Below are 1153433 nucleotides of genomic sequence, written 5' to 3'. Positions count from 1 at the left end.
GAGAACAGTGTGCAGTCCTTTTGGTTGTGGTCCCATGTTTATGTGTCTGGGTTATCACTGAGGAGAGAGGGATATTTCCAACAGAAAATGAGAAAGCTTAAATAGAATCTGCTGCTTCTCACTGGGAAGTCGAGTGGGGTTAAACCAATCAATAACACTCCCTTGGCCATGGACCTTTGTAATGGAATTTACTTTAACCCAAAGGTTTTAGATCCCTTCAACAATCTTCAGAAAAAAATATTGCTATAACCTAAGAATTTGGTTGCCTATCTGCCATGACTCAAAGCTCTGTACCTCATTCCACCCTTCCCTCCACCATCTGCCATGTATGTACAGGTCCATTCTACTGCTGCTTGCTAATAAGCTCCATTCTAATAGAGCAGATTAATTCAATCCAGCAAATATTTGTCTAGTTCCTGCCATCTCCACGCACTTGTACTACTTCTTGGGGCACCACAATTATTAAGATAGTCTTTTCCTTTAACAACTCTTTATGGAGAGTGGCCCATATGCTAGCTGCTGCGGGCACAACAGTGGATATGAAGAAGGGCTCCTGATTTTAAGGAATTTATAGCCTAAGAGAGGAGACAAGTGTTTCCACAGAACTCCCCAATTACAAGGCAATAGTGCAGCACCGGAGATACTTACTTGGTGCACTGGGAGTCCTGAGTAGTTTTCCCTGGTCCAACTGGCTAGAGATGAAGGTTGGAAAGAGTCAAGAAAGGTTACCTAGGGGAGAAGGACCAGTAACTAAAACCTATAGTGAAAAGCAGAATTAGAGACACATGTATGAGGTATGGGGGTTGATGAGAGGAGAAGTGAGGAGGAAAATGTCAACAGAAGAGACTACCAATAACACTTGAATTGGGTTTTGTTTGTTTGTTTCTTATTGACATAGAGTTGATTAACAATGTCATGTTAGTTTCAGGCGTACAGCACAGTGATTCAGTTATATATATATACATATATATATATGTTTTTCAGATTCTTTTCCCTTGTAGGTTATTACAAAATAGTGAGTGTACTTTGAATTGGGTTTTAAAGTACAGATAATAGTTCACCAGGCAGAAGGGGCAGAGGAGAGGAAGGGGAGGCTGGAGAAGGCACTGGAGGGTGGGAGGCAGGGAAGCACTGAGACTGAAACCATAGCATGTTTGGCATAGACTGTTCAGAGCACCACAAGGAGTTTACAGCTGATAGGCTCTAACAGATGATTTATTCTGTTTACACATGGACAGATGAGTATAACATGAACAGCCTTTGAGAGCAAAATGTAAAGCCGATTTTCTAGTTTGGACTTCATAGCTTTTTTCTCCCTGAGCACGGACAGTATATACAATTGTTTGATCCTGAACAGTGACATTACTAACGGTCTCCCTTAAAAAAAAAAAAAAGAACAATTCTCATTGTTTCAGTAGTATTTTCACTAACCATTCTGGTTCATCTACATTTCCGTACTAGAATCCTTTCTTCTCCTTTACGATGATCTTTGCCACCAACACAGTAGCAAAGCTTTAAAATAAAACTCTGGAGGTGTGCAGTGTGCAGCTGCTGACTACTAAGACAGATTCCATCATGGGAGGAAAAATGTTACCGTCGTAATGAATATAGGAATAAAAACTGTGCAGGTTGAGCAGGATCTGTCTATATAAAGAAGCACTAACATTAGCAGAGCTGTAGCTCGGGTTTTTCCCACCCTTTTCCCTGCAAAAAGGATCGGCAGTTCTATCACAGTGAAAACACAGGTGTCAAGAAAATCCCATTCACAACATCAATGTGACGATGGCATCCATGCTCTCATCTACTACTATTGTGGGGGATATTTGCAAAGACAACACCCATCACGGCTGTCCTCTCCTGTTAATAAAACCCAAGGCAATTTTTTCTTTCTCTTATAACTAATTGGATGACCTTAAAAAAAATCCAGGGCCCAGTTTTATTTTTCCACCTTCTCCAAGACAATCTTTCCAGAAAGGAAAAGAAAAATCTGAGGTAGAGAAGGCCTGTCCAACAGGCTATGTTATTAGGCTGGTTATATCTTCACTGAACCTATTAGTTTTCTTTTCAAGAAGGGGAAAAAACAACAACAAAAGCTCTTCTCTGATTAATGTTTCAGCATTGATTTAATTCTGGTATCCACGAAAAGAAGCACAGTGTGGTGGAGAAAGGACAGCAGACTACAAAGGATACTTCGATTAAGAAACTACGGAATAACTGTGCACAAGTTGCTATACATGCGACTCTCCTTTCTGCAAAGCCTCAAAAATCCTTTCAGAATGTTCAAAGGAATTAAAAAACACTAGTGAATCACTTTACATTTCCAGGGTATCTTTAAAGAATGACAAACCTAAAAGATTGAGAGATTCTAGAATTTTCTACTGCATGCCTGCAATCTATAAATGGGAATAATACTAATAATCATGAAAGCTATCCTTTATTGAGGACTTACTACGTGCTAGGCACCATGCAATGCACTTTAACACGTGTTATTTGATTTCATGATTAAACAATCCCATAGGGTAACCACCATTTACAGATGAAAAAAGTAAGGTGTAGTAATGTCAAAAATCTGTTAGAAATCATACGGCTAATGAGTGGAAGAGTCAGACCTCAGATTCCTGTGTCTAACTCTGAAGACTATACTGTGACTCCTGCGCCCATTGACAGCCATGCTCAGAAGGAGGGTCCCTTCAACTTTTAGCGTCTGAGCCTGCACAGCACAGGTGGAAAGACCCTTCCTCTGCTTTCTGATAGCTCTGGTCAGGAGAGACAAGTCATATGCATGGCTCCACCCAAAGATTTTCAGTTCATGTTTGAAACACATAAGTCATCCCTTCTGTTATGAAATGTAAGTTTAACTCCTTTAAGTTTTATATTAGATCTAAAAAGAGCTTTCATCAGATTCATACACCGATCAGTAACTATCTGAAAGCAACGTGTGAGAGATAAACATTACATAACCTGGGGAATAAAGTGGGACATCCATGATTGGAAATCATGGCTGTTTGTTAAGTAGACTCCTTCAACTTAGAGCCTCTAGTGATTTTTGACACTTCCTATGCTGTATTGTTCGGTTCTAATCAAGTACTTCGTAAATGCTATTTTTGAATCTCAGTTCATTGATAAGAATATGGAATAGGACAGGAGGTATTTAACATCATCTCATCCATGTGATTACAGGTAGAATCACACACCCAACCATGATATTTGCCTGATACCTCCTGCATTCAGTTTGCGCTCATCATCTATGTTCATGAACTGGAACACTGGCACCTTTTTAATGGCCTTGTAATTAAGTCAATCTATCTTGGGGAGAGTAGATGGAGAACTGGCAGAGGCCATGTGAGTCTGACAGGCTGGGCTCACATCACTGCTCCAGCTCCACTGTGGAACCTTGGGCAGTCATTCCATTGTCCTGACCTTCTGCTTCTGCACCCTTACAATATTGATGACAAGAACACCTCTCAGGATTAAATCAAATAATGAATGCAGCACAGTGGCTGGCACAGAAGTACTCCAAAATGATTTACGGTTTTTATTACATGACCCTAAGGTTTAATTTCTTCCTCTCCTTAGCTCCATGGTATTTATGTTCCTTAAATTTATAATTATCTGTCGGCATCTTGCCTTTTCAATGGAAAGGAAGCTCATTTAGGGAAGGAGCTGTGCATTATAAATCTCTGATATTATCTATCCAATTCAGTGGGTCCTTATATTTCCTGGTAAACCCCTGAGAATGGTGTATCTAGAAGGAGTGTGTACCCAGCTTAAAAACATTCACATACACACATAACAAATATCAACTCAAAATAGACAATTTCATATTTTCTCTGTATAAAGTACAGAATTTTTTTTCTTTTTCTTTTTTCTTTTTTTTTGCGGTACACGGGCCTCTCACTGCTGTGGCCTCTCCCGTTGTGGAGCACAGGCTCCGGACGCGCAGGCTCAGTGGCCATGGCTCACGGGCCCAGCAGCTCCGCAGCATGTGGGATCTTCCCGGACCGGGGCACGAACCCGTGTCCCCTGCATCGGCAGGCGGACTCTCAACCACTGCACCACCAGAGAAGCCCAACATTTCTTACCTAGGATTTTAGAAAATAGAATTTGCATCTTGGCAAATAAACTGTGCTTTGACAATTAGATCAGAAATAACAGAATGGTTCTAAACTCTCACCTTGACAATAGGTCAGTGAGCATCTATCTTGATCCTATGTCATGGCACATAAGAAACACAGATCTGTAGTCTCCCACAAAAATGCACAAACACGCACTCTACTGGGTTTAGCAGGAGAAGCCAGCAGCAGCAGGTGAAAGATGTGCAACTTCAGACAGGTTAGTTTAGTCTTCTAAGATTCCTCATCAATACAGGGGAGAGAATACAGTGCTCACCTCAGCCTCGCTGGGAGACTGAGATCATCCCTGTGTAGCACTGGGCACCAGACCTGCCTTATGGCAAGAGATGAATTAACATCATCTCACCATGAGGTCAAGTATAATGTCCTCAAGTGAGCTCCCACCTCTGAATTTCACCTGTTTCCAGTGAGTACATTTTCACTAGCCTCAAAGCATACCATACAGGGAAAAAAAAAAAAAAAAAAAAAAGAATCAAGAGCTTAGAAACCCCTACACGAATCGAGGAAATTCAAATGTTGTGACAGACGAGTCATACTGAAAGATGGGGGCAGTACACTTCTCTTGGCTTTTCATACTGATGGGATCTGTCAGAACAAGCAGCATCACTGGTGGTGAGGGCACTAGACTCACAGCAGAACAAGAAATGAGACCCAAATCAGGTTCTCGCTGGACTTCCCTGGGGCCTCACTACAGTCAGTACTTGTGGGTTAAGAGCGGGTTACAAGGTCTCTCACCTTGTAAGAGAGACTATCTTGTTCAAACATTAAAAAAGGGAGTTTTATTTCTCCAGGGAATAAACATCCTCGTGTGGGCTCTCTAGCAGGCTTATTTTTTTATGTTTTTAGGGAGGATTCATTCTCAATGAAGAAGTTAAGAGTAAAATTCCAAGGCACTTATCTGGAGGTACTGATTAGTAACAGGTTGCCTTGAGATATAGGAAAAAATATGTAAACCTTTGAAAAGTTAACTTTTATATTAGAATGTTATATGTTTAATTTGTTGCACATATTAAGACGTTTCTCCACAGAAGTACTCTCGCCAGAGAGAAGAATTACTGCACATGAAGGTTTAGGGGCAGTAGAGTGTGTATGGGTGGAGTGGTCCAGAGTGAACTTGGTGTGTGGCCAAAAGTAGCGTTTGGTACAAAATTTCTTTTTTTTTTTTTTTCGGTACGCGGGCCTCTCACTGCTGTGGCCTCTCCCGTTGCGGAGCACAGGCTCCGGACGCGCAGGCTCAGCGGCCATGGCTCACAGGCGCAGCTGCTCCGCGGCCTGTGGGATCTTCCCGGACCGGGGCACGAACCCGTGTCCCCTGCATCGGCAGGCGGACTCTCAACCACTGCACCACCAGGGAAGTCCCAAAATTTTTTTTAATAAGTTTTTCATTCTAATGTAACATGTTTGTTAAATTTTAGGTGAAGATTTAGAACGGCTTTCTCTTATATTACTTGTTTTCTCCCCAAACTGTCTTGACTTTGATATACTAGTAAGATGGGCCAAATGTGGCCAGTGGATCTTTGTTTGCCTGGTACACCACCGAGAATCCCTGGAGAGAAGGCCTATCCCATTTGAGAATAATCATAAATTGTTTTGTTAATCTTACCAAATGTTTCCATTTTAGACTCCAAGACAAGTCCAACTAGAAGTCTATAAAAGGAGTAAGAAAGTTCCTTTGAAAATCAATGGCAAACTGTCACATTTTCATTGGCATTATCAGCTTTTCTCCGAGGGGGGTACTATCTGGGTGGCCATCCAACAACTACTGTCTTCCTGCCAAGCAATTCATTCATAAGGCCAAGTTTTATAAAAGTATCTATTCGTTGTCAGGGAACACTCTGTAGATTGTCTACTGCTCCCTAATGCCTTCCCTCCCCTAGGTTTCTCCATTGTTAAAAGAACCCTAATTAGACTCATGTAATCAATCTTCAACATGATCCAGTGTAAGATGTCCAACCCCAGTTCCAAGAGTATATGCTCATTAGTCTAAGATAATAAGTGTGTTGACATTCCTCTAAGGACATTTATTGATTCAGGAGAGGGCACATACTCTAAATTGTCATGGTGGTGGGGAGAAGCTGCTCTTTCTACTCTTTCCCAAACAGGGAAGCATGTGGCCTCAGTGGTCACTGGCACTCATCTTGTGGCTGTGAGAATAATCAGATTTAAGAAATGCCAATGCTGAGAGAGGCAGAGTGATGAAGATGGAAAGAACTTGGGTCCTTGGCAACATCACTCAGTTGCTGCTTGTACCAAGGCTTGAAGCCTACGCTATGTCTGGAAAATAAATTTTGTTACTGAACAAGAAGGTTTGAGTGAGGAAGTCTGTCCATCACTTTCAATCAAAAGGATTCCATTGCTTCTCTGGAAAGAGATTACATATAACTTACAAAGGCTGTATTTAATTTAAGAGAGCCTCACACATATAGAGCAGGGAGCTTACATACAGTGAGGCAGTATTCTACGTCCAATGCCCCAAATGGCCATTTCATTATAATTGGAAAGTATCATCTAAAATCAAATATGCTTTACAGACGTCAAATTTAATGAAGTTATACTCATGTAGAAAATATCATTTTGATAACTAGAAAAGCAATTTGCATTTTTGTATCATTTCTTTATAATAAGCAATGACATTAGGTACAACATCTCTTAAATAATTCTGCCTTTGACTCTGGGTACCCCAAATATGCATATGTGGCCCTTAAACTACTAAGTATGCTATAAAAAGTCATATTAAAAACGGTTGTTTGGGGTTTCCCTGGTGGCGCAGTGGTTAAGAGTCCGCCTGCCGATGCATGGGACACAGGTTCGTGCCCCGGTCCGGGAAGATCCCACATCCCGCGGAGCGGCTGGGCCCGTGAGCCATGGCTGCCAAGCCTGTGTGTCTGGAGCCTGTGCTCTGCAGCGGGAGAGGCCACAACAGTGAGAGGTCCGCGTATCACAAAAAAACAAACAAACAAAAAAAACAGTTGTTTGATTTCATCTAGATTGCTGCATACTCTCAAAATTTCACTTAAATATTTGTTAGCAGTTTGGAAATGATCTCAATTTCTTTATTAAGAAGTGGGAACAACAGTAATTTCCATAAATCTCATTAGAATGTGAGAAGCATTAAAAATAAGTAAATATATAACATATATCTTGTTTCTAAAAGACACATTTATCTTCAAATAAAACAAAACCACAAGACCATTTTAAAACTGAACAACATAGAGAGATCTTATTATTTTAAAGGCTATGTCCTGTCCCTTTTTTCTAAACCCAATTTCATGCTGGCCTAAAATTTGAAATAAATTACCAGAGAATAAAATTCCACAATGACCACCAACTAGTGTCTTGGAATTCAACCTCCTGTTGTCAGATATAATTTAGACCAAACACAAAACACGTATTAAAGTGATATCTACTGAGAACATAACACTCAGAGCAAGCTAACAATGATGAAATGATCAAGTAGCAGTTTGTAACACCAACTGGACTTCCATAGAACAAGGGAAATTAAATAGCGCAGAGAATTAAAAGCCTTGAAATTGTTATTTAATACACTAATGTAATCTGTACCCATGATAATCTCTAGAGGAAACATAAATAACTTTCCTGCTGAAATCAAGGGCAGATCTGGAACTCATAGTTGACAGTCCACCAAGCTTCCAACTTGTCATGTAACATGGCCTTTGCCACACGGTACTGAGATTGTATACTTGCTTGTTGTTCTTGTTGGCTTAACTTCTTAAAATGAGTAACTATCTTTTATCTTTCTATGTATGATAAAGAGTAGAATGTCTGGCACAAAGTATATGCATAATAAATGAATGAAAAGTGAACAAATAAAGAAGCAAGAAGAACTACAATCCTGCAGCCTGTGGAACAAAAACCACATTCACAGAAAGACAGACAAGATGAAAAGGCAGAGGGCTATGTACCAGATGAAGGAACAAGATAAAACCCCAGAAAAACAACTAAGTGAAGTGGAGATAGGAAAACTTCCAGAAAAATAATTCAGAATAATGATAGTGAAGATGATGCAGGGCCTCGGAAAAAGAATGTAGGCAAACATCGAGAAGATGCAAGAAATGTTTTAAAAAGACATAGAAGAATAAAAGAACAAACAAATAGAGATGAACAATACAATAACCGAAATGAAAACTACACTAGAAGGAATCAATAACAGAATAACTGAGGCAGAAGAATGGATAAGTGACCTGGAAGACAAAATGGTGGAATTCACTACTATGTAACAGACTAAAGAAAAAAGAATGAAAAGAAATGAAGACAGCCTAAGAGACCTCTGGGACAATATTAAATGCAACAACATTCACATTATAGGGGTCCCAGAAGGAGAAGAGAGAGAGAAAGGACCAGAGAAAATATCTGAACGATTAGAGTCGAAAACTTCCCTAACATGGGAAAGGAAATAGCCACCCAAGTCCAGGAAGCGCAGCAAGTCCCATATAGGATACACCCAAGGAGAAACACACCAAGACACATAATAATCAAATTGGCAAAAATAAAGACAAAGAAAAATTATTGAAAGCAGCAAGGGAAAAATGACAAATAACATACAAGGGAACTCCCATAAGGTTAACAGCTGATTTCTCAGCAGAAACTCTACAAGCCAGAAGGAAGTGGCATGATATACTTAAAGTGATGAAAGGGAAGAACCTACAACCAAGATTACTCTACCCGCCAGGGATCTCATTCAGCTTTGACAGAGAAATCAAAAGCTTTACAGACAAGCAAAAGCTAAGAGAATTCAGCACCGCCAAACCAGCTCTACAACAAATGCTAAAGGAACTTCTGTAAGTGGGAAACACAAGGGAAGAAAAGGAACTCCAAAAACAAACCCAAACCAATTAAGAAAAGGGTCATAGGAACATATATATCGATAATTACCTTAAACATGAATGGATTAAATGCTCCAACCAAAAGACACAGGCTTGCTGAATGGATACAAAAACAAGACCCATATATATGGTGTCTGTAAGAGACCCACTTCAGACCTAGGGACACATACAGACTGCAAGTGAGGGGATGGAAAAAGATATTCCATGCAAATGGGAATCAAAAGAAAGTGGGAGTAGCAATACTCATATCAGATAAAATACACTTTAAAATAAAGAATGTTACAAGAGACAAGGAAGGACACTACATAGTGATCAAGAGATCAATCCAAGAAGAAGATATAACAATTATAAATATATGTGCATCCAACATAGGAACACCTCAGTACATAAGGCAATTGCTAACAGCTATAAAAGAGGAAATCAACAGTAACACGATAATAGTGGGAGACTTTAACACCTCACTTACACCAAAGGACAGATCATCCAAAATGAAAATAAATAAGGAAACAGAAACTTTAAATGACACAACAAACCAGATAGATTTAATTGATATTTATAGGACATTCCATCCAAAAACAGCAGATTACACTTTCTTCTCAAGTGCGCACAGAACATTCTCCCAGGCAGATCACATCTTGGGTCACAAATCAAGCCTCAGTAAATTTAAGAAAATTGAAATCATATCAAGCATCGCTTCTGACCACAACGTTATGAGATTAGAAATGACTTACAGGGAAAAAAAACGTAAAAAACACAAACACATGGAGGCTAAACAATACATTACTAAATAACCAATAGATCACTGAAGAAATCAAACAGGAAATCAAAAAATACCTAGAGACAAATAACAATGAAAACACGACGATTCAAAACCTATGGGACGAAGCAAAAGCAGTTCTAAGAGGGAAGTTTATAGCTATAAAAGCCTACCTCAAGAAACAAGAAAAATCTCAAGTAAACAATCTAACCTTACACCTAAGGAACTAGAGAAAGAACAAACAAAACCCAAAGTTACCAGAATGAAAGAAACCATAAAGATCAGAGCAGAAATAAGTGAAATAGAAACAAAGAAAACAATAACAAAGATCAATACAACTAAAAGTTGGTCTTGGAGAAGATAAACAAAATTGATAAACCATTAGCCAGACTCATGGAGAAAAAGAAGGAGAGGACTCAAATCAATAAAATTAGAAATGAAAAAGAAGTTACAACGAACACCGCAGAAATACAAAGCATCCTAAGAGACTACTACAAGCAACTCCATGCCAATAAAATGGACAACTTGGAAGAAATGGACAAATTCTTCGAAAGGTATAACCTTCCAAGACTGAACCAGGAAGAAACAAAAATATGAACAGACCAATCACAAGTAATGAAATTGAAACTGTGATTAAAAATCTTCCAACAAACAAGAGTCCAGGACCAGATGGCTTCACAGGTGAATTCTGTCAAACATTTAGAGAATAGCTAACACCCATCCTTCTCACACTCTTCCAAAAAACTGCAGGGGAAGGAACACTCCCAAACTCATTCTATGAGGCCACCATCACCCTTATGCAAAAATCAGAAAAAGGTACTACAAAAAAAGAAAATTAGAGACCAACATCACTGATGAATATAGGTGCAAAAATCCTCAACAAAATACTAGCAAACAGAATCCAACAACACATTAAAAGCATTATACACCATGATTAAGTTGGATTTATCCCAGGGATGCAAGGATTCTTCAATATACGCAAATCAAGCAATGTGATACACCATATTAACAAATTGAAGGAGAAAAATCATATGATCATCTCAATAGATGCAGAAAGAGCTTTGACAAAATTCAACACCCATTTATGATAAAAACTATCCAGAACGTGGGCATAGAGGGAAACTACCTCAACATAATAAAGGCCATATACGACAAACCCACAGCAAACATCATTCTCAATAGTGAAAAACTGAAAGCATTTCATCTGAGATCAGGAATGAGACAAGTATGTCCACTCTCACCCCTATTATTCAACATAGTCTTGGAAGTCCTAGCCATGGCAATCAGAGAAGAAAAAGAAATAAAAGGAATACAAATTGGAAAAGAAGAAGTAAAACTGTCACTGTTTTCAGATGACATGATACTATACATAGAGAATCCTAAAAATGCCACCAGAAAACTACCAGAGCTAATCAATGAATTTGGTAAAGATGCAGGATACAAAATTAATGCACAGAAATCTCTTGCATTCCTATACGCTAATGATGAAAAATCTGAAAGAGAAAATAAGCAAACACTTCCATTTACCACTGCAACAAAAAGAATAAAATACCTAGGAATAAACCTACCAAGGGAGACAAAAGACCTGCATGCAGAAAACTATAAGACACTGGAGAAAGAAATTAAAGATGATAGCAAAAGATGGAGAGATATACCATGTTCTTGGATTGGAAGAATCAATATTGTGAAAATGACTATACTACCCAAAGCAATCTACAGAGTCAATGCAATCCCTATCAAATTACCAATGGCATTTTTTACGGAACTAGAACAGATTATGTTAAAATTTGTATGGAGACACAAAAGATCCTGAATAGCCAAAGCAGTCTTGAGGGAAAAAAGCAGAGCTGGGGGAGTCAGACTCCCTGACTTCAGACTATACTACAAAGCTACAGTAATCAAGACAATATGGTACTGGCACAAAACAGAAACATAGATCAATGGAACAAGATAGAAAGCCCAGAGATAAACCCTCACACCTGTAGTCAACTAATCTATGACAAAGGAGGCAAGGATATACAATGGAGAAAAGACAGTCTCTTCAATAAGTGTTGCTGGGAAAACTGGACAGATTCATGTAAAATAATGAAATTAGAACACTCCCTAACACCATACACAAAAATAAACTCAAAATGGATTAGAGACCTAAATGTAAGACCGGACACTATAAAACTCTTAGAGGAAAACATAGGAAGAATACTCTTTGACATAAATCACAGCAAGATCTTTTTTGACCCACCTCCTAGAGAAATGGAAATAAAAACAAAAATAAACAAATGGGACCTAGTGAAACTTCAAAGCTTTTGCACAACAAAGGAAAGCAAACAGGATGAAAAGACAACCGTCATAATGGGAGAAAATATTTGCAAACGATTCAACAGACAAAGGATTAATCTCCAAAATATATAAACAGCTCATGCAACTCAATATTAAAGAAACAAACAACCCAATCCAAAAATGGGCAGAAGACCTAAATAGACATTTCTCCAAAGAAGACATACAGATGGCCAAGAAGCACATGAAAAACTGCTGAACATCACTAATTTTTAGAGAAATGCAAATGAAAGCTACAATGAGGTATCACCTCACACCAGTTAGAATGGGCATCATCAGAGAATCTACAAACAATAAATGCTGTAGAGGGTTTGGAGAAAAGGGAACCCTCTTGCACTGTTAGTGGGAATGTAAACTGATACAGCCACTATGGAGAGCAGTATGGAGGTTCCTTAAAAAACTAAAAATAGAATTACCATATGATCCAGCAATCCCACTACTGGGCATATACCCAGAGAAAACCATAATTAAACATGACACATGCACCCCAATGTTCATTGAAACACTGTTTACAATATCCAGGTCATGGAAGCAACCTAAATGCCCATCAACAGACGAATGGATAAAGAAGTTGTGGTACATATATACAATGGAATATTACTCAGCCATAAAAAGGAACAAAATTGAGTCATTTGTTGAGACGTGGATGGATCTAGAGACTGTCATACAGAGTGAAGTAAGTCAGAAAGAGAAAAACAAATATCGTATATTAACGCATGTGTGTGGAACCTAGAAAACTGGTACAGATGAACCGGTTTGCAGGGCAGAAGTTGAGAGAAACAGATGTAGAGAACAAACGTATGGACACCAAGGGGGTAAAACCGTGGTGGGGTGGGGATGGTGGTGTGCTGAATTGGGCGATTGGGATTGACATGTATACACTGATGTGTATAAAATTGATGACTAATAGGAACCTGCAGTATAAAAATCAAAAGAAACAAACAAAAAATGAACATATAAAAATTCAGGATTGTACAGTCACTAAAGGTCTTATCAAGGGTAAGGCTGTTTCTCTTCCTTACCTGTTTCCTACTGTTTGCTTTTTCTAAATGAAATGAACTCTTGGATTTTCAATCTACCTTCCTAGAGTTCATGGGCAACCACAAAAGTGAACATGGTCTGCTTGATGCTTCATAAAGCCTATCAGAAGCTACGTATTTACTCCCAATTAAATATCCCACTGCTGACTATATATCCTACGGCTTTGCTTTAGGCTGGAATTATATCATCCGAACATAGTAACTTCAATCCATGCTGCTCAGAAGTCCTCATTAACAGTTATCTACAATAGATTAATTAAAAATGGGCAATAAATTCATCATTACTTAGGAAATATAGTTTATAGGCAATAATATTTCAAAACATGGGGTCCATGCAGTGGAAGAAGATATAAAAAGACTTGAAAGCAATGGATTATTATTCAAGTCAGCAAGAAGTCTGCCGCAACGTAAGAAACACTTTACAAAATAAGATAATTTGGTGCCCTTTTATTTGAAAACTTTATATTCTAAGATTTCACATATTTTAAAGTTCTCTTTCTCAGATCCAGCACCCATGTCTTTGCTCTCTGGTTATATTCCTCCAATAACTGCTAATTAGTATGTTTTTTGAAGTCACCAAAAGGAACCCTTGTAGAGGTAGGCTAATGAGTGCACCTATTAGTCTATAACAAACTATTAAAATTAAAAAATAGTCTTGTTACCTGTTTCTGTATATACATTTACAAACAAATTGCAGAAATCCCTGTGTTCTTATTGTGCATGGATTTTTGTAGACCAATAAGCACGAGATGCAATTTGCACTAATTCACTGGGGGCAAAGGGAGCATGAAATTATCTTGGCTTGATAATTTAGCATTTTATAGTAACTTGCTCATACTGAGTATTTTTCCCAGTGGTAATAATACTTCTTTGTCATAGGAAGACAATGGAATACTAACATCATGAAATTTCTCTTCAAATCCCCATTTTATACTACATTTCAAAGATGGTGAAAAAAAAATGAGGACCGCTTGTACCCACATCGCTCATTAAATCTCTCTCTCTCTTCCCGGTATGGAATCATCTCTGTAGTCGTCTTGTCAATTGCCACTCACACATTCACATGGTTTTGATCTCCACTGACTAAGCTAGAGTCACCACCTATGCAGAGAAATTGAGATTTGGGAAGATTTACACTGTACATGAGTTTCCTAATACTCAAACCCTGAGTGAGTCCACAGGGTAGAAATGTTCAGAAGAAAGGGCGGTAACTTTAAGACATACAGATTTATTGCCAGCACACATTATCTAAACTTTTAAATATCCTTTTTGTATTTTCTTATCCTTTAGTGCCTTTTATCTAGGCTCCTCTTAGTATCAAAAAACATCCACCAGTTGACTCCCATTGAGTCGCTAGGTATTGTGGAAGGAACACTCAGCCACTTACCAGACTTGGGCTTCAGTTCAGCTCCATTGTACCCTGGCTACCTGACCTGGAGAAAGACACAACCCTGCTTTGTTTATTTAACCAACAAATAATGGCTTTGTCTATTGAGGGTCAACCTTATACTAAGGTCCTAGGTAGGAGTAACATATATTCCCTGCGTGCTTCATAGATTTTTGTGAAGTCATTTTATGTGAAAAATTAAGTGAAAAGAACTTACAAACTATGCATTTTATAAAAATATATTATTGTCTGTTTTTAAGCAAATGCACAGGTAAGCTATCTACTGAACTAAGTATTACATGACATTACCTATGCTTTTTATACCAAGTAATTTAAAATAAAAATGGTAGAAAATTCTATCCCTATGTTTTTAACGGATATTTTACTTAGGTTACTGGCTTCATATATACAAAACTGCAGAATACTTGCTGTGCCCAGAGCCCTATTCTAACAGAAATAACCACACACAGTTGACATCACAGATGACAGGCAGTGGAATAGCATCTGGTTCAACAGAAGCCAGACTGTAGGCTAACACAGGGACAAGAGGGATAGTTCCCTCTCCCCAGAGCTTGAACTGGAGATTCAGAGAATCGAGTTAGGTGATAGTGGGGAACTGAAGTAAAAAGATGCACAATAAAGGCTACAAACAACACAAGTAACTGACTCATGTTCCTGAAAAAGATTCTGATGCTGAGGAAGTAAGGAAGTAGCAATGGAAGCTTGTGCTACAGTAAACTGGGGACAAATGTTGAACTAGCAAACTAGTTCAGTCTCTTTGAAGCCCAAATGTATAGTTTCTCTTTTCCCTGTGAAGTCCAGCGTAGTCCCTGTCGCCTGGATTCCTGTGCAGGATGGCCATAGGGACATGTTTATCACCTTTTTTATTTCCACGTGATTTCTTATGGATAACCCCCTCTCAATTTTTAATCAAAAGACTTAATGTTATTGAAGCCCAAAAGAATCTAATGCAGATGAACCCACAGAATGAACTTTGAACACTTTTTATTTTACATAATTTAAAGCTGCCTTGTTTCAGGAAAAGCAGCAGTAAGTATAATTACTTTTGGGGGGGAGGTATATAAGGCTATTTTAATCTCTGACTTTATTACCTGTTATATTATTTGAGTTATTTGGTAGTCTATTGTATAATATAAATAAAATCTATTTTTGATGTTAGCAGAGTACAAGAGTGACTAGGATAAAAATTAGGTCTGTATATGACATAGTAAAATTTAAATAGAGCAAAAAAAATCATATTATATGTGATGACTCATGACTTTGATATAGATTTAGGAAGCAGCCCAGGAAATTCTGGGTTGGCAAACAAACAAGTTCCTGATCTTTACTCTGCTTTATTTCACCTAAAGATAGGACCCTTTCTCTAAGTTCCATGTCTCTTAGAAAGTTTAGTCACATCTTATCCTTTCTGGGGTACTTCTCTATCTAAAGAGGTAAAAAGAATTGAACTATTCTTCTTAATCTCTTAAAGCCTTTCTCTGTAGGATTGTTTTTATAATCCTAAAATGGGAATCCCTTCGTACACACCCCTGAACACTCACCCCCATCTCTTATTGTCTGTCCTACAGATAACCTTTAAGAGTCCTCGCCTTACTCCAAGAGGAGATGTGGGTTAGCATCACGCAGGGATTAAGATTACATCAGGAAGGGCCTCTGCACTACAAATATGTCACCCTCATCCCTGCCTTCTCTCTGGTCTCTAATACCTAATACTCTACCCTTGGAACTCTCTTATTCCTTTAAATCATTGTACACTCTTCCCTATTGAATATCAAGTGCCAGGAGGAGAAATATACCACACGAAATCACTTGCGGTTATAACGCAGAATGAAATGAGCTGTAGGTACCACTTCCACTGTAAGGGTTGAGAAGAGCTATTTAGGTTCCCAGGCGTGACACTGCCTAGGTAAGGCAAGCCAAGGCTGGAGAACCCTGGGGTGTTGGACATAAGCAAGAGTGCCACGTGGGGGTCAGAAGAAAAGAATATTAAAAAAGCAAGCTTTCCCTCTGTCAGCCCCGCCTTCATCACACACAGCCTTCGCTCAGCCACAGGAGGATAAAAATAACTTTCTGTTGACTTTTATAATATTAAATCTCAAAAGAATAACCTGGCTTCCTCTTTCTAATACAACCCAATGAAGATAGACATTTAAGAAAATTATTCATTAAAACATGTAGCTGCCCTTTTTTTTTTTTTTGGAAACCAAATGATAGATATACTGTCTATAAAACCCTTTGAAACACAGCTCTCCCTTGGTCACATTTTTCTAAATCCCTTTACCGCCTTAATTGATTCCAAGGCAATTTAAACACTAGAAGATATATTTGAGGCAACACACTGGGATTATAAAATATGAATATTTTATGGAAATCAGTCTAGTTTTCCACCAAGTTCATGGAACAGAGACTCTTTGGATAAATGGATATTTTGAATAGCTAGTGGAAAAAGGTTCTGAGGTGATTTTTTTTTTTTTTTTTTTCCCATCAGCAAGCTGCATGTAGGTCCATGTGAGATGAAGAGTCAGTTACTGAGAACTTGAACCTTAATATGTATAAAGTGACCTTTACCACCACCCACCCCATCAGATTGTCATATTTACTGCTTCCTAGGCATATGTTTCTAAGGTGACTTCAGACCCTCTTCATGGTTTTCTGTTGACTTTAATGGTATTGATTTTTTTCAAAACACAATTCTTCCAGCTATTTTTTTCAAGCATCTCAATGCATAAAGTCAGGTGTTATCTGAAGTCAGGGAGCTTTAATGAAATAATGAGACATGTATTGGTTTGGCTCGGAAGTGATTTGTTTTAGTAATTTCTTTTCCTGATAGAGTATTATGCCTGGCTCATGACCTGCAAGGGACTTAGCAATTCAAATCCAAATAGCTTTGAGTCTTTGCATATTCATGTATGTTTAACATGCATTATCATAGTAGCAAGTACTTTGGACTGAAATAAAAATTTGGAAATTTGTAGGCATACAAACTGTGAATAAAAATACAATCTTAACATAGACTGAACTGAGAAGAGGGAGATTAAACTATTCTAAATGAATTTGGGAAAGCAAAATCCTGTTCATCAGCTAAGTATAATAACTTCTAAAAAACAACCTCTTAAAAACACATGGCTGAGAGTTATAAACACGTAAGAGTAGTTCAAGCTATCACTGGAAAATATCAGAAAGGGAGAGGTTTCTCTTCCTTAGAATATCTTGGTATATAAAAATGTCTTTAACCTAAAATAATAAAATGAAAATAATCTTACAAAGTCGGGCAGAATGACCTGGCAACTATTTCAAAAAGTCAATGGATAATTGCCCTAAGTCTGATTCTCCCATAAAATTATTATAAACCTGGGCACTTCTAAGAGGCTTTTATTCCATTTGAAAGTAAGTAAAACAGTTCCACATACTGAAGGAAGTATAAATTGGTACTTACTTTGGAAGGTAAAAGCCTTAAAAATGTGATAAAATTCTTGTCTCGGCAAGACTTCTAGGGATTTATCCTCAGGAAATAATCACAGATAACCAGAGATTATGCAGTATGAATAATATTCACAATTTTTTTTAGATTAGTAAAAAAAAAAAAAGGAAAAATTCCAAATGTCAACAATAAGACATTATTTAAACCATGGTGCATTCATCACATGGAATTCTATATAGCCTTTAGAATGATGATTCAGAAGAATATTTAATTACATGGAAAGATGTTAATTATATATTTTAAATGAAAAAAATCATTTTATAAAGCAACATATGTCATATAAGCCCATTACATGGAAATGAGTACACACAAAATTATATATAATTTATATATTATATATATTATATATAATACATAGATAATATATATAATATATATTATATACATGTTATGTGTATGTGTATGTATGTATATGTGTATATATATATATATATAAAAGGTTGAAAGGATGTACCTCAAAATGTTCACAGCAGTCATCCATAGGTGGTGGTGTCTTACGAGAATTTTTAATTTATTTTTGCTTCTATTTTTAAAAAATTTGCTATAATAAATGTATAACTCTTTTCTAATTACATTCATATTATTTAAAAAATATTAAAAAGTCAGAGAAAAGCTAGAAACTTGGAAGATTTGTTGCAAACTGCATGATTTCTGAAATAAATATTTCAAAGTAAACTATGCTTTATTTCTCCTTTTCTCTGAAACCTAAGCATTTTTGCACTTTCTGATGAACCCCTCCAGAGGGCAATTTGACAATACACAGCTCTCCTGCTGTGGATTATATGATGTTCCAAAACCATGAGTCAACCTCATATTTGGTCACTCATAGCAAGTACTTCATAAGCTCAAATAACTTATGAGCCTTTCGGTAAGTGAAGAACAATGCCAAATAAACTGTATTTCTTACATATTTCAAGTATTAAGGTTTGTAAAGGTTTTGTACAGAAAACAGCTTAAAATTAGACTGTGGCAAAATTTAGAACTACTTATAGGAACTCCCTTCCCCGATTTAATGAATACTTACATGTGCCAATGAAATAAATATATGCTATTTAGGGCTTTTCAAACATGACCTGTTAATAAGTTGGGCATTTCTCAAGGCAATCATATTTCATTTTTAAATTTTTCAATTATTCTTTAGGACAAACTTAGCATTGCTCTAGATATCCTTTGTGGTCAGTCTGTGAAAATCATTTTACAAAAGAGGAGGAAGAACCAACTTTTGTACTCTATTAAATATTTCAACCTCAGGTCATATTTCTGACCATACATTTTAACTCAATCATAGCATCACTAATCAAGTATCTGGAAGAGCCCCCATTTGTCTGAAATGAGGAACTTGAGTGGAAGCCAATAAAAACTTCCTTAGAATCATGGAACCAAGATTCTTCCCTACTCAGTTATCTTGAGTGGCAGTGCTGTATGTAAGCATCTCATTATACACAATCCAAGGAGGGCTGCCAACTGAGAATTTGGGCACTGGCTCCATGGGCCCTGATCCATGATCTTAGAGAATAACTAGCTCATGACTAGGTAAGGGGCTTGTTTCCACTTTCTCTTTCCTACCAGATTCTGCCTTGGTGTAGCTAACCCGTGACCTCAAAACCCTGCTTTTCAACTAAGTTTAACCATTTGTTTTGGTCAAGTTCTGCCAATCAATGCCCCAAAGTTTCCACCTATTCTACTCTATCCTTACCACCACCCTTGCCTCCTTCCTGCAAGTGATCATTACAGGTTTCTTTGCTTTACGATGTTGAAAATAAATGGTGTCTCTATCGGTGGAATGGCAAACCAACTAAGTCCTCTCTGTCAGGTATGACTGTGACATCAGCAGATGCAGAAAACACTGTTTGGGGAAGCATTTTGAGGCTGAAGGCTTAGTGGAAAGAAAGGCCATGACCAATGAGCAGTGCATGCCACGGGAAGGGAAGAGATGTAGTAGCCTACTGTGTTTGTCCCATCCCAAACTAGTCAGTCTCTCCTTTTGCACCAGAATTTAATATAATTTGCAGACATATTTTTTTAATTAATCTTATTGGAATATAGTTGCTTTACAATGTTGTGTTAGATTCTACTGCACAGCAAAGTGAATCAGCCATACATATACATATATCCCCTCCCTTTTGGATTTCCCTCCCCTTTAGGACACCACAGTGCATTAAGCAGTGCTTCCTGTGCTATACAGTACGTTCCCATCAGTTGTCTATTTTATACAAAGTATCAATAGTGTATATGTGTCAATCCCAATCTCCCAATTCCTCCCTCCCTATCCCTTTCCCCCTTGGTATCCATACATTTGTTCTCCATGTCTGCCTCTATTTCTGCTTGGCAAATAAGGTCCTCTATACCATTTTTCTAGATTCCACATATATGCGTTAATATACGATATTTGTTTTTCTCTTTCTGACTTACTTCACTCTGCATGACAGTCTCTAGGTCCATCCACGCCTCTACAAATGACCCAATTTCATTCCGTTTTATGGCTGAGTAATATTCCATTGTATATATGTGCCACATCTTCTTTATCCATTCATCTGTTGATGGACACTTAGCTTGCTTCCATATCCTGGCTATTGTAAATAGAGCTTCAATGAACATTGTGGTACATGACTCTTTTTGAATTATGGTTTTCTCTGGGTATATGCCCAGTAGTGGGATTGCTGGGTCATATGGTAGTTCTATTTGTAGTTTTTTAAGGAACCTCCATACTGCTCTCCATAGTGGCTGTATCAATTTACATTCCCACCAACAGTGTAAGAGGGTTCCCTTTTCTCCACGCCCAGCAGCATTTATTGTTTGTAGATTTTTTGATGATGGCCATTCTGACTGGTGTGAGGTGATACCTCATTGTAGTTTAGAGATTAGCATTTCTCTATAATTAGTGACGTTGAGCATCTTTCCATGTGTTTGTTGCCATCTGTATATCTTCTTTGGAGAAATGCCTATTTAGGTCTTCTGCCCATTTTTGGACTGAGTTGCTTATGTTTTTGATATTGAGCTGCATGAATTGCTTGTATATTTTGGAGATTAACCCTTAGTCAGTTGCTTCGTTTTCTCCCATTCTGAGGGTTGTCTTTTCGTCTTGTTTATTGTTTCCTTTGCTGTGCAAAAGCTTTTAAGCTTAATTAGGTCCCATTTGTTTATTTTTGTTTTTATTTCCATTCCTCTAGGAGGTGGGTCAAAAAAGATCTTGCTGCGATTTATGTCAAAGAGTGTTCTGCCTACGTTTTCCTCTAAGAGTTTTATAGTGTCCAGTGTTACATTTAGGTCTCTAATCCATTTTGAGTTTATTTTTGTGTATGGTGTTAGGGAGTGGTCTAATTTCATTTTTCTACATGTAGCTGTGGAGACATATTTTTAATTCAATTACACTGTTGTTTCTCCCTGATTGGCTTTAGGTATTCTAACAATAGCCCTTCCACTCTTTATTTCAAATATATCTTGGCTACATTATGGATTAAATATGGGAAAATATAACTATTATTTATAACATTATTTCTGAGGGAAAATGCATTTGAAATTCCAAGTAATTGATTTTCACAAATGAATTCTTGGAACCTAATCCATTCACAGACAGAGGCCTGCACCCACTCCTTTTGTAACTAGCCATAGTTCCAGATAAATATAATTACTCAATCATCCTTGTTGAATGATACTGAGTCAAAGACAAGTTGGATCCTCCTTTAAAGCAAGGTGACATCTCTGCTTTTCTAGGGAAATTTCTGTATTCCATTTTGTTATTCCAGTTTCTAAGCAGTCTTAAATCAAATCCTGACTTCTACAAAAAGGTACCCAACAGCTCATTCTAAGTTTTCATCCTGTTTTGGAAGATCAAAGCAAAGGAAATAGATCAGAAGTTAATGTAATGTCTGGGGAGAAAGGTAAGTGGCTCTGAGGAATAATTCATCCAGTGAAAGCTGGGTGTTTATTTGCTATGGATAGAAACCAGAACTGGCAGGAGATATGACTGTGGGCAGCCAGGGAAAAAGCCTGGGTGTAAGGGCGTTACAAGCCCATCTTAGTAAGGACAGGGACATTTTTTTTTCTCTTGTTCCCTTTCTTGTTACTGAATTTCCTATTTCTATTTCTTTTCCTCTAGTCTCTCCCCACTTCTTATTTTCTTCCTCCTTGCTAGGTTCTTCTCTTTTTTTTCTCCTTTCTCTTTCCTCTTTTCCTCCATTTTCTTTGGTTCTTTGCCTCTTATCTCTTATTTCTTCCATTTCTTGTCTTTTACAGCCTCCACCCCTGTCCCTCACAGACACTTCCCTCCTGTCTTGTACTCAATCTCATATATGTTTAATGTTCATTAAATGCTGCCAGTTATGGATAAAGACAAGCAAAGCAGAACACTATAAACACTGATGTAAAACACTGCTATGAGCAAGGTGCATAATCGGAGGCCAAAGAGATCAAAAAGAAAATTCTGACATAAACACACTACTATATTTAAAATAGATAAACAGAACAGTATGGAGATTCCTAAAAAAACTAAAAATAGAACTACTATATGACCCAGCAATCCCACTACTGGGCATATACCCTGAGAAAACCATAATTCAAAAAGAGTCATGTTCCACAATGTTCATTGCAGCACTGTTTACAATAGTCAGGACATGGAAGCAACCTAAGTGTCCATCGACAGATGAATGGATAAAGAAGATGTGGCACATGTATACAATGGAATATTACTCAGCCATAAAAAGAAATGAAATTGAGTTATTTGTAGTGAGGTGGATGGACCTAGAGTCTGTCATACAGAGTGGAGTAAGTCAGAAAGAGAAAAACAAATACCGTATGCTAACACACATATATATGGAATGTAAAAAAAAAAAAGGTTCTGAAGAACTTAGGGGCAGGACAGGAATAAAGATGCAGACATAGAGAATGGACTTGAGGACACGGGGAGGGGGATGGGTGAGCTGTGACAAAGTGAGAGAGTGGCATGGACATATATACACTACCAAATGTAAAATAGATAGCTAGTGGGAAGCAGCCGCATAGAACAGGGAGATCAGCTCGGTGCTTTGTGACCACCTAGAGGGGTGGGATAGGGAGGGTGGGAGGGAGACACAAGAGGGGGGAGATATGGGGATATATGTATATGTATAGCTGATTCACTTTGTTATACAGCAGCAACTAACACAACAATGTAAAGCAATTATACTCCAATGAAGATGTTAAAATAAAATCGATAACCAACAAGAACCTACTGTATAGCACAGGGAACTCTACTCAATATTCTGTAATAACCTAAATGGGAAAAGAATTTTAAAAAGAATATATGTATATGTGTAACTGAATCACTTATCTGTACACCCGAAACTAACACAGCATTGTAAATCAACTATAGTCCAATATAAAATAAATTTTTTTTTTTCTTTTTGCGGTACGCGGGCCTCTCACTTTTGTGGCCTCTCCCATTGCGGAGCAAAGGCTCCAGACGCGCAGGCTCAGCAGCCATGGCTCACGGGCCCAGCCGCTCCGCGGCATGTGGGATCCTCCCGGACCGGGGCACGAACCCGTGTCCCCTGCATCAGCAGGCGGACTCTCAACCACTGTGCCACCAGGGAAGCCCGAGGTTTAATTTTTTATAAGGGCTCAAGAGTTAAGCAAATTAAGTCAAATTTTTGTAACAAGAGATAGATGATTTACATTTTAATAGAAGATATAAATGCTACTTTTAAGATACATATATGTATTATATACTTATCAAGGCAACTGCTACTGTAGAAATAAGAAAAAGGGCACAGATTTCCATTAGACAGTACTATCAATTTGTATTTCTTGGATATTCTTCAGAAAAGCAGAGAACACTTGAAAAAATTACCCTGCTTCTATGTGTTGGACAGGTTTGCAAACTTTATGGGCTAACTTTGGACAGAGAATGTCTTCATTAATTGTCTAGACCAGAGCTACTCAAAGTGAGGTTCACAGCAATTAACATCGGCACCAGCCAGGAATTTGTTACACATGTTAAGTTCTTGGACCCACCCAGACCTACTGAATCAGAAACACTGTAGGTTTGGGCAGAAATACGTGTTTTAATTCTGAAATTCTGAAGACCACTAAATTTTGAGAACTACTGTGTATTCCCTGACCTTCCCTCCTGCTTTCGTTGAGAAGGTCCCTATGAATTTCACATGATCTTCCAGGGTGACCAGTTTTAATTTGTAATTCTAAATCAGATTGATTCTTTTGTCATTCTGCAAAGATTATGGGGATAATGTCTCTAAATAAAATGTCTCTTTATAAAAATAACCTAACACCAATATATAAAACACATGATACTTAAAGGATGGTTCTACAGTAAATTTATTCCTTTAATTTTGAGTAACAGTAACAGAAGTGATTTAGTGATTAAAAAAATAACAGTTAAAAATAAATCTCTCTGATAAAGAAAGCTATTGAGAATTTCTCCAGGGATTCTGGTTAAAAATGTTGAAGAAACTATTTTAATACAGATATCTTAGAATCATACAAAAACTTTGATAGCTTGAAAAAATAGCAAAATATTTTGGTAAGTAATATTTTAGAAACATTTAAACATACAGCTTTATTCTTAGATTCCTAGGCCTGGGAAAATTTCCTTTTATATAATGTGGCAAAAATAACAGAACAAAAATATATCAAGATGGCAAATACATAAAAAGTTGACTAGTCACGAAACACTGATGAACGGAAATATTACAGATCTAGACTGAGGTTTTAAAACTGGGGGGGATTAAGAAAACTATCAGAAAATAAATTTTGCTAACTCCAAGTATATATGTTTGCTATGGATAAAACCTATACATATGGGTGTGTGTGTGTAATATATACATATATATATATAAAACACACACATATATATATATGTACAATTTTGTTGTTTCCTTAAGAGAAAAGGCAGATGTCTAGACATCATGTCTGGGTAAAGGTAAAAGTCTTCTCTTACATCACCTCTTAGGCATCCTGATCCCTTCCTTACTCCTCCACTCTCAACTAATCAAGGCCACTTTGTCACCAGCTTCCCTTCTGAGCTGCTTTAATTCTGACCCTGCTGTTTTTTCTGTGAGAACAAAAAGGAAAGGAGTTTCCTCCTTTACCCTCTCCCATTCAACGTGGCAGATTTTAGGAATGTGTGGGAGTTCACAGCGGGCTTAACCAGATAAAAATTGGTTCTTGGAAACTGATTAGTTGTATTGGGGATGAAGAAGCAAAAGCTTGGTTTAGCTGCAAAGATGCTTTGGAAGAGAAGAAATGAGACTATGAAACACAGAGGCACAAGAGAGGTTCTGAAAGGAAGCATTTCTATTTTAGGCTTCACAAATTACGATTTACTTCCTTCCTTCCTTCCATCCATCCATCCATCCTAGTTAATAAATGTTTACTGAGTATCTGTTATATCCCAGACACAGTCTGTTCTCTCATAGGTATTATATTCTAGAAGGAGAAGAATTTAACTTCTGACTGTGAGAGCAGATAACTCAGGGAGGCATCTGATTTGGACTAGAGGAAACATATCCTGAAGAAGTGTCTTTAAGATCTGAATGGTGGCAAGAGGGGCCACTCAAGCAAAGACGGTGCGAGTGTGTGTGTGTGTGTGTGTGTGTGTGTGTGTGTGTGTGTGTAAAAGTCAGAAGTGTGTCACAGGCTGAAGGACCAGCACGTGAAGAGGACCAGAGGCAACACGTGAGATATAAAGGGTCATAGTAAAGAGTTTGGACTTTATCATAAGGGCAACCTGAAGCAATTATGACCTTTTGAGTTAATGGTGGGGAGAGAAAGGGTGACACCATTGGTTTGTTTGAAAAATAACACTGGGTGAAATTTAAGAATGCAATTAAGCAGAGTAAGACTGGCAGCTCAGAGACTAGTTAGGGGGCTGTTACTATGTTGCAGGCACGAAATGACAAGTTACTAAGAACAAGGTGAAAGAGAAGGATCCGTAGGGAAAGGCCTAGAGAAGGACCACTTGGCAGAATGGCTCACATTCCCTGTCCCCCATCTGTATCATCTCTAACGCCTCTCAGTGAGAGCATGCTCAGTGATGTCTGAAGAACATGGAAGCAGTATGTCCAGCACTCTTTTGCTTTTAGAAACCCAGGAAAAAGGGCTGGAATGTTTTTATACAAGCATTTTGGATGGATGGGGATGGGATGGGCTTAGTGGTGAAGACAGTAAACATGTGTCAAGCTGTTTTCCCTCCAGACATTACATAGGTTTGAACCTCAGGTCTATCATTTAGATGCTGGGTGACTGCAGGCACTCAGCCTCTCTGGATCTTTGTTTCTTCATATAAAACTGGTGATGGTAATTTGCAGCAACATGGATGGACCCGGAGATTATCCTACTAAGTGAAGTAAGTCAGAGAAAGACATATCATATGATATCTCTTATATGCAGAATCTAAAAAAAATGATACAAATGAACTTATTTATAAAACAGAAACACAACGAACTCATGGTTACTGGGGGGAAGGGTGGGGGGGGGTATGGATTGGGAGTTTGGGATTGACATGTACACACTGCTATATCTAAAACAGATAACCAACAAGGACCTACTGTATAGCATGGGGAACTCTGCTCAATACTCTGTAATAACCTAAATAGGAAAAGAATTTGAAAAAGAACAGATACATGTATATGTATAACTTAATCACTTCGCTGTACATCTGAAACTAACACAGTATTGTTAATCAACTCTGCTCCAATATAAAATAAAATTTTAAATAAATAAAGGGAAGTAAATAAATAAATAAAACAGATGATGATAACAACAATAGCATCTATCTTAGAGTTGTATTGTAAAGACTACCGAGTTCATTCATAAAGTACTTGGAATAGTGCCTGGTCTATAGTAAGCACTTAATATTAGCTATTTTTATTATCTTCACAAAAATTAAGAAAACCAGTACTCAGAAGCTGACTTAGATATCCAAAGTCAGAAATTGAATAGGCCACTAAGGTGAGATTTGAGTCCACATTATCTCCAAAGCTCAGGTTATTTCTGCTGCAGCCATGGGCGTGAAGACATGATGGACTTACACACTAGCAACTTTAAGAGGTGGCTTTGACAGAGTGGCTAAAAATGTGGTGGTATCTTTGGGTAAGACCGTGAGGTCTCTGGGAAAGTTATATAACCTGCCTGAAACTCACTATCCTCATCTATAAGATGAGACAATAACTGTACCTACATCACTGTGAGGTAAAGAAGATAATACATGGAAAAGATTAGAGCACTCTGCATCTAGTTAGTACTGAGTAAATGTTAACCACTACTGACCCCCTGTTCTTCTACCACGTGATGGGGATGGCACGGAGACCAGCAGCAGGCTGCCTAGGTCACTTAGAACCTAGGTCTGTTTCCACAGAGCATCAGGAGAACGGTCCTTCACCTTTTCCCAGATTGCGGCAGAGATGCTAATGGTTAGAGCCACTGAGATTACGTGGATAAAGAAACTACACTGATTCGGTGGTAGAAGCAGTAGATCCACAGAAACTCACTGTCCCTCTGCATAAGGTGTGGAAGGAAGTCCCAGAGTTCGCCTATAGTCATTGGCTTAACTTCATCTTCATTTTCTTTTACACTATCTAACCTTGATGACTTGTTTATCCTCATGTAAATAGATTCTCCCTCTGATCAAACTCTCCATTCAACAGTTCTTAGTTTTACCTAAATTTTGGGCTTTGAAATACATTCATCAGAGCTAAATTACATTTTACTAAAACGTCTTCAAGAGCTGATCTTTTTCACCTTTTTCAATGTGACACACATTTTTTTTTGGTAGGAAATTTGAATTGGTCATGATCACGGTCCTGCACCAGGTTTTATAACATGGTTCATTTTCCCCCTTGAAATCGTGGACACTATTCATGTGCTTTCTGTCATGGAACTCCTGTGAATTTAGGTAATGTTTTCTTTGTTTTTCTTCTCCTGAAGAAAAAAAAAATTTTCAAAGCATTTCAAGACTGGTCTGAAGAGAAGAGACAAACTACTTAAAAGATCTTCCAAGCATACCGGACATATTTTCATATTTGTTAACTCTACTTTAATGGACTTAATGGATATCCATCCATTTTGATGAGGAAAGTCTTTCCTTTCATGTCACAAAATGTTTACCACAGGAATATTTATTTGCGGGCATGACTGCATTTACTAGAGCACCTTGTTCAGAATAGGTGTTCAGTAAATATTTGTCGGTGATTATAATTACAATGCATGACAACAGTGACCTTTTTATAGCTCCTCTTGAGGATTATATTTCAAAGGTAACCATTAACCCACACTGACAATCTGAAGGCATACTCAAACTAGCCAGTGCAAGAAAGAGTTCTTAATTAGTTATTTTAAGAAAGCCACATTTTTGGCCATCTTGTTTTACTTTCTTTACCTTGACAACTTAACCACAGACGTTACTTTTCAGGAGCTAGGCTACATTTCTTTAGATTCTCTGTTAGATGGTAAATAGTCTGCAAAATTCATATGAGGTATTCATTCTTATCTTTTTAATTTTGTAATGTTTCAGGGTAGTGAATACTATTTTCATAAGCTACAAAATATATGAGGTGAACACATTTGTTCCCAAGAAAACAAGAAAGCTGGCCAATGTAATATGACTACAAATATTTTACCAATTTTTTTGTTGTTGTTTTGTTTTTAATTGAAGTATAGTTGATTACAGTGTTGTGTTTCAGGTGTACAGAAAAACGATTCAGTTATACACACACACACACACACACACACACACACACATATATTCTTTTTCAGATTGTTTTCCTTTATAGGTTATTACAAAATATTGAATACAGTTCCCACCAGCTCTTTACTTCCATGCAATAATTGTAACTTTTTGAAAGAAGGCAAAGTCTTTAATTCAGAGAGAAGACTGCAGATATTTAAGTTACTGAACACAGTATCTCAATAACTTATGCTTAAATGGAAAAGCACTGGGAAAGTTATTCTTCTAACTCACATGAAAGTCAGGAAGTAGAGGCTTGTGTTTCTGATAAAGAAAAAGCTTTACGTTGAAAGTAATTTTTGTTTTTTACCCTAGCCATTCTCTTCTCTCCCAGATATCAAGAAATACAATTACCTATTTTTTTCAAAGACAAAGCGTGCAGACTTAAAATGTATCTTGCAGGCTCTCTGGAGTAATTACTTGAATATTTTGTTCCCATTAATTTAATAATTTGCAGGATATTAATAAAGAAAAATTACTTCAGAACTGATGTAGTCATGCCCCAGAAACCTATTTACTCCCATATTTCGTAATCTTCGGAAATATGTGTCTGGAGAGATTTAAGGAGTCATAGGAATGCCAGACCCATGATATCCAGACCCACGATATCCAGACTATCCAGACCCATGGTGATAAACCAATAACTGTTTTATCTAATAAATGCTGTCACTTGAAAAATATGCCAGTTGACTTGACAACTGAAATGAGGTCAGTAGTTGCGTTTAGACTTTTACCGGTTCTCCCAACTAATTTAAAGTGTGAATGGTAAAATAAATTGAGAATTTACAGACTATTACCCTTCAGATAAGGATCTTAGTCCTGTGATAGAAACACATAATCACATGTCTATTCAACTGCCTCAGGTCGCATGTTCCTAGGCAATCCCAGTGACTTAGGTGCAAGCTGCAACTATCAAGTGCAGGTGGGCAATTCCTGACGTGAGACACAAGATGAGAGGAACCAGCAGCTTTCACAGGTTACTGGGTACCTCATCAAAACCAGGACCTGGTAAACAGCATTACCTCCCTTTCTTCTCTAAAACCTAAAGGATGAAAGCACTCTCTTCCAAGGATTGTTGACCTCTTGTCGAATACAGAAATATACGCAAGTTTAATCATTATCATTATTATTGTAACAAAACTAACATTCATGGACCTAAGTGCTTTGCATGCCTAATTCATTTAGTCCTCACCATAGTCTACTGCTATCATTATTTCCATTTTATATATGAGAAAACTAGTTTAGGGAATTTAAGTAACTTGCTCCTGATTACTCACCAAGCTGACAATTATGAGAGCTAGAATTGGAACCTAGGTTATCTGATTCTAGAGCCTGCACTTTTAATTGATACTTAACTAAATAAGTTTAGTGTTAATTATGGTGAGGGGAAAACAGCTTCTTGTCTCAATCTTAATAACCTAAACATTTTTCCACAATAGAGAGATAAAAAGGTAACTATAACTGTTATAAACATATCACATCACAATAATATTTTATTTGGTAATAGAATGCTGACAAAAGACTCTCCATATAGATATATTCAGGAAAGTGTAATGTGCCTGTGCTTTCTTACATAAAAATGCACCTGTCGGGGCTTCCCTGGTGGCGCAGTGGTTGAGAGTTCGCCTGCCGACGCAAGGGACACGGGTTCGTGCCCCGGTCCGGGAAGATCCCATATGCCGCGGAGTGGCTAGGCCCGTGAGCCATGGCCACTGCACCTGCGCGTCCGGAGCCTGTGCTCCGTAACGGGAGAGGCCACAACAGTGAGAGGCCCGCATACTGCAAAAAAAAAAAAAAAAAAATGCACCTGTCATGAGGCATTATTGCCTCAATAACCCTATGCGATGTGGTTTAATGTATAAAAGTCCAGGATTTGGTGCTGGACAGACCTGAATTTGAGTTTCATCTCTGTTAATTAATATCTGTGTGATAATGGGAGAGGCCTTTTGTTTGTTTTGTTGTTAACTTCACTCAGCATCCATTTTGCCATAAGTAATATAAAAATAGTGTCTATTATCTAGAGTTTTGTGGGATTAAATGAGATAATGTATAAAAAGTGCTTATGTCAGCGTCTAGCACATAGGAATTGTTCAATAAATATTTTTTAAAAATAATATTAAAATAGCAATAATAATATCCAGTCGTTAGGAACAGTGTAAGGAAAAAGCAAGCTTAGTGTATGCGAGCCTTTGGAAGTAAGAAGATGTCCCTTAAGAAAATTCTGCCTAATGTGGTCCAAGATTCAAGTGCACACCACTGCATCTAATGTGCTTTTGAGAAATACAATAATACTTGACCTGAGCTTTCAAATAGCTCATCTAAAAAAGTGGGTTTTCTTTCTGTAAAGCCCTTAGAAGATACAGTTTTTAAAATATTACGTTCCATTGATTTGGATGATGTATATATAAGACTTAACATACTTCCTGACACACAGTTAGTCCTTAGAAAATGTTGGAAGGTGGGTGGGTTATATTAGAGGTTGTCAATTCTTTTGTTATTATTGTTACCTTGTTCTGTCTGTATATTCTTTGCTGTCCTGAGCACTACAATAAGAACCACTCTATTGCTGAGGAAATAAGTCCTTGGACCACGGCAGACAGTTTTGTTATATTTTTCACATTCTAGAGACCAGAATCATGTCAAGCTAAAGAAAGAAGCACTTTCCAGATTTACACAAAGGTGAGAAAAAGAGTGACTGACCGTACTTATTCAGGTCGACTCTCTCAGGGTGAGAGATGTGTGTTTTTGTTTTTTTGTTGTTGTTGTTTTGTTTTTTAACATTGACACCAAAGCTGCTTTCAGTAACACAGAAAAGCATAGCTGTCACTGGCCTCAGGACTGACAAGCAAAGCCGAGATTCTCTTTCCAGCTGAGTTCATCTCCAGATAAAGAATTAACTCAACTGAGAGCTCAAAAGTGGTGATTGTAACCAACATGGCAGCCACACAGAGCTACTGAGAGCTTGAAATGAGACTAGTCCAATTGAGATGTGCTGTAAGTACAAAACATATACTGAATTGCAAAGCCTTGGTATAAAAAAACAGAATTTAATGTGATGGGAGATTTCCTAAGACTCTTCATACTGTGGTTTACTAGCTTTTATACTGCATATTTTTAATTATGATATGATTAAGTTCCACAGAGCCCCCAAAGAGAAGTAATTTCACTAACTTCTCTAGATAACAGTAAGTACAGTTAATAGTTAGTGTATGCTTTCTATGTGCCAGGCACTATGCAAAGCATGTTTCATCCATTATCTCATTTAATCTCACTCTATAAAAAGTTACACTATTAACTCCATTTTAGAGATGAGCTAACTGAGCCTCAGAGGATTTAAGTAACTTGCTTCTGATTATACAGCTGAAATCTGCCAATGTTGAGGTATGTCTGACTCAAAGACTACCTAATACTAACTTATGTCCACAGCCTCTCAATGAATCATTTATCAATAAGCACTGAACTGTACCATATGTACAAAAAAATTAAACAAAAAAAAATTTTCTTAAATCCCTCTAAGTCTTTGTGGGATAAAAGGACGTCTTCTTCCAGATTAAAAGTTCTTCGAAGCATTTGACCTATCTGCTTCCCAGAAAATGCAGTCAAGTTGCAGACAAGGTGAAGTGTTTTTTTCTGTTATTGAATAAAACAACTCGGGTCAAATTGTACCTGCAGGTACTTAGAATCCAATTATACTTGATTTATTGTTAAATCACTTATGTCAGTATCTGAACCTGTTAGAAAAAAGTTTCACTCCCAACTATTTACAGATAGAATGGTGAGTTATAAAATACATTTTGCCTTTTATTTTATTTCTGAAGCTATTTACTTTTGTTTGCTAGACAGGTGACCTATTTACTTTTGTTTGCTCGACAGGCAACTCTCCTTTTTTACATGGCAAAATATGCAAAGCCATGATTATTTGAATACTTATTTCATTTTATGAGAGAGTAGTGATTAGGGAGACAGTCAACACATTTTAGTAGGCAGATGCCTGGAAGATAAATCTCACAGTGATACTTGAACTCTATCCTCATTTCAAGGTTTCTAAAAGATGGATATTGCCTGATAACTAAGAGTAAAGAATCCTCTTTCTGTTCACCAGTTTTATGTGTCTAAAATAGTGGCATTACATGGATGGCAGTCCATGGAATCAGATGGAAGGAAAAACACCAACAGCACTACAAATCCACCAATAGCATAAAGCAGGCCAGAAAGTGTTAACTAGGTCAAACAATTATGTTCTCGGTTCCTTTCTTCTGGGGATATATAAAATAGTTGACATACGTCATTGCATTTTTCTGTATGCACTTTCCCCGGAGCAGTGGAGCTCGGTAGTGATTCCCATTCAGCAAGCGATAAATGGAAGCAGAAATGAGTGCACCGACTTGGCCCAAGTCTTCTAACCAGTTGGTAATAGCCACTCAAAATCTCCTTCAAGGGAACAAGTGGGAGACCAAGTGAATGTTGAGCTGCCTAGAAAGTTTTCAAGGAAGAAAATGCACAATTGACAGGAATTTGGTAGAAATCAATTTTGAGACTGTGTATTTTATCAAAATTGTCATGGATTTCCATGGTACACGCTTATAAAAAGAAATAGCAAGGACCAGATTTTAGTTAGCAAGCAGTCCTGCATGAAGTGTTATTACAGAAGTTATTTAACTGTCAAGGAACATGTCCTGACTTAGACAAAATGAAAGCAAGTCAAAAGTGTAGGACTTCTGTCATTAAAGCAAATAGAAGAAATTTAAGCTCAGAGTCTAAGCAATTTGTCAAGATGGACTCAAATTTAAAATATGTCAACTTAAGCACAGAAGAACTTTCATGAAATAGTCAAGAATTCCAGCTTATTTAAACATAATATTCCCAGGCTTTCCCTTCATCCAAAGATTTTTATAAGAAAACTTTTAATAAAAGTCAACTTTATATCCTCTCATTTGGTGCCAATTATTCTCCTTCAGTGGAATTTTCCTCTGGTTTCCCTACTCTGCCCAACTTTGTAACTTCACACCGGACTCCATCTTGCCTTTATCTGATCCTCTTTGGTATTTTCATAGCATGAATGGTCCCTACCATATACTACTTTTAATTTTTAGTTATTCTTACATAATCTTAAAGACTCACCTATATTGTAAAAGTTGTGATACAATGACTCTAGCCAATACCAACTGGGTTCTTACCACCAAATTGACACTATGCTGAATGTTTTACATATACAATCTCATTTAATCCTTACAATATGCTGCTGAGATAGGCATATTTATCAGTACCATCTTACATATCCGGAAAAGTAAGAAACTTGTCTAAATTCTTATGGCATCCTGTTTAGAAAGTTAGAAAAAGGATTGACTGCCAGGCTAAGAAACAAAAATGTCCATATTTTTATCCAACAGATATCTACTGAATGCCTACTGGGCCCAGAGTCTGAATAAGAGGCGGAGGAAACATAAGTAAGTACAGTGTAATTACTCTCTCCAAAGTGCTCCCAAGCTAAGGGAGAATACAGCTAGGCAAACATACAATTGCAAATATTGGCTCAAACAAGCCCTAATATAAAGCAGGTATGAGGCGTCACAGCACAGAGTAGAAAGGGATTATCTTAGAGAAGGATTTGCACAGGCTGTATGTTTGGGCTGGCTTGTGGAATGATTAGGCAAGATGAGAAGAATGGCAGGTACAAAGGCCCATGACAGGGGAGAGCCTGGAACAGGTGTGCTGGAGCAATGGAGGAGTCGGGTCATGAAAACTGTGGCATAAGCAGAAACCAACTGCATTCTGTAGGATTAAGGCGACACTGATGGATTGTTAAGCAACAGGGGACTGCTAATGAGAAGCATGGTGACAGGAGTGGCAACCATCGGAACGGAAGCCAGGTTACCCTTGACTTCTCTCTCTAGGAGCTTTGCATCATGCATCCTCTATCCCTGAAGTCTCGCCTGTCCTGGCTTCCTCGTTACTCTGGTTTTTTCTCGCTTCCTTCTTATGTTTTTGTTGTTTTTGCTTTCAGCCACTTTAATGTGTCACCAGTTTATCCTGTTTAGAATTTGTTACGCTCATTTAATGTCATTTACACACACTGAGGGCCGAGGTTGTCTGTTACCGAACCCAGGTCTGGCTGCTCGCCGCTCAAAAGCCAATTCTCGAGAGACAAGTGTTGGTAGAAAAGGAAAGGTGGCTTTATTTTGGAGGCCAGCAACTAGGGGGCAGGGCGGATGCCTGTCCAAAGGCCAACTGCCCCCCTGACAATCAGGGGGCAAGAGCTTTTATAGACAGAGGGAAGGGGCTACATGCAAACACAATACAGTCAGCTCTGACAGTCATCTTGAAATTGGTCATCGGTGGTCTGACCAGCGTCATCTCCATTGTTTTAGGTACAGTTAATCTTCAGTTCCAGGGTCGGTTTGTTTCCATTTCATTGAGGCCAATTCTCGGAATTGTGGCAGCTTATGTCATGGCTACAGCCTGGTCATCATGTAGTTAACTTCTCCCACCTGGTGGCGGTTTCAGTATCCATAAAACAGCTCACAGGTTATGGCTCAGAATATTATCTGTAGCCCTTAAGGAGGAACTAAAGGTCCTTGACTATGCTTAATGACTAAACTATTATTATTTGGCCTCCTTTGAGTGTTTTTCTCTGTTCCTGCATTTTCTCACTTCTCTGATTAAACTTATTCTTTGGCTAAATTTTTTCCACAGACAAAAGGCAAGCTGAGGACACGGCGGGGGGCGGGGAGAAGGACCATATAGGGTCCTGCTCCATTTCAGCTAGAAGAGTGAAATGAACAAAGATGAATAAGACGTAGCCCCTGCCTTTCTAATAAAAATTGGGGGTCACTCTCTTATTTTAAAAGCAGATATTCATGAATCATTTACATTTTTCCTCTCTTGAATACTAAATTATTTTTACATACATATAATTCTCAATTGGCTTTTCAGATATTTGTAGCAGGTGGGTCATAATAGGAGAGAGAGTGCTTATAAAAATTAAACATTATGCATATATATACGCATCATATACATAAAAAAATCCATCAGTAGTTGGGTATACAGTTGGTGCTCAGAAAAAAAAGTAAGTTAAATATGAATCTAAAGTCGTTTGGCTAGTAAAATTTCAACCCCATTGACACCCCCGGAGGAGGAAGAAATTATCCTCTTGGAGGCAAAGGGACCTTTCCACACCTAGTAAATTACATCCCATGGCCACACACCTAACAGCTGAACCTGACCATGGAGATCACCAGCTCCTTCCACCTGGGGCTGCAGATAGCGTGTGGGAAGATTTCTCAGCTGTCAGATAAAGTCAGGAGTACATTTTATGCACCCAGCTCAAAAGACGTTTGACCACCCACTCATTTTGTATAATTTCCCAAGCCTGATACAGAATAAAAAAAGCCATGTCATGAGTTGGTGAATGCTGCTCAAAGTTTTCTGCCATTCACAGACTGTGTGGTCTTGGGCAAATGGCTTAGATAATCCAAGCTGTGTTTTCCCACAGGGTTGCTGTAAGGATTAAATGGGATAAATAGTACATAGTCTGAGTTCAAAATATAGAAGAACTCAATAAATGGGCCCTCCTACCAATAACATTCCAAATTAGTGATCAAGATGCCCCACCCTCCCATAAAGATACTGTGGTCACGTATTTCCTTTCTTAAAGTCTCCTTATTCATTTATAACCTTTAAAATGAACTTGTTTAAAGCACAGTTTATTAGAACGACAAATGGCGCCTGTTACCTCTGCTTATGTGCCCCATGTATACCCAGGACAATCAACTGCTTCTCACAGGACCAGTCATGTTTTACAAAACACTACAAGTATGAATCTGCTGGCAGATCACCAATGACCACTTATTCTTTTGTCTCTCATTAAGAAATCTAAAGTTAAATTACTCAATTTTCCCATTAAAAAAGCTCTTTTATTTACACAGTATTTTGAAAGAACATATCAGAATGTTAAGAGATGAGTACTCATTTCTCCTAATTAATTTAGATGGTAGTAGGCAATTTCATTACAAACTGTTCTATATTGTGATGTAGTTTGAAAACCATATCCCATGCAAGTGAATATTTGCTTGTCCAATTTTTCTGGTAATTAAAATTATTTTAGAAAAATGGCTTGAAAAGAAACAAACTCAAGGTCACAAACGTGAGACCAATGAGGACATAGAGTCTGAATTACAGAACTTGATGATGGGCTGCCAGCTGCTCTCACAATAACTTAAATGGTCATCCCTGATTCAGACAATGTAAGGTTTACAAAAATGCAGCAAAGTCCACAAATTCAGTCCCTATGAGAAAAGCAGATGGGAGCTCAGAAATACAATCCCACCTTTTATGACTTGGTTTTTTCTGGGGGAATGCTCACTCCTTTTACGATAAATGTTCACAGTTTTCTTTTCAGTTGTCACTTGGTGATCAAGCTCACCATGCAGTATATACCAAGCTGGAAACTAAGGGAGTTAACTTTAGTATTGTTAATTCAAACAGTTTGCAAAAGAGTTGATCTGCTGTGTATTTAATCATCTGCATGATTGTTATTGTACTGCATGGTAATTAGGTGTGAATGATAAGTGATTCATGTAAATGAGCATATTGCAACTATTGCCAATATAGAAAATTTTTGTAAGGCCTTACAATTTATAAATTGGGTTCCCAAACATGACCTCATTTAATTATTTTTACCTTTCTTTTTTTTCCATGACAACTCCAGCATTTCAAGGGTCAGTTGGAGGGAAAGCAGAGAGAATATGGTCAGAGAAAAGAGAGATTCTGAGATTCTCAGGGTCCCTGAGGAAAGCAGTGTGGTTTTAATAAACATTGAGGGAGGCTTGAGAGTTACACTAACCTGGGTTAAAGTCCTGGCTCTACCACGTCTTTGCTCTGTGACCTTGCACAACATTCTCAAATTTTCTGAATCAGAGTCTTCTCATCTGTTAAGAGGAGGGTGAGGGCCAGCCTGCCCTAGTCAGAAAAGACTAGGCCTCATTACACTTCTTGCTTGTGCCCCTTACCAGCTGCTACAAGGATTGAATGTATGCAATAGTCCTAAATCAGAATCAAGAAGAATTTGTTTCCCTTCCTTTTTTTTTTTTTTTTTTTTTTTTCGGTACACGGGCCTCTCACTGTTGTGGCCTCTCCCATTGTGGAGCACAGGCTCCGGACGCGCAGGCTCAGCGGCCATGGCTCATGGGCCCAGCCACTCCATGGCATGTGGGATCTTCCCAGACCGGGGCACGAACCCGTGTCCCCTGCATCGGCAGGCGGACTCTCAACCACTGCGCCACCAGGGAAGCCCGTTTCCCTTCCTTTTTATCTCAATATTTAACCTATTGGAAAAAGAATACTCCTTTCTCAAGGTCCAGGAAATTCTTCTGATTGTTCCTGCTTCATGTCCCTGAGAAATCAGGATACAAACAAGCAGTACATGGAGGTCTTGTCTTTCCTAACTTAGAGCACGCTGGCCCTTGCACTCTGTAGTGAGATTCACCCACCAAAATAAAAGTGAAAAATGAGATGGAAATAGACTCCAGATAGGAAGGAAGAGCGGGGAAGAGAGAGATGGAGCTGTGTTGCGGTGTCAGAATCTTTACTCATCCAGGATGGGGACCAGACATGTTGAAGCCAGAATCCAGTAAGCTCTCCTCTCTCTTATAGGACCAGTCTGACATAGAATCTAATGTCTTGGCCCCTTCTCCCAAACATTACTTAAATTTAGACTTTGCCCAAGACTCCACAAATTAAGATTTAATCTAGATCATCAGTTATGGGGAAGAATGTTCTATATCACTCAAAAACAATTCCCCACATGCATACCCCCCCACAATCACCAAACACACACACACACATTGCAACTTATTAGGAACTATGCTTGCCGCTAAATATCCTTCTGTATCAATGTGGAATAATGATATCAGCCCATGTCTCAAACTTGTGACATAACTAAAATGAAATAATAAAACATTGTAATTACCAACTGCTAAAGAAATGCTGCTGGATAATATCTCCCATAAATTACACTTCACCATATGGCCCTGAGATTAGTCACATACTGAACAACTTGGCAACATGTCCCATCAAAGAATGTATTTTTAGAGTGGGAACAAAACTGTGTACTCCATTATTTGGGGGCTGCTAACAGTCTACTAGTGAAGGTTAATTCACCAGATATAAGTCCATAAATAAATTAAGGTATATATTTATACACACCCACACACAAATATCCATCCCAACTTTTCCTATTTATGTTTACATATCTCTCTACATAGTTACAATTCCAATATGGTCCTTCAGACCAATTCAGAACCAGCTGTTTCCATTGTTCTCCCTCCCCACCCCCTCTGTCTTTTGGCATGAAATTTTATACCTCATCTCAGAGTGAAAGTTAATCAAATTGACAACCTCCATAAAATGACCATGTCTACCCACTAGGTCATCCTAGCAGTGACTTGGCTGCCTCCCAACTCTGGGGCTCTTTGTCATAGCTTGATCTTCCTACGTAGACACAGCCCTGCCATAACCAGTAACTCCAACACTCTTGTAAAATAATGTTTAGTGAGAGTTTTGTAGTTTTCACTTCATAGCCATTTTCCCACTTCTCCACCACAGATGCTGATGAGTGAGCATATTCCAAGAGAGATAAGGGAATAGGTACAGCTAGGTTCTTAATAAAAGAGACCTAAAGGTTACCAGGAAGAAGGCCAACACGCACCTTGCACCCTCTAAGTCCTCCTCTCTACGGTAAGTTAATTTTTCAAGGGAACCTCTGTTTCTGGTGGGATCCAAGTGTTTGCATGTGGGCATATGCTCATCCTCTTCGTGTCTAATAAGAAGAACAAAAGCAGGGCCATACAGGTGGCAAAATAAACTGATAAAGCAAATCTGATGGCTGAACATAAATTATGCAACACTAATGATTTCTGAGAACTTTGGTGAAGCAGCCATTCACCATGATTCACGGAGGTCTGAAGTCTAGGTCCTCAAATCCCAAATTCCTACACCTTTCCCAAAGTGAGCCAGGGAATACTTCCTTACCTGTTATGCACAAATATCAAGCAATCACCAATGTCCCTCTAGACGCAATTCAATAACAGGCAGCCATCTTCAGCTGAAGTATTTAAGGAAGGCTTCACAGAGGAGGTGCCTTTGAAGTGGACCTTGAGAGATGGTTAACATCTGAAAAGGTGCTGCATATGCTCGCCATCTCCCTTTTCTGCACCAATATTGACTTTCTTTCAAATTCACACTCTGCTTCTTCCTGTCTGAGGTCTTCCGCACAGGCTGGAAACAGCCTTCCTCTCTCTTCACTAACTTATTCCCCAAGGAAGACTTCTGTGACTCCAACTCCAAATTCGGTTACCCTCCTATCACTGCAACTTGCACTTGGCCTTCACAGCACTAACCATGGTTTGTAATTTTGCAGTCATATGAGTGACTTTCTAAAATTAAGAACTGACTCCCCTTCTGGACTACGAGTTCCACGAGGAGGGAACCTGGTCTCATTTGTTCAATATAGATCCATAGAGCTAGATACTCAATGCATACATAAGAGGCACTTGGCCTTGGTGGGCCAGGGGGCTAAGTGGCTGACATGAGCAAAAGTATACAGACAGAAACACTGAAGGTGGAACAGGAATCAGTTACACTTTATAGCTAAAAGATAAAGATGGAGGGGGAGCAGTGAGAAATCAGCCAAGTAGGGTAGTTTGGGGCCATGCCACTGAGTGTGAAATCTTAATACTCATCCTTCCATGAAATCTTGCTAAGTCTCACCAGTTAGAATGCATCACTTTCTCCAAGTACTTTCTGCTTTCGCTATGCAATGACTTATGTTTACCTCATACCGCATTCAATTGTGTGAGGACGGAAAAACTTATTCATGTTGATATCCCCACAGCCCGATGCAGAATGGTCAGAGTAAGCTCTTTAGAAAAATGTGTATTGAATTGACTTTGTTCAGTAGGACAGGAAGATATCTGAGCACGTAAAAGCTGTGTTCCAAGTGGTACTGGGGGAAAATGAAGTCAATGGAGTTTAGAGAAGAGATTAGCATTGGGAAGAAATCAGGGCTGCTCACTAAGCTATTGTCTCTCAGCTCTAAACCCATTCTCTGTCCTCTGTTTTCCGATGCTGACCCCATAATTCAGCAAACTACTTTTCTCCTTTGTCAGCCAGAAGTCTATTAGGATCTGCCTGGGAGAACCTAGTGGGAAGCTGGGAGGCAGGAGGAGGGAGAGGGAGCTTGCTCCTTCCCACTTGCCCGCCCTTTCTGATTGCACTACCCCTGCAATGGTACTTCGGCCTGGCCTGCAGCTATTGGTTCCTTTTACGGCTTTTTTCAACCCTCCCAGAAGCAGACTCAGCATACCCCCAGCACCAGCAGCCGCCAGTGATATCCCCACCTCAGAGGTCCCAGATATTCAAAGAAGCTCAATGGCACTCTCTCCTCAAATGTCTGGGTCCCACTCTGCAAGGCCCCTTCTCTCTCCAAGCTTCCGAGTTCTAAATGCCCACCTCTTCCCTTGAATTTACCCAGCCCTAAATGTGTAACTGTTTCTTGCAGTTATTATCTCTGTGTTAATTCCTTGTTCACTTTCCAGCGCTCCCCTTAAGCTGTTCAAACAATTCCTATATTAAATCTTCTCTGTTGAAATAACTTGTATGATCCGGTTTTCTGACCAGACAGTAATAAAGTACTGATGGTTAAAACACTAGTTAGGAGGCTAATACAATAGTTCAGGGACAAGGTAATAAGCCCCCAGTACAGCAGATGAGAGTAAGAATGAAAATAAATTAACAATAATATCAGCTAATTCTTAACAAGCGCTAGGCCCTTGTGCTTTGTATGAAATGTGTTATTTAATCATTACATTTCTATGAGGTAGGTAGCAACAATAGGCTCATCTACATTTAAGAATATTGAAGCATAAAGAAGTTAAGTCACTTGCACAAGCTCACGAGAAAATAAATGGTGAGACAGTGATGGAGACCTGCTTCAATCTATGCACAAAGTCAGTGCTTTCAGCACTTTGGTACATAATTCTTACTCAGTCTACCTGCCACGACAATTACTCACCAAAATAACAGGTAATCTATAAAAGGTAATGTAACAAAACTGAAAAATGGTAACAGAGTACAAGGGAAAAAAATCATGTTGATGAAGGGGATGCAGAAAGGTTCCATGGATAAGTTAGCACATAAATACTTAATATACCCTCGGTACTTGAATTCCCACTTGTTAATTGTTTTCATTTCCTTATTTGTATTTTGAACTATTTTCCTTTGATTTAAAAGGGAAATCAATGAAAAGGTGCAGATAGATAAAATCTACATTTGTATTCACTGAATGCCTGAATGCCTACATTCTGACAATGAAAAACCTAGTGAAACAAAATAAGATAAAATAGACTTTCTCACTGAATCTCTTCTTCCCTGGGGGCTGTATTGATATGCTATTAAGACACAGAATATTAAAGTTCTTAAAAATTATGTAGAGTACCTCAAAAGTATAGCACAGCTTTATAAAAGATGGGCAAAAATAATCATATATAACCTACTTCAGTCTCTGGTGTTTTATCTCCACAGGTCTCTACGTATTTACATAAAAGGTAAGTAAACCTAGAGACCAGAAGCTCCAAATTAAACATGAACTTGAGGAAAATGTCAGATGCTTGTGAATTATTTCAGCCCCAGTCTACTGAAAAAGGATGTCACAAATTTCACATTGCCTTCCCAACTTTTGACCACCATTATCAGAAATATGGGAGAGTCAGTGAAAGAGTGGTTAGTAGCACATGCTCTGGAGTAGACCATCTTGGGGTCAAATCCTGGTGCCACTACTTCTGCATTACCTTAGGCAAGTTACTTAACCTCCACAATCCTCAGCCTCTTCTTCTACAAAATGAGGATAATAATACAGCCCCATACTGAAAAGCTGAGCACAATATCTGGAATGTGGCAAGTGCTCAACGAATGTTAACTCTCATTTTACGTGAAAAACACGAGTTATAAATGGATCGTGTGTGTGTGTGTGTGTGTGTGTGTGTCTGTGTGTGTGTGTGTATGCACACATACATAACACATTTATATATGTATATTAGTTATGCATTATACTAATAAGGTGTATAATTATATTAACAATGTATATTAATACATTATCATTGTTACTAGCAACTATCAAATCCTTATAGGAACTGAAAGTTTGTTTATATTTGCCCATTTTACAGAGGAGGCAACTGATACTCAGAATCAAGGAGAAACCATCTGCTTCCCACTTTCACACTTCTGAGATGTGAAAGGCAGCTGAGGAGAGTGAAGGCAGATGAACCCAGGACTGGGAGACAGAAGACTCCATGACCCCAATACGTCCCCTTGACCTTTCTAAGTCAGAGCTTCTTCATCTAGAAAATGGAGACGCCGTCAACTTCCTTAGGAGACTTTGGAGGGATTCAATCAAATAACATAACATTTGGCAATGTTTGTGAATGAACTTTGCAGAATGCTCCGTAAGCTCCTTTCATAGTTTATGCTAATCTTGTCTTCAGTGGCATCAGCTGGTCATGAATCCTGTCTCCCTAGAGAAGAAAGATGAGGCTGATCCTTCTTCACCAGACATTACATGCAGAGGGTGAAGCACAAACTTCTTTCCTGGACTGCTGAATTCACGAATGCAGAACTGGACATGTACTTTGGAGTGAGGGAAAACCTATTAGCGACTCTCAAAGAATGCTTTCAGAAGGGGTATTTGACATCACTCCAGCTCACACCCCGCATCCACGTAACACCCACGAGAGCTCCAGGTCTTGTACAGGGGAGCACCCAAGACCGTCACGGGTAAAAGCCTGGCTCTGTATGGAGAGTGGGGGAGGGGGAATATGCACTGTAGTTTCAAATAAGTAATTAGCAAGCCCAAATCTCACTCTTAGATTCTGAGAATACGCAACTTGCCGTTATCTTTTGGTTAAAGTTTGTTAAAACACCTAAAATACAAGTGAACTATAAAAATATGCCAAAAAATGGGTACAAATGGCATATTCTCCCTGCAGTGTACCCTTTGAGCCTGTGCAGTGTGGTGCAGTGGAACAACTTTGACTTTGACCCAGGCTGAACTTGGTTTCTATCTAGGTTCTGTCACTCACTGTGTGGCCTTAAGTAAATCATGAAACCATCCTTGCTTTAGTGCTGTCATCAGCAAATAAGGATCAGGAGGTCTCCATTCCAGAGCTGCTGAGATAATTCATTGCCATAAGGTAGAGAGAACGCTTAGTGCAGTGCCTATTCGTCTCCACTCAGCACGGCTTCCAAGAAGTGATGGTCTGTGTAGCATCCACATGTGCAAGGAGGCTTCACGTTCTTCTGTGGTGTCTGATAGACTTATTCTGATCTCTAATGCTCTCTATATCAGGAACGTGATATTAATTCCCAATGTTCATGTTTAGCAAGTCAAATTCTCTATGAAAAAAAATTATATTTTTATCCAGAAAACCATGACACAGCGCAGAATGTTATAACTCACACAGAGTCAAACCAGTTACCATCAGCTCTTCCAAAAGCTGAAGTAGGGAAAAGAAGTCGTATTTTAGTGTGTACATGGATGTGAGGAAGATGCTGAAATCAGCATGGCCTTCTGAGGGCACTGAACATTCAGTGAACAGAACATTCTGCTCTCACTGCCCTCGAAGACAAGTGGAAGGTTTCCACGAGGTGAATATGTCTAGAAAGGTTTTTTTTTTTTTAAGTTTAGCTTTATTTCTGGTAAAATTTATTGATGTGTTTATCTATTTACCTGTGTAGGGGTCCTTTCTAAATTAGCTGTTTAACTAGTATATCTGCTAGCCACTCCCAACAGCTCTTCAGTGTAGGAAGCCAAGGTAATGGAAAGCTAATAAGCAAAAGTATGAAATGATGTGCCTGTTGAAAGCATTTCTGAAAATGTAAAAAGGAGTATAAGAGGCTTATCCCATAAAGTTACAATTTGATTTCCAAAAGGAAATTTTGGGGAACTGAGAGAAAGTTGCTCTGTGCTATGCAATTCTACTATTGAGAGCAAGGGTTGTACAGCAAGGGTTGTAGCTATTGCCCTGAATAGAAGGGCTGCCTCTCCAGGGATGAGTCTTCCGTAGAATGCAAGCTCTGTCCTATGTCTCACTAAGTCTTCGGTCCTTAGACAAAAGCTCTGGCAAATGGAGAATGTCCAATTGCCAACCAACCAATGGAGCAAAGCTTCTGAATGCACAAATGACTAAGTCTTTTTTCATTTTTCTACCAGCACAGCAATGAAGACGTCCCATTGCTTCCCTCTAGTCCTTGTGTTGAAGCGCTGACTCCACCGCTTCTATCTCCTACAAATAACGTGAATTAGGAAATGACTTAAACTTTCTGGTCCTCCATTTCTTCATCTGAGAGATATTTCAAGTGTCTCTGCATCTTATCATAAAGCCCAATCCCTGGTATATTAGTGAAATAGGTTTTACATCATCTTTTGCTATTCAACTTAATTATGACCTCAGTCATTAATATGTTTTCCCTTACACTTAGGCCCATGTCATGTTTTCAAAAACTTGATTTTTTAGTATTATGTCATAATGTGATATTTATTATGTAAGTGTTTCCTGTTGCTTTGGAGTCCTCTTTTCTAACTTATTATTTACATACTTACATTGATTTATTTTTATTGGTACATTATTTTTATAACATTTTTCCTCTGACGAAAATTCTGATTTAGACCACTGAAACCCAATCACTGTTTAGGGTATTTTAAGATATTTTGGATTTAGTTTTTATTTTAAAATTGGCAAATAGTTTGTGATATCTTGAATAGAAATTAAATTACTAAGAATTTTTTTTTTTTTTTTTTTTTTTTTTTTGCGGTACGCAGGCCTGTCGCTGTTGTGGCCTCTCCCGTTGCGGAGCACAGGCTCCGGACGCCCAGGCTCAGCGGCCATGGCTCACGGGCCCAGCCGCTCTGCCACATGTGGGATCTTCCCCGACCGGGGCATGAACCCGTGTCCCCTGCATCGGCAGGCGGACTCTCAACCACTGCGCCACCAGGGAAGCCCACTAATAATGTTTTATTTGATGTTTCCAGTAGAAAATGCAATAACAACAGAAACAAAATTTTAAATTTATAATCTTATCCAGGAAATAAAAATGTATTTATACATTTAATATTTCTGGTAAAAAACAAATAGGATCTGTCGTGCCCAGTAAGCTGAAAATTGTTATACAAATTTGCAGCACAGCCTTCTGGGCTAGCCACAATTGCTAATCATTGAGTTAAAGAGTGAAAGAGACTGATCATTTTTCCAACCAGCAGAGACCTGGGGCATTTCTTGCCAATAAGGCATGGGTTTTGGAGGATGTTACTGACAGCCCACCCAGGAGGGCTGTCTTATACTGAAGAAGCTTGTTTGATTACCCTACATGGTGACCCGTGTTGGTCACTGATTGCTGTGGAGCTTGGTGGTGAACATATAACTATCCCCAAATGTTGAGATTTAAATAACATGAAAGTGTCAGGCAGACTATATTTTATTATTCATATTTGAAGGAATTTAAAGAAAATATTGCAGGGAAAACCTAAAACTCGGGAAGGGCTTGAGAGAGGAGGACAAGAGAGGAAATACCTTACCAAAATTCTAAAATGGGGCAGAAAATTGTATTTTGCTTCTATCTTACCTCTCTTTCCCATATAGAACACAGCTCTCTTTTGGTATATGCTTAATTCCCCCATATTTGCAAACATACTACTCCTAACCAGGTTTCAAGACCCAGTTTAAATGGCATCCCTTCTCTGAAGCCTACTTTATTCCCTTATTTCCCTAAGAGTTAATTTCTCTATCCTGTGAAGGTCCAAAAACACTTCTTCTGAAAGCAGCTTTGTCAAGCACAGGCTGAGTGACCTTGGGTGAAACACTTAACCTGTCTAGGTTTCAGTTTCCCTTTCTATAAAAGGGGGCTAATAATAGTACCTACTTTATAGACTTATTATGGGGATTAAATGAGGTCATATTTATGGAAGATTCTAAACAATCAGCTGCTGCTTGGAAGACAGCCTGTCCATTGTGGGTGCTATTATTGAGTATTTGTTAAAGAAATTAAAAAAATATACTTCTAATGTTACTCATCCCTGTCTTTATCCTCTCTTCTGGCCTGGAAGCTTTTTCCAGATAAGGACAATGTGCTCAAACCTCCATATTTAGCCAACTCTGCCTATTTTTTAGTAGCAGTTATAAATACCTGTTGGGTAAAGAAATGGTCTCTGGGTTTTACTTGCAATTAATCATTAACAAACAAAGATTGGCCTGAAATAACCCATAGGGAGATATTCTCCCTAAATATGATTCTTTTTCATATTTTGACCAATTCTTAGGTCTCATCTATACCATCAGTGCTTGGTACACACAGTAGGCACTTAATAAACATGTGAAGTGAATAAAATACAGTGAGTAAATAGCCCTTTATCTCAAAATATTAAAATGGCTTTAACATTTTACCTGAAATAATGCTCAGTTTCTACATCATCATATTTAATATAAATGTTTATCAAGCAGATGTCATTTAAAATTTAAACAGACGTTTTTAAACATCTTTAGAAGACTGTTTACCATACGGCCCTATTTTCCTTAATTTACCAGTTAATCTACAGCTGCCAATTATACCCCCCACCAGTGCTCAGCACTGTGCTAGTGGCAGGATGTATTTCAAAAGCAGGAGACATATCCACAAGGAACATACAGACTAGACTGAGTAAAGACATGGCTGCGGTTTCAAAGTGTGATCAACAATGTGAATGAAATTGCTTGTGAGAGGTCAGAGCACAGAGAACTGAACTAATTGGGGGACATGTCTCAGAACAGGCCGATGGATGGGAAGGATTCATACAGATGACATGTGGGAAGAGAAAGCAAGGGACCCACTCATCTTCCTACATCCTCTCTCATGGTGCCTTATACATACTCATTACACTGGGCTGAATTTAACTCTTCTGATTGGCAAAACCACTGCCCAGGAAGTCAAACCTGCACTGTCCAAAGGGAGTGGGGAGGGTCTCAGGAGACAGGAACAATTAGAACAGGGCTTCTTAGAGAAAAGTGGCCTCACCCTAGCCATCCAGTTCTCATGTCAGCAGACCTTCCAGCCAACTTGCCTTGTGTTGGCCGCTACCCTTCCCCTGGCTCTCCTGACCCCACCATGACCTACTCCCAATCCTCTGGTCTTTTTCAGTTAGATTAGTATGAATTTCTGCTGTTCCACTGGACTTAAATATTAGTTTCCAAATAAAATATGCACTAATTCACTGGATATTTTAAGGTGGCTCACTCAAGCCTTTAAGTTTTAAAACTAATTTTCCTTAGAGGGTTTTGTGTATTTCTTTCCCCCCTCATTCAGAAATAATTAGGTAAGTTATATTAAACAGATCTAAAAAGAGGCGTCTTTCTTTTAAACTTTTTCCCTATAATTCCCCAGACATTTCATTACTATTTCATCTCTCCGGAGCCTAGCTAGAAACTTGGCCTCCTTTGCCTCCCAAACATACTGAGTTATTAAAAATACCCTTCAGCCAAAATTAAGGAAGGGTCAGTGAAATGAACTCAACGTGGAGCTTAAGCAAAAGCACAGTGATTTCTTTGACTTAGAGTAGGAAATGAATGGTGATGATTTTGGATGTCCAGTTTCTTTCGCTAATCTGTTGCTAGACTCAGTCATACATGAATGTCTCTCCTTGTCAGATTTCCTAATATCTCTCCAAAATGCTGTCACCAGAACATGAGCTTTAGATGGAATAATAAGAGTTTATCTCATTCAAAAAAAAAAAAAAGTCTACATTCCACAGAAAGATACGGCACTTTCAGTTGGTATTAAGAGGAAAGTAACATTAGAACCTTAGCACTCCCAAGGTTTATACAGTAAAAGACAGGCAGACACACTATTTTCAGGCTGCTGTTAATTGAGCCTTATTTGGATTGGAACCCTCTGAAAAGAATCAACACATCAGGAACGGGTATGCTAACAGGGAGGAGAACTGCTGGATATAATTCTGGGGAAAGCAGCCCTGCTGCTTGCCTTCCAGATAACACAGAGGTGCAGTGTCTAATTTACCGTGGAACAAAAAGAATATTGTTTTGAAAAAGAAGGTATTTCTGCTGCTGGTGTCCACAGACACTGTTACGGCTTCTTACCTCTGAGGAGACCTGGGTTTAACTGTGGTTTTTAAATCTAACTTTCTAAATTTATATTTGTTGCAAAAGTAAACCATACTCAAGAGTAAAGCAAAATTCATCAGTAAGGCTATACTTCTGCTATGAGAAACAAGAAGGGTGTATTACATTTAAATAAGAACTCAGTAGCTTGGCAAGAATTTCTTTATCAAGAAAGAGAGAGCAAATCATTAAGTACAGTAATCCATTGACATTCATGAGGAGATATGTCCCAAGACTTTCATAAACCCCAAATTTATGATACCACTATAATATACTATTACCCCACAAGAAGCAGTCATGAATAACTCACAAGGATTACTGTGTATGGCACAGAGATCAAAGAAAAGAAAAGCTGTGCAGATACGCAGTTGCCCTTATTGGGTGTGCAGCAGCCAGCCTCACTCACCAATACACAATTTAAATTTAAGTCTCACATAGAGAATGGACTTGAGGACACAGGGAGGACGGGGAAGCTGAGGCAAAGTGAAAGTAGCACCAACATATATACACAACCAAATGTAAGATAGTTAGCTGGTGGGAAGCAGCTGCATAGCACAGGGAGATCAGCTCAGTGCTTTGTGATGACCTAGAGGGGTGGGATAGGGAGGGTGGGAGGGAGACGCAAGAAGGAGGGGATATGGGGACATATGTATGCATATGGCTGATTCACTTTGGTGTACAGCAGAAACTAACACAGTATTGTGAAGCAATTATACTCCAATAAAGATTTATTTTAAAAAAATAAATTAAACAGAAAAAATATATACCAACTTTAAGTCTCAGCAAAATGGTAACTTGCCACAGACCATGATTCTTTATGGTCATCTTCAAGTAGACAAAATTATAACATTTAATTCATGTATTCTATTCCTAAGAAGGGAATCTAGGCAACTCTGGTGTAGGTTCATCAACTTTTGAGGAAAAGCAATTTCCTCTCAAGATTTGGCACCCTTTACACCCCCTTGCCTATAACTCCAGATGGTAGGTATAGGTGGTAGAAATGTTAGGTTGAGCAGAATGATAATACCTTAAAAGGAATGAATAGTACCAGGAAACATATGAGTCATGGTATTCTCATATTCTTGAAGTTCTTTTGTACATTTGCACCAAGGTTTTCCACAAAATTCATTCTTGACTTTAACTGCAACTTCAGTGTAGGAGTCCTTTACTGAGTTCCTATTATTGCAAAGCACGTATATCATACGGTTTAGGAGGTACAAAAGTAGCATACAAGGCCCCTTGAGAGGCCCGAAACACCCACATGCACAAAGAACAATGCACTTCAAAAATAAAACTATGGGATTTACAGCCAAGCTAGGGCTACAGCCATATGTTACAGAGTGCCTACAAAGTCTCTACTTTAAAGAATTGGCAAGGATAGACAGTGGTCAAATTCTCAAGCAATAAATCCAGCAAAGGCAGAAAGACATGTATGTTCACCGGGCCTTAAGAGGTCATTAAGAAGACCATCTTTTTGGAGCAAAGGACTCATTTAAAGACAGGAGTGAAAGTTATAGATGGAGTAATTGTCATATTGCTTTACTTACTACAATTTAAGCAAAAAACCTGGTGTTCCACCCTACTGAAATACCTGGAAAATACTTACAAAGAGCAACATGAACAAATTTATGTCATCATAAAAATGTCTGTATAAAGATCACAGCAATTATACATGCAACCATTTGTTGCATGCCTACTATATGCCAGACATTGTCCTAGCACAGATGCTCCCCTCTATTATTCTCTATCTTGTTTAATGGCGCCCTCTCCCCCAATCACACAAACTGTAGATGCTGAAGTTTTCCAATAATTCTTTTACTCTCACTCACACATGAAATACTTTAACAATTTTTAATTCTACCTCCATGAGAGTCTCTCACCTCTCCAATGTTTGTCAGCTCAGAACCAAACATTTCACATTTGGATTCCTGCATTATCCCCCAGACTCCAGGCTCACTATCTTCAAATAAAACCCAATCCTCCTCTTCCCTCCATAGAAGGAGAGTAGTATGGTAGCCCTGATAGAAAGAGCTAACATCTATTCATATGTAAAAGGTATACTATGTTCAGTGATCACTAGATAGAGCTGTTTCATTTAATGCACTCAGTAACTGTTGAAAAAGAAGGAAACTATGGTACAGAGAGATTGAACAATTCCCACCAGGTTCATGTAATTAGTAACTGGTGGGGTTAGAACTTTAAATTAGATCTAACTCAAAACCTAAATCTTTTAAGATCCTGAATCTAGTTACACTATTTAAGATCATGAATCTAGTCACAATATTTAATTCACAATTACTTTTCTTTGCCTATAAAATAAGGCACATTTAAAAAAATACTGACACTGGGACTCTGGGATCAGATTATGTGGGTTCAAATTTCAACTCCACCATTTACCAGCTGTGTGACCTCAGGCATGATAATTAATATCTCTAAGCCTCAATTTATCATTTATAAAATAGGATAATATTACTTTCCGCATTACTGTAAGAATTAAAGAAAATAATGCATATAAAATGTTTACAGCATCTGACATGCATTAAGTGCTTAATTAAGAATGGATGAAGGGAGGAGCTTCAAGATGGCAGAGGAGTAAGACGCGGAGATCACCTTCCTCCCCACAAACACATCAGAAATACATCTACATGTGGAACAACTCCTACAGAACACCTACTGAACGCTGGCAGAAGACCTCAGACCTCCCAAAAGGCAAGAAACCCCCCACGTACCTGGGTAGGGCAAAAGAAAAAAGAATAAACAGAGACAAAAGAATAGGGACGGGACCTAAACCAGTGGGAGGGAGCTGTGAAGGAGGAAAGGTTTCCACACACTAGGAAGCCCCTTCACGGGCAGAGACTGCCGGTGGCGGAGGGGGAAGCTTTGGAGCCACGGAGGAGAGCACAGCAACAGGGGTGCGGAAGGCAAAGCGGAGAGATTCCCGCACAGAGGGTCAGGGCCGACCAGCACTCACCAGGCCGAGAGGCTTCTCTGCTCCCCCGCCGGGGGTGGGGGGGGGGAAGCAGGGCTGGGAGCTGAGGCTCGGGCTTCGGTTGGATCCCAGGGAGAGGACTGGGGTTGGCAGCGTGAACACAGCCCGAAGAGGGCTAGTGCGCCACAGCTAGCCGGGAGGGAGTCCGCGAAAAAGTCTGGAGCTGCTGAAGAGGCAACAGACTTTTTCTTGCCTCTTTGTTTCCTGGTGCGCAAGGAGAGGGGATTAAGAGCGCTGCTTAAAGGAGCTCTAGAGATGGGGCGTGAGCCGCGGCTATCAGCAAGGACCCCAGAGACGGGCATGAGATGCTAAGGCTGCTGCTGCCGCCACCAAGAAGCCTGTGTGCAAGCACAGGTCACTATCCACACCTCCCCTCCCGGGAGGCTGTGCAGCCCACCACTGCCAGGGTCCCGGGATCCAGGGACAACTTCCCCGGGAGAACACATGGCACGCCTCAGGCTGGTGCAACATCAAGCCACCCTCTGCCGCTGCAGGCTCACCCCACATCCGTACCCCTCCCTTCCCCTGGCCTGAGTGAGCCAGAGTCCCCGAATCAGCGGCTCCTTTAACCCCATCCTGTCTGGGCGGGAAGAGACGCCCTCAGGCGACCTACACACAGAGGCGGGGCCAAATTCAAAGCTGAACCCCGGGAGCTGTGTGAACAAAGAAGAGGAAGGGAAATCTCTCCCAGCACCCTCAAGAGCAGCGGATTAAATATCCACGATCAACGTGATGTACCCTGCATCTGTGGAATACATGAATAGACAACAAATCATCCCAAATTGAGGAGGTGGACTTTGGGAGCAATTATATATATATATATATATATATATATATATATATATATATATATATATATATATTTCCCTTTTTCTGTTTTTGTGTGTATGTGTATGCTTCTGTGTGTGATTTTGTCTGTATAGCATTCTTTTACCATTTGTCCTAGGGTTCTGTCTGTACATTTTTTTTTTTTTTTTTTTAGTATAGCTTTTATCACTTGTTATCATTGATGGACTTGTTTTTTGGTTTGGTTGCTCTCTTCTTTTGTTCTTTTTTAAAATTACTTAAAAATTTTTTTTAATAATTATTTTTTATTTTAATAACGCTTTTTACTTTATTTTATCTTCTTATTTCTTTCTATTTTTTCTCCCTTTTATTCTGAGCCGTGTGGATGACAGGCTCTAGGTGCTCCAGCCAGGCGTCAGGGCTGTGCCTCTGAGATGGGAGAGCCAAGTTCAGGACACTGGTCCACAAGAGACCTCCCAGCTCCACGTAATATCAAACGGTGAAAATCTCCCAGGGATCTCCATCTCAACGCCCAGACCCAGCTCCACTCAACAACTAGCAAGCTCCAGTGCTGGACACCCTATGCCAAACAACTAGCAAGACAGGAACACAACCCCACCCATTAGCAGAGAGGCTGCCTAAAATCATAATAAGGTCACAGACACCCCCAAACACACCACCAGACATGGACCTGCCCACCAGAAAGACAAGATCCAGCCTCATCCACCAGAACACAGGCACTAGTCCCCTCCACCAGGAAGCCTACAAAACCCACTGAACCAACCTTAGCCACTGGGGGCAGACACCAAAAACAACAGGAACTATGAACCTGCAGCCCGAGAAAAGGAGACCCCAAACACAGTAAGTTAAGCAAAATGAGAAGAGAGAGAAACACACAGCAGATGAAGAAGCAAGGTAAAAACACACGAGACCTAACAAATGAAGAGGAAATAGTCTCTAAAAAAGACTAGTCTTATAAAAAGATTATTAAAAGTTTTATAAAATACTTATAAAAAGAATAGTCTCTGAAAAAGGATTCAGAATAATGATAGTAAAGATGATCCAAAATCTTGGAAATAGAATGGAGAAAATACAAGAAACGTTTAACAAGGACCGAGAAGAACTAAAGAGCAAACAAACAGTGATGAACAACACAATAAATGAAATTAAAAATTCTCTAGAAGGAATCAATAGCAGAATAACTGAGGCAGAAGAACGGATAAGTGACCTGGAAGATAAGATAGTGGAAATAACTACCGCAGAGCAGAATAAAGAAAAAAGAATGAAAAGAATTGAGGACAGTCTCAGAGACCTCTGGGAAAAAATTAAACGCACCAACATTTGAATTATAGGGGTCCCAGAAGAAGAAGAGAAAAAGAAAGGGACTGAGAAAATATTTGAAGAGATTATAGTTGAAAACTTCCCTAATGTAGGAAAGGAAATAGTTAATCAAGTTTCAACATTGTGAAAATGACTATACTACCCAAAGCAATCTACAGATTCAATGCAATCCCTATCAAACTACCACTGGCATTTTTTTTACAGAACTGGAACAAAAAATTTCACAATCTGTATGGAAACACAAAAGACCCCGAATAGCCAAAGCAATATTGAGAAAGAAAAACGGAGCTGGAGGAATCAGGCTCCCTGACTTCAGATAATACTACAAAGCTACAGTAATCAAGACAGTATGGTACTGGCACAAAAAAAGAAATATAGATCAATGGAACAGGATAGAAAGCCCAGAGGTAATCCCATGCACATATGGTCACCTTATCTTTGATAAAGGGGGCAAGAATATACAGTGGAGAAAAGACAGCCTCTTCAATAAGTGGTGCTGGGATAACTGGACAGCTACATGTAAAAGAATGAAATTAGAACACCCCCTAATACTGTACACAAAAATAAACTCAAAATGGATTAAAGACCTAAATGTAAGGCCAGACACTATCAAACTCTTAGAGGAAAACATAGGCAGAACACTTTATGACGTAAATCACAGCAAGATCCTTTTTGACCCACTTCCTAGAACAAAAACAAATGGGACCTAGTGAAACTTAAAAGCTTTTGCACAGCAAAGGAAACCATAAACAAGACAAAAAGACAACCCTCAGAATGGGAGAAAATATTTGCAAACGAAGCTACTGACAAAGGATTACTCTCCAAAATATGCAAGCAGCTCATGCAGGTCAATATCGAAAAAAACAAACAACCCAATCCAAAAATGGGCAGAAGACCTAAATAGACATTTCTCCAAAGAAGATATACAGATTGCCAACAAACACATGAAAGAATGCTCAACATCATTAATCATTAGGGAAATGCAAATCAAAACTACAATGAGGTATCACCTCATACAGGTAAGAATGGCCATCATCAAAAAATCTACAAACAATAAATGCTGGAGAGGGTGTGGAGAAAAGGGAACCCTCTTGCATTGTTGGTGGGAATGTAAATTGATACAACCACTATGGAGAACAGTATGGAGGTTCCTTAAAAAACTAAAAATAGAACTACTGTATGACCCAGCAATCCCACTACTAGGCATATACCCTGAGAAAACCATAATTCAAAAAGAGTCATGTACCACAATGTTCATTGAAGCTCTATTTACAATAGCCAGGACATGGAAGCAATCTAAGTGTCCATCAATAGATGAATGGATAAAGAAGATGTGGCACATATATACAACGGAATATTACTCAGATATAAAAAGAAACGAAATTGAGTTATTCGTAGTGAGGTGGATGGACCTAGAGTCTGTCATACAAAGTGAAGTAAGTCAGAAAGAGAAAAACAAATACCATATGCTAACACATATATATGGAATCTAAAAAACAAAACAAAAAACTTGTCACGAAGAACCTAGGGGCAAGACGGGAATAAAGATGCCGACCTACTAGAGAATGGACTTGAGGATACGGGGAGGGGGAAGCGTAAGCTTGGACAAAGTGAGAGAGTGGCATGTACATGTATACACTACCAAATGTAAAATAGATAGCTAGTGGGAAGCAGCTGCATGGCACAGGGAGATCAGCTCACGCTTTGTGATCACCTAGAGGCGTGGTATAGGGAGGGTCAGAGGGAGAGAGACGCAAGAGGGAAAAGATATGGGGATATATGTATATGTATAACTGATTCACTTTGTTATAAAGCAGAAACTAACACACCATTGTAAAGCAATTATACTCCAATAAAGATGTTAAAAAAAAAGGCAATAGATTTTTCAATTTATGCTTAAAAAAAAAAAAGAATCGATGAAGGAATGAATGAATAGGTAGATTGATAAGTGGATGAATGGATTTAAGTACATCTCTTTAAATAAATATATCACTCACAGGTAAGGATACCTTCATTATCCTTAACTTTTAGGGTTAAAAACTGCATTTTTTTCCCAGGGAAAGCCAAAAAGAACATGCTTTTTAATAAAGAGAAAATAATGAGATGCATGTGCATTATCATAATTATTACCAAAATTATCAACTATGACAACATTTATAAAAACTTATAAACTCCCAAGGGCATTTACTTTCCCCAAATGCCTGACACTCTCTCCTGCAACACGCATGAGTAAGATACTGAGGTTAAAAAAGAGACATATAACACAGTGTTGCTTTAAACCTACATAACCAACGTAGGTATATTTGTAGCTTGACTGGTGTATAAGTAGATTGTGAAGCAACTTGTGATGAACAAATGATCTGCCATTTGTATTGTCCAAGGCATAGAAACGCACATGGGTCACCTATGTGCTACTCACTTTCCTCTGCTTTCTCCCCAGCCCTCCCCAAATCCCCAGTATGAATTTTTACAAGCTAATAAATTTCTTTTATAAGGTATCGTCAAAGTTTCCTCTCAATACTAGTTAGAGTGAGCAGGAAGACCGTAATATGAAAATCCCAAAATTTATATGTTTTATTGGGGTGGGGGTGAGGGAGGGGATGAAAGGGGATAAATCATTTGCAAAGGGTTGATAACAGATGGTATTTTAGCAGTTAGAGAAAGCAGTGTTCTTATTACACCTCAGATAGTGAAGCTTTTGTGAGACTCTGCTATTCAATTGGACACCTACAAGTTCACCTTTCAGAAGTGGTATATTCTCCAACTTCAAAGGACAAATTGATTCCCAGAGTTTAGTATCCCCCAGGACATTTAATTTCCCCAAATGCCTGTCCTCCGAACAGACACTTATTCTCCCTAACAGAAATCTGCTAATTTCACAGCTTGAAGGGCAGGAGAAAAGGATTCACTGAATCCGAGAATAATGCTGTTGCCAGGGGAGGTGAACTGTTGCTCTTCTCTGCTTTTGGCCTAAATGATTTGTATTTATTCCTCCCCTTTTGCAGCGTCCTGTAGAATCCAGTGATGTGAACACTTGGTAGCTCAGAGGAGAAGCCTCCTTAAAAGGACTGGACCAACCCCTTCACTGCTCATTCTTTGATATTTATCCAAGAGATCCAAAATGAAAAAGGACAGAAGGTCCGAGGGTGAGGTTAAAAGGGAAACAGACTAAGAAAAATAGGAAAAAGCAGAGTTGACAATGTGACTAGATGTCTAATCAAAGGGGAAAGGTGGGCAGGGGGAGGGATAAATTAGGAGTTTGGGATTAACATGTACACACTACTATGTATAAAACAGATAATCAACAAGGACCTACTGTAGAGCACAGGGAACTCTACTCAATATTCTGTAATAACCTATATGGGAAAAGAACCTGAAAAAGAATGGATATATGTGTATGTATAAGTGAATCACTTTGCTGTACGCCTGAAACTAACACAACATTGTAAATCAACTATACTCCAATATAAAATAAAAATTAAATTAAAAAAATTAAAAAAAACACAAATAATGAAAACAAAACAAAAAAAAGAACTAATAGCAAATATGCAACAAGCCAAGATACTCGGACAGCAGGGGGTGGGCCCTTCATGCTCACAGCTGTAACCCTAGTATTTAGCACAATGCTTAGCACACTGCAATGCTCAAATCTCATTAGAGGGATACATGAAAATAGGAAAAGTGATGTCAATAACTGAGTAGATAAAAAGGGGTTGGGTGAAAATCTTGATTAAAGGCTCAAAGGACTTCTAACTCACAGTAGAAAATCAAAGAATACAGAATATAGGCGAGAGGTGTGTGTTGTGTGTGTTTACAAATGTTGGTATATACAAGGTGCATCAGCATACACAGCTGTGCCTAGAAAGGGAAATATTTCCATATGTGTTTGCATATCTGCAGACAAGATCAGTTGGAAAGAACCAATACATTTTTAAAGTAGCATTTTGAGCTGGTGGCTAATGCAGAGAAACCAAATCCCATCCCGCTTAGAATATTGAGTCTAACTTTACAAATGAACATGACTTAACATTGAACAGGATTCACAGGTATATTGCACTCTTAACCCCTTAAAGCAGCACCGAGGTGAACAGTTCTGTGAAACAAATGACCATGTAAAAAATATGTCCTTTCTTTGTTTATTTAAATAGCAAGTCTAAATCACTTGTCCTAAAAGAAAAAAACACACCAAAAAAACCAAACCAAAACAAAAACTAGAAAAGCGAGTGAGCCTCGACTATTCTGTGAGCTGCAATGAAGCAGACAGCAAGTGGGATGAGGTTTGAGCAAATGAAGGTTTGGTGTTACGCAGGACGGGACCGTGGTGCTTCCTCTAATCCATGGAAGATGCCCATGGCCAAGCCCAGAGTAAAGCCAGCTAGAATTTAGGACTGTTACCCCAAGCTTGACATATAAACAGTTTAAGGGTCAGAGTATCGAGAACGTCTTGGAGCAATGCTAGCTCGGGTTTTAGACTGTGTTCATTTTTCATTCTGTTTCAATATTGAAGATAATTTAAAACCAAATTTAATAACTGCCAAGTTGCAGCTTTGATCTTTTTCAGGCTCCCTCCAGAAGAAGAGATTGACTTTAACAACATCAATCAGAGACTCCAGAGAAAATAAAAGTTTTAGGGCTTAAAACTGAGAGATGTACTCAAAAGATGTTAAATGACAGATTTAGAAACACTTAAAGGCAATCAAGAAACGTCCCAAAGACCTCAGCTATATAATAATCAGGGTAGTACAGGGCAGGGCAGGGGGTAGGGTCTAAATTAGGTTCTATACTGAAATCTAAGCACATCTGAACATTTTTAGAATACTGATGATATCAGCCACCAAGAATCTATTTGCATAAATACTCTAATGACCATCTGTTTTAGCTATTAACATCCATTCATCCTTTGTAAAAGAACACTCTTTCTTTTAAGGGAGCCCACTGCTGCTTCTCAAGTTTTGTGGTTTTGGTGGGTTTGTTTCAGAGGCTTCAGTCAATCAGGGAAGCCCTTCTCCGTGGTTATAGTGAGTGGTTCAATATGGGCACATGACCAAATTCGGGCAACAAGATTCCGAACAGAATCTGAATTTGGTTTACCTTTGGAGAGAAAAGCTCTCTCTTTTCTGCTGCACTTACATGGTAGACTATGGTAAGATCTACAATTACTATTATCATGCCACGGTGAGAAGACGAACGAGTAAAGGAAAGCCAAGCAGTGTCCAGAGAAAAAGAAAAACCACTTTCTTTTTATCATTTTTGAGCCTCTAGACTAAGTCATGTCTGAAGCCCACTTATCCTTGAACTTAACAGATAAGAAAACCAATACAAACTTCTGGCTTAGGTCAATGCGGTTGGATTTCCTTTCACCTATCTCCAACAGAGTCCTAGCTGATGAAGGAATCTTCATATAAAAGTGCCCGGGACATTAACTTTTAATAAAAGTATTTCAGCTTTTGGAAAAGAGCAGTCGTTTTGATGACTGTTACTCAGACTGGTCTTCTGAGTTGAGCCCTATGGAGAAATAAGTCTACAAGAAAAACCAGAAAGGGCTCACTTCACTAAAGACTGCATTTTTATTATGTATATTTCTTTTAAGGACTATTGACTAATTAAAGTAAAAATAATAACCATGCATAGTATAGCTTATAGCACATATTGAAGAAGACTATATAAAAACTAGAGTACAAAGGGTAGGTGGAAGAATATGGAATGTGACTCCTTTAAGGTTTTAGATTCTTCATGTATTAGCATAGCACTTTGAAGGTAGACTCTGAGAAGTTAGAGATACATATAATTTCTAGAAGAATCACTAAAAGTAACACAAAGAGTTAAAGCGAAAAACTGGACACAACCCAAATGTAGATCAAGAAAAGAATGAATACACAGAAGGTATAGTCACAAAATGGACTACTACTCAGAAATAAAAAGAACTGCTCATACACACAACTGCATAGGGTAATCCCAGAAACACTTTGTTGCATGAAAGAAGCCAGACTCAAAAGAATATGATTCGGGCTTCCCTGGTGGCGCGGTGGTTGAGAGTCCGCCTGCCGATGCAGGGGACACGGGTTCGAGCCCCGGTCCGGGAAGATCCCACATGCCGCGGAGCGGCTGGGCCCGTGAGCCATGGCCGGAGCCTGTGCTCCACAACGGGAGAGGCCACAACGGTGAGAGGCCCGCGTATCACAAAAAAAAAAAAAAAAAAAAAGAATATGATTCCCCGTACATGAAGTTCTAGAGTAGGCAAAACTAGTGTATGGCTGTAGAATTGGAAAGTGGTTGCCTGGGTTGGGGTGATGGACTCTATAAAGAGCATGAGGGAACTCTCCGGGATGATGGAAATACTCTGTATCTTGTTTTGCGTGGTGGTGACTTAGGCACAGAAAATTATCAAAACTCATTCATCTGAAGACTTTTAACATTTCAATATTTTATTGTATATACATTTTACCTCAATAAAAATGTTTTTAAGAAGTTTCCATGAGACTTCCGATGCCCAAGACTGTATTATTTTGGGAATAATGCACAAGGATGGAATGGAATGGCTTTGGCACAATGGAAGACTCCAAAAACTACAGCACAGCCTAGACACTTGGCGGACTTCACTACAGGGGCCTTCCCCAGTACTCCAGGGCTGAGAGGTAGGAGATCGCCTAGAGCCTGAGCCTGAACAGCACAGGGAGACAGGACAGAGACTGGGAACCGTGGGATGCGTCCTGTTCATAGCATCCACATCAACACCGGTGAACCAGTGCCTGCATCAGTATAGTCAAGAGCACCCGCAATACTGACTGCTTGGCACAGAGCAGTGGCTTCAGCAGCAGGCGCTGTGGACGGACGGCTGTGCCAGCCGCAGAGATGAAGGTGGCCCCGTCACGAGCTTTCACAGTGAGATACACCTTCATTGTCTGGTGCTGGCTGAGAGAACTTAGGGACTTGTTCAGGAGCACATTGGAGGTGCTCCCGAACCTGTGACCTTCCAGAAATAAGTCAGAGAGACTCAGAAGGGACAAAAAATTCATTAGTAGCTGGTGAAGATGAGAGCTTAAGAAATGTCATTCGTAGACCGATCAGATGACCTCATTTTCATTCCTAGGTTGGGATGGCCTAAAGAGACACAGGTGGTTCGATCCTAAATTATTGGTTTTTAAAAATTCAAATAGATTAACTTTCTTTCCTTTAGTCAGGTAGAAGTAAAGCTCTAATTCTACTGCATCCTGAAGTGTACAAATGTTTGAAAGAAACATACATTTTAGAGCTGAACGGACTTCTGCATATTGTGATGAAGAAGATCAGATTAAATAAAAATCTTAACCTGGCTTTCTCTTTCACTACTACAAAGGTTTTCAAACTTTAGCGTGTGTAGAATCACTGGAAGACTTGAGAAAACACACATTTTAGGCCCCAATGCCACGGTTTCTGATTCAGTACCCTTTGAGTGGGGCCTGGGAATTTTCATTTCTAGCAAGTTCCCAGGGAGTGCTCATACTGCTGGTCCAGAGACTACATTTTGCGAACACCTCTAAATTCTCAGCTTGAGGATGGGTATCAGAAATGGGAAAGCAAACATTTTTTGAGTAATGAAAAGAAAGGTGATAAATGATCTTGCTTCTTGCTATGTTCTGAGTACAGGATTACATACTTACATACCTTAACTCTAACAATAGCCCTGCATGAATTGTATGTTCACTTTACAGATGACAAAACTGTAACTCATGAAGGTTAAACAACTTGCACAAAGTCATGTATCTAGTAAGTGACCAAGTTTGAAACAAATTCTGCCTTGTTCCAAAGTCTATATTCTTTCCACTAGTTCACAAAGAAAGGAGAATTGGTCAATAGTGCTCCACAACAGGAAGCAGTAGCCAAGAAAATCTAGAAAAGATGAAGTGGTTTTCTCAAAAGTTTTAAAACCCCACACAAATCACAACAGCTCCTTTAGAAGAGACAGAATGGTATAATCGAGGCAGAACAGAATTCAAAAGAGGGGAAAAGTAGGGCTTCCCTGGTGGCGCAGTGGTTGAGAGTCCGCCTGCCGATGCAGGGGACACGGGTTCGTGCCCCGGTCTGGGAAGATCCCACATGCCGCGGAGCGGCTGGGCCCGTGAGCCATGGCCGCTGGGCCTGCGCGTCTGGATCCTGTGCTCCGCAACGGCAGAGGCCACAACAGTGAGAGGCCCGCGTACCGCAAAGAAAAAAAAAAAAGGGGGGAAAGTTAAAAGGTATCTTGTTTACTATTAAAGCTGCTCTGTCTGGTATTTACCCCCGGGATGGTTTTAGAAACCTGTATTTTTCACATCCATATAAATCTCCCTTTGGCCAGCCAGGGTGCCAAGGCTAACACAATAGCAACAGCTGGATGATGCTGAGATTAACTATGGAAGTTATTTATCAATCTTCAGTCTAAGAGAAAGTATTTAGCTCTCTGCTTTGTATACTTTCAGAGACAACAGTGAACACCTGTGCCCACCACAGCGTTTCTCTTTAGTCACGTGACTTCTGAAGCTGAACAACAGCGGCAGCAATAGAATCTTACCATCTGGGTGAGACATGACCACACCAGTATCTATATCTCCCCAAAGCAGATAACCAAGCCCTCACTATATATTTATTTCAAATCACTTGACAACTGCAAATTATCAAAACGATAACCCACGATTAGAGTGGTTTTAAAAGGTGTCAAATTCAAAGACTTAATCTGAAAAAGAGTGCCACCCACAATGAAAATATGAACATCACATAAATCCTCAGGTGCACGAGACAATCACAACTTCCCTTCAAAGCTGTAGAGTGAATTGTACAATCTCACAATCACCTAGACTCCTGCCTCCCAAATGTGAGCTGTCTGCATAAACATTTTCTTGGAGTACCTGGTAAAGAAAGATACATATTCATGAAATCTACCCTCAGAGATTAGGATCCAGAAAGTTTTCAGTGATGCCAAGGAACTGTGTGTTTCCCAAGTATCCTAGGTGGTTGTGATGTCCACAGGGTTAAAGATAATAGATCTAGTGCAAGCTCCTAATATGGACAAGGAGCTGTTCTTAAGGGTATTAAAGGAAAGAGAAGTGGTCTCTGTGTTCTGTCATAGACCTGGAAATGATAGCATTTGAAGGGTATAGTTCACTGGTGCATGGGCAGTGGTTCATTGGCAACATCATCACTCAAGATTCATTGGGAAGCATCAACAGTGACTGGCTGACGTGGCAGCAAGTAACAATACTAACAGGAGTGATAGCGATAAGAAAAACAATAGCAGAAGTCATGGTAACAGCCAGCGGTGCCCAGTGGGAGAGGTGACACTAAGCAGAAAACCAGGGATGCCTAGCAACATGGGTAGACACTAGGAAGGAGAAGCACGGCAGTAGGGGGGGCTGCTCATGGATGTATTAAGAGACGTTCCACAGGTAGCTTTGAACTGGGTGAGTGTACTATAATCCTTTCAATCTCTTTAAAGTTAGTTGTCTAGTAGAAATTTTTCTTGTTCACACCCATGATATTTTTGATAATCGTTTTTCTAACTTTTCCACTCTAGAGATTTTATTATTGTTAAAAATGTGAATTTATTTTATGCACAAAATATTGTATTAATCAATGTATAATTTTATACATCATATATAATCATGCATACATCATAAGAATATAGAAATACGCCATAAATCAGTGCCTGACTAAAAAATCTACTTTTAAATAAAACTAGAAGCATTTAAATCAATAAGCATACAAGACTGACAGAATAACTACATAGATATTTTAGTTCCTCTTTCATTCCTTCTGCCAGAAATTACTACTACTAAGCAGCATTATTATTTCTAAACATCTTTCGGCTTCTGAAACCCATCATTATTCTAGTGTACAAGTGTGCACTGAGATGCATAAGCAGTTAAATATTTTGTGGTCCAATATCCTCATAATCAAAGATAAGACAATAATAGAATTTCATTTCTTACTCACTTGAAATGTCCTTGAACTATCATAATTATCAACAACCTTGAAATATGAAAAATTTGATGACTCTGGAACCATGAAGCTACTGAAGATTCAATCCCTTTAAAATTGCATTGAGAACGAATCTGTTCTTCACACCATACTTTAAAGGAGCAGAATTAAGAGAAATATTAACAATTAATCCAAGTGTATAAAATCAGACTAGTTTCTTGACCTTTTACTGCAGCACTTAATTTTGGAGAGCACATTGTTCAGCAATACATTTATTTCCTTTTTCAGTGCACAATATTTGAAATTTAAAATCCCCACCAAAAAATAGCATTTTGGCTTCTCAGGATCACTCTCGGAGAACATACTCATCTAAATACAAGAAAGCCTAAGAAAGAAAAAAAAAAATAAAACATCCTCTAGAAATGTAATTGGGGTGATACTATGATTGAAATGAAAGAGAACAGATGAAGAATAACAAACCAACACATGCTATTTTCATTATCGATGGGTACAAAATACATAGGTTCCAGAATTCTAACTTACGATGTGCTGCATTTCTTTTATAAGTTAGAATTACTGTTTTTTTTTTTTTTTTTTTTTTTTTTTTTTGGCGGTACGCGGGCCTCTCACTGTTGGGGCCTCTCCCGTTGCGGAGCACAGGCTCCGAACGCACAGGCTCAGCAGCCATGGCTCACGGGCCCAGCCGCTCTGTGGCATGTGGGATCTTCCCAGACCGGGGCACGAACCCGCGTCTCCTGCATCAGCAGGCGGACTCTCAACCACTGCGCCACCAGGGAAGCCCCCAGAATTACTGTATTTTTAAACTTAACATTATATATATCATCTAGTCCAACTTCCTCTTGCTATAGGAATAAAGAACACATCTTAAAAAGTGACAATATAATTTTTAAAGTTCTTAACAGTAATTATAAAAATAAAAGGTGAACAAATGAGAAAACATAATAAAACCTCTTAGTTTAATAACTGAGGAGGAGCATGGTTTAATTATATCTGTATCTCAACCTGGCCCAGGCTTTTAAAATGACCCTGTTCTCCCCCTTTCAAATCTTGGTTCAAATGACTGCAGACAAGCGTTCCCTGCCCATCCTCTGGAAGGCAGTAGTGCCATCCAGAATGCTCCCTTTATAGACTTATCACTATCTGCAGTTATTCTGTTTATTTCTTGTTTGTTTGCTTCTTAACCTTAATCATCTCCTTCCCTCTTTTCACCCTACTAGAATTTAAGCTCTGTGTGAGCAGATCCCTCATCTGATTTGTCCACAGCTCTGTCCCATCATTGGGCCCCAGCATGAGTTCAAGCGGTGGACACTTAACCAAAAGCATGATGGGAACTTTGGTGAGAAATTACTGACAGCCATGGCTCCTGCCACCAGATGTATGCACACCTATGGGTATTTTATCAAATTATTTCAGGGAATTCACAGGTTCTCTGAAGCCAAATCAAGGACCTCATGTTGAGGCCATGATGGTGGACCTTAGTAGACACTTGACAGATAAATGAAAGAAAGAAAGAATGAATGAATGAAGGGTTCCCGGCATTATAAAAGCTGTGTAAAGCTACATAAATATGCACATTAGGGCTTCTATTATATCAAAGTAATCATTTCTCTTGATTAACAGATTGGAAATGTCTGTCTTAGTCTTTCCAGGGAGAAGGATCGCCACCTCTTTATTCAGACTTGAGCCTTCTCTATAACATTCTGCAAAAAGTAGTTATTCTGATGACTAATGACCAAATAGAAGTGATCGTGTAATTTCCGAGAAGGAAAGTTGTAAAAAGGACAAAGGATCAGTTCTTTATTCACACCAGATAGGCTACTTAGGGTCTACTTTGTGGGAAAGCAAAGAAATTGAAGGAGGAAGGGGAGAAGGAAACAAGAGGGGGTGATCACCTGAAGAATTCATACCGCCTCATTTTACTGAAACACATCATTGATCTCGGCTTCAATGTCACCTTCTGGGAGTTCTTCCCTGACCATTGTCTCTAAAACAGTCACCACCAACACCACTCCCTGTGCTACCACGCTCCATCTCCACCTTCATTTTTTTCCCAACTAGTATTACTTCCTGAAATTGTATTATGCACTTTTTTTTTTTCCCTTACTTACTTTTCCTCCCTGAAAATACAAGCTCCACTGGGGCAACTTCGTTTCATGCACTACTGTATCACAGGGCCTAGATACGTACCAGACTCACAGAAGGGGTTCAGTAAATTTTTGTTCAAAAAAAGAATGAATATGGGTAGGGTTGGTCCCAGGGCCACCTATTTGCAATGCCAATCCCTTCTTTTCCCTATGATACTTCATATACTGCAGCCACTGCAGTGGAAGAGCTCATTTCATTTATCTTGATGAAAAGCATAATGTTTTGAGCCTCCGTCTGTATCTTACCCAGCTGAAGCATGCTGTCTTAGCTCTCAGAAGCAAATCTACAAATAAGCCAAAGAGTGAAAATATAGTGAAAAGGGAAAAAACCACAGAGGGGATTAGAGGAAATTCAGGTTAGTGTGTGTAAGATTTTCCAAAGAGGAAAAAAAAAAAAAAGGGAGCAAAAAGTAAAAGTTATAAAAGGGGAAAAAGTAGAAAATGGAAAAGAGACAGGGATGATTCATAATTGGAGATGTTGTGAGGGGAGGTCATACATAACTGTTCATGCTGTGTTCATTTTCTCTGCCAACAAATATATATTTTTGTGAATTTTAAAGAAGTCCTTTGAAAGATTCCTTGCTGGTCCCTGCCAGCCCCATCAGCTGAAAGCCCCTCTGCATCAGCCCTTTGTCTCAGGTCCTCTGACATTTCCAATGGGTTGGAGTCCTCATCCTGTCTCCTAGAATACACCACTACCTGCTTTGTCTGCTGTTTCTGTTTCCTGATGGTTCCCGCTAGCTTCGAATTCCAGGAGAAGGGCTTCAGAACTCTCCACGTCTGTGCATCACTGGGCCTCAGCGCTGTCACCCCTGTCTATGTGCACTGCTACTGGTGATTGCCCCACCACGCCAATCAATGCACTCCCGCTCTCTCTCACTGTGTTCACGACCAACTACAGTTTCATCCCCCTCTTTCCTTCTCAGTTCCTCCATTTTTGCAGCTTACTGGTCTCACTCACTGCAGGGCAGAATCAAGCCATCACATGTAACCCGCACATTAACTTGTCTTGTTTGAAATAAAATATACCACTTAACGGATCGTGCCGCCTCTGCCTATGGGTGATGTCTTCTTAAAGAAAAGGTGTCTCATCCAAGGTCCTGAACAGAATACGCAAACCAAAGCCATGGAATTAGTATTAATGAGGGCTGAGGAAAGTTTAACTTCATTTTGCACTAAAAAGGAATAGAAACAGAAGAGAGAGTTGTGAAGCTAGGAAGACCTACTATACAAATTCTGCTGCTTTCTGTTCTAAAAGACCTTTTTTTTTTTCTTTGAGAATAAATGGAAACTATTTCTTGAAAGAGCACATCATTCAACTAGAAGCCCATTGTTCATTGTAATGGAAACTTAGTAAAGGTTTAATAAAGAAAGATTTTTAAAAATCCACAACACCGGAGCCTCACACAAAACACAATATAATACATTATTTTGCCTGTCTCAGCTATACAACTGTAAGGCTACAAAAAAATACCAAAAGGATCTTTTGAAAATATCATCTTCTATAAACATGTTCCTGTGGCATGAACTCTGGAAACATAATAAGCCTCTAGTTATTTATGAAATTGTTGGGACAGAAATGAGATACTGATTTGCACTTTTACTCCCAAGTTGATAATGAGAACATCCGTCTTTAGAAAATGCGTAAGTATTATACTCGGATTTTTTTTGTAGGAAGTGTCTTCAAACACATCTCAATAATAAAAACTACAAAGTATTGATAGTACATCAGAAAGAATTATTTTAAAATACATTTGCAAAACGCAATAAACTCATTTCAATAATTTGCAAGACAGTGTTATATAGAGGCAAGTCAAACCTGAGTTTTAGCCCTGGCTGCACCAGGTGCCAGTTTTGTGTTCTTGGGCTGTGTTCAACCTCTTTGAGCCTCAGTTTCCTAGTACATAAAATGGTCCTAATAATAATGTCTTCACAATGTCGTTGTTGGGAGAATTAACCAATCTGGGGCCTGACATGCAATAAATACTAGTTCCCCTTTCCTTTATGAGCCATATAAAAGTTTTTGTTTTAAGGTATTTCTTACTTTATAACAAATAATGTAAATTCATATACTTTTCACTGGATTTCACTTTGTAGCTCTTGATTTAATATGAGCAATTTGAAAAATTCTCCTTGTTTCATGCTACCTGGTGTAGAAAATTTATAAATATTTTATTTCCAAATCATTTGTATTATAGTCCAGCATGACAGTCAAATCTCTTTCTTCATGCCTTGGCATTTTTATATCTATGTATATAAGTCTAGCAGATACAATTCTGTTTAGAGAGGCACTGTGTTTATAAACTGGTTGTTTAGAATCAAGAATTAATTTCCCTGTTGAAACGACTGCATAAAACCAGACTCAGGGGCAGTGTGCAAATATTTACTGAACCTATACTTCAGTTGATATTAAAAATGACATTGGGTTTTGACCTAACCCAACATCTGGGCTGGGGTCTTGAGTGGATGGTACAAGGGTAGCTTGTCATAGAGTGTGGCGAGTTATATCAACTTAACAGGTTAGACATAGGTCCAATTAAAAAGTAGTTGGATTATTCTTGGCATAATCGTATCCTTGCTTATGGACACCATCTAGACCTTCCAAGGGTCCCGTGTACTTAGGCCTAAGGTAAGCCCCGTGAGTTCACCACCTTTCAACTGAGGTACCCACCATCTAGTCCCACCATCCTAAATGCTCAATGGTCTCAAATTACCAGTCTCTAATTTACCCCCTCACATGCTCACCGCCTCATTGCCATTGATCTCAGTCAAAGCTTAGGAGAGCCCCAGACTGATTCATAAACATGCAAAAATATAAAGGCCCGATAGTTGTAGGACCCTTAAAAACCTTTTGCTGCTTTCAAAACTATAAACCTCCTCACCAAAAGTAATTATCTAGTTGGTACAAGTGCAGGCAATGTAACAAAGGGGAAGCAATTCTTTCCTTATTGGGAAAAGTTCTATTTCCATGGAGCTAGTAGGCTATTTTCATCTCAAAGCAGGTAAGCCCTGTCTAGTAATCTGTCTCCCCAAAGGTAGTTTTTCTTCTTATAGTTCCTATGTTTTCTCTGATTCTTCACCTTTTAAAGCTCTCTGTTTTTGTTGGCTTGTTTGTTTGTTTGTTTATATGTTAACAATAGCTTCCAAAATGGCAGCGGTGATGGTTCCAGCAGTGGGAGCTTTTGGTTTGTTCTTTTTGGGGGACTGGGAGATGGAAAGTGGGGGACAGAAGAGACTGTTTATAATATTGGTTATTTGTAACTAAGAGATTTAGTTTTTTCTCCTTGCTAAGAAGGAAGGTGCGTCTGTCCTTGTCATTCAGCCCAAGAGAAAATAAAGGTAGAAGTTCTTGGGTTTAAAAGTTTAGTCGTCAAAATGGGTACCAGGGGGTTTATCTTTTTGTATTATTTGTAAAACAAATGTAGTTCACATACACAAAATCTGAATGGAATCAAATGAAACTTATGAAATGTGGAAGCTGTCTCCATTGGGAAATGTTTGCTAGAAGAATATAAACTAGTTCTTAATGTGGAGATTCAAATACATTTTGCTTTTTAAAAATTCTGTATTATTTAAATGGTCTCCAATTGAACAAACTGTAAATTCACAGTGGCAGCATTTAAGGAGACAGTTAATGTCATTTGCCTTCAGTTTGGCCCCAGCTTGTTCTCCCTTGTGGATTCTTTCTTCTCTCCTTGGTCCTTAAATGTTGGAGATTTTTAGAGCTCAATAATCTGCCTAATTCTCCTGCCACAAACTCCCTAAGCACTTTTTACTATTCCTGTAGAGTCAGTTCCCGCGATATGCTGGTAATCTCCACATCTACATACACAACCCAGCTATCTCCTGAGTTGCAGGCACGTATGCGAAGAGCCTTCTGGATGCGTCACTCAGAACCTCAGATTCAACCAGCACAAAATCCTGCCTTCCTCATTAAGTCATGTGCTGGTTGTATTTTCTACTTTGCTGAATTTAACCACCATCTTCCCCACGGTTATGGAACTAGAAACCTAAGAATCATCCCTGCTATTTTTCTCACCTTCTACTCCATGATCAAAACATGTCAGGTTTGCAGCCTGTCATGTCACTTCAGTTTTTGGGAGCCTCTGGTTCAAAGTGTTGGCATTACATCACCGTGCACTCTGTTTAAAACTATTCGGAAGAGTAGTTCTCAAGTAGCTGCTCATTAGAACCACTGGAGGAGATTTTAAAAAATACTAATACCTGGGCACCATTCTGAGAAATTAATTAGTCTGAGGTGGGTTCAGTCATGGAAAGTGCTTAGAAAGTTTCACATAATTCTAATGAGTGGCCAGTGTTGAAATCCACTGCTTTAGAAACTACCCCCTCCTCTCAGGATAAAGCCCAAATTCTGTTGTCTGATTACTAAGACCCCCTCACAATCTGGTCCACACCAATTTCTGCAGCAGCATCTCTTGTCACTGCCCTCCTGCTCCCATCATGGGCGCCTTAAATGACAGAATATCAGACAATTTAAACTATTTTTGTACTTGAGGCTTTTCCTCTCTCGCTTTAGTGCCTTTGCATATGCTGTTTCCTCTGTCTGCAGTATTCCTTTATTTCCTTACCCGGATCATCTTTACATGCCTTTTCCTTAACTCTAAGAAGCCTTGCCTGTCACATCCCAACCAACCCAAGGTAGATCAGATGCCCTCTTCTATAGCCTTACGAGTCTCATTGTTTTGGGGCATTTGTTCCTCTGGGTTGTGTTACAAAGTTTCCTTCTCTGCCTCAGTTTCTGTACCTTTAATTCTGTCTCGCAAAGCTCCTGACGCAGCAGCTTCTTTACATGTGCTCATCAAGCACTGTGTGAATATCTATAAGAACATATAAAATTGAATTATATTTTTAAATTGCTTTCCATTTAGAAATAAAGGTATTTGTATCACGTCAACATTTCAAATCCATTAGAGTATTTTCACCAATTTTCAAACTCAAACTCACTAGCCTTAAGCTCATTCCCTTTGCATTCAATTCACCATACTGCAAGGAAACATTACTCAATGCTATTCAAAGATGTTTTCCAAAAGCAAAATTAGAAATCCATTATTTTCTGTTGAAATGATTTTTTAATAGAAAAAATGTATTAACAGAAATGCGGTTTACCAATATATGGGGGCAGAAAGGTAATTTTCAGAGTCTGGCTTTTGTCTTTAACTCAAAACTGCCTATGAAATTCAAATTATAAACTTTAAGAAATAAGAGCTGGGGAAAATGATGATAGACAATAAAGGCAACTTACTAATGTAGGAATAAAACACAGGACTTTATCTTGACCAGTGTAGCCTTCTGATGAACAAGGATGCCATGTCCAATACTTCATTCACCCTTTATACTCCAAGGTAACCTCAACTTCCAGGATGCTGTCTATAGAATTTAATTTCAAATTTACTTTCAGAAAGTCTAAGTCATGCAATGACTTGACAATGGCATTTGGGTGTCCAATAATGGCAAGTGATAAAGCCACAGCACCAGTAACAGAACAAGAGCCGCCACCATTCTGCTGAAAGCCTCGAGGGGCAGGTACTGTGGAAGGCAGTGTAGGGAGTATTCCTAACTCTCACAGCTGGTCATGGCAGAGACAGCTATCTTCCACCAAAAGTTTTAGCTCCCCTATCTACAGCAGTGGGGTGCCCTGCCCAGGCCCCTCTGCAGTCAGGTGCAGCGGTGTGACTGGAATGAAGTGCAAGCCTTCCGAGATCGGCACATCATAACCTTTCATTCAATATTTCTCCTTTTTTTTTTTAACTGTCAGGCATCAGAAATAGATTTTTGACCTTTTAAAGTGTGTGCTTAAGATGGCAACAGCCACGGTGTGGAGAAGATCTGTCCTGTCATCTGTTCAAATACTCGATACTCTTGCATGAAAGAGAGAAATCAACTTCTATAGGGTTTAGCACTGATGCTTTGGGATCTCTTTCCTACTGTAGACAGCATTACTCTAACTATTAAGCTGTAAAATGCTGTATTCTAATTTTAAGGCTGGGGAAACTGAGGTTCAGAGAGAAAGACTAGGAGACACAATGTTTCAAATACAATCAGAATGATTATTACTTTCTTCTCTTAATTTTCACCTCAGGGTAATATTTTTAGTGTGTATTAATCAAACTTCAATGGGAAACAAAATCAAAGTCAGAATGTATACCAGCAGACATGAAAGTTAAAAGGTAGTATTATATCCATTAACAAGTTCTCAAAAGTCCACAGGATATAGAAAAGGTGAGAGCAGCGCAAGTTCTCAAGGATGACCAGGGTGATGAATACTTTGAGGTAGTCGTTTCAAAGCAAATTTGTAGTTAAAAGTAGCAAATACATTCACTTCAGTGTAAACAATTGGAAAACAAAATTTACGTGACCAGGAAGGTAGAAGGATAAATTTTCACCAACCATCTAATATAAGGAGGACATTGATTTGCTATTTTATTTAAAACTCACCACACACTTAGGAAGAGACATTTCCTATTAACACCCTCCTCGCAGAGGCTGGGAGAGTGGCACGTGTTCATAGCTTTGGGAAAGGGAGAAGCTGGGATTGAACACAGCTCTGACATGTTCACATGCCTCATCCTGTCTACTTTGGGAAACCATTACTCAAATCTGGGGCTCAAGCACCTGAAGGGTTAGGTAGAAAGTATAAATACACGAATCAGACCAGATAGAGAATGGTAATGTACAAAGGTTCACATGACTCATCTGACCAGGGGCCCCCAGATCCTCTCCTCCAGCCAGATATTATCATGCAGAAGTACAGGTTCTGGGTTGCCATACTATCTAAGTTTTAGAAGTCAGAAACCTACATTTTATTTTTTTTTTTGGTATGCGGGCCTCTCACTGTTGTGGCCTCTCCCGTTGCGGAGCACAGGCTCCGGACGCGCAGGCTCAGTGGCCATGGCTCACGGGCCCAGCCGCTCCGCGGCATGTGGGATCCTCCCGGACCGGGGCACGAACCCGCGTCCCCTGCATCGGCAGGCGGACTCTCAACCACTGCGCCATCAGGGAAGCCCAGAAACTTACATTTTTATGGGAGATGTCCCAATGTTTCAATGCTGACAACTAGTTACATTTTACTGGGCTGGCCCCAAGCACATCTTTGGGCTGGACCAGGTCTAACAGCTGTTAGTTTGCAGCTTCTGATGTTAACGGTCATTCATACCAGCAGCAAGAAATATAGCTTTTCAAACTCTAAATGTGAACCTTAAGGCTTGGTAAGACTCCAAACCCAATGAAATGGAGTCAAAGGCACTTTTTGATGCGTCAAAAAAAAAAAAAAGTAAATTCAACTTTATGCCTGTTGATGGAAAAAGTGAGTAGTTGTGTACTTCCTGCCTGCCTATCACAGTACAGGCTAATTATGATGAGTACCTGCAGTTTAAACTAAGGTGAACCTGGGATTCAAATACAAATCATAACAGTATTACAGGGTTGCACCCACAGCGGAACCAGGGCTTCTGGTTTACTTTCACATGGATCCTGTTTAGCCTAAGCCGTTTTCATTAGAAGGGAGCAGAATCCCTATGGAAACACTAGAAACAATTCCATCTAATTAAAATACGAACAACCCACACAGAGGCTGGGTTGGGTCCTCTGAGACTGCCAAGACTGAGTGGATTTCCTGACGCCTGCGATTCCAGATGTGCACCCAGCGGGGAAAGAGGGTGGAGAGCCCCATAACACAAGCAGGCACTCATCTGTCCTGTTCACTTCTCATTCTCCATTTCTATTCAATTTTACTCTAGGGGCATTCACTCACAACCCCTTAAAGTGGAGAAGAGCCTCTGGCTAACCCAGGCCACTTTGAATAAGTCTACAGAATAACAAGTGAAATCAATATTTGAACTTTCCTAATCATATTAGACCACAGATTTTTAAATCTCTTAAAAATATTCTGTGAGAGTAAAAGCTATCTAGATCTGAAAAGCCTATTTAATGTTAACTGCCGCTGGCAAAGCTCAGTACGTAGACGGTACATCCTACATCCATAATATTACTAATATAAGCATATCTCACTTTACAGGATAGAAACTGTCCACGAAGTTGGTTAAAAAGAGATTTTCTATAAGCAAACCCAATTTCCCCTTTGGACTTTGCTACACAATTTGAGCTCTGTATCCATGGGGGCGGGGGGAAGAAGTCAAACACATGGAACTAAATACTTGTGGCAAGGAAAAAATTTAGATAATGGCCAGGCTCAAAAGGATTGCAAAAAAAGTTGCATTTCTTCTTGAAAGAGAAAAAATAAGTAATTAACTAACTTTTCCACTCCTCCCACCATCTACGGTTAAATATAGCCTTTCTTCCTACCATAGATGTTTCTTAAGTGTAGAGATCCCCTTGATGACAACTTAATGGGTATATAGGAGACCTAAGCCCTCAGCTCAGTCCCATCAGGAACCACCTTGGTGATCTTGAATGAATTTAGTGCCTCTAGGCTTTCATTTTTCATTGACAAAATGAAAAGGTTAAGAAGGAGGGTCTCTAAAATCTTTTAAAAGCCAACAATTCTCATTTCTAAGAAGGTACTAGAACTCACTCTTCTTCTTCTGCCCGAATATTTTGTAATGTTCACTAGAATTATTGGAATATTATGTTTTGCTGCTACTTGTAACTTCCTAGTCTCGATTCCTTGACTTTTTTTTCCCTCAGAAAGACGATTCCTGATTTTCTCAAAGTTCCATGACCAGGAGGGAGTGGAGAGCTCTGGATACCAACAGGGTGAGCAACGAAGTGCACTTGCTGCAGATCGCTAGGAAGCTCACAGTCACAGAAAGACCATCTGGAACTGGTTTTTCTGAGCGAGGAAAACACAGGACAACGAAGGCAGAAGAAAGACGGAAACACTGAGTGCATGAATCTCGGAGATCTATCCATGGTTTTCCAAATTGTTGGGGATTCCGGGAATCACTCACTTCCTGATCCAGACTCCAAATCCCTCCAATTAATGTTATGAACTTGATTTTAGTGAATGGTTTGTAAATTCTATAAACCTGATTCACTTTAAAGACAGTATACATCTTAACTATAGAAAGGTACTTGAAGACATAAAATATCTAAAAACTAAATATTTTAGATGAACCTCTACCAAATTACTCTCAGAGATTCCAAGATGAATAATCAGAGCCTTGTTATCATGAAGATAATCTGTACTTTACCAATTAGTATGCTAATTTTCCCACTGAATAGGTTGCTAATCAATATTTTAGCCATCCCTAAATATTTCTATCGTGAACTTTGTCCATTTAATGCAAAGTAAAGTCTGAGTACACCTTACAGATCAAGGTATAATGATGTATCAATACTATAAAACTAGTCTCCCACTCTATAATTATAAATTATCAATAAGCATGAATGCCCAGGGGATAATTAAAAAACCTTGATAACTTAGCCTGAGCTGCTCTGAGCAGATGTAGTTAATGTAACAGACAATCACAATACTGACCTCCTTCACCTCAAGCTGTGGGCAGCCTCTATGATTTTCTATGTGCCAAAGTGACACATGTTAGAAAGCCCTGATCCAAACTATGCATTAAAATGTTGGATCTAACTTTAAATTGTGCATCATCTTCATAAAGTAGCATTTGATTCCCTACATTGGAAAACAGCTTAGTATATGAAACGATCCAAAGGAAATAAATTATTAAGGATTCAGATATATATGACAGATGTATATTGCAGAAATATTTAACAGTGAAAATTGGAAGTAACCTAACATTTAAAAACATGGAGTAAAATTGTATTCTTATTGGATAGCTATTAGCTATGTGTGTGCGTGTGTGTGTGCGTGTATGTGTATAACATTCTCTTTATCCATCCATGAACAGACATGTAGGTTGTTTTTATGTCTTGGCTATTGCAAATAGTGCATGCACCAGATATTTAATGATCCTTGTTCTTTGGTCTGTCAGTGTTTGTTTCAATCAGTCCCACACGCGGCCACCAGACAAATCTTCCTAAAGCACAACCTGATATGTCACTCTGCTCACCAGCCTTTTAAAGGCTCCCCACTGCCTATTAAATGAAATTCAAGCTCCTCAGTGTGATAGTGGGTCCCTCAGGGCGCAACCTGCATTTCCACACGTATTTGCCACTAGTCACCCACCACTGCACTCCAGCACACGGTTACCTAAGTTTGGTCACCATAGCAGCAGCAGCAGCGTCACCTGGGAACTTGTTAGAAATGAAAATTCTCTGTCCACACCAACCTACTGAGCCAGAAACTCTGGGAGTCAGACTCAGGGAGCTGATGCATTCTGAAGTTGGAGAGCCACTGCTCTAACCAAACTGTAGTTCCTTAAATATATCCAATACTTTCCCAAATTAATACTTTTCCTAGTGTTGTTCTCTTACCTGGATGTGCAATTTCTTCCTTATCTCCAGGTGAGTAAAAACCCAACAAACCTTTCAGGTCAAAACCCAGTATCAACTCAACTGTCCCCTCCCTGGTTTCCTCAACCAGAAATGACCACTTTATTCTTTGAACTGTCATTGCCTGTATCCTTCTTCGAGCATTTACTGCAGTTTCTTTTGATATATGGTTATCCGCATATTTCTTATCTCCTCTGCTAGAGCGTAGGCAACATGAATTCTGTCAAATTTCTACAAGATACAGGGCCATATAGTCACAAAGAAGGTACTCCACATGTGTCTGTCCAAAAAAAAAAAGTAACTATTGATCAGCATTTAAGATCACTGAATTTAGTAAATAAAAATATGGGACTCCCAGTCAAATTTGAATTTCATATAAACAAATAATTTTTTAAATAACTAGGTCCAAATATTCCATGGGACAAATTTGTATACTTATATGGAAAAATTATTTGTTATCTGAAATTGAAATTTAACTGAGCATCCAGTATTTAATCTGACAATCTTATCACTATTGTTCATATTTACTTTGTCTTGATTGAGGTTTACCTTCTTGCTAGTCATTCTCTAGGAAGTATAACCAAGAATCTTTCTAATAAAAAACCTTATAAACCCAAATAAATGTTTTCCTTTAAAAAATCACTTTGGGGCTTCCCTGGTGGCGCAGTGGTTGAGAGCCCGCCTGCCGATGCAGAAGACACGGGTTCGTGCCCTGGTCCGGGAAGATCCCACATGCCGCAGAGCGGCTGGGCCCGTAAGCCATGGCCGCTGAGCCTGCGCGTCCAGAGCCTGTGCTCCGCAACGGGAAACGCCACAACAGTGAGAGGCCCGCGAACCGCAAAAAAAAAAAAAAAAAAAAAATAACTTTGGAAACACTTGTACTTATTCACTGATATTGATGTTGCTCAAAATATGTTTGAATTACTTTTTAAATTGTATGCAAAGCTCTCCTATTGGTTACATGAGAAAATCAGCCTCATTATCTGAAACCTGTGTGTTCAAAAAATACACCAAGTGTATTATTATTTTTATAGCTTACTTGATTTTTCAGCATTGACATCCAATATCATTTACTCTTTTTGAAGGTCAAATTTATCTTGAAAGGCTTACTACTTGCTACCACTGAAAATAATTTCAAAATATACTTAGGGCTTAAAATGGCAATTCCCTTACAAACACAAAACTATTCATGAAAGTCCACTGGATTAAATATATAAGCTTCCAAGATGTTAATACAAAGATGTTATTCAAAGAAATGTGTCGAGTCTGGTTCTCTTTACTTTTTTAAAAACTCACATTTCCTTATAATCACTCCTTCCTCAAGATTCCAGACTTCACCTATGCCACATCCCCATGCCACCAAACATTAATTCCCTTTGAAGCAAAATCCAAATGCCATGGGTTCTTCTCTAAGACCTCCGTAGATAAGCAAAATAAAAGCCAAACCAAGTAACAGTTACTCTGTTTGCCACAGAATACCATACATACATATGTGATATCAGTACGTGTTTTTTAGCTTCATATCACATTTTATTTCCATGAGTATGCATATTATTATTTACATATTTATTTATATCTCTTCTTTGAGATCGGAATACTATGAAAATAGGAACTTCTTTACCTTCTGAAACAGACTTATATAGGACATGGTATATAATAAATGAAGTCAGAGAAGGCATTTATAATCAACATTTTAGCAATTTGTTTTCTACCCCACTGTAGTTAAAATCCCTGGAGCATATCCAATCAACTTATCGGATCCAACTTTCAAATATATTTAACGGAGGATTTACTTATGCTCCTGAGATACTCCAGGTTCAAAGCTATTTGGCATTTTGTTTTTCACCTTTCCCAGTCTCACAGATGGACAGAGAGGGGGCAAAAGAGGGATGGCATAAGTTACTGATAATACTCTCCTTTCTTCAGAAACAAAATGAATCAACATGACATGTGGTAGAGGTTACAGGAAAATAACTTGAAGCTTTCTGGAATTTGGAATTGAGAAACTGATTTTCAGAGGAAATTTCCATATCAATGTTTAGCTCTTTGAGGCTGTTGTTTCAGTTCACTGATCCAAATAATAATACATTAGGGGCTAACATATCCTTTGAGAATAATCCCAAAGAGATGTGACACTGAAAGAGGATTTTAACAGGTAATACCTTAATCATTCCAGCAACCCCTATATCTTTTCTTTCAACTCCACAAGAGGGTTTTCATAGGTTGGTACCCTTCTCATTCTACCAGCACTGGATTTATTCTTTCATGAATCAGCAGGAAGTTAAAACCCTCAATTCCTATATCAATTAGCTATACTTATGAAATAACCACCAATCTATTCTTTCATATACTATATATATATATATATATACACATAGTAGCTTTGAATAAGAAAAAATCCACTTGAATTGCATGAGCATATACAGATAGCAAGATTTTATTCCTTTTTTCTATGATAAAAGCAGTTCCAAAAGCACCACTCTCCCAAGGTTTTTAACCGGATGGTACACACAGTCATGAAGGGTTAATTAGAGCAAGAGTTGACCAACTGGGACAGCCAAAAATATCTACCACCGAGGCAGAAAGAGTTATAATTAAAGAGAGCAAATCCAGCCAGGCAGGTACAACTCAGAATCCAGAAAAATTTGAACAGGCAAGTTACGGGTATCGGGGATATCACAACGAAACAGAGAGGTTCTGAACAGCAATTCAAATTTTAGACCGAGCCAATGAAGATTAAGGAAGGCAGCCAGTTTAGCATCAGTGAAGTCTGTTAAATAATGGAAGACACCAAACAATGTAAGGCCAATCCTATAAAGATCTGCCTTCTGGGCATGCATTTTAGATACAGTAGACTAGGCAGAAAAAAATGACTAAAAGTGGAATACAAGAAGGAGACGGTCTCAGGAAAAAGAAATAACCTCTGATACCAACACTAGATCAGTAACAAGATTAAAACCCAAAATGTGGGCCTTTTGCTATGTCAAATTCTCCTTTTTTAATCCAAGAACTTCATGTGCAAACTGGGGATAAAATGGAAATAGTTAAGGGAAATGGTGAAATTCAAAAGCAGAGAAATAAACAGAGCAACAGATTACTAACAAACATCAACAGCCCTGCCAGAGAACTCAACCAAGCTCTCAATAAATAATATTTGGTAAAGATGTCTGATGGTGTCACGCATTAGTCAAGAACTTGCAAATTGGTGGTCTTCAGGTCACAGATGTGTTTTGTTTGGTGTTTTTGCCCACACATTATTTTTTTTAAATAGAATTAGCCTATAGCATAAAGAATTCAGGATATTTCTCAATAACAAAGGAATCTGTTTTCTTTTCAAAAAACAAAAAAACGAAATTCTGATAACACTGGCTTCGAATTTCCATGGGCCAACACTTTGTTGGGCAGCTGACCTCCTAAACAGGGGATCAGTTTTACAACAGTCCCACCTTCACTCATGTATTTCCCCTGCCAAGTCTCATAGACATTTAAGTTTGCAACCCTTGCTTCAAAGGATAGTGAGACTTCAAAGAAGCTTTAGGGGCTAGTGTACTTCATATACACCATCAAGGAGCATATTCCTGAAACATTCTCTGCACTGGATCAAAAACAAGAGGAAACAAAACTTGATCTTCGCCCAGAGTAAGTGAGATAAGCCTAGACCAGATTGGCCGTAGACACGTGCCTAGGAATATTTCTTGGTTGTGTAAATGTTGGCTTTGTTTCAACAGTGATATTGTTTATAACTGAAAGTGTTGAAAGTTTATTCATTATCTTAAATTTCAGCTCTTGGGATCCCTTTTGGAAAAGAAAAGATGGTGGAAAAATAGGATGTGTATTTTTTTTCTTGCAATTATTTCACAACACTCCAAATTTGGAGAAATGCAGATATTTGATTCCAGGCTCCAGGAATATCTCAGAATCTGGCAGTGTAGCAAGCCAAAATCTTCCAGATTTAATTTACCAAAACTTAAAAAAAAAGTCTTGATTTTTCTCTGTGAAATCTGATGACCCATTGAAAACAATACTAAAGCTTTGGATAAAGAGGCAGCATATTAAAATAATGCCCTGCTGAGCGATTTCAAACTGCTCTGCGTTTGTATTTAACAGTATCCTCCTTTGGGAGTCCAAGAGAAAAATACTTTATCTCTTGTCTTCAAAGAGACTTGGGAAATACTCCAATCCCTTGAAAATTTGCTGAGGAACATTTGCCACTTCTTGTTTATATATGCCAGTTTAAGTTATGACATATTTTGTAAGCTGCTGAGTTTTAAAGAAAGAACAGCACAGTTCTTATCGAATAAGAAACAGACACAAAGTGTTCTTGTCTTATATACTATGGCAGTTGCTGGAATTCACTTTCTAAGTATCCTCCCTTAGAAAAGAAATCAAATTAGTTTTCTGTTGGCTAAGTCTCACCTAAACCATTTTTAGGGTTCATATAATTTCTCAGTGACCAAAAATTATCAGTACTTATACAGATAGATATAATCATATCACATTGATTTTGGACTTGGTATTTGCTCTTAATCCCCGTGAGCAGAGTTGAGTTCTGATGGCTCAACCCTGGAGAGGAACACTCCCTGCAGAGGTGGACATTTCAGCAGAAAATCAGAGCAATCTGCATCTCACACATGCATTTTTTCAGGGAATGCTTTCAAAGCCACTACATTTTCCCAGCCAGTAACCCTACTGTGGAAACACATCATATATATGTACATACCTATCCAGAATACCATATATTCCCTAGAGAAACTATCAAAATTATCAGTACAACTCAAAGGAACAAGAAGAATTTTTTTAAATTGTGGTACAGAATGAAGAAAACATCTAGGAGAGAAAAATATGCACACTGACACATCTTCAAAAGGGATAAAATGGTCATTTGGGTACAATGGAACACTTCATAAAAATGTTTATTGATTTAATATCTAAGCATCAGGACACAAAATAAAAATAGCAATGTAATAAATGCTTTCTATTCCATGGGATACCTTTTTTTCTTTTTTGGCCGCGTTGGGTCTTCGTTGCTGCGTGCAGCCTTTCTCTAGTTGTGGCGAGCGGGGGCTACTCTTCATTACAGTGCACGGGCTCTAGGCATACAGGCTTCAGTAGTTGCAGCACGTGGGCTCAGTAGTTGTGGCGCACGGGCTTAGGTGCTCCGTGGCATGTGGGATCTTCCTGAACCAGGGATCGAAACTGTGTTCCCTGCATTGGCAGGTGGATTCTTAACCACTGCGCCACCAGGGAAGTCCGAGGGATACCTTTTTTAAATAGTGGTTTTTGTTTGGTTTAGTTTGGCTCATAAGCGTAAGGATGTACAGGTGTGCTATGTGCAGCAAGTAAGAGCACAGTCACGGGAGACAGACGCACCCACGTGTGGATCCTGGCTCTGCCACTTTCTAATTCACATCTCAGCTCCTACATATATAAAATAAGGATAACACCACCCCCACAGAGTTACTGTCAAAGCGAAATGGAAAAAGATAATGTATGTAAATCACCTAGCACAGTCCTCAGCACGTGGTCAGGATACAGTAAATGATAATAATCACAGCTGTTATGAACATGTGCTTCAAGAAAAAATATATCTTTGAGATGTATCTGCTAAATGGTTATTCTTGACAAGAAATGGCATGCACACAACTTCAGTCCCATTAAAGCTTCAAGTACTGACGACTGCACACACGTGACTGTGGTTTATGTGTCTATGTACGTATATGTATATATAGAAATATACTAACATACAGACACACACTATATTGTAGGTTTTACAGTTTGCATAAAATATATATACCTCAAAAAGTAAGCCAGACCTATAAGCACTGGGGGGAAAGAAACTATGGCCCTAAAAACTATAAAATATGTAATCAGCCAAGAAGCTCTGAAATTAGTAAAATCAGAATCAAGAAAGAATATTTAGAAAGTAAAACCGTTGTTAAATGTGAGGTTCAGGTCAAGCAATAGGAATCTGACCAACACCAAAGAGACTAACCTGCTCTTGGGGTGTGAGAAGCATTTCATGGAGAGAAATAAGATCACAAGTTCCTATGTTCGGCGAGTTCCTATGCAGAGTAATGTACCAAGTGCTGGCATTTGCCAAGTAGATAGACGTTTTCATAATAATCATCACAGTAATAGTAATAACAACAAAATATATTTGCTGAGCACTTACTCTATGCCAGGGATGGTCCTGACAGCTCTGATGAGAGAACAGAGAGAGCATCCTCTGACTGTGGCCACATCAGTCACTAAGCAGGAGCCCTGGCCTCGTCCTTTGCTGGCTCAGCAGTGGCAGGGCCTTCCACCCTCCCCGGGGAGGAAGCAAACTGCAGGTCAGAAGGTGGAGGCCAGAGTGATAACAGAGCAAGGCCAGCCTACTGCTGGGCTGAAGTTAAGCAATAACTGGATAGGCCTTAAAATAAATAAAGAAAAGGTAGAGATTGAAGCCTTAAGTCACCAGGTACTGACATTTGTCCTCTTCTCTCTTTCTTCTGAAAACCTCTTAAAAAAGCCTGAACTACAGGGGCTTCCCTGGTGACGCAGTGGTTGAGAGTCCACCTGCCGATGCAGGGGACACGGGTTCGTGCCCCGGTCCGGGAGGATCCCACATGCTGCGGAGCGGCTGGGCCCATGAGCCATGGCCGCTGAGCCTGCGCGTCCGGAACCTGTGCTCCACAATGGGAGAGGCCACAACAGTGAGAGGCCCGCGTACCGCAAAAGAAAAAAAAAAAAAAAACCCGAACTACAAAAGCCATACATCATTTGTGTAGGATATTCTTTCTTCTTAAAATGTCTAAGTCACAGGCTTTGAATCTGGTAACGAAAGATGTAAGAAGGTGAGAAGTAGCTATTTCACTACAGTCTCTGGACTTTTGACTGTCTCGCTATATTTCTAAATTACTGAAAAGAACCTTCCCTGCAGAGATAGAGGCATTCTTATGCTTTATCCAGGGGAATATACCATTTTGGAGTCGTGTCCCCAGAAGCCTTACACAAAAATGGTGTATCAGGAAATGGACCTGATTAGCTCCCACCTGTGCTTCATGGTCACAGCTCAGCCTCCCCTGCTGATTCATTTGTTTCTCCTTCACTGGTCCCACCTTCCTCCTGTCCTACAAACCCGAGTATATCGTAGGCCCAGGTTTCAGCCTTACTTTAGGATTTCACCGTAAAGCCTGTAGTAGACCTGTATTATATTTACCTGTCTAGCATCCTAACTCCTCTCTTGTGGCAAAAGAAACTTGATTTTCTATAAATTTATCCTTATCCTTAACCTCTTTTCAGGTTTTAAGTGTATTTTGGAGGATATTACATTACCTCTGATTCTAGGGATGGGCCTGGTTAATCAGAATCACAACAATTGGTTCCAAGGATGATGGCATGTTCCAACTTTTTCCAGGCAGAGTAAATTCAGGTACTTACTCAAGACTTGGTGGAAAAAAAGGAGCTCTCTGTCTGCAAAGGAGGCTAAGCTGGGAGAATGTGCTATAAAATTAGAGAGCCCACCTGAAAAAACACTACCATAGAACAAGCAGAGTTGAAACACAGAGATCCCTAACCATGTAAACATATTGTTCCAGCCATGCCTAAAGCCAGCCCCGTCTCTGGATTATTATGTTACATGAGCCCACAAATTCAATTTTTAGGTCAATATCTGATGGTTTTTTGTCACTGCCAACCCAAAGTATTCTGGTTAATAAAGTCCAGTTTCAATTCAACAAATACATACTGAGATACACATATGCCAAGTGTTTTGCTAAGTGCTGCAAATCTCCGACTCAAGTGATTCTGACTTTTACCTGTGCATGACATTCTCGCTAATCTGTAGCACCAGCTCTGCTAATTTTGAAATTTACTGACACATCTCTAGTTGCCTAGAAGCAAAGTGTCCCACTGACTCTGCAAACCCAGACCACATAACACAAAACTAACCACCTTCTCTGAAAAACAGAACTCTCCTCTGGATTTCATTATTTCACTTAGTGGATTCCATCATTTTTCAAGGTTCAGTGCCTGGAAGTTTTGCTTGGGACTATCTTAGCACCTATATCCAATCACTTATCTTGTCCTGTTTTAATTCTTCAGAATTTGTCCTTCATTTACTTCTTGAATCTTTATTTATACTTGGGCTACTGTACCACCTGACTGCTTTTTCTCCCTCATGTTCCATCCTACACATAGTTTTCAAATTAATCTTTGTAAATATTGATTCTTTAATGTCAAAATCCTGCTCTGAAAGCTTCAGTAGCTTCCCAATTAGTCTAACATCTCAGCCTGGGCTGAAGGCTCTCCACAATCTCCATCGCTCCCAATAACAAAACACCTTCACCAAACTCATCCATCTTTTGCTCCTAAAAGAAATCGAATCCTTTTTCTTGGTTCACCTTCCTGGATTGGAAACACTCCTTTCCACTTATGTAAGTTCCACGTTTCCTTCAATTTCCAGTCCAAATTCCCCATCCTTTATGAAGTAGTCTCCAAACACCATTGCTCTCTCCACTAAACCTTCCTGAAGTCTTATTATGACACTTATTATTGTATTGTTATTTTTACATGTCTTTTGTATATCCTACCTACCCCCACTATTTCAGGACATGGGACCATGTCTACACATTGCCTAGTAGTACCTTCTACTCATACTGGAACACACAACAGAGTTTAAACATATTTCATGATTTGGGGATTAAAAAAATTCTCAGGATTTATTCATGCATTCCTTTGTTGAGTGTCACATTATGTACCCAGAACAGCGTGCTAAGCAAAAAGTAGGCAGTGTCCCTACTGGTATTTAATAAAAGCAACAACTTGAAGTAAGCATACAAATAAACAAAAACTCTGTGAAAAGTTTTTGGTCTTTGGTGGGCGCATGGGAAGATCATATATCTTCCCTCAGGAAGTATAAAATCAAAGTGATTTGTTTCAGCTTTCATCCAACTTCAGATACTCAGGTAAAGTTTCTCTTCATTTGCAAGTACAAGTATGACCAGAGTGACATTTTTTTCTGAAATCACTGGGAAAAATTTGTAAGTAATGTGGACTCCATATATTGCACTAAAGGGCTCTCAGTTTGTAACTTGAACACGTTATATGTCTTCTCCAGGCCATTATTCCCTTATCTGCAAAATGAATAATGATTGCCTATTCAACATCCATTTCTCCCTTTCTTCCTCTCAAAAGGAACCCCAGTTTTATTCAGTTGACCATCCCACACCACATGACTCAGGGAAGGGAGTAATTCCCAGCTCCAAAGGTGGCCAGGATCCTTCTACACCACTCATGGTAATTCCACATCTCTGGCATGTGGCCCAACCAAGAAATGAGAGTACCTTTGCTGGGAAGCACCTGGGAAAGGGTAACTTCCTCCTGAAAAAGAAGCCTAAGAAAGTAATGGTCTCACAGCTTCCTCTGAACACTGGGGACTTGGCCATTGGCAGCCATCTTACTGACAGTCTGAACAGGAAACCAACACTTGGTGGAAACCAAATCCGAATCAGAGAACTTCAGGGACACCGTCATACCACACCTGCAGTATAGCCCACCTCAGAAGTTTTTATGTGAGATTATATATGTTCTGTTTAAGCCAATTTGAGACGGTCTGAAGCATGCTTTTCTGTTACCTACAGCCAAAAGCATCCTGACTGATACCTGAGAGATCCTGGACTATGTAGACACTTGCGGTTCTAAACTTGTGTGTTTTTGAATGTTTACTTTTTCTCTTTTGGGATAAAGATAAAAGCCATGAAACCAATTGCTTAAACCTAGAAATTAATATACTTGCTTTCCAAGTGAAGTGAATGAATGAATTTCTCTTTCCTAGCCAAAAAATATGTGAAGAGTGAATTCCACTAATTATTTCTATTTTAAAATTCTGCCTGTTTATATACATTATTATCATTGCTTATACGTGGCACTCAATGCTGATTTAATTGAATGGAAACCATTAAGACGTGGTGAAAGGTCATTACATTATTTTAAAAAACTTTTACCATGTTCTTATTTTAAAATCGTCACTTATAACTGTGGTTGTGAAAACAAAAATTACTCTAACTTCAACTAAATACATGGATGTTATTATTTGGGGAATTCTGTCCTGAATTACATTTATCTCAGTCCATCAAAAGGAACAGAATCCAAATGTCTGCCATATTATTCATCTGAGCCAAAGAATCTGCCATTGATCTACATTTCCACTGCTTCCTCTCCCTCAGGGAATACAAATTTGGTTTCAGTGAGAAGTTCAGCTTTTTATCCAAGTCACATCTTTAATGACACTTTCAGTCTAAAGAAATAAATGATGACTTAGTTGTTTTTTATCTTTATAAAATACCTAAAATCATTATGAATACAAATTAACTTATCCCAGAGCAGTCAGGTACTTTAGCTCAATTAACTATAAATCTACATTCCCTAAGGAAAAGCACTGAAGTAATTAATTTTGCATTGCGTAGCTTGTTGCTGCTATGTGTGGTGCTGTTATTGGTTTACTAATTTATGATTACAAAATCAATTCCTTAGATTGGCTTATTTCTTCTTACTGAATTGCCTGATGAAAAAGTTGAAGAGAGTGGCCAATTTGGTGCTCCACAGGAAGATCTGGATCACACTGAGATTATTTAGTGTATAGTTCAACAATTCTCCTTATCGCTAGTAATTAATACAAATTCTGATTTTTTTGCATAATACCTTGCAAATATATATATACTGGGATACCATTATGACTGAGACATATAAATTAAAGTGTTTTATAGGTGTGCTTTAAAAAATAGCTAACCTAGGAAAAGTATGTTAAAATATAATACTTATGAACTAGCAACGGAACTTACTGAAAGTCAGAAGAAACTCTTGGAAAAATTAGTCTCTGCTTCAACCACAGAATTTCTTTGAATGATATGTTCAAATCTAAATAGTAAGATCTTGAATGTGGTACGCATAATACACAGGTCTGATCTTAACATTGCTTTCATTTGCAACTGCCGCTCAGTTGAAACATTAAAAGTTTATGAGAATGAACTGTCAGATTGATCCATAATGATCATAGTTTGTGCTGCCCTTTCAACAACATGACAAAACTTTTCCTCCAAGTTGTTTGATTTGCAACACAGAAACGATATGCAACTCTTGATATCAGAGACTCCTGAGAAGAAAAATAACTTCAAATCTTTTGATGCAGAATAATATGAAATCTTAAGTCCCCTTGACAATATACATTTTGCATTTACAAAGATTAAAGGGAGGTGAAGCACTGAAGTCTTCCCACTCTGATGGGGATGTCTGTGTTCTGTGCCACCTCCACACCCCTATGACGATAATGAGTGGAAGCAATCGTTTTGAACACTTCAAAGCGAACATGAAGTACAATACAGCCGACAAAAGTCCTCTCCTTCTCTGACCAACCTCGACTTCTCTGAGACTCACTGATTGGGTTCAGAAAGTAGAATTTGCACATAATTGGCTTGGAGAGGAATGAAATATGTAACATCCAACCCAGAGGTTAACTAAAATTCTTTGATCTCAATATCAGACTGGATACCCTGGTGGTAAAAAGAGAGGTCTATTGGGGAAAACACGATGAGTTCTTTATCCCATCGCAAATTAAGCTCGGGGAAGGGAAATGCGATAATCTGATAATCTAACCAGCCTTGCCAAACGGCTCCACCTGAATTTCATCAGCATACAAGATTTACAAGGAATAAAACTGCTCATGATCTATAGTTTTCTAGCCACTGGGAATATTTAGCGAAATGGTTCTTCCTTTTCACAAAATGGTGGTCTGAAAAGGTTAATTAACTTCTTAAATGATGGACTTGCCCCTTTTTTTAACCATCAGCAATACGGTGCTGTACTTTATACAAACCTAAATGAGGGAAATACTTTTAATGATTTCTAGACTTTCTCTGCTTTGACATATTAATGTTGACGCCTGTAAGTTCTCTTTAGAAACCTAAAAGCAGCAGTGTTTTCCAAGTGAAATTCACCAAACCGACCTGTATGGGGGGACAGAAAAATGCTTGCCAGTGATTTTAACCATGAGGGGGCCTCACGGCACATGATCACATGATCACCACACATGGCTCATCTCTTGCCAGATCCCCTTCACTTGATCAGGCCCATTCTCCTCCTCTGTCTTCTGCTGTTTCCAATCCAACCGATAACAGCTGCCAGTTTTGAGCTTCTACTTTATTCTAGATCTTACACCGGGAGCTTCAATATGCTTTCTCTTTCGCTCTCAAGATAACATTACAGTGCCTTCATAATTTCCATTTAAAGGATAAAGAACCTGCAATTCATAAATGCTCACCATAAAGTAGCTAAGTGGTCAGACTAGGTTTGATCCCAAATTCCATGTTTCTCCGACTACACTACACTGCCAAGAAATGTTGAAGTTTATCGAACAAATGGCCACGTAAAGAGCCGAAAGGATAGTAAACTAAACTCTCGTTACTTCATGGAAAAAAAGAAACTTCCTGGAACTTCCTGAGAGTTAGGATTTTTCTTTTGTTTTATCAGCACTGTAATCATTTGAGAAGTGCTTGTGTTCAAACAGATATAGAGTTGATCTGTTTCTAGAGAATTTACTATATTTTACAAAACATTTTTCTGTTAACATGACATTTTACTCTCTATTTAAAAGAAGCATAATTTTTATGTGTGTATTTAAAAAGCAACACTGTGCATTTAACAGGCATTTATCTATGCATTGGTGTGTATTTAGAGTAAAAACAGTACCTAAAATCAATCATATTTATTCAATACACCAAAAGTATTAGCATCTGAAGGCTTGCAATTCCTAGTCTGGAAGATGACAAACACTATACACAGAGCATTCAGGTTCTAAGCTTTCCTTTCTTTTCTGCTTCTCTCATCTGTGGGACTCAGTGTACCAATATATGGCCTGCTCTGACACAGCTGGAGTTTTCCTCAAAAGTGAAACACATACACACACACACACACACATACACTCACACCCCTCTACACTATCAACACATTTATATGTAAGATTACAATTATATGCTATTGGCTGAGTCTTCATTTATTAAGAGCAGCAGGAAACTATGACTACAACAGTGTCTCATGTTTATAACCCATACCCAGAAGTCGAGAAAACGCTCAGCATCTGGTAACTGAATAGCTCAAAATCTGGGAAAAACACTTGCATTTGTGAACCACAGCACCTCCAAACACATTGAGTAGAGCTATTTCAAGTATTTAAAAGCCAGAGGTTGATTCCGAACAGAATTATATGTGCACATTTTCTGAAGGATACTCATGAAGTCCTATGTTCTCTGTTCCCAAGTAGTGAGTTCCTAAGAAATCTATGGGGTACACAACTTTTAGCGTAAGAAAATGGTAACGTTCTCATTTTTTTTTCTCTGTCCCTAAAGATTTTTTAACATAAGTTGGACTCTACTTAATTACTAATCAATCACCCCTAATAGGAGAGTCCTTAATGACCTGGATTAAAAGTTTTAGATTTAAAACGTGCAAATATAAAGGAATGTGGCACAGTTTGGCTGGGGGCTTGGAAGATGCAATTAGCTGGTCCATCCAAATGGAAACGAATTATACACATCCTTCCAAGTGGTATTCTTTTGTAGGTCAACTTATAGCCACAAAAAGATCATAGCTGATCAAACACTTTTAGGAGGATGAACATCTAACAGAGAAAAAGCAATCCGAAACTTCCTGCCAAGTTTTGGCTTGATTGTGCCAGGGCAAAGACACAACCTGCAGACGGCCTTGCCAAGTTATGAAACAGATGCCTGGTCTGCCTCGGAGGGAAACATAACATAACTCTACACTGACGCATAAGAAGCAAGTGATACAAAGTTGCCCCCACTCCCAAATTACTACAAACAATTCTATGCAACAAATATTGATCAGTTGTCCACCTTGTACTAAAAGGTGGGACACATGGGTTCAGGTGTATCCATGAAGCAGTATAAAAAAAAGCCATCCCTTATTTAAGACATACTGGGGAGTTGTTCAATTAGTATAAAGTTTCAGTGATGCAAGGTTCTATGGGTCTGCTATACAACATCATGCTTACGGTTAACAAGACCGTACCAGGTATGCACTTAAAAATCTGGTAAGAGAGTAGATCTCATGTATGTTCTTATCACACACACAAAAGAAGGGACACAAGCTGCTTTTTTGACAGTGATAGCTATGTCTAGTGTCTTGACTATCGCTTTTTCAATAGTGATAGCTACGTCTACTATCTTGACTCTATTTTATTTTACAAATACGCCCAAACTCATCAGATTCTGCATATTAAACGTGCAGTTTTTCTGTATCAAGGCACCTCAATAAAGCCCTTAAGCAACAAGGATGGACCTTGAGAGTATTATGCTAAGTGAAATAAATCAGACTGAGGAAGACAAATACCATATGATTTCACTTACATGTGGAATCTAAAAAATAAAACAAATAAAACGAAATAAAACTCATAGATACAGAGAACAGATTGGTGGTTACCAGAAGGGAAGGGGGTTGGGGGGTGGGCAAAATGGTGAAAGGGAGCAACTGTCGGGTGACAGACAGTAACTAGACTTATTGTGGTGATCACTTTGTAGCATACAGAAATGTCAAATTATAATGTTGTGCAACTGAAACTTATATAATGTTATATACCAATTTTACCTCAATAAAAAATAAAGCTGCTAAAAATTATAATAGGATAAAAGAGAGACATATTGCTACAATGAGTATTTCAGGAAAAGTGAAATCTGTCTAGAGGGAGAGATGGGAGGGCATAGGCAATAATGTAAAAAGGGAGCATAGCACCTCAGCTTTCTCATCTATAAAATGGGCACAATGACAATACTTTCCCCACAGGCGTGTGGTGGGGGCTGGAAGGGATAGGGCATCTAGAGAGCTGAGCACACACTTTGCACTTCTTCCCCTCTTCTTACAGCTGCTACCGCAATATAGTGAGTATAGGGCCTTGAATGACCTGACAGAGGACATGTGTTTCCCATCCTTTCACTATTCACCCTCATGATTCTACTTTATCTCAGAAGGAGTTTTGCAGAGTCACTTGTCACAAATGGAAAGGCAGAGTGCTTTTCTAAGCTGAGAAATGCACAAACTTCCAGAGAGAAGGAAAGGTATGTTCCTGACTACCTTGTGAAAGCAATTCCCGCACACCTCCTTGACCTCTGTAGTAAACAGGGAGACACCGTGCATTCAGAGAGGAAACAGCTGACAAGTCATCCATCGCAGCCCAAGACTGCCTTAAGGGATTCACTGGTCTCCATGAAAGGCCTCTCTGCCTTTCCACGGCAGGTCACTCGATCACACCCAAGCACCCTTCACGCTCTCCATTGTTCTCAGGCGCTCACTCACTCTTAATTCTTTCAAATGCCATGAACTGATATTTAATTGCTTGATATCACTGCTAAATATTAGGTTTTCCCAGTATTGCTCATCTGTGGTCTTTTTCATAAACCAAGCATTCATTTTATCTCTCTTGCTACAATCAAGACAGGTTTAGATGTCTGCCCACTGCCACGGTTGCACGTGGCCTTCCATCAGAATGCTGAGCAGGGCAGAGCAGGGGAGTCGAACCAGTACAGCCCCGCAATGAGAGGGGACAAACCTCATCTCTGCCATTGACTACCTGTGAGACTCAAGGATGTCAGTCAACCTTTCAGGGTCTCCGTTTTCTTTTCTGAAAAACCAAACACCCCAGATGTTTAAGAATTGAACAAATATGAAGATATTCTAAATTATGAAGCACTGTCCGCCATAAAGTATCACTTACTCTTTTAAATCCACCTAAGTACAATGTGACGTTTCAGAGTCTGTAATTATAAATGTCTCGCCTAGAATACAAAGACGATAAATATTCCTGGTGCCTGGCATGTATGCTTCCCTATTTTAAGGGTATTGGTTATATTCACTGGTCGATGTAAACCCTGGAACAACACTTCACACATAGTAGATGCTCAACTGTTACTGTTGAATGAATAAATTAATATTATTCTTTGTTAAAGATAGCAATTTATAATATGCTGCTACATGACTATTATAATAAACATTCACATATTCTCATTTATTCTGTCTTCTTCAATAACAAAAACTGAATTGTTCTGCAAATAAAAATGTAAAATCTGAGTCTACACTTTATCAGAACCCAAGGCACCACTCAGAAATATGGCTGAATAAAAAACAGCAATTAAATTATAATTTACCTTACACAGCCAAGTCATTAGGAAAAACGATCATAAACAACAAATGAGAAATGACAGCTTCCAGGTTTATATTTTCAATACATTTTTGAAAAACATAATTCAATTTGGTTTTAAAAAGAATTTTGTTTTGAAAAAGGAAGATAAGAGACATAGGAGAGAAGAGAAGGTCATCAGAGCAGAAACAGAGGCCATAAATGGAAGACATGAGATGTGCAAGACAGGATCTATGTGAGGTCCCAGTTGTCCATTCATTCCTGTATTCATTCATTCAACAAACTTAGCAGCTGAGTATGATGGGGTTGCATTGCGCTAGGGCCAGAGGATTTGGGAGCAAACAAGTTAAACAAGGTTCTGTCTGCCAGGTATTAACTTCCATTAAAAAGGCAAACAAGTTTTACTGTGTATATTCAATTGTCAAGGATATACAGTTCAGGGGATATTTATTTAAACCTAACATCTCACTAAAAATAATATTGACTTTTTTTTTGTCCCTTGAATATTTCCTTCTTCTCACAGACATTTGAAGAAGACCAAGAAATATGTTTTCCCCATGTAATTCCTTAATCTGCTTTTTTTTTTTTTTCCGGATTTAACACAGGCATCTAAGTTCCAGATGCACAATTAACTCCTTTTTCTTCTCGCATTTTAGAGTTCCATATGAGGGGTAAGGGAGGGGCAATTAGTCCAATAAACATAGTCATAAAAACTGTCAGTATATCTGAATCATTTCACCAATGCCCTGAAAACAAATTGTTCTCTAAAGCAAACTTGACACATGGGAATAAACACAGTCCTTTTCTCTTCCTGACCAACTCCACTCTCATTCACAAGTCCGGCAGGGCATGTGGGAACCCTATCATTCACTGCTCCATCCTGCTGCTGTATCACTTACTTACCCCTAACTTTTCACCCTTCCCTTCCCATAATGATGTCTTCTTGGTCTCAAGTCTAGAGCCACAAATGCGTGGTCATGAACTGAATCCAGACAATCGAAACATTGCTTTTGACCCCCGAGGTTAAAAACTTCCCATCGCATTAACAGACATTATTTAAAAACTGGGCGATATCATATAAATGTCCCAAAGTCTAGGTTCTCTTGAAAGCTGGGAAGATTTGGCTATAAGGCATCAATGAAGGTTCTGAAACCTCGTATAAGCAGCAGTGAGCAAGTGTTCCCCAAATCACCAGCCCCCAACTCTCCTACCGATGACTGACCCTGAGGCCAAGGTACCAGTTATCATTTTATCGTCATACTTGTACTGCTGGTTTTCCTTTCCCAATGTCTCTCAGAAAAGTTGAAAATAACATATTAACTAAGTCAGATTATTTATTTTTAAAGTGCCAGGAGTTAGTAAACTTTTTCTGCAAAGGGCTGAATAGAAAAATACCCTAGGCTTTACCAGTCATACTGTCTGCATTACAGCTACTCAATTTGCAATTGCAGTGGAGCATGAAAGCAGTCACAGGCAACAGGAGAACCAACGGGCCTGTGTTCCAATAAAGCTCTATTTACAAGAACAGGCAGCTGGCTGAATCTGAGTCATGGTTTGTTTCATGCTGTCTGTCTGGATGCTCTCTGCACGTGACCTCTGCCCTATCCTTTTTAGCTTTATTGTCTACCACACAAAACTTTCTTTCAGTTTCACTTTGGACTCCTTTTGTTAATGTTGACATTCATTTCAAAATAGCCATTAAAAGATACTGTCAAATATGTACATTCATTTTCTGTGCCAGAGGAAGTCAGCCCATCCTGGGGAGCACACAAGGGTAGATATCAAGATTAGTGGAATAGCAGGCACATCGCTATGCATTTGCTGTTCCCTTCCTCAGCATCTTTCATGCGTCCCTCTAGCCTGATAAAAAAAATAAATAATGCACTCTGACACCTATTTACTGTCTGAGCTGCATTTGTCCTCCACTGCCTCACTCATGAATTATTTGCTCCAGTCATTCTGGACTGCTTGACATTTTCTAAGTATAACTCTTACTTTCTGCTTTCCATTGCTTTGATCAAGCTTCCTACTGCCTAGGACGGAAGGAGATTAGTTTAACGGGAATCGAATTCTACACAAATCTCAAGAACTTACTGAAATCATATATTTCCCCATAAGCCCTTCCTGAATTTCATCAGTTATATTTAAGGTTCTCAAGCCTTAGTGTTCCTTAAGCACGACTACAGCACTTATTTTTAGGCTATATCATAAGAAATTGCCATTTTTTTTAGGCCAAAAATGGCTGGATATTGGAAACCTAACATATTCTTCTTAATGCTATATAAATAAACAGGTCCACTCCACTCCTTGAAGGCAGGGGTTGAGTCTCGTTCATCTCCTGACTCACCAGGTATCTAACACAATGCCTTGCTGAGAGAAGAGGAACCAATACTGTTGAATTGACCTGCTGAATTTTAAAAACGTCAGCATTCACGGAGTAATGAAGATGATGTGCACACCTCCAAATCCCTTTTAACTACTATTACAACGAGAGTCTTAATTCCTGACCTAGAGGACTTAAATTTCTAAAATTAGTACCTGGGGGAGAAAAGAGGGCAGATTTGTAGTTGAAAGAGGCATTGGCACTTTCTTAGCTGCTGACATTCTGCTGTATTCACTGGGTAACAGGGGCCCAGATGCTGTTATATGATTAAGTCAATTTCAACCAGAAATATTGGGAAAAGCCTGTGGCCCCAGGAAGCTTCTGGTATTCAGAGTATAAAATTCTAATGGGAAGCCCGTGTGAAATGTGTGATGGTTTATTGCCTTATACCCTTAAGTTCTTTTCGATGAGAGAGCAAAAGAGAAATCTGTTGGCAGTCCAGTGCTTGCCACATTCCTGTTCTAAGCAAAGGGAAGCTAGGGAGACAGGGAAAGCTGAAGGTCTGTGGATGGGGCAGTAAAATTCTAATCACCTCTTGGCATTCTGCTTGCCTGACTTGGCCGGGGAGGGAAGTCTACAGTCTGAATTGGTGTCCAAAGGCTCAGGAATGTGTCCCAGTGCTCACAAAGGAATCTGCTTCCACTGTGAAGTGCGCAGTTAAAAAGATACAATCTCAGTTGTAGGAAAGAAATGATAAGGTAATCTCAAGCAGCCTCGATGAGCTCTCAGACATTTTTTCCGATAAGTGGTTATAAAACAGCTACATAATAGAAAAATCATGTCCAGTCAAATATCAATTTCTTTTAAAAGAAGGGTAACATCATCTTTTATCTTCAGAAGGTTTTCATGACAAATGTGCTAAAATGTGAAGTCATTTTTTTTCAGTAAGTGAAATATATGTAAGTTTCAAACTTATGAAAGAATAAAGGAACCTTACAGTGTTTCAACCCCAGAAAGGTCCTTTAGGACATCCTGAGGTAAAGAGAAATTAAAAGGGTCCCTTTGGTTCTTTGAAACAGAGACCCCACAGCAAGGGGGATGGGCAGATGGACGGAGGGAGAGAGGGAGAGAGAGAGAGAGAGAGAGAGAAAGAAGGAGAGAAAACCTCTCTGAGTAATCTGTAAATAAATATGATCTATTTTGCACATTCCACTAGACAGGGGGGTGAACTCAGGAACGATATTAAAATTTCAGTCTACCTGCAACAAACTATTATCTTGGATTCACTTTGGCAATATAAATGGTGAAGAAGGAATGGAATATTCCTAGATCAAATTCAAATGCTTTGTTTTCTTCATTTCAGTCTGACACATAAAACATGGAAAGTTTCATTAAATTACTAACAAGCCTTGATTAGCCCCATAAGTATTATCTGTTATATAAAGTACCTATGGTACATTTTAGAAATATTTAGTTCGCTCTTTCCTGTGAAATTTTTATCAACTCTGTTAGTGTGTCCTCAAATAAGAAAAAAGTTACTTGAATACTGGCCCAAGAAAGATGTGACTGCTTAAAAAAAGAGAAAAAATTCAAAAAGTACATTTGTTTGGGAACAACTATGCATACCCTGATCGTCTTTGTTCTCAGAATAATTTATTTACCAAAGCAATACAAAGAAAACCTTTAGAAATTTATCAGGAAGATGGGAGAGGGTAACATAAGAATTCAAACAGTCTCCTCCAAGTACAATCTCTGTTCCCATCCCTACTTCCCTAGGAGCATATCTATTGATATCTACCACTTAATTAGCATTTCCAAGTCCATTCAAATATTAGTGTCAGGCTCAGATTTCTTCTTGTTCACAAATGTATCAGAAGACACCCCGCCAAATGCTCGCAGGCATGATGGGGATCAAAACTGCCCATGCCACAATTATAGCACATCAGGAGAGATCTGACTAATTAAGGGCTTCACAAGCAATAAATCAAAGACAGGAAATAGCTTATAAACAGAGGAGCACATAACTTCCACAGGTCCCTGCACAGGCAACGAGTCCAGGGAGGAGGAAGTACATGGCATAGTGGGTAAGTGCCTGCAGGGACCAAGAAGCAGGTCAGTAAGTGCAATGGAAGGAAAAGTCATCCAAAGCCCTGGCCAGGGCAGGAAACTTCTGCTTGCTACTCTGGCTTCATTTATAGGTTCCAGGGACTGATCTTTCTCCTCAGATCCTCAGGGCAGTGGTGAGACTCTGTGCTATCCCTTAGCAGTTCCCTTAAAGCGTGCCTGCTTGTAAATGGGTCCTTTATTAAACTCTCCTCAAATGTCCCTGCTTAAGTCTGCTGTTTGTTTCCTGGGGAGTCCGTTACTGACACATCAGCCAAGTGAAGAACGAAAGGATCAGCACAGACACACCGCAGAAGGGATCCTACAACCCATCACCAGAAACCTCCCTTCTGACTGACCTCTGCCAATTCACTGGCATTTCCAAGTCCATCTCAGTGTATTAGCATCATGCCTGTATTTCTTATTCAACAAGTATGTTATTGAAGATGTAATCGAATACTCACAGAAAACCAGTAGATGATATGAGGTCTACAGTATGCATGTCTGCACTGTGCTTCTAGCCCCCAATCTACATTTTTTTTTAAAAAAAGGAAAATGAAATCACATTAGTCTAGTCTTTCTTAGCAAACCTGCAGTGACTCTTGGGATCATCTCCAACTTGCATTAAGGTCCACTATCTGTTTTCATGAATTGATTCCATATTATTGCTCGTGATTGGTATCAAACTACCAATCTAATTCATCTACAAATCAGGGAAGTGAGATTCTTTTTAAAAATCATCACCCTGGGCCAATTATAATCTCTTATATTCCACTCCATTTCTTCAAGCTCTACAAAGTAACCAGAAATCGATATAATACTGCCTTTATCACCCTGCTATATAATTAACTTATCTTGTGGTTGTTTTACCCCCTAGACTGTGAGTCCTTGAGGGCAGGGAGGATGCCTTATTCATCTTGACATCCCTGGCACCTAGCAAAACGTCAGCATGTTATAACCGTTTGCCGAATTGAATTTAAAGCACCAACGTGGTGTTTGTCAATTTCCTCATATCCTTGGGCTTCAGTTTCCTCTCACTAGGGTTAGATCCTGTGCAATCTAATATTTACCTCCTCTGAGAGAGAAACTTTCATGTGTTGAGGGAAGACAAGTACAGTGTGACTTGCTTCTGGGATGGCCTTCTGGTAGGACCATCCCTTCACCTTACATCTTCTTTTTCTCAACACAGTTATAAAGCTTTTCTTCTCTTTTGCATTTTCAGCCTTTGACACATTTCCTCCAGGCTTCTGACACCTGCACTGAGTTATCTGGCTCTTCTCCCAACACCATGTCCTTGTTCCTCTGTGAACTCATTAGAGGACTCTTCATCCAGTCATTTATACACAGGGCCACTTCCCCTTCCCTTCCCCATCACAATCCACAGCTATTATTCTACTTGAATTTCAGTTCGGAGAGCTTCCAACTTATTCAGCAGTCTTTTCGTTTCAGGCCAAACTGCTGTATTATCCACTGATTTTTCTTTTCTTTTCTTTCTTTCATTTCTGGCACAGAGGGCAAAAAACTATTCTCCACTGGCAATGATATGGATCGGGGATCCAGGGTTTTGAGTACAGCTCATGTAAATAATGCTGTTTAGAAAATCGACTTTGGACTATTGAAAAGTTGGTTTTTAAGGGCATTTTCATGAGCTCAGACATAATCTCCTCAAGTTTGAGAAGTGCATGGGGTTGGGAGAAGGAATAATTATCTTCTCTGCATCTGAAGTTCTACACGTTGTCAGATTGGGCTCTGATGTCTAAAAAGAAAGCATCTAGCAGAAAGAGTTAAGTGATAACAATTGCAATTTAAAACATCTGCTATGTGAATTGTGACATTCGCTGTCACTTTATAGGTTTGGGTTTGCAAGGTTACTCTGTAAAGCTGTTTATTCCGGCCTCATGAGACACTACACTGGGTTCCTGGAAGGAGAATGGAATTCTGGTCCCAATTTTGCCACTATTCACTGATCTAAAGCAGGAAACTTTATCTCCCCAGGGTTCAGTTACCTCCTCTTAAAATTATGTGAGCTGTAGTAAATGTTTGCTAACACCTTCCCCAGCTCTGACATTCAGTGATTCCCTGAAAGAAGCCAGTAGCTAAGGTGGTACTTTTTGTGACTAGAGTAACGAGATACTTCCACAGGTGCCTGTACCATGGCCATCGTCCAAGGGGAGGGCCTTTTATATTATTTATTTATTTTTAAAGTATTCAGCCTATGAATGAAGAATATGGTTCTGGCATCAGGCAGATTTGGGTTCAGATTCTGACTGTGTCATTTACTAGCTTGGTGAACTTGGGCTACACATGCCTGAACCTCTGTTTCTTTCTCCTTTGTTTAAATTTATTTTATTCAAGTATAGTTGATTTATAACGTTAATTTCTGCTGTACAGCAAAGTGATTCAGTTATACATACACACACACACACACACACACACACACAGACATTCATTTTCATATTCTTTTCCATTATAGTTTATCATAGGATTTTGAATATAGTTCCCTGTGCTATACAGTAGGAACTTATTGTTTATCCACTCTATATATAATAGTTTGCATCCGCTAACCCCAAACTCCCAATCCATCCCTCCCCTACCTCGCCTCACCCTTGGCAACCACCAGTCTGTTCTTTATGTTTGTGAGTCTGTTTCTGTTTCGTAGATAAGTTCATTTGTGTTATGTTTTAGATTCCACATATAAGTGATATCATATGGTATTTGTCTTTCTTTTTCTGACTTACTTCACTTAGTATGATAGTCTCTAGGGCCATCCATGCGGCTGCATGAACCTCTGTTTCTTCTTCTGTAAAATTGGGATCCAAATAATACCTACTCTGTGAGATTGTTGTGAAGGTCAAAAGAAAAAACACATGTAAAGCACCCAGCTCAGTGAGTGCCATGTGGTAAATTCTCAATAGATGTAGCAATATTAACATAACTGTAAAAGTAAGAATGACTACAGATGGAACTACTATAGAAGGATTACTAAGAATCTCTGATGGGCCAGACATAGAAAAGACGTAGACTCTTATTTTCTTATTCTTTTAGAAGAGACCCACCCCAAAGCTAGCCGAATTCTGGTTCAGAATCTTCTCCTTAGATCCTTAAGAGGTCAGTACTTTTATCGTCCCAACCTCTTAGTCCTTTAAGCAGGGAGTTTCCTTCAACTTACTAGCCGGGCCGCTCTGGCCTTTTCCATCCAGGTTATACAAAGAAATTCTCTCCTGAAGTTCCTGATGGTACTTCTTTTGATATTTATCTGGATCCCACATCATTTTTTATTACGTAGAGGCACCTCTTAAATTAAATACATACTGAACGTTTGTGTGAAAACATTTTCTTACACACTGAAGAGGACACAGAGACACAGCTGGCCTTAGCAGCTATGTGGATGTGTTAAAGGTGAGTAAAATAAGACATATTTAAAGTGCATAATGCTATGAGGCTACAAAGCCTACTGTATTAGGAGGGGGCATCTGAGATGACTTGAAGAATCAGTAACATTTTATCAGGCAAAATTGATAGGGGAGGGCTGCTTGAGAAGGCAAAAACAAAAATATAGCTAGAAGAAAGCATTGCCATGGTTGTGAGTCAGTAGTAGTTCAGTGTGGGTGCACTGGACTCATTAGAGTAGAAAACTGAGAACCAATAAATGTTCTTAAGCATTGGAGGATATGACCTGAGATGGACAGAAGTGATATATTTGTTCAGCAGGGTATACTGAGCCCCTATCATATGCCATACAAGTGAGGGTCTTTAATATATAAATGACAGTGTTTGTGATAGCATCTGAAATAATACCTGCTCAGATGGGAGACTCAGGGCCACGTGGGTGGTGAGTCTCAGAAACATTCTTTAGCTTCCTTAGGTCTTCAGTTTCTAATAGCCAACATTTATTGAAAGTTTCTCTATATGCCCGGAATTATGTTACATGCTTTTCAAGAATAACTAGATTATCATACTAGTCTTATGAGGCAGGTACTATTATCCCACTTGACAGCCAGAGAACTGAGGTTCTAACTGAGGTTCCTAACTGAGGTTCCTAACTGAGGTTCTAACTGAGGTTCCTAACTGAGGTTCCTAAATGGTAAATTTTAGCTCAAGATTTTATACCAGAAAATCACATAAACAGAAGTCAAACCCAAGTTGGTCTCATTCTGGAATTCTACTCTCAGCCACTATGTTACGTCCCCTCTCTTAACCACTTTTCACCCCATGAAAACACCAAGACCCCTTAATTATAGAGAAGTAGGAAAAGGATGTGAGAATCTCACTCTCAGCTTCTCATTTCTCCACCGCAGACCTGTCCAGCTTTCATGCACCCGTGTCAAGGCATCACCCTCACCCACACTCTCAACACAGAGGAAGGTGTAAAGATAGTTTTAAAGTTGGAAATATTTTCACACATTATCCAAATGTGCAAAAAACCTAAATGCCTAATGCGTCTATTTAGTTGTTTGGCAAAGTGTGCTTTTGATAACCTCCTTACCCAGGCTGTTCTATAAAAGGAATATCTGGGAAGCACCGATTTGAACTTTTATATATACTTGTTAGTGTGCTATTTAAGGTCGGAAGGTGTTAAAATTGGTCCCCTGCTATTTATTTTTATATTTTCTTGAAAAAAATCTCTCATGAAATCTGGCTTATTTCTATATTATTTTTATATGTTCCAATATTTCTATTATTTACTTCTAGTTTCTGGGTTACAGATTCTATTTAAGAACTGGTTTCTTCTGGCAAGGTTAGAGAGGGTGTGAGCTGAGATTTTAGCTAAGAACACACATTCTATTTTAATGTATTTTCACAGAGCAGCTGGCCAAACTCCAATTTGCTAGTATGTTTATCATATTTTCTAAAACCAAGGAGTTATTTTCCAGAGACATTTTTTCCATTATTATAACCCCATATCCTTTCTCGTTAATTTTTCTTTCCTTATCTTAAGCTTGTTATATTCTTGATGATATTACCATTTAACTTTGGGGTACATGTACCAAATGAGGAAAACATTTAAAAATTATGTTATAATATAAACAAATGATGTGTCTAATTATAAATGTATTTAAACCTGAGGACCATATTCCAGAATTTTCACAGCAGCTCTTTATATTTTAAATGTGAAATCCCTATGTTAAAACTATGTGTGAAAAACAGTTTTTTAATATTTATAATGGCTTTATTCATAATCACCCAAAACTGAAAAAAGCTCAAATGTCAATCAACAGGTGAATGGATGAACAAAACGGTGGTATATCCATCCATACAATAGAATATTACTCAGCAATGAAAAGGAACAACTACTGATACAATATAGATTAATCTCGGGTGCATTATGTTAAATAAAAGAAGCTAAACTTAAAAGACTACATTCTATGTGATTCCTTGAAAAACATTTTTAAGTAGCAATGAAATTGTCTATGGTGATTTGACAACTCCAGCAATGAAACCTGGGTACTCTAACATTTTATGATTCTGTTATTCTATTACTACTTGTAGGTGAATCAATGCTTTCCAGACTATAGTGGGGAAAAAAAAAAAAAATCATGTTCCTAACTAAAGCAGCCTGAGTCGGAAGATGAGCTAAAATAATTCTTACACTGGAGTGTTAGATGAATACTCATAATTTTTTAAAAAAGAAAAAATATAATTATCTATCTTATGGTTTAACAATGATCAATTCCAATGAGATCTTACTTTCTCCACATGGAAAATACTTAAGAATATGTGCAGATAACACTGTAGATATCGGTAGGTGAAATAAATCTGGAATTCAATTTCTAGCAATAATATTATCTAAAGCTACATCTAACCAACTACTTGAAAACTCGTTAGGGATGGGGCCCTGAAACATTAAAGTCAACAGCTGGATATTATTTCACTTTTTTGTGAATTTATAATAAGAAAAATAACTACCGCATGTCAGAAGTGCTTGCAAACTCAGAACCAGAACTTTCTCTCTTCGTAGATAGAGAGGTGCTGGGGCAAGCATCTTCTTTTTATCAAAATACTCTCTTGTATTTAGTCTTTCAAATATTTCAAAAATCTTAAGACTTCAATGCGCATGTGTCTCCTGTCTTTAGGGAAAGCCTGCTTTGCTCATGTCTGCTAGCCAAGACTGTCTATCTCACCTCCTGGGACATGTATTAAGGATTCTTGCAGGGATTGGGCTCCATTATCTCCCAAAGCACCAAATTCAGTTTCAGTGTTCCAGCATTCAGGGACCATTAAAACATTTAGTCTTGCCTAACTGACAGGCCCCATCAGTTATGTAAATATGCCCTGGGCCCGTGGAAGTAGAGCACTATGACATCCACGGCAACCCTCTGGGTGTTCCCCCAGTAAGTGCCCTTGGAGCCTCACGCTTTCATGCAACACGCATTTCTGAGAAACTCTTTTATGCAAATAGCCACCCCATTCCCTGAGGATACTGAAACATAAATATGGGTATCAGAAGATCGTTTGGTAAAAATGAACTAATGTCATCAGTAAAAGAAAGTCGGATTCATTCCTACCTTCTAGGAGTGAATTGCCCATAAGGATGCATATATTCAAAGCTTGTTGTCTAGAGTCTGGGAGACCATAAAATGTTATCTAAACAGGACACTCTTGAAAGTAAAGACAGCATTATTAATAGGTATGCCAGAACAACAGGCCTGAACTGGAACAACCAAACCAGGCAAACTAGGAGGTATGGTCACCCTGACTAAAATTTTCCAAGTTCATCTTCACATTGGGAATAGCCTCTTGACCAGAAGAACTCTGCTGGGATAAGGACTTTCCAAACACTTTCTGATTGTCATGCTGTTTTATGTAGGTTAATTAATTCAAATAGGTTATACTAGAATCCTACAGAACTCAAAAGAAGCTGTTTTTTAAGATAGTTTAACAACTATACTATGGTCCAAATTTGTGTTCAGAATGTAAACTACTTCCCTCATTTCAAAGTATATTGAGAGTTGGAAGAAATATCACACAACAGATGCCAAAGACTGACAACAAAGTTAACTGATGCCATTGGAAATAACTAACATTTCTATACTATGTGTAATAATAATACACAGTAGTCCCCCCTTATCTGTGAGGGATATGTTCTAAGATCTCCAGTGGATGCCTAAAGCCTTGGACAGTACTGAAACATACGTACTATGTTTTATTCTATACACACTTATGATAAAGTTTTATTTATAAATTAGGCACAGTAAGAAAATATCAAAATTGCCAGCATCACTACTCTTGCCTTTCGAGGTCATTATTAAGTAAAATAAGGGTTACATGAACACAAGCACTGAGATACCTCAACAATCGATCTGATAACCTAGACAGCTACTGAGTAAGTAACTAATGGATGAGTAGTGTGTGCAGTGTGCCTACACTGGACAAAGGGATGACTCACGTCTTCGGCAGGTAGGCTCTAGATTTCAGCATGCTACTTACGCATGCAACTTAAAATTTATAGCGTCTGCTTCCAGGTCAGCTGAGGGGTGGACACTGGGGAGGAGGTGCACCAGCCCCGAGTGACAGGAGGAGCCCCGACGACATTGAACAGCCCTGGGGTTGAGTAGAGGTGAGAAACAGGCTCAGAGAGATTTCGGCTGTGCTGGGTTCCACAACCATCAAGTGACTGAGGTATCACTTCATCCGATTCTTCTGACTTTAAACCCTTCTGTTCTCTCAAGTGTCGGGTACCTGTCACAGTTCCCCAACCAGGGATCGAACTCATGCCCCCTGCAGTGGGAGTGCAGACTCTTAACCACTGGATTGCCAGAGAATTCCCCAGAATCTGCCTTTTACCAAGTCTCCTCCTGCCAACCAGCTGTGTGGCTAACAGGGTCCTGGTGTTCTGGCCAGGTGTCAGGCCTGAGCCACTGAGGTGGGAGAGCCGAGTTCAGGACATTGGACCACCAGAGACCTCTGGGCCGCACGTAACAGCAAATGGTGAAAGCTCTCCCAGAGATCTCCATCTCAATGCAAAGACCCAGCTCCACTCAAAGACCACGAAGCTACAGTGCTGGACACCCAATGTCAAATAACTAGCAAGACAGGAACATAACCCCACCCATTAGCAGAGAGGCTGCCTAAAATCATAATAAGTTCACAGACACCCCAAAACACACCACCAGACGTGGTCCTGCCCACCAAAAAGACAAGATCCAGCCTCATTCACCAGAACACAGGCACAAGTCCCCTCCACCAGGATGCCTACACAACCCACTGAATCAACCTTACACACTGCAGGCAGACACCAAAAACAATGGGAAGTACGAACCTGCAGCCCGCAAAAAGGAGAGCCAAACACAGTAAGCTAAGAAAAATGAGAAGACAGAGAAACACACAGCAAATGAAGGAGCAAGGCAAAAACTCATCAGACCAAACAAATGAAGAGGAAATGGGCAGTCTACCTGAAAAAGAATTCACAGTAATGATGGTAAAGATGATCCAAAATCTTGGAAATAGAATGGAGAAAATATAAGAAACGTTTAACAAAGACCTAGAAGAACTAAAGGGCAAACAAACAGTGATGAACAACACAATAAATGAAATTAAAAATTCTCTAGAAGGAATCAATAGCAGAATAACTGAGGCAGAAGAAAGGATAAGTGACCTGGAAGATAAAATAGTGGAAATAACTACTGCAGAGCAGAATAAAGAAAAAAGAATGAAAAGAATTGAGGACAGTCTCAGAGACCTCTGGGGAAACATTAAATGCACCAATATTCAAATTATAGGGGTCCCAGAAGAAGAAGAGAAAAAGAAAGGGACTGAGAAAATATTTGAAGGGGTTATAATTGAAAATTTCCCTAATATGGGGAAGGAAATAGTCAATCAAGTCCAGGAAGTGCAGAGAGGCCCATACAGGATAAATCCAACAGAAGCAGCCAAGACACATATTAATCAAATTATCAAAAATTAAATACAAAGAAAAAACATTAAAAGCAGCAAGGGAAAAGCAACAAATAACATACAAGGGAATCTCCATAAGGTTAACAGCTGATCTTTCAGCAGAAACTCTGCAAGACAGAGGGGAGTGGCAGGACATATTTAAAGTGATGAAAGGGAAAAACCTACACCCAAGATTAATCTACCCAGCAAGGATCTCATTCAGATTCAACAGAGAAATTAAAACATTTACAGACAAGCAAAAGCTAACAGAATTCAGCTCCACCAAACTGCTTTACAACAAATGCTAAAGGAACTTCTCTAGGTAGGAAACACAAGACAAGGAAAAGACCTACAATAACAAACCCAGAACAATTGAGAAAATGGTAATAGGAACATACATATCGATAACTAGCTTAAATGTAAATGGATAAAATGCTCCAACAAAAAGACATAGACTGGCTGAATGGATACAAAAACAAGACCCATATATATGCTGTCTACAAGAGACACACTTCATACGTAGGTACACATGCAGACTTAAAGTGAGGGGGTGGAAAAAAATATTCCATGCAAATGGAAATCAAAAGAAAGCTGGAGAAGCGATTCTCATATCAGACAAAATAGACTTTTATAAGGGACGAGGAAGGACATGAGAATCAAGGGATCAATCCAAGAAGAAGGTATAACAATTGTAAATATTTATGCACCCAACATAGGAGCACCTCAATACATAAGGCTAATGCTAACAGCCATAAAAGGGGAAATCGACAGTAACACAATCATAGTAGGGGACTTTATCACCCCACTTTCACCAGTGGACAGATCATCCAAAATGAAAATAAATAAGGAAACACAAGCTTTAAATGATACATTAAATAAGATAGATTTAATTGATATTTATAGGACATTCCCCCCAAAAACAACAGAATACACTTTCTTCTCAAGTGATCAAGGAACATTCTCAAGGATAGACCATATCTTGGGTCACAAGTCAAGCCTTGGTAAATTTAAGAAAACTGAAATCATATCAAGTATCTTTTCTGACCCCAATGCTATGAGACTAGATATCAATTACAGGAAAAAATCTGTAAAAAATATAAACACATGGAGACTAAATAATACACTACTAAATAACCAACAGATCACTGGAGAAATCAAAGAGGAAATCAAAAAATACCTACAAACAAATGACAATGAAAACACGATGACCCAAAACCTACGGGATACACCAAAAAGCAGTTCTAAGAGGGAAGTTTATAGCAATATAGTTCTACCTCAAGAAACAAGAAACATCTCAAATAAACAACATAATCTTACACTTAAAGCAATTAGAGAAAGAAGAACAAAAAACCCCCAAAGTTAGCAGAAGGAAAGAAGTCATAAAGATCAGATCAGAAATAAATGAAAAAGAAATGAAAGAAACAATAGCAAAGATCAATAGAACTAAAAGCTGGTTCCTTGAGAAGATAAACAAAATGTATAAACCATTAGCCACATTCATCAACAAAAAAAGGAAGAAAACTCAGATCAATAGAATTAGAAATGAAAAAGGGGAACTAACAACTGACACTGCAGAAATATAAAGAACCATGAGAGATTACTACAAGCAACTATATGGCAATAAAATGGACAACCTAGAAGAAATGGACACATTCTTAGAAAGCACAACCTTCCGAGATTGAACCAGGAAGAAACAGAAAATATAAAGAGACCAATCACAAGCACTGAAATGGAAACTGTGATTAAAAATCTTCCAACAAACAAAAGCCCAGGACTAGATGGCTTCACAGGTGAATCCTATCAAACATTTAGAGAAGAGCTAACACCCATCCTTCTCAAACTCTTCCAAAATATAGCAGAGGAAGAAACACCCCCAAACTCATTCTACAAGGCCACCATCACCCTGATATCAAAACCAGACAAAGATGTCACAAAAAAAGAAAACTACAGGCCAATATCACTAATGAAGATACATGCAAAAATCCAATGCAAAATACTAGCAAGCAGAATCCAACAGCACATTAAAGGGATCATACACCATCATCAAGTGAGGTTTATCCTAGGAAGGCAAGGATTCTTCAATCCGCACAAATCAATTAATAGGATACACCATATTAACAAATGAAGGAGAAAAACCATATGATCATCTCAATAGATGCAGAGGAAGCTTTCGACAAAATTCAACACCAACGTATGATAAAAACCCTCCAGAAAGTAGGCACATAGGGAACTCACCTCAACATAATAAAGGCCGTATATGGCAAACCCACAGCCAACATCATCCTCAATGGTGAAAAACTGAAACCATTTTCACTAAGATCAGGAACAAGACAAGGTTGCCCACTCTCACCACTATTATTCAACATAGTTTCGGAAGTTTTAGCCACAGCAATCAGAGAAGAAAAAGAAATAAAAGGAATACAAATTGGAAAAGAAGAAGGAAAACTGTCACTGTTTGCAGATGACATGATAGTATACATAGAGAATCCTAAAGATGCTATCAGAAAACTATTACAGCCAATCAATGAATTTGGTAAAGTAGCAGGATACAAAATTAATGCATAGAAATCTCTGGCATTCCTATACACTAATGATTAAAAATCTGAAAGAGAAGTTAAGTAAACACTCCCATTTACCACTGCAACAAAAAGAATAAAATACCTAGGAATAAACCTACCTAAGGAGACAATAGACTTGTATGCAGAAAACTATAAGATACTGATGAAAGAAATTAAAGATGATACAAACAGATGGAGAGATATACCATGTTCTTAGATTGGAAGAATCAACATTGTGAAAATGACTATACTACCCAAAGCAATCTACAGATTCAGTGCAATCCCGATCAAACTAGCAATGGCATTTTTCACAGAATTAAAACAAAAAACTTCACAATTTGTATGGAAACACAAAAGATCCTGAATAGCCAAAGAAACCTTTAGAAAGAAAAACGGAGCTAGAGGAATCAGGCTCCTGGACTTCAGACTATACTACAAAGCTACAGTAATCAAGCCAGTATGGTACTGGCACAAAAACAGAAATATAGATCAATGGAAAAGGATAGAAAGCCCACAGATAAACCCATGAACCTATGGTCACCTTGTTTTTGATAACTTAGGCAAGAATATACAATGGAGAAAAGACAGCCTCTTTAATAAGTGGTGCTGGGAAAAATGGACAGCTACATGTAAAAGAATCAAATTAGAACACTCCTTAACACCATACACAAAAATACACTCAAAATGGATTAAAGACCTAAATGTAAGGCCAGACACTATAAAACTCTTAGAGAAAAACATAGGCAGAACACTCTATAACATGAATCCATGAATCACAGCAAGGTCCTTTTTGACCCACCTCCTAGAGAAATGGAAATGAAAACAAAAATAAACAAATGCCAAATGCGACCTAATGAAACTTAAAAGGTTTTGCACAACAAAGGAAACCAAGAATGGGAGAAAATATTTGCAAATGAAGCAACTGACAAAGGATTAATCTCCAAAATTTGCAAGTAGCTTATGCAGCTCAATATCAAAAAAACAAACAACCCAATCCAAAAATGGTCAGAAGACCTAAATAGACATTTCTCCAAAGAAGATATACAGATTGCCAACAAACACATGAAAAGATGCTCAACACTAATCATTAGAGAACTGCAAATCAAAACTACAATGAGGTATCACCTCACACTGGTCAGAATGGCCATCATCAAAAAATCTACAAACGATAAATGCTGGAGAGTGTGTTGAGAAAAGGGAACCCTCTTGCACTGTTGGTGGGAATGTAAATTGATACAGCCACTATGGAGAACAGTATGGAGGTTCCTAAAAAAAACTAAAAATAGGACTACCAGACGACCCAGCAATCCCACTACTGGTCATATACCCTGAGAAAACCATAATTCAAAAAGAGTCGTGTACCACAGTGTTCACTGCGGCTCTATTTACAATAGACAGGACATGGAAGCAACCTAAGTGTCCAACAGATGAATGGATAAAGAAGATGTGGCACATATATACTATGGAATATTACTCAGCCAGAAAAGGAAATGAAATTGAGTTATTTGCAGTGAGGTGGCTGGACCTGCAGACTGTCATACAGAGTGAAGTAAGTCAGAAAGAGAAAACAAATACCATATGCTAACACATATATATGGAATCTAAAAAAAAAAAAAAAAAGGGCTTCCCTGGTGGCGCAGTGGTTGGGAGTCCGCCTGCTGATGCAGGGGACGCGGGTTCATGCCCTGGTCCGGGAAGATCCTACATGCCACGGAGTGGCTGGGCCCGTGAGCCATGGCTGCTGTGCCTGCGCGTCCGGAGCCTGTGCTCCACAATGGGAGAGGCCACAACAGTGAGAGGCCCGCGTACAGAAAAAAAAAAAAAAAAAAAAAAGGTTCTGAAGAACCTAGAGACAGGACAGGAATAAAGATGCAGATGTAGAGAATGGACTTGAGGTCATGGGGAGGGGGAAGGGTAAGCTGGGACGAAGTTAGAGAGTGAAATGGACATAGATACACTACCAAATGTAAAATAAGTAGCTAGTGGGAAGCAGCCGCATAGCACAGGGAGATCAGCTTGGTGCTTTGTGACCACCTAGAGGGGTGGGATAGAGAGGGAGACACAAGAGAGAGGGGATTTGGGGATACATGTATACATATAGCTGATTCACTTTGTTATACAGCAGCAACTAACACAACCTTGTAAAGCAATTACACTCCAATAAAGATGTTAAAAAAATTAAAATTTACAGATTGCTTCTTTCTGGAATTTTCCATTTAATAATTTTCAGACTGCAGTTGACCATGGGTAACTGAAACCACAGATAAGGGGGAAGTACTTTAATGATATTTGAATTATCGGTGTAACAGGTTATAATTGCCTAGAATTTAAAAGTTATCACATTTATTGATTAACTTGGTCCTTTCATGCCTGTGAGGTAGCCAGCTAGGAATTATGCTTATTGTACAGATGAAGAATGTGAGACTAATGGGTCAAATGTGCTATGCAACGTCATACTATGGGTTTAGAACCAACTGCTCTTATTCGTAGAGCAGTGGTTCTCAAGGTATATCAGTACCATCTAGCATCTTGTTAGAAATCCAAATTCTTGTTCCAAAGTGCCACCAGAAACTCTGGGAGTGGGGCAAGCAATCTGTGTTTTAACAAGCCCTCTAGGTGATTCTGATGTGCTCAAAATCGAGAACCCCTGACCTAGGGAATAATGAACAACTGCAAATACCCTCTACCTCCCAGATGTTAGAAATGTAATTTTTTTTCAGCTTTAACCCCTTCTGATGGATTTTTTCTAATTTGTTTTACATGCTTTCCTATTTTTGTAGAGATAGATTACATACATAAGTTAATCAATTTTCAGCATGTTGATGATATATAGTTATTTTAAAAATCTATCTCCTCATTTTCGTGTCTCCTTGTCACTTATTTTTGTTTTTTCTGATATCCTTTGAAGAAAATAGAAAACTATGCTTCTGGAATTTTATTTTAAAGTCATCGTAAGACTTTGAAAGAAACTTTGCAAAGGAATGTCTTCAGCAGTGGGGCTTCATGGTATCTATCTCTGGGGAGTTAAGTGAAGAAAACTAAAAGAATTTCTATGAAATGCAGATGGTAATTTATGAGATAATATTTAGAATGGCAATAATTAGTATTTTCCAAAAATATAAGTTGGTTTTATATTGAAAGATGCAAACTGATTTAGGACATACTGCGCAGAAGTGACTTAACATAACCGAGCTCTGTAAATATTTAGTGAGATAAAATTTGCCATTCTGGACAAAGAGGAATAGAATAGTTAAACACCTAGTCTTAAAACTGAGAAACAAAGAAGAAAATATTTGCCTTTCCAGCTCCCCAGTAAGTAAGACAAAGGCAAAGTCATTTCAAACAGAACTTAGCTGGTGGTTTGGAGCCTCTGCTTCTTTGATTAAGCAGTTTGTGTTGGTACAGGAGACAACCCTGGCTTCCTGCATGGAATACGGTCTCAGGAAGAATACATAGCTCGCACTCATCAGATCACAGGGAAAGGACTGGTTTGAATTTCCAGATCCAGGTCATATTCAATACAAAATCAAAATTAATTCTAGTGATCTTCTTTCAAGCTACTTAAGAATGGCATATATTCTTAGTTATGTAAAATGTGTCTATTCATAGCCCATGAAACATGAAAAAAGAATTTGTCCAATGTATCTGGTCATCAATTTTGGCAAAGAACGTAAGTTGATTTTCTGTGGGTTTTTTTTTTTTTTTTTTGGAGATAGGCTTCTAATTTTTTCCTTTTCCATTCAGAAATGAAACTTTTGGCTGACTTGAATGTTTTCTGGCTGAGACTCATTGAGGGAAAAAAAATGACAAAAAAAGGGCTGTAGACTTTTATTGATCAACTACTATTTAAAAGGACATTTTCTCTCTGCTGCCTGTTACTGCTTTACTTCCCTTTTGCTAAAAGAAAATTATTTTATCTTCCTGTGCTATCCTTGTACTTAATGTGGAGAGTAAAAGTGACAAATTAAAACTATATATTCATAGAGCAGAGATGAATCATGCTTGGTAAGAAAAACTAAAAGTTCAAGTTCAACCCAGGAAACAAAGCTAAGATTGCTTCTTATTTTTATATTTTTGCGTTGCGTTGGAATGTATTAGTAGCAATATTTGTTCTAAGACATTTTACAGGAGAGAGAGAGAGAGAGAGAGAGAGAGAGAGAGAGAGAGAGAGAGAGGGAAAACTCTTTACTGATAGTTTCTTCAATTAGCTCTCCAAGAAGGAAATTGCCTCTCACTGTCGTGGCCTCTCCCATTGCGGAGCACAGGCTCCGGACGCGCAGGCTCAGCGGCCATGGCTTATGGGCCCAGCCGCTCTGAGGCATGTGGGATCCTCCCGGACCGGGGCACGAACCCGTGTCCCCTGCATCGGCAGGCAGACTCTCAACCACTGCACCACCAGGGAAGCCCTAACATTATATTTTTGAAAGGGTTGAATTTTCCTTACAAAGAAGAAGCAAACATCTAATGCCTTTCAGTGCAATTGGGGTAGAAAAGAATAATCATCCCAAACTGGAAAAGGGATTCATCCGTTAAAGAGAAACAGAAGGTATTACTCTGAGCAAGTCTGGTGGGTATCACAGTAGGGAAGTGGGTTGTACTATCATATAAAACCTTGAAGGATAGGAGAATATTTGATAACCATTGATGAATTCAGACAGACTGACCTAAGCCCACGGCTTTGAGAAGTTAAGTAGCTGTCCCAAGTCGCACAGCTGGGCAAAAATGCTCCATGGCCAGATTCGGCACTAAATAGACCCCTAACTTGAAATGACCCATGTGGGTTTGGAAAATACGCATCTCAGTTCTGACTCTGATGAACTTAAAGAAACCTTTCCCCAAACTTTCAGGATGGTGTTATTTTTCCAGACTCTTGAGAAGAGGATGAATCAGATTTATATGATTCATAAGAAGAAAGAAACAAGATATCTGAGTGTCATGAGGCAAATTTATCACTGCTACCCATAGAGAACACTGGAAGAAATGGTACACCTTGTAGAATTTGGTACTAACATCAAGGGGATATTTCATTGGGATGCAAAATCACTCTCCCTTTAATAGTATAATAATATTTCTCAAACTTCCCTCATTTATCTCAGTCACCTATTATGGCTATTGCTCACATGAATTATCTGAGTTCCTCATTTACATTGATACTTTAAGCATACACATTGAGTTAAAGAATTGCATTCATCCCCTTCTTGCTTAGTAATGTGATGTTGCTTATTTTAATGAAAATAATCCTTTTCAAGTATTAAAGAATGCCATCTGGTTCTGATAATCAAGAATTTGGTGAACACATCCATGTTTACTCTAGACTTACAAGTTTTAATAACATTCTATCTGGAATACATTTCCCATACTGGGATACTAACTACTTTTATCACACCCTAATACTGAATCCCTTCTAGTCTTTTGATTGTCTTAGAGGTTACTTAGAATGATCTCATATTACATATTTGAATGTAGAAATAAATTCCAAATTATAGTCATGGACACAGGATTATATGTGTAAAATGGGATGTTCTCATCAAGACTCTTTGGTTGTAGGAAACAGAAACTCACTCAAGGCAGATTAGGTAGACAGGAGTTTACTAGGTGGACATAACAATGTCAAGCACGGTCACAGAAAAACTGAAGGACAATGTCAGATACCAAGGTCACTCCTGCCAGCTCTCTCACTCAGTTCTGCTTCTATAATCTCCACTGCATTCCCATCCCAACCTCACCCTTCACTTTCTAGTGCATACGTGTCTTGTTTACGTGCAGCGTGGTCCCCTACACAGACCATTCTGCATATAACATTCTAATTTTGGGGTTCATCACTGACTGGCTTAAGTCTTTGTGTGTTCAAGTCCTTAAGAGAAATAACCTGACTGACCTCTGTCCAATGAATAGATTAGCTCACTTCTGATTAGGGCTTCACCCCAATCAATTAATCGTGGTGAAGAATGGGTCTCCTGATAAGGGGGCTGCCACTGCCAGGAACCACGGGAGAGGCTGATCCTCTAGAAGGGGCTGTGGACTCTAGCAGGCAAAGAAACATGTTTAGTACAGGTCAGGACAAGAATTTGCACTTGATTTTAATCAGTTCTTGAATAATGCCCGATATTCCAGAAACTGTGCCATCACATCTGTTTGGTCATTTTGTCAAGAATTATTATTCTGTTTCATTGCAGTCTTTTCTCTCAAAGAGCAATAAGATAATAAATATCGTCACTGTTGATTCTGTAGATTTTCACACGACAATTGGTATGGAAGAACAATGATCTGGGTGTGAAGTGTGAAATGCTTACTGTAATATTACAGAGTCTGAAAAAATTAAGCATAAAACATACATACACACAAACACACACACACTCCATACATTTTTTCTAAGTACATACCATTTAGCATCCCCTTTTGCGTTAAAGTATATGTCAAACAGGAGCATGCCATACCTGGTAAACAGCTGTTTCTTAAGTAACCAACTCCAACTCCTTATCAAAATTAAAAACAGCACAACCAATCCTGCTAAATTACTCATACCTGCAATTATTAATGTGTCTGTCATTAAAAGGCCATATGTTAGGTTTTGCCAACAAACCAGCACAGAGGTTCGGCTTAAGTACATTGTCACAGATAAATCAGTCTGTTCTACTTTTAGAGTCCTGGATACAGCTCTGCTGGAGCTCACAGATTTAGTTTGTACACACACATGCCCTCAGAAATTGCTCCCCTCCCTGCATAAGTGTCCACTGTGAACCTCTTTTATTACCTTTAGTTTACCAAGTGAGAAGCAGTCAGTCAAAATCACTTGACAATGCGTCAGTCTGTGGAATCATGTAGAACTATAAAGGTATGAGTGTTTACTGTTTTCAAGAATAGAGGCAGTAAAAATGAGACTGGTAGACTGTGACCTTGCCAAAAAAACCCATAAATCCTCAGGCTGTTAACCAGGATAAAATGCAGTGTTTTTATCTGGGGTTTTGTCAGATTCTCTAATAAATGCTATTATATGACAAGGAAAATATATATTTATACTGTGATGTAAAACTCAGCTTGAGAGCCAGTTAAGGGCAATCGGATCAGTTACTAATTCCCCAGGAAACATCAAATCCAAAAACCTGTAGAGAAAAAGAAAATCTCAGACTTCACCAAATAGCTCCAGAATGATCTGAGCTCATTAGAAGGTCCAGTTCAAGATGAGGCTTTTCAGTTTGTGTGTGTGTGTGTGTGTGTGTGTGTGTGTGTGTGTGTGTGTGTGTGCGCGCGCGCGTGTGCGCACACATGTATGGTCAGCTCATGTTCAAGGGCAGAGCTTAACAAAAATGGATGGTTCCAATGAAAGGCAGTTTCCATACACCACTGAATACAACTGAAAGAAATCCAGGTTCAAGTAGCAAAGGAATGACCATGTGTTTGTGGTGGGGAAGAAATATGCTTCGAAGAGACTAGAAGTTAGGCTTCCACAGGGACAGATAAGAAACACAAACACACAGTTTAACAACTCACTCTGACATGGCAATAAAGACTGAACATTCACGAGTCCCAAAGGTGGGCGCTTCTTTGACTTGATCTGTTTCAATGCTCTAAGTATTTGGTTCCAGCACTCGTGTTACCTTCCCTTTTGCCACTAATGTTTCTGTTATTTTTTTTTTCATTAGGAAATTATACAACTTTAATAAGAAAGCAACTGAGGATTGTTCTCTGAAAATTAACTTCAGCAAATTTTAGCACAAAATATGTTTGCTGTAATCAGGACGCAGCAGACCCAGCCTAGAGACTTTTTACCTCCTGGAACGAATAAAGGACTCCTTCTCCCTTTTCACTCCCAAGAAGAAGGGCTAAGGCAGACCTTACCCAGATGGCCAGGACCTGCATAGGTAAATTCCAGGCTTCATAGCTAATGGTTACCAGGCTACTCAGGGCAGCTGAAACTCTGGTGAAACTCTTCCAAACTGGGAAGCCCTCCGTGAGTACATTTCAGAAGGGCTTTCTCCTTTAAAGAGACTATTTAAATCTTTAGCATGAACCAGACACTTTTCTCACATGATTTTATTAATTCTCACAAGAACCTAAAAGGTCAATATTATATCTTAAGATGTTTTAAAAAATTATATCAGCAATATGTTTTTCATAAAAATAAAAACAGTAAAGAAAACTATGAAGTGAAAAGTAAATACTACCCCTATTCACAAATAAGCTGGAGCTCTCATCAAAATTCCCAAAGGTAATCACTATTACCAGTTCTTTGGATATCTCCCAGAAATCTTCTATGCATGTGTCTTTGTGTGCATTTTTTTATACTCTTCTGAAACATTTCATTTCACACTATATCCTGGACATCTCCTCATATCTAATTTATTCACATTCTCCATATCAAACTCATTTTCCCATATCTAATTTCCCACTTCTAATTCATTTGCATTCTCTTTCATAGCTATATAATGTTCCACAGGATAGACATTAATCTAATTTATACTACCTTTCTCAATATTAGTGTCTAGTTTTTTACTTTTACTAATAATGACTCAGAATATCTGTGTACTTGTGTGAATATAATATTTATAATTGATATTTCTTGGTTAAAATTAGGGACAGCTTAAATTTTTATAGACATCATTAAATTTCTGAAGCAAAGGTTTTCACTTCATTTTATTCTGTGGGAAAATAGGCTCAGAGAAGTTAAGATACATTGCAGAGGTCACAAAATCTGGTGAGCAAAGTTGCAGAGCAAGGATTTGAAATCTGGTTTATATGGCTCCAAGTTTCACCATTTTCACCCTTGTCACCTGACTTCCTAAAACCTTAAAGGTCTAATAAAGAGTCTAATATGTAGTTCTTAAATTGCTAGAAGGAATAGAGTCAGTTTGGTAGAGCACGAACAATGAAAAATTTACCCAGGATGAGACAAACTATTGATCATTTCTTCCTTACCAGGAAAATGATATTCCAAGAATATTTAAATATACTATCATTCATTCATTTATAAAATAATAATTGAGCACCTCTTCTCTGGAAAGCATAGTATTACACCGAGACCCATTATGAACAAGATTGACAGGTTTTCTAAATTTTAGTGGAAACCCAAGACATTAACCAAATCATATTAAAATTAATGTAAAATTCTAATTGACAAGTACAATCGTATCAGTGATAGATGAGCTTATAACAGGATTTCATGTAGGCAAGGGCTCAGAATAGAATTCTTCCAGGTAATGTCAACTATGTTGAAATCTATAGGACAGCTGGGTGTAACTAGAGGTATGATGGGGAAGAACAAATCTGACTCCATACTGGATCTGTTTCTTTTAATTTAAACTTTGTATTCTACTGCTTTTGCTACAAGTATTCTTTGCTTTTGCTACAAGCTTTATCACTAAAGGGATGTTGCTTATAGCTTAAAGTTTATATGATGACCCATCTCTGGGAACCCTGCCTCCCAAGCCTGAGAGTTAAGCTAAAATACCTTTGTTTAGCTCACAGGAAACATCCTGACCAGGCCCACCTGTGAATGGCTGCAGGAAGGAAGAAATTAACACATCCCCTCTGGGGTCTGGTCAGAGCCAGGAAATATTTGCAACAACTTATCACCTTTTTCACTTTACCTCCTCACCTCCTCCTCTTTGTTCTAGAAAAGAAACTAGCATTCAAATCCTGGGCAAGATGGTTCTTTGGGACACTAGTCCACCATCTTCTTGGTCTGCTGGCTTTCCGAATAAAGTCACTACCCCTTGCCCCAAGAACTCATCTCTCAATTTATTGGTCTGTCATGTGGCGAGCAGTATGAGCTTGGAATCAATAACAGGAAGAAGGAAGGAAAACACATTCCTTTTCAGGCAGAGGAAGTGTATTTGATTGACATAAACCACAGCAAGATCTTTTTTGACCCACCTACTAGAGTAACAGAAATAAAAACAAAAATAAACAAATGGGACTTAATTAAACTTTAAAGCTTTTGCACAGCAAAGGAAACCATAAACAACACAAAAAGACAACCCTCAGAATGGGAGAAAATATGTGCAAATGAAATGACAAATGATTAATCTCCAAAATATACAAACAGTTCATGGAGCTCAATATCAAAAAAATAAACAATCCAGTTAAAAAGTGGGTGGAAGACCTAATAGACATTTCACCAAGGAAGACATACAGAGGGCCAAAAGGCACATGAAAAGATGCTTAACATCACTAATTATTAGAGAAATGTAAATCAAAACTACAATGAGGTATCACCTCATGCCAGTCAGAATGGCCATTATCAAAAAATCTAGAAACGATAAATGCTGGAAAGGGTGTGTCGAAAAGGGAACCCTCCTGCACTGTTGGTGGGAATGTAAATCAATACAACAATGGAAAAAACTATGGAGGTTCCTTACAAAACTAAAAATAGAGCTACCAGATGACCCAGTAATCCCACTACTGGGCATATACCCTGAGAAAACCATCATTCAATAAGGGTCATGCACCACAATGTTCACTGCAGCACTATTTACAATAGCTAGGACATGGAACCAACCTAAATGTCCATCAACAGATGAATGGATAGAGAAGATGTGGCACATATATACAATGGAATATTACTCAGCCATAAAAAGAAACAAAATCGAGTTATTTGTAGTGAGGTGGATGGACCTAGAGTCTGTCATTACAGAGTGAAGTAAGTCAGAAAGAGAAAAACAAGTACCGCATGCTAACGCATATATACGGAATCTAAAAAAAAAAAAAATGGTACTGATGAACCTAGTTGCAGGGCAGGAATAAAGAGGCAGACATAGAGAATGGACTTGAGGACACGGGGAGGGGGAAGGGTAAACTGGGACGAAGTGAGAGAGTGGCATGGACATATATACACTACCAAATGTAAAATAGATAGCTAGTGGGAAGCAGCCGCATAGCGCAGGGAAATCAGCTTAGTGCTTTGTGTCCACCTAGAGGGGTGGGATAGGGAGGGTGGGAGGGAGGCTCAAGAGGGAGGGGATATGGGGACATGTGTATGCATATGCCTGATTCACTTTGTTGTGCAACAGAAATTAACACAGTATTGTGAAGCAATTATACTCCAATAAAGATCTATTAAAAAAAAAAAAGCTACTGTGGGAGGAAACACTGCAAGTTCCAAAAGTGAACCAAGGCCAATGAGGTCCTAAGAGAGGAACGGAGAAAACGTAAGCAGGCCCTGTAGGGCCTTATTAATCTAGGGAAGGAATGTTATCATTAGTAAAAGAGAAAGCATCAAAAGGTTTTAAGGAAGGTGTAAATCACAATGGCAGCGGACTGGAAAATGATTATTTAGCTCCCAGAAGCAAAGCTCATCAGTATATGAAATACACATGCCATTGAAGGCAACTTCCCCAAGAAGAAACTCCACGTGTCTAATAACCACACCTGATGTACATGTACTTTCTCTCTCCATCTCTCCCTTAAAAAGCAGTTTACTTAAATTACATTGTAAAATCTGAAGTTGCAATGAAAATTATCACCATCATCATCAGGGGACAGCAATACACATGCAGAGTTAAATCAGAGAGCTTTCCAAATCAACTGAGCAGCAAATGCTGACATCAATTTAAAATTAACCAACTGCATAAGCAGTACAAGTAGCCACTTGGGGAAGCACTTTTTTTTTTTTTTTTGCGGTACACGGGCCTCTCACTGTTGTGGCCTCTCCCGTTGTGGAGCACAGGCTCCAGACGCGCAGGCTCAGCGGCCATGGCTCATGGGCCCAGCCGCTCCGTGGCATGTGGGATCTTCCCGGACCGGGGCACGAACCCGTGTCCCCTGCATCGGCAGGTGGACTCTCAACCACTGCGCCACCAGGGAAGCCCGGGAAGCACATTTTACGAAGGATCCACTTAGGGCAAGAGTGTGGCACCTGCTTCAGAAAAGAGACCCTGTCACTAACCCCATCACCTCAGCCTCGCTAAGCATTCTAAGCATTAAGGCTCCACTGCAAAGTCAAGTTTCCAACAGCCAGACACAATAACATAGCTTCTTGCCCAAGCATGTCTATCTCAGACCTTTAAACATTCTGAAAGAATAATCCAGACATAAACTGTGTGCACAAAAATCTGGAATGCTAGCCTCTGTGCCTAAGAATGAAAGTGTGATCTCAACATGTGGTACTATGGGGCCCCCAACCCAAATACTCAAAGTCTAGGTCATGCTGGGTACCACATGGATGCTCCCCTGTAAATCTCCCCATCCCACTCCAACAATTCCTTGAAGAATACGATCCAGTGATGGACAATGCTCATAAGGGTTCAGAATTGTCCTAAAGTAGAAGAGCCGAGAAATGTAGAGATGTCCGTGAGATAGGTAAGTTTCCAGGGTCCTTGGAGTCCTATGACGCATTCTTTGACACAGCTCTCAAGACCCTTCATCCAGTCGCAGCTGTGCTGACAACCACATCCGTACCAGTTTTTTCTTACTCCCTCATCCCTGTCATACCTTATCGTCCGGTTACATGGATTACCTAATCCAAATGACACTATGCCACACCTCTTGGTTCATACTGCTTTCTCCAAATAAAACGCCCTTTCTCGTTGCAGAACTCTGACTCATCTTTTAAAGCCAAACTCTAATGTATAGTCAGGGAGCAATTCAACGTTTTTGAGAACCAGCTATAAACCAGGCATTTGGGATATAAAGATGAATAAACCACAATTCTTGTCTCCAGGAAGGTCATAATTATACATCTTTACATTCCCAGTGACTATGAAATTGTCTTTAATAAATAAGGTTAAACAAAGTAACTTGGATATATCTAGACAAAAATAATAAACTCAGTGTACTACCACCCAAAAAGAGAGCAAGAACCTGACGTCCTAGTGTGTACCATGCTGTATAAACACAGAATATACATAGTATCCTCAAGGCCTTATGATGTCCTGACCCCTATGGAAGAAAATATAGAATTTATTCATTCATTTATTTATCCACTGTTTACTCACTATCTGTGATGTGCAAGATATTATAGTAGGAACTACAAGCCATACTGATGATTGCCAAGTCTCTATGTCAAAGAACTTAAAGTCAATCAAGTCCTGTGAGAGTTCAAATGACAGAGGGTTCCTCTAAACACTGGAGATATCATATCATCTACCCTTCTACCTTATTACCATTAAGGAATTGGATACTGAATGCCTAGTGATAAATACTGACCAAGTGTTCATCCAGTGGTCCCTGGGCTCATCCAGTTGTTACTGGAACACCTTGTTGGGTACCTCATTTGGTTTTTTTTTGGAATTTTATTTTATTTATTTTTTTATACAGCAGGTTCTTATTAGTTATCCATTTTATACATATTAGTGTATATATGTTGTTGGGCACCTCTTGAAATAGTCCATTTCAAATGCAGACAGCTACACAAGTTAGTAATATCTTTCTTTCACTGAACCAAAATATATTTTCCTGAAACTTCTATTTGTCAGTCCTCTGTCTTCCTCTGGTAACTTTCAGAGTTACTTCATTTCCTCTTTCACATCTATTATTTGAAAATATTAAATAACTGACCTTCTTCTTAAGCTTTCTTCTATCTATCCTTTATTTCTGTTGAGTTATTTCTGGATCTGTGTCCTTATTCAAGATATGAACTAACCTTCCCAGCTTCTAATATCCTCAATTTTATTAGTCATCAAGCCTCTCTGTGAATTTATTAATATATTGAACACCAGACTAAAGTTTCCACCAAGTTGGCATTAATTAATGACATTGTTTATAGTTAATGCTTCAGTCAAAGATCTACCTAAAAAGATTATCACTCAGCTCACAACCCTCTCCCCACTGATGAGAGCATAGATAACTCAGATGCACATATTCCTAAAATCCAGATGCACAGTGTCTACAGCATTCCAGTCATCTATCAGTAAAGTAACTCATTCCAAAAAAAAGTGATGGCTGATTGCATGATATGATCATAGTGAACCTACTCTGACTCTTAGCGATCAACTTTTCCTTTTCTAAAAATCGATCTTGTAAAAAATTCTTCCCCATATGCCAGAACCAATTTCAGTTACTTATCTGGAGTTGAAGGAATCTAAATTTGTCTGACTCTTTTTCTTAGAAATTGAAACAAGACCAAGTTCTGTGCTCTAGCAACTCTCCTGTATTCCATGAATTCTACACAATGAACCTAGAACATTTCTAAACCATCTAGTTTTTTAAATGATAATTACATTTAAGAAAGTATCAGCCTACAGATTGATTCACTTAGAAAGCAATCCCTAACCTATAGAAGAATATATACACATTATATTTATAAATATTAGTAATAACATGTATAATTGAATAAAACATGAAATGAACCCAGTTTTCTACTTTAGCAACAACAAATATCCTAAACAAATGATTTAAGAGGAAAAATATGCTAAGCATGCTCATCTTTGCTTTGAAGAAGTGAAAAAAAGCAAATCAACAAACATATCTGGGTGCCTAGCAGAACTTTCTTATGATAAAACTATATTTAATAAAATTAATTAAAAATTTAGTGTGTATCCTCTTTCATACGCATTGCAAATCAAAGTTCTCTCTTCCTATTCTTATTGCCAACACTGATTTTACAGTTTTGGTGGGGATGAGGGGATAGGGGCATGGCTAAAACTGCCAAATCGTTTTCATAGACTGTTTCCAAGTTGGATGATTCCACTGGACCAGATTCTGCCATCCTCGACCCTTTCTATAATTTCAGCAGTATGTGGGCCTATTCTCGGAATAAGCATGATGGTGGAGATAAGGCTTGCGTTTTATTTAAGAGGCTGCATCCTTCTAAGTACCCTCTAATACAGTCTATGAATGTGTAGGAAGCCCTATAGGTGGAAAACTTTTAAAAAGCAAATTTGTTCTTACGTATGTAACTAACCTTCTCAGTCACATCAAAATATAAAATATTGTACCACCTGGGAATTTTCTTAAGCACAAATGCAAATTAGTTTGATGTCTGAAAATACTACCTGATAAATCTCTGAGCAATAAATATCCACTGCTAGGCAATGACAACTTCTTATTAAAGCCAAGTGGATGGGTACAGGCTGAAGAGATCCTGAGGAACACACTGCCACGGAAGAGTCTACCTGGCACTCAGGCTCTACAATGAAGAGCCTTTCCCTGACTCCTTAGTAATTCTAATGGTAATGCTTATGATACTTGAATTAAGAGATAGAAGGACCTGAAATACAGAACGTCCCACTGAAAATGTTAACTCTTCCCAAATATGCCCAAACCTGACACATTTAGAAACAGGTCTAGGTGGAGACAAAGGCAGACCTTTGCAAAACTGCAAAATGCAGTTTATCTTCTGTCTTCCAACAGTATCTCTTTTGCTATTTAGCCCTTCCCCAATCTCTCTCTATGTGTGGGATCTAGCCTACGTGTCCTCATGCTTCCTTCTTTTTATCCAAAGATACCCTTTGTAGGATAGGCAGGGAGAGGAGAATTATCAGAACTTGCTCCCGATCAAAATACTCTTTTCCTCAGGGTCACTCATTTCAGCAATATGTGCAAAGGAAAATAATTAACTGTATTTAATTTTCAGTTTGGCATGAGTGACTCCTCCAATTTATCCTTCAGTAGAATATCTGCACTACGTCTGTGAACCAACATACTTTTATCCATCAATTCTATTTCTAAGGATTTGTCATTAGAAACCAGTTAGATGTGTAATATGAAACTACGATGTCTTTCTCAAAGCATTGTTTTTATAATAACAACAAATTAAAGAACGGAGAGAGCCCAAAAGAACAATGATAAAGAATTAGTAAATTATGTTAAATCCTATTTGCCATTAAAATTATCTTTTAGAAATGTATATCTTAACATGGTATATATTTATGACATAATGAGTAAAAAGATGAGTTTATGCATGGTAAGATCCCATATAAAAAAAATGTATACACGTATAGTACAGATATTCACCTGTGGATGTGTATAAAAATGTACCAGGCATGGTGCTAAGCATTTGGTAAACAAGAACACATATGGCTTCTACCCACATAAAGCATACAGTATGGTGTCAAAGATTGACATTAACCGATGTCAAAAGACAAAAACTTCTGTCCTCATGGGGCTTATACTTCATTCTTAATTGTATCTTTATGTCTGGCACATATTACTTGTGATATAAAAATAATACTTTTCAACTGTTCAATAACTGCAAAATGTTCTATATTTTCCCAGATTACTTGAAACACAATTAAATGGCAGACTTTAGAAAATTTAACAGTGGTATCTATGGATGGGAATTCCATAAATCTCACTGTCCTGGCCTCTTCTCATGAAATTCTCATACTTGTGATGGCCACTACAACATGAGAAGTATAAACCACACCTGGATTATAATTCTTATCTTTAGAATTTATAATTCTTATCTTCACGAAGCCATTCAACTTCCTTCTGTGAATTTCTCAGTGGTATTTCTAAATCCATTCTATAAACTCCGGACAAAAGTTATTTACGAAACAAACAGACTAGGCAAGATTTCTCAACCTCATTAAAGAAACGAACCAAGGAAGTTTTACTAAAGAAAGGGTCAGAACATCTATGAAAAGGTCAGAGCAGAAATCAGGTAAACAGTTCTGACCACAGGCATAATTAGAAAATCCTCAGGTAGTTAATGCCAGTGTTTGGACCAATTAAACCACCAAGATAAAGGGAGACAACATCGATTAATGTTCCACTTGGAAATCATATTTTATTTTAGTTCTGCTGAAAAAGAGAAGCCGACAGACAACTTTGCTCAAAACACATTTACTGTGAAGTAACTTTGGTCTTAGGATAGACAAAGTCAAGGTGGGAGTGAACTAACTGTTCCTCTGTTTCCCCCGTACAGTCCAATTTTTCCATAGGAAAATATGGAAGTAAGATATAAGGGGAAGAAAACCTACATTTTAGATCACTTCTCTTTTATAGTGTTCTGACTCTGATGCTTAGCCTTTGTTTAGACATTGCTAGTTGGACTAGATAATTACCTTCCATTCACTGTTGTTAGTTTATCAAAAGAGATTTGTTTACTGCTTATTATTTGCCAGTGTGGGAAGATGGGCTCAACTTTCAAGTTAACTAATGCAGAAAACATAGGGTAGGAAAACATGGCACATTTTCATCCATCTTCTTTTCTTTTTTGAATATACCCTATGACTTGCTGAAATCATGGTGGCTGAAGTTGTAAACCAAAGAACCACGTAGAAACGCTGGCCTGTAAGCACATTTACACACCTTATAAAATTTACCATGAACCGGGTGAATGGTTAATATTGCTATTTTATATACATCAGGAGAAGAGCAGTCCTTGTTTCTTCGAAACATTATTTAGTAGAGAACTAGGTAGTCAGTTACACTAAATATATCCTACATTTTTTACAAAATATGAAAAGTTAAGAGAAAATTATATTGGCAAAAATATATTGATTTTAGTTTACTACTAAAGCAAGTGTATCATCTAACTCAGAAAATCTATTTATATTAAAATACATTTTCCCTCATCATTGGAGAAAGGTACTAAACTTAATAACCAAGTGGAGACTGAAACACACTGAAACTAAGCACCTCATTTACAAATATACTCTAAGACTAAATTTCCACATACTGAAGTCTCACTACAGAAAACACTTCCTATTTCTTTCTACCCTTTCCAGCTTGCCTCTATCTTCTCTCCTCTATTTTAATTTATTGTGAATTTTAGTACATATCATTCCCTCTTCCCAAATTGAAATTACTCTTATATATTTGAATTTGGACCAATTTTAACAATCTTTTATTCAATGTACATTATTTCCACCTCTCCAAAATTAAACATTTTTACACAAACATAGATACTTAGAATAGATATGACTGAACAACAGTTTTTACCTCCACATGAAAGTTAGCCATTCTATTAGTCAAACACACCAGACCATGAATAAACTGCTGTTGCTGTAGCTAATACATGTTTATCTACAGCTCCATAGCTCCATAGCTCTTGGTATATGGTAACTGCCACTCCTAATGTTTGTGTGCTGTGCCATGGTTTTCTGCATTTTTTTAAACTTTGTGATTCTCTTGTTAGATTTTCCAAACAGCCTTTTAACTGGCCTCTTTGTCTCTGTTTCTTCTCTTGGCTAACTCTTAAAAACACATCCTTCACTATTACATTAGCTTCTTATTGTTGCGTAACAAATTGACATAGGATTAGTGGTTTAAAACCACACCCATTTATTATCTCACAGTTTCTGCAGGTCAGAAATTCTCTGTGGATTTGGCCAGGTTCTCTGTTCCAGGTCTCACAAGACCAAAATCAAGGTGGTGGCCAGGCTGGAGCCTTGCCTGCAGAACCTCTGATGAAGAATCTGTTTCCAAGCTCTTGCAGGCTATTGGCAGAATTCAGTTCCTTTTTTTTTTCAATTGGACTGATGGCTCCATTTCAGCCAAAGGTCTCGCTCAGCTCTTTTAGGTATCCACATTCCTTTTTTGTGTCCTCCCCTCCATCTTCAAATCAACAACAGCACATTGAATCCTTTTTGCATTTCAATTCTCTCTGACCTCTTCTTCTGCCAGGGGCTGGTGAAAGTTTCTGCTCTAAAGGACTTCTTTGATTAGATCAGGCATGAAATCTTGGGGGTGTTCCTAGAAATTGTGCCTACTACAAAGTTCCAACAAAAATTTCATCACATACAGAAAACCTTGGGTGTCCACACATGCATTCTACCTCCTGTCCTTCTCTCCCTCCTTACTTGCATGGAGCCCCTACCGTACTCCTACAGCATCCACTGTGTACCTCAATCAAAGCATTCATCCCACTGTAGTACACTGTCCGTTTGCTTGTCATTCTAGAAGACTTCATAACTATGTAACTCCAGTATTTAAGCCAGTGCCAAGCAACATAAAGATGATCATCTGATAAATGCACGCTGAACAATTTGTATGTGCCTTTAAATTCAAAGAAGAAATACTTTATGTTCAATGTAAATATAGTACTGAAGTGTATTTACTTCTAAGTGTTTATAAATGAGCAATCTGTATCATAGATAAAATTCTCAGCTCACCATACTATTCATTTAATCCGAATTTTATATCATTAAAAATAATTTGAAAAAAACTTTTGAAAATTTATTAAGCATACATTGCTACTGTGATAACTGCTTTATCTCATTTAATCAAAACAATTTCATTTTACAGATGAGAAAACTGAGACTTCAGAGCTGCCTGAATTCAAACATCTACAAAGTAGTAAAGCCATGGTTGCTGAGCCCCTATGTTATTTCCCTTCCTTCCTTCCTCCCTCCCTCCCTCCCTCCCTCTTTTTCTTCCATAGTTATATTTATTGAACACTTATTACGTGCCAGGAATTGTGCTAACATTTTCATTAAATAGACTTGACTCCCAAAATACTGTTAGAAATAATATCTTTATCATATGTATTTACAGTACTTTCTGCACACGCACACCCAAAATTAAACCATTACTTCATTAAATTAAATAATAATATTATTCCTGATTTATGTTTAATATGTACTTAAAATCATCCATTACTAATCTTGCTTTTATGTGACTGCTGCATATTTGCAAAGACATGTGAACTATAACGAAAATACACTTTATAATATGCTAGTCATTAGCAACTTTGTGTGGGAAAAACCGATGAGAAAATTTAAACAAGGAAATTCCATCTTGCCCAACTGTGATCTCATCATGGCTAGGGACATTGTATGAACCACAGATGGTGAGAATTAAGAAGCCACACATGTTCCTTAGGGACTTCAACTTTACCAAAGCAAGGATCTGCGCTTTAGAGCAGTTTGTTGGTTATAAAACAATGTCATATTCAAATATGTGACATCTTACTGCTCAGGGCCTCCACTGCAACATTCAAAGCCATCCCATCGTGGTTACAGCAGATACTGTATTAACGTGGCTAGGAAATATATGCCTTCCTAAATTCACACATTTACCAATATAAATCAGCATCATAGTTCATTTACAAAACAAAATATATAAACATGAGTTACTGCCATTCTTAAAATGGTCCTTGGAAAGTACAACTGCTAAAGCTATCATGAATTATGAGATTTTAATCACTTACAAGACCTGACATTTACAGGAAGGAGGGTTTTGAAAGAAATGAGGAATTTATCATCCTCATAAAGAAACTCCAAAGTAATACCTGGTAATCATTTTACAGAAAGAAATCCAAATGTTAAACGAATTAGATTTGCCATTTTTTCTTGCTATAACTTTGCCATTCATAATCAGGTCTGAATTCAAAGGACTGCAAAGGAATGTTCACAAGGGGCAGAGAGAGAAGCAATTTATGTAAATAATAAATCATGTTTATAATGGTCATTTGTGTGAGCCCAGAGCTAAGGCCAGAAACAGAAGTACCAATGTGGAGCACAGGAAAATTATTCCTAACTCATAAAAAGACTGTTTGTAGTTATAGGAATTTTAGTTAAGTAAATATAAATAGGAAAAATGTGTTACATTCTCAAAATAGATACTGAATTCTAGTACATAAAAATTCCAATAATCCAACATCCTCATTATGTTCTTTTGCAGTCACCTTCAGCTCTCCCATTTTTAATCATCCAGTTGCATATTTATTATTTAAAAAGAGAGGGTGATAAGATTTTGCTTCCTTTCTCAGGCATTTTTTTTTACACAAAATTTTATGTGAAGAAGCATACAATTTTATTTTGTAGGTACTTGGTTATCATGCAGATAAATATTCACCTGGTTGCCATGTCACACTCGAGCTTTCTGCTATCATCATGTAGTTTTACTTTTTATTACTGGATTAAATTTTCAACATACCTCATGAGTCTACTGGTCATCCCGACAATGCAAAGCAAGCCTCAGGAGTTAACCTGAAAAGTGAGTCTCAGCTTCATTAGGGAATGAACGCTTGACATGTTTCAAGTCCCTCCAAAGAGAAAAATTGATTAAGATGTTGTAAAGATATGCAAATGTTCACATGTGTACAAAAATGTACCATTCTCTTCTCTTCTATAAACCCGGGGAATATTTCCAGGTCTAATTTTTTTCTGCCTTTAAAAGAAGGCATTGCATCTGTGATTCAGTAACAGATTGTATAATAGAGAACGAACACAAATGTACACATACATTCACACACAACCCTACACAGTCAAATCAAATCTCCTCAGTGAATGTTGAATTTTAACGATCACCACTACCTATTCAATTTGCCTATCTACCCAGGACATCATTTTCTTTCTTTATGTTTAATGAAAAAAACCCTAAAATGATTTGAATTTATTTTTTTTTGTCTTGTAAGATAGAAAACAACAATGATTTAATTCTCATGTCTACAGGTTGTGAGCCTTGAAGCGTTCTGGAGGACAAGAGGGAATTTATATTACAGCAATCTGATATTCAGCAAAAAGACATTTTTACTACCAAATACATGTTTTTTAAAACCTCCTGAAAAATAACGTTGAAATATACACACACATACTTGAATATATTTATTTTTTACCCTTTTAGAATTCATACTTTTCCATTCAAACCTCAGCTCACACACCTCATCCACAAAGCCTTCTATGATATTCTCGAGTAGTCAGTCCCTTCAGAGTTTTGAAAATAATGACTGCAACAATGCTCACAGGAAGAGCTACAGAGTACCAGACACTCTTCTAAGCACTTTACGTGTTAATTCATGAAATCCTCACACTCAGTTCCTGAAGGTATTATATCCATTTAATTTTTACAGAGGAGGAAACCTAGGCACAGAGAACTTAATCAAGTTGCTTAAAGTCACAGAGCTGGCAAGTGGAAGAGTTATTGCTCAAATCTAGGCAGCCTGGCCTCAGAGTCCAAATGCTTAATCATTAGACCATGGTACCTCTCTTGATTTGCTGTTTATAAAATGGGAACAATAGTATGTCTCCATGGTATTGCTCGCTAAATTAAGTCAGATCATTCAGGAAACGACCCTAGTACCATGCCCAGTACATAGCAGTACTGAATGCTGTTGTTACCAAGTACAATTATTTTTAGCTAAGCCTCAGTCCCCTCCTACATTGTGAATCCCTTGAGGATGAGGTCTGCATTCATTCATTTGTTCACTCATTCATCCCACAACTAGTCACTGATCAAGTACTGTGAGCAAAGCTATGCCAAGCCCTGTAGGCACTCATCTCCCAAGTCCCAGTACAGTTAGACCCAGACTGACATACTTCCTCCTCAGGGCTTTGGCATTTAACTGTGCCCTCTGTCTGGAAATCGCTTCTCCATATAATTTCAAGGCTTGTTTCCTCACTATATTCTCTCTCCTCCACTGTTATGCCTTTAGTGGCCTCTTCCTTAAATACCCTAAACAAAGTAGTGCTGTCTAGGACTCTGTATTTTCTTATTCTGCTTTATATTTTCTACTTATCACTGTCATACATACTAGACTGTAAGCTCCGTATAGACAGGGATTGCCAATTCTATATCCACAAGCTGGAATAGTAGGTCGGTAAATATCTGTTATATTGGTGAAAGAAGGAAAAGGAAGAAGAGAGGGAAAGAGAGAGGGAGGGAGGGAGGAAAAAGAGAGGGGCCAGGAGAATTTTGAGCAATGAATGCTTTATAAAGAAGAATATGTTTTCCATCCCATCTTGTCCAAATTACCTCTCACCATGAATAAAAGAATGTTGGTATTCATCCCCTCCCTCTCTCCCCCATCCCTCTTGCAGAAATTCCTGAGAGCTCCTTAAAGGCATTCCTCAGCTTTTCTTCTTGTCCTCCCTACAAACCTATGTCTCGCACCATTTGAATTCCAACACCTGCTCTTTCTCCTCCTAAGAAAAAGATGTGTATGACCTCCAGGGAGACCAGCTTTCCTTTTCATTTGCCACAATGCTGAAGAGTTATAATTTCACAGCATCATCAGTGATAGTTGAAATGATTTGTAATTTATCATCCAACTACCACAGACTAATTCATGATTAAAGAAAAAGCTCTTATTTTTCAATTGTCAAAAATATGCATTTCTGGATTCCTTCTTCAAACATGACATCATTAATTAGCAGGAAATGTGCTTTGAACTTCTTTTCTAATAAGAGTAATGAATTTACACTAAACTTTTCCTTCCTGGTACCATTCTAATCATTTATAGTAGTTTTGACTGGCATTAGACTATTCACAATTATTTTGGTTTTCACCAGAACATGCCTTCCCTGATCCTTTTGAGGTTGGATGTGGCCTTGTGACTTGCTTTGGCCAATGAGAGGAGTTGTAGAAGTGACATTTGTCACTTAAAGGCAGAAGATTTCAAAGCAAGTTGTGACTTTTCATTGCCCTTTCTGTGGTGACTCAGAGCTACGTGCCAAGAAGGAGTCTCCATCAGTGTGGGTTTCCATGTGATGAGCTGGGCAGGGTGGGCACGGGGGACATGCAAAGTAACTGAAAAATAAACCTTGGCTCAATTAATTCACTGACATTTGAGAGGTGTGTTTTTGTTTTTTTTTTTCCCTGCAGCAATACCTGGTTCATCCTGCCTGATATATTAGAAGAGTAGAATCTGTGTCTACACAAAGTGGAAGTTAACTCATACTGCTGACCTCATTCCATCAGTACCATAGACTAGGTATTTCAGTCATGATACTGGAATATCATGGAACAAATATCATGGGAGGAACAAATCTGTACATATTCTGCAATCATGGTAGAACATTTTTTTTCATATGCTCCTTTGTCCATCTTGAGGCTTTTTTATGAGGGTACTAAGGAATTTATGTCACATATTTTGTATCTTTAAAAAAGCTTTTGGGGGGGATAAGGCCAACATCACATTCTTTCAACACCAGAAACAATTCTAGATGTTTTAGTTCCTCTAAAAAATTCTTTGAACATAGCTGTAAAAATGTTACCTACAATATCATTATAGTAAAAGGTATAAATACTATGTTTCTTTTTTTGTTATTGATATTGTACAATAATAAAGAATCTGACTCTGAATGAGAGTCCTAGGCCCTTCAGACCACTCTTCTGTCTCTACATATTAGGGATATATCTTCAAAATGCTGGAAAAATCCCCTCCAACAATGGATGAATAAAACAACTTCCTATTCTGTGACTTGTTCTTGAGTTTCTTCAAATGTTCTCTTTCCCCTCATATTTCTCCCCATCTTCTCCCTTTTTCTCTCTCCTTCTCTCTCTCTCTCTCTCTCTCTCTCTCTCACACACACACACACACATTCACAAAATCCTTTAATCAAAACTACAGGTTCAGTTTAAGCCTTTTAAAAAAATAAGCTGTTATCTTCATAGACATAATATTTTTAAAGAATCCTGCAGTAATTTCAACCTAATTACAACAATGACTTCACCAGCTATGGCTGTTTAATATATTGCAAATTCTTCTAACATTTTCTCAGACAGTGAGCAATTCTAAATGAGTAGTTACTCCATATGAGATACTTCAGTTGTCTTTTGCAAAATCTTATGACTATAAAGACACGTATAACTATTAATTTATTATTGAAAGAAAATTGTGCATGATGTATTAAAAAGGGCTGGGGAAGAGGTTTTCAAACACTACACTATAAAGATAATAGGATTTGAAAAAGTCAGGACCCACTTCTGCTGTCCTCAAGAAATTAAGTCCAGGAAAATTAATAGGTATGACTAGTCACTTCAACTGCTTTCAAGTTCAATGAAAATTGCACCTGAATATATCCAGAGAGAATCTGAGGAAAGTGGGAATTGTTCTTAGAGAACACTTCAGTCATTTTTGAAAACAGAGTCAGAATGAAATAGCACGCATCCAAAATTTTGAATACTATTTTTTTTTGCTTCCACGCCTCATTAATGTTGATCTGCTCTCTGTGATAATTAACCAGCTCCGAGAAAGAGGCAAAATTCATCAAGAATAATATTCCAAGAAAACAAAACATAAATAAAAGATTAAACCAATGCTACTTTTTCAAATACTAGGAACAGTTCTAATTACTAGTCAATTGTGTTAATAACTGTTACAACAAGAACATACATTGGGCAATAAACACTGCCTTTGTGGCTAGAATGAGAAACTCCTTTCATGGGCAAACAGTTTATGTACTCGTATAGTCCTTTACTTTTACCAGGTGGAAACTGTAATGCTTCAGCTGAAGTCATGATGTTTTATTCCAAACACTTATATGTTCACTGGATTCAGCCCGGGCAGTTGCATAAATGCCTGGGGACACAGATTGCAACGTAAGCTAGATGAGGCTGGCAATTCAGCTATGAGTGTGAGGTCAATGCATATCTGCACACTTTCAAACCAGTAAAGGGATACGTTTCTGCACCCTTTGCAGGAGAAGAGAAAAACATTTCAGACAGAAAATAGCTTTCGTCAGTTTGCCAACACTTTCTGTTTCTCTTTCTTTCTGTTTCTCTTACACATAAACACAGAAACCTGAAAGTGAATATATCATGGATGTCTTAAGAAAAACCAAATTTTTCTGTTGCTGGAGGGGTTTCGGGTTGATTTCCAGACCCCTTTTCTAAATCTGCCTCAGCACACACACACCTGGTGAACTCTGCAATGATTATAAGTTACCAAATGCTTTCAGGAGAAAAATGAATGGATGAGGGCATGAAGGGGAAAGTACATAATTTAATGTCAAATATTAACACATAAGCCCTTTCTCATTTTCTACATGATAGTCCTATTCCCTTTGAGGCAAGTAGTGAGAAGAATATAAAACCCTAGGAGTGGGCTTCCCTGGTGGCGCAGTGGTTGAGGGTCTGCCTGCCAATGCAGGGGACACGGGTTCGTGCCCCGGTCCGGGAAGATCCCACATGCCGCGGAGCGGCTAGGCCCGTGAGCCATGGCCTCTGAGCCTGCACGTCCGGAGCCTGTGCTCTGCAACGGGAGAGGCCACAACAGTGAGAGGCCCGCGTATCGCAAAAAAACAAACAAAAAATCCCTAGGAGTATGTCTCAGAATGTCAAAATACCAACACATGTCAAAGACATCACTGGTAGAGCGTGTCCAAGTTGTGGTAGCAAAAATCCCACTGCCCCAGCCCCAGGCTCTGCCTTGATTTTCCTGCCTACCCTCCTCTGTACTCTGAATCTGATCTATTCCCTTCCAGTACCTTCCCAAATCAAAACTCCACTAAGCCCTTGGCCTTCTGAAGTCCCTTCTCATTATTTGAGGAAATAAGTGGTTTCTCTCTCATTTCCAAACTCCACAGCCTTTTCCTTGCCCTTAACATTGCAGATAGGAGTCTGCCCATCTGTTTAAGAAATATACATGCCTACTTGACAACACGTAACAATGGGTCTGTGTTTGCTTGATCCTGAGTCCAGGTTTACTAAGAAAAAATTATAAATGTATGTAGTACAAGACCCCGGAACCTTCTTTCATTAGTAATTACACTGTTTCCTCCCTCAACTTCCCTAAACCTAATAATTTGACCGTCTCTGAATTACCACAGAGCTTGTAACTAGTGTCACATGTTTTGCACTAATTAAACAACATCTCATATTATTTGTTCATTATCTACATATACAAGAACTCCATATACACACACTCTACAGTTAGCTTATTTTTCTACCAGCAAAGTCCTGATGCCAAAGATTATATCTTCTACTTCTTTGCTGAAGGAAATGATAGTATACATTTAAATTCTTGTTTATCTAGATAATTGAAACTTTGTGAAGTAGAAAAAACAAAGAAAATTGAGTTTTGTTCTAATGGGACTTAAAATTTGTTCACCCAGCCCTCAGTTCTTGCTGCATGAAAGGCACTGAATTGATGAGACCACCATGAATACGAAACAGCCCCTTTTGAAAGATTACCTTTGATGGTGGGTGAGGGGAGGTCACAGATAAGATGCCTATACTGTAACTATCATGCAAGGCAGGAATGGTAAATTGAATAGAAGAGAGAAATTACTTCGGACTGGGGTTTGGGGTGGTAGGAATATAAGACAGTATACTGAAAATAAGCAAGTAATAGAATTAGGGAGTACCCATAAATTCTGTAAGAATTCCAGAAAGTAGGAAAATGTTGTGAAGCTGCCACTGGCTTCAACTCATCTGAGATCTGCCTGCAAGTTAAATCTAAAGGAATATTTGGCCCATCACATGGAGAGGAAATGCAGGTAGTATTTTGGGAGAAGACAAAGTCATATACCTTCCAGAGAAGAATCTGGTGCCTTGGTGGAGTTGGGTGCATTCCAGGAAATCTCTGGGATGGGTCTGTGAACACCAAGTCTGCACTCTTGAGAGGATAAGAAAATACAGACACAAACTAGGTAACCAGGAATGCTATCTGCTGAGACATGTCCTGAGGGACAGTCAGAGCCCAGGCAGGAAGTGGTGCTGGGGAAGGAGCGGGACACCCTTTCTTTCATTCCATCCACCCAGGTGAGTAATTAGAGATGTGGTGAACAAGAGCTGCCCTAGGCACCCATGCATCTTCCTTTTAAGGGAAAAAGAAGCAAACACTAACATAGGGAAGGAGGGAAATAGCTGAGAGCTAATCAGGACAATTCCTTTCCTTTTGAGACAACTAGTGGCCTAGAGAATATTATAAAGCCTGGAAATAGATATTCATGACCTGGAATATAATCTCTTCTCTCCAGTCACCGTGCCCTGGCCAATTCCTACACTCTGCTTGCGGGCTTCAGACTCTCTAGCAACTGAAATCAGAAATGGTTTAACTTACCAAGAAGAGAAAATAGTATAGAAACTTCTTCATAAGATGCACTCAGAAATATTCAGTAAGAAATATGACTCTAAAATTACAAATCATATTTTTTTCAAAAAATTAACTAACTTGATTCAAGGTTTCCAATGAGAAAAGTGAAATTTCACATATCCAGGACAAAATGCATAGATATGGGCTGTATTCATCGTATGAACTCATACACTATCACTTGTTTTCTGTTTCCATTATTTTAGAAAAACTAATCACTTCTCCCTGTTCCAACGAGTAAAAGTTCTGCCCAAAAGTTGCAACTGAAGTTGAGTTTCAGTTTTAGAAAAAGTTGCTGTCAATTTAAGAGACTGTTTTCTGAGTCGAAAAAAAAGTGATCTGGGGAAAGGTCAGTCCATCTTTCTGACTGTATCCCAAGAAAAACTAGACACGAACACTAGCTCTGTGTGGGTCTCTGTTCTCCACAGTAGCGTGGCTGCCAGTCCTGTGTAGCTCAATGAGCTATCTTTTGGGAGTATATTTTTGGCATTAAGATTGGTCTTTGGTTCTAAACGTGACTGGAACGAATTGAAAACACTTTTATGGCTCCATCTTTGGTAATGGGTACATTCCTGACAAGCTAGTAACCCATCAGAAATGATGGTATTTTTTTTTAAGATTTTTTTTTGATGTGGACCATTTTTAAAGTCTTTATTGAATTTGTTACAATATTTCTTCTGCTTAATGTTTTGGTTTTTATGGCACTGAGCCATGTGGGATCTTAGCTTCCTGACCAGAGATTGAACCTGCACCCCCTGCACTAGAAGGTGAAGTTTTAACCACTGGACTGCCAGGGAAGTCCCCAGAAATGATGGTATGTTTAAAAACAGAATTATAAAGTCTGCGTGTGAGCTACATTCACTGGACCAAATACAATCAAAGTCAGAAGATAGAACATGGAGAAACTAAAATACGACCATTTCCCCAGCTGCTTTCTGAAGTTTAAAACAGGTTAAATGAAAATTATCAATGTAATTCCATTTCGGGCAGACAATTTAACCTGCCAACAACAAATGCTTATCAGTCCCCTACTTGAGGTTTATACACTGGGGTGAGTGCTCTGGAAGACACAGAAATGCTATAGAATTAAAATTGAATGGGTAAGAAAAAGATGTAAAAAATTAACCATCATACAATACAGAATGTGAAAAGTCATATGAAATGGGGGGAAAGTGTTATGGAAGCATAGGTGAGAATGAAAATTCTGGTTGCTACAACAGGGAAAGGCTTAATAGTGGAGATAACATGTGAGCTAGGCTTTAAAGTAGCTAGGATTTCAGGCTGGGCACGGGGACAGGTACTGTAGGATGGCAATGATGGAAGCAAATTCATCAGCACTGGCAAGTACAGACCATGCTCAGAAATGGCAAGTAGTGTCTCGTTTGGAACACTGGGTCAGACAGTACATGTGCTAATAACCTTAGCTATGAATGACCCACTGCCAATCCCCTCAGGCCCAGGGAGGATGGACTCAAAGCTGCACAGCCTCATGAAACCAAACTGAAGGAGAGTCAGGCACATTCACATCTGGGCATGCCTCAAGGACAACCGACTCCCTTATAGGTGTTGGCACATAAACATTTTAAAGGTTCCCTTGGGTCTTATGAAGAGACCCCCAGGTGAAGCCAGAAAGGAATCTCCAGTCTTGATTCACTTGGCGACTCATTCAGTTCCTCTGGTACACAGTGTTTTCCCCTGTAAAGTGGAAGTCACTCTGATACGTGTCTAGCCTACCTGCAGCAGGGTAGCTATGAGGCTAAAGAGACTGAGCACACAATGAGTATGTGGAAAATGGCCTGACCAAGAGTTTCGGACAAATATACTATCAAACTCAGAAAAATATTATCAAGCATCAAAATCCTTTCCTGAAGGATGGGAAAGGAAATTTGGGAGTACAAGAATGCACACACACACACACACACACACACATCCAGAACTGCTCAAATAATCTGAACAAGCTGTTCCAACAGAAAAAAAAAATCACCAAAGAACAGGTCACTTTTTATCTTCCTATCGTTCTCAGGAAATGCCAAAAAAAGCAAAAATAAAAGATCCAACAACAGTTTTTTCATGTGCTAGGCCAGCTGCTACTACCTTAACAGGACACTTTTGTTTAAATAACAGTAACAGAATCCAGAGACCCATCAGAAATAATACAACACTTTACGAAGAGGGGGAAACTAATCTCATTCATCTGAAATGAAATACCTACTTCTCCAGACAAAGCCCCAACAGATGGAGAAGAAGTAAATAGTTTTTAATAACAAAACCCTCCCAATACACCTCTTCTTTCCCGTTTCTTATTTCAGAGAGCAAAAGAAAATGAAGTATATAGAATGTCACTTATCTCATCCAAGGCAAAAATTCATTCATCCATCCATATGACCAGCTTTGATGAACAGTTACTATGTACCAGGAAAGATGCTGGGCAAAGAAATATGGAAATATATTTACTGCTGTTGAGGAGGTAAGACCAGCAGGAATAAAATCCACCAACATTCCTTTTGTGAGCATAAGGAAAAATTATTTCAAGAAAATACTGCCTTACAGATTGCGAACACGGAGGCCCACAGAGTTTAAGTGATTTGTCCAAGTATATAAAACCAGCTGTTGGTGGAGCCAGGATTCAAACCCAGGTCTTCTGACCTAAAACCTTTCCCCAGTACTGTGTGAGGATGTGCAGAAAAGGCTTTTCTTTAGCATCACCACACAACAGGTGAGCCCTTTCTATTTGCATGCAAAATTCCACTTGGGTACCCTATTTCCTCTTGCCTTGTAGTCAGAAAACAGTCTGTGTAGGACTGTATCGTAAATTGTCATGGGCCTAGTGACATAGCATCAAACTACATATAACAAGAACTACTACAAATACCAGGAGAGATGGAAACACAATAGTAGAAGGAATATTTGCTTCCCTCTCTCAGCCCATGACAGATACAGTGAATAAAACATAGGTAGTATTTTCAACTTATTCATAATTTTCAGAATAAATGAAAATAACATAAGATATCATTTCCCCCATCATGAAAATGGCACAGATTTTTAAAAAGGGACAAAACTCAATGTTTGCATTTTATAACAGAATTTTAAATGTGCAAATCCTTCAATGAAACAATTCCACTTCTGGGAAAGCATTAAGAGGTTATCATTTAGACAATCCCAAAAACTTTGAGTCACTGTTCTCTCTATATGCAATGCTCTCTATATCCAATTACTTGCCAAGTCTTGTCAATTCTATTTCCAAAATGTCTCTCACATCTATTTCTCACCCCATCATCACTGTGGAACATCATTTTTTTTTTTCTTTTGCGGTACGCGGGCCTCTCACTGTTGTGGCCTCTCCCATTGCAGAGCACAGGCTCCGGACGCGCAGGCTCAGTGGCCATGGCTCATGGGCCCAGCCGCTCCGCGGCATGTGGGATCTTCCCGGACCGGGGCACGAACCCGTGTCCCCTGCATTGGCAGGCGGACTCTCAACCACTGCACCACCAGGGAAGCCCCCGGAACATCATTTTTTTTCTCATATGACTATTAGCCTCCTTACTGGTCTCTTCAATTCCTAGTTCTCCCCACTAAAATGTATTCTACATAGTCATCTAGATATATCTTCAAAAGGACAGTTCCAACAGAATCACTGTGATGTTCAAAAATATTCAGTGGTTTTCCATTGCCTTTCAAATTAAGAACAAACCCCTTCTAGCTTTCAAAGCATGAAGAAGCTTCATATGGCCCCATCATTACCTTCCACTTATTTCCCTGACAAAATGGGGAGAATGCAATTCTCAAACCTCAAGTTCTCTTGTTTCAAGGATTATACAACACTGTCATAATCTTTGTGAAGAATTTCTTCTTTAAATCCCCATAGCACTACTATCCTTGTATCTCTTTTAAATCATATTATGTTCTAGCTTAAATTATTTGCAAACTTGATATACACTTCTACTAAATTATGCATTCTTGAAAAGAGCCTATGCCTTATTTTTTCTCTGTATCTGTCCTCTGTGGGGTTTCTTTGAGGCAGAGCCTGAGACAGGATTCTTGCAAGATACTTATTTTTTTTTTTGCGGTACGCGGGCCTCTCACTGTTGTGGCCTCTCCCGTTGCGGAGCACAGGCTCCGGACGCGCAGGCTCAGCGGCCATGGCTCACGGGCCCAGCTGCTCTGCGGCATGTGGGATCTTCCCGGACCGGGGCACGAACCCATATCCCCTGCATCGGCAGGCGGACTCTCAACCACTGCGCCACCAGGGAAGCCCCGCAAGATACTTATTGAAGCAGTGCTCTCAGGGGAAAGTAGGAGAGTGAGGAAAGCAGGATGAACAGTGGGAAAAGAAGAAGCGAGGCAAAGATGTTCTTGCAAGAGAAGTCTAGCTTCAGTCTGATCCCATGAGAGCTCTGAAAGAGAATGTACCACAGAGATTGTCCCATCTGAAGTGAGAAAGCTGGACTCATATACTGCATCGGTCACTCACTGGTCATGGGCCACCTGTGGAGGGTGGCATAACTTCCCAGGCATCTCTGGGCTAGGGAAACTCCCCCAAGCCGCAGGCAATAATTTGGAGATATAGGTGTGAACCTTTAACAACCAACATCCACCGCAGCTGGGGAACAGGTGCACCCACCCAGTAAAGGAGGTCTGGAGAGTATACTATATCACCTGCTCAGAATCCCTTATAACATCTCTAATAGCTAAGAGCCAAGAGTAGATGCTCAGTAAATGTCTCTTGAAAAGAACTACCAGCATGAAGAGATGACTTTATACTCCTACTGAAAGTACATTACTATATTCTTACAAATTGCAACTTGTTTACTTTATTGTCTTCGTTCCGGCTGTTGTAACAATGTATCATAGGCTGGGTGGCTTATAAACAACAGAAATTTATTTCTCACAGTCTGGATGTTGCAAGTCTGAGATCAGGATGCCAAGCATGGTTGATTTCTGGTGAGAGCCTCCTTCTTGGCTGCAAATGGCTTATTTCTTATTGTATCATTGCATGGCAGAAAGAGGGGGAGCTAGCTCTCTGGCCTCTTCTTATAAGGGCACTAATCTCACTCACGAGGGCTCCATCTTCATGACATAACTACTCACAAAAGCCCCACCACCAAATACCATCACATTAGGGATTAGGGATTAGAGATTAGATTTCAACATGTGAATTGGCTGGTGGTGGGGGACAAAAACATTCAGTCCACAACACTTACGCTCCCGCAGGTATACAAAGAAGCAAACAGAAAGAAAAGTATATAGAATTGTTATATTGCATTTCCCTAATTTAAATGTTTGGACTCACTAGCAAGTCTGAGCTAATATATTCAATTATGAATTAATTCACGCTCATGAAAAACTGAACAGTTTTCAACTCTTAGAGATTTAAGATGAAGATCAGTAAAAACATTGAGGATAATTTCTGAGAAAAGTGATCATTTTTATTCTTAAGGACAGAATGTCTACTACTGACCCATCAAGCCACTGCCTATGGTGATGAATATTTGCAGAAGGAGCCAAATCTTTCCCTACAAACCCCAAGAGAGCCTCTTAGCTGTAGTCAATCATCTTCCAAGTTGAGGTCCCCTTTGGATCAATGAGTAATAAATAAACAATACTTCTGTAGGCAGCATATTAAACTCATCAGTTGCATTGTATTTCTGCCTTCAACTGTATGGTGTTTAAATCAATGTTTGGGGTAAAATCAGTATGGTTTCATTTTAAGAGCTCTAACAAAAAATGGCTAAAATAAAATGCACACACTATGGAAACTCTCACCATGCAATTTATGCTTGCAATAATTCATCAAGTGCATTTTGAATGCCAGAAATATGCAAATCATTCTACTAGGAGACACTGGGAGTATGTAGGTGAATAAGACTTGTTTCTGCTCTCAAGATGGTTACAATCTAGCAAGGGAGATAATAAATGTACTGATATTGAAAAGGAAGGATATAATTAACTTATTAAAATGCATCAACCCCCTGCTCAAAATCCTTATTTCTCCATCACCTTCACTGTGAAATACAAATTCCTTAGCATTCAAAATCCTTCAAGATCACACCCCTGCTCATCTATTTATTGATTTTATTTTCTCAATAAATTATTTACTGAGCACCACACTTGGGCTAAGTACCAGGTTACTGGTAGACAAGATACACACCAGCTTTGCGTTTGTCATCTTTGTAAGTCTCGCTCTTCCCTTTCATACACATTACACTCTAATCACACGCACATGCCTAACCATTCCCAGAATTGGCCACTGAATTTTCAACCTCTGTGATTTCGGCAAGTGGTTCCTCCCCACTTGGTATATATCTTTTTCCATATTTTCTCAGTAAATCTTCCAATCCTTCAAATTTTAGTCCACATGCCACCATTTTAAGCTGTATCTCCTGATATCTACTCTTCAGAAGTGGCCCTTCTCTCCTTTGTACATCTGTAGCGTTCACTGTAGCCTTTCTCTTACTTGACATTGTGGGGCAGCAAAATCTGTCACCCCAAACTGTGTCTCTTTGGTATGAGGATTAATTTAGGCTGATTCGTTTTGAGAAACAGAAGACACAGGAAGTCTTTCTTTTTATCTCCTTCATAGCTGCCTAAAGAATTTAGATAAAGGGTCTGTTCCTGACATTGAGCTACCACCAGAGGTATCACAAAGAATACTGGCCAGGTTTGTGGAGGAAAACTCAGCAAGGCCTAGATCAGAGTCTACTCGGTCTCCCATTGTCTCAAACATTCATTTGCTAAACATGTGCTTTTCCATCTCCATGTGAACTGTCTTCCTCCCCTCTGCAGTCCCAAACCCTACCCCCAACATCCTCTTTTGTCTTTGGTTGAAGATGGTATTTAAGGTGAGGACTTTGGCAAGTTATTCTCTTCTTCTAGGTCTCTCCCATGTAGATGTGCTAATAAACTTTTGCTTGATTTTTCCTGTTGATCTGTCTCATGTTAGTTAATTCTTAAACCACCTAGGAGAACCTAAAAGAATAGAGGAAAATTTCTTCCTCCTCAATAACTTATGATTGAATAAGCAATACTTACTGTATCAGAGAGTCCTAAGAGGAACCAACTCTCTTGCATTAGAATCATTTTGAGGAACATTTATTTATAAACAGAGGTGTCGGCAGGATGGAGAAGAGACACAAAGATTAACACGTAACCCAGGAACAGCAGCAGAGGCGCTTTCACCATAACTATTCCAAAGAGTCAAAAGGAAGGAACGATCACCCTTATCTAGGAGGAGAAAGTCAGCAGAGGAGGGTACCTTTAGAGGAGCAGTGACATTCAGTAGAGGAACACTGCCAACCCCAGGAGTTTCACAGGGAGAAGGAATGATTTAACCTCACTTTCCTCTCACTCTCATCCACTGCTGGGGTGCAACAGACTGAATCCCACCAAAACCGTGAGGACCGGGGAGCCTCTGTAGTCATCCACGCAGGTCATTGCGCCGGGGCAGATGAAGTGGTGGGTAAGGGTAGAGAACAGAGCTGCTGGGGCAAAGGAGAGAAATCTGCCACACTTACACATTTGCCTCCTTTTCCAAACTCTGAATTCTTCAAAGTTAAAGTCTGAGTCTGAATTTGCAATATAACCCTGGTATTTAAGACAGCATCTGGAACATAAATGCTTATTAAGCACTTTCCTAATGGACGTTGCATTACAAAAGCAGTGCTAAGGGATACCAGTATTCAGAAGAGCACAAGGTTATACGTGACTGAGGGCAGTGAGCATAGGAACGCAAGTACCACTCCTTGCTGTTACCTATATTGAAGATCCTAACTGTTGGGTGTATTAATTCAGCAAAACTAGGCTGATAACCTCACTTCCTGACTTTTTCAGAATTGATGATATGTACGGCCATTTGGTTAGTTGGTTCATATGGAAAATAGTTTCATGTGTAATTCACCCATTTGCAATTTTAACCCAGAAAAATATAAAAGAAAAGATGTTTTGACAATTTGATTTCCATCATCCTTTTGCACCTCTGCTTCTGCACAACTGTTCTTTATCAAAGATGATGCTATTCCTTACCTCCTTCTCCAGGGCAAAGAACTTGAATTGCATTTCCAGAAGCGCTCATGGAATAATTCTTCTTTTTCGGTGGTAATTTACTAGAGAAAGATCATGGATTAATGAAATCTACGGATGACTCTAAATCCTACTTAAGGGTTTCATCACCCTCTTCTATCAAACCTTTACATGAAACTAACTGTTAACAAAATTGACTGACTGAGGTCTCACTAACTTTAAACCTGAGTATTCCTGTCAAAGAGCTGGTGTAGGAAGTGGCCAAAAAACAGACAACATAGGAAAAATTAAAGATCTAAATCACCTATAAACTGGATAATCAGTAGCTGAACTCCTGAGCCAGGTGTATGTTACGGAGTCCTCTTCCATCAGAGCTTTAATGCAATTTTTACAGCTGTTTTGTCAGTTGTACAGAAAAATCACTGCTCTGGTAACAGAGCACTGTTTTTGAGATAGAATATGCTCCTACTTGTGTTTTGAACATTTTAAATTAATTTATACCCATTTATGAGAAAACAGCTCTTAAGTCTTTAGATCTAAGACTGTGAATTTGACTGCATATTTATTATATTTGAATGGAAGAGTTTGCCTTTTTACATGATGCAGCCCAAATATCACCCCTTAAACCACCGGCCCTAATCAAACATGTGCAGCTCCCCCAGGCTGTAGACTTGAAAGCCCTCCTCCTACTGCAAGAGGTCTACTGTCATGCAGAGAAGAAAGAAAGGGGGGAAGATAAGAGGATACCAGTTGAGATGAAGAAAGCCAGGAGACTCATCTGTACACAAATGATGCATGATGCCACCATCCCCATTATCTGGACTATCCTGCCCAAAGCCACAGCCACAGACTTGCACACTTTTCTTCTTTGATGTCCAGGGAACCATGTGTTTCACAAACAAAATCATCTAAATTTGAAATGAAGGCAAGGGTGCTAAAAGCTCTTGTCTTTGTCCTCCACCTTCACGACAGCTTTGAGAAGACTCTAGGAAGCATCTTGGGCTTCATCAAAACCAGTTTAAAATCCAATGTTTGTCCAAAAGGATGCTATAGCACTTTCACCTCCTAAACCTACTACTCGAGCTGCTCCTGTTTCACTCATTTTCTCCTGTCAAAGAGCCCATTATTTCATTTCCATCAAAAAGTACATCAGGGGGTAAACAGCCTCTTAATAACGTGTCCTGAGTGTACACACTGAGTATATTTCTTCATAGCTGTATCTCAGTCCTGTAGATTCACTACAACCTCATAATAAACACAACTCCCCAAAACATACCACCAGATATTTTATCTCCTTTTTGAAACTCTCTTTTCTTGCCTACCTGAAATCTACTCATCTATGCCTCACTCTCATACAGTTACCACTATTCATTCAACAGGTATTTATAATGATATTTTAGGAGTAAGTAACCTCACTAGGTACTATAGAAATCAAAGCTCTATCAGAGACATGCTTTGCCCTCAAAGAGTTTACCATCTAACTGAGGAAACGATAAATAATCCAGTTATAAGCAGAATGTAAGTACCAAAATCAAGACACAGGTCAAGTACTTTGAGACCAAATGGAGATATGATCTCCATTTATATCACACTTATTATGAAATGCAAATTTATTCCGGTACAAGTCATGTATTAGGAAACAATTTAAGCATAAATCAAAGTTCGCACTTCCATCTACACAATTTCATCTATAGAATATTGCACGCTGTTGAACTGAGCTGTGTAAGAATACAACAAATACACACATTCAAACACCTCACATATTTACCAGCGACTTCAGTGTGTTATGAAGCTTACCTGTCGACACCTACAGTTAAAATTTTCTGTCCAGTTTCAGATACTCTTCCTTCTCTCCTTTTGCAATAACTCACAAGCTGCAATCCTTCTGACACTGACTTCCACTAGCAAACTTCAGGTCTTTTGCAAGGTAAAGTACCGTGTTTATTATAGTATTTATGTATTTCTTAACCAATTAACATGTGTAATAGCGTGCTACCATTTTTCCTAGGTCCCTGTCTTCCTTGTATGTGTCACTGACAAAGTGTTTGAGTGTTGTGTCTCTAACTCCATTTTTCCCACAAGGCCTGTGGTTGTTTTTGTGAAATTTGCATAATGTGGTGATTTTTAGAAATGCATATGTCGTGTAATCGCAAGATTGACTGTATATGTGCATATTATTTGAAAAAGTGTATAAAACTTAAGTATATTTTATATAAGCCTTCACACACATACATGTCTTTCTCTCCTGTCCACCCCACCCCCCCGCCCCGCCACATATCAGTTTTCAATATGACTGACACAACTAACTCCCTTTTGGGATTAAGAATGATTCTTAACCTCCTGCAAAGACAACGGTGCTAAATACCAATCTTATCCTATCACAGGCCAATTTATATTCTTTCCTTCTTCACAATGATAATAGCAAGGATTGTCCCTTTTCTTCCCTTACCCTTAATCTTTAGGTAAGACAGTGGAAAATTCTGAGTTAATAAGACCCCAGCATGTTTTGAGTTGGAATCTTGCTGCAACCCAAGCAGAAAATGTCTCCACCTAATCCAGACCTCTAACGTAAAATCATCACAAAAACGGCATTTCTCCTCGCGACTCGTATCCCCAGCTCCTATCACAGTGCTGACACAATTTAAGTACTTAATAACTATTAGCTGAAAGTTAATTTAGTCGAATAACTATTTCTGATTGTTCTGTTGCTGTCACCACATTTAATTCAAGTGAAAACCTTAAGACCTGCGACACTTTCCTAAAAGATACAAAAGAAATTATATATCCAAACTTCCACGGTCTAAAGTTAACATAGATGCCAATCTTAAGATGACCTTTTTTGGACCCTAATTTATCCTTCAGATTACTCTGATTTTACCCCCTATTTAGGAATCATTGACTAATAAAAAGAAAATAAAACACATTGCCTAGTCTTGTTTTTAAAGAGTATAAACAAAGAGAGCTCAAAATAACCAATCTTGTTTCTGAAGTTGTCAGAATGTGACACTTGTTACTATAAGAACAGAGCCAGTAATTATTCATCTTAAATTTGTTTGATTAATTTAAACAGCAAAAGAATTGGAAAATTGAAAACTGACATCTGAAATGAATTAAGGAGGCAATTCAAATGCAAGTAACACTAATCTGCCTCAGGGATGAATGGGTCCAATTCAAAGATACTTAATTACAGCATGAAGATAACTAAAAGAAGCATCAATTGATGAATAAGATGTCCTTATCAGCAGCTAATGAGCCCAGGAATCAAATTTGGATCCATCTGAATTGAGGTTGTTTTTTTTTTAATATAGTACCTCGTTTCTTAAATAAGTTTCCATCAATTTCTAAATCCTAAGCTGAAGGCTCTGGGTTTCCTGAATGGGCAAACATACATGGAGCTGGTTTTGACACACATTCCATGCAACTACTGAAATATGACACTTAATTCAAGCACAAACACCTTTTTCCATTTGATGTAACCCAGAGAGGCAGACAGTCCTAGCACTTTTGAAATTCTTTCCTACCCCCCCAAAAAATCATGAGTAAAATGAAAGACTGGAGGTTTCATAATATTCAACAGAGGACCAAAACTTCCAGAAAATTTAGACACAGAAACTTGATTATATTTTTTTAAGTGTTCGACCCTGATAAGCATTTTTAATCTTTTACTGTGTGCCCCCAAACGCATAATAATTTATAGAGTTTGAGATAATTTCTTAAATACAATCTCACATATTACCAAAGGATAAAAAAGTATTACTTTTATAGTGGGAAAAAGTCATAATAATATACTTAAGAAGTATAGAAAAATAATTTGAAAGTAATGGATTTGAACTGAGAGTAAAGGTCATATATGAAACTAATAAGGATGAGTAGAAAGCAATCAGCTTTCATTCTGAACAATTTACAGCAGGGCTCCTGACCAGCCCTGGGAGCAGCCTGAGCGATGCTTCAGGGTGTTGCTTCCTTTAGGAACACTTGTCATTTTATGCCCTCCTTCCCACCTGTTCTAGCCTAGACCCACAAATATGCAGATTGGCTGATGGGAGTTACGGGTTGAGCAGGGGTTGTGGGTAAATGGATAGAACAGGGTGAAGTTAATGCACACTTTAAGAATCGTAACCTCTTTCTGCTTGGCATGAGATCTCTGGTGACCAACCACAAGAGGAGCTGCATTTGGAGATGAGAATAAAATAGACGTTTGATTTTGGAAGTTCGCTTTTTACCCAAAGGCAGAGTTCCCCTAATTTTTAAACATCGAATTTACAAACCAACATTTCAGACTTAGAAGACTGACAGCTCCTGCCACTGCCATATCTGAGAGTTAACATATATGAAGTTAACAGTGGGGACAATCAATGGTTTCAAAGCATAGCAAGATAAGACGCAAATACAGTAACACTTCATTTAAAACCAAGGCAAAATAAAATAAAACCAAGGCAAAATTCTTAGTAACTTGTCACGATCTGGCCCCTTCCTAGTTCTTCTTCACCTTCAATCTCTTTCTAATATAAAATCAGTGTCAGTGGTTCTTAAACCAGTGGTTCTTGAACTTTATCATATATAACAATCACTGAGATGCAATGCTTATTTAAAAAGCCAAGCTCTCTCTTTTTTTTGTGGTACGCAGGCCTCTCTCCGTGTGGCCTCTCCCGTTGCGGAGCACAGGCTCCGGACGCGCAGGCTCAGCGGCCATGGCTCGCGGGCCCAGCCCCTCCGCGGCATGGGGGATCTTCCCGGACCGGGGCACGAAACCGCGTCCCCTGCATTGGCAGGCGGACTCTCAACCACTGCGCCAGCAGGGGAGCCCAAGCCAAGCTCTCTTGACCCTACCCTTGTATTCTGATCAGAGGGTGTAGAGGGAGACCCAAAAATGTATACATTTAAGCAGTACTTACAGGTGATTCGGAGGCAGGTGGTTCCTGAGTCACAGATAAAATGTGTATCTTTTTATCATACGCATCATTACGCATAATGTGTCTATGCGTAAGGCACATTCCCCAAATTCCATGCTCTCTGATGCTCATGACTTCCTTCTCCACCATTGCTTCATTCAACTAATCATTACTCAGCACTAGTCTAGGCTAACTCCTATTCATCTTCAAAACCTAATTCAAGCATGAAGTTCCCTGGTAATAATTTCATAGTCCTTACCAACTAAATGACAGCTAAATTAGATGTTCTTTTCCTCACTAAGAACCCTGCATTTAGCTTTATTCTGATATTTAAATAGCTATATTACAATGATTGGTACACTTGTCTGTTTCCACCACTAAACTATGGACCTGGTACAAAGCAGATGTTTTCAACAAATACTTCTAAATAAATGAGACTCAGCGGGCGAATGAATGAACTGACTTCAAAAGTGGACTTCCAGGTGTGAAGGGCTTGTCTAAGTGATGCTATCGGGGCTTTACCTCCCCAAATCCTCCTGTTCCCAAGCAATCACTTTTCACAGGAAAAGGACATTAGAATTTTTTTACTTCACTTTATCATATTGACTGATAACCCATTAAATTAGAAGTTAATTTGGGTTAATTGCCTTTAAGATGGAAATCTCTCTACAAGGTAAAATATTTATCAGGCTCTTTACTGCAATATAGAAGGTTCTAATCAGACTGCCTTCCCCCTCAGGCTCACTCTCCTAACTGCCCTGCAACATTTCTAATTTTTTTGGTAGGTCATTAAGTCTTGCGAATATTTTAGGATGAATTTTTAAATAAAAGCCTAGATGATGTTTTTTTCTGTCAAGGTTTCTTATTCCAAAATAGTCACATGCATGAATCAAAACTTTTCACAAGAGTCCTAGAATTTCAAGTTTGTATAGAGACCCATCTCAACCCATTCTATTTAATAAAAAAGAAAAATGGAGTGCAGAGAGGTGAGGGGCATTTCCAAAGGTCACACAGTCCTCCCTCCTTCATTAAATATTTCGTATTCTACTTCAAAATGGTAAATAAAACTAATGATTTGGAAACACATTCTTTACTTTTGGAAGAAAACAGTTCTGTCCTATATTATCCATATGGAAACAGTGGACATTCATACACCGAGTGGTTTTTAAAATGAAGCACAATGGTTTGATAGTACATTTGACCCTTGAACAACACTGGGGTTAGGGGTGCTGACTCTCCACACAGTTGAAAATTTGATAACTTATAGTCAGCCCTCAGAATCCATGGTTTCCTCTGTATCTGCAGATTCAACCAACTGTGGATCCTGTAATACCGTAGTATTGACTATTGAAAAAAAACTCTGCATGTAAGTGGACTCACACAGTTCAAACCCGTGTTGTTCAAGGGTCAACTGTATTTAAATGTAGAATTAGGAGGAAATGGAAAGTTTTTCAGGGTATGTGAATGGCTCTAGTCCATGGAATTGGTCATCAGTTATGTAAAGAAATTCAGAAACTTAACACCTGATGCTACAGATTCAGTAGAATTTTAATAGCATCAAAAATACTGACCCTAGGAGGGTCCTCTTCAATATTAGGTACAAATTCATCTCTTACTCACCATTCATTCTATGGCTCTAAAGTAGATCTAAGATTTCAGTGAGAAGGCTGGAGTACTCACTATGCCTTTGGGATATAATGGACCCTGCCTAAGATTGAATGGAGGCACTGTGTTCTTATTCCTTGGATTCCAATAGTGGAATTCCACTATTCCAGATTCCAATATTGGATTCCAAGGGCTCTGCTACTTGCATGACTTGGTCAAATTACTTTATCCCTCTAAGCCTGAGTTTTACTGACTATAAAATGGGGATAATAATTGTGCCCAGCATACAGGGTTCCTATCAGGATTAAATGAGATAATGGATTTAAAAGCATTATATAGCATATGGCCACAAGTAAGCCTCAGTCTCAGTAAATTATCCTTATTTTTATCATCATCATTCCCACTATTATCAATCTCACAGTTAGAGACAAGATGGAAACAAATACGGAATAAAATTAAATCTAACTTTGTCTAGTTATGTTTTGAGTGCTTACTATGAGCCAGACACCACTCTACTGATTCACATCATTTATTCTTCACAACAAACCTATGAGGTGGTACTGTGATCTAGATGTTTGTGTCCCTCTAAAATTCACACGTTGAAATCCTAAAATCTAAAGTTGATGGTACTAAGAGGAGGGGCCTTTGGGAAGTAATTAGGTCATGTGGGTACAAACCTCACGAATGGGATTAATGCCTTTTAAAAGCAACCCCACAGAGATCTCCAGCTCCTTCCGCCATGGAAGGACACAGCAGGAGGATGCTGGCTGAGAATTGGGCAAAGGCCTCTTACCAGAGAAGGCAACCATGTTGGTGCCTGGATCGAGGCCTTCCCAGCCTCCAGAACTGGGAGAAATAAATTTCTGCTGTTTATAAGCTACCCATCTGTGGTATTTTGTTATAGCAGCCCAAAGGACTAAGCCAGGTGGGTATTATTTCACTAATCTTACAGAAACAGAGGCTCAAAGAAGTTATGTAACTTATCCAGGGTCACGCAGGTGGTGAGTAGAAAAGATGAGCTTCAGATAAGAGCCATCTTAGCACTACCAGGTTAAACTATTTCTCAGAAAACAGTGCTGAATGTGGTTCACCCAATTTAATTTCTTTTAATACATTTAGCTTAAGGACTACTAACATTTTCTTTCAATAATTTGGGTAATCAAAGACTCAATGAGTCCAAATGGGTAAATGAATCCTAAGAGAAGTATATCCAAGTACACCACTTTGGCCTATTATTTTCCAGCCCCTACCCCATTGGTATTAGACAAGGCATTTTAACAAGGAGACGAGCTGAAGACTGAAAGGGCAGGAAGTTAGCTTGACAACTTGAGTATAATAATTATAACCATCACTCATTACTGTCCACCCATAACGTGTCTGGCATCACAACAGATACATTACATCCTTTGTTTCATTTCTTCGTCTCACATTCACACAACAACAACATGGGAAAGATTTTCACCCCCAGTTTACACAGAAACAAAGGTCCAAAAGGTTTAAATAACATGTCCTAGACTTCACTGCCCCATCAGTGGAAAAGCTCAGGTTCAAACCAAGCTCCGTGATTCTGCAGAGCCACATAATATAAAGCTTACCCCCTATATTAAATGGAAGTATTAATGCCCAAAGGAAAGGGAGGACAAAAGAAGAGAAGAAAACTCCTGGGTATTCCCATATTTGTCCAGCGTTTCATGCAACGGCATAACCTAGTACATCCAATTATTGAGGTTCCATTTTTTAGAATATCTTCCTGTCATTCACTATTGCCTTTTCTCTCACTGGACCCATGAACCAGCTATTCACATTTATTCTGTATTTTATTTGCATTCTGACTCCCATTAGCGTCCACCTCCCTTGCTAATCTCTTTCTATTGTACCATTTGCTCACAGGCATTTATTCTTGTCTAGATTTTTCTCCTAATGCTGCTTCATTCATTTGCCCAGTTTACCCAATTACAGACCTCAATGAAAGTAACTGTTATGGTCCATCATCTGTAGACTGGCTTCAGGTATTCAAGTATTGCATTTTCTGTTCTCTTATTTTCTTATTCAATTCTTAATTTTACTTAACTTGGCTGACAAGTAACTGATCAATTGGTTGTAAAGTTATTAATAAAAGAAAATTTAAATAAAAACACAAAAGATGAAGATAGACTATAGATATGACCTGAATACAACATGGTGGTTTATGAGCTCAAGTGTTTAGTGACTTATATACACACAGGCTCGCACATATAACCAACTGTTTTGATTACACATTTCTCATATCTGTGTGAGATAGGTCACTGAACAAAAAAATCAGAAGATTTGGGTTAAAATCCTGATTCTGCCTATTGTTATTTGTGTAGGCTTAGGTAAGTCATTCTACAATTTTGATCCTCAGTTTCCTCATCTATATAATGGGCTCAATAAGCCACCCTTACAAAGCTGTGTGGATAATGTGAGCTAATAAATAATAAGCAGCGCAAAGCATAGTGTCCAACACAGAGGCTCTCGATATATATTCATTTAGTGTTAATATATTGGTCTCATTCTCCTTTTAATTCCAATTCTATATACATCCTTAATATTTTAATTCCAGACATGCAGAAAAACTATCTGGTTTAGGCTATGTCCTCAAATGGGGCCTTGTATATAATAGGCATTCAATAAATGTTTGTTGAATGAATAAACAAACAACTATGACCTAAGAGTTTATTATGCAAACTCTGCATTTACTTTTTATAAATATAGGTTATAGAGTCTTAATACTAAAACAAAGTAGGGGTGAGCTCCATGGGCAACATGGAACAAGTTACATTCTCCACCATCCCATTTACTGGTAGGAATCTGTTAGCACCTTAAGGCAAAATGGATAAAATATCTATATTTCTGCCTACAAATACTGTTTCTTTAATTCAGTTCCATCTTTCTTACCTATATACCATTTTTTGTCTGTAATAAGAACACAGATTTTTCTTTGATTAATAGAAGTCAAAAAACTTGGGATCTTCAAATACAAGGTGTTATTTTGACTGTAAAAAGACTGAAAAAAACCCCACCTAGTTTCATCACAAGAAAAAAACCTGACACTATTGTGTGGCGATGGATACACAATTGACCCTTGAAAAACACAATAGTTAGGGGTGCCAGTTAGGGGTGCCCTCTCTACAACCCAGCACAGTGGAAAATCCATATATAACTTTTGATTCCCCTAAAATTTAACTACTAATAGCCTACTGTTGACTAGAAGCCATACTTATAACATAAACAGATTAACACATATTTTGTATATGTATATCTACATATATTTTATAAATTCATGACATAGCCAACTTTATCGAAATTTTTTTGATATGTCTTGGCTATGTGGTTCATCAGTGAGTTTTTTCAAATTGTCAAAAATCTCAGAAAAATTCCCCATGTATTTATTTTTAAAAATCTGTGTGTAAGTGGACCTCTGTAGTTCAAACCCATGTTGTTCAAGGGTCAACTGTAAATGGAACTTATAATCATTTCACTATATATACATATATCAAATCATACTGTTGTATACCTAAAACTAATACAATGTTATATGTCAGTTATATCTCAGTTAAAAACAAAGCCTACCACCAAGCAATTCTAATATGCAGCCAACAATGTGCATTAACAATGTGTCAGTAGAATATTGTCTAGAATTTAGGGCTAAGAGTAATGCTATTCATATCACTATGGTACCAACATACAGTTTGAAAGTATCCGGGAGCATCTTACATAATGGCCCTGGTAGTAATGCAAAATATCCTATCCTTTTACCCACTACTCCTAAATCCATCCCAAACATGTATTCTGAGGACCTCTTTATGTACCTTTAAATGCAGCGGTCTTTGCTTTTTTTACACAGAACACTGCCGTGTTATACTGCTTCCACATTTTAATTGTCATTTTCTTTGAGAACATCTAAAAGTTGGCCAGAGGGGCTTCCCTGGTGGCGCATGTCCCCGATGCAGGGGACATGGGTTTGTGCCCCGGTCCGGGAAGATCCCACATGCTGCGGAGCGGCTGGGCCCGTGAGCCATGGCCGCTGAGCCTGCGTGTCCGGAGCCTGTGCTCCGCAACGGGAGAGGCCACAACAGTGAGAGGCCCGCGTACCGCCAAAAAAAAAAAAAAAAAAAGTTGGCCAGAGTTTTAACTGTTAGAAATCTATTTAATTTTATATCAACCAGCAGGAAAAAAATATAATTTTTTCAAAATTTTTATTTTGCATCAAACATTGTTCAGGCCTTATTGAGGTATAAAGAAAAAGTATAGGACATAGTCCCTGCCCTGAAATGACTTGATCTGGGAAGAGAAAACTGGAATAAACTAACATTTTATATAAAACAGCTAGAAAATAAGTAAGTGCTACCTGGGTGGTATTCATGAAAAATACAAAATAAGAGAGAAAGAGTGATTAATATGGACAATTATAATAATGACAACTAATGTTTATTGAGCACTTACTATGGCCTGGCACTATTCTAAGTGCTTCACGAATATTAACTTATTCAAGGCTCTTAACAACCCTAGGAGCTGTTATTTTCTCCATTTTACTACTTAGGACACTGAGACAATAGAGATAAGAGAACTTGATCGTGATCATAGAGCAAGTGGGCAGTGTAGCCTAGATTCAAATCAGTGCCCTTGTGACATAGTCAGAGATGGGTCTACCGTAGAGGAAGACTGGAACTGAGTCTTGCGGGAAAAACTAAGATTTCCCATATTTGTTTGGATAAGCATGAAGCACCAGGGTACAATCAAGAGACTGTCCCTTCAGCTCTGCCACACGCGGCTGTCTAACCTTGGTCAAGGTGCCCCCCTCAAGCTGCAGTTCTGACATCTACAAAACGCTGGTCCATGATCCTAAGACCACTTTCAGTTTCAAAGTTCTCTGGGTACAGTGTAAATGAACAGAAGAAAGATGGGAGGACGTACCACAAAGGCAGACATGATGAGCAGAGGTATGGAATGCAGTGTCTGTATTTGATTGCCTTGGGTTTTCTACGGGATCTGACCCAGACTCATCCTATGGGATCTTTTCATATCTGTATACTTGGGTTAGGATATCGACCACAGTTCACCTTCTAAGATGCCAAGCCTGGCCTGACCAGGAACACCCAGTCTACCACAAGTTCCAGGTATTAAATAAATTTTCATTTAAAAATGTGACTGTGTTTCAAGTTATTTTCAAAAGGACCATCTTCTCATGATTTTATTCCTCAATTTGTTCCAACTGTCTTGAAAAAATAAAGAGTAAACAGGCAGGAAAAAATATTTGAATATATATTTGATCTAAACAATCATATAAGACAGCTATTGAAGGAATTATTTTGGCTGGTTTTATTAATGTAAAAAAACTGTGAAATAAAAACTTTCCAAACTTGGGGTGTGGAGTTGTTTGTCAAGATGAAAAAGGACATGAAAAGGTTTCTGATCTTCTAAAGCTACTCATGTGTGTTTTTCTTCTTAGAATCCCTGTCATTAAAAAATAGCCCACAGCTAGATAAGGTTAGTTATAATTAAAAGACCCTTCATAGAGACAAGACTGAGGGCCACCAGTACTGAATAAACACAGCTGGCTCAGTTAGCCCTGCATTTCCTCTTCAGTGTTTATCATAGGGTGGGAGAAAATGGCATTAAGTCTTTAGAGCCTCAGACTAAATCAACTCGGAAAATTCTATACTCCTAATTTCCCATTCACATTGTACTAAACTTGGGAGCCACAGAAGACAAGCAAGAAGAGCACTGCATCAGTAAGGACCATGAAACAAATGAAAGCTTAATTACATCATCTCCTTTTTTACCAGCAGAATAACTTTTGTTTCATAGGTCAAATGTATTCAAGAAGCCAAAATAAGATCTAACTAACTTCCGGTAGTTTTCACCATTCTAGTGGCTCTCAAACACTTTAAAAGAAATCGTATTTTCACAGAAAGGAGAAAATTCCCATTGTTCACTCTAAACGCTATACACAACTAGGATATTTAGATACCATAGCCTTGTTATCTGAGAAGCAGTAAAGGTCTATATAACTGTAAAAAGGAATTCACAAGATGGATAATTTATGTGGTGAAAACTAGGCCAACACTTAGACCCTTTGAGATATGACAATAAATTATTCTACTTTCTATCTAAATACTTTAAGCTTGTTTTGCCCAAGCTATTCACTTAGTAGCCAAACGCAGTGAAGCATACTCAAGTCTTCAGGTGTTATGACAAACCTCAGACTACACTGAAGTTCTTGAGCAAAGATACTGTAAAATTTCAATGTCTGAGGGAAACCAACCTAAGAAGGAAATGTCAACTTGCAAATAATTCTAGTCTATTTTTATGAATTCTTAAAGTTTCAACATTGTTCTTTTGGTACTAAAATTATATTTTCTTCCAGTTATTCTATTCTCAAGGAAAGAATGGCCAAGATTTTAAAATTAAATGGAACTTATTTAATCCATTGCCCTTATTTAGATGTGGATCCTATTTTAGTCTTCATTTTTCTGGGATAAAGGCCCGGGAACGCAACTGCAAGATTTAAGGTAGCTGTATATTTTGTTTGTTTGTTTGTTTATTTTGCTGTTTTGGGTCTTTGTTGCTGCGCGTGGGCTTTCTCTGGTTGTGGCGAGCGGGCGCTACTCTTTGTTGCAGTGTGTAGGCTTCTCATTGCGGTGGCTTCTCTTGTTGCAGAGCGTGGGATCTAGGCACGCAGGCTTCAGTAGTTGTGGCTCGCAGGCTCTAGAGCACAGGCTTAGTAGTTGTGGCGCACAGGCTTAGTTGCTCTGTGGCATGTGGGATCTTCCCGGACAAGGGACTGAACCCATGTCCCCTGAATTGGCAGGCGGATTCTTAACCACTGTGCCACCAGAGAAGTCCCAGATCCTATTTTAAAAGTTCCTTTTACATATTTCCAGTAAAAAGGGGGGCTTTCCTTGATAGAACTTTTGCAATTAACTTCAAAAATATTGATTTGGCAGGGGGGGCTTCCCTGGTGGTACAGTGGTTAAGAATCCGCCTGCCAATGCAGGAGACAGGAGTTCAAGCCCTGGTCCAGGAAGATCCCACGTGCCCATGGAGCAACTAAGACTGTGAGCCACAACTACTGAGCCTGCACTCTACAGCCTGAGAGCCACAGCTACCGAAGCCTGTGTGCCACAACTACCGAAGCCCGCATGCCTAGAGCCTGTGCTCCGCAACAAGAAAAGCCACCACAACGAGAATCCCACACACGAAACAAAGAGCAGCCCCTGCTCACTGCAACTAGAGAAAGCCCATGGGAAACAACAAAGACCCAATGCAGCCAAATAAATAAATAAAATACTGATTTTTCAAATGAACTTATGATTCACACTAAACTCATCATATATAACAATATTTTTTCAAGGCAATTCTGATTAAATAAGTAGGAAAATATCAATTTGGATTTCTAGTATAATAAACATGGCTCTCTAAATCAGAATCTTCCTTGTCTCCTCCTGGAATGCATCTAAAAGCAACAAGGACAATGAAAAATGAATGTCCTGTAAGACTCATTTTTAGCAAAAGTAGGAAACCGGTATAATCTGAAGACTTTAAAATTTGTGTAAAGACTGCAATCAGGAAAGGGTGCCATGGAAGAAAGTGAAAACAAGCACAGAGAGACTGCAGTGGCAAGTGGGTCTAGGACCAAGAGATCTCAGAAAGTGATAATACTTTCTGAAGGTGAGGCGCATACCCCGAGATGCAGAAATAAGGCTGATTAATGGAAATAATTATTCATAGAAGTAGAAGACGTAAGGATATACACACAAAATCACACAGAGGGGGCACATTTGTAGAAAACAGTCTCCATATATAATATAAGAGAACCTCTATGTTATGAAATTAGAAAGATGGAAAAAATATCCTGGACTCTTCCCCCACCCTACTCTCCCAATCCTCCCCCACCCCCAACTCCTGTTCCATCCTGATACATGGGCTGCCCAAAGCAGAAACACAAGACCTCAGAAGTGATGTGGTAAGACACAAGGAGAAGACGAAATGTGATCTGGCAGAATTCATGAAAGAATTATAAGGATAAAGCAAAGCTATCCTAGAAAGGAAGAAATAATTAGAAGGAGCCAAAGAGAAAACAGAAATTGTAGAAGACACACTAAGGGAAATAGAGGACTAAATTCGGGAGGAAAATAAAGAAAATGAAACAGAAAAAAAAAAGGAATTAGGAAGGATAAGAGACAAAATTATATACATAAAAGACAGACAAAGAAGATCTTATATAGGTATAATTTCCTTCTTCCTGAAAGCAAACCACTAAAATACAAGTAGGTAAGAATAGAACTCAAGGAAAAAAATGTTGAAATAAGAAAAAGTCTTGATTTACATATAAAAATAGTTCTCACTGAGACATATTCTTAATGTTATTCAAATTTAAAGGTACAAAAAGAATTATTCAGGCTACCAAGCAAAATATGCATATGTAATTTTACAAAAGTGACACAAAGAAATAGAAAATGAAAACACATGATGTTCCGCAAAAGATGGAAGGTAAGTTACCTAACAGCTACCATCAGAAAAAAGGACTAGGCCAAAATTTTTCACAGATTTCTAAAAAATCTTCAAAGAATAAACAACTGAAGTCTATTTAGTGTTTGAGAGCACAGAGAAAGGAGGAAGTCTTCCAAATCATTTTTGTGAAGTTCACATAACATTGTTCATACTTACACACATGGAACTAGAGCCCAATCTCACTTAAGACAATCTACACAAAAATCCTAAAATATATATATATATATTAGGAAACAGAATTCAGCAGCATTAAAATATAAAATATCAAGAATTATTCAATATTAGGAAATTAATAATATAATCATATAAATGGAAAATAATATGATCATTTTACAAGCTACTGAAAGGTATCTAATAAAATTCAACAGTCTTTCTTGATAAAAAACAAACAAAAAAACCAAACACAAAACACTTGATAGGACACAACATAGGACTACATGCATAGTCACCTAACAAAATTTTCTTTATGCTTAATGAGAAAATTCTCAGTAAAGGCAAGCAACTGGGGAACAATACAATTATACAAAAGAACATAATTTGAATCATGAAGATTAGAGAGGAGGAGGTAAAAACTATTCACATTTGTAAAGGTTTTGATCAGTACCCAGAAAATACTTTAAAACGAAACAACAAATGCAAATGGCTTCTATGAATAAGGTGCTCAATCTTACTTGTGCTAAGTGAAATACAGATTACATCTACTTTGAAGGTAGCATTTTTCATCTACTACACAAAAATCCAATAGTTTGATTAACACCCTCTTTTGGCAAGCCTGGAGGGGAGAAGGGACACCCATTCACTGCTGATGACAGTGTAAACTGGCCAAATCTCTAAGGCAGGCAATACTTAGCAAATTATAAATTATATATTTTTTGCTCAGCAATTCCACTTCCAGGAATTTTATTCAACAGATACACTCAAAAAGTGCAAATAATGTATGTACGTTGTTATAATTATTACAGTATTCCTTATATAGTAAAAGATAAAACCAACCATCCTGCCAATCAGTAGAATTGTATGCAGGCATAAATAAGAATGAGATATGCCTTTGAGAGAAGAAAGCAGTACATGTATCTTATATGTGTCCATTTCTGTGATAGGGATAGGTAGACAGTGTAAGTTTATATTGTTTGAATATACTGTTAAAAAAAAAACAAAACTGAAGGGTAGAAAAAGAATTACTGGTGAGGAAGCAGGTAGAGAACGAGGTAGATGGATTGGAAATGAGTGAACTGATGACTATACTGAGAGAAACAATTTTACCTCTATCTACCTTTTTGTAGGTTTTTTTTTTTAAATTTTGGTATTCCATGAACATATTACCCTTTAAAAAAATCATTCTTAAGTAAGACATTAAAATTAACATACTCTTTGATCAAATAATTCTATTTTTAGGAATTAATTCTAAGGAAATGATTTAAATGCGCACAATGATATAAGCATAAGAAGTACTCATTGCAGAGTAGCTTGTAATTGTGAGTATGAGAGAGAAAAACAGATAAAAAGAGAAATAATTCAAATGCCCAACAGTATAAAATTACTTAAATAAATGCCATTATATTTACACTACAGAATATTATGCAATAATTGTGGTGTAAAATAATATTTAAAGACTTGGGAAGATGTTCACCATATATTTATGGTTATGTTCAGGTAATTAAACATGGAGACCATTGGACTGGGTGGCTCTAATGCCTTGGCAGCCTACATAAACAAAAACGAAATCTAAGGCAGAGTCAATGCACTGGAATCTGAGAAAACAAAACTTAAGACCGCCAATCACAAAAAGCCAACCAGACTTTCCCAAATAAGGCAACAGCTTAAGCTTTAGCCAATCAAACAATTCCTTTGCTTTGCTTCCGTGCCTTCTATAAAAAGCTTTCCCCCAGCTCCCGCGGGTACAACTGCTCCTAACCACTTTTGTTTTGGTGCTGTCCAAATTGAATAGATGTTTGCTCAAATAAAATCTTGTACATTTTAATTGCTTCAGTTTACCCTTTAACAGTTCCAAATCATCATGAACAGTATAATCCCATTTTTTACAGAGTGTACATATATACTTATACATACGCAGGATGAGACTCAAAAGTTATAGACTAAAATAGTTAATAATGGCTTCTTCTGGCTCATAGGATTAAGATAGATTTTAATTCTCATCCTTTTGCTAACATATATTCTAAAACGAACATATATTTCTCTTATAAATTAAAAATTTTACAATCAATCATCAAGGTAAAATAAACATCAATCCATGTCAGTTTAAATGCGGTAATGTACAATATATTTCGTCTTGCTGTTACTTTATGAATAGAATGACAGAATGTAAGTAAAGTCAGGCTACAAAATGAAAATATTGGCCTGAACTTGAAGATAATTATCTTATTACAGACTTAATATTCACCACACACTCTTATAAATGCTTCCTTTAAACTGTCTTATTTAACTCTCACAATATTCCATTGAGGTTGATGTTGTTATTGTCCCATTTGACAGAAGAGAAAAAGCCTTGAGAGGTTAAGTAACTTTTTCAAGGTCATGCTGTTTGTACAATGACAGAGCCAGGACTCAATGTTTGCAGATGTAGCTATTCTCCTGTATATTCTCTATACAGCTACTCTGTATGGACAGTGTCCATACTGATAAAACAAGCAGGATATTTGTCAAATCCCCACTTGATGATGTGGTGTCATCATTATCCGAATCAATTTTAGGATTTTGTAAAATTGATTGTAAAGTCAGCAATCTGAATGCTAAAAGCAAGGGACTGGCAGTCTCTAGACACTGAGGGATCCATTGGCCTCTCTCCTGCACCTCCTGGCAGAGAGTTGCCAGAGCTGCATTTCTGTATCTGAAGAGTGGCAAACCTAATAACATCAGTCTCTTGACCTCGGTGAGGTAAGCAGCAAACAACACTTCTTCACTGTGAACTTTCAAAAAAGACTGGCCACAGAGTTGCACAAATTACAATTAAGAACTCTATGGAATTAGCTAAGTGATACTGCCTAATTAGATTAGATTTAAAGGAGTAAAATATAAAAATAAAAACACAACCTGATGAATTTTTTTGATCTAGGTAATCATCTTAAAATAAAAACAGGAAACTCCTCATTAGTTTCACCCCAGTCACTACTAAATGGCATGACATGTAAGGCAATTACGAGTTGTACAGGTTAACTTCCCACTTGCTCATTTTTGTCTAAATTACCATGGCTACAGCAGGATAAAGATATATGAACTTCAGAAATGTTTAATAAGAAAATACGGTGATTCTTATTAGTGTATGAATTTACTAAATATTTTACTTAAAGGAGAACAAAGAAACAAAAGTCACAAAATTCAGATAAAATTTCTCAAATCTGGTGAGACCAAACTGTTCAATAATAACAGTTAAGATATAACATTGTCTATGAGCAGTGGTCCATCAAGAAAAGGTTTTGGAGAAAGACTATAGATAAATCACTTTTACCTTATGAATGTTAAATTTTAAAAAATGGAATTTTGATGGAAAGAATCCAAAGCACCATGAAACAGGCTTGTTCACAAATACTATTGGTCTTTGGAAATAAAGGTGTCATAAGAGATGGATATCTGAGGGGAGATTGAGGTACATGCTGTGTGTGCCTGGACTAGAGGACATGATTGAGACAAAAATATATGGTACAGGAATGACAAAGAGATTTAACTTGGGATCCAGTACCAATCTATTGGCCATGCCTGTCTAGAGAGATGGGCTGAAGAGACAAGGAGACTGAACCTGGCTCAGAGAGGATTGCTATGATTGATTAGCTATGTCTGCCAAGGACAAGGAATAAACACACTGTGAAATCCAAGCTATGAGTCTGGTATCCCTACACTAGTAAATTACGTAGACAAGGAAAACACAGCTAGAATTAGTATCAGAACAGTAAAGAGAGACTAAAACATATTTTTCAGATTAAGAACGTGTGTGTATATTTATACATCTGTAAAAGGCATGTTGTTAGATTAATATATAGATATGGGCAAATGGGGAAACAAGACTTTGGAATGTCAGTGTCCCTGGCTTACCTTTTTTTTTTTTTTTAAACATCTTTATTGGAGTATAATTGCTTTACAATGGTATGTTAGTTTCTGCTTTACAACAAAGTGAATCAGTCCCTGGCTTTTCTTGATACGTCCAGGCTTCAAGATCTTGAGTCATCTCAGCTTTACCTCTCTTGATTGAAGTTTACTCACTTATAAAACACAAATAATAACACGACCTATCTCAAAGGTTCTCACAGGATCAAATGTAATCATGCACAATAAATGGTAGCTATTATATAATGCAAAATGGCGCCAGATACTCAGAACTCGTGCCTAACAGGAAGAAGAATGCTTAAGGTGAGCTCCATGGGGACTTGAGGGGTGAGATCCAGAGTACTAGCTAATTTGTAAGCCTTGGAACTCCAAAGTTTAATATAGAACAGCTTATTCAGGAAAAGCAAAATGATTCATTCCACTCAGTAATGAATTCCCTTATGCACAGTCTCTGCTTTCCCACAGCCCAACATTAACCGCACACTGTGCTAGAGCTTGCAGGTTTTGTGTGGCATCATCATTACTTATGAAGCAGGATAATTGTTGTTGTTGTTGTTTTATTTTTTAATAATACTTTGAATATTTCTACCAAAAAAGTTCATTACACAACTAGCAACAATTTAAGGGTGAAAAAAGACCAGAGCAAAGGTTATTCATCTTTTCTCATTACCAGATTATATCTTATAAAGTAGTTTACAAATGTCACTCTTCTTGATCAATACAAAATACCTCCACAATCAGCAGAACTGTTGCTCTTCTACTTTTTTATAATTCTATAGGCATTTGGCTTATGTTCAACCCTCTATTCCCAGAGCTTCCCATTTCCAGGAGGAAGGATAAGATAAAGCCAAGAATAAAGGGCATCTGGCTAAGAATAAATTTAGTGCTCCTTGAGGGCTGCTGAAAATCAAGCACAGTGATGTCCCCTGCACTTCAAAATTGCTGCACATGCTGACTTTGCACCTCGCAGACTCTAGACCTGGTGGTCTTGCTGGATGTTGCATGCAAATCTGTTCTTTGATGTGTTTGTGGAAATCCTGGCTAAGACCCACTGCCTGTCTAGTCCTATGTTATCTGCTAGAAGCCACTGGGTAACTGAATGCACACACTTCTAGCCAAGCTGGGTCCAATGAATCACTCTCTCCCCTATGACATGCTATCAGTTATAAACATTGGTAACAGGAAGCCCCAAACTATGGTGAGAGGGCTTGCATCTGTCTTGCTGGCCACAAAGAGACCTGGCCTAAATGTCTAACAGAGACCCATTGCTAAAGGACTATGAATGGAGTGAAATGGTCACCACTACAGCTGTTCTGAAACAGAGAAACTTGTTGGCCCTTGGAGATTTTGAAATGAAATCCTTACAACCAACTAAATTTATTCTCAGGCATATTTTACATTTCTTGATAGAGCTAAAGTCAGTGTGAAATATCAAGAAAGTACTTTGATTTTAAAAGAAACAATTGCATAGCAGAATTCTTTATCTTTATCATTCTTTATCGCAGAGTTTTTAATACCAAAAAAGCATGACCTGAAACACCATTAGTTTGAAAGAGAAGAACTTTTTTTTGTAGCCACCTTAAAGGATTTGTGTTCTATACAAGAGATATGTTATATTCTGTTGGTGTCTGCATAATTAAAATAATGCTTTGGGGAAAAAAAAAAAGATGACTGTGTACAGTCATGGGAATTAGAAGCCTCACAACAAAATGGGATTTCACAAAGGGTATTGTTCCAACTATGGATAAGGCTACATCAAAATCGTTTTTCAGTAAAAATTTAAATTTTATTATTTAGTAGACAGACAAAACTGTTGCAATCCAATCTTTATATATATGTACGATACCTCCAAGAGGCAATATCATGCAGGGGTCAAGTACACAGACTCCCTCGTCATGTAGACCTGTGCTAAACTCCTTTTTACGAACCTTTAACAGATACACAGTGGTGAGCAAGTTAACCTAAGCCTCAATTTCCTCACTTGTAAAATAGGTATAATAGAACCTCCCTCTTTTAGGGCTGCTGTGAAGGTTAAATTAGATAATATATATGTCTGCTGAGAACAGAATGCCTGGTGCAAGATAAGCATTATTAAGTGCAGTCCTATTTTTATATTCTAAGAACAGCTTTTTGTCCCTCACCTAAAATAAAAAAACTCCCTAGAAACTATTATTACAAAATTTCCTTTAAAAATATTCTATGCAATAATCACAGTTTTATTTGCAAAGTGTTCTTTCTAGAAACAGAACAGGAAGACTTTGTTGTTGTTTTTTGCAATGAATTGGGATGAGACTTATTTCTCTCAGCATCCCTGTCTTCTCCTCAGTATAGTCTGTACTGTGTCCCCTGATCCAAAGTAATAAATGCCATCATTGATAAGAATCATACTTTAAATAACATAAAAATGTTATAAACGTTTAAATGAGAATTTATATACAAAATAATACAGGAGATGTGTCAAAGAAATCAGAGTTCCAGAGAGTTCATTTTTACTCGTTTTCGAGTACTTCCATAAAGTAATCTGCCTTAAATTAAGAACTCCTAAAACAATCTTCCTTAAATTCTGAGAAAAAGGCAGACTAAAACCTTCGCCTTCCCCCAATCTCTATTTAAATATGGGAATGAGCTATTTACAACAAGAATAGAAGTAAAGTTTGTCTGGGAGCACTGTCGCTGCCAGAGAAAGACCCCTAATGAGAAATGGCGGATTTTGCTGTGGCAGCTGTGTCTATGTACAGACCTACTTATTCTGAAATCATGCAGACTCATCTTAATAGGGGTCTAAGCACAATGAGCAGATAGGGGGAAATTCACACATTTTACTTGGGTTCCTGTTTACTAAAAAAGCACACCAAGTCATTAGGTTTAACTAGATTGAAATTACATGCTAGACTATCATACTGAAATTTCCATATATGTTAACTGGGTTTCTTTGTCTACTAAATATGATGTATATCTTATATATCAGCTGTCTTTAAAGTTCAAAGATGGGGATCTCTGGGATACTAGTATATGGGAAAAGTATATTCAAAGGGAGGGAGGCAGAGAGCAAAGGTAAACCAAGTCTACTTAACTATTTTTGCCTTGAGGCCAGCCCTGAGGTTAGAAGTAAAAAGGAATCAGACAACAGGCACAAGTGACAGAATCAACCAAGTTGCCCTTACATGTACAGAGAATAAACCTCCACAGGGTGATCTGAAGAATTCTGACAGAATCCACCCCTCTCATAAATGTCCCCTCAGAGCGAGTCTGTGAGTGGCATTGAAAATTCCTGCAGTATTTGTTCCTATGCGTTAAATCTTCGAAAGTCCTCACTCAAATGCCATGGGGCAGCAGGAAGATTATAACACATTAAGACCTTGTCAATTATTATTATCTTCATTTGAAGTAAATTAAAAGAACAGATATATGGCCAGCTCCAGAGTTCTGAGGGATGAGACAAAATGGTAGAAGAAGAAGAACATTTACAAAAGGCTGCCTACATGCCAGGCCATTTACATGAAATGATTTCATAGCAGGGACTGTTAGTATTAAGTAAGGACTATTATTACCCGCATTTCACAAATAAATAAACAGATGCTCAGAAAAGTTAGGTAATCTACTCAAGATCACATAGCTAATAATGGGCAGAGCAAGGATCTGAATTTGGGGCAAACTCAAGAGAATGAGTTTTTACTACTATCCTAGCATTCGGATAGCACATTTAGAGGTAAGGAGAGGGCCCAAGAAAATTCCAGTGTGGAAGAACATTTTCCAAGGAGTAAAGACCAAAAGGGACATCCAGACCACTACTGGGCACCATGTGTCTGTGGGATTAGAGCACTGAAGGATAAGCAAGTCAGTCTACTATAGTTTGTAACTCCTAGGGAAGGAAGCAGATTCAAGAAGAAAGACCAGTCTATTATCTCACAGTTGGCACGTTGAGTAAAATCAAAAGTAAGACTTTCAACCTTTCACTAGTTCTGTGATTCAGACTATTAATCCTCCCCAACAGTCATATTCTGTCATATCTAAAAGTACAAGAAAGTATGAAAAAGATTATTTAGGTGAATATTTTGAATGGATATAGCTGAGAATGAACTATCATATATAAACCCCATTGTTCTATAACCTTACCTAAATCATAACTTTTATCTTCATTTAAATTTTATTTGGCTATTATATATTCCAGTATATTATATATATATTAAATTTGGCCATTATACATTCTCTATTCAAAAAACTTCTTTTTAAGAGAGCAAAATATTGGATGTAGGATAGGTCATCTTCTTGGCTAGTCTTGAAACAGATATTGAATACAACTAGTACATATTTTGTAGAGTCCAAAGAATTTACTTTTTAACATATTTTTTGATAATAGTAACCTCACTCTTAGAATTCACAGTAAAATTCTAAACACCAATTTACATATTCATAACCCCTAGGTGACTGAAATTTGACACTTTTAAACGCAAGTCATTGGTAGCTCATGTAGCTACAGTAAAGCTTCTCTGAGTGTTTTATAGAAATATCAAGATACATTTGCTCATACGTAATAAAAAATACATTTCAACAATATAAAAATGGAGAGGCCATCAGTGACTTTCATTTGACTGCATCAGGCTCTCTTAGTCTAGTGTACTAACACTGTATATCAAAATGTTATACGCAAAAAAAAAAACAAAACAAGCAATCCAATTAAAAACTGGGCAGAGGATCTGAATAGACATTTTTCACAGAGGACATACAGATGGCCACCAGGCACATGAAAAGATGTTCAACATCACTAATTACTAGGGAAATGCAAATCAAAACCAATATGAGATATTACCTTATAACAGTTAGAACGGCTATTATCACAAAGACAAGAAATAGCAAGTGTTAGAAAGGATGTGGAGAAAAGGGAACCCTCATACACTGTTGGTGGGAATGCAAATTGGTGTGGCCATTACGGAAAACAGTATGAAGATTCCTCAGAAAATTAGGAATAGAACTACCATATGATACAGCAATCCCACTTCTGGGTATTTATCCAAGGAAAATAAAAACACTGATTCAAAAAGATATATGCACCCCTAAGTTCATTGCAGCATAACTTACAATAGCCAAGATATGGAAATAAATGTCCATTGATGGATGAATAGATATAGAAGATGCAGTATGTATATGTGTATATATATATATATAAATATGTACATATATATGAATATATATGCATATATACATGTATATACACACACACAATGGAATATTGGCCATAAAAAAGAATGAAATCTCATCATCTGTGACAACATGGATGAATGTGCAGGGTATTATGCTAAGTGAAATAAGGCAGCAGGAAAAAGACATCCTATGATTTTACTCATATGTGGAACATTAAAAAACAAAACAAATAAACAAACAAAACAAAAACTCATAGATACAGAGAGCACATTGGTGGTTACCAGAGGGGAAGAGGGTTGAGGGGTAGACAAAAGGGGCTAAGGGGTTCAACCGTATGATGATGGATGGTAACTAGACTTTTGGGGGGTGATTACTTTGTGTAATACAGATGGTGAATTAAAATGTTGTACACCTGAAACTTACGTAATAAAAAAAAAGTTATATTGCTTGGTAGAAGGTATGTGTGTAAGGCATTTCTTTTCTATATATCAGATCATAAACAACTACATTAAAAGCTGTCTACCTTATAGAAGAATATCATATCTATTACCCTTTCATTTTTTCTTCAATTAATTCTCACTCTACCAAATTTATATTTTATAAAGAATACTGATACATAGATATGCATGAAGACACAAATTCCTCCACAGCATAATCACATTGAAAACAGAAGGAGTAAGGATTAAAAATATTTGTATTTAATACCAAATATGTATTTTTTACTGTATCTATTATGTGAGGCATATTATAGATTTATAATCTGTCAATTGCATTGTTTCTCCTTTAAATAGAAATATTTCTTAGAGCTTACTCCTAAGATTTATATTACATATTACTATAATTTGCAATTATAGGTTAAAGGTTATATGCAATTTTTAATATGTAAGCCTATCTTTTTAAAAAACCACCCCAAATTATATCTACACAGAGACATTTTTCCCTTCTGTTAACTATGGATGTACGGTAGAAAAAGACATTTGAGAGTTGCTTTCTCACAATAATTGTCTTCGCTGGCCTTTTTATTTTATGTGAATCCAAACTACACTACGTCTCAATAATGCTGCAAACAGAAATGACTTTTTCTTTTTTTTTTGGCCGCACGGCATGTGGGATCTTAGTTCCCCAAGCAGGGATCGAACCTGCACCCCCTGCAGTGGAAGCACGGAGTCTTAACCACCAGACCACTAGGGAAGTCCCCAGCAATGACTTTAAACTGATGTGTTAAAGCAATGTAGCCATATTAGCTTCTTAAGATTCTTTTTTTATATACTACACTTTTGATAGTTATGAGCAATACAGCTATGGGATACCTAACATATATATATATATATATATATATATATAAAATTAATATCAGTCCTAAGATTTCTGATTAAAAATTAAATATATTCTTTATGTTACTTTAATACCACTCACAATTACTTGCTGGATATGTTCATCTCTACTTCATTCACTCACTCATTCAACAAATATCACTGGTGCTAATTATTGTTGGGTTTTGTATTAGTTCCAGGAAAACAAAAGATGATATGACGTGATCATTGAGAGGCTTAGAGTCTTCATAATACAGCAACTAGCAGCCTCCATTTTCTAGTCTTATAGTGAAGTAAGGAATAAGTAAAGTTTGTTAACAGGAAAATCCAATTAAATTGAAATATTTACATTTCTACTTGGTAATATCTTCCAAAGAGCTACTTAGAAATAACGTAAGATTTTTACCACAATTTAATTTCATTTAAAATCCATCCATTTTACTTAGTGATTCAAACCACCCCATTTCCAACCTATCTTAATTGTAGACTGTATATCAAATGATAAGTATAACCGGGAAGGAATCTAATCTGAGATTTTCTATAAAGGCCACTATAATCCAGTTAGGGAATAGTTCAACACATTAATTATGAACAAAAGTGCCCCAAGCCATCTGGCATCCTCAGTTAGCCTTAGAGAGTGCTAGGGAAAAAAACTAGAGGATATTGTACTGAATTCAAGTTTACTAATAATCAAATTCTAAATTCTTCAGATTTTAAGTTTTTTTAGTTTTCACTCTTAAAAAAATACTTATTTGATGTCATACTTACTACAAGCTTTTACTCCTAGTTGTACATTTATATATACTTTGCTTTACTGTTATATCAATGATATTTTATAGACTTATGTGGAAAACACAAATATGTAGGATTGGATGGAAACTGATAGTCCATGCAGTGTAACACTGCTCTTCTGTGGCTGTTTCATCTCCATCATACTCCAAATACTATTTTCAGAATGATGCACTTAAAAACTTGTAGTGACAGAGGTCTTACTCCATTCCAGAGTGTCAGCTCCTGACACTTATGGTTTTGCACACATAGGTCTTATGTCTAAAGTGCTCTTCCCTTGGTTTGTCATCGAGCCAAAGGATACTTGTCACTCTGGATCAGCATCAATGTCACTGCTTTAGAGCAATTTCCCCTGCCACTCAGTCTATATCAGGTATCTCTACCTGATGCTTTTCTTTCTCTCCGTCTTTGCACTTTTCACAATTTATTATTTTGCCTTCTTTAATGATTGATGTCTATCATATTTAATCATCACAACAGCCCTAAGAAGTACTAGGTACTTTTAGTTTCCACATTTTACAGATAAGGACACTTGCTGCTCATTGTTAAATGCTAAACACCTATCATGTGCCTGGCTCATATTTATATACAGTTAACAGTCATTGAAAACATTGACTGAACCAACCTAGAGTTGAAATTTGACTCTCTGGACATGATGGGGAAAGTGAGGCAGAGATAACTAGGTTTGAAACCTGCCTGAATATATAATCCTGATAGAGTTCGAGACATAGATACACTCTAAGCCTCATTTTTTCATCAGTGAAATGAGTATAATACCTACTCCACAGAATTATTGTTAGGACTGAATGAGTTCATTAATGAGGTAATCAAAATAACCTAACCCTAATAAGCCCTCCTAATTTGTGTTCATTTACCCTAATACCAGCCCATGGATGTTTAAAGGACATATCTCATTTCTCCTTCGAATGATAGCCTTTCAAATAAAATATCTTGTCCTTTATTCCTCCAGTTAATTAGCTTGTGTTTCTTAAATTGTCCTTTTATTCACTGACTTATCAGTTTAATCAGCAAATATTTATTGGGTACCTACTATTTAAAAGATATAATTACTCATAAATCCTGGTTATCATGGAGCACACAACTAAATAGGAAGCCAAATTATACCACCAGTCACTCAAAATCAGGGTCACTCAGAGGACTTGTTAAAGCACAGACTGCTGGGAGTTATGCCTAGACTTTCTGATGCAGTACGTCTGGGTTGGGCCCTGAGAATTTTCATCTCGAACAAGTTCTCCAGTGATGCTGATGTTGCTGGTTCAGAGATCACACTTTGAGACCCAATGAACTAGAATATAGTGATATTTGCCATGGAGAAGTAGAAAATCTGTGAAGGAAGAAATTACTTAAAAAAAAAAAAATCCCAAAAGTTTGATGGAGAAAATGGCATGAGCTCTGGCATTAAGGGATGGAAAAGGATTTGAATGAGGTTTCATGATTTCTACCTTTTGGGTGCAAATGATCATATTTGAATGAATATGACAGCAGATGTTTTGATAATCCAAGAATGAAAACAAATTGAAGAGAAAGTATAAAATTCTGTTCAGTGGAAATAAGTGGCAACTATTGTATCAAAAGAACCCATGATATAGATTTATCGGTAGAAACTGATATATAGCAGTATGAAGAAAACCTATTAAAGAAATTTTGAATCTATATCTAATATTGCATGAATTAAAGAGTTAAATGAGACAATCTACATTATGGTACCATGCTGACTCCGGCCTAAGGGACCAAGTGTATTTGCTATTACATCATTGATGTTTTCTTGTTTTTAATTCCAGAAATTGCCTATTCTACAAAATGCATATTTTCCCTGAAGCATTACTGGTAAGTTGATATAGAAACAGCTGGTTACAGGTTAAAACAGAGTGGGAATTCATAAGCCCTTTTACATTATCCTTCACTGAAAGAAAAAAATTACTCAAAATATATAAATAAAAACATTGCACACATGTAACACAGCATGCTACTTTGAGGAACGGCTGAAGCTTAATGCACCCAATGTGTTATTCCCAAGTAGGGCAAATGCAGTTTCTGAGTCAGCTACAACTTCACAGGTAAAATTTGAAGAAAAATCTGAAATTTCTTAGCTAAAAGGAACTGACATCAGAAGTATAATCAATGAACTGCACTGATGGAAAATACCATCCATGAATAATTAATAAAAGTATAATGTGTCAAATTCATGTTCCAATTCTGTAATTATAGACATGATTGATTAAGCAGTTCTTTATGAACTGGCATACCTAGTGGTGTGCCGAGTGGACTCTAACAGATTTAGCAACTCTGCATTCAGACATCATGTTGGTAATCTGAAATTAGTGATGATAGGAGTATTCACACCATGAAAATTTGCAAAGACTACAAGCAAGGGATCTCTTTTTCTTCTTCTTTTTCAGAGCTGATTGTTAAACATTTGCCATTTTCAATTCTGAGTTCCTGCTTCTTGAGGCTAATGTACTAAAACTCTGATTATTTGCACATCATTAGAAGATGAGGGCTTCCCTGGTGGCGCAGTGGTTGAGAGTCCAGCTGCCAATGCAGGGGACACGGGTTCGTGCCCTGGTCTGGGAAGATCCCACATGCTGCGGAGCAGCTGGGCCTGTGAGCCATGGCCGCTGGGCCTGTGCGTCAGGAGCCTGTGCTCCGCAGCGGGAGAGGCCACAACAGTGAGAAGCCCTCCTACCGAAAAAAAAAAAAAAAGAAGATGAAAAGAAAGTTAAATATTTGAATTTCCTATGCTAAGAAGAAGAATTAGTATTATTTTTTTAAATGTTTACAGTGTCTTTAAATGAGTGCTAAATGTTTCACATTCAGTTCTTCCTCACAAGTACCCTTTGAGGAAGGTATTAAGTTACATTTTATAAAGAGTGAAACACAGATTCATTGAGGTAAAATAACTTGCCCAAGGTTTATTCTTGACTAGTATACATTACTGTCTCCCTAAGTCAAAAACATACTTGAGAGATTCTTCTGTCCTCTTCAGTCTTGGAAACAAGGATAATTGAACCTAAGTTATCCATTTTGAACAATATAAAATAATGTAATTAAAAAAGGGAGTGTTAAGGTTGTGTTAGTTTAAACACAGGGGAAATATTCTCAATAGTAACAGATTTTATGAAATTCAATTCTCTCCAATATTTTAGGACATGAAGCTTGACCTTACATAGTTCATGTAATGAAGCCTCAAGAAATATTTGATTATCTTTTAAAGGTTCCTTCGAATTTAGCAATTCTGTGTGTTTTTATGGTTGGGTGTTTTTAAAAAGGAATATATTTGGTATGATGAATTGATGAAAGACATTTGTCATTCATGGTAAAAGTTTATTAAACTCAGTTTCATTTTAGTCACAGGCAAAGCATTATAAGATATGAGAAGCTAAGTATTTTTACTCAAAATGTTTCTAATATCTTTTGCTTTCCTTAGGGCAAAGTTTAGCTCAACAAATTATCTCTTGAGCATAACGGGATACGCTTCCACATTGATGGAAGATTTATATACAGTTTTGAGACTGTCTCTATTACTACCATCTAATAATATTATTGGAATCTTAAATATACCAAGTGCCCTTCAAATTTTCATCTTTAAAGAGTTGAAAATTTATAAATGTATACACACACATACATGCGCACACACACACACACACACACACAGTGCTCATGTCTAAGGATCTTAATAGAAAGTCTGCACAGTCTAAATAATACCATGTTAGATCAAACAAGCAAACAGGTTTTTAAACCTTTGGCTTATTAAATTTCAACAGAGGATTTTAAATATTAAATAAATAAAAATTTCATCTAGAGGGAAAACAGGTAGATAATTTTCAGAATTAACTAGATGCTTAATAATTATTTTCTTAAAATTTTTCAGAAGCTCTAATAGCTTATTATCCATTTTCATTTTCTATGAGAAGATAATTCTAGATGGAAGGGAATTTGATACAGATTTGTCTGTGTGTGTGATACATTTTTGCACGTGGATGGGTATGTGTATGGATTCCCTAAAACATACTGCAAAGTTTTGGTGTTGGGGAGCAAGCAAGATTCCATTAATAATTATTTGCTAAATGAATGAAACACTTACTATGTGCTGGCCCAGGGCTAGACACTGGGGAACATCCGCAAGGTTTCTGCCTACACGGAACTAAGAGTCTGGTAGACTAAAGAGGTTCTTCAATACCCATGTCTTCCTTTAATCTTTTGAACTAAAATTCTGCTAATAAATTAAGAAAACATATTTGATACATAGACCTAGGCTTGGAGATGTCCAACTAAATACCAAAGAATTCAATCATTCCCACAGACCGTGTTTGTAAAACAGTGTGTGGTATTCCACAAATAGGATGACCTTACAAGAAATATATACACACATACAGATCTTGAACAGAAGATAGGGCCAATTTTCAAAATGGCATACTACAAAGAAATAGGAACTATTTTTCTTTCATACTAGTAGCTCAACCTCAAGTTTTTCAAAAGAGACATAATATTTCCTGTGTGTCATCTCAGTTGCCTGATTATAAAACACTGTATCTCCAACTTGTTTTCTTATTAAATTTTATCTTCAGAGTAGATTTCTTATTCCAAAACATATTTTAAACATTATATGGTTTGCGACTCTTTCATCAAAAAAAAAATCTTTAAACCCAAATACATCTTCTCTAACTCCTAAGCTAAATAGTTCCAGGAAGAAGCAGCAGCATGTAGCTTAAGTGAAATGTTATGTGAGGTCTGGAGAATTAAGCAGTTTGGAATAGGAGATGCAATTTTATTACATGGAAGTGACTCATTCTTACACCACCGAGTGTGATTTCTGAAATTGTTATCTGGAAGCAAATGTGTGAGGTAAACAGTCTTTTAAAAAACATAAGTAATGGGCTTCCCTGGTGGCGCAGTGGTTGAGAGTCTGCCTGCCGATGCAGGGGACACGGGTTCGTGCCCCGGTCCAGGAGGATCCCACATGCCGTGGAGCGGCAGGGCCCGTGAGCCGTGGCCGCTGAGCCTGCGCGTCCGGAGCCTGTGCTCCACGACGGGAGAGGCCACAACAGTGAGAGGCCCGCGTACCGCAAAAAAAATAAATAAATAAAATAAAAAATAAAAAACATAAATAATAGCTCATCATCCTTTGTTCATCCTGGATAATAAATAAATGTAAAACACTGATTTAAAGATATTTTTCTGCATTAGTGATAAAGACACATTAACAATATAGTCTGAAATGTAAAAAATGATTTATGAAATTAATTAGCAAGTTCCTAGGAGGAAACACAACATCCAGTATATAATAATTTCTGTCCCATATAACTAGTTTGGTATTAATGAAGCCAACATGCAGGGAATATGTACTGTGTGTAGGCACTATGGTTAAAGAACTGGGGTTATAGAGAACACAAGTAGTTCCTGACCTTAAGTTACTGAGAAAGAGCGAAATATGTTAATGTCTATCCCCTAAAATTCACTCCCTCCTTCATCTTAGTAAGAGAACCACCCTCACCAACTTGTAACTAGACAAATGGCTACCTTTGTAGAGATTACTTTTTTCTAGCTTTTCTTGTAGCTACATTCTGGACAAGAGGATGAGAGCAGGTGAAGGGTGTAACTTCCCCTTGAGGATGAAGCTCCTTGCCCTGTCATTCCTGTCCCCCCCATCCCAGACGTGGGAACACCTAGTAGTCCCTGGTGAGGACCCAGCTTCAGCTCTCTATATAATGATCACACCTGGGTGATAGCAGAGCAACAAGATGGAAGCAACCTGGATGCCCAAATAACCACATGGAGTATAGCTGCTCCCAGCTTCCTCCACTGACCTCAAGGATATTACATCAAAGAGAAATAAACTTACATTTTATTTGAACCATTGTATTTTGAGGGCTTTTTTTTTTTGCTGTACGCAGGCCTCTCACTGTTGTGGCCTCTCCCATTGCGGAGCACAGGCTCCGGACGCGCAGGCTCAGCGGCCATGGCTCACGGGCCCAGCCGCTCCGCGGCATGTGGGATGTTCCTGGACCAGGGCACGAACCCGTGTCCCCTGCATCGGCAGGCGGACTCCCAACCACTGTGCCACCAGGAAAGCCCTGAGGGCTTTTGTGATACTGCAACTTAGTGAATCCCTAATACAATAAATAAGCAAACACGAGACATCTGCTGACAGTCTTGCTCCTCAGCTAGTCTTCCTAATTTCTGTAAAAGGCAAACTCCATTGTTCTATAGTCGTTCAGGCCCAAAATTCGGAATCCTTCACGCTTCACTTTAGCTCACATACAATTTCCAGTCCAACCCATTATCAGATACTACTGGCGGAACTTTTAAAACAGCTCCTAAATTTGACCATTTCTTACCATCTCCACTTGTACCCCTTTAGTCCAAGTCATCATTATCCCCCTTCTTAACTATTTCAATAGCCTCCTAACTGATATCCCAGCTTCCTTTTGCTACTAGAGAGTTTGTCATAGCTGCAAAAAAGCTCTAAGGTAAAGCATGTTGCTCTTTTGCTCAAACCCTTCTAGGAATTCCCACCGTGCTTAAAAGCAAAAAAAGAATATATTTTTATATTTATATATATTTATAAATATAAATATATATATATTTATATATATAAAGCCCTTACCATGGCTACAATGCCATTGAAACTCTTCTATCGTTGCTTTCTTTACCTAACTCCTTCACCTGTACCCCTGTGACCATTTACCCCACTCCAGTCACACTGGGTTCCATACTGTTCTTTGAACATGTCAACCACAACCCCATCTCATGGCTTGACACATTTTTATTCCTTTTGCCTAAAATGTTCTTCCTTCGGATATTAGCATGGCCCATCATCACCTCATTCATGTCTCTGCTTCTGCTTAATGTTCAACTGATAGAGTCCTTCCGTGACTACCGTGCAAAATATACCAATCCTTCCCCATCCTGCATGTCACTCTCTGTCCCCTTACCACACTTTGGTTTTCATAGCACTTATCGGTACCTGATCTCTATATATAGCTCACACACACACACACACACACACACACACACACACACACACACATACACAGACACACACTATATATATAATGTGTGCATGTATATATATATGTCTGTACTCAACACATACACATTATACATAGTATTTGTTTGTTTGTTGTGTATCTCCCCCATTAGGATAAAAGTACTAGAGAAATTTTGTATCCTTTGGTCTCTGCTATAACCTAAACACTTGGAACAATGTCTGGCACATAATACATGCAAAATAAGTACTTCCTGAATGAATAAATTGGATGAATGAACAAAACACAGTCTGACCAATGTTCTTGTATAGAGGGACCCAGAAGATGTTATAGGAACTTCAGAAAAGAGAATCCAGCCCAGTTAGGAGGTGTCAGAGAAGGCTTCTTAGCAGAGCCAACATCTACATTGACCATGAAGAGCAGTAATATTTCAGTGTATATACTCCAGTCAGAGGAAAACACAGAGTCAGAAAGACAAGCAACTATTTGAAGAAGTTGAGCCAGAGCCACGGAGTGCTGAGTGCAGGGAATCTAACAGGGAAGCAGAAGCAGATCAATAAGCAATGGTGCACCCCGGTGCCAGACACAGGAATTGATGCTTGACATATACTATATTACTTGACAAACGAGGCAACGATGACTAGAAAAGTTTAGAGAATTTCCCCAAGGTTACTCAGCTAGTTAGATGGCAAAATCAAGATTGAAGTTCGCATCTGCTAAGTTCCAAAACCCAGCTCTCTTCATTACACTGTATAGTCATCTGCCAGAAGGAGTTTGGCTTTTTACCATGGGAAGGCACTGGAAAACATCAAACAGGGAGATGACATAAACATATTTGTCTTTGGGTAAGATCTTGCTTATGGTAGTGTAGAGAACGTATGAAAGTGAAATAAGCCTAGAGACAGAAAGACCTAGAGTAATTGGAAAATTTCAAAAGAAGTTATAATAGTCCTCAACCAGAGCAGTAGCAAACAGGGACACAGGATAGTGATAAGCTGATAGACTGAAGAGGATTTGCAGATCAACAGATGTGGAGCCTGGAACCACTCCTGGGTTTCTAAGCGTGAGCTAATGCCAGGGGAAAAGGAGGTATCATCCATGAATTCGGGGAGTAGAGCAGGTAAAGTACAGAGAGGATTATTTCAATATGGTCACATGCTGCTTAAGGGATGAATCTGGATTAAACTCTTAGAATTTATAGCTTTTAGTCCAGTGGTCATTTCTCTACAAGACAACTGAGACCAAATGGCCAAAGCTTATAACATAAAGCACAAGAGACAGAAACCTACTTCAGTCATCTGGTTATGCCAAGAATAGTCTGTGCTTTGTGAGAACAGGAAACAAAATGTACTGTTGTATAAAACACTGAACTATAACTTGCATAAAGAACAAATATTAAAATTAATTTCTCATCACAATATAATGTCATGTGTGTTCACAGTTGGAATAAGTCTTTCATCTCCCAATGTTACTTGTCTCATAAAAGCTGCTTTGCGGAGTAGAAAGAAGAACATTGTCTTTCCAAGAACAATAAATGAAAGCAGCATCTTTTTTTAACTCATCCCAAGAAAATGCTTGGTGGTGAGATATCAAAAACAAGCAAATGCACTAGCAAATGAAAAAGCTCTTTGCAAAATGTATCACAAGAGAAATAAGTAGAGATTTCAAACATTTACTTAGCAACGAGTATTTTAAAAGAGATAACCAAGCAATAAGCTGACAGTTTAGTTTTACCTGTGCATTGAGAGTATTACACTGGGACCACATGTAAAATAATGCACTCTCTTTTTAAATCTGAAAGCATTTAAGGTACCAGACGAGTTGTTCTGAGCCTTCAGAATACAAAATGTTGCATCTTCAAGGATGTTTTTAAGTGAGAAATAAGCACAGGGTAAAGCCACTTTCTTCTCCAAAAATGCTGATTGGATTAAAAAATTTTGATTCTTTTATTCCTTTAGAACTATATTTAAAGTCTAATTACAAAAAAAAAAAAAAATCAGTATCCTATTACACTAAATCAGGATAATCACTGGGGAACTCAATTCGATTCCCAAATCTTAAACGTTAGAAGGTGTGCAAACAGAACCTACAAAATGCCTCAAGAATACCTTTCAAAACTGTGAAATGGAATGTAATTAACAGGATAATAAGCACTTCAATGGAACTTACTCACCCACTGTTGATACGTATTGGCTATTTGCTCTAGATTTAAATGCCAGCCCTTACAGAAAATTTTGTTTCTAATGAACCAAGACTTTATTTAAAAAACCATTTGTTTTGTAACATGGTCCTATTTCTGTGCTATTTGAAGGCTGGGGAGTTGATATCTGATATTTTGAACCTTAAACTAATCCTCGATTGTTTTCTGAAACAAACATCCAATTGGTCATATTTGTCTTCAGGTCATATAGCTTAAGGCAGTGGTTCTCAAACTTTTATCCTCAAAACCTCTTTGCATTATGAAAAATTACTGAAAACCTCAAAAAGCTTTTGCTTACATGGGCTGCATTTATCGATATTTATTCCATTAAACCTTAAAACTGAGAATTTTTGTAAATAGTCACTCTCTTGAAAGTAATAAACTTATTACATGTTAAAATATAGTTTTAAATAAAATTAACTACATTTTAAAAACAAAAAATTTAATAGGACCATCCCACTGTTTTATACTGTTTGGAAATCTAATTGATGTCTGGCTCAATAGAAGACAGCTGCACTTTCTGCTTCTGTATTCAACCTGCTGCTATATCTCACATATCATGTGGCTTCTACAAAACTCTACTGTACACTCATGAGAGAATGAGACAGAAGACAAATAACATGCTCATGTTATTATGAAAATAGGTTTGACCTCAAGGAGCCCCTAAAAGGGTCCACAGACTACACTTTGCCTTAAGGATACTAGTCTGCACAAAGTAGGAAGAAATTTTCAGTTTTCTGTGAGGATTTTTCATGGATAATTTTAAAATATTTATGAACGTTTGTATCTATGATTTACCTACTTAACCTGCGGCATGTAAAACAACTATAATTATAAGAGAACTACTTTCGTCAATCTTCCTCCTATGCTTGGTTTAGTTATAATTCTTGTACCGCCACAATCTGACCTCTTAACTGAGCTTTCAGACGTGTATCCACTGTCATCAACTTGAAATCTCCAGTGGGATGTCTAATAGGCACCTTGACTTCACCTTGTCATAACAGAATTCTTGATTTACTTTCTTAAACACGAACACCTCTCACTTTTTCCCATCTTGGAAAATGGCACCACCATTACCCAACTATTTAAATCAAAAACCTAAAAGTCATTCCTAATTTCTCTTTCTTTCTCACCCATATCACAACTGTGAGCTGCAGAATATACCACACTTCCCACATCTCCCACACTGCCATCCAAGCCCAAGCCAACATCATAGTTTGCTTAGATTACTGCTATAGCCCCCCAAATGGTATCCCTGTTGCTCCCACCACTTTACAACACATATTTTCCAACCTCTGATTATTAGTGCCATCCATTTTTTTTTTTACCTATTAAACATAAATCAAACCAGGTCCCATCTCAACCTAAACCCCTAAATCTCTTGGAATAAAAAATCAACTACTTATTTGGGTACCACATGTGACCTTGCCTCTGCCAACCTTTCCAACCTTAACTCATGCCATTGCCGTCTTTCTGTCTCTAACATTTCCCCACCTTGTAGCTTTACTACTTGCCATTGTCTGACCTCATCTGGAATCCTGTATCCACACTTTTGCGTCTGGCTCCTTCTTGTCATTCAGGTTTCAACTCAAATGTTCCCCTTGCAGCGAAACCTTCCCTGAGCCACCCAATCATTACGACACCCACCTTCATGATTCTCTCTTACATCATCCTGTTGTATCTAATGTATTCATAGCACTGATCACTGTCTGAATGTATTTGCTTGCCTCCATGCTTTTTCTTTGTCCTTTTCCCCTATTACCATCACCAGGATGGAAACTCTAGAAGAGAAGGGGCCATGTATGTCTTGTTCACTATTACATCCTCAGTGCCCACTGAGATATAGTCAGCATCGAGGAGGTAGTTTTTAGGAATCGAAATTGAGAAATGAATAATCAAATAAATGAATTAGTAAATCATAGTAAGGAAACTATTGAAGAACTTCATTGAAAACTTTCTTTGCTATTCTCAATTGTTGAGGGAAATACAAAGAATTTCATATATTCATGAACTACATTCAGTTAAATCCAAGCTCTGCTTTATCTATAACACCCTTTCTACTTTTGTAGAAACACACCATATGGAGGGAGAGAAAGTATGGTAGTTCAGCAATGCCTGCTATGTATATATGTAACCTAATTCTCAACACAAAGAAAAATCTGCTGAAACATTTTTCCTATTTCATATGCCTTTGACCTTTACAACTGATAAACTTATATAAAAATTCAAATTCATAGGATTAAATGAAATTCCAAAACTTTCTGTACAAGTCACCTTAATTTGCTTTGAAGAGAATGGTCTGCACAATGGTGCTCAAAAACCTACAAACCAAGTGCTTTTTCTTTGCAGACTAATTTTAAATCACATGAGAGCCTTATCATCAATACTTATCATTAATCTTCTGCTTTTCTTGTAAATTTGATTTTAACCATTTATAGAATCCTATATATGACACTACCACCACCCCATCATCTCCTGGAAGATAAGCCGAACTCTGAGAATGGATAACTTCATGTAAACTCATGTACATGTACATGGGCACAAAGTACAAATATGTGTGTATTTCCAACAGGGTGAGTCAATACAAATCTTTGCACCAGAAATCTTTTAAATATGGCCTTAATTTGACGGCATGTACCATTATTGAATGAACCATCGGAGAAAGCATAGATCTACCTTAAGAATATGCTGAAGGTATTAAATATTCTAAGCCATTATGAAATGCAATTTAATAAAAGAGTAATGTAAAATGATGGTCTATAAACATGAGCCAAATATAAAATGTAACACTGAATTATGTTCTTATAGTCATAAAAATGAGAAAAATTGATGAGTATGTGAATGGCTTTTAATGAAAGTTATTACAATAGGCTATTAACTAAGTTCTACTGGGAATAAATGCTCACTCACTCTCTTCGTTTTACCAGTAGGGAATAAATGATCTTTTAAAGAAGCATACTCGATTTTGAAGGAAAATTTTAAACACTGACTATTAATTACGATTTTATGAAAAATTTTGGTTTCTCTCTGAAAATACACCATTGTGTATTTGTGAAATGGAAAACCACCTTTCATAAGAGTTTGGCCACCTTCACTAGATGCTTTTTCTAATATGGCTTTGCTATTGATAAATTAACAGAGTAACTTGCTTTGATATTGAAAAGTGTACAGAATAACTTAACTCTTCCAGTTAAGTTACACAAGATTGCAAAGAGCAAATAAAAAGTAAATGTTTGGGTTTAAAAGCATTAGCTCAAATATATTCTTATGAATAACTATAAGATAGTTTTGGATACAAAGAAAGCTACTTAATTTGGTAAAGTTGGGCAAATTAGGCAAAAAAATGGTATTAAATAAATCATTAATGTAAATATACTCAGTAACAAGTCCTTGATACTTTAAATATGTATGAAATGTGGATTCTCAGGAATTGATTTTAATACCATTTTAAGTCATCTATCATGATTCTAAATCTGGGCACTTCTGCAGGAGCTTTGGTACAAAAATATTTTCATTTTCATCAGAAAGGAGTTTATGGAAGGGCCTAAATATAAAATATAAAGATCATTATATAAATCTAAATATAAATATCAAAACATAAAGATCAGACTCAGAACACAACCTTCCAAAGGTACAGTAGTTAAATTCAGATAAAGTATGTGCAATTACAGGCTGCGTTCCTCAAATGCGGAGTCATGGGAGAATTCCAAGAAGGACTTCAGAGACCCATTTCAATCTTTCCTGGAGTGGGGGTGGGTGGACTGTTGCCATGGTAGTCACATCAGGCAGTTTCACTGTGCTGGGAAGTAGCGCCCATCTTCCCTGCCCTTTGAGAGTGTGCCAAAACGATTACTAACCATTCAAGGATTTTTCATTAGAGGGATGGATATTAAAAGCATTAGTCTATCTAGCCCCCCCACAAAAATCACTGAAAATCTTGTTAAAGTCCCTGAAGAAATACATCTGTGAGTTCTTAAAATGAGCCCTCAACAATTTTAGAATCCTGTTTATTGTTGAGCATGCAAACTTCTCAACAGTTCCATGAAAGGATGGCTGAAGTAAATTTCACCTCATTAGCAAGAAATCAATGTGTTCTTACACAATTGTCAAGAAGGTACTAATCCACATTTTCTTTTCATTTTTTCAGCTATGCTGATTTTGGTTTTCATTTTCATCAAAAATATATTTTTAAACTTTCAAATTTGCCATTCTCTCAAAATTGAAGAATGGATATAGTGATATTTTAGCAAAATGAGTCAGCACAGAAGTAAATCCCGTAACTGTTGTGAAGAAGAAAAGATAGTTGTACCTTTTTAACATAATCCATGATCTGTTGTACCAATTTCAGATTAATTTTTTTGAAAAAAATTGATGGCTTTTCAACTATCATCTCAAAAAAATAAGCATAGCAAGTTTTAATTATTTTGGCTTTCAGGAGTCTTCAAAAGTAAGAAAAGCTACACTCTTCACTTTCTTTTTCACCATTAATAATTTAGAAAGAAAATGGAGAACTATACATTAGTATAACCACAACGTGATAAGGCTTATTTTACAAAATCAAACAAGGACTTCAGTATCCAAATCAATATTAAGAATACTATCCTTCAAAATATGTCATTTTTGGATAATGATGTTCTTGATCAAACTTCTTTAATTTTTCTTGAATTATACAAAAAATGTCATTACTTTATAGTGGTACATACACATACACCCTTAGAAACTTTAGCCAAAAAAAATATTAATCACTTACCCCTATTCATCAAATCTGTCACTAAACGGCTTGTGATTATTTCCAAATGTAAAATCTACCCTCACAGGGAAAGGAAATCGCTATCATCAAGCATATTCAAAAACATATTTACTGTCCCCTAAGGACAACTTATACAGAATTCTTTAAATATGTTGGAAAAAAAGGACACAGAAGCTAAAATGTACTGCCTTTCCAGCTTCCTGCTTTGAAAGAGACAACACTCCTTTAGATTACAAATGTGGATATAGTCCTTAAAGATAATACCTCACCTGCCTAACCTACTACACACATGCCTTCACGGACACACACATACTCATCCACACATATGTGGGCATGAGAAACACTGCCTTCCAGGATTTCTTACAGAGATACAAAAAGCACAGACCAAGAAGAAGACTGATATATTCGACTACATTAAAATTAGTAACTTCTGTTCCTCAGAAGATACTCACAAAGTAGTAAAACTACAAGCTATATAGATGGGAGAAAAATATTTGCAATGCATGTAATTGACAAGGATTAAACTCTGAAATATGTAAAGTCAACCAACCAACAAAAAAATGGGCAGAAGACTCCAACAGACACTTCATAGAACACAAACTGCATATAAACACACGAAAAGATGCTCAACCTCATTAGTAATCAGGAGCAACATAACTGGAAACAATCCAAGTATAATCAATAGCAGAAAGGATAAAGAAATTGGGTATAAAATAGTGGGAGCTAATATTGAAAAAAAAGTGAAGTAGCAGAAGAATACAGGCAGTATTACTAGATTTATATAATATGAAATACAAAAACATTCCAAAGTAAACATGCACATTGTATCCAGGGGTGGGTTTTTAAGAAGAAACTTTTGGAGGGCGGGGCTCTCATAAGCTAACTTGTAAGGTACTTGTTCAGAGAAAACACAAACTCAGAATCTTGGAGCTTGGGAAAGGGATTAGGAGATGTGTTCAATTCAGCCACAGGGAACCACCCCCCTCCACCCACACAAACTTTATCCAAGCAGATGCTATGTAGTCACTGCTAGAGTGCCTCCTGAGATGGGGTTCTTGCCATGACATCAGGTTGCTTCATCACTTCTAGAACGTATTAATTAGCAGAATATTGATTCTCAAGCAGACCCAATGTAAGCTTCCCTATAACTTGCATTTTCTTTGGTCATCTAGATTCATGAAGACCAACTCCCTTTTCATGTGAGAGTGTTTTCAGCTTTTAAAAACAGTTATTCTCTCCTCCTGAACCTTTCATCTGTACATGATATGGCAACTTGCTAAAAATAAATGTTATGCTTCCTGCACTCACTCAAGTATATTCAAGTCTTTTTGAAAGGTTGGCACCCCGAAATAAACATGATACCCCATGGGGCATCTAACTGTCTCAGTTCCCTGTCCTTGCCATTAACTCCATAACTAAAATACATTTTAATATTCACATTTAAAACTTCCAGATTCCCTTTGCTTATAAATTTTCTCCAAATAGATATTTTGGTTTTATATAAGCAGTTGTTAAAAAACAAAATTCAACTGAGTAAATTTTAAAGATCTTACTGGTTTTAATTAATGGTTCATGAATTGGGCAGTATTCAATCAAGTAAATACAAAAGAAGTCCTAAAGAGCTGTACAAAATAAAAGGCTTTTATAGGCAGAAGGGAGCAGGAACGAGGAAGTGATATTAGACAAAAAAGTGGATTGGTTATGCCAAGGTCAATTTCCTTTTAGGGGATGTCAGGGGCCTACCAGGCAGATTACCTAACTACTGCTAATTAGGTGACTCCTGATTGACTGGTTTAAGATTCCATTTCTGGGAGAGCCAAAACTATAACTGAGTCTCAATTTGGTGACATGGGGCTTAGCATAAGTGGATGCATTCAGGGCCTGTTGTCTTATTTTTAACACAGCACATCAGCTTGTTCTTTATCATTAACATGATAAGCTTGGTCCTGTAAAAGGACTGCAAAAATAACTTTAAGTGCATTGATATTTTAACTATTCTAACCATAGCTTTCAGATGAACATGAAAAACTCAAAAGGCCAAAAGGCAACACCTGATTTTGGAGCATAAAATGGTCTGTTTCTCATGTTAAATTTACTGAACTAATTCATATGAAAATGCATTCAACTCCCTCATACTCTCAGGTAGTGTTTTGAATGCCAACTGACATGGTGAAGCTCTTCATTAGTGTTCAATTTTACATAAAAATTCCTCTTTGAATGTCAGCTTTCGTATGTTATTTAATCATAAAAACAGTAAAAATGTTTCAGGGGATGGGATGGGGGTGGGAGAGAACTTGCAGTGTGAAGTTGTATAAGTTTACTGTTGATGGTGGGTGGCCAGCATGGTCCATTATCCATGTTGAAGAATAGTGTTGGACATCAGCTCAACAAGCAGACCTGGTATCAACCGACTCGCTGGAAAGGGAAGCAGATGACCAGTCTTCAGAAGACAAAAGGGAAACCTCAGTGCAATAACAACAGAACCTTGAGAGATGATGCGAATAATCACAGATCCCTTAGAATTAGTGTACAAAAGGCCTATTTAAAAAATCACTTGTGTGATGAGTTGAAAGAATTGTTCCTTCTTATGAAAGTATTTTTAAAAAACTGCGAAGAAAACAAAATCAGTGCTATTGATGGTAGACAGAAAAAGATTAAACCAAATCACAGTTATGCTTGCAGAAAGAAAGAAGGAACTAATAAGAGGAGAGGGATGGATATGAGACCATATATAAGGACTTAATAAAAGTCGTTATCATTAACAAGCACCTTGTGAAAAACAGCAACATGATGGTTTCACTTAAAAGTTTAACTTAAAATAGCCAATAATCAAAGAACACTAAACAGGTACTTGCCATTTTCAGAAAACAAAATATAATCTGTCTGCTTCCACAATGAAAGATCACAGGAACTATGATATCTCTAAGCAAATCAACAACTTCAATGGGTATAAACTAGACATTTTTCACTACAAAAATATTAGATTCCTAAAGAAGGTGTTTGATTTACATATCCAATTCTCAATCACTAAATGAGAATTTCTTTTGGATGACAGTAGGCAGACGTTTATGTTTATGGAAAAAAAAAGAGGGCAAGAATGTAAAGATATTAACAGGTATTACATCATAATTAAGGCCAATATCTATTGGTTTAAGAAAATAAGCTGTATTCAAGTATTTTGTAAGAGTCATTTATATATTTGAAAACATAATTAAAATATAAATCAAGCCTTAGCAACTTGATCCACTGCTGCCTTAAGTAACTAATACCAAAACAATTCTGATCAAAACTAGAAACTTCCACTAGCCAGTAACTGTAAATAACTGAAAGTCATACAACTCATTTTGCTTGAAAATACATGATATATTTACACTACCTCCAGATGATTTTTCCCCAGTCACCCTAATTAGTAAAGTCTTAACATACGACCATTCTCCTTTGTTAAAACGATGAGAAAATTTGGCATTTAGGTATGCAGTAATACTTGGGACACTGCCCAAGCTAAAACAAAAATCATTAAGGACACAGGTTAAACAAGTATTTTATGAAGAAAACTTCATTTAACTGAAGAGAGACAGGAAAAATTGGACTGATTTTTCATGTTAACTCCTGGGTGTTTTTCTGAACGTTTTGATAATATGCAAGTTTGTGAAAGATCCTCTATAGCCTATTCATCCACTGTTGCTAGGGTATACTCTATAAATATTAATAATGTTCACAGATGAAAAAGAATCCGTCTATATCAAGAAGGGTGCTATCTAAATTTTGAGAAGATTAAATATGTTGATAAAAAACTAAGCAATAAAACATTTCCTCAATTAAAACTTATAAAAATTTAAATGATGGGTTTTTAAAAATTATTTTGACATGAGAATATTAGCATAAAATCAGCCAAACTTACATGGAACTGATTAGAATTACGGCTTGGGGACAGATCAGCATCAGGTTATAAGATCATGGTCATTTAGTGAGTTTAACTGAAGCAAACAACAGCATCATAGCAAAATCTGTGACTTTGAATACTGGTACCCTGTTTTTAAAAGCATAATTAAGATGACTTGCTATTTAGTCAATCTAGCAGTAAAAAGAAGATAAATAAAATATATTAAAATTAGCTTGATGCAATGGGGAAAAAATTAGTATATTTACCTTTACTTAGGGACATCTGCCACAGGTATTTCTTCTTTATTTTGTTACAAATGTGTTTGTATGTATGAGTGAGTGCATGTGTGCATAAAATCTTTGTTTCCTTCTCTCTTATAAGTCCTTATCATATAACATAAGATGTATTGACTTTATATCATAGTATTTAAGTATTGTTAACTTCACATCATAGTATTTGATTTACGAGGTATTAAGGAGAAGAGTAAACACTACCCACGGGCTTTGCATCCTTTTCTGGGAAAAGGGTTTGTTTGTTTTCATTGTACACAGGATCATTATGTCATGTTAGGCAGAAGTATGACCCTGTTACTGTCTTTACTTGGAGGCTGAGTATGGTTTAAGGAGATGTATATGGGTGCCAAGTTGACAAGGAATGGACCTGTGATGGTTAATTTTCCAGGTCAACTTGCAAACCCATGACATCCAGATATTTGGTCAAACATTACACTAGACATTTCTGTGAAGGTATTTTTTTAGATGGAATTAACGTTTAAATCATTAGTCTTTGAGTTAAAGCAGATTACTTTCTTAATGTCGGTAGACCTCATCCGATCAGTTGAAGGCCTTAACAGAAAAAAGACTGACCTCCCCTGAGGAAGGTGAATTCCGCCAGCAGTTGGCTTTCAGACTTGAGCTGTTGCATCAACCTTTCCCTGCGTCTCCAGCCTGCTGGCCTTACCCTGAGGGTTTTGGACTTGCCAGCTTCCACAATCACGGAAGCCAATTCCTTAAAATAAACCTCTCTCTCAGTACCCGGATACACAAACACACACACACCCTATTGGCTCTTTTTCTCTGGAGAACCCTCACTAATACATAGCCCTATAGTTAAGAGCTTGGGTTCTGAATCCAGATTACTTGGGTTCACTCCTAACTCTAAACCAGTTGGGCCTCAGTCTTCTTGTCTATAAAAAGGGATAATAAACATTAGCCCCTAACCTCACGGGATTACTTTGAGAATTAAATAAATTTTATACATGGAAACTGTTTAGAAAAAGCATGCTCTATATGTTGGACACTGAATTCTAAAAACTCAATAAATATTAACTACGATTTCCAAGCTTCTTCTAATATAGCTAGTAAAGTTGCAGTTAGTCTTAGAAAACACAAATGGCGCGAATAAAAAGAATTTTTTAGAAAAAATATACGAGGAAAACTGCAACATACAGGTTTTCAAAATACTCATTTCTTGAATGGAATATCAATAACGAACATTTGAAAATCGCTGAAGTGAAGTACACCCTGCTTTATACAATAGCTGTGTTCTTAAAAACATACCTGCCAATAAAATACATAATCAAATAATATGAAACTATTGATATGTTATAATCTCATAAATACTTTAAACTTGGTTTCTAATTGTTAATAGTTCTTAACATTTTGCCTCCATATTTATATCCTCCACTTGGCCTCTGTATATTTCGTCCATTTCTCTCATCCTTCCACATATACCCTTGCCCTATAATTTCACCTCCTTTCCCTGCAATTCTCTATCAAGTGTATATTGTTTGTGTTTTTGTTTATTGTATTTTGTTTTTGTTGGAAGAAAGCCTAGCCGAACATTTATGTCCTTCTGGCTTGAGGAAAACTTTATAACACTGACACAAAAGCTGAAAACTATAAAGAAATAAAAATGACAGAAATTAATACTTAAATATCAGGTGCCTGATATATGTCAAAAAAGACACAAAGAAAAATTAGTGTAGAAAGAACACTTCTTACATAATGTCAAGTATTTAATGGAAATATTAATACTGATCTTTTCTTCTTATTTATTTACTTTTTAACATCTTTATTGGAGTATAATTGCTTTACGATGGTGTGTCAGTTTCTGCTGTATAACAAAGTGAATCAGCTACATATATGAATAAAACTGATTGCTACTCTACAATGCTTTACACTTTACATTACACATCCACACAACTTATTCCATACTAACTTCATAACAATCCTACAAAGAAGTTAGAAAGCAAGTTTTTCAGCACAGGCACTAAGGACAGGTAATTCTTTGCTGTGGGTCGCTGCCCTGTTGAGTAGCACCCCTGGTCTTTACCTAATAGATGCTAGTAGACTCCCCCCACTTCCACACTCACTCACATTGCAACAACCAGATGTCTCCAGACATTGCCAAATGTCCCTGGGGAACAGAATCATCACCAGTTGAAAACCACTGCCAGAAAGAAATAGTATCTTCTTTTTTATAAGCCGGGTGAAACTCAGTGAAGTTGATTGACTTGCCCAAATACACCCCTCCTCTGAATGACCTAGAAACTTGACAGTTATAGGACTCTGCCGTGAATGTTCTGGGTAAAACACGAACTGCCATCAGATAAATCGACTGTGATTTTTCTACGCCAACCGCCTTCTGTTACAGACATTTCTGAACTCACTTTCTTCTCCGCTAATTCAGTCATGATTTCTTCATGGCTTCTTTCTTCCTCCAAAAGGAAAACATGCCATCATAAATTTCAAGTTAGAAATACACATTATGAAAATTTACGTAAGCGCAGAACGTATTTATACAGTGCATGCCTCGGGTTTTTTTCAAAGCAGTTTCTACCTTAGTTTGTGCAAGATTTATGAAGCAAGCTATTGCTCTTATTAATCAGGTGGCTAATATACCATCCAACCTTCATGATCTGCCTCTATCAGACACATATGAAACACTGAAAACATTCTCTTTTTATAGAAGCATCATAGCAGGAAACCTAGTCATATACTGGGAGGTAAAAGTAGAGCTGAAGACACTTTGATTATCTGACCAAAAATACTTCCAAGAGACTTGAGCTTTCATTGAAGCTTTGTGAGTTTGCTCAATGAGCTGACAGTGTGTGGTCTTATTCAGTGCAATAAATAGCAATTCTTTCTTTCACGTTATCATCCTTCCCCCAGGTGTGAAAAAATACTAGATTCTCATATTAATAATTCTAAACACAAACACTTCAAATGATTAATCAACCACTAAGCAGTGTCCTACCTCTTTTCAAACTATTTCTCAACAACAACAAAAAGGAAAAACGGAATTGTATCGTGCAATGCATTGCCATCTGTGTGCAGGCTGATAAGACGGAAAGAGAATATTTGAATGTCAGAGGAACATAGTTACAAACCATACCTTCCATGACATACACCAGCGACCCCACATCTCCTTCTTTGATGATGCAGCTGTCTTTGCCGTACTCCACTGGGTACATACAGTCCACAATCTCTTGGATCTGTGACAGCTCCAAGTTCTTCATAAAGTCGTTGTCAAGGATGGCTTCCTTTATAAGATCCTTGGACCTATGGTAAGAGAGGGAAGATTTACTGGCAGAGCTGACAAGCGCTTTCACCGTTTGTGGAGTTGAGCAGAGCCAGACAGCATTCAGGCACACTACAAAGGCATTTTCTTGTTAGGAAGCCGATAGTTTCCTGACAGACCTGAGAACAAAGTAACTCCATGGCAGCAGGAAAGACATTAAGAAATTTTCCTTTAAGTAAAATATCATTTAATGTATATGGGACCGACAAACAAGCAAAACCATACAATTCCATTTTGTTTTACTTATTTGTTTTACTTATTATTATTGTTTTGTGTGTTTTTTTTGCCACGGGCCTCTCACTGTTGTGGCCTCTCCCGTTGCAGAGCACAGGTTCCGGACGCGCAGGCTCAGCGGCCATGGCTCACGGGCCCAGATGCTCCGTGGCATGTGGGATCTTCCCGGATCGGGGCACAAACCCGTGTCCCCTGCATCGGCAGGCGGACTCTCAACCACTGCGCCACCAGGGAAGCCCTTTACTTATTATTATACACAATTTGTTTACTTATTTTTTTGTGAGCCTCTTCCACTAGACTTTATGCTCTGTGAGGGCAGGGATCATTTTTAGCTTTTTCTCTACTATATGCCCAGTGTCTACTACAATGCCAGTTACAGTACAGGTGCTCAAGAAATATGCTGGATTTAAGAAAATAGTAAAGAATTGGATACTTAATTAGCTGTTTGGAAAAACTGGTATAAATGTGACAGTTCTTTATCCATACCTCATGCTTCTTTAGAGAAGATTTATTTCTTCAAGCAGCTTAAATTGAGGTAACTAGGCAGATAAAACTGTACTGAACAAGATGTTTTAAACACAATATGGTTTACACATGGGATTAAACAGGTAGTCGGCAGGAAAAATATTTACAAATTCTATAATTGGGATTCAGTGGTTAACAGGGAAGTTTTGCAGAACTAGAAATATGGTGATCATTTGATTCTCTGGGATAAGAAGTTTCAAATAAATTCCTAAGGATACAAAACTCAAAGTAAAGAGAAACCGAGAAATATTTTGTCAGGAGTTATACAATCAGAGTACTGTCAGAAAAGTCAGAAACTGGATAAGACAAAAGCAAAGTCCTTAGCAACACAGAGCATAAGCAACACATTTGGAATTTTATGTTAAAAGTCTTAATTTGAAAAGCATCTGACTACAAGCTGGTCCTTGTTCACATTTGCTTTCAGGAAAGTGACCTGCAGTAGTGAATACTGACTACGGCATTAGCACTCCTCAGTTCTTCCTGTTTTCTGTTCTAGACCTCAGTCTAACTGATCTAGCCTTCTCACATTATGTTTTGTAATGATTTGATTTTAAGTAGTAAAAAGGTATACATAAAAAATTAAAACAATATAAAATTTATCAACATGAAAAATATACCTAGAACGGACTGTTATGATGCAATTAAATTGTTTATGAAGAGTGTGAACAGCATGGAAAAAATCTTATACTATTTTTAACTGAAAAAGCATGAAACAGATTGTTTTTAGAACACAAAAGCACGTGTGTGTGAAATGTAAAGAAAATAGGCTTTCAAATTAGATATATTTGGGTCCCAATCCTAGTGCTGTTATGTGTTAAAACCTTGAGCAGGTTGTTTTACTTTTCTGAATTTCCACTAACTTGGAAAAAATATCTGCATTACCATGCTCATAGCAGAATTATTTGCAATAGCCAAGACCTGAAAACAACCTATGCATCCACTGATGGATGAATGGATGAAGTAGTTGAGGCATGTATATATAGATATAGATACACAATGGAATATTATTCAGCCATAAAAAATGAGAAAATCCTACCATTTGTAACTACACAGATGAATCTTGAAGGCATTATGCTAAGTGAAATAAATCAGACAGAGAAAGAAAAATACTGTATGATCTCACTCTATGTGGAATCAAATTTTAAAAAAAACTCATAGAAAAAAGAGATCAGACTTGTGGTTACCAGAGGTGGTGTGGCGGGGAGGGGGAAACTGAGGAAGGTAGTCAAAAGGTACAGACTTCCAGTTATAAGATAAATAAGTACTAGTGACATAATGTACAAAATAATGACTATAGTTAACATTACTGTATGATACAAAGGAAAGTTAAGAGAGTAGATCCTAAGAATTTTCATCACAAGGATAATTATTTGAATTTTCTTTTTCTTTTTCTCTATATGAGATGATGGATGTTAACTAAACTTACTGTGATAATCACCTCCCAATATAGGTAAACAAACCATCATGCTGTACACTTCAAATTTATATGGTGATGAATGTCAACTATTTCTTAATAAAACTGGAAAAACTATGTGAAGACTGGTAAAAATATAATGTTACTTTGAGTAAATGGTGGGTGAAAAGGTGGTGGTAGTAATTGCAGTTGCAGTAATAGGAAGAATAGTAATAGAGTACACAGTCATGACTTGAAACAGTATCAGAAGGAAATAAAATTCTGGCATTGGTTGCCTTTGTTGACAGAATTATATTTTTTCTTTCTACTTTTCTCTATAAAATTTTCTAGAATGGGCATGCTTTTTTATATGGAAAAAACTCTTTAATTTCAAAGGCAGTTTATTAAAAGTAACTCTGCTATGAGGAAAAATAAAAATAATAATCTATTTCTCATTTAAATAATGAATTAGATACTTAATTTTTTTTTTTTTTTTTTTGCGGTACGCGGCCCTCTCACTGTTGTGGCCCCTCCCGTTGCGGAGCACAGGCTGCGGACACTCAGGCTCAGCGGCCATGGCTCACAGGCCCAGCCGCTCCGCGGCATGTAGGGATCTTCCCAGACTAGGGCACAAACCCGTGTCCCCTGCATCGGCAGGCAGACTCTCAACCACTGCGCCACGAGGGAAGCCCTAGATACTCAATATTGGTTGACTGTTATTGTCATATTCAATACTACTCTTTTCAATAGATTCTCTTTCACATGGCCTGTGTCTAAATACTAATGGCAGGAATTTTCACCTGATAAACAGATGGTGATGGATGGCCAGTGGTTAAGAACTTCAGAGTCTTCAGAATAGACTGTACATAAAAAGTCCTGTTTGTGAGACATTTACTTTAGTTTGATAGGACTATTTAACTGTATGTTTCTTTTAATTTATTTTTTAATTCTGGCTTGCTAAAACTTTATTTTTCCTGAGGCAAAGAGTTGTTTCCCTTGAGTATTCAACACAAGATGCAAAACTTTGTCCCCATCTATGATTTTCATAAAATCTCCTTTCTTAATTATCTTCACCATTCCTGACCTCGAGAATACCAGTAGCAACTTCATAGTGACTCCTGAGATCTACTCTTCTACTAATGATCTACTTTTCCAAATAACAGGACTTATTTGATCTTTAAGAAATTAATTTTAATCACATTGCATAATATTCTCTTTCCTACAAATTCCTTTATTTTCATTGAGTCAGAGAGTAAGGCCATCAATTGGTTCATATTTTTTAATATAATAAAAACTAGATATTATCAATCCCAGAATACCAACTTGTTTAGCTACAGATGATATCTTATCCTTTGGGAAATAATAATAGTGTTCCATTAAAATCTAAGTCCTAGAAATGCTGCAACATTAAAAATAAAGCCCTCTTCCAAGAAGATAATTAGCTACATCCAAAGATAATTGAAGAAAGCCACCTTCTCTCTTCCCATAAACGGTACAACTAACCTGTTCTATAAAGACATCAGAAAAGACAATATAACGCAGTCTTACACAATCCCTTAGAATTTTCCAACTTTTCCAAGTGCTTATCACAAACTGGAGGGGAGGGGGGAATTTCAGGATGCTCTTACTTCTCCAATTTCATTTGTTTTGTTTTGTTTTGTTTTGTTTTGCGGTATGCAGGCCCCTCACTGTTGTGGCCTCTCACTGTTGTGGCCTCTCCCATTGCGGAGCACAGGCTCCAGACACGCAGGCTCAGCGGCCGTGGCTCACGGGCCCAGCCGCTCCGCGGCATGTGGGATCTTCCCGGACCGGCGCACAAACACGTGTCCCCTGCATCATCAGGCGGACTCCCAACCACTGCGCCACCAGGGAAGCCCCAATTTCATTTTAAATGGAGGACATTCAATCTCAAGTCCCTGAAGAAACAAACTGGAGGCTTTCAAACATGCCTTTGTGTTACTTTAAAACAAACTGAGAAATATAGGACCTACGTCTTATCATATATCCCTTCACAGAGATATTGTCCAATGACATTTGCCTCTGAAACATCCCAAATAATCCCTCTCTGCCTTCACAGAGTAATGTAACTCAAAGATGTTCTTGTCAGTGAGTAATATTTAAAGCCCTGCCTCTTCATGTAATTTTCCTTTAAGTCGTTTCCAATTGAAGGCTCAAAATCTTAGGGCAACTCTCATTAGTGTCCACTTGCTCCAACATTATAAACCATAATCAATCACAGCCTCCACCTAACTCTTCTTGGAATGTTTTCCTTTCCCTAAAGAAACAGTCTAACACACTCACTGTAACTAAGACATGATGCTACATATACGATCAGTTGAGTTGTGTTATCAGTATGAGAGCTGAGGAGAGCTGCTAGCACAAGTTCCCGAAGGTGGTTAACTGCCCTAACCCCGAGTATATAGCTTAAGAACGTTTTGACCTGAAAGGCGTAAGAAGCAAATGCAAAGATCTTGCTTTTTTATCCTTCCTGTCTGCTTCTGTGTACAAATAATCTATTTAAAAAACAAAAACAAAAACAACTTCTTCCATGCCCCAAATTTGTGACAGTTTAATGCAAACAACCATAAAGGTGACTTGGCTATTTTGAGTTGGCCCTATTGATTTGTCATCATCCAATTGTCAGTCTCTGAAATATTGGCTATATATAATGGTGCGCTGCTAAATGCACTCTCCAGGAAAAAAAGAAAGCAAGCCCTGGTTTGTAGTGTTTGCCAATTTCCATGGTATAAATACTCCCACTATAGCCAATTTCAAGCTACTAATGTAAAGTCAACCTGCTTGCAAAAAAATCCTGAAAATTTAACAAGCAGTTCTTATATGAGCCAGTACGTTGGCTCCAACACATCAGATATAGATTCTTTTTCTAACACCCTAAGAACTTAGTGTGCCTTAATTTATAAATGCTAAAACTAACATGATGATTCTTTCCTTCCTTAAAAATTTTATTAGGTGGTATAATATCCCCAGATAACTTTATGGCAGGATTAGCAACAGGTCTTCCAAAATTTCAATTTTAAGAAAATGAATTGGAGAGCCCACTTCCCCATTTACTTATTGCAGAGAGAGTTCCTGAATAGACTCAAAGACTAATTGTCTTTCTACACAATCTTAGATAAAAATGGGCAATTCTGAGGTGAGCATAGGGAAATATACAGCTACTTCTCTAACAAGAGAGATGACATTATTCACTATTAATAAACAGAGTCTCATTAGTTTTCTCGACATTAATAAAAGGCTATTCTACATTGTGGTTATCATGTAGTAGCTTGCAATATCTATGTAGCACTAGTGTTATTTCAAAGAGTGGGGAATGCTGTTTCAGACCAAAGTGTCAGGAAGGCTTCTCTGAGCTGAGGACTGCATGATGATAGGATCCAACCAAGCCAAGATCACGGAAAAGAGCATTCTGGGTAAAAGAAAAAACACATACAAAGGTCCGGAGGTTGGAAGGAACTTGATGTGTCCAATTGGTTGAAGGAGACCTGTGTGGCTGAGGCACAGAGTGAGCTAGAAGGAAAGGGAAAGGAGAATGACATTGCAAAGGGAAGCAGGAATCAGGTCTCATACGGTCTTGAAGGCTGTGGTAAAAGAGTTTTATTTCATTCTAAAGCCTTAAGAATACAGTGAAGGGTTGATTATAAGAAGAGGTATGACTTAAGGTAATATACCTGACATAAAGAATAAATAATATAAATTTACTTTAAAATGTTACTGAGTTCATAGAGGCTTCTGTCATATTTCATCACTTAACAGATACTAAAAGCATCACATATTATCCTATTAATGAGTTCTTATAACTGAACCTCTCGGGACCACTGTCTCACAACTCTTACATTTACCTGAACTTCAAATCACCGACTGTCATGCAACTCTTGCATGTTAGAAGAGAACACGGTCTCATCTCCAATTTCCAGCTATCTCCAGTGGCCTAAAAGCAATTCACTCTCCCTTCACAGCCTCTCTTTAGATTAGTTTCCCCCTGAGCACATCCCGAGCAATCGTAAATATGCTGAACACAGCCATGGCCAGAAATGTGAGAATTAATATCTGATCCCCTCATTCAACAAAGACGGCTAGGCACTTTAAAAACCAGTCAAAATTATTACTAAGAATGAAAATCAGCTAAAGCAATTTAAAAATGGTTTAGGAAATTTCTATAATCAACTTTTTGACTGAAAAAAAAACTCTCACTAAATCTTTCTAGCTCTCAAAGGTCAGTCTTAGGCTCAAATGTCAGGAGAAGCAGTAAATGCACTTTCAAGGTCCTTAATCTACAGTACAGCATCTTCAGTTGGCAGCTCAGAAATCCAAACCCCCATTGGTAATTCATGGCTCTTTTATGCAGATACAGTAATTGCAAGGCCCCTTAAAAGCGTCTAATTCCAGGAGTCACTGTGGCAAGACAACTCCATCTACATACTGTGAAACATTCAATGAATCATCTAGAAATAAGAAAAACTCATGGAGTAGTCCTCTCACTGCCCCAACTGTTGAGATTCTGCCCAAACAGTAGGTCCTATTTCTGGCCTAACAGCTTTCCTGAGTAAACTCTGTAGGTACAGAGCTAAGAAGTATCAACCAGCCCACATTTTTTAAAGATAAAATTTAATCCTGCAAAGCTATTGGCCAATTGAGATATTTCCTCAAAACTGAAAATCAGTTTTCAACAGGTTTCAGACGAAATTTTCACATCAACAAACTCTGCTATAGCTATCCCAATCTTACCACAAAAGGTCATGAAGAAATCAAGACTACTTGCAGCGTTCATACCTATAATCAGTATATGATACAAAACATGTGAATCACTGGGACAAAATATATGATAGCAACATAGTTCTTAGGTGGTCAATGATATTAATCTTTTGTCTATTACATGGGTCGCAAATAATTTCCAGTTGCCATTTCTCTTCTAACTTTTTTTCTGTAGTACTAAAATAGATGAGTATCTAAATGAAATTTAGATATTATAACTCTAAAGATAAACAATGATTTGGGTCAAGGAGAAGATGGTTAACCCATGAAGTATTTGTTTGCTGATGTATCACTTAAGCCTTCTTTTTAACTAATACTCGTATCTTATTCTCATTGACTAGGAATGATGCTAAGTAGCTCTTGAAATCACTAGTTACATGTTAACAAATGAAGCAAACTTGTATTAATGAAAGAAAAAGAAGATATTGCTCTTTGTAGGTGTTCATCAACTTCCAAAAAAATCAATATGAAAGTCTCCCATTCAACTACTGCAGTCATTCAGTGCTCCAGAGAGGCACTTACCAGTTACTTCACCCTAGTGAGCCTAACTCAAAACAGAGCAGTCTCCACAAGAGCCCAGATCAAACTCCTGTCCTATAAACTCCTCTCTCATATCACTGAAGAAGAACTGTGGGGTTTCATCAAACTGTAAACAGCTTTCCATGAGAATAATGACCATAAGAATCCCGGGAGAATAAGACTACACACATCACATTCCAGAATGTAAGAACCATGTGGCTGGATCTATTATGAATTAACTCTATTTTTGAAGTTAAAGATCTAACCTGCAAAACAAAAAGAGAGCGATGATGGAGAAGAAAACATTTGGCATATATTTATATGTCTAATTTCAATTCGACATTTCAAAGCAATTTCTTTTTTATCTTTCAAAGCACACAAACAATTGAGATCTCTTAGCATTCATTTGTTCCCAATAAGGTCAACATGGTCACACTATGAACATCCATTAAGTTCCTCATCACCCAGGGTGACCCTGCCTGCGGGGCATAGATTGGGAGCCATGATGTTTTGTCTAGTCCTTTGAAATCCAATAGCTCACGTCATCAGCATGTGTTATGCACTGTCATTTCAATTACTGTAATGGCTTGATTTTAAAATTGATCATTAAAGACATCATTTAAAAAAAATTCTCTTATTCAGTTGCTTTTCAGATTTAATCTCTGAGATAAATTACCTTTCATCTTAAATTGCCTTACATTTGTCTGAATTCAGCATGAGGAAAATAACATGTTTCTCTACCAACCCCCCAAACCCTAAATGTGTATACTTTCTCTTGGCTGAAAATTATGAGTTGGGTCATTCATCACTTCCTCTAGTGATGCTTCCAGAAAATGAGAGCCAAATTTAGCCTTGTTACAGTGACCTACAGGTCTTAGGAAGGCAGATCTTCTACTTTGATGAACTTGGTTCAATTTCTTCTTCAAACAGCTTAGTTTGCATTAGGCTTTAATACATTAGAATACATTCAATACATTATACTTTGAGTCTGCCTGAAGGGAGATGGCATATATCCTGAAAAATATTTTAAATAACTAAAATTTAAAAACCAAACAATCATGCCCCTAGTTGTGAAAGCTCTGAAGTTTCAAGGCTTCTTAACCAAAGTGAAAAAATTAACCAATAATGACAACATGAGTCATCATCGTAATAGTAGTACTAATACCACTACAACTAATATTTATTAAGGGATTATTCCACGTTCTGCAATGAAAAGCCACCCCTCATGTAAATCTCACAATGACTTGCTAAGTTTGCCATCATGGAACTGAAGCTCAGAGCAGTTATAGAGTCTACTCAATATTGCACAGCCAGTACATGACAAGTAGATGCAAGATTTAAAGATCAACCCGTTTGACTTCCGAGCCACACTCTACTAAACCGTTTGACTTATAAGAACACAATGCTTAACTGTATTCATAATTTGAATAAATTATCCCAATTATAAAATCTAAAAGCAAATATTCTTCTCACTTAACTCTAATTCTGCAAAAGTAAAAATGCTATGCTTGGATAATATGACCTTTTATCTGCAGAGAGCATTTCAGGCTTTCAAAACAATTCCACACCTAACAATTCATTCTATTATTGCCAAAAACCTGTGCAGTAGGTAGAACAGAGGTTACTATTATTCCTATTTGACAGATAAGAAAACAGAGACACAACAGGCTAGATGCTGCCAAGTTCAAGTACGAGATTAAAGCAGAACTCAAGTCTACTGCCTATGAGCATGAAATAAACACTGTTCTGACCTTCCTTCATTACACGCACTTTCATATTTTCTCTGTGTCTCTTGATGCCTTTTTTTCTCTTTGTCTCTCTGTCACTTTGGCTCTGTCTCTCTGTCTTTCACATACCTTTAGCCATTTTAATGTTTAAACTCTCTTGGACAAAGACTCAACAAATCCACTGCACCAGTATCAGCAGGGAACTCTGGCCATTTGACAATAATTCTATGGTTTTAAAAATTCTGTGATGGTTCATTCAGAGCGATTCCCTTTCTGATCTAATTCATTCTTCACATTACAGAAGTTTGAGCATGTCTTGTAGCTTTTACAGAGAGATGCCCTCACATAGAAACACCTCTTGAATTCAGCAATGTAATTCAACTTGTTTTGATTCCAGTGTGTTCACACGTTTGTTCTCTCCTCTCTATCTTGAGCACACACCCTTTCTCTCTCTCTCTCCTTTCCTTCCTACAAACCCTGCCTCAGATGGACTTGATATACATATGGAGGGGGGAAAAGTACACAAAAATTTACTATTACTTTGGGTGAATATCTGTATTTGAATTCAGACTAAAAAGGAAGCTCTCATTATGCTTATAGGATAAAAAATATAATATTCCAAGAAAAACTGCAAAGTCACCATTTTGTAACTAATATAATTAATGATCTGTAACATATATATATTTGAGAAGTCTGAATATAAGAATCTAAACATCAAATGCTTTCTATATATGTATTGATATTTTTAATAGATATCTAAAATATAGAATTTATAAACTTAACAAAACATTAGTATAATGGATTATACATTATGATCTAATGAGTTAGCTATTTTAAATTTTTATTGAAGAAGACAGAGGGGGTAGGATAAAAGAGAGGAAGGGAAGAAGGAAGATAAATAAATGTGATTTTATAACTTGAATCCACTATCTATCATCTTGTACCATGCTGCCCTTTAATGATCTGTCCCTTCCAGTGGCAAATAGTTAATACTCATTGTGTTTCCAACATGACAATTCTAGGTTCAAATTTAACCAATGCACATAAATACAAGCAAAAGTGATTGATGGGTTTAAAATACAACAATAATTATCCACAAAGTGATTTTTTTTCAGTGTTCTTAAAGTCTTTTATTCTATGTAAATATTTTTACAAAATAGGGTAATACTATATAACATGGCTTTTCTCTTAATAGCTTCTAACAAACACTTTTCAAAACCAATAGAAATTTGTCATTATTTGTAAGGAATGTTCCTTTGTGTGAGATGTGCGCTAATCAAACTCCTACTGTTGGAAATTTAGTTTCTTAGCAGTTTTAATGAGCATGCACTTTGATCCTATGATCCTACTTTGAGGAATACATCCCACAAAGGTAAAGCACTGGTTTCTAAAAGTATATCTACAGGGACATTTATTGTAATATTATTGACAATGGAATAATCACTACAAACAACCTGGATGTTCACAAATAGGGGAGTGACTGAATAATTTATAGCACATTTGTACTATGAAATTTTGGACTGCTATTGAGAATGGATCAATATTAATTGTACAAATGACCATGGTAGGGGCTTCCCTGGTGGTGCAGTGGTGGAGAGTCTGCCTGCCGATGCAGGGGACACGGGTTCGTGCCCGGGTCCGGGAAGTTCCCACATGCCGTGGAGCAGCTAGGCCCATGAGCCATGGCCGCTGAGCCTGCGCGTCCGAAGCCTGTGCTCCGCAAAAGGGAGAGGCCACAACAGTGAGAGGCCCGCGTACCACAAAAAAAAAAAAAAAAAAAGACCATGATATATTGTTAACTGAAAAGTAGATCACAGGCTAATTGTATAAGGTAATTTTTTTTCATTTTTGAATTTTATTAATTTTTTTATACAGCAGGTTATTAGTCATCAATTTTATACACATCAGTGTATACATGTCAATCCCAATTGCCCAATTCATCACACCATCACCACCACCACCCCCACCGCTTTCCCCCCTTGGTGTCCATACGTTTATTCTCTACATCTGTCTCAACTTCTGCCCTGCAAACGAGTTCATCTGTACCATTTTTCTAGGTTCCACATACATGCGTTAATATACAATATTTGTTTTTCTCTTTCTGACTTACTTCACTCTGTACGAAAGTTTCTAGATCCATCCACGTCTCAACAAATGAACCAATTTCGTTCTTTTTTATGGCTGAGTAATATTCCATTGTATATATGTACCACAACTTCTTTATCCATTCGTCTGTCGACGGGCATTTAGGTTGCTTCCATGACCTGGCTATAGTAAATAGTGCTGCAATGAACATTGGGGTGGATGTATCTTTTTGAATTATGGTTTTCTCTGGGTATATGCCCAGTAGTGGGATTGCTGGATCATATGGTAATTCTAGTTTTGGGGTTTTAAGGACTCTCCATACTGTTCTCCATAGTGGCTGTATCAATTTACATTCCCACAAACAGTGCGAGAGAGTTCCCTTTTCTCCACACCCTCTCCAGCATTTGTTGTTTGTAGATTTTCTCATGATGCCCATGCTAACAGGTGTGAGGTGATACCTCATTGTAGTTTAGATTTGCATTTCTCTAATGATTAGTGATGTTGAGCAGCTTTTCATGTGCTTCTTGGCCATCTGTATGTCTTCTTTGGAGAAATGTTTATTTAGGTCTTCTGCCCATTTTTGCATTGGGTTGTTTGTTTTTATAATATTGAGCTGCATGAGCTGTTTATACATTTTGGAGATTAATCCTTTGTCCGTTGCTTTGTTTGCAAATATTTTCTCCCATTCTGAGGGTTGTCTTTTTGTCTTGTTTACGGTTTCCTTTGCTGTGCAAAAGCTTTTAAGTTTCATTAGGTCCCATTTGTTTATTTTTGTTTTTATTTCCATTACTCTAGGAGGTGGATCAAAAAAGATCTTGCTGTGATTTATGTCAAAGAGTGTTCTTCCTATGTTTTCCTCTAAGAGTTTTATAATGTCTGGTCTTACATTTAGGTCTTGAATCCATTTTGAGTTTATTTTTGTGTATGGTGTTAGGGAGTGTTCTAATTTTATTTTTTTTGTTCTTTTTAAAAAATTTTTATTCTAATTTCATTCTTTTATATGTAGCTGTCCAGTTTTCCCAGCACCACTTATTTAAGAGACTGTCTTTTCCCCATTGTATACGCTTGCCTCCTTTGTCATAGATTAGTTGACCATAGGTGCATGGGTTTATCTCTGGGCTTTCTCTCTTGTTCCATTGATCTATGTTTCTGTTTCTGTGCCAGTGCCATATTGTCTTGATTACTGTACCTTTGTAGTATAGTCTGAAGTCAGGGAGTCTGATTCCTCCAGCTCCATTTTTTTCCCTCAAGACTGCTTTGGCTATTCAGGGTCTTTTGTGTCTCTATATAAATTTTAAGATTTTTGGTTCTAGTTCCATAAATAATGCCACTGGTTACTTGATAGGGATTGCACTGAATCGGTAGATTGCTTTGGATAGTATAGTCATTTTCACAATATTGATTCTTCCAATCCAAGAACATGGTATACCTCTCCATCTGCTGGTATCACCTTTAATTTCTTTCATCAGTGTCTTACAGTTTTCTGCATAAAGGTCTTTTGTCTCCCTAGGTAGGTTTATTCCTAGGTACTTTATTATTTTTGTTGCAGAGGTAAATGCGAGTGTTTCCTTAATTTCTCTTTCAGATTTTTCATCATTAGTGTAGAGGAATGCAAGAGATTTCTGTGCATTAATAGTGTATCCTGCAAGTTTATCAAATTCATTGATTAGCTCTGGTAGTTTTCTGGTGGCATATATATAGGATTCTCTATATATAGTATCATGTCATCTGCAAACAGTGACATTTTTACCTCTTCTTTTCCAATTTGTATTCCTTTTATTTTTTATTTTTTTTCTGTGATTGCCGTGGCTAGGACTTCCAAAACTATGTTGATTAACAGTGGTGAGAGTGGACATCCTTGTCTTGTTCCTGATCTTACAGGAAATGCTTTCAGTTTTTCACCACTGACTATGATGTTTGCTGTGGGTTTGTCATATATGGCCTTTATTATGTTGAGGTAGGTTCCCTCTATGCCCAATTTCTGAAGAGTTTTTTTCACAAATGGGTGTTGAATATTGTCAAAAGCTTTTTCTGCATGTATTGAGATGATCATATGTTTTTTTTGTTTGTTTTGTTTTTTTTGTGGTACGCGGGCCTCTCACTGTTGTGGCCTCTCCCATTACAGAGCACAGGCTCCGGACGCGCAGGTTCAGCGGCCATGGCTCACGGGCCTAGCCGCTCCACGGCATGTGGGACCTTCCTGGACGGGGGCACGAACACATGTCCCCTGCATCGGCAGGCGGACTCTCAACCACTGCACCACCAGGGAAGCCCGATCATATGGTTTTTCTTCTTCAATTTGTTAATATGGTGCATCACATTGATTGATTTGCGTATATTGAAGAATCCTTGCATCCCTCGGATAAATCCTACTTGATCATGGTGTATGATCCCTTTATTGTGTTGTTCGATTTTGTTTGCTAGTATTTTGTTGAGGATTTTGCATCTATATTCATCAGTGATATTGGTCTGTAATTTTTTTTTTTTTTGTAGTATCTTTGTCTGATTTTGGTATCAGGGTGATGGTAGCCTAATAGAATGAGTTTGGGAGTGCTCCTTCCTCTGCAATTTTTTGGAAGAGTTTGAGAAGGATGGGTGTTAGCTCTTCTCTAAATGTTTGATAGAATTCACCTGTGAAGCCATCTGGTCCTGGACTCTTGTTTCTTGGAAGATTTTTCATCACAGTTTCAAATTCATTACTTGTGATTGGTCTGTTCATATTTTCTATTTCTTCCTGGTTCAGTCTTGAAAGGTTACACCTTTCTAAGAATTTGTCCATTTCTTCCAAGTTGTCCATTTTATTGGCATAGAGTTGCTTGTCGTAGTCTCTTAGGGTGCTTTTTATTTCTGCAGTGTCTTTTGTAACTTCTTTTTCAATTTTAATTTTATTGATTTAAGTACTCTCCCTCTTTTTCTTGATGAGTCTGGCTAATGGTTTATCAATTTTGTTTATCTTCTCAAAGAACCAGCTTTTATTTTTATTGACCTTTGCTATTGTTTTCTTTGTTTCTATTTCATTTATTTCTGCTCTAATCTTTATGATTTCTTTCCTTCTGCTTACTTTGGGTTTTGTTTGTTCTTCTTTCTCTAGTTCCTTTAGGTGTAACGTTACATTGTTTATTTGAGATTTTTCTTGTTTCTTGAGGTAGGCTTGTATAGCTATAAACCTCCCTCTTAGAATGGCTTTTGCTGCATCCCAGAGATTTTGGATTGTCATATTCTCATTGCCATTTGTCTCTAGGAATTTTTGGATTTCCTCTTTGATTTCCTCAGTGATCTATTGGTTATTTAGTAACGTATTGCCTAGCCTCCTTGTGTTTGTGTTTTTAACTTTTTTTACCTGTAAGTCATTTCTAATCTCATAGCATTGTGGTCAGAAGAGATGCTTGATATGATTTCAATTTTCTTAAATTTACTGACGCTTGATTTGTGACCCAAGATGTGATCTCTCCTGGAGAATGTTCCGTGCGCACTTGAGAAGAAAGTGTAATCTGCTGGTTTTGGATGGAATGTCCTATAAATATCAATTAAATCTATCTGGTCTATTGTGTAATTTAAAGCTTCGGTTTCCTTATTTATTTTCATTTTGGAAGATCTGTCCATTGGTGTAAGTGAGGGGTTAAAGTCCCCCACTATTATGGTGTTACCGTCGATTTCCTCTTTTATAGCTGTTAGCAGTTGCCATGTGTATTGAGGTGCTCCTGTGTTGGGTGCATATATATTTATAATTGTTATATCTTCTTCTTGGATTGATCCCTTGGTCATTATGTAGCGTCCTTCCTTGCCTCTTGTAACATTCTTTATTTTAAAGTGTATTTTATCTGATATGAGTATTTCTACTCCAGCTTTCTTTTGATTTCCATTTGCATGGAATATCTTTTTCCATCCCCTCACTTTCAGTCTGTATGTGTCCCTAGGTCTGAAGTGGGTCTCTTGTAGACAGCATATATATGGGTCTTGGTTTTGTATCCATTCAGCAAGCCTGTGTCTTTTGATTGGAGCATTTAATCCATTCACGTTTAAGGTAATTATTGATATGTATGTTCCTATGACCATTTTCTTAATTGCTTTGGGTTTGTTTTTGTAGGTCCTTTTCTTCTCTTGTGTTTCCCACTTAGAGAAGTTCCTTTAGCATTTGTTGTAGAGCTGGTTTCATGGTGCTGAATTATCTTAGCTTTTGTTTGTCTGTAAAGCTTTTGATTTCTCCATCAAAGCTGAATGAAATCCTTGCCAGGTAGAGTAATCTTGGTTGTAGGTTCTCCTCTTTCATCACTTTAAGTATATCATGCCACTACCTTCTGACTTATAGAGTTTCTGCTGAGAAATCAGCTCTTAACCTTATGGGAGTTCCCTTGTATGTTATTTGTCATTTTTCTCTTGCTGCTTTCAATAATTTTTCTTTGTCTTTAATTTTTTCCAATTTGATTATTATGTGTCTCGGCGTGTTTCTCCTTCAGTTTATCCTATATGGGACTCGCTGTGCTTCCTGGACTTTGGTGGCTATTTCCTTTCCCATGTTAGGGAAGTTTTTGACTATGATCTCTTCAAATATTTCCTCTGGTCCTTTCTCTCTCTCTTCTCCTTCTGGGACCCCTGTAATGCAAATGTTGTTGCATTTAACGTTGTCCCAGAGGTCTCTTAGGCTGTCTTCATTTCTTTTCATTCTTTTTTGTTTATTCTGTTCCGCAGCAGTGAATTCCACCATTCTGTCTTCCAGGTCACTTATTCGTTCTTCTGCCTCAGTTATTCTGCTATTGATTGCTTCTAGTGTAATTTTCCGTTCAGTTATTGTATTGTTCATCTCTGTTTGTTTGTTCTTTAATTCTTCTAGGTCTTTGTTAAACATTTCTTGCATCTTCTCAATCTTTGCCTCCATTCTTTTTCTGAGGTCCGGATCATCTTCACTATCATTATTCTGAATCCTTTTTCTGGAATGTTGCCTATCTCCACTTCATTTAGTTGTTTTTCTGGGGTTGTATCTTGTTCCTTCATCTGGTACATAGCCCTCTGCCTTTTCATCTTGTCTATCTTTCTGTGAATGTGGTTTTTGCTCCACAGGCTGCAGGATTGTAGTTCTTCTTGCTTCTGCTGTCTGTCCTCTGGTGGATGAGGCTATGTAAGAGTCTTTTGCCAGTTTCCTGATGGGAAGGACTGGTGGTGGGTAGAGCTGACTGTTGCTCTAGTGGCAGAGCTCAGTAAAACTTTAATCTACTTGTCTGCTGATGGGTGGGGCTGAGTTCCCTCCCTGTTGGTTTTTTGGCCTGTGCCGACCCAGCACTGGAGCCTACAGCTCTTTGGTGGGGCTACTGGCAGACTGGGAGGGCTCACACCAAGGAGTACTTCCCAGGACTTCTGCTGCCAGTGTCCTTGTCCCCAGGGTGAGCCACAGCCACCACCCGCCTCTGCAGGAGACCCTCCAACCCTAGCAGGTAGGTCTGGTTCTGTCTCCCCTGGGGTCACTGCTCCTTCCCCTTGGTCCCAATGAGCACACCACTTAGTGTATGCCCTCCAAGAGTGGAGTCTCTGTTTCCCCCAGTCCTGTCAAAGTCCTGCAATCTAATTCCACTAGGCTTCAAAGTCTGATTCTCTAGGAATTCCTCCTCCCGTTTCTGGACCCCCAGGTTGGGAATCCTGACGTGGGGCTCAGAACCTTCACTCCAGTGGGTGGACTTCTGTGGTATAAGTGTTCTCCAGTCTGTGAGTCACCCACCCAGCAGTCATGGGATTTGATTTTACTGTGATTGCGCCTCTCCTACCATCTCATTGTGGCTTCTCCTTTGTCTTTGGATGTGGGGTATCTTTTTTGGTGAGTTCCAGTGTCTTCCTGTTGATGATTGTCTAGCAGCTAGTTGTGATTCTGGTGTTCTCACAAGAGGGAGTGAGAGCACATCCTTCTACTCCGCCATCTTGGTTCAGGGTCCCCGCAACGTGATTTTAAAAGTGACCTGTAGTTGCTGCTGACATGAGTGCAGTATTTATGGCACTAAACCATATCTACAAATCTGCAAAATCAGTCCTGAAAATGCATACATTGTGAAATAAGGTCACAACCATCAGTAAGAGAAGGACAAAAGAAACAGGGAAACCATAAAGAGGTTCAGGCAGACCATGAAGCCAAGGAGATGAATATAATAAATAAATGCAGACGACATGAGGTTCATAACACAAAGTGCACTTGAATTGCAAACAACATATTTGCAGGTACATGACCTAACACTGTCTGAATCCCTCGAGCCACTCAAAAGGGGAACTCAAGGGCTTTGCCAGGTCAAGGTTCCGGAAGTCAGAGCCAGGCTACAGAATGGAGGAGAGTTGGTCCCTGAGGTTGTAGGGTACCAAGTAAAAGTGGGGCTAGAGATAAATAGCTTAAAAGAATTAAGCCAAAGGCATTTAAGGCAGAACTAAGCCCAAGACAATGGCTCTTCAAGCTGTGGCAATGAGATGGAACAAAAGGGTTCAGAGGACCGACAGGATGCAGTGCTTCCAGAGTATTTCTGGGACAGTGGCTCCCAGGATTTCAGGGGACTGTTTCCTAACCTACCCACAGATGTGAATGTGCTATTAAAGATGCAGGGATTGTTGGGCAAACACTCTGCACACAGCCCTTCCATGGTTTCCACATTTTTGTCAATCTCTGAAATCAATGAGGAAGGCTGGCAGAAGGATAAAGAGATGTGAAGAGGGAGAGGTAATCCACAATGTCACTCTTAACTTTCCTCCTGGATAGAGTCTAGGTACATGGAGAGCTGCTCAGGAGAAAGTCTTTTGAGTATTTTTCTTTGAGGTCCTTTGGACATGTTATCTCACCTTTTCTTCTTAATAAAAATTTCCAGAAGTTAAACATTCATGCTAGTTAGAAAAATGGCTGATAGAACACTTAACTTCCACCCCACATCCTTCTTCAAGAGCATGCTGTTCCAACTCTTCACAATAGCCAAGACATGGAAAGAACCTAAATGTTCATCGACAGATGAATGGATAAAGAAGATGTGGTACATATATACAATGGAATACTATTCAGCCATAAAAAAGAGTGAAATAATGTCATTTGCGACAATGTGCATGCAACTAGAGATTATGATACTAAGTGAAGTAAGTCAGAAAGAGAAAGACAACTACCATATGATATCACTTATATGTGAAGTCTAAAATATGATACAAATTAACCTATCTACGAAACAGAAACAGGATCGTGGACAGAGCGAAGAGTCTGGTGGTTGCCATTGGGGAAGGGGTTGGGGGAGGGATGGAGTGGGAGGTTGGGGTTAGCAGATGTAAGCTGTTATATAGAGAATGCATAAACAGCAAGGTCCTACTGTATAGCACAGACAACTATATTTAATATTCTATGATAACCATAATGGAAGAGAATATTTAAAAAGAATGTATATATATATGTATAACTGAATCACTCTGCTGTACAGCAGAAATTAACACAACATTGTAAATCAGCTATACTTCAGTAAAAATATTAATAAAAGAAAAAAAAATTTAAAGCATGTCTTTTACATAATCATGAAGACGAGGGAACTTTTTAAATGAATTATACCATTGAAAAGTGATTGATGTGTCTGATCAGCAGCGATTCTATTCTTAACTGTGATTTTATATTTGAACAATTCCCGTAAGTATATCTTCTGTGCAAATACATGTTTGATTGGTAATGAATGTTACTAGTTATTTCATTTTCAGCCTTAAAAAAAAAGGACCATGATGCTCCAGATGTACAAGCTAGTCTTTATACAGTAGTCTGCTCAGCCTGAACCTTACATTTTTCCTTCATTCTTTCCTTCAACAAGCATTTCTTGAGTGCTTCCTGTATGGCACTGAGTGCACACGGGTAACTGAAACACAGCTCAGATTCTAGCAGTAGAAGCCAGATAACACAGAGGTAAACAAACAAATAACACTGTTAAAATAGAGAAAATATTTGGAACATTACAAGATGGGTGCTGAACTTAGAATCAAGGGGAAGATCTATTTGAGATCTGAAAGACTTGTCTGAAAATGTAACATTCAGGCTGAGACTGGAGGATGAGATGAACCACCCTAGAGGAGATCTAAGAGAAGGGCAGTTGAAGCAGGAGGAACACAGTGTTTCCAGGCTCACTTTGGAAAAGGCAGTTAGAGCCTTTTGACTGAGGGAAAGGATGGCTGGAGATGAATTTGGAGACGGGAGCTGGAGCTGGCTGAGACAGGGCCTTGCAGACTGTGGGAAGGAACTGGACTCCTAGTGAAATAGAAAGCTGTTCACAGGGTGAAACAAGGCTAGTGAGTGACACTGTCTGATTTATGTCTTAAAAGGACCACTTAAGATTTCAGTGAATAAACTGGGGCAATTGCAAGTGGAAGGAGAAGGGAAAGAAAGGTCAGAAAAGATGCTGTGCACTATTTTCACACAAGACATACAATGGCTTAGGTTAAGAGAGAGACAGTAGAGATGGGCAGAAGTGTGAATAAATGGAAAGTATATTTTGCAAGTGGAACTTATGGGACTTACTGGTAGACTGGCATGTGGGGAGGAGAGAAAGGGAACAATCATAGGTTTCCAGCTTAAGCAACTGAATGTTTACTGAGATGGGTCAAAGAAGGGGAAGTTACAAGTTCCTGGGGACCAAACAAACCTAGGGGTGGGGTTGAAGGAGAGTAGTTCACAAAGGAGAATGAAAAATACCAGAAATGGGGAAGTGTTGGTCAGGCAGGTAATGGAAGGAAGCGCTTCAGGGAGAAGGAATGGCTAACTTTTGATTCTTATCAGAGGCATATTTTCCAATATGATTAGTTTCAATTTATTTTATTTTTATTGAAGTATAGTTGATTTACAATCAACTATAGTTTCTGGCATACAGCAAAGTGATTCAGTTATACATATACATATATATTCTTTTCAATATGATTAGTTTTAAATCATTGACCTTTCTACCTCTGACATGATTCAATTATTGTTATAAACGAACATTGTGATTTAATTTAGCAACAATAAGCACAGCTCTCCATTGTGCTAAATTTTTTCAAAAAAACTTGAAAATACTCAACTATGGCTTTATTCCTCAGATTCTTTAAGTGTAAATGTATCACAGCAACTGACACTTGCTTGGAAACAGAATTACTTGAAAGAAAGCCAGTGAAATTGACTGTCATCCTTCACATTTAAAAAACAACACATACCACACAAATACCACACATTCTACATATATACTAAGTCTGCAAAGTTTGCTGTGGTAAGGTTACACAGAGAGGAGACCACATTAGTTAAAAAAAAAAAACCCTGAATACTTTAAGAGGCTGGATTCCGCCTCATGTATCAAAGCAAATGGCAATCAATAGGAATTAAATCAAAATCAGACTGCCATCTTTGGAGTGAGAAGGATTCCTTCGTATGGAGGAAATATACAAAAAGCCATTAAGCAGTAAGGCAGGCAAGAGAGAAAATGAAAATGACTCAGTATTAATCATATGTTGACTCATTTGACATCATATAAGCCTCATTACCCTCCCCTCCATTTATTTCCTAAGCTTAGAATTGTCCTGTAAACAACACCATTCAGAGAAATGACTGCACCATGAAGATCGTTAAGGTTTCTGTACTGAATATAGTAGCGGGGAGTTCTTAATGTCAATAAAGCAAAGCTTTTGCTCATAGTTAATAAAATGAACACCTCATTTCACTTCACTTTTGACTCTTTAGTTACTATCATGTTTATTATTTATTCCTCACATTCATGGATAATTTTAGTCATTAAATCCAGCTTCTTAACTACCTCAAATTCTTTTGAAAACATGGTGGGGAATACATATAAAAATACAAAGTATGTACTTTTAGTTATAATTTTAATTTTAACCCACCTTTTGGGACATGCTAAGCTACCTGTTTATCCATATTCAATTCATATCCACTTGAAATTCTGCTGAAACATCATGGAACCAGATGCTCTATTTCTCTTACAAAAAACTTAGCATACAGTTTTCTTACCCTCTCCCTGACACCCACTTTCAGCTTCCATAGTATATTACAGGAACCACCAATATGTCACCTCCTTTCCTACTGGAAGTTCCAAAAGTAGCTTTCAATTTTTATAGTCCCCCATCATCCCTTTAGCAAAACCCAAAGGTGTTTCCTCTCACAACGTTTAATCACCAACCTCTCCTTGCATCATTCCTTAGCTTAAAGCCTTAGCTCAGCTTTCAGCTAGCTCTTACTTAAATGAGTATGGCCTTTTCTGTCTATGTAATATTAAATGGTCCTAAGAGATGTTATTCCAGCTGGTTATTCTGAACTTGTCACTCAGTTTGTCATAGCATATATCTACTATAAATCCAACCCCTGCCTCACTAACTCCACCCTTGAATCCTCTTTGGGATTTGTGATGAGCACTTCCCAATTCAGTGTGTTAACTCCAAATTTCTCATCTTCTACTTCTTTACCTGCTGCCACTTCTCTTTCAGAGAAACTTATGTAGCACACTCTTCCTAATAGTGGTAACCAATAAGGTTTCTGTTAGGTCACATCTTTCTTTAAGTCATTATATAGAACACTCTCACTTAATATTATCAGAGTATTTCCATGTTCTGACCATTCTCTACCCACATTGGGCATTAGAGTCCATCAGGGAGATTTTGTAAAGATACTCAGGACCCACCCAAAAATTTGATTTCAGTTGGCCTAGGGGTATGACGTGGGTGTCTGTTGTATGCACTACCATACACGTGTCACAGCACGTGAAATATATCTTAACTACATGTTCACAGGTAAAAATATTTTTGATTTTATGAAACCTAAGCTTTAATGCATATTTACCAGTTTTTTTCTCTCAAGTATCATCAATTCAAAATAATATTTTGTAAGACATAAAAAATGTGGCAGAAAATATCACATTTATCTCGAAGTCCAGTTTGCAAAACCATAAATACTAAACCTTAAAAATAAAAGAAATGGCACACGTAGAGGATCATAAGAAACTTCTCAAGTATGACTTTACATGAAGTCAGAACAAAGAGACAGAGGTCACCAGGATATTTATTCTCTGAAATACTCTCTTTCCTTGGCTTACATGATGCAATCTACTGATTTTTCCTATCTGTCCAGTTTTTCTCTCCCTTCTCTCTCCCTCCCCCTCCCCCGCCCCCTCCCCCTGTCTCTTTCTCTGCTATTCTTTCTCAGTCTCTTTAGCAGCTCCTTCTTGCCAACCCACTTAACATTTATAGTTCCTGGAGTTCTATTCTCAGCCTTTTTTCTCTTTTAATGTAACATACCCTTCTTAGATAGTCATACTGAAATTACTATCTATATGCTGACAAGGCCTAAATCTATATCTCACACCAGACTTCCTTCTAGAGCTCCAGCTGAAAGGCTTCTTGTCTGCCTAAGTACCTCACACTCACCATGGTCACCACTGAATGCATCTTCCTTCCCAACCAATCTGCTTCTCCTGTAGGATTCTCAACCTTGCCTAGTAGCATTACCACCCACCCAGTTGCTCAAAATAGAAACCTAGAGGTCATTTTTTACCTTATCCCCTCCCTAACATTCAATGTCCAATCACCAAGACACATTGATCATTTCTACCTCTTAATTTTTTCTTGAACATTGATCATTTCTACCTCTTAATTTTTTCTTGAATCTATCTACTTGCAGTCATCTCCAGGCCACTTTTAGTTTAAGGCATCTTCATCTATCATCTAAACTAAACTTTGCATCTTAATCCCCAAACTGGTCTCTTGCATCCATACTTAATCCCTCCCTGTCTTTTCTGCACATTGTAGTAATCTTTTAAAAACAAAACAGAAATCTGCATGTAAAAGTTGTTGAATCCAAATAAGGTTTATACCTGAGTCAGTAACACTGCACCGACATAAATGTCCTGGTTTTTACACTATACTGTGGTTTTATAACATAGTAGCAGTAGGGGAAACTGGGTGGAAAGGACGCAAACACCCTCTACACTATTTTTGCAAATTCTTGTGAATCTTAAACTATTACAAAATAAAAAGTTATAAAAAATACAACTCTGATTATATTCTTTGGTTTCTGTCCTACCCCTTCTTAAAAACTATAAATAACTTCCCTTAAATAAGACTAACATCCTTACATTCACTTTCAAACCCACTCAAGTTCTGGCCTCCCTCATGCTCCATTTTCCTTTTTGGACTTGCACTACAACTATACTAGTTCTCTTTTAATTTCTTAAAAAAGATACTTTCTCTTGCTTTAAAAACTACAAATAAGTCATTCCCTCTGCTCATAACAGTTTCCCCAAATCTTTGTTAGTCTCATTATCTGCCTGTTCTTCAGATCTCTGCTAAATGTCCCTGCAAAAATCTTCCCCAGCCATTTTCTGCTGATCCATCCCTTCAAACTAGATGAACTCACCCTCTTTCAGGTTCCCACAGCATCCTTTACTTCTCCTTTTCTAAAACTCATCATACTTGAAATTTCTTGTTCAATATCTCACCTCACCTCAGTAATCCATAAACCCAACATGGTCAAGAAATTAATGTCTGGAAAGAAAATATTTGTTGAATAAATGAGTTTTTAAAATTGCTACTAAAATCCAAATTCATCAATTTCATCATTCCTCAAAGGAGTCTCTGAACTGTGTAGACATTGGTTATTGAGAGATATTTACTTTTCTAAAATTAGCAATACTGTTTACAATAATTTATGAACCAAGATTTCAGGGTGATAGTATAATAAATATTACAGACTCTGGGGGAAGTGATATGTCATTCCAGATGTTAAATAAGACGCGAGTATAGTTCAGAGATATAACTGTAATGCTATTTAAATATCTAATAAAGGAAAGAAATTAAAAATATATACTTCTGTTCTAGAAAGAGCTCTATAGGACGTCTACAGATTAACATTCAATCAAGTATGTGACAAAAGAGGAACTACAAAAGATTGACATTCACTATCATTTTCTCCATTAGTATCCTGCCATATGTGGTCAACATTCCACATTCCCAGTGCAGTGTACAGTAACACAGAGTGTTCAGTGTCTTTGTAAAGCATTTTCAAGTCTACTATATGTCACAATGAATCAAAAGATTTCCAAGTATAAGAAATCATTGGTTAGTGATTCAACCCCTGGTTTTAAAAATGATGAAGCTGATAAAATCAGACTTAATGCTTATAACCAGGATCAGAATATAGGTTGCCAGAATCTAGGTGACAAAACTACACCCACATTTGCACACAGATTTTACACTTTTCAAGAAGTGTATTAATTTGCAAATATTTCCATCTGGCATATTAAACCTCCTTTTTACTGAAGTCTTTAAAAGTACAAATAACTTTTAAACCTAGAAGCAATGAGAATGCAATTCAGATTTCTGATCGTGGCAGATGTAAGAATCAATTGAGTAACACCAAAATTCTGAATTTAGTTTTGAGATCGTTAAGACTTTTCAAAACTGAATTCTTAAGTTTTGTTTTCTTATGAGTTCACTTTATTTATTTAACATCTTTATTGGAGTATAATTGCTTTACAATGGTGTGTTAGTTTCTGCTTTATAACAAAGTGAATCAGCTATACGTATACATCTATCCCCATATCTCCTCCCTCTTGCATCTCCCTCCCACCCTCCCTATCCCAGCCCTCTAGGTGGTCACAAAGCACTGAGCTGATCTCCCTGTGCTATGCAGCGGCTTCCCACTAGCTATCTATTTTACATTTGGTAGTATATATAAGTCCATGCCACTCTGTCACTTCGTCCCAGCTTACCCTTCCCTCTCCCCGTGTCCTCAAGTCCATTCTCTACGTCTGCATCTTTATATGATTTCACTTTAAATTAGATTCTAAATGAGGGAGTAGGGAGATAAAAGTCACAGAAAGCTTTATGTCAAGATCCGGGAATGAATTCATTAGAAAAAGAAGAGCTATGACATTGTTGATTTTTTGTTGTTGTTCATGTTAATGCTCTAACAATGTGCTGTCTCTCTCATTGGGCACCTGTACCATTTCTTTTTAATGGTAATTTTTTTTTTTTCCCTACAAAAGACACACAATCCTTATCTTATCTACCCATTCACACAGAATTTTTTGGTCTGTAAATTACTGTTCATCATAATTCATATGAGTGGGATTTAATATCCTCCCTTTGATATTAAAATCATGTGTAAAAGCTGGTAGGGGATAAGTAAATGAAAAAAACTAGGCCATCTCTTTTCCATATTAGCTGTGCTAAGGTATTAGAAAACAAAGCTCTCCACACTCTCGTCCAGAAAGTCAGGCAGCAAACATTCAGCAGCAGTGCAGCAGAGTGGCTATAGAAAGAACTGGGTTTGAGTCTCTTTTCTGCTACTTTTTCATTTTGGGGCCATGACTGCATCACCATCACCTGTGCAAACCTCATTTACCTCATCTGCAAAATGAGCCTGAAAATAACACCTATCTCTAGGGTTGTTGTGAAGATCACCATATAGGAAATGGGATAATAGTTTAAGTGCCTGGAAGTAATAAGTACAAAATCAATGGCAGTTGTCCTCAAAATGCAAGGGCAGTGGACAAAAGGCAGAAAGAGGAAAGGTGTCCTACTTTGCAAGAGTGGCACAGTCCTGGTGTAAGTGAGGCTCCTGGGGGAGCCTGGGGCTGTAGCTGGTATGTGTGGCTGGAGGGTTTAGTGCAAGCAAGCCTGTAAGCCTGTAAGAGGGGTAGTGGTAGAATGTTGCTTTTCCCACCTACATGCAGATCTCCTTTAGACAACTAAGAGCACTTGTACTCTGGCCCCACCACTGTGGATTTCTCTTCAGAGAGCATTTATCCATATGAAAGAGGGATAATTGAGGGTATATCCACTCTCCTAATCTCAGATTTTACTGTAAGGTTTATCTAAACAGGTTAAAATGCAGACACCAAGGCTCCAGCCCAAGGATTCAGATTCAGTAGATCTGAGCTAGTACCCAGCCATCTGCCTCTTTAACAAGTACCTTAAATTATATGTATACAGATGTCCACAGACCACACTTGGAACACTTTTCTGGACTGTCTAAGCTCTGCATGAAATTGGACCAGCATAGAGTTTTGTCTCTCAGAGAATTACTCTAACAGCCTCAATAAAATGTCTTCAGAAAACTACATTTTAACAATAGACCTTAGGCTTTCATGAAGGGTTGAAATAAGAAACAGCCCTATGATGACAACATTTATAACATGTAAAATGTTGACTCTTATGTTTTACAATGTCCTTTTACTAATCTTATTAAATAAATGTCTCATTACAAATTGCCTTAACATTTTTATTTGAAAACAGATGGGATACGTGATATTTATATATGTGATATGTGTGTATGTGCATGTGTGTGTGTATATATATATATATATATATATACACACATATATATATCACTCTTGATATATATATTAAGTCATTGGGCCAGCTGACTCTGAAAACCAGGAATGTCCATGCCTTAGAGCAAGTAGCCTCAGGCAGACAATATCCAACTAGCTATCTGGCCTAATGAGACCCAAACTCAGATAAACCAAAGCGGAAATAAGAACAAATGATGGAGGTTCTACCCTTGATTTTAAAAAGACCTGTTTATAATATCCTTCTATGTAAGAGAGCTTCAGCTCAATTTTTTTTTTCTACTTCAAACCCACTCATGAAGTTTACAGGGAATTTTGATTTTTGTTTATTCCTTGGGGTAAGTGAGGGGATGGTGAAGTGGGTCCTTTTAAGCTAAATAAAATAGCGATTTATTATATATTTGATCATGCAATCATTTCTTGGAAAAACTTATTACAGACAACACTTACAATTCTGACATAAAAATTCTGCCAGATCTGTCCATCTCCCCTTCCCAGCAAACACACAAAAGAATTTCAAAGTCTATTAAGAAAGCCTGCACAGAGTAGGAGAGTCTCTAAATACTTAGCTGAGCCTTTCTTACCATACGTAGCAAGTGCTCAACATAAATTGTTTGAATGAAAAAGGAGTGAAGAACCACACACTCTAAACAGCTACCAGGAGACCGACAACTTGGTATCCTGTGCATTCTAAACAAATAAATCAACCAGACCTTATCCTTCCATGTGAACAGGTCAAACAAATTACATGGATCATAATATATATGCCAATTCTAAGGAAAACAGTGAAGTCACTTGTAATACTGTCATGCAGAGTTTGTTGTATGGTATTTTACATATGGAAAGATAATTAGACCCTTGATGAAGAAAAAGAAATTTTTAAAACTTCAAGAAATACCCGCTTTAATACACCTCAGAACAAGAAATGTAAAAATGACCATTTTTTGGCCATGTGCCACCTACTCAATTTCCTGGTTAAATACTAAAATAGAAAAGGCTAAAAGGATGAATTGGACAAGCCAACATTCTACGTGAGGAAATAAAAGAATAAGGAATACAAACAGTTTCATTAATATCCGAGTATTTCTCATATACCATTTTAGCCAATTAATAGCAAAGTGTTAATTTTTTTGGTGATGATTAATGTTCCTGGTAGATTTTTCTAGCCTCTTAAACATTTATATGGCATGTTTTTGTTCAGTTTCCTTCCTTTATAAAATTAGTCTCCTTTCTACTTCTCGATCTTCAAGTCCCAAATGATGTCTTTAAGTACAATGAGAAGTACCTAGAATTATTTCCTATCTGAGTTAACCTTTCAAAAAATAAATGAAATATCTTTTTGTAAAGTTCATTCTTCAACATTCCGAGGAAGGTTCAGAATTTTTTGCTAATAAACATGTGGTCTCTCACCTTTCCTAGAATAACAATGAAATAATTTTCTCTACCCATAAAGAACAAAGAGGCAAGAGAAACTGTACATCTTTGGAGTAAACAATCTATAAATGGATATAGTGGGCTGTTTCAGCTATCCAATTTTCTTTGAGAACCCTAAACAAGAACTTAAATAATGTCATTTTTGTAAGTACACAACTCATCCCTCATATCCCAAGTGTCAGTAAAGCAAGAGTGACATCTTGTCCCTGTACAGGAGACCCTACAGGTTATAGGCCAAGACTCTCATGTAATGTTTCCAGTGATTATAAAACTGAGGGTCCATGGATGCCATCTGACTCACAGTTATATGTGGCCTGCAGTGGCACTGTAAAAAAATGAAATAAAGGGGAATAAGTGAGGAAAACTTTAGACAGTGCTCTATAATCATGTATTTCCCATCTAAAAAAGAACTGAATTTCCTGCTTTGCTTGAATAATGAGCATGTTTGGCATCTCTGGGCCCATTTACCAGCAAGTCAAGGGTTGGGTGAAACCAAGTCTGAGCTGCTTCCTTTGAAGGGGGCATGAGCTCTCTAATTCATTCCAGTTCCCCAACCTGGTCCATTTGACTCATTTGTAGATCCTACCTGACACCTGTTGGCACCTAAGTTAACCCTATTTCTGCACGATGTGGTAGGTGCTATGTCTGGGCTACTAAGGGGGTGAGAGCAGTCTTGGACAATGGAGGTCACCTCTGGCTAACGCTATATTCCCTTGCTAAGCCTTTAAAAAATAACGATTCCTTGCAACTAGAGATTATCATACTAAGTGAAGTAAGTCAGAAAGAGAAAGACAAATAGCATATGATATCACTTTATGTGGAATCTAAAACATGGCACAAGTGAACCTATCTACGAAACAGAAACAGACTCACAGACAGAGAACAGACTTGTGGTTGCCAAGGGGGAAGTGGGGATGGGGAGGGACAGACTGTGAGTTTGGGGTTAGTAGATGCAAACTATTACATATAGAATGGATAAACAGCAAGGTCCTACTGTATAGTACAGGGAACTATATTCAATATCCTAGGATAAACTATACTGGAAAAGAATACAAAAAAGAACGTATATATTTGTATAACTGAGTCACTTTGCTGTACAGCAGAAATTAACACACATTGTAAATCAACTATACTTCAATTAAAAAATTTTAAAAAAAGTAACAATTCCTGGGCCCCACCCCAGACCAACTGTATCAGAATGTCCTCAAGTGGGATTCAGGAATTCGTATTTTTAAAGTTGCCTAGGTGCTTCCATTGTGACCCACAGTTAAGAACCTCTGATCTAAACAAAGCATCTTCAGATTTTTTCTCACATTTCCCCTAGAATTTTTTAGAACTATGTGCCTCAACTCATACTTTTTAACTGGCATCCAAAATTTTTCATCATGTTTGAGTAGTTGCAACAGATGTAATTCCTTTCAACAAGTAAATATTGACATTTTAAAATACAACTATTCTATCACTCTATTATCACCCACTATCATCCATTTTTTTTAACATCTTTATTGGAGTATAACTGCTTTACAGTGTGGTGTCAGTTTCTGCTGTATAACAAAATGAATCGGCTATACGCACACGTATATCCCCATATCCCCTCCCGTTTGCGTCTCCCTCTCACTCTCCTTATCCCACCCCTCTAGATGGTCACAAAGCACCAAGCTGACCTCCCTGTGCTATACAGCTGCTTCCCACTAGCTATCTATTTTACATTTGGTAGTGTATATATGTCAATCCTACTCTCTCACTTCACCCCAGTTTACACTTCCCCCTCCCCGTGTCCTCAGTCCATTGTCTATGTCTGTGTCTTTATTCCTATCTTGCCTTTAGGTTCATCAGAACTTTTTTTTTTAGATTCCATACATGTGTTAGCATACGGTATTTCTTTTCCTCCTTCTGACTTACTTTACTCTGTATGACACACTCTTAAGTCCATCAACCTCACTATAAGTAACTTAATTTCATTTCTTTTTAAGGCTAATATTCCATTGCATACATGTGACACATCTTCTTTAACGATTCATCTGTCAATGGACACTTAGGTTGCTTCCATGTCCTAGCTATTGCAAATAGTGCTGCTATGAACATTGTGGTACATGACTCTTTTTGAATTACGGTTTTCTCAGGGTATATGCCCGGTAGTGAGATTGCTGGGTCATATGGAGGCTGTATTTTTAGTTGTTTAAGGAACCTCCATACTGTTCTCCATAGTGGCTGTATCAATTTACATTCCCACCAACAATGCAAGAGGTTTCCCTTTTCTCCACAAGCTCTCCAGCATTTATTGTTTGTAGATTTTTTAATGATGGTCATTCTGACCGGTGTGAGGTGATACCTCATTGTAGTTTTGATTTGCATTTCTCTAATGATTAGTGATGTTGAGCATCCTTTCACGTGTTTGTTGGCAGTCTGTATATCTTCTTTGGAGAAATGTCTATTTAGGTCTTCTGCCCATTTTTGGATTCGGTTGTTTGTTTTTTGATATTGAGCTGCATGAGCTGCTTATATACCTTGAAGATTAATCCTTTGTCAGTTGCTTAATTTGCAAATATCTTCTCCCATTCTGAGGGTTGTCTTTTCATCTTGTTTATGGTTTCCTTTACTGTGCACAAGCTTTTCAGTTTCATTAGGTCCCATTTGTTTATTTTTGTTTTTATTTCCATTTCTCTAGGAGGTGGGTTCAAAAGGATCTTGCTGTGATTTATGTCATAGAGTGTTCTGCCTATGTTTTCCTCTAAGAGTTTTATAGTGTCTGGCCTTACATTTAGGTCTTTAATCCATTTTGAGTTTATTTTTGTGTATGGTGTTAGGAAGTGTTCTAATTTCAATCTTTTACGTATAGCTGTCCAGTTTTCCCAGCACCACTTACTGAAGAGGCTGTCTTTCCTCCACTGTATATTCTTGCCTCCTTTATCAAAGATAAGGGGACCATATGTGTGTGGGTTTATTATCTCTGGGCTTTCTATCCTGTTCCATTTATCTGTATTTCTGGTTTTGTGCCAGTACCATATTGTCTTGATTACTGTAGCTTTGTAGTACAGTGTGGAGTCTGGGAGCCTGATTCCTCCAGCTTGGTTTCTCTTTCTCAAGATTGCTTTGGCTCTTTGGGGCCTTTTGTGTTTCCATACAAATTGGGAAGTTGTTCTAGTTCTGTGAAAAATGCTATTGGGGGTTTGATACGGATTGCACTGAATCTGTAGATTGCTTTGGGTAGTATAGTCATTTTCACAATATTGATTCTTCCAATCCAAGAACATGGTATATCTCTCCATCTGTTTGTATAGTCTTTAATGTATTTCATCAGTGTCTTATCCTTTTCTGCATACAGGTCTTTCATCACCTTAGATAGCTTTATTCCTAGGTATTTTATTCTTTTTGTTGCAATGGTAAATGGGAGTGTTTCCTTAATTTCTCTTTCAGGTTTTTCATCATTAGTGTACTGGAATGCAAGAGATTTCTGTGCATTAACTGTGTAACCTGCTACTCTACCAAATTCATTGATTAGCTCTAGTAGTTTTCTGGTAGCATCTTTAGGATTCTCTATGTATAGTATCATGTCATCTGCAAAGAGTGACAGCGTTACTTCTTTTCCGATTTGGATTCCTTTTATTTCTTTTTCTTCTCTGATTGCTGTGGCTAAAAATTCCAAAAGTATGTTGACTAATAGTGGTGAGAGTGGGCAACCTTGTCTTTTTCCTGATCTTAGTGGAAATGGTTTCAGTTTTTCACCATTGAGAATGATGTTGGCTGTGGGTTTGTCATGTATGGCCTGTATTATGTTGAGGTAAGTTCCCTCTATGCCTACTTTCTGGAGGGTTTTTATCATAAGTGGGTGTTGAATTTTGTTGAAAGCTTTTCCTGCATCTGTTGCAATGATCTTATGGTTTTTATCCTTCAGTTTGTTAATATGGTATATCACATTGAAGATCTGCATATATTGAAGAATCCTTGGATTCCTGGGATAAATCCCACTTGATCATGGTGTATGATCCTTTTGATGTGCTGTTGGATTCTGCTTGCTAGTATTTTGTTGAGGATTTTTGCATCTGTATTCATCAGTGATATTGGTCTATAATTTTATTTTTTTGTATCATCTCTGTCTGATATTGGTACCAGGGTGATGGTGGCCTCGTAGAATGAGTTTGGGAGTGTTCCTCCCTCTGCTATATTTTGGAAGATTTTGAGAAGGATAGGTGTTAGCTCCTCTCTAAATGTTTGATAGAATTCGCCTGTGAAGCCATCTGGTCCTGGGCTTTTGTCTGTTGGAAAGTTTTTAATCACAGTTTCAATTTCAGTGCTTGTGATTGATCTGTTTATATTTTCTATTTCTTCCTAGTTCAGTCTTATAAGGTCGTGATTTTCTAAGAATTTCTCCATTTCTTCCAGGTTGTCCATTTTATTGGCCTTATTACTCATGAGAGATCATAAGTAATCTCTCATGATCCTATGTATTTCTGCAGTGTCAGTTGTTACTTCTCCTTTTTCATTTCTAGTTCTGTGGATTTGGATCTTCTCTCTTTTTCTCGTGATGAGTCTGGGTGATGGTTTACCAATTTTGTTTATCTTCTCAAAGAACCAGCTTTTAGTTTTATTGACCTTTGCTATTGTTTCCTTCATTTCTTTTTCATTTATTCCTGATCTGATCTTTATGATTTCTTTCCTTCTGCTAACTTAGGGTTTTTTTGGTTCTTCTTTTTCTAACTGCTTTAGGTGTAAGGTTAGGTTGTTTGAGATTTTTCTTGTTTCTTGAAGTAGGATTGTATTGCTATAAACTTCCCTCTTAGAACTGCTTTCGCTGCATCCCATAGGTTTTGGGCCATCATGTTTTCATTGTCATTTGTTTCTAGGTACTTTTTGATTTCCTCTTTGATTTATTCAGTGATCTCTTGGTTATTCAGTAGCATATTGTTCAGCCTCCATGTGTTTGTACTTTTTACAGCGTTTTTCCTGCAATTGATATCTAGTCTCATAGCGTTGTGGTCTGAAAAGATGCTTGATATGATTTCAATTCTTTTTAATTTACCAAGGCTTGATTTGTGACCCAAGATATGATCTATTCTGGAGAATGTTCCATGAGCACTTGAGAAGAAAGTGTATTCCGCTGTTTTTGGATGGATTGTCCTATAAATATCAATTAAGTCCATCTTGTTTAATGTGTCATTTAAAGCTTGTGTTTCCTTATTTATTTTCATTTTGGATGATATGTCCATTGGTGAAAGTGGGGTGTTAAAGTCCCCTACTATGATTGTGTTACTGTCGATTTCCCCTTTTATGGCTCTTAGCATTTGCCTTATGGATTGAGGTGCTCCTGTGTTGGGTACATAAATATTTGCACTTGTTATATCTTCTTCTTGGATTGATCCCTTGATCATTATGGAGTGTCCTTCCTTGTCTGTCATAATAGTCTTTATTTTAAAGTCTATTTTATGTGATATGAGAATTGCTACTCCAGCTTTCTTTTGATTTCCATTTGCATGCAATATCTTTTTCCATCCCTTCACTTTCAGTCTGCATGTGCCCCTAGGTCTCAAGTGGGTCTCTTGTAGACAGCATATATACGGATCTTGTTTTTGTTTCCATTCATCCGGTCTATGTCTTTTTGTTGGAGCATTTAATCCATTTATATTTAAGGTTATTATCGATATGTATGTTCCTATTACCGTTTTCTTAATTGTTTTGGGTTTGTTTTTGTAAGTCTTTCCTTCTCTTGTGTTTCCTTCATACAGAAGTTCCTTTAGCATTTGTTGTAAAGCTGGTTTAGTGGTGCTGAATTCTCTTAACTTTTGCTTATCTGTAAAGCTTTTAATTTCTCCATCGAATCTGAATAAGATCCTTGCTGGGTAGAGTAATCTTGGTTGTAGGTTTTTCCCTTTCATCACTTTAAATACGTCCTGCCACTCCCTTCTGGCTTGCAGAGTTTCTGTTGAAAGATCAGCTGTCAACTTTACAGGGATTCCCATGTATGTTATTTGTTGCTTTTCCCTTGCTGCTTTTAATATTTTTTCTTTGTATCTAATTTTTGATAGTTTGATTAATATGTGTCTCAGTGTGTTTCTCTTTGTGTTTATCCTGTATGGTACTCTCTGCATTCCCTGGACTTGATGACTATTTCCTTTCCCATGTTAGGGAAGTTTTCAACTATAATCTCTTCAAATATTTTCTCAGACCCGTTCTTTTTCTCTTCTTCTTCTGGGGCCCCTATAATTCGAATGTTGGTGCATTTAATGTTGTCCCAGAGGTCTCTGAGACTGTCCTCAATTCTTTTCATTCTTTCTTCTTTATTCTGCTCCCTGGCAGTTATTTCCACCATTTTATCTTCCAGGTCACTTATCCATTCTTCTGCCTCAGTTATTGTGTTATTGATTCCTTCTAGAGTATTTTTAATTTCAGTAATTGTGTTGTTCATCACTGTTTGTTTGCTCTTTAGTTCTTCTAGTCCATTGTTAAATGTTTCTTGTACATTCTCCCTTCTCCTTCCGACATTCCGGATCATCTTTACTATCGTTACTCTGAATTCTTTTTCAGGTAGGTTGCCTATTTCGTCTTCATTTATTTGGTCTTGTAGGCTTTTACCTTGCTCCTTTGTCTTTAACATATTTTTTTGTTGTTTCATTTGGGTTTTTTTGATGGGTGGTGCTGTATTCTTGTCTTACTGGTTGTTTGGCCTGAGAGCTTACAGACAGCTGGGTAGAGCTGGGTTCTGGTGCAGAGATGAGGACCTCTGTGAGGCCTCACTCTGACTGATATTCCCTGGGCTCTGAGGTTCTCTGTTAGTCCAGCGGCTTGGACTCAGAGCTCCCACCACAGGAGCTTGGGCCTGACCTTCGGACTGGGAACAAAGATCCTGCAAGCATGTGGCAGGCAAAGTAATGGTCTCCCAAAGACACGGACATCCAAATCCTTGGAACCGCCTGGCTGGTGTGTGGCGATGGGGTCCCAGAGCTGCTGGAGGGGCCGGGTGGTGGCCTGTGGCACACAGGGCAGCCTGGTGTCATCGGGGTCAGAGCTGGCCCATCTGCGCCACCCACACCACCCAGCGTGCCAGGGACTCCGCCTGGGCTTGACAGGTGTCTGCACCTCGGATTCACGTCCAAGGCCCCGCATTTACGTCAGTGACCCCGGTTTTACATCTGAGGCCCCGGATTTACATCTGAGGCCCCTATCATCCATTTTTAAAAGTGCATGTGGTTTGGAAACAAGTAATAATCAACAAGGTTAACCAACCGCAATAGATTAGTACTTGCTTATAGGCATACGGAAAGAGTTGTTGCTGAATAATCAAGTACTGTGCGTTTGTCTTGACAAAACCATGAAACATTATATTGACTAAAAGTGGGTCATTTTTTCTTCAGAAAAGTGCATGAATAAATTCTTACCCCTCAGAAATTTTCTATCACTCCTTTTCCTTCTTAATGAAACTATATTTCTATTCTAATTCCCCCACAGAATGTGAGTTTTTAATACTTGAAGTTTTTTAATTGATTGCTGTTTCACATATATTCCCAGGTAGGTCAGTTTTAGAAAAAAATACATCTAGAAATTGATAATTCTGAAAATACATATGAAATTTGAGAATCTGATCATTTTACATATATCCATGTTCTTATATCTTTTGTCTTAGCCTGGATCTCCCAGAAAACAGAGACTGAGAAAAGAGCCTGCAGGAACATAGTTTCTTTGAGGAATTGGTCCCAAGAATCAAGAAAAAGAAGAGAGAAGCCAGGAAGGAAAGAGAGCCAATTCAAGCAGTCATTGATTTAGTGACCTACGTGGGCAACTAGGGCTCAATGCCAGTGGGGACTCTTTAGAATATGCCTCAGAATTGTCTGTAGGAAACACAGAAGCAGAGAATATTTGTATATGGCATCCATATCCCATTGGTCTAGGGTTCCCCACGAAATGTTAACTACCATCCTCTTCCAAGTTCACACACCTAGTAGACCTCAGAAGTGAGGAGAAGTGAGGTATGGCCAAGACACGGTGCTCTCAGGTCACACCTGTGCACATTTGATTGTTGCAACAATAGCCAATGGTTTAAAAGATGGGCAGAAAGCAAGTGAAGATGGGCACAAGAGATTCTGATAATCTCTTCAAAAATCTTGGCATTTCCCCACTGTGTCTCAATTGAAGACCATCAATAAATGAGAACTGGGAAAAACTTCTTTGAGTAGGTGATGCTAGATATAAACCTTAAAAGTAAGACATTGCCAGCCAAGTGCAGAAAGATTGTTTCCGACAAATGGAATCATATGACCAAAGGCAAAGGACATAAAATAGAATCATGTATTCAGGGAACTATAAACAGTTTGACAGTGAAAGTGTACATCAAGAGATTATAATGAAAAGAGATGCAGGAGTTAAGCAATATTGGACTTTTTATATCATGTTAGGAACCTTCCCTTCAATATGAAGACTATGGAAAGACATTGGAGGCTTTTAGGCAGGTGGTCTCATAGTCAGAGAGTCAGACAATTTGTTATAAAACGATTAAGGCTTGGGCCATGATTGAGTCTATAATGATGGAGAATGGAGAGGATACTGGACAACTATTTAGAAAGGGAAACCACAGAAGTCTCTAACAGCCAAATGGGGTAGAAGAGAGAAGAGGTTCTGCATGACTCACAGACTTCTGACTTGAGCAATTGTGTTGCTGAGTAAGTAATGTATATACAAGCAGTGATTTACTCAAGTTTTAGACAAGCCAGGTCCCCAATTTTCCAGTTGTTTCCTATGAGTCAGAACATCTGAGCAAAACCATTAGAATGAATTTCATTCTTGAAGGTCCATCTTAGAAGTCACATCCTCCTGAAGTCTTTCCTAATTGCACCCAACAAGATGGGGTCTCTCCATCTTTCACACCACAGATTAAAAAAAAATCAAATGTCTTCAGAATGGCCCACACTGCTCCTGGGAGCCCTGTTCACATAAAACATAATGTGGCTGGAATTTTCCAGAGATAGGGAGCAAGGTAGCCCTTCCTTCAGAACTAGGAAAGTCATTACAAATCAGTAAGCACATGACAAGTGAAAGGGAATGGAGACTGGTGAGGCTCTGGGCTACTTGGCTACCAAAACGCATTTAATTCTAAATTTTCAAAATACCATCCTGGTAAAATAAAATACATGTATGGTTCAAATACGGCTTGTAGATGTCTAGTTTGTAACACCTGCAAGTATAAACTTCTGAAGCTCTTGTGAGGCTCTCTCTTTGACTACTTGCCTGACTTTCTCACCTGACTCTACCTTACAGTGTCACCAAAATGGAAAAAGATCTGTCACCCAAAGAGACCTCTAAGCTTTTGCAGGCAGACATTTAAGCACATTCCTGTGTGTATTTTCTAATATGTTTTCCTGCTTTGAAAACTTGGAGGTGGTCATAAAGGTAACGAGATGATGCATATGAAAGCATGTCAAAAGCCACAGAGCACTTACAACAGTGAAATGTTGATATCATCATCATCATCGCTATGAGATCACCTGAAAACTTCACCAGGACTCGCTCCAGATAACCAAAAGGCCAGAGTGAAAGTTGTATTAAAACCTGGAAGTCAAGATGGCATCTCACAGGCCATCATTACCAGTAACTAAAACAGACTCTCATTAAAACGTATTTATTTTCATTATATTGGCATACACTTTCATCAAAGTCTTTGCCACTGAATCAATGCTCACTAGCACTAAGCTTGAGTCATGACTATTGAATTTTCAGTTTTTTTAAGCACTCTATCTTATTCTTTCTTTTTAAATAAGCAATAAAATCTAACTTCTAATTACCAAGTATTTAATTTCAATGACTGTGAATGCAGAATATATTCCCATGTCAATTAAAAGACTTTACAAAAGGCTGTTTATCAGACCCTAGAAAACTAGATGCATTTGATGTGTAATCCTATATTTCCTGCTCTAAGTGTAGACAGACACTAGGCATTTCAGCTTGAATTCTCTTCAGCCTAGGGGGTCACGCTGCTGCCATGGATTTTCCATATTGTTTAATTTTTCGCTTACTTTGAAAGTTAGGATTTAAAAGTTTAAACAGCATTTAGTTTTCCAAAGCAAAGACACAGATGCAAAGCAGATGAAATAACTTATGACAGGAGACAGTAAATGTAAATACAGGTAATTTTAATGTCCCACACGAGGATACTGATAAAAATAACTAACCTATTCTTAAAATATTAGGAGAGCTTTTGATTTCCATGCGAACAGAGTGATGTCAGAGTTCAAATTCATATGTGAAAACAGTTGGCTATATGTGCAAATCTGGGTTAACTAAAATTAAATTAGACAGGGAATCAATATCTATGCTTGTAACTCTAACCAGGGTTTTTTAATTATCATGAAAATTTTTCATTATTTTTAAAGCAAAGGAAAAATTTTAAATGGCAATATTTTGAAAACTATATGGAGAATGTGTAAGTCAACTCATAGGGCTGGTGTGAGAATTAAATAACTTAAAATACATAAAGTACTTAGAATACTGGGGTCATAAATAAACTCAATGGAGAACTTCTCTGTTATAGAACTAAGATGAGCACAATAATAGACTGTCTTGAGTAGTTTTGCCTAAGAGGTCAAAGAGAACAATAATATGCAAAATAGACTGGTCAGAGAGCCTTTCTGGAGTTTCCCTATGTTTTCTGTGAACAAACAAAAAGATTATAGGACAATCAGGTTAAAGCCATACTGTTTTTTTTTAATAGGTCGAAGCTATATATTTATACAAAGTATAAATTTGTAAAAACAAATTTCATACATAAAATCTTCATATATGACTGCCTACAATTAGAACAGAATTACGAATTAGTAGATAAGAACAAAATCTTTAGCATTCTGGCATTTAGGGATCAAAAGTATGAGGGCTATCTGTCCTATCAAGGTCCACCCCAGCAAACATGGGTCAACCTTCCAAAATCCTCGTTCTTGTCAATATACACAAGCAAGCTAAGATCACTTCTGTAACACACAGGTGAAAGCAAAATATATAACACACAAACCCACACACACAGTATTTCAGGAACAGAAAAATTACTTAATATTAATAATGAGAATATAATGACATCATATCGGTGTCTACAGAGGAGAAAAGCAAGAGGATATTACATCAAAAACAAGTCTAAGAGGATACAATGAAGAAAGACTAATCAGAGAACAGGAAGGAGTTCTTGGAAATTAAATACAGTGATCAAGCTTCTGACTAAAGTGAGTAATGACACCCATATCATGTTCCCTTTCGGGACTGGGATGCAAAGAGCATGCAGGGATATTATTCTTCAATATAAGCCCTTCTAGTCTTACTTTTTAAACCATACATGGATAAAAATAATAAAATTTATTTTTAAAGAACCAAATTAGAGACAGTTGTAGAATTCTATGATTTTTCACAACTATCTAACTTCAGTCATTGATTGGATTATTTTTTAGAAATGTCAATGCCCTTCAGCTAAAGATCTTAGCTGTGGTTGACAAGTTGTGTTTGTTATTCATTGCAGAGAGGCAGAATGCACCCCGTAGGGAGCTGTGAGGCATCTCAGAAAGCGATGTTAGAAAGAAAACTATTATAGGATTTGAGCTATTATTGGATAATTTTAAGGAGGTTCTAAGGAGCTGAAGGTTCATTCTAAATTGGGCAATTCTACGATTGGCTATCTCAATAAATCTAATCTACAGATTAGAGCAAGCCAGAAGTTGTAATTGGTAAAGCAGCCATCATACATTTAGTGAGAGAGAGGAACATGTCTGGTATTTTGCTGCTTGCCCAGTGACCCAGTCTGAAATGGATAGTGTATAAGATGGCTTACGTCCAGCAGGAGAACAACATGGCTTTGTTTTAAAGCACCAAATCCATTTGTAAGAACTTTGAAGTCTAGCTTTGAGCATCGAATCAGTTTCCGAATGTCAGGGCTGCTTTTTTTTCTTAGAAGAAAATCAAGAAGGACGTGTCCAGTAATAATTTTTTTTTTTTTTTTTTTTTTTTTTTTGCGGTACGCGGGCCTCTCACTGTTGTGGCCTCTCCCGTTGCGGAGCACAGGCTCCGGACGCGCAGGCTCAGCGGCCATGGCTCACGGGCCCAGCCGCTCCGCGGCATGTGGGATCCCCCCGGACCGGGTCACGAACCCGCGTCCCCTGCATCGGCAGGCGGACTCTCAGCCGCTGCGCCACCAGGGAAGCCCTTACCCATGGCCTGTAATTTTGATTGACATGAATTAGGTTATTACATGTGACTTTTCCCTCAGGAAATTATGGTTTCCTGAGAGATCAGTGACTGAATCTTAATCATATGTGTATACCCACAAGAGCGAACCAAGACACATCAAGGTCTTTACTCTCCCTAAAGAGGTTAAGAAACGTGCCTAGCATCGCCCAGCTGTCACGTGGCAGTATCGCGACTGGAACTGATGTTTGAACAAAAGCCTCTTGGTGCCATACTGAAATTGTTCGCAGGTGACATCCCAGGAGGACGGATGCCTCACTAACATTTGGGAGAAGGTCAGGCTGTATAATTTCAATGTATTCTACCATATGCCTTTCACATGGGTTTTGCCCTTCGCTACACACGTGGGATGGTAGGGCTCCAAGGATTTAGTTCTATAGCTTTAGACCAAAGGGTCTCCTGAAGAAGATTAAAGCATGAACTGCCAAGTGCCACCTTCATTTGATAGAAAGCATTAGTTTGCTCCTAGGCTAGGGCAACAGATGTTTCTAAAGTTGCTGCCAAAATGTTTAGTGGGGAGATGACAGAAGAGGTACAGAAGAAGGTAGGACAGATGTACATACAATACCAGGATGAGAGGGACGACAATGATGAGGGCCTGCTCTTGAGGCTGGTGCCAACACGGAGAACAACCATCACGGAAAACATTAAGTACAATAAGTATAGCGGTGTTCTTTAATACTGTTCCATTAAGTCCATATTTATCTTACCCGTTATGGGACCAGTCAGAAAACCAATGGAGTATATCATTGTGTAAGACCATTCATGAATCCAATGAATATATATATATATTTTTTTGCGGTACGCGGGCCTCTCACTGTTGCGGCCCCTCCCGTTGCGGAGCACAGGCTCCGGACACGCAGGCTCAGCGGCCATGGCTCACGGGCCCAGCCGCTCCGCGGCACGTGGGATCCTCCCGGACCGGGGCACGAACCCGTGTCCCTCTGCATCGGCAGGCAGACTCTCAACCACTGCGCCACCAGGGAAGCCCTTTTTTTTTTTTTTTTTTAAATGAATATTTAAAGGTGCCCATTGTGGATGTGTACACATGAGGGATGAGATTTGCAAATAAATATCCCTATTGTCAAGTAGTTTTGAGTGTATATACAGGTACCAGTCTTGGTCCACATTACCTGTGTTCTTATCACACTTGTCACTCACTAGTTTGGTGGCCTTGGGACAATTATTTAAAATTTCAAATCCTCGATGTTTCCTTTATAAAATAGGAGAAAAATAATACCCTCTGCAGAGAGTTGTGAGGATTCAGTGAGATAAGGCATAAAAAGTACCCAGCTCTGAGTATAGTACTCAATAACTGTTACCTATTATTACTTGTAATGAATTTCACTACTGTAGTTATTTAATTAGAGATAGTTTGAATATGCCCCGAACAGTGTAGAATGTAGAGAAAGAAAAAATCATGGGCCCAAAGTTATGATTAAATCTATCGGCAAAAATGGTATATAAAAATTTCCTCTAACAAAGACCATTTTCAACCATTAAACAAAAATTGTCCATGCCTGCAGAAGGCAGCACCATGGCTCCCCAAAGATGTACACTTTCTAATCCCTGAACTTGGGAATATACTACTTTACATGGCAAAAGGCACTTGCAGATGTTATTAAGGGTATGGACCTTGAGATGGGGAGAGTACTTTAGATTATCCAGGTGGGTCCAATGAAATCACAAGGGTTCTAGTAAGCAAGAGAGGCAGAAGAACCAGAGTCAGAGTAGATGCAGTGTCAGAAAAGACTGGACCAGCCTTTGCTGGCTTTGAAGATGCAATAGAGTCAAAAGCCAGGGAACGTGGGGAGTCTCTAGAAGCTAGAAAAGACAAGGGAAAAGATTCTCCCCTAGAGCTACAAGAAAAGGCTACGGCTCCTCCTTCATTTTAGCCCAATGAGGCCCTCATCTGACTTCTAACCTACAAAATGCTAACATAACGAATTTGTATTGTTTTAAGTTACTAAATTTGTAGGAGTTACAGTAGTAATAGGAAATTGGTACAATGTCTCTCAGCATTATTAAATCATCTTTGCAAAATACTTAAGGGGCATTTAGTACATGTGCAGCACACTTGTTATTAGGAAAAAATGACAGCATTTACTGAAGATTCTGCCTGGTCTATTATATATCTATGCCAAGCGTACCAAGTTCATTACAGAAACTTTAAATCGTAGACATTATACCTGCATGGACATTGCAAATCGTCTAATACAAACTCCTCTATATGTGCTTGGGAAATTCCCTGATCTTGACAGAGTTGGCAAGCAGCTTATAAACAGGAACCAGAAAATGCACTAAGAAAATAATATCAGTATGTTCCAAAGGAGGAAAGAGAAAACAATTATACACTGAGCCTAAAGAAAAACAGTGATGCATGTAAAGACTGACTTCAGGACTTTAAACGTCTTTTTGTACACCTTTTCCCTCTTTGCAGTGGGCCTCACAGTTTGCTGTAATTTTAGAAACGTCAGAAAAATCTGAATCTCTACCCCCTTGACAACCTCACCCTTCCTAATATTTATATAGTTCATTATTTAGCTTAAAGTAATTTTCTCTAATAAAATGGAACTAATTGCTACTATTTTTAATGAGATATAAATAAGGTTCACAATTCTCGAGAGCAAGTTCCACTACTCTATTCCACAACTAACTTTCATAAAAAAAAAAAAAATCCAAAACTTTTTCTCGAAAGATGATTTTAAAAACCCTTCAATAAACCTTCCAAAGATTACAAATGCTAAAGGATAATTTTTAGAGTTAGGCCTATTGACACTGATATATTGGGAACCCTCTGACACTTGGGAACCTGTGCTTATTTGTAAATTTCCATGCCCAAGTTCATGATGACTATTTCTTCCTTTCTTAAAGGAGAGATTAGTTTCCTTTTGCAAATGGATACATACTTCTCCACTGATGGGCATAAATGATAACTTTCCTAGATTATTGGTAAAAACTATAATTGTCAACATGAATCCAAAAACCCTATTTAAAAACTCAAAAACCTTTATACTTAATCCTAAGTGGTTTCTTTTTAAGTATATCAACATGAACTTACTGTAAAATGGAAAGATTTGCCTTGTGGTGAGGTTAAAATTGTCATTATATTTTTAGAGCATGAATTTTAACACTCTCTAGAGAGATCATCTTGGAATAATGTCCAAAAACAAAACAGGAAATGAACAGGGTCATTTAATGAGGGTAGAAAATGGTTTCATGTATTTTGTTTCACCAAAATTTTTTCTATCAAAATATGAGTTTTTGAGACAGAGCCATGATTAATTTTCCTAGATGTGCATATTTAACTGTACACATGTCTGTATCATAAGTCAAAAGTTTTATATTTCTGATATTCCAGATTTTCCTTCATTAATTGGGCATTCTAGATAATTAGGAAGATTTATTTTAAATACTGAGAGAATTAAGATTTATAAAATGCATTTCTATTTTCAGGCAAAAGTACAATAGCGTGAAAACTACAAAGATAGACAACTCAAAGTATGAATATGTCCTTTCATTTTCCCTCACTCGTTGAAAATTTAATTTTACTTTACCTAAGACAATAGGTACAAGTGAGCCATGCTGCTGAAAAGGAACAGCATAGCCTCTATTTTAAAAATAATATAGATTTTACAAGTAAGTCCCAGGAAGGCTGTATTTTCAGACTACTAAGAGATTATGCTTTTTGTGTTTTTGGAGCTAAGGAATGAAAATTTTTTCAAAAAGCAACTATTCATTGACCAAAGTAATCTATATTCAAGTCTAAGATACGGCTTAGGATTTCACATGATTTTCTTTTTATTTTATCTAAAATGTAACAGCCACCCATTCAGTTACTAAGAGACCAGGTTCCAAAATAATTTGAAGCTTAACATTCAGAACCAATATTCTGTTGCTTCTCCCCTCAAGTAACCTAGCTTATCCAAGCAAGGATGCTTTAACTCTATGGCAAGCTACAACATAAATAAGCACAACAGATACAGTCATTTATTATAGATGAAACTGCATATTCTGCAGAGGCAATGAGAAAAATAGTAGGCTGCAAAGAGCAGACACAGGAATCAGATCTGTGTTCAAATCCAGATACTGCCTTTAGGCAATTTCTTTACTTTCTTTAGCCTTGAAATGCTCATTTGAAAATTGATGCCAATGGGTTTCCCTGGGGCACAGTGGTTAAGAATCCGCCTGCCAACGCAGGGCACATGAGTTCGAGCCCTGGTCCGGGATGATCCCACATGCCGCAGAACAACTAAGTCCGTGAGCCACAACTACTGACCTTGTGCTCTAGAGCCCGCAAGCCACAACTACTGAACCTGTGTGCCACAACTACTGAAGCTTGCGCGCCTAGAGCCTGTGCTCCGCAACAAGAGAAGCCACCGCAATGAGAAGCCAGTGCACAGCGACGAAGAGTAGCCCCCACTCGCCACAACTAGAGAAAGCCCATGTGCAGCAACCAAGACCCAACACAGCGAAAAATAAATAAATAAAATAAATTAAAAAAAAAAAGAAAATTGATGCTACTTACTACTTACCTCATGGGGTTAGTGTAAAAATTATAGAGAAAAATCCATGTAAAACATTTAGTAGAGTTTTTGGCATAGGTAAAAGTGCTCAATAAAAGCTTTCTGTAGTGAAAATAGGCAGTTATTATTATCATTTGTGATGCTTCCTTGAGAACTTAAGCTACTCTAGAAACTCATTGACTGTAAACATCACTTTTAGGACCCACTTTTTTATTGGCTTTTTAAAAAATCAGAGATTATTTTATACTCTAAAATTAAAATGGCATGGTACTATACTGATCTGAGGATTTCTTTTCTGATATTTATCCTTAGAAGTTACCTACATTTTGCACAGAAAGTTACTCCAACTTGATTTCTGTTTTAAAAGTTTTTTTCCAAATCCTATTATACCCACTTCTCTTTGCTCTGTTAACCTGTGAATGGCCTTTGGCCAAAAGCTATAAAACACTGACCTAAGAATTGCTGCTCTACTCTTAACTGTGTCCTGAAATAATTTTAATGGAACTTAGAATCTTAAAGTATCTCAGGGTTGGGAGAGATCTCAAATGTTATTTCATACTACTTCCCTTCCTCTCATCCAGCATCTATGACATCTGCATTAAATGGTCACTGAGCTTTTATTTATTTATTTATTTGGCTGCGTTGGGTCTTCACTGCTGTGCGCGGGCTTTCTCTAGTTGCCGCGAGTGGGGGCTCCTCTTCCTTGTGGTGCGTGGGCTTCTCACTGCGGTAGCTTCTCTTGTTGAAGAGCATGGGCTCTAGGCATGCGGGTTTCAGTAGTTGTGGCACGTGGGCTCAGTAGTTGTGGCTCACAGGCTCTAGAGTGCAGGCTCAGTAGTTGTCCACACGGGCTCAGTTGCTCCATGGCCTGTGCGATCTTCCTGGACCATGGCTTGAACCTGGGTCCCCTGCATTGACAGGAGAATTCTTAACCACCGTGCCACCAGGGAAGCCCGGTCACTGAGCTTTTAGTGAAAACTCCCCAGTGATAAAGACATCACTAGCTCGAGGGGCAGCTCACTGTTGGACAGCCACAAATGTTAGAGGGATGGTTAAGAAGCCATCAGATACTTCCACAGAAAGACAGAGATGTTCCTGACTCATTTCTGAACACAGAACAGGAATTGTACCTAAGAAAAAGAACTTTAAAACTTAGCCATATCTCATCTTGCCTCCACTGAGGGTGGTTATATAATGTGCTTTATTTAGGAAATCAATAAGGTATGTTATGTGACCATAGTCCAGCTACAAAAATATCCAGAATTGGACTTCCCTGGTGGCGCAGTGGTTGAGAGTCCACCTGACGATGCAGGGGACATGGGTTCGTGCCCCGGTCCGGGAAGATCCCACATGCCGCGGAGCGGCTGGGCCCGTGAGCCATGGCCGCTGAGACTGCGCGTCCGGAGCCTGTGCTCCGCAACGGGAGAGGCCACAACAGTGAGAGGCCCGCGTACCGCAAATAATAATAATAATAAAAAAAAATATCCAGAATTGATTCTGCTGTAGTAAAGCAATGCCTCCATTAGAACTCTGTCTTGCTTTCCTTTATTTGTAAAATGGAAGGAAGAACACTAGCTACTTTCTAATTGTTAGGAAAATTACATGAGATTATCCATGTAAAATGCTTAGTACTCAGAACCAGGCACATTGTAAGCATTCAACAAATGCCTGGGAAGTGCCTAGAAACATGTAGAAACATGCCCTGCACAAAGTGTACATTCCAAAAACATCATTATTGCTCATTAGGCCATTTGTTTCGTTATCAAAACCCTCAATTACTGCCTGCCAAAAACTAAAGCTCCACAAGTCCTAAGATATTAAGAACAAGAGAACTGGTTAAAATGCTGATATAGTAGGAAAGGAATACAACATCATACAGACCTCCCGGATAAGAAGGAATATTTCACTGACCATGATGGGACCCCTGGCATAACCAGATCTGTTACTGCTTTATAACAGAGTTAAAGACCACACTGTGTTTGAATAGTTCACGTTGTCTATAATCCGGATATAGAGCAAGGAAAATTGAGAAATTTCCACGAAGCATTTCTTTGTCCATGATAACACAGAAACTTTACTTATTCAAAATTGGCTCCATGAGAATAGGGAGAACAATTGTCACAAACAGGTTAACTAAAAACAGAAATAACCTGTCAAGTATGCTTCTCCACTGTCTCTCAGATCTACCCACTCATTTCCTTTTATGACGCCACAGCCTCAATCAACCCTATTACCACATGCCTTCAGTAGCCTCCTACCCTGATTCTCCAGCCTCCACTCTCTATTCATCCTACACAGAGATGCTGGATGGTATAATGATCTTCCCCAGATATCAATTCCATCATGCCATTTCCTTGTTCAGAAATTCCACACTGGTCCCTAGTGCTCTTCTGGTCAGATCTCATCTCCTTGGTCTGGCCTTTCAGATTCTCTTCCATCATCTTCCTCTGGTCCATTAACTACTTCTAAAATTCAGCCACCTTCAAGAATTTCAGTGGAATTGCTTCCTACCATTAACCCACCAGTTCCTGCTTTTCCTCTTCCAAGGCTAGCTTAGAATTGAATTCCTACATAAACAATTTACTGTTCATTCTCTTACCTTTGGCTTTTCTGTATTCTGTTTGCACTGTGTTAACATTAACCTCCTTTTCTGTTGCTTTAATCCTCATGATGCGTGAATATGGTTTATCCTAAACTCTCTGGAATGCCCTTTCAGCACTAGCCCATGTCCTTCATTTTATACACAAGTCCAGCAAGCTGTGACTTGAGAGTCTGAAGAGTTCCAGTTCTCTGAAGGGTTTATAATGACATTCTACTCTTCCTGAGTGAGGTGAAAATCATCCCAGTGTCCTCTGTTTGGTTTTTCTTCTGCAAGAGGCAGGGGATACATAGTTGAAATACAGTTTGAGTACAGTTAACCCTTGAACAATACAAGAGATAGGGGTGCCAACGCCCCAAACCCCATGGGCCGTCAAAAATCCGTGTACTGCTATGTCTGCCTCAAAACCAGAAGTATTGATAAAGGACTCACCCAAGGGCAGGAAGCGGAACAGTTTGGATATAATCAGGACTCAAACCCTGGTTCTTTTGATTCCACTTATTGTGATCTCTAATTAAACACAAACTTTTCCTCACACCTAGTTAATTTAAAGACTAGTAAAATAAAAATACAGGTATTATATGTATTGAAAAGGGTACACATATCAGTGAACCCACACAGTTCAAATCTATGTTGTTCAATGGTCAACTGTAATTCAGACAGGCAGAGTGCCTATATGCCCTCCCCATCTACTGCAAGATAATGCCTCATTTGTTAATTAATTTGAGCCTCAAACAATTAAGCAAATCACCCACCTCTCCCAATTAGCTATCCACTGGCAGGGATGAGAAAGAACTCCAGATCTTTTGAGTTCACACACAGTATTATTAGGATCTAGCATCTATGTCCCAGCTCTCCCAAATCAAATCTGCCTAAAAGAGCAGTGAACAATGATCTCTTTCTCTCTCTGTCTCTCTCAAATTTGTTTTCTCATAAATTTTTAAAGTAATGTTTATTATAACATCTCCCACTTTTAAAACGTATGCTTTGCTGTACATATCAGTCAATACCCATGGAATGAGTCACACAAATATTGAAATAAGTTTTAGTTTCCATTAACCTAGCAATCATGAATACATTTTCAGAAGAAAGAATCATTTTATTGGTAAATCCTTAAAATCCTGAATTTAATCACCCACATATCTGAGCTCTAAACTATTTGTGGTGACCAATAAAATGGTTGAATATAAGCTTTATCTAACCTCTCAATGCACTTCAGTTCCACTTGGAAAGAATAAACTACTCATTAAAAAATAAATAAATAAATAAACATTTCAAGTTGCCTCTTTCTCTATTCTCATAAGAATCAGAACACTTTATATTTTAATGACCACCTACAACACCAGTTCTACCCATCTTACCTGCTGCTATCTGTTCGGTTCTTCTTTTCCCTTTCCAAAATGTTTTTGGGCCACTAAGGAATAGCTGAAAAAAGGAGAATGTCATTTACATTCCTCTTGCCACCCTCCAGCACCTGCTCCCCTGCACCAAACATACACACACACACACACACATATATGAGTTTCAGTCCATCAATTAACACAGCTGACAAACTGTTGGCTGCTTCTCTTTAGGAAATCAGAGCTGTGAAGCACCACTTTAATAATCAATGTGGGGTTTCCTTTGTGGTGCAGTGGTTAAGAATCCCCCTGCCCAGCCTGCCTGGAAAAGAACTGAGAGTAATGACAGTAAAGATGATCCAAAACCTTGGAAACAGAAAGGAGAAAATAAAAGAAACCATTAACAAGGAACAAGAAGAACTAAAGAGCAAACAAACAATGATGAACAACACAATAAATGAAATTTAAAATTCTCTAGAAGGAATCAATAGCAGAATAACTGAGGCACAAGAACGAATAAGTGAAATGGAAGATAAAATAGTGGAAATAACTACCGCAGAGCCGAATAAAGAAAAAAAGAGTGAAAAGAATTGAGGGCAGTCTCAGAGACCTCTGGGACAAGATTAAACACACCAACATTTGAATTATAGGGGTTCCAGAAGAAGAAGACAAAAAGAAAGGGACTGAGAAAATATTTTAAGAGATTAGAGTTGAAAGCTTCCCTAATATGGGAAAGGAAATAGTCAATCAAGTCCAGGAAGTGCAGAGAATCCCATACAGGATAAATCCAAGGAGCCAAGACACATATTAATCGAAGTATCAAAAATTAAATACAAAGAAAAAATATTAAAAGCAGCAAGGGAAAAGCAACAAATAACATACATGGGAATCCCCATAAGGTTAACAGCTGAACTTTCAACAGAAACCCTGCAAGCCAGAGGGGAGTGGCAGGACATATTTAAAGTGATGAAAGGGAAAAACTCAAGATTACTCTACCCAGCAAGGATCTCATTCAGATTCGATGGAGAAATTAAAACCTTTAGAGATAAGCAAAAGTTGAGAGGATTCAGCAACACCAAACCGGCTTTACAACAAATGCTAAAGGAACTTCTCTACGCAGGAAACACAAGAGAAGGAAAAGATCTACAATAACTAACCCAAAACAATTAAGAAAATGGTAATAGGAACATACATATCGATAATTACCTTAAATGTAAGTGGATTAAATGCTCCAACCAAAAGACATAGACTGGCTGAATAGATACAAAAACAAGACCCATATATATATGCTGTCAACAAGAGACCCACTTCAGACCTAAGGACACACACAGACTGAAAGTGAGGTGATGGAAAAAGATATTCCATGCAAATGGAAACCAAAAGAAAACTGGAGTAGCAATTCTCATATCAAACAAAATAGACTTTAAAATAAAGATAATTAGAAGAGACAAAGAAGGACACTATATAAGGATCAAGGGATTGATCCAAGAGGAAGATATAACAATTGTAAATATTTATGCACCCAACATAGGAGCACCTCAATCCATAAGGCAAATGCTAACATCCATAAAAGGGGAAATCAACAGTAACACAATCATAGTAGAGGACTTTAACACCCCACTTTCACAAATGGACAGATCAACCAAAATGAAAATAAATAAGGAAACACAAGCTTTAAATGACACATTAAACAAGATGGACTTAATTGATATTTATAGCACATTCCATCCAAAAACAACAGAATACACTTTCTTCTCAAGTGTTCATGGAACATTCTCCAGGATAGATCATATCTTGGGTCACAAATCAAGCTTTCGTGAATTTAAGAAAATTGAAACCCTATCAACTTATCTTTTCCGAATACACCATTACAAGACTAGATATCAATTACAGGAAAAAACCTGTAAAAAATGCAAACACATGGAGGCTAAACAAAACGCTACTAAATAACCAACAGATCACTGAAGAAATCAAAGAGGAAATCAAAAAATACCTAGAAACAAATGACAATGAAAACGCGATGCATCCCAAAACCAATGGGATGCAGCAAAAGAAGTTCCAAGAGGGAAGTTTATAGCAATCCAATCCTACTTCAAGAAACAAGAAAAATCTCAAACATCCTAACCTTACTCCTAAAGCAATTAGAGAAAGAAGAACAAAAATTCCCCAAACTTAGCAGAGGAAAGAAATCATAAATATCAGATTAGAAAAAATGAAAAAGAAATGAAGAAAACGATAGCAAAGATCAATAAAACTAAAAGCTGGTTCTTTGAGAACATAAACAAAACTGATAAACCATCATAAACCATGATAAACTATATGCCAATAAAATGGACAACCTGGAAGAAATGGACAAACTCTTAGAAAAGCACGGTCTTCCAAGACTGAACCAGGAAGAAACAGGAAATATAAACAGACCAATCACAAGCACTGAAATTGAGACTGTGATTAAAAATCTTCCAACAGGGCTTCCCTGGTGGCACAGTGGTTGAGAGTCCGCCTGCCGATGCAGGGGACACTGGTTTGTGCCCTGGTCTGGGAGGATCCCCCACGCCGCGGAGTGGCCGGGCCCATGACCCATGGCCGCTAAGCCTGCGCGTCCGGAGCCTGTGCTCCGCAACGGGAGAGGCCACAACAGGGAGAGGCCCGCGTACCGCAAAAAAAAAAAAAAAAAATCTTCCAACAAACCAAAACCCAGGACCAGATGGCTTCACAGGCGAATTCTATCAAACATTTAGAGAAGAGCTAACACCTATCCTTCTCAAAATCTTCCAAAATATAGCAGAGGGAGGAACACTCCCAAACTCATTCTACAAGGCCACCATCATCCTGATACCAATATCAGACAAAGATGTTATAAAAAAAGAAAACTACAGGCCAATATCACTGATGAACATAGATGCAAAAATCCTCAACAAAATACTAGCAAACAGATCCAGCAGCACATTAAAAGGATCAAGTGGGGTTTATCCCAGGAATGCAAGGATTCTTCAATCTATGCAAATCAATCAGTATGATACACCATATTAATAAATTGAAGGATAAAAACAATATGATCATCCCAATAGATGCAGAAAGGCTTTTGACAAAATTCAACACCCATTTATGATTAAAACTCTCCAGAAAATGGGTATAGAAGGAACTTACCCCAACCTAATGAAGGCCATATATGACAAACCCACAGCCAATATCTTTCTCAATGGTGAAAAACTGAAACAATCTCCACTAAAATCTGGAAGAAGACAAGGTTGCCCACTCTCACCACTATTATTCAACATAGTTTTGGAAGTTTTAACCACAGCAATCAGAGAAGAAAAAGAAATAAAAGGAATACAAATTGGAAAAGAAGAAGTAAAGCTGTCACTCTTTGCAGATGACATGATACTATATGTAGAGAATCCTAAAGATGCTACCAGAAAACTACTAGAGCTAATCAATGAATTTGGTAAAGTTGCAGGATACAAAATTCATGTGTAGAAATCTCCTGCATTCCTATATACTAATGATGAATAATCTGAAAGAGAAATTAAGGAAACACTCCCATTTACCATTGCAACAAAAGGAATAAAATACCTAGGAGTAAACCTACCTAAGGAGACAAAAGACCTGTATGCAGAAAACTATAAGACACTGATGAAAGAAACTAAAGACGATACAGATGGAGAGATATACCATGTTCTTGGACTGGAAGAATCCACACTGTGAAAATGACTATACTACCCAAAGCAATCTACAGATTCAGTGCAATCTGTATCAAACCCCCAATAGCATTTTTCACAGAACTAGAACAAACAACTTCCCAATTTGTATGGAAACACCAAAGGCCCCAAAGAGCCTAAGCAATCTTGAGAAAGAAAAAACAAGATGGAGGAATCAGGCTCCCTGGCTTCAGACTATACTACAAAGCTACAGTAATCAAGACAGTATGGTACTGGCACAAAAACAGAAATACAGATCAATGGAACAGGATAGAAAGTCTGCAGATAAACCCATGCACCTATGGTCACCTTATCTTTGATAAAGGAGGCCAGAATATACAACGGAGAAAAGACAGCCTCTTCAGTAAGTGGTGGTGGGAAAACTGGACAGCTACACATAAAAGAATGAAATTAGAACACTCCTTAAAACCATGCACAAAAATAAACTCAAAATGGATCAAATCCCTAAAGGTAAGGCCAGACACTATAAAACTCTTAGAGGAAAACATAGGCAGAACACTCTACGACATAAATCACAGCAAGATCCTTTTTGACCCACCTCCTAGAGAAATGGAAATAAAAACAAAAATAAACAAATGGGACCTAGTGAAACTTCAAAGCTTTTGCACAGCAAAGGAAACCATAAACAAGACAAAAAGACAACCCTCAGAATGGGAGGAAATATTTGCAAATGAAGCTACTGACAAAGGATTACTCTCCAAAATATGCAAGCAGCTCATGCAGCTCAGTATCGAAAAAAAGAAACAACCCAATCCAAAAATGGGTGGAAGACCTAAATAGACATTTCTCCAAAGAAGATATACAGATTGCCAACAAACATATGAAAGGATGCTCAACATCACTAATCATTAGAGAAATGCAAATCAAAACCACAATGAGGTATCACCTCACACCAGTCAGAATGGCCATCATCAAAAAATCTACAAACAATAAATGCTGGAGAGGGTGTGGAGAAAAGGGAACCCTTTTGCACTGTTGGTGGGAATGTAAATTGATACAGCCACTATGGAGAACTGTATGGAGGTTCCTTAAAAAACTAAGAATTACCATATGACCCAGCAATCCCACTACTGGGTGTATACCCTGAGAAAACCATAATTCAAAAACAGTCATATACCACAATGTTCACTGCAGCACTATTTACAATAGCCAGGACATGGAAGCAACCTAAGTGTCCATCGACAGATGAATGGATAAAGAAGATGTAGCATATATACAATGGAATATTATTCAGCCATAAAAAGAAATAAAATTGAGTTATTTGTAGTGAGGTGAATGGACCTAGGGTCTGTCATACAGAGCGAAGTAAGTCAGAAGGAGAAAACCAAATTCCGTATGCTAACACATGTATATGGAATCTAAAAAAAAAAAAAGAAAAATGGTTCTGAAGAACCTAGGGGCAGGACAGGAATAAAGACGCAGGCATAGAGAATGGACTTGAGGACACAGGGAGGGGGAAGGTAAGCTGAGACGAAATGAGAGAGTGGCATTGACATATATACACTACCAAATGTAAAACACCTAGTGCGAAGCAGCTGCGTAGCACAGGGAGATCAGCTCGGTGCTTTGCAACCACCTAGAGGGGTGGGATAAGGAGGGTGGAAGGGAGATGCAAGAGGGAGCGGATATGATGATGTATGTATAGCCCGTTTACTTTGTTATACAGCAGCAACTAACACAACAATGTAAAGCAATTATACTCCAATAAAGATGTTAAAACAAAACAAAAGAATCTGCCTGCCAATGCAGGGGACATGGGTTCAAGTCCTGGGCCGGGAAGATCTCACATGCCACGGAGCAACTAAGCCCATGCGCCACAACTACTGAGCCTGCGCTCTAGAGCCCGCAAACCACAACTACTGAAGCCCGTGAGCCTAGAGCCCGCGCTCCGCAACAAGAGAAGCCACCGCAGTGAGAAGCCCATGCACTGCAACAAAGAGTAGCCCCCGCTCGCCTCAACTGAAGGAAGCACACACAGCAATGAAGGCTCAGCACAGCCAAAAGTAAATAAATATAAAAATAAAGTTCCCTTAAAAAAAAATCATTAAAAAAAAACAATGTGCCTTTTCCTTTCCTTTATTGCAGAGAAAAAAAGCCACCTTTCCTCATCCTAAAAAACTCTCAAGAAAAAGTCTGCACAGTCTCCCAGGCTTTCATATCAGTATGTCCTTTTTCATAAATAACTTAAATCACCCCATATAGGAGCAAGACGGTATTAAAAGAATTTGACTAGAGTAGAACCTCCACACTGAAAGATAGCGAATAGAGTTGAATAAATGAAGTGAAGCTAAGTACTGGAGGATGTTAAATTATAGAGACTATTTTGGGCTCAAAATAAATCGATGAATTAAACTGTAAGTTATGGGGCAGGAGGGAGACAGTTTTAGGTGAAGTGATCAAAGCAGACTGTGTTATATACTTTTAAGCTGACTTCTTCTTAAATGCTCCACTGGAATTCCCCTTCCCTAAATGCATCTCCATGTTCTGAGTGTGAAGCTCATAGGTGCAACGCCAACTGCTACTACAGAAATAGCTACTTTCAATGAAATGGAGTTATGTTTGGCAAAAATGACTTTTATTGAGGCTTTCTTTTTTTCTTCTTTTTTCAATGTTTTGAAATAGAATGTTCAAAATATTCCTACTGCTGTGGCTGGTTTATGCTTAAAGCAGTTTCTTTCTACTTATAACATGCTAATGTAATTTGACTATGCAAATTGCAAGTTTTAATTGTTTTGTATTTTAAATAGGATCTTCTTTATAAAAACCCAGTGCTCTCTATGTATGTATGAATAAGGATTTTTAAAAAATCATTTAACCCACAGTTTTTACTTGATGATATTTCTTTCCTGTGATGGACCAAATATGTTAAGGGGAATAAAATGATGAAGCAGGAAGGGGAGATAGGTGTCTCTGGTTGGCTTCATAGTTAGGATAACAACTATTCAGAGTTAATGCCGTGCATAACACACCACTCTCTCTATGCTCAATTGAAAAGTTTTGGAGATATAGAAAGGTGGAAAAATATAGTAGGAACTGCACTAGCCTGAAGGGTCAGGAAAACTATCTCCTTTCCCTAGCTATGCCACTGACTAGCTATACATCTTTGACTTATTAGTCACTTAACCTCTCTGGGCCCCACTCACTAGTGACTGAATCAGTAACCATGACTGTTTTATTGCAAAGCCAAATGCTCTTCCTACCACATTGTCCTGAACATCATAGTTTAACTTATGGAAAACAGAGCCTACGGTTGTCTGGTAGTTTTTGAGCAAAACGAGAAGTTGGCACAGAGGTCTAAAATCATTGTTCCATGTTGCAAATCAATGAGGCATTTTGGTAGCTGTTGAATCAAAATTAAGCCCTCGTGCTGCCAAGTTTAACCCCATAGAGCTTTTGCAATTTTTCATTCCAATTTCTGTTGAATACAACCTGGTATGTAATGAATGGCACCACAATATACTGACAGTATTTTAAAAAATCAATCCATGTACCATGTTAACCTAGTATAGTACTGATATGAATTATGAAAATGCAAAGTATTTAACTTGGTTGACACTGAAGTCATATTACTGTGGGCATAAATATGCTTATGAACTACAAGAGATTGCACATTTGAAATATTGCATTTAACTCTCTAATTCCACCTCATTCCAATATTCCTAATATACAATAAAAATAACTGAACAAAACACACTGGTCCAGCACTTTAATCATCAAATCTGTTTCCATAATACATCTAGATCTGGTTCAAGCTTCAAATGACACAAGTTTTATACATTTTAACTTGCAACATCTCTAGCAAATGTGCTTTGAATCTAATGAAAAGCAAAAAAGGAAATACCCCTTCAGAAGCTCACCAAGATTATAAAATCTGACAAGATCTTATATATATATATATATATATATATATATATATATATACACACACACACACACACACACACACACACACACATATTTTATACACACACGTGCAACATTTCTTTAAGGCAGAAGACCTATTTCGAGGTTGCGGTTTTTTCTTCTTTGTTGGCTAAAGAAAAAAGCAGCATATACTATTCCAACAACCCACATTTTTATTCCTGTTTTAAAACCCAAAGCTCTTTTTCTGCTGAGATATTGTGTAACCAGTATCTATGGTAAAGTTTGGTTACACAGTACTCAAGCATTGGTTTCCTAGGAAACCAGAAAATGTTTTAAAAATATCAAATGTAAGAAGTCTAATGCTTATTACCTCCATTGCCAGAGCCCCTTAACCCAGGAAAGGTAAATACGATGGGAGCAAGTCCCTTCCTATAGGAAAGGCTCTTTGCTGGTATTACACAAAAAACACATATACAACTGTACTTAACCTACTTCCTGCCTTACTCTCCATCCTCCATCTGTAAAACAATGCTTTCAGCGCAAAATAAAGAAAACCACAACAATTCAGCTTGGCTCTGTAGGTGGTACACTGCAGCATGGCAAGAGAAAATAACACCCTTACCTCTCATTCTTGCATGTAGTGTAGCTTTACAAGAAAGAGCTTGAGATCCGAAGGAAAAAAAGAGAACTCTGCTATAGGCTCTGCAATTTTCTGCTTTTGTGTAAAAAGCATACGTTCTTTGAACTTCAGTTTCCTCATGCTCTGCCTATATCAGAGAGCTTTGTAAATATCTCTTTAAAAAATACATATGAAAGAACTTATGGAGCAGTCAAGGATCTTAGAAATGCACAAAATTATTGGATTTCAGCTAATGTTATGAGCAACCTACACCCTACCATTTGCCCAACCATGAAGGCTCTCCCTCGTCCCATCCTCCAACTCAATCAGTATCAGTCGACAACCCTACCAACGGTCCCTTTCTGCATCAATCATCTTTCTGTCTGTATCTGTATCTGTATCTCTATCTCAACAGTTCCAAGACTTCATTAGCTTTCCCTGCCTAGTCTCACTACCTAAAACATCCCCCAAACTTCAGATCATCCTACAAAACAGATACAGCTTAAAAATCTTCTCCAAAAATCTACAGAGTAACTGCCCTATCCAAAACTATTGAAGGGTTGTTCACTGCTCACCTGGTGTAGAAAGTCATAAATTCTTTAGTGATACGCAAGGCTCTCCATAACTGGGCTCAGCTCTGTATTTCCAAATTCCCCTAGCCCTTGCCCTCATCAACACTGTACCTCAAAAGAACGGAAATATTCATGATTCCCCAAAGTACCATATGGCTTTATCTCTCTGCTCCTTTCCTTAGAGTGGAAGCGTACTTGTAAATCCAACACAGGGATGACAAGACTCCCCCTTCCGTATACTCTTCCAAACATGGTTGGAGAGGCCACTATGGAGACAAATTAATTCCTCTTCTAATTACCATGGCAAGTCCACATCCTCCCATTTTCCCTGCCCCCACCCAAGCTGAAGTTGTTCTCATCTCTCATGTGGACGCTTGGGCTCTTGGCTTCCAGTCTCACCTTCTTTCCCATAGTTCACTCTCCATTCAGCCTCCAGAATGATTTATTTCTATTTATTTAGCAGCTTTATTTAGGTATAATTGATATATAATAAACTATACCTACTTGAAATACATAACATACAATATGTACAATATTATAAGTTTTGACATATGTATACACCCATGAAATCATCACCACAATCAAGATACTGAACGTATCTACTGCCCACAAAGGTTTCCTCTTCCAACATCCCTCCCCTCACCCTAGGCAACCACTGATTGTCATCGTAGTTTGCATTTTCTAGAATTTTATATCAATGGAATAATACAATGTATACTCTTTTGTGTCTGACTTCTTTTGCCCGCATATTTTGAGATTTATTCATGTCAGAGTGGGTGTCAACAGTTTATGGCTTTCTATTGCTAAGCAGTATTGCATTGTATGGATATATCACAGTGCGCTTTTCCATCCTCCTATGGATGGACATTTAGATTGTTTCCAGTTTCTAGCTATTTTAAATCAAGCATCTATGAACATTCATGTCCAAGTCTTTGTATGGACATCTGTTTTATTCTTCTACGGCAATTACCCTGGAGTAGAATAGATGGATGATACGGTAGATGTATGCTTAACATTAAAAAAAAAAACTGTCAAAATGATTTCCAAGTATTTGTACCATTTTACATTCCCATCAACAGAGTATGAGAATTCAAGTTCCTTCGCACTTGTTATGGCCAACCATTTAATAGTAACCATTCTAATAGATACATAGTGATATCACATGGTGGTTTTAATTTGTATTTTCCCAATGACTAATGATGTTGAGCATTTGTTCATATGCTTACTTGCCATCCATATGTTCTCTTTGGTAGAGAGTCTGTTTCAACTTTTGCCCATTTTTTATTGGATTGTTTTTGAATTTTGAGGTTCTTTTCATTTTCTGCTATAAGTCCTTAATCAGATATATTATTGCAAATATATTCTCCCAGTCTACTGTTTCCCTTTTTATCCTCTATTAAAAGCAGAAGATTTTAGTTTAATGAAGTCTAACTTATCAATTTGCTCTTTTATGGATTGTACTTTTGATGTCATACTTAAGAAATCTTTGCCTGCTCTAACCCAAAAGCACAAAAATTCTACCTTCTGTGTTCTTCTAAAAGTTTTATAGTTTTAGGTTTTGCGTTTAGGTCAATGGTCCATTTTGAATTTTTATATATTATACGAGGTATGGATCAAATTTTTGCAGATGGAAATTCAATTGTTCCAGGGCCATTGGTTGAAAAGAGTATCCCTTTTCCACTGAATTGTCTCTGCACTTGTATCAAAAATCAGTTGTGCATATAAATGTGTGTGTTCGTTTCTGGACTCTATTTTGTTCCATTAATCTATTTGTCTACATTTATGCCAATACCACACTGCTTTGACTACAATAAACCTGGAAATAGTATTAGTCTTCCAAGTTTGTTCTTTTTAAAAGTTGTTTTTGCCATTTTGAAGTCCATATAAATTGTAGAAACAGTATGTCAATTTCTACAAAAAGGCTTGCTTGGATTTTGATTTGGTATTGCCTTGAAACTATAGATCAATTTGAGCATAATTGACAATTTAATATTATGAATCATGTAGTATATTCTCCATTTATTTTTCTTAAATTTATCTCAGCAATTGTTTATAGTTTACAGTTTATAGGTTTTTCACATCTTCTGTCAGACTTACCTCTAAGCATTCATACTTTTATGGTATTGGAAAAGGTATTTTTATTTCAACATCTGAGTATATATAGAAATATATTTTCATACTGATGTTGTACTCTGCACCTTGCTTAATTCACTTCTTAGTTATAGCAGCTTTTCTGTAGATTGCATCACATTTTCTACGTAGATGATAATATTGTCTGCAAATAAAGCCATTTATACTTCATTCTTTCCAACATGGAGGTCTTTTATTTTTCTTGCATTATTGCACTGGCAAAAACCTCCAGTACAACATTTGAATAGAAATGCAGAGAGGAGCCTTCTTCATCTTGCTCCTGATCTTAGGGGAAAAACTTGGGAAGCATCTCCTCCTTTTTAGTTTTCTGGACGAATCTGTATAGAATCAGCATTAGTTCTTCCTTGAATGTTTGGTAGACTGCACCTGTAAAGTCATCTGGGCCTATAGTTTTCTTTACGGGGAGATTTTTTTACTACAAATTTAATTTATTTAATAGATGTACTACTGTTCGGGTTATCTGTTTCTTCTTGAGTGAGTTTTGGTAGTACGTGTTTGTCAAATAATTTATCCATTTCATGTAAGTTGTAAGATTTGTTTGCATAAATAAAGCTGTTCAAAAATTTTCTTTATTATTATCCTTTTAATATATGTAGAACATAGAATGCCAATCTCAATCCTGACACTGGTAATTTGCCTCCTCTCCCTCTTTTCCTTCCTGATGCAGACTTTTATAATTGCAATGCATATAAAATATCCATAACCAATAAGTAGCATCATTTTGTGTTTGGAGATTTTACATAAACATTATTCCATTGTACATATCCTTCTGCTACATCTTTATTCACTCCAAAATGTTTTTCAATTTATCCATAAATTACCATTGAATAAATTTTCATTAAATAAAACACAACACGTATTTCCAAAAAGAAAGAAAAGAGTGCAGTTTTATTCAGATGCATCAAAAAGATGTTCCAAAGTCTTCCTGCTTCCTCTCAGGGTCTTGTCAAACTTATGCAATTATCTCTTGTCATTCATTATTTCCCCAGTCACGTCTTTCACTACCATGATATATTTTATTTGGATTTTATTTTTAGCAAAGCTATACATGAAGATGATTTAAAGAGTTAAATTCTTCTACAAGGCTTGTTACAATAGCAGTTTCCCGTTCTAGACAGGAATTACTTCTGATCCCTAGAAGCAACCATTTTAAAGGTTTCTTTAGATGATTCTTTTTTTTCCTTCCATATATCTAATGAACATACTTATATTGCTTCTTTTTTGTTTTCAGTAAAGGAATCATCAAGTCACTTCCTACTATAGAAGAAAATAATTCAGCCCTCTTTCCTGTCCTGCCACCCTACCCCCACTAGACACACACACACATACACACACACACACTTCTCATCTACCTCTTCCACCCAATGTTATAAAATACATTTTGTCAGATCATTACTGAATGCTTACATTGTCATGACTATATAAATGTTCTCCATAGCTGATTTTTTGAAGTACATCACGTGTACATCTTTTCTGAAGAGCATTTTGTTTTTTGATTGTTAGCGGCTGTCGTTTTTTGTGTTAATTTCTTTTTAGGTAATTAGTTTTTTTTATGTAGTTACCTTAGACTCTCCCCTAGGTATGCAAATGCCTCTCAATACATTCATACCTATCAGGCGTACTATCAAGTTCATCCAGGTGAAATCACTCCCAAAGACAACACCTTGCTTCAGTCCAGATCAGCAGTTCTTTTTTTAGCTGTACGCGGGCCTCTCAGTGTTGTGGCCTCTCCCATCGTGGAGCACAGGCTCCAGACGCACAGGCTCAGCAGCCATGGCTCACGGGCCCAGCCACTCCGCAGCACGTGGGATCTTCCCGGACCGGGGTACGAACCCGTGTCCCCTGCATCGGCAGGCGGACTCTCAACCACTGCGCCACCAGGGAAGCCCAAGATCAGCAGTTCTTTAAGCTTGATGTGCAACTTTCACCATAAGGTCTCCCTGCCAAATTAACCTGGGAATTCTTGTCACCACACTCTTGTGTTGGCTCCCCTGCCTTGTGAGTCTCACTTTGACCCTCTTCCTCTCTTTTGGTTGAGCACATCTTCCAGTATCTTCCAGAGAAAGGGTATAAAGGGGTAAAATTTTTGAGACCTCAAATATCTGAAATGTCTTTGGTCTTTCATCACAAGCAGTGATGATTTTACTGAGTACAGAATTCTATGTTGAGGAATCATTTTTCCTTAGAATTTCAAAGGCATTACTCAATTTCTTTTAACTCAAAGTAATATAAAGCTGCTCTCTGATTCCTGATCCTTTGGATAGAAATCTATCCGCCTTCTCCCCCCACCTCACTCCTCTGAAGCCAGAGGTCTGTCAGTATTCTAAAATTTAATGATTAAATGCCTTCATTAGTGGGTCTAATTTATCACTGTATTGGGCTCTTCATGGGATTTTACAATCTGGAAACTCATGTCCTTCAATTCCGGGAAATTTTCTTGAATTTTTCTTTAATGATTCCCTCCCATGAACCTTCTCTCTTTCTATTGCATCTCCTGAAAGAATCTTCATTTTCTTTTTCCTACTTTCCAATTCTTTGTCATTTGTTCAATTTTCTAGATTACATATCTGTTGAATCTTTCATCTTTAACTGGAAATCATGTAATATACTAAAATGATAGGATTTCAACTCCTGAAAGCAGATTACAAACTTCTTGAATCAAGGGACAAGTAATCTGGAGTCTGTCTTTGGGGATTGGATGGGTCTGCTGGAGGTGCCATAACAAAATATCACAGACTGGATGATTTAAACAACAGAAATTTATTTCTCATAGTTCTGGAGGCCTGAATGTCGAAGATCAAGGTGCTATCCATTTGGTTTCTGGAGCGAGATCCTGTAGATGACCACCTTCTCTCTGTGTCCTCACATGGCAGAGACAGAGAGGAAGAGAGCTCTCTGGTATCTTCTCGCAAGGATACTAATTCTCTCATATCAGGGCCCCATCCTCATAACCTGATTTAAACTTAATAACGTTTTTATGGACCCTGTGTCCAAACACACTCACATGGTTGGAGGTAGGGAGGAGAGGGCTTCAACATATGAATTTTGGGAGGCCACAAACATTTAGTCCATAACAGGAAGGTAGTTTTCCACCTTTCCTTGGTGCCTAGGGAGACGGATCAGGCTACAGAACTGAGCCAGGAGTTACTCCCTGGCCAAAAACTCTTCACCTTCATGTTGGATCAAAACCAGTTTGTGACTGAAGTCACAGAAAGAAGAGTAGACAGACTCAGAATCATGCTTCTGAGTCTGTCTCAGGAGCTTGTTTAAGGAATGCCTCAGCATTGGGCTAACCTCCAGGGGGTGTAATTTTTCTTACTTGCAACACTTTTAAGAACTACTGTAGAATTCTTAGTGATTGCCTCCATTTTCTTTTACACTCCTTTCTCACCACAATCTGAGTAACAAATGTATTGGCCACTTCCTCCATCAGTTACTCTGTTTTCCTAATCCCCCAAGGTTAGAAACATTTCTTTCCTACTAGGATGTAGTGAAGTGCGGTATTTTAAGGAATGCATTTTCTTTGATAGGAACATACAAGTTAAGTAAGGGCTACACTCACTGACAGTCACGATGATAACAGTTGCAGGAATCTTGATTATTGTATGAACCAACAAAGTATTTGTACTTCATTCACCTCATTTTGAAGCAAACTGTAGGATTTGGACTGGAAAATGCAGGGGATTCGGCAGCAAACAAAACAGGAAATAGATATCTGCTGGAACTTACATTTGAGTGACCGAGCATGGTTTCTTAAATCACTGCCATATTTGAAACATTAGACATTCAAACAGTTTTCCATAATATTCCCTTATGAATTTCAAGCACATACAGCATCCATTTTAAGGCTAGTTATGACATTTTCTATTTTCACCTTCCTAATGCCTCCTTATTTTCTTATCCAACCAAACATATTAAATAATTTTTTTTAAATTCCAGACCTGGAGACTTAAGTTTTCCTATTGAAAAGGCTCACAGTGAGCTCAACACAATGAAGGGAATTATACTCACAACAAGGTGTATCATCATAAAACTTTAGGACACTGGGGAAAAAGAGAACATCTTACAAGTTTCCAGCCAGAAGAATATATTCTAATGACAGTCTCTTTATTAGCGGGATCTAGCAGAGTGCCTGGCACAAAAATAAATGTTTGTAATATAAGTGGATTCCTCACGAATTTTATTCCACAGAATGCCAGGTCAGAAAAACTCCTTAATATAGGTCCTCTCTCTCTATTATCTTATGAAGTCATTCTCTTCAGGTTAAGTATTTGGAGCTAGGGACACATTTTTCCCAGAGGATGAGTATAAACTGTAGCTGATTCCCAAACATGTCCACAAATATGTCCTTAATGTTTATAAAACTAAAGCATTATACATTGAAAACTAGAGGGAAAAAAATACTAACATTGTTACAATGCTAGTTATTAAAGTGGAATATACATATTATATGTATATATATCTGTACTTATCTTGAATGCTAGTATTTAAGGCAAAACCAATTTAATATAACTACCTACAACTATGTCAATAGAGGGGCTATTCTAAGGCATTTAGATACAAGTCCTCACTGAATTCATCCAACCACACTATGAGGTCGGTCCTATTGTCACGCCCATTTTACAGATGTGGTAAGTAAGACACAGAGAATTTAAGGAACTTATCCAAGAACATACAACCAGAAAGTAGTAGATTTCAAACATAGCCAGGCCTCAGCAGCCTCAGTCCTAACCACTACACATACTGTCTCTCCTAACAATCTCTAAGATAGATGCTCGTTGTGATATTTTGCAAAAGAAGAAATTAATCTCAAAGAAATTAAAATGAATTTGCCCACGTTCACATAGCCAATAAGGGGCATAGTGGGAACCTGAACTCTGGTCAGAGGACCCCTGTACCCAAGCTCCCCTCATGATACTTTCCAAGAAAAGAAAGCTGGCTTTTCCCCAGTTCATCGGGGGTGGAGGGAATCCAGAAGGGCCAGATCACTATTCATTTCTCAGGACTCATACCAAGATCCAAGAGAGAATTCAAGCATCGAAAGGTAAGAGAGAAAAAGGCCCCAGGAAGAAGAGAGTGGCCTCTGTCCCTTCCTGCCTGCGGACCTTCCGAAAAGATCAGTGCTGAACTCAACCCAAGTTCTATGTCCACCAGGAGGGTGATCTGGATCAAAAGTTCCTGGGCCATGAACTGCTCTGAGGCGGGGTGAGCACTGCAGTGCTGAAAGCAAGAAAGAGAACTTTGGACAAAGAGGAAAACACCACAGAAAGGAGACAAAAGGTGGCGCGGAGGAGGAACTGGTGTAGAGGTTCTGTCTGTGCCAGACAGACACAAACTCTGACACTAGCAGTCCTAAGATGAAAAAAAAAAGGAAAGAAAAGCAGCCCAGGTTGCAGCCTGCATGGTTTTCTCCAACATGGAGCCTGGCCCCAGGAAAGTCAGAATTGAGATGGCCAGTCAGCATCGTGTGTACTCATGGCAGGATGGGGGTCAGCCAGAACAGACACTGGAGAAAAGACCACCCAGCCATTAGCAACAGCTGAAGATCCAGCCAGACTGGAAAGTTACATCAGAGGATGACCCACTATGGGTACCACAGGGACAGTTATGGAACCCGGGGAAGAGGGTCCAGACTCGGGTAGAGGAGTTGGAGCAGAATCCTAGTCCTAAGGGAACTGGGCTGCCAGTGAGGTTACTACACTGTTGACATTTGGGAACAGATCATTCTTCATCATAGAGACTGTCCTGTACATTGTAGGATGGTTAGCAGCATCCCCAGTGTCTACTTTGCTCCCAGTTATGACAAATAAAATGTCCTCAGACACTGCCAAATGTCCCATGGGGGTGGGGGGCAAAGTCACTCCCAGTTGAGAGCCAGTGGATTAGTGGACTGACGAAGAGACCAACCATCTGCTGCGTGCTTTCTACGCGCCAGACACTGTTCTCACTGCTTTACAAACATAACCTTGTGTAATTATGCTACCACAGATAGGAGATGGACACTATTACTATCCCTGTTTGACACTGAAGGCACAGAGATGTTAAGCAACTTGCCTAAGTAACACAGCACATAATTGGTCGATTTGAGATTCCAACTGGGAGGTTTACTTCCAGACACCATGCTCTTGACGCACTCTGCTGCCTCCCATTTTATAGATGAGAAATCCAAGGCACAGAGAAGTAAAACATACAACCAGTGGCAAAATCCAGATTTGCACTCAGTTCTCTCTGACTCCAGAGTCCAAGCACTAAATCACCATGCTATTGACTCTCCATATTCTGTCAGAGTGGGATCAGCAGGAATGTGGACCGGACTACGGATCTAGAAATTCCTATTCATAGTGTCTAAGCACAGGCCTAGTCTTCAATCCACAGACAAATGCAATGTAAGGGTTAATTTCTTTAGCCTCAGTGATTGGAAGAACCGGGGCTAAGGGACCAAGCATCATTACACAGCCCCGATCAGCGTGAAATCCCCATCTCTCCTTTCATTTTTTCCTTCTTTCCATTCCTTTCAACTCTATCTCCCTCAAGCTATTGCACCTCGATTTTATTTCCCTTTTAAAAAATAAGCTACTAAATTTATTAAATAAAATGACACATTACCTATTTCTAATTCTCATATAATGATATCATGCACATATCCTTTACAGAAGTACATAACATATAAATCTAGGCACAAACAAACCATAAAAGCCTCACAATTAAAAACTCTGCATTTCTACCTCTGAAAAAACAATATACATAAAGTTTTCCAGATCCTTAGAGTCTGCCAAAAGCCCTCAATTTCTCTTTCCCTGAATCAGTCGCATTCAATAAAAAAGAAGAATCCAGTGTCTACTTTAAATGCAAGTTTCTCTAGTATGCTTCAAGCCCTTGATTTACAAAAATCTGATACCTACAAATCTTGTAGAGAAAATGCGTAAATCCTTAAAGTACTGAGGCAGACAGCAAGGTAATTGGTTTTGACGCACAAGGCAGTTCCTGGAGTATCACTCTGCTCCAATACATGAGTTTGTCTAAAGGCAGCAAAGCCACACAACCTAGTTGGCACCTATCAAAGAATTCCCTTCAAGTTGCTCTGAAAATAACTGAAACTGCAGTTAACTATAAGGTTTCCCTCAGTGACTAAGGGAGAAATAAGACTGGAGCTATTAATTTTAAATGAAACTGCTTATTTTACTCTTGAAGGCAACTAAGTTGAAATGGGGAATTATAAGACACTGGCTGTGCCCGAGTGAATAAAGCCCCCCCGCTTGAACCTGAGAAAGGGTAGGCATTACCAGCACTTAGGTATTTGATTACAAAAATACAGAGAGCCAAAATGTTTGACCAAAACATTCTAGGAGCTGCTACAGCAAACAGAAACTATTAGCAAACTGAATTTACATCTTCGACAACTGTGATTTCCAAGAACAATAACTTAAAAACATCTAGAAACTAGAAGTCACCATGGGAAATGAAGAAAGCACAGAATTAGTTATTAAGAAACCCGGATCGGGACTCTGCCCTTAACCGGTGATGTTACCCCAGATCACAAACTCTCTGGACCTCTTGTTATCACTTGTATAACGAATGGGGCGCACTAAGCCATCCTTATGGACTTTTTCAAACCAGACCTGTGTTCAAATTCTCATTTCATGTGTATATACAGCTCTGTGATTTGGATCAGGGTGCTTAACCTCTCTGAGTTGCAAGTGCCTCAAATGTTAATGGCGGACTCATATAGCTTTCAAAAATGAAAAAATCTAAAATGTACATGTTGGTTCCCCTTATAGATGATACAGGTTCATAAACCCTTATGTATAAATTCAAAATCAAAGACTCTAAAGACCAAAGTCTTACAAGTTTACAGGAAACTCACTTTGCCACAAAGGCCAACCTGAATGGACCACAAGAAGTTCTCTAGCTTTTATTTTCCCTATTTAGGTAAATATTCATATAGTTTGCTGAAGAAATGCAGATATGTTCATTTTAGGAGTGTGCTGCTCCAGAGCCCTAATGGGCGTTACAGAGTCCATTCTATGCGTACCTGTTGTGCAATCTTTCAAAAATACGGAAAAAACCCTGAATTCCAAAGTACTTTGGAACCCAAAGATTTCAGGTAAGAAATATAAACTTATATTACGTTACAGATTTTAATTGTTTAGCAATAAAGTATGACGGTAATTTTAACGATATACCTTAGTGCTGAAGAAAATAGGAAGTTTCATATTTCAATTTTTAGAAATTCTATTAGCCATTCAATAAATAATTCATACTAATCAAAACATGGAGAATACTGATAGATTCCAATTTATTTTCTAATTGCTAATGTTAAGCTTTAATACTCTGTCTCAGTTATTACATTCAGCTCTCCCCAAGCACACACTCAGTGTAAACAACTTTTAGAAGCGGAAAGCGATAAGAAAAGGGGAGGGGAAAGGCATGGAAAAAATAATAATGCTCTGTGAGTGCCTTCTATGCCCCAGATACTACACTAGTCTCTTTCCGTTTGTATTAATAATTTAACACAAGCCCTGTCCCCTGGTAGCTTACAACCTAGATGAGGACAGACATATATATTTACTCATTCACTAAACTACTACCATGTACCAGGCAGTATCTTGGGACCTGGGGCCTGGATCAACAGGTGAGCTTACATGAAGCCCTCTGGACAAACAAAAAAGCAGAATACAAATAAATAGATAATTTTAGATAATGATGTGCTATGAAGAAACCAAAGTAAAGTAATGTAATAGAGAATATTTGGAGTGAAAGTGACCATAGTCTGTTCAGAAGAGGCATCTCTGAGGAGGTGGTACCTGTGTGTATTTGTGTGTGTGTGTGTGTGTGTGTGTGTGTGTGTGTGTATGTAATAACAATTTTTAAAAGATTTAATATTAAGTACCAAAAGAACATTAGAGCTAAAAGAATTCAAACCTATAGGTATTCTTAAAGAGAAATCATTTCAGAGTGGTGTAGGCAGAAGAAAGTTTCCTGTAAGTAAAAGGCAGATGGGAATTGAATAAAAGGGAACATCCCAATTCACAGCAGAATGCAAGCAGAGACAGCCCGTTTTGTGCACTGGGACGAAATGCCTTCAGTAATGTTTACGGTACAGTTTATGGTACAGTCTCCCACATTAAGTTTTAAATCCCCATCCTACTATTCCAGGCATTCTCAAACTTTAGGGCACATCAGAATCACCGAAAGGTGACTGAAATTTCTCCCTTCCTCTCAAGTCTTATGAAGTTTTTTTTCTTATATTTCTCTCATGTACTCCTGTCCATTTTTTGATTTCATAACTCAAATACCTCCTCTTTGTCTCTTTCATTTCACAAATAGCTCCCTAACCAGTTCTATATTCGCCCCGGGCATTGGTGCTTGCCTTTATCTCATCCAGCTCTCTTCTTTTATGACTTGGCAGAATATGTATGGGAAGCCAAAATGGCAAGTGGGAGACTAACTTCAAAGATATATATTAGTGCTAAAAAAAAAAAATGGAGAGAGTTGGGAAGCTGTAGAAAGGTATAAAACATACAGTCTTACACAGCTCCTCCAGATAAACAACTCTTAGTATAGTAGCCAAATGCACAGACTTCGGACTCAGGCAGCATTGTGTGGTCTTGGGCAAATTCGTTAACTTCTCTGAGTTTGCTTCACTTTTGCTGTCTCTACCTTTCAGAGGTACTAGGAAGATTAGGGAAGAAATTCATACCCCCAGTACAATGCCTGAATCCACTGCATAAACGACAACCTGCTACTATCATTGCTGCTGTTATGGTTACTCAGGTCATTAGGACACTATCATACTGAATCTAGGTACAAAACTCAATTCCTCAGCTTCTGCATTACTCCAAAACAACCACCAAAAGACAGTCCTGTTGAACTTTTTCTGAGACTAAATGTTTAATGTGAACAACAGATACCCTGGGTCCCAGTACAATCTTAACATTCTAAACTTCACTGAACAAGCCATAAACTGATGTCACATAGTCCTTCAAGTGAATTGATATCATTTGCAGAATAAGGTGCCTGTTTGTATGAAATGTATAAAAAAGGTACATTTATAAAGACAGAAAGCAGATCAGTGAGCGCCTGGGGCTAGAGGTGGATCAGGGATTGACCATAAGTGGGGGCCCCAGGTAATCTGGGCCGTAACAGAAATATCTAAAACTAGACTGCGGTTATAGCTGCACAACTCCATAAATTTACCAAAAATCATTGTACTATATACATGTACGGTGGGTGAATTTTATGGTAGGTAAACTATATCACAACAAAGCTGTTAAAAATAATCTTTTTGTTACATGACACGTTTCAGAATAAACTAGTACTTTTTTTTCTAATTCTAAAGCTTTCCATTATCAGCTCATCACCACAACAGTCATGAATTTGTCCGAGACAATTAATGTATTCCTCCATAGACTAACAGGGCTGTTATCATTGCTTTCACCCACAATCATAATGTTTTTGAAAAGACACCTTGAAAATGCAGTATAAAAGTCATTAACAGGAAGCACTTATAGGCTACGTTTATGTTCTGCATCTGATAGCTTCTCAGCCTGGACAGCAAATATTCAAGTTGGGAATGAATGGCTTTCAAACAGAAATCCATTATCAGTGCATAAGTTCTAAACAGACATTTCAGGAAAGAGAAAAGGCATTTTACTGTAAATATTTCTGATGGATTGGAATCACATCATTAAAGCAGTGGGTCTTTAAAAATGCATAGGACTCCAGGGCAGCAGTGCCCCAGTCTACATGTACAACGGCCTACGTGTTAAAATGAATGTTAAGAGTAATATTACTACAATGTCACATAAATGCACCTCCAAACAATGACCACCAAGTAGTCTTCGCATCTTTAGAGCACAGACAGCTTTTCCTTCAGATACTATACAACTATTATCACTATGATTTCCTAACATAAAATAACTACAATACATGGCACTCAGTTCAAACTTGGTCAATCCATTCTTCACTTCTCTGTAGGCCTCTAACTGCTGGTTGAACGAACTGAATGGCATCATTATGGACCTTCAAGCTTGCTTATGTTTGCCCTTTCTTGTCCATGATTAGCCCAGCCACAGGAGTCAACAAAGGATTCTTGCTGTCAATCGTCCTGAGTCAAACCCAGCAAAACCAGGCTAGGTTGCATTGTGCTGTTCTCTAGGACTTTGTCAAGACTGAAAGGTCTTGTCTTTCCACCTCGTGCTTTTCAGTTTGGTTAAGAGATGTTTATAGCACTAGTAATGGAATTGGGCTAATTCAATAACAAGGAAAATATAATGATAATTCCAACAGCTTATGTTTCCTGCTATTTGTAGAATACTATTTTTTGTACCCTGTACTGAAGGGCCCACAAACATGATCTCTAATCATGGCATGTTCTCATTCATAATGAGAAAAAGGAAGCTCAGACAGATTCAACCTCGTACACCTCGTGAGTGGCAAAGTAGCAACTGAATCAGAGCCCATGCCCTTATCCATTGTATATGCTGTGCTCTGAGCCTACCTGCTTGGATTTTCCATAAATGCATTGCTGAACAACAGGACTCAGTGGAGTCTCAAGGCCACCTCATGATGCTGTGATGCTGCACAGAGTGTGGAAAGAAGGATGGACTGAGTCTGATGGCCTGTTGTATTTACAGAGTTATCACTTATGAGCTGTTGGATTTGGGTTGTGTTACCTCACCTCTTTGATCCTTAATCATCTCTTCTGTAAAAAGGAAATGATCTGTCCTCCTTTATTCATTTAGATATTGTGAGGCATAAATGAGATCACACACATATTCATTTTCCAGCCAATTAATATATGTTGTTATTAAGCCTCACTTTTATCAGATACAAGATATACAGCTGCATTGGCACATAGGCCTTTCAGGAATTTAACCTCAGACCGTCACAGAAGCATATGGTCAGATAGGGTTAAAAAAAAAGAAAAAAGTTTTTTTCTAGGATTGGGAGTTCCCAGGTTCCATCCTGAAGAGCTAAGAGACAACATGCAAACAAAATCAGCCTTTAAACGTTCCCTGTTTTAATTTGATTGACGTTGAAGTAAACACCTAATGAATTTATATTTTATCATGAGTTTGATGGTCTGTACCATCTCACAATATTAAAATCTATGTGACTATTTGGATAATTAAAATCAGCAAAGCTATTACTGTAAACCTGACCGGATTTTGTTAGTGAGAGTTGTGGCTGTGTCCACAAAAGGATTTAAAATTTTGATAGATTATCTGTAAGCTCTTTCCATTAATTCCAGGCAAGTATTTCTCAATCAACCCAGTTACTTTTCAAGTTTAACCAATTTATGAGGTCTTATGTCACAGAGCTTAAGACACTTATTTGACTTGGAGGACAAATATGCTTCCTGGGAAAGATCATTTAAAATCACAGATTATTCCAACTAGAAGGGACTCTTCAAGACTACGCAGTCCCAGTTTTTCAGGTGAAAACCTTAAATGCCTTCAGAGGCCAGTCAGATAATACATACAAGAGGCATGGTGAGCTAAAGACAGGACAGAGTATCAGGGGCGGCGATGAACCTGAGGAGCACAGGGGCTCCCAGAAAGGCATGACAAGGCATTCAAGTTCAAAGTCTGTGAAACTCTTCCAGCCAAGCCAAAAGTACCTCCAAGTTCTCCTGAGCCCAGTAACGTAAGTTTCCCATTTTCAAAATTTTAAATTTAAAAGATGAACTATGAGGGCCAGGAACATGGAGAAGCTTCATTTTGTCCTTCCTCCGGCAAAGAGTTATTAAGCACCTACTGTGTGCCACGCCTGTCTGGGCTCCAAGGATGCAACACGGAGCAAAAGAGACACTGGCTTTGTTTTCAGGGAATTTACCATCTTCTAGGAGAAGGAGATGTTAACCAAACAATGACCAACCTACAGAAATTCAAACTCGGATGAACATGAAAAAGGAAAAGTACACAGCACTACAAAGTCAGACTGAGCACTGGGAACCTAGCTCCAGCCCAGGTATGCTGGGCTCAATCCATGTTGGAAGAATCCCTGAAAAGGCAATGTACTTTTTAGCAGATAGTCTAATACCACAGATTTTCTGGCATTAAATAATTTTGGGGTGAAAAAGAGATGCATCTAGTAGAGCCCTACACTAGTTACTTAATAAATACTAAATTTAAAAAATTTTAAAAAATTAAAAAAATAAAATAAATATTAAATTTATTGGTAAAGACTGAACAAATACATAAACAACTGAAAACCAATCCATAGACTATGTTACCAGAAAAAAAGAATCAGAGGGTATTTGATAAACTTTCTAATAATACTCAGTTAAATTAAGAGGCTAATACTTAGGGGAAAATAGATAAGGAAATAAAGCATTGGTAAATTGACGGAATGTTTCTTTAAAATGGGAATTTAAATTTAAATTCAGTTGGACAGGCCACTAAAATTTTTTAACCAAAAACAAACAAACCAAAACAAAATATGAAAGTACAAGACAGAGAAAGCTTTCTGTGTATGATACAACAAAAAAATACTTAGGCATGAGCAACTGTATTAGATAACAATTTGAATACAGCAGAAATACAGCATTCTTGTAAGAAGAACTTCCATGATACTAAGGTTTGCTAGTCTCTAAAAGAGAATGGACTCACGACCACCATAGGTGTGTCAGTATATGGCACATGAAAAAATGTGGGTACATGAAAAATTACTGAAGAACTACATTAAAGGAACACAATCGTAAAAGAGAATGGAAATAGGACTTATACAAAACAAATGAGTTGTTGGGACAACCAGCTAAGCAGCATGGCACACAGAGAACATGCATGGGCTCTGGGGTGACTCACACCTGCTTTTGCCTGCTCCAGCCCACTGTTTTATTTTGAGCAAGTTGTTTACCTTCTCTGTGCCACACTTTCTCCATCTAAAGAAATGGGATGAACAGTACCTACTTTATCAGATTACTATGAGAATTAAATGAGAAAGCTTATACAGTATACAGTAAGACAAATAGTTTTAGTAATAATTAGCAGCAGTAGCATCATTAATTGACCAGTAAAGACAGGGCTAAAAAGTAACAATTATTACCTTTACTTTATAAGGGATTTCAGTAAAGATGAGAGAAATTGTTCTCTATGTCTAGAAGAAAAGCAAAAAAGGTAAAGAAAAAAAAGTGAGGCTAGTTGGAACAAGAAAAGTTTCCCCCTTAATCATGATGAAGCAATAGACTGAACTACAAAAAGAACCTTTGAAATATAGTAATGGGCGTCAAGAAGGAAGGGGAAAATCTGACATAGATGATTTAAAAACTCACTAGCAAGGGTTCACCTGGATGTTATTTAATAACCTCTAAGTTCACCTAGCAGAGAATGCCACTCTTGCCAAGACAAATAAAAGTATACTTGAGTTCTTTTCCATCTATCACACTGACAGTAACCCAGAAGACAAAGCACTGCTCTCTGATGATAAATGATTTACATGGCACAGGACTTCAGCGGTGGTACCAAAAGATAAGTCACAGAAGAGAAAGGGTCATCTGAGAAAGGTAGCCTTCTCTGTGATGAGCATTGTTCTGTTTCTTACTTTAGGATAAATGTTCTGGTGATGTGTTTCACTTTTTTTACCTCTCTGCACATTCTGTGGTGGGATCTTCACCAAAGTATTTTAATATCTGTTCTTTTGACCTCTTCATTTCTGAGGGTATAGAAGAGGAACTCTGGATTGCTTAAAATAATCATGGGTATATTATAGATGGAATATCGCTTTTGATGGAAATAATAGGATTCTCTTTAAATATCAGAATTCTCTGAAATAGTATCTTATAATTATCCATAAACATGTAAACAAACACTCACACATATATAATGCTTCTAACTTCTCCACTTCTGGAATTTTTTTCTGTAATTATTATTATTTCAAATGCCATAGACTATACTCTCCCAGTGGTTGCCTGATATCAAAAACCAAAACCAAAAAGCCTCTTTTTTTTTTATAGGCTAGGTATTTCCCACCAAAACTCAAAAAGAGGGGGAAATGAACATCTTAATGCCTTAAGCAAAGCATCAAAAAGGCAAAGGCAAAAGCATCATGAAGTATGCAAAGAGGTGGCAAGAAGTTAACAAAAGATGCTACATTCACAGTGGGCATTTTATTGTATTTATTTGCCATTCCTTTTCATGAGGACTATTTCAAAGTTAAAACCATTTAGTTTTATGTCATTTAGTGCTACATGAATGAGAAATCATTTAGTTCTTTTTTCTTTTTTTTTTTCAATAAGAGAGTGTAGGTTTCCATACTAAGTAATGCTAAAACATCTGGAAGGCAGAGTCAGGCAGATTACAATTTTTCATGTCATTATTTTTCTTTTATGAAGAACAACAAAATGTCTGAAGTTAGATTTTGAAGAAAAATGACTATTCCCTGATGAAGGCTACCACTGTTAAGAAAAAAAAGTCACAGCAGAGTTTCTTTCACAATATTCTAAAGCTTTTCAGATCTACAACAAGAAACATTGTTCATACAAATGGATAATGGAGTTGAATATTACATTTTTATAAAGTTAAATATTAAGTGAATGACTAGAAACTTTGAGCAGTTCTCTTATATTGCACTGTACCAAATGCTATGGGGAAAAAAAAGAATTTCCTCTAAAAATTCAGAACTGAAGAAGTTCTATGAAGTAAAATCCATTACTCAAAATGAAGAGGGATTCACTAAATCGATCTTCCAACCAAAAAGCAACTCTTACTTCTCTGAGTGTCTATGGGCTTCCTTTTCTAAGCTTTGGTATCCTGGGACAGTTCCTAAATAAGAGGGTAGCAATTACCAAGAGCAAAGACCATGATGCACATACAGTTCCATGCTCCACAGTGCAGGCAGTGGACACTAGGGTTTATTCCACTACACCTTTTCTTTTTTCTCTCTTCCCACTGGCATAACGAGTTGCCACTACAGGCTTAGCAAAATAGTACCTGTCACTTTCAGATGTTTAATATTCCTCTGTAAAGGGTATTGTACCACCCCGTCAAACCAGCACAAGTCGAATATGAGGCCTCGTCATAATGTAAAATGTGTTACTCAGTCACCAATGATTTAGACAAAATGCATCTTATGAAGATATAAGTGTGGAGCTGTGCTGACTTGTAAAGCTTGCTCGCCAGCCACCTGTAGACGCCAGAGAGAACGGCCAGTCCACCTTGCAGTCCATCAGTAACAATAACTCCAGAGGGACAAAATGTAAAATTCCCGGGGGCTTCCCTGGTGGCGCTGCGGTTGAGAGTCCGCCTGCCGATGCAGGGGACATGGGTTCGTGCCCTGGTCCAGGAGGATCCCACGTGCCGCGGAGCGGGTGGGCCCGTGAGCCATGGCCGCTGAGCCTGCGCGTCCGGAGCCTGTGCTCCGCAACAGGAGAGGCCGCAACAGTGAGAGGCCCGTATACCACAAAAAAACAAACCAAAAAAAAAACAATAAAATTCCCAGCTTGTCATGACAACCCTTTTTTCCTTCCTCCCAGTCCAGACTTAGAAGCACTGTCAACACTATAACTTATTGATAGAGTTGGACCATTAAGATGATACACAGTATATCCAGAAAGGAGATGTTTTTCCCTCACGTTATCTCATTACTCCTTGGCCCAGATCTGGTGAAAGCTTGATGGCACCATAATACAATTGATTCAGAAAATAACAAGAGTATTTTGCTTAACTAAAGTGTATTTGTCATCACTGACATGGAATGCAATTAACCAAATTAAACTGGCCGATACTATAATTATTTCATGTTCAAAGAAATATAACACTACTCGTAAAGAGCAGGTATGGTCTGGAAGTGAGAAAATACAACTGAGCATTAGAAGGTCAACAGCACTAGGAGATCTGCTTTTGACACATATTAATAATTTAAGCTATTTACTTATGCTTTTGCAGGCCCTAAGTTACACCACCTCTATACGGAAGGCAATGAAGTTGCATCTGTCATAAAGGAATTCTGGTGAAGTTTAATTAGCACTTATGATCTTTAGACAGGTAAAGGTAATTAACATTTAAAAAAAAATTCTGATGCAAGTGGAAGTAGTATATATTGACACTAAATTGTCACTGATTCTTTTTCTATACCTTTCCCCCATCCTTTCATAGCCTGGATTATAAGAACTCTAAGACACAGATACTTTCCTAGTGTCCTACCACCAACTCTTACCCATCATTCTGCTTCTAACTGCTAAGCCATATAAGTGAACACATGCTTTTGTTCGTGTTTCTTTATTGTTGCTAATTCCTCTTGTGCTTCCCATTTAAGTCCCATAATCAAATGCGTGACATGAACTTGGATTCATAATGAAAGTGTTTACTTTCCTTATGATTAACTTCCCTGCATAATTAATGTCCCAGGTCCTCTGGGCAGTCTCATGACATCTACTCTGCTTTTACATGCTACCTGTCAGCTGAATACATTTTCATATTTTAGAAGGAGGTGGAAAGAAACAAGAAAGCTTCTCGCTGACTCCCATTCTAAAGAGATTATTTTTACCAAAAAGTATTTGCAATTATATTAGTTATTTTCATCACTTATATAAAGTGCCATATTGGCTGGGCCTCACCTGAGAAGATAATGATTAAATTACAAATGTAAATAGGCTCCTATCAGAGACAATTAGGAACATCTTGAGGAGTTTTTAACAATATAAGAGGAAAGAGGGCAAGAAAGAGACAAAAAAGCTGGCAATAGGGGCAGCAGTGAGGTTATGACCACAGGGCATAGAGATTCCCAGCTCCCTCTGGAGCTTTTCTGAGGGACCCACCGAGATTCTTGTACTGCAGGTGTCACATCAGACCTCTCGTCTGCCTGCAGTGACCATATCTGTTCACTCAGACCAAACCGTCTGGAAAGGGGGCTGAGAGCTTGCTGTGGTAGCTCTGCTTTCTCTGAAGCCTCCTCGGGAAGTACTCTTCAGCCTGAGCTCAGGCTGTTTGCCTTAAAAGGATAAAATATCTGTAGGAGAAAAAAAAAACTGTAGCTGGCTACAGAGACATCACATACCAGAAGGAGAAGCGCTACAAGCCCTGTACTGCTCTTCCAAGGGAGGCTCGTCACTGTTTCACCTTTATACACCGAACATTTCATAAAAGCATCTGGGACACCAGGAAACAGTCTTATTGGCTAACACAGCAGCTCCCCTCAGTGAGAGTGGAAAAACAAACTTGGGTTGATGGCTGATCCTGATGTGTCATATCTGACACATCACAGATACATCACATGCTACATTCACAGTGGGCTTTTTATTGTATTTATTTGCCATTCCTTTTCATGAGGACTATTTCAAAGTTAAAACCATTTGGTTCAAAGTTAAACCATTTAACATGAGCCGTGGCCATGGCTCATGGCTGGCAGGAAAGAGGAAGCGTACTTACCCACTGAAAGGAGCTGCTGCCACTTTCTGTGCCCCAGGTCCTTGCGGGTCACCCCAGAGAGCACAGTGACACTGACATGTGCAGCTGCTATGGAAATTGGGGAGCTGGAGCTGCCTGGCTCCACTGCAAGCAGGGGATTGGGACTGGTAAAAGGGAACCAAGGAAAGTACTTTCCCAAAGCATGGGAATTCAAGGAGCCTGTAACAGCTGATGTGGAACGGGCCGCAGAAAAGGTTCTCAGTCCTGGCTGCATATAAGAATCACCTTGGGAGCTCAAATAATATACCTCCACCTGCAGGCCACCAGAGAGCAATTAAATCAGAATCTCTGGAGGTGGCACCCCCCAGGAAAGATGTTTCCGAAATTCCCTAGGTGATTCTAATATGCAGCCTAGGGTTGAGAACTGATGGACTAGGTAAGGTAATGATCACTTACCTGGGGGAATAAACAATAAGGTATTAACTAAATAGTATACACCTATAATTTGCCAAAAAAATCTGCTTTTTTAAAGTCCCTAGTACTTAAAGATTTTAGCCAATAGAAACATTCAATTTTTTAAGTGGAAAGTTTATCCTGTTTGTTTAACCTCTCTCTCTCTCTCTCTCTCTCTCTCTCTCTCTCTCACACACACACACACACACACACACCCTGTTGTCTAACTATCAGAGTGTTTCCTAAATTGTGCTGTTCATTGCAATTATCTGAGGAATCTTTTAAAAATACTGATGGCTGGCTTCCACCCCCAGACATTCTGATTTTAATTGGTTTGGTTTTTTTTAAGCTCCCCAGATGATTCTAATGTGCAGCAAAGTTTGGGAACCATGGTCCTATCTTATGTTTTCCACTTTTCCCAAAGTTCTTCTGCTTCCTATTTAACTACTGGTGAACAAATACTCGCCTGAGAACAGCCTATATGGTATTTATTAGGATTTCATGCAATTGCCTCATCCTCACACCCCTTTGGGAAGCAGAAGAACCTAATGGCTAAAGAGAATGGCTCGCAAGTTCCAATTCAGATTCAGCCTTTCATAAAGTGTGTGACTTTAAGCAAGTTACTTAGTTTCTCCGAGTTTTACTGTCCTGCTCCTTGCATGAAACAGGATAATCTGGAGTCTTCCTCACAAGGTTGTTTGATAAAAAAGACAATCTATGTAAAGCACAAGGGGCAGTGGCCTGCCACAGAGTAGGTGCTCAATAAATGTTAGCCATTCTGACCTATTTTTTCAGAAAGAGTGATGCACTGACTTGCCCTCCTCATTCCTTTTTCTGCACTGCACAGTGGACTGCATGAAGACCACCAAGCCCTCCCTGGTATCAGACTAAGGAATGTTTCAAAGGGACAATACAAGGCATTCAAAACAAGCACTGGTCTAGAGGGAAACATCTTAATGACTTTCTGCCAAAATCCCAGTATGGCTCCCACTCCCAGAGGAGGCCAGCCTCTGGTAGACTCCAATTCGGGCGTCACGAAGTGCTATCTTACTTGTGAATTCCATTCCAGTCTCACTGCCTGTTCACTTGCCCACAAAGCCCATCGCTCCTTTCCAACTTCTTTGCAAACATGGCATAGCTTTCACAATAGTCATCTCGCTTTGCCCTTTCCTGCCCCCCCGACACACATCTCTTCTTCCCACTCTCTCCTGCTTTTTTCCTATTAATGACTCTGAATATAAAATCCATTCAGAAACAAGACACTTCTGAGAGTATATTAGTAGTCCCACCTTTTGTACAACATGTTTTGAGTAGCTACAGATTTTGAGCCCTTGTTTATATTTACATGACAGTTTTGGAGGGAGAACATCCCTCTGCTCTTACAAACAAAATACACTCAGAGATTTCAAACAGGCTGCACGTAGTTAACTTCCCAGAAAATACACTTGAAGGAGATGCCGAGGAATGCAGTCAGATGGTGAGAGGAAAGGGGAATCGGTGTCAGAAGGCTGGGCGTGAGGAAGTAGAGAAGGGCTGTCAGGCATGGGGTGGTAAACAGCGCCAGCCCAACAGTTCAGATTAGGATTCAAAGTGCCACAGATGTGATTGCATAATAAGCTGTTGCGCATACTGGTAAATGCTGCTTTCAGCACGTGCTTATTTATCATATTGTCTTGCGTCCTCAGGACGTGGAACATTCAAGTCGGAGCGTCTGAGTGCTAGCATCGGACCCAGTTCTCTGGGATGGGCGGCAGCACCTATGGTAGAGATGGGAGAAAGAGCAAGCAGCCTGGTGTTCGAATCTGGTTGCTAGGATACCATGGAGACCCTCCACTGCTAGGCAGACAGGAAAGAAAAAATGTGTCCATATGCCTTATAACCTACAAACAGCAACAATAGAAACATCGTCTGCCTTCTTCTACCCTTTGCCATTAGGACTCCAAACCCAACTCTTCAGTGAAATAACAAGTAGCAGGAGCTTGGAAATGTGGCTCAGTAGAGCAAGGAAGTTGGTCATTTATATTCTCAGGCAGTCTCTGGAGCTCCTCCATTGAAGGGCTTATCAGTATTTTCATTATAAGCCGCATTTTAGGGGCACACAACTATGCTTCCAAACACCCTCATAGGGTTTTAGCAGCCTGGTCTTATTTTTATAAAGGCTGCCACAACTTCAATTTTACTGCCACAGACCATGATGTCAAATTAACAATCAAACTTAAATTGGATAGTCTATCAGAATAATGTTAAGTTGGAATTGAACTCCTCCACAAGAACAAGAAAGATGAATTTCAAAAATCGACTTCAGGTTCAATTCTCATGTAGGTCCGGTTCGCCTGGGTATGTGAGGAATCTGCCATGCTAGTCTGTGGCACAAAATCAGATTGTTTCCAGGGGGAACATTTAGAAGTGAGTGGAAAGAGGAGCTTGCTTTCTTTACGAGTGGAACTCAGTTTCTTTGCGAGTTTTAATCATCTGCTGCTTGGTTAAATTCAATATTCTTACCTAGTCAGGAGAGTTATAGTTATTACCAGGACTGTGCTGGTGGGAGACGGTGGACTGCAGTGACATCTGAGATGCAGAGCTTCATTAACAGGTAGCAATTAGTCCTTGGTGTAAAGTGCACGCTTGTGCCCACACACCTGCGTGCATGCACGCACACACACACACACACACACACACACACACACACACACACACCCCTCAATTATTCTAAAAACAAGCGCCAAGTGCCCTCTCACCTACTCATCCTGATTCTCTCTGGCCTAAACTTGCTTTTCCTCAATTTCCACCACGGTATTCTGTTACTGCCACTAGCTGCTGTCATTCCCCAGATGTACCCTCTGCTTTCTTTTGCTGTCTTTTCCCTTGGCTGACGGCCCTCCTCACCTTAACCCCACCCCTCTTATCCCATCACCACTCACCTAAATCATGGCCATCGATCAAATACTTACTTTAAATACCTCTACTTCCACAAGAGTTTCTGATACCATAAAATTAAATGGGCTCAATTATATTTTGCCACCTGTCTTAGGTATCTCCTCTGTGACTTACCTTACTCTACTTTCTAGAATATTTACTTGTGCAGCATTGTTAAGCCCTGATTAACTCCTTCATAGGACTTACACAATTCTCGTCTCTAACGCATGACACTAACTTGCACATGGTGCATCCCATAAAAGTACTGAACTGAGCTATAGGGCATATTTGAAATTTAACTGCTACCTATGAAGAAATCTATGTTTTAATATCATGCCATCTATGATTACACTAAAATCCTAGAATTCTCCCAACTTCCTACAGAATTTAACAGACAGCCTTTAGGAAGATTCTATTTCTCCTGAAATGTACTAATGTCAAGGTTTAAAAAAAAAATCAGATAAGATCTTGCTAAAATTAATGCCTCCCTAAAAATAAGAACATATATTTCTTTCTATCCTCAGCTCTCCAAAGTACTTCACCATCAAAAGGCGTAACACTACAAATCAAAATATGTCATCCTTCTTTGAAATTCAGTTTTCTCTAGGGTGAAAAGCAACAGCTTAACAAAAACACAGAGACACTAACAACTTTTGATAGGAACTCAAGGCTTTATAGACCAACTGAAAAAAACACAGAGCCCTATGACAGCAAAATGGAAAGGATTTGAGAATATTTACAATAGGTTAAGGGTTTAGATCAACATACCAGTGACAGAATGTTCTAATCTATTACAGAGTCAATTTTCAGGAATAAAAGAGCATGAAATAAAATTACTTTACGAATCCGTAAGAACCACTCTCTATATATAATCAATAGGCTGATCTCATAAAATGAATATTTTTATATAGTTTTCATTTTTAAGGGTTTATTTGCTTAATTTAATTCAAAACATAGTCTAATAGTTTTACCTTCTCAAATAGATATTTGGTAGTAGAATATAGATTCCAATTTGCTAATCAGTTCTTTGCTCTTCAAATGACAACAGAAAAAGGGCTTAAGGGTTATTTCTAGACACATGTGAAAGAGACAAACCAAAACAACCCCCCTGCCTCACAGGTGCAGCAGGAGTGCCCCAGCTCTATGCTAGAATCTGACACAGCCTTCCCTCCAATTCCAGCTTACAGGGAAAATTCCAAATCAAATATGTTACGTTAATTTATATTTTACACTGTTTTTCAAATGGTCAAGAAATCACTAAAAAAATAAGTTTTTAAAGATTCTAATCCTCAGAAGATAACCTCGGTAAGCAAAAAGTAAACAAACATATTTGCACACATAGATAATTGAATAGGACATTCCCTGGGTAGTCACCTATATCCAACAGAAAGAGAATAGAAAACTACATGACCATAAATTTGAAATCAATTTTGGACTATTTAGATGGTTTCATGTTAACTCCAACTCCCAATAATCTGTAAGTTTAAGAATGATGACCAAATTTAACTTGTACTAAAAATAAAATATAAAGATATAAACACTTGTTGCCAGTAAGTTGGTATAATCAAATTATTTATAGTGAAATAAACAGAAATTCAAACAAGTCTCCTTCACTTTGGCAAAAATTCCTAATTCTTTGTAGAACCATCTTGTACAATCATTCAAATGACATAAGAATAATCGTTTTGCATACAATATACTTCTCTTTCTCTTACCAAAGGTACTCTACACTTAAGCAAATTTTATTCTAGTTTTCTTTATGTAAGTGTGAAAAAAGAACAGATGTTTTTCCAAAATTATTTAAGCTTGGAAGACATTCATTCTATCGTCTTCTTCAGTATAATCCTTCAGAATCACCAAAACCATCACGGTGATACCTTAATAGTTGACTTCCTTAAAGCACAAGTTATTAAATAAATATCAGAACGCACAGTATGGTTCAACAGGTAAAATGTTTATTATGACAGAATGTTGTGAATTATTTGCCACACTAATTTCATCTTCCACCATGGATTTTTTAAAAAATCTAGTTGCTCTACATGTCAAGCACTAAGAGATTTCTAAAACTTACATTATACAGCTCGGTCCCTACTGCCTAGATTCCTTTAGATCTTGCCTGATAGAATGTTTCACCGGAGTTATCAGCTGGCTTGATCATGCTTCAAATAAAACCTATTAAAATCGTCTTTTTATAAAAGCAGAGTTTGCTCTGAGTTACTCCAAATTCCTGCAGATACTAAAATGGGATCCTATGGAATGCTGAAAGATGCAGAGAGCTGTCTTTGACTTATTTTTTTCATTATGGAAAACTTGGCCCTGGAGAGATGGTCATGTACCTCATTAGCTAAAACAGGCAAGCATGTCAGGACTGCAAATTAACTTACCGGGGAAAGCTGAAGTGGATTCAGATCATTCAGGTTTCGAAAGCAGATCTAAATCTACTGAACTGAACTATTAGGGCAACTCTGTGAGGTTAGAATCTCAGAAATGTTTATCCTTATTGTCTCTTCCCCACACTCACAGAATACAAACTTCTCCTTAAACTAAACCTGCATGAGGAACAGCAAATGCTCTACTGCAACCAACAAGGATAGTTACACGTCTAAGTTTTCAAAAGTATCATTAGTACCTACTCACAAGCCACCCCCACACACACATCCAATAAATACAGATGGAGACAATCAAATACTCTTTCTCCTTATATTAAATCTTTGTGTTTATAAAGTGAAGGGTTCCCAGGGACCTCATATTATTATGTAACGCGTGTCATCCAGCCAACGTGGTGCTGTTAGGAATAGAGTATCAAAACCCTTCGTTTTATCAATTATGTCATTATCTATTAACTTAAAATACCATTCATCTGGGTGCTCATTCCATATTAACTTCATGCTCCTGCCACTTTACTCTCCGTAAGAACTCTGAGTTGAGTGGTGTATAAGAAGCTTCATTCAATTTTCCCACCCAAGTTGTGAAGCCCACTGACATCAGAACTACACAGTTGTCTAAAATGCTAGAATACCAGAGTAGTTGCTTCAGAAGCCAGGAGTAAGGCAAACAATGTGCCCACGTTGTCAATAAAGATAAGTGTACTTCTCTGTATCTGACCCTAGAAACATGCAACCCTCTTGGGAGACAGAGGCACACCCCCCCATTAGCAACATTATATAAATTCCTTAAGGAAAATAAGCAATATTCTCCCTCAGATGTTATTTAAAAATATATTTTTTAAAAAAATCAACAGACTAGGCTTCCACAGGTGGATTGTAAATGTCGTCGAATTCTGGAAATCAAAAAATCTTCCCTTTCATATGTGTATTTGCTTATTTTTGACACTTTGATGATGCCAGAACATCAGCTTCGAAGGGTACCAGCGAGAAACGCCGGCATGTAGAGAAATCCGGGAGCGCCACAAAAGCATAGAAGGTAAGGGTGATAGCAGACGCATTTCATTTCAAGTCTGATGAGCCTGCAGTTAGGATTTTCCGGTTGGGCAGGTTTGCCAGGGCATTTGGGAGACGGGGCTTTCTATTCCTCTTCTCACACTCACACATACACAGCACAATGCACACCGGGGGCGCATTCAAACTCTACGTACAGTAGGGGGCCTATATGAATGTATATGTTTATTAAAAAAAAAAAAAGAAAGAATAGCTTGACATCTGACAAAGACACGAAGGCAAGGTAGGTGCAGTGAGTCTGACTCTGAGAAACGTGCACAGCCCCGCAAGAAGTGCCCGTTAAAATGAAACATTTCTGAGGATGAGGACAGACACGGCAAGCGGGAGGGGCGGGGGCCGACAGACAATACAGAGACCCGCAGCTCCCCACCGACAGGGTGCCACACGGACCCGGAGCGTAACCCCTGCTTACTGTGGACTCTTGGGGTAGAAGGGCAGAGTCACATGGCTGAGATCCTGGATGTCGAAGGCGGTGGGCTCAGCGGAGATCGCCTGCCGCTTGGTGCGCGGCTCGCCTTGCAAGGTGCTCGCGCTCTGCTTCTGCGCCTGCTGGGTAGCCGGCCGGATCACCGAGCGGTACTTGTCCAGCTCGTTCTGCAGCTTCTGGATCAGTTCGTCCTTCTGATCCAACTCCAGCTCCAGCTCGTCGATGAGAGCATCCCGCTGCCTCAGCTCCTCGATCTTCTCCTGGAGCGCGTACTGTAAATCCCGCAGGGTGCCCATGCTCCTCGGGGCTGCCGGGGGCTCCTTCCTGCCGCTGCTCCGCGTCTTGGGGCGTCCTCCCCTCTCCGATCAACTTTCCCCAAAGTCGCTGCTGCCTCCCGAGTGCGAAAGCTTCCTACTTGAGACCAAAGCCAGCCCTGGCTTCTGAGCATGCCCAGTCTCCCGGCTCCAGCCACCGAGAGTTTCAGGGCAGATTCCACTTCTCCGGGCTGTGAGGCTGAGCGCTGGGATGAGCCAAAAGGCGGGTCGAACCGGTATTCAACCTGAACCGCGGTGGGCGCCGCAGCGCCAGGGAGAAGAGCCGGGAGCGCGATGGCAGGGGAGCGGGAGAAGGGACTCGGATGGGGGCTACGAGGCCGCGGCAGGCGTGCCCGGGTCACTCACGCCGGGCGCCGGAGGAAGCCGGCGGAGCGTGTGGGGAGCCCGATAAACCTCTGAGCGCGCCGAGGGCTGCGCGGGCGGAGCGAGGCGGGAGCACTACTTTGGGGGCGGGGAGGCGGGCGGGAGAGGACCGGGGGGACCCCGCGCAAACTCGGGAAGCGTTAACCGGCTCCAGAGCATACCAGGCTGGAGGACGTGGGACTACAATCCTGGCGACGAGGGAGGGCAGAGCGGGCTCTGCATGCTCAGCGCGCTGAGTTCTGCAGGTGTCTGGACCGCCAGCCTCACCAAGAAAGGCTCCCCAGCCTGTGGCTGAGCTCTCGCGTCTTCCACGCAGCCCTTCTCACGGGGAGCGCCTCACACAGGTGGCTAACGCTTGAAAACAAACTTGCCTTTCAGGAAAGGAGAGAGTATCCGTGCAGGGGAGGGACTTCCACTCACATCCAGGCGCCTTTGGGGATGAGGGAGGGAGCTTCTGATTTTTTTTCTCCCCCGTCAGCATTGCCAGCTCCTGCGAATGACTCCCCTTTCCGCTCCTTTCAAACACGGATTAATGAACTCTTTTTGGGGCAAGGGTCGAAACGGGATTGTGCCCCAGAGGGCTGCTCAGCTTCCCCACTGCCCCTCCCACTTAAACCAGTGTCTGCGGAATAGTTTATGGAACGGTCTTGCTCCTTCCCTGTGCTGAATTCTGGGCGGGGAGCGCAGGGCGGGTCAAAATCGTTGCAGAGTTCCAAAAAGTTCATCCTGAAATGGAACCGTATCTTTGAAATTACTTCCTTGACAACCCAGCCGTTAGGGCTGTATCCTTCCACTTGAATGGCAAGACACAAACTTCGAAGAAGAGGGAAAATCTTAAAGAAAAGGAGGATCCTAGACGGGCTGTGGTAAAGTGCCGCCCCCCTCCACCTACTCCCACCTCCGACCCCATCCCTGCCTGCTCAATATTTCCTAAAATGATGACAATTTAGGTAGCATCCTTTCTGTCCAAGGGTAATTCTCCCATCGTGTTTAGAATCCTCCATAATACTTAAATTCCTCATATTTACCTAAATCTTCACCAAATCATTTAAAATTTTAGCATCTTAACTGCAGTTCTCTAATTACTGTTCTTGAGAACTCAGTGTTATAATCCTCGATGCTCTATTTGGCCATTCCTTAACAGCAAATAAAACAAAGTAGGTAGAAAATAAATTAAAATTCTGAATTGCAATCCAGAACTATTCACTGGAATCTAAATTTAGCCAAGGACATATATATCAGTCCCCCCCCCAAAAAAGTGCTCACTTTTGCTATTGAATACACAGCCTGTTCTATCTAAGTAAGAAGAAGAAGAAAAGAATGGGGAGGGGGAGGGGAGGAAAGAAAAGAACAGAACCAGCTAGTCAATGTCACATTTATAAGCTTTTTGATTTAAAGTGTACTTGTTTGTAACTAGAAGTATAAATGAAAAAGGATATATAGTCCTAAACATTCTTCTACCCAGATGATGATTTAATTCTCTCAGTACAAATGATATGACACTTAATTTTTCTGCTTTCCAACATGGATATTTTCAGAAGTGCGTTTCTTTCAGAATGTAATATATAAAGTGGATAATTCCCCAAAATAAACATGAATAACTTACAGATACTGATAGCAGCAAGTAGGAGTTCTGAATTATTGTTGTTTTAATTAAAACTAAACCAAGCAGAAGTGCTCTGGCTTTGTATAACTGACTCCATTCTAAAAGAGCTTCCGTGACATTTTCCTTCTCCCAGGAAAAAGGCCAAATTCTTATCTTATTTAACCTATGGGAATTCTTTAATTCCATGGCAAAATGTCTAAAACTAAATGAGACTTTTTTTCCCTATAGATCTATTATAGGGTGCAGGAGCCCAAGAGTTTATGTCTAAAAATATATCAGGAGCAATGTATAGGGGACATCATTAGACAACTGCTAAGCAGAGTTATGTTTTAAGGCTCATTTGAGGCTTAAATGGGGTTTACTTAATCTCTTTGAGCAGCACAAAGTAGAGGAGATTCTTCTTCATTTGTAGAAAGCTTGTCTACATGTAAAAAGGATAAAAGAAACTAAAGCATTTTTCCCCCAAAATAAAAAATAGCAGTTCAACCAAAAAAAAAGTCAGGTTTCTGTGGGGTTTTTTTAACAAAAGTGAAGTTTCTTCCACTGTTATGTAAATATTTTTCATTATTTAAGCTATCATATCTACATGCCACTACAGGATATATCCATGTTACATTTTCATTTTAAATGGAATTCTTGTGATACAAAATATATTCCTTGATGAATCCCATAGTGAGAGTCAGGAATCTGTTGTAATAAATGCAAAGAAACTAAACAGCTGGGAAGATATGACTATTACAATTGACTTACACTTTAAAAGGTATTTAAGGTGTAAGAACATATTTGGTTGTATTAGCCTATACGATGAAAAAGTAAAATTGCCCTTAAATACTTTATAATTGTATATGCAAAATCCAGAATTCTAGGCTTTTCCCTTCCATTTTTAAAGTCAAAATAAATATTTTAAGCAAGTTTTTCAATGCTGTTCTTGACGGTTTAAATCCTGAGGGACCCTGGTTTTCTATCTCAACCTTTTGAGTGATTCCAATATTTTCTTAAATATCTTTTGCATTGTATTTGGTAAATGCTGGAAATAAATTTTACATAAATAATCAAGGTTTTGTAGTTTCATTTCAACAGACAGGTTTTACTATATGTCTTATAGTAAACTTAATTGGCTAAGTTATAATATCACAGATCAGGCACAAGTCTACTTCCTGCTATTAGGCTACCACAAATTTGGAATGGAGTGGAACTGCATATGTTGAGCTCTCCCACTAAATTTCTGGGATGAAGTCTTGATGTTAGATGCTGAAGCACAGAACAATGCAATTTTGAAGGAACTTAATTTATACACTAGAATTCCATAGTCAACTCACAACCTACTTTCAGCAGTCTCTCTTTGTTGTAGCTCTGATGGAAGCAAAGTTCCACCAGTAGCCAGACCCACCTGTGGCATATTGATGCTCTTCAATTTTGCATGCAACTCTCATGACTGAGAATAAATATTATCACACCTTCCTTAATGGAATCTCAGAATCACTTAATAAGACATTCAGTAATTCAGCTTTATCATAATACTGGCCATTAAAAAAAATAAAGCCTTTAGAATTTATTATCCTACACTAAAAACATAATTAGCCTCAGAAGAACTCTGGTAATTTCGTCATCCAGCTGCCCATTCCACTGGTGCTACATTTCCTGCAGGAGTCCTAAGTTTGAAATTTTCTTCTGCCATTTCATGTACATGTCTTGAACAGCAAAAACCAAAACCAAAAACAAACAAAACATAGATGAGCTATGTTTTGGGTCATGGAAGCCTCCCCTTGCAGAAAATTGCTAGAACAAGTAACCCTAAGAATCTAGATATGAAGGTTACTATTACTGGTAAACATACTGGCTTGCTCAAAACTGTTGTTCTTAATCAAGACCGCAAGAAAAATAACTAACTTCCTGGAGCTCTTAATGCACGACAGGCACTGTTCATGTAACCCTACGAGTTGGACATTATTATTATTTCCATTTATATTTGACAAAAGGGAGGCAGAGGATCTCCCACCCAATGAATATCAAAGCCTGGATTCAAATAAAGACCATCTGATGCAGAGCTCAATCCCATACCCCTGCCCTTCATTGCCTTCTGCAGGACTTCCAAGGGTTGCTAATGCCTTGTTCTGGATCCCGAGATATAAAACATTACTTAACATTAACTAGCCTGACTTTGGGGTTGGATATGTGGAAAGAGGAGAAATTTGGAAAATCCTAAAAGAGCAGGAAAAGATTTTTTAAAAGTTCCTTTTCCCCAAACTGTCTCCACTTCAGCCCCATTTCATCTTGATTTAGGGTTACCAACTTGCACCCATTTGCCTGGGCCTGTCCTGGTTTTCATATTAAAATTGCTTGGGACTGTCCTAGTTTTTAAACTGAAGTCCTAAGTACCCCTTGGTCCTGGGCAAACCAGGATGGTTGGTCGCCCTATATAATTCAGGATTGCAGAACAGAACCTCTCTATTTTATATTTTCACATTTTGTGTTCAAAGTTACTGACAGAAAAGTAAAACCAAGGAAGATCTGTAATAATAATACCTATTATTTTAAGCACATTACAAACCCACTTATGCATTTGTTTGTGTGAATGTATTTTAGGAAAGCAATCATCCCATTTCGATGCATAATACACCACAGGAATTGTCTTTGGACTGTAAGGGGAGATGAGTCAGACAATAGAATTTTAATTATACTTTGATAAATTAGACAAGGATTCAAGTCTCTCTTTTTGGTTTATCTTTCTTATAAAAATCTAGAATTTAGACAGATTGGCTTCCTATAGATTAAGCACAACAATTCAAGCTCCTGCTAGTTGATTAAGTCCTATAAAATTAGATTATTCTTACTACTGTGTTGGTGGCTAGATGTGGCCACCAGGAATGCATAATTAAATGAATGTAAGTAAAAATTCTAATGGTTGAGTTGTTTAGAAGTCATACTACTGAAATGATAAGTTCTGGATGGAAAAGGAAAAAGAAAACCATAAAACGCTAATGATGAAAAACTTACTGCAGAGACTTGGAAAGTAATAGTGCATTGTACCATACTTGCTAATGTGCTTAGAGTTTAATACCGAATTAGTGTCATAGTTAATATTACTTGAAATGAATTCTTATATTCCACTGCTTAAGATGATGGTAAGTTATTATTGGACCCCAGCCTAAACTAATGTGCATGGAAATCCATGCACTATCTACCAAGAAGACAATTGCTTTGTACTCTTTACTCAGCTGACCATTTCCAAAGACCAAAAGAAATAAAAGTTTTTTAAGAAGAAAAGTATTAAGTTTTCCATGGTTCTTTCATAAATGGAAACATTTTTAATGCATAAAACGGCATTTAAAATGCTTTCTTCTCAAAATATTTTACTGCATTTTAAGTCCAGTGAATATATGCATGAGAATGCAACATAATATCTCCTGTATCTGATTAATAAATTAGTTTCTCAATTCCATTTCAGTGATTTTTCTGGCATATTAAATGTACATCATTTCCTAACTCAATGCATCAATATTTCCCACAAAATATTCAAAAATATTTGCAAAAGTTATTTTGCATTTGAAAACATATTTGACAGCATGTGACTCAGAGGAGAACAGCTCTGAGTCAACGATATTTTTATTGTCGCTTTTATTTTAAATAGCATTTAGCAGCTGATATAACTTGGTCATTTTCTTCCCACTTGTTTTTTAATCAAAATTTAAAGTAAAAGTGAAAAACCATACTTTGCTAGCGAACTTATTAAAATTAGTAAGGTGGGAAAGTACTTAAGATGTAAGAAAAACAATAAAACAGAAGTTTGAGTGAATCGGGGTTTTATCAGTGAATAACTTGAATGAACTGGGCAAGGGAAAAATGGCAAGACCTTTGTTTCGACTGTGAGAATGTCAGAGATTTGGAAGAGAGGGGAAGCTGCAGTCAAAAAGATACAGTAGGGACGCATATAGAAATCTTCACTCTCATGAACTTAACTAGCTTCAAATTAAGGAAACTCTTGATATTTGACTTTTATATAATCATGAGATGGAAATCCAGAAGTCCATCTCTAATGATAGGCAAATGAAGTCGTAGGCTGGTAAAACAAATAGATATCATTCTAGGGCCAAAATTTGGTACCTGATATGAATGAAAGCATTACCCTTGGAACAAGGATGCATACACTATTTGCTATGTATTTGTAACCACATGTAAAATTATCAGTCATTTTGCCCAATGTATATTTCCAGAAAAGAATAATTTCTCCCTTGTCCAGACTAGATTTTTTAAAATTCATTTTTCAAAGCACAGACTGGTAGGTAAGAATACTTTAAATATTAGTTGTTCAAATTTAAACTTAACAGACAAACATGCAAACACCTATACAATAAATAAGTTGCCCAAAACAGCAATATGTAAAGTATCATATGGTTTTAATGCCCCATACAAAGAGATAAAAAAATAGGGATTTCTACGCTTTTGTTGGTATTAAGCAGAAGAATTAGTGTCTGTTTGAGTCATTACAATATGTAAGAATGTCTTTATTCAAGAATCAGAGTTAAAGGAGTTATTATGAAAAATTCATCTAAGTTTTTCATAGAATATAGTACAGTCAAAATTCTATCTATCTTCCTTAGAAAAGCATCTATGTTAAATACCAATTCTAAGTGGAAAAAATGACAGGGTAACCTTCAAAAATTTAGTTGTGGAAGGTTAAAAGCAATTGCTGCTGTTAGGCACATAGAGAATTTGGTGAAAACTGCTCGTTTCCACTTTGCAGTGTCCACTGGTCAGACCCTCTCTCAGTACCCAGCAAGTAACTCTCAGCTGTCACAGAACTGAAACTCACCTACGGTAGCAGCATTTCCACACATGGCCCATTATTTCAGTTACTTTATGCCCCTCTCACGGGCACTCCCAAAATACAAAGAACTGAAGGACTGACGACAACATCTGCCATGGTTTGACACCCCACCCTTCCTCACCTCCTAAACAAACAAAGCAAAGGTCTTATTCTCTACTAGTAATGGATATCACAGAATTTTGAGCTGGAATGTACCAGAGAGATTATGTAATTCAACCTCCTCATTTCAAATTTCAGGCAAGTTAAAGGCCAAGGAAGTTAAATGACTCACCCAAGGCAGAGTTTAAAACCCAAGTCTCCTAATTCTCAGCATAGTGTTCTGAAAGTTATAATATGCATTCACTGGCCAATTTATTTATACTGTACATAGAAGCCTGATTCAATTCACATGAAAATCCTCTTATCTCTTAAAAATTAATAGTTGTTAAAGTCAATTCAGAACACTTTAATTTGCTGCAGAGAACAAAATATAATAAAATGTCTTTGAAATGTCTAATTAGTTCTAGTATGCTTCTCGATATACTCAAACCATATGGAACTTTTGTTGCTACTTTGGGGATCTACATTACATGAAGGAGAGGGAGAGAGAGAGAGAGAGAGAGAGAGAGAGAGAGAGAGAGAGTGTGTGTGTGTGTGTGTGTGTGTGTGTGTGTGTTCACACGTGCCTCACAGGTATGAAATATAAACCACACTCTCCAAATCAACCCTCGTTTATGTCAAAGTAAAGGTAGATACGTGAGGTGGATGCATTTTTTGCATCCACCTTATTTAACAAAGATCTATATGGGGAAATAGAGTAAACCATCTCTCTTTTTCTCTTTCCAGACACACAACTCAGGTGTCCTCACATTACGGGGTTTTAAAAGTCCTTAAAATACGAAAGACATCATTACCAAGAAAGAGAAAATTTGTCTGCAATTCACAGAAATTAAAAGGTAACACCTAAACTGTGAACTCTCTGAATTCAAACAGTGACACTTGTTTGAGTTCCTCAAATCATATAATTGGTCTGAGACCATTTGACATTTTTAATGATCAATGACATTTTGACCATTTAACTTTAGAATATGCCAAAATGTGACTTTATTCATTTAGTATGTTCTACTGGAGTACCCTACAAAACTTTTGCAAAGGAAAAAACACAAAGACAGTAAAGATGTATTTTAAAATGCATTGAAATACATAGCACTTAAAATTTGTATTACATTAATATTTTCAAATAAAATAATTTTGTACTTTAATATTCTAAGTATATGATATTTTAATCACTAATCTACAAGCAAATTATTAACACATAATTTTCATATTCTGGAATGAGGGAATAGCCAATTGTGAGAAATTGGAATAATTGATGAAGAAAACACAAATAACCAAGAAAAAGCATATGGTAACAGCTGGTAAAAAAGCTCAACTCAGTGGTCAATGGACAGCTTTGTTAGCAACCCAGTAACTCTAACTGAGAGCCCTCACCCATCAGAACATATACTACAACCCAGTATTTCCTCAAAATATGAACTAAAAGAATACTAGTTCCTTCAAATGGTTATTAGTATAACTAAAAAGGGTTCCATGGCCAAAAATGTTTGGGAGACACTGAAAAAATTCAATAAAACAGATTTCTCTCTATTATTTTTTCAGAATTTTTAATTTTCCCATGTGTACCGTTAATCTCCAAAATAAATATATAGTAAATATATACAGTTGATTTAAACAACTAGACTTTCTCTGTTCTAATACTTTAAGTGATGAACCTGAATGTATATGGTATTTAATGTTTAAAGATAAATTAGACAATTTATTAAAAGCTACAAGCACCTTTCCCATTTGTGGAATTCCTTATCAGTATTTACATATACAGCAGTATCAGGGACATGAATATACAGTTCTGGAACCACCAACAGTACTGCCAACCACCAGTATCTCCCCTTTAAAACCACAACTTACCCAGCCTGTCACCACAGCCAATGACATGACAGAAAACCACGAGCATATGACAAATTTGGGGCTTACAGGAACGACTGACATTGCCATTTGACCCACAGTCACATTTCCTCTCTTAAAAATTAGGCTGGGTCATAGGATTATTGCTCAGGTTGGAAAATATTCAAGGGAAAATTGCAATGGGACTGCAATCAGGAGAGCAATTGATTAATAATGAATTACGTAAGTGTTAAACTAACCTTTTCGTTATCATAAATCTCCAGGCACCGAGCAATTTCATTTTAACGTTTTAGAACTTTTCCACTGTTCATTCTCTTCCTGCCTGGAAAATCCTTCTCCTATCCCCTTTCACTACCCGAAAATCCCAATCCCGCTGCTTCCCGATCACCACATTCCATCGCTTGAGTCAGTAACTCAACTAACTCAATCTTCTGTTCTTTTCTCAAATATCACTTCTTCTGATAACCCTTCTGAATCATCTCTATAATATTTCCCTTATAATAGCACTTGCATCATTTCTAATTATATATTATTTGCAAGGATATTTGTTAAATAGCTACCTTATCCATTAGACTGTAAACTCCAAGAAAGCAAGGAACTCTATTTTGTCCACCAACACTCAGAACAAGGAGGCCCTTCCTACATGTTTGTCAACTGCATTGAATGGACAAAGGTAGGACTAAATGAATGAATTCAGCAAATATTTATTTAGCATTTACAACACACCACCATCAATAAACAGAAAAATTGTCCCTCTCTCCACCAAGAGATCCAACCAACAAGCTGAACTAAGTATCCTTTGATGCAATGCGAAGATGGGCTTCAGAGTTTGCACCCCTCACTAGGGTGTCATTCAGAAATGCACGTATCATAAGCCTCAGAAACTTCAGTATAATTACCCTTGAGGAGCAGCTGTCCTAAATCTGAAGTCTCAATCAGGAATTCTGCAAGTCAAGTGTTTGTCTGGGTTCTAAATAGCACTGATTTTCTACGCTCTTCCTGCAAAGATTTGTGATATCCGTTGCCCTTGGACAGGAAGTTCAAATTTGGTTCTAACCACTTAAAATAATCAACTTAGGTAAAACCTTTGAAACTAGAATATTATGACCAAAATTAGCCTGGAATATGTGTGTGTGTGCACATACACAGGCGTGTATAGATGTGTATGTGATATATGGGGTGTGTGTGTGTGTATATGTATATATAACCAATATTAATGTAGTAAGTGCAGCTTAAAAGTGAAAACAGGTAATGAATTTCTCTATAACACGGTAGCAAAAGGCGACATGAAAAATATGATATGGTGATTCTTCCGAAAGTTGATACTTTGGCTCTCTATAATTCTGCATGTTCTGTGTGGAATAAATCAAATCAATCAGAGGCTTAGTTTAAATATGTGTTTTCCTTCTGCAGGAAAAAATAAAAACATTTACATCACTCTTTTAACCACGTATTTGCCTGATTAAGACCCGTAACTGTGCTTTCTACCTCCACCTTGAAATATTTCTAGGAAATGATATTTTTTGATACCCAAACACCTTTTCAAATTACACCTCACAAGCAACTCTCTTAATGCACTTTTAAATTGCTGTAATCTCAGAGTCTTGCTTACTTGAGGCTTATAATATATTGTCTTCAAGGTTCAGTGTTCTTTCATATAACACTGGCAGCATCTATAGCATCAGCAATTCTGTAATTTTTTTCCTTTGTTTCTTCACAAATTCTAGCTACTCCTTCAAAAAGCTGACTGCTTTATTTGGATTTGGCCTGTTTTTACTAGTCCTTCTTAATACCTACATCTTTTTAGAAAACTCAGTTGATATTATTTTGAAAGCAGATGCTTCCAGCTAAAGTACTTGTAATCACCCTATGCAGTGATTATTAACCAAGACTTACGTTCTGTCTGATCACCTCATTTACAATGGCTTTGGAAGTTCAGATTGAAATGAAGCTCAAAAAGCAAATTTATCTCTAATAATACTTTTAATTCAATAACTTAATTCTTAAAGTGATATACTCACCTCCCTCGCCTCTCTCTTGTTCTTTCTTTTGCTCTTTCTATAGAATATCAGGAGAGGCCCTTCAAACAAAAGCATAAGCTGAATACCACAATTAACTAGCCAAGCGCTGAAGTGCTAACCTTTGGGTGTTAGCAATAATCTAAATGTTAAATTGCTTTCCAATTGAACCAAAAGACAGGAGTATAGAGTTTGTTAATGCAAAAAAAAAGGAATATTGCTCTGGTAGATGTTTCCTATAAGTTAAAAAAATCAGCAAGAAGGTTTCCTAAGTTCTTCAAATTTATTTCACTGGAATATAGGTGTTGTGATAAAGCTAATTTTTGTCAAAGTTACAGAAACCTAAGCCCAAACTTTTCCTATGAGAAAACAAAAGGAGACCCCTAGCTATGGAAGAGAGTCTAACCTGGAGATACGGATTTCAAAGCTTTGCACACATATCCCTCACAAATCTATATAAGTGAAGCTTTGCGCTGCGATAGTATAATGCTGCTTCAGGGTTGAAATGGAAATCTAAGTTTCTGATTTGCAACTGTCTGAAACTTCTGGATCTTCAATAAAAGCTGTGTTAATAACTGTTTGAATGTAAGAACTCTTTTGACATTGCATCATTTATCTCTAGTGGGTCTTATTTATATTTTTTTCTTAAGAAATAGGAGTCTCGTGGTGTTGCAGTTATCAATAGACATAATCCTTTTGGAAGTATTTCCCAAGAGGAAAAAATATCTGTAATTAACAGTAATTAAGCTCTATAAAAGAAAAATATCTTATTGAGATATGTATGCCTTACCTCTCTCTATATAAAAAAAGCATTCTTTATTCAGATAAATGTAATATTTTTTAGAAAATGGTTTCTAATTGAGATTTAAATTTGTCACTTTCTAAAAGTGCAAGGTTAAGAAAAGTATTACATGAAAGTGAAATTTATACTTCTACTTTACATGGATTATTTTATTTTAAACACGCTTCCATAAATAGTGTACAGCTTCAGCGAACAGTACATTCTTCAAATTTTTCTCTCAGCTATTAAACACTAATTTCTAACGGCTAAAATACAGAACTAAAGGTACAATTGCACCCTCTACTGTTCACATTTTCTATTCCATATGAGCAGAGCACTGTATATGTTTAACATATTCATTATAAAAGTAAATCATATTGTCAGGTAAATCACATTGGCTTCCTTTGACATTAATTAGCAGACCCTCAAATAAGCTCTATTTGTTAGAATTTCTTTACTAATACAAATGGAAACTTGACATTTATACAGTTACTGGAACTAAACTAATTTAGAAAATAATGACTCTTAGCAAGACACTTGAAATGTGAAGTATTCATTAACTTCCTGACAATAAATGGCAATGTTGATCACCTTTTAACATTAGTCTTAACAAGGAAAAATATCGTCATAAGAGCCAACAATTGGCACACTCTTAACAGTATATAAAGTGTACCCAATTTTTTTCAAGTTAGAATTTAAATAAATATTAATGTTTCTCTAAAAGTGCACATTGACATTCTAAAATATTAGTTTTGAGACCCTCCTATCAAAATTATCAAAATTTAAAATACTACCATGAATCAAAATTAATAGCCTATTTGTTCTTTTCTTTTAAACCTTTCATGTTTCAATTAGATACTAGTTGTCTGATATTTATTAAAAGCTTTTATCAACTCTTCTTCTAGTGATAAAGAATTAGCTTGTTGCTGACCAACCCTCCCACCAAGAATAACTACAAAAGCTGGGCCAAAAAAAAGAAAATGTTTAAGGCACTGGAAAATTTCCAAGCAGTAAGGAATTGAAGGGCTAATATCTCAGAGAAAAAAAGTGCTCAAGCCAACATTCATTGGTAAATTGGTAAATTTCGAGGCATTTACCAATTGCAAAACACTCCTAAGAAGATAAATAATAGTACAGATGAGAAGCTGAGGCTAAGAAGTCCAACAAAGGTTCTAAAAGTCTCATGGAGCTGAAGGGACAAAAACTGGAGTCCAAGCCCAACCATTTCAAAACCATAAGGCTAAATCTTAACTGACTCATCAAGATGGAAACTCATCTTCAAATCTTCTCAGTCCATAACTGGACTAAGGTGACATGCCCCTCATCAGCCTGCCTGTCAAGAGCAAAAGTAAATCATCACTGGAGGAAGATCACATCACCCAGAACCTCAAATTATCTCTATGATTTTTTTTTTTTTTTTTGCGGTACGCGGGCCTCTCACTGTTGTGGCCTCTCCCGTTGTGGACCACAGGCTCCGGACGCGCAGGCTCAGCGGCCATGGCTCACGGGCCCAGCCGCTCCGCAGCATGTGGGATCTTCCCTGAACAGGGCATGAACCCGTGTCCCCTGCATCAGCAGGCGGACTCTCAACCACTGAGCCACCAGGGAAGCCCTATCTCTATGATTTTTCATGTACAATATCCAGAATTCAATCAAAAACAGCTTGGTATACAGAGACAATACCACATAACCTAAAGCTATGAAAAAACCAAAAGCAGACTGATGCGAGATCCTGGTGTTGGAATTATCTGATATGGACTTTGAAATAATTGTGATAAATATGCCTTAGAAATATGACGGAAATGTTGGTAACTTTAACAGAAAACTGAAAACTATGAAAGAAATTTTAGAACTGAAAAAAAGAGTAACTAAATTTTCATAATTCTGCACTAACATTTAACAACAGGAGTCAGAATTAGTAAATAAGAAGAAAAGTCCAAAGAAAATAGCTAGATTAAATAGAGAAAATGAATAAAATACAGAAAAAAATGATATGAGATGCAGGGGCATAGGGAAAAGGTCTAATCTATATATAATAAGAGTCCCAAAAAGAGAGGAAAGAGAGAATAGGGCAGAAGCAATATTTGAAGAAATAATGGCTATGAATTTTCCAAAACTGATTAAAGCTATATCAAGCCATGATGTTAAGAGGCACAGTAAACCACCAGCATAATAAACACAAAGAGACACACAAACACACACATCTCTAGATATATCATTGTAAAACTACTTATAATCATAATAAAATAATAAAGAGAAAACTCTTAAGAGCAGACAGAGAAAAATACTCATCCCATGCAAAGGAGCAACAATAAGATGACAGTTGATTTTTCCATTGAAACAATGAAAGCCTCAGGGCAATGGAATGGTAGTCACCAGGGGTTAGAAGAAAACAAAACTGCCAACCTAGAATTTTATACTTGACAAAAGTATCTTTTGAAAATAAAAGCAAGTAAATACATTGTCAGAGAAACAAAAACCAGAGAATTTGTCACCAACACATTCACACTAAAGATGACACTAAAAAACATTCTTCAGGAAGAAAGAAAATAAAATCAGATGAAATTAGATGAAAGCATGAAGATAGAAGGAAAAAATAAGTATAAGAATAAATATGTTAAATCTATATGAATGATTACTGTACAAAACAATAATAACATCTGACAACAATAATATGAGAGATAGGAGACCAATAGAGTTAACAGTGTTGTTAGGTCATCGTACTGCCTGAGAAGTAATAAAAGCATTAATTTAACTTTAATTTTGCTAGTTCAAGGATGCATTGCATGTTGTAATTTATAGAGTAACTACTAAAAGAAATAAAATGCATAAATGAAATATTGATGAATAGAAAACAGAATAATAAAAATAATTTATTAATTCAAGTATAGGCAAAAAAGAGAGAAAGACTTAAATAGAAAAGGAAACACAGTAGAACACAAATAGATTTAAGTTAAAATGTACCAGTTACTAAACTAATGTAAACATTAAATACTCCAAATACGAGACAGACTGTTTGCATGAACTTAAAAATAAAACAAGTATATACACATTACAAGAAACAATTTTTATATAGGAAAACAGAATGGTTTAGAGTAAAAAAGGTGTACAAACTAAACACAAACTGAAAAAAAAGCTGATGTAGCCCTATTAATACCAAAGAAAATTTTAAGAAAATAAGTATTACTAGAGATAAAGAGGAACATGTCACAATAATAAAAGGATTGATTTATCATGAAGGAACTATAATTCTAAATTTATATGCACTTAATAACAGCCTCAAAACATGTGAAGTAAAAATTCCTAGTGCTAAGAGGAGATATACACAAATTCTCAATCCTATTAGATGATTTCAACTTATTGCTCTCAATAACTGATAGAAAAGGAGATAGAAAATTAATCAGGATATAGATAATTTGAACAATATATTTAAAGAAAATTAATCAGGATATAGATGATTTGAACAACATATTTAACAAACTTAATTGCAATACGTAGAACACTCACTCCAAAATTACAGAACACATTATTTTCTAGTGCATAAGCAATTTTTATTAAAATTGACCATATTCCAGGCCATAAAACAAGTTTCAACAAACTTCAAAGGACTGAAATCATGTACTCTTATTGTAGTGGAATTCAGGTAGAAATCAATAACAATAATTGTCTCAGATACAGAAAAGGATTTGATAAAATTCAATATCCATTTATGATTTTTAAATAATCTTGAAAAGTTTGACAAAGAAGGGTACTTATCTGATGGAGGATATCTACCAGAAAAATCTACAAGAAACTTCATCATATACTGGTGAAATATTGAAAGAGTTCCCCCTCACATCACAAAAAGAAATGATGCCCATTATCAGTCCTCTTATTCAACATCATAAACGAGGTCCTGGCCACTGAAATAAGGTAAGAAAGAGTAATAAAATGCATAAAGATTAGGAAAGAATATTACATACTCAAGTACGTAGAATTCCAGACAAATAGAATAAGTGACTTTAGCAAGGTCAGTGTATAAAAAGTTAATGTGAGGGCTTCCCTGGTGGCACAGTGGTTGAGGGTCCTCCTGCCAATGCAGGGGATGCGGGTCCGTGCCCCGGTCCAGGAGGGTCCCACTTGCCGCGGAGCGGCTGGGCCCGTGAGCCATGGCCGCTGGGCCTGTGCTCCGCAACGGGAGAGGCCGCAACGGTGAGAGGCCCGCGTACCACCCCAAAAAAAAAAAAAAAGTTAATGTTAAAAATTAATAATATTTTTCTATACCAGCAATAAGCAAAGAAACATTTTTTCAAAATGATACCATTTTTAATATCTGCAAAATACAACATATATCTAGGAATGCAATTAATGAAATATTTAAATGATTTCTACACACAATTCAACAAATTATTGAGAGAAAATTAAAGAAGGAATAAATAAATGGAAAGTTATGCCATGTTCCTAAATTAGAAGACTCAAAATTGTAAAAGTGTCAATTCTCTCTAGGTGGATTCAAAGTTTCAGTTCAATCTCAAAATTTTAACTTTTTCTGTGGAAACTCCCAAATTTATAAGGAATTACATAACAATAAGAACAGCAAAGAGTATTGAAAAAGAACAAATTTGGAGGACATACACTACTGCATATCAAGAGTTACTATAAAGCCACATAATTGAGAGTGTGGTAGTGGTGCAGAGATAAACAAATGGTTCAACAGACTAGGATATAGAGTCCTGAAATAAACCTACGTATTTTTGCCATTTGATTTACAACAAATGTGTCATTACACAAATGATAGTCTTTTCAATAAATAGAGCTGTATTAATCAACTATCCATATGAAAAAAATGAATCTTGTACCCTTCCTGATACCACACACAGTAATTCAATTCCAGGTGGTTTGTAGATCTAAATGTGAAAGATAAAATACAAAGCTTCTAAAAGATAACATAGAAAAGCATATTCATCAACTTAGACTAGGAGAGGATGTCTTAAGATGCAAAAAGCGCTTACCACAAGGAAAAAATTTCATGAAATGAACCATATTAAAACTAGGCAATTCTTTTGACCAAAAGACACCATTAAGGTGGATACATGTCATTATACATTTGTCAAAACCCACAGAATGCACAACGCCAAGAATGAACTCTAATGTAAATTATGGACTTTGGGTGATAATGATGTGTCAGTGTAGGCTCATCAGTTGTAACAAATGCACTACTCTGGTGCAGGATTTTGATAGTAGGGGAGGCTGTGTAAATGTGAGGGCAAGAGGTGTATAGGAAATCTCTGTACCTTCCACTCAATTTTGCTGTGAACCTAAAAGTGCTCTAAAAAATAAATTTTATTTTAAAAATAAGACACTATTAAGAGAGTTAAAAGGCAAACTACAAAATAGGAAAAGATATCTGCAAAATATATTTAATCAGCAAAAAGTTTATACTCAGACTACCTCTGGAATTCCTAAAATTCAGAAGACAGATAATCCCATAGAGAAATTGGCAAAAAAACTTGAAAATTTCAAGTATTTTGACAAAATAGGTTATCCAAATAGCGAATAAACATATGAAAAATTGCTCAATTTCATTAATTCACAGGGAAATGTAAATTAAATTCAATGAGGTATCACTACATACCTACCCAAATGGCTAAAATTGAAAAAAAAAATCACAACAAATGTTAGAGAGTTTGTAAAATAATGAAAAGTCTCATGCACTACCACTGAGAGTATAAATCGGTTATAGCCACTAGGGAAAACTGTAGCAATTTCTACCTAAACTGAACATATGGCTATCCCTTTATCTAGAAATGCCAATCTTAGGGATATACCAAGAAAAATAGGTACATGTTATCACCAAATGATGTGCACAAGAATATTTGTGAAAACATTATTTATAATATACCAAAACTGACAACACAAATGTTCAACGTTAGAATATATTTTGCATTTATATAAAAAAATATAGAAGACAGTAAAAATAAGTGAGCATTGCTACAAGCAACAACAGAAATAAAACTCATGAGCAATATTCAGCAAAACAGGGAAGACATAAAATGATATACATTGTATAGTTTCTTTTTAAAAAATTCAAAACTGGGCGAAACAAATTTATGGTGAAGATAATGGTTACTTTGCGGGCAGAAATCAGGGGTCATGACCAGGAAATGGTATAAGGAAGGCTTCCGAGGTGCTGGGAAAGTTCTCTTTCTTGATCTGAGTAGTGGTTATACTAGTGGGAGTACAGATAACTCACATAAGTCATAAGTTTATAGTTAAACTTATGACCTATGCACTTTTCTCTGTGTTATAACTTATTAAGAAAGCTAAGACAAAAGACTTATTTAGTTCATGAAGATCAACAGTTGGCAAAGAATTATTGAATATTATTTCAGACACCTACAAAGTTCAAGGAACTGTCTTAGGTGATCAAAGATTCCAAGTCCATTCCACTATCAAATATTTATATTGTACAATCAACTGCTATATTTCGGACAAAAAATGAACATCCTACCCTCAAAAAGACAGATTACAGGATTATCTACGTAAACTGACAAAGGAAGAGCAGAGCAGTGACATGATCCAAGTTATGTCTTTGGAAAATTAATCCAAGGGTGTGGTGTTGAATGAATTGAAGATTGAAAAGACGGGTCAAGGATGCTGCTTAGGAAGCTGCTGCGACACTAAAGGTCCATCACGATATGGGCCTGAGGATGGAGAAGAGAAGACACGCCAACAGTAACTGTCGAAAATATTTCATTGCTTAACAGCAGCGTTAATTGCTCCTGTAATCTGCAAGTTTCCCCAAGTAATCATTTTTAAACTGTTGTATGTGTGAACTCTAAACAGAGATCAAACACCTGTGTAACCAGGCGCAGTTTATTAAGAAAGTTAACTCTTTTTATTGAGAAGCATTTCTGAGCATACTCAATCTTCACAGAGCCAGGGCTCCCTTCTAGAAGGTGCTCTCCCTACAATCTCACTAAACACAAACACCACGCCTACCCCTGGCTGGAGAATAAGTGAATATTATTTAAGAGCTATTGGCACCCTATATACATAATTCCATTCAATCTTTAAAGTGCTTTCATGACAAATACTGCCCCTTCATAGCCACACAGGCCTCAGTGCCCAAAGCTCCACGTAATTCCTTTTATTCCTCAATAAACTATTCGAGGCCAGTGAAGTCACAGGGTCTAGTTATCTGATGCGTGACTTAGTTCGCTCAGTCTTCCCATCCCATCACTTTTTGAGGAGAGGACTTTTACTTGACCAAGAGTTGGCCTTTATGTGATGCAGAATGAAGAGGAAAGGAACAGGAGACACAGGAGCTTGGGATAATGGTGGAATTTTCACTAAGATATGGGATGGAGTGCAGGGAACAGCAGTTGTAGGTAAACCAAGGGGAAGAAAAAATGGGATAAGTACCTCCTTTGGGATGTTTAAAAAATCCAAAGTTCTTTTAACTAACTTTTGCTTGTTGACCTATTCATTGACCCTGCACTGGATCAAGTGAATTCTGGTTTTATAAGATTACAGTGAATATAATAACCTAAAGCAATTACAATGATACATGAAAGCAATTTAGATGCTTTCTTAATAGAGAACCTCAGCTGCATTTCAAATCAACCAACGAAAGGAGGTGGCCACTCTGATTTCTCCAACCCCGATTTTGAATGGCAATTTGGGCAGGAACCATAGAAGTAGTTAGAAGGACTCTAAGAAGAGCAAACCAATCCCCAACATTGAGCACTGATGAAGCTTCACATGGATATCGAGTGCCACTTCTGAGAGCCTCCTAAATTAGAAAAGGGGACAAACAAAGCATTCCATTCGTGCAGCTCTTGGTAGGTACGTATATTACAGTCTTCAAACCCAGGTTATACTCAGTGATACAAGGGGAAATTGAAGGAAGGAGATCATGAACAATTAATATAAAAAATCATTCTTTATATTATTATAATATCTGACATTTTTTGAATGCTTATTATTATACTACCTTATACTTATGAGTATGAGGTACTGTGTTAAATACTCTTCATAGATATCTCAAGCCTCACATATTTGAGTTTGGTATTTGTGTTATTATCCCCATTTTAAAGGTGAAAAAAACTGAGAATGATTAGCACTTGTGACTTGTCAAAAGCTATACGGCTAGTAAATACAAGAGCTCGGCTTTAAACTCGCAAACCCCTGACTCCAGAGCCACAGTTTTCAGCTATGCTATGATGCTCCAGCAATTGTAATAATGATGATAATAACGAAACTTTGTTAATATCTACTCTGTGCACATCTAGATATGGCCCATCACTGAAACCCAGGCTTTGGATATGTTACAGCATCGTCTTCTCAGGATGTGACTTCCACAAAAGGTTATAACAACATTCACCATAATGTAGACTGAGCTTCGTTCTTAAAGGTACAAGAGGCCTCCCTCAGAGTTCCGGAGCCAACTTTCTTGGAGGGCACCTACCTCATGACGTGCATCAACTAATGAAGCTAATTATATAACTACATAGCCCCATCCTCTCTACCAACAGTGAATTTGTAGTCTAAGTGTTGAATTTAAAGAAAGTTCAAAAAATTAAATTTTCAGGAACTTGTTTCATACTTTATTCTTCCACAGAAGAAAATGTTTAAATTATCTTTGCTAGCTTTGTGACTCTTCTGACACCTTCTATGTGACTGCATTTTAAAAACAGAATAGGAACACATTTCTCAGAGCTAGACTTCTTCATGGACTGTTTCCCCCCTATGAAATTTTAGTGGAGAAATGAAGGCGTGTATATGTGTGGTTTAGTTCAAGATGAGGCTTAGTTCAGGATGAGAACGCTTCTCAAAACCAGGACTTATGATCAAAAGTTAAAGCTCAAAGGGGCAAGGTAAGATATTTTTAAAAGAGGAACTTTTAAAAAAATGACTGTTTCATAAATATTCTTTTGCTAAAAAGTGTTTAAACTTGGTTACATCATTTTTACTGTACTTAGCTTTGGAAACTAAGTTGGACCCAACATAAAACAGTACACTAAAGAAGCAGTTATAAATACTTCATTTCACCAAGAGGTTGAGGAGAATCAGGCTGCCAATACACAAACCCACAAACCACCAACTTTTCCAAACTTCAGTTCCATGATGTCTCAATATATTGAAACACACAAAGAATTGACATGAACTAGTAAACACCGCGTGCTGTGTGGTCCTCCAGTTACAAAACTTAAACTACTACCTTAGAGTTAAATCTTTTCTATAAATTACTCAGATTTTAAACCAAGATCTTTAACTTTTATTTTTTTAAAAAAGAAATATACTTTTTAATATACCTTGTGAAGAGTAAAATCTAGTCACGAAGATACTAAATGAAAAGAAGGCTCCTATATAAACATACTGGCAACTATTGGGAGGGGGATTTACTTCAGAAAGCTAAAGGACATGTACTTCTGAAGATGGGAAAGGTCCATGATACCACAGAAATGACGTTCCTAGTAACAAGGACAATTAAAAAGTGCCAGCCACACAGATCCCACATGCCCCCAATTTGCCAGGACAAAGCCACTTTCAAAAAGCCTGGTTTGTAGTCATATTATGTGTCTCCAGTGTTTTTATTTGGAGAGTATATCCCAGCATATACCAACTATTACATGGGCATAATAATTACTGCTTGAAATTAGGAGGTGGGGTGGGGTAGAAATCATTAACATAAAAATAACTACATTTTAATGATTTTTAAATACCATCTACTAGTTATTATAAAAAGTTTTTAAAGGCCTGTCAATCTGATGGTCCAAACCTTTTATCTACCCAATTTCAGGCAAAATGGTAAAAGCACTGTGAAAAATTAACTTGTTTGATAATAAATCTCTTCTCACAAGGAAAAAAGCTCTAAATTGAAAATAGAAATATTATTGATTAAGCATTCAATAGAACTGATTTCAGTTTAAAAAATGATCTCTAATAACCATTTATTTTCTATCATTTGGGTTGCCGTTAATTCTTTACACTTAAACACAGCTGTATGTTTACTAAATGGAAACCAACATGGAATACGGAGTAGGGTTATAAGGCTAGGTGAAAATAAAACCAATTGGCACATTTTGCATTCTAAATAAATTTTCTACATTCAGTATTTAATTTGGGAAACTTTCTTCTGAAAGCTTCTGAGTAAAGAAAATGGCAAAAAAGAATTTGTGCACATCTGTTTATGTATTCAGGAAAAGAATATTCAAGCTGGGCATTAGTCCATGGGAAAGCCTGCACAACATAATCCAGCCCACCAAACACACTGCTCGTTTATTAATAAGAAAATTCCAGGTTAGATTCTTGCCAAGAGATGTTTTCTTTTCCAAAAATTATCTCTGGCTATATTTTATATTTGATTTACTTCCCTCGGTACATAAAAGAAATAAAAGAACTATTGTCCAATATTAGTGGTTGGAATCTATCTGAACTCTGGTGAAAGAAATATAAATCTATTCACTGAAACTGTTTTGAGAAATAATATAATTTATAAAATGTGCTGATTGCCTTTTATTTTTATTGTGTTATAAAATCCATAGTGATTTTGTTACAAACCATGTGTCCAAAACATCCTTCAAATCAGTATAATTCAATAAATCCTATGTCTTATCTTTATTACCAATAATAGGAACTCAAATTTCAGGTAGTTATTTTTATTTATTAAGATATTTTCACATCAGCTAAAATGGGTTAATTAGGGTTATTACTTATTTGTGGTGTTATCATCCTAGACTGATTTCTCTTAGGCCTTAGAAATATGCTATTGAAGGTTTATATGTAAAAGCCTTAAAAAGTGCAACTTCGCAATGTGAGTTAATGATACTTACTCTTCATGCAAGATGTCAAGGGGTAATAACAGGTCAATGTATTCTGAGGAATTACAAAAGAAGTAGACTCTTAGTTTATTTAGAATAGAAGGTCTGGACAATGAACCTAAAGCCCCACAAAAAAAAACCATAAACAGTGTTTTTAAGTAGAGGCCAGTTATAGCTGAACAAGAAAATGCTTATGTGTTAACAGATCTGTTGCAATCACAGGATCAGGTAGGACTTACTTTGAGATGGTAGAAGAGAAAAGATTTGGGGATGAAAACAAATCTGACTGACAAATAGCAAAGTGGGGAATACATTTAAAATGAAGTAATGGAATATTCTTCGTTTTAAATAATACTTCATTTTAAATAATAATACTTCATTTTAACATAATGGAATATGTTACGAGTTTGCAATGCTGTTAGGAGAGAACACGTACAAGACTATAAACATTTTTTACCCTTTTGGGATGGAGAATAAATAATTTGTAGAAAAAGTAAGAGCATTTGAGTTGGGGGAACCAAGTGGCAGAGGATCTCCCATGACCTGAATTTAATGACAGGTAAGGAAACTGGAGGTTTCCACATATTTTCATAAATGGAAATGATATGCTTAACTGAGCTCAAATTTTTAAAGACTACAATATGTTACCATGTGTTCAACCTACAATACCCATGCCAGGCATATGAGTATTTCTGAATTTTATTTTAATATAAATAAAGCAAGAATTATATTATTTTAAAAATAAAATGTTAAGCATATTGAAATGGACAATACACAAATATCTATGCCAATTATAATCAGTAATTATCCTGTTTACTGGGCATAAAACACTGTGAAAGGTGTCACTGATTGGTAAAATGAATAACAGAGAAGATACGGCTTTTTTGTTATTATCAGCAATAGCAGCAACAAAACCAGACACTTATATACAGTGGTTTAGAGTTTGAAAGTTAAATCAAACTAGTAGGTAACCATCTAGAAACTCAGTATTTACATTAAGTAAGACAAAGATATGCAGGAGCCAAGTGTAAATAAATGAGCATCATTCTCAGAGAAGCAAGGGAATGACAAAGGGAGACAAATAGAGAGAATGATTCTCCAGAATTAGTCACTGTTCTAAGCCCAGTGGCTTAGAATTTGGGATTGTCTGTTACCACACCCTAGCCTAGCCTTAGTGACTGATACGCAGGGCGTGATTAACACCATCGCAAACTTGTTAAAAAAAAAAAAAGCCACTACATTCTCCCCCATTAGTTTTGACATTTTTTCTCAGTTCAGTCACCCCCTAAAAAGTTGCACACATACTAATAAAGTAAATTAATTATCACTTTTGGCCATGTGTCTAGTGGAAATTATCACTCTCCTTTGGCAAGCACTGATTTAATGGATGACATGTCTAATTGAATACCCATGTTTTTAGCACCTTGAACAAAATACTAGTAGATCCCAGCTAAAGTAAAAGAAAGGGACCTTTTCCAGAGAAGGAGCCACATGAAGTTCAATACCCTTTGGGACAGTGGGTGTGGTTACATCATTGATTTGAAGCTCAAATCATAGGAACCAAGATTTATTTAAAACACTGAGACACCGAAAAAGAATTAGGGAAAGAAAAGTAGCCTGCAAGATGGAAAACAGTGCTCTAGGGGTGGGATTTGGGGTAGTTTTTTTTATTGTCAGCCTCTTTGTATAACAGACACAAATTTAGAAGGAAGATATAATTCAGCAATTGAACTGTGAGTACTAAAATACATACATATGTACAAGGAAGGGAGGGAGCGAGGGAGGGAAGAAAGAAGCGGAAGGGGGGAGGGAGGGAGGCAGGCAGGGAGGGAGGGAGGGAAGATGGCTGTCACGGAGGACTGAAATCTGGTGGTGCAACATCTTCCATATTTTTGGGGAAAAGATAACAGATACGATTTTATGTGAAATCTGTCAACGTTAGTATGTTATTCAATTTTTTTTTAAGTCAGAACCAAACTAAATAAGCCCTCAAGCTCGATTTAGCTCATGAGCCAGACACCCCACTTCTCCTAGCCACCTTTCTTGAAAACTGTCAGGTTACCCCCCTACCAATCAATTAGCATCATGGATTTCACATGATGGGCCAGGCAGTGGGCTAAGTGCTTTGCATAAATGGTCTTATTTGCTCTTTACAAGGACCCCGTGAGTACAAACAAAAAAACTGAGGTTTACAGACTTTCAGAAATGTGCTTTAAGGTCAAGGTAAGTGATCAGAGTGGGGATTCTATCCCTGATGTAGCCCAGCCTTTTCACCACCTCTCACATTGTTTAGGCGCATATCCCAGACCAGAGACCTTGAGACTGTCACCTCCAGAGGGTATCAGCTTAAAGACTGAGAATTTACTACTAAGAAGGAAACATCCTACATTCCATGTGAGAGAAACATTTATTTCCCTTTCTTTGTTTTCTTTACTTAAATATTGTGGTCTGAAAAAAAATAATATTGTGGTCTGCTTTTCCAGAAAGAATATTACATTGTTATCCCATTTTATCAAAAATGTCAAAGAAAGAACATGGGTATTTCTGATTGAGTTCCGAGCACCGATTCATCCCAGGAGCATCTGCTCCATCCCAGCAGCCTGACATTTCCAATTAAAGCACATTCCGAGCTTGCTCCAGGATGAGAATTGCCAACTTAGAGAGGCATGAATTGTCTGACAGTAATAAGAGCATTTAATATTCCCCAACTCTTCTTCCCAGCATTCTACAAAGACCCCGTCAAGCCTAATCGCAGTTTGTGCTGTCTGGCAGGGTTGACACATGTCTTCCACCCATGGGCTTTGACTGGCCAAAATCCCACAGGTTGAATATGGAAACCGTTTTCATTTCCGCTGGTCTGACAGTCTTGCAGTGTGTAGTGAACCTTGCAGCAGGCATCTGCTTAAGGCCTGTGGTCTTTCTGCAAAAGCCACAGCTCAAGCCTGTGCAAGCTGAAGATGTGCTGCCAATGTAAAACTAATTTTTCTTTCCTAGAAAAGATTTAGCCCAGATTCTTTGACGATAACCTGATTTTCATCCTGATACTCTGGGCTTTCTTCAGAGTCAAGTGAGATTTATGTTGGACATTCTTTATCAACAAAACACCCTAATTCATGGCCCAACACTGCCTTTCTGCTTAGATTTTTCTTAGAATGTATCTCTTAAACCAAGTGAAGCACTGCAGGACAATCTGGATTTTCAGGTTCAAAACTTCCATCAGCGGAGCCCATATTTTCAATGAGCAGCCCTTGCCTTTGGGTCTCCATACAGAGGACCCCCGAAAGGAATTCACTCAAATATGCAGACTGCACTTATTAGATGTGTTAAAATTATTAAACCCAATGCTCATGAAGATGAAGAACAAGCTTCAGAGCTTAACTTAAGCAAGGTTCCTTTGTAAACGATTGTTACAGATAGGAAGACAGTTTCGTGGGCTCTTTTATTCTGCAACCTCGTTGGCTTTGGTGGCATGTCTGACACGGGGTTTACATCCTGGTGCTACCGCCCCCAGGAGAGCTTAGTGCCTGCCTCTACATACGCTGCTTAGTAAAAGGACAGCTTTAGTGCCTCTGTAGCCATAGAGTGTTTCACAACTTTTCAACATTAGGGATATTCTTTCAAGTCTTAAATGTAGAAAAAAATTATATATTTGTTGGTGATTTAAAATTATGTATTTAAATTATAAATAAATTGGGCCAGAGGGAATGATTAAGTCAGGCATATTGATTTAGCAGAAATTATGAATCCTTTAAAAATTATAATTAAAGACTACAATAATGCAGAAATAACTTTATGACATGATGTTTAGTTTAAGATAAGCACCAAGTAGTACAGAGACTATGAGCACATTTGTGGAAAGGTACAGGTGCATACGGACCAGGACAGGGAAAAAAACTTGGAAAATGAAACCAGCTCATTTATAGTGGTAGGACGTAGGGCCTTAAAATATTTCCTCTACAGCAGTTCTAAACAAAGAATCGTTTTTTAAATGTGTATATAATTTAAATAAAAGATTGTCTGACAGTCTTCAATCTAATTGTTCAGAATCAGATTTCTAGCAGTTTCTAAGCATGACCTAGAAGAATTTTTTGCTTGCCGCTGTGAATTTTACTGTTTATTTCACCAAGCAGTAAAAATAAGTAAAGGTAAACATATTAAAAGTGTTTTAGGAGACAATTTTCATCCAAGAATAAAAATGTCTATTTTTCAAAACAACATACATCCCTTTCCACAGGAAGAGCTACCAAATAAATGCACTAAACTATCACAGCACAGCCTAATAATTGTCTCCGGTGTTTCTTTGGAAGCAAATCAAGTAAAATCCATCCCCAGACATTCGGCTTCCAAGACGCTTTTTTTTTTTTTTTTTTTAATGGCGTAATCATCAGGTACTCAAACTCTATCCAGTTTTCAAAGTCTTTCCTGGAAATAAAACAATTTAGGATTTCCTTAGGGGTTATCATTTTGGAGGAGAGTGGGATGCTTAGAAACAGCCATAAAAGGGCTCTCACCACAATCCCACCCAGCCCAACACTTCATAGGGTGCTAGGACAGCTTGACATTGGTCAGTGACTGACCCAAAGCATCACAGCCTACCTTCCCTACGAAGGGGAATCTCTGAGCTATCCCTCATGGAGAATACAGCTCTCCTGTTCTCCGTCTCCTCCAGTAAAAAAAATAAATATTTTTCCCTTTGCCTATGGAGCTCTGACTGAAAATGTTTAAGATTAGGTTTTGGGGTTTTTATTTATTTAGTTAGTTAGTTAGTTAGGCTGTGGTGGGTCTTAGTTGCAGCATGCGGGATCTTTTTTTTTTTCTTTTAGTTGCAGTGTGCCGACTGCTTAGTTGCAGCATGTAAACTCTTTAATTGCAGCATGCATACGGGATCTAGTTCCCTGACCAGGGATCGAACCTGGGCCCCCTGCACTGGGAGCGCAGAGTCTTACCCACTGGACCACCAGGAAAGTCCCAAGGTTAGGTTTTTGATTTAAGAATTTCCTGTAACTTTTCCAAGGGGCTAGCCTCCAGAGGACAGGAGGAAGAGCCTATGAGTGCCTGGGGAGCTCCACTGTGCGATCTCACTGCCCCTACCACCAGTCCCCATGCCTCCCTCCATGCCTAATCACAGGACTTATCACATGTTCTGCATCTCTAGTATCCACAGGAATATATTCACCAAAACTATTCTGAGAGCTGGACACCTTCAGTTCACTCATCCACATGACCTTCTCACAACCCAGTTTAGGCACATTTATCCACACAGAATCAAGCACAGGTAAGGACCCGAACATATAAAGAGAATCTGAGAGATTCAGAATGCCTGTTGAAAGAAAGGTGCAAAATACAAGAGTGAGTGAGTTGATCTTATCCTTGGGGAGAACAAAAGTCATGGAGAATAATAGTCTATCACTTCTGTCATTGCAACTGTGTGACTTTGAGCAAGTTATTTAACTTCTCCACACCTCAGTTTCATCACCTGTAAATTGGAACTAGCGATAGTTATTTTCCTCATAGAGTTGTTATGAGAATTGACTGAATTACTGCATTTGAAGTGCTTTGACAAACGCTGGGTAGAGTGTACATGTAGCTAGTGTTACTCTGCACTGCATGTAATTGACTGGTCCTCCTTCAGGAGCTCTGATCACTGGCAGGGAATGCTATCAGGAGTCTGGGGCTCTCTGGACAGCCTTCCTATTCCAAGCCATTGTCTTTACTGTCCTTCCTCGGGGACATTTCAGCATTCATTCATACATTCACCCACCCAGCAAAGTGTTTATCAGTCTGACTACATTCCTGGTACTGTGCAATGGGATAAAAGTAGTAAACAAAACAGATCTTGACCCTATTCCTGTGGAGTCTGTAATATAAAGGGTAAGATAGGTGATTAAGCAGCCAATCAAAATATAGTGGGAAAAATACTTATAGTAAGCAAAGTACAAAGGCATGGGTTCCTGCCCCCTGCAGTCTAATGGGGAGACAGGAAAACACTGGAAATTGCATATTTTATAATAACTGCTACAACTGGATTAAGTAGACAGTGCTACGGAAGCAAAAGGGGTGGACAGTAGCCTACTTTAAGGTGGGAAGGGCACAGGCAGGGAAAGTTTTCCACAGGAGGTTACATATAAACTGAGACCTAAAGAATGAGAGGACTTCCGGGAAGATGGCGGAAGAGTAAGACGCGGAGATCACCTTCCTCCCCACAGATACACCAGAAATACATCTACACGTGGAACAACTCCTACGGAGCACCTACTGAACGCTGGCAGAAGACCTCAGACCTCCCAAAAGGCAAGGAACCCCCCACGTACCTGGTTAGGGCAAAAGAAAAAACTAAACAGAGACAAAAGGATAGGGACGGGTCCTGCACCAGCGGGAGAGAGCTGTGAAGGAGGAAAAGTGTCCACACACTAGGAAGCCCCTTCGCGGGTGGAGACTTCGGGAGGCGGAGTGGGGGAGCTTGGGAGCCGCGGAGGAGAGCACAGCAGCAGGGGTGCGGAGGGCAAAGCGGACAGATTCCAGCGCAGAGGATCGGGCCGACCGGAACTCGCCAGCCGAGAGGCTTGTCTGCTCGCCCGCCGGGGCGGGCGGGACTGGGAGCTGAGGCTCCGGCTTTTGTCGGAGCGCCGGGAGAGGACTGGGGTTGGCGGCGTGAACACAGCCTGCAGGGCGTTAGTACACCGCGAGAGAGTCCGGGGAAAGGTCTGGACCTGCCGAAGAGGCAAGAGACTTTTACGTCCCTCTTTGTTTCCTGGTGCACGAGGAGAGGGGATTAAGAACGCTGCTTGAGAGAGCTCCAGGGACGGGCGCTAGCCGCGGCTGGAAGTGCGGAGCCCAGAGACAGACATGAGACGCTAGGGCCGCTGCTGCCGCCACCAGGAGGCCTGTGTGCGAACACAGGTCACTAGCCACACGCCCTTCCGGGGAGCCTGTGCAGCCCGCCACTGCCGGGGTCCCGGGATCCAGGGACAACTCCCCCGGGAGAACGCACGGCGCGCCTCAGGCTGCAACGTCACGCCGGCCTCTGCCGCCGCAGGCCCGCCCCACACTCCGTGACCCTCCCTACCCCCCGGCCTGAGTGAGCCAGAGCCTCCGAATCAGCGGCTCCTTTAACCCCGTCCTGTCTGAGCAAAGAACAGACGCCCTCCGGCGACCTACACGCACAGGCGGGGCCAAATCCAAAGCTGAGCCCCTGGGAACTGTGAGAACAAAGAAGAGAAAGGGAAATCTCTCCCAGCAGCCTCAGAAGCAGCGGATTAAAGCTCCACAATCAACTTGATATACCCTGCATCTGTGGAATACCTGAATAGACAACGAATCATCCCAAATTAAGAAGCCCTGTGGATGAAAGGCTCTTGGGGCTGCAGCCAGGAGTCAGTGCTGTGCCTCTGAGGTGGGAGAACCACCTTCAGGACACTGGTCCACAAGAGGCCTCCCAGCTGCACATAATATCAAACAGCAAAAATCTCCCAGAGATCTCCATCTCAACGCCAGCACCCAGCTTCACTCAACGACCAGCAAGACACAGGGCTGGACATCCTATGCCAAACAACTAGCAAGACAGGAACACAACCCCACCCATTAGCAGAGAGGCTGCCCAAAATCATAATAAGTCTACAGACACCCCAAAACACATCACCAGACGTGGACCTGCCCACCAGAAAGACAAGATCCAGCCTCATCCACCAGAACACAGGCCCTAGTCCCCTCCACCAGGGAGCCTACACAACCCACTGAACCAACCTTAGCCACTGGGGACAGACACAAAAAACAACAGGAACTACGAACCTTCAGCCTGCAAAAAAGGAGACCCCAAACACAGTAAGATAAGCAAAATGAAAAGACAGAAAAACACACCGCAGATGAAGGAGCAAGATAAAAACCCACCAGACCTAACAAATGAAGAGGAAATAGGCAGTCTACCTGAAAAAGAATTCAGAATAATGATAGTAAGGTTGATCCGAAATCTTGGAGATAGAATGGACAATAGAATGGACAAAATGCAAGAATCAGTTAACAAGGACCTAGAAGAACTAAAGATGAAACAAGCAATTATGAACAACACAATAAATGAAATTAAAAGTACTCTAGATGGGATCAATAGCAGAATAACTGAGGCAGAAGAACGGATAAGTGACCTGGAAGATAAAATAGTGGAAATAACCAATGCAGAGCAGAATAAAGAAAAAAGAATGAAAAGAACTGAGGACAGTCTCAGAGACCTCTGGGACAACATTAAACGCACCAACATTCGAATTATAGGGGTTCCAGAAGAAGAAGAGAAAAAGAAAGGGACTGAGAAAATATTTGAAGAGATTATAGTTGAAAACTTCCCTAATATGGGAAAGGAAATAGTTAATCAAGTCCAGGAAGCACAGAGAGTCCCATACAGGATAAATCCAAGGAGAAATACGCCAAGACACATATTAATCAAACTGTCAAAAATGAAATACAAAGAAAACATATTAAAAGCAGCAAGGGAAAAACAACAAATAACACATAAGGGAATCCCCATAAGGTTAACAGCTGATCTCTCAGCAGAAACCCTACAAGCCAGAAGGGAGTGGCAGGACATACTGAAAGTGATGAAGGAGAAAAACCTGCAGCCAAGACTACTCTACCCAGCAAGGATCTCATTCAGATTTGATGGAGAAATTAAAACCTTTACAGACAAGCAAAAGCTGAGAGAGTTCAGCACCACCAAACCAGCTTTACAACAAATGCTAAAGGATCTTCTCTAGGCAAGAAACACAAGAGAAGGAAAAGACCTATAATAACGAACCCAAAACAATTTAGAAAATGGGAATAGGAACATACATATCAATAATTACCTTAAATGTAAATGGACTAAATGCTCCCACCAAAAGACACAGATTAGCTGAATGGATACAAAAACAAGACCCTTATATATGCTGTCTACAAGAGACCCACTTCAGACCTAGAGACACATACAGACTGAAAGTAAGGGGATGGAAAAAGATATTCCATGCAAATGGAAACCAAAAGAAAGCTGGAGTAGCAATTCTCATATCAGACAAAATAGACTTTAAAATAAGGACTATTAAAAGAGACAAAGAAGGACACTACATAATGATCAAGGGATCGATCCAAGAAGAAGATATAACAATTGTAAATATTTATGCACCCAACATAGGAGCACCTCAATACATAAGGCAAATGCTAACAGCCATAAAAGGGGAAATCGACAGTAACACATTCATAGTAGGGGACTTAAACACCGCACTTTCACCCATGGACAGATCATCCAAAATGAAAATAAATAAGGAAACACAAGCTTTAAATGATACATTAAACAAGATGGACTTAATTGATATTTATAGGACACTCCATCCAAAAACAACAGAATACACGTTTTTCTCAAGTGCCCATGGAACATTCTCCAGGATAGATCATATCTTAGGTCACAAATCAAGCCTTGGTAAATTTAAGAAAATTGAAATTGTATCAAGTATCTTTTCTGACCACAACGCCATGAGACTAGATATCAATTACAGGAAAAGATCTGTAAAAAATACAAACACATGGAGGCTAAACAACACACTACTTAATAATGAAGTGATCACTGAAGAAATCAAAGAGGAAATCAAAAAATACCTAGAAACAAATGACAATGGTGACACAACGACCCAAAACCTGTGGGATGCAGCAAAAGCAGTTCTAAGGGGGAAGTTTATAGCAATACAAGCCCACCTTAAGAAGCAGGAAACATCTCGAATAAACAACCTAACCTTGCACCTCAAGCAATTAGAGAAAGAAGAACAAAAAAACCCCAAAGTTAGCAGGAGGAAAGAAATCATAAAAATCAGATCAGAAATAAATGAAAAAGAAATGAAGGAAACGATAGCAAAGATCAATAAAACTAAAAGCTGGTTCTTTGAAAGGATAAACAAAATTGATAAACCATTAGCTAGACTCATCAAGAAAAAAAGGGAGAAGACTCAAATCAATAGAATTAGAAATGAAAAAGGAGAAGTAACAACTGACACTGCAGAAATACAAAAGATCATGAGAGATTACTACAAGCAACTCTATGCCAATAAAATGGACAACCTGGAAGAAATGGACAAATTCTTAGAAAGGCACAACCTGCCAAGACTGAATCAGGAAGAAATAGAAAATATGAACAGACCAATCACAAGCACTGAAATTGAAAATGTGATTAAAAATCTTCCAACAAGCAAAAGCCCAGGACCAGATGGCTTCACAGGCGAATTCTATCAAACATTTAGAGAAGAGCTATCACCTATCCTTCTCAGACTCTTCCAAAATATAGCAGAGGGAGGAACACTCCCAAACTCATTCTACGAGGCCACCATCACCCTGATACCAAAACCAGACAAGGATGTCACAAAGAAAGAAAACTACAGGCCAATATCACTGATGAACATAGATGCAAAGATCCTCAACAAAATACTAGCAAACAGAATCCAACAGCACATTAAACGGATCATACACCATGATCAAGTGGGGTTTATTCCAGGAATGCAAGGATTCTTCAATATACGCAAATCAATCAACGTGATACACCATATTAACAAATTGAAGGAGAAAAACCATATGATCATCTCAATAGAGGCAGAGAAAGCTTTTGACAAAATTCAACACCCATTTATGATAAAAACCCTGCAGAAAGTAGGCATAGAGGGAACTTTCCTCAACATAATAAAGGCCATATATGACAAGCCCACAGCAAACATCATCCTCAATGGTGAAAAACTGAAAGCATTTCCACTAAGATCAGGAACAAGACAAGGTTGCCCACTCTCACCACTCTTATTCAACATAGTTTTGGAAGTTTTAGCCACAGCAATCAGAGAAGAAAAGGAAATAAAAGGAATCCAAATCGGAAAAGAAGAAGTAAAGCTGTCACTGTTTGCAGATGACATGATCCTATACATAGAGAACCCTAAAGATGCTACCAGAAAACTACTAGAGCTAATCAATGAATTTGGTAAAGTCGCAGGATACAAAATTAATGCACAGAAATCTCTGGCATTCCTATATACTAATGATGAAAAATCTGAAAGTGAAATCAAGAAAACACTCCCATTTACTATTGCAACAAAAAGAATAAAATACCTAGGAATAAACCTACCTAAGGAGACAAAAGACCTGTATGCAGAAAATTATAAGACACTGATGAAAGAAATTAAAGATGATACAAATAGATGGAGAGATATACCATGTTCTTGGATTGGAAGAATCAACATTGTGAAAATGACTCTACTACCCAAAGCAATCTACAGATTCAATGCAATCCCTATCAAACTACCACTGGCATATTTCACAGAACTAGAACAAAAAATTTCACAATTTGTATGGAAACACAAAAGACCCCGAATAGCCAAAGCAATCTTGAGAACGAAAAATGGAGCTGGAGGAATCAGGCTTCCTGACTTCAGACTATACTACAAAGCTACAGTAATCAAGACAGTATGGTACTGGCACAAAAACAGAAATATAGATCAATGGAACAGGATAGAAAGCCCAGAGATAAACCCACGCACATACGGTCACCTTATCTTTGACAAAGGAGGCAGAAATGTACAGTGGAGAAAGGACAGCCTATTCAATAAGTGGTGCTGGGAAAACTGGACAGCTACATGTAAAAGTATGAGATTAGATCACTCCCTAACACCATACACAAAAATAAGCTCAAAATGGATTAAAGACCTAAATGTAAGGCCAGAAACTATCAAACTCTTAGAGGAAAACATAGGCAGAACACTCTATGACATAAATCACAGCAAGGTCCTTTTTGACCCACCTCCTAGAGAAATGGAAATAAAAACAAAAGTAAACAAATGGGACCTAATGAAACTTAAAAGCTTTTGCACAGCAAAGGAAACCATAAAGAAGACAAAAAGACAACCCTCAGAATGGGAGAAAATATTTGCAAATGAAGCAACTGACAAAGGATTAATCTCCAAAATTTACAAGCAGCTCATGCAGCTTAATAACAAAAAAACAAACAACCCAATCCAAAAATGGGCAGAAGACCTAAATAGACATTTCTCCAAAGAAGATATACATAGTGCCAACAAACACATGAAAGAATGCTCAACATCACTAATCATTAGAGAAATGCAAATCAAAATGACAATGAGATATCATCTCACACCAGTCAGAATGGCCATCATCAAAAAATCTAGAAACAACAAATGCTGGAGAGGGTGTGGAGAAAAGGGAACCCTCTTACACTGTTGGTGGGAATGTAAATTGATACAGCCACTGTGGAGAACAGTATGGAGGTTCCTTAAAAAGCTACAAATAGAACTACCATATGACCCAGCAATCCCACTACTGGGCATATACCCTGAGAAAACCATAATTCAAAAAGAGTCATGTACCAAAATGTTCGTTGCAGCTCTATTTACAATAGCCCAGAGATGGAAACAACCTAAGTGTCCATCATCGGATGAATGGATAAAGAAGATGTGGCACATATATACAATGGAATATTACTCAGCCATAAAAAGAGATGAAATTGAGCTATTTGTAATGAGGTGGATAGACCTAGAGTCTGTCATACAGAGTGAAGTAAGTCAGAAAGAGAGAGACAAATACCGTATGCTAACACATATATATGGAATTTAAGAAAAAAAAAATGTCATGAAAAACCTAGGGGTGAAACAGGAATAAAGACACAGACTTACTAGAGAATGCACTTGAGGCTATGGGGAGGGGGAAGGGTAAACGGTGACAAAGCGATAAAGAGGCATGGACATATATACACTACTAAACGTAAGGTAGATAGCTAGTGGGAAGCAGCCGCATAGCACAGGGAGATCAGCTCGGTGCTTTGTGACCGCCTGGAGGGGTGGGATAGGGAGGGTGGGAGGGAGGGAGACGCAAGCGGGAAGAGATATGGGAACATATGTGTATATATAACTGATTCATTTTGTTGTGAAGCTGAAACTAACATACCATTGTAAAGCAATTATACTCCAATAAAGATGTTTAAAAAAAAAAAAATAAGCCATTTATTACAAAATTGGTTATAATAATGTGAATTGATATAGAGGTCATTGCAGAAGACCTCCAGCAAAGAACATTAAACTTGCTCACATTAGAACCAAAAAAAAAAAAAAAAAAAAAAAAAAAACAAAGAATGAATGTATGAGTGTGTGTGTGTGTGTGTGTGTGCGCGCGCGCGTGCGCACGCCACGCATGCGCGCATGTGAGTTAGATTTATCACAAGTGTCCTAAGAGACAGTTATTTATATCTGTACTGGTAAAACCCTCAGATCCTCTGGTTCAGAACACAGTCACTTACTTATTCCCCAGTTGCTGGGGGCATTGGTGCCAACAGATTTCAGCTGAGTCCCTCTTTGGGACCAGCCCTCAGCTGAAGAGAACAGCCTCACTGAAGGTCACCCTGGCTTCCCAAGCGCTGCCACATCCACTGATTGGTCAATGAGGAGTATAAAGGTTTGGTCCCCTGGTCCCTACTGGACACTCTGACGTGTCCCCTGTAGGACTGGCTGTGGCCTTCACTTAACTACAAGGCAGGAGACATTTGGCTCAGTCAAAGCCTGTTTTCTTCCCTCCTCTACAGATGTGGATCCTGAGAACCCTCCCCAATAAAGTTCTCACCTGCGAATCTGGGACAACATCTCTCTTTTAGGGATGAGAAAATAAGTTTGAAACATTAAGCAACTTGTTGAGGACGAGACAGCATGGCTCATTCAGAGAATAAACGTAGCTCCGTATAGCTAAAGTGCAAAATCTGAAGGTAGAGGAGGCTAAAGGTAAACCATGTCTTGAATTATATCATGTCATAATAAGAAATTAAGAGGCAAACTATTATACATATGATGGATAAACAATAAGGTCCTACTGTATAGCACAGGGAACTATATTCAATATCCTATGACAAACCATAATGGAAAAGAATATGAAAAAGAATATATTATATATATACAATATATATATATGAGTCACTTTGCTGTAAAGAAGAAATGAACACAACATTGTAAATCAACTATACGTTAATAAAATTTGTTTTTAAAGAAATTAGGGCTTTAACCTGAGGCAGTGGGAAGTATTAGAAGTACTGACAGTCAGATGATTGGCTAAGGGCTTTAGCATGACAAATTAGGTATTGTAGGCATAGTTTTAATGGGTGAAAGCATTTTCTTACCAGGGAGGGATTGCCAGGTTTTTTGTTTTTTTTTTTTCTGATTAACCCATTACTTGTTATTGTTTTCTATGAGTCAAAAATACTAGGAAGGAATGGTGCGCTGTGATTAAAAGAAAAGAGATGAACAAACACCTCAGAGACTGAGAGCACCATGTACAGTTCCTGGCCAAACAAGCCGAGTCTGTCAATGTGTATAAAAAGGGGACAACCGCTTACCTACTCCACTGTACTGGCTCAGAGGACATGGTCTAAAAATGGGGCTCTGGTTCAGGTGAGGGGTTGCCTCCCCTCCTCCACTGCTTCCCACTCAATAGCAGCGGTACCTTGACCATAAGTGAGCGGGAGGCCTTGAAAACTACTGGGTGTGAAGACTCCACTTACCCTCTCCACTTGAGACTGTATGTGTTCAAGGTATTATGTGTTAAAAATATGAAGCTGTTCAAAGCAAACCAAAATAGGTGGCACCACCCCTTGTATCCATGCCCTTTCCCACATGACTTGGCAGTCCCTCCCATTAAAAGGCAGAGTGGGTCTTCCCTGGTGGCGCAGTGGTTGAGAGTCCACCTGCCGATGCAGGGGACACGGGTTCGTGACCCAGTCCGGGAAGATCCCACATGCTGTGGAGAGGCTGGGTTCGTGAGCCATGGCCGCTGGGCCTGCGCGTCGGAGCCTGTGCTCCGCAGCGGGAGAGGCCACAACAGTGAGAGGCCGCGTACTGCAAAAAAAGAAAAAAAAAAAAAAAAGGCAGAGTATACTTCTTTGACTCCTGATCTTGGATTCAGCCATTTGACTTGATTTGGCCAATGGAATGTTAGTAGATACAATGTAATGGGAAACCTGAAATATGCATGCGTACTGGGGCTTGCACTCTTATTTCCACCATCACCAGGAGAGTCATGTGGAGCAGAATTGTTCCAATGGACACATGGACTTTCAGTGAGAAGCAGACCCTCCCAAGCTTGAAGCCAAGCCCTCGGTGAAGCTCAGGGGAACCCCAGCCAACCCACAGACAATATTTATTCATCTCCAACTACATGCTCTACAAGAACGTGAAAGACAGGTTCTTCAAGACCGAGTCCCAGAAAGCAAACTCTTTATTTCTGCTTGAGAATAAAAGAAACAATAAATTCTGAAGAAAACAAAACATAAAATGATGCCAAGTTACCAAATATAAAATCCAATGTGAGTACAACATGTTACCAGGATAATGTTTTAAAAGATTATAAAAATTAGGTCAGTGCTTATGACTATGCTGAAGACTAATTGTAAGGTTAAAAAGTGAGCTTTAAAATTATACTTAGGATGCACCTAGAAGGGTCTCTTAAAATATGAAAAACCGTCAGACTAAAATAAATGAAAAACAATGGGATCATTTTCAAAACACAGAACAACTTATTTAATGTGACATATGATCCTTATAACTTCTGTTAAAATCATTGAAGTCTCCTAGCTAAAAGCAAAAGTCTAATAACACTACTAATAATTTTCATCTCTAGTTACCAAAAAGGATGTTACAAATATGGGGAGTGGACAATAAACAGCCAGTAAGATTTATGCAAAACACCTGAGCACCCTCCTTCATACCGTATCAATGGTAGGAATGACTAGAAATGAACTTACGATTTGAGAACTGAGAATTTATAAGTGTGTGTCTGTAACTATCTTGCTAAGTTGACCACAGTGTGTAAAGTAAGAACCCCAACAGGAAAAAAAAAATGGTTTTATTAAAGCCTATAAGCAGGAACAGGCTTGAACAACTCTGTGTAGTCAACTGGCAACTTCCCAACAAGGGGGGTAAGAAAACCTTGGTTCTGGCCTGAAATTTAGTAACTAAGAAAGAAAAACTCTTACTGAATTGAAAAATAATAAAGTCAAAATTTTATAATCCCTGTTAGGTTCATAGACTTCTGATTAAAATAAAATAAATATGAAAAAGGCACTCTTACTAAATTTTTAAAGTGTAAGGCCATTTAATTAATCACCTTTGAATGAAGTCTTTATAAGTACAATCTTTCGGGTCTAAAAATTCTTTTAATTTTTTTATACATCTCCTGCGGGTATCAGTAAAATGGGTTTTTAAGTGATTGTATTTCTAATATTAATGTTTTAATTTACCACTTTCTAAACTAATTCATAAATCAGAATTCAAGCCACGCCTAAAACAGTTTCCTCGTGAAACAGAATTTAGAACTTGTTTACATTCGCTATAAGTCATTCCTTCATTTCATCCAAGAATTCATTCTAATATTTTGACATGGGAAAGCAGACTCAGGAGTCATAGTCCAGGGTTGAATTCAGGTCCCTCCTCGATAATTCTTACTTCTCAGAGTTGTTGAGCAGACTGAATGCAATGATGTAGGAAAATCACCAGCATATTATAGGCACTCCATAAATATTAGTCCCTTCCCTTTCCTACTACCGTGTGCCAGACAGAGAGCTGGAATATTTTCAGTCAAGTCAGAAGCTTGGAATTGGATTCTTTGACTATAACTAGGGTAGGAGTATACATGTCTCCATTTACTTAATCCCCCAATAAATAAATGATTCTGTTTCCCTTCCCATTGCTTCCAAGAATTTTATTCTAAAGGTCGGGGGACGCACTGAAGCTCTTGATGGAAAGTGTGAAGGTAAACGATGAGTCAACAGAAAATTGTTCACTCCCCTTCCCAGAGTCTTTCTCTCTGTTATCAGCTCTCAGCCTCGGAACTCTCCCCAGCTTGCCCTGCCCACCTCTCAGCTTCATACCGTTCCTGAAAGATCATATCCCAAACACACCCAGCTCCCAACAACAAACCTTCATAGGAACTTTCAGAATCGATCTTCTAGCATTATCAGATGAAAATAGTACCTTTCACGTACTTATTCAACAAATATACATTGAGCACCCTTTAAGAGTGAGGCAGTATACTAGAAACTAAGGTTACAATGATGAAACTAGAAAGGGCCTGGTGGAAAAAGAAAGGACAAGCAGATCAACAGATAATTATTCAAGTAGACTCCGTAGGTGTCATAGGGACTTTGATAAGCCAAGAGAAGAGTACTATGGGAACACACTGGCAGGGAGGAGGGGACAGCAAGAGGCACATCTGGTAATATTTAACAATGGTGATATTAATACAGAAGCACAAAATTGAGTACAATCTAAATGCTGAAGAATTAACATTAGGTAACTTGTATTACATTAAATAAAAATAATATTTCAGAAGAATATGTGATTACAGGGTGAATATTAATTGTATGTTATTGGACTTCCCTGGTGGCACAGTGGTTAAGAATCCGCCTGCCAATGCAGTGGACACAGGTTTGAGCCCTGGTCCGGGAAGATCCCACATGCCGTGGAGCAACAAAGTCTGTGCACCACAACTACTGAGCCTGTGTTCTAGAGCCTGCGAGCCACAACCACTGAGCCCACATGGCACAACTACTGAAGCCCGCACTCCTGGAGCCCATGCTCCAAAGGGAAGCCACCGCAATGAGAAGTCCGTGAACCGAAACGAAGATGGCCCCCGCTCACAGCAACTAGAGAAAGCCTGCGTGCGGCAATGAAGACCCAACGCAGCCAAAAATAAAATAAATAAATATTTTAAAGTATTCTATATTATTTCATGAGTTAAGTAGCAAAAGTCTTTACTGTATTATTCCATTTTTTGTTTAAAACAAAAGTGTGTATGTATAGAAAATAATAGAGAGATATATAATAAAATGCTAGTGGTTTATCTCTGGGTAGCAAGATTATAAGTAATTTCACTTTTTAAAACTTGTCTATAGTTTCTAAATTATCCACAAAGAACACATAGTAATTTGGTACTTTATTAAAGATACATTTTAAATTTAAAATATTTTTTTAAAGTTTATCTGAGCAACACACATTTACCAAATGCTTACCACACATATAAAGCACTGTGCTAAGTGCTGTGGCCACAGAGCTATAAAAGGAATGTCCTGTGCCCTGGAGCAGCTCCCAGCACTGGGATGCAGACATGTAGTAAATACCCACAGTAAGATATTGTCCAGATATTATGCTAATAATGCCTGATTATTTACCCAGAACTGATTGTTCCCTAAACACTACAACCAAGACAACAGGAAGGCAATGCTGCCTTTGAGTTTTGTGATCAACAAATTATGAAACAGGTTGTTGAAAATACTCTTCTGCTGTCCCCTGTTCTAACATCTATCATCATCAGGAAACTTTTTTTTTTAACAGGGTGGGGTAATTATTTTTTTAATTAATTTTTATTGGAGTATAGTTGATTTACAATGTTATATTAGTTTCTGCTGTACAGCAAAGTGAATCAGTTATATGTTATATGTATACATATACCCATTCTTTTCTAGATTCTATTCTCATATAGGTCATTACAGAATATTGAATAAAGTTCCCTGTATTATACAATAGGTCCTTATTATTTTATATATAGTAGTGTGTATATGTCAATCTCAATGTCCTAATTTATCCCTCTCCCCACCTCTCCTTGGTAACCATAAGTTTGTTTTCTACATCTGTAACTCTATTTCCATTTTGTAAGTAGGCTCATTTGTACCATTTTTTTAGATTCCGCCTATAAGCGATATCATATGATATTTGACTTTCTCTGTCTGACTTACTTCACTCAGTATGACAATCTCTAGGTCCATCCATGTTGCTGCAAATGGCATTATTTCCTTCTTTTTTATGGCTGAGTAATATTCCATTGTATATATGTACCACATCTTCTTTATCCATTCCTCTGTTGACGGACATTTAGGTTGCTTCCATGTCCTGGCTATTGCAAATAGTGCTGCAATGAACACTGCATAATTCTTTTTGAATTATGGTTTTCTCTAGATATATGCCCAGGAGTGGGATTATAGGATCATACAGTAGCTCTATTTTTAGTCTTTAAGAACCTCCATACTATACTCCATAGTGGCTATACCAATTTACATTCCCACCAACAGTGCAAGAGGGTTCCCTTTTCTCCACACCCTCTCCAGCATTTATTGTTTATAGACTTTTTGATGATGGCCATTCTGACCAATGTGAGGTAATACCTCACTGTAGTTTTGATTTGCATTTCTCTAATGATTAGTGATGTTGAGCATCTTTTCATGTGCCTCTTGGCCATCTGTATGTCTTCTTTGGAGAAGGAAACTGTTAATACTGTTCATTACACTGTGATAACCAGATTTAATTGAGCACTCTTTCACATAATAATTAAACAATACTATGAATTAACTAGCATTATTATTCCCATTTTACAGATGTGGAACTGAGTCGCAGAGAGGTTAAGGTCAAAGCTGCACTGCTGACAAATAAAGGAGCCAAGATTTGCGGTACGTGGGCCTCTCACTGCTGTGGCCTCTCCCGTTGCGGAGCACAGGCTCCGGACGCGCAGGCTCAGCGGCCATGGCTCACGGGCCCAGCCCCTCTGCGGCATGTGGGATCCTCCCGGACTGGGGCACGAACCCGTGTCCCCTGCATCGGCAGGCAAACTCTCAACCACTGCGCCACCAGGGAAGCCCCAGGAGCCAAGATTTGAACGCCGGCAGCCTGAACCCAGAGCCCAGACCCTTGATCGTTATGCTTTACTGTCTCCCTTTTATGACCATCCGCATCGTCTCTGTCCCTTTCCTGCCACATACCTACTTTCAAAATTCGAAATAAGAACAAGCCATCACACAGAGCTGGCGTTAGAGAGAGAAGGTTAGGGAGAACAGTCTGAGGGCAGGGTTGGTGTCCTCAGCTCCCAGCATAGGCTTGGGGCACAACAAAGCTCAATAAATAATTTGCTGTATGAATGATGCAGAAAAACATTCAGTTTTGAAGCCCTCCCAGTCCCAACAACAGCTTAATTTTTAAAAATATTTTCCTCTTTCTTCTAAAAAACAAGTGTAGAACAGGGAAAGGTCTTTTTATCTAGGATTTTCAATCTATATTTTTCTGAATTTTAATACCAATTTTATAGTAATCCTAAAGGTAAATATATTATATATATTATATAACTTTAATTGCTTATTTGATTATTTTGAGTAAAAATGATGTGAACTCTAAGTGTAAATTCCTCTAGTTAGCACAGACATCACTTAAACTTTTTTCAGTTGGGATAGATTTTATTGGAGCATTATGACAAGTCAATTTTATGAATTGTGGACAAAACTAAGTTGCCGTCAAATGACTGTACAAATTAAGGTTTTCATGAAAAAGACATATGGATAATTGTATACTTCTAGAAATGGCAGCACTGCTGGCACAGACTGTGAAGTGCGAGATAATATTCTGTCTGTCTCACATTTAGATTAACATAAGTCACCAACTAACTCCTCATTATTCATTGCCTGTGGAATAAAGATATCAAGTCACTTCCATTAGTTCCTGTCCTGATACACTCTGCAACTTAACCACTGCTCAGAAACAGAGAAAGCATCCCATTTTCAAACCTTGATGAAAAAGTAATTAAAGTATAAACAAATATATTATGGGTCTTAATGCCTAGGTCCCTGAAGAGTACTTGCTACATAATAAAAAAAAATTAAACACTTTTAATTTCCAAATGTGATTTTTCATATATTTCACTTAATCATTGCATCCCTTTTCCTCTACTTGAATTCTAAGCATTGTCTAGAAGCATTTTATTGCTTCTGGTGTGAGGCAATGCTGTGCCCTATATAACACTCAAAGTAAGTTAAAGAGAAGAGGTCCTCTCAAAAGATTTAAATATTAAAAGAGACAACAGGGATACTGGAAGCCATAAAAATAAATGAACAAACTTGAAATAAGAGCAAACATTAAAAGGGTATAATGGGATGGAATGCTTAAATGCAATGAGTTGGGGGTATTTGCTTTCTCTCCTTCCTCCATGTAGTCAATTAGGTTAGTGTAAAAACAGTGTTTACTTTGCAAACCTAGCTCTCTGTATGACAGATATTTTCTGCAGAAATTATCATTACTAATGTTTGGAAATGATACCTGTACGAGACGTGGTTTAAAACCATTCTTCATGCTGAAATATGCCTAGAGGACTGTGTGGTGGATACAACACATATTAACTGAATATCTCCCACGTGCAAGGCAGCGTCTAAATTAACCAGCTTAAATGCCTTTCACCCTGACATGGGACAATGGTACACAGTTCCCTCATTCAAGGACAAGGATAAAGCAAACTAGTGTGGATAAGGGCACATGTCATATAGTCAGACCAATGTCAAATTCTAGCTCCATCACTTATGACTTACTAGCTGTTTCCTTAGAAAAGGAAGCTAGGTTAATGGCTGGTCCAGTGGCTTTCAGTAAATGTTTACTGTAATTATTTATTATTATTATTATTAATTATTGAGAAATGACAATACAAAAATGGAAATGGGGTACCACTTTTGTAAGGATATGATGGAGTGAGTATTAGCTATTTAAGGCAAGAGCAGCTCATCCAAATGGAGATGTCCTATGAGTAGCTGGACATAGGAGTCTGAGACTCAAAGATCAGAATAAGAGTAAGTTTGGAGAGATGAGAATGTAACCTTTGAGAGCAATGAGGGTTCTAAGACAGGGAATATAGAAAGACATGGAAGTTAGGGTACAGGAAGAGGAGAAGGAATACAGAGTAATTAGACAAGTAATTAGGAACTTTAATATAAATAAGACACCTCAGAATGACTGCATGCACGCACACACACACACACACACACAATTTTTTCGGTGTCTGAGTGTGTATGTATGTATTACATTGAACACATGCATTTATCTCCACTGTCTCAGGAAATAAAATCTATTAAAGTATAGAAATTAAAAACAAAACCAGCAAGGGCAAAGAAGATGAGAGAGGAAATAATAATAATTAACAGCAAGCTGTCAGCAGAAGTTTGGGAGAAAAATCAGCAGCAGCAGAACTGAGAATGCCAATACCAAATACCCGCAGAGGGCGGCGCCAATGAGCAGCAAGTCAAAGAACGTGGGAGGGGCAGGAATCAGAGATAACAGGTAGACCTAGCTGCTCCAGTCTGCTGTCTCTCTGCTCAGCTCTAAGAACACTGGCAGCTGCTTCAGGAGACTGGAATGTTCTCAGCAGTCACTGAACAGCTGAAAGGTTTCCCAACAAAACCTCCACTTCCCCCACTGAACTGCACTACAGTGAAGCTCACCAATTTTAATGTTTTTCCCATGCGGAGTATCCGACCAGCTCTGGAATAAACTTGATTTATATAAATAATATTCTGTAATGCTTTCTAACCCTTTTATTACAATAGAGACCTCAACATTTCTTTAGGCTTTCTTCTTCAATTGAGAAAAATCACAGGGTTAGTTAATTTCATAGTTCAGGGTCTAATACTGTATCTTTTCCTGCTTAACATCCCCAGTAGTTTTATAGTCATATGATGAGATGTACAATACAGTAAACATTTATATGGTATAATCCTGTGTTAACAAGAAAACATAGGCAGGTATGAGGCAAACCTGCATTTTGACTTCTAATTTTGCCACATACTAGCTGTATGATCCTGAATAAGTCACCTAACTTCTCTGACCCTTAGTTTCCCTACAAAATTGAGTCACAGATCTACTTTTCAGGGCTGATAAGATAAAATGAGATACCGCATGTAGATAGTAAAGAATGATATGCTTGATACATAGAAGTCACTTAATAAACATTAGTTTCCTTCTTTTCTACTCTTTCTCATCCACCCCATACCCTCCACTCCAACCCTTGTGCCTAGGAAACAAATATTTAGAGGCTCTTTGTTTACAACCATTCTAAACGCTTTATTGAAAATGTGCCACCTCTTTGTCTTTCTGCTAAGTCTCAGATCTATGAGAAGGTCTATGAAGAGGAGCTTGTCCTCAAGAAACTTTGCATTTAGTTGAGGAAATCAACATCACACAAATTGAAGGGTTAGAGCTGACTCATTTTACAAACATGATAAATATGACTCTATGTAGGAACAGCATAGGGAATTAATTCTAATAACCCCTTTAATCTTTATTTTTGAAGTACAGTTGATTTACAATATTGTGTTAGTTTCACGTGTACAGCAAAGTGATTCACTCCTGGGTATATATCCGGAAAAGACAAAAACTCTAGTCTGAAAAGATACAGCCACTCCTATGTTCATAGTGCATTATTTACAATAGCCAAGACCTGGAAGCAACTAAGTGTCCATCAACAGATGAATGGATAAAGAAGACGTGGTACATATATACAATGGAATATTACTCAGCCAGAAAAAAGAGTGAAATATTTTCTTTGCAGCACCATGGACGGACCTGGAGAATACCTAGCAACCTTTTATTCATCCCCTATGAATCCAATCTACCAGCTAGGAATCTATAAGAAGCAAAACTGAATTCTGAAGGAAAATTTTAGAAGGCTCATCAATGAATACTTTCAAAAATGGAATTAGAGTCAAGTCTGATTTTTCTTAAAGGTGGGAGGCAATCTAGGAACCAGGTGACCTATTGAGTCCCATCTCATCAGGGTCTGTAATTGGTAAACAGATTAAAACCAATGGATCAAATGGGACCTTCCAAAACTGAAGGATGGTGCACCTGAAGAAACCTGCACATATGTTTCTTTCTTTGATTATGGAAAGTAAGTTGCATCAGGAGGTACTTTCTATCATAAATAATTTAAGCAAACTTTAAAGGACAAGTCATCTTCTGGGGTAAAATATGATGCTTTGAATCAATTTCTTGTCTGATTTTGGAGTGCCATTATAAGTTATGCAGTCCCATGCAGTAGCAGGTAAGCAAGAACAAGTGACAATGGTCCACATGTTTAGACCTTCATAATTGCTGTAAATAGTATGAAGTGCTATCATCCTTTGAAAGACAAGAACCTATGTTTGAGAAATGTAACTTATGAATTACTGATCCCAAGGCTTCCTATAAAAAAAAAAAGTGCATACTGTCATTGGTGTTCATTTGAACCCAAAGATAAATACAGTGGTCAGCTTACTACTTTTCCAACATTTAATTATTGAACATCTCCTATGAGGGAGGCATCACAGAAAAAAGTGTACTAAATGCACTGAATGACTTGTATTTCTGTTTTTCAACAACAGCAAAAATTCATATTTCTTGGCTGCTTTCCCTGTCAGGAGAGTGTTAATTACTTGACAGGCAGAATCCTGATCTTCTAATAGTTCAAGGAGACAGAAGTTCATTACTATTATTTTCATCACAATCATTATCATCCCCATTATGCACATGAGAAGTTACATGACTTGCCCCAGGTTCCCCAGCCAACAAATAGTGGGGTCCTGGTTTGAACCATGGCAGTTTAACTCCTGTGCTTACACTCCTACATCTGCATAAACATTTTAGACTTCCATCAAAGCCATGATTTCACCTGAGCCTCCCAAGAAATGAATGAAATGGCAAAGGAGTGTGTCTGTCTGAAAGTTCGCTTGTCTGGAAGAAGTCATCCACGGTCACAACTTGTCTGTGCCACAGTCGGCACTGGAGTCCTGCTCTGTGGTCAGCTGTCGGTGCAGCAGGTTCTCCTAGAGCTGAATCTGATGAGCGCAAACTTTCACATCTCTTATAACACATCCTCTAAAATCTCACAAGGTTTATGACTTCTGACGTTCTGGCTTAAGGAATATGGCAATAAAGGAAACAGAAGAGCTGGCTTTTAAAAACAGTTATGAGCTAATGATATGGATTGTTAAACTCTGGGTGCTGAGACCTTTCTCAAATGTAAACCATTAGGCAAAGAGGAGGAGCTTCCTTCCAGGGCAGCAGACGCTGATCTGGTGACACAGCCCTTGGTGATAATGCTTTCATTTCTCTGATGCCACATGAATAATACCTGTGCGATCATGCTGTGTGATGGATGCTGGTGCGGTCCAGTGACCTTGCTCACCTCCCTTTTATTGAATTGTTGCCATAAAGGTTGAGTCTTCAATTTCCTGCCATTCTTTTGAAGCAGATTTGCCCAAAGTGAATTGGCAGCTTGTGCTTTTTTGTAACTTTACACTGCAAATCTGACACCAAACTGAAATAATAAAATGCCTTTATATGGTATCTTTCCACTCCTACATTGTCTGTGGACAGAGGGAGTATGAAGAAAGGAAGTTGTCTTGCATCCTTTGAGACGGCAGCTGCTAATAATCTATTGATTATTTTTAAAATAAAATTTTGATTAAAATAAGCACAGATAGGATCCTACTTATGGGGCTTTGAAACACAATTAAATTTAATGAGGCAAGTTAGTTTAGGTGATTGTCAAACTGTAAGATTACAGATCATTCTAGAATGATCAAACATCTAACTGAAGATCGCTGCAAAAATAACCAACCAACCAACCAACCAGATGTATTTCTTTTTTTTTTTTCGGTACACGGGCCTCTCACTGTTGTGGTCTCTCCTGTTGCGGAGCACAGGCTCCAAACACACAGGTTCAGTGGCCATGGCTCACGGGCCCAGCCGCTCCGCGGCATGTGGGATCTTCCCGGACCGGGGCACGAACCCGTGTCCCCTGCATCAGCAGGCAGACTCTCAACCACTGCGCCACCAGGGAAGCCCGACCAGATATATTTCTAAAGGAAAAGTACTCTGTCTCATATTGCCAGTCTTCCAGGGTAGGAGTTTCTCACTTATTTGGGCCAACAAGCTTAAGCCCATTGTGGGTTTGATCTGGTACCTTATTTGTTCTTCTTTCCTGACAATTTTCTATGTCTCCTTTTATTTCTTTGTCTTTCCGTTCCACCATCTGCATTCTTCTTGGTTTTTCCATTTTTTGTTTGTTTTTTTATTCTTCTGATTTCTCTTCCCTCTCTTCTCCTAGTGATATGTTAAGCAGGTATTCTAATTTTGTTGTTAAGTCTCCCCATACTCCTGCCAAGCTCATTCATTTCTAAAGCTCTAGGCTTTCATTGAGAATACAGCCAAATTAAATCAACAGAGAGTTACTGGCTGACTTACATGTAAGCACACAGTGGAGCAGTGCCACTAATTCTCACTGGGTCCCTCGCTTTTTGACCTGGATTAAAAAATATGAAAAAGTCCTTTTATGCCCTCTGATATTTAATCATTGCATTTCATTCCTGAAAGCCAGGAGGAAAATAATTGGAGGATTCCTCAAAGACATTTCTCATTGGGAAATCCTGTATTTTAATAAATTAGCATATCTGATTTTTAAACCAGGATTTTTTTTTTTTTTTTTTTTTAGGAGTAATACAGACCACCAGAGCTATGGGTCTTTCTCAAACATTCATTAGTTTCCCCTTAGCAGTTTTGAATAACAGAAATAAGGTCACTGGAATAAAGCTGCTTCACAAGAAAAAAGATATCTCACTTTGATTGTCTCAGTCCTGCCTTAGTGTGTTTATCTGTGATAAATGCCTTGTCTTTGTCCAGCATTAGCTACCAAAGAGAAATCAACTGTATATAATTATTACAACCAGGCGATCATTTCTCTTCAGTTTGATATTTTAAAAAATGAATCCCTGTCAAAACAAGCTGACAGTGAGGAGAGTTAAGGAGTTCGATTCCTGGGTTGCATACAAGGAACTAAGAGCCTTACAGAGCAAAATATGGTTAGCAGATAATCACTTTCCACTTGGTGTAGCGCCATTTTGTTCTGGTTGACTTAACGATCTCTGAAGCTCTGGGGATTCTTTTCCTGTCCTATGGTATCCCTAAGGAGATCCAGTAAAAAATTAGGATTCTCTTACATGTTTTTAAAGCTTTATTTGCTTTCATCTTGGGAAAATATTGAAAATAGCAAGCTTTAATGATAACGACCTTGATGTGATCATTTTAATTTCTATTAGAAAGTGTTGCTAAATATTAACTTTTAAATAGATCTCAACAAAAATTAGGTTAATGCTAACAAAATCAATGAGGGGCTGCAAAAGGGTTGTGAATAAGAGTAAGTACCAAACTTGATTATGCAGTAATTGTATTCAGAAACCTTGATGGCCCATAAACAAGCTAGGTAAATGGCCTGTCCATTGAAAAATCCATGGAGCACTAACCTTTCAAAAAGAACAGTAGGTCAATATACCTTTGAGAAGTGTAGTGATACAGATACCACCTTATTTCTCCCTTGAAACACACAGGATCAATGAGATGCTCAATCCACTAATAAGAATTTGTGAGACATTCAGATCTGTCAACTATTTCACCAGCAGGCTGTTGGGGAAGCATCAGAGCCTGGGCATGTAACCTGGGCAGACACATAGGACCAACTGGCTTAATGCTCTACGGTCATCATTCTAAGACTCTTAATAATTTTTTAACAAGGAGCCTTGCCTTTTCATTTTGTACTTGGCCCTACAACCTATGTAGCCAGTCCTGAGCCAGAGATTTGGATTCAGACAGATGAAGAGTTGATTCTGGGTCTAGCACTGCCTGAGTGAAATGGGGTGCATCTGCACAATCTCTGAGCCCCCATTTCCTTTGGGGGAAATATGAATATCCACTTTCAGAGTTTTAATAGTTAAGGAAGATAACGCATATAAAATGTGCAGCACGGCCCCTATCACACAAAAGTCTTCAATAAATGTTAGTTCTCTGTCTTCTCCTCCGCCCTGTTTAATTCCTCACCATCACTGAAAATTATTGCAAGGATGTTACTGTGAGGATGATCTGTCTTTAAGGTCAGTATCCTGAAGTTATCAACTAGCTGGCCTGACTCGGAAAGATAAAAGAAAACAGAGATCAGATTTAAGCCACATCTCAACATACAGCCTGAATGCAAGGCCATGTGGGTCAGCAGCTGTCACCTGGCACTTATCCCTCCCATGAATGAAGAAACTAGTGTAGCTGATGGGCCTTAGGTTCCCTCATATTGTAAAGCGAGGCACCGGACCATCTAGGTGGGACTTCTAAAGGGAGGGTTTAAAATCTCTTCTGTTCATTTCAGCTAATCCCCCACCTCAAACTGATGTAAGAGGTTGACTGTGTAGACTGAAAGAGAATTTTTTTGGCATTCTCTATTCCATCCCTACCCATGTGGTCATGAGAAAGAGACAGGATATTTCTTTCCCTCTGTACTAGTTTCCTAGGGCTGCCATAACAAAAGACTGCAAACTGGGTGGTTTTAACAACAGAGATTTCTTGTCTCATATTTCTAGAGGCCAGAAGTGCAACATCAAGGTGTTGGCAGGGGAGGTTCCTTCTGAGGACTGTGAGGGAGCATCCATTCCATGCATCTCCTAGTTTCTGGTAACTTGCTGGTAGTATCTGGCATTCCTTGGCTTGTAGACGCATCACACTGACCTCTGCCTTTATATCCACATGACATTCTCTCTGTGTGCATGTCTGTGTCCAAATTTCTTCTTTTTATAAGAACACCAGTCATACTGGCTTAGCACTCACCCTACTGCAGTATGACCTCATCTTAACTGAACTAATTACATCTGCAATGATCCTATTTCCAAATAAGGTCACATTCTGAGGTAACAGGGGTTAGGACTTCAACATAGGGATTTGGGGGCACAACATTCAACCCACAACATCCTCCCTCAAGCCAAGTATGACAGTTTGCTTTATGAGGCTCAAAAGACTTTGCCCTTGTCTTCTGTAGTTTGAAGGACTTGGATGCCCAGAGGTCTAAAGCTATGCCTGGAGCAGATTTGGCCCGATGACAGAGTAAAGGTGGCTACATCGGGATCTGCTTATTCTCCCACTGACATCAGGACAAAGGGGAGTGTTTTCAGGGGACCAAACTTGAATGTAACCTAAAGCCAGCCCAACAATATCATCTGGAGGGGCAGAGGGATGCCAGCAAAGGGTTTGATCAGGACAGAGGCAAGCAATCAACCAAAAGAGAAGTGTGCCCCAATGAAAAGAGCTATTCCCAGCCAGAGCGCCTCTGAGGAATCTGAACAAGTGTCCAAAACAGGAAGAGTCAGCTTTGGTTATCAGCCTTCTATCAGAAGGTGTCAACATCCCGTGGCACCAGAACCAGCCAGTTAAGACAGCTCCGCACCCCCCGCCCCCATCAGATCCAGCAGCTAATGAGTACAGCAGAGAGCAAGCGAGAAAACAGATGCCAGACACACTACCCCTTTTAATGCAACGTTCAAGCCTGACAGACGATATAGATGGGGGAAGGAGAAATTTTAAATTTGAGTGAGTTTGGAATTTTGATGTTCCATCAGATGGGAAATTTTAATTTACTAAAATGGGACTATTCTTGTGATTGAAAGAGACTACAAAGGTATAGTACCTACGCCAGATGTCATCCAGGAAAGAGGAAGAAGAGATCTATGGAGCAAGTTTAGAAGGGAATGGTGAAATTTTTTTAAATGGCTTTTAAGCCTATACCCTATCAGTCCGGCTGGTCAATCACCTGGGTACCTGGGCTTTACAGTGCTCGAGGGGGGAAGGGTAGCACGTCAGGTAGGGGCTCTGTGTTTATGGTTACACAATATATATATATTTTTTAAATTACCTCATCCCTCAGCCTCAACTTTTTCATCTAAAAAGTATCCATATCATAAGGTTATTATAAAATGAAATTAAATAGAATCTAAATGTGTAAAACTTAGCACCGTCTTAATACGTATGTGGGGAAGGTACATTTGCTACCAATGATCCAGACAAAGGAGAGGAAATAAAAGTCTGCTCTATTTACCAATGACCTCCAACATAATTAATTATCCATAATTGCCTATAATTTGGGTTTCAACAAGAAAACAATGATTACTCATAGAGGTAAAGGTTTACTTTAAAGGTACAAATTATTAGAAGTACTGTATTATATAACCAATACTCAAGAAGATACTGATTTAAACTTAGAAGCACTTCCTTTATGTATAAATGAAAATCAACACCATCTGATTGATGCTGTCCTGCCCAGCAGTTACAGCTGCTTGGACATCAGGAGTTCTGATATAGAAGTTGTGTTTGATCAGTGGAGCTGTTAAAATTTGAATATCATCTACTACCCTAATATGCTGGAAATAACACGGTCAATTAAAATGACAGAAATGTTTCACCATTTAAAATTATAATGCTTAAAACATGTAATATTACCCTGGAAATCTTTGGAATAGCAGAATCTCTGCCAGTTCTGAATGTTCTTGGCTCAATTTTAAAGTGAAAATTATTTTGTGCTACACAGCTTTCTTTTTGTTTGTTTTCCTCACTGCACAACCAGGGGTATCAGAACTATAAAGATACGTTGGTAAATACCAGGGGAAAACCTTGTCTTAAATTCAAATTGGAATTAAATTATGAAAAGCAGTGAATTCTGAGAGCCCATAGAAAACGCCCAGGTTATGCATTATTTCTAATCTGTTTTTTTGCATGATTTAAGAGATTAATTTAAACAACTCCATATGATTTGACTTACTGGAAACCATCTCTGTGAATTTACCCAGTAACAAGACAAAAGTCAGTGCAGGATGGTATTAGTACCCAGGTCACGATTTCTTCTAGCTTCCTGGGTTTCACCTCTGCTTTCATAAGCCTGACTTTTGACACGATTACTGCACCAAATGTCTCAATGCCTTATAGATAAAGCCCATTGGAAAGGTCACTGTGGAGGCTGCAGCTTTCCTTATGTCCTTACGTAGGGTTGTGTAGCGTATATAAAAGGCACAGTGTTCAGGCTGAATTTTTCACATGGCAAATTTAGGCAAGTGCCTTTATTTAGCATATGATGTTCATACCGGTAGAACAGCAATTAAAATCATAGAGGGTTTGAACTATTAGGGCATTAGAGATGGTCTCACTACCTCGTTTGACCTCAGTGGAAACTGAGGTCCCGAACTGAGGTCCACTTAGTCAGGCTGCCTCACTGGATATGTGAATGCCTGCTATGGATACTCATATTTTATCTCTTAGTTTATCCGAAGTTATTTTAGCATATATGTTAAATCCTATGTTCTACTTTGGATCAATCCATTTATACCACTGTATTTGTTATTCAGAGTAGAAGTGAACCAGGATCTTTTTTTTTTCTAACAGGTGCAATAAAATTAATTCAAATATCAAGGTGTGCATGTTCTTCCTATATTGTGTTCATTTCTCAAATGTCAAGCAGCTCGCCTGGGCTCAGAGGAGGTTTATATTAAAGTGCTGAGAGTACAGACACTCCCTTCCTATCCTTGGTGAAATCCCATCATACTAAGTGCCCAGGAAGAAGTAGGGAGAGAAGGGAGGACCTTGGAGAGGCAGCAAAAGGAAGGAGACATTCTCAGACCTGGCAGGGAAGAGAAATCAGTGTCTCACAGGAGAGAGGGATCTGCACAAGGCTGAGAAGCAGCGCCCTAAAGAGGAGATGTCCAGCGATAAGGCGTGCCTGGGAGGCGAAACCCAGACACAGGGGGTTCCAGCCACACCAAACATTCCTAAGCCCTAAGTGTGGCCCAGAAACAGCAGAGCCCCAGACCTGAGGTCCTCATGCAAACTCGGACAATGGGTATCTCAGCAATGACCAGCCCAGTCTGATGCCTGGAAGGACCTCTCCAATGTTTTAGTGATGGGTCAAGATCCTAGGACCTTGGCACTGCCCCAAGGAAGAGAGAACTCTGGTAATGACTAGGAGTGAATATCCCAACAGGGGCTCGAGGTCAGATGTCCATTGATTTAATAAAAATAAAGAGATGTGTTTCTCGCACATCTCAGTTTGTGAAATAAGATTCATACCCGCTACACGAACCAGGCTTTTCTTTTTAGTTGATAGAAGATCTGCAGGCAATTAGACATGGAGAAAAAGAAACCATTTTATGTTTTATGCATTCCAAGAAGTCTGGCAAATCTGGTAAAGATAAAAGACTTCCAACCAAGGCACTTGACCAAGCTGGCAAGAATTTGTCCTGTCTTTTTGGAAACACATCAGAATTATTAACTGAAAATTGTGATGGAGAGACATGTTGAATAAACAAATAGGGCAGTTTCCTAGATTTGGTAGCAAGTTTTAGAAGTTATCTTTGCTGAGAAATGCAATGGGAACCAAGAGGCTGGACTGGTCTTTGGTAAACATGAAGCATAGTTTGTCATCAGGACCTAACTCTATGGGATCCTTCTACCCTGTTAGATTCCCATCAGAAGCACTAATCCTGCAGTGACTCTGTCTCCATAAGATTTCTTTGGACTTTATTTTTCTTCCTTCTATTCAAAATTTACCTCTTCTTCCAGGACCCTGCAAAACAATCTGAATACATAAACTGTATTTGATAACTTCTGGTCTTGATTTAACAGACTGAACTCAATAAAACATATACTGCTATAGGGATCTTCATAATAAAATATACATTTTTATATGGATCTTCACTATTTTCACTAACACACACACACACACTTAGGTATTTCAATAGGAACAGTTTGGGGACACGAGAAACACTTCATTAAACTAAATATGATCTCCAAATTTCTCTCACGCTCTTATTATGAAGTGACACTGACATTCCTCCATTAAGAGATGGGATCTAAGGCTTCTGCCTGGTCTTATGGGGATGATACCCCTTTGGGACCCAGTTACCATGCTGTGAGGAAGTGAAGCAGCAATGCAAGGGTCAGGGCTATGTGTTCCAACACCAGCCACAAATGAGGAACCATTCAACATCCGGGATCAATGGCCAGACACGTAAGTAAGCAAGGCCTCAGATGATTCCAACTCCCAGTTCACGATAGATGGGTAGAGATGAGCTATAGTGCAGATTTGTGAGCAAAATAAATGTTGTGGCTATTTTAAGTTATTGAATTTTTTTAATGTGGCCATACCTCACTATAATACCCTCAAATCTTAACATATGAGTGATCATCCAATTTGCTTTTCTGTTTAAATGGCCTTTTTGGATTAAAAAAAAATTTAAGTATAAACATTTGTGAAGGTTTGAAATATGATATAGCAGCCTTGGGATTCACTTAAGGTTTACTTGCTTTACTTGCCAGTGTGAAGCCAGGCATCATAGTTCCTTCATAGTTAGACACTGGAGAAGAAGAAAGCTTCCTTCTAGAAATTAAGATTGTTTAGATTTGAGAATGAAAACTAATTGGTGAACACAGATGTCATTACCCCTACAGAAGTAGTTCTGACACAGGCAGGTTTTTAGTATTAAAGGCAAATGGGGAATGCTGAGAAATTACTGCCCTGAAGAAGAAAGCACTGATTAAGAGGCTATAGATCTCTTACAAGGAGCTATAGATGCTGAGATATAAAAATCACTTCCTAACTTCACTTCTTAAATGGAAGGTCTCTTGGCCCCTAAAAGTAACTGGCCCTTCCCTCTCCCCACTGGTAACCAGTTTGTTCTCTATCTGTGAGTCTGTTTCTGTTTTGTTATATACATTTGTCTGTTTCATTTTTAAGATTCCACATATACGTAATAACATATCTGTCTTTGTCTGACTTATTTCACTAGGCATAATACTCTCTAGGTCCATCCATGTTGTTGCAAAAGGCAGAATTTCATTCTTTTTTATGGCTGAGTAATATTCCTGTCTCTGTGTGTGTGTGTGTGTGTGTACACACACACACACACACACACATATATATATATATATATATATACACACACCACATCTTCTTTATCCATTCATCTATTGATGGACACTTAGGCTGCTTCCATATCTTGGCTATTGTAAATAGAGCTGCACTGGGGAGCATGCATCTTTTCAAATTAGTACATTCATTTTCTTCAGATATATACCTAGGAGTGGGATTGCTGGATCATCTGGTATTTCTACTTGCAGGTTTTTTTGTTTTTTGTTTTTTGCGGTACGCGGGCCTCTCAGTGTTCTGCCCTCTCCCGTTGCGCAGCACAGGCTCCAGACGCGCAGGCTCAGCGGCCATGGCTCACGGGCCTAGCTGCTCCGCGGCATGTGAGATCTTCCCGGACCGGGGCACGAACCCGTGTCCCCTGCATCGGCAGGCGGACTCTCAGCCACCAGGGAAGCCCCTAAAGACAGCTTTTGCTTCCATAGTGCAGAGAAATGACACAATAGGTGTAGAGGGCAGCTGGAGGTCTATTCCTTTTCTTAATTCACTAAGAAGCACTGGATAAATTATTCATCATTACATGTTTCTCAAGTGTAGACCATAGCCCCAGGAGGCTCCTTGGTATTTTACAAGTTAATTTGTTTTTAAAAGTCAGCCTACCTTTAGTTTTGTAAGATAGGTAAGTAACCTGACTTCATAGATGTATTTAATATATGATATGATTAAGGATTATTTACTTGTAACTTACCAAGTGAAGTATTAAGGTTACTAAGTATTAATGAACTAAAATTAGTACATTATGAGAATGTACTGACTTTTCTCATTCAGCATTTTACCATGAAATTTGCCATTCGATGCTTGGCGACTTTGGAAAGCTTGGCTGCACATGCAACATGCAGATGCTTGGAATTTCTATGATCTTCTTCAAGACAGCATAGCAAAATGCTGCCTTGACTTGGCCATGGTTTTCAATTACTGCTGTTCTTTTTAATACAAATTACTGTCATTGTGAACACATCATCATTGTGCATTTCATTCGTGAAGGGTGGTTTTGTTAATCCTGCAATGATGCGTATATGACTGTAACTAGACATTAAGTCATAATTTTCCAATTATTAGTTTCTAAGACATGTATGCAATGTATCATCTATAACCCTATTGTTACTGCAAATCTATAAATAATACCTATCACTCAACCCACCCACTCAGTTTTAATTGGCCATAACTTTCTTGGTGATGAACAACCTACGAATTTATGTGAGCGAAGACAACTTGCTGCATAACATATAAATTAGCATGTGAAAGTTTACAGTTATTTTTATATTTTTAGTCTATTTTTATTACATAAAATCATGAATACAGGCTCATACTTCAATATTTTATTTTCTCCTTTTCCAATCCCTTCATAGCATTGTATTGTTTTTCCACTAGAAAGGACTGTTGGGGGAGAGGAGCTGTAAATGGGCTGAATTTTTTTATATGTAATCTTTTAACTTTATAGAGTTTAAAATAAGAAGGTAAGATTCCAGACAACTAATTCCCAACATTTTCACCATCAAGGGTCCCTTTTGAAATCTTTACTCATGAATCCCATTATTTGAAAGTGTTTTGTCCTACAAAACACATTTCTTAAGTAAAACTTAATTTTTATTTCCCTATTTCAACACCCAAATACATATGTGATTACCAATCAGAGTTGTTGATGTATGAGAGAAAACTAGATTAGCACAGAGTTGTTTTGATCCCAAATGTTTCCATATTTATATCACAAGTCAATTTATGATTTACAATTTTTAAATTCTCAAACTTCCTAATAGATCCCTATTTTCTGCACATCGGGGGGACACAGGATTGGAAATAACTGTCCTGACCTTTTGCAAAACATTCAAAAAATATTTATAGAAAAAGTCAGGTATGATCCCATTCTCAGTGCTTAATGGAAATGAGCACAGTGACCTGAGAATCAGGAGACCCAAATTCACCCCTCTCTGCTTCAGTGGCCTTAGCAAAATACTGATGGCTAACCTTAAAGAGGCAGCATAGTTAAGAGCATGGCCATTAAGAAAAACTGCCTGAAGCTAAATCTTAATGCCGCAAATTCACTTAACCTCACCAAGGCCATCATAATCAAGCTGCTGAAAACCCTTGCTAAGAGAAAATATTAAGAGCAGACAGAGAAGGAAAAAAAAAAAAAAAAAGACGTATTGCATATAGAGGAACAAATATAAAAATTTTCACAGACTTTGTGTCAAAAAAACATTGCAAGCCAGAAGACAATGCAATGGCACCTTCAAAGTGCTAAAAGAAGAAAGAAGCCAACACAGAATTCTATATCCAGCAAAAATATCCTTCAATCATCAAGGGGAAATAGAGACACATTTCTCATTTGGACAAGGTAAATAATAATAGCACCTACTTCCTATAGTTGTTACGGGTGTTAAGTTACTCAATATACGTGGAATACTCCAGATAATGTCTGGGCAGAGAATAAGCCAGCTAACCTTAAGAATAAAATTTACACTAAAATAAGCAACTGAAGCTTTTCCAACTCTTTTATTTTATCTTGTGATCTAAAAATGGTGATTTAAAATGGGACATTTCCCAATGAAAAGACAGTAAGAATGGGAGGTCAGGGCAACTGTTGGTTGTATATCTGGGTCACTCCAATAGTATGTCTCCCTGAGTCAACTTGGGCTGCTGTAACAAAGTACACAGACTAGGTGGCTTATAAACAACAAAAATGTATTTCTTACACTTCTGAAGCCCAGAAGCCTCAGATCAGGGTGCCGGCATGGTTGGGTTTTGGCGAGAGTGCTCTTCTGAGTTGCAGACTGCTGACCAGTGTCTTGTACATTCACTTGGCAGAAAGAGGGCTAGCTAGCTCTTAGGGCTCATCTTATAAGGACGCTAATCCCATTCTGAAGCTCCACCCCCCTAACCTAATTACCTCCCTAAGGCCTACCCCACCATCACATTGAAGGGTAGGGTTTCAATACATGAATTTTGAAGGGATACAAACATTCAGTCTAAAACAGGGTCCATTCAACGAGAAACTAAATTCTTCAAAAGTTTGAAATTACATCTTAGTATCATGCTTTGTCCTCAACGATTTGACAAAGAATATCTCATACCGTAAGTCATTAACAAAACACTTTCACATACACTATTTCATTTTAATTATGACAAGGTTTTAATTATTGGGTTGGCCCAAAAGTTCATTTGGGGTTTTCAGTAACATCTTATAGAAAACCCGAACGAACTTTTTGGTCAATCCAATACGTAGTTTTCTCATCCAATAAATGGTTATTGGACATCTTCTCTGTGGCAAGTACTCCACTAGGTTTGGGGATCCCGTGAGAACAAGACAGGTTGTTTGGAGATCCCGTGAGAACAAGACAGGTTGTTTGGAGAGAGAGTGCAGGAGACAGACTAGCAAACATGCAAATAAAACATCAAATCGCAGGCACTACAATATGAGCAAGTGCAGGGTATTATGGGAGCACACAGGAGGGACGGCCAAGCAGTGCTGAGGGATCAAGGAAGGCTTTTTAGAGGAGGTGCACGTAAGCAGTAGCCTAAACAACAAAAACAATAACTTAGTCAAAACTGATCGGAGGCTCAAAGAGTTAAAGGAAGAGAGTTTCTTATGGCATCTTGAGCAAGTCATCTGATCCATCTCAGCCTCACTTTGCTAAGCTTTAAAATGGAGATAGTATCTTCTTCGCAGAGCTGTGGTTAGAATTAATGAAGTCAGAGAAAATTGCTTTAAAAACTGCAAAGCCCTATGTGGAGGTAACACGCAAATACTGGCAAAAGGTATTGCCCATTGTCCCTTGAACTGCGTTAGGAAACAAATGATATTCAGTAAAAGTGGAGAAGCAACGTAGCATTTTCCATTTATTATAAAAGCCTGAAATGAACTTTTAGTTAACTATTCTAGCCTGAAATATGCACTTCATTGCTGTCAGCATAAAATAATAATTTTACTCAATCATAACAACAAAGATTTACTAACAGTGAAAAGCAAGACAGGGCCACTGGCTGAGAAGAGAGACAGAAAATATAAGTTTAAAACTTGCAAGTGGGGGCTCCCTGGTGGCGCAGTGGTTGGGAGTCCACCTGCCAATGCAGGAGATGCGGGTTCGTGCCCCGGTCCGGGAGGATCCCGTGTGCCACGGAGCGGCTCGGCCCGTGAGCCATGGCTGCTGAGCCTGCGCGTCCGTAGCCTGTGCTCCGCAACGGGAGAGGCCACAACAGTGAGAGGCCCGCGTACCGCAAAAAAACAAAACAAAACAAAAAAACTTGCAAGTGAAACATATAGCTAGCAGAGCACTGAATACAGTACAATCTGATAATGCTTTAATGCTTAACTAAAAGATGAAACAAAGGAACCCTGGCTCACTCATCTCTAAACCTATGTCCCTGTCCCATTGCCAAATAAAATGCATTCAATAAAAGATGCATACCACATGTTTGTTGACGTGAAATTAATTACTTTCTGGAAGCTTGATGTCCTCCACACACATATGTGGAAATACCTAGCACCTAGATGATGATCCCTTACAGGAAGCTTTCCTGACGCCCATCGTTGCTATAGTGCACATGTTCTCTTTCCTCTTAGTCCCCTCCCCCGTCCGCCAATGTGCTTCAATCATAGTACTTAGCCTATAAAAATACTCTCTTGAGTAAGCTCCCTCCACCCATTTCTCTGAGCTCCTCAACAACTGTAACTGGCTGGATTTTGTTCCCACGGATCTTAACACAGTGCCTGGAATGTTGTAGACACTTATTTAAACATTTACTGAGCTACACTCACCCAAAATAGAACTAAGATTGGGGTCTTAAGGAATGGCTCTTTGACTTCAGAGATAAAGGGAGACCTTCTCTTCCTAACCTCCAACTGGAAATGGATAATTTACCGATGAAATTTCTAAGACCGTTGATATACAACAGTCTTAGAAGACAATGCAATATCTTGAACATAGTAGGTATTAAATAAATATTTGATGAAGATAAAGTGAGAAACAATGCTTAGTGGTTAGAACTCTTGCAAGAGCCTGGGAAAACAATTTAACTGCAATCTGGACATTCTTTCACAATTAAGTAAAGATATTATTGTCCTTAGAAACTTTTTCAACAAGAGTTGCAATGAAAATGTTTTCTCAATGAAAAAGAAATGTTATTTAGCCAGAAGACACTGTTCCATAGCAATACCAGTGTGGTCTTTTTGCTGGATTACTTAGTAACAGTTTCTCAATGTAGTAAAACGTACTTGGTGGGAAATTATTTGAGTTCAGATCATATAATCATCAAAGATACTTCTTGCTCTAAGAAGTAAGTATCAGCCTTACCCTATATCACTTGAAAAACAGGAAACACAGGAGCCAAATATTTCAACCCAGTCTCTGTACTTGGTTTATTTTTAGCCCAGAGCCACATCTAAGTCACACTGCACTATGGAGTTGGTCAGAATTGCAGGATTAAACAAGTAAGTGTGAGGCCACAGATCAGCTTTCTCAGTCCTTCATCTCTTTAGTGTCCACCGCCCCTGGTAATATGTGCAGTAAGACCAAAGAGTGACCAGCATTTAACTACACACACAGCTTCGTCGCTGATAGGGAGTGCCCCTGAGATGTGAAGTCTGAAAAAAAAAAATGTTTCCAAGATAGTTTTTCCCTCCCAAAACCCTATTACTTACAGCTAGGATTTGATTACTATCGTTACTCTTTTAAGGACTGATTATCTTCACTTCAAGCTACAGCAGATAATTCTGGTTCATAAAAGTAAACACCATCTTCCATTGACTAATGGGGTAAGAAACTGATAGTGCCCTTTGCAGCATCTCAGAACTTGAAGGAGAGAATGCCTGCACCCAGCGGTGGTTCCCAGAGAGCAACATTACCTTCTTCCACCAACAGTAATCAATAACCTAACGCCCTGGCACACTTCTATCAGAAAGGGAACATCAAGGACTTAAAAGCAGAACCAAAAGCAATAGGAAGAGACGAGAATGCAACATAACTAAAGACACAGTCCTATAGAAACCCAACTAACATACATTAGCCATGTTCACAGTCAAAAGTTAAGGTCTTTCATGCTTCCATAGCTTTTTAAAATGTCTAAAATTTCCTATTTTTAGGGACCCAGACGCTCATTCCTAATAATTTGATTTTATTATTATGCAAGTATCCCTTCCTGCGTATTGTGACAGCTTTTTATAAACCTAGAAAACATGTTGGCACCAGTGACTGAAGTGTTTTAAAACAAATCCTCTTCAGGTGTTGAGTGGCCTGTCTACATTATTTGCTGGTTGATTCCTAAATTACTTATAGACAGTACCTAAATCTTTCACAAATGCTTCCATGAGGTCACTTTTAATTGTGAAATTTGTTTCATGGCTTCTTCCAGGGAAATGTTTTTTCCCCACTTTCCTATTAAAACGTATTTTTGTTCAGTTCAGTGCTCTCCACTGTGGGTGAATATGCCTCCCAGGAGGTGACAGGCAATGTCTGGAGATATTTTTAGTTGTCCTAACTGGTGGTGAAGATGGACGCTATTAGCACCTACAAGAGGCTCAGATGCTGCTAAATACCCTACGATGCACAGGACTGCACCATCTCCCACACTCTTATGCCCCCCACACACAAGATAAAGAATTATCCCCCCCGCAAAAATTGATAGTTACAGGGAAACTCTTAGCCCAGCGATTCTCAGTGGGGGCAGTACTGCCCCCTTGTGGGAACTCTGGAAATCTGCGGGGTGCTTTTTTGTTACGGTTATCACCATGTCCCTCAATCCACAGAAAACCACATACTTGAAGAATTACAGCTCTAAATTTCATTCTTCATTCATGCAGAAGAAAAATTCATATATAATTATCTAAGCCTATGATCTAAATCTGTTTTACTACATTTAAATGAAATACTTATTTTTGCATGGCTTTAAATTATATTTTGTTTGACAGAAGTAAAACTACCATGTAAATTAAGGGAAGTAGTTTCCTTTATTTTGTAAGAAACTTTACAGAGGGTTGTTTACCATTTTGGAAAATTAGGTCACTTGACAGAAACACCATTAGTGACACTAGCGTGTCCAGTACCAATTACCTGTTTTCAGTTGTTACATGAAATGACCCTAGGAAAAGTGCAAGCCCTTCACACCTTTAGTTCAACTTACTGTGTAGTCCTGTCCTGTGGTCACCTCCAACTTAGACAATCCAAATACTTACTTATTAAGCCATACATTATTTCAGTATACATTATTTTTTCTTTTGTTTAGTATTATTGTTAGGATACTATGCACATATACACACATAATTATGCCTGTGGATGGATTATATTATCTGTGAATTTCATTTCAGGATAGTCAGGGAGTTTTAGGGAATACTTGACATGAAGAAGAGAGCCTTGGGTGTATTAGGATTATAAACCATTTCTCTTGCTCATCACAGCCTTTTGGGAATCTTGATTCTGTTTCCAATATAATTACCAACTCATACAGCATCTTGCTCTCTGCAAATATGACTAAGATGCCATTGATATTTTCACCCAAATAACTGATAAAGATGTTTATTACAGAGCCAATGACTAATGTTAGGTAGTAGAATTCATTTCACTGCACTTGCTCCATGGAATTTCCTATCTACCTTTTAAATTACTTTTTATACACCTAAGTACCAAAGATGGCCCTTGAAAATTTCCACAAAACAGGAGCCAGTTACCCATTGCAGGGAAGCCACCCTTTGCTGACCCCTCCTCCCACTACTGGGAGGATATTTCCAGTAAAGAAGAGTAAGAAAGTAAGAAAAACAAATAAAAATCAGATGGCAGATGGACAGGAAGCAAGCAAAGCAAAGGAACACACAATCTCGAGGAGAACAGATACATATATCTGGATAGCACAAGTGTTCTGACAGATTTTTTCTTTCCAAAAAGTCTCAATGAGTCCATACTGAGCAATACATCATTAAATATTCTATATCATCAATAAGCCCAAAACCATTCCTAGAAACCTGGATTCTTTGAAGCATCTTGGATAAGGAGTGTTTCAGAATTAAATATATTCAAACAGAAACAGACCCATGCTATCATACATTTTTAAATTATATTTCCAAATGATAAGTGGACTTCCTTTATTACATAATTTACTTTATATAAAACCAAATCTCCAATAGACTGTTTAATTCATACTGTCTTTCAAACACTTCTTAAGTGTTTAAGGCAAAGTTTAAATTCTGAGCAGTAGGAAGACAATTTCTATTACAGGATACATTAACAAAAACCCTCTAATCAGGTTACAAAGTATGTGTGTGTGCACCTTAGCTTGGCGTAGAAGTAAGAGAACTGGGCTTCCCTAGTGGCACAGTGGTTAAGAATCTGCCTGCCAATGCAGGGGACATGGGTTCGAGCCCTGGTCCGGGAAGATCCCACATGCCGCAGAACAGCAGAACAGCCCGTGCGCCACAGCTACTGAGTCTGTGGTCTAGAGCCTGTGAGCCACAACTACTGAGCCCGCGAGCCACAACTACTGAAGCCTGCGCACCTAGAGCCCATGCTCTGCAATAAGAGAAGCCACCGCAATGAGAAGTCCACGCACCACAACGAAGAATAGCCCCTGCTTGCCACAACTAGAGAAAGCCCGCGTGCAGCAGCAAACAGCCAACACAGCCAAAAATAAATGAACAAAATAAATTTTTTTAAAAGTGAGAGAACTACTTAAATTCTACTTCAAAATATATAAAATAATGTCAGCCTAAAAAATAGTCTATACCTAAATATAACCCCGTTGTTTTAAAATGTATAATTCTAATTGAAACATTTAGAGATTTTCTAAATGAGTTTGCATGTTGACACTGTCTAGATAAATGTGCCAAAGAAAAATTGCCTTTATCGTAATACCTATATTTGAGGTTTATTCTACTTGTTCCTTGTAACCCTAAGGAAACAATTTACCAAAATTATAGGGAAGTGTTGAAATTATAGCATAAAAGTTTCTTTCCCCCTAAAATTACAGGTAAGAAAACTACAGCCTACAGAAATGAAAATCACTAGCTGTCTCTGGTTTTAAGCCCAATTTTGGTTTCCTGTAAATCTTTACACAAGTCACACCTCGAAAACAAGAGAACCATAAACCACCAGAGATCTGTGACATTTCATGGAACCACAAGAGACTAATACTTTCATCTGAACCAAAAGAACTATCAATCAACACCTATCCGTTAATCCCTTGCATTTAAGGATCTGAAGACCAGTAACATCAGCATCACGTGAGACTTAATTACAAAGGCAGACTCTCAGGCCCCTTCCCAGAGCTGTTGAATGAGAAACTGCAGTTAATAAGATTCCCCAGGTGATTCAAATGCAACTTAGAGTTTGAGAAGCCCTGGGTTTATTTAACTCCGAGAGCAGAGCGCTACAGAGGGGACCTTAACGCAGCTAAATCCAGTACAAGAGTGGTTTCTAATATGACGGGTAGTGGAGGAGGGGTGTAAAATCCGTAGAAAGAAAACTGAGACTACGCTGCAGATGAAAAATAGGAGAATAACTCCGAAATATGGCCTCTGTCAGGGGGCCATCTGTGATTCAGGAAATGACTCCGAAAATAGGGTCAGAGTTATTTCAATGAGCAGAATTAGAACCAAGAATGGAGTAGAAATATGGGAAGACTATGTATGGATATCCTGGCACGGCATTAGAAGTCATGATATATTTTGTGAATGAAGTCAGAATCAGTAAGTAATGACAATGAGAGCTAAAGTTTACTGCATAACTGTACTCCAGGACGCAAGGAGCTAAATCTACTACATGAGCGAGCTCACTTTCGCCTCTCAACAACCTCACAGGGTTTTCAACAATTGAAGAGGCTGAGGCTTTGGAAGTATTTTACATGATAGCGTCAGGCTGGTAAGGAAAGAACCTGGCTTTGGTTATGACGTATGTGACTTCATATATCTTCTCCCATCTGAGCTGACTGACTGACAGATGAAACTGCCCTGGGAGAAATAAAATCTGGACTAGTATTTGTCCAAATTGAAAAGCTCGAACATAGTCAAATCAGCCTCTAAATTGCGAACAGGCACTGACATATAAGCTTAATGTCGACCTGGGGAAACAGGCACAGGAATGTCTAGTGACATTCCTCTCCAGCCTACAGGCTGTTAGAACACCTACAAAGAGCCTCCACCCAAACCTCTAGATCTACAGCTCCACTAGATATGAAAAGTAACGCCTTCATCATTTATGAGGACTGAACAATAGCCAATGAAAGGAGGAACAGAAAAGCTCCCGGGAAATAAGGCTTCCAGCCTGATGGAATATGAAACCTGTCAATAACCCCTAGCCATGGAGATGCTCCCGCTGTGCAGGACCTCCACTCCGAAAGACCCTTCCGGGGACTTCAGTGTCTTTCCCTGAGCCTGACATAGCTGGTCCCCCCAGCATTCCTGTCTTATTATCATCCTTTTTGGGCAATTCACGGCAGTGTTTCATTTAAACCCAGGGCCTTTAAGAAACAGCTCTTCTGGGCTTCCCTGGTGGCACAGTGGTTGAGAGTCCGCCTGCCGATGCAGGGGACACGGGTTCGTGCCCCGGTCCGGGAAGATCCCACGTGCCGCGGAGCGGCTGGGCCCGTGAGCCATGGCCGCTGAGCCTGCGCGTCCGGAGCCTGTGCTCCGCAACGGGAGGGGCCACAACAGTGAGAGGTCCGCGTACCGCAAAAAAAAAAAAGAAAAAAGAAAAAAAGAAACAGCTCTTCTAAGAAACTTACACAGTCTTCTAGAGTTGCTTGGGGTGTTAAACTGGGTAACAGCACATTTTGAGTCCCTCTGCCTGATCATACATGAACACTGTATATTTTTTATAAAATGCAGACAGCATCTAACCATCTCATTTCCACTTGTCCCATTGTTCCAACTTATAAACGTCTAGTTTTCCTCATGTCACTCATCACTTAAGATGTTTACAATGGATTTAAGAAGAATGGCAAATAAGACACAGGGGGATCTAATCTCAGTTTAGTCACTAATAAGCTTCACGTCATTGGAAAATCACAGTATTTCTGAACCTCTAGATTTTAAAAAAAAATTTTTGTCATTACTGTTTTGTTCATCAAAGGGGATGAACAAGGATATCTCCTAAAATCCTTTCTAGGCATGAGGTTCTATAATGTGTTAATACCAGAACTAACGTTGTAAAGAATCTCTACAACTTTTCAAACCTTTCACTGTTACACATTTGCTAGCACTCTTACTTAGCACTTTACGCTCATCATTTTTTATTCCACAAACACATATGGAGAGAGTATTCCTGTATGCAAAGCCTTAGGGGAGGAAGTAGCATCATCCCAATTTTATAGAAATTAGAAACTAAAGCTCAGAGAGGTAAAGCAATTTGTTTAAAATCACACAGCCAGGGACTTCCCTGGTGGTGCAATGGTTAAGAATCCGCCTGCGGGCTTCCCTGGTGGCGCAGTTGTTGAGAGTCTGCCCGCCGAGGCGGGGGGCGCGGGTTCGTGCCCCGGTCCGGGAGGATCCCACGTGCCGCGGAGCGGCTGGGCCCGTGGGCCATGGCCGCTGGGCCTGTGCGTCCGGAGCCTGTGCTCCGCAACGGGAGAGGCCGCAACAGTGAGAGGCCAGCGTACAGCAAAAAAAAAAAAAAAAAAAAAAAAAAGAATCCGCCTGCCATTGCAGGGGGCACGGGTTCGAGCCCTGGTCCAGGAAGATCCCACATGCCACGGAGCAACTAACTACTGAGCCTGCACTCTAGAGCCCACGAGCCACAACTACTGAGCCCACATGCCACAACTACTGAAGCCCGCCGGCCTACAGCCTGTGCTCCACCACAACAGAAGCCACCACAATGAGAAGCCCACGCACTGCAACGAAGAATAGCCCCTGCTCGCCGCAACTAGAGAAAGCCAACGCGCAGCAACAAAGACCCAATGCCGCCAAAAATAAATAAATAAATAAAATTAAAAAGAGGATATAAAGATTACATTAACAGTCATATTAATTAAAAAAAATCACACAGCCATATGTGCAGGAAGAGTCAGAGGTCAGCCTCAGGTCTGTGGCGCCACAGCCCATTGTTTTAATCTTCATGACAGTTTCAGGTCATTTTTCTATTAGACTGGGCTAAAATCTCTCAGATTACTCCTCTGACTCTCCAAAATCAGTTTCACTTTTTGGCTTCAACCTCATGATTGATTATGTGTGAAATGACTGAATTCTGGTCGAAATAAATGTTTGCAAAGTTACCTTTCAGTAAATCTAGTTCAATACCATAACAATGATCAAAAAAAGGACAGAAAACTCTCCCAGAAGTTGCCATCCTATAAAAAGAAAGCTCCTCTCAGTAGTTCCAATACCATATATGTCCAAATCTTCCCACTGGCCTTTTAAAAAAATGTAACTGAGATATTTGGAATTTGTTATTTTCCCAAGTGGGAACAAGTTCCCCAGAATCTTTAAAGTATCAAAAATGTATTTTGATGAAAAACAAAACAAAACAAACCACTGTGATTCTTGATGATGGACTTTAGCGATTTAAGAGCAGTATATACGAACAATTTTATCCTTACTTTCAATATCACATTGTAGGAATTCAAAAGTTTTATTCAACTTAAAAAAAAATCAAGCCAAAACACAATATGGACTTGATAAATCTGAAAAGCAAAAGGGCATGTAAACATTACTTCAAAAAAGAGCGTTCTCATGAATGCAACTCAAGTGTAAAAAAGAAATAACTTTCCGCATGTTTCTGCTATAGTTGTATGTTTGATTTTTTAAAAATTGTCTTTAATGTAGAAAATTGATTTTGTAAATGCCACTCACATGCCTTTTATTTTTAATTGAAAAGGCTAGAGATCATTTATCTGATACAGAAAGTTCATGCATAGTCACAAACTAAAAACTTCACACTGAAAATTAGCAACATTTTTGACCTACCACTCTCACTGTTTGGAATTTATCCCGTATATAAATTAAAGACATATGAGAAAATGTGTACAAGAATGTTAGCTGCAGTGTGGTTTATGCTTACAAGAAACAAAACAAACAACTATCACTATTAATAAGCTGAAGTACATGGATACAATAGCACAGTACATGGTTATTAGACCAATACGGACTGATCTGGAAAGAAAGGAGCTATAGTTAAGGGGAAAAAAAAAAAAAAAGCAGGTTGTTGAGGACTGTTATGGGATGATTCTACTTCAGGTAGAAAAACAAACAACAAATTAGAAATATCAAGAAGCATGTCCAGATTTTAACATGGTGAATACGGGTGCAGAGCCACACAAAAGAAACTTTTTAAAAAATTGCTATAGGGACTTCCCTGATCGTCCAGTGGGTAAGACTCCACGCTCCCAATGCAGGGGGCCCAGGTTCGATCCCTGGTCGGGGAACTAGACCCTGCATTCATACCACAACTAAAAGCCTGCATGCCGCAATGAAGATCCCGCGTGCTGCAACTAAGACCCAGCGCAGCCAAAATAAATAATAAAATTAATAAAGAAATATTTTTTTAAAAATTGCTCTAATATCAAGAAGCTCAGTGGGTCCAAGGCCTGTCTCATCCTGTGTGGACATCCCTGGTAATGCCCTGGAGAGGCTAGATAACCAGAGGATTTCAAGGCAGTATGTTTCCAGCCCTGCTTCCACACTTCAGAAATCTGTCTTGCCTTGATAACAAACCAGAAAAAAACAAAATGTATTGCTACTTATCTCTTGCTTCACCGTGTCTAATAGGGACTAGATTTCCTCCTTTTTTTAGCCCTACAGACAACAGAAAGCATACCCTACATTTGATCTACCCTTGATCCTTTCTTGCAGTCATCGACTGTTTTAACATTTTTTTTCCTATCCTAGGAAAAATATAAATGACTGCCCCAAAGAGCAGTTTTGCATACTGACAGCTTCAAATAAACATATTTCAGAGTTTCAAAACACTTTTTACAAAGGCAGCTTATTGTCAAATAGGGTATCAAATTGTGCAGTGTTAAATATTCTCTATTTCCCCTATTGCTTGTTTATCTAAGTACAATATAACATAATATCTGAGCAAAGAAACCCATGAAAGAGGCCATGTGATCATGCGTGAATTCTTTTTTATGCACAGTACAACTTCATTTTGGCATTGACCCTTGGTTACTGGGACAGACCAGAATAAGTACATTTCTCCTCAGTGTTAAATCACAAATGCTGTCATCAGCGAGACTATTTCACTTCCAGTCCCCTGGGGGCTTTCACATGCGAGGGGTCACAGACTGAATGAAATAGCCTTTTACAGGAAGACTGAATGGCACTTTCCAAGGGAATATTGATTCAAAAACTTACAGTCCATTAAGTACGACCCACAGTCTATCCCTTTGCGGTAGTTCAGACTACACTCATTTCTTTTTACCCTAGAATTGAGAGGCAGTTTATATTTAGGGCATCCCATAAAACATTTGGCTTTTCTCTTAAAAAATACTTAATGTATATAAATAATCGTATCAACTGGAGAGTATTAAAATGTTTTCTAAAAAGGACCTCAGACTGCAACAGGCCATGTTAAGATTTACCTCATTATGTTCGAGAATCACAGAGTTATCAAGGAGATCAAACAACCTATTAGAAGCTATTAGAAGTTTCGTCTCATAGCTCATTTTTTCTTATAATAATTGTCTTTTAGTTCGTTATGCGGGGAGACGGGAGTGCGTAGGAAACCATTCCCTTTACTCTATCTCCTCACACATATATTTTTTTACTACTATTAATTTTCCATTCTTTCTCTCAGTTTTCTTTTCTCTGCCAAATATGAGTCCAGAGGTTTCCTCACAGGGGTTTTAGGAATCTCCCTCAGACCAACATCAATGTAAAAGAGCTCTCTATGCAAAGTGCACTATTGGTTTCTCTTTTGGTTTAGACTAAACACTAAAGAAGAACACTGCACCGTGGCTTTTTAAGCACATTCCCCCAAATCACTACTAATTGGAAAACTATAATACTATATGTATTCAATGATACACTTTCCAAACACCTGAATCCTCATATTAAGAAAGTTATGTTTTCATTTATATGTGGAGCTAAAAAAAAATAAAGCAAACGGACGAATATAACAAAACAGAAACAGACACACAGATAGAGAAATCAAATTAGTGGTTACCAGTGGGGAGAGGGAAGCGGGGGCAGATAGGGGTAGGGGATTAAGAGGCACAAACTACCATGTATAAAAGCTACAAGGATATATTGTACAGCACAAGGAATATAGCCAATATTTTATAATCACTTTAAACAGAGTACAGTCTCTAAAAATATTGAATCACCATGCTGTACTAATATAATATTGTGAATCAATTTTACTTCAATAAAAAAAGAAAGTTATATGTTTGAGAATATATTTTAATATTCAACTAAAGGACATTCCAAACTACTAGCTGTACAATTGCTAAATATTATACTCCTGCTGCCATCTTGTGGTAGTTTTTGGAATCTTCTTGCTTGCTGTCTTTTCCTCCCTCCCTCTCTCCCTTCCTCTCCCTCACCTTCCTTTTCCCCCTACCTTTTGGAGGGTACCTATATCCAAACCTTAATGAGTCCCTTTCTTAAGTAGGTAGGGAGACAACCTGCACTATATTCTGAAAGAAGAACGGATTTTTGCCAATTCCTCCTCCTGTAATATATTCCCTCCTTTCTCCTTATATTTTTCTCATTTTTCCACAAAACCATTCTTTTAACAATAATACTTTTTAAACAAATATCTATCTTTTAGGTTAATCTAGTTTCCTACAAGTAAAGGGAATACAGATTATAGGAAAATATATGTGTATCTTATGAAAGACTTTTCCTTCCAAACTTTTTCCAAATTGTACTTTTACAGAGAAAGAAAGAAAGAAAGAAAGCATCCTGTATTTCTGGCTACAAGATGCCACACAGCCACAGGTACCGACTCTCAGGGTCCAAGGAGGAGCCCTGGGGACACACTCTGGAAAGAGAGAGCTGCCCAGCAACCCCAGGCTGGATGGAGACCGGAGGCCTGGCATCCCTTTATTACTTCCCGACTGTCCCCTTCACCTATGGGCCCTGCTGTGGCATGGCAAAGGAATTCACAAATCTGGGGGTACATCACACATTTCTCTGATGATATATTAAAGTGAGTAATTCTCAACCAGACTGATTTACCATCAGAGCAAGGGTATATTTTATAAAAACCACCTTTCCCATCTAACTCTATGTCCCCACTCCAATTCCTGTGGAGAAACTTACAGACAGCCATCCAAGGAGTCACCCAAAGACAGGTATAGTGAGAACTCGATTAGCCAGAATCTTCCACAACATGGAGGAGATGAGGATGGAAACAATCTGTTTCATTCCTTGTTGAAAATGACTTTAAAACCATCTTTCCCTCCTTTGTGTTATTTATATCTATGTTATTCACAATCTGTATTTTTCTATATTTTCCTTTAAAATCTATGAACCCGTAAAATGAAGCATTATTCTAAGCAACAGTAGCCACATGGCATAGATTTAATGTGATTGTTACATCTTTTCCCTCAGTACATTAAAACTCCTTACTGTTAATATAAAATAAATTAACTTGTGTGCCACCTAGAAGCATCCCTGATGCCACCAGTATATGAACATCACACTTTGGGAAATGGGGCTCTGACGTATACATGCTAAGTAGAGTACAGTAAATCTAACCACCATTATTTATAGATAAGTAGCTTTAAGTGTCACAGCATCAAGATTTTGATATTTTAGAGCCATAGTTCAGATCAGAAGTTCTCAAACATTTTTTCTGCAGTGACTCACGGGATGAATGATGTTCTCACGTGCAACACACTCTTGTGAAAAGACCGACTGTGGGTTCTGTGCAATTTCCTGCCATATATTTGTCATTCTCCCAGTCGGGGAAGCCAATTGGAATGCAAGTCAAAAACCATCCCTAGGGAGGTGCCTGTGAATGCACTCAACCTTATTTCCTAAGAAGCAAATAATTCATGAAGTTTGATTTTTAACCTATTATTTACTCATTTCAACCTTACAACTAATCAAACACACCACTTTGCGCCATGACACCACAGCTGAAATCTGCTGAAGTAAGACATGAAATTTTGTCCTGAATATTTTAGAGTGAACTTATTCTCTGAGAGGAGACTGAATTGAATATAAATTGGTTCTATCCTCTAGAAGGTTTCAGGGTGGGTGTTTTTTGTTTTTAATTTGTTTGTTTTTAATACATTCTAGATATGTGCTGTTCTTACCCTGCCTCTGAAAATTAGCACGTTGGAAGAGAAATGTATGGTAAGCTGAGGGTTGTATAGGGTTGGAATTTTTACTATAAACAGACCTGGTTTCTACCCAGGGGTTTACAGCCTAACATATAAAAGAATTTTCTACTTTGAGAATTTTTAGCATATGTAGTGAAGTTCCTTGGTGGTCCTGTGAGACGTGAAATTAACATTACCCACACCATGAGGGCAATGAAAGTCATCAAGCAAAATACTGACATTTACTCAAAGGCTTTGGATTTGCTCATCAGGCAATACAGTTGAACAAACAGACCTACAAGTATTTGTAAGAGGCAAATATACAAGTACTTTTACGACTCCCTATAAGGTTTGTCAGTAGCATTTTTGCAGGATTTGAGGTCAAAGTGCTCAAATAAAGACACATCTGAGGATTTAAAACACATTTTGAAGCCCTCTCTAAATTGATCTATAAAGGAGGAGCAGTTTGAATTAGCAACAAGTCAGAAAGCATATTTAAGAACTGTACTTGTATAATCTTTATCACAAGTAAAAAAAATTCAAACGAAGTCCTAACAAAGTAATTACAGCAGATGTCTTACTGGATTTGCCTTATTAAGGCAAATTCATTTATTAAATAAACACTCAGGTGAAATCAGCATGTCACCCCCTTACACACCAAAGTGCTATCAGCATGCTCATCCGCGTAATAAAATCAACCCAAATCAACTCCTAGTATCAACATGTTGACTGTTTAGGACTAATTTCCAAGAATATGTCAAATCAACATGCACTTAAAAAAAGGTTAACCGGGCTTCCCTGGTGGCGCAGTGGTTGAGAGTCCACCTGCCGATGCAGGGGACACGGGTTCGTGCCCCGGTCCGGGAAGATCCCACGTGCCGCGGAGTGGCTGGGCCCGTGAGCCATGGACACTGAGCCTGCGCGTCCGGAGCCTGTGCTCCGCAACGGGAGAGGCCACAACAGTGAGAGGCCTGCGTACCGCAAAAAAAAAACAAAAACAAAAAAAAACAAAAAAAAAAAGGTTAACCACACAGCCAACACATTGGACAGGACAAATTATAGAAAGTATTTTACAACTTTCTAGCTAATATAAACTTTATAGTGATTGAATTTAAAACTCCACTATTTTCTAAGGTAGCATGGGTTTCTATTATATGCCCACATAAAAAAAATAATATGAAAATGTTTAAAAAAAAAGCAACATAACGTACACTGAAGTCTGCGGTCCACCAACAATGTTTAGGGAATAGTGCAGAGTAAGGTTAAGAGTTTTTTAAAAGGAAATCGGTTGTTCAGAACAACAATAAAGGGATTAGTTCTATCAGCCTTTATATAATAAAACAAATCTATTTCAAAGATACACATTTTCTGGAAATATCTATTTTTCATTGAGAAATATTTTAAAGCATTGTATATTTTCAATATGAGCAATTATTTTTAAAACTTTAGGAAATTCAAATTGTACACTATCTAAAAAATCTGAACTATCTGAAGACATGAAAGATTTTAAAAGGTTAGAGTACTATTCTGAACAAGACCTCTGTTCTACGTTTGCGGTTGTATGAGTTTTGCAAATGAGAGATCTGGCAGGAGTTCCACATGTCAAGCTAGAAGAGAGGAACCAGGGACCCAAAAGAGAGATGCACAACACAGGCAGATCCAAGAACAAAGAAAAAGAAGGTAAAAAAATCATCACTGGGTAAAAGCAGGAGGTAGTAAGTACTTCGATAAAAAGCAACAGAGATTGGTTCTAGCACCCTGCTCTGGGAGACAGTATTGGACTGTGTGTCTTAATACCAAGCACAAGCATTTGACAAGCGGCAAGATGCTGTCATCTATTGCATGATAATAGCCCAGGAAGTAAATCCTCCTTCCCCAAGAAACTGATTGGGCCAAACTAGAGGAGTTTCAGAATAATAACTACCATAAGAAGTATAAAATCATGAACTGAATAAATCAGCAATTTGTGTGTGTGTATACATATATGTACATACTCATATACATACACAATACTCATACACATAAACATATACATATAGCCCCTTTTCTCTTCGGGGATCCTACAGCACAGGACACTAACAAAGCTAGTAGTCATTTTTGACAATTTCCAAGCTTCTGAGCTTTCACTTTTGTGAAACAGGATATGCTATCCCTGGTTTATCTCAGAACTCACAGTAACTTCCAAGAGCTACAAGAATCTGAGATAACATAGGGTCCTGAACTCTGATAAGCAAATTCTCAGTGGCAAATGAAAATAATTATTCCTACTCAGAGCAACCATGAAATCACCTGAAAATCTTATCAAAAGAGAGGGTTTTAATGCACTCTCAGCATCTCCTACACAGTGTGGGGAAAGGGCACTGGGCAACAGCCACTTAGCAAGGAAAGAGGAAAAAGATAGAACATCTTTTGTTTTTTCAGGTCTTTTAGAAATATTTTCACGAGGGTCAGTCAAATCTCTAATGAACACATGATTAAATGAAAACTTGCAACCTATACATGTATCAAGGATTCGGATGGAACGAGAACTCCTGGTGTATTACAAATATATCTGGAAAATGTACTTGATCCCAGAGCCCAAACCAACACCAAAGCAAAGTGGATATGTCTTAAATAATAAGTATAAATAGATAATAACTTGGAGATATCAATTCACCAACTCCGGTACTGATGCAAAATTAAGAAACCTATATTGTCTTTCTGGTCCCATTTCCGAGATCTTTTAAAAGGCACTTCAGTAATGATTTGCTCAGTTTTCTCATCACTAAAACCAGAGTACTATCTACCTCCTGTACCTCTTTGACTGAATGTAGGTGTGAGGTGCTTACGCTCGGAACCTGTCCTCTTCAAATTACATGCGGCAAGACACAAGGATCTTGACAAGCAAGCCTGCCTAAAAATCCTCCCCTCACCTCCTCAGCTTTTCTCCCTTTCAACTCTCATCATAAATATGACTCCTCTGAGTAAACTAAAGGAATGTTCTCTCCCAGAAGCTCCTGTTAAAACATTACTGCGTTAATCCAGAAAGGATAACTGGTTAACATATTGGTACGCTGTCAGGTAGTAATAAAGTCCTCTGGATGGAAGGATTGGTAGGGACGAAGGAATCAGCAGGAGGGGTCTGTAAGGCAAAAGGCAAAGGGTATAGTGAATGATACCCAAAGGCAGCAACCAAGATCCTTTTCACATCCTTCCTGACTGCACTATTCATCGGCGCCACCTATGACATGACACTGAGCTAGAGAAGTTGAGTGAGGAAGGAAGAAGAGGGAATGATTAGGAAATGACAATCCCCAGAGCAGGACGGCCTGGGGAAATTCTGGCCTGGCACAGCACACCCAGGGCGTACGTGCTGGATACAAGGGCTCATTGGTCACTTTTTCATAAGGTCAGTTTCGTGCTGGCTCTAAGACTTCTCAAAAAAAAAAACAATCCTATTCTAATTTAGGGCAGGTTCTTTTCTTCCTATTTGGAAGGATTCACCAGTTAGTAACATGGAACTGGCCAGATTCCAAGGCTATAGAATATAACTGCTGAGAACTGGGGCTCTAAAGACTGCAAGATTGGGGTTTCAAACATGGCTGCCATTTCCTAGCTGTGAGATCTTAGGTAAGTGAATTAACTTCTTCAAGCCTCAGTGTCCTCACATGAAAAGTACGTATGTGATCTAGGACCACTGGTAGAAAAACAATGAGCTACTGAAAGTAAAGAGCTTAGCACTGTGTTAACATCACTAAGATTAGCTATCTTTATTATTCTTAGCATCGCTAGTTTAAAGCATTGTGTATTTTCTATGTGAACAATTAATAAGCTGGGCCCAGAATTCCACCGGTACCCGCTCATTTCACTGAAGTTGCTTGTATCAAAATTAGGCCAAATCCCTTGATTTAGTCTGAAGGTTAAACCAGCTGAAATGAATCAGAGATGCAAAAGGCAAAGAGTTTTCTGGGGCATCCATTCCAAAGCATCCGTATCCCAGTGGAAGAAGGTACAAGTTCCAAAGGATGAATTACATCATCAAGAATCAAGGGATTTGTGACGGGAAATGCTCAAGTGGCTTGGAATACAATACATTATTCCTGTAACAGATTAATATTGATTCCAGCCTTTGCCTAAGCTAATTTAAAAAACAACAACTGTATGCAGTCTTCTGAGCTAACTGGGTGGTCAAAATAAGGAATTTAGGTGTGTATAAAAAGTTAAGGGGGCGAATTAGGATAGTAGGTAATTCTTGATGTGGAATATATGCATGCAGGGAATCAGAAGTTCACAGAAAACCATGTGAAATACTCAGTTATTTGGCAGAAAGTTATACATATAAGTGTAAAGTATCATCATCGTCATCCAAAACAGCCTACAGTTTTCAGTGATTATCACTTGATCTCTACTGGGCATTTCTAAGGGGTCTGAAAATGAGGACTGCAATAAGTCGGATGTTTTCTTTTTAAACATGATCATCATACTGTACACTTGATACTTATGCTGTGAGCTCAGATCTTCCCTTTCCCTAGTATAATTTTCATCTAAGCATTCCTTAGATACTTAGATCATTCTTAATGGAGATTGTGCATTATACCCTCTGTGGACACATGGAAATCTGGCTAATTGGACTGACTTGATTACAATAGTCGGTGAATTCTCCCATTTCCTTCCACTGCAATAAATGCTGAAGATATTTTTACCACCGATTATGTAAATATTTCAGATTGCAATCATTTTCTAAAACAGTGGTTACAGGCAAAAGTTCTTTTATCATTCTGCTCACCAAACAATTCCTACACTTTCAAAATATGTTTCTTTTCTTGTTAGTATAAAAACTGGGTGTCCTAGTAAAGTCTGAAACAAACCCATAGCATGAATAGCTATCACTAAATCCTACAGCAATTGCAATTGAACACTAGCTTTGTGATAAAGCAGTCTCCAGCCCCAGTGAGTGCATCAGGATGGCACAACTTTTAACAAAGGATGCACAAGCTGATGGAATGTCTACTCCCCAAATCCAAATATCTGAAAATTAGCAAATACACTTTTATTTTGAAAGCATCTTGTTTGCTGTTAAATGTTGTATCCCAGATATACTTTTTAAATTATTTCTTTTCTTGGTCAAAATAAGGTGTCTCACCAATAATGAAGTTAGTACTGTCTCTTTAAATGCTAGGATGAGTACCTAATTCCAGAGGTTACTATGCCCATATATTATACCTGTCAAAATTCTTTAAACTCTAATGAGTCAGCTTGCTGAAAATACGCTCCACGCTTCCATTTGAAAGTATAAAGCTAAGTGCTGAGCTGGGAAAAGTTTACACTCAGTCCCAGCGTAAATCAGCGCACAGAGGAAGTAGAAAAGCACTTCAGCTAGCTGTTGCAGACACAAATACGCGCCCGACCGACCGCTACTGCGCATGATCCACTCTTTTGATGAATGTTCCTACCCCTAACCCGAAAACGTCGGGAGTGTGTGCGCGGGGGCGGGGGAGTGGGCGGGGGAGGGGGCGGGGGAGGAATAAAAAAAAAAAAAAGGAAGATGATGTGTACGTTTGAAAGATCAGCCATTTCCTCTCAGTACACACAAAAACGCCTCTCATTCCTAGAGAGATTTCTTACCAAGGAAAATAAAAGTGCCTCTTTGAGAGCTAGCTCCTGAATGAGAGTGGACTCTGGGAGAGACAGTTTCCTCTCCTGTCCTCTCTAGACCCCAGTGAAATCTCCTCTTTGCTACGAGGTGGTGCTGGTTACTCTTTGAGGGGCACAGTCCAGACACAGAGATCTGAAATTTCAAAAATGCGATAAAGCCCCAGCCGGTCAGCCCTAGGAGGCGAACAGCTGCCGGGTGACCGCTGATGAAGTGGCTTCTTCAGGAGGTGGGCAGATTGATTCCAGCTGCTGAGAGCGGGGCAGGGCAGCGGCCGAGGAATGCGCAGCTCAGCTGAGGCAAGACACAGCAGCTTCCCAACCAAGGGCAAGGCCAAATGTTAGCTCTGATTGCAGTCTTGGCCTGAGAGAAGTAAGAATGCCATTGTTCCATTTGATAGGGACTTCCAAGGCAGCCTGGGCCAAAAGGTGCTATGTGCACGGTGTCATTTTTATACGTGGAGCGTCGCTCAGGAAATCTGAAAGCTGTCCCTCAAGACGTTGGTTCAGAGTGGGCCTGCGGTTCCCAAGGTGAATCCTTTCTGCCTGATTCCTGTTTTTCTCCCTCAACCCACTCCCAGCTCCTGGCCCTTTTCTAACACCTCTCAACCCCTACCCAGACTCCTTTGCTCCCCTCTCCCCCACTCCTACATGCAAACACTGTAATCAGTACACAACTGAAACAGACAAGGAAGGGGTGCAGCGGAGGAGTGGGGGACATCCAGAGCCCTGCAACTGGCCTGGATGGAGACATACAAGAGGACATGCTCTTTAGAAGTACTGGCCTCAAAGTCAGAGAGCTCAGGGGGAAGGACTAATGTAGGGGTCCCCTGAGGGCCCCAAACTCAGACGCCAAGTGATCTAACAACAGGGAAGGGGTAAGAGGTAGGTGGGCATGAAGGCACGCCTAATGGAATATTCAATATCCTGAGAAATGCACTTTCGGCCGTGCACTTCCAGAGACTAAAAGCCAGTAATGGGCTCTGGAGTCTGCACTTCCTCTCCCTAATGTCCAGAGGCGCTTTAATGCTGCAGCCAATCGATCAGGCTTCTCCGGTGAAGGCGGCCAGTGGAGAGCAAAAGCTTCCTACTTGTGGCCAAAATCGCCCGGCCTCCTCTGCACACCACGAAAGAGCGACAACAACTTTGAACTGTCAGGACTTGGCTCTCAACGTGCTGGGAGAAGGAAAGGAAGGAGCCTGGAGGCGTCCAGAGAAATAGCTCCCCTCCCTCTTAATCCCAGCTTTTCCAGGGAGACTCAGAAGGAAGACAAACAAGGAGGCGGCATTATCCACCCTGAGATAGGGCTGACCAGAAGCCCCAAACCTGCTTCAGGTGCAAGGTTACCGAACCGCCTCCAAGCCCTGGGCAGCCCAAGATGTGGCGCTTCTGGAAGGGACACAAACTGAGCAAAAGAACATCCAGAAAGTGGGGTTTCTTTACAATCTTCTGCTGACATCGCTTGCTGCCTGGAAAGTGACCCTCAGAGGCTGATTCCTGCCGCGGAGACGCATCCCAGTCCCGCCTCCCTCCCCCCACCCCCTCAGCGCCTTCCCAGCAGGGCTTGGGCTCCGGGCAAGTTCAGTCCCTAAATTGAACCCAACCCTGTCCAGCCTCCCGTCGCCGCTCCCAAATGGCTCCAGCGGCGCACTGAGCATGCCCTGTGGCCTGGGTTTGGGGGTCACCTCCGGGAAACTTTCCGGGCCCCGGGATGGGCCGGGTTCTGTCCCCCGCGGGCGCCCCCCCCCAGGGGTGTGCGAAGGAAAGACCGCGCAACTGCAGCCGCGTGCGGAGCGGCCAAGTTAGCGAGCGCGACAAAACTTTCCACGCTCCTTCTTCCCACCCCACCTCACCCCACCACAGGGGCGCGTCTCCCAGAGGAGCTCGCCTTTCCCAGCCCGGCGGAGACAAGCACAGCACGTGATGGGCAGAAATAAAAATAAACACTTCCCATTCCCGGCCCGCGAGGGCCAGCCCCCACTCGGCGCGCTGCGGAGAACTAAGGGCGCCCTGCGTCGAGCAGCCCCCGAGCCGCCGCGGCCCGGAGCCCCCAGCCCCCCAAGTCGCCGCCAGGACGGCCACCCGGCCCGCCCGCCGCGAGGGGTGGCCCCGCTCTGGCCCTCCGCGCCAAGCCCCGGCGCCTACCTTTCAGATTTGGTGAACTTCCGGAATGCCTGTCGGAGGTCGTGGAAGGACCTGTACGTCTGCGGCTCGGCCGAGATGCCCTGTGCCCGAGTGGTCCGGGGGCCGATGTGGGTCGAGGGCACGGGTAGCACCGACTGGCACTTATGGAGCTTCCTCTTCAGCTCCTGGATTTCTTCCTCCTTCTCTGACAGCCGCTTCTCCAGCTCTTTGATCCTCTCTTCCTTGAGCATGAGAATCTTGGCAAAGTCTTCCTCTAGCTCGCTCATGTTTTCCCTGAGCCCCTCCGCGAAACTTTGTCTCGGGCGGCGGCGGCGGCGGCGGCGGCGGCGGCGGCTGGGACGACAGCCGGGCGAGGCGAGCGCGGAGTGAGCGAGTGAACGGGCGCTAAGTACTCGAGCGCAGCGGTGCTGCTCCTAGTGCGGCGCGAGAAGCCGCTTTCTTCGAGCCGCTTCTGCTGAAGGGACTAAAAGCACCGAGGGGAGGATGAGAAGTCTAAAAGCGAAGGAGAGGAGAGACAGAGTGCTAATCGCCCGTCTCTCCGGGGAATAGGTGATTATCTTTCATTGAGAAACCAATTAGAGCTGCCCTTCCTCCCCTGAGACCCCCTCCCCCGTCCCCCTTTCCCAATCACTTCGTGAGAACACGGCGCGCGCGCCACCCCACCGAGAGCCTGCTTTCTAGCTGGGAGGGTTAGACCAGTGAGCCTGGTCTCACCTCATCACATAATAATCACTCTTGCACGCTGTATGCTGCCAAAGGAAAGGGGTGGGGTGGAGGTGGAGGGGAGAGCTTTATGCCACTTGATCCTTGAAATAGCAACAATTACCATGTGATCTGGCAGATGACGCAGCGCTTGTAACTGGAGCCTAAAGACTTTGTGGTGTGTGTACGTGCGTTTGTGTGTGTGTGTGTGTGTGTGACATTTCATAAATATTAAACTGCCTTTAGACGATAACCTGCGTGAATTCATCTTTGTTTTCACCTTTTACTTCTGCTCTGGATGATAAGGGGGTGTGTGTGTGTTTCTAACTGGGAAGTTCTGTGGTTGTGACCCCGAGTAATAAGAATGACAGAGCACTCGCAGTTCCAGGTGTTTTCAGCATAAAATTTTAGTGGAAATAGTAAACTAAACTTGTTGGTGGGTAAGTTGGATGAATTACTCATAGGGTAATGAGCCAATGTTTACCGAAAAGAAAAAAAGGTCCATGCATCCATCGTAAACTTCTTAGAGTTTGGATTCTATTTCATCTGCTACAGTTAAAATTTGTATATTGAGCATCCAAATTATATTACCATACCATCTTATATGGTTGCGAATTGAGGGCTACCAGTGCTAAGCTGCTGGCTCACCCTACCAGCTCCTGTTTTAGGGAAAAATAGCTTCTGTTATCTGTATTTCTCCCTCACCTGTGCATCCAACACCACACTCTCTGCTAAAGGGATTTTTATACTCATTTGAACCCGGAGTATTTGCTATTTCCTACACTCTATTTTTTGTATATGTATATGTCACAGGGAGCATTTTTTATAACATAAATCACAGTTTAAGAGTTTGCCTGGGTAGGTGGGAGGAGCATTTCCTCAGGTAATGATCCACAAATTAACATGGCTTTTTTAAAGGAAAAAAATGGATACAAACTAAGATACCAAAGGTTTTTGTAGAAATAGTAATTTTCCTTAAAAAGAAAGATCAATGTACAATCCACTGGCTACTTATTAAAAACAAATCTTTCTACCTTGTCTGAAACACCTCAGTAAAGGAAAAAGCAGGCATATACTTTCATTTATAAATAAACCCTGAAATATATTTTACTCTGAAGATGTCTTTATTATTTACTGTTAGTTCTACTCATCTGATTATTTTAAATTAAAAACATTTTAAGCCACATCTGAATTTTTAATCACACCAGATGCTCAAGACTGGCTTCATCTACTCATATTTGAGAAGGAGTTCTCTGTCTTGTTGATACTTACTATTCTATTGCTTCTATCTATAAACAATTGGCTATAATCCTTTTAGAAACACTCAAAATAATTGGCATTTAAAAATACATTAGAAAAAAATTTTATCACCTTCAAATATCTAGGCATAGGTTCAATTTTATTTATGGGAGATATAGTTTTTAAATGATTCTTAAATGGGCAGGTTATTTTCAAGTCTTATACTAATCTTAAATGCAGATATTCAGATGTTTATCTTGCTTATTAAAAAAAGAAACCTTTAGACCAATATTTTACACACATCTCAAAACCCTAAATTCACCCCTATCTTCCAAAATTAATCTTATTTTTTTTAATAAATCAGCTTTAACTTAGGTAATGTTGACACCCGGTGACCTTAAATCGTGTGCATTGGCTTAGGAAATACTTAGAGCACAGGAACGCTTGAGAAAATACAGACTGGTAGAAGAGTATACACTGATTTATTAAAAATCATAGCATTTTAAATCTGTAAGCAACTTTGAAGATGATCTAACCCATATTATAAAGGAGGAAAATGAAATCTTGAAAGGTGAAGTCCCAGATCACCCAAGGGCAAAAGTTTGAAGCCAGGATTCCCCAGGCCATGCTGCTCCTAGCTTGAAGCCTGAAAATCTAGAAATTCTATGATTCTGAGACTCTAGTGTTCAAAGATGTGACTTTACCCTTTGTTCTTTGCTTTTAAATCTGTAGCAGAAAGTTTCAACTGTCAAAGCAAAAAGTGTTAATGAAACTTTAGATTTTTTTTTTTTTTCTTAAAGGAGAAGGTCGCCATCTAGTGCCCTTGGAGATATTTGCTAAATAAATATCTTAATCACAGGGAAGTGAGGTTAGGTCCTTAAATACCTGTGCGAGAGTTTTCATGTTCCATGTTTGAACGAAATAAAGAAAATATACAAAATTTTGTGTCAGAATAAAACACTTTTAAAATGACAAATTTAAAAATCTTTTAGCTACTGGATAATGACAGTGCCGGTACATATCCATTGAGTGTTTAATATGCACCAGCGCAGGGCTAAACCCTTTATGTGACTAGATGGTTTTATCCCCAAGATGACTCTGTAAGGTAGGTACTATTATTTATTCTCATTTTATAGATGGAGAAACTTAGCCAGATTAATTTGCCCATGGCCACAGTGTCCAGATTTGACCCAAGCTGTCTTAATCCCCATGCATACTGCTTCTACCTGAAATACATTAAAATGTCCACTTCTCTATGAGCCCAGTGACAAGCAAAACTAGAAGTTCTTTATTGATGAGAACATACTAAATTTAAAATCCCATATAAGCTCAGATAAGTATCTAAGACTCTGGCTTCTCAGCAACCATCTCTTTACCAAAGTTGTTTTCCTTATGATACTTTGGGATCTACTATACATTTCATATACAGTTTCAAAAGTACATGTACCTTCACATGTTATGATGGCGCTTTGCCTCTCCACCTCCACCCCGCTAATAAGGAACACTTTCTAAAGAACTTGAAGCCGTATGGATGTGAGTAGCTCATAGGGAATTCCTGTCCTTTAATCCAGGTCAGTGTCACATGGGGCAATGGGAAGACAGTATCTATATATTTTTAAAAAGTCAATAATAATAATAAAACAGACTAATAGTCTGCTTTTTATTATCACTATATGCCAGGAGTTCTCACCAATGTCTGTGATAAAATACTCCTCCCCCCACCCCCAAAGAATATTGTTGGTCTAAGTTCAAGCAATTGCTGCATTTATTGTTGAGTGGGTGGACCACTCCCATTGCCCCACCCCTGGAACAACACTGACTTTGTTGCATGTTACAAGGATCCAGAGTGAAGAAAATAGTCATGTGCAGATGGTTTGAGTGAGGTCCCACGGATGGCAGTAGAGGAGTGCAGAGAAAGTTTTGGGGAAATGAAAATATAGACAAGGGTCTAAGTTTTTGGGAATGGGTGAGATGAGGGGAATTTAAACCATCTATTTTCAATACCTTACATCCAAACACCGCTCTTGGCTACAAAGATGATAGTATTTGTGGGAAATTGCACGCAATACATTTTCCATCAAGGGATGCAATTAGTAAACTAAGAGTACTGGACTGGATCCAAAAACTATATTTATTTCTCAGCTCTGTCACTTCCCAAGCTGTGTGCTCTCAGGCAAATCCCTAAACTTATCTGGGATTCACTTTCCTCATTTGTAAAATGGGGAATGGGAGTCACCTTGGGTCCATTTCACCTTTCTATCTTTAAAGAGTCTATGGAATTCTGCTCTCCCAATGACTTACATTTTGAAATTATCAGTCTGTTTTTATAGACAACATCCATTTGTGTACTTCAGCTGAGTTTAAAGCTGAAAAGAAAGATTTATGATGGAGTCTGGTTGGTCCTATAAAGATTACAGTGACTTTGTGATTAACAGAAACTTGGAGCATTTTCAGTTAATTCTACATCATACTTGATGTGGCTTCAACACTGTCACCTAAATCATTCTGGTGACCATAAAGTGTGGTCACACCTTAGGCGAGATAAAAGCTTGAAGTCTTGAAATACAACCACATCTATGTTAACCACCACACAGGACATGAAAATAGCAAATGAAGTGTTGCCTCAGTTAAACTTCAAAACTGGTTTCAATGTATTGAATTTACTTAATGTAGCATAGATTATGTTTTCTTGTAAAACATGTTCCTACAGAAAAGCATGCATAAATGTTTTTCACCATGTGGTCCTATTGGTGTAAATGGAGTTCTTTTTCATGCTGCATGCAATAGGAAAACCACTGCCTTTCACAATTTTCTGTGGTAGCTGTCTAAAGGTTTGAAAAAAATTTTTTCCTAGGAATTCTGAAAATAAAACTAAGAGATTATGGTACGTAAATATTGTAGAAATCAAGTTCTGCCATATATTAAGAACCTTGAACCTGAAACATGGAGGTACACGTGCTATGGAACTTCAGGCAATTAATTTCATCCCCCTGAGACTCAGTTTTCCCAACTATAAATTGGACTTATGGACATTCAATTCTCACATCTGCATCTTTAAGGCTCAAATGCAGTGAGATGAAAACAAGATGTTGTTATCATTTAAATGTGACCCTACATAAATAATATAAATAAAATGGTAAGGGATCCTCTGCTTTGATTCTTGGTGGAGAAAGTAGCCCATCGGGGGACTGAACAGACTGGTGTGGTGGTGATGATGCTGGTAATATTTATACTACATTCAGCCTACTCGTTACTTGTGTAGGCAGGATTCAAAGACAGCCCCCAAGCTTCTCACCGCTTGGTGATATGTACCTTCTCCCAGTTATTCAAACACTAATCAAGGTGCTGCTGTGAAGGCACTTTGCGAAAGTAACTAAAGTATCTTAAAGTTGGCTTTAATATAAGATCTACTGGGTGGGTCTGACCTAATCAGGCGAACCTTTAAAAGGGACTGGGCTTTTCCTGGAGACTGGGATTCTCAGTATGAGAGGGACTTGACTCGGGGGAGATTCTCCACTGCTGCCTTTAAAGCAGAAGGGGCCATGTGACAAGGAATGCAGGTGGAACCTAGGTGATGAGAATAACCGCTGACAGATGGCCAGCAAGGGAATGGGGACCTCAGTCCTACAACAGAAGGGAACTGACCCCTATCACAACCACTAGAGTGAGGAAGAGGACCCTGTACGCCAGATGAGAGTACAGCATGGCTGACACCTTGATCTCACCTTGATCAGAGGACCCAGTCATGCTATGCCCAGACTTCTCACCTCCACAACTGTGAGATAAAAAGCAAGTGTAGCTTTAAGTCTCTAAGTTTGCAGTAATTGGTTAGACAACAAGATAAAACTAATGAATTACTCAGCTACCACTTTAAAATGACCATTAAAAATGCCAGAAATGTTTTACCACTCTCAGAAAGCCTGACTTTACAAGAGTCATTTTTAGTGAAGCTACTTTAGTACATTTCAAATAGGTACTTGGGGACATCAAAAGTTGTTATAAATTATAAATTGCTTAAAGCACACTGATGACAACACAGATAGCCTTCTGAGTATGACAAACTCTCTTCCATAAAAGATATTCATGTTTAAAAGTTGTGTCTTATTATGACTGAAGTGTAAATCCTTCCAACCATAGGTTCTAGAAGGGATTGGAACCACTCACTAGTTTAAACTTTTATGGGGTAGAAATGCTACCATAGTTTACCTTGGGTAGTGAACTTGCTCTGTGACCTTGGGCAAATTATTTCATCTGCTGAGCCTTATAGTTTTCTCATCTGTAAAATAGTAATAACTCTTGTACAGCAGTATGTGTTTTTATAATATGTTCAGCTCTGGAAATACATTTAAATATCTTGGATTCTTATTAATTGGATATTTCCATAGCCATTCATGGAAATTAAGTGCCCCCACATCATATTGCCTTTCAGGTTCCGGTTCTAATCAAATATTTGAGAAGAGGGGCTGGGAAAGAATACAAGTCCTTTGAGTCTATCTTTTTATTTGATTTGACTTGATGTTTTGGTTTGATTTTTTTACTGAGGTATAGTTGATTTATAATGTTGTGTTAGTTTCAAGTGTATAGCACAGTGGTTCAGTTATATATATACATACATATATTCTTTTAAAGAATCTTTTCCATTATAGGTTATTACAAGATATTGAATATAGTTCCCTGTGCTATACAGTAGGTCTTTGTTGGTTTGATTTTTAAAGTGAGAGACACTGGACTCATCTACATGGAACTTCTTTTTATAAACTGTTATAAAATTTAGAAAACAGATGTACATGATACAGAATTCAAAAAACAAAGGATATGCAATGAAAGGTAGGTCTCCTTCTCATCCCTGTTCCCCAGCTACACAGACCCCCTTTTATGGAGGCAGCCACTCACTGTTACCATTTATTTGTGCATGCCTCATTAAATAGCATATTCATATAAAAGCATAATTGTATATAAATACATATTTTTATACAACTTTGACACAAAAGATTTAATATCTGGTTTGTATGTTAGCCTATTGCCTAACTTAGCGCTGTCATTTCCTGACTTTCAGAACCGTTAGTCCAATGCAATATGACACAGGAGTCCCATTTTGTGATAAAATGCTCAGTAACAAGGGACAAAGACGAGAGTATGCCCTTTCTTCACATAGATGCTATAGGATTATAGTTCTTCTTACCTTAAAAAAATGGCATTTGGTGTCTTATTAAATATTTTTAATAACAACTCAGAACGTTCTGATATTTTAAAACAACAAGCTAAATATTATTACATATGTATGTTTTTTAAGAATATGATAAAATCACCTCTGGTCTTAATTCTCACCACCTGCTTTTTATTGATGGAGACATTCATCTGTGCTTAACTCAGGTTATTTCAAATTAACAGTCCCCATGTAAAAAAGCTAACAAACCATTACCAGGCATAAGGAACCCTGTATTTTGACAATCACTCAAACTGTTATAACTATCATTATTTTTCTTGGTCTCTAATCAAAACTGCATAGTTAGTTCAATAGTTCATTTACTATTTCTGATGCAAACAGGACACATTTATTTGGAAATTATTTTCTCAAAATGTCTAGTCATTTATTATAAAAATATATTATAACTTGTTTTTATAAAAAAAAGAGTTCCACTGAACCTACAGTATTCCAGGAGATATTAAAACTCCCATATTTACAGGTAACGTCCCCAAGTGCCGTGTTGATGGTATTTTCCCCATCTGTGTTATATAGGGCTCCATTTCGGCAGCCTTAATAAGAGTGAGAAGGTGGTAGAAACACTCAAAACTGTCCCATAATAATCTTAAATATTGCATTAGTTACAATGAAGAATCTTTTTTTGTGTGTTGAAAAACACTTTGTCTCAGCAGAATTCTCCCCTTCCCACAGCATCCCTTCCAGCCACCCACAATTTGCAGAGAGGTGGCAGAAAGACAGAAGGTATTGAACTACGAAGACACAGTACCATGCCACCTTTCATTCAAGACTTCATCTAATAAAGGGAGATCACTTTACAATGCTCGGGCAAGCAGACATCACTCAGACTGTGGCTAAAATCATCAGCAAGAAACTCTGCCAGGAATACTTTGGGTAACATGAGGTGGTGCTGGAGAGAGAGAGAGAGAGAGAGAGAGAGAGAGAGAGAGAGAGAGAGAGAGAGAGAGTGTGTGTGTGTGTGTGTGTGTGTGTTTCAGTCATTGTACTTTTCTTCTAAATCATTTTTCTAGCTTGGATATGTCAGTAAAAACAAACTCTTCCTTTAAAAATGTCTCCATTCAAAATATTTGGATATTTTAATGTTAAGAGCATAAGTGGAGTAATGTTAAGAACAGATGGGAAATGCCACAAGTTGCTGGGGATTAGATGCTAGGGCACTGTTATTAATCAGGAGTGACAACTTCCTCTCCTCCATAGCTAAACAAACTGATTTACCTTTTGCGTAAATGTCAAATTAGCATTCTAGGAAAGATGCTGGAGCAGGGCCATTTATGTCAGGAATCTTTTTATTAAGAAAGATATCATAAATCTGGCATTCTTCCTTTGAATGGGAAACTAAAAATAAATGTTTGTATTACCTGATCAAATGCACTTGGTTTCATTTATTCAACAAATATGTTTTGCTCACTTTCTACAGATCCCAGGCATGCCCCTAGACACTAAGGATAAACAGAGACAAGTTAGAGCATCTGCCCTAAAAAAAAAAAAATGATACAAATGAACTTATTTACAAAACAGAAACAGACTCACAGATCTGGAAATCAAATTTATGGTTACCAAAGGGGATACGTGGGGGGAAGTGATAAATTAGGAGACTGGGATTAACATATACACACTACTATATATAAAATAGATAACCAATAAGGACCTACTGTATAGCACAGGAAATTCTACTCAATATTCTGTAATAACCTAGATTGGAAAAAAATCTGAAAAAAATTGAGATATATATATATATGATATATATATGACTGCTTCACCCTACTGTACACCTGAAACTAACACAACGTTGTAAATCAACTATACCCCAATAAAAAAGTGGAAAAAAAAACAAGAAGCTTATGATAGTGTAGGAGGAGCAGCTTAGGGGGAGGGATAATAGATACGGAAATGACTAACTTTAAAGCAAAAGTGAAAAAACTAAAAGGTTATCATAGTACAGAGGAAGGGGAAGGAAAAGTAATAAGCCATGTGTGTGTGTGAGACAGACAGAGACAGAGAGAGAGAGACACCTACAGAAAGCTTAAATCACCAAATAACCAATTGACATAAGCCCACTTGGTTGAAACCAAAGGATTAGTTTGCCAAATTAATGCACTAGTTGAATTTCTGTAACTTACAGTTGACGAAAAACTTTTATTAAGGAAGAGCCTTTTTGAATATATGTATAATCCCTTAGAATGGATTCTTCTATGAACATGTCCTGGAAACCACAGGTAATTTTTTGGTCAGGGGAATCTCAAAGTGGGGGGCAGCAGCTGGCATGCGAGGAACAAAGCCACATGCTTGTCAGAAAGTACACCTGGAGTACCTTTCCCACGAAAGTGAAATTTATCCTAGGAGGCATCAAGGATTTCATAAAACGCCATAACCAGGGAAATTTTACAGTAAGTAACATATGGAAGATTCCAAAGTGACATTTGGAAATAGCAAAATACCTGTCGCACCTATGAAATGATACTATAGTCTCTTCACTGGGTTTCCTGTTTCATCTAAAATTAGCCTCCTTTTATCCTTCTTCTATAAAGACTGCTCTTTCCTTGTGAGTGCGAAAATCTATTCACCAGGAAAATCAGGTTAAAATAATTAGATAGCTTAAAGAAACAGAGTATCCTGACAGAGCTAACCTTGGAAATTCAAATACATTTATTTGTTTAACAGAAAAACATACCATACATTTGTATTATCATTATTCCATTTCTTAGAGAACAAAGAGATCCATTTTTAGTTTAAAAGATTAACTCATTTTTCCAATAAAGACAAAAGTAATAGTTTAAACACTTGTAATAGAGAATGCTCATTAGTATATAGCATGGGATAAGCAGCTTTTCAATTGCTATTACTGATGAGTTACTGTATGAAAGAGATTACAGGCAAACTGGAGAATATGGGCATAAAAAATTATAAACCACTGTATCAATAAGAATAATTTTTAATAGTAAAAACAGATTATTCTATACTTAGAAAACTAAGAGTAGTATGATTAATCAAAATTGCATTTACATATTATAATATATCACCCCAGATAGATTTATCTCTAAATTCAACGCAATTCCAACAATAGTTTTAAAAATAGAACTTGATGAATTGATTTTAAAATTCATACAAAACAGATGTTGCAGAAAAATAAAGATATTTGAAAAGCAACAAAAATAATGGTCAAGAGTGGCCCCCACTTGCTGCAACTAGAGAAAGCCCTCACACGGAAATGAAGACCCAACACAGCCAAAAAAAATAATAATTAATTTTAAAAAACGTATAGGTGTAATTACATGTTGTCTCGGAGCTGCTTCAAGATAATACGGAATGGAGTGAAACAGGTGGGGGTATAGATAAAACATGACAGCCATCAATCAGTTGGTAAATATTAAAGCTGGATGAGTTCATGGATATACAAGGAACACTTACAGTATTTTGCATACTTTTGTATTTGTTTAAAATTTGTGATAATTGTTTAAAAACAAGACGACACTGTAGAAAACAGTACGGCAGTTTCTCAAAGGTTAAGCGTAGAGCTACCGTATGATACAACAACTCTGCTACTACCAACACTGCACATCTAACAGAACTGAAAGCAGGGATTTGGACAAATATTTGTACACCAATGATCATAGCAGCATGACTCACAATAGCTACAAGGTGGAAACAACCCAAGAGTCAATCAACCGATGAATAACAAAATATGGTATATACACACAGTGGGATTTATTAAGCCAAAAAAGGAATGGCATTTTGTTACATGCTATAACATGGACGAACCTTGAAAACACTAGGTTTAGTGAAATAAGCCAGACATAGAAGGATAAATGTTGTAGATTCCACTTAAACGAGGTACCTAGAATAGGCAAATTCATAGAGACAGAAAATAGAGATTACTAAGGGCTGGTGGGAGGGAAAATGGGGTTGTTACTGTTTGATGGTTACAGAGTTTTTGTTGAGGATGATGAAAAAGTTTTGGTTATAGACAGTGGTGATGGTTACACAACACTGACTGTATTTAATGCCACTGAACTGCATATTTATAAATGGTCAAAATAAATATGATTTATGTATATTTTACCACAATAAAAAAGAGAGGAATAAAAAAGTAAATAATAATAATAATGGTCTTGTCCTACTGCCTATCAAGTGTACTATAAAGCTATAGTAATTAAACTAATGTGATGAGCAATTTAAAAAATGAGCTAATAACAATGCATAGGGAGATGGCGGAAGAGTAAGATGCGGAGATCACCTTCCTCCCCACAGATACACCAGAAATACATCTACACGTGGAACAACTCCTACAGAACACCTACTGAACGCTGGCAGAAGACCTCAGACCTCCCAAAAGGCAAGAACCCCCCCCCCCCCCCACATACCTGGGTAGGGAAAAAGAAAAAAGAATAAACAGAGACAAAAGGATACGGACGGGACCTGCACCAGTGGGAGGGAGCTGTGAAGAAGGAAAGGGTCCCACACACTAGGAAGCCCCTTCGCGGGCAGAGACTGAAGGTGGCACAGGGAGAAAGCTTCGGAGCCGCGGAGGAGAGCACAGCAACAGGGGTGCGGGGGACAAAGCGGAGAGATTCCCGCACAGAGGATCAGGGCCGACCGGCACTCACCAGCCCGAGAGGCTTGTCTGCTCCCCCGCCGGGGCGGGCGGGTTTGGGAGCTGAGGCTCGGGCTGCGGTTGGAGCTCAGGGAGATGAGGGGGGTTGGCGGCGTGAACACAGCCTGCAGGGGGTTAGTGCGCCACAGCTAGGCGGGAGGGAGTCCGGGGAAAATTCTGGACCTGCCGAAGAGGCAAGAGACTTTTTCTTACCTCTTTGTTTCCTGGTGCGCGAGGAGAGGGGATTAAGAGCGCCGCTTAAAGGAGCTCCAGAGACGGGCGCGAGCCGCGGCTATCAGCAAGGACCCCAGAGACGGGGATGAGACGCTAAGGCTGCTGCTGCCGCCACCAAGAAGCCTGTGTGGGAGCACAGGTCACTCTCCACACCTCCCTTCCGGGGAGCCTGTGCAGCCCGTCACTGCCAGGGTCCCAGGAACCAGGGACAACTCCCGCGGGAGAACGCATGGCGCGCCTCAGGCTGGTGCAACGTCACGCGGCCTCTGCCGCCGCAGGCCCGCCCCGCCCTCCGTGCTGCTCCCTCCCCCACCAGCCTGAGTGAGCCAGAGCCCCTGAATCAGTGGCTCCTTTAACCCCGTCCTGTCTGAGCGAAGAACAGACGCCCTCCGGCGACCTACACGCACAGGCGGGGCCAAATCCAAAGCTGAGCCCCTGGGAGCTGTGAGAACAAAGAAGAGAAAGGGAAATCTCTCCCAGCAGCCGCAGAAGCAGCGGATTAAAGCTCCACAATCAACTTGATGAACCCTGCATCTGTGGAATACATGAATAGACAACGAATCATCCCAAATTAAGGAGGTGGACTTTGAGAGCAAGATTTATGATTTTTTCCCCTTTTCCTTTTTTTGTGAGTATGTGTATGCTTCTGTGTGAGATTTTGTCTGTACAGCGTTGCTTCCACCATTTGTCTGAGGGTTCTATCCGTCCGTTTTTTATCTTAATAATTACTTTTTATTTTAATAACGTTATTTTATTTTACTTTATCTTTGTTCTTTCCTTCCCTCCTTTAGACAACGAGTCATCACAAATTGAGAAGGTGGACTTTGAGAGCAAGATTTATGATTTTTTCCCCTTTTCCTCTTTTTGTGAGTGTGTATGTGTATGCTTCTATGTGAGATTTTGTCTGTATATCTTTGCTTCCACCATTTGTCCTAGGGCTCTATCCGTCCGTTTTTTTTTTTCTCTTAATTATTTTTTATTTTAATAACTTTATTATATTTTATCTTACTTTATTTTATTTTACTTTATCTTCTTTCTTTCTTTTTTCCTTCCTTCCCTCCTTCCTTCCTCCCTCCCTCCTTTCTTTTTTCTTCTTTCCTTCTTTCTTTCCTTCTTTCTTCCTTCCTTCCTTCCTTCCTTCCCTCCTTTCTCTCTTTCTTCCTACTTCTATTAATTCTTTCTCTCTACTTTTTCTCCCTTTTATTCTGAGCCATGTGGATGAAAGGCTCTTGGTGCTGCAGCCAGGAGTCAGTGCTGTGCCTCTGAGGTGGGAGAGCCACCTTCAGGACACTGGTCAACAAGAGACCTCCCAGCTCCACATAATATCGAATGGTGAAAATCTCCCAGAGATCTCCATCTCAATTCCAGCACCCAGCTTCACTCAACGACCAGCAAGCTACAGTGCTGGACACCCTATGCCAAACAACTAGCAAGACAGGAACACAACCCCACCCATTAGCAGAGAGGCTGCCTAAAATCATAATAAGTCCACAGACACCCCAAAACACACCACCAGACGTGGACCTGCCCACCAGAGAGACAAGATCCAGCCTCATCCACCAGAACACAGGCACTAGTCCCCTCCACCAGGAAGCCTACACAACCCACTGAACCAACCTTAGCCACTGGGGACAGACATCAAAAACAACGGGAACTACGAGCCTGCAGTCTGCAAAAAGGAGACCCCAAACACAGTAAGATAAGCAAAATGAGAAGACAGAAAAACACACCGCAGATGAAGGAGCAAGATAAAAACCCACCAGACCTAACAAATAAAGAGGAAATAGGCAGTCTACCTGAAAAAGAATTCAGAATAATGATAGTAAAGATGATCCAAAATCTTGGAAATAGAATAGACAAAATGCAAGAAACATTTAACAAGGACCTAGAAGAACTAAAGATGAAACAAACAATGATGAACAACACAATAAATGAAATGAAAATTACTCTACATGGGATCAATAGCAGAATAACTGAGGCAGAAGAACGGATAAGTGATCTGGAAGATAAAACAGTGAAAATAACTACTGCAGAGCAGAATAAAGAAAAAAGAATGAAAAGAACTGAGGACAGTCTCAGAGATCTCTGGGACAACATTAAATGCACCAACTTTCAAATTATAGTGGTTCCAGAAGAAGAAGAGAAAAAGAAAGGGACTGAGAAAATATTTGAAAAGATTATAGTTGAAAATTTCCCTAATATGGGAAAGGAAATAGTTAATCAAGTCCAGGAAGCACAGAGAGTCCCATACAGGATAAATCCAAGGAGAAATATGCCAAGACACATATTAATCAAACTGTCAAAAATTAAATACAAAGAAAACATATTAAAAGCAGCAAGGGAGAAACAACAAATAACACACAAGGGAATCCCCATAAGGTTAACAGCTGCTCTTTCTGCAGAAACTCTGCAAGCCAGAAGGGAGTGGCAGGACATACTTAAAGTGATGAAGGAGAAAAACCTGCAACCAAGATTACTCTACGCAGCAAGGATCTCATTCAGATTTGACAGAGAAATTAAAAGCTTTACAGGCAAGCAAAAGCTAAGAGAGTTCAGCACCACCAAACCAGCTCTACAACAACTGCTAAAGGAACTTCTCTAGGCAAGAAACACAAGAGAAGGCAAAGACCTACAATAATGAACCCAGAACAATTAAGAAAATGGGAATAGGAACATACATATCGATAATTACCATAAATGTAAATATACTAAATGCTCCCACCAAAAGACACAGATTGGCTGAATGGATACAAAAACAAGATCCATATATTTGCTGTCTACAAGAGACCCACTTCAGACCTAGAGACACATACAGACTCAAAGTAAGGGGACAGAAAAAGATATTTCATGCAAATGGAAACCGAAAGAAAACTGGAGTAGCAATTCTCATATCAGACAAAATAGTCTTTAAAATAAAGACTATTAGAAGAGACAAAGAAGGACACTACATAATGATCAAGGGATCAATCCAAGAAGAAGATATAACAATTGTAAATATTTATGCACACAACAGAGGAGCACCTCATTACATAAGGCAAATACTAACAGCCATAAAAGGGGAAATCGACAGTAACACATTCATACTAGGGGACTTCAACACCCCACTTTCACCAATGCACAGATCATCCAAAATGAAAATAAATAAGGAAACACAAGCTTTAAATGATACATTAAACAAGATGGACTTAATTGATATTTATAGGACATTCCATCCAAAAACAACAGAATACACATTTTTCTCTAGTGCTCCTGGAACATTCTCCAGGATAGATCATATCTTGGGTCACAAATCAAGCCTTGGTAAATTTAAGAAAATTGAAATTGTATCAAGTATCTTTTCTGACCACAATGCTATGAGACTAGATATCAGTTACAGGAAAAGATCTGTAAAAAATACAAACACATGGAGGCTAAACAATACACTACTTAATAACGAAGTGATCACTGAAGAAATCAAAGAGGAAATTAAAAAACACCTAGAAACAAATGACAATGGAGACACGATGACCCAAAATCTAAGGGATGCAGCAAAAGCAGTTCTAAGAGGGAAGTTTATAGCAATACAATCCTACCTTAAGAAACAGGAAACATCTCGAATAAACAACCTAACCTTGTACCTAAAGCAATTAGAGAAAGAAGAAAAAAAAACCCCAAAGTTAGCAGAAGAAAAGAAATCATAAAAATCAGATCAGAACTAAATGAAAAAGAAATGAAGGAAACGATAGCCAAGATCAATAAAACTAAAAGCTGGTTCTTTGAGAAGATAAACAAAATTGATAAACCATTAGCCAGACTCATCAAGAAAAAAAGGGAGAAGACTAAAACCAATAGGATTAGAAATGAAAAAGGAGAAGTAACAACTGACACTGCAGAAATACAAAAGATCGTGAGAGATTACTACAAGCAACTCTATGCCAATAAAGTGGACAACCTGGAAGAAATGGACAAATTCTTAGAAAAGCACAACCTGCCAAGACTGAATCAGGAAGAAACAGAAAATATGAACAGACCAATCACAAGCACTAAAATTGAAACTGTGATTAAAAATCTTCCAACAAACAAAAGCCCAGGACCAGATGGCTTCACAGGCGAATTCTATCAAACATTTAGAGAAGAGATAACACCTATCCTTCTCAAAATCTTCCAAAATATAGCAGAGGGAGGAACACTCCCAAACTCATTCTACGAGGCCACCATCACCCTGATACCAAAACCAGACAAAGATGTCACAAAGAAAGATAACTACAGGCCGATATCACTGATGAACATAGATGCAAAAATCCTCAACAAAATACTAGCAAACAGAATCCAACAGCACATTAAACGGATCATACACCATGATCAAGTGGGGTTTATTCCAGGAATGCAAGGATTCTACAATATACGCAAATCAATCAACATCATACACCATATTAACAAATTGAAGGAGAAAAACCATATGATCATCTCAATAGATGCAGAGGAAGCTTTTGACAAAATTCAACACCCATTTATGATAAAAACCCTCCAGAAAGTAGGCATAGAGGGAACTTACCTCAACATAATAAAGGCCATATATCACAAACCCACAGCCAACATCGTCCTCAATGGTGAAAAACTTAATGCATTTCCACTAAGATCAGGAACAAGACAAGGTGCCCACTCTCACCACTATTAGTCAACATACTTTTGGAAGTTTTAGCCACAGCAATCAGAGAAGAAAAAGAAATAAAAGGAATCCAAATTGGAAAAGAAGAGGTAAAACTGTCACTGTTTGCAGATGACATGATAATATACATAGAGAATCCGAAAGATGCTACCAGAAAACTACTAGAGCTAATCAATGAATTTGGTAAAGTAGCAAGATACAAAAGTAATGCACAGAAATCTCTGGCATTCCTATACACTAATGATGAAAAATCTGAAAGTGAAATCAAGAAAACACTCCCATTTACCATTGCAACAAAAAGAATAAAATATCTAGGAATAAACCTACCTAAGGAGACAAAAGACCTGTATGCAGAAAATTATAAGACACTGATGAAAGAAATTAAAGATGATACAAATAGATGGAGAGATATACCATGTTCTTGGATTGGAAGAATCAACACTGTGAAAATGACTCTACTACCCAAAGCAATCTACAGATTCAATGCAATCCCTATCAAACTACCAATGGTATTTTTCACAGAACTAGAACAAAAAATTTCACAATTTGTATGGAAACACAAAAGACCCCGAATAGCCAAAGCAATCTTGAGAACGAAAAACGGAGCTGGAGGAATCAGTCTCTCAGACTTCAGACTATACTACAAAGCTACAGTAATCAAGACAGTATGGTACTGGCACAAAAACAGAAAGATAGATCAATGGAACAGGATAGAAAGACCAGAGATAAACCCACGCACATATGGTCACCTTTTCTTTGATAAAGGAGGCAGGAATGTACAGTGGAGAAAGGACAGCCTCTTCAATAAGTGATGCTGGGAAAACTGGATAGGTACATGTAAAAGTAGGAGATTAGATCACTCCCTAACACCATACACAAAAATAAGCTCAAAATGTATTAAAGACCTAAATATAAGGCCAGAAACTATCAAACTCTTAGAGGAAAACATAGGCAGGACACTCTATGATATCAATCACAGCAAGATCCTTTTTGACCCACATCCTAGAGAAAGGGAAATAAAAAGAAAAATAAATAAATGGGACCTAATGAAACTTAAAAGCTTTTGCACAGCAAAGGAAACCCTAAACAAGACCAAAAAACAACCCTCAGAATGGGAGAAAATATTTGCAAATGAAGCAACTGACAAAGGATTAATCTCCAAAGTTTATAAGCAGCTCATGCAGCTTAATAACAAAAACACAAACAACCCATTCCAAAAATGGGCAGAAAACCTAAACAGACATTTCTCCAAAGAAGATATACAGACTGACAACAAACACATGAAAGAATGCTCAACATCCCTAATCATTAGAGAAATGCAAATCAAAACTACAATGAGATATCATCTCACACCAGTCAGAATGGCCATCATCAAAAAATCTAGAAACAATAAATGCTGGAGAGGGTGTGGAGAAAAGGGAACCCTCTTGGCACTGTTGGTGGGAATGTAAATTGATACAGCCACTGTGGAGAATAGTATGGAGGTTCCTTAAAAAACTACAAATAGAACTGTCATATGACCTGCAATCCCACTACTGGGCAAATACCCTGAGAAAACCATAATTCAAAAAGAGTCATGTACCAAAATGTTCATTGCAGCTCTATTTACAATAGCCCGGAGATGGAAACAACCTAAGGGTCCATCATCGGATGAATGGATAAAGAAGATGTGGCACATATATATAATGGAATATTACTCAGCCAAAGAAAGAAACCAAATTGAGCTATTTGTAATGAGGTGGATAAACCTAGAGTCTGTCATACAGAGTGAAGTAAGTCAGAAAGAGAGAAACAAATACCAGATGCTAACACATATATATAGAATTTAAGAAAAAAAAAAAATGTCATGAGGAACCTAGGGGTAAGACAGGAATAAAGACACAGACCTACTAAGAATGGACTTGAGGATATGAGGAGGGGGCAGGGTAAGCTGTGACAAAGCACGAGAGAGGCATGGACATATATACACTACCAAACGTAAGGTAGATAGCTAGTGGGAAGCAGCCACATAGCACAGGGAGATCAGCTCATTGCTTTGTGACCACCTAGAGGGGTGGGATAGGGAGGGTGGGAGGGAGGGAGATGCAAGAGGGAAGAGATATGGGAACATATGTATATATATACGTGATTAATTTTGTTGTAAAGCAGAAACTAACACACCATTGTAATGCAATTATACTCCAATAAAGATGTTAAAAAAAAAAAACAATGCATAGCTTACAAACAGATTCATATCTATAGGGAAGTACTGTTTATTATAGAAGTAGCATTTCAAATTACTGGAGAAAGAACTCACGTTAACAGATTAGGAGAAAATATTTATGTAACATATATTTTGAATATATTATGTACCTGATTATTCAAATTTATGTTATTTATATAAACAATGTTTTCTCACTTTCTTCATACAGTAAAATAGACATAATGTAAAAGTTACCACTTTAACCATTTTTAAGCTTATAGCTCAGTGGAATTAAGTACACTCACACTGTTGTATGACCATCTCCACCATCTGTCTCCAGCACTTTTTCATTTTCCCAAACCGAAACTCTGTACCCATTAAACAATAACTCCCCATCTCTTCTCCCTAGCCCTTGGTATAACCACCATTCTGCCTTCCATTTCTATTAATTTAACTATTCTAGATACCTCATAAAAATGGAATCATACAGTGTTTTCTCCATTTTATTTGGCTTATTTCACTTAGCATAATGTCCTCAAGGTTTATTCATGTTGTGTTATGTATCAAAATTACCCTTCTTTTTAAAGCTGGATAATATTCTTTTGTATGTATATACCACATTTTGTTTATACACTCATCTCTTATACACTGATGGACACTCAGGATGCTTCCACCTTTTGGCTACTGTGAATAAGACTAAGAACAGGGAGACCTTCAAGATGGCAGAGGAATAAGATGCAGAGATCACCTTCCTCCCCACAAATACATCAGAAATGCACCTACATGTGGAACAACTCCTACAGAACACCTACTCAACCCTGGCAGAAGACCTCAGACTTCCCAAAAGGCAAGAAACTCCCCACGTACCTAGGTAGGGCAAAAGAAAAAAGAACAAAACAGAGACAAAAGAATAGGGACGGGACCTGCACCTCAGGGAGGGAGCTGTGAAGGAGGAAAAGTTTCCACACACTAGAAAGGCCCTTCACTGGTGGAGACAGGGGGTGGTGGGGTGGAAGCTTCGGAGCCACGGAGGAGAGCGCAGCAACAGGGGTGCAGAGGGCAAAGTGGAGAGATTCCCACACAGAGGATCAGTGCCGACCAGCACTCACCAGCCCGAGAGGCTTGTCTGCTCACCCGCCAGGATGGGTGGGGGCTGGGAACTGAGGCTCGGGCTTCGGTTGGATCCCAGGGAGAGGACTGGGGTTGGCGGCGTGAACGCAGCCTGAAGGGGGCTAGTGCACCACAGTTAGCCAGGAGGGAGTCCGTGAAGAAGGCTTGTACTTGCCTAAGATACAAGAAGAGACCACTGTTTCAGGATGTGCGAGGACAGGGGATTCAGAGCACCACCTAAACGAGCTCCAGAGATGGGCTCGAGCTGCAGCTATCAGCATGGACCCCAGAGAAGGGCATGAGATGCTAAGGCTGCTTCTGCCACCACCAAGAAGCCTGGGTGCAATCACAAGTCAATCCACGCCTCCCCTCCTGGGAGCCTGTGCAGCCTGCCACTGCCAGGGTCCCGTGATCCAGGGACAACTTCCCTGGTAGAACACATGGTGCGCCTCAGGCTGGTGCAACGTCACGCTGGCCTCTGACGCCGCAGGCTCGCCCCGCACTCCGTGCCCCTCCCTCCTCCCAGTCTGAGTGAGCCAGAGCCCCCAAATCAGCTGCTCCTTTAACCCCGTCCTGTCTGGGCGGGGAACAGACGCACTCAGGTGACCTACACACAGAGGCAGGGCCAAATCCAAAGCTGAGCCCCAGGAGCTGTGCAAACAAAGAAGAGAAAGGGAAATCTCTCCCAGTAGCCTCAGGAGCAGTGGATTAAATCTCCACAATCAGCTTGATGTGCCCTGCATCTGTGGAATACCTGAATAGACAACGAATCATCCCAAAATTGAGGCAGTGGACTTTGGGAGCAACTGTAGACTTGGGGTTTGCTTTGTGCATCTAATTTGTTTCTGGTTTTATGTTTATTTTAGTTTAGTATTTAGAGCTTATTATCATTGGTAGATTTGTTTATTGATTTGGTTGCTCTCTTCATTTTATATATTTTTTTTTCCTTTTTCTCTTCTTGTGAGTGTGTATGCTTCTTTGTGTGATTTTGTCTGTATAGGTTTTCTTTTACCATTTGTCCTAGGGTTCTGTCTGACCTTTTTTGTTTGTGTGTGTGTGTGTGTGTGTGTGTGTGTGTGTGTGTGTGTGTGTGTGTATAGTTTTTAGCACTTGTTATCTTTTGTGGATTTGTTCTTTGGTTTGGTTGTTCTCTTCTTCCTATTTTATTTATTTCTTCTTGTTTATAATATTTTTTAAATTTCTAATTTTAATTATTTTATATTCTTTCTTTCTTTTTTCTCCCTTTTCTTCTGAATGGAGTGGCAGAGCCAAGTTGAGGACACTGGTCCACCAGAGACCTCCTGACCCTACGTAATCTCAAACAGCAAAAGCTCTCCCAGATATCTCCATCTCAATGATAAGACCCAGCTACACTTAACAACGAGCAAGCTACAGTGCTGGACACCCTCATGCCAAACAACCAGCAAGAGAGGAACACAACCACACCCATTAGCAGAGAGGCTGCCTAAAATCATAGTAAGTTCACAGACACCCCAAACACACCACCGGATGCAGTCCTGCCCACCAGAAAGACAAGATCCAGTCTCATCCACCAGAACACAGACACCAGTCTCCTCCACCAGGAAGCCTACACAACCCACTGAACCAACCTTACCCACTGGGGGCAGACACCAAAAACAAAGGGAACTACGAACCTGAAGCCTGGAAAAGGAGACCACAAACACAGTAAGTTAAGCAAAATGAAAAGACAGAGAAATACACAGCAGATGAAGGAGCAAGGTAAAAACCCACCAAACCAAACAAATGAAGAGAAAATAAGCAATCTACCTGAAAACGAATTCAGAGTAACGATGGTAAAGATGATGCAAAATCTTGGAAACAGAATGAAGAATATACAAGAAACGTTTAACACAGATGTAGAAGAACTAAAGAGCAAACAAACAATGATGAACAACACAATAAAAGAAATTAAAAATTCTCTAGAAGGAATCAATAGCAGAATAACTGAGGCAGAAGAACGGATAAGTGACCTGGAAGATAAATAGTGGAAATAACTACCACAGAGCAGAATAAACAAAAAAGAATGAAAAGAATTGAGGACAGTCTCAGAGACCTCTGAGACAACATTAAATGCACAAACATTTGCATTATGGAGGTCCCAAAAGAAGAAGAGAAAAAAAAAAAGGGACTGAGAAAATATTTGAAGAGATTATAAAAACTCCCCTAATAAGGGAAAGGAAATAGTCAAGTCCAGGAAGCGCAGAGAGTCCCATACAGGATAAATCCAAAGGGAAATATGCCAAGACACATATTAATCAAACTGTCAAAAATTAAATACAAAGAAAACATATTAAAAGCAGCAAGGGAAAAACAACAAATAACACACAAGGGAATCCCCATAAGGTTAACAGCTGATCTTTCAGCAGAAACTCTGCAAGCCAGAAGGGAGTGGCAGGACATATTTAAAGTGATGAAAGGGAAAAACCTACAACCAAGATTACTCTACCCAGCAAGAATCTCTTTCAGATTCAACAGAGAAATTAAAACCTTTACAGACAAGCAAAAGCTAAGAGAATTCAGCACCACCAAACCAGCTTTACAACAAATGTGAAAGGAACTTCTCTAGGCAGGAAAGACAAGAGAAAGAAAAGACCTATAATAACAAACCCAAAACAATTAAGAAAATGGTAATAGGAACATACATACTGATAACTACCTTAATTGTAAATGGATTAAATGCTCAAACCAAAAGACACGTACTGGATGAATGGACAAAAACAAGACCCATATATATACTGTCTACAAGAGACCCACTTCAGACCTAGAGGCACATACAGACTGAAAGTGAGGAGATGGACAAAGATATTCCATACAAATGGAAATCAAAAGAAAGAGGGAGTAGCAATTCTCATATCAGACAAAATAGACGTTAAAATAAAGACTATTACAAGAGACAAAGGAGGACACTACATAATGATCAAGGGATCAATCCAAGAAAAAGATGTAACAATTGTAAATATTTATGCACCCAACACAGGAGCACTGCAATACATAAGTTAAATGCTAAATAACTATAAAAGGGGAAATCGACAAAACACAATAATAGTAGGGGACTTTAACACGCCACTTTCACCAATGGACATATCATCCAAAATGAATATAAATAAGGAAACACAAGCTTTAATGCATACATTAAACAAGATGGATTTAATTGATATTTATAGGACATTCCATCCAAAACCAGCAGATTACACTTTCTTCTCAAGTGCGCACAGAACATTCCCCAGCATAGATCACATCCTGGGTCACAAATCAAGCCTTGGTAAATTTAAGAAAATTGAAATCATATCAAGTATCTTTTCCGACAACAACGCTATGAGACTAGATATCAGTTACAGGAAAATATCTGTTAAAAAAAAATACATGGAGGCTAAACAATACACTACTAAATAACCAAGAGATCACTGAAGAAATCAAAGAGGAAATAAAAAAATACCTAGAATCAAATGACAGTGAAAACATGATGACCCAAAACCTATGGGATGCAGCAAAAGTACTTATAAGAGGGAAGTTTAGAGCAATACAATCCTACCTCAAGAAAAAACAAACATCTCAAATAAACAACCTAACCTTTCACCTAAAGCAATTAGAGAAAGGAGAACAAAAACCCCCCAAAATTAGCAGAAGGAAAGAAATCATAAAGATCGGATTAGAAATAAATCAAAAAGAAATGAAGAAAACAATAGCAAAGATCAATAAACATAAAAGCTGGTTCTTTGAGAAGATAAACAAAATTGATAAACCATTAGCCTGGGTCATCAAGAAAAAAAAGAGAGAAGACTCAAATCAATAGGATTAGAAATGAAAAAGGAGAAGTAACAACTGACGCTGCAGAAATACAAAGGATCATGCGAGATTCCTACAAGCAACTATATACCAATAAAATGGACAACCTGGAAGAAACGGACAAACTCTTAGAAAAGCACAACCTTTCGAGACTGAACAAGGAAGAGATAGAAAATATAAACAGACCAATCACAAGCACTAAAATTGAAACTGTGATTAAAAATCTTCCAACAATCAAAAGCCCAGGACCAGATGGCTTCACAGGCGAATTCTATCAAACATTTAGAGAAGAGAAAATACCTATCCTTCTCAAACTCCTCCAAAAAATTGCAGAGGAAGAAACACTCCCAAAGTCATTCTATGAGGCCACCATCACCCTGATATCAAAACCAGACAAAGATGTCACAAAAAAAGATAACTACAGGCCGATATCACTGATGAACATGGATGCAAAACTCTTCAACAAAATACTGGCAATCGGAATCCAACAGCACATTATAGGGATCATACACCATGATCAAGTGGGATTTATCCCAGGAATGCAAGGATTCTTCAATATATGCAGATCAATGTGATATACCATATTAACAAACTGAAGGATAAAAACCATAAGATCATTGCAACAGATGCAGGAAAAGCTTTCAACAAAATTCAACACCCACTTATGATAAAAACCCTCCAGAAAGTAGGCATAGAGGGAACTTACCTCAACATAATACAGGCCATACATGACAAACCCACAGCCAACATCATTCTCAATGGTGAAAAACTGAAACCATTTCCACTAAGATCAGGAAAAAGACAAGGTTGCCCACTCTCACCACTATTAGTCAACATACTTTTGGAAGTTTTAGCCACAGCAATCAGAGAAGAAAAAGAAATAAAAGGAATCCAAATTGGAAAAGAAGAAGTAAAACTGTCACTGTTTGCAGATGACATGATACTATACATAGAGAATCCTAAAGATGCTACCAGAAAACTACTAGAGCTAATCAATGAATTAGGTAAAGCAGCAGGATACAAAATTAATGCCCAGAAATCTCTTGCATTCCTATACAGTAATGGTGAAAAATCTGAAAGAGAAATTAAGGAAACACTCCCATTTACCATTGCAACAAAAAGAATAAAATATCTAGGAATAAACCTGCCTAGGGAGACAAAACATCTGTATGCAGAAAACTATAAGACACTGATGAAAGAAATTAAAGATGATACAAACAGATGGAGAGATATACCATGTTCTTGGATTGGAAGAATCAACATTATGAAAATGACTCTACTACCCAAAGCAATCTACAGATTCAATGCAATCCCTATCAAACTACCAATGGCATTTTTCACAGAACTAGAAAAAAATTTTCACAATTTGTATGGAAATACAAAAGACCTCGAATAGCCAAAGCAAACTTGCATAAAAAAATGGAGCTGGAGGAATCAGTCTCCTGGACTTCAGACTATATTACAAAGCTACAGTAATCAAGACAGTATGGTAGTGGTACAAAACCAGAAATATAGTTCCAATGAAACAGGATAAAAAGCCCAGAGATAAACCTACACACATATGGTCACCTTATCTTTGATAAAGGAGGCAAGAGTATACAATGGAGAAAAGACAGCCTGTTCAACAAGTGGTGCTGGGAAAACTGGACAGCTACATGTAAAGGATTGAAGTTAGAACACTCCCTAACACCATACACAAAAAGAAACTCAAAATGGATTAAAGACCTAAATGTAAGGCCAGACACTATAAAACTCTTAGAGGAAAACATAGGCAGAACACTCTACAAAATAAATAACAGCAAGATCCTTTTTGACCCACCTCCTTGAGAATTGGAAATAAACACAAAAATAAACAAATAGGACCTAATGAAACTTAAAAGCTTTTGCACAGCAAAGGAAACGATAAACAAGATGAAAAGACAACCCTCAGAATGGGAGAAAATATTTGCAAAGGAAGCAACTGACAAAGGATTAATCTTCAAAATGTACAAGCAGCTCATGCAGCTCAATATCAAACAAACAAACAAACAATGCAATCCAAAAATGGGCAGAAGAACTAAATAGACATTTCTCCAAAGAAGATCTACAGATTGCCAACAAACACATGAAAGGATGCTCAACATCACTAATCATTAGAGAAATGCAAATCAAAACTACAATAAGATATCACCTCACACTGGTCAGAATGGCCATCATCAAAAAATCTACAAATAATAAATGCTGGAGAGGGTGTGGAGAAAAGGGAACCCTCCTACACTGTTGGTGGGAATGTAAATTGATACAGCCACTATGGAGAACAGTATGGAGGTTCCTTAAAAAACTAAAAATAGAACTGTCATATGACCTGCAATCCCACTACTGGGCAAATACCCTGAGAAAACCATAGTTCAAAAAGAGTCATGCACCACAATGTTCATTGCAGCACTATTTACAATAGCCAGGACATGGAAGCAACCTAAGTGTCCATCGACAGATGAATGGATAAAGAAGATGTGGCACATATATATAATGGAATATTACTCAGCCATATAAAGAAAAGAAATTGAGTTATTTGCAGTGAGGTGGATGGACCCAGAGACTGTCATACAGAGTGAAGTAAGTCAGAAAAAGAAAAACAAATACTGTATGCAAACACATATATATGGGGGAATAAAAAAAGGTTCTGCAGAACCTAGGGGCAGGACAGGAATAAAGATGCAGATGTAGAGAATGGACTTGAGGACACTGGGAGGGGGAAGGGTAAGCTGGGATGAAGTGAGAGAGTGGCATGCACATATATACACTACCAAATGTAAAATAGATAACTAGTGGGAAGCAGCCAGATAGCACAGGGAGACCAGCTCGGTGATTTGTGACCACCTAGAGGGGTGGGATAGGGAGGGTGGGAGGGAGATGCAAGAGGGAGGACAAATGGGGATAAATGTATATGTATATCTGATTCACTCTGTTATACAGCAGAAACTAACACACCAGTGTAAAGCAATTATACTCTAATAAAGGTGTTAAAAAAGAAAGACAAATTATCCAATTAAAAAACAAAAAGACTGCAAAGAACATTGATGTACAAACAGCTGTTCGAGTCTCTGCTTTCAGTTCTTTTGGGTATATACCCAGAAGTGGAATTGCTAGGTCTTATGGTTATTCTCTGTTTAATCATAGATAGTCTTATAAATATATAAAAGAGAGTTAATATCCATTATATGCAAAGAGCTTTTAAAAGTACATAAAAATACCAAAATTCCAATTCAAAATGACAGAAGTAAAGATGTACATCTTTGCCAGTAACAGTCCTGTTTGCCTATCAAATTGGGAAAATTTAAGAGACTTGTCAAATTGTGATAAATGGGTTCTCCCAAATACTGATGAGAGCCTAAGTTATTAAAGTCTTTTGTAGCAAGCAATTTAGCAGTAGACATACAAACTTTAAGTATACGTTTGCTTTTACTCAACAACCCCACTTCTAAAAAATTAAGCTTGTAGAAATGATTCATGTTTATTTGTTTTACTGTTTGTGAAAGAGAAAAATGTAACCTAAATAAATAAATGATTAAATAATTGATGATACAGTCACATTATGAAACGCTATGTAACCATCAAAAGAGAATGAGATAGATCTGTAGGAAGATCTCCAAGATGTGATGAGAAAAAAGCAAGCAAAAAATGTTGTGCTTTTATTTATATGATCATTTTTAAACGATATGTGTAAAATACTTGTATATGTACTTAAATTTAGATCAAACAATTAAGAGTTGTTACCCTGGGAGAGAGAAGTAGGAGTGAGGGGTGAAGGAAAACTGTCATATGTTATAAGATGTGCATTGTTTGAGCTTTTTATAGGGAGAGTGTGTTAATGTATGTGTGATTTTACAATATGATTGAGGACCAGTTTAGACATGATAAACTGCACATATATAAATTGTAAATCTGATGACTTTTCTCAGATGTTAAACACCCATGAAACCATCACCTCAATTAAGATGACAGACTGTGGTTAATTTTTTTAAAAATCATTAAACTCCCAGCTTTTAAATTTATATCACGAATAAAATAACTAAGCTCTACAAATAAACAGTATCCAGAAAGACCTGGAAAGTCCTCCTTCCCTTTGCCCTTTCCTTACCCTCAAGTTTTACTCGACTTATACATGGTATGGACATCAGCAGCAGCAGCCCTTCACTGATGCAATGCCCCATCCCAAGATGTGCTCTATAAAGCATTCGCCTTCCTGCTTTCTGGTTTTCACTAATTCCTTAGGCTTCTTCTGTATGGCAGCTTCCAAGAAAGTAAAATAAATGGGAAGCATGGTATCTTACAGTTCATCAGATTTTAGAAAGAATTTAATCCTCTGCATGTGCACACACACACACACACACAGACACAAAATCCCTTCTAAATTATCCCTGATAGCCATCTACCCAATGGCTATATATCTATTTTAAGAAATTATAAATAATGCAACATTCATATTATATAAATCAGCATTTTATCAACCTCAGAACTACTGACATTTGGGGATGGACAATTCTTTGTTGTGGGGGACTGTCCTGTGAATTATAGAGTGTTTAGCAACATCTCTGCCCTCTACCCATTAGATTCTGGTAGCATCCCCTCACCCCAAAATTTAACAACCAGAAGTATCTCCAGAATTGTCGGATGAAAATTGCCCACTGTTGAGATCCACTTGTATAAATTGATGCTAAAATTAATAATCAAATTCATTCTTCTCTGAGAGCTTCCCTGGTGGCGCAGTGGTTTAGAATCTGCCTGCCAATGCAGGGGACACGGGTTGGAGCCCTGGTCTGGGAAGATCCCACATGCCGCGGAGCAAGCGGGCCTGTGAGCCACAACTACTGAGCCTGCGCGTCTGGAGCCTGTGCTCCGCAACAAGAGAAGCCGCGACAGTGAGAGGCCCGTGCACCGCGATGAAGAGCGGCCCCCGCTCGCCACAACTAGAGAAAGCCCTCGCACAGAAACGAAGACCCAATACAGACAAAAATAAATAAATAAATAATAAATTTATTTAAAAAAATTAATTCTCTGAAATATTTTGAATCATCTCTATCCATATTTTTATCTTAATCTGAATCCAATTTCGATAAGCACATGGGAATAATAGAGAAGTAGTGTGTGCCATGTTGTAACACTAACCTAAGGAACTGGCTGTTGAGATGGAGTTAGGTATAAAGCCACAGGTGGTACCAAAAAGAAAAGGCCAATGTGATTCCCTGTCAAGGGTGTTTGTTCTCCACTTCTCTGCCATTCTTGCCTAACAGAGTTCTAAAGAACTAAACTAGAGAACACCAGTCCTTATACTATACCTTTTTCTTTCTTTGATTTCAAGTTAATTATAATAGAACAGAGCAATCAAAGAAATAATGAGCCATTCCCATTGAACACAAATCTGAATAGTATCATTCAAGGACTAGTTGTGACATTGTATATTTTCTCAGACTCTATTCAGGAAAATGGAAGAATGTTATCAAGTGTAGCATAAACTTGTTTCTCATTTCCTTAAGATATCCTTTTAAATATCCTTTCTCAAACAGGATTTCCGGTTCTATTCTTTTCTCAACACATGGCTGATGCAGAAGTGATATATATTCACTATGTGAAATTTAACTTCCCTCCCGCAAATAGACCCTTTTACTTTAAATCAAAATAAATTATAAATGACATCCACAGAGATTTGATAAAGATATTCTTTGTCATCATTGAAGAAATAAGAAGTAGAGGTTATCCAGTCATTTAGTGTTTTGGTAATATAGCTTTGGATTTAATGATACAGCTTAATGGATGGTGCTTTAAAAGTTTTGATTGTTTAGTAGTGAGCAAAGTTTTATGACTTCTCTGAAAACTAGACTTTCTAATGCATTTGCAATCAGTTCCAGTTAGAGCAAAATACAGAACCAATTATAGAGACGTCCATAACGGGAAATTTAATATGTTAGCGAGTTCTTAGTTTTATAGCTGTACATGGTCTAACTTTTAAAATAAAATAACCTCTCATGTTCAATTATTGCTATTAATATTATGATATTAATATAGTGTTCATATACTCAATGAACACTGTGGAAGGTCCATACTAAGTCCCTTATATACATTATATTAGCGTATCCTTAGAGCTGCCCAAATGTTATTCCCCTAGTGATGGTGACATCAAGCAAGTTCTCCAATTTCTCTGAGTCTCAATTTCTTCCATGTGCAAAATGAAAATAATAGTAGTACCTTCATCATTGGGTGATTGAAGATCAAATAAATGTTAGCAGTTGTGTTACTATTAAGAACAATATTCAGTGTAGTATTTCATTTAAATAACAATATTTAATGTCTCCATGTGATATTTAAGTAGAACCACTGTATTGTTGTAAGGCTTTTCAAAAGCCTTATATTTATGTATGTAAATATAAGAATGTTGCTTTACTACTACACATTATCATTTTGAGACTGTGCCCCATGGTAGATTATTTGCAAAAGTCCCCACACGAATTCCTTTCCCATATCTATGCCTTTGGTAAATTCCCTCTTCCACTAACTCTGTGCTTCACCATGTGACTTGCTTTGGCCAATGGGACAATAACAAATATGACACAAGTGAGACTTGAAAAGTACTCATGCATTCGGACTTGCCCCCTCTAGCTGCTCTGGGGAACACTGTGACCACCATGATGAGAATGAGCCTGGTTTAACTTGCTGGATGCTAAGTGGGAAATGACCCAGTTGTCCCTGCTTAGAGCCAGCCAACTGCCAGACATGTGAGTGAGATCATCAGCCCCTAGCTGATGGCAAATATTAGTAAGCCTAGCCAATATAACCAGGAACAGAAACTCATCCAGCAGAGCTGAGCCCAAATTGCTGACCACAGAACCATGAACAAATAAAATGATGATTGTTTTAAGTCATTCAATTTTGGAGTAGTTTGTTAAACGGATATAGTCCCCATAAGCAAAATAAATAAGAATAAAAAATCATGATTCAGAATGCAGCTAGTATTCTAAATTTCCATTCCAAACTAAAATTACTTACTAATAAAATATTGACAATATCATTAAGTAATTCAGCTAAAAAACTGACACCAGGCCTACTTGGTTTTAAACTCAGTGGTAAACTTTAGGTGGTGGTACGATGTGGATTGGTAGGGTCTTTCCCTCCACAGAACAACAATAACAGGCAAGCTTTATCTTTTGTACTAACTCTAATCCAATGAATGATGGCAGCTTTCAGTGTTGTGTTTAGAGATTCCAAGACCATCTCTAGTTCTGATAGGGGGTGGGAAGTAAATGCTTGTCATGCGTTTGCAAAACTTGCCATAGTTTAGATGTTCACTTGGAATATTTGTGCCCATAAAAGGTATTCATTATTTACTTGCTCATCTCGCTTCAAAAGCTGTAGTTAAGATGTATTTTTTCACTTACTTGCACCTTTTTAAGCAATTTTGGTTCAGGTTGTGAAGCTGTCATGGAAATATACTGTATAATTATCCTCACTGGAAAGATAGACTTTGTTTTTACAAGTACAGGCAAGGATGTTCTGAATCCAGCATACTGACTCTCCCTTCCCTGCTCCCAGCAATTTAATCCTCCTGGAAGAGCGAGGCTGGCCACCACTGAAAGCAATGGTTATCATCACAAGAATTAACAGCCAGGAAGAATGTTCGTGATGAAGCCCGCTGATTTCTGTTAGTTCACTCGGACCACATGGCCTGGGGGATGCCTGTATACTCAACAGGATGGCTGGTGCCAAGCCAAGAAAATAAGTTCAAGAGAGAACTGAAGAAACACAAAATAAAGCCTGCACCATCTACTTTTTTTTTTAAATTGTTATTGGAGTATAGTTGATTTACAATGTCGTTACTTTCTGCTGTACAGCAAAGTGAATCAGTTATACATATACATCTCTCCACTCTTTTTAATTTTTTTAAATTTTTTTTTTATTTTATTATTTTTTTTTGCGGTACGCGGGCCTCTCACTGTTGTGGTCTCTCCCATTGTGGAGCACAGGCTCTGGATGCGCAGGCTTAGCGGCCATGGCTCACGGGCCCAGCCGCTCCGCAGCATGTGGGATCTTCCGGGACCGGGGCACGAACCCGTGTCCCCTGCATCGGCAGGCGGACTCTCAACCACTGTGCCACCAGGGAAGCCCTATCCACTCTTTTTTAGATTCTTTTCCCATATAGGTCATTACAGAGTACTGAGTAGAATTCCCTGTGCTATACAGTAGGTCTTTATTAAACTCAAAGTGGATTAAAGACCTAAATGTAAGGCCAGATATTACAAAACTCTTAGAGGAAAACATAGGCAGAACACTCTCAGATACAAATCACAGCAAGATCTTTTTTGACCCACCTCCTAGAGTAATGAAAATAAAACAAAAGTAAACAAATGGGACCTAATTAAACTCAAAAGCTTTTGCACAGCAAAGGAAACCATAAACAAAATGAAAAGACAACCCACAGAATGGGAGAAAATATTTGCAAACAAAGCGTCTGACAAGGGATTAATCTCCAAAATATACAAACAGGTCATACAGTGCAATAACAAAAAAAACAAATAACCCATCAAAAGATGGGTGGAAGACCTAAATAGACATTTCTCCAAAGAAGACATACAGATGGCCAAAAAGCACATGAAAAGATGTTCAACACCACTGATTATTAGAGAAATGAAAATCAAAACTACAGTGAGGTATCATCTTACATGGGTGATACCTACAAACAATAAAAGTCTACAGACAATAAATGCTGGAAAGGGTCTGGCCCATCTACTTTGAACCACGAGTTCCTTTCCTTCTCTTTAGCTCCAATGTCTGCACCAACCACCCAGGATTCTATTACTTTCTTTCTATTGCTATTCCTTTATTATTCTTATGACTATTTATGTGTTTATTGTCTACTCCACCAGAATATAAACATCTTGGTAAAGATACATTGTATGAAACTTTCCCCATGTTCTCCATATTCCAAATAATCCTCTTAGCAATAGCTTTTATGATATTTATTGAATCTTCATTAGGTAGGTGCTAGATATATAGTATGTTAGCACTTCACATAAATTAACTCATTACTATAAGCCTTATAATAATTCTAAGGTAGGTAACATTCCCATTTCCCAGATTTAGGAACTGAATCTTAAAGAAGTAAAATAACTTGCCCAAGGTTACTCTCTAACTAGGTTAGAGTCAGTGCTGGAGACCAGATCTTTATGACTGCCAGAACAATGCACTTATCCGCTGTGCCTCATTGTCTCCCAGCATTTGAATGCATTTCTTTTGTGTGCACACTGTGGTGCTTAAAGCTAAGGGCTCAGATACAAATCTCTATGTCAGCATTTTCAGGAGAGTGATCTTGAGCAATCCCTTAACCTCTGTGGGTCTCAGTTGCCTTATTAGTATCATGGTTAACACTCAGTTTCTCAGTTTCTCTCAGTTTACACTCAGAGAGATATGGATGATATACTCAATTTAATATTATTAAAGAAGGGTTTAACAAATGAATTCTTTACACAGGTGAGATCTAAATGTAGGGGAAACCACCACAGATAGAGAAGGACTCTGGTCCTAGTAATAGTGGGATATTATGACCCCTAGGATGAAAAAAATAAAGGGAAGGGACAGCATAAGAGCTCTTGAGCCGTGACTTTTAGGACAGCCTCAACCTGTCCAAGGCAACACCACGAAGAAGGAACCAGCAGATTAACCCTCTCTCCGATCTCTTCTCTAGAACCTCCCGATGGCCAAACTCACACAAACCAGAGGGAAAGGAAGCCCCACTGAGGTAGTCCACATGGGTCAATCTCCTGGGGCACAGTACAGGTGGAGAAGGGTGCAGAGTGGATCTGCAGGACCAAATGGAAAAATACTGGGTCACTTGTTGGAATAATAGGAAGAAGAATGTTCTCTAACAGAGTTTTAATGATAATTAAACAAGTTAATGAATATAAAACACTAGAAATAGTGTCTAGCACTCAATAAATATTAGCTATTATTATTTTAATTCACTCATTTGTTTATCCAATAAACACTTACTGAGAACTTACTATGTTCTAGGCATTATGGACATGAACTGTGTTCTAGTGAAGCTTACAATCCAGTTATGATCATACAACACAAATATAGAGTGGAGATCTCAGAAGAAACCTAAAGAAATCTAAAGTTGGGGTTCAGACATGTCTGGAAAAGTTTGGCAAACTGGTGTGGTAAAGAGGTTGTCTCTTTTTTTTTTTAGGAATTCATTTTTTTTAATAGATGGTACTCCATTTAATGTTATTACAAAACAATGGCTATATTTCCTTGTGCTGTACAATATATCCTTGTTGCTTATCCCTTTTACACATAGTCGTTTGTATCTCTTAATCCCATACCCCTATCTTGCCCCTCCTCTGAGGTGGCCTTTTTCTTTAAGTGGCCCTTAGGGTCCTGATGGACAACGGCACATTCTAATGAGAGAAGTAGCAGGCCCACAAAAGCTTAATCAGTAACAGTCTCACCTGTCAGAAGGAAGGGCAGCGTGGAGGGCAGCATGGTGTTTGCCAGGTCAATTTAGCTCTTGGCCACCCTTCAAGAACTTTGGACTGAATCCTAGAACAAGGAAGCTGGGAAAGCTATAAAGGAAAAAAGAGCTAAAACTTCATAGGTGCGGAAGGCTCAAGTGTAACTGAAACTAGAGAGAGGCATTCCCCTCCCTTTCGCCGTCCCACCATGTTTTGCCAGTGGCAGAGGAAAGTTAGGAAGGCCACAATGGGAGGTGGTGGATAGGGGAAGCAGGAACCACAGCACCTATTTTCTCTAACAGGTGGAAGTAGCAAAGGAAATGGCAGTGGTGTACTCCATGGTACACATCTAGGCAGGACTGAAGCAGAGTAAGAGGAATGCCAAAGCTACATGGTAACAGAGCAGATATGTGTGAGTTCCTATTGATGACTTCCCGGAACGCCTAAGCATACCTGGAAGATGTAAGCTACTACAAGAGTCCAGGAGAAAGAACAAATGAAACTCAGGTTATACAAATTACTATAATATATAGTGTAAAATTGCCAAGCATTCTAAAACATAACTGCAGAGAAAGGACTCCAAAGGCTGTGAAGAAGGAAGCCATGATCTTCAGTGGAGAGAATCAGGTAAGGTTCCTCCATTAAGTTGACTTGGAGCTGAGAATCAAAGAACTAACATAAGTTTGACGTGAAGAGGCAGGAATAGATGGAAACTAGGGGATGAAGAGCCTGAGGGTAGAAGGGACTGTCTGATGAGGGGGCAGAGGAGTCATGTCAGGTAAGTTTGGAGAAGAGCAAGCAATCTGGTTTGACTGGCAGAGGTCCTAGAACAGCGGCCTTGGGAAGATGGTGTTTCTTCCATAAGTTATTGAAAATCATTGAAGATTTTGAAAGGAGCTGTGAACTTGACGACTACGTGGCACCAAAGTAAAACCAGAAGCAAGCAAAGCAAGGGAAGCCCCTGAGAGTTTACCTTAACTTAAGAGTTTCTTAAGTTTATCTTGAGAGTTCTTTACCAAACTTAAGAGTTTGTTAATAAAAACAAATACATACAACATTATTTTTAGAGGCCAAACACTGTCATTAATAACATTGCCACCATAGCTACCATTTACTGAGCTCTGGGCTCAGTGAGACATATGTTATCTCATATAGTCTTTTCAACAGTTCTGTGGACTAAATATTTTTATTTCCAATTCACAAAGAAACTACAAATAAAGAGAGATGTAGCCCAAACTCACATACGTGCAGGGTCATGTTTTGGACCTACGTCATGTTCTAACCACTGTAGAGCCAAAAATTCTACTGAAAAGCAATTGAGCAAAAAAGGAAAACCTTTACTGAAGTAATCCTTTCAAAAGAGACCATGAACTCTGAATTTAAAACAATTTTAATGCGCTAGAAGTAGTTTAAAATAAAGCTCTGAAAATAATCCTCATTACGGGAGGTGGTTAAGAGCAGCTCAGGAAAGCAAATGACAACCAAAATACCACTCAAATTAGCATGAGAAAGCAATTAAGGAGATAAACAGTATTTGAGAGAGACTGGGAAGAATGATGACCCAAGAACAGAAGGCTCTCCTGAATGCCAGTGTTGATGTGAGTGAGTTTTCTATGCAGCCATGAAGGTTTAGGTGTGGTTCTCCTCTGGAAGGGGAAGAAGAACCTTCTCTAGGCCTGTGCACAGCGGGTGTGCAGTCAGCTTTCATATGTGACTAAATGAAGAAAGAAATAAGGGAATAGTTTGGTCCTTAAAGTTTACAGAAGGAAATAGCAAAGAGGAATACTAGCATAGTCTTTAACCCAAAATAGACTCATAAAGTGCTTGTTGATTTGATTTAAATCATAGTTGGTCAAAGGATAAAGGGACACATTAGTCTGTGGTCTTCCTGTGCCCCAGCCCATCTTACCCCACAGAGGCTCCCACACAGACCTCCTAGGTCCTGGGATGTCGGGCAGACTAGTTTTCCTAAGCACAGAATTTTTTCCTCACCTGCTGATGTGCTCACTCACAGTGCTGAACAACACAGTACAACTGTTTAATGCTGACCGTGTCGTTAGATATAGTTCCTACCACAGCTATTTTATCCACTAGGCACCACAGTGCCACAGAGGCTATGAATTTTTCAAGAGCTAAATGTGTGAGAAAATTTGTTGGCTTTACCCATCAAAAGAAAAAATACAAAATGTACAAGTATATCACATTATGTCAGTTTCATTTATTATTAAATTCAATGGCTTTAAATTGTTAAATGTATTGATCTATTGTTAGGTTAAAAAAAAGAGAGAAATAATACCAGTTAATAAATGTAGAGGGAATAATAATAGAAGATCACACTTTTGCATTCCCCAACGTAATAATCGATTCAGGCAAGGATCATCAACAAATGCTAAAACCATTAGGTAAGAGGTTATTGATTAACAGTATATTTTCACCATGCCAAGATCTACTCTGAGCATTACTCGGTAATTGCAAAAGAGGAAAGTGTACTTTACAGTGAGAGATCTATACTTACTAAGTGGTCAAGCTTAGGACTCTGACGCTGAGGCAACCTGACATGGACCTGCTTCCCATGAACTTCTTCCAAAAATGTTGAAACTGAACTCAATCAAGAATCAGGACCTAACTCCCCGTTGATAAGAAATAAAGGAGTTGGGAGATGGAGATACACGTTAAACAACACCATGAAGAAATAGACAAATCCAGAATGGAAGTATTCTAAAGGACCAGGGGCCTGGATTCTTACAAAAGTCAATGTCATGAGAGGTTAAAAAAAAAATTCTATATTAAAAGAGAAATAGAGACATACCAAATGCAACCCTGTAACTATTGATACTGGTTCATAAAAGCCAGTTACAAAAGATATTTGAAAATGAACTGAATATTAGATATATTAGAGAATTTATGTTAATTTTCTACAGTGTGATAAAGGGATTATGATTTTATGTAAGAGATTTCTGCTGAGGTATTTAGGGTGAAGTGCTATGCTTCCTGGCAACTTACTTTCAAATTTTTCATCCAAAAATGGGGTATATATATATGATTCTGATTTTATATATATATATATATATATATATATATACACACACACACATATATATACACATATACATGTATATATATATTTGTGTATCAGAGTACAAATATAGCAAAATATAAACAACTGTTAAACCCAGGGGTAGGGCATAAAGGTGTAAGTTTATCTGTTTTATCAGGATTTATGTGTGTTAATTTTTCATAATATAATGTTGGAAGAAACTTCCCCTGCCTATACAAAACCTAACCAAAAAATTTTATATTTATAAAAATGGTATTACCTTGGAAAATAATTGTAGATTTGGCTATTACTTCAAAAAATTTCGATGTAAGTACAGTGGTTTCTAAGCAATGTAAGTTCAATAAGTTAATGCTAAAAAAATTTTTTTAAAAAGCAATCATAAGATTTTTTTCAACACTTTACAGCAAAAAAATGGATATTTAATGTAGGGTGTGGGTATATGTTAACATGTTTTGGAAAATGTGAGACTGAACTTATAAATATAAAAGTGCCTATGAGTTTCTTAAGATGAATCTGGCCCAAATTGGACTTGAGCACGCAGCATTTGTTTCAAACCCCGAAACATGAACCTCTCTTCACATACCTCTGGATTTCCAAGGTATTAATATAATATCTACTGCTTATTAAACATTTTTTTTTTGTGAGGGCACTGTGAGCTCACCTAAACCTCATAATACCTCTATGAATTAAGTACTATTGTTATGCTCATTTTACAGAGAAGGAAAACTTAGGGTCCAGGTGTAATTCAGTTGCCTAAGGTCACACAGCTAGTCCGTGGTAGAGCTGGGGTGGAACTCTACATCCACAGACCCTTTGGTAACTATGCATTGCAACTGGAAGACAGACAGAACTAAAGTCTCTGGGAGTGGTCACTTATACCTGGAAACTATCAGTTGGAATTTTCAAGTAGGGAGGAGTTTCTGGGGTCAGTTGATGAGAAAGATGGACATTTTAGAGCTGGGATCTTTTCATTATGTCACTTGATTCACACCTTGGGTTGCACCTAGTCTTCACAGCGGAGAGCTGGCCCAGATCTAAAACAGCACAGAGGAAAATACAATCCAAAAGCATCCCATTGTGTGTGTGTCAAGGGAAAGGTTTATATCATAAGAAGTAATCAACATTCTATGAACCCAGAGCCACAAACCCATAGCATTAATCCTGTGATTTCCCTGCTTACAATATTTAGTGAGTTCCCATAGCCTGCTAGAAAACAGAAACCAGTTGCAGCAAACTTAAGCAGAGCTGCCAGAAAGGTTGGGATCAAGGGAGACAAGCATTGGCCCAGATCTTGCCAGAATTGATGTTTCTGATGCCCTCGATATTGGCATTGTAACGCTGAATGCTGGAAGCTTGGCTGCTGGGTTCCTTCACCCCTGGTCACTCAGCCTCATGCCACTGGACTCTCAATTCTCGATTCTGCTGCAGTCACTGCAAGATCGCTAATTGACTCTTTGGCTTTTGCCTCCTTCTCTCAACAATCCCACCAGGTCTCAGTGGGGGCATTTGATTAGCTAAGCTTAGATCACAGTTTCAGTTTATCTTCCAGAGAGCAGGGAGAAGGTGCATCTGTTTCCATAAGCTTCCATACAACCAGTGCTGTGTGGGTGTATTAATCAGGGTTCTCCAGAGAAACAGAAGCAATACCATCCCTCTTGCTCTCGCTCTGTCGGCACATACATACATGTGTATAGGTATATGTATGTATATACATGAATATGTATATATAGTTAGAAGTCCCCACTTATTCAGCCTTCTTGTTCTATACAGGCCTTCGGTCCATTGGGTGAGGCCCACCCACATTAGGGAGAGCAATCTGCTCTATCTGTTTAAATGTTCATTTCCTCTAGAAACATCCTCACCTAGCATAATGTTTAACCAAATGTCTGAGCACCCCATGACCAATCAATTTAACAAATAAAATTAAGCATCACAGTGGGCCTACAGTTTCTATTTAGTTGTGGTTACTTGCCAAAATTTTCTGTTCATCCAGACATAGACTTCATGCATCTGGGCTCTTTTTGCCGGAGAAGCTCTCTGAGTCTCCAGGGTGTGTGTGTGGTTTGTTTGCTGTGGGATGGGGTGGGGGTTGGTTTCAGCTCCCCCTTCCCTCATGTGTCCCCACCTGGCTACCACATCTCCAGCTTCCTTGGCTGCGACTGGGACAAACATCTCAGTGGGCCTCCAGGACCCCCCACCTGCTCACCACTCCACCTTTGATTTCTCTGTCTTTTCTGTTATTTGGGGAGTTGTCTGTATTTTGAGTTCAGATAGGTAAGTGTTGATACTTTAATGACTGTTACCTTTTATCCAGCATTTTTTATGTAGTAAAACTGAAGTTCCTCATAATTAGGCTTTGTTGCCAGAAATCTCCACCTTATTTTTTAAAAACATTCCTTTGCATTTAAGGCAAATGAGAGTGATTTTCCATTTTTTGTAAGAATAAAAAAGTTTACTCTTAAGATAAATTTATTTAGGAAAACAGCAAGTATCAGACCAGGTAATATTCAGATGCAACAAATATCAGGTGAGGAACAGGTCCGTGACAAATACGAATCTAGCCCACTGCTTAGCGTACAGCAAGCCCACAGTAAATATCCGATGATTAAATGAGTAAATAGGAAAAAATACTTACTACCGTCATCAAAAGCTTTCTTTCTTCATCTACTATATAGGCATCAAGAGCAGTGTTGTCCACACTATGAAATTCTTAGAAAGTTTTCTTCATCAACATCAGACATTTAAATCAACTGTGTTCACTAAAAAATCTAATAATGCAATGTCTTTTATAATCATGAATAGTGGTTTGTTCTTTAATGAAAATAAGTAACTTATATGAAATAAAGAAAGGCAAAACTTATCTATGACAATAATCAGAAGACTGGTTGCCTGTGGGTTGTGCTGGTGGACTGGAAGGCGGCAGGGGGGAACACTGGGGGATGTGAACGTTTTATACCTTGATTGAGCTGTTGGATAAGTGGGTACGTACATTTGTCAAAACTCACCTAATAGTTCAATTAAGACCTGTGTATTTCACTGTATGTAAATTTTACTGCACTTAGGGACTTCCCTGGTGGCGCAGTGGTTAAGAATCCGCCTGCCAATGCAGGGGTCCGGGAAGATCCCACATGCCGCGGAGCAACTAAGCCCGTGAGCCACAACTACTGAGCCCGTGAGCCACAACTACTGAGCCCGTGTGCCACAACTACTGAAGCCCGCCCACCTAGGGCCCGTGCTCTGCAACAAGAGAAGCCACTGCAATGAGAAGTCTGTGCACCGCAATAAAGACTAGCCCCCATTTGCCGCAGCTAGAGAAAGCCCGTGCATAGCAACAAAGACCCAATGAAGCCAAAAATTAATTAATAAAAAAATTTTTACTGCACTTAAAAAAAAATAATGGTGATAACCAAAAAAAAACAGTGCTGTCCAACAGAATTTTCTGTAGTGATAGAAAAGTTCTTCTGTGCTGTCTAATAAGGGTAGCCATCAATCCAGCCACATGTGACAACTAAGTACTTCATATGTGCCTACTGCAGCTGGGCAACTGCCTTTTCAATACTATTTAATTTTAATTAGCTTAAATATTTAAGTTTATATAGCCACATGTGGCTAGTGGCTACCAGGTCTCATTCCCAGTGGCACACTGAAATCATCTAAGAAGCTTTAAAAATATACTAAAGCCCAGCCCCCATCCTAGACCAATTAAATCAGGATTGCAAGTTGCTGTGGTCCAGGCACTGATTTGTTTTAATTATGGGAAGTCTACTTCTTCTTTCCTTAACATTATCTTTTTAATAAAAAGTAAATAATAAAGACATTGTATATTAGGTGTGAAACCTAGCTTTATCCCACTGGTAAAAGCTATGGAAAATCTGTTTACTTATTCAAGACCAATGTCCTCATGGTAAATCTACTGGATAGATTCAAAGTATTTCCAAATGTATTTCTTATGTTTCATTTGTTTCATTTGATCAGTTTCAGTATTGATGGTTTCCCCTCTCCTGGATCATTTAATTCTTATGTGCACTCGGAGATGGGCAGAGCAGAGCCAAACATCACTATTCTATGGATGGAGATTCAGAGAGGTTAAATGATTTGCTGAAGGTCACATGGTTGATGAGAGGCAAAATTAAAAGTCAGGTCTTTTGGTGGCTAGTACAGTGTTATTTTTATTCCACAGTGAGGCAAACAACTATTAAAGTGAAATGAATTAATACAGTGTTAAGGCTGGAAATTCTTTCCCTACTTCTGTTTACAGTTACAGTTCTAAATATGGAGAATGGAAAACATACTTCCAAATCTATTTAAGAGTACTGTTTCATAAACAGGACTCTACTGTCTAATGTTATATGTTCAGCTAAACTTAACCCAGTCAAAATTAAGAAAAGCTGGATTCATCTAAAAATAAATACATACAAAATTTTTGGAGTACAATTTGAACATACATATCAAAAGCCATAAACATGGTCATACCCACTGACTCAGTAATCCTGAGACTTGGCATCTGTCCTAAGATGCAATGGGAGACTGATAAGTCAGAGTATAGTCAATGGTTTCATTACTGGGTTATCGAAAGCTTTCAAAGCATAGCTTGCAGAGGAAAAGTCAAATATATGATAATATATCCTTAAAGTGAAATATTGGATTGGCCAAGAAGTTCATTCGGGTTTTCATAACATCTTACAGAAAAACCCGAACGAACTTTTTGGCCAACCCAATATTATGCTTAATTCAAAATCTCAGGTTTTAAGACCAACTATTGATACTGGAAATTGTTCATATTAATGTTAAGTGAAAAAGGATACAAAATTGCATAGAGTATGATGCACATGTGGTATAGAAAAGACTAACAGCAAGGCTGTAGAGCAACAGAATCTCCTCTGCATTCTCAGCAGGTTAAGTTAGAATAATGACATTGAAAATAGCTTAGCATTTCCTAGAAAAGTTAAATATGAGCCTACTCTTAAGCGTAACACTTCCACTACTGGCATACTTGTTCAACTGAGTTTTGACCAATGAATAGCTTTTGAAAGTCAACGTAGTGGGTTGCAAGCAGCATTATTTGTTAATAAAGGAGATCAGAGTGCATAACACACAGTAAACGATAGTACTGTCATGTAAATTTTTGTTTCAGTTATACACACACGTGTATGTTTCAGGGTTGTGACATAAAATGTATTAGTTACTCTTGCCCATGATTCAAAGAGTTTGAAAGCCACTGATTGTCCTAGAGAACCTCTTGTACATAATACCCCAAGAAAGGAATTTTACCAGGAGACAAGTACAGAATGTTCATAATAACTAGAAATAAACCTCATTTCCATTAGTAGTAGAACAGATTATAGGATATTTAGCATGCTTTGTCCCCCAAATGCCAATAGAGGCAGTCATTGTAACAACAAAAAAAATGCCCCCATACATTTTCACATGCCCTACCTGGGGGCTGTTACCATTCTCTGTTGACTATTCCTGGCTAACAAGTTGTAAGCACTTGTTGAATAAATAAACTAATACAAAGATAAATAAAATAGCTGTGCCTGTGCTGGTAAGAACTAATGGTTAATAAGATTGAATTAGGCTAAAGGGTGGTCAAAGCCTGAGATTCATGATGAAACTTAGAGCATTATTTGCTTAATTTCTTAAGAGTTTTTATTCACCTATCCTTCCAGTTATCATTTAGAAAATATTTATTCAGTGTTTACCATGGATTAGGCTCTTAAGTACTGATAAACTAGATAGACAAGGTTTTTGGCCTCAAGGAGCTTACGATCTGCATGAAAGTACGTTAACCAAGAAGCAAATGAGTGGGAGGATTTTCTGCTTCTGTACACTATTAAACAGTGTTCTTCACACGTGATCCCATCCCTATCCTCTCTTCATACTTTCCAGCTGCTCCTGTGGAGACAGAAACTAAAGGACCTACCTTTTCCAGGGTTTACAGGTAGGGAATCAATGCAAGCTAAACCATTAAAATACCTTATTTTTTTAGAATGAACAGAAACTTACATTTCTCAAGTTCCAGCAATAGCTATAAACACTCAAGTAGCATGGATTCAGAAAAAATACAACTAATTTTTGATGGATAAATTGCTATATATATGTACTAAAGAAATGAAATAAACTCAGTGACAATCATTCACAGCCCTTGGCCATGACCTGGTAATCATCTTTAATAGTCCAGCTCCAGGTTTTAATGAAGGAGAAATGTAAATAAGGCAAATATAACACATGAGCTGCATTTTAAAATTCTACCCCCTGCCAAAGAGATATCTTTAACTGGCCCCCTCCTAACATACACATACACACACACACACACACAATAATTAAATTTTGGTGTTCTCTATATATTTCAAGTAATTACAAAGCAACAGAAAAAAGAGTTTATCTTATTGACTATTAAGTCACAAGCTGTTTATTTCAGGGATGAAGTATGAACACATACTTGTAGTTTATGAAACTCCACACTACCCCCAGATTCATTCGATATTCAACAAGTCCTTCAGTGAGCTTCTACAGGTGCTGGTCTCCTATCATTCAGATTTCTTGAGTAAGGAAGGGCACAAAATACTGAGCTGGGTATTTTCAGATCCTGTACCTGAGGCTAGACTAGCTAAGGGTCTACTCAAACTTCTGCCTCAAAGTTCTAAAACCAGAAGTAACTAGAAATGATATAGCTCTTCTCTAGTATTTAACTTTTCTTGTTTAAATAAGTGTTTATCCATATGAGGTAAAATTGACTATTTCACAAGTAGCTGACAAAAAAAATACAACTTTTTTTTTTTTTAAAAGGGCGAGATTAAAAAAAAAAGGGAGAGATTTGTGAAAAGTCTGTAAGTAAATTTGGCTTCAGGCTTGACTGAATTCAAGGACTCAAATGATGCCCTCAGATTCAAGTGTCTGATATATCAGCTCTATTGGCTTCTTTCCTAGACTCCCTATGGTTAGCAAGATGGCTGTCCACAGTGCAGTTTCTTGTATTTTTCCCTACAAAATGAAAGTTCTGGACCTGACCCTCATATTGGGGGCCATATTGGGTCCATACCAGGGCCCATTTTTGATTGGCCAGTGTGAGTCACATGTCCATCTCCAAAATCAGGGAAAGATGCAACTCTAGTTGAAGCACTTAGGCTGAGAGTGGCAGACGCCTGGTCCCATCAGATTAGTGTCAACTAAAAGAAAGGAAAATATATACTGGGTAGCCAAAAAAGAGCACATGTTCACCACAGATGATAAACTTATGTCTCCCAGAAAGAGATAAGAATTTCCATTTGTAAATGGAGTGCTGCTTCAGAAAGAGCTGTGGATTAGATGTCAAAATTTCTTAGTTCTAATGTTAGCTCCACTGATTTTAGCTACATGACACAGTTCTTATAAGAAGTAAATGAGTATGTAGTCAAAGTGTTTCATTAACATTTGAGTAATACTTTATAAATACTCTCATTATTATCCAAGAGGCTGAGAATGTATCCCTTAGAAAGGTATTTTTAACTATCTGAATTGCATCAAAGTAACAAAGTATATGTACATAACAAGTAGTTTTGGTTGATATTGTATGTTTCCTATCTCCCTTTATCTTGATTGACAGAACCCCACTTTTATTTAATAAATCCACTTGCCTCCATAGTGCTGTGTGCTTCAGTAAGCTATGACGGTAATGTCACCTTGTGGCTCTGCCCTTCATTGGGACCTTGGAGTCTTCTGATCCTACCAATGGAGAAGACTCAAGAAAGCAGGAAAGGAGCACTATTTTCAACTACCTTACCTCAAAAGAAACACTCATCACTTCTCACATTTCATTGGTCAGAACTAGATACACATTTGACTGATATGTAAGAAGCACTAGGAAATATAGTCCCCAGATGGACAACCACTTCTGAGGGTCAACCCTATTCCATGGAAGGTGGAACACATGGTTAGCCATGCCTACCATGTTGACTGAGACAGTAGTCAACACAGAAAAATCCTCTTCAATAGAAAGGGGAGGAAATGAAAATTATTTTGGTCAAGAAAGTCCTATATTAGTTTCCTAGAGCTGCTGTAAGAAATTATTATGAACTTGGTGGCTTAAGAACAACAGAAATTAATTTTCTCACAGTTTTAGAGACTAGAACTCTGAAATCAATGTGTCGCAGGGCTTCTTTCTGAAGGCTCTAGGGAGAATTCCTCTTAGCTCTTTGAGCTTTTGGTGGCTCCAAGCATTCTCTGGCTTGGGGCCAATCTGCCTCCATCTTCACATACTCATTTTCTTTATGTCAGTGTCCTCTTCCTTTCTTCTCTCTGTGTCTTCTCTTCTAAGGACACTTGCCACTGGACTTAAGGTCTACCCTAATCCAAGAATAACTCATCTCAAGGTTCTTAGCTTTTATGTCTTCAAAGACCCTTTGTCCAAATAAAGTCACATACATATATTCTGGGTGAACTTATCTTTTTTAGGGAGAGTGGGGGCTTAGTGGGGAAGCCACCATTCAAGCCACTACATATTTTTGTGAGCCCTAGAATGATTTAAGTTTGTTTGTGTATTTTCCATCTTGGCTAGATAGGATGAATTCATACATTTCATGTAACTAAGATGATACAAAACTAGTTCTTCATGTAGAAAGGTGCAATCATTTTATACAAGAGCAACAGACAATCTGCATATGAAAATTAACAGTCAATACTATTTATTCTGGCTTTTATTAATTTCTTATGTCTGTTTACATATGAGGGGCAGTAGTGAACTATGCAAAGGAATGAGATAGACCTGGGTTCAGACACAAGCTCAGACACTTATTAGATGTGCAATCTTGGAAAAATTATTTAAGTTCCTTGAGCCTTAGTTTTCTCATACATAAAATGGAGGAAACTGTATTTCACAAGATGTTTTTGATCACAAGGAATAGAAAAGAAATATCTTAATAAGAAATACCTTTACCTCATATAATATGATGTCCAAGGGTAAGGAAAACTGAAGATGTGGCAGGTGTCATGGTTTGATAATTATCCTAAGTTTCCATGTTTTTACCTTCACTTTACTCTGCCATCCTCAGCATCACCTTCAACCTAACACTGGTTCTTCTCATGGCCAAAAGAAGGCTGCAGCAGTTACAATCCATATCCAAACAAGACACACTCAGAGGAAGAAGAAAGACTTTCTCTTTCAATAATTTTTTTAATAAGGAAGGAAACCTTTCCAATAACCCACTGAGCAGTCTTCCCCTCATGTCTCACTGGCCGAATTGAGGCACATGCCCACTGGCCCACCTTGGCAAGGTGAATGGAATGACTCTGAATGGCTTAGAATTATCTAGTGTGGAAGAGATGTTGAGGATTTAACTACAAATGTCTAACACAATTACTTACCACTGATTTCCTAATTACATAGATGAAGAATAAATACATATTCACCTAGCATATTTTCTGGCCCTTAAGAGGCATTAAAATCACAGTGGCCTGTATCTATTAAAGAACTTTAATCAATAACTAATAATATTCCCAAGCAAGGCTCATTGGTGAATTCTACCAAACATTTAAGAAAGAAATTGTACCAATTCTATACATTTTCTTCCAGAAGACAGTAGCAGAAGAAATATTTCCTAAATCACTCTATGAGGTCAGCATCACCCTAACACTAAAGCCAGACAAAGACATTAAAACTATAGAGCAATATCTCTCATGAACATAGATGCAAATATTCTCAGTAAAGTATTAGCGAATTGAATCCAGCAATGTACAAAAAGAATTATACACCCTGACCAAGTGGGATTTGTCACTTGTATGCAAGGCTGGTTCAACACTGAAAATCAATTAATATAATCTATCTCATCAACAGGCTAAAGAAGAAAATTCATATAAACATATCAATAGATGCAGAAAAAGCATTTAAAAAATACAACACCCATTCATTATTGATAAAACTGATAAAAAAAAAAACCCTACAGAAACCCTACAGCTACCATCATATTCATATTGAGAAATCCAAATTTTTTCACTAAGATTGGGACCAAGGCAAGGATGTCCCCTCTCACCATTGCTTTTCAACATGTACAAGAAGTCCTAGCCAATGTGATAATACAAGAAACGGAAATCAAGGTTATATAGATTGAAAAGAAAGAAATAAAGCTGTCTTTGTTTGTAGGTGACATGATTGCCTATGTAGAAAATCCAGCTGAAAGATTCTGCAAAAAACTCCTGGAACTAACAAGTGATAATGGCAAAGTTGCAGGATACGAGGTTAATATACAAAAGCTCATCACTTTCCATAACCAACAGTGGACAAGTGAAATTTAAAATAAAAAATGCGTTATCGTTTATATTAGCACCCCTCCAAAATGAAAGTTTTGGTATAAATCTAACAAAATATGTGCCAGATCTTACAAGGAAAGCCAGAAAACTCTGATGAAAGAAATCAAAGAAGTACTAAATAAATAGAGAATTTTTTCATGTTCACACATGGGAACTCAATATTGTCAAAATGTCAGTTATTCTCAATTTGATCTATAAATTCAACAAAATCCCAAGCAAAACCCCAGAAAGTTGTTATGTAAGTATCAATGAACTGATTCTAAAGTTTCTCACAAAAGACCCAGAATAGCCAACTCAATATTGAAGGAGAAAAAAAGTTGAAGAACTGACACTCACCAACTTCAAGACTTACGATAAAGCTACAGTAACCTAGACAGTGTGGGATTGGTGAAAGAACAGACAACTAAATCAATGAAACAGGATAGAGAGCCCAGAAGCAGACTCACATAAATATAGTCAACTGATCTTTGACAAAAAAAAAAAAGCAATATGATGGAGCAAGATAGTCTTTTCAATAAATGGTGCTGGAGCAGCTGGACATGAAAAAAAAAGAATCTAGAAACAGACTGTATACATGTCACAAGAATTAACTTGAAGTTGATGATAGACCTAAATGTAAAATGCAAAACTATAAAATTTATAGAAGATAACATAGGAGAAAACCTAGATAACCTTAGGTATTGCAAAGACTTTGGATACAACATTAACGACACAATCCATGAAATACATGGTTAGCTGGATTTCAATAAAATTAAAACTTCTGCTCTAAAGAAGACAATGTCAAGAGACGAGAAGATAAGTCACAGATCAGAAGAAAATACTTGCATATAAAACATCTGATAAAAGACTTATCTAAAATATTCAAAAAGTTCTTAAAACTCATCAGTAACAACCTGATTTTTAAAATGGCAAAAGACCTAAAAGAAGAAGACATATAGATGACCAGTAAGCACATGAAAAGATGTTCAACATCATATGTAATCAAGAAAGTGCATATGAAAACAACAACGAAATACAAATACACACCTATTAGAATGGCCCAAATCCAAAACACTGACAACACTATATGCTAACAAGGATGTGGCGCAATAGGAACTTTCATTCATTGCTGGTGGAATGCAAATGATACAATCACTTCACAAGACAGTTGGGGATTTCTTACAAAACTACACATATTCTTACCATGTGATCCAGCAATGGCTCTCCTTGGTTATTTACACAAATGAACTAAAAACTTATATCCACACAAAAACCTGAACATGGATGTACATAGCAGCTTTTCACAATTGCCAACTTAGAAACACCCAAGATGTCCTTTAGTAGGTGAATGGATAAATAAACTTTGCTACATCTAGATAATGAGATATTATTCAGTACTAAAAAGAAACAAACTATCAAGCAATGAAAATACCTGGAGGAGACCTAAATGCATATTACTAAGTGAAAGAAGCCAATCTGAAAAGGCTACGTACTATTTGATTCCAGCTGTATGATGTTCCAGAAAAGGCAAAACTATGAAGACAGTAAAATGAGCAGTGGTTTCCCAGGGTTTGTGGGAAGGAAGAGATGAATAGGCAGAGCACAGGTGATTTTTAGGACAGTGAAACTATTCTGCATGATACTACAATGATAGATCCATGTCATTACATATGACAAAAACCATGGAATTTACAACATCAAGCATGAATCATACTGTAAGCTATGGACTTTGGGTAATAATGATGTGTCAACATAGGTTCATTGATTATAAGGAGCACACCACTGTGATGCAGGATGTACATAATGGGGGAGGTTTGGGGGGTGGGGGTGGACCTTTCACTCCGTTTTGCTGTGAACCTAAAACTGCTCTAAAAATCACAGTGAAATGTAGCATATGACATACACAAATTTCATAGAGACAAAAATATGCAATATTTATTCAGCCGCTGTTCACTACTCAAATATACATTTCCTTTAAGTTCCATCTCAACACTCACCTCTCTAAATTTCTTAATTCTCCCTTCCTATGTAGATCTTCTCCTTCATCTATAATTCTATATCTATAACCCTCAGAAAGGAAATGTGTCCTCAAAATATCTATTATTTTAGGTTTTCACATGTGAATGCCTTAACTCCCCCTTAAAAAGTGTAAGCTGTTCTTTAAGGAATGGGGCCATATTTTTCCACTGTTCTTTGTCTTCCTTAGCACCTTGATGTTTCCTCAATACACAAATAATTGTTTAAAAGACAATGTAACCAAACCATTTGAACTCATCTGTGAGAAGAAACTTCCCTTTGGAAATAACGATGTCAGATCTAAACTAAATCTTTCAATTCCTCACTATGAGCAGTCTAAATAATACAGCATCAGTGTATTTGTTGATAGTTTAATGCTTAATAAATGTTAACATACTCAATTTTAATCCAAGGTTTTTAACCCCAGATCTTATTTTCTGTGCCACATTATCAGTGAGATGGATTAAGTTTCTAGGAGAAGCACACAGCTGTTAGGTGCCACAAATATGTTAAGCCACAAGTCTATTTGAAGGTGACATTTCTGAAAAAGGCTCACCACCCCATCTGTGATAAGTCTTAGAGCATTTCACTCATTATAATTAGGTTCAACAGCCAAATAAAACTATTGCATTTAAGCCTGACAACTGAAGGTCATGTTCAAAGTTGGAGGGAGGACATAGCAAAGCAGATGAGATGGAGCTTCTATAAAAATTTTCTCTTACTCTTTAGCGTCTTATCACACATAACCCATGGTTTGGGTCTGGGTATTTGTTTCAGTCTTACAGATGTTAAAACAAAATCAGCCCCAGGCTGGAAGAGTCTCACATTAGGGGGAAAAAATTAGCATTTAGAAAATTTAAAATGTCCACTTCAAAACAAAGCAATCTACAGATTCAATGCAATTGCTATCAAAATTCCGATGGCATTTTTCACATAAAGAGAACAAACAATCCTGAAATTTGTATGGAACCACAAAAAACTCTGATTAGCCAAAACAAACTTGAGAAAGAACAAAGCTGGAGGCATCATGCTCCCTGATTTCAAACTAAATTCAAAGTTATGGTAATCAAAACAGTATGATATTGGCATAAAAACAAACACATAAATCAATGGAACATAATAGAGAGTACAAAAATAAACCCACATATATATGGTCAATTAATTTATGACAAAGGAGCCAAGAATATACAATGGGGAAAGGACAGTCTCTTCAGTAAATGGTGTTGGGAAAACTGGACAACCATAGGCAAAAGAATAAAATTGGACCACTGTCTTACACCATACACAAAATTTAACTCAAAATGGATTGAATACTTGAATGTAAGACCTGAAACCATAAAACTCCTAGAAGAAAAAACATAGGCAGTAAGTGCCTTGAGAATGGTCTTGGTAATGATATTTTTGGATCTGACTCCAAAAGCAAAGGCAACAAAACAAAAAATAAGCAAGTGGGTCTACATCAAACTAAGAAGCTTCTACACAGCAAAGGAAACCATCTACAAATTGAAAAAGGAAACCTATCAAAAGGGAGAAAATTTTGAAAATCAAGTATCTGATAAAGAGTTATATCCAAAATATAAGGAACTCATCCAATTCAGTAGCAAAAAACAAAAACAAAAAAACCCCACCAAGACCCAAAAACAATCTGATCAAAAATGGCAGAAGATCTGAATAGACTTTTTTCCAAAGAAGACATAAAAATGGTCAACAGGTACTGAAAAGACGGTCAACATCACTCATCATCAGGGAAATGCAAATCAAAACCACAATGAGATAACACTGTCAGAATGGCTATTATCAAAAAGACAAGAAATAAGAAGTGTTGGCAAGGATGCAGAGAAAAGAGAAGACTTTGTAGGAATGTATACTGATACAGCTACTATGGAAAAGAGTATGGAGGTTCCTCAAAAAACAGGACTACCACATGATCAGCAATTTCACTTCTGGGTATTTACTCGAAGAAAATGAAAATATTTATTTGAAAAGATATATGTACCCCCATGTTTATTACAGCTTTATTTACAATAGCCAAGATATGGAAACAACCTAAGTGTCCATCAATGGATGGATGGATGGATAAAGAAGATGAATAGAATATTATTCAGCTATAAAAAAGAATGAAGTATTGCCATTTGCAACAACAGGGATGGACCTTCAGGGCATTATATTGTACTAAGTGAAACAAGTCAGACAGAGAAAGACAAGTACCATATGATCTCACTTATCTGTAGAATCTGAAAAACAAAAAAGCTCATAGATACAGAGAACAAATTAATTGTTAACAGAGGCAAGGGTGGAGGGTGGGCAAATGGGTGAAGAGAGTCAAAAGGTACAAACTTCCAGTATAAAATAAATAAGTCATGGGGATATAATGTACAGCATTGTGACTATAGTTAATAATACTGTATTGCATATTTTAAAGTTTTTAAAAGAGTAAGTCTTAAAAACTGTAACTGTGTATGGTAATGAATGTTAATTAACTTTACTGTGGTGATAATTTTGCATATATACAAATATCAAATCATTATGTTGTATACCTGAAAATAAGATAATATTATATGTCAATCATACATCAATAAAAAATTAAAATAAAAAATAGTTACAACCATCACAGTTTATTGAATACTTACAAAGTAGTTTTAAAACATTTGCAGGTGGTAAGTAAGCTTCCCTCTGAAAGCCCAAATCTTCATTATATCAAAGATATTAAAACATACAATTGTCCATAAATCTAATTTTTGAATTTTCTAAGTGATTTTATAATTTTTATTAACATACTTTTTTTTTCAGGTAAATCCATGTAAAGCTTGTAGGCTGTGAGCAATGAGCCTGTACTACTTAATCAATAGTGTCCTGTCTACGTCAGATGATTTGCTAACATTGTCCCTTTACAACACACTTCATGGTAGGAATTATTTTCCTTATTTTACAGATGAAGAAACTGAGCTGAAAGAGCCTAAGGAACATTCTCAGGATCATCAGATCAGTAAAGAGCAGAGTCAAAATTCAACATGGTCTGGCCTCGGAGCACTCGATCTTTCACTTCTGCCTTTCAAAGGAATTTGGGTCTTCACAAACCTCCTTAGCTTGTATTGGAATCTAAGCATCTAACCAACATTTATTTCCTATAATTCAATGGTGAATTAGTCATCTGCCTTTGGGGCTGCCCTGTTTCATACATGGGTACCTGACTTTCAACACAGGGAGTCATAGATTTTCCTAACTACACTATAAACAACATTTGGGCACACAGAGCTAATTCTCTCACCCTTATCTTCTTCTCTCCAGCATCCAGCCTACATGCCTTGTAAAGGTGGAGGCACAATAACATTGTCAAGGAACATACAACTTTTGATAACAGTAAATGCAAAGTTCCTACGGGAAATTCAAGGAGAGCCCTTGGTCTTCTGTGAATATAATTCTATTGAGTTAAAAGTAAAATTGTTATATGAAAAATTATTGTATTTTTGCATCATAAGTTAAACTGTACAAAAACAAATGTAATCCTATCAAAGCTACCAAAACAGATTACTCCTCCTTCTCTTGAGGTTTGGGTGGAGGGAAGCAATCCCAGTAACCTCTGAAGAGAGCTTGTGTTTAGACATAGAGGAATAAGAGAAAGATGATTATTTCGGAGGGAGGAAGTCATTCTCAGGCAGGTGGGAAAATATTAAAGAGACTGTGTCTCTAAAAGACTCTAACATAATGGCATAGGTAATGCCTATTTTTCCTTAAAAGTTTTTATTTTGACATAATTTCAGACTTAAAGTAAAATATTGCAAGTATAGGACAAAAAATTCTATACATTCTTTTATTCTTTACCCAGATTAGCCAAATGTAAACATTTTACTGTATTTATCCTCCTCTCTTTCCTCCACCCTCTCTGTGTACACATATATAAACACACTTTCCCCCTCTGAGTTTGAAATTAAGCATGGCTCTTTGCTCCTTATTATATGAATGTGTATTTCCTAAAAGCAAGAACATCTCTTAGATAGCTATAATACAATGAACACAATCAAGAAATTAATATTGATGCAATACCATTATCTAATTGACAGACTTTGTTCATATTTTGGCAATTGTGCCAATTAAATCCTTTACAGGAAAAGAAGGTCCCAGATCATGAGTTGCCTTCAGTTATGTCTTTTTTAACCTGAGATCGTTTCTTAGTATTTCTTGTGTTTTATGACAAAGATATTCTTTGAAGAGTATAGGCCAGACCATCTAGCCTTTTTCTGATGGTTCATGATTTGATTCAGGTTTGCACTTTGGGCAGGAATCAATGATGTTCTGTTTGTCTCAATGCACCGTATCAGGAGGCACTTGATGCCAGTTTGTCTCATAATGGTGAACGTTTAATTTTGATCATGTGTTCAGGTGGTAATTCCCAGGTTCCTATACTATAAAGTTATTATTTTTTCCCTTTGTAACTAGTAAGCATCCTGTGAGGGAGATATATAGCCATCTTAAAAATATTACTTTAAATCCCAGAAATTATAAATCAAATAAATACTCTTCCACCTTTTTGTTCTCATTAGATAGTATAAACTATCTGTAATCCTGAATTTTTAAGTGGTTAAAAGTCCATTGTAGCTGGAACACTCATGTGTTTTAAATGATATTAAATTAGCATATATCTATCCTATCTAAAATATGAATTTTTCCCATACATTTTTAAGGGCACAACTGCTCTCATGGTCATAGGTTAATAGATGCTCAATGAAGGATAAAACATTTCTTCTATAATCATTCTTATTTTTCTTGAAACTAGAATCCTATTCATCCAAAACAATTCAGATGGCAACTGACTGTAATTCAATATAAGGCAAGGTCTGGTGAGATGCCACTGGGGCATCCCAGTGAATATGACCAGGAGGCATTTGGATGTACAAGTGTGGAGCACAGGAAAGAGGTCAGGGTGGAACCACTGTGCTAAGTGCTCCCATGTATTGATATGAATCTGGTACTTTCTTTTTTTCAATTAGCTTTCCACAAATGGAAGCTTTTGTTTTTTTTTAAATACTCACAACCATCATATTAAACAGATAAAGTGAGCATGAACCAGTTTTATGGTTCAATGAAATACTACTTAGCAGTAAGAAACTACTTGAACTTAACATATGAGTCTCATCTGAATCTCACACACATTATGAGGAGTGAAAGAAGCCAGAGTCAAAAGGTTACATCCTGTATCATTCCATTTATATGACTTGCTGGAAAGGCAAAACTATGGAGATAAAGAACAGATCAGTGGTTGCCTAGGGTTAGAGTTGGGGGTTGGATTTGACTACAAAGAGGCAGCATGAGGAAATTTTTCTGAAGGTGAGGTTAATTGCTCTGTATTTTGATTGTGGTGGTGGCTAAAAAGCCCTATGGATTTGTCAAAACTCAGAGAACCATACAAGTGAAAAGTGAATTTTAATGTGTGCATATTTTTGAGTGTCCATTAAAAGGATGTTAAGCAAGGAAGTGTGTTTTACAAAGATCACCCTGGCTCCAGTGTGAAGACTGGATCAGATGCAACGAACCTCTGAGGCACGAGACTTGGTTGGGGGCTGCTGCATTAATCCAGTAAGATGTGACTATGGCCTGAACTAGGGTAGTAACAAGGGAGATGGAGAGAGTAGACAGGTTTGAGAGATACTACATGGTAGAAGCGGCAGGAGGTAAGGAGTAGGAGATATTGCTCGTGTTTTTCACTTGAGCAAGTGGATGGATGGTGAGGTCATTCACCAGGAGAAAACTGGATTCAAAAGGATTTCAGGGGGAGCACAGTAGCTCAGTTCGGTATGTGTTAAGGTTTGTGGTGTAATTGTAAGTTTCAAGGCAGATATTTACATGGTGTCATAGCTAAAGCAAAATATTTGTATCCTATCCAAGTAATGGTGCTGAAGGGTGACATAATGCACTATATTTATAAATTGACATTTCCAGGAACCCAAAGCAGTACATAAAAAATGCAAAGTGTGTTCTTTTCAATTCACTGAATTATTCCTCCTGGAGACATTTCCAGTTGGGGACCTGGGGCCTTTGTATATTAATTTGTTGTCCACACCCATGCTCAAAACTGACCACTAGAGTTTGAACAACAAGGGCAAGTACTTAGCTCCCTACAGTAGCTTGAATCCCTCTTTAGCTCATGCTAGTTATCAACTCCATTGACAGCAGGCTCTTTTTGCCTAAAGAAAAATTACAAAGCCGAGTAAGGCATGTTTTTAGAAGTCCTTGAAAGCCTCTCTCCAATAATGTGGGCTAAGGTAACCTTTAATTTTACAGCTCAAGGACAACGAGGAAAAACATATCTGCCTATGTTACATAATATTTCTCAGTAGGCTTAATTATCTTTATGGTATTTAATTTTTAAGTGACTGGTTGGATTTTGTTCTCATTAGTGCTGGAAGAGTTGATATGGAGCCTACCCTGAAGAGCTAGAAATAGTCATTTTCCTTACTATCCGCTTCAACAAAGCAAAAATAAGCCAATAAAGCATAGGGGTCCTCAAAGCCACAGATGACAATACTTGCTCCTTTGAGTTCTTTTAGTTGTTTCAGTTGTATAGATCTGATCTTCAAGAACGTCATGTTCCTTTTTAAAAAATTAGTAACTGGTGATATACACATAAAATTTAACATTTTAACTATTTTGAAGTGTACAGTTCAATGGCATTAAGTACATTCACATTGTTGTCCAACTATCACTGCCATCTTGTCTCTAGGATTCTTTTCATCTAGCAAACTGTAACTGTACACAATAAACAATAAGTCTCTATTCCTCTCTCCCTCAACCCTACCAACCACCACTCTACTTTCTGTTGCTATAAATTTGATTACTCTAGATGACTCATATAAGTGGAATCGTACAGTATTTGTCCTTTTGTGATTGGTTTATTTCACTTAGCATAACGTCTTCAAGGTTCTTCCACATTGTAGCTTATGTCAGAATCTCCTTCCTTTTTAAGGCTGAATAGCATTCCATTGTATGCAGTATTTTGTCTATCAGTTCATATGTGGATGGACACTTGGTTGCTTATACCTTTTGGATACTGTGAATAATGTTGCTATGAACATTCTTGTACAAATATCTCTTCAAGTCTCTGTTTTTAGCTCTTTGAGGTGTATAACCAGAAGTGGAATTTTTAGATCATGAACATCACGTGCCTTAAGAAGCATGTATCTACTACTTCTGCTGAATTCTTTCTGTCCTTGACACGGTGCTGGACACACATTCAGAATTCAAAAAGTACCAATTGGTTGTGATGTATAATAATGAACCTTAAAATATTCTTGGGTTTGCATTGAGTCAATATTTAAGTATCTCTTTCCTTGCCTTACAGTCTGCTCCATTCTTCACCCCAGCCCACACACAAACCATTTTCTTTACTTTTGTGTCTCTTTCTCTCCCTAGTCAGGTTCCTAAAGGAAGGGAGGAGTCTGCTATAAATATAAGGGAATGAATTAAATTCCTTAGGACAGGTGTTTTCAGTATGTCTGGGGGACCGAGCTAAATCTAAGTGGGATTCAGAGTCGGCTGTGAGGACTTGGTGATTTTTCTGACCCCTCTGGAGAGTTGTCCTTTGTGGAGGAGTAGGAGAAGGGGAACAGGGTCCAGAGGAGAAGATTTTGTGTGCATATAGGCTTATGGCAGAAGTGCAGTGATGGAGAGTACAGGATGACATCGGTTGCCTAGCCCAGACCCCAGGACCAGGTCTGATTCCTGGGAAGAAGAAAATGTATTCAATAAATTCATTCAGTAAATTCATTATGTATTATATCCTTGAATGACAATGTGTTATAGGACCCAAGTAGAGCAACTCTGTGGCCAAGGTAACCACTTGAATATAATCAATTATAAACTAGTAAATTTTTTTTTAAAAGAGCACTTTATATTGTAAAAAGAATTACATTTAAGGCTATTATGTTGGGAGAAGGAGAGGTCATCAGTAAACATGACTTTGAGGTATACAGTCTGGATAGTGTGTTGAGCAATGGAAAATTGAACCATTTCAGAATGTAAGAGGAGAAAGTAGGTAAAAGGAAAAAGATAACTGATTTAGATTAGGAATATCAGGCTATTAAATGTGAAGCCATAGTTTGTATTATATCGCTATAAAAGCATATAAGAACTGATCAATATTCTATCTATAATAAACCTCTTTGTAGTACATTATGATTAAGTTTTTAAGATTTTATTATTTAGTAAATAGTTACAAATCTTTCGATGTTTTAGTAGGCTTTCCTTTCCAGCCATTTAATTATCTTTGTGGCTCTCCACCAAGTTTTCTGTTTCTCTTACATTTTGGTTCATAAAATTGAATATAATACAATTCCCAAGGCTGACAAATTTTGATATTTTGACTTTTGAGTTTTCCTCAGTTCCCTGGATACACTCAAGCTGCCAAGTAGCTTTCTACAGTCCTGTAGAAAAGGACTGTAGGCTCTACTTCAAATCATAGACATTACCCCATTCTTTTGTACCACCATCCTTATGTATTGGCTTTCATCCTAAAGGTTTTTCTCCAACAGTAGCAAGAGGGCTGCCACAGTCCAAGCATCATACCTTTACATGACAGTATCCCAAGAAGGAAAAAAGGAAACAAGTACATTTCACCAGTTTTATCAAAGAAAAAGAAATTCTTCAAGACGATATCCAGATAACTTTTCATTGACTAAAAATGAATCATGTGGCCCCTCCTAGGTTCAGAAGAGGGTGTGGAAATGAATATCTGACAAAAATGAATGGGATTTCCAAGACTAACATAACCAATCCATAACTCATGCTTTTGATCTAAACATATGGCTTCTCTAAAATAAGTCAGGGTACTCATCGAGAAAAGTCAAGAATAGCTTTTAAATAGGCAACCAACAGTTTATAATACATTCCCCCTTTAAGAAGGGGAAACATAATACAGAGATGAAGGGTTTTCTTGATTTAGAAATCTGGTAGATAATCGAGAATACTGGATGATGAGCAAGTTGGGGTGGGGAAGAGCGGTAATTTCCATTTGCGGGCATACAAACTTTGAAATGCTTGTGATGCACTGAAGTGGATGTATCCAGGTAGATGCGGGGAAATGTGGACCTAGATCTTAGGAGAAAATTGGGTGCTGCTGAGAGATGCGAGAAGCCATCTGTGTATTTGATGGCAGTTGAAGCCATGGATTTGAATGTGACCTTCTATGGAAAGTACAGAAAGAGAGAAAAGAAGAGGAATTAGTGTAAAATGCCGATATTTAAAGGACGGGAAGAGAAATTTAGACTCTGAAAGCAGCTCAGGAAGCTAAGAGAGAGAGATACGAAGAAAACCAGGCCAGGGTCACGCATGAAACTTCAGAGTTTCGAGAAAGAACTGACAAATAGTGTCAAATTCTGTGGAAAAGTCAAATAAAATGAAGGTGGAAAATATCAATGATACAACTTAGACAGTTAGGACCTTATTATTTGGTAGAAGTATTTTCAATAAAATGATTTAAAAGAAGCCAAATTAAGAGACGGTCAAGATGGTAGAGTGGGAGCACAGGGAGCTCACCTCTCCCTAGAAACACATCAAAAATATATCTACATATGGAACAATTCTCACAGGAAACAAAACTGGAAACCGGCAGAAGATCTCTCATAAAACCAAAAATGCAAAAATAATCTCCATGTAACCAAGTAGGATGGAAAATAAAAGGCATCAGAACAGGACCAGTGCCCCTGGAAGGGATCTGTGAAGGAGGGAAAGTCCACAGAGGCAGGCCCTTACTCTAGGGAGCCCCTAGAGTGCATACTCTGGATACCACAACACCTACCATCAAGGGGATAATGGACAGGATGCTCTGAGGAAAAATGTGGCCGGCATTTGTACCAAAAACAATCCTCACACCAAACATGTTGGACTCACACAGTCTATACAGGAAAGCTCCCATATAAAAACATCCCTTCAAGACCACAGGAGATAACTCTCCTAAATTCATAGAGACAGAGAAATTTAAGTAAAATGAAAAAGCAGAGGAATGACTCCCAATTAAAAGAATAAGAGAAATCCCCTGGAAGAACAAATAATGAAACAGATTCACCAGTCTACTAGACTCTGAGTTCAAAAAGGAGGTAATAAAAATGCCAAAGGAATTATGAAAAATTATTGATAGCAATGCAGATCACTGTAACAAGGAACTAGAAACTATAAAAAAAAACTACTCAAAATTAGATAACTCAATTGCCCAGATAAAAACCAATCTAGAAGTAATGAATAGCAGACTAAATAATGCAGAAGAATGAATAAGTGATCTGGAAGATAGAATAATGGAAATCACCCAATCAGAACAGCAGACAGAAAGACAAATGAAAGAAAAATGAAAGCAACATACAAGATCTAAGGAGATTTATTCAAGATGGCTGAGTAGAAGGACGTACACTCATTCCCTCCTGCGAGAACACCAGAATCACAATTAACTGCTGAACAATCATCGACAGGAAGACACTGGAACTCACCACACATCCAGAAGATACCCCACATCCAAAGACAAAGGAGAAGCCTCAATGAGATGGTAGGAGGGCCGCAATCACAATCAAATCAAACCCCATAACTGCCGGGGGGGTTGAATCACAAACTGGAGAACAATTATATCACAGAAGTCCACCCACTGGAGTGAAGGTTCTAAGCCCCACGTCAGGCTTCCCAACCTGTGGGTCTGAAAACAGGAAGAGGAATTCCAAGAGAATCAGACTATGAAGTCTAGCAGGATTTGATTGCAGGACTTTGACAGGACTGAGGGAAACAGATACTCCACTCTTGAAGGGCACACACAAGGTACTGTGCACATGAGGACCCAGGGGTAAGAAGCAGTGACTCCATAGGAGACTGAATCAGACCTACCTGCTAGTGTTGGAGGGCCTCCTGCAGAGGACAGGGGCAGCTGGGGCTCACCAAGGGACAAGGACACTGGCAGCAGAAGTTCTGGGAAGTACTCCTTGGCCTGAGCCCTCCAGGAGTCTGCCATTAGCCCCACAAAAGACCCTGCATTCTCCAGTGCTGGGTTGCCTCAGGCCAAAAAACCAACAGGAAGGGAATGCAGCCCCACCCATCAGCAGACAAGTGGACTAAAGTTTTACTGAGCTCTGCCCAACAGAGCAACACCCAGCTCTACCCAACACCAGTCCCTCCCATTAGGAAGCGTGCACAAGCCTCTTAGATAGCCTCATCCACCAGAGAGCAGACAGCAGAAGCAAGAAGAACTACAGTCCTGCAACCTGTGGAACGAAAACCACATTCACAGAAAGATAGACAAAATGAAAAGGCAGAGGACCATGTACCAGATGAAGCAACAAGATAAAACCCCAGAAAAACAACTAAATGAAGTGGACATAGGCAACCTTCCAGAAAAAGACTTCAGAATAATGACAGTGAAGATGATCCAGGACCTCAGAAAAAGAATGGAGGCAAAGATCAAGAACATGAAAGAAATGTTTAACAAAGACCTAGGAGGATTAAAGAACAAACAACTAGAAGAATTAAAGAACAAACAGAGATGAACAATACAATAACTGAAATGAAAAATACACTAGAAGGAATCAAGAGCAGAATAACTGAGGCAGAAGAACGCATAAGTGACCAGGAAGACAGAATGGTGGAATTCACTGCTGCGGAACAGAATAAAGAAAAAAGAATGAAAAGAAATGAAAACAGCCTAAGAGACCTCTGGGACAACATTAAACTCACCAACATTTGCATTATAGGGGCCGCAGAAGGAGATGAGAGATAGAAACGACCCAAGAAAATATTTGAAGAGATTATAGTCAAAAATTTCCCTAACATGGGAAAGGAAATTGCCACCTAAGTCCAGAAACCACAGAGTTCCAGGCAGGATAAACCCAAGGAAAAACACGCCAAGACACATAGTAATCAAATTGACAAAAATTAAAGACAAAGAAAAATAATTAAAAGTAACAAGGGAAAAATGACAAATAACCTTATAGGAGTTCCCCTGTATGTTAACAGCCGTTTTCTCAGCAGAAACTCTACAAGCCAGAAGGGAGTGGCATGATATGTTCAAAGTGATGAAAAGGAAAAAACTACAATCAAGATTACTGTACCTGGAAAGGATCCCATTCAGATTCACTGGAAAAATCAAAATCTTTGCCCACAAACAAAAGCTAAGAGAATTCAGCACCACCAAACCAGCTATATAACAAATGCTAAAGGAACTTCTCTAAGTGGGAAACACAAGAGAAGAAAAGGACCTACAAAAACAAACCCAAAACAATTCAGAAAATAGTAAAAGGAACATATATATTGTTAATTACCTTAAATGTGAATGGATTAAATGCTCCAATCAAAAGACACAGGGTTGCTGAATGGATACAAAAACAAGACCCATATATATGCTGTCTACAAGAGACCCACTTCAGACCTAGGGACACATACAGACTGAAAGTGAGGGGATGGAAAAAGATATTCCATGCAAATGGAAATCAAAAGAAAGCTGGAGTAGCAGTACTTATATCAGATACAATAGGCTTCAAAATAAAGAATGAGGCAAGGAAGGACACTACATAATGATGAAGGGATCAATCCAAGAGGAAGATATAACTATTATAAATATATATGCACCCAATATAGGAGCACTGCAATACATAAGGCAAATGCTAACAGCTATAAAAGAGGAAATCGACAGTAACACAATAATAGTGGAGACTTTAACACCTCACTTACACCAATGGACAGATCATCCAGACAGAAAATTAATAAGGAAACACAAGCTTTAAATGACACAATAGACCAGTGAGATTTAACTGATATTTATAGGACATTCCATCCAAAAACAGCAGATTACACTTTCTTCTCAAGTGCACACAGAACATTCTCCAGGAGAGATCACATCTTGGGTCACAATTCAAGCCTTGGTAAATTTAAGTAAACTGAAATCATATAAATTATATTTTCCAATAACAACGCTATGAGATTAGAAATAAATTACAGGGAAAAAAAACCATAAAAAATACAAACACATGGAGGCTAAACAATACACTACTGAATAACCAAGAGATCACTGAAGAAATCAAAGGGGAAATCAAAAAACAAATGACAACAAAAACACATGACAAATGAAAACAAAAATGAGACATATGACAACAAAAACACGACGACCCAAAAACCTATGGGATGCAGCAAAAGCAGTTCTAGGAGGGAAATTTATAGCGATACAATCCTACCTCAAGAAACAAGAAAAATCACAAATAAACAATCTAACCTTATACCTAAAGGAACTAGAGAAAGAAGAACAAACAAAACCCGAAGTTAGTAGAAGGAAAGAAATCATAAAGATCAGAGCAGAAATAAATGAACTAGAAACAAAGAAAACAATGGCAAAGATCAATAAAACTAAAAGCTGGTTCTTCGAGAAGATAAACAAAATTGATAAACCACTAGCCAGACTCATCAGGAAAAAGAGGGAGAGGACTCAAATCAATAAAATTAGAAATGAAAAAGGGGAAGTTACAATGGACACCGCAGAAATACAGTATATCCTAAGAGACTACTACAAGCAACTCTATGCCAATAAAATGGACAATCTGGAAGAAATGGACAAATTCTTAGAAAGGTATAACCTTCCAAGACTGAACCAGGAAGAAATAGAAAATATGAAGACCAATCACAAGTAATGAAATTGAAACTATGATTAAAAATCTTCCAACAAACAAAAGTCCAGGACCAGATGGCTTCACAGGTGAATTCCATCAATCATTTAGAGAAGAGCTAACACCTATCCTTCTCAAACTCTTCCAAAAATTGCAGAGGAAAGAACACTCTCAAACTCATTCTACTAGACCACCATCACCCTGATACCAAAACCAGACAAAGTTACAGCAACAACAAAAATATTACAGACCAATATCACTGGTGAATATAGATGCAAAAATCCTCAACAAAATACAAGCAAACAGAATCCAACAACACATTAAAAGGATCATACACCATGATCAAATGGGATTTATCCCAGGGATGCAAGGATTCTTCAATATACACAAATCAATCAATGTGATACACCATATTAACAAATTGAAGAATAAAAACCATATGATCATCTCAATAGATGCACAAAAAGCTTTTGACAAAATTCAACACCCATTTATGATAAAAACTCTCCAGAAAGTGGGCATAGAGGGAACCTACCTCAACATAATAAAGGCCATATAAACAAACCAACAGCAAGCATCATTCTCAATGGTGAAAAACGGAAAGCATTTCCTCTAAGATCAGGAACAAGACAAGGATGTCACCTCTCACCACTATTAGTCAACATACTTTTGGAAGTCCTAGCCCTGGCATTCAGAGAAGAAAATGAAATAAAAGGAATCCAAATTGGAAAAGAAGTAAAACTCTTACTGTTTGCAGATGACATGATACTATACATAGATAATCCCAAAGATGCTACCAGAAAACTACTAGAGCTAACCAATGAATTTGGTAAAGTTGCAGGGTACAAAATTGATGCACAGAAATCTCTTGCATTCCTATACACTAAGAATGAAAGGTCATAAAGAGAAATTAAGGAAACAATCCCATTCACCACTGCAACAAAAAGAATAAAACACCTAGGAATAAATCTACCTAAGGAGGTAAAAGACCTGTACTCAGAAAACTATAAGACACTGATGAAATTAATCAAAGATGACACAAACAGGTGGAGAGATATACTATGTTCTTGGATTGGAAGAATCAATATTGTGAAAATGCCTATACTACCCAAAGCAATCTACAGATTCAATGCAATCCCCATCAAATTACCAATGGTATTTTTTACAGAACTAGAACAAATAATCTTAAAATTTGTATGGAGACACAAAAGACCCCGAATAGCCAAAAGAATCCTGAGGGAATAAAACAGAGCTGGAGGAATCAGACTCCCTGACTTCAGACTATACTACAAAGCTACAGTAATCAAGACAATATAGTACTGGCACAAAAACAGAAATACAGATCAATGGAACAGGATAGAAAACCCAGAGATCAACCCACACACCTATGGTCAACTAATCTATGACAAAGGAGGCAAGGATATACAATGGAGAAAAGACAGTCTCTTCAATAAGTGGTGCTGGGAAAACTGGACAGCTACATGTAAAAGTATGAAATTAGAACACTCCCTAACACCATACGCAAAAATAAACTCAAAATGGATTAAAGGCCTACATGTAAGGCCAGACAGTATAAAACTCTTAGAGGAAAACACAGAAAGAACACTCTTTGATATAAATCACAGCAAGATCTTTTTTGACTCACCTCCTAGAGTAATAGGAGTAAAAACAAAAATAAACAAATGTGACCTATTGAAACTTAAAAGCTTTTGCACAGCAAAGTAAACCATAAACATGACAAAAAGACAACCCTCAGAATGGGAGAAAATATTTGCAAATGATTCAACAGACTAAGGATTAATCTCCAAAATATATTAACAGCTCATGCAGCTCAATATTAAAAAAACAAACAACCCAATCCAAAAATGGGCAGAAGACCTAAATAGACATCTCTCCAAAGAAGACATACAGATGGTGAAGAGGCACATGAAAAACTGCTCAACATCACTAATTATTAGAGAAATGCAAATCAAAACTACAATGAGGTATCACTTTTTACCAGTTAGAATGGGCATCATCAAAAAATTTACAAACAACAAATGCTGGAGAGGGTGTGGAGGAAAGGGAACCCTCTGGCACTGCTGAGAATGTAAATTGATACAGCCACTATGGAGAACAGTATGGAGGTTCCTTAAAAAATTCAAATAGCTGGGCTTCCCTGGTGGCGCAGTGGTTGAGAGTCTGCCTGCCAATGCAGGGGACACGGGTTCATGCCCCTGTCCAGGAGGATCCCACATGCTGCGGAGCAACTAGGCCCGTGAGCCATGGCCGCTGACCCTGCGTGTCCGGAGCCTGTGCTTCGCAACGGGAGAGGCCACAACAGTGAGAGGCCCACGTGCCGCAAAAAACAAACAAACAAACAAAAAAATTCAAATAGCTTTCTGCCCATAGACACCACCGAGTAAGCATCGTTGACGTCTCCCCCCTCCACTGTCGTCATGTCTAAGTCAGAGTCTCCCAAAGAGCCCAAACAGCTGCGGAAGCTCTTCATCGGAGGTTTGAGCTTTGAAACAACCGATGGGAGCCTGAGGAGCCATTGTGAGCAGTGGGGAGCATGCACAGACTGTGTGGTAATGAGGGATCCAAGCACCAGGCGCTCCAGAGGCTTCCGGGTTGTCACGTATGCCACTGTGGAAGAGGTGGGTGCGGCCATGAAGGCAAGGCCACACGAGGTGGATGGAAGAGTTGGGGAACCAAAGAAGGCCGTCTCAAGAGAAGATTCTCAAAGACCTGGTGCCCACTTAACTGTGAAAAAGATTTTTGTTGGTGGCATTAAAGAAGACACTGAAGAACATCACCTAAGAGATTATTTTGAACAGTATGGGAAAATTGAAGTGACTGAAATTATGATCGACCAAGGCAGTAGCAAAAAAAGAGGCTTTGCTTTCGTAACCTTTGATGACCATGACTCCATAGACAAGACTGTCATTCAGAAATACCACACTGTGAATGGCCACAACTGTGAACTAAGGAAAGCCCTATCTCAGCAAGAGATGGCTAGTGCTTCATCCAGCCAAAGAGGTCAAAGTGGTTCTGGAAGCTTTGGTGGTCGTCGTGGAGGTGGTTTTGGTGGGAATGACAACTTTGGTGGTGGAGGAAACTTCAGTGGTTGAGGTGGCTTTGGTGGCAGCCGCGGTGGTGGTGGCTGTGGTGGCAGCGGGGATGGCTATAATGGATTTGGTAATGATGGGAGCAATTTTGGAGGTGGTGGAAGCTACAATGATTTTGGCAATTACAACAATCAATTTTCAAATTTTGGACCCATGAAAGGAAGAAACTTTGGAGTCAGAAGTTCTGGCCCCTATGGTGGTGGAAGCCAATACTTTGCCAAACCACGAAACCAAGGTAGCTATGGTGGTTCCAGCAGCAGCAGTAGCTATGGCAGTAGCAGGAGGTTGTAATTACTGCCAGGAAACAAAGCTTAGCAGGAGAGGAGAGCCAGGGAAGTGACAGGGAAGCTCCAGGCTACCACAGATTTGTGAGCTCAGCCAAGCAGGGTGGTGGCAGGGCCTAGCTGCTACAAAGAAGACATGTTTTAGACAGTACTCATGTGTATGGGCAAAAAAACTTGAGGACTGTACTTGTGACTAATTGTATAACAGATTATCTTAGTTTCTGTTTTGTGGAAAGTGTAAAGCATTCCAACAAAGGGTTCTAATGTAGATTTTTTTTTTTGTACCCATGCTGTTGACTGCTAAGTGTAACAGTCTGATCATGACGCTGAATAAATGTGTCTTTTTATTAAATGTGCTGTGTAACGTTAGTCTACTCTGAAGCCATTTTGGTAAACTATCCCAACAGTATGAAGTTAGAATTCCTTCAGGGTGATGCCAGATTCCATTCAAAATTTACTTACACCCTGCTTTGGTGCAGAAGCTATTGTCTTCAGAAACTTCGGTGTAGCTGAACTGACAGTTACTGTGTTGTGACCTGGAGTTCACTGTGAAAAGGGTCACCCAAGCAAAGTCATGGAGTTTTTTGGTTATTAATATGATTGTTGGCACATATCCTATGCAATATATCTAAATTGAATTATGGTACCAGATAAAGTTATAGGTGCGAATGAAGCTTGTGTATCATCCATTATCATATGTAATCAATAAATGATTTAATACCCTCTTCTTTGGAATGACAACTGTATGGATTTGGGACTGGGAGAGCTTTGGACCTTCCCTACCCACTACCCCTGATAATGTTGAATGCTACTATCACAATTCAAATTCAAAACTCTGCCAGAGAATAGAAACCAGATGCTGGTTAATGCCACCCCATAAATCCACAAATTAGAAGTTTTCAGGAGACATTTTTAAACTGACCAGTACCAGTAAGGATTTTACTCTTAACACAAAAACAGGCTTACATTAAAGGAAAACTGTGGTTTCTCTTCTGGTTGGGTGGAATGACACACTAGTAATTATCTATATGGAGATAAAAATTTGCTGATATGGTAAGGAACCATATTAGCTACTTTAATTTATGCTAACTGCAGTTTTCCTTTAAATATGGCACAAGATGACACAACCATTCTAAAATGTTGTTTGTATAGAAAATGATTTCTAAAGCTTTATAACAGTTTACTTAATATCCAATCACTGTTATTTGTACATAGCTTCCTTTGAGCCCTCCCTTTGGTGCCCTCAGTTTCAGTGCCATTGTACTTAGTAGGATAGAGATTTGTTTATCACTAGGGAAAAAAAATTAAAATAGAATTACCATATGACCCAGCAATCCCACTACTGCGCATATATCAGGAGAAAACCATAATTCAAAAAGAGTCATGTACCACAATGTTCACTGCAGCTCTATTTACAATAGCCAGGACATGGAAGCAACCTAAGTGTCCATCATCGGATGAATGGATAAAGAAGATGTGGCACATATATACAATGGAATATTACTCAGTCATAAAAAGGAACGAAATTGGGTCATTTGTAGAGATGTGGATGGACTTAGAGACTGTCATACAGAGTGAATTGAGTCAGAAAGAGAAAAACAAATATTGTATATTAACGCATATATGTGGAATCTAGAAAAATAGTACAGATGAACTGGTTTGCAAGGCAAAAATAGAGACACAGATGTAGAGAACAATGTATGGACACCAAGGAGGGAAAGCAGGTTGGGGGGGTGGTGGTGGTGGTGGTGGTGGTGGTGGTGGGATAAATAGGGAGATTAGGATTGACATATACACACTAATATGTATAAACTAGGTAACTAATAAGATCTCCTGTATAAAAATAGAGAAATAAAATTAAATTTAAATAAATACAAGATCTATGGGATAATACAAAGCATGCCAAGTTACACATAATAGGGGCTCCAGAGGAAGAAGGAGAGAGAGAAGGGAATCAAAAATGTATTTAAGGGACTCCCCTGGGGGTGCAGTGGTTAAGAATCCACCTGCCAATGCAGGGGACACAGGTTTGAGCCCTGGTCTGGGAAGATCCCACATGCCGCGGAGCAACTAAGCCTGTGTGCCACAACTACTGAGCCTGCATGCCACAACTACTGAAGCCCGTGCACCTAGAGCCTGTGCTCTATAACAAGAGAACCCACCACAATGAGATGCCCATGCACTGCTACGAAGAGTAGCCCCTACTCTCCGCAACTAGAGAAAGCCCGCACAGCAACGAAGACCCAACACAGCCAATAAATAAATAAATTCGTTAATTAATTTAAAAAATGTATTTAAGAAATTATGGCTGAAAATTTTCCAAACCTAAAGATGGAAACAGATATTCAGGTACAGGAAGCACAGAGTATCCCAAACAAGATGAACCCAATTAGACCCACACCAAGATATATCATAATTAAAATAGCAATAGTTAAAGAGAGAATTCTAAAGGCAGCAAGAGAAAAACAAAGAGTCAATTACAAGGAAACCCACATAAAGCTATTAGACAATTTCTCTGCAGAAACTGTGCAGACCAAGTCCTGAAAGGGAAAAATGTGCAACCTAGGATATTCTACCCAGGAAGATTATCATTTAGAATAGAAGAAGAGATAAAGAATTCCTCAGACAAGCAAAAGCTAAAAGAATTCAACAATACTAAACCTACCCTAAAATAAAAATTGAAGGGTCTTATCTAAATAGAAAAGAAACAAAAATCTACAGGAAAGGGAAAAATCATAATAGGAAAGGCAAATATATAGTCAGGACTAAAGATCACTTAGATAAGCCAGGACATAGATTAAAAAACCATCCAAAAATTTTGTAAAAGTAATTGTAACTACAATTAAAATCAAAATAATAAACAAATGACACAATAGACCAGTTGGACTTAAATGATATCTACAGGACACTACATCCAAAAAATCCCCCAGAATACACATTCTTTTCAAGCTTGCATAGAACATTCTCTAGGATAGAACACACACTAAGTCACAAAACAAGCGTCAACAAATTTATATCAAGCATTTTCTTCCAACCACAATATGAAACTAGAAATCAACTATAGAAAGAAAAATGAGAAAAGAACAAACACATGGAGACTAAACAATATGCTACTAAAAAACCAATTGATCACTGATAAAATCGAAGAGGACCAGAAAATACCTTGAGACAAATGACAATGAAAACTCAGCTTAACAAAATCTATGAGATGCAGCAAAAGCAGTTCTAAGAGAGAAGTTCATAGTGAAACAGGTCTTCCTCAAGAAACAAGAAAAATCCCAAATAAACCACCTAACCTACCACCTAAAAGAATTAGGAAAAGAAGAACAAACAAAACCAAAGTCAGCGGAAGAAAGGAAATAATAAAGATCAGAGAGGAAATGAATAAAATAGAGATTAAAAGACAATAGAAAAGATCAATAAAACAAAGATCTGGTTTTTTTGAAAGATAAACAAAATCAACAAGCCCCTAGCCAGGGTCACCAAGAAGAAAAGAGAGAGGACTCAAATAAATAAAATAAGAAATTATAGAAGAGAAATAATTACTGATACCACAGAAATATAAAAAATAAGGGAATACTATGACCAGTTATATGCCAACAAATTGGACAACCTAGAAGAAATGGACAAGTCTGTAATTAAAAAAAAAAAACCTCCAAGCAACAAAAGGCCAAGACTGGATGGCTTCACAGGGGAATTCTACCAAATATACAAAGAAAAATGTATACCTATCATTCTCAAACCATTTCAAAACTTTGAGGAGGAGGGAACACTCCCAAAGTCATTTGATGAAGCCACCATCACCTGGACACCAAAACCAAAGACACTACCAAAAATAAAATTACAGGCCAATATCTTTGATGAATATAGATGCAAAAATCCTCAACAAAACATTAGCAAAGTGAATCCAACAATACATAAAAAGGATTGTACACCATGATCAAGTTGGATTCGTCCCAGGGTCTCAAGAATGTTTTAACATAGACAAATCAGTCAATGTGATACACCACATTAAAGAAAGGAAAGACAAAAATCACATCATCATCTCAATGGATGCAGAAAAAGCACGTGATAAAATTCAACATTCATTCTGATAAAAACTCTCATCAAACTGGGTATAGAGGGAACATTTCTCAACATAATTAAAGCCATTATGGTAAACCCGCAGCCAACATAATACTCAATGGTAGAAAGCTGAAAACCTTCCCGCTAAATTCAGGAAGAAGACAAGGTTGCCCACTCTCACCACTTCTATTCAACATAGTACTGGAAGTCCTACTCACAGAAGTCAGACAAGAAAAAGAAATAAAATTTATCCAAATTGGAAGGCAAGTGTAAAACTGTCATGATTTGCAGATGACATGATACTCTGTAATAAAAACCCAACGACCCAAGTGCCCATTAACAGACGGTTGGTTTAAGAAGATGTGTATGTATATACACATACATATATATGGAATAATTACTCAGCCATAAAAAAGAATGAAATATTGTCATTTGCAGCAACATGGATGAACCTAGAGAATATCATACTAAATGAAGAAAGTCAAAGAGAGAAAGACAAATATTATATGGTATCACTTATATGTGAAATCTAAAAAAGAAAAATACAATGAATCTGTATACAAAACAGAAACAGACTCACAGACATAGGAAAAAAAACTTACGGTTACCAAAAGGGAAAGGGAGGGTGGGGACTGATAAATTAGGAGTATGGGATTATAGATTCAAACTAATATATTTAAAATAGAAAGGCAACAAGGATTTACTATAAGCACAGGAAACTATATTCAATATCTTGTAATAACCTGTAATGGAAAAATAATCTGAAAAAGTACATTTATACATATATAAAATACTGAATCACTCTGCTGTACACCTGAAACTAATACAACATTGTAATTCGACAATTATTTCAATTTAATAAAGAAGCCAAATTATAGTGGGTCAAAGAGTAAATGAGAACTAACGGAAAGGAGAAAAGTCTTTAACAAGCTACAATATATACAGAGAAACAGACACATCACACACAAAATGCAGTTATCACTAAGATATTTAGATACCTTAATTTTATAAGTAATGAAACTAATAGAACATTTAGGCGCCATGATTTTTTCTGTGTGCCTTTCAGACACCCTTTAAATTATCTGTGGTGTCTGATCTGCCTATGGTAGGCAGATGCATGTATTTAATATGAATTCTTCAATCTCATAAATGCTATAATTCAATGTGGGATTTAATCTTAATTCCAAAACTTACTAGTTTCATGACCTTGGGTTATATGGTTTGTCCAACGTCATACATCTAGTTTGTAAGGTAATTTGGGCTTTAAATTCAGATCTGACTCCAAAGCTCACATTCTTCATCATGGAGACTTCTGGTGAACATACTGACGTGTGAGTCGGCCCCCACTTTCATCAATGCCAGCATGACTTTGGTTTTTTCACACGAAGCTACCTATCCTTCCCTTCCACAGCACACAAAATGAGAGCTATATGAGGAGAGACTGGATAGAGGTCCCTAGGTCAAGAATACGGCCAAGAGGCAGGAGTAAAAGCGTTAGTCTCCATATTCCTAAGGATGAGGGGTCCATTCCTTCCTCCTCGCTAACCATGCCCTTTCCCGAATTCCCAGCCAGCTGTAGCCGAGAAACAGATAACCTGTTATACAGAAAAGTTCTCCAGCAAAGGCCTGTGCGAAAGAAGAGTGTAATTAAGTGGTACCATTTATAGAAATCACTCACATGCAAACTTCACAGGCCACTCTATATTCATTGTGGAGGCCTTCCAAATGGCATCGTCTGTGATAAGAAGAAGTATGTCAATTATGTCATTATCAGAGTGAAAAAGTGTGTGGACAAAATAAAGCTCTAAATATTCCTTTGAAGTCAACCACTCGTTTTAAATGGTTTGGACGTATAATGTAGGGAAGTGTTTTTAATTGAAAGAGAGTAAATAAGTTACTACAAAGGGTTTCAGAAGAAAAATGATGGTTATGCTAAACTGCAGCTATTTTTTAATGGGTTTTCCATGGCCATAGGCTTGCCTTCTTTGCATTTTCTTTTTTTCTTCTACTAGTGAAGAAACAAAAAATGACAGAAGCTGATGCCAAGTCCCTTTGAGCCATTGCTCTATAACAAAGCAATTTAGGGAGGCAGACAGAGGATGGAGTCAACTTTTATGAAAAAGTTGCTCATGTTTTCCTCTGATACAACTTTTCCATTCAGATGTTTTATGACAACTACAGTCTCTAAGGACTGACTAACTGCAAAGTTAAGACTGATATTTTACAATAAGACTTCCCTTATTACTTAATCACTGCAATCTGACAATAAAACCATCTGCCTATAATGGGCCAACTCCACAGACGGCACACGTCCAGAAAGCTGTATGTCTAAAAGGACTCATTGTTTTAACCTGGATGCAAAATTTTACTTTCAGACAGACTTTGAGTCTGAATTTTATGCCATCAGTGGGATAAGACATTTTGCTATTTTTTCCCCACTATAGGCACCTTAAATTTAAAAAATCTGATTGGCTTTACATTAAATGATGAAAGAATCATCATCAGAAGTGCTTGGGATGATACAGATTCTCACATTTGATAATCTGTTCCTGTTCTACAATCACAGTAACAAGAATTCCTGAGATTTATTTAGTTGTTACACAAGGGAGTGTGCTTTACATGCAAGTTATTGTTGAATTCACACAAGAATCATACAGGATAAGAACTATTATTTTCTCCATTTTACAGAGGAAAAAAACCTAAGGCTTAAAGATATTGAATAAGCTTCCAAAGTCACAGAATTATTAGTGGCAGTGGTGGGACTCAAACTCAAGAGGTTTGAGATTAGAGTCCAGTACTCCTAACTTTTATTACAAAGAAAACAGAAGGCATCAATTGCTATAAGGAATGGGAATCCACATCTAGAAGACCGTGTCAAATGGTTAATGAGTTAATGCACCTCAAGAAAGGGAGATAAGAATACTTTTTTAAACAATGTACATAGCATTTAAGAGACCTACAAATATGAGCCTTTTTTTCACTTTTGATATAAAAGAATATTTTGAAAAATACACAAGAAAACTAAATGGATGACTTTAGGTCAGAACTATTTTAAGGAGGCTAAATCTTGGTAAGAAGACCCTGTTTGCTAAGCACTTGAGAAGGTTTCTAATACTTTTTAAAGGAGAAGTATTTATACCCAATTCATTTGGGTTTTTAAAGACTCAAAGGAAAAAAGAAAAAGTGCATTTTGTTACTGGTGACATACTTTCTAATCATGACATCAATTTCTTGAATTGATGCTTCATAACCAGGTTAACAGGCTTGTGTCACAATATTGTTATGAACTGATCAATTGAAAGCCCATTATTGACCCAATTATTCCAGAACGGGACAAATGAATGAGATGAAAGTCATGGTCTCTGAGGGGCCCAAGCTTGATCAGTTTGATTCTGTTTAAATGGAAGTACTTTTGACAGTGGTAAGGGGCACTATTAATGATTATGAGGAGGGAATAGATGCAAAGCTATGGACATTCACTTACCCTAGCTAAAGCTCACTCTCTGCTTATCTCTTGGTGCTGCTACTGTTGGTTATGGTAGGAGAGTGAGACCCTCTGTGGAGTGTCGGGGTGTTAGAAAATGAGCTTTTGATAAGAGTGGGTGTAGACAAATTGCTTGTGCTCCATTAAAGAGACAAGATGAAAATTCCTGTTGAGACCATGTTTCTTTAAATGCCAAACTACTCCAAATCTGGACTAGTGGGTCATGGTTTATGAGTTTTGCTGCAGTTTGTACATAAAAGAATCCACAGGATACATATGGACATAATCAGAGTGAGGCTGGTAGAGGCTGAAGGGATGAAATTCATGTGAAAACAAGAATGAGATAATAATAAGGTCCTGCAGAAAGGGAGAGCATGGGCAGTTTAAGTTGCAAGGAACAGACTTAAGCTGTAGTACTTTTTTTTTATATATAAGATACATGTGGAAATAAGGATGATGAGACTGATCACATGCCGTGAACTTACAAAAATTTATAGCCACACAGATTGGCTTCACATAGAAGGAAATATTCAGAAATTGGAAGCTGGTTTAGAATCCAACAGAACTCTAGACACTGGGTTGTCTCCTCCCCCTGGGCAACAGGAGCTCCTTGCTTCCTTCTCTGCTGTGATGTGAAACTACCCTCTGCCTCTGCTTCTTTCTAAGTCACTGTCTTCTGCCCTTCCTTCCAAACACTCACTTTTTTATGTGCATCTGGCATCTGGTATCTCCAGTGTAGAGAATCCATTTTGTTCATTAACCCACCATCCAATAGAGGGAAGGGTATTTGTGTCAGAAAACGTAATAGGCTTCTGGTTAGTCTGCAGGCCAGCTGTCTTTAGGTCAAAAGCCTACCCCTTGCCCAATAGCCATGGCCATGGTGCTGGAATTACAGCAAGTAGAATGTGGTTACCCATGGTGCTGGGACACCACACTCTCCTAGATGTCCTCCCACCTCTCTGGCTGTCTTCAGGTTCTTTTCCAAGATTGTGTTCTCTGTCTAGGCAATAAATGTTGGATTTCCTTGAGGCTGAGCCTTAGGCCTTTTTCATTTTTCCCCAATATTTTTCTCCTTATATCATCTCTACCACGCCCATGACTTCAGTTCATACACATATGCCAACAGTTTTAAAATGTATCTCTTACCTAGGTCTCTCCTTTGAGCTCCAGATCAGATATCTAATTGTTAAGCTGATATTTCCACTTTTATGTCTGAAAGACTTCTCATTTGCAATTTGTTCTTGACTTATGTTCTTCTGCTTCAAATCCGTATGTCTTCCCGTATACCCTTTCTTCCAGTATCCACCACTATCCATTCTGCTGCTAAAGCCATTAGCTTACGAGTCATGTTTGACATATGCTTCTGCCTCAAATCCACTTTCAATCTATCCCTCTGTTCTGTTAATCTCACTTCCTCAACATCTCTTAAAGCCATTCCCTTTCAGGCTCTTCAAAGCCACCACCCTAGTTCATGCTACCATCATCAATCTCCTGAACCACTGCAGGAATCTGCACATCGGTCCCCTTCATCTACTCTAGCCCCTTTTTGATGCACCCCTGACACTGCAGTCACGGTGAATTTTACAAAAAGCAACTCTTACCATGTCATCCTGAAACTGAAAACTCCCAGTGATTTCCTATTGCTCCTGGAATTGAGAACAGCATTTTTAATGTGGTCCTGTGTATCTAGTCTAGGCCCCCTCTACCTCACCACCTTCATTTTACACAGTTACTTTGTTCGAGCCACATTAGCCTCATTTCTGACCCTTGAATATGCTAGGATCCTTCACTGGGACAAGTTCTTTTTCAGTGGGCTGATCCTTTACATGGAAAGCTCTGTACTGCCTGGTCATCTGTATAACTCCTACCCATTCTTCAGAACTCTACATTTTCTGATCCCCATCTATGTCAGGATCCTCTGCTATAGACTCTCATAGGCCCATATTTCTGTCTTTCAAAAGGATAGAGATGTGATTATTATTTTTTTTATGTTTCCCCTCCAGACTCTAATATTCATATTAGCTAGGAACATTTTTTAAATTAGTAAATGTGAAATATATGGGCTAAAAACAACAACATAAATATGCACACAATACTACATCAGAAACCCCTAACACCACCAACAGCACAAATCTTTAATTAGAATATGTAGGTATAAAGCTAGACTACGTTCGCTTACTATAGTCCTTCTGCTTAAATGTGTTTTCTCCTATTTCCAGCTGAACCCATAAAGTTAGAAGCAAAATTTTCCAGTAGGTACTATTTATGATCTGTGCTTTGCTTTTCTAATTACCTTTGCTTCCATAATATAATATCCTTAACCTATAGTATCTTTCCAGTGATAACCATCTTAATTTACAACAACTTCCTCCTTGACTAAATTTAAATGTTAGGCCAATTCTGTTCAAGCTTTAAAAACTTCATTTGAGTTGGTTAAGTTGTCAGTCTAAACAATATTAATTCTTCCAATCCAAGAACATGGGATACCTTTCCATTTCTTTGAATCACCTTAAATTTCCTCATCAATGTTTTATAGTTTTCAGAGTATAGGTCTTTCACCTCCTTGGTTAAGTTTATTCCTAGATTTTTTTGTTTTTTTGGATTCAGTTTTAAACAGGATTTTTCTTTATCTTTCTGATATTTCATTGATAGTGTAAAAAAACTGCAACAGATATCTGTTGGTTCATCAGTTGTAACAAACGTACAGCTCTACATGGGTTACTGATAATGGGGGAGAGTACACACATGGAAGTAGGGAATGGATAGGAAATCTCAATAACTCCCTCTCAGTTTTGCTCTAAAACAATTGTCTTAACTGGACACCATAACACTCTTAGAGGAAAACATAGGCAGAACACTCTTTGACATAAATTGCAGCAATATCTTTTTTGATCCATTTCCCATAGTAATGGAAATAAAAACAAAAATAAACAAATGGGACTTAAACTCAAAAGCTTTTGCACAGCAAAGAAAAACTGTAAACAAAATGAAAAGACAACCTATGGAATGGGAGAAAATATTTGCAAATGAACTGTCCAACAAGGGATTAATCTCCAAAATATACAAACAGGTCATGCAGCTCAATAACAAAAAACCAACCCAACCAAAAGATGGGTGGAAGACCTAAATAGACATTTCTCCAAAGAAGACATACACATGGCCAACAGGCACATGAAAAGATGCTCAACATCACTAATTATTAGAGAAATGCAAATCAAAACTACAATGAGATATCACCTTACACCAGTCAGAATGGCCATCATCAGAAAGTCTACAAACAAATTCTGGAGAGGGTGTGGAGAAAAGGGAACCCTCTTGCACTGTTGGTGGGAATGTAAATTGGTACAGCCACTATCGAGAACAGTATGGAGGTTCCTTAAGAATCTAAAAATAGAGCTACCATATGATCCAGCAATCCCATTCCTGGGCATGTATCCAGAGAAAAACATGGTTTGAAACGATACACGCACCCCAGTGTTCTTTACAGTGCTGTTTACAATAGCCAGGGCATGGAAGCAACCTAAATGTCCATTGACAGATGAATAGATAAAGAAGATGTGGTACATAAGTACAATGGAGTATTACTCAGCCATTAAAAAGAATGAAATAATGCCATTTGCAGTAACATGGATGGACCTGGAGATGATCATACTAAGTGAAGTCAGACAGAGAAAGACAAATATCATATGATATTGCTTATATGTGGAATTTTAAAAAATGATACAAATGTACTTATTTACAAAACATAAACAGAATCACTGACTTAGAGAATGAACTTATGGTTACCAAGGGGAAGGGTGGGGAGGAGGGATAGATTGGGAGTTTGGAATTGACATGTACACACTGCTATACTTAAAATAGATAACCGACAAGGACGTACTGTATAACACAGGGAATTCTGCTCAGTTCTCTGTGATAACCAAAATGGGAAAAGAATTTGAAAAAGAATAGATACATGCATATGTATAACTGAATCACTTTGCTGTAACCTTGAAACTAACGCAACATTGTTAATCAACTATACTCCAGTACTAAATAAAAACTTTAAAATAATTGTCTTAAAGAAAATAAAACTATTCAAAAAGACAAGTTCCCAGAGGAGTCGTCAGCTGATCACAGAAGTATGTGATTCAAAAGGAAGAAAGATAAATGTCAAAAAAATGAAAAAAAAAAGTATACTCTCACTAGTAATTTTTTTCAGTCTGCAAAGTAAAACAATGGGGTATAATTTTGCACCTCTTACGCTGAAAAACACTTAAAAGAATAAGAAAACCCACTGTTGGCATAAATGTTGGGAAAATGAGCCTGAAGCACTCTTGGTCGTAATGGAAATGGATTGGTTCAATAATATGTATGTCAAAATTTTAAATATATATGTCAAAATTTTAAAGACATATATCATTTGACCTAGACATTAAATCTGAGAAAATAATAGGAAAAATGTAAAAAAAATTTTTTTTTGAGACGAAAGATCCTAATTTCAGCATTGTTTACACCAGTAAAAATTCTATAAACAACCTAAAGTTACAACAGATTGGTTAACTAAATAAATATGGTCAATCTACTCTATGGAAACCTCTGTAACCACATCTTTTCTTTATGTTGATGTATATTTAGTGACACAAAAGATGCCTGTGGTTTATTCTGTAAAATGCATATTATAAAATAGCATTTTTCATATATCATATCTATCCTCTAGAAATGCTTACGTCTGCATTTAAAGATCTCAAGATTTACCAAAAAGTTAACAGTGGATATATCTGAGTAATGAGATAGTGATTTCCACTTTTAATCCTTTCTATATTACTTATGTTTTAAAATAAGCATTATTACTTTTATAATAAAGTTGAAAAAGAGGCATAATACACAGTCAGTTAAAAGCATTTAAGAGAGATAATTCACACTCGTTCCTGTATCCAAGCTAGAGCCCGCCACCTCAGGTTTCTCAAACCTGAAAATTTCTGATTTGGAGAGGACTTCACTTTCCAAGAATGGTATAATAACTCTACCATGCCATCTAGTGTTAAGAACGGTGATGTCTTAAGAAAAGCTGGCAACTCAAAAAGATTTTAAGTATTCCAATTCACAATTCTATAGGCAATTTGAGGAAAACAAGTACACCTTTTAAAAAGGACACTGAGATTTGCTGTTAGTGTAGAGTTAGGTCAAAGTTTAAATTGCAAACTTGCAGCTATGTCATTTTAATTAGGTTGTAATTGAAGAAATCACAAAACAATACCCAGAGCCAAGGTAGTTAAATATTTAAACTGGTTAAGGGGGAGAGTGAATCTCTGCCCTTAGCCTCATCTCACCCACACCACCACGCACACCTACTTTTACTACCATCACCACCATCACCTACAGAAGTTCAGAATCAACCAGTTTCTTTAAAAAGTTACAAAACCAAAGATTCTATTTGAAGATATACCCAGAGTCTACTTACTTTTGCTCTAAGTATAGAAGACAAAAAATGTGAATAGCAGATTTATTTTCTTCTGTGTTATTGATAACAAATGAGTACTCAAAGAAGTTGATTTTCTGTTGGTAGCTTGGCTCCAGGGTCATTGGGAATACCTTAATACAACTCTAAGTAGAGCCATACACCAGTAAAAAATATTTACTGAGTACCTATATGCAAGGCTGTTTTAAGTGTTAAGAAACTATAATAGGTGTTATGAAACAATCATCTGAAAAGATAAAGTCTCTGCTAACAGGGAACTTATAGACTAGTGTGACTTTCTTAACTAAGCAAGATTTTTCCAGTTTGAGATCATGTACCAAGTACTTTGAATTTTTCCTGCTGTTAAAAAACAAAATTCAACTGAATAAATTTGAAGATCTACTTGGTTCTATTGTATGACTCATGAATTGGGCAGCATCTCATCTAGTAGAGAGACAGGTGCGCCAAGGAACACCTGTTCATATTTCTCTTTTGCTACTAACTTTCTTATCCCATCCATACAGAAGCTGGATGGGATAAGAAAGTTAGCAAAAGAAAAAAAAGATTGTTTCAGTCAAGGTCGCCTTTATTTGAGGGAGGGGCAGCAGGGGTCTCATCAGCAGATTACTTCACTATTGTTGATCCGGACATTCCAGACTGATTGGCTTAAAATTCGACTCCTGAGAGGGGTTGAAACTACAGTTCAGTCTTAAGTTTGTTGTCCTGGGAGCAAGTGACTCCACTTTCATACCTGTTCTTTCTTTTCTTTCTTTGTTTTTTTGTTGTTGTTTTTTTAACACTACCCCGTGACTGATAATTTGATTTCTGGGCATTTATCTTAAAGAAAAAATACAAGAAACTCATCTCGCAATATATAATAGTGATAAATTGAAAACAACCTAAATGGCCAAAAATAGATGATTGGTTAAGAACCATTTTTGCAATAGAATAGTATGTAGACATTTAAAATGCTATATCAAAGCTTCTAAAAATAAAATTTGCAAATATCCACAATGTCCAATGAAAGAAGAAAGAAACAATAATATATGAACTATCAGAAGCTCTTTGGCAAGTGGAGTAATCATGGGTGATTCAATCTGTCAGAGTTTCAGCAACTGTCATGAGCAAAGGGCATGGCAAGGTCCCAGGACAAGATGAGATGGTGGAGCTATCCAAGTCTCACAGGATTCCCTAAAGAAAGCCCCTAACACTGCCAGGTACATAGACAACCAGGTTCCCTCACAATCCTCGGAATGGAAGATGGTAAAAACTGGGTAAATAGCTGTACTTTATCAAACCTACATCCCTCAGACTGAGGCAGGACAAGATGAGTCCGAAGAATATGGGAACGCCCTCATGTTTATAGCTTTCTGATAACCAAATATTGGAATAACAGTAGACCTCCCTTCCCACTCCAGTTTTCTGAATATTTTAATGCATTGAGTTGAAGGGGAACAGAATATGCCACCCCAAAATATGTCTCTTTGGCATAAGGATAATTTTGAGCTGGTTATTTTTAAGAACTGGCAGACATAGGAAAAGCTCTGAAAACCAAATAAAGTAAGAGACATTTACATTTATAAGGGAAATCTCCATTTGTAGTGTGTCTCCCTCTCTGTACCAGGAAGAAGAAGATGACAAAATCTCTAGTAAATCTTATCAATGGAGAAGACAGAGACTTAGATCTCCATAACAACGTACGCTTGTTTACTCTGCCTTTCCTGGTAACCTCCCCATAACTGGCCATTCCTCTTCCCATCAACATCTTCTATCTTTAGCTGAAGATGGTATTTAAGGAGGTGGCTTAGGTCATTTCAGGGAGTTACTCAGTTTTCCTGGGTACCTTCCATGTATATAGGACGTACACATGTTATTTAACTTCTGTTTTTCTCCTCTTAATCTGCCTTTTATTACAGGGAAGTCTCAGTCAAGAGCCTAAAAGGGTAAAGGGAAAATTATTCTTCATGCCCCTCCCCATACCCCAACCCCGCCAGAGTGACCAAGCAAGGCTTACTTCCTCTTCTGTAAAATAGACTGTTTGACTAGGAGTGTTGACGTGCCTTTTCCAGCTTTCTAGTCTATTGTATTGGCCCTTCTGTGCCTACATTGCTTAGAGTTATTTGCGTCCTTGCCAAAGCACTGGAGGAAGATCCAATTTGTGATGAAACCAGATGTCACAGGGTTCAAAGTGGCAGTCAGCAGGGACTTTGGGTTGAACCAAGAAATAGACAAAGTTTGTTCTCTAAGCAAAAATCAGTAAAGAGTTATTTCTGCATCCTCATAGTAACTACAGCTTAATCTATAAACCCCAGCCTCACCAAACCTGCCCCAATGAAAATAATATACCCATCTACAGTATTCATTCATTCAACAATACAGTTGAGTATGTTCTGTGTACCAGGCACTATGCCACGGGTAGAATGGAGATGAGAAATATTCACAGGCCATGCCCTTACAGTCCTCAGGGTGGAGGGGAAGGTGGGGAGAATGATGGATATTAATTGAATAAACATAAAATAGTAGGAGAGCCAGAGTGAAGTGAGGGGAGCCTTTGATGAGAGGCAATGAGGGCTGAGCTCGTAAGGCCAGGTTAAAGATCCTGGTCTTTATTCTGAGAGTCAGAGGCCCCAGGCTCCACATACGGCTCGGCCGCTGCCTTCTCCCTGGCTTCAGGACAACCACATCATCTTAACAGTCACAGTTCCAGTTTATCTTTTTCTCCTTTGTAAAATGAAAGGTTGAATTAAATGATTTCTGTGGTTTCTTCTAGCCATGAACTTGTTCCTTTTACAGGATCTGCAGTTTACTTAGGCTTAAATCACTAGAATATTACAAAAATTTCAAGGATGTGTTGTGATCGTGAAGCCATGAGCCCTTACAGATCCTTGCTTTTAAAGAGTTTGAAATAGTCTTCATAGCAGAACTGCAAAGTTGACTACTGTTGACCTGAAATAGACTGCCAGGAAACAAAAACCAAAACAAAACAAAATAGACTGCCAGATATTTCTCCAGCAAAGATGGGTTTACTTGGGATCAGCAGATAATTGCAACTTGGGGGCCTGCAACCATGGCGAGCCACGTGCAAGTCCCTGCACAGCAAGGGAAGGAGAGCACTCTTATAGAGGGAGAAAAAAGTTGGGGGGCTGGGGGGCTATAGTAAACAAAGAGTCCATGGTTTTTCATGGACTGAGTCCTGGCCAGGAGACAAGGGGAGTCTTTTTTTTTTCCTGTTAGGCACTGCAATCATCTCAGGGAGTAGGACCCTCACCCCCCTCAACCTTCTGGTCTCCCACCTCCATGTAATTGACACTTCTATGCATTTTATAGTATTCGTGAGCATTGTGCAAAGAAAACGGACCAAGAATAGTGTGACTCAAATCATTTTAGCTGTTATTTCTTGTTTCCTTAGTATGGAACACAATGTCGTCAATTGCAAGAAAAGTTTCAGCTGCACAATCAATAAACTGTAATGCTTCATACACTAAAGCTGACTTGGAATGATGCTAATGTTATTCAAGTGTTTTCAGTTCCTTTTTTTTCTAGCCAGAGCCTTCTACCTTAGCAAAATGGGCTCTGATGAACAAAGAACATTCTTTACAATTCTATGCCACTTAGTGTTACGTTTTCTGCAACTTAGGTGTTGAATCTTGTCCTTCTAACTCCAGTCTAATACAGTCTTTTTGTAGAGTTTTGAAGAGGGCTTAGTTTTGTTTCCCTCTCATGGTACATTTCTAAATTCGCTTTCTCATGTTTTATTATGGTCATGAATGTCAAGACTGGGACAGCCTGAGTATTAAATGACAACTCAGAAAAAATAAACACCTTTACAAAAGCCAACTGAGCATAAATAACAGTAATTATTACCTGCCTAGTTTTAAGACATTCTTGCCATCAAATTCAACTGAATCTTTCAAGATGTTGTGAGTAATGGAAACGTATTATATTTGTACAATGGATTGAGTTCAGCAGAAATACTAAATTTCTTTCTTCCTACACAGTGAGCTTATTATATCTCAAACAAGAAGCTATGATTTGGGACTTGAATGTGAAGCCAAACAGTTTTCTTAGGTTTTTCAATTTTGTCTAAGTGGTTGATACAACTCTTATTGCTTTTGTTTGATGGCAGGGAAGGGCTGTTTGCTTTGTGTAAGGAATCTGGAATTTAAAGTTGAGAAAGCCATGGCTTTCCTAGATATCATGATAAGTAGATACATATTGGATGAAAATGCCATGAAAAGGAGCCTGAATGATGTTACAAATATGAGAGACAGGCTTTAAACATGAAGAGACAACAAGAGCACTTTGGCTACCCAACTCTAAGCTTTTACAGTTTTTTCCCTCTGATGAGTTGGAGTTTGTTTTGTTTTTAGATTTTTAGTTTAAAAAAGTAGGCATTTGTGGCTTTTCAGGGAAAGGCAGTGGTTGGTATGGTGACAGACCGATGGATAGTGGAAACCAGCAGGCTGTCTGGGGATTGCCTTGCCCACAGGAAGGAACCATGGTGGGGTAATGAAAGGCGTGGATTCCCAAGTTAGCCAGGCAGCTGCATCACCCCCTCCCCTGAGTTATTTAGGCTGGGATAGTTTTAGATAAATCTCTCTGCGCATCAGATTCTTCACCGATGACACAGGTCTAACAGTACCTACTTCCTAGGATTTTGTGAGGACTGACATGAGATTATACATACAGTGTTCAGAAGAGTGTCTGCACATTATCTAACTTTACAGCAATGTCACATATGACTTAAGCCGTTGCCAATAACAGGCGATACATTTTAATGGTGATCAGCACCACACCTGAGAGAGTAAATGAGGCCATTTATCTCAAAATTTATCAAAAATAAGTAAAATCAGTGGTGTCAAACAGAACGCACAAATCAATGGGAAACTCTGTGGACAATTCTAATGCTTTCAGAAAGATCAGGTGTTACATTTTAATGTAGAATCTTGACTGTGCAGTCAAAACTTCATTATTTCATGTGGGAAGTTTCTAAAAACCAAAAGATAATTTGCTCCTAAATATAATAGCTTGTACTGGGAAATTGGCTTTATAAACTCTTTTGTTTTTCTTTCATGCGATAAACGTATAGTGAGTTTGATCCATCCCATAAAGTTGGCCTCCTTTCTGTGAAACCTATTTCAAATCATTCCACCTCAAGGGTAAATTGCCACCATGTTAAGAAACTATTTTTTAAAACTGGCGTTTCAACCATTTGGGCACTCCTTTAGGAGAAGTCAGATATTCTTTATTCCTTTAAATGATCTCTTAAATATGTAAGAAAACTTAAATTATTATTGGGTGACAAGGGTGAACATTAATTAACTGTTAACTGAACATTAATTAAACTGTTAACAGTTTAACAGACTCAACCTGTAGAGTCTATAATATGTAATTTATCATTTCCAGATAGTGAAAACAACCCAAATCAAGAAGTGCTCAAATCATGTATGGCATGTGGCATGTCAGGAATCGACTGGCTGTTTAAAACCTAGGGATCTCCTTGGGCATTTAATGTCAGCATGAAAAAAGAACCTAAACGGAAATGTTAGGAGGAAAGTACAGATATTACTGTTACTTAAAAGGAATGCAATAACCTAAAAATAGGTTACAGACTGTAAGTGAATTTAAATGGTTTTGAAAAATTTGTGACAAAAATTGTTTCAATACTTTAAAACATTAATTTTATACTCTCCATGACACTGGATTAAGAAGTATTAAACATATACATATTATATATTAAGTATATATGATGGAATATTATTCAGCCTTAAAAAAGAAGGAAATCCTGCCATTTGTAAGAACGTGGATGAACCTCTAGAGCATTATGCTAGGTATAATATAACAGACAGAGAGAGACAAATACTGCATGGCTGCATGGTATCGTTTATATGTGGAATCTAAAAAAAAAAATAAATCAAAATCATAGAAAGAGAGTAGAATGGTGGTTGGCAGGGACTGGGGGAAGTAAGGAGAGGTTAATAAAAATGTACAAACTTTCAGCTATAAGATGAATAAGGTCTGAGGATCTAATATAACATGGTAACTGTAGTTGATAATACTGTATTATACAACTGAAACTTCCTAAGAGAGTAGAATTTAAGTATTCTCTCTCTCTCTCTCTCTCACACACACACACACACACACACACACAAAGGTAAATATGTAAGGTGATGGATGTGTTCATTAATTCAATGGTGGGAGTCTTTTCACAAGATACATGTATATCAAATTATCACTTTGTGCCCTTTAAATATACAACAAATTTTATTCGTCAATTATATCTCAATAATGCTGAAAAAAGGATTAAATATTGCTAAATATTAAGCACTGATTAAATATTCAACTTCTTTGTGGAGAGCCATTTTAAATCTCAGTTTTAAAACCATATTTAATCTTAAAATATACATTGCAGGGCTTCCCTGGTGGCGCAGTGGTTGAGAGTCCGCCTGCCGATGCAGGGGACACGGGTTCGTGACCCGGTCCGGGAAGATTCCACGTGCCGCGGAGCGGCTGGGCCCGTGAGCCATGACCGCTGGGCCTGCGCGTCCGGAGCCTGTGCTCCGCAGCGGGAGAGGCCACGACAGTGAGAGGCCCGCGTACCGCAAAAAAAAAAAAAAAAAAAAATATACATTGCTGCTGGAGCTGTGCATTTAGAATGACGGGGTAGAGGAAAACCTGAAAGAAAGGTATGATTAATGGAAGGTTTTGCTTTCAGAGCATTTCCTGACATTGTACAAGTGAAGGCAGGAAACAGGTGAGAGAGCTAATACCTCCACAGTCCTTATAATTGTGGGTCACATAAAATTAAATGATTTCTGGATCTATGGGCGGGGAAAGCTCACAGAATTTTAACTTATAATGCAAAGGATAAAAAGATGGGGAGCCTTAAGACAGTAAGCACGGGAAGATTTCCTGTGGCTTTAGGAAATCATAGAGGGATTGCTATATAATTATTTTCTATAATCATACAAGGAATCAGAGATCAAGAGCCGTATGGCCTCATCTTCCATCTCGAGAGAAAGTAGCAATCACCTTACCCATTTGACAATAAAGTAACTGAAGCTGCTAATAGCAGGTTAACTGGCCCGAGGTCATGAAGGTAGAAAAAGGATGAGGAATCTCTAATCCCAGTTCAGGGTTTAATCTTTCTGTCACATCTGAATAGAAAGAAACTAAGGCAAAATCAAATAGTACTTGGGGTAGATTTGCCATTGTTAAAACTAGAAAACAAAACCCAAAACCCAACCAAAGCAAACAAAAAAACCCAGCCATAACTGTTTGTCTTGGCCTAAAATGAACTCTCTCTACCTTATACCAGTCAGAATGGCCATCATTAAAAAGTCTACAAGTAATAAATGCTAGAGAGGGTGTGGAGAAAAGGGAACCCTCCTACACTGCTGGTGGGAATATAAATTGGTGGAGCCACTATGGAGAACAGTATGGAGGTTCCTTAAAAAGCTAAAAACAGAGTTACCATATGAGCCAGCAATCCCACTCTTGGGCATATATCTGGAGAAAACTCTAATTTGAAAAGATACATGCACCCCAATGTTCACTGCAGCACTATTTACAATAGCCAAGACATGGAAGCAACCTAAATGTCCATAGACAGATGAATGGATAAAGATGTGATATACACACACACAATGAAATGTTACTCAGCCATGAAAAAGAATGAAATATGTTATTTGCAGCAACATGGATGGACCTAGAATCATACTAAGTGAAGTAAGCCAGACAAAGACAAGTATCATAGGAGATCACTTATGTGTGGAATCTAAAAAAAAAAAAAAAAAAAAAAGATACAAGTGAACTTGTTTACAAAACAGAAATAGACCCACAGACATAGAAAACAAACTTACAGTTACCAAAGGGGAAAGGGGTGGGAGAGGGATAATTAAGGAGTTTGGGATTAACATATATACACTACTATACATAAAACAGATAACCAACAAGGACCTACTGTATAGCACAGGGAACTATACTCAATATCTTGAAATAACCAAAAGGGAAAAGAGTCTGAAAAAGTTGTGTGTGTGTGTGTGTGTGTGTGTGTGCTTTGCTGTACACCTGAAACTAACACAACATTGTAAATCAGCCATACTTCAATTTAAAAAAAAAGAAAGAAAATGAACTCTCTCGTTTGGTGGGTCACTACATTTGTTGCAGTGGAGGTGACAGTAATGGTGAAAATATATCCCCAGTAGGTGCTTCCTGGAAGATGTAGTTTGTGTCTACATGTTTCTAACATAAGTGGCTAAATTATCTGTGTAAGAGCTGGTTGAATTCAAACTAGGCAAGCCTAACAGACCAACTGTGAAGTTCTTATTTAGACCTAATTTGGGTCTTTCCCGGTTCCAATTCCTTTGAACCAGAACCTGTATACCCAATATCCACGTCCATCCTCTTTCCACATGTGATACTGCCGCACGTAGGGGGACCAGCTTCCCCCGTTATCTAGGACGCAGGGCTTTCAGCATTAAAACCAGGATAATTCCTGCAAACCAGGACAGTTGGTCATACTAACTGCTGACTGCTCATTGAGGAAAAGGCTGACAGTGACGTGGCCACAGACAAAGGTCTGCTTCCCAAGAAGCCTGATCCACTTAGCTTGGTCCCGTTGCTGAGAACTGGGCAGATGTGCAGGGAAAAGCTGGGATGAGAAAAGGAAAAGAAAATGGCCAGGGCTTCCAATGGTTTCCAGATTTCTGATTTCAGTGGTCCACGAGGACCAGCTGCAACTCTATCATTTTATTAACCCCAAATAAACTTGTATAAAAAATTGCCTGTGTTTTATTTATTGTTTTGGTTTAAATTAGTGGAGGTCAGTTTCTGTTATTCAGAACTAAAATAACTTTGATTAATATAATATCCATCACCAGCACTGTCCAAACAATTAAAGAAGTTTTTAACTCTCACACCCTGCTGAGGGTGGGTCAGTAGTATCGTGTTTGTGCACCGTAGGGAGAATTATTAATAGTTTCTGGAGCAGTAGCAAGATCTATCCATTAATGCTTCAGAAAGCAAAGCACTAATGGAAAAGTGGTGCCTAGTTTCCAATTTTCTTTGTTAATGAGCACATTTCACTCTCAGGTCAGCAATGACTAGCTCAGATTCCCTGGTGGCGGGAAAGTTCTAATCTAGATGCTATCCTCGTCTGTTTTGAAATCACAGTGCAGACAAAAGCTTAGATGTCCCAGGTTGGAAACAGGTTTGGAAACTAAAGCTACAAAAACTAAAATGTTTTAAAAAGTGTTATCCCTGGGCTTCCCTGGTGGCGCAGTGGTTGAGAGTCTGCCTGCCGATGCAGGGGACACGGGTTCGTGCCCCGGTCTGGGAAGATCCCACATGTCGCAGAGCGGCTGGGCCCATGAGCCATGGCCGCTGAGCCTGCGCATCCGGAGCCTGTGCTCCGCAACGGGAGAGGCCACAACAGTGAGAGGCCCGTGTACCGCAAAAAAGAAAGAAAAAAAAAAAGTGTTATCCTGGAACACGTGTAGTCAAGGGTACAGTGATACCTGATGTGGGATAAAAGGCAACAATTTGTGAGAGTATCAGGGTCTTCCTGAGTCCTGAGTTGCTTCACATTCACAAAGGATAAGGACATTCTCATCCAAGTCCCTACCTGCTTTGGTCTCTCCCATAAGGTCTGAGGATAGAGGAACATGAGTTTCAGAAAGACGAAAAGAAAAGGCCCAGAGTGGCTGAGAGAGCTCTCCCCTTCCTGGAATATTAATCTATCACGAATCTCACCACTTCCCCAGTACCAATCTAGTTCACATGACTATCATCTCTCAATTTTACAGCAGTTACCCCTTACCTCGTCCCCCTGCTTCCTCTTGTCTTCCTAAAGTCAACTCCTCACAAAACAGCCAGTGTATAAGCTTTTGAAACCAGAAATCAGACTGTGTCACCCTCTGCTTCAAACATTCTTGATTCCCCATCATACTCAGAATAAAATTCAAACTCCTTATGGTAGTTTAGAAAGCCCTGTGTACTCTAGCCCCTGCCTCTCTTTCTCCAACTTCAACTCCAACCACTTTTCCCCCTGGATCACTCTGCTTTAGCACTTTGTACTTGAACACACTAAGCACATGACTCTTTATGGGCCTTTGCACAAGCTGTTCCTTCTTCCTGGAATGCTCTAACCTCAAATCTTTGCATAGATCTTCAGTGAGGTCTCAACTCAATTGCTACTTTTGAGAAGAGAAAAACTTTCCTCCCATCCTATCTAAAACAGTACCTCTGCCCCAACCCAGTCACTCTCTTTCCTGTTATTCTGCTTATATTTTATATATAGCATGTATTTCTTGACTACTTATACATATAGGTTTGTGTATATCATCTATGACACATACATACACATCTTCTCTGGGTCTAACAAAATAAGCCACTATTCTGGGTAGCGTGGAAAAAGCAGAGTGTCAGAAAGATTTCAGTTTGAATTTAAGTTGTTGCTGATATTGTCTGCCCCCCTCACTAGAACATAAAGTCCATGAGAGCAAAGCCTTGTCTCCTCAAATACTGCTATATCCTTGGTTTCTGGCACACAGTAAGTCAGTGAGTGAGTGAATGAATAGATGAATGAAGAAACAAAACAGTGCTCAGTTCAATTCCCAGCTCTTCCACTTCCAGGCTATGTTACCTTTAGCAAGTTGCTTAACTTCCCTGGACCCTAATTTTCTTCATCTCTAAAGTGAGCATAATTATCACCTCCTCTAAGAGTTGTCATAAGGAATAATTGAGATAAATTGTATAAATCCTCTGAATAGTGGGATAGAACTTAGTATGTATTCAACAGATTTCCTTTCCCCTTCAAGGTATCACTTTTCTAGGGATACCAAAAGCACTGTAAAGTGAGGCTTCACAAGTTATCAGACCAGCTACTAGGTTATGTGTCATGAATTCATCAACATACCCAAACATTGAAATCCTATCATTTATTCAACTAGACCTCTCTGTCCCTGTACATTCCTTAAAAGTGCAAATATTTCTCAATAAAGTATCCATAAGGTCATCTTTACCTTAATAAAACTGCGTTTCAATTTTTTTTCTATGACTTAAAGTCCCGGAGGAGAAATAGAAAGCATAAACAAAGGATGCCAAAGAGCAGCTTCATAGATGTGTAGAGAGTTCGTTTAATCTAAAATCACAGCCTGAAATCAGACTCACAGCCAAATCATCAGAGATGAAACAATTGGTTCTTGAAGACGAATGGCTAAAGAGATTTTTTCTTAAGCATGGACATCACTCAAGCTTGGCAGGTTTGTTGCTACCTGACCAATGGGTACTCATGGTGGGAAATTCCCAAGTGGCTGAGCCAGAAACAAACTGAATTGTTTTATTGGTTAGAGGAATGATCACATTAAATTAAGCTAGTGATATGATCATTCCAAAAGACCTTAAGATTTCTTTATAGCTTAGCTAAGATAGCCCCAGTCCTAATGTGATTCAGCCTAATACCTATGCCTTCCATTCTTCTTCTATTCCTAAAGGTAGAAGGGAAAGGAACTGGCCACAGTCAACTACTCTGTTTTTCCACCATCCTTTCCACAAAGGATGCACTTAAACAAGCTCATCTAGGTTGCTCACATCACGACTCTAGCCTTTGAAGTAGTCTGTGCCTCTGATGTTGGTACCCTCTCATCTCACATCTCTTCATTGGCCTTGAAATACCTCACCAACTTTGTCTCTTCTGGGACCATAGAGTCTGTAGCCTAAAAACGCCTGGGCTCCCTGGATCACCAAGAATTTAGAATCAGGGAAAAGTCATTGGAAGCCCATTAGCTTGTGGGTCTAAAACATTGGAGGATTTCAAGACTTTCCTTTCATTCATTTAATCTTCTTCAATGACATGCTTCCCTTGCCTACGTCCATCTGCCACCCCCAACCCAGAAAAGCTTTTGAAGTTGAAAGCCCTCTTGAAAATAAAATTCTATCATTTAGTAAAATATTTTTTCTTTTGGTTGCCAAGATATATTTTTAATAGTCTATCACACCCAAGTGTGTGCAATTACGGGTAGATTGTTGCTAATCAACTTGGTTTGGCTGAAATATAGCTTTCTTTTATTTGCTTATTTCTTTGTGTAGTTTTGAGCCAACATTCCTAAAATGGATGGCTCTTGATTGAATAAACAGACGTAAGTGAGACTGATCTTTGGATAAACATAAACCTTATTTTTATAGAAAGTTGTGCTCATGCTTGTTGTTTTTTTTAACATACTCATACCTGAAGTCCAGCCAAAACTGTCTTATCTCTTACAGAAGTCTGTGCTAATATTTCTTAGAGAAAGAATTCTAAATCAGGGAGGGAGAGATGACCTAAAATCTCATCAGTGTCTTAAATTCTATACTAGTAATTTTAGAATCGTAACTTTAGAACATGAGATTGCACTGAGGAGCTAATAATACTAAGACTTGTTGCTGTCTTTTATAAGCCTAGATCAAAGGTTTTTAAAAGCAAAGAATACCAAAGCTTTAAAAAGAATTTTAATAATTACTATGCCATTTGCAGGACGATCCAGATTAATCTTTTATTTCGAGGGGCCACCTTATCCTCTCTATAAACTAAAGGTAGAAAAAGTGGGAATGAACAGCAAAATCTTGTTTAATATCAGCCTACTTCAATGGGTAAAGGAAAGTTTTTCAAGTAGAAAGTCCCTGACCTATGGCTTAAAATTTTATAAAGATTTCCTTTGCTATTTAAACTTTGCTGATTATGAAGAGGAGGAGAAAACACGAGACAGTTCCTGGGGTCATCGTTCATTTAAAAGTCTTCCGGGGACCTCTTGTGATGCATTAGGGATAACTATGTCCATTCTATTATTTTCTTTATCATCAACTAGTATTTTGAACTTTTGAATGTTTGCTAGAGGCCACACACTTTGCTAGGATCTAAGAGTAAAATGTTGACCCCACCCCTATTTTCAAGACAAGAGCGCAGTCTTAAATCTCACTTGTCCTGATCAGTGCCCCTCCTTAGAATTCATCATTATTTGTTTCTGGAATCCCTCAACCCTCCTTTCAGGGCTTTGCCCTCTTCAAAACCTCTGCTCTACAGTGTCGCTTGAAAAATAATTCACATTCATGTGAGTAAATCTATGACTAAGTTCTCCTTTCCCTCTCTTTACCTTTGCCTACAATTCACCTTCCCCAATAGACAGAATCTACTATAATAGAAGATATACAACGATATATGAGTATTGCCTTTCAAGGAATAACACTTCTTAAAGAGAACACTTGGAAAGGATAAAGTTTAGCTCAAGATATGAAACCTTCAACAATGAAGGCTTCAGGCTATGGGCAACCTACTGTCTTCCATTTATTTTGCCTGCAAGAAGCAGAAATGCACTAGCATAGATACAAAGTAGGACTGATGATAAGAATACAGGCATTTCATGGGCCTAGAACAGAGGGTGAAGAAAAGATGGGCATTTGGTAGAATTTTAACTAGAAACTAGGAACTACATGATTTCTAACTTCTGTTCCTCTGAGTTTGGTCCATTTCCTTTCTCAATCAGCTTCTTCTACTTCACCTTGCACATGGCTCAATTTGACCAGCAGTTCCAACTCTATGTCATAAAGTTTCAGCCCTTCTGCGCATCACCAACTAGTACCAGTCTTAGTTCCTCGGTTCAAATATGAAGGAGGGAAACAAGGAGAGGATATGAGTCAGAGTTTGAGTGGTCCAGCTCATCTCTTCAAGCCAAGCTATAAAAAATTTGCTGTCTAACCAGTGCATAGGCAGATATTAGATAAGGTGCTTACTCACGGCCCAATTATCTGGGCCCAGGATGTATCAAGGTACCAAAGTATGTAGGGCTGTCTAAGTGGCATTTGGGTGGGGAAGAATGTTTTAAAATCTGTGGATAGGGGCAAGAGATGAAACATCTTTAGCGGACTCAACCTCTCTATTCCTACCTTGAAATATCTGTAGGTTGTTTTATAGTATGTTCAGCCCTTCCTCTCTTCTTGCTTTCCGATTATTATAGATTTTCTTGATTCAAATCCATTTCACATTTGTTTGCTAGCCTCCCACATCTCTTTCATTATCCTTCACTTTAAGCCCTCAACCTTCAGAACCTACTTAGTATTGAAACAAGGCAAAATCCACATGGATCATCTATCTAGTGACCATGATTGCCCACTTCTACAGCAATCATGATAAGAGGGTGCTCAAATTTTCTCCATCTGCCACAGCACACTCTGACTGTAATATTGAGTACCATAGAGACAAGTGGGCAAGAAGAATGGGATGTTCATAAATGCCCTTTACAATAGATCCAGAGAGGAGTGAAGGGGGTTCTACATTGCCCTCCTTTCAACTCACAAGAATGGAATGGCTCTGAAACAATAGAATCTGGTTTCTCTTTTATACCTACCTGGTCTCTTTAAATTTCTACCTCCCTTTGCCTTTCTTTCTCCATTCTCCCAGTATGTTAACCCTAATCTCAACTGCTGAGGGAAAACAAACTTTACTACAGATGGCAAATTGTCCATTTGCACAAAGTACACAAGGGTCTAAGAAACTATGGCAAGGAAGACAGAAAATAAAATCCTCTACCCTGATATAAAATGCCCCATCATTCCAGAAATGCAACCATCCTATGGTTACATTGCAAACCTCATTTAATAATGATGTATTTGATGACGTGGACAATTTGCAAAGTAAATATTATTTTTTGTCCTTCAGATACAACTATCTGATGAATAGGAGTATTTGAATAGCAGAGGAATAGTAAACAGATTAAAAGGAGTACTCAATTGATTTCCCTGGGTCTATTATTGGATCTGTCTTGACTAATCTTGTGACTTTGGACAAATTGTTTAACTCCCGCTGGGGCTCAGTTTCCTCCAAAGTCAAGTGCTGAGTTAGATGCTAAAGCAAACAGTGTTGGTTTCCAGACATCATTCTCTCCCCTCCTTCTTGCTAGTGGAACTTATCTCCCACAATAAAGCTAAAAAGATCATCTCACTTCTCCATTTTCCTATGTATCTAGGACACAGGCACATAATCAGTCTCACCCACTGGAAAGTGATTATTCTGCCTGGGGTATCCTGGGAAAGGTTTTCCTTACTATTGAAAATAAATTTCCCTCCTACATGCCTTTGGACGCTTTTGTGCTTGGAGCGGTGGTAGCTATCATACAACCATGACATGGAAGGTAAGAGGATTATATAGAATCTGAGGGCCCCCCTGTCTCTTTTGAGCTGCTGAATTACCAACATTAGAATTCATTAAACAATTTCTCATTCTATAAGCCATTTGGGGGGATATTCCATTACTTTTAGCCAGAATCATCCTTATTGAACAGATGTCATTCTAAGGGGTCCTAAGACCGCTTCCAGCTTTAAAAATTTATGAGTCAATAAGAAAAAAGAGAGACAGAGAGAAAGAAGGAAAGTTGTCCCCTTGATAAAAAGAATAACTGCAAATCTTTAAGGACCAATAGTAAAGAGACTTCAAAAAGAGATACTCCAATAAGACAGACTTACAGTGAGAGTAAAGAACTGCTGATATGATGTGGCTTGAAGAGAAAAAGATATGAACTTACCCCAAATATCTCCCACTGCTTTTGTGTGTGCCTCTGTAGCGTCATGTGTAATATTTTGACTGCCCATCATTTGAACACCCTTCCTATTTTAGCAATCTGTCTCCCACTATGAAAGTCAAGGGAGATTTGCTCTCTTCCTATCCCTGGCAGCCAGAATAAGAGAAGATGGCTAAGGCTTGGCCAATTGAGGGCTTCTACACAGCATTTTGAATTTTGGGGAATGGAGATGAGGGATGCTAAGGCAGTTCTAAAGTTATTAACGAGTCCTTGGCAGAGACAGGGCAGGGAAGGGATCACCAAGGGTGACTCCTCAACCAGACTGTTTCTATGGTGTGTCTTGGATGAAAATTCCTGATGCCCTGATCTCACTTGGTCCTGCCTGTGTTTTGACACTGGTTCTGCAAAAGCTACTGGGAGCTCTCCCCAATATATTTGAAACAGTTTCTGGTTTTGGTTAACCAGAGCTTGTTTTTGTTTACTACAACCAAGAAATCTGACTGATACAGTCAACATCTTGAATGTGGAAAATGTGTCTTCAAAAGTCTAGATTTCATACAAACTTGTGAAAATAAAATTTGGAAGAACAGCTGGAGCATCTGAAGAACAGTTGGAACGTTACAGTACCTTCTGGCCTTACTCAAGAGAGGGATATCAGTCTTGGAAGGCATCAAGGGAAGTGAGACAGACTTCCCTGAGCAGCCCTGAGCATCTCTGCTGCTCCCCTTCCTGCGAACAGGAAGTTCCCTTCCCCAAAGACTTTAGAACAAGTGGTCACATATGATATCAGCAAACAGTCTCATTTCTTACTGTCATCTTTCAGGGAGAGCTGTGATTTTCCTTCAAAAGTGTTTCTGAATATTCTTAGTGAGGTATGTGTGTTTGAGAACCAATATTGAGTAGAATATGACTTTTATTAAGTGTGACCCCTGCAGAACTGGCTAGAGAGAAAGAGGCCTACAAACTTTCCATTGATGGTGGAATTATTCCCCTATCCCTCAAAGACCAAGCTTCCTGCTACAATGAAAAAAACAAGTTAAAAATTAAAATAAATAAACTTGAAGGAAAACATAAATGAGAGCTATATCAAAACACAGATAAGAAGTCAATTGGAGGTTAATGTTGTTGGTAAAAAAAATAAAATGGGCAAAAATATTATCATTAAAAAGAAAACAGGTGATTTTTATCCTGTTATCAGTTAATGGCAGAATCAAGCTTTCAGACCAAACCTGAAATCACTGGGCTATCCCATCTCTTTTGCACTGTGCTGCTGAGGCCCAGTTTAATGTCTGGGACACAGCAGATGTTCAGTAAGTAAACTGACTAAAAGAAATGACCTCTACAGTCTCCCAAGGCAGTAGAAATAGAAGCAAAAATAAACAGAAGGGACCTAATCAAACTTACAAGTTTTTGCACAGCAAAGGAAACCATGAACAAAACAAAAAGAAAACCTACAGAATGGGAGAAAATATTTGCAAACGAATCAACAGACAAAGGATTAATCTCCAAAATATATAAACAGCTCATGCAGCTCAATATTAAAAAAACAAACAACCCAATCAAAAAATGGGCAGAAGACCTAAATAGACATTTCTCCAAAGAAGATATACAGATGGCCAACAAACACATGAAAGGATGCTCAACATCACTAATCATTAGAGAAATGCAAATCAAAACCACAATGAGGTATCACCTCACACTGGTCAGAATGGCCATCATCAAAAAATCTACAAACAGTAAATGCTGGAGAGGGTGTGGAGAAAAAGGAACTCTCCTACACTGCTGGTGGGAATGTAAATTGGTGCAGCCACGATGGAAAACAGTATGGAGGTTCCTCAAAAAACTAAAAATAGAGCTGCCATATGATCCAGCAATCCCACTCCTGGGCCTATATTCAGACAAAACTGTAATTCAAAAAGATATATGTGGGCTTCCCTGGTGGCACAGTGGTTGAGAGTCTGCCTGCTGATGCAGGGGACACGGGTTCGTGCCCCAGTCCGGGAAGATCCCACATGCCACGGAGCGGCTGGGCCCGTGAGCCATGGCGCTGAGCCTGCATGTCTGGAGCCTGTGCTCCGCAACGGGAGAGGCCACAGTGGTGAGAGGCCCGCGTACTGCAAAAAAAAAAAAAAAATATATATATATATATATATATATATATGCACCCTTATGTTCATAGCAGCACTATTCACAATAGCCAAGACATGGAAAAAAACCTAAATGTCCATTGACGGACGAATGGATAAAGAAGATGTGGAATACTACTCACCCATAAAAAAAGAACGAAATAATGCCATTTGCAGCAACATGGTTGGACCTAAAGATTATCATACTAAGTGAAGTAAGTAAGAAAGAGGAAGACAAATGCCATATGATATCACTTATATGTAGAATCTAAAATATGACACAAATCAACTTATCTACGAAACAGAAACAGACTCACAGACATACAGAAGAGACTTGTGGTTGCCGAGGGGGAGGGAAAGTGGAGGAGGGATGGAGTGGGAGTTGGGGTTAGCAGATGCAAACTATTATATATATAGGATGGATAAGCAACAAGGTCCTACTACATAGCACAGGGAATTATATTCAATATCCTGTGATAAATCATAATGGAAAAGAATATAATAAACAGTATATATATGTATAACTGAATCACTTTGCTGTACAGCAGAAATTAACACAACATTGTAAATCAACTATTACTTCAATTAAAAAAAAAGAAATGACCTCTACCCAGCCAAGACACATATTTGCAAAGTTGCCATCTGAGGGAGTTTGACAAGGAGTTCCTTGTTAATTTTTGCATACTTATCCCACAAACACAGACAAGGCATCTATAACATGCAACAGATTGTGCCTTGCAGGTATGGAAATGGACTAAAAGTGGTTCTTGCCAGAAGCACCTGGAGGACACAGAACCCCCCCCATCTCATCTTGTACTCCTTGCTCTCAACTAGACACACACATACAAGAAAAAAGAAAACGGGAATCAGGATGGTTAAATTATAATACAGTAAAATACAAGATTCAAATAGATAAGAGTTAAAGAGAAATCAAAAGATCAGATGAAAATAAAGAATGAAAAGGAAAACAAATGAAAGATCCAAAAGATAAGATGAATCCAAAAGGAAAGAGTGTTTTGAAAAACCCTAACTCAAAACAGGAAAGTGTACCAAACAACACAGTACAAACTTAGTGGCTTAAAACAATACAAATTTCTTCTAACAGTTCTGGAGGCCAGAAATCCAAAATGAGCCTTACAGGGCTAACATCAAGGTACTGGGGCAAGCTGGATCATTCTGGAATCTCTATGGGAGAATCCATTTCCTAGCCTTTCCTGGTTTCCAGAGGCTGTCTTTGTTCCTTGACTTATGGCCCTGCAGCAAAAGACCTTTTCTCCCTGTTTCCATCAGCACATTGCCTTCTTTTCTAGTTCTGATTTTTTTGCCTGTGTCCCTTATGATAATAAGGACCCTTGTGATTACATCAGATCCATCCAAATAATCAAGGACAATCTCCCCACCTCACGATCCCTAACTTAGTCACATCTACAAAGTCCATTTTGTCATATAAGGTAACATTCCGAGGTTCTCAGGATTAGCATGCGAACATCTTCAGTGGCCATTATTCAGCTTGCTACGGACTGGTTGTGTCAGAATTTCCTGAATGGTGGGTAGTTAATAGTATTGAAGCCATGTTCATTTCCCAGTTTTGGGAATTATATTAAAATTATGTAAACTGTTAACAGGAGAAGCTGGATAAGTGGTATATGTGAACTCTCTGTATAATTTTGGTAACATTTCTCTAAGTCTAAAATTAGTGAAAAACAAAACAATGTTATGGAGGTTATAAACAAGAACAAAGGATTCCCTGGGGGTTTTATTAAAAACAAAGATTCCCAGGTCCCTCCCAGGATTATAGAATCACATTCTCCAAAGACAGAGTATAAGAATCCGTAACTCAGACAAGTACACGTTCCCTGTTCCACAGGCAGGTTTGACAGTTGCTAACTTGAGATTATGCCATTGCTATTCAAAATGTGGTGCACTTTCAGCAACATCACCTGAGGTCTTTCCAAAATGTCAATTCTCAAGCCTACCCCAAACCTACCAATTAGAACCTCTCTTGGGCGTGGGGACCAGAAACCTTGAGTCTTAACAAATTCTTCAGGTGATTCTTTTCCATAACGTATTTCGATAAGTACTAGACTGCACACATTTAAAGCATGGGGCATAACTCTTACTGTCTCCAGTTACTTCAAGCCCAAGAGAACTGAGGATCAGTTAGATGAGGTTTTCAAAGTAAGATAGCTGATAAGAGCCAAAACTGAGATAAAATTCCAGGTTCAGCTGAAATCTTCAACAACGTGTCATTCAATTCTGATATTTCCCCTTCAAGTTAAAGTCTTTCCCAAAATGAAAATAGATTACTCTGCATGGGTAAATCATTAAGATGAGCCAATTACGTTCATTCATTGAACATGAATGAGGTAACCTGTTACTATCAGGGACTTGAATGAGGAATGAGACTCTGAATAGTATGTTTGATGGTCAAAGGAAAATCTGATACCATAGCCCTTGAATATACTGATTCAACCACATATCTCAAAACTTCCAATCCAAATAGTCCTTTCTTCAATTATCTTATTCTATTGTCCCTATAAAAATGCTCACACTTCTCAGATATAACTTCCCAATAATGAGACCCAGAGAATATGATTATCTTACTTATGAAGGGATAGCCAAGGAGGCAGATTCATATGTTTGGTAAAAGGGACGTTTGGTAATGTGACTCAAAGGAAAGAAAGAATATGCCACAAAAAAGCACTCTGAGAGGCTGAGCATCACAGCAGAGTGCAAGTCTGACCATAATGGCCGTGTTACAACTGCGTGTTCAGTACTGCTCTCCACCGTGGTCCACCCTGATGGAAGAGGTGGAACTGCATGATTGATAACCAACACCAGAAAAGAAGCCCCAGGAGGAAGGTCCCAAGGGAGGGAGACGAGAGGCCGAAATTTAAAAGCATGTGAAGGAAGGAAGAACTTTCCCCCAGGACCTTGAGAAGAGTAATTAACTGTGGAGTGGGAGTCATAAGTGGCCCACAATCGCCGAGGTTGGAGGACAAGTGGATGAGAGTAACAGAGTCCCTCACACACTCCCCTCCACCAGTGGATTCCATGTGAGATGAAAGACACAAATCGAACCTGAGTTATGGTTTCATGGACTTGGGTGTGCTCATCCAGCAGATTGAAAGATGTTTAATAATAAGTTGAGGGCTTCCTTCGTGGTGCAGTGGTTGAGAGTCCGCCTGCTGATGCAGGGGACACAGGTTCGTGCCCCGGTCTGGGAGGATCCCACATGCCGTGGAGCGGCTGGGCCCGTGAGCCATGGCCGCTGAGCCTGCGTGTCTGGAGCCTGTGCTCCGCAGCGAGAGAGGCCACAACAGTGAGAGGCCCGCGTACCGCAAAAGAAATAAAAATAAAAAAAAAGTAATAAGTTGAACCCCTGTCCTATCCACAGGCGAAGACAGAACTCTGAGTGAGCAGTAGAGCAGGATGGGAGTGGGCTTGAAGCCCTGAGGGAGGTTTGGGGCAAGAAGAAAATCAGCTTCACCTAAGCCTGGGGGGGGGCTCAGAGGGAGAGCCTAAACCCACCATGTGGGCCTCAGTGCCAGGCCATCCTCTTTGTCCAGGCTCCAGAGATGTGTATTGTGTGGGAAGCTGGCCTTTCACGGGTTCTGAGCACTTCCAAATGCTAGGGACACTTCAAAGGCTTCCTTATTTCAGATCCTCGTTTATCCACCTCATAAAATCTCTGGCTATGAAGAAAACCAATTGATTCTTTTTTTAACATCTTTATTGGAGTATAATTTCTTTACACGTGAGGGAAATTAATCCCAGAAATGATGCCAGGGCACTGTTTGACACTGGTTCAACAACTTGCATCATAACCACCTACGGCCTGATTTGAATTAATTTTAAAGTGCTTTGTAAACTACTCAAGAACTTAGCAGCTCTTGCTGAGGCATGGAGGCTAACAGCCTATGAGCAGAATGTGAGGAAGGGGGAAGGATGCTGCCTGCTATCTGAGCTGTCCTGACTTGCTGGCTGCCTTCCAGACTACTTGATTAGATCAGGACCTAAATTTGTCACTGACCTGTTTTCACATCTCTGGTATAGGCAGGTACTGTAAGCCCAGCGCTCTGGTGTTATTTATGTATGAAACTTGGGTTTAGCCAGTTCTGTGTCTCATATCTGAATTCTGCAAATAGTAGCCCGTGCCTATAGTTATTGTTAGAGGTAGGTAAGAGCCTAATAGTGTGGGAGTAAAGCAACCTGGGGAGAGATCCAAGCAAAGAAGACAAAATGCATCTCCATGAATGAGCTCATACACATGCTACTACCAGATTCTTGCTGAGGACACAGAGGCTACAGGGAAATCAGAAAATCATTGAACCGACCTGACTCCATTCAACACTTTTGAAAGCCATAGCTCTGCAAGGGTATTGAGAACAAATCTCACCATCCCAACCCCCTGTGATTGAGAAGCTCTTTGGTGAGGTGTTCCTAGCCTAGAATTCTAGAACAGGATACGTAAAAATAAAATACACAGCTCCTGGACCCAAAGAATGCACATTCTAATGCAAGTAAACTTATTTACGAGAGTGTGATAAGTGTTCTGATGGAGGTAAACCCTCGTGTGGTAGGAGCAGAGAAGACGGGCAGCCAACCCAGAATGACATGGCTTAAGAGCAGAAAGAAAGGTTAGGGATGGAAAGATACTTGGAGGGACAGAAGAGGAGAGAAATCCTAAACTACTAGGGCAATGATTCCCAAACTTTTGTGGGCAAAAGAATCACCAGGCAGCTCCTAAAATGCAGATTCCCAAGCCACTCCTCCTCAACCCCCTCCTGAGTTTATTATTAACTGGGACTTGGGTGGATCCCAGGAATCTGGTTTTTCACAAGAGTCCCAGGTGATTCTATTTCAAGTGGTCCTATACCCCATTCTGGGAAACCCTTTACCCAAAGCGAAGCCAAGATCACCCCACTCTCGTGTGTGCTATTCCTGACCTGAGGTAGGCAGGCTTACAAAGTCAGAAAAGTCATCATTAATGACTTTGTCTATATTTTCTGCACTCTTTAAGCTGCAATCCACTCAAATTACACCCCTCTTCACCCAGTCACTCATGGCCTCCTCTATGGAAACATATTCTCTGGAAAGTGCACCCTTCACATCCCAGCGTGAAGTGAGGGTCCTGAGTTACCATGACCAGTATGAATCTGCTTTTTATCCTGATCTCTGAGGAACAAAAACCTTTGTCTTCAATTAAAGGAATGTGAACATCCTCAGGGAGGCAGGATTACCTGCAGATTAGCAGGGAACCTTTCCTATTGACCAGAAAAATCAGACCTTGAATGTGACCATTTATTTAGCTTGTGAGAAAAGGTACCCCAGAGCTCTGGGACACACCTGCTCTGTGGACCGCTCACCCTATCCACACTTGCTATCTCTTACACAAGATGCACAATGAATGAGTCTTCATTTCTTTGTGGTCCGATGAGTTTTATGCTTCTCTCCATATTTTCAGAAGATAAGGACTGAAAATAATCTCTGAAAAACCACCAAAGCCAGGGTCCTTGGGAAGGCCTGTCCTTCCCCAAGGCACTGAGGAGAAAAGGAAGGAAGGCTGATGGCAACAGGAACCTTCCCAAACAAATAGTTTTCTAAGACAGTTTACATGTATCACCAAACACCAAAGGAAAAACAACTTAGAACACACTACTGGGCACTACTTTTCCTAATCAGATGAAGCCTATGTCTTCAGGGTCTCCTGTGGCCCTTTTCTATATCACTTCCTTCCATACCTAAAGCATTCCCTGACTCTGTGGTCCATCTTGCAATCTCTCTCCCACTCCCATCTTTTTGCCTCTGCTCTTGCTTGCAAAACACCACCCGGATCCTTGTTGTATCTTTCCTGGAGGTCCACTGTAACAGGCTCAGAACCAGCCTACTGACTTCAACGCATCACACTGACTCATCAGGCCAGTGTGGCCAGATGAGTATTTGCAAAGCACAGCTGCTGTCAGGTAAGTCCTCTGCTCGGTGGCTCCCCAACGCCTCCATGGAAGAGCTTCTTCAACACTGGGAGCCAACTTCACCCTGTGCAACAGCCAAACATATCTTCATGCTGTTTTCTTCCAAGGACTGTCTCAAATTCTCTTCTTTTCTTTGGTTGTTGTGGCTGCTTTTTAACATTATTTTTGTAAGCTTGTAAATGCACATAGTAAATATTCAAACAGTGCAAAAGGGTATGAGGAAATAAATTACATTTCCTTTCACCATTGACTCCCACCCTGCACCCCTTCCCAGAGGCAACAATGCTGCGAGTGTCAGAGCTATTCAATGCATCTATAAGCATATCCCCATGTATACATGTCCCCGCCTTTTAAAATAAATAGTAGCACACTATACACACTGTTCTGCACTTGGCTTTTGTCGTCTAATCATGTCTTAGAGATTGTTCTATATCGGTACATAGGGATAGACCTCCCACATGCTTTTTAGCGGCTGTATAATATTTCATTAAAAATATATCATAGGGCTTCCCTGGTGGTACAGTGGTTGAGAGTCCGCCTGCCAATGCAGGGGACACAGGTTCATGCCCCGGTCCGGGAAGATCCCACATGCCGTGGAGCAGCTGGGCCCGTGAGCCATGGCTGCTGAGCCTGCCCGTCCGGAGCCTGCGCTCTGCAACGGGAGAGGCCATAACAGTGAGAGGCCTGTGTACCGCCAAAAAAAAAAAAAAAATATATATATATATATATATATATATATATATATATATAATAATTTATTTAACCAGTACTCTGCTAATGAACAATTTGATTAGCCCAGACTTTTGCTACTAAAAATGATGCTAAACTACACAGAGACAGATTCACGGTGAAGCTACTGAAGCCCAAGTCTCAGAGTCTCTCACTTTCATGGGTCTTTTGGTGTATTTTTCCTCCTAACCAGAGAACCACAAAATTATAATATATATGCTTCAAGATCCACAAAACCTGGGTCAGCACCTGGATGTAGTATGAATTTCCTATGACAGCAGAGTCAAAGTGCATGTGTATTTTACATTTTGAATAATGTTGCTGAATTCTAAAATCAAGTCTATAATCCATGTTGAAAGACACTCTCACTACCTCCTTCAATTCCCAGGGGGATTCTACTGACACCTCTGGTAGGATGCATCCTTTGGTATCTTGCTTTAGTTATTCAGGTACTTGTCTTATCATCTTCTTCGGGCTGTAAGTACCTTGAAGTTGACACTCAAGTCCTCTATCTCTATTCTGCTCAGAGCCTGGCATAGCTGCTCCACACAGCAGGCATTCAAACACCTGTTGACTCTGCTGGAAGTCCTTTTCAGACATGAGGGACATAATAATCAGACAATAAAATACTTATTGAGTGAATAATAAACCACTTCTGCATCACCTTCAATACAATTTGATTTTAGATTCTATCCATGAGATACCAGCTCTGCCAACTTTGCAGATTTAAAGACTATGCTTTCCTTTCCATCATTAAAGTCATGTAAAATAGTACATAGCAGTGGCCTAAGGCCAAAGGCCTATAAAATATTACCTAATAAGTTCTCTTCCCTTTTTTAATACTGCTATTAAGCCACTGATATTGCAGTCTAAATATAGCCTTGCAAACAAATTTAATTTGTAAATATGAAAACGAATCAAAAGCTTATTGAAGCTGAAACACAAGCTGGCTACTTCTTTCTCATTATTTTCAATAAGGGGTCCATTGCTTTACCTAAGAGGCAAATTTCATTTGTTAGACATAGTTGGTTCTTTACAAAACAGCACCAGGTATTAGAAAACTCTTCAATTTGTCTGAAGTGTTTGCCAGTAAGTTCAGAGGCATTCAAGTTAAGGTAACCAGAATACGTAGGCACTAAATTGGATGGGATATGTAATTTCTCATTTTAAGCAATATGAAGTTTAGCAATGTTGAAATCAGTGCTGAAGCCACCATTTTTTAATATAATAAAAACTTACATTAGAGGATCCCAGAAGTCCACTTAAGCATTATCATACATTAATCCTCGCCTCTGACTGTCATTAGGTATTCACTTGATTCCAACTCAGCTGTCCCTCCATGTTTTCTAAAATCTCTTTTCCTCTTTCATTAAGCCCAGTAGTTTTCCAACTTTGATATGTGTCATAATCACCTGGAGAGTTATTAAAAACACAGTTCCCTATTCCCATTCGTACAATCCCTCTAGACCTTGCTACTTAAAGTATGGTCCCAGTAGCATCACCTTGACATCACCTGGGAGCCTGTTGTATATTCAGATCTCAGGTCTCACCCTAGCCCTACTGAATTAGAATCTGCACTTTTACCAAGATCCCTAAGAGATTTGTATGCACTTCAAAGTTGGAGAAGCACTGAGCTATCCTCCTCTTCCTTCCAGCCTTTTCAGTTTGTCTCCTTGATTCTAACCCCTCTTGTCTATTCAAAGACATTATTGCGGAAATCACCTCCTTATTTTCTTATATTGTCACTGTGCAAGGTAATTGAAATTCAGCAGTGAATGAGTCAAACAAAGTTCCTACAACCACGGAGTTTATCTTCAGAAAGAAAGATAATAAATACAACCAACAAATGAAATGAAATAGGTAATGACTAGGATAGGTTAAGAAAGAAATAAACACAGTATAAGGAGAATGAGGTAGGTACTATTATTATTCTTATTTTACAGACAAGGAAATTGATTTTGACGGTTACACAATTAGTTGAGTCACGTAGCTAGTAAATGGCAGAGCTGAATTTAACCTAAACCAGAGCCTACTGTCTTAACTACGCCACTAACATGGCTTCATTGAAAGCCCAGGTGGGATTCATTTTTGGTCACCTACGAGAACTTTGCATTTATTTTTCCAGGATTTCTGACCATTCTGTTCCAATCTGCATGTTTTCTTGCCCTGTTAAGTTTGGGTGCATTTCTCAAGCTCTGATCCTGGCTCCACCGCCAATGTATTTACCCACCCTCTGCTTCTCATACCACAGAGGGGAGAAAAACAATCTAACCTTTTACCCCAAACCCAGAAGGTCCAACTGCCCCTCCACTGGATAAAGAAACTGACCATCTTGTCCATCATCTTATCTAAAAAAAGAAAAAGGAAAAGAAGGAAAGAAACCTGCTTCTCTGTAACTACAAATCACCAGTAGTGTGCCCTTAAATCCTTTCCTAGAGGTAGAGCAGATAGTAAGTTAAAACACACACCTAGGGAATGTAGAAGAGATCCCATCTCTTCTCTGAGATCCAGAAGATGACAACTGTTCTCTTGCCCAGGTTATAAAGACACTTGGGTGATTCTAGTCAACTTTAGGCAAATAATCTCCCAAAGAGCAGCGTTCAATTTTGATAGTACTATGCTAAAATACCCTCATTCAACCTTGATTCTCTGAAATGTTGATAACGTTTGTGATATAATAGAAATATTCAAGTACTAGAATATTCTAACAGATAACTGTGAAACATTGTACACGTTTGTTCCAAGAAAGTATTTTACAACTTTGCCCATATTTAAATATGAAAACTGCAAATAGATTTTATTTTGTATAAGTACTTACAAAAATTTGATGCTTATTGAATCAGGTAATGGGGAAAAGATTTTGGTTTCAACAATAGCATTAAACTTTAAAAGTACGCCTTGAAAACAAAAACTGCCTCGACGCAGTGTAAAACAAAGAGAAAGAAAAGCGCTGTGGTGGACCCTGTGCGGCTGCCTCTCAACATTCTCTTCACCTTTCCACTTAGGGTACCGGCCCATGTGGTTTTCAGATTGAACCCTGGTTAATCTTAATCATGAGAATGAAATTCCCCTTTGCCAATAATTGGCTTAGAAAACAAGACTTAAGCCATGAAATGGATAGCTTTTCCCTACAGAGGTTAACTGAAGAATGAGCTCATGAAGATCTTTCTCATCCTCTAGATTTTGCTATGTGAGCATGTAAGGCCTGAACCAAATTAACTATGAGGGGCTGACACATTAAACCAAGAGTGTTGGCTGAAATATGGATCCAGAAGCTCTAGGAGAAAACTAAAGCCTGTGCTACCTGAGGGCATCCAGCTGCCATATTTTATCAAATTTAATATGCCATCCATTGTAAGACATGCCATTATTATAGGCACCACTAAGAAAAAGCTCTGTCCCTGAAACATAATGCTTTCTTACACTTAAGGTTTTGTTTTTTTTTTTTTAACTTTGTTACTGAAATAGCTCTTTCAGACTTATTCAGGCAGAGACTGGAATTATACCTCCTTTTCATACATAATAATAAGGGATGCATGCAAAACAAATTTAAGGTCATCTCAAAACTTCTTCACACTCAATCTGGCTCTCCTCGGATTCCGTATATCCCAACCTTTTCTATGCCATTAAGGATACCGACAATGCTTTTATTTTTTTTCCCCCTACAAGAATGGTCCACTACTATCTTCAGGACCGCCTTTCAACCCAGTAACACCTATTCTTCTAATACTGATACGCAAATGGAGGCAATGACAACATTATATCCACTGTCTGGCCAACAGTGACTGTAAGACACATTGAGATTTAAAATATGGAAATTGTGCATCTTAGAATCACTAAATACCAGTATACATGCCAGTAAATGTCCTTATTGCTGCAGTATCCTCTAACCATTGACATGAGACCGTGCCCGCTGAGAGGCCACCAGACCTCCCACGATCGCTGACTGTGAACTGCTCCTTTAGAATCATGAAAAACAACTGGAGAGGTGGGCCAACAACAGGGTCTGTGCTGAAGGATTCTGTAAGGCAACAGTGATTTATGGGTTGAATGGTGAGTCACTGGTGAAACTTTACACAGTATTAGAAAGCAATTCTTAAAGGGCATGGAAACTTCAGGGCAATAGGTATTAATATCTACATTATAATTCATTGTCCAGCACACCCAATATGATCAAATGGAATGAAACATTATTTGTCATGATACAGAGGGGGATTTGCTACCATTGGTTTAGAGGATGACAATATTCCTAAGTAAGTGGAGTAAGTGATAGTCTGTGGGTCATTAAAAAAAATATGTGGAGCATGTTTATCAAAGAGTATGAGGCAGTTGAACAGAGCCAGGAGCTATCTTTATAAATTAGATCATAATTTAAGAGTAAATGTATTCAAGTTAATATTTTGGCCAGAAAAATAGAGTCTCATCTTGAAACTAAGTATTTTCCAAAACTGGTCACGTGTAGTTTATGGGTTCACTCAGCTTGAGTCTCCCTATATTCCGTATCAGTCCTCCATTAAAACACTTAAAAAAAACAACTCTAATATGTTTTAAACTCCAGAGAAGGGAATAACAATGATAACAAAAATAAAAACAGCAGCTACCGTGTATTGAGTTCTTTGTATATTAGAGGCACTGTGTTATGCCCTTAATACACAAATGCCCCATTTCATCTTCACTTATGAAGTGGGCACTTTGAACACCACCATTTTATAGAGGAGAAAACTGAGGCTTGAAAGTTTTAGAGAACTTGCCTGAGGTCTACCGCTGGGAAATGGCAGAGCCATGAGTCAAACCTGGTCTTTCCATCCCCTAAGACTATTTGCTTTCCACTGACTGCCCATTGTCACTAATTTATAAGGGGGTAAAATAAAACCAGGGGTCCCTTCTGAGCCTTTCCATGAAGAGCAGAAGGATGCTTTATTTAACTCTCACCAGTATACTGGAGTAACCTACAGTGATTTAAATAAACAGCTTACTCAAATTTTGGAATTCCTCCTACAAACCAGGATATGCGAGAAAAGGTTGGAAGATGCATAATTGATGTATTGAGTAAAGGACTAGTAAAATTTTAAATTTTTTGGGACTTATACTCACTATTTTTGGTTCCATTTACAACAATAGATGATAGCTGGTTGTATGTAAGTATGGATAAAGAGAGAGAAGGAGAGAAATAGTGAGAGTGGTGATTATATACACATATAACCTTATAATTAGACTTTTGATGATCTTTAACATATGTCTCAGTTGCAATATTCAGGGCTGCCCATGTGCATCAAGTCAGGCAACCTGGGGTTCAAGTTCTTGCCTACTGCTGTGTGACTCTGGTCAAGTTACTTCTCTGAGTTTAGTTCTTCCATCCATAAAACAGGGGATAGTAATGCCTCCTTTTCAGAATTATTTTGAAGTTTACAAATGATGTATGTAATGTGCCTCAGACAGTGTCTGACACATTCATTTACTCATTCGTTCCTGTATTTAGCCATTCAATATTCATTGAGCACTTACTACATTCCAGTCAACTTCTAAACACCAAGGACACAGTGGCAAACAAACTCAATAAGACATATACCTTGCCCTCATAAAGTTTATAATTTTGTGAGGAAACTGCATTAAATCAACAAATCATAAAAGTATGTGTAAAGTTACAACTGTGAAAAGTGTACCTGGACACAGCAGCTAACTGAAAGATAGCCCAACGGCCAAAGTTGGAACAGTTTGAGCAAGAGAAGAAAGTACTGTTAGATTACAACCCAAAGGGTAAAATAAATATCCATGGTTCCACACTGATAAATAAGCAAGCAAACAAGCAAGCAAAAAAGCAAGCAAACAGGGGAGAACTGCCAGATCTCCCGTGCAGAAGAATTCCAGAGATTATGTAGGTCCTATACTCTGAAGGAGGGGGGACGCAGCTCCCTATTCCTTCAGTGGGGCCTGTGCACAGTGAGTCTCTGCCGAAGAGTACAGTATGGAAAGGGGAAAATAAAGGGTAACTTTGCAGCAGAGAAAGCTGACAAACACTGCTTCAGCCAGGGGTTCAAGGTCAACATCAACAGTCCTAAGTCATGTTGATAGTATGTACCCTTGATATGATATGATTAAAACAGCACTTTACCTCTGTGCTCTTCCCCAAATCTATAACTCCAGTCTCATCATGACAAAAACAGAGAAAACCCAACTAAGGAATGTCCTACAACTCACTTGATCAGTATGCCTCAAGACTGTCAAGGTCACCAAAAACAAGGAAAGTCTGTGAAACTGTCACTGCCAAGAAGCACTTAAGGAGGCATGATGGTTCAATGCAATATATCTTGGATGAGAACCTGTGACAGGGGGAGGATATTAGGTAAAATTTAAGGAAATCTGAATAAAGCATGTAGTTTAGTTAGAAATACTGTGTCCATATTGGTTTATTAGTTGTAGCACATGTACGGTACTATTATATGATGTTAAGAATAGGGAAAGCTGGATGCTGGGTATATGGGAACTAAGCACTGTCTTCACAATTTTTCTGTACATTTAAAACTGTTCTAAAAATAAAGTTTATTTAAAAAATAGTTATTTTAAAAATCTAGAATGTACTGTTCTAAACTTTAATAAACATGTTTTCACAAACTTTAAAAAGTGTTCCTAAAGAGAAGCATATGGAACTAATAGAGCAGGCGATTGCTAGATTTGATTTCCAACTTCTGGATTTACACGTGTGTATATAACAGTTTCCTTGAGGCAGTATTGGAAGAGCTGGGTTTGGACTCATTAAACAGTAGCTAATTTTTTATTCTGATAAACTTTTCTGGTTTAATTAAAAAAAAAAAAGATCTCTGCCTCCTATTAGAAATCTACTCTACTGGAGTCACTGATTTGAGTTAGGCTACCCAAGGGCCTTTGCCTGGGAGAGGGGATAAGATCCCTAAGTGTGATTGTTTCACCCAAGAAGTCAAGATGCTGCCATTACTCCATCAACCTAAGGAGGAAACTAACATGTCTCAGATGCTTGTGTGCTCAGCACGTAACAAGCTTTTTAAACAGAACCAATCTCACTTACTCTTCACAGCACTTCTGAAGTGTGACAACTCCCATTTTACAGATGAGGAAACTAAGGCACAGAAAGTATGTGGCCAGACCTGCCAGAGCTCAGACTCATTAAACTGAAATCTTTCTGGCTCCCTGTTTTTTCTGTACAACCCAAAATAACTACCCTAATGAGATGAAACATTTTTAAAGGCCTGTCCTAGTCACAGTTATATGGGAATGTAGAAATTTCACAAAATGGTGAAAATGTCCATCTACTTCCATACTAAAAATTAAAAAAGAACAAAAAACAAAACTCCTTGGCGTAAAGTCAGCAGTCAGATGTTTGAACTCAAAGGACCTCAGCAAAGTAGGTCTTGCTGAATTAAATGTGCCTTTAATTGGTGTTTTGGTTGAATGTCCCTTTTGCAGCAAAGGGATCACAACAAATGCCATTAACATGGAACTCATTTTCCAACTGAGTGAACAGAACTGGCTGAGGTTGTAAAGTTTGGTTGGTCTCTTTTCAGCGGTTCTCCGCTGTGTGAAGTTAATGGGGTAGAAGTAATTTGTGTGGCCAGGTCAAAATATTGCCAGCAACAAAATCCAGAAATATTGGAGCTGGCCAAAGCAAACACAACCTGGGATGCGTTTTATACCTTCCTCTCCAATTCTCTCACCCCAGGATTCAGGCATAAATAGTGCTACCCTGAACACCAAGCATGCATTTTAATTATGCTTTGACACAAACTGAATATACTGTGGGCCCTTCTACTTTCTCTCACATTTCTGTCAAATAACAATATAAAGGAACTCTTACCTTTCTCCTTTATCAGGAAATCTTTCTGGATGGCGAACTCATGATATCACTGGAACTCATGTTCTACTTCAATAACCTATAGGTAACATCCACTGCATCCTTAGAGTATGCCTGACAATGGGTTAAGCACTTTACATAACTATAGTGAGTAATCCCCCAAATACCTCATTTTAAATGGAAGGAAACTAAGCACCAAGAATTTAAATAATTTTACCAAGATTTCACAGGTAGTGAGTGGGGGAGCTACAATGTACATAAGCAGGAAATCAAGCTTGAGAGCCTGAAAGCTTCATCACCGCACCATCTCACCAGGCATTACTACTCAGCCATGCCAGCCAGTGAATTCCAGAACTGACCTCCTAACTCTAACTTAGAACAAAGCTTTAAAGTTGGATTTCAAGTTTGGGAGCTGTTATCCTAGGTCTTGATGTTCTACACTCTACACTCAACCTTCTGCCAGCCTTGCAGAGGTCACTTCTTTCCTCAATGACAGAAAAAGGGAAGTCAGTGCTTAAAGGGTGTGGATGATAAACCAGCTGGTGAAGGCAACACCCCTCTTCAAAGCCTGCTTTACAGAGTAACTGCCATTCCTAAGATGGGAACAAAATTTAAAGTGAACCCTCCCAGGCTTCTCTTTTCTTGACCCAACTACATTCCAATATGTCAAATTCAGTTTTGCTAAGCATCTCCTTACCAACCGATTTAGCATACTCTTTACAACAGTAGTATACAGATTTCACTTTTAAAATAATTAGTATTCAAAATAATACCTAAATATAGTCTTATTGTTGAAATTCCAATAATACTGAAGTGAGCATTCTTAGTTGCCCAAGATTTCTTTTTTATAGTAGCCTATTCTTTCTTTTTAATAAATGTTAATTCCTATCAAATATCTGAAGATAATAATTCTTGGACATGCTATGTTCTGAATTTGTTGCTTATGTATCACAGATCTGCCTTTCCTCAAATGCTTATTGACCTTGATTGTTCATTTCTAATTTTATCATCCCTTTTTGATAATTATCAAATTTCTACCGTAGGTTTTATAGTAGCCTGCCTCTGGCAAGTGGCTGTGTGTGTGTGTGTGTGTGTGTGTGTGTGTGTCCACAGAGAGACAGACAGAATTTAAGGTATTGGCTTATGTAATTCAGTCCTGGAAGTTTGGCAAGTCCAAAATCCGCAGGGTAGGCTAGCAGGCTGGAGACCCAGGGAACAGTTGCATTTCAAACCCAAAGGCAGTCTGCTGACAGAATTCCATCTACCTTGGGGAAGGTCTTTTTCTCTTAAAGCTCCAACTGATTAAATTAGGCTTACCCACATTATGGAGGGTAATCTGCTAATTTCAAAGTCTACTGATTTGAATGTTAATCTCATCTAAAGAATACCTCCACAGAAACATCTAAAATAATGTTTCACCAAATATCTGGGTACTATACCCTAGCCATGTTGACACATAAAATTAATCACCACAAAAGCTCCTAATTGGATGTAAATTTTCAAGTGAGGAAACAGATTCAGAGACATGAAATTGTCTCCACAGTTATTAAGTTATATGACAATATATCCCTCTAGACAAAAGCCCCATGAGAACAGATACCATGCCTGCTGGCTCCAATAAGTCCCACATCAAGCATGATCCAAATGTTCAATGAACGTTGTTCCTTTAGGTGCAATCCTATAGACTAGACTTCTTGAAAAACTTCTTGTGACGGAAAAGACTAGTTGCTCACCTCAGTTCTGCCTACATAGTAAAAGAACACTGTTCTTATTTGGGACGGCCTTGAAAGAATAATTCCTCCAACTAGGATCCAGATGAGGCCGTTTGACCAAATTTTCACCAGTAAGATACAAGCAGAAGTGTTGAGTGGGATTTTGGGGAGAATTTCCCTAAAGAGAGGAGGTACGACTTCTAAACCCCTTTCTGTACCCTGCATTCTGGATTTTAGAAGTGATGACCCTCTTGGGACTTCCCTGGTGGCACAGTGGTTAAGAATCCGCCTGCCAACGCAGGGGACACGGGTTTGAGCCCTGTTCCGGGAAGACCCCACATGCCGCGGAGCAACTAAGCCCGTGCACCACAACTACTGAGCCTGCGTGCCACAACTACTGAAGCCCGTGTGCCTGGAGCCCGTGCTCCGCAACAAGAGAAGCCACCGCAATGAGAAGCCCGTGCACCGCAACGAAGAGTAGCTCCCGCTCGCTGCAACTAGAGAAAGCCCGCGCACAGCAACGAAGACCCAACGCAGCCAATAAATAAATAAATAATGTTCCTTTGGGAAAAAAGTGTGATGACCAGCTTAATCAGGATCCAGGTGTGTGAAGATGAGGGTCACGACATAGCTGAGGGCTGGAAGAAACCCAGGTCCCTGAGAAAATCTTATAGCTACCCTGCCAGCTTTCACGGCCTCCTTTGGACTTATTTTACATAAGAAATAAACTTCTATCTTCTTTAAATCACTGCTATTTTGGGTTTCCTATTATATGAATCCAAACCTAATTCAGATATAGGTAATTTCCACTAAAAGACCTAGAAATGTGGATAGAATATAACACACTCATATAAATGCATAAAAACAGTAAGAAAACAAAAAATTGGCAGAACCTGATTATTAGTAAACAAGTGGAGTGGATCCTTGCAACCAGGTGGGAACCTTGGACCTGAAATAAGCATAGTATCAGCATTGGTACTGAGTCCCTTCATAAAGCCAGGACTCTTGAATGTAACCACGCCATCCAAAACGAAATGTAGCCTGGAAGATATTTGCCCACTGGCAAAGGAAAATTAAAATGGAATTTGTCTCAATCTTAGATCTAAATGAGATAAAATTTCTCTAATGTTTATAACCTAATATATCCTTACGCAGGTTTTAAGGTACACACACAGACACACACAGATGATTTGTGTCTGTATATGCATGTGTGTCTGTGTGTGTATATATGTATTGCATAGTATCATAAATACCAGGCTAAAACATTAATTTAGAAAAGTGTCCCCCAGAGGAAGCAAATGCAAAACCTCTCTGGAGGGATACAACCCCGTTGGCAAACTCAGGCGGTCCAGAATTCCTACATATAAAAGCACATATGAAATATAACCTCTCTATTAAATAACTTATATACTATATATAACAATCTAAAAATGACAAAACTACAAGGACATAAGACATCTTAAAAGAGAGTTAACAAAAACAACTGGACATGAATCGCTTCATAGACAGACCTGTAATCATATACAGACTATAAATGAATGTGTTTATCATGATTCACAAAATAAAAGATGGAACTGAAGAAAAAGAAAAATAATAATGCACAGCTCTGTTAAAAAAACAAATAGAACTTCTAAGATATATATATGCACATATACATATGTATATGTGCATATATATATACATACACACGTACATATGTATATATGTGTTTGGCGAAGTTTAAAAACTCAGTAGATACATTAAGATGAATAAAACATAAGATTACACAGTGTTGAGAAGGAAATTAATGAACTGAAAGGTGTATTTGAAGAAATTACCAAAATATATCTAATCATAGCTATAAAGAGAAAGATTAGAGAGAATGGGTTCAGGGGCAACATTTGAAGAAACGATGATCAAGAATTTTATAGAAGTGATGAAAGACTCAGATCTTTAGATTCAGGAAGCAGAAGTCTTCTCAAGCAGTCTAAATAAAAACACCGATTTGTTAGTGGGAGAACCAGGGTAAGAACACTAATCTGGATGGATTAGGGTGTGGTAGAACGAGACCCGGAGCTGAGATAGGAATTTACCATGTGCCAGCCATAGTACAAACACAAAGCTCATTTAATTCTAACAAAATATTATAAATTAGAGATTACAATCCTATTTTACAAATGAGAAAAAATTAATGTTCAAAGACATTAGGAAACTTTCTAAGGCCACTCAGTGAGTAAACGGCAAAAGCCTGTATGCTTTGCTCCACCCCTGCACTGTTTCCTGGTATAACACCACTTTGCACAAAACATTTAACCTCTTATTATCCCATCTTTTCTTCTTCAAAACAGAGGAAATTGCCCTCCTGCCTTAATCGTTCCCCAGAGCTGCTATGAAGATAAAACATACATACATATAATATCTTAATTCCTACAGTGATCTACGATTCTCAAAGCACAAGTACACTGTTTACTCCACATTGTAAATGCATGGTGTTCACCAGACCATGCGGATGACCTCGGACCATCTGACAGGAAACACCAGTTTTCAGAGCGGTACATTTGAAACCACACGGAATCACAGTTGTCTGTTCACTGGTATCATGGAAGGAGGATGGTTAACCCTTAAGGCTCCTTTTAAAACTAATATAAAATTAATAGGTAAATATATGCTATGAATTTGGCTTTGGACTAAGCTCTTTCCATGCCTTCTCTCCTTTGAGTCTCATAGGAACTCTGAGGTAGGTTTTACCATGATCCCTATTACCAGATGTGAAAACAGAGGCTCTGAGAGGTTAGAAGACTTGCCTGAGGGTAGGTAGCTACTGTGATTAATTGAGATGACAACCCAAGCAACTGGACTGCAAAACCCATGCTATTAAACATTTCACTCTACCGCCTCCTAATCTGATATGGTTCTTGAGAAGACACATTAGAAGTGTTTTGGAAACTACAAAGTGCATTTGAAATGTAAGTTTCCGTTTTGTATAAACCACAATGAACACAAATTAGCAATTAGGCCCATTGATCAGCAGCTTCAGTTATGTTTGAAAAGTTAATGTTCTCTTCCTAACCAGCTCGCCATTAATTTCAGCTTTCTTTCACCATTTGAAAATGTATTAATGCAAATAATTAGCATTTTATTATTCCATTTTTGTTATTCTTAACCCCAATGTTATTCTAGTATTTAAGAAAATCAGAAAAAAATGTCCTTTTGGGTTCATTGATAAATGTTTTTCTACTTGGATGTGGAAAACCTAGATTTGCTAAATTGGCCAGATCTAGTTTTACTGGAAAAAAATTCAAGATGCTGCCCAAGTTGCCATATATTACTTCTCAGATGCTTTGTGAACCTGAAGAATTTAGCGTATCAACTGGTGATAAGGAGTGGTACATTTGATGAAAGAAGGAAAAAATATTATTAATATGCCATAATTATCTTGTCTGGGACGTGTGTGTGTTTGTGTGTATGTGTTGTGTGCACATACACACGTGTATGTGCGTTTTAACTTTGCATCCCCCAGGATGTCTCCTACCTTTTGAAGAGAAGATCTTTTTTGTCAAAACTTAGTAAAATTAACTCAAGGAAATAGGTAATGTCATGATCATTAGGAGAGAGATTATATAATAAATTCCTCTCAAGAAGTGATCTAAGAGCTTAGAAGCAATTTTTCTGTGACAATTATTTTCTTTATAGTAAAGAAAATAGAGCAAAGCACATTAGGCACATTAAAAACCCAATGATCAAAAAAAAAACCCCCAAAACCCAATGATCAGTATTTTCTAATATCAATAAAGGGAAACACCAGATTACCAACTGGCTTTCTTGTTCTAAAACTGTTCTTTTACCAAAAAATCCATATTTGCTTTTGCTTTGGGGTTGAACTAAATAATATTGCTTTAAAAAAGCAATATGATCTTTGTAAACTATAATTTCAAGAACATTCATTTCAACACAGGAATGACTATGGAAAGGAGCAAGGATTCAAAAGTGGGAGATACTCAATTCACGTTTAAAGGACAGGGTCAGGGTAGCCTCCCACTTGCTGCTATGATTTTTAGATTTAGCCTACACTTTAGATAAATTCTCAAGTACCCATTTAATCCTACAATTATGTGATATGGAAAATACTGTTCAAGTATGTCAGGAGAACCAAATGCAATTTCCTAAAGCACAAAGCAAAGAGAGGGGTGGGTAGGTGTGTGTGGGTGTGTGCGTGTATGTGTGTGTGTGTTTTAATCAGTTCAACACTAGATGGCTCTAGTTACAAAACCAATAACTTGTCAAAAGTCGAAAATCCTGGGATGTGGCATTAAAGAACAGATGGATTCTAACCCACTGAATCAAACTCTGCTTTCTTCCAAAGTCTAGCAGGCATTAAGAATAGCAACAGGCTTTAAGGTTGAAATGTTATGAATCTAAAAGAGCAGGCTTAAAATCCTAGAAGACCTTATTTCACAGTTAAATTAAAACAAGAAGTTGCATTGACGTAGCCTTGAGGATGTAGATTTCATTTGCTCTGCACTCATTCTACTCTGTACTCTATGGTACTCTACTATTTTCAAATCATTTTCACATATACTTTGACCGTCTCAATAATCAGTGAGGTAGATAAGGCAGGTAGAGGTTTGCCTCATTAAAGGCAGGAACACAGACTCAGACAAGGGGCAGAAATTTGCTCAGGGTCAAGCAGCTCTTGAGTGATAGCATTAGCCCTGGATTCCTCAGGTACCAGCTCCAGGCTCAAAGCTCTTTCTCCATAATAGAGACGGAAAAAGAATTAGGCTTGTGCCCTAGGTAACTGTCCAACACGGCCCTTTCATTATCTAGAATGCTCCCTTCTAGGGAAGTAAATAACACCCACCCACCCATCAAACATCCAAAATGAATTTTGAATTCCTAAGAAATTGAAAACACTGAAGAAATCTTTTATTGATATAGGAGAGGAAGAATCATGGCTGGGAAGGAAGCTTCTTACACTTGGTAACCTTTGGCTTTAAATTATAGTTTAAGTTTTTTAAAGCTTTCATTTTACCTAAGCCAGCAACTATCAATGAATTTTGCCTAAGTATACCAGCTCTGTTAGGTGGCAAAGTCAGCCCAATATTAAAAGCAAGATTAGTTAAAATCCACAAGCCAAAGAGAACATGACTGATGAGAGCTCCCATTTAATGAGCAGCTACTATGATCCACTTTGCAAACCTCTTCCTCCAAATTCTATTCATTCTCACTCAATGCCACCACCCTAATCTTCACCACCATCTAGTCTGTTAGATGCTTTGCCTCCCTCAAATCCAAACCACTAACTCTTATTTGAACATATACATGAATAAAATAATTCTAAAACAAGCATATTTTGATCTTAAAAAAGATAAACTAATATATATCAATTATACCTCAATTTTTAAAATAAGGAGAGGGGCAGACAATGTCATCTCATGACAATTTATTCTCAACTCTACACCCAAAATATACACAAATAGATCATGTGACTCACCTTCTTAGAACCCTTCAGTGACTACCCATGGTGCCCCAGGATAATGTTGGAATTCTGTATCACCACGTACATGGCCCTCTAGGGGCCACTTTCTGCCACTTTCTCCCTCTTGCTGCTCACAACTGGCTTTCTACCAGGTCAAACTCATTCAAACTCAGGGCGTCCACATGTGCTATTTCTACCTACTCGAATGCCCACCCTCCCACTCACACATCTCTCAGGTCTCAGTTTAAATATCTGGTGTTCTGGAAGCCTTTCCTTACTCCCACACAGTCCCACACTAGGTTAGGTTCCTGTATTGTTGTTGTTTCTGTTTGTTTCTTTTTTTAACATGATTATCACAATAAGTGATATCAGTGAATATTCATCATCTCATATAGATACAAAATTAAATAGAAAATTTTCTCACGATGACAACTCAGGATTCACTCGCTTAACGACTTTCATATATTACAGCAGTGTTAATTATATTTATCATGTTGTACATTCCATCCCTAGTACTTATATGTAACTGGAAGTCTGTACCTTTTGACTGCCTCCCTCCAATTTACCCACCCCCACCACTAATAACACAAATCTGTTCTCTCTTTCTATGAGTTTGTTTGTTTTTGAAGTATAATTGTAGGTCCCTGTGTTTTATGCTCTGCTTAGCATCCTGTACTTCTCCCTCATAATACTTATAACTAAGTTAGTCACTGGGGGGGGGGGGGGAACTGGCTTAACGCATATACCCTGTATCTGGTTGGTTAACCATGGAACACCTAAAGACTAACAATATTTTGTGAGTATTTAAAATTGTGCTCCACAATAAAATACAATTTACATCATAACCAGTACACACATACACATACATGTAACTGAAACAAAAGTTTCAGGAATACTATATACCCTTTCTAGAAGCAATTCGCTTGATATTTTCTATTCTATTCTAGTTTTAGTATGTTGGATATGACCCAGTATATTGATTTTACACCCTACTTATAAATTCAACTCTCATTTTAAATAATTACCCATCTACACTTAGCAGATAGTAAGTCCTCAGGTAACTGAAGAATAAACAAATGAAACCATATTTACCAACCACTGTTTAAACCGAATTTGTTTCCTTGTTTACACTGTATTAACAGTTTATTTGATTATTGCTTTGTCTCTCCTAGGATAATGAGGCCCCAGGAGGACTAACCTAGGTCTATATTTACGAAGTAAAAGCAAGCCTTGCCATTCTAGGTACAATTATTTCCCTTGATTAGACTGATGAGATCAAGGTCATGAACTTGATCTCATTCTGATCATTTGGTTTCTCTTTGTCCCAAGGCCACAGATTGCCTCCCTAAGTAACCTTAGGAAAGAGAGGTTGATCCACTATTTTTCTTTTTATTGCTGATCAGCACATCCCTATCACTGCAACAAATATGGCTTAGAAAATAAAAAGGAGGAAACTTTCCAGCAATATCTTAACAATACCACCAAATCCATTATTGCCTTTGGCTCTTATGAATAATATATGAATTGTCTTACCTGAATTGTCAGATCTAAGGGCTATTTTAACTTATTTCCAAACATTTTGGTTTAACGTGATTATAATCCTGCCCTGTTAAAGCCAGGACAGCTCAAATAGGAAACTGATATATTTTTAAATAGCCAGTTAACATAATGCCTTCTTTTACCATCGTATTTTGCTGTTCCACTAGATACCCTCAAAACCCTGGCTTTTTTTGCTTCATCTCTACTACTCGCCATCCAGGCATCTACCATACCAAACAACCAACAATAATCCTCCCAAGACTGACAGTCTTACAATATCAACAGTTCTCTGCAGGACCAGATGAACTCAAGGAAAGAATTCCCCACACATTGGGGAACCAAACGAGCCCAGACGGAGCTTTCACTAGGAAAACCAATAAAACTGCTTGGTGAGGGGGGTCCACTCCCAAGGAGGTTGTAGAGGGATGCGTCCCTCAGAGAGCTGTCTAGCTGGGAGGGGCATGATGCTTCCCTCAGGTCTCACTCCAGGGGCAAAATTTCAGGGCAAAACAATTGTTCTGGGAGTGTTTTTGTTAAACCTTGTCAGGCCTTGCTTTGGAAAAAGCTTAGGTAAATCAAGGCTTCCTTGTGTTTGAGAACTGAAAACTGTGGACAGAACTAGCATTCTGACAGTATACTTTATTTTCCCAGATGTGCGCAGTCGACTTATCTTCCTCTATGTCCATATTATGGAACGACTGTTTGTAAAAACAAACAAACAAAAGCACAGAATGAACAAGTACTTCTGTTAATAGTTGGTTCCTAGAAAATCAGACTCCTCTTATTAGAACTGAAGCCAAGTGTGCCCTTTAATTTTAGCGCGGGGACCTGTAGTTTATAAACCCTTACAATTTGCTCAAAATTAGGAGGGTTTTAGTTCTTTTTTTTTTTTTTTAAGTGGGCTTTATGACCCTTAGAAATTTCCTCTATAGACTGGAGCTCTTCTCAGAGAACTGAGAACGTAGAGTTTATATCTTTGGAAATAACATTTTCCTATTCTTCAAAAAATGAACAAGTAATGAACAATAGCTTTGGCTCTCATATAACCTCAGTACATGGCTGATTATGACGGCTCCCTCTTAAAATCTGAATGAGCAGCCTGTATAAAAAGAAGCGTGCTTTCCCCAACCTGATCTGACCCTATTTATTTGGTTATATAAATGCTTTTTGTATTTTATTTTGGTAAGCCTGCCTTTATCTACATACTTGACCTAAAACTCCACACTTTATTCCATGTAATACACTGACATAGGAAGTGTGGAGGGAAAAAAAAAAGGAAACGTTCTCCTAAATTACCATAGGGTTAATATCATTTTGGCATAGCAGAAAACAAGGGAGCCAATATAAAGAAAAGCTTAGTTACCCAAATTGCAGTGAGTTCTACTTTTTAAAATATATATCACTTAAAACGGCATCAAGATAATATCCACATTAATGATTCTTAATGCAAAATTCATTTTAATATGGTAAACAAATGACAACAGTAGTTTTGTAGATTCTGCTTGGGTTGTAGTGACCCAATTATCTGGTCAAAGGGCTGCATGGATGCAAGAGACAGGGTGAGTTAAAGTTTAACTCCCAGGAATTGTAAACCAAGCCTAAAGCCACTGAACCTTTGGAGTTTGATATGATGATTAGAGCATACCCAGAGTGACACGTCGAATTCGCCATAATCAAGGAAACCTTTTCCGGGTGGGGATCTCTGAAATCACTCAGGTATTGTCCATGTGTTTTGCTTTTTCTATTTCAACTGTGTGAAACTGTGCGGTGTGGATCAGTGGGAATGCAGTGAAAACAGTTTTTACCCTCTTCCACTAGAGAGCTGAATTCAGAGATTTTTCTAGTCTGTTTTTATACTAATGAAGCCACCTGAAAACAAAAGAAAATTAGAATGATCGTGTAATGTCAAAATGAGACGGCAGCTGTTTTTGCTCCTTGATTTAATCAATGTCTGAGGGTTAAAAAAAATGGAGATTTATCACTTTGGGTATAAGAGTAAGGCTAACGTTTCTGAGAAATGTATTTAGCAATAGCCGGACAGCTGGGAGAGTTGTGGTTGACTGACTGTCCTGGTCCTCAGATCCCAGGAAGCGTAAAAGTATAATTAAGAAGAGAAATAGTATTAACATCACTGACAGATTCTGAGTTCTCTGTATAGGTCATAATTCCTACCATACTTTAGACTTCACATATTCAATTATCTTCTTTCCTCTCCTCCTTTATCCTGCACCACCACCGAAAACACACACACACACACACACACACACACACACACACAGAGTCATGAACAATGATTGGTTTGAGTATATTAAATCTCAACCTTGAGATGGCTAATTATTAGATCTTTTCCTTTCAGGATGGTTTGGGCAACTGTGCTGCGGTGGATATATTTCACATGATCATTTTGTTCACTCCAACAAGATGATTCACAATCAGACTATAATGGTATTTTACCTAAAAAAAAGAAATCAATCAGGGCACTTACCAGGAATATCCCATTCCTCCCAGAAATCTCTTAAATACTCTGATTGTGATAGTTTTGTTCTATGATTACCAAAGTAAGTTCCAAGGAGAATGGGTTCCCAAACAAGTTTCTTTACCACGGGACTTCTTAGATGTGTATTGTGTATCTCCAAGAAGATGACTAACACACCATCATTTGTGCATTGTGCAGGATTAGTGGTCTGCAAAACGTGCATTGGCAAATTTAACTCTAGTTGTATACAGTTTAAGATCGTCAAAGATGTGGCGGTCTGGTCTGAAACATTCTTTTTTATTAATATGTGCTGAGATGCATACAGTAGGAGCATAATAGGTCTGGAAACAAAAGTGAAATCACTAACTTGTCAAAGCACTGAGGCCTTCCCCTGCTAAATACAGGTAATAGACAATGACTTACAGGTTCATTTTTAAGGGCAATATTTTCTGGAATAGTATTGATACTGCCCATTTGAGACAGTTCTCATATTTTACTGTTCCAATTTATTATTTATCAAGTGTAAGGGAAGGAGAAAGATAGTTGTCAAGAAAAAAGAAATTAGTTGTTATGGGCAAACATAAAATGACATAGTGGATATGAAAACACTGAATATTTGGTTATTATTTCCAATTGGGCTAATACCAAGTTGCTTTTGTGTCTTTTCAAATATAGCATTTCCTACACTGTATTCAGTGGACATTAATATATGTGGCTCAGAAAGAGGGATTCTATTGTCCAGTAAGTTGAGGAAATGGTGGTTGGACAAGTTAAAGCAGGTCTTGTTACTACATGAGTGTTTTGAATAATAATAATAACAGACGTTTATGACGCATATTGCCAAGTGCACTTCTAAGCGCTTTCCATGCGTTTATCTCAAGTTATTCTTAGAAGAGTCATATAAGGTAGATACTATTATAACATTTTTCAAAACGAGAAAACTGAGGCACAAGTAAGTTACCTAATGGGCTGAACATCACTCAGTTAGGAGGTGGCGAAGCCAAGTTCCCCAGCCAAGTGGTCTGACTCCAGAGCCCAAGCATAGAACCATGAGACGTCCTCACAATGACTGGAGATTTACTCTGTGTGTAAAGACATTCATTCATCTTGAATACCTAGGAGAGCAGGCAACGTTCTGTTTCCTAAGCTTAATTTACAACAGAACATCTTCTTTCAGTAACATTTATTAACATCTCTCAGAAATGGTATTCCTCAGACTACAGATTAAGACAGAACAAATCACTTTTATAGCCCGTGTCCAGCCTTCATAACAACCGGAATTGACTGAAACCGTCACTATTGAAATCATCACGATTGAAAACCTCTTAGGTACCTGAGAGTCTAACCATCTTTCGTCAGACAGGACCATGCCTATCTTAGAGACTTTCCAAATTAATTATAGACAGAACACTGGACTTTTCTCCTGACAGAGCTGGGTTGGACTGCTTGTTCACAAACTCCCTAGGTTTGTGACCCTGGGCATGATATTCAGCTTCCCTAAATCTCGGATTCCTCAAAGGTAAAATGGGGGCAAAATCTGTCCTGCAGAATTTAGTAAAGATTAAATGAGATGATAAAGCAAAATAGTTAAGCACAGTCCCTGGTACACAGGAGGAATTCAGCAAAACTCTCTTCCCTTTCCGTTTCCCTGTTGGTAAAAACCTCCAGAAAAGTCTCCTAAAACTTTCCAAACTTACCTATTAGCTCCTCTTTGTCAAAACAATGCTACTATCATTTAAATAAAAAGCTGTATGTAAACAATGAAGTTTTTTGATGAGTCACAAAGTGAAACCCCATTCCATTTATTCAGAAAATAAGACAACTTATCATTCTCTTTTATTCTAAAAAAAATAATTTTTTCACTGAAACCCACAGGATACCCTGTCACAGTGTGTGTTCATTTCATCACACAGCCAGTTGATATTAAAAATCTGTTTCAATAACTATCTTTTAAAATACTGTCATCCTACAGAAACCTGGGCAGTATGGGTAGTACGCTGGGTACTATTGCACAATGGTTTTCATTACCTTATGTGTCTCTAAATGACTCAATAAGTTCAAACAAGATGGTATTGATCCACAGAGGATAAACACCATTTTATCTTATTCATGGAAACAGTAACCAGGCTCTTCTAAAGTGCAGTCGTAACAGTCCAAACTCCCCCAGGGAAAGCATCTAGAAAAGGAGCAGCACGACTACAGTGACATTCTGTATTAGAAATCTAAATCCCATCTGCTCCTTGGCCTGATAAAGTAAAATCCAGGCAGTAATTAACAAATATTTACTGCTGATTCGATCAGAAAAGCTGGTTTATCGCTCTATTCCATCAAACCTAACCCAACTAGGTTATCAGCATTAAGAACTATTTCAAATTTTTATTTTAATAAATTAGAATTTTGTGATGAATATTTTTGATGGATCCAAATGAAAAATTAAAATATTTCTCTTTGTAAAAATGGTTGTCTTGGGCTTCCCTGGTGGCGCAGTGGTTGAGAGTCCGCCTGCCGATGCAGGGGACACGGGTTCATGCCCTGGTCCGGGAAGTTCCTACATGCCGCGGAGCGGCTGGGCCCGTGAGCCATGGCCGCTGAGCCTGCGCGTCCGGAGCCTGTGCTCCGCAACGGGAGAGGCCACAGCAGTGAGAGGCCTGCGTACCGCAAAAAAAAAAAAAAAAAAAAAAAATAGTTGTCTTGACTAAAATATACTGGTATCTTAAGCTCTCAGATTTGATTTTCTTTTACAGATATACACTAAGCTTGTTTTTTTCCTTACTCGGATATATACGTGGAACTTTATATATGTAGGTATTACTGATCATACAGAAAACATTTTCCAGATTTGCTTATTCCAATAGGACTCAGTTCGTGCTAATATTAAGAGGAAAGTAATAATAAGGATTAGGATAACTCTCTCTAGTTTGCAAGGTTATGTACAGGGTTCTGCCCCAGTCAGTAATATGGCTAAAGAGAATTAGCATATGACAATTTGGCCAGACAGAATGACTAAGCAAGCAAACCGGTTTGCAATTCTATCAAAATGCCTCCTTCAAGGACATAGCAATGTCTTCTCTTCCTCTAGCAGTTAAAAAATGACCATTGTTTTGGGATGCCCAGTGGACTTAACACTAGATTTACATAGCAAAATTAACTACCACGATACCTTATTTCTATAGAGTATTCTAGTTTACAAAGCATTTTATACAGAAGAATTTAGGTTTCTTTAATGCCAAAGTTCTTCATAGTCAATTTAGTAATCCTAGTTTCTTCAAGGTAATTGTCATTATTCATCACTGTAGGTTTCTTTAATGCCAAAGTTCTTCATAGTCAATTTAGTAATCCTAGTTTCTTCAAGGTAATTGTCATTATTCATCACTGAACGATGCTCTCACCTAGAGTTTATAAGCTTAGCTCCATGTATGTAGCAATAGTGCAGACTACGTAGGGAGCCTTCAACTACTGTCCTGGGCGTTAACTGATTTGTTGATGAATTAAGAAGTTTGATGAAACTGTGAGGAAAGGACATAAGGATCTAGATGGAAGCTAAGAGGAGAACAAGTCCCATGCAGGTCCCAGAAGAAAACCCTAAAAAGATTTAAACCAGTACAGATGCTGTAACTAAGATAGTGAAGGAAGCAAAGAAGGGAAGATTCTATAACATCTCCTAAAAAACTGACAGAGCACTGGCAGGGTATTAGGTATAAACGCAATTGATTTTCACTTCTATTAACCCATCTGCAGTATCCTTCTATCCAGCTCGTCTATTAGGTTTATATTTCGTGCTCATCTGGGGCTCAGCTGGGGCCTTCTGCATGAATTGGCTTAGCCTAAAACCTGTGCTTACTCGCAGTGGAAGTCAAAAATCAGAATCTGATACCATGGAGGAGAAAACTCTGTTGGCACATACAAATGCTCCCCTTAGGAACCCTCTTTCCAATCCTCTTTCCTGAAGAGCCCTAACGCTGCCTCACAATTCAGGCATTTACTACCAGCCAATGGACACTCTATGATGATGATAACAATGATATTAATAATAGCTCTTATATCCTTATATAGCTCCTGCCATTAACTCATTTAATCCTCTGGAATCTCCTGGAATCGGTACTGGTGCAATTCCATTTTTCCTGTAAAGAGGTGACATCTCAGAGACATGAAAAGAATTGCCCAAGATCACACAGTTAATCAGTGGTAGAAACAAGAGTGAACTCCAGGAGTCTGGCACATAGACCCTGCAAACAGAGTAGAAATGGAACACTGAGAAGCGCTGAGTTTTGGAGTTAAAAGAAAACGTTGAGGTCCTTTGACAGAGAAAAAGCTATATGAGTGCCCCAAGGATAAAAGACACTTTTTATCAGGGTAAGAACCCATGTGCAGGACTCCACCCCTCAGGCAGGCCCTTTCCATTATACCATCTCCCACAGGACAGCATTTCTAATTCATCCTGATTCTCTATGCAAACTCTGAGACAGAGATTAATAGGACCTCCACGATTATGAGGAAATATTCCCTTCACTCTGAGTGCCACTCTCCCTGTTATGTTCAGATTCAGGGACTGACACAGTCCGAGACGCAGTTAAAGGAGACCTCTCTTGTGAACAGAGAGACTGCCAGGCCCAGGTCACAGAGGAGATATGCGCAGGCACAGGCCAGGAACACAGTGGCGTCACCTCTGAAAATACAAAGTAATTGTCCTGAATGACTTGGCTGCCTTACACTCGAATTCTGCCAGTGTCTGAAAAGGACATAGCACCTCCCACCTGGAGGACACACCCTTCTCCCCAGGGAAAGGATAATTGGGTTGCTAGGTCTCCGAATGCTAAGGGAATCCCATATTTAAACTGACCTAATTTGGAACTTTAAATTGAAACCCAGATGCACCCAAATAGCAGCTCCACCAGCCTCAATAGAGTTCTTCATTTAGGATAAAAAGAGTATGTTTCCAGAAGTTCCTTTTTAAAATACGAATTAGTTGGAATACAGAGTGGGAGTGATCAGGGCGCTTTGAGGTGTTGACATACAGGAACACTGTAGCCTAAAATCACCTAGCATATTCACTAGTCTCATAAAGCCTTATGGAAATGGTACTTAGGATAGGTAAGTTTTGATGGTGGGGAAGAGAAGATGTAGAGGAGAGGTGGCCCAGGGTGAAAGTGTCATGGGTAACCAGAGGATAATAGAAGGTATTTGAATGGCAGGTATTTGTCTGATTTTTGAGAAAGAATTTACTTATTAAATAATTTTGATTTATTATTAAAATTGTTTGAGCATCACACTTACCAGGTACTAATTCCTCCACGTGTCTCTCTCATTTCATAACAGTTACTTAATACAACTGCATTACTTAAATTGGAATCAATCAGGGAATGCCATTATGTGGTCCCAGAGGGTAATAAAGATAAGAGAAAAAATTACAATGTCTAGAAACTCTTATTCTTATTTGCCTTTCAAAATAAGCCATAAGATCAAATATTTACTATAATAATAATAATTCAGGTTATTACTTCCAATAATAATAATTCAATATTTCAAAGTATTCCCCAAATTCCAATGAAACAAAGCTGATTCATGGTGCTGGAATGGCCAAGAGGGAGATGAATGCAATGTTAGAGCAGAAGGCTCTGGACCCACAATGCCTGGGCTCAAATCCTAGTTTCACCACTTACTAGCCATGTGACCTTCAGCAAGGTAACTTCTCTGTGCTTATTTCCTCTGCTGTAAAATCAAGGTTGCTTTGAGATTAGATCAGAAATTACACATGAAGATCTTAGAACAATACCAAGTAAGTGTGAATAAACCTCAGCTACTGCAGCTGTAATTCTCATCTCATTTCTGTGTTGATTTCACAATGCTTTACTGGAGGAAAATAGTTAGAAGAGAGAGAGGCTATGAGGTCAACATGTAGAAAATGTATTTTAGCCTAGAAGTCAGTGGCTTAGAAATTAACTATCCCCACGACTGGCTTGCTGTGCAAATTGGGAACAATTTCTCCCCGACTCTGTTGCAGTTTTCCCAAGGCAGAGATGTTCTCTATCATAGGCAGGGCCTCCTAATTAAGTCAGTATAGAGTGATTTAAAGGAACCTGCGTAATTAGCAAGAGAAGCAGACTAGATATCTGGTCTGAAATCACCCCAGAGTACAAACCTCTCAGGCTCTGTTATTTTCACTGTTATGACAAAAAAAAAAAAAAAAAATCAAAGTATTCAAAGGCACAGTACTCTTTATTGAATAAAATAGCCACCTAATTGGGGACAGAAGGTGAAGAGGTAGAAGAAGAGATAAAGAAAAACATTAGTGAGTGTCATGTACCAAGCTCCGTGCTGTGCACTTATCCAATCACTTTGAATCACTATAACAACCCTATAAGGCAGGCATCATTATCTCCAATTTTGAAATGAAGAAACTGGGAGCCAGTTATAAATAACTTAACCCAAGTTTGCAAAGTTCTTAAAGGATGGAACTCAATATTTGAACCTAAGTCAGTATGACTTCGTGATTCCATGGTTTTATGTTCATTATTGACTATGACACTCTTAGACTTGTGAACCAATAATGAAAACAACAGTGCAAAATATTGTGTATTCTAATATCCTGTGGTGAAACTAGAAAATTAGGAAAAAGAGAACAAAGTCTAGAGTAGTCAGAGGATATAAAATGTCCATTCTGCTTAGCAAATACGTACGAAGTGCCAACTAACACGAGGCTAAGGGCTAAGAAGATGAGTGTATGTCTTTGGTGAGTTTATGGCCCTCCCTCTCTTTATCCTACCTTCCTTCCTCAATGAATGAATGAGGAATGAATGTAGGATGTTCTGTCCTCCTTTTTCTTTTCCATCTGTCTCGAAACTAATCTTTCTGCCTTTAAGCTGCTCTCAACAAAACTCACGAGTTATCTTTCTAAAGTACACAGGGTCCTAGAATTCTTCCATGCTGTTTCCAGTGATTTCATAATACAGTGCGAACACTCTATCATGCCAATATTGATTTAATTCTTGCCTACCTTACCAGCTTTATCTTCTGTCACTCTCGCTCCCTCCCTCGAGAAACCCCCTCCCAACTTGAATTCAACATGCTAATCATACTCAGCTTCTCAACCATCCATATTATTTTCACTTACACCTCTGTCCCCTAGAGTCCCTTTCTTCTCCCTTCTCCTAACTCCTAGCCATCCTTCAAACTGGCCTGAGTAGAGGGAATGTATACACTGGAAATTAATATGAAGTACAACATTGGAGAAGTTTGGTAATAAGATAGAAAAATTGACATTAGTTCATAGAGTTATATGAGGCCATTGGAATTATTTTAGTTGAAGAGTAATATAAAATGGATATTTAAGAAAATCAACCAGTGTTGTACAGATGACATTAGAGTTAGAAAAGACTAGAGGCTGAATTACAGCGATGATCTAAGTATTAAATGATGGCTGCAGAGATGATAATTAATGGCAGTGGGAATTCAAAAGAAAGCAAAGTATCAGAACTCAGTGGCTGACTAGAAATAAGGAGGCAAGGATTTAATAAGGGCAGTTTATACCAACGCATGTAAGTTAGCATAAAATCAGAATTTATATAATCTTTTCTTTTCACTGTGATTGAAATGTATTATTTTGTTTATATGTACATTTGAGCTGATTTTATTTTTCCAACCGAAAAATACTGCATTGACACAATTTAATCATTGACATACACTAGGATCTTTTCTTTCATCTTCAAATGTTCTGTCTAGCTGACTCTTGTCCTTGAAGCAAATTGTCCAATTTTGAGATGTAGAACTATAAATCTAAGTAGTTGTATGTGTGGTCAGACTGCCGGGAATTTGTATGAGTAAATTTCACAGATGTTTCAGGAGGTACAGACTGTTTTTCTTGCCTCCTCCCTTTATTTTCTGACACTGAGTCTTGGAAGTTTCTGGCTTTTCAGTGGAAAAAAATACTGAATCGTGGAAACAAACACTTCAAATTATTCATTCATCAAGCTTCGCACAATCTGGTCTTTAATCTTTCACTTTTTCTAAGCGCATCAGGTTGGGAGCAGCCATATGGTTGTAACGCTGGGAGGGCTGGGGAAGACTAGATGTGAGACCGGGACAGAATTGGGGGTTGTTGACAAAGAGCAGGGAGAAGAGGATCTGGATTTCTTTCAGAAGGCTGAATCTTTGGAGGGCAGTCTATGATCGGGGATGAGGGATGGATGCTGCAATTGGTCAGCCTGGGTTTGACTAGCTAAGTAGAGGGCATGAAGAACACATGGCCAGAGCCCTGTGCTACTCATCCCGGTGAGATACAACTGTGGGCAAGTCAGAACCCTGAAATTCTTACTACAGGAAACTGTCACCTGCCTCTCTGTGAGAATTACAACTGCAGGCAATTCATAAAACACCAAGGGACTTCCCTGGTGGTGCAGTGGTCAAGAAGCCTCCTGCCAGTGGAGGGGACATGGGTTCGTACCTGGTCCGGGAAGATCCCACATGCCACGGAGCAACAGAGCCCATGCACCACGACTACTGAGCCTGCGCTTCAGAGCCCGCGAGCACCAACTACTGAGCCCCCGGGCCACAACCACTGAAGCGTGCATGCCTAGAGCCCGTGCTGCGCAACAAGAGAAGCCACCGCAATGAGAAGCACGCGCACCGCAACGAAGAGTAGCCCCTGCTCGTCGCATCTAGAGAAAGCCTGTGTGTAGCAACGAAAACCCAACACAACCAAAAAAAAAAAAACAGTACCTTTTTTAAAAAAAGAAAACACCGAGCAGAGCCATTTGCTACATCTCTTATCAAGGTATATTAGATGGCAAGTCACCCTTACTCAGTGACCTACTTATAGAATATCCATATAATCTTTTTTTTTTTAAGGGAAACGTAAGGCTGTCCTTTATTGAAAGAGTCAGATTGCCTCAGGGCCATTGTACTACAGAGCTTTAGATGGTTGGAATTTGTAAGCTTCACTCCAGGATTGAATGTCTTCCATTAGTCAGTGATTGGCAGCCTTGGTGAACATTGAGTTCTCAACTTAATTTTTCCAAATTGGTCTGAGGAAACCAGATGCAGGAACTAAGTTCAAAAGGACAATCTCAACGACAATAAAAAGAGACATGATAACACCAGACCTCACCAGCTCATCAGGTCTCTGTAATCAGCCACACAAATAATTGGTCCCAGGACTATTGGATAAACATCGGCTTTTAAGCTGAAGGATATCTACATTGTGTGCTGTGATTACCACCATTCCAATTTGTAAGTCAACTTAGAATTCAACATACATGCAAAGAAAGTCTACTCTTCTCATTAGGTTATGTGATTCTAGAATTTCTAAACTCTGCCAGTTTTCTTTCCCAGGGATCTTTAAGAAAGTCAGTCGTGGGGTCAGAGTTGGGCATTATTATTGAGAGAAGATAACACAATAGCCATCTGTACCCTGATCTTACATGTACTAGAACAATGACAACACCAAAACCATGTATGTATACGTATTAGCCAGGGTTCTCCAGATAAACAGAACCAATATTCCAGTTGGAATCCTAACTGGCTAATACATGTACCTACATGGTTTTAGTGTTGTCGTTGTTCTCGTATCTGTAAGATACATATAAATCTATTTATCTATCAATAGATAAAGAGGTTTATTATAAGGAATTGGCTCATCCAATTATGGAGGCTGACAAGTCCCAAGATCTGCAGTTGGCAATCTGGAGACCCAGGAGAGCCAACATGTAGTTCCTGTCTGAAAGCCAGAAGGCTTCCCAAGAAAAGCCGATGTTTCAGTTCAACTCTGAATGCAGGAAGAGACTGATGTCCTAGCTCAAGCACTCAGGCAGGGCAGAGTCTTCCCTCTCTCTTTTTTTTTTTTTTTTGTTAATAAACTGGGTGTTCTCTCTTATTTAGCCTTTTTATTCTATTCAGACCTTCAGTTGATTAGGTGAGGCCCACCCACATTAGGAAGAGCAATCTGCTTTACTCAGTCTATCAATTCAAACATTCATATCATTCAGAAATACTCTCAAAGACACACCCAGAATAATGCTTGGCCAAATGTCTGGGCACTCTGTGACCCAGTCAAGTTGATACGTAAAATTAACCATCACAGTATAACCTTAAGGGAATAGAAAGCACCTCACGTTGTCTGGTCTTAAGGATGTCCATTCCTTCTCCATTACCCCCTCCTTCATCCAACACATGCACAGTTCCCATCTGCTGTTAAAATTTTCCAAAATCTTTTTTGGATTAAAAAAACTGCTATTCGTCTCTCAATATTCAATGTTGTCAAGTACAGGTCACTTATGAGGATCTCTGGTTCAGAGTTTCTGATATTCTTATCCAAGTTGAGCAGAAGCTGGAGGATTTGTAAGGGAGTGGTGGTGTCAGAACCAGCTACAAAAGAAAACTTCTTGTGTGATGTTGTGCTGTCAACACTGGCCACCAGGAGTTTATTCACCCTTATGTATATATACACATTCATAGCCACACGTGTGCTTGTGCATTCCTACATATGTACAACCACACACAACCTGATGGTGCAGGCATAAATTCATCTCAGCCAGGGAGAGTGTGAAAATAAGGATGGGGACTCTAGGCACATGGAAAATGGGAAACAAGAACAAAGGAACCTAAGAAGTTAAGAAGTAACTGGTGTATCTGGGAGACCTGACGGTCTTGAGCGCAGAATAGCTCTAGACTTGGATTGAGAGATAGTCAGAAAAGTAGAGTTAGGACCAGATCATGGTGGATACTGGATGTCAGGCTAAGGGGTTGGACTGTTTCTTTATAGTTAATTATGAGACCAATGAAGAATATTAGAAGGGACGTTTTAGGGAGACTGATCTCGCAGGGGTAGGCAGTAACTAGGGGTAGTAAGCAGTGAAGTTTCATTCTACTTTGACTGAGTTAAGTCTAGTAATGGAAGAGAGGGTGGAGGATGAGGATAGGAGTAAGAAGAGCAACAAGTAAGGATACATATGTACAGGAGCAGGAAAATGTCAAGATCCAGACTTCATGAGGAGCCTGTGCTGGAGGTTGTTCTGGATAAAGAGGCTATAAGGACCTCAGCTGTAGGTATTCATGGATCTGCTAAGGTGCTTCACTGTTAACTTGACTCAACTACTTCCTACATCTGCTCCTCTCTCTCTTCTAAAAGCCATCCTTACTTTCTACTCTCTATCCTTTCTCTACCTCACAGCTTTTGCTTCCTCTCCATACATAGAGCCACGACATAGAGTTTTATGCATACAGTGGTAATATGAATACCTTACCGGTTGGTCCTCATGGAAATGGAGTTGAATATGAATCACTTAGGCAAGAATCTAGGAAGAATGTGATTTTTTTGGTATTTCAAGGGCATTATTTGTAAATACTGGCAATTATGAAAACATTTATTCATTAAGTGATGAAAAGTAGACAGGACAATTATTAGAGACAATTTTGAATTATTCTTTCTCCTGTAATCTAGTCTCTTTCTTTTATAGACTTTTTCCTTTTTTTTAGTAATTTTTTAAGATGTGTCTGTCCCAACTATTTGGCAGGTGGAATAAATTATTCTCCATATTTCATTTTGTTTGACATTTAACATGCATAGACTGATTTTTAACATGCATAGGTTCAGAAGTTCTAACCTCAGCTGCGTATTATCACCTGAGGAGGTTTTAAACCATACAATTTCCTGGGCTCCACTCCAGACCAGTTGAATGAGAATCCCTCTAGGGGTGGTAAGGGTGATGCCCAAGTACGGGTGATTATAACATGAGGCCAGGTAGGGAGTCTGTTCTTTCTCCATAGTTTCTGCTAAAATTTAGAAACACCTGCAGTTAAATCTTGAAGTCCTATTTTGACAAGACATGCATAGGTTAACACTTCCTCTCCTGTCTTTCCTTGTGTAATTTATAGTTTCAAGCTAAATTCCAGGGATTTAAAGGCTCTTTGTTGATATTTAAAGGGCATTTGAAGCAAATAAATGGTGAAATGTCTTTTGAAGCCAATAAAACACACCTCTGTAATATCTACTTAATGAGAATATGTTAAAGAGAGGAGGTGTCTCCACTGGACCATCAATTATGCAATTTTAAACAGATTTTTTAAATGAAAATAAAAACTTCTGACCATTTGAAATTACTTTTTTCTCAAACACAACAAGAAGGATTTCCAGATGTCAGGATTGTTTTGCAGTAATGATGATCTGTGGGCCAGATGAATGTGCTTAACTTTCCCAAGAGTTTGGGTAACTTTTTCTTTTCAAAAGAGATTGTGTGTGACTCCTGATTTTTAATTATTTTTAAAAAAACGTTGGGAAGACATGTCTTCTCATCCCCTGAATGTTCATAATGCCCTGATTTAGTGCAGGTGCAATTATATACACATGTATATACACAAAGAAATGTATAAATATTGCAATCCAATCATTTGTCTATTATACCTCTGCTTGTTCTTTTTCTCTGATAAATTCTAAGTTGGTAGCCCCAGTAGTATTTTCTTCTCTGGTATAGTTTTATTTTTGTCTATAGATATTTTTACTGTGGTACAATTTCCCCAGTATCTTAGGATGTGCTATTTTAAGTCACTCTATTTAGGACTTGGAATGACTCCAAGTAAGATGGTATATGGATTTAAACATCAACAAACAGTAATCAAAATATCAGTTTTTTACATCTTTGACAAAATAGCATTTAGAAAGCTTGTCTGTCAGCATTGCTTCTCTACAACTGTTAATAACTTGTCTTAAAAACATGGTGTACCTTCCAGATAGAATCAGCAACTTCTTTACCCAGGGGTGTCACCAAAGGAGCAGGAAAGAGAACAAAGTACAGGATTAAAGAATGGAAGGGAGTAAGAAACAGGTAGACAGCTACTTAGAGACAGGTAGACAGCTACTTAGATTCAAATCACGGTTGTGCCACTTATTACTTAAGTAACTTTGGGCTCATTAACTTCTCTAACTTGGTTTATTACCTATATCAGAGGAATGAAAATACCTACCCCATTAAGTTTTTATAAGGATTAAATGAATTACATTTTAAGTTTTTAGAACATAGTCAATAGTATTCGTTCAGTTAATGTCAGCTATGTTTATTGTTCGTATTATTTGAAATCTGTTCTAATATTGCCCCATAATAGGCAAAACCAAGTATCTTGGTTTTCCTTTGTTTTTTCTGACCACTAAATGACCATATTTAAATAAGTTTATAAACTATTTTTTTCTGTGAATTTACGGCTCATGTCCTTTGCTCTTTGTCCACTGACTTCTGAGCCCCTTTACTATTGATTTTAAAGTACTCTTTGTATATTGCAGATATTAATTCTCTGTATATTACATAAGTAGCAATCATTTTCTTCTAGTCTGTGGCTTCCTTTTAACTTTATGTTGTCATTACAGATATTTGTAATTTTTATGTAGTCACTTCTGTTAGTCTTTTCAATCCTGGCTTTTGGTATGCTTGGTTAGGAAGACTTTCTGCATTACAAGATTATAAAAATGTCCTCCCATATTTTCTTCTAGCAGTTATACAGTGTTGTTGAAAGGTTATTTCTTTAAGTCACTTAGGAGTTTGGTATGTGTTGTGAGATGATATGCCAACTTTATCTTTCTTCTCAAATTGTCTATGATCTCCCTATGATTGCACCTACTGGCAGTTCCGATATAAACACAACTATGGGTCTAGACTTTTTACCATTCCATTAATCTATTTGTCTATTCCTGTGCCTATTGTATTTATTTTTATTGAAGTATAATTCATCTACAACACTATGTTAATTCCATGTACACAACACAGTAATTCCCTGTTTCTATATATTACCAAATGATCACCATTGCCTGTTTTAATTTTAACTTTTGATTAGGCTAGTTCCAAATAACTCTATACTTTCAATGCATGTTGTGATATGTATTGCCGTTTTTCCTGCCAGATGAACTTTAGAACCAGTTTGTCAAATTTCAAAATAATTTAATTGGAAATTAAATTGGTATTGCACTAGATTAATAATTTTGGAAGAATTAATCTTTATAATAATAAGACCTCTATTTACCCAGGCTTTTAGATCCTGCAGTAGAATTTTATCATTTTCTTCATATAGATTTTGGATATTTCACATTGTTTGTTATTCTATATATTTTGTTTATATTGTTCAGATTCTCATTTCATTTTTTCTGCTTAAATATGGAACATTTTTATAACTGTTCTTGTAGTATTCTTTTATTAGTTCTAATAGTTTTATATAGTTGATTTACTTCTTTTGACTGAGAATGAATGATTGCAGGGTTTCACTATTTAGTGTGATGTTTGCTACATGTCTCTGATAGATACTGTATCAATTTAAGAATTACTATTCTATTACTAACTTACTAAGAGTTTTTTTTTTTAAACCACTAGTGGGTGTTGAATTTACATTTACTGGGATGATGATGTGTTTTTCTTCTTCATCAATGAAGTGAATTAAACTAATAGAATCCCTGATGTTGAATAATCTTTGTAGTCTTGTAGTAAACCCATCGTGTTTATTGTATATTTGTCTTTTGATATTTTGCTGTATGCAGTTCATATCTATATTTGTGATACTGATCTATAGTCTTCTGTTTTGTGATATATTTGTCTGGCTTTGTATCAGAGATATGCTAACTTTGTCAATAATTTCATAAGTTTTCTGTTATTATTCTATGCTTCAAAAGCTTTCTATAATAAAAAATATATTTCTTAAATGAGTCTGTAAAACTCATTTAAGAAAACTTAAAGTTTATAAAACTTGCCTAATAAAGCCATTTGGACCATGTGTTATTTGGGAGGAATACAATGAATTTTTTCAATACAGTTTACAGTTATTGGTATATGCAAATTTTTGACTTACACTTGAAGCAATTTTGAAAATTCACAGTTTTCTAGGTAATTGGTTACTGCATCTAATTTTTCAATTTATTGATAAAAACACAGTCTTTAAAAGTCTCTTGATCTGTGGTTATATTCATTTTCCCTTTGTTTTTAAAATAGGTTTTCTTCTTTTTATCTTGTCAAGATTGCCAGAGGTGTGCTAATTTACCCATCTCTTCAATCAGCTCTTACATGTATTTATCAAGTCTACAGATTTTTGTGTTTTATTAATTTACTTTTATCTTTAATTCCTTCTGATTTCTTTTAGTCTCTTTTCCTTTTTCCTAGCCTCCTTAGTCAAATGATTATCGCTTATTAGAAAAATGCTGAAGAGAAACAGTTTCCTAAGAATTTAATCTTGACCACATCTCATAGTTTTTGATGACTTGCTTACACTGACATTCATTTGTTAATATAATTTAACTTTTAAAAATTAGAGTAAGAGCTGCATATTATAGACAGCTAAAACTAGCAAGAATGATAAAAATGATTAAAATGATTAAATGATTAAAATGATAAAATGATTAAATTAATATAATTTAACTTTTAAAAATTAGAGTAAGAGCTGCATATTATAGACAGCTAAAACTAGCAAGAATGATAAAAATAATCAAAGAAGATAGAACGAGTTAGCCTTTTATAATCACTCTGATGAATATAAAACTTAACACAAATGAAATCAGACTATACATTGTTTTGTAATCTGCCTTTTTTTACTTGATTACATTTTACAAATATCTGCTTAAATAACATGTTCTACTAGAACATCAGTTTTATTAGCTGTACAGTACCACTGCTTATTAATATATTTCATCATTGGATATTTAGATTGTGTCTAATTTTTATTACAAAATTAACATGCTCTATGAGACACCACACACACACACACACACACACACACACACATACACACACACAGAGGACTTTAAAGATTTTTCCTACTGAGAAACGAAAACAAATGAAATAACTGGATTATTAAAACAATATGAAAGAAATCAAGATAATACATTCAAAACTGCACTTTTCTTCACCCCAGACAGTTTCTAGAAAGGAGAATAACCACTCAGAGAGCCACAGATGGTGGTTAAAAAGTCAACCAAAGCAGCAGATAAGGAAAAAAGAAGGAATGTTTACTGAGTATCTTCTGTATGTCAAGCACTTTGTTAGATGCTCTCATATCCATTATCTGATTTATTTAATCCTTTGTTTAGAAAAAAAAAAAAAAGGAAAGAAAAACATTTAAGTATCCTATTATTGTGTTCCTATTCTTCTCTTAAAATAGGAAACAGTGTCTCAGAATAGTGAAAATCATGGTGGTAGAACTGAAATTTAAATGCAAGCTTGTCCTTCTCTAAAAATGTGAAACCTACTCTAGAAAGAGGATTTTGTCAATAATTACCAGTAAAATTAATATATCTACTATGAAAAACTTTATTTTTCTTTATTTTAAGGCTTGTCTAAGCTCAAATTGACCAGGCCCAACTTAATGCATGATTCATTACTAATGCCTGAATAACATAGAAGGGATTCTGGTTAATTTGATTTTTTTGCTGATATCCATTGCTTTTTAAAAATTAAGATGCCACATATTAAGACTTTGTGAGATGTTTTTATGGTTACGCTTTGGAATTTTATGGATGCATATTCTCTATTAATTTTGCTATGGTTCATGATTCATGGCCAAATAAACAGCTATAACATTAATTCACTTCCAAAATGATCTTAAGACTGATTGTAAACATTTTTCCAAAGAGAATATTAGAGCTAATTTACATTTTTTATCAAGTAACACAAAGTAATTTTTACTTAGCCTCATTAGGCAAATGTGTAAACTTTGGTCATAAATCCTTCACAAACCATTTCGACACAATTTGGAACTCCTTTGGTGTAAAATTCCCAGGAGATACTAGAAGGCTGAAATTCATGATAAAATCACTTGTACAACTTGCATGTTGCTTTAAGAGTTATGTCCAGCCTACATCATGCAACATCCGTATACAATAAGACACTGGGGAAAGACTGGATTGGGTTTGGAGAGGTCCCAAAGGCAAGTGAAGCTACCATCAATTTGAAATGCACCCGGCACATTGCTAGTACAGGCCCTCGGCAATCACAAAGGACACCTCTCCTCTGTTTACCAAGTCAGAAATAGGCTTACTTCCCATTCAATTTCCTTATCGGTCCTCTTTGGAAAAAAACCAAATAAGATAGAAATGATATTAACAAAACTACTCCATTTCCTAACTCTAAATTGTTAGTACAATGGCTGGCATTGTATGCCTGTAATATATTAAACATTTTAAGATATTAAACATTTATTGACCTTTTTGTTAAAGTTAAGGATAATTACTTCATTTAGTTTTTTACCAAGAAACCTTCTAACTTTAGTTCTCTGCCTTTATCCTTCATCTCCTTTTTGTTCTTCTCTGCTTATCATTCACAGCTACCATTTCAGCTTTTGCTTTTCTAAGTCATCCTTTCTTCACTCTTTAAGTGTGCTTTTCCGTCGTGCACTTCTCTTACCTTTGTCTCACGTCTTGCCCAATTTACTATTTTGAGAGACTTTAAAAGCAAACAAACAAAAAACTTGTTTTCCACTTTCTCTGTTTCCCTAGCTGCCAACTTATGTTCCACCAGGGCATTAAGATCTTCCCACTTTGCCATAACTTCAGGCAAACCTAGAAAACAAATATCACCCAAAATTCTCTCATATTATCATATTTTTCCTTCCACAACTTGCTTCTCTATGGGAGCCCAATTTTTATGTATGCTTTTCTTCTTTATAGATTAGGGTTATAATTTAAGAGCAGCATACAGTATCTTCCTGACAGCTCTAGATTTGGAAAAGTCATAATCTACCACCCTACCTGCTGCTCTCCTCCAGCTTCCTTCTTATTTTGTTCCCTGCCACCTTCCCTGAGCCGGCACACACTGGCACTGGAGGACATCAGGGTCAAGGGTCAGGAACAGCAGCTCTGATCTTGCCCAACAGTGAACTCTGGAAATTGCTACTGATCAGTATTAGCCAAGTGATGAGGTGAGCAGTTCACTCCAATCCATCTGAGACTTAAGGAAGGCAGAAATCTTGAACCCCCAATAACTTCTAGGTTCTTTTAATCTTCATCAAATAGGCACTAACATTGCAAATACTAAACCAGAAAGGCATTGAGAAGAAAAGTGAATCCAAACATCGACTATTTTTGAATCACTTTGCACTCACAATTTTAGTCTTACCCTCCCAAATACAATGACACATTCAAAAATGCAGAGAAAGCATGCAAATCAATTTCTCACACAGAGCAAATTCATTCTAGGATAGAACTTTCAGGAAGCGACTGGAACAAGCATAATAATAAGTGTTAGGAAATTAGCTGCAGACTAATTTTACTTCTGATCCAGTGCAAGTCACTATCATTTATAAAATGCGGATCCAAAATCTCTGGTTTGTTCCATAAGTATTTACTGAGCACTTAGCATAATGTCAGGCTAAAACTCTTGGGTAAAGATGAGTACAACATAGTCCGTACATGCAGGACATTCACAGTTTAGTTAGGTAATAACTAAACTATAATAATTATAGTACCATCTGCAACAACCGAGGGATGTACAAGCTTTCTTGAGAGCATTAAGGAAGTGGCACCTAACATTACCCCTAAATAGGATCAAAGGAAGCATCACAGAGCAGATAATATTTCAATCAAGTCTGGCAGGATCAACAGGGTCAATGTAGTGAGACCAATGTGAGAAGAGAATGGTAGGTAAGAGAAGGGAAGAGAAGAGGAGGAAAGGGCATTTGAAGCAGAGAGCCCAGAAGTATAAGAAAACACGGGACTTCCCAGTGGCAGGGTATGTGAATGACACTGGAAGGGGAGTCTGGGAGCTAATCCTGAAGAGATGAGGTATCATGCTAAGAACTTGAGACTTTATCCTTCCAGCAAGTGGTTTTGCAATTCTACCCCTTGGAATTAGAGATTAATTAGAATAATAATAATTAAATAATAAAACAGCTAACACTTCCTGGGCAGTTAGTAATCGTCAGGATCCACTTTAAGTAAGAATACATTCAAAATACTTAATCCTTAAAAACAACCCTATGAAATAGGAACTAATATTATCCTAAATTTTAAATGATAGGAAACTGAGACTCAGTTTCCACTGAATGGAAGCAGAGGAACAAAAGAGGGGAGCATTTTTATACAGCAGGTTTGGTGGCGAGTACACATTTGAACAAAGTATTACTTTGCTGAGAAGAAAGAGGATGGGAGACACTGAGGGCAGATTAGTGGAAGCTGGCAGAGCTGGAAGAGACCTCTCATTTTTTGCATTATTAGCTCCTCCCTCACTCATTTTCAGAATGAATAAGGAAGGAGGAGAAGGGAAGGAAATTACAGAAGGAAGTGCTGTCATGTCCAGCAGGTCCTTTCTACAATCTCTTTGCTATTCCTCCCCTCCAACATGAGTGATTAGCAGTAAGTCAGGTGGGAGTACTTGCTGTATGCTGGACCTAACTAAACACTTGACAAGTATGTTCTCATTTCACCTTCACAACAGCAATGTCACAGCCTGCCTGTTACCCCAATTCACAAATGAGCAAACTGATGCTGGGGGGAGAGGAGTCCATGATTCTTTCCTATAATATTGCCTGTATTCTTTCTCCATCCAACTTCCATTTCTTTGCCCCTTTCTTCCCTCATCCATTCTCATCTAGATAACCGTGCTGTTCCATGAACCTCTGGAATTTCTTACTGCACAATCTCTGAGAAGTTGGGGTGATTGCCTCTCCCTTTCTGCTTTTATATTTTACTTATCTATGCCTAACAATAGTCTAGCACTCACTACATTCCAGGAATTTGTCCAAAGCCCTTCCAACGTATTTACTCATGTAATACAATACCCCCAGAGACATGTTACTGCTTCCTCAGTTAAAGATATTGAGTTACTAAGAGGTTAAGAAACTTTTCCAGGGCGCAGAGTAAGAGGCAGAATGAGGATTTGAACTCAGGAGGTCTAGCTCTAGGGTCCGCATCCCTATTCAGGCTTTATCTTCCTTGACTTAGCAGGTCTTGGCACACCTGACCACGCACTTGATCTCAAAATCCTTTTTTTTTTCTTGGCTTCCAATCCACCTCTCTCATTTGGTTTACCTCCTACCTACCCGGCTGCTTCATCTCATTCCCCTTTGCTGATTCCTCCTTGTCTCTCCAACCTCCAAAAGTTAGAGTACCCCAAAGTAGGACCTATTTTCTATACTCCGTCCCTACTGATTTCATCCAATTTCACAGCTTAATCATCATCTCTACACAGATAGCCACCAAATCGATATCTCCTGTCTGTAAATCTCCCGTAACATCCTGACTCAGATATCTAACTGTGCACTGAATCTCTTCCCGTGGCTGCCTGATGGGCATCTCGAAATCAATGTGCCTCCACCTGAGCTCCTGCTCTTCTTCCACACTCGTTATTCCTCATCTCAGTAAACTGGCAACTCCATTCCTCTAGTTGCCCAGGCCAAGAAACGATGTCATCCTCAACTCCTCGTTTTTCTCTCTCACGATGCATCCAACTCATCTGTAAAATCTATTCCAAGATTCGATCACTTTTCAGCACCCTCACTATCACCACTCTAATCCAAGCCACTATTCTCTCGTACCCGGATGTCGCAGTGTTTCTAACTGGTCTCCCTGCTTCTCCCCTCGACCCCTCTAACCAGAGCAAGGCAAGTGAGGCACTGCCTCAAATGCAAAATGTAAGAGCCATCAAAAAACTCAGTAATTAAGACAAATGATTTTTTTTTTTGCGGTACGCGGGCCTCTCACTTTTGTGGCCTCTCCCGTTGTGGAGCACAGGCTCCGGACGTGCAGGCTCAGAGGCCATGGCTCACGGGCCCAGCTGCTCTGCAGCATGTGGGATCCTCCCGGACCGGGGCACGAACCTGTGTCCCCTGCATCGGCAGGCGGACTCTCAACCACTGCGCCACCAGGGAAGCCCGACAAATGATATTTTAATGCAGTTAAAAAAAAATAAAAATCAATGGAAAAAAATCCATGATGAACAAAATGGCAAAATTTAAATAAAAACAGGATCAGAGTGATTGCCTGACCTCCCTTGCCTCACCTTAGCCCCAACGCTGCCTGACTCCCTTCAGTGTTTTCTCGATGGTTAGAGTGAGTCTGTTAAACATAAGTAAAATCTTCACATCTCAGGGCAAAAGCCAAGGTCCTTACCGTGACCTACAAGATCCTTCATGACCTGGTCCGCCATTATCTCCCTGACCCCAGTTCCCATTCTCTCATTCATTCAGCTCCATCCACTCCACATAGGCCACTGTTTCATCGACAAGTTCCCACCTCAGGGCCCTCCAACTTCTTGGAATGCTCTCCCCCAAATACATCCCTCATTTCACCCAGGTTCCTTTCCAAATTCACTGTATCAGGACCACACTATCTAAAATTCCATCCTCCTCCCAACACATATACTTCATATTGCTCTTCCATTCTTTATTTTTTTCTCCTCAGAAATTAACATAAGCACAGTGTATATTTTGCTCATTTATCTTGTTTACTGTCTCTCACAACCACTATAAAACTCCATGAGATTTTGCAGGGAGAGGGGTTTGTTTTGCTCTCTGATTCCCAGTGTCTCAAAAATTATTGGATGATGGTAGGTACCCAGTAAACAAGTTTTGAATGAATAAGTAATACATGTTTATGAGTGCTTTCCTTTAGCTCCAATGGTCTTAATGCCTGCTATATATAGGTTTCAAATTCTATTGCCTCAATAAAGTACACTGGGAACTACTCTTCAAAATGCAGTAGCTCAGATCTGAAGAATCTGCAAGGTGTTAAATTAGAAAATGTATTGCAAAACGTTTCTTTCAAATTTGACCAAATTTTTAAACAAAAGTTTGACTTGCTTAAGAAAATATTTATCTTGGATTCGAGTTCACTCCTTAGATTAAGTCAATGTTGAAAGAGGGGGTTGTTTTTGAGAAACAAACATTGAAGATCAAGTGTCTCTTAAGGCGAATTCTGAATTTTGTTTCTATGTCCTGATTTCCAATGACCTGATTCTATGTTGAGATATTATACAGATTTTCTCAATAATGTCAGAGTGAACCCATGTGTGATCAAAAGACCATTCTGATGTCAAAGTATTTTTAATCACCTTTATTAATAATTAACCGAAACTAAAGGCAGGTTTTACAAATAAAACTTGTCTCACCATGAATTGCTATCTCTCGATGGAGAAGATGAAGTTCAGCAAAGAGCAAACCTACAACTTGGCTAGAAGACAACAGACTTTGCCTTCCAACCTCTGTTAAGACATGCAAGACTAACCTCATCAGACCCCAGTCCATCCATGGCCTCACTGCTCTTACAGGTTAAATCCAGCACTGTGGGAGCATTTGAGAGTATCCTGATGAAAAGGCAATTTTAGTAACATTTGAGAAAAGTGCACGAGTTAGAATTAGTCTTAAAGGCTAGTTTTTCTTTGTAAATCTTCAAAATTCCTTTTTTTAATTTATATTTTTTATTGAAGTATAGTTGATTTATAACTTAGTGTTAGTTTCAGGTGTACATCACAGTGAAGTGATTCATATATATATATATATATATATATATACACATACATACACACATATATATATATATACAAAACTGAATATATATATATATTCTTATGCAGATTCTTTTCCCTTATAGGTTATTACAAAATACTGAGTATAGTTCCCTGTGCTATACAGTAGGTCCTTGCTTGTTATCTATTTTACATGTAATAATGTGTATATGTTAATCCCGAACTCCTAATTCATCCCTCCCTCTTCTTTACCCTTTGGTAACCATAAGTTTGTTTCCTGTGTCTGTGGGTCTATTGCTGTTTTGTATATAAGTTCATTTGCATATTTTTTTTTTTTAGATTCCACATATAAACAACATCATATTCGTCTTTCTCTGGCTGGCTTACTTCACTTAGTATGGTAATCTCTAGGTCCACCCATGTTGCTGCAAGTGGCACAAAACGCCTTTTGTAGTTTCATCTTTTAAGAGGATTGTATTGTTTCACAGCGATTTCTATGACTGTACTCACCAGCAGTTTAGGATTAAAAACTGAATATAGGTCTCATTTTATGCCTACCTTGTAGTATCCATAGAAAGAGTACTTACACTATAAATGTGTCACTAAAGCTACACGTCCAATCTGAATTGCTACATATATATATCAAACCACCATTATCAGAAAATACTTTCCAATTTGTCTTAGTCAAGATAAAAAGATTAAAACAAACAAACAAACAAAACACTGCCTTTTGCAAAGTAACAGACAATACAGACCGGTGTATTAACTGAGTTAGCCAGCTGTCCATAAAACACAATGCCCTAAAGCTGGGCAGGGAGTGAAGCTGCCATATAGACAGCACTAACTAAATACTTCTTGAGAGAATGAATGATTGAAAACTGAATTGATCTGGGTCAGAAGCAAGCAAGAATTATGAGAAAAGTCTAGGGCAAGAATGGCCATGCTTATATACAGAACATGAAATTGTTTTATCCCTGTAACAGCTAATGAATATTCTCGCTGGAATCTAGTTGTTTTTTTAAATTTGGTTTTCTAAATTATATTGAAAATATTACTTTCTAGATGATGCTTGTCTATTGTTTGGGAACTTTATTTTTAATTGAGTATAATTGCTTTACAATGTTGTGTTAGTTTCCGCTATATTATTCTATTACTTTCATAATAGAATACTTTGAAGTTGCATTTTACTCAGATTATCTCGGCTTCACTTTTGTCACCCAATTGTTTACCCATTCCTTGTATTATTAATGGTACCTTTACCCTGAACCTTTAAATGAAAATCAAAGTGGTATGGGAAATCCCAATGCATAGAACAGAAAAGTTCTTAAAGGGCCTATAGTGAAATACATTATATTTGCATGTGATTCAAATCAGTGTAAAAAGAGCTTCCTTTGTCTTGGTTGGCAGAGTACATCAAGCAGAGAGAAATCCCAGCCCGGAACCTTCACTGAGTCACTCCCACTCTAATCCAGTGGGTCAATGCACTCCCCTCTGTACATGAGAGCCTCCAGGGGCTCGCACCATCATAGCCTGGGACCTTCACCATGGACAAGCCCTTGTGCTGGGAACCTGTGAATTTGAACAACCATCAGATTTGGAATGGGGTTCAAACCATGTTCCCTGATAGAAAGTATAGATAATGAAATGCTGAAGTTTCATATTCACATCTACATAGATCAACATGGACATATGTAAATTTTCCTAATTTCTTAGATTTTACAAAGGGCTTCATGTCCTTTTCTGAGTGGTCTATGTGATATACGATCCAGGTGTCAGTAGGCCCTTCCAACACCATTCAAAAGGATCCACTGTTCTTATTTTGTTAAAACCCATGTGACATTTTTATTACAGAGTAGTTTGCATGATGACTTCTGTACATCTGATACCAGCACACTCTGATCTAGAAATTTATCTTTGAAGAATAAGTAGATAAATGTCTCAGGTAACAGACAGAATAGATAAATGAAGCTAAAACTTTCAGGATCTTCATACCATATCCTCGTCAATTTGATTTAGTAACGGTGCTTTCTTCCCACATCTGCAAGGACCATTCCTCATACTTTTAATTGGCAAGAATGAATTTGTTTTTGAGCATTTGGTGACATTCTGAGATAATTGGACTGAGAACTACTGGTCTGCATTCTAAGTGGAAAAAGGACATTATTCAGTGTTGACTTCTAAATTTCAACTATAATTGAACATTTTTAAAAAAATTTTTTAATGAGGTTATTTAACTGCCCTGGTTTGTGGGTGTCTGTTAGTTGCTCTAACCTTAATGAGTAATTTATAGAGAATGTTTCCTAAAGATGTCCTTCATGAAAAGGACAAGTTTGGACTTGGTAATAGTAATTTACTTAATTTATCTTAAATTTGGTTTCAGTGAGCAACCCTAATTAACCTGATTTTTTGCTGATAATCACTCTCAATGGAATCAAATCACAAATCCGGGGATGGATTGAGCGGCACCCAGAAGGAAGCAGCCCTCCGCGCACTGGTCCAGCGCACAGGATATAGCTTGGTCCAGGTAGGAACTTCTTGTGCCATCTGCTGAAACTCACCACTGAATTCAGAGTGGTGGGAATATTAGCGATCCTAACATGCAAAATGTGATCGATCAGTCGTATAACTCTTTAGTTGGACATTCCTTTCCAGGGGGGAAGGAAGTTGGATCATTTCAGTTTTGTAGGTGATCTCCCAGGTGATGTTCTTTCTACTCTGGGTTATCAACTCAATTTTGCCTTGCCATTTGGAAGCAGAACTAGTGTTAACAGTCATAAAGACTATCACAGTTTTGAAAGGTCAGTTTAGTATAAGAAAAGGCAGCTGGAATTCACCACCCAGAGCTTGTCAGTGAACGAGAACCCAGCTGGTGCTTCAAGAACCAGAAGAAAACAAACTATCCAGGAACTTGCCTTAGTTTCTAGAGAGATATTTGACAGCAGGTGTAAAACAACTTCTAGATGAAGGATCCAAGAACTGACCATCTGGTCAACCTAGCTATTCCAGGATGTTTTCTCATAATACCTATCCAATCTGTTTAGGATATATAATAATTTCTCTCCATGTTCAGCATTTTTGAAAAAGAAAGAAGAAAAACTATCCTAAAACTATCTATTCATTATCACTGGTTGTTATGAATTGTCTGTACATTATTATTGTCTTTATGATAACCTCTGTTAGAGAGCTTATGATATATTGAAAAACAAACTAGTTTTAGACATATAAGTTAATTATCTTACTTGAAGAAATAATGTTGCTTTTTTTTAATGTTGTTCTTTTTACAGTAAGACAAAGTATTTTACTGCTCAGCTATTGTATTTTATCACATACTTTCCCAACTTAACCAAATCTTTGTGCTATTATGAATACGAAAGTCATAAGTGGGTAATAATAACATATACAATAGTGTCCTTTATTACATGTTCCTTTGTCAGATCAGTTGAAAACTAAATGTAGTACATTTTGCAATAATCTTATAAGTCATGGCACACTTTGTTAGAGATAATATAATGCTCAAAGTTATTTCTAATTTTTCATCCTAATGAAGAGTATTTATTTAGACTTTTTTAAGATTTCAGTATTTCACAGAAGGCTTCTAAAATTTCATTTAAGTCAAGGGAGATACTAATGTATTATTAGTTTTTAATACTTAATAAAAGTCTATTTTAGGATCATTACTAAACTTTTAAATGTCTTCATCTCCAAATTTAATGTGCTTCAAAATTAATGCCTGATTGAAAATTTTTATGCAGTCTTTTCCCACATAAAGGGGTATTTCATAATCCACAGAGGAAATTCTATAGAGTTTACGGTCTATAAAACAGATACACTTAGAATAATAATTTTTTACATTTGCTCAGGTACAGTTAGTTGAAAAAATGTTTTTATCTTTTGTAATCAGCAGTTTCATAAATGTTATAAAATCAAAAATGTTTTATATCAGTTTATCTTTTTAACTGCTTTGTATCTGAAACACTCATGCAAAGATAGTGGTAGTGGAAAGCACTTAAACCCTTTTGAAAACCAATTAGTCAATATTCATACATAAGTATATTCCCCTCTGGAAACAAACCTTTAATGATCTGAAATATAATGATGAAAACATATAAGCCTTTCTAGTGTGATGCTATTTCTAATATCTCAATATCATAAACCTAATGTATAAAAGGAAATTATTAACTATGAATATATAAGTATACTCAACAAACAGAACTTTATGAGAAATAATCCTAAAACAATATAAACTGTCCATTTAATTTTATTCTGGGCACTGGTTCTTTCATTCCCCCCAGATGAAATTTCAGGGAAAGTCTCATGACTTTTCTGGTAACTTTCAGCTAATAAAAGATCCTCCACTAAATAATGAATATGTCTTGTCCAGTAGAATAAAAACTTAACTTTATTCCAAGTGAAAGCCATTTCCCTTTTCCAGGCATGTCAGGGTGGAGGGCAATTTCTATTTTTTCTCCTTTATGCTTTCAGAAGTATAGTTTCCGACACCAGTTTCCTAACTAGAATTCCTGACTCAGCTGGAGCAGAGGAAAGGGGTGAAAGCAAAGGAGAGGGGACAGGAAAGTTTCTACTTGACTGATTTTGGCATTGGGCTCTGGGCCCAGCAGGTGTGTAAACCTCCTGGGATACTCTGTAAGGTCATCAAAAACCTCCTTAAATCCATTGCCAGGGGTCTCTCAACTGGCTACACTTTGCTCTAGCTAGAGGCTCCTTCCCTGGGCCTCAGTCTCCTTTGGCAGAGCTCTTTTCGACACCCCAAGCATCCCTCTTGGAGAAGATGGAAAATGACCCCTGATTCCTACATTTGGCCAAACTCTAGTCCCCTGGAAACACACATTCTGACCCAGTAAAACCTGCAAGTGCACGTGACACAAAGCAACGAGCTCTCCTTCTCACCACCATCAAAGCAGGAGGCCAGCCCATTGTTTGCCATTAGATACTCTAGGACTGAGTTAGACTCAGCAGCTTCGTGTGTTCCCAACAGCAGGGAATACATAGCAAGTTCTGAGTGGTTTCCTATTCCTCTCCCCTGCTTTAGGTTAGCTGAGAAGCACCTCAAAATTCCTCCCACTTAGGGGGAACTAGGATTCACAACACACCAGCAGTGGGCTCCAAATATCTTTGAGTCAACTCCAAAAATTCCTTTCAAACTCTTCAATATTATTTTCTAAATTCAGGGATGCGGAGGGGTAGGGGATGTTCAGTTAAGAACGTCAAACAGGGCTTCCCTGGTGGCGCAGTGGTTGAGAGTCCGCCTGCCGATGCAGGGGACGTGGGTTCGTGCCCCGGTCAGGGAAGATCCCACATGCCGTGGAGCGGCTGCGCCCGTGAGCCATGGCCACTGAGCCTGCACGTCCGGAGCCTGTGCTCCACAAGGGGAGAGGCCACAACAGTGAGAGGCCCGCGCACCGGAAAAAAAAAAAAGAATGTCAAACAGTTAAACAGTTTCTCCCTACCTCCTTGTCCTGCTTGTGGTCCAGTGACAGTTTCGTATCCAAACCAGAGGCCAAAATAATCCCATTCCATCTTAAAATCCTGTTACAAATGAAACGTAAACAGTCATTAAGTGATCATTTAGAAAATTCTGCAGAACAGAAAATTTTAACATATTAGAACAATGCAAAAAGCTTGCATATAACAATACATTTTTAAAAGAGACTCAAACAGCAATGGAGATCTTTTCATAAACCTAATAATTTACAAACATTTGCATTAAAAAGGAAAAAAACAATAAGGCTATTTTACTTTTATCATTTTAAATGTTTTCAAATATAATACCCCTAAAAATATACGGCCAAACTGCCTATTACTTTGATCTTATATATTCAATTACATTCAGAAAATATTAATAGAGGTTTTAGATCACAAGTTAATAACAATTACAAAACAGTAAACATTTACTGGACATTTATATTCTAACTGCTTTGTGTCTATTAACTCATTTAATACTAATAACAACACTATGAGGTAGTTACTATGATCATCTCCAGTTTCCAGATAAGGAAAACAAGGCTCAAGGAGTTAGGTAGCTTGCCCAAGATTTATAGGCCATCTTAATTCCACTGCAATTGGCCAAAATTTCTGGCAAGATTTACAGAACTAAGAGCTGTTATAATGTTATCTTTAAGACTGCAGTTTGAGAGATTAGCATGGCAGAGCGTGCTAAAAATATTTTGTTGAGCTTAAACTTTGTAACATGATTCACTTTAAGTAATTATTTGTTAGCAGAATGACTACTGGAACAGAAATTTTCTAGTAATGTAGAAACCTAAAATTCTGAAACCTAGCTATCTAGATCTAAAGTCTCTAATCAAGATGTAAATATATACATGACTTGGGTCAACCACTTTGAATGATTTGGAAAATACCTTCTGATTTTGGCTGCAAAGTGTAGAAAATCACCCAAGACTTCAAATCAGAGACCTGCTATTCAACCCAGTACCTACCACACGCAAGTATGATCTATATTTTAATTCCTTTTTTAAAATTGGCGTATAGGTGATTTACAAGGTTGTGTTAGTTTCAGATGTACAGCAAAGTGATTCAGTGATATATATATATATATTATTTTTCATATTATTTTCCATTGTAGGTTATTATAATATATTGAGTATAGTTCCCTGTGCTATACAGTAGGTCCTTGTTGTTTACTTATTTTATATATAGTAGTGTGTATATGTTAATCCCAAACTCAAGTCCCTTAACTGCTCTCAGCCTTAATTTCCCAGAAGGTTGGCTAGGACCTACCCCACTCCTAGTCAAGATTTTGTGATTCTAGCATCTGCTCAATCTAGTTACTGGTCAGCAAACTTGTCTAATTGGAAGAGGAAACCAGCATGTATTGAGACATAGCTTCAAACTGCCATTTAGGGAAAAGCCTTTAGCCTTCTCAATACTGCAGTCTTCCTACTCTGGATTAGAGAAAACATTAGTATCGTCATCAAAAAAAAAAAAAAGAACATTGGGTTTACTTTTTTAAAAATCTCTGTACACAAATGAAGGTAAATATATTAATACAATTCAGGGAGCATACCTATAAAATGATATTTTTAAATGTTATGGTATTTGCTAAATTAGGGATTGAAGGATTTGCTTCTGCTCTTCTTTGCAGTCTCTGATATTGAATGCTGAATACTTGCAAAACAAGAATTTGAAAAAGAGAGGGTGACTTAATTTGTGCTCTCTTATCACTAGCAGGACAAATACAGTGGTCAAAAATAGAATTTTGCAGGTTACTTAATAACATGAGCCAGTCTTTTATATACAAACTGATGCAATAAAACGTGCTTGTGAGGGCTTGAAAATATGCTTTGCGATATCTTTTTAATAACAATTGGATATCTTTAGAATTCATGGCTAAAATTTTTATCAAAGTTCTTTAAAGAATAAAAGAACATTAATGCAATACTCTGCATATACAGGTTCAATAAATATTATTGATAAAAATTGTGTAATATTGACAAGTTAAACTTTCAACTTAGTTGCATTATGCCACACAAAAAGATTTTGGATGTATGCCACTATGTTAGCTGGTAAACAGACTTTTTCTCCAGGCAATGAAATATGTGTGGGGCTTTTTTTTCCTCACTTTTTCACTCTTAACTGTACTTCCCAGATTTTCTAAAACTACTATACATGTCTTTGAGAGTCAAAGGAAAAAAAAAATCACATTATGATGAACCTTTCCTCCAGAGCGCATTACTAGCGCGGGTCATCAACTCTGTGACACGCGATGCTTCTTTCAGCTGGAACTTTCTCCTTAAATCTAGAAAAATACATTTTCATAGATGAACATTTTCAGAAAACTTTCCACCCAACGTGGAGTCAGTTTACATCAGTTTTAATTCTACTACAAGGAAAGCTAAATATATAGCTAATAAAGATCACCCTCAAGTAGTCTGAATATTTTTTTAAAGAAGACTCAAGATACTTATATACTATTTTTAAGTGATTTAAAATATGGTGTGTATTAACACTGTCCAATTACCCTACTGATAATCTATTATCTTTCTTTTTTTTTTTTTTTTTTTTTTTTTGCGGTACGCGGGCCTCTCACTGTTGTGGTCTCTCCCGTTGCGGAGCACAGGCTCCAGACACGCAGGCTCAGCAGCCATGGCTCATGGGCCCAGCCACTCCGCGGCATGTGGGATCTTCCCGGACTGGGGCACGAACCCGTGTCCCCTGCATCGGCAGGCGGACTCTCAACCACTGTGCCACCAGGGAAGCCCTGATAATCTACTTTCTAAAAATTATTACAACAAATATTTACGTGGTATGTCAGTCCCATTGCTTGCTTAATCCAGTGGTTTTCCTTAAAGTTTTTTTGTTCTTGTTTGTCTGTTTTGTTTTCTTAGTCCCTATTATTGAACACAATGTGTTAGTGTTGGTCCTTGGCATTATAGAAGTATAAGGTGTAGCAGCTGACCTAAAATGCATAGCAAGTAGTTGAAATAAAAATGAATTTACCCAGAATTTAAAAGGACACTATAAGACTGCATTAAGTGAGCAATATAGCTGTGGGTGTTACCTTTCTGTTTAGAGCCTTAAAACTGACCATAGTCTTTGACCTAAGGAATGAGGACAAATATTTAGACATAAGGATGCTCATCATAGTGGAATTTGTTTAAAAATATTGGACATATCCTAAGTGTCCAATAAAATATTACTGGTCATATAAAATATGTCACCCTTATATTTCCAAATTATATAGTCATGTAAAACTGTGATTTCAGACATGCAGAAATGTCCAAATTTTAATGTTAAAAATTAGAATGCAAAACTGTATGTATCAGTTTACAGATCATATTTTAAGAAATTATTCACACACACAAATATTGGGAGATAATGAAATGTAATCTCTGATGAGAGTAGTTTTTTCTTCCTTGTGTTCTTTATGTTCCAAACTTTCTATAATGAATATGGATTATTTTTATGTCAAGGAAAAAAATCTCATGAAGTAGAAAAAATTTATAAGAAGCATTCGGTTAGGAATAGAAAAGTTGGGAAAATTTCATGAGGAAAATTTCATTATTGAAGCTGGATGATAGGTGCTTGGGTTCATTAGGCTATTATTTCTAATTCTTTATATGTTTACTACATGTATATTTAATACTGGTATAATCCAACCCTTTCCATTTTACATTGGAAGACAAGCCCCAGAGTTATACAATTCAGTAGAGACATAAGCCAGAGGTCAGCAAACTGACCCACGACTCAAATGTGGCCACAGCCTGTTTTTGTAGTGATTGAAGGCTATGAGTGATTCTCACAATTTCAAAAGGTCGGGGTTTTGGGCTTCCCTGGTGGTGCAGTGGTTGAGAGTCCGCCTGCCGATGCAGGGGACACGGGTTCGTGCCCCGGTCCGGTAAGATCCCACTTGCCACTGAGCGGCTGCGCCCGTGAGCCATGACCGCTAAGCCTGCACGTCTGGAGCCTGTGCTCCGCAACGGGAAAGGCCACAACAGTGAGAGGCCAGCGTACCGCAAAAAAAAAAAAAAAAAAAGTCGGGTTTTTTTTAATCCTAAAATATCAACTATCTGGCGTTTTATAGAGAAAGTTTGCTGACTCCCAACTCTTATCCTTAATCTAGTACTCTGCTATAAGTTAATTCACAGGTTTTTTTAAAAAATTGAAGTACAGTTAATTTACCATGTTGTGTTAATTTCTGGTGTACAGCAAAGTGATTCAGTTATACATATATATACACACACATATATTCTTTTTTATATTCTTTTCCATTATGGTTATGGTTTATCACAGGATATTGAATATAGTTCCCTGTGCTATACAGTACGACCTTGTTGTTTATCCATCCTATATATAATAGTTTGCATCTGCTAATCCCAAACTCCCAATCCATCCCCCACCCGCTCCCTCTCCCCCTTGGAAACCACAAGTCTGTTCTCTATGCCTAATTCACAGTTTTTAAAGGAAACTTCCTATAACATAGATGAGCATTTAAGATTCCTTAAAGGAAGTAGGAGCAACCCTCCTTGTCCTACCCACCAAATGAGGTCTAAACCCTCATTCATTCACTTATTGATTCATTTATGGATTCCACAAAGAGAGACACGGTGCCTGCCTTCATGAAAATTACTCATGAGGAAACAGAAAATAAACAAGAAATAAAATAATGACATATCATGTTGAGTGCTATGAATGTCATAAATCAGGTTAAATGACAATGGCAGGAGGCCTTCTTCAGACAAGATGACATTGAAGCTGAGACTTAGAAGATGAGAGCAAACAAACATTGCAAGGAGCCAAGGACAAAACAGCACCTTGGCAGAGGGAACCACTTGGGTGATACTGATTCACCAAAATATTTGTAAAATGCACAACACTTTTCAGCGGTGAAGATATTAGTGTGTCTTAATTTCAAAGATCCAGTAAGATTACAGCAGATAAATGAGAAATCAGCGGGCTTCATCCTTCTCTTCCTTTTTTTAATCAGTCATCAATCTGTTCCTCGGAACAATTTCCTCAAACTAGAATAAAATACAGACTTTAATTCCCATTTCTCAAACTTTGCTTTCTAGGTGTGTTCTCTTATTTGGAGTTTCACGGCAACTGCATATTTTAATTCTAATTTATTCAGTTCCTCAATAGATCTGTATCAGCCATAAGGTACAAAGCATGGCACTAGATCTGATTAGGAGACCATCCCTCTGCTAAGTGTGCCTCAAACTAAGTTAACTCCCCTATCTCTCTGGTTTGGTATAATGTACTTTAGTAAATTTCCTTGGGTATTTTTCAAATTACAATTTTTCCTACAAATAATGCAATAAAAAATAAGTGACTCAGGATCCCAGAGTTTACAAATGGCTTCGACTAGACTAGCTCAGTGAGAAGCAGATGGAGGAACACTGTGGCATTGACATTCTTTTCCAACCACCACACAAAAATCCTAGGGACAGAAAAAGGAATTTGACTTCATGGTAAAATATAGTTCCTGGGTCCTACTTTTTCTTCTATTGCCTGTTCTCACCAACTGCTCCTGTCCCCGCTAGCCAAGGACTTATCGTTCATGCACTTGGTGAATGTCCTAATTCCTTAAATAGGTGGCACTAAGCATGAGAACAGGGGGGGACCAGTAGATCATCACAGGCATGTGTTTCCCTAAGCTTATCACTCCAGCCACCCACAGGCTAACTTAATTATCAAGCACCTTAGAAGCCTTGCTTCTACTAGCCAGTAATGCCACAGGCTGGTGTGGAAGACTCCAAATGAAGAAGCAGCTCTGTGAATCCTTTTGTGGAGAGTGTGTGTACCTGACATGTGATGGGAACTTCAGCGTCCCACGAAATAGAAAGGCATTCCAGGAGCTATTTTCAAACAGCAATGAATTTCTCCTCCAATAGCCTAATAGAAAGTTGGTTATATATGAGGTCTTCAATACAAGGTTCAAAATCTTTGCAAAATATGGATTATAGTGTTTTCCCTTAAACTAGAAGCACATAAGGGTTTCCATTTTATCAGCTTAAAAACTGGTGTAAATTTCATGACTCAAATACACAGAAGCATCGATGGCTGTTTTGAACTTTAGACTTTGTTTGCAGACAACTTCAGGATTTTTTAAATTGTTACCTGTTAATACCAATCAGCAATCAAAAATAAGTGGCTCTTCATCTTCAGAAACTAAAATGTTATTATGACAGGCGAAGAGAGCTCTCTAACGTAGGCTAAGGAGAAAAAATGAGATCACAGAAACATGCGATCATGAATTTGGGTAGGACTTCAGTAGCTGTGATCCTTTTTTTAACATTGTTTCAGAGATGCAGGGTAGAGAGCCGAACCGTACCTTGAATCCTACAGAGGATTCAATAACCTTGAATTTCATCATGAGAGAATGATTCCACTTTCAATTCTATTTTAAGCTTTCTGATGAGGGAAGTCATTGAAGGTATGTCTTAAACACCTCTCCAGCCCCTGCTAATCTTTTTTTTTGTTGTTGTTATTTTGTAATATCTTTATTGGAGTATAACTGCTTTACAGTGTTGTGTTAGTTTCTGCTGTATAGCAAAGTGAATCAGTTATATGTATACATATATCCCCATATCCCCTCCCTCTGCTAATCTTTTTAAACAGCAGAACTAGGGCTCAGAACTTTTAGTAGACAACGATGTCCGGCTAGAACTTGATCATGGTTTCCTTCTTTTGCAGTTTCTTTTATAGTGACCTTCCATTTGTGGGAAATGATACTCCACTTATGAGAACGATATTTTCTTTTTTGTGTAAGTTTAAGAAAGTGAATCAATGCAAAGAAAGTCATTAAGTAATTAATGGACCAGGTGTCAAGGGGATATGCAATGGAGACACATTGGTTTTAAAAATCCCTACATTTCCTTTAAGGGTCCTATTGACTAACTCAGAAAACATCCTATGAACATTTTTCCACATTTTAATATGGTGAAAGTCAGCCTCCCTTTCACAACCATCCTAATACCCTCCCAAGACCTCTGCAATCACCTAGTTAACCCTATTCCCTTTTAAATGAAGAATTTCAAGTCAGGAGAAATTTAGTGTCTTGCCGAGACCCTCAGCTTGTAAAAATTCATGGGGGTGTGGTAAGGAGATTAATTACTGTATAAAATTTCTCACATGCTAAAAGACAAGTGCATTTGATGGAATTCTCCTTGGCATATGTTGAACTAGGAAAGGATAGAAGAGCAATTAACCCAAACCAAATGTTCATTATCTGCATAAGGCCAAATGTCCTTATTTGCATGGGGATATCTTTATGTCATTTAATCAGATCTCTGACTACTATTAGTCAATTCAGAAAGGCAAATTGTATCTATAATAAAAAGTTGCATGGGCCTATTGAATAAATTACACATTGCAAAAAGATAAACGCCCCAAATGGATAAAGGAATCACCAAAGATTTCACCTAGTTATTTTGTAGATGGAATTTATAGGTTCCTGGAGATTGCAGCAGTAAGACAAGGCAAGTGCCCAGAGCCAGAAGTGAGCATGAACACAGCAAATCCTGGTCTCAAGATAATATATGCTGTGCAGTCCATCATTAGTGAAACTCATGGCAAATGTGAACAGAGGGTCTTAGAAGTTAATTGGCATTTTACTTGTTCTCTTATGTAGAAACACACATACACACTCCAAAAAAATAAATTTTCTGATTTCTAATTTTGTGTAAGGATATTCTTGGATTTAATATACCCATGAATTGGCCAAAAACATATAATGAGCTTTACAAAATGCAAGTTATTTTTAAAAGCCTGTTTGCTCTTAAATACTTCAACAACTGAGATACTGAATTCCTCAAGGGTGGTTGTCACACATAATCCATAAAGGGAAAATATTAGAAGATGATATTATTAAAGGCATCATCTGATAACAAGTTAGTTCTGCCTCCATAAGACAACGAGCAACTTGAAATGAAATTAGGACTATTTTCCTAGGCAATAGGCTTTCAACAGTCAGTCTTCCAAAGTGATACAGGAACATGATTCATAATTTGCTGATAGCTGTTTTTATGAACAAACCATACCATATATTTTTAAAAAATCAAATGTGGAAGCTTTTTGAAGACTGAAACAAAGATAAATTTTAAAAAGCCAAAATCTATTTGCATCTTTGTGATTTTTGCCATAAACACATACAGCCAAAAATAATATTTATTTAGAATTCATTAAATAACTTGAATAGAAATACTGAGTTTAGTGTTAAAAGTAGACTTTTATGTAAGTGGAAAAGGTTTTATGTGATAAATATATTTTCTTGATGTACAATAAAATAAATGCATAACTATTAAAATAAAGCATTGGTCTATAAACCACCTAATATTACCTCACATAAAATATTTTGAGAAACTCTGGGCTGTATGATGATAAAGTTAAATTTATATTCATGTGTTATGCTCCTGCCCTAACTTTGCCTCTTTGTTACTAACTATAGTACCACATTTCTACAAATTCAAACATCCCATTTATTCAGTCTTTACACCACAATTATCATTGCTCTTTCTATTTTAAAGAAAATATCTGGCATTCATATTGTGTATGAATGCAAAGATTTTAAAAAATAGCTAATAATGGTAATGCCAACTTCCACAGTATATAAGTTAAATAAATTCTGCCTTCGAAAAATTCTTAGCCTAAAATAGATTTTACCAATATGAAGTCACTGGTCTTAAGATGTGCAGGTAAACAAACAATACACAAAACAGATTATCTTTCATACAGAATTAACAAAATAAACATTCCCTATAGCACCGTCTGTTGTCCTCAACAACAATAACAGCATTAGCAGACCAAAGTTAAAATCACATCTAAGAGGATTCTTTTGGTACATCTTATTTAAGGCCCCTTAGATTTGCCTTGAACCCTATCACATATTGAGATATATAGTTGGTACACAGGTGAAAGGTAATAAAAATAATGCCTTGTAAAGACCTTTATTCAACCTTTCAAATCAACAACCAGGAAAATATGCTATTAATTTATGAACTGCAATAGACACAGTCCAGAAAGCTGTTCTCAATGCATTGGCATCAGCTGTGAGAAGAGACCACAGGAGTTTAGCCATGGAACCATTGTTCTTGGTATGGCGGTGGTGACTGGCATGCTTGTGAACGTCAGAAATGTCACCAAGCATGGGGAGATTGTCCAGCACCTGAGCGATCAGGAGCAGAAATAGATACAAACATAGTCAATTGGAAAATGGGTAGGAGAACAGCTGAAGGCAGTTGAATAAGGAAACATACACAATTTCTTCCCTCTTGGCAAGAAAAAACAAAGGACCAAAGGGAACCACAAAGATGATTACAGATTTGGAATATCAAATTTCCAAAGAACCATTAAAGGAATTGAAATTACTACTCAGAAAAATAAACTGAATGAGGGTTCATTAATTAATATTCTTTGAGTTTATGAATCGGTTCATTTATGGGAGACAACCAATCATCTGGTGTCCATGTTTGATGAAGTTGAACAAGAAAGTAGGTGTGACACACAACATACAAATTTGTGAGGCTGGTAAGCCTGAGAAGAAAAGTCATCACGACTTTTGAACAGTATATTTGCCAAGTTCACCAGATTGAGAATCAGAGGACATTTAGTCTAGTGTTTTCTGCAATAAATTTAACCAGTGTAACTTTAAGGAAGTCACATAACATCTCTGGACTCAGTTTCCTTATCTGTAAAATGAGCATATTGGGTTAATATAAAAAAACAGAGAAAAATGTTATAACTACGAGCATGGACTCAGGATTCAGATTTTGTCTTTGCCACTTACTGCTTTTATGTCTTTGGATTTCTCACCTACAAAATGAAAGTAATAGTAGTATCAGCCTCATAGGTTTGTTGAGAAGATTAAATGAATTAATACCTGGGAAGCACTTGGCACATTGCTTGACTCAGAGTTAGCCGCTGTTTTAGCTGTTGTTTTTTGCTGCTGTTACTATCATGTGCAAGTATTAGAGGTAAATTCTGGCTGATTCAGCAGAAAAGGAGTTTATTAAAAGGATGCTGGGTTACAGAAATTTTGAATTTAGAGAACTAGATTCAACAGTAGCTTTTAGGGAAAAAAAAAGATATGTATGTGTGTAACTGAATCACTTTGCTGTACGCCTGAAACTAATGCAACACTGTAAATCAACTATACTTTAATAATAAATTAAATTAAAATTTAAAAATTTTTTAAAGAGTAAGCTTTTAGGAATGAAACCCAAAACCACACCACAAACCTGGAATGATAAGAAAATGTATCCAAGGAGGATTCAACACTAATGTTAGCACGTTGAAAATTTCTGCACCAGAATGCAATTTATTATAACCATTACTGCCCTAGTTGCAAGGGACACTAGAAAAGCAAGTATCTGCTATTTTTAACTGCTATAGGAAAAAGGCAGTTTTGCCCAGATTTCCCAGATGTATTAAAAGATCAGATACCAGGTGGCCCAAATTAACTCTGTCCACTTGTCCTTCACGCTAAGATTTATTGCTTAGAATCATTTACTAAAGGTTGGGTGGTTTTATCCAAGGTCAAGAAGATGGCATATAAAATTTCTTAAAGACTCTACGGTTCCTTCATGAAAGGTTTAAAATATCTGCAACAGAAGGGACTTCCAAATACTTACTGGGTAGGCTCAGTATCCAGTATTTAAATTAAAGCCACTGGATTTATAGTTAGAATGAGGTCTTTAATTTTTAAATTCACACAGTTGAAGGTCTTCACCTATTTATGTGTGATGTGAGAGAATAAATGGTTTCCAAGTCTTTGGAAAAATAAAAGATCCCAGAGTTCAATGAACAAACATTCATGGAAAACAAAAACCTATATTTTCTCTCTCTGAATGACTAATACATTTGTGCTGCCGGAGGAATTCATCTCACAAGAAGGACATCAGCCAGGAGAGGAAAGAGCAGCTATAACTAGGCTTTATCTATTTTAAACTCCTCAACTATAAAAATACTGCCTAAAATACCAGCAATCCAGCTCCCAACTGTCCTTTCCGAGTAACGGACAGCTATTTCAACCCCATGACTAATGCCCAGCGCCTGTCTTAAAGTGGCCTGGACCTCCACCACTGGTGCATTCCCAGCCCAGTGGGTGGCTCATAGGGCAAATCTCCCCCAGTGCTTGAACTTCACCAGTCAGACTCTTGGTGATCCCCCAAAATACTCTTGGTGAATTTATTTCAATTGTTTACAGAAACAATAGAATTAATCATCTCTCCTACCCAATCATTTTGGCTTATAAGCAGATGAATTCTCCTATATACGTGACATGCACAAAATAGTTTGTGACTTTTTTTTTTAACAATTATAGCAAGAAAGTTGAGGGGAAAATTCTAAAGGTCAATCTGCTGGTTGCCTATTTATTTTCAAGCTATCAGACAGAGCTTGTCAAATGAGAAATTCTGGAATAACCATTTCACTGTGATGCGATGAAAGTTTGGTTTCCTCAGCATGAATAGTAAAAATACTGCCAAGATTATACTAAATTTATTCCAATAATCCATTGAATAGTATATCTCCAGACATTTAAGAAATACAGAAATGGCCTCAGAGGAACAGCATAAACCAAATGGTGACAGTCGACCCAAGGAAGGAGACTGTAGTATGGCAATAGAAATACACCTCTGTAAGCAATAGGTATGAGATATGTTCTTCCCTAAAATTTGTGTAGTAAAACGATTGGAAATTGGAAAGGATTTTAAATGCAGCAGAGAATTTTCAATTCAGTGGCATGATAATTTTTTCATAAATAAGTACTTAAATGTGTGAATCTGTTATAAGTGATTAGACTACCACATAACAAAGCAAAATGTAGTAGAGATTAAGCTGATGGCCTTTGAAATGAGACTGCCTGGCTTCAAATCCTGACTTTTCCACTCCCCAGCCACATGATCTTGGCAAATTACTTAATCTCGGTGGGCTTAACTGTCTTCTGTGAGGTCCGGATAGTAATAGCCCTTAACCCATGATACTGAGAATTAGAACAGTGCTGTCATATACTAAGTGTTATACAGGTATTTGTTAAGTAAGAAAACTTTAAATATGTCTCTGAAAATATGATTCTTTTTTTAGGAAATTCTTGGTTGAGATATGCTCATTGAATTCTTACGTTTTGTTTTGTTTTGTTTCCTGTAAGTATAAAACATTTTATTTCTCAGATTTTTCACTGACACTTTTTCTACTGGATAATCCTGCAAGAATATAGGGGAAGAAAAAAAATGCAAGAACTCTTGAGGCAAACATTTCAACGTTTAGTAAAATGAAAAGCACCTACTTGCTTGAAGCAAAAAGTAATCAAGGCAATGTAGAACACCCATATGACATCTTTTTAACTTAAGGCAACATGATTAAATTAGTAGGAATTTTTTAAATGATTGCAATAACAGACATCATTTAAATACTTAAATACTGTGATCCAAAAAGCCTTTGTACTACCACTTATAAAATAACCGAGAAAGTCTCAAGTTAGTATATATAAAGATTTAACAGTGAAACTAGAAGCTGCTTTACTTTGATTTTTTTTTTGACAAACAACTATCGTGAAAAACAATGTCTTTAAATAACTAACATGTCTTTTGAAAATATACATAGAAAAATATTTGGAAAGGCAGATAAACTTAACAGTAACTATTTCTACAGATGGGTAGGGTGATACGTTGGGGAATTTTTCTTTTTACTTTATACATTACTAGGTTTTATCCATCATTTTACGGTATAAAAGTTTTTTAAAGTAGTAATTGTAGAAGTTAGCAACAATACTGATATTTGGTCTTTTATGTTTTCCTTTCTCCAAAAATCACTTAAAGTATAACAAAGAGCTTTGGCTATACCTAAGTGGAAAGTAAATTTATTCTTCTCCAGCAAATGAATTATTTCAGCTCAATAATGGTGGATTAGGCCTATCTTTTACTTTGGGGCCCCTGAAGTTATGTTTAGGTCATTAACCTTCAGAAAAATACAGACAGCAGGGCAGACAAGCATCAGTGCTACTCCTCCCCCAAAAGGACATTGAATTTACCAAGGATTTTTTAGAACAAAGGAAAAAATATATATAGAAGCTAATGCTACAGTATTTGGACTGAGAACTGCATTGTTCTCCACAGAGATGCAACATTAGTAAACACCTTTCACCATCTTGTCAGCTTTGAAGACAAATCCCTCATTGGTTACCCCCAAAATTAGCCAGTCCACTCTTTCAAATGTTAACCTTCAAGATGTCTCTATTTAGGGGCCTACATTGCCATGCTCAGTGCATGAAACAGCCTCAATCCAGGGAGGCAAGAAGAGAATTAATAACTATTGAATATATATCACATGCCGAGACCTGTGCCATGCATATTCGATACATTATCTCCTTTAATCAAAAGCTGATAGTATCTCCACTTAATATATGAGAAACACTGAGGTTTGGGGAAGTAAAGCAATTTGCCCAATGCCCCACAGCTAGTGGGTCATGGAGCCAAGTAGTTCAGGTCCAGAACCTCATAGACTTCAATATTAAATCAGAACCCCAGATTCAAATTATAATCATATCCTTTGACGATCAGGCATTGGTGAGTCTGAATGGCAAAATAATAACAAACCAAAAAAATAACCCTTTATATTTGTCCAGCACTTTATAAGTTTTCACAGTGCTTATCTGGAGCAAGTCGCTGAAGCAAGAGCACGGTGTTGAAATTCACACAAAAAAGGGACTTCTCTGGTGGTCCAGGGGATAAGACTGCGTCCGCACTCCCAATGCAGGGGGCCTGGGTTCAATCCCCGGTCAGGGAACTAGACCTCACATGCATGCCACAACTAAGAGTTCACATACTGCAACTAAAGATCCCATGTGCCACAACTAAGCCCCGGCACAGCCAAATAAATAAATATTTTTTAAAAAATTCATACAAAAGAGACGTCCATTTTTATCCTCTGACCAGTCCACTACTATTACTTGTCAATAAGTATCTTCCTTATTGAGAAATGATTTTGAAAATAGTTGAGGAACTCAAACTAAAGATTCTATTGTTTTCTTCTCTCCCTCCTACAATCCACATGGGATTTGCAGGAAAATGGACAAAGAAAATATGGTGGTCCCCCGCCTGGTTGGGATGCTGCACCCCCAGAAAGGGGCTGTGAAATTTTTATTGGAAAACTTCCCCGAGACCTTTTTGAAGATGAACTTATACCATTATGTGAAAAAGTGAGTCTAAAGATGTTGTTTTTTAATCTTTCAAGGAAAAAATACTACTCTCTTCACCTTGCTTTCACTCTCATTCTTCTTGGTCAGTGATGGTTTCTTTTCCAATTACCATTCCTCAATCATGGACAAAGTTAAAACCTTCCCAGCTGTTAGTGATTGGCCCCTAATTATCACTGCCTTGACTCAGCTGTCCTGTTACTGACAGCTGAAACTACCATTGCTGATGACTTTTTAATCTATATTTCAATCCCCCATCTCCACTAGCATAGCCGTCTTACTGCAAACTCAACAGGTCTATCAATCTAGAATAACACAACAACCTGTCTAAAAGAAGATATTGCTTCAACTTTGAAATGTTAATATGGTTTTATAAAGTGTAAGATTTTCACATTAAAAAATATGTATGTCATGGCTCAGCCGTGTCCCCATACATATTGATCCAGAATAAAATTTCCTTCTACAAATTTGAATGCAATCAACAAGATTAATAACATGGTTTTTCAAAGTCACTATATAATTAAGGAATAAGTTTCCTCAGTTTGAACTCCAAATGATGTTTTGCTACTAAACCCAAAGTTAAAACAAAAATACAAAATTAACATTTTCGATAATTTACCACGTGGTGTTTAAAATTCCTAGAAAATTTAATGAGAGTTTAGCTATTTCTTTTCCTAAATCAGCTCTGTGTGTGTGTGTGTGTGTGTGTGTGTGTGTGTGTGTGTAGTTCAGCTGTTTCAGAACTACTCTTAATTTTATACAAACAACGTCACTTGGGACGTGCATAAATTACAAGGACTTAATCCTATAAGAATCTTATATACTGAACATGAAAATGAGCACCAAGAAACACTTGAAATGCAGAGATGAAACATGCTTGAACTCTTTCCTAATGAGCCCAGAAAAAAATAGGCGTCCATCACTGAGTACCGTGGGGTGGCGTGGGGCTGACCTGTGGGTCAGACACCACTGACGTAATAGACGTAGCTTAATGATACCTCTTCTCCCCACTCGTGTCCCTCACGTCTGTGTGGGCCACCCGTCTTACAGCAGCCAGCAATAATGAATTGCTGTGTCTGGATTATAGAGAACAGTTGGGGTAGCAGGAGGGAATAGTATATAAGCAAAGCAGAGGAGTTACAGTGAGAGGGATAGAGTGAGTACACTGCTACCATGGAGGTGCTGGCCCTGGATCAGTTGTGTTAAGACTAGCATTTACCTTCAGCCTACAGATGGAGAAAACAGGGCTCCCAGGACCATCCTCTGAAACACACCTTCTATGTTCACCTTTATATCATGGTAGGTGGAAAAGATAGCTAAGAAGTCAGTTTCACAAGGCTCCAAATGAGTGTTCTTGGTTTTCATTTTAAACATCACTGGTGAGTATGACCAAGTAAAGATAAAAACTACGGAGGCCTCAGAGGCCAATGTAAAGGGCAAGGACAAATCTATCAAGAAATTGTACTTCTGATGACAAATGTGTTTTCTGGTCCCTAAGATATCGTATAAATCCCCAGATAATTGTGTGATGAAAGGTCACTTGCTCTGCCAAAAATATACATTCTGGCAACTCCGGCTGAAATGCCACTTGTACATGTTTTCTTTATTTATCCTGACTTTGCCCATGAGTCAGATAACAGATCTCAACCCAGCATGAAAACATGCAAACTATTATACATGGGATGCAAATGCCAAACACGGCAGAGACTTCAGAAAATGTTGTGTATGCATGTGTGTGTGTTTTCATTTGGAAGTACAAATGTATAAATATGAATTCTCTCTTATTACTTGTAGATTGGTAAAATTTATGAGATGAGAATGATGATGGATTTTAATGGCAACAATAGAGGATATGCATTTGTAACATTCTCAAATAAACAAGAAGCCAAGAATGCAATCAAACAACTTAATAATTATGAAATTAGGTAAGACCCATCTTTCCTAGATTAAAAGTGAATCAGACAATGTACCTTTATCTGTTCTTCCATCAAGTTTATCTAATATAGTATATGCAAAATATAGCCAAAATCAGAAATAAAAGGTTAGTTCTTTTTCTTGGAAATCAATTTAATGAAATGTTTATTTAACCATCACTATGTAAGGTGCCAGACTAAGTTCTGTGAAATGTTCAAAGAAGCAAAATTCATTGATTTATCCATTTCAAAAATATGTGCTGGACACTGTTGAAAATATTAGAAGTATCAAGGTACACTTTCCCACTCTCATAGTGAGCAATCAGATGTATTAGATTATTTAAAAGAGTTTGAAAAAATAAAAACCAGGAAATGGGGTAAAGTTGTATGAGGAGGTTGCTACTCTAACTTGATGTATTTAAGAAAATACTCTTCCGGAAAGTAAAATTTGATCTGAGACTTGAATGAAAACAATCTGCCATGACGGTCAGACCTGGAGGAAAATCCTTTCAGAGAAAGAACGAACAGCAAGTGCAAAGGTCTCAAAATGAGAATAAGCATGATGTGTTAAAGGCACAGAAAGAAAGCCAGCCTTCGGAACAGAATAAAGAGAGGAGGGTTGAAGGCAATACAGTTGGGGAGTCTTATATTTCATCATTAAGAATTCGGATTTTATTCTAAAAAAAAAAGGGGAAATTACAGGAGGTTTTAATCAGATTCATGCTTTTTTACAACATTCCATTCCTCTGACTACTAAGTGAAGAATGGACTGTAGCAGGGTAAGGACTGAAAGAGGGATGGCAGTTCAAAGGCCGCTGCTGTGTCTAGAACTAGATGGGAGACGGTGGTGCTTGCATAAGGGGTTAGTGGTAAAGGTGGTAAAAAGTCAGATGTGTGATATATTTTGGAGGTTGAATAGACAAGACTGGCTAAATATTGGGTTTAGAGTGTGAGTGGATTTACAATTTAGGGAGGAAAATTAGGATTTTGGTCCAAGTATGTGTGGATGTGATAGTGTCATAGATGGAAAAGGCTGGGAGAATAACAGGAAAACATGAAGAGCTCTGTTTGGGACAATTTACATTTGAGATGCACATTAGACGTCCCAGGGGAGTTGCTGAGGAGGTGATTGTATGATATTGGAGTCAGGAGAATGGTCACGATTGGAACGTAAATTTGGGGGTCAGCCAAATATAGGCAATATTTGAAACCATGGGATTAGCACAGGGTTCCAGGACATAACTGACCCTATACAATCAATAACTGGTTTTTATAAATTGACAATACATGAAATTGTCTACGTTCTAAAATCTAAACCAGAGGGAACTGCCATAAATCCTTTCTTAAGGAAGCCCAGGGCCACATGGAAGAAAGATTAGTGTGTTAGATGAAAAAGCAATAGCTTGGGGTCAGATGGGCCTCAGCTGAGTGTCAAAAAATGACTTGACCTCTCTGAGCCTCAATTTCCTCATCTATAAAGTGGGAATAATAATACTTACTTCATAGGTTTATTATGGGGATGTTATCAAGATTTCAATATGTTTAGCTTAGTGTTTGGAACATAGTAATATGTCAATAAGTGATAGAACTCTTACATATTAGCACATTCATTAATTCTGAGATGCAGTCTTTCACCTATATTTTCTTCCTGTAATAGAGATGCACTTTAAAACAGGGAATCTTAAATTAAATGAATACAGAGAGAGTAGATTTCCTGTCATTAGTTTTCTCTCACTTCCTATAGGTTCAAAATAAGTCCTGCATTATCCTTGTAATTCTGCAGTCAGTCAACTATTGGGTCATTTTTCTTAAGCCCCTTAGCCATGAAAAGATTGATTGGACTTGGCAACTACTAGTAGCCTAGTCATTCAGTACCAGGATTGGATTCTGGAACAGATTCTTGGAAAAAACATAAAGGAGGCTCCCCTTCCACACATGCCACCATGGATCCAAAAGAGCTCCGATATATGGAAAATTTTTTGGTATGAGAATCAGGAGACCAGAGGTCTAGCCCAGGTTCCTTTGGACAAATCCTTTGACCTCTTTCAGCATCCGTTTTATATTATCACCTGATCACACAGAGTTATTCCGAGCATCCATCATACGAAATAATATATACTGTTATTTTAGAAAGGGCTATAAAAAGCTATACTAAGACATATTAGTGATGCTTTCAGGAATTAGAAGATTCTCCATTCCTTGGTCTTTCATAGAAACGAAACATCTTAATAGCAAAGGTTATTCTCAAAATAGCTTTTAAGTTGAGATGGATGTAGAATTGTTTCTGTAGGGAATCAACAAAGTTCGCTGAATCTACTTAATACATTGTTACACACTGGAGCCGGTCAAGACTTTCTGAAAATAGATGGGGTATGAACAATGAACACAAGCCATTAAAAAGTAACAGTATCCTCTCTGTGAATTTCAATGTCTTCATCTATAAAATAGAGACAAAAATATACCTACCTCATGGAGGGGATTAGGAAAAATAAAAGAGATAATGCAGGTAAAGCTCAGTGCCTGACACATATCAGATGCTCTATAAATGTTTGCTGATGGTTATGATGATGGCACGAGGGTGCAGAAAAGGAAGAGGAAAAATATGACAAAGCATTTGGAAAGAGAAAGTTGGTGGCCAAAATGCCAGTTACAGTTCAGGTTGGATGCCAGAAGCAAGGTGAAGGCACAGAGTGACTTTGGATTTTAATGAGTAGGATAAATGGAATGTGAAATAGCAGAATAGACACCCCAGGGCCAACCTCACCTACTTCCACTCTGCCTTGGATGTTGTCAGAGAAAGAACCTTTCTTGTAGAGAAGAGGTTTGTTTGTTACCTCTTCTTGTTACAAACCTTTGGTTTGTTTTTAGCCACTGTCTCTGAGGGGATAGATAAGGTTCTTAGCCGGAAAAGACCCACAGGTGTCATATCCTCCTCGTCATCAAATATCCACTGAGCATCGTCTAAATGCCTGGCTTCTGGCGACATTAAAGTCATGCCCTCAGCTTTTGAGGGAGAGTTTTTCGTCTCCAAGCAATTCTGGGATTCGCTGACAAATCACATAGATTTAAAAACAGGATATGGAGGCTCCAGGCGCCCCCTACTGGTAACTGACCGGCCCCCGAATGATCAAAAATATAAACTTCTAAATAAATAGTATCTTGGAACAAAAGGTTTAAGTTAAAAAAGAAAAAAAAACCCTGAAAGATCACTTTATCGACCCTTCCCTCCCCCCAGAAAAAACACATTGTTAGGACAATGTTCAACAAACGGAGATGGACCTGTTACATATCTGATATGCGGTCCTTAGTTCTTCAACAAAGCACAGAAGACAACTGGGACAGGGTGCAACCTGGGTGAGAACACCTGCCACACAGCTGAGAGCCACTAGTTCCGAGAAATCAGAGCAATCTCCCACTCACCTGGCTGAGCACTTTTTATTCAGGAGGAATGAGTGGTTTCTGTTAAGCAAACTTTGAGTTATTACAAAAGTCACATGGCCTAATACACAACACACAAAAACAGCCAAAAAACAGTAATAAAATTTCAAACCGTTCCTTCATTACCCTATTGCCTAAAGAGAATCACCATGTTGAATTTTTATAGTCTTTCTAGATTTTCTACAGTTTTAAGCAAAATGGCTTTCTCATATACTCATTTTACATTTTTTTTAAACCCAGCAGCATAGTGTGAACTGGTATTTTCAACCATCAAATACTCTCCTACGTTACTATGTTTATTGACCACAGAGCATCCTATGTTATGAACGCTCATCTTTTATATACCAGTGCATCCCAGCCAGGAGCAATATTGTCCCCCTAAGGGACATAGAGAAAGATGAAGAGGCATTCTTGGATGACCTAACAGGTGGCACTTGGCATTTAGTGGTCAAGAACCAGGGATGACAAACATACCACGGTATACAATGCGGAAATGTCCAGCCCCAGAGTCAGTCACCTCAGCTGAGATACATTAAACCAGTCCTGCACGGTGGACTATTTTGCTCATTTCCAATTTGGGAGCTATTGTAAATAGTAGCAGTGAATAACCTTACACAAAAATGCTAATGCTCATCTTTATTTCTAAGGACACTCCCCTAGAGGGCCATTATTTGGCGAAAGGTTACGCACACTTAAGACTTCTGATACATTTTCCCACATGTCCCCCAGAAAAGTTGAACCAACCTACACCTTGCCTACGAAGGTATCCACCAACTGGCTGATAAGCAACACTGCACAGTGGAAGAAACAGGGATTAAACTGAATCCAGAGGCCAATTTTAACTCTCAAAATCCACAAAATCTTAAGCAAGTCACTTAATATCTTGGAGTCTCAAGCTCTTCAACTGTAAAATGGAAACAATACCTATTCTGCCCATCTCACGGGCTCCTTGTGTCGGCCAAATAATATGTGAAACTCTGTTCTGTATAAGGGACTATCTATAATAATGATCATGTCAGAATAGCTTCTCTATTTGGTTGGAGAAAAAGGGAGCACCAGGGGTTGCAACCTCAGATACCTCCAGGGCAGGATACAAAAGTACATTGAGCCAGGTGTAAAGACCTCAGGATTGACGATGTATTAGGGAGTGTCGAGGATTCACAATAACTAGTGAAATCTACATATACTCTAAAGACAGCAGACGCAACTCAGTTTCAACTATTTTTTTTCTTTAAAAATGCAGAACCAAGGTTGACAGAACTTCCAGTTTCTCAAAAGCAGCTACCAGTTTCCAAAACCAGTTTAAACACTAAGACGACCAAACGTTCCATATCTACAGGCCATATCAGGTCCCGGCCTGATATTTTCAATTTCAATATATATTTTCATTTTTTCCGTCTTAAACCTTAATCAAGCAAGGACTCTCCCCAATCAAAATCCCTGCTGTTTTCGCAGAAATGGGCGTCTGTTAGGGGTTTGTGCCAGCGTGGACAACTGCCGATTATTTGTTGGGGGAATCCCAAAAACCAAAAAGAGAGAAGAAATCTTATCAGAGATGAAAAAGGTCACCGAAGGAGTTGTGGATGTCATTGTCTACCCAAGTGCTGCCGATAAAACCAAAAACCGGGGCTTTGCTTTCGTGGAGTATGAGAATCATCGGGCAGCTGCCATGGCCCGGAGGAAGCTTCTGCCAGGTTAGGACCCCTCCTCAAAGAGGAGACTTCTCCACTCCCTGCCTGCCTCAGGCTGCTGTGCTCCTTAGCAAAGGAAACAGAAGCCTGTTGTTCGGTTTTTTTTTGCTCTTTATCTCTGGTTATGTTACATTTTTTAAACTCTCGGTCTTTCTTATTTATCTCACAGTTGATTCAGCTCCCTGAAGTTTTCACAGATTGGGTTCTGAAAACTATTCACTTCGTGCATTAAATCCAATGTATACTGCACAGGAGAAATCCAGAACTTGAAGTTATAGCAACCCTATACTGAATCTTTAAACTGAAGAATCTCCCTAAAAGTAAATTTATCAGTCAACAGTTATCTTTGTATATAGTTTTTGTTATCAGGCTTATTAGAAATAGGGTATATGTTATCCATTATAATGTAGAAATAATAAATATGCACGTGATACATTATCCCAATGACAATTAAAATGACGTACTTTTTTTTTTTTTTTTTTTTTGCGGTACGCGGGCCTCTCACTGCTGCGGCCTCTCCCGTTGCGGAGCACAGGCTCCTGACGCGCAGGCTCCGGACGCGCAGGCTCAGCAGCCATGGCCCACGAGCCCAGCCGCTCCGTGGCACGTGGAATCCTCCCGGACCGGGGCAGGAACCCGTGTCCCCTGCATCGGCAGGCAGACTCCCAACCACTGCGCCACGAGGGAAGCCCAAAATGACGTACTTTTATTATAACTTCCTAGTGTCTAATAATTTGTCTAATTTTAGGTAATAGAAATAATAGCTTTCCATAGAAAGACACCTTAGTTATATGCTACAACCACGAGGTAGGTCCTATTTGGTCAACAGCCATAAATTCCTGGGTTTAGAAGACTCCACCAAGACACTGCCCCACTAAGATCAACTTAGGAAAAATTATTGAAAGTCCTGTGCTTGTTATAAAATATTTCCCAAACTTACACAAAGGTATTAAAATGAATATTAAAATGATAAGTATGTCAGGAATGGCATATTGAACACACTGGAATCAAGGATTCTCTTAAGCACTGTGGAAGTCACCAGAATCTAAAGCAAAGCAAAACAGCAACAAAAACACCCACATTTATTTTTATTTTTTAAAATAAAACCAATAGGAGTAGCCCTCCAGAAATTTTCAAAATTGAAAGATGGCTTCTGAGCTTGGGGAATATGTTTTAATAATATTTTCATGAAGGCAGCTTAAAGTGAAAAAATATGAGATATCCCCCAAAATGGCTGAATCTATTGAGAGGTGGACATTTTTTAGATTCAATATAATATTATTAATATATTTTATACATGTGTAATAGTATTGCTATAAAACATAGGAAAGAGAAATTTTGCAAAGACTAGGGAAGATGAAATCAATATTTAAAATTTTGACAGTAAAAATGTTTTGATCTGAGGTGGATATTTTTAATGGGGAAGCTTCCATTCACTACTTCTTCACTACCCAAGCGGTCAAGTCGCCTGACTCACAGGTGCACAGAATCACTAGAACTCCCCACGCTGCTTACCTAGCCTCTCAGTGACCTGAACTTAATATTTTGCTGTCCTCTTCAACATCAACAATTCTGCCTTCGAAAAGTGCCTCCTATCCATCTTGTTCTCAGGTCATCACTGTAGGCTAAACACATATATTCCCAACCTTGGATTATTTTTTTTCAAGGTCTCCTAAGTATTCTCCCAGCTCTGCTTTCTCTTTGATGCCCCCAGCCCCCCACCTCCCCCACCTACTCCATCCTAAACATTACCACCAGAGTAGTGTTCCTAAAATAACATATCATCCTTTCCACAAGTTCTTCCAAATAGTAGGAATTCAATCTCTCCTTGTTAAGAGGCTGAATGATGTCACTCACTCATTAGTTCAAAAATATTCACCAACTTGCTGCTGCATATGAGATAAAGCATAAACCTCTGAGCTCGTCATTCACTCGGGGCCCCAGTTCTTTTCAAACAATTTGGACCTTCTTTTTCACGATAAACACCCTCCTTTCTATCAGGACAAACTCAGTGGCCTAGACAACACCATGCTCGTTTTTTGTATCCTTTATTTCGAAGGCTGTATCCCCTCCTAGAATGACCTGCCCCTCCCCATCTCTACTGACTCACGGAAGTCAAAGCCCCAGCTTAGCCACCACTTCACTGAGAAACCAGCTTCCACTATTCCACCCCACATTAATCATTTTCCTCCTTCATTACCTGTAAAAACAAATACGTACAATCATTTGGGGGATGGGGGAGGATGGCAGTGAAAGAGGGTCCAAAATGGGAGAGAGAGTTTTCAGCAGCTGGACAATCAGTGTTCCTAGGGAATTAAAACTTCCCGTCAGCTTCCCTTCTTCAAAGAAAACAGCACACTGACCCACAGAAAGAGCTTCTCTTTACCTGAGTTGAACTGACTAGGCCGGGCAAGGCTGAGCAGCTAGGCGGCAAGAATTCTCAAGCACCGTGTTATGCTTCCACCCAAGATCCTGAGTTCTCCCTACGGATGCTCTGGCCAGGACGCAGCAATATATAGGCTGCCTCACTCTCCTCAGGCATTTTTCTCATCCTCATCATGATGTGAGGCAGCCCCGCCCACTTTGCTTGTTGCCCTTTAAGTTGGCCTCAGCTGGTTGAGTTTCAGTCCGCTGGAGTTCAGTCAGACTGCCTCATCAGCAGATTAACAAGAGGCGGTGAGTAAGCCAGCCAGAGCAAACTGCTTCCTTTCTACCGAAGCCTGAGAGTAAAATCTATTACCCATTTGGACATCTACCTATGACCTCACCATAGATTAAGCAACAACACAGGATTTCAGTAATGGGCAATCCTCTGGAGACCCCAGTTTGAATGGACAAGGAGAGCTTTAAGAAACGTGATAAGCAAGGACCACAAGAAGCTTTTCCTTCTTAATTGATCCAGACTTGAAGACAGAGAGAAAATTGTGGTCTAAAGTGGCATATTGCCTCCCACCTCCTACCTCCTCCAACAGTGGAAGCTCCCTCTTGACATTGCGTCTTTACTGAGGTGTACGTAGAACAAAGTGGATGCATCCAGTTCAGGCATTATCAAAGCATTCTAAGGATACTCTGAAAAAAAGTTCCAACAGTGGTTTGCAATCTTAACCTCCATCAGAATCACCTGGAGGGCTTGTTAAGGCATAGATTGCTGGCGCCCCCAACCCCAGAGCTCCTGATTCAGTAGGTGTGGTATGGGGTCTGATCATTTGCATTTATAACAAGTTCCCAGGATGCAACTGCCCCTGAGACCACAAGTTTGAGATCTGATCATCTAAATCAAGGGTGGCCCATGGTGGGCTACAAATTTGAATCATCTGAAGAGGTTTTTAAACAATACCAGTGCCCAAATCAACCTCTAATCAATTGAATCTGCTTCTCTGGGGGGCGGCGTTGGAGCACTGATATTTTAAGTTTTCCAGATAATTCTGTTGTGTAGCCAAATTTTGTGATCCACTGCTAAATCTATCAGCTAATGACACTAGCCACTCACCTGCATGGGAAGTAAATAGAGACACCTGGGGAACCACTCAGTATGGAAACATTTATTGCGTCTACAATGTAATTTGCTTTCTTCTAAATGACAAAGTTCTAAAAAAAATCATACCTAATTTGAGTGAGTGACACTATTCACATTGGACACAAAGAACGCATATTCTGAGGAAACTATACTTCCCAAAAAATAGATCAAAAATACTCAAGAGGAATGTACATTATTGAATTATCATCTAAAAGCGATAAATTAAGTCCCTTTTTTTTAAAGTTTTAAATAGGTGGGTTTTTAAAAATTTTTATTGCCGTATAGTTGCTTTACAATGTTGTGTTAGTTTCTGCTGTACAGCAAAGTGAATTAGCTATATGTATACCTATATCCCCTCCTTTTTGGATTTCCTTCCCATTTAAATCACCACAGAGCACAGAGTAGAGTTCCCTGTGCTGTACAGTAGGTTCTCATTAGCTATCTATTTTACACATAGTAGTGTATATATGTCAATCCCAATCTCCCAGTTCATCCCACCCCCCTTTTCCCCGTTTCGTGTCCATACATTTGTGCTCTACGTCTATGTCTCTATTTCTGCTTTGCATATAGGTTCATCTGTAGCATTTTCCTAGATTCCTCATATATGCATTAAGGCATCACCTTCTTTTGTCTTCACAACAACCCTGAGAAGCAGGTACTTTTATGAGCCCCATTTTACAGATGAGGAAACTGATGCTTAGAAAGGTTGTTTCCTAGCCAGGATCATTAATCTGATATTTGAACTTGTCTGACTTCAAAGCTCAAGTTCACAAATCACTTTCCAACACTGACTTTCACAGGGATGTTTATGGAAATCACTGCTCCCTGCACCTCCTCTCACTTCTATCCACTTTAACCTTTTCCACATCTTCAGGCCTGTGAATGACTTACCGTGGTCCCAGTCTGGAAAGGCAAAAGCCAATGGGCTAGAACAGTGTTCTCAATTTTGGCTGAATTAACTGAGGTGCTTTTCAAAATCCTGAGGCCTAGACCACTTAAATCAGAATTGGAAAAGAGGGTCCAGAGGTCAGTGATGAGATGATTCCCAGGGGAAAATCAAAAGCACTGATTTGTAATATTTTTCGATTTCTATACTGTTAACGCTCCCACTGTGGCTCATTTCAAGCCACCAAGGTGACATCAATTGACTCACAAAATTCTGAAAATTTAACAGTCTATTCTTGCAGGTAGAAAGGACCTGAGTCCAGCACACACAGTGGAATCCATATTTTTGTAAGCTCTTCTACTGTGGGGCCAAGATTGAGAACCACTGAGCTACAGAAACCAGAGTCACCTGGGAGCCTTAGGGTTTTTGGGATAAGACCCTTAGTAAAGTCTATGTAAAGCATAGAAAGGAAGGGAATGGAATAAAACGGAAAGGAGATGTAGAAGGGGAGTGGAAAGGAGGGGGAAAAGAGTGATGGAGAAAACTATCGTCTGGGCTACAAGGCAGAACAAGGTAGCCAGCCAACTGGGATAGCAGGAGCCAGCCTCCCGCTAACTCACTGGGATTTGCTAACTCATTAGGATGCATCTATCCTTTGTTTGAGTTTTAGAATGTCAATGCCACAGATGCTTTCATTGACTGGTTTTTGTTTGTTTGTTTGTTTTTTGCGGTACGCGGGCCTCTCACTGTTGTGGCCTCTCCCGTTGTGGAGCACAGGCTCCGGACGCGCAGGCTCAGTGGCCATGGCTCACGGGCCCAGCCGCTCCACAGCATGTGGGATCTTCCCGGACCGAGGCACGAACCCATGTCCCCTGCATCGGCAGGCGGACTCTCAACCACTGCGCCACCAGGGAAGCCCCAACTGACTGTTTTTTAAGGAATAAAAAGATGCATTTTGATTAAAAATACTTGCCTCTTGTGTAATATTTAAACATTTCCAATCAAATTAAGAAATTGAGTTGACCCTCACCCTCCTCTCATCACTTCAACATGGATCTGTACTGTGTAGGGAGGGGTACAGGGGTTGAGTAACAAAAAACAAAAGGGAGCAGTGGAGAAGTGAAATAGATCTGGGTAAGGTATCCTCTCAAAAGCTCATTTCCTCTTCTGTAAAATTGGGAAAGTCATTCCCCTCCCCACAGAGTTACTATGACTGAGAGAATATGGGAAACACACAGTGGAGTGCAAGACAATAAATTGCAGTTATATAGGAATATAAATATATATGTAGTCATGGATAACAGCTACCCTTTCACGATGAGTTCAATTTCCCATCATAGACTCTTCATTGCTCTTTGTCTTAATTTGGAAAATAATAATAACTTTTTCTCCAGATTTCTGAGTTGTCTATGTTCTGACAAAGCAAGAACTAGGAGGGAATATATTTGATCAGAGCTCTGACCGAGTGTAAGCGACCGAAAACAAACTAGGGGTACCTGAGCCCTACCCACCCTTCACATGCACCATTTTTGGACGGCTCAGTGGTGGTACCTAATCACTCAGATTCCAACCGCAGCACATATACTTCCTAATGACCTTTCTAATGCTTCAGGAAGCTAGACTCTATGTCTGAGCCCTAAATCCATTCTTTTCCTAAACCACGTTCGAGTTCCGTTTATACCTTATCATTATAATAAGCCTCTTGTCATACAGAACTCCCTTCTAGCCAGGTCTTATTTGAAATGTCTCTTAAAATCAATAATCACCTCTTTTAATATTAGTCTTCTTGCTCAATCAAGACCTCAAGGTTCAATTTAAAAGTCCATTAGTATGAACTGAGATGATGTCCTAATTTCTATATAATTAATCGTACTTGTGATCTTTCTCAACAGGAAGAATTCAGTTATGGGGACATCCTATTGCAGTAGACTGGGCAGAACCAGAAGTAGAAGTTGATGAAGACACAATGTCTTCCGTAAAAATCCTATATGTAAGAAACCTAATGCTGTCTACCTCTGAAGAGATGATTGAGAAAGAATTCAACAATATTAAACCAGGTAGGACATACCAGACAACATTACTTTTTCAAAACATACTTTAAAAACACTTATGCTTGGGCTTCCCTGGTGGCGCAGTGGTTGGGAGTCCGCCTGCCGATGCACGGGACGGGGGTTCGTGCCCCAGTCCGGGAGGATCCCGCGTGCCGCGGAGTGGCGGGGCCCGTGAGCCATGGCCGCTGAGCCTGCGCGTCCGGAGCCTGTGCTCTGCAGCGGGAGAGGCCGCAGCAGTGAGAGGCCCGCGTACCGCCAAAAAACAAAACAAACAAACAAAAATCACTTATGCTTGTGATGACTTCCTGTATCTTTAAATAAGATAGCTTTCACTTACTCTCATAATTGCATAGACTATTAAAACTATATTCCTACCTTTGGATAAGAAAATAGGGACCTAAGGTCCTATAACATTTATTGATATTATAATTGTACATGTTTCTGTGTGATTACTTAATGAATACATATTTCCTTCATTAAACTATAAATTCCATGAGTTCTTTTTGTTTCTATTGTCTCCTCAGCTCCTGTCTGTGTGCCTGGGACTTAGTAGGTGCTCAATAAATATTAACTGTGTTAATGAATGCATGGCCATAACTATAGATCTAATGCAGGTTTCTCAACCTCAGTATTCTTGACATTTTTGGCCAGATAATTCTTGGCTGTGGGGGTCTGTCCTGTGCAGTCCATTGTGTAATAACAAAAAATGTCTCTGGACATTTTTATAATTTTGTAATTTTTGTAACCAAAAATGTCTCTAGACATTTTTGTGCCTGGGAAGGCAGATTGCCCCCACATGGAATATGATTGTGACTTTAGGTACATAAGTAAGGAGGTGACAGTTTGTTCTAGGAAACTAATTTGGGTGAAGAGAAAGCAAAAAGGAAAGTGGAGAAGAATAATTACTGTTCATTTTGTCAATACTTTTCATTATCAATTTTAAGCCATGAGATTGACTCCCTATCTCTTTATTTCTCATTTAGAAACTGCAACACTGAGACAAGTAAAACATTTTAAGAAACAATGTCCAAACAAGCATTTCCCAAAGCCAGTTCTGCATAACATTAATTCTATTAACTGTTAGTAGATGTTACTGATAAAAGGGGTCCATGGTCAAATAAGTTTGTTAACAACAGATTCAGCAAAAGTAAAGGTTTGTTTGCTTGTGGGACTTATCAGAATCCTTCATCTTCTACTTTGCTTTGGAAGTCTCCAGAAGGAGAGTTGTAGGATAACTCACTCCCCAATTTGGGGGCCATGGATCCCAGTTTTTGGCAGATCTTCTTGTGGTATTAGCACGCTTTGGAGCATATTAGTCTAAGTTTATCACTGTGGTGACATCTTTCCATAAATGAGAATTTCTCAGGCAGTAACTCTCTAGATTGTTGATAAGCATGGGCTATGATGCCATCATCTTAAAACTGCCTGAGGATATTCACTTCACATAGTCATGTTGCCTGTTTCCAACTCTGGTTGCTCTGTCAGTTATAATAGAATAAATTGATAATTAATTCTAAAGGTAATTAGTAAGGTTATCATTTCTCCCTTTTTAAAGATTCATCAGAGATTTGTCTTTTTCCAGCCCTCAGGAACTCTGCCTTCCCTGCTACTTTAGTATAACGGTGTGGCTCAACAACCCTATGATGTAGGGTACCTTACTACTTCCATTATTTTAAAGATAAGAAAACCAAGACCCAGAGCAGATAAGTAGCTTGCCCAGGGTCATACAACCAGCACACAACCAGCAAGTGGCAGATTCCGGACGTGAATCCAGGTCTGGTTAACAGCATGTTCTTAACATCTCTAGGACCCTGTGCTCTGTGCTTATTCCATTCACTCACTCATTCATTCACCTGTCATTGCTTCAGTAGCTCATGGGTGCCAGGCACAGTGGGAGGAGCTAACAGGTATGATGTGTGTGTGTGGAAGGAGTTTAAGATGCTCCAGAAGAATAACAGCAATGGCAGCCTAACTCCCGAGGTGTAGAGAAGACTCATGTTTAGGAGAACTGACGTATAATTGCAGATCTGAAAGTTGATGCAGTTATGAGCATAAGAACTGATCTGTGAATGTATAAGCATTGCTCCACCATGACTTTAAGTTGATTTTCTTCCTTCCCATAGTGAATACTACTTCTTATTTTTATGTAATTAAAACATTACTCCTTGAAGTAAGTCAGAAAGAGAAAAACAAACACTGTATGCTAATACATATATATGGAATCTAAAAAAAATGGATCTGATGAACCTAGGGACAGGACAGGAATAAAGACACAGATGTAGAGAACGGACTTGAGGACACCGGGGATGGGGGAAGGGTAAGCTGGGACAAAGTGAGAGAGTGGCATGGACATATATACACTACCAAATGTAAAACAGCTAGTGGGAAGCAGCTGCATAGCACAGGGAGATCAGCTCAGTGCTTTGTGACCACCTAGAGGGGTGGGATAGGGAGGGTGGCAGGGAGATGCAAGAGGGAGGGGATATGGGGATATATGTATATGTATAGCTGATTCACTTTGTTATACAGCAGAAACTAACACAATATTGTAAAACAATTATACTACAATAAAGATGTTTTAAAAAATTACTCTTTTTAGGGGGGAAAGGCTGGAATGAGAAACTACTAAAAGGCTTCTTCCTTTCATAGTCACTGGCTATCAGCTTTCCCAGTCTGTGTGTTGAAGAGAGACAAGTGTCCAGGCCCTTTTAATTATAATGAAAATAATAAATGCCAGGTCTCTCTCTCTCTCTCTCTCTCTCTCTCGCTCTCTCTCTCTCTCTCTCTCTCTCTCTCGCTCTTGCTCTCTCTCTCTCTCTCTCTCTCTGGCTGAGGACAACTCTCAGGGCTCCATAACGATGTGTGGCTGCTTCTTGGCACTCTGCAGAAGAAAATGAATTGCAAAGGGTGGACTACTAGCAGACATCTGCTGTATTGGGGAAAAACAAAGTCAGAGCTAACCAGTTTCTCTTCCAGTGGAAAGGATGTGTTTATACTTACCTAGAAAAATTTGAGAAACAGAAAAATAACTCTTTAAAAATTCTATTGAAAGTTTGGATCCCTCGGAGGATCCTGAATATTCCCTGCAAATATTTATCAATGTATTATTTTAACCCTGATTAACCTGAAAATATTATATCGGTACTCAGAGAAATAAATGACAATCAGAACAAAAACTGGGGCCTGAAAATGTTTGTTCTTCCCCAGTGTAGCCTAAGGGTATCTGCTGAAATTCCAATTATAGTCATTCTATAAAATCTGATTTTCCTAAAGGGGTTTACCTTCAGAATCACCTGGAGGGCTTGTTAAAACAGATTGCTGGCCCTGCCCCCTGAGTTTCACATTCAGTACGTCTAGGGTGGGGCCCAAGCACTTGCATTTCCATTAAGTTCTAGGTGAAGCTGATACTGCAGGTCTGGGGACCACACTTTGGGAACCATGACCCTCTGAAAGTCTCCCCTTGGGATTGCAGATGTGTTTGTCTTCAGGTAATTGATGTGTCTCTGACAAGTTGGTAATGAACAGAGTAACTGTTTTCCAGTTCTCTGCATTATGAGTCTTACGGATGACCACTGGTATTTTATTGCCTCACCCTCTGCCAAATGAGGATCAATCAATAATCAAACTCCTATGCACAAAGAAGGAACATATTAAAATAAGCCATATGTTGAATACTATTGTAGAGAATACAAGCTTTTATGATAAAAACTCTCACTTCCTAATTTGTCTGCTTCATGAGGTTAAATTTTCACATCTTAAGATTTCTAGGACTTCCCTGGTGGTGCAGTGGTTAAGAATCCACCTGCCAATGCAGGGGACACGGGTTCTATCCCTGGTCTGGGAATATCCCACATGCCGCAGAGCAACTAAGCCCATGCGCCACAACTACTGAGCCTGCGTGCCACAACTACTGAGCCCACACACGACAACTGAGCCTGCACACTACCACTACTGAGCCTGTGCTCTAGAGCCTGTGAGCCACAACTACTGAGCCTGCATGCCATAACTACTGAAGCCCGTGTGCCTAGAGCCCATGCTCCACAACAAGAAAAGCCACTGCAGTGAGAAGTCCGTGCACCGCAACGAAGAGTAGCCCCTGCTAGCCGCAACTAGAGAAAGCCCGCGCACAGCAACAAAAACCCAACACAGCCAAAAATAAATAAATAAAATAAAGTTAAAGGAAAAAAAAAAGATTTCCAAAAGCATGTGTGGCTAGACATTACTGTTCAAAAATGCAAGCTGATTTCAATATCTACAAGCAGAATTTGAGAACATCAAAATCCATTATCATCTGAAGTGCCACCTAACTAATGTGAATGATAGGAGTTGGAGTGTGAATTGACTGATAATATTTGCTCATCCTCTGTGCCCAGGTCCCACTCGGTTTCAGTGCCTGGGGGCCCCAGAGGGCCCTACTCGGTTTCAGGCCCTGTGTACAAAACACTAGGTAGGATCTAGGGTAAAGACAATACCAAAATGCCTCTGGGAGATAACAGTGGAGCCTGGGTGGAGGATGGCACTGGTGGATGAATGGGGCAAACACTGGAAAGGTAAAGGTCCTCATTGGCCCACATTTTACTTAATTTCCAAGATAAGCCATAAGGTTAAGTCACAATAATTACCCCACTTGACACTGAAGGAATAAAGGGACCAGGTTAGAAGTTCGGTTAATCACATGTCTCATGGTTCATGGTCTCAAATACCTTTATTTATTTTCAGCTTAGCCAGACCATTTTGCTCTGTACAACCACTATCATAAGAAGTCATGGGTTGAATGCTGAGGGGTGAGAGAATAGAAGTACTGCAATATTTTTAAATTATCCTTCCATTAGGACCCTACTATTATTGCAAAGGAAGACAGTTTATAGCCATTGAACCACATGATAGAGTAGAAGCCTAATTGCCTTTGTGACCTTGAACCTAAGAGGGTAGATAACTGAACTTTGACAGGGAGAGGGGAAAAAGAGGACTTCTCTCCTCTCTTCTGGTCCTCCCTGGCATGGGGTCCCATCCTAGGCTGTCTCTGGAAACTAGATAGAAGAAAACCTGTTCTCTCAAGATATACCCAAGAGACTATAACTAAAAGGTGGTAATTTACATGCTAAACTAACAGGTTAATGTTAAACAAGTTTCCATCTTACCTTCACTCTAGGCAAAAGTTCTATTTTTAAAATTGAGTAAGCAACATTTCATAATAAAATGTAAAGCTCAACCACCTCAGTAGAACTTTATTTTTACACATTACCATCAACATGGTCAGCAATCCCTCTACATAAAAATAGGATAGTTTGACTTGTTATTTTTTTATTACACGAATAATATAAATAAGCCTTGTTAATATTTGTAGAATACTGGAGAATATAAATTAAAATATCAAAGTCCCCTGTCTTCTCCCCAACTCTTCTCCCCATTCCTGAAGTAACCCCTACTAATGGTCTGATATTTGTCCTTCCAGTTCTCTTTCTGTGTGTGTGTGTGTATTCATATTTATGTGCACATGTATGCCAGTTGGGATTTTTAAAAACATAAATGCTATGATATTATACTTATTATTTTGTAAATTTTTAAATTTAACAACAGGCTCTGAATCTTTCCATGTATACATAGGCCTATTTGTTCTCTTTAAAGACTCCTTAGTGCTATTTAATAAGAATAGGGCTTCCCTGGTGGCGCAGTGGTTGAGAGTCTGCCTGCCGATGCAGGGGACACGGGTTCGCGCCCGGTCCGGGAAGATCCTACATGCTGTGGAGCGGCTGGGCCCGTGAGCCATGGCCGCTGAGCCTGCGCGTCCAGAGCCTGTGCTCCGCAACGAGAGAGGCCACAACAGTGAGAGGCCCGCGTACCGCAAAAAAAAAAAAAAAACAAGAATATACCAAATTTAATCACTCTCATGAAATTGGACATTGTTTTATTTTTGCTATTTCAACTGATGTATAATTAATACCTCTATGCATGACCTTTTTGCATATGTGTGAATGCTTCTGTAAAAGAGATACCTTAAGGTAGAATTAGTAGATATCTACATTGTTTCCTACTTTTAGATATTATGAACAGCATCATAAGGAACTATCTTGGTTTTCAGATGTTCTTTCACAAACTATTTTTTGTTTGTTTGTTTTGATCAAGAGAGTAAGAGATAAGCAGATGGGAGATCTGAGTTCTAGTTCCTAGCTATGTGAACTCATAAATCTCGCATACCTTATCAGAACCTTACATTCCAAATCATTAAGTTAAAAATAAATAGATTAAGGTAAAATGAATTAAAAATTAAATTATTACTAAAGTCTCTCCTAACTCTAACACTTTTTATTATATAAATCAAAAGAGACAAGGTATTTTTCTGGGGAAAAAGCCATAAAATTTAAAAGGTAATTACCTAAATATATATTTATAATATGACCAATAATTGAATTCAACTCAATAATATTTTACCATGTATAAGTTACTATCTTTTATATTATATAATATACAAAACAAGATACCATTCCTACCCTCAAAGATCTTATAATCTAGGAAGTGGAAACACAAATCCACAACAAATTATAATAAGGCAGAATATAAGTATTATTTAAAAATTAGAAAAAAATATTCTGTTGAATGTGCAGAATTTTAAACCTGGACACAGGAAATATTTTCAATGACCTCCTTACTTAAATAGAGTCTCCAAAAAAAAAGGATAAAATATTCTTGGAAGCCAAATGCTTAAATATATCATGTTCAATGCTATCTCAGGTTTGCTAATGGGGCTACTTTCAATCTGCTTCCAGGTGCTGTGGAGAGGGTAAAGAAAATCCGAGACTATGCTTTCGTGCACTTCACTAACAGAGAAGATGCGGTGGAGGCTATGAAAGCTTTAAATGGGAAGGTAATGTAGGACAAAGAAAAAATATGTACAGGTTCCATCAAAGTTTGGTGTGGAAGTTTTATTCAAGGGAACAGTCCTGCAAGTCCTTCTTACTCAGCCTTCCTCCATCTCTGACATGGCTGCCTCAATCCATCTAAGATGAACAAAAGAGAAGTGATGGAAAATACAATGGAGATGTGGCTCATATGTCCAATTCTATCTCTAATTTTGGCTGATTTGGGCATGTCATTGGCCCTCAATTTCTTTACAAAGAGAGAGTTGGAGTGGATTATCCCGAGGTGTTTTTCCCAATTCAGTTTTCTCTATTTCAAAGAAACTATCACCTTCGTAGTGCAGGATTTTGGAGGCTGATAATCTAAAAAGATGTTAAGGTTATCATTTTGCCCTCAGAGTTTGATCTTCCAAACTCTGGAGGCCTTGGAATCTCTTCCCCTTGCCAAGAGTAAGGTCTGGGGAAAACTCAAATACTATATCCTTACTTCTGATTTGTATATAGAAACCAATATAATATTTACTTATTACTCCAATAAACATTAAAAGGCTTTTGTAGACCACTTATCATGCTAAATAATGTTTGGGATACAAAAAGGATCAAACCAAAGATGTTTATCAAAGGGCTAAAAGTCAGCTGTAAGATTAAGACAAGTATGCAGAACTTTTGCAAAGTCCAGCCAGATAAGTTTTGTTTAGAAAAAAAAAAAAAAGTGGTGAGAATGTTCAAAGGAAAGAGGAGTGGGTCATAAAGAATCAGAAAAACTTCATGGATATGAGAAGATAATATTTAAGAGAAGCCATGAAAGTTGGGCAGAATTCCAAAAGAAAAAACATGGAAAAGGAGAGGTAGTCTCAGACAGAGGCACAGAATTTGGAAAGAGCAAGATACGATTGGAGACAGTAAAAGTAGATTGCTTTGCTACGAACCTAATGCGCATAGGGCTGTTTCACCCGCTGGACCTTGCATCGGTCAGTCCTAATAGGAGACAGTTGGCAAAGGGACTAATTACAAACATGTGAGTGTGGGGTAGGGGAATTAAAAGAGACAGTGCAGGAAACTGGGGCTCACCCACTCCTGAACCCAAGGGGACAAGGGGCTACAGAAGGAACAGGAAATCTAAAGGAGACAGGATTCTAAAGAGCAGGTCTCTGAGAAAAGTAATGAACTTTGGCCAGTGGACACGTCCAGGCCAAGGCGACCTCTCAGAGAGGGAGGCAAGAGAAGAAATAGCTTGAACTCACTGTTTTCTCTCCCTCCAACCTCCTGCCAGGCCTCTCCATTGGCCAAATCCAATCAAAATCCAGAAAGCCCAGGACTCTGAAGAGGATGCCATGCAGAACACCCTCCCGGAGCTGGGAGGCTGGAGACCAGTGGGAAGTGGATCTGGAGGGCAAATAAATGGTCTCCCAGCACAGGCCCTTCAGAAACAGTGGGGCCTGGGCTTATGAGCCTACAGAAGTGTTTGAATCCTGGTGGGGGGTGGGGGAAGTACTGACTCCAAAACACAAAAGGAAAACTGCAGCGCAAAAATTAATGTATATTTAATTGCATATCTATGAAGCAAAACATTATTTCTTCTTCATTGATGATTATATTTATTATCAAAACAATGTTATTACTTTGATAACAGTTTGTAGATTAGTTTCTCAATTTGAAAACATTCTTGAGGGACATATGATGCTTACTGAGAAGGGATCATCATAAATTAAATGCTAAATAAGTACATTGGAATAATCACAATGGAAAAGTATTCAAATTGTTTCCAATTTTTGCAGCTAATATATTTAGAGCTAGATATTTTTATAGCAATGTATACATGTATTATGTAAACACATACTCAGTGTAATTATAAATATATATACTAAATACTATAATAATATTTAACTATAATGTGGTATGGGAAAATCAGAAGTAAGTTTGCCTAGGAACTATGAAGGTTTTTAAGTATACATATGGATATTTATATTTAATTTATTAGACAAGGTGAGGCTTTGAAGTTTTTTTTGTGCAGTGGAGTAATGATCATGTTAACAATTTAGGGAAATTAACCTCTTAAGAATTGAAGTTTCATAGAGTAGAGTGAGCGATGTAATTGGAACTAGTTAAAAAACTATTATAGTCGCTCAAATGGGAAGAAATAAGGGCTTGAATAAGGGTGGGAATGGAATGTAGGAGAGATCTCTATACAAGACTATGGGGGGGTGAATTTAAAGGATAAAGCAACTGATTGTATATAGCAGTGAGAAATAAAGATGAGTCATTATAGGTTTTCAATATAGGAGACCAGAAGAAGGCTGATAGGGGAGTCAAGAAGAGAAAACTATTTGGAAAGAAAGGTGATGAATTGAAGTTTGCACGTGATTATTCTCTTATTCTGTAAATACTTGTGAATGTCTATGACGTGAGAGAAATTTTGCTGGGCTTGTGGCTATATAGGTTAATAAGATATTGTCCTAGATCTTGAAACGTCTAAACCAAATAAGTGAAATACAGTACTGGGTTTAAAACACGGTTAGAGGGGCAGAGTAATGCAGAACAGACTCTATTACAGTAAGAAATTTGACTTTGCAGTTAAAATATTAAAAACATCTCTTGATATGGAAGTTCCTATAAGCAGAGACCTATCTGGGTATCTTATCTTCCTCAAGACAGGACCGAAGACAAAGAATTACATCCAAGGTCTTTAATACTCCAAGTCTGTTTCTTCTAATTACATCAACATCAATATAATAGAGTTGAGTATGAGCTGAATTCTATCTCTCCATGTGGTCCATCTAACGTATTTGATACTGACTCCCGCTACTAAAAAGTAGGGTAGATACATGTAACTAGGAACAAGAGGCGGACCAAAATGATCAGGATGACCATAAAGTACAAATTTTGTCCAGCAGACTTCAGTGATGCAGGAGCCACTGAATCACTCATGAAATCATGAGCTGCTGTGAAAGGGAGTTTTTGCAGGAACGCTTTACATCACTTCTTTTCTTTATAACAAACGACATTCTTATTTGAAAGGAGCCACCAACTGTTTCCTCAAAACACCTTGTCCCTTTGAAATGAAATTCACCCATCTATCAAGTATTTGTTGAGAGCTACCTTTATCTTTTGTGTATGCAAGCAGCACGTAAAAGCAAGTCCCACTTGTAGATGCACACACAGCCATTATCTTCAATATCCAGATCTGGTTACAAAATGTCAGAAACATGTGTCAGAAAACAACACTTCAACAATTCTTGAGGACAAGTTTTAAGTAGTGCCTGACTTGAGAAACTTCAGCACTGCCCTGCCATCCCTGTTTGTTAGTTCCCAGCTGTTCAGCAGATCAAAAGGTTGCTTCATAAGGAAGCGCCTACAGGGGACAATGCAGTACCCTCAATGATTCCTCTTTCTTAAGTAGGGCCCCACTTTTAAGCCTCACTTCTCTTCCAGTAAAAATTCACCTATTGCATAACTGCACCAAGAAGTAAGACACGTACCTGGCTGGCAGCTGGAAAGGCCTGATATGCTGCCCATGCCAAGGTGTTAACAATTGGTAAGATCTTTTATTGGTTTCCTTTTATCTTCATTACACTGTGCTAGGTACTGGAGATTATATTCCATCCATAATTAACCTAAAATTTCTTAGAATAATTATATAAATAGATAATTAAAAATATATATCACATATAAATATTACATAATTCTCTGTCTCAGTAACTGTATTCACTTAATACATTTGTAACTAATATGTCAATAGACAGTGGCCAATTTTTCACTGTCAAACCTGTTGATAGATTATATGCAATTTACCAACAAACCACTCAGGGAAAACTCAGCTGGCACACAAAACAAGAACCTATGAAAAGATAAGATACATATGTCAATGGAAAAAAAGTGCACAATCTAAAAGTTGAGAATTACGTCTTATTCTGTGGATATTCTGAGGACTTCAAGCCCAGGAGACAGCCTCTCAGATAGCTCTAAGGGATTGCTCCAAAGAGGGAAGAGAAGAGCCAGGATATGTAGGAGTTTTTGCAACAAAGACCAGGTGGTTGGAACACCAAAAGATTACTGTTAGTTAAAGAAAGCCAGATATCTCAAGTTAAGGAATTTAGCACTTTCTATGTATAGGAAGATGCAAGAGTCTGTGCTCATTGAAATCATTCCTTTGATATGCACCTCAGCGCTCTTGGGCCAGTATCCTGTGTTTTCACATCCTGAGTTTCCTCAGGATCACCGTTGGGGGAGTATGTAATGTGATGGCTCAATGGCTGCAACGTCCTTTGTTTACTGATATGAGAGGCAATATTTTCCATTCACACATATAAGTGAAACAGTCAGTAAACACAGCAGCAACTAGACTAACACTTAGAAGGAGACGTGTTACTAGGGCTCAGTCACACCTGGCTGTCTTCATGTCTTTTCACATTGCTTTTTCCTTGCTGTCTAAAACAGGTGCTGGATGGGTCCCCCATCGAAGTGACCCTAGCCAAACCAGTGGACAAGGATAGTTATGTTAGGTACACCCGAGGAACAGGTGGAAGGGGCACCATGCTTCAGGGAGAGTACACCTACTCCTTGGGCCATGTTTATGATCCCACCACAGCCTACCTTGGAGCTCCTGTCTTCTATGCCCCCCAGGCCTACACAGCAATTCCCAGCCTTCATTTCCCAGCCACCAAAGGACATCTTGGCAACAGGGCCATTATCAGAGCCCCTTCTGTTAGAGGTAACATTAATCAGCTCTTGCCTTAGAAAAAAACTCTGCGATTTCAAATGCTTTGTATTGCAATAGCCTTAGACAAATTGGACGGGTCCACTGGGAGACAAGAACTGGAAAATTGTTTATTGAAAATCAAATATGATATCAATAGTTTTCCTTCCATATGAATCTTTTTTCACATTACAACTGGTTATTGAAAAAACTTGGTCAGAACATAGTATAAATGAGTCTGATGTACACATCTGATCTTTGCATGGGCCCGTAAAATGTGTACAAACTAAAACTCGGGTCTACAATGATTAGTTTCTTCCTTATCACTGTACTACCATACTGGAGTCATATGTGACTCATTACAAAACTTCCAACTGAGAGCAGTATGGTTCAGTGGAAACCAGTTACCTCAAATATCAAGACACGTGAGTATTGGATGGTGAGTCAGTGCCATCACATCCATATATAAATCACAATTCATCATAAATATATTTAACAGATATATGAGATGCTCTCATCTGATCTCCCCAAGAAATATGTGCTATGCCTTCTAAAACGCCACATTACTAAGGAAATCAACTTGTTTCTCCAGGATATCAGGAAACAAATAGTAAAGTCCAAATAGAAAAATAAAACACAAAAAAAACGCGACCTCAATCTTACTGCCAAACAACACGTTTTCCTGCTGAATCCTGTGAGAATTCCAAATGTTCAAGCAGTTTTCTGAGCTCAGTTATTTCAAAAAATGTAAAAGATAAGGAAAGCATGTTTTATTTTCAAGAAACTGTTTTGTCTCTGCCTAATGGGATCCTTCAGAGTGGTTCTGCTAGGAACCAATGCCTACAGAATCTCAGATCTGTCTGCCAAATATGACACCAGTCTGAGCAATTCAACAGCAAACTGTGTACTTAATTCTATTCTTGGGTTTGACTAGAAGCAAAGGGGCATGTCCAGATTACTGTGAAAACAATTATCTTACTGTGTTTTACTATTTTTCAGGAGAACTGAATTGACCATCCTAGGAACTCTAGTCTTCAACAGCCTTAAAATTTCCATACTCATAATACTCCACCCAAAATTGTAATGTAAAAGAAATCTTCAGGATTTCCTTCAAGATGATCTGTCTATAGGTTTGATAATTATGTCATTAAAACACTGTACATTTATAATCTAAAATCGCATCATTAAACAATCCCTACATTAAGTATAAGTTGTCAACCAGTTGTAATGTAGGAAAAAAACAAACTTCACTCCAAGGGAAAAAATACCTGTCTTATAACAAGAAAGGAATCAATGAATGATATTCATGGATGAAGGGTAATCAATTTAATTTTTTATCTCTTTATGCCACCAATAGGAAATCAAAGTAGCAATGTGGCAAAACAAAAAATCAAAAGGAATCTATTAATGAAACTCAATGGAAATTTAAGCCTCACATTGATAGAATATAAGAGAGAAAATGGTGAGTTTTAAAACACATTTTCTAAATGTTGGTTTTCCAGCAGGCCATCACGAATGGAATATTAGGGAAACTAGAATTCATTTCTAATTTACTGATCAAAGACAAAAAGGCAAGACTTATTTTAATACATGTGGTCATATTATGCTGGGATGTTTTAATAAATACCTTCCCAACATTTATCAGTCTACAGAAAACGTCAACGAAAGGTTAACTGAAGAGATAAATTGCAAAATTTCTCTGTACCAAAGCTTTAAAGTTGCACGTGTACTTATCCATAGCTTTGATAGTATTGCTTTCTTCTACAGACAGTTAAAAAAAAAAAAGGACACCTGTGGTGAACCCTATCTTATGTTGAGTTTCATTACATTAGAATCCTGGAGTTTTCTATCTGTCTTCAAGGAAATAATCAATGTGACTTGGGCTAACTTTTCCATTACAGTAAGATTCAGGGTGATTTTCTGGTGGTTTGATTCGGTTTAATGCCTTCTTACATTCCTAGAAATTTACATGAATGTACCTGTAGGGGCTGCGGGAGTGAGAGGACTGGGCGGCCGTGGCTATTTGGCTTACACAGGCCTGGGTCGAGGATACCAGGTCAAAGGAGACAAGAGAGAAGACAAACTCTATGATCTTTTGCCTGGGATGGAGCTCACCCCAATGAATCCTGTCACTTTAAAACCCCAAGGAATTAAACTTGCTCCACAGGTAGGTAACGTTATTCCAGAGATAGCTTGGATAGTTTGTATAAGTTGGGCCAGAGACCATCATTCACCATTTGTCAAAGGATTTGACTTGATCCCTACTTCAGCTGCTGTTTTGTTTTGTTTTATTAAATAGATATAGCGGCCAATCAACATAATGTACTGTGAGAGAAAAGTGGGTGTTGAGTACAATTGTTTCATTTTAGACTCTTTTTTTTAAAATTATGAAATTTGACATCTTAAGTAATCTTCCACTGAAATGCAAGGATTCTGAGCACTACCAGGAATGATCAACCAATACCTTAAATGAGAATAAAATGAAGCAAGGCTGGTTGGCAAATGAAGAGCACTCATGACAGGGAATGAACAGATCATTTAGAACATCTTTCCTTGGAAGCCCTGTGTCCAAGAGAAAACACTGTGCTATCTCTGGTGCATCATTACTCATATTAACTATAAGATGCCATCAGCCATATCGAATCAAGTCATCTACAATGACTGTATTTGGGCAGTAACATTAAGGTAAATTTTTTGCTTTCACTTCACAATTCTAAGTTTCCATGTTTCTGCATGAGGCTATGATTTTATTATCGGAAAGTTAAAAGTTATAAAAGTTGTTCCAGTACGGAAACTGAACAACAGGGTTAAAAATAAAACAAAACAGGATCTGTGTTAACCCTTACACTGTCCCCTCTGGACATGCAGTACATGCTGGACTCTCTGCAGAGACACTTTGGCTGAATAATCAATATTCAGTTGTTCAGAGTGACAGTTTGCATATCCTAAAGGAAAATTCCCAACTCCCACCCCAAAGGTATAAGCCCCAAATTTATGGGAGTAGCCTTATGATTGCAATCAAGTAGAAAACTTGATTTTCTAAAATCTCATCTTGACTGGGTTTTTTTGTTTGTTTTTGGTGTATTAATGGCTTTCTTATACATACGAATTAGCTCATCTACAGTTTCTGCTACCCCTCCCCATACAATTCTTTTTTAAGGGATGCCTATCAGAGTGGTAAATAGTAATCATGTGTCTGTTCAAAAACCATATGGGGGGCACACATTATGCACCGAGTATTGTGCTAGGTGCTGGGGATGGAAAAGTGAATATAACACAACCCTTGCCACCTAAAATCACACGGCAATCCAGTGAGAGGATCCTGACACATAATAATTACAATAAAATCTAGTAAGTGCCATGATGGAGCTTTGCTCAGAAAACACAAAAGCTAGTCAATCCAATCTATCTTGGGTTAAAACCTAAAATACACAACCTAATTAAAGTACTAGGATACCCAGAAATATTTTTAGAAAATAAAAAATAATCATTGTCATAAATTCTGTGTAATAGTTCTAAGAACTGCCATAGCATGAGTAATGATCTCTGGTTTTATATTAAATCCAGGTTAGAAATTGGTCATGCTTAATAGTAATATATGGGGCCTTCACTGGTGGCACAGTGGTTAAGAATCCACCTGCCAATGCAGGGGACACGGGTTTGAGCCCTGGTCCGGGAAGATCCCACATGCTGCAGAGCAACTAAGCCTGTGCGCCACAACTACTGAGCCTGCACTCTAGAGCCTGTGAGCCACAACTACTGAGCCTGCGTGCCACAACTACTGAAGCCCACGTGCCTAGAGCCCATGCTCCGCAACAAGAGAAGCCACCTCAATGAGAAGCCTGCGCACCTCAGAGAGTAGCCCCCGCTCACCACAACTAGAGAAAGCCCACGCGCAGCAACGAAGACCCAACGTGGGCAAAAATGAATAAATAAATAAAATAAATGTACCAAAAAAATATATACAGTAACATATGAGTAACTATCTCTATCAACTAATGGAAGTTTTTCTTAATTAATTTGTCTCTGAATTTCTGCAACTGTATCTTAGAAATTAAGGGCCATGCCACCCCGACCAGCATAGATGGAGCCTGGACAACTCCATGGTGGAGTTATGAACTTCCAACAAGAAGAGCAGGCTGCCCTGCAGAGTCAGAAGTTAGAGCTGGAATCCTTTACATGTGTTTGCACAATGGGCACAAACGAGCAGGCAGAATATCAGCCCGCTCAAGTAACTGACTATTGCCCAGGAACCTTAGAGAACAGTTTGTAGATGACAAGAGATGCTACAAAACTAAGAGTATTAAGAAGCAACAGTTAATAGAGGAGATAGGAGCAATCTATAAATTCAATAAACTGGAAAATGTCATGCTATTACAGCTGGATAAGCATTACAGCAAATGAGATAAGAAATTCCACAGACTCAACCTGGGAACTGTTCTGTCCCAAGAGTTATTTTTTAGGACTTACTCCCTGTTTTGCACAGTTTACTGGATCTGCTGACCAATGGGAGCATCAGGGCTTGTGGGCCACCAGAAATGGCTTCGGCATGAAGAAAATATGTGCCTTCAGGCAAGGTTTGGTTTGGAGTAATGACAGAGGAAAGAAGCATGAAGGAAGATTCCAAAAATCAGATCATAAAAATAGCCAGAAGTGGTGTTTTGCCAAACAAAGACATTGCAACTATCAACACCCCTCTATTTTTTTTTTTTTTTTTTTTGCGGTACGCGGGCCTCTCACTGTTGTGGCCTCTCCCATTGCGGAGCACAGGCTCCGGACGCGCAGGCTCAGCGGCCATGGCTCACGGGCCCAGCCGCTCCGTGGCATGTGGGATCTTCCCGGACCGGGGCACGAACCCATGTCTCCTGCATCGGCAGGCGGACTCTCAACCACTGCGCCACCAGGGAAGCCCCTGAACACCCCTCTATTAATGTTCATCAATAAATACTAACCCATTAAACTTTTTAACTCTATTTTTATGAAAATGTAAAGTTAAAACCGTATGACAAATGACATGAAATAGGAATAAATCCTTAGGTTATTTTCTCTAAACCATTATAAACAGAAGGATTCAGGGTAATAATGAGTAAATCCAGCTACAGAGTGCTGAAATATCAATTTTTTTTTTTTTTTTTTGCGGTACGCGGGCCCCCCACCGCCGTGGCCCGGAGCGCAGGCTCCGGACGCGCAGGCGCAGCGGCCACGGCCCAGAGGCCCAGCCGCTCCGCAGCACGCGGGATCCCACCGGACCGGGGCACGAACCCGCATCCCCCGCATCGGCAGCCGGACTCCCAACCACTGCGCCACCAGGGAAGCCCTGGAATATCAATTTTGTAAAAAACGGAATAAATATACCAAACAAATTGTACATTAAACTATTGGTAAAAAGTTAGAGCTAATGGACTAAACTAAAAGTGTATTAGAATAAATGGTGTGAAAATGATTTTCCTGAATTAATAGACACAACATTTTAAATGGAGTTCAAATTGAGTTCATCTTAAATTTTATGAGTCATTAAACCATGTGGCATTTTATCTCTTCTTATATTTGCTTAAACTCTGAAGATTCAAGTTTAAAAACCTGAAAGTTAGAGAAATAATGCAAATGTGATATTTGGAAGGGAAGTCACTTTTTTGTTGTTTTTTTTTTGCTCTTGTAGATATTAGAAGAAGTTTGTCAGAAAAATAACTGGGGACAACCTGTATATCAGCTGCACTCTGCCATTGGACAAGATCAAAGACAACTCTTCTTATACAAAATAACTATTCCTGCCCTGTCCAGCCAGAATCCTGTCATGTGTGTAACTTCTCCAAATTCCTAATCATTTCGATTTTAGAATGAGTCTTGTAAATTAAGTGTATTTTATCGCTATCTAAATAAGATAAATATTCAAGTCTACAACCTACTCATTTTTCATTCAGTGCAAACGCTGAGATGTGTATTTGGGATATACGTGACAGCTATGAGACTAGCATCTCAAAGCCCCTAAATTTCATATAGACAATGAAGACTGTGTACTCTCACCAACCAATGGAAAACTGCAGAGGTTAAGTGTAATAGAAGTGAAAACTATAGCCCATCCTTTTAGCTGTGTAGTATTTGGGTTGAACCATACGAAACTGCCCTTTTATACCTAATAACACCATGCCCTGCCATTTAAGTTTTGAACCAAAGCTATAACCTCTCTATTAGTGGTTATCACCTTCTCAATTTTACCTTGAGCCTGCATTTCTACATGTTTTAGGAACCATCCTGTTTCACACATACATTAGAAAGAACTTACAATGAGTTGCAAGTACGCTCCAGGAATGTCATCGTCCACCGATGTTCTAGGTCCATTCACAAATGCTCCAACATGCACGTATATCTGGAAGCTTTAAAAGCAGAGAGTGATAAGTCCCCACGCAAAATTCCATTATCCGATCAAAAAAGTGAACAGCGCCTTAGGTTTTCACCTGTCTCAGCTACATAAGTTTAAAATGCACACCCTGACTGACTTTGCTTTCCAGCCACCCTTTCACACCCCCGAAGCTAAGTGCCTATGTGGATGAAGCAAAGACATATGCAGCCGAGTACACCCTGCAGACCTTGGGCATCCCCACCGATGGAGCCGATGCCCAGACCGCAGCTGCTGCTGCCGCTTCTGCTACCGCATTTCCAGGTATGGAAAAATAATGCCAGAAATGGCACCCTGCAGAGAGTGTTTGGGAGACCCTCTTTGGGACCATGGACTCACAGAGTTATCTGTGAACTTCAACTACAATAAATCTGATTTACACCACCTGTGACCAAAAAGAATTTGCCCGATGAGCGAGCCATTAACAAGGCAAGAGAATTGAGCTGGGCAGCAGAGGAGGGTCTAGTCTCAGCTCAGCTATAAGCAGCTGTGTGACCTTAAATGAATCAATCTCTCTGCGTCTAGTTTGTTTGGGTTTTTACTTTTAGTAAGAGAGTTTAGAACTACCACATTCTACTACTACTACATTCGTGGATGATGTTTATTTGAACTCTTACTATGTGCCAGGCACTGACTTATCTCAGCAATGCTCATGACACCACAAGAGACAGGTTCTATCATCACGCACATTGTACAGATGAAGAAACCAACTACCATCAAGAGAAAGATTAAGTCATTTGGCCAAGGCCAATCAGCTTTTAAGCAATCCATGGACTCCCTCCCCAATTCTAATCTTCAGTTCTACTCAATTCTACTTGTATTGCTTTGCTTTCTGAAAGAAACGTGTAGATCGGATTTTTAAAAATTATCTTAAGACGAAAACTCTATGTGTGTGTGTGTGTGTGTGTGTGTGTGTGTGTGAGAGAGAGAGAGAGAGAGAGAGAGAGAGAGAGAGAGAGATGGAGAAAATGAACAAGAGAGACCATTTCAGTAAGTGGCTAATCAGGCTCATTTTATCTGTTCTATAATTTAGGTCTGGGGCATATGCTGATTACTTAAAGTCTGTCTGTAGATCAACATGCCTTCAGGGTCACATTTAAAAGACTTTTCCCCATTTATTATGTACCTACAACAAATGCTACTAATTAAAAATGAATCCTCTAGAGATTAAAGAGGACCAGACAAGAAATTTCTTTTGGAAATTTTTCCCTCAGCAGTTAGTTTGAGCAACTCCACTCTTTCTTGGTAATAAAAGTTTAGGTTCTTTCGAAGAAATCTGTCATTCTGACTTGTCATTGTGTTGGCATACCTCCTCCCATAAGCCCAAATCAGAGAGTTCTGACTAGACCTAGAAATAAGACACTCCTATCAATTGATTAATTCATATATTGGTCCTGTGTAGGTATGAGAACTGCTATATACGTCACATCCATAACACCTGAGCTGGCTCTCATTTCCTTTTATTTCTCAAAACTTGCAAATGTGGCCTCCATCCTGGCAAGTGAAGCCGAAACTAAGCATGCTTCCCACACAAATGTGACCTCAATTCCAGCTTTGCTCTTAGAACGTGGAGAAGATGCGTGATGCACCCCTTCGAGGTTATCAAGGCAACGGCTGCCGAGGGCCAGGTCCTTCCTGGGCTGTGCTGCAGCCATCAGCGCCGTGCTTGCTTTCCATGAAACGGGGTGTCTTGTGCCAGGCTTCTCAGTTCTTGCAAAAAGTTAAGGCCCTGTCTTGCAGAAAGCTGTACCCCAAAGACACCAAATTAATGTACTATAAAAATAAATGAGCCACTGCCAGGAGAATTTTAAAGTTTGCTTTTACATTGGAAAGGATTTGCTCTTTGCCCAAAAATATTTTATCTTATCCTCACTTTTATTTGCTCCTACAAGAAATAAAAAATTATTTAGAGCATGAGAATTGCCTTGGGAATGCCTAAGAATTTGAGAAGATCTTTTATAACTTGCTATGGAGTCAAGTAAAGAATAACAGGCTCCAAGGGAAGAATCTATTTAAAACACAAATGCTCTTGTACTTTAGAAATTAGCCAAATTGAAAAAGAAAATTCAATTTGCTTTTCAAAATCCCTAAAGGTAAAACCTACGTGACACACGCACATACACGTGTATTTTACTTACTTACTTTAGAAATACTGTTTCCAAAATTATGAAAGTAATTGTTAACATATTTCTCATATCCTTGGAAAATGTACCAAACTTCACTAGCACGTTAGTCAGCATTACTGCCCAAAGTGCACGAGCCAAGGAGGGGATTCAATTTTTTTACAAATAGTCCAGCCAGCTTCCCACTACCACTTCCTGAGAAGCCACCAGAAAGAAATCAATGTGCCTGGGTTTAGGCGGACTTCCACAACACATAAACCAAATGTGCTTTCTTTCTTTTCTTTTCTTTTTTAAAATCAGGTCCCCATTTTCTGCTTAAGCATACTTTTTCCCTTTTTCTCATCCTCTTTCACAATTTGGGGATCATCTCAGAAATAACCAGATTTGGGTCTAAGACATTAACAGGGAAATACTGCTTTTAGATAATAGCTATTATGCTCTTTTCTTCAAAAGTATTAATCAGCTAGACATGATAGCAATACAAAAGCACATGAGTATTTCCTTATCACTCAAGCCCCTTAGTTCTCTGACAGTAAGGACGAGCACTAAGACCTCTGCATACATCAAACACAGCTCGATGGTGGGGTGAGGTATTGTTTGTCCTATCCATTTAGACCAAAATGTGGACACCCTAGGTATGTGCTTTTATGGTGCTATATAGAAATACGCTAAAACTTTAACTACTTCTCTTATTGGTCTACCCAGTCCCTACAAACCTCCCTGGGTAAAGGCAATGGTTTTTAATATTCTATTTAGGTGAGGGTGGGGATGCAGCAGAACCAGACCCACAGGGCCCACCCCGATCTCCTTGCCAACCCATCAACTGCCTCCCCTCCTTTACAAGTTCTGAGACCCTCTGAAAAAGTTCTGGACATCAAACTTTAATCAGCTCCGCATTCTGTCAAGTTTCTGTTTCTTGGGGTCTATCCCCCATGTTGCCAGTTTTCTAAGAGTGAAACGATTCTGATATAAATGGTCGACCCCACTTTGAGGAAGACTCTTCCCTAATCAATGAGTCCAGATATTACATCCCCTGAGGGCACCTTTTAAAATGTACACGCTAACTTTTGGCTTTAAGCAATACGTTAAATTTTCATCTTTCATAAAGACCGTAAGCCAAAAGGAAGCAAATCTGAATCCCTTTCATGAAGTTTTCTCTGCCTTCTCCTCCAGGCTATGCTGTCCCTAACGCAGCTGCATCTATGTCTGCAGCCCAGCTCAAGCAAGCGGTGACCCTGGGACAAGACTTAGCAGCGTATGCAACGTATGAGGTCTACCCCACTTTTGCAGTGACTGCCCAAGGGGATGGCTATGGAACCTTCTGAAGACATCTTTCTTTTAAGAATAAAACACACAAAACTCAATCTAGAAGAAATACACCTCTAACTCGGTCCCCTAATGATCACACGTAATACTTGTCCCAGAGTGATGCCTTTCCTGAGACTGTACAGCTTACATTGATACTAACTGTAGAATCATGATATGAGAACTTTATTTCTAATGAAAGCCAATGTTAAGGAGCCATTTATCTAACAGGAAGCTAAAGAGCAATTGCCCCCCAGAGTTGTTCTTCCAAGGTTCCTGAGTGTCTGGGGAGTATGTTTACAAACCCTGACAGAGTGGAGAGAGATCTTTTAGCCAGCAAGATGTCAGGGGCTAAGCAGACCTGGACAACCAGTAACAACCAAGGGGGCCAAGTAATTCCAGAGTCTTAACCCCTGGCTTACAGCTGCTTTTGTAATACACAAAGTCACAAAAGGCTGAGGGACCGTAGGAGATGCTTTTCAAAGCACATTTCCCATTGCCCACTGCATGAGCACATTTCCAAAGCACATTTCCATTGCCCACTCCCATGGCTCACAGCCTGGACCTCGTGAGAGATTATCCAAGGTTTAATGGAGTCAGCATCATTTCAGTCTGAAAATTCCATCCAGTCAATTTGTCATAGGTCAGGATCTTCTCATCCCCTGCAGCCCCTGGGGACTAGGAAATTGATGTGCTATGTTACAGCTATTGTTAAGACAAATCCAGGCCCACTGTTTATTAAACTCATTAGCCCACACCTCTTTTTCCCTAGAACTCCTACGCTTCCTAAGGATGCCCACACCATAATAGTCATGCCAACTTGAAATGACTTTTTCTCATTTTAAACATTTTGACTTGTCCATATTGATCTATTTTCATCTCAATCTCATTTTGCTCATCTCCAATATCATAAAAAAAAATCAAATCTACAGCATTATGATACTTTTTGCTATTCAGCAAATTGGATGAAAAGTCATTTCAAAGGGAGGAGTGAAGATTTACTCTCGTTTCTATGATGTTTCTGTAGCACCCAGCCCACCATCCAGCATTCAGAGACAGTTATTAACCTGGGTTCAGCCTTGGACTATCTAACCCACTTATACTAAATCTCACGAGAAATCCACCGCCTTCTCTTCCTTTTACTTTCAATAAGTATCAGACAGCTTTACCATATCTGAGTCCTTTGGTTTTGAAGTTATCACAGGAGAACTTTATATCCATCACTGATTATTATTAGAAGCCAATTTTTCAGATATTCAGCAAGGGTGTTATTTATCAAAATCTCCTAGAGTTTTGGGTCTCTTCCCTAGAACATCTGAGGTGAGTGTGCTACAAAAACTGGGGAGAAGGCACTGCTTTCTTTCCATACTTATAAATGATGGCTTTTTGTTCAAAACAGAAATAATCAAAGTCCAAACACAAAATACCTATTACTACCACTCCAGTCTCATTAGTGGTTTAAGACATACAGTACTAGATTTCCATTTCCCTTGGCTTTTGTAAAATTCTGCAAGACTAAAGGGAAGACATAAACACCAAAGCATAGAAAAATCTGTCAACTCTTGAATGGAATTCTGTGACCTCCAAATCAGGCCAGATTCCAATGGAAATCAGGTAAATTCCAACAACAATTAAGAGTCCTTGTAACCTTTCTGTTCTACTAACTCCAATCTGATATCAAAGGCCTCAAGGCTACAGCTAAAACTCTGAAAGGCCTCATGCTTTCAGCTTTGTTTTGCTTTTCATATTTCCCAGACTTGACTGCACATTAGAAATACCTGGAGAGCTTTTCAAACTGCCAATGCCAGGGTCACACCTCATACCAGCTACATCAGAATGTCTTGGGATCTGAGCCGGACATCAGTTTGTTTGTTTGATTGTTCTTAAAGATCTTAGCTGATTCAAGTGTACAACTAAGTTTGGGAACTGCTGTATTCTTTGTATTTCCACTCTATTTTAATACTTTTTATTTTTAACATCTTTATCGGAGTATAGTTGCTTTACAATGGTGTGTTAGTTTCTGCTTTATAACAAAGTGAATCAGTTATACATATACATATATCCCCATATCTCTTCCCTCTTGCGTCTCCCTCCCTCCCACCCCTCTAGATGGTCACAAAGCATGGAGCTGATCTCCCTGTGCTATGCGGCTGCTTCCCACTAGCTATCTATTTTACATTTGGTAGTATATATATGGCCATGCCACTCTCTCCTACTAGAGAATGAACTTGAGGATATGGGGAGGGGAAAGGGTAAGCTGGTATTTTAATACTTTTTTATTTCACTTTTATTAAATAGAAAAATGCAAGAAAAATTGTCTAAGTTAAAATAGATAGCCAGATATTTTTACATATGTTCATCTCATGAAAAGTATGAATGTGAATATAATTCATACTGGCTTCAAACTAACTCTTGGGCCAAACTAATTCTAAGTATGAGAAAGTGAAACATTCCTCCTTAAGCAATTCTTAGGTCCAAATTTACACTCCTCCACAGATCTGCTTTCATACTCAAGGAGAGTAATTACAGTGGGGGCAGGCAAATTGCTAATCAGTCCAAAGAAGCATTCCAAATTCCAAGAACAAAAGTTTTAATGTTCTTTAAAATTTTTGAAAATAAACATAAAAAGGCACTCTGCATATCTAGTATATGCAAAAAAGAAGGTATGATACAGAGGAGTTTTAAATTTAATCAAAATGAACAATTAGTTAATACAGGAATCATTTTATGAGAAAAAATCATTATTCCAGATTAAATCATAATCACTTTTTAAAAAGATTAAGAGCAGAGACATAAATATATAATAGTAGCAAAGTATCAAGAAAATTACCACTGGAATATCATCTCATTACTTGCTCAAGGAAAATAGTCACAAGTATTCATAACATTTACTTCCTGAGAACTAGTTTTATTCAAGTGAGTAGATGTGATTTTATTTTTTGCTGAAATCTTACTTTATTCTAGTAAAATCTAGAGAATTCCATTTAGAACATAAATCATAGAAAGTATCAATGTGTTCGTCATGCCATATGTTTGCATTGCCTTTGCCCAAATTAAGTAATGTAGAGCAACTCCTGTTATGATGAGTTTGAAACTTTAAAAATTGGGATTTTTAAAAAGATCAAGCGTAGAACCAAAGGTTTATTTTGCATTATGTTTATAGTTTTGAACTTCATAAATTAACACTATTTTTTTTTTTTTTTTTGCGGTACGTGGGCCTCTCACCGTTGTGGCCTCTCCCGTTGCGGAGCACAGGCTCCGGACGCGCAGGCCCAGCGGCCATGGCCCACGGGCCCAGCCGCTCCGCGGCACGCGGGATCCTCCCGGACCGGGGCACGAACCCGCGTCCCCTGCATCGGCAGGCGGACCCCCGACCACTGCGCCACCAGGGAAGCCCAATTAGCATTTATTTAATACCTATCATACCTTGTGTATCAATATCTTTTTCTATTTCTTACTTTAATGCTTAATAGAAGAAAATCTTCATAGAAACAAAATTAAAATGAGTCAACCCACTAAGTGACAACAACAAAATACCCAAACCAATAATTTAGAAACATCTAGTAAATTAGGATTGGGTTTCTAAATTTGGGTAATTAATAGTTTAATGAGAATTAAAATCAGCCCTATGTTACTTAGGAGGAAATGAAACAGCAGTGAGATTAGATATCAATTTCTTATCTATAAAAATGCTTCCTCTTCTTAAATTGCTATACTCCTCTCCCACCCCATTAATTTAGCTAGAACTGCCTTTAACTGCCACAAAACATAATTTTCCTAGATGACTATCCACACCCATCCATCCCCGCCCAAACCTGGTATCACGCCAAACCACACGATATTCGGGTGACAGCACCCAAAATGCTGCTAGAAAGCTACCTCGTGTTAAGAAAACACTGACTTCAAAAAATATCTAACAAACGAGAACGTATTTCAAAAAATATCTAACAAATGAGAACGTATTTCCAAACCACAGGTGTTTAACTTTCCAATGATGGATGGAAATTAAATTATAGCTATGTATTGCTAATAGCTATGCAGGAAATTTTAGTCTTACATAAAAGTTTTTTTACAAAAACATTCTTCCAATCACACAGATTAGCTTTTCAGAAATACTGCTTCAATATAATTTTTAATTTATGTTAATTTTCGCTATATTTTTAAATGACTATCTTATCGTTCTTTCTTGGGCAGCTGGGTCACAATTTGAATTCATGGGGACAGGGAAACTTTCCAGGGTGCCTTCGCAGAATAAGGGTCAATAAAGAAAGTTAGGATTTTCAGTAAACTGTCTTGTATTCAAAGCTACAAAGTTTGATAAAGTTTATTATTGTTGTGCAACTCCAGCCCTGTCCCAGATTTCCTGAAAGTAACTTACAACTAAAAGGGAACAAGGTGCCCGATATTGACACAAGGCCATGATCATGTATTCCCCCCTTGCACTCATATAGAAGTTTCCAGGGGGTGAAAACATAGCTACAACTTAACCTAGAGAATTAGGTTAAGAATTAGGTTTTTATATTTTGTAGATATATTTTTATATATTGTAGAGACATCTGCTAAAGACAAAACTAAGTTTCAAATATGACACCATAAGTGAACTTTATGATAAACACTTTTAAGAGAAAATACTAATAGCATAATTTAGGAATTTTAAAATGCTTATTGAAAGAGAAACTAGGCAACAGACATTCCTACCTGACAGGCAACGGTTATCTACTGGGTTTTGTCAAATCTGATGTTGAAATTTCACTTCATTCTAGTGACATCTTGAAAATGCTCTCGGTTTAATGAGAACATATTCATAGAAAGTGGAAAGTATCCACAAACTGTATGTTTGTGTTTGCCAACATTAGAACAAAGCAAAGCAAGTCCTGCTGTAATTAGTGAAACTATTAGGAAAATAAGATTTTTTTCTGACCTCCATACCTATCTCTTTACTTATGGAGTAAAACATTAAAAAAATTTTTTTTTTACTCAATAAAAAATGGGTACAGAATATTCTATTGCCCCCAAAATGTCCAACATTTTAAAAGCCAGCTTTTTCTTACAATGTTGATACAGAGTATAGGATGAACAAATTCAATAGGGACAGCAATGTATACCTTGAACACACAGACTCATTGATGGGAAACGGCAGAGTTTATGCATCCCCAGTTACCCTCAGTTTTGTAGGAAAGATAAAAGAACACCTTATAGTTTAGCTAATAGTGAAGAGAAGTTCATAACTGATCTAGAAGTAAAAAGTAATTAGGAAACCAGAGCCTCCATGCATTCAAAAGTGCCTGGAATAAAATATAGAACTCTTCTGCGTCACCTCTCCCTTGTGGACGTTTCTCCTATTTTGAGAGGGAAATCAGGAAAAAGAATATAGCCCATTCTCTCTTCACATATGGTACTTTGTCTAAGGGGAGGAGAGATACCAAGAAACAGGTCTTTAAAGAAAGTTAGCTGCCAGCAGGAATTTCTTGAAGACAGAAGAGCATCCACCCCACTCATGGTTTAACACCATCTCTCTGGAGTGACAATACATCCTGGTTTGCCAGGACAGTGCAGGCGTATGTCTGTTGTCCCACTATAAATATTAACAATCAACAATTAAAATGAACAACTGTCCCCCTTACTCTCAACTTTGTCTCAGTTTAGACAACAGATTATACAGTGACCCCATTTTTATGGCTCTTTTTGTTTTTTTTATTGTTGTAGAATTGGCTTTATCCTCTCTAGAGCAGATACAGCTTAAACTAAAAGGCCCTGCCACTTCTTTCTGACTGGGGTAGGATCATGGTGAACACAGAGGAAGGCAACATCTTCTCCTCCACTCTTCAATCCACTCCCCATCTAGCTGACCCTCTACTGCCCCTTGCTGGTCCTAGTTTTCTTCCCACTGCCCCTGGGCTCTGGGTCCTGAGTTCTGCCTTTTGTTGACAGAGCTAGCAGCCACTTGGCCACATGGTGCAGAAGAAAAGATGAAAGATAGCTCTTGGGGGCATGTGCTTAGCCTGTCAAGGTCAAGAGGGCATTAGTAGGGTCTTAGAGCATTTGCTGGGTTCTTTCTTCCTGGAACCAAGCTACCTACACCTCAAACCAGAAAGGACTTCCTGTGTGAATCTTCATATTAAGAGGCATGATGTCTTTTTCCCTCCTTCTGTGTTTTCCAGATTTGCTCAAACACTGACTCCCTTCTATTTAACTTCACCATTATGTTTGCTCATCAACTATCTTTCACCCCAAATCATCATATAATCCCATATAAAGAATTTATTATTTTTAATGGAAAATAATGTTAACAGATAGTTTCCTTTTTAACAGGAATTCCTTTTCACTCTTCCTTTATTCTCTTTACTAATATTGAGAATTAAACAAAGTTTACAGTCTCTATTGCTATTAACCCACAAAACTATTCTTCATAGAATGTATGATCAGTCTGTGTTTACTATGCACCTACTCTTATGCCAGAAACTGTGAACACAAATCTATTTTAAAAAATTTCTTCCCTCAGTGGGGTACACAGTCTAGTGATCCATTCTGCAGTTTTTAAAACTGAATATAATTGCACGTATTTAAGTGTGTCATCTGGTAAGTTTTGTCACTTAGTCAGAATCCCCAAAATAAATCGACTCTGTTCTAAACCTTGTTTCCACTATCACTGCCAAACACTAGGTTCGTGTAGTAAGCCTTTTTAAAGACGAATTTAACTCTTGATCTATCGTTATTGCTACTTAAGTAAAATGAGTTTTCAAATATTTTCCCCAGAAGAAATATAAAAGACTATGCAAAAATGTAAAAAGAAGAAAAAAGTTTAGTTAGAGACCCAGAAGGAGCTTTAAAACATGGAGCTGACAAACTCACATACTGATTTATGATGTTAATGAGCAGGGACTCATGCTTTTTATTTACTTGAAAACAGTTTGGTTATTAACAACTTCTATTTTCTAAATATACCTGTGTTTATAAAATTAAAAACTCTGCCTAAAAAGCCTTATCTATACCTATATTTTTTGCAGTAAATGATTTACAATGAAGTATACCTATTTTCAAATGTAAATTTATTTTGAAACTTGGCATTTTCTACAATAATTTATAAGGGATTTTTGGGCTCACAGGCTGCAGATAAGTCTATTAAATCAATCTGTCATTATCACTGGTTCAAATATGTGATGTAATTATTGGCATTTTTATCCCTATTTCTTCATGAGTTCTTTTTTCTACTTTTCTGACTGCAATATAGCCAGATATTATTATCTCTTCTCTTAATGAAAAGCATGCTGTCAGCAAAATGTATCTCTAGTTTCTAGATGTTAAACAATCTCTTCTTTTCCTTTTTGTTATTATTGACATTATTTATGTGAAGTTAGTTAGCTGAGGTACCAAGAAACAAAAACAGTATTAAAGAGTATGCATAAAGCACTTATTTTTGTACTTTGAGTACAATGTTTTATAAAACTCTGTGATCTATCTATATATACTGAGTAAAATTACAACATTCATTCATTGGGAAAATAATCATTGGTTTGGAAGATAATGGGCACTGTAGAATCATAAATCACATGAAATGAGAAATAATGCAATATTGTGATGACTAGTGTAATTCCAGGATGGTAAAATGATTTTAACTGAATTTTCAAGCACCATTATAAAGTTTTTAAAAGTATCAACATGTGTTGCTGATTCATTTTTTCTTTCCTGAAAACTAAAGTTTTGCTCTTTTTGAGCAAATACCTAAATATTAAGGATCCATAATTGCAGTGTCCCTTTGGCGACTCCTTTACATTCACGTATTTTATAAAATTTCCCTCTGGTGCATCTTCTGAAGATAAATGTAACTTTTAATGATTGAGTGCATTATTTTCCAATCAATAAAGAAAACAAGAGGAATACTAAGAAACAAAAAAAATAATGAGAAAACATGACTCCAGAAAGGTAAGTGGGCTGTGAAGTCAACATTTACCCTGGGGGTAACTGCTGATCCCTTAATGGACGGGAGCAGAGGTCAGTAAACCATCCCTGGAGGACCAAATCCAGCTGCCTGTGTTTTGTTGGCCCTTGAGCTAAGGATGGTTGTAGTATTTTTATAGGACTGAGCTAAGATGTTTTTTACATTTTATAAAGTTGTTTTGAAAAAAAGGAAGAATTTGTGACAATGTCCATAGATGGCATATAAAGACTAAAGACTTTGCCATCTGGCCCTTTACAAAAAGTTTGCCAACCCTGCACTAAGCCAATACCACACATTTTGATGGTATTAACAGAATACCTTCTGTTACAGGTAGCATCCCACTTCTAGGTACCAAATTCTGAATTAGCTAGGATTAGGTTTGGCTGCCAGTGACAGTCCAAAATGGCAGTGGTTTAAATAATATAGCAATTTATTTCTCCTCACCCAAAGTCCCAAAATGCAGTACAATGCTGGTATTGTGTTTCACAATATCATGAACAGAGAGTCTCTTCTGCTGCTTTACCTGCATGGTCTCAATCTCATGATCTAAAATGATGGCACCTACATTCTACATAGGAGGATAGAGGCAGGACAAAGAAGAAGAGGAAAAGACACCTACTAGCTTTCCCTAAAGGAAATTTACTGGAAGCTGCCACACAACACTATGGCTTCCATCCCATTGGCGAGAACTTAGGCCTAGCTGCAAAAGAAGAATGGGAAATGTAGTCTTCACCTGGGCAACCATCAGAAATTATTTTACTATGGAAGAATGAATATTGAGGGAAAGCTAGCAGAGTCTGCCACAAACACCCACATCACAGGAAATATGTGAGAGTTAAATAAGTAAGCACTTGAGATCATTCAGCACTGGGCTTGGCACATGCTAGATGCCTAGGATCCTTGCCTCCCTCCCCTTCACCAAATAAAAGAAACTGTCAATTTACCTCAGAATTTCTTAAAGTGTTGTCACCCATTGAAAGTATAGTTGTGGTACGTATGGTTCCACTGAAACCTCCTGGTATTCCCACCATTAAATAATCCCTCTCCTTGAGTTCAGTGTGGACCAAGTGGCTCACTTCTAATGGACAGAATATGGGATATCACTTCTGAGATAAGGTTGTAAAAGATTAGGATTTCCATCTTGCTGGGATCTTGCTAGCTCATCTTGCTTGTTCACTCTCATGAAGCCAGCTGCCACGTTGTGAGCTGTGCTATGGAGAGGGCCATATGGTAAGGAACAGCCTGTGAGTAACTAAGTCAGGCCAAGAGCCACATGACTGGGCTCAGAAGCAGATTCCTCCTCAATAGAACTGCAGTCCAGGCTAACAGAGTTAACGGCAGATTATGAGAGATTCCGAAGCAGAGAACCCATCTAAACTGCATCTTGATTCCTGTTCCACAGGAGGTAAAACGTGTTAAGTTGCTAAGTTCTAGGACAATTTGTTGTGAAACAGTAGATAATTAATGAAACAGTGAAAAGTTATAAAGTTATAGTGAATGCAAATGTGCTTATTTGAGAGTCATTGAAGCTGTTATGCAAAATCAGAGAAATAAACTCAATTTTTAAATTTATGAATAACTTTGCTGTTGTCCGTATGCAGGAGCATATGCCCAATACTAGGGAGGATTAAAGCTAAGGAGGTTGGAGATACCTGATTGGAAGTGCTCAAAAATGTTGGCTGAGTGGAAAGAAGAAAGGAAGGGAGGGATGGATGAAGGGAAAGAGTGAAGGATGGAGGAAAGAAGAAAGGAAGAAGGGAAGGGAAGGGTAGAGAAAGAGAGGAAGGGAAAGACAAAGAAAAGGAAGACATTAACTTAAATTCTACTCTCACTTTATCCCCCTTTCTCAGAAGATCCATCTGTCTATCATTGCTTCAGTAAAGGTATCTGGCCAAATATCAACCAGAGATTCCACGCAAGGCTTTCTGACAGTGGTTTTCCGAAAGATTTATCAATTCAAAGAATTTACAGGAAGTGAAAAAGTCGGAGATAGTGATTCATAGTATAGAGAGAGTATCATAGAGAAGGAAGAGGAATGACGTGTGCCCTCATCTCCAAAACAGAATGGGGATGGGGAGAGAGAGAATAGTGAGGCCTGAAAAGCCAAGAATATAGGGAATTTGGAGTCTGCATCCAAGCAGCACCCACCAGAAGGTAATGAGATCTTAGAAAAGAACGGCTGCAGAACAAGTTCAGGCAGGCTTGAATACACACCCATGCCCCAAACAGAGCCGGGACTTCTCAAAGGAAATCAGAGGGGCTAAAGCAACAGACACACTGGCCTTCTCAGAAGGTATCTCTGTGCCCCAGTAATGAGGACCAGATCCTCCATTCCTACTACTACGAAGGACACCAAAGATCGTAACACAATCTCAGGAATGGGAGGATGAGCCTTGGCAAGCTTTTGTTTTAACCCACCCCACAAAACGGGAGTCAGTCAAAATTCAAGTTGAGTTATAGAAAAATAAAGTGATTTTTTTTTTTCTTTAGTGCTTGTGTCTGTGGACTGAGACCTGCTACTCCATCATTCGAGGTCAACCTCAGCATAGTTCCAATTGTTCTTTTTAACCCCATGCTGCCTTGCAGAGTGGCTAAAAGCACAAGCTTTGTAGCCAGTCAGAACGAAGTCTGCCCTGCCACTACTTATGGTTGGGAATGAGAAAATAACTTAACCTACCTGATTCTGTTTCCTCATTCATTAGGGAGAAATTGTAACATCTCCCTTATAGGGTTGCTATGAGAATTGAGATCATGTACCTAGGAGTACTCATCATAATGCCTGACATGGTAAGAATCAAAAAAGCTACCAAAGCTTAATCAAGAAGAAACAGATAACTGGAATAGTCCAATAGCTTTAAAAAATTGAAAAAATTGTAGATAAAAACTTGCACACAAAGAAAACTGCATGTCCAGATGGCTTCACTGTAGAATTCTACCAGACATAAAGGAAGAAATAATAACAGTTCTATTTACAATATTTTAATTTACAATAATTTATACAAATTATTCCAGAAAATTGAAAAGGAAGGGATATTTCCACGCTTATTCTATGAGGCCAGCTTTACCCCAATAAATAAGGCAAAGAAAGTTTAAAAGAAAACCTTATAATCATAACAATTCTCAGCCCTAAGAATTAAAGGGAACTTCCTTAAATTGATGAAGAGCATCTACAAAAAAAAATCTATATCTAAAATTATAGTAATGGTGAAAAACTCTAGGCTTTCTCCCTGAGATAACATACAAGACCTGGGTGTCCAATTCTACCACTTCTATTCAGCACTGTGCTGGAGGTTCTTGCCAGTACAATAAAATAAGAAAAAGAAATTTTAAAAATCTAGATTGAAAAGAAAGAAGTAACACTGTCTTTATTCAGAGACAACATGATAGCCTACATAGAAAATGTGAAGGACTCTACAAAAAAGCTAATAGAACTAATAATTGAGTTTAGCAAGCTTGCAGGATATAAGATCAATATACAAAAATCAACTATATTCCTATGCACTAGTAACAAACAATCCAAAATTGAAATTTAAAAGGCAATACAATTTGCAACACCATCAAAAAATATGAAATGCATAGATTTAAATTTGACAAAAGATGTGATGCCTATACAATGAAAACTACAAAACGCTTCTGAGATTAGAGAAAGTAATTAAAGATAAATTAAAGAAAGTCTAAATAAACGGATAGATACACCATGTTCATGGGTCTGAAGATTCAATACTGTTAAAAATGTCAATTCTCCCCAAGCTGATCTATAGTTTCAATGCAATCCCAAACTCAGCAGACTAGCAGACTTATTTAGACACTGACAAGATGATTCAAAAATTTATATAGAAATACATATAGAATATGGTAACACAACTTTGAAAAGAACAAAGTTTGAGGTTTTATACTACCTGAGTTCTAGATTTTTTATAAAGCTAAAGTATCCCAGACACTGTGGTATTGGTGTCAAAATAGAGAAATAGATCAATGGAGCAAAACCGAGTCCAAAAAGAGAGTCATATATACATATATATGTGTGGGTGTATGTGTATACACACATATATATAACTGATTTTTGACAGCAGTTCAAAGTCAGTGAAAAAGGACAATCTTTTCAACAAATGGTGATGGAACAAAGGATATTTATATGTAAAACAATAAATTTTGATCCATACCTCACACTCTACATAACAGCTAACTCAATATTGATCATAGAATAAAATGTAAAGCCTAAAACAATAAAACTTCTAGAAGAAAAAAATAAGAGAAAAATCTTGTGACCCTAAGATAGGCAAAGGTTATTTAGATATAATACCAAAAGCATAGTTTTATATGAGAACAAACTGATAAATTGAACTTCATCAAAATGTAAAACTTCTGGCATTCAATAGAGAATGAAACAAGCCACAGATTAGGAGAAAATCTTTGCAAAGCAAGTATTTTATAAAGACATGTATCCAGACTATGTAAAGAACTCTCAAAACTTAACACTAAGAAAACAAAACAACCCAATCAAAAATGGGCAAAAGATATGAATGGACACTTTGGTGAAGCGGCAAATAAGTACATAAAAAGATGTTCAACATCATTAGTCCTAAGGGAAATGAAAATTAACACCCTAGAAAACGTCTCTATAAATGTATTAGAGTAGCCAAAACTTCAAGAGACAGACCATACCAAGTGTTGGCAAGGATGTGGAAGAACTAGAACTCTTTTTTTTTACGCGCAGGCTCAGTGGCCATGGCTCACGGGCCCAGCCGCTCCGCGGCATGTGGGATCTTCCTGGACCGAGGCACGAACCCGCGTCCCCTGCATTGGCAGGCGGACTCTCAACCACTGCGCCACCAGGGAAGCCCAGAACTAGAACTCTTATACACTGCTGTTGGGAAGGTAAAATGATACAATCACTCTGGAAAACAGTTTGGTAGTGCCTTAGAAAGTTAAATGTACAGGTACTATATGATCTAGCCCAAGATAAATGAAAGCATATTTGTATACAGAAAGTTATACATGACTGTTTCTACCAGCTTTATCTGTAATAGCCAAAAATCCATCCACATAATGGAATACTACTCATTAAGAAAAGGGAACGAAGTATTGACACATTGCTACACGGATGAATTTTAAAATAACTATGCTGGGTGAAAGAAAACAAACATCAAATAGCACATACAGTATTACTCCATTTTCTAAAATACTAGAAAGCACGAACTATAGTGAGAAAAAACAGTGGTTGCCTGGGCTTGAGGCTGAGAAGGGCAGGGTGATGGCAAATGATTCTGAGCAAACATTTCTGAGTGATGAATGTGTTTACTATTATGAATATGGTGATGTTTTCACAGGCATATAAATGTGTCAAAACTTATCAAATTGTGTAATTTAAATATGTACTGTGTATTATATATCAAATGTAACTCAGTAAAGCTGCATTTAAAAAAGTTAAACACATACCTATTATATGATCTAGCCATTCTTTTCCTAAGTCTTGATCCAAATATGTACACAAAGACTTGTTCATGAATGTTCATAGAGGCTTTATTTGTAACAGTCAACAACTGGAAAAAGCCCAAACGTCCATCAACAGATGAATGAACGGATAAACAAATTGTGGTACACTCATACAAGGAATGTTGCTCAGTGATAAATAGAATGAACAATTGATACATGCTACAACGTGATTGAAGCTCCAAGTAAGTATGCTAAGTGAAAGAACTCAGACAAAAGAGATTCATTTATATAAAATTCCAGAATATGCAAACTCTTCTACAGTGAGAGAAGGCAGATCATTGGTTGCCTGGGGGACCGGAGTGGGGCGTGGTGGGGTGGAGTGGAGTGGGAGGGATGGATTACCAAGCAGCAGTTGGACACTTGGGAGCGTGATGGATACGTTTATCCTCTAGACTGCAATGATGGCTTTGTGAGTATATACATGTCAACGTGTATCAAATTGTATAATTTTATTATGTGTAGTTTACTATGTGTCGACAAAACCTCAGTATTGAAAAATGGGTATGAAATAGTAAAAGCAGCAGGGTAATTAGAGAAATCAAGGGACGAGGATTCTGAGGATCTGGGTACAAGAAAGTGTTGCCAGAAGAAAAAAGAAAGGACAAAAGTATTGGCTCAGCTAAATGGCTGTGTACCCATCAATAGGTACTCTATCACTTCTGGGCCCCCATTCCTGATTGCGTGATGTGAAAATGGTTAGATTTGATGCTCTTTAACATTTGGTCCACTTATAACAGGCTGTGCTGCCATTTTTGATCATTGACATCAGGGTTCTTCAAAATAGACTTTCAAGAGACGGCAGTGAGCTTCCTTAAGAAGCTTCAAAATCCTTATCAACTAAAGAGATAGGCATGCTTCACACGCCACACTTCCAGTCCCCTGGGAAGGGACCACACCCTCCCCAAACCCTGCAGGATCTCAGAACAAGTGCCCTAGGCAGTCAAATGTTTTCAATGGAAACCTGATTTACTCTTATCTTGGTAGCTCCTACAGGTCTGCAATTCTGCTGACACAGACCCAGAAATAACTTTCTGCTGTTCTAATGAGAACACAACCTGGAAAATCTAAATTGGAGAGATAATTACCCTCTCTGACCTGGTTTTTCCAAAGGTGGTGGGTAGAGTGTGAGCAATATTAGCCTATATCCTCCTCCTGGTAGTTATGAAAATTTAAACTCCTGTGTGGTTGTGTACGGTTACATTATAACTTATTAGTACTCAGGGTGAGCTCTCTTGGCTTGTTTTTTCTGATAAGAGCTGGGATAAATCATGACCCTTGGCTTGTCTTACTGATTTCCTGTTAGAGGTTGTGGACTTTATTGTTAGCCTAATGTGTCTCTGCTAAGTGCTTTGGGAAACATGTTCCAATGTCCAAACACAGTCCCACCCCCCAACCAAGTTCATGAGAAAAAACATTCATGAGATAAAACACCCAATCTAGTGCTACTGTGAAAGTCAAAATATTCTGAGGCTTGTGATTGAACAGAGGAGAGAGCTAGAGTCAGATACTGATCCCTCTCATTTGCTTCTGCATAGTAGAAATTTCCTAAAGGTGCATAATCTTGATGTAACTCTAGGGTACCTGGCTCAATGCCAGGCACCAATGGGGGAGTCAAGTGGCCTGAGTTCTAGTCCCAGATTTACCACCAACTTACACTATGTCATTGGTCAAACCATGTAAGGCGTCTGGGTGGTCAGTCTCCTCTTCTATAAAATGAGATCAGGTGCTCCCCACTCCATTGCCTTGAGGAACCAGGTGAATAACCCCAATGAGTGAAGGTCCCAAGTAGGGCTCTACAGGATAGGACAGGGTACCGTCTACCTGAGTGCATTCAAGTTCCATTAAAACTGAAAAAATAAAACATGTGCAAAACAAATTTGGCTGTGGCCTGCAGTTTTCAAACTCTGGCTCCAACTCTGAGTCAACGATCACTAAGGTCCACTCCAGCTCTGAAAACACAAGACTGCCCAAGCCAAAGTACACTGGACAAGGTACATGTGGTAGCTTAGATCAAGTGTGACATCCAGTGGCTTATTTGGCTAATGACACTTAGAGACTTTAATAGCCTGGGGAATTCTGACCTCTTAGGCACTTAATCTTGCTGAAAAAGATTTCAACTGAAGAAAGGGAACTGGAACTAACAAGTATTCTCCCCTGGGTTGTAGGCACTGTGAGAGGAACTTTCCCCATTTATCCTACCCACACTCCACAGTGACACCAGTATTATTATCCACCAAAATGAGAAACAGAAGGAGGCATAGAGATGAACTAACTTGTCCAAGCAACTTGCCAAGCTTGCAAGTAAGAAACTGTAAATACAGTCTGACTCCTGAATCCACGCTGCATACATCATTCTGGGACTGTAGAGAACATGTTTCCAAATTTCTATTTTTAATGTGGAAGTTAGCCTGGGGAAGGTTAAGTGATGCCAAAAAGTTAACTAGCAACTAGGGAAAGGGCTGAGGCTGAAACCCCAGTCTTGCAGAGGATCCACCAATTAATTTTTCCATTATAAATTGCCCATAACAGAAACATCTTTTACCTCCACCAGGGCCTCTGAAATACAAAGACCCTTTGCTTTACTTCAGAGAAAAGCCCCCACTCTGACCACTGGAAGATTAGAAATGAACTTACAGACTGCTTCATACCAAGAGTTGGCAGCAGAAAGGAGAGAAAAGAACACTAATAATAATTTTTTAAAACTTGAATGTGTAGGTAGTACCATGAATACAGGGGCAAAAAGTCTTGACACATTTTAAGCTCCCAAGGTCTCAATCTATACAAACTGGCATAATAATTGATGTCCATAATGATGACTCTGAGTCATTAAAGCAATTAAATTATTCTTAGAGTCTTATGTTTAATCGAGTAAGAAAATATGTAATCTAATTTAGAAAGATTTAACCTCCAAAATAATGAGAGTGAACATTTTCTCTGCAGTTAAATAGCTTATCTTGAAGACTGGCTTTGGTTTGCCACATTCTAAACCCTTGAGAGCAGTCTATAGGAGTAGTTAGATGACATCTCCTGTCTGGCCAGAAATTCTTCTACCATTAGTCTTTGGTTTAGGCTACAAATATGGGGGCATCATTCCCAGATAAGAACTATTTTTAATACCCTTTGCCTGTTTTGCCCTGATAAAATCTAGTCTCTTTCAGTTCAGTCTGAGCAGAGTCACATTCAAGAAGGAGCTCATAAGGAATTTCATTCTTTATATTTCCCAAGTGACTTTGAAGGGCATTCAAATATGAAGTCTACAGTAATCTTGGAGGTATCACCTATCCTCTCTATTTACTTTTCTCACACACTGCATCTTCCCTGGGACGTACGTCTTCAAAATCCCCAGGAAAAGTTTTCTCTGCTTCTTTACCAGCCATGCCTTGTCTTCTGCCTGGAATTTCTCCCCCATATTCACATCCCTTCTAGTCTTCTTTACCATTTTAGTCATGCCCACTTGTCACAAATTAACTCCCACTTTAGGGTTTGACTCAAATACAGTAAAATCTCCCCTTCAAAGAACTCCCTGTGCCCCTCACTGAGAATGAATTCCTTCTTCTACTGCATCACAACTGCAATTTTAGTTCATACTCGTTCATTCTCTCAACTATGCCTGACATTTCAATCGTTCTTCCCATGCTCTATCAGAGTTCCTTGAGTAAAGGGACTATATATCTTGCTCTGTTTTGCACGTAGTAATCAAACAAGAAATACTGATGAAGTTTTGAATACTTGTAAGTTGCTGAATTAAACTAAGCATTGCAGAGAAACTCAGAGAAATCTCCAGTAAGTGTTTTACTTGCTACAGTTTTCATTGAAGACCTCTGTGAAATGAGTTTGTCTGCTTTGCTGACTTACGGCATCATTGAACTCCTAACAAATAATGCTCTTTGAGGATTTCTGGGTCCTCATTCATTCAACAAACATTACTGAGTACCCACCATGTGCCAGATGGTTCTAAGTGCTAAAGATTCCATGGTAAACAAAAATTCTCTCTCTCTCTTTCTCTCTCCTCTTTCTCTTGATAATTACACAAGCTTAGAATGTATAAAGTTGGGCTTGAAGTTTATAAACTAATATTTATAACATATACCAGCTTTTCTTCTATGAAATGCAGATGAAAGGATGTGGTTAAAGGAGATTTCTGGAAAGCTAGATTTCAGTTAGCCATGATTTTGCCACATTTGTTATCAAATGTAGGGGAACTAGCATTTCTGGAGCATCTCCTTTACTGAGATTATTTGCTAAATTGTTTTAAATTATTTCATTTATATATTACAACCACTCTATGAGATACTCGCTATTTCCATTTTGCAGATAATTAAGCTGATCTTAGTTGAAGTTAAGAAAACAGTTCAAGTATGGAGTTTCCTTAAAAAACTAAAAATAGAACAACCATATTACCCAGCAATCCCACTACTGGGCATATACTCAGAGAAAACCATAATTCAAAAAGAGTCATGTACCACAGGGTTCATTGCAGCTCTATTTACAATAGCCAGGACATGGAAGCAACCTAAGTGTCCATCGACAGATGAATGGATAAAGAAGATGTGGCACATATATACAATGGAATATTACTCAGCCATAAAAAGAAACAAAATTGAGTTATTTGTAGTGAGGTGGATGGACACAGAGTCTCTTATACAGAGTGAAGCAAGTCAGAAAGAGAAAAACAAATACCGTATGCTAACACATATATATGGAATCTAAAAAAAAAAAGTGGTTCTGAAGAACCTAGGGGCAGGACAGGAATAAAGATGCAGACCTACTAGAGAATGGACTTGAGGACACAGGGAGGGGGAAGGGTAAGCTGGGACGAAGTGAGAGAGTGGCATGGACATATATACACTACCAAATGTAAAATAGACAGCTAGTGGGAAACAGCCGCGGAGCACGGGGAGATCAGCTCGGTGCTCTGTGACCACCTAGAGGGGTGGGATAGGGAGGGTGGGAGGGAGGCAAGAGGGAAGAGATATGGGAACATATGTATATGTATGTATATGTATAACTGATTCACCTTGTTATAAAGCAGAAACTAACACACCATTGTAAAGCAATTATACTCCAATAAAGATGTTAAAAAATAAATAAATAAAAAATAAAACAAAAACAACAAAAAAAATAAAGGCTGTCATTTTTTCAAAATTTAAAAAAAAAAAAGTTAAACAAGGAGGCCATTGCCCTGAGGCGGCTCTAATGCTGTGGAGGTCTATGTAAGCAAACCAAAATCTAAGCCCGTAAATGCCCAGATTTGAAGTAGAATACAGAAAACTAATCACAAGCAGCCCATTAAGCTGAAGTTGTAGCCAATCAGGTAATTTGCTTTGGCACGTTTTCTATATGAGTCTTTCTCCTGGTTCCTGTGTGGGCAGAGAGCCCACTTCCAGTCTGGTGCTGCCCAATTCCAATTGATTTCTGCTCAAATAAACTCTTAACATTTTTAATATGCTTCAATTTTAAAACTGCTTCAAGCAATTTTTAATATGCTTCAATATGCTTTTCACGCCTCTAACTTAAATCAAGAAAAACCTGGCCATCTAGAAGAATAAAAATAACCCCATGTGAATCCGGTAGTTTTGCTCAGGGTCCTGTCCTTATGTGTTCCTCTCTGCTAAGAAATGTCTACCTGGGGACTTCCCTGGCGGTCCAGGGGTTAGGACTCCGCGCTTCCACTGCCGAGGGCACGGCTTCAATCCTTGGTCAGGGAACTAGGATCCCACAAGCCACATGGCTTGGCCAAAAACAGGAGAAAAAAAAAAGAAAACAACTCTGTCTAGAATTTCCTTTGATGGGAAGAAATGCCCCACCCAGGCCCCTTTAACTTGTTTAATTGGAGAACTGCACTGTGTTGGGCCAGTTAGGAAAAGTCAAAAGCCTATTTCTAGCACAAAACTCAGTGCTTTCCAGGGATTTTATTATTAATCAATTGGGGTATAAATTTCACAAGTGCTACTCCATTCTGGCTTTGGATATAAGACTGCTCTTATTCATTTCCTATTAATTCTAACCAGGGATTCCTTACTCCATCTCTGCAAAAGTGATAGCAGGTTGACTGGTTAATAATTTAGAGCTCAAACAGTGCTCAAGGAAGCACTATAGATATCACCAACAAACATGGGAAGCACGTATTACTTGTATTGCTAAATCACATTACACACATGTATACATACGACCCTAAACTCTTATCAGAGCCACTTTGCATACTCTTTGTAAGCGACAGCATCCCCAGCACTGTTCCCAAGATAACTATTTGCAAAGGGGCTTTGGAAGAAATACATTAAGAGGAATGTGCTGTTGCTATGAAGTCTTCTGAGATGCTTGAACTGCAGTCCGGCAGAATCTCCTGACATTCTCTAAATGTGATTTTGGATTTGTCCCTGCTGCCATCTTTTCCTTGAAGTCGCCTGGGAAACTTCTCACTATATCCTTTTGTCTTTGTTCATGGCTGTTCCTTTAATTGTGCTTTTCACATTAAATTCTGAGTAGGTCCCTTATCTATCTTCCCCGGGAGACTAGAGTTTCTGAGTGTTTCAATCATCATCTTACTAATATTTTATCTTTATTTGCCTGACGACTAACTAGGCTCTCAATAAACATTTGAGGAATGAAAAAGAATACATGTGAATTGGGGCTTCCCTGGTGGCGCAGTGGTTGAGAGTCCGCCTGCCGATGCAGGGGACACGGGTTCGTGCCCCGGTCCGGGAAGATCCCACATGCCGCAGAGTGGCTGGGCCCGTGAGCCTGTGCGCCCGGAGCCTGTGCTCTGCAACGGGACAGGCCACAACAGTGAGAGGCCCGCGTACCGAAAAAAAAAAAAAACATGTGAATTAATTTGGCTTTGCGTAGTATCAGGAGACAGGAATAGCTTTAAATTTCAAACTCCTAGAAAGAACTACTTGAGATGTTGATGTGCACGAATGAGACTTTTCTCTACCTCATGAAGACCACAGAAGGAAAGAATCTAGGAAAGAACTAGAAAGTGACCCTGTGTGGTAGCCACACAGTTCAAGTTTATGAGGATTTCAGAGAACTCACTCCTGAGCTGCATGAATCCCAAAATAGCACTACAAGAGTCAGCAAGGTCATATGCCATGCCTAGGAGACTCTCAGTAAATACTTGTAAAATAACTAGAGAGGACTAGAGTGGACACCCTATGATATTTGCAAGAGCAATACATAGACTCAAAGAAAAGATGAGCACAGGTTCTAGAGCCACCAGTTTGTTTTGTTTGTTTACCTACCATTTATTATTCTGTGTGCCAATCTGTGTTCTATGCATTTCACATGTATTAACCACTTGAAGACTCACAGTTTGCCTGTGAGATAGTTACTGTAAACCTCATGATTTAAGATGTGATAACTAGGGCTTAGAGAAATGAACTACCTTAGAGAAATGAATAACCATATAGCAAATAAGTGGCACAGTCAAGTTTCAAACCCTGGCCCCCTGGCTCCAAAGCTGAGGTTATTAACCATTGTCATGGCCATGGAGGGCTGCCACTCAGACCTCCTTTAAGAGAGCAGCAAGCACGTGCGGTGTGACAAGGCCACGCTTCCCCTGGGGTGCTCCCAGACAATGGGCAAAGCAGAGGCATTAGAACTGGGCCACCATTGCCCAGCACAGGACCCCTCTGTCAAGCAACCTTTCCTCAGAGATTCCCTGTTAGCCTAACCCAGACCTTCTCAGGGCTGCACCATGGTCTGAGGATTTTCCAATGCAATCATTCCTTCCTTCCCTCCCTCTTTTCACAAATGCCAGATCTGCACCACAGTCTGAAGGTTCTCTAACCTGCTTCTATTCCCTTCCCCTAAATCCTAAACAGGTATTTTCCCCAATAAAATCTCTTGCATGTCTAATCTCATCTGGGTATCTGCATCTTGGATGACACAGGTGATACCACAAGTGGTCCAAGAAAAACAGGTAGTATTATGAGGTTTCAGGACTGGCTCATTCACTACCCAAAAGGCAGGAATGACTCCATCCTGTGCAGGGTATAGATAGTCCCTGGCACAGGTGGCAGCCCAGTTGCTGAAGATTTCACTGGTGCTGACCCGGGAAATGCCTTGTTGGAAGGAAATGCTCTTAACGGTACAATAACTCAGATATTTGAAAGATATTGGGGAAAAATTCCTACAAAGGCAAGAGAATTAGTCATTACCAAGTTGTTTCAATGCTCCACAAAGGAAAAATGTGAAACAGGTCTGGCAGCTACCGGCTGAGAGAGAAGCAAGAGGGCCTCTTTGGTAGCTTATCTCTTTCAGTGTAGATAGCTAGTGGGAAGCAGTCGCATAGCACAGGGAGATCAGCTCGGTGCTTTGTGACTGCCTGGAGGGGTGGGATAGGGAGGGTGGGAGGGAGGGAGATGCAAGAGGGAAGAGATATGGGAACATATGTATATGTATAACTCATTCTCTTTGTTATAAAGCAGAAACTAACACACCATTGTAAAGCAATTATACTCCAATAAAGATGTAAAAAAAAAAAAAAGCAAACACAGCTGAGGAGCACGTTCAGAAGTTAATAGAACTGCAGAATTCCAGAGACATTTCACTCATAAACAAAACAGCATTGGTGGCCCTAGAGCCTGTTCTCATCTTTTCTTCACGTCTACATATTACTCTTGGAACTATTGTAGGCTGTTCACTCTATATCTCTTTATTTCATTAATATTGTGTCTACTATGCACAGTACAGAACTTTGCTGACTCTTGTAGTGCTATCCTTGGATTTATACAGTTACTCACATTTAAATACACAGCCAAAATATGTCAGCTAAGCTAAAGCCTGGGCTCTGGTTGGGAAAACATGGGACGCTAGAATATGGGATGGAGATTTTCGGGTGGATTCCCTCAAGGATTTTACTCTGCAGACCTTCCTTCCCCCAAGAGCTTCCAGAGGTTGCCTTCACAATAAGAACTAGCATTTCTCCTGTGTGGGGAGACACTGCAGAAGCTTCTCCTTCCTAAGGCAACAGATAACTCCCTAAGGTGATGCTCCCACTTCCTCTCCAGGATGGCCAGGATGATAGACAGGGTTCAATCCAGCATAACTCAGCTTGGACCATGCTGGGTTTGATAAGAGAGAAAAGAAATTATACCTCCAGAAGGAATAGCAAGAATCACCTAGTAGGTACAAGCAGAAGCCAAAGGAGGACCCTGGGGTTGGATCGTGAGTGCGCTTGTTCAAAGGGCCAAAGTGTGAGGCTGGATAAGAAAGAACTGATTTAACGCTTTGGGAAAGATTCCTAGAGAAGGGCAAGCTCATACTTACGAGAGTAAATTGGTTTCCTAGTGCTGCTGTAACAAATGACCACAAACTTAATGGCTTAAAACAACTCAAAGTTAGTATCTTACCGGTATAATCAGAAGTCCAAGATGGATCTCACCAGCTAAAATCAAGGTATTGGCAAGGCTGCATTCCTTCCGGAGACTAAGGGGAAATCTGTTTCCTTATTTTCTCCAGCTCCTAGAAGCTGCCAGCATTCTTTGGCTCGTGGCCCTTTCCTCCATCTTAAAAATCAGCAGTAAAGAATCTTCAGACCTCTCTCTCTTGACCATCCTGCCTCCATCTTTCCCTAATAAGAACACATGATTACATTGAGATACACCTGGGTAATCTCCCCATCCTTAATCTTAATTAAATTAAGGCCCCTAATTTAATCGCACCTGCAAGGTTTCTTTTGCCAGGTAAGATAACATACTATCAGGTTCCAGAGACTTTGGGGGGCGGGGGTGAATTTTTTGCCTAATACAGATGGAATTTTTTAATGTATATAAATTTATTTACTTATTTTTGGCTGTGTTGGATCTTCTTTGCTGTACGCAGTCTTTCTCTAGTGGTGGCGAGCTGGGGCTACTCTTCGTTGCGGTGCATGGGCTTCTACGGTGGCTTCTATTGTTGTGGAGCTCGGGCTCTAGGTGCAGAGGCTTCAGTAGTTGTGGCTCATGAGCTCTAGAGCTCAAGCTCAGGAGTTGTGGCGCACGGGCTTAGTTGCTCCGCAGCATGTGGGATCTTCCCTGACCAGGGCTCGAACCCATGTCCCCTGCATTGGCGAGTGGATTCTTAACCACTGTGACATCAGGGAAGTCCCTCAAGGTTTTTTTTATTGACTTGACTATGATTCATTTCTCAAATGAGACCTACGGCTGTTTACTCAGGTGACTGTAGACTGGAGAGAGGAGAACCCAGAGACTCTGAAGACTATTGGACACAGAATTTGAGTTGACATTGATACCCAGAGACCCCCAAAGGCATCACTGGCTCCTGTTAAAGTGAGGCCTATCAGGTGTCAGGTAATAAATGGAGACCTACTGAAGTCTGGCTTATAGGGCCTCTACCAGGTCCACAGACCCACCCACTGGTTACTGCTATTCACATGAGCCAGGGGTGCTGAACAACTGGCTTTCTGGGCAAAGAAAGAAAAAAACATGTAATGCCTGGTAGGCCTCTTTGGGTTCTGGAGACAGGACAACGCTCACTTAGAAATACTGCTCTAGTCGACATACAAGGTGTCAGGAGGCTGCCTGCTGGAGTGGGACCTGGAGTAAGAAAGGGCTCTGCAGCAGGTCCAGGCTGAAGAATGAGCAACCCTGTCCCTTGGGCCATATGAACCAAAAGACCCTGCAGTGTTGGGGTCGGTGGTGGTAAAAGACGTAGTGTGCAGTGCATGGCAAGCCCTAATGAGGCATCTGCAATGCAGGTCTGCGGGGGTCTGGAGCCAGGCCGTGTCATCTGCAGTGAAGAACCAGCTCTGGGCTTGTTACTGGGTCCTGGTAAAGACGAAATGCCCGGCACCTGCTTCTCATAGGATCCAAACTAACACAACCACCCTGTTAAATCACGTCATCTGTTACAGCTCTCCTCCTCCGCGGACAAAGAGATGGTCTGCAGGAAGCTAGGCTAGAAGCCAAGCTGACGACCCGCACACCCTGAGGCATTCCTTAGTCCTTCCCTTGCAACTGATATTATCTCCCCAGCAAGATGGTGCACGGTAACCCCCATCAGAGTGAGCTCCTTCCCCATCAAGTGCAGGTTTTGGTGTTTCAATGATTCCCCCAGAACCAAGAGGAGTTTTGTAGAGGAGCTAAATGGCAAGGGTCAGTTTTCCCTCACCCCAAGCACCTGGATTCCCTGGGCAAGTAGACCTCTGGCAGGTTTGACCTTGAATCTCTGGAGTTTTGTACTTATTGCCATTTGGTTGCTTGTTGTCTGGTTATTTTTATAGTTCTTGTTTCTTTCTTCTTCTTTTGCTCACTTCCCTTGTGATTTTGTTGTTCTTGTTGTCGTTTTTGTTTTGCGGTACGCAGGCCTCTCACTGTTGTGGCCTCTCCCGTGGCGGAGCACAGGCTCCGGATGCGCAGGCTCAGCGGCCATGGCTCACGGGCCCATCTGCTCCGCGACATGTGGGATCTTCCCAGACCGGGGCACGAACCCGTGTCCCCTGCATAGGCAGGCGGACTCCCAACCACTGCGCCACCAGGGAAGCCCTTCCCTTATGATTTGATGACTATCTTTAGTGTTACGCTTGAATTCCTCTCTCTTTTTCATGTGTGTATCTGTTATGGGTTTTTGGTTTGTGGTTACCCTGAAGTTCATATATAACAACCTATATATAACTATTTTAAGTTGGTGATCTAATTCGTATGCATTCTAACTACCCTGCATTTTTACTTCTCCCTCCACCACATTTACTATGGTCAACATCATATTTTACATATTTTTGTTTTGTGTATCCCTTAACGACTTATTGTGGATATGGATGATTTTACAACCTTCCTACTAACTGCATAAGTGGTTGATCTACTAGCTGAAAAGTCAGCTCATAGTCTTACGGGAGTTCCCTTGTGTATAACTAGTTGCTTTTCTCTTGCCGCTTTTAAGATTCTCTCTTTATCTCTAATTTTTGCCATTTTAATTATAACGTGTCTTGGTGTGGACCTCTTTGGCTTCATCTTGTTTTGGACTGTCTGTATGTCCTGGACTTGGATGTCTGTTTCCTTTCCCAGATTAGGGAAGTTTTCTGCTATTATTTCTTCAAATAAGAGGAAATACCACTTTCTCTGTCTCTTCTCTTTCTGGGACCCCTAAAACGCCAATGTTAGTACACTTGATGTTGTTCTAGAGGTCTCAAACTATACTAATTTTTTAAAATACTTTTTCCTTTTTTCTGTTTTTCTTGGATGGTTTCCCCTACTCTGTCTTCCAGTTCACTGATCCATGCCTCTTTATCATCTAATCTACTGTTTATTCCTTCTAGTGTATTTTTATTTCAGTCACATTTTTCAGCTCTGTTTGCTTCTTCTTTATATTTTCTCCTTGTTGACATTCTCAATGTTCATCCATTTTTCTCCTGAGTTCAATAAGCATCTTTATGATCATAACCTTCAACTCTTTATCAGATAGATTGCTTATCTCCACTTTTTTTTAGTTCTTTTTCTAAGGTTATGTCTTGTTCCTTTATTAGGAATATATTTTTCTGTGTCCTCATTTTGCCCAATTCTCTGTGTCTATTTCTATGCATTAGGTAGGTTGGTTATATTTCCCAATCTTGGAGAAGTGGCCTTATGTAGAAGACATCCTATGTGGCCCAATAGCATACTCCCCTCTGGTCACCAGAGCTATGTGCTCTAGGGGTATCCTCTATGTGGGCTGCATGTGCCTTTCTGTTGTGGTGGGCTGACTACTCTGGGTGTGCTCGTAGGCAGGGCTGGCCTCGGGTCTGGTTTGTTGTGAGGCTGTGCCCTGTGCAGTGGCTGCTGGAGATAAGGGTAGGCTTCCTGCATGGTTGGCTGTGTGGCCTGTCTGGGCATGGGGGGTGGGGGTGGGGAATGGAGCTGGTGCCAGCCTTCTGGAAGGTGGGACTGGGTCCCCAGGGCCAATAGTCTAGAGAGAGAATTCTAAAATGGTGCTTGCCAGAATGAGTGTTATTATGGTAGAATAAGCTCTCAAACATGGCTGCCACTAGCATCTCCATCCCCAGGGGCAGTCCCTCTTGCCTCCTGGATCAGCAAGTGGGTCTGACACAGGCTTCTTTCAAGCTACTGCCTCCGTGCTGGGACTTTGAGAGCACAAGATTTTGCATGTGCCCTTTAAAAGCAGAGTCTCTATTTCCTATAACCCTCTGGCTCTCCCAAACATAGGCCCTGCTGGTTTTCAAATCCAGACATTTTGGGAGCTTGTCTTCCCAGTACAGGACTCCCAGGGTAGGGAATCTGATGGGGACTTGTACCCCTCATTCCTTGGGGAGGACTTCTACAATTGTCATACTCCTCCTGTTTGTGGGTCACCAACTCAGGGGAGTAGGTCTTGATTACATCGTGTCTCTAACCCCTCCTACCTGTCTCATGATTCCTTTCTATGTGTTTAGTTGTGGAAAATCTTTTCTGCTAGTCTTCAGGTCATTCTCATAGATGGTTGCTCTATAAGTAGCTGTAATTTCGGTGCGTCCATGGGAGGAGGGGAGCTCAGGGTCTTCCTACTTCACCATCTTGGCCACCTCTCTCCTGATCAAACTTAAAATTCACTTTCTTTTTAATCTACCACTTGAAGATGGCGGGACATCCAAAACGCCTTCTACAACATGGGTCAGACATACAAGTTTCCTCCACCATGTTAATAAATCTTGTCAATTGTATTCCTATGTCATTGTCTTTGTTGGGTTTTATAGACTCATAAGAATTTGGAGTGGGAGAATATAGATATTCAGGATCTCATTTGGTACTCAATTAAGCCTCAAGAACTAGGTACATTCACTTCCTTTTAACACCTGAGGAAACTGAGACTTTGAGAATCACACAGAAAGCGACAGACAGAGCCAGGAGTCAAAGGGCCCATCTTTCCCTGCCCTCTGTTCTAAAAGCCTGCTCTCATCCAGCTTTTCTATATAAAGTACCCAAAATAGTCTGCCTAAAAATAGCTTCTGGATGAGTGACCTTCTGGAGTTATCTGTTCTTTAATAGCTGTTCTTTACTGGCAAGGTACAAAATCTATGATCCCTTCAGGAAAGTGACTTTGAAAGTTGAATCTCAGAGAATTAGACTATAAATTCTGCTTTCATGGCTAAGAAACCCAGTGCCTAGTACAGACCTGGGAAGAGACTAGAGGTGAAGCATCTTATGCAAATTAAGAATTATCTAGAGACATCCATTCTCTCCAGTTATTGTCCAAAACAACAGCAGCTTTGGAAGTAGATGGTTACGTTTTTGAGGAGCAGCATGAAAAGACCATCTAGCACAGCAGGCCACAATTTCTTACCTCCAGGAGAAGAGAATCACTTGCTTCTACACGAGTGTACTTTAAAAGTGTCTCTACCCAAGGGAAGAGCCAACTGAAAGCAGCGCTCTTGTGACTCCCACCTCCTTGCCAAGCAGAAGATTCTGTCCTCAGCCATTAGATACCTGAAAGGTCCTGTTGAGAGGCCATGTGATACAATTGGAAACAACATGTTCTTAGGAACCAGGCAGGCCTGGGTTTTAAGTCTAACACTGTCACTTTCTAACTATATGCTCTTCAAAAGTTGCTTCTAACATTTCAACAATTTCCTCTGTAAAACAGAAGTAAAATCAGATGCCTGTAATGAAGCATAAGTCAGTTAACACATACGAAGCACCTAGAACTGCGTCTGCCGTATGAAAGACCAATATTTGAAATGCTTTAAAATAAATAAGCTATGTTCAACTAAATTTAGGAAACATTGAATTAGACAAACTTAAATAGATTTCTTACCTTCAGAGTGTCTAAAAACTTCTATTATCCTACTGTACATTGTGAATCTGTAAAAGAGGGGTTGAGCATATAGTAGTTCCCAAATTTATTGGATCATGAAACTTTTTTCATGACACTAGTATAAACAGTACTGGGAATACTAATTTGGAGCAAAATCTAATAGACCCTGAACAAAACTTACTGTGGCTACAAGGACATCAGAAATGTACTTTGGGGCTTTGAGTTTTTAACCTTCAACTCTATCACTTAAAATACTCATTTTATAAAAGGGAAACAAGTGATTCAACATTTATTGACAACCTACTCATGACTGTTGTTTACATGGAATTAAAACTGGTGTGAGAGTTTCTCAAAAGGGTTCACCTATCAAACTATTATAATGAAAGTGCAGCTAAATTATGAGATTAAAATATGTGCTCTTACGTGAAAAGATTTCCTTTCATTGTCATCTGTAATGCTTTTACAGTCTTTGTACTATTTCCTACCTGATTCAGTAGATGGCACTGCAGATTTAACACAGAGAAAACTCCAAAGAGTGTATGTAGATTCATCCTGGGATAAATATCCTGCCTTCTCCCCCGCTCTCTCTAGTGTCCAATGTTATCTATCAGCCAAGAGGGGAACTTGTGTATTTTGTTGGAGAGGAAGAGGGTTGAAGTAGGGTAAGAAATGGTTTTCTTCACCTTCTGGAAACTCTACCTATATATCTTATCCCTGAAAAGGCACATTTATAGAATTCTGTAGATCAGGAAGGGCAAAGACCATTATCTGGCTGCTAATCTGGACCCAACACATGTCAGACAATGCAAATCAAGGAGATCACACTTTCCCACTGGACCCAAACACCATCTCCCAATTCTTTTCCATACACTTCTCCAAGTAGCTACTATGAATCGGTCTATAAAGGCAATAAAGATGAAATCTATTTATAACAGCAGCCCTAGAGTTCAGAGACTTTCAAGATCAAATCCTTGATAAGACTCAGAAATACTAAGGAACTTATCCAAAACTTACCAGATGGTTTATGACAGAACCAGGACAGGGATCCAGGCCTTTTGACTCTCACTGAAGAGTTTTTATTTCACCCAGTCTTCATCTCCTCCTGCTAAGAGCCAGGCTATTTAAGTACAAGCCCTGAGGACCAAATCCAGATAATTAAGTGCTAGGGGTCTGTCTGGTCTCATGTGGACCAATTACCCACTTGGAGAGAGAGAGGAGGGAAAGGAGTCAGAAGTTAAACCCAAAAGCTGTCTGTGGGGACCTAGTATTATTTGTGCCACCAATCTCAAAGGCCAATTTTATCTCAGTACAAGAAAGGCCTGCTCTGTTGGCCCAGAATATCACTGCCCTCCAGCTACTCCTACCCCAGAGCTCACCACCTCCATATGCCAAGGCTTTTAATCCCTTAGCATTTAAGGCAATCAGGTATTAATTTTGAGTCAAATGGCAGGTCCCTTCATTAATATTGCTTTTTCAGGAACTTTCCATGGTTTTTCAGCTTCTAACTGTGTTGCTCTAAAAGTACATCAGGAAAAACTGAATGTGAAGCCCTTAAACTATATCCTGATTCTTTTTTCTCAAAACTGATGACATCAGAATGAACATTTCCAGTAGGTTTGGGGGCATTTCTACATGAAATCCAGCCAGAATTTTAAATATCATGCATCCAAAAGTGGTGCCGTCACCCTCTGTTTCATTCCTGATTTCCATTTAGTAATTGCAACTCTTAGAGGCACTGCTATTCTCCAGTCACCCAGATTTGAAATCTCAGTCATTCTCATCAGTCACGTTAATTTCTGTCTGTTCTGCATCTACTCTTTTTAAAACGCTCAATGCAATATTTCAAGCATATAGAAAAGGTCAAAAGAATAACATAATGGACGCCCATGTATCCACCATTAAGCTCTATCAAATGTTTGTGTTTTGCCATTATTACCTAATGTTTTTTAAGAAATAAAAGTACCATTTATATTTGAAGACCTTGCAGATCCATTCCTGATTCCATTTCTTTCCCACTTACCAGTTGTTTCAGTCAATAAATATTTCTCAGGCATTACTAAGTGCCAGGAACTGGTCTAGGAATGGAAGTACATCAGTAAATGAAACAAAAACCCCTGCTTTCATGGAGCTTACACACACAGAAGTATCACCATTCCAATTTTTTTCTCACATCTTTTCTCATTTATCCCACTGTGTATATCCAAAAATAGTATACATTGTTGTTTTGCACATTTTCAAACTTTTTATAAATGGTACTAACATGCAGTACGTATGATCTTCAACTTACCGTATTTGCCACATATTTTGATAATTACCTTGAGACAGGCCACTCTAGTTCACTCATGTTAACTTTTCTACAGCATTCCCTTGTATGGAACACCATAGCTTATTGATCCATTTTCCCTGTTGAAGGACAGTCAGGTTATTTTGCAAGTTTTCACAATTTAAAACAACACTGTAATGAACAGCCCTTCTCGCCAGTATCATATTCATATGGCTTCTTCCCTACTTCCCATACTTGTACAGTGCCTTGTTCCTAGGAGCTCAGCCAATATGTGCTCTCTTGAATTTTCTAGCGTTTTCTAGGTTGACCAGAAATTTATTAGTGGACTACTTTAGCTTGTAGGGAGAGCTCCAGACCCCCTAGATATCTTTAGAAGAGAATTTACATATTACAAAGATAAAATTAAAATTGTGCCCCATTACTAAAAGATGGGATTGTATTGGAAGAAGTGTAAACAAGGTGAATTGGTGCAAGATATCGCTTGTTACCTTTAGCACAAACTTCCCTGAGTCCATCACTCCCTTATTCTTCTAACCAATATAGTAATAATACCTAGAACAGTGCTTCTCAACCCTGGCTGACCATTAAAAGTACCTGGGAGATTTTAAATCCCACTGACTCTGGGCCTCTTATCACAGCAATAAAATGAAAATGTCGGGGTGGGTCCAAGGTGTCAGTGCATTTTTATATATATATATATATATATATATATATATATATATATATATATATATATATATATATATATATAATGTTCCTATTCCAGGACTTATACTGCTCCCCCATTCTTTTTTTTTTTTTAATTTTATTTATTTATTTTTGGCTGTGTTTGGGTCTTCGTTTCTGTGCAAGGGCTTTCTCTAGTTGCGGTGAGCAGGGGCTACTCTTCATCGCGGTGCGCGGGCCTCTCACCGTCAGTGTATTTTTAAAGTGTTACTTGGGTACAGACAATGTTGAGAACCTCTTAGCTAGGGCAGTGGTGAGCCTCAGATTGTGGGCCACTGCACACTGCTGTGCTGAACTCTCTGCTAAATGTTGGTCAGTCAATGCGCACAGTTATTCGGGCTCCAGGTAAAGATACATATTATTCTTACTCTAATTGATCACCTTTAGCAGCCTATCATGATCTGTATAGAACTGTTTACTGTCCTGTGTACTTATATACTCCCAAAGCTAAGTCCTTCCGGGTTCCACTGATCATGTGGTATTTCTTTGGAGTTAGCTGAATTTTGTCGATACCTCATACCTGCAGAAGGTTAAAAGCCCTTTACTGCTCTACAACATGTCACACAAATCCTCACTCAACTCAGTGTTCTACCTGACAGGTGTTATCATTATGGCTGTTTTCTCGTCAGTAGTAAAAATAAATTGTACACTTTTATCGAAGTATACAGTGTTGTCTAATCTCAGGTTCCAGAATGAATACAAGTGTTTTTTTTTTTTTCATCCTGAAATTTGTTCTTTCTCTATACCAGTGATTACTTTTTAATCTCTTCAAATGTATTCCCAAAACTTTTAGTATTCTAAATATACTGTGAATCTTGAAAGGTTCGAAGCCACAATCCAAATGGCTCATATTAGGTTGTAGGAAGAAAAATGAGTCAAAATGTCTACTTTGTCTGCTTTTAGTGTAGGTCAGTGTTTTTCAAACTGAGGTCTTTCCAGGAGTTCGATAATTACCTTTAAGAATTTTACATTTTGTATTTTGATGCCAAGCAAAGTCTTACAATATTTACATAAACAGCGATGGACTATATTGAGTGCTTGCTATATGATAGGCCCTCTGGTAAGTGTTCCACACACATACCTTATTCATCCCCACAACAGCCATGAGATAAAGTATTCTATCCTATTAGAGATGAAGGAAAAGAATAGAACACTTATTAACTTGCCCCAAAATGCACAGCTGACACCTGATGAGGTTGCGATTCAAACCCAAGCCATGTAGTTCCCAGCTTCACCTTGTAATCAATAGTTTATGCTGCTACTTGAAGTATTAATAGAATGGTATTACTTTGGCACCAATTATTAAGAAAAGATGGGCTTAAATGTAATTGGTTCTTTGTGCCATGTGAAGACCAACTGATGCCACAGCATTTGCTCAAATATGAACTTTGCAGTAGAACAGAGAAGAGTGATGATTAGAAGTGAGTCATCACAGTTCACCATAGCAAAGACAGGCAGACTCAAAAGAGCCCATACAAAAGTAGTGAGAACCATAATCACATTACAAGTGGCAATTTAACTTCAGCAAAACAGCATCAGGCATCACATTTAATAATTGCTGTTATTTGATTCTTACTGGTTTGTGGCTTTTCATTATATTTGAAAATTTTAAATTTATTTAGTTTTTAGAGGTATGTAAGATTGATAAGTAAAACAAATTTATGCCTAATTTTGTCTCTGCATACTTAGCTAATATTTTATTAACAGGCTTTAAGTAAAATTATGGTATACATAATAAATTTGTTTTTCCTTTTAACTGCAGTTAATTTATTACTCAAGTTTGATAAACACTGATGTAGACTTAAAAGCAAAAATGCACTAGAGCTCCCACACTTCACACAAGGTCCAGTCCTGGTCGCTAGGGTTTAGGGTCCAAAGTCCCAGTGTTGCCTTGACCAGCCTTGTTCTCTCTGCCTAGATGTACCTAAACAAATTATCGGGGGCAGCTGACAGAGCATCCAATTTTGCCAGGATCTTGACCATTCTTCCATTTTCTTTCCTACCTAGCTGTCCATAGAGGTAGCCCACAATCTCAGGTGACTACACTTTGAAATGAACACCCTTGTATTTGGAAAGAACTTCACCTTCAAAGATATACCAAGGCCTGTACAAAAGATTGACCTCTCTCTTCTACAGAAGACTAAGGAATTATATAATTTCTGCCTGGAGAAAGGCACCAAAAAATGCAACAGAAATTGTAGTAATCTTCTCTTCTCCTAAAGCTTGCATTTGTCTCTGGGCACATAAAAGATGCATTCACTCATTCATTTACTCATTCATTTCAGAAAAGTTATTAATCAGGCCATGTTCTAGGTACCAAGACCACAAGAATAAACAAGACAATTTCATAGGTCAATTTCATAAGGTGATAATTGCTGGGAAGGAAATAATACAGACTAGAGAAAAAAGGAGAGGGAGCTACTTTAGATTGGGTGCTCAAGGAAGGTGCCTTTGATAAGGTGGAATTCAATTACAAGACAAGAAAGAAATATTAGAGTACAAATATTAAAAAGAGCAAATGCAAAAATAAATTACTGAAAAACCAAAGGAAATTTTTCAAATAACATGAGACAATGCATTGTAAAATGCTATCAAATAAATATAACCTAGATAAAATTGATAATTTCCTAGGAAATCAGTAGAGATAGACCAATCTCCATAGAAGAAATAATGTCATCAAAGAGCTTCCCACAAATTTAAAAAAATAAAGCCACCAACCCCAGATGTTTCCACAAGAGAATTATATAAAACATTTAAATATCATATAATCCCTGAAATACTTTAAATGGCCCAGAGTACAAAAAGAAAAACAGCTTCAACTTTTCAAAATTCTTCCTATAAAGTTAGTATAACATTGATACTAAAACCAGACAAATACTGAAAACATACACACAATACAGACCAATTTCATTTATAAATATTGTTGCAGAAATCTTAAATATTTTGAGGACACAAATTTACAGTATATTAAAAAGTACATCATTACAAAATTATTTTTATTTCAGGAATACAAAGGTGCTCAATATTATTTAAGCAGGAAAATTATACAATCACTTCATAGAGGTCAGGAAGACATTTGACCAAAAAAAAAAAAAATCATGTAAAGAATACTCAATAAAATAAGAATTGCTGTACATTCTTTAACCTGATAAATATATATGCCTCAGCAAAAAAACAACATAACGCAACACTAGAACAAGACCAGAATGCTTTCTTTTTCCTTGTTCTTTAATACTGTATTGGAGAGCTTAGCCAATGCAACTAGACAAGATAAAGCAATCAGAAGCATTAAGAATGAGAAAGGGATAGATAGAACTATCTCTATATGCAGATGATATTTTTATATTTAGAAAAGTCAAAGTAATTAATGGATAACTACTACTAATGATAAGAAAATTTAGTAAAGTAGTAGGATGTAAAATCAGCATAGAGAAATCCATAGCTTTCACATATAAAAACAATAACCAGTTGGAAAATATAATGAAAGAGAAAAACAAAAACAACGAAAAGAAATGTGTAAAATTCTTGAGGAAAACTAGAAAACTCTACTTGAAAGACACAAAGAGACTTGAAAAATAGAAATTCCTACCACGTTCCTGGATAGAAGGACTCAACATCATAAAAATGTTGATTCTCCCTGAGCTTCCTTATAAAATTAATGAATACCAATAAAATACCTTCAACTTTCTTCAGGAGCCTAAACAAGTTGACTACAGAGCTCATATAGAAGAAACAAACAAGCCTGAATCTCCAGGAGTATACTGAAAAAGAAAAACAATGAAATGGAGAGCTAACTCTGCCAGCCAGTAAAGTGTATTATAAAAATCTCTATATTTAAAATTGTGGTATTGTAGCATAAAAAAAAGGATGAGTGGAATAGAATATTGTTGTGACTTTGTTAAATTAACACTTAAGTAGACCCTGGGGTGTGGAATGGTGAGCCATCAACTTTCAACAAAAGATCACAAGGGGGCTTCCCTGGTGGCGCAGTGGTTAAGAGTCCGCCTGCTGATGCAGGGGACACGGGTTCGTGCCCCGGTCCGGGAAGATCCCACATGACGCGGAGCGGCTGGGCCTGTGAGCCATGGCCGCTGAGCCTGAGCATCCGGAGCCTGTGCTCCGCAACGGGAGAGGCCACAACAGTGAGAGGCCCGCATACCGCCAAAAAATAAAAAATAAAATAAAATAAAATAGGACGTTTATTACTTCTGGACATCCTGGGAAAAGTTCATGGCATGCCTCAAGGGGCCATGCAAGGAAGTCAGGGTTGGCTGCAGGAGAAAGAGTGGTAGGACCTGAGGCACATGCTTTTTTTAGGGTCCTTCGGTGGAGTGCTTTGGAGTGCCTAGGCTAATGCCAGATTAGTTAATTAAAACCAGAAAGACTGGGGTTTTGGTGAACTCTGCAGGGTTTTACCTAAGGAGCACAAAATGTAAGTGTCCTGGGAGGTGAGGGACATCACTGTCTATCAAAAGGGCCATTCGGGGAGTCATATCAGGAATTTACATTTACTTGTAAATTATCTAGAGCATGCGCTGAAGGGTCTAGTGTCAGTTGATGGCCCCTGCAGGCCACATGGCCACACAAAATGGATGTCAAGGCAGCAATATAATGGAGAACTTTAAACTCTCAACAAATATCGAGAAGTCCTAGTGCATCAGACCCAAGGGTATTAAAGATTTAGTAGTTAATAAAGACAGAATCTCAAAACAGTGAAGAAAAGACAGACTTCTTAAGTGAGTATTAGGACAATTGGACAGTCATTTGAAAAGATAGAATTGTGTATGATCCCATACACCAAGGGAAAGTCCAAATGGATTAGATTTCTAAATGTAAATAATGAAGCCAGGTAAGCACTAGAAGAAAATTTTTTTTTAATTCCTTTAAAGCTTAGAAGCAGAGAAAATTTTCTTTACTTTCACTCAAAATCCAGGCACAATAAAATAAAAAGTAATATATGGCTAATAAAAATTTTAAATAGCATGGAAAAAACTACTATAAGTCAAAAGACAAGTGACAAACTGGGAAAAATTTAACTAATTAAATTCCTGATGTAGGGCCAGTATACCAAATATATAAACATTGTCTAAAAATTAGGAAAGTATCCCTGATTTCAAACTATACGAAGTTATAGTAATCAAACAATATGGTATTGGCATAAAAACAGACACATAGACAAATGGAACAGAACACAGAGCCCAGACATAAAACAATGCATATATGGTCAATTAATTTACAACAAAGGAGCCAATATATAAGGGGGGAAGGACAGTCTCTTCAGTAAATGGTGTTGGGAAAACTGGACATGCAAAAGAATGAAACTGGACCACTATTTTACACCATACACAAAAATAGATTTAAAATGGATTAAATACTTGAACATGAGACTGAAACTTCAAAACTCCTAGAAGAAAACATGCAGTAAGCTCCACAAGTGTGGCGAGGATGTGGAGTAAAGGGAACCCTTGTGTACTATTGGTGGGAAGATAAATTGGTGTGGTCCCTATGGAAAACAGTATGGATTTTCCTCAAAAAATTAAAAATAGAACTACCCTATGATCTAGCAAAATCCACTTCTGGGTATTTATCCCCAAAAAATGAAAACATTAACTTGGAAAGATATATGCATGGCCAGGTTTACTGCAGCATTATTGACAATAGCCAAGATATGGAAACAACCTATGTGCCCATCAATGGATGAATGGATCAATAAAATGCGGTAGACATTTTATACATATATACACGTATACCACATTTTATTAATCAATAATATTGTATTGCATATTTGAGACTTGCTAGGAGAATAGTTCTCAAAAGTTCTAATTACAAGAAAAATAGTTTTATAACTACGTATGGTGACAGATGTTAACTAGACTTGTGGTGATCATTTCACAATATACACAAATACCAAAACAATACACTGTATACCTAAAACTAACATGATTTTTATATATTTATATATTAATGTAATTTATACTTCAACAAAATAATTAAATTTTTAATTTAAAAATTTTAATAAAATAAAATAAAACTAAGAAAAATAAAGACATGCAACCAGTTAAAAAAATGGAAAAAACATATGAACAGTGAATAGGGGGAAAACGTAAAGGAAATGTGATCTCAGTCTTAATAAGAGAAATCCAAAATAATAACATTGAAATACCACCATTTACCTATTTGATTAGCAAGAATTTAAAAACCTGACAGTATATACTGTTAGCATGGCTCTAGGAAGACAGACATTCTCATTGAATATTGAAGAAAATGTGAAATGATACCAACCCTGTGGAGAGAAATTTGGCAATTTACAATTGCATATGCATTTATCTTTATCTACCAATCTCATATCTAGGAATCTATATACTGGCAAAAATATACTTAATTTGTAATAACATAAGACTGGAAACAATCCAAATGTTTAACAACAGGGGACTGATTAATACATTACGGCATATGCATAAACTATGGTACGTTTGGGAAGCTATAAAAAATAAGAAAAATATCGGGACTCCCCTGGTGGCGCAGGGGTTAAGAGTCCACCTGCCAGTGCAGGGGACACCAGTTCGAGCCCTGATCCGCGGAAGACCCCACATGCCGCGGAGCAACTAAGCCCGTGCGCCACAACTATTGAGCCTGCGCTCTAAACCCCGCGAGCCACAACTACTGAAGCCCACATGCCTAGAACCCATGCTCCTCGACAAGAGAAGCCACCACAGTGAGAAGCCTGCTCACCGCAACAAAGAGTAGCCCCTGCTCGCTGCAACCAGAGAAAGCTGGCGCGCAGCAACAAAGACCCAACCCAGCCAAAAATAAATAAATAAAATTTAAAAATAAATAAATAAAAGTTTACAAAATTAAAAAAAGAGAAAAATATCAATATACTGAAATAGAATTATCTCTTGGTGTATTTTAAGTGAAATAAGGAAGATGCAAAGGAGAATGTATAACATGCTACCTCATGAATAAGAAGGGAACAGTCCCGAACTCATACTACAAGGCTAGCATTACTCTGACACCATCACAAAAAGGACACTGCAAGAAAAGAAAACTATAGGCCAATAACCGTGATGAACATAGATGCAGTAATTCTCAACAAAATATTAGCTAACTGAATTCAAAAGCACATTAAAAGGATCAAATCCCATGATCAAGTGGGATTAATCCCTGGGATGCAAGGATGCTTTAACATCTGCAAATGACAGGATGGACCTGGAGGGCATTTTTCTAAGTGAAATAAACCAGACTGAGAAAAAAAATACTGAAAAGTATCACTTATATGTGGAATCTGAAAAAAAAATTGAACATGTAGAAACAGAGTAAAATGGTGAATTCTGGTAAGATGAATAAAGTCTGAGGATCTAATGTATAACATGGTAACTATAGTTGATAGCACTGTGTTGCATAGTTGAAATTTGCTGAGAGAGTAGAATTTTTTTTTTTTTTTGCAGTATCCGGGCCTCTCACTGTTGTGGCCTCTCCCGTTGGGGAGCACAGGCTCTGGACGCGCAGGCTCAGCGGCCATGGCTCACGGGCCCAGCCGCTCTGCGGCATGTGGGATCTTCCCGGACCGGGGCATGAACCCATGTCCCCTGCATCGGCAGGCGGACTCTCAACCACTACGCCACCAGGGAAGCCCAAGAGAGTAGAATTTAAGTGTTCTCACTAAAAACAAAAGAAAAAGGAAAAAAAGGTAAGTATGTGAGGTGATGGATATAATTAATACAATGGTGAAAATTCTTTCACAATATATACATATGTAAAAGCATCTTATTGTACACTTTTAATATATTACAATTTTGTCAATTATACCCCAGTAAAGATAAAAAATAAAATTAATATTTTGTAATCCCTAAAGAAATAATGGATCTAATTAACACATCCATGGCTGTGAAAACCAAAGACTAAAGGTTGACAGGGACTTTTAAGATGGATGGATCAGGCTGACAACTCTCGAATGTCATGTCAATCCAAACATAAACGGGACAACCAGACATTATGTATCTCTTATTTCATAAAACAGTCCTATCAAGGAAGTATTCTTGCCAAAAGAAAAAAAATTAACTTGAATCTAACCAACCTTTTAGATCTATCTATTGTTTATAGGAAATAGCAAGGATAGACAAAAAAGTTAAAACACACCATGAGAAAGCAAAAGGTCAGAATATGGGAAAAATATGTTAGACAAGCACCACGGTTTATTTATTAAACAAACAGCATGCAGAGGAGGTAGTATGGGGAGAAATGTTACATATTAAGAGCAACATAAGAGGTAAGTAAACTAAATGCCATATACCAAACTTATTTGGACCCTTAATAAACAAACCCTCTGTAAGGCATTTTTTAGAACAATCAGGAAAATTTGACCATAGACTGAATAGTATGCGAAATTAAGGAGTTATTGTTCATTTTGTTAGATATGAGACTGACCTTGTGGTTGAGTAAAAGAAAAATATCTTTTCCTGTTAAAGAAATATAATAAAGTATTTAAAAGGGAAATAGTACAGCTTGAACCCATCCCCACCCCAGAAAATGTGAAGGGATAGATGAAATGAGATTGGCAAACTGTTTATAATATCTGAAGCTAGATGAAGGAGTATATGGGGTATTGTTGTACTAGTCTCCTTCTGTGTTTATATGTTTCAAATTTTCCATAAAAGTTTTTTTTAAGACCTCAAGAAATTCAGTGATAGTCTAACCTTGGAATCACGGTGGAGGCACAGGGAGGATGATCCCTATGGGAGAAGATTATCGGACTTTACTGTGTGGGTTTCACAGTCCCCACCAGAAGGAAACATATTTCCCACAGGACCCCAATAAATTTTATGCTAAAAATGGGCATTGAGATGCTACTTGGTTAATCCAAAGAAAATAAAATGCCCTCCAAAAATGGGAAGCTTTCTCTTCAATAGTCTTGAAAGCATTCTCTTATCATAAAAACATGTCTTGAAATAGAAATATTCACTTTTCATTAAAAAAATATTTTTAATGAATAAAAACATTCATTTTTAATTTCATGTTTAAATATTCATTTATTTAAACACGAAGTGAATCACCCATAGAGAGAAAAAACTCAGTTACTACTTTTTGCAATAACCGTCTACAACGTGAATACAACCATATTCTACCTTAATCTAAAATTGACACAAATTCTTGAAGTATATCATGATTCCTTTCTAGCTTTGCCTCCATGTAAACAGAAATATGGACACTACACTGACCTGTCACCTATTCGCTGCTGAGCTTATAATACTTGCATAATAAATTTGAGAGGAAAAAACCAACTCAGTTCAATAGGAACTGAGAATAAACATGCATAACTATATGTGTCCTCATTCTGTCATCTTATAAATATATATAGTAGATATTCAGTCTTACCCACAACCCATAAAAGATCAATTCCCAAATTATAGAATGTTTATTCTCCATAAATTTTTAGTTAGAGCTACATCATAGCTGATTCATTTGGCTTTTTATTATATGTAAGTTAGTTTCAGAATTTACTAGTCTTTGACAGTGATAGATGACACTCATAGGCAATCAATGATAGATGAGACCAGTTGCCAAAAAGTGACCATATTATCCAGGAGAATAAAGGACGTAGTCCTCTAAACTGGGAGGCTCCCAGGAGTCTATTTTGGCTAGGTGCCTAAGGGGTGGAAATTAATCCATTGGCCAGTGTATTTGTTTCCTAGGACTGCCAGAACTAAAGAGCACACAATGGGTGGCTTAAACAACAGATATTTATTGCCTCATGGTTCTAGGGGCTACAAGTCCAAGACTGAATAGTCACCAGGGTTGGTTTGTTCCCAGGGCTGTGAGAGAAAATCTGTTCCGTACCTCTTTCCTTGATTCTGATGGTTTACTGGCAATCTTTGGCATTCCTTGGCTTATGGACACAGCACTCTGGTCTCCACCTTCGTGTTCACATTGTAGTCTCCTGTGTATGTCTCTTTACAAGGCATTCTTTTTAGAAAGGTACCAGTCATTTTGGATTAGGGACATATTCTACTCCAGTAGAGTACTCTCAGTTAGAGTCCTACTCCTCTTAACTGATTACATCTGCAATGATCCTATTTCCAAATTCTGAGGTACTGGGGTTGAGGACTCAGCATACCTTTTTGGGGAACACAATTCAATCCATAACAGCCAGAGAGTCAAAAAATAGAAATAGGTCACCATACCATTTTCTCCAGGTGAGCTAGTAAAAATCTGCTTTCTGATTTCATACAAATATGTTGATATTTGTTCTAGCCACAGCAGAAGAAAAGGCCTAAATTATAGCCCTCATGGGGGTCATAATCAGTATAGCAGTTAGAATATAGCATGTTTCATCTGTTCTAACAATGAAATGTAACAGTGAAAGATGAGGTGAAAGTTTATTTTCTCTTCAGTTAACCATCTGAGAGTAAGCTGTCAAGGGATGATTTGACTATCAGGTACTATCACAGACCCAGGCAAGTAGTGGGGTGGTACATTGCCTGTTCTCCTCTAACTAGTGTTGAGCCAATACCCCAAGCTTCTAGTTTGCTTATTATCTTGAAACACAGCCAGAAAACAACAACAACAACAACAACAAAATACAGACAGGAAATGATGCATGCCAAGGTACTTTGAAATTTATGTGGGTGGGTCAATTGTTTAGTATTGGATTGGCTAAAAAGTTCGTTTGGGCTTTTCCATACCATCTTACAGAAAAACCTGAATGAACTTTGTGGCTAACCCAATACTTGTAAGTACTTATAGAACTCTGGAATCCATCCAAAGGAAGAGAGTAATCTTCATTGGCTGTATTTGACAACTCAGCAGGTATAAAAAAGCAAAAGGAACTCAAGATTTGAAAACATGAAATGTACAGAAGCAAAGAAGTATCTTAAATTCAACTCCAAGAGACAGGTTTACAGCCCATGAAGACAGAAGGGTGAAACCCAATATCACTGGAGACTGAGAACCAAAATCAGTTTCCTTGGTTATAAAATATGTCTTTTACTAGTATAGCAAAGGGAAAATACATTCAAGCACAATTTGTGTCATAAGTGAAGAGTCTCAAGGAGGAAAAATGCTAATACAAACATAAAACCAAATTGCTATTTATGAAAGCAAAGTTCAGTGCTACATCTCTGACCACTCCTCCCTTGCACTTTAACTACAGCCTTGATAAACTACTTGATATTCCCTCTACCTGGAATAGTCTACTTCTCTTACACACATGCAAGTACACACACACACACACACACACACACACACACACACAAACACAAACACACCCCATTACCTTTCTCCTAGCTAATATCCTTCAGGTCTTAACTTAGATGTTACTTCTTCCAGGAAACCTACTGCAATATCCCCAAGACCATCTACGGTGCCATCTCTAACACCCTAGACTACTGTAGTAGCGTGGGCCACTCCGCACAGAATTGCTTTTTCCATTAAACTCCAAGTTCTTTGATGATAAGAACTTATGGTGCCTTCATCATTATTATATCTTTAGGGCTTAGTATAATGCCTGCCAAAAAGTATGTAAGTGCTCAATATAAATTTGCTGAAATGAATGCCCACATTTTGCAATACAGAAAGCAAGTCCTGTCATCCAAACATCCCTTATGTTTGGGTGATTACTTACAGAGGTCATTTATATCACTTTCCAACCTGATTTATACGTAATCTACCACCATTTGTTCCATCTCTTAAAAAGAAAGAATGGCTCATTTGTCTATGCCTCTCATTAGAAAATAAGCTCCCAAGTGTAATTATTAATTTTTTAAACATTCTATTGAATACTGACACTTTACATAATACTCATTGAAAAATAGAGGTGGATCATTCAGTACTTTTTGAAGTCATAGCATCCTTAAAACCAGAGTAGACAGAGTACAGCAAATAAAACACAGACACTTTGACATGAGAAACAAAATCTTCTCCAAAAGAATTCTCCCACCCACCGAACCCCCTTTTATACATTCTCCACCAATTTCAGTTTTCTCCACGTGCTTTGGCTCCAATGAGCCACTCAGAACCACAGAGATTGGATCTGTTTTTATCTTAACAGATGAGATCAGCTTCTATGTGCTGTTCTTTTATGCTCAAGTGAATAACTATAGTATTTATGATGTGGAGATCTGGTCTTATTTTTACAGGCAAACTGCAGAAATGGAACTTTATCAGTTGGAAGAGATGGCAGGCAGTGAGAAAACAGGTTTCTGTGGGTTATATGGGGCCAATAGCACTGGTGGCAGAGGGTGGGGTGCCGAAGGATCAGCAGTAGGTAAGACAATGGTTGCCTTGGCATAGCGGCAAGTAAATAATAGGGAATCACAGGCCGGTTGAGAAAAGCTTCAATGGGAGGCATGGAGGGGATAGAAAATAATTCAAAACCTCTTCTGAGTCATAAGAAACACTTTTAAAAATATTGTCATAGGTTCTAATATAATTGGTCTTTCTGGGATCAACTACTTTCAGAAGCACCTGCTCTTTTAGCCCTTTGAACTTTTATCCTAAAAAGTATGGTATCATTAGGAAAAATGATCACCACCCATTGAAATCCTAATCAGTTAATCCTCCAGCAGTTAACCTGCACAGAAACAGCCTCTAGAGTACTGATTCATCAAAATATGTTCCAGGTTCATTCTAATAATACAATATAGCATGTTTAAGTCTTACCTAAATGGATGCAAATATTATTATTAATATCAGTATTATTTTCAAACTTGAAAGATTTTTTAAACTAAAAGTTGATTTTTCCCCAAAATGCTAAAGCTTTTACACACATACAAAAGCATGACTCAGTTTTTGGAAATTTATTTTGCAGACTGGGAGCTCCTAGTTAACTTGGATAATTTTAAATGCAATTAATACTTTGAGGCAATCGATGTCAGACTGTCATATCTCATTCTTTCAGATATGAGACTGGGTATTTCACAATACCCCAAAATAACTTTCAGAACAGCTTTCTCCAAGTTGTCTGGAGCCTATTTATCCCCAAATTAGAGTACCCAACATAGGCGATATACAAGATGTGACTTGAAGGTTACTGATTTTTCAATGCCTCTGCAAAATTTATACATTGAATTGAATATTTTCTCCTTTAAAACAGTCACCTTGGGCTTCCCTGGTGGCGCAGTGGTTGAGAGTCTGCCTGCCGATGCAGGGGACACGGGTTTGTGCCCCAGTCCAGGAAGATCCCACATGCCGCGGAGCGACTGGGCCCGTGAGCCATGGCCGCTGAGCCTGCGAGTCTGGAGCCTGTGCTCTGCAACGGGAGAGGCCACAACAGTGAGAGGTCCGCGTACCGCAAAAAAAAAAAAAAAAACAGTCACCTTTTGACACACACATTTATCCTAAATATGATCTCACTAATTGTCAGAGCCGCACTAGTGCATTGCTGGGTAGGAGAGTAAGCCTTAATAAATATTCTATGATTGAACGGGTCCATGAGTGAGTGAGTGAATAAGAAATGACAGATAAATGAATTCAGAGCCTCTCCTCTGAGGACTCCGTTTAAAGCCAGTATCACTTTCTTTTTTTTTCCATAAAAATTTTTAAATTCAACTAAATAAAAATTTTAAATTGCTGCATGGAAAAACTGTAAACAAAGTCAGAAGGCAAACAACAACAAAAATTTTGCAACACATACAACAGACAATAGGCTAATTTCCTTAAAGTTTAAAAAGTTTCTATAAATAAGAAAATGACTATCCACCCAATAGAAATATGGACAAAAGCCATACAGGGAAAATTTAAAAAATACAGATATTTCATTTTTCAGTTCTAGAATTCCACTTAATTTTTTAAAATATCTTTATTGGAGTATAATTGCTTTACAATGTTGTGTTAGTTTCTGCTTTATAACAAAGTGAATCAGTGTATATATGTATACATTTATCCCCATATCCCCTCCCTCTTGCATCTCCCTCCCACGCTCCCTATCCCACCCCTCTTTGGTCACAAAGTGCTTTGGTCACAAAGCACTGAGGTGATCTCCCTGTAAGATGCACCTGCTTCCCACCAGCTATCTATTTTACATTTGGTAGTGTATGTATATCCATGCCACTCTCTCACTTCATCCCAGCTTACCCTTCCCCATCCCTGTGTCCTCAAGTCCATTCTCTACGTCTGTGTCTTTATTCCTGTCCTGCCCCTAGGTTTGTCAGAACCATTTTCTCTTTCTTTTTTAGATTCCATATATATGTGTTAGCATACAGTATTTATTTTTCTCTTTCTGACTTACTTCACTCTGTATGACAGACTCTACGTCCATCCACCTCACTACAAATAACTTAATTTCATTTTTTAATGGCTGAGTAATATTCCATTGTATATATGTGCCACATCTTCTTTATCCATTGTATATATGTGCCACATCTTCTTCATCCATTCATCTGTCTATGGACACTTAGGTTGCTTCCATGTCCTGGCTATTGTAAATAGAGCTTCAATGAACATTGTGGTACATGACTCTATTTGAATTATGGTTTTCTCTGGGTATATGCCCAGTAGTGGGATTGCTGGGTCATGTGGTAGTTCTATTTTTAGTTTTTTAAGGAACCTCCATACTCTTCCTCATAGTGGCTGTATCAATTTATATTCCCACCAACAGTGCAAGAGGGTTCCCTCTTCTTCACAGCCTCTCCAGCATTTATTGTTTGTAGATTTTTTGATGATGGTCATTCTGACCAGTGTGAGGTGATACCTCATTGTAGTTTTGATTTGCATTTCTCTAACGATTAGTGATGTTGAGCATCCTTTCATGTGTTTGTTGGCAATCTGTATATCTTCTTTGGAGAAATGTCTATTTAGGTCTTCTGCCCATTTTTGGTTTGGGTTACTTGTTTTTTTGATTTTGAGCTGCATAAGCTGCTTGTATATTTTGGGGATTAATCCTTTGTCAGTTGCTTTGTTTGCAAATATTTTCTCCCATTCTGAGGGTTGTCTTTTTGTCTTGTTTATGATTTCCTTTGCTGTGCAAAAGCTTTGAAGTCTCATTAGGTCCCATTTGTTTATTTTTGTTTTTATTTCCATTTCTGTAGGAGGTGGGTTAAAAAGGATCTTGCTGTGATTTATGTCATAGAGTGTTCTGCCTATGTTTTCCTCTAAGAGTTTTATACTGTCTGGCCTTACATTTAGGTCTTTAATCCATTTTGAGTTTATTTTTTGTATATGGTGTTAGGGAGTGTTCTAATTTCATTCTTTTTTCATTTTAGTATCTACACTAAGAGCAAAACTTTGTGGGTTTGGGGTGAATTTGATTAGTGAAACAATCAAAAATCACTTAGAACAAGTCTTGGGAATACGGGACACAATTCAGTGGGATAAGGGCACCTAGGGAAACACAAGGCATGACCAAAATATTACAAGTCTGACTTCCTCATAATTGGGCTCTGAAGGCAATTCCAGAAATGATTTGAACATCAACAAAACTCTGGATCAGCCATATCAACTCCAGGGTGGCTGCTTTGAAAAGCTACACTCAGTATAGAAAAACTGGCATGCTAATTTTCTCTAACTGGGCTTATACATTTATGGTCAATGTTTATATAATATTTTTAAAATGTGACTGAGGGACAAGGTCCTAGCCTTATGCTAATCTTAAATCCGTAAAACTTCATTTTCCCATCTGTAAAATGAAGGATCCAACTAGATGACCTCTTTAAACTTTTTAAGTGCTATCATTCCATAATTCTATAAATAAATAGTTTAAACATTGTTCACACATCTTTAACCACTCTCACTAACATTTCAGAGGTTTCATATTGAGGGGAACTGTTTCTTTAAACAACCACAGGGCCCCAAGGGAAATCATGCTTTAGGCAGCAGACCATGATGTAAAATCTACTAGAGCAAAGGTAAATGGGACACATACACACGTCTCTCTCTCTCTCTCTCTCTCTCACACACACACACACACAGACAGACAGACAGACAGACAGACACACACACACACACACACACACACCTGTCCCATTAGCAGTAAACTATCTGTTCCCAAACAAGGACAATTATTGAAGTCATCATAATAGGTTACATTCACATGAAATTGATTATTTAAATCATACAGAGTACAGCTGCTCTTTATCAACTTTTTTATCTTTGTCAACTTTTCACCAAGTGGTTACAACATCAAAAGTGGAGGGAGTGCTTTCAAACGGAAGTATGACAGCGGGCTTGAGAACGTTCTTTTTCCGATTGTGTCCAAAGTATCTTATTCTGTAGGTTCCAGGTTGGGCAGTATCTGGAATATGCCATTGTATCGTTGCATTGCTATGACCCCGTAATCCCTTGTGCCAATAGAAACTGTTGGCAGGAAACAAACAAACAAACCCAATTTTACTCTTAAAAATGTGTGATTAGAAAAGTGTATGATTATTCATTCAATGAATAGGAAGGGAGTACCTACCATAAGCAAGGCACTATGCTAGATACTGAGAGTATAGCAATGAACAAAACAGTAAATACTTCCTAGAAGCAGACCTTTAAGAAACAGCCATTTGTAGAAATATCTTCACTTGTTCTACCTAGCTACTTAAATTCCATCCATCCCAGGTAGCCTCACCTGATATTCAGAACACAGGATGTCCCCTGCTTTAAAACTGCTATAGCATCCTTTTCGCCCTTGCCATCCTCTGCTTCAACTTGACACTTCTTTTTGCATCTAGATTCATTTGTTCAAAATATATATTTCATTAGCTCATGTGCCAGACTCTATGCTGGAGGTACTGAGAATACCATAGTGAGTGAGACAGACGTGGTCCAAAGTTTCATGGAGTTTATGTTCTACTAGGGCAGAGATAGGAAGAAAGCAATAAACAAGTAAACCAACAAATAATTTTAAAATTTATAAGTGAAATGAAGAAGTAAGACAGAGGGAGCCCTAAGGAGATGTCATTTAAACTGAACCCACACACGTCTAGAGGAAGAATATTCTAGGAATAAGGAAGAGAGAATGCAAAGTATCTGAAGCAGGAGCAGACTTGGTACATCCAAGGAACAGGACACAGGTGAGTAGGATCAGGGCAGAGTGAACTGTAGAAGAGTGGCTGAGATGATAGAAACAGATGGAGTCAGATCACATTGGTCCTTGTAGACCATGGCAGGAAGTTCAGCTACTCTTCTAGATACAGCAAGGTACCATGGGCTAACTAACTGATACTCTCAGTTATGTGGAGGGCAAATCCCCTGGGCAGAGAGGGTGTGCTCAGCATCCTATGTTTCCTCAGTGACAGGTCCAGTGCTTTCAGTAAATAGCTGGTGATACTGCTGCTGTTGAACAAGGCTGAACACTACACATATCCTCCGTGTTGAATGCTATTCTGATTGTGGGCTCTTGAAAACAAATCATCCTTTTTTGTCATCTGTATAACTTTATTTTAGCAATAAATATGTATGTATTACTTGTTTAAAGATTACCTATACCCTAGAGTCCTAAAGATCAGAAGAAACATTATGCCCATATTTTTGAATGGCTATCAAATAGGCCACAACAAGGTAAAATCTCTATTTTCAGTTAACCATGGGAACCAAACCAACATACAAATAGTCACTTAGCTTGAAGTGATTTGAATTAGACACAAATTGCCAAAAATTTTGCCCATGTCCATGCTACTGTCCTGTGGTATGAAGTTTACAGAGTTAGGAACGGAAACATTTTCTTACTTCAAATATATTTTCAAATCTTCACATTATCTATTCAGCTCAGGTATTTGATAACAAAAAGCACAGAGAGATGTTTCTCTGAGGGAACTCCATAAGCACATTCCTTTCCTCCTTGGGTCAGTAAGAATTAAACACTCAAGCTTCTTGTGTTTTAGTAATTCAAATGAAGAATCATTGACCATATACAAACATGCAATACATGGTAGGTATGGACTCATTATTTTCCCAGAAGGAATGTTGGGCTCTACAGAGCCATCTCAACACCTTCACCCAGCACCCCTTTCAACCACTTTGCAGGAAGGCTAACCAGCTCTTAGGGGTAATGTCTGTGACCATGGAAAAAGACAAAACTAACAGATGTTTATAAGAATTGAGGTCATAACCTCATTAGCATCTAATCTTACAGAAGCACACACCACATTGTTCTGTAGAAAAAGAGGATCAAAATGAAATCTAATAAATCAACTAAATATGGCCAGAAGGCTCCTGGGGAATTTGGTATCATTAATATCGTGTACTGAGCCAGTCTTCCCATTTGTGTTCTCTGCATGACTAACCAACTCGTTTCAGGGCTTGAAAAACAAAATATTCAATAAATGTGCTCACCGAGTCTCCCAGGAGGCATCATTATGCATTATCTTCCATGTTGCTGATGTGGCCTCGTATTTCTCCACAGTGAGGAAGGTCTGATGGGTCTGAAATGCAATTAACATAACTGATCAGACACTGCATAGTCACAGAAGAAACGTGTTTGTACATTGTACATACCCCATACTCCCCTTTGTTGACCATTGCTAACCTCCCAATATCTGATATGAACGTGTATTAGAATTTCATCCAAATCCTTAGGTGTTCCTCTAACATTCTATGCAATGTCTTCAGAGTGTTAATTCATCCAGTCTATTAAAAAGCACGGCTTTTCTTTAGAAAGCTGAATGAAGCATAATTTTAGAGCTGAGAGCAAATTTTGGAAATTAGGGCAAAGAAGAGATGAAATAAAACAAGATTTAGAAAAGGCAGCAAACAGTTTCATGACATGTTTACTGATCTGTATTCCAAGACCTTCTCTATTCACCTCAAGATTTAGGAGGGAAAATGGGAAAATTTCCTCATCTTTTCATCTCCAGGTAAATGAATTATTAGTAAATATACCTGCCTTAGTGAAAGAATTGAAAAGGATGCATAAATCTTCCTACTCCTAGGGTGCTATAAGCGACCCTTATATTTTGTCATAATGGATTCCTAGAAACCCACATCATAAGCAGATTTTATTTTCCCAGTGGAAAATAAAAATTTCCACATCGGTGGAAAATTATAGTAATTTGTTTTAGGCCAAGAATTCAGCTTCAAATAAAGCATATATTTAAATAACATAATAAATTAAAATATACAAAGGCCATAAATCTCCAATTTTTCTTAAAAATCTTTAGATTATGGCCCTTAAGGGCAGGACTTTTGTCTAATTTACCTTTGTCCATCACAGCCCTGTAATTTACAGGTGTTCAAATAAATGCTGAATGGATCACCTGCTTATAGCTGGGCCATGGGATTATTTAAAATTCTTCAATTACTCACCTAATGGATTATATTCAATAAAAAAAAGTTTTCATAACCACAGTGACTCTCAAAGAGAACTGTTCGTGGCCATTTAGGGCAGAGTGACACTGGGAAGGCCTTCAATGGAGTAGGAGATAGGGTGGAGTAGGACCCAGTGTATAGGTCTAGAGTGCAGATCAGAGGACAAGGCTAGGATGCTGAATGTGTGAACTATGTGACCATCCTCTCCCCGCCTCCCAACCTTAATCTTTTCCAGATACATAATTAGTTCATACAGGTTAATTAATCTCTCTAAGCCTCAGTTTATTCACCTGTAAAACAGGGATAATAAAACATAACTCATTGGGCAGTAGGGAGGATTAAATTAGATTCATGTGATGATGTGTGTAAAACTTCAGCGTCATACCTGCAAAGAGTAAGCATTCAATAAATAGTGGTGAGGAAGTGATGATTACTAATAATAAAGGGCACCAGAAATTGTTTTATGCCAAGTCCCAAAACATTCTTAGAAATTAATTCTATTCTCATTATAGCGCTTTAAGCAGTTTAGTCTCCTGTTTCTCCATGGCAATAATGATGATAGTATTTCTCTACCCTAAGGATGTCAGATTACAGCTAATCCTGCAGTCTTGCTACAGCACTTTAATATCTTTAGAAAGTAATGTTGTAAACATGTAAATATTCTGGCATGACTTGACTGCCTAGAGAGGTTATTTCAAACATGTGCATGTTGACTACCCAAGCAGTAGAAAAAATTTCCCCAATATCATATTTGAAAATGTCATATTGTCACAATTTTTATCAAAGGAATAACCATATTTTAATAAACAGAGATGGGAAGGCTTATTTGGAAGAAAGGTATTTTGGATTATAAGTGACAGTGGGCTCTGGGAAGAATGGCTCATAGATAAAGTGAATGCATTCTCCACCCTATTAAAAAATCTGACCTTGAAATCACTTTCATAAACCCACTTTCTTTTTCCTCTATATATTTCTTTGTTGTTTGAATTTTTACAACTAGAATGTGTCTGGTTATTGCTTGTGTAGTCATATGAACATTCCAAGGAAGTTACAGAGGAGTAAAATTACTTTACTTTATTCATAGATATATTATATATACTTTATCATATATACATATATAAATACATGACAAAAAACTATGAAATGATATGTAACAAACTGTCAACAGTGATTACCTCTAAAAATGTTTATGAAAAGAGAGGTATTTTCACATTCTATTTTAAGCACTTCTATACTGTCTGTTTTTACCTGGGATCTGTATTTCTTGTGTCATTTTTCAAGATTAATAAATAAATACCGTATTAGTGCCAGTAGCAAAAACTAGGGAAATGGCCAATGCAAGAAAAAGTAAAGTGCATGGGCCAGGGCTCCAAGCCAGTAGAGCGTCCACCCAGGGATCCATGATCATTCCACAACAGCAGAGCAGGACCAGAGTCAGGAGTGCAGGAGAAGAGGAGAGGAGACAAAGATACATGTCACACTGGCCTTAGGATTATTTTACCAAATTCAATAGAGTTTTAAAATTAGAATATGGAAATAGGAACTGTATTCAAATCTTCATCATCTCAAGAGACAATGCCATTCTCTATGCATCGTGCTATATGTGATCGTAAGTAGAACCGGTTAAATGTTTCCTGTGGGCTTTTTTCCCAGACTCAACTCTACGTTAACTGTTCCCACTGAAAATTTTCTCACACCTACAAAATAAGATGAAAAGCAAGTTGGAACATTTTACCTTTATTTTGTTAAGCTCTGTAGGGATACTTAAGTAAATGAAAGGCTAAAAAGTGGACTTAAATTTGTAAAAAGAATCAATGATGCTTACCTTGTTCTCTGCTGAATTCTTCGGGTTAGCACCTACAAATGTAACTTCAACAACTTCTCCCTGAAAATAAAAACTCATTTTATGACTTCTAATAAAAGTACTTTTTGCCATGCTCATATTTGGGCCATTATTTATGAAATGTTTCTAGGAGTTTGGGTACCTGTAGAGATTGTATTCTGTTTAATCAAGTGAAGTTGTCTTCTGAGAATATTAGAGAAAATACACTTGTAACAATGGACACAGGAATTTGGGGGCAACAAATTACTTCAGAATTTTGGGCCAATGGATTTGCTTTTGGTAGATTCAGATATAGGTGAAGATTTAGAGCTATAGTTCAAATTAGTGACAGCACATTAAAATGGCTTCTTCAGCCTTGGGTAACTTCTTACATCTCCCTCCCATACACATCTAGGAAATGGACTGAATTAAATAAGGAAAGCCAAAACTTTCCATGGATGACTTATACTTTGTTGTTGTTATTCTTTTTTCTTTTTATACAGCAGGTTCTTATTAGTCGTCCATTTTATATACATCAGTGTATACATGTCAATCCCAATCTCCCAATTCATCACACCACCCCCCACCCCGCCGCTTTCCCCCCTTGGTGTCCATACGTTTGTTCTCTACATCTGTGTCTCAATTTCTGCCCTGAAAACTGGTTCATCTGTACCATTTTTCTAGATTCCACAAATAGACATTAATATGCAATATTTGTTTTTCTTTCTGACTTACTTCACTCTGTATGACAGTCTCTATATCCATCCATGTCTCTACAAATGACCCAACTTCGTCCCTTTTCATGGCTCAGTAATACTCCATTGTATGTATGTACCACATCTTCTTCATCCATTCATTTGTCCATGGGCATTTAGGTTTCTTCCATGACCTGGCTATTGTAAATATTGCTGCAATGAACACTGGAGTGCATGTGTCTTTTTGAATTATGGTTTTCTCTGGTATATGCCCAGTAGTGGGATTGCTGGATCATATGGTAATTCTATTTTTAGTTTTATAAGGAACCTCCATACTGTTCTCCACAGTGGCTGTATCAATTTGCACTCCCACCAAGAGTACAAGAGGGTTCCCTTTTGTACACACCCTCTCCAGCATTTGTTGTTTGTACATTTTCTGATGATGCCCATTCTAACTGGTGTGAGGTGATATCTCATTGTAGTTTTGATTTGCATTTCTCTAATAATTAGTGATGTTGAGCAGCTTTTCATGTGCTTCTTGGCCATCTGTATGTTTTCTTTGGGAAATGTCTATTTAGGTCTTCTGCCCATTTTTGGACTGGGTTGTGTTTTTTAATATTGAGCTGCATGAACTCTTTATATATTTTGCAGATTAATCCTTTGTCCGTTGATTCGTTGCGAAATATTTTCTCCCATTCTGAGGGTTGTCTTTTCGTCTTGTTTATGGTTTCCTTTGCTGTGCAAAAGCTTTGAAGTTTCATTAGGTCCCATTTGTTTATTTTTGTTTTTATTTCCATTACTCTAGGAGGTGGATCAAAAACGATCTTGCTGTGATTTATATCAAAGAGTGTTCTTCCTATGTTTTAAGAGTTTTATAGTGTCCGGTCTTACATTTAGGTCTCGAATCCATTTTGAGTTTATTTTTGTGTATGGTGTTATGGAGTGTTCTAATTGCATTCTTTTACATGTAGCTGTCCAGTTGTCTCAGCACCACTTATTGAAGAGACTGTCTTTTCTCCATTGTATATCCTTACCTCCTTTGTCATAGATTAGTTGACCATAGGTGTGTGGGTTTATCTCTGGGCTTTCTATCCTGTTCCACTGATCTGTATTTCTGTTTTTGTGCCAGTACCATATTGTCTTGATTACGGTAGCTTTGTAGTATAGTCTGAAGTCAGGGAGCCTGATTCCTCCAGCTCCATTTTTTCCCCTCAAGACTGCTTTGGCTATTCGGGGTCTTTTGTGCTCCATACAAATTTTAAGACTTTTTGTTCTAATTCTGTAAAAAATGCTACTGGTAATTTGATAGGGATTGCATTGAATCTGTAGATTGCTTTGGGTAGTACAGTCATTTTCACAATATTGAGTCTTCCAATCCAAGAACATGGTATATCTCTCCATCTGTTGGTATCATCTTTAATTTCTTTCATCAGTGTCTTATAGTTTTCTGCATACAGGTCTTTTGTCTCCCTAGGTAGGTTTATTCCTAGGTATTTTATTCTTTTTGTTGCAGTGGTAAATGGGAGTGTTTCCTTAATTTCTCTTTCAGATTTTTCATCATTAGTGTATAGGAATACAAGAGATTTCTGTGCATTAATTTTGTATCTTGCAACTTTAACAAATTCATTGATTAGCTCTAGTAGTTTTCTAGTGGCATCTTTAGGATTCTCTATGTATAGTATCATGTCATCTGCAAACAGTGACAGTTTTACTTCTTCTTTTCCAACTTGGATTCCTTTTATTTCTTTTACTTCTCTGACTGCTGTGGCTAGGACTTTCAAAACTACATTGAATAACAGTGGTGAGAGTGGACATCCTTGTGTTGTTCCTGATCTTAGAGGAAATGCTTTCAGTTTTTCACCATTGAGAATGATGTTTGCTGTGGGCTTGTCATATATGGCCTTTATTATGTTGAGGTGGTCCTCTCTATGCCCACTTTCTGTAGAGTTTTTATCATAAATGGGTGTTGAATCTTCTCAAAAGCTCTTTCTGCATCTATTGAGATGATCATATGGTTTTTCTTCTTCAATTTGTTAATATGGTATATCACACTGATTGATTTGCATATATTGAAGAATCCTTGCATCCCTGGGATAAATCCCACTTGGTCATGGTGTATGATCCTTTTAATGTGTTGTTGGATTCTGTTTGATAGTATTTTGTTGAGGATTTTTGCATCTATATTCATGAGTGATATCGGTCTGTAATTTTGTTTTTTTGTAGTATCTTTTTTCTGGTTTTGATATCAGGGTGATGGTGGCCTCATAGAATGAGTTTGGGAGTGTTCCTTCCTCTGCAATATTTTGGAGGAGTTTGAGGAGGATGCATGTTAGCTCTTCTCTAAATGTTTGATAGAATTCACCTGTGAAGCCATCTGGTCCTGGACTTTTGTTTGCTGGAAGATTTTTATTCAGTTTCAATTTAATTTCTTGTGATTGGTCTGTTCATATTTTCTATTTCTTCCTGGTTCAGTCTTGGAAGGTTATACTTCTCTAAGAATTTGTCCATTTCTTCCAGGTTGTCCATTTTATTGGCATAGAGGTGCTTGTAGTAGTCTCTTAGGATGCCTTTTATTTCTGTGGTGTCTGTTGTAACTTCTTTTTCATTTCTAATTTTATTGATCTGAATCCTCTCCCTCTTTTTCTTGATGAGTCTGGCTAATGGTTTATCAGTTTTGTTTATCTTCTCAAAGAACCAACTTTTAGTTTTATGGATCTTTGTTATTGTTTTCTTTGTTTCTAGTTCATTTATTTCTGCTCTGATATTTATGATTTCTTTCCTTCTGCTAACTTTGAGTTTTGTTTGTTCTTATTTCTCTAGTTCCTCTAGGTGTAAGGTTAGGTTGTTTATTTGGGATTTTTCTTGTTTCTTGAGGTAGGCTTGTATTGCTATAAACTTCCCTCTTAGAACTGATTTTGCTGCATCCCATAGGTTTTGGACCATCGTGTTTTCATTGTCATTTGCCTCTAGGTACTCTTTGATTTCCTCTTTGATTTCTTCAGTGATCTCTTGGTTATTTACTAACGTATTGTTTAGCTTCCAGGTGTTTCTGTTTTTTACGTTTTTTTTCCTGTAATTGATTTCTAATCTCATAGCATTGTGGTCAGAAAAGATGCGTTATATGATTTCAATTTCCTTAAAATTACTGAGGCTTGATTTGTGACCCATGATGTGATCTCTCCTGGAGAATGTTCTATGCACACCTGAGAAGAAAGTGTAATCTGCTGTTTTTGGATGGAATGTCCTATAAATATCAATTAAATCTATCTGGTCTATTGTGTCATTTAAAGCTTGTGTTTCCTTATTTATTTTCATTTTGGATGATCTGTCCATTGGTGTAAGTGAGGTGTTAAAGTCCCTCACTATTATTGTGTTACTGTTGATTTCCTCTTTTATAGCTGTTAGCAGTTGCCTTATGTATTGAGGTGCTCCTATGTTGGGTGCATATATAGTCATAATTGCTATATCTTCTGCTTGGATTGATCCCTTGATCATTATGTAGTGTTCTTCCTTGTCTCTTGTAACATTCTTTATTTTAAAGTCTATTTTATCTGATATGAGTATTGCTACTCCAACTTTGTTTTGATTTCCATTTGCATGGAATATCTTTTTCCCTCCCCTCACTTTCAGTCTGAATGTGTCCCTAGGTCTGAAGTGGGTCTCTTGTAGACAGCATATATATGGGTCTTGTTTTTGTATCCATTTAGCAAGCCTGTGTCTTTTGGTTGGAGCATTTAATCCATTCACATTTGGGTAGTTATCGATATGTATGTTCCTGTGACCATTTTCTTAAGTGTTTTGGGTTGGTTTTTGTAGGTCGTTTTCTTCTCTTGTGTTTCCCACTTAAAGAAGTTCCTTTAGCATTTGTTGTAGAGCTGGTTTGGTGGTGCTGAATTCTCTTAGCTTTTGCTTGTCTGTAAAGCTTTTGATTTCTCCAACGAATCTGAATGAGATCCTTGGTGGGTAGAGTAATCTTGGTTGTATGTTCTTCCCTTTCATCACTTTAAGTATACCATGCCAATCCCTTCTGGCTTGTAGAGTTTCTGCTGAGAAATCAGCTGTTAACCTTATGGGAGTTCCCTTGTATACAATTTGTTGTTTGGCCCTTGCTGCTTTCAATAATTTTTCTTTGTCTTTAATTTTTGCCAATTTGATTACTATGTGTCTCGGTGTGTTTCTCCTTGGGTTTATCCTGTATGGGACGCTCTGGGCTTCCTGGACTTGGGTGGCTATTTCCTTTCCCATTTTAGGGAAATTTTCGACTATAATTTCTTCAAATATTTTCTCAAGTCCTTTCCTCTCTCTCTTCTCCTTCTGCGACCCCTATAATGCAAATGTTGGTGAGTTGAATGTTGTCCCAGAAGTCTCTTAGGCTGTCTTCATTTCTTTTCATTCTTTTTTCTTTATTCTGTTCCGCAGCAGTAAATTCCACCATTCTGTCTTCCAGGTCACTTATACGTTCTTCTGCTTCAGTTATTCTGCTATTGATTCCTTCAAGTGTAGTTTTCATTTCAGTTATTGTATTGTTCATCTCTGTTTGTTTGTTCTTTAAATATGCTAGATCTTTGTTAAACATTTCTTGCATCTTCTTGATGTTTACCTCCATTCTTTTTCCGAGGTCCTGTATCATCTTCACTATCATTATTCTGAATTCTTTTTCTGGAAGGCTGCCTATCTCCAGTTCATTTAGTTGTTTTTCTGGGGTTTTATCTTGTTCCTTCATCTGGTACATAGCCCTCTGCCTTTTCATCTTGTATATCTTTCTGTGAATGTGGTTTATTCAGATGACTTATACTTGCACATACACTTACATATAAAAGATACAAGATGGATTGACAAGGTGTGTATTTAACTTTTCTCCTGACATAACTAAAAAAACTGGACAAATATGTATTAAAGAATGGTTTTAAAGACAGTAGGTATGAAAACAGTGATCCTTGAGTGACAGAAAATGAAAAAGATGAGCCCTACAATTGCCTCAGTTTTATGCCTTCAGAGAGTTTACAGGCCACAGCATAAGGAGGCAGAATCAAGCAATGCTAGGCAGTCTATGTAAGTTAAGGAATAGATGTGGGAGTCCAAGACAACCAAGTGGTCTTGAGTTCATAGGGTAGAGTAACAGAGAAAAGAGAGGACCATAGAAAGGAGAGGTACACAGAGAGAGAACTCTGGAGATTTGCAGAAGGCTCCCTTCAACTCTGCATGCATGTAAGGAAAGTACCTGAACCTAGGAAAAGAATCATTTAAAAGAAACAGAGAGAAAATCCCAGGCTCATAGAGAACTGTGAAAAGTTCCTGTTCCCACCAGCCAGATGGGAAAACTCATAATTCAAAATAATTCTACCTTAAGTGCATGGTGGAGAGATTTTCCCTAGAATAAAAGCAGCTCTATCTAAAAACTTACGAAGACCCACCCAAATCAAACTCTTCCCAAATAATTCAATAACACCCCAAAACAAAGTTCAAAAATATTTACAGGAATAGGAGAACATCTAACACCTAACAAGATAAAAATTCACAATGTCTGACATCTAAATTATCAAGCATACAAAGGAAAGAAAAGCTCTTCTCATAATGAGAAAACTCTCAATCAAAACTGACCCATAAATGAATTAGATGATAGAATTAGTAGACAAGGACACTAAAACAGTTCTTATAACTATTCTGTGTGTTCAAAAATCTAGCAGAAAGAATGAACATGTTAAGTAAACATGTGGAAGATTTTTATTTCAAATGACCTAATCCAAACCCCTAGAGATGAAAACTACAGTATCTATAAAGAAAATACACTAGATGGAATTATCAAATTAAACACTGGAGAAGAAAAGATTACTGAATTTGAAGACACAGCAATAAAAACCATACAGAATTCAAAAGGGGAAAAGACTGAAAAAAAATGACCAGAGCAGCAGTGAGCTGTGGAACAACTTCAAGCCGCCTAATATATAGGTAATTGGAGTTCCCAAAGGATAGAAGAGCGGAAGAAATTCAGAAAAAAATAATGAATAAATAATGGCCAAAATTCTCCAAATTTGCTGAAAACTCTAAGCCCACAAATCCAAGAAGCTCAATGAACTCCAAGCACAAGAAACATAAAAAAAAATGACATCAAGGATCCTTAAAATCAAATTGCTGGAAACTAGAAATAAAAAGAAAAAAATTCTAAAAACAAGAGGAAAAAGAAGACACATTACACAGAGTAGAACATACATAAGGATGACAGCAGATTTTTTTTCCCACTGAAAACAATGCAAACCAGAAGACAGTACAGCAAAATCTTAAGGTCTTAAAAGAAAAAAACTGCTAACCAAGAATTCCATAAACAGTAAAAATATTCTTAAAAATGAAAGTAAAATAAAGACATTTTCAAACATATAAAAGAAGAAAGAAAAATGTTAAAAGATGTCCTTCAAGCAAACAGAAAATGACACTAAATGGAAATTTGGATCTACAAAAAGAAATGAAGGGTCAGTTGTTAATTTGTGAGTTAATATAATATTTTTCTCTTATTATTTAAGTCTCTTTAAAAATAATCTACTGTTTAAAAATAACAAAAATCCATGATGGAGGTGATAAATCATATAAAAGTAAAATATATGACAGTAACACAAAGACCAGAAAAATATCAATGGAATAAAACCACTGGCCAGAATGATCAAGAGATAAAAATCAAACAGAAGGCTCAGATTATCAGTACCAGGAATAAAACAGGGGACATCAATACAGATTCTATAGATATGTAAAAGATAATAAGGAAAAATTGGCAATGACTTTACACCTGCAAATTCAAATAACTTAGATGAAATGAAATGGACAAATTCCTTGAGATACAGAAACTAAATATCATTCAAAAAGAAGTAAATGGCCTTAATAGTGAAGATTTACCAAACTGTACACTTTAAATATGTAGTTTATTGTATGTTAATAATACATCAATAAAAATATTTTTTAAAATAACAAACCAACAAACAAGTAAGTCTTCACATGACTTACTATGGCACACAAGGCCTTTTACAGGTAATTTCCCACTGCTGCTCCACCTTAGGCCCTCTATAGTCCATATACCTAGAGGTGGTATGTCTTGACAGGCTCTGTGAACTCTTATTCATCCTCTAAGACCTAGCCCAATTAAAAACATTTTTTAATAAAAACAGTCCATGGATTCATAATCAATGATGACCATCTAAACTGAGATGTGCTGTTCAATTATTTACTTTACTGTTAACTCCCCTGAATAACTAGCATTAATTTATTTTTTCTAATTTTCTTCATTTTCACCAGTGAGATTATCAAATTAGCCAGTCTCACCAATGGTTAGCAAAATGTTTCAACAACAATTAGAATTTTCTGCAAAAATCAGTATATTCTTTATATAGAGCAATCAGCCCTGCAGCCAATATCATGGTTCACTTAAAAAAATAAAATTTGTATCCAGTTAGCCAAATTTTCCTAACCCTTAAAAGCGTTCTTGTCCTTGATTTTTCTTCTTACCATCACAATTTCCTGCTTAGTCACACTCACCTTAACTATGAGACACAACCCCACTACAAATATAATGTGCCAATTCAAACAGTAGTGGTATAGAACAGACATTTCTGACATGAAAGAGTGAGGAGGTCAGTAGGTCCCCTCCCTAAAAAGCAACTATATAAATAGACAACACTGTCAAAAATAACCATTTTTAAATTTTATTTTACCTCTTGAAATAGTTGATTTACAATGTCATGTTAGTTTCTGGTGTACAGTGATTCAGTTATATACTTTTTTCATATTCTTTTCCATTATAGGTTATTATAGCTTATTACAAGATACTGAATATAGTTCCCTGTGCAACAGTAGGACCCTGTTGTTTATCTATTTTCTATACAGTAGTTTGTATCTGCTAATCACAAACTCCTAATTTATTCCCTCCCCACTCTCCCCTTTAGTAACCAAAAGTTTATTTTCTATCTCTGTATGTTTCTCTTTTGTAAATAATTTCATTTGTATCATATTTTAGATTCCACATATCAGTGATAGCATATGATATTTGTCTTTCTCTGTCTGACTTACTTCACTTAGTATGATAATCTCTAGGTCCATCCATGTTGCTGCAAATGGCATTGTTTCGTTCTTTTTTATGGCTGAGTAGTATCTATTGTATATTATATAATACCACATCTTCTTTATTCATTCATCTGTCATTGGACATTTAGTTTGCTTCCATTCCATATCTTGGCTATTGTAAATAGTGCTGCTGTGAACACTGGGGTGCCTATATCATTTTAGAGTTTTCTCTGGATATATGTCCAGGAGTGGGATTGCTGGATCATATGTAACTCTAAAAATAACCATTTTAGCACTTCAATTATCAACCAAAAGCTGAGAAATGTTTGTTCATTAAAACTACTAAACTTAGTGGTAAGCACAGTGCAAGTTTTTGGTGTTCTTACCAGGGTTGCTCTCATCCTCTGTAGTACTATATTTCAACCAGAGCAGGGAAGGCCATAAAATCAACAGCTTTTCTGCTGCTGCCAGAAGGAACTTACTTAATTTGGAACATAGCCATTTAAAGTGGTGATCTCAGTGGAAGGCAAACATTGAGGGATAGTGGCTAGACTGGTAATTGGTGATTTAATAGTTTGTGGGGAAGATAACTGTCATGGTTTTAATAAGCTCTTATCCTATCCTGGACTAATCAGAGGCTATGATCATACACAGAGAAGAGAGCAGGCCCAAACCACCCATATATCCCTGGCTAATGTCTGGATGTATGTGCAGAGGAGATATAAGAGATCCCAGTGGAAATTAAAATTTGGGGAAAACTGAAAATGGTCTGAAGTTTGAATGCATACCCTAGCCCACACAGTTCCATCAGCAGAGACTGAAATTCTTACTCCTTGAGCCACCTAAATACAAACTCTGAACAATATCCAGCTGAACATTAAGTTCTGTGATCACAGAAGCAACACTTGAGAGTGAGACTTAAAATCAAGTATAAAAACCTGAGCAAAGATATAGCAGCCATACACTGTAAGAGAGACAGACTTTACTAATTAGTCCAGTCAAGTTTTAAATGAGCAAACAAAGAAACGAAAATAACAACTCTGGGGTGGGGAAGTGAAGCTAGAATCCAGAGTTGCTACAATATATCAACAAACATCCAGTATTCAAACAACAACAACAATGAAATGAGATGTACATACAAGAAAGTATCACCCATACTAAGGGGAAAAAAGGAACAATCAAAACTGCTTCTCTGTGTCCTCAGATGTTAGATTTAGCAAAGACTTCAAAGGAGCTGTTATTAAAATGTTCTAAGAACTAATATAAATCAGGTTTAAAGAACTAAAGGATAATGATTTAACAAACAAAGACACAGTGAAGAGAATTTTCTGGAGTTGAAAATCACAACAACTGAAATGAAAAATTCACTAGAGGGATTTCACAGCAAATGTGAGATGACAGAAGAAAGAATAAGTGAACTAGAATTTATCAACATAAATTATCTTATATGAAGAATAGAGAGGGAAAGAAAGATTGAAGTAAAATTAACAGAGCCTCAGAAACATGTGGGACAACACCGAGTATATTGACATTCACAAAACAGAAGTTCCAAAACTAGAAGAAAGAGAGAAAGGAACAAAAAACTTTTTGAAGGAATAATGGCTGAAAACTTCCCAGATTTGATGAATGTTACCTTATAGATCCAAGGAACTCAACAAATTCCAAGTAGGATAATCACAAAGTGATTCACATTTAGATATATTGTAGCAAACTACTGGTAGACATAGACAAAAAGAAAATTTTGAAAGCAGCAAAAGTGATTCATTTCTTACAGAGAAATTACAATAAAATTAACAATTGACTTTTCATTAGAGAGTGAAGTACAGAAAGTACAGGATAACATATTCAATGTAATAAAAGAAAAAAAATTTTCAATCAAGAATGCAGCAAAACCATTCTTCAAAGATAAGATAAATCCATTCCAGATAAACAAAGGCTGAGAGAATTTGTTGTTAATGTAACTGTCTTACAAGAAATACTACAGGAAGTCCTTCCAGCTGAAAGAAAATGATGCTAGATGATAATACAAATTCTTAAAAAGAAATAAAGAGTACCAGAACTGGTAAATATGTAGGTAAATAAAATTTTTCTATAAATATACTTTTTTTTTAGCAGTACACGAGCCTCTCACTGTTGTGGCCTCTCCCATTGCGGAGCACAGGCTCCGGACGCACAGGCTCAGCGGCCATGGCTCACAGGCGCAGTCGCTCCGCAGCATGTTGGATCTTCCTGGGCCAGGGCACGAACCCGTGTCCCCTGCATCGGCAGGCGGACTCTCAACCACTGCGCCACCAGGGAAGCCCTAATATACTTTTTCATAGATTTTTTTAATGTCTTTAAAAGACATAAGCTTTTATAAAACAATAATTATAACACTGTATTATTACATTTACATGTAGATATAATATGTGACAATATCACCAAAAATGGGAAAGGGAAAAAAGACATTTGGGAAGAATCTTTTTGTATTTTTTTAGAATTAAGTTAGTATTATATTAAAATCGGTTGTGGTTAGTTAAGATGCGTATTATAGCTCTGTGACGTGAGATATAAATATACATATATATATATTTGGTCTCTGCTCCCATTTCCTGGCACACAGCGCGTAAAACCCTTGGAATCTCCGCTAACGTGTCTTTTGTATGCTATTAAGATGACTGGTGGCTGCAGACTTATGCATAACCTCAGAATGGGGGCAAACAAACACTGTGATTGGAGGGTTAGAACTTTCAACTCCAATCCCCTGATCTCCAGGGAAGGGAAAAGAGCTGGAGGTTGAGTTAACTGTCGATGGCCAATGATTTAGTCAATCATGGCTACATAATGAAGCCTCCACAAAAATCCCTAAAGTTTTCGGTTTGGAGAGCTTCCAGGCTGGTGAATATGTGGAGACTCTGGGAAGGTGGCATGGCTGAAGAAGCTCTGCATTCTTTCCCCCATACCTTGCCCTATGCATCTCTCCACTGGTTGTTCCTAAGTTGTAACCTTTTATAATAAACTGGTAATCTGGTAAGTAAGCTATTTTCCTAAATTCTGTGAGCTATTCTAGCAAGTCATTAAACCTGAGGAGGAGGACATGGGAATCTCCAATTTATAGCCAGGCTGTTAGAAGCACAGGTGACAACTTGGATTTGCCACTGGTGTCTGAAATATGTGTGTATGGGGAGCCGGAGGTGAGGGAGAGGGTGCAGTCTAGTGGGACTGAGCCCTTAACCTGTGGGATCTGTGCCAACCCCAAGTAAATACCATCAGAATTGAATTGAATTGTAGGACATCAAATTGGTGTCCACAGAGAACTGGAGAGTTACTTGGTGGGTGGAAACCTCCACACATCTGCTGTCAGAAGTATTGAGAGTGGAGTGTAAAGAGAAGAAACAGAGTTCTTTTTCAAGTCCCTAAAATAACTACCAGGAAAACAGCTAAAAATGTACATAGTAAAAAACCAACAGAGGAATTAAAAAAGGACACTAAAACATAAAAATAACCTAAGCATCCACCTTAAGAAATGCAAAAGAAGAGGGTGTACGAAGAGCAAAATAAAATCAAAGCAGGCGGAAGGAAAGAAATGAAACACTAGAGCAAAAATCAGTGAAATGGAAAAACAGATAAAACCAATGGAGCTAAAAGATGGCTCTTTGAAGACATAAGTCAGCAAAATCAGGCAGAAGGAGGGGACATCATTATTGACCTTACAGAAATTAAAAGAATTATAAAGGAATATTATGAACAAGTTTATCCCAACACATTAGACAATTATATGAAATGGGAAAATTCCTAAATACAAAGTAAACTCTTAGAAAGACACATAATTGACTCAAGAACAGAAAATCTGAATAGGCCTAAAACGAGTAAAGGAACTGAATTAGTGATTTAAAATTTTGCCATAAAAAGAAGCCCAAATTCAAATGACTTTGCTGGTAAACCTCATCCAATATTTACGGAAGAAATAACATCAATCTTTTGCATACATTTTCAGAAAATACAAGAGGAAACACTTTCTAATCCTTTACTGAGACCAGTGTCACCCCGATACCAAGGGCAGACAAAGACGACACATGAAGAGAAGACTACAAATGCCCCTCATGGACATGAGTACAAAATTCTTTAGAAAAATGTTAGCAAACCAAATTTAACAACATGTAAAAAGTATTATATACCATTACTAAAGGGTATTTATTTAATATCTTAAATCAACCAATACAATACACCCTATTAATAGAATAAAAAACAAAAACCACATGATCACCTCAGTAGACACAGAAAAGGATTTGAAAAACTTCCAACACCTTTTCTTCATAAAAACTCTCAACAAACTAGACACAGAAGGGAATTTTTTTAACCTGATAAAGGGCATCTACAAAAATTCTAAAGAAAACATTATACTTAATGACTGAATACTTTTCCTCCTAAGATTAGAAACAAGATAAGGATGTCCAGTCTTACAACTTCTTTTCAATATTGCATTGGAGACTCTAGCCAGTGCAATAAGGAAACAATTAAAAGGCATCCACAAAAGAAATTCATAAAGGAATAAGTAAACCTGTTCTTATTCACAGATGACATACTATACATAGACATTTCTAAGGAATCCACACCAAAAATATCTATTGGAACTAATAAATGATTTAGCAAAGTTGCAAGACACAAGCTCTATATCAGATAGTAGTGGTAGAAATCCTGTTTCATTTCTATGTGCTTTTCCTATCCTTGACATATCATAGACAACTTTTCTATGCTACAATGAATGGTTCCAGGACAATCCCTTTAAAAAGAAAAGGAATAATTTGAATTTTAGAAATTCAATTTTCCACAATTACCAACTGAAAAATAAATACTTCCCCATTTTCATGTTTTCAGAGCCTCTGCAGAGATAAGAACAATTTTCTAAATTATTGCTAACAGCTGGTCCGAGGCATGATTCGAGGCAGGTGGTGACATTAAACATCTTTCCCCCCATCCCCACACAGTCTTCTGAAGGATCCCAAGACCTCTTTGCGAGTCTTACCACTCTGTATTTAGGGTTGGCTGGCTGCAGGACATCCCCAAAAGTTGTGCCTACAGGCGCTCTATCCACAGCATTAGGGATTAATGGGGCCATCAGGCCTTTGAAAAATGGAGGCTCTGGACCGCTGCTCAGATTGGCTACTGTATCCTAGAACAGAGAGCATTTGCTTAAGAAGCATACAATGTAGAGTCAAGACCCTTCCCCCCAGATCCCCAAAAATGCCTTCATTAAAGCAAACACATACACACTCACTTTCCCACTCCCTCTCCCTCTTCCCAAGAGCTAACAACTGCAACAAAATGCGAGGGGAACTCTGCTGAAATAGGAGCCTAGATGTCCATAATTTTAACTTTTGTGACTAGAAGAAAGTGTCAGTCACAGGTAACACTTTCACTCCCCTAGGCAGTATAATCTAGAGTGTAAGCTAGGAATCATGCTCCACGAGTTTAGATTCTGGGACAGCCATTCTTTAACTGTATGACTCTGGAGAGAAACACATGATAAGCCTCTGTAACATGACACTGTAATTATTCTTCTAAGGTTTAAAAAGTGTTGAGTCTCTCTTATCCAAAGTCACTACGAAGTTTTTTCCTAAATCCTTCTCTGTGCTCATTAAAGACTATAATAAATATATTTTTAATTTAAAAGTTAAGATCAGCCTGTATCATGACTGGTTTAATCTATACTTTCCACAAAATTTGCCACCTTTAATAGTGTCACCAAAATTCTAATCTGAAATTTTAAATAGTCCTCATATGGATTTGATGTACTTTAATCCTTGCTTTATATGTTTAATCTTGACAGCAGCCACATAACCGACTCGTTATCATTCTCATTTTGCAAATGGGAAGATAAGCTTAAAGATACTCAGCGGTTTTTTTTTTTTCAAGATCACATAGATATTCTTAGACACGTAACTGTAAAATTCTGAAACAAATTTCCACAAAATGAATCACACTTTTCTTCCTAAATATCACTATAGAATTTGATGACTCTACTTCCATGGGAAGAGCTATAAACCTGTAATTGCATGAAAGTTAAACAGTGGTTATCTCTAGAGATGGGTTAGAGGTTTATACTTTTCTGTATAATCTGAATATTCTACAAATAGTTAGCTTTTATGATGAAAACTAAAAATAGTTCTGTTTTTTAAAAAATTATCAGACCTAAAATTGAAAAGAATATTATGATAAAACAATAACCTGATAATTAAAATATATCTGAAGTAAATACCTTGTACTGAAACTTCAAATACACAGTCAATAACTAATTAGATGGAGACATATGAAATTGCCCATATTTCACTATTTTGACCTACAGAAACAGCAGTTTTGTTTCAATTTAATATATCCAAGCTCTTTCTGTGAAAGGGCTTTATTGTCTTTGCTATGCCATCATTGCCTCACAGCCTTTATTGGGGCTTATGTGGTATTGTACAAGGGTCCATTTATCACATTAAAGTCCTTATCCTGCTTATTGACTAATCTTTTGACACCAGAGTGAAGCTTCATACATAAACTATATGCCAGAGGGAAGATTTACACAAGTGGAGTTCCTTTAAGTAAACTTATTTAGGTGTACAGATTTTAGGTAGATACAATGTGTGTGTACATTCCAAGACACTGTTGTACTTTATCAAACCTAAGGCTCTATTGATAATAACTATTATTATTTTTGAACCACCAAGAAAGTGAAAACATGCTACTAACTATAATTGTAAGATTCCTTTGATTGGAAGATATTGAGTTGGCCAAAAAGTTTCTTCAGTTTTAGGTAAAAGTAAAAGACATTTTTCATTTTCACCAAGAACTTTATAAAACAACGTATTCATTAACCGAATGAACTTTTTGGCCAACCCAATACATCCCAATTTCAGAGATGTTATAATATGGAAAATGGGCATCTCAGAACTGATAAACCACTCAATTCAGGAAGCAACTGGAGAGAAACTGACCAAGATTAGAGAGCACTGGTTCAACTCACAGTTATAGTAAGCTTGATCACTTCTCATCTCTGAACCTATTTGCTCATCTGAAAAATGGGGAAAAATACCTCCATACTTCACAAGGTGATTGGGAGGATAATAGGTATGAAAAATGGTCACTACCAAAAGATGTTAACTGACTCTGAATTTATTTTACCAGTTTCACTTCTTAGAGATACCTCACAGCTACAATATTTTTAAATATAAAGATTTTCAAAGAAACTGAACACTCAAAGCTAAGGTCTTTTTTGCTTCCCTCTGCATCTCCCCACCCCTGAGACACACAAACATACAATTTTTGATTACCGTAGCAATGGCCTTAGCAAGGACTCTGAAAAGCTGGATGTAAGCAGACAGAGTATGTGGTCCATAAATTGTGGATGCTGCCTCATACCGCTGAGCCTGCAGGAGAGGCAGAACAGAGTCTTATACCATTCTGCGTATTTCGATCCATTTACAGAGGTGTTGCATTTTATTGAGGGGTGATGACTGCACATCTTGCATAATCCAAACTGACATAATTCAAGACTACTTATGACAAAGGAGAGTGGGCATTTCCATTTACCAGCAAAAGTAAATGGCTCCCATCAACTACTTGTTCAAGGCAGTGAAGAATTCTCCTGGCTTATGCCATTTGGACCAACCGTCCAGTTAACCTGAAAGAGAGTAATAGCTCCTGAGTTTATGTCTATCTTAAGTACTTGTAATATAAATGTTTTCCCCCAAAGAGTACAGCAGGAGAAAAAAATGAGGAAAAATAAGAGGCTTAGTAACTCCTGGATAAACTGGGGGGTGATGGAACTATCTGGAGAAGGACATTTAACCCATCATAGAACTATAAAATGGAACCAAATACAACTCCTTTTACCTGAGCGCCAAGGCTTTGGTTGTTCCACAGAAACCTCCAATTCATCAAATCTAACCTGGAACTCATCACTCCAAATATATCAGCTTTCCCTGCAACATTCTTCATCTCAGTGAAGGCCATCATTCCAGTCTCCCATGCCAGGATCATCTTGCAGTCAGCTTAGACCCCACTCTCTCCTTCATCCTATATCCTATGTCTCCAAGTCATCATTACTTAACATCTCTTGAATTTTTTCATTTTCCTCTTTCTTTACTGCTTTACCTTGGTCAAACCCTTAGCTCTCACCCAGATCATAACTACAGCTTCTTAATCAGTTCTCTGCCTCTACACTTGTCCTTCCAATTCATTTCCTACACTGCCAGCCCAGTGAGCTTTCTAAATTACAGATTTCAACAGAGCATTCTTTCCTCTAAATTCTACTGCAGTTCCCCAAAATCTTACTTATTGAATCAAAGCTCTGAGGCACAGCATAAAAGACTCTCCATCGATCTAACCCTTGCCTCCCACTCTAGCCCCTGTCTCACTGCCGTCATCATGCTAATTCCATGGTACTCAACTAATTATGGCCCCTTAAATATACTAAGTCTGCCCCTCTGGACCTTCGTGTATGTAGCTCCCTCAATATGGAACACCCTCCCTAACTTTTATTTGCTTAATTAGTCCTTACTCATTCTCAATAACTTGGACAAATTCTACATCTTCGTGAAAATCTGCCAGTCCCCAACTTCAAATACCCAGTCTAAACTGGTGCTCTTTCTCCTCGTTTTCACAACACCTTGTGCATCCCTTTCACAGAAGTGTAATCATCTGCTTTCTTCTATGTCTTTTACTGGCCCATAAATTCTAGTGGTCTTGAGGGCAAGGCATTGTTATGCCCAGATAGTGGCTAGTACAGTATCTCTCACAAAACATATCTGTTGACTGAATAAGTTAATTAGTTAATTAATACTAATCTTTTCATGTCCCTAACCAGGAGACTAGCTAGTAGGGGTTCCTAACTTTACTTGCACCTTGGACTACTTTGGCAGTCTGTTGAGGCCTATGGACCCCTTTCAGAGCAACATTTCTAAACACATAAAATAAAATACATGGATTGACAAAGGAAACCCATTCAACTGAAATCAAACAATAATAAACCAATTTTGCAACAGAGTGATGTTTGTGCTTCTGTATGATGCTACTGAATAACCAGATCTAGTAGCAGATCTAATAACTACTGTGATTTTAAAATAGCAATGAGAGTAAAAGGTATTTCCAGATGTGCAGTAACTATTTGTGATATGAAAAATATTCATGGTTCCTATTGGTGACAAAAGTCAGAGGTACAGCTGATATTCTGTCATTTGTTGCCTACATTCATAATTGAAAGAGATGCTAAAAGACAGTTACAGATAAATGAAAAAGTGGATACGTGAAAACTTATTCACATCTAAGTTTACCCCAGTTAAGAACCTTTATTCAACAGGATTTCCTAGAAGGCAGGGACCCTTCAGTAAAGTCAACAGAGGGCAGCAGGGCAGACTCTACTGCTGGAATTACTGAGTATTTGTCAAGGGGTAGCCTGTGTGCCACAGTATGGATTGCCAAGTTATACCTGCAGATGTATTAGAAACCATTAATTGTGGAACTCTACACCATTTTCACATTTTTAACTACTGTCGTTTAAAAGTACTTGGGCTACTTTCTGTACTATTTGTAAACAAAAACGCATTACCAGGCAGCAGCCTCCCTAATTTTTTTGAGGCTCCGTTTCTTAATCTGTATCATGGATATAATAATACCCTACTTCAGTCGCGGCTAATTGTGAGGACTATGTAAGATCACGTTTGCAAGGTGCTTAGCCAGTGCACTCAATAAACAGAAGCTATCAATGGGAGTTTTTCCCAGGTTCTACAGAAGTTTAAGGCACCAGAAGTATTAAGGATAGAGTTAGGAATGTTGTATGCCATAACCCAGGCTTATTATCAGTGCCCCTGACAGAGTAATTTATTTCAGAGAAAGTGGAAGTCAGTGAGACTAGAATTTTGACCTGAACTTGGAAATGGTCAACCTAGAACTCCCAAATACAACCTCTGGCTTATCATTCTCTTACCAGCCCTAAAACAAAATCACCTCTCAAAAACACGATTGAGGAAGTCCACAAAGAAATTCTGCATTTGACGCAACAGTCTTGACCAGGGTATAATTCATTTAAAGGATGAGAACTTTTAATTTTACCTGGTATTCTTCATAGGTGGTAATGTAGTGTGTATATACATTGCATAGACCCGAAATAACAACAGTCATATTCAGCATCCCATAAGTTGCAAATTCCTAGGGGGAAAGGGAGAGTGCAATAAAATTACTCTTCATCTTATAGTGTATTATCATCCTACTTATACTTAACATACAATTATAAATATGAATCATTAGTGTAAGATAAATATCTTAACAATATTTTTCCTAATGATCTAAACTGCCTAGGAGTACAGGAGTATCTAAGGATCCCTTAGGAAAACTGAAAGCCATAACTCTGCACTATAGTTGCGCAAGTCAATGGATCTCCAAACATCTTAACGATTGCATTTGCAGATGCAGAATCTTATTACCAAAATACAGATATTTTATCAATTTCCAAAAAAGTATAATGGGAACATATTAGCTAACCACAGGAGTTATTTCCAGCTCCAAATAATAAAACATTTGTTGATTATGTCATCTTAGAACCATTTACAATACTTTCTGAATGTAAAGAAAATCACAAATATAAATAAAATACAGCATTTTTAACATGTGTTAGATTTTTATTTACACAGGACTATAAGATACTAATGTACTTGGGGTCATTTACTACTGAATCCATAAAACCATTATCAATTTTTAAATTATTGGTACATAAATACAAATGAAATACTTTAATCTTACTATAGTTCTCTTATATTTTTTAAGTTTCTTCTTATGCCATTAATATTTCATTTTCACCTCCAGCCGTTATTTTCAAGATGTGTAAAACTCTCGTCATCTTCGCAAAGAATAATTTAAAAGGTGCCAGATCACAGGGACAGGGAATTCTTTTCTCTTTTCCAAATAAAAATGCATATGGATATTTTATTTCGTTTTTAATTTACCTCTTGAACTGCCTCCCGAAGTCTTCGTCCAGACATGGTCCTGAGTCAAGAAAACAGAATTATCAGAGTGTTTTCCTATTCAGAATGTACACAAGGTACACAGAAAGACTTGTAGTGAAAGCCAAAATGTGAGCCTGGCTAACAATAGTAAAGTGTATAGAAACAATGCAAGTTAAAGCTGAGCTTTTTTCCTCACTGCCGTATCTTCAAAACAAATCCTAAAGTGAAAACAGACAACTTGAAGGAGGAAAACAGAATCAATGAATATCACTGGCAAAAGATCCCAATCACTTTCCATTCACTGAGTCGACAATAGGTTGCATTCTATTTAATAACAGCTGAGGCAAGTAGAGAGTGTACTGTTCCTGCCTACAAAGAACTTACTATTTCATTCATTCATTTAATCCTTCAGTAAAATATTGGACACCTACCACATACCAGACCCACTTCAAACTGCTAAGGATTCAACAGTATGGAGCTGACATTCTAGGGAGGGAAGATGGTCAACAAGCAAATAAAAAAGTGAGATGACTGTAAGTGCTATGGAGAGTATAAGGTAGGATAAGGATGAAAGAGGATGGTGGTGGTCATTGTGGGGATGGTGGTGTTCGTGCTGATGCTGTAGTGATGTGGTGGTGGTAGGAGTGGTGGTGGGGTAAAGACAATGTTATATCATGTAAGCAAGACTGGCATCTCTGTTAGAGTTTTGAGCAGAGAATTGAAGGAATAAAAGACTTGGCCATGGGGATAAATGGAGGGTTAAGTGTTTCAGGCGGAAGGAACTGTAAATTCGAAAGCCCTAAAATAGAAGCGTGCTTGGTAGTCTGGGAATGGCACTGAAGCCAAGGTGGCTGCAGCAGGGGTGATCAAGGGGGAGTGGTATGAAATCAGATCAGAGAGCTTGCTGAAGAGAGGATCACATAGGGCCCTGTCGGATATTACAAGCGTTTGAGAATTTCTCTGGAGAGTTAGAAGCCATTGAAAGGTTTTGAGTAGTGACATGATTTGACTTATGCTTTACAGGGATTACTCTGGCTATAATGTTGAGGAAAGACTATAGAGGAGTGAGGGAGAAGCAAGAAGGTGAGACAGGAGGTTATTGCAGTAAAATCCAGGGGAGAGATAATGGTGGCTTAGACCCAGGTTGGGGCTGGGGGGTGGGGAGGGGAAGAATGATGGAAACTGTTGAATAGAACATACAGAATTTGCTGAAGGATTGAAAGCAGGGAAAACTGAAAAAGAGAGAATTCAGGGATGACTCTAAGATTTAGGGCCTGAGCAATGAAAAGATAAAAAATTGCTACTTACTAAGATAGGAAATATGGCATAAGGAGCGGATTTAAAATATGCTTCCATGCTTCTAATACCTAAATCGATTGTTTCACGACCCTATGTTTTAATATTATTTAAAGTCTTTCTACTGACATAATAAATCACTGCATAATTTTATTGGAATGATAACTTTTCAAATTTTTCTGTTTACTTCAAGTTACCCACTAGTAACAGGCAGAGAGAGATTCATTCTTCAGAGGCCCCACCAAAAGAGGGTGGGAATATTTGTCACCGTCGCCAAACATAGCACAGTAGGATACAAAGGAGTCAGTATAGAATTATCTGCCCATGATAAGAAGTGATCCCAACAGAAACACATCCACAACAGTTACATGTGTAACTACAAAAAGAAAAACAGGAACTTACGTAAACTCCCCAGGGATGGCAGTGATGGCCAAGAACCCAAGAGTAATAATCTGAACATCAACTATATCTGGGTGCCAGGGATGAGGTTTTGACAGCTAAGAACCAAAAGCATGAAAACTGTGTTAAGAATATTATTCTTTCTATCGTCAAGAGACTGACGCTGCTCATAGAAGTTCCTTTATTAAAGGATTTTAAATGTTTCCAGCTGTTTTGGGGTGTCTTATCCTAATATCATATTTCTTTTCTAATTCATGTAGTATTAAATATTCTATCTATTCAATAATAATAAGATGTAAATCTTATATACCAGTGTCCCATTAACCTGGACTTATTTTCTCATCAATGAAGTTTCTAATGGATTTATCATTGTGGAATCACAATGTGTAATAGATAACCAAGTGTTCTCCTATATTACCATGGTGACTATATTTATATAAGATGAATAAGAAATTACCATCATTTGGAATAGCTTAAGTTAATGATTTCTTTTTACTTTAAATCTTCAGTTACCAAGTCTTGCCTTACTTTTTAGGTTTTCTCCAAGAGAATCTATCCTTTACCATATTCAGATTAGTAGAATCTTTCCCTCTATTCCTTTGTTTCCTCTCTTTCTTCTTCCTGGAGAATTTTAATTAAATATTAGAAAAAAACTCTATTTAAAAATTTTTTCTACATCAAAAATCCATGATAGTATGAACACTGTATGAATATGAAAATCCATGTTCCAAAGAGCATTTAAAGAATATTGCTTTACTTAATAATGTTGCCTGAGTTGTGAGAAAATAACCTGAGATATTTTTCTCTGCAAAGAATTCTGTGTTCACTCCTATCCTGGAGTCAACATAAACAAATCCTGAATAAGAAAAATGTTACTCTTATTCTTCCTTTTCCACTGTTCTAATTGCTTCATTTATTTACTATAGATGTAAAACTCTAAGTCAGTGTCTTTAATAATCATAACCCTTATTTCTTAGAGTTACACTTATAGCATCCATATTTTTTAATATTAAAAATTTGGTATGGGAACATCTGAATAACACACAGATCTACTATTTAACACAGAGCTACTATTCATATCTGATAATTCATAAATGTAAAATTAACGATATACTAATTTCACCATGATAATCAAAATGTATTACCTCTCCAGTATGAAGAAGGATTGGCTTTGGTTTTTGGCATTCTTTGATTTCTTCAGATGGCTTGCCCAGGGCCTGATCCCGAATACTGTCCCACGATGGATCCCCTACTGTTGTCCCTATTAGGAATGTTATGATTAATATGATTCCAACCCTCTGAAAAATATCATCATTTTGACAAATGTTGTACAACAATGCTTTTAGGACTTTGAGAGATTTTATCGAGGTTGTTGTTCAATGATTCCAAACAGTTGCATAATAGAAGAGGCAAGATTTCCTGTACATCCTAAAGTAGGAGCCGTTGTTTAATTAGACCTCAGTGTGGTTGACAGAATAAAAGAATATATATGTTCTACAACCTTAATTTTTTTTATTGCTCTTTCTCAACCATTTTGCAAATAAAAAATATGATATAATTAAATGTAGGTCTATGAACTGAATCACCTTTTTCTTATTTTGAAAACTATAAAAAAAAAACACCTCCAACGTGAAGTACCAGTTGTTTGACTTGTGGTCTCTAAAGACCCACTCTTGAATCTCCACTTAATTATGCACACACACACACACACACACACACACACACACGAGCAATAAAAACAACCATCAAGCGTAACACCCATAATCTGGGGAAAAGCTTTGTTAACTACAAAACCTAAGAACATAGAACCTATAATCCATTAGGAAAATATAACAACTATGAACATATATGAACCTAATAACAGAGTACAAAAATACATGAAACAAAACTGACAGAAATGAAGGGAGAAACAATCAACAATAATAGTTGGAACTTCAATAACTCACTTTCAATAACAGATAGAACAACGAGTGAGAAGACCAATAGGAAAGTATAAAATTTGAACAGCACTAGAAGCCAACTAGACCTAACAGATACTAACAAAGGGCTCCATCCAACAACAGCATAATATGTATTCTTCTCAAGTGCATATGGAACATTATCTAAAATAGACCATATGCTGGCCATAAAACAAACTTCAATAAATGTTTTAAAGTATAAATAATACAAAGTATGTTTTCAACCACAATGTAATGAAATTAGAAATAAATAACAGAAGAAAATTTGATAAACTCACAAATACGTGGAAATTGAGCAACATGATTATGAATAGCTAATGGTCAAAAAAGAAATCAAAAGAAAATATAAAAACAGTTTCGGATGAATGCAAATGAAGACACAGTATATCAAAACTTATAGAATGCAGTGAAAGCAGTTCCCGTAGGGAAATTGATAGCTTTAAATGCCCTTATAAAGAAAGGAGATGACCTCAGCAAGATACCAAAGTAGAAGATATCAGCTTTCATCTCCCCACAGAATACAATAATTAGCTATCCACAAAAGAAAATAGCTCTGGGAGGGCTCAAGAGTCCAACTAAAAACCTACAGCAACACCGTGGAGCAAAACAGAATAACCACATGAAAAGGGTCACTGGGAAGGTTGGCTTATCTGAGACATCTCAAGATGGCTAGGAACGAAGAAGGGCAGAAGATATCAGTACCAGCCACATAACAGATGCCATCATTTGCTGCAGTGGCCTCTGCTCTGCGGAAGACCCTGGAAACCCTTGCCACTGAGAACCTGAACAGCCTCTGCAACAGACTCTCTACAGCTTTCATGAAAGAGGACCCTGTTTGTCAGTGCAAACCCCAGAAGACTGCTCCACAGAGACACCAGCAGCTTGTATGACTGAGGTAACCAATGATGGATTACCATGGATCACTGAAGAGAGACGTGATGCTGTACCTCCCTCATGAGAAGCTTCTGTTCCACTGCCCTGGAGTCAGGGCTGTCAGTCCCCCACCCCCAAACCCATACATGACCCTGACCCCAGAGCCATGGGTGTTCCATGTACGCCCATGTTTCAGACCCCAACTTTGTGACCATGCTATGTTTTCCTGAGCTCCAAACCCCAGACCTGCAGCTGCCCTGCAAGTACCTGTAACTCAGGCACTGGAGCCACTGCAAGTGGACCTGAACCCCAGAACCACTTTCCTCTGCAAATGCACGTGTTCTAGTCCCCAGCTCCACGGCTGCTCCACATGTGCCCATACCTCAGGCACAGAGCTGTTGGTGAGCCAGTGTCCTGGACCCTGGAAGCATGGTTGCTCCACAAGCACCCAAGCTCTAGATCTCAGGTATGTCACTGTTCCATGAATGCGACATATCAGACATCAGTGCCACCACCACTGTGAATGTACCTGAAGCCAAACATAGCACCCAAAGTGATGCCCTTGGCCATGACATCCTCCAAGGGAGAAAAGGATGTCAGGATGTCCCCAGCAGACTTCACCACTGAAGATCACAACAGCGCTCACAGCAGCTGCAGATACCCTTAGTACTGGCCTTTGAGGACACATGCAATCTTCGCCAATGATGACCTCAGCTGACAGAGCTGCATGGAGACTATGCCACTTGGGCTGCCCTGGAGCTGGAACAACCACAGTCACCCAATCAATGTCTCTGCAGCCACCCAAAGGTGAAGGCCTTTCCCCACCAAAACCATTCTGTAAAGTCTGGAAGAGGTGACTGATCCATCAAATGCACAGACAAATGCAATTCTATGAGACAACAGAAATCAAGGAAACATGACATCACAAAAGGGATACAATAATTTTCCAATAACTGACCCGAAGAATTGGAGATCTAGAAACTGTCAAAGAAGAACTCAAAATAATTGTGTCAAAGAAGTTCAGCAAGCTACAAGAGAACAAATATATACAACTTAACAAAATCAAGAAAATAATTATGAACAAAATGAGAGTTCAACAGAAAGGCAGAACCATAAAAAAGAGCCAAACAAATTCTGGAGCTGAAGAAGGCAATGAAGGAAATGAACAATGCAGTAGAGAGCATCAACAGCAGATTTGATCAAGCAGAAGAAATAATCTGTGAACTCAAAACAAGTCATTAGGAATTATTCAATTAAAGTGAAAAAAATGAAAAAGAATGAAGAAAGCCTACATGAATTATGAGACACAAAATGCCAAAGGGAGTTCTTCAGGCTGAAATGCAAGGATACTAATAGCCCATAAAAGATATGAAAGAACAGGTATACCTCATTTTCTTGCACTTTGCTGATATTGTGTTTTTCTGTTTGTTTGTTTGGGGTTTTGTTTACAAATTGAGGGTTTGTGGTAACCCTGCATTGAGCAAGTTGATCAGTGCCATTTTTCCAACAGCAATTGCTAACTTCATGACATTGCATCACATGTTAGTAATCCTCACTAGATTTCAAACTTTTTCATTATTGTTATATTTCTTACAGTGATCTCTGATCAGTGATCTTTGATGTTACTACTGTAATAGTTTGGCAGCACTACCAACCACATCCATCTAAGACAGAAAACTTAATTGATAAATGTACGCGTTCTGACTGCTCCACTGACTGGCTGTCCCTCCATCTCTCTTCCTCTCCTTAGGCCTCCCTATTCCCTGAGACACAACAATATTGAAATTAGGCCAACTAATAACCCTACAGTGGCCTCTGTGTATTCAAGTGGAAGGAAGAGTCGCACATCTCTCATTTTAAATCAAAAGCTAGAAATGATTAAGCTTAGTGAGGAAGACATGTTGAAAGCCGTGATATGACAAAAGCTAGATCTCTTGCACCAATAGTCAGCCAAATTGTGAATGCAAAGGAAAGTTCTTGAAGGAAATTAAAAGTGCTATTCCAGCGAACACACAAATAAGAAAGTGAAACAGTCTTATTACTGATATGGAGAATGTTTTAATTGTCTGGATAGAGAAGCAAACCAGCCACAACATTCCCTTATGCCAAAGCCTAATTCAGGGCAAGGCCCTAAACTTCTTCAATTCTATGAAGGCTGAGAGAGGTGAGGAAGCTGCAAAGGAAAACTCTGAAGGTAGCAGAGGTTGGTTTATGAGCTTTAGGGAAAGAAGCCATCTCCATAACATAAAGGTTCAAGGTGAAACAGCAAGTGCTAATGTAAAAGCTGAGGAAAGTTAGCCAGAAGAATAAGCCAAGATAATGAATGAAGGTGGTTACACTAAAAACAGATTTTCAACGTAGGCAAGACAATCTTCTTTTGGAATAAGATGCCATCTTGGACTTTCTTAGCTAGAGAGGAGAAGTCAATGTCAGGCTGACTCTCTTGTTAGGGATAAACATAGCTGGTCACTTTAAGCTGAAACCAATGCTCATTTACCATTCTGAAAATCCTAGGGCTCTTAAGAATTGTGCTAAATCTACTCTGCCTGTGCTCTATAAATGGAACAACAAAGCCTATATGACAGCATGTCTGTTGACAAGATGGTTTACTAAATATTTAAACACCACTGTTGAGATCTACTGCTCAGGAAAAGATTCCTTTCAAAATATTAGTGCTTGGGCTTCCCTGGTGGTGCAGTGGTTGAGAGTCCGCCTGCCGATGCAGGGGACACGGGTTCGTGCCCCCGTCTGGGAAGATCCCACATGCCGCGGAGCGGCTGGGCCCGTGAGCCATGGCCGCTGAGCCTGCGCGTCCAGAGCCTGTCCTCCACAACGGGAGAGGCCACAACAGTGAGAGGCCCGCATACCGCAAAAAACAAAACAAAACAAACAAACAAAACATTACTGCTCACTGACAATGCACAAGTCACCCAAGAGCTCTGAAGAAGATGTACAAGATTAATGTTGTTTTCATGCTTGCTAACACAATACCCATTCTGAAGCCTGTGGATCAAGGAGTACTTTTGACTTTCAAGTCTTATTATTTAAGAAATACACTTCAGAAGGCTATAGCTGCCATGAACAGTGATTCCTCTGATGGATCTTGGAAAAGTCAATGGAAAACTTCCTGGAAAGGATTCACCATTCTAGATGCCATTAAGAACATTCATGGTTCATGCAAAGTGGGCAAAATATCAACATTAACAAGGGCTTGGAAAAAGTTATTTCAGCTCTCATGGATGACTTTGAGGGGTTCAAGACTTCAGTTGAGGAAGTAACTGAAGAGGTGGTGATAACAGCAAGAGAACTAGAATTAAAAGCAAAGCCTAAAGATGTGACTTAACTGCTGCAATCTCATGATGATAACTTCCACAAATGAGGAGCTGCTGCTTATGAATGAGCAAAGAAAGTGATTTCTTAAGGTGGAATCTTCTGGTGAAGATGCTCTGAAGACCACTGAAATGACAACAAAGGATTTAGAATGTCATGCAAACTTAGTTGATAAAGCTGTGGCAGGGTTTGACAGAACTGACTCCAATTTTGAAAGAAGTTCCACTGTGGGTAAAGTACTATAAAATGCATTGCACGCTACAGAGAAATCACTTGTGAAAGAGTCAATCAATGCAGAAAACTTCATCATTGTCTTATTTCAAGAAATTGCCACAGTCACCACAACCTTCATCGACCACCACCCTGATCAGTCAGCAGCCATCAACATCAAGGCAAGACCCTCCACCAGCAAAAAGATTATGATTATGACTCCTTGAAAACTCTGCTGATGGTTACCATTTTTAGCAATAAAAGTATTTTTTATTAAGGAATGTACATTTTTAAGACATAATGTTATCACACACTTAATAGACTAACAGTATAATGCGAACATAACTTTTATAAGCACTGGGAAATAAATAACAATATAATAATAGTAGGGAACATCAATGGCCCACTTTCAAAAGTGGTTAGATCATCCACACAGAAAATCAACAAGGGAACATTGGACTTGAATCATATCTTAGACCAACTGGACCTAAAAGACACATATGGAACATTCTACCCAACAACAGTAGAAAACACATTCTTCTCAACTATGCATGAAACATTCTCCAGTATTGATCATGTAGGGTCACAAAAGAAGCCTCAGCAAATTTAGAAGATTGAAATCATACCAACTATCTTTTCTGACCACAAAGACATGAAACTAGAAATCAGTAACAGGACAACTGGAAAATTCACAGATATGTGAAGATTAAAACACATACTCCTGAACAACTAATGGGTCAAAGAAATCAAAATGAAATCAAAAATACCTCAAAACAAACAAAACATAAATGGAAATACAATATACCAAAAACTTACTGTACAGAGCAAAATAAGTTCTGGGAGTGCAGTTTATTGTGATATACCCCTACATTAAGAACTAAGAAAGATCTCAAAAAAACAACCTAACTTTACACCTCAAGGAACTAGAAAAAGAACAAACTAAGCACAAAGTTAACAGACGAAAAGAAATAACAAAGATCAGAGTAGAAATAAATAAAATAGAGACCAGAAAAACAATAGGAAAAAACCCACAAAATGAAGAGCTGGTTTTTGAAAACACAAAATTGACAAACCTTTAGTTAGACTAACTAAGAAAAAAAAGAGAGAAGCCTCAAATTTTTCAAAAAATTAGAAATGAAAGGTAAGACATTACAAATGACACCTCAGAAATACAAAAAGATGACTATAAGCAATTATACACCACCAAATTGGATAACCTAGAAGAAATGGGTAAATTCCTAGAAATTCCTAGACTAAATCATGAATAAATAGAAAACTTTAAGCAGACTAATAATGAGTAAGAAGATTGAATCAGTAATCAGAAACCTCCTAACAAAAAAAGACTAGGATCAGATGGTTTTACTGGTGAATTCAACCAAACATTTACGGAAGAATTAATGCCAGTTCTTCTCAAACTCTTCTCAAAAATTAAGGAGGAGGGAATACTCCCAAATTTGCTTTATGATGCGAACATTACCCTGATACCAAAGCCATATAAGGGCACTATGAGAAAAAAAAAAAAAAAGGCCAATATCTCTGATGAATATAGAAGCCAAAATCCCAAGCAAAATACTAGCAAACTGAATTCAATAGCACATTAAAATGATCATGCACCATGATCAATGGGATTTATTCCTGGAATGCAAGAATGGTTCAAAAAATGTGAATAAATGAATGTGATATACCACTTTAATAGCACAGGAGAGTTCTCCCTTTACTCCGTGCCCTAAATAAATAGGAAAACATCCATGTTCAAGGATTAGAAGACTTAAAATTGTTAAGATTACAGTGCTCCTCGATTTAATCTACAGATTCAATACAATTGCAATCAGAATCTCAGCTGACTTCTTTGTAGAAGTTGACAAACTGATTCTAAAATTTAAATAGAATTGCAAAGGACTCAGAATAGCAAAAACAATCTTGAAAAAGGAGAACAAAGTAGGAGGACTCATATATCCTGATTTCAAAACTTACTGCACAGCAATAGTAATGAAGAAAGGGTGATACGAACCATGGAATACTACTTAGCTATAAAAAAGGAATGATTTTTCTTTTTTTAAAGGGTGATACTAGCACAAAAAATAAACACAGATCAACAGAATAGAATTGGGAATCCAGAAATAAGACCATGAATCTATGGTCAACTGATTTTCAATGAGTGTGCCAAGCCCATTCAATGGGTTAAAAAAAATAGCCTTTCAACAAATGGTGCTGTAATAACTGGATAGCCACAAGGAAAAGAATGAAGGTGGATTGTTACCTCACACCATATATAAAAGCTAACTCAAAATAGCTCAAAGATCTAAATATAAGAGCTAAAACCATAAAACTTCTAGAAGAAAACGGGTAGGTTTTCATGACATCAAATTTAGCAAAGGATACTTAAGTATGACACCAAAAGCATGAGACACAAAAGCAAAAATAGACCATTTTGATTTCATCAAGATTAAAACTTTTTGTGCTTAAAAGGACACAATGAAGAATGTGGAAACACAACCCACAGTAGGGAGATCAGCCAAAACGGTGGAGTAGAAAGACCATGAGCTCACCTCCTCTCATGGCCACACCAAAATAACAACTATTTACAGACCACTTATTGATGGAAAAGACCAGAACCTACCATAAAAGATCTTCTATAACTAAAGATATAAAGAAGAACCACAGTGATATAGGTAGTCAAGACCCATACCCTCTGGGTAGGTGACCCAGCAACAGGAAAATAATTACAATTTCAGAGCATCTCCCCAAGGAGCAAAGGTATTGAGCCCCACATCAGTGTCCCCAGCCCAGCATTTCTCTTCCAGGAAGATGAGCCACTAGAACTTTTGGCTTTGAAGGCCAGTGGGGCTTACTTGCAGGAGACCCAGAGAGCTGTGGGAAATGGAGATTCTACTAATAAAGCGTGCACAAAAAAATCTCACATGCTCCGAGACCCAGCTCAGAAACAATAATTTGAAAGGAGCCTGGGTTAGACCTACCTGCTAATCTTGGAGAGTCTCCCAGAGAGACAGTGGTCAATTGGAGCTCACAGACACTGGTGGCAGCCATTTTTAGGAGCTCATTCTACCACATACTATTTTGGATCCTCCCTCTAGCTTATTAGCTCCAGGACCCAGCTGTGCCCCTGCCCACCAACTCACAGGCACCCGTACTAGGATATTTCAAGCCAAGTAACTAACTGGGTGGGGACACAGTCCCATCCACCAGTAGACAAGCTGCCTTAAGACACCTCCTGAACCCACAGCCACCCCTGGACACAACCCTGCCCACCAGAGGATGCAGGATCAGGCCGCACACACCAGTGAGGCGGACACCAGCCTCAGGACAATGGTACCCCTGCTGCCTGCAGACTCAGTCCACCCATCAGCAGACCAGCACCAGCTCTGGGACTAGGTGGGCTCTGACCCTGCCCACCAGCAAGCCAACACAAGCTTCAGGACATCCTGGATCCTGCAGCCAGCCATGTCAAGAACCAGCCTCACCCACCAGCAGTCTGACACCAGCTCTGGGACCCTGGGCCCTGTAGCCAGACCCCAGGACTCAGCTCTTCCTGCCAGTGGGCTGGCACTAGCCCCAGGACCTAGCTTCACCCACCAGTGGGAAGACACCAGCCCAGGATCTCCTTGACTCCAGCTCTGCCCACCAGTGAGCTAGCAGTAGCCCAGGGGCCACCTGTGGGTCTGCAGCCAGCTGCCTCATGACCCAGTCCCACCAAGCAGTGGCCAGCAGACTCTGCACAAGGCAGGGCCTGGCAACCAACCAGACCCGGGGCGGGTGGTAGAGCCAAGCTTACGAGACCACCCCCAGTAGTCAGCACACCACAGCAGAAGGACCCAAGCAGCCCAGCTAGCGGGCATCCCTAGAGCATATATGGGACCCATAAGGAACCCTTTCAACTCAGTAATGAGAAGACAAGTAGCCCAATTTAAAAATAAGAAAAATATATGAGTAGACATTTCTCCAAGGAAGAAACTCAGTGGCCAATAAACGTGAAAAGGTTTTCAATATCACTAATCTTCAGGGAAATGCAAATCAAAACCATAATGAGATACCACTCCACACCCAGGGGGTAGATAGAATCCAAAAGGAAGATAAAAATAAGTATTGGTGAGGATGTAGAAAAATCAGAACCTTCAGAACTACTGATGAGAATGTAAAATTGTGCAACAATTTGGAAATAGTCTGGTAGTTCCTCAAATTATTAAACATAGAGTGACCATATGATCCAGCAATTCTACTTCTAAGCATATACCAAAGAGGAGAGATGAAATCATGTGCTCACACAAAAGCCTGGACATGAATATTTATAGCAGCATTATTCCTAATAGTCCAAAAGTGGAACAACCCAAATGTCCATCAACTGAGGAATGCATAAACAAAATCTGGTAAAACCATACAGTGGAATATTATTCAGTCGTAATATAACATAAATGAACTTATCTACAAAACAAAAACAGACTCACGGACATAGAGAACAAAATTTGTGGTTGCCAAGGGGGAGGGAGGATGGGGGAGGGAGGAACTGGGAATTTGGGATTAGCAGATGCAAACTATTATACAAAGAATGGATAAACAACAAGGTCCTACTGTATAGCACAGGGAACTATATTCAATATACTGTAATAAATAACAATGGAAAAGAATATGAAAAAGAATGTATGATATGTATAAATGAATCACTTTGCTGTACAGCAGAAATTAACACAACGTTGAAATCAACTATACTTCAATAAAACAATTTTTAAAAAAGAAAAAAAAAGTAATGAAATACTAATTCATGTTACAACTTGGATGAACCTTGAAAACATGATGCTAAGTGAAAGAAGCCAATGCAAAAAGTCACATTTTTTTTTTACAATTCCATTTATATGAAATGTCCAGAACAGGAAAATACAGAGATAGAGAGATTAGTGGTTGCTTACGTCTGGGAGAGACGGAGACTGTGTTGTACTAGCTAAAGAGTACAGGGTTTCTTTCTGAGGTGATGAAAATGCTCTAAAATTGACTGTGGTGATGGTTGCACATATCTGTGAATATACCAAAAAACCACTGAATTATACACTTTAAATGGGTGAATTTTATGTTTTGTGAATTGTATCTCAATAAACCTGTTAAAAATTATTTATTTTAGAACAGTAGACCAAACTAGATGAAATATTACCAGGAAAGATGATGCCAACTATATCGCATTACAACTGTATTTATTAATTTAACTAATGGTTCCAAAATATATATATATACAAAAGACAAGAATGAAATAAGCCAAAATATTGCCTGTAGGTGATACTCTTCAATTTTTTTTTAACTTTCTCTACTTGCCAGTGCATGTTAGCACAGTGATAATCAGGATAAAATTATAAAACCTATAATAATCAGTTATAAATTCATGGAAATACACACAGGAAGAAGACCCAGGACCATATGCTTTAGGTTCCTAAAAGCTTCTGTTCTGAGGAATCTGGGCTCCAGATTTCCCAGGAATCTGGGAAAGAGACACTAACAACCAGATGGAAGGGCCAACTCATACTGTCGAAGTTACAATGACACTCCCGCTCTGCACCACTCCAACTCCACCCCAGGCTCCAGCCCAATTTAAAACTATTTTTTTTTTTTTTTTTTTTTTTTTGCGGTACGCGGGCCTCTCACTGCTGTGGCCTCTCCCGTTGCGGAGCACAGGCTCCAGACGTGCAGGCCCAAAGGCCATGGCTCACGGGCCCAGCCGCTCCGTGGCATGTGGGATCCTCCCAGACCAGGGCAGGAACCCGTGTCCCCTGCATCGGCAGGCGGACTCTCAATCACTGCGCCACCAGGGAAGCCCTAAAACTACTCTTTCATAGATTGAAATGCAAAGAGAATCTCTGATTCTACTTGAATCAGTGGAAAGCTAAATTATGAAAGATACCTACCCCTGAGAAATCATGTACAAACCTGGAAAGCCTGCATACCCCCAAATTTAAAAAATAAAAATAGTAGAAGTACTGGTTACATTAAACCTTGTTAGGGAACAGAACCCTGAAGTTCAGAACCTGGAACCATAAATCACATCAGACTGCACCTCACCCTGCGTAAAGTTGAGGGTTCCAAATCCGTCAATCGTGCCAGCGGCAAAACTGTAGCCCAAGGCTGGTTTACATGTTTTTGCCTAAAGGAAAAAATTGAAAAAAAACAAAACAAAAATGAAACATAAACAGAAAAAGAAACAGAAGTTGAACTTCAATAATGAGATCAGCCCAGAACTTTACCCTTGTGGCATAATCAGTGTGACTCAGTGACACTTACTGTGTGTGTAGAATTGAGCCAGACGGTGACGTCCGTCATATTCACCCACTGATGAGCTGAAGCCAGTGGCCCAGTTACCTCCTGAGAGGCGGAGGCATACAGTTCCTAGAAAACACACACAGCCTTACCATTAAAAGCAAAAGAGCTAAAATGAATACCAGCAACCGTACCTAAGAAGTGCCAATTTGGAAAAGAGTCTTTCAATCAAGTTTTGTTTTGCTGTCTTATTAGACAGAGCATGTGCATCTCTCCACCAAACCCCCTGTAGCTTCCCAGAAACTTGAAGGCCCTGAGACCACTGATCTGTGTCTATTTCCCACAAATATGAAATTCCAGTGATGCAGGCTATGGTACAAATGCTCCAATCTCGCTAGAAAGACAGCCAAGAAAATTTAAGGTTAGGAGTAGGTGGGCCAAATTACCTTCTTTGCCAGAACAAGGGCGCCTCCATGGGGATTCTCATGGAGTTTTCCCTCTCACAGTCCTTGTAGTCCTCTGGCAGGGCTGGTGCCAAAGGGGGGCTTGAAAGTCTTCAGGACCCACTTCATCTGCATCTGTTCCCCCACCCACTGTTCACCTTTGGATGTTCTTTTTTTTTCCAGTATGGTCAATTGATGCTTTTTTAATCTTAGGGGCACTGTGAGTCAAAACATATTTAGGAAGGTTTGTTTGTATTGAACTGTATCATACAGTAGAGGCAAACCCTGCTTCAGCACCAATGCCTTTGCCTGACACCTAACTCATTTCTACTCTATTGCCATGTCAGTTTCCACAGCCACATGGGAACGCTCAAGTTGTCAGTAACACCAGCTGCAGCCTGCGTCTCCTCATTAAGAGGGAAGTTGTGCCTTGCTGAGAAGAGAATCCAGAATGTGGGACAAATCTCTATGTCGACTGGGCTCAGAATGGTAACAAAATTTCTGACGCCAGATTGTGTCAGGGGTGCACACCCTAAATAGAATCTGTTAATTTAGAACAATCCACTGATAACACCACAGTAATTAAAAAGAAACTGCAGCAATTAGGTTGGCTGGTGTCTGATGTTTTCAAGGTGTTTTTGTTCTTCCTTAATTGCTCCTGAAACATTTTAGAACCCTTGAGACAAAATATTTACACACACACCCTCTCTCAAGCCCATGCTCACTAAAGGTATGGGTAAGCTATAAAAACGAAGAGATTTAGCTATCTTTGTCAGAGATGGCTCAGCCCAAAGCTATCTTTTGTTTTTTCCATCAGAAATGTCTCCATAGGAGCTGATACAAAATATGTAAGCAAAATGGAAGATAAAATTTAGAAGAGGAAGGAGGGTAGAGTAACTTGTAGTAAGCTCACTGGAGACCAGATTCTCTCTTCATCAAAAAATCTTTTAAAAAGAAAGGAAAATGTAAGATGGATGATCTTTCCATATCAAAAAAGACCAGGGACTAATTTGAATCCAAATGGCAAGAATTGGCAGTGGTGCCACTCAGCTTTACCTTGTCACCGAAGGAAAAGTTAAGAAATGGTAGGGCTTCCCTGGTGGTGCAGTGGTTAAGAATCCTCCTGCCAATGCAGGGGACACGAGTTCGAGCCCTGGTCCGGGAAGATCCCACATGCCGCAGAGCAACTAAGCTCGTGCTCCACAACTACTGAGCCTGCACTCTAGAGCCCGCGAGCCACAACTACTGAGCCCGTGTGCCACAACTACTGAAGCCCGCGCGCCTAGAGTCAGTGCTCCACAAGAGAAGCCACCGCAGTGAGAACCCCGCAACGCAACGAACAGTAGCCCCCGCTCGCTGCAACTAGAGAAAGCCCGCGCGCAGCAACGAAGACCTAACGCAGACAAAAATTAATTAATTAATTAATTATTATTTTTTTTTAAAGAAAGAAATGGTCAGGTGACTTGGCAGGCCAAGGCCTGAGAGACTTCTGAGAATTTGGGTCAGTCTGGTTATATCTGGTCATACCACATGAATTGAAAACTTTACAATCTATCATCCAACCACCTGAAGCAAGCATTCTGGCTGAAAGAGAATGTTTCCTGATTACTTCCTTTTAAATGTTCTTCCCATAAGAAGCCAGACACAAGCAGTCACAGAGAGGTTCCTGTGTGGTTTGTGAAAACAACCTTCCTGGTTGACAATAAACAGCATTCAGTCTTCCAGACTCCCTGGTGCAGCTTAAGCTCCTGCTGTCTTCCTTACAATTACGGGCTTCCTGATGAACAATGTCAGTGGATTTTAAAGCATAGTTTTGAATGAAGATGAAAGAAGCAGGCCCACAGCTTACCTTTGCTTTCTCATATATTATCCGTCCTATGATTTGTGTGCTGTCAAGCATATCCTGCCCAGGTCCCATAGCAATGCACATGCTAGGCTGGAACAAAATGACACAAGGTGTGTTCTTAGTGAAATAAGCGATTCTTTTAAGCAATGGAAAATGACAAGTGAATCTAAGCAAATAGAATTTTTTAAAGCCACATTCCAGCATTTCTTTTCAGGTGTTCTCTTAATTTACAGATTATGAGAAGCAAAATCATTCACGGAATTAGAGCAATGAATGTTGCTAGAAATCCTCTATTCTAGAAACTTACTTTTAAAAATAAGGGAACTGAGGCTCAGGTGGGTTAGAGTTACTGAAGATTATACAGGTAGCTGATATCTGAGCTATTACCTAAAGCCAGGTCTTTCCATTTGCTGCACATCTTTCTCTTTGCTGGTTCCTGCCTGTGGCGCTTGCTCATAATTGCCTTCAATTGAAACTCAGTTAAAATTATATTGGAACAACTAGCTGACCCTCTGGAAAAAAAAATCAGTAAATACATCTGGCTCTATATTTTACTTCTTAAACCAGAAAAATTTGCAACTGATCGGATACTTAAATATTAGAAATGGCACCCAAAATGTATTAAAAGAAAATATGGATGAATATATTCTAAAGTCTAACGATGTGAAAGGCCCTTCTAAAAATTATATGGAACACAGTTTGACAGTTTAAACATCCATACCGGGGGAAAAACATGAGACTGAAAGATAACTGATAAATGGGGTGTTGAGGGATGAGTTTGCAGTTTATGAGAAACTAAGACTTTAATATATTAGGAGCTTTAAAAAGTCAGCAAGAAAAAAAATACCCTTATTAATACATTTTGATTCATTCATATTGAGTTGGGTATTCTCTTATTTGTAGTAAAACTCATCACATTGTATACCTTAAACTTAGACAGTGTTGGATGTCAATATATCCCAATAAAGCTGGAAAAAAATAAAAGCAAAAAAAAAAAAAGCATCCTAATGGATAACACCATGGATGCAGATGAAATAGGTAATTCACACACACACACACAAAATGTAAATGGCCATTCAACGTTATAATAAGTTCAATCTTAATGAATTTAAACTACTAAATTTAAACTACGAAGAGAGAACTCTTCACATTTGTGCTAGAAAAAAACTGAAAGATTGACAAACCTGCTGGAGGAGTTTGGGGAAAGTGTCACTCATGCACTGTGGGTAGAAACGTGATTGAGAGTATTTGAGCAATGTGTAGTGTATATTAGAGGTGCTTTGAAAAAAAAGAACAAACTCACTTTTAAGAATTTGTCCTAAGGTGAAACTCACACATGTGAAAAAAGATATGACAAGCATAGTGACCATAGCATGCTTATATGAAGGAAGAAAATAAGAAGGGAGAGACTGTACGAGGAGAAAAGCAGGAAAGGAAAGAAAATACTCATCAGTAGGGGATTGGTTAACCAAATTATGGTACTTAAAAATAAAGATTACGAAGTTAGTTTAAATAATGTTTTAAAGTATATTTACTGGAAATAAGGAAGCAGGGTATAGAACAGTATTACAATATGATCCCATCTATGTAAAACTGTACATATATATGTGTACAGGTGCATAAAAAGTTGTCTGGGGGGCTTCCCTGGTGGCGCAGTGGTTGAGAATCTGCCTGCTAATGCAGGGCACACGGGTTCGAGGCTCTGGTCTGGGAAGATCCCACATGCCGCGAAGTGGCTAGGCCCGTGAGCCACAACTACTGAGCCTGCGCATCTGGAGCCTGTGCTCCACAACAAGAGGGGCCGCGATAGTGAGAGGCCCGTGCACCGCGATGAAGAGCGGCCCCCGCTTGTCACAACTAGAGAAAGCCCTCACACTGAAACGAAGACCCAACACAGCAAAAATAAATAAATTAATTAATAAACTCCTACCCCCAACATCTTCTTTGAAAAAAAAAAAAGTTGTCTGGAAGGATGTTTATTAAAATTTTCACAGGTTAATTGTGGAATTAAGGGGTGCTCCTTTACATAAGTTTCATTTTCTGAACTTTTCAATATTGTGTGTATTTTTTTTTTTTTTTTTTTTTTTTTGCGGTACGCGGGCCTCTCACTGCTGTGGCCTCTCCCGTTGCGGAGCACAGGCTCCGGACGCACAGGCTCAGTGGCCATGGCTCACGGGCCCAGCCACTCCGCGGCATGTGGAATCTTCCCAGACTGGGGCACGAACCCGTGTCGCCTGCAGCGGCAGGCGGACTCTCAACCACTGCGCCACCAGGGAAGCCCTGTGTGTATTTTTAACAGCCATATATCATTTTTCTAAAAAACATTAAAGCTATTTTCTAAATTAAAAAAACTTTTTGAAGAAACCACATTAAAGCAGAAGACACGGCAACATTTGTCCATTTCCCTCTTTCTTTTTCTCAAGCGTTTTCTGGTTTTGTTCAGAAAGCCATCCCTCTCCGTGCAGTGATCCCATTCCTCATTCCAAATAAGTCTAAGGCGATCATGGAAATTCCCTAGGCTTTGCCAAAGATTGGTCTGGAACCCAGCTTAAGCCAATCAACACATACCATTTCTCCAGCAACTGTTTTGGTCCAGGGATGGACATGTGACATAAATTGACAGTCAGACTAAAGAGAATTCTTATTCCGTGGTTGGAAGAGAGGCTCGCTCTCTCTCCTACTGGGTATGAGAGAAAAAAGCACACACCTTCCTCACTGATGACTGGTATCTTGCAGACATGAGGGAAGCTAATCCAACACGAAGGGAAAGGAAGAGAAACTGGATTGTGTTGTGGAAGGGGGTATGATTTTGCTGTAATTTTTTCTGATTATAAAGTAAAATATACTTATTGTAGAAAAAGTATTAAAAAGTTAAATAGAATTAAAATAATGAACAAAAAATAAATAGAAAACTGCCTATACTAGTGCCAAAAAGAGAAAATCGTGGTTAACATACCAGTGTGTTTCATTTTCTTTTTACTATGATACATTTATTCTCAAAACTGCAGTCATGATGAATATGCAATACTAAACCCTGAGTTCCTTAGTATTATGAGCTCTTTCCCACATTAAGTATTCCAACATAACACATGAAGTTGATGCATAATATTCTATTGCAAATAAGTATTATAATTTATTTAACCATTTCATCTGTGAATTTTGGAATTTAACAAGTAATCCTCAAATCTAATGTGAATTAATGATGTGTAAAAATTTTGGAAGTGAATGATAACAAAGACTTTTTTTCATTGTAGTATAGTTGATTTACAATGTTATGTTAGTTTCTGGTGTATGAAGACTTTCTATATAAAAATAGTAATATACAATGGAAAAGTATAATTGTTAAAACTATATTTCTCATTGAGTGGGGTTGACTGGGATAAAATAAATAGCCCAGGAATAGTGTTTAATAAAAGCAATATGGCAGGTGAAATACCGTATAAACACAAAGAATAAGAACCCAGAAGCTAGAATCTGCTGCTCATGTCAAAGTTGCAAAAATCTAAATGAAGATGGGAGGACAGCCTTACTTGCTACCTTTAAAACTTATCACATAGAATTGTATATAGTCATAAAGAGATTTTTTTTTAATTTAAAAATTTAAGAGATTTTTTTTTAATTCTACCAAATTTCTACAAATTAGGTAGAAAACTCAAATCCTACACCAATAAAAAAATCAATAAGGTATAGAATGTTGTTCATGAACACATAAACATATGAAGAGGAGTGAGAGTGGTAACTTTGGGGAAAGGGAGAGGGTAGAGGGGAAGGAGGTGAACAGGGACTTTCACTTTTTACTGCTCTTTATGCTTCCCATGTGGTTTGAGTTTTTACACCAAGATTGTTTTGTTTGTAATTTATAAGAAAGGAAAAAGAATTCTGACCTTGTATTTTTAGAAAACCCTATAGACTTTATAATCACTGAGAAATGTCTCAGGCAGGCAGTTTTTATACTAAATTGTGACTTCAGAAATGCCAAGGAAAAATGTTTCAGGCTGTCCAATTTTGGGGAAGGATATTTAATCTCTGACATTTACTAAATTGTCTTACCATTCAAAAAATTTAACAATCAAATGGAAAACTACAATTTTACTCAATCACAATTTAGTGGGTGCTTTTGAGAAGAGCAAATGCTAGCAGTAAGTAGGTCAGAGTATACTTGAGGAGAACATAATTGTACATGAATGTTGAATAGTTAAACATAAAATGTACTTGAGATGCAAAAACAGATTTCACGTCATTATTACCTACCCCACCGATGGGACAAGTGCTATTGGCATTATCACAAGACTCTCCCGTGTTGATGCAGTGCGGGCCAAGAATATTGGGGGACACATCTCCCAGGTTCGATGAAGCAAAAGCTGCTACATACGGTCCCTGCCAAAAGAAACATCCAGTTGCCGTTTATTCTTTCTTTTTTTTTTTTTTTTTTATTTCAGGGCCAAGCAAGGAGAACAGGCAGCTCATGATCAAAAGACCCAAACTCCCCAATGGCTTTCAGGGGAGCATTTTTAAAGGCAACATTTGGGGGTGAAGGCTGCAGGATTCATGACTTTCTTCTCACTGATATGTTGTGAAGTAGCAGTGTGGTGTTTTAGGAATCTTAATCATCAACTTTCTGGTTCCAAACAGTCTGGGGTCTAGTGCTTGTGCTCAGCAGGTAGTCGCCATCCTCCACCTGAGTGGGGGTCTCAGTTCCTGTAGAACAACTGGTTTCAGAACTTAATGAAGCTCAGGTTCTTGATGTCTCATCGCAGAAAGAATTCAGTGAGAGACAAAGTGATAGGTGAGAAGTGGATTTATTTAGAGAGAAACACACTCCACAGACAGCGTGTGGGCCATCTCCGAAGGTGAGAAAGGCCTATTCTTTCTTATTTACCACAATGAGTTCATTAAAAAGGCAAACATTCAACCCACTCTGGTGAACTATTCAAAATCATCTGCATACGACAAAAGGAGGATGTACAATATTCTGAGAGAATTTTTTATTTCTGAAAAGGCTCACATTGCCGTCAGCATACGTGTTATTACTTGTGATATTCCAGTTATCAATAAAGCTATTTCAAGTAGGAGAGTTTCAAATTTGTGTCTCAAACAGCAACATTTTGACAAGAAATACAGTGTGCAACGAGTTATAAAATGCTGACCCATCAATCTAGTGTCTGGTGTTGTACCTGGAGCTCAGATATCCATTTTCCCTTTAAAAATAAATAGCCTATTGGCTTAAAAAAGTGAAGAGCCAATCCAGATTTTTCTGTTGCATAACTGAACCTAAACATAGGCTCCACCACCCAGACGTGCCCTCTGTGTATATTTTCTCTATCTCTTCAACCTGAAATAACAACACAAAACCTTTTAGAGTAGGGTAAGACCTTAACCTCAACCAACTGGACTACAATTCTACCTTAAATTCTTAAATTTTCTTAGGGAAAGAGATAATCAAGTATAGGAGATTATGTGTCTTTTTTTATACTAAAAAGATACTGGGAAACTCCTTTATTTTCCCTAAAACACAGGCTAAAATGAAAAAAATAGAGATTTGTCAACAAAGGAGATAAAAAATCAGACCAGATGTTCATGGGCTAATATTCCCATAACATCGCCAGAAAAACCTGAACGCACTTTTTGGCCAACACAATATCTTGTAACAGAACACTTATTCTAGGCAAGGGCCTGGGGTTCTCATCCCATCATATATTCTTCTGCAATTAGGGGTTAGATGCTGGGGTCAAGCAGAGCAGGGTCCTTCCTCGCCAAATATCTGCAGTCGGTAATTTACACAAAGCTGACGAGTTTCCTGGAGTACATGGACTGGGTTCCTGGACACCCCCAACTCTGGTCCCATCACTCACTACATTTCAAAGTTACAAAGACAACTCTAATGGATTAGGGTTGTCTCTGACTTAGGCCATATTGCAGGAAAGTAGAAATTCCTTGAAAGGAAATTAAGAGGGAAGTCTGGACCACAGAAAAGGACTCATTCCCTGTCCTCATTCAGATTCCTATACCATTAAGAAGGTGCTTAATGATTTTATATCTCTGAAAACAAGAGATATAAACACAACACAGTTTATCATATTTCCAAGTTAATCAAAAATTATATATGGCAAAAGTTATTACATATTAATTTGCCCTTCCTTATCCAACTAATTGTAACTTTATGAAATCATCACATCAGTAGTATTTGACACAAAGCTAACGGTCATTTAAAATTTTTCTTAGGGAGGATGGAGAATTCTTTCTATCCAAGCATGTCAGTATGTGGCATCCCTGATGACACTTTCCTCTGAAGATTTGAATCAGCTATTCTGAACACTGAATGAATGATGATATTCAATGAATTAAGATGAAGCTTTCAATGCCATAAATTCTCACCTCTCCAGGTAGATATCCTTTGTTCTTCTCTTGCTCAAAAAGGTAAGAGGCATAGCCCACATTGTCGCTGTTTACAAGATGATTGCTATTGTTCATGCTGACTGGGTGGATGGCAAACCAGCTGTAAAAGAACAGGCAGCCCTAAGTTAATGAAGAGAACCAGGTAACTGGGGTGAAAAATGATGACTGGGAGCTTAAGGTTTCTCCAGCTGTAAAAAAAAAAAAAAAAAAAAAAAAAAAATTATTTTGATGATAGGCATTCTATCAAAACATTTAGGTTCTTTCATTGTTAATGAAACTTAAATTACTAATAATATACTCAAGAAGTCTGACCACTTACTTAAATTAAAAATATTTCATCATTGTCATCTTCATCATAAGCTTTTAACAAGAGCCAATACTGGTTAGTTACCAGGTGATATACCTAAAGAATTGTATCGACATAGACTTTATCTTTCAAGACAGGTACACACATAATAATTATTCAAATCAATCCTATCCAATTCAGTAGACATTTACTGAGAGTCAGCTGTGTGCTGAGCACTGAATAAATTGCAATTTACTCTAGAATTTTGCAGAAGACAAAGATGTAAACAAATGGCTTTGATACAGTGTGACAAATGTTATAAATAAGGAGGCATAAAGTGTTTGAGGACCACAGATGACTAGCAATTAATTCTTAAACGCATTCCAGAGAGAAAGAACAGCAGAGTAAATGCACAGGGGTGTGAAAGAGGATGTTATGCATAATTCAGTATATCCTTATGCATAGTAATACCTTGTTTAAGTGTAGAGCTTATAGAGTTCACAAGTTAATTTCACATCTGTTACTTCATTTGAATTTCACAACAACCCTGAAAAACAGGCTGGTATTACCTGCGCCTCACAAGGTGTCTCGGAGAAGCAAGATGGAAGCCCACTTGTCATACAGGACCAAGGCTAAGTGTGGGTCTTGTGACACCTTGTTCAGTGGCCTTTGTAGGATCAAACCTTGACACAGGTGAAAAAGGTGTTTACAGGATAGAAGGCTGTAAAGCTGATTAGCAAGAATACTCAAGAAAAGAGAGATGCCAATCAATAAATTTTCAAGCTAATTTAGGATTTTTAAAAATCTTTTGTTGATTTTTCTTCGCTGAAGGCTTTCAAAACATTTCTACCTAAGTAATACGGTACACAAAACTGAACATTGACTTAATGACTAGGGATGTTTTGGGGCTTCAAGTCATCATTCAGTATTCAGTTCTCATTACCCAACAGATGTAATATGTAGGTCAGAGGTAGCCAGCACAACACCCACGGGGGCTGGGTAGGCAACATAGGAGTTAATCTGGTTGGTACAATAGGGACTGTGAATTGCAGAGGCACTCGCATAGTCTAAGGACCACCGCCTCTACTGGGCTGCGGCCAAATGCTGCCTGATGGGAGCATAAGCCAGTGCTGCCAGATCTTCCACAAATCCATGGTTTTGGGAAAATGTAGTGATTTAAAAATTCTATTTAAAGAAGTAAATGGCATGGAGACCAAGGAGAAGAATGGTTACAAGTTAAGAGACTTAAGACACAAAGCCAACAAATGTAGTTTGTGGACTGTGTTTGGGTTCTGACTCAAAACAACTGGAAAAAGACTGTTGATACAATCAGGGAAAACTGAACACAGACTAGGTTTTAGATCATATTAAGAAATTATTTTTAATTTTGTTGATTGTGATAATGGACTGTAGTTATATCTGTCTAAGTTTTTATCTGGTAGAGATACACACTGAAATATTCATGAATAAAATGATATCCGGTATTTTTGCTTTTAAATACTCTAGCAAAACAAACAAACAAAAAGGAAAGGAGGGATGAAACAGAATGGCAGAGGATTGCTACTTACTGAAGCTGGATAATGGTTCCATGGAGATTCATTAGACTAATCACTCTAAACTGGCATATATTTGAAATTTTCCATAATTGCTTTTTGTTATGCTGACATCCATTGAAAAATGTTTCCTTCCAATTTTATTGAGATAACTGACATACAGCACTGTGTAAGTTTAAGGTGTACAGCGTGATTTGACTTATGTACATCATGAAATGATTATCACAATACGTTTAGTGAACATCCATCATCTCATACACATACAAAATTAAAGAAAAAAATTTTTGTGATAAGAACTCTTAAGATTTACTCAAGAGTTTTCATATATAATATATAGCAGTACTGATTATATTTTTCATGTTGTACATTATATCCCTAGTACTTATACGTGGAAGTTTGTAGTACTTTTTGACGGCCTTCATCCATTTCAATTTTTTTCAATTTTTTTTTTAATAGTGTTAGACCAAATCACCAGTCTATAGGCTGCATTCGGCCCCCAAGGTGTGTATTTGCCACAGTGCAAAGGTACAGAAGTTTGGATTGAAGGCAGTTCTAAGGTCATTCTCTAGAAGTTACTTGCAAGGTTTCTATATGTTTTAAAACCCTTATATTCGTTTCTTTTTTGTGGTTTTTTCTCTTTCTCCTAAGACTCAAGTGCCAAGGGATATTCTAGTCAACTAGTATTTTCCAGTCAGTTGAAATACGCTTTTTTGTAGTTTTATTCCATTTAGTTTGGAAGGAAAATGAGGTGGTGGCCTTGACAGTTCCAAGGCTCTCCAACCAAAATATTTCCAACATGGTCACACTGAGGTCAGCCAGATGCAACCTCTCCAGTGCAATCAAAGGAAACCCACAGAACAATTCTATCAATGTTAGACTATCATTTAGTACTTATTGGGTGAAAAACTTTATATATAGGTTCTCATTTTATTCTCACAAGAACCCTTTGAGTCAGATGCTTTCCTTATCCCCATTTCAAACCAAGGAAACAAAGGCTCAGACTGATGAAGTAACATGACCAAGGTCACAGAGTTGTAAGTCAAGAAGCAGGACTATGAATCTGGGTTTGTCAGACCATAAGCCCATGTTCTTATCTGCTATGGGATGTGGGCTCTGTCTCTTCTGTTCATTCAATCGCTCATTCAATATACATTTAGTTAACTCTGACTCTGTGCCAGACACTGGGGACATAGAGATGCACAAGGCATCATCTTACCCTTGAAAAATGCTTCACAGACGATGTGACATTTGAGCTGGGTCTTAAAAGATGAGTAAGTCAAGAGGGAGGGGACATGGGGATATGTGTATACATATGGCTGTTTCACTTAGTTGTACAACAGAAGCTAACACAGCATTGTGAAGCAATTATACTCCAATAAAGATTAAAAAAAAATGAAAAAAACGATGAGTAAGAACTTGGCAAGGGGATGACTGGAGAAAAGACATTCGTAGCAAAGGTACGGAGATGGAAAGGAGTGCAGTGTGTTCAGAGACTGGATAACCAGCATGACCACAGCAGAATGGATGAGGGCAAGGAGAGATGGAGGTTGCTCCATTCATTCAATCAATATGAATGTATTAATAACCAAGTATGTGGTTGGCCTTATGTTAAACCCCAAGGAACATAGAGAGGAATCAGGTGTGTTCTCTACCATCAAGGAACCACAATAAATACCTGGGCGAAAGCAAATGCTAAGAATTTTGGTCTCTAATTAGACTATAGGCTTGAATTCTTATTTATTTATTTTCATTTATTTTAGATCATAGAAAATTAATTGAATTTTTTCTTTACAAAACTGAAAAAAAATGTATTCAAAAAAGTTATTTGCATTTCAGAATAAGAAGATACTGTTTTTCCTTCTCTGCCCTTTAAAATATATGCTATAAAAATATCAGGCTTGTCACAGCAACCAAAGTACTTTGGTAAGAGATGAATATTTATAAAGATAGGCAGAAAAGTGGTCATTTTAATTTAAGAATGCTTACTTACAGTTTATTTTATCTGGTCAAAAAGTATTCATCAAAGCAAAGTTCAAGAGAGAGGAAGAAAGGTTTAGGTAGTTTCAAAAGAAGTTAGAATATAGATATAAAAGGATGACTATGTCTTTCATAATAAACTTTTTAAAATAATGATTATGTCAGGGCTAGGGCAGGGCTCTACTTGAGTCAGCATGATGGAATCGAGGTGCTGAGGAAAGTCAAGAGATTTGAGATCTTATCATTATAAGGAGCAAAGTTAGCTAAACTTTCTAGATCCCTGTTTCCTAAGACTGAAAAACAGATTTCAACTATGCTTTGTGAATCACTAAACAGCAAATTAATACAGAATAGTATAATTATTCTCTCCTATGTAACTGAGACATTTTCTAGTGTCTCTTTCAATTCAGACATTGTGTACTTCCTATTCTGAAGCAGAAAAGTCAAATGCAGAATTGAGCTTCTTAAATATTCTAAAACAGTAACAACCCATCCCTGGTTCCATTCTCTCAGACCTGAGCCTCCCTGTTCATATGGAGGTCATGCTCCGCACAAAGGTGACTGGCAAAGGGGTAAGTGGAGGCTGAAATCCAGCCCCCTCTCAGCTCCCCGAACGAGGCACCTTAGTCAGCGCAGAGAAGGGAGAGCCTTTGTGTGCTGTGCACCGAGTCCTATGTGCTAGGTGTGGCCATCTCCAACCTAAGTGCCCACCAACAGGGGAAGAGAATATTGTACCTCCATTCAAAGGTAGTGTTCATGAAGATGTGTAATAACATGGGAGCCCTTTGGACAAATACAATAGAAGATGCTGTAGTGGATTCAATAGTGTCCCCCCCAAAATTCACATCTACCAGAACCTCAGAATGGGACCTTATTTAGATATGGTCTTTAGAGTGTAAACGAGGTAAAGATCAAGTGAAATGATACTGGCTTAAGTTGGGTCTAAAATCCAGCAACTAGTGTCCTCATAACAAGCGGAAAGGGACAGAGAGACACCCAGAGATAGAGATGTAGGCAATGTGAACATGAAGACAGAGCCAGAGGGATGTATCTGCAAGCCAAGGATTGCTGGCAGCCATCAGAAGCTAAGAGGAAGACATGGAACTGATTTTCCCTCAGAGCATCCAGAAGGAACCAAGCCTGCCAACACCCTGATTTCAGACTCCCGGCCTCTCGACCTGTGAGAGAATAAATTTCTGCTGTTTTAAGCCAACCATTCTGTAGTTCTTTGCTATGGAAACCCTAAGAAACTAATATAGAGGCCATATGTCTTAGTGGCTAAGAGCTCTGGAATCAGACACAAGTTACTTAACCTATCTGAAACTCAGTATTCATATCTGTAACATAATGATAATAGTATTATCTACCTCACGGCATTTGACAATTAAAGGAACAAAAACATCTGAAATGCTTAGCACAAAGACTGGTTTGTGCTAAGAATGGAATAAATCATCACTATGATGATGTTGATGCTGATTTTGATACTGCTGCAGCTGGTGGTGATGATGACTATAAGGGAAAAAGATATCCAAAGCCCTGTGTATATGTGTGTTTCATAAGGTAAACACAAAATTAAAATATATGATACGTGTGCATGTGTGTATTCAGCACACGTATATTCACCCCATATAATATGAGCTTTAAATAATTAAATGAGGAAACGCTGCCCTCTTGTGGCAGAGACTTGAGGGCTTACAAAATACCAACGTGTCCTCTCCTTCCCAGTCCCTCTGGCAGGGTGGGGCATGTGAATCTGACCGATAACATATGTGAAGAAGGACCACCCAATTTTGATTAGACTTTGCATGAGTGGGAAATGTGCACATTAAAATCTTTAATGTGTTAAGCCACTGGAATTTCATGGTCTATTGCATCGCCTGGCATTAATGAACACCTCTTAACACACACCGAATTAATACACCACTTTTTCACTTGCCTTACCATCCTCCTGGCCTCACCCCACTACAGACTACTGGGAAAAGGAAAGCAAAGGGTGTTGCATCGTGTTATACTGTAAGGGTTATTAGGCCTGGAATTTTACCCAAAGGGCAACCTGAATTTGAAACAAGCAGAAGCAATGACTCCAGACCAGACTACTCAGATTAAAGGACAATGGGCTGTAGCCAGAGGACCCCTTCTAAAGTTACAGGTAAACTTGGTGGCCTGCATCCTGGAGAACCTTTCTACCATCTCTGCTCAAGAGAAGAGATGTCCATTCTCAACTACTCATTTTGTTATCTTCAAAAGTCCTGGATGAAAAAAAAAACAAAAATACCCTCTCAATAATGTTACTGGAGAGATATCTGGTTTGGATGGATTCCATTAAGTTCATTAAGTTACTGCAATCAAAGTTCTTGCATCCCAAATAGTATGATTAAGTAATCAACAAAAGTAAAACAAGAAGTAGCCAATAAGAATAGTTTTTTTAATTCAGCCTACCCAGGAACTGAAGAAATTGAAAGGAAAACAAGAATGATTTGGCTTTTTTGGGTCTATTACTTAACATTTGTAAAGCATGTTAATACCAAAATTGGCAAGAGCACAGGAAAGAACGCTCCATTCATGCTTGGGTAGAAGCAGTGTAAACCAGCAAGTTTTCCAGAGGACCATTTGGCAAATTATGAGAAAAGCTGTAATAACTAATAGCCCTCTATTGGCTCAGCAACCCCACTTCTAGGAATTTAGCTTAGGGAAATCATTGGCAATATATACAAGATATCTGCTCATGAATGCTTAGCACAGTGTACTTTATGATAGAAAAAAGCTATAAACTGAAATGTCAAATGATTGGCGATTTGTTTGGTACATTATCATACATATAATGGAACTATACAACAATTTTAAAATGGTGATTTAAAAAATACTACATTTCTTTTTATGGCTGAGTAATATTCCCCTGCATATATGTGCCACATCTTCTTTATCCATTCATCTGTCGATGGACACTTAGGTTGCTTCCATGTCCTGGCTATTGTAAGTGGAGCTGCAATGAACATTGTGGTACATGAGTCTTTGAATTATAGTTTTCTCAGGGTATATGCACAGTAGTGGGATTGCTGGGTCGTATAGTAGTTCTGTTTTTAGTTTTTTAAGGAACCTCCATACTTTTCCACATAGTGGCTGTATCCATTGACATTCCCACCAACAGTGCAAAAGGGTTCCCCTTTCTCCACACCCTCTCCAGCATTTATTGTTTGTAGATTTTTTGATGATGGCCGTTCTGACCGGCGCGAGGTGATACCTCATTGTAGTTTTGATTTGCATTTCCCTAATGATTAGTGATGTGGAGCATTCTTTCATGTGTTTGTTGGCAACCTGTGTATCTTCTTTGGAGAAATGTCTATACTCAGCCATAAAAAGAAATGAAATTGAGTTATTTGTAGTGAGGTGGATGGACCTAGAGTCTGTCATACAGAATGAAGTAAGTCAGAGAGAGAAAAACAAATACCGTATGCCCACACATATATATGGAATCTAAAAAAAATTGTTCTGAAGAACCTAGGGGTGGGACAGGAATAAAGACACAGACGTAGAGAATGGACTTGAGGATACGGGGAGGGGGAAGGGTAAGCTGGGACGAAGTGAGTGAGTGGTATGGACTTATATATACTACCAAATGTAAAATAGATAGCTAGTGGGAAGCAGCTGCATAGCACAGGGAGATCAACTCGGTGCTTTGTGACCACCTAGAGGGGTGGGATAGGGAGGGAGACGCAAGATGGAAGAGATATGGGGATATATGTATATGTATAGCTGATTCACTTTTTTATAAAGCAGAAACTAACACACCATTGTAAAGCAATTATACTCCAATAAAGATGTTAAAAATAATAATAAAATAAAAAATACTACGTAGCACTGAAAGATATTCATAAGGTAATTGTAAATGAAGAAGTTGCCAAATTGTATATACAATAAAGTGTCATTTTCAAAAAATAAAGAAAAATAAACATGATTAGGTAAAGGTCTGAAAGGCTATATAACAAAATATTAGAAGTTATTGAGGCCCAGGATTACCAGATGATTTTAAATTGTTATTTTTGTTCACCTTAGAAATTTTAGGAAATACACGAACAAAAGGAAGATTTTTTAAAAACCACTGTACAACACCAAGAGTGAACTCTAATGTAAATTATGGACTCTGGGTGAAAATGACCTGTCAGCATAGGTTCATGGATGGTAACAAATGTACCACTCTGGTGGGAGGTGTTAATAACGAGGGAGGCTGTGCATGTTTGGGGGCAGGTGTATATGGGAAATCTCTGTACTTTAATTTTGCTGTGAATCTAAAACTGCTCTAAAGAATAAAGTCTATTAAAAAACAACTTTGCCAGCCCTGGCATAGTGTCACTTCTCTCATCTTTTATTGATCAAAGTGGTCCCGGGGCTGGCCAAGTTTCAAGGGCTGGAAAAATCTCCACTCTTGAAGGGGACTGGCAAGGTCACTTTGTATAGAATACATAAGGTAAGAGTTATTGTTGCCACCATCTTTGGAAACTATAATTTTCCATTTAAAGATTTTTTTTAGTCTATCAATCCCAAAAGGAATAAAAAGCACTGAAAAAGTGAGATAAATAGCAAAGTGAAGAGATATAGACAAGTCCAGATACATAATAATCGTAATTCATAAAAATAAACTAAATTCACTCATTAAAAGATGAAGATTATCAGAGTAAAAAAATAAAGCTATATGATATTCATAACAGACACTTCTAAAATGTAAGAACAAATAAGAGTTGAAAGAAAATGATAGAAAAAATATACATGGCATATTCTAACCTACAGAGAGCTGAGTTAGCTATATTAACTGAAAATACATAGATTTTTGAGGCAAAAAATTTATTATTAGGTATAAAGAGAATCACTACAAAAACAAATAAAAAGCACTTCAGATACATGGAGATAACATTGTTAATATTTTTTATAGTATTTTAAAGCTTCTAGTACCCATAGTATATGAAACTAAGAGAGCATCTACCTTGAAAGAATGACTTTTTGTCATGTTTATTTCTTATCATACATTCCACATAGGAAAATAGGCAGAAGAAAATGTACCTGAATATTAACCATGGTTGACTTTGGAAAGTAAGTCCAATGTCTTCTGCTAGTTATGACAGCTGGCTTTTACAGCTTTGGTTTCTAAACTTGGGACAATTTAAATTAACAAGTATGATTAATCTCTGCTATCAGTCAACGCTCATCACCCTCGTCATCAGAAAGCCCTTTTTAAGCACCTTCACTTTACATGGGCATGGACTAGACACAGAACGAAAACTCACTACATAACCAAGGCCTACACTGCACTGAAAAGGGAGAGCACAAATAAGCTGGTAGGAAAGTTGGAGCAAGAAGACGGTGTCAAGCTTCACAACAACATAGAAGAGGCAGAATAGGAAAGAGAAATTCAGGATGTAGAAACAGAGCGGGGCTTCACAAACCAGAGCGAAGGCTAATGGAGAAGGTATTTATAAAGACATGATGATGAGATGGAGAAAAGGTCAAGAATGGCTGGTGAAAGGCAGTCACTGAGGTTTCCACATTTGCTCTCGGCGTGGGGTTAAGTACACTGAGGAGAGAATGTAGGGGGGAGAATAGAGAGCCATAGAGGATAAACAGTTAGAAATTATAATTCAAGAAGTCATAGTCAGAAATCATAGAGAAGATTTATACACACACACACCCCTCAAACTGAGTTCCATAAGTCAGTATCATTCGAATGAATTAATTTCATAAATTGGGTTTTTCTAAGTGTGTACATAAATTATTCAAATAGGTTGCACAAATCACTGCCCCTTGTTGTCTTCTGAAAATGTGCCTTGAAAGGATAACCCCTTTCTGTAAAAATAAAAGGATTTGCAATGTGTAAAACAGAAGACAATAGAGAAATTATTCAAAAATCTGCTCAGACCTTCCTTCCAGCTCTGAAGGAAGCCATGCGATACTGACTCCTAAAGCGTTAATGAGGTGAGAAAAAAAAAAAAAGAAGGGTCCATGCCACTCCTACAAACTTGAGAAAGGAAACTTGGCAGACGGGAAAAGATAGGAGAAAGGAAGAGAAGTGAGACAGAGCCTGTCCGGCTGCACCACACTTGAGGAAATGAGTCAGTGTTCCCAGCTGCCACTCCCAGAGCCTCCATTCAGATTATCTGCCCACCCCTGTGATTCTTCTCTTGGTACAGATATTTGAAACCTGTTTTGTTTTCTCCCTTCATCGTTTCTTCGTTCCATAGCATCTTACTACATCAGGATCTCCCAGAACTCCACTCCACAGACTCCTTCTTTGAGGTGCCTTCCAGAATCTCCCTAAGTGAATTTTGTGACTGCCACACAGCTTATATTTTAATACAGAACATCCCAAACATGTTCTCCACGTCTGGAGAAAAATCATTTACTGTTTTTTCATACAGTAGTATCAGTCAAAAAGAAATATTTTCCTTATAGACAGATCAAGTGAGGCAAATGTTGGCCTTACAATTGTAGAGGACTTGATGGATTATGGAATAGTTTCATGCACATAATTCTTTCATCCCTCAAGTCACTACTCTTCCTAACCCTTCAAGAGCCCCCAGCTCCCAACCCCAGCTGAAAACACTTCAGTGATTTTCTATTCCCCTTTGTTTAAAGACCCAAATCTTTATCATGGCATCTAATCTCTACCTCTGAATTTAATTCACAACACCATGCCCCACTGTCCTCGCACTCCACCCACACAGAACTATCAGCACCTCAAACAGGCCACAGGACTTTTGCACATGTTTTCCCATCTGTGTTAAATGTTCTTTTTTACCCCCCACTTTGCCAGTTAATTCTTACCCTTCCTTTGGTTTTCAGTTCCATTGTCTCTTCCTCAGGGAAGCCTTTCCCAATCTCCCTGACCAGGTCAAGTCCCTTTAAGATAGCTCTTCATACCTTCCTTTCTTAGCAATTAACCCAATTATAATTATACATGCATTTGTATGACTATATGATTACCTTTTGTCTCCACCAGTAGACTATAAGTTCTATAAGAACCACAACTAGTAGACTATAAGTTTTATAAGAACCACAACCAATTTTTTTCTCAGTGTATCTGTATAGTACTAGTTCAGTTCATGACACACATCTTCCACAATATTTAATAAATGAATGAATGCATAATAATCTCTATGTGGAGAGATGTTACATCTACATTTGAGAAATGTGGAAACTGAGTCTCAGAGATTTTAAAGGATTTGCTCAAGGAGCACAGACACAGGTATTTGACTCCTGACGTTATGACCATTTACTGGAAATGCATCATTCCAAGGACTGGAAAGCCCTTCCTGGCACATAGTAGGTGTCTGGTGCAGACTTGTTGAATGAAGAAATGAAAACAACAATGAAAGTAGCAAGGAATAAATTATGAACTTCAACATGGTTTTCAGGGTGAAGAGAATAGTCTTGGCTGCGACATTGGGCAGGTCACATCACCTTTCCAGGCCTCAGCTGAGGTTTAAATTTCGATGATCTTCATGCTCTGCAAATCTGAGGTTCTGTGCTTCTAAACTCCTCATACCTTGGCATCCTGCCTAATAGCAGGTACCTACATATGGTGGCTGAGTTACTTAGCAGCCCAGATTTGACTTTACACTTTGGATCATTTTTACTGTATTCAAAGAGCAATTATCCCTATGCAACAAGAGGCAATTGCAGGGGCAATTTCATCAAGGATAATATACAGCGGCTATAGAAACAGCAGAAAGTTATTGCAGGCTGTTAAGCACAGCAGATGGAAAAGCATTGTTATAACATTGACAGTTGACCCTGGGACTGCCAGATATGTTATATAGTTATATGCAAGGAAGCAAAGAGAATCTGGTCCCCAAAATAGCACTTTGAGTGTCCTCTTGGCATTCTTCAATGATTCAGAAACTAAATCAAAGTGAGAGAGTGGCCTGGACATATATACACTACCAAATGTAAAATAGATAGCTAGTGGGAAGCAGTCACATAGCACAGGGAGATCAGCTCGGTGCTTTGTGACCACCTAGAGGGGTGGGATAGGGAGAGTGGAAGGGAGACACAAGAGGGAAGAGATATTGGGACATATGTATATGTATAGCTGATTCACTTTGTTATACAGCAGAACTAACACACCATTGTAAAGCAACTATACTCCGATAAAGATGTTAAAAAAATAAAAAATAAAGGAACGAGTGTATGTATATGTACAATAGAATCACTTTGCTGTACACCTGAAACTAACACAACATTGTAAATCAACTATAATCCAATAAAATTAAAAATAAATTTTAAAATAAAATAAAATTTTAAAAAAGGAAATCATGAATGGTCTCAGTTATTCAGCCAAGAGTTAAGTAGAAACTATAAGGGAAAAGGCACTTTCTTCTCCTAACAAATTGCGAATTCTCTAACTAGTCATACATACATGTCCTTATCCTGTCTCCTTACCAAATTCCCCATTAAAGTGATCCAAAATCAAGAGGTAGGTTAGCTTTCTAGATTCATCTCTCAGCCACTCCTTGACCTAAGCCCATAATCTGGCCTCACAATGCAGTTTTTTCACGGCTCCATGAGAACTCCCATGGCTCCTTCAGGTCCAGTTCAGTGTCATTTCCTTTTTGAAGCCTTTCACGATGCCCCCAGGTAGAGCTCAGTGCTACCACCTCCAAATTCCCGCAGCATTTATTTATGCCCAGGTGACAGCACTGATGGCCATCTGATTATGTTATGATTATTTGTCTGTCTCTTGCCTCCTGCCCAGATCACCACACTAGCCTATAAAACTAAGATACGGACTATGCTTTATTCATAATAATATAGCCCAAGCACACAGTTGCATGCCTGACATTTAGAAAGCCTATTGAGTTAAATGCTAGGTGGCAACTAATCAGTAGATGAATTAACTGTAAACAAAGAATGAGTCCTATTTTATCAACCCACATAATAAAGGTTATTTTATCAGGGAATTTTTAGTGACCTCACTTTAACCCCAAAGAAGTAACACGAATGCTAAGAGTTTCAAGCACTCTGAGATGCCAATAATGGCATTTTTAGAAGAGGTAGAATGTTATTCTACTACTTACCTTTTAGCTAAAATTATTAAACTCTTTTTATGCCAGGCATAGAACTAGAGTTTTGTATGCACTATCTCATTTAATCTTCAAACAATCCCATGAGGTATCATTATTCCCATTTTCAAACAAAATACTTGAGGTGCAAGTAGATAAATTACTTTCCCCAGGCCACAGGGCTAGTAAGGGGCAGAGCTGGGGCTTGAATTCAAGTCCTAAAACCTATATCTAAAATCTAAATGCTAAAACCCAAACTCCTTACCACCATGCTGTTCTCTACCCAGTTATAGGACCAACCCTAGTATCTGAACTGTGGGTCAGTCTTCAATGTTTTTCTTCACCTCGTATTACTTTCAATTTACTTAATTTTATTCACATAGAAATTTTACTTAGATATTTTATAATCCCCCGGAAGACTCCTACCCCCTTTAAGAACAGTTATTATCAACATTTAAGGACTCATTTTATCCCTCAATTTTAGAGTAAGAAAACTGAGACACAGCAGTTAAGGAACTTGACCAAAGTCACACAGCCACTAAGAATGAGAGCCCAGAATGAACACAAGCCATTTGACTCTTGCACCTACGTGCTATCATCCGCTTCCTTAGGACATTTCTGTGTCAGTTTGGAAGTCCACGGGTCAAGGTGTCTGAAACTGTTACCCATCCAGACAATTCCTGAGTCAGTTCAATTGCAGCAACCAAAATCACACGTGAATGCAAATGCTTTCTTGTCAAAGAAAACAAAATTCATGTGTTTCCTTACGTACAAAATGGAGCTAAAATCTGTGCCAAGATGTAATTTTGCCTCATCTGCTTCTGTTAGGTGGTCTCGGTTCTGCTTTTATCACTAATTGGCATTGTCCTACATTAGACTTAATCCTTTCAGAAAAGCACAGGGAAATAACCTCAAACCCATAATCACTTGCTGGTTGGTCAGATTGTTTTCTCATTTCCAAGAGATCATTGTCTACCACCATATGAGATCTTGATACAGTAAAAACCACTAGCATTTACTGAATCTATTATATGTCAGACGCTATGCTAAACTTCTTCACCCAGATCCCTCATTCACATAATCCTTTTATTAGTCCTGTTTTACAGGTGAGGAACTAAGCCCTGGGATGCTGAGAACGTTGCGTGAGGGCCCATGGCCGGACCCCAGATATGATTCAACCACTCAGCTTATTCTCAGTCTCTGCTGTCACTGTTCTGGTCTCTTTTTCCCCCCTGTAATTAAGGAAAATCATTCAAACAGAAATTTTTTTTTTTAAGTAAATAGAGTACCTGATAAGACCCAGGTCGTCTCCGTTCAAATCTACCATTTTCAAGAGTACCATTTCCTTGTCTGTATTTGAAGAATACCTAGTCAGCAAAACAGAGGAACTTAGTGAGTTCTAGGTTAGAGCCTGGCCCTCATGTATGACCCCCTCAGCCAGTAGCTGACACAAAAACCAAAACCAAAATGACTCTCAGTAAGCAAGGCTCCCTGACACTCTAGTTCTACAAACTGCATCCAGGATCTCATTTCTCAGCTAAAGAAATGATTTGCAACTGTGAGCAAAGGGGCATTAGGTCAGCTAACTGGAGATGAAATATACATTTTTATGTAAAATATGCAATATTATATAGCATATATTATTTCTTTAAAAAAGGTTTTGTCTTTGAAATATCTACTCATACTAAATTTTAGTGAAATCTCTTAAAAATAGCAGGGAATGTGCAAAATCAAAAGCATTCCTGACCTACAATTTAAAGGGTTCTTTTATGTCCTTTCAAGGGAAATCAGATTTTATTTTCTAAAAATCAACTCCTTTGAAATCTTTTAAAAAATATAGAGACAAATATGAAATGTCAAGTGGTCAAGTTGAACTGCGATATTATTTTACTCTGCTATAGTAGCCAAGTACTTCTCTTCTGTCACAAACCTCGTTCATCACATAAAAAATTAAAAAATAATGGGCTTCCTTAGTTGTCCCATTCAATTATGCCAGTTTTATGTCTTGCTGGCATAATGTCTTACGTCTTGAAAGAGTTGTTCATTAGTCGAACAAATATACGCTATGCACATTTTTATATTTTCCAGATGAGAAGCAGAGAACCCCTAAATTAAGATTTAAGTGGATCTCTAAAGGTTACACAACTAGGAAGTGATAAAGCTAAGATGAGACCACAGTTGTGCCTTCTTTGAAAGCCCAGAGTCCTTCAAACATTCACATCTGACTCCCACAACCAGCAAAGGGGGAAGACATGTGCATAGGCTGGTCTGTGCTTCTGCATTCTCTTTTTATTTCTGCTTGTCTTAGATTATCAGCATGTTTTTAAATTATTTCAGCTTTAATACCCTTTCAGGATCTCACCATACCCATCAAGTTACAACCCTGTTCTTAGATTTTGTTGCTGGTTCCTAAAGGAAACACATGATTTTATCTAGATAATCACACCCTCACCTTGCTCTCTCTGACTGTGGATTCCGAAGGTACGAAGAAGGGCTTCGATTGATCTGTGCACCATCCACATTCCCTTTATTGATAAAGATTTTGCCTGGTTTCATATTTGCATGTGCTATCTCAATGCTCTATACGTTAAAAAAAAAAAAAAGTAAAGTTAGAAATCCTGGTGGGCATTAAGACTTAGTTGATATAAACTGAAGAACCCTGTGGAAAATTTCTTTTGTCTCCAACTTGTCCCTGCTAAGGGATGAAAGCTGGAGAACCACAAAGCTGGTGTCATTCTGAGGGTAACAGACATGACCTTCCGGGTTGAGATGAGGAAATGCTGTGTATAGGGAACGACCTGAGTGTCTCAGGACTGCCAAGTCAGGAACTGTCTGCCATTTCAGATGGCCAAAATGGGAGACTTGACCTTACAACTCTCCATCCTCCTGCTCACACCCTCTAAGGCAGAGCTTTTCAAACTTTTTGGACTGAGAAATATAGTAATTGATACATTTTTCATCATAACTCAATACACATCAAGATATGTATCCTAAAACAAAAGTTCACAATACAAACTATACCCTGTGTGTCATGCATTATGTTATTTTCCAGTCTCTTTTAGTTCCTTTTTTAAAGCTTATCACAACGTATGAAATTGATTTCATAAAGCCATTCATAGACTGTTATTTGCTCTTTGAAAAACATTGTTGTAAAGACATTTCTTCCTTTGCCAGATGGATCCCTGGATTTGGGGGCGGCGGATGGTGGTAATTTTATGAGAACAGGTAGAGAGAGACAAAAGCTGAGAGACAAAGGAACGAAGAAAACATTAGCAAGGATTCTATGAGAGAAAATAATTACCTGGAAGACAGGAGAGAGTAGTAAAAGCTACCCAAACCAGGAATGGGATAAGAGTTTGAGGGTATCAGTTCAGAGCCCCACGTCAGTCTAGAGCTGCAATAGAGGACTTGAGAAATGAGGGTGTGTGGTGTAAATTGGATCCCCTTCTATGCTCTTTGGGAAATACAAGGAAGGCTCGAAATTATTTGTAATTACTTTGAGTCCCTTGGTGGATTTCTTTTCAAGTGACTTTGTGCAGAGAACTGACTATGTGGGACCCTATAATTTATAAGGGTTATAGATACAAAATGTTTTCTGTGTCTTTGGGTGACCATATGAGGCTTACTGCCATAGAACCCTCTTCTCCCAATCAATCAGCGCCTCAGGACTAGCATCCCACAGCTCAGAACCAGAAGCTACAAGGGAGTCAAAAAGGAGAAAGGGAAGTAGGTGCTAAGACTGTGCTCAGACCGAGATCCTATAGGGACTCTCCGTATCACACCACACCACTCCTAAAACACTGTAAGCAATGCTAAAGAACATTGGGGTCCTCTGGGGTCCCTTGCCTACCTTCATGATGCCAGCAACCATGTACTCAAAAGTTCGATTGCTAAATCCTCCACTGGCAATCACAAATGTAGAGTACTGGAAATATCCTGCTGGAGCCGAGTGTGTGTGAGTACCACTCAGGATAACGTTGTCTCTTCTGTACAGGGAGCCATACTTACTCTGCAGCCTGTTCAGGACCTTTAAGAAAGGAAAACAAAACAAAACCAAACTAAGAAGAGGAATAACATAGGAGCATAGCCTGAGAAAAAGCGCTGATGAGTCTAACCACTGAGCCATATCAGTGACATCCCTGTCAAGTGACCTTTCACTCTATGCTTGAGTTTATCATCTCAGTAACAGCAACAGCAACAATAATTGCAGTTGCTAACATTTTATAGATTCTTGCTGTGTACAAGCACAATGCTAAGTATTACATACATCATGTCACTTAAAAATCTCTATAACACCACCAAGATGTGGGTATTTTTAATCTTATCTTTTGCTGGAAACATTGACATGTACAGAAGTTAAATAATTTGCCCACAGGTCTAATAAAGAGCAGAGTCAGAGTCTATATCCAAGTCTAACTATACAACCAGTATTCTCACCTGCTCATTTCCAGACACTGTTCTAAGCACTAGGGACATATGAGGTCCCTACCCTGGAGAAGTTTTTATTCTATTGAGGGAAAGATAAATAAATATGCGATATTATATTATACAGTGATAAACTCTATGAAGAAAAATATAGCTAGGTAAGGCAAAAGAACATGATAGGTGTTAGTGAGGAAAGATCTTCCCAAAGATGTTACCTTTCATCAGAGGCTTAACTGAAGAAAGCAAACTGGTCATGCAATACCAGGGGGGAAAGCATCTCAGGAGCAGTGCGAAGTCCTCTTTACTGCCTCACTTCCCAAAATGAAGAACTCAATATTCCCAGACACTTACACTTATTGGCCTGGGGAAGCCACCCACTGTGACCTGAGGACACCCCAGCAATCCTGTGGAGAGGCTCATGTGGAAAGGAACCATCTTGTCAGCACTAACTTGCTAGCCGTTTGGTGAACAACCAAGAAGGTGACCCTTCAGACGCAGGCAAGCTTCAAACAACCTCAGCCCCAGCCAACATCCAAGTTCAACCTCATGATACAAAAGTAATGATACGTGACTGTGGTTCTAATATGTCAGAATCAGCCAACCCAGCCATTCTAGGATTCCTAACCCACAAAAATCCTGAGCACTAATACATGATTATTGTTGTTTTAAGCCACTGAGTTTTCTGGATGACTTGCTGTACAGCAATAGATACCTAATCCAAAGAGACTCCGTAAATGTTCATTGAATTAATCAATGAACATCCAGATGAATAATTAATGTTTGGGGTGGTATAGACACATCAAGAAAACAAAAGAAAGAATTAGTGATGTTGCTGGGTAGCGCTTTTTTTTTCTGTTTTTTATTGAAGTATAGTTGACTTCAAAGGCTACATTAGTGCTGAATACCTATATCTGATTATGCTTTAATCAACTGCAACTGAAGTTTGGTATTACTGTGGTTTCTCTGTGGAAGATGCCTTGACTTCATGTCAAAAATTACTAAAATGTTCCAGCAAAAGTGTCAACCCCAGGCAAACTTCCTCAGTGTAAGATACTATCACCTAATACCAGGGACAACGGCGGAAACTCTTTTATGGCAGAGTTGGCAAATACTACTCATCTCATGCACTCAGTCCTATTCATGGGTGGTTGCTATCCAAAGCAGTGTGTTGAGAAGGATTCTGAATCCAAATGTGAGCTTAGCAAAAAAAGAGTGCCTTCTGGTGGGGGAGGGGGAGGCATGCAGCATCTTAGTTCCCCAGCCAGGGATCGAACCCACACCCCCTACAGTGGAAGCACAGAATCTTAACCACTAGACGGCCAGGGAAGTCCCAAAAGAGTGCCTTTTTTGATTAGCAATGCTGTCCACCTTGAGTATGGTATAGACAGTAGTATGTTGATAAACTGTTTCTCTGAAAGAAAAAAGAATAGCCCTCATTTGTATCATCTGTCAATTTCTGTGGCGCAAATACACTCACCATAGTGAATTTCAAGCTACCAAAAGTTTAACCACTAACTCACAAAGTTCCTAAGTATTTAACAATCAGCTCTCACGAGCTGGTACAAGCCAGTTCCAGCACACCAATGGTACATAAGGAAGCAGCAGCAACTGGTGTGCTATATACTGAAAATGCATCAAGACATCCATTCAACCTTTTCTATTTTAGGTGAAGAGCTCCACCACCTTCATTCTAAGTCACATGGTCATTGAATCAGGAAAGAGATCTTACAAACCATCTTCACGCCTCATTAACCTCTCCATGCCCCAAACACTGATTCCTAGGTTGCCACACCCACATGAGCAACCATGTAATACCAGGCAAATGTGGAAAGGAAATAGGATATAACTAGACCAACATTACCAGCCCACACTCTCCATCCCCATAAGGTTCCATGTTCCTTCTGTTTGATCCTAACTCCAGCCCCAACTCTTCATCACTCTTACATACTCTTTCACACAGTAAATATTACTGCTTCATGAAAAAGAAATGTCTGTAGGGAGAAGGGGAATCAATCAATGAATGGACACCATGAAAGCTTAACTAAAGTCAAAAGCTGATGTTCTGGGCTTCCCTGGTGGCGCAGTGGTTGAGAGTCCGCCTGCCGATGCAGGGGACACGGGTTCGTGCCCCGGTCTGGGAAGATCCCACATGCCGCGGAGCGGCTGGGCCCATGAGCCATGGCCACTGAGCCTGCGCGTCCTGAGCCTGTGCTCCGCAACGGGAGAGGCCACAACAGTGAAAGGCCCGCGTACCGCAAAAAAAAAAAAAAAAAAAAAAAAAAAGCTGATGTTCTTACAATTCTGTAACCAAGACAAGAAGGTCTTGGAAAAGAAGGAACTGCCAGTCAACTTTAGAGCTCCCTGTCCCACACATTTTTATTCCTAAAGAACTGTAGCATTAGGATTTTTAGAATTCAGTGCATTTTTTCAGGTTTACACAAGAAGCAAGCTCTTGAAAACATAGAAATTATGAATCTTGAATTTTAAAACAATAGAAAAAGACTACAAACAGCTTACAGAAATCTTATCCTAAACTACAGTCTCTGATATGAAGTCAGACATGTGGGACTTCTGGGGAAAAAGAAAAAAATTAAAAACTCAGTCATGTAATAACAATGCCTGCCAATAGCCATTATAAGTAGCATGTTTCCTACTTCATGAAAGGAGGGCTATTTTAACATAGAGCAAAGAAGTGACATTAATGTCTATCACTCACTTCCTCAACTGCAGTTTCCATTCCATTTCCTACTGCTGACACTCTTGGGAACATGACATAGAAAGAGTTAGAAAAGTCATTCTGCTTTCCTGCCCTGCCTCACTGCTCAGGGATCTTCTTTAATCTTTATTCCATGCTGGAAATTTCATCAATCTCAAAGCTGAGACAGAGAATCTGACTAAAACCAGGTGTTATGCAGGGAGATCAGCTCGGTGCTTTGTGACCACCTAGAGGGGTGGGATAGGGAGGGTGGGAGGGAGGGAGACGCAAGAGGGAAGAGATATGGGAACATATGTATATGTATAACGGATTCACTGTGTTATAAAGCAGAAACTAACACACCATTGTAAAGCAATTATACTCCAATAAAGATGTAAAAAAAAAAACCAGGTGTTATAATAAGTTTAATGGCACTAATTTAGTTACATTTATTTTTCACACTTTCCCCTTGGATTAACTTGGGATAAGTAAGTGGGTTCATTTACAGGTCTTTCCTCTGGGTCTCAGATTGTATGGGGAAGTAAAAATAGGAGGAGATGGTTAAATGGTGCCCAGTATTAACTTCATAGTGGTCTACAACCCAATACATTAACCTGCTATCCCCTCCACACTCCACCCCAAAGTGTTTGTTTTGACTCTATTTCTACTTAATGATCTCACCATTTCCTAATCAGAACCATTTTTGATTCCTCAGAAAAACAGTATAGTGCTATGGTAATGAGCATGTGCTCTGGCAGGAAGATGTCAATGTTTGAATCCCACCTCGGACAGTTCCTAGCTGCGTACACTTGGACAAGTTACTTGGTCCTCTGCAACTCAGTTTCCCAGTCTGTCAAATGACATAGTAATAGTACCTCCCTCATACAGTTGTTTGGAGGATTAAATGAATTAATATATATGAAGCACTTAGACCAATACCTGACTCATCACAGGAACTATGTCAAGTGTTAGCTTTTATGCCAATTCATCCCCAAATCTCATTAGCATTTAATTTGACTTTTTACCACCATATAGTCTCACTGCTGTCCCATTGGTTTAAAACTTTTAGGCCAGCATTACACAGTATAGGGGAAATGGCCAGGCAAAGTTTAAATCCCTCCTGCAATGCTAGTTTCCCTTTCTAGTTCTTTCAGCCTTTTAACACCTTGTAAAATTCCCCCATATTAAATCCCCTGTTTGAAATGCCTAGTGTGATTACTGTTTTCCCACTGGACTCTTATCAATAGAGCCTTGATGTTAATTTAAGGAATCTGCCAATTTGTGTCTTCACCGCTAGCTCTAGTCTATTACAATCCACCTCGAACATCACTGTCTGATTAATCATCCTAAAGCACAACTGTGTTTGCATCACTCCTCCGCGCAAAAGTTTTCTAAGATTCCCCATCACCCACAGAATTAAAAACAACCTGGCACCCCAGGACCCTACAAATTATGACCAACACACCTTCCAGGTACATCTCCAATTACATGCCTACATGTGTCCTAATAGAACTAAGCTGTCTCTTCAAATACATCTACATTTCTCCCTTGTGCCTCTCTGTGTCCATGTTGTCCCCTCGATTTGATAGCTCTTCCTCCCCATGTCAACCATTTAAAATTCTCCCCATTCAAGTGTCACTTCCACTTTGAATTTTCCTCTAGTTTCCATTTCCTGAATCCCTGTGTTGTACTTTTAAAGTACTGTATGTCCACAAATTCTTCAATACCCCTGGCTTCAAGAGGTGAAGTATAACTTTCCCACCTGTGAGTGTGAACTAGACTTGGTGACTTGCTTCTAAGGATAGAACAGGGTGAAAGTGATGGTGTGCATCTTCTGAGCCTGCGTTATGAAAGGCACTGTGGTTTCTTCCCTGCTCTTTTTTTTAAAAAATTAAAGTATAGTGGATGTACCATATTACATAAGTTACAGGCATACAATATGGTGATTCACAATTTTTAAAGGTTATGCTCCATGTATAGTTATTATAAAAGATTGGCTATATTCCGTGTTGTACAATATATCCTTGTAGCTTATTTTATACATAATAATTTATACCTCTTAATCCCCTAACCCTACATTACCCCTCCCTTCTTCCCTCTCCCCACTGGTAACCACTAATTTGTTCTCTATATCTGAGTCTGTTTCTTTTTTGTTATATTCACTAGTTTGTTCTATTTTTTAGATTCCACATACAAGTGATATCATACAGTATTTGTCTTTCTGACTTATCTCACTTAGCATAATACCTTCCAAGTCCATCCATGTTGTTACAAATTTCATTCTTTTTTATGGCTGAGTAGTATTCCATTGTGTATATGTATATACACCACAGCTTCTTTATCCATTCATCTATTGATGGACACCTAGGTTGCTTCCACATCTTGGCAGCTGTAAATAATACTGCTATGAACATGGGGGTGCATATATCTTTTCATATTAGTGTTTTCATTTTTTTCAGATATATAACCAGGAGTGGAATTTCTGGGTCATATGGTAGTTCTATTTTTAATTTTTTGAGACACCTCCATACTATTTTCCACAGTGGCTACACAAATTTACATTCCAACCAATATGTATGTGGGTTCCCACATCCTCGCCAGTGTTTGTTATTTGTGTTCTTTTTGATGATAGCCATGTTGACAGGCGTGAGGTAATATCACAGTGTAGTTTTGATTTGCATTTCCCTGATGATCAGTGATGTTGAGCATCTTTTCACGTGCATGTCCTCTTTGGCAAAATGTCTATTCAGGTCCTCGGACCATTTTTTAATCAGGTTGTTTGTGGTTTTTTGATGTTGAGTTGTATGAACTGTTTATATATTTTGGATATTCACATCTTATCAGTCATAGCATTTGCAAATATTTCCACTGACAAAACGAAAAGACAACCTACTGAGTGGGCGAAAATCCCTGCTCTTTCCTTTAAGTTACACACTATAAGGGAAGCCAGCCGCTCTGTCATGAGGATATGGACAGTGGGGGAACTGTCAGTAGCCACATGAGTGAATCACCTTGGAAGTGGATCTTTTAGCCCTAGTCAAACCTTCAGATGACTGCAGCCTTTGCCAGCATCTCGACTGCAAGCTACCCTAAGTCATAACCACCTAGCTAAGCCAGTTCTGAATTCCTCACCAACAGAAGTGTGAGATAAAACAACAAATATTAATTAAGTCCCTATTTTGGGGGGGGCTATTTATTACTCATGAATAGATAACTAATATATCACTGCCCTTTATTCCAGTAAATCATAGTTATTTGCGTATTTCTGGTACAGTCCTTCCTCCAATCCCCTAACTAGGTACTGAGTTCATAGGAACATGTGTTATGACTCACTTAGCTGTGTGCCCCTGAAGTGCCTAACAAAGTGTCTTGCAAAAAGCAGGTGGTCAATGCTCTCCAAGATAATAGAATGACCTCACTTTTAAGAATGTAGGCTCTGGTGTCAGGCATATATGTGTTCAGAAACCAGCTCTACCTTCTTCTAACTGTGTGAACTTGGGAAAGTTACTTAACCTTCTCTAAGACTCAGTCTCCTTACCTGCAAAATGGGGATAACAACAGGCTGACCTCACAGTTTTGTTGTCAGTGTAGGTGAGGGGCAAGTACTTAATCCTCTGCTCCTTATGTTTCCATAGATGGGAGAGACTTACATTCTACTCCTCGTGAGGGGGTGACACTAGAGAAATGCTTTTAGGCCCTCTCATCATCCCTCTCTCTGGCCCCTTCACACCGCAGGAGGAGAAAGTGTTTATTTGGTGAGGTTGATAGAACATGACACTGAATAATGGACATTTAATGGTCATTATTCTAGATGTTCCAGACTCTCCTCTTTCTCACATTTGTAAGTGTGTGAGCAGATACTAAGAATACACTTTCTTTCTGTGACCTGATCCCTGCAGAAAATATAACCAGATCAGGGTCTAGAAATTGGCTGAGAGAGAGACACCTGGAAGTCCATGTGTCTATAACTATTTCTCTCTCCCTCCCCACTCGCTCTCTGCATCTTACAAGCTGCCTGTCCAGGACCTCCTATGCACCTTTCTGCTAAGCTCAACTTTCCCCACAGGTGGGTTACATGGTCAAAATTGGCAGAAAAAATCATAGAAAAGCCTGCCATATTCTACAAAACAGTTTAGAGTTTAAGAGTGCTAATGTTGTATTCTTTTAAAATTTTATTATGGAAAAGTTCAAACATGTACAAAAATCATCAGAATAGTATAATGAAACCCCCATGTGCCTTTCACCCAACTTCAGCAATTTACGGCCAACCTCATTTCAGAGTTGCTTTTTAATTCTCTTTAATTCCTTGCATCTATTCTTAATTGTCTAAAAACTCGAGGGGAGGGTTAGTGATTAATTGGCACTCTCAGACTTCTAACAAGGAGGATTACAAAAGCGTGTATGTGAAAGTCACTGGGACATAATAAGCTTGCAAAAAAAATAGCATTAATAATGACGGGGAGCGACCAGCAGCATGGAAAGCAGGTTCTGACCAAGATGACTTGGCGTGGAATGAGGCTCATTCCCCCCATTCGATCATCTGCTGGATTGTCAAGAGCTTCTAACCTTGAGGGTAGTAGAAACTCACTGGATGTGAAACCACGAGAGCTTAGTTACTGTCATGTTCACCTGCAGACTTTGCCTTTAAATCACGTCATCTCTTTCCCACCTCAATCACTTACCTCCAGCCTGAGTCGTTGGGACACCATGCCGATCTCAATGCTGACAAACACTACTCGACTGGACTCATCTGGTTCCGCCACGATGAACGCACGACTGTACAACCTCGTGAGGATGCCTTGTGCATTCTGGCCAGTTTTGCTGTAGCCCATCTAAAGAGGAAGAGAGAATCAGCTCCACTCCTTCTCACCCCGCTGTTACCAGAAACCAGGCACAACCACACAAGGATAGACTACTTAGGAGAGGCAAAGAAATACAATCCACACGACACTGTGGCTCCGAGTGAGACAGGATATGTGTTTTCAAGAGTAAAGCCAACATCACAAAACAGGCTTTACTCTTCTGTGCAGAAAAAGGCAAAGTAGTTGTTGGGTTGGCAGTAGCTATTCACTGGCCTGTGGGCAAGGAGGGAGCTGGTGTGACTCAGGAATTCCATCACGATGCTGGAGATCTTTCATGGCTTTTCTGTTCTTTGAAACAGGACCGTTTCTCCAGCCTATCTAAGGTACTAGAGAAGAAATCGCTCCCCAGCCATCATTCCACATTCCCAGGAATACCCTGAAGACTGGAGGCCCCTTCACTTTGGTTGTTTGGCATGTGATTTTTTTTTTTTTTCCTGAAGAAAATGGTTTCCTTATGACTAAGTAATCCTTATTGAGGGTGCCTCCCCCTGGCTTTTATCATGTTGTCCCTCCCTCAGCCAAGTCAAATCAAATACACCTATCTTGAAGCCCCTCTCTCACCACATCATGAAGCCCGCCCATAAAAGCTGCACCCGGGTCTTCAGCATGGTCCCTCTACTGCTTGTTTTACCTCTCATGTGAGTGGTCATTTAAGGTTTACATTCCAGAGTCGCTTTTCAGAACAGACAACAGGGAATAATTCCTAGAGTCTAAAGATTATTTGGTAGGAGACAGAAAAATCCCATCAGGCAACCTCCTGCTCTGGTTACCTAGCGAAGGGTGGCTAGAAATGTGTGTCTACCGTCACAGCCCGGAAGTTGCATGCCAGCAGCCCATAGCCACAACTGATCCAGAGAAGTGTTTTACTTGGCTAACACACTGTTGGCCCACATTAGATTTCCAGTTTTAACTAGAGTTGCTTCCATTTTCCAATGGAGAGACTTAAATCCTCAGATCTTCAATCCATAAATATTCTGGCTTCTCTTGAGAAAACCGTAAGGTAGGGCAGTCCTAGATCCACACCCTTACATGGGAACAATCAGCTAAAGCCATGCAACTTTCTACTTGTACCACAGTCACCACCACTTTCTATTGCCCCCCAAAAAACTGAGGATTTACTAGACATTTATCATCTTACACTGGCCTTCTTCGGTCATTTATGGTACCTGCCCATCCCCTGTAGTATTGGAGTTCGTCCACCTTGACATTTCCACTCACAAAAAAAGGCCAATTGAGTTTACAAGGGAGTTGTGGTTAAATAAAAGGTCCCCTTTTCCTCATAGTACAATATCCATGATGTCAGACAGCAGTGAAGTCAATACAAAGTGAGAAGGAGATTATGACATAATATTTAGGAATAAATACAGGGTGCAAAATAATAAAGTTACCTGTTTCACAGTCTCCTCAAGGATCCCATGATTTACCTACCAAAATGATATCTGCTACTTGGCCCGTGCAGTCAGCTCGCCCAACACCAATATGGTAGCCACTGAAGTTCTGAAATAGAGTAGGCTCTGGGGTGCTGGGTGTTGGAGATGCCTGGATGGCTGTGGGGCCCTGGGTGGCTGGAGGGTGGGTGGCTGGAGGGATCTGGGTGGTTGGAAAACCTGAATCAAAAAACAGTAAGATATTTAAGAAACAACATTTCAGCCCATGCACTTGTCAGCATCACTTAGAACACACAGATTCGGATTCCTAAGGATGAACCTTTGTATATTCTCTTACATCTAACATGGTGAGAAACATCTCAGGAACATGTTTTATAGCGTAATCCCAAGGAGGATCCTTTTCACGGAGTGGAGATGTTTCAGCCTAACAGTCAAGCTCTCTGTCAAATGTCCTTCAACTTCTCCTCACAAGCCCTTCCTGTCTAACCTGTCACTCTTCATTCACTCACCCTGCACTTCTATTCCAGCCAAACGAATCAGGTGCCAGGTTCCTGGCACACAGCCCACTAAATCCAGCCTCTGGGGATCTGTGTCTACCACTCTCTCCATCCAGAGACCTTACCCCTTTCTGGTCCCTCAATCAGTCTCCTCTACCCCTTCAGAGTAGGTGCGGTTCCATCACAGCCAGATCCAGCTTAACCCCTCACCTTCAGGATGCCACCCCGGCTGTCTCTACCTGCTCTTATCCTCCTCGACCTTCTAAATCTTCTATTCTTAATGCAACCTAGATCACTCTACACCATAGTTCTGTTTATTTTAATTATTCTCATATCACCTATATGTATGCATATTAATACATATATTCTACATCAACATCACACACACACATGAATATCAAAGGATGCAGAATGGGATAGAGACTAAAAGAGCAAGTGCCAGAAACAGCCCGGGTTTGAAAACTAACTCTATCATTTACTAGCCGAACAAATAACTTAACCTGTTTTACCTCAGCTTTTCTCATCTATGAAGAAAAGTAACATAACTTTCTCATAACAAGAAGATAATAATACCCTACTTCCGAGGGTTGATTGACAATAAATATGTTAATACATATTCAAAATTTAAAGCGATGGCCGGCATACAGCTTTGTTTTTTTTACATATTTAGACATCTTACTTATATATTTTATTTGTTTATTTCCACCCCAGACAACAGCCAGGGGTGGCCAAGGCAACACATGTCAGTGTCACAGTGCATTAGTGGTCAGAAAGTATTTAGGCAAGAGATGAACAGAAGACTTCTTCTGGGTTCCAGAATCTTGGAGCTCAAGAAAGTTTAGAGATCACATAATCCAATCTCCTCCATTTTACGTATGAGAAAACTGAAACCCAGAGAAATGACTTAAGCAAGATTTCATGGAGAGCATATGATGAATCAGGTGCCTAACCCAGATCCTCCAACTCAGAATCTGCAGCTCTTTCATCCACATTCTAAGTGTAGTTAGAATTCATGTTTTCCCATCCCCAAGCCCACGTTTTCTACAAGACATCAAGTATTGCAAGGAAGGAATCAGGCACCTTTGCTATTGCCTCATTTGTTCCAATGTAGGAATGTAGCGCCAACCAACGCCAAATCTAGTCACATAGCCAAAGGATTCTTTTCGATCTCAGAGACTCAGATCTGTAAAGCAGTACTAAGGCTAGCACCTACCTTTATGGGAGTTTGTGAGGATTAAATGAGAAATTTGCATAGACTGTTTACCATAGTGCTTGACACAAAGTAACCATTCAATAAATAGCAACTTCTACTATGAAAATAGTGACTGTAGTTATTAATTACCTCCCTGAGCCTCAGGCTCCGGACTCTCTAATTTTAAAAGAGAAAACTAAGTCCTATGCATTCTTTCATTTCTAGCAGTCTAAAACTCATTCTGCCCGCTCCCAGAAAAGAGGATCTCTGTTTCTCTGGGTCTGTGGGCAGTGAATTCAAAACATGGGGACAGGGACTTCCCTGGTGGTTCAGTGGTAAAGAATCCACCTTACAATGCAGGGGACACGGGATCGATCCCTGGTCAGGGACTTAAGATCCCATATGCCACGGGGCCACTAAGCCCACGCGCCACAACTACTGAGCTCACATGCCTCAGCTACAGCCTGCGTGCCGCAAACTACAGAGCCCAAGCACTTTGGAACCCATGCGCCACAACTAGAGAGAGAAAACCCGCACTCCACAACTAGAGAGAAGCCCGCGCACCACAACGAAGAGCCCGCACGCAGCAACGAAAGATCCTTCATGCCTCAATGAAGATCCCGCATGCCTCAATGAAGATCCTGTGTGCCACAATGAAGACCCAACACAGTCAAAAATAAATAAAATAAATAATAAATACGTCTTTAAACAAAAAAACATAGGGACAGGTAGAGAATACATTAGAAAAGAGAAGAGCCCACGAAAGAGAAAACCAAGGTGAACAATGTTGCCTCTCCTTCTCCACTGGGCCTGTGGCCAGCCCTCCCTTTACTTTGGTGAAAGCATTCAGTCCCCACCTGTCTTCCCTACTGTTTATCAGGTATATAACCTATCATCAAAGGAGAGGCTCCCATGGACGCGATATTGCCTGTAAATTTAGCCTAGGTGGTTTTCAAAAACTAAGTTAATTTCCAACATTTAAAAAAAAATCAGGAAAAAAAAACCCCAGATGTCTAAACCGCCTCCCCCAATTTCCAGCTTCCCTTGAAAACTCAGAAGGGCTGAGTCGATGTGACATCATGACAAAAAACAGCTGGCACTCAGGAGGGCCCGTGGATCCTCTTCACCAGAGAGACACCTGTCCCCACCCTGGGCCATGCCCCCCACCCCATTTATGGAACTTGATTGGCCCTCATGCGATTTGAGTTCAAGATCCCCTTCTCTAAAGCTTTCACAGGCTAATTGACATTCAGTGGGTCTTTCCTTCTCCTTTTGCCCCCCACCCCCTAGAGAAGATGATGCCAGAAAGGAGGCAAAGAGAAAAAGAAGAGGCTCAGGGTAAAAGCTCACATTACTGGGCCTTGAAGAATCCTGAGCTGTACTTAGATCAGTGGAAAAGTGAGACAAATAAGTGCATGTCAGAATGCAGCCCTGGCTATTTGGGCCAAAGGTAAACTTGATAAAAACTGCTATCAATGCATAAAGGGCAACTACGGTAAAGGTTAGATAACCGTCCCAGGCTGCTTAAGTACACATTGAACTGCCCTGTTAGCAGCATTATCAGCAGACACTGTTTCTTGCCTTGATGTCCCCCAAAATGAAGAAATTTCCTACAGGCTGGGAATAGCATACAAGAGAACCCATGATACTTGCCTGTGTGATTTTCAGTGGTCCCACTGGTGACGAACAACAGGCTGAGAAGAGCCACCGTGATCCCTGTCATCATCACAAAGAGGAAAATCAGGAATATCTCTAATGTGGAAAAGGTACATTTGGCCATTTCTCCTGAGGAAAAGCAGAGACAGAAGAACAACTGCAGAAGAGACAGAAAAAAGACAGAATAACAAATTAAAATACACATGCTTCAAGCTGTCCGAGGCTAAGATGTCTTAGCTCTTTCATATGAATAGACTATACCAAGAATACCAAGTACAGGGCATATTTGCCACTAGGTCCATATCCCAAGCCTGTGGAAGAAAAGACCAGTCAATTACAGCACTCCTTGATGAATTCACATGGGGTTTCCAAACGCTTCTCAGCACAGTGCTCATGCTGGAAGCCACCACCCATCATTTGGCATTGGCAGCTAAGCTAAAACCTATCTGTATTCCTTGGATACATCATACTGCTTTCATTTATAGCAGTGATGCTCTCTGTACATGGGTCTAGATTGGAGCATTTCTGTCAACAGGGATAACTGATGTACCCACATGGCTTGTACTTGTGAGAAAGCTTGCTGGGGTTAGGGCTTTACTTTGTGGCCATGGACTAAGTATCTTGTCCACAAGGAGGTGAAACGGACCTTTGGCCTTTAAACTTCCTGTTCTAACTTTCAATTACTACCTGAATAGAAAAGGGCATGGAAAAGGAGATTGGCATCTCTGATCTCAAGCCAGGCATTTGTAAAATTTCCCTCTTCAGTGGTCAGGAGGATCCCACACATTCTGCAAATCCCATGTTGAAGTATGAGGATAAAGACAATGGCCCTTGTGTGCTACAAAAGCAGAAAATGTCCTTACAGATTCCTTAAGATATTTTCGGAGTAGAATTCATCATAACTCAGAGGGACTACAGAAGCTGAAAACTCACATAATGTAGCATGAGAAAGGATAATATGATGGTTAAAAATTGCATTCTGAAGTCTGGTGCCAGAGTTCAAATCTCATTTCTGCCACTTACTAGGTGACCCTGGAAAATCATCCCCATCACTGAGCCTCAGTTTCCCCATCTGTAAATAGGGATGTGACAATGATGATAATTTTAGTACCTATCTCATAGAGGTTTTATAAAAATAAGACAAGATGACACAGTAATAGTTTGTTTCATGGAATGTGATAAGCGTTCAGAATGTCAGCATTTATCATTAGGTTCTAAAATAGCAAAGACTCTGTGCTCCTCAGCAGCATTAAGGAGAGTTTATATGAGTTTGTATTAAAGAATCACGGATCACAGGTGGGAACTTTAGAGTCCGTTTTCTTAACCTCAAGGAAGCTTGAGCAGTGAGATGGGATTGTGGCCCCAAGACTTGCCCCACAAATGGCTAAGATGTGGCTAAGATGCTGCTACCCCCAAGAGCTGTATATTGGCAACAAACAGATGTATTTAGTATGGCCCAATTTTTCATTTCAATGTGACTTAGTCAACAAGATAAAAGATAGAGCTTACAATTTATCTGTAAAAATAGAATCTACTTTTACAAATATGAAACTTCGGTTTTCTTTCAAAATATTTTGTAAAATATGGCAACACAGAGACAGCATTCCCACGCACCAAGAGTTTTGTAAAACTTAGTAGCTGCTGTTCCCTTTAGATGCGGCAGCCCTTCTCCAACCGGCCACTGCCCCTACCCAGTAGGCCTTATCTATCCGGTCTTCGTAGTCATTTTATTTTGCAATCCACAGACTAAAGGTTAAATATCAGTCCGGCAGCAAACACTTCAGAGGCAGGGCTGAACTGGGAGAGGACCAAGAACCTGGAACATCTTCCCTATTTCCTAGTTTTTTGTTAGCAGGCGTTCCTCAGCCATTTATCACCAGCATGATCACCTTCACCACCATCGGTAGGGACAGCTTCAAACTTAGGGCGAAACAACTTTCACTATCAGCCCTGAGTCAGAAAGCACATGTAAGATATGTCTCTGAAACTTCGATGAGTCAAAAAGGTTTACTAGTCATTAGCTATTGTTTCAGTAGCAAACTTCAAACCCTGTAGACCTAGTTCTTGCCCAAAGCTTTGGTTTCTGTGAGCCTTCCTGCCAGCTGAGACAGCTTTTGCACAAATAAGGCTATTAAAAATGGATGACTGACAGGTGGACCCTTCAACCCCAAAGCGTGTACATGCAGATGACGTATGTAAATGTGGCTATGTGGTAAGAGCCTATGTGACAGACATGATATGAAATATATGTGTATGCATGTGTGTCTGGGTTTGTTTGTTTGTTAGTTTTTTGCTGGTTTTGCTCTGCTGAACTAGCTGTCACCACTGGCCTTTTACACAAGTCAACAATGGCACTCGATTTAACATTAGCATTTCCACCTCCTACTTGGATTACAACCACGTACCTCGTGTATTTCACCACTCTATTTAGTTGCCAGAATTACCACCAGCATATTACCATTCTTTTTGAAACCATTAGCACTATTTCTCGTAAATGACTAGAATCTGAATTTAAACATGAAAGCAAATGCCTTATATCTCCCTTCAGAAGGCAAATGTACCTTGGAGAGCTGAACCAATGATTACATTTTAAAGGACTGTACATATTTAAATAGTTCCCACTTAATCTAGCATAATCCTGCAAGGTCAACAGTGAGGCTCTAATGACACCGTAACAAGCCACTTGCTAGATCTTTACCACCCTGAGGTCCCCCATTTTTCAAGACTGTGACAGTAAAAAGTAATATTTTGGCAAAATGGGTTTCCAAATCTAAGCAAATGAGGTTTCATCAAGATCTCTGAGACAATGGGATGATTCAAGATCCCTCCCTCCTTCTCCAGGATAATACAGGCATTCTTACCTGATTCAACCACTCAGGAGAACTTGTGTATCCTGGTAAAGCAAATGATGGTCCAGAATCGTGTCCCCCTTCCTCTGGTCCAGAATCGTGTCCCCCTTCCTCTGGAACACCGCTTGGCTGGGATTTCTTAGCACTTCCTGAAACCTACTGAGGAAAGATTTTCACAGTCATGTCCAGGAGAGTTAGAGTTCCCACGAGCATAGCTTTGTGGGTTTGGCATATGGAAGAGATTAAAGTGTACTGATAACACACGACTTACTAGCGAACTCTCCCCTGGGACAGCCTGATAGTGAGGTACTGAGTTGCAGAAGGCCTGCCAGGCTGAAGGACATTTCAGAGTTCAACACAACTCTTCCAGCACAACAAGGTCTGTGCAAAGCTCCAACCTGGATCACAAAAAAAAAAGCACCTGCTTTATTTACCCCTGGCCACTCAACCAGTGCTCAAGAGGAAGTGATAATGTATGCTGGACATTAGTGTGGGCTATGGGCCCCACTAGGCAACATTTACAATAATTTCAGAACAGAAAAGTGAACTTTTAGATTCTCATGTATAAAAAGAATGCAAAGTTTTAGATGAACTAAGAATGTGAATGAGTATACAAAAGGGAAGAGTGTATGCAACATTAAAAATTATATTGAAGGAAATAATATTTAGTAATTTTTTCATGTCATTAAATTAAGTTTGCAAAACATTATGATCCCATTTTTGTAAAGTATACATTATTTATATGTGTGTGATCATAAAGACTGTAAGAAAATACAGCAAAAAATGTTAAGAAGCAATTATCTGGTGATAAGATCACGGGTGAGTTTTGTTTTCATCTTTTTGATTCTTGACATTTTCTATGACAGCCACGTAGCATTTCTGTAATGAGGAAAATAAAATGTTTTAGCTTATCTCAGAGAATGTACACTGTATAACAGCATGAAGTTAAGCAATGGCCCACAGAAGACAAAGAGAGAAATAAATAGACCAAAGTCCTCCTTTTTTCCTAGTAAATCCAAACTATCCGGGAAGCAATTTAAAGAAGACCACATCGGCTGCTGAATTCCACACAGAGTTTTAAGAGAGACCAGCCCCAAAGTTCCAATGGAAATATTAAAGTACTTTCAGATAGGGCATTTAGTAACGTGTCTTAGCTACCTCTCTGCTACAAAGGAGGGGAACAGGTTAAATTATGGTATTAGACAAGTTGTTTTTTCTTTTCGTGCAAATATGTTTGTTGCCTGACACCAAGAATTCTGAGACCAAATCTAGCTAACTTAAGGCAGCTGGGGAAAAAGAGAAGAAAATTCACTAGAAAGCAGCAAAAGAAGTTGAAGATGCAGAGGCTCAGGAAGGCCAGAGGTCAGCTCTGAGGGTCTACGTGGCAGGCTCTACTGAGCCATCTCTTCAGGGCTTCGTCATCAAGATGGATGCTCTCCAACTACTTTAGGTCTTTACCTTGTTCCACTCTGGATTCAGTTCCTAAAGGACAGCATTTGGGGACTTCCCTGGCAGTCCAGTGGTTAAGACTTCACCTTCCAATTCCAGGGCTGCAGGTTCAATCCCTGGTTGGGGAGCTAAGATCCCACAGGCCTCACGGCCAAAACACCAAAACATAAAACAGATGTAATAGTGTAACAACTTCAATAAAGGCTTTAAAAATAATAATAAAAAAATTAAAAAATAAAAGACAGCATCTGACTGACCTAGCTCAGATCATATACCTATCCCTTCCATTGAGAGGATATTTAAAAAGACCATACCCAAAGAGGGAAGGACAGTTCTCCAAAATAAAATCAAGGTAAAATAGAAACAACAGAGAGCCACTAGTGACCTGCCATTGGATTTCCTTCTCCCATCCTTCTCCCTTACGTGGGAGGTCCTCTAAACTGGCCCTGTGATCTAAAATGTGGTCTCTTCTGGACCTCTCCAGCCATCTTTCTCCCTGTAAGAAGGAGCCACGCCAAGCTCATTCCCACTGAGACTACCTAGGTGTCCCACGGTTGGGTCAGCAAAAATCATTTTAACCGGGGTTTCAGTAGATAATCATGGCATAATATATCATTTCTCCCAGACAACATTTGAAGGCCCATTCCTGAACACTAAGGGGTTGAGAATCAAGGAGATTCCAAGCACCGTGGCAGAGTCAGTGAAGGAAAAATGTTGGGCCAAGGGGACTTGTGGTGCCCATCAAGACAGCTGACTCCTACAGCCAGAAATAGACTACCTTGAGGAGAGGGGAAGACGTAATCATTGTAAATATTTCATGCGTGTATTTTATTTCTGTCTGAATGACCATCAGACAAATCCTGTTTGCTAGGATAAGGATGGCTGTCCTTCTCAACTCATCACCCCAAGACACTCACTCATGTTCTACCCATTTTACAGATGAGCAAACACACACAGAAAGGTTAAAGGGCTTCCAGAACAGGAAAGGATGGTTAAAAGTGAGCATGACTAAACAATAATTATTCCAGGATGTGAGCCCAAGTCCCCAGATTCCCAGACAAGACTGCTTACCTTTCACCAAACTCTTGCTGTCTACATCACTTCAACTCTGGCCCTGGCATGGCAGCCTCTGGGCACAGACAAGTCATGTGTTCTCTCCTCATTAGCAGATGATGAAGCAAATCATGTCCTCTGTCTCTTAACATCCTAACACTGAGGAAGATTCTCCCAAATGCCCAACTCCTCAAACATTAACCAATATTCTAGCACTACGAATTCTCTCATTTTACTTATGCCTACAGAATAGGGGCCTTAAAAGGCTTGATGCTAATTGCTTTTTTTTTTTAAACAGATCTTTATTGGAGTATAATTGTTTCACAAAACTGTGTTAGTTTGTTGCACAACCAAGTGAATCAGCCATATGCATATACATGTCCCCATATCCCCTCCCCCTTGAGCCTCCCTCCCACCCTCCCTATCCCACCCCTCTAGGTGGTCACAAAGCACCAAGCTGATCTCCCTGTGCTGTGCGGCTGCTTCCCACCAGCTAACTATTTTACATTCCGTAATGAGTATATGTCAATGCTACTCTCACTTCGCCCCAGCTTCGCCCTCCCACCCCATGTCCTCAAGTCCATTCTCTGTGTCTACCTCTTTATTCCTGCCCTGCAACTAGGTTCTGGTCACATCCTTTTTCATTCTTTAATTCTTGGAATAATTGAAGAATAAATTACTTTTAAAAACCATATAGTATTTCATATAGCACCCAGATTGTGGTCTCTAAATATAATTCCTTGCTAAAAGGAAAAAGAGATCCTTGACGAAATGGCTGGTTTTGGGTCTGGGCCAGGAAACACATAAATCTGAAATATTTTTTCATACCAGAAATCAAGGAAGTCATCGAGATGATTATAATTGTTTCAAAAAGAACTAGAGTTTCCCACTAGCCAAAAATGGGTCAATTTGAGCAATTTAAAAAATAACTGCAGTAGATAAGCAAATCAATTTTGCTTAAATTCATGATGTCATAATGAAATTTTTAAAAATCTCATTGATTACCTTTAAAAGATGCTAGGGAACTAGTTTGTTTTTTTCTGAAAACTGGTAAGAAAAAAACAGGAAGTGGGAGGAAGGATCAAGAAATAGAGTAAGAATGTACTCTTCTTTTGCTGTACAAAGGTAACTTAGGGAAAGGAGCAACTATTTACAGAGCAGCTATTGATGAGAAAGAGTGGAAGCCTATCAGAAAAGATCTACAAATAAAGATATAAAGAAGGAACCACAACAAGATGGGTAGGGGGTGCAGAGTCGTGGTATAGTCGAGACCCATAATGCTGGGCGGGCGACCCACAAATGGGAGAATAATTAAAATTGCAGTGTTTCTCCCCAAGGAATGAAGGGTCTGGGCTCCACATCAGGTTCCCCAGCCCAGGAGTCCTACAGGCTTTGAAGGCCAGCAGGTCTTGCTTTTGGGAGACTCAGAAGGCTGTGGGAAATAGAGATGCCACTCTTAAAACGGTGCACACAAAATCTCACACACTCTGAGACCCAAGTCAGCAGCAGTAATGTGAAAGGAGCCTAGGTTAGACCCACTTGCTGATTTTGGAGGGTCTCCCAGAGAAGCAGGAGGCAACTGGAGCTCACGCTGGGGACATACACATGGGCAGCAGCCAATCGGGGGAGCTCATACTACCATAAGGACACTGGGCTGGTAAGTGCTATTTTGGAATCCTTTAGTTTATTAGCTCTGGGACCCAGCCCTACCCAATAGCCTCTCTGCAGCAATACTGGGATGCCTCAGGCCAAGCAACCTGTCAGGCAGAAACACAGCCTCACCTACCATCAGGCTGGCTGCCTTAAGATCCCTTAAGCCCATAGCTGCCCTGTTACCCAGCCCTGTCCAACAGAGGGCCCGGGACTGACCTTGCAACCAGAGTGCCAACATTAGCACTGGGACCCCCAGAGCCCTGCAGCCAAAGACCCTGACACCTGGTTCCACCACCGGTGGGATGGCACCAGACCAAGGAGCCCCTGGGTTCCAGCCCCACTCAACAATGGGCTGATACAGCAACTCTATGACCCCTAGGGTCCAGTAGGCAGAGACACTGGGACCCGGCTACACCTACTAGTGGGCTGGTACTAGTTCCAGGACTGGTCTTCACCCACCGGCAGGTGGACACCAGCCCCAGGACCACACAGCCCCGCAGCCTGCCAAGTCAGGATCCAGCCCACATACCAGCAGGTCAGTACCAGCCCCGGGACTTCCTGGGTCCCAGTCCTGCCTACCAGCAGGACACTACCAGCTGTGGGACACCTTGCACTCCTCAGTCAGCAGCCCTGGGATCCACCCCAGCACCTAGTGAGCTGACACCAGCTTCAGGACCCCCAGGGCCTGGCTCCACCCATCAGTGAGCAGAACTAGTCCCAGACCACTGAGCCTAGGCCTGCCAACACCAGCTCCAAGATACCTTGGACCCCTCAGCCAGCCACCCAAGGATCTACCCACACTCACCAGCAGGCCAGCACCAGTTTGGGGAAACTCCAGATTCTTCAGCCAGCTATGTCAGGAATAGGCCCTGCCCACCAGCAGGCTGACACTAGATCTGGAACCACACACTACAGAACCCAGCTGCTCCCCACAGTGGGCAACACTAGCCCCAGGACGCTTGGGGCTCCACAGCCAGTCACCTCATGACCCAGCCCCACCAAGCAGCAGCTGGCAGTCTCCACCAAGGCAGATACTGGCAATAAACCAGACCAGGGGCCAGTCACACCAGACCACCCATAGTAGTCAGCCTGGCACAACAGAAGGACCCATGCAGCCCACATAGGGGACATCCCTAGGGCATATAGCTCTGATAAGCAGACGGGAATGTGCTGCTGGAATGCATAAGACGTATCCTACAAAAGGCCACTTCTCCAAAGTTGGGAAACATAACCAACCTACCAAATATATAGGAATAAAAATAGCAAATTAGACAAAATGAGGCAACAGAGGACTATGATCCAGAGGAACAAGAAAAAACCCCATAAAAAGAACTAAGTGAAGTACAGATAGGCAATCAACCCAATAATGAGTTCAATCAATGAGTTCAAGGTAATGATCATAAAGAGATGCAAAGAACTCAGGTGAAGATTGAATGTATAGAGTGAAAATTAAAAGTTTTTTAAAAAGAGAAAATATAAAGAACAACCAACCAGAGATGAAGAAAACACTCTCTGAAATGAAAAGTACACTAGAAGGAATCAAAAGTAGATTAAATATTACAGAGGAAACATACCTCAACATAATAAAGGCCATATATGACATAGCTAACATCATACTCAATGATGAAAAGCTAAAAGCATTTCCTCTTAAATCAGGATTAAGACAAGGATGTCCATGCCTGCCACTTTTATTCAACATAGTTTTGGAAGTCCTAGCTACAGCAATCAGAAGAAAAAGAAATAAAAGGAATCCAAATCGGAAAAGAAGAAGTAAAGCTGTCACTGTTTGCATATGACATGATACTATACATAGAAAATCCTAAAGATGCTACCAGAAAACTACTAGAACTCATCAATGAACTTGGTAACGTTGCAGGTTACAAAATTAATACACAGAAATCTGTTGCATTTCTATATACCAACAACAAAAGATCAGAAAGAGAAATTCAAGGAACAATCCCATTTACCATTGCATCAAAAAGAATAAAATATTAATATCTAGGAATAAACCTACCTAAGGAGGCAGATGACCTGTATTCAGAAAAATATAAGACATTGATGGAAGAAACTGAAGATGATACAAACAGATGGAAAGATATACCATATTCATGGGTTGGAAGAATTAATACAGTTAAAATGACCATACTACCCAAAGCCATCTGCAGATTCAATGCAATTGCCATCAAAATACCAATGTCACTTTTCACAGAACTAGAACAAATAATTGTATAATTTGCACGGAAACACAAAAGACCTCGAATAGCCAAAATAATCTTGAGAAAAAATAAAACTAGAGGGTATCATAATCCCTTATTTCAAACTATACTACATAGCTATAGTAATCAAAACAGTATAGTACTGGCACAAAAACAGACACATAGATCAATGGAACAGAACAGAGAACCCAGAAATGAACTCATACTTATATGGGCAATTAATCCCATTTCTTTACCCAAAGAAAATGAAAACACTAATTAGAAAAGATATATGCACCCCCAGGTTCACTGCAACATTATTTACAATAACCAAGATACAGAAGCAACCTAAGTGCCCATCAGTAGATGTACAGATAAAGAAGATGTGATATAGATATATAATGGAATATTGCTAAGACATAAAAGAATGAAATCTTGCCATCAGTGACAACATAGATGGACACAGAGGGTATTATGCTAAGTGAAAAAAGTCAGACTGAGGAAGACCAATACTGTATGATTTCACTTACATGTTGATCTTTAAAAAACTAAAAACAAATGAACAAACAGAAACAGAGTTATAGATACAGAGAACAAATAGGTAGTTGCCAGAGTAGAAGGGGTGGGGAGGAAAGAAATACGTGAGAGAGATTAAGAGGTCCAAACTTCCAGTTGCAAAATAAGTGAGTCATGGGTATGAAATGTACAGTATGGGGAATATAGTCGATACCTATATAATATCATTGTATAGTGACATACTGTAACCAGACATTGTGGTGATCGTTTTGAAATGTATAGGAATATCAAATCACTATGTTGTGTAACAGGAACTAACACAGTATTGTAGGTCAGTCATACTTCAAAAACAAACCAACAAACAAACTCAGAAAAAGAGGTCAGATTTGTGGTTACCAGAGGCAGAGGTAGGGGGACGGGGAATCGGAGGAAGGCAGTTAAAGTACAAACTTCCAGTTATAAGAGAAATAAGTGCTACGGATGGAATGTACAACATGATAAAGATAATTAACACTGCTGTATCTTTTTTTTAAACATCTTTATTGGAGGATAATTGCTTTACAATGGTGTGTTAGTTTCCGCTGTATAACAAAGTGAATCAGTTATACATACACATATATCCCCATATCTCCTCACTCTTGCGTCTCCCTCCCACCCTCCCTATCCCACCCCTCTAGGTGGTCACAAAGCACCGAGCTGATCTCCCTGTGCTATGCAGCTGCTTTCCCCTAGCTATCTATTTTACATTTGGTAACACTTCTGTATCTTATATATGAAAGTTATGAGAGTAAATCCTAAGAGTTCGCATCACAAGAAACAAAATTTTTTCTATTTCTTTAATTCAGTACTCATATGAAATGATGGATATTCACTAAACTTATTGCGATAGCCATTTCATGATGTATATAAATCAAATCATTATGCTGTACACCTTAAACTTACACAGGGCTGTAACTCAATTATATCTCAATAAAACTGGGAGAAAAAAAAGAAAATGAAAAAAGAAAGGAGGGGGGCTTCCCTGGTGGCACAGTGGTTGAGAATCTGCCTGCCAATGCAGGGGACATGGATTTGAGCCCTGGTCTGGGAAGATCCCACATGCCGCGGAGCAACTAAGCCCGTGAGTCACAACTACTGAGCCTTCGCGTCTGGAGCCTGTGCTCCGCAACAAGAGAGGCCGCGATAGTGAGAGGCCCGCGCACCGCGATGAAGAGTGGTCCCCGCTCACCACAACTAGAGAAAGCCCTCGCACAGAAACAAAGACCCAACACAGCCAAAAATAAACAAATAAATAATTAAAAAAAAAAAAGAAAGGAGGGAAAAAAAGGTAACTTGGGAAAGCGAAATTATTGATGAGGGACAGTTTCTCACGATGGAAGTATTCAAGCTAATAAATGAGGAAGGAATGACCAACTTAGAATCTAAATGCTTTGCAAACCCCTAATGAAATGATGGATATAGGCAATGACCATCAGCGGCTGGCCGCTTAGGTCACCAAAAGAGTCAACCAGATATTGCAAGGCTCTGAATGAGATACACGACCTTACCTTTCCAGTATTCTTACCAAAAATATTAAACCTAAATTGGATCAGCCTCTAGATCTCAGTGCCTGTTTATAGGAAACACAAGAGACAGCCGAGTATTTTAGAGGACAATGTGGGGATACAGTAAGCAAAATCCAGACTGAGAGACTCTGTAAGACAAATGAGCCAGTTTCCTTAACAGACACATTGGAAGTGGAAAAGGAAAGAAAGATGGAGATGGAGGTAGAAGAGTAGGAAGAGGGAGAAGAAGAAGAGAATATGAGGAGGAAGAAGAATGGGGAGCAGAGAGACAGGCAAGGGAAGGGGGACGGGGCCAGGAAGGGGAGGAAAGGAGAAGCAAGCTGTAGATTAAAAGAGGCTGAAGAGACATATCAGCCAACTGTATGCTGTATATCCCAAACCATCGCTATTTGCAACCTGATTCAAAACCGGTTTTTAAGAATTATGAGACAATTGAGAGCTTCCCTGGTGGCGCAGTGGTTAAGAATCCGCCTGCCAATGCAGGGAACACGGGTTCGAGCCCTGGTCCAGGAAGATCCCACATGCTGTGGAGCAACTAAGCCCGTGCGCCACAACTACTGCGCCTGCACTCTAGAGTGCATGAGCCACAACTACTGAAGCCCATGCACCTAGAGCCCGTGCACCACAACGAAGAGTAGCCCCTGCTCGCCATAACTAGAGAAAGCCCACACACAGCAATGAAGACCCAACACAGCCGAAAATAAAATAAAATAAAATTTTTAAAAAAAGAATTATGAGACAATTGGGAAAATTTGAACAGATATAGTTTAGGTTCTACCTTTCAGATGCACTAGTGTGAGACCTTGATTCAGAACTGAGCTACTTGGGGAGAGAGGCAGGGCATGGGACATCCATCTTACAGTTTGTAAAATGGCGGCATGACTCTGAGCTGCTTCCTCAGTGGCTGCTTCCAGCTGATGCAGCTGCTTCCTTATTCCATGACCGTGACCAAGGTAGCTCATCCCTTGGCAGTTCAGTTCTGCAGTTTAAGTTGGGGGGATTGTTCCTAGAAGCTCAGTCTCAATTCTCTGACTTCATCCTTCACAAACATTCTGCAAGTGACCTCTATCCCTTAATAAAGCCCTTTCTTCTTGAGCTAGCAGGATTGGATTCTGTTATCTCCAACTACGAACTCATCTAAGCTAAATCTCACAGAAGTGAGCATTGGACCTCTCTTTGGAGAATATATGCATTTCAGTCATTGGACACTCTATGCCAAGCCACCTCTGGGAACACTTTTAAAGTTAAAAGTGATGAGCATTTTGGCACAATGAACTTTTCATTAGGCCTGAAAAGAAATTAATTTTAAGTACGCAGGACTGCCATAGTGGTACCTTATTACCTTATGGGTTTTACAAAGGACTAAAATATCCCTTTGAACCCGAAAACAGTCCCATCATCAGTTGACTATTTACAGATTCATAATGTCTCAATTGAATCTTGATCTCAAACCACAAGCAACAGAAGAGAGAACAGAGTCCTTTCTGTTCCAAACTGGAGAGAACGTTTCTTATTAAATCCCTTATGCACCTGTCATATGTTGAGCCTGAGAATGCAACTAGGGGATGTTATTCCCTTCAGCTGGGAGCCCAAGTTCCTTCTATAAAGGAGGTCCCAGCTCTGACCGTAGTGAGAGGAAGATGGCAGGTGACAGAGGAGCACATGCACCATGGCTCTCCTTCCCCTGGGGATTCCCAAACCCCATGTTCCCAGCAATACTGAGAGTCCTGCTTTTCTCAGAGAAAAGGGTAGATAAACTACTCCAGGGCTACAGAGCTCCTCTCCCCAGATTTACCCCAGTCCTACCTTCAACACAAAGGGCAAAAGATACAGAGAGATATTGAGAGTATGGAAAAGATTACAATTTGGAATCTGAAGATTGAGGCTTTCTCAGTGACCTTAATCCCTCTGAGTCTCATTTTCCTTGTGTGAAAACTAGAGACTAACAAAAAAACACCTTATTGAAAGATTCACATAGACAATAGTTTTTAAAAAGTTCTTTGCTAACTCTACAGCATGATGCAAATGAGTCATTAATTAAGTGAATGTGGACTCCCAAGAGTGGCAGCTTCCATGCCTTTTTGACCATATAGCACAGTTCTTTTCTTGGTGTAATCCTCAAGCTTGGTTCTACAGATCTCCCTGTTAGAGTTTGAAAAACTCAGCCTTGGAGAGAAGGAGTGTCTTTTGCTATTTTCAAAACATTCAGAGGATTTATAATTTAGGTAAAATTGGAATTGCAAAACTTCCCTACTTCTCTGCTGTTAGATAAACAGTGTGGGGCTATATAACCTTTGCAGAGTATTTGGAAATTATTCTCTGATGATTTGTCTCTTTCCAAAACCACCGATAGGAATCTATTGCATTTGGCAGTGACAAATTTGACCTGTTTTCCATACAAGATTATGAAGGCAGATTGGAGGAAAACAGGCTACAGCTGCATTTATCATGATTTCAGGGACAGGGTGACAATATCTTTGATGTAATTTTCCCTTCCACATAAATCTCAGCTGCTTAGCATCTCCCACCTGTACTGTGCACTTGTGGGAAAAGTACCACACTGTCCTTTGATAGAACTTGGAAGAGAAAGGACCAAGAGAAACAGAAAGCAACTTGCTTCTATCAAAGTCCATCTGGACTCAGTGTTCTCTTGGGCCAATGGGAGAAAGGACGACCTGAGTGGAGCTTGACACTAAAGCACAATGTCTTTCTTGTATTGGGCAGAACCAGCCTGAGGAGGAAGCCTGCCTGGTGAGGACCGCTCTCTTCCCTGCCTGGAGCAAATGTACTTAAACCATTCACAGAGGATTCCCCCATTAGATCAGCCAAAAAGCAAAAGGGGAGAGAAACAGATCATCCCCATGCTAGAGAGTAAATGCACACCAGTTCTCATGCTCTCTCTTGCTGCAATTTTTCTGACTTGTTTCTAAGGATAATCCACTTAAGGTCCAGGTGGAAGAAGAAAAAGTTCTTGCTCATGTGTTCTACCTGGAGTGATAATGTCTGCAGGAGAACTTAACATTGTGGGTTTGTCATTGATTTGGAATCATTATAAGTTTAGGTGGCATCTGAGATATCCAGGTTCAAAGGGTATGGCCAATGAAATGAGAGGGGATATCTGTCTGATGCTCCCTCCACCACGTGAAGCCAGGACCAAGCCTCAGTGTGAGCCAGAAGCTGAGGAAGGATTTTGGTCTGAGGAACTGACATGAGGGTAGAGAGGTCCTGCTGGAGGTCAGTGGGTTCCCCAAGAATCAAAGAGGCCAGCCCAGGAAGTCTACGAGAGAAAGCCAAGGCTTGATGATATCAGGAAATCAGGCAGGAACCTCAAGTTTGCAGGAGTCAAAGGCAGGATCCAACTCAGATATGGAGCCAAGACAGGGCCAGGCAGGGATGAAATCTAAGCTAAAACAGATGAGGCACAAGTCCCAACAGGTTGGTGGTCTTGGGTAAAGACCCAGATCACCTAGAGGTAGTGTTTATGACTCCATTTTGCAAGTCAGTAGATTAAAGAGATTTGCATGGGTTGGGATGGCTAATCATGCCAGCACATGAAGAACAACAACTTACTGAGATGTTATCATGTAGAAACTTATTAAACCAGGGCAAGGAGGACACATCACCTTTTTAAACTAATAAAAAATAAAATGAAATTAACTTATTAAACTCTTCATATGTTCCAGACCCTGTTCTAAAAACATTACACGATCTGCCTCATTTAATACTCACAGTCATCCTTTGAGGATGGTATTATTCCTATCCCCATTTTACATTTGAATTAAAAGAAAAAAAATCAGATAAGTTAAGCAAGTAGCCAAAGGTCATACTGCCAATAAGATGCCAAAGTGGATTCAAAACCAGATCACCTGCCTTCGGGGCTCTCCAGCTTGACCATCAGCTACCCCAGGCAACAAAAGCCTTTTACTAGTATTGCTATACCTGACATCCTTAGGGTACCAATCAAATAATGCCTACAACAGTAGTCAAAAACACAAGGCTAACAGGAAGTCAAATATTTAGACTCAGGAATTGTGAGAAGAGGTAAGGATTACTAAAATCATCTAGTCCAGCCCCCATGTCATCTAGATAAGTTACTTGCCCAAATTCACTGTCGTTGAGACTTTTAGCACTCCACATATCTGGTCCTCCACTCCCCTGCAGACACACAGGAAGTTTACGCTTTCCAACCCCCTGGTAGTCACTGGTCAATGGGCTACAAATGGCAATGACATGTGTCACCTTTGGATTAAAGTATTAATGCAGAGGCATTTGAGAGGGGGTGTGAGTTCTCCATGATCTCTCTGCTGTGGTGACCTGATAATTGCATGTCCCAGATGACAGGTTACATGGTCCCTGAGTCACCACTTGGAAGAAATCTAACTCAGAGTCATCAGACCAAGAGTGTGCTTTGCATAAAGAAGAAGTAAATGCTTATGTGTTAAGCAATGAAGATTTTACCATAGCAAGCCGCCCACCCACCCTGATTAACATAGCCACCTAATTAATACCAGCTAATGAAGATGACTCCTTACCCAAATTATAAATCTTCTTTTAAAATTTCCTTCAGCCCAATAAATGCTATGAATCAAATGGTTTTATTTCCACATGTAGAAAAATGAAATTGGATTCCTATCTCAAAACGCTCACAAAAATTAACTCAAAACAGATTAAAGACTTAAACATAAGACCTGAAACTATAAAACTCTTAGAAGAAAATATAGGGAAGAAGCTCCTTGACATTGATCTTGGCAATGATTTTTTGCATATGACACAAACAGCACAGCAACAAAAGCAAAAATCAGTAAGTGGGACTATAGCAAATGAAAAAGCCCCACACAGCAGAGGAAACAATCAACAAGGTGAAAAGGCAGCCTACAGAATGGGAGAAACTACTTGCAAGCCATGTGTCAGATAAGTGGTTGATATCCAAAACATATAAAGAAGTCATACAACTCAACAACAAAAAACAAACAATTCGATTTAAAAATGGGCAGAGTAAATACATTTTTTCCAAATAGCAAACAGGTATATAAGAGGATGCTCAACAGTACATTTCAAAATATACTAAAATCTCTCTAATTTAGAGATCACGTTTCATGTAATCCCAACTCTAAGACATAGTTTAAAATATTTAGAAATATAAAAGGCCCCCAGGTCACAGAAACTTATGAAATAAAGTCCATGCATTTTATACCATAGGAGAGGCTCTTCAGCTCATGCAGGGCTTGATAACTTCTAATTTACACATAGTTCTAACCAACCGTTCTTTTTCTTCCAATCACAAATTGTTCTAGAAGCAGGCACACAGGTAGCAAAAGTGATAGCTGAAAGAGGCTCAAATGAAAATGACTCAGTCTATGACAGTAATCAGTGGTCAGAGAAAGAACTTGAGTCATTCTTGTTTGATAATCTCTAAGACAGCAGAAGCATGTGTAACATATTTGAAAACATTTTCCTCCAAGATTCTTTTTTTAAGTTTGGTGTTTAAAAGAAAGAACTCCACATTTTAAAGCTATCAAAAATATAAAGAGGGAGACAAAGACATAACTAGACTAATCTGTTTCAAAATGCTACAATGTTTTATTAAGTTGGGATTTGTAGAAATTTTATTTTCTGCATTTTATTTAACCATATTTAAATTTTTTCTGCAATGATCACATATTACTTGTATATTACTTGTGATGCTAAGGTAATTTTTTTAAAGGATGAATGCAGGATATGAAAAAGTCACACCAAGTAAATACTTTAATTCTCCAACTAGGTTAAAAAAGGTGTCAACCCTGCTAATCTACTTATTCTTAGGGATCATCAAATGAATAACCACCACTGAAAACAGTTTGTTTCTTTTCTTGGCTGCATGAGGCAGGCTGCGCTCACCCCAGACTCCATCTTGGTTGAGCTCCTAAGTCAGTGATCTGATCATATGGGACTTTTAGAAATAATGAGGCATCAACTAATTTAGTCAGGACTAATAGAACACGGCAGGTTGTACCTGCTTATGCTCTAATCAGCAAACAGGCTGAGCTGTCTCTTCAGGCCCAGCTGAGCTGAACCCTGGATGTAACACAAGAGATAAAGGTTCTTCTGAATTGGATAATGTATTGGTGTTTCCCTAAGAGGACTGATACCACATAGAGCTGTGACCAAGTTGTTCACCCTGTTGTCTAGCCAGTGAGTCCAAAGATAAATACAGGATTGAAGACTAGCATTTTTTCCGTCCCAGTGTGTCAATTCCAGGGTTGATATGTTCAAAAGATTTAACTACTGGTTCAGTCTGAGCACTGACCAATTTGAACAGATGCCAGGGTAAACAACTGGTCTACCTGTATCAATACATTCTTGCTGAACATCAGTCAGCCTTAGTGAGTTTCTTTTTTAAGTGTGGAATTATGAATTGGCTGGGGGAATTTCTTCTTTCAAAGACCCAACCATTGAGCTATAAGCCTTATAAATAGAACGAGTAGTCATCAAAAAAAAAAAAAAAAAAAAAGGATTCCAATCTCACCTCACGCTACTGAAAAATTACCTCAATGCATCATGAAAGAGACAGGTCACCAATAGCAGGTTTTATGTAGGCCCTTAAGAGAACCATTAAAGGGAAAAAAACGTCAGAAAAATGGCATGATGTTCCTAACAGGCTTGCCAACACTGCTAGGTGAGGATACGTCCAGCCAAACCACAATTCCTGCCATAAGACTCTGAATTATGAAACGAAAGAAAACATCTTGCTCTAGTTTAGGCAGGTTATAAGCCGAAGTATCCTTGAAAAGCCAACAAACCCAATTTGTAGAGGAGAAAATGAAATGCTAAACAATGCTTAAAATCTTCCCAGGAAGAAGGAGACTGCCTACGTCACACTCACACCAAAGGCGGAAGAAAATAAGTGGACACATTTATCAGCAGCTCTCCCAAGGGTTGCAGTGTGCTTTACAGCAGGTACGTAGCTGCCTGAAGCTTGCAGATGTCTGCAAGAGAACTACACAGATGCAATGATAACCACACTGGGTGCTGAGGAGACAATGGCGATCAGTGAGGACTGCCACAGTCAGAAAATGTGTGCCCACCTGAAGGTGACGAAGGCCCAGTATTGATGGATTTTCTCATTTTAATGAAAAGTCAGTAATATTTTTTAAATGAAGTATAGTTAATTTACAATGTTGTGTTAGTTTCAGATGCACAGCAAAGTGATTCTGTTATACATATATGCATACATACACACACACATATATCTCAGATTCTTTTTAATTATAGGTTATTACAAGATATTGAATATAGTTCCCTGTGCTATAACAGGTCCTTGTTGTTTATTTTATATATAGTAGTGTGTATCTGCTAATCTCAAGCTCCTAATTTATCCCTCTCCTCCCTGCCCCTCTGGTAATCATAAATTTGTTTTCTGGGACTTCCCTGGTGGTCCAGTGGTTGAGAATCTGCCTTCCAATGCAGGGGATGTGGGTTCGATCCCCGGTCCAGGAACTAAGATCCCACATGCTACGGGGCAGCTAAGTCCCAGCGCCGCAACTACTGAGCCCGTGCGCTCTAGAGCCCCTGTGCCACAGCTAGAGAGCCCGTGCTCTCTGGAGCCCACGCGCCACAATGAAAGATCCCACATGCCACAACAAAGATCCTGTATGCCACAACAAAGACCTGACACAGCCAAATAAATAGAAAAATATTATTTTAAGTTTGTTTTCTATGTCTGTGAGCTTGTTTTGTAAATAAGTTCATTTGTACCATTTTTTTAGATTCCACATATAAGTGATATCATGTGATATTTGTCTTTGTCAGACTTTGCTTAGTATTATAACGTCTAAGTCCTAAAGAGTCAGTAGTCTATCAGTGTTTATTAATTTTTTGATTTCAAATATTGGCAAACAACTCTGAAAAAAATTTTTTATCATTCTTTCAGTTAACACTATGTATGACAAACTGAACATATGTAGACCACAAGTTGCAACCTCTGATTTAATCCATTGCTTCCTTTATTCAAAAATATTTTCTGAGCATCTACAGAGTACTGGGTACTGTGGCCTAAAGGACACAATACCTAAGACAAAATGCCTGCCTTCAAAAACCTTACAGTGTAAGATAGAGGTGATTCCCTAGTAATAATATTGAACTACAAGTGCTAACCCAAACTTGAAGGGGATCCGAAATGGCTTTGCCAAAGGTAACTGTTAACCTAGTATATCAGTTGGCTAACGAACCACTCCAAAACTTAATAGCTTAAAAATAACAATTTGTTTAGCTCATGATTCTGTGGGTTAGCAATGTGGCTGGGCCCAGCTGGGCATTTCTGCTGATCGCGACTTGTTAATGCATAGACAGAGAGCTGCTGGGTTGCTCGAGGGTTGGCTGGGAGCTACTGGATTAGGATGGCCTAAGCTGGGGCAGCTTGTCTCTGTTCCACATGTCACTCATTCTCCAGCAGGCTAGCCCAGGGTTGCTCACACGGCAGCTGGGCTAGTTTCCAAGAGAAAGAGTGGAAACATTCAGGCCTTTTTGACGCCTAGGCTCAGAACTGGCACACTGTAATTTCCCCTGCATTGTAGTGACAAAAGCAAGTCTCAGGGCCAGATCCAAGGGGAGGGGAAACAGTCTCTGCCTGTTGATGGGAAGTCATGTGGTGGAAGGTGTGGATTCAGGGAAGGGTGAAGAACCGGGGCCATTTTGGCAACCTACTTCACCTGATAAGAAGGCCTGGCATGTGCAAAGGCCTGAAGATAAAAGAAAACACATGGAGTTTGGGAAATTCTAAGTTGTTTCATAGGATAAGAGCAGAGAATGACACAGAGGTACTGAGGAAAGAAATGACAAGTGTGATCAGAAGTAGCCGGAGCAATTTTGTAATGTATAGAAATATCAAGTCACTATGTGGTACACCAGGAACTTACATAGTGTTGTAGGTCAATTATGCTTCAAGAAAACAAACTCAGAGAAAAAGATCTGTGGTTACCAGAGATAAGGGGTGGGGGGAGAAATGGACGAAGGTGGTCAAAAGGTACAAACTTCCAGTTATAAGCTCAATAAGTACTAGGGATGAAATGTACAACATGATTAATATAAGTAATACTGCTCTATGTTATATATGCACGTTGTTAGTTAAGAGTAAATCCTAAGAGTTCTCATCACAAAGAAATTTTCTTTTTGTTTCATTTTGTATCTATATGAGATGATGGGTGTTCACTAAACTTATATATATCTTGAAATGATTATCACAATTCAAATTATGCTGTACACCTTAACTTATACAGTACTATATGTCAATTATTTCTCAATGGAAGTGGAAGGGAAATAAAATAAAAATTAAAATGGAAAAACAAAACAAAACCTAAGTAGCCAGATCATGAAGGGCCTACCATGTGTGCATCCAGTGAAACAAAGATTTAAACAAACAGACGAAAACAACTTCCCTCTGCTGATTATCTATAAGGGGGAATACAAGACAGGTGCAAAATAAACGCAATGCAAGTTTAAACATCAGCATCATTAATAAAATGCTCTGGGGACCCATAAAAAGGAGACATCATACCTAAGTTTGAAAAATTAGGGACAGTTTCATAAAAGAGGTATAATTCAAGCTGAACTTTGAAAAGCAAAAGATTTTGACAGGTAGAGATATAGAGATGACAATATCAGTGTCAGCTAAAGTGCAGGGAAAGGAAAGTCCAAATACATATACACAATAGCAAGCAGGGTGGTCTGACTAAGCTGAGGGCAGCAGTTCTCAATCTTAACCTTCCAAAACACAATGTTCATATGTGATGCTCTCCAGGATTCATACCCCAGCTGTGCCAGGGTTTAGATAGTTTATTTTATTATGTAAGATCGCCAGATCTCTGGTTATAAGCTTACCCTCTCTCGCTCACTGCTCCATTGTGACACTGAGTTTGAGATCCACTAATGCAGGCTTAGTGAAAGATGCAATGAAAGCAATGAGAGATGCAGCTTAGATAAGTGACAGGCAGAACCTGGAGGTTCTCAAATGCCAGGCTGAGGAATTTTAACTTACTGAAGGCAGCAAAGAGTCCCTGAATATTTCTGAGTAAGATAAAAACATAAATTGAGTTGCATTTTGCAAACTTTCATCTGACAAAAGTGGGTAAAATGGAGCAGGGAGAGGCTAAGAAAGGATGCTTCTTTCCGATTCTTTGGTCATGATATCACGAATGGATCAAGGGACTTTTTCATGAGAAGCCCAGATAGATCCTCCAAATTCTTCCCAACTTAGCGCTCTACTGGTATAGGAAGTAGACATATGATCCAGCGATCCCACTCCTAGGCCTATATGTAGACAAAACTGTAATTCAAAAACATACATGCACTCCTATGTTCATAGCAGCACTATTCACAATAGCCAAGACATGGAAACAACCTAAATGTCCATCACAGGTGAATGGAATAAAGAAGATGTGGTACATATATAAATGGAATATTACCCAGCCATAAAAAAGAATGAAATCGTGCCATTTGCAGCAACACGGATGCAACTAGAGATTATCATATTAAGTGAAGTTAAGTCAGTCAGGAAGAGAAAGACAAATACCATATGATCAATCTATGAAACAGAAACAGAATCATGGACATAGAGAACAGATTGGTGCTTCCCAAGGGGGAGGGGGTTGGGGCAGGGATAGAGAGAGAGGTTGGGGTTAGCAGATGTAAGCTTTTATACATAGAATGTATAAACAAGGTCTTTACTGCCTAGCACAGAAAACTAGTTTCAATATCCTATGATAAACTACAGCAGAAAAAAATATATAAAAAAATGAATGTGTATATATATATATATATATGTATAATGGAATCACTTTGCTGTACAGGAGAAATTAACACAATACTGTAAATCAACTATACTTCAATTAAAAAAATCAGTAATACAAAAGAAAAGGACGTAGAGCTGAAAAACAAATTGGAAGCTAATGGTTACCCTGGATCTAGAGATGGACAACCATTTAAGAGGCGAGACCCCATTTGGGAGGGAAGCAGAGCCAAGGTGGTGTGTGGAGGTGGCCGTGGGAACGGAGAGAGGGAATACATTTGAGAAGTGTTGGTGAAGTTTGTCACTAGCAAGTTGACACTTGCTCAATATGGGAGGTAAAGGAGAGGGGAAAACCAGACATCACTCCAGTTTTTTTAAGATTGAGAGAGAATTGTGATGCTGCTAACCAAAGGAGACTTGGGAAAACAAACTGATTGTTAAAATGGACTCAGTTTGAGTATCAGCTATAAACATCAGGTCTAAAAGCACTAGAATGAAGCCTGAGGCTAATGTTTATGACTACAACACAAAACAAAAATCTCATGAACATAGCATTTCTTCCAAGATTCCAGCAAATTAAAAAAAAAAAAAAGCATATGGGAGAGAAACAGACTTCTTATTTACCCTAAAAGTATTACAACACTGTTGAAGATTTCTGGCCCAACTCAGAAGAGGAAGAAAGGTGACAACATGGTTGCAAAAGAGTTTTGTTATACTTTCACATAAGAAGCAGTTGGGGGGAATGACTCCTGCTTTGCCTACTGAGCCACAGCCGTGCAAGTTGAAACCTGATGTTTCCTGCTCCATCTTCCAACCTCTGCTCTGTGTCTGAAGTTCTGACTTAATGAGACACGTGAGACTCGATTAAATTATGAAATCTGCTGTTCTGCTGTGGGTTGAAATAGGTTTTCACGCAAAAAAAGTGGGGGCCCGTGTTCAGAGAAGAGGTGTTGGATTGGATTTTTAGCCGTTCTCTTCACAGGGAGAGGATAAATAATTGTGGTTTAGAATATGGGTTTGGATTAAGATTTCTTGAGTTCAGATCCCAGCACTGCCCAAACTGGAGGAAGTCACTTGACTTCTCTATGCATCTATTCCCTCACCTGTAAAATGGGGATAATCATAGTCTCCACCTCCATGACAGCTTCACAATTACCCTATTTTTTGGTATAGACACTTTTACCAAGCACTAATGTATAATTCCTCTTATACTGTACTTCAGTGTAATCCATGGAGAGATCTCCTATTTTCTAAAACAAAACTTTCCCTTGGCTTAGCATGAGTAGAAAAGGAACTACCTGTGAATTAATGAATGCCTCCTGTAAAGGGAATTCTTAGAGGCTTCCCCACTCTGAGAAAACACAAGGAAACGCTAGTCATAGAGTTAATCTCCTGTGAGGTGCCTTCCCTGTATAGGAAGTTAGGCAGACGATTAGCCACAAAATAGAATGAAATAATGCCATTTGTAGCATGTGGAGGGACCTGAAGATTATCACACTAAGTGAAGTGAGCCAGACAAAGATAAATATTACATGATATGTGGAATCTAAAAGCAAACAAACAAGTGAACTTATTTCCAAAGGAGTAAGAGACTCACAAAGAAAACAAACTTATGGTTACCAAAGGGGAAGGGTGGGGGGATAAATTAGGAGGTTGGGATTAACATACACACACTACTGTATATAAAATAGATAACAAACAAGGACCTAGTGTATAGCACAGGGAACTGTATTCAATATTTTGTAATAACCTACAAGGGAAGAGAATCTGAAGAAGAATATATATGGGTGTGTACAACTGAATCGCTGTGCTATACACCTGAAACTAACACGACATTGTAAATCAACTATAGTTCAATTTTTTAAAATAACTAAGTAAATAAAATAAATAAAGGAAGGAAGTTAGGCTGACAGACCTCAACAAATGATCTTCCACACTTGGGCTTGGCAAATTTCTTGCTTCTACTTCTATTAACCCAAAAAAGGTAAATGAACTGGAAAAAGGATTAGCATACTCTTTCACTTCCATTCCAAAGATTTACTTAAATTCTTCCTCTTATTAATACAGTGACATAAAGATGGGGTTATGTGATTCAATTAGCATAATTCAGGGGTCTAAGCATTTAGGAAAGTAGTTGCCTGCCCTGGAAAGGTGACCTGGACAGGATACTTCCTATTTGCAAACTTGTATAGTTGCTCTGCGAAGCAAACCTGATCCTGGGTCTGTCATAACATTCTCTAACAGTAGAAAGTAATTTCTTCCTAAGGCTATTTTTTCTCCTAATGTCTTAAACCAGCACATCATTTCCTTATCAAAGAATTTTCTGCAACAAGTATTGGCAGTGGTGTGCTGCTGAATGGTTAACAACTGGCTCTCCAGGAACAAGAAGCCCTGGTGTGTAACATTCACCAATTTCTGTGGTGTAAATACTCCAACTATGGCTGATTTCAAGCAACCAAAGGAAGTCATGGATCGTGATGCTGGGAAGTTCTATACACAATTGGCTCTGATGAGCCAGTACGAACTTTCTTCAACACATCATTGTCACTACACAAACCAACTCTTAAGCCACCAATGAGGCATTTCTAAAGTATAGTCTTGCGGCGAGCCGTTTCTGACCGGCAGAATAACGAGCCGCCACACGCAAGATTCTTCTCGTATCACACTTTATTGGAGCACAGCTTGGTTGAAGAAAGATGGAAGGAAGACCCCGCAATCCTATAGCAGTCTGCTTATATAGGGATTAAGAACATGTGTCGCTCTGTGATTGGCTTTCGCCGATGGTGCGATTTGTGAGCCAGCATCGGATAGGTCGCTACTTTAAAACCTCATTAGTATACTTAGCGCAAGCGCAGTGGCCACAGGAAGGATGACTCAGCTTATTTCAGCTTCCTGCCGCGTAGCAGTTAGCTGACCGCGCCCTACATAGTCTCAGATGACACTGCTGTCCTGGGAGCTAGGGAGACAATGTAGAGCAGGAATTGTGACGGGATCCTCCAGGTGATGGTCAAAACAATGTCCAGCTGACACACACTGCTTTGTTTTGTTTCCTAAATATATGTTGAGGCTTCTCTTTGCATCAGCTGCTCTTCCCAGACCAGGCAAGTCTGGAAGAGAAATCAGGAGATGTGGGTAGCAATAAAAACAGTATTGAAAACAGTTCCAGGAGATTCTGAGGCTCTCAGGGACCTCATTTCTTGGCAGAACCCCAAGAAGCACATGTTACCCTCTTAAACATAATCGTACGCTCCTTCCCAGTCACCAGTGCCATTCTATGTTCTCTCTTGTGGCTTCAGTGGCTTCAATCACTGGGGGATGACTAACCCCTGACCACCTTCTTTCCTCCTCTTCATGTGTCTTATTTCTGGATGAAGCTGTTCTCAGCAAGGTGTGATGAAAAGCCTCATGAACCTTGTGTACAAATGTTATTGGATCTCACATTTTTGGAAACGTCTGGGACAGATTCCCTCATCTGAATGGGAAATAAGCTGAGTGGTGCAACTTCGAGTTACAGCCAAAAGTCTCCTGCACTGCAGGGAGCCTAGGTATCACAGATCTGTCTCTTTAGCATGACCTCTGACATTCACTTCCAGAGATATGGGGTAGTTGCTATCCTCCTGTTTTGGAGTCTTGATCCTGGGGATGGATAACTGGCCATCTCAAAGTTTCTATTACCATTTTGTCAAGGATACCCTTCTACCCTGATGCTAGCAGAACCTCTGATGCCTGCCCTGAGATGGTCCAGATTAGCTTGGTTCTTTCCTCCCTCTCAACAGAGTATTTGCACTGGACATTTGACGTGTTCTCCATTTTTCTCACCCATGTTGACTTGACCTTGTCTCTTAGCAGAGAAGCAGGCACTTCCTTCTCTGATGGGAAAATGGAAGAACTGGTAAAGGTCTCACTGCAGAATGGCTTGGAAAGGTGCCCATTTGGAAGAACATTTAGAGCCAACTCTTGACATCTCTGCCTTAACAAATAAGGCTAGGTTTCCTGGTATCACTTCACAGCACAACTGTGTCCTTTTGGCAAAGATGATTGGCAGGAATGGGGGTGGGGGGAGGGGGTGGACATGCCTCTTCTCCTCCTCCCACCGAGAATCTACTTCACAGGAGATTGGTTCAAGATGGCGGAGTAGAAGGACGTGCGCTCACTCCCTCTTGCGAGAGCACTGGAATCACAACTAACTGCTGAACAATCATCGACAGGAAGACACTGGAACTCACGAAGAAAGATACCCCACATCCAAAGACAAAGGAGAAGGCACAATGAGATGGTAGGAGGGGCGCAATCACAGTAAAATCAAATCCCATAACTGCTGGGTGGGTGACTCACAAACTGGAGAACACTTATACCACAGAAGTGCACCCACTGGACTGAAGGTTCTGAGCCCCACGTCAGGCTTCCCAACCTGGGGGTCCAGCAATGGGAGGAGGAATTCCTAGAGAGTCAGACTTTGAAGACTAGCAGGATTTTATTACAGGACTTCGACAGGACTGGGGTAAAAAGAGACTCCACTCTTGGAGGGCACACACAGAGCAGTCTGTGTATCAGGACCCAGGGGAAGGAGCAGTGACCCCATAGGAGACTGAACCAGACCTACCTGCTACTGTTGGAGGGTCTCCTGCAGAGGCAGGGGGTGGCTGTGTCTCACCGTGAGGACAAGGACACTGGCAGTAGAAGTTCTGGGAAGTACTCCTTGGTGTGAGCCCTCCCAGAGTCTGCCATTAGCCCCACCAAAGAGCCCAGGTAGGCTCCAGTGTTGGGTCGCCTCAGGTCAAACAAGCAACAGGGAGGGAACTCAGTCCCACCCATCAGCAGACAAGTGGATTAAATTTTACTGAGCTCTGCCCACCAGAGCAACAGCCAGCTCTAGCCACCACCACTCCCTCCCATCAGGAAACTTGCACAAGCCTCTTAGATAGACTCATCCACCAGAGGGCAGACAGCAGAAGCAAGAAGAAGTACAATCCTGCAGCATGTGGAACAAAAACCACATTCACAGAAAGATAGACAAGATGAAAAGGCAGAGGGCTATGTACCAGATGAAGGAACAAGATAAAACCCCAGAAAAACAACTAAATGAACTGGAGATAGGCAACATTCCAGAAAAAGAATTCAGAATACTGATAGTGAAGATAATCCAGGACCTCGAATGGAGACAAAGATCAAGAAGATGCAAGAAATGTTTAACACAGACCTAGAAGAATTTAAGAACAAACAAACAGAGATGAACAATACAATAACTGAAATGAAAACTACACTAGAAGGAATCAATAGCAGAATAACTGAGGCAGAAGAACAGATAACTGATCTGGAAGACAGAATGGTAGAATTCACTGCTGTGGAACAGAATAAAGAAAAAAGAATGAAAAGAAATGAAGACAGCCTAAGAGACCTCTGGGACAACATTCAACTCAACAACATTCACATTATAGGGGTCTCAGAAGGAGAAGAGAGAGAGAAATGACCAGAGAAAATATTTGAAAAGATTATAGTCGAAAACTTCCATAACATGGGAAAGGAAATAGCCACCCAAGTCCACGAAGCACAGAGAGTCCCATATAGGATAAACCCTAGGAGAAACATGCCGAGACACATAGTAATCAAACTGACGAAAATTAAAGACAAAGAAAAATTATTGAAAGAAGAAAGAGCAAAATGACAAATAACATACAAGGGAACTCCCATAAGGTTAACAGCTGATTTCTCAGCAGAAACTCTACAAGCCAGAAGGGAGTGGCATGGTATACTTAAAATGATGAAAGGGAAGAACCTACAACCAAGATTACTCTTCCCGCCAAGGATCTCATTCAGCTTTGATGGAGAAATCAAAAGCTTTACAAACAAAAGCTAAAAATTCAGCACCACCAAACCAGCTCTACAACAAATGCTAAAGGAACTTCTCTAAGTGGGAAACACAAGAGAAGAAAAGGACCTACAAAAACCAACCCAAAACACTTAAGAAAATGGTCATAGGAACATACATATCGATAACTACCTTAAAAGTGAATGGATTAAATGCTCCAACCAAAAGACCCAGGCTCGGTGAATGGATACAAAAACAAGAACCATATATATGCTGTCTACAAAAGACCCACTTCAGATCCCGGGACACATACAGACTGAAAGTGAGGGGACGGAAAAAGATATTCCATGCAAATGGAAATCAAAAGAAAGATGGAGTAGCAATACTCATATCAGATAAAATAGACTTTAAAATAATGTCACAAGCAACTAGGAAGGACTCTACATAATGATCAAGGGATCAATCCAAGAAGAAGATATAACAATTATAAATATATATGCACCCAACATAGGAGCACCTCATTACATAATGCAACTGCTAACAGCTATAAAAGAGGAAATCAATGGTAATACAATAATAGTGGGAGACTTTAACATCTCACTTACACCAATGGACAGATCATCCAAACAGAAAATTAATAAGGAAACACAAGCTTTAAATGACACAGTAGACCAGATAGATTTAATTGATATTTATAGGACATTCCATACAAAACCAGCAGATTACACTTTATTCTCAAGTGTTCACAGAATATTCTCCAGCATAGACTACATCTTGCGTCACAAATCAAGCCTCAGTAAATTTAAGAAAAATGAAATCATATCAAGTATCTTTTCTGACCACAAGGCTATGAGATAAGAAATCAATTAGAGGGAAAAAAAAACGTAAAAAACACAAACACATGGAGGCTGAACAATACGTTACTAAATAACCAAGAGGTCACTGAAGAAATAAAAGAGGAAATCAAAAAATACCTAGAGACAAATGACAATGAAAACATGACGATCCAAAACCTATGGGATGCAGCAAAAGCAGTTCTAAGAGGGAAGTTTATAGCTATACAAGCCTACGTCAAGAAACAAGAAAAATCTCGAATAAACAATCTAACCTTGCACCTAAAGGAACTGAAGAAATAAGAACAAAAAAACCCCCAAAGTTAGCAGAAGGAAAGAAATCATAAAGATCAGAGCAGAAATAAATGAACTAGAAACAAAGTAAACAATAGCAAAGATCAATAAAACTAAAAGGTGGTTCTTTGAGAAGATAAACAAAACTGATAAACCATTAGCCAGGTTCATCAAGAAAAAGAGGGAGAGGACTCAAATCAATAAAATTGGAAATGAAAAAGGAGAAGTTAGAACAGACACCACAGAAATACAAAGCATCCTAAGAGACTACTACAAGCAACTCTATGCCAATAAAATGGACAACCTGGAAGAAATGGACAAATTCTTAGAAAGGTATAACCTTCCAAGACTGAACCAGGAAGAAACAGAAAATATGAACAATCACAAGTAATGAAATTGAAACTGTGATTAAAAATCTTCCAATAAACAGAAGTCCAGGACCAGATGGCTTCAGGGGGGATTTTATCAAACATTTAGAAAAGAGCTAACATTCATCCTTCCCAAACTCTTCCAAAAGAGTTGGGAGCGTTCCTTCAGAGGAAGGAACGCTCCCAAACTCATTCTATGAGGCCACCATCACCCTGATACCAAAACCAGACAAAGATACTACAAAAAAAGAAAATTACAGACCAATATCACTGATGAATATGGATGCAAAAATCCTCAACAAAATACTAGCAAACAGAATCCAACAACACAGCAAACGGATCATACACCTTGATCAAGTAGGATTTATCCCAGGAATGCAAGCATTCTTCAATATATGCAAATCAATCAATGTGATACACCATATTAACAAATTGAAGAATAAAAACCATATGATCATCTCAATAGATGCACAAGAAGCTTTTGAGAAGATTCAACACCATTTATGATAAAAACTCTACAGAAAGTGGGCATAGAGGGAACCTACCTCAACATAATAAAGGCCATATATGACAACCCCATAGCAAACATCATTCTCAATGGTGAAAAACTGAAAGCATTTCCTCTAATATCAGGAGCAAGACAAGGATGTCCACTCTCACCACTGTTATTCAACATAGTTTTGGAAGTCTTAGCCACGGCAATCAGAGAAGAAAAAGAAATAAAAGGAATACAAATTGGAAAAGAAGGAGTAAGGCTGTCAATATTTGCAGATGACATGATACTGTACATAGAGAATCCTAAAGACGCCACCAGAAAACTACTAGAGCTAATCAATGAAGTTGGTAAAGTTGCAGGACACAAAATTAATGCACAGAAATCTCCTGCATTCCTGTACACTAATGATGAAAAATCTGAGAGAGAAATTAAGGAAACACTCCCATTTACCACTGCAACAAAGAGAATAAAATACCGAGGAATAAACCTACCTCGGGAGACAAAGGCTTGTATGCAGAAAACTATAAGACACTGATGTAAGAAATTAAAGATGATACAAACAGATGGAGAGACATACCATGTTCTTGGATTGGAAGAATCAATATTGTGAAAATGACTCTACTATCCAAAGCAATCTACAGATTCAATGCAATCCCCGTCAAATTACCAGTAGCATTGTTTTACAAAACTAGAACAAAAAATCTTAAAATTTGTATGGAGACAAAAAAAGACCCTGAATAGCCAAAGCAGTCTTGAGGAAAAAAACAGAGCTGGAGGAATCAGACTCCCTGACTTCAGATATTATAAAGCTACAGTAATCAAGACAATATGGTACTGGCACAAAAACAGAAATATAGATCAATGGAACAGGATAGGAAGCCCAGAGATAAACCCACGCACGTATGGTCAACTAATCTATGACAAAGGAGGCAAGGATATACAATGGAGAAATGACAGTCTCTTCAATAAGTGGTGCTGGGAAAACTGGACAGCTACATGTAAAAGAATGAAATTAGAACACTCCCTAACACCATACACAAAAATAAACTCAAAATGGTTTCGAGACCTAAATGCAAGACAGGACAGTATAAAACTTAGAGGAAAACATAAGCAGAACACTCTATGATATAAATCACAGCAAGATCTGTTTTGCTACAACTCCTACAGTAATGGAAATAAAAACAAAAATAAACAAATGGGACCTAATGAAACTTAAAAGCTTTCGCACAGCAAAGGAAACTACAAACAAGACGAAAAGTCAACCCTCAGAATGGGAGAAAATATTTGCCAACTAATCAATGGACAAAGAATTAATCTCCAAAATATATAAACAGCTCATGAAGCTCAATATTAAAAAAACAAACAATGGAATCCAAAAATGGGCAGAAGACCTAAATAGACATTTCTCCAAAGAAGACATACAGATGGCCAAGAAGCACATGAAAAGCAGCTCAACATCACTAATTATTAGAGAAATGCAAATCGAAACTACAATGAGGTATCACCTCACACCACTTAGAATGGGCATCATCAGAAAATCTACAAACAATGAATGCTGGAGAGGGAGTGGAGAGGGAGTGCACTGTTGGTGGGAATGTAAATTGATACAGCCACTATGGAGAACAGTATGGAGGTTCCTTAAAAAACTAGAAATGGAGGGGCTTCCCTGGTGGCGCAGTGGTTGAGAGTCCGCCTGCCGATGCAGGGGACATAGGTTCGTGCCCCGGTTCGGGAAGATCCCACATGCCGCAGGGCGGCTGGGCCCGTGAGCCATGGCCGCTTAGCCTGCGCGTCCAGAGCCTGTGCTCTGCAACGAGAGAGGCCACAACAGTGAGAGGCCCGCGTACCACAAACAAACAAACAAACTAGAAATGGAATTAGCATATGACCCAGCAATCCCACTACTGGGCATATACCCAGAGAAAAACATAATTCAAAAAGACACATGCACCTCAATGTTCACTGCAGCACTATTTACAACAGCCAGGTCATGGAAGCAACTTAAATGCTCACTGACAGACCAATGCATAAAGAAGATGTGGTACATATATACAACGGAATATTACTCAGCCATAAAACGGAACGAAATTGGGTCATTTGTAGCGACGTGGATGAATCTAGAGAGTGTCATACAGAGTGAAGTCAGAAAGAGAAAAACAAATATTGTATATTAACGCATATATGTGGAACCTAGAAAAATGGTTCAGATGAACCAGTTTGCAGGGCAGGAATTGAGACACAGATGCAGAGAACAAACGTACGGACACCAAGGGGGGAAAGTGGTGGGGGGTGGGGGTGGGATGAATTGGGAGATTGGGATTGACATACAGACACTAATATGTATAAAATGGATAACTAATAAGAACCTGCTGTATAAAAAAATAAAATTCAAAAATTCAAAAAAATAGAAAAAAAAACAAAAAAAGAATCTGCTTCACAGGATTGTGGAAGCAATACAGAGAGGAAGTGTATATTTCTGTGTAAACGGCAGGGTGCTAAAAAGTTGTTAATTCTCATCACAGTGATCCCCCAGACAGAGTCAACGACTTAACCTATTTCTTCCCCTTAAACTTTCTACACTCCTCCACCTTGGAACTACTACTTAACGAGTGGGTGTCAACTTACTGTTCGAGTCCCATCCTATCATCCCAGAGGTTCACGCACAGGATCCCAGTTTTACAAACGAAGCCACTGAGGCTCAAGGAAGTTCAAAGAGCTAGTCAGCTGCAGACGCAGGACTTGAATTCACATCTTTCTACTCCAGTGGCTCCAACCTCATCTCCCTGACGCAGGAGAGAGGTGATCCCAAAAAATGCCCGGTAAACCCTCCTCTTCTTCAACCCTTGCTTCATGAAAGTTTTGTTCTGCCATTCACACGCTATCTTCAAATCACTAGGCAACTACTCTACACAAATATATCAACCAGCTGGTTCACAGAGGCAGCGGTACGGGGGCTGAGTGATGGAAACTGCAGGATCCTGAAGTTGGGGGCGGGAAGTAGATGCAGAGGCACAAAACAAGGAGTGGACTCTGGGGCCATCTGAGGGCAAAGGCACTCGCTCTCAGGCAGGCGCATCTCACCTCAAGGATAATACACTCCAGTGGTCTTCACAGGTTTTTGCTCCTGAAACCCCTAAAGGCATTTTCTACTCCCTTGTGCATTTTAAAAAGGTACCATCTAAAGCTTTTATATGCTAAAATACTTGGAAAAGTTGTATTTTCTAATTTTCTATATATTGTACACATTTTAAATTTATTTTGGCCAAAAGCTTAAGCAGCAGAATCAGCATGTTAAACTTACAGAAAACATCCACAGACCTTAATTAGTCAAACCAACTTCGTCATCAAATCAGGCAACCAAACCAGAATTACTATTAAAAAATATCAGACTTCAGTTTCAGTTCCAATCAATGTATTCATACATACACTTTGCCTTCGTGATAACCTTCTCACTCCTTAATTGCAGCTCTAAGAGAAACAAGGCACAGTCTTTGGCATGAGTTTGAAACCTAGAGAAATGAGATGTGGTCCATTTCTGCTTGCTTTGCTCTTACCGGGCCCTCCCTCTGGAACAACGTATTCTGAAGTCATCCGTGTGTGTGATGCCCAGGAGATTTCTGTGTACCTTGGGACCAGAGTGAGACTGTAAGCCCAGAGTGAGATTCCAGATGAGTGAGAAGTCTCTCTTTATTTCTGAAGCAGAACTCATATGGCTCCTTCAGCAAAAAATTTCTTGGGAAGCGGTTCAAATGGGAGTTGAGCACCTGGAAGTTAATTCCTTAGATTCTAACTATGCCCAGGTGACCCTGAAGGCTTCAGGCACCTTCACCTGCACCACTGTGAGCAATGCCTTCTGGGTCCCGCCCTTTTCCCGTGACTCAGGATTCTCAAACTGGCCTCCTTGGGCGCTACTGCAGCGCCCATCCAGATTTCCCTCTCTCTCCACCTTCAGAATCCAAGCTTCAAATTCCTGATTCTCACCACCTTTCCTTCAGTCTGGAAAAACACCTTTACTTCAGGGAGAGTGATTTTAAAGAGGCACTAAACTGACTTGTATGAAGGTATTAGTGACTGATAGCCTACCCAAATTTTAAGGTAGTGTTTGCATTTTTTCATTACCAAAAGGAGCCTCCCATGGGTTGGAAATCCAGGTGGATATAGGAGAAGCTATGGGCACCGGGGAGGAAATATTCTAGATAATTCCAAGATGATTAAAGACCAGTTTTGAACACTGTGCTGGGAAGCAGTAACTTGTTAAGTAGGGTCTAAGCCTGAGAAGCAGCACCCCCCTATTTTAAACCTGCAGGAGATGCTAGCTGGGGAAAAGGTCATCGGGGTCAGTTGGTAGATGTTGCTGCAGTGCCAGAATGGGGATGCGATGAGACCCAGCCAAACTTAAGTTCCTATATCCTTGGAAATTCAATCAAATCCAAGCTTTTGGAGTAATTCTAAGCTACTCTAAATCTCAGCTATTCTAAACTCAAAAGAATAGAGAAAGTCACCGAAAGTGATGGAAAGGCCCAGGTGATCCAGATAAGACTCATTAAAAAGAGAACGGAGATTCTAAAGTTTATTTCACGTCACGCTGCATACACCTGAGATGAAAGTCAAGCTGTAGGAAAGAAAAAGACCATATTCAAATGCTACTGCTCTCACTCAGGCATATGGTAAATTTGCAGAAGTTTGTTCTTTAAGCCTAAGAATATGAATCTTGCTTTCCAAAATAAGGTAGGAAAGTGGATTTCTGCCACTTGGCTTCATCAATTTGACAAATAATTCTGCAAACTCAATCCATATCTCTGAATGTAGATATGACGATTTACAGAAAGATCAGCCAAAAGATACCCTTTGAATTACTGTAACCATGACATTCAAATGACCTGACCACACAGCATCAGAATTCAGATAAAATTAAAGAAACTCGGCCATTGCAATCAGAAATGTAAATGAGTAGGAAGAATCTGCTCCCCTGGCCCCCTCCATCCCTATTACATTTTTTCATGATAAATAGCAGCTAATAAACATCTGTTCCTTTTCAGTGTCAAAGGGATCTTGTTTGCAAACATGAACAACCATCACTTTGTTCTCTCGGGAGAAAACAAAACACTATCAATCAAAGCAGAGCTACGTACCCAGATCTGCTGGGGCAGCTGCTTGTTCAAAGCCACATGTCACTGCTCCTTCAAGCCCGCGTGCCAGGACGCTTCTGAATCCTCAGCCCCTGTTCTGAGCAGGGCTGCAGGTTAACGCTTGGAGGCGCTGAATGCTCTTACCGATGAAGACAAGGCTCGCCAACTTAACTGCTTACGTGCTGATTCACGCACGGGGCAGGACGTACCCCAGCTGAGCCTGCTTATGGGCTGAAGCCCCGCACCATCCTTGGAAGGTCACACCTGGAGCTCATCTCGCCATTTTGTACCTGGCACCGCAGCCCAGGAAGGATCATTCATTACCTCACACTGACCTGCTTCTCCCATTTGATTTGGAAAATATGAAAATGTTCCTCGACCACATCAACTACACACCACTCAGAGGAGGCTTTGCAGGACAAATCAGCACAGAGATGTACGTTAGGACCTTGTTGGATAAATGAGTTCAGCTTGGGCAAGGGGATGCCCCCTCTTTCCTAGGAAGGTTGTAACCGGACGGAGAAAATTGATTACACGTAGTCACCTTGGTAGTTTATGGAAGCATTTACAGCGTTTACATTTTCCCTGGTGTCCTTCCCAGGCTAAACCAAACATGAGTTTCCTGCAATAGTGCCTCAGTTTTCATCACATGGTTACTAGGATCCTTAGAGAAAATGTTGTTCACTCTTCTAACCCTTTGAGGCCCAGACTAGCAGGTATCAAAGGCAGGGAAAATAAATCAAAGATTTCTGATGTTTGATCAGATCTTTGAAGTCCATGTCATTGCACCCACGTCACATGCAGGAAGTACAGGAACTTCGAATTCCTAAAGGAAACCAGTGCCGCTTTCTAGTTATCGGTAGGTCCCTTGAACTAGCAGCTATGGGGCAAAAACTTGCTCCCCAGCCTAAGGTCAAGTCCTTGGTTTCCTTCAGGCTCTAGCTGAGTCCACCCCAGGATTCACACGGAAGCACAAGGCAGGTGCAAGGCACGGAGGAGGAGTACAGAGCGTGGTACAGGGAGGGGCGTTTGGTCAGAAATGAATTATTGCAGGCAGGCAGGAAATCGACGCGCAGCTGTGTGGGAATCTGGCGTTAGGGATTTACTGCAAGAGTTCCCTCTTCTCCCCACTGACTGCAGCTGCAGAGTTGCCAGCTTGGGTTATTAGCTACTAACTGGGCTCCAAGGCGCTGGGGCCTCCTTTGCCTGAAGTTGCCTCCACCCTAGGGGCCTGTAAGCTCCAGCAAAGGCAGTGCGAATCCATCTGTGCTCAGACACAGCCTGTAAACTGAATGTGTAATAATAATAATGGTGATATTGTAACAATAGCAGCAGCTACTATGCTGAATGCTTACTGTCTGCCAGCAAATGAGCCAAATGCCTTACATATGCTCTGTAGCAAGAACCGCTAGTTCTTGCACAAAATCTCTATTCCTCTCTTCTTCCTCACCTCCCCTGCAGTCAGGAATAGCCATGGAGCCGAAGTCTGGCCAATGGAAAGTGGGCAGAAGTGATATGCACCAATTCCATTCTTTGCCTATAAAACCTTCCCCATGTGTGATCTTCCAGGCACAGATTTGGAGGGAGATATCCACAGTGACCTTGGAGGTTATGGGAAGAAGAAATTGAACAGCCTCCATCAGCCTGAATGACCACCTAGAGAGAGCTGCTGACTTTTGTAAGAGCAGACATACCTCATTTTATTGTGCTTCACTTCATTGTGCTTTGCAGATGTTGTGTTTTTTTACAAATTGAAGCTTTGTGTGGACCGTGCAAGGAGCAAGACTCTGGCGCCATTTTTCCAACAGAATTTGTTCACTTTCTGTCTCTGTGTCACATTTTGGTAATTCTCACAATATTTCAGACTTTTTCATTATGATCATATTTGTTATGGTGATCTGTGATCAGTGATCTTTGATGTTACTGTTGCAAAGAGATCACAACTCACTAAAGGCTCAGATGATGGTTAGCATTTTCTAGCCATAAAGTATGTTTTTGTGTGTGTGTGTTTGGTACCCAGGCCTCTCACTGTTGTGGCCTCTCCCGCTGCGGAGCACAGGCTCCGGACGCACAGGCTCAGTGGCCATGGCTCACGGGCCCAGCCGCTCCGCGGCACGTGGGATCTTCCCAGACCGGGGCGTGAACCCGTGTCCCCTGCATCGGCAGGTGGACTCCCAATCACTGCGCCACCAGGGAAGCCCCCATAAAGTATTTTTTAATTAAGGAATACACATTGTTCTTGAGACATAATGCTGCTGCACACTTTAATAGACTACAGCATAGTGTAAACATAAATTTTATATGCACCAGCAAACCAGAAATTTCATGTGGCTTGCTTTATTGCGGTATTTGCTTTATTACAGTGGTCTAGAAGTGAACCCACAATATCTCTGAGGTATGCCTGTACTTTTAAATTATGAGGAAAAGAACTGGAGGACAAACCTTAAAAATGTGTTTTTCAAAATTCTTTTAGAGATATGTAAGCAAAACAGTTTAAAGACCACTTGTCAGGCTTCCCTGGTGGTGCAGTGGTTAAGAGTCCACCTGCCAATGCAGGGGACACGGGTTCCAGCCCTGGTCCGGGAGGATCTCACATGTCGCAGAGCAGCTGGGCCCTTGCACCATAGCTGCTGAGCCTGCGCTCTGGAGCCCGCGAGCCACAGCTACTGAGTCCACACGCCACAACTGCTGAAGCCTGTGCACCTGCAGCCCGTGCTCCGCAGCAGGAGAGGCCACTGCAATGAGAAGCCCATCGACAGGACTAGAGAGAGGCCGTGTGCAGCGGCGAAGACCCAATGCAGACAAAAATAGATAAATAAATAAATTTAGAAAAAATTAAAAAAATAAAGACCACTTGTCTACAGAGAAAAGACTAGACTCCTTAACCAGGTATTCAAACTCACCCCGGCCCACACCCTTTCCTTTATCTTTGTCTTTGACATTTCTCCTGGTCTGTCTCCCACTCTGGGCACATGGGTCTCTTTATGGTTCCTAAATGTACCTGTCCTATCTCACCCCTACTCAAACTTTTCCCCTCGCTCAGAACACTTTCCCACTACTCCCCACTTAACGGAGTCACACTTTGCTGAGGCAGTGTGAAAACATGGCTGCAAGTCCTTTGACAAGTCATCCGTGGAAAAGTGGGGATCTATGTCATCTCCCCTTGAATCTGGGCAGGCTACTCACTGCTTGTGTCTGACAGTAGAGACTGAAGAGGTGAAGCCATGTGACTTCTGAGGCCGGGTCACAAAAAGTCATGCAGCATCCATGTTTCCTAGAACACTCACTCTTGGAACTGTTAAGAAAACAAAATTCAACTGAGTACATTGTAAAGATCCTACTGGCTCCCTTCAACGGTTCATGAATCAGGCAGCATTCCATTTAGCAGACAGAAAGGAGCTCCAAGGAGCTGTACAAAGTGAAAGACTTATAGGCAGAAGGGAGCAGGAACAGGAAATTATAAGAGGCCAACAAGCAGGTTGGTTATTGCCAGGTTACTCTCCTTTAAAGGACTGTAGGCATCTATCAGGCAGAGTACCTAACTAGTGATGATCAGGTAATTTCTGACTAGCTGCTTTAAGATTCCATTTCTGGGAAAGCCAAAACTGTAAGTTAACTCGGTTTGGTGACAAGGGGTTTAGCATAAGTGACTCCATTTTGGGCCTGTTGTCTGGCTTTTGACGGAACTCTGATTCACCATGTAAGAGGTCTGGAAATCCTGAAACTGGGGAGACCCTGGGTAGATGCTTCAGTCACAGTTTCAACTGAACTCCTTCCAGCCATCCCCACGAAGGTACCAGATATGCAAGCGAATCAGTGTTAGACTCCAAACTAGTCTATCCGCCAGCTGAATACTGTGGAGTGAACCCCATCAATGCCACATGGAACAGAAGTATCACCCAGCCACGCTCTCCCCAAGTTCCTGGCCCACAGAACCATCAGCCATAATAAAACAGTTGTCATTTTAAGTGACTATGTTTGGAATTATTTGTTATGTAGCAAACATAACTGGAATGCCCTCCTTCAGGGCGCAAGACAGGCTCCATATTTTTCAAGAGGCTTTCTCTGACCATTCTAGCCACTTAAATTTCTGAGTTGTCTGCTCCACTCTATCTCTTTGGAGCACCTTATGTAATAATGAATGGATTTGTTAATTAATAAGAACAGTACCTATATAACATGAATCATATCTGTAACTGTAAGGTGGAGGGACACGGGCTGGAGGAGGGAGTGTTCCCTACCCGGTTTTGTTCTTTCTGGGCATCAGAATCTTGATTGTAATGGTCTGCTAGTATTTATCCAACCCAGCATTTATTCATATATTTATTAAGTGCCTACTATTTACCTGGCAATCTTTTAGACCCTGATGATAGAGTAGTAAACACTGCCAAGTCCTTCTAGTCCTGATGTTTCCATTCTCAATGGAGACGGCCAAACAAAAAATAAAATTAAATAAAATTGATTAGGTTATAAGTGCTAATAAGAATAAAGCACATTAAGAGGTGAGAGAAGGTTGTTTTATACAGTATAAACCGAAGGGTCCTCTCTGATAAGGTGATATTTCAATAGACACCTGAAGGAAATGGGAAGAAAGTAGAAGTCATGCTTACTTACGCCTGGGGGAAAAGTATGCTAGGAAAAAGGAAGCAGCAAACATAAAGGTCCCCAGACAAGAGTGTGCTTGACGAGATGAAGGAAGAAAAGATGGCCAGGGTGACTTGAGCAGAGAGAGCAGGAGAGGGAGCAGTTGGAAATACAGTCAAGATGTGGGGTGTGGAGGTCAGGAAGGGCCTTGGGGATCAAGGTAAGGACTTGAGATTTTGCTCTGAATTAGAAAGTCATTAGAGAGTTTTGAGCAGAGCAATGGCATGACCTGGGCTTCAGAAAGCTTACGCTAGTATCTATCACCTGGATGCTATGCGAAAGCACACACAAAGCACAAGTTTTAGAAGCACACTGATTTGGAGGCTTAGACTAGAAAGCTAGACGTGAAGATGATGTGAAGTGGTCATAACATGGATGTGTTTTGAAGGCAGAGCCAGCAGGATCTCCTGGTGGGGTTAGATGGATAAGAGAGAAAATAGGAGTCAAGAATGATTCCAAAGTTTTCTAGAACTGGTAGAGTGGAGTTGACCTCTGCTGAGATGGGGAAGAGTATGAGAGAAGTAGGTTTGGTTAAAGAGAATCAAGCATTGGGTATCTCTGCAAAATAATTCTGGAGGGATTCTTTAGCTCAAGACCTTATGAAAATGACTTGCGGAGATTGGTCGGAAGTGATCTAATAGCTGCAAAGATAATGATAGACAAAAGTCTATCCCAGAGGGTGATAGGTTTTCAAGTGGTACAAAGTGGGCACTTTTGATAGTTATGAGTTGGTTTTGCCATGAATTAGAGTCAGGCAAAAGCAATTTTTAAGGAATTTATTGCAAGAAAAATGTTAATTAAATAATAGTACAAGTGATAAATAGTTACAGGGAAAAATCATGTCAGCTATCAAATAATGGATGAACTTCGGGAAATACTGGTGTATAATGTAATATCCAATTAATTTAAGTATCTTTAAAGGTCAGTCTCTGAGAAGAGAAGCCTTAACCATTGAGTCTTTTCTGATCCATCCAAATTGTTATTCATTTACAGTTGGCTAATTGTCTTCTGTGATTCCACCACCACATATTTTTTTTCACGTGAGATTAGTTCAGGAGTGGTGTGTTCTATATCAAAGGCCAAAAATAGCATTTGTAGATTATTCTCATTCAGTGATCATATATAATTACTCAAAGTTTACTCTAATTGCTGTTCTTGTAGTTTGATTGATTTCTGGAAAAGAATATGCTTTCCTTCATAAGTCCTACCTTAACCCCTTGCCCTCAAACCCTAGCAAGTGGGCCCACCTGAGTCTGCAGGCGGCTTCTGCAACACCAGTGATCTTCAGTGCTGCAGCTCACAGTGTTTCCTGGGAAGAATCCCTTCCTGCTTAGGGTAGAAACTGGAAAGAAGTCATCCCATGAACCCCAGAATATGACCCTTGCTACTGCACCCCCTGAATACATGTAAGCCCTTTACATTCAGTCCTCAAAACCGCCCCGTGAAGTAGCTACCATTAATCTACCATATTCACAAGTAACACCCAAGGCTCAAGTAGCAGCACATCCAAAGTCATGTGGCTGGTAAGTGACACAACTCATTTTCTGACCCCTAGTTTTTCACTGTTCGTTGGAGACAACAAGCACTTTGCGGGGTCACTTCATCATAATTTCACCTCCTCTCCAACTTCCCTCACCCTACACCCAGGACAAGTTGGGGGAGATTCAGTGATTACTATTTTAGCTAACGATAAGGCTTTTGCCTTGCTGAATGAAGTGTACAAACTGAGAGGAATTTGGAGAGAGAATACAGAAGAGAAACCTGTACCAATGGTTGCAAGAGGAGGTTTGGGGGAGAGAGAGAAGCCAGGGGAGAGAACTTGAGGAGGAGTGAGGGGTTTCTTTTTTTTTTCTTTTTAATTTTTAAATTTTATTTATTTTTTATACAGCAGGTTCTTATTAGTTACCTATTTTATACATATTAGTGTATACATGTCAATCCCAATCGAGTGAGGGGTTTCTAATGGGGGTATCTATTTTGTCTTTGTGGAGCATTGGTATAATTTCTTCCGGAAATGTTTGGTAGAATTCACCAGTGAACTCCACTGGGCCTCCAATTTTGTTTTTTTCCACATCTAATTTTAATTAATTAGTGTGTGATATAGCCCTGTCTCTTCAAGGCCCCTGTTACTGGTAATGCTGCTTCTCCACCTGGAGGCCAGCTACTTAGGTACATTCAGTTTGTGAAAATTAATCTGTGTATATTTTTCTGTATGTATGTAATACTTTGGTAAATTTTCTAAAAATAGTTTCCCTCTTTCAATTTTTTTTAAAGTATCTCGGATTCAAACTGACTTAAATAATAAGGACATTATTAACTCACATAAAAACTCCAAGGAGGGCAGCCCCAGAACTGGTTACTTCAGCGTCCAGTAATATCGTTAAGAACCCCGTTCCTCAATGACATTATGTCAGTTTTGTCCTCAGAGATGCAGAAGTTCTGGGCATTATATGTAGACATAACCTTGCCAAGAGGAAGGGAGTATTTTCATCCTTGGGTCCCTTTTTAAGAGCAAGAAAAATTTCCCAAAAGTAGGTCTGGTAATTTCTTATAAAATCAAACACACATCTACCCTGACCCAGCAATCCTACACCTGGCTATTTACCCATGAGAAATGGAAACATATATACATACAGGCATACCTCAGGGACACTGGAGGTTTAATTCCAGACCATTAAAGCAAGTCACATGAATTTCCCAATGCTTATAAAAGTTATGTTTACACTATACTGTAGCCTATTAAGTGTGCAATAATAGTGTTATTTCTAAAAAATGTATACACCATGATTTAAAAATACTTTATTGCTATAAAATGCTAACCATCATCTGAACCTTCAGCGAGTCTCTAATCTTTTTGCTGGTGGAGGGTCTGAAATATTTAAAGAATTATCAAAATGTGACAGAGAGGCACGAAGTGAGCAAAAGCTGTTGGAAAAATGGCACCAATGCTTGCTCAGTGCAGGGTTGCCACAGACCTTCAATTTGTAGAAAAGCAGTATCTGTGAAGCGCAATAAAGTGAGTACAATAAAATGAGGCATGCCTGTATATACAGGCACATGTGTACACACACATGCACACACACAGAAAACACATACAAGAATGTTCTTACCTGCCTTGACTCATAATATCCAAAATTTGGAAACAGTCTAGATATCAATCTATAGAAGAGTGGATAAACAAACTGTGGTATATTTATTCAATGGAATACTACTCACTAATAAAAAGGAATAAATTACCAATACACGTGAAAACATGAATGAATCTAAAAACGTTACGCAAAGTGAAATAAGCCATACACGTGGTGGGAAAAAAAAATCAATGGTGGAAAAAGGGTACATAGAGGAGTTTGCCTCTGGGAGTGGGAGGGTGAAAGGCCAGCCAGGATTGACTGAGAAGGGACATAAAGGAACTTTCTGGGAAGATAGTAATGTTCTAGGTCACAGTAGGTTACATAGGTCCATGCATTTGTCAAATCAGTGAATATTCACTTAAGATTTGTGTATTTCGTCATCTATAAATTTTACCTCGAAAAAAAAACCGAATAAATTTTGAATTTTAGTTAATGATATGAATGCCAAAGTATTTAGGTAGAAGTGAACTGATATTTACAATTTACTTTGAAATGAATTTTTAAAAATAAGAGTAATTGATAGATAAAAATATAGACAAATGGGTTGATATGTGAAATGGCAAGTTAAAAAAATTACAGTATAAACTGGGTGGTGCCTCTAGAGGTTCTCAACATGAAATTCTCAATTTAGTGTACACAACTTTTTTCATGATAGAACGTTAGCAGGAAAAGGGTTTGTATAAAAAGGGTCTCAAGGCCAAATAAATTTGGAAAATACTAGTTTAATGAAATTTAAGTAGGTTTCTTTAAGGGGAAGATTTATTAGAGCCTTAAATATACTGATATGAATGCTGGATTTATATACACACGCACACGTGCGCACGTGTGTTTGTGTGTGTGTGTGTGTGTGTGTGTGTATTCCCTAACTTAGATTCCCCCCACATAAAACCCAAACTGAGGGCTTCCCTGGTGGCGCAGTGGTTGAGAGTCCACCTGCCGATGCAGGGGACACGGGTTCGTGCCCCGGTCCGGGAAGATCCCACATGGGCTGGGCCCATGAGCCATGGCCGCTGAGCCTGTGCGTCCAGAGCCTGTGCTCTGCAACGGGAGAGGCCACAACAGTGAGAGGCCTAAGTACCGCAAAAAAAAAAAAAAAAAAAACTGAAAGGGAAGAGAGAACTGTGAAACAGAGAGCACTGTGCTCTCCAGTCCCCAACATTCCCCTGCCTTCCAGGGACCACCACCAAGTGACTCTCGTCCCCTGGGCTTCAGTCTGGATTTCACTAGCTCATTTCCCTTCAGTCCTGGGCATATAAGACAAGCTGCTCTAAATCAGAACAGAAGCCAGCAGGTCTTTCTGGCTACCTTGGCTGCCTTTCCTGCTCTGACCTCCTTTTAGCAGCAGGAAGATTGCCATCCATTCCTCATCATTTTTGTCAAATGAGAAGACCTGGATTTGGGCCCCCTTCATTCTCAAGAAGAAAATGGATCTCCTAGGGCCTGAACAAATGCACTGTTGTTACTGATTTTAATTGGTGATTAAGCCCTGAACATCTTGAGAAATTAAGCCTGTTTCGATAGCCCAGATCTACAGGAAGCCAAATTGTCACAGCTCTCCATACTCACCATGTGTTAAAGTGACATTTCTGCTCCCCTCCAGTCTAATTTTGGTGACTTTTTGTTTGAATTCACACTTGTGTGAATGTTAATAGCACGGGAGGGTTGCATGTGCTGAACGCACTGACATTTTCTCTCCTGAAGGAAGAAACATATAGCTTTTGCTGTGTGTTGTGTGCCATTGGTGCAAAGGATTGTGCAAGAAGAGGGAACAAGACCTTCTGGCTCTGTTCCCGGATTCAGTTCCTGTTCCAGGAGCCCCAGGGGAGAGCTCATCAGGCAGCCGCTGGCCCTGAGGGCTCTGAATGTCCGCTGCAAGCTGAGCGGGCAGGGAGACAAGCTCCGTGGAGTCATCTGGTGCCAGCTCCCGAGCTCAGGAACGCGCTCCAGAATCGGGCCAGCGATGCTTCCAGAGCACACATGCGCCAGCAGCACTAATTGGACACTATTCCTCTCAAGCCGTTTACAAGTTCATCCCTGGAGCCTGTGGAGAAATGGAGCTAGCAAACGCCTGCAGCTTCATCTGCCCGCCTCTGGTAGGGAGCCTGCAAGGCTCATTGAAGCAGTTGTAATGTTGTTGCCTGCTGCAAAAAGGAAGTCTGTGCTGCAAACACTCTGTATCCTCACTTCATACCCCTGCCAGGGGTCCCGGTCAGAGCCTAAAACCAGCCAGAGGTCAGAAGTCTCCCTTGGCCAATAAGGCTCGTAATGAACACACTTCCCATAAGCCTGTGGCCTCTTAGAATTCAGAGCCAAAAAACAAAAGTAAAAAAGAGAAAAAACCCAACAAAACAAACAAACAAAACCCCTCAAAGCCAATGATTTCAGAGACGACGTCAAAACAAACATTCATTTGAAGTCAGATCACGCTTTTTCCAAAATAATTTTTTTTTTCCTCAACCATCCTAAAATATCAGGGAGTATTGCTACACATCCCAATGGGAAACCTGATACGTGCCTTTCCATGGTCACAGGCTCTTCATTAAAAAAAGAATGCATAAAAGAGACAACTTTGACCGAAACCTCCTTTTCCCCTCGCCTCTCATGCTGATAAATACTATTAGCAGAAAGCAATTCAAACAATACTGGTTCCTCCACATGACAACACAGAGCTGGCTTGGTGAGCAGACACCAAGTGTCAACAGATCAGGGTAGCCATGCATGTCTCTGCTGCCCTGGCTCATCACCGAAGAAGACTGTGTCATGCTATTTCATGAGTCGACCAGTTCTCTAGCAACCATTGTGCATGCACATCCGATGTTCAGAATGCTAGACCAAGTATCTTACTAAAGGTAATAAGGTGTAAATAGGTTCAGACTACTAATAAGTATACTCACTCAGAAGTTCAAATAAAGGCTGAGTCTGTGCTTGGCTTTTCTCCAGTTTTTCTACGGTGGGGTCAGTCTTTTCATTGACTGGGACTTCTTTCTTGGCTCCGCAGGGGTCTTCTTTTCATCTCTCTCACTTTCCTCTCTAGAATGACAGTGGTTGTTTGCTGAGCACTTAACTTGTATGCATGCCTCATCACTGCCCCACATTACACCAGAACATAAGTAAAATCATCCCTATTTTACAAGTGAGGAAACTGAGGCTCAGAGAAAACTGGCCAAGGCACACATTGCCAATAAGCAGCAGAGTTGGGACTTGAACACATCTGAGTCCCCAATCCATGCCCCTATTGATACACCATATCTTCTCCTGGAGTTTCTCTTTTCCCCCTCGACAACTATTCTCACTCTTCATAAAACAGTGGAGCCACTCATTCATTGACCCTTTCAACTATCAAGCGTTTATGGAGTACCTAGTACAAAAGATAAACAGAAAGGAGTGCTTAGTTTACTTCCTAAAGAGAAGGCACTTCCTTTGAAGCTGTTATTTTCCTCTACATCTACTCCCCAAAGCTTTCTGGTTCCCACAAGCATGTACCTACACAGTCCACTATGGTCTTCAGAGTCCATACTTTTCACAGTTGCACAGTTTTCATTCCAAAACGGCAGAAAGGTAGATGGTCACATTGTTAAAGGTTTCTAGTTGAGAAAGTATGAACTAGAGCAGCTTGTTAGGATCAGGATGTCTCTAGGTTAGATTACTCTAACGATGACCTAAGTGATTCCTATCCTTTCAGGAACTACCCTGAGTTTGTATTTGAATGTGCTTTACTAAGTCTCTCCAAGCACTAGCATCCTAGACGAAATTCACGAGAGAGGGGTTGGACAAAACTCTAGTTGGGAAATAAAGGTAAGTGTAATATCCTGGTTGAAGTTCTTGCTACAACTAATGTGGATTGGAATATCTAAAAGAATAAAAGAACAATAACGCTTGCTATTTCCTACTCACACTGGAAGAATACTTTGGGTCACCAAGTTAAAATATTTAGAACTTATTTTAGCCAAAGCTAAAAACAGTACTCATCAAAAGAAATAAGCAATTGACTAAACAAACAGAAAATACTGTACAAAGGTAACAAATAGAATAGAGTTACAAATGTGGTAGGTATAAATTCAAGCATATATCTATTATAGTTTCAATGTCCAAGGTCTAAATATACCCATTACAAGACAGAGATTTTCAAAACAGATTAAAAACAAGATGTGAACACTAATCAAAAGAAAGCTCGAGGGCTTCCCTGGTGGCGCAGTGGTTGAGAGTACGCCTGCCGATGCAGGCGACACGGGTTCGTGCCCCGGTCCGGGAAGATCCCACATGCCGCAGAGCGGCTGGGCCCGTGAGCCATGGCCACTGAGCCTGCGCGTCCGGAGCCTGTACTCCGCAACGGGAGAGGCCACAATGGTGAGAGGCCCACGTACCGCCAAAAAAAAAAAAAAAAAAAAAAAAAAGCAAGCTCGAGTAGTTAGCTTAATTTCAGACAAAGCAGACTTCACTCACGACAAGGAAGATTATCAGGAATAAAGAGAGACGACAGAGACATAATAAAGGGGTCAGTTCTCTAATAAAACAAAACAATCCTAATGTGTATGCGCCTAACAAGAGAACGGCAAAGTACATGTGGCTGTGGGCCACAGCGGGGCTGGGAGGGGACTCTGGACTGGCCCCCTCTTGGGCGTCAGTCTTTCCTTCTCCTCACCTGAAATGCCACTACTGCTCCCTGTGGTCACGCCCTACACATCCTCTGACACAGAAACCGCGATGCTTGATGTTGCATAGGCCTCTGGATCTGGACTCCCTACCTTTTTTTTTTTGCTAAACTTTGAAAAAATGGACTCTATTTCACCAATCTCTGCCTTATAATCTCCAGTAAACTTTCCCTGAGAATTCTCAAGAGACCCTCAAATCTTTACACTCACCAACCATGGTATGATAATGGAAAAATGGCTCTTATAAGGAAGTACTACTCCCATGGACCAAATGTTACACATATGCTATTGTGATTAATAAACCACAAGTTTTCTTGAGGACATTTCTAATTCATTGCATGTATTTTCTCAGTCATTTGATGCTAAACTATACCACTGTGTCACATCAGGGCCCAAGAATTCAAAGGATTTCTCAAACGTACAATAAACATTAACTCATACGATAAATCCTCACTTCACATTCTCTTCACCAAGAGCAAACCAGAGCCATTTGTGCTGTCCTTCTGCCCCTCCCCTGGAATGCTGCTGCCTCATCTACTTTCCAAACCCTCTACATCCTGGGGCCCAGCTCCAGCCCCCAATTCTTCTTCTTTTTTTTTTTTTTTAATAAATTTACTTTTTCTTGGCTGCGTTGGGTCTTTGTTGCTGCATGTGGGCTTCCTTAGTTGCGGTGAGCAGGGGCTACTCTTTGTTGCAGTGCATGGGCTTCTCATGCAGTGGCTGCTCTTGTTGGGGAAAACAGGCTCTAGACATGCGGGCTCAGTAGCTGTGGCACATGGGCTCAGTAGTTGTGGTGCACGGGCTTAGTGGCTCCGCAGCATGCGGGATCTTCCCGGACCAGGGATCGAACCTGTGTCCCCTGCATTGGCAGGCACATTCTTAACCACTGCGCCACCAGGGAAGCCCCCCTTTCTTCTTGCCACTTCCCCTCACTCTCAGTCGCTCTCTCATCATGATGGTCATGCCCATCTCTGCCCTCCTGTGGGAGCTGGAGTCTGGGCCCTCAAGGCAGACACCACTTAATTTTCTTATTTGTACTCTAAGCCAGAAGACAGGTAAGAATTTTTAAGGTGCTGATAAGCAGAATTTCAAGACAGCAGTTTTGATTTGTTCAAAGTGAGTTTTCCCACCAAAGGGAAAAAAAGATAAAGTATGTCAGTATGAAGGGATCCAAGTAGCATATCCCATATCCTAGTTAATTCAAAACCTGACTTTTTGTATAGTGATGGTCAAGTTAAAGCTAGCAGACTGACAAAGAAGGCAAGAATATACAATGGAGAAAAGACAGTCTCTTCAATAGGTGGTGCTGGGAAAACTGAACAGCTACTTGTAAAAGAATGAAATTAGAACATTCTCTAATACCATACACAGAAATAAACTCAAAAGGGATTAAAGACCTAAATGTAAGCCTGGATGCTATAAAACTCTTAGAGGAAAACATAGGCAGAATACTCTTTGACATAAATCGTAGCAATATCTTTTTGGATCCACCTCCTAGAATAATGAAAATAAAAACCAAAATAAACAAATGGGACCTAATTAAACTCAAAATCTTCTGCACAGCAAAGAAAACCATAAACAAAATGACAACCCACACAATGCGAGAAAATATTTGCAAATGAAGGAACTGATAAGGGATTAATCTCTAAAATATACAAACAGCTCATGCAGCTCAATATCAAAAGAACCACCAACCCAATCCAAAAATGGATGGAAGATCTAAATAGACATTTCTCCAAAGAAGACATACAGATGGCCAAAAAGCACATGAAAAAATACTCGACATCACTAATTATTAGAGAAATGCAAATCAAAACTACAATGAGGTATCACCTCACATAGGTCAGAATGGCCATCAAAAAATCTACAAACAATAAATGCTGGAGAGGGTGTGGAGAAAAGGGAACCCTCTTACACTGTTGGTGGGAATGTAAATTGGTACAACCATTATGGAGAACAATATGGAAGTTCCTTAAAAAACTAAATATAGAACTACCATATGATACAGCAATCCTACTCCTGGGCATATATCCAGAGAAAACCATAATTTGAAAAGATACATGCACCCCAATGTTCATAGCAGCACTATTTACAATAGCCAAGACATGGAAGCAACCTAAATGTTCCTTTACAGAGGAGTGGATAAAGAAGATGTGGTACAGATATATCAATACAATGGAACATTACTCAGCCATAAAAAAGAACAAAATAATGCCACCTGCAGCAACATGGATGGACCTAGAGATTGTCATACTGAGTGAAGTAAGGCAGAGAAAGACAAATATCATATGATATCACATATGTGTGGAATCTAAAAAAAAAAAAAGGTACAAAGTAACTTATTTACAAAACAGAAATAGAGTCACAAATGTCAAAAACAAACACGGTTACCAGGGGGAAGGGAGGGGAGAGGGATAAATTGGGAGACTGGGATTGACATATACACACTACTATATATAAAACAGATAATAACTTATCCCTACTGTATTCCACAGGGAACTCTACTCAATACTCTGTAATGACCTATTTGGGAAAAGAATCTAAAAAAGAGTCGATATATATATATATATACATATATATATATATGGATAACTGATTTATTTTATGGTACGCCTGAAGCTAACACAACAATATACATCAACTATACAGAAAAAAGACCCTTAATGGCTTCCGGGAAGATGGCGGAAGAGTAAGACGCAGAGATCACCTTCCTCCCCACAGATACACCAGAAATACATCTACACGTGGAACAACTCCTACAGAACACCTACTGAACGCTGGCAGAAGACCTCAGACCTCCCAAAAGTCAAGAAACCCCCCACGTACCTGGGTACGGAAAAAGAAAAAAGAATAAACAGAGACAAAAGGATAGGGACGAGACCTGCACCAGAAGGAGAGAGCTGTGAAGGAGGAAAGGTTCCCACACACTAGAAGCCCCTTCGCGGGCGGAGACTGTGGGTGGCGGAGGGGCAAAGCTTCGGAGCCGCGGAGGAGAGCACAGCAACAGGGTACGGAGAGCAAAGCCGAGAGATTCCCGCACAGAGGATCAGGGCCGACCGGCACTCATCAGCCCCAGAGGCTTGTCTGCTCACCTGCCGGGGCGGGCGGGGGCTGGGAGCTGAGGCTCGGGCTTCGGTCGGAGCTCCGGGAGAGGACTGGGGTTGGCGGCGTGAACACAGCCTGCAGGGGGTTAGTGCGCCACGGCTGGCCGGGAGGGAGTCGGGGAAAAGTCTGGACCTGCTGAAGAGGCAAGAGACTTTTTCTTCCCTCTTTGTTTCCTGGTGCGCGAGGACAGGGGATTAAGAGCGCCGCTTAAAGGAGCTCCAGAGACGGGCGCGAGCCGCGGCTATCAGCAAGGACCCCAGAGACGGGCATGAGACGCTAAGGCGGCTGCTGCCGCCACCAAGAAGCCTGTGTGCGAGCACAGGTCACTCTCCACACCTCCCTTCCGGGGAGCTGGTGCAACGTCGCGCCGGCCTCTGCCGCTGCAGGCTTGCCCCGCCCTCCATGCTCCTCCCTCCCCCACCGGCCTTAGTGAGCCAGAGCCCCTGAATCGGCGGCTCCTTTAACCCCGTCCTGTCTGAGCGAAGAACAGATGCCCTCCGGCGACCTACAAGCACAGGCGGGGCCAAATGCAAAGCTGAGCCCCTAGGAGCTGTGAGAACAAAGAAGAGAAAGGGAAATCTCTCCCAGCAGCCTCAGAAGCAGCGGATTAAAGCGCCACAATCAACTAGATATACCCTGCATCTGTGGAATACATGAATAGGCAGCGAATCATCCCAAATTAAGGAGCTGGACTTTGAGAACAAGATTTATGATTTTTTCCCCTTTTCCTCTTTTTGTGAGTGGGTATGTGTATGCTTCTGTGTGAGATTTTGTCTGTATAGCTTTGCTTCCACCATTTGTCCTAGGGTTCTATCCATCCGTTTTTTTTTCTTCTGTTAATTATTTTTTTATTTTAATAACTTTATTATATTTTATCTTCCTTTATCTTCCTTTATCTTTTTTCCTTCCTTCCTTCCTCCCTCCCTCCTTTCTTTCTTTCTACTTTTTCTCCCTTTTATTCTGAGCCGTGTGGATGAAAGGCTCTTGGTGCTGCAGCCAGGAGTCAGTGCTGTGCCTCTGAGGTGGGAGAGCCACCTTCAGAACACTGGTCCACAAGAGACCTCCCAGCTCCACATAATATCAAACGGCGAAAATCTCCCAGAGATCTCCATCTCAACACCAGCACCCAGCTTCACTCAACGACCACCGAACTACAGTGCTGGACATCCTATGCCAAACAATTAGCAAGACAGGAACACAACCCCACCCATTAGCAGAGAGGCTGCCGAAAATCATAAGTCCAGAGACACCCCAAAACACACCAACAGACATGGACCTGCCCATCAGAGAGACAAGATCCAGCCTCATCCACCAGAACACAGGCACTAGTCCCCTCCACCAGGAAGCCTACACAACCCACTGAACCAACCTTAGCCACTGGGGACAGACATCAAAAACAACGGGAACTACGAGCCTGCAGTCTGCAAAAAGGAGACCCCAAACACAGTAAGATAAGCAAAATGAGAAGACAGAAAAACACACCGCAGATGAAGGAGCAAGATAAAAACCCACCAGACCTAACAAATAAAGAGGAAATAGGCAGTCTACCTGAAAAAGAGTTCAGAATAATGATAGTAAAGATGATCCAAAATCTTGGAAATAGAATAGACAAAATGCAAGAAACATTTAACAAGGACCTAGAAGAACTAAAGATGAAACAAACAACGATGAACAACACAATAAATGAAATGAAAAATACTCTAGATGGGATCAATAGCAGAATAACTGAGGCAGAAGAACGGATAAGTGACCTGGAAGATAAAATAGTAAATATTTATGCACCCAACATAGGAGCACCTCAATACATAAGGCAAATACTAACAGCCATAAAAGCGGAACAGTAACACATTCATAGTAGGGGACTTTAACACCCCACTTTCACCAATGGACAGATCATCCAAAATGAAAATAAATAAGGAAACACAAGCGTTAAATGATACATTAAACAAGATGGACTTAATTGATATTTATAGGATATTCCATCCAAAAACAACAGAATACACATTTTTCTCTAGTGCTCATGGAACATTCTCCAAGATAGATCATATCTTGGGTCACAAGTCAAGCCTTGGTAAATTTAAGAAAATTGAAATCATATCAAGTATCTTTTCCGACAACAACGCTATGAGACTAGATATCAATTACAGGAAAAGATCTGTAAAAAATACAAACACATGGAGGCTAAACAATACACTACTTAATAACGAAGTGATCACTGAAGACATCAAAGAGGAAATAAAAAAATACGTAGAAACAAATGACAATGGAGACACGACCCAAAATCTATAGGATGCAGCAAAAGCAGTTCTAAGAGGGAAGTTTATAGCAATACAATCCTACCTTAAGAAACAGGAAACATCTCGAATAAACATCCTAACCTTGCACCTAAAGCAATTAGAGAAAGAAGAACAAAAAAAACCCCAAAGTTAGCAGAAGGAAAGAAATCATAAAAATCAGATCAGAAGTAAATGAAAAAGAAATGAAGGAAACAATAGCAAAGATCAGTAAAACTAAAAGCTGGTTCTTTGAGAAGATAAACAAAATTGATAAACCATTAGCCAGACTCATCAAGAAAAAAAGGGAGAAGACTCAAATCAATAGAATTAGAAATGAAAAAGGAGAAGTAACAACTGACACTGCAGAAATACAAAAGATCATGAGCGATTACTACAAGCAACTCTATGCCAATAAAATGGACAACCTGGAAGAAATGGACAAATTCTTAGAAATGCACAACCTGCCAAGACTGAATCAGGAAGAAATAGAAAATATGAACAGAACAATCACAAGCACTGAAATTGAAACGGTGATTAAAAATCTTCCAACAAACAAAAGCCCAGGACCAGATGGCTTCACAGGCGAATTCTATCAAACATTTAGAGAAGAGCTAACACCTATCCTTCTCAAACTCTTCCAAAATATAGCAGAGGGAGGAACACTCCCAAACTCATTTTACAAGGCCACCATCACCCTGATACCAAAACCAGACAAGGATGTCACAAAGAAAGAAAACTACAGGCCAATATCACTGATAAACATAGATGCAAAAATCCTCAACAAAATACTAGCAAACAGAATCCAACAGCACATTAAACGGATCATACACTATGATCAAATGGGGTTTATTCCAGGAATGCAAGGATTCTTCAATATACACAAATCAATCAATGTCATACACCATATTAACAAATTGAAGGAGAAAAACCATATGATCATCTCAATAGATGCAGAGAAAGCTTTTGACAAAATTCAACACCCATTTACGATAAAAACCCTGCAGAAAGTAGGCATAGAAGGAACTTTTCTCAACATTATAAAGGCCAGTATGACAAACCCACAGCCAACATCGTCCTCAATGGTGAAAAACTGAAAGCATTTCCACTAAGATCAGGAACAAGACAAGGTTGCCCACTCTCACCACTCATATTCAACAAAGTTTTGGAAGTTTTAGCCACAGCAATTAGAGAAGAAAAGGAAATAAAAGGAATCAAAATCGGAAAAGAAGAAGTAAAGCTGTCACTGTTTGCAGATGACATGATACTCTACATAGAGAATCCTAAAGATGCTAGCAGAAAACTTCTAGAGCTAATCAGTGAATTTGGTAAAGTAGCAGGATACAAAATTAATGCACAGAAATCTCTTGCATTCCTATACACTAATGGTGAAAAATCTGAAAGTGAAATCAAGAAAACACTCCCATTTACCACTGCAACAAAAAGAATAAAATATCTCAGAATAAACCTACCTAAGGAGACAAAAGAAAATTATATGCAGAAAATTATAAAACACTGATGAAAGAAATTAAAGATGAGACAAATAGATGGAGAGATATACCATGTTCTTGGATTGGAAGAATCAACATTGTGAAAATGACTCTACTACCCAAAGCAATCTACAGATTCAGTGCAATCCCTATCAAACTACCACTGGCATTTTTCACAGAACTAGAACAAAAAATTTCACAATTTGTATGGAAACACAAAAGACCCTGAATAGCCAAAGCAATCTTGAGAACGAAAAACGGAGCTGGAGGAATCAGGCTCCCTGGCTTCAGACTATACTACAAAGCTACAGTAATTAAGACAGTATGGTACTGGCACAAAACAGAAAGATAGATTAATGGAACAGGATAGAAATCCCAGAGATAAACCCACACACATATGGTCACCTTATCTTGGATAAAGGAGGCAGGAATGTACAGTGGAGAAAGGACAGCCTCTTCAATAGTGGTGTTGGGAAAACTGGACAGGTACATGTAAAAGTATGAGATTAGATCACTCCCTAACACCATACACAAAAATAAGCTCAAAATGGATTAAAGACCTAAATGTAAGGCCAGAAACTATCAAACTCTTAGAGGAAAACATAGGTAGGACTCTCTATGAGATAAATCACAGCAAGATCCTTTTTGACCCACCTCCTAGAGAAATGGGAATAAAACCAAAAATAAACAAATGGGACCTAATGAAACTTCAAAGCTTTTGCACAGCAAAGGAAACCATAAACAAGACCAAAAGACAACCCTCAGAATGGGAGAAAATATTTGCAAATGAAGCCACTGACAAAGGATTAATCTCCAAAATTTATAAGCAGTTCATGCAGCTTAATAACAAAAAAACAAACAACCCAATCCAAAATTGGGCAGAAGACCTAAATAGACATTTCTCCAAAGAAGATATACAGACTGCCAACAAACACATGAAAGAATGCTCAACATCACTAATCATTAGAGAAATGCAAATCAAAACTACAAGGAGATATCACCTCACACCAGTTAGAATGGCCATCATCAAAAAATCTAGAAACAATAAATGCTGGAGAGGGTGTGGAGAAAAGGGAACCCTCTTGCACTGTTGGTGGGAATGTAAATTGATACAGCCACTGTGAAGAACAGTATGGAGGTTCATTAAAAAACTACAAATAGAACTACCATATGACCCAGCAATCCCACTACTGGGCATATACCCTGAGAAAACCATAATTCAAAAAGAGTCATGTACCAAAATGTTCATTGCAGCTCTATTTACAATAACCCGGAGATGGAAACAACCTAAGTGTCCATCATCGGATGAATGGATAAAGAAGATGTGGCACATATATACAATGGAATATTACTCAGCCATAAAAAGAAACAAAATTGAGCTATTTGTAATGAGGTGGATAGACCCAGAGTCTGTCATACAGAGTGAAGTAAGTCAGAAAGAGAGAGACAAATACCGTATGCTAACACATATATATAGAATTTAAGAAAAAAAAAAGTCATGATAAACCTAGGGGTAAGACAGGAATAAAGACACAGACCTACTAGAGAATGGACTTGAGGATATGGGGAGGGGCAAGGGTAAGCTGTGACAAAGCGAGAGAGAGGCATGGACATATATACACTACCAAACGTAAGGTAGCTAGCTAGTGGGAAGCAGCCGCATAGCACAGGGAGATCAGCTCGGTGCTTTGTGACCGCCTGGAGGGGTGGGATAGGGAGGGTGGGAGGGAGGGAGACGCAAGAGGGAAGAGATATGGGAACATATGTATATATATAACTGATTCATTTTGTTGTAAAGCAGAAACTAACACACCATTGTAAAGCAATTATACTCCAATAAAGATGTTAAAAAATAAAAACTATACTCATCAATAAGAATTTTAAAAAAGCTAGCAGGCACTCTCATTTTATGTGATATTTATAAATTTTATGAGATATTTATCAAATTTATCAATTTAGGTATTTGCTTGGGATACAAACAAAACATACAGCAATTAGGAAACGGGCAAAATTAGTCTCTCCACCTCATGGTGTGAATTTCCTACTACTCGGTTCACAGTAAGTCACCCTGCTTAGCTTGACCACCGTAGGCAGATTTCTCTCACTGTGGACTCTTACTGAAGAATTTACGAAAGCTCACAGTATTTGGGTAGAGAGGTTGTTGAGGTGTGGGTGAAAACTTGGACTCCAATCAGATTTTTACCACTTAACCAGCTGCATGCCCTTGGGAAAGTTATTTAACATACCTGAGTCAACTCCCATAATATGGGGATAATAACACACCTTGTGGTGATGTGAGGGTTAACAAGATAATGCATGTGAATTGCCAAACTCTTAAAGAGAGTAAAACAAAGAAGCTATTGTCTAGGGCTCTGGCTTAAATAAACCGAAGCACAAAAAAGCACATGTCCTTGTTCAGGCAGGCATTATCAACTGTACTACAATTCTCCAGAACACGAGATTTCTCTTGTCCTTCCTGGAAGTTGCAGACTTGAGAGCCACAAGACATGTCACTTCATGATTCTGTACAGTCAGGCATGAAGAACAACCACCAAGTGAATTTCTTGGTACATATGTAGTATGTAAACTTAACATAATGAATTTTTTTATGTAACTATTTTGACCTAGGAAAAAAAGATCCTATTTTTAGCATATGCCAAGAATTCACTTTCATTACTCAAGATACTTTCCCTTTCAATTTGTGGCATCTGGTCCCAGGCAGGAAATCTTCCTAGTTTTACAGTTCTAGCCTCTCTGGTTACATAACAGCCTCCCTTAATAAAGACAGGCTTTGACTGTTAACATCCTCCTTTCTTTCCCACATCAGGAACAATATTTTTTTTCTTTTTAAAAAATTTTTGCATTACCATCGATTAGCAAAGTAGTATTACTGTATTTCTCATTTCAGAATTTACTTTTCCTTTCCAACTAAACTGAAAAAGTCGTATTACTTCCAGTTATAGGGGGAAAAAGTTAAGTGACTTGATTGAGAATTAGAGAATTCAAAATTATTGGTGAACAGTGGTCTGCAGTTTGACTTAAACTTATCTGTAAGTCTTTTTATATGTTTTTAAAAATACACTCAATCTGTAGAGGTTACCGAACTTTACAGTACATTTTAAGGAATCTCAAGGGAAAAGAAACATGATTATAAAGGCCCTCTCTCAAAGAAACTCAGCAAGGAAATTTCAAAACTCAGTTTTTCATCTTGCTTTAATGACTTCATTTACGACTTTTGTGAAGAATGTGAACACATTAGAAATAGCAGCCATTTATTTTAAGTATCAGTTTTTATTAAAAAGTGCATTTTGATTATTTTATGATCTAGGTAAGCTGTTAATAAGGTATCAGTATACTCTCTGGAATAATAACTTTACAAAGATTTAAAACAAACAAAATTTTAAAAGCCTTTTTATTTCCTTCACCATTATTGTTTTACAATACAAATATTACCTTGTGAATACACAAAAAAAACCCTACGGAAGATAATTCTGCTGCACATAAAATACAGAATGGATATATATACTTCTTCATTCTTAAAAAACTATTTTGTTCTCCACATTGGCAAGTATAGAATAGAATACTTCCCCAAACATACTCATGTTAGGAGTAAAACTTAAGAGTTACATGCAGTTCCTGCACAAATATATTTTAAAGAAATAGATCTCTTCTTTGTTGTTTACCAACAAAATTGCCATGAGAGTATGGATAACTAATTTATAGCTTTCAATTTTTAGTTAAGTGATCATTTTCAAAACTCTCTTTTTAAAAACAAAGTATTCATGGCTGTTTTCATTGTATAGTTAAAATCAAACTACCAAATAGATGATAAAATAATTGAAGTGGTACCTGTTATTGCCACCTGCTCACAATATGGGAACAGGCTCTGACTTTCTAATTAACTCTCCCATTTTTTAATTCATAGCAATTTAAAAACCATAAGCAGTCTTCTGATTTAATTTAGCTATAATGCAAAATTTAGTAGTAATACATACATTTATATTTTCATGGAATACTTTATTTTAAATAAAAACATTGAAGATTGCCTACTGACCATACAATCAAGACAAGAAAGGCACTAGAAACATAGACAAATTTCTCTCCCAAGAAACATTTTTAAATTTTAACTCTCTTTTCTCTGACATGTAAAAATCTTTAAATTTGGTTTTCATAACATCATTTTGAAAAATAAAGTTAGGAAATACTTAGAAAATCACTTTATAACAGAATCTTTTTTTTTTTTGTACTTTTTGACACACTGTCTCTGCTGATTTTTACAAAATTCAAAGTTACCAAACCTTTCTGTGTCTGTCATTTTTATTTGAATATCGGTGCAACAGGTAGAAAGATTTCAGAATCGAACCCCATTCAGGTACTTAGAAACCTTCATAGAGACATTTGCTAGAAAATGGCTTACAGCCCAATCTTTGGGGCAAGAGATATGAAAAGTATGTTTTCCCAAGAAAATAATACGCTTTATTTCCAGGTGTGACTGGAAAGACCAGAACTTATGATATAAAAGCTTACATTTATGCTGTTGCATCATATACAAAGGAACACGGTGGTTGCAAGGTTATGTAAATCCCAAGCCTATGAACAGGAAATGTGTACAGTGCACGACAGGTTAAATTTTCTTTATTGTTGTCCAACGCGGGTCCTTTGGAGAGAAAAAAAAGATCACAGTGCTGACCAGGTAACTCAATCGGTTAAGTCACGGTAACTGTTGAAAGATAACAGGATAAGGGAGGTGTTCATTTTATGGCATCTTTTCTCATGGAGTTCTTAGCACTTCGGACAGCTCCTCTTTCCCCACCGTGTACAGCTGTTATGTGTCACTCACCAACCGGCTGTATTTAACTTGCCTCCCGAGGTGGATTACTGGCCAGGGGAAGGGCCAATGGTAAGATCGAGGTACAATTCCTTGGACATTCCTTTCAAAGTACTGAAATGGCCTGTACCACCACACTCTGGCCAGGAGGTTCATCTGGGAAGCTTCTTTTAGCACCTAAGAGAACACAGAAAGAGAAAACCAAGTCAGGAAGAACAACTGATGGTTCCAGCCCCAAAAGGAACATACACATGGTTTCTCATAACCTTTCACTTTAGGTTCAAATAGTTTCCATATTAAAATTCACAAAGGCCCCCAGACCCGCCCCATGACCACCTACATAGCCACAGTTTCACACTCCCACCACCGTTCTACACTCTGCACTCAGCTGTAAACCGGGCCACACGCTAGCAGAAAAACAAGTAACTCCAATTCCGGGAGTACACGGGGAACATGCGGCTTACTCACTCTCTTGTCTATAAAGAAATACCTCAATTAGTGTTTTAGCTACTCTTCTACGATGAAAACAGAGAGAGTTAATTAAATGTTAAGTATTAAGCTGCTGAGGGGCCAAAGATAGAAAAGAAGGTAGGACTGCAAATCAAGCAAGAGGTAGGTACAGCTTAAAAAATATTTTCCAGGGACAATGAGAGCGTGACTCTTGTTCTAGAAGGATGCCGTCTCCTATGTCATTATATTAATGACATCTTTGATTCAGAAGTGGATCAGCATCACAAGAGACAACACAACCTTAGCTGACTATCTCTTAAGACAAGAGAAACCGAAGACATCTGTGGGTTCTTTGCGCTTTTCCCCCTGCCACGCCAGCGACGGCAGGCCAAGAGCAATAGGGGTTAAAATCAAATGGGGAGAGAAACTCACTTGCTGATTGGCCATAGTGTGGTACCACCAGAAGAGTCTTGTGGTGATGTAATATGCCACCACCACATCCACAGTGTAGTGGTCATGCGCCAAGAGAATACAGAAGATTCCAACCACGCTGAGAAGCCAGCAGATCCAGTGGTACCACCACAGTCGTCGAGGGGAATCTGAAAAGGAGAAACTTGCAATAGTCCCGTTATTCAAGTGCCACTAAGGGCACCCGACCATGCCTCAACTACTACTTCTGAATCCAATTACCTTGGATCTTCCCTTCTGAAAACAGATCTTTTGGGGTAGCAAACCTAAGGGCTTTCGTTTCTCTGTAACGGAGGTTAGAAGGGAAGCAGCTTATTTCATAAAGTGATTTTCTTAGCCATAGTAATTTATATTTGGTTATTACTTGATTCATGTAATTATAAGTGTAGCTTAAAAGGACAAATAAGGACAGGTTAATGCATCATGCTCCATTAAAATACAAAACAACACCGCCCACTGACAATTAAATTTACCAGGAAATAATTTGGGATTAATGCTCTATACAAAAATCAGTACCTTTTGATCCTTATACACAGACTAGGCAATTATAATTGATACAACTGCCTTATTTGCTTTCCAAGCTCTGCAACCATACACTAATTTGAAAGTCTTTGAGATGTCCATTTCTCAAATACAAATAAGAGAGAATCCAAGTGCCTGGGAATTCAAGCCCAAGTACGTTCCCAAGGGCAGGGCAGTGTCTGGGAAGTCACCTGATGGGAGATTCAAAATCTCTATTCGTGCAGGCCTTCCTACCTTGTATTCTCACTAAGTGGGCTTCAGAGGGTCTGAAATTTTAGGCAACAATGTTGTCTGAGTGTGATCTACCCTTCTCACCCTGGGAAGACAGTTTAGGCTTTTACAGAATTTTCAAGGGGTCCAAGTATCCATCATTCATTCAACCACTATTTATTGAGCATCTACGATGTGCCCAGGACAGGAACTGCTCTAGTCACTGGAATCAATGAACAAAATAGGCAAAGAGCCTGCCTTTGTGGGGAGATCCCTTCCTAGTACTGAAGAGAAACAATAAATAATAATTATAATAAAGTAAATTATACATTATGTTAGAAGGTGTTAAAGCCTATGGAAAAGTAAAAAATTGAACCAAATCAGTAGGATCAGCAGTAGAGAGGGTGAAGGGAGGTTTTTCAGTTTAGATGCAGTGGTCACGGTTGGGGGTAGGGTCTTAAGAGTATGTACAGGGCTCCATGTTCCATTTCCAGGAAAATCTGTACTTGGTACTCTAACAATACAACAACAAAGACCGGCTACCGTTCATTCTCCCTGCACCTCTACTAGTGTCCCTATATGCCATCTATTTTAATTTTCACAACCTCTCCCTCATTCATGAAGGAGCTATCAGTATCTCATTCTAAAGATGAGGAAACTGTGACTTACAGAGGTTAGAGGTTTTCCCCAAGGTCACAGAGCTAGTAAGTAATAGCACCAGGATTCAAAATCAGTTTGTGACCCAAGTCTTCCAATATGGCATCTCCAAGGATAAGGCTTAACCCCATTAAAGTATTGCAGGTACCAACCAGCAGGCGGTTAGGAATCCCGCCCCCCAGGGCCGCTGACATCAGGCCTGTTCTGTTCCCATTTTCCATGCCCAGTTACATTTCTCATGGAAGGCTGCTTTCGACTTACACTCTTTGATAAATAGGTAGGTGAGTGTGAGCATGACCGTGTGGCCGCTGTACAGGTAGTCCCCACACATGTTGTGGGAGCCCGTGATGGACAGGCCGCCACCAGCAATGAGCTTCATTATTCTCCTCAGTTGGGCTTCCCAGTCTCCGAAGAGCTGGTGGGAAAAGAAAAAATCAGACTATTAGCCCACATAAAAGTCTGCTATGATTATAACTTATATTCAGAATTAAGCTTTGTAATATTGTGATTTATAATGAGAAATATATATTTGGCCTTCATCCCTGTTCCTGGCACAGAGCTTCTACAAACTTTGGAATTTCCCGAGAAGAGATAGAGGTGTCTTTGGTTATTCATAAAAGCCCCTTTCAACCACACCTAGGTTCATGTTCATGAGTTCAAGGTGACTTCTGGAAAGCCCCTAAGGATGGGGGTGGTTGCCAGGAGATCCAACCAGGTGACTAAAGGGTTGGAACCTCTTTCCCACTTCCTGCCACTTCCAAGGAGGGGAGAAGGGCTGGGGGTTGAGTGAATTACCAATGGCCAATGATTTAATCAATCATGCCTCTATAATGAAGCCTCCACAGAAATCCAAAAGGACAGGGGTTTGGAGAGCTTCCAGGTTGGTGGACGTGAGGAGATGTGGGGAGAGTGATGCACGCCCCTTCCCACATACCTTGCCCTACACATCTCTTCCATGTGGCTGGTCCTACGTTACATCCTTTTATAATAAACTGCTAATCTAGTAAGTAAAATGTTTTCCTGAGTTCTGTGAGCTCCAGCAAATTAACTGAACCCAAGGAGGGGGGTCATAGGAACTTCCAATTTAAAGCTGGTTGGTAAGAAGTATAGGTGACAATCTGAACCTGTGATCAGAGTCTGAAGTGGTTGGGGGCTGACAGTCAGTGTGAGATTGAGCCCTTACCCTGTGGGATCCGATGCTATTTCCAGGTAGACAGTGCCAGAATGGAGTTAAAGAGGGTTAGAGATTTGCTTGTGTGTGTGCGTGTGTGGGGAAACCCATATATCTAGTCACAGAAGTATTCAGTGGGGTTTTCAGAGTACAGGAGATGCACAGGAGTGTTTTTCCTTTATGAGTTTATATTAAGACATGTAAAGTCACCGCCCCCCGCCCCCCGCCATGAAGTGTGCCCACTCAACATTCACTGCTGTTCAGACAGCCCTTGGAAGAGTGTGGTCCTAGAGATGAAGCAGGCAGCTTCAGAGCTCCCCTTACATGTTGGCACTTTTTAGAGCTCATGTCAGCAGATACTTAGTTACTAAAGTTTTTTTTCACTACACTGTTAAAGACTGACTGATTGATTTACTACCATAACTGCCATCTGGGGGAAAATCTCTGGGAAAAATTTAAAGATCTATTTCACACGCTTGGCCTAGAGGACAAATGTTCTATTAACTTACTAGCTAAAGCAGCTGGAGGTTAGAAAGTCAAATATATGAATTTTTTTTTTGGTATGTGATTATGGGGGACCAAATTGAAGCAAGGGACTGAGTAGGATGTACCTTCAATCTTCTGAAATTATGTGGGTAGAACTGCATGTTTTTCCTTTTAATAAGAGTGAAAAAGTTTATAAATAAATCTACCTGTCTCTGATACAAGTCTGGGCTGGATACTAGAGTGGTAAATGGCATGAACAAGTCATTCACCGAAACTTTTGTTTGCTCTGGCAAATAAAATGTGTGACTGTCTATATTTTATGTTTGTTAGCATTCTTTTAAATTTTGGTTAGCCAATTTAATCACCATGACCCCTTTTCAACATTTAACTGATAATATTCTGGGCTCTGGGAAACATGTTTCATTATAATTTCCCTTTAAAAAAACTGATCAAGATTTCTAGTTAAGGACGTCAGGTTGAACATACCACATAGCAGATATGGATTTCCAAATTGAAAGGGATCACTGAAAGTCCAGTTCAACAGAAGCAAACAGATCTACATAGCAAGACTCAGCATTATGGAACTTCAGAAACTTGGGGCTAACAAGGGACCTTCAAGCATCCAGAGATCAAAAACAAGCTTCACACAAAAGATCAAGAATCAGGCTTCTTCAAAAGCAATACTGGAAAAGAAAAGGCTTCAGAAAAATGCCTCCAAATTCTGAGGGAAAATGATTTCCAATTTAGAATTCTATACGCAGCCATATTATTAACTGAGCCTAATCTTAAAAAATAGACCAAGGATAAACTAAAGTCATTTCATATATACAAGATTTCACAATATTTACCACCTATGTATTCTTTTTGCGGGAAATTACAGAAGATGTACTCTACAAGGCAAAGGAGAAAACAGAAAAAAGAAGAAACGGGATTTGCTAGGATGCCAGCGAAGGGAATACTGAGAGCTGTGCTGTAGGCCTAAGAGAGGGAGCCCCCTAAATGGGTGAGTCAGAGCTCTGGAGATGAGGCTAACAGAACACCTAATTCCGCGGCTGCACTGAGTCAGAACATGGGAACGAGTAAGTACACAGAAAACTAACAGAGCAAAAAAGCAAGGCAATTACGGACTCTACAGGAAATGAAATATTGTGTTGAAAAGTAATTATAGGAAACTATATGACTTGGCTATGAATAGCATCTACAAAACTGTAACAATGTAAGCTCTGAATACTGAGTTAAATCAAGGACAGAAAATGACACTGGGAAGATGGGATAAGAAGTCTAAACTACTGTACTGGGATGGTGGGGGAGGGGAAGAAGGGAAAAGGCACAGAACACATACAAGCTGCGGGGGAGGATTGTGTGGGGAATACGAGGGCTCTAAATCCTGGCCTTCCCCAGCAGGAAGTCAGCAACAGCCTGTATTGGAAATTATAAAGAAACAATATTGCCATGGCACTTAGAGACCTGAGGATAAGCACATACACACACAAAACTTCTGTGAAAAGAGTTAAAGAAATGAAGGTAAACACCACGAGACTCAGTTGAAAGAGCTAAAGAGAGTAGGAAAGCAGGCTGAGTGTGATTAGGGTAAGGGTTGCGTACCATGGTTTTCATAATAAGTCCTGTAGGATCATTTTGTTTCTTAAATTGCACGCATGTATAAACATGATAAAAATTTTTTGAGAGTTTTAAATTGAAAGTTTGGTCTGGTTCTGTCATAACAACGGGTAATAAATGGAAGAAAATTACGGCAAAAAAGCTTAGGTGGTTCTTCAGTTTACATTATTTCAAATTGTCCTTTCGAAACTCCCTCTGTGTTTTGAAAACTATACATCATATTCTTGAGCACCATTCCCCCTCAATTTGCCCTCTCATTTTGGTAGGAAAATATTTGTGGAGAAACTGTAGGGGTAGGAAAAGAGGGAGAGATTATGAGGTAAACATGGCATTGAGGAAAAACAGCCCAAAATTAATGCTCCATTTCTTAACACATCTATGCTTTCTTTTAAAAATATCTTTCCATGATTGTCAAACCTCTGCAAGGGGGAAGGCTCTTTAAAAGCTCAGTGGGGAACAGGAAAAGAAGATGGATGGTTACAGCTACATAAAATTTTTAAATTACACTCTAAGAAAGTAAACAAATTCTAAGGCAAATGACAATACAATTGGAGCAGAAACAACTTAACATCTTTACCGTGTACACAGTACACATAAATCAAGTAAATAAGACCATTTAGGAAACAAAATTTATCAAAGGACAAAGGATGTGACCAGCTGGAGGCACTGGCTCTGTCAAGCAAATAGAAATAAAAATGAACGTTAACAGGAGCTCATTCTTTCCCATATCAAATTAGCAAAGCTAAAAAAAGATAGCCAATGGTGGGGCAGGGACAACGTCACTGATCCTCTCAAACAGGCTCCTTAAAGAGGAGGGAAGGAACGTGGTAAATGCAGCAGCCAGCAGTGCAGGAAGGCAGTGGCCTCTGAAACAGACAGGCTGGGTTAAAAGCATGGCTCTCCTACCAATTAGCTGTGTGACCCTGGGCAGCCGAACCACTCTAAGCCTCAATTTCCTCATCACCAACCTGGGGAGTAATATATTTATTACAACTGGCAAAATCCTCTGCAAAAATAATCATCAATATTGACCACAATCCAAACAGCCATGACCTGTGTGTGACTCAGTGCTTAGTTGTTTCTAGGCACCCACCTCCAAGAAGTGAGCCCGCACATGAAGAAAACCTTTACGCACAATATTATTTATAAAAGCAACAAACTAGAAACAACCCAAATGGGAATTGGTAAATAACTGTTCCCTTGCCATTCAGAACCTGGGCCAGGGGAGCAATGGCAACACCAGGGGTTGCCTGTCATTACAGGCATACCTCGGAGATATTTCAGGTTCGCTTCCAGACCACAGCAATAAAGCGAATATTCCAATTAAGCGAGTTTCACGAATTTTTTGGTTTCCCAGTGCATAAAAAGTTATGGATATTGTAGTCTATTAAGCGTACAATAGCATTATGTCTAAAAAACCAATGTACGTGCCTTAATTAAAAAAATACTTTATTGCTAAAAATGCTAACCATCATCCGAGCCTTCAGCAAGTGGCAGTAGTAACATCAAAGATCACTGGTCACAGATCACATAACAAATACAAAGTTTGAAAAACTGCAAGAATTACCAAAATGTGACGCACACATGAAGTGAGCAAATGATGCTGGAAAAATGGTGGTGACAGACTTGTTCCACCCAGAATCGCCACAAACTTTCAGGTTCTAAAAACTGCGATAACTATAAAGTGTAATAAAGCAATGCTCAATAAAATAACGTGTGCCTGTACCCCCTCAGGACCTACTGAGCCAGAATCTGAGGTGATTCAAATGCACACTATAGTGATTCAAATGCACTGAACTAGGCCATAATTGTTTAATACATTATTTAAAAATAAGCATACAATGACTTTGTAGTAAGTTATATCATAAATATTTTCTTCTACCAAGAGGAAAAAAATGAAACAAAATGTTTGGTATAATTATAACTGTTTAAAAAAACATGCACTGGAAAAATCTAGGATGTACACACTGCATGTTAGCATGGTTTGCATGGAAACCGGTAGGAGTTCCCTGCTTGTTGGGCTAGAAAGGAGGGGATTCCTGTGGAGTTCTGCAGTTCTGAGATTTAGGTTACCTCTGAGTACAGGCAGGAGACACGGGAAGAAAACAGAAGAAGAGGAGGAAAAGGAGGAAAAGGGAGGAGGGGGAGGGGGGAGGGAGGAAGAGGAAGAAGCAGAAACAGGAAGCTCCCAGTTCCATCTTCCTTCCTTCTCATTTTAGTTTCCTTCTGCACTCTGCCTGCTACCATTTTCCAGAGTCCTCAAAGGGCTGCTCCAGACACTGTGGCCTGTGTGTTGGGTTGCATTCAGTGGGAAAGAGGATGGAGTGTGTACCTGGAGCTCTAACCTCCCCATCAGTAGACTTCTGAGTGCTCATCCTTGAAAGCAGAGATATTTGGGGGACATTCACACAAACACTTTCTCAGTGGGCACTACAAAGCTGTGACAAGGTCTTGCATCTGCATCATTATGTGAATTATGATCTCCTAGGGTCAGAGAAAAATCACTTTTCAGTAAAAACAGAGCAATTTTCTTCAAGTTCTAATGAACGGCCAAGAAATTAACTGGCTAAATTACTTAAGCAATATGAGACATAGAAAGAAATGGAGAGCAGAAGACAGACGGAGAGGCTTCTGAAAGAGACAGACCACTCCAGAAGGGTTCAAACCAGTGAGCCTTTGGTTACTAAAAACCAGGTTCCCCCAGTATGTTTTTTTTGTTTGTTTGTTTTTTTGCGGTACACGGGCCTCTCACTGTTGTGGCCTCTCCCGTTGTGGAGCACAGGCTCCGGACGCGCAGGCTCAGCGGCCATGGCTCACGAGCCCAGCCGCTCCACAGCATGTGGGATCTTCCCGGACCGGGGCACGAACCCGTGTCCCCTGCATCGGCAGGCGGACTCTCAACCACTGCGCCACCAGGGAAGAGCCCCCCCACCCCCGTATGTTTTCAAGGCTGAATACACAGTGCTCTGATGATAGGCTGTTCACCACCATTCAGTTTGCAGATGGCCTCATGCACTTGCCTTTTCTCTTAAGTGCATCTGAAAAGTGGGGACATTCACTGTGCTTCATCCCCTTCTGGCAGGAGAGGGAGAACCTAGAACCCAAACTCATCAAATAATGCTGCACGAATCAATGGCTTTGGTATAACTTGGAGGAAGGGCTGAAAGTGAGTGCTAAAGAGCAGAAATGCTATTTAATAGAATCCTTGAGTCTTACCAATGCTTCATCTTACAGCAGCCCTGAAAAATCAGCGAGGCAGGTCTTAACTCTGTCCTGGGTCCCCCGGCTGTTCAGTTTGGGAGCTGGAATGGGTCCCAAGTCCTCTGACTCCACGTATGTATTATCTGCAAACTGCACACTACCTGTACACTGCCAGCGCCTCCCCAAGCCTGCATAAACCAAGAACCGGATACACATGAAGCAACCTTGCCCTGAGCAGCCTAGGTTCCTTACAAAGGTAACGTCATGCCATCATGCCCCATACCAACCACCAGGAACAGTCAGATGTCTCTCAGTGGACCTGTCCTCATTCATGCATTCAATGAATCTAGCTACTACCACCAGGGCAAATAACTTCTTGTCTTGTTCCAGAAGAAAAGTCTTCCTCCAAAACAGAAAATTCACTACCATCCATGGCATGTAAAGAAAGCTGTTCTTCAACACCCAGACCACAGGTCAGATCCGCTAAGGGAATCAAGCATCAGGGAACAGCAGGATCAGTGGAATCCCCATCGATCCATGTCCTGCGCAGCCTGCAACTGGGAAACACACGCTACGTGCTGCAGTCCCCGCCTCAACTTCAACTCCCAAACAAAAGCAGCAAAACTATGCCACTTCCTGAATTTCAACAGGCACACGGCCCTTCTAACCAGTGATGGACACTTAAGAACTAATTTGAGCCATGAAATGTCCTTGAGCATGACCTTGAAGACTGAGGGGAAGATGGTGTGTTGCTAAGTTTGATGAATGTTTTAGATTTCACAGCAGCAGTGAGAGGTTCAAAACTGCCCCTTATAATTTCTCTGACCTTCTGTGATACATATATACCATGAAGATGTGGTACATATCTACAATGGAATATTACTCAGCCATAAAAAGGAATGAAATTGGGTCATTTGTAGAGATATGGATGGACCTAGAGTCTGTCATACAAAGCGAAGTAAGTCAGAAAGAGAAAAACAAATATCGTATATTAATGCATATGTGTGGAATCTAGAAAAATAGTACAGATGAACCTATTTCCGGGGCAGGAATAGAGACTCAGATGTAGAGGATGGACGTGTGGACACAGTGGGGCAAGGGGAGGGTGGGTGGGAGGAATTGGGAGATCAGGTTTGACATAAATACACTACCATGTGTAAAATAGCTAGCTAGTGGGAACCTGCTGTATAGCACTGGGAGCTCAGTTCAGTGCTCTGTGATGACCTAGATGGGTGGGATTGGAGGTGGGGAGGGAGGTCCAAGAGGGAGGGGCTATATGTATACATATAGCTGATTCACTTCATTGTGCAGCAGAAACCAACACAACACTGTAAAGCAATTATATGCCAATTAAAAAAAAAACTGTCCCTTATAATTTCTCATACCTTTTTGTGACTGTCGATTGAGGAGTAAAAAAAAACAACAAAAAGGAATGTAGGGTCGTTTGTACATAATAAAATATTACATTTTGTTTGTACAGAGATTCCAACTTTTTAACAGAGTTTTCCTGTCAATTGGCTCATTGTAGCCTCACAAGCCTGTCAGGTGGTTAGCGTATGTGTAATTATATCCATTTTACAGATAAGCAAATAGAGGCGCTATTTTTCTATTTCACAGTGGCTCAGTTGGGATCAGATCCAAATGTCTTACCTCTCACTAAAGGATCTTGCCTTTTGGTTCCCTGGAAAGAGCAGCTATTGGTGCAAACACTTCTCCAAATAACAAAGGCTGGACAATGTCTCCAGGTTCACTTTTTTTGTTGTTTTTGTCATGTTAATGAAATTGAAACCACTTTACATAAATCAGTTAAATATAGTTGAACGGTTTAAAAATTTTATTCATTATTCACTAAAGATCTATTTTTCGTAAGTGTTTTTTCCATTAAATCAAATTTCCCCATCTCTAAAAAAGTTATTTCCATGGGTATCTTTCACAAACAAATTACACATTTTCCACCTTCTTGAGCAAGGTGTTTTCAGTTTGATCTTAACTTTCCTTGCTTTATGTTGTGCTGCGTAGGAGGGATGCTCCAAAGACCTCTAAGCTTATGTCATAAGAACAACAATGAGGATAAATCCAGCCGCAAGCCCCCGTTTTGGGTTAACCATCCAGGTGGCTCTGGACAAACCATTTTACCCATTCTAGCTTCAGTTCTCTCATCTGTAAAATGGCGAGAATACCACCACCTCATCCTCAACCCTCACTGCCAAAGGGAGGTAATGTTTATAAAAGTGGTTGCTCAAAAATTATAAAGCGCTATACAAATATCAGACCACAGTACAGTGATCAAGTTAGGTCCATGTTTTGGGTGAGGAGTTCCTTAAGTGAGAACTCAATGCTTAGCAGCCAAGAAGTGAAATTCTCCTTAAATACACAGCCCTCACGGATGTTCACCTGTGATCACTTTTATGAATTCTTCCTCACTTTTATGAATTCATTTCATTCCTGGGAAGATTTAGTTTCATCCGCAAATATTATATCCATCTCAAATGATCTGAAGTAGGGAGATTTCCCTATACACATCCTCTTAGAACTCAGATATACAACCTTAAAAACATTTTTCCCTCCACTGAGCTCTGAGGGATTTGGCTCTCCACACTGCTCCATTATCCAATGTATCCACGAGTTCCTATACCAGGCAGGCTTTTTTTTTTCATGGGGAGGGGTCTCTAAATAATCATCAGTAATAAAGCACTCATCCCCTACCAGCCTCCCTTTCCCCCAGTAAAAACGTAAAAATGTTTTCATGGCCTTTAGTAAGGAGACTTACCAAAGCCCTCATAAAATCTTAAAGATCAGCTATGGATTTCCATTTACCCAGATACTTATTTGTCACATTAAAGAAATCCAGTATTTCAGTCAGGCAAGATTTCCCTTTAACAAAAATTATATCTGAGAGATTCTGTAGCCTACCTGGTCATGAGGTGAAAATTGAAAAAAAATTCCCTCAAATTTTTGCTTTGAAAATGTGTAAATCTAAAGAAGAGAATAATGAACATCCTTAGGCTCATCAATTATCAATATTTTGCCACATTTGCTTCTCCTTCTTCTCCCACTTTTTTTTCCTGGGCCATTTGAGATTTAAGTTGAATACATTATGACACTTTACCCTTAAGTGTACAAACAAGGACATTTTCTTCTATAATCACACTCACGAAATTTAACAATGATAGAATACTATCATGGTTAATAGACACCCTTATTCAGACTCCCCCATAGTCTCAACAATGTCCTGTATAGCTTTCCCCCCGGAATCTAGGATTCAATCAGAGGAGACATATTGAGGGTACTTGTCATACTCTTAATTTTTCTTAGTCTACTAGTTTCTCAGTCCTTTTTTTTTTTTTAAATGACACTGACATTTTATTTTAAAGAGTCCAGTCTAGTTTTTTTATATCAAGAGCATGTCCCTCCATTTGGCTTTTATCTGACTGTTTCCTTATGTTTAAACTCAGGTTAAATGTTATTGGCAGGAATATACAGAAATGATGTGTCCTACCCAGTGCATCAGATCAAAAAGCATCCGATATCATTTGTTCTGCTGCTGGTTTGATCACTTGGCTGCCAGAGTGTCTGCCAGATTTCTCCTCCGAATACACACCTTTGCCCCTTTATTATTAACAAGCAGTTTGTGACTTTTTGAAACTATATAAATATTATGGTGCCCCACCTTTCACCCAGTGGCTTTAGCATCTGTTGATGATTCTTGCTTGAATTATTACTACAGTGGTTGCAAAATGGTGATTTTCTATTTCTAATATTTCTTTTATATCTAGCAGTTAATTTTTTCTCCACCAGCACTAATTTTTAAAATGTTTCTTATTAACGTATTATAATTAATTACTGTCATATTTCATTGTGGTGCTCCAATTGTCTCACACGTGGCCAGTGGGAGCCTCTCAAGCAGGACAGTATGGCTTCTGAATGGAACCCACTGGCCTGCAGTGTCTGGGAAGCTCTGGAACCTTCCTCAGGACAAAAGTCCTGCTGTCCATCTGCCTGTACTCTGACACAGTGGATCACGCTTCGTGTAGAGTCATATAGCGTCACCTCCGAGGCTCTTCGGATTTCTTCAGTGAATGCTTTTTCACCCTGGTGACCTCTTCACACTAGATGGCTGCTGCCGTGTAGGAAACCTCTGTCACCTTCCCAGTGTCTGCCCTGGTCTAGGCATTCCTCATCTCTAAACTTGAAACACCGCACAAAAGCAGCCTCATCTGCCTCCCTCGTGTGAAGTACCAAGAACAGAGACGCGGCCGAACTTCTTGCCTCTGCCACTTAGTACCTGCGAGACAACAGGCAAGTCAAGCATCTCTGGACCAACTGCAACTTCCTCCCACTCATGACTGTGAGACTTCAATGAAAAAACATTGAGAATCATACCTGGCACGAAACAGGTAGACGTAATTTAGCACCGCTCGAAGTCTACCTCCCCTCCTCTCTCCCAAACAGCTTACTTTCTGTATCACTGGAGAGATGGCTTTCTAAGAGACAGATGTGATCACATCCTATTCACTGCTCCAACCTTTCCTGGCTTCCTGTGGCCAGACTCCTTAGAAGGGTGACCAGATCCCTTAAAACCTGCCCACAACGTGCCTCTCTGGCTTTCTCTCTGCCACTCAGCCCACAGGACCACATGACCAGGAGTATCTAACTTTACCTGCGCCTTCAGACTTCCTTTCACACCCTTTCTGTTCTCTCCCTTTAACTCCACTTGGCAAACACCTACTCATCCTTTTCAGACTTGGCTTGGACGGCACCTCCTCAGTGCAGCCAACACTCCCAGCAAAGTTTGCCACCTTCTTCTCTGCTTCCATGGCAACTGAGCACCTCACGCCTATTACAGTGAAGGCTGTAGTCAGAGAATAATCTTATGTGTTACATGTCTGTCACAGCTTCTGGATGCCCATTTGTCTTACGGATTTGTGTATCCTCAAAATTCACCCCACGCAAGACAGGTCCTCTAGAAATGTTTATTCAGAAGTAAGCAATCCGCTTGTTTGTGAAAAGAAGTCACATCTATAATCTCCCTGCCTCGCAATCCCTGTCTCCCTGGAGACTTCCCATAAATAAGAAAACCATTTAGAAAGTTTATAAAATCATGTAAAAATGCATATAACAAATGTTAACTGTAAAGACACAGGAACAACTGCACAAAAAGCATGATCAGAATGATGTAAGAAAAATACACATAAAGAACTAATAAATATACTGAAACAGGAACAGTAGATAGAACCATGAATGTAAAAATTTTCCTTTTTACATTTTTGCAATGTATCTATAATGAATGTAGAGTTTCTTTAAGATGGGGAAAAAATAACCTTTTTTTAAGACAGAAAGAAGTGACTTAGTACATTTTTCTTTTTTCTTTTTCTTTTTTTCTCATTCCTGAAAAGGGAAGAGAACAGTGGAGAGAAAAATGGGAAAGTGAAGAAGAGACTTGGGATGGGGAAGGTTACCGGAAATTATAAAGCAAGAAATTTTTTAAAAAATGAGAATGAACAAAATGATAAGAAACTGGGAGGCAAGCAGAAAATTAGGTAAAATCAAGCACTGACAATTTAAATTCCACACGATTCAACAGGATGACATGAAGCTATTTTGGTAACAGAACACAAGCCATATTCTGAAATGCTGATAAGGTTAGCAGGAGCTAATCAGAACATCAACATTTGTCAGCGAGGAGGGCAGCTTTTGAGCACTCAAGCTGTTACCTAAGAAAGTAGGAAAGAACTTAAAAAGGTTATAAAATCCTAAAAAGCAGTGAGTCTTGTGCCTTGTAAGACTGAACACATGCCAGTAAAGAGACCCTTAAGACTGAGGATTACTACATCACCGCTTAGCATCGAATTGAAGGAGGTGCTTTGATCTTTCTAATGCGTGCAATGCAAAAAAACTGACAGTGGCAGGAAAAAACACGGAAGTCTTTCCGTTATTATATTTGTATTTTATTGTTCCACTGAACAATTAATCTCAGATGTCCAATTAATCTCAGCCTTGTCCGACAGTGGGCTATGTTCAAGTATGCTGGATGGAAAAATAAAAAGACACGTTTTTGAAGTTCAAGAAAATCATTCCACTGAAAACACCATGTCAGATTAATGCGTTAGCCAGCTAAGTACCCAGGATGTAACGTAACTCTCTCGTTTTGAAGGTTTTCAAATCTAAGGTCACCATGGAGACCAAAAACCAGAACCAACATGAATCTCACTTTAATGCTTAGGTATTAGATTAACTCAAGTGATTATTAAAATGAGAGTTGAAAACAGCATAAGTTATTCCTTCTCTTCCAATAACATTAGTGTATCTGTGTTATCTGGGGCAGGTTTTTTTTCTTTCTTTTTTTTTCTTGTGGAGTTTGCTAAAAAAACAACAACAAAAATTTCTTACATAAAGCTTAGGACATAGAAGAATTCTCAAATGTTTCTGCCTTTTTTATTTTAAAAAACTGAATCCTAAAAAGTTAGAACAAGATGACAAGAAGGTGTTTTCTGGTTGGGACACATGCTCCTTGGAGAAAAGCTGTGTTGAGATTAACAAGGGGTAATCAAGGTTGCACTAACTTGGCAGCCTCGTAAGCCCACCACGCACACCCACTGGGATACAGGACTAGTGCTTCCCAGAAGCTTCTGTTCCAGGAACTGAATGCTTCCTTCCCTTCTCACGCCCCAGCAGCTCATCTCTGTTGCAGGAGCATCTGATGACAGGCCCCCTTCTCTTCTCACCTCATCATTTCACATGACGATTACTTCTCTAAGCCATGACATTTTGTGAAGTAAAGAGTACACTGCCATCAAGTGAATGAACACTAGGAACAATTTTCTTAATTACTACTGCATACCTGTTGAAACATTTTTCTTAGAAGCCATGCGTTTCGAATACTGGTGTTAAGGGAAGAATTAAGTATACTAATTATGGGGCTTTGCATGTTGGCAGAACCAAGTTTAGGTTCACGTGCCCATGTTAAACAAAGTCGTATTCTAAAGCTCAACTCTCTTCCCTTGGAGTTTAATGATGACTGATAACCATAAGAATATCCACCAACCAACAGGCCTTAGATGGTGTCTCAAGTCAGGGGATAACCAATTCTGGAAGCATCGTACGTTAACGTCCTGTCTCTGGCCTTTTCATCCATACCAACAGCTTTAACACCACCGAGAATATGATGAATCACAAATATTTAATTTCTAGCGCTGATTTTTCCCTCAATTTCAGATGTAGACTGCTAGTTAGCCTGGACACCACCACTTAGATATCTCACAAGTACCTCAGACTCTATTTGTTTAATCTGAAGTCATTAACTCCGTTTTCCTCCTTACCTTATAATTATGCCAGTGGTAAAAGCCAGTTGCCTTTGAAATCCTTCCTTTCTCTCCTTATTCCCTATATCAAATGTATTGCTAAGCTGTACTGATTCAGCCACTTAAATATTGCTCAAATCTGTCTCCACTTCTCTTATCCCTACGGCCCGCAGCTTAGCTTAAGGTCCTTATATCACAGCATTTTCCACATTATATAAGATGAAAGTTCGGATGAGGTGGTCTTAAAGCACTTTCCACAAAGGCAGGGGCTTCTACTCTGCTCACCCCCTTGCACTCCAGTACCTCAGACACAGCAGGTGCTTAATGCACGTTAAATACATTTTCTCTGGATGAATAAGAGTCTAGGCGTTAAGGCGTGATGGCCACACCAATCTTTCTTATTTCTGTACAGCATCTTACATCTACAGAGCCCTGTGTATTTACTGCCTTCTTTCACTCTCGCAACTCCTTAAGATGGTATGAAAAGTGCCATAAACCCTGTCTTGCCAACAAAGGGACTGCGGCTCTGAGAAGTTAAATGCAACTTCTGCACAGCTAGCAAGTGCTGGATGACATCATCCTCACTCTGACCTCAGTGTTCTTTCCACTACTGGGTAGGTTTGTATTTTTACAGGGTAATGAGTCCCCTCTCGGTGCAATGGTTCAGAGAGAGTTTGATCAAGATTTGGTGGCGAGGATATTGCGACACTGGACTGGATGACTTTCAGTAAGGTTCCTTTCCGTTTTGACTAACCAAGCCCTGGGTAGGGCTCTAAGGTAGGCAGAGGTGGTCTCTGGGATCTCTCTCGAGCACTATCTCTCGCTCCCTTCTGACACTGTTCCCCAGTGCAGTGTTCTGACCCTTGTCTGACCTCTCAGTTTCTTAAGTTTGATCTCCAAGAGGCAGCACTGAGCCTTCAAGACCTTTTCCAAGTCTTCTGTCTAGCTTCAGAAATCATTCTGTCTTACTTGTGAAGTGTTCTTGCCAAAGAAATTAGAACAACTGAATCAAGTCTCCAGAGCCAACTTTCTATTTAGAGGAAATATGGAGGAGAGAGGAAGAAGTTAATTGACACTAGAAAGACGCAAACAGATAAGTCCAGAATGTGGGATATTCTACAGGACAACTGCTCTGATCTCTGTAAGTTACTGATGGGGTTTACAAAAAGGGGGTGGGGGGACTTCCCTGGCGGTCCAACAGTTCAGACTTCAAGCTCCCACTGCAGGGGGCACAGGTTCGATCCCGCATGCCAGAAAAAATAAACGAGGGGTGGGGAGGAGAGAAGGAACTGCTCTAGAATGTAGAGACTTAACAGACAGAACAACTAAATGTAATATAAAGACTGTGGATCCTAATTTATACAAACCAACTGTTTTTTTTAAAAAGGCATTTTTTAAGACAATCAAGATATTCCACGAGTTGGTAATTGCCAATACCAAAGAATTACTGTTAATTGTGCCGAATGTACCAACAGCAGTAAAGTTATGAGATAAAATGTCCAAAGTTTTTAGATGCATATTAAGTATGTAGCAATGAAATAACATTGTCTGGGGTTTGCTTTAAGATACTTCAAAAGAAAAACAGAAGATAAGATGAAGCAAATGTAGTAAATCTTGGTAACTACTGAGTCTGGGTGCTGGCACACGGTGGTTCCTTATACTGGTTTCTCTCTGGAATACAGCTGAAAAATTTCAGAACCAAAAACTGTTTTTTTGAACCCATTCTTCCAAGAACTCTGTTCTACAAAAGAATCAGATTTAGTGAGCTTTTACTAATAATTTTTGCTAACATTTTACCCCCTCCTGTATACTTTACTTTAAAGATTCTAATTTCCAGAAGACTGTCACAGAAAGATGGCCCTAGTCGGGGTTTCCGGCAGCATGATAAATGAGTGACACACTGGGGTCTGGTTTTGCATACTGTCCCTGCCATTACCTCTGTCTTTACCAAGAAAACCCACACGCTATAGTTAGCTATGGGATCCTGATTGGATGTGCTGATGACTCAAGCTGACTCTGTAAGTGCCAATACTAACCAAGTGTGGGGGTGCCGGCAACTGGGTGGAGCTGCAGAGGTCCTAAGAAGAAACAAGGCTGGAACCAGATCAGGGAGAAAGGCCACACACACAGCACGACCCCTTGATGCTGGGTCCATCTTCAACATGGGCTGGACCAGATCCCACATCTACCTAAACTGGTATGACATGTTCCTTGGTGGAGAAACTTCCCAGGCACAGACTTTTTTAAGAACCGAACTACTACTGAGAACACACTTGCTTATCAAGCCAGCCTCCCAGCAGGAGTCTACATCACTGGGTCCTCAGTGACAACAAGGTATTTCGTCTAAGTCAGGAGCTGTAGGCAAGTGCCTGAGAGCTTTCATAGAGGATAAAGAAGATGTGAGGCTGGCTTTCTTTGGAAGGGCTGAAGAAAGAGCAAGGAGATGCAGAGAGGCAGGATTGCTGATGGAGATGAGTAGAACCTTGGGATCATTCATTCCTTATGACGAATTCTCCAGTTACGGAAATAGACTGTAGCAAAAACGGAAAGAGGGCAGAAACAAACTAGCTACCTCTCTGAGCACGTATGTAAGTCTAGGAAGGAAGGGGACCACAGTAAGCAAGCAACCTAAAGAGATCCAGAATTTCAAATGATAAAGACACCACTTTAAAAATCCCTCTTCCGGGGCTTCCCTGATGGCGCAGTGGTTGGGAGTCCGCCTGCCAATGCAGGGGACACGGGTTCATGCCCCGGTACGGGAGGATCCCACATGCCGCGGAGCGGCTGGGCCCGTGAGCCATGGCCGCTGAGCCTGTGCGTCTGGAGCCTGTGCTCTGCAACGGGAGAGGCCACAACAGTGAGAGGCCCACGTACCGAAAAAAAAAAAAAAATCCCTCTTCCAAGGGACTGGATTCTTCAGCCCTCTTCCAAGGTTCTATCAGAGAGAATGTCTCTTCTGGAAGTAACAAAAGCACAAATGGATGAAATTGAAAGGATGTTTCACTAGCACAAGTGCGATGTGAAGAAATGATTCCAAACACACAGCATTCCATTTTTTCTCCCACCCAAATCGAGGAAATGAGCTTCTTCTACTTCTTATTACATTAAAAAGCTTTAATGTAGGTAGACATTTTTAAAACTAAATCTCCTGTTAATTATTTCATAAAATTCCGATGATCTCCCCAGTTGAAATTATTCCAAGGCAAAAGTTGGGGTATGGAGTATTACGTGAATCTGATGGAAAGGTAGAGACAATAGAAGAGGAATAAAGTTTATTTTAAAGAAAAGCTTCTATGCTACTAGAGAAGATCAATACAGCAAGATGTCCCGCCAGGGAGGAGAGATCTTGTTTGGGTGGGTGGAGGGTGCAAAGGGACAGGAATAGTGTCTCTAGCTCTGCTGTTACGGATTCCCACTGTAGGGATTAATAGAAAGAAGGAAAAAATATCATTTGAAACAGAACCTTCCATCTAAGAGAGGGAAAACGCATATAAAAGCTTCTGGATCTGTATCAAGGGAGCGAATGATATTTTAAAAGTATGGCAGGAAACCAAAGAGCTATGCCCACACACAAAGCTTAACTGCTTCCATCACACTAACTAGACCACATATTTCCCCAGCTGCGAAGCACTGGGGTTTGGGAATTTTAAGAAGGGTGGGGCCACCTAGCTGTATTGCTTAGTAACGTTCCCAGATGAAGGCAAAGGGACTTGATTCTATTCTAAAGAAATTTTTACCTTTGGCCTACATCAAAGGACCCCTGGGCAAGATGAGAAACAAACAAAAAGGGAAATTACAGCAAGGAATGGTTTACCTTCGGAGAGCAGTTGAAATGCATACCGGGTACTGGGAGTGTAGTTACATACATTGTAATACACCGATACAGGTACAGCGTGCCAACTATGCAGAAAAATCTTCTGCTAATAATAGACCTAGAAAAAGGGAAAAACAGGGCAGACACTCAGTCATGAAATTTCGCAGGTTCATTTACTTCAAGTTTTCAATGACCCAACAATACAAACAAACCCCAAAACTACCTGAGAGATTGAAATCAGAATTTTATAACTAGAGCTAAGAGCAGATTAAGGTGAGGATTTTGAGAATGATTCTGTTTTTTCTTTTTAAATATTAACTTTAAGGCCAGAGGAGTTTAAAACACTCTATATTGCTATTAATTGGGCTTCCTGAGGCCTTAAACGTGAGTTGACATTCAACTGATGTACAAGTAGGGCCTATTCTGATGGGTCAGAGCTGACTCAGTACCTGTGGTTAAACATTTAGAGAGTGTCTTTTCTGTCATAAAAAAGATGTTCAGAAAATTACAATGACATTAAAATGAGAATTCAAAACTTTTCTGGCATTTAATGAGCCAAAGACATTAAACCACTATACTTGTACATCCCAGAAACTGATTATCTTAGCAGATCTCCAAGGTAGCACGATGCCAAGAAAAGAGCCTGTCTCAGTGATAGCATCCAACCTCTCTCTGCTAACTATGTGGCCTTGGGATAGACTACTGACATCTCTGAGTCTCAGTTTCCTAATCTGTAAACCAGAAATAAGAACATTAGAAATAATGTACGGAAAATCCCTGCCATCCATGCACAGTGGCAGTCAACAAATGTATACATTTTGTGGATGAATCACAAAATACGCAAGAATTAGAATCACACATCTTTTCCATTTCAAGTTTATTGGTGGTTCTAATGAAATTATTAGATATGTATATGTGAACATGTATATTGAGTTTCATAACTTCTCCTGATAGCAATTTCCACATAGGTTTGGCTTTAACTAGATTAAGTTGTACAAACTTAAGTGTATCCTTGAACAAGAATGTTCCTTCCCTTCTAATTCTACCTGTTCTATCTTGTTCTACCACAGGCCAGAATCACAGTCCTGTGGGTCTCCTCCTCTTCAACCTTGAGGGGTTCAAATTTTTCCTTGGCCCAGGGCAACCTGACATAAATAAACACACATTTTTTAGAAACAGTGAACAGGCTTTCCTCTGAGGATACTGAACATTCACTCTATAATTGTACAATGTGCCTCTATTTTTATGCAGGATGGACATTCCTACTGGAGGAGAATTTGTATCGTTTGTATTTTTTAACAAGAGGAATGAAGTGATATGTCACCTGTGTGATTAGAAATTAATTTAAAAATAACCCACATAACTGTATTAGTATTTCATTCATAACTACACAGTTCATGTAAGGTCCTTAGGTTGTACGGGTAGAGCCTGGGTGTTGTGCCTCTTTACCCAGATTTTAGAAACTGGGTCAAAACTGCTTACCACAGAGAATGTCTCATTTTCTCTTATTGAAGCTGTGCTTGCCACCTCCAAGGGCAAGAATTTATTCAGCATAAAGCTGTCTTTTATAAAGGTATGTGCCTCTAATTTCACTTGATGAAAAGCACAGTATAATTAAACAATATAAAGAGGGACAATACTAGAGAATATTACTAGACTATAAATGTCTTACCAAAATAACTTGAAATACCCGCGTGAATTTTACATTGTAAGACACGATGATCATTTTTCTCAAAAAGAAAATGCCCTCTCTCACCATCCTGTTCAAACAAACAGAAATTACTTGCCATTTTACTTGAACTATACGAAAAACATCTACAACAGAAAACTGTTAAGTCTATTTAGATATGTTAATCTCTTTAGATGAAGAGAAATAAAATGACTCCTATCACTCCATTTTGGGAAAGATTACTGTCTTAAATCCCTTTGCCTGATGGTTTCATGGTGCACATAAGATACACACACGCACACACAAACACCAGTAACTATTTCCATATCTCAAACTTGAGTCACATTTGAGAAGCAGTGAAAAGACTTAGGATTACCTGAGAATGAGGTATATGAAAAAATGATAATGGATGAGAAAAGACAAATTCTTTAACAAAAAATACTTTAAAAGTATCAAACATTAAAGATTCAGTCACATTTACTCTTTGACTTGAAGTGAAAAAGTCAAATGATTTTATCAATGTGACTCCATCAGTATTCACATGGTGACAAGCTGGAAGTGACTATTAATAAGAATCTTCTGATCTTTGGTATTAATCTTTTTGAAAGCAAGCTTAGAATATCTTCAATGTATAATTTTAAACAAGAATCTCCTACCATAAACTTTAAAAAGCAGGATATAAAAGTGTTTCAAAAACTTGTATCCTGTTAAGGTATTCTTCCTTAATCAAACAATTTCACACATTAGAATTCTTTCTTACTTAAGTTTAAAAGTTCAAGATGTGCTTTAAAGAAAAAAGGTTTAAAGTAGTTAAAAATGTAACAAGACAACAAAAAAGCCACAGAGGAAACATTAATGAGGTATTTCCAGAGATTAAGCAAATGCCAAGGACAATATACACATTATAATTCTCAGAACCACAATGCTGTTCTTCTCACATGGGATATATCTCTCCTTTCACGTTGGAAAGAAGCCTGTTTCCTATCTGCTTGCACTCTGCAATGACTATCACGTCACAGACGCTTGTACTTGGTCACGATTATTCTTCTCTCAAGTATTTGAGTAATAGGCTCATTACTACTTGCTCTGACAGAAAAGAAAAACACTGTTAAATTAAAAAAAAAGAAAGGTAGTGGCTTAGTGGCTTATATTTTTTTCTAAGTCCCATGTAAAAGGTCTGCAATATAATGCAAGAGGAAGGAAACTGTCCATTCTTCATTATTGTTAAATTCGATAAGGAAATATGAATAAAAGTGTTAATATTTTACAGATAATCATTAAGACTTGTTAGAATGGTATGTTATGTTAGGTCCAGGATAACTTTATTAAACATTTTACTATCCCTACTTAAGGAGGAAAAAGTACACAGAACCTGATTAATTACTACCAAATACAGGCTTAAAACAGCAGTACTGCTTTGTTTCTGGCATTTGATACAATGGTCTAAAATTCTAAAGAAAAAACGATGAAAGAAATGAATATACTGGAAAGTAAAATTAAAATACTGGGAAGTTCTTTTGTTTCCCGCAAGTTGTCTCTTTCTGAGCTGTAGCCAGAAGACGCACAATTCTTTCAGTGTTCAGACCTGCTCTGCCAGCTCTTGAAACAAACAGGTCCTGAGACATAGCAGTGGAACTAAGCAACAATCTCAAAGTAGGAGGCGATAAACACGGGGGACAGCACATGTATCTGGACCAGGATCAGGGAGGCCCACATCTCTGGAGCAATCACGGAGGCCAGTGCGCAGTTCAGGTCCCTCCAGTATATGCCACAGACACAAGGCGTCTCCAGCTTATCTTCACACAGATGCTGGCTCTACCTTTAGCAAAGGCTCGCGTGATGATTTGAATCATCTCAATTAACTTCTTTGGAAATTGGCTTCCTCGCCAGCAAAACGGTATCTTTCTTAATGATTCAGAGAAATGCTACTGAGGAATTTCCCCAGACTGTTATTAACAGTAACTAGGGTTTTGCCAAATTCCTCCTCTACGCCAAGCTCTGTGTCATTTAATTCTTAAAATAACCTGCAATGAAAGGCTATGATCCTTATTTTACAGATGGGGAAATTGCAGTTTCAGAGAGTCTAAGGTGAAATATAAATACATTACACAAGACAAAAAGATTCAGGAAATGGCTTCAAATTGTGTAAGAAAGCCCAATTTCATTTTGAGACTACACTGTTGTGTACCAAGCGATGAGCCAACATCCGATCACATTTAAGCTACATATCAAAATCCACTTAACTCAGATTTTTCACTTAGTGTTTTATGTCATATTTATGTCATATTTGTCATATTTATGTCATATTTCGTATTGACCCAGACCTCTACAAAATAAGCACTTCTGACAGTTATTTAATGATAACCATGTTAGTTATTAAAGTACTGAAAAAAATCCTTCTAGGTATCCAGAAGGAAACTGTCCATTCTTCATTATCGTTTGCACATTCCGTGCCCAGTTAGATATGCTTTACGTCCCCCCCAGTGTTTGGTCACTCATTCTGAAATGTCATCCACTTCTCAACATTCTATCTCGCCTGAACTTCCACTATGACCTTTGACCTAGTGTCCCTAATTCCACTTGTGCCTCCCTAAAATCCTTTCTACAAAGAGCAGCCAGAATCATCCTTTGTTTGAAACAGTTACACAGAGTATGTCCTTTAAAACCCTCCAGTAGTTGCCAGCTATATTTTGAATAAAATCCAAATCCTTTGCCAAGCTCGTGAGGCCCTGGATGATCTGGCCTGCCTCTCTCTAAGCTCACCTCCCACTGCTCTCCCCGCCATTCCTCAACTCCAGTCCGATGCCCTTCGTGCAACTGAACACATCATCGCAAGTCCCTCCTGCCTTAGGTAGGATCTCTGTGCCAGCCATTCCCTCTGCCTGGACCCCTGGAACATGCCTGTCACTCAGGTCTCTGAGAGGCCACCTTCTCTAAAAAAGGTGCCTGGTGCCAGCCTCCATTTTACTTTCTTCACGGACTCCCACTCCCACTCCCACATTCTGCTGAAGCTACCTCCAAAGAGTTTCTTAAATCTGTTTTCCTCCCTTTAGTTCCTTGCTACTAGTCCGTGGATTCCCTGGATTACGACAACTGCTCAACATGACCCCAAGCTACCTTAACTGTTTTACCTTGCAGACCTGAATTCCACTGCCCTGGGCAAAACAAGCCCCACTCATCCGTTCCCTAAAACCCTAGTTTCTTGCTTTTGCCAGCAAATCTCTTTCCCTGGCCTCTCCTGTTACTCTATCCACCTACCTCAAATACCACCTCTGCATGAAGCCTCCTACATGTTCCCAACTGGGCAGAGCTACTTCATCCTCCAAATCACTTCAGAACTTGTTTTGTATTTTACGGTATCTTTAATAGTAAGATTGGCATCACCATTACCAACAGAGGCCCTCATTCCTTCTGTTAGAGGAAAAGCTCTTAAAGAAAGCTGCTCCTTACTTATGTTTTAGTCCCAGTGAGACTCATGACGGTACCGGTAATATGGGCAACACCTGCGGTTCTATGCTTAACAGCTTCACTTTTTACTCCCTCTGACAGTGCTTTCCTGCTTCCCATAAATGTTTGTCCTTTAAACTCTTTAATTTATCTGCCAGAATGAACCTCTGCTGATGCTCACCAGTCCTTCACCTTGCATCATTTCTGCACTTATATTTTAAGTGATGACACCTGCCAAGATGGCGGCATTCATCCAAGTAAGGACTGTGAGTCCTACCATCTTCCTCCCTTGCCTCCCCCGTCTCCTCATTGCCCTGTCTGGGCTTTCTACCCATCACAGGAGTCTCAACTGCTCCAGATGGTGAATCATGAAAACCCAGGGCTTAATTCGGTACTTTAAGAAGGAAAATCCCAAGGAAACGGTTGTAAAACAAAAAGGAAGGAATAAATGCTGTAGAGTAAACAGAAAAGTAAAAACATATGCTCTCCCGGGAGATCCAGACTCGCCTAGTACTTCCAGGGTGTGCACACAGGAGGATGGCAGTTCATGTATCAGGAGAACGAGAGGGACCCATGTACCCGGCCCGGAAATGTGTGTGTACACGCACGGTGCCTCTTTGCCTTAAAAAAATCCAACTCAAAGAGAGTTCTGCATCTTTGGTATTAACTACGTTAACCACATTCCTGTTTAGCATATACTATTTTACAGAAGGAAGAAGTAAGATGTAAAGAGTTTAAGTACTAGCCTGGGGCCAGAGCGTCAGTCAATGAGACAGCCACAACAAAACCCAGGTCTCCAGATTTTCAATTAGTTCCTCTTTTCACTAATGAAATTGTCAAGTTAAAAGAAAAAAAAAAAAAAAAAAAAAAGGTAGTGGCTTATATTTTTTTCTAAGTCCCATGTAAAAGGTCTGCAATATAATGCAAGAATTAAGTTCAGGAAATGATCCATACTAGTTTAGGGAATTTGCAAAGAACAGATCATATTATAAAATTGTCCCCACTTAAGCCATCTTTTTTTAAAAAATATTATTTCCTGAGTTAAATATAGATTGTAACATAAAGAAAAAATGTTACGCTATAAGATATGAAAGACATCAATATGATCTACTTGAGTTATGAAGAGTTAAAATCAAGTATCCTCCAGAAACTGCTGCATACGTAAGTACCAAACAAAAGAAGTTACATTTCTTGTCAGTATTTTAGGCTATTAACAAAAATAGTATGTGTGCATATATACATATGTGTGTGTATATATAATACAAATATGTATGTGTACACATAACACAAATACGTATATGTATACAGATCTTTCTTCATTCCTTCCCTTCATCAAAACTTACCTTGAATCACATTCTTAAGGCTTGTTCAGTCACAGCGGGCAGAACTCAACAATGAATGTTTGCTCTTAAGCTAAAGGATTACCCTTAAAAGTAACATTTTCTTTTTAACAGGGGGTTGGATTCTAAAAACATAATAAGCACATACTTCACCAGCAATGGCTAACATCTACTGAATTCTAGGCACAGTAATCATCATAGTGCAATACTCAATTAATGTTAGCTGCTGCTATTATTATTTATGTATTCTCATAACAAATATATATATATATATATATATATATATATGCTAGGCATTATTCTGGGCACTGGAAATACAGCAGTGAACAGAATGGACAAAAAGCCTGCCCTGTGGTCCTTATATTCTAGGGGCAGAGGCAGGCAATAAACAAGATAGATGATATACAGTATGTTAGGTAAGTGCTAAAGGCTAAAATGAAGCAAAAGTGTCATTGGAGGATGGGAGGTTACAATTTGGGGCTAAGTTGATCAGGGATGGTGTCCCTGTATATGAGAGGGTTAACCATGAGGACATCTGGGGAAGAAGATTCCAAACAGAGGCTAGTATGTGTGGGTGTTGGCAGAGGGGTCAGGGAGCAGAGTGCATGAGGACACGAGGTCTGGAGGGACCTCCTTGGTCACCATAAGGACCTCTGACCTAAAAACTGTATGAGGGGACTTCCCTGGTGGCACAGTGGTTAAGAACCCACCTGCCAATGCAGGTGAAACAGGTTCAAGCCCTGATCCGGGAAGATCCCACATGCCATGGAGCAACTAAGCCTGTGAGCCACAACTACTGAGCCTACGCTCTAGAGCCTGCAAGCCACAACTACTGAAGCCCACGCGCCTAGAGCCCTGCTCCGCAACGAGAAGCCACGGCAATGAGAAGCCCGCGCATTGCAACAAAGAGTAGCCCCCGCTCGCCACAACTAGAGAAAGCCTGCGCGCAGCAACAAAGACCCAACACAGCCAAAAATAAATAAAATTTAAGAAAAAGTAAAACTGAAACTAATTATTAAAAAAACAAAACAAAACTGTATGAAGTGGGAGAAGAGTGACATACACCAGCTTACTGTACAGTGACACATTCTGTCTGCCGAGTTGACAAGTGACTTAAGGGAAACAAGAATGGAAACAGAGAGACCAGTAGGAAGCTCCTGCAACAACCCAGGTAAGAGATGACGCTGGTTAGACCCAGGGCAACAACAGAGGTGGCGAGAAGTGGTGGGATTAACAGACCAGATGTGGGGTGGAAGCAAATACCAACAACAAAACCGAGGCGTTTGGCCTGAGAATGGGGCAGGACAGAGATGCCATTTACTAAGATGGGGACGGGGGCGGGGCAGGCTTGGGAACCAGGAGGACGCCAAGGACTCAGTTAAGTGTTTTATACACATTATCTGACTCCATCCACACAACAACGTTGACATAAGACACTATTTTATTGTCCCCATTTTGTAGTGAGGAAACAACGCTACTATAAGTAGTTAAGTGATTTGACCAAATTCACCTCAGTTAGTAGGTGGCTGTAGGGATAAGATGAGCACAAACCAGTGAGATTTACAGTATAACTGAATGCTTAACTACCATTACCATGATACAAACAGGTTGAGGGGGGACATATGTGATGACTTCTAAATAAGAGCATGAATACTTAGACAGACATCCCTGGTGGTTTTTTAAGAGAAGAGGGAAAGAGAGGATCCCTGGGAACACTGTAAAATACAAGGCAAATGTGATACTACTTAAAAATACACACCTATGTAGATTACACCTATATGAGCATACAGAAAAATATGAAAAGGAATATGAAACCAGATGTTAGCATTATTTATCTCAGGCAACATAAGTAAATTTTTTTTCTTTTTGTTTATCTTCTAATTGGCCTACAGGCAAGATACACTACTTAGTTTTTCCTTTAATGTCATAAATAAAAATTAACTCATGAAAACTAATTTATTGCACCAATTTTTTTTTGTGCTTTCTCTCCCTTTTATCCTAAGTCTCAGTTTAAAAAGCCTCTTATAATATTTATGTTAACTTAAAACCTAAATTGCTGGAATTACTGAATTTAGTTTCCCTACAATTCCTAGGGTTTAGGCTAGTATTTAGGTCTTGAGACCTAAACTGGTAAAAATTAGAAGAGGTGAAAGCTGGTAAGACCATCTGTGAGCTAACAAAGTGAGAATGAGAAGTGAGGTAGAGCCTGGAACCGAATCTAGTGCCTAGAGTGACTGTCCTTCCCCACTCCAAGGAGGGCGAGCAGAGGCCTGCAAAAGCCTAGGACACCCAGATTACACGGGAAGATAATGGGACAGGGAAGGCCTCAGGAAGGAAAACAGGATCTTAACCCCGGGCTCTGCTGCCCAGGGTCAGAATCAAGGGGAGAAAACTTGCTAGAAACAGCAAGAAAAAGTCTAAGGTTGGGCGCGCCTGGTCAGCAGTCTTCAGTGGAAAAGCGTGACTGCATGGAGGCAGAGGGCATTTCCCAGACGCATGGTGAGTAGGGCCCATGCCACACCACACCTAGAAGGTCACAGGACAGCAGTCAAGTAGGACAGAACTCAGTACGCTTTCTACAAACTACTGTGGAACAGCCAAGTTGGGATAGCTTTCAGGTTTGGCAGGTCCACCCTGGGGCAAGTATGAATGTCTCCTGGATGGTCTATGACACATAAACCTTATTATCCAACACAGGACTACTCTGTTTTCATTCTATCTGTCCTCTGCATGTTGAATCTATGCTACTCTATCTGTTAAGAAAACACATTTCCAGAGGACAGATGCCTATTATACCAGGACACTATGAGGCTGGATTTATACCGAAAAGCCTTCAATCCTCAAAATATTCTGTGTGGCATCTCGGGCAAGTCAACAGCTTTTCTGTGTCTCAGGTATCTTCACTGAGACAAGAGAACACACTGCTTAAAGAGTTGATTGGATGAAATGACAGTGCATGTAAAAAAAAAAAAAAATCTCGTTACTCAAATGTTTGGAATCTGCCGTTTAAACAGGGCAATAATGATTTTTGACAACATGGATGAAAAGGAACAGAAGAAAACAGACTTTGAGTAAGTATATAATAGATGCAGGTACATGTGTAGAGAGTGAGGAAAGGAAGGGAAGGGACGATCCATGAGCTCGTAACTTGCTTTATGGCTGGAGAGGAATATGACAGTCTGTCAGCCAATTAAATAATGTGCTAGATGCCCCCAAAGCAATAACATGAGGGAACTTTTGTCCTCATGAGTTTCATACTTTAGGATAGAGTCTGGACAACACACACTTTAAAAACCTGAGATGTTACTGTGAAAACAAACAAAAATTCCCCAGGAGATAACCTCTATGTAGCTTTGTTTTGCTCACTGCTACATCCCTAGCACCAGTCTTCAATAATTCTTGACAAATTACTAAATGTAAAGACGCCCTGAAGTTCCATTAGAGACCAGCCTAGCCTAGTGGTCCACAACGTACCGTCGATTTCTAATGAAGTGAAACAGCCTTAAAAAAAAGGCTCTTCTGGAACTTGGAAAATAAACTCTATTGAAGGGACCTGCTTCATCTCAAATGCTCTACATCAACAGCTTTTAAGAACGTAACTTAGTCACAACCATCAGAGACTTAAAAACAATTGAAAAAAGGTTGACAGTAACTGTGGTCATAAACTACCTTGGGGAGTAGAAGAGGAAAGAGATAAGTACTTTGATCCAATCAACTTAATGTGAAAAGAAACACTGATGGAATCAAACTGGGGTAAAATGAAAGATAAATGTTAGTGGAGAGTCTAGCCTGTTGAATAAGACACAAAAGAAACAAACAAAAAAATCAAATTAGCACCTGACAGCAGCAGTTGCCAATCAGCACAAGGCTTCTGTCCTTGGAAATTACATTCCATTCACAGGAGAGAGGCAAATACTGTAGATAAACCTTCTTCTGTTGGCAGACACCCTCCCAACAGATAAGGCCTCCAAACCCAGGGCATTTACCAAAGGGTAAAATACAAAGTAAGTCTTTTCCAAAGCGGTCTCCCAACATAAAAAACGTACTGCTGCCAAACACCTAAAAATCCACTGCAGTATTCTCAGAGTGTAATCCTGGGAAAGCCACACTGGAAAACCGTATCTGTTCCTTCCTTCGGGATCAAGGAAGCCCCCAGAAACAGTTCCGAATAGAGATGTCAAGTCTTAAGCAGGATCTGCCAACAGCACTTCCTTCTCTAGTTCCTTTCCTTTTGGTATGAGATCAGTTTTCAAAGAACCTACTTGGTGACCATTCTACCACTCTCTCCATAACTCTATACAACTGTTTATGCCAGAATGTTCTACTCCATGCCCCAAATGCCTCAACCACAAAGCTCTTTCAACTCCACCCCACATCCCAACTACCCAATGGCTCCTTTTCTTTTTTCTTCAAATCTTTACACCACCAGTGGATCAATATATCCTGCAATATTTAATTCATCGCTTTACTGTCTACCCTCACTCCCCACCTGACTTGTGCTACTCCTTTTAGGCAAATATCTGATCTAAAAGCAGCCATGACAGAAAACAAATATACGCATCACCTGACTTTGCTCTGAAGTAAAATATATTCAAGCAACGTTGAGGGAGCTCTCAAATTAGTGATTTCTATCTCAATCTATGGTTCATTCCTCATTAAATTTCAAATAAAATTCAGAGATTCACAGAGAGACCCCAAAACCCTGTATGAGATACTGTAACAGAAGTCAGCCCTGTGGCTATAAAAGATGAAGGAGTTCTAAATGTAACAGAAGCCACAGCTTCTAGGAAGTTTATCCCTTCCCCACAGCCCAGCACAAAATGTATTCATTGGCCAAACGTGAGTCTAAGTCGCGGTCATCTTCCAACTGGACCATTTGTAATGGCATCCTAACACCCATCCCCCGCCTTCCACTCTTGCTTCCCTATTCTCTAAACGGCAGCCAGAGGGCTTCTTTTAAAATACCAATCTGTTGACATCATTCTCCCCTAATGACATCATCACACTTGGAACAAAAATTCTGCCTCTTTTTCCACAGCCCACGATGTCATCCATACCTCCCTGACCCCGTGTCACTGCTTCCTCCCAGCTCGCTTGGCCACACAGTCCCGTGGCTATTCCCCAGGTAAACCTCAGAGACTCTGTACTTGCTGTGCCTCCTGTCTTGACTGCTCCTGCCCCAAACACCTACTTGGTACACCCCCATTTGATTCGGGTGTCTGCTCAACTGTCACCTCATTAGAGGACTTTCCTGATCACCCAATCTAAAATACCACCTCCTCCCCACTATCCCCAACACTTTCTAACCCTTTAGACTGCTTTATTTTCCTCCATTTCTCTTATCACTGCCTGGTATTATATATTCATTTGTTCAGGACTGTTACACCCTGGTCAGAATACAAGCTGATGTGAGAACATCAGGGGCCTCTGCTCACTGCAGCACCCCCAGGGTCTACCACAGTGCCTGGCACACAGTAGGTTCTCAGTGAATACAAGTTGAATGAATGAATGAATTTTAAACAAGCACTTTCTATGTGCCAGACTCTGTATCAGGCAGTGGGATATAAAGATGAATGACAAAAAGGATCTGGTCTTTTCCCTTGGGGAACTTAAAAGTGTAGCAATGAAGGAGATACACACACAATGAATAGAATGGACTGTGATATGAGCTTGAAGTGTTCAAGGAAAACCGTGGAGTAGAGTAGCTGGAGATGAGGTCGAACAGCCTGGGGTCAGATTATGAAGGACCCTAGGCTTCAGGCTAAGGAACTGGGCCTCCATCTGAGCACCCGCTATTCATCACTAAGTAGGAATGGAAAGAGGTAATGAATCTGAAATTAGAATGGACAGAACTTAGTGGCTATTTATATGAAAGGAACCGAGAAGTTCTAGGTTTCTAGGAAATGTCACTGCCCACATAGGAGGAAGAACAAGTTGAAAGAAAAAAATGACAAATCTGGTTTTAGAAAAGTTGAGTTTGAGGTACCTATGACCACCATACTAAGTCATAGTGCTTTCTCGAGTGGCTAGAAAATTCTTGGCTTGGAAATTCTGCCACCCTGCTCCTTGGCCTTCTTCTTGGTGGGCGTTTACAACGTCCTAATAGCGCTGAGCCACCTGTATCACATTTGGGTGCCATCGTGTCAGCTACGATATAGCCATGCATGGAAAGTCCCTACCAAATCTGTCCCTTTAACATATTCTTTAATCACACTTTCTTAAAACAAGGGATACCTGTTTTGCAGTGAAGTCTGACACAAATGCAGAGATTTCCCAGGAATTTTTCCTAGTCAGTGGCTTGAAAGTCCAATTCTAAATGGGGAGACAACATTATTTACAATTTTAAAAATCAAAAACTTGTCAAGGACAGGCATTGTTGTTGCTTTCCAACTTCACGACGTTATGGAAGCCCCATGCGGACCTATGTATATATCAGCATATGTACATATAGACATGAGGGGGAGATGTTAAGAATGAGAGGACGCAAAAAAAATTTAAGTACAAAAAACAAAACTTATGTTTAACAGTAAAGGACAACTGTATACAGCATAAGGATAGAACCAAATGTCACAATGTCATAAATTCGGGCACCCATGTTTGCTAGCACCTTGAACATCTGGCTGAAGGGTTTGCTGTCAGGAGATGTTGCTCAAATTCCGGCATATCATTTCTCAATAAGTCATCCTCTACAGTTTCAGCCCCTGATTCTTCTCTAAAAAGTAGAAGATAAAGAAGCAAGAAGGAATAGGCTGATTTTTTAAGGCTCCAAGACTCTTAAAGTCAAAGTAAAATTAAAATGTCCCTTTGGAAATTACTGATCAGGCAGGTTTAATTCCTAGGAGGTCTGGACATACTCCTAAGTAGCAAACTTCCTGGTGGAGGTTGGGGAGAGGGGTCAAGTGTCAGAAGAGTCAAGCACAAAATGAGAGGTTGTCACTTTTAAACAGAATATTCCATAACCAGAAGGATCCATTTTCCCAACATACCTAATAATAAACCTGTTACACTGCCGTAGCCGAATAACTAGAAACAAGGGATCTCTGACTGTATGCAACAGTTTAATCTTCTTTATGAAGGCCAGGGAAAGAGAGCTCATTAATACCCACTGCTTGGTGTGTCAAGCTCTATCTTTCTTCCTACCTCTTCCATGTCTGGTGTGCCACACACACTGAAGACAGGTCTCAAGGACGGAGACGGGAAGCCAGAGATGTGTCCCAGTAGCAGGACAAGGGTGGGGATGCTTAGGATTATCATGACAACAGTTGAGTTATCCTGCTGACGTGGAAACCAGAGAGAGGACCTTAAAGAATCCTTAGTTGGATGTACTCTGGACGAAAAATGCTCTGTGGTTAATAATACTCAAACATAACTGGCCCATTCAATAATGTTAGAATCAAATAAAACACAGTTGTATAGAACAACAGAAATCATCTAGACTGAGAGGGTCTTTATTTATCTGTGAGAGAAACAAGGCTCCTGAGATTTGGAGATTCATCCACACCACCCACCATGTGAGGGCATGGCTGGGGCTGGAGCCCAGGCTGCCTGTGTCCTAGCCCTGGGTTAATTTTGCCCAAGGTGTGAGTCAACTGATTTATGGCTGTAGAACAATTTAAATATACAAATGACTACAGTATTAGCAATAAATACCGGTAAAACATGAAATTAGAAAGCTTAAAGAGAAACAGATTTGAGGAAAAGTCCCTGCTGAGAGAAATATAAACAGTAATATACTTTAAAGAAATTATCCCTATGGTTAGGACACTTCTTAGAACAAGAATAAAATTATTCAAAAGTCAGCTCTGTGAAAGATTTGAACTTGCACAGATTATGTATAAGTACATAATGATATATTCTGGGGCAGTAAATTATTAGCTTGCATGTAAGAATTTTGATAAAAACCAGAAAACAAACTCATATAAACAAAAATCAGGAAGACCCCAGGAAACCTAATTTGAGTTGACCTTGGCTCTGAAGCGGCAAAACGTGCGGGCATTGTTTTCTAATGAGCTTCTAGGGAAAAAAGCTTGAAAGTCAAAAGCAGAACTGAAGTTTGACAGCCGGAAGAATGTAGTTAATAAATTTTGAGCATCTCATATTTCTAAGGCCTATTCTTATCTATTTAGCCTCTTAAAACTAAAGCAAACAAAAAACAGTCTTCCACCAAATCAAATGCATCCCAGACAATTGCTCCTATTTCAAATTTAGCTTAAACTCCAGGACTGCCAAACCAGCCCCCCAAAAAACTGGCCGCTTAAATTACTTCCTTTATACAAGGTTAAGATAGCCCTTTCCTGGCAAAGAGTCAGGAATTGCTTTTATTTCCACTTGTAGATACATAATTTATAAGGTAAAAAAAACACAGACCTTATGAAACGTACCAGGAAAAAACTCATCATTTCCGTTAAAGTTCAACATAAATTCTCAGTCTGCATTTTGTTTTCTTGATTTAAGATGATCTCCTTAATATTCAACCATACTGTGGGTCATGAAACACAGTCCACCAGAGAGAAACTCAGATCCTTAGCAAACCAGTTTCCAACTCCCATGCATGGAAGCCATAAAGATGTTCCGCTAATGGAAAAAATCAGACACCAAAGATGAGGACAATGTAGGTGTTTAGTTTGCTACAGGCAACCCAAGCAAACAGCTTGTCTGCATTGAGTTTAGAGCTTGGGACATGAAAGCCACTTTGGATCCACCTGAAACTGAAAGGAGATACCTATTTAAAAACCCTGAGAGGGCTTCCCTGGTGGCGCAGTGGTCGAGAGTCCCCCTGCCGATACAGGGGACATGGGTTCGTGCCCTGGTCCGGGAAGATTCCACATGCCGCGGAGCGGCTGGGCCCGTGAGCCATGGCCGCTGAGCCTGCGCATGCGGAGCCTGTGCTCTGCAACGGGAGAGGCCACAACAGTGAGAGGCCCGCGTACCACAAAAAAATAAAATATAAAAACCCTGAGAAACTTGAATGGAATACTGCTTTAAATACCACACATTCTATAAAAGGTGGAAAGCCATGTAGGTTCATCCACATCCCACCTAAAGTCATTCCCTGTGGGTATCATTCTCCCACTAGTCCAAGCCACTCTGGACTAGCTGTTCTAAATTCTTTGTGTGAAACATCTTTAAATACATATTGCTAAGTTCTAGATATCTGACTCTGTGTGGGAAAAGCTACACAGCCACTCATGGTCCATAGGCCAACTGTCGACAACTGATGTGATGGGTTAAAAACACCAAGACTGGGTAGTTTTTCTGTGGTTCAATAGCCTGTACTCTCTGAAGATGTCTGAGGGTTTCCCTTCCTGTGAAGTGAAAATAGAAAAACCTCACCTCTAACAATTCTACTCATCATTCTGTATGAATCTTGTACAAAACAGGCAACAAGCACAGAACTTTCTGCAAGTTGCCAGAGCTTTAGTTGGTTCAACAGAATATGTGGTTTAAAAACAAACAAAAAAAAGAGAAATGTGCTTTGATTCCTACTGCTTGATAAATTTCATTTCCCAATAATGAATATCAAACATCTGCAGTGAGAAACCCCAATCACTGAATCTGCAAGCTTTTGCTTTACTTACTTGTATTTTAAGAGCAGCCACTGAATTAACCAGAGTCCTACAAGGATCATGCCATTAATTTCACAAATAGAAAAGGCCCACTGCACCCGGTTAAAATGGTCAAAAAACGTGTCCGGTAGTGGAGGCTGCACCTCCTTAGGAGGTACTCGTTCATGGACGACCGAGATCATCACTGTGGTGAGAACAAAGCAGGAAAGTGCATAAAGAAAGGCCAGGAAAGTCTTGCCCCACTCCATGGGGTACTGGGAGCGCTCTGGCTCTGGCATGGGGATCTTTATCATCTCCTTCCTATACCCATTTGGCATCCCCTTGGGTTTGACCTTGATGCTGAAGCTGCCATCAGGGGCGAGGACGTCTGTGCCAATGCAGAGGTGCCCATTGGCGTGGCCATTCTTGTGTGCTTCCAAGTGGTGCTCCATCTTCAGGGTCTCTATCATGTGCAAGAGCCGCTGCCCATTGTCGGAGGAGACTCGGCACAGGGGGGGTTTTGTGAAATCCTCCTGGGTTAGGTTGATCAAGTCGCGGCCTGTGAAATGTTCCAGAGGCTCACAGTATTCTGGCATAGCATTCTCCTGCAGCCAGTCTGCCACCTTCTTGGGTGACCAATAAACCACTTCCTTCATTGTACTGGCAGACAACATGCGGCCCCCCGCTTGCTCCCGGCAGGTCAGCAGTCACCGTTCCTGCAGGGCAGGACACTGTGCCTCCGTGGTGCACTCATCCTGTCAGGCCTCATGACAGACTTGTGTGGCGAGATGGTCAGGGCAGTTTTTAAACACTTCATGTAGCTGTCCGGGGTTCTTGAGTGCTTGAGCATTAATTCACCTCATTTTTGAACAAGATTCTTCCTTCTGTGGAGGCAAGAGAAAAAGTCAAGACACTGGGACTCGAAAATCAATCCCCTCAAAATGCAAAACCTTAACATGCATGAGGAAAATGGAAAATCAGGTACTGGTAAAAGTCCATAGTTTTCAAACATGTATTAGTTTAAGGGACCACTGATTCCCTGGTTAGTCTTCCCTAAAAGAGCATTAAATTGGACCTGAGATGGATCAAGTCAAAGGCAGTGGTAGATTTGCTAAGAAATAATTCGACAGTGCTTTAGACATTGCTCAGTACTGATCAGTGATTCTTTTTTTTTTTTTTTTTTTTTTTTGGTGGTACGCGGGCCTCTCACTGTTGTGGCCTCTCCCGTTGAGGAGCACAGGCACCGGACACGCAGGCTCAGTCGCCACGGCTCACGGGCCCAGCCGCTCCGCGGCATGTGGGATCTTCCTGGACCGGGGCACGAACCTGTGTCCCCTGCATCAGCAGGTGGACTCTCAACCACTGCGCCACCAGGGAAGCCCTGATCAGTGATTCTTTTTGTGCTTATTACATGGTTCCTGAGATCATCTTAAAGAATGTATCAAATCTGCTTAATCTACCACTCTATCTGGTGAAGAAATGTTTTAAAACATTAAGAACGCACACAACTTAACAGATATCATAAAGGAGAATCACAGAAATGCTGAGCTTCAGGATCATCTGGTCCAACAATTTTATCCTGTTCTATAAAAAGTCAATGAGTTCCTTTTTCCAAATGTGCTTGGACCCCAAATCTATAAAAGAGTTATAAATGTAGATGCTTAGGTTGAAACAGATGGAATGAAGGGCCAGGGTCCTCCTTGCTCTGATGATATCTTTACTCCCAGCCTCCAGGAGGTTTCGTGGGATACCATAGTTTCAAAATCAGTGCTCTGAACCAACTCCCTCACTTAGGCGCGAGGAAACTGAGTACCAGAAGGTCAAGGAACCTGCCCGTGGTCAAGTGGCAGCTTGCATAAAAGAGCTACAAGTTTCCAAGTCCTGGTTTACTATATTTATTTATTAAAATACTTAACCAGTGATGTGGCAGTAACCAAAATGCACATCTGGAGGGGAGAGTCAAAAGCAGAATTCGAAGTTTTATAAATTTATTTATGTATAAATATATGTATAAAAATGTATATATTATATATACATATATTTAACCACAATTATGGTTAATGAACATAACATTGCATAAAATAATGGGAAAGAAATATATCACATACTGACTGAAGTTCTACTTGATGATGGGCCTGGGGACATTTTCTACTTCTCTCCCACCTACTTTTCTTTAATAAGCATGTATTAATTTTGTAATAATCATTTAAAATTTAAAAAAAAAGAAAAGTTAAAAATAAAAGACCTAGCTCTCTAACAAAGCATCATGGTTAATGAAACATGGCCTTTGGCAAAAGACAGACCATAGTTTGACTTTCAGCATCTCCATGGATAACCTACTACTTGAACTTCAGCTTATTAATCTCTAAAATGGACATAATCAAATATCTCCTTCACAGGGGTGTTGTCAGTACTTTAAACACCACATGCGAAAGTTGATGATACACAACCTAGCACTAAAAAGGGTCTGCTTTTTTGTTTCTGTTTTTGTTTTCTATGGCTGAGTAGCATTCCATTGTAAATATATACACTACATCTTCTTTGGCCATTCATCCATGGGTGCACAAAGGTTATTTCCATATCTTGGGTACTGTAAATAATGCTGCAATGAACAAAGGGGTATATATGCCTCTTTGAATTAGTGTTTTCCTATTCTTCAGATAAATACCCAGAAGGGGAATAGCTGGATCACATGGTAGTTCTCTTTCAACTTTTTTGAGAACCCTTATACTATTTTCCATAGTGGCTGCATCAATTTACATTCCCACCAAGTGTACACTTGCCATTTTTGACAACATGGATGGATCTAGAGGGTATTATGCTAAGTGAAATAAGTCATATGATACCACTTATATGTGGAATCCAAAAAAAAAAAAAAAAAACCACAACAAAACAAAACAAAACTTACAGATACAGAGAAGACATTGGTGGTTACCAGAGGAGAGGAGGGTTGGAGGTGAGTGAAATCGGTGAAAGAGGAGTCAATTATATGGTGCCCGATGGCAACTAGACTTATTGTGGTGACCACTTTGTAGGGTACGCACATATCAAATTATTGTAGAATATAAAACTAAGGTTATTTGTCAATTATGCCTCAGTAAAAAAAGGTAGGGTCTTTTTTTCTTTCTCAAATTTTCTATCATATCCAATAGTTAACTGTCCGCTATAGCTCATGATGAAAACACACTCTCCAATAGTGGGCTAACTTTTTTTTTAATCTCAAAAGAATGTTGTGTTGGGACTTCCCTGGCAGTCTGGTGGTTAAGACTCTGCACTTCTAATGCAGGGGGCGTGGGTTTGATCCCTGGTCGGGCCACTAAGATCCCACATGCCTCAGGGCGTGCCCCAAAAGTAAAAAACAAAATAAAATAAAATAATGTTGTGCTAACTGCAAAAAAACCTGCACAAGTTCGTAGGTTTAAGAGATAGAAATCAGTGACGACAGTGTTTCCTAAGTATGCTTTGCGGAATAATAATCTGATAAAGGGCTCCATGCTTTAAAAAAAAAAAATCAAATGAGCCTAGGAACTGCATACCATAATCCTTCCTAGGGCCAGCAGTACACATTAGTATGTTAGAAGCTCCTGGAAATCCTCCAGTAAAGAAACTCTACCAGGATTTCTTAAACTGACTTCATCAAGGCTGTCCTGCTCTCCATCCCTTTTCTTCCCTAGTAACTATGAACTCCCTATGGACACACTGGGAGGTACTGGCACAAACAGGACCTGAACTCAGGTCTTCTGATTTCAAAGTCCAAACTTGTCCCTACTGAACCCCCAAATCTGACGCTGGAATGAAAATGGACAGTATGTCCAACTTCCAATTTCCCAGACCAAATAACAATCAACCAAATGGCAGTAAAGCTTAAAAGCTATTCCAGACCTTGCAAAACAGTTGGGCATTGTCTCTTCTGAGCATCTACAGTGCTGTGCACCTTCCCGACATATTCCCTTGTGGTCAAGTGTCTGTCTAGACTCTCCCAGGGGGCTATGAGTGACCATGGAAGGGCTACAATCTTTAAGCATCCATGTATCTTACCTTCCCAGGGCCCAGAAGGTACTCAATCAATATCTACTCAATATCTAAGGGACTGTCCCTTATAACTAGCAACATGTAGATGGTTTAATGGAAAGTAAAACTACTGAAAATGGCACTGATACTGAAAATTGCTTTCAAACAACTTGAATGGTCAAGGAGAATAAGATGGGCATCCTCCAGAAAGAAATATGAAACCAAAGTGAGTCTCTGGCCACTTAAAAACCACTACAGAGGGGCTTCAATCATCACTACTACTACCTAGAGTGACAAGAAGAAACTCACCAAATGGGAGTCCTGGCAGAATGTCCTGTACGAAAGGAAATCTCTTGGCATCAGACCCCAAACCTCTCTCCAAATATTCCTCAGCAGAATTAGGATAAGAGCCGAGGGAACGCTCAACAGCTTGAAGTGGTTATGAGAACTCTAAAGAAAAATTCTCGATTGAATGTTCAGGCCCAAGGAAATGAACATGGGCTTTTCATACAGGTTCTTCATTTCTCCCCTTGCCTGATGCAGAAGTCCACCAGGAGGGGAAAGCCCCTCAGAACCACAAAGAACAGACCAAGGCCAGGGTACTATTTCACTTCTCTTTGATGAGGAAAGTCAGATAATCTCCTCTTCAGACACAATCATCTTCAAAATAGAAAAATATCAGATGGTAGGAGACCATATAGGGCCATGAGACACACACATGCGCATACACACACACACACACACGCTCTCTCTCTCTCTCTCTCTCTCTGGCACCGCAAGCGTCTATCCAAATGAAGAAACACTAATCTTGCAAAAGCAAGCCCGTCAGGCAGTCTGAGATAGCCAGTAGAACTCTTAAGAGACAGCAAGATAACCCAATAGCTTCCATTAATTGACTAGGACAAAAAACTGTTCACTCCTGAAGACAGTTCCTGTGATTCCCCCCAGTTTGGAATGCTCCTTCGAATCCTCTTCAACAAGTTCCAGATTCTTCCCTTAGCCTTTAAGGTCCTTCTCTGCAAAGCCTTTCCTGGCCACTCCTTCACAATCTTTCCCCCCTCTCTGAATTCCTACGTCACTGTTATCTGTGCCACAAAATATCATTTCACTGTCTTGTGTGCACGATGTGGTAGAAAGAGCACCAGCTGTGTGAGGCCAGGAGCCTGCAGTTGAGACCCAACTCAGCTACATCTCTTCTTGACAAAATCCTTTAACCTCTTCAAGCTCAGATTCCTCTGGAAAATGGGATTAACAACTACCTTACCTACCTTCCCATGGGCTGCTACTGCTGTGACGAGCATGTAAAAGGAATGAAAGCTATTAATTATTCCAAGAAATACGTCTTGCTCTTTTTGTAATATCCTGCTTCCTTTCTATTTGCCCAACAGGGCCCATAGTGACATTTCATAACTATTTAATGAAGCTGCCACTTCCAAATGGCATTTTTAAAAGCCCAAATCATTCGGACACACATGAGGAAACACATCTTTCCGAATTTCATGAGAAAATAAAATTTATATTTCAAGCAAGATCTGAAGCTTGCAAATGAAGACATACACGCAGCTTTCCTGCAGCTGATGCTGAAATCACGTGATAGGGAAAATACTCATTTCTATGGAAGTAACTATTGGGCAGCTACTCAGTACTTCAAAGGCCACAGCTAAAACATGAGGACTTACTCACTGACCCCAGAGTCTGGCTGTAGGAGGAGAGGTGAGGCAGTGACTGCCCCCTGGACCCATACACTCAACTTAGAACATACTGTGGTGTTTCTGAGAAGGGAAAGGCAAACTGCTTTCATATCTAGACCCAGAAGACTGTACGTTAGGCTGGACTCAGAAAACAACTATTACCACCATCATCCAGAAAAGCCACTCTGAATCCATTACTGGGAGAAAGTTAAGAAATAACGTAGCGCTCAAATCATTAGACTTAGTTCTCAGAACTGGGAAGATGTCATAGAAGAAAAAAAGCTGTATATAAACTCTTTATTCCAAAACACTACAGAATTTGAGAGGTGGAAGAGGTGCTGGAACTCTCATGCATCTGTAACTTTTGGACATAAGTAAACTACAGTCTAGGGAGATGGTGATTTGTCTAAAATCTCATACACAGCAAAGAGTTAGTTCTGGGTTTAGGCAGAGACTCAAGATGCTTTTCAGGGCTTTCCCACTATAAATAGTCAATGGTCTCACAGATTTGAGAATGTATGAAAGATAATCTGAAAAGTCTTTTTAAAACTTATGGAGTCCTAGAAGATAAAGGGCAGGAAGAACACTTCATTATATATTCTAAACTCACCAAGGTTTTAACTAAATAAAAAATAAATCTGTGAATACAATTCAGCTCCAATTCTTAAAATAGGTATTTTAGGCTTTAATATTAAAAAAGGCATTAGATAATATTCCACCACACACTATAACCTCTATAAATAATCATCAAAGCCAGATGTCTAAAAAAAGAAAAAATAAGTTAAAGCAATTATCCTGGTACTGAAAAAAAAAACATTCACCAGCAAAATCACTAAATAACTCATTTATGAATATTTACCCTTATTCAAAAAGAATCTATTATATTATCTTGTTATCTGACATTGTCTAGGAACAAGACATTGTTGCATTAACAAAAAGCAACCATATGAATTACACACTGAACACAATTTTTCAAAAATTAGAATACCACAAAATACACAGTACAACTATCCACACAGAAAATGCTCAGAAAATCTGAGTTTTAATGCTTATTCTGGCATTAACTTGTACTCCAATATCAGGGCCTCAGTTTCCTATAGTGGAATAGTTCATTCCATTTGCTTGTTCCATTAATTAAGGGAATTCACATGTACCTGACAGTGGTTTGGATAACATAGAGCAATACATTAAAATGTAAGAAATGATTATACTGAATATAATTTATTCTCCTTTGAAGATTCAATGAACTTCTAAAACAAAGGCCATGAAATTAAGAATTGCATTTTCATGATTTTTTTAAGGCACGATGGACCCAAGATTGAACAAACATAGCTGCCATAACAGTGAAGAAACTATAGAGAAGTTCCAGATGTTTCTAAATACTGATAATGCCAAATGAAAGTAGGAAGCAGTACATAGCATAATTGCCAAGTAAACTTTCCGCTCCACGCTCCATGTATCAAATCTCTAAGAACAAAAGCAACGTGGGGCACACACATGATTTTACTCTACTAGCTTATATAATCAACTTGATGCAAAATCAAAATTTGGTGAGCATGTGATATTTAGCTCAGACTTTACAACATGAAAGTACCTGTGGGTACTTTGTTAAAGAGAAATAAAATCAAGAATTGATATTATGGGGCTTCCCTGGTGGCGCAGTGGTTAAGAATCCGCCTGCCAATGCAGGAGACACGGGTTTGTGTCCTGGTCCAGGAAGATCCCACATGCCACGGAGCAACTAAGCCTGTGTGCCACAACTACTGAGCCTGTGCCCTAGAGCACGCAAGCCACAACTGCTGAGCCCGCGTGCTGCAACTACTGAAGCCCACAAGCCTAGAGCCCATGCTCCACAACAAGAGAAGCCACCACAATGAGAAGCCCGCGCACCATAATGAAGAGTAGCCCCCATTCGCCGCAACTAGAGAAAGCCCGCGTGCAGCAACAAAGACCCAACGCAGCCCCCCCAAAAAATAAAGAAATAGGAAAAAAAAAAGAATTCATACTATTTTATTGTGAAACAGACGAACTGCCTTTCTGTAAACGCTTCAAGCCCACATAAAGGTCTTTACACCTACTAGAACTTTCCATAAAAGTCAACAGTAACCTAATGGACCTTTTAGGGTAATGCAGCCCACTGAAATACTCATGAGCTAGGTGTTAAGTCTTCTCTGACTCAATTTGGATAGCTCCTGAATGCTTTTCTCCAAACCAATCTAATTAGCTGTAAGATTTTTTGGTTGTTATTTAACAAGTAAAGAATTAATTTAAATAGGCAGAATTCATAAAATTGTATTTATCTGAAGAAGAAAAAATGGCTAGAATAAGAATCACACAGTTTCAATCTACTGTTGAGGAGATTTTAGATGACTTTTGATGCTTTAACCTTTAAATTGTAATTTATTTTAAATTGCTATTACGTGAAATGTTCACAATTCCATAGTCAACTCTGGTTAGCAAACCATCCCTTTTGAAATGGCTCCTTGAACTAAGCATATGCTGGCCTATTTGGCTGAGATACAAGAAAGAAGAGCTTGCTGAAGTAAACATACTTGCCTCATGGTCCACTTAAACTGTTAGAAGAGCCTCATATGGACATCTTTGGGTCTCTCTGCCTTGTTTATTTAATGATGTTTAATATTTTGATTCTGCAATATCTGAAATGTATTCTTTCTCTGCAGTTGCCCTATAACTAACCCAACTGATAGCCTCCCTTTTTGTATCTCCCTCCCTAATGACCCATTCCAATGTAGTAGCCCTCAGTGTTCCAGAGGGAAAGATGATTTTTGGCTGACAAAGGTAGTATATATAACACAATGACAAGAAACCAGCCATGTCAACTGTATGCTATAAATCATGACTCCAGTGGTTCTCTGACAGTGTGAAATACAAAACCGTTTCATCTATTTCTTGGAAAGTCCTACCACCAGCAAGCCTAGCTCGTTCCATTTCCTATACACCAGGCCTCCGTTTGGGTTTTCTCTGAAGGAATGTAAATATTTAGTAACCAGGGCTTCCCTGGTGGCGCAGTGGTTGAGAATCTGCCTGCCAATGCAGGGGACACGGGTTCGAGCCCTGGTCTGGGAAGATCCCACATGCTGCGGAGCAACTGGGCCCGTGAGCCACAGCTACTGAGCCTGCGCGTCTGGAGCCTGTGCTCCGCAACAAGAGAGGCCGCGACAGTGAGAGGCCCGCGCACTGCGATGAAGAGTGGCCCCCGCTCGCCGCAACTTGAGAAAGCCCTTGCACAGAAATGAAGACCCAACACAGCCAAAAATAAATAAATTTATATATATAAAAAATTTAGTAACCAGAAAATTCAAAGAATCATTTATTGTGGCAAAAATCAGAAACAACCTAAAATTGAGAATTAAATACATCATGATATAACAGAATACTAAGCCTCCACTAAAGACTAGACTATACTTCTATATTTACTGTGATACATATTTATATATATGTGTATATACAGTTTTGTCAAACAGGTTACAAAAGAGAATGATACCGTTTTTGGAAACACACATGTATCACGAACATCCATAGGAAAAACGTCTAGAAGGTGTATATCACCTTTGAACTGTTACCTTTGGGAGATAAAATTATGAAATAATTTTTGGCTTTATTTTTTCCAGTGTTTTCTAATTTCTCTGATAAAGACATATTACTTGTGTTAAGAAAAGAAAAACGTTTTTCTTTCAAGCATATTGTTTTTAAACACATAGGCTGCATTGTAAAATTAAAAATAGATGCTTCCTACATTTGCTTTCTTTAAAAATATGAAATGGGCTTGCAGATTTCCCTAAATAACTGGAACTTTTGCCCTCTGTGTATAATTAGGTTCCAAAACCATCATATTCACCAAACATAATGGTCTCAGGATAAGAGCCAAACCACCCACAAAGATGAAGCTGAAATCTGAACTTAAGTGCATAAAGAAATTCCAGTCTCAGATATTTCCCATCATTCCAGAGAGAAAACAACAACAAACCCTCAGAATGACAACTCTTCTATCATCTAGATTTTCTTCAGTATCCATCTATCCAGTCTACTGCCAAATGTAAAAACCATTTGAAAACTCTGTCTTGTTGTCATTATAATAAGGAAAACTTTGCATAACTCTAATGACAACTAATCACTATAGTTTTCCCCTGGGGTTTCATTCTTAGAACCCAATTACCAAAACTCTGAAGAGATTTATTCCCACTCAGCTGATGAACTGCCTCTCTAGGTCTGAAACCAGCAGGGCTATTTTATAATATTCATCAAGTTAATCTGTAGTCCTGAGACAAAGACTCAATCTGGCAACTCAAGAATGTTAGGACATAATCAATGTTTCCAAATTCCATGGCTCTCATGTCCAGCTATTGTGCACAACGGTGATCTTATCTGCCCCAAGAAGCCTGGGAAGGGCGAACACAGGCTCTTATTTCCATCACACCTCACTCCATCCTCTTCCTTTTTTCCTATTCCTCTTTTTTTTAAAATAAAAGCTAAAACCCTTCCACTTTACTGCTTGTTCAGCTGGAATTAAAAAGACTGCACGTACCTCTGAATCTATCATAAATGTAAATCGGGGCTATGAAAAAAGTCACTGGCTTGGGAAAAAAGATGAAGCCATGTTTTCCCATCCTGTGTTTTTAAGAAACTTCAAGAAATTAATGTAAATTACAAAAGAGAAGTAAATGCAAAATAGCCCCCTAGAGACTCTTCAATAAGCAAGAGTTCACAGGTTTCCCATGGAAAAAGTAATCTCAGTTAAGAATGAACAAGTAATTGAAAAGTATAAACCATATGAGGAAATAATCCACCAAGAGGTAAAGCTAGCAGGTGTGACAAACAGGAAGTTCACCAAACCATGAACTTGAGAAAACAAAGTAAGTTTGAAGAGTGGTGAAGTAAGTATACTAATGATATAAAAGAAAGAAGTAAAACATTAATACAAGAATAAGACATGGTAGGGGAAAAAAGAAAAAAGAAAAAAGGACAGGTGTTTTAAAGAAAATACAGGAAAATCCCAGGTTCTCTCCTTGGCCTGTGGTGGGCTGATACCTCAGGACGAAAGGGAGAGCAAAAGGTTAAAGGGAGGTCATAAGAGGAAGGGAAGTCAACAAATATATAAAGTATATGTTTAAAGGCAATTGACAGGTTTTTTCAAATCCCCCAAACTCAAGCAATCCAGCATCCACATAGTCTTTTTGCAGGGAGAAAAGGAGGGGAAAATGGAATCCACTCCATCAAAAGACGAATCTTATGTTTAAAAAGATGGCTAACTAAACATGTGCATTAGTTTCCACCGCCTCTTAAAACTCTCCTCAAATGATAATATAGGGATGAAAAAGAAAAGAAAAAAAAAAGCAAAGAGAACAAAAGAGACAACTAGTTTAGGAGGTTGGGAAGCAGATGGACTAGTGGTAACTGACAGCAATTCCAAGAAAACAGAACCCTAAGCCAGTAAGGAGGAAAAATGAAAAGCAAACTGTGTAACAGAGGCCTTAAAAGAATGAGGAATTGGAGGTGCAGATAACTTGCAAAATGGGGGTGAAGGTAGAGCTAAAAATAGGACTGGTCGAAAGACCATTTAAAAAGTTACCTTTAGATTCTCACTTTGCACAGTGGAACAACTAGCTGTCCTCCACACCAGAGAAGACTGAAAGTTTATTGTCTGGAAAAGGGAAATGAGAGTTGCTAGAACAGGGGACAGGAACACAGTTCAAAGTAGGGCCATCATACTAACTACAATGGATTAAGTAAAAGTTGCAAACAGATGTTAAGTCAGACCTGCCCTAGCCCTTTACCTTATTAGACACCCAGAATACTGGGAGCCAGGATGAAAACTTCCAGGCAGATCTTTTTTTTCCCCCTGGGAACTCCAGACATTTTAAAAGAGAAGAGCACTGATCATCTTGCACTGAAACCCACACAAACAAGCTCCACTCATGCAAAGTGCTTTCAGACAGCATTTTAAAGTGCCTTCTTTAAAATAAGAATGGATGCCCCCCCCACAAATTACAGACATTTGAAGAAACTCTAATAAATATGAAAGCCAGAGCTTAAAACAAAAAAGAACCTGGAAGAACAAGCTAAGTAGGAAAATTATAATGTTAAGAAAAACTATTATTAACATTCTCAAAGATACTGAACAAGAACAAAATGGTACCAAAAAAAAAAAAATTCAGAGAATTTTTAAAAAGAAACGTCTTGGAAATTCATGGTAATTAGAAAATAAAGTTGGAAAAAATATCTCAGAAAGTAGAACAAGACAGAAAGACGGAAAACTGAGAGAAAAGGTAAGAGCACTAAAAAAGTCATCTAGAAAATTCAATATGTGACTAGTAGGAGCTCAAGAAAGAGCACAGGAAGAAAACAGGAAAGTTATAATCAAAGCAAGCATTCAAGAAAGTTTTCCAGACCTCAAGGGGATATGAACTGCTATTCTGAGAGAGTTCATCACATATTCAAGAACAATGACTGAAAATACGTTTGTTGTTATTATTCTGTACTAACTTATTTTTTAAAGGAAAGGAGACCCTGAAGAATGCTCTAGCCCCATCCTGCTTTTCACCATCCTGGCTATGCTTTCCTCCATCTTACCTCAAACCACAGCTGCCTATCTCCATCTCTGACCTTCCTTACTGGTATTTCTGTCCCTGTCCACAAGGACCACCGCAGGCTTAAAGCACAAAGCCACGGTTTTGGTGTTGAAGGGTAGCAGAATATGCTACTTTGGCATGAGGATTATTTTGAGCTGAAGGCAACTGAGAAGTGAAACCAAGCAGGATGCTGTGGGGTCCTCCCAGGCAGAAAAGCCTTTCCGTGTCCCCTTCTTGTTTGTAGGAAAGCTTCCTAGACCTTCTCTGAGCTCCAAAGGGCAGATTCAAACAGTTACTAATTAGGGGAGTGAGGGAATACAGAAAGGAACAACAGTGCAGGATGGGGCAGGGTCCTGGTTCCTCCTGAGGGGACGTGCATGATACTTTGATACATACCTCTGAGTTCTTCTGCAGGAACTAGAGTTCTCACCCAGGTGGAGGATGATAACTCAGGCTGGGCCCAAGTGGTGGACCCCAGACTGGCTGGAACCAGAAGGCTGATGATTGAGATTCCTGGTACAGCACCCTGTTAGCTCACCACCAACCAGAGGAGGGTTACACGCCCTGCAGTTCCCCCCCAACCCCAATTTTGCCTATAAAAACTCTTCCCCGAGAAGAGGAGTTCAGGCTTTTCGAGCTTGAGCCACCCGTTCTCCTTGCTTTTGCCCTGCAGTAAACCTTTCTGTGCTCCACACTCCAATGTTGTCGTTTGGCCTCACTGTGCATTGGGCATACAAACTATTCTATTCAACAACAGAAGCAGATACAGGAAAAGCTCTCTGCTCTCCCCGTTTTGCCCCAAAGTAGGACATAAGTTTGTAAAAGTATTCCCTCTCCCTGCTCTACCAGGAAGGACAGAAGTTAATCACTGGAGACAACTTTAAGAGTCTAAAAACTTATCAGCCCAGAGATGGCACTGGGGGAATCTATATAACCAACCTTGGTAACACTAGACCTTCTCTACCATTAGCTTTCCGACATATTTGCCTTCTCACGTTTGCTTCCCCTAGAAGCTCAAAGTCCTTTTCCTTTGTCTCGTCACTACTCTAAAAATTTGTTGTTCTTCTGTTAAGACGCTATATAAACTCAAGTTCTTACCATCCTTCTGAGTTACTCATGGCTACTGTTCCCATGTGTATATGCCACAAGCATTAATAAATTTGCTTACTTTTCTCTTGTTAATCTGTCTTCTGTCAGTCTAACTTGTGGGGCCCCTGCCAGAGACCCTAACATGGGTGGAAGAGGAAGATTCTTCCCCTCCCTACAGTATCTAAATGTAGAAGTTTTAGTCACACTATTGTAATAGGCAATGGTACCTCTTTAATACTAAAGAAATGATGAGAATAACAGTACCATAAAATTTAGATACATTTAATATACAGTAACCACAATCCCATATTTTCTAAGGCAGTTCAGGTTTCAAATATATTTTTCTCGTCTCATACACCATCAAAATGTCTTAGAAGGTTTAACATTTCAGTTTCTAAATTCTCTCCCAGAATGCTTCCACTACCCAGAAATTGTTAGAGGTTTTAGTTAGATGTGTGCTGATGATTTTACTCAGAAGCATCACCGCTTTTAATAATCTACGGACTTTGGAAGACTGATTGGGGCCCTAATCACCACGCGTAATAATAAAACACAACTAATTTAAAGTACACCTTTGCTGTTTAAATTGGGACTACCTAGTATTGGTAACGGATTAATAGCAGGCTGAGAGAAAACACAGTTTCTTGATTAATATAAAATAAAAAGCCTTATCTAAAGTGAAGTAAGTTTTTACAGTCTACCGAGGATTAGAAATCCCCACTGGCTGGGAAACCAAAGCCTTTCCATTTCAGTGAGAAAAGGTCTACCTAATCTCTTCTAAATCTATACTTATAAAAATAAATTTTACTCACTGAGGTAAGAGGAAAGCTAATTTACAGACCACAACCCTGGGGACTAACACCACGTTGCAAAATTGGCAACAACTCACAGGCCCAGATAGGGGAAATCAAGTTCAAGCCTACGTCCCAAAATAAATTTCTAATACTAACTTTGATAGCTAGAGCAGTTTAAACTATCTTCAGGCTAGGGATCATCTAAAGGGGTAAATTTAAACTGACGGCACCTAAATGTGCATCCTTTGGTCAGTCGTAGCTGTAAAGGTGCTGTCCATGTTCCCACCATGTTCTATTCTTCTTCCCCAAATGGCCCCCTGTGCCAGTCTCCTTCCCTGGTCTCCTGGATTTCAGGGAAAGCAAGTGTACGTCTTCTTTACCCTTATCTCCATACTCAAAACAAAATACATTAAGCATTTTTTTCTGACAGCAAGTATACCAACTCTTAAAAATGAATACCCATCAACTCATCGACTTTTCTCTGGGCATCACTGACCACGTCTTCTTGGTTCTAACGATCTGATAATTTCCCAAACTTACAGGGCCAATCTTCAGTGAGTTTCTTTATCAACTGACCAATGGTTAGCAGCAGCAAAGCTCAGCTGCACAGAAGGGATGCTCCTCAACCATCAAGTTGGTCAGCACTGGAGCACAGTCTCAGGTTGTAAAGGGACCTGTAAAAGCATTTGCTTTGGCTAAGGTAGAATACCACCAGGGGGCAGCAGAAAGTCTATCAAATTACAGACTCATCCCAGCACCTCGCCCAGACTATGAAGGATTTTAGAGACATCTTCCAACAGAGACCCTACACCTAAGCAATACAGCTATGTGTAGAATTGCAAGAACTAGAACCCCTGTTTTCTAAATCATCAGTTGATGCTCCTTACACTATACCCATGTGATTATAACGTGGATCTAGTGACTACAATTAGCAATACGGCCATTTCCATAGTTTTCCAGACAACACACTGCATATCTGAACTATCCTGCAATCTCACCTAAACAAGACCTTGTCTGGTGTGTAGGATCTCAAAGAAATACAAAACCCTACAATTAAAGAACAGACAGGGACTTCCCTGTCTGCAGTGGTTAAGAATCCACCTGCCAATGCAGGGGGCACGGGTTCGATCCCTGGTCCAGGAAGATCCCACATGCCACGGAGCACCTAAGCCCGTGCACCACAACTACTGAGCCTGTGCTCTAGAGCCCACGAGCCACAATTACTGAGCCCATGCCGCTAGAGCCCGTGCTCCGCAATGAGAAGCCACCACAATGAGAAGCCTGCGCACTTCAACAAAGAGTAGCTCCCGCCCACTACAACTAGAGCAAGCCTGCGCCCAGCAACGAAGGCCCACGCACAGCAACGAAGACCCAACGCAGCCAAAAATAAATTAAGAAAAATAAATATATAAAAACCACACAGTTTACCAGAAGCACTAACCTTAAGACAATCACTTAAATATTTATTCTCGGTTTATATAAAAACCTAATAAGCTTTATTTTCTAGCTACCATAACTATAACTTAATGCAACAAACTTAGAACCTTGCAACTAAGTCAGTGATGTAAAAATATGTAAAATTACATAAGTTGTGAAATTAGTTACTTTTTTTTTTTCGGTACGTGTGCCTCTCACTGTTGTGGCTTCTCCCATTGTGGAGCACAGGCTCCGGACACGCAGGCTCAGCAGCCATGGCTCACGGGCCCAGCCGCTCCGCGGCATGTGGGATCTTCCCGGACCAGGGCATGAACCCGTGTCCCCTGCATCGGCAGGCGGACTCTCAACCACTGCGCCACCAGGGAAGCCCAACTTATTTTTTAAGGCATGATAAAAGTAAAAGATCTGAATGAGCACAGCTAGGCTATCGGGCATTAGGTGACATAAGTTCTTTGCTTTTTTAAAAAATAAATTTGTTTGTTCATTTATTTATTTATGGCTGCGTTGGGTCTTTGTTGCTGTGCGTGGGCTTTCTCTAGTTGCGGTGAGCAGGGGCTACTCATCGTTGCAGTGCGTGGGCTTCCCCTTGTAGTGACTTCTCTTGTTGCCAAGCACAGGCTCTAGGGGCACAGGCTCAGTAGTTGTGGTGCATGGGCTTAGATGCTCCGCGGCATGTGGGATCTTACCAGACCAGGGATGGAACCCGTGTCCCCTGCATTGGCAGGCCGATTCTTAACCACTGCGTCACCAGGGAAGTTCCAAGTTCTTTGCTCTTAAAAAGGCTTGAACATATATCACTGTGTTATGTTATAGTGAACTAAGTTCAAAATGAGTCATATATAAAGTGTTCTCTCAACTCAATGCAAGTTCACAGGCATTTATGAAGTCTCTAACATTAACACATGTGACACTAAGTGTATAAAATATAGCTTTAAACAAATAACCATAAAAATGCCAGTCAAAATACTCCATAGATGAAATTAAAAGTCAAGCAACACCAGACAAAATATTTTTTAAATCTGTCTTAGATTACAAATATGAAGAGCTCTTAAAAATCAGTTAAGGAAAAGACTTTAAACAAAGATTACAAAGAGGCCAAACACACACACACACACAAAGTCAAAAAAACCAATCTCACAAGTTTAAAAAAAAGAAGAAGAAGAAAAAGAAAAATTATAGCAAGGTGCCATTCTTCAGCTATTGAGTTGGCAAAGATGAAAAAGAACCATAATTTCTTTTTTTTTTTTTTTTTGCGGTACGCGGGCCTCTCACTGTTGTGGCCTCTCCCGTTGCAGAGCACAGGCTCCGGACGTGCAGGCTCTGCGGCCATGGCTCACGGGCCCAGCCGCTCCGCGGCATGTGGGATCTTCCCGGACCGGGGCACGAACCCGTGTCCCCTGCATCAGCAGGCGGACTCTCAACCACTGCACCACCAGGGAAGCCCAAAGAACCATAATTTTAAAAAAACAACAGTTCACCAAGGGTCTAAGTTCTGCTGATTGTACCTGTGAAGTTCCTCACGAATCCATTTACTTCTCTTTACTTCATACAACCACCATGGTTTAGCCAACACCACATTTCATTTGAATTACTGCCACAGCCTCCTCAATGATATTCTTGTGTCCAAACGCCAAGTGCGTTCTCCATAGGGCGGCAAAGAGAACTTCTTCAACTGTGTGCTTCCCATCTTTGAAATCCTGCAGTGCTTCCCACTGCTCTTAGAATAAAATCCACACTTAATTGTTATACAGCTTACAAGACTCGTCCTGCCTTTGTATGGCCAAGTACCTCCACCACATACTACACATCTACTATGCTAATCTTTTTTAGTTCCTAACCACCCCAGGACCTTTGTACATGCTGTTACAGCTACTTGGGACACTTTCACCCTATTCTTTCTTCACTATTGGCTTCCACTCAACTTTCAGGCCTCCACTCTTTTTTTTTTTTTTGAAGGGGGTATAATGTTTAATTGGCATCCAAAGGTATTATCAGCTAAATGTTCAAAAGTATCAAATGTACATCTCACAAAAAATTACATTTGTCCTTGACTTTTGCTTCTCTCTGATCCACGTTATTAATACATCATAATACAATATATATGCCACATATTCAGGCCTCCACTCTTATATGTCATCTCTTCACCAAGCCTTCCATGATCATCCTCTTACCTACATCATCATCTTACTTGTTGAGTGTCTTTCTGCCCTGCCAGAACGGAAGCTCCAGGATAGAAGGAAGTTCTCTTGTGTTTTTTCATTATTGTATCCTTGAGAGCTAGCACACAGTAGGCACTCAATATAAATATCTGTTTCATGAGTGAAAAAATAAACACTAGAGAAGGAAGATAGTTGACTATATTTGATTCTAAGAACATAGGTCTTAAACCCAGATTGTCCATAATGTGGGGATGACCAGATCATTCTAAATAAAACTCATGTATTTTCTTTTAAACTCCCAAGTATTAAAAAAAGAATAAATCCATAAACCATTTCATCAAAAAATTAATTAAAAAAAATCTCCTGAAAAGAAGTACAGCTAGGATTTTCAGATGGGAAAACACATTTCTTTTAATCATACCATTTTTTCCTTTTAGACTTACTTTAGTAAGAGAAGAAAATAACATTGAGCCCTGTTGGTAGGAACTTAATTTCTTAAACATGTAAAAGGAATCTCTATCCAATTGTTATGCCTAAAGAGAAGGCTCAGAGAGGTTCCTTAATTTGTATTCTTTGTTATAAGTAAATTAAAAGAAAATGCAGAGTCAATGCTATAACAGAAAAACCAAAAGTATTCAAACAAAATTTACAATTTCACATTTATACAATAATTAAAGCAAAAATACTTGTTTTTTTCAAATTGTGTACACAGCCATTTTCCACCCGAAATTAAGCCCTCACACTTTTCAAAGTTATCAAAATCCTCCTAGTACGTATGTTTAATCAGATTTTTAAGAGTGTCACAGTAAGAAACAGAGCCTAAATATGAAACCTTACAGATGTTTCTCAACATGCTTCTGAAGGTACGATAACTCCCAGATCCTTTATAGATGAGTTGTTCATTAATCTGTATTAGTTGTTGAGACTGTGGTTGGAACAATAATATAGGCACATCTGAGCAACATGGCATGGAGATGCCATGTCCCTAATTATTCATTCCTCAACAGGCCCTAGCCACTAAAACAGAACTGTAAGTATCACTGTCCTGAGTTGTGTTTTTTAATGCTCAGATCATGTAGTGCTCATTTTTTTTCAAAATTCTGTATGCATTAACACCTAAACCATTTGACAAAATGTCAGTTTCACATACAATGAGAACATTATGTTATCATAACCTGAAAAGGTGACATAGCTCATTAAAAGAATTTCAGAATCTTGTCAAATGATCTAAAGATGTAAACTGTGAGATCAAAGAATTTAACTTTCAAATGCCACAAGTTATTTCAGTATAAAAGAGAAACAAGGAGCAAGGGAAAATACGGATTTAATCTGTAGAAGAACCAAACACCAGTCATGAAGATCGACATTGGAAAAATGACTAAGAACAATCATGTACTACATCTAGGGGAAAAGAAACTCTCAATGTCTCAGTAATGGGGAGGGGTAAAATTTAGCCCCAGTACACCAACAATGGCGTTCCAGATTACTTCTGAAAACTACATTCTTACCATAAAATAACAGTGGAAACCTCATGGGTGTCCATTCCATATCTGATCATGTTCCACACCTACGCTAGAAAAATTAAACTACATACATAATAAAAGATCCGCATATCTAAATTAAGTTCTTTTTGTATAGAGCTAAGTATATATTATAGAGATCCTGTTCATTAAAGGAACTTGATGATCAGCATTCAGAGAGCCTATTACCAACGCACTCTGGCAAGGCAACAGGCACATTAACTTTACTGAAGACACAGCTCAAATTTATCTTCTATTTATATTTCTAATGAGCTTTTCTTTTTGGCATAAACAAAGCCAGCACTGAAGAGCTAAGGACTGAAAATTATACATATTAGTAAAAGCCAAATCACTGAATCCAAATAAAACCAAACATTTATTAAGCACCTACTATGCATAAAGCATTGTCACAGGCATTCTGGGAAACTGGGACACACACAGCAGCACTGTTCCTGCTTAACCAGGTTAAAATGACCCAAAATCAAATTCCAACTCTTCTCCAAACCTACTCCCCTTGCATGCCTCCTTCAGCTTAGTAAATTGCAATTCCATCCTACCACATGCTCTGGCAAAGAATCTTTGCTGGCACGCTCTCTCTGCCCCTATCCAATCCATTACAGCATAAGACCAATAATATTCAAAGAAGCATCTGTGAACTAACTGGAAACTTTTATTCAGAAATACTCCAAACTTGAGTAAAAATAGTCAGACCTAAAACCTTCAATGGACTACTATAACATCTAGCACAGAACAGACTCTTAATAAATATTTGTTGAATGCATGAATGAATGAAGGAGTGGAATTATTTATTTTTGTTTCTAAAGCTCATTATTGTATTGAACACCTACTCTTAAAGCACTATGTATCCCTGACAATGACAATTCATAATCCAGGTAGCATAGCAAAGAGAACATGCTAAGGTAGGATATATGGAGCAAAAAGTGCTCAAAGTGTGAAATAGGAGGTAAGTACAAATAATATATGCTAAGATTCAGTAAAGGCAAAAACAATTTTAAAAAATTAGTTAATATTGCCACAACCTTTATGTAAGGCAATGTGACACTACTTATCAAAATCTGTAACATACTTTATGCTCCAGAAATTCCATTTCTAAGAATCTTCCTTCAGAAATATTAACAACTGAGTCAAGACATACGTTCAAAAAGGTTCCCTGCAGCCCGGTTCACACAGCAGAATTTCCAAATGCATCTAAACATCCTTCATTGTGGTATGGATAAATAAACGTGGTACCTCCTCACAACAGAATACCATGCAGTCATTTCAAAGAATGAGGTGTAGGAAGGAATGAGGTGTATCTGTAGATAGCAGTGTGTCTGTGATACAGAAATACTTATTATTTTCATTTTAAAATGTATATATTTCAAGGCAGGCTCCATGGCTTAGCTGATTAAGGTGCCTGTGTAGTAAAATGTGTATATTTTGCTGTATATGTGTATGTGTATGTATAAGCATAGAAAGTCTGGAAGTATATACAACACAGAGGCTATGGGGGAACAGGTATGGAGAACTGGAGTGGGTGAGGGAATTTCACTTGTTTATACATGGTGTATATTCAATAATCACATGTCAGTCTGCACTTAAAAAGATTAGAGAGAGCACAAGAGGAAAAGGAGAAAGAGAAGAAAAGGGAAGGGAAAAATGTTTACCAAAGAATTCTCAAGTCCAGAGTTACATACGTCTTTTAAAATATAAGTGTCCATCTGGGATCAGCTGCCCAAGCCAGGAGGTCATGAAATTCACCTTCTCTTGCAGCTGTATCTTCTTGGGATTTAACTCCTCTCCCTCTTTGGAAACCCATGTTGCTTGGGACCTGCCCCAACCTTGCTGGTAGTGGCAGTTCTGGTAAGCATAAAAGTAAAGAAAAACAGAAAGGAAGAAGAATCGGGAGAGCAGCTCCCTGCTCCCTTCCGAAGCCCCCTACAGGTACTGCTGTTCTGTCCTAGAGCTGAGACCACCCTTCATCCTTAACCCTGATGCTTGCGTAAGTGACAAAATTCACATCAGACTCACCCAGCCTGGGCATTCCTCAGAAAGCTCCACCAACCAAGACCGACATGGTCACCAAACTAAACCTTTCTCTTTTTATCCACAATTTGAATACAGACAGGGTTCTACAATGCAGACTTTTTAATCCTCTCTCTTTCTGATCTTGCAAGCAGTAAAAACATGACCTGCAGAAGAACACAATTATAGAAATGGGGCTACCCAGGTCTGGAACATGTTCCCGGGAATCCAGACTAGAAAGACGCAGGGACTTTCCCTGTTTCTCCAGGCCCTTGAGCTCCTAACCAGCCCATTAGCAGAATCCGTAGAGACATCTACAGGTCACTGCCTACCTGGCTTCATCCTGCTGCCAGAGGCTTCAATGGAGTGATGTGTGGCCTGCTCAAGGAACATTCAGAACCCATTTCCAAAACATTACTTATTTCTGCCCCAATTTACCAGCTATATTACCTGGACTATTATTTATTTAACAGTGTTCTTCAAATTGGCTTGTACTCTGCCTTTTTTGTCTGTCCTAGATCCATATGTATGCTGTCTACAAGAGACCCACTTCAGACCTAGGGACACATACAGACTGCAAGTAAGGGGATGGAAAAAGATATTCCGTGCAAATGGAAATCAAAGCTGGAGTAGCAATACTCATATCAGATAAAATAGACTTTAAAATAAAGAATGTTACAAGAGACAAGGAAGGACACTACATAATGATCAGGGATCAATCCAAAAAGAAGATATAACAATTACAAATATATATGCACCCAACATAGGAGCACCTCAATACATAAGGCAACTGTTAGCTGCTATAAAAGAGGAAATCAACAGTAACACAATAATAGTGGGGAACTTTAACACCTCACTTAAACCAATGGACAGATCATCCAAACAGAAAATTAATAAGGAAACACAAGCTTTAAATGACACAATAGACCAGACAGATTTAATTGATATCTATAGGACATTCCATCCAAAAGCAGCAGATTACACTTTCTTCTCAAGTGCACACAGAACATTCTCTAGCATAGGTCACATCCCGGGTCACAAATCAAGCCTCAGTAAATTTCAGAAAATGGAAATCATATCAAGCATCTTCTCTGACCACAACGCTATAAGATTAGAAATGAGTTAGAGGGAAAAAAACATAAAAAACACAAACACATGGAGGCTAAACAAAACGTTACTAAATAACCAAGAGATCACTGAAGAAATCAAAGAGGAAATCAAAAAATACCTAGAGCAAATGAAAAGAAAACATGATGATCCAAAACCTATGGCATGCAGCAAGAGCAGTTCTAAGAGGGAAGTTTATAGCTATACAAGCCTACCTCAAGAAACAAGAAAAATCTCAAATAAACAATCTAACCTTACACCTAAAGGAACTAAAGAAAGAAGAACAAACAAAACCCAAAGTTAGTAGAAGGAAAAAAATCATAAAGATCAGAGCAGAAATAAATGCAACAGAAACAAAGAAAACAATAGCAAAGATGAATAAAGTTAAGACTGGTTCTTTGAGAAGATAAACAAAATTGATAAACCATTAGCCAGACTCATCAAGTAAAAGAGGGAGAGGACTCAAATCAATAAAATTAGAAATGAAAACAGAGAAGTTACAACAGACACCGCAGAAATACAAAGCATCCTAAGAGACTACTACAAGCAACTCTATGCCAATAAAATGAACAACCTGGAAGAAATAGACAAATTTTTATTTAGGTATAACCTTCCAAGACTGAACCAGGAAGAAATAGAAAATATGAACAGAAAAATCACAAGTAATGAAATTGAAACTGTGACTGGAAATCTTCCAACAAACAAAAGTCCAGGACCAGATGGTTTCACAGGTGAATTCTATCAAACATTTAGAGAAGAGCTAACACCCATCCTTCTCAAACTCTTCCAAAAAACTGCAGAGGAAGGAATACTCCCAAACTCATTCTATGAGGCCACCATCACCCTGATACCAAAACCAGACAAAGACACTAAAAAAAAAGAAAATTACAGACCAATATCACTCATGAATATAGACACAAAAATCCTCAACAAAATACTAGCAAACAGAATCCAATAACACATTAAAAGGATCATACACCATGACCGAGTGGGGTTTATCCCAGGGATGCAAGGATTCTTCAATATATGCAAATCAATCAATGTGATACATCATATTAACAAACTGAAGAAGAAAAACCATATCATCATCTCAATAGATGCAGAGAAAGCTTTTGACAAAATTCAACACCCATTTATGATAAAAACTCTCCAGAAAGTGGGCATAGAGGGAACCTACCTCAACATAATAAAGTCCATATATGACAACCCCACAGCAAACATCATTCTCAATGGTGAAAAACTGAAAGCATTTCCTCTAAGATCAGGAACAAGACAAGGATGTCCACACTCTCACCACTATTATTCAACATAGTTTTGGAAGTCCTAGCCACAGCAATAAGAGAAGAAAAAGAAATAAAAGGAATACAAATTGGAAAAGAAGAAGTAAAACTGTCACTGTTTGCAGATGACATGATACTATACATAGAGAATCCTAAAGATGCCACCAGAAAAGCACTAGAGCTAACCACTGAATTTGGTAAAGTTGCAGGATACAAAATTAATGCACAGAAATCTCTTGCATTCCTATACACTAATGATGAACAATCTGAAAGAGAAATTAAGGAAGCACTCCCATTTACCACTGCAACAAAAAGAATAAAATACCTAGGAATAAACCTACCTAGGGAGACAAAAGACCTGTATGCAGAAAACTATAAGACAATGATGAAAGAAATTAAAGATGATACAAACAGATAGAGAGATATACCATTTTCTTGGATTGGAAGAATCAATACTGTGAAATGACTATATTACCCAAAGCAATCTGCAGATTCAATGCAATCCCTATCAAATTATCAATGGCATTTTTTACAGAACTAGAACAAAAAAATCTTAAAATTTGTATGGAGACACAAAAGACCCCAAATAGCCAAAGCAGTCTTGAGGGGAAAAAAAAGAAGCTGGAGGAATCAGACTCCCAGACTTCAGACTACACTACAAAGCTACAGTAATCAAGACAATATGGTACTGGCACAAAAACAGAAATATAGATCAATGGAACAGGATAGAAAGCCCAGAGATAAATCCACGCACCTATGGTCAACTAATCTATGACAGAGGAAGTAAGGATATACAATGGAGAAAAGACAGTCTCTTCAACAAGTGGTGCTGAGAAAACTGGACAGCTACATGTAAAAGAATGAAATTAGAACACTCCCTAACACCATACACAAAAATAAACTCAAATGAATTACAGACCTAAATGTAAGACTGGACACTATAAAACTCTTAGAGGAAAACATAGGAAGAACACTCTTTGACATAAATCACAGCAAGATCTTTTTTGATCCACCTCCTAGAGTAATGGAAATAAAAACAAAAATAAAACAAATGGGACCTAATGAAACTTCAAAGCTTTGGCACAGCAAAGGAAACTACAAACAAGACGAAAAGACAACCCTCAGAATGGGAGAAAATATTTGCTAACGAATCCACGGACAAAGGATTAATCTCCAAAATATATAAACTGCTCATGCAGCTCAATATTAGAAAAACAAACAACCCAATCCAAAAATGGGCAGAAGACCTAAATAGACATTTCTCCAAAGAAGACATACATATGGCCAAGAAGCACATGAAAAGATGCTCAACATCACTAATTATTAGAGAAATGCAAATCAAAACTACAATGAGGTATCACCTCACACTAGTTAGAATGGGCATCATCAGAAAATCTACAAAGAACAAATGCTGGAGATGGTGTGGACCAAAGGGAATCCTCTTGCACTGATGGTGGGAATCTAAGTTTTACAGCCACTATGGAGAACAGTATGGAGGTTCCTTAAAAAACTAAAAATAGAATTACCATATGACCCAGCAATCCCACTACTGGGCATATGCCCTTATTAAACCATAATTCAAAAAGACACATGCACCCCAATGTTCATTGCGGCACTATTTACAATAGCCAAGACATGGAAGCAACCTAAATGCCCATCAACAGACGAATGGATAAAGAAGATGTGGTACATATATACAATGGAATATTACTCAGCCAGAAAAAGGAACGAAATCGGGTCATTTGTAGAGCCATGGATGGATCTAGAGACTGTCATACAGAGTGAAGTAAGTCAGAAAGAGAAAAACAAATATTGTATATTAATGCATATATGTGGAACCTAGAAAAATGGTACAGATGAACTGGTTCGCAGGGCAGAAATTGACACACAGATGTAGAGAACAAACATATGGATACCAAGGGGGGAAATTGGCAGGGGGTTGGTGGCAGTGGTGGGATGAATTGGGAGATTGGGATTGACATACATACACTAATATGTATAAAATGGATAACTAAGAAGAATCTGCTGTATAAAAAAATAAATGAAAGAAAATTGAAAAAAAAAACACAAAACACTGTCTTGTCCTAGGCAATAATATCCATGAAAACAGACATTTAATGTACTGGCAATTCTTTTTAAACTAATGAACATTAAAGCAAATATATAACTGAGAATTTTAACAGTGTTGCCTGATTCCCATGGTATGTAAAACAGTTTGAGAAGAGTGTTCTGAAAAAGCCATTCTGGGAAAGTGTATTGAGGTGCAAACAAGAGCAAAGAACTCTGGGAGCACTACCTATGCAGATGCGTGGTGTTGCCATGACCACAGATTTTGTCTTTAAGAAAGTAATCGCAAGTGGAGAGAGAAGGGACAGCGGGGGGGGGGGGGGGGGGGAGTCCTCGTGTGAGTTTCCTCCATCCCTATTTGCAATTTCCTTCAAATCAAATTGCTTTGCCCCTAGGAACCTGTTTTTGTTCTGAATTTTAACATTTAAAAAACAACTAAAGAGCTGTGGTTTGGGGTGATAAGTTCTGGAGATGGACACTGGTGATGGTTGTACAAGAAATGCATATACTTAACACCACTAAATTGTGCACTTAAAATGGTTAAAATGGTAAATGTGATGTTATGTATATTTTACCACAAATATTTTCAAATGTTAAAAACAAAATGCCAACCATGCTCAGCCACTGAGCTGAATGGAGTTATGAGTGGTCCCGCCGCAGGCTCAGGTGGGGCAGGGCAGGTGTGCATGGCCCTGGTGAATCCCTCTGTCTTTGCCTCTTGTCTTTTTCCCATCCACCTTTCAGGGATCTAACTGCAGTGTGGAAGGGGACATGGGGCGGTTCAGGAAGGAATGAAATCCTAACCCATCACTTGCTAAATGTTCACATCCCTTTGCTGTACAGTGTGATGAAGAAGAAAGTGGCATTTCAGGCAACCCTGCTCTCCACCTGTAAAGCACAAGGGTAGGAGACAGGTCTTCGTCTTCCTCTTCTTTTTAATTCTCTGGTACTACCAGGTTAAAACTATTAGATAAAATTGGATTGTTAGAGGGATACACGTATATGTACCTTTCATATTAGGTAGATTTTACACGGTACTAAACTTGGGAATTAAGAATTCGGATTACAGTTAATGGACTTCTGACCTGTGGGTTTCAGTTGGCACCAATCTCAGGGGGAAGAAAGGAGTCCACGTGTTCAACAATAAGAAACACACTAAATGAATCAGTACCCTTATAAGTAATTCCACAAAATTATAATTTATATCTTCTTGGAAAATGTTCAATGATGTGGAAGAATGCATGTGATATTCTATATTGCAAATTTTAAGCAAGTTTCTGTTCAGTATATATATATGGCATGATCGTGGTTTTGTGATAACTGTATCGCAGATAGAATACATTACGCACAGAAGATAAGACTTTAGGTCTACATACCAAACTGATGACAGTTACCTCTGGTGACTTAACAATTCTACTTATCTTCTTACAGTTCAAAATTCATTATAATGAACATATTATTTTTCTAATCAATACAAGGCTATAATAAACAAACATAAATAAATAAATAGCTGTTTTAAAAGTGGATGCCCTCCCTCAATTACACACACACACTTGCCCTCTCTCCCCACCCACCTCCTACTGAAAAACTCCAGACACAACCTTTGTCTTCTGTTATCAACAGAAACAGAGGAGCGACTGTGGAGCTGGTAGACTAAATTTAGCAGACAGATCCAAGTTAGAGTTCCTCTCAAAGAACTCCTGGAAATAGCTCTGGTCTCATGAAACTGAACTTCCTCACTCTGTCACTCTGGGCTTCATTTTATGAGCTTCTGATTTTATCAAATGGCCACAGGAACTACATACTATTAAAAATAGCACCACAGTATGCTGGTTGGTGTAACTTCTTGGCAAAGAGCAACTTGTTTTCTGCATTTCTGTGAAACACTTAATACATGTAAATCAAAATAACAAAGGTCAAAGTCTTCAGAAGTAGGTTATTAACTTCAGGAGTTACAATCAACAGTACAATAGATTCTTATTAAGAAGGAAAAAAAAAAACTTAAAAAAAATGAATGCTTAAATCTCTTATGTGAAGGTACTTAATAAACTACAAAATTATCCAATTCTCAAAGCAAAAATTTTGGGGAAGTTTATTGTACCAATTTTGCAGGTGAGGACATGGAGGCTCCAAAAGTAAGTGATCTCAAGTTAGATCTTCAGCACTGAAATAGTGCTACAATTATATTACATCAAAGAATTTTCCAGAATTTATCACTAAGTTATTTAGACTTGAATAGAGCCAAATGATCCACTTCTGTTTTTCCTTTAAAGTTAAAAAGACTTCCATTGTAATTATATTTTATTAAGATTTTTAAAATTTATAGACAATTTTTTTTTGTTTGCATTCTCCTCTTTGGCCTGAACTTTTAAAACAATCTCCTCATTTTTCCAAAATATCAATTTCCAGTAAGACAAAAAGATGGTTTTCTTCTTGTATCTTTTGCATTAAACAGTATAAGCTTCACTTGTGCCAACGGTATTTATAGAGAAAAGTTTGAGAGAGCTGGGCAGCAAGAAGAGACAGAAACATGGTATTTATAATTTGGAGATGCAGGATGTAGAAATTATTTGAAAAAGATCAGAACAGCTTTATAATGAATAGTTCATTTTTGTTGGTAAAAATTTATATAACTTTGACTTGGCTGCGTCATGTGATTTTTAAATTGCCTGAAATATAAAATTCTCTATTAATATTGCTCTCTCTATATACAAAACAAATATCAATATATCATATAATTTTATAATAGTAATGAAATACATACATTGCTTTTTTTCAACAGGCACAAAGTTGCTATTCTTCTTTTTTTTTTCTTCTCCCAGTATAAGGAGTGTCTAATGGGGATGGAGTTTGGCTCAGGGCTAATGTCTTGAACACACGTATTTAAACATGAGGCAGCCATACGGCATAGTGGTTAAAATGAGCTTTGGAATCTCTTAGACTGGGTCAAATTCTTCCACCTTCCTTCACTAATAATAACTACCATTTGTATGATCTTAGGTGAGTTACCTAACATCTGAACCTCTTGTTGCCTCATCTCTAAAATGAGAATTAATATCGATCTCAGCTGGCTTAAAACATTTTTTTCTTTTTCTTTTGATATAATTTTAGATTTACATAAAAGTTGCAATAACAGAACAGAAAACTGAGGTATACCCTTCACCCCACTACTCCTGTGTTAACAACTTAGATAACCATAGCACAGTTATCAAAATCAGGAAATTAACAATGTTATAATATTATTAACTTAAAAACAGATCTTATTTGAATTTTACCAATTTTCCCCGGATGTCCTCTTTCTGTTCCCACAATCTTTTAGTTATTGGGTCTCCTTAATCTCCTCCAATACATGGCTGTTCCCCAATCTTTCCTTGCCTTTACGACCTTGACACTACTGAAGAATAATAGTTATTCTGTAGAATGTCTCTCAGTTTGGGTTTCTCAGATGTTTTCATGATTAAAGTTATACATTTTTGGCAGGAACACCCAGAAGTGATGTTGTGTCCTATTCAGTACATCGTTTCAAAGGGTACATGATGTTTATATGTCATATCGGGTGTAATGCTAACCTGATCTCTTGTTTAAGTCGGTAACCTCAGAAAGTTGTTTGTGTACGTGGTGGTTCTGGAACTTGTCTTTAACAAGTGGCAGCTATTGTTACGGTAAAATCCAAACTAAGAACAGAAGTTTTGGAATTAGGTAGACTTGGGTTCCAATGCCCATTTTACTGGTTCCTGCCATGTGACCATGGACAAGTTTTTTTAACTTCCCCAGTTCCCGCAGTGTCCAATAAAGACAAAACTACCTGTAAAGCTGTTAAGAAGCTGTTATAAAGTTAAGAAGATGAAATGAAATATGTAAAGCACTCAGTGCCTGCAATTTATGCATGTTCCATGAAATCAATCACTATTATTACTTTTTAAGTAAGTTACTATTTTTTCTGCAAAATAATCACTATGGCTTAAGATAAAGAAATCTGAGATCTGGGGGAAAATGTGGGTTGGAGCATTGTGGGAGTAGGTTGGAAAGATGTCAGATGAGGGGGGAAGGCATGGAAGAGCCAACAGCACACCCCTCTTACTCCATCTCATCTTTCCATTGCAAAAACTGGCATTGCAAGTACAGCCAGAGCACATGAAGGCATTTGTGCTTGATTTCTGACACGTGAACCCCATGATGCAAGAACCAATTCCCTGCTATACGCCATGGAGGCTTCTCCCTCATTTGTTCTCTCTTGTAAAATCATTACCTTCTGCTTGCTGGGCTCTCTTGCAGGGATTTTTAGGCTGTGACATAGGACACCAAACTTTTTTCTTCTATGGCTGCCTCTGCTGTTATACTCAGGTGTAGACAGCTAGGAGGGCAATTCTAGGACACACATAACATACGGTAGTTAAAATATATCCCTCCTTTTAAAATATAAGCCTAACCCTAAAGAAACCAAAAATAAATGTAAAATTAATCCTGGGGGGATCTGGATTTTAAATACTTCTCCGTCAGACCATATGAAGGATCATAAAACTACTGCACCATGGCCTTTGTGGATTTAACCTCAGCTTTGGAAAACCACATTATTATTCATAGACATGAGAGAGTAATAAATATGTACTGGGTTACTCCATAGAGCTTAGATGTTGATTACAAAGGCATTAGAGCATCATTAAGTGTTGAAGTATTGATAACTAGAAAATCAATAATGTGATACAACAGTCTTCTATAGGATACTATTATTACCAGCCAAGCTCTACAGCACCTGTACCTTAGAGACCAGGAAGTTAACAGCCACCTGCCAAGCTCTCTCTGTGCCAGAGTGGGAACCTGTATGCCACAGAGGTGAAATAACATGCATGTGTAGTTCTCTGAAAAAACCAATCTGCCAGATGGATACTGATGCTCTGGCTCCCAGGCCAGGATGAGGACCACTGGCTCAAGTGATCTATAAATGGCTTTGAAGAGCACTGAATTTTCAGAGGGCGGTTTAAGCAGAGAACTAAGCGGGATCAAGAGTCCAGGGTCTCTTCTCAGCACACTTCTGGCCCACGTGTGAGAGGGAAGGTCCATTACTTACTTGCATTCTCACCCTCCTGCTCTGCCTCCTAGCTCACATTACTGAGAGTTTACCAGGACCTAAACTTTTTACACTATAAGCTCACTGAAATCAAAGCAATCCTACGAAAAGGATGAAGAATCCCTATTGACAGGTGAGGACCTAGGCCCCAGAAGTGAGGTGAGACACTCAAGGTCGCACACTGGAGCAGGGCTCCGACACTGGGCTCCAACGTCTGTGTGCTCCACTACTGAGCAGTACGCCTCCTAGTGGGAAGCCATCCCTTCCCTTCAAACCATGAGGGTAAAGCTGAGAGAAGACTCTGGAACATGTTTTCAGTTCCTTAAAAGGAGGTGCACTGTTACCACAAGCCCTGTTACCGACAAATTCGTCTCTCTTCCTTCCGAGAGGTTTCAGGAGCATCCTTCTGGGTCAAACGCTCCACCACTGGGGAGGCCCCTAACGAACACAAGGCTCTCCCACCTCCTCCGCCCTCTGCCCAGGCTAACATGTCCACTGCCCAGCCTGGCTCCAATAGCTGAGAGACAACATCAGGGCTTGTGCGGAGCCTGAGCTGCGGACACGGTCCTCCTTCCTGGAGTGCCTCTCGCGCTCCAGGGCGCCATCTGCATGTACCACGCAGACAATTCCTGAACACAAATCACGTCTACAAAGCAGTGGGTCACATCAGGGGATAAATTTCCTAGAGAAGGACGTTCCATACAGTTTCACTTTCCTCAACACTTAGGCAAAGGTATTTCTTTCTTTCTTTCTTCAAAAAGGACTTTCCCCCTTACTACCAAAACAATATATTCTCCTTATAAACGATTCAAACGATAGAGAAGTACATTCAAGTTAGACTGGAAGGAAGGAAGAGAGGGAGGGAGGGAGGGAGGGAGGGAGGGAGGGAAAGCAAGCTTCCTCAACTCCATCCTTTAGAGATAACTAGTGCTAACAGTCTGATGTACATGCTTCAGGACTTTAAAAAAATGCAAATATAATTGTTAAATGAAAAAAGCAAGGGAGCAGATTCACATGTATTGTATAATACCATGGGTCTAAAAGAGAGGGAAGGAAGGAGATATATACAAATTTGCCAATATACACATAAAATATGACTTGAAAGCTTCAAAATAGTCAATATGAACTACTCCAGGGAGTGGCCCTGGGTGGCAAGGATGAGAAGTATACTTGTCACTGTACATCCTTTCTTACCATTTGAACATGAAACCATGTGAATATATTATCTACTCAAAATATTAACAGAGGGCTTCCCTGGTGGCGCAGTGGTTGAGAGTCCGCCTGCCGATGCAGGGGACACGGGTTCGTGCCCCTGTCCGGGAAGATCCCACATGTCGCGGAGCAGATGGGCCCGTGAGCCATGGCCGCTGAGCCTGCGCATCCGGAGCCTGTGCTCCGCAACGGGAGAGACCACAACAGTGAGAGGCAGAGTTAAATACTGAAACAGAGAAAATGCATTTATTAAAAGCCCAAAACAGTGCCTAGCATAGAGTTGGCACTCCATGGATCTTGCAGAATGAATGAAACAAATGAGACTATCTCTTCCAATTTAATAGGAATTACTCTGCTCACAGGACACACCCTGTTCTAAGTCACCTACCAGCTTACAAGGACAAAAGAACAAAAACACTTGATTACTGACAAGGAAAGTGACCATGATTGGCTCTTATAAGAGGAACAGTAAATATAAATTAAGAGTGAAAGAAGATTTTAGATTGCATCTAGCAACTGGCAAAGATATCAACCACCATTCTGAACATTTTCTCCCAAGACTCCTGTGGGCAGAGAGAGGATAAACATAGCCACTCAAAAGTCTGGATGCATAGACTTTTTAAGAAGGACAATTTTTTATGTTTAGTTGACCTTAAAATTACATGTAAATTTTGTATTTTTGTATTCTCTATAATAATGGTTATATTCATACAAAAACCACTTTCTTTGCCCAAATCTTTAAGAAATATGTGTTTATCATGTTACTTCACACCTCTTGACCTACTACCTCACATATGGGGGAATTCAAGCACCCCAACTGTAAAATTAGATTCTAGCTGAATCTTCAAATTCTAAACAAACTGGGGTCATCAAAGCAAGTGCTTTACCCAAGATCACACGGCAAAGGCTAGCAAAGCTGAGACCAGGCTGTGAGAGCAGTTTCTCAGTGAGAGCCTAAGATTTGACTGAAGTCTTTCTGTGTGTCTTTCTCCCCACCTCCACCCAACATGCACACAGCTACTACCGGCTCCCCAAAACAAAAGCCCTCCCATAGCTGCCTGGGTCTGGAAGCCCACCCCCATTTGCAGAACTGCTTAGTCCAGCTATGCCCACAAAACATAAAACCTCTTAACAAGCCCTGTATCTCATTAGACTTTGTATGAAGCTTTTTGTTTTTATAAACGAAACTGTTTCTAAGCACTTCAGTAATTATTTTGGCTGCACCATTTGCATATTGGTTAACGCACTCATTGCAGATCTGTGTCTTTTATTTATTTGATAAGACCAGAACCTTGGTATGACAACATGTGGTTAACCGACTTTTTTTTTTTTTTGCGGTACGCGGGCCTCTCACTGCTGTGGCCTCTCCCATTGCAGAGCACAGGCTCTGGACGCGCAAGCTCAGTGGCCATGACTCACGGGCCCAGCCTCTCCGCGGCATGTGGGATCTTCCCGGACCGGGGCATGAACCCATGACCCCTGCATCGGCAGGCGGACTCTCAACCACTGCGCCACCAGGGAAGCCCTAACCAACTATTTTGATTAACAATGTTTGATATTTGCAGTGAGGTGGATGGACCTAGAGTGTGTCATACAGAATGAAGGAAGTCAGAAAGAGAAAAACAAATACCGTATGCTAACACATATATATGGAATCTAAAAAAAAAAAAAGGTCTGCTGAACCTAGGGGCAGGACAGGAATAAAGACACAGACGTAGAGAACAGACTTGAGGACACAGGGAGGGGGAAGGGGAAGCTGGGATGAAGTGAGAGAGTGGCACTGACATATATACACTACCAAATGTAAAATAGGTAGCTAGTGGGAAGCAGCTGCATCATACGGGGAGATCAGCTCAGTGCTTTGTGACCGCCTAGAGGGATAGGACAGGGAGAGTGGGAGGGAGAGGATATGGGGATATATGTATACATATAGCTGATTCACTTTGTTATACAGCAGAAACTAACACACCATTGTAAAGCAATTATACTCCAATAAAGATGTTAAACAAACAAACAAACAAAAAAAGTTTGAAAACAGTACTGCCTGTTGTTTAACATCTTCCATAATACACATCCCCCTGATTTTAGCTGGCTTGGCTTTCCCTTAATTTTTTCAAAGCAACTTCATATTAAAATTAGATTATCCTATTTTACACAAAGAATTCCTTGAACAATAAACATCGGTTAAAATATCTGCGCTGAAATTATGTTCAATTCTTACTCAGAACACTTGATACTTTATATATATGTCATGTCCATAAATCAAATGCATAAATCCTGTTTTACAAAAGACACCTGCAGCAGACAAGACACTTCAGCAGGAAACCAATTTTAACTGGTGAAAGAAAAGAAAGTATCTCTGGGAGAAACAAGTATACACATTTTTAGACTGCTACTATAAAAATTTCCTGAAGCATCAGCTCTGAAGAATCACTCTATTCCCTCAGGGAATTTAAGCCAACAGAATGTCCATGTCTAGATGTTTTAAGAGGAACTGGGAAATTTGATGCCTGTACAAATTCCTACAGGGGTGAATGAATGTCCAAACAATTTCTCTATTGGATCACATATCTCTAGTCCCCAGGAGAAATCTCAGAGCTTTTAGGATCAAATTAATTCCACTCTGTCACAAAAGTAACCAGTGCATGAAGGCAAAGATGGTGATGGTTATGGTCTGGGTCTGGGTCTGGGACAGCACTGGAGAGAGGTGAAAACCAATGTCATGGGGGAGAGACCGTGGTGTTAGGAATCAGCTCCAAAAGCGCTGTGCTTGCTGTCCTGGCCCCGCCTTGGAATAAGACCCAATAAGAGGATAGTCTTCCCCAAGCATCTTCCTTATCCGAGGTGGCGTGAATTTCAAACATTTGATACAAAAATGTTCAAGTATAAAGGAAAAGGCAAGTTCCAATTTCACAACACATTCTAAAGCAACTCAAAAACCATCCAAAGCAGAAAGACTTCTAGACTAGGAGACATAAGACCTAAAGTCAACTCAATGACTACCCCCTCCCATCTTTCAGCTTCTCTTTTGAGTTAACTGGGCAGAAATATAATATCTTTCCTTCCTCACAATGCTATTGTTGGACTTGAATATGACAAACCTTCAAAACCATGAAATGCTGCACAGATTACTATATTACCCAAAGGATGGCAAATTTATAAATGATTAAATTGTAATATCAACAGTTTCCTGTCTAGGTAGCTACAGAAACAAAAAAGGATCTAGACACAATCCTTTAGACAGTTTTATCCAAAGCTATGGTTTCTGCATGAGTTTAATAAATAATACAAATCATTATGACTTAGATTTGGGTCTACTTCTTCTAAACATAACATCACTCAACGAAGGCCTAGCCTTACACCGGACTCTACAGGCTAAGGAGGCAGCAGTCATACCTCTGGGTTCTATTAGTAACCGGACCATGAACTTCACACCAGCAGGGCTGTCCTCCTCAGGATCCCTGAAGACCAGCCCATCAAGCACCATGCAGAGGACAATGCTTCCAGAAGAGTCTACCTTTATAACTCCACCAGGGCACAGTCCAAGAGTTGTTTCAGTAACAAGAGAAAGAAAAGTCAACAGACAAAAAGTAAATAATTGAATAACAAACATGAGAACAAAGTATTGGGAAGGAAATGGTATGATGGCTGAAATTTGCTTTGGGCCCCTCTCTCGCTCTCCTGACCCTGAACAAAGTAGGGCAGAGGGAAAGGTAGAATCAGAATCAGAGAAAGCCGATAGTTGTTAATGCTGGGTGATAAGGATATAGAGTGTGCTACTAGTCACTCCACATTTTCAAGAATTGTCATTATAAAATGTTTTTTAAGCCGTAATTTGGTATGAACCCAATTTTTGTTTTGAAAATTACACATGAACACACAAAAAAAACATAAGGCACCCAGAAAAAAGAAATAAAAATAAAATAAATACATCAAAAAATCTATGTTGGGTCGTGGGATGAAACACACAACTGCTAATCAGAGAGCCAGTACTCAGAGTAAACAGAAGTTCTTTCCACCAAGCCTCAGGCATTCATCAACAGCTACTGGAGCTACCACTGCTTAATTTTTTTTTAATTTTTTTTAAGCTGTACAATACGATGAGTTGATATACACATACATTGTGAAACCACCATGTCTTTAATAACCTACCCACACATACAACATTCCCTGAGCAAGGTTAAGACCTGACCCTGAAAGTACACCCAAATATTACCCACCCTACAGTCCCCACAGGCAGTGGGGCTTTCACGCATAGCTCTTTCCTCAAAGAACGAAAACATTTCCAGATTCTCTACGTAAAGAAACCAGGTCAAGTCAACAATAAGAGAGAGAAAAAAAAAAAAGAGGCAGAAAGATCAAACTGTGACACGCAAGAACACCTTACATTAGATGGATGATAAAAATCTAAACACCGCATCCCATTTATTGGGAAGATACATACTAAAGCTTTATTCTGTATTTCTTTTTCTGTTCTTCCTTTTTTTTTTTTTTCTTAAACTATGTCCTCACTTGCTCTACATTTCATTTTTTTGATCCAGAGGCAGACAAGAAAGTCAGGAAATACCTGAGAAACTCCACGAATGGCAGATAAGGAGGTGGGTTAAGCAATAATACACTGTTCTAGAAATTCCCTTTGATAAAGGCACTGAGTTCTGAGACTAATTACTAGGGATAGTTACAGAGACTGTGGACCTTTTCTGATATCTGTCCCTCAACAAGAAAAAAGATTCTCTGGGCAAAATGTTTTTTATTAGTATGGACATCCACGATACAGATAACAAAATCACTGGCTGAACAGTACAGCTTACGAAGATCTTGCAGGTGAGCTGATAAAGGTCCCCCAAAACAAGGAGATTCTTTTGATCTTACATGTCCTCGGGACACTGTGTTCAGTCATCTTCCCAGAGCAAGGTACTCATTACCCAGATGTTCAGACTCTTGACCTTTGCCCCCTGAGTCATGTATCTTCTCTCTACATGGACACATAAAAGCAGGGGGAAAACTGCCACGTAAGCCAATCCTCTGGGTTAAGGGGGGAAATTATTTACATTCCATTCTCACATCCTTCCTGTCTGAAACTTTTTTTTTTTTTTGGCTGCACTGAGCAGCATGTGGGATCCTAGTTCCCTGACCAGGGATGGAACCCTGTGCCCCCTGCAGTGGAAGCGTGGAGTCTCAACCACTGGATCTCCAGGAAAGTTCCTCTCTGAATGTTTAAAAGAAGCTTGCTTTTCTTAAAAACTGGTCAGTTCCTATCTTATGGATAACATGAATCTTATGATGTTTCTCATTTTGCTGTGCCCACCAGGAATCCCTTAGCCAAATCTAAAACTGGACCGAACCTAAAGATTCAGTGCTTATATCTAACGAGTCTAAGTGTCTGTTATGTGGATCTCAAATCAAAACGTCCATCACCAGCCACGTGAATTCCTTCTTCAAGAGAGACGAGAGTCAGGGATGGGAATACGGGTGATGGCATAATGCTGGTTTTCCCCTGGCACTTCGGATGCGTTCTGTACCATAGTTTATGACACACGACAGGGCAGAATTTGTCCAGACTTGATCAAGAACCACATCCACTAAGAAACTCCTCTTGCCATTCAGTTATCCATAACTTTCAATAGTGTGAATTTTCTCGGAGGGCATGGTCTTTCAAGAGGTCTGTACAAATTCTGGTATCAGGCACTATGAAATGGAAATCAAAATAAATCTGAGGTAATGCGAAATAAACATGAAACAGCAAAAAAAAAAAAAAAAAAAACCCAAGTTTTTTACAGCTATCTACACCTTCTGCTTTAAGTCATAGCTAATTTAATTTGGGGGGCAGGAAAGCAAGACAAGTTTGACCCCAACGTTCAGGCTGTTAGAGCCAAAGTTGCTTTTTTTCTAGGTTTTTGCTTTTCATTCAACACCAAATGGTTTAGCAAGTAATGATTGGTATGAATTTTTTCTGACTGCTTCTTAAAAGTGAATCAAGTAATGAACCAAATTAACAAATCACTACATGAACTAGTTATACTTTGAGAACTAATTATCATATATAGAATAATACTGTAATCTGCACGGACTCCTTTTAGCTTTTACGTAACAGGAAGAGCCTGGCAGAAGCACTTGAGTGAGCTGGGAGTTTCGGCTCATATCTAACTCATGAGCTTATCCCTTGAATCCAGGGATATCAAGAGACAGCAAACCTTGAGTGATGGCAAACTCCATGCCCTGCTCTCTCTAGCCACGTGGCTACTTTTTTGTGATTAGACACCAAAAAATGCCATCATGGGTTACTGTTATGATTAGTATATTGAATTTTTACAACTCGAGATGCAATTCATAGTAAAAAGCACAGTAATGGGTTGGTGGGGTCCCCTGGATACCTTCACCAATCTGGGACTAGATTAACCCCTCCCTCACAACACACTAAAGCATGTGGATGGCTAAGTAACCAGTCACTGTCACTGACTGGAATTAGCTAAGACAAGCCTGACAACTCTGTTCCCACTGGTCGACGTGCAATGCTTATCAAGACTTAAGTTACATTTGCTCTCAACTTGTTTGTGCAGCTTGTACTTGGTTCTGTTATTATATAATTTAACAAAATATTAAGTAATAAATGAAATTCGAATCTGAAAAAAAGTGACCTGTTGTTTCTATTAAACTGAATGCTTTAGAAACACTTGACAAATGAAAATAGCTAAAAATGCTGAAAAATTAGGTGTATTCGAGATAATGTTAATATTCTAAGGGGAAAACATGACTTCTCAATATCTAGACGGATTCAGTACTGAGCTGCTTGGAAAGTTTTGATGTTCTGGATTTAAAGAAATAAAGACTGGACATCACCGATGGTGTGTCGTGACTATGATTTGTGAGGGAAAGACAATTATGGAACACAAAACAGAGAACCCATATCCAAAGCAACACTCTTGACACTAAATGAAAGACTAACCGATTCTGAGCGTTGATATTTCTAAGTTTAATAAAATGTTTATGGTGGGCATGTGTCATTTTTCATTATTTCCACTCTCAAATGATTAATCATCCAACTAGGTGGTCCTAATTGTATTTGATAAAGCTTTCTCTAAGGAACTAAAACCAAGGTCTGGACTCTCCCTCTCTATTTTCTTCTTTCCTTGATAAAGAACTTGAACAAAAATGAAAGGGAGACAGTTTGCCTTGATGAAATCTCACCCCCCTTTCAGCGGTCATGTTCTCTGGAGTCTGCACTTCCCTAGGCTCTGCAAAGGAGGCTCCCAGGGCTGCCTGCCTGGTGGCCCAGGTTAAACATTGCCTCTTCTCTCTCCTTTGCATTTACAACTGCCTTTATCTCAAGTCCTAGTATGCTCAGCTAGGAGCTGAGCAAAGTAAGGCTAAGGTCAACTTACACTACAATGGTGTTTCTTTTCCCTAGGATGTTTGCATTTCAGAAGATCTATCTAGGGCTTCCCTGGTGGCGCAGTGGTGGAGAGTCCGCCTGCCTGCCGATGCAGGGGACATTGGTTCGTGCCCCGGTCCAGGAAGATCCCACATGCCGCGGAGCGGCTGGGCCTGTGAGCCATGGCCGCTGAGCCTGCGCGTCCGGAGCCTGTGCTCCGCAGCGGGAGAGGCCACAACAGTGAGAGGCCCGCCTACTGCAAAAAAAAAAAAAAAAAAAAAAAAAAACATGCACTGACCTTTTGTTCCATTGCCTCAAGTATGTTCAATGTGAATATGGGAGCAGGATGCATCAGGCACTGATCAAAGTCTGGACAGTCATCAGAGCCTGTCTTATGACCAATAATGATGTAACCAACCTCCCTGTGAGCTACACTGAGGCCAGAGGGTACCTGGACAGGAAGCTCCCAAGTGCTCTGGCTCAGTGTGTGGTGACCAATTCATAATGCAGCCACCGCCAAGGGAACTTCACTGTCTCCCGGTGGCGATAATTAGTGTGTGTGACCAGACCAACGGCAGAGGACTCCAGAAACACAAACGCTCCAATATAGATACTTACGCCTATAACTGACCTCAGTGGGACTTGTGGCCACATCTCGAGACATACAACATAAACCAGGGTGAATTATGTGACACTTGAGCCAGCAGTGGGAAAAATCATTAATTGTCACATTCTAATAGCACATCTCTCTGCCTTCCTGAAAAACAGCAAGTTCTAAACTAGCCCCATTTCCCATACCTGATGTTGTAAGAGGTACTTTCAACATCAGCGATGCCGGAGGTCTTTATCAACAGCTGCCCTCTCCATCTGCACAATACCAGAAACCTCCTTAAAGGCAGGACACATATTCGTCGAGTGATTATTATCTATCAAATTCATCTATTTCTCTCAAAACTCTTCGAAGTAGGTATTTTAATCTCCGTTTTTACAAATTAAAAAAACTGGGGCTTGGAGAGCGTGTATTCCTTATTCGGGAACACCCGTGAGCTGCCACTCACGGCATGAGAACCAAATGCGGAAACTTCCATTTCCAAAGCCTCTGCTTTCCCACTCACTGTAAAGCCTCCTAGTTTTATTCTCAAGTGGTTCACACTTTTCATTTCACCTGCAAAGCATTCCTCCAAAAAGTCTACACACCACTGAAAACTTATACCACCTAATCAAAAATACCCCACAAAAGGTCCTGTATTTTCTTGAAGTTTTTTTTTTGTTTTTTTAACAACGGTCACTGTTGATATTACCATTTTATTTTTCATTTGCTTAGTTTCTCCAGGGCCGGCTTGGAGCCTTTCGACAAGGCACCAAGGTCTCACCTGCAGACCCGCCCTCACTGAGTGGAACTAATGACAGACACTCCTGCTTTTAGAAACTCATTCTTCAAAGTAGATTCCATTCGTCTTATTCATTTATCCTCCTGTATAAGATGTCAAAGACAAAGTCACAAATGAATTTCTGTCCGCCTTATTTAGTCAAGTTGATTTATAAGCTAAAGCTAAGGATGCAAGGTGGACTGAAGTGGTACAAAACTATTGTGCCTAAGAAATCATTTGCGAGCTTTCCTTTGACACAGCTAGGCATTTTTAAACATCTCCATTTATCTTTCATTTTGACATCCTATTTAGAAAGGTGCCATTACCAAACTACCAAAAATTTATCTGGTTGAAACTAATTAATGACATCATCAATTATTTCAGCAGTCTGCATTGAAACGAAGGCTTAATAAGCACCATGATCATTCAAAATAACAATGGCTGCTTCTCTAGTGTTCTGATGTCCAATTATTTTTGCACTGAATGTTACTGAATAGTTGCAGAAGTCAAAGCTTAGCATTAGCTTTCTCAAAAATAAATCCATTTTCCTATTATAAGGGCCTTATTTCAGTAAATTCACCTTAATGGAATCAACTGCCTTCATAGAACTATGAAGAGTACACAAAGCCATTAGACACCTCATCTCAGGTCAAATGGCATGAAAAAGAGGCCAGGATCCTATTGGAAATTAAGATTTATTGCTATTTTCAGAGAACAGGACTGTAGGTCAAACCAGGAAAATACTGTACCATAATATTGCCCTTTATAGGATACCATTAAAAGGCTTTCCACATGTATGAATAAGTACATAAATATAGATTATACGAAATTTCAGGAAATCCTTAAAATCTTCTCCGGGAAAGAACTAGTCAAATATTTTCCTTGGATTTAGGCTGAGTCATAGTTTACAGTATATGTAACGTGCTTTCATACAGTCAATTTTTGTTAACCAGAATCTTAAATTTTAAATGTTCAAATGAGAAGTCTGTTCTTTGAAGAAATTTGGAGGGATATCCATTCTTGATCTATTATTTTAAAATTGGATTTAAAAAAAATATTGTTTTAGCAACACTCCACTCACAAGAGAATGGATATAATTATCTCTGATTGGCTGGTCTAGACAGATAACCACGCGAACACAAAGAAAGAGGAAGGAGGTTGGTATCAGTGGTCTTGGTGTAAATAAGACGGTATGGGGTCTCCAGGGCTATGAGACACACTAGGATTCATGGAAATAATTTTCGTCCCAAACTACAACTACCAGGCCTCAAAAACAGCAGATAGTGTGGCCAACTTTTCTTAACCCCCAACCTTCTTTCATTTCTTTTTAAAAAGAACATGTTTTATATTCCTTACACCAGAATAACAATATTTTCAATGAACAATGAAAGACAGGATATATAACATGGGAAAAAATATTTGCAATACATATATGAAAGGACTAATTTCCCTAATTTAAAATGAGCTCATGTAAGTCAATATGATAAAGACAAAGAACCCTGTAGGGAAGAAAAGGAGCAAAAAGAAAGAGGAAGGAGAAGAGGAAGAAGACAGTACACAATAAAGCATAAGAGCAGACAATTTACAAAAAGAAATATGAATGCCCAAGGAACCTATAGAAAGATACGAAACCTGTTATTAAAGATAAGCAGGTGCAAACATAGAGGTAGCATTTTTAACTTATCAGGTTGGCAAAAATGTTAAAGCCTTGTGATTTACAGTGGTGATGGGGGTGTGGGAAAGACACAACCTTGGGAAGAGAAAACCAATCTGTGTAGCCCTTCTAGAGTACAATCGGCAATTCTTACCAAAGTTAAAGATGCACACATCCTCTGACTTAGCCATCTCACTGCTAGGAATGTAACCTACTGACATATCATCAGGAGGTTTATTTACAAAAAGGCGAACTGTAATAACTCCAGTAGGTAACTACAACTCCTCCCCACAAATACTTGGCAATTACTAAACTAGCCAGAAGACAAAGGTAAAATCAATTACTACACGTCCATAATGTGGATGAAATAATGAAATCCTGTACATATCATATTAAAGTAAATAAGGAAGATCTGTGCGTTGATGGGAAAGAGCTCTAAAAAAGTATAGGAAAAGTAAAAAAAAAAAAGGCTATAGAAAATATGTACAACTGAATCCCTTTATTATAAAACTGTAAAAAGCAGAGAGCCAGAAAGATGCAGATATATGCCCAAAACATTTTTTTTCCTGGAAGAAATCACAAAAAATGTAACAACAGTCACATTTGAGGAGAGGCTTTTACTTCTCTTTTTGTACCTTTTGATACCATTTGTATGTTAGCCATGTACACGCACTGTTTTTTATTTATTTTCAACGTCATCATGGGTTACCTGAATGTAAGATTATGGACAATTCTCTCTCTCTTTACATTTGAAATCTAATTTAAAAAAGTGTTAAAGCTATAAGCCTTTAAAACTCCTGAACCTCCCAAAATATATTTAATGAGCTAAAAGGTTTTTCAGGAGAGTTCTGAGGGAGAAAAACTCAAAATAAGAAATGAAGTAGAGAAAAAGAAGGCAGCACAGACAGATCAAGTTATCAACTTGGGTTCAAGGTCAAGGCTGAGTACTTGTCCCTTTCTAATGTTTTAAACAAAATGATGAATTATGCATTGCATGGTGTTAGGGAGCAAGAAACTGCTCTGAAATCCAGCAGTTCATAGCCATGGAATGCAGAAAACAACCCGGAGGGAAAAATCTTTAAAAAGCTCTTCTGGAAGGTCTACTCTTCTAAATTCACAAGAAGGCAGTAAAGAAATGCACTAGCAAACAACCACTACACACACATAAAACCATAACCCTATATATTGTGAAATCCTTTGGCAAATATTTATAAAGCGTCAGAGATAAATCTCAGATTGAATTACTTCATGTGCAATTACAATTCTAGGTTGTACCAAATATTTTCACAAGCATTCAACAAAAAGCCTGGGATGTCATCTGGTTGGATGGCATTTCATAAATGTAGCATGCACCAATTCCTGATTATCCAGGAATTTATCTAAGGTTTAAGAGGCAAACAATAAAAAAGAAAATGAAAGAAAGTTAATCTTCAACAGTCCCTTAGGGATAAGTCACCATATGGATAACACAGGTTATCAAACCATACAGTGTTCAAAGTCTGAGGAAAATGATTAAGTACCATCAAGGGAAAAAATAAAAACCACTCCAAAATATACACATCATGTGCTACTGCTTGGCTGAATGAAAGAAAAATAAAGGTTCTGAGAAAAGGGTGAGCTTTTTTCTCCCTGTGCCAGTTATGAATTTACTGTGTGTCTGCCATAAGTTCACCCTTTACTGCCTGATCTGCATAAATGGATCTGGGCCCCTGAGAAATTTTTTCACTTGCTCGCTTGCATGATGCTGTTAACCTGTGTCAGCAAGAGATGCTGGAAAGACACTGCTGGAGGAAGGCCCCGTGCCTCCTGGTTCCGGCGCACTCCTTGGCAGCCTCCTGCCGTATGAGCAGCTTCGCTGGCACCCGTCTACTGCTTTTGTAGTGGAGTATCCCCGTCCACATCTCCCTGTGCACAGCGTTCCCCGGCACCCCAAAGGATGGATGGTGCCTTTTCAGCAAGTTCCACCAGCCTGGCACCACAGCAATTTCTCTGCCATACAGTGGGCCGCAGCCAGGAGCGTTCTCTCCAGCAAGGTCTGGATCGGGTATGAGGTGTGGCCTTTGCCTCAGGGGCCCAAGGGCCGGTGGTTGCTCCCTATTATCTATTATTTCTGTATTCTAGAGCTCTGTTTACTTCTTATTAGCCAGGCATCATTGCTCCAACCCCTTGTCATAGCTAATAACTCTCAATATTTAACTGCTGCCCTGTTCAAACTACTTTATGGTATCTGCCCCCCGACTGCACTGACTGACACACTCTCTTTGTCTACCAGCGTTCCTGCTGCAGGCCCCATGGCAAACTACACAAGTGAAAGAAAGAGCAAGAATTTGCATTTTTCCATTTCTGTCCCTGGCTGCATGGCCTTAAACTACCTACATTCTCTCATCCTCAGTTTGCTCACCTCTCAAAAAAAAAAAAAATATATATATATGTATATATAATGTATCATTGTGTTATTTATAATATTAATGCTGTGAGGAGTAAGTTAAGCTAGCATAGGCAAACCACGAATCCAGTACCCAGCCCAGACAATTTGACATGTCTTGAGTTATCCACACCCAGCACCCTGACACATGGAGAGCTTGAGCCCAAATCTGCCAAATACTCCATGCTCCAAAGATCAGGAGAGGTTATCCGTTCAGAAAACAAACACAGCAAAAAAAGAAAGAAAAAACCCCATACTCATACTCCTTACTTTTCAAGTTATTTTCACAATAAAATTCTAAGTAACAGTCATAGAAGGGCAGAAAGTAAGAAGCACTGATTTTTCATTGTATTAAAACTTCTCCCACTTAGATGAAAATCACTTCAGGGAGAAAATCTGGTTATCCCTTGAGGATTTCCTGGTTAGATTAGACCTGGGCAATTTTAAGGTTAAATTCCACGTCATGAAAAAAAAGACTTTTTTTGGAGTATGGTGGGAGGAAGGAAAAGAACAGTAGGGAGAGGCACTCTCTTGTAGGTTAAGGGTTGTCATCTCTCCCTCACCTTCTCACATAAACGTGGTCACCAAGTCCCACCAATTCTATTCCACAGACATCTCCTAAATGGAATATGTCCTCTCTTGCTTGGAACCACTGTCACTGCCTACACCCTGGCCTTCAGAAGGGATCACGTGGGTTATTACAATCCAGTGGGTTATTACAATCCAGGGAGATATAAGATCCTCCCTGCCATCAAAGTTTAGTAGCTTAAAGACAGGATAACATTATTTAAACCTCCCCCCAGCCCCTGTGACACCATCATGCTCCTACAGGAGACCACTCTTCCAGCCTCTGCATTCTGGTCTCCCTCAGTGACTCAAGGAACCCCAAAGTGTCAGGCTGTTTCAGGGCTCCAAGTCTTCACAGGGGCTGTGAACCTGGCCTAGAATGCCTCCTGTAGGCCCCACTCCCGTTCCCTCGCAAGTCCTGCTCACCCTAAGGCCCCTGGCAGAGGTTTCCTTGAAGACAGGATTATTTCCACTGAAATGGACCTACATTCCAGATCTTGAGCTCCTCTAGGGCAGAGACCAGCTCGTACTCGTCTTTGAACGTCTGGCCATTACATGGAAGCAGCAGCAAGTTTACTCATGACTGGGAATGATAATACCTACCTTATGCAGCAGCTGTGAAGGAAAGAGGTAAGGCCTAACCATTGTGAGCAGCTAAAGGACATAATACAGATAATGAAATATACAGGTTTAGATCAGAGCTCTCTGCAATGATTTCATGCTATGAAAGATAGCTGAAGGCTTTACATTATGATTCCTAATCATATAGCCATTCACTTGGTGAACAAACATTTACCGAATGCTTACTTTATGCTAGGTGCAAATTTACTTTTATCATAAACCATCACATGAGTCAGGACAGTAGTGGACTCAGTGTAGAAAACAGGATAATTAAACTGAATTTAAAATCTCTATGAGATTACAGATATTATTACAATATTAAAGATTACAGTATTATTTTAAAATGTTGGGAGAAAAAAGTCAATGATCCAAAGCTGATGGCATACCAGGAACTGATTTATTTTCTATTTCTGTATTATCAGTGTCTATAGTATTTTTAGTTGCCAGGGGATGCTCTTTTCAGAGGCTCCGCTTTTCCCTAGTTTGAGCCAAAATGACAAACCACAGGGATTCTGAAAAGATAGCACTCAGGATAACTGGGCTAGTCCAGACGTTTAATTATTAGCCCCTAATAATCTTCCCCCAGAAGATTCCTGCCCTGGTTCCCTATCTCCAGGCCCTCCCCTCTCCCACTCATTCTTCTTACTCATGATACTACATTCCTAGGTTCCTCATCTTCCCTGCCCACTTAGAGAGGGCACTGGCTTCTACCTTTTTAATTTGGTGGCTGCAAACATATTCTTTATTTAAAAAAAAAAAAAAGTGAAAGCTTTCCGTGAAAAGATCTTCCAAACAACGCACTTCAGTAAATTTTGAACCAATCTGTTAAAAACGTAAAAATGTACTCACTGTGTGCCAGGGACCTGGACTACCAAGATGCGTGGAACACAGTCCCTGCCCCAAGGAGTTCACAGTCCATCTCAAGGGAGAAACATGTAATGCAATCTACTAAGTGATGTATGGAAAAGAGCATGACTGCGCACGCCTGGAGGCCAGGACGCATGAGGTCACCTTATATTGGTCGGCCAAAAAGTTCGTTCAGGTTTTCCTGTAAGATGTTACGGAAAAACCCGAATGAACTTTTTGGCGAACCCAATACATAAGAGGTGCTCAGCTCACCAGATACCAGCTGCGTTGGTCCTGGGCTGATAGATCCATCCCTTCTGGTCCCCGACTCTGCTCTGCGTTGTCACAGGGGATCAACATGCTGGATTCAACCAATGGGAGGCGCTGGCAGAAGACTGGAGAGCAGAAGCTGCCAGGGGTACTTCTCACCTTCCTGTCCCGGATCTCCTTTGTGGCTTTGGCTTTTATCTGCCCCTGAGCTCCAATAACAGCCTCCACAACTTTTCCCTCCAGCCTGAGACTAGTAATGACTTCCTGCTGGGGCTCATCTCTAGGCTTCTTCAGTGGGCTCCCTGCTGCACCATCACCTGTGGAAGGAACTTCACTAAATACCCTCTATTGTAAATAAAAGTGGCTTCTGTTTTCCTACTTAGGCCCTGACTAGCCAGTTACACTATAATGTGCTGATAATTCACTTTGACTCTCAAAAGCAGTCATGCTCCGCTGGAATTCAAAGTTGAAACTTGAGGAAAGCTAAGATTTTCAATAATAATACTAATACCTTCATTTGGCCCAGAAGAGTCAACTTTGTTAAACCCTAGAAATGTTTTGGTTTATACAGGAATTCCTTGAAAATGGATCCAATGCCTTAATACATATTTTCCTTAAGGCTGAATCACCTTCCTGGGATGCGATGATGTAAATGTTCTGTATCTGTTCTGCCCACCATGGTAACCACCAAGCATGTGTAGCTCTTGAGCACCGGGATGTGGTTAGCATGACTAAGAAACAGAATGTTTAATTTTATTTAATGTGCTTAAATATCTGCAAGTGGCCAGTGGCTGCAGGACTGGACAGCAGAGGTCTAGCATATGGTCATCTCCATTGTGGGGAAGAACTCCTGCTGCGGGTGTTTCTGTGGGCGTTGGCAGGGAACAGGTGGATACAGAGAGAAGCACTGTAGAACTATCAGCCCTTTTGTTAATTCTATTTACGATTTAAAAATATAACAACCCCTGGCCTACCAGATCTCCAACCACAGGAACACACAATTTACTCAGATAACTTAGTTAACAAACTTTCAGAGAATAAACCTCCTTTGAACACAATGGTAGCTTGAGAATGAAGGTCTGGAGAAAATGTTGGCTGGTGAGAAGTATAGGGCTCAGTCCATTAAGAGGAGGAGCTCTCCGGAATTGTAAATAACATTAGAATCTTGCTTTGTGTTCCCTATTCTTCAACCCAATGGGAATAACCTCCTGCTTATTCCCTACTGCATTGTCCCAGTCCAATCCTTACTTTCTTTCCAAGAGGATTCTCCTAGAGTCTTCCCAGGGCCGTGTGGTTTTCACACGACATATCTCCACCTATCCCGGAGCTGCTCCAATTGTAAGAGGCATTCCCTTTGATCTAGACCGGTGATGGCTAGTTTCTGGGTTACAAACATTCACTTTCACATCTCTGACCTTTATGTGGACATCATCAAAGTAAATGACATCAGGTTCTTGCTTCTCCTGAGAATTCTGCTCCCAGAAGTAAATGCTGAAGGTTTAAGAAGGTGACTCTCCCAGCCCACTAGACTGATATTATCAAACCATTGCTGAATAGCACAAAATCACTTACTATCAACAGTACTTAACTGCAGGGAATCGTTTCAGTATATCCGTGGGAATATAAAAATATTAAAAGGACAATTTTACATGAATAGACTTTAAAAGTACCACAGCTTACAGAACCCTAATGCCCCAAAGACTTGGCCATATTATCCTGAGAACCAAATAAAAGTATACTTCATAAATGTACAAGAATCTTAGCAATACAAAACCGTACTGAAAAATTCTACTGTGAAATGTGGGCTATGAACTGCTGTGATTGGGGACTTCCGTAATTGTTTAGTAATTTGTGCAATTTAAATGAGAATTACAGGATTAACTAGCAAAGTAGGAAGTAGTTAGTTTACATGGTAACTGTAACGATAACAATGTATTCTAGTTTGCTTTACTCATGTTTACATGAGTCACTCACAATAGACCATCACACTTCCAGCATGAATAAGCATTCCGTTACACTCATTTTTCTTCTCAACATTTTCGAAAAAGCAAAAACTATACTATCATTAGGATGGGAATCACACTCTTATGTTGCCAGTCACAACGTAAGAAAAGGTGAAGACAAGCAACAGTGGGGAAGCCAGCTAGTCCGTGCAGAGTATTGCATCTTGGTGGACTTACCACAGTCCAAGGCTGGCCTTTGAACCTTGCAATTCATAAATATGGTGATCAAGAGAGGGTTCAGGCTAACCAAACTCAGGGTGACAGTAAAGTAAAAATGTCAATTTAATACCATCATGTAGACTGGATGGTGGATGCTGATATCTGCTGATCCTGTGTCTCCTGAAAAGTATAATTCATGAGGAACCCAAATTATAATCAGAAGGATGCATCACGGGCATGGAAGGGTAATGTGTTTTGTGGCTTCCTGTATGGCCCGACACTGCACTGTGAGGTTAAGGTAGGTTCGGGGTGGGGGGGACTTCCCTGGTGGCGCAGTGGTTAAGAATCCGCCTGCCAATGCAGGGGACGCGGGTTCCAGCCCTGATGCGGGAAGGTCCCACATGCCGCGGAGCAACTAAGCCCGTGCGCCACAACTACTGAGTCTACGCCCCTAGAGCCCGTGCTGCGCAACAAGAGAAGCCACCGCAATGAGAAGCCTGCACAACCCAATGAAGAGTAGCCCCCGCCCGCGGCAACTAGAGAAAGCCCGTGTGCAGCAACGAAAACCCAGCACAGCCAAAAATATTAAAAAAAAAAAAAAAAAAAAAGGTAGGCTCAGGGGTGTTCAGTGGGGAGGGCAAGACCACAGTCTGAGTCAGGTTGGGAACCTAACCATTTGATTTCAAAAGCCCACAGATGGCCCCACCACTGGGATAAGATCCATACGGAGACCTGCTGATACTATACGAGGGGCAGGGGACCTTCTCCCGTAGAGAGGCCAGCATGGCCTCTCCAAGTTCCAGTCTGCTAAATTCCCCTTCAAACAGATCCCTTCTCAGACTAGCATGCCAGTACCTTTAACTAAGTTATAATTCTGCCCTAGAAGCCATTTAATCTCTTTACTTACTTTCTCTATCTTTGCTGTGATTCATTCATTACAGAGGTGTTTTATAGTTTCTTTGGGGGTCTTATCTTTTTATCCAAGTCAGAAAGTGGAAGGGATCTCCCTGTTGGCCCTCATGAGGGTACACACACCACATTTAGGGTAGGAGCCAACAACTCCACAGGGAGATGAAGTCTTTACGAATTTCAGTGAAGGGGGACAGACAGCTTTAAAAAAAAAAAAAAAAGAAGCCGCACAGAAAACTCCAACCACAACTGATATTGAAAGAAGCATATTTTTAGAAAACCATTAAACGCCAAAAATACAAGCTAACAGACCTTAGACATGGAGAATGAGCTATCCTATTACACTCTACTTTGACATTTTAAATCTCTTTGTTCCTTTTATGTCTAAAATGTGTTGGGGCCTTCTGGTGAGACTCTAGTTTCAAAACCCAAAGAAATCTATCTTTAGATCTGTTGACTCAGCACAAGGCTAGAACTTGGATTTTGGTATCAAATACCGAAGAGTTTCACCAAGCCGGTGCCCAGGGGCCTTTGTAAATCCACAGTCAGCCTTCCAACACTTTTTCTCGGCAGCTCATGGAATTTTCTAGTCTCATCCACCTCTGAGAAATCAAAATGATACATATAAGGATGTACCTAAAGTGGAGCAGTCATCTGTCAGGTCTCAAGAACTGTGGTCAATGGCACCATCTAAAATAGTGATGCATCTATTAAGCCCATTTAGTTTATCATGAACCTGACTTTCAGCTTTGCTTTAATATCAAACTCTTGCCTTCTGACCCCACAGAGGTATGCAATTCTGTGTAACCAATTCGGGATTCTCCATTAGAAGCACTGAGTTTTTGCCAAGAATGCTTACCCAGAAAATCAGGGGCAGCTTGAGACCATGAGGGTCTCGAATGCCACCTTCTATTTCTGCACAACCAGGAGAGTTAAGCAAGCTTGAACGTTAGCTTAATGAAAGCCTCCGAGCACTAACAGGGCTTAGTCTGTGTTATAAATTCTCCAAAGGGTGTTTTGATCCCCTCTGATCCATTCTGCATGCAGCTGCTGCACTTCACCTTGGGGCTGCCATCGCTCTCCTGGTATGAGCCAGCCATGAACTCTCCCCACTGCTCCAGGAGGAAAAGTTTCCAGATGCCCAGAGAGAGGCAAGCTGCTGGGGGACTAACACTTCTTCCATCTGAGGGCTGAAGTCACATGTTTATGTGAGGTTTAAACAATTCAGTTCCAATGCGGTTAAGGACCATGAGAAAGAAAATTAGGAGTAGCCTCTCTTTAAAAAATCACTAACTTCCACTCTCCAACCTGAGTAAGAGCCTCTTTCTAACTCAGGGAACTTTTCATTGCTGGGTCTCTGACTGCTACCTCCTTGGGAGATGAACATTGCTACAAAACATTCTGCCTTTACAAAGTAGACAGCAGGTGGGTTGTACACACTTGGGGATCTTTCCACCCAAGCCTTATCACACACACACACACACACACACATACACACACACACACACGTAATCACACTTGTAAGTCAAATACATTAACTTTCAACTGATTTTATGGATATGCTACATACTGACATAGGTTGCCATAGCAGCAGGAAAACAGTGGGCCTTGTGGATGGACTCCAGACTTCTAGGTCCACAGCTGGTGCACAAGTGGAGGTGACAGGAAGAGTGATCACATGAGAGCTTTGCCTTATCTTTTGGGGGGAGGCTGAGAAGGTACAGAAATCACTAAGACTGCAAAGCTGACGCACTTGCACATTCAGTGGCTGGGTGTGTTGCTTACATCTTAAGACACTGGAAAATATATTAAGAAACCGTAATATCAAGAGTAAGATGAAAAAACAGAGCGAATTACACTGCTTAAGAACAAACATTACAAGTTTTTGTAGTGGAGCAATTCACAAACCTAGAAACTATATCCTGGCTAGTTCCAGACTAATATGACGTAGGTAACTCTTGTTTTCCATGCAACTCATCCTCTTCCTCAGATAAGCGCTTCTCACCTTGGTGCATATTATGGTCCTTACCTACAAGGCCAAATCAACACTTGCAAAGACATTCACCTCTCCTAATTTCTGAAGACAAGAAGACTTTTTGTTTTCTGTCTTTTAATATTAAGATCCAATTTCTTTATTCATCCTCTTTCCAAATCTTACATTTTAATAAGCACCACTCAATCCCATTGCCAAAAAAGTTAATTGTAACATGGCTTAGTACATATGAGGCATGAATGTAAATCTGGTAGCACAGTCCACACTCTATGAAACATGAATTGGGTTTTCACACATAAAGAAACTTGCCCCAAATCACACAGCAGGTTGAATTGGTAGGGCTGAGATTCAAGCATAGGCTTATTGGACTCTCAAACCACTGTAATATATTCCTCCCTGGAACGGAGCAAATAATATTTTAATGTGCCGCTGCTGATAAAAGGTATATGCCGTATACATGTGCAGATTTCAGAATACATTAACTCTCAAAGGCCCTTTCACAAATATACTCTTAAAGCTACTCTGTGATGTCCCTAAAGCAAAGATCAGTATTCAAACTTCACAAAGAGAAACACACATATGGAAGAGTTAAGCCAGGGTTTCTCAGCCTCAGCACTATCGACATTTGAACAGGATGATTTTTAGTTTGGGGGCTGTCCTGTGCATTGCAGGACGTTAGCAGCATCCCTGGCCTCTACCCGTCAAATGCCAGCAGCACATCTTCCCGCCCCAGCTGCATCCATCAAAACTATGTCCAAATGTCCCTTGAGGGGTAAATCACACCCCAAGGAAAGCGACTGAGTTAACTGCCTGGTTAAAGGCTATACTGATAACCAGGAAAGAATTCTACTAAATCCTAGTTTAATGGAGATTTCTCTTATACCAAGCTACAGCTCCTTAAGAGAAAGCACTTGTTAGACTGGATGAAATATCTCAGAATTCAGAATGTGACCACCTCTGCTTCACTTCACAGTATATGATTACTCTCTCTCAGCTTTTACACTAAGGTATACGTCTCCAGCGTCTTCAACCACTGTTCATATAGTTTCTAGACCCTCTCCAAAACCTGATTACTCCATTCTGGACACACACTTAAACATACACACAGAAATATGCACAACATTGCCACAGGAAGAAAAAGCAGTAGCAACAACGAAAGACTAAAAGGCGGCACATGCAATTTACAGTCAGGCTCTGTTTTTAAGCACTTCTCCTGAATAATCTAATTTGATCCTTAACATTTTCAATGGCTGTAGGAGGGAAGTATTATTATCTGCATTTTATGAATGAAGAGACTGAGGCACAGAGCGCTCAAATAACCTGCCCAAGGGCAGGCTCCAAAGTCCTTGTTCTTAATCACTATCTACAGTGCTTCAAAGAACTGTGGGATTATCACCTCCTTGGTTCTAAATTCTCTGTCTCTACTAGTGTGTGTTTTGTTGTCCAGCTGTATCAAACTCCCTCATTAAGGCACACTGCGGGCACCTTATTCAAGTCTGACGTCACCCTACTGATCAGCCCTCTTCAGGTATAAGACACAAATCCACTTACCTATACTATTGTCCACCCACTTTGTCCACCTTGAGTACAGCACACACGGCCCTTTGTTAAATGTTTTTCCAGAGCAGACATGTCGTATCTATGGCATGTCCTGATATACTAGTTCAGCAACTATCGAAAAAGAAAGGTCAACAGGAGATGAGTGATGCTAGATACTGATCACCACCACGATTTTTTAAGTGGTCCCAATCTATCTTTTCAAAAATGTGATCTATTAGTCTGCTAAACAGCAACATACACTCTGCAGCTAAAGTTTCCAGAATTTACCATCTCCCCGGTTTTCAAAACCTAAGTTGTCTGGCATACTTCCTTCTCTCCATGATTTTCTCAAGATCACCCCCAAATGGTTTTATCATCACACTGGCATGTCCTTTCAACATCCTCAAGAATTCCAGTCACTTCAAGCAGCTAGGGTTTAGAGAGGTTTAAGGAGGAGGCCAAGGCATCCTTGCTTTGCTTGGGAAGCTGGGTGGGTGTTCAGTGTCATAGAGGTGGCAAAAATGATGAGGGAGGGTGTGAGCCACACTCGGTCCTGGAATAGATATTGTAGTCTGTGGTCTTCTAAGAAGGTGGCATGTTCTCTTGTATATTATATGACATCCCAACAGATGATCCAGCAGATGGACTCTCAGAATTGGCTGCCCCTGGTGAGACACACTGAGGATTTCCCATCTAACAAGAAAAGCTTAGCGTTCAGAGTGTGCCTTTCATGACCTTACCATTCCTAACAAACAGGTTCAACATTAACCTAAGTGCTAGCAGAAATTTAAAATCATTTCACATAGCATATAAAATACTGCTGGAGTGCACTCAGACATTCAACCACTGGACGTCCACAGACCCAGCTGCTTGGTGTTACAATTAGAGAACAGCCAAGCTGTCCTTGATGAGGAGAAGAATCTGCACATCCAGAACCAGAAGGGCTTCAGGGAAGAAGGCAGGAGAAAGTCCCTCCAAATCAGCAACTATTAGGCAGCCTCAGGTATCAACAGGTTCATGTTAGTTAATATTTGAAAACCACAAGCTTCCAAAGTAAATGCATTATTCCTTGAACTTTGATATTTTGGTACTGGGGCAATGCAGAGCGTTTAAAACTCCTTAAAAATCTTCTTTGAACCCAGAACCACCTCTGGATTATTTCTCACAGAAAAATCAACACTATATTAGGAGCAATTGGGGCCACATGGGAAAAATTACAAACCTTAAATGTTACCTTGTATTATAAATTAAATTAACCAACTGTGAAATTTGGAGATTATGTAACCTTGCTGAGGCTGTTTCTTCATCACAAAACAGAGATGATAATACCTCTACCTCTCAGCATTATTGGGAAAAACAGAATGAGGTAGCAGGTGCAAAGCATCTCACTTAAATGTTCAGCTCTGTTACAACTATTAGGTAAAACTTGAATCAAAATTAAAATTTAATTATCCCTTTAGATTTTAGACATATTTTCCCATGCTCACCACCTGAGGGGGCTGTTCCAAGTACCCCAGTGGACTTAAGGCCATTTCTGTCAATATCACAGTCTGTTTCCCAAAGAAATGGGATCCCAAGGTGTTACCTCTCACAGGAGGTGTTTGATCAGTTAAACTCAAAGCAAGCTGAGTTTACCCATTAGCCCATGAGCACAAAAACAGTGGTACTAGGAGTTCAATGTGTAACTCATTAAAAATTCTAAAAAACATTTTAATTATTCCACTTGGAAGTGATTTCTTTCTAGAGTAGTTTCCTTTATAGAGCTAAAGAAGTCAGTTGCAAAGCACTTTACTCTTTCTTTCTGTTACAGAGCTTGTCTACTGCATTAGAGTCTGTATCTTCAAAAATGAAGGAAGTGTAAAGATACTCTTCATACCTCTATAATTCATATTTGGAACTTCATAATTCAGTTTACATTTTCCTGTCATCCTTTATGCTACAGGGGAGTCTTCAGCCTGCCTTTTCAGCACAGTCAGTGTTTCTGGTGGTGATACCTGTCTGTTGCACTATGTCCTTAGTAAAACAGCAATAATCACAAGACTATGCTTCTCCTGCCCTCTACCTCCCCATCCCTCTTGGAAGAAAATAATTTGCCTGCACCATACAAACTGCTATGCATTTGCTGACTAACTTCTTACATTAAAAAGCAGTTTTAATTAAGAGCAGATTTTTAAAAGAAGCTCACTATTTCTACATAAATTTAAAAGTGACAATCAGTTCAACAGGGTCAATAGACCTTAGGTCTCCTGGTTCCCGTTACAACCTAAGTAACATCTACACATAGCAAACTCAAATAGGAGGTGGGGGGGGGGAAGCAAGTGCCATGCATTCTCTCGGTGTATTTACTTCCGCAAATTCCACAAGAGCAGTTACCTGGCCATAATAAATAGAAAGCATGGCTGTGGAGTAAACATGCCCACTCCAAATCACAGGGAGCACGTGCTTCCTTCTGGCACTGAGCGCAGATCTCACTCACCAGCTCGCTCCGAACCAGCCAAAGAAGTTGGCTGAAGGACCTTTTTGTACAGGGACTGGAATCTGAGAAAGTGAGTAGTTCCCCAAAACTGAGTAACCAAGCTGTAAATATAACCCCACTACCTCAAAAACCTCCATTAGGAAAGCCGGATAACCCCAAACCGAAACCACCCCCTGGATCCTTGGCTGTCAAAAGCACCCCGCAACATTCAGAGCATTTGTTGACGCAGCCTATCCCGATCCACTGTTTTATCAACTACCCTGTGAGCGTTCTCAGGTGTCAACAGCTATTGCCTGTTTGATCATCAAGGCGGATTTAGTAAAAACTAAGAGTCCCTTCACTTCGCTGTAGAAGGAATGGCAACGACTGCGGTACCGAGTGTCTTCTGCAAGGCAAGGGAGGCTGTTTCTCCCGGCTTTTAACCAGGTCCCACCGTCTGTGACTGCTACAACGCGTCCCCCAGAGAGCACACTAATGAAACCTAGTATCCCAGAAGGAGCAGTACTTACGGTCTCTCCTCCCAGGAGGCCAAGTCTCGGGAAACTTCCCGGGGCGCCAAGTTTGCGCGCGGCGCCGGCGCGCTCAGGGTGCGCGCTGCCCGCCCGGACGCCGGCGGAGAGGCGAAGGCGGCCGGAGGCGCGCCGACTCGCGACCCCGGCTCTTCGGGTGCGCCCGCGCCTCGGCGGGCCCTGGCCGCCTTCTCCCGCGGCCTGAGGGGTCGGAGTGCAAGGACCGCGGCGCTGAGCAGCCGACGCCCCGGCGGGCGGGCGGCGGGAGGATCCTCTCCCTCGAGCAGCTGTGAGCGGGCACGCCGGGTCCAAACCCAGAGGCTCCAGCAGGGAGGCCGCGGGTGTGGCCGGGCAGCAGAGGTTTTTTTGGAATGCGGGGTGTGGCCCTCTAACACAGCAAAAAAGAAATGAGTCAGCCCGTGTGATCCTAACCAATGAGCTTGTTCACTGTCGGTTAAGGCGGAACTTTCCTTTCTTGATTTATATGAGGCTTAGGAGCCTTTTAGACTTTTTTTTTTTTTTAAACTTAAGCCTTTAACAACGTCAAGAAAATGGTAGATGGCCTTACAACTCTTACAAAACAAGGATTAATTTTGTTATGATAGATACTTGATCAGTGGATGTATGTTAATTTCTGTTACTTAGTAAAAGTTCTTAAGCTAGGCAGCGATCCTGGAGGTAATGAGCGTGGAATCCGGCGACAAAGCAGATTGGGATCTAACCTCCAAGATGGATCTAACCTCTGACACTGTATGATCTTGCGCGGGTTAATTATCTGCAGTGAAAGGGACAAATGCTCACCCAACAGTTTGCTGGACATATTATATGTAATAATACATGCAAAGCATTTGGACAGTGCATGACATAGAGTGGGCACTCAAACAATGCTGTCTTGTCCCTCTGATTACTGAATCAAAATCTCCAAACCTGTAGACAAACTGGCCCATAATTTTTGTTTAAATTCTTTTCAATGTTAAAATATCCAAAGAATTTTCGAGCTGAAATAGTTCTTTGGTATTTGCATGGTCTGAGTCCCTTATTTAAGTGATAGAAAACTGAAGAAGCTTTTGGTTTAGGATTCTTGGATTTGGTGTTCCTGTTATACAAGAGAAATTTTATTAGTAGCAGGGGAAAAAAAGGCTTAAAATTGGAATGATTCCATTTATGCCACAATTAAACCAACTTTTAAAAAGTAAGAGTGATTTTGGAAATATTCATTCTATCTCGGTCACTGTACCCTAAACATCATTTTGGAATAGAAGTAATGAAAAGAAACTTAAAGTAGCTTGGAATTGGCAAATTACAGGAGACCACAGAAGTGCTAGGTCCTGAGCACCAGTTAAGAGTTGGTTACTAGTGAGGGAAGAGAGTTTTTGCAGAGGAATAATTTTTTTAAGTTACCAATTAAACTATCTTGGCTTTGGAGACAATCTCCTGAGTTTAACTTCCTCATATTTGTTTAAAACCAGTCATTTCATAGGCCAAGATTTCTTTAAAATACTCTTTAAACCAAAGATAAAATCTTAAGTGAGATCAAGGACCCTTTCTAAAATGCTATTCTTTTCTTCGAACCATCATAGAAGAATAGAAAGAACTCTGCACCTGGAGTCAAGAGCTCCTGTCCTAATCTCTGCCAATAAGTGATCAGGTATATTGCCCTACATAAACTGCTTCATCTCTCTCTGCAGATTTCTAAGCGTTCTTCCAGTTTTAAGACCAAGTTATGGTCCAAAAGAGCAGGCAGAAGATAAGCCTATAACCTAACATTTAACTTTAGCAACAGGCATAAACTGGGCCTATATCCTAGATGATGAAACCGATAAATCACTCTTGACTCTCATATTCCTCATAAAGGTAATCTTATTGTCCTAGACACTGTAAATTAAATTCTGGAGTCATCTGAGCTCCCTCCCTCTCTATTGACAATTCACTATCCCCAGGCATGATGACACCTTCCTAATGTCTTTCACACCTTTTCCATCCTGGTTCAGTCATCCATGCCCTCTTGCCAGGGTCACTGAGTCCCATCCTCTGTGCTCCCAACACATCATCATCACCATCATGTGATAAATGTCAGAGTCCAGCGTGCCATCATGTCATAAACCGGGGGTCCTCTTTCTATCAGTTAAACTAGTATAGTTCTATAGTAGAGATCAAGAGGAAAACATTTGCTTTACAAGCAACTTTCTTCAAACATTCATGTAAATACATACCTATTTTAAGGCACATTGATTTTCTGTTTATGAAACTATTACCATCAATTATACTGGCCAAACTGATAATATGTTGGCTGTTACATCAAGAACTATGTGTGTATGAGCAACTCAATAAACTTCGTGACCCTGCAGTTTTAAATACGCAATTGTACGCATGTGTGCAGCCATACATAGATATGCTGAGATACGTGAAAGTGAAAAAGGGAAAGGTAGCCCATACAGGAAAGAGAGAGATAACCTAGTTTGTTTCTATTGTCTAGGATGCAGTCAAGGTGAAAATGTATAAAGTGGGTGCTCCGTTCAAGAAGAAGGAAGGCTTCATAAATAAGTGCACCTGAGATCATAACTCAAAGCACCCAAGAGATGTTTACAATGATCCTTATGCTTCGGAAATAAGGACATAATTACCAATGTTATTAGAACATCCTCACAATAGAAAAAGGCTCACTATTTCTAGCATATCTTAGTCGCCTAAAGTTAAAATGCGAAGTACAAAGCCTGTCAATCTATGGTTAAAAAAAAGGAACGATTAGCTCCGGCCCCAGTGCCATAATGTTTGTCATTCAAAAGCTGGCTTTCACCTCTCCAACCCCATCTTCCACTTAAAAAACCCTCGGCCAAATAACCCCACCGGTCTACTTGTTGTTCCCCTAATGCAATGGGCACATTATCACCTCCACACCTGAGCCCATGCCATGGCCTCTGTCGGATGGCCTTTCTCACTCTTCTTACTAGTTATTACCTTCCAGACCCACTCAAACCCCTTCCTTTTCCTGGAACCCTCCTCACTGGCTCAAGCCCCAGGGAACTCTCCTCTCCCCCAAATGCCTACAGACCTTATTCTTTATACCTCCATCTCAAACTGACTTAGAGAGCCTTAGTATCTTCCTTCTTTTTGAAATCCCTGACTTTTCTCTCTTGGCAGATGACAAAAGTCCATCGGAGGCAGAGATGGTGTTTCAGAGGCCTTGTATCCCGCAGGACCTAGCAGATTCTGAATGGTTGCTGAGATAATGACGTTTAAGTTATATAACAGCCACAAAGGAGAAAGGAAAACTTTCCTTTTCACTGCTGACACACCAAGAATACACAAATATTATAGCTGTTCAAACCAGTTGGCAAGTAGAACCCAAGTGGCAGATGCGTGTCTTTGCTCTTTACGACACGTTCCAACAATAAAGAATGCCACTACTGAGAAAGCAAATCTGATACTTCCTAAAGGGAAGTACAGTTTACAGAAGAGTGTCAGCACATACAATCTCAGTTCCCCAAATACTAACCCACTCACGAGAACAGAGAGACTAAGTCATTCTATCATCCGTTTCAAGTAAGGAACACATACATACATATCTGACCATCTTACCAAAGTACCAATTCCCCCTTAAATAGAAACATCTACCCGTTTACCTACAAGTGCTCCTAAGCATAAAAGGTAGCAAATGGCAGTTCTCCGAGGCAACTTGTAACTACTAGAACCATCATAAGTTTCCATTTGTTTATATGGTTTAAAATCAAAAGCTATATGACATTTGCATTAGAGCAAGCCTCTGTCCAAGAGTCATTATCATACATAACACACACGGAGTCACTCGTATCCTTTGATGAGTGCTAACACATTTCTGCTTTTATGAGATGGGAATAAACGCTACCGTTGTTCTCAAAAAGCTATGTGATAAATCAGCCAACCTACTATGCAATTACATTTATTATAATTGCCCGTGACAAAGACACAGACTTCTTAAATATTCCAAGTACAAACAACCAAATGAATTATTCAGTATTCTTTAACTTGCAGGTAACAGAAAGGCCACTTGAAGGAGCAGAGGCAGAAGCAAGACAGACTCACTGAGTCTAGCAACACAAAAGCCACGGGGGTGGCTAGGCTTTAGGACCAACTCAAAATGAACTCCACCAGGACAAGAGAACATCTTTGCTTCTACAGGTTGGCTTTGTTCTCCCTTCCTAAAATCTGCCTTCTTCCACTTAACTCCCAGCTCTGCCACTAAGAGGGACTACTCCATAGTTATAATTTTTAAAATTCTTAAGAAAACCTCATGCTGGTCCAGCCTGGGGCCATGTAGCCACTCCAGTGGCCAAGGTCCCATGACTGACTGGTCTACACTAGAACTACCTCGTTGAACTGGCGGGAAGAGCAGTAAGTCCTCCAGAAGATAGGTGAGTTTACTTCCCAGAAGTGGAAAGGGGGGCTCATCTGTCTGCCCCCAAAATATCACCACCTATCAAGAAATTCCACTTCAAGTCTAATGCAAAAGCTTATCTAAGCAGTCCTCAACCTGGTAATAAATTACATTCTGAAAGTTGTTTAATGAACTCTAAAGTTCATGAACACTTCTGTGGCACTTGAAATGCATTTCACTAGAGACCAAATGTAGAGAGACTGGCTTCTCTACCAGACTTTAAAGGCCTATTGAACTCATGTTTTATCTGAAGTATAATGTTAATAATATTTCTAACACTATACTCAAACCCCATTCATAACATTGTTCCTATAGGAAAACGTGTTTGAAATTCCACCTACAGCAAGAAAAACATGCTCAATTTAATTCATTTACTGAGTATCCGGTAATGATAGTGGCTTCCATTGTGCACATATCACTTTACATTTAATCTGTACACAATACAGCAAGGCAGGTATTAACAACTGAACACACGACGAAACTGGGAGTTCGAGAAGGTTTTGAAGCCTAAGGTCAATCATGAAGACAAGTCAGAGCCTGCTTCAGAGATATGAATGTTTGACCCCAAAGCTGGGACTATTCTGTCTGATATCTGTAGCAGCCAGACAAGAGCGGGCTTTCAGTTCAGGTGACTAAGAGCTGAGCTAACATTTCAGACTCTGTGTGAAAGCATCTAGATTTCCCTGCAGAGAAGAGAAGGAACTAGTGGGCATCATACACAGTCAATAGTCAGACATTAACTTTGTATATCTTCCCAAGAGAAGGTGTTTCTCTGTGGCAAAACAAAAGAAAATATTTCTCTGGGTAAACCTTAAATTATACAGATGCTTGTACTGACATGAAGATCGTCTGCAAATTAAGGGTCTATAAATAGTATCTTCATAAAAAATTGATTTTGCCCTGTTGAAAAAAGAGACCATTATCTTAGAGGGCACTTAGGTGTTTTAGAAGAAAGTTAAAATGGCAAAAATAACTAGCTAAGGTGACTCAGTTCTGCCAAAATAAATGCAATGGATGCATTTCACAGCTTTAACTGTATTTCACATTTTAAAAAATGTTTTTGGTTATGCAGTATTTACTACATACAAGAGAATATATTGGGTTGGCCAAAAAGTTCGTTCGAGTTTTTCTGTTACGAAAACCCGAACAAACTTTTTGGCCAACACAATATTTAACTTATTTGTCAGGAAAAATAATATTAACATGAACAATCATGAACACACCGCCCAACCTAAAGGCAGACCATTAGCATTAAACCATGGCAGCTCCCTGAGTGTTCCATCCTATCTGATGGAGGCTGAAAATTGCTTCTTTCTGTGCATGTTGGACAAAAAGTTTGAAAGCCCTTGGTCCAAGATGGGGCTCTAATAATAAATTAACCCAGTGCCTTCTGAAATTAAACTGGAGAAGTGATCATGAGTAATGAGACACAGAACAGCTGAATTCAATCATAAAGGAAGGGCACAGGTAAACTGTACATTGTCTTAATCTAGAAACTGCTCATCAGACAGAATTGTAGGAGCTTTTGGTTTTACTCCATGGTCCAAAGCCAGGAGTAGTCATTAGACAGATTACTAGGCACATGACCTGAAATATGACAGGTCAACTGGAAATTGTTCCAAACTGAGGTAAGGTATTAGTAAGCCAAGACAAACTGGTTCTCCCATGCAGAGCCTCAAACACATCAGACACCATAAGAAGAAAAAGAAAAGGAGCCCATGGACTAATAACAACGAACTTCATGCATCATGGAGAAAAGGACAAATAACTTGAGGGGGGAAAATCAAAGAAAATAGTCAATAATTTTGTTGTAACAGGGAGTTAAACAGCTTATATTATGGGGAAGCATTAAGATAAAGAAATTAAAGAGTTTACAATATACGTCTAAAGAAAGGACATATACACTAAGCTAGTGAGAGAGTCAGTGTAAATTGTGTGACTAAAAACTACATATTGAGAATAAGGAAGTCTAACACGCAATGCAAATTAAATGGTACAGTAAATACATGCTAAGGAGGAGATGGAAAAGGGAAGATAAGCTTAACTAAGAAAGCAATGACATTTAAAGACCATCTTAAGGATGGCATACAACAAAGCGGGGACACCTACATGAACACAGTTTGCCAATTATCAAAGTGACACTCTCCCTCAGCACCCGACACTGTCTGCCTTGTTTTATAGCTGCTGGGATACACAGCATCCAATTGCATCGTACTCTAAGATTCCTGAAGGCTGGGTCCAGGGCTTGGATTTTTTAAGCCTCCAGACGTCCAGACCTTGACATGGGACATGTTCTACAAATGTTAGAAGAAAAAAAAAAATTAAGAGTCAAGTTGGTCAACCCTAAATACCTTATTTAAATGCCTTATTTGAAGTGATAACCTCTGATGAAGGTTGACCTCTTCAATGCAGGAGGAAGAGTGTAGTACAACAGATGATGGGGAACACTGTTTCTCAACTTAAAAGGAAGTTCTCTGTACAAGGTGTGTTTGTGTGTGTGTGTGTGTCCTGAAAGGGAGACAGGGTGGTACCTAATGGGTGAAAAAGGAGCGGATCAGTTCAGGTTGAAATATGCTGCTGTAGCAACACCAGCATTTTGGAGGCCAACAACAGAGAAAGGTTTATTTCTGGTCCTGTTTGGTTCTTTGCAGGTGAGCCAAGGCTGGGCTCCATGTTGTCTTCACTCTGCGACCAAGGCAGAAGGAGCACCCCTAACTGGGACAGGCTGATCTCACGGCAAAGAGAAAAGAAAGACGGCAGAATCAGGCAATGTCTCTTCCATTTCTGCCTGGAAATGGCACATCATTGTTATTTACATTTCTTACTATTTGCAAGGCCTATGGCAAGCCAGCCACAGGGCTCAGCCCTCAGTGGGGTGGGAAAGAATATCCTCTCACAGGATGGAGGGTGGGTAGGGAGGAATAGCAAATGTTTTGACAATAATATAATCTACCACAAAGGAAATGGAAAATGGCTAGCGAAGTGCTTTCTTCCCTTCAGTAGTGATAGAAGAAGATGTCCTGTTATAAAAAAGCAGTCTTTCCATTTCTGTGGTACTTTACGGTGTTTTCATAATATTTCAGATATTGTCTCACTGTATCCTTACAACCAACCCGGTGTGATCCCAGGACTTGCCCGAGGCCCCAGCAGCTCCTGAACTGGAACCCCAAGTCTGGTGACCTCTCACCAAAGGAGCCTTTGAGGCCTCTGTTTCACCCGCAAAATGGAGATAATCCCTGACACGTCCTAAGAAGGTTGCTGAGAGATTAAGTAAAACAACATATTTAAAACACATAAGCATATAAAAGTACTCAACAAATATAAGGTAGTATTATTATTAAATTATGATATCTATGTCTTAACCCATGTCTTTCCCAAATTAAATTTAATCACAAATAGTTTGTTTAAATTCCTTAAGAAGAAAATGCATTTATTAATGTTTCCTTCCCCTGTCAAAACCATAAGCTCCCCTAGTTGAGTTTTATCTGTACATACACACTTTCCCCATGACTTCTCTCACTTGTTTACTCCCTGACTGATCAGTTTCTTAAGATTCTCAGGAAGTTTCAGAAGGCAGCGCTATTAATAATTTTTATTTCTTCCCAAACAAGAGAAATTAAGGAAAACTGAAGACACCCAGTCTTCATTTCAAGTATGATATAGATTCCACGCGTGGCTCCCAACTGAGAATGAATAAAGGACTTAGCATCAAAGGCTCCAGCCCTAATTAGCACTACTTGCCTTCGCTCTTTGCATTCTACCAAACTACAGTTCCAGCCTTTCCCCAGAATGGAATCTTCCTTTCCCACCTCTGCCTCTTGGCTCAAACTGTTTGTCCTACCTAGAGTATTCCCTAGGCACTGCCCCAACTCTGTTCAAAGATCCTGCCCAAATATTGAATGATTAGGTAAGTGCACCACAGTGCATACACAAAGATGTTCATCATAGTGTGCTTTACAAGAATGAAAAGTTGAAAACAACCTAAATGCCCACTAATAGGGAAATGGTTAAATCCATTACAGACCACATATACATGGAATGCTACAAAACAATAACAAAAATGATGTAGGTTATACCTATTGAGGTGGCATGGTCTCAGTATATTATCAGTTGAATCAGGTTTCAAAACAATATTAATAATGACCCATTTTAGGGAGGAAAAATATGTATCTAATCTAGACACAGGAAGAGTATGGCAGAATACAAAAACAAAGCTAATAATGGTATCTCTGGGTAGTGATAATGATTTTTCGAATCTTAGTAATTTTCACACTTTAAAGCTCTTTCCAATTAGCATTGTTAACTTTTATAATCTAAAAAAGTGTATTTTAATTAAAAGGCATTAATCATTAATACCCAATTCAAACGTCATCTGCTCCTGAAACCCTCCTCGCCCCCCCCCCCACCCCCCGGTCTAGCCCACCCTTATCACACAGGTAATTCCTCTCTCCTGTCTGTTTCCTGAGAGTCTAATATATCTATTATAACATTTACCACATTTGTTTTGAAATGGCAGTTTTCTTTGTTCAGGCTTGATTATCAACTCCTGAAGTGGAATAAGCCTGTTTTACATTTACTGGAATCTACCCTAATAACCAAGTATCCAGAAGTATCCAGACCCAAGTATCCAGAAACTACTGAGTGTGTTGATTTGAACATAAAGAAAGGCTATAAAATTTACACATTTGAAGACCGTACACCTAGTAGTGCTCTAATCAAACATTCATTTATAGTGGGGATGTTCAGAAATTGCATAGGGTCCATTCTGGAGAGAGAAATGGTCAATCAGGATATTTTATCTGTGGCAAAATTTCTCTATTAATCATTACTCCCATGTTTGCTTTCAAAGTTACCAAAGACACCCTTATTCAACTTGTTTAAGACATGGGTTAATATTTCTTAATCCAGAGGCAAGTCTCTCAGATTTTTATCCATGAGCTTCCTCTTCAAATGGACAAGAACTACTTTTGCAATAATCCAAGTCCAATCCTGACTCAGTAGGAAATATAAATACCTATTGTTTTAGGAAGAAATAAGGGAAATAAATGTTTTAAGATTATGTAAGTCTGATTCAGGGAATTGACACAAATGAATGTTTTGAAATATCCAAGGCATTTTTTGAAGGTTCAATAAAGAATGTGTTTTGAGAACTAGGTGGGTGAGATTTAAAATAAAAACAACCACCACGATCTTAGCTGTTACTTAGCAATTTCAGGCTTCAATTGTTCCCTTCTAAAGGGCAACTGAGAAAACTGAAGAAACTGCTTCCAGAAGAAACACTGAGATATCTGATCCAGTTTTCTTTCTTCCTTCCATTTTATTCCCTAAGATTTTAATCCAGCCAGTATGAACTTTAAACTGCCCAGGTTTTTTGTTTGGTTTTGTTTCGCTCTCTCTGGAGACAATTCCTTTTCCTTAATTTCTGAATCAAAAGCAAAGCTACATGCCATGGTTAGTTAGGGGCACCCTGGCTGCTTGTCCCCAAAGTGTCACTACCTGAGGAAATGCAGAGTCACGGGAGTACAGAGAAGGGAAAGAAGGAAGTTCAAAAGGGAGTGAACAGTCTGACTTATCTCCAAGCACTGGCACTCGAAAGCCAGAAGTGAGGGATGCCAGGGGCCAGTTACAAAGCTGAGTTAACAACGTGAGAATGCCAGTCACACTCTTGAGAAAATAAGTCTAAATTCTAAACTGATCCTGACCCTTATCTTCATTCCAGAAGCTATGGGGACATGATAACTTGGTTTACTTAGCATGGATTCAAAACCAGGCCAGGTTTGCTTTTTTTTTTTTTTAACATCTTTATTGGAGTATTATTGCTTTATAATGGTGTGTTAGTTTCTGCTTTATAACAAAGTGAATCAGTTATACATATACACATGTTCCCATATCTCTTCCCTCTTGCGTCTGCCTCCCTCCCACCCTCCCTATCCCACTCCTCTAGGTGGTCACAAAGCACCGAGCTGATCTCCCTGTGCTATGCAGCTGCTTCCCACTAGCTATCTATTTTACGTTTGGTAGTGTATATATGTCCATGCCACTCTCTCACTTTGTCACAGCTTCCCCTTCCCCTTCCCCATATCCTCAAGTCCATTCTCTAGTAGGTCTGTGTCTTTATTCCCATCTTACCCCTAGGTTCTTCATGACCTTTTTTTTTTTCTTAGATTCCACATATCTGTGTTAGCATACGGTATTTGTCTTTCTCTTTCTGACTTACTTCACTCTGTATGACAGACTCTACGTCCATCCACCTCACTATAAATAACTCAAATTTCGTTTCTTTTTATGACTGAGTAATACTCCACTGTATACATGTGCCACATCTTCTTTATCCATTCATCCGATGATGGACACTTAGGTTGCTTCCATGTCCTGGCTATTGTAAATAAAGCTGCAATGTACACTTTGGTACATGACTCTTTTTGAATTTTGGTTTCCTCAGGGTATATGCCCAGTGGTGGGATTGCTGGGTCATATGGTAGTTCTATTTGTAGTTTTCTAAGGAACCTCCATACTGTTCTCCATAGTGGCTGAACCAATTCACATTCCCACCAGCAGTGCAAGAGTGTTCCCTTTTCTCCACACCCTCTCCAGCATTTATTGTTTCTAGCTTTTTTGATGATGGCCATTCTGGCCGGTGTGAGATGATATCTCATTGTAGTTTTGATTTGCATTTCTCTAATGATTAATGATGTTGAGCAAACCAAACTCTTACCACCAGGGCTGAGAAAGATAATTGAAGATTTGTGGCTTGGAAACGTCTTCACAATAGGAAACTTACAATCAGTGGTGAGCTGGGGCCAGCTCATACCAGTCCCTTAGAACAAATTGCATATTCTCAGGATTTTTGGCAAGGCAGTTGTTAAACACACCATCATTACAAGTTAAATTACATAAACATACAATTAAACTATACTAAGAACAAAGATCATAAATACTCAAAACACGTCACTTCCTGTTTTACTATTATCAATGCTCTTGATGTTCTTTGCAACTATTGTACCTGGTTGGTAGGAGATCATATAACAGTGTGCTCCTGCACATCCCTTCCCAACTCTGCTGGCAGTGACTTTTGCCGGTAGTGTGAAATCAGCTATGGTGGGAGTGTTCACACCATGGAAATCAGCAAACACTACAACCCCCTCCCCCCATCAGGGCTGGCTCTAAACATTTACCTGCATATCACTACCTGCAATGTTAACCCACCACTGCCTGACAGGAGCTCAGGAAGTTCAGCTGGCCAGCCTTCTAAGTCAAGAAAAAGGCTTGCAAACTATAAATCATGATACAAATATGAGGATAGAAAGTAACTACTTTTATTGTGGCCCTGGAATGTACCAGTCACAGCACAAAGTACTATCCCCATGGTATTTCGTTTCATGAGAGGTATTATCAAATCCAATATACAGATGAGTCAACTGAGATTGAGAGGCTGAGTAAGTAACTACTAAAAGCACAACAGCAAGAACCAGGTCTATGAATGTCTGACTCAAAAATGTATGATCTTTCCAGTAACTACCCCACTTACTAATGTTATCATTACCATAACGAAACCAAAACCAACCACCTATAACTGTCAGATAATTAACAAACACTAGTGGCCTTTGATATGTAAAAGAAAATGGTGTAATGAAGAGGAATAGACAAAGAGCTGACTTTTATTCATATTCACCAAGTTTATTCATATTTACCTCCAAAATGTACCCACAAAAAGTGGGTAAGAAATGGGGACCACAGAACCAATGGAATGAAGAATGATCTGCATTTGAGAAGGGCTACTCCAAGGTTAATGTAAAAGGAATCCTCTTTCAACTCTTTAAATACTTATGCTCTATCCACCAAACAGACATACCCAACCTAAGATGACACATTCTACCAAGAAAGAATAATGCAAAAGCAAAATTTCTCAAATGTTGGCACCAACTTTCTGTAGTGTTTGGATATTTACTTTTCACATTTTTCTCTTTTAAATTTTTGAGGTATTTAATTGTGCTGTTATTTTACCATGGTTTCTTACAGAAAATTCACCCTGTAGTCAACGGAATTCTAAAGGGCTAACAAAATTTTACTCACTGATTATTTTTTAAAATTCTTGTCATCTTGGCTTCCTATAAGTTACCGGCTTCTCCCACTGTTTCTGTACATTTCCATCACCTGCCATGAGAAGAAAGAATCTGATTATATGTCTCATAAAGACCATTTCCTGGTTTCTACTACATTAGTCTTTTCCTTTCTTTACACCCAAAACACACAGAAAAATATAGTTGTCTCTCCATTTCTCTCCAAAATCAAAAAGGCAGGAGAGAACACCACAAAAGATCACCTCAAGAGAAAGAACTTGAAAGAGCAGTATTTCTACTCTTGGGGTTTGGGGTGGACACTCTTAAAATACCCTCCCTTATGTTTTCAGGAAGAAAATTTTTAGTCTTTCTTGGGAGGAAGCAGTATTAGAGTAAGCCACTTTCTCTCTCTACCTCTCCCCCCCAGCCCCTCCTCCCTTCTCAAAAGCAAGTGACTTATCACCTGGGAAGGCTAGAGTAAGCACTGGCTTAGTGCTGAGGCAGCACACAGAGCTGGGCAGCAAGGCCCTCCCTCTTGTTCTCTCCAACACCTAGGGCCAAGCTAACTTCCACACAGTAAGCAGGACAAGGGCTGCCTGCTTCTGGGAGGGCCAGCCAGCTCTCTCTGCCAGCTTCTCTCCAGCCGTTACCAGACTAGGATGACTAGGTCAGGGTTACTAAGGTCCAATTAATGCTTTACAGAAGGAGGTAACTGACAATTCTCAGTTCTCCAATCCTGTTTTTATCAGTAATTAAGCTACTATCTATGTTGCTTCCCACTTGAGTTGCTCTATTTCTCAAATTGTTTAAAGATTATACGATTAGGGACTAAGATGGCGGAGTAGAAGGACGTGCTCTCACTCCCTCTTGCGAGAACACCAGAATCACAACTAGCTGTTGGACAATCATCGACAGGAAGACACTGGAACTCACCAAAAAAGATACCCCACATCCAAAGACAAAGGAGAAGCCACAGTGAGACGGTAGGAGGGGCACAATCACAGTAAAATCAACTCCCATAACTGCTGGGTGGGTGACTCACAGATTGGAGAACACTTATACCACAGAAGTCCATCCACTGGAGTGAAGGTTCTCTGAGCCCCACATCAGGCTTCCCAACCGGGGGGTCCGGAAACAGGAGGAGGAATTCCTAGAGAATCAGACTTTGAAGACTAGTGGGATTTGATTGCGGGACTTCGACAGGACTGGGGGAAACAGAGTCTCCACTCTTAGAGGGCACACACAAAGTAGTGTACGCATCAGGACCCAGGGGAAGGAGCAGTGACCCAAGGGGAGACTGAACCAGACCTACCTGCTAGTGTTGGAGGGCCCACTGCAGAGGCAGGCGGTGGCTGTGGCTCACAGTGGGGACAAAGACACTGGCAGCACAAGTTCTGGGAAGTATTCCTGGGCGAGAGCCCTCCCAGAGTCCACCATTAGCCCCACCAAAGAGCCCAGGTAAGCTCCAGTGTTGGGTTGCCTCAGGCCAAACAACCAACAGGGAGGGAACCCAGCCCCAGCATCAGCAGTCAGGCGGATTAAGTTTTACTGAGCTCTACCCACCAGAGCAACAGTCAGCTCTACCTAGCACCAGTCCCTCCCATCAGGGAACTTTCACAAGCCTCTTAGATAGCCTCATCCACCACAGGGCAGACAGGAGAAGCAAGAAGAACTACAATCCTGCAGCCTGTGGAACAAAAACCACATTCACAGAAAGATAGACAAGATGAAAAGGCAGAGGGCTATGTACCAGATGAAGGAACAAGATACAACCCCAGAAAAACAATTAAATGAAGTGGAGATAGGAAACCTTCCAAAGAAAGAATTCAGAATAATGATAGTGAAGATGATCCAGGACCTCGGCAAAAGAATGGAGACAATGATTGAGAAATGTTTAACAAAAACCTAGAGAATTAAAGAACAAACAAACAGAGATGAACAATAAAATAACTGAAATGAAAACTACACTAGAAGGAATCAATAGCAGAATAACTGAGGCAGAAGAACGGATAAGTGACCTGGAAGACAGAATGGTGGAATTAACTGCTGCGGAACAGAATAAAGAAAAAAGAATGAAAAGAAATGAAGACAGCCTAAGAGACCTCTGGAACAACATTAAACGCAACAACATTCGCATTATAGGGGTCCCAGAAGGAGAAGAGAGAGAGAAAGGACCCGAGAAAATATTTGAAGAGATTATAGTCAAAAACTTCCCTAACATGGGAAAGGAAATAGCCACCAGGTCCAGGAAGCGCAGAGGGTCCCATACAGGATAAACCCAAGGAGAAACACACCGAGACACAAAGTAATCAAACTGGCAAAAATTAAAGACAAACTAAAATTAATGAAAGCAGCAAGGAAAAAATAACATACAAGGGAACTCCCATAAGGTTAACAGCTGATTTCTCAGCAGAAACTCTGCAAGCCAGAAGGCAGTGGCATGATATACTTAAACTGATGAAAGGGAAGAACCTACAACCAAGATTACTCTACCTGGCAAGGATCTCATTCAGATTCGATGGATAAATCAAAAGCTTTACAGACAAGTAAAAGTTAAGAGAATTCAGCACCACCAAACCAGCTCTACAACAAATGCTAAAGGAACTTCTCTAAGTGGGAAACACAAGAGAAGAAAAGGAACTACAAAAAAAAAACCCAAAACACTTAAGAAAATGGTCATAGGAACATACATATCGATAACTACCTTAAAAGTGAATGGATTAAATGCTCCAAACAAAAGACACGGGCTTGCTGAATGAATACAAAAACAAGACTCATATATATGTTGACTACAAGAGACCCACTTCACACCTAGGGACACATTCAGACTGAGAGTGAGGGGACGGAAAAAGATATTCCATACAAATGGAAATAAACAGAAAGCTGGAGTAGCAATACTCATATCAGATAAAATAGACTTTAAAATAAAGAATGTTACAAGAGACAAGGAAGGACACTATATAATGATCAAGGGATCAATCCAAGAAGAAGATATAACAATTATAAATATATATGCACCCAACATAGGAGCACCTCAATACATAAGGCAACTGCTAACAGCTATAAAAGAGGAAATCGACAGTAATGTCAATAATTGTGGGGGACTTTAACATCTCACTTATACCAATGGACAGATCATACAAAATGAAAATAAATAAGGAAACACAAGCTTTAAACGGCACGACAGACCAGACAGACTTGATATTTATAGGACATTCCATCCAAAAACAGCAGATTATACATTTTTCTCAAGTGCACAGGGAACATTCTCCAGGACAGATCACATCTTGGGTCACAAATCAAGCCTCAGTAAATTTAAGAAAATGGAAATCGTATCAAGCATCTTTTCTGACCACAACACTATGAGATTAGATATGAATTACAGGGAAAAAACCGTAAAAAACACAAACACATGGAAGCTAAACAATACGTTACTAAATAACCAAGAGATCACTGAAGAAATCAAAGAGGAATTCAAAAAATACCTAGAGACAAATGACAATGAAAACACGAAGATCCAAAACCTATGGGATGCAGCAAAAGCAGTTCGAAGAGGGAAGTTTACAGCAATATAATCTTACCTCAAGAAACAACAAACATCTCAAATAAACAATCTAACCTTGCACCTAAAGGAACTAGAGAAAGAAGAACAAACAAAACCCAAAGTTAGTAGAAGGAAAGAAATGATAAAGAACAGAGCAGAAATAAATGAAATAGAAACAAAAAAAAAAACAATAGCAAAGATCAGTAAAACTAAAAGCTGGTTCTTTGAGAAGATAAACAAAATTGATAAACCATGAGCCAGACTCATCAAGAAAAAGAGGGAGAGGACTCAAATCAATAAAATTAGAAATGAAAACAGAGAAGTTACAAAAGACACTGCAGAAATAAAAAGCATCCTAAGAGACTACTACAAGTAACTCTAAGCCAATAAAATGGACAACCTGGAAGAAATGGACAAATTCTTAGAAAGGTATAACCTTCCAAGACTGAACCAGGAAGAAATAGAAAAAATGAACAGACCAATCACAAGTAATGAAATTGAAACTGTGATGAAAAATCTTCCAACAAACAAAAGTCCAGGACCAGATGGCTTCACATTCAAATGTCTGAATTCTATCAAACATTTAGAGAAGAGCTAACATCCATCCTTCTCAAACTCTTCCAAAAAATTTCAGAGGAAGGAACACTCCCAAACGCATTCTATGAGGCCACCATCACCCTGATACTAAAATCAGACAAACACAGTAAAAAAAAAGAAAATTACAGACTAATATCACTGATGAATACAGATGCAAAAATCCTCAACAAAATACTAGCAAGCAGAATCCAACAACACATTAAAAGGATCATATACCATGATCAAGTGGGATTTATCCCAGGGATGCAAGGATTCTTCAATATGCATAAATCAATCAATATGATACTCCATATTAATAAACTGAAGAAGAAGAACCATATGATCATCTCAATAGATGCAGAGAAAGCTTTTGACAAAATTCAACACCCATTTATGATAAAAACTCTCCAGAAAGTGGGCATAGAGCAAACCTACCTCAACATAATAAAGACCATATACAACAAACCAACAGCAAACATCATCCTCAATGGTGAAAAACTGAAAGCATTTCCTCTAAAATCAGGAACAAGACAAGGATGTCCACTCTTGCCACTATTATTCAACATAGTTTTAGAAGTCCTAGCCACAGCAATAAGAGAAGAAAAAGAAATAAAAGGAATACAAATTGGAAAAGAAGAAGTATAACTGTCACTGTTTGCAGATGACAAGATACTATATGTAGAGAATCCTAAAGATGCCACCAGAAAACTACTAGAGCTAATCAATAAATTTGTAAAGTTGCAGGGTACAAAATTAATGCACAGAAATCTCTTGCATTCCTATACACTAATGATGAAAAATCTGAAAGAGAATTTAAGGAAACACTCCCATTTACCATTGCAACAAAAAGAATAAAATACCTAGGAATAAACCTACCTAGGGAGACAGAAGACCTGTATGCAGCAAACTATAAGACACTGATGAAAGAAATTAAAGATGATACCAACAGATGGAGAGATATACCATGTTCTTGGATTGGAAGAAAATATTGTGAAAATGACTCTACTATCCAAAGCAATCTACAGATTCAATGCAATCCCTATCAAACTGCCAATGGCAATTTTTACAGAACTAGAACAAAATAATCTTAAAATCTATATGGAGATACAAAAGACCCCAAATAGCCAAAGCAGTCTTGTGGGAAAAAAAAGAAGCTGGAGGAGTCAGATTCCCTGACTTCAGACTATACTGCAAAGCTACAGTAATCAAGACAATATTCTACTGGCACAAAAACAGAAACATAGATCAATGGAACAAGATAGAAGGCCCAGTGATAAACCCACGCACCTATCGTCAACTAATCTATGACAAAGGAGGTAAGGATATACAGTGGAGAAAAGACAGTCTCTTCAATAAGTGGTGCTGGGAAAACTGGACATCTACATGTAAAAGAATGAAATTAGAACACTCCCTAACACCATACACAAAAATAAACTCAAAATGGATTCGAGACCTAAATGTAAGACCGGACACTATAAAACTCTTAGAGGAAAACATAGGAAGAACGCTGTTTGACATAAATCACAGCAAGATCTTTCTTGATCCACCTCCTAGAGTAACGGAAATAAAAATAAACAAAAAGGACCTAATGAGACTTCAAAGCTTTTGCAAAGCAAAAGAAACTACAAACAAGACGAAAAGACAACCCTCAGAATGGGAGAAAATATTTGCAAACAAATCCACAGACAAAGGATTAATCTCCAAAATATATAAACAGCTCATGCAGCTCAATATTAAAAAAACAAACAACCCAATCCAAAAATGGGCAGAAGACCTAAATAGACATTTCTCCAAAGAAGACATACATATGGCCAAGAAGCACATGAAAAGCTGCTCAACATCACTAATTATTAGAGAAATGCAAATCAAAACTACAATGAGGTATCACCTTACACCAGTTAGAATGGGCATCATCAGCAAATGTACAAACAACAAATGATGGAGAGGGTGTGGACAAAAGGGAACCCTCTTGTACTGTTGGTGGGAATGTAAATTGATACAGCCACTACGGAGGTTCCTTAGAAAACTAAAAATAGAATTACCATATGATCCAGCAATCCCACTACTGGGCATACACCCAGATAAAACCATAATTCAAAAAGACACATGCACCCCAATGTTCACTGCAGCACTGTTTACAACAGGCAGGTCATAGAAGCAACCTAAATGCCCATCGACAGATGAATGGATAAAGAAGATGTGGTACATATATGCAATGGAATATTACTCAGCCATAAAAAGGAATGAAATTGGGTCATTTGTAGAGACGTGGATGGATCTAGAGACTGTCATACAGAGTGAAGTAAGTCAGAAAGAGAAAAACAAATATCGTATATTAACCCATTTATGTGGAGCCTAGAAAAATGGTACAGATGAACCGGTTTGCAGGGCAGAAATAGAGACACAGATGTAGAGAACAAACGTATGGACACCAAGGGGGGAAAGTGGTGGGGGTGGGGTGGGGGTGTGTGTGATGAATTGGGCGATTGGGATTGACATGTATACACTGATATGTATAAAATGGATGACTAATAAGAACCTGCTGTATAAAAAAATAAATAAAATCGAAAATTAAAATAAATAAATAAATAAAATAAAAATAAAGATTATAGGATAGAAAAGGTAAATGATAAAGCAACCCAAACCACCAACATCTATCAAAGGACAATGCCCAGATAAAACCTTGGCTCAAAATCCTACCACTTCCTAGCCACGTGTCCTTGGGAAAATCCATCCACATTTACCCAGCCTCAATTTCTTTATTTCTGAAAGAGAATCAAATGGCCCCTACTATACTGTGTGGTTGTGAGAATTTAAAAAAATGAAAGACATGATCTGCCAAAGTCAAACTTTGATCTAACAAGGGTATCACCCCAGCACCAGGGACACCCAGAGTGCAATGATCAGACTTGCTACTTCGTCCATATATACAATTCAAATAGCGCAGATTCATGTAATTCATGGAATAATGGACTATGCTCAGCAAAGTGCTCCCCTTTTCCAAAAGGAAGTCATTCAGAATGATGTTTTACTTCTGTTTTTCAATTTCCTAACATTTTAGGGTCCCCAACCAAGCGGTAGGAAGTTCCAATTTCTTTCTCGTCACAGAACAGCCCAAATGAAAACATCTTACTTCTAGCAAGTAGAATGCAGCAATTGCTCATTTTATGTGAAGAACATATGGCTCCAAGTAGACAACACTTATAAAATAGGAACCTGTTAACTTTCCTCACCTGAAGCCTCAGTGTTAAAGGCATTCAGAGAGAAGAGATTAATATTAATTGTAAAATGGCTCCATACACTGAGGTACCATGAGAGACGGTGTCACCTCAGTTATAGAACAGGCAGAAACCCCAAGTCATCCAGACCATTAGGATGTGTGCGTGTCTTTAAGAGGGGCATAAAGAAGGGAGAGAATGGAAAAACACCCCATCAATACAGAGAGCTTCCTGGTAACAAAGAAAGAACTTGTCAACACCAATAAAAATAGCAGGGAAGGAATGAAGAGTCAAAGATTTGTATTGTAGATTGTACCCAACACCGAGGAACATTCTCATCGGCTGGCTGTAGCTTTATACTCCAGGTTACTTGGTATGGAAGGCTTTGAAAAGCATGGAAAATGCAGAGAGTTTGATATAAGTTTAAAATACATAGTCTTGAACTCTACCTCTGCTATTTAATAGCAGTGTGGTCTCTGTCAAGTAAGTTAATCCTCTAAGCCTCAGTTTCCAGGTCTGTAAAATAAGGACAATAATACATACCTCGGAGAGCAGTTATGCAGACTAGAGATCATGCATGTACAGTGCCCACCACAGACTATGTCCCCAAAATATAATTACAATTATTGTGTTTGCTAGTGCAAGTATGATAGTCCATCAAATTCAGACTCTTTCTCTAGGTGAACATTTCGGAAAGAGGTTCAAATCACACTTTTGACAACAACATGAAACTCTTCTAAGCTGATCTGAATGAAGTGTTAAATAAAAATCTCCATCTTAGTTGGTAGCCTTTACTAACATGCAAACCAAAAGTTATAGCTATGCATTTGTTAGCATTCTTCATATCAGTACTGAGTTTCTTTTTTTTTTTTTGCGGTACACAGGCCTCTCACTGTTGTGGCCTCTCCCGTTGCGGAGCACGGGCTCCGGATGCGCAGGCTCAGCGGCCATGGCTCACAGGCCCAGCCGCTCTGCGGCATGTGGGATCCTCCCGGACCGGGGCACGAACCCGTGTCCCCTGCATCAGCAGGTGGACTCTCAACCACTGCGCCAACAGGGAAGCCCCTGAGTTTCTTTTTTTGATGATAAATTCTTGAAGAAGGGAATGAAAATTTTCCACTAGTGCTAATTCTTCTAGTGTGCATTGTAATGCCAAGTACTGAGCAGACATCTATGGAAAATAAAAGCCACACTGCGAATGCCAGTAGCCTATCACCAAGGCTAGCTTCACTTCACAGCCTCATCAACAACAGTATGGATTTGTCAGCTATGTTTTCAAGAAAAACAAAGACCACAGGGTGAGGCACTACCAACTTTTTTTTTTTTTTTTTTGCGGTACGCGGGCCTCTCACTGTTGTGGCCTCTCTCGTTGCGGAGCACAGGCTCCGGACGCACAGGCTCAGCGGCCATGGCTCACGGGCCCAGCTGCTCCACGGCATGTGGGATCTTCCCGGACCGGGGCACGAACCCGTGTCCCCTGTATCGGCAGGTGGACTCTCAACCACTGCGCCAACAGGGAAGCCCGGCACTACCAACTTTTAAACAGAACTTTCTATCTACAAAAAGTTCTCCTTGACCCCTTCATCGCTTTGGGACTCATTCCAGTGGTGCTGACTGCTCAGAGTAAACTGAGTACTCTTCTTGTACGTTCAAAACCTGTGTACAATGCCCACAAGAAAATGTCTCATTACAGTTTAGTTGCTCCTGATTTTTTAACAAACACACGTTCTTTGCTATGATGGAAAATATTTTAATAGGTTCAAGGAATCAATTTCATCCTCAAAGATGGTCACTTGCCACCACCAGGGTTATTTGAAAGAATTAGAAGTGATTTCAACAACTGACTAATGAACTACCCATGTGGCAGAAGACACTGTGCTCAGTCCTGGGGCTGGGGAAGGAGTTACAAGGTGGTTGAGATGAAGTTCATTCATGAGAATGCAGTGCAATGGCAGTATTACCAGAATACAAGCAATTAACTTAGCTGGTGCACTGAAGGAGAATAATGTGGATGTATAAATCCTGGCTGGGACAGTTAAAAACTCAATATTTCTTAATCATACCTGACATACAATGTTAATATTCTACAACAGTCACGCAGGAACCTGGCTAAAAAGAAGATGCTCCTTTTTGAACATACACTTTATCTTCTAGGGCGAGGCCAAGCTCCCACAAGGTGGAAGGAGACTGGCAGGCATCAAAACCAAGATCATTTGAGAGATGCTAGAGGATGTCACTTGCACTAAGGCTGCAGAAGTGGATAGAAGCTCTTGTAAGACATGGTTGTATTGGATTCTTAGCCTCTTTTCTCCTAAGGAGTTAGTTCATGAAGAGGGGTTTAGACTTTCTCTATGGGAGATAGTGTCCTATGGTCATTAAAAGCATGTGCTTTGCAGTCACACAAAACTGCATTCCCCAATCTACCTTAAAGACCTTGAGGATGTTCTTTAATTCCTCTGAGCTTCAGTTTCTTCATCAATAGAATGAGACTAACAGTAGTACTACAGCTTAATGTTGTTCTATGGGTTAAAGACATAATGCCTGCAAACAGTTTAATAAAGGTCATGGCACACAGTAAGTGCTCATTAAATGTTGTTGTTATTGGAAGAAGTAAACTATCCTCATCCTTAGGAGGCAAAGCAAGTTCCAAGGCAACATTAACAACAAAAAAAAAGAGGTATCCTCATGAGTTCAGAAATGTTCTGGCCCACTTCACCAGAAAAAAATCTTGGTCTAAAGTTTCATTTAGTCATAAAGCACAAATTGCTCCTATATCAGTGCACATACCTTGGGAGCAAAGTAAGAGCGGCAGCAGCAATCAGAGGCTTATTGGCCAGTGAGAAAATCAGAACTGTTCATATCACCCACACAGAAACAAAACTAAATCACTTGCTTGAGATTCCTCAGCTAATAAATGGCAGAGCTGGGATTCAAACCCAGGCAGCCTGGCTTCAGTTCTTGTCGTTTTTTTAAAAAAAAATTTATTGGGGTATAATTGATTCACAATGTTGTTTTAGTTTCAGGTGTTCAGCAAAGTGACATGTTATACATACATATATAACCACTCTTTTTTAGATTCTTTTCCCACATAGGAGTCCTTGTTCTTAACTGACACCATGCTGCCTCCTCAGCAATGAAGAAGAGCAATAACTGGAGACTGAGCAAGTCACAGACCAGGAGCAGGACGGAGAAAGGCAAGAAACCCCCTAAAGATGACTGAAGAGAAGAGGGAAATAAGGGAAATGACACAAAAGAGCAGCTAATGGGGCCAAAGAGTAAAAGGACCCAAACCACTAATGATTCTACATTAAAATCTAAAACACAGTCCTAGCAAGAATTCTAAAAGGATGGCACTGGGAAAGTGAACTAGTGTTGGGATTCAGCACTTGCTTAAGTACAACAGTGAACAGAAGACATAAAAGCTGAGAAGATGCCACTTAGATCGTTTATATAAGCCTCATGCTGACTTAGAAACACCTGCTAGGGAACACGTCACACACACAAAATACCAGCTGTCAGGGGAGAGCCCCCAAAGCATGAGAGTTTCTTACCAAGACTGAGATTCCTGCTATGTTTTTCTTGCGTTTCCACAGTGGAAAAGCGGAAGAAAGGCCACCAGGGTGTTGAATTCTCTGTCGGTCAGAAGAAAGGAGACAGAAGGATGAGAATTGTGCCCTTAGCTAAGTAGAAGAATGCCCAGAGAGGAGAGAAGAGATAAAGAGAAGCCATATTCCTGGCCAGCCTCAAGTGTGGCAGGCTCCAAAACGGCCCCTGAGATCCCTGTCTCTTATTATCCATGCCTGTGTAATCCCCTTCCCTTGAGTGGGGGTGGGAACTGTGATTTGCCTGTAACCAACAGAATAAGACCAAAATGACGGGACACGTGGTTACATCACATAAGACTGTATCGTCCATTCTGCTACGAGATTCTCTCCCTTGCTGGCTTTCAAGAAGCCAGCTGCCAAGTGATGAGCTGCCTACAGAGAGAGCCAGGGGAGGGCAGCCTCCAACTGACAGTTAATAAGCAACTGAAGAGCCCACAAGAAACTGAATTTCTGCCAACAATCACATGAGCTCAGAAGAAAACCCTTCCCCAGTCAAGCCTCAGATGAGACAGCAGCCCTGCTGACACCCTGATTGCAGCCTTATAAAGTACGTAGCCAAATCACAACCAGTCTCCTGACCCACAGAAACTGTGAGATAGTTTCTGCACTGATTAAGCAACTAAGTTGGTAGTGGCGTTGTCAGGCAGCTACAGATAACCAATACAGAAGGGACGTGAGGCACAAGTTCCTGATGCAACCACATGTCCTTCTGAGAGAGGAGGGGAAGGAAGGAGAAGGCTGGGGCCAGGGCCTGGGAGGGTGCTCCTGCCCTCACATTGGCATGCATCCTCCTGTTCAACTATCGACTCAGACACTCAGTTTCCACTCTTACCACACACATCCTGTCACCCTATTCTTACCATTTGGAAGACAAAGTGGATCATAATGACCAAGGAAAATACAATCTTGTAAATGGCAGTCAGGTTCCCTGGCTGGCCTGCAAAGGCTATTTAACATGCCAAACACTGACACAATTAAATGCCACTTGTAGCAAAACGGCTGGACCTACAGATTATCATACTAAGTCAAGTAAGAAAAAGACAAATATCATATGGTATCACTTATAGGTGGAATCTAAAAAATGGTACAAATGAACTTATTTATAAAACAGAAACAGACTCACAGACATAGAAAACAAACTTATGGTTACCAAAGGGGAAGGGGGTGAGGGGAGGGATAAATAAGAGTTTGTGATCAGCAGATACACACTACTATATATAAAACAGATAAACAACAAGGTCCTACTGTATAGCACAGGGTCATATTCAATATCTTGTAACAAACTGTAATGGAAAAGAATCTGAAAAAATATGTATGTGTGTATAATATATACAGATATATATATGTATATATAAACTGAGTCACTTTGCTGTACACCAGAAACTAACACAACATTGTAAATCAACTATACTTCAAATAAATAAATAAATAAATAACAACAAGAAGAAAAGAAACAGCAAGAGGACTTCGACCATCTTACGAGATATACCATGACCCTACCTATCATAAAATAATTTTCACAAAAGTGTGTTTTAAATGTGATATAATGGACTTAAATACTTTATAAAACCCTTAATTGGAGAGACACATTAGAGATTTTCCATACTGGTGGTTTTGAGACCAGAATAAAAATCCAAACATCTAAAGTTCCATCCAGTTGCTAATATAGGGTCTTTAAAAATCAAACACATATATTTTGAAATCTTCTGAGCAAGTACCAACAGTTTCTACAAATTAATTCAAGTAACAATTCTCAAGCAGAGCATACAGCTACAACTCACTGAGCCAGAGACCTTCTACTTGACTAGGATGTCTTGCTAAAAGCAGAAACTGGTGGGGGTATCCTACACTCACATCATTTGAAAGCTGGAGAATCCTCATTAGTCTTCTCGTCCTGGCCTCATAGTTGACAGATGATAACACATAGACCAAAAGACTTGAAATGACCTGTTCAGGGTCAGCCAGCAGCACGGCCTGGGCCTCCTATTTCCCAGGTTTCTTTATGCTCAAGCCTACCCAACTTTAGCTTCAACTCCAGACATAATGAAATCAGTGGTATCAAATATTCTGTGAGGAAAACAACTGGGATTAACTTCCCCTGACTCTACAAAGCTTCAACTTGTAAAAACTAAGCCCTGTGGCAAGAGGAAAGAATAACACTGATTAAACATTCATATTAAGTGTTCAATCCATTTTCAAAAGCAATGCACAGGATTTTCTAAGTAAACTGAGATGCCCCTAAAATAGGCTGCCTTTTCTTGTGAATGATCTGCTTTTTTTTTTAATGAATGTTAAGTAGGGAAGAAAGTCAAAAGAGGCATAGAATAAACATTTGTGCAAGCGTGCTTATTCCACTGCTTTAGAAATCCCCACTCCTAAATCCACTGACTCATTGCACAGATATATTCATTACACAGATATTCATTACACAAATGCTTTGGCGTAGTAGGTGCTGTATATAAGGAGCCTGTTTGGACATAAATAATGTTTACTAATATTTTCAGCAGAAGTAACCACATGTAAACAAGTAACCACTGCAGAGAGAGAGATTTCCAGCCTTTTTTTTTGGTAGGCTATTAAGAATGCAGACTGGAGCTCCCTTTCCTCCTAGAAATTTCCGTATTTAAAATAAAAATCAACTTGTTTTTCTCTGTAATAATACTGCCTTTAAGGCAGCAGTGGGAGTTATCAAAACAAAGGGGTTTAACGTCCCCAGGTCGCATCCTTCCAGAACTCTCATTAGGGAAGTCTCTCAGTAGCCTAAAAGAAAGTGGTCTTGCACTCAGCATTTTCCTTCATAATCTTTTCGTCTCAGCACCAAGAACAAATATATGTTTAAAACAAACCAAAAAGAAATAGGGCTTATTTTCTCCCACGCAGCCAGCAGTTTTCTCTCCTCAACATGAACTTACACCTCTACAGGTATTACCTTCACTAGGACACGATTTAACCCTCCCATTTTAAATGCATCTGAACGCTTTGACACAGTATTAAAAATACTGGTATTACTCAAGGTAAAAATAGACCAACTGTTTGCCACACGCGAGGCTCTTTTCTAAATGTTTCCCAGGTACTAATTCATTTAATCTTGACAAGAGCACCATGAGGCATGTTACTATTATTATCCTAGTTTTACAGAAGATGAAACTGAGGTAGAGTTACTGAGAACGCAGGCACAGTTATTCATGCAACACATTCAATAAAGCGTTAGAGGGAAAGCTCCACTCCCCCTGCCTCATGCTTCCATGCAGAGGACTTTCCACTAGCCCAACAGTCCAGTCTCCTTCCCAATCTCCTCCCTGGGAGAGAAGTGGATTATGTGAAAGGTGAGTCTGGGGGAAGGGCCTGGACAACGTGGCCCAGACTCTCCAGAGTACCTCCCTTCTCAGAGCTGGCCTGCCCACAGGCGGGGGAAGTCCAAGCTGCTCCCTCCCACACTATGAGGGGAAATTGGTCTCACTTGCATGAAATATCAGAAAACCCACTTAGCCACAGTCCTGGAATCAGGGTAATTCCTAATGAACCCCTGCATGTCTACCTCTCATTGGTCTATCCATTGGTCCCAAAATTGGATGAGAAAGAAGGGTGTTCGTCAACTGTCCATCCTCTCAAGCCCTGGCACTAAGTATTAATGCAGAAATGGGTGGAAAGATCTTTGTGAAAAAGGCAAATATTTCTTTTACAAAAAAAAGAGAAAGAAAAAACCCTCCTCAAAGGGATACAAGAACATAACACAGTTCAACAAGGTATCTGCAGAGCAGGTCATTAGTGACCCTGCTCTTCGAAGTCACCGTCAGGTGGCGTCTAAAAGACAAGGCTACTCCTCTACTTTCTTATCTGTGTTGGACCTCAAACCACCATCTCCTTTCCAGATCAATAAAACCACGCAGGTAACCTTCTTTACTGTCGTACCCTAATTTAAGGCAGTGGAAAATTCCTTAGCATTGGTAGCCACATTGGTAGATATATTATCTTCAGCCTGGCCAATTCTGTATTTTTATCAATTGCATCAATTTCTACCATAGAAAGTACAGTGACAAAAATACTACTCAGAACTCTGTCATCCGGGAATAAAAATGTCTCTAATTTCTAGAGTTATCGTTTGATCTTTCCTTTAATCTCGAAATACAATGCGTCTGATTTTAAACATACATTTAAAAGGGCTGTCATTCAGTAATATTGATTTGCTTTTGGCTATAGAGAGATTTTAATGCAGATAGTTTGAGCTTCATGCTTTCTTATTCAAACTGTACTTAATAAGACTAGTTTCCGAAGCAAAAATTTGGAAATAAAAAACAGACCACATTTCTTCCACAGTAAATTTAAAAGCAAAATTAACTTTTTCACAAATGCATATGAGTAAAGGAAGTCAGTCATCCAGCACTGTCAACTTCACAGAAAAGGACAAATGAAGACACAGGCACTTCCATGCCTTAATCCTTGAGCACTCCTGATGCAGGCAAGGCAGCTGTGGCATTATCCCCATGTTCAGAAAAAGAACCTGAGGTTCAGAGAATTACAGTGACATGCCTAAGTGAACCTACTTTCTAAGTGGCAGGGTTCAATGTGAAACACACTGTTTTTTTTCTATTGGAGCCAAAGTTTGTGCTTTTTCTCTTCTAGGCCACCATGAAGCAAGAAGTCATTGGAAAGGCCTCTGAGAATGAGTAGTGATCAAAATTTAAGTGGAGAAGAGCCGAAAACAAAGACTGACCATGATGCAGTGTGACAGAATGCAATGAGATGTGTCAGCCTCACTTATTTATTAGCACAGCCCGGGATAAGTGGTAAGAAGGGAAGGAAGGAAGAAAAATTCGAAAAACAGAAATAACAAACAGCAGACTGGCCGTGAAGAATATGGGAAGAAACACCAACCAAAACAGAGAAATGATGCAGGGGCATTTGGTTACAGATCATGCCTAAACCAGTGGTCAGCACCAAATAGTCAATATTTTAGGCTTTGCAGGGCATACGATAATCTTTTACAACTATTCAGCTCTGCCATTACAGTCTGAAAGCAGCCACAGGTAACATGAAAATGAATGGACATAGCTGTGTGCCAATAAAACTGTATTGACAAAAACCAGTCTCCGGCCAGATTTGGCCTTTCAGCTGTAGTTTGTTAAAGCCTGGCCTGGACAGTCACCTGGCCTTCACAGGAGGCCGTATGACATACTAAAGAAGCAGAGAGAAAAATCTAGGGACAACATAACCATTCAACTGGCAGCAAGTACCCTGAGCGCTGCCATTCCCGTAAGTACCGAATCGGCTGGGGGCTCAGCACGACCTTTTGATTAAGAGACTGAAGTGATGCATTTGTTCAGTAGCTGCTTATCCAAAGTTATCAACATTCAAACAACCCATCTGTAAAATACTGTGTTGATCATGACTCACAGAACTGTTAAGTCCAAGCTTACCCTGTATTTTACATGGGTGATTATGGGAAAAATCATCCCAACGTTTCAAAAGTAACTACGAAAGAAAACTGAGAGGAACAGAAGCATCTGAATGAATCATGGTTTCCGTCTCTGACAGTTCCTCCACCTGGAAAACTCTCCCTGACTTTTCCTGTCCCATTTTCCTACCTAAATCTTGCTCCTTATTTAGGTGTCAATTTAAACATCTTTTCCTCCAAGAAGCTCTTCTCAAACGTGCCAGGTGAGGTCAAGACACCTACCATACATTTCTATGACACTGAACTTCTTCATTACTCTCAGTGCACCTATAATTCCTTCCTAGTTTAACGTCTGCTTCCCTTCTAGACTATAAACTCCAGAAACCTGCCTTGTTCAACATCCAGATACAACACTGGCAATGAGACCTTGATTAAATAGAAGGCTTGATTGTTTGAAAATGACACTCTGCACTGAGTGACTAAGTATATAGCTGGTGATGAACAGCAATGCATGATTTTGCAGGGCAACTCTGGGGCTTTTCCAGCCTCAACAATGTACGATGTGATAAAGCTGAAGAGGGAAGGCTATGACTAGGTGCCAGTAAGCGAACGGCCCTTACGTTTAAAAAGAATAAGAGCAGGCTACCCATTCTTAGGTTTGTTAAAGTAGAAGCTACAAAGAAGTTCCTCTCATGCCCATCAGTTTTTTCTTAAAAAAAATGCAAATGTGGTTTCAGTTAATGATAAAATTTTCAGTATACTGGGCCCTAGTATATTCAACAATATTTAGCTGGATAGATTTAAAACAAGTATCTGCATAATTTCTTTTTGCTTAAATAAATACACACAGCATGTACAGAAGCACAAACATTCACATACCTATGGAACTGCCTGAAATACCTGGGCAAAAAAATAGATGATAAAATACATAGAGTACGATCCTTTTTTGTAAATAAAACAGGACAATAACTAAAAGGGTGTATGCCCCCCAAAGTGGCTGTACCTGATAGAGGAATTTGGGTTAATTTAATTGTTTTCCTTTTTATTTACCAGTGTTTTCTTCTTTTTATACAATGACCACATATATTTTAAAGAGTTTTTTAAAGTTATTTAAAACAAAATCCCTGCTGATTAAACAATACTTCAAAGCTGTTTGAAAGAAACAGTATACATAGGGAAAATGTGAAACAGGGCAATGCTGTTATTATTTAACATAGCTTTGCTGACAGCGTAAAGAAAAAAAAGTTTCTGACCTCCTTAAATGTTCACCCATTCCTACCAATATCATAATGATGATACATCTACCATGGTGCATCAGCAGACAGAAGCAAAATAGTACCACTGCTGAGGGTGTTAATTTCAGTTTCTAACTACATCCTCACTTTTCCTGGAGCATGATATATTTTAAGTTGGCCTAATTTCTTTCTAGTCTTGGACTCTGAGAACTGCACTAACTTACCTAGCCAATTTTAGTGACCAAATGCATCAGGGGCAGATAGGAAACTTCAAAACTGATATCTTCTCTCTTAAAGGTTATTTATATAGGTCAGAAATTGGCAGCCAGACATTAGGAATGCTGAAGTACTTACTTGAAATTTATTTCCAGTGCTTACCCTAGAGTCTTTAAATACATATAATAAGTATATTTAATTAGAATTCTTGTGATTATCTAACATCAGCCTATGCCTAAGTCAGAGAAGGTTACCATATTTCCCATCTTAGAGTATGCTTTAATATCTTATATTTCTTTTCATAAATACCAATCATTTCATAAATATTGTCTTATATCTAAACAATGTGTTATTGGCCAGTAACAAACATCCATTATGCATGACTTGAAGGTATTTTTAAACTCCAAATGAAAATGAGGTTCAACACCTCTTTACAAATGACAGAAATAAACCACACAAAACAAATTCTTTCAGAGACTGGCTTTATGATGGCAGAACTGCCCTCCATCCAATAACAATTATAAACCGTGGACAAATATAAAAGGCAACTTTGAAGGCGCTGGAAAATAACCAAAAGCAGGCAGACAGTGGATAATCTATAGCCCTTAAATAAGGGAGCCACACTGAATGATAATTTACATTTATACAGCTTATTCTGTGAGGGCACAACCAAGTTTATGTCACAGCAGATGGAACTCAAGCAGCAAACCACAGTCTTATTGGTCAGAATATAGACCTGCCAAGGTAGCTATAAAAATGGACAAGAAAAATCTCCCAAATGAGGAAGTCAGGCCTATATTTGAAGCTCCGAATTTGCAAATAAATTCTACACTTGCTGGCTAAACCCAGAGCTATGAGACTCCAAGGATCCCAGAGAAAAAAAACAACAGTTGAAAAGTTTTCTGAAAGCTGACAGATTCAAACAGCTGCCCACCTTAGAGGAGTTTAAAGCTCAAGATGTGGCATGGCAGGTTTCAGGAGCCTGGTAAAGGCCTGAGACTTTCCTGTGACACCACAGAAGCAACATGGATTAAGAAATAAAGAACACCCTGACTATAGGATATTTCCTGGGAAATACAGGCAAAATGGAAACAGCTAACATAAAAATGAGCTTATGTAACACCGAAGATGATTCGCAACTTAATTACTTGTTTGAACAAAACCCAACAGAATCCCAAATCTATACAATGTAGCATATGCGTTGTCCAGCATACAATTAAAAATTAATAGATATGTGAGGAAAATGGAAAATGCAACTCCATAGTTAAAGACAAATCAGTGCATAGAAATAGATCTACAAATAATCCAGAAAATGGAATTAGAAGACAAGAACTCTAACAATGATAAACATTAAAATAATCTGCAGAGAAAGATAGATACAATGGGTAAAGAAATAGGAAATTTCAGGAGACATATAGAAACTGCAAAAAATAAAAATAAAAAAGGAAGTTCTAGAGCTTAAAACTACAATATCTGAAATAAAAACATACTGGATTAGATTAATAGCAGGTTGGACACAACAGTGAACAGGCTGGACTGGTGAACTTTAAGATATGTCAGTATAAAGAATCCAGGCTGAGGTACAGAAAAAAAACAATGTTTTTAAAAGAGTCTCAATGACCTGTAGGGCAGTATCAAGTGGTCTAATTTACATGTTAAAGGACAGTAGAGAGAATGGGGCAGAAAAATATGTGTAAAGAAACATAGGCCAGAAATTTTCAAAATGGAGCAAAAACAGCAACCAATACACAAAAGCAGAAAACTCAGCCACAAGAAAACCTCACCTAGCCATGAAAGCCAAAGATAACAACAACAACAAAAGCCAAAGATACAACAACAAAAGCCAAAGCCAAAGATAACAACAAAATCTTAGAAGCATCCAGAAAAGACATGTTACACGTGAGAACAATAATCAGAATGAAGGCAGACATCTCATCAGAAACAAGAGGCCAGAAGACAAAAAAATCTTCAAATCACCCAAAGAAGGGGAGAGAAAAAAACTATCAACCTAGGATTCTATCTACAACAAAATTATCTTTCAAAAATAAAGGAAAACATTTTTAAATCTCCATATAAATAAAAACTGAGAGAATCTGTTGCCAATAGGCCTACATTGCAAGAAATGCGAAAGAAAGCTCTTCAGCTGAAGAGAAGTGATACCAGATGTAAATTTTAATCTACAGAAAGGAATGAAGAACCTTCGAAATAGTAAATGTGTAAGTAAACATGAAAGACTATTTCTCTTAATTCCCTTATGACATACTTATTAGGTATACTGTATAAAATATAGTTTGTGTATACAAATACTTTATATATACTTAGCATATATTGTATTAAAAGTATAATACTGAATTGTATATTTTGTAACATATATGGACATAAATTGTATGAAGACTACGGTGCAATGGATGAGGAGGGGCAAATGAAACCATATTGTCGGTTTCTTACATTTTATACAAAGTAGTAAAATATTAATTCAAAAAGGCTTTTTATTAAGGATGAATATTATAATCTGCAGAGAGACTGTAAATATCACACAAAGAGGTGTACCTGAAAATCTAAGAGAGAAATTAAAATGCAATGCTAAAATATTTTCAACTAAACAAAAAGAAGGGAGAAAAGGAGATACAGGATTAAAAGGAAATGTCTAAAAGATGGGACAAATAGGAAGCAACAAAACGGTAGATATAAAACTAACCATATCAATAATTACAGTAAATAGACTAAACATTCCAATTAAAAGGCAGAGATTGTCAGAATACATTAAAAAGTAATACCCAACTACATACTACCTAAAACAGATGCATTTTAAATGCAAAGACACAGATAAACAGTGCAAAAGGATATACCAACATGACCTTGATACAAAAACCAGGCAAAGACACTAACAAAATACCGTAATGGTGTAAGGACAGATGAATAGAACGACACAGCAGAATAGAGGCCAGAAATAGAGGTACGCATATATGGTCAATCGATTTTTTTTTTTTACCAAGATGCCAAAATAATTCAGTGGGTATAAGGATGGTCTTTTCAACAAATTAGACAGGAACAAATAGATATCTATATGGAAAGAATAATGAATCCTGACCTCTACACCTCATATAGAGCTAACCGTAAGAGCTAAACCTATAGAGCAGAAAAACATAGGAGAATGTCTTTGTGACAATTAAGTAGTCAAAGCACTATCGCTAAAAGAAAAAGCTGATAAACTGGACTTCATCAGAATTACAACTTCTGCTTTTTTAAAGACATAATCAAGAAAATGAAAAAGCAACCACCAACTGGAAAATCTTTACCGTACATATATCTGACAAAGGACTTGTACCTAGAGTACATAAAGAACTACTACACTATACTTCAAGAATAAAGAAGTCACGCAACCCAATCTTTAAAATAGCAAACGACTTGATACTTCATGGAAGAAGACACCGGAATAGCCAATAAGTACATGAAAAATTTTCAACATCATTATCATAAAGGAAGTCAGGACACCACAAGATACCACATCGCACCCACTAGAATGCTAATACTGAAAAGAATGATAATAATAGCAAGTGCTGGCAAAGGCTTGGACCATATTGGAGATTCTCATACATTGCTGATGGGCATGTTTAATTATATAACCCCTTTAGGAAAATGTTTGACAATTTTTTATAAAATTAAACATACACTTATCCAGTGATGCACCTCCAAGCATATATCCAAAAGAAACGAAAACATGTCCACAAAGAGATTTGTATAATAATGTTCACTGTAGTTATATTCACAATAGCCAAAAGTTGTAACTACCCAAATGTCCATCAATAGGTGAATAGGTAAATTCATACAATTTAAAGTTTACTCAGCAACACAGAGACAACCTATTGATACACATAACAATAAGTATGACTCTCAAAAACACCATTAAGTGAAGCCAAAGAAGCCAGACACACAAGTACATTCTATATAACTCTACAAAACTCTGCAAGAGGCAAAACTAAGCTCTGTTGATAGAAATCACATTACTATTTACTTCGGTGCTGGGACAACTGACTGGAAATGGCACAAGGGAATTTTCTGGGCGACGGAAATGTTCTACATCTTGAAAAAGATGTTAGTTCCCTGAACTGTTCACTTAAAATTTGTACCTTGTATAGTATGTAAAATTATACCCAAATTAAAAGATAGTTCAGGGACTCCCCTGGTGATGCAGAGGTTAAGAATCCGACTGCCAATGCAGCGGACGTGGGTTCGAGCCCTGGTCTGGGAGGATCCCATATGCCGTGGAGCAACTAAGCCCGTGTGCCACAACTACTGAGCCTGCACTCTAGAGCCCGCAAGCCACAACTACTAAACCTGTGTGCCTAGAGCCCGTGCTCCACAACAAAGAGAAACAACTGCAATGAGAAGCCCGTGCACCGCGACGAAGAGTAACCCCCGCTCGGCGCAACTAGAGAAAGCCCACACACAGCAACAAAGACCCAATGCAGCCCCCAAAATAAAAAATAAATAAATAAAAATTAAAAAAAAAAAGATAGTTCACAAAAAAATTTCTTTGAATTAGTTTTGAAGGAGATATGGTCTCTCACAGGTCAAAAGTATTTCTCTTATTACCCTGGGGGACAAATTCTAAAGCCTCAAAACAGAAGGTGTGTGTGTTTAGTTTAGTCATGACTTTTTAAAGATTTTTTTCTTTGATGTGGACCATTTTTAAAGTCTTTATTGAATTTGTCACAATATTGCTTCTGTTTTATGTTTTGTTTTTAGGGCCGTGAGGCATGTGGGATCTTAGCTCCTTGACCAGGATCCAATCCACACCCCCTGCACTGGAAGGCGAAGTGTTAACCACTGGACCGCCAGGGAAGTCCCTAGTCACGCTGTTTTTGAAATATACACCCAAACAAAGCAGAGGGAAAAGAACTATTATCTGTTTCCTATCAAATCTGTTTCCTATCAAAATACTCTTTTTGATATTTGTTCCAACCTAGAGGAATTAAAAACAACCTGCCCTTTAGGTTTTATCTAATTTTATTTATCCCATTAACAATTTAAAGTTTACTTTTAACAACACAATGAAAAAAGCACTCAAAAAATAAACTATAAAGCATAAATCTAAATGTTCTAATATCTTACTATTCTAAAATATTAAATTCCTACTGTATTCCAGGCAAGACGATAGTCACTAGGGCAATGAAAATGAAAAACTTCCACCTTATTGTTGAAGAGTTCTCAGTTGGGTGGAAGAGAAATTACCGTAAATTTTAAGTAAATAAATTTAATACAAATTGGTAAAGACCTCATTGGGGGAAAAATATATCACTTCTTTTCCCTTGAAAACCATAATATTTAATATTGATCAATAAAATGCAAGAAGTAAATATAATAAATTCAGTTATTCCTTTTGAAGGACACAATAATTTTAAGAAAGAAAAATCTTCAGCAACTAACTCCATATAAACATGTTTCTTAAGTCAAGAAAAAATAACCCCTCCACCTTTTAAAGGAAATTATCTCCACAGCACAGGGGATTACATAACTACGTCTTGTACCACTTGCCCACATCCTCCATCCCAACCTCATAGCTGGTTTGCCTGGCGTGGGTTCCCATCGGAGGTAAATCTGAAGGCTGGTCAGGCTATGCCTCAACATGAAGTGATGGGGTGAGAGAATTCTCACTCTCAGGACTCTAATTGTGATACAAATCCCTTCTCTTCTGTTCTCTCCTGAGCCTACTTTTATCCCCTCTACTTAAACTAGCCAATTCAAAATCAACAATGACCTCCAACATTGCGAAAGCCAATGGTTGGTTCTCGATTTTCATTTAATATGACCTTTCGGCAGCGCACAACACGCTTGTTCTCTTGCTTCCACTTGAAATTCTTTCTTTACTTGGCCCCCGAAACACCTCACACTCTATCCACTGTCTGCCTTCCTTCCAGCAGTTGCTTCTCACCCCCCTTCGTGGGTTCTTCCTTATCTCTGTAAGTGCCCAGAGGTTCATTCAATGCTCAGCTCTCCTCCCTATTATCATTTGCTTTCTAGGTCAGCAGTTCTCAAACATTTTGGTCTCAGGACCCCTTTATACTTTTAAAAACTGATAAGGAACTCAAAAAATTTTTGTGTATGAGGGTTATACCTATAGATAATTACTGTATTAAAAACGGAGAAAACTTTTAAATATTAATTCATCTAAAAGCAACTATAAGCCCTGTCAATATATAATAACATATTTTAATAGAAAATACATTTTCCAAAATAAAAACATATATATGAGTAAGAAGAATAGCATCATTTTACATTTTTTAAAATCTCCCTAATACCTAGCTTAACAGAAAACAGCAGATTCCCACAACTGTGTTTGCATTCAATCTGCTATGATGTCACACATAGTCTCTAGAAAACGGTACTGAACTATACGTCTTAGTATTATAAAAAGTTTTAACTCTGCTGACCTCCCTATGAAAGTCCAAGGAACCCATGGGTCCCTACTATACTTTGAGAACTACTTTAGGTGCTCCCATCCAATCCCATGGTTTTAAATACCATCTCTTCTAGGACAACTCTCAATTAAAAAGATACCTCTGGGCTGGACTCCTTGAACTCCAGGTTCAAATAGCCAGCTGCCTTCTCAACATTCTCACTCAGGTATCTAACAGGTATTGTTTAATTATTAACAATAATAATTAAAGTTATTTTAATGAATAAAGACTTTACTCCCCACCCGCCCTATAACCACAACATTTTCCTCCTGTGCTCTTCTCCCATCTCAGTAAATAATAACTCTAACTTACCAGCAGCTCAGGTTGAAATCTTGGAAGAAATCCGGAATGCTTCTCTTTTTTTCAAATCCACATCTAACTTATATCCAAATTCTATGAGCTTCCTTCAGGAATATATCCGGAATCTCACCACGTCTTACCCCTCCACTACTCCTTCCACCCTGGTCCAGGCTTATGCATCTTGGCCTAGACTTTCGCAATAGCCTCCTACCTGGTCTCCATGCATCCTCTTGTGTCCCCTGTGGGACAGTCTTCACACAGCAACCGGAGGGATTTAAGGCGTAAGTCAGATCGTAAGTCACCTCTCTGCTTAAGACCACAGGTACCGTCTCACCTCACTCAGAGCAAAAGCTAGACTCTACGTCATAGGCTTACAGAGGTGCTCTATGAGCTGGCCCCCAAATACTTTTCCGAACTCATATATTAAAACTCTCCCCTCAGGGCTTCCCTGGTGGCGCAGTGGTTGAGAGTCCGCCTGCCGATGCAGGGGGCGCGGGTTCGTGTCCCAGTCCAGGAAGATCCCACATGCCGCGGAGTGGCTAGGCCCGTGAGCCATGGCCACTGAGCCTGTGCGCCCGGAGCCTGTGCTCCGCAACAGGAGAGGCCACAACAGTGAGAGGCCCACGTACCACAAAAAAAAAAACAAAAAAAAACCTCTCCCCTCACTCACTGCATTGTAGCCACCCCTGCCCCTTGGCCATCACTCATACACTCTCCCGTCAGGGTCTCTGCAATTGTAGTTTCTTCTGCCTGAAGCCCACTCTCCTCAGATTCCCCCCGACTGAGGCTTGCTCCTGCAGTCAGCACTCAAACACACCATGTGGAAGATGCCATTCTCACCATCACTCCATACCCTATCCCTGCTTTATTTTTCTTCCTAAAACTTGTCGCTACCTGACATGCTTGTCTGTTCTTTGTCTGTTCTCCCCGCCCCCATGCAATGAGAAGAGGGCATTTGTCTGGCTCCATGTTGTATCCCAGTACCTAGAACAGTGTCTACTGGGGAACAGGTGCTCAATGTGTATTGTTTGAGTGGATCAACAGAGATGCCAATCCAGGTAGCATTGGGAGTTGAAGGTGAAAGTGATGAGTTGGAGAGGCCAGGAGAGCCACATGCAAAGCAGCACTTTGAAGAAGAAGATACCATAGAAGTGGAAAAAACAGCACCACCAAATAGAGGCTATGAATAAAAGGAGACAAGAACTACTGTTGGATAGAACTGCTACCAAGGCCAGAGAACGAAGTGATTACCAAACATTTATTTATCTCAAATAGTAGCTCTTAAAATCCACTCGAAATACACAAACATCTTTGGAACAAGAATGTTTCCCTCAAATGTCACCTGAATCAATTCAGTACAATCTCACACTCTTTACAGACGTAACTCTTTTCTTATACAAAAAAGAAGGCAAGGCCCATACAAAGGAAAATGACTAGTCTACTTAGCCTACTTGCCAAACTTTCAGCCTCCACCCTAACTTTTCAGTCATCCTCACAAACTGGTTCCAAGAGGGAGATAACCCTAGAATAGTTATATTAAACTAGGTTCTCATAGCCACTAAAATCCAATGAGTCTGACCAGAAAACCCCACATCAGATCACTTGGGTCAGGATTCTAAGAATGAGTGTCAGGGTTACTTCACCATAATTAATATCAAAATCACAATGCCATAAACAGCACACTGGTTAACAAATATTTTATCCAAAAAGAATTTTAAAAATTATTTTTCTTCATTCTGACCAAGAACGAAAAGTAGCACACATGGACTCAAATCGCAGCTAGTACCCCAAATTCAGGTGGCCAGTGCCAAATGTCAGTCATGACCAGTGATCTGCTATGCCTCTTGGAGGGAACGTGAGACAAGTGGTGGAACGGTGCTCGGTACAAGGTGATACCCCAACGGCAAGTCTTTGGGTTCACAGCCCACGTGATACCTTCACTTAATCTGCTACCAATGAATGTTTTCACTATTCAGACTTAAAAATGACACTGTATACCGTGATCCTAGTGAACTCCCTTTTCACAGGCTCCACGTACACAACAACAACAAAAGAGCAATATCTCTTAAAGGGAACAGAGAAGAAACCATCCCGTCTGTCTCTGTTACTGTCGTATATTCTCCCTTCTAAACTACTGCTTGTGTCAGTTTGTACACAATTAGGAGTGTACTCTTGAAATCTCACAAATAAACAAGAACAGAGATTTTTAAAGCAAAATACTAATAATAAATTTTTTCAAAGAAAGAAAAGAAAAAGCAGAAAGGGTAGTTTGCTAAAAGTTTTTTCTTAATCCTCTTAAGAGATTTGAGGAAGAGGTTATCATTTTGAGGTTCTACTAGCTGAGTAGAGAAAACTAATCTATCTGTTTACCTACCTATCTATTACTTTTGCTTGAGAGCAGCATGGTTGACCTTCAGTGCTCACGATGTACAATGCACTTTGTTAGGAGCTGGAAAGCATCCTAAGATGAATACAAATTCCTTTTAGAGTCACCCAGGGTAGCGGAAAGAGCGAGGGCTTTGACTGAGACAGATCAGGGTGTGAACCAGCGAACCGGTGCTTTGGAACTGTGTTACCTTGGGCAAGGCTGAGCTTTGGTTTCCTGGATTTGAAACAAAGAAAGTATCCAGGCCTCTGTACTTACTATCTTCCTGCCTGGGAAGTTCTTGCCCCAGAATGAGTAAACTCATTCCCTCCCCTCCTTCATGACCTTACATGCACTTCCCTCTGAGGCCTTCCCTGCCCTCCCTAATTTGTGCTACGGTGAACACGTTAGACACACACACACACACACACACACACACACACACACACACCCCTCACTCATACCCACACTCCCACCCACTTCTCTGCTTCAGTTTTTGCCAGAACCCTGATCACCATCTAACACACATGTATGCTAGTTACTCATCTAGTTTAACCTCTTTCTCCCACTAGGCTATAAGCTCCATGGTACAAGTTTGGGGCTTGTTTAGGTTTTTTTCCCTTTGTTCACAACCTAACGTGTCTAAAGGAGGGTCTAAAACATAAATGTAACACCCAAAGTTTGCTGCATGAAGGAATTCATGAAGATCCCTGCAAGGTTCCAGGTTTCTCATTAGAGATCATGTAAATAAAGACCTTAGGATATAAAAGGCACACAGTACATAGCAAATATTATTATCTTCCTATTATTATTAATAATATTATTATATTATTATCCTCTAACAGACTATCAGAAACTGTCAATAGAATTTTTATTTTAAATAATGAGAATAATAATGTCAGAGATGGCACAGGCCAGCTAAGGATTAAATAGCAAAAGAGGGAAAAAAGAAATAACTGCTATAAATCCATGGGAGGGAGATCACTCTGGATTATTCTACATGATGAGCCTAAGACATTACACATTCCTGTACAGAAAACAAAGTTTAAGAGGGGAGTGAGTTTGAAAACAGATTCTGGGGACTTCCCTAGTGGTCCAGCGGTTAAGACTCCGCACTCCCAATGCAGGGGGCGTGGGTTCAATCCCTGGTTGGGGAACTAAGATCCCGCATGCTGCATGGTGCAGCCAAAAAAAAAAAAAAAAAAACAGATTCTGGATTACAAAGAGATGACACTTATGTGTTCTTCACCCAGACAGGGCCCAACCAACTAAAAAAGACAACTAAGTTTTAGTTTATTTTGATTATCCACTTTGACAGAAGAGAAAAGCAATAGAATGTTGAGAAGGTTAGGACAATAATTATGTCTTCAAATATTTGTTTTAACAATTGCTTTTCTGACTGTGTGGAAGTTTGAAAGTGAATACATTAATAATTAACATTTTCCCACCAAATATTTAGGAAGAAAAAGATTCTAAAAATGAGCTGTTACTTATATAATCTTTGTTTCTATTATGGTTTCTTTCCCAAATTAATGTAGGTAGAAATAAATATATGCAGTCAAAAACATGCTCAATATATCTTTGAATGTGATATTAAAAAAAATTAACAAAAGAGTACCCCAAGATTAAAAACCCCTGCATAAAAAAGAGAAGACGGGCTTCCCTGGTGGCGCAGTGGTTGAGAGTCCGCCTGCTGATGCAGGGGACGCGGGTTCGTGCCCCGGTCCAGGAAGATCCCACATGCCGCGGAGCGGCTGGGCCCGTGAGCCATGGCCGCTGAGCCTGCGCGTCCGGAGCCTGTGCTCCGCAACGGGAGAGGCCACAACAGTGAGAGGCCCGCATACCACAAATAAATAAATAAATAAAAATTAAAACAAGAAAAGTTTTTTTTTTTTTAAAAAAAGAGAAGACTATTCACATCAAGAAAGCTTTCTTCATTTTACTAAAGGATTTAAGAATTCCTCTAAAATTAGTGAGCTTTCCTTGTCAACCTAAATGTATTCAACTTATTAAAAATATCAATGATATAATTCTCAGAAATGTACTCTGTTGAAAAATATAACTGTGATAAGAAAAAAAAACACTAGGAAAATTCTAAGTTCTCAAATTTTGAGCAAAAAATAATAAATAGTGATGCTTTGGATCAAATAGTTTAAAAGCCTGAAAATATTTATAACGTGGGATGCAAACCATTTTCCTCCTTAGAAACTATTTCCACCAATGCCAATTCAAAGTAAACATTACAATATTTTAAAAACAAACAGCCATGTTTTCAGAACTAAATGTGAAGATCTGTTAAGCTAACACATTTTACAAAATTAAAACTTCCAAACACAGCTACTCAAAAAAATCATAATAAATAAACATCCCCAAGCCCTTCAAATATTACTCTTAAAATTTCTAATCATAATATGGTCTTACGTAAGTGTGCAGCTGACAAATCATGCTATTAATCCAGCTGGCATGCTTACCATGGTATGTTTCTGATTCCTTCCATGGCAAATATTTAAAACACACTACTAATTTTCATAATCTAAAATACATAACTGTTCCAGGCAATCGTTATCCCTACCCTAATCATCATAACTTGAGCTTTCTTCCAATTTAAGTCAACATTTATTCCATTTCACATTTGCTTAGCACCATGCTACATGCTCAAAAGAAGTAGTCATTAGTTTAAGTCATGCCAAATATATCGCTGTTTCCAGGAAACTGTGTTCTAATGTAGCAACGCAGAGTGACAGATGGACCAGGAAAGGCTACCTGTGTCAGATCAGTAACCCTGATAGCAGGTCCTCCTCTGCAACATTAATCTAATAAGGGAGCCTCAAAACAAGAAAATTAAAGTTCACAACAGAGTGTGTAATTCATTTAGGTTAGTGAGTGGCACATGTACGTATTACATATTTCTGTCAGATGGCAATGCTTCTTGCTAAACTCCTATTTAGTGCCCAAAGAGTACTAAGGCAGCTGAATTTTCAAATCATAAAACTGATTCCACAGGATTTGCACATTGTACATTTAAACCATAACATTAAGAATTTCTTTTTGAGACTGATTTCTTTTTAGTATCACTGGCATATTAATTATTATTAATATTATATTAATTGCAACTATTTTCACTTTCAAATAATATTCCACTAATTCAGAATCAAATGAAATAATATTGAATAAATGGACCAACATACACCAGAGCCTCTCAGGACATCATCATGTGGACCTATGGCAGATATCACATAACGAAATGTAACAAATAAACCCCCATAAAGTGGGGGAGTTACTTAGGAATCTTTCCTAGAAGGGTAAACTTATAGGATATAGGAAAATATTGGACAATTAATTAATCAAATCAATGAACAAGAATAAATCTCATCTCAATAAATAATGTGTCAAAGACATCAAAGTCCCCACCAACTCAGAAAGCATATTACAAGGAATTATTCTCCACCTCATTCCTGACCTAATCCAACTGTACACGGCACACACTCAAATTAAAAGGGGAGGCTGGGCTTGTACCTAAATTTTTAATAATTTTTTGAGCTCTGCCCTAAATATCTTCCCACCTCATCTATTAGAAGCACCTACTCAACAAAAAACCTACTCATTCTTCCACTTATGCAGAATGACACAACAGATATCTTAAACTACTCTCCCAAATAAAAATAAAGAAGAAAATATAACATCTTTTTAAATGTACCAGTGAGGCGACAATAAAGTAAGAGACAGTAAAAGTAGGAAAGCTGGGAAGTAAGAAAGCAACAAAACCAGAACCCTGGTCACCCTGAACTTATTATAATGATTACATGGAGCAAGAGAGTAGATAAAACCAAGACTCCTCAAGCTGGTGAGTTTAAGAGCTCCTGGCATAAAACTGGAACTTTACAGAACTATACCCTCAGGATATGGGCAATGAATGAGAAGTAAACTTGCTCCACCAAAAGAGAAGAGAAAATGCTTTTTATCCCCAGCACCTTTTTGGGGGGTGAGGTGAGGCATGGCGGTGGTCTGGGTGGAAAATCTCCCTTGAGAATTTACAGCCAATAACTAGTACTCGTGTGGTTTTGTGGTCTAAATTCGTACTGTATGCTTCAAGAAAGCTCAGGCAGAGAACTTAATTTAAAGACTGTCTAGATTGATGGTACCTACAGGTACCTGGCAGAAGCAAACATAAATACTCCCTGGGAAAACCTACCTTTAATCTTGACCCTAAAGAACTCACACAGATAAAAATTGCAAGGGGGCCTCCCTGGTGGCACAGTGGTTGAGCGTCCGCCTGCCGATGCGGGGGACACGGGTTCGCGCCCTGGTCTGGGAAGATCCCACATTCCGTGGAGCGGCTGGGCCCGTGAGCCATGGCCGCTGAGCCTGCGCGTCCGCAGCCTGTGCTCCACAACGGGAGAGGCCACAACAGTGAGAGGCCCGCGTACCGCAAAAAAAAAAAAAAAATCACAAGGAACATGAGTTCAGCCAATAAATCATAAACACAAGGAAATACGATACTATGAATGAGCACCAACAGAAACAGGCAAATGAAATCAGATCTGAAAAGACTTCGAATACTGGAATTATCAGCATAAAATAAGTATACTTAATATATCTCACTAAAGAAAAACTTGAAAAGGAGCAAAATTTTATTTAAAAAATATTACCAAGCTGGTCTTTAGGGAAATTCTTTACTTAATCCACTGAGCTGTGGCACAAACATAGCTAAAGTGCCTGATTCAAGAGGGGTCAGTTCTGTGATTCATTAATATCAATCTACAATTTAAGACAGCCCACCCAAAATGTTCTAAAAGAATCTAGAAATAGATAAAGGAGATTTCACAGACTGTCAGGCTCAATATCACGCACCACATCACTCCGATGGCAAGAATGCCCTCATACTACCCACATCAACCAGAATATAGAGACCAGTTTCCCAGGGCTAACCTTGCAGGGTATACTTAGTACCATTCACTGACCCCATCACCAAAAGTTACTTTCTACCACCAATGACTGTAAGGCTATCACTCCATCTCTCCTAACCTTAGAACTTCTGAGGCACCTCCAGGGAAACCACTGCCCTAAAAGCAGGTCAGTCTATGGGAATTGCAACTGGAGGGCCTATGGTTAAGTACCAAACCCAAGAGGGATTGTGTCCCTGCAGGAGAATTGCAGGCATAATGAACACTGCAAGTAATACCGTGCAAACATCTATTTTCTTTCTCTTTTTCATCCTCCTGTAGGTTCACTACGCCACAGTGATTCTCAGTCTTTACTTCCTTAAGGAAGTAAACAAAACTTTCTTTAAACAAAACTCTGTGGAAGCTCACTATATAAAACATATAAAAGCAGAGCTGTTGGTTGATGAGACAAGAAGGTGGTCAAAGGCCTTGCCTTCCTCCCTCACCTGTAACCCACTCCCAGGTATGTTGGAATTTCAAGGGCAATAAGGAACCATGTCTGAAAAGCACTGGCCTGGTGAGGATGATGATATAATGATAATGATGATAATTTAACTTAACAGCGATGCCTTTAGAGAAGAATAAAAAGGAACAACACATTATAGTCCCGGCTTCGTATCAGCCTAAGTAGAATGCATCTATTAAATGCTGACCCATCTCAGCTGTCATCACCATTTGAGAACTCTGACCCCCTAGGAGCACAGAACTTCAGTTCAGGAGAAGCCCTATTTGTACTGCATGGTGAATGTTTCTAAGAGATTGTAAAGCAGCATCACTCATGAGGCCTGGGGTTCCTTGCGAAAAAAAGAGGGGAAAAAATGCTTAGTTAACTAGTACATGAAGCATCAAGTACATTACGGAACTAGGAGCGCCAACCTATCTGCAAATAAGAATTTGAGAAGTTTCTTCTAACCACGGGAAAACTGAAGTTACTTGTCATAGATGGGTTACCTCAATGAAAGAAAAAGGAGGTTTCAAAATTTACAAGTCAAAAGGAAATTTCCAGTACTCCCTTCATGCATTTGTACTGGGAAATTTACAAGTCAGGTTCACTGTATAATGTGACAGAGGAAGTGATCTGGGTTTTCTCATCATATCTTAACCCTCATTAGTTATTTTACAAGATACATAAAAACTAGTGGCAATGATGGAGTTCTTGTTTATTTTAATGCTTCTGTCCTACCACTGTGGCCTAATCTGGAGAGGTACTAACTGAATTGAATGAGGATTAGGTCTACCTAATAATAAGACGGAATAACTTATGTTATTACCCACATGGAACACTTTGTAGCCACTTTTTAGCATGTTGTAAAAGAAAACTTAAAAACAGGGGGAAAACGCTGAAGTTATACTGAGTAAAAACAGACCTAGAACACTGTAATTCTAATTTTGTACTTTTTACAAGGTATACGTAGTCGTAAGGAAAAAAACTGGCAGCATCCACACCAAAATATTACCAGCAGCTACCTGAGTGGTGGTTTGTATTTTGTTGTTTGAACTTGTTAATGTTCATCAAATTTTCTGTTTAGAATTAGGAAAAAAGTAAATTTAAAAACAAAAAGAAATTTTACTTTTAGTAAAACTGGTACAATATACCTGAAGTTCTAAGGTTTGTATATTTCATAAATTTTGAGACTCATATACAAATGCAAGAGCTGTGTGATTCTGTAGCCAAACTCCAGCCACAACTGCTTTGGAAGGCACAGCTGCTCACCAACAGCTCAGCTGAGCCAAGCCTAACTGCTCCCGGCAGCATACTAGGCTCAGTGTGGGAAAGGACACACAGCCGGGGAGGCACACCTCCCAGGTTTCAGTCCATCCTAACAGAATTGTCACTGTTTGGATGCAACCCCATCAGTGACTACACCAGGCTATCTAGAAGCCTCTGCCTCTGTAAGGGTGAGGCCTATTTAACTGTTTGCTTTAAGACTGCCTTTGTATTAATGTAAAGCAGGAAAAAATCCTTGGCCACATTTGCAATCTAAATGTCACCACCGTGTAATCAGTGAGGCAGCATAATTGTCCAAAGCACAGTCCGTGAAATCAGACAAATCCAGGTTCAAGTTCTGGCTCTACCATCCTCTAACTGCACGGGCTTGGGCAAGTTTCATAATGTCACAAGCCTCAGGTTATTCATCTTTCAAAGAAGGTTACCACACCAACCTCCCAGGATTTTATACACAGATTTTCAACTCATGTTGCCCACTATTGGGGACAAAACAAAAAGTGGATACGATTTATTCTTTTTTTTTTTTTTTTTTTTTTTGCGGTACACCGGCCTCTCACTGTTGTGGCCACTCCCGTTGCGGAGCACAGGCTCCGGACGCACGGGCTCAGTGGCCATGGCTCACGGGCCCAGCCGCTCCGCAGCATGTGGGATCCTCCCGGACCGGGGCACGAACCCATGTCCCCTGCATCGGCAGGCGGACTCTCAACCACTGCGCCACCAGGGAAGCCCGATACGATTTATTTTTAAACTCACTTAAACTTAAAACTCACATCCTTCAGGGAAACTTCCCAGCTATACATACTGAAAGTGATCACTTGAGCCAAGACTAAGCACTTGAATAGATGTCCTACATTTTAAAGGATTCAGACTCTGAAACAAGCTTGTGAACTACATGAGAAGATTTCTAGCAAAATCTCATCATTCCTTGCCTTTATCATCTTCACTAACTATATTGAAAGGATCTGGGTACTGGTACAAATGTCACAGACACAACAGGATTGTATCAGAAACATCAAAGTCCACTCATACTTCCTATACTGCCTTCATAATCAATTCAGAATGTATCAACAAAGACGTCAGAGCGTATGTTAGAAAGAGGGCATATTTTAATAATGTCACATACCGATAATATACTCTCAGTGAAATTATAAAATTAGAAAATACTTGATTTTAATACACTAGTTAAATGCTATAAATCCCATTTCTGCCACTTACTCTCTGAGAAATAGTAGGCCAGTTATTCAACCACTTGGAACCTCAGCATTCTCATCTAGAAAGTGGGACTTGTTTAATGTTCTCATGACGGTATGATGATCGAAGATATAAACTATTTGGCACAGGGTATATTTAAAGTGTTCTATATTGGTAGATTGGGAAAAAGAACGCCTAAAGGATCAAGACGACACACAACATGGCACAGGCTATGCCATAAAAAAGGAGCCAGTGCATCAAAAGCCAGACATCGCTGAAGGTCGAAGGATGTGAAATAATGCGTTACCCTGACCTTGATGATAAAGTTGGTTGAGGAGTAAAGAATTATTGCTCGAAGCAAGAAAATGAAGTAACCACTTAACACTGTAACTTGAGGGGTCAAGGAGACAAGCAGGTCAAATTCAATGACTAACAGGGAACCAGTGAATCAGATACAGCTACCACCCAGTCAGACTCAGATAAGGCCTTGATGTCAAACAGGGCAGAGAAAAGCCAGTAAGTAACAGCTGATTCAAAGGACACACATTCATTGAGCTTTGATACTGACTGCCCCATTCCCAGAAGAGAAAGCAGTGAGGTATCTGGCTAGAAATTTACTATCGCTTTCATTTGTCCATAGTCAAATGTTGCCTTTTTTTACTGTCATCTTTATTGTATGCCAGGCAATAGGAAGGACTCTAGAGGGGCTGAGTGAGAGTTGCTTAAGAAAGAGTTAAGAGTGACATCCTGTTACACAGTCAAGTTCAGAGAACAACAGTCACTAGTGTATCTGAGGCCAGAGGGTGAGGTTCTGCTCTAAGAAGGTTCCCAGAGAATGGCTCAACTTGACTTAGTACAGAGTGTGCCACACTAGGTTCAATCCAAGCTCTAAGTCATGACATACCTCCAACAGCTACTGTTTTGCATTTATCGCTGGGTTCCTTTAAAATTATTCTCATGTACGCTTCCTGAGGCAGGGTCTTGTCTTCTATTTCATAAGCTTCTCAGCCAGACACTTTTGTGCATCCCAAAGAACTCAATGGTGTACCTAGAATAGAAGAGCAATTTAAGCTTAACCACTTTGAAAATGGAATCATGAAATTCCTACATTGAAAGAGACCTTATCAATCCAGGACACCTCACTATAAAGAAAAGCATTTAAGTTTTCAAGTATTAGACTGGAAACAAAAATTCACAACTGACCTTCCCCACCTCCCACCCCATCTTTTGTCACCCCCATCTTTTTTCTTTTTTTTTCTTTCTTTCTTTCCTCAATCTTTAATAAAAATTGTCATAAAATATACATAACATAAACTTATCCCATCTTTTCTTAACTGAAAACAAAAGTCTGTAACCCTCTATCACAGAGAGGTATCTCTCCTTTTATATATTTGTCTACTATCTTTAACTGTCAACAAATAACTGATGTTCACAAATAAAGTATAGCAGTTTCACTATGAAAACAAAGGGTAACTCCTAAATTACCCTCTTTACAAGTTGACTGATAAAAAAGTGGTCATTTCTCTAGGCTAAAACACTACCCTCATGAATGATACCTTTCATAGTTATATGTGTGTAAATGGGTGTGTGCATAACTAGGAAGATAGAGATAATGTTTTGCATCTGACAAGGAACAAAGAAAGTTGTTCATTTAGTCCCTATTTACAGTCATTTGTACTTACATGTGAAAGAATGTGGAATCTAATGGCATCTAGCAAGGTGGCATTTCATTTTGATCGTGTTTCTTTTAATCAGCAACATTCTATTTTTTTCTTTATAATAATGTATTAGAAGTGGGTTCTCAACTATTTTCAGGATCACACAAGCCCCTCATCATTGAATATCTGATGATAGCTAAGCCTATTCTACTACCACTCAAATTTCAGGAGGATCTTCAACTCTTTGAAGCCCATCCCTGGACCCCAGGATAAAAATCCTAGGGATTTGCATGGACCAAACTGGGTTCCTATCTTAAGAAAACTAACAGGCTAAACTTTGTGAGGAAGCAATTCTTGGAACAAAAAACTACTCTTGATAGTCCGTAAGGACCTAGTCATACCAAGCAATCTCCCATTTTAACCAACCTTTATCCTATCTGTAAGAAATAGCACTATCCTTGTAAATAATCAAATACAGTCAATAGAAAGCCACTGTCACAAACTAACTAAGAACAAACAAAAAGGACTCTCTTGCCATTACATTAGCTTAAAAGTGTTCAATTAAAGCTTCAGAGTGGGCTTCCCTGGTGGCGCAGTGGTTAAGAATCCACCTGCCAATGCAGGGGACACAGGTTTGAGCCCTGGTCTGGGAAGATCCCACATGCCTCAGAGCAACTAAGCCCATGTGCCACAACTACTGAGCCCGTGAGCCACAACTACTGAGCCTGCCTGCCATAACTACTGAAGCCCGCGCCTAGAGCCTGTGCTCCACAACAAGAGAAGCCACTGCAATGAGAAGCCCGCGCACCACAACGAAGAGTAGCCCCTGCTCACCACAGCTAGAGAAAACCAGAACGCAGCAATGAAGACCCAACGCAGCCAAATATAAATTAATTTTTTTTAAAAAGCTTCGGAGTAAAATATATTTATATAAAAGAACATCATCTTCTGATGATACCAACATACAGTGCATATACCTAAAGATAAATCAAGGGTTCCACCCACCTAAAAGAAGTATAACTCAGGGGGCTTCCCTGGTGGCGCAGTGGTTGAGAGTCTGCCTGCCGATGCAGGGGACACGGGTTCGTGCCCTGGTCCGGGAAGATCGCACATGCCGCGGAGCGGCTGGGCCCGTGAGCCATGGCCGCTGAGCCTGCGCGTCCGGCGCCTGTGCTCCACAACGGGAGAGGCCACAACAGTGAGAGGCCCGCGTACCGCAAAAAAAAAAAAAAAAAGTATAACTCAGGAAATAGGGTGTCACCTTATATTCAAGACTTCACTGTCTCATATTACAAACAAAAATCTGGGTTTTTTAAATAATAATGTTTGGGAAAATAACTTTAATTAATGCTAGCTTTGGATGCTTATAGGTCCCTTGACAGAAACTGGTTAACAAAGAGAAGCAAAGAAATAGATTGAACAATTATTTTCAGAGGTAGGATCTAACAATAGCAAATGTGAGGTATCATTTTTTAAAAGTCTTTTAAATATCATTTTAAAAAGCAATATGGATTTGGGGATTATGGATGCCCAATGGAATAGGTCTGTTTATCTCTACTTCCTTCTCAACCCCATTAAAATTACAGCAAAGAGGACAAAAGATATAAATCCATAAGGACAAAAAGAACAGAAAAGTATATTAGTGAAGACAACAGACATCAATGGCATTTTGGAAGCTGAAGGCAGAGATGACTGCTGAGCAGAGCAGAGCAGAGCAGAACAGGCAAGCAAACGAAAGAGAAGCAAACGAAGCTTGAGAAGCAAACGAAAATCCAGCCGAATGCTCCAGAAAGGCTCAGGACATGCAGCTTCTGGTCCCCAGAAGAAGACAGCAAGGAGCTGAGAAGAGGGAGGCTGACTAAAGTCTGTACAAAATGCAGTTAGATCCTTGCCTTATACCACATATAAAACTTAACTCAAAATGGATTAAAAACCTAAATGTAAGACCTGAAAATATAAACCTGCTAGAAGAAAACATAGGGGGAAAGCTTCATGACACTGGATTTGGCAACGATTTCTTGGCTATGATACCAAAAGCATAGGCAACAAAAGCTTTAAAAATAGACAAATGAGACTGTATCAAACTTTAGAACTTCTGTACAGCAAAGGAAACAATCAGAGTGAAAAGGCAACCTATGAAATAGAAGAAAATATTTGCAAACTATACATATTATAAGGGATTAATATCCAGAATATATAAAGAATTTCTACAACTCAACACCAAAAACCAAATAACCCTGTTAAAAAACCTGAACAGACACTTCTCCAAAGAAGATGTACAGATGGTTAACAAGCGTATGAAAGTATCCTCAACATCATTAATCATCAGGGAAATGAAAATCAAAACCAAATGAGATACCATCTCACAGCTGTGAGGATGACCACTCTCAAAAACCAAAACAACAAGTGTTGGCGTGGAGAAAAGGGAACCCTTGTGCACTGTTGGTGGTAATGTAAAATGATGCAACCACTTCATGGAAAACAGCATGAAGGTTCTACGAAAAGTTAAAAATAGAACTACTCCATGATCCGACAATCCCACTTCTGGGTGTATTACCCCTCGCCCAGAACTGAAAGCAGGATCTCAAAGAGGTATTTGCACAACCATCTTCACTGCAGCATTATTCACAATAGCCAAGAAGTGAAAGCAACCTAAATGTCCATCAACAGATGAATGGATAAAGAAGATGTGGTATATACATATAATGGAATATTATTTACTCTTTAAAAAAAAAAGGAAATCCTGTCATATGCTACAACATGGATGAACCTTGATTGAGGACATTACACTAAGTAAAATAAGCCAATCACAAAAGTAAATACTATAAGATTCTACTTATATGAGGCATCTGAAGTAGTCAAACTCTTAGAAAATAGAACAGTGTTTACCAGAGGCTGGGGCAGGGGAAAAAGGAGAGTTGTCCAGTGGGTGTAGTTTCAGTTTTGCAAGAAGAAAAAGTTTCAGAGACCTGCTGCTTAACAATGTGAATATAGTTAACACTACTATATTATACACTTAAAAGGTTAAGAGGGTAAATTTTATATTGTGTTTTTAACCACAGTAAAAAAATTAAGGAGATTATCCTGCATTATCTAGACAGATTCAATGTAATCATAAGGGTCCTTAAAAGTGAAAGAAGTAAGCAGACAGGAGGTCAAAGAAATGCAACATGAGATGTATTTGACCTGCTGTTGCTCCTTTAAAAGGGAGGAGGGGGGCCGAGAGCCAAGGAATGCAGCTGGGGAAAGCGAGGGAATGGATTCTCCTCTGGGAAGGAAGGCAGCCCTGCAGACAATCCTGACTTTAGCCCAGTAAGACCCATGTCAGACTTCGGACCTACAGAACTGCAAGGTAATGCATTTGTGTTGATTTAAACAACAACCAAAAAGGAGTTAGAACTCCAGATCTTCTCCCCAACTAGTAGAGCCAGCCTAACCGTCCTTACTTCCATAAGAGGAAGCAGTTTACTCTCTGGAGAAAACCATACAGCAAGACTTCAGACTCAGAAACATCAGATAAGGTTGAAATAGAGGCATCAAGAAGTCAGCATTACAGGCTTGGATGGTGAGACGTCTGGCCCCCTCCCCCCACATGGCTCCCGCAAATCCTCACAGGCCAGCTTTTACCCCACAAAACAGTGAACAGAGGATTCCGTTTTGGAGAAACTGAAAGATCCAAGAAAAAAGATTTGCAGATTCTGATGTCTTGGAGACAGTAACTCACACGTCCAGGTTCCTGTCCAAAAAGCCTATAGTGAAGTCCACTAGGTAAACAAATTTCCAGTCCACTTTTTATAGTCTCACTCGCAAATATGAACAGACAACTAAAGTCTCACCATTAATTTGAGTAAAACCTCTAACATTAAAATCAGGGGCCAAGGGACTTCCATGGCTGTCGAGTGGTTAAGATTTCACCTTACAACGTAGGGGGTGTGGGTTCGATCTCTGGTCCGGGAGCTAAGATCCCACCTGCCTTGCAGCCAAATTACCAAAACATAAAACAGAAGCAATATTGTAACAAATTCAATAAAGACTTTAAAAATGGTCCTCATCAAAAAAAAATTTTTTTAATATATTTTTTTATTTATTTTTGGCTGTGTTGGGTCTTTGTTGCTGTGCTCTGGCCTTCTCTAGTTGCTGCGAGCAGGGGCTACTCTTCGTTGCGGTGCACGGGCTTCTCATTGTGGTGGCTTCTCTTGTTACGGAGCATGGGCTCTAGGCTCACGAGCTTCAGTAGCTGTGGCTTGCTGGCTCAGTAGTTGTGGCTCACGGACTTAGGTGCTCCGTGGCATGTGGGATCTTCCCAGACCAGGGATCGAAACCACGTCCCCTGCATTGGCAGGCGGATTCTTAACCACTGCACCACCAGGGAAGCCCCCCAAAAATCTTTAAAAACAAAATAAAATAAAACCAGGGGCCAAAACAAGTTGATAAAAAGGGGAAACAGAGGAAAAAGAGAAGTTCAAAAAGCAGACAGAAACTGCAAAATAATTCAATTCATATTCTCAAGGGAAAAGAGAAAATATTGTATCCATGAAATAAGAACAGGTTCCCATTTTTTTAAAGAAATATTCAGAGGCCAATAAAAAATTAAATTTGAAATTAAAAATATGCTGACAGAAATTAGAAGTTCAAAAAATACTAAGAAAACCTCTCAGAAAAAAAGAACAACACAGAAAGTTAGAAAATAGCTAAGAAATAGATATTAAAAAATTACAGAATCAAACCAGTAGGTCCAAATATCCAACTAACAAACTGACAGAAAACAGAGAAAAGGGTGGAGGAAAAGGAAAATTACCAAAGAAATAGTATAAGAAAAATTTCCAAATTAGAGGACATGAGTTTCTGAATTGAAAGGACCATGAACATCAACAAGCCGTAAGACATATGTTCCAATATGAAAGTTCAGAATTCTGGGGATAAAGAAAAGAGTCAAACATTTTCCAGAGAAACAAAATAGTTCACATACAACCAACTAGAAAGCAGAATGGCCTGAGACATTTTAGTATGTCTTGCAAAGCTCAGTCATAAACAAAGTATAGTCATAATAAAGCAAACATTAAATATGTATTTAACCACAGACTGTAACATGACTGCAAGAGACAGGAAGAGTTGATGTGTACTGAGGGTAAAGAGTTGTGTATGAGAGGTAAATCCTCAGCAGGAAATCAATGTGTATGTCTAAAATTTTAAAAGAAATCAAGAAATGCACACAGTGCGCTATTTAGAAATAGGTAGAAAATATAACTAAAAGAGTTGAAAAGTACCATCTTTGGGTAAAGGAGTAATGGGAGTATAAGAACAACAGGGAACGGCTGCTACAGTACTAGTTTAATTTTAAACAATGTACATGCAATTATCTCAAAATAAATAAAATAAATGAATAAATGGATGGAAGGAAGGGAGGGAGGAAGGGAGAAAGGAAGGAAAGAATATTTAACAAGGCAAATCTACAAACTGTTACACAGTGGAGATCTCCTATGTTCATCTACACAGAAAGAGTGAAAATAGCAACTATTCTAACATTATGCAAATACTTTCTTGTGGCTTGGAATAAAATTTCCAGTTATAGCACCATACATGAATTCCAAAAGTGCTGTATCACAAACAACTAAAATGATAACATGCTTGGCAAATGGTACTGGATGCTTCAAAAATGTGACTCTAATAATGAAGACACTGACATCAAATATGTATGTAAAGAGTTGGAAGAAAATTATTCTGAAGTAGGAAAGAAGTATTAATTGTAATATTATGTTTTATATAAATGTGATTATTAAATATACACGTGTAACTAGATTAATTAAATGGTATAAGTATGTACTTGACTATTACATCTATATCCCCAAAACATTCCTTATATGTTCAAGTTGACCACAAAAATTGTTTTGTTCTTCTCATGGGAAAACACGAAAAATGTAAACTTAACATAAAAGGTACATAAAGAAATTAATTCCATTTACCTGAATCCCGTTATTTCTCTTTATCAGTCTTCCTTCCAATCTATAAGAAAATAATAAGTAAATTAAACTGCATTCTTCTGGTCATGAGCTGCTTATAAGAAAAAAAACTTAAACTATTATTTACTTCTTGTTCCCTAGCCATAGCAAAAATTGTTCTTTCCCATTTCTCAGCTAATTTCTGGCTGTCATGGTACTCAGAGTAAGCTTTACAAAGCAAAGCTATGCAGATGCAAGTATGTAAAGTCAAGCCAATAAAAATTGCATTCCAAGTGTAACTAACGGTATCACGAGTTCTAGAATCATATATTTTATAAATTATCTTCTCACCATTCAGCTAAATAACCGCTGACAATACAGAGAAAGATAAAGAAGCATGAAGGCATGTTTTCAAAACATAAGAATTACGTAAAAAAGGAGTAAAAAAGGTAGCAACATGTTTATATTCAGTATCCTGGGATAAACTACACACCATATAAATGTTTATGATCAAAGAGCTTATAAATAGACTTTAATCCACCTCATCTTAAAAGCTTAGAAATGCTTCCTCATTGAATTTCACAAAAGACTTTCTCAACTAAAAATGAAATATAGCCCTTTGAAAATATAAATGTGAATATACATGTGAATTACGGTACCTGCAGAAAGAGGCGAAAAAGTACCCTTTTAAAAAATTAATAAACATTTGTATTAATATATTTTATACTACAGAAATCTTGAGTGGCTTAATTTTCCTAAAGTGAACACATATGTGTAACCACCACTCTCCCCAAAGATCACCACTGCCATGACTTTGAACACCACACACTAGTTTTGCCTATTGGATCAAGGATCTGTCTGAGAGTCGAAGAATCTCTGCATCTGGACCAAAATAAAATGCAAGAGAAGCAAGTAGTCACAGACTGCAAGAAGATATTATTTCAGAAAGATGTTGATGTGTCTGAGGAAGATGTTTTGACTGGTTGCATGGTTGTTTGAAGTCAACCTGCAGGGTCTCCAGAGACCGCAGGAAACAGAAGGTGTTTTATGATATAAATAGCAGGGAAAGGGCCTTTCTTCCTATTGTCCAGGAGGTATGTACGGTTGGAAGTGACATGTGAGAAGCAGGAGCAGAGGGAAGGGGGGAGGGGGACAAGGGAGTTTGGACCTCCTTTCTATAGGTATAAAAACACCTATAAAATAAAGATAATTACCAAACAAGTATGTTTAGTCTACTACTAGTCTAACAAGCTAGACCAAGTTACTGACGCATCATCTCATTTGATCTTCCAATTGCTCTGAAGACAGCATATCTTATCTGCCTGTAGACAGATAAGGATATTAAGTCTCAAAGCAAAGTATAGTGCACAAAGTTAAACAGTTAGTAGGTGACGCAAAGCTGTTCCTCTTTACAGCCTGTATGCAGACACCAAAAACAAAAAGGAAAATGTTCACAGAAAAGAAGCCATTGTAATTGGATACAGAATATATTGTATTGTCTTTGCCCATGAATCATTATAAGAAAAGAACCAAGTAATTCAAATTCCATCAAGTCTTTCTGCTGAATTACCAAAAAGTTGAATGGTTCTGTTACATGTAAACTAGGCGTACTCATCTTTCTGTACCTCAAAGGAGAAATTTCAAAAGAAATCCTTAAATTTCACAAGGTGTAAATTTCTGACATGTTAACTTGTTTTATCCACTTTGAATGCCTTGTCACTGCAAGTGTGGAAATCTAAAGAACATGATGTCCCCCAGAGAAAGTCACAGATACAGAAGGCAAATTACCACCAAAAATTATTGAGGAACCTATGATAATGTCACCTTCAAACGATACACCACACCTGCATGAATATCTAATTCTATCATAAGTACATTCAAAAAAGCGGGGGCCAAAATGAGAACACTCTTCAAAAAGGGAACTTTCTAATCTGCTACTTGAGAGGGAGAGGAAATAAAATATCTAAAAAAAGTTGTTATAAGACTATGTGATAAGGCCTTCTTGCATCCTCACTGATAAATACAAAATAATATGTCAATGTCAATAACTATGATTGTCAGACATCATGAAATGTCTTCACATTTAATCCTGTAAGAACCCTGCAAGCAGGGAAAGGTTAGGATCACCAATTTATCAAATGCAGACACTGGGCCCAAACAGGTCATATAACTTGTCCAAGGTCAGAAAATTGTCCAAGGTCAAAAACTTGTCCAAGACTTCAACGCGAGGAAGTAGGAAAAGGTCCCAAATCAAGTAGCGTTGAACGCCAAAAACAGAGGACAGTTCTGGCTTAAAGATGATAGCAACCAAATCTGCTTTCCAATTCCAAGTCATTTAGTGATTCTTTCACTATTTTCCGGTTTCCAATTGTTTTTGATGTGTCCTGAGCAAAGGATATCAACGTGCCTTCCTTCTGCGAGACGGGGGGAAGTTTCTTGTTAGCCAGTGGCTTGAGGACAGGAAATAAAAATAGGTCTGGATGGACTCTTTTTATGGATTTAGATAACTGCTAAAGCAGCTGAGAGCTCTCTGGTGATTGTCTGTACCAGCTCTGGCACAGGGAAAGCATAGGAAAAGCTGCAGGCTTGATTTTACAGTGGACACATGCTGTGAACATACCATGTGAATTCTTTCTGGGACTAGTGAGTAAGAGAGTTAACTATGCTCACCTTGCACAGTAAAGCAGGAAAAAAATTATCCAAATTACACTTAGATGGCCGTGGCTTTAAACTTTCAACTAAGACTGAGTATAGTAAGGCAAGAATCTTTGTAGACATTAACCCAGTGACATTCAGAAGAATATTGGGGGGAGTGGGGACAGAGTAAGGTACCCTTCCCTTATTTACAATAATGCTGGTATAGCAATACCCAAACTCCTGTGTTTTTACTACTGCTGACTTCCTCCCAAGAAAAACTACACTGAAGTAGGAGAAGATTCAAAGTAAAAAGGAATGAGCCTCGGGAGCAAAGCTGAGGAAGGAAAAGACTCAAGTTCACAGCATTCTCTAAGGCACGGCAAACTCCTACTCTACAAGCCTGTATTCGCAGGAAGGCCAGTCCTTTCAAGGCTTATGACTCCCTCTTAGGTCAGGGAGGGCAGTGGTTCATCTTGCTAGGTGGCTCACAGACATAAGACACAGAAAGGGCAGCAGGTATGCTTCATTTTTTGGCAGCCCTGTCCCAAACTGAATTATTGTAATTCAGTTGCTTCTTCTCAGGGGGAAAACGGTGTGTAATTATACTTGAATACTATAGTGAGACCAGTAACAGCACGTGACCAATTTAATTATATTTTCCTATTTTTATTAAATTTTCTATTAAAATTATACTTTATTAGAATGGGAAAAACCACTGAAAGTGTCCTCATTCTCACTCATAAACAGAGTGCTATGCAAATTAAATCTTACTTTAAAAGAGTTCAAAATCCAAAGTACAACGTTAGTGCTTTCTTCCTCTGATATTTAACTGTCAGTAAACACAGTTTAATAGAATCTTTTCTTTCTTGGCTGGGCTTGGAGAAGAACCTTTACAGTCTTAAGACTACAGTTGCGGGACCTGCCTGGTGGCGCAGTGGTTAAGAATCCGCCTGCCAATGCAGGGGACACGGGTTCGAGCCCTGGTCCAGAAGGACCCCACAAGCCACAGAGCAACTAGGCCCGTGCGCCACAACTACTGACACTGCACTCTAGAGCCCGTGAGCCACAACTACTGAGCACGTGTGCCACAACTACTGAGCCCGAGTGTCTAGAGCCCGTGCTCCACAACAAGAGAAGCCACTGCAATGAGAAGCCCGTGCACCGTAACGAAGAGTAGCCCCTGCTCGCCACAACTAGAGAAAGCCGAGGTGCAGCAACGAAGACCCAATGCAGCCAAACATAAATAAATAAATAAATTTATATAAAAAAAAATAAAGTCATAGATGATAATTAAAAAAAAAAAAAAAGAAGACAACAACTACAGTTGCAAAGCCCCAGGCATCCTGTCTAGTTTATGGTGACTGCAAGTCGCAGTCTCCTGCTGGAGATCCTGCAAGGCTTCCTTCTGCTAGCAGCTGGGACCAGTGTTCTTCACCAGGGAGAACACGTTCAACCACACTCCAGGGAAGTCTTATTCTCCCCTTCGCTACAGTACATTCTTACTGTACAGCTCCTTGAGGGCACGAGCTACACTTGACCAGTGTTCTGTAAGATGTTACAGAAAAACTCGAGCGAACTTTTTGGCCAACCCAATATAAGGCTCTCAGTACCTAGGACAGACATTGGTGAGCACCCAACAAAACCCTATCATGTTTCTCTGTTAGCAATTATAACAAATCAAGCCCTCAGTTCAGCCACCCTTACTTTTCTCGCTTAGTCATTATTATCAAAAGTGGATTACTACACACCCTCGAAAGACTTAGTCATTGCTAAATGTTTGCCCCTGCAGTTCCCTATAATGTCCTTCGCCTACCCTGCTCCCCACACGGTTAGTCCATGTCTGTCACGGGGCTTAGTAAGAACAATGGAAATAAGCATACTTGCAATAATGAAGGAATTGTCCACATGCTCTTTTCTGACTTAAGAACTTTTTTCTCAAAATATTATATGCACACCAATAAATTCTGGATTGGTAATTATGTCCACATAATATTTTATTATAATTTACCTTCCAGTAAAACCATCTTTACACAGTCTTACGTCACTATCAAAAAAAGTTTCAAGTAAAATAGGATCAAAAACTATAACGCCTTTAAAAAATTATCTAAACCACATCTAATCTATCATTGTCCAAGCAGTCTCCCTCTGAAACAGTCACACTTTCTCCCTAACTACTCAGAAAGTCTCATAGTATAAGTTATGCCATATCCCAAACATACAGTATATACAGGTCAGCAATGTAAGAACTACTTTAAAAATGAATCCAAATGCCTTGCCTTTTGATTCTGGATTCTTCTCAGATATTGAAAATAAATATTTCATGGAAATTAAAGGAACTCACAACAATGAGAATTTTCTAATTTCCTTTTTAAATACTTTGCAGTAACATTAGAGCTTCAAAAGAAAATTCAGCATGAATTGTCAAACCAAGCTACCATAATACACTTTGCAAGTCACAAAAACTGTATTTTGTGTTCCTAAAAAAGGCAAAATTTAGCTGGCTAATAAGAATATAAGATGAACTAAAAAGAAATCCCAAATGTACTCCAATATAGAAACAGATTAAAACATTAAATCCAGTGCCAAGGGAGATTATGAGAAATGTTTTTTTAACTGAGAATCAACCAATTTACTAAAATTGAATTTACAGAAGACATATCACAGTGTCAGTTCACCCACTCCTATTTCTGGGGGATTCTACCACACCCAGGCTCAGTTGCTTTTCAACTGCCATCTTCTGTATCACATGATTCAAGTCCCTACACACACAGCCATAGCTGATTGGACCTGGAGAAACATCTGACCAAAATGCAGCCATTCATAGGCTGGCCAGGAGCCTTCAACTTGCGTTTATTGGCTAAAAAGTTGGGGCCAGCCAATCAAGATTCTCTGCCTCAAAAACTGGAATTAAGAAACTCTAAAGGAAATTGCCAGTTAGATATTGGGGTAAAAGGTCAAGAGGCACACTCAGGGTCAGGGTAAGTGTCATGAGCCAAGTCTGCCATAGAAAGTGAGAGCTGAACCTGAACCACTTCCTAATCTGGGATTCTCAGGAGAGCTACATCCTGATCTCCACCTTCACCCCCTCTACTTTTTCTTCAGTGAAACTAACCTGGTTTTTGCAAGCAAAAAATTACCGAAAGACAGAGCCTATGAAAGTAACCTAAATTAAATTTTTATGTGAAGACCTACTATTGACATGTTTAGTTAGAATTAAAGCACTTATTTTTAGACTAATTTAAGGAAGTGAACAGCTCATATCACTTAGTAAGAAATCTGAGGCCAAATTTTTTTCAACTCCCTCTTCCTTCTAGACTTCAGGTTTCTCACCTATAAAATAAGGTCAATTTATGAGAAGGTCTATAAATCCTTTCCTATGGTTTATAATCTCAGTACAGGCAACCTCTGGCAATATCAACATATCCCTTTCAGACCAAGGAGGATTCTACTTTTGGGCACAGTTTCTGAGCAGTGGTGGAAAACATTCTGTATTACCTGGGCTGTCACATGATGAATTTTCATCTATTAAATTCATAATCGGAACTACAAATTTTCCTGTAAAGACTCTTAAAATGTGTCACTTCCCAGGCTATCCCATTTGTACACAGAATATTAGAATTTTATATATTGTTTTCAATTGCTCTATTTTTCATTTAAAATATAAAATGATACTACAATGCCCTACCTCTCCCTTAAAGAAAGTAAGAAGCAGAGAGTGTTACTTGATTGGTCATTAGAGGAAATACTTAGATCAGATGGTGCTACCACCTTAACCGTAATACTTTCAATACTCCACCTGGGTGGAGTGGGGCTTGGAGGAGGAATGGTAACAGAACAAGACATTGGAAATCCAAATACCCATTTTAAATATTCTTGTCACTCAGTTTTGAACAAATTAGAAGAGCATTAATCTCAGAGTCTGAAACTATAAGTACTCAAAGAATGAAATTGCTGGAAAAGTATTTTTTTAATGATGTCAGGAAAAATCGTCCAAGATTTTGAAATGGACAAAAGAGAGTCCTAGGTGTCTGTCCCTTCAGTGAGTGCTAGACGTCACCCAGAGGGCCTTCTGGGGATTTTCTGAGTCAACAGGGCTACGTACCTTTGACCGACTATTATTTTACACCTCCATAAAACAGACAGTAGTTCCAAATAATTCTTATCCCTAGCAATGCAAATAAAATTTGATCTGCCTGGAAGGAAAGATAATCCAAACGTTATGTTTTATTGCTCTTTCTAAACCAATTTTGTTATCTATTAATAAATTCATTATAGCATTCCTTTTTTTTCAGTTCTTCAAATTCTCCTTTAATTCCCTAAGTTGAACAAAAACTATGATATACGTTCATTTTATACCTACATGCAATACTTTTTAACTTTTTGAAAATTACTCTTTAGCAATGATGATGCATTTTAAAAATCGCTCAGTTATAAACACCTAGAAAAGAGTTTCCATCACTCACAGCAACTGGTCACAGCATAACCTATCAGGCTATGAATAACTGGTCTGTGCTATTTGGGAGCCAGATCCTTGCAATTCAGTGACAAACAAATGGCAATGACATCACAGCAATTTCACCAGTAAAGCAAGTTACGTTCTCAGCCTTTTATGTACATCAGTGGGTAGCAAGCCTTGAATCCCAATGCCGTAGATGTATATCATGCATCCACTTCTTAATGGATACAATGTAAATAAAATCCAAGTAAATCCACATAGAAAACAGTGGTGTGCACGCACGTGTGTGTGTGTGTGTGTGAGAAAAACACAACTAAAAATACAGTCAGATCTTGATACTGCGCTGCATGAGCTATTTGTATATTTTGGAGATTAATCCCTTGTCAGTTGCTTAGTCTGCAAATATTTTCTTGCATTCTGAGGGTTGTCTTTTCGTATCGTTTATGGTTTCCTTTGCTGTGCAAAAGCTTTTAAATTTAATTAGGTCCCATTTGTTTATTTTTGTTTTTATTTTCATTACTCTGTGGTTTATGTCAAAGAGTGTTCTTCCTATGTTTTCCTCTAAGAGTTTTATAGTGTTCGGTCTTATATTTAGGTCTTTAATCCATTTTGAGTTTATTTTTGTGTATGGTGTTAGGGAGTGTTCTAATTTCATTCTTTTACATGTTGCTGTGTCGTACAGAGTGAAGTAAGTCAGAAAGAGAAAAACAAATATCGTATATTAACGCATATATGTAGAATCTAGAAACATGGTACAGATGAACTTATCTTCAAAGCAGAAATAGAGAAACAGACATAGAAAACAAATGTATGGACACCAAGGGGGGGAAAAGGTGGGGGGGATGAAGTGGGAGATCGGGATTGACATATATACACTACTATGTATAAAATAGATAACTAATGAGAACCAGCTGTATAGCATGGGGAACTCTGCTTGGTGCTGTGTGGTGACCTAAATGGAAAGGAAATCCAAAATGGATTTGGATCCAAAGCTGATTCACTTTGCTGTACAGCAGAAATGAGCACAACATTATGAAGCAACTATACCCCAATTAAAAAAAAAATACAGTTAGATCCATGCAACAAAGACAAGTGGGACACATAACCTACCAAGTTAAGCAACCCCATTTATTCAGAAAAAAATAATAATCTTGGTTGCAATCTGTTGCTCTTATTCTGTTGCTTTTGTCCTTAAATGTTCTGAGCTAAATAGCTACACATGTAAATTAGCAAAGCAAGGCTCATATATGCAGGCAATTTTTTAAAAAAATTCTTGGAACCTTTAAACTCCTCAAAATAGGGGGCTTAAATTAAGGTTCTCTACTCATCACTTGATATGACTGCTTTAAAGGAAAAAGTACAGACATTAGCAGAAAACAGGGCCAAATGATTCTACTTTACAGAAACAGTGAGTAGAAGTAATTGTATCATTCATTTTTCTAAACGCTATTTAAAAAAACCCATCAAATGAAAATCAATAGGAGTTTCCTGATATAAGTAAATTTGATGCATGAAAATATATTTCCACTAATGATTTATGCAGCTGAAATCACTTGCAAGTCACAAGTCTCTAAGACTTAAAATAAGTCATTGTAATTTATAAAATGTGATTGAAATATACTTTTCAAGACTTGGACAACTATTCAGGAAACCATTTAAAGTTTCATGCACATGTAAAACTACTACTGTTGAAACCACACCCTTAGGTTTGGAGAACTCCAAGTTTCATGCCACTCCCAGATCTGTGCAGGGACCTCCTTAATGCATAACGTCCTTTTCTCCTCCTCTTCAAGGACTACTCTTTCCTTTCAGAGCCTCATCCACCCGGCTCCCCACTCCACTGAAGTCAGTCAGATTCCACTTTTTAAAAACCCTTCTTTGGGGACTTCCCTGGCAGTCTAGTGGTTAGGTCTGCAGGGGGGCACGGGTTTGATCCTTGGCTGGGGAACTAAGATCCCACATACCGCGGGGGCCAATAAATAAATAAGTAAATAAATAAAAACAAAAACCCTTCTTTGGCAGCAATTACCTTTGCTCCAGAATTTCTCAGAACCTTCAATATGCTAATGAGCACTGAGAATCTCCAAGAAAGGTCTGCAGTAACATACTCCTCTCGCTTCTCAGAACTCCAAGGACTAGATCTCGGAAATTAACATCCTAGGGAAAATGATGCACTTGGCTTGGTTCTTGAATTTCCTCCACTGGGTTTATTTCTCAGCCAAGAGTTAAGTGTCCATCCAGGCCAGCCACATGCAAAGACAAAGGGGGCCTCACCTCCTAAGTGTCATCTGAGGATGTGAAGAACTGCCCGAGATTCATTCAGCCACTCACTCGCTGCCCTGATGTTTTAAGTTTGCATCATTAAAGTAGTAACAACCATGGGCTACAAAGCATCGCCTGCCTTAGGAGACCTGGTTAAAACAAAAATCTTTAAATGGCTCATTTATCAAACAATAAAGTGGAGACTTAACTGCCCAGATGAGAGAAAAGTGACTTTCTAGGCTCATTTTTTGTTTTCTCTTTTAGTAAGTGAAGATCTTCCTGAAATATATTACATTTTTTTCTTACTTTCCCCGTTTACAAAAGTAACAGATGTTCCCTGAATGATATTAGAAAATAAAGATACTCACAGACAAGAAAAATTACCAGTAAACTTAGCCGTCAGTCAGAATCACTTACCATTCTGAAATATTTCTTTCCAGCCCTTCTTTAGAACACCAGAAGGACGAGGATTTCTGTTTGCTCCACTGGTGTATATACAGTTTAAATAAATACTTTTTTCCTCCCTGTATAAATTTTGTGTATTTTTGGCATAATTTCGTGTATTTTGTAACTTTTTATACATACTTTTGTGTACTTCCTGTTTTATAAATTCATTCATTTTACAAATTTAGGACTATACACATTGTTTTATAATCATTTTTCATGTCACAACATGTGGACATGTTTCCAGGCTATTAAACTATTAAATATTCTTCTGCATTTGCCCTCTGCCCCCTCCTCCATTTTGAGATGGTTGACTCACTGTTTTGTGGAGAATTATGATTCCCCCCCACCCCAACTTTTAATAATATTTTTTTATAAGAGTCACCCAGATTCACTGTAAAATGTTGGAAAATGCCGTTGGGTTTTACCAACTTGAGGATATATATACATACTACTTTGTAACTTGTTTTCACTCACATTATATCCTAAACATTTTCCTGCCTCCTCAAATATACTTCCGAGGCTATTTACTGATTTTTGAAAGAGAAACAAGAAGAGTACTCAGAACCCAATTTCACATGATTGTCATGAGTCAAAGGTCATCATTAAGAACATCAATTATTGTAATACACTATATGTACATAAATCAGGATATCAGGAGATGCCCTAAGTCTGTTCTGTTTTATTGGTTGGTTGGTTTGTTTGTTTGTTTTTTAAGAGCTCTCCAATATCAAGCTTTTTAATCAGTGGTCTCTCTTCCATGAAAGTAAGAGAGACATAAAATAGCTCTCAATCAGTTCAAGTGTCTGCCAAGTGAGTTATTGATTCAAACAGATTTTTCCCAAGCCATGTTCCTACTCTAATAATAATAATAGTGAGGAAGAAGAGGCAGATGAGGATGAGAAGAATTATTTTCCTGTTACTATAACTTGGGTGATTTCAAAACAACTTCTACTGTTTCTGAATCACTAATGAAAGGTGTATGTCAACAGTTTCAATGAACTTTTCCACAGTCAGTAAGAAATGCACATCCCTCAACACCTCCAAATTTGTGTAAGAGCATTTATTTAGAGGAAGTTCACTCCAGCATCTGCAAATTCTCTCCCAGTATTCATCAGAAGACATTTCTGCATTGGTCATAGTTTCCTCAAGTGCTGTGACTTAACTGATTAACCAACATTTGAGGCCCAAGAACTCCGGGACATTAGAGATGCTTTTTTAAAAGATATAATCATCTGATGACCCTCCTGCATAATGAATCAACTTCTTCATTAAATCCGTTCCCAAAAACACATTTTATATTCCAGAGGCATACTCGTAAATGAATGAGACTGATACCATCAGGCAAAGATGCTACCAGAACTAACCTCTAACCCTGATCCTGTACAATGGACAATACAGTTGTATAGTGTCCTAAGTGGATGTAGTCAAGTAATCTTTTGTCTTTTATTGAAGATACAGAAAGAGTCTGGAAACAATCAGCACCACAAACAACTGGCAAAATCTATGCCCAATTCATCCACAGAAATGAAAACTGTATCTGCCACACAACAGGCACTGAACAAATTTTCTGAACAAGTGAATGTTCTCAAACAATAACATTTTTCATTCACCAAAAATTCTTTCCTCCGAGATATGGAAATATATGTATATGTATAGCTGATTCACTTTGTTATAAAGCAGAAACTCACACACCGTTGTAAAGCAATTATACTCCAATAAAAATGTTTAAAAAAAAAATTCTTTCCTCCATGAGAACCATCAGGGTTAGTACATATGAGATTATTCAACCTGCCTCCTATTCTACTTAAATCTGGGGGGAGCCTGCACAAACACCTGCTAAGGTAACAGTGACAAGTCTCACCAGAAGTGTCCAGTTTTCTCAGCATTATAAAACTACTTAAGAGAGAGACCAGGAGCAAGATACCTTTTCCAAAATAGCCACAAACTTGTCCTGCAGTTCCATGGTAGGCCTTTTCAACTCAATTACATCAACCCTCCAAATGTTGCCCTTTGAAAGGTCAAAATCACTCATTAGAAAACAAACACAGCTCAATCAAATACATTTGCCTGAAGCAAACTGAGAATTCGAAGAAATGCCAACAGGCTCCGCACAAATAGGGGTTGAGTCCAGTGAGCTGCCAATTTTTTTTGACTTTGAGAAAGTCTTTTCTGCCACCTCTGTGCTTCAGGGTGGGTAGAAAGTGTGTGTGTGTGTGTGTGTGTGTGTGTGTGTGTGTGTGTAAACTATAAGACAGGGATCTGGGTGAGACGCTCTCCCTCATCTGTATTGAAATGATTTGCATTTACAATTATTCCAATTATTCTAACTATTCCAAATTATGAGCAAGAGTTGAGTTTGATTACTGTTGATTAAAAAATTGCCATGGGAGGCAATGCAGTATAAGGATGAGAGACAAGTTTGAAGTTAAGAAATGTCAATATGACTCCTAACATTAGAAACATGTGGGGACATTTCTGGCTGGCACAGTCACTGAGGTCCCTAGTGGGATTTAGTGAGTGGGTTGTAGGGAAGCTAAAAGTCCTGAAATATGTGGGACAGGCCCACACATGAGGTCTTTTCTTAAATAACAACTGTGAGCAATAGGGAAGAATCTGGATTTCAGACCACATGGTTTCTCAGTAGCTGTGACCTTTAATGACCTGTGGTTAAGTCATTTAATTCTGATCCTCAAGTTCCCTGAAGGTAAAATGGGAATATTATTATCAGCCTCAAAGGGGTTTTTTGGAGAGTAATACATAAAACATCATGGTGTGGGCCTGGAGCGAACTGCCCACATACAAATCCTGGCTCTACTAACTGTGGGCCCTTGTGCTTCAGCTTAACCTCCTCACTTTCCTTACCCATAAAACTCAGGCGAAAGAAGTGCAGGGTTTTGATGAGTTGTGGCTCAGTGCATTTAGCTGTTGTTATTATTAGTGCAGGGCTAATTATTAACAGGTGCTCAGTGGGTACTCCGACTCCATGGCCACACAAGACCACATTACAGAACCTAGATACACACTTTCAAAAGCTTATTAACTACATCCATCTCAGATCACCACTGACAAGAACAATCAGTAAAAAGAAATAGGGGGCTTCCCTGGTGGCGCAGTGGTTGAGAGTCCGCCTGCCGATGTAGGCGACGCGGGTTTGTGCCCCGGTCTGGGAGGATCCCACATGCCGCGGAGCGGCTGGGCCCGTGAGCCATGGCTGCTGAGCCTGCGCGTCCAGAGCCTGTGCTCCACAGCGGGAGAGGCCACAGCAGTGAGAGGCCCGCGTACCGCAAAAAAAAAAAAAAAGAAGTAGGGCCTGTTCCTTAGTGATATTAACTGACATTTTAGCAAATTGACTTACAAAACAAATCTATATTCTAGTGTGTGTGTGGTTTTTTTCTAAAGACATACTAATAACATTGACTAATGAGGCACGGCAGACCAAAAGGCATCCAGGTTCCACACGCCTGGTTAAATACTGAAAAATCTAAACATAAACATAAAATCTAAACAAAAACAAAAACCCAGTATCAGTTTCTTGAAACCCCTCTCACCCTGCTAATAAGATTTAAATTTGGAAAGATGGTGAAAAATAACAAACATCATTTGCAGAAATGCACTGACATTAATCAGAAGTTTAAACTCCCAGCCCACCCGATAGGTTAACATGTGTGAAGCTGGCAGAAAAATGCCTCATGAACTGGTGACACAAGTGCAGATGAGCTACAGAGCAGCGGCACAGTCCTTCGGATACAGTAAACTGCAGGTCCCTCGGAAGCTTAAGACGGTCCATTAACAGACACTCATACATTCCCCATATTCCAGCATCACGAGGTTTCTCATCAGGGAAGTGAATGGCCTCCACACTCACCATGCTTAGCTTGATGTTCTTAAAATTTAATGGGGGGCTGGGGGCTCACAATCGAGACTGTATTCCATCTGTCAAGGGAGGGGCTTAATTAACGATTAAATTGTACCTGCCTGAAATAACATTTGGTTGAAATACCTTACTTTTAGAAGTAAATGTTTACATAGATGTGATGTATTTAAACAGCATCTTTTCACAACTGCTGGCAGGATAAAAACCACGTTAATCAAACGAAATTCTCAAAAATGACTGGTCTTTCACACAATAGATATTCAAATTCTAGCTTTACTAAGCCCAAGAGTAAGCCTCCTAAGATTTCAAATCTAAATATACTTTGACAGAGAAGTTTATTTTATAGATATATCCACACGTGTGAAACAATGAAGGATACAGAAGGATATGCCTCTCAATATTGTTTATGAAAGCATTAAGGTCTAAATGGGGGCTGGTTAAATAAATTCTAGTCATTCCATTCATTGGAATTTTATAGCTATTAAAACAAACAGGATAGATTTATTTATATGTGCTGGTATGAAATCATCTCTAAGAAGTATTACACAGTGAAAAGAGCACAGCATGGAACAGTGTGCATATTGTATACAGAATATGTTTATATTTGCATAGCCCATATATGAAGAATACACAAGAAAACTGAAACTATCTCTGGGGAAGGCATGGGAGGACTAGAATGAAAGGAGGATTTCCTACATCCTTTTATGTTGTTTAGGGAATTTTTTAAAACCGTGGGCATGTATTTCATTTTTGTTTTTGTTTTTTTGGCTGTGCCACTCGGCTTGTGAGATCTGAGTTCCCAGACCAGGGATCGAACCCCAGCCTCGTGAGTGAAAGCACCGAGTCCTAACCACTGGACTGCCAGGGAATTCCCTGTATTTCATTTTTTAATTAAAAAAAGAAACTACATATTTAACTCTTTTTTTAAAGTAAAAGAGCAGATGCTCCCTACCTGTCAATTTTCCTTTAATCCTGAATCCAACACATTAAACAATAAGCATGACCAAGGCAGGCAGATTTTTAAAAACAAAGTGGAGAATTACAGTTCCTTGCTTCTCTACGAAACTGCTAACCACCTTTCCTTAATTTTAGTAGATGAGGCACACGTTTTCCACAGACCCCTGCAGGAAACAGGCCTACAAAACACTTGAAAAGGCTGTGTTTGTATTCTGGTATAAATAATTCTCTAATGGCTCTGAATTTCCTGCTGCCTCCCTTGTCAAACAGGTTGTAGTGCCAAGCACAGTATGTTCCATAAAGTAAACATCACAAAAAGCACTCTGCCGCTTGTGGGCTGCTCTTCATCCCCCAACCAAACGCCTAGGGGACTGACAGAACCTGCTCACGTCAACGAAGATCCACGTACAGCTCACTCAGACTCAGAACCACACTGTACACTCTGCCACCCCCCCACACACACACTACGCCCATCACCCCACCACTGCCACATTCAGAGAAGCAACCTGGCGTCTCGGAGCGCACAGCTCCAGCAAACGCCCCCAACCGGCCCATTCCTCCACAAAGCTCAGGCCAGCCCTGAGCTGATACTGGACAACAGCTATCATATGTATCCCGAGAAGAAACAGATGTAGCCAGGGATGCCCCGTGGCTCCTGAACCCCAGTTTAAAGGCAATCCACCGCCTCTGCACCTTCCTACACTACATTCCTGATGATCACATGGCTGTCGAAGAATGCAAACAGCTCCTCCCTACCAGCTCCCAGGCCTGCCCACCATCCTGGGTGCATTCAATACAAGCTGTGTGATCTTAACAAAAACTGATCAGCCTCTCTGTTCCTGGATTTCCTCATCTGCGAAATGGTACCGGTAATGTCACCGACCTACAGCTCATAGAGTGAGGATAAGACAAGCAGAGCTTCTGGCACACAGGTGGCCCTCCATGTGGCTACTATCATTACCATCATTATCATCATCTTTGGGTACAATCCTGCACAAGCCTCCTTTTTGGTCTCCCTAATTGCACTCTAGCTTCTATCCAGTAGTAAAAGAGGCCTTAAAATCAGGGAGGGGTCTAATAATCCTGGTTACCTCCACACTCTTCTCCCCACTGAAAAGTGAGAACAGCCCCCCAGTGTTGCTGGAATGAAGCCGGGTGCAAAACTCTCAAGGTAGCCCTTTAACCAGGGGCACTCTGGCTCCACCCACACTTCTCTCCCCACAAACAGGGTAAAGGCCTCTGCCAGATGCCCCCAATACTTGGTTGAACTTTTCCCACTTATAAATAGGAAGATGCCAAATACGGACCATTCTGCACTAGACGGTGAGCTCCATTCACCACTACACTACTTGCGCGGTGACAACTCAAATAGCTGTCAACCAACAATAAAAGCCAGAACCCCTCTTTTCGAGCATTACAATCCATACAACCAAAATAGTGTTAAAGCTGGAAGACAGGACAATCCAGCTTCATTGTTATATCACGTTAAACTTTTCCATATGGAGCTGAATGGAACCAGTGAGATTCTGTAAGATAAACCCAAAGGTAACTAGATAGTCAAATTCCACATCCTTCAGTTGATGCGCTCAGACCAGATGACTCATCCATCTACCATCTAACACTAGGCTTAACTGAAAAGCGTGACTCTCGGTTACACGGTTACAGGTTTCAATTTCGGAAGCATCTCGCTTACCTATTTGAATGCGAGCCCTTGGCTTTTCCTCTCAGGCTGAGAAAGCTGTTGCTAAAGCGCTCAGAGTGAAAGTCTGCTGATATCACCCTCCAAGGAATTCAATTTCTAAGAAAAGTCCACTCATTGTGCATTGGACAAGATGAAGAGAATGAAGACTCCAAGCAAGTTACGGGTTAGGGAAATAAAACTCAAGGTCTCCATGACTTTCCACCACCCTCGCTTTTCCAGCGAATGCTGTTTGAGTGGGCTGGAATAACTTAACCTGAGAAATATGTGACTGAGATCAAAATCCCTTTTATCCTTCACAGGGAAGAGTTCACAGGCAGTCACTTCAATCCTTCCCCCCTGTTTAAGCTATTATTTTAAATTGTGATACAATACGCATAAAATTTACCATCGTAACCACGTCTAAGCATGGTTCAATGGCATTAAGAACGTTCACATTGTTGTGCAACCATCCCCACCATCCATCCCCACACTTTTTCATCAACCCAGACTGAAACTCTGTACCCATCACACAATAACTCTCCACTCCTTCCTCCCTCCAGTGCCTAGGAACCACCTTTCTAGTTGGTCTCTATAATTTTGACTACTCTAGGCATCTCATGTAAATGGAATCACACAGTGTTCGTCCTCTTTCGACTAGCTTATTTCACTTAGCGTAAAGTCCATTCATGTTGTTGCAGGTGTCAGGATTTCCTTCCTTTTTAAGGCTGAATAATATTCCACTGTCAGTATATCCCACATTTTGTCTATCCATTCACCCATCGATAGACATCTGGGTTGCTTCCACCTCTCAGCTACTGTGAATAATGCTACTATGAATATGGGTGTGCAAATATCTCTTCAAGACTCTGCTTTCAATACTTTGGGGTATATATCCAGAGCTGAGATTTCTAGATTATATGGTAGTTCTATTTTATATTTTTTAAAGGAACTACAATACTGTTTTCCAAAGCAGCTGCACCATTTTACATTCCTAGCAATGCACAAGGGTTCCAATTTCTCCACATCCTTGTCAACACTTATTAATTTCTGGGTGGTTTTTTTTTTTTTTTTAGTAGCCGTCCTAATAGCAATTCTTTATTTAACTTTAAAACTGGTTAATTGAATTAAATTTTTGTCCCACCTATGCAGTTGGCTAAGAACGTTAGCAAATCTGATTCTCCTGAGTGTGTTGAATAGTCATCCACTGAGGAGGTAACTGTAAGAAAGCAGCTAAGATAAAAAGACTTTGGACACAAAACCACCTTGTATTAAAATCTGAAATTGCCACTGCTGAGGAACGGAAAGTACCTTCTCTAAACCTCAGTTTCCTCATTTGTGAAATGAAGTTGTGAATACTCATTTCTTAAAGTCGTGGGAGAACTGAATCGCAAAATTGTATAAAGTACTTAGCATGTGCCTAGCACCTAATAAACACTAAAAGAATGACAGATGATGCTAAGGAGAAGGAAAGTTTTGTTATACTAGAATACTACTAATACTAGTAGTAATACTAATACTTAGCAATACTAAGAGGTAAGTCACAAAAAGATCTTTTATTTTGCTTTTTACATATGCATACCCTTTCCTCATTTATTCAGATGTTGTTCTATACAATTTATACATATACTCCTCAAATCTCAAAGGTGTCACTGTAACCAAGATAGCATTTTCTTATACATAAATATATAAACATAAATATTCTTCTCCAGAGTAGGCAGGATATCAGAAACTAAGCAGTAGTAGCATTAGTCCAAAATTGCACCTTTTTTCAAAATTCAAAAATCAGTAACAACTTGCCATGTAGGTTAAATTATACTTCATCTAGTTATAGAAAAAAAGCAGAAGTACACTGTGAGACAAGGTTGTTTTTCTCTGTTCTCTCAATTAATTAAAGAGTTAATGCCAAATGGCTATCTTTTGAAGTATGGCTTAGACTAAATTCAAATACTATATTAAAAAAAAACAAACTTTATCTGTTGAAGCATCTCTAGGTATTTTTTACTTTATCTGGCTTCTTGTTTAAATTCACATAAACTGAGAGACAAGACTTAGAAATCATACAACCCAAATTCCCACCAAATAACCACTATTAGTTAGTTATGTTTCTACCGACTTACCGATAAATTACATTAAAATACAAAACCCTTGGGAACCTGACGCAGTTGGAAAAGATGTATGCATACTTCAAACTTAAGCAAACCAAATAAATGGAAATGGATTTTAAAATAACAGTTAAAAGTGTGCAAATTTGTCATCAAAACACTTGAAGACCACTCAGGGCACGTAAGCACTTTACATTTAACACTTTTAATATCTATAAAGGATTGTGATTTGGGTTCCATTAATATTATAATGCATTTTAAATTACTCCTTAAAATTTGAACACATTATTTATATACTCCATTGAGAAATATACAGGTAAAATAACACTAGATGGTCTACTGTTATTCTAGATGGTCTTCATCTCTCTATCTTGGCTAATGTAAGCTCATACTAACCTCTTTGTGCCACCCACCCAAAGCAGTGGTTAAAAACATTGGGATGCCCTGATAACAGCATTTATTTCTGTTTGTTCAGATTTAACCAGCAAATTCTGTGTCAACCGTTGTTACTTTACACCGCTTTAAAATTACTTTCTAATTTCAATAATTAATGCAAATGGGTATGTAATTTTCTTTGGTGGTTTAAGATTTAATGAGGCAGCAAGGAGACTGCACGATGCCCTAGGCGGGAAGAGTGCTGCTAGAAGCAGGGAGTGGTCAACTGTGGTGGACACTGTTGACAGTCAGGATCTTGGTGCTCCAGCCAGGCGTCAGGCCTGTGCCACTGAGGTGGGAGAGCCAAGTTCAGGACACTGGTCCACAAGAGACCTCCCAGCTCCATGTAATATCAAATGGTGAAAATTTCCCAGAAATCTCCATCTCAACGCCAAGACCCAGCTCCACTCAACGACCAGCAAGCTACAGTGCTGGACACCCTATGCCAAACAACTGGCAAGACAGCCACACAACCCCACCCATTAGCACAGAAGCTGCCTAAAATCATAATAAGGCCACAGATACCCCAAAACACAACACCAAACAAGAACCTGCCCACCAGAAATACAAGATCCAGCTTCATTCACCAGAACACAGGCACTAGTCCCCTCCACCAGGAAGCCTACACAACCTACTGAACCAACCTTAGCCACGGAGGACAGACACCAAAAACAACGGGAACTACGAACCTGCAGCATGCGAAAAGGAGACCCCAAACACAGTAAGTTAAGCATAATGAGAAGACAGAGAAACACAAAGCAGATGAAGGAGCAAGAAAAAAACCCACCGGACCTAACAAATGAAGATGAAACAGGCAGTCTGCCTGAAAAAGAATTCAGAATAATGATAGTAAAGATGATCCAAAATCATGGAAATAGAATGGAGAAAATACAAGAAAGGTTTAACAAGGACCTAGAAGAACTAAAGAGCAAACAGTGATGAACAACACAAAAATGACATTAAAAATTCTCTAGAAGGGATCAATGCAGAAGAACAGATAAGTGACCTGGAAGGTAAAATACTGGATATAATTAATGCAGAGCAGAATAAAGAAAAAAGAATGAAAAGAATTGAGGACAGTCTCAGAGACCTCTGGGACAACATTAAACGCACCAACATTTGAATTATAGGGATCCCAGAAGAAGAAGACAAAAAGAAAGGGACTGAGAAAATATTTGAAGAGATTATAGTTGAAAACTTCCCTAATATGGGAAAGGAAATAGTTAATCAAGTCTAGGAAGCACAGAGAGCCCCATACAGGATAAATCCAAGGAGAAACATGCCAAGACACATATTAATCAAACTATCAAAAAAGAAATACAAAGAACAAATATTTAAAATCAGCAAGGGAAAAACAACAAATAACACATAAGGGAATCCCCAAAAGGTTAAGAGCTGATCTTTCAGCACAAACTCTGCAAGCCACAAGGGACTGGCAGGACATATTTAAAGTGATGAATGAGAAAAACCTACAACCAAGATTACTCTACCCAGCAAGGATCTCATTCAGATTTGACAGAGAAATTAAAACTTTTACAGACAAGCAAAAGCTAACAGAATTCAGCACCACCAAATCAGCTTTACACAAGTGCTAAAGGAACTTCTCTAGGCAGGAAACACAAGAGAAGGAAAAGACTTACAATAATAAATGCAAAACAATTAAGAAAATGGTAATAGGAACATACATATCGATAATTACCTTAAATGTAAATGGATTAAAGGCTCCAACCAAAAGACATAGACTGGCTGAAAGGATGCAAAAGCAATACCCGTATATATGCTGTCTACAAGAGACCTACTGCAGACCTAGGGACACATACAGACTGAAATTGAGGGGATGGAAAAAGATATTCCATGCAAATGGAAATCAAAAGAAAGCTGGAGTAGCAATTCTCATATCAGACAAAACAGACTTTAAAACAGAAACTATTACAAGACACAAAGAAGGACACTACATAATGATCAAGGGATCAATCCAAGAATAAGATATAACAATTGTAAATATTTATGCACCCAACATAAGAGCACCTCAATACATAAGGCAAATACTAACAGCCATAAAAGCGGAAATCAACAGTAACACAATCATAGCAGGGGACTTTAACACCCCACTTTCACCAATGGACAGATCATCCAAAATGAAAATAAATAAGGAAACACAAGCTTTAAATGATACATTAAACAAGATGGACTTAATTGATATTTACAGGACATTCCATCCAAAAACAACAGAATACACATTCTTCTCAAGTGCTCATGGAACATTCTCCAGGACAGATCATATCTTGGGTCACAAATCAACCTTGGTAAATTTAAGAAAATTGAAATCGCATCAAGTATCTTTTCCGACCACAACACTATGAGACTAGATATCAATTAACAGGAAAAAATCTGTAAGAAATACAAACACATGGAGGCTAAACAACACACTACTTAATAACCAAGAGATCACTGAAGAAATCAAAGAGGAAATCAAAAAATACCTAGAAACAAATGACAATGAAGACACGATGACCCAAAACCTATGGGATGCAGCAAAAGCAGTTCTAAGAGGGAAGTTTATAGCAATACAATCCTACCTTAAGAAACAAGAAACATCTAAAATAAACAACCTAACCTTATACCTAAAGCAATTAGAGAAAGAAGAACAAAAAAAACCCAAAGTTAGCAGAAGGAAAGAAATCATAAAGATCAGATCAGAAATCAATGAAAAACAAATGAAGGAAATGATAGCAAAGATCAATAAAACTAAAAGCTGGTTCTTTGAGAAGATAAACAAAATTGATAAACCATTAGCCAGACTCATCAAGAAAAAAAGGGAGAAGACTCAGATCAATAGAATTAGAAATGAAAAAGGAGAAGTAACAACTGACACTGCAGAAATACAAAGGATCATGAGAGATTACTATAAGCAACTATATGCCAATAAAATGGACAACCTGGACAAAATGGACAAATTCTTAGAAGAGCACAGCCTTCCCAGACTGAACCAGGAAGAAATAGAAAATATGAACAGACCAATCACAAGCACTGAAATTGAAACTGTGATTAAAAATCTTCCAAACAAACAAAAGCCCAGGACCAGATGGCTTCACAGGTGAATTCTATCAAACATTTAGAGAAGAGCTAACACCTATCCTTCTCAAACTCTTCCAAAATATGGCAGAGGGAGGAACACTCCCAAACTCATTCTACGAGGCCACCATCACCCTTATACCAAAACCAGACAAAGATGACATAAAGAAAGAAAACTACAGGCCAAATTCACTGATGAACATAGATGCAAAAATCCTCAACAAAATACTAGAAAACAGAATCCAACAGCACATTAAAAGGATCGTACATTATGATCAAGGGGGGTTTATCCCAGGAATGCAAGGATTCTTCAATATATGCAAATCAATCAACATGATACACCATATTAACAAATTGAAGGAGAAAAACCATATGATCATCTCAATAGATGAAGAGAAAGCTTTTGACAAAATTCAACACCCATTTATGATAAAAACCCTCCAGAAAGTAGGCATAGAGGGAACTTTCCCCAACATAATAAAGGCCATATATGACAAGCCAACATTGTCCTCAATGGTGAAAAACTGAAAGCATTTCCACTAAGATCAGGAACAAGACAAGGTTGCTCACTCTCACCACTATTATTCAACATAGTTTTGGAAGTTTTAGCCACAGCAACAAGAGAAGAAAAAGAAATAAAAGGCATTCAAATTGGAAAAGAAGAAGTACAGCTGTCACTGTTTGCAGATGACATGATACTATACATAGAGAATCCTAAAGGTGCTACCAGAAAACTAGTAGAGCTAATCAATGAATCTGGTAAAGTAGCAGGATACAAAATTAGTGCACAGAAATCTCTGGCATTCCTATACACTAATGATGAAAAATCTGAAAGTGAAATTAAGAAAACACTCCCATTTACCAATGTAACAAAAAGAATAAAATATCTAGGAATAAACCTACCTAAGGAGACAAAAGACCTGTATGCAGAAAACTATAAGACACTGATGAAAGAAATTAAAGATGATACCAACAGATGGAGAGATATACCATGTTCTTGGATTGGAAGAATCAACATTGTGAAAATGACTCTACTACCCAAAGCAATCTACAGATTCAATGCAATCCCTATCAAAATACCACTGGTGGTCTTCCCTGGTGGCACAGTGGTTGAGAGTCCACCTGCCGATGCAGGGGACACGGGTTCGTGCCCCGTTCTGGGAAGATCGACATGCCGCGGAGTGGCTGTGCCCAAGAGCCATGGCCCCTGAGCCTGCACGTCCGGAGCCTGTGCTCCACAACGGGAGACGCCACAACAGTGAGAGGCCCACATAGTGCAAAAAATATATAGATACCATGGCATTTTTCACAGAACTAGATCAAAAAATTTCACAATTTGTATGGAAACACAGAAGTCCTCGAATAGCCAAAGAATTCTTGAGAAAGAAAAACAGAGCTGGAGGAATCAGGCTCCCTGACTTCAGACTATACCACAAAGCTACAGTAATCAAGACATTATGGTACTGGCACAGAAACAGAAATACAGATCATTGGAACAGGATAGAAAGCCTAGAGATAAACCCACACACATATGATCACCTTATCTTTGATAAAGGAGGCAAGAATATACAGTGGAGAAAAGACAGCCTCTTCAATAAATGGTGCTGGGAAAACTGGACAGCTACATGTAAAAGAATGAAATTAGAACACTACCTAAAACCATACACAAAAATAAACTCAAAATGGATTAAAGACCTAAATGTAAGGCCAGACACCATCAAACTCTTAGAGGAAAACATAGGCAGAATTCTCTATGACATAAATCACAGCAAGATCCTTTTTGACCCACCTCCTAGAGAAATGGAAATAAAAACAAAAATAAACAAATGGGACCTAATGAAACTTAAGAGCAGCCGCATAGCACAGGGAGATCAGCTCGGTGCTTTGTGACCACCTAGAAGGGTGGGAAAGGCAGGGTAGGAGGGCGGGAGACGCAAGAGGGAAGAGATACGGGAACATATGTATATGTATAACTGATTCACTTTGTTATAAAGCAGAAACTAACACACCATTGTAAAGCAATTATACTCCAATAAAGATGAAAAAATAAAAAAAATTTTAAAAACTTAAAAAAAAAGCTTTTGCCCAGCAAAGGAAACCATAAACAAGACGAAAAGACAACCCTCAGAATGGGAGAAAATATTTGCAAATGAAGCAACTGACAAAGGATTAATCTCCAAAACATATAAGCAACTCATGCAGCTCAATATCAAAAAAACAAACAACCCAATCCAAAAATGGGCAGAAGACCTAAACAGACATTTCTCCAAAGAAGATATACAGATTGCCAACAAACACATGAAAGAATGCTCAACATCATTAATCATTAGAGAAATGCAAATCAAAACTACAATGAGATATCATCTCACACTGGTCAGAATGGCCATCATCAAAAAATCTAGAAACAATAAATGCTGGAGAGGGTGTGGAGAAAAGGGAACCCTCTTGCACTGTTGGTGGGAATGTAAATTGATACAGCCACTATGGAGAATAGTATGGAGGTTCCTTAAAAAGCTAAAAATAGAACTACCATACGACCCAGCAATCCCACTACTGGGCATATACCCTGAGAAAACTATAATTCAAAAAGAGTCATGTACCAAAATGTTCATTGCAGCTCTATTTACAATAGCCAGGACATGGAAGCAACCTACATGTCCATCAACAGATGAATGGATAAAGAAGATATGGAACATATATACAATGGAATATTACTCAGCCATAAAAAGGAACGAAACTGAGTTATTTGTAGTGAGGTGGATGGACCTAGAGACTGTCATACAGAGTGAAGTACGTCAGAAAGAGAAAAACAAATACCGTATGCTACCACATATATATGGAATCTAAAAAAAAGAAGAAAAAGAAGAAAAAATGGTCAGAAGAACCTAGGGACAAGACGGGAATAAAGATGCAGACATAGGGCTTTCCTGGTGGCGCAGTGGTTGAGAGTCCGCCTGCCGATGCAGGGGACATGGGTTCGTGCCGTGGTCCGGGAAGATCCCACATGCCGCGGAGCGGCTGGGCCCGTGAGCCATGGCCGCTGAGCCTGCGCGTCCGGAGCCTGTGCTCCGCAACGGGAGTGGCCACAACAGTGAGAGGCCCGCGTACCGCAAAAAAATAAATAAATAAATAAAATAAATAAAAATTTAAAAAAAGATGCATACCTACTAGAGAACAGACTTGAGGATACAGGGAGGGGGAAGGGTAAGCTGGGACAAAGTGAGAGAGGGGCATCGACATATACACACTACCAAACGTACAATAGATAGCTAGTGGGAAGCAGCCACATAGCACAGGGAGATCAGCTCGGTGCTTTGTGACCACCTAGAGGGGTGGGACAGGGAGGGTGGGAGGGAGGGAGATGCAAGAGGGAAGAGATATGGGGACATATGTATATATACAACTGATTCACTTTGTTATAAAGCAGAAACTAATACACCATTGTAAAGCAATTATACTCCAATAAAGATGTTAGAAAAATATAAAGATTTAACGAGGGGTCTTAGCTGATTTTTCAAAGAACTCTTTAATCCTAGAAAGGTTCAGGGTCAATGAGTATCTATCGTCACTGGGTCTCAGTGATCCCTGGAACCAGGCAGAAGGAATTGGGCTTAAAAGCTACTGCCCTATAAAATAAATCCCTGCAATTAGCTTCACCACTCTAAATGACAGGAAGATCATACATTCTCCCCAAACTGTATGTTTTGAATACTTAGCTCTTCTCTCTATCTCCACCTCCCTCTGAGTATTCACCAAGAAGAAACTGACAAGTAAGAAGAAGAACGTCAGTGCTAACAAATAGGTTACCCTGTCAGTTACTGTCTTTATTTCTTCCTCTTTCATTGGTTTTTGAATCCCAGCCCAAAAGGCAGCCACAGTTGACCGGTAGGTGTTCCTGTCACCTCTGCCTAAAATTCTCAGCACTGGGACTAAGTCTGCTGCTCAGATTCAAAGTTATGTAACAGCCAGAGAGTCTCTGAGCCTCAGAACTCCAACCTCTGAGAAGAAACATGGCCCCTCGGCTTCAGTAGCAGAGCCAGGTCTCCGGAATCCCACTCTAGGGTTCTTGCCCCTACAGATCTTTCTTCTGCTTCCCTGGGTCCTGAGGCATGGCTCAAGCCACCCAGAGATATAGCTTCTGAATCATGACAATTTATCCAGAGTTCAATTACACTGAAGCACTCTAGCTCACTATCTGTTTTCCCCGCCCCCTTTGCATATTTCACTTTCATCAAGTATCCTAATGTCTGTCCTTCATGGAAGTTTTCTTTTGCCCAGGACCCAGCATAGGATCACAAACTGCATTTAACTTGGGTCTCCTTTAAACTGAAACAGTTCTTCAGCTTCTTTGTCTTTCATGACATTGATTTTTCGAGGAATACATGCCAACTATTTTAGAGAATATCCTTCAATTTAGGTTTCTCTGGTGTTTATTCACAATTAGATTCGGATTCGGCCTTCTTGGCTGGGATATGACATCCAGAGGCATGTGACACTCACCAGCCCTCATTGGTGATGTTCATTTTGACCCCTTGTTTACGGTGTTGTCCAGTTTCCCCACTGATTTGTTACTATTTTTTCCTTTTGTAATCAATTATAAAATCTGTGAGGAGAACAATGACACACTTTGATTTCAGAAACTGACTCATGCATTTGATTGGTTAATAAATTATTTGCTGAGCACCTGTTACTTGCCAGGCATGGTGGTGGCACTGGAGATACTGCAGTGGGAAAAGTTATATCCCTTCCCTCGGGAAGTTTACATTCTAGTTAGAAAAGGCAGACGAAGGGCAAGTAAATAAAGCATACACTGTGTACTGTGGTGACAAGTGCTTCCAAGGAAATAAACCAGAGACAGGGAGGGAGGGCTGGGGGAGGAGCAATTGGAGCTGCTACTGCTGTCGTAGCCTTCAGCCCACAATCCAAAAGGGTATAGAGACCTTCTAAAGCAGAAATTGTGTTTTGTCCCTTCCTGCTTAAAATCCAAAGAGTAACATGCTCTCTGGACATCCAGGATCCTCATGGAGTAGCCCCCAGCCTCGCCACATTCATCTCTTGTCATCCACTCGTGATTTATGTGCTGGCGATAACACCTATGCTTCCTCTAATGTGCCCTGATGTGCCTCCCATTCCGGTGCCTCTCACCTCACGTGGAGGAACTCCTCTCCCTGTCCATTCACAGCACATCCCTGGGACCTTCCCTTCAATACTGAGGACTAGAGACGAGGAGGGAAACCTGTCCACAAACTACCATTCTGACCAAAATGAAATGATCTGAGAATTCAACTATTTACAATTATCTGTTTTAGACATCATTTTATACACAATTTTGTATTATACACAAAGGTACTTTGTTATATTTTTAACTTACTCTAGGCAGAGTACTTAATGAAACATGTTTGATTTTTCCCTCTTCTCTGGGTTAATTAAAGAAATTAATTGGCAGAGGTAATTCCATATGATTCACACACAGACTAAGAAAAATTAGCTAAGACAGCTTGTAAATAAACATCATGAACATGTGCACACCCACAAGCAAGTAAGGCAGAGTTCCACCTACATAAACGGACTGAGTCATGCTTCAATCCAATTCAACAGGTCGTCTCTAAGTCCTTATAAGGTGTTCTGTCATCTATTCGTGCTGCAGGAGTTTCAAAAAAAAAAAGGGTAGAATAGGAACCTCGGGTTCCTATGTTCCTAGGTTAGACAATGTGGAAAGACGTTAAACTACATGGTATCTTTAAAACCCTAGCGAAAAAAACCTTGGAACTATTTTTTAGATAATTATACATAGTTACATAAACAATTGCAATTTTAAGTATGGGTATTTAACAAAGTTAAAATTGCACCTCTTCCATCACTGTCCATTTTTGTTGTATGTATGTATACATATATTTGCTGGAGGAAAGGAGGAATTGGTTGGTTGGATGGCTTTTAGTTTGTTTAACCAGAGGTCTTGCTTTGTGGACCAAGATGGTGTCTTTACTACGTGCTGTATTTGCACTTTAGAAATGCCTGGCGTGGGCCTTGCCTCTTCCCTGTCAACAGGACCGGAGTGCCCAGCTGCCTGGCTGTCCTTCCACAAACTCCCTCCTCCCCAAGAGGCAGCTCACCTGACAAGGTATCAATCTGTGGCTATGAGTGATCAGAACACCACTTACCTGGGTAATCATCTCTACTCCTTATAAAAAGAAGACTCTTAAATTTCCACCTCCAGCCTCTCCCCACACAAAGATGATTTTCAGATGACAAAAGAAAAAAAAAGCCAGAACAGCAAGAGAAGTTGGGAAAGAAAGATGCAGGCCCAGACTCATCCCATAGCTGAGCTCCTGAGGGAGTCGAGGGGAGTCCCCACTGAGGGCCTGCTTCCTCCTGCTTCCTGCTATCTGCCCACGTGACAGAAGAAGGCGGCAAACTCACCTGCACACAGACCCGCCTCCTGCCTTTAATACCGGGAAGGTTCAGTCCTTTAGGTCCGCCCACAGGATGACAAATATCTGCCCGCATTTCACAACAGTTTCTGAATGAGTTGTTCTTAAATTCACTAAAATTTCAGGATTCTGTTACTTAATACCGCGCAAAGTTTTGTCATGTGAGAATACTGGGGCAGAAAAGAAAGGAAGAAATGCCTTCCATTTCAATATCCAGGTCCTCGGCTTTAAATGTATTTAGGTAGATGCCCTCCAGACCTCACAGGCTTTTGCTAAGAAAGTAAAAATGTGCAAATTTACAAACGTACATCAACTTTTCCACTTTAACAAGCGCTCCAAAAAGTAGATTGATTTGTCACAGGTCAGAAAATGAACTTATCACCCAAGTAAGATTTGCACCATAAATCAATTTCTCCCATGATAATATAAAGAGAAAGATACCATTAAGCCCAACCTGAAATAAACTATCAGTATGAAACCATATGAAAAATGGCTGTTGGAGAAAATTCTTTAAATCTTCATAGACTTATATGAAAAAACAGCTACCCCTAGCCCCACCTGGCATGGAGAGGTACTGCCTTAGAGACAATGAGAATCCTGTATTCCTCAAAGAGGTGTGAACTCCACTTGTGATGTCTGCAGAAAGCTCAGCTTTCAGAATAAAAAGTTTTAGATGTTCATCTTCCTTTGTCACTGATAGGGAAATGATTAGTTACTGCCTGGGCCAGAGAAGGGAAATGAACTTGCAGGCTTGTGTGAAAACAACAAAATGCTGTTTTTCCATAACAGCTGATTAAGAACAGGCTGTCCTAAGTGCAGTGGAGTGAAACGTTCCTTCCTGGTTCCCAGCTCTCAGAGGAGGAAAGAGCAGCTCTGCAGGCTTGGCCTTCAATGAACAAAGCTTGGGGTTCGCCCCCCTGCAGAGACACTGCGTCCACGGTCACTGCCACTCTGACAGCCTGGAGTAACTGACGCCTTAGAGACTCAGGAGGACAGAAGGCCATCAAGATACTTGACGGTGTCCCTGAGTATATTTCACAGAGCAGATTACTAAAATCAGATAGGTTTTGTAAAGAGAGAGAAAGCCAAGAAAGCTGAGTAACTTACACCAACACTCTTGTGCTGTAGCTATAAATCCTCTCATGTTCCTGGGAACCCAGAAGCATGTTATGTCTGCTTTGATTAGAGAGAAGATTCTGAATAAGGTGGCCTATATAAACGGTGATATATTACCTGTCTAAAACCTGGGATATAATCTGACAAGTATAAACACACGTCTAGAATCTACCAAGCAGAATATCTGGAAGCAAGGACAGTCTCACAAAATCCAGGATGTGTCATCACTCTACCTACTTTGCAAGATTCCCAGGCCCCTCCTCTGGAGACTTAAGTCAGTAAATCTGGGTGCTGCCTGAGAATCTATATTTTTAACAAGCACTTCGAGGCGATTCTTATGTTCAGGCAAGTTTGGGGAACACTGGAGTGAGCCAATTATACCCTCTAACACAGTCCTCTTTAAGATACGTCTACATTTAAATCCCATTTAGTAATACCATCAATTATGTTAAGCTTATAAATGGTAACAATAATGAATATGTCTTCCCCTAACCCCTCAAATAATAAAACAATTTTGGTAATACCCATTTTAAAGAAAGAGGTGAAGTAACTTGTACAAAGTCACAAGCTAGTAAGTGATTGGGGGGGAGGGGAGGGGGTGGGATTCAAACAGAGGTGTGACTTCAACAGCTGTACCCGTAACCTTTTATTTACATATACAGCCTTCTCTTTCACAAGTATAGATCCTGTTTACAAGTGATAGCAATTGATTTAGAACCCAAAGTAAAAAAGATTTCAGGAAACCATTTATGAACTACTAGTACTTTCAAATTACTGGCTGCGTAGAGACCCAGGGATCCAGCAATATCTCTAACAAAAGGTTTTTATCCTGTGCTGCCCTCAGATTTCTACTTTAAGGAAGTTTGGATCCTAATCTCCATACCTTTCCCTAGCAATTAAAAAGATGCAATCAAAAAGTCAATGACCGCTCCCAGAAAAATAATTAGCTCAAACGAATTACAATGTGCTATAATTGAGCCCCAAATCTGAACAATATATCAGATGGAGGGCTACATGTTTATACTGATCTGTAAAGAATTTTAAAAGATGTGATATTCAAATATTTTCATAACTGCCCTCTTCTATCATTTCTAACACGGAAATTAAAAAGCAAAAAAAAAGAGAAGAAAATCAAACTTTTCTACTCATCCTGCCTAAACAAACAAAAAAAAGACTTGATATGTCAAATGAACAGTGTCACTACGCCTCTTTCTAGCCTCAGGTTAATTAAAAGTCACTCAAGTTTGAAAAGGATATTAAAACCAGAATGAAAATCAAACTCATGATTCATTCAACGAGTATTTATTGAGGGCTTTCTATACGCCAGGCATTGTTCTAGGTGCTATAGACACAGCAGAGAATAAAACAAACAAAAATTCCTGCCTTTAAGGAGCGCACACCCTCCTAAGAGGATATACACTCTAAAGAAATAAGAAAATAAACAATTTGTCAGACGGTGAAAGGTGCAGCGGGGAGGACCACTGCGTGGTCCGCAAAGGTTTCCCTAACAAGGGGCCATCTGAGCAGAGGCCTGAGGGAGATGGGGGGCAAGCAACACAACATCTAGGGGGGAACACATCCCCAAAGAAGAAGGAGTGTGTCCAGGAGATCTCCATCCCCGCCCAAACCACAATCCCCCCAAATTTTCTATCTGCTCAGATGGTACCACAGTTCTCCCAGTTGCTCAGGACTGGAACTGAGCTGGGCTCCTTCCCCTCCCTCACATCTCCCATCCTGTCAACCTGGTGGTCCTGTGCACTGTGCCTCCTAAATGTTAATCTCCATTCCACACTTGAGAAACAGGCCATCACAATAAACCTGGATGGCTGCAGAAGCCTCCAAACTGGTCTCCCCATTATTTTTTATGCTCCTAGCCCCCAAATCTAAGCTCCACTAAGAAACCAGAGTGATCTCTTAAAAACACATATGAAATTGCATCAAGGCCCTTTTCTAGCTCAATCCTTCCCACTGCTCTTTGGAATAAAATCTGGATCCTGTTAACATATACACACTACTATATATAAAAAAAATAGATAATCAATGGGGACCTACTATATAGCACAAGGAACTCTACTTAATATTCTGTAACGACCTATATGGAAAGGGAATCTGAGGGAGAATGGATATGTGTATATGTATAACTGAGTTACTTTGCTATGCACCTGAAACTAACACAACATTGTAAATCAACTAGACTCCAATATAAAATAAATACTAAATTAAAAAAAAAAATCTGGATCCTGGATGTCCAGCCCCTGCCAACCTCTCTGAACGATCCATACCCCTCTGTTCCCAGAGCTTGCTGGCCTCTGAGCTACCTTGGCCTTCCTGCAGTCGCTCTAAGGAGCCTAGCTCCCTTCTGCCTTTGCCCATGTGTTCCTTCTGTCTGGAGAGACGCACTCATCTCCCCTGGCACACTCCCCTCTCATCCTTGAGATCTCAAGCTAGAAGCCACTGCCCCAGGGTGATGTTCTGATCTCCCTATCACATGCGATCCTGCACTGCACAATAATTATACACAGTATTTCTCCTAGCACCATCACAACTATAATTAAATCATTATTTCTATAATTTAATGGCTGCCCTGCTCCAATAAGCCAATCTCTATGGCGACAAGGACTACATCAGTTGAATTCATTTTTGCATCTCCAAATGTCTTAAAAATAGCAGAGTTCAATACATACTTGGGAAGAGGTTAAGCCTTCCTCCTTACACATCCCTGTATTCTCTCTCAAGGAAAACAAAGAGTTGCATTTTTCCTCTGCATCGTCTACGCCTCATAAATTTGTCTTCTAATAACAAAAATTAGGAACCATGAAAAAGCCATGTTGAAATAACAAAGTTCCAAACTGAGAAGCCCCAGGTTGAGCCATCTGGACCACTTTTTTTTTTTTTTGGCGTCGCCACTCGGCGTGCAGGATCTTAGTTCCCCGACCACGGATCGAACGCTCACCCGCCGCAGTGGAAGCACAGAGTCTTAACCACTGGACCACCAGGGAAGTCCCTTGGACCATGTTTGTTTTTAGCTTTGTTTCATGTTATAGAATCATCTTCCTAAAGGGAAGCCCAGTAAGCAGAGCCCACCCACTCCTCAGACCTCACAGGTTGGTCACTAACTCCTCAAGGAGCAAATTAAAGTAACAAGAAAGAACAGAGAACCCTGGGAGGAAGGACTTCCCACTGGTCCACAGTTATCAGAATCTTTTTCACTGTAATTAAGGCTAACGGGAGGCACTCGCTCTATGACAAGAAGTAAAGGGGTGTTGCAAGGCCCTCATACCACGCAGCTTACAGTTAACGGCGGCCACACTTAGCTGCACCCTAACCAGGAGCCAGCCAGTTGGCAAAGTGCTCTCCTCGCGCAGCACCTCATTTAACTGAACTGAATCTTGGCGACCACCCCATGATCCAAGTGACTTTATCCCCATCTGATCACGGAGGCCAAGGAGGTGAAGTCACTTGCTTGGGCTCACAGAGCTAATAAGTGCTGCGACCCAGGAATCAGAAGCAGCTCTGTTGGGCTCCAAATCCTCAGCAAAGTATGTCATTTGGGACCCAGGGTCCTAGTACCAGTGTACCAGTACCCAAAGTGCTGGTACTGAGTGCGAATCACTTGGCTGCTCTGGTCCCAGCTCCCTGGCTCACAGGACCAGAGAAGGGGAGTGACTGGCACAAGATCACACAGCCCGATGGTAGCTAGGTCCAGCCAACAGTTCCATCCCTGTCAGATGGTCCTTCTGACAGACAGCACCTCCCCTCACAAAAGATCCCTAAAATCCTTAGAATAAATGCTCCAAGTTCAAGCTTTCCTAAGGAACGCTGTAATGTTATAAAAATCCTAAAGTAGCCCTTAGAGTTCAGTGAAAGGAAAACGGAAGGACTTTATCACTCTCCTTTCTTGCAGCTGCCACTGGTCTGAATTCACACAAACAGCCCCTTGTCTCTGTGCTGCCATGCAGCTCTTCTAAGCGACAGAAGCCCAGGAACACAGAGGCCCTGGGCCCAGGCCAGCTAGAGCCGAGCTAAACAGGCTAAAAAGCAGGCGGTTCTGACACCCTTTAATCAACCATCATTCACTCTGGAGAAGCAATACACACCATTTTGCACACACTTCTGTACGAGAGCAAGTGGAATAAGGCCTGAGCCGTCGAAGTCACCCGTGCACCCTGAACAGCACACAGCACCCTGATTTTTATGATCCCGGTGGCAAAACCATCACTGCATCCAGGTCAGTTTACCGTGGACTCCAACCCCCTTGCCCTCTTCCAGAATGAGGCGGCTAACAGCCAGCAGCCTGGTATACACCACCTACCGGCCACCGCTGGGCCTGCCGGGCCAGACCAAGGCAGCAACTATAGGCACCTGGTGTGTGGAAGCTCTTCTGAAGAATCACCCCTAAATGGCCTCATCTAGGGGCTTCAGGAGCTTCAAACACCAACATGCAAACATCCCAGAGCAACCAGTGCCAGGAGAACTTCTGTTGTGACAAGGCCTCCAGACCAGCAGCTGCCCTGGTTACCGTGAGCCCCAGCTCAGCCTGGGACGGACGAGGCCCACGTCATCCCCCAAGACAGAGCCCGTCAGGGACGACTCACGGAGGGCTGGCTGAAGGTGGACTCACCCACTCGCTGCAGACCCAGCTGCCCAGCCAGAGCCACCGGCCACAACGCGTGACGCCCCCGAGGGTGCTGTGCGCTAGCAGTGCTCCATTTAAAACTCGTTAAAAGCCACTCGTTCTGTGAGACCTTCTGTTAAGTGAAAATAATGCCTATGAGGGCACCTCAAATATTCAAAGAGCTAAACAATCTAAGGGTATCAAGAGGGTCACCATCTGGGTATGCTGCCCACACTTGAGGACTGAGATGTAGGGGATATAACTTTAAGAGGTCCCCACTGTCCCTGAAGGAGGAAGGGTGATGTGAACCCTAGAGCTGCAACCTGGGGCAAGTTACACGAGCTTCTACCGCTCACTTCCCTCAGCGGCAGATTGGGGTTAACAACCGCTCTCTCGGTACCACAGTGGAATATCACGTGAAAAAAAGGAAGTCACCCTCTGGCACAGTGACTGGCACATAATAAACCGTAAACAAATGCTCGCTTCCTTCTTTAAGGCTTTTAAAGAGCTTACTTTCTTCAGCATTATGCATTCCTTTTCCCTTTTATTAATTTCTCAAAATCTTCTTTCAAAACTAACAACCCACAACTACTCTAATTCCAGCAGTTCAGTTTATTTTCCTTGAGGACATGTGTGGAAAAGAATGTCAAGATGTATGTCCAATGATGGTCACTCCATCATTATTTGTGACCTTCAAAAAAAAGTAACAGCTACTAACTAGAATCCAATTACAGCACTTACAATAAAACAGGTAGCTCAGTGAATGCTAATAAAAGGAAAGTGCTTTAAAGTATAGCTTTACATAGTATGATCAAACATGGGATTAAAAACTTAAATAAACATATATAAATAAATATATATTACATATATGCTAGCTTTGGTATCCAAATAATTTACCAGTGGGAAGGACAAAAGGAATAAGGGTGGGAGGATGTGGTAGGCAAAATAACGGCCCCCCGTCCACATCCTAACCCCCCCAGAACCTGTGACTATGTTACCTTACACAGCAAAAGGGGCTTTGCAGATGTGATAAATTAAGGATATTGACATGGGAAGAGTAGCCTGGATTATCCAGGTGGCCCCAGTCTAATCACATGGGTCCTTAAAATCAGAGACCCTTTCCTGGATTTGACTACAAAAAAATGGTCGGAGAGAAGATGGAGGAAGAGGCCATGGGCCAAAGAACACTGGCAGCCTCTTGAAGCCAGGAAAGGGCAAAAGCCTCGGACATGTTGATTTTAACCCAGTGAGACCCATGCTGGGCTTCTGACTTGCAGAAGCATTAAGATAATAAATTTGTGTCGTTTCATAACATTGACGTTGTAGTAATTAATTATACCAGCAATAGAAACTAATAGAGGGGGTAAATTACTTATAATTTTATATCTTTCCTGATAATCTGAATATTTACTGTATACATTATATATATACAAATATATTGCTTTTACTTTAACACTTATTTAGTTGGGGAGGAAGGGAAGAAATTCTTTGCCCCATTTCAATGTAATGATTCCCTGATCACAAAAGCTTTCATACAGCACTTGTCTCCTCCTGCCTGAAAAATTGGGCGCTCTCTTTCAGGACCAAACAAAAGCCTCCTTACACACCAAGGCCCGACTCAAGTGATGCATCCCAGGTCAGGGCCTCCTCCTTAGGGGTCTCCCCTACAGCTGACCTTAAGGGGGCTGCACAGAGCTCTGTCAACCCTGCTGGATGGTGAGCTCCTTAAAAACAGGGCTTGAGGCTTATTTGCCTGTGTAAACCCAACCCCTCATAACACACATAACATGTGGTTAATGATTAAGTGTTTGCTCAGCTGAAAAAGACTACTGGATCACATTAAATCCAAGCCAATCTAGTAAACCCTGGTTTTAAATTAACAAGGAGCCTTCTGCTGGGAAAAGACTGTTGTAACCTCACATGCATTATCCAGCTATCTATTCCATAAAGGTAGAAGTTATATCCTTCCACCTCACAAATCACAGTTAACAGATCATAGTTAAATCCTCCTTCAAAATCAAATTTTGAGGAGACTTCCCTGGTGGGGCAGTGGTTAAGAATCCGCCTGCCAATGCAGGGGACACAGGTTCGAGCCCTGGCCTGGGAAGATCCCATGCCGCGGAGCAACTGAGCCCGTGAGCCACAACTACTGAGCCTGCACCCTAGAGCCTGCGTGCCACAACTACTGAAGCCCACGCGCCTAGAGCCTGTGCTCCGCAACAAGAGAAGCCACCGCAGTGAGAAGCCCGCACACCCCAGCAAAGAATAGCCCCTGCTCGCCACAACTAGAGAAAGCCCGCACGCAGCAACGAAGACCCAACGCGGCCAAAAATAAATAAATAAATACATTTTTTTAAAACTCAAATTTTGACTTCGATTTACAAAGGATGGTGGTTATCAAGAGATACTGCTTCAGAGCTCCAGGGCATTGAATTTACAGTCTGAATCTTCTAGTTCCTGCTGTAGACATTTGTGAGTTATATTTAAACTATACTGGCTGTAGTGCTGAAGTTAGCCTTCCTTCCTCCCATCAAATCAAAACACTGGGTTTCCCCAATAGGATATTTTCTCATCCATTCTAGGGAAAAAAAAAAAAAAAAAACAGCACAGTTGTTATGGCTGAGATTTAAAACAATCCAAAACAGAAGTCTACTCCATTAATGACTGTTTTAATGGCAAAGAAGCCAGGAGAGGAGACAGAGTGACATCTGATTAAATATTCACATACTAAAGACTGCATCCGCTAAAGCAAGAACCAGAAGCTTTTGTTTTAATATCCCAGCAGCATTCTGTTTAAAAAGATTAGAGCATCCATCTCTATGGTGACAGTTATTTCCATTGCTCAATTAGAGGCCAAAGTACTGAAGAGGTTACGCTCCTGTGTTTGAACGAGACATCTTATATAACCAATGACTTCACAAATCCTTACAAATCGTGGACAAGTGACAGACACTGAATTCTTCATGGGTATTTAAGCCAAAGAACATCATTAATTATTCATTTTTGTTGGTGGTTGTGTTTTCATCTTAAAGTCAGATTTACTGGGGTATAATTTACATGCAATAACTTGTCATTTTTAGGTAACAGTTCTATGAGTTTTTACCAAAACATATAGTCATGTAATCATCACCACAATTGAGATACAGACTATTTCATACATTCCAAAAAGTTCCCTATGCCCTTTGAAAGTCAATCTTCTCCCCCATTCCCAGCCCCTGGCAACCACTGATCTGTTTTCTAACCCTATACTTTTGTCTTTTCCAGAATGTCATACGAATGGAATCATACAGTAAGTACCCTTTTGAGTCATACAGAATGTACCTTTTTGGCTTCTTTCACATAACATAATGCATTTGAGATTCTTCCAGATAGTTGTGTTTGTTCTTTGTTAGTACTGAGTAATAGTCCATTGATGTCCAGTTTGTTTATCCACTCACTTGTTGAAGGACATGTGAGTTTTTTTCAGTTATGGGCAGTTAGAAATAAAGCTGCTGCTGGGTATTCCCTGGCTGTCCAGTGGTTAGGACTCTGCACTTTCACTGCGGAGGGCCCGGGTTCAATCCCTAGTAGGGGAATTAAGATCTCGCAAGCAGTAAGGCACAGCCAAAATAAATAAATATTTAAAAAATAAAGTTGTTGCAAATATTAGCCTACAGGTTTCTGTGTGAACAGAGGTCACTCCTCCTGGGTAAATACCTAGGAATGAAAGTGCTATTTTGTATGGTAAGTATATATTTAACTTTGTAAAAAACTACATGTTTTCCAAAGTGGCTGTACCATTTTACATTCCCACCAGCAATGCAAGAGAGTTCAAGTTGTTCTGTATCTTTGTCAGCACTTGGTAATATCTATTTTTGTTTCATTTGCCTTTTTTTTTTTTTTTAGCTATAGGTATGTAGTGGTATCTCATTGTGTTTTTCTTTTAACCTTTGATTCTGAAAAAAAAAATTTTTTTTGGCCACGCCACACATCTACGGTTAGTTCCCCAAATAGGGATTGAACCCACGCCCTTGACAGGGAAAGTGCAGAGTCCTAACCACTGGACCACCAGGGAATTCCTGAAATAATTTTAGACTCACACAGAAGTTGCAAAAACAGTGGAAAGCTCCCATGTATTCCCCTCTTATCTTACATAACCACAATATAAGTATCAAAAGCAAGAACTTGACATTGGTACAATACTGTTAACTAAACTACAGACCTTGTTCAGATTTCATTAGTTTTTACATGTACAGTTCCTGTTCCCTTTTTTTGCATACAGTTCTATAAAATTTTATCACATGTATAGATTCATATAAACACTACTACAACCCGGATATAGATCTGTTCCATCAAAGCACATTCTATTTTGAAAAGACCTTTTCGGTTTTGCAAACACCATCTGCTGGAAGGGACTTTGGTAAATGATGACTTTCTTCTGCCCTTTTTCCTTGACCAAATTAAAAGTCTGTTATCCAAAATTAAAAAGAAAGAAAAAGAAAAAAGAAACAGACTCACAGATATAGAGAACATACTAGTGGTTACCAGTGGGGAGAGGGAAGGGGGCAGGGGCAAGATATGAGGTAGGGGATTAAGAGGTACAAACTCTTAGGTATAAAATGGGCTACAAGTATATTGTACAACACAGGGAATATAGCCAATATTTTATAATAACTACAAATGGAGCATAATCTTTAAAATTTGTGAATCACTATGTTGTACACCTGAAACTTACATAATATTGTACATCAACCATACCTCAACTTAAAAAAATGAAAAAAAAAAGTCAGTTATCTATTCTCAGACTGTGCTGTGCAAAGTCTCTGTGTGTTGACAGAGAAGTTCACTTCTCTGGATGGGTGTCTGTCCTGTTCATTCTTTCCTTATTATAGACCAAGCCCAGTGCAGGCAGTATGGATAAAAGGTTGACGAGAAAGCAATAGTTCTTGTCTTTAAAATAACTTGAGTAGAGAGGTATTTACACACACACACAATTACAAACTGAGATAAGTACCATCCATGAATGAAAAGTCAAAGGTCCACTGAAACTAAAACACGATCTGGTTTGGACTGGGAGGACCTTGTGACTTAGACTCATCCTGAGACTTAGTATTTGAGGCCTTTCCACAGAAATAGGGCATCTAAGTATCTGAGCTGTTGAGCAGTGAGTATGTAACCAACAAATTCTTAGAGCAGAAGAATATAAGGAAGCCCTCGAGCGCTGAGAAACCATACCAAGGACTGCTTATCTTCTTAGGTCAAAGCCTGGCCCCAAAGATATAGAGAATTGGCACCTGCCCATGTGTTACTTTAGGGATATCTACAGCCCTCAATGTTTCTTTCCAACCACCTGCCACAGTGAACCAAATCCACCATTAGAGATCTTTTAGTTATAGAGGTGTCCCTCTGCTCTACACTAGTCACAGTGAAATGCCATCAGCAAAGGGGGACATAGGAAACCCCCACTGGCTTCTGGCTGATGACTGGTATGACCCTCTCCTCCTGTCCCGGGGGCCCACTTCCACATCTTCCAGGGCACAGTTGCTTCCTCTCCCCTTGGGTCCTCACTATAGCTGGTTCATGTTTTTATTAGGAGTAATCTCTGTTTGTTCCCACGTTTCTCTCCCCTTCTCTACCAATAGCACAAACAGTCCGACCCATCTCTGTATCTCCTGGCATCTGCACCCCAGCTCCCATGCACACAGTAGGTGGTCAACAAATGCTTTGTGAATATTCAAGGCACGACTATCAGATTACAATGTGTGAAGCGGGCCCTTGAGGGATTGGATGGGTCTCAACATGAAAGACACCCATGGAGGCATGAGACAGTTGGTGCATTTCAAGAATTGTACCACAAGGTTCTAAATGTAACAGCAGGATGCTTGGGCACTGGACAGAGGGGAGGGCAGGACAAAAGGAGATGTGTGAGGGAGTAAGAGATAAGATGTGCCCACACACGATGAAGCTCAGGACCAGCCCAGCATGACACTTGCCGGGAAAACGGCAGCTAGACTGGTGGAGAGGAAGAAGGGAGAGGGCAGGCTCTTTCTCCGAGACTTGCTTCCGAGGGCATGTGCCATGAGCTGGGCTCGGGGGGGAGGCCAGGAATTCAAAAAGGAAGTAGGCATGTGCAAAAGCTGCTGTGGGACTCAGCCGGGAAATCAGGAAGAACTGAGAGCAAGAGAATAAAAAAATTCCCCAAAGCAGCTAGTTCGTAGTACATGCTTCTGCCTCTTTCCAGAGAGACTCTAATCTTTTCCTTAAAGTCACACATGGCTTCCAAAACACCCTGGGGCCATCTGTGCAAAAGGCAATGACCTGTGTCTGAAGGCCTGGGAGTGCTGGCTACAATCCTGAAATGCCTCCTGAGCCAGCCAAGAGGCCAGGAAGTCTCCAGGCCCACTAAAGAGCTGATGAGAAAATACAATAAGGCACTGCTCTTGGCCCTGCACTAGTGGAGCCTCTTACACAGAGAAATTGTACATTCAGTGATTAGTAAATGCAGGAACTGACAAATCAAAACACTCACTGTTTTGCAATCTTAAAACAGTTGTTTTGGGCTTATTTTAAAGTATCAGAAAACTACTCTAGCCCATGTTTGCAAAATCACTAGCTGCTGCAATAAATGACCACATGGCTTTTAACCAAGACTTTCTCTTAACCAGCACCTTGACCTCTGCCACCCCAAGGCAGACCAGGGTGATACGTGGAGTGGACATGAGCGTAAACCCCCTAAAGAGGGGAGGGCACCACGGGCAGCCACGCTTCTCAGGGGCAGCCAGCTCGGAGAGTCACCAGGTGATGATGTGAAATATATTCAAAAACTAATAGGGATACCCTTCTTATCAGTTTTGCTCACAATTTTTCTATTATGCTCATATATGGGTAATAAGTGCTACCATTACGATGCTAGTTGCTAAAAACTTTGAGCTCCCCAGATGCAGTATGCTTAGAACTGGCAGGTCTCGGTCCCGCAAGTTCAGGTTACAAAAACTCGTTTGCACTCTGTGTTAACCAGGGTTTCAACCCAATTCCTGGTAACACTGTACACCACAAGGTACTAGAGAAACTGGCAACCACTGGGTGGTTTTCAGGGGCCTCTGGGGAAGAGAGCAAAGTGAGGAAAACAGCCCTTCTCAGCTCCAGTTCAGAAAGGTCACCAGACACTGCAATGACCCTCTCTGGCCCCCAGAGTACTATCAACTGAAAAAAAATGCACAGCCTAAAAGCTGAGAATTATGTTTTATCCGGAAACCTTACTGAGGACTATAGCCCGGGATGGCAGCCTCGCAGATAGCTCTGAGGAACTCGTTCAAAGAGGCAAGGGAGGAGCCAGAAGATACAGGAATTTTTACTGGAAAAAAAAAAAAAAAATTCTAGTTGAACATCAAAAGATTACACTAATCACAAAAAACAGACATCTCAGGTTAATTTACATATGGGGAAGATGCAAGAGTCTGGGCTTATTGAAATCATTCCTTTGATATGCATCTTAACTATCTAGGGCCAGTTCCTATTCTTCTGCATCCTGAATTCCCTTCAGGGTGCACCATGGGGGTAACTGCACCCTGATGGCTGGTGGCTTGATGGCTGGCAGCCTGTGTTTTTCCATCCTGAGTTCCCCTCAGGGTACGAGGTCTGGGCAGCTGCAGTGGCCAATGGCTTTATGGCCACAACATCCTTTGTTTAATAAAACGGCAGGCGTCATTCTTCTTGTCCACAGTACTTACCCCAGCGTGGCCTCCAACCAGGCACACGTTTTCCCCAAGTGCTTGAGCCTCTAAATTTACCTTCTCTGCTTCTTCTCCAACCCACTCCCAACCCAAACCCAAAACTCCCTTCTCAATCAGTTCAGTCAGGAAACAGACAATCAACGGTGTGAAAGACACCAAGGCTTCTCCCACCTCAGAGGCTGAAATAACCGTATGTGGGATGTTAAAATACCTCCTAAGTCCTCATTCACCCAAAAGCTATTACAATAATTGATTTAAAGATGAGGATGGCACTAAAAATGCCTTAAACGCATACCATCAATTAATGAGATCAGTATTAAGCTTTATATTAAGCTCCAAATCATGCCACTTAAGCCCCAACAGTTTTATTGTATTTATATACGTTTTTTTAAACTATAAGCTCTTTAGCACAAATATTCCTAACTGCTCTTTCACATCGTAAATTGGAACTGGGTTATTCTTCAGCAACAGGATGCTGCCAGGGAGAAGTGGGAACTGCTTACAAAATGACCAAGAGGAAATGTCACTTCCCTTGTACTTTCAAACCCATAAAGAACAACTATGAATCAAAGCTGGGCTGAAATCGCATTTCACTTGCAACTGTACTCCCACCCAAGGAAAGGAAGCACATTGTTAAGTTCAAAAGACCCAAACATGACATCAAAAAGCTGCCTGTGAGCACCAAACAAAAGATATTTCATATAATTAACCTACAAATGCTAAAAATGCAATTCTCTGCAGTTATGACTCCACCTATATGCCATTGTGTTCCATCGCAGGTATTTCTTTCTTTTCTTTTTTTAATTAATTAATTTATTTTTGGCTGCGTTGGGTCTTCGTTGCCGCGTGGGCTTTCTCTAGTTGCGGCGAGCGGGGGCTACTCTTTGTTGCAATCCGGGGGCTTCTCATTGCGGTGGCTTCTCATTGCAGAGCACAGGCTCTAGGCACTCAGGCTTCAGTAGTTGTGGCACACGGGCTCAGCAGTTGTGGCTCGTGGGCTCTAGAACACAGACTCAGTAGTTGTGGCACACGGGCTTAGTTGCTCCGTGGCATGTGGGATCTTCCCAGATCAGGGCACGAACCCATGTCCCCTGCATTGGCAGGTGGATTCTTAACCACTGCACCACCAGGGAAGTCCCTTTCATAGGTATTTCTAAAGGATGCAGTCTAAGTGAAATGCCCATTTTTCCCAGCTAATGTGAGGACAAGGAGAAGGGAAACCAACATTTTGGCAATTGTCTACCCACCACGGGTACCAAACTTTGATATAATAAGAATTTGAGGGCTTCCCTGGTGGCGCAGTGGTTAAGAATCTGCCTGCCAATGCAAGGGACACGGGTTCGAGCCCTGGTCCAGGAAGATCCCACATGCCGCGGAGCAACTAAGCCCGTGCACCACAACTACTGAGCCTGTGCTCTAGAGCCGGCGAGCCACAACTACTGAGCCCACGTGCCACAACTACTGAAGCCCGTGCACCTAGAGCCTGTGCTGTGCAACAAGAGAAGCCACTGCAATGAGAAGCCCATGCACCGCAACGAAGAGTAGCCCCCACTCGCTGCAACTAGAGAAAGCCCGCGCGCAGCAACAAAGACCCAACACACTCAAAAAATAAAATAAAATTTAAAAATATATAAAAAAAAGAATCTGAAATTGCAAAATGTCTCTTAATATCCATTCTCCCTTTCTTCCTTAATAACAGAACCCTCACTTTTTAAAATTGGCCCCTAGAATAAGAAGCAATTCACAGACTCTTTTGCAGCTAGGTGTGGCCATGTGGCTATGTTCTAGCCCAGAAGTTCTCCAAGTGGGGTCCTCCCAAGAGGCCTATCTTTTAGGTAATCCATGAGGCCAAAACTATTTTTTATAATAATATTAAGATGATATTTGCCTTGTTAATGTTCTTTCTCTGTGAGTATCGGGGGAGTTTTTCAGAGGGTACATGACACGTTATGCCACAACAGACTGAACGCAGAAGCTAATTCGAGAATTCAGGTACTTTCTATGAAGCCAGACATTAAAAGAGATTTATAAAAATGTATAGCAGTGGTAGTCTTCTCACTAATAGTTGGAAAATAGTTATTTTCCCCCAAAAAAAGTAATTTATGCTAACCTGCGATCGTTTATTATTTTAAAATAAATTAATATTTTTAAAATTTCTCACTTTTAATTTCTAACAAAATATTTGCATTAGTTTCCTATTGCTGCTATAACAAATCACTACAAATAGATAGCTTAAAATGACACAAATTATAGTTCTGGAGGTCAGAAGTCTAAAACCGGGCCTTCCAGGGCTAAAATGAAGACATTAGCAGGGCTGAGTTCCTCCTGAAGCAGGGGAGAATGTGTCCCTTGCCTTTTCCAGCTTCTGGAGGCCACAATGGGGAGGAAGGCGGAGCAGCAGATGAAGCATCTCTCGCCCCGCGGCTCACCTCCTGCTGTGCGGCCCGGGGTGGGGGGGGGGCTGGGGACCCCTGCTTTAAGGTAACAGTCATGGCAGGGACAGAGAGGGGCTAACCCTTGTTTGCGTAAAGGATCAACAGGTCACATATTTCCCATCCTTGGGGCCAAGGAGACACTGTACCTGCTCAGAAAGGCTCTTCGGGGGTCAAAAAGGAAGGGGCACCACCCCATAATATGTGATGCCAAGGCCCCCCACAAGCCTCTGGGCTGGAATCCATCTTGGAAAAAAATTGTGCACGCATGTTGGGGAGGCTAGGGCGGGTCAGGTGGAAAAAGAAACCAGATAATTGGCCAAAGGTAAACAAAGACCCGGAAGAACTGACCTACATAAGTGACTTAACCGCCTCTTTAACTGCACTACCCCTCATTAGGAAGGACGCCCACATCCTTTCTCTCCGGGTGTGCATCTCTGCCTTGCTTCTGTCTTAACTAAACAAACTTGCTTCTCTGCGTGCTGTCCCACTTGTTGTTGTGCTATGTCTCTAATAATAAACTTTTTACCTGTTTTTACGGTTTTTGCCTCCTTGAGAAATGCATTTTTCAATGGGGGAAGGGGCCAGGAGAATTTTGCTTCTAGCCTCTAGCCCCTGGTGGACCAGCAGCTAGGATTCTGCTTTTCATCCAGGCTACCCAGGTTCAATTCCTGGGCCGGGAACTAAGACCTCGCTTCAAGCCACCTCTCACTGCTGTCTCTCGGAGATCACTGCCTCCCTCAAAAGGACTCATTTGATTACACTTGAGTCCACTTGGATAATCTAGGATAATCTCCTCACCTCGAGATCCTTAATGATCACACATACAGTCTCTTTTGCCATGTAAAGTAACATATGCATCTGTTCTGGGGATTAGGAATATAGACATCTTTGGGGGCTATTTCTCTGCCTGCCACAGAATGCTAGCTACAACTCATACAAGCAAAGCTCTTTGGGTCCCTCGATCATTTTTAAGAGTATAAAGGGTCCTTACACCAAAACATTTGAGAACCAATTGCTCCAGCATATGAATAGATTAGGTGGGAAAACTAAAACACAGAAAAGCTCAGTGATTAACCAAAGCCGAACAGCTTGTAAGCAGACATTCAACTTGAAGCCAGGTGTTCCGGCTACTGATGAACCTCGTACGGCTCCCTCTATGCCGTGCTTCCCACCCTGAACACCCGGACTGAGACAAAGGCAAATAAAAATTAATTTTGTGAGCATGTTTGCAGGCATCAGACAAAGGGCGTGACAACAAGCATTCAGATGTGAACTTGGTGAGCAACAGGGAAGGCAGGTTGGAGGAGAAGGTTTTTAAAACAATCTTACTTTTCAAAACCTTCTTTAGAAATACACAAATTTATGACGTCACGTGAGAAAGGAGGAAAATGTTACAAATGGCCAAGTATTCCAGTGCCGAGCCTGAGAGAGGTAACTGTTCTTCATCTAGAGGAGCACGATCAGGACCATAGCTCATGAGACCCAGGGAGCGTGTGAAACAAAACACAGCTCTGGATCACGTGACGGGGCCTGGTGACCAAACTCAGATTTATGGTCACTCGTCTCGACAACGTCTGCCAAGCCCCAGTTTTGACGGCCTAACTGAAAAGGACACCTGAAAGACCACGTTCTTGGGCTGTCCCTCTGCACCCTTTTGATACGACCAGAGCCACAATTTTGCAGCAGGAAAGAAACTGCACTCAGGTGAACTGTGTTCAAATCAAGCTAATGACCCAAATCATACATATTTACAGTTAAAAGAGGAAAACTGGGAGGCTCAAAGGACCAGTTCTTGCTCTACCAAATGAACTGCCTGGCCCAGGCCACAGAACTGGGGGTGGTGGTAATCAGACCCATGCAGTGTGCACCTGTGAATGATGGCTCTCCAGCGTAGAAGGCCAGGCAGGGCCTCCTCAGGAACCACTGGCCTTACCTGGTAAACTTCTCCAGTTCTACTTCATCTCTTTCCCAGCTCTCCAGCTGAAGTTTCTAGACTGCTCAGCTAACTAAGCCAAACCAGCAGTAGTACCTGAACTGCCAGCCAATAACCCAAGCATATGAGGACACAGAGTAAGTAACCACTCATTAGAATTTGTTATCCAAGGGAGGAAAAGCCACAGAATTATCTGGTATTTATATCTTCCAAGTGAAAGTATGGGTCCAACAGAAGGCAGTCCCTCAAAGAATCTCTAGTCACAGAGCTCAGCATTCCCTGGGAATGTTTTCACTGCCTGCTTTTTCTAGGATTCCACTAGTATTACAAAAATCCAACCTGTAACCTACAAAGATTTTGCAGATTAGAAACATTCCTAACATTATCACTGTCGTCACAAAATCCTAATCCACACACCCCTGTCAAATCTGTGTAGCCTCTGAAAAGGTATGATTGCCTACAGGTGATGTTTCTGCTGCAGAATGACTAAAAAACTATTAAATCAGCATTCTCAGTTGACATCTATTTTGAAATAATTTTTTTTTCATGTGCCAAAGCACAAGGCAAGTTAACATTTTATAGACCAAAAACTTCAAGCTGCTTTCTATGTCCATTAAGGGGATATAGAATGTAAGGTCATGGAGTTTACAGAGATGATGTCCCTTATTCACAACAGCAAACATCTATTTTCTCTACTCTCCATCTGCAGGCAGAGATCCACATTATCTAAGATACCAGACAGAAAGAAAAATGACACTTTAACAGAAAATAGACTAGAACTCTGTTCTTATGAGTTATTCTAAAAGTAGTGAATACTGTCTTCTTCCAACTTCCAAGAAGTAAATATTCAATGGATCAACTAGAAAAAGAACCCAGGCAAAAGTGGAAGGATAGAGTATGTGATATGAATACAGATGTGGTTTACCTGGCTTTCAAAGAGATCAGTATTTCATTATTTTCCAGTCCCTTGGTGAAATAAAGTCATTTACCATGTAAAGTTTAAAGGATTTAAGAAAATTGATAGGGCTTCCCTGGTGGCGCAGTGGTTAAGAGTCCGTCTGCTGATGCAGGGGATGCCGGTTCGTGCCCCGGTCCGGGAGGAAGCCACACGCCGCGGAATGGCTAGGCCCGTGGGCAATGGCCGCTGAGCATGCGCGTCCAGAGCCTGTGCTCCACAGCGGGAGAGGCCACAGCAATGAGAGGCCTGCGTACCGAAAAAAAAAAAAAAAAAAAAAAATACTTTCTAACACATTGGGTAGCTCCAGGTAGAGAAACAAATCCCAAGAGGTTATGGTAAGAACAGTGCACTGAAACCTAATCAAAGAAGAGAGCAGCAGTCACCCTGGAGACAACTACAAATACCAGCAATGAAATGAACAGGGCATCTAGACCTTTAGCTTTCAGCCAGGTGGGGAAAGCCCAACCTGAAACCAGGAATTCCAAAGGGAACAAAAGTGGTCCTGGTCCTGTAGCATCCTCCTGGCTCCTAGTACAAACACAAATTTCAAGACGTAAGATCTCAAGATTCCAAGATATAATTATCAAAAAAGCCAAAAAAATTTATATCAAATAAGATATAATTATCAAACAAATACATAATTAAAATTCACCATGCACACTAGGAAACAAGCCACAGAAACAGATTTAGATCACCAAAGATTTCAGATACTGGCATTATCAAATACAGAATATGAAATAGCTCAGTTTGGTGCTGTTTAAAGAGATGAAAGATGGAGTAAAAAGAAAATGAGTAAGCAAAAAGACACCATCAAAAAATATTCACACAGGTTTGCAGCAGCAGAAGAACCTTTAGAAATGAAGAAATATAATCACTGAAATTAAAAACTCAGTGGATGGGTTAAATAAAAGATTCAACACAGCTGAAGAGAGAATTACTGGACTGAAAGCTAAATCTTAAGAAATTACCCAAATGAAGCAGAGAAAGACAAGGAAGAAGATATCCAATATGAATTAAAAGACATGAAGAATAAAGAGAAGTCCTAACATCTATTTAATCAAAACCAGAAGGAGACAATAGAGAAAATGTAGGAGAGACAGTATTCAAAGCATTAATAGCTGAGAAATTTTCAGAGCTGATGAATGATGCGAACTCACAGATACATAAATCACAACAAATATAAACAGGAAGCTGTACATAAACATGTTGTAGTGAAACTGCAGTAATCCAACAACAAATAAGTAAGCCAAATCATCTACTAAAGAATGGCAAATGAAAGATTAACAGATTTAACAGCAAAACTGAAAGCCATAAGACAGTGGAATGGTATATTATACACTCACAATGCTGGGAGAAAAATAACTGTCAGGTAAGAACTCTGAGAGTGAAACAAAGACATTCTAACATAAATCAAAACTGAGAGAAGTTACCACCAAAATATTTTAAGGAAAGAAAATTCTAAAGAAGGCAAATCTCACCAGAGAAAAGGCAAAGGACAGAAGAAGGGAAGAGAAGCAAGATATAGTAAACACAGAGATAAAGTGAAACAAATACTATCTCTAATAACAACTGTCTAATTTGTATGGTGAAACATATAACAGAACTGACTGAAAAGAACACATAAGTACAGAATAACACAGTCTTCATTAGGTGTCCTATGAGTTTTGTATTATTCTGGAAGGGGATAAGAGGACCTTAACTACTGATTAACTTTAAAACTATTAAGTGTACACAGTGTACTTTCAGGGTAATCATTAGAAGAATAGAAAGAAAATGCATAATTTCCAAATGAACAGAGAAAAAATACTGAATGAGAACACAAATCAACAAAAACTTCAATCAAAGAGAATGAAGGGGAGGAATCAGGCTCCCTGACTTCAGACTATACTACAAAGCTACAGTCATCAAGACGGTATGGTACTGGCACAAAAACAGAAAGATAGATCAATGGAACAGGATAGAAAGCCCAGAGATAAACCCATGCACATATGGACACCTTATCTTTGATAAAGGTGGCAGTAATGTACAATGGAGAAAGGACAGCCTCTTCAATAAGTGGTGCTGGGAAAACTGGACAGGTACATGTAAAAGTATGAGATTAGATCACTCCCTAACACCATACACAAAAATAAGCTCAAAATGGATTAAAGACCTAAATGTAAGGCCAGAAACTATCAAACTCTTAGAGGAAAACATAGGCAGAACACTCTATGACATAAATCAAAGCAAGATCCTTTCTGACCCACCTCCTAGAGTAATGGAAATAAAAACAAAAATAAACAAATGGGACCTAATGAAATTTCAAAGCTTTTGCACAGCAAAGGAAACCATAAACAAGACCAAAAGACAACCCTCAGAATGGGAGAAAATATTTGCAAATGAAGCAACCGACAAAGGATTAATCTCCAAAATTTACAAGCAGCTCATGCAGCTCAATAACAAGAAAACAAACAACCCAATCCAAAAATGGGCAGAAGACCTAAATAGACATTTCTCCAAAGAAGATATACAGACTGCCAACAAACACATGAAAGAATGCTCAACATCATTAATCATTAGAGAAATGCAAATCAAAACTACAATGAGATATCATCTCACACCAGTCAGAATGGCCATCATCAAAAAATCTAGAAACAATAAATGCTGGAGAGGGTGTGGAGAAAAGGGAACACTCTTGCACTGCTGGTGGGAATGTGAATTGGTTCAGCCACTATGGAGAACAGTATGGAGGTTCCTTAAAAAACTACAAATAGAACTACCATATGACCCAGCAATCCCACTACTGGGCATATACCCTGAGAAAACCAAAATTCAAAAAGAGTCATGTACCAAAATGTTCATTGCAGCTCTATTTACAATAGCCCGGAGATGGAAACAACCTAAGTGCCCGTCATCGGATGAATGGATAAAGAAGATGTGGCACATATATACAATGGAATATTACTCAGCCATAAAAAGAAACGAAATTGAGCTATTTGTAATGAGGTGGATAGACCTAGAGTCTGTCATACAGAGTGAAGTAAGTCAGAAAGAAAAAGACAAATACCGTATGCTAACACATATATATGGAATTTAAGAAAAAAATGTCATGAAGAACCTAGGGGTAAAGCAGGAATAAAGACGCAGACCTCTTAGAGAACGGACTTGAGGTTATGGGGAGGGGGAAGGGTGAGCTGTGACAGGGCGAGAGAGAGTCATGGGCATATACACAGTAACAAACGCAGTAAGGTAGATAGCTAGTGGGAAGCAGCTGCATGGCACAGGGATATTGGCTCGGTGCTTTGTGACAGCCTGGAGGGGTGGGATGGGGAGGGTGGGAGGGAGGGAGACACAACAGGGAAGACATATGGGAACATATGTTTATGTATGACTGATTCACTTTGTTATAAAGCAGAAACTAACACACCATTGTAAAGCAATTATACCCCAATAAAGATGTTAAAAAAAAAAAAAGAGAATGAAGGTTAGCAATGAAATTGCAACATAGTTAAAAGAGAGACTGTTAGACTACATTTCAAAAACGAAAACCAAAAAAAAAAAAAAAACAGAAACAAACAAAACTGCACTAGCCATGCAAGAAAAGACTGAAAGTTTCATTACAGTCATAAACTCTGTTCTCCAAAGGACACTTAAAAAAAAAAGATGCTCAATCTCACCATTAATTAGGAAAATGTAAATTAAGACCACATGATATACTATTTTATACTCACTAGAACGGCAACAAAATACCACATGTTGGAAGGAAATGGAGCAACAGATAAACTATGAAACTATCATAGATACTATGATAGATTTTCAGAATAGAATTTTATTTAACAATAAAAATTAATTTAGTACCATTAATGTAACAAGTGAATCTTAATTCAACTGAGCGAAAAAAAATGAAAGCTGCAGAGTATTACATGCAATATACCATTCTTATCAAGCCTAAAAACAAGTAAAACTAGGCAATATATTGTTTGGATATATACATGGGCATAGTAATTATGTTCCAGAATGGAAATCAACTATCAACACTAAGAACACTGTTTAATTCAGCTGAATTTTACTTTTGGTAGCAAGACTTTCTCAGTGAAGAAGTTTCCAGGTTTATGTTCTAGGACAAGCTCTTCATCTCATCTCAGATTGATTCTCTGACAAGCACTGGCCTAGACTCTTCAACTCCAGAGAAGGGGAAGACCTAACAACTGTAATCTTCCCAGATAAGGAGTCTCAATCAAAAGCAGTTCCAGAGTAAAGGAAATGACTCCCCCAGGCCTCCCTGGAGCCTTCCTCCCTGGTTTATGTAACTTCAGATCTGGCAGGGCCCTTTTCTGTCATTTCCAGTGACTCAGGCAGACTGTTTCCTGTGCCCTTTGTTTTACGTATTTCTCCCACCCTGGCCTGTGTTGCCTTCCTCTTCCAATGAGGAAGCTGGCCTCTTCAATCCTTTCCCCTTCCTTCCCCAAACCACATTGGCCTTTCCTTGGCTGATTTTGACCTTGGGCAAGCTGAAGACCTCAAAGATCCCTCCATCCTTCAGCGCCTCACGCACAATCTCAGAACAAAGCAGGAGAGATCCTGAGGAACTTCAGATCCACAAGATGTTTGAGAATGGATGAAACACTGAGTTTGACTTACGTGTTCTTTTATACACTCTCTGCTATCTCCTACTTCACTGTTCTTGAAATTCAGAAAATCCACAACTCCTTCGGTCACTGCAGCTTTGCCTGGAATAATAAAGGCAGGAAATTAGAAAGGAGGCAACCAGAAGGAACCGAGGGTCCAAGCGGAAAGAAACTCTCTTGTATAATCAATCTTGACATTTAAAAGGAAGAAAAGCCACCTGAATTAAGGAAAGTCTCTACCTTGGTCTAAGCCAATTTTCTTCTTTAACTGAAACTATTAATAGTAATTTAATGTTTGTAGAAGAATTCATCATTATTTACAAAGAGATTTCACATGCATTTTCTCATCTGAGCTGTAAGATATTGAGACTAGGCAAGTATTATCTTAAAATGCAGCAGCCAAATTTCCCAAAGGTTAGGGAACTTTCCAGTGATCATTCAGCCAGCAAGTATCAGAGGAGGAATTCGAACCACTTCTATGACTCCTTATTCCAAACTCTTCCACGGCACCAAATGATATAATGGTTTCAATTTGAAAAGCAGTATTATTATTTCTTCTTCCACTAGATATAGTGTCTTAAGCAACAGATATAGAAACGGCTTTGCCTCCTGAATGACAAAGACACTGCCATAGGATTAAACGTTTATTTACCAGAGACAACACAGAGGGTAGAAAATCCATACCAAGTTAGTTAAGAAACACATGTATCTTTTCCACATACCCTCCTTTTCTCTTTAAGTCATAGTTATGGTTGCTGGGCTTTATTTCTCTCTCTCTCTCTCTTTTTTGGAAATAATTTCAAGTTTAGAGAAAAGTTGTAGAATAATAATAGTACAAAGACTGCCATGTACTCTTTATCTGTGTTCACCTGCTAACAACATTTAACGTACATACTTAATCATTCACTCTCTCTCTACAGACACACACATTCACTCAACATTTGTTTTTTAAGCTTTTCTTTTGGCCGCGCGCCATGCATTATCCTAGGTCCCTGACCAGGGATCGAACCCGTGCCCCCTGCCGTGGAAGGTCGGAGTCTTAACCACTGGACCGCCAGGGAAGTTCCTCACTTAACATTTTTCTGTTTCTGAGCCACGTGGAGATAAGTTTCATACTTCATGGCTCTAAAAGCTTCAGAATTTATTTCCTAAGAATAGGGATATTCTTACAAAACCATAATGTTGTTATTGATCTTAGTAAATTTAATATCGATACAATACTTTAATTGACCGCCATATTCAATTAACCCAATAATGCGTTTTATAGCATTTCTTTTTCCTCCAATTCAGGATCCAGTCCAGGGTAAGGTATTATATTTAGCTGCCATTAATCTGCGACACACAGCTCTTTTTTATCTTTTATGACACTGACACTGACACTTTAGAAGAATATAGTCCTCCCCTTTTTTTATATTAATAAAACATTACCATTTTGACTTGTCTGACATTTCCTCATGATTCAATTCAGCCTATGCATTATCAGGCAGAAAACTACAGAGTTTTCTTCTCCTGGTGTCATAGCTGAAGGCATGTGAAGTCTATGTGCCCCTCCCTGGCGATATAAATTTTGATCACCCAGCCAAGGTGCTGTCCAATTTCTCCCAAGAAAAATTATTATTTTTTCCCTTACATCTAATAAGTAATCTGTGGGGAGACACTTTAAGACCATGCAAATATCTTGTCCCTCATCAAAATGTCCCCCTAGATTTAGCATCCACTGGTGACCCTTGCCTGATCTGAACTTTACTACCATGGCTACAACATGCTCATGGTTCCAACTCCAGCATTCCCTCCACATTACCATCCAGGACTCAGCAGTCTACACTATTTGTTCATCTATTTGTCAATTTATGATCAGTAAGGATATATGAAGTCCTACTTTTTCAACAATTTATAATTTATCACTGTACTTAATAATTTTGGTGCTCAAACTGTCTCAGATTTAGCCAGTGGGCGACCCTTTAAACTGGCTCCTTTACCTTTGTGACATGCCCCCATCATTTTTTTTTTTTTTCTACTTTTATTTCCTTACTTTCTGACATTAAAAAAAAAGTTCTAGGCTCATCTTGTACTTACTCTATCTCTGCCCTAGATGCAGACATTTCTCTAAACGCCCTGGGTCCTTTCAGTGGAGAATGGTGTTATACAGACCAAGATCTAGGATAACCCTGTTTGAAAGGCATTGTCTAGTTCCACTGATTACTTTTCATTTTGAATGAGTCACATTTTCCTGCCTCTTTGCATGTTTTTCTGTTATAAGGTTGACAACTGGGAGGTGTTCAGTTTGGTTCTGATGGCAACTAAATCACTGGCAGATCCTCTCAATTCCGTCAGGCTTGGTTTTATAATTGGTTAAGATAGGTCTATTTGAGATACGTCCTTGGTCCTAATGCATGACCCTTAATCATAAGGCATGGTCTTTCCGGTGTCTCGGAATGGTTAAGGTGCTCAGCAAGGTCTCTCCACCCTGGCTAGCCCAGAACTCTCCATTTCTCTCCATACTGCTTGAACCTTGCTATGGCCATTCTCTTCCCTGCCTGGGAACAGCTGCTCTCTGCTAGGTCTCACCCTGTATGGATACACATCTCAGCTTCTGGGTTCCCCTCTCATAGTTCCCTCCTCCCCAGTAGCCTGCCATACTAATTCCAGCCTCTCCAGCAGCCCTGAACTCTGGAGACCCACCGTGCTGTAACAGGCTCCCCCTCCTGGTACCCCAGGAAGGGAATGCAGGGAACAGGGAATACGCTCCAGCAGAAAACTAGGGCAAATGTGGGTCTCACCTCATGTGACTCTCTTCTCTCAAGGATCAACGTCCTGGCTGCCTGTTTTCCCGTGACTGACAGTAACTGGCTCGTGTACTGTCCAGTTTTCTAGTTTACTGAAGGAGGGCCAAGTCCAGTACCAGTTACCTCTCTATTTCTCTTGGTGCCTTCAACACTAAGTGATGCTTGTGGGACACAGAGCTGCTCTATTGGGAAGAGTTAAGAATCAAATACTTGGAGCATGTAACAAATGCTCTTTATTTAAACATTTCAAAGAAACTAACAATCTGTTTCTTAGAAACGTTATGTGTTTACTTTTACTGCAGCACTGTGGCAAGAAAAACGCTCTCTAGCAGTCAGGCAATTCTAAATAAAATGACAAGAAAGTGTCTCTGTTCCTTCCGGAAAGCTGATACTCACTTCAGATAGCCAGCTGGCTATCACTCTGACATATATTTCCCTTTATTTCCATAACTCTTCCTCCAAATGGCAAAATAAAACACTATAGTCTAGCCAAAGAATCCAAAGTTAGTTGCTATTCTTTATTTTTCTTGTTTATGTGCATGTACTTAGGGGTGAGGAGAAGACTCCTTTTCATATAAATCATTTTCTGGCATATTTCCATTTCCACTTCTAACCACTGGTGAGAAAATAATCAGAGAAAAAGTAGTCCAAAAGAAAACCTGCAACCCCAGATACAAAGTTAATCAAAAGGAAACTGGCAAACAAGAACAGTATTTTCTTCTCACATGCTGTGAGAAAAGAGGAGTTTGCCATCACAGGAAAATGGAGATTAGGCCTTTCCCTGCACATGCCGGTGGATCTGAGCCACGGGCGCGTGCACACGTGCAGCTTTCCCCACGGCGCACCAGGCAGAATGGGGGACGACCCCTTTCTACTTCTTGAGCAGACTTTCTCCATATTGGACACGCACACTGCCGCCCATCTAATTCATCTTCTCTAAAGGAATCGGTGCATGGAAGTTACACCTCTCTTCGGTTTTACTCCAGGCCCCCTAGAACTTAAAGGCGAGCGTCTGATGTAAACACAGTGTTTATCTGTCCATTTGCCTGCCTCACCGCGCAGGACTCCCCATCCTCGGGGGACTCTTACATCAGTCTTCTCAGGTCTCAGCGTCTCCGTGTGGACCCTGCTGAGCTCTGTTTCCTCAAGTCAGCATGTGTCCAGCGCTCTCATCAAGTGGTTCCCCTTTCTCAGGAATAGAGTCAGAGCCCCTGGGCTTCCCAAAGAAAGACCTCTGCGATCTGCTCCCTGCTCAGCTTTCCCCGTCATCCCCCCCCAACATGCTATGTCCCGTGAATGAAAACCCAAGAGCCGTTTCCCCTTCATGAAAGACCCCTTCCTCCCTTTCTTCTCTTGACTAAATCACTGAGGCTTGACAACCTCTGGGAAATATGTCACGATCACCATTCAAAGCTGGGTTAGTGCCTCGACCTTAGTATCCTCACTGCACCTGTGCTAACCTTTACAATGATAACAATGTTTACTGAGCGCTTATGTATGCTAAGCACTAGGGGCACTTAGCACACACCATCTCATTGAGTGCTCACACCACCTCTGTAGGTAGGAGCTGTTAACAGTCTACCCTGCAGATGAGCAAGGGGAGAGGGTCAACAGCCTCCCGCATGCCACACAGCCAGTGAGGGGTGGGGCCAAAGAGCTTAAAGGCTTTCTATAAACAGTACTTAACATATTTAACTGAAAAACTGACAGTATAACTGGTGTTTCCAGGGAAAGGCCCAGAATGGCAACAGATGATGACCCTGTGACAGCATTAAAAGGGTAAGAGTAAGATGTGAGAAACTCATCAGAATTCTTTAGAAGAGGATGCCGTAAAGTCACTCATAAACTAATATCAACTGTGACGCTCATAAAAGAACAAAATATTTCATCAAGATAGGGGACCAGCAATTTCAAGAATCCAGGAATATACACATGGCTCAAGCAAAAGGTATTTAAAAGTAGTGGGGGAAATGGAAAAGGATGTTCTTACTAGAAACAAACAAAAATTGGAATTCCCTGGCGGTCCAGCGGTTAAGACCCTGCGCTTCCACTGCAGGAGCAAGGATTTGATCCCTGGTCAGGCAACTAAGATCCTGCATGCTCTGGGGTGCAGCCAAAAAAAAAAAGAAAAGAAACAAACAAAAAAATGTATTAGGTCAAAGATTAAAAGGACTTCTCACAGGGCAGAATCTGGAATATTTGTATAATTAAATCAATTCCATTCTCAAGAAGCTCGTATACTGCACAACCAGTAGGATCGATGCTCCATGTTAGCTAGCACGCAAGTTGAGTAAGTGAGGACTGGGGAATGGGCAAAATCCTGTTGTAGACCATCTGGGCCCTGCATGTCACTGGTCCAGTATGTTCATTCCTGGCCCCAGGTTGTGGATTGGGGACCTAACGAAGGAGGCATGAACAGGACTCCCATGACCAGCTGCCCCCCAAATGGCACAGTGTAAAGCAGACAGTATGAGTGTTTCAGTACCATGCATCGTCTCACACAGGGGAGGCGTCTTCACATCGCAGACCCTGACTGTGAAGGAGGATGTACAACTTCAGGTCATAATTAATATCAGCCAGGGTCAGAGTGACCAATGCTGGGCTCTACACTTCTAGAGAAAACTGAGAACAAAACAAAACAGAAAAGGACCAAAAGTAGATGAAACCCACAGGGATGAAAAGTATGAAGCCCACAGGGAAAGTCTAACCTAGGAAAGAGAAAACAAGGAAGACTCCACCATTTAACATCATTTTAAGCACTACCCTGCTGAGAGCCATGGACAGCATTTTTCCATTCCCACTAAAGACAGCATAGAGAAAATAGTTTTAACCTGAAGTATGAAAAGTTTAGCTTCAATGTGAAGACTTTCCTAAGGCAGAATTTTTAACAAAGGAATATGTAGTTTGCATACCCATGACATGCTTGCTATGATAATTACCAATGTTTGGAGCTCTCATATTTGTATTCAAGTAGTATTGGCGTTATGATTCTGCCTCAGAGAAGTTGCAATAATAACAGGTAACACAACTGTTTACTGGGTGCTTTGCTATAGGCTAAAGATCGCTCAGGGAGACCTGAGACAGAAGCTCAGCTCTGCTTGTGCTGTGGGCTTCACACAGTCTTGCCTGATTCAAAATCCAACCTCTTACCTACAGGGACAAGACTTACTATTTGTAAAATGGGATAATACCTGCTTCATGAGGCTCTTGGAAAGACTCAGTAAGTTAATCATAAAATATTTAGCCTGTGCCTACCCCATAGTAAGCACTTAACAAATGTTAGCTATTATGATTGACAAATAATTTTAACCTTGCCTGGGTCAACCTCTTCTAGTTATTCAGTCTCTGATCCTATTAAAGTCAAGATAGTTTATGTCAATGAGGCAAATACAACTTCAAGATGAAAAAGAACTGGTCATGCCTTCAACCATTTCACCTGTCCATATCCATCCGCTCCTTCAACAGAGTTTCACAGTGAGCCCACCATGTGTAGAGCACTGGGGCAGGGCCTGTGCAGAATACGAAGACAAAAATGACATGGCCCATAGCTATGCTCAAAGAACACGGTCATCTTATTATTAACCACAAACACTGCAGAATACTCACTACGTGCCAGGATCTGTTCTAAGCACCCTAAGTGCAGTGTGTGTGTGTGTGTGTGTGTGTGTGTGTGTGTGTGTGTGTGTGTGTGTGTGTGTGTGTGTGTACTCTTTTAATCCTCACAACAACCCTTTAAAGTAAATACTATTTATTATTCCCAATTTATGGATGAGAAACTAAGGCACAGAGATAAGTAACTTGCTCCAGCTTTCACAGCTTGTAATTGACAGACCTGGGATTCAATTCCAGGCTGTCCAATTTCAGAGTCTTGGGCTCTTAACCACTCGATATATTGCCTCCTCCGAGACTTGACCACTAAGAACTAGAGCAAGGACAGACTATGATAAGGCCCCAGCAGGAACATAAATAAAGTGCAGTGCTCATGAGTGAGCTGTGCTATCTTAACACCTAACACAGAGTACGAGTCCTTTAACTACAGAATGATGTGTTCAGGCACGTGATACCAACCAGACCGAAAGCCATCCATAAAGCACTGGTGTCTGCCACTCTGAAGGGCCCTCTTCTCAGCGATTTAACACGTGCTACAGGGAAAGAGGAGCGCTCGGAATCTGGGCTTAGAAGTCAGACATGCCTGGGTTTCAATCCCAAGTCCTCCAATACAGCCTTGAACAAATTACTTGATCTTTCTCTGTGCTTCAGTGTCTTCACTAAGGAGTAAATGAGATAATTTATACAAAGAACTTCATTCTATACTTGGCACTAAGGACTATATATGTAAAATAATATTAATTAATTAATTAACTAATTAAGTACTGGTTTGCTTCAAGACTCAGTCCTAAGCCATATGGAAAAACCCCCAAGTAGACAATACCAAGTTAATAGACCAAGAAGAATGCAATCTGTAGTATCTGAAGTATACTGTGGATTCATTATGAATAAATATGAACTACCGTAACTTAAAAATATTATAAGCCTGTGTTTCTAAATGCTAGGGAATAAAAAAACCTTCCATTTTAAGAGATAAGAGGGGCTGCTGTATACTAAGGGCCGACTCTGTTCTTGGTCGCGCAACAGTCACTTCACAGATGTCACTGAGTCTTCAGAACCACTCAGAGGCTCGTCAAATGATCCAGATTTTACAGGTGCGGATTCTGAGCATCCCAGAGACTAAGCGATTGGGCTCCACAATAGGCAGCGGAGACTGTTGCTAAAAATTAGAAGACTCACCCGTGAGGCAAGCAGGAACGTAATCTTGGGATCAGGCAGTCACTCCACAGAGCATTTCTTTGGCACCCGCCAGACTTTCACTGGGCAACATTCCATGTAATCCAACTCTCATCCCCAAGGTGTGTTCTGTGCTTTAAAGAAGCCCAAATCACTGAAAGGTTAGGATATGTCACCCATCAAAGTGACATACTACTACAGATCTCATTCTATCACCCAATTTAGTCATAATGGCCTTGGGAACATTATCAGAGAGGCGTGATTTACAAACGGCTATGGCTCTCCAAAAGTGACTAAATTTCCACAAGAACAAATTGGGTTCTAGAGCTGGGACACTGTGAAAATGAACATCCACAGCACAGCACAAAGTATGTGTCTGGGTGAGACTAAAGAAGGAAGAAGTATATTGAAATATCCTTTTCTCGTTTTGTTTATAGCAGAGGATCCTTATCGCACATAGTCAAATCAGTGACTCCCGAACTTTCTTATTTGTGGTTTTCTATGTGTCAACTCGCCCACAAGAAAAAGAAGGAAGCAACAAGAAAGTTCCCTGTATAAATTCTAAGACTTGAGTCTGCTTCTAATACTTCCAGAATATGAACTCCATCCTTGACAGCAGAGTCCACATTTTGATCGCCACTGTATCCTCAGCACAACACACGGATGGGTATACCATAGGCCTTCAATAAATATGGGTGATGTTCACGCCCAGAACAATACAAAAATGTAGGGGAAGGAATTCCCTGGCAGTCCAGGGGTTAGGACTCCACGCTTTCACTGCCAAGGTCCCAGGTTCAATCTCTGGTCGGGGAACATAGATCCCCCAAACCAAGCCGCAGCCAAAAAAAAAAAAAAAAATTGTAGGGGAGAAAAGGTGAGAAGGGCTGCCCAAGGAAGGATCACTTAGCCCATTCAAGCAGGACTCAGCACCAAAATGCTGCTTGCAACTGAATAATTTTAAGGAATGTAGGATTTTAGGAGTTCAGATTTTCTGATTCTTTTTTTTTTGAAGGAACACGTATTAAACTTTGGGGGCCAAAAAATGCCTCCCAGCCCCTCTTAACTATTCAAAATACTTGCCAATATTTTGAAATACTTACTGGCCTAAAATATGCCTTCTAATCTGCTATTTCAGAAATATGAATCATATATGTGAAAAATTTACTGCTAGCACTGTGCTAGATATAGCTGACACAAAGAAGACCAAGACTGGGCCAACTAGAGTCTACTAGAGACACAGACTGTAAACAAATAATTACAATACCTTACAATTAGAGCTTCTGGCAAAGCGAGTTGAGTGTGGAAGGGTGCAGAGGAGGGCAAGACTAAGCCTGCTGTGCATTTCAATCCCACATGTGAGGAAGGATCTTTCTTTTCCCAAAGTCCTTTGTAATTTCCTTGTCCAATCCTCATTATTTTCTTTAAAGCAATAAAGCAGCACAACCCATCTACGTACTAAGTACTTTAAATAGTCATCATGCTCCTCAAGCATCATCACACCCCCATGAAAAACTGCACATTACTTTAATGCACGCTAGTTAAATAAGAAGTTTCTCAATTAATGACCAGCCACACCATCATACTGGTTGCTAAAAACATACACAGCTTCAGCGTTTAAATAAGCTGTACCAGGATTTTCTGGCCCTAATGTTTCCTCCAAAATCCCTGGCCTTCTTATAGCCAATTAAAACTGTATGTAATTTTCTGTCCAAAAACCTTAAAGATATAAGCCAAATGAATTGTTTATCTAAAATCATCACACCATCATTAGCAGTTCATTTCATTAAATGATTTACATGCTACCCATCTGCAGGAAAGATTCGAGGCAACGTTCGATAAAAGATACATAGGCACTTGGAAGTCACAAATATAAAGTCATGAAATGAAAGAAGTTGATTTTCCAACCACAAGATAATGCTGTTGGTGTACTTGAACAGTAAAATTTCTACATTTCTAATAGGCAGAGCAAAAAGGGAAATGAGGCAGGCCACATAATTCTGATTAAAGGAAGAATAGAAAAAGGTCTTTCCCCCTAGGTACTGAGAAAGAGAATCATCTTTTTTTTTTTCCTTTTCCATTATGATTTATTATAGGAAATTGAATATAGTTCCCTGTGCTATAGAATAGGACCTTGTTGTTTATCCATTCTATATATAACAGTTTACATCTGCTAACCCCAAACTTCCAATCCATCCCTCCCCTACCCCCCACCCCCCCAGGATCATCTTTTTTTAACAATGGCTTATATAATACATGCAGCAGCATTGTCATGTGGTTTCTTATATTTTTACTATGAGTATAATATTAACGTGTACCTCAGAGAAGGTACTCAGGGAGGCACTGACAATATAGAAATAAACACCCTTTCCTTCTATCAAGTTTAAAAGTCCTAAATAAGATGACTGAAAACACATCGGGCAGGAAGGTGTCACAGAGAAGTTGGTCCCCAAAACAAGATCTTCCAGGAAAAACCAATCCAAAATTTTTTCTAATACATCAGCACTAAATAAAAAGACCAAAAAAACCCTACGCTAATGAGGAAATGAGGATAAAGTGAAAAGACTACTTTGCCCCATACAAGAAAGCATTTGGCATCATGTATCAAGACCCTTAAAAGTGTTCATACCCTTTGACCCAGTTCCAGTTTGAACCTATCTTAAGGAAATAATTAGAAATGAGGGTAAAATTTTATACATCAATGTTTATCATGTTTTTACTACTAAAATTCAAAATTACCTAATTGATCAACAACAGGGAAATGGTTTAAGAAATCGTGAAATACCCACAAAACAGAACAGTATGCAGCCATTAAAAATTACATGCATGCAGAAATGCTTAAGATACAATATTAAATGAGGAAAACAGGATACAAAAGTATCCTTCTAAGTATAATATAATATAAAAATATGTATATACAGGAAAGGAATAGGTTAAATATACCAAGTAAGTTGACAGCATAATGTTTTCATGCCTCTCTTATTTACCTTTATAACCACAGCAACTAGAACAGTTTCCAGGTCATGGGAGGCATGCAGACATTGCTGAATGAATCGTTTTCACCATTAAAAACAACAAATATCATTTTTTAAAATGTCCAGTCTTTTTTATTTGTGCCCTGGCTATTCACAAGAAACAGGTCAAACATTTGTTAAGAAGAGGTGCCTGTTTGGAGCACCACAGTGAAAATATCACTCATGGGGAGGGAGAGGTTTTGTCCCATCTGTCAGTAAAAAGACCACTTGGCAGGAATGATATTCATGCTCCTTTCCATCCCTTTACCAGTGTTGGGTGTGACTGAAGAGTTAGGTTCTTGGGAATTTGTATGAGTGTCCTTGTTATCTTTAATCTACACTCTGATGTTCAGCAAAAACTGACTTTCTAAGGTTCATTCCATCCTCAAAATTAGAGTCTATGCTTTAAGTATTCGCAGCAGACAGAAAATATAAAGGTTGCTGATCATGCCAGGATCATTTATCTTATTCACCCACATTTGTGACAGGAACCAAATCAGTGTAGAATTATTAAAGAAAGGAAGAGGCATCTAAATGTTTAGTTTCTTATCTAAAATTGCCTTGTGGGTAATGTGTTCCACTTTGTTTTACTGGCACCTTGGAAGGGAAAAAAAAAAGTTTTAATCAAAAGTTTATTTTTCAAGAATATTTTTCTCCTAGTTCATTTTCCAGATGGATCTCATTTGACAAAAACAGGACAAATTATTTGCTCCTCCGCTAAACTCAGAAAAGTTTAACTTTTTAATCCCCTGGGTCAAAACCCATGGTTGGCCCACTTCCTTTTACAGGAGCCACAGGAGGATGTGATTGAGCTTTGAGCCGTGAAGGTGAGGGCTGCAGGGCTGGAGGAAGGGAGCCTGGTTCCATGATGTGCCTCAGAGGGGGGCTGGACCCCAGTCAACCGCCCAGAGGTCTGGTTTTGTTTGAGGTGCATCACCAACGCTCTCACGTCAAAAAAATAGACGCACTGTCCAGAGTTATCATTACTCGCACTTCTGTGGCTTCTCCACGTGTATCACTGGCCACATCTTCACAAGATGAGCGTTCTCCTACTAAAGGGTCTATAGCGCGTCTTTTTTATCAGAAGCCTAAACAATTTTTACTGAAAATATCTCTTTTCTATACTCTCTCTCTATGTTGCTGGTCTCCCAAGTTTGGGGCCCTACAGTGGAGTTTAAGAAATCAAAATCTTGGGCTTCCCTGGTGGCGTAGTGGTTGAGAGTCCGCCTGCCGATGCAGGGGACACAGGTTTGTGCCCCGGTCTGGGAAGATCCCACATGCCGCGGAGCGGCTGGGCCCGTGAGCCATGGCCGCTAAGCCTGCGCGTCCAGCGCCTGTGCTCCCCAACAGGAGAGGCCACAGCAGTGAGAGGCCGGCGTACCGCAAAAAAACAGAAAAAAAGAAAAAAAAAAAGAAATCAAAATCTTAACTCAGAGTTACCTCCCCAGACTTAAACAGTTGCTTATGTAAAAAAAAAAAAAAATTGTTCATGTGTCCCCACTGCAACAGAGTGCCAGCAGCCCGAGGAAGTGGCAGTGCCCCTGCAAGCATCAGCTCCCAGCCTCACCGCCCCTTTGGCTTTCCTGATACCTCAGGATCCCCAGGTCCTGAGGGGCATCAGCAGGAGTCATCCCTGGCTCACAAGGCCCTCTGCTCTCCAGACCTCCTCCCACCAGCATGGGAGAGCAGAGAGCGGCCAGACGTGGCAGCCAGGGACCCTTCCTCTGCAGAGTGGACTACCAGCCTGTCTCCCCTGTTCCTTCCAAGAGGAACTGGGTTGGAAATACTGTATGCCCATTGTTTTATTAATAAAACTTTGGGAGGAGGAGTAATATATACTCACCAAAGGGAAATTAGAAGAGAGGGGACAAGGCACTAACATTATTATGTATTTCTTGCCAACCTGTGTCATTTGAGATTTCAACGAAAGCAGAATCCTAGACTATGCAGATCGCCAACCTAGACAGACACTGCTCAGTATTATGTGAACTTAGGCCTCACTTTACAGTGTTCCCAGAAGAGTGAGCAGACCCCACATGGGTGGCGAAGATTCTGTATTTCTCTAAGTGCCTCGCCCACAGTGTATACTCAAAGCTCTCAGCTCTAAACTCTAGCTAGAATGAAGGTCCTCTGAACAAAAGAGGATATAAGAATATCCATCTTCGCCTAAATAGTTTTTTAAAATCCTCATGCGAAAAAAAAAAAAATCCATAGCTAACTAAATTTAGTAAACTCAGGGTTAACCCAAAGCCAAAAGATGTCTTTAAGGCAAGACACCTGGAGCCTCAGTATACTAACTGCGAGATGCAAGTGGGGATGTAGGGGCTGCGGGACACGCTGACCTGTCTCCTTTCACAAGTCTATTTGTCCCGCCTCCTTTTATGATTTCCCCCATGGAGCCTTCTCCTAAGAATAGTGTCCCACAGAGTATATTCTAAGAAATGCTGCTGCAAAGTATTTCCTTTAAATAAGACCTAAATTCTTAATGGGCTGACTCACTCATAGAGCTCTGTGGCCTCACCTCTGAGAACTGGAAGCCTACCATGGACTAGGCCTTTAGCTGGAAACCTTATAGCACCTGAGGCTCTCACATCTCTGATTCAGCCACTCCTGGGGCAAGGGAGCCAAGCCCAGGCTTAGTGGGTGTTCCCCAGTCACCCTAAGAGTGTATGATGTATGATGTGTATGATGATGTTTAGCAGGGAATTTCCCAGGCAGAGTTTCAAACCAGGCAAATGTAGTCATTATTAAAGTATTAGACTTACTATGTTCCTCTTAACTATACTGATATATCCCTTCTTTCTTCCCACTCTTTAATTCACCCCCAATCACATTTATTCCTCATAATCAGAACCCTCATTTCCTCTGTGCTAATGATCAACTAAATCCAGAATAAAATGTGAGGGACTAACAGCTTCTTAGAACTACCAGTAATGTTTGGATTTAAAAATAATTATATATTGAAATACTTGGACAACAGGTTGACAAAGCACCCTTTAATAATCTGATCATGTTTTTATTTACTGTATTAAACTTTTTAATTACAAAAATAATTACACATGTTCAAATTAAACATTTTAAGTACTTAAGCCCTAAGAAAGAATTCCAGGTACTTGGAATTCAACCACTTAAAGATACTCCAAGTGAACATTTTGATTAATGCCTTTTTCCCTCTATGTTTTTTCCCTCTATGTTTACATATTTCTTTATTGAAACATTAACCTTATATATTCTATTACAGCCTATTTTTCATACATTTTGTTCCATGTCAATATTTCTCCTCAATATCACTGTCATGGTTATAGAATATTCCATTGTATAGATGAATTATAACGTGTTCATCCAAGGCTCTTTGGGGGGGCCATCTGGGTTGCTTCCAATGTTCAGTTTCAAACAATGCTCACTAATACTCAGAGCTGAATCTCTGAACAAAGCTCTACTCATTTGCTTAGAAATTACTCTTAGAAGTAGGCTCACTGAGTCAAAGGAAGAACACACTGTTTCTCAATTGGTCACAGGAGACTGTGAAGGGAAAAACCAGCCCTCTGACTCATTTTAGTTTGCCATTTCTCTCAACCTCCTGTAGCTGCATTTCCCCAGTCTGTTCCTATTGTCTTTACTGTTAGTCTAATTATTATCCGGTTTTAAGATATTCAAATCCCATAGTCTATTGGACATCCTTAGGTCAACAAGCTTTCTGGCTTAACTCTTACTCCTTTAAAATAAGATCTGATGTCACCCTCTCTTTTGTGTTCCTAAATTTGTATTCATCTGTCACTTCTCTGATATCTCTAACTGAATGACTGATATGAAGCAGCAACTTTTCCAGGACCCTTGTCTGATCCTTAGTTCAAAACTTTTTTCCTCCCCACAGTAGCTTTCTGATCCACAGGCAAAATAACTCCAGAAGGTTTGGGAGCTCAGAACACGTCCCTCCAAATCTCGAACCCTCCTACTGCTAAGAGCACTTGCCTGGGATGGTGTCTGTGATAAAAAAATATTGGATCCCCTGTCCCCACCCCCCTCATGATGTAACAATTTACTTAGCATCTCCTGTTTATTTTTTAATTATTTATTTTAATAATTATTATTTTAATAATAATTAATAATTATTTATTTTAATTATTTATCCTTGGCTGTGTTGGGTCTTCATTTCTGTGCAAGGGCTTTCTCTAGTTGCGGCGAGCGGGGGCCACTCTTCATCGCGGTGTGCGGGCCTCTCACTATCGCGGCCTCTCTTGTTGCGGAGCACAGGCTCCAGACGCGCAGGCTCAGTAGTTGTGGCTCATGGGCCTAGTTGCTCCGCGGCATGTGGGATCCTCCCAGACCAGGGCACGAACCCGTGTCCCCTGCATTGGCAGGCGGATTCTCAACCACTGCGCCACCAGGGAAGCCCTCTCCTGTTTATTTTTAGGAGACCAAGGTGCCAGCGGGACAACGGACGGTGGTATCTTGTTCCATCAGAGTGTTTCCTGAGTGGAACAGTAGCAGCAGTTCAGGATTACTGTCTGGGTCATAACTCTTGTCCACAATGTACCACTGGGAAGGGCGAAGCAGAATCCAAGAGGAGTGATGGCTCCACTGTCAGAGCACAACTGCCAGCCAGGAAGATGGCTGCAACCATTTGTTTATTTTCCCAGTAAGTAACTTAGCTCGTACTGTATCTATTAAGCCGTGCAGATTCATCAGATGATAAATGCTGGGTCTGTTCTCAAGGAAGCACTGAACAAGATGCAGGCAAACCCAAAGAGCTCCAGTGTTTCTCGTGGCGGTGCATCAGCATTCTCGACAGGACAATCCTTCACTGTGTGCGACTGTCCCAAGGACCAAGGGGCGTTTAGCATCCACACCCTCGGGATGCTCAACGTTAATAATATAGACACCCCTCATCATTGTGACAACCACGAATGTCCTTACAGGTTTCTAAATGCCAGGGCCGGGAGGGCGGGGTGGTGGGGAGGACACCATCACCCACTGAGAATCTGCTTCTTTTTGGTGGGACAGAATGAAGACTTAGGAAATGGCAGAAAACAGTTATTAATCTGGATATGGAATTGTGCAAGCTCTAAGTACCATAAAGGGTCGAAGGAGATCAAGGAAGGCTAAAGGTGCAGAGCAAGAACTGGATAGGAGCTGGAGAGAGACAGCTATAACCTCTTCCATGGGCCCAGTCCAGGGTTAAAGTTTGTTGTGAAATGCTCTCTCACCAGCACACTGGACTGCTCCTCCTTTAAGCTGATCACACGATCTACTGCAAGTAAAGCACATCCTACACACCCAGCAATGCCAACTTTAAAATGCTGTTATTGTTTCTGCCTTCCGATTAGGGGCAAGTTTTCTCCTTGCATCCTGGGCAGTCAGGGAGGGCAGGAAATAAGGGAGTCTTGCTGAAGGTAAAGGCCACTGCCAGCCTAACCCTGCTGGGCCGCTCCAGAGAACTAGACCAGAAGCACTGCCCCTTCACCGCAGGGCTGGCCCTCACTAGGCACCAAGGGGACCAGAGCCTTGCCTGGTTCCTTTCTGCCCATGTCAGCTGTGATCAAAGGACCATTGTGCCCAGGGGGCCAGTGTGTTTAAGCCTCTGGGAACAATGCCCTTGTTGATCTTTGGTGCTCTGGTTGAATAAGGTCATTGACTGGTTTTAACCTCGGCCACCATCAATACCTTCACCTTTTACTGGACAGCACTGGCAGTGGTATATTTTCTGATGTCACTGTTACACTCAGGCAAGACTGAAGAGGTCAGTGAATGAGACATCTTTTATAGATCCTACTCAATATTTACTAATGCCACACTATATACTAGGTATTATATGGCTGTGGTGTTCAAACTTTTAGAGCTTATTTAAAATGCAGATTTCCAGGCCTCAGAAAGTCTGATCCAGTTAAGTTGTGGAGGCAGGAATGTGCCATTTAACCAACCCCGGGTGCTCCTGATACAGGTGACCCATGGGGAAACTTTATGAAACACTGCCGCGCAATGACAGTAAACGAAATAAAAAACTAGCATCTTCGTGATGTTTTTTTTTTACACTCTATCTCCTTGAAATGTATTTTTCACTAGCGAAATAAAAACTTAACAAGAGATAACTTAATTCTGAAAGAAAATTAGAGTCCCTGTTGCAAAGGACTCATATACAGATATGGTAAGCTTGCAATTAAAACTTATATTTACATGCATTAAAAAATTACATTTTATTCTCCACATAAGTGCCTGATCACAAGATGAGTATTTGTTATACAAATCACACTGAATATAACTATACAACGTTTTATTTGGATAAGCTTTACGAATCTTTCAGTGTTTCTTACTCTGTCTTCATGAAAGCATATCTTACATTACCATCTGATTACTTGCATCAGACTGCACGCAAACTAAGGCACAACGAGTTTCCACAAATGTCTAGAGACAAGAACCTACACATCTGGAATGCTATGCCTTTTTCTGCTAGACTGGAAATGGCAGAGGTTTCATGCTACATGCCAATTCAGAGGGACCAGCAGAGCAGAAACAGCTGCCTAGACAGCAACTAAGAAAGCCAGCCCAGGGGAAGGGAGTCGTAACAGAGGAGCAGTGTCGGGCTTCCCTGGTGGCGCAGTGGTTGAGAGTCCGCCTGCCGATGCAGGGGACACGGGTTCGTGCCCCGGTCCGGGAGGATCCCACATGCTGCGGAGCGGCTGGGCCCGTGAGCCATGGCCGCTGAGCTTGCGCGTCTGGAGCCTGTGCTCCGCAACGGGAGAGGCCACAGCAGTGAGAGGCCCGCGTACCGCAAACAAACAAACAAACAAAAAACAGAGGAGCAGTGTCTGCCTCGAGCACAGGTGAGAAAAGGGGTGGCATCTGTGCACACACAGACCAGACATGCCACATCTCAGATTCAGAAGCACTTAACCTGTTTGTAAACACCACTACTTTCCTTCATTCAACAAATACGATTAAGTGCCTACTATATGCCAGACCCTACGCTAGGTACTAGGGATATACCGAGAGTGATAAACCTACCAATGGGATGGTCATGATGCAAGAAGACTGTCTCGGGACTTCCCTGGTGGTCCAGTGGCTAAGACTCCGCGCTCCCAATGCAGGGGGCCGGGGTTCGATCCCTGGTCAGGGAACTGGATCCCACATGCCGCAACTAAAGATCTCGGTGCTGCAATGAAGACCCGACGCAGCCAAATAAAGAAATAAATAAAAGAAGACGCTCTCTAACCTAAGGCTTTACCTGACTAAATGGTATTTTAAGGGGAGAACCAAAGAAAAAATAGGAGTCCACAAAATGTTAAGAAGTGGGGAGGAAAGTATAAGTGAATGCTATTTCTGAGGAACTGAAACCAAGCCAATCATAGCTGGACCACGGACAGGGAGAGGGGGAATGGGGAGGACCGGGGCAGGCCGGCAATAGCCAGGTCACGTGGGACTCCTGATTTCAACTGAAGATCATGGGCATCATGGGAAAGCTGGGTGGGTGATGCCAGTTTGTTTGTTTCCCGGTTTTGTTTTGGGTTGGGTTTGGGGGGGGGATGGGGGGGTAGCAGTTTTTCATTTCAGAAAGAGGATGGGAAAGAATCCCAGTAAATGTAGAAGCGAGACTGCAGTCACCCAAGTGACCAGACCAGCAGGGTGGCAAAGAGTTGGGCAGAAGTTGGTGGATTTCAGATACTTTTTGGAGACAGAATCAACAGTGACTCGGTTTGGGAGAGAATATAGAGGATGAGAGAAAGGGAGAAGACCAAGATGCAGCTGTGATAAAAGTGCTTTGGACACGTTCAACCGGAAACTCTGCAAGGGAGCTGGACCAACCACAGTTGGAGATCTTAAGAGAGACTGAAGGTTTGAATATATGGGGGTTGCAGGCACAGAAGAAGAAAAGACCAAAAGCATTGATTCCATAGCTTCTGCTTCCCAATCCAGTTAAATTTTGTAAGAGTTATGCTGCTACACCTGTAAAGACTTAATACAGCAAAACATTATCATATAAGTCTCTGATTTCCCAAATAACAGCACTTATTGCAATTTTTACCTTTTGTAGCAACTTAATTCAAGCAACAAGAAAACTCCTGCTAGTGAAAATATTTCCTAAAGGTTTTGAACTTTCCTGCCTTGTAAAGTATGGCACATCAATATAATTTCATCTTTCTTTGGAGATTAAGTACCTTACATCCCCTAACGTCCTCACGAGGGGCATTAATTTGACCCTTCAGAGCTCTGCCTATACAGTGATCTTCAGCCCCTCCCAGAACTTCCCTCGGCTGTGGGAATGGGGACCACCTAGCTCCATCTGTCATACTCTAAGTGCACAGAGCTGTTGTAAGTTGCCAGACTTGGATTCAAGGCCAGGAGATGGGGCCAAGATCCTTGAAACTGTAATAGAGCCATCCACTCTTGGGAGGTTTTGGCAGGGGAAAAAGGCTTGTTTCATATTCAACCAAGAGAACCAGAGGACAGCCTTCGAAAGTCATGACTAGGACCAAACTGTCGGACTTATCCACCTAAAAAAAGGACTTTTATTCCTGGAGCTGACATTTTCTTGTCTGACAAAATACAAATCTCCCAGGACAAAGGCACTAAAACTGACAGTTATTTCACTTCAAGGAGAGTTTCTGATTCTTTCCTACAAACAGGTTTTAATAGGAAAAGTTCGAGATGTTGGCATCCAGGCGTGGAAAAGGCTGCGTGTCTCACACCTTTGCCTAAAATCACCCTGGTGGGAACTGTTATTTTTTTCTTAATATCTTCCCGCAGCCACCACCACTAACATCAGATTTTCAAGGCACAGCTTCGAAGTTCCAGCAACCAAATTAGACCCTGTGGGAAAGAAAGCTGAAGACAACCACACCCTACAACTTCCGCTTTTCATTCTTCAAAGACTTGCACTTCATCCAAGACAGGGGTATAAACAAAATTTTCCGGGTTCTGTGTGTCTAAAATGGCTGGAAGTACATTTAATCTTCCCCTTAAAATTATTTTTATAAGTTCACAAAGATCCGATGCACATATGTATTTACAAATCACTGTTCTGAAGTGCTGCTACTCATTTAATTCTTAGACATCTGTTTAAGAAAAGACTACGAGACACATGAAAGACTAAGAAAAGAGAAGAGAAACTACAATTTCTATAATCTCAACAATCTGGGCTAGAGCAAGAAATAGGCATATTTGTCCATAAAAAATAAAGGTCAAAAGAGTGAGGATTTATAAATGACACGAGTCAAAGTAAAATGGTTAAAAACCAAAAACATTGTTTTAAGGGCCATAAAGAAAAGTTTGTGAGAAAGCAGAAAAGCTATATATATTTAATATAGATATAAAACTATATATGTATATTATGTATATAACACATATATTATATGTACATATACCATATATTATACATAAAATATAAAATGCTAGCTATCTATAAATTATATATATCACAATGATGTATATTATGCAGAAAGCCCCAATTCTTCATTGTTAATTGGCTTTTATTTTTCAGCAACCATTCAAGCAAGTTTTGGAGGTTTGGGTTGTTGCAATGTAATGCCAATGGCGAAAAAAGAAAAAGGAAAGTTTTTTCTAATCTCCCAGTTTTTACTGTTTTTAACATGCAACTTCCCTGCTTTTCAGACCAAAGGCAATGCCAGCAGTGTCTACACTCGAACCCATTTCCCCCACCCACACACAGTGTCTACAGGACACAAGTGACATTAGGCATCCACATCTGATCTGCTACAATCCAGACAGCACAGGAGAGTTACGTTAGCACCCAAACTATCTTGGAGACCAAGTGTTGACTTCCTGCAGAGCAGTGAATGTTTCAAGACAAACATTTTCCATTACAACGTGCAGCTGGAAAAACTGACTCTCAGCAGGGCTGGCAACCTGACTTAGGAGTGACTCTAAAATCAGAGGCTGATTTTCATATCACTTGGAATCCGGGGCGGGGAGGATGCACCGGGAGGAAGGGAGACCGAAGACATGAGACAGTGTGCTCCAGCATGTCTGCACAGCAGGCCTGACAATCAAGTTATTTTAAAAAGCCAGGGCGAGTAGATATACATGTTACATATCTAGCTGTAAAAACTGCTAACCATTAGAACAAAAGGGTTTGAGGTAAAAACAAATCTGCGAGTGAAGAAGAAAATAATCCTACCGATTCAAGGGAAAAGGAGTTTCTGTAGGGATGTAACCTGTGGGTGGGTGAACCCCTGAAACAAAGTGTTTGTGATGTTCCACTTCCAGAGGTGGCAGAGGGTGCACAGGAAGATGGTTCTGAGGACAAAATAACCAGGCATGGAGCAGTCGTTTCAGCAAAAAGTAGATACGAACTATTGGCTCCCAAAAGCCAAAGCCAAATAATTTGCATGTTGCAACCAAAAACTTGACTTAGTGTGGTCCAGTGACCATGCTGTGAGCATACTTTAAAGACGAGCTTTTAAACCAAAACATTTTTTTCACTTGACTTGATTCCAAATATCTTTTAGCTTAAAAAAAAAAGAAAAAAAAGGAAAGAAAAATAAAATTCAAACCCACATTCACTCAAGCAACAGAAAAGTGGCCAGTACAGGAGCCATTTAAAGAATGCAGTTTTACAGCCGTCACAGGCAATCCCAGGGCGGGCATCCCCAAAATGGCTTGCACGGGCAGCACTACCACAATCAGCACTTATCTTCCACCAGAGACCATTCTGAGGACGAAAATAACCCATTTGGATGTATAGGTTCTGATGCATTTATTTCTTAAATGTCTGCTATATGCACATGTACTGACCTAACTTGCAGGAATGTGATAATAAAACAACGATATCACGTAATGGTTATTGAATGTTGGGGGGTGTCTGAGGTGTTTTTTTGAATTAACCCAGTAAGCCTCGCAATAACTCTGAGAAGGTTACTTTTATTGTCCCATTTCACAGGTGAGGAAACTGACGCACAGAAAGGTGAAGTGAGGTGCACGGGTCACACAGGGAGGCCTACTCTTGCAAACACCATCTCCAATGCAGGAGGCTGGAGCTGTATACCCCATACTTCTACCACTAAACGTAAATGCTACATTAACCATGACACAAGCCTGCTGCAGCGAAGGAAAGCTGGATTAAGAGTCTTCTTCACTTCATTTGTGTTCCCACCTCTAAGATAGATCCTCAGTTGCAATTAAGAGTTTGCTTTTCCTCACATTCAGTCTCTTCCTTAATAGAAAATTTACGTCAAAAGCTTTTACTGGGCTTCCTTGGTGGCGCAGTGGTTGAGAGTCCTCCTGCCGATGCAGGGGACACGGGTTCGTGCCCCGGTCCGGGAAGATCCCACATGCCGCGGAGCGGCTGGGTCCGTGTGAGCCATGGTCGCTGAGCCTGCACGTCCGGAGCCTGTGCTCCGCAACGGGAGAGGCCACAACAGTGAGAGGTCCGTGTACCGCAAAAAAAAAAAAAGCTTTTACTGAAAAGCTAAGACAGATAATGCATCAGATCCGACTAACTGCAAAGTCCAGGAAAGTAAACCTGAAATAGATCCTTTGTTCAACAATAAACTAAAACGCAACCTTGTGGTTTTAGAGGGTGAAATGTTTTGAAGATGTGAAGGAGACAGGGAAAAATAGAAAGTGTAACAGGGGGCCAGGAAGATAGCAGGAGTGCCTGCAGCACACAGCCCTGTGTTCCGTAAGCTCAGTCCAAACATGCCATGAGCCCCAAGGATGGGGACCTGATACAACCATCCCTCTTCATTTGCCCAAAAAGAAACGTGAAGCATGTGCCATTTATTGCCATTTACGTGTTCAAACTACTGAAACTACCTTCATCTTCAATTTGTAGCTGGTAAATAATCTGGTTAAATTATTCACAGTTTCGGTCTGAGAGGAGGAAAAAGAGAGGGGAAAGGAACACAGCCCTGATGGCTATGGTTGCTCTAAGGAGAAGACGGTAGCACTGTGCAGTATTAACAAAATCAAGAGAAGGGGAAGTGACCAGCTTTGAGGATGACGAGGCAGCTGTTTCACTGAAGCACGTGTAGAAAGAACGTCATGAACCTACCTCAGTAGGGAGAGTTTTGTAACATTAAAGGCAATCACAGGGCCCCTCTGTGCCTGGCGTACGTGAAATTCCTGGCGTTAGGGAGGGCACAGAGAAAGCGGCCATCCTCAACAGTGCTTTTAAAAATGCTTTCTCCTTCCAAGTTTCTATAAGCAGTGAGTTTGGAGAGATGTGCTGGTGTGTCCCTGGTTGATGATTTTGTTGGTTGGATGATGTGAGAGGAGGTCAAATGATTTCCTTCCTTGTGGTCCTGCGTCAGAAGATTTTCTTGCTAAATAAACAGCACACTATAGCAACACACACAAGGAATAGCCACTGCAGTAAAATCCATGGAGACGGGATTTTAAAAAACAACAGACTCTGCGTAGAACACACGGCACTTGCATTCCATCCCTTATACCTACTAAGAACCACATAAGGTAGGAATTTTTATCCTCATTTTAAAAATAAAAAAAATAACTTGGAAGTTCTCTTTAATGAAATGTTTCCACCACATAGTGGGTATCACTGCTCAGGAATGAGCCTAACAGAGACTCCTGGTTGGCAGAAATGTGCCTGTGGACGTGCAAGTGAGCATTACCTGGTTTACTAAATTAATTCACCCTCACCTGAAGAGGACTCATGTGGAAACAAGGCACGGGAGAGCTACTCACTGCTTCTATTGAACCAAATGCACAAATCACAACATTTGAGGCTGGCTGAATTAAATAATAAAATAGGACTCTACTTCAGAATCAGGAGTAAAGGGCAATTTTGTAAGTTCACGTCATACCACTGATTTGGTGAATACGCTTCCCATTTTATAAAACACGTAGATTCTAATGTAGGAACATTTATCCTCCTAGTCGTATGCAAAAGAAGTAACAAGTTCAAAATGCCAGCAGCCAATGAACACTAGGCTTAGTCTCTCAGGCTTAGTCTCTCCACAAGGCTGTGGTTCAGTAAGTCTCTCTGCACCATCAATTATCAGAAGCATCACAACTTTTAAAATAAAACCACCACCAAAAGAGGATGAAGCAGGAAGTTCAACAGGAAATAATTCTGAAACTGACTGCAGACAGCCTCCGAAAACCAAATTAAAACTTCATATCCCATTAACTTGGATTGTGTGACGTTCCAAGCTGGGCGGAGCTCAAATTCACCTTTGACTCTTCTCCAAGAAAAGGAGACACACACATAACTACAAGGCCACTAAGTATTTTAAAACAACCTGGTTTTTTATTGTTTAAGCTTATTGTTTGTAAGCAAACAGATTGCTCAATCACGAATTCCTCTCTCTTTTTCTCCTCAGATTATGAAAATAACCTAGTATATGCAAAAAAATCTGTGGGGGGCTAAGGGTCCCTTAAGGGTCCTGCCTTTCTATTTCTCCAGGCATCCGTTTCTAACAGTTTCCCAATGAAGCAACTATAAGTTCTGTTCCCTCTATCTAATCTGTGTATGGCTGCCAAACTAATTATCCTAAAGCATCACTCTTATCAGCCCTCCTACCAAACACAGAGTCAAAATCTACTTGGCCTGCTTTTCAAGGCCAAGACATCTAGCCCCACCTTATTTCCTACTGCCCTTCCTTCCCACCCCTCCACTCCAGCCAGACTCCTGCACTATCAACCCCTGAACATGGTTCTCCTTGGTTTACAAAGGCACACACCACTGTCCCGCCCTGAAACACTCCTCAGCCTGGGAGGCTGTATTAGTTACCACTCCTGGGGGCCACCTGCTCCTCTCACCCCTCCTCCTCAGCCGCTTTTGACAACTTTTACCTCTGCCCAACCCCTAAATGGACAGCCATCTCCCAGGATCCTACCCCTTTCCCTTCTTCATCCAAGTAGTAGGAGTCTGTGAGTCAGAGATGGAGGCAGCCCTGTCTTAGCCAGAAGTTTCAAAATTATCTTTGGCCGTGGCTCCTTAGAGAATTGGGGGATTCTAGGGCTGGAGCAAGAAATATACAAGATGCGCCTAAAGGATGCTGTAGGGCCAGAAAGAGTACTAAAATGCACGTTCGCGTGTGCATGCGCACACCCACACACACACAACAATGGGAGCCTGTCGAAGGGCACAGGAGCCAACTGAAGGAGCTCCCAATGGCCAAAGCTGGAGAAATTTTGAGCAACAAAACAATGTAGTTTTGGACTATAGCCCAAAACATAACTTGAATGGCCAGGAATCCATGCTGATAGAATTGAATGAACGAATGAGGGAGGATACGCAAATCTGTGCAGAAGAATTCAAAATGATTTATGTAAATACTCCACCCTCAAGAAGGTGGAGCATAGCTCCCTCCTCCTTATGCGTGGGCTGTACAAAGTGATTTCCTTCCAAAGAATAGAATATAGAAAGAGGGGTAGAGGAGTAACTTTACAGTGGAGAAACTTGACAAACACTATCTCAGCCAGGTGATCAAGGTCAGTATCAACCGTGGTAAGACATGTTGACACTATGTATTGTAGATACGATGAAAATGGATAAAATATGGTATTCCTCATAAAAACCCGTAACCCCAAACTAATCCTGAAAAAATACCAGACAAATCCCAACTGAGGGACGTTCTACAAAATGCCTAAAAAAAACAAAAAAAAATAGTACTCCTCAAAACTATCGAGGTCATCAAAAACGAGTAGTATCTGAGCAACAGCCATAGTCTAACAGTCTAGGAATTTACGGAGACGTGACAACTAGATGTAATATGGCACCCTGAATGGGATCCTGGAACAGAACAGGGATATTTGGAATTTTGAATAAAACAAGGCTTTAGTATTAATATTGGACAATTAGTTATGACAAATGTACCATACTAATGTAAGATGTTAACAGCAGGGAAAACTGAGCATGGGGAACGTATAGGAACTCTCTGTACTATCTTTACAACTTTTCTCTAAATCTAAAACTAATCTAAAATTAAAAGTTTGCTTTGAAAAATTATCTTTGGCTCCTCCATCTTCCCTGCTGTAGTCCAAAATGTCTCTTTCTGTTCCCTCCTCTCCCATTCCCTTGGTCATTGCCCTCCCTAGTCTTTATTCCCCAACCCATCCTCCACACCGCTGCCAAAATAAGCTTTCTAACAGGTAAATCTGAGGGTAACACCTTCCTGATCAAAGCTCTTCAACAGCTACCCCTTACCTAGATCAAGGCCCAGATAGTAAATATTTTAAACTCAGCAAGCCTACCCGACTCTGCCAATATAGCGCTAAAGCAGCCATGTACAATATGTAAATAAATGGATGTGGCTGTGTTCCAATAAAACTTTATAGAAACAGGCAGAGGGGGCTTCCCTGGTGGCACAGTGGTTGAGAGTCCGCCTGCCGATGCAGGGGACACAGGTTCGTGCCCCGGTCCAGGAAGATCCCACATGCCGCAGAGCGGCTGGGCCCGTGAGCCATGGCCGCTGAGCCTGCGCGTCCGGAGCCTGTGCTCCGCAACGGAAGAGGCCACAACAGTGAGAGGCCAGCGTACCGCAAAAAAAAAAAAAAAAAAAAAAAACAGGCAGAGGACTGGATTTGGCCCACAGGGCATATATATATAGTGTGTCAAACCCAGGCCTAGAGAATCAAGTCTAAACTCTAAAACTGACATTCAAGGTATAATCCACATAACCCCTGACCCTTCTCTCCAGATGAGCCCTCCTTCCTTTGGCTAAGTTATTTGCTCCCACACGGATGCACCCCCTGCTTCCCCTCCAGCTAGATGAGTTACAGCCCCTCTTCTGTGAAGTGTCTTCAGGTCATTCCACGTAAAAACAACTTCTCCCTTATCATAATTCACAGCATATCTGGACCTCTATAACTCATCTGGCACATTATCAGCTAAAATATTAAAAATCATCATATATTATCATTCAATTTTGTGTATTTGTCAGGTTTTGTTCTTTCCAATCAATTCCAAGTACGTTTAAATTATTAAGTAACACAAAGTCAGTAAAGGCAACCTCCATGCCTTCAAAAGACTGGCAGGTAATAAGTAACTGAACTAGTACTTCCTAAAGTGTGTTCTAAGTACTTCATGACATGTTAACAGGTGTACCCTTTAAAATGAAATGTTTTTTAATCAACTAAGTCTGAGGAATTCTGGGTTCAACTAAGTTAAGCAGCTCTCTCTGTCCTAGGAATTTTCAAAGCCTTCATTTTACATTGTGAATCTCCTTAAAGAAGGATATATTACACAATAACTCTCTAATCTGTTAGGCCATGGATTTTTTTTCACATTTTTAGCATCTGTGTCCTGCAGAACAGTTAGGGAATTGTTGAAATTAAGTATACTCCTACCAGGTGGACTGAAAGTTCCAATTCTTTCTATTTGTCACTGTGGTAGGCTGAACAATGCACTGCCCCCCAAAAGATATCCATGTCCCAATCCCAGGAATCTGTCAATGTTACCTTATATGGCCAAAAAAAAAAAAAAAAGGACTCTTTGCAGATGTGATTAAGATCTTGAGATGGGAGAATTATCTGGATGGGCCCTAGACGCAATCAAAGGTATCCTTATAAAAGGGAGGCAGAGGGTGATCTGACGCTAGACAGAAGAAAAGGTAAAGTGATCAGGACGCAGAGACCAGAGCACTGCAGCCACAAGCCAAGGAATGTCAGCAGCCACCAGAAGCTGGAAGAAGCAAGGAACAGTTTCCCTCCTACGGCCTCCAGAGGGAGCACTGCCCTGCCAACAACCTGATTTCAGCCCCCTGAAACTGATTTTGGATTTTCAGCCTCCAGAACTGAAAGAAAATAAATGTATGTTGTTTAAGTCACCAAGTTTGTGGTAATTTGTTACAGCAGCCATAGGAAACTAATACAGCCACAACGCCAATCATGGTGCTGTGCTCTTTGCTAACATTAAATATGCTTAAGTGACGTCAAATTAGCCCTGTCCACAAATTAGATCACAGTTAGCCTTAGCTAGTGAGCTTCCATCATCCACTTAAGGGAAACGGTATGAGTCAGTGGTCAGGAATCTGGACCTGGGTTAAACCACCTAAGTTTAAATGCCAGCTCTAACATTTACTAGTTAATTATATGACCTTGGTCAGGGTGTTTATCCTCTCTGTGACTAAGCCGCCTCACCTGTAAAATGGGACTCTATTCACAGAGTTGCTCTGTGGATTAGATAAGATTATGTATAAAAAGCACTTAGTGCAGTTCCTGACATACAGTACTCACTCACTAAATGAACACTACTATTTTACATTACAGTATTATTGCTAGGTAGAGGCAAAAGAAAAATCTACTTTCACCAAAAGCTAAATCTCATACTCTTTTATTCTCAGTTTGGCAAACTAAACATCGTTACACAATTTCTAGCTTAGGACATTTAAAATGACCTCAGCAAGGTAAGGCAAGTGGAAAAATTCATGCTTGCCTCTCTGAATCATAGCTTTTAGGTATGTGACTTGATAAATTATGACAGCTAATAGCTCTAAGACATGCGCTTAGTGTCATGCATTAAATTCGTGTCACTCACTAAAAAGCCTAAAGCTACTCTTCTTGTACAGGTTATCTTATAGGTCAAAGAGCTAGCAAAGGGGCTCCCCTGGTGGCACAGTGGTTGACAGTCCGCCTGCCGATGCAGGGGATGCGGGTTCGTGCCCCGGTCTGGGAAGATCCCACGTGCCGCGGAGCGGCTGGGCCCGTGAGCCATGGCCGCTGGTCCTGTGCGTCCGGAGCCTGTAGAAAGAGCTAGCAAAGGCGTATTTTCTTAATTATTAAGCTGCTGATGTTCCATTTGTTAGTCTTTATCTTAATATATGGGTATGCTCAGAGCAACAGATGAAATGATTCTGATAGGCCTCGATATAGGGATGTCACAAGGTGACTGGAAACAGCAAAGGAGATAAGGGTCTTGGTACAACATACAAAAGTCCTCCCGGCATGTCTTCCACCTCTTGGTCTCTCCACACCTACCACTATTCTCCACAGACAACCTAGGCACCACTTGCTGCAACATCCTACAGTGTCGCCAGCCTACGTGGGTGATTTACGAGCTACCCTACAACATACCTGGTCATAAATATTGGCTCACCATTGGTCACGAGGTGCTTAAGATGCAGAGCTTTGATTCCTAAAGCCTTTAAGACCCTTCTATTAAAATGGAAGAATCCTTAGAAAAGTTAGTATTTTCATTCTTTGTTATATACTTCAGCACTCATTAGAGTAAAAGAAGCAAAGGTAGGGCTGAAGGAAGAAAGTAGAAAGATTCCGAAAAAGGATATGGGAAAAAATCATACAACCTTCACTATCCTTCTGGGTGTCGCAATCAAGAATTCTCAAGAAAATTACAGCTTAAGCAACCTAATTTATAAACTCTCTGGAATTCTGGGTGAAGTAGGATGGGCCATGAAGACTCGAATCTGCATGAGAAACCAACAGATACCTCAGGAAAAATGATCAAGACCTCCTTAGGACACTAGAACTAAGAACCTCCAACAAAGGTGAAAAAAGGCCACCTCAACTTCTGGGGGCTGTCCCAGGCAGACAGGGCTCCCACTGACAGAGCCTAAGAGACAGACAACAGATGGGCAGAGATGTCCCTCTCAAGAGCTGCCAGGTCACATAAGGCAAGGATGAAAAAAGAGTGACATCAGCACAACCACACATTTCACACCCCACCTTACCCCTAAATGCCAGTCCAAGTTGGTGTGCCCTACGAGTGGCAAAGAAGCAACAGCTAAGGCCAGGAGACAGCCGAGCACAGGTCTGCTCTAGGGACTAGGCTTGGAAGAACTTAAAAGGTCTTGAGTCATCCCTGGAACCTGCAGAGAGAAGCAGAGACTTAGCAAGAAGCACAGAGAGGAGGGGGTCTCAGAGCACAGCTGGTGGAAGTTCAGAATCTCTATACTGATTTCCACATCCTCGGCTGTCCAACCCCCAGCAACTGAGGAACTGTAGAGGCACAAGTCACACTAACAAGTTATGGTAGAAACAACCCCAATTGAGGGACTGTGGGAAAAAATGAAAATAAGTCACACCTCTGACCTCATTCAAGACATAGAGAGATAACATCACTCGCTTGGCGGTGTCAAACAGATGCACATCATATGGTGTACGTGTCAGTAAACACACATGGCCAAGCTGTCCTGGTCTGTCAATCAGGGACCACCAAAACCTCAGTAAGGCCTGCTATGTCGAAAAGAAGCAAGCTTAAACTAATGAAAGGTTTAAATGTTAAGGATTTTTAAGCACCTCCTTTATTTTTTTAATTTTAAAATAGAGATTGTAAACCCAAATGCCAGTGGCATCAGGCATGGAGAGCAAACGGCTGCAGCTGGCGGGTATGAGAAACCAGAAGGCGTACGCCTCCTCCAGGAGGGCAGCCACCACTCAGACCAAGCCAACTGCGGCCATGGGAGCGTGGGCGCAGGAAGACCCCGGGGGCACATGTGAGACGGCTGCCCCCAGCACAGCCCACTTAGAGAATCACAGAACCACTGACTCTCTGCTTGCTTTCCTTTTAAGATTATACAAGTCAAATGAGTAAATGAAATATAGTTCCAAGGAATATAAGTGAAGAAGTGAGAGTCCTTCCCCTCTACTCCCCCCAACTGTTAACAAATCAGATCACTATGTATCCTTCTTACTCTAGACACACAACATGTTCTAAAAGTTGCCTTTTTCACTCATCAGTATGTCATGGACATCCTTCCACATCGGTACATTCAGATCTCCTGCTTTCTTTTTACCAAACCCAGAGTTAGAATACAGAATTTCAAGGCTGGACGATGATCTTCTTGACTCCAGGCCTTAAAGAAACAGGGCAGGGCCCGGCCTGTAAATAAGCTGCTTATCCCAGTCACCTAGAAGATGCCAATTACTGGAGCTCATGGGCAAATCCAGAGTGGCACTAGTGGAACAAAGGATGCGGTTGAGGCCTTTGCTTCAGAGGCCATCCTTATATAAGGAAAGAGTTATTAAAAGGAAGAACTCTAAACTTCATATCTGAAATATTAATTGTTACTGACTAATGATACCAAAAGGCTAATTAAGCATTCAGACCTTCAGAAACTCCAGTTTGGCTGCCAGATATAGAAAAACCTCTCTATCTGAAGTTATAAACTCCCTGGAGGCCAAAGCCTCCCTGCATGGCTAGCTTTCAAAACATTTTAGGAAACTTGACCTCAAATTAAAATCAGCATTTCGGCAAGGGTTACTTACAGCCTTTGAGAAACTATATTTCAGAGAAACACAAATTGCAGAAATAAATTATTCTCTTATCCTATTAATATGATTTGCTTTATAAAAGAAATGCTTACGGCTTTTTTCTGGTATACTTTATTGCCAAGCTAGAAACAGGGGATATTCCAGATGGCTCCCCTTTTCCCTCGCTTCCACTGCCAAATGGAATCTACCACCCCAGCCATCCTGTCTCTTGACCCCCTTCTCCTCTCCAACCCCTTGGTTTAGGTTCTCACCAAACCTCAGGGCAACCATAGCAACAGCCTCCTAAATCACCTCTGTCACCAATCTTTCCCCTCTCCCCTTTGTTCCCTATAAAACTGCCCAAGTAATCTCATTCACTCATTCAACAAATATTTACAGAGCCCCTACTATGTGACAGGCACTGTTCCAGGCACGAGGGTGAAGCAGGGCACACAATTAAGTCCTTCCCCTCAGGACCACCCCAGAGTAGCATCGGATAAGTGATCAGTGCTGTGGAGAAAAAGAAGGTGGGCTTCGGGAGACAGAGAGTGCGTGAGATCTGGGTTACTTTATCTACACGGTCAGCAAAGGCCCCATTTGGAAGGGGTCGTGTGAGCAGGTCCTGAAGGAAGGGGAGGGGACAAACAGGTCGGGGGAAGAGTATTCCAGGTGGAGAGGGCAGCAGGTGCCCCGCAGGAGCACAAGCCTGGTGCATCTGAGGACAGCAAGGAGGCCAGAGCAGCTGGAGCGCGGCGAGCAGGGCAGCAGTCCTCAGAGGTGCAATCACAAAGGGCAGACACACGGGGCCGTGTGGCGTACAGCGACAGCCGGGACTTCCTCTGGAGTGAAATGGGAACAGTGCTTTCATGCGACAACTCCTTCCCAGGATTTCTTGGGAAATGTATAGTTCTCCATAATCTTGAGAAAAATGAGTTGAGAAATAGGGGGAAAGTATTACAATTCTCCTGCTTGCTTAGCAATCAACGTAGAACCCAGTGACATCAAATCCAAAGCAAGAGCAGAAAATGCTCCTGTGCAGAGGTGAAGGTTAAGGCCAACGTTTTCCAGAATTGGGCCAGGAGCACATAGAAGTGAAGCTGTCCAGATCCGATCACTCAGTCTTCCTTGTAGCGGCCGCCATGTTCTTAGTGTGTATTCTCAGTCCTGTCTGCGGTCAGTGCTGAGCCAGTCTCACAAATAGAGTCAGTATTAATAAGCCACACATAGGATGGCTTCTACAAATCCTGATTCTCTAGTGCAGTTAATCTTGCTAGAAGACCCAAATGTTAACATTATTCGAACATTACCAGACAATGTTCAGAAGCATTTTTTAGTGTTTGAATATTCAATATAGGGTACAGTTCTTTGTAAATAGTACTAAACTTAGTATTTCTTAACTATTAAATATTTTTCAGATATCCATAATAATGAGTAAAGAGCAATAAGAACATTGGAAGTAATTTAAGAAAGGTTAAGTAAATTAATTAGCTTCCTGCTAGATATGTTTTAAACGTTGTAAAATTTCTAATAAAAGGAGGAAATTTTTAAGGGAGAAATGTGTTTTAAAAGAAGAAATGCAAAGAAAAGATGTAAATGTTGTTGTAGAAATCAGCCCCTAATCTAAAATCTAAACTAGCAAAAATAATAATAATGTTTCAACAGCAAAACCAAACCGAAGCAACCAGAAAAATAATTTTATTGTTAAAAAAGGAAATGAGTTTATATGAATTTAGAGAACCCAAATCTTTTATAAAAAGTAATAAGTATGCCTGCCCTTTGCTCCAGAGACACTATATCTTTCAAGGATATTCTCTGTACAAACAAGGGAAGTCAGTGCCTCTACACGCAAGAGACCCATGGGGAAATGCTTCCCAATCGTAGGTAGGTTGACAACAGGGAAAGACAGAGGGAGAGTGTGGAACTTGGTAAGATTTAAGGTTGCAGAGGTAACTAACACAGACATACTAAATACCAGAAACTATTCCTGCCAATTAACTTATATTTATTTATATAATCCTCATAGCCACCCAAAGAGATAAATACTCTTATTACCTCCTCCCATCCTTTTTTTTTTTTCTTTCTTTCTTTTTTGGCTGTGTTGGGTTTTCATTGCTGCATGTGGCTTTCTCTAGTTGCGACGAGCAGGGGCTACTCTTTGATGCGGTGCGCGGGCTTCTCATCGTCGTGGCTTCTCTTGTCACAGAGCACAGGCTCTAGGCGCGCCGGCTTCAGCAGTTGTGGCACGTGGGCTCAGTAGTTGTAGCTCGCGGGCTCTAGAGCACAGGCTCAGTAGTTTTGGCGCATGGGCTTAGCTGCTCCACGGCATGGGGGATCTTCCCAGACCAGGGCTTGAACCCATGTCCCTTGCATTGGCAGGCGGATTCTTAACCAATGAGCCACCAGGGAAGCCCTCCCAACTGATAAATGAAGAAACTGAGGCACAGAGAAATTAAGCTACTTCTCACACAGCTAGTAAGTGGTAAAGCCAGATTCAAACCAGGATTCTGGCCCTCGGCCCTTGTTAGTAATCACTACACCTTTCTGCCTCCATGCTGCTTCAACTGGACCCTAAGATTTCAGAGTATGATTGGCGAGTGTTATTATACATGCTAATGGTTCAATGAACTCTCACTAACATCATCATCACCGCCAGCATTATCATCACCATCATTATTACTATTTTTCTGCTTATTTTTTTAATTATAATGACATTTTATTTAAAGGCACCACATAAGCTTTCACACCCATGTTCCAAATCTAATCCCCAGACTGGAAGCTTCCCCATTCCTGCCATAAAAAAATAAACAAGTTACTCCTGGCTGCTTAAGTTTCATGCTTGAAATATCCCAGATAAGCAAATTGGAATGAGCCAAACACCACGATAAAAAAAGGCATCTGGCATTTTCTCCTGATTAACTGGAGAAGTGGATTCTGTCAGTGTTCCAGGATATGAAATTTCAAGGCCTCGGACCTAACAGTCACTGCTTTCGTGTAAGGACATACTGGTCTGGAGGCTATTGAGGGCAGCCCCATAACCAATCCATTCAGACAACACCTGGAAAAGAGAATTCTGACCCAAAACAGACCATGAAGCTAAGGGAAGTTGGTAAACTTGTCACAGAGTACACATCACATATCAAAGACCTGTTACTAAAACGACAAGGGCTGAACAAGGAAGACCCCTAATTATTGTTTTAGGGACCACAGTCTTTTACCTCAACTTGCTGTTGCTTCTTTAAGCAACATCAGTATCCTAACCACTAACCAGACGTCAAGCTTCCAGAGGAGCACCCAGAACTCTCCTTCCAAGTCATCTGCAATCACCCATACTCTGTGTCTGCTGCTACATCTGTTCTCCTGTCCACATGGCAGTCACATAGAGTGCATACCCAGACTGCTTTGGAAGTGAAGGAGAAAAAGAGAAAGGATTAAAAATAGCTATCTTGGCCTAATCTCTGAATATGGAAGATCTATCTATCAGATACACACTAGAATTAACCCCATTTTACTGGTAAGGAACCTGAACCCCACAGAAGTTAAGTAACTTGTCCATGGTCACAAAGGTCTTATTATCAGCAGTTCTAACAGGCTTTCTCAACAGGCTGAGCCTGCCCAAAAGGCACAGGAAACATTTTTACCAGCAGAGAAGAATTAAGCTTCTCATGTAGCAAGCTCTGGGGAGATACCCACAGCATGGAGTGGGCGTTTTTTAGTCACGCAGGGGGCAAGATTATATTCAGTGTATGTTCCATCACTTAGAAGTTTCTAAAAATAAAATCCATTCTTTCCTATGTAAAACTATAAGGAATTTCAAGTCGACTATGTAAACAGGAGGAAGCATCTGACACCTCTTCCTTAAACACAGGAAAGGAAGTTTAAGACAGAAGAAAGGAAATAAGCAGGTATAAATAGCTCAGCAAGAATGTGATTTCTTAGTGGGAACTTTCACAATTTTTCCTTCCATGTTCTATAGATACATACACTCATACATACACATATGTAAAGAAGTGTGTGTGTACACAGTTTTATGTTTTTCCTTGCTGATTCTAGCAATACAACTGCCAAGTCTTAATGCCAGGTACTGAGAGAATGAGGAAAGAATATTATCAGTGACAAGTGTCAGTCAAATCAATGGAGTGAGAGAGGCCCTCTCCACCAATTTCTGGTGGCCCAATTCTTTTGGTAAAAGATCTGTCAGCACCCATAAAAGCATAATACTCCAGATGACCAACAGGCACTTGATAAGACGCTCAGTATCATTAATTATTAGAGAAATGCAAATCAAAACTACAATGAGGTAACACCTCACACCAGTCAGAATGGCCATCATTAAAAAGTCTACAAATAGGGCTTCCCTGGTGGCGCAGTGGTTGAGAGTCTGCCTGCCAATGCAGGGGACACGGGTTCGTTCCCCGGTCCGGGAAGATCCCACATGCCGCGGAGCGGCTGTGCCCGTGAGCCATGGCCGCTGAGCCTGTGTGTCCGGAACCTGTGCTCCGCAACGGGAGAGGCCACAAGAGTGAGAGGCCCGCGTATGGCAAAAAAACAAACAAACAAAAAAAAAAAGTCTACAAATAATAAATGCTGGAGGGGGTGTGGAGAAAAGGGAACCTTCTTGCACTATTGGTGGGAATGTAAATTGGTACAGCCACTATGGAGAACAGTATGGAAGGTCCTTAAAAAACTAAAAATAGAACTACCGTATGATCCTGCAATCCCACTCCTGGGCATATATCTGTAGAAAACTCTAATTCGAAAAGATACATGCACCCCAATGTTCATAGCTGCACTATTTACAATAGCCAAGACATGGAAGCAGCCTAAGTGTCCATCGACAGATGAATGGGTAAAGAAGATGTGGTATGTATATGCAATGGAATATTACTCAGCCATAAAAAAGAATGAAATAATGCCATTTGCAGCAACATGGATGGACCCAGAGATTATCCTACTAAGTGAAGTAAGTCAGACAGAGAAAGACAAATATCATATGATCTCATATGTGGAGTCTAAAAAAATGATACAAATGAACTTATTTACAAAACAGAAATAGACTCACAGATTTGGAGGGCAAACTTGTGGTTACCGAAGTGGGTAAGGGCAGGGGGGATAGGTTGGGAGTTTGGGATTGACATGTGCACCCTGCTATATATAAAATAGATAAGCGTCAGGAACTTGCTGTGTAGTGCAAGGAACTGTATTTGGTATCTTGTAATAACCTATAATGGAAAAGAATCTGAAAAAGAAATATATATAAATATAAACATAAATATATATATATATGAGTCATTTTGCTGTACACCTGAAACTAGCACAGTGTTGTAAATTAGCTATACATCAATTTTTTAAATGGTAACAACATAAAAATACTTTAAAAAAAAAAAAAGCATCCGGCTTCCCTGGTGGCGCAGTGGTTGAGAGTCCGCCTGCCGATGCAGGGCACACGGGTTCGTGCCCCGGTCCCGGAAGATCCCACGTGTCGCGGAGCGGCTGGGTCCATAAGCCATGGCCGCTGAGCCTGCGCGCTCGGAGCCTGTGCTCCGCAATGGGAGAGGCCACAAAAGTGAGAGGCCCACATACCACCAAAAAAAAAAAAGCATCATACTCTTTGACCCAGTAGTCCCATTCCCTTTACACATCATTTTCATGAATTTCCTCCCACACTTCACATCATGTTTCACCCAGTTGTGATCAGAGTCCACATATAGTGTCTGTAACCAGCTACACAGTCTTCCTAACAGTCATGTTCAAAGGTTGCATTATTTGGCAAGGGACCACAATCATTGGGATAGAAGAGGCCTGCTGTGTTTTTATGTTATAATCATACCTTGTTATTCAAGAATAGTCTCTGAGCTAAGCAGCACATCATACATTTTAGTGCTTATATTGGGCAGATATAAACTTTTAAATCATAGTTTAAGAAACAGTTAACTGGAACAGTCAATAGGAATAAAATAAGACTAGCAGTAAAAAGGCCTGGTTTCTGAAACTTGAACTAAGTTTATGACCTCAGGCAAATCAAAATTTCTCTGGGTCTATTTTTTCACCTGTGCTATGGCCTGTGAGTGTTCATGGCGCACTGGACACTAGTCAAGCATTTTGCATACATCGGCTCATTGTAATCCCATCACAACACAAAGAAGCAAGTGTCACCACCCCCATTTGACGGCTGAGGAAACTGAGGCATGAAGTTTGTATCAACTGGCAGAGCTAGGACAGAACACAAGCCACCTGGAGCCAGACCCTGCTGCTAGATTAGAGGATTTCTGGGGTTCCGTCCAGCTCAAACCCTCGATCTTTCTGACATTCTAGGAATGAGCTGTGCTCAGTTGGTCACATTTCTGCCAGTTTTTCTGGTAGTTGCCCAATGCCCTTCACAAGTAACAAATCCTTCATCTTCAAACACCGAGAGATTTAAAGCAGCTACCAAGATACTGACGTCAGACCCTGACTTTAACGAAGGGTCAACCTAAAACAAACTAGAAATCCATGTGGCGCTTCAAATGCTTCTTGACGATTCAACTCTCCACTGATGGAGGAGGAACTGAGTTATTAGCTAAACTGAAAGGCAGAAGGATGCAAGAGAGAGAAACATTTTGCTTTTGGAATAAGTGAAACTGGAAATAGAACCACAAACGGTTTCCAGGCTCACTAGCTGGTCTCCGCTCACTAATATTTCAGATGCCCCCCCGCCGCACCCCGCCACTAAGGACTCCAGAAGTTTGCTCATCACTCCACAACCAGGCAAAACAAGGAAGGAGAGACTGCAGTGACATCTCCAAGCCACCAGAGAGCATTTCCTCATCTGGGATCAGAAAAACCCACCCTAGTTCACATGCATTTCTTTCTTTCAGATTAACAAATAAGTCTGAGGCCCACCCTTTCTTTTCTTTCCTTTTTCAAGTCCCAGCCTCTCCCCAGTCAACTCACCCTCACCCAAATGAATGAATGAAATTACCACTTTCTAGATCAGAGATTCTGGGACTCAGCTGTGCACAGAAGTCCAGGTGTCTGACTAAAATGCAGATTCCAGCCTCTATATCCATAAACTATGTTTTGGTGGGTCTGGTATGGGGCTCAGGAATCTACATTTCCCCTAACACTCCCTGCATGCACGCCTCACGCACAGGTACACACACGCATACACACACCCAGCACCCTGTACCCCGCCATGTACACATGTGGAAGACCAGACTTTGAAAAACACTGCTGCAGAGGCTGGAAGAACAAAGTTAAACCTCTTTATTTTTTAATTGAGGTAACACTGGTTTACAACATTATAAAGTTTCACATGTACAACATTTTATTTCGACTGCTGTACACACTATAGCGTGCTCACCACCAAAAGTTTAGTTTCCATTCATCACCTTACAGTTGACTCCCTTTACCCATTTGACCCTCCCCCCAAACCCCTTCCCCTCTGGTAACCACTACTCAAAGTCACATCTCTTTTAAATCACAGCCTAAACATCATCTCCATACTGTCAAGGGACAGGAGGGTTTTCTCTGGGTCCCCCTTTCCCTGTGCATCTGCCTATGATTCCCAGGGCTCCACCTTCAAAACACACTTTCCTCCTCTGATCTGCTCACTGCTGTGGCCCTTACTAGGTGAGCTCTAGCACTTCCTGTCAAAAGAAAACCTCAGCGGCAGAGTTCCTGGCAGCTTCACCAACTCATTCCCAGCATCCACCGTCCGCCTTGAGAACGTCAGAGCAGTAATCTCACTCATGAGCTGTAAGCAGCTCAGCAGATGCCAGCTTCTATCAGGCACTATGGGGCACCTAAGAGCATGTGGTGGGCCACCTGGGCCTCGAACAGCCCATGATGATCAATGCTTTTGAACCCATCATTCTCTGGCCAGATGGGAGACTGGAGTTGCCATACTCCCAGACTGTGCCCATAGGAAGGGCATTCTGTACACGCAGGCTAAGCAGTCTTGTGACTACTGAAACAAAATAATGCCAAGAGGCTGCTAATTCAATTAAAGGAATGTATTACACCACAGTTAAAATGAACCTCGCTAAAATACCATGATACTGAAAACCATGTTAAATCATCTTACATAAGAGACTCTTTTTATGGAACTCGTTTCCTATGCAATCAGTCCTTCAGTGACTGAGGGTTTAAATTACAAGGATCCACAGGTGCAGGGTTTCTGATTACACTTGTGTATCCTTTGGAACGAAGGTACTGACAATCCACCTCTAAGTGCCAGAGGTGCACACGTGACGGCTCCCAGGGCTCCCAGGCCAGGCCTGACACCACACCTCACCAGGGGAAGAGCTACAGGGGGCCAGAGGGGCTCGGTCTGAAAGAGAAACAGGCACCACCCAGGGCCCTGTGCCACACCAAGCCTTGGGCCAAGCACAATAACCTGTCATCCGACATGACGTTGAAATGTAGAAGGAACGCAACATCCTTGCACCCAAAGACGTCCCTGGGTTTGGGAGTCGGGTACAAAAGGGTTAAAATCTAACCCAACTCTACCATTGAATGTCCCAGGCAAGTCACTTAACCTCTCTGAACCCTCCATTCTGCCACGAGGTGTCAGGTCCTAGGAATGATAGGGCATCTTACTCCTTTGCTTCTAGGAAGGTTCAATGTCTCCATCCTCTTCCTCTGGGAGTGATTTAAAAGTTAACACACACTGGGCTTCCCTGGTGGCGCAGTGGTTGGGAGTCCGCCTGCCGATGCAGGGGACACGGGTTCGTGCCCCGGTCCGGGAAGATCCCAAATGCCGCGGAGTGGCTGGGCCCGTGAGCCATGGCCGCTGAGCCTGCACGTCTGGAGCCTGTGCTCCACAACGGGAGAGGCCACAACGGTGAGAGGTCCGCGTACCACAAAAAAAAAAAAAAAAAAGTTAACACACACTGGTGTCCAACAGCTGCGTCTCCTATGTTGGGGTGTCCTCCTCAATAAGTGAGCACAGGTGGGAGGGGAGCCCACCCCATCAGAGATGCTGAGAAGGAAGACCATCACCCCCTCGCATCCCTGGCACCTAGTGCATGCACCGAGCCCTAGACAATCAGATGCTCCCACCCAGGACCCTGAATCTGGAGCGAGTGACACAAGGCGACAGGGAAGAGGAGAATGGAGCTGAGTGGCACAGCAGTAACCCTACATCCAAGGCCTCACTGGGGTGTTCACAGCACATGGTGTCACTGCTCTATGTTGTGGTTTTGGCTGTGGTTCTGGCAACGTAGCTTCCTTTGGTAACTGCTGGATATCCTTTCAGTGTATCTTTTTTCTGCTTCAGTTCTTATTTGCCACCAAGAACACATGGATAGAAGTGGGAAAATTTTGACAACCTTTGGCTTTGAGAAGTGCAAGAGAATGACAAAAATAAAACATCGAAAGAAGTCAAACCAGAGAAGTGACGGCTTAGAAAATAAGACTGAGCAAAGACTCACACTGCAAAAGTGGTATTCAATGAGTTTGCCCTCCTCTCTTTTTGTATCTTAACCTTTACGATAGCTCCTTCATTTTTGAAAACAGATGCTGTCTCTATTTGCTTGTGGAGGATGCTACAAGCAAAAAACACATTTTCTTTCTTTTATTCTGTTGACAGCTTCATCTGTTTTCAAATTTCTCACCGATTCTTAGAAACTGGAAGGCGATGGCTTATTGAACTCCTTAGCATTAAGTTCAGTTTAACAAATCTTTACTAAAGGCCTACTACGCTACGTGCAAAGCACTATGCTACATGTTAAAGCTAAACTCGTAATAAAAGGAGAGGTTTCAAATCAAATTCAACTGGAAATTTTGTAATTAATGCTTGAAACTTTTATTTTAAATGTAAAACACCAAGGTAATTATCTTGTGAGCGCTCAGGGTTATATACAATATATCCTAGTGCTACAAAACCAAAAGGGTTCACAGTGGTGACCTACGAGCCCAGTGCGAACCACAGGCAGGTTGTTTGAGCCACATGGCGTTGGTGTTGTTCAAGTTTTCTATCAGTTACTTAAAACTCTGGATTTCTATTTCTATGAAAACTGGGAGATCTGGCCCCTCATCCCCCACGACCTAGGCTGCCACCTGGCAACATGGACCGAGTTCCAGAAGCCTGTGCGCCTTCCATAAGGGGCACACAGCTCTCCCGTGTGTCACAGGGCCCAGCCTCTGCTACTTTATTTAATACCAAACCCACTTTGCAAATTTATTTTACCTGCCTGGTCCCAAGAGGCATTGTGGATTCTTGTTTTAGACACATCATAATGTGGGCTTTATGAAAAATAGATACACACACTTAATTCAGATGCTTCAAAACTTCCTTTTTCCACAAGGGAAAAAAGAAGGAAGAAAACATTCTTTCCTACTTCAAACATTCCCTGGATTTCAGACTTTCCAGAAATATTAATTCATAAAGTTACTGAATCTCTTAATTGCATCACGTTTTATATTTAAATGTCTGTTTTCAGGAAATGACAAAATGTTCTGCATCCCCATTTTATTCACATGCCACCCTTCAGGTGTGGGGAAAGGTCTCGGAACATTGGTCTAATTCAGTAGGAAAAACAAGCAGGTGGGATAGAACCTTATGATTCTTTACACATTCTTGCCTCAACAATCGTATTTCTATAATATATCAAACATCCTATTTTTATGAGCAAAAAGCAACTGGTGCTACAAGAGCCATATTTTTTTTATACATTTATTTATTTATTTTTGGCTGCGTTGGGTCTTCGTTGCTGCGCGCGGGCTTTCTTTAGTTGTGGCGAGCAGGGGCTACTCTTCGTTGCGGTGCGTGGGCTTCTCATTGCGGTGGCTTCTCTTTGTTGTGGAGCACGGGCTCTAGGCGCTCGGGCTTCAGTAGTTGTGGCGCACGGGCTCAGTAGCTGTGGCTCGCAGACTCTAGAGCGCAGGCTCAGTAGTTGTAGTGCACGGACTTAGCTGCTCCGCGGCATGAGGGATCTTCCCAGACCAGGGCTCGAACCCGTGTCCCCTGCATTGGCAGGCGGATTCTTAGCCACTGCGCCACCAGGGAGGTCCCAAGAGCAATATTTTTAAACAGCAGAATATACATATTTCTATTTCTTCCAAATTTCCTTTTTCTCCCATTAAGAGGAGGCAGATAAATTTCTCACACCTTTAGTTCTTACATAGCACTGCAAAGAGCTTCAGTAGCCACTCAATAACGCCTGGTGAGTGCTTGAATGCTTGAATGAAGAAAGGAATGAACAAATGAACGAAGGAACAAATATAGGAGAGAACAAAATAACATTATTTCTGAGCCAGAGGGAGCCATGAGGATCCCTTGCTATCTCCTCTCCAGGGCCTGCAGCTGCCTGAATGCTCTTCCTTGACTCAGACCAAACCCACCCCCCATCAGATCTCCCATCACTGCCATCCATATGCTAGGATTCATAACCCCTAGCCTCATTTTCCTAAACCTTTACTAGGTGTAAAAGTTGGTTTAAAAAGACCAACACACAAACTTATATTTATGTTCCTATGATTACTTTTCCCCTACATAAATAGGGGGAAATAATCTACAATGTACTGAGGTGGTATTTCTTTGTCCCAAAGAAGTGAGGGCTATAAGCCCTGCCTGAGGTGCCTATAGTAAATGGTGTGTGAATTGGAAGGCTTTTTTTTTTTTTTTTTTTTTGGTAAGGGATGAACAGTAAGGATACCAGGGAATGGGGCAGCATGGCATAGCAGAAAGAACCCAGATTTTGGAGGCGGTACTTTTTTTTCCAAGCTAGGAGGCAATAAAATAAAACATGGTAGTTAAAAGTGTGCACTTTGCAGTGGGATGGCCCTGGAATCAAGGCTGACTCAGTCGCTATTATGCAACCTGAGCTGAACCTCCCAGAGGCTTCCTATCCCCTCCGAAGTAGCTGGGGTGATCCCCACTGGGGGCGGCTGGTGTGACAAGGCCCCAAGACGGCACCCAGCACCTAGTGTGCCACAGTGGCAGCAACAGTGGCTAATCTTCTCCATGACACGTATTCAAGGTCTTTTGCTGACCTTCTAGGAATGTCTGGTCACATTTCCCAAAACAGTTTCGTACTGGCAGAGCACTGCAAACTGTGAACCTTCCAAGGGAAAGATGCCACAAAAACTAGTGAAAAACTTTCCTAGGCTTCCTGGCTTCTCATTCCCAGAAGGAAGTTCAGGAAAAATGGAAGGTATTGTTCTCCTAATCTTTACTATTAGAACCAGCCCTCCTCACCTGCCGAAAAAGTCACACAAGAAACATTTTAGATTCTTGGTCCCTCAGTAGCAAAGGTAATAAAGGACTGGAGCTCAATTACATAAAATCACTGAACATAACAGAAACCACCTTCTAGTAAATCAGCTATTAAGTCTCAGGTTAATTCTGCCAATGTTATTTCTTGTGGACCTCAACTTTTCTGAACATATTTTTTAATAATCCTGAAAAACATCAACATAATCTAGACCCTTATAAGTATAGCTAGTACCCCTATATTACACATGAAATACTTTTCCAAAGTGAGAATAAATGAGTAAAATGAGAGATACATTCAAGGTCTATGTGCTACTGCCCCGTAACTATAGTTCCCTGTTAGGGTCCTAGTCACATCATACAGTGGGCCCTTCAATTCTGTATTTCAAAAAAGGGAAGAAGAAACTGCTTCTGCCCACCACCCTTCTGCAGGAGCTAATGGATAAATTGGTCTGACTTCAACAAGAATTTTATCTCGTCCAACTGCAAATACCAGCTACCTCTTGCTGCCCAAGGGTCAAATCACTGACAAAAAGTAGAAAAACTAATGGCTGCCTAATAAACTGTTTTATAAACAAATTCTCCCTTAGTGGAGGGAAAAGTAAACCTTAAAAAGCTGATGAAGAGACAACGTCTTTATAAAGCCACTTTGCCCGTGCCGGGGCAGCCTATGTTCCCTGCCCAGAGAGCTGTCATGCCCATCTTAATAGTTAATACTTTAAGAGAACATGCTGAACATTAAGAAAAGGCAAAAGCTTAAGAGTCGGAAGAATAAGAACTAAGAAAAGCAAATTCGAATCTGGGTGCAATTTCAGCAAAGCCTAGCATCTTTCCCATTTCCCCACAGTGAGCACTGTTGCATCTGGGAGGAAGGGAGCCAAGGGGGTACCATACGGTACCCAGCACACCACAATGTCTGAGCATAATTACAGCATAATAATACATAATGGTGTGATAATAAAATCCTCTGAATATTTAGCACTTACTATGTGCCAGGTGCTACTGTATGTGTATAGAGTGTACATGTCTCTGTGCACATATATATATGTAAGATAGATATAAAAATTTATATATTAACATAGAAAGCTCATATTTTATATATTTAATAATAAATATATTAATGTATTATAATTAGTACTAAAAAAAATATATATATATATAAAATCTCATTTAATCCTTAAAATAACCCTGAAGCAAACAACATTCCCATTTTACAGATGAGAAAACTGGGGTTTCGAAAGGTGAAGTAACTCGCCCATGGTCTCAGCCAAGATGCTAGGATATACAACCAGATCTGTTTTGTCTAATTCTAAACATGGGCTTTTACACACCATATCACCAAAGAAGGTTCCAAAAATTCCCAAGTGGGAGACAGTAGCCCCACCAACCCCACCACCTAACACGGATCTGCCCCAGCTTCTGATCAGAGATGCCCCACAAGAAGCTGGGTGATGGACGAGCTAAAGCAGCTCACCCTGCAGGCGAGACCCAACTTCTTTCAACAGAAGCATGGCCAGCTTGTCCCCGTTATGGACCCAACAGTAAATCTCTCAAACAAGGTTATAACCGTGGCCTCCACAAAAGGCATCAGATACTGGGGTCTCACGTGAAAAGCGAGCGACCTCAGAAAACCCTCACCAAGTACCTGATCTTAGACCCTCTTTAGACACCCTTGTCTCACTGTCCTCCCAGCAGCCACCACTGCTGCAGCTGGAGGAACACACCCCCCTTTCAGCGAAACAGCCAAATGCCATAAATGCTACCCTTTCTTCTCATCTCCCTCCAAGAGCATGAGGAGTCCCACAATGGATAGGATATTTCATTCACACTCTGTCTGAAGAGCAATTTTTCCCATAGAGAAACTGGGTAGTTAAAATTCTCAACCAGATGAGGGGCCTATTCATGGCAATCTCAAAGCACAAATGACAAAGCTATAGTCTGCCTCACACATTTTTTGAATCACAAAACTATCTGTCTCATAAATTTAACCCTTCATTTCTCGATAGCACTGTTGATGGTACACATTACACTGTAACGTATGTATGTGATAAACCTCTGCCAATAGAAGTTTGTTAAAGAATACAAATCATAATTATCACATACTAAGTGCCAAAATCATGTTGGCAACAGAACGAAATTTTAAATAATAAAATGCCACAGGGCATATAATGTAAATCACTTGGAAACTATACATATTTGCTTCTTCCTCGATTCTTTATTCAGGAATCTATAAATACTGCACAGAGCTGGGGCTTTAAGCCCTGGGAGTGAAGTAGCTCTAGCAAGATCAGAAGCTGGCAGTTTCTGCAAACAACAGCTGTAGCTCTCCTTTTAATTAAAAAAAAAAAAAAAAAAAAAAGAGGTTTAGTTTCCATTGCTGACCCTCAGAATGCAGAAAATAGAAAACTCAGGCTGCTTCAATTAAGCTGAGAGTAACCAAGGAAATATTCTGCTCATGCTTGGGCTAGAGCTTTAAAAGTGGAAGCGTGGCAGAGGCAGCAATGCTGATAATCAACGAGGGTGACAAAACTCAGAAAACTCAGGCTGAACATTGGTCAGCTAACTTGTCATCATTTGCAAGTTTCCCTCTTAGCACTAAAAACTCTGGTCTCTGCCTGTGAAGTAACAGACACAGCGCCAGGAGGTCATTTTGCTACTGTATATATATTAAGGGAGAAGGACACAGAAATATAGAGAGAGGAGTTTCTAATTTAACAAAAAGGGTCCCTTCCTAACTGACAAGAATTCATAATTTATTTATATTTAGCTTTTTAAAAAAACTCAAAAACTAACAAGGAAGATCTACAGTACCGTGCTCCTATTATTTTAATTCAACCTCAAGACAGTAACTAAAATTACCCCTAGATTGTTGGTGGCTTTAACAATAAGAGTGAGTAACTGACTTTCTAAACTTAGGTAAACTGTGAATCTGATTTCCCCAAAGGTTGATAGAGTAATAAAAGGCCAATATTTTAAGTAGAAAGCAATTTCTCAGTTTTGCACACAGCTCTGCACACAAAAAAAGGATCTTGGGCAAGCTTCCACAGCAATCAGCACGGAAGCAGAGAGGTTTTCCTTTCCTTTCCCAGTGGTGAAGTTATAGCTATTGAAGAGCTGCTGCTGTGCAGAGCTGCAAGTCTTCTGAAAAGAACTTCTGTTATCTAATCGCCACCAGGCCAGGAACTACCATCTCAGTTATCACCCAATGACCAAGGCATTCCTCTGAGGGGCTGTGCCCCAGTAAGCGGGAAGGAAGCATGGGTATCTATCTGCCACAGGGCACGCCCAATGTTCAGAGAGGACAGAAAGAAACTGAATTTATCACCACAAGGGGCACATCAGGAGATAACCCAATAACCCAAGGTCAGTTGGCCTATATTAAAAGAACCGCACTGCCCTCCCCAAACCTGCTTAATTTTTGCAGAGACCTGCTATCAGAATTAAGGTTAGTTTTTTACCTACTCTCTGACGATCCGAGCTTGAATGCTTTGTTGAAGCATTTACTAGGGATCAAAGTCACAAACACAGCCTCACTCCCCATGCCATATTTATGTCCAATCCCTCTGGCCTGCGGCAGTGCCCTTTGTGGGTGGTCAAGGACAAACGGCATTAAAGCCTATTATTGGGCTTTTCATGTAAGAAGGCTTAATGTGTCAGCTGCATTTTAATCTAAGAATTAGATGCTTACCCTCAGAAAATTGCTTTTAGAAACATCAATAAGGATTTTTTTTTAAGGATTCTTATTTTTTATCTCAAAGCCCAATTATTTATAAATTTATTGGTATTTTACATCTGAAATGAAAGCCTTTAACCAAGAAAAAGAGGCAGCTGCTGCAGAGTTAACAAGAAAGCCAAGATCTCTAATGAGGCAATCTAAATATATATCACGCCTTAAAAATAAAAGAACACCAGCTAAGGCTCACCACTGCAGGTATGTGTCTCACCAAATACCAACGCTACAAATCCTGCCCTGGATTTTTAAGACTTCTATATTGACTTCCAGTTAAAGACAGTGGACAGACACACATATTTAGTTCCTCTCTCTCCTAAACCCCCAATACAACAGTTACTGCTTTTTTTTTTTTTTGCGGTACGCGGGCCTCTCACTGTTGTGGCCTCTCCCGTTGTGGAGCACAGGCTCCGGACGCGCAGGCTCAGCGGCCATGGCTCACGGGCCCAGCCGCTCCGCGGCATGTGGGATCTTCCCGGACCGGGGCACGAACCCGTGTCCCCGGCATCGGCAGGCGGACTCTCAACCACTGCGCCACCAGGGAAGCCCCAGTTACTGCTTTTTAAAGGCATAAATCCACAAGGAGAGAGATTTAAATTTTAAACTTTTTAAAGCTGGAAATCAATTTGAAAATGGCAATTGACGTAGCAGACCCAAAGAAGCCATATCTTCCAATTTATGAATCCCCATTCTTAACCATGAACTGACACTCAAGGATCATCAGCCACATAAAGAAAGTATCTAATATGAAAGATGGAAACAAACAGGAAAAAAAGCAAGTTAATAAAAATCATGAGAAAAAGAAAGCTTCAAAAAGAAAAAAAAAAGAAAAGAAAAAAAAGTATAATTATCTCCTCAGAGAGCTAAGAGAATACTCTTATAAAAAAACAAGACTCTATAAAATAGAAGCATCCAGAGAAGAACAAACCAAAAACAAGAACTATCAGAAAATAAAAACATGGTAACAAACATAAAAAATTGAATAGAAAGATTAGAAAGTAAAGTTGAGGAAATATTCTAAGAAAACAGCTTAAAAATAGAGGTGGAAAACAGGAGTAAAGATCACAGTCAACAGTATAAGTCAGTCAACACCTAACAGGAATTTCAGAAGGAAAGAACAGAGAAAAGAGGGGGAAAAGTCAGTAATGACAGACGTCAAGAAAATTCCTAAAAATGAAAGAGGTGAGTTTCCAGCCTGAAAATGCCCATTCAGATCTCAGCACAATACATGAAAATAGACCCTCCCCACCAAGGAACATTATCGTGAAGAACTAGGAGTCCGAGAGAAAGAGTAAGAAAGATCGTTCACCTGAGGAGAACGGGGAATCAGAAGGTCTTAGATTTATCACCACTAACACCGGAAGCCTGGAGGCAACGAGCAAATCCTTCACTATTCTGAGGTTCAGAGACTGCCAGTCTAGAACTCTACACCAACCAGACTGTATGGTAAATATAAATATACAGCAGAAACTAACACGCCAAAATAAGGGAATAAACCAAGAAAGAAGGGAATATGGAATGTGGAAAACAGGGAAGCCCATAGAGAAGCAAGATAAGAGAAATCCCCAGAATGGTGTTGAAGGAAGAGTCCATCTCAAGGCATGGTACACAGCAGGCCTGGAGAGGATATGGTCTAGACAGGTGCAGTGCCTAAGACTCCAGGTGAGATAATGTCAAGAAGATAAAATTGATAAAATACCTAAGATATTGGGAGGAGATTCACATGGAAGGCTGTTTGTGGCTAACTTAGTGATAAGGGCACAAAATTTTTAAAAACAAGACAATTATTAACTCCAAGAAAAATCTATGTGCAGGAAAGTTAAAGTAATCAAACTATACTATATAGCATACCTGTGAATCCTGTTTACACAGTATAAGGTAAATACCAAATAAGAAACTGGAGGGCAGGGAGGGCGCAACACCATAAAGGGGATGAGAGGCCTTGTGGAACTACATAACCCTTTAAAAATCAAGCTTGTATAACTTCAATAAAAACAAAAACTAAACTTTAAAAAGATATTTCTATACTTAATATTTCTTTAGTATACCACCTGATAGCTTACAAAATACTTTCACATGTGTCTAATCATTTAACTTCTAGCAGACTCTGCAAGTTCGGTTATTTCCTTTATAGAGATGAGAGAACTAGCTCAGGGAAGTTCAGCAACTTGACGAGTGACACAGGACAACAAGGGGGCAGAGGCAGAACTGGGAAGACAGTGGCACGCTCAAGGTGCGTTTGAGATTCACAGTATGGTTGATACGAATGGTGTGGGTAGGAGTCTAACGGGAGATAAGCCAAATCGAATTTTGGAGTGCGGGGTTCTCAAACTTGTGTGTCCACAACACTCACCTGGAGTTCCACTTATACGAGGTATCCAAAGTAGCCAAATTCACAGAGACAAAAGTAAACTGGTGGTTACCAGGGGCTGGGGAGGGGAAGAGAGGAAAGGAGAATCGTTTAATAGGTATAGAGTTTCAGGTTTGCAAGATGAGGAGGTTATGGAGATCTACTTCCCCACAATGTGAATATACTTAACACTACTGAACTGTACACGCAACAGTGGTTACGAGGATGAAGTTTATGTATTTTACAATTTAAGGAAAAAAGAATCACAGAGAGCTTGTTAAAACACTGACGGCTAGACCTCCACCCTACAGTTTCAACTCAGTAGGCTTGGGTGGGACCTAAGAAGTTCTACTTCTAACAAGTGCCCAGGTGATGCTGATGCCACTGTTCTGGGGACCAAATTTTAAGAACCACTGCTCTGGCTCAAAGGTTCTCAATCCTGAACGCACAGCACCTTCACCTGAGATCCTAGACCAAGTAAATAAAAACATGAGCGGGGGAGGGGGTACCTGGACACGGAGTGCTTTTATAGCCCTAAGGGTGATTCCAACATGCAGGCAGTTTGAGAGCCCCTGGCCTGGACAGTGACCCAGGCCAATGGGCAGTACAGCGTGTGTTGAGCGCTACAAGCAGACCTGGGGCCACTCAGCCACATTCTGGCTCTGCCTCCGTTTCATCATCTACAAAATAGTGGTCACGCAGTTGTTGAGACTATTCAACAGGATAATCAATAAAAGAACTCAGGGCAGTACCCATCACACAATGAATAATAATGTTATTACTTTTGTTGTTGACTTACAGGAAACAAGGTTGCCCTTGTTTTTTCAGCTATAAAACAGGGTCAGGTTAAAGACAAGGAAGAATCTATTAATATTCAATCCCAGACTACTAAACAAGACAAAAAGCTCCCAAGGACCTAAGAACAAAGTAAGTGGGATTAAATCTAAGAACCTTTTATGATTCCCACAAGCATTTAGCAAACCAAGGGTCGTTTCTACAGAATTAGTAGCTGATCCCTTTACTCTCTGAATAGGTGTTATCTGGAGTATAAACACCATTGTAAAAGCAGGTGTTGGAATCAATACTCAAACACCACCACCTTCATCTGAAGAAAGAACATAATGCGGTGTGTTCACACAGAAGGTAATGTCAGACTCAGAGCCGAAATTCCTGAAGACATCTACACGGTAAACAATTTCTTGTCAAAAGAAACTGAAAATGAAGACAAAGGCATAGTTCAAATAGGTTTGTTCATTCAAGAACTATCTGAGCACCTCCCACATACCAGGCACAGGGGCAGCAAGGGAGGACAGGCCGCTCACTGCAGGGCAGAGTTTTCCATGCAGGGAAGCGGATGGGTTCGCCCACGAAGCAAGCTTTGGGAATGCCGAAGCGCACCCTTCTTCCTCAGAAGCACTGTAGGGAGAGCCAAAATTGTGGTTTCCGCTAAGTTTTTCTTCTCATGTAGAGCTGCATATTTGGGGTGGGATGTTAAAGATAATCCACAGTAACACAGCGTCTTGAGTCCACAGTCAGTACAAAGAAATCATTGTCTACTCCTCGGAAAGCAATATGACCCTCCTTAGATGTCTGGGTCACACCAAAGTCTGAGTCCCCGGGGCAAGCCTCCTTCATTAAGTCATTCGAATAATTTCCCCACAAAACTGTCTCACCGTTGTGGGAATATATTCTTAATGAGGAAAACGGTGTCTTTTTCTAGACAGAACTGGCTAAAGGCCTTTGGAAGCAGCATTCTGGGGCCGTGTGAGCCTCTCTGTCAGAAATTACGTCCTCACACCGTACTGATGGGTTCAAATCGCCTCCCAACCACAAAAATCTCGGTTTCCTCTAAAGCTCAGAATTACTGGCTCTGATTAAACAATCAGCAAACACCTCCGGAGTGAGTGCTAACCCTGGATACGGCTGACTGTCCCAAGCCTGTGCCCACCAGGGTGGAAAAATTCTGTGCCAACGTCCTCCCACTGATGTCCTCTAAATATCCCTGGGGGCACTCTGTACCTGGGAAGCTAAAGATCGGCCTGCAAATAGAATATGTAAGTAACGCTGCCCTGCTTGTACACGTAGGTACATCCAAACAACAGGCCTACTTTGTAAGAGTTTTTCCCTCTCTGCTTCTTTGATTGATTATTAATCCAAACGCTCCACAGTCATTACATAAAGGCAACTGTGGGGCCAGGGAAGAAGTCAGGAGACCTGACTGATGTTGCTGCCCCCTTACAGGCCATGCGACTCTGGACTTCCACAAGCTCACCTGTCACTCTGCGCAGGGCTGTCTCAAAGATAACAAAAATAACAAGGGACAGAGGGACCAGCATGTATCAGGTACTGTTCTAAGTGCCCTACAAATACCCATTAATTTAATCCTTCCCAGAACCTTATAAGGTAGGTACCTTTATCCCCATTGCACAGTGAGGAAACTAGGGCACAGAGAGGTTAAGTATTTGTCAAAATCTTATGTGGCTAATCACTGAGCCCACACAGTCTGGCCCCGGGATCCATGTTCTTAATCACCTCTTTATCCTGCCTCCCTGATGCTTCTTTCAAGTCAAACAAGTGAATACACCTGAAAATGCTCTGCAAACCATAAAAAGATACATTTATTATTATTATTATTAGTTTGCCTCTCAGCATCCACTGACCCTCCCTAATTTCTGTGCTTCTGGTGGGAACCATTCCCCGCTGTCATCAATCAGTGCTTGAAGAGGTGCTCACCTCAGACACTATGTGTGAAGCATATGACCTGGGCAATCCAGTCAGGATGGGCCCATGTCCCTGGCCACAGTGACTGGTCCAGCGCTAGGCACCAGACCAAGAACGTCGTCTGTGCAGTGCCTTGGATGGTCACTGCAACGACGTCAACCTGAAGCCGCTGGAGGTCTCACCTGTAGCCCAAGAACATGCAGCCAAGAATGATCCTCATAACATTGTTTGGATTCCCAATCTGGCCCTTCCTGAAGTCAGATCCATCTCTAGACTTTCAACCACCTGAACCAATAAACCTTTTTATTTAAGATAGTTTGAATTGGGTTTTCTGTTACTTGCAACCAAGAGAATCATTCTGATCTCTTTCTAAAACACGTTTCGCTCTATCAAGCTATATTCAGCTGCACTTCAGTCCTTTCCCTCTCCGAAAATAAAACTTGAGAGACTGAGAAAGTGAATGTTAATTAGCTAGCCTTGACAAATTAAACACTCCTGGAGCTGGAGTTCTTGACAGAAGAACTCCATATTATGTAGAATAGAAGATCCAGTTTTTTTAATGCCACAGATCAAGTGTTCTGGCCTATCATCAAATTTGTTTCATAAAACTTTATTTTTAACCAAAGCAGTTAAGCCTGCAGTTTTCAGCTCTGCAAGGAAAACAACTGTGATATTTACTTCCTCTCAGTCTTCTCATTTTTCAGTTACCCCTAAATCCAAACCACTACAAAAAATTACTAAAATGAAGAATAAGATTGAGGTTTTTAAAAACATTTTAAACACAAGAAGCAGAAAGTTGTGTATGGGTGTATATATCATTTCTTCCTCATAAAGAAGAGGAACTAAACCTTAACCTTATTTATTAATTTTGCCAACAGAAGAAATCAGTACTAGTTTTAACCATATTCATTGAACTGTTCATTGCACCAGCTAACATTCCTTCCCTATAGTTCCTTCAGACAAATCCTCATAATTAGATTTCAGAGGAAAGCACACATTGGTCGCCCAGACCACAGCCTCAGAAGGTGCAAGCAGCGTGACACTTGACATCAGATGGCTCCTAAGGCAGTGTATAAGCACTGTCAGGACTTTGTGCGTTTTCACATCTTCAAATTATTACACACAGCTAAATAACTACGGTGACAGGTCAGTCATAGCCCCAGTGTCCACCCGAAAAGCATAGATGAGCATATATAAAAATGCTAATTGAGTGAAAATGATGTTAAAAACCAGTTTCACACTCCTTGGAGAAAATTTAAAAATATTTCTCTATTTTCTATGTTCATTACATTGCACTCTACAGCCTCCTATTAAGAAGAAACAAACTTTAATGACCTCGAGTAAGCAAGCAGATAAGCATACCAACAAAGATACGTTTGTTTAACTACATTCCAAACTTTATTACCTTGTGTGCTGTTCTTTCTGCTGAGGCTTATTTTTTCTTATTATCACGGCCTAAGACTGAAGGTCTGCTTGGCTTGCTTTGGTAAGCTCTTCAAAGATCACAGCCCTATCCAGACAGGCTGCTTTCAAACAATCTTTGTTACAACATGTAAACAATTAGGACCTCTAAACACATAATTATTTATATGATATCATACAACATACTTTTTTATAACTGAATTAACCATTAGATTACACAGAGTAAGTGTTCATCAAATTTATAAAATTAACAAAAATAGCCGATATATTAGTTTAAATTTGAGGATTTTGTAAATCTATTTCCATATTACACTTTTGTTCTGATGCACAGAAAGCACAACCCTACAATGGAACTTCAAGTTCACAGGGGTCTCTGTAAAGCCCACAAGGGCAAGAACCATATCTGACTATCACCATTTCACGCCTGACGTACAATAGGCACTCTGTAAATATCTGTTGGATCAATAAACGAATAAATAAAGGTATTAACACTAAAAGTAATGGGCTCACACTATTTCATGACTACAGAGGTTATTATCACTATGTCCTTGCTTTGATGAAGTAAAGCAGGAGTTGACAAACTTTTATGCAAAGGGCCAGATGGTAAATATTCTAGCCATTGTGGCCCATATGGTCACTGTTGCAAATGCTCCACTCAACCTCTTTCACAACTATTCAACTCTGCTGTCGTAGCACAAAAGCGGTCATAGACAATACATACACAAATGAGCACGACAGTGTTCAAATAAAACTTCATTTATAAAAACAGAATTTGGTCATAAAAACACCCAAATCCCATGGGAACCACTTTCTTATAATGAACACTCTATTCCCTGAAGGGTGGACATTGGTGGATTTGCTAAATTCAGCCAGACATGTTCTGTTTTGTTGGGTCAAAAATTGGGCAGGGCATATATACTCATTCCCCACAGCTCCATCACTCCTCACTGAGCAACCCCGCCCCCTACTAATTTCCGTCATGTTACAAGCCTGGCCCATGCAAGCCTTTGAGTTTACATCCTGAACTTTACAGTACAACTGGTTTCCAGCGATGTGGCCCATACCTGTACCTATGAAACTGTAACCACAACACAGGCTCCTCAAGAGCAAGCCCATGACTTGCAACTCTTCACCCTTCATCTAACACCTAATATCAACACCCAATGAACTTTAAATATTTACTGATTGCCTACTGTTTGATATAGTTACTGTCTCCTTGGAGGGGGTGCAGAAAGACTTACAATGACAGACAAAAGGATGGAAAAAACGTGCCAGCTGAGAACAAAGAGAAAAGGGACATGGTGAGTCACAGGAAAAGCAACAGGAATCATTACAGGACTGAAAAACCAATCTCTTCCAACTGTGTCTCAACCTTCTATCGGCTGCCGGGATTCCTCCTTTGTATCACAGCAGAAGCTGGGCAGAGGCTGGACAACTCGGGACGCTTCAACGGTAACCACAATGAGGATAAAACCTTGGTTAATCCTCATTTCTGCCACAGGGTGCTCTGAGTGGATGAGCCCAGAAAAATCACCTGCATCTAACAGAAGGAATAAACTGCTGGATTCTCACACAATGGTATGCTCTACAGCAATGAAAATGATCAATCTACAACTACATGCAACAATACGGAGGAATCTTTCTAATACATTGTTGAATGAGGAAAGTCAGACACAGAAGAGTACGATCTGCATTATACATACACACACACACACACACACACACACACACAGAAAGACAGGCAAACTAATTTATGCTCCTAGAAGTCAAGAGAGTAATTACCCACCGAGTGGGTAATGTCCGGAATCTAGTGTCTAGAGGAGGCTTGAGGCTGTGGGGAGAATGTTCTGTTTCTTGATCTGGGTTCTGGTTACATTAGTGAGCTCAGTTTGGAAACTGCATTGAGCTATACACTTACAATATGCGTATTTTCTGTATATATATTCTATTTCAATAGAATGTTTAAGAAACAAACACTCCCCCATTTCTAAGTGGTCCAGGACTAGAGAGCCAACTGAAGGCCGCACACAGAGCCCCATATGCCTTCCCTTCCGCCATCCTGCAGAGCCTCTGGCCTCATGTGGAGCCCCAGGCACGCCTCCTCATTTTTTCTAAGCATAACCAGACAGAGGCCAAACAGTGAGAAAGCAAACTAGATCATTTTGAGATACCTGTAATTCCAGTCCCAGCGTCTTCGGAAAGTTAGTGTCTTTCAGAAACTTTACTGCTGTCACTAACTTTTTGTTCTAAATCAGAAATGAAAATACTAAGACGACTCTGCTGCCCTAAATGGCTCTCTTAAACAGACTTCTTTTAAAATAACGCTCTAAATGGGTAAATCTAGTTCATAAACATGAATGAAGAAATGCTGCAACACTCAGGGCCTCCAGAAGAAGATACTGTAAACAAAATGTAACTGAGATTAGAATGTAGAACAGCAACAGCAACCCTGCAAGCACCACAGAGCTGTAATGACCGACTGTGTAAACGGCCCTCATGGGTAATACTTACAACTACAGTCCAAGCTGAACACACATCTTTAAGACTTTATGTAAAGTTTCGACTCAGGTAGTCAAATTTTGGGGCTGAGAATCATTCTGATTCTCTCTAATGTTGATCTTAATACACTAACCTCAACTGGACATTACCACTCATATTCTTTTCCCATTCTCCTTGTAAGTGCAGGCTAAAAGAATCAATTAAGACCTTTGATCACATTAAATCACAGAGACTGGTCTACTTGTGAATGCTGGTCGGGAAGGAGGGAAGAGTAGTCATCAGATCCTCTGACCTAACAATAAACATCAGCTACAGCGGGCCAGATGGGCAGATTACCAGGAACAGAGAAAGCACAGTAATCCTCTCTTATACAGGGCACACGCGTGTAGTGCAAATTCCAATCCTTCATGTCCAGATGTTTTCCATATCAAACAAATTCACTATATAGGTCTGTCCATTAAGTAAGTCACTGTTTAAATATTTTTTAAATCTGACCTTATTTATATCAGCCAGGAAGGGAACATAAATTCAAAATTACATCTTTTAATAGGAAACTGTAACTGTGTTTAATTAAATGATTCTGTCATGGAGTTTATGAATGTTCCAAAATGTCCCTCAGGGGAGAATATTCTTATTTTTAGGAACTGCATCCCCAAGAATTGAGGATAAAATGTCATGATCTCTTCAACTTACTTTCACATGTTTCAGCAGAAAACAGTAGAAACCTACTACACACACACACACAGGTACACACAATGTGGCAGAATGCTAACAACTGTTAAATGTAAACTCACTGTCCATTTTTTAACTCTTCAGTATGTTTGAACATTTTTATAATAAAAAGACGCACAGAAATCTTTACTCACCTTTCAAGTGGATGGCCGTCTTCTTTTTCCTAATCAAAAACGAATGGCTAAATATGCCCAGAGGCACATTTATGGATGTTCATGCTGTCCTCGCCCTGCAAGAATAAGCAAAACACGTTACCACCAAAGGTTTTTATTAAGTTAATGCCATTTCAGTTGAGACAGTGTTAATATATGTCAAGCCTGTAGGTTAAAATTCTGTTGAAACTGTTTTTTAAGCAAGGAGAAAAGTGAAAAGAGAAAAAAATAATCCCATCACGTACTGAATGTAGGGAACAACCACTGGCCTGACCCACTCAAGGAACTTCTGGAACAAAGGAATTCCTCAGTAAGTTTCTTTTAATTCACATAAATTTCAGGGCAGTGATGTAGCCTAAACTTCCACGTGAACAAAAACTGGGGCTTCAAGGACCGGAGCTTGACTCTGACCTTGGATTCTGAGACTACACTTAGAAGGCACTCATGTACCCTCACAGAACCACACCAGACATGCTGCTCCACTCGACTATAATACGTACTCTAGGGCACAGTGGCCCGAGGGCCTGATGGCCTCCACCACACCTCACCACACCTCACAGCCCTGTGAGGCAAGCGGTGTTTACTGATTCCATTTTCCAGAGGAGGCAGCTAAGTGTCAGAGATGATATAGGACATTCAAAACATCAGACATGAAACTGCTACTTAGGTCTTCTGACCTCAAGCTCGGGGCTTATCTCACTAGGAAAGGAGAAAGCACAGTACTTATATCAGCTAGGAAGGGAACATAAATTCACAGGCCGTCCCCACGCTCCCTACCCCATAACATGACACCCTCCTGAAAACCAACCTCAAAGCCAAACAGCCAAACAACACAGCCGCATGTCATTGTGGGGAAGGGGCGGGGGGGGGGGGGGGGGGGGGGGGGGGGGGGAGGGGCACGCACACACTGCAGTTTACTCCCTGAGAGTATATATTAATAATCATTCTTAATAGTACCAATAATACTATAATTATGATTACTAATTACTATAATGACTATTAGTCATTATACTTCCCTTTGAAACACAATAACCCTTAATGTATTTTTGACATTTTATATATTTGTATTTCATTTTTCTCCCTTCTTTCTCAAGAAAGCACGCTATTGGCCAAAGAAAGTAAAACAAGGCTCACATGGCACCCCAGGTAATTTTTATCGCTGCCACACAGAAAGGCAATTACCACTCGCTGTTGAAGATTTTCCATTCATTTTTATAAAAGGCAAAATGGGTGGTCGGAGTCTGGCCAAAGTGGATCTGTTACGTTGGAGAGCTGAAGCGGTCCGGAGGTCCTGTGACGGTGTTCTGGCTGGGAGATCTAAACAATCTAAACATTAAACGGTACAGCTGCCTCAAATCCCTGGGAATTTCAGAATGACTGACACTTCTGAAGCTATTCCAAATTTTGAAGAGATGTTTGCCAGTAGATTCACAGAAGATGACAAAGAGTACCAGGAATACCTGAAACGCCCTCCTGAGTCCCCTCCAATTGTTGAGGAATGGAATAGCAGAGCTGGTGGGAACCAAAGAAATAGAGGCAATCGGTTGCAAGATAACAGACAGTTTAGAGGTAGGGATAGCAGACGGGGGTGGCCAAGTGACAATCGATCCAATCAGTGGCATGGGCGATCCTGGGGTAACAATTACCCGCAGCACAGACAAGAACCTTACTACCCCCATCAATATGGACACTATGGTTACAACCAACGGCCTCCCTATGGCTACTACTGATAGAAATGTCAGCAGCTTTTAGTAAAACCATTTACTCTGTTAACATGATAAAAGTTTATGTTGTATTTTCTGTTGGTCACAGTTTTACATCTGATTGTAGAGAGTGGATTGATGTTTTGGAACTTGAGACTTTTTTAAAATTAGATCTTACTGGAGAGATATGATCGCTGCTGGAAATATCAATAAATACTCCCCTAAAAAGGTTGTGGATTATATTGCTTGACTTCTACCTCAGATTCTTCTTTATTTCATGACTTAATAGTGCTTTGAATGTTGTGAATTTTTTCCTTGTTTGACTTTCAGGAGTTCTTTGTTTTACACAGAAATAAAAATTTTACATAGAAAATGCTTGCTTTTACTTTGTAAGGTAAGGAAGTATCCCTGTACTCGGATGTGCTCATTCCTAATATTTTACAGAAGTAGTACAATCAACTCCTAAATGCACAACTATGCTTACTTGTGATATATTGTACATAGTAGTTGAAAGGAAAACAGTTATAGTATATTTTGTTTGGCTTTTGTTATTATGTGACTGTGGTACTTTAATTACTCTATAGGTATGAATCATCTTCACAATCGTTTTGGTCTCTTTTTAGAGGGATATCAAGAATAAACCTGTAAAATCAGGAAGGAATCATTCTCAGTTTCAATATCTTGATCTAGTGGTAGGTGGAATTAAGGCACACAGTAATTTTATACAAACTCTAAGGTTTCTTGCTAACTTAAACATACCAGGTCAGAATTCACACATTATACAAAAGTTTAACCCTGCAATGTTCCCTTCCTTTTCAATCATATGTAAATAATGCTGCATTTTGTATTTACTTTTATGGTATTTAATGTGGGTTGATTTTACAATGTTATGTTCACCTCCAAATGTGCACCTTTGCTGCTTCCCCTTTGTAAATCCAGTGATGCTGTAACTTCCTTTCAGAGTGATCATTGTATTTCACATCATTTTAATGGCCATTATAATGGTTTTACTCAAATAAAATACTTGTAAGTATTCTCTCAAAAAAAAAAAAAAAAAAAGGCAAAATGCAACAGAATATAATGGCACAGACACTGACTGCTCTGCCAATAAAGATGGAAGCAGCATCAAAACTACCCTGCATGATGGCCTGAAGTTGCCCTTCATCTGCTGATCACCAAAATTCTGCACGCAATGCGCAAAGGTTTAGAGGTCTTGATGTCTACCATGTGAAGATGCTGGTGTACAAAAGTCTGAGGAAAGCTAGTCAGGGACCCCTGCACCTGGCTTTTAGTCCTGTCTCCTCCGCTCACTAGCTTGATTAAAAATTGAGAAAACCTCTGGACTTCCCTGGTAGCACAGTGGTTAAGAATCCGCCTGCCAATGCAGGGGACACGGGTTCGAGCCCTGGTCCTGGAAGATCCCACATGCCGCGGAGCAACTAAGCCCGTGCGCTACAACTACTGAGCCTGTGCTCTAGAGCCCACGAGCCACAACTACTGAGCCCACGTGCCACAACTACTGAAGCCTGTGCGCCTAGAGCCCATGCTCCGTAAACAAGAGAAGTCACCGCAGTGAGAAGCTCGCACACTGCAACAAAGAGCAGCCACTGCAACAAAGAGAAAGCCCGCGCGCAGCAACGAAGGAAGACCCAACGTAGCCAAAAATAAATTATTTTTTTTAAGTATTAAATTATTTTTTTAAAGTATTAAAAATTGAGAAAACCTCTCCAGGCAGCTACCTCTCCTGTGGGTTGGAACACCTGTTCACAAGGATGTTGCAACTCACAAAAAAGATACGATATGATTCACCAACAAGAGCACTTGGACCCCAGGAATACTGACCAAGAAGTTACGCCAACAGCAACACAAAACCAAGGGAAAAAACATGATGTATCTTTGGAAACATCAACTTTACTCACGGATTTTGGTGAGGGAAAGATAAGCAAGTGAATCAGTAATATTAAAGCTGTTAATATTGAAACAGATATGCATTATGGAGTTGAATGCAATCATTGTATGAATTCTTTTATATTTATTTATTTATTTATTTTGGCTGCGCCGGGTCTTAGTTGCAGCACTCAGGATCTTCATTGCCGCGTGTGGGATCTTTTAGTTGAAGCATGCGAACTCTTAGTTGCGGCATGCGGTATCTAGTTCCCCGACCAGGGATCAAACCCGGGCCCCCTGCACTGGGAGTGTGGAGTCTCACCGCCCTGGACCACCAGGGAAGCACCCATTGCATGAATTTTAAAGCCAAAACTCCTATCCTTACTTGCCTAGTTCATTTCCAGCCACACCCTTACATGCGGGGGAAGGGAGTGAGGGATGGAATCTCCTTTTTCATTAAAGATGGTCTTGGGACAACGTGTGAAGCTGGTAGGGGTTTTAATATCACAGTGCGTCCAGGAAGCTCCCAATAGCCCCTGCTTTGGAGAATTCGCTTCAAACTCAGGAGCCCCAGATTTTTGCCAGATCTAGGTATAGGTGGGATGAAGTCTAGATACATACAATCCCATCTCTATACCACACGTCCTGGTGTGAGTGTTACTGAAGTTCCTCTCTTCACTGCCCTTCCACCCGCTCCCTGCCCCTTGGACATTCCCGTCAGGCAGGCTCCGCCACTTAGTTACTCAGATTAAACCACTGACTTTTCTTCCAACCCATACTGATTGGTAACACCTTCAGCATCTCTAGTAATTTTCATTTAAATGGATGCCTGCATCATTCCTAAAGAAAAATAAGCTGACCAATTTAGTTTGTCTCTAAATTAGAACTTTTATTGTGAAATATATTTAAAAGTGCTGGACTTCCCTGGTGGCGCAGTGGTAAAGAATCTGCCTGCCAACGCAGGGGACACGGATTTGATCCCTGGTCCGGGAAGATCCCACATGCCACGGAGCAACTAAAACCATGCACTGCAACTACTGAGCCTGCGCTTTAGAGCCCGTGAGCCACAACTACTGAGCCTGCCGCGCCAACTACTGAAGCCTGCGTGCTCTAGGGCCCACATGCCACAACTACTGAGCCCGCACGCCTAGAGCCCGTGCTCCGCAACAAGAGAAGCCACCGCAATGAGAAGTCCACGCACCGCAACGAAGAGTAGCCTTCACTTGCCGCAACTAGAGAAAGCCCGTGAGCAGCAACAAAGACCAAACACACACAATAAAAAAAATTTAATTTAAAAAATAAAAGTGCCTACCATGGTAGCCAGCCTCCCAGATGGCCCCCAATGACCCCTGCCTCTTGGCACTCAGGCTCTTGTGAAGTACCCCCAACACACACACACACACACACACACACACACACACACACACACTGAATAGGGCTGGCATGTGTGGCTAATAGGATATTGGGGAAAGGATGGGGTGTGACTTCAAAGGCCAGGTCCAAAGAGCAGCTTCCCTCTCACTGCCTTGGCAGGGAAACCTGCTGCCACGTCATGGTCATGAGGACACTCCAGCCGCCCTAGAGGGAGGCCCACGTGGTAAGGACCGAGGCCTCCTGCAACAGCCAGGTGAGTAAGGCTTCTGAGAAGCAGATCCTCCAGGCCAAGCAAGCCTTCAGACGATGGCTGCTTCCACTGACATCCTGACTGCAGCCCCATGTGACCTTCCCCTGGTTAGAACCATCCAGCGAAGCTGCTCCTGGTTTCCTGACCCACACAGACACTGTGTGAGATGATGAAGATTTATCACTTTTAAGCCACTAAATTTTGAGGTAACTTGTTATGCAGTGATAACTAATATAATAACACATGTCAGCTTAAAGAATAATAAAATGAATCCCATGTATGTTAATACCCAGTTGGTGGTGCTAGGTTCTGTTTTGACTTTTGTTTAAAACAAACAAAGAAACAAAAGGCCTGTGTACCCCTTCCTGTACCTCAACCCCTCCACTCCCCCCACCAGAGATAACCACAGGCCTGAATCTTGAGTCAATCCTTTCCTCCTCTGTATGGTTTTACCACATCTGTATTCTCAATATGCTGTTGTGTTCTGCCTGGCTTTAAGCCTAATACAAAGGAAACCAGGACTGTATGTATTCCAGACTCGCCTCTTAAGATTTTGATTTTGAGGTTCATCCCTGTTGACTCATGTGACTGTAGCTGATTTTTCACCACCATATAGTTCTCACTATGTGAACATACCCACAATTTACTGCTCTGTTCTACTGTTAAGGATCATCTGGGGATTTTTCAGTTTTTGCTGTTATGAATAATGCTGCATTTATATTCTACTGCTCATCCCCCGGTGCACACAGCAAACTTCTCCAGGGCGTATACCTAGGAGAAGAGAGCTGGGCTTGGGACCACATATGTTCGTTCAACTCTCCTCGGTAATGCCAGATCGTTTTCCAAAGTGGTTACGTACAATTGACTCTTCAGCCGCTTTTCCAGTCTCTCTCCAAATAAGAGGCATGCCTGTTTTGCTAATTACCAGCAAAGCTTTCAACCAACAAAAGGGAAAGCTTTTCCTATTTGCAGCATCACCGCTGCAAATAAATAGTACTCCAAAGTAGTGACCCAGACAGCTGGAACATATTAGTCACAGGACATCAGGACAGACTTCGGAATAAGGATGCAGACTCAGCCAGCACCACGTTGCCCACGGGTTATCAGTCAAATTTGACTTGTAGACCTACGCTCAATTCAGAGACTGCTGTCCTCCTGGTGGACTCACAGCTATGGTCCCCTCTTACGGCAGTCAACTTGAAGGGGAAAAAAAGTTAATTCAAATGCAACCCAGCCAAATTCAAGATTAAAGAAGGGGAGTCAAATCATTTCAATGAAATAGGGTGTTGCTGTTGTTTTTTTAATATAGAATTGGTTGTGTTTTTCATATATTCACCTAAAAAATGAGACTGTTGTTTACTATACCTAATTTTATGTATAGTAATTCTACAAAAAACACTTAGGTATTCTCTAGACAAAAAAACATCCTGTTTAGATTTACTAATTCAATTTCTTAGGTGGAGATAGTAATTTTGTGATAATTTAATCTGTTTTTCTAGTAAAATCGTGGTAGCAAATATTTGTGCTGGCATTAAATTAAAAAAATGTGAAATTCTTTCACTTTGGGCAAGAAGGAGAGAAGAAAGTTACTATAAATTTCAAGGAAGCTCGTTATCATGTCACTGAAAGAAACAATTGCACTAGATGACCAAGATGACCAAAATGGGATTATTTCAACTCAACCTCTTGACAGTTCTTATTTGTCTCTTTACAATCATTTATCCCTGTGAGGTAGGAACTATTGCTACACCCATTTCACAGATGGTGGAAAATGAGGCATAGAAAGCAATTAAGTTGTACACAGTCACACAGCTGATAAGTCACACAGCTGATAGAACAAGGATTTGAAACCAGTTTACTCCAGAATCCACATTCTTAACCACTACCCTAGGCAGCTTTTTCAGGCCCCCAAGACCAGCCAGAAGGCCCTGCAATGGTGACAAAATGGTGGAGACACCACATGAACATTTTCTCTGACTTAAAGTTCACGTTCTTTCTACAATGGGCCTTCTGGACAAAATAAAATTACCCGATCTCAGGGCTTGTGGTAGGCAAGTGTTGACCTTAGGTCTTGGAAACAGCCCCCATGAAAGAAACAGATGCGACAGTGGGAGAAGGTGTGCTGGCTTTCTTGGCACTCAGCAGGCAGCAGCTGTCATGCCTCCGTGACAGGCAGATTGAGGCAGAGTGGGTTCCAATAAGAGCAGCAGGCACAGTCAGAGAACCAGGGCTCAATGCCACCTCCTCACAGGGTCACACTGGATAAGTCAAATGGCCTCTCCACACGATGTTTTGTAAAATGGGGCTATCTTTTATTTCAGATGGTTACTGTGAAGATTAAGGAGACTTAATACCTAACATAGACCTGGAACATGGTAAGCGTTGGATACATGCTTAACAATTGAAAACGTGCTCTAGCTACCGAAGAGGTAAAAGCAGGGAGCCAGTTTTAAGCACACCCTTGCTTCCACAAGCAAAGCCTCTCATACTCCATGATGGATGATGACAATTTGTAAAATGCCATCTTGGTACCATGATGATTTTTTTTTTTACTCATATTATGATTTTCTCTTTCTGTCTCACCCTAAACAGAATAACCTTGCCAACTAGATCAACCCTTTATGGTATTAGTAAAAGTAAGACATTCTTGCATAAACACTGAAGCTGGAATGGACTCAGAGTAAAGCATTTGGCTCATTTAACTTTTCTGTTACTGACTTCAGAGAATCTTAAGCACTCATTTCAAACACCAGCCCCTCTTCAAAGTACTTCCAGTTTCCTGGAAATCATCCCCAATTATCTGGCTAACAAAGAAAAAAAGCTTGATTAAATGACTAGTAAATGACAAATTTAAAACATTCCAGCAACACTACACACACCATTGCTCTGAGAGATAAGGTCCCTCCCTAGTACCCCTTTTGCCATACCTCAGGTTAGGTATTCAAAGTAAGAAATGTGAATTTAGGAACACAGCCCCCAGGTTAGCTACCAGTAATCTCCATGGTAACTGGTCCTCTGCCTTTAGAGGAGGGATGAAGGAGTAACTGCAGCACTGTACGTTTGCTTTTCAAAATTTGTTCAATCCCATCTCTTTCTCGACCAACTGATGCCAATTCATTAGTGAGCTACACAGAGCAACCAGAGAAACAGATTTCTTAAAAACAAAAGGCTGAATCTTGTGTTGGTCCTGATATTGATGCAGAGTGGAGGAGGAGACCGGCCAAGGGGCAATTTTCCAGAGGAAGTTAGCCAGCAAGGGGCAGAAACAGCCTCAGGACAGTATGAAGTGTTTGAAGAGAACAACAGAACCACTGCCAATGTTTCCTCAGTATATACCATGGCCAGACCGTCTATGTTCTTCTTTAAAACCTCTGCTCAATCACCCTGAGAGAAAATACGGTGATATAGATCCCTATTTAACAGATAAGAAAATTGACTCAGCGATTAAATGACTTGCCCAAAGTCACAGAACTAGTCAATGGGTATAATAACTGGCTCATAGCATACAGTAGGTACTCAATAAATATCTGTTGAACATGGGGTCTTTATTCCTCCTCCATAAAAATAGAAGACACCACTTATCTCACAGGGGTTTTGTAAGAGTAAAATGAGACTATGTACATAAAGTTCCTAGCTCAGTGCCTTGACCTTGGAACATACTGGGGTACCTGGGAAACAATGCTGACACAGAAAGCTAGGCACAATAACCACATGGAATAGGGTTATGACAATGACCGTGGGTGAAGTAAACATCATGATGGACAGGAATACAGATATACCTAACAGGCAGAAGAACATCAAATATGCACATGAAAAGATGTTCAACATCATTAATCATTAGAGAAATAAATGCAAATTAAAATCACAATGAGATACCATTACACATCTATCAAAATGGTTGAATTTTAAAAACTGGCAATATAAAATGCTGGCAAAAATGCAGAGCCACTAAGATTCTCACACAGTGCTGGTGTAATGAGTAAACAAACAGTGGTGGAATACTACTTAGTCATAAAAAGGGACAAACTATTAATACATACAACATGGATGAATCTCATATGCATTATGCTAAATGAAAGAAGTCAGTCTCCAAGGGATATGGTCCATATAACCCCACTTACATGATTTTCTGGAAAAGGCAAAACTATAGTGACAGAGAACAGATCGGTGTGGCCAGGAGTCAGGGGGAGGGGGAGAGTTTGACTACAAAAAGGCAGCACCAGGCAATTTGAGGGGCGATAGATTATTCTAAATGCTGTTTATATGCATGTGTTAAAACTCACAGAACTACATGCTCCAAAAAAGTGAATTTTACTGTTGGTAAATTTCTTTAATTATTAAAGAATAAAATTTTAAATCAGAGAAAGAATTGGTAAGTTGGTCTGTGGGGAAGGAGGGGACATGTGAAGGTCAAATAGCTCTGAAGTTCCTTGCTGAGGAAACAGTAATGGTACAGGAGACCGTGAAGAGTCGGTGAGTGAGAAGAAGTCCACGCAGAGGCTCTGAGATGTACAGACGGTCAAGAACCTTGGTTTCTAGCCTGATTTCGCCAAATGATGGCTGTGCGAAATTACACCAGTCACGTCTCCTCCCTGAGCTTTAATTTACTTAATTCTAACACGAGATAATGAAACAAATGATCTTTCCCACCACAAACACTGCAAAGTCCATTTGTTTTTAAGCTACTGAGTCTGGGAAGACAGCAGGACAAACAAGTAGAAACACCCAGATATGGAAAAACCGCTATGTCCCACACAAACGCCATCAGGGACCAAAATAAAGTGAAAACCACTGATGAGTGTGGATGGTAGAGTGATGGTGGGAGAAGAAGCCATTAGCAGGGAAGAGACAGGAGGAGACTGAGAATACCATTTCTTGTATAATAAAAGCCAAGAGAAGAGAGGTTTCATGCAGGCAGCGGGCAGAGGGGCTGGAATAACTCAGTGATCAAGAAGAATGAGGACTGATAAAACAACAAAACTAGACAGATTTGCCAGAGATCAACGGAGAGAGTAACCACCACCCCCCGCCACAAAAAAGTAACCGAAAGACTACCATCCAAGACTTGCTTGCTGTCTGAACATATCTTGGTTGAGTCCTGATTGTTTTTCCCTTTGCATTTTCAATCTCACTCTGCCTTCATCTTTGCTTTCAGGAGCCCAGAATTTAATTTAAACATGTAGGTGTGGTTTCCCTGCAACAGCCCACTTCAGAGGCTGCAATTTTCAAAATGTATAAATTCCTGCAAGCTAACAATGTGACTGTTGAATGCTAGAGAGCCATTTTCTTGTCCTGCATAAGTTTACGCAAAGACTCCACAATTCCAGAACGGAAAAAAAAAATTCATTTTAAAGGATTTAATAGAACGTAAAGAGTACAATTTAAGAAGGACTAAGCTTTTATTGTTGTCACTTTATTAGCTTGTGAAGCAGGAAAATTGTTTGAAGTCAATACTATTCCCAAACTGACCAAGTGAAGTGTGGCAATTTCATCTCTGCCCAAAGCAGGTCACAGAACACCACTTAATGGGCCTCAGCTACTTCAGCCAAATGAACCCAGTGACACCACCACCCTGAGCACTTAACCAGAACTGAAGGAAGATTAGGGAAATTAACAGTTAAAAAGTACACCTGCAAGCAAAATTAATACACAGAACACTTTTTACACCACCTCTTCTGCCCATCTTCCTTTTCAATGATGATAGGTGAAAACATCAATCTGATACAACTCAGTTCTGCCGGTTATAAAAGAGAAGAAAGGGCAGACGTCTTCAGCTCAAAGTCTGGTCTCTTCCGCCACTAGCAACTCACTAACTTTGGGCAAATTTCTTCGCCCCTTATCTCCCTTTCTGCATCTACAAAGCTGGCATTATCACAAGCTCCCATCCAGCACTCAGGCTACCAGCCCCTTGCACCAGATGAGATCACGTCTGTGGCGACACTTAAGGAGAAGAATGCAAATAAAAGGACAAATATGAGGTGTCATTGCTGCCATCCTGTACGGGGCGTGGGGGTGGGGGGGTGGGGGGGCAGGTGAATATATTTTACATGCAGTCACATCCCAACTGCCTCTTTCAAGTCAACCATATGCTTCTCTTCCATCACAGCTGGGCTGTTGAGCAGATGCTGGAATGGATACAGACAGAAAGGTGGGAAGGAGGAAAGCTTCTGTTACCCAGCTTCAGTCTTCCTGGTTTCAGGAAGATAAAAAAGTAATTTCTTATCCGTGTATATCCTACTAATCTTTTTCGAGAGTCTCATATGTGTCAGACACCAGGCTAGGCATGAGGAAGCATGAGATTTTTTTTTTTTTTTTAACAAAACAGGCTGTGCTCTCAAGCGCATTCACTCTGGAAACAGCTAAGTGGCCCATCCCAACCCAGTGCGCTTGGTGGAATAACAGAGGCAGGCGTCAGCGGGGCAGGGGGGGGAAGCCCAGCCCAGACCGCTGGGCAGCTTAGGAAGGCGGTGCTCCTCACAGAGGAGGTGATGCTTGAGTTGAGTCTTGAAACATGAGTGTAAACAAGATGAGCCAAGCAGGGGAAAAGTCTTCTAAGTGGGCAGAAGGCATGGAAGCAGGACCCACTAGGGAAGGGAAAGAGTAAGTGAGGATGACAAGGGACAAACAATGGAGACTCATGCTCAAATGATGCTCAGGCTTTCTCCTAAGGGCAATGGGAACCACTGACACATTTAAGCAGGGACTCACATGGTCATCCTTGCAGTTGAGGTAAAGGACTATGACAACAGTTGGGAGAATGGAATAAAGACAGGGCAGAAAGTGGAGAGCTGTACATACAGAAATCCAGGCAGGAAGCAATGAGGGCCTGGGACTGTGGATGAATACAATAGATAATAAAGAGGTAAAATGACCTTGCTTTGGCGACTGGAGGGACACAGGGGTAAAGGAGAAGGAATTGTCGGTGCCTCCCTGGTTCTGGTCTTGATGACTTAGAAGAGGACGGTCTTTTCACAAGGTACTAGAGAAGTGCAGATTTGGCAGGCTAGCTGAGTTCCCTTTGTACTGTCACTCTGTATGTGACTTCACGTACGTGAGGTCACTCTGTACATTTGTGACCAACCAAAAAGTCACACTTCTCATCATTTAGCTGCCTATTTCGAATGCCCACAGGCAAGATGACTTCTTAAAACAGAATGCAATGTCTGGGCAAGAACTCAATTCGGTAAAGACGCAGACGTAGAGAATGGACTTGAGGACACGGGGAGGGGGAAGGGTAAGCTGGGACGAAGTGAGAGAGTGGCATGGACATATATACACTACCAAGTGTAAAACAGATAGCTAGTGGGAAGCTGCCGCATAGCACAGGGAGATCAGCTCTGTGCTTTGTGACCACCTAGAGGGGTGGGATAGGGAGGGATGGGAGGGAGACGCAAGAGGGAGGAGATATGGGGATATATGTATAGCTGATTCACTCTGTTATACAGCAGGAACTAACACAACATTGTAAAGCAATTATACTCCAATAAAGATGTTTAAAAAAAAACAAAAAAGAACTCAATTCAGTGCTCTTACCTTCAGTAGCCAAAGTGAGAACGGCCCTCACATCAGGACTGAAGCTGAGAGGTTAAGTGGCTTACCTCAGCCACACAGCCAGAAAAAGAGGGGACTAAACTTCAGTCCAGGATGGTATGCTTCCAGAAGGTCGGTTTTTCATCTAATATGCTATGCTGCCCATTAAGGACCTAGTACTATTAGTTATATGTAATAAGAGCTCAATAGTCTTGTTCTGTGGCCGCTTTATTCTTCTTTTGCTACTCCCTTCCGAGAACAGAGTCCAGGCCACCCTGAACTACCTAGTTCCAATCCCTGGAATTGTTGCCACTGCTGAGCTCTGGCTCTACTGTCCTGTCAGCTTAGAAAGCCCAGCCCCATCTCTGCTTCTTAAAGTTCATCCCAACAGTTACTTCTGATAACCAGCCACTCTGTGGCTCTGCAAATGCAGGGAGAATGTTCTGGTTTCTAGAGGAGCTATTTCTGAATTCATCTGTCTTATCTTACATCATGGTACAAAAATTCCTCGAGGGCAGTCCTGAGTTTACGCACATTTGTATCACTGACTGAATCTAGAATGATACTTTTTCCTCCTCAGTGGCTTGCTATCCTATCCGTGACAGTGTTACCTCTGGGAAGAAGGGAGGGCAAGGCCCTGGAGAAGAACACACAGTGTTTATTTGGAGCTTGCCCCTCACCCAGCACTGTCCTAAGCACCAGACAGCAAGGTCCCTGAACTTACAGTCCAGTGGAGATGGGATATTTGTTTCAAAAATAATAATAACATATGTATACCAAAACACATCAAACACAAACATTTGATAAAACTGAGGGTTGGGTATATATGTTCACTAGATTATTCTCTATATTTCTAAATGTTCAAAATATTTTCATAATAAAAACATTTAAAAATGAGAAAAAATAAATGTAAAGCCTCCACTCCCTGGGGAGGGAACTGGCTAGTAGGACTGATTCATTTACAAAGATTCTAGATAGAGAAAAATCTTACTGTAAACTATTTTGGTTTTTTTTGTTTGTTTGTTTGTTTTTGCGGTACGGGCCTCTCACTGTTGTGGCCTCTCCCGTTACGGAGCACAGGCTCCGGACGCACAGGCTCAGCGGCCATGGCTCACGGGCCCAGCCGCTCCACGGCATGTGGGATCTTCCCAGACCGGGACACGAACCCGTGTCCCCTGCATCGGCAGGCGGACCCTCAAGCACTGCGCCACCAGGGAAGCCCCCCTATTTTGTTTTTAACACCATATCCCACAGCAGAAAAAGCAATCAGGGGAAAGACAGAAACGTACAAATTTAGACGATAAGAATTCAATCCAACAATAAAATGAGGTTCTCAGTCAGTCTAGACTTTCCTCATTTCTACCTCCATATTCTCTGAAATGGTAAATGATAAAAGAAAATAACAGAAATCTAATCACTTTCCAATACGTTTTAGCCTCGGGAGAGGAAGTCCCAGTAATAACCACTACCACTTACTCGCCGACCAGTGTGCTTGGGATTTACAGACATGACCCCATAACAAACCTGTGAGATGAGCATTATTATCCCCATTTTACACATGAGGGAATAAGATTCAAATAACTCAAGTAATCTGATCAACATCCCACTGTCAGTGATGGACAGAGCAGGCACCCAAACCCACCTCTGCCAAGACTCAAAAGCCTTTTCACTACACCATGTTGTGTGCCTTCCAATATCTGATATCCCCTCTCTCATTTTTCATAAACTTCTGGGCTCCACAAACAAGGGAATCTGATAAAGAAGACATCTACCAGGCAGTTCAGAAAACTAAAAAAAAAAAGAAAAAAATCCAAGAAACCACAGTCTTGAGGTATACGGTATCAGAAACAGTACCTCCAAATGTTAACTCAAAGCAATAAATAAAATTGAGTGGTAGAGAAAACTAAGCTGTGCAGACCTCTACAGTCATAAAAGAAATGCTGTGTAACTATTTTAAATTAAACAGCCATAACATTTCAATGTATCTTAAAGAAGCAACTGGCAACAAACCTATGAGAGAAAAAAATGAATTCTTAAAGTCAATTTCTAATACTATTTAACTGTAATCATTTGTTACTGTGGAGAGTATACAAAACTTGTCCTCTACGTGTCTACAGAGGAACAGGACAAACTAGAGCCTATGTGAGCAGGTTGAGATTTTATTATTGACTGAATTTTCAAACATTAAGAATAGCATAAAATTTGAAATACAGGCCATTGTTTATTTCAGTAGGAGTCACATTAACAAATCTGGAAATGAAATACAAATCAGAAAATGGGAAAGATAAATAGGAACGATCAGATTTAATCTATACATCAATAGTTCTGACTCCTAGAGTTTACTCCTAAAATAGAGGTCTCAGTGCAAAAAAGGTTCTGCACTTTCTCCATCACTCCTTCCCACACAGCCTGAGTTTTAGGACCTCTACTACTCTGACCACGTCTCCCAAACTGTAAGCAATCAGAGTCCTTTCTGCCCAGTGGGTCCAACCCTCGCCACCCCGCCTCCAATAAAGGGAAGTGTCCCCTTGCACAAGCCTGCACAGACCTGCTCAGCAAGCAGACTGAGGGCTGAACCTCGAGAAACATTCACACATACGGATCAGGCAGAGGTACCAGGGAAGGAGTCAGAGAAGGAACTCTTGGCAAGATAAGAGAACCAGAAATGTAGGGAGTCCCAAAGACCCAAAGAGGGAAAAGGAAGTGAAAGAAGGGGGCTGCACGACAATCAAGGAGGAACATGAAGAAGCTTTCGATGTCAGAGGGTCAGAAGTAAGGTGAGAACGGCCATCTCAGTGGAGCGATCAGGGAAGATTCAGATAAAAAGGGGCTCAGGGGCTTCCCTGGTGGTGCAGTGGTTGAGAGTCCGCCTGCTGATGCAGGGGACATGGGTTCGTGCCCCGGTCTGGGAAGATCCCACATGCCGCGGAGCGGCTGGGCCCGTGAGCCATGGCCGCTGAGCCTGCGCGTCCGGAGCCTGTGCTCCGCAACGGGAGAGGCCGCAACAGTGAGAGGCCCGCGTACCGCCAAAAAAAAAAAAAAAAAAGGAGGCTCAGTAGAGGATGGAAGATACATACAGGCACGCTGAGTATAAACAGCCTCCAGACATTTGCTCGTATTCCTCTTTTGATCATAACCTCCGAGAGAGTGGAGCCCTATCTCCGCTAGCGCATGCGGAAGCAGTGAAGACGCAGATCACTTGGTATCCCGGTCCATCAGGGGAATACAGGCAGGAGCCCCACATCTCTGCCACATCCCCACCACCACCTGCTCTGGCCCATGATGAACCACCACTGTGACTTACCAGAGGGCCACAGTACAGCAGATTCTGCACCTCAGAAACAGCAGGCCCACTCGGCCTCCAAGTGCCTAATGTAAAGCAGACTTCAACTGTAAACTGGCAACTGTTTGCCTAGATACCTGACGCAGTGCCAGATTAGTTAGCTACACTCAAAATTTTAATGATACAAAAAGACCCCAATTATCTTTTTTCCAAGAGACACATCCCTAATTATATCTTGCATTCTGAATCAAACAATTTATTCAGATAGTATCACAGTTATTCTCTGAAGCAGAATATTTGACTGATGGCCAAAAGTGACTAACTAAATATATAAATTGTATGACTGAGGATCAAACATGTCTGTTATTTTGTTCCAGAGGACACCTATTTAAATCAAGGACTTTTTAAAATCTACTCCACAACTCTATAAATCTATATACATACATATCAGTAAAAAGACCCAGAAAGATGCCAAAACTTGATTAAACAAAGAGAAAGATCATACAGCAAGAAGACAGACCTTTAGTATAAAACTATAATCCATGGTGCTGTCAGTAAACTCATGGACAGGCCTCCACTGCAGATATGTCAGGTGCCTTGAAAAAATGTGGGCAGCATAAGCAAACAGACTTGACTGGCCTTGTTTAAACCACGGTTAATCATATTCGATTCTTATCTAGTCTGTAAAGGAACAAAACATTTCACTTCTCTTACCACAAAACAGAAAGCTAACCTCAGTTTCCCACATGTCCAGAAAAAAGTACCTCAGACGTCACTGCAGTGTGACCATGCACCACTAAGCCAAGAGACCACCGCACGCACGGAGTCAGGGGAGAGTTTGCCGCTCTGTATTCTCCACCAGGCCTCCCCTGCCACACAGATTTGAAAAATATACAAGTTTAAATCAAGAGTGCTAGCTGGCTGCACACAGCTTGTAGCCCAGACCCTTAGCTCCCCTCCCAGACAGACAGGGAAACAGGCTCACAGAAGAGCAAACCGCTGAAGTAAATCATATCTGCATATCCAGAAAGGGCTCGGATGAGAATTTCACCAGCTAAGACTGAGCTGAGGGACCAAGGCTATTGTCATATTTTCCCTCTTGACGTACTGACAGGCAGAAGCTATCAGGGCAAAAGATACGAAAACACCAGGCTGTTTTCCAAGAACCCTGACAGGCCTCACTCGAGGTTGCTGCCAAGTTCGCTGCTGAGGCTGCACAGAAATATTATGAAACTGCTCTCTTGACCTCAGGCAAATACTAAAGCTTTCAGCTGAACACTGTTGAAAGTGCTTGGGTGTTTTTATGTCTGTGAGGTAGGCATTTCCTGGACCTAACTTGGACATGGCAGCCCTCTGATAAAACTGACCACAAGAAGGCATAGATTTTTCCTTATTAAAAAAAAATCCTATTTAAAGACGTTTAACTCAAATAAATGCTGCATAGCAGCAGCATTATTCACAATAACTAAAAGGTAGAAGAAACCCCAGTGGCCACTAACAGATGAACGAATAAATAAAATGTGGTATATACATACAATGGGATATTGTTCAGCCTTAAGAAGAAAGGAAATTCTGATACAACCTACAATATGGATGAACCCTGAAAACATTATGCTAAGTGAAATAAGCCACATACAAGGACAAATACTGTATGATTTCACTTAAATGAGGTCCCTAGAGGAGTCCCATTCATAGACAAAAGAAGCAGAATGGTGTTGCCAGGGGCTGGAGTGGGGAGGGAATGGGGAGCTATCGTTTAATGGGCACAAAGTTTCAGCGTGGGATGATGAAAAACTTCCGGAGATGGATGGTGATCACGGTCACACATCAGTGTGAATGTACTTAATGTGACTGAATTGTATGCTCAAAAACGGTTAAAATGGTAAATTTTATGTTATGTATATTTTACTATAATTAAAACAGAATAATAAATGAAAAATGTTTGTACTTTTTAAAAGCAAATTATAGATTTGGAACATTCTCAGTCACATCTTAGAAATATTATAATTTTAAACCTATAAAAATAAAATATATAGAGATTTCTATGTTTATTTAAGGATCCACTGAAACTGTCTCCAGTTTCCATACTTGGCCAAAATCCCACCTTTGGTTTCGACATGGAAGGCCAAAGAGCAGAATGCTTTCTTCAAATGTCATTTCTGGCATCCTTGGACTGACAATGTGATCAGTGATTGCATTACCACGTAGATTACACATCAGCATGGCGACATCAGTAATATGAACAAGGCACATCTTTCAAACAGTCTCTGATAATATCCAAAGATTCATTTCCAAATGTTGGTGAGCATTCCAGATGTAACTCAGAATAAAACTCTCCTCCACCCAAAGGCAAACTATGTGACACCCAAGGGATTTTGTCGTGTACTTACACGAGACATTCAAAGACAGGGTGGATGGCTGGTTATTACATATTTGAAAAGGCTGCTTGAATAAAAGAAACTTCTAACACTGTACTTTACAGATAACAGCATCGACATAGCATGCTTACTAACAATATCAAAAGGCATGCTTACTGACAACCCAGGGTTGCTTGTAGCGAAAGTAGTCAATTGTTAGGAACTGAGGTGCCTTGAAGGAGCAAACATTTCTCACATATTACCTCTGTAAAGATTCTTTTGTCATTCTTCCCCAGGGGAGATGCTGAAATTGGTGTGCAGGCAGTGAAAGCTGAGATGAAGATGGAGATTTGGAAAACAGCTTTGTTATCTTAAAAGCCAATTACACTACTCCACTGCCACACTTCCAGAGCCCAGGCTTAAGGACGTGTTATTCTCTCAGCTGGTTACATGAAGCAGCAATCACAGGCCAAAATATCAGGGAAAAATTTGTATAAGGGCAACGATCTTATTTGTGCTTCTGATATTACCCAGACATATTCTCCTTTGATCACCACACTAAGCTGGGGTGAGGGATAACTTCAAATGAAACTGCATCATCATCACCAAGGAAATCTTTAGGTCCAGGAGTTAAAGAGGAGAGAAGTCAGTTATTGGTCAAAAGTTTAGTAAGTTGGAGACGAACGACCACTTACAGTGTCTCATACTGACAGCTAGCCAAAATAATAATAATAATTCAAAAACCAAAATAAATAAATAATAAAACAAATAAGGGCTTCCTTGGTGGTGCAGTGGTTGAGAATCTGCCTGCCAATGCAGGGGACACAGGTTCGAGTCCTGATCCGGGAAGATGCCACATGCCGCGGAGCAGCTAGGCCCGTGAGCCACAACTACTGAGCCTGCGCGTCTGGAGCCTGTGCTCCGCAACAGGAGAGGCCGCGATAGTGAGAGGCCCGTGCACTGCGATGAAGAGTGGCCCCCACTTGCCACAACTAGAGAAAGCCCTCGCACAGAAACGAAGACCCAACACAGCCCTAAATAAATAAATAAACAAATAAATGAAAAAAATTAAAAAATAATAAAATACATGAATAAAAGCCTTGCTCCTCCCTCCTCCACCTCCTGAAAGTCCATATGTACCCAGTAACACAAATGTTCACTATACTGATCATACATGCTAAGAAATTAAGTTCTTATACCATAATGCCAAACTCTATTATGATTTTAATAATAGCATTACTAATAACTTTTATAAAATTTCAGATTTATACTTGTATCCTAGAAGTCAATTCTAGAACTGCTGAGATTTAGCTTTGGCAATACTATTCCTTTTAAGATTTGGTTAAAATAATACTATTTTACTATTTGGGTGCACATCTAGTATTTACAGAAAAAAAGATGGGAGGTATATACATCAAAACAATAGTGGTGGGGCTTCCCTGGTGGTGCAGTGGTTAAGAATCCGCCTGCCAATGCAGGGGACATGGGTCCAAGCCCTGGTCCAGGAAGATCCCACATGCCATGGAGCAACTAAGCCCATGCATCATAACTACTGAGCCTGCGCTCTACAGTCCACAAGCCACAACTACTGAGCCCACGAGCCACAACTACTGAGGCTGTGTGCTGCAACTACTGAAGCCCATGTGCCTAGAGCCCGTGCTCCGCAACAAGAGAAGCCACCGCAATGAGAAGCCCACGCACCAAAACGAGAAGTAGCCCCTGCTTGCCGCAACTAGAGGAAGCCCATGCGTAGCAACGAAGACCCAAGACCCAACGCAGCAAAAATAAAATAAATTAAAAAAAAGAAAAAAAACAATAGTGGTTATCCCGCAAGCACGCAGCATAGCGATAGATAGATAAATAAATAAATAAATTTTAAAAAAGCCAAAATTTAGGTTAAAGGGCAAATAAACGCCAAGAGGTCTTGAACAGTCAGCCCAGGCCATGCACTGCCTGTCTACAGGAGGTGCCCTCACGTGGACTCTGACGTCAGCGGTGCCCCTGGTAATCCCACCCCTCCTCAGGGTCCAGATCAAACCCGCCCTCCCCAGGGACTGACTTCCTGAACATTTTAGCCAAAATTCTCGAGTCCCAGTCACTAGTACACACAGCATGAGACCGCAGTGTATTGTCATGGGGCCCATCTCTCCACTGCTCTCTCTAGAGAGGGGCTCTAGAGAGCAGACCCCCACGTCGTCTTCCTGTGTGGATCCCGGGAGCTAACATGGCTGGCACACGGTAGAAGATCCCAAAGTTTGGCTAAGAACACAGCCCTTATACACGCTTGCCAAACTCTGCCAACACCAATTCAACTTGGTCTCCATACTGTGACAAGCAGCCACGCTAGCAGAGACGGTGGTTCATTTCTTCTTCCTCAAGAAATCTGCTGCCCTTTTGCCTTTGAAGGAATTAAGCTTTCTTGCAGTTTTGTGGGGTCACCGATTTGAAATGCATGTGGTTTTTAACGCAGACCTGCTTGGAAGAGCCCTCGCTGTGGTGACCAGGAATGGCCATGCTCTTGCCTAGTGGAAAAGATGTCCATCGGGCAGGCAGGACACACAGATTCCAGTCCCGGCTTCGCCAGGCTCCAAAAAAGGATTTAAACTAGATGATTTCTAAGAATGAAGCACTACTCCACGTGGCTGCAAACACCACAGATGACAAGTCAGGGGCCCAAGTCAGAACAATGTGAGGCCCACGAGAGGCGACAGTGAACAAGAGGCAATTCCAGGTGAGCTGGTGACAAGGCTTGTGATGACTACAGCACTGAGGACAGAAGCCAGGAAGTAGGGCGGGAATATCCCCCACTCCCAAAATGACTGTGCCTCCACCACCCATCCCCCCACAGAGCCTCGAACTGCAGGGGAGAAAGGAAGACAGACAGTAAGGCAGTGTCAGTAACACATCTCAGTGACTTACTTCAAGCTTTCTAAGAAATCAGTGTCTTCAGGTCAGGGATGTAGCCAGTAACAAGTATGCAGAGACATACCTGATTGGACTTCACAGGTGGTTGAACGTGCCTGTTAAGGAGTCACTGTTTTTGGAGTCCTCCTATGAGTATTTATAAAACTTTATGAGAAAAAAAAAAAAAAAAAAAAACTTTATGAGAAAGTCAATATGGCTTGACTATTTCCCTAGTAGACTGTACGCTAACTGAGGGCAGGAAACATAACTGCTTAGCTCATCACTCTGTCACCAGCGTCCAGCGGGGCTCCTGGCTCATAGTAGGCACCCAACTAGTATTTTCTGAATAATTTATTTTTTACAAAGGCAGTATGTAACTTTTTGTACATAACAATGTTTTTTGAACAACTTTCTAGGAATATTCCTCTGGATATTATTTTTTAGGGTTGCCAAGTATTCCATTATTTGGATATATGTCATTTGTTTAACCAACCCCCAATTGTTGTATACTTAGGTTTTCAACTTTTCACTATGACAAACAGCTCTGGGATGAATAATGGTCTTAATTATTTCTTAAAATAAACCCCAAGAAGTAGAACTGCTGGATCAAATAGTAGGTATCAACACCCTCCCTCTTAAAAGCTACCCTCCATACCCTCATCTTGAAGGACAATTGTCATGAACTTTATTATTTACATAAACTATTATGGACTTCTCAAGCAGAGGAATATCCTAAAACTGGTAACTTTGACATCAACAGCCAAAGTCCTAGACTGTCCTCTCTCCTACGGTCAGTGCCCATCAGACTCAGAAATCTGAGAAGCATCTTCTGCTCTCTTCCTGAGACCCAGCCTTCTCCTCCTGCTGAGTGGATGACAAAACCACATTGCGGCATCACATACACCTCCCGTGCTCTCTCCCACTGAGTTGGCTGGTCTTCCATGATGCCAGCTTTATCATTTTGGTTCTCTTTTTTCTCAGAGGAATAACTGAACGTGTCCCACCAAAAGATACAGAAATGGCAAGTCCCAGATAAGCGCACTGAGGCTCTCGGCCTGTGTCTGCCTCCTCACTTTAGGCAAATCACATCACGTTAGTTCCTCTACAAAGGGGACAGACAGCAATAAAGAGAAGCTCTCAATGGCCCAATTCTATCTTTTCATCCACTTTCATAAAAATAAACCTTTCAGGGACTTCCCTGGCGGTTCCACTGCAGGGGGCACAGGTTCCATCCCTGGTCAGGGAACCAAGATCCCGCGGGCCGTGCGGCCTAAATAAATAAATAAACATTTCAGAGCTCTTCCTGGTGGATTTAATGAAAGCTTTAGACACTCTCACCAGAAAAATGCACACACCCAGAATGATAAACTGGATTTCAATTGCTTCATGAAACCCATCCATGGACCCCAGTAAGAACCCCCTGGGCCACTCATCGGGCCTTCAAACAAACGGTCAAAAGGAGGCCTGAGATATTCCTGGGGGTGTTCACACCACCCTGTCTCTGTCTCTAAAATCAAAGAGAGGGGAAAGCCAGCCATGATCAGGGCCCCGATGGAAACCTGGAACTCAGCCCAGCACAACTGCTGCTAACTCTGCAGGGCCTTTCAAAGGAACTCAGGTGTCACTACACAAACAGCAGCAGTACTGCAAATGTCAAATGACCGACCGTGTGCGCGGGTGCAGAGCTGTTACAAGGCTCGCTGAGGGTCTGCCTCCTGACCCCCTGGCGGGCCTCACATTTGTTGACTTCATTGTCCTGTCTGCCCATCACCAAGAAAACTCCATGCACATGGAGACTTTGCTTTGTCCAGACTTGTATACTCAGCCTCATCCAAGTCAGAAATGCTGGTCCCAGTGAGTCTGAAGGCGCATGCTGGAGACTGAGGCCACCATGAAGACTTTCACAGAGAGCCATGACACACATGGGCCATTCTGTGCACTTGGGATCTTAGGGTGCAGAGACTGAACTCGCAGCCAGGAGAACAGGGACAGGCTCTGGGATAAGATCAGGAAGAAACGTAAGGGATCGGATGAGAGACCACGTGATAAAAATCTCAACAACACACGGCCACAAAGTTGGGGACAGATGGACAGTCCCAGGGCACCATCTCTTAAAGTCTCATTCGCGGTCCACCTAGTCAAGTGAACGGTCAACACACTGGCCACAGAGCGTAAGGGAAACTGGAAACTATCCCCTCCCTCTCAGACTGCTGCCATCTCCCAAGGTCACCTCCGCAGGCACGTACCAAGGGCCTTCAGAAGGACAACACTGCGATGTAGTGATTATTCCCATTTCACACGAGAGAAAGCCAGTGGCCCAAAAGGACAGCCACACGTGTCCCCACTTGCTCTCTCGGTCTCAGGTGACAAGAGCAGCCTGGCTCGGGCTGAAGGCCATGGATCGCCCCACGCAGATGTTTCTCTCACGACACCGTTTTGATCCCAGCACGCTGCCCATCGGGCCGTCCTCTCCTCTTCCACCCACCCAGCCCGTCCCTCTCCCTCCTGATTTCCTTAGGAGCAATGAACTCCTCCCTTCTGGCCTCAGGCCGATGGGCACCCCACCCCCTTTTCAGACTTCAGCCCAAACCCTCAGCCTGTGTTTGCGGGAAGCGGCTCCCTTCCCCCTAGCTGCGCTTTCTCTCCCCTTGGTGATGTCCCCAGCCTCCGCTCCTGCCCCCACAGCTGGAGGGGGGAATCCCCTTCAGCCGCCCCTCCCCCGCTCCATCAGGGATGGTTTCTCGAGCTCTCTCTCCGTCTCCCAGGACCTTTGCTCCCAGCCCTAACCTTCACCTGCCCTGTGACTCAGGAGCTCCCTCCGGATCCTGAGCATTACCCACCCCACCGCACAACCTCAGGCTGATCGCCCCTTACGGTCTGTCCTTCTGTCACCCGTCCTAACCTCCTTCCCGGATCCACACAGTACGCCTGTGACTAAAACACTGAACAGCCCACACCGTGCACCTGTAATAGAGGCAGCCTGCCAGGAGGGGCATCAATCACAGGCTGGGAAACACCACAGTGAAGAATCAACCACTTGCTGCTGCTTCTAGAAAGTGGTTTGGACGTGCAACTAACAGGATTGGGGAAGGCGGTTCTGAAATAAGATTCTTTTTTATTAACAGGAGAATAAACGACTGATGAAATGGAGTTCGTGAGCCCCTCTTTACAGGTGTCCCCTAGTCACAGGACTCACAGATGTGGGGACCAGGTGACTATGCGCGTCAGCTAATCCAAACTCTCCACTTACAGATAAGGAAGCCGAGGCCCAAGTTTGCCAAGGTCACAGTGTTGGCACTATGCCTTAGCTCGCATGGTATTTGCACGGGTATTAAGGAAAGGAGGGGGAAGAGGGAAGAAGGAAAGTGAGAAGTGGCAAACCACTGAAACAAAACTGAAAGTGGAATTTAGCACTTTGCCAAGACTTAAGGGCAAATAAAACCTTGCTTTTAATAAAGAATCTTTCTTTTAAAAGCTGATGTACCTTAAAGATAGAAAGGCATTAATCTTCTGCAGGTTTTACATTCCTAGGAAATAGCGAAAAATTAGCCACAGTTGTCAAAGACAAAAAAAGTAAACTAGAATGTGCCCCTCTGACCTCCGAAGTGGTTTGGAAGGGCACTTGCAGCTCTGGATTCTTACAGTGCCCATGTGCCCAGACTCCTCTCTGCGGTCAGAATTCTCTCCCTCAAAATGGAAATCCCAAAACCAAAAGAAAGAAGGAAACAAAGCCGGAATACACGAATTCCAGTTCCACCTGTGCCAGCCTATGGTGTTAGTCACCTTGTCGTGTGCGCTGTCACACAGGGAGTCGGGAGCAGGCCACCTCCCCATCCAGCGCTCCCGCCCCACCCCAGGGTGCTTGGTGTGCAGCTGCCATACTGCACCCACTACCTGGTCATGACATTTATCCGTGGACATGACTGTCTCCCCCACTGACCCCTCAGGAACCCAGACCCCATCTCACTCGTCTCTATATCTCCAGGCCTAACAGGGGTCTGGCCCATAACAGACCCTCACCGTGTGTTCACTCCCTGCCGCTGTAAATCCCTGGCTGAGGAGGTCTGGCGTATACGCTCAGGCCTGTCTGCCCTCCCCAGTCTTCCCTTGGCCCTCCCCCATTCTCTCTGCCCTGCCACGTCCCCTCACCAAGCACACAAGCTAATCCCGGCTACTGGGGTCACAGGAGAGCCGTGACAACTGGCACAGGGAAAATCTGGAACATTTCTTCCTAGATACAATTGACTTGTAATCCTAAGGTAATCCTAAGTCCCCATTTCCTACAAAACCTTTCAATTCTAAAAATTTCTAATTCCTCAGTTTTATGTGTAACATTCTTCAGATGGGGGAAGTGCAGTCTCAACTGCACAACAGAAAACTTTGGCTGGAGTAACAGTGGACCGCGCTTGGTGAGGGCTTCCTGTGTGTGAGGCTGTGTTATAATTGGACACACGGTAGCTATTTTACCTCACAACAGCTAGAGACAGGTACACAGCCCTTCTTTTTCTTTTCTTTTCTTTGTTTTTTTAAGTGCCTTCCTACAAACAGTTTTCTACTACAATTAGCCCCGTCAGATAAGATTAGCTTCTGTCTCTCTATTGTCAGGCTATGTATCTTCATACACTTTTAATTTCTCTGTGCCTAAATTTTCCTACGGGGTTAAACAGTGGACACAAAGCCTTTTTTGTGCCTATGGCAGGGAGTGGGGAAGGTGGAAAATAGCAAAATAAAAACAAATCAGGCGGGACTTCCCTGGTGGCTCAGTGGTTAAGAATCCACCTGCCAATGCAGGGGACATGGGTTCGAGCCCTGGTCGGGGAAGATCCCACATGCCGCGGAGCAACTAAGCCCGTGTGCCACAACTACTGAGCCGAGCTCTAGAGCCTGCGAGCCACAACTACTGAAGCCCGCGTGCCTAGAGCTCATGCTCTGCAACGAGAAGCCACCGCAATGAGAAGCCCGTGCACCACAACAAAGAGTAGCCCCCGCTCAACGCAATTAGAGAAAGCCTGCGCGCAGGAACAAAGACCCAACGCAGCCATAAATAAATAAATTTATAAACAAAAACAAACTCAGGTCATCTTCCTAAGGCGGGATGCATTTGACGGCAGTTCATGCTTCTAATAAATCTTGACTTGCATTTCCAAATTTTCTCTCCACCCCGGGTTATCACCCATCTAACCCATGGCACAAGCACTGGCAAGGACAGAAAGCAATTTCTGCGCTGCCCTGACTCAGACATCCCTCTGCTGGCATACACAAACAGGACCATGTGAGTTCAGTTTTTATTTCATGAGGTGGACAGTATTTAAAATTTCTCAATCTGAAATCATCTCACCTGACTGTAACTAGAAGTAGGAGCCGCTGGCTCTTCAGTGACATGAGTACTGCTTATGGAAGTGGCTCTCAAAGAGGGGTCCTAGGCCAGCAGAATCAGCATCATCTTGTCCTGGGACATGTAAACTACTAGGTCCCACCCCAAGCTACTTGCCTCAAAAACTCTGGTGGGGATGGGCCCAGCACAGGGTGTTTTAACAAGACTCCAGGTGATTCTAATATCTGTTGAAATCTGAGAACCATCAAGGGAGGCTGAGAAACCTCCAAGGTCATGGGAATGCCCTGCTGGGCTAATGTGTGCTTCACAATCCTAGGTAACTACAATGGCGCCCCACCAACAGCACTTACTCTGGTAATTTTTGTCAACTGGCAAAGGCTCCAGACGCTAAACTCTTTCAGGGCCCTCCTACTTTGTTGGGCAAATTACTCATGCCCCACTCTCCTCACCTCTAAAAAGGGATAATAATAACATGCCTCTTACAGGACTGTCCGAAAGGGAAAAGGCTTAGACAGTGTGGCATGTGGTTCATCCTCAACAAGTGTGAATCCCTATGATTACTACACCTTTGCCAAAAGGTCAAATCAGAACTAGGAATACAGCAAAATAAAACCTGCTTCCTGCATGCTGATGTGAAAATTAATAAAGGGAAACCTCACTAAAATGGAGTCAGAAGGCCTGAAGGGGGAGCACCCATGCAGTACCACTGGATATTAATTTCAGGAAGAATTGTCAATTACACACCCTAGCAGAAGAATCATCAATGGGAAAGAATCACCAATTACAGGCCCCAAGAGGAAAAGACGTACACTGCACCTCCCACAAGAAATCGACTACCCCAGCAATTTAGCCAAGGAGAAACCATCATCACCCTCAACCCTCACCTTTTTTCCAATGGACTTTCCTTCAAAACAACCCTTTCCAACTTCCTCCTTTTTCTCTATAAAATAACATTACTCTCCTTTGTTTGTTGGGCTTGCCTATGACTTTTGCCATGGCTTACTTGTCCTGAATTGCAATTCTCTGCTATTCCCAAATAAACCCACTTTGGCCAGTAAAATAACCATAATTTTTAAGGTCAACACTAGCTACCTGACTGAGGACATTCAGGACCGAGAGACAGCACCTGGCTTCATTGTCTGTCAAGCATTTACTTGCTCAGTCTACAACTGAGCACCCACCACATGCCCGGCAACCTGCAGAAAAAGGATCCTCTCTCCAGTACTGTGCCTCTGACAGTCTTTCTGGACATCCAACAACTCCGGGGCATAAGGCCTCAAATACCTCATGGGAGATAACGGGAGGAACGCAATGAATGTTAACAAAAGTAGTCATAAGAACAGCTAACATTTATATTGTGATTACCTTGTGCCATGAACTAAGCATGTGACAAAGGTTAACTTACAGTCCTCAACCTCTGAGGTACCTGCTGTTATGAGACCCACCAATGAGGATTAGGGAAACTGAGGCACATAAGGTTTACATAACTTCTCTAAGGTCCTACAGCTCCTAAATGATAAGGCCAAGCTTGAACTCAGGAACAGTGCTCTTAACCTCTATATTATATGACAGAGAGCTATTAGTTACCTAGGTATCTACTAGCCACTTGTTGTCACTGTTTCCAAAGCAATGATTTTTAAGACACTTAAATTTAGGCACACAATCCACTGTCATGGAGTTCAATACTAGGCTCCCAAAGCCCTGGACAGAAATGCTAATGATACTTGGTTTCTCAGGCCCCTTCACTCCCCCCTAATCTAATTCTACTCAAGTCAAAGTCTCACAGACTGGACAGCTACATGTGACAGAATGAAATTAGAACATACTCTAACACCATATACAAAAATAAACTCAAAATGGATTTAAGACCTAAATGTGAGACCAGAGACTATAAAACTCCTAGAGGAGAACATAGGCAAAACAGTCTTTGACATATATCGCAGCAATATATTTTTGGATCTGTCTCCTAGAATAATGGAAATAAAACAAAAATAAATAAATGGGGCCTAATTAAATTTAAAAGCTTTTGCACAGCAAAGGAAACCATAAACAAAACGAAAAGACCACCTATGGACTAGGAGAAAAATATTTGCAAAGGATGCTACCAACAAGGGATTAATTTCCAAAATATACAAACAGCTCATACAGCTTAATATCAAAAAACAAACACCCTATCAAAAAATGGGCAGAAGACCTAAAGAGACATTTCTCCAAAGAAGACATACAGACATACAAGCACATGAAAAGATGCTCAATATCGCTAATTATTAGAGAAATGCAAATCAAAACTAGAATGAGGTATGACCTCACACCAGTCAGAACAGTCATCATTAAAAAGTCCACAAATAATAAATGCTGGAGAGGATGGGGAGAAAAGTGAACCCTCCTACACTGCTGGTGGGAATATAAATTGGTAGAGCCACTATGGAGAACAGTATGGAGGTTCCTTAAAAAACTAAATATAGGGCTTCCCTGGTGGCACAGTGGTTAAGAATCCGCCTGCCAATGCAGCGGACACGGGTTCAAGCCCTGGTCTGGGAAGATCCCACATGCCGCGGAGCAACTAAGCCTGTGTGCCACAACTACTGAGCCTGTGCTCTAGAGCCTATGAGCCACAACTACTGAGCCTGCGTGCTGCAACTACCAAAGCCCACGCGCCTAGAGCCCGTGCTCCGCAACAAGAGAAGCCACTGCAATGAGAAGCCCGTGCACTACAACAAAGAGTAGCCCCCGCTAGCCGCAGCTAGGGAAAGCTGGCACGCAGCAACAAAGACCCAACACAGCCAAAAATAAATAAATTTATTAAAAAAAAAAAGAAAACTAAATATAGAGTTACCATATGGTCCAGCAACCCCACTCCTGGGCATATCCGGAGAAAACTCTAATTCAAAAAGATACATGTACCCCAATGTTCACTGCAGCACTATTCACAATAGCTAAGACATGGAAGCAGCCTAAATGTCCATTGACAGATGAATGGGTAAAGAAGATGTGATGTGTGTGTGTGTGTGTGTGTGTGTGTATATATATTCAGTGGAATATTAGCCATAAAAAAATGAAATGCCATTTGTAGCAACATGGATGCACCTAGAGATTATCATACTAAGTGAAGTAAGTCAAAGACAATTATCATATAACATCATTTATAAGTGGAATCTTAAAAAATGATACAAATGAACTTATTTACAAAACAGAAATAGACTCACAGACATAGAAAACAAACTTACGGTTACCAGAGGGGATAGCAGTGGGGGGCAGGAGAGGGGGAGATAAATTAGGAGTTTGGGATTAACATATAAACACTACTATATATAAAGTAGGTAAACAACAAGGATCTTCTGTATAACACAGGGAGCTATATTCAGTATATTGTAATAACATAATGGAAGACAATCTGAAAAAATATATATATACATATGTATGTATAATTGAATCACTGTGCTGTACACTTGAAACACAACATGATAGATTAACTATACTTCAATTAAAAGAAAAAAAAACTCTCACAGAACAGCATTTCTCCCTACTCATAACTCCCCTGGTACCACACCACTTAACCTTAATTATAAGCCATCCGTCACATAGAGTTCTCTGTTTCTTACACATTGGTCTTTTCTTCCCTACTGGACTGTAACATTCTTTGGAAGTATCCATACTTTCTGTGAAACCCCACAAAATTAGGGAGAAGCATGGACTTACATGTACAGAATTGGAGAGGGTTACACAGTTAATTGGTTGGCTTATTCACTTTGCTTTTCTGACACTTCTTTGTTTATCAATCTCTAAGAAGTAGCATAAAAGTATGAAGCTTTTGCTATTGAAAGCCAGCATTAGGGGAGGTGTTACACCAACATTTACTGAGCAGCAAATGTTTCAAGATTTGTACTCCCTGCCTCTCCTACATTACCTCATTTAAAGGCCTCAGCAGCTCAGCAGCCTTGTACAGGAGGCTGCTGGGATCTAGCTTGAGGAAGGAGGAACCTGGGGCCACCAAAGGTGAGAACTTGCCCAGTGTCACTCAAGGTCAGTGAATGGAGAACAGAGATTGAAACAACATCTGTCCCCCAAGCCCCTACACTCTGCCTTCCTCTAATGTTCAGACTAAAAAGCCCAAGCTCAAATTCTCCTCGAAACAACACATTACTTTTGTAAAAAATGTTGTGATAGAGAAAATTTTAAACTCTATTATATGTGATTTAAAAAAGATGGGGCAACCATGTTCATGGATAGAATTACAACATTAAGAAGGAAGAAATGTCAATTCTCCCCCATGTTAGACTATCCATTCAATGCAGTGCCAATCACATTTCCAAGACTTTGTTGAGAATTTGACAAGCATTCCAAAATGTATATGGAAGAAAAAGGATCAACAAATAACTAAGTTCTGAAAAAGAAGAGCATAGAAGGGGCTCACCCTGCCATATAAGACACACTGCAGAGCTATAATAATAAAAATAATTTGGCACAGAAATAGACAGATGACTGGGACAGACTAGAGACCTTAAACCCTGTGAGGAATCTCAAAATCTGAAAATGCAAACTAACCAATTTGTGGCAGAAAGCAGACCAGTGGTTGCCTGGGCCTGGGGACAAAGGGAGGGATGGAAGGCAAATGGGAAGTTTCAGGGTGAGGGAAATGCTCTGGATCTTGACTGTGTGGTTTCACAGGTATGCACATCTGTCAAAATTCATTAGATTGTACACTTTAAAGGTACAGGTGAAGTTTACCATACATAAATTATAACTCAATAAAGTAGAAAAAAACAGACTCATGTGCTTGTGGGAACCTGATGTATGGTAGAGGTGCCTCCACATTCATCCCTAAAATACTAGAAAAAAAATACACTGGTTAATGATTTTGGGAAAATTGGCTCACAAAATGGAAAGGAAAAAATAACACCAGATTCTTTCCGTATACCGTATATTAAGACGAACCTCAAACAGATTACAGCCCTCACTGTGAAAGGTAAAAGCAGCAAGTTGGCAGAAGAAAATACAGAATATATTTGTAATCTTGGGGTAAGGAAGAACACCTTAAGATTCCTAATCTACAAAAAGCAAAAATTAATGGCATTGGGCTATATCAAAATTTAAAATTTCTGAAAGTTACCACTGATAAAGTTAATAGATAGCAGAATGAGATTAATATCTAGGATATTTAAGACATCTGCAAATCAATACATTAGAAAAGCAGACTAAAGCCAAAGAAATTGTAATAGCTAACAAATATATTAAAAGATGCTCAAATTCATTAAGAAATTACATAAGTTCACGTTAAAACAATAAGAAGCCATCAAATACTGGTAAAATCAGAGAGATGGTTAGTATCAACCACTAAGGAGGATGTGGTGATTTAGGAGCACTTGATGCACTGCTGTGAGAGTGTCAACCAGTCCAGCAACACTGGAGACTAATTTGGCAGTATTTAGTAAAAACAGGTGTGTTTGTTCTCTTTTACCCAGCCCTCCCACGCTTGGGTAGATACCCTTAGAGCAGTGTTCCTCAAACCTTCCTATGCACCAGAGTCTCCGGGCTGGATGTGCTAAAACACAAATTGATGGGGTCTGTCCCAGGGTTTCTGATTCAGGAGGTCTAGATTAGGTCCCAAGCACCTACAAGTCTAACAGTTCCCAGGTGAGGCTGATGCTGCTCGGTATGGACCCCTGTAAGAACCACCACCCTAGAGATGTTCTCACAGGCATCGTTAAGAGATGCTGCAGGATATTCCTTCATCACAGCTTTGCTCATGGTAGCAGGAATGGAGGTGACCTAAGTGTGCATCATTAGAAAAATGGGTAAGTAAAACTAGTGGGTACATAGCAGGCCAGCCGTAAAAAGCAGCAGTCATAGCGATGCACTGGATAAACCTATACTAACATAGATCTCTCCAATAAAATGTTGAATTAAATTCTTTTGACTTTTATGAATGTCTGAAAATTTCCCTAACAAAAAGTTTTAATATTGAATGGAAAAGCAACCGAATAAAAACATAGCAGCACAGCACTACTTACCTGAACTGAAAACATGCACACAAGAACACAACATCTTTAACAAGGATAGAGACATACCCAAGAACATCCGACACAAGAGAGGAAGTTCCTCTGACGGAGAGGGGAATGAGAGTGGGAAAGAAGGAAAAAACAAAACAAGAAAGGGGCTTTGCACAGGGAGATCTTATGCCAAAAACTGAAGCATGTTAACTCAACCCTCAGCACCAGGAAGTCTCAAAGGTGAAAACTACCTCACCTATCTTTACACACAATGGTTGCTCCAGTGAAAGCCCTCAGAAGCTTTGCAGGCTAAGGGGGCAGATCACCTTGCCACGAGAGAGGGAAGGGGAATCTTCCTGAAATACAAGCTTGGGGTGATTTCAGGCCCCCAGAATTCAACCTGCTACTGAGCCCTGGACTGTCCCTGTGTGACATATTAGTATTTAAAAAGAAGCTGGGATGCTTAGCTTTTGGCAAAGGGTGTATGTGTCTACGTCTGTGTCTGTGTCTCTTGTCAGAGTGTGTGTGCACGTGTGGGTCTGTGGATTTGTGTGTGGCTATGTGTGTGTGTGTGTGTGTGTGTGTGTGTGTGTGTGTGTGTGTGTGATGTGTGTATCTGTGGAGGGAAAGAGGACTAGGGAGGGGAGCAGAGCACTCCCGCACAGACTGAGCCACATCTGTTGATCAGCCATTTGATTCTGTTTTACTGAAACCAGAAGTCACAGTCACAAAACCAAGCCACCTTCTTGGCCCCACCCACCCTTCTCTTCCCTTTTCTTCACCCTCTCCTCCCCGACATCCAATGCTTTTTCCTAACTGCCACATCTAAATATGCTCCTCTGGTGACTGGGTAGCTAGCTTATTAAAGTGACACACTTTACAGCCAAAATTCTTGGGATGTGGTAGGAGACGATAAATGACTATTTATGTTCCTGACCAAGGGCCTTAACAGAAAAGTCCAAAATCTTTAAGACCAGGTATGCCTTACCAGTTCTTCCAGAAGAGACTGCTGTGGCTACAGCTACCATACAAAAAAGGCAAAGAGAGAGCCAACTACAATCTGTCATGCCCCCCACAAGGTCACGCTGGCCACAGCTTTTTAGGACCATCGAATAGTTTATCATACGAAGTGGTGGAAAAGTGTATGGGACGATGAAAAAAGAAAGGTCAGCACTAGTAGAATTTATGTGAGAAAATGCAGCAGCTTTAAGTAAATGAGCCCATGCCAGGAAAGTATGTCTTTAGGGGAAGAAGAAAGAGCTTAACAACTGGAGGAAGGCACAGAATAGCAAAGGTAAAATGCAGAATGAGCTGGACAAACACTCAGGCCTCCCTCAAAGACGGGCCAGGTTATCCCCCTGTGCAAACAAGCCAGAATTTTTATTCCCAAAACACTGTTTTGTCTCTTCTATGGCAGCACTTTTCATTGGATGATAAAGGCTTAGGAATTCTACAGTTTTCCTGAACTGTTTTGTATAAAATGAAGTTTTATAAAAAAAAGCGTATTTGATATGCAGCCGGAGCACTTTTTAATTTAAAAAAATGTATAATGGTCATATGTAGGAGTCTTCTAGGTTTTCATGAGATATGTAAGCAAAACAAGCTTATGTTTTTTCCATTGACATGCAGGATCTGTCACAATTTTAAAATTAAGGGACTTAACCAGGAAAAAAGTAAAAGGGTTGAGGCTTCAAGCTAAGGTCAACATAGGCAATTTTGACGTATGAAAACATACAAAGTTCTTTAAACGTCAAAACTTACTGACAAGCTTCTAATACGAAAAATTATTTAAATTTCAGTTGAATGAGTATCTACAAGTTAGGCACTGCTCAAGATGCTAGAGATCCTCCAATGAATAAGACATTTCTTTAATAACTGTGTCCCTTTAATGTCATTTATCCATCCCTTGGATTAATTTTTAATGCTTTCTGATGTTTGAAATAGCTCACTACCAGCAATGAAAAACTGCAGAAATACATCTTACTATTTTACTAAAAATGTAAATTTCTAATCTCTGAAGCAGAAACAGAAGGAAAAGACTTTCTCTGCTTTACATACTGCTATCATTTTCTGCACATTAATTAATTACTTAAACTGTGCATGGTGGCAGCTGCCACTTCCTGCTATCCAACGGGTCAGAGAACTGGAGAGATTCAAAAACATGCTAGATAGTTTAAGAGAGAAAGGGAAGGAACCCAAAAAACCAGGGCCTCCTGCCATAAACAGAAAGCAAGATAAGGAAAGTGAGCTGCTCTAGGCAGAAGAGTCTCCTGGAGATTCCCCTGAAGCTGCTGCCGCTTGCTCGCTGGCTTGCTGGCTTGCTTGGCCAAGGTATGGCTTCAGGGCTGGAAGGCTGCCACCTGCTGAATCACCAAACATCTCTGGGCTTCCCTTGGAGCACTGACCAGACGGGGACCCATCCCCCGCCAGGCTTCTCCCGTGAACACCTTCCTCCCCGAACCAATGAAACGCCTAGCCCTCTCCCCTTCCGCCAAGCCAAAACAGCCAACCAACCTCGTTATGTCTGGGCAGCCCTAGGCAACTCCCATCGCGTCGCTACGTCACCAGTCCCACTCCTCTCTTTCTGTCCACTCGGTCCCCCCCGAATGTTCAAACCCCAGTGCCAAGAAGCGTGGGGAGTTCACAGCACACCATGACGGGCACTTGCCACTTCCACACCCAGGCAGCCAACCCCAAACACCCCCAAGTCCGCAAGCAAAATAACCTGCAAACAGCTCTAAAGGTCCAGTAAGGTAAATGTCAAGGGAGCTAGAATAGTAAGCAGGTCCCATAACATAGAAAACAAACTTCCCTTTCAGAAAACAGCCTTCACTCTTGGTTTCGTAAGTGTGTACTGCTGAAGTCGGTACTATCTGAAGGTGAAAAGAAACATCAGAGAAGCACCTGCATGGGTTCTCTTCACTCCCTCCGGCCCTGGCAACCCTCATCCGGATTTTTACTTGACACTTGACACTCCCACGACGGAAACAAGCTTTAACCAGAACGCGCCTGTGTGAATCCGTTAGCTGGACCAGGACACCCTACCCGGTCCACCAGAAGAAGCAGAAAGCCCGAGTCTGGGTTAAGAAGGTGGGAGAAACAGCCGCTGTTGTCGCTGCTCTGCCCTTGACACGTCGCCTTGGAACCGCGGAGACCCCTCACTCACGTGAAGGGCCGCGTCCTGGAGAGAATGTCCAGTTCCAGGCTGCGCTGATGGCTCCTCCAGGCCTTACCTGTAAACACGCTCACCCGTGGGGGCAGCCCCGCAGGGTGTCAGAGCCACCCCCAACCTGGAGGCTGTTAAATGGCCTGCGGAGGGGGGCTCGCCCCGCAGGGAAAGGGTTCCCACCTGTTATGTTGTCCGGGGACATCGAGGCGGGGCGGGGAGGGTACCCGAAACCCAGGGCGCCTGGCCGGCTGCGATCGGACCCAGAGGTACCAACTGTCACGCCGCCAGCCGGGCGGTGGGGGTAGGGCCGTGATTTGGGGTCGGACCCTGCGGGTCTCCGGACCCCCGCCGCGCCACTGCCCGAAGGCTCCTCGCCTCGCGGTTCTTCGGCCCCTCCACCGTCTGCTCGCCCCAAACCGACAGTAGGCAGCCTTCCAGCCCGCACGCAAGACCTCTGAAAAGGTGCCCACTGACGCCTCCGCCTTTCTCCCTGCCTCAACTTGGTCCGGGAGCCCCGCGGGCTCCCCGCCCGCTCGGAGCCCCGAGCCCGGCCGCGGGACCTCCCCCCACCCCGCGCCCACTCCTCCTCTGGCGCGGTGGCGGAGTGGGGGGACTGCCCGCCAGGTACGCGCGAGGCAAGGCGCTGGCTGCGCTCACGCCCCCTCGCCCCGGGGCTGCCCGCACACCTTTCCCAGGCCCGGGAGCGGGGGTGTCCGATCGGCCCCCGGCGAGCGGCTCTCTCCCGCCGCCCCACGACTCACTTGCACCGGAGTCGCGGCAGCCGCCGGAATTCCGCTCGCCGAGCCCCCCGCTGCGGGATGAAATCCGGGGCAGGGCAGAGTTGGGGCTCCACACCCGGAACGCGCTGTCAGGCCGGCTCGTCGGCCGCAAGGGGAGAGCAGCCTTCCCTGGCCTGCCCTTCCCGCTCCCGTCCTGGCCCCCGCCGACGCCGACGCCGCCGCCGCTGCCCGGCCGCTGCCTAGCTGGTGCGAACGCTTCCGACTTGCCACAGCGAGCCTCCCGGGCTGCCGAGCATGCCCAGTCCGCTGCACGAGCCGGCCCAGCTACCCGCGCGACGCAAATCCGCTTCTCCGGGTGTTCGCTGCGGCCAGGAGGGCGGGGCGGGCGGGGTCTGCGGGGAGCTCATCCCAGGACCCAGGGGGGACCCGAGCCAGACTGCGCACCTAGGGGCTGGCGAGGCTTGGCGCCCTGTTATTTTACTTTCAAGTAATTGGAAGCTCGGGAGGCGGACGTGTTCCCCAACGACGAGAAAGGCCCAGCTTGCACATTTTTAGGGGGCCGTTGAGTCAGGCCGGACGGGAGCCGAATTTTACGGTCGGGGGCAGTATACCATTTGGGGCAGAGCTGGAGAGTTGAAGAGCTAGAGCTGGTCAGAACAGAGAACGCAAACTCGGCCTTCCGGAGACCCGGCTCGCGGGCACGAGTTTGCGAGCTACCCGAGTCTCTTCCCCACCGAGCCTAGGAGTGCAGCACTTGGAATTAACTCGAAATTGATCATATTTTTAAATTTAAAAAAAAAAATTTAATAAAAAATGTAGAAAGGGCGGACCGCAGACTCTACAGCCCATTTTCAAATCTCTATTCACAGATTCACTCCAAAAACAATGAATCAAGGCGAGTAAGGCCCGAATAGCTCCAGTCGTATAGGGAGAGGTTCAGGCCTCTACAGGGCCGCCCCACCCCGACCCTTCCCGGCCCCACCTCCTGCCAGCCCCACCTCCTGCCGACCCCACCTCCTGCCGGCCCCCGCGGAGTTGCGGGAAAAACCTGGAGAGCTGGCGTGCCCGGGCCGGAGCACTGCGCATGCCCAGTGGCCCGACCTGGTGCAGGTCGCCCGAAGCAAGGTTTTTCTCGGCTCCCTAAGCGCGACCCCAGCGCCCGAGTTAGGGGCGGACCGTGGGGAGAACTGGCTTTCCGCTTCGGGGCCCTCCCTTCGTGTCCGTACCGTTCTGTACCCCAGTGGCGGAGAGGCAACCCGGGGCTGCGCGTCCCGCTGGGTCCGGGACTCGGCGAGCGGGGGAGGGGGCGTGCAGCGGCATCGCCGTGGCACGTGACTGTCCGTGGCGCTCCGGGCAGCCATCTTCCGCTCGGCCATCGGTCCGTGGGCGATCGGAACGGACCGGAGAGCTGGCGGGATGGGGGCAGAGAGCTCTGCTCCCCGCCGCGCCCACCCGCCGGACTCCATATGCTCCGCACCTGCCTCCGCCCCGCCCGGGAGAGCGGGAATCGCGGCACTGGCCCCAGGTTTCTGAGAGGACAGGCTTCCGCGCGGGCTAAAAACAGCGGCTGCGAAATCGGGAGGGCAGGACTCCGGGGGCGGATGGCCTCTATTTTTCCCCAGAGGCGGAAGTTGGAGAAAGGGGTCCCCTTCCGTAAGGCAGTGACCGCTGCTCCAACTTCCTCCCTGTTCTAATCTATTCGGTGCAGAGACGTGGCGTGTTGGCAGGATCATCTGGACAGAGGCCGTCGCTCTTCCCTGAGATGTAATATCCCATGGCCCCTGCTGGTGGACAGCTTGGATGGTGATGTTAATAGCATTTATTGAGGTCCTGCCACGAACCACTTGGGGTCTCTGTGGCCTTAGGGCCAGATAGGTCACCATCACCCGAGAATTTGTTAGAAATGCAAAATGCCCTGCAGATCGGAAACACTACTGGGGGCGAGGAGGCATCCTGCAACCTCAAACCCTCCACTGATTCTGATGACCATTTTACTTATTTCAACTAAGCCTTAGGGCGGCTCACTTTATAAACGAGGCATCGAAATTTTATCCCAAAGGAGAGTGAAGACAGTGGGCTCCAGTGCGGGCTTTTTATCGCACCCTCCACTTTGGCTTTTCTGGCTGCTTCACTCCTATGTCACTATACTGCTTTTCTCAGGGAGATTAAGAAAGTGCCTTTGTCACTTACGGCTTTAAAAATAACAACTGAAATTCAGTTCAACTACATATTTTGAGTGTACAGAGGGCAAAGCTCTTTGAGTCATTGTAGCTCTACTGAGAATTTTCGTCAGTTTACACCTAAGAAGTGCAAGAAAAGGCTTGCTTTCTCATGATGTAAAGTTTTTCAAACTAAGGCAGCGCCAGAAAACTGCTGACTGGTTTCTCTGAAGTGCTGTTTATGCAGAATGGCCAGACTTTGGACTTTCAGAAAATGAGGTTCAAGTAAGAAGCTGGGGTAGACTTGCGTCAAGGAGTCTGTACTTTAAAATGCCCCACACCCCAAATGTAAAGCTGAACTGAATTTTGTAAAATATTAGCGGTTTTTGATTGTAAGTGGTTTTCTAGGGTGATCGTTGTAATGTTTTTTTTTTCCTAATTCTGTGTATGTTTGAAATGTTTCATAATAAAAGGCTTCCTAAATTGCTTTCCATGAGTAATTTTACGACTGTATATAATATGACATATGGAAAAAAGCGAAATATAAAACTCCAATTTCTTCCAATTTCATAAAATAATTCAGAGAGAAAGAGCTATAATAAACTCAGTAAAATATCTAAAATGATATTGAAAGAAAGACAGTAAAAATAAATTCTGGGTGAAGTGATTTTAAGAAACACTATAGTTGACTCTCCTTGATATTCAATTTAGTCATGGTCCTTAAGTCACTACTGTTTGTAACCAAAAAAAAATTTTTTTTAAGAAAAATAAGTAATTGTCCTTCTCTATCCACCCAACTCTAAAGAATTTTACCAGTGTATTTTTCTGATCAAAATTTTAATAAGCATCATACTGCTTGGTTGTAAAATTTTAGGATTCTCAAGTACACAGAATATCATAAGTTACATTGTTGTCAAGACAACTATGAAATAAAAATGAATCACCTCCAAGTCACAATCTGTCACTAAAATATGTTAAAAATAATATTAAGAGCAAATACAAGGGCAAGCAGTTCACTTGCCAGAACAGCTATTCCTTCTACCATTAGAAGCTAACCTACCTGATCAAAAATGTAGTGGTTTTATCCAGTTGATAGTTGACCTGTAAGCAGCATCCATCACTCACCAAACAATAGTCAAATAGTATTCAAGAAGCAAGGAGGCTTCTGCGTGTCCATGGCAATTTGTCTCAGTGGAAGAATCTAGAACCACAAAACCTGAGTAGCAGGAACAAGACCTTATGAGCCCTCTTAGCCCTTTAAACTCATCTGGCCAATCCACAATCCAGTCTCCAAACAAAGGTTGATCAGAAGCGCCAGCTTGCAGACAATGGCTGATTCCAAGTATTTGCCCTGGGGCTTAGATCTGGTAACACTCGACCCTCTGTGCCTGTTCCTAGGGCCATGGTGAGGTTTCCTGGCTTCAGTAACTGCCTAGGTTCTCCCCCTGGTCAACAAAAAACTGGAATTTATTTGAAGACACTGGGGTAAATCAGGGATGCCGCTGAGGCTAAGGCAGAGATCAGAACAAGGAACTGGAGTATTGGCAGGAACCCAGGAGGTCTCCCTCTGTTTCCTCTGCACTGCTGTTTACTCTCTCCCTCACGCTATGGCTTTTTCCACCTTTTTAAGCAGATAAGGTAGGGATTCCCCGGAGAAGGAAAACCAGGCATGGCTTTCTTGACATAAGAGAAGCCATTTTTGGCCTAAGCCATTTTGTGATCTAAGCCTGGCCACAATGCTCACCCTTGAACAGGTATCAGTAATTAATTGTCTTAAGGTAACAAAAGAATGCAGAAACAAACCAGTGTCATCAGGCAAGAGAAGTAACAAGAGCAAAGATAATATATCACTTGTAAAGACTCCCAGTTCTCTTTCAATGGTAAAAATTAGCCTGAAGCGCTCAACCACCAGATCAACTGGCACCTTAAGGGATGATGATGTTGACTTTTTCTGACCTTCATGACGTCAATCAGCTAAAGCTTGGATTCTGTGGACCACCCAAGACCCTTCATGAATATGCATGTACCCTTAGCTTAAAAATTCCCCAATTTGCTGTCATGGTGACACTGCTTTGGGAAAGATCCTTGGTGTTCTCCGTACTTGCTGCAAGTAATAAATCCCTCCTCATGCTCTTTGGCTTGGTTGTGTCTTTTGGCTCAATGCCCACCAAGAGGCAAACCCAGTTTCAGGGTAACACCTTCCGTTCACAAAGCAGGAAATGACTACTTGAGAGTTCCCAAGTTTATTTCTCTTCCAGGGAGTAGCAAGACTGACCCTACCCATGTTCATTATCCCCATTGTCTAGTTGAAGCCTATTTCCCCAGATTCCTACTGTCCACTAGAACCAATCCTGTTAATATTTCAACACCCCAAGTCCACCTGTTTTCATAAAAGCTTCTCTGCCTTCCAGGACACAGAAACTTCCTAGACACATATTTTGGCACTTATTTATGTTACATTATGTCTTTTTGACAGTTCTCTGTGTGTTTCCTGCAAGTAAGTCTTACTTACTTACTTACTTACAAGTAAGTTCCAACTTACGTATTAAATGACATTGACAATATATCTATTTATTTTTCATCTTCCATAGCACCTAGCACAGACTTAGCATCAAGTAGCCCATAGTAAATATTTCTTGAACTGTATAGTCTTCTTTTTACTTTTCTGTTGTACCATTTTTGTTTAAAAAGGGTAAACCACTAGGAATGGAAATGTCCTTGCTATGTTGTCCTTCTCTAATTAGTAACCACCCTTCACAATCTGCTGTGTACATCTAAAGAGGAGTTTGAAATTAGACATTTATGACTGGGCGCTAACCAGGGTGTGATGAATCAATACCATCAGCAGAATGCTGCACTATCTGACAGACACAGCACCATTGTCAAGAGTTGTAATTTACTCCTAACTTTTTAAATATTGTGTGACTCCAAGCAAGGCTTCATTATCACCTCTTAAAATGAGACTAATATAACCCACCCCCTCTTTGCTTTCCATGGGCTTCATGGAAATTATTTAGGTCTTTAATCAGAATATATGTCTATTAAGTGTCTTATAATTAATTAGAGGTAAACAGAATGAAAACATTAGGTATCGGGCTTCCCTGGTGGTACAGTGGTTAAGAATCTGCCTGCCAGTACAGGGGACAAGGGTTCAAGCCCTGGTCTGGGAAGATCCCACAGGCGGCAGAGCAACTAAGCCTGTGCGCCACAACTACTGAGCCTGCGCTCTAGAGCCCGTGAGCCACAATTACTGAGCCCATGCACCTAGAGCCCGTGCTCCGAAACAAAGAGAAGCCACCACAATGAGAAGTCCGCGCACCGCAACAAAGAGTAGCCCCACTCACCACAACTGGAGAAAGCCCGCGCACAGCAGCAAAGACCCAAGGCAGCCAAAAAAAAAATTTTGTTAAATTAAATCTTAAAAAAAAAAAAAGTGGGGTAACAGAATCCAAAAAACCTGGGATCTTGAGTTATCAAATATCCTTCTTTGAAGTCACTCAGCAATTTTATATATTATACTTATACCTTAAGTATCCATATTGCATTAATTTAGCCAATGATTGTTCAGCTCTCGATGGACAAGGCTCAAGATCAAGTATTTCTGTGTATCCATAAACAGAAATGGATGGAGTATGTTCCTTTTCTCCACAGCAGGCACATATGTCATTCTCATCCTAATATTTGCCCCATCATCAGGATTGTCAAAAATTGCATGAAACATACTTATATTTTAAAATTAGTCATCATTTATCTGAAATTCAAATTTAACAGGATGTCCTATGTATTTTTTGGTTTTGGTTTTTGTTATTTTGCTAAATCTGGCAACCCTACCCTGATAGACCTGAAAATTTATACCTGTTCCTTGACTTCTGGCTCCATAAAATTTGTAACTTGACTTCATGAAAAATAATAAAGAGGAGTTATTGCAAGGACTTTTTAAAAAGAAGAAGAAATGCTGGTAGAAGGAGGGACATAACTAAATTTGAGTATGGTAAATTTCCTTTGAAAAATATTCTCCTCCTGAAAACTGTAACTCCTTAGAATCCACTCAAAGCCTAGTGGGATTCATTGTGTGATTTATTTCAAAATACTTCTGATGCTGACAGGCCACTTAGCGTTTACCCAGCAAATGATGGTGTTCTAGTGTTCTTGTCTGGTGAGTCAGCGTGTGGGAAGTCATGGAGTAGACTGAGACACAAACCCTTTGTAACCTCACAGGCAGGCAAAAGAGGAGCTGAAGTGCAGAGCACATCTTCCTAATCACCTGGGAACTTACTAGAAATGCACAACCTTGGACCCTACCCGGACCTACTGACAGAAGTTCTAGGGGTGGGTCCCAGCCATCAGCTGTTTAACAAGCCTTCCAGGTGATTCTGATGCACATTCAAATTTGAGAACCACGGCTTTAGAGCCCTGGTTCTTGACTGTGCATGCAGAAGAGAAATACCTGGGGAGTATTTAAAATACTGGTATCTGGATCCCATCCCCCCAGAGATTCTGATCTAAGTGGTATAGCGTGCAGTTCAGGCATCAAGATTTTTTAAAGCTCTCAGTGTTCACCACTGCTCTACAGAATTTATTCTCAAATGCCAAAGGGATGAGAAGCTCCTGACATTGCAAATATAATGCTTCCTACTCCTGTCCCAGGTCAACTTTACATAAAGGCAAAATGGACAGGCATAACATGTTTAATACATGGTCTGTTCCTCAAATCTCTAAATCCACTCTTTAAAGGCCTACTAGAGTCAATATGATATAAGAGAAAGAGAGAAAAATAATTTCCTGGCCCCCAAGACCTGCCTAAATATTCATTAACCTCTTGGGGCCACATTTTTTCATGTCTGCACGAGGGATGATATTATCTCTCCACAGGGTTTTGAAAGTGATTGAAAGACACCATGTAGATAAAAAAGGCAGAGGATCAGTAATCAATAATCACATCTGAACCAGAGGAGGCTTCATGGGAAGGGGAAATTTAAAAGAACAAAACTCAGTAAATTCATAAAATTTCAATGTGTCTTTCTATAATAACTATTTAAATTATTTTCTCTTTTTATATTCCCTCACTTTTTTGTGTGCTGCCCCCTCCCCTCCCCAGTCATTTTTCCTGTTTTCAGTACAGGTACTTTGGTGACCCATCTGTGTTTTTGGCTAAGCTATCTCAATGACACTAAAAGTGGTAGTAGTAAAGACTGAAAGGGGTAGTTACACAGTGCTCTATTATTCCTGGGGCTAAAACAAGGTTAAACAGGACAGTTTTGTGTTTTTTTTAGCATGCTTGCCTATATGGCAAGCTAATCATTTTAAGCCCCTCATCCATCTCAAGATGAATATAATAGGTTTCACTATGAGCTAAAAACCCTCCCTGTTATGGAGCTGTCCTGCCTCACTCAGTGCATGGTGCGTATTCTACTATTAAATGGAATAGTTCTTTACCTGGCTTCTTAATATAGAAGTTTGAGATACATGGACACACTTTCATTACTTGTTGCAACATGGGATGGTGGCCCCCTCCCAGAGTACTGCTGAGCCTAACCATTCAAACACCCACCAAGTAACCTTGGAGGGCTGGGCATGGTGGGCACCTAGGAGCTGGGAAAGAGCAATGGAGAAATTTCCAGGAAAACCTGACTGGCAAAAATGAAGGAACCCAGAGGAGCCATTGGCATGTACTCTAGCTAATGTCTGCTGGATCGGCGCTCAGGGGCTACTGCAAGATTGAAGCAGAAACTCCTTCTGGGATGAACGTCATGAACCAGAAGCCAGAAATTGGAGCAGGGCCATAGGCAATGGGCTTTGGAATCAGATGCTGAGTTTGAGCTCTGGCCCCGCCACTTAACTAGCTGTGTGACATTGGTCAAGAGACCATACCTGGAGACACAGTTTCTCACCTGTAAAACGTGGGCAATAGCAACTTGTTTCTGGGTTATGAGGATTACTTGATAATCCATATAAACCAGTTAATACAGCACCTGGAACACTGTGTAAGCATGTAATAAATGTTAGTTATTGCTCCAAGATAACATTTTGGGATAATTATGTTCTTTCACTGTACGTCCCCTTTTCCTTCTTTTGCATTTCCCTCAACCCAAGCCCCACTTAAGCAGACAGTTCTGCTCTCACAGCCTCTGGTGAGGAAAGAGAGAGACTCTGAGCCTTCCTGACTTTTGTTTATAGAAGTCTGAGCCCCAGAAGACTGAGACAAGGTGTCTTAGCATCTTAGAAATGGAGAGGGAAATGGATGGGGCTTCTTTTCACCCCAACTAGAAAGAGATTTTGTTTGGATGGAGGGAGAAGAGAAGAGAGAAAAGGGTGTTATATCAGCTTTCCAGCACAGCTGTCAGGGAAAAAGCAAGATCAGAGAAGGAAGAGCCACTGAGACATCTGGGCAGCTGGGAGTGTAGGCAGCCTAATAAAGATTTGCAAGCCTTAAAGCACAGGTCCAGATAGTGGAGCTGCCAGACACAAAGGACCTTGCTTCCTTCTACCTGCGTGGAAAGGGAACTCAAGAGCCAATACACTCACAACCCCAAAATGCTCTACCACTCTGGACCCTGACAATTCCAGGGAGCTCTTGAAAAACATTCCCCCTTCCAAAAATAAAAAGGTAAGTTTCCCATCAGCTAGGGAGAATGAGCAGTGGTGGTGGTGGTGGTGGTGAAGACAGTGATATACAAACAGAAATTAAATGGAGTTATCGAAAATAAAGTTATAGTTCCCACACACTGGTGTTTGCAGATTTGTGTACCGAGATTTGTATAAAATTCCAGAATTTGCAATGCCTCAAGGCAATTGTTTAAAACAATCATTGTGCTCTCGCTACAAATGTTGATATATATGCTGGGGTGGGGGCAATAGGAGAAAATCAGTACAAGCCTGAGGAATACCTTGGAATTTGCTGCATTTGGTGTCTGTTGGTGTCACTTCACTTGCTCATGAACATTAAGCGAACCACCCTGGCTTGAGGAGCAGCACACCAGAAAGACGTTTTGTAAATGTGCTTACTAGGTCGTAAGGCTGGGAGCCTCCTTTCCTGCAGCTTTTCTCCTTCCCTAAAATCTTTTCTCATTTCTTTGCCAGTGCCTTTAACTTTTCTTAGCTGCATTTAAAATGTTTTCTATTATTTCTGCATGAGTAAGACTATGTGTCATTTCAGCCCCGTTGTCAGCTTCTGTTTCACTTTCATTAAATTTGTTGATTGAGTGTGAAGAAGGAGGCACTGTCATCATTACCAGATTTTGTACTTATGGGCTAGATCTCTCTTGGAGCAACGTTGTGATCTGTACTGCAGTTTTGTAATGATGCTCTGGAAAAAAGGGGATGAGACCAGGGAAGGCACCTTATCCCTTCCTTCTCTCTTTCTCTGGGTTTAGAGAGGCAGTAAAAGAGGGGAGGAGCCCACTAGAGAATGGACTTGAGGATATGGGGAGGGGGAAGTGTAAGCTGTGACAAAGTGAGAGAGCGGCATGGACATATATACACTACCAAACGTAAAATAGATAGCTAGTGGGAAGCAGCCGCATAGCACAGGGAGATCAGCTTGGTGCTTTGTGACCACATAGAGGGGTGGGATAGGGAGGGTGGGAGGGAGGGAGACGCAAGAGGGAAGAGATATGGGAACATATGTATATGTATAACTGATTCACTTTGTTATAAAGCAGAAACTAACACACCATTATAAAGCAATTATACTCCAATAAAGATGTTAAAAAAATAATAAAGAGGGGAGGAGGATACTTATGTTTTTCCTCTATTCATTCATTCTTTCATTTTACTTCACATATGCTTACTGAGCACTTCCTAGGTGGCAGACACTGATTTAGGAGCTGGAGGTACAATTGACAGCAAAAACAGGCCTGGTTCCTGCCCTCACGGAGCCTATGGTCTGGTGGTAAGACAGACTTTAATCAAACAAAACACTAATTAGTGTCTACTTACCCCTGAAGATCCTGATCTAATTGAGCTGGAGAAGGACCCAGGCATCAGTATTTTTTCTTTTCTTTTTTTATTAAAAAATAATTTTTTTTAATCTATTTATTTTTGGCTGCATCGGGTCTTAGTTGCAGCACACTGGATCTTTCGTTGCAGTGCTCAGGCTCTTCGTTGTGGTTCATGGGCTTCTCTCTAGTTGTGGCACATGGGCCCCAGAGCACATGGGCTCTGTAGTTGCGGCACACGGCTCTCTAGTTGTGGAGCGCAGGCTCAGTAGTTGCAGCTCGAGGGCTTAGTTGCCCGGAGGCATGTGGGATCTTAGTTCCCCAACCAGGGATGGAACTGGTGTCCCCTGCATTGGAAGGTGGAGTCTTAACCACTGTACCACCAGGGAAGTCCCCCTCCCCCGTTTTTTTTTATCAGTATTTTTTATAAGCTCCATAGGATAATTCTAACAGGCTGCTAGGGCTGGGAATCCCTGTGCTAGATCACACAAGTTCTAATCAAGCACCATTGAAGCATTTTGATTTTACATTGTAACAATGGTGAAGTTACTGAAAAGAGGTGATATGGTAGGATTTGGGTATTATTATTAAGCTTTCTTTATTTTGAAATAATTATAGATTCACTCAAAGTTATAAGAAATAATACAGGGGGCTTCCATGGTGGCACAGTGGTTAAGAATCCACCTGCCAATGCAGGGGACACAGGTTTGAGCCCTGGTCCGGGAAGATCCCACATGTCACAGAGCAACTAAGCCTGTGCACCCCAACTACTGAGCCTGCACTCTTGAGCCCGTGAGCCACAACTACTGAGCCCTGTGCCACAACTACTGAAGCCCCTGCTCCTAGAGCTCGTGCTCCACAACAAGAGAAGCCACCACAATGAGAAGCCCGTGCACCGCAGTGAAGAGTAGCCCCCGCTCTCTGCAGCTAGAGAAAGCCCGTGTGCAGCAACGAAGCCTCAATGCAGCCAAATATAAAATTAATTAATTAATTAAAAAAAGGAAATAATACAGAGAGGTCCCATGTCCCCTTTACCCAGTTTTCCCCAATTGTAACATCTTGCAAAACTATAATGCAATACCACAACCAAGATATTGTCATTGACACAGTCAAGATACAGAATATTTTCAACACCATAAGGATCCCTCTTGATGCCCTTTTATAGTCATACCAATTCCCTCATATCCTTCCAACTCCTTAACTCCTGGTGATCATTAATATATTCTCCGTTTCTATAATCTTGTCATTTCAACAATGTTATATAATGGAATCTCATAGTACTTAACCTTTTGGGATTGCCTTTTTTCTCACAGCATAATAATCTAGAGATTCATATAGGTTGTTGCATATATCAAAGAGTCTGTTCCCTTTTTGCTGAGTAGCAGTGTTCCATGAATGTACCAGTTTGTTTAACTGTTCATACATTGAAGGACATCTAGGTTGTTTCCAGTGTTTGGAGGTTATAAATAGAGCTGCTAAACATTTATGTACAGGTTTTTGTGTGAATGTAAGTCTTCGTTTCTCTGAGATAAAAGCTCAACAGTGTAATTGCTGGATGGTATGATATTAACGTGTAGAATCTGTCATATATAAACTATCAAATTGTTCCCAGAGTAGTTGCATCATTTTACGTTCCCAACAGTAAAGACTGTGTGATCCAGTTTCTCCTCATTCTCATCAGCATGTAATGTCACTATTTTTTTTTCTGACAACAAAAGAGTATCTTTTATTCATATTTATATCTTCTCACCCCACACCCAAAAAAGCACAGGGCCAGGCAGGGCATCTGTTGCCCAGGAGGATGATAGTTAATGTTGTATGTAATAGAATGAATGTCACTATTTTTAAATGTAAGCTATTCTGATAGATATGTAGTAATATCTTGTGTGGTCTTAATTTGCATTTCCCTCACGGCTAATGAGCCAAACATCTTTTGTGTGCTTACTTGCCTTTCGTATATCCTCTTTGGTGCAGTTTCTTTATGTCTTTTGCCTATTTTCTAATTAGGTTGTTAGATCTTAATATTGGGTTTTGAGAGTTCATTTTTATATTCCAGATACTAGTTCTTTTTGTTGAATATGTATTTTGGAAATATCTTTTCCCATTCTGCAACTTGTTTTTCGTCCTCTTAACAGAGTCTTGCAGAGCAAAACTTTCTAATTGTGATGAAGTCCAATTTTTTTCCTTTCATGAATCATGCTTTTGGTGTCAAGTATAATAACTCTTTGCCTTGTCCTAGATCATGAAGGTTTTCTCCTACGTGTTTTACTAAAAGTTTTATAGTTTTATGTTTTACATTTAAATCTGTGAATTATTTTGAGTTAATTTTTGTATAAAGTGTGAGTCTTGGGCCAAAGTTCACTTTTTTGCCTACGAAATTGCTCAACACCATTTGTTGAAGAGGTAATCTTTACTCCATTGAATTTCTTTTACCCCTATGTGAAAACATCAGTTGTGCATATTTCTGTGAGCCAAACTCGGGGTTTTCTGTTCTGTTCCATCAATCTATAGTCTATTCCTCTGCCAATACCATAGAGTCTTGACTATAGTGGCTATCTAATAAGTACTGAAACTAGGTAGAAGGATATATTTCCTTTTGGCTAATAACACAAATCAACAGAAAATACTGACAGACTGTACAATGGCAACAGATACTCTGGACAGCAGTTTTATTATCTACAGATGACTTTATGTTCCTAATACATTATTTACTATAAAGTAAAATGTGATATGTACAATTTCTATGCACCAAAGATTTTATGCAAGGCCTACATTTTAGCAATCAATCTGCTCTTATTCTGTTCAAATTCAAGGGCACTTAATCCACCACTTGGTAGCTGATGTCAACTACAGTGGGAAGGATTCACAGTATAGACTTTATTTGCCTAATATGTTTATAAAAGGAACATCACAAAGTTGTCCAGTGTCCAATTGTTTTCTTTTCTTGAACATAACCATCCTTCTAATGCTTTAACTTTGAGACTAAATAGTTGTGATTCACATCATTGAATTCTACTTATTTTAAAAAATTGTACTGGGCTTTAGAGTGAACAGTGGGCCACAGATGGAGCCCTTTGCTCATGACTCTGAAAACATCGCCTATGAAAACAGCTGTTCCTAATACTCTGATGTCAATGCCTCTGTCATAGGACATAGTCAAGGTGCCTCTAGGCACTTGCACAAGAGGAGATCAGGAGGTCTTTCTGAGCCTTGACATCTTTCAACCTAGAGGTGGCCATTTTTTACCACTTCATTTCCTTGCTTTGCTGTTTATCATCCACTCATTCAAAAACATCCATTGTGGGGAATTCCCTGGTGATCCAATGGTTAGAAGTTGGCGTTTTCACTGCTGGGACCCAGGTTCAACCCCTGGTTGGAGAACTAAGATCCTGCATGTTGTGTGGTGAAGCCAAAAAAACAAAAAAGATCCATTGAGCCTCTACTCATTAGACATAATCGAAGACATGATCCTTGTAGTCAGGTTAGACTGTCTTATTCACTTTTGAACACCAGCATCTAGATCTGTTACAAATTGTAGCAAGCTCTTATAAACCATCTAATGAAAAAAAGGGAAGGAAGGAAGGAAGGAAAAAAAGGGAAAGAAGGAAGGAAGGGAGGGAGGGAGGGAGGGATGGAGGAAGGAAAGGGAAATTTTATGATCTTGGGGAAAACTATTGGCCTTAAATATCTGATATTTATTCATGAAACAGTATATACTATGCACAAAGGTTCTTTGCCCAAAACTGTTGCCAATAACCAAAAAAGGTTCTTATCCTTAGCAATGAGCAACCTTTTGAGTAATCAATATTTTTCAAAGTGTGGTTTGCCAAACATCTGTATGAGAAGCATCTGGGAATTTATTTAGGAATGAGGATAGTCTAAAATCCTTAAATAAAGAATAATTATTTTGTGTCCATTGACAGATGAATGGATAAAGAAGATGTGGTACATATATACAATGGAATATTACTCAGCCATAAAAAAAGAATGAAATAATGCCATTTGTAGCAACATGGATGGACATAGAGATTATCATACTAAGTGAAGTAAGTCAGAAAGAGAAAGACAAATACCATATGATATCACCTATATGTGGAATCTAAGTACAACACAAATGAACATATCTATGAAGCAGAAAGAGACTCACAGACATAGAGAACAGATTTGTGGTTGCCAAGGGGGAGGGGGCCAGGGGAGGGAAGGATTGGGAGTTTGGGGTTAGCAGACGCAGACTATTATATGTAAGATGGATAAACAATAAGGTCCTACTGTATAGCACAGGGAACTATATTTAATATCCTATGATATACCATAATGGAAAAGAATATTTTATAAAAATGTACATATATGTATAACTGAATCACTTTTCTGTACAGCAGAAATTAATACATTATAAACCAACCATACTTCAATAATCTTTTTTTAAAAAAGGAATATTAACCTTTATTTAACCAAAGGACAGCTATGAATGAAATTGTGCCACAAATCACAAGGATGTTAACTGAAAGAGAACTCCTGATGCAGATGGGGGAACAGTGAAAATATTAGGGTCCTGTCCCACTGCATTAAGAATATTCAAGACCAGAGGTACAGAAGAGCAGACAAGGTGTGGCTCATTTGAGAGAATATAAAAACTTTTCCAGCAGGGGAACCACCAAGCAGGAACTTCTCAGTGTTAACAAGGGGTGGATTTTAACAAGAGAGATAACACTTTCCCTCAGGTGAGCAGCCTGAAGTAACCTACAGTAAGTAGCAGACACCCTACAGCCATAAAAAAAATTCTGGTTTTGGCAACTGGGTGACAGATATTCGTGTTTAGGTAAGAAAACTGTTAAATTAAAATGTATTCATGATGCCACTTTCCTTTACCTTGGTGCAGTTTGCCCAGGTACTAGGATTTACCTCTCAGGTACTATTAAGTTAGAGCAAGATGCCTATTCTAATCATAATCTATTATATGTGTAATATAAACAATAATCAAATTGTTATTCAACAAAAATATATTTTTAAATAAAAATGCTCTAATGAATAATCACATGGGGACTTCCCTGGTGGTGCAGTGGTTAAGACTCCGCGATCCCAATGCGGGGGGGCCCGGGTTCGATTCCTGGTCAGGGAACTAGATCCGACATGCATGCCGCAACTAAGAGTTCACTTGCCACAACTAAGGAGCCTGCATGCTGCAACTAAGGAGCACACATGCCGCAACTAAGGAGCTGGCGAGCCGCAACTAAGACCCAGTGCAACCAAATAAATAATTTTTTTTTTAATCACATGTAGGGACTTCCCTGGTGGCGCAGTGGTAAAGAATCCACCTGCCAATGCAGGGGACACGGGTTCAAGCCCTGGTCCGGGAAGATCCCACATGCCACAGAGCAACTAAGCCCATGCGCCACAATTACTGAGCCTGTGCTCTAGAGTCCGCGTGCCACAACTACTGAAGCCCGCGTGCCTAGAGCCCATGCTCCGTGACAAGAGAAGCCACTGCAATGAGAAGCATGGGCCCATGCACTGCAACGAAGAGTAGCCCCCACTAACCACAACCCGAGAAAGCCTGCACACAGCAATAAAGACCCAATGCAGCCAAAAATTAAAAAATAACATAAAATAAATAAATTTATTTTAAAAAGTCACATGTAGCTTCTTCCATTGTCTACATTGAAGGAGTGTCACATGGCTGGTTCTAGAAAACTACAAACAGAAATTTGCAATGCTGGCTGTACATAAGAACCACTTGGGGAGATGTAAGAAGTATTCATGCCAAGGGCCCACTCTCAAAAATTCTCTTTCAGAGAGTCCAAGAGAGGACCAGATTTGGATATTTATTTTCTAGAGAGACATCATCATACACTGGCTACCCGCAACGGAATTACTAGGCAAAAAAGGAAATGATCAGCTGCTGTGGGGTTGCCGCCAAATCTGTAGAACTGTAAATCTTTAAAGTTCACATCCTTGGCTGCTTTTTTCAATCGTTTGGAAGCTTGTAAAAATCTTGAGGTCCTGGCTGCACCCCAGACCAATAAAATCAAAACTTGGAAGAGGAATTTAGGCATCAGCTTTAAAATATTTGTAGACAACGTCTAGAAGCAGGATTTAAATAAGTGGCTTTACTGTAAGAGATGCCCCACAAGAATTAGAATAGCAGGTGCTAAGATGTTGGTTATTATGGAAACTGATCAACCAAAACATTTCTTTAAACTTCTGAGCCTCATTGCTTCAGTTCTATTAGCTATCACTCTTCACCTAGGGTTTGTGAAAGACACTGGTTGCCTAAAAGTACTGGTCATTTTAAGCCCTGTCATCTGAGATAGTGTTCCCTGTATATGGAGTCTGTTACAAATTCATTGGGATTCTGCTGTGGCTAAGTTGTGAAGCACAATAATCTCAGCATTGACCTAAATTAGACCTCTAGTAGGGAATTTCAAGACTACAATTTACTGCATGCTTGTGCAATTAAAAGAACTGCTTATTTTATGAAATGGGCAGTAATGAATAGATGTCTCATTTTAAACAAACAGATATTACTAACATGACCCTAATTAATGAATTTGCTAACAGTTCACTATTTTTAGGAACAACTAGCTGTGCATAGCACTAAATATATGATACAGTTTCCAATTTTAAAAAGAAACATTTCTTTGTAAGCAAATGAATATTTTAAAATACTATAAAGCAGTTTTCCATGGGCTTTGTTCAGAGCTGCTTTGGTTTTTTTCAAAGCAGTCAACACATTTTATAATATCTCTGAAAATCATTTTAAACTCAATATATTCCAATCCACTGGCAGACCATAAATATAGCTCTGTCTGTGTTACAGCAGTGAAAACAAAAGAGCATCACATTTAGTGAAGATATCTGATAACTTGGGTTTCAAATTTAAAGAAAGGAAAACAGAGATAGAAATGCACTCAATTTTAGTGTTTACCTTTAATATGGATGGCCCTAAGCAAAACTGGGAAGTAAATCGAGATTGGTTTGTAGTTTCCCTACCCTTCTGGGAGCATAATCAGTTGATTTAAGCTTTTCTTTCTGCTTCTCCTCTCCTTTCCAGAACTACTAGCCTCTGTTCTCAAATCTTACATTTAAAAAGAAATCTAATCTGTATTGTTTATTTGTTCCTTAATAGGAATGTTCATTTTTAATAAAAGCCCTCCCAAGGATATTTGCATTTTAAGACTTTCTTCATTAATCTTCTATTAATAGTAATGGTGGTGGTTGTTAAAAAGGAACAGTCATACCCTGAAGGAAATGAGTTAGAATAATATTGAATCAGTAGGTTTTTTTGTACTCCCAGCCACTGTTGCCTGGGGAAAAAAATACCCATTACATATACTTACATCTTAAAGAGAAATAAAGAATTCCTTTCCAAATGCCTTGTTGTGCCAAAAGGAGGAAAAACAAATTTAGAATGTGTGTGTGTGTGTGCATGTGCGCGTGTGGGTGTGTGTGCGTGGGTGTGTGTGCATGTGTGTGGTGTGTGTGTATGTGCGTGTGGGTGTGTGCGTGTACGTGGGTGTGTGGTGTGCATGTGTGTGGAGGGGTTGGGTGGGTGTGGGTGTGGGTGTGCGTGGGTGTGTGTGTATGTGCGTGTGCATGTGTGTGGTTTGTGTGTGGGGGTGTGTGGAGGGGTGTGTGTGTGTGTGTGTGGATTTAAAGGTGCTCCTCAGGCTACCACTTAGATTGCATGACTCAAAAAAAAAAGAGATCTTGGAGCTCTGAGAAGCAGCAAGTATTATGAATTCACAGAAGTGGTGATGATTCCATGGAGATGGTAGGACACAAATTAGACACTGATGGGATGGAAAAGTTCATTTATCAATTCAGTCCATCTGCACATTTGATTTCACACAGACTGAACATCTAGATGATTGACTTATTAAGTGTATGACAAAATGGATTTTAGGTTTTTGTTGTTTTTGCTTTAAGAGATGACACGTTGGAAAGAATTGAGGAGATATTTCCTCAGAGGCAGAGACCTTTTAACCTGAGGAGATATTAAAGAAGTGAAGTTTGAGTAGTGTCAATCTACTTAGATAGGACTATCTTTTTATCCTGATCATTTAATAAATTTCAACTCTTGCGTCCTTCTCCCTTACTTTGTACACGAATTACCTCCTTGTAGCACCCTATAGCTTCACTCTCTCCTCCAGACTCCACTTCACTTCCTTCTACACTGCTAACCCCAAGATATTGGGTGACTTACCTTTTTCTCTTCTACCTTCACTGACAGTACTGCCCCGACTTCTGAGTCGCTCTCTTAACTCTGCAATCTGACCACTGCTACCACCATCCTGACAACAGTACTCTTTGTTAGAGAATGTTGAGGGCCATCTCCCCAGAAATGTTACTTGAAACCAAAGGATTAAAAGACATTGTCAAGATACATAATGAAAAGGGAGGGGACAGAAAAGTGGAGAGGAAGACAAAAGACACAACTCTGGTGGATGGTTGAGGCTCACCAAGAGGAGGAACCGGCAAAACACATGGTGGGACAATCATGAGGCAGGAGTTGACTGAAGGATCATCCTGTTACGGTAGCCAGTGAAGGAGCAAATATAAAGAAGTTCTCCTTTTTGTCCCACCCAAGCTCAGAAACACACTGCTTTTCCTACTCCTAGACTTTCCCAGTGCTACCAGAGGTTCACGCTGAGAACTATTCCTGGCGCCCTCACAGTCATCGTTTTACACATTTTGATCCTGTTCCACTATTCTGGGTTTATCTCTTTCTTTCTCTTCTCCATCTGAAATTCTGACTGAAGAAAAAACTCCCCGTGCCCCAAACACATGCCATATTTTCCCATCTTTCGGTCTCTGCTTACTATTGACTCTACCTATAATGTCCAGCCCCATCATTTCTACCCATCAAAATCCTACCCATCCTTCAAGCCCAGCTCAACTCTTTAATGGGTAAATGAATAACTGAATAGAGGCCTCAGGACAATCTTGATCACAGTCACGTAGCCTAGATTCTCTGTATGGCCTGAAGTACTCCGGCAGGGCTGCCCTATGAATAGACCACCACTGCACATTTTTAATCAACACTCACAGAAATTCCCATAGTTTAGCTTATCAAATGTCAAAAGGAAAATATGTACCCAAAGGTCCCATACCCAAATCATAAATTTCTTTTGCACATATAGCAGTAATCAGAAAGTGCTCAGGTTTCCCTCCTGAGCTACAGAGTCAGTGTCCTGCCTGCCTTCCTGCCCTTAGCTCTATGTTTTCAACTTTCTCCTCTCTCTCCTTCTCATTTATTGATATTAGTATCTTTTCTGCTACTGGTTTATGTGACATAATCCTGTAGGGAATCAAGTAGATGCTTCCAATTAGATTCATTACAAGTTCCCTTAAGAAGTGATTAGAAAGGTAGAATCCCAAGTGGCAGATTCCCTCAGTAATCCCAGCATCATTTTCAGGGTGCTTGCCAACACCAGACCAGGTTTTAAATGCCACAGTTACCACTCTATCACCAAGGGATCCTGGGAAGCTTGCAAAACTGTGAGTGCAATTGCACTTTACTGAAGGCCCTCATATGGCAATAACGAGGAAAGCAGAAATGTGAAATCCTCATCAAAAGGCAGTTCAGAGTGGTGGTTAATTAGTGCACAGTCTCTGTAGTCAGATGATGCTAGGTTTAAACTTTAGTGACACCACTCACTAGCTATAAGAATTTGGGCAAATTATTTAACTTCTCTGAGACTCCATTTTCTTATCTGTAAAACGAGTATAATGATAGCACTTTGGGGAGAATTAAGTGAAGTCTGTATAATACTTGGTATATAGTATTCAAATAAATGGAAGCTACTATCATTACCATGGAAAGTGACATTCCAATGAATCATGAACTGCCTCCCATTCCAAAACCATGACCTTGCAGTTGCTAAGCTATTTGTGATCTCTTCGGGCAATAAAGAAGATGGGAAAAAGGGAAAGGAAAATGGGAGAGAAATAGGTTTGCCTATTTTCAGTGACTCCAGGCCCTCATTGCTGCCAAACTCTTTATACAAGTATAACTGAGGTAATATTGTGAAAATATTTTTCTTTCCCTTCCTTTATAAATCTGGTTCCCTACAGCCATTCAGCTAGTATAGCCTGAGGAAATCCTTCATCAGGATAGAGGAAAACATGATGTGAATTAATTCCTTCCTTCTAGCCTGATGGGTTGTGGGAAAAATACCAGAAGGAAGAGGGATAATCAAGTATGCCCCCTCCAGGTCACAATCTGAAAGAGGGTAGAAGGAGAAATGGAACAGAAATTGAGGGAGAACCAGGCACAGAAGCAGAGGGTACCACAGTCTGTTTAGAACTCTGAGAGGAGACTGCCATACAGAATGGCCTTACCATCCTGGGACTACCATCGTACAATGAAGATGGTGAGGAGGTACAGTTCAGCAGAGAGAGGGCCTGTGTGCCTTTCCCATGCCTGCCTTGGCTCTTCAGGGTCATGGAAGAGTTCCAGTAATTCCCCCAATCCCCTGTGGGAGACAAGGTAAGTAACAGAATAGGCAGCCTTGGGACCTGCTATGGTAGGGCCTCGGTGGTTAGGTGTGACGTAACCCTAACATCGAGGATGGAGGGCAGATGCCTCTCAGCCAGGGGCCAGAGAGGAGACCTGACTGATACTTGGTGGGGTCTGTAATCCTGGCAGATATAGGGTAGGGTGGGTCTAACTAAGCCAAAGAATAACATTGCACTTGGGGAATCACCATTCCAAGGCTCCAGAAACCTAACTAGATCAGCTACCCTGCAGCAGAGGCACAGGTCAGGAAAGGACCTGTACTTGGATCAAGGCCCATCTCTCCTGTCACAGTGGGATGCAGATGCCCAGACACCATGCTGACAGAGAAGTGGGAAATGGACAGGGAGGAAACTGAAAAAAATGGCTCATCTACCCTCTTTGGAAAATAATTTTGCCCAAAGAGAAGTCTGGCCTTTACTCTGAGAGGTAATATCTAAGTCCTTGGAATGTTCTGCCTGATAAGAGTGTCTTTGCTTACCTGGGAGCCTTAGGGCACACAAGATAGTCTATACTAACAATGTGATTTATGGTTGGGGGCCTTGGGCCACCTCAACAGCTCAACTTCTGGAGACGCTGGAAAATAAGACACAGGTGGTCAACATATCTATGCAACTGAGCACCAATAAAAACTCTGGTTACTGTGGCTCAAGTGAGCTTTCCTGGCTGGCAACACTCTGTGTGGATTGTTACACATCATTGCTGGGAGGAGTGAGCACTGTCAGAGACTCCACTGGGAGAGCACAACTGGAAGGTTTGTGTTTGGAACTCTCCTGGACTCTGCCCCAGGCATCGCTTCCCTTGGCCAATTTCAATCTGTAAACTTTTGCTGTAATAAACCACAATCATGAGTATAACAATGTTCAGTGAGTTCTGCAAACTTTCTAGTGAATTATTGAAACTGAGGGTGGTCTTGGGGACTCCCAATGTCCATACACCCCAAAGAGACTGAGTCACCCGGCATGGTCAGTGAGGAAAATTACATCCATTAGAGAAATAAAGAAGCCTCATTGTCTTGTCAACTTTGAGTGACACTTTGTAAATATATGAACCTACTACCCAAGCAAGTAAGGACTCTTTACCACTCTAAATGAAACATGGATGAAGGAATCAGGGCTGGTAAGTCCTTCTTCCCTCAGAGTAAGGAAGAGGACATGAGCACTGCCTTCAAATGCTTTAAAGCTGTGATGTGAGAAAGGAACTAGAGTTAGTTTGTCTGGCTAGAGGTTATATAAAGCCCAGCTGAGGGAAGTTATGGAGGGCCAGGTTTCAGTTTATTCTAAGCACAAACTTATTGACAACAGGAGGCCTCTAAAAACAGATGGGGTTGGCTTAAAGGTAGTCGAGTTACACATCACCAGAGATCTAGAAGTAGAGGCTGTATGACCCTTTGGACTGAATTGTGTATGAGGTGAGAGTTGACTCAAATGTCCTTTAAGTTACAGTCCAAGCTAAGAGGCTATGATTGGAATGTAAGAGAATGTGGTAAAAAGGCAAGCCTATATATGGGTATATTATTATTTCAACTTTTCTTCAGGTTTGAAAATTTTTTAAAGTTGGAAAACAAACAAAAAAGGAAACTACTTAGTGGCTGAAAATCTTCAGTCATTCTAGAAAGAAACAGAAAGTTTTGTTTGCATGTTTGTTTTAACAGGTTAGGTTTAGACTAAAAGAAAATGGGTATTCCATCTGATGAAAAATACATGACAGTACCTGCATTTTGCCATTACTGACACATCTTGGTATTTAGTCCTTTTGTAGTTAGTGATTGCTATGGACTGAATTGTATAACCCCAAAATTTATATGTTGAAGCCCTAATCCCCAAGGTGAATATATTTGGAGATAGAGCCTTTAGGAGACAATAACGGTTAAGTGAGGTCATAAGGGTGGGACCCTAATCTGATAGGATAGGTGGTCTTATAAGAAAAGGAAGAGAGAGAAAGATTTCTTCTTCTCTCCTCCATGTGAGGACACAGTGAGAAGGCAGCTATCTGCAAGCCAGGAATAAAGGCTGGACCTTGATCTGGAACTTTCCAACATCCAGAACTGTAAGAAAAAAAAAGCCTATTATTAAAGCCACCCAGTCTATGGTATTTTGTTATGGCAACCCTAGTAGACTAAGACAGTTGTCTTTTAGTGATTTACTAACTTATTTCCTCCCTGTATAACATTATTCATATTACTACATTTTATAACAAAGTATATAAACATAGCTTAGTATATTTACACAGGCAGACAAAACATTAACAGTGGCATTTCTGGAGATAATTTTTGGTGTGCTACCTTGCAAGCACACAGGACAGAGCAAGTGATGGTGATAGCAATTACTGCAATACTGACTGAAGAGCCTTTTATCTCAGGAGGAAATAGCAAGAGAAAATCAGGGGCCTTGTAGATAAAAACCTACTATATGAAGTAAGAATGACCCAGGTAGGCAACCATTCATGAAACCAAGATTAGGATTTGCTATAAACACAAGCTTCTGTATACATATTAACAGCTGAAGACATAGGATTGGAATTTTACTATGGCAAAAATCTTGTCAGTTCAAAATTGTAAACAGGATAGATTGCATCTTAGGAAACTAAATGATTTTTCTGCTCTCTACTGGCACAGCACCATCTGCTGGACTTGTTCAAAATGCAAATTCTCCAATCCTGAAGAAACTAAGCAAAGTCACCAGACTGGTCTAGATGCTCCTTTTCTGGACCGTAACATCTCTTTTCTTGTTTCCTGTCAAGTGTTGGCTGACACTTCCTTCCTGTGCTCATAAATATAGATGTCTTATTTATATTTCACATTTTCACTGAGTTTCCTAGAGATTTGTTACCCATATATAATGTATGTTATGGAAAATGAATGCAAGGAATCTATTGGAGAATTTTCAATAAGAAAACTATTCTTTGGGGGAATTCCCTGGTGGTCCAGTGGTTAGGATTCAGCACTTTCACTGCAGTGGTCCAGGTTCAATCCCTGGTCATGGAACTAAGGCAGGGGAACTAAGATTCCACAAAGCCACGCGGAGTGACCAAAAAAAATTAGTCTTTAATTTTGCTGGGTAATGCCTTGGTAAGTGGAGCTAATTAAAATATATAGTGCTCCTTAAGCTCAGTTCTTTTCCCAAAAGCAGCAGTGTGTGTGTGTGTGTGTGTGTGTGTGTGTGTGTGTGTGTGTAAATGTTGTCTAACTTGCCTAATTTCTTGTCTCTATATCTAACCTACTGACCCGATTCTAGGCTCCAAATATCCTTTCTTCTCCTATCCCACCTTTATACCCTTCTACTCTCCATATCTGAGATGAATCCTGACCCCAGCCAGAGGATGTTTATTGAACAAGCGCCACACTCAATACTAAAGCTATTGCTATTTCAACCCTCACCTTTACCCCAGTTCTAGTGGATAGACTTCTGCCTTCTGGCTGAGATTGCTTCCCAGAGCTCAATCTCCAGTTCCCATACTGAGCTTTGCCTATTTTCCCTTATGCTTGTATCTCTTTCTTGATTATTTGCTCAGATACTCCATTTTCCAGGGCTCTCTTGGGGAAAATTCAGAAAAAGATAAGAATGAAAGAACATGTCAGGCCTGCTGACAAATGGTTGAAAAGTAAGATCAGGGAAGATATAGAACAGCACAATGCAATGCTGAGTTCTCTGAGGAGCCAACTCTAAGATGGAGATTAGCATGTTGCAAGGGAAGGGAAGGAAGCCAGTGGGGCAGAGAGAGAAGTCCAATTGTAATTCAGTCCCAAATAAAGCCTGAGCTAATCCTGTGGGGAGTTCTGAAAATGGGATAAGCCTTCAGAGGTGACTTGACAAGGCAAAAGGGCCAAACCTTTATATCTTTAGTCCATCAGCCACTGGATGTAGGCCACCAGCAGGGAGTATGACCTCAGGCAAGGGGCTCTCTTCAGCTGAGACCCAAGGGGGCTGACCCAGAGAGCATTCTTCCAGCAGCACTCCTAGCAGCTAGGAGAATAAGTCCTAAAGAGACTTAATCTTTCCTAAGGGGGAATAAGTCTTTCCTGAAGAGAGATCTGGGCCTTGCATACCAGTGTCCCCCCGACACCTACACCCCCAAGAAGTGCCATGATCTCCTCTGCCTAGCAGAGAACATTTTTTTTAATCCCACTTCCGGCCTGGAAGTCACTCCGAATCCCTATCCCAAACACAAGGAGGATTAACCCCTTCATGACAAGCAACCCCAGAAGAAGGCACAGTAAGTCCCCTACATACAAACCTTCAAGTTGCAAACTTTCAAAGATGTGAATGTATTATAAACTATTATAGTACAGTACTATATAACCGATTGTATTGGTTGGGTACCTAGGCTAACTGTATTGGACTTACGAACAAATTGGACTTAGAAACGTGCTCTTGGAACAGAACTCATTCCTATGTAGGGGGCTTACTGTAGATAGCTAGCACTGAGCAGTAGGGGGAGTACTTGAAGAGAACAAGGAGAAAGGAAAGCAAAGCCTATTCTGGGGTAATGAAGAATCAGCAGCAGGCATTTCACAGAGCATACATCACGAAAGAGAAAACACTGTGGAGGGAATGAGCTTTGAATTGGTAGGGATAGAGAACTTCCTGCAATTGGGAAATGAATGTCCCAGCAGACAACAGCCTGGAACATGGGCATAATCAAAACACAAGAACAACAGAAGAGAAAACCAGACCATAAAATCTGTGAACAGAAACCCATCCTCCTAGCTGCACTGGACTAAGGATTTTCCCCAGTTTCCTTAAAAAAGACATAGAGAAAGATAATTTTATAACTTTCCTTCTTCCACAAATAATTTGCTGTGGCAGATCCTTAGTGCACAGGATAGAAAACTTATACCATACTCTCCTACTTGTTTTGTATTCCTAGTAAATTGGACATAATTCTCTCCCTATATCATAGCCAAACATAGAGTAATTATTGATAAATCCTTTAGTCATTGTTAGGGACTGAATGTTTGTATCCTCCCAAAATTCATATGTTGAAGATCTAACCCACAGTGTGATGATATTAGGAGGTGGCGCCTTTGGGAGGTGATTAGATCATGAGGGTGGGGCTCGCAAAAATGGGATTGGTGCCCTCAAAAGAGACTCCAGAGAGCTCTCTTATCATTTTTGCCATGAAGAACACAGAGAAAATACAGTTCTCTATGAATGAGGAAGCTTGTCCCTACCAGACATCCAATCTGCTGGTACCTTGATCTTGGACTTCCCAGATTCCAGAACAGTGAAGAATAAATGTTGATTCTTTAAGTCACCCAGTTTAGGGTGTTTTTTTCTTTTTTTTTTGGTTTTTTGTTTCTTTCTTTGTTTTTTCTTTGTTTGTTTTGCTGCACCACACAGCATGTGGAACTTCCCGGAAAGCGATCAAACCCATGCACCACCCGCCCCCAAACAGGGAGGAACCAAGATGGTGAAACAGAAGGATGTGCTCTCACTCCCTCTTGTTAGAACACCAGAATCACAACTAGCTGCTGGACAATGATCGACAGGAAGATACTGGAACTCAACAAAAAAAGATACCCCACATCCAAATTCAAAGGAGAAGCCACGATGAGACAGTTGGAGGGGCACAATCACAGTAAAATCAACTCCCATAACTGCTGAGTGGGTGATTCACAGACTGGAGAACACTTATACCACAGAAGTCCACCCACTGGAGTAAAGGTTCTGAGCCCCACGTCAGGCTTCCCAACCTGGGGGTCTGGCAATGGGAGGAGGAATTCCTAGAGAATCAGATTTTGAAGTCTAGTGGGATTTGATTGCAGGACTTCAACAGGACTGGGGGAAACAGAGATTCCACTCTTGGAGGGCACACACAAAGTAGTGTACGCATCAGGACCCAGGGGAAGGAGCAGTGACCACAGGGGAGACTGAACCAGACCTACCTGCTAGTGTTGGAGGGTCTCCTGCAGAGGCAGGAGTGGCTGTTGCTCATGGTGGGGACAAGGACACTGGCAGCAGAAGTTCTGGGAAGTACTTGGTGTGAGCACTCCCAGAGTCTGTCATTAGCCCTAACAAAGAGCCCAGGTAGGCTCCAGTGTTGGGTTGCCTCAGGCCAAACAAACAACAGGGAGGGAACCCAGCCCCACCCATCAGCAGTCAAGTGGATTAAAGTTTTACTGAGCTCTGCCCACCAGAGCAACAGTCAGCTCTACCCACTACCAGTCCCTCCCATCAGGAAACTTACACAAGCCTCTTAGATAGCCTCATCAAACAGAGGGCAGACAACAAAAGCAAGAAGAAGTACGACCCTGGAGCCTATGGAACAAAAACCACATTCACAGAAAGACAGACAAGATGAAAAGGCAGAGGGCTATGTACCAGATGAAGGAACAAGATAAAACCCAAGAAAAACAACTAAATGAACTAGAGATAGGCAACCTTCCAGAAAAAGAATTCAGAATAACGATAGTGAAGATAATCCAGGACCTCAGCAAATGAATGAAGGCAAAGATCGAGAAGATGCAAGAAATGTTTGACAAACACATAGAAGAATTAAAGAACAAACAGAGATGAACAATACAATAACTGAAATGAAAACTACACTAGAAGGAATCAATAGCAGAATAACTGAGGCAGAAGAACGGATAACTGACCTGGAAGACAGAATGGTGAAATTCACTGCTGCAGAACAGGATAAAGAAAAAAGAATGAAAAGAAATGAAGACAGCATAAGAGACCTCAGGAGCAACATTAAACGCACTGCATTGTAGGGGTCCCAGAAGGAGAAGAGAGAGAGAAAGGACCCAAGAAAATATTTGAAGAGATTATAGTGGAAAACTTCCCTAACATGGAAAAGGAAATAACCACCCAAGTCCACGAAGCACAGAGAGTCCCATATAGGATAAACACGCCGAGACACATAGTAATCAAATTGGCAAAAATTAAAGACAAAGAAAAATTATTGAAAGCAGCAAGGGAAAAATGACAAATAACATACAAGGGAGCTCCCATAAGGTTAACAGCTGATTTCTCAGCAGAAACTCTACAGGCCAGAAGGGAGTGGCATGGTATACTTAAAGTGATGAAAGGGAAGAACCTACAACCAAGGTTACTCCACCTGGCAAGGATCTCATTCAGATTCGATGGAGAAATCAAAAGCTTTACAGACAAGCAAAAGCTAAGAGAATTCAGCACCACAAAACCAGCTTTACAACAAATGCTAAAGGAACTTCTCTAAGTGGGAAACACAAGAAAAGAAAAGGACCTATAGAAACAAACTGAAAACAATTAAGAAAATGGTCATAGGAACATACATGTCGATAATTACCTTAAACGTGAATGGATTAAATTCTCCAAACAAAAGACACGCGCTTGCTGAATGGATACAAAAACAAGACCCATATATATGCTGTCTACAAGACACCCACTTCAGACCTAGGGACACATTCAGACTGAAAGTGAGGGGATGGAAAAAGACATTCCATGGAAATGGAAATCAAAACAAAGCTGGAGTAGCAATACTCATATCAGATAAAATAGACTTTAAAATAAAGAATGTTACAAGAGACAAGGAAGAACCCTACATAATGATCAAGGGATCAATCCAAGAAGAAGATACAACAATTATAAATATATATGCACCCAACATAGGAGCACCTCGTTACATAAGGCAACTGCTAACAGCTATAAAAGAGGAAATCAACAGTAACACAATAATAGTGGGAGACTTTAACACCTCACTTACACCAATGGACAGATCATACAAAATGAAAATAAATAAGGAAACACAGCTTTAAATGACACAACAGACCAGATCAATTTAATTGATATTTATAGGACATTCCATCCAAACATAGCAGATTACACTTTCTTCTCAAGTGTGCACAGAACATTCTCCAGGATAGATCACATCTTGGGTCACAAATCAAGCCTCAGTAAATTTAAGAAAACTGAAGTCATATCAAGCAACTTATCTGAGCACACAGCTATGAAATTAGAAATCAACTACAAGGAAAAAAACATTAAAAACACAAACACATGGAGGCTAAACAATACATTACTCAATAACCAAGAGATCACTGAAGAAATCAAAGAGGAAATCAAAAAATACCTAGAGACAGACGACAATGAAAACACGATGATCCAAAACCTCTGGATACAGCAAATTCAGTTCTAAGAGGGAAGTTTAGAGCTATACAAGCCTACCTCAAGAAATAAGAAAAATCTCAAATAAAAAATCTAACCTTACACCTAAAGGAACTAGAGAAAGAAGAACAAACAAAACCCAAAGTTAGCAGAAGGAAAGAAATCATAAAGAAAAGAGCAGAAATAAATGAAATAGAAACAAAGGAAACAATAGCAAAGATCAATAAAACTACAAGCTGGTTCTTTGAGAAGATAAGCAAAATTGATAAAACATTAGCTAGACTCATCAAGAAAAAGAGGGAGAGGACTCAAATCAATAAAATTGGAAATGAAAAGGAGAAGTTACAACAGACACTGCAGAAATACAAAGCATCCTAAGAGACTACGACAAGCAACTCTATGCCAATAAAATGGACAACCTGGAAGAAATGGACAAATTCTTAGAAAGGTATAACTTTCCGAGACTGAACCAGGAAGAAATAGAAAATATGAACAGAACAATCACAAGTAATGAAATTGAAACTGTGATTGAAAATCTTCCAATAAACAAAAGTCCAGGACCAGATGGCTTCCCAGGTGAATTCTATCAAACATTTAGAGAAGAGCTAACACCCATCCTTTTCAAACTCTTCCAAAAAATTGCAGAGGAAGGAACACACGCAAACTCATTTTATGAGGCCACCATCACCCTGATACCAAAACCAGAGAAAGATACTACAAAGAAACTTACAGACCAATATCACTGATGAATATAGATGCAAAAATCCTCAACAAAATACAAGCAAACAGAATCCAACAACACATTAAAAGGATTATACACCATGATCGAGTGGGATTTATCCCAGGGATGCAAGGAGTTTTCAATATTCGCAAATCAATCAATGTGATACACCATATTAACAAACTGAAGAATAAAAACCATATGATCATCTCAATAGATGCAGAAAAAGCTTTTGAGAAAATTCAACACCGATTTATGATAAAAACTCTCCAGAAAGTGGGCATAGAGTGAACCTACCTCAACATAATAAAGGCCATATATGACAAACCCACAGCAAACATCATTCTCAATGATGAAAAACTGAAAGCATTGCCTTTAAGATCAGGAACAAGAAAAGGATGTCCACTCACACCACTATTATTCAACATAGTTTTGGAAGTCCTAGCTATGGCAAACAGAGAAGAAAAAGAAATAAAAGGAATACAAACTGGAAAAGAAGTAAAACTGTCACTGTTTGCAGATGACATGATACTATACATAGAGAATCCTAAAGATGCCACCAGAAAACTACTAGAGCTTATCATTGAATTAGGTAAAGTTGCAGGACACAAAATTTATGCACAGAAATCTCCTGCATTCCTATACGCTAGTGATGAAAATCTGAAAGAGAAATTAAGGAAAACTCCATTTACCATTGCAACCCAAAGAATAAAATACCTAGGAATAAACCTACCTAGGGAGAAAAAAGACCTGTATGCAGAAAACCGTAAGACACTGATGTAAGAAATTAAAGATGATACCAACAGATGGAGAGATGTACCATGTTCTTGGATTGGAAGAATCAATATTGTGAAAATGACTTTACTACCCAAAGCAGTCTATAGATTCAATGCAAGCCCTATCAAATTACCAAAGACATTTTTTACGGAACTAGAACAAAAAATCTTAAAATTTGTATAGAGACACAAAAGACCCCGAATAGCCAAAGCAGTCTTGAGGGAAAAAAATGGAGCTGGAGGAATCAGACTCCCTGACTTCAGACTATACTACAAAGTTACAGTAATCAAGACAATATGGTACTGGCACAACAACAGAAACATAGATCAATGGAACAAGATAGAAAGCCCAGTGATAAACCCATGCACCTATGGTCAACTAATCTATGACAAAGGAGGCAAGGATATACAGTGGAGAAAAGAAAGTCTCTCCAATAAGTGGTGCTGAGAAAACTGGACGGATACATGTAAAAGAATGAAATTAGAACACTCCCTAACATCATACACAAAAATAAACTCAAAATGGATTCAAGACCTAAATGTAAGAACGGACACTATAAAACTCTTAGAGGAAAACATAGGGAGAACGCTCTTTGACATAAATCACAGCAAGATCTTTTTTGATCCATCTCCTAGAGTAATGGAAATAAAAACAAAAATAAACAAGTAGGACCTAATGAAACTTAAAAGCTTTTGCACAGCAAAGGAAACTACAAACAAGATGAAAAGACAACCCTCAGAATGGGAGAAAATATTTGCAAAGGAATCAACGGACAAAGGATTAATCTCCAAAATATATAAACAGCTCATGCAGCTCAATATTACAGAAACAAACAACCCAGTTCAAAAATGGGCAGAAGACCTAAATAGACATTTCTCCAAAGAAGACATACAGATGGCCAAGAAGCACATGAAAAGCTGCTAACGTCACTAATTATTAGAGAAATGCAAATCGAAACTACAATGAGGTATCACCTCACACCAGTTAGAATGGGCATCATCAGAAAATGTACAAACAACAAATGCTGGAGAGGGTGTGGAGAAAAGGGAACCCTCTTGCACTGTTGGTGGGAATGTAAATTGATACAGCCACTATGGAGAACAGTATGGAGGTTCCTTAGAAAACTAAAAATAGAATTACCATATGATCCAGCAATCCCACTACGGGAGAAAACCATAATTCAGAAAGACACATGCACCCCAATGTTCATTGCAGCACTATTTACAATAGCCAGGTCATGGAAGCAACCTAAATGCCCATCAACAGACGAATGGATAAAGAAGATGTGGTACATATATACAATGGAATATTACTCAGCCATAAAAAGGAATGAAATTGGGTCATTTGTAGAGACGTGGATGAATCTAGAGACTGTCATACAGAGTGAAGTAAGTCAGAAAGAGAAAAACAAATATCGTATATTAACGTATATAGGTGGAACCTAGAAAAATGGTACAGATGAACTGGTTTTCAGGGCAGAAATTGAGACACAGATGTGGAGAACAAATGTATGGACACCAAGGGGGGAAAGCAGGGGGTGGGGCAGTGGTGGTAGTGGTGAGATGAATTGGGAGATTGGGATTGACATATATACACTAATATGTATAAAATGGATAACTAATAAGAACCCGCTGTATAAAAAAATAAGTAAAATAAAATTCAACAATTTTAAAAAGACACATGCACCCCAATGTTCATTGCAGCACTATTTACAATAGCCAGATCATGGAAGCAACCTAAATGCCCATGGACAAACGAATGGATAGAGAAGTTTTCGTACATATATACAATGGAATATTACTCATCCATAAAAAGGAATGAAATTAGGTCATTTGTTTAGATGTGGATGGATCTAGAGCCTGTCATACAGAGTGAAGTAAGTCAAAAAGAGAAAAACAAATATCGTATATTAACGCATATATGTGGAACCTAGAAAGATGGTACAGATGAACCAGTTTTCAGGGCAGAAATTGAGACACAGACGTAGAGAACAAATGTATGGATACCAAGGGGGGAAAGCAGTGGGGGGTGGGTGGGATGAACTGAGTGACTGGGATTGACATGTATACACTTATGTGTATAAAACTGATGACAAATAAGAACCTGCTGTATAAAAAAAAATAACATAAAATTCAAAAATTAAAAAAAAATGTGTTCTTCTGAGAATAGCTCACAGTAAAACATAAAGAAATGTTCATGAGGAAATATAACTACTAACTCTAATGTGTTTAAAAGGTTACCCAGGTTTGGTGTCATTAAAAGCTTTTATCAGATAGTTTCCTAACATAAGATAATAATTCTGTTGAGGTAGTTATATAATGACTTTGATATTTCCTCTTTATTCAAAAGTGTGTTTTATTATAAAATGTGTAAGAACACATTTTAGTTGTTATCAAGTAAGCTGCATCTTAAATTATATTGGCAAGACAAACATCAATATATTATGCTAGTAGAAATAGATTTTTCATTTAACAATCCAAGTTCCAAAAATGACTAACCATATAACAATAACATGAGTTTTGGAGTTCTATTCTATGGCTAGTTTTTATAAATTTTCAATTTTCTGGACATCTATGGAACAATGGAAAGCCAAATGACTTGCTTGGCTTTGGTGACAAAATATTAATGTGAGGCTTACACAGGTGTAAAATCTTTGTGAATTGGAATGCTTTACTCTCGCTGTTGTGGCCTCTCCTGTTGCGGAGCACAGGCTCCGGACGCGCAGGCTCAGAGGCCATGGCTCACGGGCCCAGCCGCTCTGCAGCATGTGGGATCCTCGCGGACCGGGGCGCGAACCTGTGTCCCGTGCATCAGCAGGCGGACTCTCAACCACTGCACCACCAGGGAAGCCCTATGTCTGGTTTTTTTCACTGGCATGTTTTTGAGATTCATCCATGTTGTTGCAGGTATCAGTAATGTGTCTTTTTTTTTTTTTTTTTGCTGAGTAGTATTCCATTCTTTGGATATATCTCAATTTGTTTACCCATTAATCTGTTGATGGACATTTGTGTTGTTCCTACTTTTGGGCCATCCTGAATAAAGCTTCTATGAATATAAAACAAACAAACAAACAAACAAAAAAACCCATGCTCCCTGCAGTGGAAGCACGGAGTCTTAACCACTGGACCACCAGGGAAGTCCAATGGTATTTTTGCTATAGCAGTCTGAACAGACTAAAACAGTTATCTTGTAAAATCCTGAGTTAAAGTCTCTTTCCAGTATTATATGTAGTTCTAGTCTGGATCATTCATTAACTAATTATTTCCAGTGTCTAGAGAAGATCTACCCAGTAAGCTGTCTTGTTACACACGAGCACCTTAAAGGGACTCATGAGTAGGCTGAATAGTACAAAGCAGAAGAGGAAGGACCCAGAAATAAGGTCACCAGAAAGAATCAACAAAAAATTTAATAATCAGAAAGCCCAGCATTGGCCATCACACATGGCTGCAAGCAAGTTCTCCTTACATATAAGGGTGAGAAAACAGTCCAGATGCTTGCCCTTTGGGGGCTTAGCCTACAAAAAAAAGGAAAAGTTAAAAAATAATAAACAATTTAACTCTTTAAAAAAATATATGTATCATGTGCCAGGTATTGTGTGCTAGGTGCTGGGGAGAGATCAGAGTATAAAAACAGACCAAAATCTCTATTCTCATGGAGCTTTCAGCCTGATGAAGGAAAAAGCAATAAATAAATTTTTAAAAAGAATAAAAGTATGTTGATGGAGATGAGACTAGCAGAGAAAAATCAAACAGGAAAGAGGGAATGCTGAGGTAGAAGCAGGGTCAATGTCAAACAGGGAAGGCCACACTGAGGAGATGACATTGAAGCAAAGACCTGCAAGAGGTAAGGTAGTGAGCCACTCAGGTGACCAAAGGAGGAGTGTACCAAGCAGACAGAACAACAGGGCAAAGCCAGGGAGGAGGACCACACCTGTGTGTTGAGAAAAGCAAGGGGACTGGAGCAGCTCGAGTGGGACGTGTGTATGACAAGCAAGTGTAGATGAGGTCCGAGAGGCCACTGGGTGGGGAGTACGTATAGACCAGGAAGCACGGTGAGCACTGAGGTGATTCTAGCATGCAGCTGGGTTCAGAAGTGCAATCCATGGGCCAGCAGATTTGGTATCACCTATGAGCTTGTTAGAAAGGCAGATTCTTGGGCCCTGCCCCTGAATCAGAATTTAAATTTTTATAAATGACTTTTGTAGAAAATGTTTGAAAAGCACTGGCATAGAAACTACTTGTAGATAAAGCAGGACTTTGGCTATCTTTGAGAGAAAACATTAGAGGGTTTGTGACCCTAGATATAGTGACACACACAACAAAACTGAAATCACACAAAACAACTTAGATTGCTATGTGTGATGCAATCTGACTTCTCTTTCCTATTTCTTTTTTTTAATGCTGATTTAGACCTTCTTCATTGATCTCATAAACAAGCAGTTTAAAAAAAACTATGGTAGAAGATGCTTCAGGGAGTGATACATTCAACTTAGCAAAGTGTAAATAATTTTGACATAAGCATGACTAGTGCCTGGGTAAAATGATAAAATCCACTCTGTGGACTGTAAGGCATGTGGTCCAGAAATGTAGTTTCCCATTGTCTTCGTTAATGTAAATATTCACATGAAGCTCACTATGGACATAGACTAATTGAACATTCTAGCACACAATAATTTGAATTGCTAAAAGCTAAAATTAAGTATATTTCAAATATAATAAACATAGTTAACACATGATAGTGTTTACTATGTGCAGGCATTGTTGTAAAGAATATATAATATATATAAGGAGTGTATATATAATATATATACATATATATTCTATATATATATATACTCAAATATGTACATATACAAAATCTTTCACCTTAAAATCTTTAACCTTAAAACAACTCTGAAGCAGATACTGTCATCATCCCCATTTCACAGATGAAGAAATCAGTAAACAATAAATACAGTATCTAATCAATGTAAAATTTCAAGAGTGTTACAACCGATTTGTTTTCATCAACACAAAAGGAAAGAGTTTGGTGTAATCCCAGATGTCTGGCTAAAGCTCTGGCAGAGGCAAGAATTAAGTGGCCCCAGCATGTCTGGTCTCCTGGCTCCCCCAGCGACACTGAGGAAAGCTATCTCAAGAGCAAACACATTTTGATCGGCCCCAAGGAGTGAGTGGTTGTTGTTGTCTTCATAGGGGAGAGTAGAATCAAGGGAAGTTAGACAACCCATCTTTGCCCTACTTCCTGCTTCCTTTTTCACCAATTACAAGCCCTTTGGGTTCTGCACAACAGCTTCCTTATTCCTCTGACCAAAGTTGGTTGCCCTGCTCACTTTGGCCAGAGGTTGGTTGCACCACACCTTTCTGCTGTCACAACCACTAGAAGATTCAACCCTTTGTTTCCCTAATAATCTTTTTTCATACTTGACTGTGAGTCCCTTAAGGAACATAACATTTAACTTATTGGGTCTTCTGTACCTAGGACAGAGGCTGAGATTGAAATGTTTGAAAGGAATTAGATATCCATCTGCTGGGGCAGGCTAATGGTAGCCCACAGAAGATACTCCCCTCAGATCCAGCAGTAAGGCAACTCAACTGTTTAAAACTGGCAGGGGGAGAACTGAGCTGAACTGGGCTGGCAGAGTAATTTTTTTTTAGGAATTTGCTCCCATTTATAAGATGCTACATCATCAAATCAAATAATAAAATCAAATCCAGTCAGTCCTCGATATCTGTAGGTGCCAAATCTGCAGATTCAACCAAATGAAGAAGGAATATACTTGAAAAAAAAAAATCCAGAAACTTCCAAAAAGCAAAACTTGAATTTGCCACCTGCTGACAACTATTTACATAGTGTTTATATTGTATTTATAACTATTTATATAGTTTTTACATAGTATTCAGTATTATAAGTAATCCACACATGATTTAAAGAATACAGGATGATACGCTAGGTTCTATGCAAATACTATACCATTTTGTATAAGGGACTTGAGCATCCGTGGACTTTAGTATCTTCAAGGGGTCCTGGAAGTAATCCCCCATGGATACTGATGGACAATTCTATGTCCATTTGGTATATTTGTTTTTCTCTTCTTACTAGGGGTGGGATGCTTCACTTCTTCCTAAGATGGGGGTGGGGTACAAGGGAAATAGCTTTTATTTTCCCTTTATAACAATGGTATGATTCTGAATCTAACAGACCATCACACAACTCTGTTGGTTGATTATTTTACATCTATTCTACTGCTGACTTTAAAAAAATGCACAACGTGAGAGTTGTGAGTTAAGTTTTATATGGGGCAAAATGAGGACTATAGCCTGGAAGACAGCATCTCAGATAGCTCTGAGAAACTGCTCCAAAGAGGTAGAAGGGAAGGTTAGTATATATGTGATTTTGGTGAAGGGGGAGTACAAGCAATCAAGCACATATTTTTGCAGAAAGTTTCTGCTAGTCATGAGGAGCAGTCATCACCATGAAGGATTTTAGTGCTTTTCTAGATATGAGGAGATAAGAATTGGGCTCATAAAATCAGCTCCTGAAAATATGTAACTATCTGAAGACCTGTTCTGCCAGTCCTTCCCAGAGCACAGTGCCTCATTTCTGCTCTCCACCCTGAACTCCTTTCAGGGTGTGTTGAAAGTCAGCAGCTGCAGCAGCACATGATTTAATCCTTGTAGAGGTAGATGGCAAGTGCCAATCTGTAGTTGACACTACCCTGCACAGAGACAAAATAAATAACTTTTTGAAACTTCATTTTTTAGTCCTAGGAGTTTTTACAAATAAAATGACACGTGTTGAGACAAATTACATGCTTAAAAATCTGTTACTAACATCAGTTTTGCATAAAAAAAACTATTCAGCGACTGTTGCAGTGGCATTTCTTTGTTGGTGGTGGATATATTGTGTGAATAGCTATGCTAACTTAGAGGCAGTTTTCAGGTTTCGAGACTACATAAAAAAGCTAAGAGTTCAATAGGAAATGCTTGTGGGGAGCTGCTGGTAGACTTTCTTGTTCATTTATTATGTAATGACAGACTGATATGATTGAAATGAATTAAATATTAGACATACTTAATATTTTATATGCTATATGTCATCATAATAGCAAAGTACATAGATCACATCATTGACTGCCTTTGGATTTTAAAAATAAAGATTGCTGGGCTTCCCTGGTGGCGCAGTGGTTGAGAGTCCACCTGCCGATGCAGGGGACACAGGTTCGTGCCTCGGTCCGGGAAGATCCCACATGCCACAGAGTGGCTGGGCCCGTGAGCCATGGCCACTGAGCCTGCGTGTCCAGAGCCTGTGCTCCGCAAGGGGAGAGGCCACAACAGTGAGAGGCCCACGTACCGCAAAAAAAAATGATAATAAAAAAAATAAAGATTGCTATTCTGATGAATACCATTTCATTACTGTCTGCCTTGGTCAGTCAAATTAAAAAATATAATAGCTATCTTTATGCCCATTTAAAGCATGGCAGTCATCAAAATGTTGAAGTCTATCACAGAATATTAAAAAAAAGTCATTTTTGTAGGTGGGTTATAGAATATAGCAAGGGCTTCCAATGAGAAAGTCAATGTTTTCATGGAGGTTTCAAAGCCTTATTTGACACACCTTGGCACCAATGCTTCAGCCATTCCCAATCCCATGTTTGTTGCCAGATGCTCCTCATCCTAAACTCCTGCAGATTTCAAGAATTTGGGAAAGGAGGAGTTAAAAGTGTCTCTTTGTGGGGAATTCCCTGCTGGTCCAGTGGTTAGGACTCAGCACTTTCAGTGACAAGGCATAGGTTCAATCCCTGGGCGGGGAACTAAGATCCCACAAGTCGCACAGCTTGGCCAGGAGAAAAAAAGTATCTCTTTGTCGCCAACAAGGTACTTTAGCTTGGAAGCAGCAGACACCTACTTAAATTAGCTTATGTGAGAAAAAAATGCATTATAAAGATACAGGGGTGCTAAAAAGAAATGAAAAGATATAGAGGAAGCTTAAATGCATACTACTAAGTGAAAGCAGGCAATCTGAAAAGGCTACATACATACTGTATGATTCCAACTATATGACACTGTGGAAAAGGCAAAACTATGCAGACAGTAAAAAGATCAGGGGTTGTTGGCGAGGGATGAATAGGTGTAGAACAAAGGGTTTTTAGGCAGTGAAAATACTTTGTATGATACCATAATGATGGCTACATGTTGCTGTACATATGTCCAAATCCATAGAATGTACAACACCAAGAGTGAACCATAATGTAAACTGTGGGCTTTAGGTGATTATGATTTGTCAATGTAGGCTCATCAATTGTAACAAGATGGACCACTCTGGTGAGTGATGTTGAAAATGGGAGAGGCTATGCATGTGTGGGGACAGGGAGTATATGGAAAATCTCTGTACTTTCCTCTCAATTTTGCTGTGAACCAAAAAATCATCTAAAAAATTAAGCCCTTAAAAAATGCAGGGGTGTTTCTTGGACACCAAGAACTGGAGGTGTATTTCCATCTCATGGGGGATTAAAATCTGGAACTCTAAAGCAAACTCAGGCAGCTGCATCTCAGTTTCTGTGTCTCTCCCTCTGGGGCTGCAGACTCTCTCATGCCTGACTTTGTTAGTGAATGGGCACCATTCTCACTGAAGAAAACAGGCTCATTTTTGCCTACAGCAGAAGATAGCCTTACTTTGTTCCAGCAAGCAAAAGAGCCTGAACAGCACCTCTGAATATGGAGCCCTTTTCTCATTCAAAACTGTTCTTAACCTGGGTCCATGTATTTGGATGGCATTAAAAAAATTACATGTTCATTTTCACTAACCTCTAACTGAGATCTATTTTCTTCAAATATGAATATAGGCAACAAAGCGCAGTAGAAATTGCAGTAGCTGTAGTTCCACCACTGTGATGGATGTTAGGATGTGCCACTCAGATTCTCTTTCAGGAATGAGGACTTATCCCCCAGCTGCTGGAAAGCTGTTGGCAAAGTGTCCCCAGCTGTCAGACCCTTCAGGGATGGCTTCAGCTGCAGAGCCATCTCACCCTGGGTCATCACCTTGCTGGGGATGCTTCCATCCATCGGTTGACCAGTGCTGGGATATACAGGCCTGGCCCTCTCCTCTGTTTCAGGACAGCTCTGAACTTCCTTTCCCTTCCCTTCCCCTCCCCAGGTGCACTCTCTACTAAACTCCCTGAATGCCAATCTCCAGCTTAGATTCTGCTTCCTAGGGAACCTGATCTGTGGCAGTCACTGAGGAAAACAACAATATTTTCATATCACATCAGAGCTGTTGTATATATCTTGAAATATTATACATGCTCATAACCATTTCAACATTATAGTAGTTATTAGGCTACTGGATTGTGTTACTTAATACATTAATAAAAATATATTTTACTATGTTAAAATTTGTTTTTAATATTTTGGTAACTGTATTCTAATATAATTGGTTTTCTTTGTCATCCCTTAAATTTCATTTTGTGTATGTGAAGGATGGTAGAATATGCCACCCCAAAATATGCCACTTTGGTATAAGGATTATTTTGAGCTAAAGGCACCTGGAAAATAGGAGGTGCAAGAAGGGGTCTCTGACTTCCCCCTTTTTCTTCCTGAAAGTACGGAATAAAACCGCCATATAGAAGATGTCTTCCCTATACCAGGAAAAAAGTAACCTTTTTTTTCTGTCACCAGGGAAGGGGGGTCGAACTCAAGAGAAATCTGTACAAAAAACCTTATCAACTAACCCTCATCTTCCTAGCCCCTTCTCCACTATTAACTACCCTAGCTCAAGGCCCCTCAGCCTGGTCACATTTTCCCAATTCACTACTCTGTCCAGCTCAGTATATAAGTGTTCAACCCTAACTGCTTCTTTGGGTCTTCATTTCCTTATGAGGGCTCCAGTGTCACATAAAATTTATGTTAAATAAAGTTATATGCTTTCCTCCTGTTAATCTGTCTTATGTCAGTTTAATTCTCAGGCCCAGCAGAAAACCCTAAGACAGCTGAGGTAAAATTTTGCCTCCCCTACACATGGATGGGATTCTGAGGAGTCCATAGGCTTCACAAGACTGCCAGAGAGGTCCGTGGCAAAAGAAAAAAAAAGGGAGAGGGGTTATCCCTGAGAACTCTCTCTGAGGCAGTCCTGCCCTTTTACAAGGTTTTAAGCACTATCCGTACGCCAGTGATTCCCTGATTTTCATCAAATTTCACTCCTCCATTGCTCTATTGCCACTCAGATGAACTCCAGCATAACCCTTAACTGATCTTTTCAAATCACCATTCTTCTTTCCTATTCATTCTTCACGCATACACCAGGATGAATTTTTTAAAACAATATAACAATATTTCTGGAGTAAATACTAAAGTCATAGTTAACATTTCCCAAGTGTTGACTATGAACCAGACTCTGCCATTATTGCAATAATCTTTTAACAAGCCTAGGAAGTAGATTCTATCATTATAACTATTCCACACATATGGAAACTAAGGATTATAGAAGAAAAAGAAGTTTTCCAAAAATTACACAGTGGCAGAACTGAGATTATGATTTCAGAGCCAAAGCACCCTCTTTATCTTTTTTTGAAATAACTTTTTACCATGAAAAATTTCAAACATACCCCAAAATACAGAGAAATGTATAATAAACTCCCATGAACCTATCACCCAGATTCAACAATTTTCAACATTTTGACAATTTTCCTTCCTCTAATCACCCACCCCCCACCGTCATCTGTTTTTCTTTTCATCTGCAGTATTTTAAAGCAAACCCCAGACATCAAGAATTTTACCCAGTAAAATAGAGCCAATAGAACCCCATAGCACATTTCAGTGGAATGATGTTTGCAAAATATTAATTAATAATAATATTAACAAAATATTAATCATACCATTCTCTGTTGAAAATATTTTAGCAGATTTCTATTCTACTTTGGATAAATCCTTAACATGACCTACACACTCCTGAGTCACATGGCCCAGGTCTACCTTACCAACACCATCTGACGATGCTCTCTGCCTTGCTCAAGAAAATCCTAGGCAGACTCATCATCTCTCAGTACCTCTAGCTCTTTTTCAGGTAATGGCCTTCATATTTTTCTTAACCCTGGGAAGCTCTCCTTCCCCCCATCCTCCTGTTTAAATGTTCCTTCGTCAGAGAGACTATCCTGTGTTAATTTAGATTCCAAGTTCTTCCCAGTCTAATTCTTCCTCATCTTAATTTTTTCTTACAGCATCCTGTTCTTTGCTTTCATCTCACTTCTCACAATAGATAATTTTGCATTTATTTGCATGTTTGTCTGTCTCTGCCACTAGGCTGTAAGGGACCTGTCAGTCTTGTTCAATAATCTATACCTTGTCTCAACAGTGTCTGGTACACAGCAAGCACTCACTAAAATGTATATATAATGTATAATTTACAGTTAAAATTGTAAGTGTAGAAAGAGCAGCTATATTAAATTTTGGAAAGGATGACCTATTTTATTTAAATATTTAATTTTCCATTGTTCCTGGCTATAATAACAGATATGACTGCTCATCAACACTAACTGATGAAGGATTGATAAGTTATTTCAGATCATCCATTAAAAAAAAAAGACACCTTCTTTCTAGCATATAAAATTTCTCCCCATTATCCTCAAGAACTAGAACTTTATAACATACTTTTCTTTGGTCCATATATATAGAAATGTATATACATATCTATATACAGATTTTTTTTTCCAAAAATTCTCTGGAAGTACTTAAGCTCATCAGCAAGAAATTCAGGTGGCTTTCTTGGAAATGTTATGAGTCAGGTCCTAGAAACCTATCTCTAAGGCAGTCAGTATAAAACAGTCATTTCCCAATACTCTGAAGTGTGGACAGTATGGCATTTATTTTATCTGAACAAGTTCCCTGCCTCAGACTGCTATGAAGTATTGTTCTAGGCTGAATCTCTACTGCAGTATGTATAAAATGGAATTACAGTTCATTGTTACATTTGCTACATTTGACATGATAGATTATAGGTACTCAATCAGAGTGCATTTAGCATTATGATTTAGTAAAGTGGCCAAAAGAAGAACATTTGTTCTCTTTTTATTATACAATAATGTTTTTATTAGAAAAGTAATATATGTACATTGTTGAAAATAGGAAAATGCTGAAAAGTATAAGGAAGAGAATAAAAATTGCTGATGATCCTACCACCAAAGAATAATCACCATTAATATTTTGGCTTATTTGCTTTCAGATGTTTTTTCCATCATGAAATTACTGCTATATGATCCTTTTGACCTACAAAAATGTTAATTTCATGTGGTTTGCCCTAAACAATGTCATATACATATTATTTTACATCCTTAAAAGCATACTAAACAGATTGTTTTGTAGTTTGCTTTTCTCATTTAACATGATAATTTAAGTGTTTGTTCATAATAAAAAACTTTTTGAAAACATTATTATAAGTGACTATTATATTCTAATGTGTGGATGTACCACAGTTTACCTAATGATTCCCCCACTACTGTACATATCTGTTGTTTCCATTTGTAACTATTACAAATAGTGCTCTGACATATATCTCTACATATAATTATTTGTATCTATTTCAGATTATTTTCATTTTTAGAAATGGGATTCTTGGGCTTCCCTAGTGGCTCAGTGGTTAAGAATCCACCTGCCAGTGCAGGGGACACGGGTTCAAGCCCTCGTCTGGAAAGATCCCACATGCCATGGAGCAACTAAGCCCGTGCGCCACAACTAGTGAGCCCACACGCCACAACTACTGAAGCCCGCATGCCTAGAGCCCGTGCTCCGCAGCAAGAGAAGCCACCTCAATGGGAATCCCATGCACCACAACGAAGAGTAGCCCCCACTTGCCGCAACTATAGAAAGCTTGCATGCAGCAACAAAGACCCAACGCAGTCAAAAATAAATAAATTGAAAAAATAAAGAAATGGGATTCTTAGTTACAGGTTGTACATCTTGTTTTCTTTTTTTAAATATTTTTTTAAATATTTATTTATTTATTTTTAATTTTTGGCTGTGTCGGGTCTTAGTTGCGGCATGTGGGATCTTTCATTGCGGTGCCCAGGCTTCTTGCTAGTTGTGGTGAGTGGGCTCCACGGTGCATGGGCTCTGTAATTGCAGCATGTGGACTTAGTTGCCCGGTGGCATGTGGGATCTTAGTTCCCCGACCAGGGATCAAACCCGCATGCCCTGCACTGGAAGGCAGATCCCTAACCACTGGACCACCAGGGACGTCCCCAGGTTATACACCTTTTAATGTCTATTGATACTTATTGCAGGAATTTGATTCTAAGAAGAAACAAATGTCCTACGAGTGCAAGGGCCATGTTTGTTCACTCACCTGTTTCCCCAGTGGTTACACTATTACTTGTCACGTTGATGATACTCAATAAAACATTGGTTCAATGGACTAACATATGGCACCAGCTACTGAAAATAAAAGAAGTTTCAGAAAATAGCACCTTTTAGCCTCCTGCATGTATTAGAGATATTTTATAGTGGTTGAAAATTTGAACTCTCAAATTAGATAAATTGTAGTTTAAATTTAGAAACTTCAGCTTACTAGCTGTGTAACCGTGGGAGTATATTTAACTTTTCTGGGCCCCAGTTTTCTCCTCTCCAAAACAGGAAGATTGACAGCATCAATCTCACTGAGATGTTGTGAGGATTAAATGAGATAATTTGTACAGAGATGCATTATGGTGCCAAGCACATAGTAATTGCTCAATAAATGTTTTCCATTACTATTTTACATAATTGAGAAATTCTGAAAATACTTTTTACCCAAAAGTAGGTACATAGGAAAAGAGATGATTCTATGTAAATGTCTCAAAAAAGTCAAGAAATACAGATGAGAAAACACAACTTTGAAAATTCTATGTTTCAAAACCTTTTAAATTCTTTGTTCGTTGTTTATATTATCCCAGGTCTTTTTCCTTCTAATGGTTGGCAGAAAAATCTTCACAGGATTAAAAGCTCCTCTTGCAGAGGAGCATAGAAAGGGCAACTGGGGAAACTGGCACCCTTCCCTACAGCCAGTCTTCCCTGGGGGGTGTTGCTGACTGAAAGAGAGGAGGATAGCTGCAGTGATGTGGACAGGAGCGAGAACACAGGCAGCAGGCATAGATTGAGAAAGGACTTTGAGACTTGAAGAGTTTCAAATCCAGACAAGCTGCTGACATCATGTGGCTGGGCTAGGGCATGGGCAGCAGTGCTGGCATTGAAACTGAGCAATCCCCAGACAGGTTTTCTTGGTAACAGATCTCTTCGTGTTTCCCACCTCTTGCTTAAAGAAAAATTTCAGTCTTCTGAACCTTCCCTGAGTTTCAAAAAGTCTGGCTTAAGGGTTAATGATCAGAGGAGTGAGAACATGCAGAGACAAAGAACAGCAGTCGGGCAGGAGAATTGATAACAATTTAAACAATAAAATAGCCATATAGCAGAGTCACAGGACCTTAGTTCCTCCTTGAAGGATGTGGATAATAATGTCTGATGCACATTCCTAAATTGTTTTTACAGAGACCTGACTCCCACCAACTGAAAACTGCTGACCACAAGTGGGTAGACCCCAGACTGGTTGGAACCAGAAGGTTGATGACTGAGATTCCTGAAATATTACCCTCTTACCTCACCATCAACCAATCAGAGAATTGTGCATGAGCTGATCACATAGCCAGAGACCCTCTCCCTCATGCTGTCTTTAAAAACCCTTCCCTGAAAGCCATCAGGGAGTTTGGGTCTCTTGAGCATTAGCTACCTGTTCTCCTTGCTTGGCACCCTGCTGTACTTTCCTTCATCACAACCTGGTGTCAGTAGATTGGCTTTGCTGTGCATTTGGCAAGTGGACTCAAGTTTGACTCATTTACAGCCTATGGACCAAGCAGGTATTGGGGCCAAGGCCAGGCACTGTCACATTAAGGACTGACTGGCAACAGGTCAGCAGTGCTAGGAAAGAACTGGCCCTGGGTAGGTGTACTGGTGTTGAGAGTAGGGACCATATCAAGTCTTAGTTTTCTGAGATATGCTATGTTCAGTCATTTAATCTGCAACAATTATTACAAGCCTATTATGTGCCAGGCACTTTTGTAAGCCCAGAGGAATAAGTAATTAACAAACAAAACGATAAACATTCTACCTTTTGTGGAACTGTATTCTACTGGGAGGATATAGGCAATAAATAATAATTATAATACATAGGTACACGATATAACATATTATAAGGTGATAAATGCTTTAAAAAAAAAAGCTGGATTATGGGGATGACAAGTGTGGGTGGTAGAGGGGAAGTTTGCAGTATTGAATGGGGGTTATTATGGGTGGGCCTTGTTTAAAAAGTGATGTTGGAGCCAAGACTTAAAGGAGGTAAGGGAGCAAGCTGCATGGATACAAGGAGAGAGTATTCTAGGCAGAGGACCAGCAAATGTGAAGGCCCCAAGGTAAGTGTGTCTATATTTGAAGGAAAACAGGGATGCCAGAGTGGTTAGAGCAGAGTGAACCAGGCAGAGAATGGTAGGAAATAAGGGCAGAGAGATTAATGGGGAACCAGTTAGAGTAGAGCCCAAGAGGCCATTGCAATTTTGGGTAGTCCTGGATCAGAGTTTCTCAGTTATGTCCTATAAATATGCATATTCTATAAAAGGGGTTTCCTGGGCCCAAGCCCATGCTGCTCAAATGGAATGTAGGTGCAAAGAATATACTCCTAAATTTGACATTCAGGAATTCTCCAAAGTTCTTTCTCCCTGTGATGGGTAGAGGAACTTGTGGGCAACTCTGGGGAAATAAGTGGGAGATGAAGGTGATGCCCAGATAGATCCTCCCTGAGTATTTGCTTCAGATAATTTCAAATATGTTGTAAGATTCTGGCTGCTGGATCCAGCTCTCATGCTCCCAAACCTTCCACCCCTTCAGGGGCATAACTAGGGACCCCTCAACTTTCGAGAGAATCTGACTCTACCTGCAGACCCTAACATAGAAAGAGCTTGCTGAAGTGGGAAGGTCTAATTCCCCAAAAGGAAACCGAAGCTGTAGCAGCCTTTCCACTAAAAGGAATGATTAACAAACACTCACAATAATGAAGAGGAGGCGAGTATGATTAAAGACTATGACTATTCAAGATCTCTATGATTAAACATACCACTTCAAAATTCTTCAAAGCACACAAAATTCTCCAGCTTTGGAGTCAAAAGCTAAAGCATTTACTTATATTTTAAGATTTGGGGGACTGAAGATATTATGCTTTTAAGGGCTATTTACAGCTTTACCATTTTTTAACCTTCATCTCAGACTTCTTATTTTTAAACATGTGTGCTCTCTCTATGGAAACTTAAGCTTCATTTATTTAAATTACAGGGATGTTGAAACATTAAAATAAATATTTAGAATTCACGTTATATATGTGCTTTCTTTTTTATATATATAAATTTATTTATTTTTGGCTGTTTTGGATCTTTGTTGCTGCACGTGGGCTTTCTCTAGTTGCGGTGAGTGGGGGTTACTCTTCGTTGTGGTGTGTGGGCTTCTCACTGCGGTAGCTTCTCTTGTTGCAGAGCACAGGCTCTAGGCATGTGGGCTTCAGTAGTTGTGGCACACGGGCTTAGTTGCTCCGCAGCATGTGGGATCTTCCCGGACCAGGGCTTGAACGTGTGTCCCCTGCATTGGCAGGCGGATTCTTAACCACCAGGGAAATCTCTATGTGCTTTCAATTCATGTGAATATATATAAGGTATAACTCTAAATAGCTAAAAAAAAAATCAGAGCGCTCTGCCAAGAGGTGGGAGTCAAATGAGTAATAGCTACCTAGTTGGAATTAGGCCACTTTGAGGAGCTACTGTTTCTAGAGGCATATCTATTGATCCCCTTAAGAAACATTTCTTTGTTGGTGTGACAGGTTGCTGACTTCAGATCTTAAACCCAGCCATGGATTTACCCTTCCAGATTAAAACTTAAATCAGATCAGCTTACTCAGAAGAATGCTTGCCAGCCTCATCATACCCTTCCAACTAGCAGCTGCAGCGGGACAGGTCTGAAGCCACCCAAAGGCTTGGCTAGTAGGCCTACATGTTCAACACTAATTTTTCCTTCTGGAACATACTCTTCTCAGTCTTCTCATCTCAGGAAATGGAACTACCACCCTTTTACCTGTTCAAACTAAAAAGCTTAGAGTAGTCTTTGACTCACCACCTCTTCCCCCTCCACCATATATATCTAATAAATCAACTAATCCCAACAGCTCCATCTCTGAAAGATGTAGTGACTTTGTCATCTTCCTTTACTGATACACTCTTACTCCATACGTTCATTGCCTCTGGCCTCAGTTATTGTGAAAGCTGCCTAAATAATCCCCATGCTCCTTTTCCCAACATAATAAAAGCTATTTATGTCAAACCCACAGCCAACATAACACTCAATGGTGAAAACCTGAAAGCCTTCCCACTAAAATCTAGAACAAGAAAAGGATGCCCACTCTCACCACTTCTATTCAACATAGTATTAGAAGTCCTAGCCACAGCAATCAGACAAGAAATAAAAGGGATCCAAGTTGGAAGGGAAGAGGTAAAACTGTCATTATATGCAGATGACATGATACTATACAAAGAAAACCCTAAAGACTCCACACAAAAACTATTACAACTGAAAAACGAATTTAGCAAGGTAGCAGGATACAAGGTTAACATACAGAAATCTGTAGCATTTCTTTACACTAACAATGAAATATCAGAAAGGGAAAGTTAAAAAAAAAAGTCCCTTTTAGATTTGCATCAAAAAAATAAAATAAAATACTTAGGAATAAACTTGACCAAGGAGGTGAAAGACTTATATGCTGAAAACTATAAAACATTGATAAAGGAAATTGAAGATGATTCAAAGAAATGGAAAGATATCCCATGCTCTTGGAATGGAAGAATTGTTAAAATGGCTATACTACCCAAAGCAATCTACAGATTTAATGCGACCCCTATCAAATTACCTATGACATTCTCACAGAACTAGAACAAATAATCCTAAAATTTACATGGAACTGTAAAAGACCCAGAATTGCCAAAGCAATCCTGAGGAAAAAGAAAAAAGCTGGAGGCATAACCATCCCAAACTTCAAATACTACAAAGCTATAGTAATAAAAACAGCACGGTATTGACCCAAAAACAGACATATAGATCAATGGAACAGAATAGAGGGCCCAGAAATAAACCCACACACCTATGGTCAATTAACCTTTGACAAAGGAGACAAGAATATACAATGGAGAAAAGAAAATCTCTTCAGCAAGTAGTGTTGGGAAAGCTGGACAGTTGCGTGTAAATCAATGAAGCTAGAACACTCCCTCACACCAGACACAAAAATAAACTCAAAATTGCTTAAGGACTTAATATAAGACATGATACCATAAAATTCCCAGGAGAGAACATAGGCAAAACATTCTCTGACATAAATCGTAGCAATGTTTTCTTAGGTCAGTCTCCCAAGGCAGTAGAAATAAAAGCAAAAATAAACAATGGGACCTAGTCTAACTTATAAACTTTTTCACAGCAAAGGAAACCATAAACAAAACAAAAAGAGAATCTATGGACTGGGAGAAAATATTTGCAAATGATGCAACTGACAAAGGCTTAATTTCCAAAATATACAAAGCTCATATAACTCAATAACAACAACAAAAAAATAACCCAATCAAAAAATGGGCAGAAGATCTAAATAGACATTTCTCCAAAGAAGACATACAAATGGCCAACAGGCACAATAAAAGATGCTCAACATCATTAATTATTAGAGAAATGCAAGTCTAAATTGTAATGAGGTACCACCTCACACTGGTCAGAATGACCATCATCAAAAAATCTACAAAAAATAAATGCTGGAGCGGGTGTGGAGAAAAGGGAACCCTCCTACACTGTTGGTGGGAATGTAAATTGGTGGAGCCACTATGGAGAACAGTATGGAGGTTCCTTAAAAAACTAAAAATAGAGTCACCATAGGATCCAGTAATCCCACTCCTGGGCATATACCTAGAAAAAACTCTAATTCAAAAAGATACATGCACCCCAATGTTCATTGCAGAACTATTTACAGTAGCCAAGACATGGAAGCAGCCTAAATGTCCATCAACAGATGAATGGATAAAGAAGTTGTGATATATATACACAATGGAATGCTACTCAGCCATAAAAAAGAATGAAATAATGCCATTTGCAGCAACATGGATGGACCTAGAGATTATCACACTAAGTGAAGTAAGTCAGACAAAGAAAGACAAATATCACATATTGCTTATATGGGAATCTAAAAAAAATGATACAAATGAACTTATATACAAAATAGAAATAGACTCACAGACATAGAAAACAAACTTATGGTTCCCAAAGGGAAAAGAGGGGGAGGGAAAAATTAGGAGTTGGGATTAACATATACACACTACTATATATGAAATAGATAACCAACAAGGAGCAATTGTATAGCACAGGGAACTATACTCAATATTTAGTAATAACCTATAAAGGAAAAGAATCTGAAAAAGAATATATATATATAAAACAGAGTTACTGCTGTACACCTGAAACTAACACAACATTGTAAATCAACTATACTTCAATAAAAAAATAAAATTTAAAAAAAGACAAATACCATGTGATATCACTTATATTTGGAATCTGAAATATGACACAAATGAACCTATATACAAAATAGAAACAGACTCACAGGCATAGAGAACAGACTCATGGTTGCCAAGGGGGAGGGAGGTGGGGGAGGGATGGAGTGGGAGTTTGGGGTTAGCAGATGCAAACTATTATATATAGAATGGATAAACAACAACGTCCTACTGTATAGTATAGGGAGCTATACTCAATATCCTGTAATAAACCATAATGGAAAAGAATATGAAAAAAGATTATGTATATATATGTATAACTGAATCCCTTTGCTATACACAAGAAACTAACACAACATTGTAAATCAACTATACTTCAGTTAAAATAATAATCATCATCATCTCCATGCTCCCAAGCTTGCCCTCCTAATGGCAGTAAGAGTGGTTTTTAAAAACCTGTATCAGATCGTTTCATTCCTCTATGTGAAATCCTCTGTGTCTCTCATTGGACTAAAATAAAATTCAAATTCTTTTCCTTGGCCCACTAGACTTACTTGACCAGACTCTCACCTACCTTTCTGACTTCATCTTCTTCCCTCCATATTCTACTCCAGCCACTCTTACCTACTTTTATTTCTTAAACCCATTCAATTTGTTCCAGCCTTTGTATCAGGTGTTTCCTTTCCCTGAAACACTCCCTTAAACCCCTTAATCCTCTTGAGGCTAGCTCCTTATCACTCAGATCTCAACTGAAATACTACCTCCTCAAAGAGTCCTTCCCTGACCCCCCAATATAAAGTAGCCCCCACAAGTCAGTCTCTATCCTATTTTAATTCTCAAATAAATACTCTTCTTATTTATTTTTCTTTTGTAGCTATCTTCTACCCATGCCCAGAATGTGAACTATGTGAGAGCAGGAATTTTGTCTATGTAGTTTTCCCCTATATCCCAGCACCTGGAACAGTGCTTGGCAAGTAGAGGGCATTCTATAAATACTTGGTGAATGAATAAAGTTTTCTTCTGGTGGGGTTGGTTTCTGAATCTGGCATGGGTTGGTTATATTTATATCCAACCCATAACTCTGTACAGCCTATTTCTCCCTGGCCACACAGTTGCTAGATCTGCATGTCCCCTTCACCACTAGTGGGGGGTTCACTGGAAGGGAGTAGGTGAACTCACCTAATTTGAATTGTTCAACTCAAAAGACTCAAAACTCATGCTCTTATATGGATAAATTGGTAGCATTATCTTTTTACTTATTAGAATATTTTGCATTTTACTTCGGTGAGAGAGAAAGACAAATACTGTATGATACCACTTATATGTGGAATCTAAAAAATAAAACAAACTAGTTAATATAACAAAAAAGAAGCAGACCACAGATACAGAGAACAAATTAGTGGTTACCAGTGGGGAGAGGGAAGGGGGAAGGGCAATATGGGGTAGGAGATGAAGAGGCACAAACTATTAGGCATAAAATAAGCTACAAGGATATATTGTATAACACAATATTTTATAATTTTACAATAATTATAAATGAAGCATAACCTTTAAAAATTTTGAATCACTATATTGTACACCTGTAACTTATATAATATTATATATCAACTATACTTCAATTAAAAATTTTTAAAAGAATATCTTGCATTTATATATAGATGTTCTTGTAAGAACTAAGACTACTATCCATCTCTTTAGTTCTCTGCTATCTCTGTACAACAGAAAGGGAAGAAGTATTACTCTCAGTTTCCCCTGAAAAGCTTACAGGATAATACCGAAATTATTTTAGAAGCTTTAAAAATAGGTGGTCAATGCTATTTTAAATATGGAAAATTAAAAACAAGAGTCATATAATCTAGCAACTTAACTAGAGGACACATAACTTTGGGCTTCAAATCATGAGAAAAGTTAACAGAGAAAGCGATAGTCTAGAAAGTAGGCTATAAAGTGGAAGCTAATTTTACAATTTAGGAAATGCCCTCTATGAGTATTTTGCTTTGGTGTTTAAATAACTCCCTGATTTCTTCAGCTTATTAGTAATTTATTATTTTTTCTGATTATAAAAGTAGTGTATCCTCATTAAATATTTGGAAAATACTGGTGCAGTGATAATTTGGCTGGGTGAGATCCGAGAGTGAGTTAAACTGTGTGGAGATAAACATGTGGTATGAGACAACAGTGCCTCCTAGAGGTCTGTGGTGTGCTGCCAGGGAATGCCCTGCAGCTCCTTTCTGGTTTTGGTGGCTTGTGGGTGCTGAAGCATGTCTGGTAATTTCAACTGTGGTAAGGAGTTCCATGGGAGGGAACTTTGCCCATGATCCAGTGGGCTTCACTCATGGACAGGCATGCCTGATAGTGTTAGGTTCTCCCAGAGGCTGGAATGGAGGGAAAGTCATTGACCCTTGAGAGAAAACACTGTGAGTGAGGGGCTAGGGTCTGTAGTGTCAGCAAGACAGTTGTCAGAGGGAGCAGTGCTAGGTTGTTCCCCTGCCACCCCTGCCTCACTTCACCATGCCTGTGAATGATAGAAGGAAAGCTGTCACTAGGAGCCACCAGAGAAGCAGCCGGAGCTCTCCTGGTAACCGAGGTGAAAGAACAACAAAGGTCAGTGATTCTGAGGAAGCTTCCAGAAGCACAGCCTTCAAGTTGGGGGTAGCACAGCATAACGGGCAACAGAGGGGCAGGAAGTAGAACCCTCAGACATAACAGTAGAGGAGCTTCAGAGATACAGGAAGCAGTCTTGACTTCATGGCTCTGCTCCTATAAGAAAAAACTAGGGAGGGAGTTCTCTGGACAAGACTAGGTATTTATAGTTAATAGAGGAAGTGGGACCTCTGAGCACTAGAATTTATGTAATTACTGTAAATCGGATACGTTTTTACTCACTGGCGATGTCAGGAGCCATCGAGTTTCCACAGAAAAGAAGAAAACAAAAGCCTACATATACTCCAATCACAGCAAGAAAATCACTTTTTATCACTTCGATACATTTCTTTCCAGTCTTATTCTTATGCATATTTTATAGTGTGTATACAATTTCATTTTCTACTTTCTCATTTATAATATCAGCACTTCTCTGGATTATTAAAAATGCTTTTAACTCTGGAAAACAGATTGACAGTTTCTCATGAAGTTAGTCCTTACCACATGAGCCAGTAATCCCACTCCTAAGTATTTACCCTAGAGAAATAATAACTTATGTCCACACAGCTATACATGAATGTGTATAGTTGCTGTATTCATCACCAAACACTGGAAACAACCCAAATGTCCTTCAATGGGTAAATAAATAAACTGTGCCACATCAATGCATTTGGAATAATACTCAGCAGTAAAAAAGAAAAGAGCTATTGATATGCACAGCAACGCTGATGAACCTCAAAGTCATGCTGAGTGAAAGAAGCCAGTCCCAAAACACTGAAGTGCATACGGATGATTCCATTTGCATGACATTCCTGAAAAGACCAAACTATAAATACAGAAAACAGCCTTGGTTGTCAGGAACTGGGGCAGGGAAGGCTGTGATGACAAAGGAATAGCGCAGGGAGTTTTTTGCAGTGATAGAACTGTTTCTTATCTTGATTTTGGTGGTGGTTATACAAATCTATATAGACACGAATATTCATTGAATTGGTCACACAAAAAGTCAATTTCATTGTATCTTAATTTTAAAAACGAAATAGGTTGAAATGTCTTTAAAACATAACTTAAAATAACTTTTTAATAAACATTCCAGCAAGAGGCTTGTGTCATAATTTATTCACCTCTTCCCCTGCTGTAGAACTGTTGGATTGTTCCTACCTCTGTATAAATAAAGCCATATTGAAAACTTTAAGCCATACATCTTTGTTCACAGTTAGGATAGAGTCCCAGAAGTAGAATTACTGAGACAATGGGTATGATATTTTTAGAACTCTTAGTGTATACTCCCTGGTTGCTTTCTATTCAGGGTTAAATCAGTTGACTCACCTACTGGCAGTGTCTGAGAATAAGTGGTTTGGACATTCTTAAGTATGTGAAATTAGAAGACTAATTCAGGGTTGTTTGGAAAATCACTGTAGGGAAGAAAGAGAATTAAGAGAAGCAGAGGTGGGTGAGTGTCTAGACCAGGAGAGAAACTAGACTTTCAGACCTGAGGATTACCTGATTTAAATTTTGTGGTTTTTTTCTAATTCTTTGTCCCACTAGCTTTCAGGATTGCTTTTTATTTTCTTATTTCTTCTTCCCCCCTCTCTTCTAGCCTTAATGCAAGAGCAAAGTTAGGCTACCAAATTTAGCAAGGCCATTTTACATAATTGACTAAACAGTCTTTTTTAAACACTAACCATGTGAAATGCACTGTGTTAGCCATTGTGAGGGGTGGCAAAGAGCAATAAAAATGGTTCTGCCATCATGGAGCTTACAGTGCAACAGGAAGAGGTGAATATAATATCACTTCCCTAACCAGTACCACCCTTTTCCCTCCTACGTTGCTAATGATAACTATGAAAACGATAACACCAACAGATACTGTTTAGCTGTTTGAAGAAAGAGCTATCACTCCGAGGCAGGTTCATCAATTTCACAAAAGATGTGAAATTAAGCCATGCCTTGCAAGATGGGTGCATCCAATTATATGGATTCTGGGTAGGGAAATGACATGTGCAGAGGTGAGAGTATGGAGTATGTTTCCCCTTGATGTCCTTGTAAGAAAATAAACAGCATTTGAGAAACCTCCTCTCCTGAGGTGAATAGAAGCTGACTCAACAGCCCATTTCCATGCATCAGCTTGCTGGGGAAAATGAAAAGTCCTATTCCCCAAAGCAGTGTTCCTCTCACACAGATAGAGATATCATGTGTAATAAATTGGGAAAACTTGTGAAATGAAACATCTGTTCTGCATGCTTAAGCACCGAGGCACTCTCAAGATACAAATTTCCATTCCATATTCTAGGTGCTGTGGTGATGAGCTGAGAATGAGTTTGGAAGGTTCATCTCTTTCCAATAAAAAACTTCATCATCTTTCTCCAACTTTTATAATAATTATTGTGGAACATTTTAGATAGGAAATTGAAAGAGACGGGAGGAAAAGAATGAGGACAGAAGTGAGGAAGAATTGATGAAAGAGTCAATAAAGGTAAAAATCATTGAGAAATGAATTTTAATGATGAAGTCAACAATGCCTTCAGCTAATTTAACCAAATCAACAAAGCCATTATACTCTATATATGGTGTTTATTTTGCTCCAAACCTGTGTAGACTGAAAGATACATTATGAAAAGCAAAAACCTCCTATATTTAGGATCTGAACAGTTGCATAGATGTTTGAGAAAATAAAACGTGGATATTCTTTTATTGTATGCTTTTAGAACAAAATGCTTTTTTTCCCCCTATAATAAACATTTTATTCTTTCTGGATGCCCTCAATTTCCCCTACCAGGTAGTAGTTGTGTATCACTTTCTAATGCACTTTTAATTTTTAATCTAGACCAGTCTCCAAGTTTACTCTTGACCTTGTAATATATAATATCAACCCATGGGTTCTACCAGGTGAACAGGTATGATATTTTTTGAGGCCAATTTTGGCATAGATTATCTTTTTTCTTACCATGATGCTGCATATTATTGGTACTAAAACTACATCTTACAGATTTTGAAGCCTCTTTCCAAATACTACCTCATTGAACTTGACCAGAACTTGGAGATAGGCTATGCAAATAGTTTTACCCATCATTCTATAAAGAGGGAAATTGAGGATCTGAGATTGACTTTCCCAAGGTCACACAGGGAACTAGGATAAGACACTAGGTCTCCTAAATCCCATTATTCTGCTTTTCTATTGTATTACATACTACATGCTTGAATATAACCAGGAAGGTCTTTTTCTTAGGAAACTCTCAGGAGAAATGTTTCCTAGTCCCAAACCCCTTTGCTCTTGTCTAATTTCTGCTTAAGCCCATATCCTCTTCCATTTCCCCTTCTTGGCAAGACGTGTGGTATTTGCAGTGTGGAGACGGCTGGTGACCTCAGCCCAAAGGACAAAAAGTTCATAGGCACTTCTAATGGTGGCCCAGAGCACTGCACTGAATTATCTGAGGACACCAGCAACTAAGTGAGTAGAGGCACCTAGATAGGAACCATGATATGGGTAGGGACCTTGTAGAGCCCCACATGGCAATCTAAAACAGTGAGAATCATGGCCTAGGCCCAAGGTGAACTGGTCTAACTATGAGGGCAGTGCTCGGAGGGGAGTTTTGACTAGCAGAGGACCAGGGTGGGCCACATCAGCAAGGTCGGCCCCATTACAAAGTGGCCATTAGGACAATGGTCAAGAGGGATAGTGATGCCTGTATCCTAGTGTGAAGGAATGGGATAGCATGCATGTTGCTTTCTGTGGTGGTATCCATCATTGCACATGAGGGCACAATCATTTCTCCTAACTCTGGGATGCTGGGTCTCCTCCTTGACCCTTCTTAGGTAAGAGAGGAGGCATGTGAAGGATAGGAGGGAGCAGAAAGGAAAACAAATGGGCAGAGATTATACAAATGGCATATTCAATGAGAGACTGCAATACATCCTTCCCCTACTTTCTCTGACATAATTTTAAAATTAACACCATTATCAAAGATCATTTTCCCCCTTGGGGATATTGAGGGAGAAGTAAAGCCAACACCCCAGGGCCTGAGTCTATACTTATGGAAGCCCCTTTGGAGACACTGGATGTATATTTGGAGGGGGCTGTGGTCTTATGTTAGGTTGTTGGGTGCTAAAGAGGCATTGAACTTTGGTTCAAATTGTTAAAGCGACTTGATGCTGCTCCCCAAGTCAATAAGGCCTGGATGAGGTTTCTCAGCCTTTGATGTGCCAAATAATCCCCTTAAGATTCTGATTCAGTGGGTTTGGTGTGGAGCCTAAAGTCTGATTATCTAATAAGCTCCAACTGATGCCTATGATGCTAAGTCCATAGACTACTCAAAGTAGCAGGGAGTTACGGGACATTCAGATTGCACTGTATATGTGATTTTACACTCTGATTTTTTCTTCTTAATCTCTAAAAACTTTTTTTTTTTTTTCTTTGCGGGACGCGGGCCTTTCACTGTTGTGGCCTCTCCCGTTGCGGAGCACAGGCTCTGAACGCGCAGGCTCAGCGGCCATGGCTCACGGGCCTAGCCGCTCCGCAGCATGTGGGAACTTCCCGGACCGGGGCACGAACCCGTGTCCCCTGCATCGGCAGGCGGACTCTCAACCACTGCGCCACCAGGGAAGCTCTCTAAAAACTTTTTTACTTAACATTTTACATGAGCATATTCCCTAAGATGTTATTTATTCTTTAGATTCATGGTTTGTGATACTTGTGTAATATTTGGCTACTTGAATATATAGTGATTTATTTGACTATTCACCCTCCATTTGAAATCTAAAATGCTTTCTATTTTTAGCTATCATAAATTATGTTGCCATGAGCATCCCTGTTTATAAGTCTTTGCTTCTCTGCACCAAAACCTGCAATCATGACAGAGCATTCCATTAGGTCTCAAGAACTTGAGAGAAAGAAGTAGTTAAAAAACAAAAAATGTAAAAACACATATTGATTGAGCCTGTATTGTCTACATCCAAGGCACCTGGTGATAGGAATTATGAAATATTCAGAGAAGTGTAGAAAGTTTTCCTTTTTTCTTTTGCTATGATGTGTGCTTGTAAACTATGCAATAAACTACGCCATAAAGTACAAAGATTAAAAGTGGCTAGAATTTCCCCAAAGTATCATAATTAGGGATCATGCTCTAAGATTCATAATGTACTTTATTAAGGGGAAAATACAATATGTACAATGATATTGAACAAAGTTATAGGCTATGTCCTATGCAGTGGGAATAAAAGACACCATATATGTTACATTTTAAAAACCTACCATATCATAACTTTGCACAAAAACTAAAAAAGAAAAATTATATTAAATGACAAATGTTTATTAAGTTAGTAAAAATGCTCTGTGGTTTGCTGCTGTGTCTCTTGGTCCTGGCTCTCATTTAGGTGACAGTAATCAAAATAGTATGGAACTGGTATAAAAACAGACATACAGACCAATGCAACAGTTCAGAGAACACAGAATAAATCCACATATCTATAGTCAATTGATCTTTGGCAAGAGTGTCAGGAATACATGATGAGGAAAGGACAGTCTCTTCAATAAATAGTGTTGGGAAAATTGGATATCCACATACAGAAGAATGAAATTGGATCCTTATCTCACACCACATACAAAAACCAACTCAAAATGGATTAAAGACTTAAATGTAAAACCTGAATCCACAAAATCCTGAGAAGAAAACATAGGGAAAACATCTTGACGTTGGTCTAGGCAATGATTATTTTGACTATGACACCAAAAGCAAAGGCAACAAAAGCAAAAATAGACAAGTGGGATTGCATCAAACTAAAAGGCTTCTGCACAGCAAAGGAAACAGTTAACAGAGTAAAAAGGCAACCTATGGAATGGGAGAAGATATTTGCAAATAATATATCTGATAAAGAGTTAATATCCAAAATATTTTAAGGAACTCATACAAAGCAATAGCAAAAAGTCAAATAACCCAGTTAAAAAACAGACAAAAGACCTGAAGAGACATTGTTTTCAAAGGAAACATACAAATAGCCAACAGGTATATGAAAAGGTGCTCAACATCACTAATCATCAGGGAAATGTAAATCAAAACCACAATGAATTATCACCTCACACCTGTTAGAATTTCTACTAGCTAAAAGACTAAGGATAAATGTTGAGGACATGGAGCAAAGGGAACACTTGTACACTGTTTGTGGGAATGTAAATGGATATAGCCATTATAGAAAACAGTAAGGAAGTTCTTCAAAAAAATAAAAATAGAACTACCATATGATCCAGCAATCCCACTTTTGGGTATATATCCAAAGGAAGTGAAATTTTTATCTCGAAGAGATATATACATCTCCATATTCACTGCAGCATTATTTACAATAGTCAAGAAATCGAAACCAACTAAATGTTCATCAACAGATGAATGGATGAAGAAAATGTGCTATGTATGTACATGGAATATCATTCAGCCTTTAAAAAGAAGGAAATCCTGCCACTTGTGACAACATGAATAAAGGTGAAAGACATCATGCCAAGGAAACTAAGCCAGACACAGAAAGATAAATATTGCATGATCTCACTTATATGTGCAACCTAAAATAGTCAAAGTCATAGAAGCAGAGAGTAAAATAATGGTTGCCAGGACCTGGTGGGGAGGGGAACATAGGAAGATGTTGGTTAAGGGGCACAAAATTTCAGTTATACAATATGAATAAGTTCTGGAGTTCTAATGTACAGCAATGTGGCTATAGTTAACAATACTGTATTGTATACTTAAAATTTGCTAAGAGAGTAGATCTGAAGTGTTCTTACTACAAAAAAAAGAAAGAAAATGGTAACTATGTGACTCAGACATGTTTATTAGCTTGATGGTGGTGATGATTTCATATCGTATATGTGTATCAAACATCCAGTTGTTCACCTTAAGAAAAAGAAGTCTTAAACATATTAGACATTCTCGGGCTTCCCTGGTGGCGCAGTGGTTGAGAGTCCGCCTGCCAATGCAGGAGACACGGGTTCGCACCCTGGTCTGGGAAGATCCCACATGCCGCGGAGCGGCTGGGCCCGTGAGCCATGGCCGCTGAGCCTGCACGTCCAGAGCCTGTGTTCTGCAACGGGAGAGGCCACAACAGTGAGAGGCCCGCGTACCGCAAAAAAAAATATATATATATATTAGACATTCTTTTTAACTGAATAAAAATGAAAACACAATATATCAGAATTTGTGGAATACAGACAAATCACTTCTTAGATGAATTTTTTTAGTTTTAAATACTTATATGTTAAAAAATGGACAAAGAATTTGATTAATATTTGGCAGAAAAACAAAAACTAAAGGGTCAATAAACCAACAAATTATTATCAATTGTACTTATAATCATGGAAATGCAAACCAATATATATGCTGTATGTCACTTATTCCAGATGAGAAAAAATAGAGACAATACTAAGTGTTGGTCAGAATGTTGGAATTTGGTGGCTGTGTTATTTGCACAATGGTTTTGGAGCAGAGTTTCATAAAATTGCTAAAGTTGAAAATCTACTGTAGATATATGACCTATACAGGCACTTTCACAAGCATAAAATGAAGCCAGAATGTTTATTTCAGCACTGTAACTGTGAAAAATGAAAAACCATTTGGGACTTCCTTGGTGGTGCAGTGGTTAAGACTCCAAGCTCCCAACGCAGGGAGCCCGGGTTCGATCCCTGGTCAGGGAACTAGATCCCACATGCATGCTGCAACTAAGAATTCACATGCCACAACTAAGGAGGCTGTGAGCCACAACTAAGAAGCCCACGAGCTGTGACTAAGGAGCCCACCTGCTGCAACTAAGACCCAGCGCAACCAAATAAATAGGTAAATAAATGTTAAAAAAAAACCTTATATAAAAAAAAAGAAAAACCATTTGAATTTTTGGATTAATGATTAATTTAAAATACAGAATAAATTATATAATATATGGTATACTCACATAATAGAATATGATACTATAGTTGAATAATTATATTAGATTTACATCTGTCAGCATGGATATTCTCCACACAGAATGTTAAACGAGCATACAAATTAGAAATTATAGAGAAATAATGCAGATATAATGTTTGGAAGCACCAAGCAATAGGAAAAGATACAATGAAGATATAAAAACATAGATGGGAGGTTTCAGAACAACCTCACCTCTGGGAAGGGAAGTAGATGAATAAACTCTAGAAAGAATATAAAGGGGACCTCAACTATTTCTAATTTGCTTTTCATTGTAGTCTTCATCTTAAGGCATAGGACAAAATGTCAGCTATATGGGGGTTCTTTATATGCTTGCTTATTTGTGTGAAATATGTCATAATAAAATGAATGGATAGGACTTCCCCGGTAGCACAGTAGATAAGAATCTGCCTGCCAACGCAGGGGACATGGGTTCGATCCCTGGTCCGGGAAGATCCCACATGCCACGGAGCAACTAAGCCCATGTACCACAACTACTGAGCCTGCACTCTAGAGCTCACAAGACACAACTACTGAGCCCGCGTACTTCAACTACCGAAGCCCACACGCCTAGAGTTTGTGCCCCGCAACAAGAGACGCCACCGCGATAAGAAGCCCACGCACCGCAATGAAGAGCAGCTCTCGCTCACCACAACTAGAGAAAGCCTGCGTGCAGCAACGAGGACCCAATGCAGCCAAAAATAAATAAAATTTTTTAAAAGTAAAAATAAAATTAATGGATAAAAACTAAAACAAAATAAAACAAAAACTTTAATGGGCATATGAATCACCTGGGAATCTTGTTAAAAATGCAGATCTGATTCAGAGGTGGGGTCTGGGATTCTGCATTTCTAACAAGCTCCCACATAACAAGGATGCTGTTGGTGCATAGGGCACTTTGAGTAGAAAGATTCTAAAGTGTTAGTTTTCAGTCTTGACTTCCCACTAAGGAAATCTGTTTTTAGTGAAAAAAATGTTACTCTTAGTTTGTTGAAACTGGTTCTCTTTCATTTCCTGTGTTGAATCCTGGAATGGAAAGGAATTTCCAGGTGATTCTATAATAATATGTAGCCAAAGTTGAGAACCACTGGTCTAGTGAGACAAGTGATGAATTCAAAGCATCTAAAGATGGGAACTGCCTGCAAATGTCATTCAACAATGAGAAAATAAAAATTGTGATTTTTAAATATTTAAAAAGCAGAACTGTTAATCAGACCATATTTGGTTTATCACCAAATAATAATATACTGTTTAAGGAGTTTACAGAAGAGCTCAACAGGTGGGATACTTAAGGAATGCAGGACATGAATGGACATGGGACAAGACTCAGCACTCCTGAAGTCTCAGGTGTGGTATGAGCATAGGTGACAAGAGGAGTGAGCAGCTGAGCTGAGGCTAGCTCTTCTACTCCTCTGAACCTTCTTGTTTATACCACTGGCCAGGTGATGGTGCTTTGCAACTCAAAGCATCAACATATTTGCAGATTTTTATAATTGTACCATTTTCCTACCTACTATAATCTCCTGGCTGTGTTTTAATTCTGATTTATTGAATTGTATTACTAGGAGCTCTCTAATTCACAATTTAAAAGCTTAAAGCTCTCAGCCTTTCACCATTTAAAATGGTTAAAGGTAGTTTTAGGTATGTTGAGGAGTGTGTGGATGACAAGACGTTTCTGTCTGGAATACCTTCCCTCCCTGCTCCTGCTGCATTCCCTCACTTCCCTCCATCCAATCTTAGGACTTCTCAGTCTAGTCTTTGGCAAAGGATCATGGTATTTTAGAGTGAACTCAGATTCTCTTGGGGGAAGTTAGTACTTCTAACACTGTGCAGTAGTTTTAAAACTATGTCCACAAGTTCTTTGATACTCCTTCCTTGAAGAGATAGGGCTTAATTCCCCTCTCCTTAGTGTGGGCTGGACTTAGTGACACATTTCTAACAGATGTGACAGAAGTGATAGAATGTCACTCCTGAGATTAGATTATTCAAAGACTGTGGCTTCTGTCTTGGGGGTCCATGCTCACTCTTTTGCTTTCTCTTAAATTGCTCATTGGGGAAACCAGCTGCCATGGTGTGAGACACCCTGTGGAGAGGCCCATGTTGTGAGGAACTGAGGACTGCCAACAGCCATAGGAATGAGCTTAGAAGAGAATTCTTGCCCAGAATTGAGCCCTGGCTGTTACCCTGATTTCAGCCTTGTAAGAGACTGAGGCAGAATCACCCTGTTGAGGCACTCCTGGACTCCTGATCACAGAAATTGTGAGATGATGTTTCTTTTCTTAAATTGTTAAGTTTGGGGTTAATTTGTGATTTGGCAATGGATAACTAACACAACTTTCCTGGAATAAAATATTTTTTAAGCAAAGAACCTGTGGCTCCAAGTTCACTGAAAATGGTTCTGTACTGAATATTAGAATGGAAAAGAATGTTCAGTGTCAGGGTGAATCCATGGATCAGTAGGCCCGACAGAGATGAAATTTGTGTGTGTGTTTTTAAAAATAAAAATTTTTGAAACAAACAACCAGGTTCTTTGTTATTAAAATCATTTCATAATCCTAAGCACCACCCTCTCACACAAACACACACACACACACTCTCCCAAGAGAGTAGAGAGTAGTATCTCGGAAGATAAGAGGAAGACTGGTTGAATAACTGAGGCCTGTGGGAGCTTCCCTATAAGTGAGAAGTACCATAAATTAGAGCTGTTTGGTTTTAAATGAGAGAAACCCAATTCAAGTTAACAATCAAAAAATGCTATTTATTGGTTCATATACATGGGAAGTCCCAAAGTAGAATAAGCTTCAGGACTGTTGTTTACACAGGCCTAAATGATGATGTCACCAGATCTGTCTTCCTCATTATCTCTAGCTCTGCCTGTATATTTCATGTTTTATTTTTTTCCTGTGGCAAATGACTTTCTTTGGCCACCAGTAGCCCAACTTTTCATCCTGAGTTTACCTACTTTAGGAGGAAGAGTGCATCTCTCCTGACATCCATTAGTCTAACCCGGGAAACACACTGATTGACAGGCTTGGGTCATAATCCTTTGCAGGAGGTGGCGAGAGGGTGGGGTATTGGTGACTATGCTGTGATTGACAGGCTTGCCTGGACAACATGGAGAGAGAGAGAGTGATTACTCAAGGGACCCAAGAGGAGGAGGGAGAGAGGGCTGGGTAAACAAAAATATAACCACCACAATGCCCTACAACCTGGAAGCTTGACAGGAATAAGCCATTCCAGACACGTGGTTGTTGCTCTTAACATGTTTCGCCAAGATGTGACAGGAAGATTCAGCCAGAAATGGGATTTTCTTCTAGAAACTTCCAGAAATGGAAGGTTAAATAACTGGGAAGTCCCTGGAGGCCCTGGCTGACCCTCAGGTCTATTCTATTTAGAGCTGTTCTACTTCTAAGTGTGAGAAGTTAACTATCTGACACTCAGCTGGAAAGAAGAATTAGGTCAATTTGACCTTATATTTCTAAGAAAGCTCATTTAGAGTTTCAAAACACAGGAAGGTTAAAGATGCAGGAATGTGTGGAGGTGGTAGACATCTACTGGTTTTGTTTCTAAAGCAGGTTTGAGTTGGGATACTGGCTTTTGCAACCTAAAGATCCTAATAAAGTTGGTTTTAAAAAGATACAGAGGGGGGACCTTCAAGAAGGCAGAGGAGTGGGATGTGGAGATCATCTTCCTCCCCACAAATACATCAAAAATACACCTACATGTGGAACAGCTCCTACAGAACACCTACTGAATGCTGGCAGAAGACCTCAGACTTCCCAAAAGGCAAGAAACTCCCCACGTACCTGGGTAGGGCAAAAGAAAAAACAGAGGCAAAAGAATAGGGATGGGACCTGCCCCACTGGGAGGGAGCTGTGAAGGAGGAAAACTGTCCACACACTAGGAAGCCCCTTCACTGGAAGAGACAGGGGGTGGCGGGGGGGAAGCTTCAGAGCCACGGAGGAGAGCGCAGCCACAGGGGTGCAGAGGGCAAAGTGGAGAGATTCCCTCACAGAGAATTGGTGCCGACCAGCACTCACCAGCCTGAGAGGCTTGTCTGCTCACCCGCCGGGGTTGGGGGGGGGCAGTGGCTGGGAGCTGAGGCTCTAGCTTCGGAGGTCGAATCCCAGGGAGAGGACTGGGGTTGGCTGTGTGAACACAGCCTGAAGGGGGCTAGTGTGCCACAGCTAGCCGGGAGGGAGTCCAGGAAAAACTCTGGACCTGTGTAAGAGGCAAGAGACCATTGTTTCGGGGTATGCGAGGAGAGGGGATTCAGAGCACCACCTAAACGAGCTCCAGAGATCAGCACAAGCTGTGGCTAACAGCACAGACACCAGAGACAGGCATGAAATGCTAAGGCTGCTGCTGCAGCCACCAGGAAGCCTGTGTGCAAGCACAGGTCACTATCCACACCTCCGCTCCTGGGACCCTGAGAAGCCTGCCATTGTCAGGGTCCGGTAATCCAGGGACAACTTCCCTGGTAGAACACACGATGCACCTCAGGCTGTTGCAATGTCACTCTGGCCTCTGCCATCGCAGGCTTGTCTCATATTCCATACCCCTCCTCCCCCCGGCCTGAGTGATCCAGAGCCACCTAATCAGCTAATATTAACCCCATCCTGTCTCGGCAGGGAAGAGACACCCTCAGGTGACCTACACTCAGAGGCAGGGCCAAATCCAAAGCTGAACCCCAGGAGCTGTGCAAAGAAGAGAAACAGAAATTTCTCCCAGCAGCCTCAGGAACAGTGGATTAAATCTCTGCAACCAACTTGATGTACCCTGCATCTGTGGAATACCTGAATAGACAACAAATCATCCAAAAATTGAGGTGGATTTTGAGAGCAACTGTAGACTTGGGGTTTGTTTCTGCATCAAATCTGTTTCTGGTTTTACGTTTATCTTAGTTTAGTATTTAGAGTTTATTGTCAATGGTAGATTTGTTTATTGATTTCGTTGCTGTCTTCCTTTTTTTAATATATATATATTTTCCTTTTTCTCTTTTTATGAGTGTGTATGTGTATGCTTCTTTGTGTGATTTTTGTCTGTATAGCTTTGCTTTTACCATTTGTCCTGGGGTTCTGTCTGTTTTTTTTCTTCGTTTGTTTTGTTTTTTTGTAGAGTGTTTAGTGCTTGTTATCATTCATGGATTTCTTTCTTCGTTTGGTTGTTCTCTTCTTTCTTTCTTTTATTACTTTTTAATTTTTTTTTTAATAATATATATTTTTATTTTAATAATTTTCTTTCTTTCCTTCTTTCTTACTTTTTTGTTCTCCCTTTTCTTCTGAGCCGTGTGGCTGACAGGTCTTGGTGCTTGGGCCGGGTGTCAGGCTTGAGCCTCTGAGGTGAGAAGCCAAGTTCAGGATATTGGTCCACCAGAGACCTCCAGGCCCCACGTAATATCAAACGGTGAAAGCTCTCCCAGAGATCTCCATCTCAACTCTAAAACTCACCTCCACTCAACGACCAGCAAGCTACACTGCTGGACACCCTATGCCAAACAACTAGCAAGACAGGAACACAACCTTATCCATTAGCAGAGAGGTTGCTTAAAATCATACTAACTTCACACACACCCCCAAAACACACCACCGGATGTGGTCCTGCCAATCAGAAAAACAAGATCCAGCCTCATCCACCAGAACACAGGCACCAGTCCCCTCTAACAGGAAGCCTACACAACTCACTGAACCAACCTTACCCACTGGGGGCAAACACCAAAAACAACGGGAATTACAAACCTGCAGCCTGTGAAAAGGAGACCCCAAACACAGTAAGTTAAGCAAAATGAGAAGACAGATACACAACAGATGAAGGAGCAAGATAAAAACCCACCAGACAAAACAAATGAAGAGGATATAGGCAGTCTACCTGAAAAAAAATTCAGAGTAATGACAGTAAAGATGATCCAAAATCTTGGAAATACAATGGAGAAAATACAAGAAATGTTTAACAAGGACCTAGAAGAACTAAAGAGCAAACAATGATGAACAGTACAATAAATGAAATTAAAAATTCTCTAGAAGGAATCAATAGCAGAAAAAGTGAGGCAGAAGAACAGATAAGTGACCTGGAAGATAAAATAGTGGGAATAACTACTGCAGAGCAGAATAAAGAAAACAGAATGAAAAGAATTGAGGATAGTCTCAAAGACCTCTGGGACAACATTAAACGCACCAACATTCGAATTATAGGGTTCCCAGAAGAAGAGAAAGAAGAAGGGACTGAGAAAATATTTGAGGAGACTATAATTGAAAAATTCCCTAATATGGGAAAGGAAATAGTCATTCAAGTCCAGGAAGCACAGAGAGTCCCATACAGGATAAATACAAGTAGAAACACACCGAGACACATATTAATCAAACTATCAAAAATTAAATACAAAGAAAATATATTAAAAGCAGTAAGGGAAAAGCAACAAATAACATACAAGGGAATCCCCATAAGGTTAACAGCTGATCTTTCAGCAGAAACTCTGCAAGCCAGAAGGGAGTGGCAGGACATATTTAAAGTGATGAAAGGGAAAAACCTACAACCAAGATTACTCTACCCAGCAAGGATCTCATTCAGATTCAACAGAGAAATTAAAACCTTTACAGACAAGCAAAAGCTAAGAGAATTCAGCACCACAAAACCAGCTTTACAACAAATGCTAAAGGAACTTCTCTAGGCAGGAAACACAAGAGAAGGAAAAGACCTACAATAACAAACCCAAAACTATTAAGAAAATGGTAATAGGAATATACATATTGATAACTACCTTAAATGTAAATGGATTAAATGCTCCAACCAAAAGACATAGACTGGCTGAATGGATACAAACACAAGACCCATATATATGCTGTCTACAAGAGACCCACTTCAGACCTAGGGACACATACAGACTGAAAGTGAGGGGATGGAAAAAGATATTCCATGCAAATGGAAATCAAAAGAAAGCTGGAGTAGCAATACTCATATCAGATAAAATAGACTTTAAAATAAAGACTATTACAAGAGACAAAGAAGGACTTGTAAGTACATAATGATCAAGGGGTCAATCCAAGAAGAAGATATAACAATTGTAACTACTTATGCACACAACACAGGAGCACCTCAGTACATAAGGAAAATGCTAACAGCCATAAAAGGGGAAATCAACAGTAACACAATCATAGTAGGGGAATTTAACACCCCACTTTCACCAATGGACAGATCATCCAAAATGAAAATAAGTAAGGAAACACATGCTTTAAATGATACATTAAACAAGATGGACTTAATTGATATTTACAGGACATTCCGTCCAAAAACAACAGAATACAGTTTCTTCTCAAGTGCTCATGGAACATTCTCCAGGATAGATCATATCTTGGGTCACAAATCAAGCCTTGGTAAATTTAAGAAAATTGAAATCATATCACGTATCTTTTCTGACCACAACACTATGAGACTAGATATCAATTACAGGAAAAACTCTGTAAATAATGCAAACACGTGGAGGATAAACAATACACTACTAAATAACCAAGAGATCACTGAAGAAATCAAAGAGGAACTTAAAAAATACCTAGAAGCAAATGACAATGAAAACACGATGACCCAAAACCTATGGGATACAGCAAAAGCAGTTCTAAGAGGGAAGTTTATAGCAATACAATCCTACCTCAAGAAACAAGAAACATCTCAAATAACAACATAACCTTACACCTAAAGCAATTAGAGAAAGAAGAACAAAAAACCCCAAAGTGAGCAGAAGGAAAAAAATCATAAAGATCAGATCAGAAATAAATGAAAAAGAAATGAAGGAGGGCTTCCCTGGTGGTGCAGTGGTTAAGAATCTGCTTGCCAATGCAGGGGACATGGGTTCGAGCCCTGGTCCAAGAAGATCCCACATGCCACAGAGCAATTAAGCCTGTGTGCCACAACTACTGAGCTTGTGCTCTAGAGCCCGTGAGCCACAACTACTGAAGCCCATGTGCCTAGAGCCCGTGCTCCGCAACAAGAGAATCCACCACAATGAGAAGACCGTGTACCACAACAAAGAGTAGTCCCCGCTCACCACAACTAGAGAAAGCCTGTGCACAGCAATGAAGACCCAATGCAGCCAAAAATAAATAAATAAATTTTTTTAAAAAAAGAAATGAAGGAAACAATAGCAAAGATCAATAAAACTAAAAGCTGGTTTTTTGAGAAGATAAAATTGATAAACCATTAGCCAGACTCATCAAGAATAAAAGGGAGAAGACTCAAATCAATAACATTAGAAACGAAAAAGGAGAAGTAATAACTGACACTGCAGAAATACAAAGGATCATGAGAGATTACTACAAGCAACTATATGCCAATAAAACGGACAACCTGGAAGAAATGGACAAATTCTTAGAAGAGCACAACCTTCTGAGACTGAACCAGGAAAAAAATAGAAAATATAAACAGACCAATCACAAGCACTAAAATGGAAACTGTGATTAAAAATCTTCCAACAAACAAAAGCCCAGGACCAGATGGCTTCACAGGTGAATTCTACCAAACATTTAGAGCTTAGCTAACAACTATCCTATCAACCTCTTCCAAAATATGGCAGAGGGAGGAACACTCCCAAACTCATTCTACAAGGCCACAATCACCCTGATTCCAAAACCAGACAGAGATGTCACAAAAAAAGAAAACTACAGGCTGATATCACTGATGAACATAGATGCAAAAATCCTCAACAAAATACTAGCAAACAGAATCCAACAGCACATTAAAAGGATCATACACCATGGTCAAGTGGGATTTATCCCAGGGATGCAAGGATTTTTCAATAAATGCAAATCAATGTGACACACCATATTAACAAATTGAAGAAGAAAAACCATATGATCATCTCAATAGATGCAGAAAAAGCTTTTCACAAAATTCAACACCCATTTATGATAAAAACCCTCAAGAAAGTAGGCATACAGGGAACTTACCTCAACATAATAAAGGCCATATATGACAAACCAACAGCCAACATCGTTCTCAACAGTGAAAAACTGAAAACATTTCCACTAAGATGAGGAAAAAGACAAGGTTGCCCACTGTCACCACTATTATTCAATATAGTTTTGGAAGTTTTAGCCACAGCAGTCAGAGTAGAAAAAGAAATAAAAGGAATACAAATTGGAAAAGAAGAAGTAAAATTGACACTGTTTGCAGATGACATGATACTATAGAGAATGCTACCAGAAAGATGCTACCAGAAAACTACTACAGCTAATCAATGAATTTGGTAAAGTAGCAGGATACAAAATTAATGCACAGAAATCTCTGGCATTCCTATACACTAACAACAAAAGAACAGAAAGAGAAATTAAGGAAACAATCGCATTCACCATTGCAACGAAAAGAACTGAATACCTAGGAATAAACCTACCTAAGGAGGTAAAAGATCTTACTTAGAAAACTATAAGACACTGATGAAAGAAATCAAAGATGACACAAACAGATGGAGAGATATACCATGTCCTTGAATTGGAAGAATCAATATTGTGAAAATGACTATACTACCCAAAGCAATCTACAGATTCAATGCAATCCCTATCAAGCTATCAATGGCATTTTTTACAGAACTAGAACAAAAAATCTTAAATTTGTATGGAGACACAAAGGACCCCAAAAAGCCAAAGCAATCTTGAGGGAAAAAAACAGAGCTAGAGGAATCAGGCTCCCTGACTTCAGACTATACTACAAAGCTACAGTAATCAACACAATATGGTACTGGTGCAGAAACAGAAATATAAATCAATGGAATGGGATAGAAAGCCAAGAGATAAACCCACACACATATGGTCACCTTATCTTTGATAAAGGATGCAAGGATATACCACGGAGAAAGGACAGTCTCTTTAATGCTGGGAATACGTGGTGCTGGGAAAACTGGACAGCTTCATGTAAAAGAATGAAATTAGAACACTCCTTACACCATACCCAAGAATAAATTCAAAATGGATTAAAGACCTAAATTTAAGACTGGACACTATAAACTCTTAGAGAAAAACATAGGCAGAACACTCTTTGACATAAAGCACAGCAAGATCTTTTTTGCCCCACCTCCTAAAGTAATGGAAATAAAAACAAAAATAAACAAATGGGACCTAATGAAACTTAAAAGCTTTTGCACAGCAAAGGAAACTATAAACAAGACGAAAAGACAACCCTCAGAATGGGAGAAAATATTTGCAAATGAATCAACAGACATAGGATTAATCTCCAAAATATATAAATAGCTCATGTAGCTCAATACTAACAAATCAACAACCCAATCAAAAAATGGGTGGAAGACCTAAATAGACATTTCGCCAAAAAAGATACACAGATTGCCAACAAACACATGAAAGGATTCTCAACATCACTAATTATTAGAGAACTGCAAATCAAAACTACAATGAGGTATTACCTCACACCAGTCAGAATGGGCAACATTAGAAAATCTACAAACAACAAATGCTGGAGAGGGTGTGGAGAAAAGGGAACCCTCTTGCACTGTTTGTGGGAATGTAAATTGATACAGCCACTATGGAGAGCAGTATGGAGGTTCTTTAAAAAACTAAAGATAGAACTACCATACGACCCAGCAATCCCACAACTGGGCATATACCCTGAGAAAACCATAAGAGAAGAGTCATGTACCAAAATGTTCATTGCAGCTCTATTTACAATAGCCAGGACATGGAAGCAACCTAAGTGTCAATCGACAGATAAATGGATAAAGAAGATGTGGCACATATATACAATGGAATATTACTCAGCCATAGAAAGAAACGAAATTGAATTATTTGTAGTGAGGTGGATGGACCTAGAGTGTGTCATACGAGTGAAGTAAGTCAGAAAGAGAAAAACAAATACCATATGCTAACACATATATATGGAATCTAAAAAAAAAAAAAAAAAGGTTCCGAAGAACCTAGGAGCAGGACAAGAATAAAGATGCAGACATAGAGAATGGACTTGAGGACACAGGGAGGGAGAAGGGTAAGCTGGGACAAAGTGAGTGACATGAACATATATACACTACCAAATGTAGAATAGATAGTTAGTGGGAAGCAGCCACATAGTGCAGGGAGATCAGCTAGGTGCTTTGTGACCACCTAGAGGGGTGGGATAGGGAAGGTGGGAGGGAGACACAAGAGGGAGGAGATATGGGGATATATGTATATGTACAGCTAATACTCTTTGTTATAAAGCAGAAACTAACACACCATTGTAAAGCAAGTATACTCCAATAAAGATGTTTAAAAAAAAAAAGATGTGGTACATATACACAATGGAATATTATTCAGCCATAAAAGGGAACGAAGTTGGGTCATTTGTAGAGATGTGGATGGACCTAGAGACTGTCATACAGAGTGAAGTAAGTCAGAAAGAGAAAAACAAATATTGAATATTAACGCATACATGTGGACTATAGAAAAATGGTACAGATGAACCCATTTGCAAGGCAGAAATAGAGACACAGATGTAGAGAACAAATGTATGGACACCAAGGGTGGGAAAGCTGGGACAGGGGATGGTGGTGGAGGGATGTGTTGGGCGATTGGAATTGACATATATACACTAGTATGTTTAAAATAGATAACTAATAAGAACCTGCTGTATAAAAAAATATAATAAAATTTTTAAAAATAATAAAAAATAAAAAGACCCAGATTTTTGTATCAGATATATGGTAAATGAGATTGAAGTGATTTAATTAAACTTTATATTAGGGATTAAAATATTTTGCACTGGAAGATCAATTCAACAGTAAATCTGTGCAAAAATGTACCAGCCAAATACTATGTATTCAGAATCATAGTGTATTAGAACTGAAAAAGGCTTTAGAGATACTATTTAATTGGTTTTTCTTTTACTTTAGGTAAGAACAACATCTTTTCATATGTTAAAAGCTGTTTGTGTTTCTCCTTTTGTAGATTGCGTTTTAAAATTCATTGCCGGGTTTCCCTGATGGCGCAGTGGTTGAGAGTCCGCCTGCCGATGCAAGGGACACGGGTTCGTGCCCCGGTCTGGGAGGATGCCATATACCGCAGAGCGGCTGGGCCAGTGAGCCATGGCCGCTGAGCCTGCGTGTCCGGAGCCTGTGCTCCGCAACAGGAGAGGCCACAACAGTGAGAGGACCACGTACCGCAAAAAAAAAAAAAAAAAAATTCATTGCCATTTTTCTACTGGAGAATGAATTTGTTAGCAATTTGTGTTTTTATATGAAAAAACATAAATGTATTATTTGTCATATACAGTACATACCTTTCTTTTTGCCATGTTATGCCATGTTTAATATATACAAAAATAGTTTTAATTTTTTTGTGTATTTTAAACCAATTCATATCTCTTCTTATGGATTATATCTTTGCATTTGTAATTAGGAAGACTTCCCAATTCCAAAATATAGTAAATATCTTCTTATATTTTCCCATAGTTATTTTATAATTTATTTAACCTAATTTTTTAAATCTATCTGTAATTCAATTATGTATAAATCATTAACAAATCTGGAGTTTAACTTGTGAAGTAGGCATCTAACTTTATTTTTTCCAAATGGTTAGCCAAATGCCCCTGTACCATTTATTAAGTAATCCATCTCTTCTGTGTTCATTTGAAATGCCACCTTAAGTTAATATTTTCTTTGAGTTTATTTGAGGTGACATAACTGCTCCAAACATTTATTAGCAGAGAATAATGTTTTATATAATTAGTATTTGACTTTATAGTTCAATTTTCAGAATGGATAAAATAGGAAATGATAGACTCCAAGACTATGAACACTGTTTACTAGGATTTTTGAAGTTAGAGAACTTAGGGGAAAATTTTCCGATGTTACTTTATTTTAAAGTAAAATCTAGCAATTTTTCAAGCTGCATTTGAGAACTTTTTTTCTTTGCATTTTCTCCTCTGCTATTTGCAGATTTTCTAGCAGACTTAACATCTGGTATTGAGAATCCTTAAGCCTAAGGAAGGCACATTGCTGGCAGGAAGTTTTTCTAGGGATATTAGGATTGAGAAAAGTGGGAATTATGCATTAAAGATATGTAGAGAGATGCTTATCTTTAAAACTTTAAACTCTATCTACAAGGCCCCCACTTGGGTTGAATTACGTACCCCCCAAAAAAGATATGTCGAAGTCCTAATCCCAAATACCCCAGAATGTGACCTTATTTGAAAATATGTAATTAGTTAAATTGAGATGAAGTTATACCTCACAAATAAATGGAAATATGTTCCATGCTCATGGATTAGAAGAATTAATATTGTTAAAATGTCCATATTACCCAAAGCAATCTACAGATTCAATGCAATTCCTATCAAAATTTCAATGGCATTTTTCACTGAAATAGAACAAACAATCCTAAAATTTGTTTGAAACCACAAAGACCCCAAATAGCCAAAGCAATTTTGAAAGAGAAGAACAAAGCTGGAGACATGATGCTTCCTGATTTCAGACTATATTTCAAAGCTATAGTAATAAAAAGTATATGGTATTGACATAAAAACAGACACATAGATCAATGGAACAGAACAGACAGCCCAGAAATAAACCCACACATATACGGTCAATTAATTTATGACAGAGAAGCCAAGGATATACAATGGGGAAAGGACAGTCTCTTCAGTAAATGGTGTTGGGCAAACTAGATAGCCATATGCAAAAGAATGAAACTTGACCCTTATCTTACACCATACAAAAAAATTAACTCAAAATGGATTGAAGTCTTGAATGTACGACTTGAAACCATAAAACTCCTAGAAGAAAACATAGGCAGTTAGTTCCTTGACATAGATCTTGGTAATGATTTTTTGAATCTGACACCAAAAGCAACAAAAGCAAAATTTTCTTTAAAGTGGGACTACATCATGCTAAAAAGCTTCTGTACAGATAAGGAAACCATTAACAAAATGAAAAGGCAACCTAAAAAATGGGAGAAGATATTTACAAATTATATATCTGATAAGGGATTAATATCTAAAATATATAAAAAGCTCATACAACTCAATAGCAAAGAAACAAACTGATTAAAAAATGGCCAGAGGATCTGAATAGATATTTTTCCAAAGAAGACATACAAATAGCCAATGGATACATGAAAAAGTGCTCAATATCACCAATCATCAGGGCAATGCAAATCAAAACCACAGTGAATTATCACCTCACACCTGTTAGAATGGCTATTATCAAAAAGACTTGAAATAACAAGTGTTTGGTGAGGATGTGGAGAAAAAGGAACCTTTATTCACTGTTGGTGGGAATGTAAATTGATGCACCCAATATGGACAACAGTATGGAGATTCCTCAAAAACTTAGAAATGAAAACACTAACTCAAAAAGATATAATCACCCCTATGTTCATTGCAGCACTATTTAAAATAGCCAATACATGAACGTAGTCTAAGTGTCCATCAATGGATAAATGAATAAAGAAGATGTGTGTTTTATATATGTATACGTATTCAGCTGTAAAAAGAAGGAAATCTTGCCATTTGTGACAACGTGGATGGAACTTGAGGGCATTATGCTAAGTGAAATAAGTCAGACAGAGAAAGATAAATACTCTATGATCTCACTTATATGTGGAATCTAAAAAACAAACCAAGACAAAACAAAACCCGAATTCATATATATAAAGAACAGATTGGTGGTCGCCAGAGGAGCCGGGGAGAGGATGGGTGAAATGGGTGAAGGGGGTCTAAAGGTATAAACTTCCAGCTAAAAAGTAAAAGTAACATACAGCATGGTGACCACAGTTTAACATACTGTATTGTATATTTGAAAGTTGCTAAGAAAGTAAATCTTAAAAGTTCTTATCACAAGGAAAAAAATGTTTGTAACCATGTGTGGTGATGGATGTTACTAGACTTGTGACCATTTCACAATATATACAAATATCAAATCATTATGTTGTACACTTGAAACTAATGTTATATGTCAATTATATCTCGTTTTTTTTAAGAAAAAAAGATGAGGTCATACTCGAGAAGGAGAAATTGGAGTTATGCAGCTGCAAGATAAGGAATAGCCTCTTATGTACTTACTCTGTGTTGGGGTTGGCTAAATGGCCAGTAGAGATAGTTGGCAAATCACCAGAAGTTAAGAAGATAGGAAGAATTCCTCTACAAGTTTCAAAGGGAATATGCCTCTTCTGACACCATGATTTCAGATGTCTAGCCATCTAGTTTCTGGTACTCTGTTATAGCAACCCTAGAAAACTTATATAGCCCCCAACACATTTAACAGCCTCATGGTTTCTGACACCAAAATGCCCAATAATATCTTTCTTCTGAATTTTGCCAAATTTTGAGCACATATAGGAGATTAAAAAACTATGATATTTGTTAAGTACAACCCAAATGATTCATGGAATCTAAGTAAAAGTTAAGTAGATCTCTTAAAATCAGAGCTAGAATAATGGTTACTAGTGTAGACTGTTAAAGCCAAATGTCTGAATGTATAACCCCCTTCTTCTACTTATTAGCATGGTGGCCTTCAGCAAGTTAGTTAACTTCTTGGGGTTTCTGTTTCCTTATCTGTAATATAAAATATCTACCTCATGGAGTTGTTGGGGGCATAGGTTGAGGTACTTCATGCAAAAGTGCTTAGAACAGTACCACAGAGTAATAATAATTAATATTATTATTTTTTATGACTATTATTACAAGTTTGGTTGATACCGTTTTAAGGGGAACAAATATGGATGATAGTTCATCACGCAGCTGCAACAACTTGCTGGACACTCATTTAAAGATCCATTTGTAATGTAGTTATTTTGCCATAGCAGTTTGGCCACATGACAAGACTGTAGCTCCCCCTCCCCAAATTCATATGCCAAAGCCCTAACCTCCAATGTGAGTGTATCCAGAGATAGAGTCTTTAGAAGATAATTAAGATTAAATAAGTTCATAAGACTAGGCCCTAGTCTAATAGGACTTTTGCCTTATAAGAAAAGGAAGATTCCCTCCCTCTTTCCCCCCAACCCCCTCCACCATGTGAAAACATACCATAGTGAGAAAGCAGCTATCCACAAGCCAGAAAGAGAGATCTCACCACAAACTGACCATTCTGTCATCGTGATCTCAGAATTCCAGCCTCCAGAATTATGAGAAAATAAATGTCTGTTGTTTAAGCCACCTAGTCTACTGTATTTTGTTGTGGCAGTTTGAGCTAATACACAGGTTCAACACCCAAAGGGTTAAATATATATACCACTTGGGCCATGTGGCTCTCTCTGCTTGGTTGTCTCTTCCTTGCCTCTCCAAATGTCAAATCTGGAGTGCTGCAGGGCCCTCTTCTTTACTCTCTTTTTGTTTTTTGTTTTTTTTGCGGTACGCAGGCCTCTCACTGTTGTGGCCTCTCCCGTTGCGGAGCACAGGCTCCGGATGCGCAGGCCCAGCGGCCATGGCTCACGGGCCCAGCCGCTCCGCGGCACGTGGGATCCTCCTGGACCAGGGCACGAACCCGTGTCCCCTGCATCGGCAGGCGGACTCTCAACCACTGCGCCACCAGGGAAGCCCCTTTACTCTTTTTATATTCCTTCCCTGAATCTTCTATCTCCACCAGGCTCAGGGCTGTAAAAACCATATACTAATATGTATATACTATTAATATCAGTATATACTAATGGCACCCAAATCTAGTCCTCATCTCTTCCCTCCACAGCTATAGGCTCATGAGTCCAACTACCTTCATGATGCCTCCACTTGGAGAAATAATAGGCATCTCAAATATTAGAAGTTCAAAACAAAACCTTGATTAAACTGTTCCCTTTTGCCAATCATGCCTCATCCATGCCAACACCCCACTCTAAAAGTTGTCCTTGATTTCATTTTCCTTATCCCCTCTACCCACATCAAGTCTTGTCAGTTCTACTTCCAAATTAGACTTTTATGTTATCTCTTAGTTCCACTGTTACCTCTCTAGCCTAAGCCACTATTATATCTCTTACCACAGTCTCCTAAATGGTCTCACTGTCTCTAGTCTTGCTGTTTTATAACCTTTTCTCCATGCAGTAGCCATAGTTATCATTTTTAAATTTAATTTTACTAAAAAATATACATGCACAGAGTTTAAGTAGGCAAAGTGTTCAACAAACCAATCTCCCAAAACAAACCCAAGCCCTAAACTCTTCCCATTAACCTTTTCCAGAGGAACGATTTTAAGTGTTTCAGCTCAGAGCTGTCTTGTTTTGGGGGCTAGGTTTATTAAGGTATAATTTGCATAAAGTAAAGCTCACCAATTCACCTTTTCTTCAGGTATACAGTTCAATGACTTTTGACGAATATATATAGTCATGTAACCATCAAAATTAAGAATAGAATATTTCCTTTATCCTAAAGTTTTATCTTAAACTGAATTATGTTTAAAAAAAGGTCCTCAGTGACTTTCATCTGAACTTGAATAAAATCCATACTCCTTCTCAAAGCCCTCAAAGCTTACTTCTGTTTACTTCTCTGAACTCCCCTGATAACAAGTCTCCTCATCCAGCACAGCTCTTGTCTGGATTTTTATCCTGCTTTATATATCCTCAACTTGCTGTTCCCTTTATCTAGAATGATTTTCCTCTTACTATCTCACTATTTCTGATACTATCAAAAGTAGCTTTTACCTTACCCCAAGGAAGTGCCAATCATTTTATCCTGTTTATTTCTTACCACAGTTTAGAATGATTTTGTTAATTTACCTCTTTGTTTAGTCATGTCTTGGATGACCAGAATGTAACCAAGATGAAGGCAGGGACCTTGGTCCATTTTACACAACACTATATTCCCAGTTTCCAATATTACCTAAGCACACAGAAGTTGCTTTATATTATTGCTAACTGCTAATATATGACAATATTTGACCTACAAAAATGGCAGTTTCAAATGGTTCAACATAATGAATATTTGCTGAATGAATGAACTAAAATTTTAAGTTGCTTCCAGCAGGAGACCATAGTTACATTTGTGTGTAGCTACAGTTTGTTCTTCCTGAGTTCACTTGATCACCTTTTGTCCAAAATTGTCACCAGAAGTACCACTGTAGTTTTCCAAATAATAGTTTTCCATTACGAAGATACTCTTCTTTACTAAAACATTTAACACTAATAATTTAAAAGCAAAACTTAAAGGCAACACCTCTTCAAACAAATTAACTAAAATTTGGTAGGAGGCAGGATCAAGATGGCAGAGTAGGAAGACACTGAGCTCACCTCCTCCCAAGAAAACACCAAAACTACAACTACATATGAAACAACTCTCTCTGAGAATAATCCAATGACTAGCAGAAAAGCTCTTCTACAGCTAAGGATATAAAGAAAAAAACCACATGGAGACAGGTAAGAGGGGACAAAAAGTAGAGTCAGGACCCATGCCCCCAGTGGGTGACCCAAAAGAGGAAGGAGATATCACAAACGTGAAATTCCTCCCTAAGGAGCAAAGGTTCAAGTCCCACAGCCCCTGGGGTCCAGCACCAGGAAGATGAGCCCCCTTAACTGGGTTTGAAAATCAGTGGGGCTTATGATTGGGAGAACCAGAGTGCTGTAGGAAACCAGACTGCACTTTTAATGGGTGCACGCACAAACTTATTTGCTCCTAGACCCAGGGCAGAGACAGCAGATTGAAAATCACCTAGTGCCCTACCCGGCCTGCCAAGAGCACTGCAACATGCCCCCAGCCCACACCAGGCTCCACCTCCAACTCTCCCAACGCCAAAAGTGGCAGCATTCACATGCCCCAGGAAAAACTTCAGCACATGCCTGGCTCCAGCTCTAGCCCCACCAGCTCCAGCACACCACTGCCAAGGTGGCCCCCACTGCACCCTTAGGAGAAGGCCTGGTTTGTGCCAGGCTTCAGCTCTAGCCCTCTCCCTTGGCTCCAGTCCACTTGTGCCAAGGTGATGGCCCTGGCACACCATGGAAAAAGCCCCAGCCCATGCTTGCCTTAGCTCCAGCCGTCCTGCCAATGCCATTGGACACATGCAGACTGCGCAGAGATGCTTTTACACAAGAACAAGCCTTCAAGACTGGGATAAGTAATTGTTTCCCCTAATTTCATATAGACAAACAGAGAAAGTAAAACAGAATGAGAAGACAGAGGAATATGTTCCAAATGGAAGAACAAGATAAAACCCCAAGAAAAGACCCTAATGAAACAGAAATAAGTAATTTACCTGATAAAGCATTCAAAGCAATGGTCATAAAAATGCTCACCAAACTTGAGAAAAGACAGAGGAACACAGTGAGAACTTCAACAAATAATTAGAAACAGAAAAGAACCAGTCAGAGCTGAAGAATACAATAACTGAAATAAAAAATACACTAGAAATCTACTGCAGATCAGTGATACAAAAGAATGCATAAGTGACTTGGAAGACAGAATAGTGGAAATCATCCAATCAGTAGAGCAAAAAGAAAAAAAAAATTTTAAGTGGGGATAATATCAAGTGAACTAACATTTGCATTCTAGTCCCAGAAGGAGAAGAGAGAGATAGTGGCAGAAAATGCATTTGATAAAATAATAGCTAAAAACTTCCCTAACCTGAAGAAGAAAACAGATATCTAGGTACAAGAAGCATAGAGAGAGAGGGAAGACAGAAGAAGCAAGAAGAACTACAATCCTGCAGCCTGTGGAACAAAAACCTCATTCACAGAAAGATAGACAAGATGAAAAGGAAGAGGGCTATGTACCAGATGAAGGAACAAGATAAAACCCCAGAAAAACAACTAAACAAAGTGGAGATAGGCAGCCATCCAGAAAAAGAATTCAGAATAATGATAGTGAAGATGATCCAGGACCTTGGAAAAAGAATGGAGGCAAAGATCGAGAAGATGCAGGAAATGTTTAACAAAGACCTAGAAGAATTAAAGAACAAACAGAGATGAACAATACAATAACTGAAATGAAAACTACACTAGAAGGAATCAGTAGCAGAATAACTGAGGCAGAAGAATGGATAACTGACCTGGAAGACAGAATGGTGGAATTCACTGCTGCAGAACAGAATAAAGAAAAAAGAATGAAAGGAAATGAAGAACAGCCTAAGAGACAATTGGGACAACATTAAATGCAACAACATTCTCATTATAGGCATCCCAGAAGGAGAAGAGAGAGAGGAAAGGAGCAGAGAAAATATTTGAAGAGATTATAGTCGAAAACTTCCCTAACATGGGAAAGGAAATAGCCACCCAAGTCCAGGAAGCACAGAGACCCATACAGGATAAACCCAAGGAGAAACATGCCGAGACACATAGTAATCAAATTGGCAAAAATTAAGGAAAAAAAAATTATTGAAAGCAGCAAGGGAAAAATGAAAAATAACATACAAGGGAACTCCTATAAGGTTAACAGCTGATTTCTCAGCAGAAACTCTATAAGCCAGAAGGGAATGGCATGATATACTTAAAGTGATAAAAGGGAAGAACCTACAACCAAGATTAGTCTTGGTTGGGCAAGGATATCATTCAAATTCGATGGAGAAATCAAAAGCTTTACAGACAAGCAAAAGCTAAGAGAATTCAGCACCACAAAACCAGCTCTACAACAAATGCTTAAGGAACTTCTCTAAGTGGGAAACACAAGAAAAGAAAAGGACCTACAAAAATAAACCCAAAACAATTAAGAAAATGGTCATAGGAACATACATATCAATAATTACCCTAAATGTGAATGGATTAAATGCTCCAAACAAAGACACGGGCTTGCTGAATGGATACAAAAACAAGACCCACATATATGCTGTCTACAAGAGACCCACTTCAGACCTAGGGACACATTCAGACTGAAAGTGAGGGGATAGAAAAAGATATTCCATGCGAATGGAAATCAAAAGAAAGCTGGAGTAGCAATACTCATATCAGATAAAATAGACTTTAAAATAAAGAATGTTACAAGAGACAAGGAAGGACACTACATAATGATCAGGGGATCAATCCAAGAAGAAGATTTAACAATTATAAATACATATACACCCAACATAGGAGCACCTCAATACATAAGGCAACTGCTAACAGCTATAAAAGAGGAAATCATCAGTAACACAATAATAGTGGGGGACTTTAACACCTCACTTACACCAATGGACAGATCATCCAAAATGAAAATAAGTAAGGAAACCCAGCTTTAAATGACACAACAGACCAGATCGATTTAATTGATATTTATAGGACATTCCATCCAAACACAGCAGATTACACTTTCTTCTCAAGTGTGCACAGAACATTCTCCAGGATAGATCACATCTTAGGTCACAAATCAAGCCTCAGTAAATTTAAGAAAACTGAAGTCATATCAAGCAACTTATCTGAGCACACAGCTATGAAATTAGAAATCAATTACAAGGAAAAAAACATAAAAAACACAAACACATGGAGGCTAAACAATACATTACTCAATAACCAAGAGATCACTGAAGAAATCAAAGAGGAAATAAAAAAATACCTAGAGACAAATGACAATGAAAATACAATGATCCAAAACCTCTGGATACAGCAAATTCAGTTCTAAGAGGGAAGTTTAGAGCTATACAAGCCTACCTCAAGAAATAAGAAAAATCTCAAATAAAAAAGCTAACCTTACACCTAAAGGAACTAGAGAAAGTAGAACAAAAAAATCCCAAAGTTAGCAGAAGGAAAGAAATCATAAAGATCAGAGCAGAAAAAAATGAAATAGAAACAAAGAAAACAATAGCAAAGATCAATAAAACTAAAAGCTGGTTCTTTGAGAAGATAAACAAAATTGATAAATCATTAGCCAGACTCATCAAGAAAAAGAGGGAGAGGACTCAAATCAATAAAATTAGAAATGAAAAAGGAGAAGTTACAACAGACCCCGCAGAAAAACAAAGCATTCTAAGAGACTACTACAAGCAACTCTATGCCAATAAAATGGACAACCTGGAAGAAATGGACAAATTCTTAGAAAGGTATAACCTCCAAGACTGAACCAGGAAGAAATAGAAAATATGAACAGACCGATCACAAGTAATGAAATTGAAACTGTGATGAAAAATCTTCCAATAAACAAAAGTCCAGGACCAGAAGGCTTCACCGGTGAATTCTATCAAACATTTAGAGAAGAGCTAACACCCATCCTTCTCAAACTCTTCCAAAAAATTTCAAAGGAAGGAACACGTGCAAACTCATTCTATGAGGCCACCATCACCCTGATACCAAAACCAGAGAAAGATACTACAAAAAAACAAAATTACAGACCAATATCACTGATGAATATAGATGCAAAAATCCTCAACAAAATACTAGCAAACAGAATCCAACAAACATTAAAAGGATTACACACCATGATCGAGTGGGATTTATCGCAGGGATTCAAGGATTGTTCAATGTACGCAAATCAATCAATGTGATACACCATATTAACAAATTGAAGAATAAAAACCATATGATCATCTCAATAGATGCAGATAAAGCTTTTGACAAAATTCAACACCCATTTATGATAAAAACTCTCCAGAAACTGGGCATAGAGTGAACCTACCTCAACATAATAAAGGCCATATATGACAAACCCACAGCAAACATCATTCTCAATGATGAAAAACTGAAAGCATTTCCTCTAAGATCAAGAACAAGACAAGGATGTCCACTCTTGCCACTATTATTCAACATAGTTTTGGAAGTCCTAGCGATGGCAATCAGAGAAGAAAAAGAAATAAAAGGAATACAAATTGGAAAAGAAGAAGTAAAACTGTCACTGTTTGCAGATGCCATAATACTACACATAGAGAATCCTAAAGATGCCATCAGAAAACTACTAGAGCTAATCAATGAATTTGGTAAAGTTGCAGGATACAAAATTAATGCACAGAAATCTCTGGCATGCCTATACACTAATGATGAAAAATCTGAAAGAGAAATTAAGGAAACCCTCCCATTTACCATTGCAACATAAAGAATAAAATACCTAGGAATAAACCTACCTGGGGAGCCAAAAGATCTGTATGCAGAAAACTGTAAGACACTGATGTAAGAAATTAAAGATGATACAAACAGATGGAGAGATGTACCATGTTCTTGGATTGGAAGAATCAATATTGTGAAAATAACTATACTATCCAAAGCAATCTACAGATTCAATGCAATCCCTATCAAATTACCAATAGCATTTTTTATTTTACAAAAAATCTTAAAATTTGTATGGAGACACCAAAGACCCCGAATAGCCAAAGCAGTCTTGAGGGAAAAGAAAGAAGCTGGAGGAATCAGACTCCATGACTTCAGACTATACTATAAAGCTGCAGTAAACAAGACAATATGGTACTGGCACAAAAACTGAAACATAGATCAATGGAACAAGGTAGAAAGCCCAGAGATAAACCCACACACCTATGGTCAACTAATCTATGACAAAGGAGGCAAGGATATACAATGGAAAAAAGACAGTCTCTTCAATAAGTGGTGCTAGGAAAACTGGACAGCTGCATGGAAGAGAATGAAATTAGAACACTCCCTAACACCATACAAAAAAATAAACTCAAAATGGATTAGAGACCTAAATGTAAGACTGGACGCTATAAAACTCTTAGAGGAAAACATAGGGAGAACGCTCTTTGACATAAATCACAGCAAGATCTTTTTTGATCCACCTCCTAGAGTAATGGAAATAAAAACAAAAATAAACAAATGGGACCTAATGAAACGTAAAAGCTTTTGCACAGCAAAGGAAACCATAAATAAGATGAAAAGACAGCCCTCAGAATGGGAGAAAATATTTGCAAATGGATCAATGGACAAAGGATTAATCTCCAAAATATATAAACAGCTCATGCAGCTCAATATGAAAGAAACAAATAACCCAATACAAAAATGGGCAGAAGACCTAAATAGACATTTCTCCAAAGAAGACATACAGATGGCCAAGAAGCACATGAAAAGCTCCTCAACATCACTAATTATTAGAGAAATACAAATCAAAACTACAATGAGGTATCACCTCACACCAGTTAGAATGGGCATCATCAGAAAATGTACAAACAACAAATGCTGGAGAGGGTGTGGAGAAAAGGGAACCCTCTTCACTGTTGGTGGGAATGTAAATTGATACAGCCACTATGGAGAACAGTATGGAGGTTCCTTACAAAACTAAAAATAGAATTACCATATGATCCAGCAATCCCACTTCTGGGCATATATCCAGAGAAAACCATAATTCAAAAAGACACATGCACCTCAATGTTCATTGCAGAACTATTTACAATAGCCAGGTCATGGAAGCAACCTAAATGCCCACTGACAGACGAATGGATAAAGAAGATGTGGTACATACATACAATGGAATATTACTCAGCCATAAAAAGGAACAAAATTGGGTCATTTGTAGAGACGTCGATGAATCTAGACACTGTCATACAGAGTGAAGTAAGTCAGAAAGAGAAAAACAAATATCGTATATTAATTCATATATGTGGAACCTAGAAAAATGGTACAGATGAACCGGTTTGCAAGGTAGAAATTGAGACACAGATGTAGAGGACAAACGTATGGACACCAAGGGGGGAAAGCGGTGGGGGGTGGGGGTGGGGGTGTGATGAATTGGGAGATTGGGATTGACATGTATACACTGATGTGTATAAAACGAATGACTAATAAGAACGTGCTGTACAAAATAAATAAATAAAAACAAACAAACAAACAAAAAAAGAGTCCACATCCATGGGCTCTTTATTATATACGAATAAGCCCACTCACGTGCAAATTCTCATATATAAATTTAACTCTCCTGGCACTGACAGTAGACACCCTACTGGTTTTCTACTGTCAGAAAAGTGAGCTTTTAGATATTCTGTAAAGAGGGGTTTATAGTATTTTATCTAAGAAAAAAAAAAAAAAAGATGCATAGAGAGTCCCAAACAAGATGAACCCAAAGATCCACATCAAGACAGAAAATTAAGGGAGTTCCCTGGTGGCTTAGTGGCTAGGATTCTGGGCTTTCACTGTCGTGGCCTGGGTTCAATCCCTGGTTAGGGGAACTAATCCTGCAAGATGTGTGGCAAGGCAAAAAAAAAAAAAGACATATAAGTAAATTGGCAAAAGTTAATGATAGAGAATTTTAAAGGCAGGAGGAGAAAAACACATGTTCATAGCAGCATTATTTATAATAAGCAAGAAATAGAAGTAACCTAAGTGTCCATCGACAGATGAATGGATAAAGACGATGTGGTTTTATATATATATATATATAAAATGGAATATTATTCATTATTCATTGATAATGACATCAATATTATTCATTGATAACGAAGAATAAAATTTTATCATTTGCAACAACATGGATAAACCTGAAGGGTATTATGCTTAATGAAATAAGTCAGGCAGAGAAAGACGAATAATGTATGTTTTCACTTATATGTGAAACCTAAAAAACAAACAAATATAACAAAACAGAAGGAGACAGAGAACAAACTAGTGGTTGCCAGAGGGGAGAGGGATGGGGTGGGGGGGTGAAATAGGTGAAAGGGGATTAAGAAATACAAAATACCAGTGATAAAAGCCAAAGGGATGTAATGTACAGCACAGGGTATATAGTCGACATTTTATAATAACTATTATATGTAATCTATAAAAATATCAAATCACTATGTGGTACACCTGAAACTAATATAATAAGTCAACTATACTTCAAATTTTTTAAAATAGAATTTTTGGCTAGTTTCATTGAAAGCTAATTTACACAGAATAAAATTCACCAATTTTAGATGCACAGTTTCATGAGTTTTGACAAATGTAAACAGTTGTTACCACCACCACATGCATGATATAGAATACTTCCATTATTACAAAAAGTTCTTTCTTACCCTTTTGCAGACAGTCCCCTTTTCCCCTCCCAGCCCCAGACAACCAGTGATCTGCTATCATTATAGTTTTGCTTTTTTCTAAAATTTGCCTTTCAAGAATTTCACATAAGTGGGATCGTATGTGTAGTCTTGTGTCTGGCTTCTTTCACTTAGTATAATACTTTTAAGGTTAATCCACTGTGTGTGCCAGTAGTTTATTCTTTTCATTTCTGGCTAATTTGTAACTTTCACACTTTTTGGTGGCAGGTATCTCATAGCTATCCTGAGCTTCTAGAAAGCAGATAGTTTTGAGGCGAATTTGATAGCACTAACAGTGATAACAGTGATAGCACTAACTACCGTAGGCATCAGGATCGCCCAACACATAAGCTGTCTGTGCTGCTAACCTGCTAGAAAACCTTGGGTAAGCTGTTTGGCCTCCCTCACCCTGTCTCCTCAGCTGTAATTAAGATGATAAGATTACCTACTTCAAGGATCCTGTGAGGATCACTTCGGTTAATGATGTGAAACGTTAGCCCAGTGGCTGGCACGGAGGAAATGCCCAATAAATGGTACCTCAGCTAGGCTTTTGGAGCTGTAGAAGAGCCTGCCTCTCCAACATGTGTCTAGCTTTCCTTTTCATTTTCTACTCAACCTTTCACTCAACTCAGCTTCTCAACCCCTAAATGACAAAACTTTGGAAAGGCAAAGAAGACTTGGACTGAGGTTTCCATTTGCTTCTTTGAGAATTAAACCCTATGTTTCCCTCATTCTAATTAGGTGGACTTGCAAGGCTTCTTACAGTGTGTGTGTGTGTGTGTGTGTGTGTGTGTGTGTGTGTGTGTGTGTGTCAATTCCTGATAAGTGACTGTAAACTTTTCTCTAATCCAATTGCCGATCTACCATCAGTGCTTTGGGGGTAATTAATTTAATTACCCTTAACAACTGGCCTTCAGGTATCAGGTTTAAAGTCAAAGGCATCCCTTTAGGCAGAACAGCAAATTGAACAGAGAGTAACTAGTTTCATCATAGTATTTTTACAATTAGATGCAAAAATAAGGAAAGGAGGATGCTTCAAGAGATGATTCAATTGTTGGGTGACTTCTCCCTGTACTGATTCAACTCCCTCCAGACTCTTCTGGCTGAGCAGTTGATGTCATTTGAGAAAATCTCACCTTTCTTGTTTCAGTTTTGCCAACTACATCTTGCTGTGTTCTCCATCTCACTGACCACTTTTCCTTTGTCTGCTTAGGTGGCTTCTTTTCCCTTTTCCTACCTTAAACTGCAGGTGACCTCCAAGGTTCAAGTCAGGCTAAACCAATGTTTGCTTTTGTGCAAGTAATTCCTAAATCTAACCTTGAACTCTCCCTGTGTTCCAGGTTCCCGCAAGATTTCCCTGCTATTCACTATTTGGTGAATACACAAAGCCAAACACATACATGAAACAAACTTCAGACACTCAAATTTCCCCCCAATACATTATGAATCTTGTAAAGTAGCCGTCTCCACTGTGAAAAATATCTTTATCATTTTTTTAAAAAAAGGGTAATATTTGCAACGGGATCAGGCTTTCCAAGGTAATAAACTTGGTAAACAGTTTCAACATCAAAAAAAAAAAAAACAAAAGACCTGGGCTTCCCTGGTGGCGCAGTGGTTGAGAGTCCGCCTGCCGATGAAGGGGACACGGGTTCGTGCCCCGGTCCGAGAAGATCCCACATGCCGCGGAGCGGCTGGGCCCGTGAGCCATGGCTGCTGAGCCTGCGTGTCCGGAGCCTGTGCTCTGCAATGAGACAGGCCACAACAGTGAGACGCCTGCGTACCGCAAAAAAAAAAAAAACCAAAAAACAAAAGACCTTCTGGCCTAGCAAACTGAGACCCAAATTAAAATGTATGCATAATCATTTTTAACAAATTTATCCTAGAGCTAGAAGGTCAGCAAGTTTAAGGTTGAGGAGCAGGTTGGGGACGTCAGCTCTAAAAATTTTAATGTTTTAAAGCAAACAATTTCTGGGCTCCAAGTGAAGTGAAACAGAATCTCTAGGGGCATGTACAGTGTGGTAAATTCCATACTAGGTGCAGGTTAGAGCTAGAAAAGGAGAGTGAGAACATGAGAAAAAAACAGGTAAAATCAGTCTTTCATCTATCACTAATTACAATGAGCAACACTTCTATCTGCTTTTTGTACAACAGACAATTGCTATTAATAACTGACATAGCTTTATAGCTAATAATTTCTTTAATTCTTTTCATATAGATCTTGAAAGAGTCACAGATAAAAACCACATTCATTTCCTAATACTTAGCAGTAACTAGTTGGAGAAGCCTAATATCTTCTCATATTTTTGTCTTGCTCTGGTCTTATGATTTCTTAAAACACATATATTATCAGAAGGAAGAGTTCTTGGGTAGATGTCACACTTTTCTTGATTCACCTAATTATATTTTTGTTTTTGCTTAGGTTAAGATTAATTTTCCTATTCTGCTAATAAATAGCAAATGCCTTTAGTATTTTTATGCTAGAAAAAGATGTCTTTGACATTTTAAAGAATTGGGACGATATTTCAGATAAGCCAATCATGTGCATAAAGATTAATTTATTCATATGAAATGTTCAATAACCAGAAAAGACTGATTTAAATAGAACTATTTCACAATTAAGTTATTTATTTATTTAATTATTTTTTGGTTATGGACATTGATTTCCTCTAAGAAATAAAGTGCCTGTGTACATGAAGAAAAACTAAAATAGTGGTAAACAAATGTTGATTGGGTCCAGCCAAGTAAGCAGAATCTTTGGTTTTACAGATATCGTTAACTGTCTATAATGAAACCTTGCAGTTGGAATAATAGCTTGTTCCTGAGTCTAATAAATATTTTCTGGCTCCTTCGTCCTAAATCCCCTGCCTGATAATGACCCTTTTCAAGGAAAAAAGACATAATAAGTGATAAATCTATACTGAAACATTTCTTTTATCTGAAAAGTTCACACAACATCTACTTCTAGTAAACCTGGAAAACAGAGAAAAACGGAGGCATTAAAACCTTTTAATATGAAAATCAATGGCAATGTATTTAGGATGTTGTTATATTTTATAAAGATTTTCTTTCATATCACAATGTCCAATTCTTTCTTTCTGATTTCTCACAACTGAGCTAAACACTTATGTAATTCTTTCATATCTATCTTCCCATTTAGACCATGAGCCTTGTGAGAGCAGGGACTGACTTTATTCCCAGTGCTATCACATAGGCTGCACTAAATAAACACATATTTCCAGCCTGCACTTCTACTTGGAGTAAGGAGTTTCTTAAATTTTCTGTTCTCATTTTATTTACTCAAAAATGTTTTCAAACTTCTAGGGATGCCCCTTCAGCTTATTCTAGGATTTGGTGAGTAGAACATGCCTCTTTGTCTATACCTTTCAAGGCTGTCTAGATTTAGATCATGCCTCAGATCTCTACCTTTCACATCAGTGAGTCCCAATGTATAGGCTGTCCCCCCAAGCAATGTCCTACTGCCCTTATCAGTTTGCTTGGTTGAAGGATGGTGGCCACTATTGTCCTTCTCAGAATGCTTGGGGATATGATGAAATAAAGATGATGATAATAATCTCCTAATTATATTTGCTTATGCTGCACCCACCCTTTAACTAATTTTCTACCCACTGGAATAAAAGGGTGGTGGTACTGAGATGGTACAGGACTTGTGAAATGTTGGCTTGGAGTTCTTCCTCCAAACCTCTGGGGCATCATCTTTTCTCTTTCACCTTTCCTTCAGAATCTTCTTCCATAAAAGATCCCTTTAAGTGCAGAAGGAAAGCTACTTTGAGTGTGAAAATGACCTGTCCTGCAGTTTTCTCAGAGTGGAAATCCTCAGTGAACTCTTACTGTGGGTATACATCTGGCTCCCAATGCTAATAACTCCCTAAAGCTCTGTGCTCTCATTACTTAATGCCAGTGCTCACTACTTAATGCATATCCCAGCAAGTAACAAAGACCCACAAACCTTAAGACTTCCCCATATCCCTTTTTCTCCAGTCTTCCCTTCTTCCCAGTGTTAGCCTCAGAGCCTCAAGGGTGTAGCCCAGAACCAACAACATCCCATATTCCATACATACAAATATAGCTCAGATGATTATAGACATTATCTCATTTTTCACATTATCTTGGTGAATATTAATATGTATTCAGGTATTTTATAGGTATGACTCTCAGTTTTAGACTGTCTGTCTGATTCATCCTTATTTATACATTTAATCTAACTCTAGAGCTATTCCTCCCAGCTGCTTTGAGATAAAAGGCACTAGGATCCCAAGTCTTCCACTCTGTTCCATGATTAAATGATTCTCTCTACAGCTAGCTTCCTTATTCCAGACTGAGTAGCTTCCTTGTCCTGGATGGAGATACTGCCTGTCTTGGACATTCATCATACTGAAAGCAAGGTACTTCATTCATGTCCTCATCTTCTGTTTCTCATGTTTCCCATGTTTTCAATCCATGGTCTCTCTAAAACAATTCATATTTCTTTTCACTATTAAACTTCTTTTTCCAGAGTTATCCTACACAGTCTATAATCTTTCTTCCTGATGTCTTTAAATGCCTCTAGGAGGCCTTAGTTGCCAAGCACACATCTCCCTTCATCACTTCTCATTACCAAATTTAGAAGGACAAAATACTTTATTTTTCACATAACAATTGGAGAGGCACTGTCAAGTGATCATAGGTACCTAGAACTGCTCACAGTGTTCCTAGTAAGGGCACATAATAAATAGATTAAGATATTGTTTGGCCATTGAATTTTATATCCTTCATGACAATACTGGTCCAATCTTAAAAAAATATATTGGCCTAATTTAAAAAACAAAACCCAAACCAAACCTAATTAATAATACAAGAATAATACATATTCATTCTAGATTATTTAGAACACATAGTTAATCTCTAGATTATTTAGAGAACATAGTTAATCTCACCACCCAAAGAGAATTTACTTTTTTCCTTTCAATCTTTTTTTATACACATAAATTTAAACCAATCTATTAAAATGTGATCAGTAATACACAGAGAATTGAAATAATCAAATATTTCTACAAAACTTATATATAAAAATAGTAATCAGGAACTATTTTTAATATTTAGTTGTTTATTCTGGTGTATCTTTTCCTCATCTTTAAATAGTTGTTTGGCTTTCCAGACTGGCCAGCAAATATTTATTTAATCTATAACGTTACTGAAATGCTCTCCATCTTTAACAATGGTAAAATATAATATCACAATTTAACACAACTAAAAAGTAATAAAAATAAAATCAAAAATTTATCTTAAATGTTGGGAATTGAGACAAAGCATATTTGATGTTCAGTTGAATGAATACCAAGAGGTAGTTGAACAATTTTATAGATATCTGGTGCTTTTACAAATTTTTTTTTTGAATGGTGGCCCTGGTTATTAGGTTTAATTCATTCCAGAATTCCTTTTGCTCAATGGAGGCATATCATTAACAATAGTTAAGTATTAGTTGATATATTGGATATTGAAATGTTGGGTGAGGTCTTGAATACTGAAATATATGTAATTCTCAAGTTATGAATACTCAGCTGGAAAAGACCCATATCAGTGAATGGCTCTTTACACTTTAATTTCCTTCTCTTTCACTGAGTTGCTGCTCTGGAGAGCAAACTTGCTATGCAAGCAGACAGCACCACCTGCTGTCTAGTACCCAGGGCTCATGCACAGGGATTTTCTTGTCACCTTCTCTCAGGGTCATTATGGCCCTTTAGTGCTGGAGTCCTTCTTACCTTTCACTGCTGGGAATCACTTTATTTGACTGCAGACAATTATCCATGCAGTCCTCTTAACCCTTTTCTTCTTAAACCTCTCTCCAGAGGCTTGCCTAGTTACTTCAGATAGATCTCATTCTTTCATTTTCTTTCTTTCTTTAATAACCATGTTTCTGCTTTGCTTCTTCTAGTCTCCTTTCCTGTTTTCTAAGAGGTTGATCACTTTTTTTCTTTTTTCCTCTAATACTGGTTTGGAAATTATATATTTTCTTTCCATCCTTTAGTAGTTTCCATTAAAATCTTTTTAATTGAGTGTTTTATTTTGTTACCATTCCATCTTTGTCTTTATATTTAGTTTTTCCTTTCCTTTTCTAAAATATACATAAAAAACTTTAGTTTTAACCATTTTAAAGTATATAATTCAGGAGCACTAAATATATTCACAATGTTGTGCAACTGTCACCACTATCCATTTCTAGAATTTTTTCATAATCCCAAATTGAAACTCTGTATCCATTAAACAATAACAACCCCCCATTCTCCCTTCCCTACAGCCCCTGGTAACGTTTATTCTTCTACTCTCTATTTCTGTGAATTTACCTATTCTAGGTACATCACATAAGTGGAATCATATAATCTTTGACCTTTTGTGTCTGGCTTATTTCACTCATTGTAATGTTTTCAAGGTTCATCCATGGCATAGTATTGAAACAGAGCAGGACCCTGTGGGGCCCTCCCGGGTACAAATCCTTATACACACACACACACACACACACACACACACACACACACACACACACACCATTTCTTTTTTGTAGGAAAGAGGCTTCATTCCACATCCCTGAGTTCCAAAGGCAGATTCAGTTGCTAATCAGGGAAGGGAAGGGAATGCAGAAACAAAGGAGGCACAGTCAAGCAACAATAGTGCAGCCATGGAGCAGGGTCCTGGTTCCTACTCAAGGAATATACATAAAAACACCTTTGAGTTCTTCTGCAGGAAATAAGGCCCCCACCCCTGTGGAGGATGGTAATGACAGGCTAAGCACAAGATTCCTGGAATAGCGCCCTGTTATCTCACCACCAACCAATTAGAAGAAAGTCAACAAACAGTCAAAGATAACGAGGACTCTGACCCCCTTTCTTCCTTTAAAAACTTTCATGGTCAAGCAGAATCTTTGGAGTTGGTTTTTGGACAAGAGTCCACCTTCTCCTCAGGTTGCTAGCCTCTTGAATAAAGCAACCTTTCCTTTCCAGCCAACATCTGTCTCTTGAGTATTGGCTTTTAAGCAGTGAACAGCCGAACCTGAGTTTGTTAACAGCGTGTATCAGAATTTCATTCCTTTTTAAGGCTAAATAATATTCCATTGTAGAGACACTGCTTTGGGAAAGCAAGTTTTCCTCTTACTTGCTGCAAGAAATAAATCCTTCTTTCTCTGGAAAAAAAAAGTTCTGTTGTATGTATATACACTACATTTTGCTTATTCATTCATCTGTGTATGAACATTTGGGTTGTTTCTACCTTTTGGCTATTACAAACTGCTGTTATAATCACTGGTGTAGAAATTTCTGTTTGAGTCTCTACTTTCAGTTCTTTTGGGATCATCCCTAGAAGTATAATTGCTGGATCATATGGTACTTCTGAAACAGGAGAAAAGGGGGCAGGTCACAACCTTTGAAAGAATGACATAGACTGAGAACATGACATAAACTGATTAGAACCAAATGGGTCCAAGATGGCGGACAAATCAACTTCCACTAGACTTTGAGCCTCAGTATACACTCACTGCAACACATCAGCAAGCTAAATGACACACCCACAGGTACCATGACAGTTCCAAGGCCAAGCATAAGGGTCAAAAAGTGGGTGGTGGCCCAATTCCTGGAAATCGCCACTCCTTCCTGAAATAGCTGTAATACTCCTCCCACTCATTAGCCTTTGAAATTACCCACCCCTATAAAAACTGACAACCCCATACCCTGGTGCCTTTCTCACCTTCTGAGATGGCCCATACTCTGTCTGTGGAGTGTGTTTCTCTCCATAAATCCACATCTTACCTATCACTTTGTCTCTCACTGAATTCTTTCTGTGATGAGACATCAAGAACATGAGCTTCATTAAGTCCTGAAACCAGGTGTGTGATCTCAGTTGGAAGACCATGGGTTTTGGCTGGTTCGAGTCCTAGCATATGGGTTCAAGTCCCAATCTCAGGTGCACGGTTTCACTTCTATGTTTAACTTTTCAAGGAACCACCAAACTTTTCCACATTTTACATTCCCATTAGCAATGCATAATTTCTCCACATCCTCACTAGTTACCTTGTTTTTTTAATGATAGTCATCCTAATGGGTGTAAAGTGGTTAGATTTTGTTTGTATCAAAATTTTTTAAAGCACAGAATTTAAAATTTCAAATACTTTCTTATGGTTTATTAGGAAAAGCATCAGTCTTATATCCCTTCTCCCTTCACTTGAAGCAATAATTTTTATTTCTTTTACTGGTCATGTTGGTGTCTATTTCCACTCTCTAAAGAACATGCCTTTACTTTTATTTCTTGACTTACAGGTTTTAGTATTATCCATTGATTCCCCACTATGGAATACGACTGCTTCCTTCCCTCTCCTTCAGGTTTCTTCTGGAGAACACTTCCTTAGTAAGTCACTTGGACAGGAATCTTGGTCTCAAGAATTTGTTTCAAGAGCTCAGACTAAGATAGTTGATACTGGTAGTCCTATAAATCTGAGTGTAAGGATGAATTTTGGAGTTTGCTCATTTGCCAGCTGGTTCAACAAGGACCTCTTCAGTGTAGATAGTCTGTGGCACACCGCTACAGTGCAATTGCTAACACTTTCACTTGTGGTGACAGACAGGATATAAGTAGAAGGAGATGCATTAACTTGTGCCAAGTATCTAGTATTTGACAATACAGGAGAAAGAGTAACTTGAGAGATTATGGAATTGGGAGGCTGTTGCTAAGCACCACTGATGTATTGAGCAGTGTAGGTGACAGGAATAGAGGTATAAAGCACCAATTGAAATCCAAATGCAAGTCAAAGGGCCTTTTTGGCAGCTTTTAAAGAGAACCTCATCACTGGCAACCAGAGGACAGACTGAGATGAAGACCAGGCATAAGCCTTAATTAATAGTGGCAGAACTTCAGAGAAGGTGAATTCTCAGCCTGGGCAAGTCTATTTTACAGAGTCAGGGCCCTCATAGGAAAAAAGTGGGACTGTGAAACTTGGGATACAGATATCTGTTTGCATGGTCAGGCCACTCACCTGCAATTCACCCCTACATACCTGAGCCCAGGGATATGGAGGAAGAGGGGCAGACCAAGATGTAAGGGTCGTGCAGGGTCTGTTGAGGTGGAGTGTTTGGTCAGGTCACTCAAGATGGCTGTTCTCTTGCTCTCTGTACATCCCCTGCTCAACCAGTGCCTGCTTCACCTATACCCTATTCATATGACTGACCTTCCTACATACTTGCCCCAGGCCCCAGTTAGTGATTATTCTTATCAAAGGGGCAGTGAGGGATATGCCCCTCTGCTAGTTTCCCTGGTAACCAATTAGCCAACCTGACATCAATTCCTCCCATAACTGGTAATCTCCCTTCCTCCCACCCCCACCCTGTGGAGAAAAGACTGCCACCATATCTGTTTGCCCTCTGCCGCAGATGATGGGGTGTCACACCAAGACTTTGTTTTAGTCACATAGGCTCCCCCATCCACTAAACCACTGATGTCTCTGTAGCTGACTCTGAGCTCTTTCTTCAGTCTTGAAGCTGGGCAAGTACAGGCCTTGTAGGCCTGAGGGGTGCAGCCCAACACTGTTAGACACACTTGAGGACCTTGACCACCCAGTTTCCCCTGAACACTCTGGACCTACAGAGGTGGCCCACTCTCTCGTTGGAAGACAGAAGAATTTCTTTTTGCTTGAAAACTATATAGAAGCTTCAAATGAGTCAAGTACCTCACAAAATAATGCTGGCGCTGCTCAGAATTTGCCTTACTTCTCCCCTGGCCACCAGCTAATTCTAGGATCAAATTTTAGTATGACCCAACTGGGGAAGTGCAGGGTCTACTAAGGGAAGAGAGAAATATACGGCAAAAGATCTGCTGGATCTGGCTGACATCTACCAGCAGGAACCCAGAGTAAGCCTGGAAATGGATCCCAAGGGTGCTGGATCAAGAGGATGGAATATGAAATTGGGAAAAGGAGAGTTTACTGATATGGTGGTGGTATTGTCAAGGGACACGGGATTTAACACCCCGACGAGGGCCCTGGAATGACTCTTAGAAGCTTGGCTTTCCTACTATTTCTGTGACATTAGTCACATTTTAATCTCACCTGCCTCATCTATAAAATAGAGGACTTGACACAACATTGTAATTCAACTATACCTCAATAAAAAATAAATTTTAAAAAAAGGCAAAACCCCCACAACATTGTAATTCAACTATACTTCAATAAAAAATAAATTTAAAAAAGTAAAATAGAGGACTTGAACAATGTTTATTAATCAATTGTTTCAACAAATATTTATTGGCCATTCAACATACACTAGGCAGTGGGTCTTCAATGTTCCTCAAGTTAGACGTGGCCCTTGACCTCGTTGAGCTTAGTGGAAGAGACTGATAGTAATCAAGTAAACAAAACAGTAAAGTAATTCAGACTGCAACAATCTCTCTGAAGAAAATAAACAGGGTACTGTAATAGTGACTAGTGGAAGGGAGGGCCCATTTAGCTAAGATGATCAGGAGGGGTCTCTTTTAGGAGGTGTTATTAAGCTTACAACTAAATGATAAGAAGTCAGCCATGTAAACTGCTTGAGTAAAAGCTTTCCAGGCCAAAGGGAATGGAAATATAAAGGTCTTGAGGTGTGAAGATTTCCAGAAACTGATAAAAGGTCAGAGATGTACTGCTATGTCCATTACTGTTGTTTTGTTGCTTATGTTTTAGAACTCTACTTAATATTAGAAGTGTTGTGCTTATAGGAAAAACTACGTTTGATGTATAGTATAGATAAAATAAAGTTACTACTGTGAATGCACACATTGTTATTTTCAGATATAAACAATAATATTAGATTCCATTTATTTATCCTGCTAAATGCCATGTACTTTACAAATATTCCTTATCTTTAATTTTCCCAACAATACTGCAAGATGGCTAATATTATCCCATTTATAAATGAGGAAACCAAGGCTTAGAGAGGTTAAATAACTTGACCAAGGTCACTTAATACCAGCAAGAGGATTTTTTTTCTACTACCTGCACCAAAAGCCTACCCCAGCAGACCTGGTTGTGTATTTCCAAATGCAAAACTCAAAAGGCTTTATTTTAATTTAAAGCTTTAACCCTGAAATACAACATATTACTTTATGATAGAGAAGAAAAAAAAAAAAAGAGCCTTTCCTTGATGGATACAATGAACACCAAGTTGATTTTTCTAGTCTGTATCTAACAATTCTCTTCTTAAGATAACAGGACATTATTTCAACAAATTAGCCCATATTCAATTTGGATGGCAGGGCTAAAAAGAACCCAACTTAGTTTAAAAGTTAAATCCAGGGGCTTCCCAGGTGGCGCTGTGGTTCAGAATCTGCTTGCCAGTGCAGGGGACATGGGTTGGAGCACTGGTCTGGGAAGATCCCACATGCCACGGAGCAACTAAGCCCGTGCGCTACAACTACTGAGCCTGCGCTCTAGAGTCCTCAAGCCACAACTACCGAAGCCCGCGTGCCCTAGAACCTGTGCTCCACGACAAGAGAAGCCACCACAATGAGAAGCCTGCGCACCACAACGAAGAGTAGCCCCCGCTCACCGCAACTAAAGAAAGTCTGCTTAGCAACGAAGACCCAATGCAGCCAAAAATAAATAAATATTTTTTTCAAAAAGTTAAATTCAGGGCTTCCCTGGTGGCGCAGTGGTTGAGAGTCCACCTGCCGATGCAGGGGACACGGGTTCGTGCCCCGGTCCAGGAAGGTCCCACATGCCGTGGAGCGGCTGGGCCCGTGAGCCATGGCCACTGAGCCTGCGCGTCCGGAGCTTGTGCTCTGCAACCGGAGAGGCCACAACAGTGAGAGGCCCACGTACAGCAAAAAAAAAAAAAAAAAAAAAAAATTTAAATTCAGTAAACAAAGAAGCAGGAACTATGCAACAACAACCACAAAAAAGATAAGTAACCAATAGCCTATTAAATATTTAAATTTTTGATGATTATGTCTGAAGAAGCTCCTCAGTATTTTATATTCCAAAGAGATGCTGCTGGCGACATATTAGGGAGTTCTGGAGGGCAATAGAAAAGAATTTACAAATTAAACTTATATTTTAAGTGCCAATCCAAAGGCCACAAATACAGTAGATAAAATTCAGGTGTGTATAGACATATAAACAAGCAAACTTCATATTGTTGCTGAGCTTCAATTTCTTAATTATAGAACAAAAAGTCAATGTTATCTTTTCAAAATCCCTAGGAAAAATACAAAGGACTAAATGAAGGCACATTTTCTTGGCCCAGAAATATACTTGTTGAGTTAGCACAGGATCAAACTCAAAGGCTATTACCTACATGTACTGAGGCGAGGGTAATAAATGGGTACATTTGGTCAAGTAATTCAAGGTGGTAGAAGAGATAGTGGCAGTTTCAGCATAATAATGAAAAGAAAACATGCTGAGAGGAGGTCTGTCTAGTCTTTCTAGTCAAAATGAGAAACATAATGACTTCGAAACTACTCCATTCTAAATTCCAATGACTCTCATTCCACCTGGAACAGAACCTGATAGAACTGAGAGTGACTGTCCAGGTTAACTGGATAAAGTGGGACCCAGGGTGAGAGAAGCAGAGGTGGGCAATGTTTCTCAAACTAAACTGTGCATTGCCTTGGTGGAATTTTAAGGGAAAAAAAAAAAAAAAGATGCCCAAGGCCTCACCCCAGATCAAACAAATGAGACCTTGTAGGAATAGGGCCTAGGCATTAATAAATTTGAAAAACTCCTTAGGAGATTCTAATGTATAGTACGGATTGAGAATCACTGGGTTAAAGAAACTCAGGGACTTTGAAGCAGAGTAGAGGGAGAAGAGGAAGGGTACAAAGGGAATGGGCCTTGAGAGACTGAAGGAGCCATACCCCTTAAAGGGCTGGGGGACAGGTTGAAGAGGATTAAGGAGCCACTACCCAACCCCTTAATCCCCTGTGAACCTTGTATGGTTTTGAAGATATGATTCAAACATCAGTTAAAGGACCAAGGCTTCTTCTGACTTTTCATGTGTGCAACTGGCTGAGATAAAGTTTAAGACTGAACCACCCCTCCTTTTCATTTTTAAGTACATAGTACTGAGGTTTCATTCTTTTCCAAGGTTGTTCTTAAAATGGAAATAGGAAAGTTCCAAATGGATTCACTTTCTCTGCCATCCAACATGTATTGTTTGTCACCTATAAATTATTTCAGTTTGAGCTGGTATCTGAATACTGACTGGGTTTTGGTTGCTAAGTGTCTGTGGTAACCAATCCCTTCATAGGCTTACACTGGAGTGTTTATATTGGAAAGTTTACATATGAGCTACCTGTGCATGGTTGATAAGAAAAGATTACAGAAACTCCATCAATGTGACTAATGCCCACAAAAAGAAATTCTGAGGAAACAAAGGTTCCTCTTTAGGCCCTGAGTTGATGCAAGTTCAGAATAAAGAGTAAACTAGGAAGCTGAGATTTTAAGCATCCCAAGACAGCTTTTTTTCCCCTAACATAAAATGTCTCTACTGGTCCCGATATGTCCCACTTGAATCATGTATTGGACCTAAGGACAAGTGCAAATGTTACTTCAGATAAATAGCAGTATTAGCTCAATTTATCACACTAGCCAGTCAGCTAGCAGAACCTGGGAGAACAGGAAAAATCAGTAAGTTCTAATACATGAAGAGAAAGATCTTAGGTTTGGGATGCTACCTTGTACTGGCAAGACTCTAAATTGGAAGGCTCTAGACCTAAGCAATTCCTCTGAACTCAGCGGGTATATGTGGGTGCCATACATGTATTAGCTGCTTTATACTTTTAAAAAACAAAATCCAACCGAGTAAAATTTAAAGATATTATAGGCTTTATTCAGTGATTTATGAATCAGGCAGCGCCCAATCTAGCAGATAGAAAGGAGCCCTGAGGAGCTGTACAAAATGAAACACTTTTATAGACAGAGGGAGCAAGAACAAGGAAGTTATACTAGGCAAAAACCAGATTGGTTATTGGAAGTTACTTTCCCTATAGGGAAAAGCAGGGGTTTTTCAGGCAGATTACCTACTAATGCTAATCAGGTGATTCCTGATTGGCTGGTTTAAGATTCCATTTCTGGGAGAGCTGAAACTGTTAAGTCTGGGTTTGGTGACATGGGGGCTTAGCATGAGCATCTCCATTTTGGGGCCTGTTGTCTTTAACATACTGCTTAATCTGGAGAGTGCTTAAACATAATGAAGCCTGCTCAACTAAGAGGAAAACATAGGATTAGGATGAAGTCTCTTGAGTTCTGTTCCCTGAGGTTCATAGTAAATCTGAGCTCATTCCGGGAAATATGCTAGATACTCACCGTGGATCAGTCTTTGAACTGCTCTTTGTGAATCATATATTGCACTGGAGACTCTACCAACGGATAGAAGATGATTAAACTTTCTTACCCCTTTGACAGACAAGGGTACATTTTGGTTACAACACTCAAAACATTCTAATACTTAAACAACCTCTTTATGCTAGGGATAGAAGGTACCAGGTTAAACAATATTAAGGACCAATCTTTAAGGAGTTCTAACTCCATGGGGAATAAACTCTGATATGGAAGCAAAACATTATATGCCTAATATTCCATTTGTTAAACATCTATCCTGCTCTTTTCTTTGCCATACTATAAGTTTTAAGATTCTCAAGCCTCCTTTAGTCATTAACTAATCGAATAAATTTGAGAATACATCTCACAATAAGACTCTCAGAAAGAGAAGAATATATTTCCTTGGGTTGCAGAAGAGCACACATTATCCTGTATTGTAAAGTCAATTCTGATAAAGTAAAGAATTTAGGACATTCACAAAAGTATCACTCCTATCTCTTATCCATGTGAAGACCTGTAAAGACTATATAATCTATTTTAAGCTTTTTCTGTCTAACAGAAGAGTCTTTTAAGATACCTGAACTTCTGAGTATATTGCTATATCCTGTGAAAAGAGCCTTATAATTGCTAGAATTCTGTAATTCTGATTGGTGAACTTATGTAATAATTTCTTGCTCAAATAATAACATTTAAATTGGCCTCTCTTTTCTGAAAAGTATAAATACTTGCAGGATTTGTTCACTAAGTATGAAGAGCTTCATAATATCCTTCTTTTCCCTTTATATTTAAAACAGTAATAAACCCATGATTCTATTCCATTCCTTATTCAAGAGTTTGAGAGTCTTCGTCTCATTTAAATTCACACTGCTAAGTGATATGATAGAGGTTAAACTAAGAATCATAGCTGTCAAGAGGAAATAACAGTTCTGTATGAGAATGAGGACCTGAGAAAGCTTCACATAGGAGATGACATTTAAGATGCTGTGATGAAGCAGTAAAATTTCTGCGAGCAAAAAAGAGGGGAAAGGGTTGGACAGAAGAAGTTGAAATGCCTTGAAAACATAAAGTACCATATGTTTAAAGAATATTGCTCATTTCAATGTGGTAAGTGGTGGGAACTGGTTACTGAATGAAGCTGGAAGAGTTGATTGGGTCAGATCAAATGCCATATTAAGTATTTTGGAACTTTCTAAAATTTAAGTTGTGATATACCATCAGATGTCTGTGAGTAAAGGAGTAACATGATTATCTATTTACTTAGAAAAATAAATAGCAGTAGGATGGAAGATAGATTGAAGAGGGGAAAACCTAGATACAGAGATACCATTTAGTAAGTTACCTGAATAGTCTCCATGAAAGATGACAAGAGCAGTAGCAATGGAAAGATAAAGACAGTGAGAATTCTAAACACATTTTAGAAGTGTAATCCTCTAGAAATAGAAATTGAAGAAAAGAAAAGGGTTGGATACACCTAAAGGCTTGGTTACTGAAAGGAGTTACAGCATCTCTCTCTTTTGAAATTTATACTTGTAATATTTGCACTGTATACCTATGGGATGTTTCAGAGGTGAAAGGGGAGTGAAAATTACTTGAAATTTTCCCTAATTCTGTTATCTGTGATTAAAAACCTAGGGTCATAAATGTAGCCTATTTTAGAGGAAGTCATCAACAGCAATTAAAATATCTTATACTCTCTTTTCTATGAGACCATCCCAACATTTCTGCTCTAGAGGACTCTAATATTCTTGCCCTAGAATGCCCATCTTCCACCATAGTGACTTCCAGCTTTACTCATATCCCAGAATGTAGCTATGTGAATAATGTAATCACTTTTTTACATATGCAAAATGAGTTTTGGCTTTACCAAGGCTCAATAATTGAACATTATAAGATGCTTCCTTCATTCATTCTTTTAGAATTAATGGTTCCCATCCTCTGAGTCATTTCTCTTTAATTCTAATTTTATTATTTTTCTTTTTCTTTAAGTTTCACTCACTTTTATGGTAAATACTTCTGGTAATATTTTTCATGAAGGATGAATTATGAAAATAAATGATACAAAGTAAGCCGTTGATGTGTCATATCATCAGGATAAATGATGCTAGGTAATTTTAGAGTTCCAGTTTGATAAAAGAGGCTCATTCAAGTGATAAGGCTTAGCATTAAGGTGTTCTAAATCATTATATATACAGATTTAATTTTAGAAAAGTTATGATCATGGAATATGCATCAACCAAATAAGTTGATAAATTACCTTCATCTCCAGCCAACAACATTATATAATTTTCCAAGAGATGAATTTTAATGTAATGCAGGGAAGCTTTATTCTGTGAGTTATCTGTAACATTTGTTACCAGAGCCAGACCTTGTCATCATTCTCATTTTCATTATAAATTCCAAACTATCAATAAAAATAAAAAAGTCAACACCAATTTACAAAAGAAGGAGTAAAAGAAGAAAACATGTATATTCCTACATATTTTGGAGTCATCCAAGAGAAAAAATAATTTTCTCTGCAAAGGCAAGACTGAATTGGGTATTCTGAATGCATATTGTTGAGATAAGCAAACCATTTGGTCCTAGAAGCTGAAGGACATATTATTGAATGAATATTTAGCACAAAAGGTTTATCTTCAAGGAAGTCTTGAAATAAGAATACATAATTATTTTTTACTTCTATCTTTGCTGAATGGATTTTACCAAATTTTATTCATGCAAACACTATCTTACCAAAATGTGTGCAGGTGCTGTGTTAGGTATAGGAATGCAGAAGTAAACAAGGCAGAAGATCCTTCCATCTGTGAAGTTTATGGTCCAGGGGAGGAAAGAGACATTCAATATATAATATCTAATTCATTCATTTACTTATTGACAGATATTTATTGAGGTTCTATCATGTGTCAGGCATTGTTTAGGCACTGGGACTATAGCAATGTACAAAACTGATAAAAATCCCTGCCCTCATAGAACCTAACTTCAACCTAATACAGAGGTAAATGCAGACTGCTACAGGAACTCATTCAACATAAGCCCAATAGCCGGTCTAATCATTTGCTCAAATACCTCCTGGAAAGGGCTGGGAAACTGATCTCTGCTGTTTCCTGAGGAGTAACTTCAGGCTGTAGTAGGCTACAGAGCCTGAGAATGAGGGAGTAGGGCTTTGTTTATGCCTGAAGACCTTGTTGTACCTTGCAATTATACTTTTTGCGATTTGTAACCACCGCATTGATGAGGTGCACTTGGTCAGTTAAGGATGTCTCTTACACAAACCTAGACTGGGCTACACAAAGGAATATGCCAGCATTGTATGTATGTATGTATGTATATATGTATGTAAGTATGTATGTATGTACATATGTATGGCTAGACTTGGAGAGACTTCTCTGCTTCCAGAGCATGTGATAAGATCCTCACTAAACAGGCATTATCATCTGCAACTATACATCCTCTGGGGAGGCATCTGAGATTAGGAAGCTACACATCTTGATTTGTTTTAGAAAAAGTTGCCCATGTATTTTAATTGTGTTGACTTTCTTCTATGCCCTTCAGATAAATAAACTCTTTTATTTGTCTGAGCAGTATCTATGGCTGATCTTTCCATCTATCTAAACCTGCTATTGAAATCAGTCAATTTAGCAGATGTGCAGATTAAGGTAGATTTAAGAAATAGGATACGTCATCTAGATTTTTCACACTACTTTAAAGGTGATAATAGAAATTATGAGAAAAAATTTTAAAAATTTCTAATTTAGGCATTCATTATAGGGGCTGTGGAACAGGGACATCTCCAGTCCAGGGCATCCTTTTCAGTATAAAGCGTCATCAGAGGGCAAGAACAGACCCACATCTGCATGGAATGTACAGTTGCCTTGATGGATAGTTTGAGGCAAGACGGAAAATACTGCTTTTAACCAAAAATTCTTCCATCATTACTTCTCATTCAGGATTTAAACTTAATACATTGTAGGTTTAGCTTGGGTTTCCTCTAAAGCAGAGCATTCAGTAATGACTTGGGAGCAGACATTTGAGGGTGATCCGAGGAATCAGAAGTGAGGGAGTGGAAGGAGTAAGACAGGGAAGAGAGAAAACCTCCCAAAAGGATAATGGGCAACTGAGCCCAATCCCACTGGGGCCCCTCTGATGAACTGTATAGAATTACCCAGAACAACTCGCCAAAGGACAGGAAGGTGGGGACATTTATCCCCCACTGATTGCCAATTGCTTCCAGTGTTAACTCCCCCAAACTCCAGAACTGAACCTGCAGGCTATGAGCAGCTTTCCCACGTTTCAAAGAAAGCCTAAGACAAAAAAGCAAGAGTAGCCAAGGTATGCATTTGAAGTGGGACACTAGCCACATGTGTAGAATTGTCTACCATGCTGCGTTAAAATCTGATGGGCTGAGGAATGTGGCACGAGGCACCAAAAGCATCTGCTGCAGTCAGACAGAATCCCTTTTCTTGTATTTGGAGACCTGGAACACACTGACTCTCCTTAATGGGAAATGGCACACAAGAAGTCCTGTATAACTGATGAGATATTTGATGGTATGCTTCAAAATGGAGAGACAGATATTTCTGGACTCTTCTTTGCATTTCATTAATCTATATGTCTATGCATATGCCAATACCACACTGTTTAGATTACTGTAGCTTTATAGTAAACCTGGAAATCAGTTAGAGTCCTCCAACTTTGTTCTACTTTTTCAAAATTCCTTTCGGCTATACTAAGTCCTTTGAATTTCCATATGAATTTGAGAATAAGCTTGTCACTTTCTAAGAAAAAAATATGCTGAGATTTTGAATTGGATTGTATTGAATCAATACATCAAATGTGAGTGAACAATACTGAGTCTTTCAACCCATGAATATGCTATATTTCCCCATTCTTTACATCTTCTTTATTTCTTTCAGCAATGTTTTGTGCTTTTTGGTATACAGGGCATGCAGATATTTCATTAAATTTTTTTTTATGTCATGATTTTTTGATGCTACTTGGGATGGTTAATTTTATGTGTCAATTTGGCTGGGCCTTGGTGCCCAGATATGTGGTCAAAGATTATTCGGATGATTCTTTGAGGATGTCTTTGGATGAAATTAGCATTTAAATCAGTAGACTTTATAAACCCACGCACCTATGGTCACCTAATCTATGACAAAGGAAGCAAGAATGTACAATGGAGAAAAAGTCTCTTCAATAAGTGGTGCTAGGAAAACTGGACAGCTACATGTAAAAGAATGAAATTAGAACATTCTCTAACACTATACACAAAAATAAACTGCAAATGGATTAAAGGTTTAAATGTAAGATGGGACACTATAAAACCCTTAGAGGAAAACATAGGCAGAACACTCTCTGACATAAATTGCAGCAAGATCTTTTTTGATCCACCTTGCAGAGCAATGAAAATAAAAACAAAAATAAACAAATGGGACCTAATTAAACTTAAAAGCTTTTGCACAGCAAAGGAAACCATAAACAAAACAAAAAGATAGCCCTCGGAATGGGAGAAAGTATTTGCAAATGAAGCAACTGACAAAGGATTAATCTCCAAAATATACAAACAGCTCATGCAGCTCTATATCAAAAAACAAACAACCCAATCAAAAAATGGGCAGAAGGGGCTTCCCTGGTGGCGCAGTGGTTGAGAGTCTGCCTGCTAATGCAGGGGACACGGGTTCGGGCCCTGGTCTGGGAAGATCCCACAGGCCGCGGAGCAACTAGGCCCGTGAGCCACAACTACTGAGCCTGTGCGTCTGGAGCCTGTGCTCCACAACAAGAGAGGCCACGACAGTGAGAGGCCTGCACACCGCAATGAAGAGTGGCCCCCATTTGCCACAACTAGAGAAAGCCCTTGCACAGAAACGAAGACCCAACACAGCCAAAAATAAAAATAAATAAATTAAAAAATGAAGGCTCAACATTTAAAAATATATATATAAAAAATAAAAAATGGGCAGAAGAAAAAATGTTCATTGCAGCACTATTTACAGTAGCCAGGACATAGAAGCAACCTAAATGTCCATTGACAGAGGAATGGATAAAGATGGGGCACATATATACAATGGACTATTACTCAGTCATAAAAAAATGAAATAATGCCATTTGCAGCAACATGGATGGACTGAGAGATTGTCATACTGAGTGAAGTAAGTCAGAGAAAGATAAATATCATATGATATCATTTATATGTGGAATCTATAAAAAAGGGTACAAATGAATTTATCTACAGAACAGAAATAGAGTTACATATGTAGAAAACAAACTTATGGTTACCAGGGGTTAACGGGAGGGATAAATTGGGAGATTGGGATTGACATGTATACTACTATATATAAAATAGATAACTAATAAGGACCTACTGTATAGCACAGGGAACTCTACTCAGTACTCTGTAGTGGCCTATATGGGAAAAGAATCTAAAAAAAGAGTGGATATATGTATATGCGTAACTGATTCCCTTTGCTGTACACCTGAAACTAAGACAGCACTGTAAATCAACTATACTCCAATAAAATTTTTTTTAAAAAATCAGTAGACTTTGAGTAAACCAGATTGCCCCCCATAATATGGGTGTTAACTGAAGGCCTGAATAGAACAAAAGACTGACCTCCCTCAAATAAGAAACAATTCTGCAGCAGACAGCTTTTGGATTTAAACTACAACACCTGCTCTTCCTTAGGTCTTCAGCCTGCCAGCCCTCCCTGCCTATTTTGGACTTGTCAGCTTCCATAATTGGGAGCCAATTCCTTCAAATAAATCTATTTCTTTCACTCTGTCTATACAGATCCCATTGGTTTTGTTTCTCTGGAGGACACTGACTAATATACTATTGCAATAAATGGTATTGTTTTAAAATTGCCATTTCCAATTGGTCATTACTAGCATCATAAATTACTTTTGAAAATTAAAAATAAAATGAAGTAGGGATGATAGTGTATTTTTTTCTTTCTATAAAGAATTCACGAAAGCTTATTTCAATATGGAAGGACACATCATAGTTTTGGGGAACACTGATACTCTGAGAGGAATGTGGTCTCTTTTGGGAACTCTTTTATGTTCTTTAATGTTCCAGACCTTCTCTGTGTAGAGAGGAAGAATTCACTACCATTTATTAATCTTATATATTGTTATGGGCTGAATTGTGCACCCCACTCCCCCCAAAATTCATATGTTGAAGTCCTAATCTCCAGTACCTTAGAATGCCACTGTATTTGGAGAGGCATCTTTAAAGAGATGATTAAGTTAAATGAGGTCATTAGGGTGGGCCCTAAGCCAATTTGACTGGTAGCCCTGTAAGAAGAGGAAATTTGCAAATAGACAGACACAGAAGAATATGTGAAAATACAGGTAGAAGACTGCCATTCACAAGACAAATTACCACAAATTTAGTCGTTTGAAACAATACAAATTTGTTCTCTTACCGTTCTGGGGTTCAAAAGTTCGAAATCAATTTCACTGAGCTAACATCAAGGTATTGTCAGGGCTGGTTCTTTCTGGAGACTCTAAGAGGAGAATCTATTTCCTTGACTTTTTCAGCTTCTAGTGGCCTGCTGTATTTCTTTACTTGTGGCCCCTATCTCCATCTTCAAGGCATCGTGCTACGTTTTCTTCTTCCAGCATCACAACCTCTTCTTCTCTGACCTGAACTCCTTTGACTGTCTTACAAGGAGTGCTGTGATTATATCAGCCCACCTGGCCAATCCAAAATAGTCCCCATCTCAAGGTTCTTAATCACATCTGCAAAATCCCTTTTGCCATGTAAAGTAAAATTCACAGGTTCTGGAGAATTAGAACATGGACATCTTGAGGAACTTTATTCAGCTTACATCATTATCCTTCATATATATCATATGTATAGATTTCAATTTTAGAAAATGCAGTGTTTTTACTATAATTGAGGCATTCTGTAAGCTGGCTGTACCTAATTTTTATCCTTTCATGATGATTATTGACATGGTATGTTGGTATACTTGGAAACTTATGTATGTCTTAATAGAACTTCATTATAATTATAAGGTCATCTAAATGTTTTATTACCAGGCAGATGAGAGAATGCGTGTGTGCAGTTAGCTTTTGTTTTGGGGGACATTTGTCTAATTTGTCATCTTGAAGCACATCTTGAAATACACTGTTGGATTCTCATTTAAATGGTTACTGTATGTGACCAGTGGTGCTAATCTGTTAAACTGCCCACCCCTAGGGAAATCCCACTTGCTAACTGGCCCTTCTTTTGTTTGATACAGTTTCCTTTTTTATTCAGAACTGTTGGAAAAAATTCACAAATAGTTCATTCTTTCTGTTCACACTGAAACAGGAACTTACCTCTTCTTTATGAATGAATATACTTAATAGAAATATTATTATATTATAATATTAACACTGTATTATATAATAAGCATTTTCCTACTTACTAGAATTAACAGAAGCTAAACATAATCTATTCACCTTTTTATATTATGACTATCATCTTTGCATCTTGTATAAATTTTCCTTTGGGGCATTATTAGAAACTTATGGTCTTTTAAAAATTCAATGAGTTCTAATTTAACATGATTATTATAATTTTTTTATGATCACATTGCCTCAACTTGGTTAAAAGGAACCCCCTTAAACTGGCCTGTTTGGCTTTTTTAGAGTTGCCTCTAATGATCCCAAGAACATCCTGACTTCCTTGAAAAAAACAAAACAAAACAGGAATTCCTGGATGCTTCCTGATTTTTTTCCTGCTGAAGGGCATGACATTAACTATCCTCAAAAATCTTGGTTTCCTCTAGAAGAGCATGACATTAGAGATCAAACTATGGGCTCCAGAGGTATATTTATAAGCACTGGTGATAAGCAAAAGTGCTGCTACTGTGGCTGCACTGGACTGCCTTCTATGGTTCACAGTGGTAGTTTCAATTTAACACATTCTTTCGTACTTTACTTACTGCTGTATGGTTTCATCAATCACTAAGACTTTTCATATTAACACTTCTAAACAAAATAAAAGCCAGGAGTGGGATATCATTTTTCATCTCTCACATTGGCAAAGATTTAAAAGATTGATGATGCTCAGTGTTGGCCAGAGGAAAGGGAAACAAGACATTCCCATAAACTGTTGGTGGTAGTGTAAACTGGTATAACATTCTTATAGAACAACTTGGTAACATCTATTGATGGTGAAACACCTGTTAACTTAGAAATTCCACTTTCAGAAATTTACCTTACACATAAACTCATATACAAGTATATATGATTACTGCAACATTGCTTGAGGTAGTGTATAACAGGAAACCATCTAAATGTCATCACGAGGACTTCCCTGATGACACAGTGGTTAAGAATCCGCCTGCCAATGCAGGGGACATGGGTTCAAGCCCTGGTCCAGGAAGATTCCACATGCCACGGAACAACTAAGCTCTAGAGCCACAACTACTGAGCCCATGCTCCACAAAAAGAGAATCCACTGCAGTGAGAAGCCTGTGTACCTCAACGAAGAGTAGCCCCTGCTCACCCCAACTAGAGAAAGCCTGCGCGCAGCAATAAAGACCCAACACAGCCCCCAAAATAAATAAATAAATAAATAAACAAATAAATGTCATCATGGGGGGACTCATTAAATAACTATGGTACAACCATACAATGAATGCTGTGGAACCATTAACAAAATCCTGTGTGTGTGTGTGTGTGTGTGTGTGTGTGTGTGTGTGTACATAGATACATATTTACACACATAGATATACATATGTTTGCATTCTAATAGCAAATGCCTGGTTATAGAAGAAACAATGGTTTTACCTTTGGAAATTTGAATAGGGGAAATTAGATAGAGGAAGACTTTTACTCCTCACTTTATAATCTTTTATACTAATATTAAACTTTAAAAAATACTGTCAATTAAATACTGTCAAATTAAAACAAGGAATAAAAAGAAGGTTGTGATTACAGCGCAGCAACTTTCTAACAAAGAATTAGCTGCTGAAAGATGCTTTGGAATCTTATTAAGCCCAGGTTGAAATGTGAAGAACTGTGACATTTATTTACTGGATATGGAAGCCATGGGAAAGAGCTATGATGGAAGAGCTTATGTTATCACCGGCATGTGGAACACCAATGAACCAATATTTCTGGCACTTAATGAAGAAACTCCAAAAGATAAATGAGTGTATAGGACTGTGGCAATGGATATGGTAGTCATGGACGTGATGGAGCCTGTCTATTTTCACCTGGAGACAGCAGTACATGTGTACCCTGCAAATAAGTGATTTTGGCATTTTAGCAGAAAGACTTTCACAGAGACTTTCTTCATGAGGTTGAAACAGTCTGAGGGAAAAGGCCATACCAATGCTGGAAATGCAATAGATGAGGTGGTAAGTCTACAGCAAGAGTCTGAGAAGGAGGAACGAATCACACTGCTACTAGCAGATGGGGTCCAGTGTCACCCTAGGAGGATGAAGCAGAAGAGAAGAGTGATAATGAACTCTCAAGTGGAACAGGTGATGTTCTAAGCATTGTCCTGAGAAGATCCTATATTCTTGGGGAGAATTGTTAGGAAGATGGCACAATAACCTTGGTGCACGACAGAAAGGGCTATCCACTGTGGTGAAGAGTGCTGCTCCTGAAGCATTGAGGGCAGAGGTGTGGTAATTATTAGCAGGCTGCCATGACAACCAGGCAATGCTCGATAGATATCAATTTCTTATCACAATGGACTCAGCCCAGGAGAGTGTTATTACTAGAGATATATTCATCAGACATTTCCTGCACATGATTACTTTAAAGATACCAGAGGAGATGGCCAGGAATCGCTCTACAAGATTTGCAAGGCCTACTCTGTCTACAACAAAGACACTGGGTACTGTCAAGGACAGTCTTTTCTTGCTGCTGTATCGCAGCTGCATTTGCCAGAGGAACAAGCATTCTGTGCTTTGGTGAAAATCATGAATGACTATGATTTATGAGACTTCTGCAAAAACAGCTTTGAAGACCTTCACTGCAAATTGTATCAGCTGGAAAGACTAATGCAAGAGCAGTTACTGGACCTCCACGACCATTTTTCTAATCTGAACCTGGAAGCTCATATGTGTACATCCCAGTGGTTTCTCACTCCTTTTACTGACAAATTCCCACTCTGCATGGTCTTCCACATCATTGACTTACACTTTGTGAGGGTTTGAACATAACCTTTCACGTAGCCTTGGCTCTCCTAAAGACCTCAAAGGAAGATCTTCAGCAAGCCGATTCTGAAGGTACTTTACAGTTCTTCAGAGTTCAGCTTTCTAAAGTTATTCAGAGATACAAGGCAGAGGAAAATGCAAGAAGTATAATGGAGCAGGCTTACAATATTAAGGTACAAACCAAGAAACTGAAGAAACATGAGAAGGAATATCTGAAAATGCAAGAGAGTCATCTGCAGCAGGAAGACCCAATGGATAGATACAAGTTTGTATATTTGCAGATAACTTCACCTCTTGCTTTTATACTGGTAATCTTCATAAGCTGAGAGAAAGAAAGGGAAAAAGAAAAAGTAGCTATCAACTACTTTCAAAAATGAGAAAAAGGAAAATGACAAAGTACCGTTTTAGTTGTGCACAGTCACATCCTAATCTACTCTATGCTTTTCCTTCATGGTATATTGTATCCTTCAAGACTCCAAAGCAATGCAATGATTTAGTCAAAATATTTGGTTAAAAATACTAACCAGTTATATTTGTTCAACTCCATTGGTAACTGTGTAAAGTTGAGCGCACCCTAAATGTCCAATACTTAAATTTTAAAGCAACTTAAAATGTTCATTGCCTCATACCACACCTCATGATGTTTGCATGATGCATAATAGTTATAAAAGTCTGTAGTACTTGGAAACATTAAGCTTTTACCAATTTGGAAAAGTTTTTAAACAATTTAAAGGACATTGCCAAACAAGCAAAGCAGGCCTGATGGATTAAAAAATGAATTAGAAAGAAAAAAACTGAAATAGTAGAAATAATTTTTAACACATTCCTTTTGCTGTTACTTTTCTTATATGTACTCTTTTTCATGTATTATGAAAGCAAGGCATATCACTACAGTAGAAAAGCAAAAAGAATATAAAGTACACCATAATTCTACCTATCCACAGGTAGTAGAATTTACAACTTGGTGCTGCTTCTTTCCTAAACACACACTTTCTCTTCCTCTGAACACAACCATCTTTTATCCTAGAGTCCTGTCACTCCTGTCACTGGAGCTTTAATGTTATTAGTTTCTAAGCTCCAAAGCCTGAGGGAGGAAAAGGAAGGCTGAAGAATCCAAAAAAGAGCACAGTATAAAGAGGGAAAATGACTGAAATGAAAATTTTTACTTCACAATTTTGCCTTAGGTTAATTCTAAGGCCTAAAAACTACCACGTAGCCACTCAGTAACTGTCAAATAAATAAACAAATGTGTCAGCAAGCAAAACCGGTTTAATACATATCTATTTAATGTTCAATTTCCCATAAGGATGTCATTTCTATCTTCAGGATAAAAATTCAAAACAGTTTTCAGCTCTTGACATTGGATAATGTGGGCACATATTTATCTCCTGCCTGACACCTTTCCTTTCTGACAAGTTTCTACTCTGCTGCATCACCATATCTGAACTGACCACTCTGAGGTGACTAGCACCTTATCAATTTACACTTTCCTCACTTCTTCTATACTGTGACAGACATTTAATATTTTGTTTTATCCTATGTACTCCAGTTATTGCTCATGTGAAGAACAGATATCTTATCACTGGGATTTGGTCTGAGGGCAGAAACTCCATCACAGTAATTGGCCCAAACATTAAGAGTCTAGAAAGGACTTAAAAAAAAAAAAAAAAAAAAGCCACCCCTCATCTACATCCCAGATCATCAAATGCTTTTCTGCATTCTCCTTAAAAATTTTGAATTTCTTAAAAAAGGTTTTATTGTATTCACGTGTAAAACAGAGGATAAATAAAAGTACCCCAAAATTAAGCACCACTGCTTCATACTTCAAAGAATGTCCTCTAGATTTCCTATTGTTTGCAAAATGTATTTATGAAATAAACATTAAATACTCCAGTTGCATGAACAATAACAATTCTTTTAAAACTTCAATAATACTTGTGCCTAATGTACAATGTAGCAATGTTCATTATGAAGAGGTTTTAATACAGAGGAGCACATTCTTTTTTTTTTTTTTTCGGTACGCGGGCCTCTCACTGTTGTGGCCTCTCCCGTTGCGGAGCATAGGCTCCGGACGTGCAAGCCCAGCGGCCATGGCTCACGGGTCCAGCCGCTCCGCGGCATGTGACATCTTCCCGGACCGGGACACGAACCCGAGTCCCGTGCATTGGCAGGCGGACTCTCAACCACTGCACCACCAGGGAAGCCCGAGAACATTCTTTTTTCCAGAAACTTTAAGAAAATGGATTCTTTTTCTTTTTAAATAAATTTTTGTTTATTTATTTATTTTTGACTGCATTGGGCCTTCATTGCTGCACGTGGGTTTTCTCTAGTGGCGAGCAGGGGCTACTCTTCGTTGCGGTGCATGGGCTTCTCATCGCAGTGGCTTCTGTTGTTGTGGAGCATGGGCTCTAGGCACACGGGCTTCAGTAGTTGTGGCACGTGGGCTCAGTAGTTGTGGCTCGAGGGCTCTAGAGCACAGGCTTAGTAGTTGTGGCGCACGGGCTCAGTCGCTCCACAGCATGTGGGATCTTCCCGGACCAGGGCTTGAACCCGTGACCCCTGCATTGGAAGGCGGATTCTTAACCACTGTGCCACCAGGGAAGCCCCCAAAATGGATTCTTTTTTAAAGAACATCTAATGATTTCTGAATGTTTGGCTTTTCAAACACCCAACACAGATTTTAGGGGAAAAGCTTTCAGTATTTTTCCCTTGAGGATGATGTTACCTGGGAGTTCTTTATATATAGCCTTTATCATGTTGAGAAAGTTCCCTTCTAGTTCTAGTTTAATGAGTGTTTTATCATGAAGGAATGTTGGATTTTGTCAAATGCTTTTTCAACATCAATTGAGATGGTCATGTGCTTCCCCTCCTTCATTCTATTTATGTGGTGAATTACACTGACTGATTTTGTGTGTTGAACTACACTTGCATTTCTGGGATAAATCCCCCTTGGTCCTGGTGTATAATCCTTTTAACATGCTGCTGAATTCTATTTGTTAGCATTTTATTGAGGAGTTTTGTATCTATCAATAAATTCACAAGAAAAACTGGTCTGTAGTTTTCTTTTCTTGTAGTGTCTTTTTGTCTGGTTTTGGTATGAGGATAATGTCAGCCTCATACAATGAGTTAAGAAGTATTCTTTCCTCTTCTATTTGTTGGAAGAGTTTGAGAAGTAGTCATGTTTATTCTTTAAATGTTTGTAGAATTCACCGAATGGAGTCATCTGGTCCTAGGTTTTTCTGTGTTGGGATATTTTCTATTGCTAATCCAATCTTCTTACTTGTTATAGGTCTATTCAGATTTTCTATTTCTTCTTTAGTTTTGGTAGTTTGTGTATTTCTAGGAATTTGTCCATTTCATCCAGGTTATCTGATTTACTGGCACATAGAGTTCATAGTATTCTCTTATAATGCTTTTTATTCCTGTAAGGTCAGTAGTAATGTTCCCTCTTTAATTTCTGATTTTAGTAATTTGAGTATTCTTTTTTTTTCTTAATCTTTAGGTTTCTCAATTTGTTGATTTTTTTCAAAGAATCAATTTTTGGTTTCATTGATTCTATTGTTTTTCTATTCTCTATTTCATTTATTTCTACTCTAATTCTTATTATTTCTTTCCTCTTTATGGTTTGAACTCAATTGAATACAATATATTAAGGAATTAATTTTTTCTTCCAAATGCCTAAAATTGAAGAATAATTAACAACCTCTGAGTCATCAGGCAAAGAGCAGCCTATTTGTTAAATTTACTGTTTAAATCCATATTAAGAGCTCTCATATAATTCACAGTAGAATATTACTATGTCTTTACGAATATGTTTAGAAAAGGGCAAAGGTCATGGGGGAGAACTACCATAGATTGAATGTTAAGGTTATCTTCTAGTATATGAGACTTGTGCCAGGCTGAAAGAGAGCAATACCATGGACCTCTTGCATGTTTACAGGAAAAATTAAAATCAACCTTCTCATTTTTAGATCATCATGTCATCATGAGACACATCAGAACTTAGGTCTGTTTCTGAAGAAGACAAGCATGACAAGAACCCTGTGATATCCCATGAACACTGACTTCTCTCCTGGAGAGAAGAACATTAGTATAATGTGGGTTTCACAACTCTCCCCAAAGATATGGCTCTTATGTCCCTAAGACTGGTTTTCTAAGGGTCTGTTCAGAATAAGTGCCTTCTGCCACATATGACAAACCCACAGCTAACATCATTCTCAACAGTGAAAAGCTGAAAGCATTTCATCTAATATCAGGAACAAGAAAAGGATGTCCACTCTCACCACTTTTATTCAACATAGATTTGGAAGTCCTAGCTATAGCAATCAGAGAAGAAAAAGAAATAAAAGGAATACAAATTGGAAAAGAAGAAGTAAAACTGTCACTGTTTGCAGATGACATGATACTTTACATAGAAAATCATAAAGATTCTACCAAAAAACTACTAGAGCTCATCAATGAATTCAGTAAAGTTGCAGGATACAAAATTAATGCACAGAAATCTCTTGCATTCATAAACACTAACAATGAAATATCAGAAAGAGAAATTAAGGAAACAATCCCATTTACCATTGCATCAAAAGGAATAAAATACCTAGGAATAAATCTAAGTAGGTAAAAGACCTGTACTCTGAAAACTATAAGACACTGATGAAAGAAATCAAAGATGACACAAACAGTTGGAAAGATATACCATGTTCTTGGATTGAAAGAATCAATATTGTCAAAATGACTATACTACCCAAGGCTATCTACAGATTCAATGCAACCCCTATCAAATTATCAATGGCATTTTTCACAGAAGTAGAAAAAAATTTAAATTTGTATAGAAACACAAAAGACTCTACATAGCCAAAGCAATCCTGAGAAAGAAAAACAATGCTGGAGGAATCAGGTTCCTTGACTTCAGACTACACTACAAAGCTATAGTAATCAAAACAGTATGGTACAGGCACACACATAAAACAGAAATATAGCTCAATGGAACAGGATAGAAAGCCCAGAAATAAACCCATGCCCCTATGGTCAGTTAATCCTGCTCCTGGACATATATTCAGAGAAAACCATAATTCAAATAGATATATACACCTCAATGTTCATTGCAGCACTATTCACAATAGCCAAGACATGGAAGTAACCTAAATGTCCATTGACAGAGGAATGGATAAAGAAGTTGTGTACATATACACAATAGAATACTACCCAGCCATAAAGAAAGAATGAAATAATGCCATTTGCAGCAACATGGATGGACCTGGGGATTATCATACTAAGTGAAGGAAGTCAGACAGAGAAAGACAAATATCATATGATATCACTTATATGTAGAACCTAATAAAAAGATGATACAAATGAATTTATTTACAAAACAGAAACAGACTCACAGATCTTGAAACCAAGCTTACGGTTACCAAAGGGGAAATGTGGAGGCGAGGGATAAATTAGGAGTTTGGGATTAACATATACACACTAAGATGTATAAAACAGATAATCAACAAGGACCTACTGTATAGCACAGGGAACTCTACTCAATAACCTGTAATAACCTATATAGGAAAAGAATCTGAAAAAGAATGTATATATGTTTATGTAAAACTGAAATGCTTTGCTGTACACCTGAAACACAACACTGTAAATCAACTATACTCCAATATAAAATAGAAATTAAATTAAAAAATTAAAAAATAATAAAGGTTAGAATACCACCACCACCACCCCCAAAAAAAGAATAGTTGCCTTCTGTTTTCATTTGCATCTCCTGCTTAGCTTACACTTCATCTTACCTGACCAGGATCACCTCCATCACCAGATATCTCATCCTACCCAACTACTTCCTACTCTTCCCAGTGCTTTCTATGCTTTATTAACTATATTCATTCAGAATGAGAAACCAAAGTAATATCTAAAGGGTTGGAATCAGAAAATCACCACCTGTGATTTTCTGTTATTCTCAGATGACTTAAGCACAATCAAGAAAAGCACTGAAAGGACATCCTAAGTGGTTAAGCGGGGTTAATAGGTACTTACCCCAATTGGCTTTCTACAGAAAATAATGAAACATTGGTTTAAACAGTAAAAGCATTTATTACTTGAGATGACAGAAAACCAATAGTAGGTATACTCCAGGTTTAATCCATCAGCTCATTAGGATTATCAAGGATTCAGGTTCTTTTAATTTTCTGCTGTGTGATCTCATTGTGTTAGCTTTGTTTTCAAGCTGGCTCCTCTCTGGTTGCAAGATGGCTGCAGCATATCTAGTCATCACAATTGGACATGCTAGTGTCCAGGGCAGTTTTCTCTTCCTTGTATGTGTATCTCTCTCATTTTAAGAATAATTTTTTAATATTATATTTTAAATTACTGACATCTTTTTTGTTGTTGATCTCTTTCATCTTTCCAAACCATCAGTAGCATCTACTAAAAACAAAATGTCTGTGTAAAATAATTTATTTTAATAACATTCATGGGATAGTTGCTGAGTGAGGTGGGGATTTTTAGGGCTGGGGTAGAGGGTGGGGTGTATAGGCTAGTGGAAGGTGAGAAGCTACTGGGGCTTAAGTCCAGTAGGAACAGAAATTTACAGCCAGGAGCAAAAGTTTCGGGCCAGGATTTTTTGGCCTTTTTTTTTGGCCTCCTTACTTTTCTTTAGAATATTTTTTTAAAATTATTTATTTATTTATATTTTTGGCTGGGTTGGGTCTTCATTGCTGCGTGCAGGCTTTCTCCAGTTGCGGCTAGCAGGGGCTACTCCTTGTTGTGGGGTGCGGGCTTCTCACTGCGGTGGCTTCTCTTGTTGCAGAGCACAGGCTCTAGGCATGCAGGCTCAGTAGTTGTGGTGCACGGGCTTAGTTGCTCTGCAGCACGTGGGATCTTTCCGGACCAGGGATCGAATCCATGTCCCCTGCATTGGCAGGCGAATTCTTAACTACTGTGCCACCAGGGAAGTCCCCACTATGGTGATTTTGATGTTCCACAGGAGAAACGGTTTCTGCAGGTCAGGAATCTGGGCATGGCTTATCTGGGTCCTCCAGCTCAGGGTCTCTCACGAGGTTGCAAACAAGTGTCCCCAAAGCTGCAGTTCTCTCAAGGCCCAACTGGGGCAGGGTGCCCTTCCCAGCTCACCCACATGGTTGATGGTGGGATTTGATTCCTTACTGGATGTTGGACTGAGGACTTCAGTTTGTCCCTGGTTGTTGGCTGGAGGGCCATGCTTAGCTCCTTGATTTATAAACCATAAAATTTTCAAGGTTTATCCACGTTGCAGCATGTACTTTGCTCCTTTTTGTGGCTGAATGGTATTACAATTGTATGGCCATATCACATTTTATCCATTCATCAGTTGGCTATCTGGATTGTTTCCTTTTGACTATTGTGAATAGTGCTGCTATGAACTTTTATGTACAAGTTTTGTTTGAATATCTGTTTTCAATTCTTTTGGATGTATACCTGCTACTGTTGGAGGGTCTCCCGCAGAGGTGGGGGTTGGCTGTGGCTCACCACGGGGACAAGGACACTGGCAGCAGAAGTTCCGGAAAGCACTGCCTGGCGTGAGCTCTCCTGAGCCCTCCCGGAGTCCGCCATTAGCCCCACCAAA

General features: G+C 39.3%; 5 protein-coding genes, 1 long non-coding RNA gene and 2 pseudogenes across 17 annotated transcripts in view; 4 read left to right on the top strand and 4 right to left on the bottom strand.

The window, feature by feature from the left end:
* The window catches only part of PRKG1 (protein kinase cGMP-dependent 1), a 1078644-nt gene extending 800015 nt beyond the window's left edge, over positions 1 to 278629 (bottom strand). The window contains exons 1-2 of one of the 2 annotated variants that reach the window (XM_033841580.2): positions 277151 to 278629; positions 191784 to 191950 (exon numbers count right to left, since the gene is read on the bottom strand). In XM_033841580.2, the coding sequence (XP_033697471.1) occupies positions 191784 to 191950; positions 277151 to 277461 (478 nt within the window). In that variant the 5' untranslated portion in view covers positions 277462 to 278629. Of the gene's footprint in view, positions 1 to 191783; positions 191951 to 240660; positions 240677 to 277150 lie in introns of those variants that run through there. The other variant, XM_033841582.2, reaches the window with a different exon arrangement.
* A 145391-nt stretch (positions 278630 to 424020) lies between these two features.
* Positions 424021 to 424983, top strand: LOC109547115 (heterogeneous nuclear ribonucleoprotein A1-like; annotated as a pseudogene).
* An 81213-nt stretch (positions 424984 to 506196) lies between these two features.
* On the top strand, positions 506197 to 558337 carry A1CF (APOBEC1 complementation factor). 2 transcript variants are annotated; one of them, XM_019930761.3, is made up of 11 exons: positions 506197 to 506295; positions 523312 to 523446; positions 525238 to 525368; positions 530250 to 530488; positions 536781 to 536945; positions 543707 to 543804; positions 548234 to 548507; positions 550478 to 550659; positions 554152 to 554288; positions 555002 to 555153; positions 558186 to 558337. In XM_019930761.3, exons 1-11 carry the CDS (start codon positions 506197 to 506199, stop codon positions 558335 to 558337), a joined length of 1764 nt encoding a protein of 587 aa, XP_019786320.1. The 2 variants fall into 2 exon arrangements, with proteins under 2 accessions (XP_019786320.1, XP_019786313.1); XM_019930754.3 differs by having other exon boundaries at positions 550454 to 550659.
* On the bottom strand, positions 509212 to 582080 carry LOC141276822 (uncharacterized). Its single transcript, XR_012327007.1, has 3 exons — positions 581106 to 582080; positions 554776 to 554866; positions 509212 to 509318 (listed from the first exon to the last, which is right to left on the bottom strand). It is a non-coding gene; the product is annotated as an uncharacterized lncRNA (long non-coding RNA).
* A 21339-nt stretch (positions 582081 to 603419) lies between these two features.
* Positions 603420 to 729615, bottom strand: ASAH2 (N-acylsphingosine amidohydrolase 2). Its single transcript, XM_073794235.1, has 23 exons — positions 728465 to 729615; positions 685945 to 686071; positions 685686 to 685832; positions 682822 to 682981; positions 679520 to 679698; positions 677912 to 678061; positions 669960 to 670136; positions 668562 to 668689; positions 667399 to 667476; positions 653223 to 653343; positions 651099 to 651224; positions 646851 to 646937; positions 644583 to 644687; positions 644364 to 644445; positions 633078 to 633193; positions 631936 to 632030; positions 630238 to 630277; positions 629348 to 629443; positions 626569 to 626664; positions 624279 to 624425; positions 610536 to 610595; positions 607739 to 607827; positions 603420 to 605773 (listed from the first exon to the last, which is right to left on the bottom strand). The coding sequence occupies exons 4-23, from the start codon at positions 682946 to 682948 to the stop codon at positions 605581 to 605583; spliced, it is 2292 nt and encodes a 763-aa protein (XP_073650336.1). The 5' UTR covers positions 682949 to 682981; positions 685686 to 685832; positions 685945 to 686071; positions 728465 to 729615; the 3' UTR covers positions 603420 to 605580.
* A 10870-nt stretch (positions 729616 to 740485) lies between these two features.
* SGMS1 (sphingomyelin synthase 1) lies at positions 740486 to 1034480 on the bottom strand. Of its 10 annotated transcripts, none has more exons than XM_019937812.3 (12): positions 1034219 to 1034480; positions 997658 to 997752; positions 941178 to 941266; positions 889456 to 889495; positions 882739 to 882882; positions 847070 to 847150; positions 777853 to 778703; positions 761819 to 761936; positions 744487 to 744640; positions 742801 to 742967; positions 741931 to 742095; positions 740486 to 741810 (listed from the first exon to the last, which is right to left on the bottom strand). In XM_019937812.3, the coding sequence occupies exons 7-12, from the start codon at positions 778491 to 778493 to the stop codon at positions 741802 to 741804; spliced, it is 1254 nt and encodes a 417-aa protein (XP_019793371.1). In that variant the 5' UTR covers positions 778494 to 778703; positions 847070 to 847150; positions 882739 to 882882; positions 889456 to 889495; positions 941178 to 941266; positions 997658 to 997752; positions 1034219 to 1034480; the 3' UTR covers positions 740486 to 741801. The 10 variants fall into 10 exon arrangements, with proteins under 10 accessions (XP_019793371.1, XP_019793040.1, XP_019792832.1 ...); XM_019937481.3 differs by adding an exon at positions 1019049 to 1019128 and having other exon boundaries at positions 740486 to 742095; positions 1034219 to 1034478; XM_019937273.3 differs by adding an exon at positions 948739 to 948869 and having other exon boundaries at positions 740486 to 742095; positions 1034219 to 1034478.
* LOC117308536 (RNA guanine-N7 methyltransferase-activating subunit-like protein) lies at positions 998910 to 999852 on the top strand. Its single transcript, XM_033842384.2, has one exon. The coding sequence runs from the start codon at positions 999049 to 999051 to the stop codon at positions 999403 to 999405; it is 357 nt and encodes a 118-aa protein (XP_033698275.1). The 5' UTR covers positions 998910 to 999048; the 3' UTR covers positions 999406 to 999852.
* A 110207-nt stretch (positions 1034481 to 1144687) lies between the features above and the next one.
* On the top strand, positions 1144688 to 1146165 carry LOC101327892 (rab GTPase-activating protein 1-like pseudogene; annotated as a pseudogene).
* The last annotated feature ends 7268 nt before the right edge of the window (positions 1146166 to 1153433 follow it).

This window comes from Tursiops truncatus, chromosome 16, assembly GCF_011762595.2.
Source record: "Tursiops truncatus isolate mTurTru1 chromosome 16, mTurTru1.mat.Y, whole genome shotgun sequence".
NCBI lineage: Eukaryota > Metazoa > Chordata > Mammalia > Artiodactyla > Delphinidae > Tursiops > Tursiops truncatus.
Note: the sequence above shows the minus strand (reverse complement) of the source record. Positions and strands in the feature narration are given on the sequence as shown.

Bases quoted from the DNA above. Each gene is read 5' to 3' on its own strand.
- A1CF (XM_019930754.3), top strand. From the start codon at position 506,197: ATGGAATCAAATCACAAATCCGGGGATGGATTGAGCGGCACCCAGAAG. The intron at 525,369-530,249 runs GTAAGACCCATC...CTGTTTTCGCAG, and splicing joins CTTAATAATTATGAAATTAG to AAATGGGCGTCTGTTAGGGG. The intron at 530,489-536,780 runs GTTAGGACCCCT...CTTTCTCAACAG, and splicing joins CCGGAGGAAGCTTCTGCCAG to GAAGAATTCAGTTATGGGGA.
- ASAH2 (XM_073794235.1), bottom strand. From the start codon at position 682,948: ATGGCCAAATGTACCTTTTCCACATTAGAGATATTCCTGATTTTCCTC. The intron at 678,062-679,519 runs GTAGGTAAATCA...CTTCCTCTTTAG, and splicing joins AAGTAGCAGATATCATTTTG to ATGGGCTACAGCAAAACTGG. The intron at 632,031-633,077 runs GTAATACATTTT...TTTGGTTCTTAG, and splicing joins TCCTTCTTCATACTGGAGAG to CTGTCAAAACCTCATCCCTG.
- SGMS1 (XM_019937481.3), bottom strand. From the start codon at position 778,493: ATGTTGTCTGCCAGTACAATGAAGGAAGTGGTTTATTGGTCACCCAAG. The intron at 744,641-761,818 runs GTAAACCATTCC...TTTTCCCACCAG, and splicing joins ATTTCAACTGCTCTCCGAAG to CTCTTCGGAGACTGGGAAGC. The intron at 742,968-744,486 runs GTAAGTCGAAAG...TCTCCTTTTCAG, and splicing joins CTACCTATTTATCAAAGAGT to ATTCCCCTCGACGACTGTGG.
- LOC117308536 (XM_033842384.2), top strand. From the start codon at position 999,049: ATGACTGACACTTCTGAAGCTATTCCAAATTTTGAAGAGATGTTTGCC.